The sequence below is a fragment of the Amblyomma maculatum genome, chromosome 4 (genome assembly GCF_055883805.1).
Source record: "Amblyomma maculatum isolate TAMU_Amacu chromosome 4, ASM5588380v1, whole genome shotgun sequence".
Taxonomy (NCBI): Eukaryota; Metazoa; Arthropoda; class Arachnida; order Ixodida; family Ixodidae; genus Amblyomma; species Amblyomma maculatum.
In genome coordinates this window covers 204,599,466-205,717,338 of record NC_139347.1, presented here as the reverse complement: position 1 = coordinate 205,717,338, position 1,117,873 = coordinate 204,599,466, and the positions used below count along the sequence as shown (strand labels likewise).

Below are 1,117,873 nucleotides of genomic sequence, written 5' to 3'. Positions count from 1 at the left end.
TAAATTTGATGATGGCGGCGAACAGTGAGAAGCGGGAGCCATAGGCGGGAGCGGCTAAGGGTGCGTTCCAATACCCCCTCGTAGACGTCTACTTAGACGGCTACGCGAGCAGCCGCCATCTTGGGACGCGTTCCAATTCTCGCGAAGCAGTCTCGCGAAGACGGCTTCGCCGAAGTCAACATCGATGCAGACTACTTTGCTGTCTAAACATGGCGGACAGAGCGCGTTTCGCGCTGAGTGAGTCGCGCGTGCGGTGGTTGCAGTAGCTGTACGGTGGTCGTGCTCTTTGCGAACGTCGGAGTATGCATAATGAACGATCTTTCAAACGTGAGTTGTTACGTCAATGTATGCGCTAGCTAGAGGCTAATTTAGCTGTCTTTATGGTCGTGAGATATAGCACTGCAGATTCTTTTACCGCGCTAAGAGGAAAGCGTGCGTTGGATGCTGTTGGTCTTCTTTTTTTAACTTGTCGACGACTTTCTTCAGTCTGCTTCAGTCTTGATGTTATCGACGAACTCGTCGCACCTCGCCGGGAGTCAGGACGGCTGCTGCACAGCGCACGTGTGTGCTTCTATCTTGCTGTAGTAGCCGTGGCAAACTCTTCCGCGGATTTTCAGTTAATCTCGGAAGAACGAACTCGCCTGACGATGCCGACTTGTTGCGCATTGATTTTTTTGTGCCTGTACATTATTAAAACAAGTTGTCTTTGGTTTCCTCGTCTAGTGACTACAGACAACAGGTGTAACGGCACAGTTTTTCGTTTGCTGTAGCCGGTTATCACCTTTCGTCCGTAATCGCCTCAAGTTTACAGTATTTTGCATGTTTTCATTTTTACAGCTGTGTGAATGAGACATCTGAGAAGCATGTACACTTCAGCATCAGTAATAAAAAAGGAAAAACGGACTAACGTTATCTTCCGTCAATTCGTGAGCATGCTCATTGCGTGAGAAGTCTGTCTGCTACAAGTTAACCTACTAATAGTCCATCTACATTGTGGCGATTACACATGTAATATTGTTGCTGCAAAAAATCGGCGAACCGTTAAAAACGTGATTTTTACCTGTATTGTCGTAAATCTTTAAAGAAAACAGCGTTATAATAGTTGTACAAACTTTTTAGTTCAACCTTTATGCCGCGAGGTGACGCTAGGCGTAAACAGGTAGACGCGTTCCAATACGCGAACCTGTAGACGTCTACGTAGACGTCTACGAAGCAGTCTTGCTAGACGTCTAAGAATTGGAACGCACCCTAAAACTCGCCATGAATAATGCCAGTGTTGCCTGGATTTTTGCTGGACAGCCGCCCTGAATCCCTAGCAATCCCTAGGTCGGATTGTCCCTAGTTGAGGGCACGGCGTGCCGGCGGGCCACCGCTCATCGCCCGCCACCCACCCTGCTTGGGGATGCCGCCGGTGCCGCGGCGGCGGTTTGGTGCCGTGGCTTTTGTTGTAGTAAACGAGACTGTGCCTGTTGCACGGACGGGTGCGATCGAACTGACTGGTGTGCGCGCCATGAGCAACCCTGGCACATCTGCTGCGGCTTCGGTACAGAAAGGTTAGTGCCCGGTCTGTGAAAATATTTTAGTTGTGGACAAAGCATGCCAATGAAGGTGCCGCCATGTTCAAATTTTAGCTGCCAGTTTTGCGTGCAATGTTCGTGGTTATATGCTGTCCGCTTACCGTTCTTATTTGTCACATACTGCAGGGATTTGTGCCAAGGTATGCACTTGCAGCACGCGCCAATTTAGCACTGTTGAAGGCGAGCACTGCACTGTCTTATGATGCTGCTAACTGGCGCTTGATGCTTTGTCTTCTATCAACCAGATACTCACGGCACTCGTCAGTGATTAGCTGCTTAGGTCGACGAAGCTCATTTTATGCTTTTTACGTTCTTGGCCCCGATTCTCCATACGCTGTTCGTTTTGATCACATCCGGGTGAAGTACTTGCCTATGATATCGCTCGAGCATCACTAGCTTGAAACTAGTGATACATATTGAGCACCAAAAGCTCGAAACTAGCACTGAACCTTTCACAGCTAAAAGCGGCAGCTATATGAATGATATTCTGCGTACCCTTAATGAAATTTTGCCTAGTTTGCGTCGGGTACGACAAAAGGATAAGCTCTGTTGAGACAACAGAAATGATAACGTAAATACCGTTTAGACAACTCCATTGTAGCACGGAGACCACGTAGAGGTGCTTCGAAGTAATGAACTCGCTACTGAACTCCCCTTATGTGTGTGTGATTTTTTTTTTTCCTGTACCTTTAGTTTCTTACACTCCTTACTAGAGCCCTGCACGGGTTGGATTTTCCAGCCCCTTCCCTGGCCCACGTTTGAAGACCATCCCGGATCCATGGTTCCAAGCCCATCGGCAATGATTAATGGCCCGGACCCGGCCTGCGCTTCCACGACAGGGCCTGTGCCAAACCTGCAAAGTAAGTCTGAACAGGCGCCTTAAAAATGTATTGCTTAACTAGCACATAACAATAAATCAAGATGAGAGACAAACCTTGCAAAATATTCTTGGTTGAGAAGGGCACAGTTAAAGCACCGACAGAAGCAAAGGCATGGTGAAGAATATTTTGACAAGACATTTTATGTAAAGCTATCTAGCACAATGTACATTTAAAAGGTGTGGATTATGGGCATTTTAACTATGACTCCTTATAAGCAATTGGCTCTTGGTGCAAGTTCTTTGCTTAATCACCTACAAAAAGACTGCCCCTGGCAACTTTGCCCCAGGAACATTAGTGGGCAAGGGCAGAAAAAAACAAAATTTACATATTCATTGAAGAAATCACAGCCACATTGTCACATCTCTGTGGAGACGAAAAGCGGTAGCGTCTGTTCATTTTGCATTTATATGTTATTGGATATGTAAAGATTCCTAAAGCAATAAGCTCTTATCCTACAGCATTTATTGTAGCGTAGAGACATTCCTTGGGGGGGGGGGGGGGGGGGGGGTCAGAATTTTTATGAACAGATGGCTGCCTGCCGAGCAGTCAATTGAAGGTCCTTGTCCAGGGGCTGTTATAAGGCTTCAAATGTCCAGCCGTTAGCGGTAACACAAAGGTTAGAAGCTACCCTCTTGCTCACTGATTTCTGAGAAATCCTAAGCTGATGGTGTTGAGTACTTCAGTAGGCACGTGCTTATGCAAACGGGCTGTGTCATGCATGACAGGTTACAGCACTTCATAACACCTCCATTGTAGTACAGTTCGCTATCGAGTTTTGAGCCTTTCCTTTTTAACTTTTTTCACTTGTGTCATTGAATGCAGCCCGGCATGTTCATACTAAATTACTTGGACAAAACACCGAGTGGCACTGATTAAACTCTGTTTACAAATGAGCTTTCTCTCATTCTCTGTCAACATATGTACTAGTAGTGGTTTATTCATAAACCACCGGAATGATTTTAGTGCTGGAATTCCATCTCCAAAAGAAGCCATACACAGCTTTACCCAGCCTGGCCTCGTTCCGCCACTGCAAGCTGCAAGCCCAGGCCTGCATGTCAAGCCCGAGCCAGGTCCAGACCCATAAAAACGGCAATTTTCCAGCCCGGTCCAGGTTTTCGGGCTGCCCGAATTCATGCTCTGCTCCATACACTGTTGAAATTATTTGCCGAGAATAAGTTCTCAGCAGGCAGTACTTTGGTAATCTTTGTTAGGAAGAAATTACATGCCATAATTTTTTTGCCCTGGAAACTTGCTTACACGACTACCTCAAAAATATCACCCAGACGTGTCCCTTGCCTGCAGTCGCTTGCTGTACAAACAGCATTGCAATTTATTTGCTGACACTATGGCGCATGTAGTACGAAACAAAAGGAGGTCATTATTTGCTAGATGATTGTGAAAGTATGAAAAATTTCAGTCACTGCTATTTTCATGGGAAAATGTCGCATGGCCTTGTATAGCCAATTAGGGCCAATTGATGAGAAATTTTTGCTCAAGATTTCTGCCAGCAGAGTAGGCACTGCTGTCATTTCTAATAGCTATTTCGTTGTTCATTCATTTGCAGCGGCACCAACATGTTCTGTTGTCTGTGTTTTGTGTGCCCATATTCTGTTCGTTGCTTTAAAACATTTCTGGGTAAGTGCAGTCGAGACCGCGAGCATAGTGTTGGGTGAATTCACCAGGCGGCATGACAAAAGGAGGCAGTGTGGTGTAGAGGAATCCACTTGCGCCAAAGACAGAGACTGCAACCATGCCAGACAGGTTGCCAAGACATCGAACGAGAAGCCAGACTAGCCTATTGCCGAGAAGCTTACCAAATGCGGAATCAAGCCAAGACTGAAGCGGCAGCTACAAATGCGGCACCGGCCGATGGCTAATGCTTTTGACTTGGTTCAAAGAGAGCTGAACCTCTGCAATATTTAATATTTCATAACAAAGGCTTCAAAGATTTGCCTCAAGTGATTCCAGGTAGCCCTGCATGCACCTTTGTCACGGATACACCTGCAAGAAACAAATAGTGGTGCGTAATTGCTCCAAGCGATGTTCTCTTTGTTTTCCTTTTTAACTTGATACCATAAAAAGCACCCTGTGTGGCAGCACCTGCTGACTTGGTCATGTCATGTAGCCTTGTGTTGTCACACAATCTGACGGACAGTCATTGCAGTGCTGCGTCACCTTCCTGCCACTTGCCAGATACATGCCCATAATTTTTCATGGATGCCAGATTTTCTGCAGTATGGGACCCATCACAATATTTTTTGTTGCCAGATTCCAGTTGTGCAGTGTTTCGTGACTTTTTTGTCACTTGTCCGGCAGCAAGACACATTTATTGCCGAGATATTTCGATTTGAAGTTGAAGAGGTCTGTTTTCCTTCCAAGGGATTTAGACTTGGGAAAATGATGCAAACGATGGTGTAGACATAGACTCCGTGATTCTTGATGAATAGCGAGCAGTGCAATCTAGCAGCAGCTGAAATTAAAGCTACAGTTCGCCAAAGCCGTCTATTTGTTTGCACCAGGCATAGATCTTGAGCTTGACTGCAAAGTTCTCGCAGTGAATCTTGACCTTTGCACCCACAGAGCATGCGGTGCTTTTTAGAGTTGAGGTCACTTGACTAACAGGATAGAATGTACGAGTGCCGGCGTGGCGGCAAAGTTTGTAGCTAGCGAAGCTATGGATGCGGCCACAGACATTGCCGAGCTACCATCACGAGTGACGAGTAAAGACTGCTACAGATCCGTCTTTTTTGAATAGCAGCAAGGGGTGAACAATGCATTGTGGCAGAAAGTTAAAAGAAAAAAGGGGTACACAGGGCCTGTTTTGCTCAATTTATTTAGTTTCCTTCACTATTGTATTTCTTAATATGAACCAACTGAGCTCCCTTTCGCTCAATGCTTCCTTGGGTGTCTACACCTTATGTGGTGCACTCTAGAGTCGCTGCCCTGCAGATGGCAAACTGATGTGCCAGTAAGGTCTGTGCATGCACACTGGGAGAGTAGAAAATAGAGAAATAGAAATATTACGAGATAGTTTGGCAAACTCCTATGCTTATCATAGATATGAGACATCGGTGACACTATTAACAGCCAGCAAAAGCATTCAGCACACTTGGGATGCAATTGTTTAGCGGTGAGTGAAAAATATGTGTAAAAAAATGCAATTGCACTACACAAGTAATGTAATGCGAGAGGTCTCAGCTGTTCGTGTGGTGCAATGGCTAAGACATTCAGTTAAAACTCCAAAGGACTTAGAATTAAATCCTGTTCGAGGCCGTTTTTTTTTTTTCTTTTTTTTTTTTTGTCGCTTTTTTTTTTTTTTTTCTTAAGCACCCATGCAATTTAAATCTTACTTTTTCCAGCCTTTCTTTTCTTTCCCAGCTCCACTCGGGTCTGTGCAGGTTTATTCTGCCCAGTAAGTTGTAACTTAATCCTGTGTGCATTTCATACCAGATTTTTCAATAGAGAAGCGCTTACTGGGGCATGAACTTCATCAGAGGAAAACTCTGCTGCTCCGCACTTGTAAACCAAAGCATGTATATCAAAAATGAAACCATGTGGTGATGCCAAATGCATAGCTGTGACTTCGAAGAACCAAAACATACCACAACGAAACTGACTGCCTGTGGCACTGCCAAGCGCAAATTTATTTTTGGCTTCCAATATTTAGCCTGTCTTTTTGCCATTTTTGAAACAAAAGTTAACAATTCAAACATGCAACCATAATACATGTTAGGCAGCCTCCGGGATCCCTTGCATGTCATTGTGCATGCATCTGCGATTTCTGTATTTCTGCAATGCCTGCATTTCTGTTCTCTTTTTTCTACCTTATAAGAGTTTTGTTTTCAGTGAAAGTGGTGTTTTTGTGATTAGGAGCCAGTATACCATCGCTGCAAGCCTACTTTTTCTTTCAGTGTTCCTTTAGCACTACTTGCAGGTCTACTGCAGGTCTTTCGTATTGCACTCTGAACAATTTTTTACCCATGCTTTTCATTAAGATGTTCGAAGCATGATGGGTTGTAGCGAATGGATTTGATTGCACCTGAAAACTTCAAACACAAATTGAGAGCGTGTAATTTCTCTCTTTTTTTTTTTGCTTACTGCGTGTTCTTTGCGAATGATGAATTTGACCACTTGCTTCACGAGGGAAGGCTCGAGGACGTTGAAGCTACTTTGATTGCCCGTCACTAGGCACAGTTATAGCAGTCTCGTAGCTCACTGGGTGCATGAGGTATTTGAGGTTACTACTCCTTATCGCCATAGACACCAGCAGGCTCAGCATATGTATCTAGGCATGCGGCTTCTTGTTGGTTGACCCCTTATCATTTATACTGCGCAGTTTGTTGCATAATGGAAGCACAAGTTGACACAGGAAATGAAACGCCATGCAGTCCTCATCGCACTGGCCGTGCGCCACAGCGACTTGGAAATTGCCAACTTTCTGAATGTTGCGAAGCCTTTCGTTAACAAAGTGCGGACAGAACTGATGTGCTGTGACGGTGACGTGGCATCTGTGGCGAAAAGGAAAAAGCACAGTCAGCGGTCAGACGTCGTCAGAACACCTGATTTTCTTCAGAGGCTGCAAGTCATCGTGAGTGACAACCCAGAGAAGTCAATGTGGGACATTGCAAAGGAGCTCGATGTCGTAGTCAGCTGCCAGGCTTGCTGTGCACGAGGACGTGAGGTACCATTTCTGTGTCATGAGGGGGCCGCAATTCTTTTCTGGTAAAGGTCGGGAGAATCGTCTGCTCTGGTCCAAGCGCTTGCTAGGCAAGCTGAAGAGCCTGGAATGCTTTTTTTTTCTTTCAGATGAAAAGAACTTCGATCAAGACCAAAAAGCTAATTGCCATAATGAAAGATGGCTTTACGGAAGCGCTAATGAGGTGCCGACAGCATTGCAGACAAAATTTCTGTTTGTGATGGTGTCAGCAGCTGTCGGCAACAGGGGTGATGTCATGCTGCCACACTGTTTTGCAGAAGGACTCCGCGTTAATGCTGCCGAGTACGCAGAGGTGCTTGCCACCGTTGTGAAGCCCTGGACTGATACTGTTTCGAAAGGAAAATCTTGTGTCTTTCAGCAACATTCGGCTCTCGCCCACACCGCCTGCGTCACCCACGAGTGGCTGGCCAACAACTTCCAATAACCACATCACTCCCAACTTGTGGCCTCCTAGTTGTCCAGATTTGAAATCACTGGCGTCGTTGAGAGAGAAGCCGACAAAAGGCCACATAATACAAAAAACTCCTAAGGTCGCCACTGCGAACTCAATGGGCAGTACCTCTAAGAACCACCTGATCCGTGCATGCAGCCATTTCCGAAGCCGAATTGAATTGGTTATTGCTGCAAGTGGCGCATTCATTGAGTAATGTGAAAATAAACAGTAAGAGAAATATCTCCTAAAGTTTGGTGAAAATATATATATATTTGCTGGAGATATTCTCTGCCTGAAGCCAACATTGCATCCTCAAATGCCTCGTGCACCCGGTATATTGCAAGATATGTGGCTCGAAAGTTCAGGCACAAATCAAAATGTAGTACTTATTCTGTATCTAATTTTGAGCAAATTATGTGTGCAAAAAAAACAAAACAAAAAAAAAGAATTCATCTCAAATTTTGACCACCGAGGTCTTCTTTATACGTCTGCAGAGCTTGCAAAGCTCGTAAACACGCTGGAAAATTCGATTTCTTTAAATTATTTATTTCATTTCAATAATTGAGATTAAGACAAGCAACATTCATAATTTTGCGATGTTTTTGAAAAGCCCAGATGTCCCCGAGCCTGGATATTCTGCCCATGACAGAAAAATTACTCTTCGCATAGAGAAGTTCTACGTCCAGATGAGGTTCTGTTTTTATATGAAGTCACTAAACTAAGAGCAGAGCTCTAAACCAGAGCAGATAATGCACCTGAAGGTGAGGAGATGGAAAAAATTATATTCTAGGGCTCTGTTTAATGACCCTGCCCGCGTCTTGTGTATTATTTTCAAATTTAGCAGCTTAATCATTCACGTGCTCGTAGTTCAGTGACATTTTCATATAATTCTGTAGTGTTTCTTATGTTGGTACCATATGCTTGAACTATTTATATTCACTTAAAGGGGTCATGACAGCTAAAATCTGAGCATAAACTGATTATTGCATTTCACTCCATTCACATAAATTATAAATCCTCGAAATTTGAGATTTCAGTGCAGTAGATAGTTTATAATGATTTTTTATTATTAATAGCGAAAGCAGCTTTATGGTTTGGCAACCTTGGGCGCTGACGTTACACGATATCATCCCCATGCTTTCTGCTATTCATGGTGACTGCGGCACTCTTGCATGCATGCCGTGGATTGTGGTCACTAAGAGCCTTTTTCTTTCTTCAGCAAAAATATTTCATTCGCATATTATTTTTACTTTGGCAAGCCTTCACTATAGTGTGCAACCTTAGCGATCCTTGGACTTGTTTTGGGCTTCGTCTAGAGATTGTCGAGAAGGCCAAAATAGATGTGCTCATGCTGTATTATTTAAGCATACAATCTGAAGCACATTATCCTTACGTTTTGAGAGTTAGCTTGTTTAGCAACAAGCACTCCCATATATAAAAAGGCACATGTCCAACGTTTCCTTCCTGGTCTTAAATCGGTAACCAATCAGCAACACAGTTGATATGAATCGAAGTTCGGTTTACATTCGGCTTCTGTTTTGGTGAGCAGTCAAGGTCGACAAGTCTCGTTCTGAATGAGGCCAATTTGGGAAAGCGACCCACCGTTTGCCTTTGCAAGTGTGAACATCGGTCAGTCTGAGCGGTTCCTTAATCGCACACCCTTTGCAATCCTCAATCGTGAATGGGCCTTTAAACTGCACGCTGGTCACATGTTGGTTACAGTCAGTGTGCAGTAAAACATCTTCAGAACACAGCGGGCCTGTTTGTAAGCAGCACAATTTCTGCTGCCAAGAAGGGTAGAAAGGCCTTTATGACTTATTGGAGATTTAATTGACCACATGCTCTGAAGTTTCTTCAAAAAGCCGATATTTCTGCTATAAAACATTAACATTTCCGCTCCATAGCTGTTTCAGCACGTCTGTCCTGCTTTCTGCTCCATTTAGCTGCTCCAAAAAGCATATTTGCTTGCTCCAAGAGCTGCTCTAAACACCTATTTTGGCCACGCACACATGGTACTGCTTTTCACGAGCCCCTGTCCAAAAGTGCTGGAAGAAGACAATAACGATGCTATTTTGGGGCCTACTTCACGCAAATTCAGCACTCAGACTTCGACTACCTTGAAGGAAAGTCATCCTTGCCACTTAAGAGTGTTCAAACGTGGACTAGCCTCCCTTGCGCTTTATAATGGCGTTCGCCTACTTACTTGTCCCTGTGGGCCTTCTCGATGAAATCCTACAGGCCCCTCATGATGAGCCCACAGCTGGGCGTCTAAACTTTATTTTACTCTGAGTCGCATTCAGGTTAAATAATATTGGCCCATATTGGCCTCGTCTATCTGCTAATGTCACGCACTATGTCAGGAGTTGCTGTGACTGCTAACGCCACCGAATACTGCTAACAAGACTGCAGGATATACAACCAAACCAATCACTTGCGAGGCCATTCCAACAGATCGGCATGGACTTACTAGGTCATTTCCCGACATTGACATCTAGCAACAAGTGGATAATAGTAGCAACTGACTACCTGACTCGCAACGCCGAAGCAAAGGGCCAAAGGCTTCTTCAGACTAATTATCGTTGTAGAAAGCGAGAAGCACATCATATCTGTCGTGTAAAAAACCCACTTCTCGTTGTCCGTGGCATTGTCCTCCTTGCATGCATTAACAGTCAGTCGGCCTGAAAGTTAAGCCGATGTAACTAGTTTCTCGCTTTAATGTCAGCACAGTAGCCTGCCGCGCTGTTGCTGCCGGCTAGGAGCGGAGAAGCAGGTCAACTCCATTCCACCTTGTGTATGGCAGGGAGCCCGAAAATTCCAAAAGCACTGTGGAATCTACACTGCAGAAGTGCGAAAGGCTGAGCGTTGCTGGTGCACACGGTGCATCCGTTTGCTCTCATTATCATTATTAACTAAATGCACCGTTATCATTGCTAATGCCGTCATTGTCATTATCACTAATTGCAGCGTCATTGTCATTATCACTAATTGCAGCGTCATTGTCAGCGCTACTATCGTCGCATGTGAGACAACCGCAAGCTTGCCTTGCAGCGCCAGCTGAGCACTTCGCCATAGATGGTCCAGCGAGGTATACAAGTACATCATACTCAAGTGCTCCAACACCAGATGGATGCTTTGAACGCGAAGGTTGGCATAGGAGTACGGAATTCCACAAGCCGGCCTGTTGGAGATATTCCAGCTTGCGGGGAGAGAGCAGATCCATAACCAGGTTTGAGAAGCAGAAATGAAGAGATGGCACAGCGAAGCACGGGCAAAGTCATCCCTGGCGGTGGACTCCAGCACAAAACACACGATCGCTAATGAGAACATCTATGACAACACACGAGACAGCGGACGGCAGCGGGTTACTCTGCGAGGCACGGAGTGGTTTTCTGCGCACAAGTGCTCCGAGTGCGACGCAGCCGATAAAACCATACGGCATGTTGTGATCGAGTGCCCGAAACTGTGGCCCTCCCCCCCTACAACTGCGACATCAGCACTGATGGAGACTCTTTCGACAGCACTTGGTCTGCAGTCGATGTCACCACCCAAAGAGCACACCCTGGGTAGGGCAGTAGAGGTGACAAAGCACCGCCTTGACTGGTGGCGTAAACGAAAAGATTGTTGAAGGACTCCCCCTTTTCCTTCCTCATTTCTTTTTTCTGGACTTTTGACCAATGCACAGCAGTTGGTATAGTTTTTGTTCTTTTTCTACTCCTTTATTTATTGGCCTAATGAAGAACTCTGTGATCCCTCGCTACAAAGGGGAGTGGCCGCATTAGCATCACGCAGACAAGGAGAATTATGATGTGTGTTTTAACTCATCCTCATGATAGACAAGGGCCCGCCGGGGTGGCGCAGTGGTTACGGCGCTCGACTACTGTTCCCAAGAATGCGGGATCGTAACCGGGCTTCGGCGGCCGCTTTTCAATGGAGACGAAAGCAAGGCCGCCTGTGTTCTATGTGATGTCAGTGCACGTTAAAGAACCCCAGGTGGTCGAAATTTCCGGAGTCCTGCACTACGGCATCTATCATAGCCTGAGTCGGTTGGGGATGTTAAACCCCGCAAACCAAACCAAACCAAATCACTGTAGACAAGATATATGTGCAGTTCACGATCCCGGGTGTGGCACAGTTGGTTAAAGCTTAGGCTGGCGATGCGAGGGATGCAGGTTCGATTCCCGGTGGATGCAGGATTTTTACCTTTCCGATGACATTAGTTTCGGTTTCAGGTGATGTAATTTGATCGAAAGCTATATTGTGACCGAACGAACGCCGACAGTATGAGCCATTAAAGCGCAGCTGCATCACTTTTCGAGAATTCTGCGACATTCAAGAATTTGACTCTCCATAAGCTGTCGGTAATGCTTGCAAAGTGTTTGTGTGCTATCTTTAAAACTGATGAAGTAATCAACGATTACAATTCGAGCTTCTCCTCACAGCACTGAAGGACTGCGTAGAAGCTCGATGATGACATCACGGACGGTAATATTTTTTCTTTACGTTACCTTCGCCCACATCATGCGGTGCCTTTTTTGATGCCATCAAACAATATTCCTGGGCCTTCAATTTTGGTAGCCTTGTTTTTACTTCTTCCAACCAAGCCATTCTATGCGGGAAACATACTGGTGCCGTCAATGATGTCATTATGTGCCCCCCAAGCGTCGCTGTGTGGTGAGGAGAAGCTCGATAGCTGAAGCGGTTTAAATCGCTATTTGCGCCATTGTTTGAAATGCTAGCGCGAAGATATCTTGCATGCTTAACCTGAAAGCTGTAATCATTTGATTCCTTGAAACTCATCAAAATCTACAACTGGTGCAGTTTCCCTTTAAAGGCTTTCGCCTTAATACAGACTCGATGTCATGCTGATGCCACATGTAACGGAAAAGGACAGCCTCAGTGTCACTGCCTACCTTCAGCGTGCAGAAGCAGCCCGACTCGCCCAGTTGCGCATAAAAAGCCAGCAAGGCACCAATGCCTAACGTAACCTACAATGACAATGAAAATTACAATCCAGCAGACCGACTCTAGATTTGGATGCTGAATCACCATCGTGGATTTAATGAAAACTATAAATTTTACGCTGCTGTTTCCGCAAATCAAGTTCACTCATCTAGATGAAATGGGCTATGGAATTGTCCCCAGATGTTACTGACAGTACCCCAGGGGTGATACATGTCCAGAAATTGTATGTTGTGTGCCTAAAGCCCTATTATAACTGATGGACACTATTTATATTTTGCTTAATGTTTATTTTTGCCTACCTTTCTATTCAATGTAGAGCATTGGGCCGATGCTTCTTTGAGGGGGAAGTCATACCGCAAAGCTTTTTTTTTTTTTTTGCCACCTGGACGCAGCTTTTACTCATTTTGTTGTACAATGATGATGCACAGAGATTTACCTCGAATGATTGCCACAACACAACACTGCTTCTACATTGTTCTTGATCATTGTACTTGGCAGGTTAACATGTTTCCTTGTTGCCTTTAAACTGAGCACTGGGCATTCTGTTGTTCGATGACCAGTGCCTTTGTCGTGATTGGCACCTTGTTGCAACGAAATAAACTCTGAAAGTGAATCCAATGTGCAGATAATGCTGTCAAACAGAGTACTGAGTTCTTTTTGGCTGATAGTAAATGATGGAATAAGAACACATGGTTGCAAAGAGCATATGTAGGCTCTTGAAGACGTTACCTGTGCTCCTTCTGCCATTAGCTTGTTAATCGGTGTGATGAACCACTAGTTTAAGAAACACTATCACCAACCAAATTATTTATTAGAACCCAACATTTCGCGACCAACTCGGTCCCTTCCTCAGGGGCGACAAGTTCGAGGCCCGCAGTAGCAGGCAGCGGCCTATGCTTAGCCGATCTGAAGAAGAATGGCTATACACGCGCCTTTATTCCAATGTGCTTTCCGCCGTCGAGCTTGCAGGACAAGAGGGTCGGTCAACACGGAAACGACGAAGCGCCCTCGCATTGTGCTCCCATACGTGGCGGGCACCAGTGAGGCGCTTGCATGCATCCTGCGCAAACACGTCTGTGTGTCGCACAAACCTACTTCAACAGTCTGCCGTTTTCTGCCGCTACCAAAAGACCGTATTCCTAGAGAAAAATAACCAGGCGTTATTTATAAAATCTCGTGCTCAGAGTGCTCTGCCTCTTATATCGGCGAAACAAAAAATCTGTCTGCGCATATTGCAGCACAAAAATGACGCCCGGCAATTGAACTCGAAAAGCAACCCCCCTCGCCGAGCACTGCGAATGCGCCGACCACAAAATCGCCTTTGGCGAGGTGAACATACTTGATGTGGTGGAGACCAACCCTTTCAAAAGACGTCACGTCTTTTTTCGGTTCATCCGGCTGACAGCTGCAGCAGTGAACAGGAATCTGGGGACGCTACCCTGGCTCTGCTACACAATTGGACTTCGCCACGTGTGCCTGCTACTGCGGGCCTCAAACTTTAGTCGCCCCTGAGGAAGGGATCGAGTTGGACCCTAAACGTCGGGTTCTAATAAAAAATTTGGTTGGTGATGGTGTTTCTTAAACTTTTGTTTCAAGTACCCAACCAGGCGGAGTTACACCGAAGATGTTCTCGTTCAAGTCAATGAACCAATAGAAAAAGCTTTAGGCCTTTCCAGTGACAGGCATCGTAAAGAACCAATGAGTGCGGAGGACAAGTCTATTTGCCATGTTTGAGCCTAGTCAGAGCCTCTATGAAGGCACACAAAGGACAACTTGATAACTCATTTTGGATATGTTGACATTCATCCAGTTTATGGCTGACTGCATGGCAGTGTAGCCTAGCCTCTGAAATCTGCTTCCAAAAATTGATGTCAACATACGCAGTTTACTTGTGCAATCCGTTGGTGTTGGCAATACCTGTACTTTTTTTTTTATTTTGTATTTTCCAGTCTACAAGAGTTCTGTTTCTTGCTGTCTTTTTTTGAGACTCACTTTTGACAACTTGGAAAATCTTTCTTTTTGCAGAGTTCAAAGACTGGAAGGACCATATGGAAATCTGTGAAGTGGCTCATTTTGTTAGTGGCAGGAATGGCTCATCTGCATACCATGCAGGTTTTTGCAAATGCACATCTGTTTGTTAGCCGACTTTGAAAAATAAGAGGGCTAAGGAACCTGTTCCACATCATGTTCAAAATAGGCTGTGCTTATATGCCTAAGCTGCTTCTGACATTGCCATGGTGCTTTTGATTTTGTATACAAATGCTATCTGAATAAAAGGTGCCTACGTATCTTGTATGTTTAATGAACTCAAGCATGTGATGGCTCACATGCATCACATTGTTAATGATGGTCCCCAAGATACACAGCATTTAATTGATGCTAATTATATGGAGTTAGCTGCACGTTAACCCGGTAACCGCCAAATTAACTCCCGAAAAACATACTAACATCGGCAGGTTTAGTTGTAATGTTTTTCATACCATTCTAATTCTAAAAAGTTTCCTTCATTAGTAAAGCATGCTGTCACTTCGCCATCTTTGTTTTGTTTTTTTTACCAGTGTACGCACATCGCAAACGGGGTCAGAGTAACTGTCAGGTACAAATTCTAGATTGTCAGCGAAGCTGCTGTCTGAACTACTTTACGAAAGAGCTCTTTTTTGTTGAGGCATCACCGCCACCGGCACTCTTTGTGTGTGGCACTATCATAAAATGACTTTTGTCATGCCAAAAATGTGTGCTAAAGACTGAAATGCGCATTTTTTTTCCATGGATAACTATTGCTCTGTAGAGTTGAAAATGCAATCAATGTATTTACCAAATCTATTCCTTTTTCATTGGCAGTGCAAGCAATGTAAGAGCAGGTTGGACAAGTGCCACTTGTCACTGGCAATACTGGCACAATTGCCAATGACAAATGAAGCTCTGAGATAAAGGACTAAGCCAGCATATGGTTTTGTGGATGCGGAAAGTTATGTGTAGTTAGTCAAGTTTGTACACAGTCGTCTGAAAGATTCTCAACATTTTTACAATGATTATTGCAGACCTGCAATGAGACACTAGAATGTTCACTTTTACATAGAAAAGTGATGCTGCTTCAATAGAGGCAATATGCGAAAATGCCCGTATGATATGCAGCAGTATTAGTAGTGCACAATAAAGGTTCCCAAGAGGCTAAAATTGTGGCCCTCCTACAGCCTGGAAATAAAACCCCATATACTTTGCTGATATGCACAGAAATACTGCCTTTTGATAACTAGACATACGCTGCACCTACCTCCACCATCTGTGCTTGCCTTGGATTGCAATGCCTTATGTAACGTGCACAAAGGGATTGTACATTATTTTGCAATTAATTTCGCATATACATTTTGGTGAACTGTCTACAGCCACAGGGCCTGCTTTTGAGCTGCATAGATTTTCTCCTTATGGAAGTTTACAGTTGACAAGTGTTCTGTTCGGTTTATGGGGTTTAATGTCTATAGGCTATGAGGGATGCTGTAGCGGACAGCTCCAGAAAATTCTGACCACCTGGGTGTTTTATGTGCACTGACATCGCAAAGTACAAAGCCGCCTTGCATTTCGCCTCCATCAGCTGCCACCGCAGCTGAGAGTAAACCTGTATCCTTGGGATCGGCAATCAAGCTCTCTTATCACTGAGCCACCACAGCAGGGTACAAGTGAACATGGCTGAAAACAGATCTACGGCATGAAAAGTTTTCCCAGCTGGTGTACCTGTATGCAGGTGCAGAAACATTTTTCAGGTGCAGAAACATTTTCTAGAAGATTTTGCCTGGCAAACAAGCAACATTTGTGCACAACCTGCGCTGTGTGCAAGGAGGCTGCAGTGACAAAGCCTCAAGCTTACTCAAGCTGTTGCTTCAAGCTTACTCAAGCTGTTGGGCTGTTCCTAATTCGTTAGCATTGTGCAAATTATTGCAGTGCAAGCTTGCCAGCAGGCTAATGTGCATCATTTTAACCCGCAACCCAGCTTGAACAAAACTAGCCAGGGTTCTTCAATAAATTTGCATTTCGGAAACACCCTGGAGCCTGAAAGTTGCAAGGAATGGCGATTGCTAAATGGCTTTTTTCAGCTGCACAGTGCCTTCAATAAGCTCAAGCTTGTGACACTATTTGGCAGTAAAGTCTTCTACTGGCCTGATTGGTGCACTACCCACAAAAAAGCATTGGCACTCGTGCTGAGCAGGTCTAGAACAGCAGATGTTAAATGGTTCACAGGGCAGAGCACAAGCTGCTTTATTCTAGGTGTAGGAAATTACCAACATTACAAAATAGAGAGAGGGTACGTACACAGGAGAGGAAAGGAAATGGCTGACTAAATATTCTCAGCCTGTGGAGTCATCTGTCTGTTGGGTCAAACGCTATGCAACCACTAGATAATTCCATTCTTAAAAGCTTGGGCTCGCCTCATGACAATGGCATTAATATTTTTCTATTTTGCTGCATTAAATAGCCGTATTGCTGACACAAGCTGCAAGTCTGCGAAGTGTTCACTAGACAAACTGCTTTCAAGCAATGTAAACCGTGAACGCCACTACTTCTACCGTTCCACTAGCACAAGCAGCAAGCATCGGTGCCGGAGAGCTTCTAGCAAAGAACACTCAGAAGCATAAAAGTCGCACAAAAAAGTGCCTCGGTAGTAGTTAAACCGCTTGCGTTTTTCATTCCATAAGGTAAATGAACATGCGGTGCCGTTTCGAATGTCATCAACAGAGCGAGGGGTGCAGACAAGAGTAGTAGCCAAAGGAGAAATCTTGCCTACCGTGGTGGCATTCTATGCCATCAAGAGCAGTTCCCTCGAATACCGCGCGATGGGCCCTACGTAGCCACAGTGCTCATCAATGTGCTGGGCGAGGAAAAAAGGTTAATAAATTATATTAAAAGCGATTGAATTCGGGCAAAAACAGCGGTAAGAGTTTGGACAGCCAGAGAAAAGCCTACATTCTTTGTCCTGATTCAACCTCCTTAGTCCCGGCGTCACCCATTCCTTGGCACTTAGGTGCACACTTCTGAACCTAAGCACAAAGATGTAACTTTCATAAAGCACAAAACAACCGGCGCAACAAAACGCAACACATCGTATAGCGGGAACAATCGCGCCGTCGCGAGGACGTGCGGCGGCCCTTTGACGTCTTATGTCCTTACCTGCAAGAAAAAGCAGCACCTTGGATGCGGGACGTGTTATTTATTAGCGAGGACCGTGAAACTTTGCTATGGGTAAACATTCAGGACGAGAAATCTTCAAAAAAAGACGGTCACTTATGCATCTCAGCGCAAAACATGGAGGCAGCCATCTTGAATGTTTTATTTTTTTTTTCTCTTTTTGGTGTACATACACAACAGATGGCGCGAGACGCTACAAAAACGATAATGATGATAATGGCCGCGAATTTTGAAAATTTAATTTGCGCAGAAGGGTGGCGTTTTTCGTTTAAATCAGGCGCAAAGTCGACGAGTTTATAGGCAGACGCCAGGCATGAAAGGGAGATTCAGTTTGGCTACGAAAAAAAATTTACGCCATACATAGCATAAAAACAAATCCCACTAATAGTCATTTTCGACTTCAATTACACTCGGAGACAACTTATGGCAGTGTGGCCAAGGCTAGGCAGAAAAGGTAAGATAGGCCACTGTTCCCTAGCCTTGGAACATGAGCCAACTCACCCCTAGTGACCTTACACATTCTCTTAAATTTATCCCTTAGTGGCCTGTCCTCTTTCCTTTCCTGTCTGGCCTTAGCCACAGTGAGAAAAAAAAATGGGGGGGGGGGGGGGGGGTATCCCTCAGTATATACATAAAATATGCTGACAATGAAACTGATCGGGCAGCGCCTAGCTTGTCCGTGCGACCCTCCATAGCAGTTGCAGATCCTGTATGGCCCGAGAACTTGTATTCCATCCAAAAAGCAAGGAAAGGCACAAGCTTTCTAAACTGGTTTATTTTATTTCATACATACTGCTAGCCTCTTTTTGGAGGCTGTTGCAGGTTTGGGGCATAATATAGAAACAGCAAATGACAGGAATACTGGCAATCCACACTTGTCTAATTTATATATAATTCTATATGGCAGTGTGGAACAAGAAATGGAAAAGAAGGATATGATACAGTACAATCACGCTGAAAACATGTTTCACTATATTTGTACAGAGGTCAGGCTACACATATATAGGGTACTCAAGGAACAATTGCCAGCCGTGAACTGAACCCATCTAGTGATGAGCAATTAACCACTTCATCGGCTAAGCCATTCCATTCACGGACCGCCAGGGGAAAGAAGGAGAACATGAACATATCACCAGTGTGCTCGATACTCGACTAAATGCTTGAAATGACGCATTCTTTCGTTTCTATGTGCTGACAGTTTAATAAATTTGGGAGCTGTATGCAATCAAGAACATCCACACTGTGCGTGCTGCATAGCAAAAAGCCTTCGGATACTTGCCGTTGAATCAAACTATAATTGGAGTCTCTATAAAAGTCTTGAACATGAACTGCAGTACTTTATGTTGCTTTTCACCTCATCTTGGTTTGCAACTTCAGGTTTAGGTTCATTGCACAGGCAAGTTCTGAGTGTAACTATAGGCAGGGGTGTTGGAAGAGGAGGAAAGGCAGGGAGGTTAACCGAAGAAGAAACCGGTTTGCTACTCTGCACTGGGGGAAGGGGGTAAGTGGATATAAAAGTGATGTGTAAAAGAAAGTTACAGAAATATGAAGTCAGCACTGTCACATCACAGCCATATCACGTCGCATCACAGCAAAATCACAGTCTACCGATCAGGCCCGTGGTTTTCATGAAGCAGAGCAGTGCCTGGGAGGTCTTCACCGCAGACGATCGCCGTAGCCAATGGCATATATTCTTGATTTCTGTCAGCGGGTGTCCATATAGACACTCTAGTGCAGGGCAGAGAAACTGTCTTTCCGCATTGTATGTGGTCCACTCGCAAAGAATGTGGCCTATAGTCTCGTCAGACCCACAGGTTGCACATGCAGGGCTATTAGCCATACCTATCACAAACGAGAGCAAAGTAGAGTTCTGGGCTAGTTGGTAATACATGATAAGTGGGAGGCTTAGCGCGGAACAGACAAGGACAGGAGAGGCACACAGGACGAGCGCTAACTTACAACTGAAAATTGGAAGGGAAAAAGTACGAACTCGAGGAAACAATATGTGCGCATGCTCTATAAAGCCCTGAATTTGCATGACTGGGAAGATAATTCAAGATAATCTAGGGCCACCCAAAGGCAGATAAAACAGAATAGAGACGAAATACCGGAAGCATACAAAAACTTACACAGCATTTAAAAACGATGCTTCATTTTTCAACAGAACAACCGACGTTTCACTTACGCACTTATCGGTTCCTAGTCTATGGATGAATGAATTGTTTCCTCGAGTTCGTACTTTTTCCCTTCCAATTTTCAGTTGTAAGTTAGCGCTCGTCCTGTGTGCCTCTCCTGTCCTTGTCTGTTGCACGCTAAGCCTCCCACTTATCATTATCACTATCACAAACGAATGAGAATTTGTGAATGCTACACAAACCCACAGGCAGCACAGCAAAGTTGCTTCACGTCGGGGTAGGCCGTGTAGAATCCGGAGCTTCAGGTCAGGAGCAGGGGTGCCGAGAGGCCTGTTCTGCTTATGATATAATGACAGCACCACATTTAAGCTGCAGTGAATATGGTTTGTTAAGAATGTTGCAATAAGCGGGTACCGCACGGTTGCTGATTTATCTATACATGGGAGAGCGTCCCCCTTATATGATACAGGGAAAGAAATAACCACATAGCGATCAAAAGGATGGAGGAAGGAAAGATTGATGACAGCATGCTTTCTTGCCACTGAAAAACTGGAATAAAAGAAATCAGGCTAGTGCCAAGAGACGGTTGGTTGGTAACTGGTTTATGGGGTTTAATGCCCCAAGCATCTCGAGTCGTATGACATCAAGAGAAGTGGTTATGGAAAAACCAAGCACATATAACAGTAGGACAAAAAAAAAAAAAAAAAGACATAACAGAACTTGCCTAGACATAACAGATAAACAAATAAACAGACAAGTGTAGCAGTATAACACCAAAGCATTGTGCCTTACAACATATTTACAAATTTGCTTCCATGTGCATGCAGAACTTGTTATAGCCTTTTCAAGATCATGGAATCAAGCATGTTGCATGCAAGGGCAAAAGTGGCTGTAAGCGTGGGAAGAAGGTGACACAAGCCGCTGACAAGGAGAAAGCTTTGAAACAGTTCACAGGAATAGGGAACGTAAGGCACAATGAGCAGGTACAGGTCTGGACAGTATCAAGGAAGTGACAGTGGTTGCGCACGATTGCGTCGCATGAATGTGAAATGTGTAGCCTCTCAAATGACGTCAATGTATCCATATGCATTTGCATTTTAGCGTGCAGTTGCTGTTTGTTTGCTTTTCTTTTTTTAGCGAAGTGGGGGCTTGACTATGGCAGGCCTGAATTGTTTGAGATCAAGTTAAATATTTATTTAAAGCTTTCCTGAGGCCTAAAACTCCATTTGTGTTGTATCTGTGGAAATACGATTTCCCATCATCATTCTGTTGTTCTGTATACTGATGTCCATTTAAAGCAAGAATAACATCAGGAGAATGTGGCTGCTAATATTTAATTTCGCAACAGATGCTTAAGCTAGGGCAGCGCAAAATGCTGAAGCCAGTCTAGTGCTCAATAATACTGGGTGAGGTTAGAGCACTGAAGGATACTGGTTTATATGTACGGCACTCACACGCCATGCACGACTATCCTACGAGGGTGTGAAGGAGCAAGCAGTCGGAGGTTGCAAGCCCAAGCCATGGATGACAACAAGGACCAGCGAGCGGATGTCTATACCATGAGGTAATGCTAATTTAAGCATCTAGATCATCATCATCATCCTCAGCCTGACTATACCCACTGCAGGGCGAAGGCCTCTCCCATATTCCTCCAATTAACCCGGTCCTGTGCGAGCTGCATCCACTTGACCCCTGCAAACTTCTTAGTCTCATCCACCCACCTAATTTTCTGCCGCCCCCTGCTACGCTTTCCTCCCCTTGGAATCCAGTTTGTTGCCCTAAGCGACCATCACTTATCCTTTCCTCGCGCTACATGTCTTGCCCATGCCCATTTCTTCTTCTTGATTTCCATTAGAATGTCAGTGACTTGAGTTACTTCTCTGACCCACTCTGCACGCTTCCTATCTCTTAACGTTATCTCTACCATTTTTCTTTCCATAGCCCTCTGCGTTGTCCTCAACTTTAGTAGAACCCTCTTTGTTAGCTTCCACGTTTCAGTCCCATAGGTAAGTACAGGTAAGATGCAACTGTTGTATGCTTTCCTCTTGAGCGATACCGATAAACTGCTAGTCATAATCTGGGAGTACTTGCCAAATGTGCTCCATCCCAGTCTTATTCTCCTTGTTATTTCCCTTTCATGGTCCGGATCTGCTGTTACTACCTGTCCTAAATAGATATATATTCGCTTACTACTTCCAGTGCTTCGCTACTTAACGTAAACTGTTTTTCCTTCCCTAGGCTATTAAACATTACCTTAGTCTTTTGCATATTGATTTTCAAGCCTACTTTTTTACTTTTCCTGTCTAGGTCATCATTATTTGCAATTCATCCCCTGAGTTACTTAGCAAGGCAATGTCATCAGCAAATCGCAGATTACTGAGGTATTCTCCATCTACTCTTATCCCTAACTGCTCTCATTCTAGATGTCTTCTTTCTTAGATTCTAGCATCTAGATGTCGCTACATAAATTGTTCATGGTTTTTTGTGCACCTATTTCTTCTTACAGCTTTTTCTTTGCTTGTAATGTAAATTATTTGTGTTTATTTGATGAATCCCCCCCCCCCTATGTAATGCCCGCAAAGGCCCTTAGGGTATTTGAAATAAATAAATAAATAAAAAACAATATATGGGTGTGTAGTGCTAACAGTAAGTGCTGGAGTAGCTCGGTGCAGTAAGCAGCCAACAAGTGTGGCAGTTACGAGACGTAGTGTTGGGTTGAGTGCTGGGGTATTGTAGCGTATAAGTGTGTATTGCAACCCAGATTCAATTTCAGTTTGGTGGAATGACTATACAGGTAATTCATTGGGTATAGGGTGTGGCATGTCCAGACAATACCAACGACAATGGCAACAATGTGGCCTCACAGATTGACACTCATATGTTTTAATTGTAGCTATAAATGTTTTTCAGTCACTTAACAAATTGCTATCCATAGCAGAAACAATACTCATGCACTGAAAAATAAAATGAAAATACTGAATATAATGCACATATATATACCTTGGTACATGTACTGTGCATGTAGGGAGCCAAGGATGCGAAAGTTGTCCAGAATAAACGAGCGGCTGCGTCTCCAAGACTGCTCACAGTAAAAACAAAAAATGGCATATACACATGTAAACACTGAAATGAAGTGAGTGCTTTACCAAGCAGCATTGCATATGAGATATCAGCCAAAGTTTATAGTTTACTAACACGTATACAGTAACAAGGCAGCTGCAAGTGACCTGAAGGAAGTTAAGCAAGCTACCTTCCTGGCCGCATTTTGGCAGCTCGCTGCATTCGTTACCCTGGGCCTCAAGCGAACTACTGTATATTGTGTCATAGTGTATACATATATATTTTTTATTTTTACCTACCCTGTCCTTTCTCCCTCTCGTTCACCTCTTTGATTTCCTCTACCCCTTCCTCACTCACGGCCGGTCTCGAGGGAGAGCGCGTTTCTCTCTTCTCTTACGGCCTCTCCAATGGGGTCTGGTTCCACCGCCCGCCGCTCCTCGGTGGGGTCGCCCCCGCCCCACTGCTGCTCCTCCGCTACAGCCGTTCACGCGCAAGGGAAACGCGCGCTCGCTCTTCGCTCCGCCCGCATCGGTTGCAACCGGCAGGTCCTGATATTTAACCCCTTATGGCTTATAGGAAGAAGCCGTAATCAGCGTCTGATTTATCGTGTATGAGCAATAAAATAGTCAATAATGCGCGTGCGCGCGAGAGCGCGCGCGCCTTCGTCAGTGCTGTCGCGCACGGTCGAATGAAGTTTCGGGTGCACTTACATCAACACTTTTTGCCCCTAAATTTTTCACAGAACTATATGTACCATTTTATGCAATGTGCCTTTGAAAGCTGTAAGCAGGTATAACGCGACCTGACGCTAGTCTGCATGGCAAACTGTTCGGTGGATATTCAAAGTATTCTGCCAACCACTGCCGTTTTCGTTTAGAGCAAAACAGGCACTGACGAAAATTCATAGCACGTCTCAGACTCAGAGTAAGGAACAAAAATTTACGCATACAGTTAAAATTTCAGTTGTCTAGTGGAGTGAGCTGTTCTAGCTTCGCTTAAAATAAATCAGTAGGTTGAAAGACAGCAGATGTATACGTAGTCTCGCGACTGACGCACACGTAGACAGTCGTAGTCAGTTTAATACCAGTAGTAAAAAAAAACATTTAATCAAGGAAATATGGGCATAAACAAATATGCATAATTGAAAAGAGCAGCAAGCAATAAAAAAACTATCCTTCAAAGTTAACGCATTGCACTCATTCATCAAAACGGTGCATGCGGCTAGAAAATTAAAGACTCAAAATCTTTTTGGACGGTTTGTGCACACAAAGAGCTGGCCTTTCGTTCCTGTCTGTCACATTCTTAGCATAATTGACAAGAAGGAGTCTGAGAAATTTCTCACATATTAAAGAAGCGGACCTTGGCTATTGTCAATGCCTTCCGGGCAACTCAGCAAAGGTGAGTTCTCAAGTGCTGGCTGGATTAAGATTTGAAGGACTTCAAGGTGGTAGGTGCACGACAGCTTTTTCAAAAAAAGACACAACCTTGTCCAAGAGGGCTACAAACCCTGGTTTTGGATAATGCAGTCCGCTAGAATCTTGTCCTCGCAGAATAGTGTACATGGGGCTGCTTCTTTCGCTGGTTTCAAGAAGGATAGCACGTCACACCCGAAGTCACTGATTAACTTCACAATGTATCCAGCGACGTAAGCTAAACCAGAATACGTGACAGTGGGTAATGGGATGACAGGAGATACCATCACTTCTTTCAGTTCCTCGGTTACTGATTGCGGTAGAGCTGAAATGATTTCGTCGGTGTCGACACTAGGTGCCTAGGCGCACAATACAGCGCGACATACAACTCCTATAGTCACCTCTGAATAAATACTTTTATATCCATTATTGAGGAGTGTCCCTTGAGTAACAGTGGCGAATGTGTAATAAGCAACGCATTCTACCAAAATAATGGGGCAGCGATTGCTCTCTAAGGCAGGCATTACTGCACAGATAGTTACAAGGAACTATTAGTTCAAAAACATACTAGAAAAAGAAAGAAAATATTGCTAGGAATTAGTGCTTGAAATAGATTTCCTGTTTTTTTTTCATGAAATAATCATGATATCATGTAAACATTTCATTAAACCAACGTTTATTTGCAAAATTAAAATAATGTTTATAATACAACATAAAACATTTGCTGGTCTATAAATTAAAGCAAAATTGAAAACAAAACTTAAAATCGTTTACTCTGACGTTATAATACTAACACTTTATGCCATGTAAGCATTGTGCAACTTACATTACATTTTTATAAAATTATTTTCATCTTCGGTGTTACATCGATGGTTTCTCATCTAGCGCTGAAAGACGGTTTTGCCATTGTTGCTGTTATGTTTGCCTTGAAGCATCGATGTGATCACTGCTCATTCACTTTTTTTTATTCATCTTCTTGTACAGGCTTGGGCAAAAATTCAGATTAAAATGAACAAAAGTAGATACAATGCCGCAATACATGTCATATGCTTGTCGAGCGTGCTGAGCGACAGCGTTTTTTTAATATAAAGACTCCATTCACGTGTGTAGCACGCTGACAGGATGCCGCTGCAGCATCTACCTTCTGTAATCTTTCATTTAGGGGCTGCACTCACCACGAAACCCGCGGGCGACAGCGCAAAACTAGGCAAAAGCCACCCGCCGCCACTGAAGCAGATGCGGAGCGAACAGTGAGCAGGTCGCGCCCCTTGCGGCGGCGGAGAGCGTGACTCAAGGAGAAAAGTTCCCATTGTTCACGCGGCGATTGAGAAGGCCGTAAGAAAGAGCGCGCGCTCTCTCCCTCGAGACCGGCCGTGCCTCACTATCCCTTCAATTCCACCGCCCCTGTTCAGGTGCTTCAGATATCAGATACCGGGGCTGGCAAACATCTTTTCTTTCCTTTTGTATATGTAATAAAATAACCACTAAAACAACAAATGCTGGTAATGCTAATCATCTTAAATTAGAATCAGATAAGCAGATAAGCAGCAAGCTGACACAGTATAGTGCCTACGATGTCGTGTTGCGCTGTCGCAAGCTCCTGATAGAAAAAAAAAAATGTATTTGCGCAAAGCTTTGTTGGAAAAAAGTTCTAAATTGTCTAAAAGTTCTGTTGAAACCTTTTTTTTAGCCTTCTCATGCTGCCCAATAGGCAGTACCGAAAAGATACAACTGTCACATATACTATTTACTTCTTGAGGTATACTACTGGGCAGCTGTCATTCATGATCTGAGAGCTAGTACCTGCCAAATGTACTCCAAGTCAATTTTATTTTTCTAATTATTTGACTGCCATCGAAGAGAGAGGCGATTGTTATACCTGTACTTATAAGACATATTTCCTAACCACTTCCAGGTCCTTGTTACCTATTGTAAACTCCTATTTGCTATCCTAGCCTATTAAGTGTTACTTTCATTTTCTCCATATAAAATTTTAGCCCTATTGCTCTACCTTGCCTGTCTAAATTCGTCCCCTGAGTTACTTTGCAAGGCACCAGTATCAATGAATCACAGGTTACTGAGGCGTCATCCTATACCCTTCAGTTAAAAAAAAAAAAAAAAAAAAAAAAAAAACGGCTGAATTATTTGGTGAAATGAGAGATAGGGCAAAACTGTGCCTTTCTAAGTCAATGATTGTAATGGGGTCATTTCCCATTGGACCACAAATGACCGTCGGACATCCGATTTAGATCCGAACGTCCGCGACCGCATTGGGCCGTCCACTGGGCGTACACTGAACGTCTTTTTCCGGACATTAACAAAGCCCACCGGTAGTAAGCCATCGGAGGTCCTGCGGATATTTGTTTTTGGATGTCCATCAACTTCAAACCAACGGAAGTCCAGCGGATTCACTATTTTGGATGCATGAACAGTCCGTCGTGTTATAATACTCTGGACGTCCGTTGTACGTTTCTGCACGATTGACATTTTTGAAATGCACTCATATGTGTTTTCGTTATAAAATAGAATGTTGCATGCGTCAAAAATAAGTATTTTTTGCATTTGAAGGCACCATATGTTTTCTGCTCTGTATATCTGTCTAGAGTTAATACACGTCCATCTCCGTACGGCGGCCCTCTGCTACAGCCAACAACAGCCACTGCTAGCCGATCCGATGCTCGAGCGCGCGCGCGGCGCTCGTATCGCTGTCTCGCTTCTTCGAAAGTCGTTGCTGTCGAACGTCACTTGCGTGACTCCTGAGAGCGGTAAGACCGATTTTTTCGTTCTGTAGCGTAGCCCTAGTGCGTACTTTTGGGTACTTCTTTTCTTTGCAGGTTTCGTACGTTAAGCTAGCTGGAGCCAACTTGTTGCAACCAGCCGGCGTCAGCAGTACAAAACGTGAGTTCGTTTGTGGTAAGAATTGCCCGCCATTGTTTCAATATTCAGCCGATTTAGGTTCGTTGTAAGTATGAAAACGGGACGTACTGTTATGGCGGAATCGTGTAGTTGCTTTTTTATACACGTGGCGTTAATTGGTTGTTCAGCTAGTTTTATTTATCCGGTTGCATACTCATTATGGCTATGCAGCAACGAAGTGATGCTCGCGTATGTGAAAAGGCCACCCGGGAGGCGAAGAAGTCATTGATGCTGCTTGACTGCGCAAGTAAATGCACACCGAGAGGACGAACCTCTCGCGAGTTGGGGACTGGGCCTACTGTGGTGGTTGCTGGACGTTCTATAGAAGGTTATAGTAGTGATGGAAGTTGTGATGGCAGCTTAGTTACCTCAGCTGCTTTGAGCGCAAGTTTGCATCGCTCACGGTGCAATGAGCCCATGCAGGATTTAGAGTTTTGTCCTTGTGCCGAAGACGGTGACAGTGGAGCAGCGACGCCGCAATGTGATGGTCGAGATGAACAAGATTTCCGAAATTATCTGCGGGAATGGGCAGTTAAGCACGGAATCAAAAGGCGTGCGCTGACAGCTCTATTGAAGATATTGAGAGGTCATCCTGCTATGTCGGACCTCCCAAAAGATGGTCGCACGCTTCTGCGTACTCCTCGCAAACCACGGGAACAGTGCGCGGTTACCCCATTAGCACCAGGCCACTACTGCCACTTTGGTTTAGCAGATGGACTGCTTCGTTTGCTGCGCCAAGTAGAAAATCCGCCTGCCATGATTACTTTAACATTCAATGTTGATGGTCTTCCACTGTCAAAAAGTTCAAGGATGCAGCTCTGGCCTATTCAGTGCCTTGCTCAAGGCTTTGGTGATGAAACACCATTTCTTGTTGGTGCATTTGCAGGGCATTCAAAGCCAGACTCTTCCAGTGATTTTCTGAAGCCATTTGTTTCTGAGCTGCAGACCTTGCTCTCTGAAGGCCTCATTGTCAATGGCAAAATTTTACATGTGACCGTGAAGGCTATTGTGTGTGATGCTCCTGCACGAGCCTTTATAATGGCTACAAAAGGGCATGGTGGCTACAGTGGCTGCCCCAAATGCACTGTGGAAGGGCAGTATTTGCATGGAAGAGTTGTATTTCTGGAAATGGACTGCTCGCTGCGTACAGATGCAAGTTTCAGAAACCAGCATGACAGTGAGCATCATAAGGGAAAGTCAATTCTTTTGGACCTCCCAATCAACTGTGTCGATGACATACCCTTGGACTATATGCACCTTGTGCTTCTTGGTGTCATGAAAAAGCTTCTTTCTTTGTGGGTTTCTGGACCGTTAGGAGTACGTTTTGGACCACTTAATCGTCAAAATTTCAGTGAGCAGAGCAGTCAGTTGCATAGCTTCATACCTCGAGAATTTCCTCGCAAATCACGAGGGCTTGAAGATCTAGAGCGTTGGAAGGCTTCTGAATTCAGGCTTTTTCTCTTCTACACTGGCCCAGTCATCCTGAAGTTTTGTTTGTCAGACAACTTGTACCAGCATTTTCTCTTTCTTCATGCTTCCCTTTCCATCCTTGCTAACAAGGTTCTCTGTCGTCAGCATGCTGCATATGCTGGTAAGCTTCTGAGGTGCTTTGTTTCAGATTTTGGTGATCTGTATGGAGAAGAACATATTTCCTTCAATGTACATTGCTTAATACATCTGTCTTCTGATGTTGAAAGACATGGTGAGCTGGACTCCTTCAGTGCATTTCCATTTGAGAACAACATGCAGGCCATTAAGAAATGCCTTCGCAAACATGGGAAGCCACTAGAGCAGTTGCAGAATAGGATGGCTTAGGCCGTCCTATTCTGCAAGCCATGCAACTGGGAGCCATTGAGTGAAACACCTCTTCTGCTCCATCAGCACACGCAAGGTCTGCTGTTGCCAGAGTGCTCCCCTCCTGAGTACAGAACGGTGAAATTTGAAAACTTCACGATCTCTCTAAATGACAGACAGCTGCTTTCTGCAAGATGGCCATGTCATTGTAGCCAAAAACATAGCGCACCTGAAAGACTCAAATGAGCTGTGCATTATTGGCTATGAATTCTAGGTAAAGAGGACTTGTACACCATGCCCTTCAATTCCTCCAGGATTGGCATCTGTCTTGTATCGTCCCCCTCATTACCAAAGATATGGCACCTGTATAGGTTGCAAAAGATGGTTAAACTGCCAATGGGTGACAAGTTTTTAGTGGTGCCGGAGCTACACACGGCCAACTGACATGTCACTCAACCATATTTCACCTCTGTTATTGCCTGTTTCTTTGACACAAATATTGGTTAGTGCATGTTTTAACAATTTCAAAAGCAGTCTCAGTTGTCCTTCTGTTTATGTGGGTGTGAGATTTATCTTTTCTTTTTTTCTCATTTTTCAGATGGCATATGCCATTGTTGAATTTTTGCACCACGACCAAGTGGAGGTTGTTCCGTCTTCATGGATCAGTGACAGGCAGTGTGCTTGGCCACTTCATGTAAAAGGGGACAGGATTGTGTCGTTAGTTCGAAAAGCAGCACCACCAGACTCATCTTGGCAACTGTTCGACGTATCTGTGAAGGGGCTGTTTGGTAAATGCAGTTGACATAGCACTTTTGCTTGTGATAGTCTGCAGCACTGTATATCTGAAAATTTATTCCAGGTACTTATGATTTGGCTAGAAAGAAGCTCGACAGAAGTCAATATACCTCTGAGCTTAGTAGTGACACTGAAGTGCCACAAAAGAGGATTAGAAGGCCACCCCAGGCATGGTCTGATGATGAAGAATCAGACTACCCCAGGGTGAAAGTGCGGCATGTGACGAACGCTCCATCAGTGCCCCTTGACTTTCCTCAAGGTTATTGATCATTCACTTGAAAAATGCTAAGCGGCTGCATTGTTATAGTTATCATAGGCAACCTTCGTTTTGTTTTCTTTTCAGGTCTGTCCTCTACTGTGCCTAGCACCGTGACTGAAAGTGCTGTGCAAAGCGCCACACAGAGTGCTGTACAAAACACCACACAAAGTGAGGGTAAGCAAGTGGGGAATCTGCTTTCATTGTCATGTTTATTTCCTTTCTGATTTGTCCTACTCAACTCGCATAAGGGCAGAAACGAGTAAATTATAGTTAGCCACCTAAAAGAACACACTCTTTCTGTACTAATCCAGGTGATGAAACAATGTACTTTCCTGGGCTTCTGTTTTTTAATGAATGAAGGGTTAAGCCCATGAAGAATTTGCCACTTGAAACATAGCATCCTGATGTGATGGCTTGAAGGTTAGGGCACCTAACTCCTGGATTCTAATACATAACAGTGATACATAACAGTGGTCCAGGCTGCAGTGGATGCATGTCGATGGAGGCGAAATGCAAGGTGCCCATGCATTGTGCAATGTTAGCAGACATTGAAGAACCCCAGGTGGCTCATATTAATCCCGAGCACTCCACTATAGCATGCTGCATGTTTCATATTGCTTGGGGTGTTAAACCTCGTATTACATACAAATCAGTAAGTTTCGTCAACAGAAATAGACGTATCTATGTGTGAAACTTTTACACCAGCATCATGATATGATAGGCTAATTTGCTTAAGTAACTTTTTGTCTTTGGCAAGGCCCTATTGTTTTTGCATAATTGTAGAACTTAATGTGAAAGACATAGATGAAAGTTTTACACAGATTTATTAGCTAAGATAACTTCAAAAATTGGTCCTTTCACTCTTCATCTGAGGCAGATGGAAAAGGTCGATGTGGCAAAGCAAAGTGAATGTGGCAAAAGAGTGTGGCTAAGGTTCGGACAGATTAGATTACTTTGCTTTGCTTAGTTTTGTATGATTCGTGGCCATGCTTGCATTTCATTTGCACCTGGGCAATAAGCATTAAGAAGTTTGAATTTTTTCAGCTTTTGAAATGCATGTAGCAATTTCATTGTTATGGGTAACAATTATGAATCCGACATAAAGAGTGTGCAAATTGTTTTGGTCAAGACTTCACCATTGTGCCGAATAGGGGTAAAATTTGGAGAATTTCTGGTGTTGTGTAGCCAAACAGTGGTGTAATGTCTGGTTGTTTTTTCACTGTCCAGATGATTGCCTGGAGCTGGTATCTCTTGGCGACCGTTATCTTTTAGATAAAGGTGAGTTAATACCGCTGTTTCAGGATTTTTCAGAAGTGTTTATTGGAGTACTTTTTCAGATGCTGTGGTGTCATCATACTGCTCTAGTTGGACACTGTTTCAGTGAACTACAGTTAAACCTGGATTTAATGAACCTCCATTTAGCAAATTCTTTGATATTATGATGTTTCTAAATCTCCCATAACCGCTTCTATTCAAGCATGTTTATTTGAGAGCTCCAAATAGTGAAGGTGTTGCAGTGTTTGACTGATATAAAAAATTTGGTGTGCCAACTATCTGTTAGCTAGTACTGAGTTGCTGGAAATTTAGCCGAACCACGTGGAAGTTTCATCACTGTACGACGTGAATTGAAATGAGAGGAACATCTGCAATATCAAGGAGGGACTGCAATCGTTCCAATGCACCGCATTCCAGCACGGTTTCCATATCTGTATGGCAGATGCAGTGGTCTCCACTGCTTTCCCCTTTACACTAGCAATAATTATTACTGTTCATGCTCAAAAGCAGCAAAAATATGACAAAAAGATGTGAGCCTGTGCACCCATCTTCACTGCACATTTGATCCTGAGAATCCAGTGCAGAAACCTAACGCAAGGGCAGCGGGGATGGCCGACAGCATTGATGATGCAAAGAAAGAAGTCCGTTCCTAAAGGCACTGGTGACGGGAAGCCTGACAACGGAAACATGTATGAAAAAGCAGGTGTTTTCGTAGCCAGTCTAGTGTTATACCCATGTTTAACTGCATACTTTGGCATAAAAGGCACTGCAATGTCGCATTTCTGCCCATTTATTGAAAGCTTAGATGAGCATATCAGCACAGTTACGACAATTCAGTCAAAAAAAGAGTTGAAAATGAAACAAAAAACATGCACTCATAATGCTGACAGTTTGCATAGTTACACTGTGAAATGTTAGAAGTGATGGATTTTGCTTCAGTTTATTTTATCAAGAAATTTATACATTCAATGCTAAGGTTCGGCTGCTCGTTCTTCCATTTGCAGATAAGGCTTCTAGCAGCTTTTCTGTTGATGAAGGTAAGTTCAGATTTTAGTCTTTGCACTTCTGGTAAAAATTTACTGTTTCCACTTAGTAGTATATGTGGTTAAGCGCTTAGTATGGAGAAGCCTTTGTTCCATTCGTCAGCACATCCAAATAAGCCTCACGGTGAGATTTCTGTACTTTGTGAGCTGTCCAAAGAGATACATTTTAAATGCTATGGTAACCAACAAACTGTTCTGGTTTGGTATTTATCTTATTCGGGAAATCGACTTTATTGAACTGGCACTAAAAAAATCGTGCCTGAAAAGCGCGGAAAAAATGGACACGGCTATGTTCTATGGAGCTGAAAGCAATTGCTTCTTGCTTTTGTCATTTTGGCCTTAAGAATCTTCGCTGACCAAATTATTAGCATTTATTTATCGAAGAAAGGGCCCGTGACTGTGAAATAATGGCTATCATCCTTGTTACGAGCGTATTCAACTTTGCATGCACTTCCAACGGGGACAGGGCACTTCAACGCTGCCTCTGCCAGCATACTCCTTTTTCTGAGGGTTGGGTGTGACTCTTACTTTGTGCTCCCTGCTATGCAAAAAGGCAATAAAAGTGCTATTTTGGATTTTTCAAAACACTCCAAGCTCAACTTCCTTATGTCGCTGTACCCTATTCGGTCAAGAACTAGAAAGTAGGCGGTGAAGGTATTTTTTTCACTTTCTATCTTGCGCTGTGCAACAGCTGGATAGAGTACCTATGAGACGGAAGTGCTGAGGAGCTTGCACAGAAAATTATTTTGGGCATGGCGGCCTTCCAAACCGACGTCGCAAACAGCCTAATTGCGTGCAGTAGGACACCTCAGAAATAGCGCGGTCGACCATGTAGTGAATGCCCAGTGCCTGTCGCAATGGAGCCTAAACCGCATTTAATACTGACGCTACCATTAGGTACAATGGCTACAACCACTTGCCGGACCATGTCAACACACTGAACTCACAGCGCTGCCATCGTGAAGGATGCACAGTGAAGTGTCGGATTCAAAGTACCATCTTTTTGTGCATGCCTGCTCATAGTAATTGCTTTGACCTTTTAATAAGCGTACTCTGAAGTGACTGATTTAATTAAAAATTTGAGCAATAATCCGTTAACCATCTTTTCAGCTCGATACTTGCTAAGGGCGCTCGCGCACTTTCTGCTGGTCGTATGCATTACTTTTTCTGTATTGAGGTGACCTGTCCTCGAATGGGGACATCGCAAATGACTGTAAAAGATAAAATGATTTCTTTCAGTTTATTCAGGGCACATCATTTGAAGCTTGGAGAACCAAAAATGGCTCTTAGATATTTTGTTCGTGCCTGAAGAGGTTAAGTTTAGCTCAAAGTGCACAGTGGCCCCTGTATGGCTACCTGGCATGGTAGCATTTGTATGTAGCACTTAGCTGGGTTGTTGCCTTTCTTCTGTACCTTTGCCGTTTTTGTACTGGTGACCTAAAGTCTGGGTTGCTGGCAGTTGACACATTCCTTTTCTTTTTTCTCATTGATTCTTTTTTGTGCTCTTTGCCTGAATTTGCTGTTCTCTTTTCCACCTTTATCTCCAGTGTGTGGTAATGTGAGCACAGTGGCTTTCCTTCATGTGATGTTTTCTTTGTCATTGATGGGACATTCCTTGCTTGGTCAGTAATTTTTGCGGTTGAAAAGCAATCTAACTATGAATACATTTGGCTCTTAAAAAACTTACTTCTGCTTTTCGTAGACAATAATTTAACCAAGGGTTATTTACAACTGTTTGTGCAGGTATAAAGTGAGACTTTTTTTAAAACTTGCCTTATAGACTCCTATATGGGCATTAAGTAACATAGGTTAGATACAACATTATGATTGAAGAGTAAAAATAATAGTGTTACTAGGTATTAGGATGGTAAATTACTGTCAACTTTCCATTAAATTTTGCCACTTGCATCATTTTTTGCTGCAGGGTATATGGTGCTAGGCATTCCAGCATTTTTAAGACTATATTAAGGAGAAGGGCAGCATCAACAAAATAAAAGGTTGTGACCAAGGAACCCGTGGGCGTTCCGAAACGTCTTCTTTTTTCATGTTGACTTGGTCAGTGACTGAAACTCTTTTTACTCAACTACCATGCCTGACCAGACGAACCTTCGTCGAACCCTTGACTACTCGTCAACAAAATATTTTTTGCGTTTCTCAATTATATATTTTTTCTTGCGTCTCTTTCACTACTTCCAGACTTCAAGCAGCACTTTATCCGGCTACTCAATATCTTGCGCTTTACACAGCAGCAGCATGGAGATATGTTAAACAAACTATGTGAAGTTCTTCCAAGCCAAGCAGTTATCACCAAGTCCCTTCTTATCACTGAGCCATTCATTTCGGTGGATGATCTGCTCAAGTTCAACGAGCAGTTGGATAAAGAAAAATTTGCACTTCTGGTAAGTGTTCATATAATGAACCAGGAGAGCTCTAAAGGAGGCATATTGAAATGTATTTATTTTTATTTTAAAGGTCCTCTAGGGATATTACATGAGAGGTGGGCTAACAAGAAGCCATTAAGGATACAGATGGTTGGTCTTCAGTTCTAATGGCACAGACCAAAAAGAAAAAGTTGAGAGAGAGCCATGAGAGGAGGAGACCGCGCATCCATCGGCGCGCACCACCACCATTTTACGTGACCCCCAACTCGGCGCACGCCGAATAGCTGGAGGGAAAAGCGCTTTTATGCCTTTCTCATTAAGAGTTGCCACATAATACTTTTTGAAGCAATTTCAAGCTTTAATGCTCATTTTCTATAAATTGAAGCAGCTGCAGTATGAACCATATTTGAGGTTTTTTTACAAAGCTACAAGTACAAATATGTACTGCACCTTTTTTTTTTTTATATCAAGGGGTGAAAAAACTTGAAAGCTATGTCATTCACTTTGTAGAGTTGTTGTTAGTACAGTTTTGCTATTTATATTCATGTGAAGCATAGAAAATTTTGTATCTGAGTAATAAAATTTGTCTTGAAGTTGTGTGACCCAATCATCGCTGACTGTCTCCAGTGGTAAACTCTAAATTCTAAACTAAAATAAATATATACATGGTTAATATTGCAAAATATTTTCAACTGCAGAACTCTATACTTGTACTTGTAGTGCAAATGGGCTATTTTTGTGCTATTTCTTGTGTGAGCTATGTAGTACGCTTTTAATTATGCTATTTGAGCATCGGCTTTATTTTAACATAGTACCTTTAAAAGTCCCGTTACTCAGAAAATGTGGTATTGGTGTTGTGAGTGAAAAATCAAGGGCATGGCACTGGCAGATGGTAGCTGGCATGGCCGGGCTTTAATTGTTTGATGGTTTGTACGACTTAACGAGACCAAATGATTTAGAAGGTTGGGAGGAGCTACCAGCTTGGGTTGCCGATTTGAGGCAGGACAGTGAATTGAGTGTCAACCTTGCAGTGCTCTTAGATGCAGAGTCAGGCATGCTATACCTAGACGATGCAGCCACATTCATATAGCTTAGTTAAGTCGGGGCTTTACGTGTTGGGTCATCGCCTATGCTATTGCATCATACCGTTAAAAGGCAGGGCTTAAGTGTCTATCATAATTTTTTAAATGTGGTGCACTCTTGACATTTGTGCAAATCAGCTTAGCAAGGAAGAAAGTATTTTGTAAAATGATATGTGTCTTGTGCACCTAGAGGTGCATATCTTAAAACAGTACATGATTTTTTTGCAGGTACGCGAGCTTGTGCAGCTTGGTGGCAAGAATGCGAACGTGGCCGCTAAACGCATGCTGGCCTATGTTGTAAGCGACCAGGTGGCAGCAAAGTTCTCCTGGGTTGGAAGGAAAAACAAGCTGAATTTTTCAAGCTTGAAAACATCAAATGCAATTATAGGTAAGACAGATACATGTGGAAGATTGTGCATGGTTTCTTTGCAAGAAAGCCTCCTGTTGAGGCAGGATAATTTTTCCTATTTTTCCAAAACAGGCCTGACAAGACCTAGTAAGTCCCCATTTAAACCTGGTATAAAATAAAAATTACTGTTAAATTCCACCTCTGCACAAAATTCGCCCAAATAAGCAAACAATGCTTCAGTGTACGTTGATGTGTCTGCATTCAGTTTGAACACAACACTCTAATATCTTATCTTTAGCTGCTGCAGGAGAATTTCCGCAAGGGAACATGGCCAATGTTGAGGACGTCATCAAATCATGGTTGAGGCATGCACCTGAAAGGCTTTCTGGAATTCAAAGACAGAAGAAACCAGTACTGTCTGCTGATCCATGTGCAGGTCTGTTTCTTATGCTAGTTGTAATCACTAGCTGCAATAATTTGATTAGGCAAAACCAGTGCCATTTGCCATTGCAGCATGCTTGTACTTCACGATATCAACTTCTAGTCTTGTAGGCAAAAACAAAGCAAGCTATCCTTAGCCATTGTATCGTTATGACTCTACAGTGGAGGTTTTTGTCAAAAAGTTTTGAAACATTAAAGCTGTTAAAAAAATGTGAGTTTACAGTTAAGGTTGATTAAGTGCACTTTATGAGCAGCTTTTTGTTGACCAAACTTTATGGAAATTAGCCTGATTGTCTTTGCATGATACATGAGATTTAACATCCAAGAGAAACGTAGCTATGAGAGACACTGTAATGGAGGGCTGCTGTTTAATTTTGATTACCTAGGGCTTTTCAATGTGTAGTGTCATGGCACAGGGCATGGATACTTTGCATTTTTCGGCCACACAGTACAAAGCGTTTGGCTGTCAGTAAATTACCCCCTGTTAAACGATCTCGATACTGCAGTTATTTGTCTGATTCTGCGGGCTTCTTATATTTCCAGTGATTTTCCTCATGCTAGTTTACTGTTCTTTTTATTGCTGGATGTGCAACTTGTTTACTCAATTGCTACTTTGTGTTGCAAAACACTTTAGCAGGTACCATATTTTTCTTTTACTTTCAGACTGGTAATTTAGATATGCAATAATCAATATGCTAAGCATTAGAGGTCTTGTTTACAAGAAAAGCCAGCGGCATCATGAAATAATCGTTGCTTGACAGGGTTGTGATATCATCCAGCCATCATTGCAAAGTGTTGCCAAAGAAAGCAAACACTTGCTAAAAAGATAAAACGGTAGTTGCGTTTCAATTGAGGCAAAATGGAATGATGTGCCTGTTTAGTGTGCAACATGAATGCATGCTAGAAAATCAAAGGGTGTCGAAATATCTAGAGCCTCCTAAAATGCCATCCTCCATAGCCAATTTTGCCTTGGTAGTTTAAATCTACAAACATAAACCAGACCACTTTTGTTGGGAAAAGGTAACTGAGCGAGAATAGTCGTCAGGCACGCTACCGGTGAGGAGCATTCTTGGCGTGTTTGCCCTGAAGGGATCTTCATTGCTGTAATGTACTCTCAATGATAGCTTAAGCATCGATTAAATTTTTCTGCTTTGTTGCTGCTGAGATCATTCGATAAATTTCCACTTGAAGTATGAGTTGGCAAAGGCAAAATAAAACAAGGCTGACACCTGAATGCTGGCTGGCGAGTGTGGTTAAGGCCGTTTGATAGTTAAAGAAAAATGAAGGTAAAGGGCTTACGTGCTGAAACAGCTCTTCGTAGAGCTTAATGTTACTTTGTCATAGCATGCATTGTTTTTGTGATGATTTTTTTTTCTAGAAAATATGCTATTTATGTTCCCTTGCAAAAATAAAGCATAATAAACTTGTTTTGTTTTTCTTGTTTTTCAGGTGCTGAATGAGACGTGACCCGTGTTTATCTTGTTTTCACATATGCCACAGCAACTTTTGACCAAGAGTTAAAAAGTTCCATTGCCATCAGATGCCAAGGTCGTCACGATATATAGGTCTCCCAGTTACTGACTTGGTTTCTCAGCGGGTTGTGCAGACAGTACTTTGACGGTGGTGAAAGTAGGCAAGAGAGCACATATGCTTGATCATAGTCATCCATCTCGAACCAGGTGTTATCTCAAGATGTGCGCTTAGCCCGGTGCAGACCAGAGAACAAAGTTTGGCCATTCTAGAGAACCATTCCCCCTCTGTACATTTAATTTCAGTTTTATGTTTGCATTTGTTTTCTATGTGATCTATTTTACGTTTAGTTTGGCAGGTTTTGTTTGCAATGGCCTAATTTTTTAGCTGCATCATGATGGTCTCATGACATTGTGTGTTACTTTGAGGTTGTATTCCTGAAGTGCATTAATTTCTTGTAGTGGGGGGGGGGGGCTCATGCACGACCAGTCACTGCTTATGCCTTCAAGGGGAAACTTATAGCAATGCTGTCCTTTTAAAGGTTTGCTCACCGCCTAGTCATCCATCTCGAACCAGGTGTTATCTCAAGATGTGCGCTTAGCCCGGTGCAGACCAGAGAACAAAGTTTGGCCATTCTAGAGAACCATTCCCCCTCTGTGCATTTCATTTCAGTTTTATGTCTGCATTTGTTTTCCATATGCGATCTATTTTACGTTTAGTTTGGCAGGTTTTGTTTGCAATGGCCTAATTTTTTAGCTGCATCATGATAGTCTCATGACATTGTGTGTTACTTTGAGGTTGTATTTCTGAAGTGCATTAATTTTTTGTAGTGCTTACGCACGATCAGTCACTGCTTACATACTATACTCAACCAGCTCTGATTAAGCCTGCAAGGTGAAACTTATAGCAATGCTGTCCTTTTAAAGGTTTGCTCACCGCCTAGTCATCCATCTCGAACCAGGTGTTATCTCAAGATGTGTGCGTAGCCCAGTGGGTGTGGACCAGAGAACAAAGTTTGGCCATTCTAGAGAACCATTCCCCCTTTGTACATTTAATTTCAGTTTTATGTTTGTATTTGTTTTCCATATGTGATCTATTTTACGTTCAGTTTGGCAGGTTTTGTTTGCAATGGCCTAATTTTTTAGCTGCATCATGATAGTCTCATGACATTGTGTGTTACTTTGAGATTGTATGTCTGAAGTGCATTAATTTTTTGTAGTGCTTATGCACGATCAGTCACTGCTTACATACTATACTCAACCAGCTCTGATTAAGCCTGCAAGGTGAAACTTATAGCAATGCTGTCCTTTTAAAGGTTTGCTCACTGCCTAGTCATCCATCTTGAACCAGGTGTTATCTCAAGATGTGTGCGTAGCCCGGTGGGTGTGGACCAGAGAACAAAGTTTGGCCATTCTAGAGAACCATTCCCTCTCTGTACATTTCATTTCAGTTTTATGTTTGCATTTGTTTTCCATATGTGATCTACTTTACGTTTAGTTTGGCAGGTTTTGTTTGCAATGGCCTAATTTTTTAGCTGCATCATGATGGTCTCATGACATTGTGTGTTACTTTGAGGTTGTATTTCTGAAGTGCATTAATTTTTTTGTAGTGCTTGTGCGCGACCAGTCACTGCTTACATACTATATTCAACCAGCTCTGATGGGCTTGTGATTAACAAAATACTAGTCATGGTTTTTAGTCTAGTTTTAGTTTTTAATATTTATTTAATACAGTCTGTTTTAATGTTTTTGCTGCTACCTGATTTCTTCCAAGTGCATCTAGTTAAGTGCTTTTATTTGAGTGTTCTTTCAATATCAAGGCCTGTATTCAACACTGGTAATATTAGTCATTTAATCTACGCGGACCTCTTGTTCTTTCTTGTTCTTTCATTTTGTGCTTCATAGATAAGGAACACTGTCAGGATGAGATCGAGAGCTAGTGGGTGTACTTGATGTTCCATAGCCCGACAAGATGACGAGGGACAAGACGCAACCACTTTCTTTCATTAACTTTTTATTTGGCACTCACAGAATTTAAATGCAGAAGTCAAGAAGGGGAAAGATTGAAACGGTGACATGAAGTCTTTAGTTGAATTTCACATATCACAGTTATAATGTTTCACCTTGTTCATTCCTGTGTAAATTCTGTGAGCGCCAAATAAAGAGCAATTGTGGCAGTAAGTGCTTGTCTTGTCCCTCGTATTCTTGTTGCGTTACAGAACACTGCCAACTGGTGGACGCTGTCTCCTTGTCACGTGTGGGTTCACTTGCGTCTAATTTAATGATAGACCTCTGTTCTTGCTTTCAGTAATGAAGTCTGGAAGCAAAGATCTTATATTTTGTTCCTTTTTGTACCAGTTTGTATTCCTAATGTTATGTATGTCAGTTCACTTGGATCTAATTCAATGTTTAGACTGCTATTGCTTTCAGCAAGGAAGTCTAGAAGCTAAGTTCTTCTAGTTTTTTTTTTGTGCAAATTAGTATTCTGAGAACAGATGTTACGTGCAGTGCATTGCAGGCATTTGCTTGGCAAATGTTTTTTGATTGCTATGTGAATTATTTTGAGCCTTTTTCTAAATGTTACTTTTTTGGGTAACCGTTGCAATAATATAGTAGCTGAGCTCAAAGTGCAGCTCCAATTTTAGCTTTGGTACTTTGAAATAAAGCACAGTTTGAGTACTTGCTTGACCAAAATATGTAGCAATTCTGCATATGCTTCTGCACCCAGCTTTTGGCGTGATTCAATAAATTCCTTGTTTTACTTTAAAACATTTCCTGCGTCAGGTACTATCATTTCTAAAGTGAAATGAAGTGTCAATTTGGCTCTATGTTCCTTGGGGCCCAGGAACTGAAAGCTGCTGAATCAGCAGGAAGCAATTTCAAAATAGGATCCCTCATTGCAGTTACATCTTGTGCTCCTATCTAGGAAGTCAGTTTTCATGTCCTGATGCAGCCTGTAGTGCAGAAGTGTATACAGTTGGCTTCCTGATCAAGAAAGCCGATTTGTGAGTGTCAACACTATTTACATTCTGCTGGCTCGGTTTGTGCTTTCAATGTCACGAGCGCTGTTTGCAAAAGGCATAAGTGGAAACAAGCCATACCTGCTGCACGTATTTGCAAGGTGGTAGGAATTGCATGTTACTGCTCTTTTAAGAGCACCCCTGTCATCTAGCAAATCAGAGAAACAGAACCAGGAAGTCGCAAAACATTGTCTACGTGTAGAAACAAGCTGTCGCAAGCTTAAAAGCCAATCATGTCACTGATACATGCCACGCCACTCCAAAATATTGTCTGGATCTAGACATGACCTGCATACATACCATTGGCCTTTTGGTTTGAGAGAGCTTGCTTCAGTGTATAGACAGTTTTGCATCCTGTCTGGTTCTCAATGTTTTGTTGGATGCCAAGGGCGCTTTTAGTAAAGCAGTAACTGCAATGCCTATGTTTGCAGTGCATGCAGCAGGCATGACATGCTTCTGCTTTCACTGTTTGCAGAGAGTGTCTGTGGCATTGAGCAAAGCATGAGCTGAACCAGTAGGATGTGAATCAGGTTTACACTCCAAAATGAGCTTTCTTGATTAGGAGGTCAAAGATATGCTGCACTACAGGCTGCATCAGTACTTGGGTCAAGTGTCCTGCGGACGTCCACCGATCATAAAGGTTGGTCCGCGGGACAGTGCTTGGACGTCCAGCATGCGACGATCAACTTCTCACATCCACTGGACGTCCCTCGATGGAACAGAATTTTCCGGTGGACGTCCTGTGGCTGTTTTAAAAATGCACGTCCGTTTCTGGACAATTCACGGACGTCCGAGCGTCCGGGTTTTGATGTCCACTGGATTTTCCACGGACCGCCATTTTCTTTGCACCGGACGTCCTTCGGACGACCGCCGCATGTCTACCGGACTTTCGGCGGACCTTTGGAGACGTCCGACGGACGTTGAGTATCCGTTGTCGGACATCCGCTGGATGCTCAACGGATTTCTTTGGTCCAATGGGTTGTCGTGCAGTTGCCTTCGTTTAGGGAGAGGCTTCAGAGATGAACATTCCTTTACTGGTGAACTTTGTACATGCAAGCCAGAACTCTCTGGCACAGAACTGGCCAGCCTTCTGAAAGCACAGTAAAAAAATAATTCGTTTCGGAGAGAACTTCCTCGTTATGACAATGATAAAAAATTGAAGTGCACTTTTCCCAACCTTCCACAATTTTTCTATGCATTTCTGAAGGCCCTGGTGGAACTGCTGGCTCAGACACTGCAGCCCTAGAGGTTTCTGTTGAGTCTTAATGGTCATGGAATGTTGACGCGGTCGATGCCTTCGCATCAAGCTCTGTTCGTTGAAACTTTTCAGGACGCGTCATGGAATCGAAGACCAATGTAGCTGGTGTCAAACAGATAAAAGTTGGACCCACATATATGCTGTGACATATAAGCGGCACTTTACAGAAAAAAAAAAAAAACATTTTCTCATGTCCTGCAAATTTTTGCCGCTGATGAATATATGCATAATACTGCTTTTACAACATATATATTGTAACAGCAAATTCAATTAACATCATTAAGCTGCCGTCAACACCATTTTTAATATTTTCTTCCCGCGCGCTTCAACAAAGAAATACTGAGTACTTCCGAAATACCGCGAAATACCGAGTGCATATGCATACGCGCACACGCACACGCATACACACACACACACACACACACACACACACACACACACACACACACACACACACACACACACACACACACACACACACACACACACACACACACACACACACACACATAGGGCTCCTGATATCATTCTTGAATCTATATGCATGTGCATGCAGATTTGTATATGTAGTTACAGGCGGTTACAGAAAGGCTAAATTACTAACGCTAGTTGAATGAAAAAAAAAAAAAAAAGAAAATCAGCTAGGTATAACCATCATCAATTTCAAATCTTGCACATACCGAGTTGTCATTCTTCCAGTATTCTTCGCCGAGGATGCAGATTTTTACAACTTCTTTCTCTACCCGGAAAGGCACGCGTCCATAAGAATTTTTCCGTCATATGATGAATCATGGAGAACATGTAAAGAGGTACGCATTTATCTGGTTCGTATAAATGACTCACATACACACACATGCACACACTCTCTCTCTCTTTCGCGCGCACGCAAATAAATTTTGCGCAATCCTTGCTACAATCGAAAAGCGAAATTATTGCTCTTATGTACAGTATAAAGTTCACATTACAGCATTGCACAGTTCGCCTTAATGCTGTCGTGCTGCAGCTAAACGGCGCAAGAAAAATCGAGTAATGCTTGCATGCGTATACACATACATATATTACTGGCTAGAAGCGCCGTCACTGTGAAAAGAACTTACCTTTGGGTGACGAATCGAACTCTCGTGAAGTCCGCACAGCTATACTTTACGTTGTCAGCCGAGATCTCTCCGACTTTTTACAATCTTCTTCGCATTTCAGGTATCAATGTCAGTAGCCTCCCTCCTCATGTATGTCGCTGAGGTAGCGTCACAAAATGAGTTCCTGACGTTCAGGAGCGTCACTCGTGGTCGCGAGGAAACAGTGGAATGGATAGAGAAGATCGAGAAGCGCGCACGCGGATCGACGGCCGGAAGGAAGGCGCAGGAGCGCGCTTTTTTATGGTATGTATTTCTTGCCGACGCCATGACGTCACTGATCACGTGAAAAGCGGAGGCCCCGCCCCTAGACCGATTTGGTGTGAATGTAGCATCACCCCTATGCAAGCCAGCCAGAAGCGTTTAGGGGTAGATCGGCTGGAAACGCTGATTGGTGGACACGCCGCGGCCTGGCGTGACGTTTTTTGCGTCGGGCTCAATGCTTAACCGGACGTGACGTAGTCAAAAACTGGGTTTGCTTGTTTTTTTTCGTCCCTAGACGCTCTAGGGAATCGCTAGGAGCCCCCGCTCTGGCAACGCGCGCGATTCCGGCATTCGGTTCGTGGATCTCGCTGCTGCATGACACCGGCGCGTTCGGTCACCGAAGTGCTCGACGATGGCGGGCCTGCGCGTTTACCTCAATGCGCTTTCGGCACGCCGATCCGTGCTGTACGTTGGGCGGAATGACGTTGATAATGGCGACGACCTGCGGGAGATCGCAAGCACCGTCAAGGTAAGTATAAATTGCGCAAAATTGTCTCTCATTTTGCTTATTTATAAGTGCTGTGTCACTTGTCTCTCTCCACGTGCTTCCAGGACCTCGTGCAGCAGCAGCTCGTGGCATGGACGCTCCTCGTGTTCAAAAAAAAAAAAAAAAAATCGGCCACGGCTATGGAGACCTCCACGAAAACATCCGCCGTCGGCAACTAAGCGCTGCCTGACTGCTATGCTGAGGCGCACGTCTGCCGTGCGCATTCTCAACCCTGATTGAGGTACAAGAACGCAGATTTCTTTGTCGAAGGTTTTGTAATATGTTGCGCATTCATCAAATCGCTATGTTCATAATGCAACTTTTTCTACTCTTTTACAACACCGCTTCCTGTATGCTGCGAAGAGGCCGAGGATTTTCTTTGTACGCAGCAGCCCATGTCAGGGATCGCGGCATCGATCAGCTCTCCAAGATCATCGCCGCAACCCTCGTAAATGTCTACAGTAGAAGCATCGCGACAGCATCCAGGGCAGCATATAACCATGGCACTGTGTACGACGTAGTGCACCGCTGTTGACGGTGCACGGCAAAGGGCCACGGACGAGTGCAGGGCGTTGTGTTCGCCACGCCGTCACGTCGCTGCGCATCCAAACGGCCCTTTTCAGGGCCGCCCCAATGTTTCCTGGCAGACCGCAGACCTGCACCTCCCGTACTCCTCTTCCCTCTCTACGTTGCACGTGGCTTCGTATCAATTCGTCGCGGCCACCAAAATAACTTGCGCGCTAGGCCTCTTTACCAGGCTATACGTAAATACACGCATTCTTAATCGTGTCAAATTTGATTTAATAAAGTGCTACAGTGCTTATTACCTGCTTCCCTCACGCATTCTTCCGAGTCTTCGTGCAGCAGCTGCAGAACACGTGGCAAGCGTCACTCTACTGCCGCGACGAACGCTAAGCCCACACAACAGGCTTAACAGCTAGAGTATTCTGCGGCTTTGTTCAGCGATGTTAATGGAAGTATCGACATTTTATATAACAACTGCATAATCGTCTTGAATATTGCTTCATAAAGTACTGTACTGCTTAATTCTCACTTACCTCGTGCATTCCACAGCTGCTGCAGCTAGCACTTGGCCAGCGTCGTTCTCTCCAGTGCTGCAGAGACGACAAACTAGGCCTCGCGATAGGCTACAATATACACCGCGGCTTTGTGCCGCTGTGTATTTTTTTTTTTTATAAATGCATCACATTTCGAAGGTTATAGTCGCCATCCAAGGATCACTTAACTCGAGAGCACGGGAAAAGGCAGAAGTGTACGCACCTGGATTCGATGCCATGTACAACGCCGTTTTTTTTTTTTTTTTTCACGAAAGCATCCTACGCGCTAGGCGTCCTAGACAAGGTTCAAGTGCAGTGTGCCTTTGTATAGTAACCATGTATGGGGTGAGCAGTTGCCATGTTTTCAGTTCACTTTTGTTGGCTGTTTCTTAAATAAAAATGGTCTCTGTGTCTGTCACTGTGTCTAAAGAGCTGCTCTAGCCGAACCACGTACGTAGCGATGGATTGCACCGCGGCAGTATGGCTTTGTTCCAAGTTTAACTAAACAGTTGATCCCAAATCAAAATCGGAAATGACCATTTCCAACTGGATATTGGCCCCCAGTCAACAATTTGGAGTCCAATTCAATGGCAACAGTTCAGCTCTGTGCCAACATTTCGTACAATTAAGGGAGTCGAAATTATGGAAATGGCATGCATTTGTGAACATCAAACATGCTTCACATCCAATTAACATGTCATGCAATGCTAATATAAAAGCTCAATATTCTATCGGGGAACTCTATGAAATCTGCTAGAGCATGGAGCACACGTTCGTAGAGATATTTTTTTTAATTACCAGCACTCGCAAAGGTATTGGAAATAATTGAATCAAGTCCCATTCAAGGAATCAGATGAACAGTAACAAATCATCCTTTATATATTTTGTTTAGTACCTCAATGAAGAGTATTAGGCACACTTTTGCTGAATTTGTACATAAATGACATAATTCATATTGACAACAGTGCTCAGCTCATCATGTATGCTGATAATAGTGTGTTTATTACTGGCTTTGATCTCAATGAGACTGTTTTACATTGAAATTATTTACTTGAAAAATCGTTTGCCTGGTCCAATTTCATGAAGAAATAAACACAGAAAAACTATTTTATTTTGAGTATGAAATAAGAAAATGATGTAAGAGATGGCTACCGATCTATAATAAAAATATTGACCTTGTAGAAACTCGCATAAGTCTTGTGTGATTTTTTTTCATTTGAGATAGGAAATTCATATAAAGAACACTGCAAAAAAAAAAAAAAAAAGATTTCTTCAATGAGTGAGCTTTACCTTGATGTGGTACTGTCCTTGCCTTTAATTATGCAAGTCCCCACAGATAAGGTATTGCAGTTTTATGTGGGCAAGCACCACAAGAGCATATATCAATAAAATGATAATTCTCAGTAAATTAAATGTGTGTTTCTTACATAACAGATATTGACTGCCGGTTTACGACATGACACCTCCGTGCAGAATACAGTATAACTATGAATGCCACTTGTTGCATGTTTCCTATTTTTCTTGGCGGGACAATAAAAGCTTTCTTTGCTCGATGGCACTGCTGCAATTTAGAGCCACTCCGTTTTTAACTCAAAACTCCAACCTCTGGTTTCTCCCGCACTTTCACACTTGGTGCAACCTGCAATCAATAAAACACAATCTAATGGTCTCACTGAATGAACTTAAACAGGTATTCCTGAATTTGTGAAAACAGCTATAAATACACTTTTTAGGGTTGTAAAATCAGAAATGTTGCAAAGTTAAAGAGCACTGCAGAATCTGCATTGGAGAAATGCAAAAGAACGGATGCTACTGCAACATTACATCACCCTCCGTCGATTGACACCACTCATTAACCTCCACCACTTCTCAATTACTCACAACTGCTGCGGACATGATTTTGCAGACACATTCTGCGGACGTGGTCTGCGGACAGAAATCTGTGAAATCTGTGCGTTTGCCAGCGCTGTGTTAATGTATTTTATGTTATCACTTATACTACTTGAGAATTCATTTAGTGTTCTATCAGTGTGTTGTGTTACCTTGCTAACAAGTTTCCTTATATCTTCTTTGCATGTGTTATTGTATGTAGTTGTATCCCCCCTACAATAATGCCTCATGGGCGCTGTAGGTACTTACAATAAATAAACATAGCGAAGTAATACTTTAGCATTAATAGATCTTCTAGACATAGGGTCTCTAATTCTTGCACTTTTTTTTAAATAATGTGTAAATTTTTTTATGCTACTCTGCAGCTGCTCCTTTGTAAATGGGTCCAGGACCTAAGTGCATGAGTTGCTCTCTGAAACATTTAATTTAGCTCTCGAGACTATCTAATATGCTCGAATTGAAATCATTGACTCCAGATTGGACATTGAAATTAGTTGCAAAATTTTTAACTGCAAAGCCTATTGAAATCTAATATGTTTGGGTGTATCTTTACTAGGGAGCAAAATGCACCAGCTTCCTTTAACATCTTAGCCAGCGCACACACAATGCATCATTGAAATGTAGTTTGAATTCCAGTTTCACCATGCATAACAATTGTCCATTCAGTTTAGATGTTCATTAGGAATATCAATTCTAATCCGTAAGATGACCATAACTTAGCAGCCCATAATAAAAATAAATTGCTTCTTTATAGAGAGTTAAAACTATGCAGTTGGGACTAAGTACTTATTCCAGCTGGGAGGTCATCTGGAAACTGGAAGACATTTGATTATGGAAATTCAATTAGGACTAAAAATTCTAATTGGAAAGAATGAAAAGATGCCTAAATGAAATGAGGGCTTCTAGAGAAAGTGTAAATTCTGGAAACTCAATTGGATAATACAAGACTCTTTAGCAGGATCTAGAACACATCTTTTACAAATGAACACTTGAAACTTAGAGCACTGGCTGATGCTCACCGCCGCAGCTCTCAGAATAACTAACAGCATGGGCAAAACTACAGTAGGTGTTAGTGCAGTATACACCAGTGTTGTCACTGCGAAGTGAAGAGCCACAAAGCAGAGGACTGCCATCCTTACTACTGCCAATATAAAAGTCCTTCTCAGAGCCACCCCATTGTTTCCTGGCAGATCATGGGCCTTCAACTTCATTGTCATGTTTCCTCGTTTTTAGTCTTTTGTAGGATGTATTGGGCCTTCAGTGGTCTGTCATGTAACACTGCATGACTAATCCACTGAGTGCAAAGCCGTTAACTAACAGAGATATCTTTTCACTTCATGTGCGGCACACAAACATCATGCATAAAACAGGCCACATGTCACTATTCCATCTTTCTTTACACTTTCTTTCTTTAGCACACTCTAAAACCATTCCTGTAAAAAGCTAGAGCTTCTTTTACGCAAAGTGACATGGCAAGTATTGTAGCTTGAAACATTTTCAAAACGGAAAAATAAATGCATGAGGTGGCTCACAACCATTGTTTTTTTGTAAAATTGTGTTGCTTCATAGGCAGTAACTTGAAAAACACTGACAACATTTCTACATTACTTTGAAACAACCCAGGCAAAAATCCTAACTGATGTAAATGGTTTAAGGAACAAACTTCCAGTTCATACCAGTTGGATAACAATGGATCCCTAACTGGAATTCAACTGGGATCAACATTCATGCATATAAGGTACCCGTTGCATGCGAGCCTTGCTACCTGTTGATGGTTTACAACTCCGAAAGAACACAAAAACGAGGGCACAAGTGCAGATAAGGCGCATGTTTGCAGTCTCCATGACCGGTTGTATTCGTTCCTCTGTATCCCATGAAAGCACCCCATTTCTAACCCCCAATGGCGTAGGTCTGCGACATCCGGTGCAATAATGCGGGGCAACCGCCCCCCCCCCCCCTTCTTCATGAACACACCTGAGCGCAATACCATCAACTACTTTGTCGTCAAGGCTTTCTTCGATTGGGGAAGTTCGTTTTTTGTATCGCACAACATTGTGCAAGCCGAGGCATTTTTTTTCCTTCATTTCTTAAGACTTCAACGTAACAAGCATACCCCACAACTGATAATAGCTATATTACGAGGGGCATATGTCATATTTTTTCTTTTCTTAAGACAGGTGCATTTGTGAAGAATTAAGTAGAGGTTTTTGACAGATGAATTTCTAGATTGGGACCACTCAAATAAAAGGGCATATAAAAACCACAAGAATTGCAAACTTTGAGCATGTAGAAATACTTGGTAACACGTACAGTAACTAAAAAGTGGCAAACTGGCAGATGTGACCAGGATTATAACACGGTGCCATTGTGAACAATTTCGTTTACATCAGGCATAGCGCAGTGCCAGCAAAAGCCTTGAGAACTGGCCAATGTGCTGTATTGTAGTTCATATTTTTTATGCTTCCACAAACTCTCCATAAGGACTGTTGAAAGCTTTGAACGTGCACAAGACAACTGCAATTACATCGGCCACAGTGACAAAGAATAAAGTAAATACGAACCAGCTAGAATGTTAGACTGAGCGTTCACATGCAAATATGGGCATAGAAATGTCATTTGAGAAGTAAGCATGCTAATAGTGAAAGGACAACTCGAACACACAGAAGAGAACTGAAGTTACAAAAACAAACAAGCAGTCATAATTGAGGCCTTCAACAACTGCGCTGTAAAAGACAAATTTTGCAGAGGGACAAGTGCATAATTAATCCTGCCGCACAAATGAAATAAGCATACCCCTCGATCAATTATAGAAATCGCTTGTGTACAAAAAGTGGGAAACACTGAAGTCATCTTGCTTTGAGCAACTAATTTCAGATATTATAAATCTTGTTTTGAAAGCTGGTATTGATCTAAAGAGCATAAAGCAAAAAAAAAAAAACCGACATGCCAACATTTTCATTTTCCGGTCTTTAAGGCTTCAAAGCTGCTACTCTATTTGTCAAAATCAATGTTTTTTGCCAGCTCACCTACGAGAGATGATAATGCCAGATCTGAAAGCGTCCACTGACCCATCATAGGTCCTCTTCCTCACAGGACACAACCTCCTCCTCTCACAGGATACAACAGACACTCATATATTAGGAATAGTTGCAGGCTGGGAGAGGCTCTAGAAAATCTCAATCTGGGGAACTCCAATGCTGCCCAACCGTTGGCCTCTTCGAGTCCAATGCTTGCCACTTTAATTTGAGGTGTCTCCTCAGCCAAGGCATTTTGATGAAATGTGTTCTATCAGACAGCTTGTTGTAGAAGGATGTAAGCTTCGGAATACATACTTTAAGGCTTGAGAGGTCCCTCAGTAGAATAAAGAAATCTCTTCACTTCGGGACCAGATATGTTCTGCGGCTTCTAAAATCGCTTTTGATTTAATGCAGAGCTCGGCATAAAATCTACCAGTGCAGTCAAGCATCGCCCCTTTTATTTTCTTCCTGCAATGAAAACCCTGAACCTCAGACACATTCTCCTACCATACTCTTTTTGAACTTCTGGTGCCTGTCTACTGATATTCTGAGCTCATTTGATTTTATGAATTTCTGCTCAATAGCCTTGCACACTGTGGCCACACATCATCTTTGAGAAAGAGCTTTAAATCATCCATCTTTGCCACTACTTTGTCAAGGTATAGGTGCTTTGTCTGCAAATGAAATTGTGCAGCATTTACTACTTCAGGTACTGCATGCTATAGGTGCAAGCAACATAAAAAAGCAATGGCACAGACTACCGTAGCCTCCTTGCAAATAAAAAAGGTACCAATGAGCAGTGATGCCTTGCTAACAGAATACATTTAGTCTCAAAGTGGTCTTCAGCAGCGGAGTGATAGTGGGGGTCGTCAGGTTTGATTTCATGATGGACTGACGTGTATCTCTCATTTTAACAATAACCTTCTCTTACAGCAACAAAAGAGAGAAAGCATTCTCTTGAGGAAAAGAACTTAAGGCCCCCAGTATTGCAGCATGTGAATTGCCTTGCATATATTTCTCTAACTGCACTCTTTGCATTACCACCCTCTCCCCCCCCCCCCCCCCCCCATTCCCAGCCACACTTTCCTGAGCACTGCACCCAGTGCAGTCCTCACACCCCTATAGGGCCCGCAAGGTTTCTAACCCCTCCTTTATGCTAAAAAAATGCCTTTTTATATCCTGAAAAGCAATCCCACAATGTCTGGACAGCCCGAAATTCAGCAAATAATCGTTTTACTCATCTTTGCACCTTAGTAATGTATAAGAAAGGTTTTTTTTTTTTTTTTTTTTTTTTTGCTGTTGACATATTAGATGCATAGAAGGTGGCATATGCCCAGAAAATTTTGTTAAAAATTGGCTATAGTGCATGCTACCTTTCTCTTTCATAAGTTTTTTGCAAACTGAAGTGGTGGACCACATTAACTTATTCTTCATTGCATTATGCCATCATTGTGCAATTAAAAAAGTGTCCACTTAGATATATTCACAAGTGCTGTTTGATAAATAATTGTCTTTAAACTCTGAGGTTGTGTGAAAGAGATACTAAATGGAAGGAAAAATAGTGTAGCACATATATAACTTTAAATGTGTTTATAAGTGTAAGGTATAGCCAAATAAGAATGTAAAGAATTTCTGGACTGCAAGCAATCAATGTAACGAATGACAAACATTTACTCAAGGCAATGAAAGTTATTAAAGCATTTCAATGTTTTTATGAACAAAAATAAATGCAGTGTTTGAATATATAACAAACAAATTTGTGATGGCAGTCAGCAGTCTGTTTCAGGCTACAGGTCCAGTTAAAAATCACAATTGACACATATGACGGATGCAAAACTTGTTGCTGTGAAAGAAATGCAGAAGACGTAAGATGCTGCTTATTACATATTAGACATGCGAAGGCATGACAAGCTGAAATGGTCCATGCGTTGCATTAGAACAAGCACTAAGTCATTAAAAGATGCATGCATCACATGGATCTCAATTTGACAGCAAACATATGCTGACACTTAGAAAACATACAATGCCATTACTCTTCATGTGATATATACGCTGCAATATTTTCATGTTTTCTAAAGGCTACGCACAGTTCTGTACTACTTAAAAAAACACATCTTATAATGCTCCTATAGTTACCCATATATAACATGACCTCCTTAGTAACAATGTAGTACAACATTTCTTCTTGTTGGCCTGAAATCCTGACGCTGAATGATCTGAAATCCGGTTGTAATAATTGCGACTTTATGATGTGCTCCATCAACTTTATTTGAGGTATGAAGGCATTATGCTCCAAGTGCAAGATGGGGATTTGCTTTATTAAACTTAATCTAAAACAAGCCCTGATCAATGTGAAATGACTTACATAGTTTTATAATAATCATAGCCCAAATGAGAATAGGGTATTCATTAGGCGCCTAATTGTTTTTAACAACAGGGTAACCAAAACAGTGAGAGGTCATCCTTTAATACTACAGCTTATTTAGTTTTTTTTTTTTTTTCCTAATCAACATATCACTCCCAGCACCACAATTCTGACCTAAAAAATTTGTAGAGTCGAATGACCTAGTACGCATCTCTATTCCCTTTGTCCTCAAAGCTTTTTCTTTTTTTTGCCCCCTACAGTCATCGACTAGCCAGTTATTGCAGCTAGGATGTGCTTATAATAGCGCCGGCGCCGCGGTGTTGCCGGCCCGCATCATTTGCATTCGCCGGCGCATTAGTTTGGAGTGAGGAAATTAGGCCCTTTTTAGCCAATAAGAGCGGTCACCGAGCGCATTTCTGGTTAAAACAATTCATAATGAACTATTTCGCTTAGAAAAAGACCGAATTATATCGGGACGCGTGGCAACGGGACGGACGACCGTTGCCGACAGCCTGCGCGCCTGAAAGACATCGCACCGAGAAAGCTATTTTGCAAGGAAACGTGTTGCAAATATACGAAATGTGCAGAAGAGCGGAATCACCGCAAACATGTGTCACTGGAAAATTCGCCCGGCCAGCCTACGAACAGGTCACACTGCGTTGGCGAACCTCGATTGTTTTTGTCGCCGAAAGGTCTCACTCACACAGATCTAGATAAAGGAAAACCAATTAAACTGTGATTTCCCCGGCAATTCGTGTGGTGCGACAAGCTGGTTCGGAAACCTCTTCGCGGCTCGAAGCGTGCATATGTTATTTGACGTCGCTGCCGTTTCCACAGTGTCCGCACTGCATGCAAGCTAGGCCTCGTGCCTCTCCGCCGACGGCCATCGACTAGGCAGCTGCCGTTTGCTTGCGGCGCGCCGCCGACACCGTGTCACCGTCGACCTGCCGCGCCCGGGCGCTCTGAAAAGCATGGGGAATCCAGGGACAGTCTAGGGAAAACACGTGCGCCCTACATCCGGACATGACATCATAAAATATCACGTGACCCATGACGTTGATTGTGACGTCATATATGACGTCATACATTTTGGCCAATCAGCGTTTCCAGCCGATCTACCCCTAAACGCTTGTAGCCAGCCTCCCTTTCGCAGAAGTGTCTCGGTCGCGCACGTGCTCCGGTTCGGCGCTAACTGCTCTCTCTCTCGGTTTGAGGGGAAAGGGCGCGGAAGCCATAAATTTCCGAAACGCGGCGAAACACGGGCTGTGGAGAATGCGCGGCAGAGGGAGCTGCTTTCGGTGCCTTCTCGGGAAGATGCTTGGAATGGACATACGTCCCTTTGAAACCGCCGCCCGGGTGCAACCGACCAAGGGCAGCGATAGGAATTTGTTTGGGCCTTAGGTTTGTGTGTTGTGTGTTTTGGAAGCGCAACCACCGGCGCTGTTTGTCTTTGTGACTGCTGGCCACCTCTTGCGTGAGCTGAGGGAAGATTTTGGAGAGTGTAAATCGCTGAAATGTATGCATGAAAGGTATAGCGGGGATGAGCGGTGCTACGCACCTACTTCGTATTTGATTAACTATTCAAATCGGCCATTTTTTTTTTCTTTGCGCACTCAGTATATACCTTTCCACGAGCCTCGGCTAAACCGGTTTCACTGGACTGTGGACCGGTATTGAAGGAGATAAAACTCCGCTTTCCCTGCACTATATGAGCACAGTCCAGTACCTGATATGACAGCTCCCAAGACCACTTTTGTGAACAGGTCAAGTGATGTGGCCTCGTTAACATAGTTGCCAGATTTTCGCTATTACAGCTAAAATATGTAAGACAGATGGGAGCAGAGCGGAGGTTAGGGTGAATATTTGAGCACTTTGACAATATATCTTGCTGCACAACTGGGTCACTGCATAAGTTAAAGCTTTAAGTTAATGGAGCATGTTATCTACACACACATCGCAAATTTTCTTATATCTGTAAATTTTTTTCACCCTAACCAACACGGTTTTCGTAAAGGAATGTCATGCGACACACAGTTAGCTCTATTTATTAATGACATTAGTTCTAACCTAGATGACAACATACCAGTTGACGCATTGTTCTTGGATTTTGAGAAAGCTTTTGACAAAGTTCCCCACAGACGGCTTCTACTTAAACTTTCACGTTTGAACCTTGACCCACTCATTCTAACTTGGATAGAACACTTCCTCACTAGCCGTAAGCAGTTCGTACATGCTAATGAATTTTTCTCACCTTTAAGCTCCGTCGCCTCTGGAGTGCCACAAGGTACTGTACTCGGTCCATTACTCTTCCTAATCTATATTAATGACTTGGCTACTGATATAACTAACATACGACTATTTGCGGATGACTGCGTAATATATCGACCTATCGCTAACAGCAACGATACTAAACTGTTACAGAACGACTTGAATTACATCGAATCCTGGTGTAGCAAATGGCTCATGTCCCTAAACACAAATAAGACGTCATTAATTACATTCCACCGTAGACAGTCCTTTCCTTCACCTTCGTATTATATATTTGGCTCTAAAATTTCCGCAGTTGACTCTTATAAATATCTTGGTGTAACCATTAACCGTATCCCTCACTTGGTCTACTCACGTCTCTAACATTGCTAAAGACGCCAATCGCACGCTTGGTTTTTTACGCCGTAACTTGCGACTTTCACCTCCTTCTGTCAAACTGCTGACCTATTTAACACTCGTCCGTCCCAAACTGGAATACGCATGCGCAGTTTGGGACCCTCACCAGTCTAACCTTTCCCTCACCCTCGAATCCATCCAAAATCGTGCAGCAAGGTTCATTCATTCAGACTACTCATATCACTCAAGTGTTACTGATTTGAAGACAAAATCTAATCTCCTTTCCCTCCAATCACGCCGCAAAATAGCCCGGCTGTGCCTTTTTCATAAATTTTACCATTCATCACTAGGAAACTGTGCCATCCACCGCGTATCCCATCGACTTAACCACAATAAAGTACTATACCCACCATCCGCAAATACCACTGCACATCTAAATGCTTTTTTCGTCCAGACAGCAAAGGACTGGAATCGCCTTCCTGCCGACGCAGTTCATCATGCTCATCCAGCACACTTCAAAGCATTCATTGAAAGACTCGCCAATGAACTGTAACAGCCCACCCCTCATGTAATACCCCACCAGGGGCATTTGAGGTATAAATAAATAAATAAATAAATAAATAAATAAATAAATAAATAAATAAATAAATATGGGGACATAAAGTAGCGATGGTGCCCCGAAGGTGCAGGGCACATTGAGAGGAGGAGTAAAAGCTTTATTATGGGAAGAATTCGAGGCACGCAGGCCTCCTGGGTCTCCGCACGACCCCACTTGATTGCGATCTAAACGTTCGTGATGTTCATCCATGACGTATGCGGTCCGGCTGACGACGATCTTCTCTCTGGCTGGGTCCGCTGACCGCAGTGAGGCCTCCCATGCAGTCCTCCCAGGTTCGGAGGCACCGGCCCGGCGGCGTATATCCGATCCCAACAAACGGATGCGGCGCGAGGGGGAAAACGAAGATGGAGAGGGAGAAGAGGCCTTCGGCTGGCTGTTACGAGCTGCGGCCGGCACCCCCATTCCACGCTAGCGACTCAAGGCATGGGCCTCGGCGCTCGTGTTATTGTAGCAGCGTGCGTTGCGCGTTGTCGCGTGGATGTGTGTGTGCGCTCTTGTGCTATACTTGTGCCGCGAGTCTTCTCCAAAGACCGCATGAGGCTAGTCGTCTTGTCTTGCCCCGGATGAACTAAATGCTATTTGTGCATTGATTCAATCGCTGGCGCTCGGTCGCTCCACGAAGCCCTTCGTGGCTCAGACGCAGGTTTGTTACATACCGCTTACATGCAAATCGGCCCCGAAATGCGATCTATTTTATGAGGGAACGCAAGCCTTGTATTTCCGCAAGATTTTTTTTAGAGTTTGTTCTAGTAACGTTGCTGCTAGCCGTTGGATGTGCGTGCGTGATGTGCCGCGAGACTACCCCAAAGACTGCATGAGGCTAGTGCTCTAGTGGCTAGTCTTGCCACGAATCAATTACATGCGGTTTATTTGTGCACGTTTTCGATCGCTGGTGCACGGCCGCGTCATGAAACCCGTCGTGGCTCTCAGTGCAGGTTTGTGTTACATATCGTTAACATGCAAATCGGCTCCGAAATGCTATCGCACGCTTTGTATTTCGGTGAGAACCCCACCTAAACCGTCCGGTGAAGCAAAGGCCTGCTTAAAAAGAAAAAAAAAAAAAAAAAAAAAAGTAAAAAAAAAAAAGCGACCGCTTCAACCCCAAAAGCTGATACATTACTTTTACGAGTGCCTCTACTGCGTGCAAACACCTTCCGCCGTGCATGTAGTGAAAATGATTTGTGTATTTTGCAAGTGGCTTTAAACAGCTCGTGCAGCTGTCGCTTAGGTATTGCAGCAATGTGGCACTGTTCAAAGCTATCTTGTTTGCTTCTTAGTTTCGCAGGGTAGTAGATAAGAGTGAAAGGGTGCTCACAGTGTCATAAATGGCAATATAGCATCAACAAAACCTGCAGATGTCGCCCTTCAACAATTTTCCTTCTAAAGATTTACTTTCAGATTAAAACAAGCATTCATTGAATATCCATGCTCAGGTGGAAATTGCCACCACCAGCTGCTGCCTCTGAATACACTTTCTTTCCTTCAACATCAGGGTTAAAAGCCAGGGCAATCGCAAGTTTCGTTTCTTTTTCACTTATTTGGTCAGTAAAGAAAGTGTTGTTCCTCCTTCGGTGTGGGATATGGTGTTTAACTTCCATAAGTGATATAGAAAAACTGCCTATAAGAGACGTCATAGTGGACAGCTCTGCATTAATGCCATTGATTTGAGGTTCTTCGTGTGCACTGACATTGCAAGTGTGTCTTGCATTTCACCTTCATTGATATGTAACGACCACTATGGCTGGAACTGAACCCAGGTCCTCGGCCTAGCATGTCTTAATATGAGTACTATTTTCTTTTGCAAATGCAATCCTTAGAAATGCAGTTTGTTGATTGCAGACAGCAGCAGAAACAAAGCCTAGCACAAACACAGACTAGAAATCACTTTTTTCACTGGTACACACTATGTTACTTTATCTGTGTCAATGTGATGTGGGCATAACAAAATCAGCCTTGCATGTTACACACATTTGCAAAAATGTTTTTTTTTTTCTTGCGAACAAAGTGGTAAATGTTTAATAATAATTTATTGGTACAATATATTAATCCATTTATTTCTGCTACCAGCCCGAAGTGCAATGTCTGGTGAAGGTATGTGTCTAATACTGATCAGTTAAGCGAGGCAAAATGCATGAAACAAAGTCTATTACTGTTTTCACATAGAGGAGAAGTAATTCATTTGTAGTCAGTGTGCACGAAGCAAGAAAAGTATTAACTTTGGCATGTTTTAACCTTGACAGTGTATTCCCTTGCAGCATACTTGCGCTCTTGCTGCCCATGCAGTCATGAGGGAGCTGCACTAGTTGCTACTGTTATCATATGGGCAAACTGTCCCGATGAACTAAAATGCTGGCAGGGGTATGTCGCTGTATGTGAGCAATTCTTCCATTTCAAGTTCCTCGGCATCAGGTCTCACCGCTCGGCCGACAAAACCTCGAGCGTGTTGATGAGCAGCCTCATTGCCTCGGTACCCTGAGTGGGCAGGCGTCCATACGAGTTCTATCTCTCTGTCGAGTCTGATATCCACGAGGTTGTTTCTGGCAGTATTTGATATTCTGCTACGCGAGAAGTTACATATGGCAGTTTTTGAATCAGTGACAATTATGTCCGCATCTGCTGTAGCGATGGCTAAAGCGATTGCGGCTTCTTCCTCCTGGTCCGAGTAGCGGACTTTGACCGAAGCAGCTGATACGCATTTACTTACTGTACTGCTTAATTACAAAGATAGCAACGGCACCGTCAGCCATATAGTAATACAAGGCGTTGGTATACACCACCCCATCGTGATTTCGGTATTTTCTGTTTAGGGCCCTAGCTCTAGCTTTCCTCCTGCCTTCATGGAAGGAGGGATGCATGTTTTTGGGCACAGGTTTGGAGATAATTTTGTCGCCAGCTCCTCTTGGTAGTGGTCCTAGTGGTTGGCTAGTGGTTCGGCATTAATTCTCATGCGGTTGAGAATTTGTCTGCCTGCTTTAGAGTTTGTTAGTCTTTGTAGCTGCAATCAGCTCCTCTACATTGTTGTGTATCCCAAGTGAGAGAAGTTTTTCGGTTGCAGTGTTTCTGGGTAGACCTAGCCCAGCCTTGTAGGTGCTTCTAATGAGTGTCTAATTTCTCCTTGTCAGATTGAATGAGGCGGAGATAAGGGACAGAGTATGTGAATCGACTTAGTACAAAGGCATGGATAAGACGACAAATGTCAGCCTCTTTCTTTCCATTACTCTGTGTATCAGTCTAGTGATTTATCGCACAGTCATTTCCAGCCTGTTGATAGTAACATTGCTCTTCCTATTGCTCTGGATGTAGAGCCCGAGCACTCCAATAGTATCGACTGTGGGTATGGGTAGTCCGTGCAGGCAGACTTTTATCTCTACTTTGTCTTGCGTTTTCCTTCTCACTGCTAGTAGTTCAGACTTATGTTGTGAGCATTTCAGCCCAATCTGGTTAGTGTATGACTGGACTACATTCACTGCTTCTTGAAGCGTTTCCTCTATGTGAGCGTCCGAACCTTTTGCTACCCACAAGGTGACATCGTCAGTATATAGGGAGTGTTGAATATCTTGGATTTCTTCAAGTTTGGGAGGCAGACCTATCATTGCTAGGTTGAACAAGAAGGGAGAGAGGACTGATCCTTGCGGGGTTCCTCTGTCTCCTATTGCTATTTTGTCCGATGCAAGTCCTGCGATACTTAGCTTTGCCCGCAGTCCTTCCCGAGAGAAAGGAAGGAATGTAATTAAAGGTTTTGTTCCCTGCGTTTATGTTGGCGAGGGTTTGGAGAATGGCTTCATGAGAGACATTGTCGAAGGCTTTTTCCAGATCCAAGGCAAAAATCGCTTTGGTTCCGGTTTTGTTGGGGGATCTATCACTTCTGCATGCAACTGAAGCATTACGTCCTGAGTAGAGAGTTGAGTTTTGAAGCCAATCATTGAGCTGGGCAGAAGGTCATTCTCTTCTGCGTAGTTCTAAAGCCTATTTAGAATAACATGTTCCATAAGTTTACCTAAGCACGACGTAAGAGAGATGGGCCTTAAGTTCTCTATGCTTAGTTTCTTTTTGTGTTTAGGAATAAAGACAACCTTCACGTGTTTCCACATCTGCGAAAGTTCACCTTTGTTCCAATATTCATTCATTAAGTCGTTAATAGCTGAGAGGTAGTATGTAAATGGCGAATTGCGGCCCAAATTTCCGCTTCCGCGATCTCTCTGTCGAAGTCTTCATTAGGAACCCCTTTGTACTCATAGGTAGCATTGGGGTTGCTACCGGTATTGAGATATCTGCTTCGGAGTTCGCTTAGCAGATCTGCATCTGTACTTGGGTATTCTTATATGATTTGATTCATAATAGCATAATAATAACATATTAGCAGCGAAATGGCTGAACACAATCACTATAATATTTGACTTTTGCTGTGGCTTGGTTGTATAGTCCTTCCCCCTAGCAATAGCAACACACTTTCACCACTAGTGCAGTCGTCGGCACGTCCACAATGCTGAAGAGGTGTGCTGCGGAGCGAACAAAGTGAAATTTTGTCTGGGCTGCTCTATTAGTGGTAAAGTGTAGCTGTCAGTGCAAGTAGTATGCCTATGCACCTTCAGTATAGCGCCATCATTGTTCCTAGAATTGGGCCCCTGCTCAAAAATTTCACTTTCTTTGTGCGACAGGTTGGTGTTCGAGCACTCCGGGCAGACTTGCTGACGTCTGTACATCAGTCTGTACATCAAAAGTTGCTGGTTTACCTCGTGCCCCCCACAGTACCAACCTTGTGCCATTGAATTTCTAGCTGCTTCCTAGAATAAAAAAATCATCAACTGCTGTTCACTGATAGTTTAGTCAACAGATGCACCAGTCACAGTTAGCGTGCTGCCACTAGTGAAAACTGAATCAAAATGTGTGAAGTAGGACTGAGCTCATTTCTAAGCGTTATTGTAAATGTAAATTCTTTCAGTTCCATCATGTAATGAGTTACAGGACAAAAAGCAAAACGTCTTTTAATGCACACTGTATTAGGAACAAAAGTGTTCCTGTGACACAAACAGCCAGTGGTTAATAAAGCCATTCGGAGCTGCCTAGCTGTGTCATCGTGTGGAAGAGCTAGACTTTTTTCTATGGCTACAGTGGAGAATATGATGGGCTTTCGAGTTTTTCCTCCTCAGCTAATTATATCTCTCATTTTTTTTGTTTACACCTTAGTGAATTTACGTCCTACGAGAACTGCAGATTGCAAACTTTTTATGGCTGCAACATGCAACAACAATGGCTTTGCAAAATGAGTACATTTCTCACACCTTACAAAAGTTTAAACACCTAATCTTTTCGGCACAATGAAAAACATACTTCTAAGGTAATCATTCCATGAAATTTTTGTTAGAAATGCTGTAGAAAAGTTTTTACCAAGAATATTTTCATCAGTTGATGTTACTGATGTCTTTTGTTTGTATGAAGAAGCTGGAAACCATGATAAATGAGCAAAATGTCAATCACAGGCGGGCAAAAAGGATGTATTGAAAGCTAATATAAAAAGAAAGCTCTGCTGCCAGACATTCATTTTTTTTTACAGAAGAGAATAATATATATATGAGTTCCCGCACCCAGCCGTTATGGCACTTTGACAAACGCCTAAGTCTATGCAAGCATTAAATGACCGTGGTTGCCATTGCAGCCAAGAAATGCAAAACATTGTGGTTCCACAGAGTGACAGAAGCTAGACGCACTTCACTGGCGAAGTGAAGGGAGCATTTATAATCAGCAGAGTGATGGCCAGAGAGTGCATAAACTAAAATAGAACATGAACACTCGTGAAAGAAATAGAAAAAATCATGTGCACTCTAATACTTCACCGAGATGTGGCCATATGGTGGGATGCACCGGTAACGGCAAGGTTTCACAGCAATGTAACACTCTAGCTCATTTGATAAGATTTTCAGTGATAAATAAATCCTTTTGCTTCCTGTACTGCTGTCCTCAATTGCAAGGCAAGAGCTTGCCATTTCCATCATAATTTATGACACATTTTGGTCTGTTAGTCTCTTGAATGTGAATGTGAAGAAATCACCTACACATATTTCCGCCACTTTGTTATTCTGCCAAAAACAAATTCCGATAAATGAAGATAACTATCAGTTTGCCACTGCGTTTAAGATAGTTAGTGCATAGTGAGAACTCGGTATTTTTCTGTATTCCTACCCAAGCATGCTTCGTGAATGTGCGGACAAACCCAATCATTATCCGAAAATTATCTGCATCAACTCAGCTGCGTTTTCAACTGTTGAGGACAGTATAAAAAAAAAATTCGGAGTGAGAAAAGCATAACAGAGAGATTGCTGGCAACACTCCCAGGCTTTCCACATTAGGTGTACTGTAGATGCAAGATGTGTAGTGCTGAATGACCCTATAATTCGTCTCTTGTGCTTGATTGTACAAGTGCAAAACTAAAGGAAGTGCGAATTGCTTTAAGGTCACTCATAAGGCAAAGCCACTTGCCTATGTCGCAAGGAACCCATCACAGAAAGAGCACAATACAGGAGCCTCGAGGCACAACATACACTGACACGTGACCAAGAGAAGATGGTTTGTACTTATCGTGTTAATACAGTTCTTTACAGCTTTTGCTTAACAAAACTTTTCAGAGTTGTATATAATTCCTCATTAAAAACTACCTAGCACTAGTTCTAAGGAAAGTTCACACTTTTACAGCCATCTTCTACAAAATATAACTTGCCAGTACAATAATCTCAAAGCAGTGCACAAAACAGCTTTTGATAACTGCATCTCCTGAATGCAATTTCAGCGATTTCAGAGAAAGTTGCAAATTCCCTGCAGTATACCTTTAACAGTGGCTCTGGCTAGAACCCTTTGGTGCTCCTAGAGGAGGACTAAAGGGTTTTGGTACAGCTGCTACTCTCACCACTCAATCGCATTCCAAGTGGCACTTGTGGTATTAGACCTATTGCCGCATTGGTTGGGGGTGACCCTTGTGAGCAATCTCAATATTCGGCTATGCACAACCGAACTAGTATACTCGGACGAACAAGGTTTAACAGCCACTGCTGTAGCTTTGGATCTCTCTATTTACATATAGTTGCCGTCTCTCCTACTTCCACCGTAATCTTTCAGGTAAAGAACGATTAAAGTAATAATTTTCCATTGAATATCCTGTGAAACAACAATAATAAAAATTTCCATATGCTTTACTTGATTTCAACCACTTTTGGCTTTTTTCATATGCATGTCGTCACGAGCCATTCATTTTCCTACACTTGTCTGTGCACGAAAGGAATAAAGTTGTTATAAGACTGCTGCATGGAAACCACAACAAAGAAGGAACAAATAGATGAAAGCAAAGCTGCATACATTTTTGTGATAATGAACGAACTAGTTCAGCTCAATTAAAGGAACAATGAAAAGGTATTTGCTGTGGCTAGAAAAGGTGCACTAACGATTAGTATTTCATCACTCATTTCCACGACACAAATTTTTAAGCTGGTTTTACTAACACAGATGGAGGTAAAAAATAATGCCCCTCCTTTCCCTTCAACTCGACACATGCCGATGAGAAAAGTAAAGAAAATGTCACAACCATTCCCCACTGTGGCCCATTTTGCCTGCATCATTTGGTCCCAGATGGCCAAGTTTATGTCAGTAGGGGGCAGCTAAGAGTAGGCTGCGAGATGATGTCCAAATAGACTGCGAAAAGCAATTTTGAGAAATTTGTAAATTAAAGGGGGTATGCAGAGACATTTAAAATTTGACTTGAATACCAACAAAAAAAATCCTAGAAGTGTACTGCATTACAATGACAATAATTACCTTTATAGGTTCCTTTTAGCATATTTCCTCAAAAATAAAAAAAAAATCAACCCTTAAAAAAAACGCAAGAAAAGAGAAAAAAACTGGAAGACATCAGCCCTAATGCGATAGTTTTAATGGCTTCCCCTGCAGATCCTCATTACTTTACAACTCGCTGAATCACCAATTCCTGAATTTGTGACACTATCATCCCACACCTACTCATTAGCTTATACTCGTGAGCCAGCACATTACGTGAAACACCAACAGCCATAGCTAAAAAGACCTGCTTCAACCAAGAACGTGCCTGCATGGCATAGGAGTAATGTGCTTGACTCGTTATCTGTTTCATGCCTGTTTAGTACGGATGAATTACTCAAGCAGTTTCTAAATGGGCATAACAGGTTCAACTAGTCTAGGCTACACAGGTGTGGGCCTGCTGTGTTGCAGCTAGAGAAGAGATGCCATGTAACGTCAGTTGTCTGCTCTGTGTGAGGAGGGAGACAATGGCTGCCAACCACTCTACTCGGCGCACGGCACTCGGTTGGGGCTCCCAGCTGGCTGCTCCGATCAATGAGGATACGATGCATCGGTGTTGTAGCTTGCGCTATCAATGGGAGATTCTTGTTACAGTATAGAAGGCTTCTGGTGAGTCCGATTCTCATTTCCCCCACCATCTCAAAGAAGCTGCTTGAGTCAGGAGTTCCAAGTCGGCCATGTCTTGTGGCTTCGTGGCGACAGACAACCTGCTGACCAGTCAGTGCACGGCTTCTCACCTGCCAACTGCTACCTGCCAGAGGCATGCCCATGATTTTTCGCTCACATCAATATTGCTGCTGTTGGTGGATTTTCTGGAAAACGAAGTCTTTAAGCTATCATATCAAAACAATGCCGCAGAAGCTAAATGCTACTTGGGCTCGAGGCAAGGCTGGCATTATGCAAAAAGGAACAGGGGCCGAATACATTGTAGGCTGAAGACCTCAGGAGCGAAGGACGAGACAGCTGATAAGGATCTAGACTAGAACAGACCAGCCAACTGTGGTTTCAAGTGCCACTGCCAGCCGGCGTCCTTTTTCATTTTTCCAGCGGCCATGCTTTGGCCGCAGTCTTTGCGCAGCCAAGGGAAGGCGCTACACCATGAAACTGATTTGGAACTGGCTCGCTTTGCCGCAATGTCATTTTGACATTGGCATAGTTGAGCAAACATTTTGGTAGGACAAAAAGGCAACAGCAGCCAATCGGCCATCGAGCGAGCTTTATTCTGCACTCACGAGAAGGTACCACTCAACTGAATTCGCGTGGGAAGCCTGTAAAACTTTTAAAATTTAAAATTTAATTTTAAAAACAAAATTTTTGCAGTGTTTTGCAGAAAATTTGCTGTCAGCGTTATGGAATGTGTCAGCATCATGAGCGAAAAATCACATGCCATTGCCAGAAAAAAATATGCATCTCAGTGCAAAAAACACAGGAAGAAGAAAGGAGACAGACGCAGGGCAAATGCTTCAAAGGATGCAGGACGAAGCGTTCATCCTGCGCCTGTCTCCTTCCTTCATCCTGTGTTTTTGTACCAGCAGTCATCATACCAATACCAACTAGCCCGTCTTTCCACTTTAACTTTGTCAGAAAGTAGTTGGCAGCTGTCATGGCCGGGCGCTTACTGGGTATCAGGTTGTCTTTATGGCAGAAGATTATACGGCATGGCCACTTTGGCAAGTGCTGCAAACTCAGACTTTGCCTTTGAGATAAGAGGGTGAGATCGGAATCCAGCCCTCCAAGACCCTTGGATCTTGAGTAGGACACACTGCTTCTAGGCCCAGGTAGGACAAAGGTCTCTCCCATATTTCTCGAATTAACCAGGTCCTGCACTAGTTGAATCCACTTGACCCCTGCAAATGTCTTGGCTTCATCAGTCCACTTAAGGGCAACGCTTGGCATCCGTTGGAAAAAGAAATTGTTACCTTTGCAAGCGGAAAGGACTATTCCAGTTAATGCAAAAAGGAAATGACCCCGAACTAAACATTGTCTCCGTTATGTCAGGCCCGCTGTAATGTTAATACTGTGTGGAAGTGGTGCTGTTGAACACAAGTGTGATGTGAGTGGTGCCCTAGGAGACCTAGCATATCATTGAAAAATGGGGGTAAATGTGCGTCAGTGCTTGAGAAAGTAGGTTTTGACATGTGGCAAACGCAACGACAATCAGGAAAATTTGTGAAGCATTTAACACAGCCCAGAAAGGCATTTTCATAGGTCCTTTATGACTATCATTCAGCAGGGAAGAATTCATGTTCATTGCGGGCACAGGCAAGCAAAAGAATGAAGCAGATGGACATGCTCAGAGGTATCGTCACACCCCTCACAAAGCTTCAAGAATTGCTTGATTAAGCTAGTACAGTCACAGTCTATAAAGTTGTCCTACCTGCTTGAAGCTGATAAACATGCTGAGCTGATGAGTGCTTCAATGGTAATATTCTAATGCAAGAAGTTCACGGAGGTGGTCTTTCTGAGCACTCAAGTCAGATTTCAAAGCTTTGCAGATAATGTTTAAAAAGTGCTCCTGGCAACTGCTCGCAATCAAATAAGGTGACGCCTCTCGTGCGCTCACTCTTCAATGATGTTATTGGGGTCTGCTGGGTGCACAAAATAACTGGACACTCCCAGGTGATGCAGGCAGGCAGGCGGGATAGGGCATGGTGGCATGCGCTGAGTTGATGGGGACAAGAGTAATTTTTTGCACCGATACGATCAGTGCTAATGCAGGTAGCTTGAAAATGTTTGCATTGCAGAGGTACTGATTGCTTGCACGCGTTTTCTAGTTTTAATAAATGGCCCTTTCAGTAACAATTCTACAGCAATTATGTGCGAGACGAGACACTTATTTAACAAACACAGTTCCACTGTAAAGATATGAATGTAGCCTATACCATGTTTTGTCATAACTCACTAGGCACGTCAAGGTGTTAAATCATTTGCATGAAATGTCAACCACGATATTGCACATGAAAGAACTGAACAATTGACTGCTACAAACTTGGCTTGACACTGCATTTAATCTTTGTTTCATCAAGATTTCTGATAACAGGAAACTTTTTATGAGGCAGTTTGAGTCTAGAATCAATGTGTACCTGTTAGCAAGGTATGACTAATTGTACTGGTGTTATAAAATGCTTTGGAAGCAATAACGGGCACACAATGCATGCTCATAACTGGGAGGTGAAAGAAGTTTGCTCGTGAGAACTTTATGCAAAACTGTGCAAAATATGAGCGCTCGTTACATTTGTGCAGTTGTGGAAGATGGTGGCTTAATTATTTCTTCCTTGTCCCTACATTCCCTACATTCCTTGTCCCTACATGAAAGCTTCCAATCCAACAGACCGGATCGAATTGGCCGAGATATCAAAGCTAATCAATAAGCGCAAGGTGGCCGATATAAGGAAGTATAACATGGAGAAAATTGAGCATGCTGTAAAGAACGGGGGAAGCCTTAAAGCGGTAAAGAAGAAATTGGGCATAGGCAAAAACCAGATGTATGCGATAAGGGACAAGGCGGGCAACGTCATCACGAATATGGATAAGATAGTCAAAGTTGCCGAGGAGTTCTATACAAATCTCTACAGTAGCCAAAGTAGTCAGGACCGTAATGAGATTGGCGGTACGGAAAAAGAGTCAGACGTTCCACCAGTGACGAAGGACGAGGTCAAGAAAGCATTAGAAACTATGAAAAGGGGGAAATCAGCTGGAGAGGATCAGATAACTACGGATTTGCTGAAGGACGGGGGGGATATCGTGTTAGAAAAACTGGCCACCTTGTATACGCAGTGCCTGGTGTCATCGACGGTACCGGAACCATGGAAGAATGCAAACATTATCCTCATTCATAAGAAAGGGGACTCTAAGGACCTTAAAAATTACAGACCAATCAGCTTACTGTCTGTTACGTATAAGGTATTTACTAAAGTACTCGCTAATAGAATCAGGACAACCTTAGACTTCAATCAAGCAAAGGATCAAGCAGGGTTTCGGAAACGATACTCTACTATCGATCATATCCATACCATCAATCAGGTGATAGAAAAATGCTCGGAATATAACCAGCCCTTATACATAGCATTCATTGATTACGAAAAAGCATTTGACTCAGTTGAAACCTCGGCGGTGATGCAGGCATTGCGAAATCAGGGGGTAGACGAGCCGTACGTGAAAGTGCTGGAAGATATATACAGTGGCTGCACAGCAACCATTGTTCTGCATAAGGAAAGTAACAAAATTCCCATAAAGAAAGGTGTTAGGCAAGGAGACACAATCTCCCCAGTACTATTCACAGCTTGCTTAGAGGAAGTATTCAGAGACTTGGAATGGGAGCAGTTAGGGATAAGGGTAGATGGAGAATACCTCAGTAATCTGCGATTTGCTGATGACATTGCCTTGCTAAGCAACTCGGGAGATGAACTACAAATAATGATTGATGACCTAGACAGGAAAAGTAGAAAGGTAGGCTTGAAAATCAATATGCAGAAGACTAAGGTAATGTTCAACAGCCTCGGGAAGGAACAGCAGTTTACATTAGGTAGCGAAGTACTGGAAGTAGTAGGCGAATATGTCTACTTAGGACAGGTAGTAAACGCAGATCCGGACCATGAAAAAGAAATAACAAGAAGAATAAGATTGGGATGGAGCGCATTTGGCAAGCACTCGCAGATTATGTCTAGCAGCTTACCGGTATCGCTAAAGAGGAAAGTATATAACAGTTGCATCTTACCTGTACTCACCTATGGGGCTGAAACGTGGAGGCTAACCAAGAGAGTTCTACTTAAGTTGAGAACAACCCAGAGGGCTATGGAACGAAAAATGGTAGGGGTAACATTAAGAGACAGGAAGCGTGCAGAGTGGGTCAGAGAAATAACTCAAGTTACCGACATTCTAGTGGAAATTAAAAAGAAGAAATGGACATGGGCAGGACATGTAGTGCGAAGAGAGGATAACCGATGGTCGCTTAGGGTAACAAACTGGATTCCAAGGGAAGGTAAGCGCAGCAGGGGGCGGCAGAAAGTTAGGTGGGCGGATGAGATTAAGAAGTTCGCAGGGGTCAAGTGGATGCAGCTAGCACAGGACCGGGTTAAGTGGAGAAATATGGGAGAGGCCTTCGCCCTGCAGTGGGTATAGTCAGGCTGATGATGATGATGATGATGTCCCTACATTTCACGCAATTACCTTTGAATCAAGATTGCTGAATAATTGAGCTATAATTCAGTTTGCAGCATGAAGTTCATACTTACCTAGAGAGCATGTACTATGGTTGCATTATCTAGCTCTCTTATTTTGCGCATTTTGAAATGCAGCTTTTGAAAGTTTTCACAAAGCCATGGCAGCACTCGCGCATCGTCAGAGTATCACCAACGAAACAGCCGCAGGCATCTGCAAAAAAGCTGCAGTACGCTAGTCGTTTTAGGACAGCAGGCCCCGTCTCAAATATTAGGTTGTTTACAGCCTTGCCAGAGACGTGTGCTTCGGAATAAGCCCTGAGCTGCGTTCTAGCTACAACACCCGTATGGAGTCCTAAACGAAGGGTCATCTTTTAGTTATCACTGCATGGAACACACCGCGCCTACGCTGCTCGTCGTCCTCGGGTCTCCGTCCGCTGGTCCGAACCATGATCCACTGCCGAAGTTTACAACGTTCCCGATGATGAAAGCTCTATGGCTCCACTTTGATGATGTCCGAATTCAAAACCACCGTGTACAAGTTTCTTCCCGTGCTGCACCACAATGCGCCATGCTGCTAATGTCGCTGTGGTTGCGTTGTGTTGCTACGCTGCTACCTATTGACTGCCTGACTACTGCTACTGTTCACATACAATTATGTGCCTTTAGACACATTACAAATTATTTTGTTTACTCGTCATAACACAAAATACAATATAATTCACTACTTTGCGTGCATGTTTTGGAACAGTTAAATGTGGCTATATTTGACACATTTTGTTTTTTCTCTTAGTGTCATTGATGTTATTTTGCAAGATGGCTGCGCCCAGTATAGCGAGCTCGCTAACTCTATGGTCTAAGTAGACGTCTACGAGGGGGTATTGGAACGCACCCTATATCTCAGATATAGTGCTCTAGAATTGGGAAGTGTGCCGTCTTCGGCGCGCGGCAATGGGAGCGACGTGGTCGCCGGAGCGATGAAAAGCGTAGGTGGCGCTGTCAGCCGTAGGAGCGCATCACAAGCGCGCGCGCCGCAGAGGAAACGCTTGGGGCGTCTGCTTCTGCGGCTCGTTTCCTGCGTGAATTTTGTTGCATCGCGTTGCTTCGCTGGCTGTTGTACTATGGCGCGTTGTTGAGCGAAGAGCGATGATTGGTCAAGCAGGAAAACATGTTTGCAGAGAGCACAGTAACAGTTCCGTCCGTCTCGTATGACTTTCGCCCCCCCCCCCCCCCCTCCTTCTTTTACTGAATGCTCTTTTCCTTCCTTTCGTTCTTTCTTGTTGCTCATTGCGCGCTCTTTCTGCTGCCTTCCCTATTCGAACCCTTCCCTTCTCGAAATACACTCAAAGCATGGTTTCCTAAGCAACAGCACCGCGGAAGGCCTTCGGGTAACTTTGCAGTCCACAGTCGACCTCGTTGACTACTTATCTGCAAAATGCGGTTTTACATACATTATCACATCGAGACTAAGCCAAGACAAACTAGAAAACCTCTTCGGCATCGTGAGGCAATTTAATGGCTGCAACGATCATCCCACGCCGGCTCAATTTTTAGTGACAGTTAATGCCCTGGCATTTTACAACTTAGCGAAGCCCCCAAAGACAGGAAATTGTAATGCTGAAATTGTAAATGCCTTACTTGGAATTAGCCGTACAAGCGAGAGACCTACTCAGCTTCTTTCAAATCCTATTGATGAGCTTGACCGTTTGGTTGACGAGAGAAGGCTCGAGGACGTCGAAGCTCCTTTGAATTTCCCTTCCTTCAGATGACCACAGATACGCCACATAGGCACAGTTCTAGCCGTCGCATAGCTTATATTGCAGGATATGTCGCTAGAAAGTTTATGAAGAAGTCCAAATGCAGTACTTGCTCCGCTTATCTTAATTCAAGTAAATCGTGCGCGGCACAAAAAGAAGAAAATCAATTTATCTCAAACTTCGACCACGGAGGTCTTCTTTATCCGTCCTCGGAGCTTGCAAAGCTCGTGCACACGCTGGAAGAGCCTTTCACGGTTGTTTTTTTAGTTCAAGAAAGATTAACGCAAATAGCATGCGTGAATTTGCTTTGTTTTTGCAAAGCGCAGAGGTTTCCAAGTTTGGTTGCCCTACTCATAACAAAGAAATATACACTTAACATAGTGAAGTTCTACGTCCTCATGCGATTGCGTTTTTATGCCAAGTCGATAAACCAAGAGCAGACCTCTAAAGCAGATCTGTAAAGCACCTAAAGCTGAGGAGGTGCAAGTAATCGTGTTTGAGGATTTTAATCATTCTGCCTTTCTCTTGTGTGTTTTCAAATTTAGCAGCCTAATTTATTCACGGCCTAGTACAGTTCATTAATATTCTCATATAGTTCTGTACAGTTTTATACGTTTGTACCATATTCTTGCACTAAGTCGCGATTTTTTTTTCACGTCGTCCATTATGTGGTTTCGTTCATTGCTATGTGCTCTCATTCATTCATTTCGTTTTGAGTAGGACTGCCAGTTCATATGTATTCGCCCACATTTAAATAAAGTCATCAGTAAGCGCTGACATAATTTCTGTCTTCAAGCAATCTTCGCATACGTCTATTTACATGTGGCGCAAAAAGTACGCTAGCCTAGCCTATGGCGTCTATCATGGCGTCTTGCCCTATCAAGTATCAATGGACAAGAAGTGGAAGCTGTGACAGATTTTCTGTTCTTGGGCTCCAATATTACCTCGGAAGGAGACTGCAGCCATGAAATTAGGAGACGCCTGCTTCTGAGAAAGAGAGCAATGGTTAGCCTTGACCGCCTAGTAAAGAGCAGAAACAGTCTGCCAACCAAGATCCGTATAACTCGTGTTATGGTCTTTCCAGTTGTGATGTATGGATATGAGAGTTGGAATGTGAAAAAGGCTGACCGCCGAAGAATTGACGCGTTTGAATTGTGGTGCTGGCGAAGACTCTTGAGAGTTCCTTGGACTGCCAGAAGATCAAATCAGTCGTCGACCATAAACCCTGACTGCTCATTGGAGGGTCAAATTCTAAAGTTAAAGCTCAGCCACTTTGGTCATCTGGTGAGAAGAGAGGAGTCGCTGGAGAAAGATTTGATGTTGGGAAAGGTTGAGGGTCGCCGGAGAAGGGGTAGGCAGCGAACGCGATGGTTAGATGGCATCCTCGAGGCACTGCAGATGAAGTTATGTGATGTTAGGAAGATAGTGAGAGACCGGAAAGCGTGGCGTGACATGGTCCATTGGGTCACGAAGAGTATGACACGACTGACCGACTGAATTGAACTGAACTGAACTAGCCTATAAAACACCATTCACTGCGTTTTCAGTACGTGCGATCGTCGATGGATGACTTCAGTCTAGCCCGCATAAACCGGTGCATCCAATATTAAAAATTTACATGATCATAGAAATACGTTAGACATTCGTCATTGAACCTCCCGCTAATGTTCGAGAAATAAAGCACCCAATACGTTCAGGAAATATATCTTGCCGTTGCTTGTCAGTTCGTCGGCAATCTGTATCTTACATTGCCTGTATTTGTATTGACGTTCCCTGACGACGGCCGCTTATTTTATAGGGAACTAGTTGTTTTGTTCACGAACATAACCGTTTTAATACATTTAGACAAGCGTGTGGGAGCTAAAGCGACACAATTTATTGCTACGCGCCTTCGGAGTCCGATTGAACTAGCGGTGACGAAGGCGGTTCACCCAGCTGTCTGCTCCGCGCTCACTGCGCTCCTCCTGCACACAGCGCCCTCTCTCCTGTCATCGCTGAAACGACCAGCTCGCCGGCGGCAGACGGCACACTTCTCAATTCTAGAACACTATATCTCAGAGGTTTGTTTTGCTCCTCCCGGTTTGCAAAGCATTTCTTTTGAAATTAACCTTAAACGAGTGTGGAAACAGTTGCGCTGCAAGTTCACATTTTTTCCCAGCAATAGTGCTGAAGATGTTGGTTTTCTGATGACCACTTCAGGCACCGTCTGCTTCCACATTAAGCCGGATTTTAAACTATTGGCTTTCGTGAATTGTCTTGTGCTTACGGAAATGCACTACAGATATTTATGTTCTGAATGTATGCGGTTTTCACGGACGCGGTCCGCTGTTACCATAGGGTGTCTACGGCTGTTGCCGCATGTGTTGCCCGCAAGTACTTGGCTCTGGCTAGTAGCATAATGTTGATCCGAGTTTTAAAGCGTCTGCCTGTCTGGTTTGACTGCACTGGCGCTAGATCCATATAGTTCTTTAGTGGTGCTACGAAATGTGCGTCATTAATTGAAGTTTCTACTGTTATACTTGTACTACTGCTTCGATATTTGAGCGCTCATGCTTCAAACTGTTCGATTGAGACTTGTTGTGTTGGGCAAGTTGGTTCGACTTCAAGGCCAAAATGGACAACACACACGACTCAATTTCGTCGTTGCCTTGGCGCTGGTTGCCTAAATCATCATTTTTTATCCTTTACTCTGTAAGCGGTCACACATCGATGATAAGTATTTTTGTGGGGGTTTGGTATGTCGTTGCTATATTTATTTGTAGCTGTGGGGCCGACCAGTTGTAACTTACTGCCTCCCCCATTAGATATCCACTGCAAGGCAGTACAAACTACAATCGAAACATGCAAATTCTAGCTTTGTAAAACATATGTACACTTGGTTAGCAAGCCTGGCTTTTTGCTTGATGGTGATAGAGTATTTTTGTAAATAGATGAAGAGCTGCAAAGTGGTTCGCTCTCCCTAAGCCAGGGAAGCCACATTTTGGTCAAAGTGTTTTTTTTTTCTTTAGATATAGCAATACAGCATACCCTACATACATACACCAGAGCAGATGTTTGCTTTTTTTTTTACCAAATTATAACAGCTCGTGCGTGCTGTTCAGATGTCATTGCCGTGCAGTAAACAAATTGAAGGAAATTGCCTGTCTTTGTTGAAATTGTGTGTTCTTGTGTTTTTCACCGGTACATTAGAAAATCAATAGTGCTTCAATCAGTTTGACTTCTGCTGTGTAATTTAAGACGTCATAAAGTCCTTGTTAAATTTAATACTGGAGTGCTCTGCCAGTAGTCATCTTAAATATTGTGGTTATCCAATCCTTTCATGCCACAACAAAAAGGAAACATACTAAATGTATATGCAGCATGAATGAAGACGAGAGTTCGGTTGCTAAGAAAGGGGACAGCTGGACAACTGCCATAATGTGGGTACAGAACTCTTCAGACTTGAGTTGCAGGTAGGATATGGCCTACAAAGCACAGTTCAAGGAAGGATGCTGACAATTGTTTGTTGCTGCTAGGTTAAATGTACCTTTTTGGCCCAGAAACCATAGTCCCCAGAGTTCATAACATTTTCACAACCATTTCAAGCTTATTGGTTCCATCAAAACCTATGGTACCTACCAGGCTGTTTGATAACACACATCCACAAGCTTTTGTCTGTAGAGGGTGCTAGGAAGCTGCTAACAGATATGGCCTACAAAGCACAGTTAAAGGAAGGATACTGACAAATGTTCATTGCTGCTAGGTTAAATGTACCTTTTTGGTCCAGAAACTGTAGTCACCCGAGTTCAAAGTGCATGAATGCATATTCATGTGACAGCCCCACGACGCCTTCCTTGTTCACTTCTGTAAGGGATGCCATAGAGAGTAGCGGCACAGTTGATTTCAGAACTCCTCAGGTGTGTCAATTAGTAATTTTATGAAGCTGGTATAATTTCATCTCAGTGTGACGTTTGTATCTTTTGATAACAGCTTTTACCGACAAAGACGAAGGATTTGCATGAGATCCTGCGTAGCCCCTGTGCTAACATTTTTTTAGCCTTTAGCACCCTAGAACTCAGTTTGACTGAGAAGGAGGTACTAAACGTTTTCAGGTATGTTGATGATTTTCTAATAGTTATTAAAGAACAGAAAGATTTGACCTACACAGATGCTGTAAGCCCAGTTTTAGCCAACTTTCAAGAAGAGGGGCAGGGATTGTGTTTTACCCGTGAACTCCCTTTGCGAGGATATTTTCAGTTTAAGTATAGATTTAAGTATTACCTTGGGCGAGCATCATGTGTGTTGGCAATACTCGCCTCGAGCACGGAAGCAGCTGCTGCCTTATTCCTCGGCTCATTCAAAGACTGAAACGCGCTATTGCTAACCTCTGCCTTGGGTCTGCTCTTGTGAAGTCGTGTGAACATACTATGCAGGCGAGCTTTGAAAAGCAAGTGGATTGATTTGCTATGGCGGGGTTCCCAAGCTCGGTAATCACTGGTGATGCTGAAGCCTTCCTAAGGAAAACCAAAACGTGCAATGTTCAAAAAGTCGTGCGAGACAAGAAAGTCAAGCGTGAAATCAGAAGTGGTACCCTATGTTCACAGGGTTCCGCACAATGTGAAAAAGGTTCCACGAAAGCTTGCACAATTATGCGCGCGCATTGCGAGCAATGAAAAGGAGGGCGCTTGCAGCAAAAAACATGGCAAGCAGTACGTGAAGTGCTGCATAGGAGTAGTATATGAGATACCACTGGCCTGCGGAAAAGCCTATGTGGGCCAATCGAGGCGCCGTGTGAATGACCGTGCAGCTGAGCATGCACTATCACAAAAAGAACCAGGAGGTGCACATCTTTCACAGCATTGTGCAAATTGCTTCATGTGCAACCGAGCGGCAAAACATGCACCGGGGGAAAAAATATGCGTGCACTGAAAGATATGTGAACCACAGCTTCATGAGATAAAGATTCTGGGCAGAAGTAGAGATTTGAAGGCACGCGAGGTCTTGGAGGCGTTTCACATAAGAAAGAGAGGGAAAGCGTGTGAGTGGTTCACCTTTTCAAGACCGAGATGACATATCTTGAACGGTTTGTTTAATGTGTCGTGTTGTTGTTCATGCGCATGCCTTAAAATTTCTATATATTTGCTGCCTTGGCAGTGAATAAAGGCCAGATGAATTTAGCGCTCGTCCTGCGTCATTCTCTCTTGTGTCACTTCTTAGCACTATTATTTTCAGTCTCGAACAGTATGCACTATTTAGCCCAAACTGACATTCTTCTAAACCATTTAATCATGTTGGCTATAGGGGCCATATGTGACAGAAAATATATTTAGAAAGCTGTGTATTCATAAGTCACTGAGAACAAAATATATCAAAAAGGCTGCGTTAATCATATCTGGTTCACTTTTCATACCCTTCTACTTTAAGATGACAGACATGGAGTACGACTGAAATCGACAATATGCAGGGATTGTCTGCCAACTTGAGCATCACAAGAATTTTGTACCTTTTTTCCAGCTTTACAGGACACAATAACAGATTTTTTTGCAGATAGTGACAGTGTAGGGCAGTATTGTTTATGCATCCAGAAATTACGACACCAGAGCTTAATGGTTTTTGCTTGGTGCATGTGAAGAAATGAAGCAGGAATAAGTTCTTAACAGAGGTCCATATTTTAAAGCAATGAAATTGCTCATGGATGTTTTTCTCAATGTGAAAAATACAAGTTTATGTTAATGAAGCAATGAAACTGAATTGAAAATGAAAAATAAGTTATGTATAAACAAAGACGGAGGGTAAAAAAAGTAGGAAAGGAGAAGCTCGGAAGCACTTCACATTTTCCACTGTGGCCATGGAAAAAGTCTGGCTCTTCTGGACGATGACACCGGCTAGGCAGTTTCCATCAACCTTAGCCTCAGACCATTTGTGCCAAGTGAACACCTTACTGCAACATTTCTAACTATACCACTATTGATGATACGTCTATGGAAAAGTTTCGCTTCTCGTCTTGCAACTCATTACATGATGGAGCTGAAATATGTTCCGCTTATAATAAAGTTGGCTATGAGCTTCTCACACTTTTTGACAGTTTTCACTGGTGCAGTATGCTACTGTGAATGGTACAGGCGCCCAAATCTTTAACTGGCGTGTGCGAGCGGCGACTTTTCTGTGCGTCAGCGCCATATGACGGAGCGAAGTTGGAAACAGGATGAGGCTAAGCGCATGCTCGCAAAGCACGCTCAGCTGGACGGAACAAACGACGCATCCAGCTGAGCGTGCTTTGTGAGCATGCGCTTAGCCTCATCCTGTTTCCAACTTCGCTCTGTCATAGGGCGCTGACGCACAGAAAAGTCGCCGCTCGCGCACGCCAGTTAAAGATTTGGGCGCCTGTACATCTGGGCACTCTATTGATGTGCACTCCACTGGTGTCTTATTCATCACATGCAGTGTTTATTCCCTTCAAATTTAATTTATCCTAAGAGTGGCACAAGGTTGCTGCTGCAAGGTGCATGATGCAAACCAGCAACTTTCACTTGATGTACTAGTGGTGAAAGTGTGTTGCTATTGCTAGGGGGAAGGACTATACAACCAAGGCACAGCAGAAGCCAAATATTATAGCGATTGTGGATAATCCTGCCAGAATTCTAGTTCATCGGGACAGTTTGTCCATATCGTAACAGTAGCAACTAGTGGCTGCATGGGCAGCAAGAGTGCAGATATGCTGCAAAGGTTAAAACATGCCAATGATAGTACCTTTTTTGCTTCATGCACATTGGCTACAAATGAATTACTTCTTCTCTATTCCTCTATGTGAAAACAGTCACTGACTTTGTTTCATGCATTCTGTCTCGCTTAACTGATCAGTATAGACATATACCTTCACCGGACATGGCACTTTGGGCTGGTGGCAGAGAGAAATGGATTAATATATTGTAGCAACAAATTGTCATCACTTACTTTGCAAAAAAAAAGAAACTTGCTTGTAGAAGTTGAACCCCTTATACCACACCAAAAGAGCAACAAAAAGCTGTTTAGTAACCATGCAAATTAACGAAACAAAACTCGCGAGTGCAGTCAGAGGCAGCAGATGGCGACGGGGCATAACGCAAACAAGATTGTTCTGAAATGTGCCACATGGCTGTCATTTATCGAAAAAGTAGCATACAAAAACAATGTTTCATACTGTAAAGGTCACTTCCTCTGATGATAATGCGGGCGATCTCCAAATTTTGGAATTGGTTTCCAAGATCAAATAAAAAAGGGCGTGCATGTCATTCATGAAAGCGGACGAGTAACGAACTTCGTGCTTTACACATAACCAAACTTCAATCACAGCTGTTTCATTTAGAGCTTGCAGAAGCCGCACATTACTGTCAGTAGAACAAAACACGTCATCCCGAAAGCAGCCAAATGCATTTGGTCTCCGCACTTTCATTTCATTGTAGCCTTGCGAAATGCACAAATCACTCTCACTGCATGCACGGCGGAACGTGTCTGCACGCAGTAGAGGCGGTCAGAAAGCACAGCTGCGGACGGTTTGCTTTTTTTTTAAATGCAGGTCTTTTCTTCACCGGAGGGCGTAAGTAATACAGTCGTACCTTAGTGGGGATCTTGCCGAAATACAAGGCTTAGGTTACCTCATAAAATAGATCGCATTTCGGGGCCGATTTGCATGTAAGCGGTATGTAACAAACCTGCGTCTGAGCCACGAAGGGCTTCGTGGAGCGGCCTTGCGCCAGCGATTGAATCAATGCACAAATCGCATTTAGTTCATCCGGGGCGGTGCAAGACAAGATGACTAGCCTCATGCGGTCTTTGGAGAAAACTCGCGGCACAAGTATAGCACAAGAGCGCGCACACACATCCACGCAACAACGCGCATCGCGCACTGCCGCTGCTGCCACCACAACACGGGCGCCGAGAACAAGACCGGCCGAGAAGGTGTTGGCCGAGGCCACCGTGACCGATGCCCACGGGTCGCTAGCGTGGAATGGGGGTGTCGGCCGCAGCTCGTAACAGCCAGCCGACGGCCTCTTCTCCCTCTCCATCTTCGTTTTCCCCCTCGCGCCGCATCCGTTTGTTGGGATCGGATATACGCCTCCCTTCCCTTACGGCGCGGTTCGGGTGTCCACAGAGCAAGTGTGACAGTTACTGCGCCTTTCCCTTCCTGTGAACCAATTTATTATTATTATTATACGCGGCCCGGCGGGGGGAGGAGACGCGCCGCGGGCAGGATAAAAGAATGTGGATGAGGGTGGCCTTGGGGTGGGAGCGCAAAGTGCATATGAGGGGTACCGGCTGAAATTTTTTAGAAAGTAAAGCTGGTGTCGGCAGCGTTCGTCTGCAGATTGACTGCTCTAGTTGTGAGGGATGGGTGGGGTAACGGATAGATGAGGCGCTCAGCGCGGGAGTTCGCAGTGAACTCAGCAAACGAGTGCATACGCTCCTTCGAGAAATCCCCCGCGAGGTCCGCCTGCGACCGGTTTCTAGACCCTCGGGCTAAGGAGTCGGCGGCCTCGTTGCCGCGGGATTTCGCGCAGGCTCAACCCTTCGGTGTGTGTGTGTGTGTGTGTGTGTGTGTGTGCGTGCGTGCGTGCGTGTGTGTGCGTGCGTGCGTGCGTGTGTGTGTGTGTGTGTGTGCAGGGGGGGGGGGGGGGGGGGGGCATGTGCAGCAGGCAGTGCGCCGGAAGATGAACCCGGCTTTTAGCTGGCATAATTTAGAATGGCAGTTTTTGAATCACTATGTACATAACTGGCATATGTGTATGCCAGAGCAGTAGTTATAGCGGTCTCCTCGGCTTCCTCAGGGGTGGTGCCTGAAGGAAGCTCGAAAGTTATGGGGGAAATGTGGGGGTTGTGTACAACCGCGGTGGCTTCGTTCTCATCGCAGGCGGCATCCACCCAAACTGCATCGGACTCATTCCCGTACCATTTGTGGAGCGCTGCCGCGCGTGCCTTCCCGAGACCTTGGTCATGGTGGGGGTGCATGTTCCGTGGTAATGGTAATAGACTGAGGTGTAAATGTGGGTAGGGAGTGTTCTAAGGGATGCATTGTTTGCGGGGATAGTGATGCCTAGCTTACTGAGTATGTGTCGTCCGGTAGTTAATTGTAGCGGCCAATCTGAGGTATTGTACGTGCTTGTAAGTGGGCCTCTCGTAGTTGTGTTATGGGCTCCGAGTTCGAGTAGTCTCTCGTTGCTAGTGCTTTTCGGTAATTTAAGTCCTGCCTTTGTTGCTTGCCGAATTAAGGAGTCCATTTGCTGGACCTCACTGCATGATAGCTTGAGGTATGGTGTAGTATAAAGAATTCGGCTGAGGGTGTAGGCGGCACTATGCGAAGCGTGTCCGCCTCTTGGAGCCCATGTGCGCATCCTGTCACCCTTTTTATCAGTTGCGTGGTATTTGCAATGGCCTTTTTGAGCCGCTTAATTGTGTCTACATTTTTCTCATTCTTTTGCAGGTATAGTCCTAGAATGCGGATGGTATGGACCTGTGGTACCTGTCTTCCCTGAATGCACTGTCGTCACACAGCACTTATCCATTTCGCCTCCTCCAAAGCACAAGCATCTACTGAACCAGCAGCCTTATGGTCAACCTCACATTATTGAGAACTCCACTGCCACAGGTTTTCTAAATGCTTCAAGCTTTAGCACTTCTGGTGGTTTGGAAAGGTTCTTGGGCCAACTGCCCTTCACGGAAAGTCTATCTATGAGAAAGCGGAAAACTGTAGGGGACTTGTTCATTTTTTAAATTTCTGCTCAAGGTGGTGTGAAAGACCAGTTTCCCACTCATTCTGCCCCAGAGAAGACACGCACCAAGACAGGAAAAAACTTGAGTCATTGTAACGGTGGTGGATACCTCGCGACACAGAAGATTGCAAGTGAGGTTCAATTCCAGGTCTTAGTGGCTTTGTGGTTAAAGCGCTCAGCTACTAAGCTAGAAGAGTTGGATCTTGGCTACGGCAGCCATTTTTCAATGAAAGTGAAATGCTAAAGGCATTGATGTGCTGCGCGATGTCTGGGCATGTTAGAAGACCCCTAAGTGGTCAAAAAACTCTCCACTACAGCACCTCTCATATCTGACTTCAAAATGTTAAGCAACATAATTTACAATTTGTTTACAATCCCATAGCTTTAGGCTCAGTTGATTAATGTATAGTAATGATTTGAACATCACAGCAGAGGAAAGAATCGACACAGAGGTACATATTTTTTTTTTTTGTCCAAAGAATGCTGATACTCTGTTGGGTGAACTCAGTCTGGCATGTCACTTATGCAGGTGATCAAGAGTTTTTCCCTTCCATGTATTCACTCCTCAGTACCATATCCCTTTAAGCGCGAGTTAATAACAGTGGGAGGAAAACTTACAAAATTTCAAATATTTGCAAGGAGCATGCCAGCATTCTGTACAAGATCATCCAACCTTAATTGCTGATAAAATATGCTAATTCTTTTGGCACTCAATTACATTATACGTCTATTTACTCTGGCTGCAACTCATTACTTAAACAAAGCGATGCATTTAGACTTTTCAAAGCATTTATGCTTGCAAAAAAAAAGCAAATGAAAATTGTCACTCATTGGAGCCATGCCAGAAATACCATGGAACACTGACCCATTGCTTTTATTTGCAAGATTTTTCAATTACGAGTGCATATATTATGCACCCACATTTATGGCAAGTGTGCCTTGGGATCCAGGGTAGGACGAGAAAGATGGTTAGACTGTATGGGAGAGCCACACTATAGGTGGCTATGACAAGTCCTCTTGTCGAAACGGCTCGGCTTGCAAACTGAGGCTCCCCCTCAAACCAGTGCTCTTTGGTGGACACAGGGTTTGATACTATCCAGGTTGCAGACTGGACTCTGAACCTAAAGGAAAGATAAATAGGCAATTTCGTGCTATTCGTGCTTTAGGGACGAGGCATTTGTGTTCCAATAAACCATCAACCTTTAATAAATATGTAGAGGATATTTTTTCTTGACCTTTCAGACATACTTGGATATATACACAGTTGTCTGTGCAACATTGAATGTACATACTGTGCAGTACGAAATGCTGACCCTTGAAACATCATGTAACATACTCCAAATGTCTCGGTGAACATGCAGCGTCTTGTCAATATATCTATAGCTTATCAATTGTATGTGCTATTCACTATGCAATGAAAACAATTTTAATTAAGATAAACGAAGTCTCAAATATGTGTTGTTATAGTGGATAGTGCAAAATGATCATCTGGAAGATTATAGCATTTTGATACCCCATAAATAGGGGTGTGTGAATATTCGAAATTTCGAATACGAATGGAGCATGCTTGTTATTTGATTCATATTTGAAAAACTGATATTCTGAATTTTTTGAATATTAAAAAATTATTGAATCCACCGAAAATTTTTGAATTCACGGCAATTTCATTGCACTGAGTGCCTCACCGCACTCCTTGACCAGGTTGACTGTGCAGTGAAGCATTTTTACATAATTCCCTTTTGAGCTGAAGGCCTTCCTGAACAATGTGTGCTATTTTTTTATCTCCCTTTTTTTCCTACTGATCAGGTATTCGACAATTGAAGGCATTTTTATCCCAAATTTTGATTTGTATTCAAATATTTCGCCCTGCCGCCGCAGTGGTGCAGTAGTAAGACGCCCAACTACTGTGCCGGAGTTCCCCGGTTCTATCCCGACCGCGGCGGCTGCGTTTCGATGGAGGCGAAACAAAGTGGCGTCTGTGTGCTGTGCGATGTCAGCGCACGTTAAAGATCCCCAGGTGGTCTACATTACTCCGTAGCCCTCCACTACGACTATACTTTCTCTCTTTTTACTTTCACTCCCATCTTCCTACCATCCCTTACGGCGCGGTTCAGGTGTCCACAGCGTGTGAGAGATACTGTGCCTCTCCATTTCTGTGGACCAATTATTATTTATTCAAAAATTTCGGTATTCACACAACCCTACACAAGTACTATTCGTTTCTTTTAATTAGCTTTATTTTTTTACTTATGCTTATATCTATAACTGATATATTAACCCCAAGCAGATCACGAAATAGTTCAATCTATCGATAATTCGATATATGGAATGCGCCAACAAATGAGCTAATTCTTTGTAACCCATGCGCGCACTTTTCCTGCTGCGATAAGCGCAGTCCACCTGCATATCATGGCAGCCCCCCACTCGCTGCAGGTGCATCCTCACGAGGTGCACGCGCGCATTGGTGCGCCAATCGTCACTATGCGCCAGGCGTCGGAAAGAAGGGCGCATGTCTGCGTGCCGCACCGCAGGAATGATGCGCGGTCTCAATTTTTTCATAGGAACATATCGGGATATCAGGGCGCCCGTCTTGCACTTGTTGGGGTTGCCATCAAGATGCAGCGAAAGATTTTTAGGAAAAAGCCACTGCTGATCATAAGAGATCTAATTTTGCTACTTGTACTCTATAAACATAACAGTAACTTGGCTCAAATAAGGTTCAAGTGATTTCTTCTTCAGCATCGATCGATCCACGTGAGAGCTCTAGTCAGCAAGGCTGGCTTCGCTGCATGGCAGTGCATCAAGCTTCGGCTTCTCCGCATAGCAGCAGTGTCAAGTTGAAAGCAATCGCACTAGACTGAAGGCCACTTTCAATCAGACTCGCGGCCTTACAGCGTTAAGGCTGCTAGCAGGCGGCCTGGGTTGCGCATCCAGCCCGGCTCTGCTCGCGAAAAGTGATTGTGGGGACATTATAAGAGAAGCTTGTTTAGAGGAAGTATTCAGAGACTTGGAATGGGAGCAGTTAGGGATAAGGGTAGATGGAGAATACCTCAGTAATCTGCGATTTGCTGATGACATTGCCTTGCTAAGCAACTCGGGAGATGAACTGCAAATAATGATTGATGACCTAGACAGGAAAAGTAGAAAGGTAGGCTTGAAAATCAATATGCAGAAGACTAAGGTAATGTTCAACAGCCTCGGGAAGGAACAGGAGTTTACATTAGGTAGCGAAATACTGAAAGTAGTAGGCGAATATATCTACTTAGGACAGGTAGTAACCGCAGATCCGGATCATGAAAAGGAAATAACAAGAAGAATAAGATTGGGATGGAGCGCATTTGGCAAGCACTCGCAGATTATGACTAGCAGCTTACCGGTATCGCTCAAGAGGAAAGTATACAACAGTTGCATCTTGCCTGTACTCACCTATGGGGCTGAAACGTGGAGGCTAACCAAGAGAGTTCTACTTAAGTTGAGGACAACCCAGAGGGCTATGGAACGAAAAATGGTAGGGGTAACATTAAGAGATAGAAAGCGTGCAGAGTGGGTCAGAGAAATAACTCAAGTTAACGACATTCTAGTGGAAATTAAGAAGAAGAAATGGACATGGGCAGGACATGTAGTGCGAAGAGAGGATAACCGATGGTCGCTGAGGGTAACAAACTGGATTCCAAGGGAAGGAAAGCGTAGCAGGGGGCGGCAGAAAGTTAGGTGGGCGGATGAGATTAAGAAGTTCGCAGGGGTCAAGTGGATGCAGCTAGCACAGAACCGGATTAAGTGGAGAGATATGGGAGAGGCCTTCGCCCTGCAGTGGGTATAATCAGGCTGATGATGATGATGATGATAAGAGAAGTGCCCCTTGCAGGGCACAGCACTGCAGTTCGATATATCTGTTTCGATGAACAGGATAAAGGCGAGCACCACTCCTATACTTTTGCATGAGATTTTCAAAGGGATATTCTGAGAGTTCAATATAAGCAATAATTCGATATATCCAGAATCGACTGTATTCCCCAACAGAGGATGTCTTTATGTATAGTAGCAGACAGTTGCTTAGCAAAGGCATCTAAATGAATGCCTAAACCTTTTCTTAATTTTGTGTGCTGTGCAGTCTAATAACAACCTACAGTGCTCTGTTAGTCTAAATGAGCAGCAAGTGCTAGAACGCTAAAATAACCTCCTGTAGCAGTTGTCAATTTGTGTGTTGCCTTCCCATTCAATCGCCTGTCTGTTTTATACATCCATGAGACGTACAGACCTTATCAAAGACATACAGTCCATGTGCTTCTCAGTCTTGCAGCTTTCCTCTCGTTTTGCATGCTCGATGGTCATAATCTTTTGAAAGTAAAGTGGAAGGGCCTTAATTTTGTCCTCAATCCTCTAAACAGCTAAAACAATTCACTCAGCAGCCCAGAAGCAAATCCCTCGTGCGAAATCTGGGCCCAAATGAGGAAATTTCAGCTTTCTTCAACAACTTGCATGCCTATATTTTATCCCGTTTCATTGCAAAATGATTTATCTTGCATGCAATTTTGCATTCCTAACATACAGGATATGTGTTATTACCATTAATTTTCGTCACAATGTTCTTCTGTGACGTGTGTTCTCGTCATATTTTTTTTTGTATAACTGACATTTGTATGCCCATCCTGCTGGGGCCAAAACATTGGTCTGCAGTGTATTGAAATAAATAAATGAGCTGGAATTGATATTTTTGTTGCAAATTGCTACTCCCAAATTAAGAGTGTTAGGCAAGCGTGCGAATAAAAGAGAAGGCATAAGTCAGCGGGGTGTAACCAATTCAGTTTAGAAGTTATTCCCCAAGATTAGCATAAATGTCCACTGCAGGAAATATATGGTTGAATCAAAGCAAGTGTGTGCGGTCTCATCTTAAATAGTAGTCGGTATTATGCACACGTGAGATTAATGTGATGAGAATGATAACTGTAGTGTCATTAGTGGGTGCAGTGCAGCTATGATGTGGGCAATGTTTGAGAACAGTTTCTGAGCATTCTATCACATAGTTTATACACTGCATGTGCATTTTGAAGTGATAAATTTTGAAGACTACACATATCTTTGTAAAAAATTGTAGTATATTCCCAAAGTTTAATTGAAGTGAATGAGTCACGAGATAAATATATTGGCATTATTACACACTGTACAACTGAACTACAACTTGTGAGTGTACAATTGACAACAAAGCCTGAAGAATATCACCAAAATTAATGTTTTGATATCCTTGTACAGACCAATATGTGTAGTATATCCTTTGTACTAGACATATATAGATATATATTGTGAAGAGGAAGAAGTGCACGAGGAACATTCCAGCCAGTGGCATCGTGATCGCTGCGCGTGACTGTGTTCGCTGTCGCTGTGTTCGCCGCTGATCTGCCCAGTCCTGCTGATCGAGTTCTGCTGATCTGCTGAATAAACCCCCCATCTTACATTTGGTGGAGGTGCCGGTTAAGATCTATCCTCTCGCCCTGGAACTCCGCAGCCGCACATTACCACCTCCTGCGATGCCTGAGGACGTTAACCACCAAGCCGTACAAGTTGGCTCGGCCATCATCTGTCCCGGCTTCCTCCGCCAGCGAGACCCCGCCATCTTCAGCGGCACTGACGACCACGACGTCGAGGACTGGCTCACATCCTATGAGCGAGTGAGTGCCTACAACCAATTGGAGGCGGAAACGAAGTTAAGCAACGTGATTTTCTATCTCACTGGCATAGCAAATCTATGGTTTCGAAACCACGAAGCGGACATTCCATCATGGCCCGCGTTTAAAGCCAGCTTCTCTGAAGTTTTCGGCCGTCCGGCTGTGAGGAAACTCCGCGCTGAACAGCGCTTGCGTGCGCGGTCTCAGCAGGTTGGCAAGAATTTCACGAGTTATATTGAGGACGTCGTCGACTTATGCAAGTGCATAACCGCACAGATGTCAGAAGCTGACAAGATCAAGCACATTCTGCAGGGAATCGACGACGCCTTTCAGATGCTGTCGGCTCGAGATATCTGCACCGTCGTGGAAGTGGTCACACTGTGTCAAAGTTATGATGAACTGCGGAAACAAATGGCCATAACTCGTGCAAACACCATGCACTCCGAGTCTCTTGCTGGCCTGACAGATGCAGGTGAACATTCTGCGCTCCTGCCACAAATTAAGAGCTTCATTCAGGAAAAAGTTGCTCGACAGCTCTCCCTTATGTCCTGCCATCAAGAACCTTCCTCACACCTAGCTCCCAGTTTGCGCCAAATTATTTAAGAACAGGTAGCTGAATCTCTTCCTCTAGCCCCTCAATCCATGCCTGTCGCAGCACCGTTAACATATGTGGCTGTTGCTGCCCGACCACCACCTACATATGCTCCGCCGCCACCTGCCTACGTTCAGCCGCCTCCTGCGCCTGCGCGAGAACCTGCGCAGTTTATTCGACCAGCTCCAAGACCATGTAATCCCTGGCGCACGACGGATAACCGGTCAATTTGTTACACTTGCAGGCTTGCTGGACACATTTCTCGTTATTGCCGCAACCGCCTCCCAGTGTCGGCCCACATGGTTCTGGGTACTGGTCCCCGACGCCTCAGTATTCCGCGCCTACTGAGCCTCCAGCCCGCCATCATTTCTCCCCAGACCGCCCAGCCATGTCCGACTGCCGTTCACCGTCGTCGCGACGCCGCTCTATCTCTCCGATGTGACGCCGATAGAACGCTTCACATGAGGAAAACTAGAGGCCGCAGTTCCTGAGGCGAGAACTGCGACCCCGTCGAACTTCCCAAGTCCTCATCTGTCGCCGGCAAACCTAATTGAAGTTTTTGTCGAGGGTGTTGCTGTCATGGCTCTAATTGACACTGGTGCTGCGATTTCGGTAATGGACGCAAAACTATGTAGCACTTTAAAAAAAGTGAAGACGCCAATTGCGGGACTTTCGTTGCAAACGGCCAGCGCTCAGCATATCAAGCCTTTAGCAGCGTGCACCGCTCGAGTAGTTATCCAGAATTGCCTTTATACAATTGAGTTCGTCGTGCTGCCAAGTTGCTCACACGCTGTAATTTTAGGCTGGGATTTCCTGTTGCGTCACGCTGCTATTATCGTTTGTGCTCGAGCTGATGTGGGGTTCTCGACTGTGCCCGATGCCTTACCAGACGCTGATCAATCAAATTCCTGTGCTAAAGCCCTCGCCGCCGAAGATATCGACCTTCCTCCCTGCTCTTCAGTGCTTGTTCGTGTCGCTTGTGCCTCTGTTAGCGATGACACCGTTCTCTTCACACCAGCCCATACTTTCCTGCGCAGCAAGTGCCTTTCATTGCCCTACGCAGTGCTCGCTATTTCCGCTGGCCTTTCCATGTTATGGGTCTCTAACCCATTTAACTCCCCTACTGCTTTGCGCCATGGTGAATGCCTCGGAAGTATCCAGCCAATCGTATCTCTTCTGATCTCTGAGGAACCTGACGACGCGCCGCACTCTGCCGTGACTGCGCTCAGCCCCCCTTCACCCTATATATATATATATATACACACACACGCAAAAGATATGAAGACGTTTGTGGCTTTAACACAAACGTCTTCATATTTTTGTCATATATTTCATAGAGCCCAAGCAAGTTTTCTCGACGTATATATATATAAAATAGCAGACAAAACCCACAGTGAAAACATATGGTGCATATATATATAATGTGACATATATGCCCTTCGTCGCTGGACGTTGAAGAAGACAACAATCAGCAACAGTGACACAGAAGACTAAGTGGTAGCAACGGTTGGTGTTAGAAGAAGGCTGACGCTGCTGTGCTTCTGTGTGCTGTGTCATCTTGGACTAACCTTCGTGGACTAACGTTGCCATGTATCATCTTGGTGGAGGTGTTGGGTAGGTGGTAGGGTGTCTTGGGTCGTGGGGTCTTTGGTCAGCACATCTGGTCAGTGGAGTCACATATGGTCATTCGGGTCTCTTCTTGTGTCTTGTGGTCATGTGTGGCCGTCTCGGGTCAGTCTGTCCTTCATCGTGTCTTGTGGTCGGGGCGGGGGGACGGGGCTGAGGAACGGCAAGGCCCTGCTGGATCCGGCAGGCTGGGGAACAGCCATGCGATGCCTCCTAACCTTCAGCCGACGGCGCCAGAAGTCGCAGGGCACCGAAGCTGCGGACCAGGATGAGGGGGTGATGATGAAGTACCCCGCACCTTCACCAAACTTTATGTGGCGGCATGCCAATGAAAACAGGAGAACAGGGAACAGAGAGAAGATGTTCGATGACAATGAGATGACGTTTTAATGAAATGTTAGCGGGCCTAGCGCGAGCGCTCCTGCCTGCGCCACTCCCCGCTTCTTCTTCCCCTTGCTTGTCCGTAACAATATAGATCTATATAATATATATATATAAGGTCTAGGAATAGGCAAACGATGGGACCACCTGCACCATATGTTTTCACTGTGGGTTTTATCACCTCGTCTTTGCGATATACTGCGTCAGCCCTGGATTCGTGGATTTTCCCTCTTTTTTGATGGTAGTGTAAGATCTTGTTCATTCGTACTACAAGAAGTGCAAAAGAATGTCCAGCTAAAGAATGACACAATAAACGCCGTGCACGTGAAATTAAAATTTATATGTTGTAACATGGAAAACAATAACCTCCTTCTTAAATGAAAACTCCAGGACAATGGCACTTTTCCGAGTTTTGTGAGATTGTTTAACTCGTACACACTTTTGAGGGTACTAGGAGCAGGACTGCTCCATAATGGCAAAGACCTCCGCGGTTTCTTTGATGTGTGACCGGCACAGCTGGAGCTTCTTTGCGTGTGGCATTGAATGTAAGGAGGCTTCACTGCATAAACAGTGAGGTCCATGTCAGGAGGAGTGCGGGGTTTCGGTACACTGGACGACAATGTCAGACGAACGGAAGTGAAGGAAGCATGAATTGGCGGCAAGGTGGGTTTGATAGAAAAAGAAAGGAGCAAAGCAGTTATCATGCCGCTTTAAACGGCATGCCGTTGCCCTGGGCTAGCAGCGAAACTTTAAAAGCGAAAATACATTGCCAGCCTATCAACGCAGGCCTACCAATCGTCAACACACCTGTCATTACATGCACGTCAGAGGAGTGCAGGAAAGAATATGCACTTCAAGCTCGAGGGTGAATCATTTGGCAAGGAGGATCCATGTATAGTGTTTGTGGATGCCAACAACACCGATAGAACTTTGATGAAACATCCAAATTCTCCTGAAATGCACAATCAGGAAAGAAGCAGTTTTCAGCTGATGCCTTGACATGCTTGCCTCACCCCTTCTGCAGCTAGCTGGTGCATCAAGGGCTGTAGACCTGGCAGCTGCACACTTGTATGAATAGCGATGATAATGGCATCTGCTGAAGAAAGATTTATTATTGTCATTCTTTTCTGAAACCAAGAATACAACACAAATCGTTTCTCTGTTCTTCAAGGTACCCACACCACAGCTAGCTAGCTAGTTCACTCACCAGGCTGCTTGACGACTTTGGGTCAATAGCACGCATCGGAGAGAAGGAATAGATGAGAGTCAGAAAAATAAGCGGTGCGGCCAGTAAGGAAAAAGGGAAAAAAGTAAACGGGCACAAAACTGTTCAGCATGAAACACAAAGCAGCGAAGCATGAAACAGCAGTGCACAGACTGCTTCTACACTAAAAGGCACATCAGTTCAACGGAATATTGCAGATCCTTTGTTGTTCATTCACAAATTGAATAATTTTCTACCCTGCAAAAAATCGGAGGCCTTAATAATGTTGCTTCAGCTTTGACAGCAAAATCTTTTGGAGCTATGTGCATAAAAGTCTGCAAGGGAAAAAATAATTGGTCTATAATTCACAAAGTGCAAAGAACATGGCTGTACAGCAGCTAGATCTTCTGTCAGAGTAAATGAAATGAGTACCTCATGAAGTAATGCTTTCAACTTTATTGGTTTGGTTTATAGGATGTAATGTCCCAAAGTGACTCAGTCTATGAGAGATGCCGTAGTGGAGGGCTGTGGAAATTTTGACCCACCTGAGGTTCTTTGAAGTCATTGACACCGTACGGCACACAAGCGCCTGGCTTTGAACTTTATTATAAAGTTGCCCCCGAAATGACAGAACCATAGTGTACATGCAAGCAAAGGGTGAACAAAGACATTGTCCAGCTATACAATCGGTACACCTACGACGAAATGGGAACTAACTGTTGTGGCAAGCCACACTTTCTACAACATTGCAGTAATAGTATGGTTATGGCTGGGAAATGCCTTGCAGTCAACAGTTCTATGACTTGCACAGCTTGCCATGCATTGCTCACATATTCACAATCAGTTGTGCAATAAAGAAGCTACTCAGTCAAACAAAGCAAGCATTTTTGCACAATGCTGCAGGACAATTATAAACCACTCCTCTAAAAAAAGAATGCTGTGAAGTTTGTCATACAGCCACGAAGTGCACAATTATGAAGGAATTGCATACACATAACCACCTAGTGGTTCGGTCAGTTCAACAGCACACACGTGCATGGACAAGGACTGGGAAACATTCACCACTTGAAAAAAAAAAAAAAGCAAGACAGACTACTGTCATTGAGTTCTCTTTTCTTTTGCATATGGCTTCTAAAAGCATGACAAACAAGTGTACATTATATATAAAGACATAAAAAAACACTGCTATACAGCAAGCAATCTGCTATATTTCCCTTAGTCAAAGTTCACTCTATGCATGGATGTGATCGGTTGCTGTAAATCAAACATTATTAAGAACTCCTAATAAAATATATGAGACTTGGACCATCCCTTTGATGTGGCTGTTGCATTAAAGATCATATTCAAATATTTTGTTCTCTGCATATTTGTCTATAATATAGCTGAACACGCACACATCTTTTTGCTATACAGTAAAAATGTTATTAGGAGCTTTGATGAATTTATTGTTTCAATAAAAGGCTGGCGTCTTGGGAGTCGCCTAGAGGAAAAAAAGACAAGAAAACAGCTTATGTTTCATGCCTCTGAGATCTTGCTACACATCTAAGTTACACGATGAGACGTCTACACCCAAATTTTAATCACAGCTACCTTCCCACGCAGACAGCTGCATTATTGACTGCCACAAGGTACTAATGCAGATGCCACCTTCTAATTTAACGAGCACCTAATTTTGTATTATGATGCCTGTCTTTTTGTGTTTGCTTTTCACTGTACATTTTTGTTTGTTTGCTTTTTTTTTTTTTTTTCTCTGCTAATGTCTGCATATGCTCGTCATTTCATGTCTTGAGCGCCTCCTGCTAGGACCATACATAGTTCGCAGTATTTGAAATAAACAAGTAAATAAAATTTTCTGAGCTCAACCACTTTAGAATGTTTTGTTGGGCTAGTTGGTGACAGTTCATTGTAAGATTAAGGCGCGAAAACATACACGGACACAAAATCCGTCCCGTTACCTTTCTTGTGTCCGTGTGTGTTTTCGTGCCTTGATCTTACGATGATCAACCACTTTAGATTAATGACTTCATTCTACCCAGCATGATCATTTTTCACAGAGTTCCTTAACAGGTGAACATGTGTTTGCAATGTCAGGGGCTGCCAAATGAATGCATGGGCTCAAAGTGGAGTGAGTGTCAAACTCAGTAAGAGGGCGACAAACCTTTTTAGAAGCGAGGTCCTTGAATGACCCTCGCACTTTCTTGTATTCATGGCACCGTGTGACGCCAGGGATCTGTGGGAACCTCCGGGCAGCGCGATCCACCCTAAGAAGACAAAAGATTACTTCCGCTACAAAGGCAAAATCTCACAAGCAGATATGAAAAAGAAGAATGAAGTCCCTTCAAATGCCTCAGGAACCCAGATTCCTACGAAAAGCAGTTTTCTTGAGCAACTTGTAGCATGCTCAAGGGTGCTGAAAAGTGCTTGAAACAACATAAAAAAAAGCATAAAAACTTTGTTTCCATTGAACCTTCTTTGGACACAAATTTTAAAAGCTAGTTGTCATTGTAAAGGATTAGAAGTTAAATTTACACCAGCCTCTGATCATTCGTCGAAACAATCAGAAGCACTTCACTTATTTACTAATTGGGCACTGCAGACGCAGCGTGACTATTTCACTAACCAGAAATCTGCTCTGCATTCTGCAGCTCGTCGCATTTACGGCAACGAGCGGCTACATGTGTCCGCAATTTGAAGGCATCATCGTCACCAAGCGCCTTCGTCCTGATTTTTCCACGGACCGGATTTCAACATGGTCATTTCCAGACATCATGCCTCAGCTAGCGATGCCACCTGGCAGTCGTGGTGTGACGTCATCAAATCATGCCGCTATAAAGGACGCACCTCACGAGTACATCTTCAGTGGGCACGGCGATCACAGCCTGACTATGTCACTAACCAGAAATCTGCTCTGCATTCTGCAGGTTATTCCTCACGGCAGTTCATTGCGCAGCGATTGTCGCAGCATTATTGTCCCACCGTGCCCACGGAAGTGTCTCGACCTAGCATATGAGTGTTTTCATGTTTGCAAGTAGCTTCTTTGTGGGGACATCGAGGCCAACCCTGGTCCAACACAGAAAGAGCTGTTTGAGCAGTTGCTTGAAGGTCGAACTGCTATTTGCAATAACATTTCAGAAATGAAAGCTCAACTAACTAACGCCAAAAAAATGATAAGTAACCTTCAACAGATGTTCACTAAAATTGAAGAAAAGCTATCAGAAGCTTCTCCTTCTCATGATGATCAGGTTGAAACTACCCTTATATCATTGGAGCACGTCACTGGCTTCCAGACAAAAAAGTTAACAGGTCTGGAGGACCGAAACAGGCGGTCAAATATAGTTATTTGTGGCATAACTGACATCCCTGATGAAACAGAAGAGCTGCTCAAGGAAAAGGTTATAGCGGAGGTAATGAAGGATAAGTTGAATGTGGAGTGCAATTCTATCGGCCGCATTCACAGGCTTGGCCGAGAAGGCAGTGATCATCTATCTCCAGCATTTCAATGAAAAGAAACTGATATTTGAAAACTGCAAAAAACTTAGTCTCGAACCTAAGTATTAGGAACGACTACTCTCAAGCTACACTAAAAAAAAGGAACCTTCTGCGGGACGGCGCACAAGCTGATAAACTTGAGGGTAAAAAAATATACCTAGTTCATGACAAACTCAAGATTGATGAACTTTTTTTCTGGGATGAGGCCAAGAACATGCGTGTAAAGATAATCAGCAAACCCTTCCCGCAGCAAGAAACTTGACACTTTTTCCAAAAGTGCGACAAGCAATTGCGTATTATTAACCTAAACGCTCGCAGCGTGTTAAACAAAACAGAAAATCTTGAAGTTACTTTATTAGAGCACTATCCACATATCGCTGTGATAGCGGAGACATGGCTGCGGTCTGAAATAAGTGACGAGCAGTGCTATCAAGTTTTCCCGTAAGGATCGGAATTCTAGGGGAGGTGGCATTGCAGCCCTTATCAAAAACCATATAGAAGCTGTTGTCCTGGAAAACGCTCCACGTCTCGAAAGCTTAGGCATAAAAATCACGTGTTGGGGCCACAAATTTATTGTGTTCGCCATTTACAGACCTCCCGATGCACCGCCTGGGTATTTAGTCAAGCTGCAAGGAAACGTGTCAATTCCAACCGAATAAATTGTTACTAGTAGGAGACCTAAATTTACCTGACATCAATTGGGAATGTTTGTAATCACTTTCGCGGAACAGTAAACATTTAAACACCATGCTTGACATAATGAAATTTAATTCAAATAGTTCAGGAGCCAACACGTGTGCAAGGACCTTGCGAATCTGTGCTTGATCTGGTATTTTTGCCCAGAATGTTAACTGAGTATAATGTTGCAGTTGTAAAAGGTATATCTGACCACCGACTCATCAGTATCGGTGTACCCATAGTGACTTTCACCTCATATGAAAGACCTGTAAAGCAATCCTTCAAGGACTGCTCACGCGCAAATGATGCAGCCATAATAGGCCATATGAAAACCCGCCTCACAGACTTTAACCACAGTGACGTGACAACACTTTGGCGCAGTTTTAAAGACTTTTGTCAGTTCTGTATTCATAACTTTGTGCCTGATAAATGCAAAGTAATTCGCAAACAAAATCCGTGGATGACACGTGACATTATTCACATGACCCGCAAGATAAAAAGGTCAAAGAAAAAATCCCTACAACTCGATCACGTTAAAGAAATGAAAGAAAAACTTGCGCGCGCATTACGGACCTCGAAGGAACACTACTTCAATACAGTATTACCAAACTTTATTCTTGAACAGCCCGAAAAGTTCTGGAATCATATGAGCGAAAAAAAAGAAACCAGTATCCTAGATTTGCATTGATGGCTCAATCATTCCTGATCGCTGGGATATTGCGAGTCATTTCAATTGTTATTTCCATAGCGTATTTTCTAATTCTGGCATTTGTTCATCCAATGAAAAAATGTTTCACCCACCTGAAACAAATTTTATTTTGTACATTGCAATTAAATGCTATTAAACTTAAAAACTAAATCTTCATGTGGTCCTGACAACCTTAGAAACATTTTTTTTAAAACAATATGCTGAATCCATTGCAAAGTTCCTTATTATATTTCGTGCTTCATTAATTGCTGGAAAATTACCGGATGACTGGAGGGAACACTAATAACAACACCTTATCATTACTCACTAATTCAGGGGACTCAGTGCTGTTTCACCTCTGTTCAAACGTACTTAACAACACATTCATTCAGTCATTTTCATCCCCTGTACCCACCACTCAGATTCCATTTGTGAATGCTATCAATTATCAGCTCATGGACCCCATAATATTTGAATCAACAGGTATCAAAGGTTTAATAAATAAATTAAAACCCAAATTATGCTGTGGAACTGACGGGATAAATATTAAATTTTTCCAAAACACGGTAGAATACTGTTCAATAATACTAGAGTGCATTTTTTCGCAATCATATAATCTTGGCATTTTACCTTATGACTGGAAATGTGCTAAAGTAATCCCCATCAACAAGTCAGGTCTAGCACACAATCCCCTCAATTACAGGCCTATTTCCCTAACATCCATACCTTGTAAAATTATGGAGCACATTATATACACACATCTTGTTAACTTTCTCGAAGATAACTTTTTTTCAAGTGCACAGCATGGATTCTGCAAATTATTCTCTTGTGAAACTCAGTTTGTCTCCTTCACTAATGATTTGTATGCCTATTTAGATTCTGGCTTTTCAAATGACTGTATATTTCTTGATTTCTCTAAAGCTTTTGACAAGGTAAGCCACGCACTACTACTTCATAAACTAAGCTTTCTAAACATCGACCCTGCTGTAATTAACTGGATCCGCGCTTTCCTCATGTCCCATGTACAATTTGTAAATGCTAATGAAATCAACTCACCTTCTGTCCCAGTCCGGTCCGGCGTTCTGCAAGGGTCGGTTCTGGGACATAATTACATAAATGACTTGCCTTCCTGTGCTTCTTCGAAAATTTGCCTTCTTGCTGATGACTGTGTCTTATACCGTAAACTTGCTGATAATTCTGATGTCCTATTAATCTAGAATGACCTTAACAATATTACCGAATGGTGCAGTAAATGGTGCATGCAATTATACATTAACAAATGCAAATCAATGAGGGTATCTCGAACTAATGTAACAAGCCCTATGTATATGCTTAATAACGTCCTATTAGAATCTGTAAAGTCATACCATTACCTTGGTGTAATCGTTACTAGTGATCTAACCTGGAAATCGCATGTCAACTCCATCATCGCTAAAGCCAATCGTACTCTCGGATACATTCGCCGTAATTTCTCCCTTGCATCGTCATCATTAAAATTAATAATGTATACAACATATATTCGTCCACAACTCGAATACGCCTCATCTGCTTGGGACCCCGGTCAAGCAACACTCATACACTCCGTTGAGCCAGTACAAAATCGCTCAGCCCGGTTCATCTTAAATAACTATCAAAGAAAAGCCAGCATTACTAATATAAAAACATACTTACATCTCCCGCTGTTATCGACTCGACGAAAACTATCCCGCCTCTCACTTTTTCATAAAATATACTATCATAACTCAAAACTGCACTCCTTATGGGTTCAACCACCATCCTACATTTCATTTAGCCGTAACCACAGTCAAAAGGTTAACATTCCACACTCAAACACAGTTGCCTATTCTAACTTGTTTCTTCCCCGCACCTGTAATGATTGGAATAACCTGTCTGCATTCCTAACAAGTATAACTGAAGAAAAATTTAAATCCGCGCAACAAACTTTCTTTCTTGTACAGCATTAAAACTTATTGTATGGTTATTTGCTTATCTTCATTGTATACTGCTTTGCTTATTGTATTTTTATATTATTTTTTTTTTACACATATGCTGTCGTCCTAAATTACCCATGTACCTCGTTGTTCTTTTTTTTATGTGCTTTGTATTTCAGATATTTTTTAGGCTTATTGTATTAACCTTCTGTTTTATATATATATTCTGTATGCGCCCCTCCCCTCTGTAACATACATCTGTACCCTGAGGGTATTTTAAATTAATAAATAAATAAATAGATAGCCAGAGTTGTGCCCGTGTTCAAGAAGGGCGACCATTTGTTGTTAGGAAATCATCGTCCAATATCACTGACATCCTCATGCTGTAAACTAATTGAGCATATTGTTGCTAATTTCTGAATAAACACTCAATACTGTCTCATTTTCAGCACGGATTCAAAAAAGGCTATTCAGCAGTTACACAACTAGTCACCGTAATACATTCACTCACCTCAAGCCTTGATAAAAATGGTCAGATTGATGCTCTGTTTCTTAATTTCAGCAAAGCCTTCGATACTATTCCACATGACAAACTGATACTAAAACTGCGACATCTTGAGCTTCCAGAAATTTTGATTGTATGGATAACGAACTATTTAACAAATTGCCGGCAGTTCGTAGCAATTAATGAGCAACAATCGGGCTGCCTTCCGGTCACATCAGGAGTCCCTCAAGGAAGTGTCCTAGGGCCATTGCTGTTCTTAATTTACATAAATGACATCACCACTGCAATTAATTCCACTGTGAAAATCGGTTTGTTTGCTGACGATTGTGCGCTCTTTCGCGAAATCACGTCATCAAATGATCAAATTGATTTAAATGCTTCTCTTGCTGGTTTTTGTGATTGGTTCAAAATCTGGGGAATGCGGCTTAACACTGAAAAAACTGTCTTTCTTCGCTTCTCTTGTTGAAAAGCTCCATTATCCTTTACTTACACGTTAGGTTCGTCGCCTTTGCAGGAACAAACCAATTATAAGTACTTGGGTGTCACAATTGCTAACAATTTATCATGGAATTTACACATTGATAATATCTGTTCTTCAGCCGTGCGTAAATTATATTTTCTGCGGCACAAGCTTAAAAGTGCTTCACCTAACGTAAAACTGCTTGCCTATTTATTCCTTAATTAGACCTAAACTTGAATATGCGTGCAAAGTTTGGGACCCGTTTACTAAACAAAATATTAAATGTCTCGAAAGGGTACAGAGAAAAGCAGTACAATTTATCTATTCCAAATTCCCTCGATACGACTCTCCCTCCGAAATAATGAGTGATAATGACACTGAACTTCTTGAACATAGAAGGAAAAACTTACAACTGCAATTACTTTCTATGCTTTGTAAATAAAATTTAGCCCTTGACTCTTCATCTTATGTCTCTTTCAACATCTAGGCTTACTCAAAACCATCATCCGAATTCACTAACACCTTATTTGGCACGGACGAATGTATTCAGGTTTTTGTTTTTCTCCCGAACTATTTCAGATTGGAATGACTCGCTGTTGCCAGTTTCCATTGATTGATGTATTGTTCATTTGTAATATTGTTGTATTTTACCACCCTGTTTAAACCTGAGCAAGGTCTGCAGTATTTAATAAATAAACAAATAATGCACAGTCTCAAAAAAAGACCAACACAGGTAAAGATAATGTGCTCTTTCATTAGGATTGCTGTTTTGGAGGGTTTATTTCCACAACGTCTAAGCTGAACACGCATTTCACAACTGTGCATAAATATTTCAACAACCCTCGAGTCTTCTCGGCAGGTTGTGGGTTATTTTGCCAGCCCAGTTTCATTGGCAGCTCTATTAGCACCTGGCAATTTTCTCCAGCTCACACTCCTGCATTGTAGTGTGGGCCAGCACAGACATAAGGTAATTTTGAAAAGTTTTATGTCTTGCAAAGGAAATGTATTTAGTATATTGGTAACAAATCACAATATAAGCATAGATGGCCAATGCTCCTAAATTATAAAATTTTACCTATTAGAGCACATTTGGCAGAGTTGGTAATTTACCTGTATGTTAGCATAAAATACAATGACAACTTTCCTAACTGCGTTCAGAGATGAAAAATGTGGTACAAGTGGCTAAAACAACTTAAGCAGAGCGTTTACTTGATTACCAGCCACCAGTATTACTAAGCTACCCTCTCCAGAAATAGTTGATATTGCATTAGAATATAAAACACATTATATGTTTAACCAAACATTAAGAAGCAATACCACTAAAAGCTGCATATACTAGGTTCATAGATGCGTTCCAAATTAAGACAACAGCTTCATTACTGGTGTTGAGATTTGAATAGAACCAAGAAATCGGGATAAAAAAGCAAATAGAAGATGTTGGCCTCTCTTCACAGGTTTCACCTGGGGCTATGTTCGTAAATGGTGAAGACAGTGCTTGAAAACGCAATGCAATTCCACTGGATGCTCTCTAAATGCATTCTCTGTAATCATTTCTTGTTGCAGCTTTCATTATGCAGCTTCATACATTGCATCTTTGTTTTTTTATGATCACATTTAAGCAATTTTAGAAAGTGTAATGTGTGGTGGTTAACAGTTTCATGTATGTGTTCTGAGATATGTATGACTTCCGAGCACCTTCATTTCTTGTTCAAGGAATGTGCCCAGTTTGCTGTGGGTATTCTACTTTACCTATGTTTTGATGTACTAAAGTGTTGTCATGCCTTGTTTGCATCAAGATGCGGCTATTGTTTCCAACTATGGTTAAAATTACATCTTAGTGTTTTTCTAAATGTAGTTTTCAAGAAGAAAAAAAAAAGTACCTAACAAATAATATCGCTTGTCTTTGCCATGCTGCGCGCATGAAGGTCATGACTGCTTGTTGCATCATGTATAATGACAGATATAACGATAAATAAATGCTCCTTAGAGTCAAGTGCAAGGAAAAGAAAAACAGTATGAAGATAAGTATTGCACACTATAAAATGATAGTGATGAGCTGAGGAATTGAAAACTGGTTCTGGTTTGTATGTATGTAATAGAGGAAGGAAAATATAGGAGAGGCCCAAGCAGTGTTGCAGAAAAAGTGATGGAAGCCCTGCACTTTTTTTTGCAAACGAGTAGCGCAACATTTTGGTGTAATAACAACACGATCATGGCAATGGTGCCTGCAGCAAGGTTGGCCACTTGGCTGATTAAGGTGGAGGAGGTTGTTCATGGCTTGAATGCTTAGGCCTTGCTGTAGCAATGGAGACACTAGTTGCTCTACTCCCCCTTATTATAGATGAAGCCTTCGCTTCCAGCTTCAAAACGTGATGAAAGGGCCTCTCCTAAACTGTTTCTTCTCTCCAAAGTGGACGCAGAAGATATGAACCACAAACCAAAACTTCCAAGTGTAGCCATGGCCGCCCTTGCAGCCATAGAGGCACCAGACAGCAGCGTGGCACAGCTCATGGAGGAGGGTGTCCCTGGTCTTCTCCGCACAGTCCAACAGCTTTGGTGAGAGCTCCACGCGGTACTCCTTCTCTTTCAGGTAGAAACATCGCCCTGCTGTTGAAGTCAGTCGGCCATTCCAAACTATTTCTTCTTGGACAAGCTGTTTTCAGGATGAGAATATGAGCTTGAAGCTTTTTTCTCAAGTAGGAGCATAGAACCGTCACAGTACTCTAGAAACGCGCGGGTCATTTAAGTTCACCCTGAGATGACACGATAGCATTAAGACAGTTCCTGTGGTCGTTTGGCGGTCCCTAAGGCATCCTTTCTATCACACAGGCAGGCTTGTCGCCATCATGCACTGTTTTTTAACACAGTACTAGTATGCCAAAGCCGGTTTTTCTTCCAAGCCAGACCTTTAGTGCGAAAGTGTTAATATGAGCTTGTACAAACTGGTTTGGTTTATAATTTGGTATTTAACGTTTAGCGTCTCGAAGTGGCTAAGGCTATTAAGATCCCATAGTTGGGGACTCCAGAAATTTAGAACACCTGCGTGCTTTTTTTAAATGTATACAGATATTGCACAGCACACAGGTGCCTTGCTTTTCACCATTAAAAAGCAGCCTATGGAACCTGCGTCCTCGGGATCAGAGTCGAGTGCTCTAACCACTGAGGAACTGGCACTTGACACAAATCGATGCAGTACCTGTGCAGGTATGTATAAAGCAGCTTGATCTGGTTGGTGTATCATCTTATGGCAACAGCGCACAATGCAGACTGAGATACGAGAAGAGGATATGACACAATGAGCGCTACTTTCAGCATTTATTTCGACACATACACAGCTTCCCTTGCAAACAGACACCATACATGCCACAATCACGTGACCTTTGCACTATGTGGCATACAATCTTCTATACACTCGTGAAGATCAATGCCTGTTTAAGGGCTCAAGTGCTTATTTTGTTAATAGCAAGAGCAGTGAGCTGACACATTGTTCCCATAATCTAGCTGTCTCAAGTGCCTCGATTATTTTCCAAACCAGATGTTTACCGAGTCTTTCCAACACTTCACACCATTTATATTCTGCGGGGCACGTTATTTCTAACATTACCCAAAGTTTTCAATTATTGTCTTTTAAAGAGCATAAAAATAATGTTGACCAAGCCCGCAGACATCTTGGAATTCATGTTGGAGGTTGCCCTCCCAATACTTGCCCCCGCACAATATAAATGGTGTAAAGTGTTGCAAAGACTTAGTGAAGATCTGGTTTGTGAAATAATTGAGGCAGCTGAGATAGCCAGATTATGGGAACAGTGTGCCAGCCCATTGCCCATACTGCTAACAAAATAAGCACTTATGTAGTGTGTAGAAGCCCGTATGCCGCATAATGCAAAAGTCACGTGTCTGTGGCATGTGTGGTTTCCAAGGGGAGCTGTGCATGTGTCCAAATAAATGTCGAAAGTCAACACCCATTATGTCATATTCTCTTTTCGTGTTCCTGTCTATATTGTGTGCTGTTAACATAAGATAGGCATAAAAGCTGTTCACTTTCACTCACGCTGAAATTCTGGGAAGGCCAATAAATGCCCTGGTATTGGAATTACCTGTTTAAGCCAGAAATAACACGCTGTACTGTAATCAGAGTGCCTCAGAGAGCCCTAAAGAACTCTGCCATATTTAGGGGTTGGACTTATTGGTTATAATTAGAAAGAAATGCCAAAAGCAAGCCAAAATCTATTTTCAAAATTAATTTTTAACTGAGAAAGCTTAGCATCCTTGGCATGCACTCCACAAGCAGGTGACTACCGCATAAAAAACAGAGCTGCAAAAGGTGAGAATTAACAAAGCGTGGAAGAAGACAGAAGGTGAGGAGGCCATTTGTCTGAGAGGTCATGCATCTTGATCTATCACTCTGATGCCTCTGTCCACAGTGTGGTCGAACAGTGCTAGAACAGCACTGTTGCCTGCCATCACCAGCCAAAGGCAGGTATGTGTTTAAGCATGTGCGGTTAAGCAGAAATAATCTTTATAAGCACTGAGAAGGTTTTGGATACTGCATGAGATAAAATATAACTGAATTCAGCTAATAATAATTCAAATTTCTGATGCCTACTCCTTAAGGGGCAGGCCTAAGCAATTCTATAGAACAAAACCATGTGCTCAGTTGTATATATTTATTTTTATATTCTTAATCTACATAATGCAATACTTTTTAGAGTGATATTTACGAGGAACTCAGTACTGTTTTTAGATGGTTTAAATTAAAATTGAATATGGTGATGTTTTTTAAATTTGAATAAGAAATGTCCATTTTTTTGTTTTTTGAATTTTGGCCAATTTCTAAGCAATATGGAGATTAAAGAGGCAACTCCACAGCTACAACATTTTGCAGCAATAAAGAACAAGATCTGCATAATACCCAAAAAAAGTTCCAATGCCAACAACCCACCGGATGGTGCCAGAAATGTAAGGCTAAATATTGATAATTTTCAGTAGGAGCTCCAAGTTCTATATAAATTTTTATAATTTTAAGCAATATAATGCAACACCCTTTTAGTCCCTAATGATTCTGAGGTATGGGGGGTTTTTCAGGGCAACTTTAAGACAAATCGAAGATATTTTTTCTTAAATTGGAATCAAAGTTGTTCCTTTTTTGCTGTTTTAGAAATTTGGCAGAATGCGATGCGTTTTGGAGAAAACATCGAACGGTCTAGAGCCTCAAATGTTGTCTGAAAGTAAGATCTTTGCATCAATTATGAAGATAAAAAGTTTAAGCGACAACAACATAATCCTTCATGCTGTAATATAGGATTGAAAATCGACTTTTTTGCTATTTTTTAGTAAAACAACTGCGACAAGAAAAAAGAAATTTTAACAATACTACGTAAAGTTGTTTAGATTTACTTAGTAAAAAGTAATGAACGACAAATGTTTAGGGTGCAAGCAGCAGGGCTCCAAACTTGCAACTTTTTGAAACAGCAGGAACGGCATTTCCCACCTCCAGTGATATACTGTGAAGTAGTGCTTTTGCAGTAAAAGGGCACCACACTCATGTAGTAGTCATCATGAAGAGCTGGTGTCACTCAGTTAGTAACCTCACCCACACTACAGATAAAGACATGCAGGATGAAAATATAATGCAATAAAAATGCAATGCAAGAGGCAGTCTCAACCTGTGTCCTTGTACTAAAATGCAAAACATTTGACGTACAGCTGCTAGTACTTTGTAATGAAAGTGTATTCTTCCATGCACCACCTAAAGCCAGTACATGGCATTTGTGCCAACTACATAAGGATTGTGCATGCAAGGTGCAGAAAACCAAAAGCAGTAAGTAGTGTAACTCCAACTCCAAAATGCCTTCAAAGATACACAACACTCTAAAGATACACAACAGGAGCATAACACAGCATTTAGATAGTGTAACACTACATATAAAACACTAATAAACAGGGGAATAGCAAATAACTTATTTTCATTTCAACGTGCAAGTTGCAAGAGGAATTACTTTCACATCATGTGTACAAATGCACATGCACTACAGGAAGTGATCACGATTAAGCCTGATCTTAATGTAGCTGCTTTATGAGGGGCAGTGCACTGCCTCTGTGCACGCCACAAGATTTTTGCTGCTGCACTAGAGTGCAAATATTATCAGCAAAGGTCAGTACATGCCTTGAAATTCCAATTTACTGCTCCCACACAGCATAACGTGACTTGCACATGTAAGTACATGCACATGTAAAAGAAAAATCATCCACAAAAAGTTATGCTGCTGCTACTGTGAATGATGGCATGTGTTCTCAGGCACTGTCTCACGCCTTTGGTTGTCTCCCCTAATGCAGTGTGTTCATTGAAATGAACAAATATTTGCAACCTTTCAATTCGATGAGAAGCCATAGGCTGACGAATTCTGTAGTACTTGCCTCATAATGTATTCCCAGTAAGTATATTTAGGTAAAATCCAACAAGCAAACTCGTGGTAAAAGTTCACAAGCCTTAAGGAATGCTTGCATGACAAAGGAGAAGCCAAAAAGGAAGTTGCAGTGCCAATCAAGCCTCACCATGGCACCTGTGCAAGGCGCCTGCGCAAGGCACCTGCGCAAGGCACCTGCGCAAGGCACCTGCGCAAGGCACCTGTGCAAGGCACCTCGGCAAGGCACCTCGGCAAGGCACCTCAGCAAGGCACTTCTGTAGGCATTTTTGTAAGGCCATGCCTCAAGGTCCTCAGCCTTAACTTTTTAAATGAGAAGTGGGCGATGCTCCTTCCATCCGCATAAACTGCCAGCACTAACCAGCTATCTCTAAGGTCACTCTCAAGAACAGCACAATGGCTTATAACCCCTCTGTAATCATTAACTAGTTTCTATCTTGTTCCCAATAAGTATTTCATGATACACTTTTGAGCAGACTAATTGGGGGCACTTTATGCTTTCCCCTTTTGTACGCAAAAGCAAAGCACATAAATGCAGTCTATAAATGCCAATTTCTGTTTGGAAAGAAGCCTTGAGGAGAAGCTGACCTTAAGAATTGTGCATTCCGGAGATATCCTTACAGAAGCCCACACTCAAGTTCAGTGCAAACAAATGACACTTTTGCATTCTTTGAGAGCGTTAGGGACCACAAAAAGAGAAGTGAAGGTCACGGAGACTATTCTGTGGTGCAGTGGCTATATGCTTAGAATTGCTGCCTTAGTGTGCATTTCCAGAATTATTCACGGGTGTAAAAACAGCCACATTTAATCAGCTCTAGATACCTATGTACACAACAAAGCAAATGAGAGCATATTTAAATTGAAATTCACTGATATTGCATAGTTAAAAAAGCTTGAAATTTTATCAAACATGATGAGCACAACATTTCGAAATTTTCCTTAAAGGCCAACTGTCCACCCTCCCGTGGAAAATATTTTCTTCCCCGGTGACTGTGAGACTTCGCCCCTAGAACGCAAGGTCGCAAAATGTTATTGAAAAGAGTAACTAATAACGCAGTTACAGCCACCGCAATCATCCGATTCTGTCATGCTTCTCTCCTTCCGTTCCCTCGCAAAGGTTTTTCACTCTCCTGCCCGAGGTCGTCTAGCCTCCGCAAGACAAATTCCCCTTCCTCCTCCGCGTTTGGCGGGAGGTGGGGCGCGGCACTCCGCGAGCGCGAAAAAAAACGGCCGAGGGAGCGCGCGCCGCTGGATTCAGTCTGGCCATGGCGAGGGAAAAGCGCGCAGCGAGCGGTAGACACCCATCCTTCTCCCGTCAGTCAGCGAGACGGACCAATGGACGTCGTTCGCGGTACGTACGTCATTACTGTGGCTCGACGGGCCAGCGCAGGAAACGGGGAGGCTGGCTACCCAAAGGAGAGCATGATAGAGCTTTGAATTGTATTTTCGATGCTTTGCGGAGCGCGTGTCACTGTAGCATTTTGCACAGACTATCTCCGGTACCTGATCGAAACACTGGGCTTCTACGCTTAAAAGGTCCTTCCCTGGACAGTGGCCCTTTAAACTCCCCTTTAGGGCCACTGTCCAGGGAAGGACCTTTTAAGCGAAGAAGCCCAGTGTTTCGATCAGGTACCGGAGATAGTCTGTGCAAAATGCTACAGTGACACGCGCTCCGCAAAGCATCGAAAATACAATTCAAAGCTCTCTCGTGCTCTCCTCCGGGAAGCCAGCTTCCCCGTTTCCGGCGCTGGCCCGACGAACCACAGTAATGACGTACGTACCGCGAACGACGTCCATTGGTCCGTCTCGCTGCCTGACGGGAGAAGGATGGGTGTCTACCGCTCGCTGCGCTCTTTTCCCTCTCCACGGCTGGACTGGATCCAGCGGTGCGCACTCTCTCGCTCGTTCTTTTTTTTTTTTTTTTTTTTTTTTAAACGCTCGCGGAGTGCCACGCCCCACCTCCCGCCAAACGCGGAGGAGGAAGGGGAATTTGTCTTGCGGAGGCTAGACGACCTCGGGCAGGAGAGTGAAAGACCTTTGCGAGGGAACGGAAGGAGAGAAGCATGACAGAATCGGGTGATTGCGGTGGCTGTAACTGCGTTATTAGTTACTCTTTTCAAAAGCATTTTGCGGCCTTGCGTTCTTGGGGTGAAGTCTCACAGTCAACGGGGAAGAAAATATTTTCGACCGGAGGGTGGACAGTGGGCCTTTAAGGAGTTGCATGAATCATCGCCAACTAGGTGTATAACTATTCGCCTGCTTCGTGCATACCTAATTATTTCAAAGTATTTCATATAAAAGCACTGCACGAGCTGTTTGAACGTACCTTTCTAGCAAACACTTCCTTGTTAAATATAGAGAACAGGGCCCTGGTCAGGTCCTCCCGGGACTTGTGGAAGTTGCATCGAAAGCGGACGGTGTCGGGACGACACTTCTCCAAAGGCACATTCTCCGACAACGACTCAAGGAACCAAGCGTCTTCATCTGCTGGGAACAGTGCTCGGGCAACGTAGAGTGAAGGTGAGCTCCGCTTCACTGGTGATCTTGCTTCATCTTCGCTCCCAGAACTATCGTCCAGGAAAGACGGGCGCCGCCTGCGCGAGATTAGTGAACAGGATTGCTGTAAGTACTGTCGCATAGTTCCAGAGGCGAATTTAGGGGTTGCTCCTGGGGGGGTCAGACCTAAATGAACAATGTTTTTTTTTTTGCTTTTTTGTTTTTTTTTAAACTTTTCTTCCGTAAAAAAAAAAAAAAATGGAGTTCAGCGTGATTACACTATGTCGCATTCACATTTATCGCTTGTAGAGAAGGAGAGGAGGGATGGGGGGCGCCCATACCGCCACCCCCTTAAATGTGCTACACACCATTCAACAAGCACAAACAATGACTATACTCGGATAACAGCGGTGTCGTTTTAGTCATATTTATGCTACACCTTAACACAAACAGAACAGAGTAAAGCAAAGAACGTTTCGGCTAACATGATACTTGAAAGGTAGGACAGGGCACATGCAAGCAACGTATGGCAACGCAAGAAGTAACAATTCCATTACCTTCCCGACGACCAACATCGACGGTATGGTGGAGTTCGGCGACCTTTGGGCACTTGCGGTGTTGTAAATGCGCAAAAAACACCCTTCTTTTTAGGTGTCAAAGGTGGCTGCTCCATTTGTCTGCTCGATCCAATTTGAACCCTTTGAGTCAACTGTCAACCACTTTGAACCATCCGCTACCTTCCGCAAAAAAAAAATATAACTTGGCTTGATTAGACTCCAGTAGGCTTGAGTTGACTTGTATTACAAAAACTCAAGTAGCTATATATTCTAAAATCAACACCTTCATTTTACGTAAAAATTATTCACTAATTTTGTTTGTGTTATTTTCTTTTTCACGATGTGATGTTGGGTTCTCGTGTCTCGTGCGCCTTCCTTTAGTTTTCCGCGTGGTTTGTTTTGTTTTGATGTGCCGTAGTACTACAGTACTACGAAGCTACAGTGGCACTGGCTACCGCTGGCTACTCTAGCTTGTTTTTTGTTGTCGTTTAGCTTAATGTTTAATGGGGCCTCAATAAAACAAACTTTTTTTTACTTGCCGGAGCAGTGGAGCGCGATTAGGGCTGGATCAACCTTCGAAGAAAATAAATTTGAGGAACGCCAGAGATACCGGCCACTCCTTCGCTTACTTTCCACGCGTTTGACACCGCTCAGGGCTAAAATTGCTAAAATCACTAAAATCATTTACTTCGGCGGCGCGCTGTCAAGTCCTGACAATCTGTGGTTACGTGCGTGCTATGCATGCCGTGCGAGTAAACAAATAAAAATATGAAACCGGTGCGCCGACGGAAGCAAGAGCACAGCGGGGCAGGAGAGTGCCCCGAGGCCTCCCATAATGCGCCGGACGAGAGTTGAGGAGGGTGGGCCGGTTTTGTACGCGAAATACAATAAAATGGTACGGAAGAAGTCGGCGAATGGGTCCAATCGAGATTTTTTGATAGGATGAGTGCTACTCCCGATGTTTTCCCGCAGTGGATACAACTGGACGTGCACCGCTTGTTGGAACTGGTGTTTGTGACGGCTCGCCAAGAACAATATAGTGACGGAAAAGGAGGCAGTACTCGACTGTGTTCCTATATCGGGTGTCTCAAGGGTAGATGACCCACACAAACGCGAGCACAACGCGGTCTCTGCTCCAGGCGGCTGGCAGCGCGTGAGGAACTCCTGAAGGTGAGTGCGCTTTGGAAGTACTTACACGCTGCTGTAAGAATCGAATTCATTTCAACATCATTGTTAGCCCAATTTGGGTCTCTGTTCAAAATGACGACAGCTCTTGAGAAGCGGGGCATGCTAGCATTCCAGTTTATTTATACTTACAACAGTTTTCACGCATGCATTCGCTGTTTAAAATTACACAAGTTCCGGGATATCGCGTGCTTTCTGTTTGTTACTACGAGGTGGGGAAAGCGACGGTTGCGAGGAAGTGCGTGTTGCGTGTTCCCGAGTTCGACAAACCGGCATGATAACTTCCGTGTTTCCGCTGAGTAGCATCTGCTTTTACTGTCACTGGTAGGTTTTTTTGCTGATAACGATAATACGAAACTATAATGCAGCTGCAAGAAGACAACTCCTGCGTCTTGAGGCATTAGCAGAAGGGCTTAGCAGAAACCTCGGCGAGATCTCTGATATGCATTGAACGAACGACAGGAAGAATCATGCGTTCACTTCCGTGTTCTATCATTGTAACAAACCGGATTGTCTGCTTCACACGCGCTCGAAGTGGCGCTATTAACACCGCCAATTAACCTACATTCGAAGTCAAACTTGGCATCCTCCACAACGATTCCGAGACGAAAGGAGATGTGTGGTTTGCTCGGCACATGCCGATGGGGCAAAGTTTTAATTTATTTTTTTTTTGTTCTTCCACGGCGCTTTCAAAGAACTTTTACGATAATTTTTGCGCCACTAGTGCATGAAGTCATCCTAGCAAGAATGAAGGTTCAGTTAGGCCAGACCATAGCCTTCTCTATTTTTTCTAGAGGAGGCTATGGCCAGACATGCAATGTAGGCAGCGTCAGAAAGGTGTCATAGCAGGGTAGTGCAGTGAGTGTTAGGGACTTTTCTCTGCTTTTCTGACTAGGCAGTTCAGTGGAAATCCAGATTTTACATTGAAGTGGAAACATTGGAACAAGGATAAAAAAAAAAAAAATGTTCTTACTTTTTAGTGACTGGTATAATCGTGTTGGTCATGCTCTCGATCACGGTGTACTCTTGATACTATCTGTGTCTATGTATAATCCTCCCTCACACAATGCTTCAGTGCTTGGGACCTGTGAGGCGCAACCAGTTGCATTGCTGTGGTAAAGGCACAGTAGCGAAAAATCTTCCTGCCTACGTATACTCTTGTATATTTGTGGAAACAGCCTGTGGTAGCAATAAAATCGGCTTCAGGATGAGATACACATAAACCGTAGACTTGTGACCAAAACTTAAAAAAAGAAAGTGCTAAGGGGACACAAATCACAGGGAAAATAAGTTCATTTGACATATTCTGATCGACTTACAATTGAAAGAACTTTTATTTACCTGAAAATAAATAAGAAAGGAACAAACAGTGATGAACTTGCATAGAAAAAAATCGCAGCCTCAACCAAGGCAGCTAAGATTATTTTTTGTTTTAGGACTTTGTGAGCTTCTAAAGATCAATGTGAGAGTGTGGACTATTAAGCTGATGGTGGTGATGGTGATGGTGGCTGTACCCTTTGTAACGGGTCGCCAGCGCCTCGCGTGATAATAGGTAACCCCACAGGTTTCATTGGTTTTAGTTTACAGTTGCTCCTTTCACTTATATATTTTCAAACTTGAATAAGCCAGTCATGCCCCGAGAGCTTCTTTTGTTTGTATTCTGTGCCTCGTTAGCACTATTTTTTTTTTCCTTTAATCCACATTTCTTGTGATAGACAACATATCTTCTTTGCGGAGAAGTGGAAAGCTATTGTGTTACGGATGCAAAAGAAACAATTAAAAAAGGAAATTTGCTTGCATTACCAACTCGGATGATTTGGTTAATTTTACTTAGAAATACAAGAGAAGCTCCAGTGCGCGGCTAGAATGATCACAGAGTATGCGGAAAATATAGGCCTCAAGTGTTCACTGCAAAAATCAGAACTACTAATCTACACGAACAAAAAGGAGAAGCCAAGCTTCGAAATCACAGTGGATTGTCAAAAAGTGCCCCAGGTTAATCAGATTAGGATTCTTGGGCTCATCATCCAGGAAGACACCAGAAAACGGGTTCCTAATAGCCAAACTACAGAACTATGCTGCGCAAGTAGCTGGTCTCATCAGAAGGGTATCTCTCAAAAACCGGGGACTCAAAGAAAAGAGCTTGCTAAGATTAGTACAAGCTTATATCATCAGTAGGGTAGGATATGCAACACCCTATCTAAACCTGACAGCAAGGGAAAGGGAACAAATAGATGTCGTAATAAGGAAAAGCATCAAAAGCGTACTCCCAGTGGCACCTCCATGACCAGACTGCTGGGAATGGGTGTACACAACACATGGGAGGAAATAATGGAATCATGGATAGCGCAAATGGAGAGATTCAGTCAACCGAGACGGGAAGGCAAATTCTAGAATGGGTCGGGCTCAAGAACGGCAGAGGGATGGACCCCAAGATCAGCCTGAGCCAAAACTGTAGAACCAACCTGTACATCCCACCCATGCCAAGAAGCGTAAGCCCCATTCACAACAAAGAGAGAAGAGAAGACAGAGCCAAAGCCATCGAAAAGGAGATGCGCAAGCTTGACCCGAAGTCCATGGTGCACACTGACACAGCCACCGGGAAATTGGGAGCTGCAGTCGCGGCAGTGGTGGACGGAACCGGAGACCCTCTAATCACGGGATTGATAAAAACAAGAAATACGGTAATAGCTGAAGAAGTAGCAATTGCGCTGCGTCGGCACAAAAGCTAAAGTGATTATAAGTGACAGCAAAACAACCATTTGGAACTTGACAAAAAGAAGTGTATCAGCCGCGGCTAAGAAAATTCCCGAATCGAGGGAGATCCAACGGAGGATCACAATAAAATGGACCCTAGGCCACGAATCAGTGTCTGGAAATGTAGCCGCTCACGCGTTCGCCCGAGATATCTACCACCGGACGAATGTCGAGCAGGTCAACAACCCAGAACCCGAGGAGAGGTTCAACACCTACCACGAGATCACTGAATACTACAAACTCAAGAGAAAAACATTCTCCACTCCACATAAAGAGCTAAACAACGATGAGGCCAAAAGTCTTCGTAGTCTACAGGCCGGAAATTACCCCAACCCAGTATGGCTGCACCACTTAAAAATAGGGGACAGACAACACGGAAACTGTAAACACTGTGGACAGAGAGGTACACTAGACCACATAATCCAGCAATGCCCCTTTTCGCTTGGGATAATGGCCGAGATTCAAGATTCGGAAGCTTGGGAGTTGCTTCTACAAAGTGAAAACCTTGAGACCCAAAAGAAGTTGTCTGCCTGGCGGCTGAGGCCGCAAAGAATCAGTGTATTCTTGCGCGCTTCTAGTCATGGGAGTCCCAGCCCGTATTCGGGCCTGCGTACTTGAGTAGGGGAGTAGGGGAACCTCCTATATCAGTGGCAGTAAATTTTTCAATCAATCAATCAATATCCTAAAAAATTTTAAGGGCAAGTGAAATAAGGCTTGCCACTAATATTCAGCCGTACATGTTTTTCATGTGACATACTATGTGCTTGAAGGGGAGCCTCAGTTCGCAAGCCGAGCGAACGTTTTGACAAGACGACTAGGGACGAAGACGAGTCCCCTTGTCAAAATGTTCACTCGGCTTGCGAACTGAGCCTTCCTTTGAACCGTTGTTCAGTGCTCTTTCATACTGTGTGTGTCCGTGTGCTGTGCGATGTCAGTGCACATTAAAGAACCCCAGGTGGTCGAAATTTCCGGAGTCCTCCACTACGGCTTCTCTCATAGTTTGAGTCACTTTGGGACGTTAAGTCCCACAAACCAAACCAAACTTTCTCTCGTTCCATTATGGATACTGTATGCTTGTATTAGCACCTGAATGCCTGCTATGCCCTGTTACTTTTGGGTCTTTACTGATTAAATTTTTTGTTTGCTAGTTTTTGCTGCTACTGGCCCATTTTTCAGCACTGATAGGCTGGGAGTCTAAAACGGTTTCGCCATGTGAGCTTGAGCATGCATTCCTGACGTTCTGATTCTCAAACTGTGCCTGCATCGCTTTCAGTGCATTACTTCCAAGAAGCAAGAGTGGCACTTGACACACTTCAACGAATGACGTCTGCACCCCAGGCACATTGACGTTGTGCGTGCCAGGGCTGGCACTGGTTTTTGACGCCGTGGGCATGGGTGTCAGCTGCTATGGCAGGTGGCTACCGTTACTCGGCTGCACTGGACAAAACCTACATGGAGCAGCAGCAGCAGCGTTGGGCACCACCCAGCATCCAGGCAGCGCCCGTGCGGACTGTGCCCATCATTCGGGCTACGCTTGCACCCAGCAGTGCATCTGACCCGCTTCGCTTCATAAAGACGGGACAAGCACCCCTGGGGCTGAAGGCTCGCGAGCAACTCCAGGCCCACGAAAGCAAGCTTCGCCAACAGCACCACCCCAAGGTCGACGAGCAGGAGGAACAGTGGCAAACTGCAAGTGGCATTTAGTCCTAAGCATGTGGCCCTCCAATATGTCACTGCATGTTAACCCTTTAATTCCTAGACATTGAGAGAACATCCAGTAAGTGGTCCTTTGATAACCGAAATGTGAACAACTGGAAGATTCATTAAAAAATATGTGCTAATTGATTTCAGCTAAGTCTTATAATTTTTGAACATCCAAGGACTGCAAAACCACATGCAAATATGCAGGCACACACCAAAAATCAAAAGGCAAAATTCAAAGCAGCTCCATCACCTGTGAATACAACATTAAGACTAGATATATTTTAGGCTGTTTTGCCATTAGTGCTACCTTTTGAACGAGTTTATCTTTTCACAGGCCTTCTACATCTCTTGCAGCTTGCACTTTGGTTGATAGACATATTGGAGAAGGTTGATACCTCACATGTTCTAGGAATTTATGTAGGTGTAGAACCGAAAATGAAAATTTTCACATATCTGCTCTTTATATGCCAGGCATTGCATGGTTAAGAAACCTCAAATGGTCAAAATTAATCCAGAGCCTTCCACTATGTTGTCTCTTGCGGGCTCTCTGTGCTGCTTTGGGATGTTGAAGCTTTCATGCCATATGATATGATGCAGTTTAGCCAGGGTCAATCATCTTTGGGAGGGACCAGTAGTGCAATGTGGAGTGTTTGTTGAGAGGAACAACAATCCTCATCACCACTTTCCTTTTTTTGTGTGTGTGGCTTAATTTGCTTAAGTGTACCCTGAGCAGTGGTTGATTGTTTATCCTGTTCAGGTGCTGAGCACAGGACCGCAGGAGCCCTCTGCTACGATTTCACGCTTCTTTTATTGCTTTCTTGGTACTTTTGCTCACTGCATGGTTTAGGCGTCTGCTGTGCCTTCCCTTCCTCATGACCACTTCTTGTCACATTAGCATGTATGTTGTTGTGCCGGTGCAGATTATATGCCTCCATTGATGTGGTCTTTGGGCAGAGATGCTCACAAGTGCATCAGAGCAACTAACAATGTCTGGCCAGAGGTCTGCAAGTGTGCAGAGAAAAGTGTAATGCACTCATGTAACCTCTGCTTAGTAGGCTATTAGAAAGCTCAGTATTGAGATCGCATGTGTGTTGGATACTTGTCAAGTGCTGTTACACTATGTGCTGGCATAGCATTATTTATTTCGTTGCATGCTCTTCTGCTGCAATGCGTACATGATCCCAGGTAGCACCGAAACATTTCTGTAATGTAAAATTTTTGTTTTGGTGAAGCATTATTTTGTTGTTCTTAATGCCCTTTTTTTTCTAATCACTTAGTAATTTTAGAAATATATGTTAAAATAACCTTTCTACTATAAACGTTGAAGCAACACAAATATACCATGTAGAGAACATAAATTTAACGTGCTTAAATATGGTAAAGCAGCCCTGCATGAGCATGTATAGGCTCACCACTGGTTTGGAAGGCTTTCCAAAGACCAGCAGTCATGGTGACATTTGAGCTTCCCACTGCAGCACAACATAAAACTTCTACAGTCACACCTGAACAATTAAATAGCGTGAAGCTTATCACTGAGGGGTGTCCCATGAATGACAGTGGCAAATGAGTTTATAAGCATTGGCTATTTTCTTTAAATTGTGTGCTGCATCATGGGTGTACGGAACAACAACTGGTCTCACCCTTCTGTTCTCCTCTAAATTATCTAAAGTCAGCGCTCTTTCCTGTCCCTTCTTTTCGCCTTTGGGCTACTTCATCTGCGATGAATTTTTTCATATCATAATGCACCAACTAGCCTAACAAAAAGTTTTACTCTGTGAGGATGTCTGGTCCCACGAAAGATTAAACTGCCCAGTTGTTTGGTATCTTTGTTTTCCTTGGTTTTTATGTACGCTATGCGTGGTATTCAATAGATCAGTAGTGAAATTATTCTTGTTCAAAAAATAATGTTTCCAGAGAAAAAAATATGATGGTAATGGTGCAGGCCGCATTTTCGTGCATAGCTCTTTGTCTGGATTTTGCAATGACGTCTGAGTGTATTTATGCAAATCACTGGGAATATACATTGTGTGTAAATGTACAGGTGCTAAGGAGTAAATTAGGCTTGTTTCTGCAATTCTGAGTAAATTAGATTTTTTGCAAAAATTTGAAAAACGGCTAAAATATGAACTTGGGCTATACAGTCGAACCCGGATATATCGAACTCGAAGGGGATCGCGAAATAGTTCGATATATCGATAATTCGATATACAAAAATCGGCTTGTGACGGCACTTACGATGCCAAAAAACGATACCGCATGTGTCGCGTAATCAACCCACTGGCATAATGAACCCACCCTCCACTTTTGCACCCGAGTATTTGAAAAAAAAAAAAAAATGCGTTAAGACCAGCTCGCTCACATGCAAGCGATTGAGCGATCTCAGCGACGAGCGGCAGCGACAGAGCGAAAAATTTCAAACTTGTTGGAACTGCGTCCCTCTTGCCGCTCGAGCCACCATTACAAGGTTTCTGTGTCGCTGCGGTAGAAATCGCGAGCGTTTTTTTCGCTTGCATGTGGATGGCGCGCGTCACTCCGTTTCGGTGGTCTCATCCACAGCTGATTTCTTGGCAGCGTGCCAAGATGCTGCGCAGCGATAACGTCAGGGCGCGTTTATCTTTTTATAGCTCCTCCGGTGGCGGGGAGCGAACTTGGCAGAGTGCCCGTGATGGCTTGATTGCACAAGCCTGGTTCGATTTATCACGCCTCGCTTGGAGCGGGCGTCATGATCGCAGCAGCAGACCGCGTGCTTTCGTTGATTCATACATGCGAAGATAAACGGCTCCCGCCAAAAAAAGAAAAAAAAAAAAGCCTGCCGCTTCTTAACGTCCGCAGCCGCCATATCTTACGCTACGTCGCGCGTACAGCACGACGCATGCGTAGCGCCTGCTGAAGGAGAGAGAGATAGCTCGGCAAAAGAATGGGCAGACCCACGCACATGGCTTGCAAACGTCATGTGTTGGCGCGTGGGAAACGATAACTGCAGATGCGCGCGCCTTTGGGGAATGGGCGCGGCGCATAGCGGCGCTGTCAAGAACTGTCCCCTCTCATTCCTTCCGAGCGTGGCTTGAAAACGTCACGCGGCAAACGGCCAAGGGTGATGCGATCGTCTTTGGGGAAGGCACACTTTCCAGTGCGTGGTGCGGAGTTCGATATATCGAATGACCGGTGAAATTGAGTTCGATATATGACGTGACTTTCCTATACTTTTACATGGGATTTTCAAGGGGATATTCCGTGAGTTCGATATATCCGGGTTCGATATAACCGGGTTCGACTGAAATTTTTTTCTTCTCGACATTTGCTCGGAACGTCTTTAAATCTGCACAAATGCTAGGTACCTATGTAATAAATAACAGTACTGATTTTCATTGCTAGCGAGCGAAGGAAAGCATAACAAATAATATCCCAAATATTGCATTTTTAACTAGAGGAGTTCTTTTCTAAAATAAAGTATTAAAAAACCCCATCGCTGATTTTTCTTATATTTTTACAGCAAGTGCGCAGAGGGTATGCCGGAAAGAATATTGAAAAACACGTTGCATTATATTGTTTCTAATGAAGTTATGATAGCTCAAACTTCTCACTTTTCAAGAGTTGGCAAAAGAACCTGATTAACGTTTGAAAAGGAGCTACATCGGTTGGGATTTTTAAGTTTTTTTGAAATACCACGTCTGAGATACTTTCAAGTCCTTCAGGGAATAATCAAAATTTTAAAATTTTCAGCAATGGTTATCCAGAATTTCAGCGTCCAAAATGAAATGGCATGAAAGCAAAGAATGAACACAAAGCCCAAGAGAATGAAGAAGATCTCATGGTTTATTTTTCCTTTAAATCAACTTGTATCGTAATCGTACATAGTTTGCTTTGGGGAATCCTTTCTACATGTAGTGTATTATTTCTTGACAGTGGAGAGTAACACTACTACTTGTGAAGAATAAATGTGAGGTAGCTTATATAAAGATGGTTGGGACAGCATAAACCGCGATGCTAGCACAAATTCATTTCAAAATATTTTATTTCTTTCATGCGGGTCACAGCTGTTCGGGCCATAGATAAAACCTTCTTGGCACTTGTGTTGCCTTGTGCAGAGAACCACATGTGCCATGAGTGCATTCCTATGGCAAGTTTTTCCAGTCATCTTATTTGTGCTCACAAAAGTGTTGAAGTTTGTACGCACATGCAAGGACCAGTCGCACGGTCTTCAGCCTTCCAGTTAGACTGTTTCAGATGCATATTTTATCACAGTGGTGTGTTTGCTCTAAGGTTTTTGAGAAACGCCCGGTGTTTCACAAATCCGCCAATGCCGTTGCAGGCGTTTTTCCCATGCCCTGTGGCAGAGAACAGGCACTTTATGGAGACATAGTCCTTTTTCCACAGTTGTTACAGTTGATATTTGTTTTTGAAATGGCTTGAAGCCTCGTCGCTCACATATGCGAGATGATTTTGAAGAAGGTCGTGGTTGAGCCAGTCATGAATTTTGCCTAGTGCGAAGCAGGCAGGGTGTCAAACCGGAATTTTTTCAGGTTCAGTTCCATGCCTTTCGGGTTCGGGTTCGGCTCCGGAGACACATTCCGTTCCGGTTCGAACCGGTTCGACCCTACCTGAACCGGTTCAAATGTGCTCAGAAAAAACAAACAAAAAAAAACAACAAAAAAGCTTTCAAGTGTATTTTTTGCTCAACGTTTTTAATACTAGGTTGTTTTTCCTGTTTCAGTATATATGCAAGGACCAGTCGCACGGTCTTCAGCCTTCCAGTTAGACTGTTTCAGATGCATATTTTATCACAGTGGTGTGTTTGCTCTAAGGTTTTTGAGAAACGCCCGGTGTTTCACAAATCCGCCAATGCCGTTGCAGGCGTTTTTCCCATGCCCTGTGGCAGAGAACAGGCACTTTATGGAGACATAGTCCTTTTTCCACAATTGTTACAGTTGATATTTGTTTTTGAAATGGCTTGAAGCCTCGTCGCTCACATATGCGAGATGATTTTGAAGAAGGTCGTGGTTGAGCCAGTCATGAATTTTGCCTAGTGCGAAGCAGGCAGGGTGTCAAACCGGAATTTTTTCAGGTTCAGTTCCATGCCTTTCGGGTTCGGGTTCGGCTCCGGAGACACATTCCGTTCCGGTTCGAACCGGTTCGACCCTACCTGAACCGGTTCAAATGTGCTCAGAAAAAACAAACAAAAAAAAAAAACAAAAAAGCTTTCAAGTGTATTTTTTGCTCAACGTTTTTAATACTAGGTTGTTTTTCCTGTTTCAGTATATAAAAACTTCTAGACGGCACTTTGGACCACTTAAGTGCGATAAGGCGAAAGCCATAGCGCGCTAGATCGTAGCCCTCCACTACGGCACCTCCATTCCGCTCTCTTCTTTCACACCCACCTTCCTCCTTTCCTTTATGACGTGGCACATGTGTCCGCGGAGAATTGTGACAGATACTGCGCCTTTTTTATCCTGTAAATCAATTTGAAATACCGCTGATGCCTGCTGTACTAATGCCTCCTAGACATCTGGATCTGCTCCTGTTTTCTGTGTAGTGCGGCGTTCGAGGAAGCGCCAAATGAAAGGCGCCGCACGGACGCCTAGATCAGACGCTCGGCGAGGTCAGCTTCGTCTATGCACGAAATGCATGGTGACGTCATGACCAGTCATGACGGTACATGGCGCGCCCCTTGTCGAACACAACCAGCATTCCATTGAACACATCAAAGTTCACTGGCATTCTGTAATTCGTTTAAAGGAAATTAAAGCGCAGTATTTGCCACTCGCGGAATCCCGCTATCATCCTCACGGTAGACAAGGTGAATTATGATGAACGTTTCATAATCCGGGGCGTGATGCACTTGGTAAAGTGCTCGGTTGAGGATCCAAGGAATGGAGGTTCGATTCTCGGTGGAGACAAGGTTTATTTATTTATTTTTAACTATCTCCCTCGAAAATTTGACAGCCTCTGCCGACAGCGATGAGGCGTTAAAGGCTTTCGCCTTAATAAACGCTAAAAATTCATATAGTACTACGTCTCTTATTTTTGTCATCAGAAGTAACAGGCTCTAATCGGTTGTACAGACGTCAACAAAATGTTTATAATGAGTGACCGAGAATTAGAGCAGGATGGGACGAAAATGATTATTTTCATTGGCACATTACCAACTAAAACTGCACATGCTGAAGGTAAAACAAAATAATGTTTCTTGCTGCGCTTTTCAGGTACAAAATATTTCAGATCAGTTTTAGTTTAGAGCGAAACCTCTCTACTACAAATACAAAAATGTTTCATCCAGCTGCCAGAAAAGGTCTTTAAAATCAGATTAAGGTCAAACCAAGCACACACCCCAAGATTTACTATGTATATACCATGTGTGACTATATATATATCGCCCAGCATGCGGGCCCCTTTGCATTTCACATTTCCATATAAGTAGTTGAAAGGGAAAGGCATCCATGTGTTGTGGCCCGAAAGATGCTGACAAGAGTCCCCTCCACGACGTACTGGAGTTGGAGTCATTATCGTATCTGCCGGAGAAACGGATTAATTCTCTCACTCCTGTGGCTGCGACGCGATGGGATCGCCACCATGGTTGCCTGCATAGGCGGGCTATATAACGTCTTCTGGTACATTGAGGCTCTTAGACTGGTATGTTTATTTGCATAATTTACAGACACCATGACACCATGACATCATGGCTGCTCGCAAATATTATGTTATGTGCTCATTGAATGCTGCCAGCTTTTTTATTTGCCTGCATAAAAGACCGAAAGAAGAGCTCATTGTTGATGGTTGTTGACGTCATCCGGGCTCGATGACAAGAAAGGATGTACTTTAGTTCAAAAATGCTTTCTCGGCTCTGGCTTGTGTATATGGCACAGCACGCGCCATATACTGTAGCTAGTGAATATAGTTCTGGGCGCTGCAACTTCTCCTCCCAAAATTTCAAAACACTCGAGTCTTTGCTTATTCTGGGCACCTCTTCAATTTCGTAGAGCAGGCTCTGTACTTCTTCAATTTTGAGAGAACTGCAGCTGTCTCCGATACCTTGCATGCAGTCTTCTCTTTTCATAAGAAACGCTTCAAGCTGAGCTTGTAATTTCTTAGGGGAAGATTCTGCTGCCGTTTGTAGATGTACTTAATCGCCGCTGGCGAACCTACAAAGCCGCTTCTGTGTGGTGACCAAATGTTGTTTTTCTCGGCACGTTTCCTCGCTGGTCAATGTAATGTGATATCGATGGCCTCACGCTGTAGTTCAGCGGTTGCAAAATTACTGGCATTCCCTCTTTTTTTTTAATCTTTAGGGTCTAGTCGAAGGCTCCTTTGGCTCACTTGACCTTGTCCCTCTCCATGCTTTTCAACGTTTTTGTCCCGAACTCCCTCGTCACCGCGCAACCTGCAGACCATGCAGTTTAGTCATCATCTATGTTTTCTCTCAGTAGTGCTCTTCCAGCTTTCAGTGCCATTTTCTAGCCAGTCTTAGGTATTCGCATCAGTGATGGTGGATAATGCGATGAAACGCATTCTTTTTTACCGACACCATAGTTTTACAGGCCGAAATGACAGCACGCCAAATAGAGCTTGTGAATTAATACTCCTACTGGTAATTTTCCTTGCTCCACCCAGTCTTCACATTTGAGCATCGGAGCTTCATTCCTGGCATATTCTAACATGCCAAGGGAAACAAAACAAACAGTCATCGCTAGACACAAAAGGAAGATAAGACAAAACGGGAAATCAACTTATGAATTCATCTTTGTGCTAAATTCAGATACAACTCAAGAACAGAACGCTAATTTGCTGCCCAAGGCGGCCTTCCCACCTGCAGCGTTGGCTTATCATTCTGAAGTCTCGGTCAACCAGATTGCGTTCGCTGGTGTTGTATCGCATATGGCTGCTGTGCACGTGCCATGTGACTCATTGCGACATCGTCGAGCGATAGGAAAAGAAAATGATTTGCGTGATATATTTAACATATTTATCATTTCATTTTGAGTTGTACATTATTATATATTTGTTTATCTAAATATATGAAAGAAAGAAGCCAACAGTCGGCGAGGCCAAGGAAAGCATTGGGGATTGTACTTTGTCTTTTTTTCTTAATTTTTACTTCGGTAATCACATACATTAGTAACGTAATCTGTTTAGGGGAAAGATGAACACAAAGTAGAAGGAAAAACAACATGCCGATGGTGGGGACCGAACCCACGACCGCCGAATATCGCGTCCGGTGCTCTTCCAACTGAGCTACATCAGCCGCTGTCCCACCTGCTACTTTCTTGGGTATTAATGTTGTCTGTATACAAACCTTGAGAGTGTTCACCAGCGCCGCCCTCAACCATAGCGGTGGACGTGGAACGTCCTGTGTTACCGCCAGCGTCACATAGAACATGATCAAGAGCGAGGACGAAAAGCTGTGCTAGAACCCTGTTACGCTACCTATGGCTTCAAGACTGCTAGACCCGGGACCCCTGTAGGCTACAAGCAGATAAATGAAGGGGAAATGAGGGTACTCGTTTTAATGTTACTCAACTTACGAATTATCTGCAATTATTTCACTGCCTAGGAAGGCTCTCGAATGGCGCAACATTCCCCATGAGCGGCGCCATTGAGCAGTGCAGCGGCCACCCGTGTTCGGGATGAAACAATACCCCGGCACCAGAGACTAATGCTATACATGTGGCAATATATTTTCCTTTGTTCTTGTCATGTTTTAGCAAGGGACAATTTTTCAATATAGTTGTGTGTTTGCGATGTGCAGTGGCGCATTGGAAATAAGCAAAGAGAGCGCTTTGCAAGCAGCGATAAAATAAAAAGTAATGACGGTAAGTTGCCAGCAAAAGTGGGTCGGAACAGTATTGCGAACCGGTTCAGAACGGTTCCTCCCATTTGTGCTGGTCCGGGTTCAGTTCCAAGATGGTGGAAAAAATTTGGGTTGGGTTCGGTTCGGTTCCAGGCTAAAATTCGGGTTCGGTTCCGGTTTTCGGTTCGACACCCTGGAAGCAGGCATGGGCTGCATCATGCATCATATCATCACTGACTACAGCAAAGCTTCGCATTGATTCTTCTGTGGTGACAACGCAGGTAAAAACAGAGACCTGCGTTTTGTGCTAGTGGTACAATTGTACCTTGTTGGATACTACTGCAGTCCAGTTTTCCGCCAAGTGCAGCACCACATATCCCTGCTTTTTGACATTGCTTTGCATCATATATGGCTCGAGTCTTCTTCATGTATTCATATGGAATCGAATAGCTAATCCACGTAGAAAGCACAAGTACACTCGACTAAGCTATCGTTTGCAGGAGTTCTCCCCTACGGCGTACGTGACATTGATTTCTTCAGGTACTGCAAATACTGTTACAGTTAAGCCGGACATGTGTCGCAATCATCCAACCAGCATTTCTTTGACGTTGAGCTGCATAAGTCTTTCAATTCATCAAGTGTGTAGGCATCGCCTGTCAAAGAGAAGCATTGACACAGTAAACGCACAAGCGCACTTCTTTGCTGAGGCTAAAGCAAAACCCACCACGGCCGAAGGGAATAAAACTTGGAAAGACCCATGGTGTTGTCGGGGTTAGCTTCTTTGAATACACGGTATGCTTCTCGGACTGAACATGTCATAAACCTTTCGGGCATGCATTCTTTGCTTCCGCCAACAATGGCATATATAACTTTTTTGTTCGGGCTCTATCAAGAGCAGCCATACTCATCTTTTGTATAGCAGTCCTCAGCAGCCCGTACTTCGCCTGGGTTCAATTAATCCTTGCACTCAGGACCTATGATACGACTAAAAAAAATATGCAGCACAACACTAAAAAAATAACTATTACAGGTTTATGCAATAAACAAAATATTTTGTTTCCTGTAATTAAAAGTGAATTGTTGCAATTGTCATAAAATTTACAATGACGCACCGATATTGATTCAAGTGCTTTCATATCGAAATATAAGACAGGAATGACAAGCGGTTTGTTAACGCGAAGTGAACTCGAGCATTGCGCTTTGGTCATATTGCTTGCTGAGCGTGAACGAGTAAATGCAATGTCCAGCACATTTTTTATAGCTTTCAAACATTTACCCAAAAAAAACCTATTGCTGGAGATGCCCCACAGTTTGTGTCACAGTGCATTGGCAGCAGATGCTTTTTATGCAACGATGCAAACGCCGTGGAAAAACAAAGTCATGACACGACGACTGCATAGAAACAGACATCTAGCAGCTGGAGCGGTTGACTCCGCTCCCATATTTACTTATCAACTCCACCACCAGCGGTGCGACTGTTGCTTTGCATGGGGCATATAGTGAACCAAGTTCTAAGGGACATGGTTGGAATCAAATTTCATCTGTGATGGCAGGATTGTTGCCTTCTTTAGGACATTCTGATGATTTATGATGGCCCATGATACTGCTGCAAAGGCATGTTTACTGCATCATGTTGTGCATAATTCTGTACACAGAAGCAGTTTCTTCAGCTCTTCCTGTTACTGCTGTCTGTTAAAATATGCGGCGATCGCTATAAATGCTGCCAGCTGGAGGCCTAAGCAGTTCAGTCTTGCTAAGTGTGCTGCTGGTATGCTGTGGTAGAGTATGCTATAGCAAATCGTTTTGAAGAGTTACTTGCATAATGGACACATACACTAGTTACTTATTAGATTATAAGTTTTTCCTAATGCATTAACCCATAAGTTTTTGAGAAAAATAAGTGCTTTCATGGTACTGGTAGATATGGTGCTTTGCCACAGAGGTACGTATGCAGTGATATGCCAGGTGACAGAAAAATGTAATTCTTTGATTACGACAAAGCAAGTAACTTAGTCGGAACCTCGGCAGTCATGCAGGCATTGCAAAAGTAGGGTGTAGATGAGCCATATATGAAAGTACTGAAAGATGTCTATAGTGGCTGCACAGCAACCATAGTTCTCTGCAAAAAAAGTAATAAAATTCCAATAAAGAAAGCTGTTAGGCAAGGAGACATGATCTCCCCAGTACTATTCACAACCTGTTTAGAGGAAGTATTCAGAGACTTGGAATGGGAGCGGTCTGGAATAAAGGTTGATAGGGAATACCTCAGTAATCTGCAATTTGCTGATGGCAGTGCCTTGCCAAGTAACTCTGGACGAATTGCAAAGAATGATTGATGACCTAGACAGGAAAAGCAGAAAGATAGGCCTAAAAATAATATGTAGAAGAGTAAGGTAATGTATGCCTCGGAAAGAAACAGCAATTCATAAATAGGTAGCGAAGTGCTGGTAGTGGTAGAATGTGTCCACATGGGACAGGTAGTGACCACAGATCTGGAACATGAAAGGGAAATAACTAGGAGAATAAGATTGGGATGGAGAGCATTTGGCAAGTACACACGAGATCATGACTAGCTAAGCAGCTAGTCACATACTTTCCAATACTGGTAGGCACCAGTATTGGGAAGTATACAATAGTTGCGTCTCATCAGTACTCACCTATGGGGCTGAAAAGTGGAGGCTAATGAAAAGGGTTCTACATAAGCTGAAAGCAATGTGGAGACGTATGGAACAAAAAATAATTAAGAGATAGAAAGCATGCATAGTGGGTCAGAAGTTAATGACATTCTTGTAAAAATCAGGAAGAAGAAATGGGCAGGACATGTATTCCAAAGAAAGGAAACCGTAGTAGGGGGGGACAAAAGTTAGGCGGGCGGATGAGGTAAACAAACGGTATAAGATTTATTAAAATTGCACCACAAAAACCCAATGAAAAGTTCCGTAAGGCTAGTCATGTCACCAAAAAACATGAAGCTGAGAAAAACTCATTTGAAGTTTTGACACTGAGTGCAGAAAATATTGGGAAGAATCTTCGACAACGGATGTTACTCAGATGTTCCCTATCAGTTTCCCTAAAAACAAAACAAAAAGTGTCTTATTCCATCCAAGGAAACATTTAAAAAAAAAAAAATGTCGAATGTGTAAGTGTGATGAAATTATAGAGGTTACTTTCGAGAAATTAGGGGTTGACTTTTTTTTTTTTTTTTTTTTTTTTTGAGGTGAAAGTGAGGACCGGGGCCAAGGAGACGAGAGCTCCACCAGGCAAACAGTTGGGGAAGAGAACTGCTTCGCTTATTCTTGGGGAAGAGAACTGCTTCTGTTCGAAATCGCAGTTTTCGCAGACAAGCAGAAGCTTTACAGCAAGGCCGTACTCCTTATCTGTTGCCTTGCTCAAACGCAGACTTCCTGCCTCGCAGGTTCCGCACTTCGCTTGCGCGAAAAAATTGTTCAAAACCTTCAAGTCCACAATCACGAACTGGGTACCGGCATTAGCTGTCTGGTAATCCGCACTGACGCGCCAAGAAGGTCAAACTTGCGCTGGGTTGCCGACTTTTCCGACAGAACGGACTTTGCTCGCGCCGATCGCTCAACACGCTGCGCCTGCTCGGTCGACGAATAGTACACAGCATCAACACGAAGTGTACCACGATCCGAGATACGATTCGTGCTGCAACTTGGTCCCGCGGTGTCGTCATCGGGCAGCGTGCTTGATGTACCCGGCGGATCCAACGAGTCCGGCACTGCAGGCCCCGGCGACGCATTGGTGGCCGCTGCCTGCTGTTTTTTGTTCCACGGACGTTTCTTCCGGCTTCCAAAAGCTCGTTGCGTGCTCGGTTTCAATCGACTGTCTCCCGGCATCTCGATCGCAAAGAGAAACTCCCGGCACAAGGCGGAAACACGGCGTGTAGAGAAACACGAGCGCAAAAACAGACGCGCACGAAGCGACAGCCACAGCGGCGAACGCAAGAGAAAGAAAAAAAGAATGACGTAGACGGTCACACCAGCCAATGGAGGCCCAGAACGGCGCGCGCGGGAAGCGCGCCGCGTGCGAGCCAATCAGCGACCCGAAAACGGCCTTCGGGAAACCGGCCCGAACCGCCGCTCGGCTTGAGCGACGCCATTTTGAGATAGCTCAAATTGCGCACAAAGAAACCAGCTTCAAAACAAGCCCAAGATGGCGGCGATCGGCCGGCTGCAACGCCGGCGGCGCGCGCGGGAAGTTCGAACAAAGTCTCTCTTTTCGGGGCCATTTCGTCGCTGCCGTAGTGTTTTGAAAGCCGATTTTATCGCATTTCCCGACCGAATTCAGCGTTAATAATTTTACAGTAGATGCTCGAAAGGACAAACCTTCCGAAAATGAGTTTTTCCCAAAATCGACTTTTTGACCATTTTCGACCGTTTTAAGACCCGCGTCTCCCCTTAAGTGGCTGTAGCTAGCACAGGACAGGATTAATTGAAGGAGTATGGGATTGGCCTCCACACTGTGGTGGATATATCCAGCTGATGCTGATATGCCAGAGGACGGACACTTTGATGTTTCAGTTTTGGATTTGTTACACGTTTAGGGTGCTTTTGGAGTTTTTGGAACCTCTAATAAGTAGCTCGTGTCATTCTTAGCTGAGAGCTAGTTACTGCAGTACAGTTTGCACAGTGTTGTGGTGTGATCGTAAGTTTTAAGTATAGAGGTGACACCATGGTTTGAAGCAACAAAATGGGTGCATGTGTAGACACTGTATGGTGCCATTATGCGTTATGTTTCACTGCATTTCTGTTCACGGGTACAAAAATTTTGCCGTTGGCCCCTTTTTTGTCCGCCCAAAATGGCCAAATAACCAGATAGCTGATCATGTCATTTGTGTGTATGGCGTTTATACTTTGCAGAACCTTGATGAGTGGAAGAGCCGGCGGAGGAAGGCATCCGAACGAGCATTCCAGAGAGTGCACGATGCTAAGCAGCTTTTCCCAGATGAAGAGCACCATAACAGACAACAGGAACGAGAACCGACACTGACAACCAGCACCGAGCTGCTGTCAGAGTACAGCACGCGAGAAGAGTTCGTGCCTCCTCAGAGCAGCAAGGCAGTCCACACGACAGCTGCCATTCGTCCTGCTTTGAAAGGCCCCAAACCGCCCGTGCCACCTAAACCAATGACGGAGCCCAGGAGAAGAGAGTTTTCGCCCAGTGGTAACTCGGAAGGGCAAGACTCTGGCAGACAGGCTGGCGCTGCCACTGATGCCACTTTGTCCGTCAGTGGTCGCAAGCTTTGCTCACACTGCAGTCAGCCCCTGGGTGAGTCTAGAGCAGTGGGTTATGAGACATCTACATAGAGGACCACTACACTTCAGCTTGCAAAGTCAGGGCAAAGAGTGTGCAACACTCTGCAGGAAACATAATGCACGTAAAAACAAACTCTTGGTCACATAATTACCATTACTCATCGACAATGCGACAGCATTAGATATTGTTAACCAATTGGGTACTCATCAATGATATTTTCAAGTTCTTGATCCAACTTGCCCACCATTTTGTGCGATTTGCTGCACACTTGCGAAATCATTCCGTGGGAAGTGCTCACATACTCTTGCTATTGAACTGACTTGCGCATGGATGGAATTTGATACTTACTACACCCCAAGAGTATAGCAGTTTAAGTACTTGAGATATTAAGCTGGGGTGATGATGATGTAGTGGTCTAATGCAGTGGCCAGCGAAGCTAATATGTTGCTAATATGTTTGCGCTGCCACATTTTAATTCCACTCGAGGCCACAAAGTGTTTTACAATCAAACCAGGATATATCGAATTCAAAAGAGATTGTTCCTTTACCCAGATGTTTACCCAGGGATTGTTACCCAGAAGCATGAACGTAAATATGATGCACCCATGATAGTGGCATGCTTCCTGCAGTAACGTGCTGACCACAAGCAGACTGGTAGCACACCACTCGCCGCAAGTGCACTGGCCCGCAAAGCGCACGCGGGCACACCTGTACATTGAGCAGCACCTTACACCAGGTGTCCGTTGGCCAGATCAGAGTATCGGAGGCTACGTCTCGCCTTAGCACGCCACAAGTGCCATTGGAGTTGCTGCAGGGGACGATGCTTTGGAAAAAGCCACCGCTGATCAGAAGGTTGTTTGGCGTGATATGTGGGGTTTGACGTCCCAAAACGACTCAAGCTGTGAGAGACAAGGCGGATCAGAAGAGGTCTAACTCTGTTACTGGTACACTCTAAATGCAATAATAACTGAATTAAAATTGGGTACAATTGAATCTTACATTGCCTTCAGTAGCGAAGAACGCCAAGCAAGAGCTGCAGGAAGACTTTGATTAGCTAGGCTGGCCTCACTGCACGACAACCAGTGTACAGAATGCTGGCTTCTTTGCATGACCGCAGCGTCTTATTGAAAATAGCATACCAGACTGAAAGCTACTTTCAAGCAGACTCCATGCTCCAAGGTCACCTCATCACGAAGTTTTGCAGTGTCACTGCTCAACCGCACTGCCAGCAGGTGCTGAAGGGCTCCCGACCAACCTGGTATCCCGTATGTGGGATCGAATCCTGGCCATGACGGCCGCATTTCGAAGGAGGCAAAAAGCAAGGCACTTGTGTGCTGTGCAATATCAGTGCATGTTAAAGTGTTAGAAATTTCCAGAGCCCTCCACTATGTCGGCTCTTATAGCCCGAGTCACATTGGGACGTTAAGCCCCATGAGCCAAATGAAATGAACCTGGCTCCATATGCAGAAAGTTATCATGGAATTGCAATTAGAAATGCCCCATTGCAGGTTACGACACGCAGTTTGATTTCTCGTGTTCTTTGTTAACGGGGGTTCGATAAATGCAAGTAACACTGCTATACGTTAAGCGTAAGATTTTAGAGGGTATATTCAGGCAGTTCGGTGTGAGCAATAATTCAATATATCTGGATCAACTGTGGTATGTGCCAGCCACTTGCTTTTGAAACATGCACTGAATGTATCTTCATGGAAGTCCAAGGGCCTATTGCAATTTAATCAGCTAGCATTCAGTATTGTATCACTTGAACGGTGCTTTCTCGACGCAGTGCTCCCCAAAAGTAAATATTTTCAGTGATGCGTCTGTGTGCAGTCCTGCACATGTTGTATTGACCATGCCCACGACCCTATAAAAGTCTGACATGCACTTCCTGCTTGCTTTCGTTCCGGGATAGCCTTACCATTAGAGCAAGTGAAACTTTTTGCTTGGCTAGTTAGTGCTTTGTTTGCCTCCAGGTAGCAACCTCCTACAACATAAGAACATTGCGAGACATGTCAGTGAGTGTGTGTGTCTCGTTTTATGTTGCACTAAGTTGTTGCTCATGAGAGCAAGCCTCGAAAATGAATGCTGGGTGTTACTTGAAAAAAAAAAAAAAAAGCTATACAGTAGAGTTCTACAGTAAAGTTATTAAGGCAAAAAAATCTCTTATATAAACAGTACACTCCTGTTAACTCTTTCTGCACCATGCTAATTGAGCATGTCATATTGCCTGCATAGATGTTGCATAATTGCCTGCAATTTGAATGCTACAAATAAACTTTTAGGCTTGTTATGCTACGATCGATGTAGCCCAAGGAGTCAACTTTCAGTTTCAGCATAATCTGCAACTCTGCTACAGAAGCAGTGGATTTTCTTCACTCTCATATTAAACGCACAGTTTTCCTAATACCCTCTTTACACGGGCAGAGTTAACCATGGTTAGCGTAACTGTGGTTACGCGAAACCGTGGTACCTAGCCCATTTACACGGCAGACCAAACCATGGTTACACCCCTAACCGCGGTTATCGCAAACCAAGTTTGGCGACCTCGGTTTGTGTTGTTAACCGAGGTTATGGTGGCACCTGTTGACGGAGGCTGCTCGTCGGCAGCCGAGTACGCAAAGCGTACGAGCGTGTCTGCTTCAACAGTGTGTACTCCTTTGCCCGTATTGAATAGGCGGTGTCTACTGTGCCACCCGGCGTCTGCGGTTACGGCCTACAACCAAGCGTCTGCATACTGAAGCCCCGTCCTGTGTCTGCAGTATCGTTTGCGCGGCTTGGTGCTGAGCGCGGAACGTAAAAAATGCATGGTGTTAGCTTTATTATGAAAGTGCACAAGCTTGCAGCGCGGGATGCTGCAAGAAGGCGGAGGTACGTTACACTTACCGTGGCGGTGAAGCGTGCGAGCGCGGCGAACGACGGCGGGGTGTGTAACCCCCTCGTCGTCGATAGGCCTAAATTATTCTCTTCGAAGCCGCGCCGGTCGGCGCTTTGGAACTGATCAACGCTGTCGAAATGGTGTACTCGTGAAACTTCCTTATTGTGAATCCTATTCTGCCACCGTAAAATAACGATATGATTAACTTTGGCGACGCATTAATCTCAGAGCTAGTATAAACAGAGCGGTGAGCCGCAATGCTCCGGCGGCAACTGGTTTGAGCAGAAACTTGATAGTGTCGCAGTTATCGGTTTTGCCAGCAATTTGCCGCTCGTCAGTGATCCTCAAGAGTGATTAAATCCTGATATTCGGTTCAGTATTCCAGATGCCAATAAATTTAGCACGCTTTATATCTGACGCCGGCGCTAGCGAGCCGCCGTGTCGTTCGCGTACGGTCTGCGGGAGGAGGGGCCAACGCGGCGGTGTTTACGGTGGTTGATGAGGTGCTGCCATCGTGCGGGGCTTGACTGCGCTGTTGACGCCTTGTTAGACGGCACTCCTGAAACTACGTTATAAATAAAATATTTGTAAATGCTGCTTCGTTCCGCAGATCACCTATGGGCAATGGCGGCCGTAACCGAAAACGGCAGCGAGCTGTGTAAGCATAGCTAACTGCGATTGGCGGTTAACCGTGGTTAAGTTCGGTAACCTCGGTTAAGCGTAACCGTGGCTAAGCCGGCCGTGTAAAGAGGGTATAAGTGACCATGCAAAACCTCCGGACACCTGGACCATCTTGCAAATCACCTAGGTTTCATCATATTTCTTGTCCAAGAATGCTATACATTCTCAGTGACTACACCTCGACTGGAGTCGCATTATTTTCTGATGTCATTCTCGTAATGTTAATGACCACAGGGCATTTTAGTGCTGCTCTTCTTTGCTTGTTATATGTCTGTAGACATTGTTTTATGTTGGACTGTTTCCAGCCATGTCATTTTAGCCTTGGTTAGTGAAGGTTTATTTTTTTAGCTGAAAACCTTACTGGAGTGCAACTGTTTTTATGCACAACCTATGATGACTTTATTTTAAAGTATTTCCGTAAAGAAAATGCGTAGTAACCAATATTCTATACTAGCATTTCTTTCTAAGTTTCGCTGTTCTCTTCACTAGATTTTTTATTTTTATAATTTTTATTCTGGATTGCAAGTCCACATTTGTTCTTGAATCAGCAAACAACTTTTGTAGCTTGAGGTAGTTGTTTGTTGATACTTTCAGGTGCCTCTGCCAATAGAACAAGCAAGATTTCATATACAGTCGTGCCCCGTTAATATGACCCCCGTTAATATGGACAGTTTTTCTTGTGATGAAACTTTTTCAATGTATTTATGCCTTGTTAATATGGAAACTCGCTGTCTGGACAATGGACAGGGGAAGAATGCATACAGCCCACTTGGGACCTTGTATTTTTATCTCTTTAATGTAAACAGCATTTGAAAAAAGCAGAGGAGTCCGAACGCAAGTTAAAGAAGGGCGCGCAAGCCGTGAACCTACGCGACAGTTGATACGGCCGGATGCCTGAACGAGTCCTGTGGGGTTGGCCGTATTGTAGGGGGAGCGCAAGAGCGGCAAGGAACGTACACAGCAAACCGAGGGTCAGCTAAGTAAGAAAGATCCCGAAAGAAGGGAACCGGGAGATTTCTGGGTGCAGCGGAAGCGCCAAAACGAGAGGCCGCAGTCGGGAAAACAGCAACATATGGTGGCAATAAATTCTGCTGAACGTGAACATAGAGGCCGGTAAAAGCGTAAGAAAAAAATGACAGGACGAGAGACAAATGCCTAAAGTGGCGGCGGAAACTGAAGTTTTTTTTCCCAGGTCACGTGTGTTCTATGAAGCCGTTAATGCTTTTCGGTAAAGCCGCGTTCAGACTATGTGCGCAACGCACGTATCGTTCGTAAGGATCGTAAGCGTAAGCGCAAAAAACGTAACGTGTCTGTTCAGACTGCTGTCGCATTGAGCGTAAGATGCGTAACGTTCGCACCGAGCGTGGGCGTAAATGTCGGAGGACCCGCGACTTTTACGACTAGGACAGATACGTCTGTTACGCGCGACCAATGCGCACAGCCGTTTCGGTTTTCCCTTTCCGGTCACGGGGCTTCCGGTCCTCCCAGATTTCGCGCGCAAACCACTAGTAGGCGACATCGTCCAGTGTCTCTGCTGCAGTGTCTCGGCTCGCCGGTGTTATTGGTGTTGTGTCGGTGATTGTGTCTGTCCGCAGCTTGATCATGTGCAGTGCGGAATCTTCGCTGTGGAATTATCAGCCTCTCATAAAAAAGGCTCTCTACTACGAGTAGCTGAAATCGCACATAGCGAAGTGCAAAACCATGCCTGGCTGCAAATTGCCAGTGCGCTGAGTCAAAGCAGTAAGTGGTTTATCAATCCGTTTTTTCGTGTGCGAACAAGCTCTCAACAAGCAAATGTTTCCTCTAGTTTAGAAAAGTGAGGTTATGGAGGCGGGGGATGCCCGCTTCATCCCCGTGCATTCTCGCATCCCATCGGCTCCGTTGCTGACAAGTGAGGAAACAGTTGGCCTGCAGCGAAAGGCCGATGCGGGGCGGCGTTGCGGTCGAGAACGGAGCTGGCGCGGACTCGTCGAAGTTTGAAAGAGGCTCACCGTAAAAAAGAAAAAGAAAACATCATTTTCTGAGGGGAGACGAGGTTCCGCGGACGTTTCCGTGCCTGCCGCGCGCCCCGGCTCATTGTTTGGAGTCAGTAGTACGGCCTTTGAGTCACCGCCCCGGCCCGTCTCCAAGATCGCTCCGGGGCACTGGGATGCAGGCGGACCGTACGCCTGTTTTGGTGCGAGAGAGTGCGATCACGGGAAACCGAGCAGGAGTGCGCGGTACGTCGACAATGAGAGCGGGCGCGTGAAGAAATGTGCCACGGAGTGAGCGGTGCGTCAGCATGGTGCGCGGACATTTGAAAACTGTGTGCGAACGTGCGTGTGCGAAACGAAGTAGTGTATTTGTAATCGAGTGGTTAATTGTTAATATACCCATTGTTCTTTTTCGTATTTTATTTGTGTGTCCAGTTTTTCCTTTCACATTTCATTTTGAGCTTGAAGAGCCCAGACCTCCGCTATCAGCCGCTCGTTAACCGATGCCATGTTGAGAGCGGCGATTGGCCGGTCGTAAAGAACGCATCTCGCCGAACGGCCTAGTGTGAACATGCGCGGTCGCAAGCTACGTAAACGGGAGTTCCAGCCGCTATGCGCACTGCGACAGATACGATACTTACGACGAATGCGCACGTAGTCTGAACGCGGCTTAAGAGTTAAGACACACGAAGTAGAGCGACGAAAGAAAGGCGATGAGCACACAACCGGGACCGGCCGTCCCGTCCTGGACATCCTTCCTTCTCATGCTCCTGGTTTTCGTCACTATTGCGCTTCCGAACTGCCACATTTTGCACACCAGGAGGTCCGCATGTCTGCTTCGCTTTGAGTCAACGATGCGGCCTTGACAATGTCTGAGCTCTTCGTAGTCTGCTAGCTGTCGTTCTAAACTGTACTTCAGCTTGCAGTGTTTGTTTCTTAAGAACACATACAAACGGCGTCAGGAAGGGGCTGTTTGATAGCCCTCTGAATTGCAGCCTGCCAATGTGACCCCCTCGCTTCCTTACGGAAACTGTACAAGGAAAAAAACGAGAGAATCAGAAGAATGGAAAGGCTGAAAGGTTAACTAGGCAAAAGAAAAAAAGAAGTAAAGAATCAGGAGCCTGAAACCCTCAACTTTAGTCTCACTTTTGGCATGGCGGGATTTAAACGCAAAAGACCGGAGCTGAACGTAGTCGTGAAGCGGGAAATCTGTGAATACAAGTAAAACAGGGTGATGTTTACTGAGAAAAATTATTCTACGCTCTGTCTAGGCATTACTGAGTTCAGCTACTGAAGAGGATGGCTGACAAGGTTTAAGAACAAACATGGCATTCGAGTCAACGGATTCATGGAGAAGGGGGTAGCATTAACAGCTCGGCTGTTTTTAATTACAAATTTAGTTGCAAAAGCAGTCAATAATTAAACATTTTTTCTCAATAAAATACTTTTCGTTTTTGTTCATGACTCGATATTATGGATGGTTCGCTTTTGTGGACAGTTTTGGTGGGAAACCAAAGTGTCCATATTAACGAGGCATGACTGTATATATATATATATATATATATATATATATATATATACACAGTCGAACCCGGTTATATCGAACCCGTATATATCGAATTTTGGTAATATCGAACTCACGGAATATCCCCTTGAAAATCCCATGTAAAAGTATAGGAAAGCCGCGTCATATATCGAACTTAATTTCACCGGTCATTCGATTTATCGAACTCCGCACCACGAACTGAAAAGTGTGTCTTCCCCAGAGACGATCGCATCACCCTTGGCCGTTTGCCGCTTGACGTTTTCAAGCCATGCGCGGAAGGAATGAGAAGGAACAGTTCGGCGACGGCTGGTCTGGGCAGCGCCGCGCCCATTCCCCAAAGGCGTGCATCTGCAGTTATCGTTTCCCGTGTGCCAACACATGATGTTTGCAAGCCATGTGCGTGGGTGTGCCCATTCTTTTGCCGAGCTATCTCTCTCCTTCAGCACACGCTACACATGCGCCAAGCCAGCTAAGCCCGTTTTCAGACAGACGTCGGACGCTTTCTCCAGCATGTGTTGCGAACCCTCTGCGCGCGGCAGCTGATGTGGCTATGGCGCCTGCGGACGCTAAGAAGCGGCAGCTCTCTCTGTTTTTTTTCTTGAGAGTCATCCTTTCTTATCGTTGTGCTGTTCGGACGTTAAGTGGCGGCAGTATATATATATATATTTTTTTTGCGGGAGTCGTTTATCCTGCATGTATGAATCAACGAAAGCACGCGGTCAGCTGCTGCGATCATGACGCCCGCCCCATGCGCGGCGTGGCTTGTGCAATCAAGCCATATCACGGGCACTCTGCAAGTTCGCTCCCCGCCACCGCAGGAGCTATCAAAAGATAAACGCGCTTGGACGTTATCGCTGCGCAGCATCTTGGCACGCTGCCAAGAAATGAGCTGAGAAATGAGACCACCGAAACGGAGTGACGCGCGCCATCGACATGCAAGCGAAAACGCTCGCGATTTCTGCCGCGCCGACACAGAAGCCTTGTTTTGAGCTGCCGCAATGGCTCGAGTGGTGAGAGGGACGCAGTTCCAACAAGTTCGAAATTTTTCGCTGTGTCGCTGCCGCTCGTCGCTGAGATCGCTTAATCGCTTGCATGTGAGCGAGCTGGCCTTTACGCATTTTTTTTCTTCTTCAAATTCTCGGGTGCAAAAGTGGAGGGTGGGTTCATTATGCGAATGGGTTGATTACGCGACAAATACGGTATCATTTTTTCGCATCGTAAGTGCCATCACAAGCAGATTTCTGTATATCGAAATATCGATATATCGAACTATTTCGCGATCCCCTTCGAGTTCGATATATCCAGGTTCGACTGTATATATATGCGAGAACATTTAACATACTTGGCCGCTTAAAAAAATTATAGAGCGAAGTGTACGCTTCGTTTGAAGAAACATTTTATTGGACTCGACGTTTCGACCAGAAGCTCCTGATGAAGGGAGGCTTCTGGCCTTCATCGGGAAGGGGGTTCTACAGGGAATATAGCCCTCGGTAAGCTGCACGGCGAGCAGCACAAGAACACAGTCCATCAGGGCACGAAACCAGCGAGCTCGAGCAGCGCAGCGGCACTTCGTCGTCCTCTTCCTCGTCTGCGTGAATCCGCTCTTCGTTCACTACAATTCCGGGAGCGAAGAGGAGCCACTCTGGCGACCTATGGCGAGGACAAGACGAGCGGGTTGTAGTACGTTTTGAGGCGGCTCATATGCACAGTTTCGCGGCCGCGATGACGCATGTCCGAAGAGGCAGTGAGTGGCTCCACGATGTAATTTACAGGAGAGGTTTGGTGAACGACGCGGTAGGGGTCATGGTACTCAGTTCGAAATTTCGATGACAATCCCGGTGGGGTGCCAGGAACTCAGAGCCAAACGAGGGATCCTCTAGGGAAAACATGTGGAGTCTGATCTTTGTCGTGACGATGCTTTTGGCACCTTTGAGATTCCGATGTTAAACTGTGGGCCAGCTGGCGACATTCCTCCGCATGTTTGCAGCATCGGAAAGGGGAGTCCACTTGGAGGAGTCGGGATGATATGGTAATATAGTGTCCATCATGGAAGATGCCTCACGGCCATAAAGGAGGAAGAAGGGCTAAATCCAGTAGTTGACTGCGTGGCGGTGTTGTAAGCGTATGTCATGGAAGGAAGAACAGCGTCCCAGTTAGTCTGATCAGCGGCAACGTACATCGTGAGCATATTTCCGAGAGTACGATTGAAGCGTTCAGTCAGCCCGTTAGTTTGAGGGTTAGGCTGTGGTGGTCCGATGTCAGATTTGATATTCGGCCAGTAGAGCTTCAACGACGTTGGAAAGGAAGACTTGGCCTCGGCCACTCAGCAGCTCACGCGGCGCGCTGTGGCGAAGAATAAAATGATGAAGCAAAAACAGGGCAACTTAACGGGCAGTAGCGGCAGGTAGGGCGGCGGTCTCCGCATATCGGGTGAGGTGGTCGATGCCGACTATAATCCAGCGGTTCCCAGAGACTGTGCAGGGAAGTGGCCCGTAAAAATCAACGCCAACACGATCAAAAGGACGGGTCGGGCATAGAAGGGGTTGTAAGGGGCCAGAAGCACGAGGTGTGGATGACTTGCGGCGCTGACAGGCGATGCAGGAGTGGACGTATTTGCGAATATAACCGTACATGCCGTACCAATAGTAGCGTTGAGAAATTCTTTGAAACGTCTTGACTACACCAGGATGGGCACACTGAGGGTTGGCATGGAAAGAGGCGCAAATTTCATGTCGTAAATGGCGGGGAATGACGAGAAGCCACTGTCGACCATCAGGCATATAATTTCGGCGGTAGAGAAGACCGTCTCGTAGGGCAAAGTGTGGTGCTTGACGGCGTATAGTCTGAGAAGGCGCTGCAGCGTTATTAGTGGACACGATGTCGATAAGAGATGCGAGCCACGGGTCTTTGCGCTGCTCCGCAGTCATATCAGCAATGGTTAGAGACGAGAGGACGGGATCAGCCGCCGTAGAGCAAGCAGGTGCGTTGGCATCTATGTGTTTACGGCCAGAGCGATATATAACGCGGATGTCAAATTCCTGAAGGCGGAGAGCCCACCGTGCGAGGCGGCCGGACGGGTCTTTAAGAGAAGACAGCCAACATAGCGCGTGGTGGTCCGTGATGACGTCAAACTGGCGACCGTACAGGTAGGGTCGGAATTTCGTTAGTGCCCACACAATTGCCAAACACTCCTTTTCCGTAACTGAGTATTCAGCTTTAGAGAGAACACAACTCGCGTACGCGACGATGTATTCGTGAAAGCCGTTTTTCCTTTGTGCCAAGACAGTTCCGAGGCCAACGCCACTCGCATTGGTATGGACCTCGGTGGGTGCTGTCAGGTCGTAGTGGCGAAGGATTGTTGGCGATGTCAAAAGATGGCGCAATGTGGTAAACGCTTCGTTGCACTCGGCCGACCAGGCAGTTAAGTCACTGTTTCCCCTGAGTAGCTTCGTCAGGGGTGCAATAATAGAAGCGAAATTCCGTACGAAGCGCCGAAAATACAAGCACAGACCTATGAAGCTTCGAAGTTGCTTGAGTGAGACCGGTTTAGGAAACTCCGCCACTGCCCACAGCTTGGCCGGATCAGGGTGAACACCTTCCTTAGGGACGATGTGACCCAAAATTGTCAACTGCCGGGCACCGAAGTGACACTTCTTAAGATTCAGTTGTAGGCCAGCGTCAGTAAGACAAACCAAAACTTGCCGCAAGCGCTCTAGGTGCGTAGCAAAGTCGGTGGAAAAGACAACAATGTCGTCCAAGTAGCAGAGACAGATGTGCCACTTGAACTTCCGCAAGATGTTATCCATCATCCTCTTGAATGTGGCGGGCGCATTTCACAGACCAAAGGGCATCACATTAAATTCAAAGAGGCCATCCGGCGTCACAAATGCGGTCTGCTCTCTGTCACAGGCGGCCATTGGCACTTGCATACCTGCCAACCTGAAGATTTTAAAATTCGTAAAACCTCCGCAACCGGGGGGAGGGGGGGCCTGTTTTTTTGTTTTTTTTCCTTTCCAAGAATTTATCTTTAGCGATACCTTGCTCACTCACCCACAAGCGTAATCCGTGTCCCGTAGAGTAATGAGCGAAAACTGCATTGTGTCACGATTTATTTTTGCAACGATTTTGCAATTGCTGACTTCGCCTGCTTCAAAAACTTCTCTCTGTAGGCTTGCTCAAAGCAGGTGCCACTCTGGTGTCCTTTCACTATCAGCAGACTTTCTAGAGTTTTCTCTGAAACAGATGAGCGAAACTCCGAGTTTTGTTGACAGCTGAATATTCTCTCACATTCAGCGTTACTGTGGGGAATGGAGAGTATGCCCAGCATAACCATTGAGATTCTGCGGAATCTGGGCGATCCATCGACATCTCGAATGCTTCCCAATTGCGACCACTACATGTCGCACCTTGGCTCATTCAGTATGTCTGCTGGAATCTGGTAAGCTTGTATGTTGGCAAACTCCGCTTCGAGTGCATCAATTGTTTCTTCTCTTGTTTCCCCAGTCTGCTGGGGCAGAATAGCAGGAAACGCCATAATGAAATGATGTACACTGCTGAATGAAGCAGTTTCTAGAGCCTGCACTTGGACAACTTCAGCCATCTTCAGGCTGACGTCTTCCAGCGGGAACTTGTGGCGAATATAACCACATGCTGCACTGAAGTAGAGACATACAGCCGAGAAGAATTGCTCTTTCTCATTTGAGGTCAGCGTCTCAACTATAGAGGAGGTTGTCATGCCAATGACGATGTCTTTATCATCTTTTTGATTCTCTACAGCTCCATAGGCAACTTCAGGCAATGAATGGCGTCCCTTGAGAACACCTGGCCGCACAAATCGAGTCAAGAGATCCTCGAGAAGGCGGTTCAAGAGGCCCCTGAACACATGAATCTGAGGAGCCTGTGACTGAAGTAGGCAGTTTGTCTTCTCAAAAAGAGGTATAACATTTTGGAGAAAAAGACAGCATGCCCTGCTTAGCTCCGATGGCAAAAAAAGAAATAGGCGCTCTTCACGGGTCACGTGGCTAGCTTCTGCAGATGCCTCGCATTGAAGTTTCAGTTTCTTTGCTTGTGGTGCAGAATGAACTCCTTTTCTTTTTAGTGAAGGTCCATCACAGTCGGTGCTTTTTTTTCCAACACCTGCAGCAGCCTTGGGAAGGTGTGCAGCAGTATTTGAGGCCGGCACAGGGTTCTTGGCGATTTGTGGAGAAGTCTTGGGAATCTGGTAAGACTCCAAAAACAAGCTCTGCTTATTGCACTGTTTTGTTTCATTCAAGAAAAAGCTAAGTAGTGGTTTCCACTGGTCCAGCAGCCTCTTCAAACACTTCCCCAAAGACAGCCAAAGTGTCGGCGAACGCTTCAGCATCTTCCTGACGTCGACGTCGTGCAATCTTTGAAAGTCTTTCAGTCGATCTTTCCACTTTGAGCTTTTCTCTAAGTAAAAAAAAAATGTCAACCAAGGCCTCATCAACCTTTACAGGAAGACATGCAGCTCCTTTTTGGGCGGCCAAGTTGATGAGGTGGCATGGGCAACCAACCCCGATCAAAGCTGGTTGGGCCTCCCTCAATACAGTCGAAACGCTGTTTTTTTTTGCCAATCGTGACATGGGTTGTCCGAAGACAATGCCAACAGGTGAGGCGAACTTCGGGACTTCATTTCGTCCAGAATCAGATTTCCAATTTTCTGACCCGTCGCTTCCCCTTGGATTGTACCGAGGCAAAGGAGGCGGCTTTAAACTCTACTGGTCTCTTTAACGAAGTATGTCGCAACAATAGGGTAAAGCTGCATATCCCTATTGTTATTTCCGTCCACAGCAATCGAAACTACCTGCTTTTTTAGGGCTTCCAGCAAAGGAGTCTCTGCGTTCGCGGCCATTTCACGAACAATTGCCGTCGTCTTCGTCCATCCACAGGCGTAGCGTTTGGCTTCCTCGCACTTGGGGAACATTTTCTGGAAAAGTGGTCCAGCGTGATCATTGACACTGAGTGGTATGTTGTGTTCAACTAGAAACGCCGTGAAATGGCATTCTGCACGAATCACACCGAGGTTGCTGTCATTGCGAACAAAACTTGTCAGGCTCGGCTGGCTGTCCGCGGCTCGCACATATCCTTGGTGCTTTTTCGAAGCGATGTGGATCTTTGTCGGACTTGCCACCATGTGCAATGTTAACATCACCCTTTCTTAGACGGCACGAAGCACGGAAATTCTGCCGCGTAAGACTTCAAAAATACTTGGAAGTACTGTCGCGGCTTTGAGCCCGCCATTGCACTGCGAAACCGCAACTACTAAAACTTCAGTCACACTGAGTCGGACGCGACCGCAGATCATGCAAAAACAGGTCAACACCAAAGTTGTTCAAACACATGAACAAAGGAACAGCCACTAGCCTGGCGGAGGCGGCATCGAGTTTTGGATATGGATTCGTGTTCCCCCGAGTAGACGATAGAAGTCACTACAACGTTTGCAGCTGCTGATGATGATATCACAAATATATGTTGCGCTCTCGTGGCCGCCAAAGGTACCATAATAGTGTTAACATGGCCTCCGAGATTACCTTTCCGCGCGTGTGGTGTTATCTCGGAGGCCATGATGTTAATAGATGTCCGCACTTTTTTTTTTTCCGAAAATAAAACATTTTCCGTAAAATTTCCCGCAAGATTCGTAAAATCGTAAGACTGGTCAAAATTCGTACATTTTACGGAAAATTCGGAAGAGTTGGCAGGTATGCACTTGCCAGTAACCGGAACGTTAATCAAGAGAAGAAAAGTACTCGGCACCTTGGAGGCAATCAAGAGCGTCTTCTATACGCGGAAGGGGATAATTGTCCTTGTGGGCAATTTTGTTGAGGCGCCGGTAATCGATACAAAAGCGAAACGAACCATCTTCTTTACTAGCACTGCTGGTGAAGACCAGGGGCTTTGAGATGGACGGATTACACCACATTGTATCATGTCCTCAACTTGCTCATTGATCACGCGACGCTCTGCCGCTGACACACGATAGGGGCGCTGTCGAAAAAGCAAGTTAGAGCTGGTCTGAATGTGGTGCGCGACTGTGGAAGTGCGACTGAGAGGAGTGTGGGCAGCGTCGAAGGCGAAGCGAAACGTCTGTAAAGGGCCACAAGCTGCGTCCGGTAGGTGGAAGGAAGAGCGTTATCGATGGCGGTTCGGAAGAAGTCGTCTGGCAACGAATCAGGCGTCGGATCGGACTGCAGAGCATCAATGTAGTTACACGGGAGGTCTCGGAGGCGTCCAGTTCAGAGAGAAGGTGGGCTGGTTGAATAGAACCGGGAGATTCCCCACGTAGCAGAGTAATCGGGCGCGGAGACGGATTGTAGATGAGTAGCTTCGTGAACCCACCGTGAACATTGAGAACAGCAGATGGTAGAGGCAGGTGCTTGCGGTGGGTGAAGGATGCAGACGGCGTAAATAAAACACTAACGGCTGACACAGCAGGACACGAAAGAGGCACAAGGGCACAAGCCTCTAGTGCTATGTCGACATCTTCAGCAATGGTGAGCTTTTGAGGACACTAAACAGTTGTCGTCGGGCAGTGTGTCGCACAGTGCAGAAAATTCCACTTCAGCTCGGGCGCAATCGATATTGGCGTTATTTTTAGACAAGAAGTCCTATCCAAGGATCACGTCGTGGGAACAAGACGACATAACTACGAACTCTGCACTGTACAAAAGACCTTCAATGACGACACGCGCTGTACATGCTGCTAAAGGCGCAATCCTCTCTTCACTGGCAGTGCGGAGCGACAAACCATTAAATGACGTAACTTTTCGTAATCGTCAGCAAAGTCGCTCATGAATCACAGACACTGCAGCCCCCGTATCGACCAGCGCATATACAGACAGACCATCGATAGAGATCCCTATAACGTTCATGGGCGAAATATGAGGCCTTGAGCTTTTCGCAGAGCACGCAGTTCTCGCCTCAGGAACCGCGGAACTTAGTTTCCCTTGTCAGCAGGGGGTGGTCGCCGGCGCATTGGTGACAGTGGCCTGCGACGTGGAGAAGGAGAACGATGGGTCGTATATGAACGCTGTTCGGCGGCGTATGCAGGCGAAGAGGGAGCAGAACGAAGCAGCAGTGGGGAGTACTCCGAAGACGCAAGTTCTGGATGCGCAGCCATGCGACGACGGCATCGACGGGCCACATGTTCAGGGCAACCACAGTAGTAGCAAATTGGGCGATTATCCGAAGTGCGCCACAGGTTGTAACTGCGCGGAGTCGCAGGATGAAGCAGAGCCGAGGAAGCGGTGTGTAGCGTAGGACAAGCTGCATGGGTGGTAACAGCTCAGGCGGAGGCCGCGCAGCCGCTGCCACGTAGGTCAAAGGGGCTGGAACATGAGGTTGGCTATACTGTACTGGCGCTCCGACGTATGGCAAGGGAGCGACAGCAGGAGCTTTAGGAAGCCTGGGAAGTGCTTCTGCGACTTGTTCGCGGATAACTTGCTGCAACTTTGGCACCAAAGGAGGGAGTGTCAGGACGATTGGGAACGAGGGACAGTTGTCGGACAACTTCTCTAACAAACTGCTTTATTTGTGGCAGCAAGGAGGACTGTTCTGCGTCAGGTGTTAGAGCTGCAAGAGGCTCCTGGTGTGAGAGCGAGGAACGAGTGATTTTACGGCGCTTGCGTAATGCCTCAAAGTTTTGGCATGCATTGATTACGTCGACGACGGTTGCTAGATTCCTGGCCAGAAGCATCTGGAACGCGTCGTCGTCAATTCCTTGTAAAATGTGACCAATCTTGGCATGTTCTGTCATTGAAGTGTCCACACGTTTGCAGAGGTCTACAACGTCTTCAATATAGCTTGTAAAATTCTCGCCAGGTATTTGTGCACGGCCGCGCAAGCGTTGCTCGGCGCGCAGCTTGCGCACTGCAGGCCGGCCGAAAATATCGGCAAAACTAGTCTTGAAAGCAGACCATGATGAGATATTGGCCTCGTGGTTGCGGGACCACAGGTTGGCAACATCCGTTAAGTAGAAGATGACGTTATTTAATTTGAGGCCGTCGTCCCATTTGTTGAGTACTGACCCGCTCATATGAGGAAAGCCAATCTTCGACATCGTGGTCGCCGGTTCTGCTGAAGATTGGAGGGTCCCGTTGGCGCAAAGCTCCAGCGCAGAAGACGGGGGACGAGGAGCTGGTTGTACTAGGGGTGGTAGCATCGGTCACGTGCGGCTGCGAAGCTCCAGGGCGGACGAAAATCCTCACCTCCACCAAGTGAAAGGGGTTTTACTGGGGGTTCAATAGGGAATATAGCCCTCTGTAAGTTGCACGGCGAACAGCACAAGAACACAGTCCGTTAAGGCACAAAACCAGCGAGCTCGAGCAGCGCAGCGGCACTTCGTCGTCCTCTTCCTCGTCTTCGTGAATCCGAATATATATATATATTTATTTAAATGTTTTAATACACTTTTTCTTTTCATGTTATAAACCTATGTTGTCAATATTCATCATATTTTTCACCAAAGTGTAAATTCAAGAAAAACATTTTCCCTTCATTGCCTGTTGCATGTCTCTAGGCATCTCTTAATATTGAACTTATTTCTATTTTGTATGTGATTATCAAATAGTATATTTATTTCACTTCATTTTGATGTGCTCTGTGCTAATAAAACCAAGTTTTTCCACTTAAATATAATAGAGGAACATACACAAAATAGTTAAAACAAGCTCAGATGAATTACCTGAGAACGTTGGTCGGTTTCCCATGACTCAAGATGAAGCAGAAAAAAGAGCTGTTCAAAACTGTTTTGATGTTCTTCAGTTAAAATTAACTTGAATAGTGACCACGAACCACAGCAACCATGTTCAAAGACATTCGCAGGGTGTCTGCACAGCACTATCAAGGGGAGAAAAAAAAGAAAAAAAAAAGAGGGTGGTTTAGCTTCACTAGACACGGATATACATACAGAAGCAATGTTTATCGCTTGTATAGCTGAGTACTGTCATCAGTACAACGCTTTGATGTGAAATAGGCTAGGCCTAGTGGCACCCGACAGTACACCGGCAGCAGCAGAGCACTTGTCCTCAGTGATGGTGTACCATACCCTTACTTCTAGGTTGCAGGTTCACTGGCACATTTCACATAATGATTTGTCCTGAGTCATTTTGCTATCACCTTAAAATTCAATATATATATATACGGGAGCGACTGTATTCCCTACATGATAATATGCATTAACTGTTGACTTCATATCCCCTTGGTGAAAACTTCCATTGCGTAGTCATAACATTCAGGCAAGTTCAGTGCTCTTACTGCCAAAATTTACGCATGCTTACATGAATTGAAACCTCACAAAATTAGCGCAAATCAAATACTTGACTTTGCTCATGCTGGTATTAATGTGGTATGAATTTTTCAAAATAGCCAGACAGAATTTACCAAATCAGCAAACATGTGGAGGAAGATAGAATGCAGTCAAGCATCGGCAGTAGCAAGTAGTGCACGGGACACAGTTGTTTGCAGTCGCTCTTAAAGTGGGCTGTGCTTTTCCTCCACATGTGCAGGTCATGGTGCTGCCATGGTCATCGAGAGCCTTCAGCTGCTGTACCACCTGGCTTGTTTCCGGTGCTGCGTGTGCCAAGCACCTTTGGGCAACGGACTGTGTGGCACAGATGTCCGTGTCCGTAACACAAAGCTTCACTGCACTGACTGCTACAGCAATGACGAGGGTAAAAACATGCCACTTTATTAAGCCCTCTACACACTATGAATGATGCACAATCTTTTTTTTTTTCGTGCAGCGGGAGTGAAGCTGAGTCGGGTCTGATGGAATCACGCCTGGTACAATACTTGCATCAGCCGATGCCTTGCCTTGGCTGCTGATCCCGACGTGCAGGTGCTGTACTGCTGAGGCCTGCATGTGCAAGAAAAAGCTGTCAATGCATTTTTATATATATTTTGTATGTAGAAGATAGTCTACCGTGGCAGCTGTTTATATCACGCGCAATAAAGCTTGTAGCCAAAGAGAACTGCTGTGGACTATTATACTTGATCACGAGCCTCTTCCACAGACAAAGCTAATTCACTTGAAACCCAAAAAAAATGTTTGAAATATTGAATGACCTGAAAAATAAAACAACAACAAATAAAGCTGACAAGAATCTCTTCCATTATGGTAAATTTATTTGGTGATGAGAACAATGTGACTAAATATTTTTCACATTTCTATTGGTGCTTTATTAATTGAATGCACACTGTCTAGGGCATTCAAGTAGAACAGGTAAAATTTGTCCAAGATCCTTCGTGGCATGGTGCCACGCCACCATGTGTGTGCGGAAGGCTTCGCTGCACAAGGAACATGACAAGGGCACAGTTTGGCATGACAGGAGAGTTGTGCGAAAAAACGGTTGGCTGGCTTTTATCCATGGACTGCCACAAACAACATTCAAACTTCAATGTAAGAAACACAGATATTGTGAATTATTGGCTATAATGAACTCTTCTTATATAGTTTGTGATGCATTTGTCAAAAAATATTCATTTTATACGAGGTGGTTAAGGAAACACTTTGAAAATTTCTATATACAAACAGCTCAAAACAGAAAAAAATATCGAACAAACTCTCAGTCTCAGTGCAGACACAATTTATAGTTAAAATGTTATAAATATGCAACTAATCAACAAAAACTGTCTAATCTGCTAATGCTATTCAGCAGTCAGTGCCAATAGGGAATTCAAAGCCGTGAAGAATATGCCACATCAGTTTTTGAAACAAAGAACCATAGAACTGCACCATAATAAAATCCAGTGGTTTCCAGCAAGAAACGAACTGAGCGCACTGGACGCGGCAGAAGCTCAGTGTAGACGAGAAGTCTGCCAACGATGTGTTGCGGTCACTGAAATTCAAACTGCCTACTCTAGTGTCCTCACATCTGCTCCGCCCTCTTCACTGTGCCCTTGGAGGCATCGCTTTGCCAGAGGTGGTGGTGCAGCAAGTGAACTTCATGCCAAGGTTCACGCTGCTTTTATCTTGCACCGTAGTGTTCTTATCTCGAACTCCTCAACAGCACCACTGAAGATGCGTGGAGGACTGGAAGCCAGGGCGGCCAGTGCACGTTGCACCACCGCACCTGTGAAATGTGCTCTGGAAGTGGTGGTATGAACAAGCCTTGTGGCAACTAAGCCATGCTCATGCTGGCTGTAATGGTAGGTCATTCTTGTTTTTACTTTTTTTTTTTAGGCTGCCCGATCTAGCCTGCCAGGGAGGTGGTGAAAATATATAACGTTTGCTCAGATGTACCATTTCCCACATGACATGCATTTGGTGCGAGGATACCACCCTTACTGGCATTTGCAGCCTCCGGAATTGCTACAAACACCTTAAAATGGAGCTAAAGCTTCAAAAAATGTTTCCCTTTGTGTTCAGTTAGCATTTCCTAAGTTGCCATCTCTTCACCACTGCACTGCTTTTGCACGTGTTCATGACAAAACTTTTTTTAGTAACGAATTTCAGCGATATCAAACTACTTCCTACTTGACAATTTTCTGTAAGCGCTCGGACTATTCTTGGATGCACGGTTATAGGATGGGATGTTTGTCACTGCATGCAAGCCAGCAATGTGCAGCAGGCATGTAACTCAGGATTGCTTGCTACACTGGTCGTACTTGGCCTTAACTAGATTTGAACTGGGTTCAATTAGCAGGCTTTCAACAGATGATTCAACACAAAAATGAGAAAGCACCAATAGAGAAGCACATGCACTGACCTGTATGCACAAGGAGTAATATGAGCAAGCTTTGCTGACCCCTGAGACATGGGAACTTGAGCTACAGGTACAGCTCTAATATGGGTTTCCATTGAGTGAACAGGAGCACTTTTAGCTGCACTAAAAGTGCTCTCGCGAGTTTCGGCGCCTGCCAGTGGTCGAACAGGAGCAGCAGCGTTGTGTTCTATTGGCAGAGGAGGCGCGCTTTTGGGGTCCCGAGAGCAGCCGAGAGCAGTCCTCGGTGCTACGTCGCCACCAGCGGAGTACAGGGAGAACAGAGGAAGTCTCGTGACCTTTTCAATGTCACTTCTGGTTATCCGCCCGGAGCCCGGGCCCCAGGCAGGAAGGTCACGCCTGATGTCACTGCCCTGAAATTGCATATCTCTTCTTTCCACCTTCCTAGTCCTACACCACCATAGTCATCTGGTGCATGGCTATTGTGACCAGGGGCATTTTCCAGTTTAGGCATATGGAAATGATAGTTTTCCAAACAGCCCCTCCACTGCTTTCAGCTGTGTACAATAAACACACAGCCCACTGGGACATAAGCTCCGCCTTTGAGAATATGATGCAATAGCCCTCATGTGCGGGTCCTCTGGCGGATCTTCGTTCACATACGTGAATTTTACTACTCAATTACCAGCCCCTTATCATCTCGCATATATTCATCAGAGTGCCCATTAATGTGAAAGCCATATACACATGCCTGCATGGCTTACAAGTGTGTGTCTTACTCCTCGCCCAGGAGTTCTAGATGGTTCGATTGCCATCCCTCCAATTGTGTTATCTGTTTCTCATTCCTTTATGTTATAATCATCCTATACCCCCTCGTAGAGAAACACCTCCATAAATATATTACCTGGTGTCTGGAGAATCCGCATTCTCATCTTTTGTTTTTCTGTGACATCAGCGCATAGCTTTCCATGTTATTCTGCCCTCAAAGCAGATTGCGTGCCATGTCACATGGTCTTCACACAACCTGTCAACCAATCAATTCTGCCACTTGCCAGAGCCAGTGATTTTTTTGCCCACAGTGCCGACAATACTGGATTTTCTGTGGAACAGGGCATTTGCCTCTATCATGTTAATACTGAGCAACGGTGGCATGCCACACACTCACTCACTTGGATAGGAAGGCTTGCAGGGCCTCCCTGGTACAGGTGAGGAAGTACTCCTTGGGAACCAGGTCTGCCAGGATGACCATGGCGCCTTCCCTGGTTGCTTGTGACCAGCTCACCTTGTGTTCCTTCTCAGCCTGCAACAGACGCAGCCAATCATACAAAGCGCTTGTTCAATAATGTATGCACAGTAAAACTAAACAAGTCGCATTGAAGCTTGTTTTTGCTGCTGACAAACCCCACACTCAACCTGATATGAGTACCATATTTACACGAATATAGTGAAAGTTTTTTTTTCTTCCCAATTTGTTGGTTTCAGAACGCACCTCATGTTACATTTTCCTCACTGTTCACGACATCTACAGTGAACTACACCACTATAGGAAACCCATGCTGGAGCTCTCCTCAACGCCAGCACTCGGTTTCTGAAGGAGCGGAGAGAAGCAGCATTACCTACGCGTAGCCATGGCCATGCAGAGCACGACTGGCTTTGGAGTTTGCACAGCCCACCCACGCGGGAGCACGTGCATGCAGAGCAGGAGGAGGAGGAACAGTCACGTGGACACGGCTAAGGGCATTTTTTTTTAAAATTCAGATACCAAGTTATTCAACCCAAGGTTCCATAATTCAGGGTACCTTTTGGTCACTGCTTGCAGTAGCAATAACAAAATCTTAACAAATTTAGTTACGTTGGACGAATGCTCTACTTTCTGCTCACTATTTTTATAAACAATCTAGAAATGGAGTTGTGATCACCAAACTTCTCGCCAAGTGAGACAATTCTTTTTCTTTCTCATTTATTGCAATTATTTATCACGTACATCCAACATCTGTTACGGAGCACTACCGCACCTGATTTAGAGATGTCTACCTTTGTTCGTAGATTGCCCAGCCATTCAATATCTCAGTATGAAATGCCAAGAGGCTTTGCCGACGAAATGTCCCACAAGTGCTCTGTCCTTTTGTTCTTCTGGAACATACTTTCTCAGACAATTAAGAAATTAACTTGCACACAGCGAATGACGATAGTCAAGAGGTTGATGACTGCAGACTGAAGCTGCCAAACGTGCATTCAGTGTTGCAGCAGGTCAGCTGATGCACATCGAGAAGCATGTGGTAGCAGGAAGCTGGGGTTCATGGTACTGCTGAGTGGCAGTGGCCACATGTGCCAGTGACATAATGAAAACAGTGCACTACAAATGGGACAAAGCACAGAAGACACGGAAATACTGCGCTGACTAGCAACTGATGGTTCTATGGTTCTTCCTCCGCAATCAGAAAAGTAATGATAAAACCAGAAGACCCCCAAAGAATACCAGAAAAGAAAACAAAAACTAGTAAGAAGAAAGAAAATCCAACTGGCCTGGTATCTTTCCATAGTGCCAGTGATAAAAAAAACCCACTGGCACAATCGCACAACATGGCACAGGGGTGCAAACATGCCTTACATGAAAAAGGCCCCTTTCAATGATCAGAAACATGCATTTTACTTGTGTGCGCACACGTCTGTGCAATTGTGCACATAGCTTATTAACCAGTTTTTACCTCTTGCAGCTGCACACCTTTTCTCCCCGTCTATTCTATCTGCGTAATTTTTACGAGTTGCAAAATTGGATGTGCCTGATAAATGTGCAACACTATTTGCAACTGGCAGCCATCATTTCCCCTTTGTTCTTTCTTTCTCACAGAACCTTGACCTACAGGGCAGCCCTGTCATGGCAGCTCACCTTCAACAAGCCCAGGTGCACCATGAGTTCATTGGTGAGCCATGGCAGGCTGTTCTCTTTCTTGGCCAAGTTGAAGGCAGCCGAGAGAAGCGAGTCAGAGCAGTCCAGTGACTGCTGCTTGCTGGCATCGCCTCCCTCCCCACTGCCCACCACGGATGCCACCTGCACAAGCAGACACAGAGCAGGCAGGTTCTTTTTGTTTTTTTTTTTCTTTTTTCAAGCGCTCTTCCAGTTAGCAACAGTAAGTCCAGCGAAAACCAAGCACATATGTGTTGACACTGTAATGGTGCTGTGATGACAGGCACTGCCAATGTCGAGGTCAATAGAAGGGTAGACTAGTGCCGTACTGAAGCAAGCCATTCACCAAGCAAAACTTGAGCACGCAAAGAATAGACAATCTGGGTGGCGGCAGTAGGAGTAAGTGCATGCAGCGGTAATCCAAGAAAAGAATGGCCACTGCTATTGGTCATACTCAGTTTAATGGCGGCAGCGAAAAGACACTCAAAACAATCATAACCACTGGGTGCCGCACATTAGCAGGTGCAATGTCACGTGCCATACATTGTAGGAGTGTCCCAACTGTATGCGTGATGGAGCGTGCAGCACTGAGGAGTCCAAATAATAGCCATTGTGCTGCCTAGTGCGGCGTCGCTTGCCGATTATAAGCGATGTGACAAAGTAATATCATGAATTCACCGTGGATGTTCCTGCACAGCGACCCAGGTTTTCAAATGAACCAACTGGCTTGAATTACCCCGTAAAATTTACATCAGAAGTTATAGCAGCAGCAAATCTGCGCGAATGATCCAGAATATCAATTTAACCGAAATCAAGTCATGTATGTTTTCGGCGTTACAAGAACAATGCATTTCAGACACCAAACGAGCTTAAAAGGTTCATGCATGCCTCCCTGCCCTCTTGTGGGTAAGCTTTTGTCAGGCTGAATCTAAAAGAGCTCTTTTCACATACATAACCTGCCTATCACTGCAAAGAAAATGTACCATATTTGCCAAAAGTAGCCTAACAGCTGCATTCGCTACTGGAGAAAGCTTAAAGCCAAGTGACAGCAGGTGTTCTTCTGTTCTTGCTCCCTGGCTACGCAAGTAATGCTGACGTAAGCCTCTATTCTCGCTTGCCTCCCTGTATAAGTACGCAAGTAGCAAATGCATTGTATGGTTTCGCGCTTTGAAGTAGTGCGAGGGCACAGGTCTACATCAGCCAGCTTACGCAGCGCTCTCCAGTGATGGCCCATCACTGGAGAGCACTGCGCCACTGCTTGGCCTCCAGCTTGCTCCGACAGCCAATGTGGCTGTCCGGTGACTTTTGGCAAAGACAGTATGTGCCACAATAAGTCACTAGTTTGGTCTTCTAATGCTGAGCTTAATTCTCCCGTTAAGCACTAAACTTGCCTTCATGAATGTGGTCACGTAGCTTCGAATTAGCTCTGTGCCGCTTGAACACGATTCCACTTCTTGAAGAAGACGCTGCGAGCGCTGGCTACCAAGCTGTGCCAGCCGGGCCGCTGTCGGATTGGACAGGAACTCCTGCAAAGCATCCAGCACCCCCGACATTGCCACCTCCACAACTATAAGATCTATGTGCCACTGTTAAAAAAGAAAAATGCAGCTGCACTAGTGACCAAGAGACCAGCCGTGCGTGCAAAATGCTTCCTATAGTGCACCCCTGTCACACAGGCTGTTTGAACGCTCACTGGGTGCCACCTGGTGGCTTTCAGTGATCACTCAATGAGATTTGGCCCAATGGAAGCACGGGAACATCAGAATCTAAATGGCCCTTGAAGCCTCGTGGGCAGCCTCACATGCTCCAAACACTCAATTTAAAGGTTAAATGGTCAAGATAAACCTTTTCAACTCCATTTCAAACTAAGCACAACAGGTAAATAAACTAATATTTATGTACTCAGGAGTCAAAATGACAGCTGCGCACATTGTCTGCTGGTCAGGCAGAAATAAACCAACACTGCTATCGTTATACGGCGTGCCACTGTGTTCCGTCCACTTCCACCTCTTAGCGAACTTTGTAGCAACTGAGACCAAGTGATCCACAAGTGCTGCAACAGCACGATCAACGATTTGTGGCAGCTTGAGGAACAGTTCGTGACAAAATAGAGCGTAGCAACGGGACAAGATACAAGTGCCGACTAGCAACTGTCTTTATTTCGAAGAAACACAACTTCTTATAACATCTGCACCACACCTCAAATCACGTGCGTCGCAACCATATCATTGAGGCGGTCTCAAATGACAAGCAAAGTCTTGTAATCAAAGAAGCGAATCACATTCTTGAGAAGTTCAATTTTTTGCCTGTTAATGCAACAGCTAGACGGCGTATTGGTACAGCTGTCAATAATATGCGTTACGGGGCTATTTGGTTCATGCTCGTTAACTTATACAGGTGCAACAAAGATGACCCAACAGGCAAGAAGGACAGGACAGGAGGCTACTTGCAACTGATTTATTCGGAAACAACGAGGATGACATCAATACTAAAAGATGAATGTATGATCAAATCAATACCACGTGCAAAGGCAAGAATTCATATGAGGAAGGCACAGGAAACTCATCTAGTCTTCTTACATGTCACAAAATGCAATCTTTATTATAAACTGCCGCAGATGGCATACTTACACAATCACTCCCACAATTCTTGATTTGATAAGCTTCAACCAGCTCCTGCGCAAGCGTGTCAGAGCTTTTACACAAAACGCTAGTTTCTTGGAGACAAGCATCGCACTTAAGCAATTTTTCTTTCCCACATTCGTTAATGTGAGCCGGTAGGCAAGACCTAGTATCGGTCTGAAAGGACAAATTATGCTCCCATAGCTTCTTGCTAGTACATCGGCCTGATTGTCCAATGTAAACTTTCCCACATTTCAAAGGAATACTATACACTACCCCCTTTTTTCGCACTTCACAAACTGATTCCGATGCTTAATAGAGCAGTCACCATTATTGTCATTGCCACTTGAAGCCAACCAACACAGGGAAGAAAGTTTTTGAGGGGCTGAAAAAACCACAGGCACATTGTACTTTTTAGCCACGCGCTTGAGATTATGCATCACTTTATGCTGACATAGGATAATCATTGGTTTTACTTTCTTAGTAGGTTCAGCCACCTTACCTGTGCTTCCTGATATGAATTCTTTCCCATGCACACGCCATTGATTTGATTATGTCTTCATCTTTTAGTATTTAAGCCGTCCTTGTTGTTTCCAAATAAATCAGTTGAAAGTAGAGTCCTGTCCTGTCTTTCCTGCCTCTTGTGTCGTTTTTGTTGCACCTATATAAGTTAACGAGCATGAACCAACTAGCACCGCAATGCATATTATTGACAGCTGTATCAACACACCATCTTTTGCATTAACAGGCAAGGAATTGAACCTGTTAAGAATGTGATTCTCTTCTTTGATTACCAGACTTTTCTTGTCATTTGAGATTGCCTCAATGATATGGTTCTGACGTATGTGATTTGAGGTGTGGTGTAGATGTCATAAGAAGTGTTTCTTAGAAATAAAGACAGTTGTGAGTCAGCGCTTGTGCCTTGTCTCATTGCTACGTGCTGTTTAGTCACAAATGGATAACCAACTGGCCCAGCTGGCTTCAGAAACAAAATGGACATCGTTCCCCATCACCACCCTGTGTGGATTGTGCCGAAATGTGATGTATTTGAGTAGCTTTTCCCAGACTTTCAATTAAAAGTAGCACTTCACTATTTGGACGGTCTCATTACTGCTTTACTGTGTATTTACTTGGGATTCCTACTCATGAAACTACCTCCTAAACCGTGTGTTCAAGAATGAAACTTGTACACTGAGAATAACACATGTGGTAGGGGCATAAGAGTACTATAAAGTTTGTAGTAGGCAGCATTTAAAAACTGGCTGCCATCTACCAGTATGCCAGGAACTTCCTGCCGAGACAGTTGGCACATGTTAAATTTCTAAAACACAAGGTGCCACATAAAAGAGAGAAGGTACAAAAAATTTACCATGTAGAACTAACCAGCCTGGCAACATACAACGTTGGTTGGTACACCACTCCCCTGGCTGTGCCAAGAGCGCAGCTAGTGAGCGGCTGCTTGAAGATGAAAACAAATACCGCAACTGGCTGCAGAGCATGGAGCCACATTTACAGATCGACTTTGACTTCCAGTCTAGGTGGGTGTCCTGTAGTGCCTTCCCCTGGCTGTGGAAAGAGCACGGCCGTTCGAAGAGGAAAGTAAAGACCATGCCTAGCTGTGGCGTGAGAAGCCACAGCTGGCTGTTCAGTTTCAGCCTAGATACTGGTTGCCAGTAAGCACACCGAGAGAGATGTGGGACCACGTCCAGCGAATTTAATCAAAACTGATGTGAGTGAAATTCTAAAAACCGCCAATAATGTTGAGAATAAGGAATTCATCGTAAATTGTAAACATCAAAAGCAGGTTTCTCGAGGGCAATGAAAGCGGCTCTGAAGCCTTGCGTGCGGGTAAACAACACTATGCATTTACCTCCTACTTTGTTTTTGCTTTCAGCATATTTAAAAACTATGGCTATCTGGAACATTTCACACGATCCTTTGTGTTCAGGATTAAGGAGATTCTACTGCACTTTTGTGCTAAATCTCCAGTCTAGCTTTCAGTATACTGTGGCCTCATTTGGTGCATTAAATTTGTGTACTTACTTTTTTCCCTGTTTTGCACTCGCTCACAAAATCTTGCATTGCAATCATAGTCATGTTACATTGAATTAAACGCAGTAGACAACTCAGCAGTTATTAATAACAATCCATTATGCTTTGAACTCTATGAAGAATGTAGTTGAGCATAACATTACACAAGCATGGTGACACAGCCAACAACTAGATGAGCTGAAAAGCTTTCATCAGCATTCCATCAGCAATGCCATACGAGTTCTTAGGCGTCTGCATTGACTATATTTGCCGCTGGTAGCTGCACAGCCCACACTCAAATTATGATTTTTTTTCAGCTTCAGCGAATCTTTTTCAAGTCCAAAAGATGTCAACAGAAACAATTAGCAAAACCACACTGCCATCAAAATTCCATCCAAGGGCCCTCACCTCGGCACTGCAGCTCGCTTCCACAGAGGCATTATCCAGCCTGTCCTTCTCGTCGCCATCGCCACCATCATCCTCATGGTCCTCTTCATCATCCTCATCATCATCACCACTGCCTTCATCATCACTAATAGTAATGAACAAGAAAGGTGTAGAATATTGTGAACATTCAATTCATGCAAAAGCACAAGCTACGTTATGGGCATGGAGGAAGGAAAACTAAGGAGGGAGCGCGCGGCTATACCCGTGAAGCCTAGTCATAAAAAATATAAGGGAGCGAGTCGGTCCCCACATGATTAGACCACATGATAGCATGCGGTGATATCTACCACCGCTGCGCGTGCATGCACGAATTGGCACCGTGCGGGGTCCGCCGCGAGCGTGGCACCGGGGAATAGGCACGGTCCCATGCTTGCCACAGCAGACAGACAGCCATGCTATGCCGCGCGCCCACACCAGGGCAGACGGGCGCACTACCGACTTCAAAACATAGGGACTGACTCGGAGAGTGAAAAAATGGGGGAGGGAGCGGCTTCATCGGCACTTGGCTTGCGAAGGTTGGCCGCGTGAAGTCATGCTCCCTCCTAGTTTTTCCTTCCTCCATGGTTATGGGCCCCTCTTTGAAATATGCACTTGCAGTCTGCACAGGGACAGACTAGCTTCAAATGCAGCCCATGAAGCGCAGGAGTAAAAAGACACGGATGAGCAAGAAGCAAAGGAAACAAATCACAAATGCTATGTAGAGCTCCATTAGCTGGAAGACTCACAATCCAGGCTCTGGACTCCGTTTAACACTTTCGCTGTCGGGCTTTTCAGGCCGTGACGCACCCCTAGTATCGGATTGGTTTCAGGGAACGAGCGTATCAGGGAATGAGCATAGCAATTTATTGTTGATTATGACTACTATACAAATAAAATAGTCAATGGAATATGCAGATTTCAGTGTTCTGCAGGTGGTGTTAATTAGCATCATCCTCATTATCAGCCTGATTATAAATTCGATAAATAGGGATAATATAATTAAAAAAATTGCTCGATGCTTCTAGACAGACCATATCCGAGCTCGGCTGGTATTTATAACCAAAAGAGCCATCGCTCCAGTCCACAGTCGAAGGTCCCGCGCGGTCAGCCAATCGAAAGTAACTACTCTCACGGAAGGCGCACTTTCGGTGGCCCGCACAGCGGAGATAAATAGCACGTTGTGAAATAAAAATGACAGAGGGAGATGGAAAGAGGCTAAAACAACCTCATTTGCTACTGCTAGCCGCAAGCAAGCGCGCGGCAAGAGAGAGCGGAAGCTGCGATCGAGTCATGTGTCGACCTATTGGAGAGGCAACGGCGTGAGCCCCGGATCTTGACGTGTCGTAGGAGACACGGCAAGAAAATCAAAATAAAAACCTGCAAACCTGCGGCAGATGGCAAAACGACCCTTGAACCCGCAACTGCATGCACGCAAAGCGAAACGCGTGCGCCGCATGATCGCTCACGCATAGCGACCGTGCCCCCCAACAAAGAAAGTGGCGGGGGTCGACGCGGTCGCTCCATACTTTTCACAACACGGGGTTAAAATATGAACTTGTAGAAAGATTTGACAGATGACGCAGCCTGTCCAAGCGCGCCAGCTTCACGTTCAGGTGCGAAGTTTTGAATGCACGATAGAGAACGTACCGGTATGTCGGTGACACTGTTGGGGGGGGGGGGGGGGGGGGGGGGAAGGGGGGGAGAAGCGCAAAAACGTACCGGTACGTTCGTGGCAGCGAAAGGGTTAAGGGGGGACAGGGTCCTGAAACATGTTTCTTTACTTTTAGACTAAATGCAATAAAACTGCAGTCTTAATTATTTTTTTATGCTGATTTCAAATATATAACCCCTTTTCTGATATGTCAATTTGCTTTCAAAACATTCGACATTTTTATTCCTTTGTTCACAGAAACAATGGAGAAAAAAACTACTAATCGGGAAACTATTGATAACATGTGCTTAGACAGTACACAGTATAAGGAATACAATGTAGCGACTACTCTTTTGATTAAGGCAATATTAGTCACTTTCAGGGGTGGAAGCAGGCTTGAGCATTTTGGAGCAATAAAATGTGAATTTTGGAGCACTCAAATTATGTTCTGGAGCATATATTCCAGCTCAAATGTTCTTATTAGTGGCAATTTTTCCTTCTTGACGAAAAAATCCAATTTGACTACTTTTTATTCAACATTCAATGCTTTGCTGACTACGCAAGCATTTCAGACACAAAAAACATGTACAAATCCTAACACAACACAGCTGACCTGAGCAACATTTTGGAACAGACTGGCAGCAAATGGAATGTCTGCTTATACAGTGCTAAAATCTTTTCACTATTTTGACTTTATAAAATCAGAGGTGGATTCTACTGTTTTGATATGTTTAAGCATCACCACAAGTTCGGAGTTCACATTGATGAGCAGCAAATTTCTACTCTCTAGCTTGTGCATATCCTTTCTGACCCTGTAGAAAGATCGCATATTTTGCGGGCATGCCATTAACGGTCCACTGTGTTCTGCTAGATTTGATGGCAAAACAGTGAAGCAGCTGATTGGGAGCCGTTTTAGAGCAATATTGCGTGTTGGAGCAGCATGGAGCAGAATGGACTTTACAACTTGTTGAATTGTGATCTAGGGATTTATGAGGCATTTAAATTAGACTGCACACAAAGTAAGGAAGAACAAAATGAAAAATCTGTTCCCAAAATTGTGCCATTTAATCATTCAGGAGCATGCTGAAACATTCTTGTAAACTGGCAAACTATCAAAAATTTGTGTTTTGAGAAAACAAGAAAAAATGGTCCGAGATGGGGTTTATTTAGCTTGTCTGCACCTTATAAAGTTGAATTCATAACCCAGAGTGTGAATAAATTCGTAAGGAGAAGATGGGCTGTACATTTCCAAAAGTCCCCTTTGCGATTTTCAGCCCATCAACAGTCCTGCCCCTCCTTATGATGAGCTTGAAGGGACAAAAAAATGTACTTGCCTTATCAGAGGTTTTTCTTAACAGAAATGCTCCTTAAGAAAGATGTATGAGCATGGTAAATGCGTCTAAATATATGCTGCATGAAAACAATCGATAAAATGGCCTTCCAGAGAGAGGATAGTTGCTGACATAGCATTCGCTGCACTATGCATGAAGTCAGCTGAAGAAAGAGAGCACGAAACCAGATCACAGTGTCCTACTTGAAAATGGTGTTCGCCTAGTTTTTTTCTTCATCGTGTCATCTTACTGTATCCCGTAGTGGCTGCTACTTTTCTTTTTGTTTCTTTATTTCTGCTCTGCTTCTCACTCCGAATGCTTGGAATGTGTCCAGCCGGGTAGCCGTTGTCTCCCTTATCTCGCTGCTCCAGCAGCAGAGCTGTTAACCCACTTCAGGAGCAGCAAGGTCACAAGACTTCACGCGCTGCAGGAAATACACGTGGTGCCAATATCTAGCGATCTCTTCACCACAATAATGCACTGAAAATGTGGCCTCGGAATGTTTAAGCCTCAAGTCAAGGAGTGGGAATACTTTGCACATACGCGCCTCTTAGTGTGTGGTAGGGGTGTGTGAACATTGAAATTTTCTAATAGAAATCAAACATGAACATAGGAAAAAATGCCTTCAAGCATCTCATCGAATATCTGATCAGTAAAGCAACATAAAAAAAAATGCAAATTTATAAATAGCAAACATTGCTCGTCTTGTTTATTTCAGAATTCACATGTACCTGCAAATAAAATTAATCTACAATTGCACAGAACTGCATAATCTACAACTGCAAAGAACTGTATACTGAATAAATCCAATATGGATTTTTATAGAATTCTGTAAACTGGTTTTCTGTACAGGAAGGACCTGCATGAAGCTGGATGGAGTGCCGTAAACTCTAATTCAGCCTTCAAGGGACCAGCCATCATATGGGCCTGCAAGAACGGCTGAAAAATATTTGCATCAATTTTATCTGAAGTGAGAATGATGTTTTTCTCCGGATTGGTCAAGTGCTTTGCGCACACTGTCGGGAAGGCCCTCCTCACAAAAGGGTGTTGACGCTGAGACAGGGCCGTTTTGTGAAGAAGAACCTTCCCGGAACTGTAACCCATCCTTCTCTCACAACTTTTATATCCACTCACCCCTTTCAAACCCCAGTTCAGTTCAGTCATGTCCGACCCTTCGTGACCCTATGGAGCATATCACGCCACACTTTCCAGTCTCTCACTATCTTCCTAACATCACATAACTTCATCTGCAGCGCCTCGAGGATGCCATCTAACCATCGCGTTCGCTGCCTACCCCTTCTCCAGTGACCCTCAATTTTTCCCAACATCAAATCTTTCTCCAGCGAGTCCTCTCTTCTCATCAGATGACCAAAGTAGCTGAGCTTTAACTTTAGAATTTGCCCCTCCAATGAGCAGTCAGGGTTTGATCTTCTGGCTGTCCAAGGAGCTCTCAAGAGTCTCCGCCAGCACCACAATTCAAACGCGTCAATTCTTCGGCGGTCAGCCTTCTTCACAGTCCAACTCTCGCATCCATACATCACAACTGGAAAGACCATAGCACCCCCTAGTGCAGGGTAGCAAACCAATTTCTTTTAAGAGTTAACATCCCTGCCTTTCCTCCTCATCTTCCTCCTCCTCCTCCTCCCGGAACTGTAAGTCCATGCCACGGCCGCTCAATGGAGGCACACTTGGGTGCGGCCTGTCGCGTTGCCCGGAAGAGCCGTATTGCGCCTAGTTCTCATCGCCACCGCTGCGGCGCCACCGCTCCGTGACGAGTCCGAGCGGAGAGCTGCGCGCAGCGGCCGTGGTTGTGCTTTTGTTTGGGTGTCCGCGCGGTCGGCGCTTGCTCAATTTAGGATTTATGAGCGGCATTTCACACATTGTGATCCTACGTGCAAGTTTGCTATTGATAATGTGATAGCGGCATGTCATCATCACTGGGCTTTTCCAAGTCATTCGTGGTCTTCCGTTTACAACGAGAATCGAGGCAGTCGTGTGCTTCGCTGAGTGGGCACCCATTTAATTGCGTTTCAACCACTGTATTAGATATTACAATCTTGAAATCGGGACAAGTTTTGGGGCCATTTCTTCAGCGTGCACTTTTCTGGAAACTTACAATTCAGGACGTAGCGTTCAACACTATTGTTCAGCCTGTTCCTCTGTTTTCACTAGAAATAATATTCAAGTAGGTACCACCACCGAAACATACTAGCTAACACAAACTGTTGCAAAAGAAACAACACAAGGCAGCCAGTTCAACGACACGCCCGCAGGCTCAGGCAATTTTTTTCTCTCTTGATTATGAAGTTGCGTGATGCACAGAAGACACGCAAGCTTATTCTACAAGCGAAGAACTTTCCTCGAAAAAGATTTATGTGCAAACGTGAGTTTTTCCACTGTCAGATTGATGTTGCCTGTCCAGTTGGTCGGCAGTGGTTGCATTAGTTTAATTAGGTCCTTAGTGTGACTGCGGTCTTCTCTCTCGCAAATTAACTCCGGAAATTGCACAAAATAGGGAAGAAGGGATAAAACCAACATGTTGCATAGCTTGCTGCTTCTTCTGACCTCCAGGCACTTCATCACCTTGCTAACAAAGGTGCATGGTGATTTTCGGATACCTTAGGCGTGCATCATCAACAATTTTGATAAGTCCGGGTTTTTGCAGGAATCACAAGGCACAAAGTTAATAAAAGGATAGGGACTAATAAAATAAAATTATTGACACTCTATACGCACTAGAAGATATTTAAACTTTGGTAATATATAAATAATGAAAACACGGGCAGGCACTGAAAACAGAATAAATAAAAATGTTTCATAACAATCTGTAAAAATATTCATACTTTCTCTTCAAATGGACGTGAAAGTAACCAACCAAGAATGCAATCGGTGCTAACTCTATGTCAGCTGCTGGTTCACACCACACATGAATGAATCCAAGCTGACTCGAACACTCTCTCGCAGCAGACGTGATGGCAGTTGGCAAGGTACGACTTTCATAATCACGAATGCCAAGTTTTATAGCTGCCTAATTGTTGATAGGAGCATTTGCAGACTTTGATGCTTGCAAGATGCCAACCTGCACAAAGCATGGCAAAATGTGTATAATCTCAGTTGATATTTTTTTTCGCTAGTGGTACCTTCAGTATTTTCTCCGAGGTGAAAACTGCAGCCCTTGCGCCAACTCTGTCGTTCCCGCCTTTGAATTGCCTTAGGCTGCTAAAAAGCGATACTACAGGCCCGCTGTTGAGGGCCTGCTTTAGGGCGTATCGGAAGCTGAAAATAAGATTCCGTTAAATGCGATGCACTAGTAAGGCACACAGGAGACATTGTTGTAAGATACTTGATGCGATCAAGAAGGTACTTAATTTGCGCCACTGTGGGTCTGGTTGTCATGATTGTTGCTTCGTACATTTTTTTGGTTAGCCTTTGCTTCGACGTGCCTCCTTGGACCTGAATGTCTTCGATATGGCAAAGTCCAACTCTAACCAAGAGAATCGCTCATCTGACAAATAGAGCGGTTCCTCTTGGTATCTCCATGGCTTCACATGCGATGTTGTGCAAGGCATACCATTTTGATATCATTGTCGTAAAAGTGATCATGGCAGAGCTATCTTGAAACACACATGCTTCAGGATGACACGGGGGGTTGTCCAGAAGGAATAGAAGTGTAGCTATAACAAGTGGGGAAAATATATCTATTTGTCTGCGCACATTAATTTTTTTTCAAGGTTGTTTGGCTCAACATGAGCCCGCGTGAGTAACTTAACTTGTAATGTGGGCAGTTCGGGAACATGGAGGGGACGGCTGAAGGAAGCAGGATCTTCAGTTTTATGTTCTTCCTGTAATCATCATCTGTGAAGTGCAGTGAGTATACCAGTGACTTTTCACTCGGCTCCCACCGGCTTCCTTTTCCGTTCTAGCCTATGTTTTTCAGCCATGCTGCTCGACGTTGTGAATCGCACAGGAACTCATGGTAACCGATCTTTTCTTGCTTTCGTGGTGCACAGCGGCACACAGCAGTTGCCTGGCATGGTGCTGCATACGCTTAGGACGCTGTTGACACAGGCACTGATGACACGCATGCAGAACTATCAGAAACACGTGGTTATGCTGAGCAGTCAAAACGAAAACACGCGCCAACACAGCCAGCGCACGTCGTCTGCTCCTCCGTGCCGGCTGCGCCTCGTCATGGAGTGGTGGCGCCCCCGCAGAGAATGACGGCAGAAACTGTAACTTCTCCCAGTACGTGCTTTCCCAGCCATTGAGGCGCGATGCGACAGGCCGCACTAAGTGCGCCTCCATTGAGCGGCCGTGTCCATGCAGTCGAGCATTGCAGTGGAAGTGCGGAGTGTGGTGAAACTGCAGTTTTCGGTGTAGTCGGTAATTTTCAGTGTATTCAAAAATTACCTAATAACAATTTTTAAATACGAATTGAATAACAAACATATTCGTTTGTATTTGAAATTTAAAATATTCACACACCCCTAATCTGTGGGAATTAGCACGGTATGTGATACATTTGCAATGCCAAGGTCTGGTTTGGTTTGGTTTGGTTTGTGGGGTTTACGTCCCAAAGCGACTCAGGCTATGAGAGGTGCCGTAGTGGATGACTCCAGAAATTTTGACCACCTGGGGTTCTTTAGCGCGCATTGACATCGCAAAGCACACAAGCGCCTCGCTTTTGCCCTCCGTCGAAAAGCAGCCGTCGAGACTGGGATTCGATCCCGCATCCTTGGGCACAGTAGTCGAGCGCCCTAACCACTGCACCACCCCGGCAGGGCCCAATGCCAAGGTCGGGAGATATTCTATGCCAACAAAGGTGCAATGATGCCCCACTATTTTCTCCCCCTCTCAAAAAAAGCAGGCATGCTCTGGCAACACAGCCTCCCCACAGTAGTCCTCTGCGATGGTGCCCATCTTGTGGGGATGCACTTTCTTGCGCAGAATCATGTTATATATTTTAGTTCTTCCACCCCGTCAGCCAGCTGACAGTCCCCCTGTGCTGCATCTCTACCATGCCTGCAGAGGTGCTGGCATGCAGCGGCCACCAAAAGCCCCACAGTATGCCTCATAGATGATTCAATGTGCTAGTGCAAATACAGCCAAATAAGCTAAATTGGCTGTACGTTTTCTTCTTGGACAGTGTCCTGTAGAAGTGCCATAAGTGCCGTCATGTGCAGTCACTGTGGTTCGTGCACGGTCGCCTCGAAAGTTCACTTCAGCCAAAGGACACACGATAGTCTTAAGTGGATTTTTTTCCTTCCACTGATTCATATGAGAAACCGACCAATGGTCTCACAATGTTCATTTTAACAGCAGCCTACTGTGTACAACACAGCATCATTAATGATGCCTAGATCTTGGTTTTGAAGCAAACACCTGATTGAAACGGTGTCCCTTAGAGCAAATACAGTCAAACGCAGATATATTGAATTTGAAGGGATCACGAAATAGTCTGATATATCAATATGTCAATCTATAACACACGAGCTCTTCTCTAGAGGTGTGAATATCGTGTACCAATGCTGGGAACGCGCTTCCAGCACCAACGTGCTGCCCGCTGGCATCCCAGCAGCACATCACTCGCCAAGAATGCACCAGAGGCACATGAGTGTGCGCAGCATCTCAAACCAGGCATCAACAAGGGGGCATTCTAGGCACACCCTCATATGCTGCTCCACAGGCTAGGCTGGAGCGTCAGAGTTGAGGCTCATATTAAATCTGCAGTAACTGACAGTGCTTTGGGAAAAACCGCCACCAGTCATAAAAGGCCCAATTTTGTCACTGGTACATGATAAATGCAATAACTCAAAGTTCAGTACAGTTGATTTCTGCATCGCCTTCAGCAGCGAAGCAAACCATGCGACAGCCACCGCAAGCTTTTGGCCAGGAAGACTGGCTTCACTGCATGACAATTGGTGCACCGAGCGATTGCTTCTCCGCATAACAGTAATTCCGCGTTAAAAACAAGCATGCCGAACCGAAGACCACTTTCAAGCAGACTCAACATTATTCTCATCATGCAGTTCTACAGCATTAGCGCTACCAGCAAGTGTCCAAGGACGCTCAACCGATCTTGCTCCATGCACACAATGCTATCACAGGAGCATCATTGCAGGGCCATGTCACAGAGTTCGATATAACAAATGTGCTGTTAGCGGCAATTTAATAAACGTGAATAACACTGAATACAGAAACATGGCATTTCCAAGGGGGATATTCAGGCAGTTTGATATAACCAATAAATCAATATATCATATTTTCCAGTGTTTGAGATGCATTAAAAAAATTTGCTAGTGCGTACTACACAATACTTTTTTTTCGTTTTGCTGAACGTTCTTAGGTGAACATTATCTTGAAATGGTGGTGGTAATAACTTTTGCAATTACAAAACCTATGGTCGTCTCACAGGCATTATTAATAAGTATTGCCACAAGATGGCGACATCCGCGCTCCTTGTCTAAAGTCCCTTGATAATATGAAAGTAGCGACTTTCTGTGAACTTTGCCGCTGCCCCACGCACCCTCGCAGATCCTCCTCTCTCAACTCTCCCATCAGCGCTCTTCTCAACGGTGATTGGCTCCGCGGGCCGTCGCCGGGAAAAGTGCGCAAAAAGTTTACTCTTTTTGTGTTTTCATTTTTAGCCGGTGCCATTTTTTAGGCAGCTGCCGTTGCTAGAAGCGAGCTCCTAGCATTCCGCGCTTGCACTTCACGCTGTTTTAGTGCAGCGCTATGCCGAGTTGCTGCGTGTTTCATTGCACAAGCTGTCGTGAAAAATGCTTCATTCTTTTCTCAATTCCGAGCGGAAAGAAGGACACCATTCGAATAAAAAAGTGGTTCAACAACATCGGCCGCAAAAACTTCACCCCGACGAAGACTAGTCACCTCTGCTGCCTCTGCGACGTACTGTGCATTTGTTCCAAGCGACATGAAACTGCTTGCAAGCGTATCACAAAGCTGACAACCTCACTTAATTCACTGATCATTTTGCACCATTATGCGCGTCATTGTTTTGACTTCATGGTTCCGCTCAACGTGCTATATAATAGCGACTGCTGATGTATACAATGCGCATACAATAGCCACTTTAATTTCTGAACTAAAGGTCTTGCTTTTCAACGATAACGCGTGCAATGAAGGAGATTGTTAATTCATTAATAGGCTTATGTCGCAGGAGCGTGTAGAGGACTCTTCCACAGAGTGTATGTATATCCGCACATCAAAATTTCGTCTCTTTAGACCCTCGAAATTAGACCTCGTCCTAACCTGGCGAAAATTGCTGTCCAACCTAATTTGAATATGGCGAATTTACTGGTTACATCTAAATCTCGATGGGCGTCCCTCAGAATGTAGCCCCAGGAACCCCCTAAATTTGACCTCATCCGAAGGTGGCAAAATTGATGACCAACCTCATTTGCATATGGCAAATTCATTGGTTACCTCCAAACCTAGGTGGGCCATTGCCAAAATTTAGCTCGCTGGACCCCCGAAATTTGACCTCGTCCGAATTTGACCAAAATTGGTGTCCTACCTATTTGAGTATGGGGAATTCAGTGGTAATCTCCAAATTTAGGAGGGCCACCCCCAAAATTTGGCCCTCTGAATCCCCAAAATTTGACCTGGTCCGAGTCTGACCGGAAATTGGTGTCTATAACCTAATTTGGGTATGGCCAAATTTAGGTGGGCTTCCTTAATTATTTGCCTAGTTAACGGGCGTCATGTACATTTTCGTAGCATAGAGCAGCCGTCGGCCGTGGTCCCAAGAGGTCTAGTGTGTACAAAGAAAACAATGCTGTTTGGTCTTGAGTTGATATAGGAGTGTTTTGTTCATGTGCATCCTGTCGCAGTTATCGACATAAGGCCTGTACGTCTTCCACATTTTGCCACTAAAAGAGTTGGAAGCGTTCTGGATCACGTTTCTTTAGTCTAGTCAAAGCAAAAAAAAAATATATATATATATTGGTCATACTAAAGTTAGGGTTGACACCAATGTGGAGGAGACAAGGTCAAGTATCGGGGGTCGATAGGGCCACATTTTGGGGTACGGACGACACTTCCCTCGGACGACGGGGAAATTGGTGCCCTGATCTTGGTTCTCGGTTTCAGCTAGACGTCACTTCAAGGCCGCCGATAGCAGGAGCTAGGTACGCTCACAATCACTCACACATGAAGTTCCAAACACTGATGCACCCCCCGCCAGGCTCGCTTTTGATGCCCGCTCCGCTATTCCCATCTTAGCATCCTCTTTAAGGAAAAGTACATGTGCTTTCATTCCCCTGTGTACATTCCCCCTCCCTCATAACTTAACGAGATTGGAGGAGGTTTCCCTTAGAAGGATAAGAACTGGGGCGGCCCTTACCCCGTCGGTAACATGCCAATGGGAATCTCAAGCAGACATCGGACCAACCACATGCCCGAAGTGTTCCACACCATTTGAAGAAGTGGATGTTCGCCACCTGCTGTGGACTTGACAAGGGCATCAAGGACACAGATTCTGTGGGAAGTGAGACTAACCACAACAAGGGAAAAAAGCTGTTGGTAACTGTGAATGATATTTCGTTTGAAAAAATGTCATATTTACTCGCATAACAAACTTTCGTTTGTTTAAAGAAAAGCTCATGTCAGCTTGGGTGCAGACCTATTGTGCGAGGGAAAGAAGTTTCCGACAAGCCTTTTTGCAAGTTGAAGTTTTATAATGTCCATCCATCCGCCCATCATCAACAAAAGCACATGGTCAGCCACAATCGTGTTGCTAGCTTCTAGCATTGTTTGCTTCAAAAGGTGTTTGTCATTATCATGGTGCTAGCCAATTGCGGTGAGATAAAGGAAACAAGACGCTGAACACTAGGTTTTCAAGCATGTGAAACCGGGTGCGCAGATCTCCCCCACACGCGCAAGTGCGCGTGAAAAGATAAAACATGCAGTGATATCATCAGTGCATAGCATCTTGGCACACTTGCCAAGATCTGTGCTGCAGACGGCTCCAATGACGGCACAAAATTGAGCGATGTGCTATTACAGGAAGAGTAAATTCTCAACAACAGAAGTGTGTGCATGGAAGGGTCAGTTCATTATGCATGTGGGCTCGTTTGCGAGTAAATATGGTACTTTTGCGGAGTTTTGATTTGTTGGCAACCAGTAAGGGCAGATGACCAAGACAAATTTTTCAAATAAAGTTTTGTTTCTGCGGCATCAGGTTTGTACCATACATACTCGTGCAAGGGCTGCACCCTCAACTTGGTGCCCAGTAACTGGACAAAAAACATATATCTAAGCCAATAAAACTGTTTTATTGGCTCACACTTTTTTCCCCCATACTGGCGGGTGCCAATTCGGGGTGCAGCCTTTACAAGGGGGCATTTTATCTGTCGATAATTTTTGGTGCATAAAAATTATTACGACCATGAATGACTTGCTCCACGCAACCATACTCAGCTTGCAACCACATGGTGCTGCTAAACTTGTGTGCTAGAAGTTCGCACCAGGAAGAACAGAACATTATGCTGCACAAAAGCCAGAATGAGGTGCATGCCCGCTGGGTGCACCATAATGTGCAAAAAAAAAAAAAACACGAGCGGCGCATTTGTTTTTTGCCGACACGCCACCAGAACCGGCAAGATATGTGCTGTATTAACATGCCATTCGCCCGGTGGCACTAGACTTAAAGGGACAGAACACTGGAATTTAGGTCTCGTTTTTCTTTCACCGCAGTGGAAAGATTGATGTCCAAAATGTTCGATTCTATAACAGCTTTGCTAGAAACACTGTAGAAAATTTTTACCGGGAATTCTTCGATCAATGCGTGCGCCCGTTTTTATGTAGTCTGATGCTGGAAACCATGAGCAGCGACTGCGATGACGACTGGTGATCGACAAAAAAGACGTACCGAAAACAAATATAACTTTCACTCGCCAGACAGTAATCACATTTTTTGCGTAGAGTAACGTCCTTTTCAGTTTCGCACTCAATGCTATTACGGCACAATAATGCACGCCCTCGTCGACGAAAGTTTTAGTGGGCACAGTCATTGCTTCATTCACAAAATTGCAAACACTGTGACGCCATCTAGTGGCAAAACCTGAAAGCATACCTCTCGCGGTGCGAAAGCAGGGGTGGTTTTTATTTAAGGACACGCTGGAGAGAGCGCAAAATATAATAAATTGTGACACGCACTCCTAGAAGAAATAAGAACAATGTGCAGTTACGAAAATCAGCGATATTGTGCTGAAATGCAGTCACGTGGGGGGCTACACTGAAAGTACTAGGGTCTCTCCGCTAGATAGCGCCTCAATCATTTTTATGCAATTTTTAATGGCAAATTAAAATTGCAAAGCCTTTTTTCTTTGATATTGCCGTGCTCAATCTGTACTATATGAGGCAAGATCTTTTCATTTCCACCATAACCTCATGACATATTTTGGCCAGTGTTCTGTCTCTTTAACATGTATTAGTTTACCATGAGAGAATAACCCAGGGTGTCGAAATTTCTTCAGGTTCGATTTGGGTTCGGGTTCATGCCTTTCTGGTTCAGGTTTGGTTTCTGCTCCGGAGACACATTACGTTCCGGTTCCACCCTGCCTGAACCGATTCAAACGGGTTCAGGTTCGAAAAAAATTTGGGGTTTTCTACTTCACTTTTTATTACCGAGCTTTCGTTCTTATTTCAGTTGAAAGGGGTTCAACAGGGAATATAGCCTTCTGTAAGCTGCACGGCGAACAGCACGAGAACACAGTCCGTCAAGGCACAAAACCAGCGAGCTCGAGCAGCGCAGCGGCACTTTGTCGTCTTCTTCCTCGTCTTTGGGAATCTGCTCTTCGTTCACTACAATTTCCCCCGGAGCGAAGAGGAGCCCGAGGACAAGACAAGCGGGTCGTAGTACGTTTTGAGGCGGCTCACATGCACAGTTTCGCGGCCGCGATGACGCATATCCGAAGATGGAGTGAGTGGCACCACGATATAATTTACAGGGGAGATTTGGTGAACGATGCGGTAGAGGCCGTGGTACTCAGTTCGAAATTTCGATGATAATCCAGGGGGGGTGCCAGGAACCCAGAGCCAAACGAGGGATCCTGTAGGGAAAACATGTGGTGTCTGATCTTTGTCGTGACGATGCTTTTGGCGCTCTTGAGATTCCGATGTTAAACTGCGGGCCAGCTGGCGACATTCCTCCGCATGCTTTGCAGCGTCTGAAAGGGGAGTCCACTCGGAGGAGTTGGGACGATATGGCAATATAGTGTCCATCGTGGAAGATGCCTCACAGCCATAAAGGAGGAAGAAGGGCTAAATCCGGTAGTTGACTGCGTGGCGGTGTTGTAAGCGTATGTCATGAAAGGAAAAACAGCGTTCCAGTTAGTCTGATCAGCGGCAACATACATCGTGAGCATATTTCCGAGAGTACGATTGAAGCGCTCAGTCAGCCCGTTAGTTTGAGGGTGATAGGCTGTGGTGGTCCGATGTATGATTCGACATTCGGCCAGTAGAGCTTCAACGACGTTGGAAAGGAAGACTTGGCCTCGGTCACTCAGCAGCTCACAAAGCGCCGTGGCGAAGAATAAAATGAAGCAAAAACAGGGCAACTTAACGGGCAGTAGCGGCAGGTAGGGCGGCGGTCTCCGTATATCGGGTGAGGTAGTCGATGCCGACTATAATCCAGTGGTTCCCAGAGACCGTGCAGGGAAGTGGCCCGTAAAGGTCAACGCCAACGCGATCAAAAGGACGGGTCGGGCATAGAAGGGGTTGTAAGGGGCCAGAAGCACGAGGTGTGGATGACTTGCGGCGCTGACAGGCGATGCAGGAGCGGACGTATTTGCGAATATAACCGTACATGCCGCGCCAATAGTAGCGTTGAGAAATTCTTTGAAATGTTTTGACTACACCAGGATGGGCACACTGAGGGTCGGCATGGAAAGAGGCGCAAATTTCGTGTCGTAAATGGCAGGGAATGACGAGAAGCCACCGTCGACCATCAGCGGCGGTAGAGAAGACCGTCTCGTAGGGCAAAGTGTGGTGCTTGACGGCGTAAAGTCCGAGAAGGCGCAGCAGCGTTAGAAGTGGACACAGTGTCGATAAGAGATGCGAGCCACAGGTCTTTGCACTGCTCCACAGGCATTTCGGCGATGGTTAGAGACGAGAGGACGGGATCAGACGCCGTGGAGCAAGCAGGTTTGTTGGAGAGGGGAGAACGAGACAGAGCGTCGGCGTCCATGTGTTTACGGCCAGAGCGATATATAACGCGGATGTCAAATTCCTGAAGGCGTAGAGCCCATCATGCAAGGCGGCCGGACATCTCTTTAGGAGAAGACAGCCAGCATAACGCGTGGTGGTCCGTGACGACGTCAAATTGGCGACCGTACAGGTAGGGTCGGAATTTCGTTTGTGCCCACACAATTGCCAAACACTCCTTTTCAGTAACTGAGTAGTTGCATTCAGCTTTAGAGAGGACACAACTCGCGTAAGCGATGACGTATTCGTGAAAGAGTTTTTTCCATTGTGCCAAGGCAGCTCCGAGGCCAACGCCACTCGCATCAGTATGGACCTCGGTGGGTGCTGTCAGGTCGTAGTGGCGAAGAATTGGCGGCGATGTCAAAAGATGGCGCAGTGCGGTAAACGCTTCATCGCACTTGGTCGACCAGGCAGTTAAGTCACGAGTAGCTTCGTCAGGGGTGCAATAATAGAAGCAAAATTCCGTACGAAGCGCCGAAAATACGAGCACGGACCTATGAAGCTTCGAAGTTGCTTGAGTGAGACCGGTTTAGGAAACTCCGCCACTGCTCGCACCTTGGCCGGATCAGGGCGAACATCTTCCTTAGAGACGATGTGACCCAAAATTGTCAACTGCCGGGCACCGAAGTGACACTTCTCAAGATTCAGTTGTAGGCCAGCGTCAGTAAGACAAACCAAAACTTGCCGCAAGCGCTCTAGGTGCGTAGCGAAGTCGGTGGAAAAGACAACAATGTCGTCCAAGTAGCAGAGGCAGATGTGCCACTTGAACTTCCGCAAGATGTTATCCATCATCCTCTCGAATGTGGCGGGCGCATTGCACAGACCGAAGGGCATCACATTAAAATCATAGAGGCCATCCGGCATCACAAATGCGGTCTTCTCTCTGTCACAGGCGGCCATTGGCACTTGACAGTACCCGGAACGTAAATCAAGAGACAAAAGGTACCCGGCACCTTGGAGGCAATCAAGAGCGTCGTCTATACGTGGAAGGGGGTAATTGTCCTTGTGGGTAATTTTGTTGAGGCGCCGGTAATCGATACAAAAGCGAAACGAACCATCTTTCTTCTTTACTAGCACCACTGGTGAAGACCAGGGGCTTTGAGATGGACGGATTACACCACGTTGTAGCATGTCCTCAACTTGCTCATTGATCACGCGACGCTCTGCCGCTGACACACGATAGGGGCGCTGTCGAAAAGGCGAGTTAGAGCCGATCTGAATGTGATGCGCGATTGTGGAAGTGCGGCCGAGAGGTGTGTGGCCGGCGTCAAAGGCGAAGCGAAACATCTGTAAAAGGGCCACAAGCTGCGTCCAGTAGGTGGAAAGTAGAGCGTCATCTATGGCGGTTCGGAAGAAGTCGTTTGGCAACGAATCAGGCGTCGGATAGGACTGCAGAGCATCGATATAGTTACTATGGTAGGTCTCGGAGGCGTCCAGGTCGGATAGAAGGGAACCTGCTGTTCGTTCACTACACAGTATATAATAAAACTAAAAATGTATTAGTAGTCAGCCTATTATTTTTTTCGTCAGATATGTTATGGACTCCACTGGCTGTACAGACCTCAACAGAATGTTTATAATGAGTGAGCAACTATTAGAGCAGGATGGGAGAAAAATAATGATATTTTCATTCACATATAATCAACTAAAGCTGTCACCCGCTGAAAGTTAAATGAAAATAACATTTCTTGGTGCACTTTTCAGGTACACAGAATTTAACATGAATTTTATTTCGGAGTGAAACCTCTACTACTACACGCACAACAATGTTTCACCAGGCTCCAGCTAAATGACTTTGAAATCAGATCAAGGTCAAACCAAGCACGCACCCCCAAGACTAACGATGTATATACAATATGTGTGGCTACATATCGCAAAGCAGGAGGATGCCTTTGCATTTGGCGTTTCTTAAATTCGTCCCTCCCCCTGCTTTTCAAGGTTTTCGTCACGACCACCCTAGTCACCGCTCAACCCGTATACCAGGTTTCTCATTAGTTACATTTTGTCTCAATAGTTCGCTTCTAGCTTTCAGTACTATCTCTCTGGACTGTCTTAGGTATTCGCATAAGTGATGGTGGATAGAGCAATGAAAGGCATTCTTTTAAGGCGAAAGCCTTTCTATGTTCATTGAACGAAATCCGGTGCGTGAGAGTTGCGTGCAAGGTTTGTACGCGAGATCTGTCATAATACACAAGATTCGGCAATATGTATTTTGTCTAGCATTGCTGCCATCTGCAATGCCACAGTTAACGTGCGCTAAGGCACGCCACGCAACGGAAGCGATGGTATATCATCCGTGCACTTGCTGGAGAAAGCGTGACAGATACTGCACATTGCCTTTCCTTTAAACCGATTAAAGTTTTATGTAGCACTACAACGGACATTGATAAGAGGCAAAAAATGAGAGGCAAATGATAGCAAAAGAAGGGTAGGCTTTCGCCATTCTTTTCTTAACAGACATCTAAGAGACCCTCTCATTTTTTTCAGCCGATCGAAAGCCTTTCTTGGCTATGTCGGTGGGATCCTGTGTACAGAAAGTGTCCGCAGCCGTTCCGTCGTCTTCAGAAGGGGTAGGATCAAACGTAACGTTATGATCGATAGAGAATGATGCGAGGATGCTGCAGAAATAAAATTATGTCTGTAGGGTGATTAGTTTAACTAAATTAGAGCCAAATTGTAAAAGAACAATTAATCAGAAGTCGAAATATCAATACGACCAATGTCAATGTCCAATGCATATGACGTCACGCCAACCGGAAATGGACGTGTTTCTGACTTATTGAGGCAAATAGATGCTTGATTGTGATCAGAAGTGTACAATGAGTGTCAAAGTCTCGAGTCGGCGAGATCTGTCGGTGAGATTTGTCCGCAAGATGTGTCAGAAAGATTCTGCGAGTAAGAAATACTGCGCCTTTCCTTTCCTGTAAACCAATTATAGAACACCGGTGAACTTTGATGCGTTCAATGCAGCGCTGGTTGTGTTCGACAAGGGGTGCGCGATGTACCGTGTGCACCAGCAACGCTCAGGCTTTAGCATTTCTCCATGCAGATTCTGCAATCTTCTCGTAACTTTTTTTTTTTCAATGCCGTAGTTGCATGAGCGGAAACGATAGCACACCGAACAGAGCTTGGGAATTAATCCGCATAACAGTAATTCCACTCAGTTTCTTGCTCCACCGAGTCTTCATATTTGAACACCGAAGCTTCACTCTTGGCACAGTTTAACTTGCCAAAGGAAATAAAACAAGCAAACATCGCTTAGGGACAAAAAGGAAGAGCAGATCGACAGAAGGAGAAATCGACTCCTTCATATAAAACTCGAGAATAGACCAGTAAATTGCTGCCCAAGGCGGCCTTCCCACCATCAGCATCAGCTTATTATTTTGAAGTCTCGGTCAACCATATCGCATCTGCTGGCATTTCTTCGCGCTGCCATGCACACACCATATGACTCATTGCGACATTGTGGAAGGATATTAAAATAAAATGATTTCTGAAATTTATAACAGTTTCGCAATTTAGTTTTTTGAGTTGCACGTGGAACATATTTATTTGTCTAAATATTTAAATCAACTTATGAATTATATGCTATTGTTTCGCTGCCTGGGAAGGCTCTCAAATGGGGACTTTTTCCATCAGTCATTGCGCAGTGCAGCGGCCATCTGTGTTCTAAATGAAACGATAGCCCGACACCAGAGATTCGTGATATGCATGCGGCAATGTATTTTTCTTTGTTCTTGTCATTTGTTTGCAAGGGACAATTTTTCAATATGGTTGCGGTGTTGGCGGTGTGCAGTGGTGCTTTGGACATAAGTGAGAAGGCGTTTTACAAGCAGGGATAAAAGAAGAAAATAATAAGGGTAAGTTGCCAGCAAAAGTGGGTTAGAACAATACCGTGAACCAGTTCGGAATCGTTAATGCTTTTTGTTCCGGTTTGGGTTCAGTTCCAAGATGGCGGAAAAATTCAGGATCGATTCGGTTCCGGTTCCGGGTGACAATTCGGGTTTGGTTCCAGTGTAAGGGGTTATTCTCGCAAGAACGTGCCACGGAGGGGGGCTAGACGCTACAGTCGCCTTCTAGCCCCGACACACAGCCCTAACAGACAGAGCTGTGACCCCAACCCGCGGTGCAGGAAGTCGCTATTGCGGCGTGTTCGAGCCAGAGGGGACAGACACCGAATTACGTACTCCAACAGTTTATTATGCTCGAGTAACGGCAAGAAAAATGCACTCAAGGACAACCGTTGTGTAGCAAGCGAACGCCGCGTACGGAGGTGAAATAAAACCACCTAAGGGGGAAGCACGCACAAGGAGGTGAGAGGTAGGCTGCTCACCTGGTGCGGCTTCGTGCTCACGGCCCGCGGCGGTAAGTGCGCGCTGAACCGGGAGCAGAGGGTGAAGGCGGCGTTCTCCCCGACGGAAAACGCTAACCGTGCGCGTGCACGCTCAACCGTCGAAAGATGCCCAGGGAGTTGCGACAGACACGCTCATCGGCTCGGGTTGGGGAAAGGAGGTTTCCCGGGTAGGCCGGGAGGAGAGAAGGAAACCCATGCGTTGTCGCCGCGGGAGCCTGGGAGGTTGGGAGAGTGGCCAGTGTGCCCTCTTCTCGCGGTCCTCTCCAAGAGCGCGCATAATGACGTGTGTTAATTACGCGCAGCCCTTTATAATGGGGCAGGGGATTAAGAATCCCCACATCCCCCCCTCCTTGAAACTGCCGTACAGCTAAAGGTAACCGCGTTCACCCAGGGGTATACCAAGTGGAGCCGGCTAGATGCGGTTTAACTTTTAAACCCAAAGTGCCAATAAATAAAAGTTGCAGGCAGCTCACAGCCACGGGTGCCGGAGGGGGAGGCAATGCAGACGACCACAGGAGACGACCTCAGCGCCAGGGGCACACGAGCAGCGGCCGCAGCAACCACAGATCCCGCTCCTTCACCGTCAGTCGACCGAGGCAGGTTGCCAGGGCGCGAGGGCGGTGGGCAGCACTGCATCGTCCCGTTGCGTAGTTTGCAGCAGGCCTCCCGTCAGCGGGCCGACCACTCGCTCTTGGCTCGCCTCTTTTCCCTGATCTGGTGAAGCTGCGACGGCGGGTCTTGAGTAGCAAAGAAGCCAAGGCGGCCTCTTTGCTGCAGGTTTCACTGTTGGTAGACACAGTGGCCCGTTCCACGAACTCCGGCCTGCTCCCTTCGTGACCGACTGGAAATCGTTTTTCTTGTTGGCTTGGTTGACGGTGACAGCAGGCTCTGGGTGCAGGAACGCAGCCACTCCCTGGATGGCTTGCCCTTCCATGCCGCAACGGTCATCGTGGCCTCTGCCGGCTCTCCTCCTCGCAGGCTGCAATGCTGTCTGTTCGCTAGTTACTTCATTTTTTTTAAATCTACCCGCACTCGGTCTTTTCCAAAGAGAAAGCGCGTGCTTGCTCTGTAAGCAAAATGCGCTGAATAATGACAGAGCGTCCCATCCACACTCAGCACAAGAAATTACTCCCTGCGCGTTTGTCAGAGTTACGTCTGCCGTGAGCGCAGAGCAGTTACGAGGCGCGATGCTCGAAATCCCAAGCCTTGGCTCTAGCTGCAGCTGCCTGCTGGTGGGGGAGTGCGTCCTCCTGGGGCCACGCAGCGGGGCTCGAATTGCGGTGCGCTTTGTGTAAATTCTAGCTCCGCCATCTTCGCTTGCAGCTCTGTCGCGCGTCAGCGTGTGCCCTACGCAGCAACCGTGGCGTTGTTGTGAACTTATAGAGCTTCTACCCGTTCCACCACGTCACCATGCACATCACTAGGCAGCGAAATGACACAACTTGAAGAAAAGTCTTAGGGCCGCTTGCATGCTCAGCGATGCACATGTCCGATATAGCTCGTCTCAGTGTGGCGTGACTAACCTTGAAGGACTCACGTGTATCCCTCGTGTGGGGAAAATGATTGTGCAAGGTGCTATAGGAGTACAGCAGGTAGGAATCCACCGCGCTCACAGCAATACAAGCTGTGTAGCGCCCACACAGGCAGCAATACCAGCGTGCCCTTAAGTGCGCCGCGGTCGTGCCGCTCGGCTTCCAGAGCTTGTCGAACACTGGTCGACAAAAATAAAGAAAAAGGATCCTACCGATTTCTTCCTAAAGCTCCCTTCAGCTGACTAGGCTCCCCATAGCCCTGATGAATTAAAACGGTCGCCACTTCAACTCAGAGAAGCCGGGTAGGCCGCCCCTTCTCAGAGGCTGTGAGCTATCACGACGAACTGGCTAATGGGCGCGGCAGAAAGGATAGTAATAACACTTCTCATGCCATCAACGTGCGCGTGCAAAAGTGCATACGCTACGTTTCCCGTTCTCCCATACAGCATGGTAAGTCAAAACACTACGAGAGAATGCCCGTCACACCAGCATCCGCGCGTCACCCTGCTCAGAGCGGTGGAGTCGCGTGACCTCCTGTTCTCGCAGAAAATGACCAAGATCACAGTGGCTAGTGCCAGCTCCTGAGCTCTCGCGGTAACACAGTCGAACCCATATATTTCGAATTTTGGTTATATTGAACTCGCAGAATATACCCTTGAAAATCCCATGTAAAAGTATAGGAAAGCTGTGTTCTATATCGAACTCAACTTCACCGGTCCGATATTCTGAACTCCGCACCACGCATTGGACCCTTCCCCAATGACTTCCCATCATTGGCCGTTTGCCGCGTGACGTTTTCAAGCCACGCGCAGAAGGAATGAGAGGGCACACTTAGGCGACGGCTGGTCTAGGGCAGCGCCGCGCCCTTTCCCCAAAGGTGCCAGCATCTGCAGTGATCGCTGCCGCATGCCAGCATGTGACATTTGCAAGCCATGTGCGTGAAGGAAAGAGAGAGAGCCAATGCAGCAGTGGTGTTCGGGAGAGGGGAAAAACACAATACAGCGAAGTGCAAGGATGTGCCCACTCTTCTTTATCTCTCCCCTTCCTCTCTCTATCCCGGTCTCCGTTCCCAGCAGCATGCACTACGCACGCGCGGACAAGCCAGCTCAGCCCGTGGCAGACGCTTTCTCCAGCATGTTCTCTAGTGTGTGTTGTGAACGCTCAGCGCGCAGTGGCAGACGTGCGATGGGCATCCATGAAGGCGTCTCGTGTTGTGCTGCACATACGCGGCTGCGGAGGCAGAAGCGGCAGTTTATTTTTCTTTCTTTTTTTGTTTGTTTGTGGGAGTCGTTCATCCTTGCTGTCATGATGAACGTGCGGCGTAGCATATGCTATGACAGCTGCGGACGTTAAGAAGCCGTAGTGTTTTTTTTTTTTTTTTTTTTTTTGCGAGAGTCGTCCTTACTTGTTGTCAGCAGAACCAAAAACTGGGCGAGTTAGTGAACGCTCAACATTTATTTATTTATTATTTATTTGCAATACTGCCAGCCCAAAGGTAGGAGCCATGGCAGGGTGAGAATGAGAACAGTGAACATCAAAATAGCAAAAACAATAATAAAATAATGTCCAAAAGGATCAAATACATGAAACGGTAGACACATGAATGAAATTACAAAACAAAAAAGTGACTGTAAATGACGACTAAATTTCGCAAACTACGTTCAATGAACGCCTGAAATTGCTGGATGTCTTCCACATCAAACCACACACCATCGAGGCCGTTGCACAGCGCGAAAAACGAAGACAGGGAAAGAAACACGCAAACAAACAAGCGCTTGTTTGCTTGCGTGTTTCTTCCAGTCTTCGCTTTTTGCGCTGTACATAATGTTACTTTTCGTGCTGAACATGCGGCGCAGCGTAAGCCATGGCGGCTGTGGACGTTTTTTTTTTCTTTTTGCGATAGTCATCCATTCTTACATCTATGCATTAACAAAAGCACGCGGTCAGCTGCATCATGACACCGATTTTTAGCATTGTTTTCTTCAAACGGCATTTGCAGCTATCACGCTTCCAATGATTTTGTGGCAGTGGACTATGCCCGCCCCAAGCGCGGCGCGTGATAAATCGACCAGGCTTGAGCAATCAAGCCATCATGGGCACTCTGCCAAGTTTGCTCCCTGTCACCGCTGGATCTATCAAACACACGTGACGTTATCGCTGCGTAGCATCTTGGCGCGCTGCCAATAAATGAGCTATGGATGCGACAAGGACGTGCCTCCGCACTTTTTATTTTTTTTTAAATTCTCGGGGCAAAAGTGGGGGTGGGTTCACTATGCGACTGGGTTGATTACGCGACAAATACCGTATCATTTTTCACGGTCACAAGTGGTGCCTCAAGCCGATTTCTGTATATCGAATTATCGATATATCGAACTATTTCGCTATCCCCTTCGAGTTCGATATATCCGGGTTTGACTGTAAAAGGTTCTTGAAGTTGTGCAATCACCACTGCAGTATTAGAAGAGACTGAAAAGTCAGCCCTGCTCAATGCCATGGCTAGTCTATGTGTCGGTAGTCATACACACACAGACACTCAATTTGTCACACCTCTGGCCCCACGTTCGGGTGCCAAGAATATGGGGGTTAATTCTCTGAAGAATGTGCCACGGGGGAGGCTAGATGCTAGTCGCCTTCTAGCCCCGACACACAGCCCTAACAGATAGAGCTGTGACCCCCAACCCACGGTGCAAGAAGTCGCTACTGCTGCGGGTTCGAGCCAGAGGGGACAGACATCGAGTTACGCACTCGAACAGTTTATTATGCTCGAGTAACGGCAAGAAAAATGCACTCAAGAACAACTGGCGTGTAGAGAGCGAACGCCGCATACGGAGGTGAAATAAAACCACCTAAGGGGGGAAGCACGCACAAGGAGGTGAGAGGTAGTCTGCTCACCTGGTGCGGCTTCGTGCTCACAGCCCGCGGCGGTAAGTGCGCGCTGAACCGGGAGCAGAGGGTGAAGGCGGCGGTCTCCTCGACGGAAAATGCTAACCGTGCGCGTGCACGCTCAACCGCCGAAAGACGCCCAGGGAGTTGCGACACACACGTTCATCGCCTCGGATCGGGAAGAGGAGGTTTCCCTGGTAGGCCAGGAGGAGAGATGGAAACCCGTGCTGTGTCATCGCGGGAGCCTGGGAGGTTGGGAAAGTGGCCAGCGTGCCCTCTTCTCGCGGTCCTCCCCAAGAGCGCGCGTAATCACGCGTGGCCCTTTATAATGGTTGGTTGGTTGGTTGGTTGGTTTGTAAGGTTTAACGTCCCAAAGCAACTCAGGCTATGAGAGACGCCGTAGTGGAGGACTCCAGAAATGGGGCAGGGGATTATGAATCCCCACAGGTTCGACACCCTGGAATAACCTTCCGATAAAATCAACACACAATTGACATACATGGAACTCTGAGAGCAATGTGCATGAAAATGCAACCTAGGAGAAGGCCAACCCACAGTAACAGCCATGGGTCATACTGGAGTGCTACTCCAAATCGTCGGCAAAGCCATCACAAGCACCTGGGCCATAGGAGCATCTTAACTTAGGACCACGTGACATTGCTAATAAAGTAATGCAGTGATTAAGCAGCCACCATACTCACAGACAACAGTTTGTGCCTCTACAGTGAAGACTGGGCATGAAAGCGAAGGGATTCTGACCCAACCACGGAGAGTGGGCTAGCTCCCCCCTTCTCCCACCACACCCCTACTCCTAACAAAATACATCACAGCATGGTGATAAAGACAAGCCTCCTTCCCTTTCCTGCCTAGCTTCCACTGCAGAGCCACGAGTCAGTGAGTGCACAAACCTGTTTTACCTGCCATCCATACTTTCAATGCAACATGTATTCAAAGGATTTCATTGTAAGAATTCATTCATTGTGTAAGAATGCTTGCGGCCTTATAATAAATGGACATGAAATCGGCGCTGCACTGTAGTCAGATAATTTCAACGGAAAAATACTAGTTCCATGTAGGGGACACACCGTGTCAGAACCACGAAAGAAAAATGCGACCCTTACTGTTACAAGATGCTCTTGTAGATGGCGCCAGCTGTGCCAGCAACGCACCCTCCGCTACCTCTGCTGTCTGAGCAGCAGCCAGCCGCGATCGAGCCCCGCCGCAAGCGATGCGCCAGGGGCCGACGGCCGCCATCCTCCTCACCCTCTTATGAACAAGGAGCAGACGACGTGGATTCCGCGGCGCCCCCACTTGAACTGCTACACAGCCGACCCAGCCATGTATTCCACCTAATCAGACCTATGTAGCCCATACTGTAATAAATGTTCAATAATCCCCATCTAAAAGAAGTCCTCAGTTAATTGAGTCATCCTAGATTAGACAGGCACGAAACATGGTAAACTGTAAAATTACTGTCAACGCCTCAGCATGGAGCAACGCAGCGGAACAATTTAGAGTCTTCAAGCACAGCTTCACGCTGTACCTCAAAGCAACCAACACAGCGAAAGCATCGTGCGACTGGCAAGTAGCACTTCTTTTGACCGTCGAAGGCTCCACGCTTCTTGACATTTATAACACTTTGGACTTCGGGGAACCAACAGAAGCAAGACCACTCCCAGAATTTGACTACACGCATGTGATAAGCCTTCTCGATGCGCATTTCTTACCGAAGCATAAAGAACTGTACTCGCGATACGTCTTCCGCTCACGAATGCAGCGACAGGAGGAGCAGTTCGATGACGTTCTGACCAATCTGAAATTGAAAGCGCGCGACTGCGGGTTCGGGAACGAACGAGAGAAATTGATCCGCGACCAGATCGTCTATGGAATTTACGACGAGAGAGCGTGAGCGGACATTCTAAAGCTCGATGACCCAACCCTCGAAAGAGTTGTCAAAGTGTGTCTTGCTCATGAGGCTACAAAAAATCAAATGAAAGCATTTAAAGAGGGACCAGCTGCAAGCAACAAGTTCATGCTGTGAAAAAGCAGAACCGTCACAACTATGCCAGTAAAAGTCTAAAAGAAGTGAAACCTCCGTTGATGGCAAATCTTCTGAAATGCAAGTACTGCGGGAGGAGCCACGAACACTAAAGAACAGCCTGCCCAGCTTGGAAACAAGTGTGCATTAAGTGCAAAAAGCCAAACCACTTCGCAGCAGCGTGTAAAGGCAGCAGCGTAGTGGCCAGTCTGCAGGTCGATAGCGACGAAGAGGACATTTTGGCAGTTAACAGCGAAAAGCCCAGCTCAGTCTACACGCTCTTGGAAGTGAACAGAAACAAAGTGAAGTTTCAAGTAGACAGTGGAGCGGCAGTTGATGTGATTACAGCCAAACACGTCCAGCCACAGCAGCACAACGACACTGCAGACATGGAATGGAAGCAAAGTTTGCTCCAAAGGCAAAGCCCAACTTGAGGTCACTGCCAAAAATGGAAAGAAGCATGTCCTGGAATTTGTAGTAGTTGGCAATGAGCTCACACCTCTCATAGGAAGGAAGACAGCAGAAACCATGGGTCTCATAACAATCGACTATGATCTGGTAGCTACAGTTGACGCTCCAGAGGAAGACTTCACAAAGCGCATAGTGGAAAAATTCCCAGACATCTTTAGAGAAGCACTTGGAACGCTACCGGGAAGAGTACATCTGGTAACAAAACAGGATGCAATTCTAAAAGCGATAACAAGCTGCAGAGTGCCTGTCAGCATAAAGCCACAACTTGAAAAAACTTTGCAAAGCATGGAGAGAAGAGGAGTAATCAAAAGTGTCACCAAGCCAACGGAGTGGGTGAGCTGAATGGTAGTGGCGATGAAGAAAAATGGCGACATGAGAGTGTGCATTGACCCTCAAGCGCTAAATGAAGCATTAGAACGAAAGCGCCACACATTGCCCATTCTCGACGACGTCTTGCCAGAGCTTGCAAAAGCCAAGGTTTTTTCAAAACTAGACCTACGAGACGGGTACTGGCAACGCTGCCTCAATGAAGAGTCAAGTCTAAAGACCACGCTTCAAACGCCCAAAGGCCGATATCGATGGCTGCGCCTACCGTTTGGGTTAGCAGTCAGCAGTGAAATATTTCAGAAGAGACTTCAAATGGCACTTGAAGGACTAAACGGAGTTCTGTGCATAGCAGACGACATCCTCGTCTACGGAGTTGGTGAGACTGAAAAGGATGCTCTTGAAGATCACGACAGAAAGCTTGAAAACCTTATGCAGAGATGCAGACAGACTAGAATATGTCTTAACAAGAACAAGACGCAACTTCGCACAAGCACAACAGTTTTCCTGGGACATGTTCTGAAAAAAGAAGGACTGAAAGTGGATCCAGAGAAAACAAAGGCAATTCAAGAAATGCCTCGACAAACTGATGTCCAAGGCGTGCAGCGGTTTTGCGGAATGATCAATTACCTCTCCAGATTCCTGCCTGGAATTTCACGAGTGTTGGAACCACTGACGAAGCTCACAGTGAAAGACACACCGTGGCACTGGAGAGAAAGACAAGAACAAGCATTCCAGAAGGCAAAGGATGCAGTGACAAAAGCTCCTATTCTAGCATACTTCGACACGCGAAAGCCAGTTGAAATACAATGTGATGCCAGCGATCTCAGACTTGGAGCGGCTCTCATCCAAGAAGGAAAACCTGTATCTTTCGCCCGCTGAGCACTAACACCGACAGAAAGTTGCTACGCCCAGATCGAGATGAAAATGCTAGCGATCGTCTTTTCATTGCAGAAATTCCATCAGTGCACCTTCGGAACAGCTACAACGATTATCAGTGACCACAAACCTCTTCAACCCATTATGAAAAAAAGACTGATCAAGTACCAAGACGGCTACAAGGTATGATACTGCAAACGCAGAGGTATAACATCAACATCGAGCACAGACCAGGAAAAGAGCTACTTCTAGCCGACACAATGTCGAGGGCATTCCTTCCCAACCAAGGCAGTGAAAGTGAACTAGAAAGCATCAACGTTGTGAACTACCTGCCAGTGCACAAGGAAACCTTGGAAAAAATTCGCGAAGCGACTAAGAAAAATGACTTCCTGCAAAAGCTGAAGTCACTCATATTGTCAGGATGGACACAAGAAAAGCACCAAGTGCTGCCGCGAGACATGCGAGTCTATTACCCAGTCAGGGATGAACTCACAATGGAGGAGGACCTCATCTACAAGGGATTACGACTGCTCATCCCATTGTCTCTGCGCTGTGAGATTAAAGAGAAACTTCATGCATCGCACATGGGAATTGAGAGCTGTCTTCGGCGAGCTCGCAAGTGTGTATTCTGGCCGAGGATGAACACAGAACTGAAGGATTACATCGCAAGGTGTGAAGTGTGTCAGAAGCATGCACGTTCCCAACAACGAGAGACACTCATCCCTCATCCGGAACCGAATTATCTGTGGGAATGAGTCGTATGCGACATCTTCGAGCATAAAGGGAAAAACTTTCTCGTTACAGTCAACTATCTCAAACTTTTGGGAAGTAGATCAGCTGAAGATGACAACTTCAAACCAAGTGATCCTCAAGCTGAAAGCTCACTTTGCTAGCTACGGGATTCCAAGAATTCTGATGAGCGACAACGCAACGGAGCCCAGTTTGCGAGCGAGGAGTTTGAGAAGTTTGCTAAAAGCTGGAACTTCGAACACAAAACATCAAGTCCAGGTTATTCACGTTTGAATGGAATGGCCGAATCAGAGGTAAAAACGGCGAAAATGCCATTGAAAAAAGCGGGAGAAAGCAAGTCAGAACTGCAATTGGCATTCCTAGATTTTCGAAATACACCCCTGCAAGAGTTAAACGCCAGCCCGGCACAACTGCTCATGGGTCGCCGCATCAGAACGACACTGCCAACCACAGCAAAGCTGCTTGAACCCGAAACGATAAATGTGACCGGCAAAAGCAGGCAAGACAAAAAACAATCTTTTATCACGACAAACATGCCAAGGACTTGCCAACACTGAAAGAAGAACAAGATGTGACTGTCCGACCGATTAGAAGCAGACCATGGTCTAAAGGAACCGTAACAAAAAATGTTGATGACAGATCGTATGAAGTCAACGTGGGAGACAATGTTCTGAGAAGGAACTGCGTGTTTAAGAAGCCCACTGAAAAGTGCAACCAGCAACCAAAAGGAACAAGAGAAGAGAGAGCTTGAGCCCAAAGAAGGAAATGCTGAAACAGGAGACAACCAAGCCAATGAAACTGAAGAACAGGAAACCCAGCAGCGCCCTGATGTAACTCACACGCCAGACGACCTCAAAGAGCAAGAATGCTCCCGAAGCGACTTCACGATTACCTAGTTGGATGACGGCAAGCTACAAAAAAAGGGAGGATTTTACAAGATGCTCTTGTAGATGGCGCCAGCTGTGGCAGCAACGCACCCTCCGCTGTCTGAGCAGCAGCCAGCCGCGATCGAGCCCCGCCGCAAGCGATGCGCCAGGGGCCGACGGCCACGATCCTCCGCACCCTCTTATAAACAAGGAGCAGACGACTCTGATTCTGCGGCGCCCCCACTTGAACTGCTACGCAGCAGACCCAGCCATGTATTCCACCTAATCAGACCTATGTAGCCCATACTGTAATAAATGTTCAATAATCCCCATCTAAAAGAAGTCCTCAGTTAATTGAGTCATCCTAGATTAGACAGGTACGAAACACATTAGTATATGTGATAACTATTTGCCTGTACAGTCCTGTCTTCGCAATAAAGAAATTCTAGCGATTTCGATAATACGGGGTAAACTAAACAAAATTTACGACAGCTTAAGAAAAAATTCTCTACGGTAGAATTTGTTGTCATGGGTTCAGCCAGGAACCGTGTAAGATGAACAAGATTCAGTTCAGAATAAACGTTTTATTCTACAACCCAAGCGGCTTTGGCAGTTTAGGCGCAATTCTCGCAGTTCACTGTTGTATCGCAACTTCATCTCGCAGATGTTATCGACCGCCCTAGTGGCATTTTTCATATCGTTCAAGCTTCCAAAAAAGAAAAATCTTGATACATTAGAGCCCCAAATAGCATAAATTTCTATCCTCATTCAAAGAAATCTGAGGAATCACATTTCATCCTTAAAGTGGAGAACACTTGAAGTAGGGGCTCACGTGAAAAAAATATTGATGCAACAAATTTTTTTTTGACACAACCGTCAGGTGAAAGCGCCTGCCACAATGCCCATATGCTTCCATGCAAGAGTTACCTGAAAGCACACAGTATGTCAATCTTCCCCGCTGCTTCCATTACTCCTTCAAGCTTTCCCACGCCGTCTGTGCCAAACTTATTTCCTGCAAAGAGAAAGAACGAGAGATCAGCCAGTTCAGTCCCCGTCTCGCATAAAAGCACAACTTCTCACACCTAGCATCAGCAAGCAACTATTACACGGGCAAATCAGCATGCAAGTAACTAAATACCAAATAGGCAATCAGTAAGGCAGCCCAGAATCCCACAGATCGTGGCAACTTTTCCATTAAAGCCAAATCCCATTTTCCTTTTTTTTTTTTCTGAACAGTGAATCTAAATCTTCAATAGCTTAACAGGGTTCCTCTACTGTGACTTGAGTGAGGCACTGAAACCCTTCCAAAGCAAGGGCTACAAGACTAGTTGCTTCCAGTGGTGACAATGGTCCACCCCCTTTGGGTGTTCGTGCAGCATGTCCAACCCAGCCATGGTCAGGGCAGTCTATAGCAGAAACACTGGCACCTCCCACGCATAGCAGCGGCAGTGAACGTTCCATTTCGCAGCCATTTTGTACCCGTGATGGGTTGACTGTGCACATCAGTCTGCACTGTTTATTTTAATAGCATGCCATGCCTAAATGGCTGCATTTGTTGGCATCTTTAGTATTTTAATTACTCTAGTGTAACGACTTCAGAAAAGCACCCATTTGAAATTTGGCCAACTAATGCAAGGCACCTCTGGACAAGCAGTGGATGATTCGAATTCCAAAAGCATGCTGTCTGTCTGCCTCGCCTGCGCTGATGCCTTTGGACAAGTGCAAGACAAACTTCCAATAATAATCTCAGGGATGTGCGAGGGCCGCGGAATCCATAACTACATGTCGTGCAGACTTGCCACGAGGCATCTGAACAGCACTCAAGTGTGGAAGGCAGGAAGGAATAGCATTTTGCTTTTGGTCTTCTTCATTGCTTTAAGTTACACATGTGCTGTGATGCCATCTCGCAACAAAGAATGCTGCGGTAGAACGAAGTACAGGGTATTCAACGCAAGTTTGCACAACGAAATGTGTTGCGTGGGCTCAATTTTCTTTGCTGCTAAGTTAGTTCAAAAACCCCATCAATTCAAACAGCTTTCACGGTCCCGATGACACCATATTATTTAGGTTTTATCATGCGTTGAATGGTGGTGCCAGTGGCAGTGCAGACTAATGCGTTCCACTGCCCCGGTCTCCCTCTCAATACAGACTGCAGCATCGTATACTGGTAATGCAATACAGGAAGTGTTAAGAAAAAAAAAGGGGGGGGGGGGGGGGGGGACCTTATTTTCATCTACCCTTTGTAAGCGCTATGCACTGTGACCAATGAGAGGGCCTTCAAGGTCCTTCTCGGCTAGTGATCCCATTTTCTTTCAGAAAAACTTACATTGCACTAGTGCATTACATTGCTGGTTTCTCGAGCTTGCTGCCCTACTGACACTGCAACAAGAAAGAAAGAAAAGGCGCAGAGAAAACAAAACAGGGCACCAGCAGGTCACTTCAAATTCCTATGTAGCCTCCACCCTGTCTCTTAATCTTTCGTGCTGAACATTTAACTAATCGCAAAAGTACACACTGGTGTGTACAGTTAAAACTTTATGTAATGAACCCCCATGTGTAATGAATTCCTCAATATTACGAAGTTTTTCAATTTCCCAGTGCCGCCCCCATTAATATGCGCATATTTTAAAATCAACATGTTGCGGCAGTTGACCCTGATATAAGGAACTCGATGTACTGGTTGTCTCTTAGCTAGTGCTGAATTACTGGAGATTTGGCAGGAGCCCACAAGTCTCAGGACGATAAAACAGGGACTGATGAGAGAAACATCCACGATAGCAACAAGCAACCGCAGTTAATACAAGGCACTGGGTTTCAGCGCTGACAGCGCATCTGTACGTGGTAAACGGAGCAGTCTTTGCTGCTTTCGCTTTCAGAATGTGGCACTACAATAGTCCACGCTTAAAAGCAATAAAAATAACAGGACAAAGAAAAACGACATGGGGCGAGCAGTGTGCACCCATCACTGCCGTGCGGTTGCTCAAGTGCATCGATAACGGGAACAGTGGAGCGCGCCTGTGCGTTTTCCTGGGTCAATGGTGATGGGTGAGCGGGAACATGTATGAGAACGCAGGTACCTTTTCGCTTGGCGGCTTGCGAGCGCACACGCTTTCATCCCCTACACTGTATCCTTCTCCAACCCCGCATCCCCACTCCCTCGCAGATGCGTTGCACGGGCCGTGGAGGCTGCCACCGCAGTCGCACCTCTCTAGTCGTGTCATGCTCTCAGCACGATCGCAAAACATTTCACCGCTTCTGTAACTTCAAATAATTCCCATTTACCGTAAGCACTTTTAAGGTGGTTTCCCTTGCAATCAATTCTTAATCCAGTTTTTGTTCTGCATTGCCTTTGCGGGTCACGATGCGAAAACTGCATACAGTTAAACCTCTATGTAACGAATCTCCATGTAGCGAATTCCTCGATATTATGCAGTTCTTCAATTTCACAACATCGTCCCCATTGAAGTGAACGTATTTGAAAACTCCATGTAACGAACATGTCGCAGCGGTTGACCTTGACATAACGAACTCGCGGCACCGACGGTCTCTTACCTAGTGCCTAGTTAGCGGAAATTTGGCAGAACCCCACATGTTTCATGGCGATAAAACACAAACTGAAGTGAGAAGAACGCTTGCTATAGTAACGAGTGACCGCAGTTAATACAACGCGCCGTGTTTCAGCGCCGACGACGCATCTCCGTGACAGACGCAGCAGCCTCCGCTGCTTTCGCTGTCGGGACATGGCATTACAATAGTTCATGCTTAAAAACTGCAAAAAAATAACAAAAAAAAAAAAAAGACACGGGGCGAGCAGCACGCGTCCATCACTTCCATGCGGGTTCCCGTGCACCCGTGCGTCTGTTGGGGGTAGTAGCGGGAACAGCGGAGCGCGCTGGCGACGCGAGGGCAGAGTCGGTTTCCATGGGCAACGGTGGTGGGCGAGCACGCGCGGCATGGGGTGCCGGGCTTAGCAGGCCGGAGGTGACGTAGCCAACGCGCGCTTTCCCCCAGACTGATTTCTCCTCCACCCTTTTTCCCCACTCCCTCATGGAAGCGTCGCGCGAGCCGCAAAGGAGGTGGAACCCGCCACAGCAGTTGCGCGATTGCAAAACATCCGCTTCTATGACTTTAAAAAATAATTCTGATTTACTGTAAACACCTTCAAGGTGGTTTCTTTTACACCAATTCTTAACCTGGTTTTCGTTCTACATTGTCCCTCTGGGTTTTCACGTGCAAACTGCATGTACCAAAAACCTGGATGTAACAAAAAATCATGGACACTTTACAATTTCGTTATAACCAGGTTTAACTGTGTAACGAAAACCTGGATGTGACAATATCGAGGACATTTTCCAATTTCATTACAACCATGTTTACCTGTATGCCTTTCTGAGCCAGCATGCCCCAATTTTCCTCCTGCTCCTCTTTAAACTGTCAGGATAAAACTTCATTTGCAACCCCAGTTGATATAAATTAGCTTGGCTGAAAGTGCAACGACTATATTTTGTGCCAAGACACAAGCAGGACAACATGCCAGGTCATTCTAGATTCCCGTGATGCCCATGAACAACATTACCAAGATACTTTGTTGGGCGAGTTGGTAAACATCCATTATTGATTTAAACAGCGCGAACAAGAAGACACAGGACAAGATAAAAGGAAGCCACAGTACAAGTACTGTACTGTACTCACAGTACAGTGAGTCAGCGCTTGTACTGTGGCTTCCTTTTATCTTGTCCTTTGTCTTCTTGTTCGCACTGGTTAACCATGAACAACATACCATCAAGTTCGAGTGTCTCCAAAAGTGGCTTGTCCTTAACAGCTTCCACGATGGCAAGACCCCCATCAAGCGTCAGTTCATTGTAGCCTAGGTTCACATCCTGAAACAAATGCAAAATCATCCACAATACTATTTACTCACTCTCCATGGCAAATGGGGGCCAATCATTTTAAGGTGGACATCTTCCATGAGTAGCGTGAGGGCAACTAATTTAGCTACAGGGATACAGCAAATGACCTTCATGCAAGACACCCTCCCTGCATTACACAAATGAACACTGCCAGGGTCCTTTATCCTTATTCCCTCGGTACATCATGGAACAAGATCGTGGCCGGCATATCGTCTACAGGTGGGCACCACCGCGTCACCTCAGTGATAGGAGTGTCACAGTTCTGGCTGCGACGACTTGCCTGCATGGGACTTCCACTGTCAGCTGCCTTTAAAACGGACACTGCATCGATCTGCTTTTCAGTTTGGCAGCAGTGCGCATGTCGCATGCATCATATCTACTTTTCCTGCTTTTGAAGGTAAGCGAGTTATTCATTTATAGTGCCTTTTCACGCTACTTTTTGCGCACTGCTGCCGAACTTGGACCTCGATTGAGCCTTGTACAGCGATGTGTAATCTTCAAACATGTCTAAAGAGTTCATGAAAGCACTTGAGGATTTTAAACAAGAAATGAGGCATGAACTGCGTGGTGTCAAGGATAGTGTAAAGTTCTGTAGCAATACATTCGACGAGACAAAAGTAATTAGCACCGACGTTAAAGCACTCAGAAAAGAAATCGCTGAGCTTTTGAAATGCAATGAAGACCTCAGAAAAGAAAACAAGCGCCTGTCGGAAAAAGTAAATGAGCTTGAACAATATAGCCGCCTGAACAACTTAGAGATAAAAGGTGTGGACTCAGATGGGAAAGAGAGCAATGGTTAGCCTTGACCGCCTAGTAAAGAGCAGAGACATTAGTCTGCCAACCAAGATCCGTATAACCCGTGCTATGGTCTTTCCAGTTGTGATGTATGGATGCGAGAGTTGGAATGTGAAAAAGGCTGACCGCCGAAGAATTGACGCGTTTGAATTGTGGTGCTGGCGAAGACGCTTAGCCCTTTCACTGTCAGCTGTTTCTGACCGGGACGCACCCCCAGTGTCGGCTTGGTTTCAAAGAACGAGCATATCAGGGAACGAGCATAAAGATTTATTTTGCATTATGATGGGTATACAAATAAATTAGTCAATGCAATTTGCACATTTCAGTGTTCTGCAGGTGTTTAAATAAACATCATCATCATCAGTCTGACTATAAATGATATATGATAAAATAAAAAAAAACACGCTCAATACTTCTTCAGAGTGTGGTGTGTCAGAGTCCGAATCCGAGCTTGGCTGGTAATCAAAACCCGAAGAGCCATCGCTCCAGTCAGCCGTCGAAGGTCCCGCGCGGTCCGCCATCCGAAAGTAAGCGCGCGCGGAGGGCGCACATTCAGTGGCCAGCACAAGGGAGAGAAACGGTGCATAGTGAAGTCGAAAGAGAAAAAGATGGAAAGAGGCTAAAACACTCGTGTGCTGCTGCTGCTAACGGCAAGCTGTCCTCAAGCGAGGGCGCGTGGAGAGAGCGAATGCAGCAATCGAGTCATATGTCAGTCGGAGAGAGGCAACCGCGTACGGCCCTGAACTTGCCACGTCGTAGCGGAAGCGCGACAAAGAATAAAAATAAAAACCTCCAAACCTGCCGCAGATGGCAGAACAAACTTTGAACCCATAACCGCGCGCGCGCGCCGAAGGATCGCTCGCTCGAGAGAGTAGTGTCACGGAGCGACCACGCCCCCTCCCACGAGCAAAGAACGGGCGGGCGCGGTCGCACCATACTCTTCCATATATGTGTCATATCGGCGCGGAGCAAGCATATCAGCTTGTAGAAAGATTCAACAGATGGCGGAGCAAGTCCAAGCGCGGTAGCTTTACGGTGAGGCGCGAAGATTTGAACGCAAGATAGAATACGTACGGGTACGTTATTGACACTGCGGGGAGGAAACGCGAATACGTACCGGTACGTTCGTGACAGTGAAAGGGTTAAGAGTTCCTTGGACTGCCAGAAGATCAATCAGTCGATATTGTCGACCATAAACCCTGACTGCTCATTGGAGGGTCAAATTCTAAAGTTAAAGCTCAGCTACTTTGGTCATCTGATGAGAAGAGAGGAGTCGCTGGAGAAAGATTTGATGTTGGGAAAGGTTGAGGGTCGCCGGAGAAGGGGTAGGCAGCGAACGTGATGGTTAGATGGCATTCTCGAGGCATTGCAGATGAAGCTATGTGATGTTAAGAAGATAGTGAGAGACCGGAAAGCGTGGCGTGACATGGTCCATAGGGTCACGAAGAGTCGGACACGACTGAACGCCTGAACTGAACAGATGGACATTGTGATGAAAATTGAAGAACTAATTGACGAGCCTGTCTCTGAAGCGGACATCGACGAAAGTCACACGTTTCTGACACAAAACTCTGAGACCAATATTCTGGTTCGATATGTGAAAAGGGACGAGCGACATGCCTTTCTTTACAAAACTAAAAAACAAAGGATTTCAGGATTTCAAGGACCTCACACAAGCCAACAAAAAGTTGCTTGGGGCTGCTATTGCACACAAAAGGCAAGTGGGATGGAAATTTGTTTGGACCTCTGGATGTAAGGTATTTGCGCGCCAGAATGAGACAGGTGATGTGCTGAGGATCCGTGATCTTTCTGATTTGGAGAAGATGACTGAATAATGTGTGCACCTGTAGAGATATACTGTTGCTGATATTTTTTCATGGATTTTGAACTCTCATGTCAGTATTATAATAATGATGCTTTCACTAATGTTTGGCCCAGACAAAACTAGATTTTCTGCAATTCATATCAATGCCCGTAGCATGAAGAATAAGAGTGATCGCCTCAATTTGTTTATGGAATCTTTGAAAGTAAACTTTGATGCACTTTTGTTTACTGAGACCTGGCTGACTTGTGATGACGATCACGTTTCTTTTCCTGGTTATAATTACAATGGTTTACATAGGTCAAGTGGCAGAAGCGGTGGTGTTGCAATTTATGTAAAAAACTGTTATGCTCACAGAAGATTTTTCAATCATGATGGCAAATGTTGAATGTTTGGTAATAGCATTGCCCCACATCACGGTTGCTACAATATACAGACCACCTGCTGGTAGTAGGTCCCACTTTTTCCGGTTCTTGCAAAATCTAATGGAATTCCTGGGTTCCACCAAGCTTCCTTTTGCTCTTACGGGTGATGTTAAGATAAATACAAATTCTGATAACATTTCACGGGAACTAAACACTATCATTCATACATATGCGTTTTCTAACAACATAACCTTACCGACAAGAATAACTCTTACTTCTACCTTGCTAGATATCTGCATTACAAATTCGTTAGTTTCTGAAAGCATGTCTGGTGTGTTGACTAGTGACATCAGTGACCATCTATCTGTTTTTTGTTTTGTTCCTCTTGAAATGAATAAGCAAGAAATTTCCGCGTTTCCTTATAAGGTAAGAGATATTAATGAAAAATCCCTCGATAAATTCAAATCACTGATCGAGAGTGCTTCTTGGGATAGTATATATGAGATGAGCGATGTAAATGAGGCATACAAAGGCTTCATTCACAAATTTCTTGCATATTATGATGAAGCATTTCTGTTGAAAGCAAAATAGGTGAAAAGTAAGAAGCTTAGAAAACCATGGATCACTAAAGCGCTATATGAGAAAATTAAGATAAAAAATAAGATGTACCATAGGTTTATTGAGACTAAAAATGCTTTTGACTATATTTATGATAAGTGAGCTCCTGCGGTAGCAGAGAGCGAACTTGGCAGAGTGCCCTAATGGCTTGACTGCACAAACCTGGTTCGATTTATTACACCGCGTTCGGGGTGGGCGAAATCCACTGCCAAAAATCATTGGAAAGTGTGTTAGCTGCAAATTTCGTTTGAAGCAAACAATGCTAAAAGCCGGTGTCATGACCGCAGCTCGCAGGCTTTTGTTGATTCACAGATGCAATGATGAATGACTTTTGCAAAACAAAATCTGCAGTTTCTTAATGTCTGCAGCCGCCATAGCTTACGCTACACCACATGTTTAGCACGACCAACATCAATGAACGACTCTCGCAAAAAAAATAAATAAAAAATCTGCCTCTCCTTAACGTCCGTTGAGCATGACACAACAGACACTGGAGAAAGTGCATCTACCTTGGAAAGCATCTGAGCTGGCTTGTCTGTGCATGCTTAGTGCGTGCAAATGAAGACTGGGAAAGAGCACACGGTTGTGCTTCTATTGCCTTGTTTCCCCTCTCTAGAACACCACGGCTGCATTGGCTGCGTCTACTCCATAGCAGCCGTTGCCAAACTGGTCCTCTCTCGTTCCTTCACACACATGGCTCGCAAACGTCACGTGCTGGCGCGCGGCGAATGATCACCGCAGACGCGCACACCTTTGGGAAAAGGGCGCGGCGCCGAACTGTTGAAGCCACTGTTGTAGCTTGGAAACGTGAAAACGTCTTGTGGCAAACAGCCGAAGGCAACGCAGCTTTTCTATACTATTACGTGGGATTTTCAAGGGGATATTCTGTGAGTTCAATATAACCAAAGACGGTGGCAGTTATGTTTTCGCTCAAGCGAGGCATTCAGAACAGCCCTGTCCTCCTCTTAAATAAAAAAGAATTACCGGTGAAAACTGAACACAAATTTCTAGGCATTATGTTCGACAAAAAACTTACATTTCTACCACACATAAATATACTGAAAAAGAAAGCTTCCAAATCTCTCAACATACTGAAAGTTCTTTCGCGGAAACGTTGGGGATCCAACAGGGCATGTCTTCTACATATATACCGCTCTGTTATACGCTCACGCTTAGACTATGGGAGCATAGTATATGGTTCAGCTAGACCTTCATACCTTAAAAAATTAGACCCAGTACATAACTTAGGCCTTCGCCTTGCGTGCGGAGCGTACAGAACATCCCCAATAAATAGTCTTTATGTGGAAACGAACGAGCCTTCACTGAAAGACAAGACGAAATGCACTCACATGCGCTTATGTTCTCAAAATAAGGACACGGAAAAAACACATCTGTTACCCGATTGTCACAACTTGCCCCTCCCGAACAATATTCACAAATAAGCCTCAGACAACAAGACCATTGATAATGCGATTTGAAGACATTTGCCGTGAGCTCCATATACTGGACACCTTGCCTGATGTCGCTCAAGAAAATAGGCCCCTGGCCCCATGGTACAACTTTCCAACAGTCTGTGACCTCACTCTTACACAGTTCAAAAAGAGCGGAACTCCTACAGAACATATATTACAAGAATATCGCGCACTAAAAGAGAAATACAGCAAATGCACAGAGTTTTACACGGACGGATCAAAAACTGCCTCCTATGTGGGCTGCGCTGTAGTGGATCAGAACTCCGAAAAAATTATTCGACTTCCTCAATGTGCATCAGTATTTGCAGCCGAGTGTTATGCTGTCCTGGTAGCTGTAGCAAAAATTGTGTATGAGGGCACCGAGAACAGTGTTATCTATACAGATTCACTGAGTGTACTCACAGCTCTAAACTCCAGAAATGCAGTCATGCCATGACTCGGTAACATAATACACGATGTAATAAAGATCTCAACCCAAGGACGTAACATAATATTCTGTTGGGTTCCAAGCCACATGGGCATTGAAGGAAATGAGAGAGCGGACGTGTGTGCTGCTCAAGCAGGCAGGAAAGAAATAGAGAAAGTAAACATACCTTATAAGGATTGCATAAAGTTAAACGAAAACAAAAGGATATATGGCAGTCTATATGGAATAACCAAGAAAGCAATAAATTGCACCTCGTAAAGCCCGTAATAGAAGAATGGGAAACAAGCACTCATCAGGAACGCTTCATGGAGGTTACAGTATGCCGTCTGCGTATCGGGCACACACATCTCACACATAACTTTTTACTAATGAAACAAGATAAGTCTACGTGTGGAGAATGCGGAGAAGTGCTCACCGTCAACCACATCCTGATTACATGCCCAAAACTAGAGACACTACGGAGAAAGCATTTCACTATTTTTTATGATCGTGCCATCCCTTTTCATCCCAAATTACTTTTAGGAGAAAGAGCAATAATAAACTTAACATGTGTTCTTAGTTTTTTAAAAGAAGCAGACGTTCTGAATAAACTGTAAACTTTAACGAACCTTTTTCCCCTTTTTAAATAAGAACAAATTTTAACCTTGCTCTTGGCGCATGATAGCCTCAGTTGCTTATGCACCAAAAAACCCCAATACAATACAAAAAAATTTGAATTATTCAGGTTCGACATATTGGGGTTCAACTGTACAGCAGTAGTGTCTGGCACTATGAGAATGGCAATGCAAGCATGTAAACAGACCTGCAAGACTACAACACGCTGCCAGCACAGTACTGCAAGCACAAAGCGGACTAAGTACAAAGGAGAAGTCCTTTTCATGTTTTCTTCACCTAAAAAACATTTTGTTCAAAGGTTAATCTGTTTACACTGCCCGACTACCCTGCTATCAAAAGTGTTTTGGAAAGTCGATCACCATAGCCCCTGCAGGCCAATATAGTGTAGCTGCTCTGCTCTGATCCAATGAGTGGATTCCAACCCAACAACTTACACACGATTCATGTATGCATGATGCAGCAACCCACCCACAGAAGACAAAAAGTATTGAGGGGCACAACCACTTGCCTTCAGTGTGCTGTGACCATCCTTCAGAGCAATTGCTATTGCTTTAGCTCCAGCAGTCCGTATCAAGCAGTCGCCAAAGTTGATAATCTCGAGCTTGTTGAGATGACACAGTGCCTGAAAAAAAATGAGCGATGACCATCATGGATCAAGCTTGCAAACCACTGAAGAAATGCTTGTGCCGACAATGAAATGAGCTCGATGGCATACTAGGTAACCGAGAGGTTAGTTTCACGCTTTGCTCTAACAGTCGTTACATAAAAGAACTGAATAATTTATTGGCGCTCAAAATAGACACAGGGCATTTTTCAAATAAAGCTTTCATATAAGATGTGCCAACTTGCTGAAGATTCTGTTTTGCAACTCATGACATTGTTCACACTAATCACCTAGGCAACCTACTATCATTGCACAGCGGCCCACCAAAGTTTCCGGAAACACAGAAGCCACAAAAATGCATTACTTAGCAATTTACGCGTGCAATCAGGACCTAAGAGGTGTACCCTTCATTTCTCTGCACAACCCACATGCCAACCACCAGGAAAAGGCCACATCTTCAATCAGATCCCTTTTCCTTGTGATTTAGGCATGCTGGAAACTCTTTTCAGCAGCTATACATACTTTACCTGTATTTAACTGCATTCAGCCTGCTCCTGTTTTAGACACATGCAAACAATGTGACTACAAAAATAATGTCGGTTGGGAGTTTGAGACTTCACGAAAACAGAAAAAAAAAACAAAAAAAAAAAACAATGTGATTTTACAACGTGAACTCTGCGCACCTGCCAAATCTGGCGAGATAACAAATTGGGAGATATTTTACTCATGCCAATGCAGGTAGGGCTGGAGGCAGTACCCAACGCAGGGGTGGAAGCAGGCTCTAGCTTTTTGGACCAGGCATGAAAGCAACAAAAGTCAGATTTCGGAGCATGCTTGGAGCAATTTATGGGCTATTTTGGAGCACTTTGAACCAGGCTGATGGCATTAAATGCTACTTAAGCGCATTCTTCTGCTCACAGCTATAGTAAGTTCTGTTTAATTTGGCGTCCAATGAAGCAGAAAAAATTTTCAAATTGACCTAAAGCTCTAGTTATCGAATGGAATTGTAAAAATCATCTAAAGTAGTCTACATAACAGTAATTCTGCCTGATGAACACCTGCATGAGCTGCATTTGAGCCCTTGTAAAAATAGATTTTCCCAGCTTCGTAAAGTGCTTTGCTTTGTGCACAAGGTTGAAAGATTGCTCCTTAATCGTAAAAGCCTCCCTACCTGTTCGCAGGGCTACTCAGTAGTAATGATTGATGCCGCTGTCCTAAGCGGCCCCCTCGCATTTTGATGATGCTTCACCGCAGAGCACAGTGAGGCAGTGCAGTGAACCGCGTTACTATATAGCTGGAAGCAGAAGGTGGATGCATGCACAGGACATATGCGTATGCGTTAAAACACCACGTCAAAACAGAAATAAAAAAGTAGTGAAGCCCCAAGCAGCGTCCAATGCGCACCTAATCGCAGCCGCTGGAAGTAAAAGCAGATCCAAAAGTATCCGATTTCAGAAATGGCAAACTTCCGACTGTCTTCATACCTGCCACAGCGTGCACAATGTGCGCGGGAACTACAGTCTCATGCGATTCAGGTTCGGGAAGGCTGTTTCGAGGATCGCTGGAGGAGCGTGTTGTACCTCAACATGTCGTTGGCTACCAGTCCACATGGCGAATGCGGCCCATCGTTGACATATACCAAGTTGGACGCAAACAAAGAGCAGCGATAGGCCGTTGCGGCGCCATTTGCAATGGTAAGTCACTTTTCGCACATATCCCCCTTTAAATGGCCATTGGTCGGGTCCGTGCTCCTAGTTCAAATTATATAAACCGAACAAACAGGGGTCGAAACAAGCAGAACTTACTTTAGTCCAAAAACTGCACAAAAATTGATTCTGAATCTTATTGGCCAGAATTATTTGGGAGTTCAATGGTGGTAAAGATTTTTCTCAAGTTCGTGAAAGAAAAACAGACAAATGACAGAGGCTGCAAACAGCAGTGGAATCAATCAGCTGCTATTAATTTCAGTTAAGAAAGACTCGTTGCACGTTCTTTTGTGAAAGCGTCGTTAACAGCTTTATTACAAACACCACTGCGTGCTGCGTGCTTTTGTAGCAAGCATCCAGTACCGATGATAAAACTGGGTAAATTTGGTGTTGTACACTTGAGATGGTCAATTACCACGTAAGTTGCCATTTAGACACAGAACAGGTCGGTGCAGCACTTTCACCCCTACCGATGAGTCATTTTGCAGTAATCCATACGACGTCCAGATAGTCTTTCACCAGCAGCAGATTTTGGAGGGTTAGGAGAAACCGATGAGCGGAAATCAATTCTAGCTTCAGCCTCAAATCACGTTTTGCTATCCTGAGACAAGCATCGACACATTGTGCGAAATGCAAATCTTCACCTTCCCTCGATGTCACGCAGCACAAATATTCACGAGTGCAAGAGAACAAAAACTATATCTCTTCCCTTACTTTACACTGTACAACGCACACAGGTGGCCTGGCTAACCCTAAACATGCACACAAAATCAGCTGCAACAGCAAATGCAACCAGCTACAGCTCATTTGGTTGATTTGACTTTGGCTGATGGTGACAACGACGGTGCTAGTGCGGCCATTGATGTTGGCTATTATGATACATTTGCAGATCCCGCAGTGCTGGCTTACCAAAAACTGCTCTCGTATATGCAGAAGCAACTTTTTTGGAGATAGAGGGCACAATCGGAAACTTCAGTCAAAAACAAGGAGCCCCCAGGGTGAAGCTGGAAGGTTGGCAGACGCAACTCTGCCTCTTCAAGCCAGCTGACGGCTCGGGAAAAAAGAATGTGGAGAGGGCACGCAAAAATACAGGACCAACAAATATGTGGATGTTACTTCAGAGACAGCACTTCACTGACATCGTCCAGTGCAGGAAAGTCTGCAATAAGTTAACCCACATGCTCTGCCCCTGCGCCACCACTGCTACGAGTTTCGTACTGTCCGCTCGTGCGTCCTTTTGTGTTTCTTTCTTTTCCCTACACCGCTTCACCTTTTTCTTGCCTTCTCTTTCTCAACGGTCCATACAAGCTTCTTTCCATGTTCATAGCCACACTCTAAATTCATCATGTGCGTTGCGTGACCCCAAGGTCATCCGAAAGCTGGCTCCCTCTAGCAGCTAGCGAGTATGGTGGTGAAGTTGCTGTAGCAATCTTGAACAGCGCAGGAAAGAAACTGTTTTTGCCCAAACATACCCAGAAGGGTCGAAAACTGGGCAAATTGGGATGAATCCATTTATTTGTGGCACCACAAGAACAAGGACCGAGACGAAGGGGGACAGAACAAGTGCTCACTATCAACTGACAAAAATTTATTGGGACATGCAAATTATATAGAATGCAGAAAAACAAACACAAAGAACAAAAACATGTGACATGCGCAGTCCAGTTCATGTCAAAATGGTCGAGTCAAAAAGGCATGTGAAACAACTCAAACCATATCAGGGAAAGTGCATCTTCAAGATATCTATACTCTAAGTCTAGTTATACAGTCGAAACCAGATAATTCGAATTTTGGTTATATAAAACTCACAGAATGCCCCCTTGAAAATCCCACGTAAAAGCATAGGAAAGCTGCGTTGTATATCGAACTCTAATTTCACCGGTCGTTCAACATATCGAACTCCGCACCACGCACTGGAAGGTGCGCCTTTCTCGAAGACGATCGCATCACCCTCGGCAGCTTGCCGTGTGACATTTTCAAACCACGCACGGAAGGATTGAGAAAGAACAGTTCGGCGACGGCTGGTCTCGTTCTTGTGGTGCCACAACTAAATGAATTCCTAGCTAGATTAAAATGTAACGCGAGAAGTGTTCTGAAACCAAAAAATCAATAAAAAAATCTCACTCTGTACATATTCGTGCAAATACAGTACCATATTTGTTTTGTGTGGACTGAGGAACAGCAGTGAGACTTCCTGTTTGCGGAAATTTGTTTTCTATAAACAGGAACCCCATTTGGCCTCACATCTCAGAACCACAACTCTTCACGGAGCTTCGTTCCAAAAGAACCTGTTTGCAAAAATATATTTCTCCGTGACTGCCAGCACTCGATGAATGATATCTGCCTGTGACGATAATGCCCACGAGGAGCTAATTTCAGACACTAAGGAAAACTCGTCCCAACGTGTATGCCAAGCAAAATTAGTTTTCTTGGCATTTTTATGGCTTTACTGACCTTCATTCAGGGGCAAATTGTGCATTTATTGCACAGAAATTTAGTGTTGTACTGCCTCAGAGGCAGAAGCAAAAGAAGTACTTGACTTCATCAGAGTGTGAAAACAACCTCAGGTGGATCTAGTATAGCCTGCATTTCCTGCTCTGTTTTCGCGAAGGCAGACACTCTGTCATCAAAGCGCTGCAACCAACCAATGCACGCCAACTTCAATCTGCCATCAAACAGCAGACATCTGTCTATTTTCCAGAACTGATTATGATGAGGGCTCAGGGGTGGTGACCATGAGAATGTCGTCACAATACCTGTGACATGTGTCGGGCACCTTCTGGGGTGAATGTATTGTCATTGAGGTTCAGCACACGAAGGTCCCTGTTGCATACCAGACCTTTGGCCAGCGCAGCAATGCCTTCGTGGTAGATGCCGTTCTGAGGCAGAGCAACTTCCTGCAGAGAATTCAGTTTCTGCACCAAGGCAAAAAAAAAAAGAAAAGAAAGCAAGGCTTAGGCAGACAACAGGACTGGCCGACACAACTAGAAGAGTGCACACGAGATGAAAACAGTGCTAAAACCAGTGACAAACCTTTGTCTCCAGGCAACCGTTTGTATACAACTGGCCATGCGACAGTGACAGTTGGTTCTGGACTAATGTTTACAATCAGAGTAAAAGATAAAAACAAAATGTAACATGGCCGGCCTTATTATGTAGTCACCTAACTTTGTGCACATACTGAAACTGTGACAGGAGGTAATGTTTACAATCAGAGTAAAAGATAAAAACAAAATGTAACATGGCCGGCCTTATTATGTAGTCACCTAACTTTGTGCACATACTGAAACTGTGACAGGAGGTAATGTTTACAATCAGAGTAAAAGATAAAAACAAAATGTAACATGGCCGGCCTTATTATGTAGTCACCTAACTTTGTGCACATACTGAAACTGTGACAGGAGGTAATGTTTACAATCAGAGTAAAAGATAAAAACAAAATGTAACATGGCCGGCCTTATTATGTAGTCACCTAACTTTGTGCACATACTGAAACTGTGACAGGAGGTAATGTTTACAATCAGAGTAAAAGATAAAAACAAAATGTAACATGGCCGGCCTTATTATGTAGTCACCTAACTTTGTGCACATACAGAAACTGTGACAGGAGGTAATGTTTACAATCAGAGTAAAAGATAAAAACAAAATGTAACATGGCCGGCCTTATTATGTAGTCACCTAACTTTGTGCACATACTGAAACTGTGACAGGAGGTGTGAATTAGAAGTAATCTTTAGCTCTATCCTGTTTAAATGCAGCCACAACCACCATGGTGCCTACCTATTAAGAGACTAAACTTACACATTCAGTCCTGACTGATGTGTGCACACACACACTTTTCATGTTTTGGTTTCTATCGCTTTTACATAAGATACTCGTTTCTTCTAAACGTCAGGAAGATGATTCTCCAGCGTAAGTCTGATGATGAACATTACCCACATAATGATTGGCCCACTTCTCATGCTAGCATTCCCTGTAAAATCACAGAGTCCATAATTTACTCTCACCTGGCATTCTTTCTACTGTCCCCTTCTTCCTGTACTGATAACGTGGAGTAGAAAAATTATTTTCTTGCAACACTTAACTTCTAGCCCTCACACGTTTCTTGATTTTTAAAAGGCATTTGAAAATTCTTCTAATCATCTATTCTGTGTTCAACTAAATATTCTTGAAGCTAACATTCTTTAGTGCTTTTATGGCTTATCATTGTGGATTGAATTTCTTCTGCGGGTGAGTGTTATAACTGAAATCATTATGTAGCTATCCTTCAGTAGAACTAGGATCTTGACTGGGCTAATCTGTGGTAAATTGAATATAACTAAGCCCTAGCAAATATAAACACATGCACGTTCCTCGTCATAATATGACACCGCGAAAATACAACCATGAACTTTTTAAGGTTGAATTGTTCAGCACAAAAGAAGAAACATTCCCACAGAGCCTATTATTTTATTGCTGCTTTTGAACATACATTATGCGTACACTGAGACGAAAAATTAGGGAAATTTTTTTTAGTGACAGGATCACTGGAAACTGTAAAGACATTCAATACCTCTTAACAGTGTGCTAGCCCTTGAAGTATGGTGCTATGCACAGTGTCTTGCTGCATTCTGTACATGCACGACGGGTGTCCGCTCACTGCTTATATAGCGCCAGAGTAGCAGCATCTGAAGTCCAGAAGTGCTCCCTCTGGAAAATGGCGTGCCATGAGTCAGGCCAATTCAGACTGAGCAGTTAGGATGTAAAAAGAGTCGGAAGAGCTACTGCAGCCAGTGCAGGGAGAAGAGGACACCATGGAACCACATTACCAGCCTCGCCTCGGCAGAAGTAAATAGACCATGAAAGCAATAGCACCCCGTGAATGTTGGTAATAAACAAACCAAGGAAAGTACCAATAAAGATGAAAAATCAACCTCATATGAGCTGCGACCACAAGGAGAAACTGGAACCACGAAAATGTGTCACCATAAACCATGTGAAATACTCAAGGTCAAAATCCCTGCTTTTCTGGCAAGAACGCAACAAGGAGGTGGCACCTCTGAGTAAGCCTACGACCTCAGTATGAAGCAAAAGTTAAAATGCAAGTTCAGTGCCTTAATGCACGATAAAATGGGGCAAGGCGGAAATCCGTTGCAGCTCCTGCAGGGAAAGAATCCTCAAAGAGTAATAACATAGTAATCTTGAATCTGTCTCCTGATACAAACAGTTAGACTATATATTTCTATTCTTTCTTAGAAGACACATGTAAGTCATGCACCAAAGAATGCTAATGGCATGTTAAGCTATAATTGCTACAATTTTACCCCCCCCCCCCCCAAGTGTAAAATTACTTCATTACAAATGTTTAGTTCTTACTAAACTACAACATGCAGCATCCGCCCGAAGCTTAAGTCAAGAGATGCCTGTCAATCAATTAGAATCTATATGAAACCCTGCGTCTTGATTCATTCTTTTCAGTGATTATCAGAATTCTGGCATCACCATTAAGAAAGTAAATTAACTCTCACCGCTACTTCCACCCAGTGCAGAATAATATATACCCTTTGGTTTGGTTCTGTTAAACTTATAACCCAAAGCGACTCAGGCTACGGGAGATACCACGGTGGATGACTTCAGAGAAATTTTAACGCGATAGCATTAAGGGCCCCGTGTCGCAGAAAAGTCGGCGGCGGTAGCCGCCGTCCCGCGTCGTCCGGCGTTGGTCGTGAGCGAAAAATCCCAGAAGCATTAATAAATAAAAACGAGTAGGAAAAATCGCTGACCTGAGGAATCAAACGTGGGCCTCCGGGGTGCGAGACGAGCACGCTAACCACTCCGCCACGCTAGCTAAATGGTTTGAAATGGACAAAGGCGTGTCTATTGATTACGGTGTTGTCTCAGAAATGTCCCTTAGAGAAGTGTATTGTGACATATAATAATAATTATGAGCATGCAAATTACAGAACACACAGTTAAGCGAGTGGCAAATTACTTTTCCGCTGTACTTCCTCTTCGCTTGGCGTGCACGTAGCGCCGTTATGCGTGTGGCGCACGGAATAAGATAGACGGGGCATGGCCTCCGAGATTCTCATCACGCCGGCTCGGATCGGCAACAATGTTGCCGACGATCTACGATTGCAACTTGAGGCCCGTGCGTTTCGGCAAGGTGGCTGGCAGCGCTTCTACGTCCCGGAAGGGTTAATAATAAAAATGAGTATAGCAAGTTGCTTTATGTAAGAATTCGAAACAGAGCCTCCCTTCTCAGTGCACGCCTCAGTCGCATTGTAAGCGAAGGAACGCTTGTACGCGCGAACTGGAACAGAAAGGTTCTCTCGCAGAGGCGGTTAGGGGAAGCGATGACGTCACTGCTAGGGCATAAAGCGTCGGAACATGAGCTCGCTCTTGAGAGACGTGTAATCAAAGCGGTTGCGTCTACCAGTGCCGGGCGCACTACGGTGTCTCTTGTGCTATAATGTCAGAATCACGTTTCAGAACAAGTAATTACCAAACAGTCATGCTTTGGACAAGTTAACGAGTGTTGTATCATGTGAACTAAGTCTTTGTGTCACTCAAAAGCGCGACAAGCAAATGAGTATACGGTGCGAACGGGGCGCGATAACACTATCGCGTTCCATTCTTAAAGGCGAAGCTTAAGTGTCCTCCAAATTTTTGACCACACGGATGGAGGTCTTTATTTGCACCAACTTCATACACAGAAGGCATGGGCGCCTTTCTTTTTGCCTCTACTGAATTTGCATGCCCCACCAGAATAAAAGTGTTCCATAAATGGGGCGAAACTCACGCCAAACACAGCACTCAAGGCAATAGCCCCGGGGTTCTCCAGCCTGTTGCGACCACAGATGAAGGTCCTTAGAGCCAAGGGCTTGCCAGCTGCTGTACTCTCGGTGATGCAGGCTGTCAGGGCCTTGGCCAATAAGGCAGCACCCCCAGTGCCCAGGCCATTATTGTTCAGCCGAAGAACCTGCAACACATAGTGGTCAGCATTTGCAATGCCAGGACACAATTAGAGATCAGCGCAATAGACAGACAGCCACTGCTGTCACAACATACAATTCTCCAAAGTAGGTCATCATCAGCAGACTATACCCCAGAAAGGCAAATGCCTTCCCTTACATTCTTCCAATTAAAACAATCCCGCGTTAGCTGCATCCACTTGACCCTGCAAACTTCCTAACTTTCTGCCGTCCACTGCAACACTTGCCTTTTTTGGAATCCAATTTGCTACCCTAAGCGATCATCGGTTACCCTCTATTCGCACTACTACATGCCCTGCCTATGCCCAGTTCTTGATTTTCGCTAGAATGTGGTTAACTCAAGTTTGTTCCCTGATCCTCTCTGCATGCTTCCTATTGTGTGCGCGAACCAACGCACAGCCACACCCTCTCCTAGCAAAAGGACGCACGACCGCTCTAGTTGCAATGCCTCCTTGCACGCGTGAGCCAGCCACTTCGGAGAGACCAGCAGGGGTCCCCCCTGCCCACGACATGCAGGCCAACGAAACCCAAGCTGTACTTTCCTTGGAACTCGACCAGACCATGTGCGAGACCAAGGCACAAAAAACAATGCCTTCTTTACAAGAGCTTGTGTTTTTTTATTTCCCTCTCTTCTCCTCTCTCCCAAAGCACAATAAACGCAGTCTCTACCCAGCAACCGAATTGAGAGGTTCCTCGCTCACGGGGCTCCCACACCCCGAACGTAACACTGGCAACGAGAAGCAGGATTTAGAGCAGACACAGTTGAAAGCCAGGTCATGGCTACTGGAGCGATGAACGATGCCATCGAGCCATTTAATGGCAAAAATTGGTCTTCGTGGATGCAGTGCCTCACTTTCTACTTCATTGCAATTAACGTCACCAACAAAGTAAAGAAGTGCGCACTCCTTCTGACGCTTTGCGGGACTGAGACTTTCGAGACTGCCTGCACGTTGGTTGCACCGAAGACTCCTGGAGAAGTCAAGACTTAGTCGCACTTCTCCAGAAGCACTTCGACCCTAGGCCATCTGAGCTGTAGAGCCAGTACGTCTTCCAGCGACGCGACCAAATGCCTGAAGAATCGATCAGCAACTACGTCGCAACCCTCAGAGGTTTGACAGCTGACTGCAACTTCGAAGTGCTGACGACAAAGTCTGCAACATCGACTTCATCGGCAGAAGGAGACACAACTGTTCTAACGAATTCCACCATGGTGACCCAAGACGTCATGCTTTGCGACAGATTCGTCTGCGGCATCCGCGATGAGCACCTCCAACAGAGACTGTTCTCGGAGAAAGACTTGACGTTTCAGCGCGCTTTTGACCTGGCCATGTCAGCAGAAAGTGCGTCGAGGCATTAGCGAGGACTCATGGGAGCGACAAGCTCAGCAGAAGTGCACGAAACTTCGTAACTCAAAAAAGAGCACAAGAATTCACCACAGCAACGACACTGTTATCGATGCGACGGCTGGCACGAGGATCATACATGCAAATTCAGGACTGCACAATGCCGTTTTTGCTCAAAAAAAAAAAAGGCCACATCAAGAAAGCTTGCATCACCCGCAAGAAGGGAGCCAAGGAAGGCAAGCCTAACACCAGGCCAGGAACGCATAGTGTGAACGCTCAGGCCACGAGCAACGACACTCCACACAGCGATTCGTGCTACGAGCTTCACGCAGTGAGTGAGCGAAAACCCTGCCCCAAATTCCTAGTTATGTGAAAGTCAAGGGAAGGCTGTTAAAATTCGAAGTTGATACGGGCGCAGCATGTTCTTTAATCAGCAAGGCTACTTACCACCAAACATGGCCAACGAACGTCCCAAAGCTAACAAGAGAACTCCTTGACTTGCACACTTGGTCGCGAGAGGAACTTCCCACTCTTGGATCAGCACAAGTTCGTGTGCGATTTAAATCAAAAGACTATGTGCCACCTTTGCTGGTAATGAAAGGAACTGGCTGCAATTTGCTTGGACGTGACTGCTTTTCTGCACTGCACATGAGATTGCACGGAATTAATCAAGTGGCTGAGCCAACACCAGAGCTGCAAGAGGTTCTCGCAGGCCATCCTGATAATAATAATAAGAAAATTTACTTATTTCTTTTTTTCAGTACAAATGCAGCCTGCCAAAGCCTCCGGAGGCTTGAATGGCAGTGCCCGGCAGTAGAAAGCATATAAACCATGCACCGAGCGGACATTTATTAAAAAAAAATATATAAAACAAAATTAAAAAAAAAAAACGGAAAAAAAAAAAAGAAAAAAGGAGAGAAGAAAATGGATTCAAAAGAGTGAACCCAAAAATGTACACACGCCAGGTGAGAAAACATGTAAAAACTTAAGTAACAAAGCTGTGAGCTGGAACTAACTGACGTGTTCAAGCAAGACATCGAAAGCTACATGGAACCCTTGGTTCATTTGGATTTGGAGCAAGGCACAACGCCCAAGTTCTGTAAGGCACGTATCAAGAGCCAATGAAGGAAGAGCTCGACCGTCTTAAACAACAAGGCATCCTGGAACCAACGCAACATTCCGAAATGGCTGCACCTTTAGTGTGGGTGCAAAAAAGAGACTGAACATTTCGTGTTTGTGGCGACTACAGGAGCACAGTTAACACAGTGGTCAAGAAGATGGCGTACCCGCTACCAACAATCGCGGAGTTATTCGCAAAGTTGCATGGTGAAACCATCTTCTCAACGCTGGATCTCTACCAGGCTTATCAGCAGCTCAAGGTCGACGACGAGACGGCCGCAGTGCTCACCATCAACACTACCAAAGGACTGTTCCGAGTGAAACTGCTTCCTTTCGGAATATTCGCTGCGCCAGCCATCTTCCAGCGTATGACGGAGACAACATTGGCAGGAATTCCTGGGGTGAGTGTTTACCTTGACGACATTATTGATAGTGGGAAGGACGCTACAGAGCATGCGCAACGTCTAGACAAAGTCCTGTCGAGATTGAGCGAGAAAAGCCTACGCCTCAAGTAAGAAAAATGCCGCTTCGGCATCAAGTCAGTCGAATTTCTCGGACATGAGATTGATGCGCAAGGCATTCATACAATTGAGGAAAAGATCCAGGCTATCCTTCAGGCTCCAAAACCGACTGACAAGACTTCTCTGCAGGCTTTCCTAGGGCTTTTGGCATTTTATGACCGGTTTCTAGAAAACAGAGCTACAGTTGCAGCAGAGTTGTACAAGCTTCTGAAGAAAAACACACCCTGGACGTGGGAGAAAAAGCACCAGATAGTTTTTGACACGCTCAAACGAGACACAGTCTCTACTTTTGTCTGTGGATGCGTCACCATATGGCGTCAGCGCTATTGCATTCGGCAGAGAGGCCCCAATTGTGTTTGCATCGCGAATTTTGGGAGCCGCAGAGAAGAAATACTTCCAACTAGACAAGAACGGTCTCGCAGTAGTTTTCGGTGTGAGCCATTTTCACCAGTACATCGCTGGCCGGCGTGTGACCGTATTAATGAATCATCAGCCGCTCCTCGGCATCACGAGAGAAAAGAGACAGTTACTGCAGATACTCTTGCCCGATGGTGTCTGAAGTTGGCCACGTACGATTATGAATTGGTGTACAGGCCTGGACACCTGAACCAAAATGCTCACGCACTTAGCAGGCTGCCACTGCCCGCCCAAGTAGATGAGCCACACCCCCCTGCAGATGTGCTCATGCTGGCTTCCATGCCGAGCATCAATCTGTCTCCACATCAACTCGCAGAACTGAGCCGGGAGAATTCGTCGCTGTCCCGCGTAATAAAAACTGTGTCAAGTGGAGATCTGCACAGACTGTCCGGGCAGAAATTTTCTGCTACCTGAGCTCTCGCTACAGCAAGGTTGCCTTATTCGCGGTAGAAGATGGGTTGTTCCGGGGGAAGCGAGAAAAGATGTACTGGACTTGGCACATGCAGGTCACAGGGGCGCAGTAGCCATGAAAGCGTGCGCTCGAGGATACTTTTGGTGGCCCGGTGTCGAGAACGACATAGAGCGGCTAGTGAAAAATTGTGCAACTTGCTGCCAGCATCAAAGGACGCCACCTAGGGCTCCACCTCCTGATTGGAAGCGCGTGACTGCTCCATGGTACACGGTCCACGCCGACTTTGCTGGCCCCATAGAGGGAAGGATGCTGCTAATTGTTGTAGACGCGTACATTAAGTGACTCGAAATGCGCTACATGCGTAACATACAGTCATCAACTCTAATCTAGGAACTGCGCAACCTGTTCGCGACTTTCGGCATTCCCGAAAGGCTGGTAACAGATAAAGGCCCATCCTTCATTTCCAAGGAAATATAAGATTTCCTAAAGAAGAATGGTGTAACGCACATTACAAGCGCTCCCTATCATCCGGCCACGAATTGACAAGCAGAGAGAATGGTGTACGAGACAAAGCAAGCATTGGCCAAGGATCAATCTGGAACATTCGCGTGCAGGCTGGCTCGGTTTCTGCTCAAGCAGCACACAACTGTTTCGGCAACAGCAGGCAGAACACCGGCCTCTCTCATGTTAGGAGGCGAACTCTCGACAGCACTCACACGTATTCAGCCAAGACTTTCTGAAAAGGCGACCTCGGACAAGAGCGTTACGAGACGAGTGGCCATGGGAAAATCGGCCTTCTTTTGCAACTTCACAGGAAGCCCTGCTTGGAATGAAGGAATCATACTGAAGAGACTAGGACATCGATCTTGGCTAATAATCAAGCCAAAAACCGGAGCGGTTCATCGGCACCTTGACTTCATAAAGCCAGGTGCTGAAGCATACCGTCGTCAGAAGATCCGCCACTGAGCGATCGGACCAACGGACCAGCAAGCAGCAAGCGAACAACAGTCCACACTGCCGGCTCCTTACGTGACCACGACACCAGCGGAAACTTCGCTTCCAACATGGAGAAGCTGATGCCCGGCAAGAGGATTGCGCAACGCAACTCTGTGACGACAAACAAAGGGAGTCCAGGCAAGATCAAGCTCCGCCAAGGCCTCAACATGAAAGTCGTCTACCCAACCAATATGGTAACCCAATCTAAGGAGGAAGGGATGTTATGTACGTGAACCGACCCACAGCCACACCGCCTCCTAGCAAATGGACGCATGGCCGCTCCAGTTGCAATGCCTCCTTGCACGTGCGAGCCAGCCGCTTCGGAGAGACCAGCAGGGGTCCCCCCTGCCCACGACGACGATGACACGCAGGCCAACAAAACCCAAGTCGTACGTTCCTTGGAACTTGACCATGTGCACGACCAAGACACAAGAAGCAATGCCTTCTTTGCAAGCGCTCGCGTTTCTTTCTTTCCCTCTCTTCTCCTCTCTCCCAAAGCACAATAAATGTAATCTCTACCCAGCAACCAAATTTAGAGGTTCCTATCTCACGAGGCTCCCATGCCCCGAATATAACACTTCCTATCTCTGCACTAGACCTAGAAATTTTAGTTTCATAACGCTCTGGGTTGTCCTTAACTTAAGTAGAACCCTTTTCGTTAGCCTACACGTTCGTTTCAACCCAATAGGTGAGTATATACTGTTAAGGTGCAACTGTTATATACTTCCTGCCAGAGTGATACCGGTAAGCTGCTATGTATAACCCGCGAGTATTTGCCACATGCGCTCCATCCTAATTTTATTGTCCTAGTTATTTCCCTTTCATGATCTGGATCTGTGGTTACTAACTGTCTTAACATATTTGTCTACTACTTCCAGTGCTGCGCTTCTTACTGTAAACTGCAGTTATTTTCCGAGACTGGTGAAAAATTACTTTAGTCTCCTGCCCAATCTTTTAGGCCTACTTTTCTGCTTCGCTTGTCTAGGTCATAAGTCATTCTTTGCAGTTCGTCCACTGAGTTACTCAGCAGGGCAATGTCATCAGCAAATCGCAGATTATTACTGAACTGTTCCTGAATGTACAGATGATTTTTTCGTGTTTCTCAGGATACACTATTAAGCAATAGCATGAGGACCCCATGCTACAAAAAACCCATCGTTGTCTCCTGAATCCGTTGTCCGGAGGCAGGAAATAATTAGTGGAACTTCAAAATGGTGACAATAGGGGAGCTTTCAGGTGGAGCAAAAATCGGTGAAGAGATTTCTGTAAGAGGGATAATCCATAGTATCCACATATTCTGATATAATTAGTGCCAATTAGACGGGTTCTGCGGATCGAACGTAGGCCTTCTACATGCGAGATGGACACACTGAGCGCTGGCTACGAAAGTTCATTGGTTTAGGCATGTTAGAGGGGAACCTAGTGAAAGCGTTGTGGTATTTCCCGTAAAGAGGGAACTGTGAGCATGTGCTAGTGAGTCTAATTAGAAAAGTTCTAATTAAGCAGTAGCAAAATGCATTGTTCATTTTTTCTTTGCTTGACCAGGCCCATTGGTGATGGCATGTAGAGCTCCTTAAGAGGATGGCAGAAGGTGCACGAGTAGAACGTTCCAAATGCTTCTTTGTGCTAAGTGTTATCACATTGAAAGCATCTTTCGCAGTGTAAGCTGTGTGTCAATTTCTCAATGTGGAAGCACCCTAAAGGACAACAGGCCACTATTGTATTGAGGATTTATGCGCTACTTGCTAGACAGAAGACAGGTGAAGGACAACACACGACACTTATATCGTGCGTTGTCCTTCACCTGTACCCTGCCTAGCAAGTAGCGCATAAATCCCCATTATGATAAACCAACTGGCCTCGGCAATGCGAAAAGTAAAGACGCAGTATACTGTATTATAGGCGACTTCAATGCCAAGGTAGGGACCACGGCCGGTCTCGAGGGAGAGAGCGCGCGCTCTTTCTTACGGCCTTCTCAATCGCCGCGTGAACAATGGGAACTTTTCTCCTTGAGTCACGCTCTCCGCCGCCGCAAGGGGCGCGACCTGCTCACTGTTCGCTCCGCATCTGCTTCAGTGGCGGCGGGTGGCTTTTGCCTGGTTTCGCGCTGTCGCCCGCGGGTTTCGTGGTGAGTGTAGCCCCTAAATGAAAAATTACAGAAGGTAGATGCTGCAGCGGCATCTTGTCAGCGTGCTACGCACGTGCACGTGAATGGAGTCTTTATATTAAAAAACATTGTCGCTCAGCAAACGCTCGATAAACATATGACATGTATTGCGGCATGGTATCTACTTTTGTTTATTTTAATCTTATTTTTTTCCCAAGCTTGTACAAGAAGATGAAAAAAAAAAGTGAATGAGCAGTGATCACATCGAAGTTTCTTCAAGGCAAACATAACAGCAACCATGGCAAAACCGTCTTTCAGCGCTAGATGAGAAACCATCGAGGTAACACCGAAGATGAAAATAATTTTATAAAAATGTAATGTAAGTTGCACAATGCTTACATGATATAAAGTATTGGTATAACGTCAGAGTAAACGCTTTTAAGTTTTGTTTTCAATTTTGCTATAATTTATAGACCAGCAAATGTTTTATGTTGTATTATAAACATTATTTTAATTTTGCAAATAAATGTTGGTTTAATGAAATGTTTACATGATATCATGATTATTTCATGAAAACAACAGGAAATCTATTTCAAGCACTAATTCCTAGCAATATTTTCATTCTTTTTCTAGTATGTTTTTGAACGAATAGTTCCTTGTAACTTTCTGCGCAGTAATGCCTGCCTTAGAGAGCAATCGCTGCCCCATTATTTTGGTAGAATGCCTTGCTTATTACACATGCGCCACTGTTACTCAAGGGACACTCCTCAATAATGGATATAAAAGCTTTTCTCTGTGCTATTTATTCAGATGTGACTATAGGAGTTGTATGTCGCGCTGTATTGCGCGCCTAGGCACCTAGTGTCGACACCGACGAAATCATTTCAGCTCTGCCGCAATCAGTAACCGAGGAACTGAAAGAAGTGATGGTATCTCCTGTCATCCCATTACCCACTGTCACGTATTCTGGTTTAGCTTACGTCGCTGGATACATTGTGAAGTTAATCAGTGACTTCGGGTGTGACGCTTGTGCTATCCTTCTTGAAACCAGCGAAAGAAGCAGCCCCATGTACACTATTCTGCGAGGACAAGATTCTAGCGGACCGCATTATGCAAAACCAGAGTTTGTAGCCCTCTTGGACAAGGTTGCGTCTCTTTTTGAAAAAGCTGTCGTGCACCTACCATACACAAATGTCCTTGAAGTCCTACAAATCTTAATCCAGCCAGCACTCACCTTGGCTGAGTTGTCCGGAAGGCATTGACAATAGCCATGCTATAAGGTCCGCTTCTTTAATATGTGAGAAATTTCTCAGAATACTTCTTGTCAATTATGCTAAGAAGGTGACAGACAGGAACGAAAGGCCAGCTCCTTATGTGCGCAAACCGTCCAGAAAGATTTTGAGACTTTAATTTTCTAGCCGCATGTACCGTTTTAATGAATGAGTGCAATGTGTTAACTTTGAAGGACATTTTTTTTATTGCTTGCTACAATTTTCAATTATGCACATCTGCTTACGCCCATTTCCTTGATTAAATGTCGTTTTTTTTTTATCACTGTATTAAACTATGACTGTCTACGTGTGCGTCATTCGCGAGACTACGTATACATCTGCTGTCTTTCAACCTACTAATTTGTTTTAAACGTAGCTAGAACAGCCCACTTCACTAGACAACTGAAATTTTAACTGTATGCGTAAATGTTTGATCCTTACTCTGAATCTGAGAGGTGCTATGAATTTTCGTCAGTGCCTGTTTTGCTCTAAACGAAAACGGCAGCGGTTGACAGAATATCCACCGAACAGTTTGCCATGCACTAGCGTCAGGTCGCGTTATACCAGCTTACAGCTTTCAAAGGCACACTGCATAAAATGGTACATATAGTTTTGTGAAAAATTTAGGGGCAAAAAGTGTTGATGTAAGTGCACCCGAAACTTCATTCGACCGTGCGCGACAGCACTGACGAAGGCGCGCGCGCTCTCGCGCGCACGCGCATTATTGACTATTTTATTGCTCATACACGATAAATCAGACGCTGATTACGGCTTCTTCCTATAAGCCATAAGGGGTGAAATATCAGAACCTGCCGGTTGCAACCGATGCGGGCGGAGCGAAGAGCGAGCGCGCGTTTCCCTTGCGCGTGAACGGCTGTAGCGGAGGAGCAGCAGTGGGGCGGTGGCGACCCCACCGAGGCGCGGCGGGCGGTGGAAACAGACCCCATTGGAGAGGCCGTAAGAGAAGAGAGAAACGCGCTCTCCCTCGAGACCGGCCATGGTAGGGACAAAGCAGGCAGGAGACCAGGCAGGAGACCAGGCAGTAGGTGACTATGGCATCGGTTCTAGGAATAGCAGGGGGGAGTTACTAGTTGAGTTTGCAGAGCGCAATAACTTAGGAATCATCAATACCTTCTTCAGCAAACGGAAGAACCGGAAATGGACATGGAAAAGTCCTAACGGGGAGACTAAAAATGAAATTGACTTCATAATGTGTTCAACCCCCACCATTATGCAAGATGTAGAGGTAATCGGGAAAGTGCAATGCAGTGACTACAGGATGGTGAGGTCCCGAATTAGCCTAAATCTGAAGAAGGAACGCAAAAGATTAGTATGAAAGAAACCCATCAACGAATTAGCGGTAAGGGGGAGGGTAGAAGAGTTCAGGATCTCACTACAGAATAGATATTCAGCTCTAACCGAGGATGGCGACATTACCCTAGAAGCAATGAACAATAATTACAGAGATATCATTACTGAGTGCGCGGTAGAAGTAGGCGGTAGGATAGTTAGAGAGGATACCGGTAAGCTGTCTAAGGAGACGAAAGATTTGATTAAGAAACGCCAGAGTATGAAAGCTTCCAATCCAACAGACCAGATCGAATTGGCCGAGATATCAAAGCTAATCAATAAGCGCAAGGTGGCCGATATAAGGAAGTATAACATGGAGAAAATTGAGCATGCTGTAAAGAACGGGGGAAGCCTTAAAGCGGTAAAGAAGAAATTGGGCATAGGCAAAAACCAGATGTATGCGATAAGGGACAAGGCGGGCAACGTCATCACAAATATGGACAAGATAGTCAAAGTAGCCGAGGAGTTCTATACAGACCTCTACAGTAGCCAAAGTAGTCAGGACCGTAATGAGATTGGCGGTAGGGAAAAACAGTCATACGTTCCACCAGTGATGAAAGACGAGGTCAAGAAAGCATTAAAAACTGTGAAAAGGGGGAAATCAGCTGCAGAGGATCAGATAACTACAGATTTGCTGAAGGACGGGGGGGGATATCGTGCTAGAAAAACGGGCCACCTTGTATACGCAGTGCCTGGTGTCATTGACGCTACCGGAACCATGGAAGAATGCAAACATTATCCTCATTCATAAGAAAGGGGCCCCTAAAGACCTTAAAAATTACAGACCAATCAGCTTACTGTCTGTTACTTATAAGGTATTTACTAAGGTAATCGCTAATAAAATCAGGACAACCTTAGACTGCAATCAAGCAAAGGATCAAGCAGGTTTTCGGAAACGGTACTCTACTATTGATCATATCCATACCATCAATCAGGTGATAAAAAAATGCTCGAAATATAACCAGCCCTTATACATAGCATTCATTGATTACGAAAAAGCATTTGACTCAGTTGAAACCTCGGCGGTGATGCAGGCATTGCGAAATCAGGGGGTAGACGAGCCGTACGTGAAAGTGCTGGAAAATATATATAGTGGCAGCACAGCAACCATAGTTCTGCACAAAGAAAGTAACAAAATTCCCATAAAGAAAGGTGTTAGGCAAGGAGAGACAATCTCCCCAGTACTATTCACAGCTTGCTTAGAGGAAGTATTCAGAGACTTGGAATGAGAGCAGTTAGGGATAAGGGTAGATGGAGAATATACCTCAGTAATCTGCGATTTGCTGATGACATTGCCTTGCTAAGCAACTCGGGGGATGAACTGCAAATAATGATTGATGACCTAGACAAGAAAAGTAGAAAGGTAGGCTTGAAAATCAATTTGCGGAAGACTAAGGTAATGTTCAACAGCCTCGGGAAGGTACAGCAGTTTACATTAGGTAGCGAAGTACTGAAAGTAGTAGGCGAATATGTCTACTTAGGACAGGTAGTAACCGCAGATCCGGACCATGAAAAGGAAATAACAAGAAGAATAAGATTGGGATGGAGCGCATTTGGCAAGCACTCGCAGATTATGACTAGCAGCTTACCGGTATCGCTCAAGAGGAAAGTATACAACAGTTGCATCTTACCTGTACTAACCTATGGGGCTGAAACGTGGAGGCTAACCAAGAGAGTTCTACTTAAGTTGAGGACAACCCAGAGGGCTATGGAACGAAAAATGGTAGGGGTAACATTAAGAGATAGGAAGCGTGCAGAGTGGGTCAGAGAAATAACTCAAGTAACCGACATTCTAGTGGAAATTAAGAAGAAATGGGCATGGGCAGGACATGTAGTGCGAAGAGAGGATAACCGATGGTCGCTTAGGGTAACAAACTGGATTCCAAGGGAAGGAAAGCGTAGCAGGGGGCGGCAGAAAGTTAGGTGGGCGGATGAGGTTAAGAAATTCGCAGTTGTCAAGTGGATGCAGCTAGCACAGAACCGGGTTAAGTGGAGAAATATGGGAGAGGCCTTCGCCCTGCAGTGGGTATAGTCAGGCTGATGATGATGATGATGAACTGGCCTCTGTGTTAGGATTGTTAGTCACTATTGTGTCATGCCATTAAGATGGATCGTAAGTGTCTCCTCAATTTTTCTTTCACACGGTTGCTACTTAATTAAGTACATTTCGTGGGAGCCCCCAGAAGAGGACTTGGCCCCTCAGGCAGGAACAATAACAATGGTCATTCCCCCCATAGTAGTCATGCAGCTGCAAATGGGCGCTGAATGATTTCTTTCAAACCAACTTTCCTTCCTTCTGCAGCTGCACTCGTGAATATCTCGGCTACTGTCACACTTACTTCACCCAGGATGTTTCCACCTTTCACTGTGAACTGTAAGTGAATTTAATCCTTGTCCTTGCATGCTACCCTAGTCGTCACTAAGTATAGAAACTGTCCTAGTCCGGCAGTAATCCCAAGTCCGAGTCTCTGTGCAGTGCTCTACTTTGATGATAACGTGCACAGATAAGCCACGTAATTATTACTCTGCTGAGCCAGGCCCACAAAGCTCGAAGTGGGGATCATCCGGGAACTTTTTATACAAAAAGCAAACGTCATGGAAACTGGCTCTGCTCTTCCACCACTGCAGCACATCTTCAATGCTTTCATGAGTCAAGATATTTTTCTATAGTTCATCCTCAATTGCTTGCAGTTCAGTGGCACTACGCCAGTCCCTGAATTCGTCAAAAAGCCTACTGTGCAAGTGTAGTTTCACTAAGTTCATAGCTCCTTTTTCCTCCTCAATTTAGGGGTGGTGTCGTAAGTGGTTTGTTACTCATTTTCAATGAGCATGCACAGCTGGCGGCCACAGAAACATTGCACACTTTAACGACATGAAATTCTTTTGCTTTCAGTAAAGATTGCTGAGCTGTATATAGGAATAGTCAAATGTTTTTCTATTTTCATAAAGCACCAGCAGCAAAGTACCTACTTTCTCCATTTTGTCGCTGGCCTCCTTAACGGCTCCAGAAACTCAATGACATCTTTCAGCACTGCACTGCTGACCAGCAGTTGGCCACCTCTCTCATTCAAAAGTATGTCAATGGCATAATGTAGCTTCGAAAGTGACTTCATCATCGTAACTTTCGAGTTCCATTTGGAGCTTATTCGCTGGCCCACTCCGTGGGGCCACGCTAGCAAGCGCGCTTAGGTACTGCGGAGGGGAAATTAGCAGTTAACAGCACTAGGTTTTTCAATTCTGACTTAGTCGAAATTGAAAGACCTATGTTACTGCAAGTGTTCATTTCATCCCTCCGCGCTGATCAGCTCACATATCAACAGTCACAGAGCAACGACAGTCTTTAACTGCTGATTGAACATCAGGTGTTATTTCTTCTTGAACTATAGCTGCAGAAACTTTGCATGGCATAGTATTGGGTGCACAGGAGCACATTCCTTGCATGCACTATTTCATCCGCACTACTTCTGTAGCATACTTCAGCGTACAATAATGAGTCAAAAGCCAGACATTAGCCCTCTAAGTATGGGTCCAGGCCTGACCTGGGCCTGCAAATTTAAGCCCAGCCCAGGCCCAGGAAGGCAGCTCATGTTCCAGCCCAGCTCGCAGGCTTCAGAGTGGGCCTGGGCCCAGGTAGTGCTCTAGATCAAAAACAGACCTCAAGCTGGAAGCAGCATGGTGAACTCAGCAGGACAACCAAAGCTTCAGCGCCAACTGGTCCAAATGCATTGTCACTCAGATCCAGTTCTGTCAACATTGCCTTTGACAGCAAGACACCAGCACTAAGGTACCTCTGAAACAAAGAGTAATCACGCATCCCGGTTAAGTGCGGTAATGCAAAAAGAGAAAAAAGAGCATTAACAGCTTTGTCGCCAGCACTATGCATGGTTTCCCCAAAAGCAAGCTCTGACTCACGTACAACAGCATCGGGAACTTCAGTCCTGAGTCGACCGGTGAACATGTCTTTCCACAAGGCTCTCTGAAAGTAGATGACCAGTAGCAGAGTCATCAAATAGTCGGAATGGCCATTCTAATAAAAAAGCGTTAGATGAATGGCCCATACTTTGGTGTTAGAATTTTTACAACGAAACTATAGTTCAAATCTGAACATAAAACTTGTATCGGATTTGGAAATAATAGCAAACAAAGGCAGACGAGACGAGCGAGTGGACACGGACAACTGCCTATTCTCTTGTTAATTGTATCGGATGCCCATATGTAGAGTCATACTGAAGAAGGTGCCAAGGTTTAAACAGAGGCCTCTTATGACAGGTAACACAAAGTTTCACTACAAGCTAGACAACGTAGGTGTTCAATGTCAAAGGTTGAGGACAGCTCGGCACAGATGTGATGTAAGCCCCTGACATTGTCCGCTCTATAGTTCTGAAGTGAATGCTTACTTGGACAAGGAAAAAAAAACAATGGTGCTGAATCGAAACGAATGGAAAAAAGGGGACTGAAATACACACTCCTCAGATTCCATGACACACTTTATGTCAAGTAAGATAATGTATGGCATCAGTTTTGTCAAAGTCAGGCAAGGCTGGAAAGCTTATTAAATGCATCATGGAAAGTAGCCGGGCCAGTTGGTAAGTTTCTTAGCAAAACAGTGTGCAGTGTAATGTGACACAGTCAAGAAGACACAGTAGATGACACAGCGCTGATTAGCGATTGAAGTAATTTTATTGCTTGCAGGCAATAAATACTCAAATTATGGACTAATGACCAACAAAAGCAAGAAAGCCATGAAAACGTCATTTTGTCGCTCCAGTCATCATTACTTATCCAGAGAGTCAATTTAATTTTTCATTAATGTCAGTGATGGCATGCTAACGCCAGTTTATCGGCTCTTTTGTATGATATAAGCTTCATATATGTTGCACATGCTATCTTGCAGCAGTTTGTTTTTGAGGTGCCTCGGTTAACCATTTCGCACAGCCTAGATAATTGCCTGGAAGAGTTGCCTGGAACGGATAGAGCATCATGGCAAGGAAGGGTAAAGGCTCCGCTGGCAGCGCTACAGAGGGAGGTCCTAACATAAACTGCGATGCCTGTGGAAGGTGGGTCTACTTGGATGAAACATCGTTCGACGACCTGGAGTCTGCAGCTGAGGGAGAGGCCTTCATGTGCAGGCTCTGCAAGCGATTGGACGCCCTTGAGGCTCGCCTGACGGATCATTCATGCCCGCTATGCACGGACCTGGAGACCAGGGTGGTGTTGCTGGAGAAATTGGTGCAGGTGTTGCAGAGAGAGTATGACCCCTCGACCAAAGATACGGAAGATGCGGACAGTCGAGGGATGAACCATATCTCCCAATCGTCGGAGGGAGCTCCATCACAGTGCCTTCAGGCGTTAGAGTCGGTGACAGACGTGATGCAAGCTGTCGATGAGGTACCACCGGAGGTTACAACCGAGGCTTCGCAAGTGCAGCCCCTTCAAACGTCGGTGTCGGTGCCCACACACAGGCCTGAGGAGGCCCAGGCAGAATCGAGCCTGTGCCAGAAAGGAAATGCAGCCAACGCAGTCGGTATGTCCCAAAGCTCCTTTGGTGGCCCGGGAAATGCAGAAGAAAACGACCCCAGCGCCAGGCCCCCAGGACAGTTGGCCATCGGAACGCAACAAAGCTCCCGCAAGAAGCGGCCCAAGAGGGATAAGCGGGCACTCAGTGGAGGGGCTCCTCAAGTACGGGCTTCCGAGTGCGGCGCCCAAATGCAGAATGCCAAGGAGACAGAAGGCGGCGGTGGGCGACGTGAGACCAGCAGCCCTCATGCGTATCGAAACGCACAGATCGGCCCCCCCATGGGAACACAGCGGGAAGTAGTGGTAGTCGGCGACAGGAATGTGGTCCTTGTGGTGGATTCTGTGGTGGCTGAGCTGGCAGCTCCGGAATCGCTTGAATTCATACACGGAGCCCGAGCGACGATGGCCGACACCATCACCTACGTAATCAAGTACGAGCAGGGTGCTCGACCGGTCCCGCGAAAGTACATCCTGCATGCAGGGATTCACGACATACTGAATGGCAACCCGGAGGCAGCAGTCGATGCACTTGAGCAGCGGTGGATGGGGCAGCCAGGGAGCCTAATCGTCTGCTCCATTCCGAAGATACACAGCAGAGGCGGAGAAACGCGGGCTGCAGTTGTCCTCACGAATGCTAAGATCAAGAAGTGGTGCCGTAAGACAGGCAACCGTCTTCTGGACTTGAACAAAGTGGATCTCCGACTGGAGATGGCTACTGGATACAGCAAAGATGGCCTACATTATAATGCAGCGGCGGCGCAGAAAGTCAGCCGCAGCATTGGCACGGCAGCGGCGGTTTTTTTAGGCTTGGGCAAACCGCGTCGTCAAGACATGTGGAAGCAAGCTTGGACGAAGCGCCCCGACGAGCACCCACCCAGCAGGCGACACGGAAGCTCAGCACGAGACCAGCCCCATTTGGGCTCCACCACACGTGAACCCAGGGCACATCTGACTGGCCAACAAGTCCACCGGCGGGGAACCCAGCCTACTCACAGCCAGAGGGATCTGGTTCAGCTCATTCAGGAGGCTCTGGAGAGCGTCCTGACCAAGAAGTGGCCAGCTTTGTGAAGAACAGATGCAGCCCCTGCGGAGAATTGAGCCGGCACCCGGAACATCAAGATGCGGGAGGCACGCGCCGCAAACGACGCAGAGGCCCTCGTCGCAAACGGCAAAGCAGCAAGTTCAGGATCGGTTTCTTGAATATGCAAGGCGCCAGAAGGCAGCAGAAGTGGGCAGAGTTGGCGAAGGAAATGCGGGACAACGAGTTCGCGTTTTTCGCGGTGGCAGAAACCCACCTTAGGGATGCGGAAACACCTCCCACGGAGCCAGGTTTGCGGTGGGAAGGCTGCAACCGGGAAGCAAACGAAAGGCGAGGGGGAGGACTAGGGTGCCTGTGGATGGATTCCCAACAGTGGACTCGGGAAAGACCGTCGTGCCGAGAGCATATGTGGCTCACGGGTAGTGTGGCAAATAGGCCTGTGGCGTTGGCGATAGTGTACTGGTGGTCGGGGGCGCCGGCAGGCCAGAATGGGGTTTTCAGTGCCTGCTTGTGTGCGGATGTGCGTGATCTCCGGAGTCAGTATGACATTTTGATAGTAGGCGATTTTAATGCGCACTTGGAGGAGCACGGACGCCAATGGCAAACTTCTTCTGGATGTGGCGAAGAATCAAAGTTTGATTATCGTCAACCTCACGGAGAAATGCCGGGGGACGGTTACATGGGCGGCCCGGGACAGATCCTCCTGCGTTGACTACTGCCTCATGTCAGATGGACTGTACGAGGCGCTGGATAGGATGACCATCGACGAAGACGGGAGTGGGAACCTGGCCAGTGACCACAACCGGATACGCTTGGTGTTTGGCCAGGTAAAGTCGCACAGCAGACGGCTGGAAGGACAGGGAGCCCGGCACCCTACGGAAGACGAACTGCAAGGGATGGCAATGCTTCTGGAGCTACGGGTGGACGAGTTTGACTCCTATGAGTGAATGGTGGCAATTATGCAGGAGATCCTCAATAAGCGTCCTACATGGAAAGCCGGCCGACACGGAGCGAAAGGCTGGTGGACGGCGGAGGTAGCAGCAGCCATCCAACAGAGACGGGCGGCCAGCTGGAGGCATCGCCATATCTGCCAGAGCGGTGATCAAGGAGCAGCGAAGGTAGCCTGGGAGCAGTACTTGGCCTGCAAAAGAGAGGCGGCTGCCATGGTCCAGACAAAGATCAGGAACCTCGATCAGCGTTTTATGGAGGGCCTACAGAGAGCGGGCAGGCAGGCCCCTCGACGTTTCTGGCGCTACATACAGAAGGGAAGAAGAACGGCCCCTCAGAGACAGCTCCGCACATCTCAAGATACAGGCCCAGTGGAGGGTCCAGCCTGCCTGCAGCTGCTGGAGGCGTGGTGGAAGGCGCTCTTAGAGGTTGATGACGGGAGCTGTGGGAGTGCTCTTGATGGGCAGGTTGTGTGGTAAACGGCGGACACCTCTGCCACGGACGACACCGACGCTGGAGCCAATCTGCGTCAAGCGCCGTCAGACGAAGAGCTGAAATGAGCGGCTGGCAGAATGGACGCTGGGACAGCGGCGGGCTGCGATGGCATTCCCATGAGTCTAATCAAGGTGCTCGGGCCGAGAGCACGCGAACGTGTGGGGGATATGCTATCCGAGGTGATGACGGAAGCCCGGTTCCCTGCAGATTGGAAGTTGAGCAGAGTCCGCCCACTCTACAAAGGGAGTGGGGACAAACGAGATCTGACCAACTACAGGCCCATTGCCGTCACGCCCGTCCTTTACCGGATGGCGATGCAAATTGTCAGGACTCGACTCCAGAGCTGGGCAGAAAAGAAGAAGATTCTCGGGGAGCTGCAGACGGGTTTCCGAGTCGGCCGACGCATTGAGGACAATTTATTTGTCCTCACTCAATGCATCGAGATAGCCCTGCAGACGCGGAGCCCGTTATATGTGGCTTTTCTGGACATCTCGAAAGCATATGACCGCGCAAATCGCGAGCTGCTATAGGAACTACTGCAGGAGTATGGGCTGACCGATCAAGACGTGGACCTGTTACGACAGCTGTACACAGGAGTAGTGGCATGTGTCGAATGGGACAGGGGGAGTACGGCACCGATAGGAGTTCCACGAGGTCTCCGACAGGGTTGCCCCCTTTCACCGCTCTTGTTTATGATTTACGTGGCAAATGTGACGCGCCTGTTGGAAGTGTCGGGACTGGGTTTCAGCACGGAACATCGGGAGGCTAGCCTGCGAGTTGTCCGGCGTATACCTGCGCTTGTGTATGCGGATGATTTTGCGGTCATGGCGGACTCACCCGCTGAACTGCAGAGCTTGCTGGACATCTGCGGCAGGGGGATGTCTAGGCTTCAGCTGAGGTTTAGTCCTGCGAAATGCTCTGTGATGGTGTGGGGTGCGGTGAGCATCGCTTCAGCCGCTAAATAGTTGGGAGTGCGCCTAAGCTGTGACCCTGACTACATGACAGCGCAGGAAAAGGCCCTCGAAGCCGAAGCGGCGAGAGATAGAGGGATCCTGGGCCGACAGGCACTGTGGGCGTACAACAAGTATGAGGTGGTATGTGCACTGTGGAAGATGGTGGCTGTGCCGGGGCTCACGTACGCCAACGCAACACTGTGTTTGTCTGCCGGCACAAGGGAGTTCTTGGAAAGACGGCAGAGGGACGCAGGGCGAATGGTGCTGGGGGTCCACAGGTGGAGGGTGTACAGGGAGATCTTGGCTGGTCCTCATTTGCAGCTCGTGAAGCTGTAGCGAAGCTGAGCTATGAGGCCAGGCTCCTTCGGTTGCCGGACACGAATCTGGCGCACCAAACGTTAGTGCACATCATATACGCAAGGCTATCGACGCGATCGTTTCAAGGTGGCACCCTCCTCCATGGCGTCGGCGTCTGCTAAGCCCAGCAACGCAACGAACGCGAAAATCCGGGAGCAGTTGCAGAAGACGGAGGCGCGAGAGTGGATGAGTGGAATGATGGCGAAACACACCTTGGCTCTCTACCGGGCGGCGAAGACAGCTATCGGCCGTGAGCACTGTTTTGACAATTCGTGCGGTAGCGGCTTGTTGGCGGAGGCCCGCTGCGGAGTGCTCTGCACGTGCGTATGGCGTGCAAAATTCGTAAGCGGTCTGGGCACCGCTTGCGGCACCTGTGGAGTGGCGGAGGAAACGATCCTAGAGTGCCCCGGTATAACACCGATCTCGGAGGCCTCAGCCCTCCCTGCTGCCCTGGGTTTCGGCCAGACGGAGCGAAGTGTAGTGGAGACCACTAAACGACGCCTGGAATACTGGTGGCGGAATGGGGCGGTGCAACAGAAGAGCATTCCGGATGTGAACGCGCCAGAGTGAACTAAGTGGTCGAGTGGAACAGATATTGTGTGTGTGTGTGTGTTTTTGCATTATCTTTTTTTTTTTTATTTGGCTCCGCCACGCCAACAGGTGGAGGCGACCCGTTAAAAAGGGGGCAGCCGTCATCACCATCACCATCACCAATTTGTTGGGCGCGTTACATACTAGGTTTACGCCAGCCCGCCTGACCATTTTCTTTAACATGTGGCTGACACCGTACATGCATGGCATGATAGCCAACTTCCACTCTTCCATCTGGGTTCTCTTTGGGTTTAATTGGCGAAACTCCTTCAATATTTTACCCTTCCTTGACTGTGTCCCATTACCCTGCACGCTGTTTTGCTAAAAAGCTTACTACACTCTGCTTTCCACAGGTAGCACTAGGCACATATTCTTCTCTACCAAACTATACGTTATGGCATGCGGGGTTTAATTCCCCAATGTTCAACGACAGCCATGATAAACACCCTATTGGACAGCTCTGGATTAATTCCAATCATCTAGTAGTGTCCTTTAAAACGTGTATTGGTGTCCATAGCACACAGTCATTCTTGCATTTCTCCTCAATCAAAATGCAGCCACCATGGCCAAGATTCAATCCTGTGTACTTGGGCAGGTGCACGCAAACACACTTCTTTCACTGGAATGTTACCTGTATAGGAGGTATTATTTATTCACATGATGTCATCCACATCACTAACTGAATTCCTGCAGCATTTAGACAAGATTGCCTATGGCACTAAGAGAGATAGGGGAATTTCGTGGTTATCGTTGTCTTGGTGTCTCTTGTCATGGATTTTGATATGAGAATTTAGTTTGGTTTACGTGTGCGTTTAGAGGCTATGTGTGTCTGTTCTTGCAATTCCAATCTTACGGATATTATTATACTGCTTTCTTTTCCCTCCAGTTGGGGCTGACAGTACTAAAAAATGAAATCAAATGAATGACTGGTGCAACATTCATCCTGTCCGTGGTCGCGTACACAGGCACCACACAACCTATCGCGGTATTCAACCAGTCTTTCGCGTCTTATCATTGATAATTTGTACGTGTACTCACTGAAAAGTGTGAGAGAGTGGATATTCCCATGAACTGTATGGAACAAGAAAAGAGCGGGCCCAATAAAAAGGGTCAACTTAGTCAAAACATCGGCTCTGACTGCACGGTGTAGAAGACCACCGATTCGCATTGAATTCATCGAAATCGTGGTCTGCCTTGTACGGTGCCGCTGAAGTTTTGTGACAGGAGAATAAATTAACATGTGTAAACCTATGAAAGCATTCAATTTTTTGGACAACCACTCAGCCCAAAAGCAATGTGTGAGGGTATCCACCGACCAGTGCAGTTTTTGTAGCGAAAGCTACATTGGGCTGCGATGAAGCGATTTCGCCGTGACACCAATTTCCACCGTGGTTGCAGAGCTCTTAGGGCCGCTGCCTAGCAACCGCCGCAGCTGGCGGATGGATGGATGGATGGATGGAATATAGGAGCGTCCCCTTTGAAACGGGGTGGTAGCAAAAGCTATCATGCTCATTTCTCTCCATGTATCTTAATTATTGATTTAGAATGGTTAACTAAACCATCATTCTATTTATTACATTTTTGTTCCTACATTACTAACATTATGTCACTTCTCTGCTTTTAAGCCACCAATCATCCAGTCGGTTTTTGCTAGTTTCCACCGCCGGTTTATTCACGCGGCCACTGGTATCTCTAAACCCCAGAGCTTCAGGAACAGTGATTGCGCCTGCATCAACTTCCGGATGGATACCATTACATTCGAGAATAATATGATCAATTGTTTCACTGGAGTTACCACATACAGCACATGCGTCATCTTCATTGTTAAATTTCTTTTTGTAGCTGCGTGTTCTAAGGCACTCTGATCTAGCTTCAATAAGTAGGGCACTGCCTCTTGAGTTATCAAAGAAATCTTCCTTCCTGATCTGCATTTTCCACTTAAGGTATAATTCCACACTCTGTTTCTTTTCCATCGAATTTATCCAATTTTTACCTTCTGTGTTTTTCACCTGTTGCTTAATGCTCTTTATTTCTCCGTCCTTGTGACTAGCATACTTACTAGTTAGTTTCCTAGTTCTTTTCCTCCATTGTGAGTCCACGCTTTTTAAGTACAGGTATTTAAATACTTCAGCTGCCCATCTGTTACTGTCCAATTTCCTCAGGCGTTCCTCATATAATATTTTACTCTGAGCTTCCCGTACTTCGAAAGATGCCCAGCCCACATCTCCCTGTACCGCCTCATTTGTAGTTTTGCCGTGGGCACCTAGTGCTAATCGTCCAACGGATCTCTGATTTATTTCTAATGTCGACTGTACCTCTGATTTTAGGCACAAAACCGCGTTTCCGAAAGTAAGTCCGGGCACCATAATTCCTTTCCAAATACCCCTCAAAACCCCATATTTATTGTATCCCCAAAATGCCTTATGCTTCATTATCCCGACATTCCTTCGCCCTTTGGCCTTAAGTGATTGCTCATGCTTTCCAATGTATGCCAATCCTTCATTTACCCATCAGTTCAGTTCAGGCGTTCAGTCGTGTCCGACTCTTCGTGACCCTATGGACCATGTCACGCCACGCTTTCCGGTCTCTCACTATCTTCTTAACATCACATAGCTTCATCTGCAATGCCTCGAGAATGCCATCTAACCATCGCTTTCGCTGCCTACCCCTTCTCCGGCGACCCTCAACCTTTCCCAACATCAAATCTTTCTCCAGCGACTCCTCTCTTCTCATCAGATGACCAAAGTAGCTGAGCTTTAACTTTAGAATTTGACCCTCCAATGAGCAGTCAGGGTTTATGGTTGACAATATCGACTGATTTGATCTTCTGGCAGTCCAAGGAACTCTTAAGAGTCTTCGCCAGCACCACAATTCAAACGCGTCAATTCTTCGGCGGTCAGCCTTTTTCACAGTCCAACTCTCGCATCCATACATCACAACTGGAAAGGCCATAGCACGGGTTATACGGATCTTGGTTGGCAGACTAATGTCTCTGCTCTTTACTAGGCGGTCAAGGCTAACCATTGCTCTCTTTCCCAGAAGCAGGCGTCTCCTAATTTCATGGCTGCAGTCTCCTTCCGAGGTAATCTTGGCGCCCAAGAACAGAAAATCTGTCACAGCTTCCACTTCTTGTCCATTGATGCTCCAGGACTTGATAGGGCAAGACGACATGATCTTCGTCTTTTTAATGTTCAGTTTAAGCCCAAACTTCTCACTCTCTTCTTGTACGCGCATCAGAAGTCTCTTGAGTTCCACTTCACTTTCTGCCATTAAAGTGGTATCATCCGCATATCTAAGGTTGTTGATACGTTTTCCAGCAATCCTCACTCCAGCTGAAGACTCGTCCAGACCGGCCTTCCTCATGATGCACTCTGCATATAGGTTAAATAGGCAGGGCGACAGTATGCAGCCTTGCCTCACCCCTTTCTCAATCGGAAACCAATCAGTAAGACCATGCCCAGTTCTGACTGTGGCCTCTTGCCCTTCATAAAGGTTCCTGAGGAGACAGATGAGGTGAATTGGAACTCCCATCTCTTGGAGAGCTTGCCACAATCTGCTGTGATCTACGCAGTCAAACGCTTTCGCATAATCAATAAAGCAGAAGTAAATGGGTTTCTGGAACTCTCTTGCTTTTTCCATGATCCAGCGAAGGTTGGCAATTTGGTCTCTAGTTCCTCTGCCCTTGCGAAACCCAGCTTGCACGTCCGGAAGCTCCCGATCCACATACTGCTGCAGCCTACCTTGCAGGATTTTCAACATCACCTTGCTAGCATGCGAAATAAGCGCGATCGTGCGGTAGTTGGAACAATCTTTGGCACTGCCTTTCTTTGGAATGGGGATGTATACTGACCTCCTCCAATCCTGTGGCCACTGCAGGGTTGTCCAAATCTTTTGACATAATGTATGCAGTGTGTTAACAGCGTCGTGGTTGAGGTTTTGAAGCAACTCAGCTGGAATACCATCAATTCCGCTAGCTTTGTTCTTAGCAAGGCTGGCTAAGGCCCATTCAACTTCACTCTTCAGGATGCCCGGCTCGAGATCAGCAATCACAACCGTCCTATGTTGGGTTTGCTCATCTTCTGGCGCCATATCGATAATGGTATTGTGACTGGCCATAGGGTTTTCTTGGCAGGAAATACTGGAGTGGGTTGCCATTACCTTCTCCAGTGAATCACATTTTGTCAGAACTCTCTGCCGTGACCTGTCTATCTTGGGTGGCCCTACACAGCAGAGCTCACGACTTCATCGAGTTTCGCAAGCCCCTCCGCCACGACAAGGCAGTGATCCATGAAGGGGTCATTTACCCATACCCCCAGATATTTATATTCAGCTACTCTGGGTATTTCATGGCCTTGTATTTTAAGACCCTGATCAGTTGAGCCGTTGAAAATCATCAGACCCGACTTAACTGCGCTGAAACGGAAGCCTAGAGCGTCCCCTTCGTCTTTGCAATTCTTCCAGACTCTCAGCTAGCAGCACAATATTGTCTGCATACATCAAACCGGGGAGGCGCTGCTCTACCGCCTTTCCACCTAATCTATATGACAGGTTAAAACCTAGGTTACTGTCTTGTATCCTCCGTTCCAGGTTTATCATATAAAGCATGAACAGCACCGGTGATAGAGAACAGCCTTGTCTTAATCCTTTGCATATTTTGACATCCTCCGTACTTCTTATCCCTTCCCACGTAATTTCTACTTTGTTATCCCGGTATATTTGCTGTAGGAACTCTATTATCTCATAACCGATACCTTCTTCTTTTAATATGTTCCACAGGAGTTCCCTGCTTACATTGTCGTACGCCCCGTTTATGTCCAGGAAGGCCAAATACAAAGGTCTATTTTCCACTCTAGATATTTCAATGCACTGGGTAAGCACGAACAGGCTATCATTTAAGCGCCTACCATTTCTAAAGCCGTTCTGAAGTTCTCCGAGTATCTTGTTACTTTCTACCCATGCTTGCACCTTTAATTTCACCGCCTGCATGGCTAACCTGTACATAACAGATGTTATGGTAATCGGCCTGTAGGATTTTATGTGCATCCTGTCTCCTTTCCCTTTATAAATCAAATTCATTTTACTCTGCCGCCAGCTGTCCGGAATTTGCTTATTCGTTATGACTGTTTCCAGAGCTTTTAACAACATTTCCTTACTTTTTGGACCGAGTTCATTAATCAGCTTGATCGGAATTCCATCTATTCCTGTAGATGTGTTTTTAGGAATATTTTTTTCTGCCTTTTTCCAGTTTAGATTGGTCAGTTCTAAGCTGCTTTGTATTCTGCTACCTTGTGTTGCTTCCTGACTTGCGGAGATTGCCCTATCGTCGCTCTTAAGTGACTCGGCTATAACTGATGTAATGTAGTTCACTGCGTTGTCTCCCTTTAAACAATTTCCCTCGTTATCTTGAATCTGATCCTGCTTTCTCTGATTCTTTTTCCCTAGCCAGCATATATGGTTCCAGAATTTTCTTGCTCCGCCTCTAGAGGCATCGTGTATGTCAGCCATCCAGCAATCGGTGGACTGCTTTATTTTACTTTGGACGAGGGCCTGTACCTCAAGTTTCTTTTGTCGATATGATTCCCATTTTTGGTCGATTTTCTCCTGAGATACCTGTGCTTTCTTTGCCACTCGGTGTTCCCTTGAAGCAGCCCGTCGTTGTTCAATAGCTTCCCTGATTTCCTTATTCCACCAGCTCCGTGGCTTCCTCTTTCCATTCCAGCAGTTTGCTACTTTAACCACCTGAATTTTCCTCCTTACGAGTAGTTCTACCTGTTCATAATCCCAGTCTTCCATGGGGCTTTTCTCTATTGCTTCCTCTATGTCTGCTGCTATCTGCGCTATTTGATCGTCGTTTAATTTTGCGTTTACGTTTTGTCTAAGTTTCATTTTTCTTTTCATCAAGGGCCCCACCTGCAGACTAATACGTTTATGATCACTTCCCAGACTACACTCCCCTTCTTCGTCTATTTCCATTTTTGTGACCTTGCTATAAATTTCCTGCGACATTAGACAATAGTCAATGGTCGTCTGCCTGTTGCGGAATTCCCACGTGATTTGGCCTTCACATTTTGTTTCTGTATTTACTATAACTAGACGTGTCGCTCACAGAAATCTAGCATTAGCTTCCCGTTACAATCCGTGTATCCATCCAGATCGTCGATGTGGCCGTTCATGTCCCCCAGTAGAATAATATTGGCCCCGTTTCCAAACTGGCTTATATCATTACTGAGACATTCAACAAGATCCTTATTTTCTTGCCTGCATTGATGTCCTGTTCCTAAATAAACTACCCCTAGCCATGTCCTTATGCCGGCAATTGTTCCTGAAACCCAGATATGTTCTTTACAAGATGATTTAATTATTTGCCAATTTGTTCCCTGGTGTATCAACATACCTACCCCTCCACCCTTTTTTTCCGTTTTCGTTCTGTTGCACCCTTCCCAGACGTAGCCTTCTATAAACGGCGGATCTTCTAGATCCCTGAGATGAGTCTCGCAAAGAGCGTACACACCTATTTTGTCATCCTTCAACTGCTGTTCTATCTCTAGCCATTTCGATCTTTTTCTACCTCCTTGCATGTTTATGTAGCTGATCCTAGTGCTAAATTTCTTTTTTGTACTTTTCTTTCTCGAGCTACTCTTTGCCATTTTGGGGGGCTCGGCCTCCATTATTACACTTTCTTCTGCTTCACTTCTAACTACCTCTGTGCACGGAGTCCTCGCGGACCCTCTAAAAAAGCTACAGCCCTGCCTGCCAGGCACCAGCCGACCTCTGCTCCCACCCTTCTGTTAAAATGAATGCCATCTCGCTGAAAAGCCCTACCAAAACCTGCTTTATGTACCTCCCTGTTTACCTCAACCACTTCGAAACGCTTCTCCAGGCTTAACTTTCTTATGTCCTGATTAACTGTCATCACGTCCTTTTCCAGCTTTCCATTCAATCCTAGCACCTCTGGTACTGTGCATACAACTATCTGCGTTTGCTGTGCTATCTCCCTGATCTCGTCCACTCCCTTAGCTAAACTTTCCACCACTCCTGCAGCGTCACCATTTAGGACATCGTTTAGCCCCGCGGCTACTATTACCATACTGCGCTCTGCGGAATTCTTCAAAAGCCTATTTTTACTCTCTTTCAGTACTGCCCTCATTGTTCTCCCTGGGAAAGCTCCAACCAACACTCTCTTATCACCCTTTACATGTTCCAAGATATCTCGCTTGCACCTTTTCATGTTAGAATCTCCGGCGATAAGCACCTGGGCCTTCTCTCTCCCTCTCCCAACTGTTGGCTCCTGCTTTCGGTTATCTGTGTCCTTATCTCTGGGATTTTCATTCTTGCCGCGCACTTGCGCGGCAAGACTGTGATGTCATACTAGATGCCGTGCACTTGCAGCGCCATCTAGTATGACATCACATCGCTGGGCCGGTCTCCTCATGAAAAAAAAAAAGCATCTCCACTGGGAATCGAACCTTCATCCCTCGTAAATTAGTTAATTAGTAATTAGTGACAGTGGCAGTGATGATCATAATGACAGAGATGACTGACTAAGACGTCACCAGGGGATTCACGCATATATGAAGCTGATCCCTACGGGCGCCCGATTCAGGCGTCCGTGCGGTGCCTTTCGTTTGGCGCTTCCTCGAACGCCACACAACACAGCATAAAGGAGCAGACGCAGTACAGCAGGCATCAGCAGCGTTTCCAATTCGTTTACAGGAAAGAAAAGGCGCAGTATCTGTCACAATTTTCTGTGGGCAAGCCCTAAGAAAAAAGAGGAAGGTGGGAGTGAAAAAAGAGATAAAGAGGTGCCCTAGTAGAAGGCTGCGGACCACCGCGCAAGAAGCTTTCACCTCATTGCATTTTAGTGGTCCAAGGTGCTCCCTAGAATTTTTTATATACGAGTTGACTGCAAATTTTTATTTGCTTAGTTAGCTTAAATTATCCCCTCTGTTGACCTCTAATCAGCATGTTACAACTGAATCCAAAGCAATCGTGGCAGCACATGCTGGACCATTCTGTTACCCAAACTAAGCAGCTGAGATGCTTCGCTTTAATGCTAAAATAGCACCTGTTATAGCTTCACAGTTTGCAGACTAAAACAACTGGAAATGAGCGTTTCGGTGGTGGCAGTTTTGGAACTGAGGCCATTAATAATATGCTGCCTCTTCAGCATGTGTTCTGCATCAGTAACAGCTCACTGTTAACGGATTTGGAAAGCTGTCGAACATGTTGCGTGAAATATGTGGCCAGCTGCTTCTGCAATTGAGCTACCACACAGGTGAACGCGTAACTGCAACACTGAACAGACAGTGTAATTATGTCTTGGTGAAGTAATTTACTGCTGCTGACTTCATGTGCACAGAGGGCTCCCCAAGAAAAAGTTGATGTCAAAATATTTAACACCATGAAAAACTTTGCAGCTAATTTTTCCAACATAGAGTGGACCCATAACAGCGAACTTGATACTGAGCGAGCCGATTCCACCTACGACCACAGACATGGTGCACTAGCCCTGAGAATGCTTGCTCTGTCTGGTCTGTTTTTGGTTAATGGTATTTAACGTCCCATAGCAACCCAGGGTATGAGAGATGCCGTAGGAGAGGGTTCCAGAAGTTTCGACCACCTGGGGTTCTTTAACATGCATCAACATCGCACAGAACATGGGCGTCTTGCTTTTCCCCTCCATTGAAAAGTAGTCGCCGCTGCCAGAATTCAATCTCGCATCTTTGAGTTCAACAGTTGAGTGCCCTAACCACTGCGCCATTGCGGAGGGGTGTTTGCTCTGTCTGGCAGCACAACCTCAGTGAATACCTCCTACAGACCATTTCACAAGCATCATCGAAACCAGTTTGACAGGGCTGTAGGGAGGGTTAGGGGAAGATTTTCATTTTCAGCTGTCTCTATGCTATGAGCACAGCCAAGTGTCCAATATGCCAGCCCCAATTATCACTTTTTGAAAACGTCTATAGAAGCCAACTGTTGCCACTACAGTTTTGTTTAAGAACTGAAGTTTGGCACCGTAGTTCTCTTTTCACTTATACGATTGGGGTAGCACTATGACTAAATGAATCCTCACCAAGGCACAATTTGTTATTCTGTTCCCATCCCATGGCATGAAAGGGTGCAAAGCAATGGGTATACAGATATTAGAAAGCAAAACAAATTCTCGAGGCAGCAGCACAAAATAGAAAAAAATAGAAAAATAATTAATACATTAAGACAATCACTGCTTTTTCATCGATTCTATACCTTTAATGTTGGACGTGCTTCCAGAGCTTTTCCAATAGCTTTCGCTGCGTCAGGGCCCAATGTGTTGCCCTCCAGGCAAAGCGTTTCCAACTTCGGGCAGCGAGCAATCGCTTCAACGATGATATCCGCTAGAGGAAAAAAAAAAAAAAGAAAAATGACCAGGCATAAATTAATTGGGCACGGTGGCACGATAGACACAATGCGCCTAAACATGTAGGTGTTACTTGTTGAAACAGCTGCTAATCTGTGTTCTGACTCAAGAAGATACGAGGGACAAGTGCCTTGCGAACCCGGCTTCCAGCGTGGCTGATATCAAAACATCATTATGGATCATCGACACTCTCAAGCACGGGCATCACATGAGATCAAGCACAACTCCGGCTGGGCTTATAAAGTACGGACCACCAGCAGCCAGCTTCAGTGGACACGGTGGCACGATAGACACAATGCGTCTAAACATGCGGCTGTTATTTCTCAAACAGTTTGGTTATTACTGCTATTGTTGTCATGGCTACAAAAGTGACAATTGTTTTGTTGTAGTGCTGCTGTGCCCCAAAGTGATTTTTGCTGCTTTTGCATCAATGTGTGTCTTACTGTCAGGAGATGTTGAGCTCATCCTGGGCCTGATATCAAGGCACTCTTGAAGGAGCTGTGTGATGGCCAAAAGGCAATACAGGCTGAACTAAATGGTTTAAGCAAAAGGCTTTATAAGGTCGAAAACAGCCTAAAAGCCTTTAAGAGCCATGGCTGCAGTACTGAACAGCTGACAAAGACAGTTAATGACCTTGATGGCACTCTTGGAAAACAAAACGAGAAAATAACTGCTTTAGCAGATAGAAGCAGAAAGAATATTTTGTTTTCGGAATTGTAGAAGGCGAAGAAAAAATACTGAAGATCTCAAAAACCAAAGTTCTTAAGGTGTCACTGTGGAAACCGAGGAAAGAATTCACAGAATTGGTGAGGAAAAAGCTAAGAAGCCTCGACCGGTTATTCTTAAGCTCTATGACTACAGGGAAAAGCTCTGTCAGCAAGAAAAGCAAGAACTGTTCAGGAACTGCAAAAAAACTAAAAGGAACCGTTATTTCCATAGGAGATAATTTTTGCAAAGAAACATACAGCCAAGGTCAACAGCTGTGGAACTCTGCCATGAAAGAACGAGACGAGGAGCAAATGGTTCGACTTGAATATGATAAGCTAGTTACAGACTAACATTTTCTTCTGGGATAAGTCTAAGGGCTGCCGTGTTAAAATTCATGGTGCAAGAAAGTATCTGCTTACTCGAAATCAGGAATGAATAGAGGCACACATGCACCTTCCCTTCAAAATATCGACGCTAAGAGTCTGGTCAATAACACCGCAGAATTAGAGTAAGCACTAGCTAATTACGACCCGCATGTAGTTACAGTCAGCGAAACTTGGTTACGCCCGGAAATAAAGGATAGCAATTTGGTGCCTCCAGGATACAGGATAGTTTATAGTGACTGGGGAACACAAGGAGGGGGCATTGCAGTAATCATAAAAGAAGGCACCGAATTCTCACTGATCAGTGGTATCTTAGACCGCCAAGTGCACCTTTTTCATATCAAGAAAACTTGCAGATCTACCTTGAAAATACGAAATCGAGGAATCACAGGCTGATTATTGCCGGAGATTTTAATATGTTAGGCATTGACTGGGATACTTTGACAACTGGAGACACAGAAAGCAGTGAATTGCTCCTGGATATTGCTTTTAATAATGACGACGCAGGCGGTGACTGAAAGTAGACATGTAGCAGGCACAGCTAAATCAACGCTGCACTTGGTGTCTCTTGATGGAAGAATCGACAGCACGAAGTGAAAACTGAAGAGGGTGTGTTCGATCACAAACTTTTTTTTTTTTTCTCCAGATAACGGCACAGCCTGGATTGTAAAGGTTACGAGAGAGCGCCATCCATGCACCTGATTTTGATCAAGTGGACCACACAAATATTATCGACTACTGATGATTTTCCTTAGAGAGATTTGAAAGGGAGGATGATATTGTCACCAACACACGTAGCAAGCAGCACAACAACCGAGCTGGCCCTTTTTAATCAAGCGAAAAACTCGAGAGCGACGAGGATGAAGCTTAGCCACGTGCCAAGCCATTCGGCCACTTGGTGGCGCCAGAAGATGGTCAGCGGTGTGGCATTGCCCCCCTTCCAAGGGGCATCGACCCGATGCCGCAAGCGTAGGGGAATAGTCGAAAAGCGGGGCAAGTAATACGGGAAAGTCTCTGGCTCTGGTTTGGATCCTGAATTGGTTTACCGATTGTAATAGGGCTTCATTCTGGCAACGTGAACTATTTCAGATTTCGGCTGCCGAGAGGAGCGTACAGTGCCTTGTGGTAGCACCTCGTAGTTCACCGCGCTGAGGCGGCGGAGCACCTCGTAAGGTCCAAAGTATCGCCGCAGAAGCTTTTCAGAGCGCCCTCGCAACCGTATTGGGCTCCATACCCAGACTTGGTCGCCGGGCGTGTAAGTCACCTCTCGGTGTCGCAGGTTGTAGCGCTGGGCGTCGTGTACTTGTTGGTGCCGAATTCGCTGTCGGGCAAGCTGGCGTGCAGCTTCTGCGTCACGAATAAATTTGTCAGCCCCCACGACAGTGGAGGGCGCAGAATCTGGAAGAAGCATGGCATCCAGCATAGTCAAGGGTTCGCGTCCATGGACCAAATGAAATGGAGTGAAGCGTGTTGTTTCCTGGAGTGCAGTGTTGTATGCGAACGTGATGTACGGCAGAATCCGGTCCCAGTTCCCATGATCATCGTCTACATACATAGAAATCATATCGGCAATTGTCTTGTTAAGCCGGTCAGTCAGTCCATTAGTTTGAGGATGATAGGCTGTTGTCTTGCGGTGGGTGGTGCCACTGAGTCGAAGTATCTCACTCGTGAGTGCCGACGTAAACGAGGTTCCTCTGTCAGTTAAGACGACTGTTGGCGCACCATGACGGAGTACAATGCTGTGAATGAAGAAATGCGCAACTTCATCTGCGGTACCATGTGGAATGGCCTTGGTCTCACAGTAGCGGCTAAGGTAGTCAGTGGCAACCGCTATATACCTGTTACCCATGGAGGACTTCGGAAATGGGCCCAGTAAGTCCATGCCGACCTGTTGAAATGGGAATTTCGGGGGATCGATAGGCTGTAAGAGCCCAGCTGGTTTAATGGGTGGTGTTTTCCGCCGCTGGCACTCACGGCAGGTACGGACGTAGCGGTGCACAATGGCAGCTAGCCTGGGCCAGTAGTACTTTCGGCGTATCCGTGCCAATGTGCGAGAAAACCCGAGATGGCCGGAAGAAAGGTCATCGTGGCACGCACGAAGAACTTCGTCATGTAGCGTTGCGGGTACTACAAGCAGATAAGCAGTTTCTGTTGGACCGTAGTTCTTCTTGTAGAGCACACCATCACGCAGGCAAAATGACGACAGTCCGCGCCTGAAGAGCTGAGGAGGAGATGACACGGTTCCTTCGAGGTATTCAATGAGGGGTAAAAGTTCAGAGTCAGCCCGCTGCTTTCGGGATAAGGTGGACGTCGCGATAACACCAAGGAAAACGGAATCGTCGTCAGAGCCGTCCGCGTGGCAGGGAGTAGGGGCGCGGGACAGACAGTCAGCATCACTGTGTTTTTTGCCGGACTTGTGCACGATTGTAACGTCAAATTCTTGCAACCGAAGGCTCCATCGAGCAAGCCGACCCGATGGATCTTTCAGGTTTGCCAGCCAACACAGAGAGTGATGGTCGCTCACGACACGAAACGGACGACCGTACAAATACGGACGAAATTTCATGACTGCCCACACAACAGCGAGGCACTCCTTTTCGGTAGTTGAATAATTAACTTCGGAACGGGACAAAGTGCGACTGGCGTAAGCGATGACACGTTCTGCACCGTCCTGCCACTGAACAAGGACCGCACCGAGGCCAACGTTACTGGCATCCGTGTGCAGTTCCGTGTCGGCCTCTTCGTCGAAGTGGCCAAGTATTGGCGTACATTGGAGACGGGACTTGAGTTCCGTGAAGGCGTTTTCCTGATCGGGGCCCCAAAAGAACGGCTCGGCGTCTTTTGTCAGGCGGGTCAGAGGCTCAGCGATCTTGGAGAAATTGTTAACAAAGCGACGATAGTACGCGCAGAGGCCGAGAAATCGACGCAAGCTTCGTTTATCCGCTGGTCTGGGGAATGAAGAGACAGCGGCCGTCTTCTCTGGGTCTGGGCTAACACCTCGAGCACTGACAATGTGGCCGAGAAATTTCAGCTCGTTAAAAGCAAAGTGGCATTTTTCGGGTTTTAGAGAGAGACCGGCAGATCGGATGGCCTCGAAGACAGCGCGCAAACGTTTCAGGTGCTCGTCGAACGTGTTCGAGAAAATCACAACGTCGTCGAGATATACGAGGCATGACTGCCACTTCAGACCAGAGAGTACAGTGTCCATCATTCGCTGAAATGTGGCAGGGGCCGAACACAGGCCAAACGGGAGCACTTTAAATTCATACAAACCGTCTGGCGTAATAAAAGCGGTCTTCTCACGGTCTCGCTCGTCAACCTCTATTTGCCAATATCCACTGCGGAGGTCAAGGGACGAAAAGTAAGTGGCATGGCGAAGGCGATCGAGGGAATCGTCTATGCGTGGTAGGGGGTACACATCCTTTTTCGTGACGTTGTTGAGGCGTCTGTAATCCACGCAAAACCTCAAGGTTCCATCCTTCTTTGCCACGAGGACAACAGGCGAAGACCAGGGGCTCGTCGACGGTTGGATAACGTCATCCTGGAGCATTTCTGTTACTTGGCGGCGGATGGCATCACGTTCTTTTGAAGACACCCGGTAAGGACGCTGACATAGCGGACGTTGGTCATCGGCAACTATAATTCGGTGCTTCGTTAGTGGCGTCTGTCGGACCTTGGAGGTTGATGCAAAACAATCTCGGAACGAATTGACAAGATTATCTATGCAGCGTTTCTCACTGGGCGAGAGGTGCGGGTTCACATCAGTCTGAATGGCTGTAGGCGTCGCATTGTCGGGGTCTGACGTGTTGGTTAAAGCGTACTGGCCTGTACATTCTCCAAGTTCTTCAAAATAAGCGACCGCCGTGTTCGCCGTCAAATGTTGGGGTTCACATGTGAAGTTTGTCACTAGCACGTTTGCTTGGCCACGGACAAGTTCGACAAGGCCCCGAGCTACACAAACTTGTCGAGTTAGAAGCAGTGACATGTTAGCTTCAGCAATGCCACTCGTGCCGGCGCTATGATCACATTCGACTGTGACGAACTTGCTCGCACGCGGAGGGATCGTTATGTGGTCGTCACAGACACGCAACATCGTTTTCCGGAAGTATGTGTTGCTATCAACGGCTCGCTTCGTTGAAAACGATACCATGAGCTGCTCCCGAAGGTCTATAACCGCACCATACTCTTGAAGAAAATCCATGCCGAGAATCAGATCTTTGCAGCACTCTTGTAATACGGCAAATGTGCCAGTGAAAGTAAAACCGCAGATCTCTATGCGGCAAGTGCACATGCCAATCGGCGTCATTACATGACCACCGGCGGTACGCATCATTGGCCCAGACCAAGGCGTCAGAACCTTACGGAGTGCCGTGGCTAGCTGGCTGCTCATGACGGAGAAATCGGCGCCGGTATCCACAAGTGCGGTCACATCACAACTGTCGGCGGTTACAAAAATTTCCCCGGAAACAATGCGTTCGCAGCACGTCGGTAAGTTCATCGGATCGGGTCGTCGCCGCTCGGGCCGTCGCGTCAAATCGTCGGGTGGAGGCTGTTTAATCTGAAACGTAGCGGCGGCCCCACCCCCGGAGGTCGCCGTGTTTAGTTTTCCCGGTGAGGGGACGTGCCTCTGAATTGCCCAGAGGAAGAGTACCGACTGGGCGAAGCAAAACGCTTCGGAGATGTCGATCGCGACCGCCGTTGTGGTGACGTTGGCTGCATCTCGTTAGCAGCCAGGTACTCCTCAATCTCCTGTGGTCTTTCGCCATAGCGGGGTCGAGGCGCGTTTGGTGGAAATCCTCTCAAGCCTATTCTCCGGTATGGGCAATTGCGAAGAATATGACCAGGTTCGCCGCAGTGATAACAGAGTGGTCGTCTGTTGGGCGTGCGCCACAAGTGCGCCTTGCTGATAGCGGGACGCTGGTATTGCTGTGGCTCGACGGGGCGCAGATCTTGTTGCTGCTCGACGGGGCGCATGTAGCGAGGTGGTGGTCCGACAACGGGACGGAATGGATTTGGCTCGGGAGCAGGTCGACGTAAGACATCACTATAAGTCATGATGCATGGCTCCGGTTGTGGTGCTGGTGGTGGTGGTGGCTGCACCGCTCGCCGAATTTCATCACGGATGACGTCCACGGTAGGATAATTATTTGCAGAGGGAGCATTCAAGTGGAGGTTTTTTAACTCTTCGCGGACAATGCTCCTCACAAGCTCCCGCAATGCCTCGTCGCTGGCTGCTGGCACGGACGCACAGCAGGGTGTGGCCGCTACGCTTGCCTGGCGGCCGTATTGGGTACTCCGTTCCTGCAGGGAACGTTCCATGCTGGTAGCTTCTCTCGCGAAATCTGCGACAGTTCTTGGGGGGTCGCGAATGAGGCCAGCGAACAACTGCTCCTTCACCCCGCGCATGAGGTGCCGTACCTTCGTTGCCTCAGGCATGGTAGGGTCGGCCCGATTGAAAAGCCTCATCATGTCCTCGACAAACATGGCCACACTCTCATTTGACTGTTGAGACCTTGAACGAATTGCAATCTCTGCATTTTCTTTGCGTGCACTCGAGCTGAATGTTGTAAGTAACTCACGGCGAAAGGCTGCCCAGTTGACAAAGGATGCCTCGTGGTTCTCGAACCACGTCTTGGCCGAGTCTTGCAGCGCGAAGTACACATTCATTAGCTTCCGCTCGTCGTCCCATTGGTTAAATGCAGCCACACGGTCAAAACTGGCCAACCAGTCTTCCACATCCTCTAACCGGTCTCCATGAAATGATGGCGGTGATCGCGGTGCGAGAAGGACGAACGGTGGGGCGTTGCTGGAAGGCTGGCTTGTCTGGCTGCTCGTCGTGGATGTCATGGTTCGTAGCGGGGTGGACAGCGGTTCAAACTCAGGTTGTAGGCCTCGCAGGCGACGGCTGGCTTTATGGACAGGAGTCGCGTCCACGCGTTGATGAGCAGCGTCAGTGACGTCTTCGGGGGCAACGTACATGGGATCTTACCCCGCACCTCCACCAAATGTCACCAACACACGTAGCAAGCAGCACAACAACCGAGCTGGCCCTTTTTAATCAAGCGAAAAACTCGAGAGCGACGAGGATGAAGCTTAGCCACGTGCCAAGCCATTCGGCCACTTGGTGGCGCCAGAAGATGGTCAGCGGTGTGGCATTATCATTATCATGAGGTTAAATTTTAAAGATAAAGTCTTCCACTGTGTCAACACATATATCCAACGAGACGAAAGAGAAGGAACAAACATAATCCTGAATTACTCAGGATATTATCCACTTAAAATGAAGAATTAGTTGGCATAGACAGAAAGTGCCAAGCAACTGTGGTTAAATATTTCATTTATTTACAAGAAATGCTCAGAAAAGCAAGAACTAAATATTAGGACGAGACATTAACTAATTATATAAAATATTCTCCCCATCGATTTTGGCATCACCTGTCATAAAGATATGATAGCTCTTATAACATTGTCATCAACGATCAGGTGACTACAGATTCTTCTGTGATAGCGAACGATTACAGTAGATTTTTTCAATCTGTGTTTACCGCCCCATCAACAACCTCTTTGCAATCGGATTTGTGGTCTTAGACACAAGCAACAGCAATGCCCGATACTGAAATAACCTAGGAAGGAGTGTTACCACTTGTTTTAAATATCAATGAAAAAAATGTGTCTGGTCGGACAACATACCAAACACCATTTTGCACAGGTATGCAGAATGGGTCAGTCATTATCTGATCATTATATTTAAAACCTCACTTGAGCAGAAATTGGTTCCTAATCACTGGTTTATAGCTAAAGTAATCCCTGCGCACAAAACTAAGCCCGGAGAGCAGTTTAAGATTATTGGCCAATCTTTTTAGCTTGTATGTGTTGCAAACTTTTCGAGTATATAATATCAAAGGTAATCTATACACATCTTGAAACAACAAACGCTTTTTTTTTTTCTTCGAACCAGCATGGGTTTGAACAAGAGCTTTCCACTGTAACGCAGCTAGATGAGACAATTAATGATTTAGCCAAGGCACTGGACAATAAGAAGAAAATCGATGCAATATGCCTGGACCTTTCCAAGGCTTTTGACAGAGTCCATCACAATGATTTAATTAACAAGCTAGCACTAATGGGAATTAACGAGCTAGTACAATGGATAGCAGCACATCTTACTGGTAGATCACAGTTTGCTGAAATCATCATCATCAGCAGCAGCCCGACTATACCCACTGCAGGGCGAAGGCCTCTCTCATGTTTCCGGCGAAACGTTCAAACCATGCGGCATTGATCTTGCCGTGCACCATCCGTCCCGAAACATCGTCACTGCTGCTATTTTCGCTTGCATCGTATGGTGCCACGGACAAGTTAACAATTTCATTCTTTAAATTTACAGCTTTCTTTCAATAAATGGCAGCAAATCAGAATTATTAAATGTAACTTCTGGAGTACCTCAGGGCTTCGTCTTAGGTCCCATTTTGTTCTTAATATATATCAATGACACTGTTTTAGATATTATTAAAGATGTTACAATAAGACTTTTCGCTGACGACTGCCTTCTCTGTACGATAATGAACAATACAATATAGATAACCAGAAAATGCTTAACAATGTTGTCGCAGCAGTTGAAAAGTGATGTGAAAGATGAAAAATTAAAGTAAATGAGGAAAAAGCAGTTCTGCAAGTAACGAACAAGACCGGACATGTCCATGACCACAGTTATGAACTTGGCTCTACTGCACTTAACACAGTCGATACACTTAAATATCCAGGAGTCCTCCATTCTCAAGATTTAGACTGGAAAGATAATTTTCTGAAAATTGGTTCAGCTGCTGAAAATAAACTCTGGTTTTTGTGTCGAAGATTAAAGCTGGCATCGCAAGCTGTCAAACTTATGTCTACTTATGTGCGGCCAACATTAGAATATGCAAGCATTATATGAAATCCCGTGGAAAGTGGATTAATACGAAAACTTGAAGGTGTACAACGAAGAGCAGCTCGATTTATAATGTCCATTTGGACATTAAAAGTTGGTACGTGCATATTTATGCACGTACCGACTTTGTCACGGAGATGCTGCACCTTTTTAATATGCCACCTCGAAACAAGTGTCGGCGGTTGGCTAGATTGGAATTTCTGTTTCAGCTTTCAAGGAACTCCCTAAACATCAATAGTTCCCGTTACTCAGTCCCCAAACAAGTTAAGCACCTAAGAGCAAGCCATGAATATCACTACCAAGCCCCGATTCCGATGCATTAATGTATATGCCAATTCTTACTTTCCCAGGACGATAGCAGAATGGAATAATTTACCAGCATCTCTGTTACAGGCCGCTATTTTAACAACATTTGAAAAAACTATTTCTACTTTACACTGAAAATGCATTGTCAAGTATTGTGTTGGTGATTGTATGCCCTTGAAAATGTATGCCGGAAATGTACTCTCACTTTTTGTTCTCCTGTTTGTGTGATTTATCTGCACTTGCACTGAAATTCTTAAAGTCAAAGGACAACTACAAACATTGTTTATAATGCATACAATGTGACTGAAATTTATAGTGAAGTTTGTATTCTTGATAAATGCTTCGAATTAAACTTGTGTTTTAAACTGTCCCCACCGCCAACAGTATTTGGAAATAAAATAAATAATTGTGCACATGTTCGCACAACACATTGCCAACCACAAAACTTTCATTGACGGATTGATAATTACTAATGGACCTTGCCTAAAACAGTGCCACAATGAAAACAAGAAAACGCCACAAGTTTCGTGAATTCAACTTTATACATCGATAGCGTGGCATCGATTAACGTCAAATTCACGAATGTAGCATGCAGCAGCCCTGGAAACTAAACAACTATCAGTCACTGATTACATACAACTCCATGAAGTAAACGGGTTACCATCTTTTTCGCTGTCAAGCTTCAGAGCTTTGCCTTTGAAGCTGACTTCTTCAGCTATGGTCGTTGATAAAAGCTGGTCTGCCAGTTCCTTCATGCTGTCGGGCGCTGCCATTCCACTCGTCTTACAGTGCAATGAGTGGAGAAAGCACTTCACTCGGTACCGAGCACCTTGCCAAGCTTTCTACGACACCGCGACCGTGCAGAACAGCATGGGCGCATGGGCAAGCAGCGGCGGCAGTATTTGCACGTCTGTCGCGTCCGGTCATGTGATTCAGCATCATCAGCATCATCAGCATCATCACCAAATTCGCCAGCAGTGCTTTCGTATTCCTGTACTCCATGACGATTTCTGCAAACACCTTTCAGAAGCGCTAGCACAGATAAAGAAACATGCCAAAGAAATTGAGCGACCACGGTGTAAGTGAGCGACTCAGGTTACACCGCAGCACTCCAAGGGATTGATTGATTGAATGAATGATTGAAAACATTTTTATTTACAGTCTTGTAGAACATGTGGGTGGGCCGCCTAGTCCGGTAGTCCACTGCATACTGCGGAGGGCCATGGAGGGACTTTAGATGCAGTCGATTCAGGGCCATTTTTTTTTACACCAACTACACCGGTGTAGCGAATCCGATGTAGCACGGCAGCTTATTGGTGCGAGTTGCAAGCCAACGTTTCTGCAAGCACACGTCCACGGGCTCATTGAGAGAGCACGGCTGCGATTACACAAGGCTCACATCAGCTCACAGCATACAGCATTTCTTTTGATTTTCCAGGTTCTTTTTGGCATCGCACCAATCGCACTGTACACAGTTTACGCTTCTAATATGCACGCCATAAAATGCTTCGCCCACCTGAACCACTGAATCCTTGAAGCTCAAATTTTTCGCAGAAATTGCATTTGGTCGTCAATATTTTTTCGTACCAAATTTGCTTGGAGTACTTGCCTGCTTCGATCAGAAGTCGAATGTTTCTATCGTATGCGGCGACAGTGAAGCAAGAAAACCCGCTGCTCCAGCGCTTTCAGGTGTAGCGCCATCTTGTGCTCTTCGTAGCAACTTACCAACCTTTATACTACTACAATTTTGCCGTGCTAGAGTTGCTGCAATCAGCTCGAGATGGAGCCAGTCCTGGGGCCATGGAGGAATCTCCATCCCTGGGACAGCGGTTTGTTTTGCTTCGCAGCAGCCGCATATGATGAAAACATCCGTTTTCTTGGGATCGAAGCAGGCAACTACTCCAAGCAAATTTGGTATAAAAACACTACCGACAAAATGGCACTTCTATGCGAAATCTCAGCTGCGAAGATTCAGCGGTGTAGCTCAGTGAAATAGCGAGCATGTTGCGCGTGTGATGGCGATGGTAACAAAAAGGACGCACATTTTATCACAAATATAAACCATGTATAAACCTTAGCAAATACAGCGCAATCTATTGGTTTTATTCAATACTAAAATCTGTAAATTTAGATGTTTAAAAACAAAAAGTTAGCTTTAATTATGTATGTTACGCAGCGATCTACAGTTGGATTTTAAGGATGTTTTGTGGACTTGCGCATAAAGTTAGCGCTAAATATCTTTGTTTTGCGTTGTTTCGCTTTTTAGAAGATCAAAAACCTTGAACACCTTGTCATCGTGGGTATTTTCAACGCGGATCACGGTGCAGGTAGAACAGGCGACTGCGTTTCTTGCACGAACTGCACTTTCTGTACATCTTTCCTCTCCTCCAGTGTGCAACCGGTGAAACTTGCCGCCGTGTTACCGTGCTTTTCCACTCCTTCTTCCGTCAACACTGACGTCATGAGAGTTTTTTTTTTTTTTTTTCATCTGTTTTCATATTTTGATCTATGGTTATTTAGGCCTGGCGCAGCGCATTGACTGCCATCACTGCTGTCCATCGCTAGTTTTCTGTGCGGGTGCTGTTTGCTAAACTAGACGGTAAGCATCGCCGTTGTTTCTCGCTCTACCTTTGATGTAGCTGGCTAAATGCATGGCAACTCGGCGTGCTCGTGCTTGGTCGATCATCGATGCTTGTCGCGAGTGCAAATCGCCGCCGTATGGTGCGCAGCGAGTGCCTACTTTGCCTTGGCGAAATAAAGTTAGGCTTACTGGTCTCTAACAAGGAACTGCATTCAAGTAAAAACTTGCTGCTTGCAACTGAGACCTTTGCAGAGCGCTCTAGTAATCCAGAATTCTCGGAGGTGGTGATTTGTATACACGAGAGATCGAGATTGATGGGTATGTAGGTAGATACGCTCCGCTTCCTGTATGCCATGAATAATGAGAGGTCGTTCAGCTGCCGCAGCTGCTGTAGATGTGTTGTTATGCTAGTCGGGGAGATTTTTCTGCGTCGCGTGCTGTTCGCTGTTATGACGGGAGCAAACGAGTGAGTCGGATGTGGTCACACGTCCATGTTGTTGCTTGATGCTACGCGGAAGGCCGCCAGGGAATTTGGTCCGTGACGTTGCATGTAGAGGCCTTGCTTTTGTTGCTTGTGCACTGAATAACCTGGCGTTCACATCGGGTTCTTGCGCCGGTAGGACTGAAGTGGCACGAGGTGACCGGATCCGGTGAGATGGCGACCACGGCTGCGGCTTTCCAGAGTAAGCGCGATTCTTTTGTGTCCATTCGTAAGACCAAGGTATGCGTCATCTTTCCCGAATTAGCGAGGGCTTGTTGCACTCTTCTTCACGGAAAGAACAAAAATAAAATCTGTCGCGCGCGACAGCTTCGCGACGCAGAATTTCTGTAGCATTGGCTGCGTCATCAGGCTCATTCTACTTTCTCATGACGCATTGCGCCACGTCGGCCTTGCGCCATTCAGCCTCCTCAAAGCAGTTGCTAAGCCGAATGTTGTTCTGCGCTGTGTGTGCTTTAACTACGCCATGTTTATCCCTTCAGTCATTCGTTCTTCACTTCGGGAGTTTCTCTCGGCGGCGCATTACGATCGCCGCTACTTCGGAGCCGATCACGTTATGAGCTCTTCGGGTCACATTTGTATTTTTGTTTTCTTATAAATTATTTTATACACGTGTACGGGAGTTGAATTTGACTTTCGTTATTAACACCCTGTCCAGCTCCTAAGTCATGCACTTGTCTGCTTCATAAGTTCTTTTCACTTCCGTTTGGCAAGTTAAAGGCTTATTTTTTTTGCGGATGTGTTGTTGTGCTAGTCGGGGACATTTTTCTGCGTCGCAGGGCATTTTCTACAGTGCATAGTGCCACTTTAGAGGGGTGCACAGCCAATGGATCACTGTGCAGTATGCACCATCAAGTACATTTTTTTTTTTTTCTGCTATGACCTACCCGCCGTGGTGGTGCACTGGTTAGGGCGCTCGACTGCTGTGTTCAAAGGATGCGGGATCGAATCCAGGGGCCTTGCGCTGGAGATGATGATGATGATGATGTCTGAGGTCATTCCCTTCGTATCGGGAGATCAACGGGGTCCCCCGGATCAGACCAAAAAAATTGTGAAAAAATAAAAAGAAGTAAAAAAAAAATAATAAAAAAAACCATTCCCAACACGCATACACATTGTCGCACAAGACACACACTGGCACACACACACTGTGGCAGTCACTGAGTGGGCGGTCATCGCCGAGTTATTTGCCACCACTGTTGTAGCCTAGCCTTCGTGGTAGAAACACTTCGACTTGCGACGGCGTTCGTTTCGTCGCTTTGATCGCCCGCCTTGAAGCCCAATGCGCGCAAAAGGGTGGCGCCATCTGCGTGTTGAGGAGACAGCCCGTCGCAGTGGAGCACCAGGTGTTCTAAGAGCTCCTCATGTCTCCCGCAGGCTCTGCAGGTTGTTCCTCGGCAGAATCATCGAAGCGCCGGCGGTACACGAGTGTGCGCAGAGCTCCGGCGCGCGCCTCGAAAAGAAGGGCACTACCCCCGCTGTTGTCGTACATGAGTTCTGGTGCAATTGCCTGCTTGTGCGTGCGGTACATCTGGAGCATTGATTTGGTCTCCATAGCGGATTGCCAGCGGTCGGTCTCTGCTGCTTGCACCCGGGTCTGCACCGCGCGTCCGCTCTTGCGTTCAGTTAGCTCGTTCTCTTGGGTGGAATTTTCAAAGAGACTGTACTTGCAGCGCAATCGCTGTACCCGGGAGCACCATCGCATTCTGATCCCCTTAAAGTAGAGGTACCGGAACACTCGTTGTGCCCATCGTGAGTCGGGTAATATGCGGAGCCGTTCCTCGAATGCAATTTTGCTGCTTGCCTCTCTAGCTTCGAACGATGACCAGCCGAGGTCACCCTGGATTGCCTCAATGGCAACTCGCCCGTGACACCCCAGGGCTACTCGGCCAACTTCGTGTTGTCCGCGCTCCAGCCAAGCACGCGTAGAGGCCGATATGCACACCACAGCTTTCGCGAATGTCAGGGCCGGAACGTGCACAGCCTTCCACAATTCGCGAACTATTACGTATCGGCTGCATCCCCACAGGCACCGTTTGCACAAAATACAGCACGCTCGCTGGGAGGAACGTCGCACGTGTTCTTCGTGTGCTGCATATACGTCTCCTTGGGCACTGATGTTAATGCCGAGGTACTTGTAGGTGGTGGTCTGAGGTATAGGCTCTCCGCTTGGCAGACGCAGCATTTTTATTTATTTATTTTTATTTACATGATACTGCAGACCTCTTTGGTCCAAGCAGGATGGGCAAAAACAGTGTTAAGAAGAAATAACAAAGAAAAGGAGAAATTTTTGCGTGTCATGCACAGATACACTTCTACAAATAACCTGGAAGCATGAATTGGTACAGATGGCCATTCTGATTATGTCGCTAGCAAAAGAAAAAACGAAAAAAAAAAACGACAATAACTCTCTCAGAGGTCAAAAACATTGCAAACATCCGGACAAAAACTCTCTCAGTGGTCAAAAACATTGCCAATGGCTTCCCTGAATTTTTCACATGCGAAAACCTCCCCAGGCAGCACATTCCAGTCCTCGATAGTTCGTGGAAAAAAGGAGAATTTGTGAACGTTGGTTCTGGCGAAATGGGGAGTTAAGCTATAATTGTGTGTGTGTCTTGTTTTTCGAGTGAGGGAGGGTGTGACATAAAGTGTTGCCGACATTCCGAGCTTCCCATGAATTAAGGAGTGTAAAAATTCTAATCTTGCTATCTTTCGTCGGGTACAGAGCTGTTTTATTTTGTTCGTTTCCATAAGGAAAGATGGAGAATCAGAATTTCGATATTTGTTATAGATGAAGCGTACGGCCCGCCTTTGAACTTTTTCTACCCGCGCGATGTCTTTTTTCGTGTGAGGGTCCCACACCACGGCAGCATACTCGAGTTTTGGCCGAATAATAGATTCATAAGCTAATTTTTTTAAGCTACTTGCGGCACCTTTCAACTTGTGTCTTAAAAAACCCAGATTTTTCATTGCAGATGAAGTTATATGGGAAATGGGATCACTCCATGTTAGCTGGTCGTTAATTATTACTCCTAAATACTTATATTTATTTACTTTAGTCACATGTATATTTTTAAGGGTGTAGACAAAGTCCAGAGGCATCTTCTTTCTCGTAATACGCATAAATACAGTTTTCTCAAGGTTTAGTGACATTCCCCATTGGTTACACCAACACGCAACATCATTTAAAGCTGTATTAAGCAGGGTTTGATCTGAACCAGAGCGAATTTCTTTAAATAGCATACAATCATCAGCAAAAAGATTAATTTTAACATTTTCATCAATAAAAGAGACCAAATCATTTATATAAATCAAAAACAATAAAGGACCCAACACACTCCCTTGCGGAACACCAGAGGTAACATCAAGTGGGGGGGAACAGAATCCGTCCATCTCCACATACTGTGATCTCTGTTTTAGGTAAGCAGAAATCCAGTTGATGAGTTGTGCAGGCACTCCAATTGTATTAAGCTTCAGAAGTAGTTTATTATGCGGAACCTTATCGAAAGCCTTGCTGAATTTGAGGTATATGACGTCAACTTGTCCAGATTTATCCAGTATTTCGCTAAAGGTGTGAATGGCTGTAATTAATTGCGTGACAGTTGAAAATTTCTTTCTGAAGCCATGCTGGCATGAACTAAGAGCTGAATTTGAATTGGAATCTCCGTTATATGATTCGCTATTACATGCTCGATGAGTTTGCAGGAATTGGAAGTTAACGAGATTGGACGGTAGTTCTCCACCAATGAGCGGTCTCCGTTTTTGTGAATAGGCACAACTCTGGCCGTGAGCCAGCCAGGGGGTAATGAAACAGACAAAAATGATTCATGAAATATTTTCACAAGGAAATGAGCTAGAGTTTCTGCACAACGCCTTAAAAATTGATTGGGTATACCATCAGGGCCAGAAGAACTCTTAGGATAGAGTCTAAGGAGCATCTCCACAACCCCCCATAAAAGAACAACACAACATTTTCGCTTGAAGAATTGCATATATTGTTCACATTAACATTTTCATGACAGTTAGTGGAAAACACAGAATGGAAATAAGAATTAACATGTACCGCCATTTCTTCTGGAAATGTGATGGCATTGCCATGCACAATTATTTGCTGGATAGGCTCCCTGTGGTCTCGGATGTGGTTCCAAAATTTGCTTGGATTTTTTTTTTATGAACTGTGGGAGGCTCTCAGTAAAGTAACGCTGCCTGGCAGACCGGATGCTAGCAGATAATTCTTGCTTCAGTGTTTCTAAGGTACCAGATTTTGGAGACTTATTTCTTTTTAGGCGCTTGAGTTTTCTTTTTAAATGGATAATATGTCGGCTGATCCAAGGATTTATCTTCTTCAAGCGTATCTTTTTATCTGGGATGAAATTGACAATGCAGTGCTGACAGTGTTCCTTAAATTTTGCCCACATTTCTGAAACATGCTTTGCTGAGAACTTTTCGAACGCTAGTTCTAAGAAATCGAGTGTTGACTCATCCCTTGCATTTGAATAGTCTTTTATGATTTTGTGTTTGATTGCTTTCTTTTGACGGCTTTTCGACAGAGGGAAAGATACAACAACTATCTTATGATCAGATATTCCTTCGTGCACTGTGGTGGAGGAATTAGAAAAAGAATTATTTATGAACACGAGGTCTAGAATAGAGCTGCAAGACCCGCATACCCTAGTTCTTTCCATGACGACCTGTTTCAGATTATGGGCAAACATTATATCATAAAGAACGTCCGAGTCATGTGTGGATCCAAAATTTTCATTGCACCAATCAATGCCAGGGATATTGAAGTCACCTGTAAGGATTATGTTTTTCTTTCCAAACAAATGCAGATGGTCGTGCAGCTTGCGCAGATAACCAGTATCAGAATTTGGAGGCCTATATAATGCGCCTAGAATAAAAGTGTGGTCATGGTAGGTTATCTTCAGAAACAGGCTTTCATGGTTTTCAATCTGGTCTAGAAGTGTAGCCACAATGTTCCGTTTAAGTACTACTGCGACACCTCCTCCACGTGACCCTCGATCACGTCTGAAAACCGAGTATGAAGGAGGAAAGATGCAGCCATCACTAATATCATGGTGTAACCAGGTCTCAGTTATGACGGCCACCTGCGGACTGTGCGCAAGTAAAGTTATTTCAAGTGCCTCAGTTTTATTAAATATGCTCTGGGCATTTGTATTTAGAATGATGAACTGAGAAGGACGGTGACATTCCGAGGTAATGCGTCAATCTGAGGCCTCAGAGCCCGGTGGAGGACGTGAATAAAGCTGAATCCGTTCGCTTGTAGCATCATTCCATATGTAAGTCTTATTATCAACTGTCAGTTTGTCATTTACGAGCTTTACTTTGAGACCATTTTTTCGCTCTGTTTTGGTAGATTCCCATAGTAGCTTACGCTTTCTTAAGGTTTCTTTAGAATAGTCATTCGTGATGAAATATTATGACCCCTTTAATTTGCTCACGTTTGCAAATACATTTTGCTTCTCTACGTAGTCCTGGAAATAAAGAATTATCGGGCGATCTTTATCGCTCTTTTTTCCAAGCCTGTGAATACGAGCCACAGAGGATGTTTGCACGCCCAACTTTTCCTGAAATATATCGATGAAAACTTTATCTTTGAGGCTTTTTTCATTTTCATTTTCGTCTTCAGGAATTCTATGTACAATCAGATTGGAGCGACGGCTACGATCTTCGATATCAGTAACCTTCCTCTGTTGCATGTCAAATGACTGGTGGATGGATTTCACGTGCTGTTCGATAGGCGTTATCCGGTCTATACTGATTGCGAAATTGGTGACACTCTGTTCAACTCGCTCGAGTCTGGCAGACAGAGAGTTAAGGGATATGTCCAGTTTATTTTGGAAATTTTTTAGATCACACAGATCCTTTTGGATTTGAATTTGCGTTTCTATGATTTTATCGAACATGTCTTGAACGTTGGGCCCCGGATTGGTTTCTATGTCTCCACTCAGAAGAAGTTTGCATACGAAAAAGCACTCATACGCCATGGAAACACAACGCTTTGGGCACGGTAGGACCAATAACATCAGATCGTCACTACGGCAAGAATAGCAACCAACCTGTACAAACAAGAGAGGTGGCATGTTCAGAGCCAGGTCCTTGCGCGGTCCGCCGTGCCCAGTGAAGGCGAAGCGGTGAAGCTCTTCCTTTATAGTTGCAGCAGATGGTGACATCACACCCCAACCAACGTGGCCGGCAGGGGGATAGCTGAGTCTAGGTGCGTCATGTTCACAGGCGGAGAAGATAGTTGATAGCGGCGGCAATGGTTCTCTGTTGCATGCATCGAAGTTTATGCCGGTGAAACCGAAGAACAAGGCCTGTACAAACAAGAGAGGTGGCATGTTCAGAGCCAGGTGCTTGCACGGTCCGCCGTGCCCAGTCGCCGTGCCCAGCATGTAGAGTGAGGTGCTAGGGCCCGCAAAGTACAGCACAGCTGATTTCCTTGCATTGAAGGCTAGCCCCAGTTTTCCGAGATGTTCGGCGGAGATGGAGACAAGCTTCTGCAGCTGTGCTTCCTCCGCGGCTAGAAGCACAATGTCATCGGCAAATACCAGGCCCGGTAGTGTCCAGGACTCTGGAATGCCATTGTGCAAGTACGGAAGGGCAAATCCGACGCCAGAGCGGATCAAGTGGTGTTCGAGCTCTGCTGTGTAGAGCATGTACAAGATCGGCGACATTGGGCATCCTTGCTTCAGTCCTACCCGTACGGGGACAGGGTCGGAGCAGGCATCGGCGAAGTATCCCACCACGGTGTTGTCGCTATATAGGCGCTGTAGCAGTTCAATCCATCTTGCTGGCAACCCGGTAGTAGCCATTCGATGGAGTAGATGCTCGTGGGAAACACTATCATACGCCCTACTTACGTCCAGGAAGCATGCCACAAGCCCTCGATTTTCTTTGCGCGCTATTTCAATACATTGCGTCAGTACAAAGATGTTGTTTTCCAGGCGACGACCCTGTCGGAACCCATTTTGCAGCTCCGAAAGCAGGCCCTTAGCCTCGGCCCATGATACTATCCAGATCTTCAGTACCTGGGCGAACACCCTGTAGAATACACTAGAGATGTTCAGCGGCCTGTAGTCCCTGATGGAACCTCGATCCCTGCCTTTTTTTGGGAGAAGGCATACCTTGCCACGGAGCCAGTCCTCGGGGATAGGGTCGCCGGCGATGATTCCAGTGTATAATTCAGCAAGCTGTTCGCGGGCCTCCTTGCCAAGACATTTAATCAACCCAGCGGGAATGCCGTCCAGTCCTCGAGCTGTGTTAACCCCCATGTGGGCGATGGCGCGTTCAAGTGCATTAGTTGTCACCGACCGGGAGTTGAGATCTGAAGTATCGCCGTCGCACGATGTTGGTGCACGTGTCTCAGCCCCAGTGTCGGATTCTTCCCGGTGATCAGCCTGTCCGTATACTGAGTGAAGGTGGTCTGTGAGATGTTGTGTTAGCTCAGTGACCACTGAGTTTTGAGTAGGGTGGCGCCGCCTCGTGGTGGCCAACGGCGGCTCTGCCTATGTTGCAGCGTATATCTCGCAGGCTTTCTACGTCGATTCGTGCTTCTTTTTGCCCCTTCGTAGCGTGAAAAGAGTCGTCATGTATCATGGACATCATTGTGAACCAGCAGCAGCCTATTTGATAAAAAAAAAAAAAGCGCTGCAGCTGCCTTCCGGCGAAATGTTCAAAGCATGCGGCATTGATCTTGCCGTGTACCATCTGTCCCGAAACATCGTCACCGCTGCTATTTTCGCTTGCGTCGTATGGTGCCACGGACAAGTTAACAATTTCATTCTTCAAATTTACAGCTTTCTTTCAAGCCGCACGAAATGGGACTACAATGTGATTGGTACGGGCGGTCATGTGCATGCATGCACTGGTTATAGAAACACCGTTTGCTCTAAGCTGGCCTTTCCGTCAGCTCAGAGCTGAGATATATAGAGTACAGCTATATACGCGTGCTTATTTGTGATCGAGAGCGAAACCGCCCGTTATGCTGCTGTTTTCGTCAGCTGTGTAAGTAAGAACTGCACGTGCGTACGTCAAGCAACGAAGGTGAGGACGATAAACTAGAGTTTACTTAAAACGTTTGCTATCTCGTTGAAAGCAGCCATTCACTTTCAAGAGAAAACTGTAATAGACGTCATTTGGGGCATGTTTATAATTACTACGCAGCCGACAATAGCATTTTGGTCATGCACCGCGTGTCCTTGATCTGATGGAGTGCTTAATTTTAATATGCCACTGCCCTCAACAGGCAAGACCTCTGGCTCTAGTGCTGCAAGCACATAAATCAAAGGTTATTAGCAGTTGAGCAGTGAAACGAGATCAGCGTGCCTTCTGATATCTGCACCTAACGATGAACACAAGTGCCTGCCGCGGTATAATTCAAACGTTTCTGCAGTCCCAGCTTCAGCTTTCTGTGGGACTTTCCAGTATGTGGACTGTATTTCCAAACATAACGAGTGTGATTTATCAGCTAAACGATGCATAAAAAGCAAAAAGCAGCTTAGGATCAAGTTACAAACTCGCATGCATGCATTGAACACAAACCCCAACGGCCCATACACGGCTGGCTCAAGGTGCCCATCAGAAGGATTGTTTGTGCCTCAGAGGGGATGTTTACGCTGCCTATCCATGTTGCGGTTTCGGGTATTTATTTGATTCAGCTCAGCTGTGTGTAAAGCTTTCGTAGAGCTCCACGAATTCGCGCGACACGCACCTGGCGCATTGACTGGCAGCGCGCCGAGACTTCACCTCCATATAATGCCTGACGTTGGATTATTTATTCTTTTTTTACATTGTGACAGCCCGAAAAGAATTTTCATCGCCTTAAATTCGTTGTAATTCATAACAGAAATTAAAGCGGTGGATCCATGCTGACTCTATGCATTCGAATGCAGCGCCGGGGATTTGTACTACCCAGCAGACGCCTGGGGGGTGCTTTTTAGCATAGTTTTCGCAGCGCCCCCTGGGCAGCGCAAGGCTGTCGAAATTTCCGGAAAACTGAACCATGATTTTTTTTATCTAGGCTCATGGAATGAAATCTCGTGAGATCTGTCATATTCCGCAAGATTCTACGAGATATGTTCTTGTCCAGTGTACCTGCCATCTGCAATCCCACAATTAAATGCACGCCAAGGAACGCCACGCAACTGGATCGATGGTGTACCATGCAAACTCGCGCTTGCCGGAGAAAGTGTGACAGATACTGCACCTTTCTTTTCCTGTAAACTAGTTATAGGTAGCACCACAACGAACGTCGATAAGGCAAACGATGAGAAGCAAGTGATAAAAGAGCAAGGCTAGGCTTTCGCCATTCTCCTCGTAGGAGACATCTAAGAGACCCTCCAATTTTTTTTTTTTTTTTGCAATGAATGTGTAGCCAGTAATTGCATACACGTCAATTTCTTATAAGCACAATAGTTCTCATGCTACGTTGCAGTTAGTAAATATGAAATAAATGAACACAAATGTGTGGGATGCATCAGCAGGTAGTAAATCAAACATCAGTTATATTTATGTACCTCTGTTTTTTCTGCCATATGGTGCAGCTATGTAATGCTGACAAATGCACTGTTGTAAAGCACAGCAATGACATGGACAGTTTTGTAACTTAATATATGTCATTGCAGCTCCTGGAACTGAAGCTCTGTCATGGTAGAGCCTACTGTCCAGACTGTAGATTGTGCTTCACAACCTTAAGAATTAATGCTTCATTGTTGTTTCCATGTTTACACATCATGTTCAAGCTTGCTGTGACATATTCCACTTGTAAGAAAATACTTAAACTGCTCTTCAGAAAAATTCTGTTGTCAGAAGTATGTTCACGTATTCAGAAGTATGTGTAAGTTATTCTACTGTTTGGAGTAAGGGAGATAAAGCGTGAAATTTTAATGGAAAGCCAGGCACAGTGCGGAGTAAACGGGGTCTCAAGGTTGAAAATTGGAGTCCTCGAGCGTGGTCACAAAGGTCTTGTGTACTACATGTGACACATTTGTGTTTGAGTGGCCGCAGTCTAGATCTGAAGTCTGTACTCCATCTCCACTCAACCCCGTACAGGCCTGGCCGAGCTGGCTCACCGGGAGTACCAAGCTGGGGACTATGAGAACGCTGAACGCCACTGCATGCAACTTTGGCGGCAGGACCCTTCAAATACCGGCGTACTCCTGCTTCTGAGTTCCATACACTTCCAGTGTCGCCGGCTGGACAAGTAAGCCTCCTGTCGTGCTGTGTCGTGATGCAGTCATCCGGTAACCTGTTCTGTGTAACTGTCGCGCAATGTCAACACAGTGGTCCATTTTAATCTCTCCTGCCTGCGGTAAGAGTAGTAATTTTTGTGTGGTACAGTAAATGTACTTCTCTCTTTAACAGGGCATGCTCGATACTTACGTGTATTGCATCATTTTTTTCAGGTGGAATTTTTTTTTGATTGGTCTTGACCTCAGTGAACATGTTTTTTTGAAAAAAGGCTTAAGAAAAATAAATTTACCTACAAAATTTGGAGAAAGTGCAGGTAAAGTTATATAACAATGTCAGTTTTTCTTTATGGTGCAATTATTACAATACCTTCACAAAGGATCTGTACAATGTGTCACTAAATTTCACGATTATGTCAAACAAGGTCTTTCAGTATTGACTGCTATTCTTTTTGATGTTTAATCTTGATTGTTTAATTCAGTAATAACCAAGATTTGTATTTTGTGCATGCTACATTAGAACAGCGCACTTTTCCAAGCTGTTTTTGGCTTCAGTGCTTCTCTCTAGTTTTTTTTTGGGTGTTTGCATGTTTCTACACACTAGTTCTGTAAGAGAGTTAAAAGGAAGAGAAAAATGAAGTTGGTTTGCATCGATAGAATGCCAGCTCCTAATAGCAGAAACATTACTCTTACTGAAAACTAATATCTTGCAGGGGAGACAAACACGAACAAAAATATGGTTATTGCTGCCACTGCCCATTCTAGCAAATACAAAAACGTGCATGCAAGGGATCCCCGAGGCTTTCTAATGTGCGTTACATTTACACATCTGAATTGTTAAGCAAGTTTTGTTTTGAAACTGCATGCGCACATATATATCGCCACGAAGAGAGCAAAATGAAATGTTGGAAAGCAAAGAAAATCTGCTCTTGGCAGCGCCACAGGCGGTCAGTTTTGTTTTGGTGCTTGGCAATCACAGCTATGCTCTTTGCATGACCACGTGGTTTCACTTTGGTGTGCCTCATTTTACAAGTGAAGAGCTGCAGGGGAAGTAAATGCCTCTGCAAGCGTTTTCTGTTCAAAAATCTGCTACGGAATTCATACAGATTGGGTGTATTAGTTGATTGTGCAGGATAAACCTGTACCAAACCAGGTAGAGCTGTCGTACAGGCGGATGCTGGAAAACGAGTATAAAATTAAAATGGCATGAGTATTTAATAAAAAATAATAACAAAAAGTGAGCACATAAATATAACCGTATCAAACAAAGTATCCAAACAAGGACCTTGATCTTTTAGAGCTGTGCCCGAGTGCCTTAACTGTTGCGCTATGCCAGTCCATGAGATCCTGTGCATTATTATTACTTGTGTAGTGCGACTGCGTTTTGAAGCATGAAATGCGTTCAGCACCTATTGTCAGTGGCCTTGAGGTGATGTAGAGCCATAACAGAGAGCTGTCATTCAAGCACCAAATGAGACTTAATGCGATGGGTTTTCTGCCCACGTAAGGACCAGCATACGACTCTAGGTACTGCCCAAACAAGTTACAAAAATCATTGTCTCCAATTTCTTCTGAATGTTCATTGAGATATAACTCACACTGTGCATTTAAAATACTCTGAATTTCAAATTGTAATTTCTGATTACACACTGCAAAAGGCAGATACATGGCACCATACACTTTGTTGGGTGTCAGGGGCCTTTCAGAGAGGGCTGCTCAAGGGTAAGAGGGGAGCTGCATGGTGAGAGAAGCGCTGCGAGATTTCCATGCAATTTGCAAGTACGGCGCACTGTCTCATGCTCAAAACTATTTCATGCTTATATCTGCTGTCTAATATGGGAGAGGCAGTAATTTTTAAAAATATCTTTTTCAAGCGCAGAAATTTGCATCGAGTTACGATAGCCCCCTAATCTTGCTGAATCTTTCATCTGGCTGTTGGGCGTTGTCACCGTTGTTCCGCATCTATATTAAGGATTGAAGGTTGCCGATGTATTACAAAATATTTCATTTTCTCAATGTTTGTGGTTCGGTTGGGGTCTCTGTACACATACACAGAGCTCTCTGGTGCATCAGTTTGTGCACACTCATACTTCAGCTTCATGCGCGCCCTGCGAAGCAGCAACGCTGACAACTTTCGAGTAATCCACTTAAGGTGTAAACACCCAAGTCAGCGTTGAACACATAGAGTTTCCTACTCTTACCTAGAGGGAAAGCTATGCTGCCATCTATGGGAGTTTACATGGAGTTTCCTGACGACCAGTTCAGCCACCATGGGCGCCCAAAGCATTGTGGGCCGAAGACCTACCAAGTGCAGAACTACTACTTTTGGCCAAAAATAATGCAAAGATAAACATTGTTCTACAGTTAAAAATGTCCTAACAGTCAATATTGTGACTATGTGACTATAGATTGCGAAAAGAGCGAAACAGCATGCCAGTGTGAAATTTGTCTAATATAAGCGATAACGCTTTCTCCTATTGGCTAAGTATTGAGCAGCACGGATAACAATATTTCGCACTACTTAATTGGCACACTTCGAAAGGAAAAAAAACGTTCTGGAAATATTTATGCTTGCTCAATCACTTAGTTTTTTTATTGGCATTTCGGAAAAGAGAAACCTTTTTTTTGTCGTCGTCTGCTTTTGTGACTTCGCTACTATGGAATTTGCGGTCTATGTTCGTACCTCGAGATGATGATGAAAAGGAAACATGGAAGTAACACCACTCTGTATTCTCAAAAGAGTGCAACTGTCCTGCACCAAGTAGGAAACTGGCCCATGACTGTTAGTGTGCCCATAGTAGCTGAAGTGCAGCGCCCTCAGCATTCTCTCTAGGTAAGAGTAAGAAACTCTATGGTTGAACAGAGGCAGCGTGGTTGGTTCTTGCAGTAGAACGTCACTATAGTAAACTAGGGTATAGCAAGAACTTCTGTATAGTAAAGTGAAACTGAAGCCTCACTTTGTTATCTATAGACAGCTGCACATTTTTTTCCTCTTTATAGTAAAGACATTTTCGATAAAAATTGGTCATAGTAAAGTGTGCCTGGCTGCAGGTACAGTGAAACCTCGTTATAACAAACAGTTAAAAAATTGGAATATAGTTCGCTCTGTTCATAGTTCGTAATATAAAATTTCATAGAAAATACATGCAAGAGCAGCAAAATTCAATCAGAGAAGGCACAGCAACTCGAAGGGTGCCTACTCGGGTCACGTCCATTTATTTACGCGCAAAGAATTGCGTTATCGTGGCCTGCTTTTTTGTGTTGATCGCATTCCGTATCACGCCCTGTTCCACAGTTTGCAAACACTCAACAAGAGCAAACCCACTGCTCTCAATATGTACTGCAGTGGTGGCGCAGTAAATCCAATGCAGCAAGCGCTTCTTGTGAAGTCGGAATATATTCATTGTCTCCAGGGTCAGCGCGAGCTTCATCTGCGGGATGTTCAGAAACTTCCACAGCGATTTCGGCGTCCGTCAGTACAGCCGTGGTCCGTGCGATGTCGTCGTCACCTACAAAGTCCTCTACAGTCATTGTTGCGGGCCTGTCAACAACAAAACACGAAAAATCGTTCCTCATCGAGCTCGCAGAGCTCTGCTTTGTTGGAATCGTCCCCATCGTCACTTGATGCACGGGCCTCTGCTGGAGCAAAACCTGCATGCCGAAAGCAGTTGGCAATCGTTTCGCCTTTCACGCTGTCCCACGCCGCTTTACTGCTCCCAGCAAGTCGATCTTCAAGTCCTGCTTCATAAGAAGCTTCACGAGAACAGTCTCAGTTTCCTCTTGTAAACTGCGTTGAAGGCCCTGATTTTATATTGAGCTTGGTCTTTAACGTCAGTGCTGCTCTTTTTTTCACGTTCACCGCCATCACAGCACAACCTTGACAGCACTACGCACACCCGCGCACCACACTCGACACGACCACTGACGGCAGCCTCCGCCCAACGGCGATGCCGCTGCTAATACTAAAACGAAAAAACGCGAAAGACTCAAAAACCAAAAAGGCAAAAGCAACATTCGATCGCGCCGCTGCTGAAGCGGCGCTGTCAGCAATTGTGAGATGCGAACGATTTTTTATGGCCTCCGAGGTTACCCCCACCCGCCTGTTCCTGCTGGCAGGGGTAATCTCGGAGGCCATAAATTTCTTTGGCTGTCAACTCCCAATGCCGTCGTGGCATTTGTGGCGCTGTCAGCGTTTGCGAGGTAGTCCTGAACGTTTGCTGCGCCGCACAACACACGTGTAGTGCAAAGAAGCCTACCTCCTGCTATTAAAGTGAGGTTAGTGCTTGCCGTCGCGAAGTTTGTAATATCCGTTTTATGCCGAACCGCGTTCGCTATGGGAAGTTAAAAATACATGTGTTTGACAAAAATATTTCGGAAGAGTTCGATATATTCAATAATTCGTTATATGCCTGTTCGTTATATCGAGGTTTGACTGTATATACTTCATATAAAACGGACATCACCGCACACGTGCTACCTACGGTCGCGAGGCAATTTTTTTTTTTAGAAAAATGCCACTGAAATGGCTTTACCACCATGCTCGTCAACCCTGAAGATAAGCCTACAACATAAACTTTGGAGCCGTGAGGGAAAGCATACTGCATGTAAAAAAAAAAAAAAAAGCAGAGCTTTTGGATCATACCAGTTGGGAAACTCCGGTTTAAAAAGTGACCGGTTTTAGTACGCACTTTTCAGGTGCCTTTGAATTGTCATGTCATCTAGAGCCGGTAATAGAAGCTTCCTGTTATAGCCGTCATTATCTTCTAGAAATCACTCTTTTTCTGTCTTCTTTTTGACATTAATTATCTCTACGTCTGTTGTGTCTTACAATGCTTCCTACTGCAACTATTGAGCATATTTTATTTTCCCAGCAGTTGTGCATTCATCAGCAATCTGAAAGTTTGCAATTTAAATACTATTGATGGCCGCGGGCGCTGCCACTGCTCTAGACACCCGAATTTTGACCTGTCAAAACTGTCATTTTTCTTATACACGGGCCCTATGGGAAGTTTTACGACTGTTAATATTAAAGAACTCTGATAAGAGGCATCCTTCTGTAAGATGCACCTCAATTTACCTTATTAGGGCAAGGGAACTTGACTAAATGCTTGTGCAACCATTGTAAGGCACACTGTGCTCGTGAGCGTGCTCCTTGTGCGATATGGTAGGAAAAAAATGTGGCATCAGTCATGCCCAAAAATACTCTCGCATAGGCAGAGCAGCAAAATTTATTTTACTCTGAGCTTGCAAAGGCTTCACCTTTGGACTCTGTGGCAAAAGTTTTGGCAATTTATGGCAGCACTTATAATTGCTCTTCTGATCGCCATGTGTGGGTGCAGTACACATAAATGGAAAACAGACATGCACCAAACATAGTGGCAGCTGGAAAAAAGTGATTCCCAGCTTGTTTAGATGGGCAAGGAGTGCAGATATCTTTTGACATTTCACATTCTGTTTTTTTGCGCAAAAAACACGACACAAAAGAAATGAGGTAGACAGGACAAGCGCTTACTAGTAAGCGCTTGTCCTGTTAGTTGTTAGTAAGCGCTTTTCCTGTCTACCTCGTTTCTTTTGTGTCGTGTTTTTTGCGCAAAAAAAACAATGCTTAGGCACCAACTAGCCTGCAAAAGCGTACTCGCAAGTTACATTTCACATTACTAATTCTTGGGGCCTGCGAAATGTCCATAGGTTCGGTAATCACCGGAGTTGCTATCGCTGCCCTTGCATGACGCAAACATTGCGCAATTGCACAATATGACGAGCATACGAGGCACACTGTTGTTTGGGACGCACTAGCAAAATGTCTGTAAAAAAAAAAAAAGGGAGCTGGCCCTATTTTTCGAAAATGCAAAGCATTTACTTACTATGCGCCCATTACTTGCCCGACGTCACGTGTAACAATGGAAGAGATTTGTCCATCTATCACTGAATAAAGCGATAGGTTGACTAATCTATCAAGTGCCTCCGCCCTTTGAAGCAGGTGGCGGCACATGCTACCAGGCCGCTGCTGCTAATATTTTGCACTCATTCCTGCCTTGATTTTAGCAACCATATAAGCTGTATTTGGTTATCTGTACCTGTCAACAGTCTATTTTTTCTTCGCAGTCCTTAAACTAAAACTTGATTTTTGTAGGTGCAACGTCATCTGGCGGAGTCGTGGAACCTCGAGCTCGTCCGCGAAAGGGCCTCGAGTGTCCCCTCTTTACAGTTATGTTACACAGTGGTGAAGGGACTGTCATGCGAAGTTAACAAACTGCTGAGAAAAAAAATTCAGGCTTGTTGCTCTTGCTAACAGTAGACAGATGACTTCTACTAATCTAGTGCCTTTCCTTAACTCATTGACATGAATAGTATTTAACATTAATGTTAGTTTGGAAAATACTTTACGGATATAGAATATCTTGCTTTGTGTTGTCAATAGCCCCGTAAAACTTTCTCGCCCCCTTCTTCCTGCCAAGGCATTAAGGCCTGGCAATGTCTGGAAACCATAGCAAGGCGTCAGTGTAAAAGCTTTTATGGGTGGGTTTAGCCAGCCCGGACATAAGGTGCGAGTTTTGGGACGGTCTACACATAACTCGCCAAACTTTCAGGTCGGCCAACTTTTCCACGTTGGCCATCAAGCAGAATCCTTTGCTGGCCGAGGCCTATTCAAACCTGGGCAACGTCTACAAGGAGCGAGGCCAGCTATCAGACGCACTGGAGAACTACCGGCACGCAGTGCGGCTCAAACCCGACTTCATAGACGGCTACATCAACTTGGCAGCAGCCCTAGTTGCTGCTGGGGACATGGAGCAGGCTGTGCAGGCTTATGTGTCGGCACTCCAGTATAACCCAGTGAGTTGCTTGACAGAGTTGCTTGGGAAGCATGCCCCTTGAGCATGGGTATCTTACCAGCCTGCGCATTCTGTCTTGTTGTTTCAGGATTTGTACTGCGTTCGCAGTGATCTGGGGAACTTGCTGAAAGCCTTAGGTAGACTAGATGAAGCCAAGGTAAGTTCGCCGCATTCAGTTGGCTGCTTGCAACACTATTGTATGGCTGCTTGATGTTTGTTTTATAGATTCTCAACAGCTTGCTAACTGGATAGCATTGGGTAGCTTCCTCAGCAGGAGGACCACTGAAGGGTTGCCACAGAAAGTTAGGCTCTCTCCCGCAGGCGTGTGGCGCAGCATTTAGGTTTCTTTTTTTCACCTCTTGGTTGCCAGTAAAGCGGCAGTTTGTCCTTTCTTCGACGGCATCACTTCTGGCCTTCACTGGCATGGTTGCGGTGACTCAAAGAAAGGACCCAGCGTGCTTTGCCAGTGCATCAATTGGCTGCAGTAGTTTTTCCAGTTCTCTCCTTGATGTCTCTCTCTCTGTCACCTGGCAAAGCGCGGAAACCGCGCTAGCTCTGCACCAGTGGGGGCCTCCAAGATGTCCCCGTGGGAGCGGCAGCAACAAGCAGCAGCAGCAGCAGTGCGATGCGGCAGCGATGCAGCGGCGCGTGCATGTGCGCATGTCTTCAGGAGCGTCCGACGGCCCCGCGCACAGGAGCAGCTGCTCTGCTGACCCGGAGCACGGTGTTTTGGCGCGACGGGCAGCAGCCTAAGCGGTGGCACCTGTGGCGACGCGCAATGGAGCGGCAGCGCGCAGTGCACCAGCAAATGGCTGGGAGGGAGCCTCACTTTGGGCACTTTGATTGAAATTCCTTCTGCGGAGGTAGTGCACCCGGCAGGCAGTCTGCTAGACTAATCTTCCTCTCTCTCTTTTCTCTCTTGCATTCCTTCGGGAAAAAAAAAAAACCAACAGCTTTTTCTTGCTTTGTAAAGCTTGGTTAAACTTCATTGCGGCATTCAAGCAAAAGCATTGAGAGGCAGGAAGTTAGGGTAGCGCTAGCATGTGCTCCCACCTCTGGCGAGAGTATGTGGCCCCTGCCCTTGAAAGAACAAGTGGTGCAAAGGAAGACGAAGGTGGAAGGGGAAGAGGCAGGATGGCACAGCATCCTCTTGAGCCTCCTCCCGTTTTGCCCACATTTTCATTTGCACTGTTTGTTCTTTCTTTTGCAGGTGGGTCAGCTAGCCTGTCTTGTGCATCCGCAATTGTCAGAGCAGTGTCTTCTTTGTGTGCGAAGCTGAACTTGCACCCAGCTTGGCTAGTGGTGGACGAGGTGAGCCCAGCTCCCATCGTCCCCTGGTCCCTGGCAGCCAAGCACTGGGAGAGGGTGCCTGCCAGGCGCCCCCTCTTTCCCCCCAACCCCTCTTCCCCTTGTGGGAGCTCCACTAATGTGACCTTTTTTCTCTTTTCTTTCTAAGCAACTCGTTTGGGGTGTAGCGTTGGTAGCGCAGCGAGCGGCCACGTGACGGTCACGGTAAAACCGTGGGTGGAAGACTGCGGCAGCCCCCCCAGCATCCCTGCAGTGGTAACCCGGCAGCGTGCCCGGTCAGTCTGCCCCTGACGCCGGGTTTGCCCCCCTTTCTTTGGCTTCTCTGTGGTCCCCGCTGAAGGTGGCCGAGGCCCGCATGGCCTCCTTGCGCTCTTCCCGGGTTGTGTTTTGTTCTTCCTGGGGAGAGGGGAGGAGGTGCTGTGGCGGGCCCTGCCCCTTCTCCATGCGCGCTGCGGCAGCTATTGGCGGCGTCCCCAAGCGGCGCGGCAGCAAGCTTGTGCGTCCCACCCTACCCCTTCCCTCTACTCCTCCACCTGCGCGAGCGCACTGCTGCGGTTGTGTGCAGCACAAATATGTAGGCACCTGCTACGCCCACACTCTGCAGTTCTTGCCCGTTGATGTGTGTGTCTTTGGGGGCTGTCGGGGCTGCAACAGGCCTGCTACCTAAAGGCCATCGAGACATGCCCAACGTTTGCCGTGGCCTGGAGCAATCTAGGCTGCGTATTCAATGCCCAAGGGGAGATATGGCTGGCTATTCATCATTTTGAAAAGGTGAGCCGCTTCTCTCTGCCACTGTGTCAAGAAAGGGGCAGTTGTACAGTAGAACCCTGCATAGTAAACTCGGATATAGTAAAAACTCTGATATAGTAAAGTGAAACTGAAGTCCCAGTTTATCTCCCATAGACAACTGTACATTTTTCCCTCTTTATAGTAAAGATGTTTTCAGTAAAAATCGATTATAGTAAAGTTCGCATGGCCACTCCTACGATATGACATCGCCGTGCATGCTACCAAGAATCGCGAGGCAAAGATTTTCTGCAATTGAAAATGGAAAAATAACACCGAGTGTTCCTTTAAATTGCTTTACCACCATGCTTAGCAGCATCCAGGAAAAGCATACTTTACGGAGGCCTTAGAGCCGTGAGGGAAAGCACGCAGCGCATAGGAAAAAAAAAAGTAAAACCGTCTACAAACATGGAAAGGAGGCGGCATGGTCCGTTCAGAAAGGAAAGGAGAGTAGAGATCTGGAGAGATCTGTGCCGCCTGCAGCGATGGTGGTCATTGGCCGCATATCAACCAACCGACCGATCGCGGTTTCGTGGCGTTTTGGACAGCGGTAGGGGTTTTGTCTGTGCCTCCATACGTGTGGTCCTTCCGCTGCTCCCAAAATGTTTGTTCAAGTGCCGTTCAAATTTGTCTTGCGCAGCAGTCTCGCATGTGATGCAAGCTACTTGTAAAGGAATACTGCTGCTAGCACGTCGAACCATAAAGGATGCCGGGGAGGCGCCGACTATTTTTGAGCACTTAGCTTTGACGTTGCTAACAGTGTGCACACTACAAAGCATTGATTGCAGTGTAAAAAATCATTGACGCACTGCTCTCGCCTAAAAAGTAGGCAGCCATTGCCCAATTTTCTGCCAAATAAATTTAAATTAAAGGCGTAACCACACAGCAGCGTTTTTTCAGTGTCTCATCCTGTCTGTGTCTATGGGCAATGTCGCCTGGTGCACGCAGGAGAAGGTTGCCAAACGCATGACTGCATTCAAACTTGTGTTTGCAAGCTGAGGCTTGGAGGACGGATGCTGGAAGTCTGAAAAATTCTCCCCCGTCCATAGCTGAAGTCGTCCTGTTCAGCAGCAACTGGAACCCGCTGTGGAGGGAAAGGGTAGGCAAGGGGAACAAAGGCAATGTCAAGTGCTGGGATAAAAGATGAGCTCTTGCCTTCATGTAAACAAGTTGTCAACACTGCTTAAACCGGAAAATGATGCCAGTGCGTGGCTTGGTAGTGGTGTCGCTGGTAGCCAATGCTGACGCAGCACCGAAGAAACACTGCCATATGATTCATTGTATACTGTGGGGCCAGTTGGTCGGACATAGTGCAGTGAAAAACGTAGCGTTAAGACAGGAGAGGACAGGACAGAGCTGACACATTCAAACTTGCGTTTGAAAAACTAGAGAAGCCCTTACCATCAAAAAAATGTTATGGTAAGGTTTTCTCTAGTTTTTCCTTCCTCGAAGGCGGTACACAGTGTAAAGTTTTAATGATTTCTTGTGTGCATGGCGCTATCAGAGCCTAAGAACCAATATTTGCAGGGGTTTTTGTGACCTTATCTGAACTTCAGTGACATCGAGAAAAGGCAAACATTTTGCACAATTGGAAGTGATGTCAGCGTGTGTGGCAAACGTGACCTAGCACTGAAACTAACTGAATATCAACCCTCCAATATCTGCTGGTGATCAGTGTGGACTGTGCTTTGAGCAAAACTACCAATTTTGGAAGCTAGTAAGTGTGCTGCTGCAATGTTTGTGTAAAAGGGCCCTTTGGACACTTTCTAAATGTTCTGTCACAAAAAAATCCGATTTTTGATTTTGCTTTGTTATATAAGTGCATAGCGAGCAAAGGGCACAGGGGCAAGATGAACTGCTTTCACTAGCTATGCTGCTGAGCCTTGATGTGTGCTATTGCAGGCAGTGGCCCTGGACCCAAATTTTCTGGATGCCTATATCAACCTGGGCAATGTGTTGAAAGAGGCCCGCATCTTTGACCGGGCAGTGGCTGCCTATCTGCGCGCACTCAACCTGAGTCCCAACAATGCTGTGGTGCACGGGAATCTGGCCTGCGTCTACTATGAACAAGGCCTCATTGACCTGGCAGTGGACACGTACAGGTACCTACATTGTGTTCTGCTATGCACCTGTGTGATGGATTCTAACATTTCTTTTAGCATAAAATGTAGGCAATCAAATGAAATCTTTTGTTAAGCCCTATAAACCAAACAAGTGAAATCACCCTCCATCTTTATACGTCCACTAAATGTTGCTGACAGTGTACCTATTTTTATGATGCATATTCATCCATGATGTCACAAATATCAAAGAAAGCAAATAGAAAGAAGCTGCTTAACATGAGGATTATACAGTCGAATCCACTTATAACAATATTCAAGTGCCACGAAATTCCCATTCTTATAACCGATAATTGTTATAAACGGTTTGCACGAAAAAAAGCATAACTGCAGAGAGGGGTCACGGGCGGCAAGTTACATGCGAGCTCCGCAGAGACATCGTTTTGGTGGCCCCAAAACGGGTCTTGTAAAAAATGGAAGAAGGTTGTCGCTGCTGCCCCTAAACTTGAGAAATCCCGAAGTAATGCTGGGGTGAAGAGAGAGAGAGACGAAACTTTTATTTAAAAGCAGAGGAAATTTGGGCACGCAGAGCATCTCGCCACGTACATCTCACTGGCTTGCACGAGAAAACCCCATGTTCGTTAACCTTGCTTGCCTCACGCGAAGCGTGTCGACATCCTTCTCCATGGCGTCTAGGTACACCACGTAGTGCAGCAGAAGGTCCCTCGCGAAAACAAAGCCCCAGAGGGACTGAATCAACTCCAGGACCTCTTGCGAGAACAACGTTAAGGCAGCCTCCCCTACTGAGTCATCATCGCTGTCGTCGCCGTCACTGTCGTCGTCAGGCGCCTTGTCGAACGCGTTTGTGCCCACTGTCAAGCGAGGACTTTTCTTTGTCAAACTTCTCAGCTGAGCGGATGATTGTCGACACCGTCGGTTGCGATAGAGCATACTCCTTCACAATACTGCACTTCGTCTCCAAATCGATAACTGTGCGCTTTCTTTTCACCGGCAACGTCGTCCAATAATCAGAAAATCGATCAGCCATCTTCCGTTTCGGCGGTGATTCAAACGAGACAAAGAAACTGTGTGGCCAGGAACGACTTCGACGCAATCAACTTGCACAAACAACCAAATCCGTCTGCAGAACTGCGCAAATGAGGGGCGAGCGGGTGAGGGAGCAGATCAGTGGATTCCGTTGGCGAAGTCCATTTGTGTTCGTTGTGTTGTGTTGGTCATTGAAGTCCATTTGTGTTTCAGGGGGGGGGGGGGGGGGGGGGGCTGGAGATTTGTTTGGCTTTACAGTGCAGAGAAGGCCAGAAAACAGGTTCTATTGTATGAGCATGCGGCAGGGAGGGTGCAGCAGCTGGAATTCCTTTTTTTTTTTTTTTCTTTTCAAGGATTTGACATTCCACTACCTTTTGGCAGGAGAACTCAGGAGCCAGACTTCATTGTTGTAACCGATAATGTGGCAAGGGGGCATTGTAGTAAGCAGGTTATTTTACCATAGAAAACATACAAAAGTGGACAGTACAGCAGGTTTTCATTGTTGTAACCAATACAGTCGAACCCGGTTATATTGAACCCGGATATATAGAATTTTGGTTATATCAAACTCGCGGAATATCTCCTTGAAAATCCCATGTAAAAGTATAGGAAAGCCGCGTCATATATCGAACTCGATTTCGCCGGTCGTTAGATATATCGAACTCCGCATCACGCACTGGAAAGTGTGCCTTCCCCAAAGACTATCGCATCACCCTTGGCCGTTTTCCGCGTGACGTTTTCAAGCCACGCGCGGAAGGAATGAGAGGGGACAGTTCTGGACAGCGCCGCGCCCATTCCCCAAAGGAGCGCGCATCTGCAGTTATCGTTTCCCGCTCGCCAACACATGACGTTTGCAAGCCATGTGTGTGGGTGTGCCCATTCTTTTGCCAAGCTCTCTCCTTCAGCACGCGCTACGCATGCGTCAAGCCAGCTCAGCCCGTTTTCAGACAGACGTGGAATGCTTCCTCCAGCGTGTGTTGCGAACCCTCTGCGTGCGGCGGCTGACGTGGCTATGGCGCCTGCGGACGTTAAGAAGCGGTAGCTCTCTCTGCTTTTTTTTTTTTTTTTTGCGAGAGTCATTCTTATCGTTGTGCTGTACGCGCGACGTAGCGTAAGATATGGCTTCTGTGGACGTTAAGAAGCGGCAGGCTTTATTTATTTTTTTATTTTTTTTTTTGGCAGGAGCCGTTTATCTTTGCATGTATGAATCAACGGAAGCACGCCGTCAGCTACTGCGATCATGACGCCCGCCCCAAGTGCAGCATGATAAATCGAACCAGGCTTGTGCAATCGAGCCATCACGGGCACTCTGCCAAGTTCGCTTCCCGCCACCGGAGGAGCTATAAAAAGATAAACCCCGCCCTGACGTTATCGCTGCGCAACATCTTGGCACGCTGCCAAGAAATGAGCTGTGGATGCGACAACCGAAACGGAGTGACGCGCGCCATCGACATGCAAGCGAAAACGCTCGCGATTTTCTGCCGCATCGACACAGAAACCTTGTTTTGAGCTGCCGCGGTGGCTCGAGCAGCCAGCGGGACGCAGTTCCAACAAGTTGGAAATTTTTCGCTCTGTCTCTGCCGCTCGTCGCTGAGATCGCTCAATCGCTTGCATGTGAGCGAGCTGGCCTTAACGCATTTTATTTTTTTCAAATTCTCGGGTGCAAAATTGGAGAGTGGGTTCATTATGCGAGTGGGTTGATTATGTGGCAAATACGGTATCGTTTTTTCACATCATAAGTGCCGTCACAAGCCAATTTCTGTATATCGAATTATCGATATATCGAACTTTTTCGCGATCCCCTTCGAGTTCGATATATCCGGGTTCGACTGTATATTGTTGAAACCAGTATCGTTATAAGTGGACTAGACTGTACCCAGGCGCCAAGTCTTCTGCGCATGTCCAGCATCCTGTTCACTGACGCATAGGGGCGACATATGACAGGCACTTAGATAAACATGAGCAAGGTGTTGGAGGGGCTCTTACAGCAGTAGTGGAGGCGTTGCTTTGCGTGCTTATGTGGCACTGTCTTGCATCAGTATGTATGCTTTCTTGCCTCACCTACTGGCCTCATGCTGTTGAACCAGCTAATTTTCTCGCTGCCTCATATGGTATTGTGGAGCCTACTGCAACATTAGCGGTACATTTTTTTTTCCTCGCCAACAGCCATATCATCATGTCTGATGTTCCATCTTGCGATGTTCCATCTTGGAAAGCCCGACTCTTCAGCTCTTTGTCCCACCCCTCCCTTCCTTCTCTGCCAGCTAGCAAGCGCACAAAAAAGGAATATCCGCAGGACGGCAGCACGAAGCAGCCAATGAATACCGCGCCCCGATTGGCTCTGCGCCGCGACGTGTTGCTAGGCGCCTCCTCATTGGCTGATGCCGCGGCAATAATGGCAGCCAGCGCAAGGAGCGTCTGCTTTGTCCGCCGCTGGAAAGCAAATCTTTTTCTTGCGTTTCGATTCTTCGACCACGTGCAATGGATCAGCGAACGTTCGAAAAGAAGTTCCGGACAAAGTATGCTTACGGGAAGCGAAAACGCAAGCCTGTTACAGCAAGGAAGAAGCGGCAATCATCAACAGGTGGTTCTACCGAGCCGAGCGTCCGTTCGGAGTCGGCGGAGTACGCGCCCAACGTGCTACGCGATCTCTCTCCCAATGTGCTGTGCGATCTCATGCCGAGTTGGGCACCAGCCAGCGATTGTGAGAACAACCAACAACGTGCTGCGCTGTCGAGGCACGGGTGCAATGTTACTTCACCAGCGACGATCGACATGCCAGTGAGCGTCGCCGCACACGTGCGTCTCGCTGTGCACGGACGTGCCACTGCAAGTTCGTCGGGTGAGGCACCAGCCAGCGAAGGTGAGACGGGCCACGATTTCTCGCCGTTGAGCCGTGGGCGCAATTCGCCAGTGAGGATCGACGCGCCAGTGAATGTCACCGTATGCGAGCGTCCCGGCACAAGCTCGTCGAGCAAAGTTGTCTTGCAACAGTCATCACCGCCTGACTGCAGAGCAGTGGAGACACGTTTCCACGATGTGTTTTTCAACTCCAAAATGTGTCCACAGCCGACAACCGCGAGTGAAGGCAATCCTATGCCATCGACGAGTTACGGTGTTCGCAGGCGCACGCTCGCTTTCGCGGACGCTCCGGCGGCCGAGCCATCGACGAGTTACGGCGATCGCGGGTGCAAGCTCGCTTCCACGGACTCGCCGGTGGCCGATCATCGCAGTGACGAATATTCATCCAGTGAACGTCGCACTATTCAAGCTCACCTCAGAACACGATTTGTGTCCGCGGAAACAGCAAAGGTGCAAGCATCGAGTGTTTGCGAATCGCTTCGTGCGGTTTCAGCTACGGAGCGCAAGTTTGCGCTGACTGACTCAAGAGAAGATGCCATTTCCGCACCTCCAGAAGAGGAATTTATGCTTGTGCAAGTAGCAGCCTTGAACTTGCTGATTAGTTCCATGCTTTGCCCAATTTGTCACCAGCCTGGCCTAACAGTGCATCGGGAAACTAAATTAGGGCTAGCTGTGAAGATGGTACTTTCGTGTATTTCCTGTGGTGCCCTCCAATCTGAATGGTCTTCACAAAGGCAGAGTGGTTCTAGAGCCTTTGATATCAACATCAGATCAATTCAAGCGATAAAGAGCATTGGTAAAGGACCAACTGCTCTCAATGACTTCTGGGCCACCATGAATGTTTCACATAGAGGATTACACCACAAAACATATGAGGAGCATCTAAAAAAAAGCTTTCAAGCCTGCTGCAGAAGCAGCTGCAAACAACATCTTTGCAGATGCTGTAGAGGCAGCAAGAAAAGTGTACACAGAAATGGAAACTACCTTTTCAAAGAATATTACAGTCGTGTACGATGGCACGTGGCTGACAGTGGCCACAGTTCTCACACTGGCGTAGGCTGTGTAATTGAGTTTCATACAGGGCTTGTGTTAGACTGTGTGGTTCTCTCGAACTTCTGCCTTGGGTGCAGCAGACAGCCAGCTGAAAGTGACCCCACTTATGCTGAGTGGAAGCAACAGCACCAGTGCCAGAAAAACACTGATGTGAATTCTGGACGAATGGAGGTGGAGGCTGGACTGCAGCTGTTCAGGCGCTCTTTGAGCAAGAATGATCTCCGGTACACAAACATAGTCTGTGATGGGGACAGCCGCATGTTCCGCACTCTGTGTGACGAAGAAGTTTATGGTTTTGTGCAGCTCTCCAAAGAGGACTGCATAAATCACGTGAAAAAACGGATGGGTGCTGCACTTCGCTCCCTGGTCAGCAAGGCTAAAAAAGGAGAGCCACTAGGTGGAAAGGGGGGCCTGACACAGCAGCTGATGAAAAAACTGACTGACTACTATGGCCTCGCTCTGCGGAACCACTCAGAAGTTGAAGAAATGCAAAGGGCAGTAATGTCGACCTATTATCATGTGACGTCGACGGATGGTGAGCCCCATCATGAGCTGTGTCCCCCTGGCCCCCTTAGCTGGTGCAAACATTGATCAGCAGAGGCAGAAGGACAACCACCACCCCCTCACAAGTACAAGTTATCACCGAAGGTCGCTGAAGCACTTCTGCCAGTGTACCAGCGCCTCTCAGACCCTCAGTTGCTGGCCCGGTGCAGGGGAGGCAAAACTCAAAATGCGGCTGAGAGCCTCCATTCAGTGATTTGGTCACTATTATCAAAAGACCAGCATGCCTCACTGTTCGCTGTGGAAACAGCAGTGCACGAGGCGATTTTGAAGTACAACTCGGGCAATCTGAGAGCATATTCAAATCTGTGCACAACATTGGGCCTGCGCCCTGGAGCCCTTTCTCTTCAGCGGGCCGCCGAGAAAGACTCTCAGCGCATTAAGAAGGCACACAAAGCCCATCTTTTGAAAGGACAAAGGTCTAAGAAATTGCCTGCTGCCAGAGACATGAAATTTTACAGTGCAGGAGCATTTTAGACAGTGTGTGCCAGTTTGGAACTTTCGAGCTTGTTTTCTGAAAACTTCGTTTTGAACTTACCACCTTGCTTGTGGAAAGCGCAGCATCGCAATGGGTGCATGGATTTTTACCCCGTTTGTCTTGTTGTAATTGCTGAAATGTGCTTTACATCAAGACAGTCTCAGATTTGCTATTTAGGCTCACCGTTTTTTTATTACACAGTAATTAGAGCATGATACCTTCTAAACATAAAGAGAAGATGTATAATAAGTCATTTAGGAAAAGAGCAGAAAAGTTTAAAAAAATTTAAGGAGAATCTTGACCTAGACCACACTTCTTAGTAACTATTTAGAACATTTACAGACCCATAGCCCATTTTGCTGTCATGCTAGGCTTTCCACGAGCAAGCAACATGTTACCAACATATAAACAATGGTAAAATAAAAACTACTGAAGCTATCATTTTGAAACTTTATACCTTTCTGTTTGATGCTATTTCAAGCCAGCCTGCCAAATTTCATCCCTCTAAGTCAAAAAATAGTTTGCTCCGATCCCCTCATCCCCCCTTAAAGCGGTTTTTGTTCTCACCTACGGCTGGTCGTCAGTCGCACAGGTTGGAGCTCATGAGCCCCCCTGAGCGAAGTATTTACTGCGCTCAGTGTAGCTAGAAAATACAACTGCATGATGGGTCATCTAACTTCTCAGAGCTCTGAGATAGATTTATGGAATCGGCCTGTATGCAAAACTGGTAACATTGGTTTCTCGCTTAATGAGTTTTCTCGCATGGGTCTTGTTTCAGGCGTGCCATTGACCTTCAGCCAAACTTTCCCGATGCATACTGCAACCTTGCCAATGCCCTCAAGGAGAAAAGCCAGGTCACCGAGGCTGAAGACTGCTACCAGACTGCACTTCGTCTCTGCCCTACCCATGCTGACTCTCTCAACAACTTGGCAAACATAAAGCGAGAACAGGGATTTGTTGAGGAAGCCACACGTCTCTATCTCAAGGCACTCGAGGTAAGGCCTGCAAGTGGAATTGGGGCTGCTTCTACGAGCTTTCTAACTGCTTGCTAACGTCAGCTGGTACTGCTCTGTGCAGGTGTTTCCGGAATTTGCGGCCGCCCACTCCAACCTTGCAAGTGTGCTGCAGCAGCAGGGAAAGCTGTCGGAAGCCCTGCTCCATTACCGGGAGGCCATCCGAATTTCACCGACATTTGCTGATGCTTACTCCAACATGGGGAACACCTTGAAAGAGATGGGCGATGTCCAAGGGGCTCTCCAGTGCTATTCGCGTGCCATTCAGATAAACCCAGCCTTTGCTGACGCCCACTCTAACCTTGCCTCCATTCACAAGGATTCTGGTAACATACCAGAGGCAATTGCCTCATATCGGACTGCGCTGAAGTTGAAGCCCGAGTTTCCAGATGCCTATTGCAATCTGGCACATTGCCTGCAAATAGTGTGTGACTGGACAGACTACGAAGGACGCATGAAGAAGCTGGTCGCCATTGTGGCAGAGCAGCTCGAGAAGAACCGCCTGCCGTCCGTGCATCCTCATCACTCCATGCTGTATCCTCTCTCCCATGAGTTCCGCAAGGCCATTGCAGCGCGCCACGCTAATCTGTGCCTCGAAAAGATCCAGGTGCTGCACCGGGCACCTTACCAGCACCCCCGCCAGCGGCAGGGACGGCTTCGCATTGGCTACGTCAGCTCTGACTTTGGAAACCACCCCACATCACACCTCATGCAGAGTGTACCGGGCATGCATGACAAGTCCCGCGTGGAGGTCTTCTGCTATGCTCTCAGTCCAGATGATGGCACTAGCTTCCGGTCCAAGATAGCAACAGAGTCGGAGCACTTTGTAGACCTCTCTCAGATCCCATGCAATGGAAAGGCAGCTGACCGCATCCACGCCGATGGCGTCCACATTCTGGTCAACATGAACGGCTACACGAAGGGCGCTCGCAACGAGATCTTTGCCCTGCGGCCGGCCCCCGTGCAAGCAATGTGGCTAGGCTACCCTGGCACCAGTGGGGCTCCCTTCATGGACTACCTCATCACTGACCGTGTCACATCTCCGCCGCAGCTGGCTAGCCAGTACTCGGAAAAGCTGGCCTACATGCCACACACCTTCTTTGTTGGGGACCACCGTCACATGTTTCCCCACCTCATGGAACGAGCGATCATTGACTCCCGGGAATCCCGACTCAAGGGCAATGGCGAGGTGCCGGACAATGTATCCATTGTGAATGCGACAGACTTGTCTCCCATCATGGACAAGACAGAGGTGAAGAAGATCCGCGAAGTGGCCGCCGCTGAGCAGGGAGAGCGCGTCGAGGTGGTTAAAACGGTCATCGAGCTGCCTACTACGGTTCAAGCCATGATCAGCTCTGGCCAGGTGCAGGCCCAGGTGAGCGTTGTTTTCCACTTGTATACTTACCATAGCGAAAGGCTGAAGTGTAAGTTCTGCTGAAAGTACTCGAGCAGTTCAAAATTTGCATGACTAGGGATAATCTCATGCTTCTGTAAAGTCCCAAGGAGAAGATGAAGGGAGCGATGGATTTTTGAAAGGCACGCAACCACAGGAAAATAATTGATGATCGGTAAAAGCAGTTCCAACTAGTGTGGAAACCCAAATACTGTATAATACGGACCTGCTTATGAGATGTGATCTCAGGGTAACAAGAACTGGAGAAAAAGGTTTTCATCCGTATATCATGCGAGTGGAGGGAGCTCACCACAAGCGCTATTTTGTGGTCACTCCATGAGGTGAACATACTGTGTAGTGTGCCGACGCGTCCAACGGCACATTGCACAAGGAGTCAGATAGGGCTAAGCACCTTCATGTGCCAGTGCTGGTCCGCATTTTGGGGTTACCCAAATTACTTGATTCGATGCCTAAACTGCACCACAGCTTTTATGCCGATGACATTACACTATGGACATGCCGAGGTAGTGACGCAGAGATGGAGCACCGTTTACAAACAGTGCTAAATATAATTTCCACCTATATAAATGAGAGAGGGCTATCATGCTCCCTAACGAAATAGGCACTTTTCATATACAAACCTCACCGAACGTCTGGCACATCTCCCAATATTAAGCTTAATTTGGGTACAGGATCAGTTCCCACAGTCCCAAACATCCGCATACTAGGCATGTTTTTCACGACGCACGGATCTCATACTGATATAATTCAAATAATTCAAAAGCACACTCAGCAGACAATCAGGCTGACCAAACATGTGGCACACAGGAAAAAAGGCTTACGGGAATCAAACGCTTAGACTTACACAGTGTTACATTACCAGCAGAATCACATATGCACTACTATACCTCCCCTTCCTGGCGAAAGATAGGGAACACTTAGATGGCCTGATTAGGAGCAGCATGCGTGCCGCTTTACGCCTTCCTCCGAGCGCTTCTACAGAGCGCCTCTTGAGAAACTCTGTGAAGCAACAGAAACGGCACACTTAGCCAGACTTACACGAACCCCTACGGGACGAGCTCTTCTGCAGTCGCTTCACCTATCACTCGTCGGTGGAATATCCGGCACTGACCCAATCCCCACTGCCACACGATCTGCACTCCAGATACCCCCCCTCCCAAAACACATGCATCCAGAACGCGATGAAAAACGCAGGAAGGTCCGGGCCTTGGCACTGCACAGACTATGGAGAGGATCCTAATGTTGTGTACACCGGTGCCTCGCTCAGGTGCACAGGCAGTGATAGTGGCTGTTCGCAGCGACGGCTGCCCTGTCACAGCAGGAACCATTTACACCTCATCTATAACCACGGCTGAGGAGGCGGCTATCGCTCTAGCCATGTCTTCCTTGGTCGTCACCAAAATTATATGCAACTTTCAAACAGCCATCCTAAATTTTAGCTCTGGATGCATATCTCGGCCAGCCAGCGCCATACTCAGGCGCTGGACTCCAACCAGAAAGGTAACACTCATCTGCATCTGGGCTCCAGGGACTACCCGGAAACGAAGAGGCACACGCCCTCGCCCGAGATCTTACCCTCCGGGTGGGAGAGCAACACATCGCCTCCGTCGATGGGGAGTGTCTGCAAAATTTCAGTGACATTCTTGAATATTACCGCTGCAATAAACAGATATATACGCACCTCCTTACCATTGCTATCCAACATGCAATTAACTTTCTGGCAGCGGCTACAAACTCTTACACTCCCATACCCGACAGTCATGCATGGACGTTTCCCCAACCTTTTCTCTGCCTCCTGCCGACTATGCAGCAAGCCAGCTAATTTCGTTTATGTACTACTCACATGTTTTACATACCGACATCCTCCCTTTCCAGGCTGGCCCTGCAGAGTCTGGCACACCATTTGTAAGGGAGGACTTGGTTCCGTGGGCCCCTCCCATAGGCCATGAGGGGGCTTTGCATTTTAATGGCCAATAAAGTTTACACCACCACTACCTCACCTTCTCTTGCCGCCACACTTGATCAGAGAATTTCACATACTGTGCTTGAGAAGGGCAGCTTAAATTTGCCCCGGCAGTCGTGGAAGCCACATGGTTGTCCTGTTGTAAATCGCTGTGCCACATGCAGCTCGGACGCTTACGCCAGCTCGCATCTCGCACTGCGTGCAGCTTATGCTCCCAGGATGTGCTCAGACTATGGGCTCAAGCAGTCATTCAGTGTACTATATGCCGAGACTCCCTTGCGAGAGAGATCCTTCCATAGAAACTTCTTTGGCACCTACACCTTTGGTGTCCTGCATTTCTTGGAATTTCAACTGCCGAACTCCTTGTTAGTGCTGGTCATTAGTGCTGGTCGAGCACTTGCGAACCTGGCGGTAGGACATGTCCAGCATGGCTGGAGAGGCCCGTGAGAGATGAATGCAAAATGCTGAGTGCTGCTTTCGCAATCCCGACATCATGTGAGGTGTGCTCAGCCTTTTTTCAGTCGCGTGTGCATCGCGAGCACCGTGGCTGCGACAGTCACAAAACGAAACCATCGAAACAGTCAACTGACGTCACTGCTACATAGGGCCTCCTATTGCTGGAAGCCTGATGATGATAGCGCTGAATAATGAGACCAGAACTGCATATTTAAGCAGAAAACTGTTTGGATCAGCATATAATATGATGCGGAAAAATCTGAAATGACAAAATCTGTAACAATACCTATTTTAATGCGTTTTAATGCGATAGCATTAATGGCCTCATTCAGCAGCAGCATTGCAAGTGAAAGATCACGAATGTGAAGCTGGAAAGTGGTAGCTGGCAACCGACATGGCCGAGTGCTCTTGGACACCGAGTCAGACATACTGCTTGGTAGGTTGGGTTGTGCGCTACTCTATCGCGTCATACCCTTAACAGTGGAGCCTAAGTATCTCCAATAATTTTTTTACGGTAGGTTTTAGTAGAGCCAGATGGAATCGGGAAGTTTTCGGGGCTGAGATGTCCGCAGCTGGCACAGGAGGGAGTTGAGGGTCTGTGGGAAAAAGGTCTCTGTCCTACAGTGGGCATAGTTTGGCCGGTGTTCATGAAAGGATCTCAGCTTGTTCTGGATAACCTTGAGTCCTCTCCAGTTCCTCGTGGAAGTCTTTTTACAAAGGAAGAAGAGAGCAGAGGTTTGAAATAAATGGCTGCAAGTGAACGCTTGTGTGCCGCATTGTTCCTTCCCTTGTGTCGTCATCCATTGTGCACTGTTCATTCAAGTCATGCTACACCAACATGCCCAGACTGCCAGGTTAGCAAGAAGAAAGGCATTCGGCCATGAAAAGCAGTATCGGTTAAGTCATGTTTTTAAAAATAGAGAACACAGTGTTAGCATTGCACTTTCATGACCTCTTGCCATCTCATTAACCCACTGGCTTCCATAGCGGTTAGAGTGACTGTTTTTGAGAAGGAATTTAAACTGTATACTTCGTTATTTGATATGTTTACCACTAAGTAGGGATAGTTCTCCATGTACGAGGTTGCTACTTTTTGAAATGGTAAAAAAATTGCATTCCCATCTCTTGCAAATGCAGAGGTCATGGAAAAACTGGTTCAATGACAGAGTAAGTTTTTTAACTTTGTTCAACACCGAGATCAAAAGTGATGTCTGTGGTGATAAGGATGTGCCATTCGATGCTGGTAACAAAATGTGGATGGTGACGAGGAAAGCTAGGAACTGGTATTAGCCAAATATAGGTTGCTCTCCCAACACTTCACATTCGCATATGTTTAAAGGCACTTGATGTTTTCATATATATGGAGTATGTCACAAAAGTATGGTTTGTTTGTCTATAGCATTTTAAAATGAATTTTTGGCAGTTATTATATAGTGTAGCATATGCTCAGTAGTGGAGTGGAAGCCTCGTAGTTAAGGAGTTCTTTGTGTTGTGGTAGTCTTGCTATGCATTGTGCAGTCCACTCCCATAACTGGGACAAATTGTTCTTGTGACTTGGCACTGCGTTACGAAAAAAGGAGACGTTTGACAAGCAAGGGGGAAGTTAGTAATATAACAGGTGCAGATGCACAGTGCGGAGGTGGCTGTGTGTGTTACATTGCCAACGAGCAACACTGGTCAGAGCTGTTTAGTATTACAGTTGCGAAACTTCCCATAGGACCCCTGTAACCAAAAACGGCGGTTTTAGTTGGTCAAAGTTCAGATATGTACGGATAGTGGTGGTCCCTGCGGTCATTAAAGTAAACTGTGTCCAAGTTGTAAATTTTCACATTGTTGGTGAATGCACACTCATTTTACAAATCAGCTGAAGAGGTGCATTAGTGGAAATTGCTAGGTGTAGAGTAATGGAGATAACTAAGAGAGAAAACGAAGCGATTTTCTGAAGACAATGACCACGGCAGTAGCAGACAGCTTTTATTGGCCGCTTCTGGATGGCGCTACTAAGCACCCAAGTGGAGTTTCCCTACTGTTCTGATCTGACCATTCTCGCAGGTGAATGGAGTGCTGGTGCACAATGGGCTGGCGAGTACACAGGTGAACACGCGGGCGGCCACTGGTGAAGAAGCGCCTCGGGCTATCTTGGTGACCTGCCGGCAACAGTATGGCCTGCCCGAAGATGCCGTCGTGTACTGCAACTTCAACCAGCTGTACAAGCTGGACCCGGCCACCCTGCGCATGTGGGTGCACATTCTTCAGAGGGTCCCCAACAGCGTCCTGTGGCTGCTGCGCTTTCCAGCAGTGGGTGAGGCCCACGTACAGGCCTGGGCCCAGGCCGAGGGCCTCTCGCAGCCAGGCCGCATCATCTTCTCCAATGTGGCCGCCAAGGAGGAGCATGTGCGCCGGGGACAGCTGGCCGACGTGTGCCTCGACACGCCGCTCTGCAATGGCCACACAACGGGCATGGACGTCCTGTGGGCGGGCACACCCGTCGTCACGTGGCCGGGGGAGACGCTGGCGTCGCGTGTAGCTGCCTCCCAGCTCCACTGCCTGGGCGTGCCTGAGCTAGTGGCGCGGTCTCGCCGGGAGTACCAGGACATTGCTATACGGCTAGGAACCGACAGAGACTAGTGAGTGCACAAGCATCTGTATGCATGAGCCATATTAGGAATTCAGCCACATATTGGCAGTTTGCCGAGTGGCCACTTGGTGCTGATCAGTGCATACTTTAAAAGGAAGATACAAAATGTGGAGGCCATAGGCATGCATCATATAGACCTGATGATGCAGAGCAGTCATGGCAACTTGTGCAAGTATTTTGCCTGCCCGAGTTGGAACAGCCCTGACTTGCAGTGAGTGCCACTTGCTGTGCGTTAAGGGCAGTGTGCACATAGCCAAAATGTGGGGAGGGTAACTAGCGCAAATTTAGAAGTGCAGATGTACTGTGAAATATCCTTGATATTATTCTGCTTAAAAAGCTTTTCGGCATAATACCATTGTTTTGTTTTTTTGTGCCCCAGCATGTGCCTTGTACAGAATGCACTTTCATACAGAAGATATGTCTACCTTTTTACCTGGGTTTGCATAATACAGTTGAATCCGCTACAATGAAATCGGTGGGGCGGACAAAAAATTTAGTCAACGCGGAACTTAGACAACTTGAGCAAGAAAAAAAAAATTATTTCCAGAAGTTCGTAAGCTTTGTCTGCTTGCGTTTCACTGCCAGCAGTGGCATCACGCGACTCTCACACACTGTTAAGAGAGCCATCGCAATGTCTTCATTGTGAGAGCCCAGGAACTTCCTAATAACATCAAAGGCATCCATTACCTGCGATGAGGTTGCCAAGGTGGGTGAATCCTGGGCAGAGTTGTCTTCAGCATCGGACGGCGGCTCTTTCGGCTCGCTAGCACTTTAAATGATGTCCTCATCACTTAGCTCTTCATAGAAAAGCACATCTGCTTCAGCATTGAGGAAAACGTCCAGCTCGATATCACCAGCAACGTTTCTTGCATCCTGGAGGGATTTCCAGGCCGTACTGGTCCCCGCAGTCGACGATGATGGAGCGCCATCTTCCACGGCTGTAGCTGTGCTGGTCGCCTCCTGGTCAAACCCGGCGTGCTGGAAGCAGTTGTAGATCAAAGTGGTTCGGTTCACGTTCCACGCTGCAGCCATTATCTGAAGAGCCATAAATAGGTCCACCTTTGTCTCCCTGCCAGGCCGTACTGGTCCCCGGAGTCAACGATGATGGAGCGTCATCTTCCACGGCTGTAGCTGTGCTGGTCGCCTCCTGGTCAAACCCGGCGTGCTGGAAGCAGTTGTAGATCAAAGTGGTTCGGTTCACGTTCCACGCTGCAGCCATTATCTGAAGAGCCATAAATAGGCCCACCTTTGTCTCCCTGCCAGCTTCAAGGTTCAAGAGAATCCACTGAATCAGCCTCTCCCAATAAGCGTACTTCACGTTCCTGATGATGCCTTGACCCAGCGGCTGAATGATCGAAGTGCAGTTCGGTGGGAAAAATCGCACTTCAACGCTTGACAGTTTAACGTCGTCAATGCGATGGGCAGAACAATTGTCCGAGAGAAAACAAACCTTTCAGTTCTGCCTGCTCATGTCGCGGTCAAATGCCGTAAGCCAGTCCGCAAGTGTGGCACAGGTCATCTAAGACCGCCCGTTAGCAACGTATTTGACGGGCAGGCTTCCGTTTCTCTTGAAGCAGCGCGGTTTGGCACTTTTGCGAATAACTAATGGGGGTGCTTGACCGCTCCATTCATGTTTGTGCATAGCAGCACTGTCACCCTTTTCTTGCTGTGCTTGTCACCCTGGCAACGCTGCCCTTTAAAATCTAATGTCCTCGCTGGCAGCATCTCATAAAAAAGGCCCGTCTCGTCTGCATTGTAAATATCGGACTGCACGTAGACGCTCATAGACTGTGGTAGACGTAAGCCACGTCTACCACCCATTCCGATGCGCCGCCAGTGTCTGCGGAACTTGCTTCACCACATATAACTTCTCCCTTGATGTTGTGCCTCGCTTTGAAGAGATTGAGCCAACCTGTGCTGGCCTTAGTCATTCAGGCCTAGCAAACAGGCATAATTGAGGGCGTTCTGCTGAACAGTGCTTCCACTACGCGGGATCTTCTTGGCTCGCGTTACAACGAACCAGGCGTAGACAGCTTTATCAAGCTCCTCGTATGTTGGCTGCGTCACCTTGTGTTGAGCTGAAGTGCCTGACGCAAGTGCCTTGCCGATGCTTTCTTTACTCTTCAGTATCGTTGACAACGAACTCAGCGTGATGCCAAAATGTGCGGCAATATTCGCCCTCTTCGCACTTTCTGCTTTGGCATAATATGCGCTTTTTCTTGTAAAATCTTCGCTGGCGGTGACATTCTAGAAAGTTAGACGAGAAGAGACCATGCTGAACGATGCACATGAACGGCAGGGACACACAAAGAAGAAAAATTGTGATGAGGAGTGGGCTTCTTCCTGCAGCGCTCTCAGCCCGCCTCACATTTTTTATTTTTTTTTCTCCGACAGGGCACGAAGCTCCGCCCACCAGTCCTCAGCCTGCCTAAAACGCGCTCGGTTCCTAGCAGATGACGCCGCCATATATGCTAGCAGATGACGTCATATTCACGCGCTGGCGCATTTTACACGCGCTTTTGAGCAGCCTCCCTTCGCTTGGGAGCCGTGAACGCTTGCCGGCCAACACCGCTCGCATGTGATCATGACGTGCTTTTCTGCTTGGCAGGAAACTGCGAGCATGGTGGCCACGAGCACCATGACCGTGAGCTGCACCAATCGAAGAAGCCCAGCAAAGGGAAGCGCAGACTCGTTTTTTTACATGGAGAACGGAGTTAGCCAATTAGCAGGGCATGACGTCACTTCAAGATTTACGTGGGCATCTGAAAGAAAAAAAAAAAAATAGTGGTGCGCGCAAGGAGGATGTGCGGTATGGGTGTGCCCCCCTCCCCCAGCGGTCCGAGATGCAAAAGAAATAAACGGCTGGAACGAGAAAGTCTCTCTCCAGCACTCACCTTCTGAAGAAAGACGACTCACCCGCGAAAATTTGCAAAAAAAAATTTGAGAAGGGAATATGTGTTCGCAAAGTACTTGGTTTTTGAGGAAATTTAATTCATTAAGTCCTATGGGGGTTTCACAGGGAATGCAAAATACTTCATTGCGGCGAAAAGTTTGTTGAAGAGGCGTTCATTGTACCGGGATTCAACTGTGTGATCGCTTAAATGTATGAAGAGCTTGCACTGTCTTGAATTTCCCTTTAGGATAGTTTATTACGATACTCTGATGCTGCAGAAACAACACATAAACCTAGGGAAAATACAAGCGCTGACACAACCAACTGAGAAACGGCTGCTGTTTTTGTTCTCCCTAAGCCAATAATTACAGGCTTTTTCTTCTTCTAAAGTCAGTAAATACCGTCAGAAGAACTATGAAAACTAAGGTGAATTGTTTCCTTCTTCAGGAGTGCAACTGAAGCTGAGTTAACACAGGTCTGTCCCCTCATATGAATGGCTGTTCTCTCTTGAATCTCCGCAACATGCGGAGCTCATCAGTTATGTTTTGTGTGTTCACTGTGGCAGTCCACAGCCTTGACTTTGGCAGCCTGTCAAGATGCTCTGAGTCCACAACATCTCCCTGTGTTTTATCCTTTGGTGAATCTGGGTGATGCTTTGGGTGAAGTTGGCAGAGCGCCAATTCTTATACACCCTAGCAGCTTTGTTGCAGGTGCGGAGCTAAGCAGTCTGAGATGTATGCGCACAGGGATCCGTGGCGAAATTTGTTGTAAGGATGGCTTGTGATTGTTCACTGCTCAGCCTGTTCTGTTGGCCAACACATTCCCTAATTTGTCAGCAGTGTGCAAACAGCTTTGTGAACTCTTACCTGGGCAGTACTGTAAAACTCTATGTCCGAACCTTCTTATAAGTCAATAACAGCATGCTGGTTCAGTCTCACACATTCCAGGTAATTTCAGACAAGAATGTACAGTCGAACCCGGATAGTTCGAATTTTGGTTATGTCGAACGCACGGAATGTCCCCTTGAAAATTGCATGTAAAAGTATAGGAAAGCTGCTTTGTATATCGAACTCTCGAACTCCGCACCATGGCACTGGCAGGTGCACCTTCCGCAAAAACGATTGCATCATCCTCAGCCATTTGCCGCGTGATGTTTTCAAGCCACGCACGGAAGGAATGAGAGAACAGTTGGGCGATGGCTGGTTTAGGGCAGCGCCTCGCCCTTTCTCTAAAGGCGCGCATATCTGCGGTGATCGTTTGCAAGCTGTGTCTGTGCATGACCGTCAGTGTGGAGCAGATGCAGCCAATGCTGCCGTGGTGTTGTGGTGTTTGGGAGAGAGGAAAAACGCAATAGAGCAAAGCACAAGGGTGTGCCCATTCTTCTCTTACAGGAGTGGGCAAACTAATGAGACCATTATACAAAATGCAAAACATCGGAACACACTAAAAAATGAAAAACATTGCAACACTATGACAGACATTGAATTTGTCCATATGAAGCACTGAAAAGAACCGCGAAGCAACACAATAAAACAACATGTTAGTCACTAGATACTAATAAGACAAAATCCTAAACTGAACACTCGCAGTGAATAAATAAAGACATTTTAGGAACTATTTTTTGTTATACCATTTGCTTCTCGAAAAATGACTCGACGTTTTAAGAAAAATATCAAGGCAGACATTGTCCATGAATTCATGTGGTAGCGTATTCCATTCTTCAATAGCTGAAGGAAAAAATGAAAATTTATATGCGTCACACCGAGCTCAGCTGGGTCTGATGCACTTCCCATGATTTAATCTCTTTGAAAAAAGGGTAGGAATACAGTAAAAGCTCGTTAATTCGACTCCCGTTAATTTGGAAAATCGGATAATTCGACCTTCGCGCCTGGTCCACAGAATTATGTATAGGAGTCTATGGGACGAAACTCTCGTTAATTCGGACAGATTTGACTTGCGCAACGGATAATTCGGACAACTTCGGGCAGCTACCGAGGCTCGAAAACGAAAATAAGACGAACGATGCGCAATATTGATACCCAAAAGCAGCATCGCCAAGTGGCTGGATGGGCGCTTTTTCTTGTTTTTTCACGAGTCGACGTTACTGGCGGTGCCATTTTGTCGTTTTGCTGCTGTTGGTGCGCTACGCTGTTGTATTGAAGGCTGCTCGCTTTAGTGCGGCTTGTTGCTTCTCTGTTGTGCGCTGGTATCACCGCACTCGCCCCCGATGGCAACACCGGCGAAACGGCCAAAGAGCTACGAGGCCAAGGACTTGGCTACCAAAGTGGAAATTTTGCGGGCACGGGCTCTCCCGACAAGAAGCAATGAAAAAATATGACGTTAAAAGGAGTACTTTAAGCACATATGTAAAAAATGAAGAACAGATTCTTCAGGCATCCGAAAGTGAGAAGTTCCAAGCGTCAAGAAAGCGTCTGCGAACAGCAGCTCATCCGGAGTTGGAAGAAGCCTTGCTTCGGTGGGTGGTCAACTCGCGTGATGCAAACCTCCCATTGAGTGGACCCCTCATCATGACGCAGGCCGAGAGGTCTGCACTGATGATGCATATCGATGGATTCAAAGCGTCAGAAGGGTGGTGTGCGTGCTTTAGAGACAGACATGGTCTCGTTTTCAAGACTGTGTGCGGCGAAAGAGGTGCCGTCAACGAAAATGTTGCCAACAACTGGAAGAACGCTCAGCTGCTGGAACATATTGCAGCATATGATCCAAATGACATTTTTAATGCTGATGAAACAGCACTTTTCTTTAAGGCATTGCCTGACAAGACTGTGGCAATGAAAGGAGATGCCTGCATCGGAGGAAAAAAGGAGTAAAGAACGAGTCGCCGTTCTTTTAGCCGCAAACACGACAGGGACAGAGCGCTTGCCGCTTGTCGTCATTGGAAAGGCACAAAAGCTGCGGTGCTTTAAGAACGTGCCTGCTCTTCCGGTGGAGTACCGGGCTAATAAAAAGGCCTGGATGACATTGGAAATTTTTCGCGGCTGGATACAAAAGTTAGACCGGCAGTTTTCCGCGAAGAACCGCAAGGTGTTAATTGTCCTTGACAACTGTAGTGCACATAACAGTGCCACCGGACTGAACAACATTGAAGTTGTATTTTTGCCGCCCAACACTACATCGGCCCTCCAACCGATGGACCAAGGTATAATTCAGTATGTGAAGACTAAATACCACAGGCGGGTGCTGGAACGCATGCTACTGTGCAATGAAGTCGGTAAGCAGTACGATGTGGATCTTCTGAGCGCGGTCAACATTCTTGTCTACGTTTGGAAGAACATGCCTGCGCACGTCATCGCTAACTGTTTTCGACACAGTCCACAGGGCATTTCTTGGCAGTGCATCAAGGCAACAATAACATCACGGTGTGCTCACCTTTTGACCTTAGCTCTAGTAAGAAGGGGAAAGCGAACTTGGCAGAGTGTCAGCGCTTGTCGGATTGTGCAAGCCTCGTTTTCAGGCGTTCGCCTTATCACAGCCTCACTCCACGCTCACGTTTTAGGAGAAGCGCACGCGCGGGGGTGATCTCGGTGGCCATGTCGTGGCTGACCGCGCTCTTCCACTGACCACTGATATGTGCAAAAATGGACAACTAGCAAAAAAAAAAAAAAATCTGCATAATTTGTAGTGCCTGTCTGAAGTCATAGCCATTCATGGGCGTTGGCTGGGACCACGCCGACAGTACTTATCCGTATTTCTTAATTAACAGGGCTGGAATTATTATTTAGTTGCATTCCTTTCGGAGGTTGCGCGGAAGATAGCCGCCACCGCGGCCACCTCCGGCGCGGCAGTCATGGTGCCATTTAGGCTTTACCCACTCATCTATTGTTTTACCTGGTTCCATATGATCTGTCCCAGTTTTGAACGTGCGCAGCCTCTATGCCGAACATTCGCCGAGGTGCTTTTTTTTTTTGGCCACGTGCTATGTGCCAAGCTGCCCACACGCGGCGGCATGTAGTTCGAATTGTCCGTAGCGGAACCGAGTCGCGTTTGAATTAACGGGTTTTTTTATACACAGGGTGTTTGGCCGGACCAAAAATTTGAATGATCGAGGTTCGAATTGACGAGCTTTCACTGTATTTGTACTTTGCAGCCTTGTGCCAGGATTATTATGACTTGCGAAACATTGGTGCAGCACCAGCGATATTGAGAGTTGTTCCTGGCTTTGTGGCTAATTTTGTCCTGTGTTAACCTTGCTGCAGCCTCAAGGCCATCAGGGCCAAGGTGTGGCAAGCCCGCATGGAGAGCCCTCTGTTCAACGTGCGCACCTACACGTCCAACTTGGAGAACCTTTTCTTCAAGATGTGGGCCAACTATGAAGAGAACAAGCCCCTAGATCACATCACAGATTGAGGAGGGGGTCGATCGTCATCCACATCACCATGGGGCAGCTCCTGTTTGCACCACAGCTCTTTTAGCGCCTTGTGACCATTTCTAAGCACTGTAAATATAACATTACGAAAGAAAACATCCCTAGTAAACTGGACTTTTTCTTGTCATGCTAGGCTTTGAGTTGGGAATAAAAAAAGAAAAGAATTTCATTTTTATGTGCCTGTTGTTTATTTCTCTTTCCTCCGCTTGGCAGGTGCCTTTTTGGCAGTACCACTTGATGAGGAGGATGTGCCATTGCTACTACTACTACTGCTGCTGCTGCTGCTACTGCTTCCGCTGCTTTTACTGCTGTCACTGCTACTGCTGCTGCTGCTGCTGCTTGATGAGCTGTTGCTACTTGACGAGCTGCTGCTGGAATCTGATTCATCTCCACTGTGGGACTCTCCGTCCGAGCCACTCGAAGACTTTTCACTGCTTTGCCTTGCAGGCTGGACAGACCTCTTCCTGAAATCGAGGCAGCGACAGCAAAACTGGAGTCAGAGGCACAAGTATTTTCCCTTCAGGTGCTAGTCATCATCAAAACTTGAGAAAAACATTTGATGGTGTGGATGCCTTAATGAAGCTTGGAACCAACAAAGACTCGTCAAACTAAACTAAAAGTAAACATTAGATTAGGCATTGACAGGTTTTGTGGGACATACTTTTCCACATAACTGTAAACAGGAGCAGTGTGGATCCTTTTCCATAACGTGATGAAAAAGTTGGGAAGAATTTCTCTCTTTACTAAGTAGGAACTATGGAGACTACAAATCTGGTATCACTGCAACGGTTTTGTCATCGGTCTCTATTGATTCCTTCAAGCGTGGCTGAGCCTGCAGATAATTAGGTACACAGCACAGCACACTTATTGAAAGCAGCAGTCTGTGGCCTCTGAATGCAATGTACAGTCGGATTGTGTGTTCCTCCCGCTGGCTGTTTCACGGTTCAAGTCCCGAAACATTGTGGCAGGTTTACATATTGTGTGTTAATAATACTCGTCCTCCGGGCAATTACAGTGTGGTAACAAGCATTGGGCTCCAAGATTACCTCGGAAGGAGACTGCAGCCATGAAATTAGACGCCTGCTTCTGGGAAAAAGAGCAATGGTTAGCCTTGACCGCCTAGTAAAGAGCAGAGACATTAGTCTGCCAACCAAGATCCGTATAACTCGTGCTATGGTCTTTCCAGTTGTGATGTATGGATGCGAGAGTTGGACTGTGAAAAAGGCTGACCGCCGAAGAATTGACGCATTTGAATTGTGGTGCTGGCGAAGACTCTTGAGAGTTCCTTGGACTGCCAGAAGATCAAATCAGTCGATATTGTTGACCATAAACCCTGACTGCTCATTGGAGGGTCAAATTCTAAAGTTAAAGCTCAGCTACTTTGGTCATCTGATGAGAAGAGAGGAGTCGCTGGAGAAAGATTTGATGTTGGGAAAGGTTGAGGGTCGCCGGAGAAGGGGTAGGCAGCGAACGCGATGGTTAGATGGCATCCTCGAGGCACTGCAGATGAAGTTATGTGATGTTAGGAAGATTGTGAAAGACCGGAAAGCGTGGCGTGACATGGTCCATAGGGTCACGAAGAGTCGGACACGACTGAACTGAACTGAACAAGCATTGAGAGTACAAAGGAAAGGTTCCCAAATCACACCATCCAGAATCGTACACAATAACAAAACTTGACATCACTGCAAAAACTGCGCTAAGAAAATGCGAAAGCATTGGCATTGGTGCGACGTTGATGGCTCCTAGTCGAAGCCTTTCTAGAAACTGAACTTTCTTGCTTCATGACCCATGACTTGAATTACTCCACACTTTTCATGAATCGTGGCTTGATGATACAGCACTTTTTCATACTAACTGATGACGTCGCCGCAAGGGGACCAAATTCCAACAACACATTTTGCGAACACTTGCGGCACCAACATAGCCCATTAATGCATAGAAGCCACCATTGCAGTAACAGCTTCATGCTGCAGGAAGAAGGGTCCACATACCAGCAGACAATATGTACGGTTGCATCGAGCTCGCCATGTTATACTGGTATAAGTGCACAAAAGTATTTCACTACACTGTATTTTTTTTTTTTCCCTGTTGTTACATAATAATTTGAGACTGCCATGTAGTTGCTTTCTGGGTCCTGTCAAGCTGTGATCTGCAGCTTTAAGCCCCGAAAACCCTCCAGACTGTCTGGTAAAAATAAAGAATTGCATCGAGAAGGGGCCATGGCTATTGAAATTACGAAAGAAGCAAGGAGAAAACGGACTCTGAAAATTATTGTATTCGCTTGTTTTCAAACCTCTACTGAAGTTCAGTTGCTAAGATCCACTGGGAGGCACTCTAAAAAAAAGATTGCTTCATGGACCACAGGTGGCTTTGCATTGTGTGTACACAGGAACAAATGGCTTTTTTTTTTTTTTTTTTTTTCTGACTAAATGCTTGCCTTACAGAGCAAATTTATTGTTTTTCATTTCTGTGTGCCCCACCCCTTACGTAATACCCTCTAATGAGGGTCTTTAAGGTATTAAAGTGAAGTGACTGTTTTAACTATTTTGAACCCATTTGTTTTAATGCATTCAGGACCACACTGCAGTTCCCCCCTTTTTTTTTAAATATTTTTTTACAAGAAACTTTTACAAGAAACTGTCTTCAAAGTTATCGGAAATTGCATTGCAAAAATCAAAACTGAAAATTTGTGTTGATTAAAACATTATACACCTTGACCTGTAGCAACCCAGTAGGGGTGGAAGAAGTGTTCAACCAGCCATCTGCTTCATTTTCTTTAGTCATAAGGCTTTTCACAAAATTAAAGACAAAAACGGCATCGAAAAATAAATTTTCGCTTAAAGCCACACTCCCTATAAAGACAACCTTTTGTGTTTAGGTCATAACAGCATGCGGGTGATTTCGATGATTTGCCTCTCTTCCAAGAGGCTGCAGACCAAAGCTAGTATCCTAGAATAATTTAATGTTATACTGTACGTAAAGAAAGTTTCGTTGGCCTATCTTTCTCCTTATGGTTAGTTCTGGAAGTTGTGTTCGAGTAAGCAGGGGCGTTATTGATTTGGGCCACTGATGGGCAGAAAAAATAGATCGAGTACTTGCAAGTCACTAAACACATTCAATCTATACCTGTATATTCAAATTGACCCTATACTGCTTCCTTTCTAAAAAAATTAAGCGTGCATTATACCAACACATACAGTTGGTATGCTCACTCCAATACAGGCTATTAGTAACTGTGACATCGATACTACATTATAATGCATCTGATTTTGGAGTAATTGTTTATGTGTTAGACTTTCTTACTTGGAATAGTCATGCAAAATGCTTTTTTTTTCTCGATGATTACAGCAAAACAATTCCACACTTTATATCATTTCCTTGTGGTATCTTATCAACAGAGAGTTCCAAATGGTCTTGAATATACATGCCATCGGCCTGATTTAAATTGCAAGCTTATGCATTCCAGTTCTCGGTGAAATCTTTCTAGTTGGCCTTGGGAGCGACTAAAACTGTCCAGTGATAAAAAATTTCTTCTATTCCAACTTTATAATCAAAGAAGTCATCAGACAAGACTGATAACTTGAATAAGACAATGCTTAGTCAATATTCCTTCTTACAAATCCTCTATATGAATAATAGGCCAATGCACAAGGATCGATTCCGTACACAAAGTGCACAGAGAAGTATGCACACAAGCCACCGTTGCAGTAACAGCTACATACATTAGGCAGAAAGGTACTGGCAAACAATACGTACAGCTGTATTGCGCTCGCCAACATTTGTTTCTTCACGTTGTTTTTGAGGATTGTTGTTCTTGAATCCCTGTGCACGTATTTGCGTTTCCCTGTGCACTGATAGGTCCAATGGCCAAGTTCCAGACATTTCTGACAGCGCACGCCGGACAGGTCTTCTCTGTAACAGACGTAATCAATCAGTCGGCGGATCAGTGTCAAATAAACGAAGAAAAACAAGGCGCACTTACACTTTTCTCCTCAGCGGCATCTTAGATCGCAAATTACCTTTGTTTACTGCCAGTAATCTAAGTGAGCAGACCATGTGTTCAAAGGTCAGCAGATCTAAAGTGCTGTTTAAACACCACTTGGCATAGCGAACGTCAAACATACGAAACAAGCATGCCGCAACGCGAAGTACCAACAGGCCGCTTCCATATTTGTTTACATTTCAGTGCCTAGACCTATTTGTCATTGAAATTGCTTGAAGCATGAAGTTATGCGCGCCACATGTGACGCAAAATGGAAGCTTCGCACACGGTCGGTCTCGAGGGAGAGCGAAGAAGCGCTCTCTCTCCCTCGAGACCGGCCGTGCTTCGCGATACAAGCGTGGCCACCGCGCCGTTCTTACAAATCATGGAGGACGAGCCACCCTAGCCCATATGATGTGGAATTGCACCGAATCCTCCTAGTGGACAGTAAGGGGCCATGGGAGGTATTGCTGCGCAGCCAGGACCTCGAAGAGCAGAGAACCACCATTTGACAAGCTTTCGAAATCGCTAGCTAGGTCCCAAGGGATATCTCGACCGTTTGACAAGGACGAGAGGGTAAGGTCACCCTCCTGCAAACTTTTCCGGTGGCTTGAGTGGCTGTACTTCAAGATGGCTTGAGTGAGCTCCACAGTAAATGCTGTTTCCCCTGTCCGTGATGAGCACTTCGGGGACGCCGTGTCGCAAGATAATGCGCTCGACGAAGAACTTGGCTAGTTCTCCTGCGGTACCATTAAGCAGAGCTTTTGCTTCAGCGTAGCGGGTGGTAACGATGACCCACTTGTTACCCACAGGTGAATTTGGAAAGGGACCGAGCATATCCATCCCAATTTTTTGAAATGGTTTGGTCGGTGCGTAGTAAAATCTCAGGTTCGTTGATATCTTCAAATCTTCCGCACCTCTCCAAGGGGCCCGACGACTGGGCAGGCGACGTGCAGATCACACACACACTCAGTGAGATGTAGGACGACGCACTTGAAGTAACATGACGAACATTAACTTTATATAGCACAAACACAAGATACAGAAAACTTATTTACACGAGGAAGAGAGGCGACAACACTTTACTAAAGAGACTAAGCGAAAGACTAACTGCAGAATGAGCGCGTAGCTCTTTTTCGACTTCTCAGTAGGGGCCTGCCTGCTACGCTATCTTTGTCGACGACCAGCATCAGAACCAGAACCGCTGATGGCTGCGCTGCGCGCTCTTTAATAACCGCCGCCGAATCCTCCAGAAGAGGAGGAGGAGCGGAAACGTTGAAGTAGGATGGACAGTTGGGCGAGTTGGTACAATTGCATAGTGGGTGGAACAGCGCGAAAAGATGAAACACACAAGAAGAGACGCACAACAGACGAGCGCTGTTGTGCGTCTCTTCTTGTGTGTTTCGTCTTTTCGCGCTGTTCCACCCACTATATGGAATGGAAACGGCCTAGCGCTGTCAAAGCTATGCCCCCCCCCCCCCCCCCCCCCCCCGCCCCTTTGGCTTTCTAGAAAGAACTGGAAGCTAATAGAAAGCCATCATCAGCGTGCGCGGCTTTCTCAGTGAGGAGGAGGGCTAGGTCCGTGCAGGGGGGATGCAGGCGTGAGTCAGTCCTTGTCGACGAGGGCAAGGAGGCGCAGCGCGGTGGTCGAGATTGCGCAATCGGTCGCGTCGCAGTCTAGAGGCTAGTAGAACCATAGAGAAAGAGATTGGTAAAGAGCGGACACTCCCATAGGGACCAGCGACCCATTTGACTGTAGCACACCAAGCGGCCGACGGCAACTACTTTGGGTCTTGCTGAAAGGCACGCGATATGAATGCTAGCATGCGCTGCGCCCTTCTCTCTGCCCTTTTGGCGCATTATTTTGGTTTTACATGGTCTGCTAGTGTTTCTATTTATTTTCAGCATGCATAACAACATGAAAAATAGATTCCCAGTTCTCTAAACTGGCCATCAACGCAGCTGCGCCACAGCCTTTGCAAAACAGTATTGCAGAAAATACAGAAACACATCAGGAACACATACTGTGTTAGCCGCACGTCGTATGGGGAACAGAGGCACTTTTCTATCATACAGGAATCAGATACTCTTCCGGACAGATTTTACTACAACGGCCGCACGGTGCGACCCAAAACGTACAAACCTAGACCGGTGCACTGTTACAGGTGGTACAGAGAAGGCCATATGCAGAAATGTTGTTCATATAGAGTTAACCCCGAATACATAACTGAATCGGGAGTGGTAAAATTCAAATGCGGCCTATGCAAATCTGATGATCACGATATCACTTCTTTTCAGTGTCCGACAAAAAAGCAATAGCTCGAGTTAGAACGGGCTGGACGACGGAAACAAAGTGCACCGTTATTGGTTAAAACAGATTTGCAGCTCTGGCCGAATAGCTGTTTGATGATCCTCCTGAAGAAGAAGAGCCTGTTGCGGTGGTTGCACAGAACAGTGCACCTTTTCCTTCTACGCTGAACAATGGAAGACGCACAAAACAGAGCACAGTGGCATTCACTGCTGATGAATTTCCGGAACTTGAAGACTGCACAAGCCAGCAGGATGCAATAGAAAAAGAAATTGAGATGCTTTCAGCACAAATTGCACAGTTGCGACAAAAGAAAGCGTGTATAGCCCAACTCCGATCGGAGAGCTCAGAAAAACAGAAAGAAACGCTTGCAGGCAGTACGACAGCAAGGTTAGTGGGTGCTCCGAATTGTAAACCTGCCGCTAACACACCTATTTGGGAGGCGGTACTGGACACGCTTACGCAACTGACACACCTCATTCAGAGCAACTTACATCATGGATAGAAGTAGCCGAAACAAATGGCAACAGATTACACAATGGAACTGCAGAGGGTTCTCTAATAAAGTTGGGAAATCAAGACAAAATTATTTTACGCAAGCTGCAGTCATGGGCGTTCTTGGAACACAATATGTTATATTCAATAACAGGATATATAGGGTAGCAGTGTCGTTCTATTCCTGTTAAACAAGCAAGAGCAGAGGCCGAAACGCCAGGAAAAGCAGCCATCTATATTAGGGCAAACATTCCCCAAACGCCACTTGACTTGAGCAAGTGGTGCAACGCACAGCAGGAAGTAGTTGCTGTACTCACGCTCCAAACAAAACGCCCCTTATATTAGTGTCCGTGTAAGCTCGGCCAAGAAACTCTGTACTTAATCTTGGATAGGTTAAGCGTATTCGCCATTTATACCCTGGAATTGCGATACTAATGCTCCGCACACTGTATGGGGATATGATTATGATTCTAAAATGGCTGATCAAGTTCATACTGCCTTCACAGAAATGGAATTTACACTGCTAAATCATCCAGGCGTCACAACACTACCTGCAACACAAACACGCTCACCAGACTTGACGTGGTGGAAGGGCCCTGATGCACCACAATGGAATTAGATGCGTGGGGTAGTGACCATGTCCCCATTAGTATTGGTCTTAATTTGGGACATATGAAGAAAATTCGAAAGAAAGCTTCTGTAACAGATTGCGATGGTGTACGAGAGGACACTCGAACTCATTAAGTTAGCCCGAATACATTTGTTACCACCCTTCAAACGGCTCTCAAACTTGATCACACCATTACAATTAAAGTGAACGAAGATAAGCCAACTCCCGACCTGCAACTACTAAAACTTTGGGCACGCCGAAAACGGGCCGAGATACAGGCTGGTCGGCATCCTGAAGTCGTGCAAATAAAAGTTGAGGTAAACAGAGTGACGGCACAGGCACGCCGATATGAAAAACAGCTGGCTCATAGGAGATGGGATGAATGGTGCAGCCGTTTGGGCTCAGGAACGACTAATAAGGTCATCTGGAGGACTTTCCATGGCATGGAAAAGAGGCGGAAGGTTAAAGATCATGCGGAAAGTATTAGACTCGCATTACAGCTTACACCAGATGAGTTTGCAGATCAGGCTGCCGCCTTTTTCCTCCTGAACCATGCAGATTATCCGGCGCCTTCACCGACAGTGGATGTGGTTGATAAAACAGGAATAACATCACCATTTACCAAATTGGAGTTATTGGCTGCTACAGAAGAAGCGAATGGTAAAACTGCGCCTGGACATGACGATATTCCTCATGAAGTCTTCAAGAATTTAGAAGGAGCCGCAGTTGACAGCTTGTTAGATGTGGTAAATGAGATATGGCAAGGAGGAGACATTCTACTCGGATGGAAGCACTCGGTGGTTGTCCCAATACCAAAGGCTGGGAAACCTCCAACAAGCCTAGAATATTTGCGGCCTATCTCGCTAACACCCACAATTTGCAAGATCTATGAAAAGATGATAGCCACTCGCCTGTCATGGTGGTTGGAAAGTAATAAAAAATACCATGCTCGACAAATTGGGTTCCGAACAAACCTTGGCACAGAAAATGGACTGGCTATGCTCGCTGAAGAGGTCATACACGTGTCGCCTTATAGCCACCTAGTGCGCACTGTAGTGGCTACCGACGTGGCGAAGGCATACGACAACGTGTTACATGCCAAGATTCTTAGCAACGTGGAATGTATGGGCATTCCCTTGCAGGTCATAAAATCAGTAATCTGCTTAAGGACAGGACGTTTTCTATCCGGATAAACGGAAAACAAATTGGCAATTACACCTATCAGAGGCGTGCCACAAGGGTCAGTGTTAGCACCTTTGCTATTTAATATCGCACTGATTCCATTGGCGTGGAAATTAGCTGAAATATCAAAACTGCGATTCATGATATACGCAGATGATGTCACGATTTAGTCTGTTCATAAACAACTTGAGAGACAGAATCGGTATACAAGAGGCTTTAAATACCATACATCAGCACGTCCAATATGCAGGTCTGGAATTGTCACCTCAAAAGTCCAGATACATTCATGTTGCAAACAACAATCGAAGATAACCGAATTGGTAACGCAAAGAGTGACCCTAAAGACTAGAATTCAGGCATTGGAAGATGTGGACGAGTTGAGAGTTCTTGGCCTAGAAATTCACAAATCCGGCAAAGGAACACAATGGCTTCATAAGGTGAAAAAGTAGCTGCGACTTCCTTAAACTTGAAAAAACGCATTTCGTCTAGGGGAGGAGGAGCTCGAGCGGACATGGTAAGACGTCTTGTACAATCGGTGTCGCAGCCGAGGACACTATACCAGGCCCATTTCCAAAGACTCACGAGGCGGCAGTGGGCGAAATTGGAAACAATAAAAAAGGTGTAAGTATTGGAAAAAACCAATACTTACACCTATCCCTATTCTCCAAGAGTTTGCACAGACAAATACGTTGACAGAATTAATTGAACGAGAGGCAACAAGGGCTATGAAGCGAAAGTACGTTATGCCCATAGCATCCTTGTACAACGAAGTGGCAGGTCAAAGACCACCAATGACTGACCCCCCTCTGTGGGAATTCACGACTATTACGACAAACAAGACCACTCGGCTTCGTCGCAAAGAAAAGCTGGCATATCGACCTTTGGTTGATGCACTTCCAGGCAGAGGTGGGCAACCTCATGAGGTTTCGACCTCATAAGGTCGACCTCAACCTCAAAATGACCTCAACCTCTGTCACCCGTTAATAATTAGGGGGATTATTAACGATGCGCCCTTAACAGTGCGCACACTCCCAGACACCCTTAGAGTGAGTAGGGGTAGCTGTTCCGGTCGCAAAGGAGATGCCCTCGACCTGCGTGGCAAGCTCAGCCGGAATTCAACTACCTTGTAGTGACAGAAGGGGAGGTGGTCGTTTGGTGCCCAGCTGTCGCCGGTTCAAACCATAGTAAGGATCGGAGTCAGAAGTAACAAACAAAACACAATTTATGCAGAGCAGGAAACGATACAAAAAAATACACAAGATCACTTGAAATGCACAGACGAGAGGTTCACAGAATACAAACGTTAAGCATGCAACTACAGAATGATTCAATAAAACAGAGGCTTTCCAACAGATCAAACACGAGAGAGTTACATAAACAAACACCAAATTGTTCACCGGGCACTGTTGCAGTCCGACGCCTCAAGAGTCACGATGTGGCCGCCATACGAGAGAGCGCCGCTCCCTTACAGGTCCGTGGGCTTGCCAGCAGCGGGTGATCCCCGGGAGTCCAGCCGAAGCACTGGCGAACACGCCGCAATCACTGACTAACTGACCGACCGACTGTTGTTGTTGTGGCTGTAGGAAGAAGGAAAAGAAAATGCACGGGCCTGCTACTGGCTCTGTAGCTGAGCCACCTCCGCTGCCTCGTGCAGATAGAAGAGATAATAGAGAAGAAAGAAAAGGAAGAGGGAAAGAAAGACGCGCGCCGCAACAACAGCCGTCGTCCACCACCAGCGGTGCTGTGTGCAATGACGGCCTAGAACAGATAAAAATTCGGCGCCAGGCTAGCCCCCGCCGCAAGCGGCGGTGACCAGCCTGTACCAACCGACTACACAAGCGGCGCGGTCTCTAAATAGGGCGCGCCGCGTCTGTCTGTTAACCCGCGCCAAAGCTAGCGCGCACATACACTTAGCTTCGCTGGTTATAGCGCTCTCTCCTCCTCCCGTCGAGCCGCGCGTCGTCATTGGCCAGGTCCCATAGAAGATTCCCGACTTTTCTGGCGTATTCCAGACTGATGAGTCCGCGTCATCGCCGGGTGATTAGAAAGAGGGCGACGGCGACAAGTACAAGGCTACGCGCTCTCTCGCGCGGGGAAGGAGGTTCTTCCACGCGACGCCGCGCGGGCCTCGCGCCGTGCCGGCTTGATGAAAATGTGCGCCGATTTCGTGACAACCTCAGAGAGTGAGGTGAGGTTGAGGTGAAGTCGGCGACAGCTCGAAATATTTTGAGTGAGATCACGAAATGGAACCTCAACCTCACGCGTGAGTTTGAGGTTGAGTGAGGTCATCATTGTGTGAGGTCGAAATTGTGAGGTCCAGGCTTTTTGCTGTTGTCGCGGCTTACTCCGAAGAGCGGCCCTTCTGACGCAGAGTTCGAGCGTACTGCCACTGCGCCACGCGGAGACTCTTGGTGTTCGGTTACACCCGTTCGGACGACCGGATGCCGCAGCCCTTTCCCAATTTTCGGTATACCCCCGTAATGTCTGCAGCCCGAGGACGCTTCCCTCTGGTTTTCTTGGAAGGAGCGTTTTTTTTTTCTTTTTACGGCACAAACTCTTCGTGGCCCCCGCCCCACCCCCGCTCCCTCTGACTTATTTGTGCACATGCTTGCCGCCAGCTCGAACACCCAGGAGCGCGCAAAGCACATAACTCACAGTGACCCGCGATGCTTTTGTCGGATGTCATAAACAAACAAGCAAACTAAAAAGCGAAGAAAATTCTCTGCGCAGACGGCGCGGAGCAGTACTGTTTGTCATGTGTATGCCGGTTTCCAGGCACTGACATCACGGCTGCTGCAGTACATTCGAGGGGTGTTCCACGCCGACCAAGCTGGAGAGCGGACGTGCAATCGATGGGCTTCATCGACCACGAACGCTTGGGCTCTATTTCGGCCACTAGATTTCGGAAATTTTCTGGGATTCGACTCTATTCAGGAAGCGCTCACCGCGGATTATCAAGACTCCAAGGTGGGCCGATTCTTTCGCACATTTTTGAGGCTTTGTAGAACTTCTCAAGCCACGGGGGACACTAGGCCTAGTTAGGCCTAGGCAAAAAAAGGCACCCCCGGCCGTTTAGAATTTCGACGAAAATGATGGAAACCGTGGAGGGAACGAGCATAGACCCTGCGGAGCTGAAAGAACCTGGCCAGTGGTTTATTGCTAAGAAAAGAGGAAAGGCGGTGCCACTTGAGAACGAGGGAACGCAGCGTCACCGATGATCAAGGGAGAGAGCGAGCCGCGTCCAAGCTCGCCGGAAAGAGATTGGCAGCAAAGTCGGTTGAACGGCAATCAATCAAGATACCCGACGGAACTGACAAAATTATTCTCCGCCCACGGGGAGGAGTCAGCCGCCTACTTAAGTATGGCAACATTGAACTTGCGGAGTTGGTCGCTCGCACCGCGAATATAAACATCAGAGAGGCCGCGGAAGACACCTTCTCGGTCAACACAAAACAGCAGTCTATACTCATCGCAACAGACAGCGAAGAACGGAAAAGAAAATACGTCGCACTACGCGTCCTCGAATTCGAGGGCCAGAAAATTGAAATCAGGAGTACGTCGCTATGCCCGAAGACTGCGGTAAGGGGGTGGTACACGACATTCCCCTTCGCATCACCGAGGAAGAAATAGTGCAACGGCTACGCACGATCAAAGGCAACCCCCCCGTGCTGGGAGCCAGGCGCCTGGGCAGGAGCTCAACCACCGTGCTCATACTGTTTGAAAAACCAGAGGTTCCGAGGTGGGTGAAACTCTCACTTACATGGCAAAGATGTGTATTATATAGAAAGAAATACGAGGTTCGCAACGCATGCGGGCGCCTAGGGCACCGCGAAGATGTCTGCCCAGATCCGAATAACGCTAAGTGCAGAGGATGCGGAGAAGAGCGCCCAGATCAGGGACACACCTGCGAAATAAAATGTCAGCTGTGCGGTAAAGACCAGAAGTGCAGAGAACTCTACAGGACTCCCTACCAGACCAAAAAACGTCAATGGGAGCAGCAGCAGCAGCAGCAGCAGCAGCAGCAGCAGCAGCAGCAGCAGCAGCAGCAGCAGCAGCAGCAGCAGCAGCAGCAGCAGCAGCAGCAGCAGCAGCAGCAGCAGCAGCAGCAGCAGCAGCAGCAGCAGCAGCAGCAGCAGCAGCAGCAGCAGCAGCAGCAGCAGCAGCAGCAGCAGCAGCAGCAGCAGCAGCAGCAGCAGCAGCAGCAGCAGCAGCAGCAGCAGCAGCAGCAGCAGCAGCAGCAGCAGCAGCAGCAGCAGCAGCAGCAGCAGCAGCAGCAGCAGCAGCAGCAGCAGCAGCAGCAGCAGCAGCAGCAGCAGCAGCAGCAGCAGCAGCAGCAGCAGCAGCAGCAGCAGCAGCAGCAGCAGCAGCAGCAGCAGCAGCAGCAGCAGCAGCAGCAGCAGCAGCAGCAGCAGCAGCAGCAGCAGCAGCAGCAGCAGCAGCAGCAGCAGCAGCAGCAGCAGCAGCAGCAGCAGCAGCAGCAGCAGCAGCAGCAGCAGCAGCAGCAGCAGCAGCAGCAGCAGCAGCAGCAGCAGCAGCAGCAGCAGCAGCAGCAGCAGCAGCAGCAGCAGCAGCAGCAGCAGCAGCAGCAGCAGCAGCAGCAGCAGCAGCAGCAGCAGCAGCAGCAGCAGCAGCAGCAGCAGCAGCAGCAGCAGCAGCAGCAGCAGCAGCAGCAGCAGCAGCAGCAGCAGCAGCAGCAGCAGCAGCAGCAGCAGCAGCAGCAGCAGCAGCAGCAGCAGCAGCAGCAGCAGCAGCAGCAGCAGCAGCAGCAGCAGCAGCAGCAGCAGCAGCAGCAGCAGCAGCAGCAGCAGCAGCAGCAGCAGCAGCAGCAGCAGCAGCAGCAGCAGCAGCAGCAGCAGCAGCAGCAGCAGCAGCAGCAGCAGCAGCAGCAGCAGCAGCAGCAGCAGCAGCAGCAGCAGCAGCAGCAGCAGCAGCAGCAGCAGCAGCAGCAGCAGCAGCAGCAGCAGCAGCAGCAGCAGCAGCAGCAGCAGCAGCAGCAGCAGCAGCAGCAGCAGCAGCAGCAGCAGCAGCAGCAGCAGCAGCAGCAGCAGCAGCAGCAGCAGCAGCAGCAGCAGCAGCAGCAGCAGCAGCAGCAGCAGCAGCAGCAGCAGCAGCAGCAGCAGCAGCAGCAGCAGCAGCAGCAGCAGCAGCAGCAGCAGCAGCAGCAGCAGCAGCAGCAGCAGCAGCAGCAGCAGCAGCAGCAGCAGCAGCAGCAGCAGCAGCAGCAGCAGCAGCAGCAGCAGCAGCAGCAGCAGCAGCAGCAGCAGCAGCAGCAGCAGCAGCAGCAGCAGCAGCAGCAGCAGCAGCAGCAGCAGCAGCAGCAGCAGCAGCAGCAGCAGCAGCAGCAGCAGCAGCAGCAGCAGCAGCAGCAGCAGCAGCAGCAGCAGCAGCAGCAGCAGCAGCAGCAGCAGCAGCAGCAGCAGCAGCAGCAGCAGCAGCAGCAGCAGCAGCAGCAGCAGCAGCAGCAGCAGCAGCAGCAGCAGCAGCAGCAGCAGCAGCAGCAGCAGCAGCAGCAGCAGCAGCAGCAGCAGCAGCAGCAGCAGCAGCAGCAGCAGCAGCAGCAGCAGCAGCAGCAGCAGCAGCAGCAGCAGCAGCAGCAGCAGCAGCAGCAGCAGCAGCAGCAGCAGCAGCAGCAGCAGCAGCAGCAGCAGCAGCAGCAGCAGCAGCAGCAGCAGCAGCAGCAGCAGCAGCAGCAGCAGCAGCAGCAGCAGCAGCAGCAGCAGCAGCAGCAGCAGCAGCAGCAGCAGCAGCAGCAGCAGCAGCAGCAGCAGCAGCAGCAGCAGCAGCAGCAGCAGCAGCAGCAGCAGCAGCAGCAGCAGCAGCAGCAGCAGCAGCAGCAGCAGCAGCAGCAGCAGCAGCAGCAGCAGCAGCAGCAGCAGCAGCAGCAGCAGCAGCAGCAGCAGCAGCAGCAGCAGCAGCAGCAGCAGCAGCAGCAGCAGCAGCAGCAGCAGCAGCAGCAGCAGCAGCAGCAGCAGCAGCAGCAGCAGCAGCAGCAGCAGCAGCAGCAGCAGCAGCAGCAGCAGCAGCAGCAGCAGCAGCAGCAGCAGCAGCAGCAGCAGCAGCAGCAGCAGCAGCAGCAGCAGCAGCACAACGAGCAGCACCAATATCCCAACACCACACCTGAGAGCGGCCGCAGAGGACACTCGAAATTCAGAAGAGACCACCGTGACCAACGCGGATATTCTCAAGACAGGGACGGAGGCTTCCGGGCGCAGAGCGGGGACTTCCCGCAGTTGGAGGACGCCAACCGACGTCACCGTTGAAGCTCCCGCAGCAGCAGGGAGCGGTCCGGATCCAAGTCCAGGTCGGGGTCCAAATCCAGAGTCACGGCTAACTCCATGGGACCCAAGGAAACCGTCGGCCACCCAAAAGCGAAGCCCGAGCGGGGACAGTAAAACCGTGAGTTTCAGCAGTGGGGTTCCCCAGGCTAAAGATGAGGAAAACAAAGAAAAAGATAAAGAAATAGAAAAGTTAAGAAAGGAAGTTGAGGAACTGAGGGAGATAATTAAGAAACTCACCCAGGACCAATACCAATCCAAATCACAGCCAAATTCCGGGGCTCCCCCGCCTCCACAGGCTCCCCCCGCAAAACAAGTAGCCAAACCGACACCTCCACATGCGACGCCAAATGTGCTAACACCACCCGCGGCGTCAGACACGGAGGAGGATGCAATGATGAACAGTGCAGGCCACCTCCCCCGCAGAAACGAAGAGGCGGGGAAACGGATCCGCTGGCGGCAATAGAGCGTAGACTAGACGCCAAATACGGGGCGAGACTCGAGCGGCTCGAGACAGGCATGACCAACATCATAGGCGCCCTGAACCGAATTCAGGAACAATCTAAACAAACAAACGCGGCTCTTGCTGCTATGGCAGAAAGGCAAACAGTGAGAGAAGGGATACTTGACCAATTCCAACATGGGCAAAACGCAACCAAAGATTAATTCGACGGTATGGCAGTGGAACTGCCGAGGATTCCCGCGCAAGCGAGCGTTAGTGCAACATCTTGAGCAAATAGTTGAAAAACCTCTAGCCGTAGCCCTACAGGAAACTGGCAAAGGAGTAATTCAATTATCAGGATATCAAGCATTTGCTAGTGGCCGGGGAGAAGAATCCCGGGTTTCTACATTCGTCAAAAGGAACGTAGCGGTGATCGAACATGAAATTATTTCTCGCGAAATTGAGGCGGTTTTCGTTGAAATCATCACGGGCAGGAAGAAGGAACCCAGTATTTTCGTCCTAAACATATATAGCTCTCCTCAGCAGCGCAAAGTTAGGTTCAAGACATTATTTCGCAAAGCAATGAAGGCAGCCGGAGCTAACCCCCTGCTAATTGTAGGAGACTTCAACGCCTGCCACCAAGAGTGGGGATATAATAGGCAAGATCCGAAGGGCAGGCAGTTATGGGAAGATTTTCACGAATTAAACCTCACCCTGCAGACAGACTCTGGCTGCCCGACGAGGGTGGGAAACAGTGTGAGCAAAGACACAACCCCAGACTTAACATTTACCAAAAACATAGAGGAGCTTAGGTGGAAGAACACAGAGCTCAACTTTGGAAGCGATCATTACGTCCTCGAAATAACGCTTAAACGGGGAGTCAAAGTAAGACGAGAAAAGATAATCAGCGCAATCGAATGGGAGAAATTCGGACAAATTAGGGAATCTGCAAACATGGACGAAAATATTGAAAATATCGACGATTGGGCAGAAACCCTCATGCACCACGTTAAATCCGCTACCATTACCCTAGAGGGGGACGATGCACCGAAAACAGTCGACAGGAAACTCCTACACATGTGGGAAGCAAAAAAAGGTATGGAAAGACGCCTCCGGTGTCAGAAATGGAACCGAAACCTAAGGCGAAAAATAGCAAGGCATAATAAGGAAATTGAGGATTATGCAAGTAAACTCTGCGAGCAAAACTGGTGTAACAGGTGCGATGAAATGGAGGGCAACATGAGCCTTTCAAAGACGTGGAGCCTGTTACGATATCTTCTTAATCCCGACAGTTCGAAAACACAGTCAAACACAACAATAGCAAAGGCAAGACACGCGTTCGAGGGGACTGACGCGGAACTAATAACTAAACTCGTAGACACATATGTCGGCGATACAACATCCCTCCCTCTTAGGCAATACGCGGGCCCACCGAACGAGGCCCTCGACACGCCCATCTCAGAAGCGGAAGTTAAAGCCGAAATCCTTAGCATAAAGACGCGATCAGCTCCCGGCCCCGATGGAATAACAAATAAAATGCTACGAAACCTAGACGACGCTTCCATAACGGCACTCACCAACTACATGCAAGAAGTATGGAGTAGCGGTCGTCTTCCCCAGCAGTGGAAAACTGCAAATGTTGTGCTAATTCCAAAATCTGGCAAGCCCCCAAAATTGGAAAACCTCAGACCTATTTCTCTAACCTCATGCATTGGAAAGCTTATGGAACGCGTAATCCAAACAAGGCTAATTTCATGGAGAAAAACGACGCACGAGATGGTCGGGTTCCGACCGGGCCTGTGCACACAGGATGTAATGCTCCGATTACAACATGACATAATTGACTCGAAATCCAGAGACGCGAAGGTAATTCTAGCACTAGATCTAACAAAAGCATTTGACAATGTAAAACACCAGGCAATTCTCGCGGGACTACAGGAATTAGGAGTCGGCGAGAGGACATATAATTACGTAATGGCTTTCCTGACAAACAGGACGTTGAAACTAAAGTTTCAGGACCTAGAATCCCCCACTGTCCACCTGGGAAGTAAAGGAACTCCGCAAGGCTCGGTGCTCTCCCCCTTCCTTTTTAACGTGGTGATGAGAGGCCTTCCTGCCGCTCTTAAAGTCATAAAAGACCTGAAGTTCAGCATTTACGCGGACGACGTTAATCTCTGGATGAACAATGGCAGCGATGGTAGCATAGAGGAACGCCTACAGGCGGCGGCGGACACCATTGTGTCCTACGCGGCCGAAAGGGGTCTTTCGTGCTCTCCGCAAAAATCCGAACTTTTCATATATAATCCAAAATCAATGAGGTGCAAGGGCGACTTTAACGTAGAAATTAAGGTCGACGGCAAAACCGTACCAAGAGTCCAGCAAATCAGAATCCTCGGACTATTTATTCAAGAGGACGGGTATAACGACGGAACGATAAAAAAACTCACTACCTACGCGACGCAAGTAACAGGAATATTTAAGAGGATTGCATTCAAAGGCAGAGGCCTCAAAGAGAGAAGCCTCTTGAGACTGATGCAGGCGTACATAATAAGTCGAATATGCTATGCCACACCGTTCCTCAACATCAGGACCAATGAAAAAGATAAGATAGATGCACTCATCAGGCGTTGCGTCAAGAGGGCGCTGGGTTTACCCATCTCCTCTTCTACGGAACGCCTGATAGAAATGGGAGTGCATAATAGCTGGACGGAACTTGCTGAAGCGGTGAGAATCACCCAACATGAAAGATTAAGTAGGTCAAGCACGGGTCGAACCATCTTAGAATGGGTGGGTCGAAAAATAGATAGGGGCACAGCCGACAAGGTTGCCCTACCACCACAATGTCGCGAGAACATCATTGTCCGTCCTCTCCGCCGCAACATGCACCCAGAATACCACAAGGAGAGACGGGAGAAGAGAGCAGAAGCACTGGTTAAAAGTGCAAACGAATTCAGAGTAAAAGAAGTTGCCTACGTAGACGCTGCAAGCGGCCTATCAGGGGCGGCAGTCGCCGCGGTAGTCGATGGTAGCGGCGCACCAGTCGTCTCCGCCACCATCCGAAGTAGAAACATAGACACGGCTGAAGAGGTCGCAATAGCGCTCGCTTGCGTCGGAACGAAGGCTAGATTGATCTTTAGCGACAGTAAAATTGCTCTCTGGAATATCGGAAAAGGCAGGGTCTCACAAGAAGCCGCCCGAATTCTAAAAGCTGCAACTAAAATCGGTCGCAAAATCACCCTAATTTGGGTCCCAGCACACACGTCCGTCCCCGGCAACGAGGCGGCCCATGATTTAGCCCGAGATTCTACTTCCGGGCAAACGCGGAGCCGCCCGACTGCCAGGCGATGGACGAACGTTTGCAAACCTATAAAGAAATAATCGAAAATTATAGGTTAGGAAGACGTCTGATGCCGCCACCAGATCCTAGCTTAAATAATAAAGAGGCCATAGCCTGGCGGCGATTACAAGCCGGAAATTTCCCGAACCCTGTCTGGTTGTTTCACACCCAGATAGAGGAGAGAAAAAACGATAAATGTAAAGCCTGCGAAGCGAGGGGGACCCTCGACCATATAATTTGGGAATGCCCTAAGTCTCCGGGCGCTAGGGACAACATTAAAAGTAGAGAAGCCTGGGAAACCCTGCTGCGAAGCGACGTCCCCGCTGACCAGCAGAAAGCCGTCCGCCTGGCGGCTGAGGCCGCGAATAACCAATGTATATTCGCCAGTCCTTAGTCGCGGAGGTTCCAGCCCCCGTTCCTCAAGCCTGCGTGCCAGGAGCGGGGAGTAGGGGGCCTCCTAAATCGGTGGAAATTAAAGTTTTAATCAATCAATCAGTACATTCGATGAAGGATCCCGTCGTACATTACACGGAAACTTAACAGAAACTGGTGCAGCGAAATTGTTAGAGAACGTTAAACTGACAAATAAAAAAAAGGAAACACAAACAAACCAGGAAAGCCGGCACAAGATCGTCTGAGCATTTTATCGATGTTCCCCCTTTCCAATCGAACGCTATCTCTCTACATTCCGGTCCTGTAAATTTATATTCTTATTTTGTACAGAATAATCTCTCTTTGGTCTTGTGCTCCTTGCTCCTTCTCATAGATTCACGGGTGGCCCCGAACAACTGCAGCGCCGAATCATTGCAGCATGGGATGAAGGTGCTAGCGTTCCTTACATAACAAATATAGCGGTAAAAGATGCAAGATGGAAGAGACAGAAAAATTATATGGGGCTTGTATACAGTAAAGCCCACTGAAAAAAAAAGAGTTTTGCTCCGCTAAGGCCCTTTGTTTCTCTCTCAAATTCTAGTGAAACCAAGCAATGCAGGAGGACGGAGGAGGGCAAGAGATTCTTAACTTCATAATATCAGGTCTCTCTTGAAATCTCTTATTTAGGCACAGGAAAAAAAAAAAGAAAAGAGAAAAGCGTTCTCGTACATGTTTTTATGAGCTAAAAAGTATTGAGATGGTTTCTAGCTCGACATTTCAGTGTCTAGAATTGGTATGGCGAACTGATCGTGTCTCTTTTGTGCTGCCGTCTGCTCGATATGGACAAATTAATCGGATCAAAATTTTTGTGGTCAGATGTCGGAGAATTATATTCAGACCTTCATTCTTTTTAGAGCGCAGCTCTTTGGCGGCCGTTCCTGGGTTTCGCGGCGGCGTCGGCGTCGGCCTCGTAACCATTTCCGCCCCCCTTTCAGCCCCCCCCCCCCCCCCAGTTCGAGCCGGCGCTTTGGCCACCGGAGCCTCGCAGGAGGAGGGGGGGGGGTACACTCAGCGGCAAATGATGGGGGCAGGAGCGCGCGCAGCTACCAGAGCACACGAGGAAAAAAAAAGGGGGTCGCCGGAGGCAGCGCTAGCAGCGACTGACTGACGTCGCTAGCTAGTCAACACAACGTGCTGCGTAGAACACCGTCGTCGCCATGCAGAAAGAGGAGACCCCCCCCCCCCTCTTCTTGAGTGGAGGCGAGGGTGCTCTCCGGTTGCGGAAACGCCGACCCGCTCCGCAAGTATGCGGGCGCACCGAGACGACCGGTCCGGAGGGGGATACAATAGCGCTCGCATACTTCATCCGCAGAAAGCAACCTTACAGTGGCGGATCACGGTGCGTGCATCCCGTTCTCACTCGCTTCCAGGCTCGCTTCACTTGCTAGCGGCGTCAGCGAGTCGCTGCTATCTATTCGTTGCGCAACGTTCCTATGAACCCACGCGCTGCCTCCCGCAACCTCCCGATAACTCAATTGCTCTCTTCATTTCTCGGACCACAAAGCTTCTTTCATGACAGCCAATAACTGTTAGTGGAGTGTTTCTTGAAGGAATACGTGTGAAAAATTAAAAAAAAAAGAAGTATGTAATTGTGCTTATGTGCCTTGCTCGAAATCCTTGCCTCTTTTTTTTCTCTATTGGTTCACGGGAAAGGAAAGGCGCAGTATTTGTCACATTTGCTCTGTGGACACCTGAACCGCGCCGTAAGGGAAGGGAGGAAGGTGGGAGTGAAAGTGGAAAGACAGAAAGGGGAGCCGTAGTGGAGGGCTACGGAGTAATTTCGACCCCCTGGGGATCTTTAACGTGCCCTGACATCGCACAGCACACGGACGCCTCTTCGTTTTGCCTCAATTTATCGAAAAGATGAAACAGCTGATGAGCTGCGCTCAAATTTCGCATTAGGAAGTAACATAATCGTGGGCATTTTTTTAATCAATTTAGATATACGTGAATGAAATTGATTACATGCCAGCACTGAGGTACTAAGCCGATGTCTCAAGCTTTCTATACGCTCTGGGAAGCGCAGTTCTCTTCTGTTTTTAGTGTGCGACATTTGTTAATACTTTCGTCGACATGGTATTGCTTTTTATATATTTTCTTGTATGTCATTTACGTTCGCGCATTGCCCAACAGAGAACAGGCTTCTTCCCTCACAGTTGGCTCTTTCGCATCTTTCCAGAGGCCCATACCACAACTCTCCTTTCCACTTACCGGCACGGTCATTTAGTTTTTCTCTCTTTTTTTTTATTGCAAGTATTGTAAAGCGGAATGTGGTCTCTGAAAGCGGAGCTGACACACATACGCCACTGCCTTTGGTGTGTATTGGTGACAGTTCAGCATTCACCGCATGAGCATGACCAGATGCCTAGCGAGATGGATGGCGAAGGGAGGAGCGTGTGCACAGCGGGGAGCGCGGTCCCTTCGGGCTGCGTGCTCGCCTCCTTGTTGTTGTTCTTGACTTTATTTTACATTTATGTGCTGTAACTATACGACCCTAAAAGGGAAACGGCTTCTCTAGATGCACGTGCGGTGCATGCGGTGAAGCAGCTTCGAAGACACCACCATTCAATTTATTAGTTCAGTCTTTAAAGAATACCACAAAGAAGCTCATCTCATACTGGTTGGCGAAATGGTATCCATATTCTGTTAGAACGTACAAGTATTTATATCGTGTTTTTTTTTTTCGGACACCGGTGACAGTTGGGCACTTTGCTCCGGCGAAATTTGAAGGGCGAGCCGATGTTCGCTACAACAAAGAGGTTCACGTTTAACCCTCTTTCCTAACAGCTAGGAACACTGTAATGTTTTAATGCAAGCGTGTTCGAAGAAGCAATTTCTTCTCTCGCAATACGCCACGGGATCACAGAGTTATCAACAAACACCTAGGGATTGGCCTGTTGGGACCTTGTAACATCAACAGCATTCCTCTTCGAAATTTTCTTAAGGTATTCCTATTTTTTTTCTAATTTAATGTATTCGGTCGCAAGATAATGTACAGTTTAATAAAAAAGAAAGCTTTGCAACCATGATTTTTGTTTTCGAATTAAGAAAAAGAGCATATCTTCATTGTTGTCGGCGTCACTAGGGTCAACAGCATTTGTCTTTTCAGCATATAGTAAGATTCCTAATACGAATCTTATTCACGTGGAATGGATGGAATAAACTCTTTGTATTGCATTGTGGGCCTATGCGTAGTAATGTGGCACTCATGTAGGCCTTAGAATGAAACCGACCAATAAAGGGTAGGCAAGGAGAGGGAGAAAATTGCCACTTTAGTGCAGAGTTGGGCATGTAGACTCCGGAGTTTTTCTGCTTCTATTCGCTGATATTAATTGCATAAAATTAGGAGCAAAATACAGCCTTCACACAATAAAATTCTGGCTTGCCTAATACATCCGAGGATTATCGAGAAAGGTATATTTGCTTTAAGGTACGGTTAATTTGAATGATTCATTTTTATTTTTGTTTTGAGCCTCACATTTTGAGTTTGAGGTGAGGTTGAGTGAGGTCTCCAATGGTCATCTGAAAAGTGAGGTGAGGTCGCCTGGGGCACCTCAACCTCAATTGCTGAGGTTGAGGTTGAGTGAGGTCGCCAAATTTTTTTTTGAGTTTGAGGTGAGGTCGAGGTCTTTGAGGTGAGATGCCCACCTCTGCTTCCAGGTACCTGCATTGCATATACGGACGCATCAAGTATAGAAATTTGCGGTAGAACAGCAGCTACTACTCCAATACACAGCGAATTAAAGGTACATAAAGAATTCGTTTCAGAATACCCGGACCCGCTTGTGATGGAACTCTATGCAATCCGCGATGCTATGGAGGCCATAAATAAAATAGATTCCATAACAGAAGCTCACATCTATACTGACTCCTTTGCCGCCATGAAACAACTGAAGTGACGAAGACGCTATGTGTTACCCAGGAAATCCAGGCACTCAATAAAAAAACAAAGATACGCATCCAGATACATTGGACACAAAACGATGCTGAGAACGCTGAGCAGAGAAAAGTTGACCACCTCACACACGAAGTTCCAAGCACTACTGCGCCCCCCACCAGGATCCCTTTTGATGCCCGCTCCGCTGTTCCCATCTTAGCATCCTCTTTAAGGAAAAGTACACGTGCCCTCATTCCCTCGTGTACATTCCCCTCCCTCATAACTTAACGAGATTGGAGGAGGTTTCCCTTAGAAGATAGGAGCTGGGGCGGCCCTTACCCCGTCGGTAACATGCCGATGGGAATCTCAAGCAGACATCGGACCAACCACATGCCCGAAGTGTTCCACACCAGCTGCAGAAGTGGATGTTCGCCACCTGCTGTGGACTGTGCAGGGACAAGGGCAGCAAGGACACAGATTCTGCGCGAAGTGGGACTAACCTCAACAAGGGAAGAGGACTTCTCTAAATGGCTCACCGACAACGACAGGACTGGGAGCCTGCTCCGGTTCCTTACCGAAATTAATTTACATGAAATTTTATAATATGCCTCCATGGCAAGCTTGCGTGAAAAAAAAGAAAAGACGCCAAGTACTTTGTGAAATGAACATTTATTTTGCTGCATATAAAACACATAACAGATGCAATAGATGTAGACGGATGCATTGACAAAACTTGGCACGCATTAGGCGATGTGCACAGTAAATAAAAATAAAAATACACAAGGCGAGAAACAGCACTTAGGTAGAGAGAATGAATAGCATAACGTTGATTTCCGAATTATGGCAAATGATATGTAACAAAACAGGCATTATGCATAAATTACACAGTTCCAGTCGCGGCTACCTTAGCAAGGGTAACTTGTATTGTTCAGGGCAGAGAGGAGTACTGACGCTTGGGGGAAGGCCACACCGTTCACTCGTCACATCTGCGTGCTTCAGCTAGTCCGTGGGTCCATGAAGTGCTGTTGGAAAAGGAATGAACATGGTGCAGAAGGTTGCAATGAAATGTAAGGCCACTGCACCGCGCACACATCTGTGCATGTGGGTGCATACTGAAGACTTGGTGAGCAGCAGTTATGGTCCAGAACAGAAAAGCTGGAAAAACTGCTTCAAATGCAGCGTAGTTCAGCAAAAAACGTTGCTCACCTTCACGTCGTTTCAAACCGCAGTCGTTCCGCGTAGCAGCCCACGAGAGATAAAAATATGTGGTCTGTGCCGCACAGGCACGGCGAGGCCCGAGCAGACAACCACTCGCTCCCTTCGACAACTTTCTGTGGTGGTGAAAACTTTATTTCCGTAAAGAGAGAGAGAGAGAGAGAAAAAAGAAAGACATTTGTCAAATGCCGTCTGCTCCGGCGGGTTACCGCTGCAGCGAGTGCCGTCGCGCGCGCGTCCGCGCATGTTCTCGCTGGTGCCGCCATCCATTAATCGGCGGCAGCGCAACAAGTCGCGCGTCATTTCCTGGGGCCAGTTTTCGCCGAGTGTCCGCTCTTTGCCAATATCTTTCTCTATAGTAGACCCTTTCATCGCCGCTTACTGTGGCGCGCGCGCCGAAACATTAGAGAATAGGCCACCGCGGCCTTACAGGCGGTATGATCGGGGCGGCTTGCGTCGCTAGCACTTTAGCCGCGCTAGCCCATACGCCTGTATGGGCAGTGCAATAAAATGTGGCCTGCCTCAACGCAATGGAACCACAGCGGGCAGTTGTTGGACGTACTCTAGGTTTCGAATTTCCTTGGGCTGGAACGTCACTCGTAGACTTGGAGGGCGGGGCCCAAGTAGTTGCGTTCAGGAGAAGGTTCGCGTCGAGGGGGGTTTGGTGGGTCGAGTCGGGGTGCAGGAAGGCGTGCGGCAGCGGCTTAATTTATAGCTGTTGGTTCTTGCGTCGGAGCTGTCGGAGCCGTCGTTTGAGGAACGCCTAATGCCTGCTGGGCTTCTTCACGGACGACGTCTGCGAGCGACGCCACTTGAGGTTGCATAGGCGATGGTAGGAACGGGCGCAGTTCTTCACAGATGACACCGCGGATGAGTTAACGCAGGCTATCTGCGCTTGTAGCTGCAGTGTCGCATTGGCTTTTCAGTGGCCGGTTGTACTAGAGCATCCTGGTGTCCAAAGTCTTTTCAATTGTCGTTGCTTCTTGGCAGAACTCCGCCACAGTTTTTGGCGGCTGGTGTAGAAGACCTATAGAAGTAGACCTATAGACCTGTAGAAGTATACAACAGTTGCATCTTACCTGTCCTCACCTATGGGGCTGAAACGTGGAGGCTAACCAAGAGAGTTCTACTTAAGTTGAGGACAACCCAGAGGGCTATGGAACGAAACATGGTAGGGGTAATATTAAGAGATAAGAAGCGTGCAGAGTGGGTCAGAGAAATAACTCAAGTTACCGACATTCTAGTGGAAATTAAGAAGAAATGGGCATGGGCAGGACATGTAGTGCGAAGAGAGGATAACCGATGGTTGCTTAGGGTAATAAACTGGATTCCAAGGGAAGGAAAGCGTAGCAGGTGGATGCAGCTAGCACAGAACCGGGTTAAGTGGAGAAATATGGGAGAGGCCTTCGCCCTGCAGTAGGTATAGTCAAGCTGATGATGATGATGATGATGATAGAAGACCTGCAAATAACTGATCTCTCACACCGCGCATGGGCAAGTTCACTTTGGTGTCCTCGTTCATGTTAGGATCGGGCGGTGGAAGAGACGTTTCATCTCTTTAGCGTAAGCCAAGACCGACTCATTAGGCATCTGAATTTTTGCTAAGACTGGGTTCTTTTGTTTCTCCTTACCCTTACAAAAATGGCTTTGGACAGTCCATCGACAGTCTATAGACATTTGACAATAAGGTCTGTAGACAGTCTATACACCAGCCCTTTAAGCTAAGCTATAGACAATCTATAGATTTATGGTTATACATTTCCTTTAAATTTTTGTTTATAGAGTGTCTATAGAGAATACTGATAGACTGTGTATAGATAGTCTATAGGCATTTTTTCTTGGAATGCCAGTAGACATTTGTGTATATATTATCTACAGACTGAAGTATATTTATAGACTCTATAGATCGTCTTTAGACAGTCTATAGAATAGTGTTTATTATGATTATGCTAATAGATATTAGCCTATAGACAGTCTATAGACTATCTACAGATTTATGGCCTTTTACTTTTAGTAGACTCATGTCTATAGATTGTGTACAGACTGAGTATCGAGTCTATGCATCTAAAACTTGACTATAGACGAATTTCCCGTTTAGATATCTATTCTCTCATGCGCTATGTCTGACTACTTTTCTATGTCTATTTCAATTCTATGGCACCTGTAAACATTACTTGTAAGTTATCAATTTCCGAGGGTCACAGAACATTTTCAATGCTAAATTGTTATGGCGTAGGCCTATGCGATAACGAATTAGCATTGAAAATGTTCTATGTGACCCTTGGAAATCGATAACTTGCAGGTGATGTTCATTTGCTACATAGCAATGTAATGGACCTAGAAAAGTAGTGACAGATTGAACATCAGAGAATAGATCTCTAAACGTGACATGTCTATAGACAAGCTTGAGATGCGCAGACTGTCTATGGACACATATGTACAAATGTTGAAGCTACATTTTTAATCCTATTAAATATATAGAAAATATTTAATGCTGTCTACACCAGTGCATATCTAAGGCAATGGTCAGCGTCCAAGGGAGAGAAAACAATTCTGAAGGACAACACTAAAATATAAAAACTGCGAATGTTTCCAGACTTTATTGTTCTTGGCAATGTATACCACATCCACGATGCCTTGTACTCTCAATGCAACGTTACAAGGCAGCTGTTGCTCAATAATGGCATGCATGCGCCTCGGCACAACTCATAGGTGTGGTTTTGAATCATGCAATATACACATGTACAAACAAAATAGGTTTTACTCTTTATTCCATGCGTAGCTTTTATACGCAGATATGATAGCCAAATGGTGCTGTAAATAAAAAAAGAGAAACAAATTTTTTTTTAAATTAGAAATAAAAAAGACAGAAAATTTCCCGTTCGCCAGCATCATGGCTGGCCTTCACCTTTGAGTCGTTGACATTGACTGTTCGGCAAAAGTAAACTAGAAGGAAACGTAATGTTAAGAATTGGTCACAATATTACTGGCAACATAGTATTAGAACGTTCCTTGAAAAAAAAGCAGTGCATAATTAAGCACTGTTTATAACACTCCTTGCCTCAGTGAGGCTGCCTTAAGTACAGCTTGCCTTACATGGGATAAATATAAGGCCTCCCTTGAAACACCTTTCTCATATGCTTTCTTTGCTCCTTGGCCTCAGTGCATGTAGTACTTCAAAACTTCCTTTGCCTCATCGGGGGCCAAGAGGAAATTTGAACACTAACTTCTGAACTCACAGCCCAAACTTGCTTTGACGTCAAGACTTTGCCCTCTCCATTAAATATCAGAAGCCAGCGAGAAGCATAGAAGCCCTGAGCGGTTATGGCACGTTTACTATTTCTGTACTCACTTCATAAGCAACATGAGTTTATGGTCCTCACTGAGGATCAAATAACGGCAAGTTACTCATTAATTCATACATCGACAGCTTTTTCAAACAGCCATCAGTGTGCCCTCTATGCCGTTTTATACACCGCTGCATTCGCCCTACCATTTATACCACAATGAGTCACACAAGATAGAACAATGGGCCCAATCTCAGCCTTTACTCGGTCCAAACGCTCGCCCAAGGACGCAAGAAACAGGTGACCATTAGGCATTTCCCCATATGACTCACGCAATTTACGAAGAGATATTCTGAAGGAGTGTCTCGAGCCAAATTTGCAAAGAATTGAATAACAAATTATAACGAGCGGAAAATGGTTGCACAGGATGATATAACTGAACAAGAATTGTTCTCAGTTCGAAAAAAAAAGCCAACGTTTTGACAAAAGGACTTCTCTTTGTGTGTGGGCGCAGACGAAGAAGTCCCCTTGTCGAAACGCTGACTTGCCTGTGAAATGAGGCTTCCCCTTAAACTTTCTTCAGTTCTCTCTTATAGCATAATATTAGTGCTTTACAGTAACTTTATTCATTATAAGTACCGAAAATATTTCAAATTAATATAAGCTGCCTGTTTGACTATATTCAAATTTGGCATGCCAATATTAATGCTTTTTTTTTTCAAATAAACTAAGAGACCTCGGCTTTCAATATTTTTAATTAATATTATGAAACCTTCATTGCAGGCACAAAGCATCGACACTTGAAAAATACGAATGCAGGAAATATGTACCACATATGCAAAAGCTAAGGACATAAACAAACTAGAAATACAGAAGTAGCAAAAATGCAGGCAGTCAATTGCAGGGATTAAAACTGCTTACAGATTTGTAACTGGGGGTGTCTGGGTTTCTGAATAAATTCTTGAAAGATTCGCCCTCGCCTGTTATAATTTTACCTGGCAAATTTAAACCAGCTGCCCAACATTGTACACACAGTCCACTAATACAATGCTTCAAATAATTATTTTTTACCTCATATTCATCGATTTCCATGCGGCTTGAATAAGGAGCTTCATATGCATTTCAGCATCCACCAATTGCTGTGTACAAGAAATCGGGAGATGCAATAATAAATGCATGTGCAAGTGTATGAAAGACCGCAATGAATCAGGTTGCATTTATGCATCAATGGGCCCAATAAATTTATTGGTCACGAATCAGCACTTAAACATGCTTAAACAGGAGAGCCTCGTACGAGAGATGGCACATTAAATCCTGTGGTTAAAGCTAAAAGACAGCTGGAAGCAACACGCTCATTCCAATTGCTTACATTTTTCAGCAGTTTTGCATCGTAGTTATGAGTTTAGATGCACACAAATCTGGGAGCTCAGACGCGCCTGATACTGATCATAAAGCTCAACATCTTAGCTGTATAAAATCAGGTGGTATCATCGATTTCGGGCCATGGCTTGGCTACGTAGTTTTGTGTTCATGGCATATAAGGTAACATAAAACTTTAATAATCGCAGAGCGCCTCCACGAACACAAAAATGCCCAAAAATGCAAGCAACATTTATGTTCTGGATTCCATGACTGATTTCAACATCCGAGTAACCTAATGTGCTGCTCTATGCAGGAAACAGCATAATAACCTTGTGTTATATAGCTAAACATATCATTCTTCTGACGCAAGTATTTTTCTCAAACGCGTTCATATATGGTACATTATATCTTGCTTAAGCGCGAACCGCCTCTCATATTAATGCTTCTGCGTGAATATGTGCTACATGACCTGCCCCGTCTTTGCAGAATGCAGAGCAAAACAGCGCAAACTTCACAATGGACAGAGAAGGGCAGACGAGACACAGCGCCTGTGTCTTGTCTGCCCTTCTCTGTCCATTGTGAAGTTTGCGCTGTTTTGCTCTGTGATGAACCAACTAGCTCGAGATGTTTTTTTCATGTTTAAAGAATGCGTAAATAAATATATCTTAAACAGGATATCTGTAAAACTGAAGATATAAATATCATACGCTGGAAATACCATTAGCGAACAAAAAATAAGTATATGTCTGAATAAACAAGGAAAAAGTGTCCGGAATTCGCAAAACAAAAACAAAAGCCAGGAACTCTTGCTCTTATTTATTACGACACTTTTAGACAGACACTTTAGATAGACATTTTTGTAGTTTGAATAAATATCCAAGAGCACTTGCAGATGATGTTCACAAAACATTGAAAGAAAAAAACTAATACAAGCAACTCCCTCTTTCCACTCAAGATACCTACTCCCAAAACTGATTTCTCTATTTATTAGTACTGTAAGTATGAAGTGCCATGTTCCGTGCCGGCTTTTATTTACCACGGATCCACTCCTGATGAGCGCAAATTCAAAGCTCCGAGTTTTTGGCGGCTGGCGTAGAAGACCTGCAAATAACTGATCTTTCACACCGCGCATGAGCAAGTTCACTTTGGTGTCCTCGTTCACGATGGGATCTGTGCGGTGGAAGAGACGCCTAATCTCTTCAACGTAAGCCAAGACCGACTCATTAGGCATCAGAATTTTTGATTGAAGGAGGGACTGGGCTCTTTCTTTTCTGCTTATACTCACGAAAGCCTTCACAATTCCCGTCTTGAATATGTCTCAATCCTTCAAATGAGGCTCATGAGTTCCAAACCATATTCGGGCCCACCCCTGGAGTGCAAAAAGTAGACTTGCTTTAGCTTGGCTTCGTCGTTTCAGGCGTTGAACGTTGCCACGCGTTCGAACAGGTTGAGCCAGTCTTCCGCATCTTCAGTGGTCAGTCCTTGGAAGATGGGGGCTCCCGGGGATGCACGCAGACAGCCGCTACCATGGCCCATGAGGAGACTTGACCTTCACTGGAGTCAACTCTTTATTGGGCTGACTTGCGCCAGCAAAAGAACTGAACGGCTTGGCGGCGGCGATAGCAATGATCGTGCTCAGGGGTCGTCGATCAACGAATGAAGTTTCACTCTTCAGCGCTCAATTTAAAGGCGTCGAAGAAAGATCTAGATAAAACCCCGAAGAGTGACTACCATACCCTGGAACATTTACAAGCACACGTGCGTGGCTGGAATCTTTCTAGAGACATCTGAATCATATGTCGCCACAAAGGAACTGATAAAGTCACATCTTGTGACAACGAACATGAGGAAAGAATACAGAATTGATATGCGTGCCAGAATCAGAGTGATAAGGCCGCATGCCGGCGGCTACTAAAAACAACATGGTTTTGAATGTTTCGCGGCAATGCATGCATGCATACATACATACATACATACATACATACATACATACATACATACATACATACATACATACATACATACATACATACATACATACATACATACATACATACATACATACATACATACATATATGCATACATACATACATACATACATACATACATACATACATACATACATACATACATACATACATACATACATACATACATACATACATGCATGCATACATACATGCATACATACATGCATACATACATGCATACATACATGCATGCATACATGCATACATACATGCATACATACATGCATGCATACATGCATGCATACATGCATACATACATGCATACATACATGCATACATACATGCATACATACATGCATACATACATGCATACATACATGCATACATGCATACATACATACATACATACATACATACATACATACATACATACATACATACATACATACATACATACATACATACATACATACATACATACATACATACATACATACATACATACATACTGAAGGCCTCCGCCTTATCTCAGGGGGCTCGGGAGCCGCACACCGAGCGACGAATGACCACAAATGAAGGCTGGCCCAGGAACAAAAACACTTTAATTATGTTAGAAAAGAATAAACAGAAGAAATCAACTGGGTTAGGGTGTATCAAGGTACAGATGCAGAAGACGAGCCTACGGGTACTGCGAACGTTGCACCGGCGAGTCAACCAAATATCCGTGTTCTCGAAAATAAAAACAAACACCGCTGGCGGATACACACGCGCGAGGGAAAATAAACGCCCCTCAAGCGAGTTCACTCACGTAGGTTGTTCCTCCGGCGGGGAGTGGCCGCACCCTTGACGCCGACCGACAGACACTGCCGCGACGCTCGCGACCCAGTCCAAAAAGGGCTCGGCGCCGATCGCTCCCCGCTTATCTAGTCCTGATTAAGGGTCATGTGCACACACACCTGTGCACATGACCGGCTGGCGTGACATGCGCAGAAGGTCGCCGCCGGTTCTGTCCCGCCAAGCGCTCGTTCGAGGTTACGTGGCCCACAATACATACATACATACATACATACATACATACATACATACATACATACATACATACATACATACATACATACATACATACATACATACATACATACATACATGCATACATACATACATACATACATACATACATACATACATACATACATACATACATACTGTGAAGAAGAAGGTGGACCCCTTCGCTGGACTCTGACGAAGAAGAAGCAGTTGTGGAATTGCCATTGCGCAGATCGTGTTGTTCTTGATCGCCCCGCTTCCTCGCCGACCTCGACGCCGTCCTCGACGTCTCTTTTCTACATTTGGTGGAGGTGTGGTCTTATATCCTTCCCTCACGCTGTAGCTTCGCACCCGCACGCTCCCGGTAACTCGTATGGCTGAAGACGAACACCCACCGGCCGCCCCGATCACCCCGCCGGTCGTCTGCTCTGGCTCCTCACGCCAGCCAGACCCTGCGCTCTTCAGCGGTACCGACGACACAGACTGTGATGACTGGCTTGAGTCGTACGAGCGAGTGTGTTGCTACAATAAGTGGGACGACGCCACGAAGTTAACAAACGTCATATTTTATTTGACCGGCGTTGCCAACTTATGGTACGGTAACCACGAAGCCGCGATAAGTGACATGGGACTCTTTCAAATCTAATCTTACAACCGTGTTTGGTCTTCCTGCTGTACGCAAGCTCCGTGCCGAACAATGCCTGCACGATCGATTACAGCGGCCTGACGAAACATTTACAAGTTAAATTGAAGACGAGGTCCATCTGTGCAGTCGCGTCGATGCACAGATGTCCGAGAAAGCCAAGATAAAGCATATCCTGAAGGGCATCGAACATGACGCCTTTCAAATGCTAACGTCCCGGGATTTGACTACTCTTGCCCAAGTTGTGAACCTTTGCCAGAGTTACAATGAGTTGCGCAAGCAGTGCCTCATCACTCGACCGCCTCCCGAGCCTGTGGAACCATTTTCTGGTCTCTCCTCTACATCTGGGAGCTCCTCGCTGCTGCAGCAGCTCAAAGATTTCATCCGGGAGGAAGTTGCTGGCCAGATATCATTACTTCCCAAGAACTGCGAGCTGTCTCAAAATTTGGCGCCCCTTCGACAGGGCATCGCCGACCGCGTGGCGGACGCTCTTTCCTCTGTCGCTCCGCCAGCCGGCACCAGCCGTTGAGACCCTCGCATATGCAGACGTTCCTGTCGCTTCACCAATGACGCCCACTCCTGTCGCACCGCTGCCGTAAGCTGCCGTCGCTGCCCGACCACGGCCACCTAGCTACCCTGTGGTGTACTCTACGCCTCAAGAGCCTGTACAGCAATTTCTTCAGCTGCCGCAGCCTTTTATTTCACCTCGTCCGCAGCGCCGCAACCCATGGCGAACAAGTGACAATCGTCCCATCTGCTATTCCTGTGGGTTTGCTGGCCATTATGACCGGTACTGCCGAAATCACACTCCCGACGATTTTGTACGGCGCCGAATGTCAGCTTCCTGGCAGCCGCCCCGAAACCAGCACGCAGCCACCGATCCATCTGCAAGTTCTGTCGCGAATGACCATTGCACCTTTTCTCCTCGCTGCTCAACCTCGTCACGTAGTCGCTCCCTATCTTCTCTGCGACGGCGTCCTAATCTTGCGCAAGAGAAAAATTGAATGCCGCAGTTCCTGAGGCGAGAACTGCGCAACGAGCGAACTTTCAAAGGCCTCACCTATCTCCTTCAAATATGCTTGAAGTTTCTGTTGAGGGCGTTGTAGTACTTGCTCTGGTTTCTGCCATGGCTGCAAGTCTGCCGCTCATTGCGCAAAGTAACGACACCTATTTCAGGATTCTCGCTATGCACGGCCTGTAGAGCCTATAGCGGTGTGCACAGCACGAGTCGTCATTCAAGAAGTTGTGTATGTAATAGAGCTCGTCGTTTTGCCTTCCTGCTCTGATGATCTTATCTTGGGCTGGGATTTTCTGTCGCGTCATAAGGCGGTGATCAACTGTGCTCGTGCCGAACTGGAGTTTTTTGCGCTTGACGAAACGTCGCCGGACATTCTTTCTCCCAAACTCATCGTTGCTGAAGATATTGACCTCCCAGCGTGCTCTTTCGTTCAAGTGCCCATCGCTTGTGCGTTTTCCCGCAGTACCGATGTCCTTTTCACACCATCGCCAATCTTTCTCAACCGCAAAAGTCTTCCCCTGCCTTATGCCGTACTCTCTATATCAACTAGCCTCATCGCGCTCTGAATTTCTAATCTGTTCTCATTTCACGTGTTGCGCCGTGGTGAATGCCTCGGCACCGTACAGCTCATTGATTCCATTCTCACCGGTGACGCAACAACCGCTTCACAGCCTGATGACTTGGCGGCACTCACACCACCTGTTATTGCGTTGGACCAGTCGTCTCCAGACGTTTTCCTTCCCTCAATTGATGCCAATCTTTCTGGACCTCAACGCTTAGAACTTCTCGCACTGCTTCACCAGTTCCGTTCTTCATTCGACTCTCATCAACCTGCTTTGAGCTGCACATCAACTGTCGCCCACAACATTGACACCGGTTCTCATCCTCCTCTGCGTCAGCGCCCCTATCGTGTTTCTGCCACCGAGCGCCGAGCGCCGAGTTATTGAAGCCCAAGTTCACGCCATGCTTCAGAATGGCGTTATCGAGCCTTCTAACAGTCCGTGGTCTTCCCCTGTAGTCATGGTGAGCTAGGAAAAAGGACAGTTCTATTCGCCTCTGGTGAGCTAGGAAAAAGGACGGTTCTATTCGCCTCTGCGTTGACTACCGTCGCCTAAATAAAATCACGCGGAAAGACGTCTACCCTCTGGACTGTTTACAAAGCGCTGAACTCTTTCCTTCGCTCGATTTACGATCCGGTTACTGGCAGGTACCCATGGCTGCGGAAGATCGCCCTAAAACCGCATTTGTAACCCTCGATGACCTCTTTGAAATTACCGTTATGCCTTTCGGTCTCTGTAATGCTCCTGCTACATTCGAGCGTATGATGGACACTATTTTGCGTGGCTTGAAGTGGAAGATGTGCCTCTGTTGCCTTGACGACATCGTGGTGTTCTCGCCGGACATTGCGACCCACATCTCTAGCCTGAAGCAGGTCTTGACATGTCTTGCGAACGCCGGTCTGCAGCTCAGCTTGAAGAAATGTCGTTTCGCTGCTCGTGAGCTGACTATTCCAGGCCACGTTGTGTCCGAGGAGGGTATCCGTCCTAATCCCGCCAAACTTCGAGCTGTGACTGCCTTCCCGAACCCTACTACCATTAAGCAACTTAGAAGCTTCTTGGGCCTGTGCTCATACTTTCAGCGTTTTATACGGAACTTTGCTTCCATTGTCTCCCCGCTGACTCAGCTAAATAACTCAGATGTTTCGCTGTGGTCACCAGCGTGCGACGCCGCCTACAATACCTTACGCCGCCTCCTCACAGCCCCGCCCATCCTGCGCCATTTTGACCCCAGGCGCCCACCGAAGTGCACGCAGACGCCAGTGGTGTCGGCCTCGGCGCTGTGCTTGCTCAGCGCCTCTCTGACTTCGGCGAATACGTAGTCGCTTACGCCAGCCGTACTCTCACGAAAGCTGAAACGAACTACTCAGTAGCGGAAAAGGAGTGCTTGGCCATTGTCTAGGCACTCAGAAAGTTTTACCCTTACCTTTACGGCCGTCCTTTTGATGTAGTCACTGACCATCATGCCCTCTGCTGACTTTCATCGCTCAAAGACCCCTCCGGCCGGCTGGCACGATGGGCTCTTCGTCTCCAAGAATATGATATCCGAAGCTGTTACCGAAGCGGCACAGCACGCCGAAGAATGCCGCCAGATTGCCCGGTCGTTTACGACCGACTCTCAATGGCGCCAAAAACATCAGCATGACACCAATCAGAAGAATGCATTACACTTCGAGCCCTGCTGACTCGTGTGGCTATGGGTTCCATCTGGCAGCCCCGGCCTCTCAACAAAACTGGTCTCCAGGTACCATGGGCCCTACCGCGTCGTCGAGCGCACTTCGTCAGTCAATTATATTGTTGAGCCTCTTATGCCATCTTCTGATCTTCGGCGCTGTGGCCGTGAAACTGTACATGTGCAGAGCCGTTCTACGACCCCATTGTATCTTCGTCCCCTTAAGTCGCCAGGATGGATCCATTTTCTCTGGGGGGCATTGTGAAGACGATGGACCCCTTCGTTGGACTCTGACGGAGAAGAAGCAATTGCCATCGCGCAGATCGTGTTCTTGATCACACCGCTTCCTCGCCGACCTCGACGCCGTCCTGAACGTCTCTTTTCTACAATACATACATACATACATACATACATACATACATACATACATACATACATACATACATACATACATACATACATACATACATACATACATACATACATACATACATACATACATACATACATACATACATACATACATACATACATACATACATACATACATACATATTCCGGTGTAATGGAGCGCTATATAGCAGAAGTGGGTGATTAAGACACATGCATGAAACATATTGTGAAGTCATTAATGCTGTAATACAGTATTAAAATAAATACAAGTTATATTGAGCAGGGAACAACAAAAATATGAACAAGGGCGGAGATCAATGGAGGTTTAAAGGCATGTATACAAATGTTTATGCGTCCCAAATGGCTCTCAACAACTGTCGAGATCCAAGAAGCGCATTCAATGGTGCGTGAAAAAAACGACTTAATTTGAATGTGCTAGTATGTGCGCAAAAAAGCGTCAAGTTAAGTTCGTGATGGCTTCTGGTTTATGTTTCTGGATCAAAAGTACAGTGATTGAACGAGAGCGTGGAAGAAGAATTGATTAAGCAATGCAAAACGTTTTGTGATTCGAGAGAGAGAGAGAGAGAAACAACTTTATTTGCTCGAGCTAAATACGACGTCTGCTTAGACGCCGTCGACGCGGCGACGCGCAGAAAACGTTGCTAGGTTCAGGAAGGGAGTGCTGAAGAGGGAGACAAATAGTGGTCATAACAGCGAAAAACAAATCGAACTGCTTTCGTTTAGACAGCTTATTAATCTGCGATTTGTATATGGATTCCAAACTATATAAGCATAGCCTAAAACGGAATAATTAGGGATTTATACATTAGTAGTTTTTGTGTGCAGGGGAATACTGAATGTATGCGGCAGGAAGCCGAACTTTTTAACTGCTTTGTTACAGATGTAATCATAGTGATTAGTCCAGATATGTTATGTGTGAAAATGACACCAAGGTATTGATACTCGCGCACACTATTTAAGGTTTGTGATTAGTCCAAATATGTTATGTGGGAAAATGACACCAATGTAATTATACTCGGGCACACCATTTAAGGTACGGCCCTGAAATGATTAAGTTAATGTCGATGGCGATAACTTGTTAGAAAAGGACATCAGGACAGCTTTATCAAAGTTCATCCCAATCTGCCATATATTGCACCAAGTTCAAAGCCTACTAAACAATTTTTATAAGTGAAAACGGTCATTATAACAAGTAATCACTTCGTATAAACCGCAGTCATCTGCGTAACGACGAATTTTAGAAGAAATGTTACCAGGCACAGTATTTATGCATATAATAAAAAAGTAATGACCCGAGGATGGAGCCTTGAGGGAACCCTAATGTGACATTAATTCAATTAAATAGTTGAGGGTTATTTACTATAACACTGAGTTTAGCTAGAAGTTTAGAATGCAATACGGTCAAATATCTTTGAAAAATCAACAAAGATGCCATCAACCTGTTCTAGATCAAGGTTAAGTGAAATGTCATGCGTGAAATTAGCCAACTGTGTTACTGTAACAAAACCACGTCTAAACCCGTGCTGCATTTTAGAGAGTAAATGATTACATTCTAAAGATAACGTGATGTGCTTATAAATGATATGTTCGAACATTTTGCACGATTGTGATATCAGTGATATCGGCCTAAAGTTAGACAAAAGCTCTTTATCACAGATTTATAAAAAGGTAGCCCTTTGGTTAACGTCCAAGAAACGGGAACTGTAGTGGATATTAAGGACATTTTTAATATTACTTAGATATTGCGATGATCACAATCAGCAGCGAGGCAGGAACACGCTAGGAACACTGTACGGACCTGTGCATTTCTTTGTATCCAAGATTAGGATAAGATTTAAAATGCCAGAACTACTTATTTCGTTAAAGCTTCAAGTTGGGCTAGTTGGTAATTTCTTATTGGAATAATTTTTCTAGAGGTAAAATCACGGACACAAAGAGCACGATACACAAGGGACACCCGCAAGAGCATAATACACAAGAGACACCGCTAGCGGTGTCCCTTGTGTATCGTGTTCTTTGTGTCCGTGTTATTACCGCTAACAAAATTATTCCAACAACTTATTTCGTTGCCAATAATCGCTTCAGTAAAACCTCTATCAGCAAGTGGTGGAATGAGGTTGTTATCGGAAACAATACGGACTGAAATACATATTGAAAGCATTCGAGACACTGCCGGGTCGCTGACGACATGATTTACTATTTTAAACGCGGTATATGAAGCATTACAGGGTAGAATGGAAGACCAAACTTTTAGGGAATTACTTTTTAATATATCATGCAGATGAACACACACAAAAAAACAAATATTTGGCTGAACGTATTTTAAAACGTATTTTGGCATTGAGATATTTAAGGTTATCATATCTTTAACGGATCGTTGGTGCTTGTCCGGCAGCGCAAGTGCCTATGAGCTAGCTGCCAATCAGGGGGGAGGGGGGGGGGGGCATGTTATCGGCACGGAGACGAGAGTAGATAAGGACGTCTGAGGGAGTTGTGTGGTCCTCTAGCGTCACGGGCCAGCGGGATGTCCACGGATGACAGAACGGAGACCTGTCTGGACGAAGACAGAAGCGGGGCCTGCAGGAATTGCTTAGGCATAATAAGGCGAAAGCCATTAATGGCCCATACTGTCGGCGTTCATTTGTCCGGTCTTACTATAGCTGTCGATCAAATGACGTCATTACACGAAATCGTAACTAACGTCATCAGAAAAATAGAAATTCGGTCCCTACCGGGAATCGAACCTCCATACCACGGATCCCCAGCTAAACACTTTAACCAACAATGCCACCGCCCGGGATCGTGAAACTCGCATCATACTTCTCCTTCTCTATCGTGAGGTTGATAGTTAAAAATAAGTAAATCCTGTCTCCACCGGGAATTAAATCTCCATTCCTCGGATCCCCAGCCGAGAGCTTTAACCAACTGCGCCACGCCCCGAGATCGTAAAACAAACATCATAATTCTCCTTGTTTACAGTAAAGATGATACTAGCGATGACAGTAACGCTGCAGTTAGTGATAATGACAATGATGACGTTAGCAATGCTAATGACTGCATTTAGTTGTTAATGGTAATCAGAGCAGACGTGGTGTACCGTGTGCACCACCAATGCTCAGGCTTTCACATTTCTGCAGTGTAGATTCCACAGTGCTCTCCGAATGTTTTGCGTGAGTTGCTGCTACGCGAGGAACAATGTTTCTTGTACCTCTGTTGTGCCTCGGCCGTATCGCTCGTACTATTCGCGCCGCAGTGTGTTTTGCCTTGCGGCGTTAAAGCTTGACACTCGTTCTCTTTTTTTCTTCGTGTTCCATTATTGCTATTCTCGACCGCATGTTTGCAGCGCAGTGGCGCCCTGTGCTGTTTATTTTTGAATGCATTTTTGTTTACCCGAAATGAATTATTGCTTTTAGGAAGGATTGAATTTGTCACTCGTCGAGCGAGATCATGGCTCGCGGACCCGTTTTTTAGAAGGCGGGGCCTTCAATCTAATCTCAACCTGAGCCAAATATTGCTGACCTTTAGCCTGTGCCAATGTTGGCCAGGCTGTCTGACGATGTTGGACTAACTAAAGGCCAAGGTCGTTGTCTGAGTTGATTAACGTGCACAAACATTTTGGTTGCAGCTTCGACATATCGCTCAATCAGTAGCTCCTCTTGGTGCAGGTTCTGGTACAGCCAGAGGGAATCACCCTGCTTGCCCTGTAGCTGATGTCTGAAAGCTTGATACCACGTTGCAGTGGCTGACCGGATTCGCGTGACACCACTGACACCTGCTGACCGCAGTGGTTCGACTTAACTGCTTGTCAGCTCTGCTCTTCACTTTGGCAGCAGTGGTTGCAGCTTCGACATATCGCTTAATCTGTAGCTCTTTTTAGTGCAGGTTCTGGTAGAGCCAGAGGGAATCACCCTGCTTGCCCTGTAGCTGATGTCTGAAAGCTTGATAACGTTGCAGTGGCTGACCGGATTCGCGTGACACCACTGACACCTGCTGACCGCAGTGGTTCGACTTAACTGCTTGTCAGCTCTGCTCTTCACTTTGGCAGCAGTGGTTGCAGCTTCGACATATCGCTTAATCTGTAGCTCTTTTTAGTGCAGGTTCTGGTAGAGCCAGAGGGAATCACCCTGCTTGCCCTGTAGCTGATGTCTGAAAGCTTGACACCATGTTGGAGTGGCTGATCGAATTCGCGTGACACCATTGACGCCTTCTGAGCGCAGTGGTTAGACTTAACCGCTTGTCAGCTCTGCTCTTCACTTTGGTAGCAGTGGTTGCAGCTTCGACATATCGCTTAATCTGTAGCTCCTCTTAGTGCAGGTTCTGGTATAACCGAAGGGAATAAAACTGCTTGCTCTGCAGCTGATGTCTGAAAGCTTGACACCATGTTGGAGTGGCTGATCGAATTCGCGTGACACCATTGACGCCTTCTGAGCGCAGTGGTTAGACTTAACCGCTTGTCAGCTCTGCTCTTCACTTTGGTAGCAGTGGTTGCAGCTTCGACATATCGCTTAACCTGTACCTCCTCTCACTGCAGGTTCTAGTATAGCCGGAGGGAATTAACCTGCTTGCCCTGCAGCTGATGTCTGAAAGCTTGACACCATGTTGCAGTGACTGATCGGATTCGTGTGACACCATTGACGCCTGCTGACCGCAGTGGTTTGACTTAACCGCGTGTCAGCTCTGCTCTTCCCTTTCGCAGCAGTGGTTGCAGCTTCGACATATTGCTTAATCTGTAGCTCCTCTTAGTGCAGGTTCTGGTATAGCCAGAGGGAATTATCCTGCTTGCCCCGCAACCGATGTCTGAAAGCTTGCCACCAGTGGCTGATTGGATTCGTGTGACACCATTGACACATTCTGGTCGCAATGGCTCGACTTACCCGCGTGTCAGCTCTGCACTTCACTTTGGCAACAATGGTGGCAGCTTGACATAGCACCTAATCTGTAGCTCCTCTTAGTGCAGGTTCTGGTATAGCCAGAGAGTATTAACCTGCTTGCCCCGCAGCCGATGTCTGAAAGCTTGCCACCAGTGGCTGATTGGATTCGTGTGACACCATTTACACCTTCTGGTCGCAATGGCTCGACTTAACCGCGTGTCAGCTCTGCACTTCACTTTGGCAACAATGGTGGCAGCTTCAACATAGCACCTAACATGTGGCTCCTGTTGCTGGCGGTTCTGGTATAGCCAGAGGGAATTAACCTGCTTGCCCTGCAGCTGATGTCTGAAAGCTTGACACCTCGTTGCAATGGCTGATTGGATTCGCGTCGCACCATTAATACCTGCTGGCCGCAATGGCTTGACTTAACCGCCTGTCAGCTCTGCTCTTCACTTTGGCAGCAATGGTTCCAGCTTCGGCACATCGCCTAATCTGTGGTTATTCTTACCGCAGGTTATTGCTAATTTCTTTTGTGTGGGGATATTCTTGCTATTATCTACCGCCACGGCTGCAACTGTTTTTGGCTCAATGGAATTGTGTCGACCAACGCTGAACTGCCCAAGGAAGTAGACGCACGTAAGAATTAAATAGCTTCAATGGAAGAAAGCGTTAGAATGTTAACTGAGTTAAAATGGCGAGAATTGGGCCTAGTTGGGTACTCATAGCGCTCTGTGTTGTTTTGTTTCTTGTCCTTCTAGGTGTTAGTGTGGGTGAACCACTTTAAATGAGTTGTGTGAGTCTGTAAATCAAGGACAGGTTGTGCTGGAGAATGAAAATCGGGCACTGGATAGCGAAAACAAACAATTAAGTGAGCCGGTTGCTTCAGTGCAATATTCAGTTCAGTTCAGTTTAGTCGTTCAGTCGTGTCCGACTCTTCGTGACCCTATGGACCACGTCACGCCACGCTTTCCGGTCTCTCACTATCTTCCTAACATCACATAACTTCATCTGCAGTGCCTCGAGGATGCCATCTAACCATCGCGTTCGCTGCCTACCCCTTCTCCGGCGACCCTCAACCTTTCCCAACATCAAATCTTTCTCCAGCGACTCCTCTCTTCTCATCAGATGACCAAAGTAGCTGAGCTTTAACTTTAGAATTTGACCCTCCAATGAGCAGTCAGGGTTTATGGTCAACAATATCGACTGATTTGATCTTCTGGCAGTCCAAGGAACTCTCAAGAGTCTTCGCCAGCACCACAATTCAAATGCGTCAATTCTTCGGCGGTCAGCCTTTTTCACAGTCCAACTCTCGCATCCATACATCACAACTGGAAAGACCATCATGCACAGCCCACGTCGCTTCAGGACTGTTCAGGACGTTAAAGCAGGCAATTTACATTTGCTTATCGGTTGTATAAAGCGAGACGATCGCACGTGCTCAATATCTCCATTTGGAGGCACTGTTCTTAGGTTTAGGTAAACCTAAACTGAAGCCACGCCACCTTTCTGAAACGATCGTGGCACGCGCTGTGTGTTTCATTTTAGTGCTTTAGCACTAGAAGCTCAATCGGGAGGAAAAGCCAGTGCTGGCTTGCATCACGTTGAACTTTTCATGGTTGGCGCACGAAAGAGCCACCTGCAGGTGGCGACATAGAGAAAGAAACTCGCGTTAACAATGTAGAGATTAACAATGTAGATGTTAACAATGTATTACTCGCGCGTTAACAATGTAGAGATAAGTGAGTTTCCTGAACTGAAAATGAACTCTTGAAATTGTGCAGGCTATTCGTGAGAAAGTTGCATTCTGGCTGCCAATATTGGTACTGTTCATCGATTCGTGCTGAGAATCAAGTCGATATTAAATCACGTTTTTGTTCGAAAACGAAGACGTAATTTGCACGAAAGGCAAGGCTGACAATTATTGACATTTGATTTTCCAAGCGCACTACAACAACGACATTGGCGTTTCAGCAGAAAACGACATTGGCGTTTCAGCAGAAAACGACAAGCCTCTGTGTGTCAATGACCATCTGACACCTGAGAAAAAGCGCTTGTTTGGCAAATCTCTAGAGGTGAAAATAAAGCTAATGGATGGACATTTGTTTGGGCTGATAACTGCATCATCAAGACCAGTAAGACCGACAAGTTATGGTCTTCGGATAGGAAGCGAGAGTGACCTCGAGGTCACCACGTAGACCACTCCGTCTTTTTCTTTCTTCATGTTCTTCTAGTTGCATAGTCATGACTTCTTCGTTTGCTCATGTTTTCAAACGCAAGCGTTGGTAAAAGGAAGGCAGCCATTATTATCAGTTATACATTGCAATATCCGCAGTCATCGTAAGCATCATGATGATCTTAGCATTTTTCTTTCTACTCTTTACCCCGCCGAGGTGGCGCAGTGGTTACGGCGCTCGACTACTGTTCCCAAGGACGCGGGATCGAATCCCGGCCTCGGCGGCAGCTTTTCGTTAGGCGAAAAGCAAGGCGCCCGTGTGCTGTGCGATGTCAGTGCACGTTAAAGAACCCCAGGTGGTCGAAATTTCCGGAGTCCTCCACTACGGCGTCTCTCATAGCCTGAGTCGCTTTGGGACGTTAAACCCCACAAACCAACCAACCTTTCTACTCTTAATTCGACATTCTCGATAGCTCGTGCGGTTGTCAGAAACATGGCTATCACCTGATAATGAAAGTATGTACAGTTTACAAGGTAAGTTAAGAGAACGTCTTGTTGGGCTAGTTGGGAGCTGATCATTTTAAATGTAAAAGCGCCAAAGCCACACGTATACAAGCGAAGAAAAACGGGACAGAGCACCTACGGAAGAAAAACTGCCCCGTTTTTCTTCGCTTGTGTATGCGTGTATGCGTGTGGTTTTGCCGCCTTCAAATAAAAAAAAAATTCAAGGTAATATTTCTGAATTTTTCAGTTGTAATATTTGCCATGACGGAGTACCTGTCATATTTGTGAAATCATTGGTGCCATGTTGTTATCTTGCTTATCTTGTTTTTTTTTAAACCTTCCCAATGCGAGTCTGTTTGGCTAGAGTTATATCGTAAATTTATGGGGATCAATAATCGTCATAGTATAATCACATCCATTTATCGTGCACCACCCTCTTCGTACTTAGTCTTCTGTTCCCACTCCAGCATCATCCTAAACGTTAATCAACGAAAATGAGAACATTTTAAACACTTCATGTCGATATAAATATTAACGTTATGAATTCTAACCGTCCACCTTGCGCTGTTTTCTCGATTGTGGTCCAGCATCCTGTACTGATTCCTCTACCAGGTGCGAGCCCCCTTCTGGTCCTAGCATTTTAATTGACCGCATCCTCTCTAATATTGCCTTAGGTCATACTGCCGGCGTAATTGAGTACCCTATCACCATTTGTTACCATATTTGTATGTGTGTTGATTCTGCAAAGCATTGCAATCGTAAACAAGTGACTAAATTGGTATCTGGTTAAGATAAATCTCTACAGATTATTCGCGCTGTTGACTGGTTCTTCAGCTCAATTTCAGCGAAAGTTGCTTACCGGATTAACTATCGCACATGTCACATCACCATTCACGTTTCTTTAAGTTGTCCTCGCAATCCTTGGATTACCAAAATTTTGTTACTAGCCACAACTGAGAAAAATTATATCCACAAAAATGTCAAGTCACAGCCTTTTAACACTGCCTTTTGATTTAACTCCTGCAGACGTTCTAACACACTTTCAGAAATTAAAAAAATGCACTAAATGCACTATCAAAGAAATATATTGAAAAATGCTAATGATACCCGTCGACATTGCTAGCCCATTAAGAATTTATTAGTAACTGTTCTGACTCTAATCCAAAATAAAATTAAAAACAACATTTTCGCGTATACTGACCTTAATGACATTTCGAAAGCCTTCACTGACCATTTTCCTTCACCTGTAGACCTCCATGTGAAGTCATCGTTGCCTAACCCACCCCGTTATTAATTTTGCTTCTCACGTGTCCAGATTAAGTGAAGGATTAATTTTTTCGTTGAAATGAACGAGGGGTAGGAGGAAGGGTTATACTTTCCTCAAAATTTTCAAATCATACTTGTGGCAGAAGAACTTCAACCTGGATTAGAAGCTATAGTTAACAAAAATATTTGTTTTCTGGTGCGTTTCCTAGCGTTCTAAAGGTTCGCAAAATTATCTCCCTCAAAAAAGTTGCCACAAACTGCCATCCAATTTTCACTCTCCTCCTTTTAGCAAAATTATCACAAAACTAATCTCTACGTGACTCATGCTGTACCTGTCAACATTCAACTTACTTTCACCTCACCAATTTGGTTTTCATCAAAGATTTTCAATTGAACTTGCTCTCTTGTCTTGTACTGACGAAATTCAGGATGCCATTCATAATTGTCCTATTGTTGAACCAGTATTTAGAGATCTAACCGAAGCCTTTGATACAATTACCCATGCATCCTTATGCACTAACATGTTTAGAAATCAGTGGTCCACATTTACAACTTCTTATCCAAGTAACCAATCCCAAATTGTTTAAGTGAACATTGCTGACCTATGACTGTGCCAGGGTCGGCGAGGCTGTCTTTCGACGTTGGATTAACATATAGGGCCATGGTCATTTTTTCAATTTGCTAATTAACGCAAACATTTCCATGGCAACCAGGTCCAACGTGTCGATCGTACAAAACTTTTAGGCGCCTAATGCACCGACGACCTGCATGCACGACGAGAAGATGCTGTTCTTCCTCGCACTCAGCCCCAAGACAGATCAGCCAGGTCCCGGTAGTATAGGAGGGGATGGGGCGTTGCGAAAGAAACTCGATTGCAGTTCAACCGAGCAGGAAAATAGGCGGTGTGAAATGTTGGCATAATGGGCAGGTGTCACGAAATCGGCGCACATTTTTACTAAGCCGGCGCGGCGCGAGGCCTGCGCGTCGCCGCATGGAAACTTCCGCAGAATTCGAGAAAAACCTCCTTCCCCGCGCGAGAGCGCGCGTAGCTTTGTACGCGTCACCATCGCCCTCTTTCTCATCACCCGGCGACGACGGTGACTCCTCAGCCTGGAATATGCCAGAGGTCTCGAGAAATTTCTACGGGACCTAGCCAATGACGACTCGCGGCTCGACGGGAGGAAAAGGGAGCTCTTTAACCAGCGAAGCCAAGTGTGTGTGCGCGCTAGCTTTAGCGCGCCTTAACAGACAGACGCAGCGCGTCCTATTCATGGAGGCCACGCCGCTTGTGTAGTCAGTCAGTCAGTCAGTCAGTCAGTCAGTCAGTCAGTCAGTCAGTCAGTCAGTCAGTCAGTCAGTCAGTCAGTCAGTCAGTCAGTCAGTCAGTCAGTCAGTCAGTCAGTCAGTCAGTCAGTCAGTCAGTCAGTCAGTCGGTCGGTCGGTCGGTCGGTCGGTCGGTCGGTCGGTCGGTCGGTCGGTCGGTCAGTCAGTCAGTCAGTCAGTCAGTCAGTCAGTCAGTCAGTCAGTCAGTCAGTCAGTCAGTCAGTCAGTCAGTCAGTCAGTCAGTCAGGCAGGCAGGCAGTCATGCAGGCAGTCAGGCAGGCAGTCAGGCAGGCAGTCAGTGGTTGCGGCGTGTTCGCAAGTGCGACAACTGGACTCCCGGGGATCACCCGCTGCTGGCAAGCCCACGGACCTGCGAGGGAGCTGCGGTCGTCTTTCATGGCGGCCACATCGTGACTCTCGAGGCGTGAGACTGCAACAGTGCCCGGTGAACAATTTGGCGTTTGTTTATATGACTCTCTCGTGTATTCTGTATAGTAAGCCTCTGTGTTATTGAATACCTCTGTAGTTGCATGCTTAGCGTTGTTTTTGTGAACCTCTCGTCTGTGCATTTGAAGTGTTCTTGTGTATTCCTCTTTATTGTCTGTTGCTGTGTATAAAGTGTGTTTTGTTTGTTATTTCTAACTCCGACCCTTACTCTGGATTGAACCGGCGACAGCTGGGCAGCAAACGCGGCCACCCCCTTTGGTCACTACAAGGTAGTCGAATTCCGGCTGAGCTTGCCACGAAAGTCGAGGGCATCTCTTTTGCGACCGGAACAGCTACCCCCACTCACTGTAAGGGTGTCTGGGAGTGTGCGCACCGTTAAGGGCCTATAGTTAATAATCCTCATAATTATTAACGGGTGGTAATTATTCTGGCGTCCGCGACAGGACGTTTAGTGCACTCAAGCTCAGAGGACGGAGAACGAGTTGGAAGAGTTTACGAAGAGGTCGTAAACTGTGTAGCAGCAGAGCGATAGCGAGAGGTAGTGCCGCGCGGAAACGTTTAGGCGAGTTTCGCTAAGCAGTATTTAGGCTACACCCAAACGGTTCGCGCTTCAGATATGAATCTGAAAGAACTGATTGAGGCTGGCACCCAGCTGGGGTTGTGCGGCGCTGAACTGCGCAAATGTGTTAGCCAGAGAGAGAAAGAGGAAAGAGAGAGAGAAAAGGAAGAAAGAGAGAGAGCAGAAAAAGAACGAGATAGGGCTCGAAAGGAAGCCGAGGAAGAAAGAGAGAGAGCAGAAAAATAACGTGAGAGGGCTCGAAAGGAAGCCGAGGAAGAAAGAGAGAGAGCAGAAAAGGAACGAGAGAGTGCTCGAAAGGAGCGAGAAGAGGCATTTCAGCGGGAAAAGGAAATACCTACTATGAAACTTCAGCTCCAAAACTCAGGGAACAACGGTTTAGCTGAAGAACAGCAGCTTGCGGATAGACGCAAGTAAATTGATCCCAAAGTACGTCGAGAGAAGAGACGACCTCGACGCGTTCCTCTTGCGCTTCGAAAGGATCGCCATAAATGTCAATTAGACAGACAGTGAATGTGCTACCATCTTGAGCACTTGCCTTAGCGGCGAAGCATCAAGAGTTTTAGGAAGACTTCCTTCTGAGGATGCAGGCAGCTATAACAAGGTGAAGGCTGCATTACTTAAGAGATTTAGATTTATGACGGATGGGTTTTGTGAGAAGTTCAGGACTGGAAAACCTATGGACGGTGAAACGGCAACACAGTATGTTGCGCAGTTGAGTCATTATTTTGACCGCTGGACTGAACTCTCACAAATTAAACTAGAGTATGGCGCACTTCGCGAACTCCTAATTAAGGAACAATTCCTGGTCAGCTGTTACCCTGGTCTGTCGCTTTATTTAAAAGAAAGAAAAGAGCATACATTGGACGAAATGATGGATTTCGCAGGACAATATTTGGAAGCCCAGGGAGGCGAAAATTTGAGCTAGAATGCAAATTCTGAAATCCCTCGAAAGGCAGAATTCCGGCAGACACAACCTAGCGTAAAGTCAACCCCGAGGGGCTATCTCTGCGGTCAACTAGGCCATTATGCACTTAACTGCCACAAACGCGCAACCAACAATCCATCTGCGTGCTGGAAATGCGGACAGAAGGGCCACAAAGCGATGTCGTGTCCCGACGCTGACAAGGCAGCTCCGCAGGCGGCATGCGCGAGGACTCAAGCAGAGTCGAAATGTCGCCTGGAGGAAGAAGATGCCGATGGCTTTGTTGAACTGAACAACGGCAAGAAAGTCCGCGTGGTGCACGGCCTAGAGGAGGAAGAAGCAGAGAAGGTTGTTAATCGGAAGCACAAGAAATTCTGGGTGGTGAACGCCGTAGTACACGCGCAACCTGGATCTGCGGTGAATCGGATGCCGGTTTCGAGGGGAAGGATAGGAGGAAAATCAGTTTCGGTGTTACGAGATACAGACAGCAGTGCCGTAATCGTTAAACGAAGTTTGCTTCAGGAGAATGACCTGACTGGTGAGAAATGCCCTGTGAGTCTAATTGACGGCTCAATTCAGTTGCTACCTGAGGCAAAATTTGAAGTGCAGACGCAATATTATTCTGGAAAATTGCATGGAACGCCCTATCTACGATTTCGTGTTGGGCAATATCAAGGGCGTAACATTTCCCGAGGATCCTGATCGAAGTTCGCGCATGTGCGCTGCAGCGAACCTAAAAAGAAAAGGGGAAGGCGAGGAAAGCAAGGCCCCGAGAAAAGAATAAAGAAAAAGAAACACGTCCGGAGGAAACTGAAAAGAAAAGACGACACCGGAAATAAAGTCAGCAATGCCTAGGTCGTTGGTGATGCAGGTAGCCCACATGTTTTTCCTACTTATGGGGGCATTACTTGGAATATTTAGCCTTCAGCGGAAGGAATGCGCGTGCCTAGGAAAAAGCACTACTACAGTTATTCTTTTTGTTGGTCTGTTCGCGCTGGCGCAGGTTCCCCTGTATCCGTCGGCACTACTGGTTGTAGGGGCATTTATTGGCACACATTGGTTGTGTGATTTGCAAGGTGACTATCAGTCATGCCTTAAGGATATTGTAGTAGTCCGATCTGGGAACCTGGAAGAACCTCAAATGCGAGAGCCTAGAGTGAAGGCAGAATCCCTGCCGGACAGAAGCGTTTCACGCACTGATCGCAAGTTGGAATTACGCTCGGAAATTTAGGTTTGTGCGCTTCGCATTTGAAAGCCGGTTGTTTCTGTGTTGTTGATTCCTATGTGTATCCGACAACAGTGTGTTGCTATGTTTGGGAACATCATGTAGTGATGTGTGAAAAAATTTGTCATCAGAGTCTGAGAAACTTGTAAGACTTCTGCTGTGTGCATTGTAATTTGTGGTTGCAATTTGTGAAATCTGTGCAATGTCTGTGTGTCATGTGAACATTTGCACGTGAAGTTTGTGAGCGCATGCATGTGCGCATAATGCTCGTGTGTTGTGAATATTGTAGGACAATATTCTTTAAGGGAGGGGCAGTGTCACGAAATTGGCGCACATGTTTACTAAGCCGGAGCGGCGCGAGGCCTGCGCGTAGCCACGTGGAAATTTCCACAAGATTTGAGAAAAGCCTCCTTCCCCGCGCGAGAGAGCGCGTAGCTTTGTACGCGTCACCGTCGCCCTCTTTCTCATCACCCGGCGATGACGGTGACTCATCAGTCTGTAATACGCCAGAGGTCTCGAGAAATTTCTACGGGAACTAGCCAATGACGACGCGCGGCTCGACGGGAGGAAAAGGGAGCTAGCGCTTTAACAAGCGAAGCCAAGTGTGTGTGCGCGCTAGCTTTAGCGCGCCTAACAGACAGACGCGGCGCGCCCTATTTATGGAGGCCACGCCGCTTGTGTAGTCAGTCAGTCAGTCAGTGGTTGCGGCGTGTTCGCAAGTGCGACAGCTGGATTCCCGGGGATCCGCCGCTGCTGGCAAGCCCATGGACCTGCGAGGGAGCGGCGCTCGTCTTGCATGGCGGCCACATCGTGACTCTCGAGGCGTCGGACTGCAACAGTGCCCGGGGAAAAATTTGGCGTTTGTTTATATGACTCTCTCGTGTATTCTGTATTGTAAGCCTCTGTGGTATTAAATACCTCTGTAGTTGCATGCTTAGCGTTGTTTTTGTTGACCGCTCGTCTGTGCATTTGAAGTGTTCTTGTGTATTCCTCTGTTTCGTTTCTTGCTGTGTATAAAGTGTGTTTTGTTTGTTACTTCTGACTCCGACCCTTACTCTGACTTGAACCAGCGACAGCTGGGCACCAAGTGGCCACCCCCTTCTGTCACTACAAGGTAGTTGAATTCCGGCTGAGCTTGCCACGCAGGTCGAGGGCATCTCCTTTGCGTCCGGAACAGCTACCCCCACTCACTGTAAGGATGTCTGGGAGTGTGCGCACCGTTAAGGGCACATCGTTAATAATCCTCATAATTATTAACGGGTGACAGCAGGTAAGTTGGGACACAAAAGATTGCGGCGAAATTGGCAAAGATATAGAAATATATAGCGGTGCAGGTGTGGTGAGGTTATTTAGCTGAGTCTGTCAATGGACATGAACCTGCTCCACAGGAAGGCCAATATGAGGCCGGTAACATTGTAGTATTCCATGTTGGTGGCGCAAATGGACAGTCTCGACCTTTTTCACAAGGGCATGGGCCAGGGATTGAACAGTGCTTGGTTAAGTTTCACAGGCGAGCTGGTTAGTCAATTCATTGCCGTCGAAGGAAGACGAGGCAAGGCTGTGGCAAGTGCGGCCTCGAGCTTTGTCGGCAGATGAGGAGGGAATTTTTATATTGAATGGAGCTTATATATCACCCCTCCATTTTAGTCAGTGACCCTTGCAAGTCGAGAGAAGTTGCTTCCGTCATTTTTAAGCTTACATGAACGAGGGCAGCATGATCATGTTGCTAATATTTTTATTCAATATATCCTCTTTGATGCCTTCGTGCATACAACATGCGAACTCGTTCGATACATTCTAGAAAGCGCCTCTCCTGGGCCTATGTACGTTTTTTTAATAGTAAAAGCTTGTTATTTGAACTTCACGCGACCGAGAAAGGTTCGAATTATGCGATGTTCGAATTTAGAATGACCTCGAAAAAAACTGACAAGAACCATTTGCATTACGGTAAATTTGTCGTATTTACTTGCGTGACGACCTCTTCGCATAATGAACTCACCCCCTTCTTTGGCAGTGAGAATTTGAAAAAAAAAAAAAGTGTAAGTTAGTGCGTCCCTCCGTTTCGCACCGTCACCATCACATTAGGCGTAGAAAGCTGAGACATTGTTCCAGCGCACGAAAAACACGAAGGTAAAAGAGACAATACGAACGTTCTTGTTGTCTCTTCTACCTTTTTCCGTGTGTTTTTAGTGCGCTGGAACATGTCTCACAATTGTACCGTCACATTCCACCGCGCATTTCTTGGCAGTGCTTAAAGCGACTGCATAGCGATAACATCACGGCACGTGTTTACGTTTTCAGGTTAGCTCTAGGGAAAAAAAAAGGGGGGGGGGGGAGATAAATTCGCAGAGGGCCAGTGCTCGTCCGGCTGTTCAGACCTCGTTTTCACTTTATCATGTCGCGTTTAGGGCGGGCGCCGTCCACTGTCACACAGTCATTGAAACGCGTACTGGTAAAAACGCCTTTTGAAATGAACGAGCCAACATCATGACAGCGACTGACCACGAGCTTTCGTTGATGACATATGGGTGGAAGTGTGAACGACTGTCACAAAAAAAAAAAAAAAAATGTCTCGAGTATTAACTTTGTTTTTATTTGGAAACCGATAGTGCCCTTTCGATGTCATAGCCTGTCGTGGGCGTTTGCTGGGGCCACACCGACGGAAATTCTTATCCAGATTTTCGATTTAAAGGGGGTCGAATTAACGAGTGTTTGGTTGCAATCTTCGGAGGTTGTGCGGGAGAAAAGAGCAGGCAGCCGCCGCCGCTTCCAACCCCTGCACTCCGGCGCCAGGCCATCCTCCTCCTGTGTGGTCGTGGAGTCGGCCTGTTCAACTTTGACAGACAAGTACATTAACCCCTCGAGCGAAATCCCCATCACTGCGGCATACACGGGGCTTCCAAACAGCGACACGGACAGGGACATCACAACAGCCGAAGTTCATGCAGCCCTCAATCGCATCAAGACCATCGCCGCTGCAGGTAACGATCATACCATTCGTGATAACATTTCACGAGAACGTATCATTCATACATATGCGTGTTACCTTGCTAGATATCTGCGTTACAAATGTGTTAGTTTCTGAAACCATGTCTGGTGTGTTGACTAATGACATCAGCGACCATCTGCCTGTTTTTTGTTTTGTTCCTCTTAGAATGAATAAGCAAAACATTTCCGCGTTTCCTTATAAGGTAAGAGATATAAATGAAAAATCCCTCGATAAATTCAAATCACTTAGCGAGAGTGCTTCTTGGGATAATATATATGAGATGAGCGATGTAAATGATGCATACGAAGGCTTCATTCACAAATTTCTTGCATATTATGACGAAGCATTTTCGCTGAAAGAAAAAAAGGTGAAAAGTAAGAAGTTTAGAAAACTATGGATCACTAAAGCGCTATACTAGAAAATTAAGATAAAAAATAAGATGTATCATAGATTTATTGAGACTAAAAATGCTGATATTTTTACTGAATACAAGAAGTACAGGAACAGATTAAATAAGGAGCTAAAAAGTGCCTAATCCAATTACTATGTTGATCGCTTTTCACAGCTGCGTAATGATGCAAGGAAATTGTGACATCAAGTAAATAATTTACTCAATAGGAAAACGCGCTCCAATTATTTAGAAGTAACTACCAGTAATGGGATAATGACTGGTACCGACTTAGCCGCAGCTATGAATGAGTTATTTGTTAACGTTGGCAACGCAGCTTTCAATAATCCAGTCTCATGTACAACGTACTCAAATTTGATTAATCCATTACCAAATTCTGTTAACTTTTATTCTGCAAGTATTAAAGAAGTCAATGGTTTAATTAAAAACTTGAAAGATAACGCATCAGCAGGGCATGATGATATCAAAGCATCGCCGCTAAAACACGTATCAATGCTTATATGTGATGTCCTGACGTATATCATTAACCCAATGCTTCAAATTTGAACGTTCCCTAATCAGTTAAAGATAGCTAGAGTAAGCGCGGTACATAAAGGTGGAAATAAGAATGAAATTTCTAATTATCGTCCAATTTTCATATTGCCTGTATTATCCAATGTGTTCGAGGGAGTAATCAATACTAGGCTCGAAAAGTTCTTTCACAAATACAGCATTATAACCAGCTTTCAGTATGAGTTTGTGAAGCGAAGGTGCGCTGAACAAGCATTGTTAACCATAAAAGAAAAAAATAATTGATAACATTGAATGTTGGAAATATACCCTTGGTTTATTCCTGGATTTTTGAAAAGCATTTGATTGTGTACAGCATGATATTTTATTAAGTAAATTGGCTGATTATGGAGTCCGTGGTGTGCCACTAGATTTATTAAGAAGTTATCTGTGGAACAGGCTACAGTTATTACGAGTTAATAACTGCTGCTCTACTAACATGGTTATACGGCAAGGTGTTCCCCAGGGATCAACTTTGGGACCATGGTTATTTATAGTGTATATTAAGGATATCACAAATATTCCTAACTCACCTGATTTGATCATGTACGCGGATGATACGAATATTTTTTTTACCGACTGTGCCTTGTCTAGATTAGAAATTACGGTCAATGAATATTTAAACAATTTAGAGATTTGGTTGACGGCAAATAAACTCAGTTTGAATCTTAATAAGACTACCTACATCATACTTAGGCCAATCAACACCACTCCTAAATGTAGTATAGTAATTAAATATAACAGCAACGTTATAAAGCAAGTTACGAATCACAAGTTCCTAGGCGTTTGGTTCAATGAAAACCTTTCATGGAATACGCACATTTTAAATTTAGTAAAATACTTGAGTAGAATTGTAGGATGTCTTTACAGAATTTCTAATTCGGTACCCGTTTGGTTAAAAATTTCAATTTATTATGCTCTTTTTTATTCCAAACTAACATACTGTATTCTCATATGGGGAACCACAACTTCTACAAATATTAATAAGTTGCTTGTTCTCCAAAAAAAAAGCTCTTCGAGCTATTGAAGGTTATTACGGTATACCGCGCGACTTGCCCACAGAACCCTTATTTAAAAAATATGCCATATTAGTCTCTAATCAGATTTACTACTTTTGTCTTTTACAGTACATTCACCATAATAGGCTGTATACTACTCTACCTGATAGATCTGCAGTAACGTATGACCTGCGAACACGAAAAAAACTTGTACCTGTTACTCGAACCAACTATGGAAAACAGAAGTTAACTTTTCAGTTGCCATCCCTAATCAACAACACACCAAATGTGGAATTTTTATTGGCACCTAGGGTATTTAAAAGAACGTAAAACAATATTTAAATGAATATCCCCTATAATTTCAATGGTGGTATACTGTACTTGTCTCATATGCAATCTTTTTTGCGTAAATATTTTTTTGCTATGAAATTTCTGTTATTGACAGCATGGTCTGTTGATTTGTATATCCAATGAATACTGCATGTATTGATATCTTTTACATATCGTATGTAAGTGTTGCATAATGTTTTTTTTTTATATTTTATATACACTAGAGGTGTGTGCTGTTGTCTGTTGTTATCTGTTTTGGGAGCCAAGGCCCAGTCAGGCTTGTCGCCTTTTGCCTTGGCTTCCCCTTTCTTGTAAAAGAAATAAACTTTAACTCCAACTCCATATAACTAACAAAATGCTTCGTAACCTTGTGGCAATTCAATATTCTCCTCGCCCACACGACGCGGCGAACGCCCTCTCCGTCTCTTTCACGAGGAGCCCTCATCTTTCTCCTCCTGGCATCCTTCCCCCGGAGAGAATTGGCGTAGCGAGCCGGGCGGCCCCTCCTTCCCACTCCCCTCTCATCTCGGCGGACAGCATCTGCATCCAGAGAGACGACGACGCATCGCCGGAGCGCGCGGATGCTGCTACGACAGCGAGGAAGAACATTGGGCGTTCCTAATAAACAGCTTGGCCTGCAGGCTGTGCCTCGGTGTGTTGTTCTTCACTGCCACGGTTGTGGTCAGAGCTAGCGGTGTGGCTTCGGCTCTCAGAACGGAGCCGGAGGCTCGTGAGAACACCCACAAAATGGCGCACCAACGTGGGGCCCCACTGTATATACCCACTGGTAGTCCAGTTGGGGAGGCTGGCTCACGAAAAATGGTGGAATTCCACACAGTAAGTCGTCTGAAGTCGGCTGGCACATCCTGGCCAGTATGCGAAGCCTAGCCCGATGGCAAAGGCTTCCCACCGCCATAGGAGCCTTGCGCTGCCCAGGGGGTGCCGGGGAAACAGTGCTCAAAAGCGCCCCCTAGGCGTCTGCTGGGTAGTAAAAATCGCTAGCGTCTGCATTTGAATGCATGGAGTCAGTATGGATCCACCGCTGTAATTTGTATTATGTATGAATTACAACGAAATTAAGGCGATGAACATTCATCTAGGGCTGTCATGCCGTAAAAAAAAGGTAATAAATAATCCAACATCAGGCATGCAGCAATTGGAGGCCAAGCCTCGGCGCGCTGCCTGTTGATATAGCCAGGCGAGAGTCGCGCGAATTCGTGGAGCTCTACGAAAGCTTTACACGCAGCTGAACTGAAGCAAGTGAATACGTGAAACTGCAACACGGATATAGGCAGCGTAAGCAAACCCCCTGAGGCAGAAAAAGTCCTTTCGATGGGCACCTTTAGCCGGCCGTGCATAGGCCGTTGGGGTTTGTGTTCAATGCATGCATGTGATTTTGTAAGTTGATCCTAAGCTCGTTTTTGCTTTTTACGCACCGTTTAGCTGACAAGTCTCACATGTAATGTTTGCAAATACAATCCACGTACTGGAAAGTCCCACAGAAAGCTGAAGCTGGGACTGCAGAAACGTTCGAATTACACCGCGGTAGGCGCTTATGTTCGTCATTAGGTGCAGATATCAGAAGACACGCTGACCTCGTTTCACTGCTCAACTGCTAAAAGCCTTTGATTTCTGTGCTTGCAGCTCTCGAGCCAGAGCTTTTGCTTGTTGGGGACAGTGAGGACTTTGCATTTTAGAATTAAGTGCTCTATCAGATCAAGAACGCGCAGTGCGTTACCGAAATGCTATTGTCGGCTTTTTAGTAATTATAAATATGCCCCAAATGATGTCTATCACTGTTTTCACTTGAATGTGAATGGCTGCTTTCATCTAGGTAGTAAAAGTTTTTAGTAAACTCTAGTTTATCGTCCTCACCTTTCGTTGCTTGACGTACGCACGGGCAGTTCTTACTTACACAGCTGCCGAAAACAGTAGCATAACGGACGGTTTTGCTCTCGATCACAGATAAACATACAGCTGTACTCTATATAATTTCAGCTCTGAGCCGCCGGAGCGGGCAACTTGGAGTGAATGGCGTTTCTCTAACCAGTGCATGCATGCACATGACCGCCCATATCAATCGCATTGTAGCCCCGTTCCGTGCGGCTTGAAAGAAAGCAGTAGAGTTGAACAAGGAAATTGTTAACTTGTCCGCGGCACCCTACGATGCAAGCGAAAATAGCAGCGGTGACGATGTTTCGGTACGGATCGTACGCGGCAAGATCAATGCCGCATGTTTTGAACATTTCGCCGGAAGGCAGCCGCAGCGCTTCTTTTTTTTTTAATTTTTAGGCAACCGCTGGTTTACAACGATGTCCATGATACGTGGCTACTCTTTTCACGCTTACGAAGGGGCAAAAAGAAGCACGAATCGACGTAGAAAGCCTGCGAGATACGCATTGCAGCATAGGCAGAGCCGCCGTTGTACTGCCCAGTCAGGCTTTTATTGGCCGCCACGAGGCGGCGCCAATCTACTCAAAACTTCAGCGCAAGGTCCCTATTGCGATACGCCTCGAGTGAAATCGCAGGTGTGGTCCGCCGACCGAGTCATTCTCAAGGAGATCCTGAGCTACTCGTCAAGCTACGGCCAGTTGCCGACGCTATTCGCTCCAGCGCGCTCCGGCGACGCGGCATCGTGTCCCCTCTTGATGAAGATGCTGTGCGCCGAGATGAGAGAGGAGGGGGAAGGAGGGGCCGCTCGGCGCGCTGCGCCAGTTCTCTCATCCCCCGCCGCTTTCGCCACAGCTCCGAGGGAAGGATGCAAGGAGGGGAGAGATAAGGGGTCCTCGTGAAAGAGAAGGAGAGGGATTTCGCCGCGTCGTGCGGGCGAGGGGAATGTTGAATTCCCACAACCTCACGGATGGGGCAACTGACGGCTGTATACAAGGACTTCATCAGAGATGCCCCAGGGTATTCCATCCTCCCTCCTCCACCAACACGTCCTCCTTTACAGGTCACCCTTGACCTGGAGGGGTCAGCAAGCGCCGCTCCCCAGTTGCTGCCCTGGGCCAGGCTGCCGCAGCCCTGATTGAAGAGTGCAAAGGGAGCACCCTCCTCTTCACTGACGGCTCGGTCCTGCCTTCCACAGGCCAGGCTGCAGCGGCTATGACGGCCCCACAGGTGAGGGTGTCCAGCTCTTGCAGGCTCTCCTTTCCAGGTAGCTCTACTGCTGCCGAGCTGGCGGGCCTCCACCTGGCAGCGGACTTCCTGGAGACTGGTCAGCCCCCAGGCTTCTACACCATCCTGTGCGACTCGAGGCCGGCCCTGCAGCTCCTGCGCAAGCCGTCCTGCTTCCAGCTATCGGCTTGCCACCTACGAGCGCGCCTCCAGGCCTTGGAGGATGCCGGCTTCGTCATCTCACTGCACTGGATCCCGGGCCATGCGGGCATCCAGGGCATGCGATGAGGCCGACGCACTTGCCAAAGCGGCCCACTCCGACCAGGTAAGTATGACTAATCATGACATGACTAATTTGACTTTTCCAGGCTCCCCCTCAAGAAGGCCGTGAGGGCCCTGCACCCCGATCGGCGGATCGCCGAGGGAAGGACATTCCACCGCCTGTCCGACAAGCTCGCCCGCAGGGAGCGAGCTCTCCTCCTACGCCTCCGCACCGGAGGTTCCTGGACGCTCACGGAGCTGTATGTCCGTGGCCGGGCCCCCTCCCCAGCATGCCCCTCCTGCGGTGATGCAGGAACGCTGGGGCACCTCCTCTGTGTGTGCCCGGCACACGCCCACCACTGTCGCAAGATGGAGGCAGGCTACCGGGCCCTCAGACTTCCTGCTGCCACCGAGGACCACCTGCTCTTCCCGGCAAGGAGCCCCCTGGCAGCCCACCGGCTCCTGCTGGCCTTCCTGGAGGAGTCCGGCCTGGCTGCAAGACTGTAGCCCACCACCGGGCCTGCTGACCTGCTGGCCACAGCGCTGGCGACGGAGCCGATGACAAGGACGACGAGAGCGACTCCACGACGACGATGGTGACCCCCCTCCCCTCCCAACATCCCTTCCCCCGGACACCAAGAGTGCCGCCGCAAATTAAGGCCGGCATAACCCGTGTCCGGTATCCCCCCCAAGAATAACCCAAAGACCCCAACCAACCAACCAACCAACCAACCCACAACCTCGATGACCGGTCCCTCGAAGCACTTACGGAACTTTTCAGCACCCACTCATGATGGCATCCTTCCGGATACCTGGAAGCATGCCAAAGTGATCTTTATACTATTGTGATCGGGCGAGTGGCGGAGACCACCGTGTCGGATGTTAAGACCGGCGACAAAATCGAGACGGGAAGTAGGTGCCACTGACCCTTCCCAAGCCAGAGCGGGGGGGGGGAGGGGGTGATCGTCTGGTATGAGCTCCCAACATCGGCGCCAGTGAGACACCACTGCACCTGGCACCGGCCGGCCGAAGGGTATTGTTCGTCACGCGGTGGCAATTATCAGGGTCCAGCCAACACGTCGACTACCGGAACAAAAGAAGGGAAACGACCAAACTCCGGTCCCTTCAAATGTCGAGCCTCGCTACGGAGAGCGGGCGTGCATTCTTTCCTTTCTTCCCGTGGTGAGCCACGGGGACAGCTTTCGGCGAAGTGACCTCGCTGAATACAGCCCAGCGACGCGGGAACCGATGAGTGAGCCCAGCTGCAACCACGCAAGGAGACAAGCGGCTGAGGCCATCTATACCGTCTAGACGCCCAACTCCTCACCCTCATGCCAGAATCAGACAGCGGGGCGTGTAAACGAGCGCTAACACTGTTGCTGCGTGTGCGTGAGAGTGCAGGAGAGTGAGGTGACAGAGACACCCCCTCAGAAACTGCTCTGCCTTACCATCTGGGGACATAGGGAATCATCCCTATAAAAACGGACGACAAGTGCGTGTAGTGGGTCGGTAAAACGGAGACTGCTGCTCTAGTCAGTCTCCTATGAAAAACGCTTCCATGTAAATTTTGTGCATAAAAGATTTCCCATCTCACTTAAAGTCCGTATCCAGCCGCCTTGTCCTTATTCCTGCTGCGACTACCAACCGGGCCTAGAACACGCTACCTGGGTGACGACAATACCTAAACCGGGCAAAACACTTGAGCTGGACAATCTTCGACCTATTTCCCTTACATCTTGCCTTGGTAAGGTAATGGAACCCGTCATCCTTAACAGACTTAAAAACCACACAGACAAAGAAGATCTCCTTCCGCTAACTATGATGGGGTTCAGAGCCGAACTTTCCACTCAAGATGTCATGTGGCAAATACAACATGACATATTCGATCCAGGTCCCATACGGGCCACGCGGAAAATTATCGGCCTCGATATTAGCAAGGCGTTTGACAACGTATCACACGCCTCCACTTTGACAAATCTTGCTCAGATGAATGTCGACACACGTAGCTACAATTACATCGCAAACTTCCTGCACAACCGCACCGTAGAACTCCACATTGGCGAACTCATCAGTAACAAGATTACCCGGGGTACCAAAGGAACTATGCACAAGGGGCAGTCTTCTCCCTTTTGTCTTTAATGTCACTATGAGGTGACTTCCCCCACTTTTAAACGCCATAACTCACGTAAAACATTCCCTATACGCCGACGATATCACCCTCTGGACCAACTCTGGTTCAGATAGGGACATCCAGAGCTCCTCCAGACAGCCATTGATACCATCCACACCTACGTACAGACGAACTGCGTCACATGCTCCTCAACAAAAGCGGAGCTGCTTGTCATTCGCGACAGTAGAGTGCGCCGACCCGCTCCTGCAACGCGAGAACGCATCACGCTCCACATCGACACGCTCCCTATACCTTCCGTCTAGACCATTCGTGTCCTGGGTACGCTAGCAGGTACGCTAGCTACAACAGCAGAATCAATTCTTTCAGGCCTAAGGTCGAAGAAAAGAAACGAGGATGAGGCTCCACCTGCGACCGTTCAGAAAAAAGAAAAAGTTACAGTGGTTCCACATATTCACGGGCTTTCACACAAGTTGAAGAAAATAGCCGATTTAATATCAGAGTCGCCCTTTCGGCACCCAACAAGCTGAGGATGATTTGCAAGAAGGTTAACAACGCCGCGTTCGTTGCACAACGTTGCTCAGTCAGACACAAAAAACAATTTGTGCCCTGTCAGGAAAGTGTTGTTTATACTATTCCGCTTTCTTGCGGTAAACAATATATCGGGTAGAACGCCTCAATGAACGCCTCAAATAACATTATTACAATGTGCACGAAGCAGTGAAAGGGCACCTTGGCATTCACTGCAGGGATTGTGATAATTGCACGCCACAATTTGAACAAACGAGAGTGATAAAGAAACACCGCAATCAGCTAACCCGTGGAATTCTGGAAGCCGTTGAAATCGCGAAGATAGATGATGATTGTGTTAGTAGTGCTTCGGTGGCTCTAACAGCGAAGGAAATGAGGTTTCTGAATGCAAGGCAATGACGCCGCTGTTGTCATCCGCAGCTGGAGATATTATGTATCTTAGGTTATCAGTGTCTTCACGTTTTCTTTTGTTGTTTGTTCCATGTAAATATTTTCGCGGGACAGGCAATAAAGCGAGTTGAAAGTCAGCGCTCGTTTGTGTACTTCGTTCGTCCTCGTCTTTTTTGCGCTGTTTACCCTCAATGCATTACCAACTTGCCCAAGCGTCTGTTTTAGCTAGTACACAACAATATACAGACCTCGGAACAATATAACATCTCCGCACCACAGCTCACCAAAAAATCGGCCTTATCCGCCTCATCTCCACACGTCGTACAGGCATGATGGAGGATGACCTCGCCGACTAACACAGGCATTCCTCGTTAGCAGGATAGTATACTCTTATCCCTATGACGAGGCAGTTCACAGCATCGTCCACTCGGTGTACAAGGCTGCCCTAGGGTTGCCACAATACGCTAGCACACAACACCTCTAACTGGGCATTTACAACACACTTTCCGAACTTATAGAGGCACACAAGACAGCCCAAATGCATCGCCTCCCCAGGAAAAATCACGGCCGTCTCATCCTTGACGGGTTAAACGTCAACCCAATAGGCGATCCCCCTACCACAGCCCCCCTCCCGACAGGTGTACACAGCTGCCTAGTCGTCAAACTGCTACCAAAAAACACGCTCCCTAGCCGACACGACGCGCGCCGTCAGCACAAAGCCCGAGCACTCTATGACATCTACACCGATGAACACGCAACATACGTGGACGCGGCAAGGCAGGATGCAACAACCTATGTGGCCTTTGCTACCCCGCCGCAATCTACCCCTATCTCCGCCGCCACGGTGCGCGCCTCCTCCCTCATCGCAGCGGAAGAAACAGCGATAGCGCTGGCCATCGCTGACCCGCGTACGCGTACAGTCCTCAGTGGGCCAAAAAGAGCTATTCTAAATTTCGCGGCAGGCTACATCTGCCTTCCTGCCGCACGCGTCCTGCACGGCTGCACTCCCGACCACAAAATTGACCTAATCTGGGTACGCGCCCACGCGGGCAACTTTGGAAACGATGGGGTCGGCCAAATTGCCCGAGGATTAACAATCCGGGCGGTCGGTCTCACGCATTCAGACGCACTCGCTGAAACCCCCAGACTTCCACCGAAATTAACAATTTTCACAGAGACGCGACGCCTCTTCCGGCCTACCCGCACCCCGACTTAAACCGAGCACAATCCACCCTGCTCCACAGATTACAGACATACTCAATTCTTAGTCACTCCCGGCTATCACTAATTACTAACGGGGAATACGACCCCGCATGTCCAAATTGCTACAACAGAGAGCCCGCCACTCAGGCGCACATCCTCGGAAGATGCGAAAATAACCCGCTTCCAAGGGCCCTCCTGCCAGCTCTCTCTGCGGAAACCTGGATCAACTCCTCACCAAGCCAGACAAGAACACACAACTTGCACTTATTTTGTGGGCCCAGGATGTCGCCCCCACCTGGGGGCCACACAGGACCCACCTGCACTAATTCGCGACATCTGGGGCAAAAAAGTTGTTTCTCTCTCTCTCTCCCCCTGCATTCCGGCGCCGCCGGTCGCCGCGCCCGTCATAGCGCCACTCTTCCATGGCTTCACCTTTTTCATCTTCAGTCTCCGTTTTGGACGTGCGCAGCCTCTAACTATGCCTTCCTATCGCGGGGGCGTTTCTCTCGCCATGTGCTGGGCGCCAAGCAGCCCAGACGCGGCGGCGCGTAGTTCGAATTATCCTTTGCTTAACTGACTCGCGTTCGAAATAACAGGCTTTTTTAAATACAGACCTTTCTGAAGCTCGACCGGACTGAGTAGCGTAGTTCAAATTATCCGAAAATTCTAATGATCGAAGTTTGAATTCACAAGCTTTCACTGCGTCGGATGGTCATTTGGGCTAGCTGGTAGTGATTCATATTGGATAAAACACAACGCAAAAGGGCGACCGACAAAGGACCATGCCGACAGAAATACTCATCCGTATTTCCGAATTAACGGGGGTCGAATTAAAGAGTATTTAGTTGTGTGATAATGTCAGCAGCTAGTCATGCCAGGGTAACTGCTTTATCTAGGGCTGGCGTCCATATGCACACATTATATATATATATATATATATATATATAATGCGGCCGATGGAGGTGAGCTCGCAAAGGATTCTAGCTTACCTATGCCTCTGCCCGTTTCGATGTTAAAGAACCGAACTAAAGTGTTTGTGGATGGTGTACGTGCTATGGCGTTGTTGGACACAGATGCAACCATTTCTATTATAAGTCTCGTTTTTAAAAACTGCCTTGGTCGTAAAATTATGTTCGGTTGGGATAATGTGGCGACATTGTGTGGTGCTGGTGGCGAACCGCTTAACCCACTTGGAGTCTGTTCCGTGAATCTTGTTATCGCTGGCCACACATTCTGAACTGGCAGTACTTGCTCGATCAACGCATGACGTAATTCTTGGACTCGATTTTCTGAAACAATGTAGGGCCACTCTCGACTTTCGCAATGGAGACATTTTTGTGAGCACTGGAATTGAACCGGATTTGTGTGAAAATTCGCGGACCAATCCTAGCACGCTTTCGGTTTCGTACGACATAATCATTCCTGCAATGTCAGCAGAGTTTATAAAAGTTGTTAGTTCAAGCTGTGTCTGTGATGCGTTCGACGCTGTAGTTGAACCACTCACCCTCAACTGCGCGAAGAAAAGTATTCTGATTCCCTGCTGCATCATCTCAGTCATGAATGGCCATGCTTCTTTGTAGACGACTAACTGCTCTAACGAACTTGTTGTGTTACCACGTGGTCTACAACTTGCCAATTTTGACGAAGACGCTTTTAAATCAGTGGCAGAGCTCAGCACAGACAATTCCAAGCCTACGGCATGCTCAGAAGTAGATAAGACAAAATTTCTTGCCATGGTTAAAAAATCCCTGCCAACACGTTACCATCACAGTTTAGTGGAAGTTCTGTCGAAACATGCTGCGGCTTTCGATTTATCTCGGGACTCGCCACCACGGATACCCATTTCCCGTACTCAGCACCGAATCAATACTGGGACTGCTGATCCAATCCGTCAGAAGCCTTATCGTGTATCCCCATCAGAGCGCCGAGCAATCGAAAAACAAGTTCGTGATATGCTGCATAAGGGCATCATTCAGAAATCGTTTAGAATAAGATTGATTTATGTGATGTAAAGAACACACCGTTCTAAAGCACAGTGAGCCATGGACAAGTAAATGTAGATTAATGAAACTGTTTTTATTTGCTAGTCCTCTTGCAGCAATTAGGTTCTGTAAGCCGAAAAGTGGTTTTTCTCTTTCTCTGTGGCCTGACGATCATGGTTTTCAGTTAAATGCGTTTTTTAACCATACATTACGTAGGAGCTGATCAACGCATGTTTCTTTAGCACATAGGCATCTGCCCGACTTCACGACGCAAGTAATCGGCAGTGGTCGTTGTGCCGTGAACGTCTGGGGAGCTGTAAGTGCAGAAGGCCTCGGCCCTCTGATAAGACTGCCATCAAAGTTTAACGCAGCCAGCTACTGCGACATCCTCGACCACTATCTCATCCCGTACGCGCTGGACGGGCCATTTAATGATGGAGTGTTCCTATTGCATAAAAACTATAGCCCCGTCCACACTGCGCGAGTTGTGAAAGCCTTGCTTGAAGAGCGGGCTGTGCAGCTATTGGAGTGGACTCCATAAGACGCCGATATGAACATCATTGAGAACGTTTGGGGAACTTTGGAGAGTAATATGTGTCGTATCAATCACAGCACGGGTCCAGATGAACTCTGGGAGGCTGTCAAGGCGGAGTGGGACAACTTCCGAGTACAACCCGGATAAGTCGACACTTTATATGAGTCCCTTCCTCTGCGTATGACCGATGTCATTAACGTGAACTGGGAGCTTCACCCGGTATTAAGCTGAGTTTGCATAGAAGTGCCTTTGGGAGATTTTTTCTTAGTCATCTCCACCCTGTTATCCTTTTTTCTTGGCACGTTTGAAAAATATAACCGATCGCAGAAGAATAAAGGAGAACCTCGTTTTCTGTTTGTTTTTTTTTCCTTCAATGCAAGAAAGCAAATTTGTGCCGAGGGAAGCGATCCTTAATTAGCTCACTTCCTACACTGTTGAGCCTTTATCTTTATAATGAAGACAACGAAGGCAACACATGCACGCTATTCTTTTTCCCTCGCTTCCTTGAGCCAAGAAAACGTTGACCACACTTGCCAAAGCGATGGACAAGCGTTCGTATTCTACAGCTTGCGCTCAAAATCGCAGAACACATCATGAGCTAGTTGGTTGTTGATCACAATAAAAACAGCACAATCTTCACGACGGACGCAGAAACCGAAGGCGACCAGGGGACGACGATCAGTTGTTGGATCGGCGCCTGTGTCTCGTCTTCCCTTTCGGCGTCCTTCGTAAAGTTTTCTCCGTTTTCATTGTCACAAACTCGCCGCGAAGCCAATAGCGAACAAAGGTGATCAACCAGACTGAAAATGATGGCATTCCTGATAAAACAAAAAGCGCAAGCTACCGAAAGCCAACTTTCTACACGGCGGGGACAAACACTCTTGCATGACGTATTAAAAGTACCCCTGGCGAGCACTGATGGTAACAGCGCAGCTTCGCTCGTGTCAGCGATAACGCGAGCATCAAGTTATCGAGATGGGTCAGCCGGATGTGCCGGCGTACCCTCGCTCTTTGCCGCGCATCAATAGATAGAGTGCGCTGGCACGCAGTTTTTTCCAGTTCGGCCGCAGCTCGCGTGCTCCGTATTGCTTTTGGGGCACCTGTACGTCTCTAACCCATTGCCCTGTCCGTCAACGCTTCTTCGTGGAGAACGTCTTGGTCATGTCGAGCCCTTTGATGACGCTATGACATATCCCGTCTCAGAAGACTCAGCCCCACTTCAGCTCGATAATATTGACTTGCCCGCTTCTGTACACAACGACAACTCCACTGCAGTTTGTCTGGCTATCTTGATGCCAGCCTTTCAGCAGATCAACGCGACCAGCTCGTCAGCTTATTTCGGCGCTTCCGTTCCTCATTCGACTTTCCTCAGAAATCTTTGGGGCGTACATCCATTGTCACTCACTGCATCGACACCGGTACGCACGCCCCGGTACGTCAGCGCCCTTATCGCGTATCGGCTGCAGAACGTCAAGTTATCACCGAGCACGTTTATGACATGCTTCAACGTGGCGTCATCCAGCCTACGCACAGCGCTTGGGCTTCTACAGTTGTTCTCGTGAGGAAAAGAGATGGCTCTATCCGTTTCTGCGTTGATTACATGCGATTGAACAAGATAACGCGAAAAGACGTGTACCCCCTTCCACGCATTGATGACGCTCTCGATTGCCTTCAAGGTGCCGAATTCTTTTCATCTCTGGACCTCCGCTCGGGCTACTGGCAGGTACCCATGGCAGCTGACGATAGACCAAAAATCGCTTTTGTGACACCTGACGGCCTCTATCAATTTAACGTCATGCCGTTTGGATTGTGCAACGCACCGGCCACCTTCGAGCGCATGATGGACACAATTCTGTGCGGACTGAAGTGGCATGACTGTCTTTGTTACCTGGACGATGTTGTCGAGCTTTCAAAAGATTTTACGTCACATTTGAATCGTCTCGAGCGTGTGCTAAAGCGTTTGACTGATGCCGGTCTGCAAATAAATTTGAAAAAGTGCTGCTTCGGGGCTCGACAGCTTCCTATATTGAGACACGTTGTTTCGAAAGACGGTGTTCGTCCAGATTCTGCAAAACTCCGTGCAGTAGCTGAGTTTCCACCCCGAACTTCCCTAAAGGAGCTGCGTAGTTTTATCGGGCTGTGCTGGTATTTTCGTCGCATCGTCCGCAATTTCGTTTCGATCATCTCGCCGCTGACTGAGCTCCTTGCCGGTGACGCCATTCTTTCGTCTTGGACGTCCGACTGTGGAGGCCTTTTCGACGCTTCGGAGCCTTCTAATGTCGCCTTCGATTCTCCGCCATTTTGGCCCTGCGGCGCCCACCGAAGTTCACACTGATGCCAGCGGTGTAGGTCTCGGCGCTGTCCTTGCACAACGAAAGCCAGGCTACCCAGAGTACGTTGTTGCTTATGCCAGCCGCACCTTAAGAAAGGCCGAAAAAAATTATTCTGTAACCGAAAAGGAGTGCTTGGCCATCATTTGGGCAATTGAAAAGTTCCGCCCATATCTCTACGGTCGTCCCTTTTCTGTTGTTACCGACCATCACGCACTTTGCTGGTTGTCCACCCTTAAAGACCCATCCGGCCGTCTTGCTCGTTGGGCCCTCCGCTTACAAGAGAACGACATTCAGGTCACCTACCGGTCTGGCCGTAAGCATTCTGATGCCGACGCCCTGCCTAGGTCACCTCTTCAATGCGGCTCTGACGCGACAGCTATCACCGTAGGTGACTCATCTTCACTAGAAATTACCGACATTCCCAATGAACAAAGGCAAGACCCTTGGATCGCTTCTCTTCTCACGCTTCTATCTACACCTTCTCTGCGCCCAGCTTCTCGAACGCTTCGCCGCCAAGCTCGTCATTTTGCCATCCGCGACGGCATGCTTTACCGCCGAAATTACCTTTCCGACGGACGCAGTGGCTCCTTGTCATTCCTCGGCACCTTCGTTCGGAAATATGCGCCGCTTTTCACGCCGAACCTCAATGCGCCCACGCCGGAGTGTTGAAAACTTACACTCGTCTTCGCCTCCGCTATTACTGGCAGGGTGTGTACCGCTTCGTGGGTCATTACGTCCGCGCATGCCAGAAATGCCAACGCCGCAAAAACCCTCCACACCACTCCACCGTTCCGATGCAGCCCTTACCCTGCCCCAGCCGGCCATTCGACCATGTGGGTATTGATCTTTACGGGCCACTACCAGTCACTCCAGCTGGTAACCGTTGGGTTATCGTGGCTGTTGACCACCTTACTCGCTACGCAGAAACATCATCTTTACCTTCTGCGTCGGCGCCGGACGTTGCGTTATTCGTCCTGCACCATCTCGGTGTGCGCCACGCTTCACTTAAAAATTCCTCAGTGACCGTGGCCGTGTTTTTCTTTCTGAGACCGTTGAAGCCCTTCTTCAGCAGTGTCGCATTGTCCACCGATCTACCACGGCCTACCATCCGCAGACAAATGGCATGACGGAACGTTTTAACAGCACCTTGAGTGACATGCTGGCCATGTATATCGCGTCCGACAGCTCAAACTGGGACCGGATTCTCCCTTTCGTCACGTACGCTTATAATACTGCCATACCAAGCACGACCGGCTTCTCCCCCTTTTTCCTTCTATACGGCCGTGAACACACCTCAACTATGGATACCGTACTCCCTTATTGCCCTGACACCTCCGAATCGACCACCGTCTCTCAAGCGGCAACATATGCAGAAGAATGTCGCCAGTTCGCCCGATCATTTACAACCCAGAACCAAGGTCACCAGCAGTTCCTTCGAGCACAGTCTTATGCAGCTCCTTCATACAGCACAGGCTCCCTCGTGTGGCTTTGGGTTCCTGCCACCCCCTCCGGCCTCTCTACCAAACTTGCTTCCAAATATTACGGCCCATATCGGGTTATTTGCCAGACCTCTCCGGTGAACTACGTTATAGAACCACTTGCACCGACACCGGATATGCGTCGCCGCGGGCGTGCAACAGTACACGTTGACCGCCTCAAGCACTGTTATGACCCGCCTGTTGTGTCGATGCCATGAGTCGGCAGGATGACTCCTTTTTCTCCCGGGGATAATTGTAGTGTTACACCAACGCTCGGTGACTGTCGATGGTGACAAAGACGACAAGCGTAGCGCGTGCTACGAAGAAGACGGCTGACAAAGAAGACGCAAGAGACTGACGGGCTAGTTAAACGTTCGACCAGAACACCGTCCTCAGACTGAACGTACCCTTACAATATATATATATATATTGTATATATTGTAAGGGTACTATATATATATATATATATATATATATATATATATATATATATATATAGTAATATATATATAGAAGACGATGATGAAGATAGAAAATAAAGTTGGGCGTTCGAAAGAACGGCCGCGTCTCTGCTTGTTCTCCATATATATATATATATATATATATATATATATATATATATATATATATATATATATATATATATATATATATATATATATTGTGAGCCTTCTGTGGATGTTCTTTAATTTGTACATGCCATGATCTTCCTCTTTCATTTGTACATACCATCATCATCGTCCCGCGGCGCCGGCTCCGGCACGCGCCTGGGTTTTGTCATCGGATTAAAATGCTAGACAAGGCATCGCTGGCCTTGCCGTCACGACCTTGCCGTCTCAACCTAGCCTTCTTTCACAAGTGGTGGAGGTGCTTCCACACCACTGGGACGGACTAGTGTTGCGCACCATCGCATCATTACTGAAGGTAACTCTATCGTTCGACGACGGCCTTATCGGGTTTCCCTCTCTGAACGAAAAGTAATTGAAGAAAATGTAAATGACATGCTTCATCGCAATATAATTCGTCCTTCAACAAGCCCATGGTCCTCCCCAGTAGTGCTAGTTAAAAAAAAGGACGGCTCGGTACGCTTTTGGGTTGATTACCGCGCACTCAACAAAATTACCCGCAAAGATGTATATCCGATGCCGCGAATTGATGACGCCCTTGACTCCCTCCAAGGCTCCGAATATTTCTCGACCTTGGACCTTCGCTCAGGGTATTGGAAAATATCTATGCACGAGGACGACAAAGAAAAAACCGCTTTCGCAACACCCGATGGCCTTTACGAATTTAATGTTATGCCTTTCGGACTTTGTAACGCACCAGCGACATTTGAAAGAATGATCGACACTGTACTTCGTGGCCTCAAATGGAGAACCTGTTTGTGTTACTTGGACGACATTGTTATCTTTTCGGCAACCTTTAATGACCATCTCACGCGCCTGAATGAAGTCCTCACCTGTCTTGCTTCGGCCGGCCTTCAGCTCAACACCAAGAAGTGCCACTTTGCACAGAAGGAAATTAGAATATTGGGACATCTGGTCAGCCATGACGGCATTCGCCCAGATCCTGAAAAAATAATCGCGGTCTTGAACTTTGCTCGTCCACAACGGATTACAGATTTGCGCAGTTTCCTCGGCCTCGCGTCCTACTTCCGGCGTTTTATAAGGCATTTTGCAACTATTGCTGCACCACTTCATGAGCTACTTAAAGCACGCAGCCCTTTCGTGTGGACTGAGCAGTGCGAAACTGCTTTTAATGACCTCAAGCACGCCCACACATCAGATCCTGTTCTTGGCCACTTCAGTGACAGCGCTCCAACTATCCTGCACACCGATGCCAGTGGTCACGGTCTTGGCGCTGTAGATCTGCAGCGTGATGCAACATCGCGTGAGAAAGTGATTGCCTTTGCCAGTCGGACTCTCACTCCAGCTGAGAAAAACTACACCATTACCGAGCAGGAGTGTCTTGCTGTCGTCTGGGCTGTCCAAAAATTTCGCCCTTACCTATACGGTCGGCACTTCACAGTTGTGACCGACCACCATGCTCTTTGCTGGTTGTCTTCACTCAAAAATTTGACAGGCCGACTTGGCCGCTGGATTCTACGCCTGCAAGAATACCATTTCGACGTCACTTATAAATCTGGTCGCCAACACCAAGACGCCGACGCTCTCTCTCGCTGTCCCCTTTCGGAATCCGCTTGCTGCTTTTCTTCACAATTCATTTCCACCTCTGACCAAAGCCGACCATCTCTTTGCCCGACGTATATCACAACCGTTTGTTTTGACGACTCTGAGAACAAGCACGCTCTCCGCTCACAGCAATTAGCCGATGCCTACTGCCGTCCTATTATCGACCGCCTTATCGGCGCTTCGGACCCGCCCAATGCTAGGCTTCGCCGACAGCTTCGAAATTTCAAGCTCGAAGATGGCATCCTACTCCGCTACGTGTATTGCCCTGATGGAACTCGCTGGATCCCAGTCGCGCCGCGTGTGCTTCGTCCACGTATACTGGCGGCTCTCCACGATGACGCTACTGCAGGTCACCTTGGTTTTGACAAAACCTACGACCGCGTGAGAAAACGATTCTTTTGGCCTGACTTATCTTCCACCGTTGCCAAATAGGTCGCATCCTGCCCTCTGTGCCAACGTCGCAAACGGCTGACTTCTTCGCCCGCTGGCCTTCTACAACCTCTTCCTTGTCCCACCACGCTATTCGACGTAGTCGGCATCGACTTATATGGTCCCCTACCTCTCTCCTATGGGGGTAACCATTGGATTATAACAGCTGTCGACCACCTCACACGTTACGCTGAGACAGCACCTGTACCGACTGGTTCCGCTGAAGAAGTAGCAAATTTCTTTTTGCGATCAATTGTATTACGACATGGCGCTCCTCGGGTGCTCCTAAGTGACCGCGGTACAGCCTTCTTATCGAAAGTCGTTGCCGAAGTTCTTCACGCCTCATCCACCCTTCATAAGACAACCTCAAGCTACCATCCCCAGACTAACGGTCTGACTGACCGATTTCATCGCACCTTGTCGGACATGATATCAATGTACATCACACCAGATCATCGAAATTGGGACACTATTCTACCATTCGTCACATTCGCCTATAACACAGCAGTACAGCGAACTACCGGTTACTCTCCATTTTTCCTTGTTTATGGCCGTCCTTCCACTACAATTTTCGACGCTTCCTTCTTCTCTACGCCCGACTACTCCACATCAGTACCTACCCATTTTTTATCTCGTGTGGCCAGATGCCGTCATCTTGCCCGACTCAACACGGCAGCGTGCCAGGAAGACCGCAAGAGCCGCTACGATTCTACGCATCGCGTGGTCTCTTATCGCCCCGGTGACGAAGTACTGCTTTACACACCATTGCGCACCTCTGGCCTTAGTGACAAATTAAACCACCGCTACGTAGGTCCCTATGAGATCATAAGCCAAACTTCCCCAGTGAACTACAAAGTGACGCCTGTTGATCCTCCAGCTGATCGACGCCACCGTGGAACTGAAATTGTTCATGTGTCTCGCCTGAAACCATTTGTGCGCCGCGATGCATCACTTAGTTAGGAGCGGCCAGGCTGGCCGCTTCCGACCCCCCGGGCAGATTGTGTGAGCCTTCCGTGGATGTTCTTTAATTTGTACATGCCATGATCTTCCTCTTTCATTTGTACATACCATCATCATCGTCCCGCGGCGCCGGCTCCGGCACGCGCCTGGGTTTTGTCATCGGATTAAAACGCTAGACAAGGCATCGCTGGCCTTGCCATCACGACCTTGCCGTCTCAACCTAGCCTTCTTTCACAATATATATATATATATATATATATATATATATATATATATATATATATATATATATATATATATTGTGAAGGAGAACAAGCAGAGACGCGGCCGTTCTTTCGAACGCCCAACTTTATTTTCTATCTTCATCATCGTCTTCTCCCGTTTCGCTCCTGCACACTTCACTTCGTCGCCGGTTAAGCACACCACTCTCGGCCACGACTGCGGTCCTTAAATGCGTCACCCCACATCGCTGCTGTTGCATCTGTTGCACATGACGGTTTTGTTTTTGCGGGCTGTCCTTTTGCGGAGCCATGAAAATGTTCGCATCGATAATATTTGCACATGTCTGGTCCAGTTAGTGCCATGTTGCTCTCTGGTAGAGATTCTTTGGGTCGTTGCCACTTGGGCGTTCCTCCAAGGCCTTGTTGAGAGTCAAGTACCTCAAAGTTTCTCCTGTGCCAGCTACGTGGTGCTGGCTTGCTCTGCTTTTGCGGTATTCGATGATTTTTCCTGATCTGTAACTGCACTCGTGATGCATCCGCAGTGGTGACAATAATTGAAGAAACTTCACCACAATACTTGTTGTTGCTACCATCGTTTCCACCGGAAGCACCGTGCCGTGCACAGCTTCCCTGAGTACGCCGGTAGGTGTGGGCTCCTACCTTCTCAACGAACTCGCGACATTTCTGCGCGGACTTTACATCTAGCACACTGACAGTGGCCGCAGTGAGGCCTTTTTTTCCTGGAATTTCACATTCAACTTGCTGCCCTTTCCGGATGCGGCGAAGTTTACGGGAGTGTTGTAACGCGGTGCGGTGGACAAAAATGTTCTCCCCAGTGTCAGTTCGGTTGATGAAGCCGTATCCGCCTACCATGTTAAACCATTTCACAGTTCCACTCACCCGCTCTCGGGAAACAGAGGCTTTCTTTGGGTGCTCCACCGCTTCTTGTTGGTGTTGAATGCGGTTAACCTCGCTTTTAGGATGCTCGTCAACGGGCAGGCTAGAGGCGGTACGGCACGAGCGGAGCTACACATTACCGTTTTCGATTGACAGAGCCACGTCCCCGGACATGAGGTAGTCTGCGCCCAAGATGAGGTCAGCAGGCAAGTCCGCAAACACCGGGATGCCCACCAGGACCTTGCTGCCAGCCTCAGTCCGGATGCAAATATCGACTGCACCGACGGGAACAGCGCTTCCCCTCAAGCCTTGCAGAGGAGGCAAGGTCCATTGACTCATCGGGCCCGGTGCATGACGTTGAAGCAATGCCGTGCGCTGAGCGCCGGTGTCAACCAGTGCGGGTCAACTCGCCGATGCCGTCAACATGAACCGGCAGGAGGTGGTTCTGGAATTGTATGCGTGGGCGGGCAGCATGAGGACAATCCTTGCACATGTGGCCATGTTGTCCGCACGAAAAGCAACCACGGCGTTGCTGTGGTGCTGCGGCAGATGTCCCGGCGGCAGCAAGGATCCCGCGACGACTGGCGGTGTCGTGCAAGGAGGCCGCTCGGTAGACAAAGACGGAAAGTCTGTCAGTGTCCAGTGTAGACATAATCGATGCGTGGGTGGCATCGTGAAGCCCGTAGACAATGCACTGTTTGGCTGAAGATGCGGGCCACTCGATGTTGCAGGCCTGAAGAAGGCGGACCTTATCATAAATGTAAAGTGCGACATCTTCACCTGGAGCCTGGCCCCGCGCTCTCATCGTCGTGAGTTTGGCGTCGTGCGCACTGGCCAGGTGTGTAAACGCGGCAAGAAGGGCGGAGGTACAGGCCGTCCAAGTGGTGTAGCGGCGGCCTTCGTACTGGTGCCAGGCGCGGGCGGCACCACGGAGATGGTCCTCCGCGACGGCGAGCGTGGTGGCTGGAGACCAGGCGGAACGCCGGGCAGCAGCGTCGACAAGTTCAACCCATGCTTCGGCGTCATCAGAGAAGCCACGAAACTCCGGAAGCGGTACCGGTGGTACTGGGCACCCGGAGGACATCGAGACGCGGCCAAGTGCTGCGGCGAAAGTGGCGGATACCTCCCGGAGGGTGGAGAGCACTTCGGGAAGGAGGGCCGCCAGAGCCGAATCCGCCGAGGAGGCATGGACGCCGTTCTCGTGTGGAATTGGGGTCCCAGACGCCAAGTGAGCCCGAAGGAGGAGCGGCGGGTCGTGGAGGTCCGGGTCGGGCCCGAAGTTGGTCGACTGCGGCATTGTGAAGGAGAACAAGCAGAGACGCGGCCGTTCCTTCGAACGCCCAACTTTATTCTATCTTCATTGTCGTCTTCTCCTGTTTAGCTCCTGCACACTTCACTTCGTCGTCGGCTAAGCACATCACAATATATATATATATATATATATATATATATATATATATACTCAATTGTGACGTCACCTGAGTCGGACGCAGTGATCGTCGAGATATCGATACATGTGGGCGTTTTAGTCGACGTGCTGCGTTATCAGACTCCTTCCCGCTCAATTAGGCAACACGCCGTCATTGAAAGTTCTCGTGTCGAAACCAGTCTGGCTGCCTGCGCACGCGAGCACTTCTACGTAGCGCTGGCTGTTCCTCCTGTCTGGGCGGCGTTGGCGCGTTGGACAAGGGAGCCTCCAAATCCTGCGGTGCAGGCTCCGGCTGGGTTACAATTTCAGGCGCTAGGGCTGCGCCGCTGATTGGCTCCGATTGAGACAGTGACGATGGGTTCAAGTAACGTCGGGCACTCACAACGTGGGACACAACACCTTCCCAGGCGACACACTCACACCGCACAGTTTTCACAAAAGCACGGTCGCCCACCACAAACGTGCGCTCCTGCCCACGAACCAAATCGCGCTTCGCCTTCGATTGCTCCTGTTTCTGCTGCACGGTTTTTGCGACATTTGGCTTCAATAGAGAAAGTTTTATGCGCGACTGGCACTTTAAAAAACGCTCTGCAGGTGACTAAGCCGTCACACTACTTGGCGTGTTACGATAGACAATCAGGAAGCTGTCAATTTTTTATTTCACCATCTGATTCTTATCGGACGCCTCACTTTTAAGCCCCTGCTTCAGCAAGTGCTTCACGGTTTCACGGTTTGTACAGTTCGTTCAGCAGCCCTGTTGGACGCTGCGTGATAGGGAGGGATACGAACATGCCTTAAGCCGTTGGTGCTCAGAAATTCAGCGAACGCAGTTGAGGGCCCGTCGTCGCTCACTAATACTTCAGGGAAGCCGTAAGCGGCAAAAGCACCCCTAAGTTTCTCAATGGTTTTTCCTGACGAGTCGAGTACGAGGAAGACGGCCTTTTCTTTCAGTGCAAAGTCCACATGGACGGGTGACAAACAGTGCTCAGGGTATGGCCATGGGTGAAGAACCGGCCGGGAGGTGGGCTGAACTGCTTGGCAGATTTTGCATCTATGCACGTACTGTTTAATTTCCGCGTTTAACCTGGGCCACCAGACAAAACTTCTCGCGAGCATTTTCATGCGGCTGGCATCCGGGTGCTCCTCGTGTAGCATAATTAACATACGTTCCCTTAGCTGTTCTGGGATTACAACTCTCATACCCCACATCACGCAGCCCTTTTCCAGCGATAACTCGTCACAGCGAACATAGTATGCTTTCCAATCGTCTGAATACACTCTAGGCCACCCGTTCAATGTGAAGTCTGCCACCCGGCCCAGTGTTACGCTTCGCTATGAGGCCGTTGAAATCTTGTCAGCTGTGAGCGGAAGGCATTGAAATACTGATAGGCATTTGGATGCCTCGTCTTTCGCAGGTAACGGCTGGGCACACCTTGAAAACGCATCTGCCACTTCTGCATTCTTTCCCTTTTTAAGCTTCAGTTTGTACCTGTAAGCTGAAAGTATTACAGCCCAGCGCTGCATACGTGCAGCCGCCAGAGTCAGAATGCGTCTATCGTGCTCTAAGATGCCAAGCAGTGGCTTGTGATCTGTGTATATGGTGAATCTCGGCCATACAGGTATCTATGAAATTTCTTTAGTCCAAAACTTAAGGCCAAAGCCTCGCGCTGACACTGGGCATACGTTTTTTCTGCGTCTGTTAGTGCTATTCGATTTGGGGCTCGCGTGGCTCATCCCACCACCACGGCCGCTCGATGGAAGCGCACTGGGTGCGGCCTGCTGCGTCGCGCCGCCGTCAATGGGCAAGCGCGTCCTTGGGGAGTTTACAATTGCGCCCGCTATTTCTGCCGAGGGCGCCACTGTTCGGGGACACGTCGCCGCCGGGGTCGCCGACTCTGAGCGCGCGGTTTGCTTCCTTTCTGGGCGCGTTCGCCTCGCGTCTGCGTGGTAAACGCAAACTTTTTTGTGTGCGCGTGTGCAAGCACGTTAACGTTGATACCGGATGCGTTTGTTTTTTAAGGCGAAAGCCGTTCTAGGCTCATGGAGCGAAATTCTATGCTCAGAAGCTGTGCCTGTTTTCTGTGCGTCGCATCTGTGCACTGGTGTGCCAGTCGCGAAAGCGGACGTGCAAGGAGGGAGATTAAGAATTAAAATGATTGAGGGTGATAGGTAATCAATAAAAGTTATAAATAGACATTGATAGAGGTAATGACTAATGCTAATGACTCATAATGGTTAATAATGACGAAATGACCAATATGTGAAACGACGACATGTAATGACCACTGCTGATTCTAAATGAGTAACCTGCTTAGTTATGAGTGATAAGGGCTACAATGACTACGCAGGCAGACTTACCATAACTGAGAAACGACCAATATATCAAACGACGACTTGTAATGAACTGTGGCAAACAATGAGGGGCAAATGATAGGAGAAGGGTAGGCTTTCGCTGTCCTACGCTTAAGAGACATCTAAGAGACTCTCTAATTTTATCTGCTGAGCTCGCTTTAGGCAAAGACAGCAGCGATGAGTGGAAATGCACTCGCTTCCTCTGAAATGAAAGCGGCGCTGAGGTTAAAAAGTCCAGATGCTGAAGCATAATGCCCTATCAGCTGCCATTGAATTTGCTACAGTGGACAGCAGATTGGACTTGTTAGTGATTAATTATAGGTTAACCGTGCAAACAACGTGACGGGAACACAGGAGAAGAAGACGCAGCCGCGCTAGTTGTGTCGTCCTCTTTTCCTGTGTTCCCGTCACGTTGTTGAACCTATTTAGTTCCCAGGGAGCTGGCCAGTGAACTAGGATTTTTACGATGTGTTGTGAAGCAGATGACCACGATGAGGTAGCACCAGAAGCTTTTCTCGCAGGATATGTTGCGAGGACATATCAGAAAAACTACGAAGGTTTTTTTTTATAGAACATGCAATTTGTTATAAATTTTGCTGCGCAAATCTGAGTGGCCTTGCAAGTAAAGGGGCCTGTGCATACAGCATTTGTTTATACTGTTGAGACTGTTTGAGCCGATGCGATAAAATGAACAGCCACGTTCCACAGAAAATCCGGCGCCCGCTCTGTCGGCGTAAAGTCTGAAAAAAAAAAAAAACCTCTCTGGTAAGAGACACTTAAGTTGGTGATATGGCCAGACACCTTTGGCGCAATGAGAACACATGACATGTTCAATGTGGCAGGAGCTGCCAAACCAGAGAGAGACAATAAGATGTAAGGGTGAAATGGGAATTATTGAAAGCGGGACCCTTAGATCCCAAGTCAGGCACACTATACTCCTATAGGGCACGTTAGTACGGCTTTGGTAAAGAGGGGCTTTATATAGCTATGTGTAGGGTGCTATTTCACATAATGCTGTGGCTTAAGGCTGCATTCTAATGATATGCGACAGAGGCAGCAATTACGGGATACGTGAATAAGCAGATAGCAAAGTGCGGACACTCTAACGAGGCTCCTCAAGGAGACTTAAGAACCCCAAGTTTCATCACTACCAGGTTGTTGCTTAATTTATGCGATATTTGGTAATGGTTCTGAGGCGACATGTCAGTCGAGCAAGTGCCTGTTGCAGGAAATATAGTCAACTGGACCAGTTACAGGTTAATGAAAGCCAAGGACAATGGAGGCTTGATGTACCCCGCAAAGGAAGTAATCAAGCTTTGTCAGCTTACGAGCACCTTCATTAACAGGATGATGAAGCCTGAAGAGGTCCGGCGAAGTAGCAAGCTGTGTAAACTTTTGGTTTCATCATTGTTTTCTCACTGTACACAGTACCTGCAGCTAATATATAAAAACAATGATCGTGCCCATGCTAAGGCGCTATGCAAGATATCGTTAAGTTGCTGCCCCCACTGATAGCGAGCTGGGCTGGAAATGTCAACTCAACAGTGGAGCGATGTTTATGGCTATGGCATAAACCTCTCTCAAGAAAGGTTTTCCGTCTGCGATTGGTAATTTTCTTCCTTTTTTTGTGTGGCCATTTAATAAGCGTACTCGGCTGCTCGCTGAATCTCGGCTGCAGTTGCGCACCGACGCGTGAACATTCTTGTGATCACAGCTAAGAGTTTCACAACAGCAACACTCGATGCGCGTTCTTCCATTGAAAATTACAAACCAGCAAAATTGTATGGGTTTGCGAGCAGCCAATAAAAATAGTAATAAAAACTTTCGGCGCATATACGTAGCACCTTGAGGCAGACCGGCTCTATCAAGCGCGCTTACTTTGTCCGGTCATGCAAAATGCGGGAAGCCATGACGGATAGCGTTCTGGCGTACAAAGTTTAAGGTCTCCAACTGAGTAGAAGATCCCAGGTTATCATCTAGATTTAACCTAATAAACATCTTCATATTTCCACCGTAAAATTTGTCATAATGAGATAGAAAGGTTGGTTACATGTCGCATTTTCACAGAGGTTGCTCATAGTAGGACATTTTTTATTGGATAGCGCTGGCAGCTTAGAACAGGTTGACATCAATTTGTGTATAAAAGCTGTATACAGGTATGAGTAAATGGTATGAAAATGACACACGGAATTCGCGACATAGTTAATTAAATGGTTATGCATTAGGCTACCATGCCAGCTGAACAGCTTCGAATTGTTAACAGCCGGGTCACATTTTAAAGTGACGAACAACTGGATCAGAATGCAACATCACGGTAATGCGAGCTCTCCAATCGAGTGGCCTTGAACCAGCGTCACTATAAGTTTTTTGGGGTACACCCCAGTATACATCCTTGCCGAGCAAGCGCTAAGTGCTGACACGGTCACACTAGACATGAAAGTATATACTAATTCTTGTTAACAAATTGTGTGAAGCGGAGCTCTTATATCCTTAAAATAAAAGGCTTCTACTACGCCGACGCCTCCCTCAAAGCGCAGCTCTCCGCGCGCGGCTGTCCCCGAACGGTGGCGCCGCGGCGGTGGCGACTGGAAGTAGGCGCCTCCCGCCGGCTTCGGGAGACGTAGCAGGCCGCACCTAGTGCGCTTCCATCGAGCGGCCGTGCCACCACTGACACCAGTTGTTAGACTGGCTGGCGCCTGAGTATCGTACCGCTTCCACCAGTTGTTACATTTGGGTCGCGGCTCCATCGGTAGCGTTGGCCTGGTGGCTCCGCGGCTGGGCGGACGGCATCAACGGTCCCAGCAAAGACAAGGCGTTTTCTAATAAAACAAACGTTTAATACAACATCATGAAGGAATGGCCAGAGAAGCTGACCCGAAGAGAAAACTTACACGCTCACACACAGCTGGTGTCTGGCATAGTCTCTACGACGCCTCCCAAGTAGTCTCTCTCTCAGCGGAGTCTGCCGCTGCTTTTTATACGCTTGTCAGTTCAGAGGGAAAGGGAGAAACTTCGTATCGGAACAAGACGAGATGACTCAATCGTTGGTAGCGCGACAGAAATCTCCTCCAGCTCCTGCTGACGGGCGAGGGCGACGCTCTCTCCCTCGAGCGCCGGGCTTGGTCAGCGTTTGCACACACAAGCACGCACACACATTTCGGCGCGTGCAACTTCGGCGTGCTCAGACACGCGCGCGGAAGGAAGCGTTGGGAGGCCAACGCTTCCTTCATCTGAAATCATCTGAAATGGCCAAAGCGCTGGCTGCTTTGCCTGATGCTACGTTGCGGCCGCGTCGGTTGTCGCCCATGGCGGTGGCGAATCGTAACAGCGTACGCGACGCAAATGCGATTGGCTTGTCGTCACCCTCAGCTGTCTCTTGAAAGATAACCGCTTCTAAGTCATATGATGATGTATCGCAAAGTGCTGTGAGCGGTTTCTTGACGACATAAAATGCCAGCACCTTGCTGCTGGCCAGCCATGCTTTCGTATCCGTAAACGCATCGCTGCATTCTTTCGTCCACGACCATCTCGTATCTTTCTTCAAACGCCGATAAAGCGGCTCTGAGACAGTTGATGCGTGGTCGGCTCCGCTGCTTCCAAGATTGCCTTTTTGTTGCGTTCGTAGGGCAAATGCCTTATTCAGTTACCCTGTGACCGAAGTACGCGACTGCCTTCTGAAAGAAGCGGCACTTAGCCAAATTTAGTTTGATAATATATTCACTCAAACTTGTAAGACATGCTCCAGTGTATTTTGGCAGTCTGCTATATCCTGCACAGACACGATCACGTCATCGATATAACATCCTACATTCGGGATAGCGTGAAGCACTTCGTTCATCATGGACTGGAATATTGCCGGCGCACTGACCGCACCGTAAGGTAGGCACTGAAATCCAAACCCCAGACTAGTGTTTACTGTCAAAAATGGTCGGGACTCTAGAGTAAGCGGCAATTACTGGTTCGCCGAAGAAAGGTCTAGCACACAAAATACCTTTCCTCCTGCCAAAGCAGTGTACAAATCCTCGGGTCTGGGTAATGGGTAATGATGTTTTTAATAAGGGGTTTACGGTTATCTTACAGTCCTCACATAACCTGATACTGCCATCTTTTATGACTGTGACTAACGGTGCAGCCCAGTCGCTGCGCATTATTGTCTGCAGCATGCTTGTTTCGACTTGCTCTAACAGTTTTTGCTCAACCTTTTTCTGCAGTGCAAAAGGTACCGGACTAGCGCGTCAAAATACAGGAACTCTACAAGGTTTCAGAAAAATGTTTGCTTGAAACTTCTGCATTGTTCCTAATTTCTCAGAGAACACCGAAGGGTTCTTCTGTTTTAGATCCCACACTCTGTCTTCGAGTGCCACCTGTCCAATTTCCAGCCAATCAATCTTGAGGCGTTCCAGCCAATTTCGATCATGTAGCACTGGTAACCTCTTTCTGTTGTCCTTTACAACAATGACAGGTAGCGTCATGCTCTGACCATTGTACTGAACTGCCACGCCAAAGTCCCCTTTAAGTTGCATCTGTTGCCCAGAGTAAGTACGAAGCGGCATTTTGCATGGCTCGCATCTTACGTGCGAAAACTAGGATTGGTACACCTGCTCTGGAACGATTGTGACGACTTCTCCCGCGTCAATTTGCATATTGAGGGTGTGCCCCTCAAGGTTAACGCCCACTTCATAACATGATTGGTTTGAGTTAACCAAATGATACATTTCTTGCTCAGAGTTTTCGACGGAACATTTGCGAGCTTTTAGTTTTTGCCCTAAAACTCTGGCGCTTATTTCTCAAGTGGCCTACTTTTGAACACTTATGACAAACCGAGTTTTTGTATCAGCAAACTTCCGAAAAGTGTCCCCTGCCGCATCTTTCACACTTCTCGCTCTTGCGGCCTCGCCTTCTCTTGGGCTTAACTTGCCTCGGCTTGGGACGCTGTCGACCTTTCACTACGTGCACTGATGTGTCTTGTTCTCTTGACTGCATTTGCGCACTGTCTCGCAATGCTAAGTTTTTATCAAGGGCGATTTTGCATGCGCTTTGAAATGTAAAGTCTCGTACCGCGAACAGAGCAAGCTGAGTCTCTTCATCCCGTATGCCGGCAACCAGCCTGTCTCGGAGGGCATCCTGTAAGAAGTCGCCGTAGTCGCACTTCCTGGCTAAGTGTTTAAGTTCTACAATGAACTCTTCGACGCTTTCACCCTCCTGTTGCACGCGTGGATTAAACTTGCACCGCTCCCCTATGACGGAACTTTTGGGCCTGTAGTGCGTTTTGAGGACAACCTTCACTTCGTATGATTTTTCTCCCGGCGATGCCGATACTGTGATACTTCTTAGTACTTCATAATCCTCTGCACCTATTACTGTCAGGAAGACTGAGAGACGATTTTCGTTGGCTACCTCATTTCCCGTTAAAAAGTGCTCAAAGCGCTCTAAGTACGACTCGAAGTTTTGCGTATTGTTCTCGAATTCCGATGTTCCCCACTGACGGCATGTTTAAAGAACCATAGAAGTTCGATACTCATTCGTTGTCTTCGGAGACTGCTGTTGGCGTTCCTTGTGACTTCTTTTGGGTGATGCTGTCTTGCTGGAATGCTGAACGAAGGTCAAGGCGATGATTGTATCCTTGAGTGTCTGCAGGCGACAGCCGTACACCGAGAGCACGTACTACGTCGTTCCTTTTACCTGGAATGCTTGCTTCCGTCCTTGCCGTCCTCACTCGGTTACTCGCTTGTTCGCTCTATCCGCCGTCGGCCGTTGCCTACGCAGGTGCGTAGATCGCGTCGTCGCCAGGTGTTATAACGTCAGCAGCGAGTCATGCGAAGGAGTGAACTGCTTTATTCAGGGCTGGCGCCCGTATATTGCCAGGGGGCGCTCGGAGCGAAAGACGTTGAAGTGGCGCTCGGAGAAAAAGGACGAAGTGAATCGGCTCCGGACTCGCAGGACGTACCAGACGTATTCCACCTGCACCGGCTCTGATAAACTAGCCCTAGTCGCCAACACCGTGACAAATCTGGTGGAGGTCAGGTCTGATGTCCCGTACCCCTCCGCTAAGCAGGAGTGCTGGTCATATATTCGAGGAAACGCCTGTTCACCGCACCAGCCGCAGGCAACGAGGCCTACCACCTGAGTTTTCCCCATCGGCTATGACTACCGGCAGCCACGACGTCGTCGCAATGCCTGGAGCGACCCCTACTTACGTAACCTTTCAAAACCCCCGCGTCCCAAAGACCTTTCACGGGGACACCTATGAAGACGTCGACGACTGGTTGCAGCACTACGAAAGGGTAGCTGCCTTCAACCTCTGGGATGACGCCGCCCGGCTTCGCAACGTCTACTTCAGCCTTGAAGATGGCGCTCGGACATGGTTCGAGAACCATGAAGACCAGCTGTCTTCCTGGAGTGAGTTCAAGCGTCATCTTGCGGTTACTTACGGTAGCTCAGATCGCCGCGAACGGGCCGAACGCGCCCTCCAATCTCGAGTTCAAATGCCTAACGAAACTGTCGCGGCATATATCGAGGACATGACACGCCTCTTCAAGCGGGCAGACCCTACAATGTCCGAGGACAAAAAGCTGCGCTACCTCATGCTTGGCGTTAAAGAGCAGCTTTTTGCTGGCCTGGTGCGCAGCCCACCTAAAACTGTCGCAGAATTCCTTGCGGAAACATCCACGATAGAAAAAGTGCTTCAGCAGCGAGCTTCGGCACAGAATCGTACCGTCCACGCCACCTCCGTCTCTGCCGAGTTACCATCGCATGGCATGGACGCATCGGCGCTACGGGAGCTCGTACGTTCGATTGTGCGCGACGAACTCAGACTGCTGTATGGCGCACCTCAACTAGCTTCTACCTCCATTGCAAGCGTTGTCCGCGACGAAGTGCAGCAAGCGCTCCGGCCTCCGGTTTCAAGCGGTGAACCTCATGTTGCTCCTCCTCTTACGCCACCTGAGTCTCAGCGTCCCACATACGCCGAGGTGCTACAATACTCTCCACCCCAGCCGCCGACCCTCATGCCTGCTAACGCAGCTGCACCAACAACACCGGCCCCCGTGATTCAGTACGTAACGGATTCCCGACTATCTAGACGGAAAGCAGACGAGTGGCGTACCCCCGACCGACGCCCTTTATGCTTTCACTGCGGCGAACCGGGTCATGTCTATCGGCGCTGTCCCTACCGTCGACTGGGCCTCGAAGGTTTTTCCGCCGATTCTCCGCGGCCTCGCTACGGCGAACGGCCCCGAGCCGTTGAAGACTTCGTCAATGACCAGCGCCGTGGTGTTCCGTCTCGTCTGCGGCAATCTCGATCACCGTCGCCCAGGGCTCGCCCTTCGCCATCTGCTGCGAGGTCCTCATGGGCACCGCAGGGCCGACTGCCCAGCCCCCAGCGGGAAAACTGAAACCAGCGACCTTCGGGGGTAGGCTCGCTGGACATCGCTGCGCGGGAGACCCCCCAACGACGCGGACACGGAAAGACTACGAATCGACATTGGAAAAGTCCGCGGTTGCCGATTATAACGCTACCTCGACGCCACCACGACGCACCCGCAACGACGACGAATTGCCGGTGGAACCGACGACGCACCAACGCACCCGCAACAACGACGATTTGCCGGTGAAACAGACGACGCAACAACGCACCCGCAACAACGACGAATTGCCGGTGAAACAGACGACGCAACTATGCACCCGCAACAACGACGAATTGCCGGTGGAACAGATGACGCGACAACGCACCCGCAACAATGAAGAATTGCCAGTGGAACGGACACCGCAACAACGCGCCTGCAACAACGACGAATTGCAGGTGAAGCATACCGCGTACACCGACGCAGAGCACTCAAACACTCAGAAGCCTGATATTCGCGAGCAGCTGTCGTTGGATATACCAGTAATACTGGATGGCCGCCATGTTCGAGCTTTGTTGGATACTGGCGCTGATTATTCTATTTTGAGCAGCCAGTTTGCCGCGATTCTCAAGAAAGTTTTGACTCCGTGGGCTGGCACACACGTTCGCACTGCGGGTGGTCATCTGGTTACTCCTCTAGGCATGTGCACGGCCAGGGTTCAAATTCAAGAGTCGACATTTGTGGTAAGCTGCCTCGTTCTGAAAAGCTGCTCACGTGACCTAATTCTGGGCGTAGATTTTCTTCGTGAATATGGCGCAGTTATTGACCTCCGGGATTTTAAGGTCTCGTTTTCTACTGAGAAAGCAGTGGCCCTCAGCAGTACACAGCGACCACTCAATGTGCTTCGAGTTCATGCGGACAGTGTCACCCTGCCACCCCGAACCAGCACCTTCGTTAATGTCAAATGCAATGCACTTCACGATGGTGATGCAATAGCCGAAACTAACCTCTCGTTACTGTTGACGCAGGGAGTCTGCGTGGCTCGCAGTTTGATCCATCTTAACTGTGGTCAGTCCAGGGTACTTGTTACCAATTTTTCTCACGAGTATCGACACCTTTTTCGGAATACTTCCGTAGCTTTCGCGGAACGCATATCTGAAGTCTCCGAGTGCTTGTCCACAGAAACCGTGCCACCGCCCACATCCCTCGACAACCTCGACATTAGCTCAGAGCTATCGGTGAGCCAGCGTGAACAGCTGTTTTCATTGTTACTCGAATTCAGAGAGTGTTTTGCATCATCGTCAAAAGTGCATCAGACTCCCATTGCCAAGCACGAGATCGTGACGTTCGATGATGTGCGCCCAATTCACCAGCACCCCTACCGCGTCTCTTCGACCGAGCGCGAAATTATTAAGTCACAAGTTAAACAAATGCTCGAAGATGATGTTATCCAGCCATCGAATAGCCCATGGTCTTCCCCAGTCGTTCTAGTTAAAAAGAAAGACGGCACGTTACGTTTTTGCGTCGATTACCGCAAGCTGAACGCCGTAACCAAGAAGGATGTTTACCCCTTGCCGCGGATTGACGACTCTCTCGACCGCCTTCGGCGTGCGAAGTACTTTTCGTCAATCGATCTGAAAAGTGGCTACTGGCAGATTGAGGTAGATGAGCGAGATCGTGAAAAGACGGCCTTTGTCACACCTGACGGACTCTACGAATTTAAAGTTCTACCTTTCGGACTTTGTTCTGCGCCGGCCACATTTCAGCGGATGATGGACACTGTCCTCGCCGGGCTTAAATGGCAGTGTTGCCTAGTCTACCTAGATGACGTGGTGGTCTTCGCAGAATCGTTTGCACAACATCTTGAGCGCCTGCGGTCAGTACTTGAAGCCCTTCGATCCGCTAACTTGACACTTAAGCCACAGAAATGTCACTTTGGTTACCGAGAGCTTAAATTCCTCGGTCATGTCGTAAGCGCTGCCGGCGTGAAGCCTGACCCTGACAAGCTTACTGCTGTTGCGGAATTTCCGATTCCACATGACAAGAAAGCTGTTCGCAGATTTCTCGGCTTGTGCAGTTATTACCGCCGTTTTATCGATAACTTCGCTGATCTTGCTGAACCGCTGACTCGGCTCACCCGGGGAGACGCCCCTTTTGTTTGGAGTCACGAGCAAGAAGCTGCTTTTACCGAGTTGCGTCTCCGTCTCCAATCGCCGCCTATTCTAGCCCATTTCGATGAGCACGGTGAGACAGAAATCCACACTGACGCCAGTAACATTGGCCTTGGGGCGGTTCTCGTGCAACGTCAAGAGGGTGTGGAACGAGTCGTCGCCTATGCCAGCCGTACTTTATCCCGCGCGGAGATGAACTATTCAACTACTGAGAAGGAATGCCTCGCCATTATTTGGGCTGCTGCAAAATTTCGCCCCTACCTTTATGGTCGCCCATTTAAAGTGGTCACTGACCACCATTCCTTGTGTTCGCTGGCCAACCTGCGTGACCCATGCGGCCGCCTGGCGCGATGGAGCCTTCGCCTACAGGAGTTTGACCTCACTATAGTCTATAAGTCCGGACATAAGCATGAAGATGCTGACGCGCTCTCTCGTGCGCCCGTCGAGCTCGCTTCACCACACAAGGGTGACTCTGGCAGTTTTCTCGGAGCTGTTGATGATTCAGATATGTCTCATCAGCAGCGTGCTGATCCAGAGTTACGAGCCCTGATCGATTATTTAGAAGGTAAGCCAGCCACAATACCTAAGTGCTTTTCTCGGAGCCTATCAACTTTCTGCCTGAGAAGTGGTGTACTCTATAAGCACAGCTCTAGATCCGAATCGAGAACCTACCTCCTCGTGGTACCCGCAGCTCTGCGAGAGGAAATCCTTTCCGCGTGCCACGATGAACCAACTTCTGGCCACTTGGGCTATACTCGCACACTTGCTAGAATACGAAAGACATTCTACTGGCCCAACCTTGCCACTGTTGTCAAGCGCTATGTTAAGACCTGTCGGCAATGTCAGCGTCGGAAGGTTCCGCAATCAAAGCCCGCAGGCCTCCTCGTGCCCATAATGCCACCACGCGCACCGTTTGATCAAGTCGGCATGGACCTTCTCGGTCCTTTCCCTCGATCTTCCGGGGGCAACCGCTGGATAATCATCGCCACAGATTACCTGACTCGATATGCCGAGACCAAAGCGTTACCTAGTGGTACAGCATCTGAAGTTGCCCATTTCTTTGTACACCAGATCATGCTGCGGCACGGTGCTCCGACCTGTATTATTACTGACAGAGGGACTGCCTTTACTTCACAAATGATGACCGAAGTTTTTCATCTCAGCGGTACGGCGCATCGAAAAGCTACTGCTTACCATCCGCAGACGAACGGGCTGACGGAAAGGCTTAATAAGACCATTGCGGACATGCTGGCGATGTATGTCGACGCCCAGCACAAGACTTGGGATGCTATCCTACCATATGTGACATTCGCGTACAATACGGCAGTCCAAGAGACGACACACTTCACGCCGTTTCGCCTAGTTTACGGCAGGGAGGTTCGGACAATGCTGGACGCAATGCTCCCTTGCGAAACAGATACCGAACTTTCTACCGACGCCGAACACTTTGCCCAAGATGCGGAGCAAGCACGCCAACTAGCACGCGTCCACATCGCCCAGCAACAGGACAGGGATTCACGCCGGTACAACCTCCGCCACAAACAAGCTTCCTACAGCCCCGGGGACCAGGTGTGGGTGTGGACTCCTGTTCGACGCCGTGGCCTATCAGAAAAGCTGATTTGCCGTTACTTCGGACCATATAAAATCTTGCGGCGCCTCAGCGACGTTAACTATGAGGTGCTCCCAGATGGCCCAGAGCAGAGAGGCCGTCGGCTACCTCGTCCAGAGACAGTTCATGTCCTGCGCATGAAGCCGTATTTTACGCGGTAACTGAAAGACGGCATCTGCAAACTTCTTTTTTTTTTCTTTCCATTTGCTTTGGTCCACCTGTGTGCACGTGTGCCGTGTGCGTCACGCTTAAGGAGGGAGGAATGCCAGGGGGCGCTCGGAGCGAAAGACGTTGAAGTGGCGCTCGGAGAAAAAGGACGAAGTGAATCGGCTCCGGACTCGCAGGACGTACCAGACGTATTCCACCTGCACCGGCTCTGATAAACTAGCCCTAGTCGCCAACACCGTGACAATATATATACCCATGTGTGGCATCACATGAGTCGGACGCAGCGATCGTCGCGGCATCTAAACATGCCGTCGTTTTAGCCGACGTGCTGCGTTATCACAAGTTGCGAGCTTCGGAGTCTTGTTAGCACTTGTCTGTGTGCATCTTGGTCCTCTGTCTCTATTCCTTTTGCGCTGTGATTGACCAAAATATTGTAACGCGCTCATGAAACTCAGCAGGATTCAGTAGGGTATGTACATTACCATTGTAATATGTTACGATTGTCAGCTTTATGTTAACAATTTCAATCCGCCAATTGCGCGTGACGCGCGGCTGGGTGAAAGTATTTGGCCATGCAATTACGTGGACACCCAACCACGGCACTACTTTGGGTCCCGTTTGGTTGCCGAACATTGGTTGCCAACTAATTTCCTACCATTTACCGACTGTCGGCTAAAAGTCTTTGACCAATTCTTAACCAGGCAGCCAAGCAGGTCTCACCTTCGGACCTGTGTTAGCTGGCTGAGAATATCGGCTGCTGAATTCTGACCAGTCGTTTACCGACGGCCTACCGTCGAGAAATTTCAGTCGGGATCTGCTCTGCATAACGCCGCATCGCAGGGCGGGCCACTTCATTCCAGGGGATGGTGTTCAATAAAGCAGGCGCCAAACATGGCGGGCGTGTCAGCATTACCCTTTACGTTAGGGGTGATCGCAATCGTCGAAGACAATATCAGTTACTGCATCTTCTAAACAAATGGAATGTGACAGTGGCACATCCAGGAAACAAAGCTGTCCCCTGACGATGATACAAAAGCTGCTCTAATGCCATTTTACCAGAATTCGGTCATTGTTAGCCACTCGAGATGCTTATCCAGAGGGCGCATGCTATTTCTGATCAACACACAGAACATTAGTCATGCATTATTAAATAGATGATAAAGGGCGACTTATATTTTGTGATCTCATAATTGCGGCAGTATAATGGCTAATATTTGTGCCTATGACCCTGCAGAGCAGCAAGATAGGATTCTAGATGTTATTTCTCTCATTAGGTGATCATTTGTGCATAGATCGTAAAATTATACCTTTTGTACATTTGAACTCTGTAGGAATGACGACCGAGCCGTGTGAAGCGATTTGACACTGTGCTGATTTATTTACGATTTGGTATATGAATACAGGCTTGTGTATGTCAGCCAAGATAAGGGTGACAAAATTCATTCCTTTTCATTGTTCTCCCATTGCTCAAGTTGACGGGATTTACGTTTCGGAGGAGTTTGCCAAAAATTACAGCGAAGTTCTAGAACATTATTGAATAGGTAGGCAGGCGGCTGCTGCGCCAGCCCCTACCCTAAATTGCTGACAGGCCATCACCTGGCTACGGCTTACACTAGGACATTCTCACATCCGCTCCAGGTGAACTATATGCTTCCAGAGAAAGATCAGAATTATCCATACTCTGCGACTCGAGATGGACCTTCGAGAACATCATCTGGGACTGCCCCTTTCTCCCGGGAGAGACCTAAACCTGACGCCGCCCATGCTGCGCTGCTCGGACCAAGGAGGATATATAAACCTTGCTGGAGTGGAAGCCGCCTATACGCGCCTATGCGGAAGAGTGAAGCCTTGGCGGCCGTCTTGCCAGTGGCAAAAAGCAGCAGTGCGCAACCGCGCTCGTGCTTCTTCGCGCTGCCTATGAAGTTGCTCGCGTTTACAAAACAATGAAAGCAAGCGGTTGTGGTCGTAAACGCTTATTTTCCATCCATCAGCAGCCAACTGGCATGTAGAAAGCAGTTAACCTGCACAAATATTAACGAAAAAAAGCTTAATAATCAGGCGCACAGTAAAAATAATGGTGAGAGGCACCCTACTGGTGATTGAAGATAATCACCCTTGACAGAACTGGTCTGACTTTATTCTTGATCAGTTCCCGGTTTCGTTCCTTCGTCCTGCGGTGTATCCTCACTTTCACGTATTCTTCAGCGACTTTTTTTCACAAATTGTAGATATTGTGAAAGAAGGCTAGTTTGAGACGGCAAGGTCGTGACGGCAAGGCCAGCGATGCCTTGTCTAGCTTTCTAATCTGATGACAAAACCCAGGCGCGTGCCGGAGCCGGCGCCACGGGACGATGATGATGGTATGTACAAATGAAAGAGGAAGATCATGGCATGTACAAATTAAGCAACATCCACGGAACGCTTACACAATCTGCCCGGGAGGTCGGAAGCGGCGCACAAACGGTTACAAGCGAGACGCATGAACAATTTCAGTTCCACGGTGGCGTCGATCAGCTGAGGGATCAACAGGCGTCACTTTGTAGTTCACTGGGGAAGTTTGGCTTATGACCTCATAGGGACCTAACGGTGAAGGAATTTATCACTGAGGCCAGGGGTGCGCAACGGTGTATAAAGCAGTACTTCGTCGCCAGGACGAAAAGAGACCACTCGATGTGTAGAATCATAGCGAGCCTTGCGGTCTTCCTGGCACGCTGCCGTGTTGAGGCGGGCAAGATGACGGCATCTGGCCACACGAGATAAAAAATGAGTAGGTACTGATGTGGAATAGTCGGGCGTAGAGAAGAAGGAAGCGTCGAGAATTGTAGTGGGAGGACGGCCATAAACGAGGAAAAATGGAAAATAACCGGTAGTCCGTTGTACTGCTGTGTTATAGGCGAATGTGACGAATGGTAGAATAGTGTCCCAATTTCGATGATCTGGTGTGATGTACATGGATATCATGTCTGACAAGGTGCGATGAAATCGCTCAGTCAGACCGTTAGTATGGGGATGGTAGCTTGAGGTTGTCTTATGAAGGGTGGATGACGCGTGAAGAACTTCGGCAACGACTTTCGATAAGAAGGCTGTACCGCGGTCAATTAGGAGCACCCGAGGAGCGCCATGACACAATACAATTGATCGCAAAAAGAAATTTGCTACTTCTTCAGCGGAACCAGTCGGTACAGGTGCTGTCTCAGCGTAGCGTGTGAGGTGGTCGACAGCTGTTATAATCCAATGGTTACCCCCCTCGGAGAGAGGTAAGGGACCATATAAGTCGATGCCGACTACGTCGAATAGCGTGGTGGGACAAGGAAGAGGTTGTAGAAGGCCAGCGGGCGAAGAAGTCAGCCGTTTGCGACGTTGGCACAGAGGGCAGGATGCGACGTATTTGGCAGCGGTGGAAGATAAGCCAGGCCAAAAGAGTCGTTTTCTCACGCGGTCGTAGGTTTTGTCAAAACCAAGGTGACCTGCAGCAGCGTCATCGTGGAGAGCCGCCAGTATACGTGGGCGAAGCATACGCGGCACGACTGGGATCCAGCGAGTTCCATCAGGGCAATAGACGTAGCGGAGTAGGATGCCATCTTCGAGCTTGAAATTGCGAAGCTGTCGGCGAAGCCTAGCATTTATTTTTTTTTATTACAAGTTCCTGCAGCGCCCGAAGGCATTATTGCAGGGGGAGAGATGACAAGTAATCTTGCTGGGAACGCCAGTGATAAAATACATAAAAATGAAGAAAATAACAGGACACAAGTGATAATGCGGAATGAAAAACATGCATCTAAAGGGGGCAACTGCGCGACGAACGAAGTGATGAAAACACTCAAAAAACAAAGTAATGAAGGTAACACACGCAAGAGAACTGGGCGCCACGTCACACATCCGATAAAAAAGCCTGAAATAAATTTTCAGTGCAACACTCAGTGATGCCAGCTGGCAGCCGGTTCCACTCATTGATCGTCAGTGGAGAAAACGAGGTTTTATACACATCTGTCCGGCATTTTATTTCGCGGATCTTCCACTGATGATCAAGTCGTCTAGACAAAAAGTGAGGTTGAAGCAGGTGCCGGTCTTTGTCAATGCTGAACTTTCCAAAATAAATGCGATACATGATCTGCAGTCTGAAATGTTTTCTGCGGTGAGCTAAAGATTCCCAACCAAGATGATGTTTAATAGACGTGACACTAGATGAAAAATTATAATTATTAGACACAAATCTGGCAGCATTATTTTGGACGCGTTCGAGCATTTCTGATAAGTAAATAAACTGGGGATCCCATACAGGGCATGCATATTCAAGAATTGGCCTTATGTAAGTGAAATACAGGAGCTGCTTGACATTTGACTGCGCTTTGCTGAAATTACGCTTTAAAAAATTAAACATTCTGCAGGCTTTCGATGTAATATGCTCAATTGGGCTTGTCCGAAGCGCCGATAAGGCGGTCGATGATAGGATGGCAGTAGGCATCGGCTAATTGCTGTGAGCGGAGAGCGTGCTTGTTCTCAGAGTCGTCAAAACAAAGGGTTGTGATATACGTCGGGCTAAGAGATGGTCGGCTCTGGTCAGAGGTGGAAATGCATTAGGAAGAAAAACAGCTAGTTGATTCCGAAAGGGGACAGCGAGAGCGAGCGTCGGCGTCTTGATGTTGACGACCAGATTTATAAGTGACGTCGAAATGGTATTCTTGCAGGCGTAGAATCCAGCGGCCAAGTCGGCCTGTCAAATTTTTGAGTGAAGACAACCAGCAAAGAGCATGGTGGTCGGTCGCAACTGTGAAGTGCCGACCGTATATTTAAGGGCGAAATTTTTGGACAGCCCATACGACGGCAAGACGCTCCTGTTCGGTAATGGCGTAGTTTTTCTCAGCTGGAGTCAGAGTCCGACTGGCAAAGGCAATCATGTTCTCACACGATGTTGCATCACGCTGCAGAAGTACAGCGGCAAGACTATGACCACTGGCATTGGTATGCAGGATAGATCGAGCGCTGTCACTGAAGTGGCCAAGAACAGGATCTGATGTGAGGGCGTGCTTTAGGTCATTAGAAGCAGTTTTGCACTGTTCAGTCCATAAGAAAGGGCTGCGTGCTTTAAGTAGCTGATGAAGTGGTGCAGCAATAGTTGCAAAATGCCTTACAAAACGCCGGAAATAAGACGCGAGGCCGAGGAAACTGCGCAAATCTGTAGACCGTTGTGGACGAACAAAGTCAAAAACCGCGATGATTTTTTCAGGATCTGGGCGAATGCCGTCATGGCTGACCAGATGTCCCAATATTCTAATTTCCTTCTGTGCAAAGTGGCACTTCTTGGTGTTAAGCTGAAGGCCTGCCGAAGCGAGACAGGTGAGGATTTTATTCAGGACAGTGAGATGGTCATTAAAGGTTGTCGAAAAGATAACAATGTCGTTCAAGTAACACAAACAGGTTCTCCATTTTAGGCCACGAAGCACAGTATCGATCATTCTTTCAAATGTCGCTGGTGCGTTACAAAGTTCGAAAGGCATAACAATAAATTCGTAAAGGCCATCGGGTGTTGCGAAAGCGGTTTTTTCTTTGTTGTCCTCATGCATAGGTATTTGGCAATAATCTGAGCGAAGGTCCAAGGTAGAGAAATATTCGGAGCCTTAGAGAGAGTCAAAGGCGTCATCAATTCGCGGCATCGGATATACATCTTTGCGGGTAATTTTGTTGAGTGCGCGTTAATCAACACAAAAGCGTACTGAGCCGTACATTTTTTAACTAGCACTACTGGGGAGGACCATGGGCTTGTTGAGGGACGAATTAAATTGCGATGGAGCATGCCATTTACATTTTCTTCAATTACGTTTCGTTCAGAGAGGGAAACCCGATGAGGCCGTCGGCGAACGATAGAGTTACCTTCGGTAATGATGCCATGGTGCGCAACGCTAGTCCGCCCCAGTGGTGTGGAAGTGGCATCAAAAATGGCTTGGTGGTGTCGAAGCAATGTCAGCAGTTCTTGGCGTTGGTTCGGCGTGAGTTTAGGATTAATAGTCTTTGCGAGAACAGAAAGAGAGACGTCTGACGAAACACGTTGCTGAGGCGGAGGGGCGGTGAGCACCATCAGGGAAAAAGGTTGAACATCCACCATGCGATGCAGAGAAGTTCCTTTTGGGAGCACGAGATATTCACGTAAAGTGTTAGTGGCCACTACTGTTGCTGAGCCGTTGTGGAACCGGACAAGACTTGACGGGAAGGCGATGCCGCGTGCAAGATGACTATATGATGGTGCTATGAGTACGTCCCCGTCAGTGATGTGGTCAGAAACATCAGTAAGCAGCTTTTCGCACTGAGGAGGCAAAACAGTATCAGCGGCGGCAACGAGGGGATGATATCGTTCAGAGGAGTCAGATGCAAAATCGCTGTCTGTCATATGAATAACACGGCCACCACAAGAAATTAACGCTGAAGCGGTTGACAAAAAATCCCATCCAAAAATCATCAGGTGCACACAAGGTGAGAGCACAGCAAACTGCACATGATGGCGGATGCCGTCGATAACAACTCGTACGATGCACTTCGCTGAAGGGCGCAAAGGGACGTCATTGGCTCCACGGAGTTCAGGCTCATCATATGGTGTTGTCACTTTTCGCAAACGGTAGCACAAAGCGTGAATGACAGAAATTGCAGCCCCTGTATCAATCAAAGCTTCGACCGGTAAACCTTCAGCGATAACAGCAATCACATTATACGGGTGATTAGGAGGACTTTTATTAAGTTCGCAGAGTGCAGTTTGACCTCCGGAAACTGCAAGACTTAGTTTTCCGGATGGCGGACAGGGAGAGCGGTCGCGGGACGTAGCGGGGAAACTGAGCGGCGGCATGGGGACGTGGACCGGCGTCAGGATACATGGTTACCACGAGGCTCAGAGGAAGATACTGGAGGTGGGGAGGACCGTCGAGGTGGGCTTGGAGTAGGCCGGCGTTGATAATATGAGGTTGAAGGCATGTCAGTTTCGAAGGTATCGTAATCACGGCGCTCGTTCTGAAGGCGGCGACGACAGAAGCGGGATATATGTCCTCTAATACCACAGTAATAGCAGACTGGTCGGGAGGGACGCCAAGGTGCGTAGTAGGGTGGTTTAGGTTGAGCCATCGCCATTGCATTGACGTGATTGTAAGTTGGTACCGGTCGGGGCGGGGGAACCAAAGAAGGGGGGGATGCAGCGACGTGCGCGTAGGTCGGCGCAGGGTGGTTTGCAGAAGGGTCGGATGTCACAGGGTGGCTGATAGTTGATAACTCTTCTTTAATCATGTTGCGGAGAACGGCTTCATTAGAAGGTGCGGAAGAATGATCGCACCCATGTCGACAGAAAGGATTGAGGGCTTGGAGCTCCTCGAGGATGATTGCTCGAATCATTGCCCGCAGATCAAGGTCAGCCGAGGTCGGACCAGTTGCGAAGCTGGGCTGTAATCGAGAGGACTGCAGCTGGTCGAGGCGTTGACAGGTCGTTATAATTGAATCAACACTTGAATGATTCTGGGCAACTAAGGTATGATAAGCCATAGAATTGATCCCTTTTAAGACGTGGTGCACACGTTCAGGTTCTGTCATGGTGGGACTAATGCGCCGACAAAGTGCAAGAACAGCCTCTATGTAAGACGCATATGATTCATCGGGACCTTGAAGGCGGGAAGCGAGCTTGTTTCTCGCGATCTCAGTCCGAACTGCCGGGTCGGCGAAGTATTGTCGGAAATGCTGTTTGAAAGTGGTCAGTTAGTAGTGTGGGGTTCGCGATTGATGAACCAGTTTCTGGCGACCTCAATGAGATAGAACGAAACGTTGAGGAATTTTAAAGCATCGTTCCACCGGTTATAGGCACTGCAGCGTTCATACGTGTCGAGCCAGTCATCGACGTCTTCGTCGCGACGACCAGCGAACAGCGGCGGGTCACGTTGACGTGTGGGGAGAGTCGGAGACGTCGGTGCAGCCGAGGTAGAGGGTCCGGACGGGTCGGGATTGCTCTCGGTGGACATCATTATGGTGGCAGTTGCCAAACGGCGACCGGAACGTAGCTCCAGCGAGAGGCAGGGCCCAAGGCAGCAAGGGGATCAAATTTGACCTCCACCACTTGTGAAAGAAGTCTAGTTTGAGACGGCAAGGTCGTGACGGCAAGGCCAGCGATGCCTTGTCTAGCGTTTTAATCTGATGAAAAAACCCAGACGCGTGCCGGAGCTGGCGCTACGGGACGATGATGATGGTATGTACAAAAGAAAGAGGAAGGTCATGGCATGTACAAATTAAACAACATCCACGGAAGGCTCACAACATGGTTGTCAAGTGGATCGAAGTCAAGGATGAGCTCCTCCAGTTTCTGGAAGCACTTTTTCTCTGAGGACACACCCAGGACTTCCAAAATAAGGTGCTTTGCCCTTGCCTGCACCGTTGTAATGGCATCACATTCAGCCTGCAGCCGTCGCAGCCCCTTCTCACTGTTTCACACAGGCCAATGATGTCTTGCGACGGCGAAATAAGTCCACCTCGGCTCTTCTGCTTAATTAAAGGTGCAAGCTCGTCGGAGTGCAGGGCTGTGATGCACTGATCACATGCTGTCATTGTACCAACGTTTCGCACAATGAAGCCTGCTATATATGGCACCACGGCACCGACAAAAGCAGAAAGACTTTCAGGCCAGTCAATGCGATGTGTGTAGTCGTGGTCATCGGGCTGCAGGACTGATGACCTGCGCATGTCAGTGGCCGTGCGTTTTGCATCTACCATGGCTACCATAGTGGTCGAATTCAAGATGGAGACGATGTCTTGGGAGCAGTTTCCAGAATTGGAAGATGTCACTTCCGTCTGAACCAACAGACGCTCTTATGCAGCCATAAACTGCGCAGCTGTTGGATTGTTGTTATGTCCCCCTCGTCCACGTATGGACCCGAAGAAGTTCTCGGCGTGATCTTGACTGAGTTTGTGAGTCAGCAAGTATTTCAGTTGATCCTGGCCGACAAGCTCGTCGAACATTCGTTCGGTGCTTGCCATGCATATCAAAAAGCCAACAAACCCAGTTTTTTTAGTCCTTCTGTAAGTGGACGTCCTGCTGGGTCTCTCAGGTCGTTTATGTACGTCCGGACCTCCGAAAAGAATGGCTTCCAGCAGGCTTCATTCTGCTTACGAAGAGGGTCCTTATAAGACCTTGCTAATGGGTTCCTGGAGTTCATGATGTCGAACAAGTGATCGAAAATTCTAATAAACTTTGATGTTGTGCTGGCACTCTTGAATTGTAGCAGCTTGAGCACTTGTTCGCAGAAGTCCAAGGCATCGGCAACTGAGGCACTCAGTGCTTGTACAGCATATTGTACTTTCATTTTTTGCTTTTCCCACTGAACGTGGACCTTTGTGAGCTTGTTGCCAAGCCGCAAAGCCTCGAATGCTACTACATAAGCCCACTTCACATGCTTTCCTTCAGCGTCGATGAGGTGGCTTACGGTTGCCAATGAGTTGCGGACGAGCTTAATCATATAGCAGGCATCTAAAATGATGTGAACATTTTTAGTGCAATCAGCTGGGTTGTCAAAGCTTGCAATGCAACCATCAGAGTCCGGTCGAAGCTGAGCACCTAAACCGTAAAATGTAAGAGAGACAACTTCAGCCTGACCTGATGCAAGCTTCTCAATACATTGTTTGGTCAGCTCCGCCCTCTCCGCTCAAGTGAGTGTGTCAATTAAGAAGTATGCGACTGGCATCTTGAGTCTGATGTTCATACCAACAATCATGAAGACACAAACGTTTCTGGCTTCGGGGAGACTATCATCATCTAGTCCCGTTCCAAAGTCTACATACCCGACTACTTCGTCTCCAACAAGTTCTACGTGTTTTCTTATGGCCATGTCATTTACGACCAGAGCGCCGTAGAACTGTTCACTCCGTGCTTGTGCAAACTTTTCGAGGCAACAAAATGCCTCACTCGTGAAGGCAGGTGCTCCGGGGATTGATCGATACCAATCCCGAAGTGTTCGCTGTGACGGAAGGGCATAATTGAATTTGGATTGGACGTACTCGTATGCGGCTGGAGAATAAAAATGTAATGTCAGCGCGAACGCACGGAGCTCAGGTGGGTACTTGCCCTTCTGTTCGTTGCTCGCCCTGCACAGAAGTTGTTGAATGTCACTTGAAAAGGCAGATGCAACACGTGCGCGCCTTCCTCGGACAGGAGTTTTCGTTCTCTGATTACTTTTATGATTTCTTGTGCTGTCTCATTTCTCTTCGCAAGCCTTCGCTTCGTTTGCTGCAACATCTTAATTTTCTTCTTCAACTGTGTTATCTCTTCTTCAGAGGCACTGACTTTGTCCTTGTACCATTGGTTGCTCGGCGAAGACGCAGTTGATGGCTCTCCAACTTCAGGCATTTCGCAGTCTTGATGCTTGCGCTCTGGACGCTTCCCTTTTACCTGAAATGGAAACCACATATTTCTGTTCAGTTTCAAGTAAGTGAAAAGCGTAGCTGCGAAAGCAAATGGTTTCATTTCCTACCATGCACTTAGTGCTTCATAACTATATCTTGAAATCCAGTTTGACTGTTACCACGCAATCACAATAACTTGTTTTCAACAAAACGATGCAGAAAAATAGCACCCATGGCACACCTTTTTTTCCACGAACACAATTCTGCAGCACGATACTAAAAAAAAAAAGCACTAGCGACAAGATGCTCAGACGTTTGCTTCCATCCGCTATCCGACAAGAGCCTTCGTCGACTCTCGATTTCGGCAGCCGTACTAATGCCACGAACACTTTTCACGTGAGAAAGGCGAATAATTTTGCCTAGCGTGTCATGATTTAACATTCTCCAGTAATACTCACGGGCTTCTGTAGGTGCTGCGCAAAAGCAGGAAACACAGAAGGCACACTTCCCGCGCGCAGCCGCGTCGTCTGTCCGGTGCGGTCAAAGCACTCGGGCGCGAATTGTACGGAGCACAGGCGATCTCCATCTTTTGCATGCCATCTTTCACGGCGAACGGCCCGCTCCCACAGGCTCCGCAGCTCGGGATCTTTTGGAAACCTGTCAGTAATTTCGGGACTATTATTTGTTGCACACATATCTACCACATAGTTTGCGCCTCTCGGCAACGCCTGCGTAGGGCTCAATTGAACACGTTTTCGTGTACTTACAGGTGAAATGTGAGGCCACAACCCTTCTTCAGCCTGTTTGCACATCCGTAGGCAACGCAAGAGGCAACCATTATCAAACCGTTGGTGTTTGCATGCCCGTCGCGTCAGCTTGCACTCTAACAGCGCGCGAAAGCAGCAGCGCGAGCCGGCGTCGAGCTCGCTTTCTGCCACTGGCAAAATGGCGGCGGCCGGCTTCACTTGACGAGCGCCCCCTCCACTTCAGCAAGTTTTATATATCCTCCTTGGCTCGGAAACTGGACTCCAGCTAGCCGCCATCCATCTGGCCTGGGACGCCGCAGGCCTGCTCCTGAGGTGGGGCTCCCCGCCATCTGTACCAAGCGACGGAGGGCCGCATATCATTCATCCGCTGGTTTAAATAAACAGTTGCCCTTTCTCTCTCTAAGTCGATGCGTTCCATACCATTCTTGGTTACTTGGTGTGGTTTATTTACTTCTATGATTACAGCATGGTGCCTGTTCAGATAGGAAGGCACAGTCGGCGCGTACTCCAGCCTCAATGAGAGCAGTGGAAAATGAATAACTGCCTCTTCGCAGTTAGAATATAAGAATAAGAATAAGAATAATGTTTAACATCTTGAGGATGTTGGGTGCGCTGGCAAAAAGCCAGTAGAAAGGCTTGACGAGGCCGACGCACCCTACAGAGGCATTGCAGTGGTACATAGCATAATATCATTTTTAGAAACAAGAACAAACATAAAACAATCGATTTTTCATTATTTATACATTCGTTCATACTGTTTATTTAATTCATGCGGGAGAGTGTAGCTCAGCATTTGGTAACCATAATTTGTTCGGATCTTAGGTACAAGCCATTTGGGTGTCGTTCGTGCAGTGTATATGGACTCTTTGCGTTGCAATCCTGACAGTTTTATTACCAGGCAGTTGTTATTGTGAACACCGATTTCATACCGCCGCAAGAGTAATGTTTCGTATAATTGTGGCAAGCGGATAATTTGAAGTTCATTGAAAATTGGTTCAGTGTGTCCAAGTCGGGGAACATTCATAACATTTCGAACGGCTTTCTTTTGAAGGAGGTATAAGCGGTTAATATTAGTAAACGTCGTGGTACCCCACACCAAAAAGCAATACTTAACAACAGAAGAAAACAAAGCATTATACAATATTTCCTTAATACGCTTTGGCATAAAATATTTCAATCGACACAAGATACCGACAACTTTTGACAGTTTGTTCATCACCATATCAACATGATCATTCCAACTCAAATTCTCGTTGAAAATAACGCCCAAGCTTTTTACCGCCGAGACCGTTTGGATGCATGACGCACCGATCTTTAAACAGAGTGGTGGCATATTTGTCAACTTGTTTCGAGGCCTGAACAGCACAGCTTTGGTTCTTTCAGTGTTTATGTTTAAAAGATTATTTTGAGACCATTCTAGAAGCGACTGTAGGCATTTTGAGGCTTGTTTCTCAAGGTCTACCAATTGGGCAGCTTTGAAAAATAAACTGGTGTCGTCAGCATAAATCACAAAAGCTGGTAGATTACTGATACGGACAACGTCATTGACGTAAAGAAGAAACAGCAACGGTCCCAAGATACTACCTTGCGGAACACCAGAAACCACGTGCTTGACATCTGATAAGTGATTGTTTATTTTTACTTGTTATGATCTAGAACTTAAATAGGACTGTAATATATGAAAAAACTGTCCGCGGAAACCGTAGTGTTCGAGTTTAGCCAACATTATTTTGTGATTGATGCGATCGAATGCTTTTGAAAAATCAACGAATATGCCAAGAGTTAGAAGTTTGTGCTCAAAAGACTCAAAAATTAGCTCTTTTTGTGTTAGCAATGCAGTTTCTGTTGAAAAATTCTTTCTGAAACCATGCTGACTCGGCGTTATTATGTTGTATTTGTCACAAAAACGTAATATTTGTGTGAACAAGATCTTTTCAAAGCACTTTGAGAAAACAGGTAAGATAGATATGGGACGATAATTTGAAAGATTATTCCGGTCTCCACCTTTGTGAATGACTGTGACTCTGGCAAACTGCATTCTCTTAGGGAATACTGCATGTTCAATACAGCAGTTAAAAATATATTCCAACACTGGACTGATTACATCAGCTACATGTTTGACAGGGCAAGTTTTGAGGTCGTCGATATCAGGAGACTTGCTGTTTCGTAAAGCCAGGATACAATTTTCGATTTCGTTAGCACTGGTTGGAGACAAGAATGCACTGGAAACAACCCGCGAGTCAATGCACTTCACGTTACTAGAACTGTTATTCCCGGAAACTGCCTGAGACACAAAGTAATTATTGAACTCATCGGCTAGTTATTTCCCACTCACTCTTTCATTGTTCACCAACATTTCAAGTGCACTAGTAGCAGTTGTAACTCGATTTAAAACTCGATTTATATTTTGCCACACGAGATCGCTCCTTTTTAATAAATCTTGGTTGAATAGTTTTTCCATGTATTCTTTTTTCGCCTGACGAAGAAAAGACGTAACTTTGTTCCGGTATGCTTTGAATTGTACAAGATCATCCGATGATCTTGTACGTAGTGGTGGCAATGCCGTTGGCAATAAATGAGGAGGCTTGAACTTCCCTTTGATAAACACTTTATTGGGCTAGCTTGCACCCACAAAGAACTAAGCAATCGGCGGCGGTGATAGCAGCAATTGTGCTTGGCGTTTGTCGAACAAAGGAATGCCGTCATATCGACAACCGTTTAATTTAAAGGCGACAAGAAAACATCTAGATAAGCCGCAAACGGTGACTAGCACAACCTAGAAGATTGTAGAAACATACGTTGGTAGCAGGAATCTTCGAGACACATCTCGGCTGATCCTGCGCAACAAACTGATAAAGCTGCGGCTCGCGACAACGAACATGAACAAACAAAGAATAAAAAATTCATCCGCGGGCCAGAATCGGAGTGATAAGGCCGCATGCCGTCGGCTGCCGAAAAAGAATAAATAAAGAATTGAATGGTTTGCGGCATTACTCCGCGCTTAAAAAGGCATCGACCCAATGCTTAAAAAGTAAACACAGAAATGTAAGCTAGATATTAAAATACCTTTTCAGCGCGTAAAAAGTTTTGAGGCGCACAACATCGACGACTTCTGGGCGCCCCGGTGCCGTTGGGATGGGATCGTGCCGCCGAGGATGACCTCGTAGTCAATCTGCCCGATGTGTCGAAGGACTCTGTATGGTCCGAAGTACCGCTGCAGAAGCTTTTCACTCAGTCCGCGGCGGCATATCGGCGTCCACACCCACACTCGGCCTCCCGGCCTGTACTCTGCGTCGTGTCGTCGCAAGTTATATCGTCAGGCGTCACAGTGCTGCTGGTATTTTATATGCAGCCGGGCAAGCTGTCGGGCTTCCTCTGAACGCTGAAGGTAGGCGGTGATGTCCAGGTTTTCCTTCTCGGTTACGTGCGGCAGTATTGTGTCGAGCTTCGTCGTGGGCTTCCTGCCGTACAGAAGCTTGAACGGCATCGCTCTTGTTGTCTCCTGGACGGCTGTCTTATATGCGAAGATCATTTACAGCAGGATGGCGTCCCACGTCTTGTGTTCGGCGTCGACGTACATGGCTATCATGTCTGCGCTCGTTTTGTTGAGGTGATCCGTAAGTCCGTTGGTCTGGGGATGGTAGGCTGTTGCCCTACGGTGACTCGTTTGTATGTAGTACAGGATGGCCCGGGTGAGCATCGGTTTAAAAGCGGTTCCTTTGTCCGTGATGAGCACTTCAGGAACGCCGTGTCACAGAATTCTTTTGGCGAAAAACTTCGCAATCCTGTTGCGGTACCATTAGGCTGGGCTTTCGCTTCGGCGTAGCGGGTCATGTAATCGGTTGCCACGATGATCCATTTGTTCCCCGCTTATGAAGTTGGGAAGGGACCAAGGATGTCCATGTCAATTTGTTGAAAGGGTTTAATCGACGGCGGTATTGGGTTCAGTAGACCAGCTGAACTAATTAGGGGCGTCTTCAGTCGCTGACATTCAAAGTACGTTTTCACATAATGAGCAGCATCGGCAGGTTATATACCATGGCCAGTCATATTGCTGCATTCGCGACCCGGACTGAAAAACCTCTGTTGGCCTTTGCTCCCCAATCTAACTTCATCGAAGTCCTTGTTGATGGTGTTCCTGTCTCTGCCCTTATTGACACTGGTGCCCAATTCTCTGTCCTCAGTTCCGTCGTTACGTCCAGAACTTCGCAGCACTTGCTCGCCCTCTCACCGCCCTACTGAAAAAAAGATGCACCTTTCTCTTGGGGCCGTGACCAAGCTGCAGCTTCCTCCGAACTTATCGCTGCTCTCACCAATCCATCCGTCTTGGCCCATTTCAACCCTTCGGCCCCTACCGAACTTCGCACTGACGCCAGTAGTCACGGCATTGGAGCTATCCTCGCTCAGCGACACCACGGTTGCACCAGAGTGATTGCGTATGCCAGCCGCCTACTATCTAGGCCAGAACAAAATTATCACAGAAAGGGAGTGCCTAGCTCTTGTTTGGGCTATTGCAAAATTCCGCCGTTATTTGTTTGGACGACCCTTTTATTGTTATCACAGATCACCATGCCTTGTGCTGGCTATGTTCACTCAAAGACCCTACTGGACGTTTTGGGACGCTGGGGGTTAAGATTGCAAGAATACACCTTTTCCGTGGTCTATAAGTCTGGTCGGCTTCACCAAGATGCAGACTGCTTGTCCCGGCACCCTGTCGACCCTCCCAGCTCTACGGCCTGTGACATTGACGCATGCGTCCTGTCTTTATCGGCCGTTCCCCAGATAGCCGATGAACAGCGCTTGGAGTCCGCGCTTCGGTCTACCATCGATCGTCTGACTACCGGCCAGTCTCATCCCGCCCTCGCCATGTTCATACTCCAAGGGGACGCATTATAACGCCGCAATATGCGACCTGATTGCGCTGGGCTCTTGCCCGTCGTTCTGAAGCATCCGCGCTCCACCATCCTGGAACAATTTCATGATGCTCCCACCGCTGGACACCTTGGCGTGTCCCGCACGTATGACAGTGTGCGTCGACGTTTTTACTGGCTGGGCCTCTATCGCTCAGTTCAACATTATGTGGCCGTATATGAGCTGTGCCAGCGTCGGAACAAACCATCCGCATTGTCATCAGGACACTTACAGCCAATTATCATCCCGACTGATTCGTTTTTCCGTGTTGGTGTTGATTTGCTTGGACTCTTCCCGGTCTTGTTGGAACGACACAGGCCTCAGCGACCGAAGGCTCCGTGGAGGTGCGCCCCCCATCTCCCGCTTCGCGCCGCGAGAGATCCATGACGGCACACCATTACGCTCGCCCATTGGGCCTCTTGGCTCTTTGGCCATCGTCTGCGTCCGGATAGGACAGTGTTAATGGTACCGGCTTTCGGGCCAATAAAGGGCGCTCGGCCGGTGGTCAAGAGAGACCGTCTGGAGAGTGCTCCGTGTCTTGTGCTCCTCGGCCGGATGGGACGTGGCGGCTTCCCCCTGTCCAGCGCTGTGCTCGTGCAGTCGCGATGATCAGTTTTGTTTCGGCCCCCGTGCCGATGTTGCGTTATTGCGAAAGCAGTACTACTCTAGGTTTCGAGACTTCAGCGTAGCGCGGCGATAGCCATGTCTTACCCACGTGACGCTGTGACGTCACACCCCACGGGACACTAGTGTGAGAGCTGGGCTACCAACTCAAGCTGTCAGCGTAGCGCAGCTGTGGCCACGTGTTACCAACGTGATGCTGTGACGTCATACCCCACGTGACACAAAAACGAGAGATGGGCTTCCAAGTCAAGCGGTCGGCGTATCGCGGTCGGAGCCGCGGCTCAGTTGGCAGGAGTTGCCAACTTGGGTCTCTCGTTTCACGTGGGACGGTTATGTCAGAATCAGCCTGCTAGGGCCCTGGTATTCACGTCACGCCTATAGGCCACTAAGGCACGTGCATAAGTCTTGGTTAAAACGCGGCTTTATATGCGGGCTAAGGAAAGAAAAAGAGAAGAAGAACGCTCGGTCACCCGCCGCTATAGCTTTCGCTCAATATTTGGTTCAGTAGCGTTGAACCCTCGTAATTTGTTTTATTGAACCACATCTGTAATTTAATGTATGAAGACATTTTTCTTTGGTTCACGTTGTCTCGTAACAAGATGTTCTAAGCGGCACCGGCTCCTGACATCTAACAAATGGTTGGGAGCACTTGGGATGGACTGGGTCACGTTACCTGTGGGTTAATAGTTTAAACTGCTGGGAATCTGAGGTCTGTAGCACAGTGATAGTTCGCACACAACCGTTAGTGAGTGGACAAAGGCATCTTGTGGAGAGCGAGTATGGACCTTAGGAATATCGTCAAGGAGCAGTTACTGCTGTTGTGCGAGGAGTTAGGTGTGGAAGCGAATAAAAAATGAGGAATTAGGTAATTATCACAGCAATCGAAAGTAGCGATGCGGATGGACAGGGAATCAATTACCTGGGAATTCGTCCAAAGAGAGCAAGCGCAAGAACGCAAAAGAATAGAGGACGAGAAAAAAGATGCAGAAAAACGGAGAGAGTTGAGAATGATAGAGCTCCAAGTTGAAAGCCAGCGTCTGACAGCCCAAAACGGGGGAACAGGCACCGCGGACGGTTTCAACAAGGTAGTGTCTCACCGGACAGACAATTTGATGTATCCCTACAAAACGGGCGAAGACATCAGTCTGTACCTAATTAACTTTTCAGGACCTTCAAAAGAAGCAATATTGCCGAGAACGTGTGGTCACAGTGGTTGCTAAGTTATTTACCCTGCTAGGCTGCCAACGTAATCGCCCGGCTTAGCGCACAGGATGCAGGAGACTATGAAAGGTGAAATCACTTATAAAAAATACCGCGTTTCGGAGGAGGCTTTTCGGCAGCGCTTTAGAGAGGCAATGAAATAGAGCACTGAGGATTATGAGGAGTTTGCGTACATATTGAAAAGCAACTAAATTGAGTGGCTTAAAGGGGCAAACGTGTAAGAAAGCAGAGACAAGATGGTTGAGTACATCTGCTTGAAGCAATTTTTCTGCAGCAACCCGGCGGCGGTAAAACTGTGGGTACCGGATAAGCAAAAGGTAGAGTCTGTCGAGTGAGCGGCTCAACTGGCAGACGAGTTCGCGATGCGAAGAAAGGTGCCGCATCTTTTTTCAAAAAGGCCGCAATTTAATACAAACGTGGTGCAGGGAGTTACGCAGAAACACAAAGTCCCTGAAAAGGCCCCAGAGAGAGACGGCGGTCATTCGAAGGACGAGGGGGTGGAAAATGCGCGGAAAACGGAGTTCGAGACCAGGCAGCCTTTGAGGTGTTACAACTGCAAATAACTACGGCATATCGCTGCAAGGTGTACAAAACCGCGGGCTGTTTACTCGTACATGAATAGCAGCAATGAAAACCTGGAACTTCTTCGCCCCTATACCTTCGTGAGCTAAAGGTTAACGGTAAACTTTGTAGGGTGCTCAGGGACAGTGCTGCTACGGTGGATGTAGTGCACCCATCCAATGTTGGTGCAGAGGACTTCACGGGAGAAGGAACCTGAATTAAACAGGTGCTGGAGGAGCACACTGTTTGCCCATGGCAAGGGTCACGATTTCAGGCTCGTTCGGTGAACTGCTGACGGAAGCACCAGTCTCAAAAATGGTTCGATTGGAACATCCTATCTGTTTTCAAATCGGTCTGACAGACTGTTGTGTGAGCGAGGACAGAAATGTGGAGAAGGAAGAGTGCAGGCACTAACGCGCGCGAAAATCCGCCAGATCGACGCTCAGTTAACACAGGATCTGGGGCAGGGCGAAGCGGGAAGTGAGCGATCACTTTCAGAAGTAGCTGAGGAGGAAACCCGTGATGTAGGTGTTTTGGCTGAGTCATTGGTCAATGTTGCCCCAAGATCTGACGACATAAATGTGTCTGCGGCGCAAGAGAAGTTCGCAGATGGGGGCGTATTGTTTCCTACTTCGCGAGGCTTGGAGCTGCTTTTGCAGGTAGACAGGGAGACGCTAAGGACTCAGCAAAACGAGGACACAAGTTTAAAGCATCTGGAAACCACCACGGAAGAGGGCAATTATCGCAAAGGGTGGTCTGTTGTACAAGTACTACCAAGATCGAAGAGGCAAAACTTTCGATTAGCTCGTGATTCCGGAAAAGTAGCAGGCGGATCTTGTGAGCTTGTGTCATGGAAATGGTTGGTCTCGACATTTAGGTGTTAACAAAACCAAAGAGCGCCTTTTGATGGAATACTATTGGCCAAGATGCTTCAAGGACGTTGAAAAGTACGTTAAATGCCAACGAGTCTGGAAGCCAGGGGCCATATGAAAAGCTCCCCTGAAATTGGTTCCACTAATCACCGAACCTTTCCGCCGGCTAGTGATAGACACGGTAGGGCCTCTACTGCAGACAAAATCCAGATATAAGTATCTGCTCACTGGGCTGTGTCCAGCAACAAAGTTCCCGGAGGCCACTACTCTAAAAGAACGAAGTTCATCTGAGATAGTGGACGCTTTGCTCACCACTTTTGCACGAATTGGGTTTCCAGCAGAAATTAAGGCCGACCAAGGAAACGTTTTCACCAGTGCCTTATCAACCACGTTTCTGAAAAGATGCGGTGTTAGGCTTGTGCACAGTTCAGTATACCACCCACAGCCTAACAGTGTTGAAGAAATGCACTCTGTGTTGAAAATAGTTCTACGCGCATTGTGCTATGAACGTAAAAGTGACTGGGAAAGTTTTTTGCCGGCGACATCTTTCGCGCTCAGAACAGTTCCTCATGAAGCGACCGGTTTCACACCGGCCAAACATGTGTACGGTAGAGCCCTACACTCTCCTCTCCGAATCCTAACAGAATTTTGGGAGGGGGCAGATGGTTGTGAGTTACGTTCTAGAGTTGCTAGACCGGCGAAGTTCTACGCGTGCTCTGGTGGAGCAGCATTTGAAAACGGCACAATAAAGTGCGAAAGTCTGTTATGACAGAAACGCACGCAAGCGAACATTCCAGGTGGCCGATAAGGTCATGATTTTGCGGCCATCTAGGAAGAACAAAATGGTAGTGCAATTTGACGGCCCAGTGGAAATTCAAGACAGACTGTCTGAAACCATCTATGCCATATAAAAGAGCCAGGTAAGAGGAAAGAGATCGTTATATAACATTGCAAACTGATGAAGCCTTATGTAGGCAGAGAGGAGGTTGTCAATATGTTGGTAAATGTGCCGGAAGAAGTACCTGCGGATCTACCAGCATTACACCAAGACAGCCGTAGAGAACTAAGCATTGAGGAGATGCTGTCGCACTCCGCTAGAAGCGAAGTACTGACAGAGAGGCAGCTAGATGACCCTAGGGAACTTCTGAGTGAATTTAAGTCCTTTGCAGGCCGAAGGGTTTGTTCGAAACTTAGAGCCCCTTGAAGAGGCGCAGCAGGTTTAGCAAAGCCTCTTGCAAGCGCACACCCATGAGAGAGCCGGGCGCAGGGCAGGGGGACACTTGTACCCATTTTTTACTGGTGTATGTCCGGCGGCGGGTTTCGAACTGAACACCTGCCGCAGCAGACATGGGTGCCCAAACCACTCGGCCATGCATGGGCTATAGAAAGCTCAGTGCGGTGACCAGAGACCAGCTCTATCCTATACCGAACATTGAAAAGAGATTAGAGCGAGTGAGTGGGATGCCGTTTATCTCAACGTTAGACCTCGTGAGGGGATATTGGCAGGTCCCTCTCTCAGACATAGCGAGCCGCTACGCCGCGTTCATTTCACTAATGGGGACCTTCAGGTCTCTCGGCTTGAGCTGCGGTCTCAAAAACGCCTTCTCCAAATTGATGAATACTGTTCTGAAGGACCTGCAAGGCTATGCCGCACCCTACTTGGACGATGTTCCAATTTTCTCGAATAGCTGGGAGGAGCACCTAGTGCACTGAGGAGCGTGTTGTTCCGGTTGAGAGACGCCAGACTTACACCCAAAGTTGAAAAATGCAACTTCGGTTGTTCTCAAGTGACCTGCCTCGGACGCGTTGTAGGTCGGGGAGTAAGGCAGCCATCAGAAATTGATGTTAATCCGATCGCGGAATTTCCTACCCCTCGAACAAAGAAGGATATTCGCTCTTTTCTGGGGCTATTTGGGTATTATTATCGGTACATTCCCTGTTATTCTCAACGAGCAAGCGCCTTGACAGATGCTCTCCGTAAGGGAGAGCCCGAACATGTTGTCTGGGATCAAGCGAAGGAGAACGCATTTCAAGAACTGAAAAATGTGCTCGTTTGACGGGCTGTTCTGCGAACGCCCGATTACAACAAGCTAGTGGCAGAGAAATGGGCGTGGTATTGAGTCAGGTAGGAAATGACAACGAAGAACATCCCACCCTGTACGCTAGCCGGAAAATAACATTGAGGGAGGAAGCACCTGAGAGAAGGAATGCGCATGTTTAGTCTGGGCAGCACAAAACCTCTCAAGCTACTTGCACGGAGCAAAATTCGTATTCGAATTCTTTGTTTTATCGTTTTCAAACTACATGGCATCTGATGCAAACGACCTCTTCTGCTTGGGCATTTAATATGCCTGCAGTATTTCAAAAAAAAAAAAAGAAAACTGAATAGCAACGCCGATGGGAGGAACAGGCTTTTCTGAAGTGCTACAGTAAAGGGAGAATTTCAAATGCTATGCGTGTGTGTTCAGTCAAAACGTATCTGTGCATTCTTTAGTGTATATGTCTAACCTTCTGCGTTGTGCGCGGATGTAAGAGTTGAGTGTGCGAAAAAGGTAATGATGAGCTGTCTTGTCCGCCCGAACACCTCAGAATCGAAATTTATAACGGTTTTCATTGGGCGAACAGGAGCAAGAGCAACGAGCAGCCAGAACAGCGCACGAGAGCACTGCGGACGCGCGTTCTCGTCTACACAACGGAACATTCACACTGCGTGGAGAGCAGCGTAGCGAGGGGGAGCGCGTGACGTCAAGCATCATGTGATCAAACTTTTCCCGCGCTCGCGTTGCCCGTATGCAACGGTGCTACAGTGTACTAGACTAGTTCACTATAACGGTGCTCCGGGTGAATAACCAGAAGTGACGTCAAAAAGATCACGTTACTTCTTCCGTCTTTCCTGTACTCCGCCGCTGGCGACGGAGCACCGAGGACTGCTCTCGGCTGCTCTCTGGACCCCAAAAGCGCGCCTCCTCTGCCAATAGAACACAACGCTACTGCTCCTGGTCGACCACTGGTAGGCGCTGAAACTTGCGGTGTAAGAATGGGGGGTTTATTCAGCAGATCAACAGGACTTGATCAGCAGGACTAAGCAGATCAGCGGAGAACACAGCGGCAGCGAACACAGTCAGCTCCAGCACGCGCAGCGATCACGATGCCACTGACTGGCATGTTCCTTTTGCACTTCTTCCTCTTCACAATTACCCGCGGACGAAGAGGAGACATCCTGGCGACTTACGGCGTGAGCAAGACGGCAGGGTCGTAATAGGGTTTGAGGCGTTGGACGTGAACAATCTCGCGTCCGCGCCGGCGTAGATCATGGGAAGGCGTAACAGGTTCCACCACATAATTAACCGGAGAGGTGCGCTCCAGAACACGGTATGGGCCATGGTATTTAGCAAGAAATTTTGAAGACAGTCCAGGGGCATTGGAAGGTATTCATAGCCACACAAGAGCGCCAGACGAGAATTGCGGTGTCGAGTGTTGTCTGTCATGGCTGGATTTATGGCGGTACTGGGTGTTAGCCGTGAATGCGCGGGCGATTTGTCGACAGTCTTCCGCATGCTGGGCTGCTTGAGACGCAGGTGTATACTCTGATATGTCTGGCTGATACGGGAGTATGGTGTCGATTGTAGCAGAGGGGTGACGGCCGTAGAGGAGAAAAAAAGGAGAGAAGCCAGTAGTAGACTGCGTTGCGGTATTGTATGCGTACGTGACATACGGAAGGACGAGGTCCCAGTTTGAGTGGTTGGAGGAGACGTACATAGAGAGCATGTCGCCAAGGGTACGATTGAAACGCTCAGTTAGGCCATTAGTCTGGGGATGATAGGCGGAGGTGGTTCTATGAATAATGTTGCACTTGGTGAGCAAGGCTTTCACAACGTCACTCACGAAAACGCGTCCTCTGTCGCTGAGCAGCTCTCGAGGTGCGCCATGGCGAAGAACAAATCGCTGCAAAATGAAGGAAGCTACTTCTGACGCTGTGGCAGATGGAAGTGCGGCGGTTTCTGCATACCTCGTCAGATGATCAATGGCTACGATAGCCCAGCGGTTGCCGGCCGCAGTGTAGGGAAGCGGCCCGTACAAATCAATGCCGACGCGGTTGAAAGGACGTGGTGGGCTGGGTAACGGCAGCAACTCTCCTGCAGAACGTTGAGGAGATGGCTTGCGACGTTGGCAGGTGAGGCATGAGCGAACGTACTTGAGTACAAATGTGTACATACCCCGCCAGTAGTAACGCAGCCGGAGACGAGTGTATGTCTTGAAGACGCCCGCGTGACCGGATTGTGGGTCAGCGTGGAAATAGTCACAAATTTGCGAACGTAGCTGCCGAGGAATAACTAGCAACCACTTGCGGCCATCTGCGCAGTAGTTTCGGCGGTAGATGAGGTTATCACGAATGGCGAAGTGGGAAGCATGTCGGCGCAGAGCACGCGATGGAGAAGCAGCTGTAGGATTGGAGATAAAATCGAGGATAGAGTTTATCCAAGGATCTTGCCGCTGCGCTGACGGCATGTCATTGATGTGAAGCGATGGCGGGGAATCGTCGGAAGGGGAAAGGGTCGCGACCTCAGCTGTAAGGGGGCAGCGGGAAAGTGCATCGGCGTCGTGATGTTTGCGGCCAGAGCGGTAAACAACGCGGACATCATATTCCTGAAGGCGAAGAGCCTATCTTGCCAGTCTGCCGGACGGGTCTTTCAGTGAGGAAAGCCAGCAAAGCGCATGGTGGTCCGTCAATACGTCAAAAGGGCGACCATAGAGGTAAGGGCGGAATTTAGTAAGAGCCCAAATAATCGCTAAGCATTCTTTTTCAGTGACGGAGTAATTGGATTCAGCCTTCGTGAGTGTACGGCTAGCATAGGCGACCACGTATTCAGTATAATCTGCTTTGCGCTGAGCGAGCACAGCGCCGAGACCAATACCACTGGCGTCTGTGTGGACCTCAGTAGGCGCTGTGGGGTCGAAGTGACGTAGGACAGGCGGTGCCGTGAGGATGTGTCGTAAAGCATTGAAGGCATCGTCGCACGCTGGTGACCACGACGAAAGGTCGGAACTGCCGGACAGAAGTTCTGTCAAGGGAGCAGCAATGGACGCAAAATTCTTAATAAAGCGGCGAAAGTAAGAGCACAGCCCGAGGAAGCTACGTAGATCTTTGATGGAAGTCGGTTTGGGAAAGGCTGTTACGGCACGAAGTTTGGCAGGGTCTGGAGATATACCTTCTTTGGAAACAACGTGGCCGAGAATGGTGAGCTGGCGGGCGGCAAAAAGACATTTTTTCAAATTCAGCTGCAGTCCGGCATCAGATAGGCAGGTCAAAACGTGCTTCAGACGGTAGAGGTGTGTGTCAAAGTCACGAGAAAAGACGACAATGTCATCGAGGTAGCAGAGGCATGTCTTCCACTTTAGGCCACGCAAAATGGTGTCCATCATCCGCTCAAATGTTGCCGGAGCATTACAAAGGCCAAACGGCATAACTGTGAATTCGTACAAGCCGTCGGGAGTTACAAAGGCAGTTTTGGGGCGATCAGCCGCTTCCAAGGGGACTTGCCAGTACCCGGAACGTAAATCTAGGGAAGAAAAGAGTTCAGCGCCTTGCAAACAATCGAGAGCGTCGTCGATGCGTGGGAGAGGATAGACGTCCTTTCGCGTAATCTTATTAAGGCGGCGATAATCGACACAGAAGCGGATAGAACCATCTTTCTTTTTTACAAGGACAACAGGTGAGGCCCAAGGGCTGCTTGAGGGCTGAATCACGCCATTCTGGATCATTAGGTCGACTTGTTCTTCAATAGCCTGGCGTTCGGTTGCAGACACACGATAGGGGCGCTGTCGCAGTGGTGCGTGGGTGCCGGTGTCGATGCGATGAGTGACTGTAGAAGTTTGACCTAAAGAACTTTGATGAGAGTCGAAGGAGCAGCGAAAGTGATGTAGTAGGTTCAAAAGCTGAGTGCGCTGCTCTGGAGGAAGATCGGCATCGATGGAACGGAGGAACAAGTCTGTAGAGGGGGGAGCGGGCGCAGGTGAAGGGGGGCTGGGCGCAGTCACGGCACAGTGCCGCGCGTCGTCAGGTTCCTCAGAGATCAGAAGAGATGCGATTGGCTGGATACTTCCGAGGCATTCGCCATGGCGCAAAGCTGTAGGGGAGTTAAATGGTTTAGAGACCCATAACATGGAAAGGCCAGCGGAAATAGCGAGCACTGCGTAGGGCAATGGAAGGCACTTGCGGCGCAGGAAAGTATGGGCTGGTGTGAAGAGAACGGTGTCATCGCTAATAGATGCACAAGCGACACGAACAAGCACTGAAGAGCAGGGAGGAAGGTCGATATCTTCGGCGACGAGGGCTTTAGCACCGTAATTTGATTGATCAGCGTCTGGTAAGGCATCGGGCACAGTCGAGAACCCCACTTCAGCTCGAGCACAATCGATAATAGCAGCATGACGCGACAAGAAATCCCAGCCTAAAATTACAGCGTGCGAGCAACTTGGCAGCACGACGAACTCAATGGTATAAAGGGAATTCTGGATAACTACTCGAGCGGTGCACGCTGCTAAAGGCTTGATATGCTGAGCGCTGGCCGTTCGCAACGAAAGTCCCGCAATTGGCGTCTTCACTTTCTTTAAAGTGCGACATAGTTTTGCGTCCATTACCGAAATCGCAGCACCAGTGTCAATTAGAGCCATGACAGCAACACCCTCGACGAAAACTTCAATTAGGTTTGTCGGCGACAGATGAGGACTTGGGAAGTTCGACTGGGTCGCAGTTCTCGCCTCAGGAACTGCGGCCTCTAGTTTTCCTCATTTGAAGCGTTCTGTCGACGTCTCATCGGAGAGATAGAGCGGCGTCGCGGCGACGTTGAACGGCGGTCGGACATGGCTGAGCGGTCTGGGGAGAAATGAGGGCGGGCTGGAGGCTCAGTAGGCGCGGTATACTGAGGCGTCGGAGACCAGTATGCAGAACTATGAGCAGGTGGTGCCGACACTGGGAGACGGTTGCGGCAATAACGAGAAATGTGTCCAGCAAGCCCGCAAGTGTAACAAATTGGCCGGTTATCCGTCGTGCGCCAGGGATTACGTGGTCTTGAAGCCGGTCGCATAAACTGCGCAGGTTCTCGCGCAGGCGCAGGAGGCGGCTGCGCGATGAAGATGCAAAAGAGTGTTTGTCATGTCATGGCCCGTTGCCTGAAGATGGCATGTATATTACGTGCACTGGTTGCAAATACTCATACCATCTAGGCAAATGCTGTGGGGTGAAGACCACTAACTTCCGTACCAAGGGTGCTTCACTGACGTCTAGTTGGATCTGTCCAACCTGTGAACTTGGACAGAAAAGATGTAGCACCGTCCTCACGCCAACTGAAGACTCAAATATTTTGAAGAGGTTAAAAGAGTTAGATGAAAAGGTTACCCTTATCCTCCCCCTCGTGTCCAAAGTTGACAATTTGACACAACTATTGAAAACAGTCAGTGACATTGAAACCTCGACAGAATTGCTTTCTGACAAATACGACACGATTTTGAACAAGTTGGACAAGCAGGACTCTGACATTGCAGCCTTAGAAAGTAGAGTCGAGAGCATAGAGTCAGGAACGTCACCGAGCACGAACGAAGTCAAACTAAAGCTAAATGAACTTGAACAGTACAGTCGCAGGCAAAACATGGAGGTACATGGACTCGCAGAGGAAGCAAATGAAAACCTGCTAAGAAAATGAATGACCTGGCTTGCAAACTTCAGCTACCCCTGCTTGAAAACAGTAACCTGGACGCACTTCATAGGCTACCAGCACGAAAGGGGAAAAAGTCGATCGTTCTTGCTCGGTTTGCATCTGTCCGTCTAAAAGAAGAGTGGATGCGGAACCGCTCACGCCTTGAGGATGAAGCACTTGACCTGAAATTTTTGGACAACCTCACCCCTTTCAATAAGCGCCTTCTTTGGTTGGCGAATGGAAAAGGCAAAGAAAAGAACTATCGCTTTGTATGGCAAAAAAATGGTCACATTTTTGTGCGGAAAACCGAGGGCGTCAGTGCAATCCGCATCCGTGATGAAAGTGACTTTGATAAGATGACATGATTTGCTGCATCGGTAGTGAATTTCTACTGTGAATGACAGTCGCAATGGAGAGCAGCCGTTATCACGATGCCAACTCCTTTAGATGTATCAAGATTGCAAAAACTAAATCTGGATGCTTTTCTTTTTATCATCTGAATGCATGTAGCTTAAAGAACAAAGATGAAGAAGTAGGTACTTTTTTGTCGACATTGGATCATGATTTCGACGTGCTTTCTTTCACTGAAACGTGGTACACTGATTTGAAAGATGTTGTCTGCTTTCCGTGTTACAGATGTGAAGCACTGTTCAGGAAAAACAAAAAAGGGGGTGGTGTAGCTTTGTACATGAAAAACAGTATTCCTTATGAACTGCTCCCGCAATGCACAGTTTTGAGCCCCGCATACGAGTCACTTTTTATTCAGACAGGTGCATTCATCTTTGGCGTAATTTATCGGCCACCTTCTTCGTCCCTTCAAGAGTTTTTTCATTTTTTCGACGCTGTATTAGAGGATTTTGCCTTGCAAAGTAAACCTGTGGTAATAATGGGTGATTTCAATATTAACATGCTAGAACAGTCACATACTGTGAATGAATTCGTTGATATAGTATCGGCCAATGGGTTTTATAACATAATCACAAAACCTACCCGCATCACACACTCCAGCGAAACACTTATTGATCTTTGTATAACAAACGGCGATATTCACGGTACAATAGCAGGAGTACTCCTGAGTGACGTCAGTGATCACCTATCAACTTTCTGCTTCATTCAAAGGTCATATAAACAGATCGTCGAACGTACCGATCAACCACAGAATTTCCGGATTATAAGCAAGATCAAAATTGACCATTTTCGTCAACTCGTTTCCTCTATAGACTGGAGCGAATTACTATGCGAGGAGGATCCTAATCTTTTGTACGACAGATTCTTGGATAAAATAATAAAGTTATATGAATGTGCTTTCCCAGTTGTAGCAACAGCCAAATGCAGAAAAGGAAGGAAGCCTTGGATTACGCGAGACTTGCTTAGACGAATCAATGCACGAAATAGACTTTTCAGCCAGTTTATAAAATCGAAAGATTTGTCAGTCCTGAAAGAGTATAGAAAAATTAGAAATAAGTTAGGTGCTGATATAAAAAAGTCTAGAATTAACTATTACGCTCAGAAGTTCTCGGATGTTTATTTTGACCCTCAAAAAACCTGGCGTACAGTAAAAGATCTTCTACAGAAACCGGAGAAGAACGCACCAACTCAAATGACAATTGGAGGAACTGATCTTAGTGGTAAAGATCTTGCTAATGAGTTTAACAGGCGCTTTTTGGCACTTGGAGCCTTTCGTGCAACAACGTCCAGAAATACTGGACAATACGTAGAATCTAATGTACAACATAGCCTTTTCCTATATCCCACAACTCCTTCAGAGGTTAATGACATATTACTTGGCCTCAAAAACAGCTGTTCCTGTGGTTTTGATGGCATTAAGGTAGCACCAATTAAAGCAATTGCTGACTTAATAGTTAATCTACTCTGTCATCTGACAAATCTAATCTTGACAACAGGTGTTTTCCCCGACAAAATGAAGATAGCAAGAGTGGCTGTTTTGTTTAAAGGCGGTGCTGCAAATATCATCAGTAATTACCGACCTATATCAGTTCTCCCGTTGTTTTCTAAATTAGTAGAGAAAGTGATTAATATTAGAATCACTAACTACCTTAATAAACATGAGTTAATCTCTTCTAGCCAATACGGATATCAAAAAAATAAATCGACTGAATCTGCTTTGCTTAGTATCGAGGAAAAGCTTATCAAAAACATAGAAAATCATCTGTACACATTAGGTGTTTTTCTAGATTTTAGTAAAGCATTCGATTCAATTAAACATGATATACTTCTTAACAAACTGCCATTTTATGGAATACGAGGGGTTCCAATTAAACTATTGCAGAATTACCTTTCATGCCGCTCTCAGTATGTTGTCAATGGTTTCACCTCCGAGTCTGAGTTGATTAAATTTGGGGTTCCCCAAGGGTCAATTTTAGGACCTACCTTGTTTCTTCTGTACATTAACGACATTGTATCTCTACCAGAAACTCCTCCTATCATCCTTTACGCCGACGATACAAGTGTATTTTTTTCAGCAGAAAACTTAGACTCCTTAATTCCACATGTAAATTTATGGCTTGAGAATTTATCTGATTGGCTTATTGCAAATGAGCTAGCATTAAATGTTGACAAAACAAAGTACATTGTGTTTACTCCAGTTAACAAGGCTGTTCATATTAGTAATGAAGTGATATTTCAGTCGCGACCACTAGAACGGGTTTCAGAAATCAAATTTTTAGGCGTTCAGTTTCAGGAAAACCTGAGTTGGTCTTTTCATGTTCGCTTCATTAAACGCAGTGTTGCACAATGCATTGGTATGCTCAATCGGTTCCGTTTACTGTTGCCTCGTTATCTCCGGCATCAGCTCTATTTCAGCACTGTTCACTCGCGGCTACATTACTGCCTGCTTGTATGGGGCAGCACTTCGAGGACAAATATGGAAAGCCTCTATTTATTACAAAAGAAAGGTGTCCGCTTTATTGAAAATCTATCACGACGTGACTCGACATCATTACATTTTAGGCCAAATCGAATTCTGGACATTGAATCATTATTTAAGCTGCGATTGTCAGAGGTTGCCTTTTCAGATTTTAAAAGCAATCCAGCACTATTCATATTCAAATATACAAAACATGAGCCACATTACGAATTTAGGAAAATCATTTTTATCAAGAACAACTGCCGGACGAATTATGGTAGACAATTATTCAGTTGGCAAATTCCTAACCTCCTGAACCTCTATCCTGTCCTGATTGATATCATGAAAACCTGTTCCTCTCTGCCTGCCTTCCTGAAACAGGCAAAGATTTTCTTCTTTAGTCATTTTCTTCAGTGAATGCCACGTGAATAAGTTTAAACCAGCTGGTGTGTGTAAGCAATGCAATGTTCGCATATTATACACTGTTTGGAAGATCAAGTTCTTCTGGAATGTCTTTCTTTTCGCTCTGTCAAATTAACGTATCTGTTTGTATTATTTTTTTGGAACAAAGGTGTTTTTTTCTCAAGCAAACCTATCTGTGGGTATTGTTTGTTTTGTAACAAAGGTGTATTTTTTTTCCTATGTATATATTGCAACATGAAATCGTTTGCTGTGTTCTTGCTATGCTCCAAACTTGCTGTGCTCTTGCTGTGTTCCAAACTCTGTCTGCATGAATGTAGGGTGTCTAGGGCCCAGTCAGGTGACCACGCGTGTCACCTTTAGCCCTCTTCACCCAGACAGTTTTGTCTAAATCAAAAATAAACTCAAACTCAAACGTAGGCAGGTGACGGTGAAGCATATGTAGGTGGCGGTCGCACCGCAACAGCCGCATATGTTAACGGCGCTGTAACAGGCATGGGTTGAGGGGCCGGAGGAAGAGATCCAGCTACCTGTTCTTGAATAATGTGGCGCAAACTGGGAGCTAGGTGTGAGGAAGGTTCTTGATGGCAGGATATAAGGGAGAGCTGTCGAGCAACTTCTTCCCTAATGAAGCTCTTAATTTGTGGCAGGAGCGCAGAATGTTCGCCCGCATCTGTCAGGCCAGCAAGGGACTCAGAGTGCATGGTGTTCGCGCGAGTTATGGCCCTTTGTTTCTGCAGTTCATCATAACTTTGGCACAGTGTGACCACTTCCGCGACGGTGCGGACATCTCGGGCCGACAGCATCTGAAAGGCATCGTCATCGATGCCTTGCAGAATGTGCTTGATTTTCTCGGCCTCTGACATGTGTGGGTTAACGCGCTTGCACAAGTCGACGACGTCCTCGATATAGCTCGTGAAATTTTCGCCAACTTGCTGAGACCGCGTACGCAAGCGCTGTTCAGCGCGGAGTTTCCTCACAGCTGGTCGGCCGAAAACTTCAGAGAAGCTGGCTTTAAACGCGGACCATGATGGAATTTCCGCTTCATGGTTTCGAAACCATAGGTTTGCTACGCCGGTGAGATAGAAAATGACGTTGCTTAACTTTGTGTCCGCGTCCCATTTGTTGTAAACGCTCACTCGTTCATAGGATGTGAGCCAGTCCTCGACATCGTGGTCGTCAGTGCCGCTGAAAATTGCGGGGTCTCGCTGGCGGAGGGAGCCGGGACAGATGATGGCCGAGCCAACTTGTACGACTTGGTGGTTGACGTCCTCAGGCATCGCAGGAGGTGGTAATGTACGGCTGCGGAGTTCCAGGGCGAGAGGATAGATCTTGACCGGCAGCTCCACCAAATGTAAGAATGGGGGGTTTATTCAGCAGATCAACAGGACTTGATCAGCAGGACTGAGCAGATCAGCGGAGAACACAGCGGCAGCGAACACGGTCAGCTCCAGCACGCGCAGCGATCACGATGCCACTGACTGGCATGTTCCTTTTGCACTTCTTCCTCTTCACAGCGGGAGCACTTTTTGTGCAGTTAAAAGGGCTCCTGTTCGCCCAATGGAAAACTGTATGAGAATGGATGGATAGCATGTGTCGCGGGGTGAAGTCGGGATGCTTGCGCGTCTAGTGGTTTGGTGTTACTTTGGCCGACCTGGGCTGTGGACTATGGTGAGATTATTGGAAGTTGTCTTGGTGCTTGCCGAGAAGAGCAAGGCGTCCCCTGAGTCAAGCACATCTCGCCGCCACAAGTGAGTGAAGCCACTGCACTGTCGTAACTTTTCCGCACATCCAGAACGCCTCCTCTGCTTTAGGCAAGATATTACCTAAGGCATGGCCTCGGACGCACGCGTGTTTGAAAGTGCTCGGTTTGATTTGCTACCCCTCGGCTGGTCCGCCTTCTTCTGGACAAAACTTGGGACCGGAGACTACCCCAGCTAACATGGCCTCTTCAGGGGACACCAAGGAGGTGTGACTCCTTTCAAGACCTCTTCGGGCGGCGGACGAGCTATTGGGATCGAGCTCTTTGCCGCGATTCGAGCGGCTCCTGCAGCTGCCGACGACGAGAATCGAGCAGGCGAGCGGCGGATGCCTTTTTAAAATTTCCCGTGCTGCTTCTCATGGCACCGGCGCTTTGAGAAGAAGCTTGGGCTGCTTGGGCACCTCGGCGCCGGTCTTGTCTGGACAAGACAGCCAGCCAACCTGGCGCCTCAGCGACCAAAGCCGCCGTGATGTGGCCGAAATGATGGCAAGGCATTATTTCTCCGTCATCGAATAGTTGGCTTAAGCTTTCGATAGGGATCGGCTAGCATGCGCAGTAACTTGTTTTTTTTTGTTTTTTTTTAAGTCGATATTTATTGCCTCAGGGCATCAGTAGGTTATGAGATGAAGGATGAATAAATGATTAAATGAATGGAAAAAGGTTGGCTGATTTTATGAAGTCCAGAAGTGAGCGATGATGAGGTCCCTGCGTCCAAGTGACGTATGAGGCAGGATTTGGTGCTGAAAGGCCAGCTATTCTCAGGTGCCGGATTCGTGTTGGCTTGAGTGCTGGGCAGTCCCACAGCAAGTGGTGGATGTCGGCCTCGACATCTTCGTTGTTACAGATCGGGCATCCTGGGCGAGGATATAAGTGTTGGAAGTATGACCACGTCCTGGTTACTGCTGGTGTAAGGGCAACACCGACCCGGATCCTCCTAAGCGCAACCTCCTCTGCACGGGTGAGACCGCGGGGAAGGGATATCGCACACGGAGGGATAAGTGCACGTGTGCGGCGCCGGAGGTGCTCCTTTCTTGACAAAAGGAGGGTAGCGTCGTCGACTTCGAGAAGCCGTGGGATTGATGCGTCTTGGTTCACGAGGCGGGTTGCAAAATCAGCTTGACTTTGGGAAGGCAGCAGATCCCGTGGGACCCACTCAATGCGTATTGACTGTGGGATGCGCGCCGCAAGCTGGTGGATGTCCTGGCAAATTTTAGGGCAGCGGCTGACACGTCGGAGCAGACGTACTGCTTGAAGTGCGTCAGTGCGGATGACAATGTGGGCTGTAGGGAGCATGGTTATAGAAGTCACGGAGCAGAGTGCCTCTTGAACTGCCACAAGCTCTACGCAGAAAGATGTAAGTGGTTCTGAAAGCTGAAACGTAGTTGTCTGATTCAGGCTAGGTCTCCGTGGACAGTGGATTGCCGTTTTGGCTTCACAGCCTTGCAGGCTTCCATCTACGTACGCTACTATGGAATCTTGAGGCAGGTTAGTATCTTGCTCTTGAAATCTCTGGCGTAGCAACGATGCAGAGTTGGCAGACGTCGGTCTGCGGATGTCAGTTGGCTTGTTGTCTCCTAACTGTATAAATTTCCAGGGAGGGAGAACTGGCGCAGGTGGCTGAAGAATAATGTGTGACGTTGCATACGCCCTCAGTGCTTGCGTTGAATGTGACAAAGTGGCCTTGAGTCTGCGAGCATCTCGGCGCTGCTGCACCAGTTCATCGATGGTGTTGAGCTGCGCATTCTCCGGTAAAGCTACGACCGGTGTGATTCGTGGAAGGCATGTTATCGTCCTCATAGCTTCTCGATTTACGGCTTCAAGGCGATCCCATTGTGCCCTTGTAAGATGCTGGAACTGGGCCTGATAAACAATACGGGGCTGCAGAACCGCCCTCACTAACTGGCGTGCAACAGACGAGCCAGCGCCACCCGTTTTAGGTGCAATTCTTCTTATTAAACTTATAGTTTGAAGTGCTTGCTTTTTTGCCTGAGAGAGCCAAGCAGTCGCTGATCCTGATTGGTGAATTGTTAAGCCCAGAATTTTCAGGCTCGAACTTTCTTGTATTGGGGTGCCTGATAGAGAGAGACGAATTGGATTTGAGGCAAGTTTACGGCGTCCCCAGCGGTTGGCGACTGACGTGTATGAAGTTTTACACACAGAAAGTTGAAGGCCAATGGAGGATGCGTAATCAGAGGTTACGTCTAATGCTGACTGAAGGGCGGCCTCTTGAGTGAGAAGATCATGGTGAGTGCTCCATACCGTGATATCATCTGCGTACTGCAAAAACTTGATTTCAGGGATATCATGTAAGCTTGTTCCTCTTGTTCCTCTGCGTCAATTTTCTAAACGAGAACGGCGTATATGCCAGCGCTGCTTGCGTCGGTGTAAATTTCGGTCTCGGCGTTTTCATCAAAGTGACCCAGGCCAAGAGGGGATTGTAGGCGGTGCTTAAGTTCATCGAAGGCTTCTGCTTGCGGCGCTTCTCATTTAAAAAGAACGTCAGTCTTTGCAAGCTGCATCAACGCTTCGGCGATGCGCGAATAGTTCCTGACAAATCGTCGATAATAAGTGCAGAACCAAAGTAACCTGCGCACAGCTTTCTGTTTGGCGAGCGGTGGAAACTGCACGATAGAAGCTGTTTATTCTGGGTCTGGGCGAGCACAATCTTCACTAACGATGTGATATAGAAATCACAATTTCTCGTAGGCTAAGTGGCCTTTATTTGGTTTCAACGTTAGCCCTGATGACTTGATCGCTTTGAGCACTGTCCGAAGCCTTTTCAGGTGGTCATCAAAGCTTAACGGGAAAACAACGACATCGCATCGTCCACGTATACCAGACAAATCTGCCACTTCAAGCCCGCCAGCACAGTGTCTACTACCCTTTGAAACGTCGCTGGGGCGGAGCAGAGGCGGAGTGCCTCACCTTAAATTCAAATAGTCCGTCCAGTATGATGAATGCGGTCTTCTCGTGATCTCTTTCGTCTACCGTCGACTTTAATTTGCAAATTGCCTCTCTTCAGGTCCATCGATGTGGGCTATTTAGCGTTGTATAACCGGTACAGTGTGTAGTCGATGCGAGGAGGGGGTAGACGTCTTCGTTATGCCATTCAAGCAGCGGTAATCGACGCAGAAGCGAAGGATACCGTCTTTCTTCTTTATCAAGACTACTTGCGCCGCCAAGGAGCACTTAGATGGCTGGATAGCGTCGTCCCGAAGCATTTAGTTTACTTGATCGCGGATGGCTTGACGTTCTCTCACGGTGATACATGGTAGGGACTTTGTCGCGTGAGGTCTGGCGTGTTCATCCGTGACTATGCGGCGCTTGGCCGAAGGAGTGCATCTGAGGTTACACGGTAGGGGCTTTGGCGCAGACGTCTGGCATGTTCATCCATGACGATGCAGTCCTTGCCGAAGGAGTGTGTCGCACTTTCGAAGCTGACGAAAAACATTCGCTGTAAATTCAGAGAATGGACCGTATCTGGTCTTGCCTGCTTTGGAGTAGTGCTGGACTGACGCCGAACGTGGGCAGATTTTTTCGAGTAGGTCTTCGAGCTGGTCCGTTAGGGCGAAGTCATGTCGGGTGTCTGCAAGCGCGTTGAGGAAACAGATTGTCGTCCCCTTATTAAGGTGCCGGTATTCGTCGGTGAAGTACATCACTAGCATCTGAGCTCGACCTCCCCGGAAATTGGCGATGCTTCTTGCGAAGCCAACACCTCGTTCCAAGAACAACTGTGTGTTTTCTTCAATGACGCCTTCGGCGGTTTTGATGTCTGCTCTATCTACGCCGACTACGAAGCTTGATCGGGGCGGCACAGTCAATTCTTCTTCGAGGACGTTTAGTGCTACAGGTTGCGTCGAAGTCGTCGTAGTAGGTATGGCGTTGTCCGTCGAAAGCTTGATGAGCTTAGGTCAAAGGGCAATGATCGCCCGATGCTCACTGAGAAAATCCATACCCAGGATAATGTCGCGTGAGCATTGTTGTATATGATGACAAAGCTGGTAGGGTAAGTACGTTCATTTACCGTAACCCTTGCGGTGCATGGTCCACTGACAACTGAATAGTCGGCTCTGGTGTCAACTAAGACCGTAATCGTGCGACCGTCTATATACACTTCAAGGTCACTTGTTCATGTTCTTGCATTACGCGTGGGCTTTGGTGTCTGATCTCGGCATTTTCGTGTACTGAGGCCGCGGCCAGAGCACACCATCGTCACTTCGCTGGGTGGCGGTGTCAGCCTGGAGTGTGGTCGTGTTGTCGTGGATTCTGTCGTCGTGCACAAAGGCAGTGTAAATATTGCACCGTTGTCATTCTTCGTCAGCTGCGGAGGATTTTGCCGTGTAGCAATCTCATCTCAAAAGGTTGGTGCCTTTAGTTTCTCCTACGGGCGTTCGAGGATCTTCTTTGGAGATAACTGCGACCCGGCGATACAAATCGGGCGCTGTACGGCGATAGAGAGCGGTACCGACGGCTTTGTGGCTCTGCCCTCCGCACGTATTCTCGATTTCTTCCCGTCGTTCGCCTGGTAGTGGGGCGTCGATGACGAAGTCGCGCAGCCCGATGCGTCTGTAAGGGCTGAAGGGTATGGTTAGCCTCACCGCAACGAAAGCCTAGTGGGTGGTTGTTCGTAGCCCTCCAGGCGTCGCATTTCCTGGGACTTTGGCGTTGCTTGTAGACTTGGCGGGCGGTGGCCAGGGGACGGCTTTAAGGAACAGGACGGTAGCGGCGAGGGCTTAGAAGGTGACGTCGGGGGGCAGGACGACGCAATGCAGCAGCATAGTTCATCGCTGTTGCTTCCTGCTCTGGAGCTATCTACTGAGGAATCCCCAGGGCCCGCCGGACTTTTTCACGGACGACGTCCGCGGGCGTCGCCACCTGGGGTTGCTGGGATGATGGCAGCACCCGGCGCAGTTCTTCTCGAAAGACTTCGCGTATAATCTCATGGAGGTTATCTCCGCCTGTAGCTGTGGCGTCCTAGTTGCTTGCAGAGAACTTTTGAAGAAGCCGGTGGTACTGCCGAGTACAGGTGTCTAGGGTCCGTTCTATTGAGGACGCTTCCTTTTCGAATTCGGGTACAGTTTTGGGCGGGTTTCTCACGGTGGCACGCAAAAAAAGTATTTTACGCCTGGCATCAAAAATTCAACTTCCTCACCTTCAGTCATGTTTGAGTTGGCCCGGCGGAATAGATGTTTCATTTCCTCAACGTAGACGACGATGGGCTCCTTGGGGAGCTGGGCTTTAGACTAAAGAAGGAGCTGCGCTCTTTCTTTCCTTACCACGCTAGCGAACTGTTTCAACAGCGCCTTCGGGAAATCCTCCCATGTCGCTAGCGACGACTCGTGGTTTTCATACCCCGTCCGCGCTGTTCCACCAATAGCAAAGAACACGTTTCGGAGTTTTCAGACGTCGCCCCAATTGTTGAAAGCAGCAACTCGTTCGTACTGGTCTAGCCAGTCCTCTGAATCTTGTTTCGGGTAGCTGTTGAAATTGGGGGCTGTCGGGGTTGCTGAATGACAACTGATACTGTAGCATGGGGCACTGTCGACTTCGGGACCTTCTACCGCGGTCGAACGAGGTCCGGCAGCAGAACGTGTTTGGATGGAAGCCCTTGAAGTCGGTGGCTGATTCGGTGACTTGTAGGCTGGTCTCCCAGGGCGACAGGAACGACACTGAGGTCTTCGATTGAAGAGGTAGACCTGAGGGCAGCACCTCCACGGGCTCTACCAGATATCACATAGTGGTGACAATGCCGTTAGCAACAAATGAGGAGGCTTGAATTTCGTTTGAATAAACTATTTATTGGGCTGATTTGCGCCCGGAAAAGAACTAAGCAATTGGAGGCGGCGATAGCAAAAATCTTGCTCGGCGGTCGTCGAACAAAGGAGTGCCGTCACACCGACAAGCCCTCATTTAAAGGTGGCAAGGAAACGCTTAGATAAAGCCGCAAACGGTGACTAGCAGAACCTGGAACATTGCAGAAACATACGTGAGTGGCCGGAATCTTCGAGACATATCTCGGTGCCTCTTGCGCGACTAATATATACACTTCGGCTGGCGGCAATGAACATGAACAAAGAACAGAGAATTTATCCGCGTACCAGAATCAGAGCGATAAGGCCGTATGCCGGTGGCTGCCGGAAAAAGAACAAATAAAGATTAGAATGGTTTGTGGCAATATTTCAACGTGCTGCATCTACGTGTTTGAAAGAGATACGGTCCCACATTTATCTCTCTATATAAGTGGGACGTATTTAATTGAGTCATGGAATTTGGCTATTGATGCTTCAGCAATGATCGCATTCCCGAAGAGGCATAAGCATCGTCAGCTCCGGCGTCCTTTAAACGAATTACATGAGCTGGAAAAAATTAGCGCTGGTGCCCGTGAAGAAATCTATATTTATTTATTTAAAAATGTTGCAGAATCGCTTGACTCCAAGCAGGGGTGGACACAAATAAAAACTACATTACAAGAATACATCAACGAAGGCAACCACAATCAATTACAGAAAGTAAAAGCATGAAACATATCAAACAACCACAACAACAAAAAAACTATGCAGGAATACAAGTGCAACTTCACCCAAGCATTTTCAAATTTGCGGCGAACTGTTCCGCACTGGTACTGTCCACAATATTCCTAGGTAATTTATTGCAAGCGTGTATGGTTCTAGGAAAAATTATTACTTGAAGGTATTGTTCAGTGGGGTATATTTCTCAATCATTTTCCCGTTATCAAAACGCGAGTTTGTGCGCAGACTGTGAGGGGTAATAAAATTGTGATTGTTGATTTGTATTATGTTGTTATATATTAAATACATGTATTTTAACCTGCATTCAGAACGCCTCGCTTGAAGTGTATCGAGACCAAGATAATCAATCATTTCTGTCACGCTATCAGTGTGTTTGTATTTGTTGCAAATAAATCTGGCCGCTGTTCTTTGAACTCTTTCTACTTTGTAAATATTTTTCGCCGTATAAGGGTTCCATAGACACGAAGCATACTCCAGACATGGCCGGACTAACGCTTTACTATGCTGCTAACTTCACATGTATGGGTGCTTTTAAAAGCCTGCGTCGAATAAACCACAGAGATTTAAAGGCTTTGGTACAAATTGTATTAATATGAAGATCCCAACTCAGATTGTGTGTAATAGTAACTCCGAGGTATTTAACAGCAGGCGATTCCTTAAGTGCGATGCCATCCACAGAATAAGAATGTTTTAAAACGGTTTTGTTCCTAGATGTACGGGGGACTAAGCATTTGTCAGCATTTAAAAGCATGTTCCAATTTGTGCACCAGCCTGAAACATCAGCGAGTGGTTTGTTAAGTTTAATTTGGTCAGCTACACATTTAACTGAGGTATAAAGAACGCAGTCGTCTGCGAAAAGCTATATCTTAACATCACCGTGTATGACTTTTACGATATCATTAACATAAACGAGGAATAAAATTGGTCCCAGAACCGATCCCAGAACCGATCCTTGCGGTACCCCTGATGTTACCTGCAGTGTCTCCAAACAGTACTTGTCAACTTGGACGTACTGGTACCAGTTTTATAGATAAGCCCTAATCAATTCGATACGTCTGCTATTTATTCCGATCTCGTAAAGTTTCTGTATTAGTTTATTAGGAGGCACTTTATCAAAAAGCTTTTGCATAGTCCAAAAATACAGTGTCGATCTGTTCCTTGTTATTAATTGCGAGCACAAAATCATGGCATGCACTAAGGAGCTGCGTCACAGTCGACAAGCCACGCCGAAAGCCGTGCTGTGAGTCTGATAACAGTTTGTTTTCTTCAAGAAATACGGTCAAGTGTCGACAGATTATATGTTCTAATATTTTGCAACTTGTTGAGGTCAAGGAGATTGGGCGATAATTGGATACACAAAGGCGATAAGTTGACTTGAATATGGGTATGATACGGGCACCTTTCCAGTCTGCCGGAAGAGAACACTGCGCAAGTGACGTGTTAAAAATGAGAAGCAAGTAGTACGAAATTCATTCCGCGTAACGGCGCAAGAAAACTGTAGGAATGCTATCGGGTCCGTCAGCTTTTTTAGCGTCAAGATTAAGCAGTAAGTTTAAAATACCTTCCTAGGACACAATAACATCAGGCATAGGAGAAATGTACCCTTCAGGCTTTGTAACAAGATTAGTATCTTTCTTGGCGTATACGGATTGAAAGTTGGTGTTAAATTTTTCGGCAACTACTTTTGCCTCTGAGACTGGGGAACCATTAACGAAATACTATTGAATTTGTTGCCACCCATATACCTCCAAACTTTCCCTGGCGCTTCTTTGAGGAAATTGCCTAAAGTGATTGTGAAAAAGGTTTCCTTAGCTTTCAGTTTTCAGCGCTGCGCTTAGATTGTTGATAGCAGGTTCTCGAGGTCTACCTGAGCGCCTCATTCTCTTAAGCTTTCCTTTCATGTTGATTATCTGTCTCGTAATCCATGGGTTCTGTTTCTTTTTCTTAACCCTAATCAGCAACAAACATGGCAATACAATGAATACAAATTTGTTTGAATTTACACCACAAAACATTCACATTTTCGTCAACATTAAAACCGTCCAAATTCATTTCTAAGTAGTCTAGGATGCTCTCATCATCTGCCCTATTGAAATCCTTCACAACAATCACAGACTTGTTTTTGCCAGAACGCCTCTTAAAGGAAAATGTGCCAAATACTAAGTTGTGACCAGAGAGCCCATTCATGGCATCAACCGTGTCACATTTGATAGCGGAACTTATAAACAACAAATGTCTTGCAGTTGCAGTGACTCTGGTAGGGCCAGTAACAATCTGAGCTAGATCACATGAAAATGCAATGTTCAAAAGAATCTCTGAGTGTCTAGCGTTCATGCTCATCGTATTCATGGTTGACCAATCGATGTTCGGTAAATTGAAGTCCCCGGGTAAGACGAACTTCACGTGCTCACCCCGGAAACGCTGTACATAATCGTAGAGTTCTCAAGAAATGCGCGATCTGCTGTAGGAGGGCGGTATACAACTCCAAGGGCAATGGAATTACAGCAAAAATCAATTTTAGAAAAGACGCTTTCGTGATTAGTAATAGTTGGCAAAATTGTCACAGTAATGTTTTCCTTAACTACAATAGCAACTCCACCCCCTCGGGATTGTCTATCACATCGTAATATTTCGTACGACGAGGGGATTACTTCGTTATCCAGCACTCCGGCGTACAACCAGGTCTCCGTCAGCAGCGTGACGTGTGGGTCAAGGTCATAAAGCAGCGCTTCAAATTCGGCAGTTTCATTCACGATACTTAGCACCTTTAAAGAAAGTAACCGTAGAAGACAAGCGTTATTTTCCTGTAAATTGGATGCCCCGCTTGCTGCCAACCGCCGGGTTCTCATTCTATTATTATGAGGTGCAGCCTGGATTTCATTATCTTGTGCTATGTCTGAATCTGTGCCGAGCCCGCTAAGTATTTGTCTTTCGTTTTTGTGCTCATCCCACACGTGCGTCACCTTGTTTAAAACCAGCTTATCGTACTTCAGATACGCTTTATCATCAGGCGTGAACCTGTCTTTAACCGTCGACCATAGCTGCTTCCTTATTATTTGAATACTGGGCGAATAGTCCTCCGACATTGAATAATCAGTATCCTTCAGTTTCCTTAAATTTGAACAATCAAGTTACTGCGTCAACTTCTATTCTCAAGGACATCTACTTTTTTTAATGAAAATTCAGTCTCTTCAATGAACTTTGAAATAAGACGCTCACACTCTTTTACCCTTTGTACGGTCTCTGAAAATGCCAGCAATTTCTACTCAATTGAAGCCAGCCCGTCAGCACCGATGCGGTATCGGAATTAATGGCAGAAAATGGTATTGTCACTCTCCAAGCAAGAATGAAACTCCTCCGTCCTAAATTTTTATTTCTTTTACTTAATAACAAACTTGCACTCGATCCTAGCCCTTACGTTTTCCCTCTTACCACTAGGCAGACACGCCACTCGCATGCCCTCTCTTTAGCACCTTACTTTGCAAGGACTTGTACAAATTCCCCTTTTTCCTTAATACAATTGTAGATTGGAATAATTTGCCTGCTTCTTCCCTCCAGACTTAGATATGCTTGAAATATGTAATGACTTATGAAATATTGCCTCCTGACAGTTCTTGGGTGTCGGTTTTGATTGTGTCAGTCTTTTTTTTTACTGTTGTGCTTATATTTGATGTGCAGTAATAACCGTTTCAACTGGCCTACTCGATGTGTTTGTGCGTTGTGCACCTTGTGCTTTCATGCTTTTTTGAATTTTATGTAAATGTATGCCACTCCTGCTTGGGCGCTCAGCCTGCAGCATGTTAAAAATAAATAAATAAATAAATAAAATGAATAAATAACATGACATTCCAAGCTTTCCCGTATAGACGTAAGCTCATTTGCTGTCTCCTTTTGGATATCAAGTATAGCTGCCAGTTGTTCAGAAACTGTAGGGCCAGGGTTCATTTCTATATCACCACTTATCAAAAGAACAATAAAGCACACAGTCAAAAGAACTCGCTACGCATTCACACACCACCCCTGGGCAAGGGACTATAACCAGACACAAGGAATCGCTGTTACATTCGGGACTACTAGATTTTCTACTAACCTGCGCAAAAAAGACGACCCAGGTTAGCCGCATCTGCATAGTTTGGTTGGCCCCTTGCCCATTGACGAAAAAAGCTTCAGGGACGGTGCCGGTCGGCTCGGGTGATGACGATGTTGCTCCGATGTGCCTTTGCAGAACAGAAAAATGTGCGAAGTTTGAGGCATTTCTTCCAGTCCGCCAGCTATCACTGCCATCAAGCGATGAAACTTTTACTTGTGGATGAAGCTGTAGATGGGCGATGGATTGAAATGTATCCGGCTCATTGAATGCAGCAAAAACCTGCGCAAAAAGACGACCCAGGTTAGCCGCATCTGCATTCTTTGGTTGGTCCCTTGCCCAGGCTCGTTTGCAACCGGTAGATATAAAATGTCTTAACAATCCAATACGTTTCTGAATGAAGAACCATCTGGGCGGGTTCAGAGGGCTCAAAGGCAAGCTGCTTTTGCGACAGAAATATTGTAAATTCACAATGGAGGTTACATGCACAGGGATGCACCTGGAATTCTTGATTCTTTCTTTTACTATTATCGGAAGCTCCTCAGGAGCTTGGGGGCCATAATAAAATTACAGGGCTACATTTCGGTTTGCTTAAGAGTGGCAATGGCAAAAGACGCTTTTCAGGACTGTTTTCAGTAACAGAATCGTCATTGTGATCCCTACTATCATCATCACTATCACTGCTATTATCTTTATAATATCGGTATTCTATTAAGATTCTTCACCATCAGTTCCCATTTAGCATTTTTCCTCCCGGCATGATCAAAAACAGCGTTACACGTTTCGCTCTACGTAATAATTTTATACTACCTAAGGTCAATACTAACTACGGGAAACAAGGCCTTCAATTCTCATCCATATCATTTTGGAATTTTTTGAATTTCGACATTAAGCAAACTAATACACTTTTTCTGTTCAAGTTGAAATTAAAAATTTTCTTCTCAATATGCTATTTCTTTATCTATTGTGCCGCGGAATTCATGAGTGCTTTTGTATGTTTTCATGAATTCTGTTTTTGTATCTAAATCTGTCTTCAATGCACAAGGGGAGTCCTAACCCAGATAGGGGGACCTCCAGGTATGTCCTTCTCTGAAGTGTTAACTGCCGGCATGTGAGAGAAAAAAATGTTCTATGGATTCTACTTCCCCGCATGATGTACATATGTTTGTTAGTGTCCACCTACATCTGCATAGATCATGTTACGTGACGGCAAGCTATGACAACAAGAGAACAGCGGACAGACAGAAGATGCTCAATGGTCATGAGATGACGTTTAATGAATCTGTGTGTGGGCCTAGCGCGCGAGCTCCTACCTGCGTCCCTGGCCTCTTACTCCTTCGTCCGTAACATGACACGGGGCCACTGAGCGATCGTCCCGATCGTAGACGAGGAAGTTTACCGATGATGATTCCATGGCATGATGATGGGCGTGTGTGGAGGCTTGAAGAAGAGGAAGAAGAATAGAACGGCTTGCCGGTACGATGTCTGATGCGTGGGTGATTCGCCTCCCCTGGAGCTGTCAACCATCCGTCACCAGAGTCCATGGGACCGATGGCTCGAGATCACGTCGGGCAGCTTGGGCGGGGGTTGCGTGTTTGTGTCCATCGGTTCCTTCGGGTCATTGTTCTGTGAAACATGGAAAAATAGGATAAACCGTATTCTCAAGAATATGGCTAAGAGTGTAATCTATTCAACACCCCATAAACTGCAAAGTGTATTCCTTTCTTCAGGTCTGCCATCCTTTGACACTGTTTTCAAACAAATCACTGTACTTAGATATTTCTGGAACACCGAATTTAGGTTGCCTAATGTTAAACCTATTCCACTACGGAACATTCCTAGATATTTCGTGCCTACACTGCGAACTCATTTTGGTATGTCTGTGAGGTCATTTTATATCCCATGTATATTCAATGAGCTGCCTGATGACGTTTTCAACTTGAACACTCGCAGGCAGTTACGGGGTGCTGTTGCCGAGCTTGAGCAGCTCTAGTTCATGCTGTTTTCGTCCACAAAAAAAAATAATAATAAATCTGTGATTTGGTAACAGAGGTTGTTGCTGCTGCCGGACGGCGCCCTACAAGCCCAATTGCGGCTTTGGCGCGTCCGCGCCCTGTATTGTTTCATTAAAGTGAATAAAGTATTATTATTATTATTATTATTATTATTATTATTATTATTATTATTATTATTATTATTATTATTATTATTATTATTATTATTATTCGGGTCCTTCGTCTCGGTTCTGATTGGTCTGTCTGTTTTCCTTGTCTTCAGGTCCGGGTCGGGGGCTGGGCGGTGGTAATTGGTCAGTCTGGGCTTGAAGGGCTGGGGCGAAGCTGCTCGGCAATGTCCCTGGACCCTCGGTCAATGGTCCCGGCTTACAGATGGCGTCGATGCTCCAAGGCGAGGATGGGAATGACGTACGCCGCACCTCCAACCAAATGTTACGAGGCGGCAAGCGATGACGAGAGAAGATGCTCGATGGTCGTGAGATGACGTTTAATGAACCTGTGTGCCGGCCTAGCGCGCGCTCCTGCTCTCGCCACTGCCCTCTTCTTCCTCCTTCGTCCGTAACAATATAAATTCAAGCCCGGAATTCTGCACCGCAATACCATCACTGCTACATCGCACTGTCTTGTTTTACCCAAATGGACATTTCAATTATGTGATAAATGTTGATAATCCATGGTATTAATTTAGAGATTCAGCAGCCTGATGGATATATGTTGGAAATGCTTGAATCTGGAAATAGCCAATATACTAAAAAAAGGGACGGGCGCATTAAGGGCCGATCTCACTAAGTAATCCGCCACCTCATTTGAATGGACACCTGTATGACCAGGGACCCAGACAAAACAGACTAATTTTTAAATGGCACATAACAAAAAAATGCAGGAACGCAAAAAAATTGAGGATTCAAGAGAGATTAACACAGATAAACAATCCGCAAGATTGATTATACTTCTGATACACTGCATAGACGTTGGTGCAGAGCCTATCCAAGAGATAAAAATTCCGCAAAGAATATAGAAATATAATCTGGGATACGGGCAGAATAACTATGTCAAATCCTGTGAAAATATGCCAAGTGCAGCTTTTTATATTGCCTGAGTGAGGCAACCAATATAAAAAGCAAGCGACAACAGTGTGATGGGGATATATTTCTGGGTGATTGGAAAGAAGACCGTTTAAAATGTTTTCAGGCACATATTTCGTATGTCCACTGAAGCCGGCCAATCAAACCATTGCAAAGAACTCACGTCAACACTAATTGGTAGTAAAATTTTCTGTATGACCATAACTTGTGGCTTTTTATAGCGTGGCCAATGATAAGATAATAATAAGGTCGGTTGGGAAGCGAAAAAGGCTGGAATGACTTGAGAGGCCGGGTCTAGCGACCTGATGAAAGTTTGTACAGTGAGTAGTTGGAAGCGGGAGGTTAGAGGATACAGGCTTCCAGATAAAAACTTCGTTAAAACTTAAAGTTAGGCTAGTTGGTAATTTATTAATTTCTAGCGGGTGTCCCTTGTGTTTCGTGTTCTTTGTATCCGTGTCTTTACCACTACAAAATGATTCCAGATAAAGTAAAGTGCTAGAAATAAATTTTGCAACTCCAAGACAGAGCTCTAGAGCATGCCTTTATAATAACAGCAAATAATGACCTTTGTAGTTAGCGCTGCTAGAGAACAGAATACAACCAAATTCAAGTATTGGTCTTACATAGGCTTTGTAGAGAAACAATAAAGTGACGCGACGCATTCCAAAATATTTTATTGCTAATTTGTATCAGCCGCCCAAGAGCACGTTTTTCTTTAATCACATTATTTTTATACAGAGTCTCCAATCCAATGCTGAATCATGCTTAACATCTAAATATTTTAACCAATATAGCTTTGGAATCTGGTTGAGGCGACGAGCTAAAGAAATCTGTAAAGGTGTATCCGGGGGAAATACAAGCACACCACTTTTATTGGCGCTATAAGGGACAAATTTATACGGCCCAGCCAGACTTCAATTTCACCCAAACATCCTTGCAAAGTGCAGTATAGGGTGTGAATATCCAGAGCCGAGGCGAAAAAGGCTATACGTCGGCATAAACATATACTGTTATGTTTGGATGGATGGGGATGTGTGATTTACCAAAATGTTAAAAAGCTGCGGTGAAAGAACTCATGCTTGTGGAACGCCCTTTGATTGCTGATACGTGTTAGAGCAGTGGGTTTTGTCTGTGTAACAAATTGGCTATCCTTCAGAAATTCGCATATCCTTTAATGACTATATCATGGAGGATGTATCTGGGCAATATTGTTAAGCAGGATCGCATGTTCCACGTTGTCTTAAGCCTTAGCAACATCAAGTGTCACCAGGGCTGAGAGTTCCCTCCTGCGTAGCGAGAGATGGATTCGGCTTTCTAAATTTGCATGCGCGGAACATATGGAGCAATCTTGTCGAACGCCAAACTGTACTGGGATAATACCGTTAACTTCATGAACATGCTTTGTTGGACGACTGTGCCCTATTCGTGCTATTAATTTGACTAAATTTTAAGGTAATGTAATTGGCCGAACATTATCTAAGACATATTCGTTTCCTGCATCTTTCAAAAACAAAATAATTTTCTCCACCTTCTAAACGTGCGGAATCCAAGCATTTGCCAATGAAAGTTCTGGGCTAAAATTTTAATCATTGCAACAGTGACAACATCGTGTCCTGGAGCTGCAGATTGCATCGTTGTCAAAATTGATAACAGCTGTGACGAGGAAACTTCGGTAAAGGAGCGAGTACACACAATAGGTCCCATTGAGTACACTCGCTCCTTGCTCAGACGTTACCGAAATCGCTGTTTCTGGCATCGTAACGCCAATCCCTGAGCAAGGCACTCCAGCGTTTGCTTAGCTTTCTGCGGCGCAAGCACTATTAAATTAGTGAGGTTGGAGACTAGTGAACACTTGTTATGCTCCATGAACCTATATAGAGCCGTCCGATTACCTGGACTTGAGAGGTGTTTAAAATCATGTTATATTAATCCTTTGCTTTTGCAATTGTCCTTTTGAAAGATACAGAGAGGAATGTATAACTTAACCAATTAGCTGGACTCTGGTTTTGTAATAAGCTCTTCCAGGCAGCTTTTTTACGACGATAGGCTTTCTCTCATTCTTGCGTCCTCCAGGGAGACGGCTGTTTGGTAGAGGTTGCCTCGCGTACAGTAGATACCGATTGCTGTACTGCATTTTGCAGAAAGGAAACTGTCTGCTTAGCTCAGTCTGACTGGCTTGTACTAACTACCGAAGTAAGAGAAGCGGATATCAAATTTTTGTAGGTAGCGTGGTTAACAAATTCGTGGGTTGTACCAATATTTCTGAGTGAAGATAAACGCATATTCAAGGCTATCGGAACAGGATCGCTACATGTGCCTGATAAGGTTAAATCACTGACTGAGCGAGAAACTCCTCGCATGAATGTAACAGCTCCGGAATCGCAGAAGCGCACAGCGTTTGTAGACATTCACGACCATAGAAGCTTGCCGCAGAAACCTGGCGTACTGCTCTAGTCACTCGAACGCGAATTCAAATCCCCTGCAATTACAGACCTGCTTATGCCGGCCAATAACCCATCCAAACAGTCTTTCCAGACACGCCTAAAGAGAAGTAGACATTATCTATTTTTCATCTAATATTTAGAGGAATCCCCTAAGGTGAAGAAGAGTTGTAATAAGGGAGTAATTCAATTCAATGTTTTATTTTTATGGGAAGGGAAAACTGAGGCAAAAGGCTGGCTTGCCTGACAAAGGCCTCAGCGCACATATACAATTGGCAGGACAGTGGCAAAAGAAAAGATTTACATTTGCATGTGCCACTTCAGAAGGATAAAAAAAAAAGAACGCATATCTGGCTTATAACACAAGAATGAAGCAAAGCAACAAAAAAAATTTACAACAATCGCTTGTTGTCATAGTTCCCGGAACACACATCAAAGTCAGAAAGTAACAAAAGCAATGGTAAGACAAAGAAGCTAACTTCGCAGAACACACTCAGAAACTAAGAAAATCACTCGTGGAATTTTATGCAAATTGACGCATACTACTTATCAAGTATTTTTTGGTGTTCTCATTCAACCGTTTTATTGAAGAACTGAAGAGGTAAATGTATATTAGGAGCTATAGCAAAAATTTGATATCGTAGTGTCTGTTTACCATAATTAGACCGGATTTTAGAAACTAGTTTCCTTTGAGTTATGAGATGGTACGTTGTGGAATAATTGTCAGCTATGGAAGCGTACAGTCGGTTTTTATGAATGTGTTGCAGCAGTCGAAACAAATATGTCTGATCTGCCTTGATGATGCTACACTCAATGAGAAGGGGCTGTGTTGGTAAATCCTGTGGTCAGCCGTGATATTCCTCAATTGCCCTCAGTGCTTTCTTTTGTAGTTTAATTACCTTTTTATAATTACCGGATGTTTTAGTTCCCCACACCAGAATACAGTAATAGATTCTATCATAAAGTGCATAATTTATTGATATTGCCGCGAAACCTTCAAAACTGTATTGTTTTTTTTAGCAGCCGCAGGCGTGCGGCCTTATCAGTCTGATTCCGGCACGCATATCAATTTTGTATTCTTTATTTGTTAATGCTCGATGTCTCGAGACGCACCTTTATCACTTACTTTGTCGCACAAGATGCGCCGAGACCTGTCTCGAAGATTCAGACCACTCGCGTATGTTTCTACAATGTTCCATGTTGTGCTAGTAACAGTTCGCGACGTTATTTAGAGGATTGGGTTCTGAGTAGCCTTTAAATTGAGCGTTGACGAGTGCGACGGGAATTCTTAGTTCGACGATCGACGCGCATGTTTGTTGCTATCGCCGACGCGGAGCTTAGTTATTTTGCGGGCACAAGACAGCCCAATAAAGAGTTAATTTCAGTACCATCACGCCTGCGCGTCCTTTTTTGTTGTCTACGGCCTTGTCACCCCTACGTTACACCTGGTAGAAGTGCTGCCCTCCGAGTTCTGGTTTAGCGCTTCAAGCCAAGGCACCAGCTCTTCCTGTCATCTTGGGGGATCAGCCAACAGGCCACCTAACAGCCGCCGACTTCAAGGGCTTCAACCCGAACGCGGTCTGCTGCAGGTCTGCGTCCGATCTCTGAAGGCATCAACGCTGACAATGGCTCAGCCTACAGCACCGGCTGTTTTTGTCTAACCCTGTGAGCCACTCTGCTTCCATGGATGACTGGATGAAGATGCGGGAGACTGGATAGACCTCTTCGACCATGTAGCAGAATGCAACGGCTGGAACGACGCCGCGAAACTCAGGCAAGTCTACTCTTCTCTTGAAGGATTGGCCGAATGTGGTTCAAAAATCCCCAGACAGCTTTGAAAGATTGGGAGGTTTTAAAGACTGAATTTTTGACGGCCTTTGCAAGTGTCAAGAAACGAGCCTACGCCCTACTTCATTCAAGATTTCAACTTTCAAATCAGCCTGTCCTGGTTTACGTTGAGGAGATGAACCGCTTCTTTCGCCGCACCGGCCTTAACATGACGAAGGTGAGAGAGTGAAATTTTTAATGCGAGGCGTTCAGAAGTCTCTTTTTGCAGGGCGTGCCAGAAATCCGCCAAAAACCGCGGCGGAATTTTAAATCGAAGCGTCTACCATCGAGAGGACGATGGACATCATAATGCGCCACTACGATCGACCGATCCAGCCGGTCTACGCAAGCCCCTACAGCAACGCATCGGCGAACGGAGAGACCCTTCGGGATCTCATCCTGGAGGTCGTGCGAGAAGAACTCCGCCGGTTAGTGCCACCACCCCAACAGCCTCAGGAGGCGACGCTCGATGACCCCGTGAAGAAGTCAAGCAAGCACTGGGTGTTCCTCAAGTGACGGCTCCGACTGATCCAGTGCAAGAAGCAGCAGCCATGAAGTATGCATGCTGTTGTCGTCCCGCACCCCGACGCGACCGCCCTGGCCCTCGTCGCTACCCTCCTGTTCCCGAAAGCCGCCCCTTGGCCCCCACCCGTCAAGCCTACCAAAGACCTACAAGCCCCAGGAAATGCGACGCCTTGAGGACGTCTAATAACCGACCACTATGCTCCCACTGCGGCGCGGTTGGCCATAACTTACGCCACTGCCTTTACAGACGCATCGGCCTGCGTGGCTTCGCCATCTACGCCTCACGACCCCGTAGTGGTGAGCGACCACAAGAAATGGGCGACCGAGAGCACGTGTAACCAAGTCGTCTGCCACGCTCACCCTCGCCACTGACGGCCCGCTTTGCGTCGACAGGCTAGAGCTACATGCGAGGAAGGTCCCCTAGCCCGCGCAAGGGAAACTAAATAGAGCAACCTTTGGGCCAGGTTGTTCAACGGCCAAAAGACGAAGATCTTCCGCCGCCGACGACGACTAACGACGGCGCAGCCATTTTACCGCCGCTCGACACGACATCGACGAAAACATAACCAGGGTGCAAACCGACACCACCGGCCAGCGAAGTAACAACGGAATGTTCCGGCTGTGACCTGAAGAAACGACGGAGCCGAGATCGGACTCCAAGGCCCACGTGAAATGCGAGGACGCGAACAAGCGACCTTGAATTTGCTGTCGACGATCGCAGAGTCGCTTCCCTAGTAGACACCGGAGCAGACAATTCAGTCATCACTGGACCGTTTGCCTCCCAGCTCAGGAAAGTTACGACCGCTCGGGATGGCCCGCTGTTTCGCACCGCAGGTGGTAACCTCATTACTCCATCCGGAATATGCACTGTAAGAGTAATCGTAAATGGACGTTCAGTTCAGTTCAGTCGTTCGTTGTGTCCGACTCTTTGTGACCCTATGGAGCATATCACGCCACGCTTTCCGGTCTCTATCTTCCTAACAACACATAACTTCATCTGCAGCGCCTCGAGGATGCCATCTAACCATCCGTTCGCTGCCTACCCCTTCTCCGATGACCCTCAACCTTTCCCAACATCAAATCTTTCTCCAGCGACTCCTCTCTTCTCATCAGATGACCAAAGTAGCTGAGCTTTAACTATAGAATTTGACCCTCCAATGAGCAGTCAGGGTTTATGGTCGACAATATCGACTGATTTGATCATCTGGGCGTCAAGGAACGTTCAGGAATCTCCGCCAGCACCACAAATCAAACGCGTCAATTCTTCGGCGGTCGGCCTTCTTCACAGTCCAACTCTCGCCTCCATACATCACAACTGGAAAGACAATAGCAAGATTTATAAGGATCTTGGTTGGCAGTGTAATGTCTCTGCTCTTTACTGGGCGGTCAAGGCTAGCCATGGCTGTCGTTCCCAGAAGCAGGCGTCTCCTAATTTCATGGCTGCAGTCTCCTTCCGGGGTAATCTTGGAGCCCAAGAAGAGAAAATCTGTCACCGCTTCCACTTCTTGTCCCTTGATGCTCCAAGACTTGATAGGGCAAGATGCCATGATCTTTGTCTTTTCAATGTTTAGTTATAGCCCAAACTTCTCACTCTCTTCTTGTACGCGCATCAGAAGTCTCTTGAGTTCCACTTCACTTTCTGCCATTAAAGTGATATCATCCGCATATCTAAGGTTGTTGATACGTTTTCCAGCAATCTTCACTCCAGCTGAGACTCGTCCAGACCGGCCTTCCTCATGATGCACTCAGCATATAGGTTAAATAGGCAGGGCGATAGTATGCAGCCTTGTCTCACTCCTTTCTCAATCGGAAACCAATCAGTAAGATAATGCCCAGTTATGACTGTGGCCTCTTGCCCTTCATACAGGTTCCTGAAGAGACAGATGAGGTGAATTGGAACTCCCATTTCTTGGAGAGCTTGCCACAATCTGCTGTGATCTACGCAGTCAAACGCTTTCCCATACTCAATAAAACAGAAGTAGATGGGTTTCTATAACTATCTTGCTTTTTCCATGATCCAGCGAAGGTTGGCAATCTGGTCTCTAGTTCCTCTGCCCTTGCGAAACCCAGCTTGCACGTCCGGAAGCTCCCGATCCACATACTGCTGCAGCCTACCTTGGAGGATTTTCAACATCGCCTTGCTAGCATGCGAAATAAGCGCGATCGTGCGGTAGTTGGAGCAATCTTTGGCACTACCTTTCTTTGGAATGGGGATGTAACCTGACCTCCTCCAATCCTGTGGCCACTGCAGGGTTGTCCAAATTTGCTGACATAATATATACAGAATGTTAAAAGCGTCGTCATGGTTGAGGTTTTGAAGCAACTCAGCTGGGATTCCATCAATTCCGCTAGCTTTGTTATTAGCAAGGCTGGCTAAGGGCCCATTCAACTTCATTCTTAAGGATGCCCGGCTCGAGATCAGTAATCACAACCGTCTTATGTTGGGTTTGCACATGCGGGTCATTCTTGTACAGTTATGTGTCTTTGAGTAAGAAGTGTTTCAGTCACTGACCAAGTCAACATAAAAAAAAAAGAAAAAAAAGAAGACGTTTCGGAACCGCTACGGGTTCCTTGATCACAACCCGTAGGGGTTCCGAAACGTCTTCTTTTTTTTCAAGTCGCCTTGGTCAGTGACTGAAACTCTTTTTACTCAACTACCATGCCTGACCAGACGAACCTTCGTCGAACCCTTGACTACTAGTTATGTGTTTTCTTGCCACTTCTTCTTTATCTCTGAGGCTTCAGTGAGGTCCCTGCCTCGTTTGTCCTCTATCACACCCAGCTTAGCACAGAAGCTTCCTTTGATATCTTTGATTGTCTTATACAGAGCTCTTGTGTTCCTCAACTGGCTGCTGTCCTCAACTGCTTGGCACTGTATGCTCAGGAAGGCATTCTTATCTCTTCTTGCTATTTTCTCAAAATGCGCACTGAGAACCTTATATCTTTCTCTTTCCCCCCTAACGTTTGCCATCATCCTTTCCTCCTCTATTTGCAAGGCTTCTTCAGATAACCAGTTCGCTTTCTTGCATTTCTTTTGCTTTGGAATTACCTCAGTAGCAAAATGGACGTACTTACCCCACCAGCTTTGTGGTCCGGCAGCAGTGTTCCCGCGACGTGATTTTAGGCATGGACTTCCTAAATGAGCGTCGCGCTGTCATCGACCTGCGATTCAAACTCATCAAGCTCCCTGCAGACAAAGTCATACCTGCTACGACGACTTCGACGCAACACGTCGCTCCAAACGTCCTGGGCGGAGAATTGACCGTGCCGCCTGAATCAAGCTTCGTAGTCTCCGTGGGTAGCGCAGACGTCAACACCGGCGAAGGCATCGTCGAAGGAAATATCTAATTGCTCTAGAAACGAGGTGTCGACATCGCAAGAGGCATCGCGAAATTCCGGAGAGGACAAGCTAAGATTCTGGTAACAAACGTCATCGAAGTATACCGGCATCTCAACAAGGGCACGAAGATCGCTTCTCGCGACGAATTAGCAGACCTCCGTAAATTATTCGCCCTCCACGACCAAACCATGGAAGACGCACCTGACCAATTTCGTCAGCCCACATTTGACATCAACCCAGCGTTAACCCGCAGCATAAAAGACCAGATTCGCAGTCTTCTTCGAAGCTACAGTGAATGCTTCTTGTCATCATCGAAAGTACAACAAACACCACTAGCCAAGCGCCGCATTATACCGGACGAACCTGCTCCAACTCTGGGCCAAAGCCCCTACCGCGTATCACCGCGAGAACGCCAAGTCATCCGCTAGCTAGTCGATGAAATGCTTCCTGGCGACATTATCCAGCAATTAAAGAGCCCCTGGGCGGCACCAGTTGTTCCGGTGAAGACGAAAGACGGGACACTTCGCTTCAGCTTCGATTACCGCCGCCTAAACAGCATAACGAAGAAAGATGTTTACCCTCTTCCTCGCATCGACTACATACTTCACCGGCTCTGCAATGCAAGGTACTTCTCATCGATGGAGCTGAAAAGCTGCTATTGGCAAATTGAGGTCTGCGAAAGAGATTGCGAGAAGACTGCAATCTCTTTCGCAAGATGATCCCATTTGGCCTCTGCTCTACACCAGCAAAGTTTCAACAAGTAATGGACACTGTGCTGGCGGGTGTGAAGTGGCAGATTTGACTGGTATACTTGGATGATGTCTTTGTCTTCTCCTCTAGCTTTGAAGACCGCCTAAAAAGGCTTCGGACAGTGCTAGAAGCTATCAAGGCGTCAGAGCTACCTTTTAAAGCAGAGAAATGCCATTTTGCCTCGAGGAACTGCGATTCCTGGGTCTTATCATTAGCAAAGATGGTTTTCGCCTTTACTGAGAAAACGGCTGCGATTGCGCACTTTCCACCGCCCGCCGACAAAGCAGTGCTCAGGTTCCTTTCGCTGTGCGCGTATTATTGGCAATTTGTAAGGGACTTTTCGCACATTGCGGAGCCGTTGACGCAGCTTACAAAGAGTGACGTAGATTTTCAACGGGAAGCGCTACAAGAAGCCTTCGCCGAATTTAATCGCCGCCTACAGTCCCCTCCTGTTCTGGACCACTTTGATGAAAACGCCGAGACTCAAATCCACACGGACGCAAGCAGTTTAGGCCTAGGCGCTGTTCTCTTTCAGAAGACTACCGGACAGGAGAAAGTTATCGCCTAATGTAGCCGTTCCCTGTCGAAAGCGGAATACAATTATTCGACGACGGAGAAAGAATGTATTGGCATCTTTTGGGCCACATCAAAATTTCACCCATATTTGTGCGGACGGCCACTCAGGGTTGTGAACGATCACCATGCTGTCTGCTGGCTCGCAAACTTAAAAGATCCCTTCGGCCGCCTAGCGCGGTTAAGTCTGCGTCTTCAAGAATTCGACATCACAGTCGTCTACAAGTCCGACCACAAGCCCTACGATGTCGACTGCTTGTCACGAGCCCTCGTTGATGCGCCGCCGAAAGAAGACGACAAAGACGCCTTTTTGGGAAAGGTAAGCACCAGCAGTTTCGCAGAACAGCGATCAGACTCTTAGCTGAAAGCGCCAGCCAATTACTTAGAAGAAAATACCCCCCCCCCCCCGCTTGCATCAAGCGCCAGCTGTCGTCCATGTTAGAAAATGACGTCCTTGTGAAGAATTTTGCATCCAATAGGACTGCACACCTTCTTTGTGTGCCTATAAACCTCAGAGACGAAATTATACTTGCATGTCACTATGAGCCAACAGCAGGACATCTCGGCCTTGAACGCACATTGCACCGATTCCAGGAGAAGTATTATCGGCCACGATTAGCTACCAATGTCGCCCATTACGTCAAAACTTACCGTGAGTGCCAGCAACGCAAGACACCTCCGACGAGACCTGCTGGTCTACTGAACCCGATAATACCCCCTCCCCCCCCCCCCCCCCCAAAAAAAAAAAAAGCCTTTTAAACAAATAGGAATGGACCTTTTCTCGGAATGGACCTTTGGACCATTTCCAACTTCATCGACGGGAACAAGTAGATAATCGTGGCTACTGACTACATGACCCGTTACGCAAAAGTCCTGCCTAACGGTTCCGCAGTGGAAGTTGCCAAGTTTTTCGTCGGCCAAATTCTTCTCCGACACGGCGCCACAGAAGTGCTCATGGCGGCCAGGGGAACAGCATTTACGGCAGAGCTCATTCAAGCGATCCAGTAGTACAGCCAGACAAGTCACCGGAGGACGACTGCCCACCTCCCGCCGAAAAACGGCCTTACAGAACGTCTCAATAAAACTACTGCGGACATGCTTGTTATGTACGTCGACGCCGAACAGAAGACCTGGGACGCCATCTTACCGTAAGTGATCTTCGCATAAAACACGGCTATAAAGGAGACGACCAGGACGACCCAGTTCCAGCTTGTACATGGCAGGAATCCAACGACCATGCTCGATGCAATGCTGCCGCACGTAACAGACGAGGAGAACCCGGACGTCGCCGCCTACCTTCAGCGTGCAGAGGAAGCCCGACGACTCGCACGACTGCGTATTAAAGACCAACAGCGCACTGACAGCCGACGATACAACTTACGACGACGCCACGCATAGTACAATCCAGGAGACCAAGTGTGGGTCTGGACACCAATTCGCTGTAGCGGACTAAGTGAAAAGTTGTTGCGTCGATACTTTGGACCGTAAAAAATGATTCGCCGCATCTGACAACTGGACTATGAAGTCATTCCCGACGATGAGGGCGGCGCGCACGCCCAGAAATCGTACATATTGTACGACTGAAGCCATATTACGCGCGTTAAAGAATGCGTGGTGTTTAAACTTTGTAGTGTTTATGTTTAAGCTTGTGTTTGAGGGGAGAGTAATTCCGCGAAACTTCAAAACTGTGTTGCTTTTTAACAACCGCCAGCGTGCGACCTTATCACTCTGGTTCCGGCAGGCATATCAATTCTGTATTCTTTGTTAATGCTCGATGTCGGGAGACGCACCTTTATCAGTTTCTTTGCCACGCAAGATGCGCCGAGTTCTGTCTCGAAAAGTCCCAGGTGGTGCTAGTAAAAGCTCGCGACGTTATCTAGATTGTTCTCAGCAGCCTTTAAATTGAGCGTTGACGAGTGCGAGGGGCATTCTTAGCTCGACGCTCGGCGAGCACGTTTGTTGCTATCGCCGCCGCCGAGTTCTTAATTTCTTTTGCGGGTGCAAGTCAGCCCAATAAAGAGTTAATTTCAGTACCATCACGCCTGTGTCCTCTTTTGTTGTCTATGGTCTTGTCACCACTACGTGACAATATCTTTAGCCATGCAGGACTGATGTTACTCAATCGGTAGAGGCAACCAACTACTCTGCTCAAACTGGACGTAAGTTTCGAAATATGAGTAGTCCAAGACAGCATCTCGTTGAACCAGACACCCAAAAATTTATGGCTAGCGACTCTTTCAATACTCTTGATATTTACACAAGCGAAGCCATATGGTTATAAAGGAAAGCCGTACAGCTTTCTCGGAAACTTTCTAGAAGAAAAAGTCGTCCTTGTCCGGGGATCAAACACGGGACCACAGCCTTTCCGGTGCAGTCCATTAGCTATTAATTAGCTATTTTATTGTGACACACTACGGAAGCGAAATAGTGGTCGCTAAAAGCTCTCAGTCAGGAAGTGTAATTTTATTAGTTATAGATGCCTGATGACATAAAATCTCTTGATATCATTGTTACCAATTAGCCTCCTCTGCCGATATTGCGATCGGCTCCGAAGATTCTGAAATTTCTAATGGAAAATGATTTATTGGGAGATAGCCACGTTTCTGATAGAAGTACAATATCAGGGTTGTTCTTGTTAAGAAGTAATTATAAATCATAATAAATATTAATACCTGCATGATTACTGGTGATTTAAAGAGGCTCTAATAGCCTCTTTGAGGCTGCTGTCTGAGGGAGGAATTGTAGCGATCTTTTCTTTTTTGCTTTTTCCTGAGGTAGACTAGATTTTGACGGTGACGAAGCACGGCGCTTCTGGGACGGACAAGCCGTCTCAACATCTGTGGCGCAGACGTCAGTGCGATATGTACTACTGGAAACATTGATGTAAGCTTGTCTGAGAATCATATAGTAGGGCTCGTTGACGGGTAGCACTCCTTGTACAATTTGGCAGAGATGCAGACGTTGACGCCTTATCCAATGTTGATGATGTCCCTAATTTTGCTGCTATAATCTAAGCCAACGCATAAGAAAAGGTGGTCATCATACCCTCAACTGCAGTATTTAGGGCTTTTTCACATTTAGATACAATTGATGTTGCCAATGTGGACTCGATGTCTCTAAGAGAGCAGCGCACACGACTGGCGTACGACTCTTTTTCCCGTCCAAAAGCGCGTATGCATCTGCTCTTGAGTAGCGCTTCTCTCTGATTATCTGTACTAAGTTCTGTTCTTTACTACGTTTTGGGCAGTCTGCATCATCAGCTATATGGTTGATATTGCATAAGCGACAGTGAGGCTGATCTAAGGCGGAGTTGTCAAGTGAATAGTTTTGTGCACACACACGGCACCTAGTAGCAGGCTTACACGCTTTGCCACTATGTCCAAACCGCCAATAGTCCGTGCATTGCTGAGGACTGGGATGCAGAGGGTCCACACGATATACAATAGGCCAAATTTTTAATTTGTCAGGACAAAAAAAAAAAAACACCCGCAAAGGTTGTTATTACCGACTGAGTTGGAAATCGCGAGCCGTTCACCTCTTGACTGCATCAATAAACAGAAAGCACTCCAACTTCCGCCTCCTGAAATTCTTATACTTCCTTTGGGGAACGTGCTGGGTCGACACCCCACACAATACTTTTGACACATGCTATAGTTCTGGAATGAATGCCTTAACCGGCACTAAACTGAAATTTTGGCATTCAAGCGAGTCAGCGACACAAGCAATGTCAGCTGACTTTGCCTCTGCGACCGAAAGACAGCACTTCAGAGATCCGCAAATAATGGGCCCTGAGAGATTTTAGTTCCTGCTGAATTATTTTCTGCGTTTTCATTTTGATCATACCGTTCCTTATCTAGACAAGAGCCATGGGATTTACATCAATTCCATTTTTTGGAAGGATTTAAGTTCAACTGCCAGGTTTTTGTCCGGCAAGCTGGCAAACCAAGCTGGCAAACCAAGCTGTCGAACCTCCTCCAGGGGAGGTCAAAGACATGACTTCACAAACGCAGGCTCAGATTCTCATTAACGGCGCCTTAGCCTTAATATAAACCTTGGACAAAACCCCACGTAGAACGGCCTCGCAGGTGTTGAATACGCAGGCACGCCACAAAACACAGAGAACAGCAGGTCGAGGAGCAGGGAACAAGATGGCGGAATCTTCCCAAGAAGCCGTTTTTGTCGTCTTCTTTCGGCGGCGCGTCAACGGGGGCTCATGACAAGCAGTCTGCATCGCAATGCTTGCGGCCAAACTTATATACGATTGTGATACCGAATTCTTGGAGGCGCAGGCTCCATCGCGCAAGGTGGCCGGGGAGAGCTTTGAAGTTGGCGCACCTTACAGAGCGTGGTGGTCGACACAACCCTGAATGGTCGTCCGTACAAATAAGGGCGAACGTTTGATGCGGCCCAAATGATGGCAAGACATTCTTTCTTCGTCGTCGAATAGTTGGTTTCAGCTTTCGACAGGGAACGGCTAGCTACATGATACCTTTTCTCTGGCGGCCAATATTCTCAACGAGAACAGCCCTAAACCAACGCTGCTGCGTCGGTATACATTTCTGTCTCGGCATTTTCGTCGAAGTGTCCGAGGATAGAAGGGGACAGTAAGCGGCGCTTAAGTTCCTTGAACGCTTCCGCTTGAGCTCCTTCCAATTTAAAAATCACATCAAACTTCGTACGTTGCGTCAGCGGTTCAGCGATGCGCGAAAGGCCCTGACCAAACTTCCCACAGCTTTCTTGTCAACAGGCAGGGGAAACTGTGCGATCGTAGCTGTTATCTCATGATCTGGGCGAACAATGATTCGACCTAGGAACCGCAGTGCCTCTTAGGAGAAGTGGCGTTTTTCTGGTTTCAATGCTAGAGCTGATGACTTGATTGCTTCGACCACTGTCCGCAGCCTTTTTAGGAGGCCTTCTTAGCTTGAAGAGGAGACAACGACATCATCCAAGTATGCCAGGCAAATCTGCCACTTTCAGGCCACCTGCACACTGTTCATTACACGTTGAAACGTCGCTTGGTACAGAGCATAGACCAAACGGCATCACCCTAAACTAGAATAGGCCATCCGGTGTGATGAATGAGGTCTTCTTGCGATCTCTCTCGTCGGCCACAATTTGCCAATTGCCGCTATTCAGGTCTTTTGACGAGAAGTACCTTGTATTGCAGAGCCGGTCTAGTGTGTTGTCGATGCGAGGGAGAGGGTAAACTTCCTTCTTCGTTATGTTGTTTAGGCGGCGGGAATCGACGCAGAAACGAAGTGTCCCGTATTTCTTGTTTACCAGAACGTCACAAATAAAAAAGACTAGCGCAAATAACACAGACACACACTTCTTGTATATCTGTGTCTGTGTTATTTGCGCTAGTCTTTTTATTTATGATGACACACCAACTAGCCCAGCTTTCTGCTTTGATTACCAGAACGACTAGTGCCGCCCAGGGGCTCTTTGACGGCTGGATGACGTCGTCACGAAGTATGTCCTCAACTTGCTCGCGGATGGCTTGGCGTCCTCGCGACGATACGGAGTAGGGGCGTTGGCGCAGAGGTCAGGTGTGTTCGTTCGCTATAATGCGGTGCTTGGCGTGTGGTGTTTGTCGCACCTTCGATGCTGAAAAGAAGCACTCGCTGTAGCTTCGAAGAAGACTGATAATCTGGTCTTTTCTGTTGGGAGGTAATGCCGGGTTGATGTCAAACGTAGGCTGACAAACTTGGTTAGGTGCATCTTTCAGGCGTTGGTCGGGGAGGGCGAATACAACTCATATGACCGCCAATTTGTCGAGAAAATTCTGTTTCAAGCTCGGGAGGTTTTCCAACCGGTCATGACGTGTATCGCAGCAACCGACACTTGCATGGTGGAAGGGTATTTCTACTTGTTGATGAATGCTTTCGCTCTTAATAACAGCGCCCCTAGTTAGTTGCGAATCAGTATGGTGCAACCTTCGCCTAAGCAATGAAAAGAACCTGACTATTGGTTCCGTCTACCATCCCCCTTCCGCTGTCAACCCTGAAGTTTTCAAATCCCTGTCTGAATTCTTGTATAACTTAAAAAAATGACTTTCCGTTTTGCTTCGAAACCTCTTTGTATGAACCAATCTTTGTTGTTTTTGGTCTTTTATGAATTAATTACTGCTAATAATTTATATCAGTATGTCACTGAGCCCCCACGGGAAACTCAGCACTAATCTTTAGTGCTAGATTTACTCTTCTGCAACCGGCCGTTGGTAGGGCGCGATACTGTGATCATACCAGGAATAAGCGATCACAGTTGGGTTTTTGCCAATATCCGCCACTTCCCTCGTTTAATTCCAAACGGTCGTCCTAGAGACGTTTTGTTTTTACCAAGGGCGACTATATGCTATACCATCGGTGTGCCTCAGCGGTGGTGATTCATGAGCTAGCGTTCGATATCAATTGTTCAGAAAAATAAGCGCGAAAAAGACCTGGCCAAAGAGACGACAATGACGTCGTCTGTCCGAAATATTCGTGCAGGAAAATCCTGATTGGTTGACACTGCTATGACGTCACCACCGTATGACCTCATTCGGGAGTTTTTGCGGGGAACAACCCACATTCAAAATGAAGGTATATAACGAATCAGGGAAATGTCCAAATGAAGAAAATATTGCGAGCAGGTTCCACTACCTGAGATATTGCAGAAATTAGAAGTAATTCGCTGAAATAAGTTTGTCGCCGTGCCGGTTCTAGCCTGAATGCCAGACAGGCAGACAACGCATATACCACGAAGATTTTTTAAGGCGATGGCCTTTAATGGCTCATGCTCGCGGATCGTGGCCGTCCGTAACGCTTTCGCTGCGTGCGAGTCGGTAGCTATTAGCCGACATGGCCGAGCACTAACCGGACGTAGGTATTCCTGAAATTACTTTTGGCAGGAGCTGCCAACTCAGGTCTCTTCTTTCACGCGGGAGGGTGATATCAGAACCAGCCTGCCAGAACCGTCTGTATTATCGTTACCCCAACGACACGCAGGCACGTCCATGCGGCTTGGTTGAAGCGTGACTTTATATGTGGGCTGGTAGCTTACCCAATCGTGTCATTACGAAGATGGGAGTGAAAAAGAGGTGCTGTAGCGGAGGGCTCCGGACCGCCGTGCGACAGAGGCTTTCTTCGCATCGCATGATGCAAAGTGGCCCCTAAAGGTTTTTCTCTATTGCCTAATTTATCACTAATACAGTACAGCCAACAAAGAACACGGACACATGCCAAACATCCGTTTACCTGTAACACTCAAACTTCTTAATTGCAGCTAATTAGTTAAAACGACTTAGCCATTCGTTCCGCTCGCGCTCAGCTCTTAGAACGTGCCGCAGTGTCATAGGCCGAGTTAAACTTGAGGAGCGAATATGGCTTCCCTTTAAGGCCGGGATACATGGAGCGTTTTTTCGGCCTGACGTCGATGTCTTTCGTACGACGGCGCCCATTCGATGCCCGGCGCCTGAAAAAATGCCCGCCGCTGTCTATCTGGACCTCCCAGGTATTTGACGCGCATCGTCGGACGCTGCCAGAAGCGGCCAGCAGGAGCAGCCACTCATCGCTCGCTGACCGACAGATACTTCCGTCGGTGGCTCACGGTGGTCGCGCGCGCGGGATTCTTTGTTGTTCACCGGCTTTGTACGTTTTTCAGCTTGCGACATGGCTACGTGCACAAAGTCAGCTCGAGTGGAGTTTAACGATCGACTCATGTGTGCTGTACAGAAGCGTCCAAATTTATGGGACAGTTAACGGTCCGACTACAAAGAACACCAAAAAAAGGCGGATGCGTGGACCGAAGTAATCAAGGAACTTGGATGCGACCCACAAGGCATGTTTACATTACTGCGAGTGCAATTTTCGACGCAATGTAGCTTTTAACGAGTGTACATACCTTCCTGCGCCATCTGCGCCAGCTTGAAAGTTCGCGGTGATTGCTCTATAGGTGCCGGCCGTGGTCGGAGCTTTAACCGCGCTGCTGATATCAGCACGGCAAACAACGGGGCCGCTTTCCCGAGCTCCTTGTTTCGTACCCTGACCGAAACACATTGCTGTGGCCTCTATAATGCTTCCATAGTTTAGAAACGAACAGCAACATGCCCTCTCCCGACACGGTCACTTGTTCGGGAAACTGCTCTCATAAAAATGCAGCTTTTATATATTACAGATGAACACGCTTTTCTCCACAGCGCTCGAGCGGGCCTTTGAAGAGAAGGGAACCTAAGTATTGCCCTAGATAGATACTATGTCATACATACAAGCGATTGATACCCGAGCATCGCGCTTCAAAGCGAGCAGCTGCGCAAGTATTTCCAGCACATTGGTCCCGCGCTCTTGACCAGCTGGTGATTTCTTTAGAGCTGGGTTGGCCGCTCGGCGCGACGTTCACGGAAATCCAGTTGTCTTTCTAAGTAATCGATTAGTAGCAACCAGTATCTGTTCGAATAAAATGCTGTACCATCTTTATAATTTTGAGAACCTTAACTTTGACGAATCTGAACGCGCTGCCGGAACGCCGGGCGTGCGAGGGTGCCGAACATGCTAGCGAGAGCCCCCTTGCGTTTTTTAAAACTAGCCCCGTGTTCTGCGGTCCGCATTTATTTACAACCGCGAACGGAGCGCGACTCATTTTTAAACTCAGGCAGATCCAAAAACCACACAGAGAATAACATATTAGTAACCAATTGTTTTTTTAATTGTTCAGTTACATTTTGGGGGCCTGAACCGACCAGAAAAATCTGTTCATTTTAGCTGAACTACAATCAGTTACTTTTTGCAACATGTACAAGAATACTGTTCCAGAAGCTTTGAAGTTAAATTCCTAATATTTTAAACCCTGCAACATACCATATAATGTGAGTCAACAGTGAAATTAAGAGTCATGCTAATGTGAAAACTACTGCTGAAAATGATACCAAAAATGTTATGCTGATCGTTATATAGTTCTCTGCACAACCATCTCGTGCAGTAAAGTAGTGTGCAAAGGCTCACAGGAAGACAAATCTAGACTTGGGTCTTGTTATAAGAGGTAGTATGCAATTGCCAGGGCAAATATAGTCTCTCTGCTTTGGCTGCAGTGCGACTATCACTTGTAGAGCCGAGTACTTGCCTAAATATTTCACTGCCTTTTTGCGACAGGGCAGACTTCAAGCACTTTGGACAGATGTGCTGACAGCCATGCATGATGGATATGATGGTGAACAGAGTTTAATGCTGTTAAAATCTACTTGCAGGCTCCCACGTCCAGGTACGCTGGAAGAGCCTACAAGACACGTTTAAGATGGCGCACCGAGCGGATCAGGCGCAAATGATGCCGTTCGGGTGCGGTGGCCTTACTTCCACATAATGATGTTTTTAAAAGATCAGGTCGACGTTGGCATGTAAGTTCTCATTGCTCAACGCTCGTCTTTCAAAATCATTTATTTGACATAAGGGGTTTTAACATAGTTGGTACAGGAGTCGAAACACATCGTAAGCGAGACCAGATAACGTAACAGGAGGCAAAATCAGTTTTAGGTAGCACACTGATGCTACTTGGTTGCCTTGATTTTGGTATGGTGAGAAAATGCAGGAAACCTTGTTACTGAACAAGTGTTTATGCAGAACCATTGAGATGACAAGGCCAAATAAAAACTGGTAAAGAGCACCTTATGTAACTTCACATGCCCACAAGAGTCCTTCCTGTACTCTCAAACATGCAAGAGAAGTGTTTGTAAAGCCGAGATGTGAAACGCAAAGCAGTGTGTGCTATACAGGGTGACGTTTTTTCTCAGCACAATCTCAAACAGCCACAGTCAGACTGAAGAGACAGCTGAAGCTCTGCTGCATTCCATCTATAGTGACACAGAAGGTAAGAATGTTTATTCCGGCTAAAATGCTTTCCAGATGCAAACAAGTGTATATTCGTTGAGAACTAGCCATCAGTGAAGTGTCACACATATGCAAAATGTGGTGCTTTTCATAGGTACCATGCAGAAATATTACAAAACTGCATAGCACTGCAATATTGACTGCTGAAATCCAGGTTAGCCAAATCAATGTAGGCTCAGCTCTGAAATACATGCTTCAGCATTATGAAAAATCATTGCACATGAAGTTTTTGGAGTCATGTTGCTCTCCTGAACTGCATTTGTACCGTAATTGAAAGAATACAGTGCCTCAGCTTTGCCATTTTTCTTCCTCCAGACACAGTGTTAGAGCAATACGAGCCTACCAGTGCTCCACATCAAGTGAGCAGCAGCCCAGAGCCAAGCGCCTGCACCGAGAATCAGCGTTCTACCACCACGGCAACCCCTCACACAGCTCCAAAGAAAAGACGTAAGAACGCTCGGAAATTACGGTGGAAAGATGACATAGACAGCGTGGATTGCCTGATCACAAAAGATAGGGATGAAGCTTCTGTTTACGGGCAGCTGGTAGCCCATAAACTACATGCATGCCCAAAGCACCTCAAGCAGGCAATGTAGATTGATCTGCTGGAGTTTCTAAAGAACTACACATTTCACGACGCTGAATAAAAGCAATTTTCAGCAGTAGCCTTTCAAATTCAATGCACTGTGGTGGGGCAGACATGAACCCTTGCCAAAAAGGGTCATGAAACACGCAAATAAGGCACTGATGGACATAGACCTTCTCTGTGTGGGCACATGACCCACAGACAGCGAGCATATCCCAAACATGCTATGGAACTTGATTTTCTTGAATTCACAGAATATGCATTTCATGAAGCACAATAACATCAAATACAGAGCAATGTCTTGTAGCTAAATACAATGCATTGCAGGTAGACAGAATGGGAGGCAGTAAAACACGACCGCAGTTCACAACCTTGTTATTTCGTGTACACTACATAACATGGCTTACCCTTTTCTATGCTTAACTGGCAATCCGACAACATGTTCTTCAATGCAGACTGCATAGAAAACGACGAGAAAAAGAAGTGGATACTTTTGTCAACCAACACTTCATGGTGCTTTGCATACTTATGTGTGGTGCTCGTCCTGGTATATGGAGCGACCGGCTGAGCAGCTTAACTGGCAATCCGACATCATATTCTTCAATGCAGACTGCATAGAGACGACAAGAAAAAGAAGTGGATACTTTTGTCAACCAACACTTCATGGTGCTTTGCATACTTATGTGTGGTGCTCGTCCTGGTATATGGAGCGACCGGCTGAGCAGCTTAACTGGCAATCCGACATCATATTCTTCAATGCAGACTGCATAGAGACGACAAGAAAAAGAAGTGGATACTTTTGTCAACCAACACTTCATGGTGCCATGCATACTTATGTGTGGTGCTCGTCCCGGTATATGGAGCGACCGGCTGAGCAGCAATGCTCATGTGTAGCTTCATTGTGAAGAGATGCAGAGGTTATCCTGAACTGTGGTATTTGCGACCAGATGCCGGTAGGTGTAGCAAATGTAATCTGGATTTTAAAACAATTGCTGTAATAAAGAAACACTGAGGAGAGCATGTTGCCGGGCTAGTTGGTGATCTATTAAGTAAAAAAGTTAGCGCGAAAGTAAAGCACAGTATACAGAGAACACATAAGACGTTTGACGAGCGCTTCACATCAACTGTGACTGTGCACAACACAGTCGAAGCATTGCGGTAGTCAATGCAATGACAGAACATGTCATGAGAATGATTAACAATCAGCTACAGAAAGATCACGATGAAAGAAAAAAAAAACGCGCTAAGGCTTGTGGGTAGCCTAGCGGTCAGCACGGTACAATACAGCCTGCTGTACAAAGAGTTCAAGAGCGAGGCAACGCTGTAGAGACCATAATAGCAAGGTGAACAAAAAGGACTCAATCTACCACAAAACCCCTAAAATGATAAATTAATGACACTGGAATTGCACAACATCTTTAAGTAGCTAAGGCATTATATGCAGTGCAGATGCAATGCCTGATGCAAACAACAGCAGAAAGTGCTCTCTAGCCAAATGTGGAAGGGACTGGAGAAGGTGAAGATCCCATGAGGAACCTGAAAGGCAAACGTTGGATACTGCTCCGGCTCATGGCAATATCCAAGCATATGAACCCAAGCAACATAAGGACTGAAGAGCAAGAGAAGATGCGCTAAAGAAGCGAAGGCTGCCCTTACACCTATGTAGTAATACACCCAAAAGGGGCGTACACAGTTGCAGCAGTAGAGAACCACTAAATGCGAGACATGGCAAGTGGAACTGTCAAGGAGGCTGGTATCACGGAAGCAGAGGAAATTACCACACCAATGACCATAGCTGAGGGGACAAGAAGAACACCCCTGATAGGACTAACGCATTCTGAGCATATATGCGCAAACTACCTCAATGACAGGGTGGTACGCAGCTTAACGGCAGAAATTATGGACTTGAGATTCAGAGAATCGAAATTTCAAATCTATCATTTATAGGTATGGATCAACAAAGCATAGGTTGGTGTGGATGCCAGGACATGCAGGAGCCAGAGGCAACCAAAGGGCTGTTGAGGTTGCGTGAGGATATGTAGCAAGCTGCAATCTTCGACATCTCCAACACAGATCCGAAGGTCAATGTGAACCTATCGCCAACAACATACGCTATCAATATTATGGATTATTACAAAGGGACGAGAAATAGTACCCCAAATCTTCAAACAACGCTGAGCAAGGAAGAATTGATATCATGGAGAAGACTCTAAGCTGATACATACCGGTGCCTAAACAAAAGTAAAACGTACAAAAAACAATAAAAAGATGAATGACTATGGTGCGAGGACAAACCCGCAATCTATACCACATCACATGGAAGTGCAGCAAAAATCCCGTCACTCATCGACAGAACTGAGTGCAGCACAGTGGGAGCAGACGTTAGGCAGTGAAGACGAGAAGGACCAGCAAAGTATGGTTCTCTGAGCCAAGCAGGCAGCTGAAGCAAGCGAAGCGCTTGGTACGCACACGAATCGCATGGCACATACAAGGGGCCCCGAGAAGGACTGCTGGCTGTATGACTAAAAAGATCCATAGTGTTTATCCTATCTCCCTCTCCCGTGTTGTCAAAAATCACATGAATCGTACAGGCAGACAAATGAAGGCAAAATGAGGGTGCTTGTTATAATACATGAAGGAAAGAAGCTAACAGTCAACGAGGCCAAGGAAAGCATTGGGGATTGTACTTTTATTCCCCTTGGTGTTCACCTGAACTAGTAATGTAGTCTGTTTAAGGGGAAATATAATGAAATACAATGTAGAAGGAAGAACAAAGCGGCGATGATGAGAACCGAACCCACGACCGCCGAATATCGCGTCCGGTGCTCTTACCGACTGAGCTATATTGGCGGCTGTCCAACCTGTAACTTATTTGGGTATTAATGTTGCCTGTTCCAACACAGCTTTCGCCCTCCCTTTTCATCACGTTTTGAGTGACGCTGGCGGTAGCACAGGACGTTCCACTTCCGCCACTATAGTTGAGAGTGGAGCTGGTGAACACTGTCAAGGTTCGTTTACAGGCAACAATAATACCCAAGAAAGTAGCAGGTTGGACAGCCGCCGACGTAGCTCAGTCGGTAAGAGCACCGGACGCGATATTCAGGGTTCGGTTCCCACCATCGGCAAAATGTTTTCATTCTACTTTGTATTTAATTATCTTTCCTCCTAAACAGACTGCATTACTAATTTAGGGAAATACCAAAGTAAAAAAATAAAGTACTCTAAAGTTTTCTTAATAAATTACAAAGAGCAGACATGGGTAAGGAAATAAGTGCCCTGCTATGACATATAATTAAAGGGAGCCATGTGTTATCGACGCCAAGGAAAGCATTGTAGAATTTGTTTTAACCTGAGGCATTGAGTTACAAACAACTAGTAGCATATTAATTACCTTAGAGAAAGATTATTCTTTTTTAAGTCGCAGAAAAGATAGCCACATGCTGTAAATTGGTTTAGATCACACTGCCATCATATGGTCACCCTTTCTTCTGCTTTGTAATCAATTGCTTTTTAGTAAAAAAAAAATGTTTAAACAAGTAAATCTCCACTAATTAACACCGCATATTAAAGAACATTTCCCTATGATTTTAGTCGGGTCGGTGACTGCTGGCTTCCTTTAATTGACTCACACAGGGCAGTTTCCATTCTATACGCACTGGGGCGCTGGAACTCCAGTGTGCGCCCACTGCCACGGAACAGCACCCTCATTTACAAAGTACTGTGCAAACAGGTTTCTTGCCTGTGCAGCACCTGCTCTGTAGTTTCGAGACTGCGTGCTCTCCAAGCTGAGCAGTCCTCCGCTGGCCTAGAGAGATGTTGCCACAGGAGTCCTCCTCATCTGCATACCCTGGCCGACAGTAAGTTGTGTCCCTGGCAGCACAAAGAAAGTTATGTAACGCACAACATGCCATAACGGCATATGCTGCATTCTGTGGCTGCAGGTTTACAGGGCCTAGCAGAATCCTCCAGCATGCTGCCAAAATGCCGAAGGCATTTTCCACAAGCCTCGCCTGGGTGATGCAGTGGTAAGACGCCCGACTACTGTCTGGGGTTCCCGGGTTCGAACCTGACCACGGCGGCTGCCTTTCGACGGAGGCGAAATAAAGTGGCGTCCGTGTGCTGTGCGATGTCAGCGCACGTTAAATATCCCCAGGTGGCCAAAATTACTCCGTAGCCCTCCACTACGGCTCCCTTTTCTCTCTTTACACTTTCACTCTTCCCTTCATCCCTTCCCTTACGGCGCGTTTAAGGTGTCCACATAGCAAGTGTGACAGATAATGCGCCTTTCCCTTCCTGTGAGCCAATTATTATTTCCACAATGCGCCTTTAACATTAAAACGATAAAGAATGTGCCCTAAAAAGTAAAACAACATATTCATTAGCAACCCTTGTACACGTACAAATCCTGTATAAGTTATTCTAATGCAAAACTGCGCTCAATGTTCCACATATTATAGTTGTAAAAGCTGCTCCCAGAATTGGATGGTGCTGTTATCTCTATGTGCTTCCTATCAACTGCACCAACGCAATTGGGAAAGTTCCAACGTGCACCAAAGTCAAGTGCCATGTTTTTCCAATGCTCAGGTCCTCGTTCCTAGACAGCGCAAATGATAATAGCTTTGCATGTGAGAAATTCCAAATCTTATTTTTTTTTTCAGATTACTTCACTTCAGCCTCTACAACTCTTATGTCGCTGCACTTGTGGCCCTTTAATATGTAGAAAACATACTTGCTACCAAACATATGAGCCGTACTTCGCTTCCGCCGCTACAACTCTTATGTTGCTGCACTTGTGGCTTTTTAATATGTAGCAAACATACATGCTACCAAACATGTGAGCCATACTTACAGGCAAGTAGAGCGGCTCCAAATGATTCCAGATGACTGCATGTGTCATGAATGATCAATCTGCACGTTGGCGGTGCTACCCTGAATACCATGGCCACCTGTTTAATGGTCATCCCTTAGTAGAGGTACCTGAGAACAAAAAAGAACAAGTTGATATCTTGCACAAAAGCACAGTGCCGTCACAAGTATTGCAGTACCTGAGGGTGATTGCCAGCCTTTCTTTGGAGGAAATTGGTTCATGGTGCAGGTGATGGCGCTCCAAGTCCTTACAGACAATACTGTGCACCGCATCAAACTGTGTTGGATGCATTCTGTAATACTGGAAAAACAGCTGGATCTTTCCTCATTACTTTGTACCGCAATGACAGCAAAGCCAACATAAATCTGTTGAGCACATAACCAGGTCACAATTTCGGTCCTATCCTGTCATGCACCCACTTCAAGGGACAATACTTGCATCGTTTAAGACAACACACCCAGTTACAACTCAAAGTACAACTTTTGTGACTATTATATTCCTGTCGCAAATCATACGGAGTTGGGAGCGGTATGGCGCAGCACATGCTGGCTGTCTTTAACGGAACATCCCTGCGAGGGAGCAGACCGAGCGTTAGAGTGCATGTCTCGTCCCATGCAAAGCGTACGCGAAGCATAGTGATTCATGAGGTTGGTCAGCACAAAGCAACTCACGTTATGCGGGGTACTACGGCGGAGGCCAGCGGATAGTTTCTACAACTCGATGTTCTTTAATATGCAATGACATCACACAGTACACGGGCCTCTCACATTTTGCCTCTGTCGAAATATGACCCCTGCAACCGGAATCGAACATCCGTCTTTCGGGTCAGCAGTCGAGTACCATACCACTGAACAATAGAACCAGGCGGACGACACAGCAACAATGATTGTCTGATGTAGTATGCCGGAAAAAAGCCCTACCAGAATGCAAGCTTACGGGATGAAGACAGGACGATCGCTCGAAATCATGGTTTCATTCGCGCAGCGCGTCCGTGTTCGTCTTCAAACTGTGTGAAATAGCAACTCGATAAGCAACTGGTTTTAAGCCCAAAAACAACCAAAAGATACTTTCCGCGGTGTTCAATTAGCCCTCCTGCTTTATCGCTTCCCATACTTGATGAATCCAGAATCTCCTCTTCCTTTCCTCCTTTTCCTCAAGCACCTTTATGAGCAGCAATTTGTTTTTCAACAGAAGAAGACGACGATGTACCCCCATTGCGGCAGGGAGGAGGAGGAAAAACTTTATTTAGCCTTATATTACTTGGCGGTTTTTGGACGTCTTCAGAGATGTCTGCTTGTTGAATCCACAAGTCTTCTCCGTCGACTTCGCCCACTTTTGCACAGTGGTCGGTTGCCCTCAGTCTAGGGCTCCGCTGGCTACTGCCGCCCGTTGGGCTCGCTGTACCAGATCTTGTTGGTCTTCGCAGCGGTCGCTGGACAGCAGAGTCTCCCATTGCTCCGCACTCGTTTTTCGAATTTTGGGGAACACATCTACGTTTTGACAGGCCCATGTGATGTGACATAGTGTTGGTTTTTCATCGCACCACGGACATCTGTGAGCGTATATGGTAGGTTGCATTTTGTTTAGTATGTGTAGGTTTGGGTATGAACCCGTCTGTAATTGTCCAGCAGGCAGCGGCGTGCCTCGCGGTGTGTGTGTAGTCAATACACAGCAAATAAACCACACAAGAGAAGGCTACTGGAGACACGGAGATTATGATGGCGAGAAATACGTGGAACATGCGTTGCTCGCGACCGTGCCTAGACTTCAAACCAAATGTTGCTGATGTCATCCGAATCACGGCTTGCTTCCTACTACAGTGTGGCCATGCCCATCATTTACAACGTGCTCTTTGCTAAAAGCTCGCAAAAGACACTGAGACATTCTTAAAAGTGTTTCAGAAAACTGGAGACAATGTTTTTGCTATTAACATTTGTATTTTGGTATTTTAAAGAAACAAAAGAGCTCTCTAAATATTGTTTGTGGATTTCATGTTTACGTAAAAAATTTTGACTCGTCTGGCCACGCTGAGGCGGCAAACTCTGCTTTTTCGCTCCATGTATCCCCATCGAGCGCAAGTTGGGCGTCGTGCGTTTTCTGCCGGACGATTTTCATCGAAAACAAAAAAAAAAAACGCTCCGTGCATTCCAGCCTTTACGGCAGGTATTTCTTCCTCTTCTTCTGCCTTCGCTTGTACAGAGTGTGCTGGTGACCACCGCTGTGTCCGTAGCTCCGCGACACATTGCTGCGCGGAGCGACCGTTCCTTGTGGGCCTTACACATTTATTGACATCCTATTTACAATGTCGTCAGGTGCGACATAATGACATAAAGGGATAAACTGTAATGGGTGGATGAGACAGCGCAAGTTATTTTAGAAGCGAACGGCGCGGCTGATGCTGGCCAAGTAAAGTGGGTGGATGCTCGGAGGTCAGAGGCTAGTAGAATCAGGCCTGGGCCTTTTGCTACACTTTAGGCCGGAGTCCCTTGAGACCTCCGTCAGCCTAGCCTTCCTCCTCGGACAACCAGTCTGGACTCGTTCCCTGTCCGAACCCAACTCTTCTCCGAGTCCAGCTGTCCAAGCACTCGCTTCTCTTTACCAAAATTTCGAGTCTAGTTTGTTCACCAATCACTAGTCACTCTGTGTTCAATAGCAAGCAAAGGTTTTAAAATGGGCTGGCCAATAACTGTGCACGATATGCCCCTCTTCTAGGCTTAAGTGAAACAAACAAAAAGCACGCAATAAGCAGCGAGTGCTTGGGCACGCAAACACACAAATCTGCGAGTTACGCACACTCTCCAAAATTCTCCCACGCAAGAGGTGCCCAGCAGTCGCAAAGATAAAAACAGCGCCGACTGTAGCGCTTCCAAAACATACAATACACGAACCTAGGCCTGAACATTCCTATCGCTGCCCTTGGTCGGTTGCGTGCGGGCGGCGGTTTCAAAGGGACGTATGTCCGGGCGTGTTCCCGAGACGACACCGACAACAGCTCTCTCTGCCGCGCATTCTCCGCAGTCCTTGTTTCGGGGATTTATGGCCTCCGCGCCCTCTCCACTCAAACCGAGAGACAGACAAAGCAGTTAGCTCCGATGCCACAACTGCGCTTACACAGAGCTCTCTAACTTCTGTTTTGCCTCCTTCGCGGCACGGTCGACGCGCGACTTTTCCGAGAATCGGAACGGACCAAACCGGCGGCGTCGCCTGCTCCCATGTGTTCGGATACCACTTCCGAAGAGCGACCGCCTGCGCGACCATCATAAATAAGCTCGCGTCAAGATTCCCCTCGACCTTGGCCGCCCCTCCGGAATCTCCCCCGCGACAGTGGACCTGCGGTGAACACTACCTCTATGTTTCTGGAGAAGCCCGTAAACTTGAATGGCTGCGGGTGCTCAGAACCATTGTCATGACGTATGTTACCTCAGCTTCATTTTTATCAGTTAAGTAGCGAATGTCACGAGACGTGATTGGTAAATCTTTCAGACTTTTGGAAAAGATGTCTTCATGGAAAATAGCGTCCAAAAAGGAGCTTGTTCTATTGCCCCAAGTTTCTTGCAAAGACGGCAATTGGTTGAACACGAGACGACTATCTCGTGGTCTCATGCTTTTACTGTGTGAAGAAAAACATTTATGTAAGGTTTTACCGGCATTTTCTTTCTACGAAGAGTTGTTGGCATAAAGCTTTATTTTGGGGCGCCTGGTGAAGGTTTTGTGGTGTGCATGACTTAGTAATGTGTTTGGGCTTTGTATCGACGTTGCAGTAATAATTTAGGAAATAACACAATCGCGCAATTAAAAGGTGGCGTTAAAGGTTCTTCGCGTTTACTATTAGGGCGAAGCTTAAGCGTCTCCCTAATTTTGTCTGCTTTGATTGGCCATACCCTAGACGATATTTTATGACTCTTCAAGTAGTACGCATTGATCTTTATGCTGGCCTTTTATGTTTCTATTTGCGTGTACGCTTCTGTACCGATGTTCCCCTATTGCATACCAGCGACAGATGACCCTTAAGTTGTATTGAATAAGTAATAAATGTCGACCTGCGGAAGTATAGTTTATAGGCTCATTTATTGACGAAGGTTGCACTGTTCACCGCTGAGTGGTAGCTATAAGTCGAGCCTCAACAGCGCTGCGGGCTCCAAGCGGCGCTGTCCGGCCGTTGTGGCGCTTGGAGGGGCACCGGGGCAGAGGAAGTGCGGCCGCACCCTCTGCAGCCAGCTTCGGGAACTGCAGTAGTGATCAGGGAGTACCAGTGAGAGCTTCAATACAAAGCTTCGCCGTGGTTTTCAGCATGACCGAGGCGATGGAGCCAGAAGGCCCTCACCACATCGACAAAGATGCAATTTTCGAGTCGCTTAGTCACATGGATGGACGCAAAAACGGGTGGCACGAGTTCCATTAGACTCTTCTAGCGAAGGTGATGATTGTTACCGTTATCATTTGCTAGCACAATCACTAATTATCATCATCGCTATCACGTCTGGCCTTCCTCAATGAAAGCATCATAGGCAGATTCAACAGCAGATCGGAACGCAAAATTTTTACACTGAGCAGATTGATGAAACTGGCCGGACAATTGCATCCTGTTATTGCGTACAACAAACAGTCAATGATAGAGGTTATCTTAGAGCGCAAGCTGTGCTACGTGCGGTGCAACTTAAAATAAAGCGCGTGAAGGGTGACATTTGGGCTAGTTGGTTCATAACGACACATAAATGCAGGGCTTGTGCTTCTTCATGTGTATTCGTGTCGTTTGCGCTACATTTGTGCTTATGACCTATATAATTAATCGTAGGTGTCCTTTGAAAAGTGAGCTAAATACCTTCGGAGGGTAGATAGGTAGGCCTATTGGTGAAGCCTTGTGTCTCCTGCGGTTTTTAATTCCAAGGAGACAAATACTGCGTCTTCCTTTCCGTAAAACCCAACTTCCACCGCAGTGACTCAGTGGTTCAGACGCCCGACTGCTGAACAGTAGTCCGGGTTCAAACCCGACCACCTGCGTTTCGATGGAGGCGAAACGCAGGTGGTCGATGGAAGTCGTGCTGTGCGATGTCAGTGCACGCTTACGATGCGCAGGTAGTCGAAATTACTCCCTAGTCCTTCACTAAGCGCCTCTTTCCACTTTCACTTCCACTTTCATCCCTCCTCTCCCAGCGCGGGTCGGGTGTTCACGGAGAAATTTCGACAGATACGGCGCCTTTCCTTTCCTGTGAACCAACTTACAATTTTGCTAACAAAAAATGAAAAACAAAATCGTCGAATGAAAGCCCGGCGTCGATGTTGCTATCACGTGCACATTTAAGTCGATGTATGAGCGATTCTCAACGTCAAACCGCACAACCGTGTAAAACCTTACTAAACCATGTAAAACTGTGGTTACAGAGCTTTCGCGTATGAGTAGGTTCAAGCCTTTCCTTTTTTTCATTAGGTCTCGCATCCCATTCCTCATTGAATGGGTGCGTTGACCATGAAGAATGAATGAAGGAAGCTTCAGCACCGTTTATCGTTTAGGCCATTTCAGAAGCTGCATTGTCATTAGCGCTGCCGCCATGCTTTTAAATCTTCAGTTTTTAATCTGCTTATTTTTACTTAATGTTATTCTAAATTTATATTTCTTTTTTACTTTATTCGTTTTATATACCACTAATATGATATAGTAATTGATTATTGTGGTTAGTAGGTCACTACAATTAGTAGAAATTACCATCATCATCATCATCGTCATCAGCCGGACTATGCCCACTGCAGGGCAAAGGACTCTTCCATTTTCCTCCAACTAATCTGTTCCTGAGCTAGCTGCATCCCCTTGACCCCTGCGAACTCCTTGACCTCATCCGCCCACCTAATTTTCTTCTGCCCCTTGCTACGCTTACCTTCCCTTAGAATCCAATTGGTTACTCTTAGAGACCATCGCTTATTCTCCCTTCGAACTACATGTCCTGCCCATGCCCATTTATTCTTAATTTCGACTAGAATGTCAGTAACGAGTTATTTCTTTGACCCACTCTGCGCGTTTCCTATTTTTTAACGTCACACCTACTATTTTCGTATGCCTTCTCGTAGTCCATGAATGCTATATATAGGGGGCTGATTATATTCCGAGCCCTTTTCTATCCGCTGGTTTATAGTGTGGATATGATCGATGGTAGAGTACCATACTAACTAATCAATAATTTGTACATAGAATAATTGGTTTACAGGAAAAGACAGGCGCTGTATGTGTCCCACTTCCTCTGTGACGCCTGAACCCCACCGTAAGGAAAAGTTCAGGTTAGCATTCATGCGCTTCTAAGAAGGAGGCTTTCTGATGAACGTCACGCTCTGGAGTACGTCATCCTGTACCCCCTCCAAACCTACCTGGACGACCATGATCACTGCTCATCTGAGCATTCCTTGAGCTGGACCTTACTAAAGCATTCGCCATTGTACTCACCGCCATTCTGGACGCTCTTTCATATCTCGATGTCGGGTCGCGTGTCCATGCTTACATCACCGCTTTCCTCGCCCACCGCACAGCCGAAATCTAATACAGCCCATTTGTTTCAGATTCCTTCTCTCTTAGCAACAAGGGTGCCCCTCAAGGTTCTGTCTCGTCTCTGCTTCTTTTGAACATCACCCTTTCTCCTCTGGCATATGCTCTACGCACTATCCCATCTCTGTCCCATGCGTTCTCCACCGATGATATTGACTACCGGTTATATTGGTGACAGGAGGCCACTCTCCAGGCGGGTGTGGATGCGATGGAGACCCACGCATGGGTATAGGATTGGGTTTCTTGCGGACAAAATAAGAGCTTTTGCTTTTATTGCGTCGCGGCGTAGCCCCCTTTCGCCATCGCCCATCACCATCTAGATTAACGGCACCTCTCTACATCTCGTCTCTATCGCCAGCATCCTTGGATTCTTCTTTTAGTCAAATGGCAAGCACACAGTCCTCATCACTTGACTCACAAGCACTCTAAACCAAACCACGCGTCTCATACGTCACATTGCAAACCACCATCACAGGATACGCGAACACGACTTCTGACGCTTCGTCCAAGCCTTTGTTCCTAGTCGCTTCATATATTCTCTTCCGTATATTTTTCTCGTACCGAGGAGGACATAGTCAACATCCTCATTCGCCAGGAGTATAAGTGTGTCCTGTCAATTCCCACATCAATATCGACAGCTCGGGTACTATCTTTGAACATCAGCAACTCCTTTACAGAGCTGACGGAAGCCCTCGCACGGTGCAGCTCCTCCGTCTTCCCCGCACCCGCCCGTGTCACGCACCTGTAAATACGCCATCAAACTCCCCCTTTTTATCTCTCTTCCCACCTCACTGTATATATTCTCCCACATCTCCCTACTAATAGCCTATTCCCTACCTAAAATATGCACCCCAAACACCACCCCTCCCACTAGAAGCGCGAGCCTCAGCTCACTGGCATCAGTACGAACGGCAATCAGCCGGGGCCAAGTGGATGCAGCCCCGTACTTTTTGTACCCAGCCTGCGTCCTTACAGTCACAATTCTGTCCGACTAGTCTACACTTCGACTTTTGTTGAGGCTGAAGAGGCAGCTATTGCCCTTGCTATCAAGTAAATCTCTGTGGAATACCTTTTCAGTGCCTCGAAGCCTGCTGTCTACAACTACGCGCTTGTGCGTGTTGCACCCACTGCCATCGGTACGCTGCTAGCGGTAGCGTCCTTTCTCGCCCCATCCAAATCATTTGCGTGCCCGCTCACGCGGCCCATCCTGGTAACGAGGCGGCGAATTTTATCATTCACGATTCAACTGATCAAGCAAGCCCGCCACCGCAGGGAATGGATACACGCCACGCGCTCCTTACATATACTGTCTCTATCGTACCACCTTCCCCATCTTTATCCCGGGAAGTACTCGCCGGCTTGCCACATAAGTGGCAGCTTGCGTGCCGATTACGCTCATATCCTGTACTCCTCCGTGGCACACGTGCCTTCTGCCTTTTGGCACCTAATCAGTCCTCAGCACCGAGTCGGATCTCCAACATCGGCTGGTGATCTGGGCAGAGGAAGCGGCGACTAGGCACGGCCTGTGCGCTACAACCAGCAGCCGGAAGGCAAACTTTCGAAGCGATATCTTCACTACGTTAGATAAAGCCGAGTTTCTCCGTGTGTTTTGTGTGTTTCCCAGGTCACCGTGGGATGCCAGGTCCTGAACCGTAGTTAAGTTTAAGGTCAAATGTCAAAGTGAGAGTGTGGGAAGGGTAAGGTACATTGCGGGGGCGCTGTGTGTCAGACGTGTCGTGGTGATGAGACTATTTACATATAGTCTCGAGTATACAAGGGGGCGCGGAGTAGTCAGAAGTTTTTATAGCAAATGGAAAAATACTGAAGTCGTTTCTGGATTTGGTAACACTCTCGTTTGCGACATGTGTTTTCAGTAAAAAACTTTACCAAGTTTAACCGTAAGGAGAACTCAGAGCTTTACCTGGCGTTGCCGCGTGAAGCCATCGCGACATACTTGGTTTAACCAAAGCTAAGCCTTCAGTCAATTTTTGGCCTTCTCACCAATGAAGGATTTTCACCACCACCACAATCACTACTAAGGTTCGCATACACAGTCATGGCTTCACTTTTTCGTCCACGGTTTGGCGACACCAACGCAGCCTAATAATTATTTCGCAGTAGCAAAAAAGCGAGGCCTTAAACTGTTGGTTGGATAGATGTGGTAATGCGTATGGTATGGCGAGACTCAAATGTTTGGAGGCATAATGCGTAGTGTTCAACGGAAAACTCGGTGTCTAGCTATTCTAGGCGGCTTATCCGCAAAACGTCTCGAGGAGGCTAAATGTTACGTTGGCCAAGCTACCGATACTCCACCTTCATCTTCTGCGATTGCATATGTATCCCATGTGAAACTCTTCCTGACCCTACAGTGCTCTTCACACCATCCAATCTTTTTGTCTTGCGATTTCTTCCTCCACCCTGCACCTCCACCATGTGTAAGGCGGGATTTAAGCCACTGGTAGCCATCAGGAACGGAGTGCAGTGTTGACCTAGTTCGTCGGCAGGTAGTAAACTGCCGGACCGCGAAGCGTCTGCTATTTCTATGCGTCCATTGTCGCGTTGCTGAACTTCATTACAGCTCAGAGTGCCTGGAAAATCCGGATTGTTCCACACATTTGTGATGTCAGAGGGAATTGGTTATGCCTAACGCGTTAGAAAAGACGTCGTAATATGACTGAGGCGTCGTATAATGGCATGCAAAAATACTAAGGAAAGCAATTGCGATGTGAAGAAGTTTGGCTACATCAACGGCAATCGAACCTGTGAGCCTTGCGTCGTAAGTCAGACACTATACGCTATGGAGGCATGCTTAATCGATAAGGTTAAGGGGGATTTTCTGGATCGAGTGGCAAATAAAATTGATTAAACTAAACTAAAAACAAAAACATCGTGTCTGCCTGAAAAAGTCGCATGCAAACAGGATTCCGCTAATGGTCGGCTCCGAAGTCCTAATATCGGCTGCCTAGCACATTCGGAAATATGCCATGGGCAACGCTATTTTTGTGTGACGTTCGCATGGAATGATCATAGCAGTCCTCGCCTTTTTCGCTGAGCGCCGGAACTCAGCCGAGGTCCGCATAGCTGCTAGAGGCAGCCGATGAGGCCATCCACTCCAGGCTGGCGGCGTCTGGTAGCAGGCACGTCTCCGACGCCGACTCCTCGAACGAAAAGAACGAGGAGCGCTCGTCCTCTTCACTGAAGGCGTCTGCACACCCGTCGGCAAAGATGATGAAAGCCGGCGTAACGTTTCAAGTCCTGACACTGCCAAAGCCACATCCGATAGCAGCTTTAACTAAAATTTGGCCTTTGAGTTTTACAAGGTGCTTGCACCGACCATATCGACATTCTATAACTATATTTGTAATGCGTGTGACGGTGCAGATTGCGCATAAGTACTGCATGCACATTTCCAGATTACATCACATTTGCCGCGTGTTCACCTCGAATGCCTCGAAAAGAACGAAGAAAATCCCAGTGCTAAGCTCAGCTGTTTAACGTATTATTCTGCGAAAGCTATTAAAGTGCTGTGTTGTTGATGCTGGACAAATAAACTCTAGAAGACCCGGATAAGGCCTCGGCCGCTACTTAGCACCCGGGCCACGCCAGTGCGGATAAATCAATCAATGCATAGCGTACTACTGAGCAGTAACAACTTGTTCGTAGATGCATTGTGGAGGCCAGTTACTGGCATAAGTAAACCCAGCAGACCACAAGCATTTGGATCCCGCTATAAAATAAACTAAAAGAACCACTCGCCATTCAGGATATCGCCGGTATTGGGCTTGCCTTGCAGCAGGGACCCAGAGCTCGGCTGGCGGTTGCTGCTGCTTCCGAGCACTTTGATTGGAGGCGCCTCGCCGCTCAGAGGAGGCGTGCGCCTATTCGATTCTTCGCGCACATAGCAGTGGGCCACAGCGGTGGCCTCGGTGGCGCGACGGTCGAGAACTTCGCGATATCCGCCTCTACTACGCTGCGCAGCTGTGAACTCAGGCCTCACCATCGTCGTCCCTTCTGTCTCCGTCCAGCTGTCCCTAGTGTCCTTAATCTGAGATTGGACGGCTGTAATGCCCGATGTCGGACCGCTTGTCCTTCCGCGGATCCTAAAAAGGCCCGGAAATTCTTGCGAACCGAGCATTGGGATGCTCAGTAAAAGCCCCGTCGAGGAACTGGGCTGCAGGATGGAATTGTATATGGATTCGAAGCAGGCACCCTCCAGTATCGAGGGCCGCCTGCTCCGCACGCTCTTGGGGCTTCCGGTCCGGGTGTGTGACAGCTCGCTCGCGCTTGGCTCCAGCACAACGCTGCAGCCGAGTGCGCTTGGCGACCCGGCGTCTACACGGCTCGCCTGTGTCGGGGTCTCTGACAATAGCAGGTTATCTGGAGAAGGCAGCTCAGTGGTCCTCGAGAACGACTCCGGCGTTCCAAAAGCCGCCGAAAGCATCTTAATGGACGCCAAGAGGTCGCGCTCGCGAGCATCCCACTGAGGACAGGTGGGTGTCAATGGCCTCTCGGCTCCAGGCTTGGAAGTCAGGATGGGCGCAAAGCCGTCCGTGCTGTCTTCGGCCACGGTTATCTGGATCGGGCTCTTCGCAAGGTCTAGCATGTTACCGCTAAACATGTCGCCAGTCACCAACTCGCAGACCTTGGGCTCCATAGCCTTCGCAACGGCCTGAGGGTTCCGCAGTTCGATTTCGCAGACGACCTCGGTGATCGTTTCCATCTTATGCTGCTCACCGCTGGGACCCCAGGTGGCATGGTGCCTGGCGACTAGTGGATCTGGTGACGCCCCTGTAGAACGAGGCATCACGGAAGCTGTCGATGAGAGTTGCTTCTTATGATGATCGCTCAAGCCAGGTGACGATTGTTTGGCGGCGTTGGCAGACGAGTCACGCGGTGTCCTCGCGGTGTCCTCAGGATCTGCTACTCTCTGGGCGACGCCAGAGGCTGGATGCACCTGTGGAGAAGGATCGCGGCTCATGGGGGCGGCGTTGTTGGTGAAAGAATGACTTCGATCGATTTGTTGCGCGATGTACTGCGTCTCATCCAGCGGCGGAACCGCAGCAATCGAGGCCGGAAGTGGACGCGGCGACGTGGTCGATCGCTCGTGAAGGTAGTGCTTGTTGCCCATCATGATGACGCGAATGATATCGTCACCCCACCGGCGTTCCTTGGCTTCGAAGCGACCAACACGCTGGCGTTCGCCCGTGTTGGGTCGCTTGGGCACCCACGAACTTCGATCTTCTTTGCTGTCCTGTCGCTTTGCTTGCTGGAGCATGCGCAAGCGCCGACGAGGTCTGGCAGACCTGTCCTCTAGAGAGGACGCTCGGGGTGACGAAGGTGAATCATTCCGTGGTTGCATTTGCTGCTCGCTCTCCTGGTGGTGCAGCTGAAGCTGTGGCTCCCACTGGCTGGGGTGGAGCTCCTGGAGTGCTTGCGATTCGGGCTTCGTATTGTCAGGAAGATTCGTTCGTGATTTTCTGTCTCCCGTCTCTTGAAAGGGAGCGGCCAGATTGGCGAGCTCTTGCAAGCACGTCAAGTCTGTCACACGGTGCTCGATGCTGACATTCGAATCTGACGACAGGAAAGGCAGCGTGGTCGACGCTGACGGAAGCAATGGTCCTTCGTCCGACCGGCAGAATGGATGGCTCACAATGCTGTTCCTTGAACTCGCTGCCTGTGAAGGCGGCAGCGGTGCGGTGCATTTTGTCAGTTTCTTGGGGCCGCACCGCTCGACCAGGTTTTGGTTTTGTCCTATTTCTGGGACTTCTGTTCTTACCTGTGTTCTGGTTTTCCCGCCGGCTTTCTGACCTGGTGCATCTGGAGCAATAGCAGCTGGCTGCTTCGCTTTATTTTCTGCGTTTCCGTTCTTGTCATCCAGCTTTCTTTTTTCGGTATTGCCAATGGAACCACCGCGGGACACTTTGAAAGCGTGAATACTTTTTTGTTCGTCTTCATTTTTGCTGCTTTCCAAAATGTCTTCTGACGTGCTGTCGCTGTTGGCGCTGTTTTTCTTGTCGACTGGGAAGAAAATAATTCCCCCCCCCCCCAAAAAAAAAAAAAAAATAAGCAGGGTTACACTTGCGTTATCCGCACTCGTAAATGATCGTCTATAAAAAGAATCACTTCGAAATGCTTGTATTGACACACTACAAACGTTCTACGGGACTGTGAGCATTATGCCCAAGAAAAGTATCTGTAATAAAAATTGTTCTTCTAATCCGTCTCAATTTGTAGTGAAACACTATAGTGATAAGGATGTTATAACGTTCGCTATTACCAAGAGGCTATATTATTTAAGCTAAGTTTGTTTTTAATCTCAACAGAAAGCGTCAGTAATTGTACGGCAAGGGTATACGTATCCGTAATCTTATATGATGAGTAGTTGAAAAAAAAAGGGGGGGTGGACGAGGGTTACCTTGGCTTTTGCCTTGCTATACGAGCGAAGGCTCTGCTAAGCATGGTTTTGCATGATTTAAGTACGCGATTTCGCTGTTTGAATTTGAGGGACGCTGCAGCTTCGCCTTTAGCGCAGACGTGATAGCGCCTTTACTATCGTGTTGTCATTCCGTGATTTTCTTTAATCATGAAATCTTTTAGCTTTCGTTCTGGGTGAGCTTGAAGCGACGTAGAAATAGAACCGAGAGCGAACATCCAGGAACCGAGTTTCACTCATTCAGGCATAGAGTTTAAGTAATCCGAGCCCCGAAACGGAAACATTCAGCGAAAAGTTTGTTTGGTTTGTGGCGTTTAACGTCCCGAAGCAACTCAGGCTATGAGAAGTGTGAAGATGCCACATATTTACTTATGCACCAATTTACAATTCACGCAGAGACTCGAAGACTTCCGTATGCTGTGCGATGTCAACGCATGTGGAGAATCCCTGGTGGTCATCAAATCAAAATTTCCGGAACACTCCACTTTGGCGTCTTTCATAGCCCGAATCGCATTGGAACGTTTTCGGGGAAAGAAAAGTGCAGTATCAGCCTCAGTATTCAGTGGGTACCTCTGGTTTAGCGTTTGTGCTCTAAAAAAATGACCGAATTCCCATTATTTCGACCTCTTCGACCAGTGCATTCGTTCAATGCCGCCTTAAGTATAGCACATGCCGCGTCGCGCGCGTTCTCATAGTACCGATACTGTGCGCCTGTTTCATTCAGGGACTTGGGACGGCGTTCTTCTCTACCCAACTTATTACGGTTTGAAGCGAAGGCTTCACTACGCCGTGTATCAGCCAAAGTCAACCTGGGAGCCGCCTCGACCTTCAATGAGCCAAAGGTAAGAGTGTGCCTTTATAGCTTACATTCTAGGGTGTAAAGTCACTTGACCTTCGACCTTAGGCCTTTGATAGCAGATATAGCGTCACCTGTTCCCTATTGTAGTGGACGGCATCCTGGACTCCATACAGTCTCGCCAATTTAATTGCCGCAGAACCGTGTCAACACATATCTAAATATAGGCCGAACCAAAAGAAACCAAGCAAAACTACGCTTTCGCTTCGCCTAAGTTTAGCAGGATTAAACACGAGGCAATTTTTTTTAAATTTATTTGTTATCAATATCAATAGTGCACATAGTACTTTGTAATTGTTTAAGCCCTCCATTTTATAAGAAATACGCATATGCCTGTTAGAGGGCAGCTTGGCGTCTTGGACTCGAGAGAACAGGAGAGCAGTGGGTGGCCACTCGAACCCCTCATGCTGGAGGTCTTGTCTAAAGGAGAGTGATTCGTTCATCCCTAATCGGCGCTTTGAGATCATGATTGCTTAGCACCTATTTGGGTGGCCTATTTGGGTGGCCGCAACGTACAGCAAGCACCAATTTGCTGCTAACGGATTTGATAAGCGTAGATGCTGAAGCTCATTTGGGTACAAGCCTTGAAAAACCTCTTGCTATGGATTTATGTAATGTGCTTGACAGTAAAGGATTGAGAAAAATCTTACCTCAGTGGCTGTTAGGATGCATCTTTCAACCGCATGAAATGAGTATGAACAGGGAAGACGGCACCATGACGGAGCGCGGAACTTCCAAGTGGCTATTGCACAGACGCGTCACATTCATACAGTACTCGCTATAACACAAGAATCTAACAGGTAACCATCACAGAGCACTGGCACACTGGCGTGTGTGGGAAAGCACTTTATTCAGATAGAGAAACTCTTTATCGGATAAGGAGACATGGTTTCCTGACACATGAGCCAGATTCCCTTTTAATGCAGTAGGCTTCGTATATGCACGTTTCTGCATAATCGGGACGCGAATGTTTTCAAGATTGTCGTTTAGCAAAACCTTGGCGTGCAACCACAGTACTGCCGACAACGCCTCCGCCGCGTAATCTAACCCGAAGTTCCCGTGTTCGATTACGACCGCCGGCGGTTGCGTTTCGATGGAGGCGAAACAGAGTGGCGTCCGTATGCGGTCAGTGCACGTTGAAGAACTCCAAGGGGTCGAAATTTCCGGAGTCCTCCACTACGGCGTCTCTTTTAGCCTGAGTCGCTTTTAGAACATTAAACCCCACAAACCAAACCAAACTGCCTACAATGGTCGGCCACACGCCCCGCCCTCTCCCCCAATTAGCCTACTCCTGCTTGGTGCTCCAGAAGCCTGACGATTATGCAACGTCCAGTTTGTCCTATGTAGCGTTTGCCCAGGACGGGTATTCGGTAGATAACCCCACTTTTGCACGAGGCGAATCTGTTTACATGTTTGATGCTACATTCCTCCTTGTTCTTTCCTAGCACCATACGCACAAGCCAGCAAGTTTTTCGGGACCAGTAAAGACTACGGGGATATTCCCTCTCTGAGCCACTTTTTTAGGATATTGCGGGTCTTAGCTTCGACGGTGCTTCGGTTCCTTCCAGATCAAATGTACACGCCGCGTCTTTGGATGTAGTTTTTTTTTCCCTTCAAAATTACAATAGCCGAGTTAAGAAAAAGCTGAAGCATACTTAATTTTCATGCAATACTAAAAGCCACTGGGGCAAGCAATCGATAATAATTTTAGGAGCCTAAAAGAGTTCGTCCTGAGGTATAAATAAAATTTGTCGGTGACATCCATAGAAAAGGTAAACAATAATTCATTGCAGATTTCATTGTCCCGGATAAATACCATAAGCTTTTCTGATTTCCAAATCATGAAATTCTTGATTTGGAGCACGATCAAATGTTTTTGAAAAGTATTTTGAGACAGCCACTTGCGACATTTTGCGCTCTTAGGAAAGGGCTCGAAAGGGAACACCTTGCTTGTGTGTTATCGCAAAAAAGATAGGCTATGTGCCCCGCTTCTTTTTCGAGACTAGTTTCCTAAAATTTATTAAGTTTCACCTATCCCACAAGGCCAACGCTAGCTTTTTTGAGCCTCGGAGCCCAGAATTTTGTGAAGAATGGTTTTTTACGTAACTTCCTCCGATTTTCTGGGATAACGCGAGATAGGTGTAACAAAATTGAAATCATTCGAAACATTCGAAATCATTAAAGGTCTACACTAATGGGTCACCAAGAAGTGTAAACAACTCCATAACACTGATAGATATTGAACCACCCATCATTCTCTCGCAAAAATGTTTGATCTAGCTTCTGCAAAGCCAGAGATATCGGCCATTAAAAATGACCCTTCCAAGTTTCCCTCCCAACTCGTACGCCGAAGGGAGTCATAAAAAATAAAGAATACGAGAAACTTCAAAGCTCCGCCCAGAAATACGTCACTTCGACGAACTTCCGGTTGCCGCGCGCTCGCTCTCTGGCGTACTCGGGTCAACCCATCCTCGCTCGCACACTAAGGAGTTTGCCAGTTCGCGCAGCACAACCGCGGTCACGCGAAACCGTGGTTAGCCCATGTTACACGGCGGACCAAACCATGGTTACACCACGAACCGCGGTTATCGCAAAACGAGCTTGGCGACCTCGGTTTGCGTCGTTAGCCGAGGTTATGGCGGCGTATGTTGACGGAGGCTACTCGTCGGCGCCCGAGTGCGCGAAGCGTACGAGCGGGTCTGCTTCACAAAGTTATTTATTTGCCCACTGTATCACGTTCAAAGATCAATGTATAGAATATGCGGTGTCTACTGTGCCACCCGACGTCTTCGATTACGGCCGACAGCGCAGCGACTGCGTACTAAAGCCTTGTCCTGCCTGCAGTATCGTTTGAACGGCTTGTTGCTGAGCAGAACGTCAACAAATGCGCGGCCTTAGCTGTAGTGAAAGTACACGAGTTTGCAACGCCTGCAGCACGGGATGCCGCGAGCAGGCTGAGGTACGTTACACTTTACCGCGGCGGTGAGGCGCGCGAGCACGGCGAATGACGGCGCCGTGCGTGACCGTCCCTAGTCGTCGCTAGGCCTAAATTGTTTCGCTTCGAAGCCGCGGCGGTCGGCCCTTTGGAATTGATCAACGCTGTCGTAAATCGTCTACTTATGAAACTGCCTTATTGTGAATCCTATCCTGCCATAGTAAAATAATCATACAATGAACTCTGATGACGCATTAATCGCAGAGCTAGTACGAGCCGATCGGATGAGCCGAAATCTACCAGCGGCAGTTGGCTTGAGCAGAAAACTTGCTTGTATCACGGCTATTGCTCTTACCAGCAATTTGCGGCTGGTCAGCGATCCTCACGAGGGCTTCATGCTTGATATTCGGCTCAGTATTCCAGACGCCAACAAATTTTAGCACGCTTTATTTCGGACATCAGCGCTAACGATCCGCCGTGTCGTTCGCGTACAGTATGCGGGAGGAGGGGCCACAGCGGCGGTGTTTACGGCAGTCGAGGAGGTGCTGCCATCGTGGGGTGCTTGACCGCCTGAGGAGGCGCCTGATTGCTTTTATAGGAAGGGAAAGGCGCGGCAACTGTTACTTGTTTTTCTGCGAACACCTTAACCGCGCCGTAAGGGAAGGGAGGAAGGTGGGAGTGAAAGTGGAAAGAGAGAAAGAGGAGCCGTAGTGAAGGGCTACGGAGTAATTTCGACCACCTGAAGATCTTTAACGTGCGCTGACATCGCACAGCACACGGGCGCCTCTTTGTTTTGCCTCCATCGAAACGCAGCCGCCGAGGTCGGGTTCGAACCCGGGTGCTCCGGCACAGTAGTCGGGCGTCTTACCACTGCACCGCCCCGGCGGGGCGAGGAGGCGCCTGAGGAGATAGCGCAGCGCACGAGCAGACGACTTTCGCGGCTACCGGAAGTGTGTCCGTGACGTCATGGCTACAGTGGCCGCAGCGAATGGCAGCTTCTAGCAAGCCTTGCCAGTCAACTCATCCGGGACGTCATGGTTTAAGACAATACTTCCGTGCGACATCGCCAAGCGACATCCTCTCTGCCCGCGAATTTCAAAAAACGCTGTTTTTAAAAATTAATACATCGCTGGCTTTGTGCAAGGCGTTATACTTTGGGTTAATGCTCAAAATGATTCGTTCTATACATTGAACACGTTTATCAGTGGCTTCTTGGTGACCATTTCTGTGGAACTTTAAGGCGATGTCATGCTTAAGGTGATCGATTGTTTCTTTTACTTGTAGTTTTTCTTACTGCTTGACCCGCTTCGACGCAAGGCAATTAACACCTTCCGAAATCTTGGATCTTCGATTAGACCTATCATTGTGCCTTTGTTGGGCACCAGCTATTATTTTATCATATGTGTGACATGCGTATTTCTCAACGCCTTTACACAGCCTACTTGGCCAAGGTTTTTAGGTTTTTAGACGACTACGTTTCCCTGAAAGCGATCACACATGAGTGAGGGTCATGACAGCGTTGAAACGGACTCGAGAAATCTTTACAGAGTACGCTTTCGGGTTAAGCTTCACCTATGAGGTACCAGCGCAAGGATACTTGTAATTATTAGACATATGCATTATTGTTTGTGAAAAGTGCGTGCTGAAGGTATTTAGCCTAGCTTAAAAAGTTATTTTAAACCATCAGTCCGCTCTTTCTAAGATTGTTAAAATGAGTATTTCAAAAAACTATCTCCATGTAGTTCTGAGCAAGTCCTGCAAAAATGAAATTCTACATAGCCTATAGTTTGCAGCTGGAAAGACTGCGAGATGATCAGCTCTGTGTTTCAGATCCCGGACAAGGAAACTAGGCAACGCGCAACGTACGAGGCCCGATGTCATTCCTTATTATCATCAAATATCCTTAAAAAAATTGGCTCAAAAGGGGTACATCCCGGAAGTCTTTACTGCTCCCAAAAAACTGGCTGGTTTAGGCAGTGTGGTGCTGGGAAAGCAGACAAAATGCTGTATCAAGCACGGAGACAGTTTCATCGCGGCAAAAGTGGGATATTTTACCGAATACCCCCATCCTGTGGCCAAAACAGCATTGGACAAACTGGAAGTTTCATAAACGTCAGAATCCTGGAGCACCAAGAGGGGGGCACGTGACCGCCATTGCCGCCAGTGCTGTGGTTGCACAGCTAAGTTTTGCGAAACGAGAATCTTGGAAATAATCGCGTCTCAACTAATTAGCGAAACTTATGAAGCTTACTCCATTAAGAAGGCATCTGTCTCTTGTATCAGCAACCCGTATATTTCCTTATCCGATAGAGTTTTTATAACTGAACAAAATGCTATCCCCCACATGCCAGCTTGCCAGTGCTCTGTGATGATTACCTGTTAAGTTTCTGTTTGATTGCTATTAGTGTATACATGTGACGCATCTGTGTAATAAAATCACTTCAAGTTCCGCGCCCCGTCCTGTTGCCCACTTTCTTGTCCACTTTCATTTCACGCGATTGTAAGATACATTACAATACCAATTACCAACTAGCCCGCGTTTCTCTATTATATTTGCTACTCAGTGGCTTCTGCCTATGATGACTGGCTTACCTCCGGCAAAATAAGCCTCACCAGGCATCTGGTAATCTTCTTCAATTTCGGCGAGAACATCAGCAAATGGCCTCTCTTGAAAGTTAACCCGTTTCTTTAAATCGCATTTCTTGGCTTTCCCATCCTGCACTTTAGCAGCCACAAGAGTTCGCTCGTCAGTGGGTATCATCATAGGAGAAGTCACATCGACAGAGTCGTTTAAGGTGGCCCGGAGACCTCCCTGAGACGTTTCGCTTGATTCAACATCTATACTTCCTAGAACGGCTTCAGGAGATGTCAGGTTCCAGTTGTTTTCCACCCTGGGATACCTGAACGTTTGCTCCAAGCCTATGTCGGTTGCGGCGGCCTCTAGCTCCTGCCTCAGCGAGATGGCCTGTCCTGTCCCGCTGTTCCTCGGGTCACTGGGTGATATGTAGCCTTCTAATCTGCTTTCCTCCGAAGGCGTTTCGCCGGATACGCTGAAGCTATCTCCCCATGCACACATTTTGGGAGTATTTCTCCCCACGCTTAGGCGATCGGAACTACGTCTAAGTACGACTTGCTGTGTTGAAGTCGCCGGCCTTTCGTCTCCAATTCCGTTGTCTCTAACTGTGTGCGGATGAAGAAAATTCCTCCCAAGTCGAGGTTCAGATCCTCTGACTGCTGGCACGTTGAGCGAAGAAACATCTAGTATTACATGGCCTACGCCATTCAGAGTATCATTTTTAACTTGTCCGATCGCCTTACTATCCGCCGCTGACATGTCGAACTTCTCTAATGTCTTGGTGTAAAATGGTGGAGAACACGCCGGCGGTAGTCTATTGGTCGTATACTGTGGTGTAATCTGTAGACGGCTGTCTTTCACGGAGCCTTTAGAGTGAGTAATGGTTGCCGTAGGAGAACCACCAGTGGAAACTACAGGCGTCGAACTGGGCTCGCAAGGTAGTGGCGTTGTCTTTTCTGGAATTATCTTGCAAGGTGCGTCTTCCTGCGGTGCTGCTCGAGCTTGCCTTTGTGCATGCTGTTGGATGAGTTCTTGAAGGACGTCACTAAAGGCAGGGCTCTTTGTTGTCGAGGTACCGGAAATTACTGTAGTGCCAGATCTCGGCGACAATGGCACATTTGCTTTGATGATACCCACGTTCTTCGCTCCCTTCTCAACATCCCAGTGGCTATCCTTCACTACGTCCACGAGGTCTGCTTTTGCGGGTGGCTCAGAATCATCCTTTGCAACTTCAACAACAGGTGGTGGTGCTTCTTTCGTGACGACCTGGCCGGGTTTGCTTGGCAGCGAATCAGAAAAGATGCGCTTAAGGAAACTGAGTCGCCTCCCGCTCTGTTCTCGCTTCTCTGGTACGGAAGAAGTTTTCTCCGCCATCGTCTTTGTTTCTTTGAGTGGAAGAACTTGAGGCTTCGCAATCTTTTTTTCGATCTGTTTTGCAGGCGCTTCAACAACGTTCGCAGCTCTTTGCTTTTCCTCTATTTCCTGGACTAACTTGTGGACGGGGACGGTAGTCTTCTTCTCTATGATCTGAACTGACTTGCGGGCTTGACAGGTGGTGTCTAGCTCTATACCTGCAAAAAACAAGAGAAATGTCAATTTCGCACGATACCGGAAGCTGGAATGGGACCAGTGCAGCGAGAAACTTTTCACACATCAATATCGAACACTTTTGAGGTACTGGACATTCAGTTGCAGGTTAAAATGCATGATAATAACGAAAAAATATAAAGAGACTTCATGCGAAAATACTTGACACCTCGCTAAATCCTTGAAAGTCGAAGTGGTGGAAATGCTCTTTCCTTGCATTTGACAGGCTTAATAATCATTATTGTTGTAGTTGCTGATGGGTCTGTAAATAATTATAAAGAAAAATGTTAAAATGTAACCTAATTAAACCTAGTAGGATGTGAGAAAGTGTTTGCACACGAACGGAAATCGATAAAGACGATATAGGCAGAGACGACATGCTGTGAAGAGCGCGAGAGGGCGTTGGAGTCTGCACGCGGATAAAACCCCTTGATACTTTGAAAGTTACGCCAACGATTGAACTTTGGCGCCACCCCGCCGGTGTGGCGCAGTGGTTACGGCGCTCGACTACTGTTCCCAAGGACGCGGGATCGAATCCCGGCCTCGGCGGCAGCTTTTCGATGGAGGCGAAAAGCAAGGCGCCCGTGTGCTGTGCGATGTCAGTGCACGTTAAAGAACCCCAGGTGGTCGAAATTTCCGGAGTCCTCCACTACGGCGTCTCTCATAGCCTGAGTTGCTTTGGGACGTTAAACCCTACAAACCAACCAACTTTGCCGCCGCCGCGCTACCTCCTCGCCTCCTCCTCGCCCCTTGCGCGCCCCTTCGCTGAAGGCCGGCTCTCCGCCCGATTTCCTGAGCGACGATTGGTCTCCCTGCCGTTGCCCTTGGAAACCGACGCGCGTCCGGCGTTTTCCTTGTGTTTTCTTTTTCCTTCGCGCCATTTTTCTCCTAGTCTCGGCGAGCGAATATTGCGCGCTCTGCTTTTATTGCAGCGTGCAAGCTCTATGCCGTGCTGTTGCGCGTACAACTGCCGCAAGCGGCCTGAAGATGGTTATGTGGTATTCATGATATCTCAAGGCAAGCATGACGGCTTGCGCACGAGTCAATGGATTCACTAGATTAGTCGAAAGACGTTTATTCCTAGAAAGAACAGAGTTGTTTACGACGTCAGGTGCCTTTCTCACTCCCCGTAATAACGCGTCACCTGACGCTGAGTTTTTTATTCCTGCTTGCTCCTCAATATTTTTGCGGCGGCAGCATATTCATTGTATAAAATAAGGTTCTCTGCAGCATGCTGAATATTCTGCGAGGCTCCAAGGCTCCATCATTTAACACGCTTCGACTTCTGTACAGTCAGAAACAGGGCGCTATAATCTGCTTTTTGCTGTCAGAGATAACTGGAAAATTACAGTCTCTCGATTGCATTTGTCGCGATTTTTCTAGGATCCCTGGCCTCCTTCACTAAAAATCAAAATTCGGGCTTGTAGAGGAGCTAGCCTTTCCAGCTTGTACTTGTAGTGTGCGTCGGTTACTCGGGAGCAATTAATGCTGGCCCTGAAAAACTCTTTGGCAAGTAAACCCGAGGTATATTGCGGGTAATCTGCACTAGTTAGGTCGTACGGCATTTTTTTTTTCAATTCTTGAATGTGTTGCCATGCTTCGATGCACGCGTGGGTTAAAAAATATGCGTTCGTTTTATCAGAGATACGGCCAATGTGCAGGAGGTGTTCATATGATCACACACGCTTCACTTTAACCATGACTACTAGGCTTTGGCAGGTTACCTTCGCTTTGAAAGCTGGAGCTCTAAAACCGCGATTCCACGTATTCATTTATTGCGAGAAAAGTTATCCTATCGATGTCAAATCAGCCGGAATCATTGCATCAATTTTCTGTATTTACGAAACTTAAACAATCAATAATAATTATAGTTATGATGTAAAAATAGGGGAACATTTTGCGAGCAACAATTCTTAACACTGTAACATATTACTCACTTCAATTGTATGCAAGAAGATTTTTTTTTTCACCTAGCCTGAGTGATTAATTCATCGCTCTATGTTCTAGCTACATTTCACTGAAGACCAGTTTGAGCCGCCAATATTACACGAACTCGAAAAAAACAGGCCAAACGCAGTTCGATCAATTTTTTCTCACCGACCTGTCCTGAAGTAAGGGAAGCCTCCTCGACAGGGGCATGAACCTCGCTCTGATAGTAGTCAGTTATTTCTGTGGCTTGCTCTTTTCCCACCTCCATTTATGAGAAATCAAGAAAGTATAAGAATTAAAAGTCAATGTATAGTTGTCTCGTCAGATATTATGAGTAAATAGAGATATGACTGACAACGTAAGTCAATGAAAATTGAAGTATATCAATGGGTCATGGGGCGGCATCAGATTAAATAGTGATGGTTATGAATAGTGATAGGTAATGATGGTGACTGTTATGGATAATAATAGTAAATGATAGTAATAGGCCAGGATAGTGAGGTGATAGTGTTCGTTGCGGATAGTGACAGTTACGATAGGTCTCTGGCATTAGCAGATATAGTGATAGATAGGATAGCGATAGTTAATGAATTGGCAGTTATATGCTTTCTCATTTCCGCATGTTGAAGACCTATGTGCACCTTGTAATTTTTTTATTTGATTGTTGCTTTCAATGAAATCAAGCTCTTTTACATAGCGCATGAGACCACAGCATGCTTGCCTCAGAACTTCAGTGTGTCGGCAGTAGGGCCCACCACTTCTCCCAGTGTACCCTGCTGTCTTTTAACCACACGCGAAGTCAGTGAGGGGCCGCGTACTCATAAAATTATTTAATTCCTCCATCAGCATCATATCAAGAGTGCCGCGGCAAACCTGTTCCTTGCCTCGAAGCAGCAAGGAACAGCTCAAAATTTCAATTTATACAAAATTAACTAATTAACGCAGATTATCGCGGATCGCTAACTAGCACAGTGCCATTACACTTGGCCTAAGCTTTCCAACGGTATACGGTTCGATGTTGCAGCTAAAATTTAGATTTTAATTGCAATTTACTAAATATCAATGAATTTGGCTCAGTAATTGATCGAAATACATGTACAATTAACCAATAATCCAATCTCATGGTTGATCACGTGACATATACTATGGTTAGAGAGATAGCTTGACAGTAGCGAAATAGACTAAGTCCTGCTTTGACCTTCTCTGATCTTGAAGTTCAAAGCACCAGCCTGGATCGTTTTCCGAAGTTTTACCGCGGTGACAGATTTCACGCTCTAAAAAAAAACAAACACAAAGTCAGAGGCAGTACTAGATTAGGTGCACAAAGTAAAATTTTATCATGAGACTTAAAAAGTGTCTGTAGCACAGAACTCGCCTGAAAGATTTGTTTATCAGTATTCCCCCTTCAAACAGTTCTAAGAAGAAACCAATCAATTCATGAACTTTACTTTCGGCATTCTCAATGCTTTTCTCGCAATTTTTCAAAAATTTTGTGCACTCCTGAAGCTCAGACCTGGCCAAAAAGCTCGCGCTTCACTCGCTGCTGCGGCCGGCAGGCGGGCGTCAAGGAGAAAAAGCGTGTCGTGCGCAGCGCTCGCCGCCGCCGCGCGAGGAGAATCGAGGAGGAAAGCGCGGCGCGGAGGAGAGTGTCGCTACTTTCAAATTATCAAGGGACTGTACACGCGGATGATCGGCTGCTAGCTGTGAAGTATTCTTCTGGCTGCAAAAATTCCTAGTTCCGAGTCCGCTTCTCAGAGCTTTTTTTTTTTTCTTTTTTTTTTTGTGCGAGAGCATCAAAAACGAACACGTAAATCTGATACGGTTTCGCTATGTTTTGAACCTCTGGATTTTTGCTTTCGAACTAAAAACGTTAACGTCAACTGGCGTAAGCAAAATATGAATATGCGAGCGGTTTCAGAAAACATTTTTGAATATTACTAAAAATGAGACTTAGAAATAAAAACAACATTCACTAACGGCCCAACATGTTCATCAAAACTTAATTAAAAAGTTTTGTTTAATGTATATAATTAGAAAAGCGTGGCGCGCGAACGCGCCAGTCACGTATTATTTTTGCCTTTCGCGGGCTTTCTTGAGAGCTTGGAAAAAAGATACATGCGAGGCTTTCTTTATCGGAAGTAAATAGAATGGAGGTTTCCGTAGGTCTCTTCAACTTTGCAAATCCCATTTATTGTCTAAAGGCAACAGCTAGCAAATCAGGAAAATATTGTAATTACACCATATCGTAACATTAATTTAGTTTTATGAAATAAAAATTGCCTGTGATGCGTCAGCTGACTGTCAGCTGCATACAGTGGTTTCTCTGGCCTATCTCAAATGTTTCATTTTTACCCTTGGCTAAATTTAGCTTGGGCACCCTCTATAAGCGCCATTTGGCCTCTTGAAGCAATGATTAGTGCAATGAGTTTGCAGTTCGTCGTTCTGTTGATACCATGCTTGTGTTTTTCAAAGTGTAGGAAATTGCCTTTTAATTATCGCCTTTGCCTTCAGGGCAATCTCAAAGCATGTCTTTTGATCTACTGCAGCGCTCAAGGTTTTAAGTTATCATATTTTCCACATTCTACCTCCTCTTCAACAGTAAGTCGTCTCACCAAGGCAAGGATGATCGGACATCTGCTGCGACCTGTCGACCATGTCCGGAACAACTTTCTCCGGCTGAACTGCGGAGTCCATAGTGAGCACGATATCGGTAGACACGGCTCGGTCCTGTACTGAGGGCTTTGGCGTGTCGGCGCTTATCTGGTACCGTAGCTCTCTCATGAAGGAGTCCTCTGTGGTAGATTCCGTCTTGACCTGCTCCCTCAGCTTGGAAGTCGGCGATCGCAGCGGCTGAGAACTGGACTTGTCCCCGAAGAACCTGCAAGCGAATGTTTGCTTTCTGGAGTTTGTCGAGTGTGTAAACAACGCAAACCGTTGCATGACTCGATAAGAATATAACGGCAAGCGAATAACGTGATTCCTGCAACGCCTACAGCTGCGTTAGCCACAGGGTTATGACAGTCCTGTACTAGAAAAGTGCCAGTAAATAATAGGCACCCCAACACAAATAAACCCCAGTAGCTTTAGATAGTAAACTTAAGGTAACTTACAGTTGGAAGTTGTCCCCCTAAACTTGCAGCTCACCAACACGCTTTCAGTCGGCCCATTAATATTGCTGCGCGTTCTCAGTTCCCAGGCACTACAATATACTCTCTATGTGGTGCAGATCTGATCTAAGTTCGCTAAGGGACTTGCGATTTTACTTTTATTCCGTACATAATTTCTAAAGAGCACATTTTCATGGGCAATGAACATTTAAAGTCATCTTTGTGACCTAATTCTGTACCTAAAAGCAAACCATATCTGTCATCTCTGTTTAGGATATTTGATACTAGAGATTAATATGTATAGCACGAACAGTTTTCATGCACACAGTTAGATCAATTGAGAAGAGAACGTTGCTGGGAGTCACTATCGGCTCCTATATACCTCGACAAGTTTTTGCGCTGTTCGTTTATTCATGGCATTACCTGGGGGGCGGCGGAGTGGAAGGAGTTGCAACAAGATAAGGAATACTGCATAGCGGCAGAGGTTGATTTGCGGGGTTTAACGTCCCGAAGCGACTCGGGCTATGAGAGACGCCGTATTGGAGGGCTCGGGAAATTTCGACCACGGCTTCTTTAACGTGCACTGACATCGCACAGCACACGGGCGCCACTCCGCTTCGACTCCAGCGAAACGCAGCCGCCGGAAACCTAAATATAACGCTGCATAACTTGACAGAAGCTAACACTAGTGGACATATTTCAGCAGTGCGGCAAAAGCTTATTTAGATTTTGTTGAAACAAATTCATGGGCAACTTAGTAAATTCATTTATTGTTTTCAGAAGAAATATATATTTAGTAAGTTTATTCGAATTTCCTTTCAGTTACTTTGTAAGTGTAGTCCCTTCTTGCTGATATATAGTCTTGTGCCAATAAATAATTATTAAAGTCAATGCGTTTTTAAAATGAAATATTGCCGCAATGTTATCTTACTGGCGCCGCCATGTGGCGAGCTCGGGAGACTGGCACGCGCTCGTCTTCGTCGTTCTCGGTGCTCGCCCGCCAGTCGGTTCCGTTCGTGATCTTGCCGGTTCTTTTACTTAGCTGTAAGTAAACCTGCTGAACCAGTTTCACTGGCTTCTGTGACATTTTTGGTGGAGGTGCTGGGTAGATCCCATGTACGAAGAGCCTCTGGCTGCCCCCTACGCCCATATACACACCGTGGACACGACATCTGTGCACAAGGCGAGCCGTTGCTTGAGGGGCTTAGCACCCGAGTGTGGTCCTATTGTTTCCCCACCACGAACCACGATAACTACAGCGGCAATTCAGACCACTCAGCTTCCCGTGAGTGCCCAGCAGCTGATCTGCCACACTCCACGTATGCCCACGCCGTTTCATGGCGACAAGTTCGAAGACGTTGAGGACTGGCTGACCAGCTACGACCGGGTCGCTGTGTTTAATGCATGGGACGAGGAGCGAAAATTGCAGAATGTTTATTTCGCACTAGAAGACGCCGGCAAGATTTGGTTCGAAAACCATGAGGCTACCATTTCCACCTGGCAGGTTTTCCGGCATCAGCTGCTCGGAACATTCGGCAATGTTGCAAGAAAAGGGATGGCCGAACGCGCTCTACAGTCCCGAGCACAGCGGCCTAATGAAAGCGTCGCCATGTTTGTAGAAGAAATGACTCGCCTTTTCAACCGGACGGATCCGTCCATGTCGGAGGCAAAGAAGGTGCGCTATCTTATGCAAGGCGTTAAGGAGCAGCTGTTCGTTGGCCTTGTACGTGACCCTCCACGTACTGTTGCCGATTTTACGAAAGAACCAACAAACATCGAGCGTGCCTTCAATCAGCGATTTGTACATTTTGATCGCTCTGCGAACATCGCTGCCGTAGACTTCCGATTGCCAATGGCCGGAAACGACATGGAAGCCCTTCGCGAACTTATCCGAAGCATCGTGCGCGAAGAGCTGCAAAAGCTGCCCTCTCTCGAACAACATCCACGTGTTGGGGGCATCTCGGATATTGTGCGCGAAGAGCTCCGCCAAGCAGTACCATCAGTACCGTCACCCCAGCCGCCTGCGCCACAGATCATGACGTACAGCGACGTGTTGCATACCCCTGCGCCTGAACCACTGGCACCCTGCAACCCTGCTCCTCCCGCACGTCCTCCACCCCAATATCCAGTTTCGACTGGTGTGCCTGAAGCTCGACCACCCGTTCGCAAAGCACACGCGTGGCGCACGCCGAACAATCTGCCTTTGTGCTTTCACTGCGGCGAAGCCGGTCACGTTCTGCGCCACTGCCCGTACCGTCGGATGGGTTTACACGGATTTTCCCCGGATGCCCCTCGGCCGCGCTATGGCGAACGACCTCGGGACATCGACCAATACCTCAGCGACCACGTCCCACCTGCGTCCCACCTGCGTCCCTCCAGCGACGCCAGTCCAGGTCACCACAGCCGAGACAGGTTTCCACCAGCCGCCGTTCTTTCCTCAGGCAGTCCCCAAGTCCGCACCGGGAAAACTGAAGACGGCGACCCTCGGGGTAGGGCCGCCGTCGATGGACACTACGACCAACATCCTCCGCTCACCGATTCGGTCACACAGACCGACCTCCGACCCTTCGCTCCGACCAACAGTCCGACCACTTTTCGACGATCGCCGAAGCTTTCCTCTGACGCCCCCAATCGACGCACCGCACGACCAACGAGTCCGACGACCTCCCGACTATCACAGAAGCTTACCTGACGCCGTAATTCGACGCAACGAACGACCCGTCAGCCCGAAGATCCCTGACACGCTGCACTTTGTCGACAGTGAGCTACATTCCGCCGAGATACCGATCGTCGTTGATAACAACACGACTGCCCTTGTAGATACTGGCGCTGATTTTTGCGTTATGAGTCATGGCCTTGCTACCATTCTGCGAAAAGTCCTGACTCCTTGGCACGAAACCGACTTATGGAAGGACCGATGTTATGGAAGAATGTCATCCTAACTACCTATCTGCGTTTCGGTAGTGAAACTCATCCTAACGATTCCTGCGCTCTTGCCCCATTGAAACTGCGGCCGTAGTTACTTAAAATAAAACCAACAGCGAGTGTTTGGACATCGCTTAATTTATTATTACAATTTTAGTTTTCTATACTGTATGGTCCCCCAAACTAGCGCACGCATAGTTAGTTGTGTAAAACAATTATTTAGTTTTTGAAGGACAACACGACATTCCTGCGTAGGAGGTGCGAAAATTACCTGCTTTCCACTTATGTGATTAATGTGTCTTTGCCAACATATTTTATTAGTTAAATAAACCCTAAAATATTTGTAGTCAATGAACGACTACGAATGCACTGAGTTAATGCATAAAACATTACAAGGAGAGGTTTTTTACTACAACACACATGCACCTTTTCCCGAAGATTAATCACGATGCCCCATTTATGACGGCGCCCCGCCGCGGTAGCAGAGTAGTTACGGCACTCGACTGCTGAACACAAGGACGCAGGATCTAATCCCGTCACCAGCGGCCGTTGTGAAAAAAGAAAGACACCAGTCTGCTGTCCACACGTTAACCCCACGTGTTCGAAATTTCTGGACCCTTCCACTATGCGTCTCTCATTAGCCCGAGCCACGGTCAAAAAATCTGTCAAGGTCACATTGTAGAGCATCGCGGTCAGCAGAAGTAGCGACAGATCGTCATCAAACACGATCATCAGCGAATATTCTGAATGCAGAGAATAGACCAGCGAAAATGCCGTTCATAAAATGCACAAACAAAAGTGGTCCTAAAGCTGACCCTTGCAATAATAGCAACCTGTGGTAATTAGCAACTTCTTCCGTGATTTTGTAAAGAAGACGCGCTACTTAAAGGGACACTGGAGCACGTTTTGCAGAAATCGAGATTTTAATGGCTTATAACAGTTTCTCACGCCGCGAACGCGACTATCTAATTTAGGCAGAAAAAACAGCAATTGTCTTTTTTGTAAGTCAAAATATGCGACCGGCACTGCCGGCACCTCGAGACACGCCGCGGAGCGCGCCGTCGCCTGCGATGGGTCGAGCTGTCGTGACGTCGTCGGGAGGACCCGAGAGGCTGCCGATATGCATCCTGCGCTGCGCGGCATGTAGATCGCAGCTGTTGCTCTCTGCGACGTTATAAAAGCTGTTGCTAAAGGAACTATCTGGGTATATATACGCACCAGATACGGCCGCAAACGACGCAGCATCGACGAAGCGAAGGCCAGCCATCAGCGTCTACTGGCATCGAAATGTGGCTCTGCATGGCATGTAGAACGGCATGTTGCAAAGCTGCATATGTTTTCATTGGCCGAAATTAGATGTGTGTGCGGGAGCGTTCAACGACAAAGCGCTTCTAACATTACTTTCCGACTCGGAGGCAGATTCAGGCGTCCCTAACGCCCTGCCTAGTAGAGAAGTGAGAAAACCCGTTGACGTGTTTGCTTGTTGCCTGGCTACGAGTACTCGGTGTATTCTTGATTGTGGTGTAGAGTGTTTTCAATTCTCTCGAGACATGGTGAGACCGATGCTTCGGAACTGCATGTGCCAGCCACATATTTTGAACATCGCATCGCTTCGCGAAAGGCTTACATACAAATAAGATTCAGTTACCAGCAAAACAGTGACGTCGCTGCTGCGCTTGCCGGTATTGAAGTTCGCACCTTTTTCCTTGAAGGTTCGTGCTGCAGCTCCGTGTTCAGGGAAAATTACGCCCAAGGTAGAAGAGTACCACCGAAGAGCCGGCGCTAGTAAATTTGCCAGCGATGCCAAACTCGACATGTTACAATGATTCCAGAGCACAAAATAGTGCGCATAGACATTAAGAACATTATTTGCAAGTCGTGAGAGCAGGCAGCAAGCTCCAATGGTCAAGAATTTGTAATTGTTAGAACGGCAGCAATGGCCTGTTGATGATGGACTGATTTTTTATGGCGTAAGGGCATCTTTGGCCAAAGAGCGCCAAAACACAAGGTGAAGTGACAACTGAATTTAATGAAATGTCCGAGGTGAGGTGTTTAATGAAGTACTTAAATACGATGGTGTATAGGGCCTAAAAGTTTTTCCGGAGTGTGTAGTCCAAAAGCAGTGGTGTATAGGGCCTAAAAACATTGAGTTAAGGTGTTTAGTGGTCTGAGTAAAACTGAAAGGGTGAGATGTACGTGTTATGAGAATAAGTTGCCTCAGCAACAATTTCTTTAAAAGAAAGCCATTTAATTAAAAGAAATGGGCTGACGCCCATGTTGATAAATGACTCCGTATAAAAAGCCTTCTTTTAATAAATATTTAAAAAGTCTTTCTAAAGGAAACATTGGATGATCGCCAAGAAAGATGGATGGATGTGGCGGTATTTGTTTCGTGTATAATTCAGGGAAGTGACGTCTCCTATGCTGTTCAAGTCTTTCACATTCAATTAAAATATGGAGCACTGTGAGCCGGCAACCACATCTCGAACAACGTGGTGCAGGAGAGTTCGTTAAAAGGTATGAATGTGTTGTGTATGTGTGACCTATTCTCATCCTGCACAGAGCTACTTCTTTGAATCTGTTTTGTTTTTCTGTAGTGTATCTGCCTATCCTTGGTTTTATTGTGTGTAGTTTATTCTCCGTTGCCATGTCCCACTCCTCTTGCCATTGTTGTCTGATGGTGTTTTTGATGTGTGGCTTGAGATCCTGATATGATATGTTGTCAGTGTCTGTAGTGTTTCGAAGGGCAGCTGATGCAGCAAGCCTATCTGCTGCCTCGTTTCTTGGTATACAGCGGTGGCCTGGCACCCAACACAGTGTAATATTAAGTTCTAGTTTATGGGCAGACATAAGGGAGTTATAAAGGGAATTCAGCACTGGGTTCTTATTGTGCCACTTTCGAAAGGATAGGGACATTAAAACACTGAGGGAGTCTGTGTAGATGATCGATGTCTGTATTTTCTTTTCTATAATGTGTCTCACAGCTAGCAGGATTCCATGGCATTCGGCGGTAAATATACTTGTATGTTTGTTCAGTGTTTTTGAAAGTGAAAAGTGTGGTCCATGTGCTGCACAGGACACTTGAGCAGACTTCGAAGCATCGGTGTAATATTCATCACAAGTGTACTTCGCCTGAAGTAACATAAAGTGCCGCTGTATGGCAATAGAGGATGCGTGCTTCCCCACTGCAAGAAACGACAGGTCACAATTAACAGCATGCATTTCCCAAGGGGCAATTAAGTCTTTTGGTGAAGTTGTATGAAGGCTGTTAATCGGAACGTCCAGTTGTTCAATATGCATGGCAACTCTGACTGGATATGGCGGTGTTAGAGATGGTTTTCTTGAGAAGAGTGCTGTGCTAGTTTTGTCAAGCAGGAGGTGGCGACATGGATGGTTCAGTTGGCATAGTACCTTCATAGCATAAGTTACACAAGTAAATTCTCTCCTTCGTTGCAGTGACCATCGGTTCGCCTCGACATAAAGGCTAGCAATTGGGCTAGTTCGAAAAGCGCCCGTTGCGAGGCGATGGCCGAGGTGGTGCACGGGATCGAGTAATTTTAGTGCAGAGGATGATGCGGACCCATAGACCATCGAGCCATAGTCTATGCGTGATAGAACTACACTATTCAGAAGGCTCAGAAGGCAGTCGCGATCTGTACCCCATGACCGGTGAGAAAGAATTTTTAGCAGATTCATTGCTTTGAGACACTTCAGTCGCAACTGTTTTATGTGGGCAATGAAGGAGAGTTTTTCGTCAACAACTACGCCAAGAAATTTATGTTCCTTTTTAAAGGCAAGGCTCTGACCATTCAGTGTAATGTTGGGGTCAGGCTTGACGTCACGCTGCTTAGAGAAAAGTACACAAACACTTTTTTCAGAGTTAAATTTAAACCCATTGTCATCAGCCCACCTGGACAGTTTGTTAACACCTAGCTGAATCTGTCTTTCACAGATGGCCAAGTTGCAAGATTTGAAGCATATCTAGATGTCATCAACATATACAGAGCAAGAAATGGTTTTTGGCAACACACTTTTTAAAGAGTTCATTTTGACTATGAAAAGTGCGCAACTGAGAACACAACCTTGAGGGACACGATTTTCCTGTATGTACTGCTTTGAGTATGCATTGCCAACACGAACTTTGAAGGCCCGCTCAGACAAGTAACTTCGAATTGTATTCAACATGTTCCCTGTGATGCCAAGAGAGAAGAGGTCGCGGATGATACCATAGCGCCAAGTGGTATCATATGCTTTTTGGAGATCGAAAAAGACAGATAAACAATGCTGTTTATGTACAAAAGCATCCCTTGCATAAGACTCGAATGCAATGGGCTGATCAGCAGTTGACCGCCCAGCTCTAAAACGAGCTTGGTTTGGATGAAGAAGACCATTGTATTCAAGGAAATGTAGGAGGCGGCGATTTACCATTTTTTCAAAAAGCTTGCATAAGCAGCTGGTTAGAGCAATAGGACGATAACTGGAAGCAAGAGTGGGTTCTTTTCCAGGTTTTAATATCGGGATAATGATCGCTTCCTTCCATGCTTTAGGAAAGCGTCCTGTGGCCCATATTTTATTATACAGGCAAAGTAGGGTTTCAAGCGTGCCCGTAAGCAGGTGTTTGAGCATTCCATATGTAACCCTGTCAGGACCTGGTGCTGTGTTCCCACATGTGCCAAGTGCAATCTTCAGCTCCTGCATGGTGAAAGGGCTATTGTACCCTCCTGTGCACGGTCTTTTATCACATATAGGCTTCCTCTCCTCAGTTACCTTGTGCCGCAAAAAAGAATCTGTATAGTGCGCTGAGCTGAATACATATTCGAAGTGTTGCCCTAGTGTGTCTGCTTGGTGTTCAAGAGAGTCACCACTAGTGCTGACAAGGGGTGTTGGGAGAGTGTTATTTCCTTTGAGTGCTCTTATTCTGTTGTATACTTTGTGAGAATCAGAATAAGAGTTCACAGAAGAAAGGAATGATGACCAGCTTTCTCGCTTGGAGATGCGTCGAACACGTTTGCCATTTGCCTTTGCGCGCCTAAATTCTATCAGGTTTTCAGCCGTGGGGTATCGGCATAACTTCAACCATGCCTTGTTTTGTGTTTCACGGGCAGTTTTACATTCTGCATTCCACCACGGCCTTCGTTTGTTTCGTGGCTTACTTGATGTTTGTGGAATGTGTTTTTCTACAGCATCTATAATGTACAGCGTGATCAACACTTGAGATTCGTCAACGCCTAAGCCAGTAACTGATGAACAGGGGAGAGCTGAGTGTTCCCTGAACATCTCCCAGTTGGCCACATATTCTTTAAATTTCCTGGGACTAGATGCATTTACATTTTTATTGCCTGTGTACTTCACAGAGATGGGAAAATGGTCGCTTCCATATAGATTGTCAATAACAACCCACTCTGTAGCTGCCAAGAGCATCGGAGAGCCAATGGCTAAGTCAATGGCTGTGTACGTATTATGAGCTGAGCTGTAGTATGTTGGCTGTTTTGAGTTGAGTAAACATGATCCTGAGGACAACAAGAACTTTTCAATTAGTGCACCTCGGAAGTCCGTTCTTGTACATCCACATAATGGGTGGTGGGCATTAAAGTCTCCGACTAGCAGCCATGGTTCTGGGAGTTGGTCAGTCAGCTTTTCAAAATTTTTGCTGCATAGCCTATGATCTGGCGGAATATACAGCGAACATACCGTTGTTGTTTTACCGAATATTAAGGCTTGTATTGCCACTGCCTCTAAGTCTGTGTTAATCGGGATGTTTTGACAAGCGATTGACTTTTGTGTTATAATGGCAACGCCACCGGAGGGGTGAGTACTGCCTTGCCTATCTTTCCTGAATATACGATACTGCTTGAGAAAAAGCAATGGCCTGTACACTTCAAAATATAACATTCCAACTTTATGAATGCGATCATGACATAACAGGCAAGAATGTTTAAACGCCTCACTGCTTTTGGCATAGCCGAGCGGTTAGCGTAGAAAGCTTTGGAGCAAGAGATACAGAGTTCGAAGCGCACTAGTTGAATTTTTTTTTCGCTACTTTTTTTTTCCTTTTTTTTAACTTTTTTTTTAATGTAGTTGAGGTGCGTCGTTACTTTTCAGTTTTACTTTTCATCCAAGGCGTTTTTTTTCTCTCCGGGCGACCAGTGCCACCAGTGCGGCACGTGCCATTATGCCGCGCTCCAGTACGCACAGACTCTCGCGTCATACAGGGCCCATAATCAGGTATGACAATGGGGCGCTGGGACCCAACAGCACCGGTTTTTGCAATAGTGATGCGGCAGTGGAATATGTTTTTAGCTTTCATATGTGCGTTGATCCACAGCAGGATATTCGCAATATTGCTTTGTATGGTTATGCTCGAATGGTAACTAAGGTTCCGTGAACGGTGAAGTGACAGGCAGACATCAGGAAGGCGATTGACCAGCCTTTATTCCGTGCTCTGTTATATGTATAGGCCCCAGCCAGCCCGATTGGCGAGGGCAATGATAAGAGGCGCGCCTTGTACCAAGTGGCACGAGTGACGCAGCTTAGGCTGGCCCACGTCTTATCGTAACGCGATACATCTTTTTTTCTCTCAAAAAACAAACAAACAAACAAACAAACAAAAAACTCATTACTTCAGGTGACTTGATTAAAGTTACTGTCGTACTGCAGGCGTTGGGAGGTCGTCTCTGCCTACTGGATCGTCTCGGGGGAGGAGTGTGCGCTTGTGTTGTAGCCAGAACAGTGTTGATCGAAGTTTCAGGAACTGTTGCAGGCGGTGTGGTTCGGTGATCAGCTTCTTCCACGAGATCGTAGTCCAGCGCCTCCGGATTAAAAGGCTCCCTTGTGGGAAGCAGATGTTTCCGGTTCCGACTAAGGACTTTCTTTCGGTTAAGATCTTGTACGGCCCTTGGGTGCGTTGTGGCGATAACTTTCGCTTTGTGCGACCATATTTTCTTTTTGAATCTGACAGTTCGGACCTTTTCAAGGGGTGGAAGGGGGGCTCGTGAATGATCAGTCTGAACATGCTTCTGTACTACCGTCTTGGTTTCGTCTTTGAAGTCTGGCAAAGTTGGCCTCAGCCGTCTTGTTTGTTAGTGCTTTCCCGGAGACCGTCCATCTTCTAGAGGAGTCGACCTGTAACTAAGGAGGCCAAGAGAAAAATCATCACCCGCTTCCTTTGTTTTCTTCAAACTCAGTTTGATTATCTTTACTCCCTTCTCCGCTAAGCCGTTGGAACGGGGAAAGTGCAGACTAGATGTCACATGACGGAAGTTGTACTTGCTTGCGAAAAGGCAAGTCTCGTCGGGTGAACTGGGGCCCATTGTCGGAGCATACTTCCACCGGGATTCCATACCTTGCAAATATGGCTCCCAGTTTTATTATGACTGACGCAGACGACGTGTCGTTGAGTTCCTCGACTTCTGGAAAATTTGAGAGAGCATCGTACACACATAAAATTTTCCCCGTACTGGAATATGTCGACGCCAACCCTATGCCACGGATAGTCTGATACCGGCCTCATAAGCAGCGCTTCCGCAGGTTGGCTGTACGCGTGACGTCTGCACACCGCGCATTTTTGAGTCATAGCAGTGATTTGTGCTCTCAAGCCAGGCTAGAACACAAATATTGGTGCCCTCGCTTTACATTTATTGATGCCCAGGTGGCCTTCATGAATGCGTTCTAGCATCTCTCTCCGCATGATCACTGGCACTATCACTTTGCTGCCTTTTAGCACTATACCTTTCACTACAGAAAGTTCGCTGGCGAAGGGTTTCAGCTCTCCTTGTATGCGTGTTCCAGCATAAATACTTTCTTTTACTGCACAAAAGGTACAGGTCATTATTAGTGGCGTCCACAAGCCGCTTTAGCGTGGCGTCGCTCACGAAAACATTCACCGTACTCACAGCATGGATTTCGATGTCATCTTCACCTGCTGCGTCATCTTCTGTAGTGGCTGCTGCGGCTCATGACAGCATGTCGGGCAGAAGGTGCCGTTTTCCTGGAACATATTGCATAGTGAAATCGTACTTCAGCAATCGCAGAAAGAACCTTTGAAGCCTTACTGGCATGTCCCCAATTGATTTTTTCAGCGATTGCAAGCAGGGGTCGGTGGTCGGTCTCTAAAATAATATGTCGGCCATAGATGAAGTATATTTCCGACAGTCGAACGCCACTGCCAAGGCTTCTTTTTCGATTTGCGAGTAACGTTGCTCAACTGAAGTGAGCGTTCGTGACGCGTACGCCACGGGCCGCCAGTTATCGCCATGAAGCTGCTGTAGGGCCGAGCCCAAACAATTCCGTGACGCGTCTGACGCCACTTTTGTTTCTTTGCTAGGGTCGAAGATTGCAAGCAGTGGCTCAGGCATTTGCAGATTTCTTGCGCGTGGTTGGGAGTCAATTCAAAAACTGCGTCATGCTTAATCAAACTGCGGCGTCTTTAGTGCCAGATAAGGAATATATTTCGAAAAATAATTTGCCACGTCGACGTTGCACTCCCTTCTTATCTGATGGAACAGGTATTTCAGTTATGGATTTGTCGAGTGCTTGGTTAGGCGTTATACCTTTTTTCGAAATTATGTCGCCTAAAAATTCGATTTCCTCGACTCCAACCTTGCACTTCTCTGCATTTAGTGCGAGGCCGGCCCGCCTCGATGATTCAAATACAGATTTTAAGCGTTGATCGTGCTCCTCCCCTGATGTTCCCCATACCAAAATGTCATCCACGTAAACGTGCACACCCGGCAGAGACTCGAAGATTTCGCTCAATATCTTCTGAAAGACTTCAGACGCGGAAGAGATGCCAAATGGTGGCCTTAAGAAACGGTACCTCCCAAATGGTGTTGCGAAAGTACAAATGAGCTAAGTCTTACGGTCGAGAGGGATTTGATGGAAGCCAGCTTTTGCGTCTAGACGGCTGAAAACTTTCGCGCCGGCCCACTCCGCTTCTATGTCTTCCCTCCGCGAGATGTCGTAATGCTCTCTCTTTATGCACGCATTAATCTTTCTCGGATCCATGCATAGCCTTAGTTTTCCGTCTTTCTTTCTAACAATGACTAAAGGGCTCACCCAGTCCGTTGGATCATTGACCTTTGTTATGATGCCAGCCTCTTCCATTCGTTGCAGCTCGTGGCGCAGGGGCTCCCGCAGTGCCAAGGGTACACGCCGAGCGGCTTGAACGGTTGGGAAGGAACCTTCACTGAGCACCATCTTGTATTGGCGTTGGACGGACCCGGTGCTTTGAAAAATGTCGCTGTACTCTTCAAGTAGTTTTTCGGACCTGTTCTTTATCACCGAATCCACTTTTCAGGAAATCAACCCGAGCCGTTCCGCTGCCTGAAGACCAAGAAGCGCCCGACATCCTTTCTTGACCACAAAAAATTTCAAGCTGCAATTTTGTTCGCCGATAGCCACGCGCTGGTTGATAACGCCCAAGTGCTTGATTGTGCATCCACTGTAGGATAGCAGGGTGGAACTGCTTTGCTTGAGCGGTGGCATAGGCTTGATGTTCTTGTAGACAGAGTAAGGCAATAGGTTCGCTTGCGATCCCGTGTCAACTTTCAACAAAACGGCTGCATTACCAACGTTTGCCTTAACCATCCAGTCCCGTCGACTTGCCACGCTGTCCAAGCAGACGTCTAAGATGTCGAAGTCTTCATTATTGTCATATCTCAATTCACTTGCGCTGTTTTTCGGCAGCGTACGGCGAAGTGATTCTTTCCCTGGCATTTTCTACATGTCTTCCCATAAGTAGGACAGTTGAGTGGCTTATGTTCTCTGCCACACTTCGAGCACCTTACTCTGTTTTGCAGCCTTGTTCCTCTTTGAGTCTCCTTCACAGGATCGACCTGTTTTTCTTTCTGTCCCCATGATTCGTTCTGAAGAGCTGCTGCTTCGAATGCTTTGCAGATTTGTTCCACTTTGGGCAACGTCAGCTGATTGTCCTGAAGAAGTTTTGCCCTGAGGGTCTCATTACTGATTCCAATTACTATCTGGTCGCGGATCATGGAATCAGTTAACCCTTCAAAATTGCAGTGTCGTGCCTGTTTTCTCACCTCCCGTGAAAACTGCTGAAAGGTTTCTGCTGCACCCTCAATCTTGTCCGGCACAAGTATCATTCGTACACCTCATTCGTCTGTGCGCCCCAGTAGCTGTCAAACTTCTTTACGACGGTCTTATAGTCCTCTTTGCTTTCGCCATCGTTGAATCCAAAATTATTAAAGACCTCGATAGCGTCGTCACCGGCTAAGTCAACAGCATCGCAGTCTTTGCTGAATCGCTCAACGGACTGTCATGTGGCTTCACTACGGTATAGTCCCAGCTTCTGTCTAAAGAGCCGCCAATTCTTGGAAACGTCGCCTGTGATGCGAAGCGGGTCTGGGGTTTCAGAAGCTCCATTCTTGCAGCCTGGCGTCGAAGTCTTCTGTCTGTTCAGGGAGCTGTCGAGGAAGGGGGACCACTTCTGACACCATGCAAGGTTCCGTGAACGGTGAAGTGACAGGCAGACATCAGGAAGGCGAATGACCAGCCTTTAGTCCGTGCTCTGTTATATAGGCCCCGGCCAGCCCGATTGCCGAGGGCAGTGATAAGAGGTGCGCCTTGTGCCGAGTGGCACGAGTGACGCAGCTTAGACTGGCCCACATCCCATCGTAACGCGATACAGTAACTATACGAGAAGCTGGACGCAAAAGATAGTCGAGGCTCGCAGCCGCTGGTGCAAACCCTCCTTCCGAAAGGGAACTGCCCGAATTCGCTCGTGGTCGTATAAAAAAAGAAAAGTCGGACATGCCCGCTGCTCGTCTGCGATTTTTTTCGCGCGAATAATCGTATTTTCACGTAGGATATTATATTGTTTCACAATAGGTGTTTATATATTGCTAGAAAATAGCTCTGCCAGGTGAATTGCAGCTGTTCTCAGAATACAACATACTGAATTTAGCAATTATTGCAGTTTCCATTGCCCAGTAATATGGTCGGCGTAAACTTGTCGCTTTTCACAGAAGCAGCGACCCACTGCGCTTGGAGCTTTTTGTCTTGCGGGAACTTGTGGAAACTGACATCGTCGCGGCCGAAGGTGCTCGTACACCAGAAGGCACAGCAGTACCGCATGTTGGGACGGGTGTTCAACTCAAGCGACTCGTTGAACTTCCGCACCCCGAAACACGAGCAACAACACAGGCTAAAAACGCACTCGGGCTGCTGGGAGCGCCTGGCCTATCCTCACGGTGACGTCACGCACGCCGGCGCGGGGGAGGTTTCTCGCTGCACTCTCCTCCTCTTCTTGCGCCATCACGGGCCGCGGCAAGTTTGAACGATGCGCTTTCAATCGGCGATTGCTCCGGTGTTTTCGCAATAATCGTAAAAATTACTTCACAGGCCTGACCAACAATGAGTCTACTTTACAGTGCAGGGTGAGCAAGTTTGCAAACCACTACAGTTTCCTTAAGGCGGCAGAAAGTCGAGTGCTAAAAAAGAAAACTCACCTGGACGGTATACGCTTGCCGTCATCGCTGGTAGAGCCATGCCCCTCAATGCTGACCTTGACCTCAGCTTGGTGAAGCACCCTGCATAGCGCATCGTCCCGAGGCAGCAGCCTCGTCGGAGACTCTAGTCTTCCGGTCTCCTTCGGGGCCTGTCGGAGCCATGGAACCTCGGCAGCGCGCATTTCATTCTCTAAGCCAGAATGAATAAAAAACGCTACAGCAAGAACCATAACACTATCCCAACTATTTCTCGTATAAAAGCAATATTTTAAGGACTACCCAGTCTAAGACATTTCAGAATAAGTCCTGTATGAGACAGATGGGACAGCAAGTGGAGATGTGCTCTGAAGAGCCTCATTCCAGATAGACTCGAACTATGCACCTGAACCGCCATGTCAGTGCTATGCACAATGACCTATTTTCGTGGCACGCGTGGCTGAGAATCAGCCACGCCCTTTCTTCGAAACTCGGAGTCGCAGTTATTGATCTACATCTTGTTCTTGCAAAAATATAGCGTATGACAGCGACAATCCTGAAGGTGCAATGATAGCGACAGCCTTCTGTACGAAATGCTATCAAAGAGGTATTATGGGTGCGTTCATATACGTAGGCGTACTCTAAAGAATAAGAAGGCTGTGACACCACAAAAGGCGCAAGGGTGCAGCAACCAATAAGCATTCAACAATTGTAGCCGCCCATCTCCGGTCCACTATGAACTTCGAAATGCGCGCTCAAAGTTTCATCCGAGATAACAGCGCCGAACACTTCCAAAAAACTATCTACGTACAAAAAATGACATTCTTCTGGGCTAGTTGGTATAATCCTGTTGTAGGTGTCAGGTTGAACTTAACACGAGGCAGACACAATCTTCAAGCGGCACCTACAAGAGATACTTAAGTAGTATGCTATATAAGTGAGCGACAATCGCATGTCACCGCGCATTGAGATCGATGCTATAGTAGACGTCACTCAACTGGACAGCTCTAGCGAGCCCGGACTCGAGGTCGAACTCTTGCGGATGATGTGCACGGCCACCTCCTCGTGAACGGGCAGGATAACGTTGGCCGTCACCTTGTTGGGGCCTAAGTGACGCGGCACGACACTCTCCGACTCGGATGACTGCGTTGACTCCTCCTTGAGCATATTGGTGCGGGCGCCTTGCAAGAAAGACTTCTGCAGTCAACAGGGGAAAGGGCAATGAACAACTGGTTGCAGAATCCCGAGCGAGAAAACCCTATGCAGTGACCGGTATTCGGGGGCTACAATAGTCTTTTCTGTGATCTTATTTTGTGCGTATTGCTCGCTGCGCGAGGTTCAAGAGACAGTGGCAGCAAGGCTTTCTTTTGACAACTTAAGCGCGGCTAAATCATTGTCATTCCTTCCGAAACACATCATATTGACTCCGTGCTTTCATTCAACATGTTAAGCCTGCATCAATAGCAGCTTGGAGGTTTCAGGGACGGAGATAGCACTCGGGATTTCAGTGCGGTTGCAATGCGAGATATGGCTTGCAACTGAGGCAGCGTAAATTAATCGCTAACTAATTGATGATGATTGGCGTACTAAAGAGGGAAAAAAAGCATCAATGTTGATGGCTGCGTCGCCCTCTTTCTCACGTATGCATAAATGCACTAGCGTTTTCAGATTTGTTAAACGTCGTGGCATGCCAGCATATATTAGGTAACCATGCAGCTGTTTCTTCCTCTGCACTCTTCGTACAAGCCATGTATTATTATCATCTGAAAATAAAAAGGGTGCCCTTTGTACCCTGATAATGTACATACATCGAAGGATTTTAAGGAGTGGGGTTTTCTCTGTCACTAATGATGGAGAGCTACATCCACTGGGCTGTTGTAACCTGCGATGCACAACGTAGACGCTTTCTGTCTAATAACTCGCGCCATGCAATCCTCCAATGATTAAACGCACGCAGGGAGTCAGCTTAGCGTTGTCTTGATGCGAAGGCGGATGTGGTAATGCCCGCGAGCAACCAGTGACAACCACAGGGCATCTGTCGGCATTCGGGACCGGACGGAGCTGGCAGGCGCAAAACTAGCCTGGACCCAGAATATCACGAGCGCCTTTGCGAGCGGGGTTGGAGACGTAGGCGAGGCTGTAGTAAAATCCATAGGCATCAGCGCCCTATGAGCGAACATGAACTCCTGCGACAAAGATGTCAGACAGGAAGCACTATAAAGCTTTCCCCTACGTCAGTTCTGGCTGATCGCCCAATCAAACCATGTATTGTTCGCTTTCCCCAACTAGTGGTTTCACGGGTGCAAAGGCTGAAACGCTTCCATGAGTCAGGCCAAGGACGGCGCACCTGGAAGCTTTGTTCCCGCGGTCTGCTCCGGATGTAGCGCGGCGGGTGTCGGGGTACCTTGGCGCCACGCATCAGAGCGGCTCCGTGTTCGTCGAGCGAGCGGCGCATCCTGCGGCTCGCCTCTGCCTTGCGCCCCGTCCGGTTGGACACTCGCCTTACCGAGTCCGAAGGCCGATCGATGGAGGTGCGCAGTCCAGTGACGCTGCTTGCAGAAGACCAGCCGCCACCCCCTCTTGCCACCACCCTGCGACAATGGCATAGGGAAGGAAAAGGGCATATACTGCCTCACTCGGGAACCGAGTCGTGCCGTGAAAGAAGCGACGTGAATGGCGAGAATCACCGTAGTGGAGGTCTCCTCCGTACTACTTATGACTGTCCGCGCTTCTGCGTGTGCTGACATTGCAGATCACTCGGGCGTTTTGAATTTCGATAGACTCTTCTTAGCATTTGACCTTGAGACTTTTCAGCTGCGGATTACCCTAGTCACTATGTGCCGTAATTGTACGATTTATTCCCTCGTACTGTTTCCAATTTGGCTGTAAAATGAAAGCCGAAGCAATAAGTGCGTAATGCGTCACGACTGAAATCTGTGGCGATGATAGTAGGGGTGTGAAAAAATGGCGCTTCCCTAGCTGTAAATTTATTGAATGAAACATGCTCATTCAAAAGAAAAAAAGGGTTATGTTTTTTACGGGGAGCGCAGGATACTTCTATAGTGCAGCCATCAATCAGCGCGACACACACTCGTCCTGCATAGAAAGGGAAGCAGCGAAAACAGACGCAAGACAAGAGCAAAGAAGGCACACACTACAACGCTGGACTTACAACTGATTTACTCCGATGAAGAATTGCTCATTTTCAAATGCCTTCCTGCCTGCGCACACACCCTACAGACAATACACTTCGCGCACCACATGGTGAAATGACTCCTATAATGATAAATGCTTGCACACCTTTTCGGTGATAATCACGGATGGATCACTGACGCTTTTCTGCTTATTCTTTTTGATCAGGAATTCTTCTGATAGCTCACGCTCACGTTTAGATTTCCCCCGACCTATAATGCGTTAAGGTGTGTGCCTTCTTTGTTCTTGTCTTGCGTCTGTTTTCGCTGGTCCCCTTTCTATGCAATATGAACCAACTAGCCCAGCAGTTTGCGCTCCTGACACTCGTCCTATTTGCGTGAGGCACTGCACGCCATCATGGAATGAAGGCCTCCAGCCAACTGTGCATATTTCAGTTCAGTCGTTGAGTTCTTTCCGACTGTTCGTGACCCTATGGACCATATCACGACAAGCTTTCCGGTCTCGCACTGTCTTCCGGATATCACATAGGTTCGTCTGCAGCGCCTCAAGAATGCCATTTAGTGATGCGTATTTAGTAATGAGTTATGCGCATATATGCACATCTAGAGCAGGTTAATTCTAACTATAACAATGTGATTGTATTCTTGCGCACTGCCTTTTAAAACTTTTCTCTGGCAGAACTCACCTTTTGTACGTGTAAGCACCACCAATCATGAGCACCACGGCTATCAGCATTGCAGCGGGCGCGATGGCAAAGATCATGTTATTGTGAGGGTCAGGCGCTGCGGAAAGAAAATACAGCTTGCGCTGAAAGCCTCTCCGAAAAGCGAAATACACAACGAACGAAGCATACAGCGTCAGCCGCTGGTTTTCAATGTGAATCAAAGGCGACTATTCTAGTTATCCGCTTTAAACACGACTCCAATAACTGCCGGTAGTCAAAACTAGTGGGGGAATATCGTTCGCAAGTCCTGTGTCACAAATGCGCATGTACCCCGATGGCGTATAGTAATTATGCAGTTAGTTATTAGGTATTATTAGCTATTAGTTTAGCTTACTAGCTATCCTATATGATGGGATAGAGTGTGAAGCACCCACTCACGTGAGATGCATCGATGCGCCTCAGTCAAGACGTAGGGTAACGGGCAGTAGCACAGGAAGTCCACGCACTGCAAGTTCGGATTCTGGTAGCTGCACTCGAGGTGGCTCACGCAAGACTCGTACATTGATTTGGCTGCGAAGAGCACCGCCCCCTCAGTAGTTGAGGTGTCGCAACATTCTTCACAGCAGAAAATGAACAACGCCACTGTGGTTCCACCAGCTGTGCTTCTCGATTTCGAGCTTTCACTGTGAAGAAACAAAAAATGCTGCCTACATCTGCGTAAGCAATCAGTGTATTTAACTGCACGATTACGAATCGTTGTCAGATATTCGCACACTTATGTGGCCTAGGGGGAAAAATGTATTACGGAGAATGTGGCTTCTGTCAGCAAATGAGAATCCAATAAGAAAAGATTACGATTTCATCAGAAGCTTGTGTGGTTCATTCAAGACACATTGAACAATCAGGCGCCATGTATATGGTCTTTCAATAGGATATCAAGCTTTAGTAAGAGGCACTGACGAAAAACATTCATGCAGTTCGTTGCACGCACCTGTTATATGTAACGTGTTGTGAAGGTGAAATGCTTCAAAAAGACAAATATTGATTTTTTGGCTATATTACACGAGGGAAAAATCGATGCTTGCCTAGTGCAGCGTGTTGAATACGTTGAACGCAAAACTCAAGCATGCCCGAGAAATATATATCATACTCAACTTAACGAATTTCAAGACACGCAGAAAGCACACAAAATTTTTCAGGCCATGTTCTATACCCATAACTATTTGTGGCGAAAAGCCCAGGTATATTTAAATGAACTGCAGCCGCCTGATAAAGCCAAGTGCGCTTGCTGCTGTTTGAGGGTTAGCATACGCTTAGGATATTTAGAAAGTCCCTGCCAATTGCCAAAGTCCAAGCCTTCTCATTGCTTCTTAATACAAGAAATACATGCCACAGTAGAAGATGGCAAAGTCTCATGCTAAGGGTTTCTGAAGCTAAGGCACCATTTTTCGACGATACTCTCAACCTCGCAAATGGAGCAAGCGTGCGAGCCGGTTACCTCGGACGCACTTGCTGACCCCGCCTTCGTTGATGAACACCGGAGTCTCAAAAGCGCAGCCACAGCGATAGTCCTGGCGCTCAGTCCTTGAGAAGAAAGAACGACACAGCACACGCCGAAAGTTAGGCCCCAGAGGTTGTTTCGTAAGCAGTCTTTTCGAGTGAAATCTTTTTGCTTTCAAGAAGCTTGACTTTCGCTCATGCGCACTGCAACTTGAGTGGCTCTTCAAATCGTACGTTCATATTCAGTTGCGACACGGTGTGAGGCTTTCACAACCGCATTCCTAAATGTAATATTCTGTATGTATGCATGAAATGTTTACATTGCGCAATAGGAACAAGAACGCCTTCATTTCAGTATCTTCCCGGCAATATGGAATAATTCGATTGATTTCTTAAGTGCAACGCGATATCGTAAAAAAAAAAGCATCAGCACTATGTTCATAAGTTTTGTAATTAAACGAATCCTTCCCAGTGACCACAGACTTCAAAGGTTACTCCATGCTACCGCGGTTTGGCGAGTAACTCGAAGATGTAGACTCGGGCTCTACACAGTTAATGGCAGTTATCCTGCTTTATGCAGAGCGTTTCGAATTCACGCGTTGAAGTTGCACTCGTCGATTTTTAGTGTAGCTCTCATTCAGACACTGCCTGCATAGTCGGGCGAAACACTTGTCAGGTGTAGTTGTGCCCAACTCCTGATTGGCCTGCCAGATCGTGACATCAAAGTCCAAGTGCCCTGGTGCGGATAATACAAACAGTGTTTTCGCGTGGTGCCATCAGTCTGTTTCACAGGGAAACTAAGCACAACCTTCTTTTTCAGTGCTGCATTTAAAAGTGGAACTGAGGACAAATTTATGTAATTACAGTTCTCAGTAGAAATTTATTCATGGGTATGTTGAAGTTCGTCTGAGCAGAACGTCCGTAATTATCACCGAGAAAATTGAATTGAGTTTAAAAATCACCCCAAGTCGATTCGAACTCGCTACGCGTCCTTACCGAAAAGGACGGCACGCCACTGCTTTTGAAGTGAACGGCGGTATTGGCTAGCCTCTGAGATCCACCACAAAGTCGACAATTGCATTTCACTTACAATATCAGTCGATGATTTATTTATTTATTTCATAAGTACTGCCGACTGTCGTTTGGCGGTCTAGGCAGGAGTGAGCAAAGTTGAAAGGAATTACAAAGTAGTAACAACAAAATAACAACAACAAAGGGGATTACAGTATTATGACAAATATTCATTAAAACCAATGGGAAGCTCATAGTACACGTGCAAATAATCCGACTTCAACAGACTGGGTGAACAGAATCAAACAAAGTAACCGATGTACACTATGTACTAGACGTGCTACTGCGATACATGAGATGAGACAGCAGACAAGTTTAATACCAGGTTGGTAACATCTCTTAGCAGTCGGTTCCATTCGAAATAGTGCTTGGAAAGGAGGAGCAAGAATATGCTTTTGTTCGGCATCGCGGGTTCAAGATAGTCCATTCGTGCTTGCGGCAGGTGTAGCGTGTTGTGTTTAATTGCTTATAACTCATATAACTCTCAAAATTCCGTTTTGGTTTATTATGTATTATATTGAACAACATTTTTAGTCGGTGCTGCTTGCGACGTGATTCAAGCGTGGTAAGCCCAGATCTGCTGAGCAAATCAGATATCGAGACCTGCCGACCGTAAGCGTGCTACATAAACCTGAGTGCTTTCCTCTGGATGCCTGCAAGGGTTTTTACTTCTGTTTTTGTGTGGGGGTCTTATACAGCGTCGGCGTATTCGAGCATTGGACGGACAAGTGATGTGTATGCATTCAGTTTAGTTTTGCTCGTGCAATGCTTTAGGTGGTACTTCAATAACCAAGATTTTTTAGACGCTGCTGAGACAATGGACTTGATATGTACGCCCAAGTTCAGGTTGGATGTCAGTTACCCCAATATATTTTACCTTATTAACTGAGTTGATCGGAAGGTTATTGATTTTGTAGGTGAATTGGAACGATTGTTTATTTCGTGTTACAGTCATTGTTCCACATTTGGAACTGTTTATACCCATCTGCCAATTACAGCCCCAGCTGGAAACCGCTGTTTAGTAGTCACTTAGAAGTGAGTGGTCTTCGACGGATGTAATACTGTGGTATGTGTTACAAGTGTTATTGCACTTTTATTATCCCTAACTACATGCGGTCAGCACGGCGGTTGTCTAACCAGCCCTAACCCTAACCCAAGCACACGGACACAGGCCACCAGACACCGTATGAGACACAGCGTCCAGTCCAGTCAGCGCCCCCGTCCCGTCTGCCTTCCGCACGCCACGTGGATGTCCACTCCATGCCGCTGGTTACCGACACAAAACCTCGGCGGCGCTAGCTATCACCACAACAGTGTGTAACGCAGTCGTCAGCGAAAAACCGACAGCGTATGCGTGAGTTGAAGGACAGGTCGTTCAAATAAATAAGGAAAAGAAGCGGCCCAAAGGCTGATCCCTGGGGGACTCTTGAAAATACCGGCGCTTTTGTGGAGTGAGATCCAGATATCTGAACAAACTGCTGCCGCTGTGTAAGGTAGGAATTTAACCATTGTGCTATTTGTTGGTTATACAACAACTGCGTTATTTTTAACAAAATATTGCAGTGCAATACCCGGTCGAACGCTTTTTCAAAGTCAGTGAAAATTAGGCATACATATTGCTACGAAGATGACGAAGCGGGCAGCGGCGCGGGGCGGAGCGCTCGCGCCAGGCCTGCTGGCCATTAAAGCGTATTTCATCGTCATGTCATCACGTCGTTCTGTTTCTGTTGTGTTGCCGTGTTCCATCGCTTGTCATGCCACCACGTAACATTTGGTTGGAGGTGCGGTTAATTCCCATCCTCGCCTTGCACCGTCGAAGCCAACTGTACGCCCGGTCCATCTGCCGAAAGCCCGTGGAGGTCGCCGCCCAGCTCTACCCCAGCCCTTTTTGCTCAGACCCGATCAGCCGCTGTGCCCAGCCTTGTCCCCAGCCCTGACCACAACACACGACGACCAGGAAGAGCCCAAAGCCGACCCTACCGACCCGACCGACCCCACGACGACGCGACCTCACGACCACTCGAGCGAAGACAGCACCCCCGCCCAAGCCGTTCTGCGTGTCCACGAGCCGTGGCCTTCCACAAACGGTGAAGATTGGACTTGATGATCCGGTGCAAGCATTCTTCCCATCTTTGCATTCATTGTGGTGTCCAGCGTTTCATGTCCCAATCCTGTGTCTGTGTTCATCGTCACGTCATGCATTGGATTTCTAGCAATCGATCGGGACGATCGCTCGGTGGCCCCGGGTAATGCCACGAAGATGACGAAGCGGGCAGTGGCGCGGGGCGGAGCGCTCGCGCCAGGCCCGCTGGCCATTAAAGCGTATTTCATCGTCACGTGATCACGTAGTTCTGCTTCTGTTGTGTTGCCGTGTTCCATCGCTTGTCATGCCACCACGTAACAAAATTCATTGTTTTCCAGTGACATCATGATTTCATTTCTGATATGAATAAGCGGCGTCACTGTGAACGATCCTTGCCGATACCCGTGCTGACGTTCGAGAAAAAAACCGCTTCCTTCTAGAAATGAGCTTATGTGCTTGAAAATGTCCTAATACCTTACTGGACTTACCTAACAAAGAAATTGGCCTGTAATTCTTCACGCAAAGCTTGTCTCCTGATTTGTGGATGAGAATCATCTTTGCCCTTTTCCAATCGTATGGAATTTCTCCTGCCCTGAGAATTTCAGTTAAAAAGGTATTTAGCGCACCACTCAGCGTATCTGTCGAGAAACGCTTGGGGATTTCGTTCGGTCCAGAGGATTTTGTTTGTGTTAACTGCAGTAGAGCCAAAAAATACCCTCCTCGTTAATATATAAGTCTGGTAGACTTAAGTGGCTAGTTTGGAGTTCCTACACTGAGTTGCTGTTACTCAGAAATACAGAAGGAAGTGCTCATTGAAGGCAGACGCTAAGTTGAGGGTGTCGGCAGCAACTGTATTGTTAAGAAGTTGGTTTACTGGGCCTTTTTTCTTTTTGTGACAGATGCATCCAGATCTTTCGGGGGTCGGTTTTTAGAAAGATTTGCATTTTGACATCACAAAATTGGTACCGTGAAGATTTAATTTCCGCAGAGCACTGCTTGGCAATGATAAGAGCTTCATCATCATCATCAGCCTGACTATACCCACTGCAGCTGCAGGGCGAAGGCCTCTCCCATTTTTCTCCACTTAACCCGGTTCTGTGCAAGCTGCATCCACTTGGCCCCTGCGAACTTCTTAACCTCATCCGCCCGCCTAACTTTCTGCCGCCCCCTGCTACGCTTTCCTTCCCTTGGAGTCCAATTTGTTACCCTAAGCGACCATCGGTTATCCTCTCTTCGCACTACATGTCCTGCCCACGCCCATTTCTTTTTAATTTCCACTAGAATGTCGGTAACTTGAGTTATTTCTCTGACCCACTCTGCACGATTCTTTTTTTTTAATGTACAATTCCTTCTCTTGAGCGATGGGAGGCCGTTCTGGTCAGCTCGGACCCGGGCATTCAAGCCTTGGCCACCGAGTGGGCCACTAAGGTCGCCGCCAGCCATGGCCTCGGACCGTCTGCATCTGCATTTTGACGAATAAATTTTTTTCAATCCAATTGACTCGCACACGTGCTGCTTCCGCTGCTCTACTGTACTGTGCAATTGCCCTGTTGACCCGAGGTCTATGCTGCCGTCGTGTCCCTGTGCTTAAGAACGTGACACTGGTGGAGGCGCTGGGTAAGGGTTCTCATGCAGTGCACCCCAACACGAAATTCAAGCCTGGCCGCTGGAATTTCTTGGAGTCCGCAGCTGCACCGGAAATTCGCGCTAGTCGACGTCAAATCAAATCAAATCAAATTTATTTTTTAACAAGTGGATGGTCACCTGGGCTAAAAGTTGTACAAAACGCTTGACGAAACAATCAGCAAAGCCAAGCGCTGGAGTTTGATTATGATTATCTTAGTCTTTATTATGCTGATTTTGATGATTATTTTGAAGCTAACGAGTCCAGTATTTTAGGTGTTTTTAACCTGAAAGGTCGTGGCCTAGTTTTTACGCATGAGCTCCCAATTGAGAGAATATTACAGTTTTTAGACCTCAAATTGGCATTCCGGGAGGACCATTTATATTGGGGTTTCTTTCCCCGAACTAGCAAGAGGTTGCTGCCTTTCAATACAGCACACTCTAAAACTGTTAATTTAAAGTCCTCTCCGTACGAAATGCATTGTAGTCTTGAAAATGACATTGATCGCCTTTTGGCTGCTGGCTTTCCCTCGGGGGTGTTTAGTGCCGTCGCCGAAACCCCCCTCGAAAAAATAAAACGCTGCACCAGACCGACGAGCCCTGAAGGGCGTGGACCCGCGGTAGTACATGAAGTTATGCCCTATGTACACGAAGTGTCACACAATCTGAAGAGTGTGGCTAACAGGCATGGGGCATCACTGGTTTTATCAGCCCCGAACAAGTTGAGTAAACTACTACCGCGGATGTCTGGTACTGAGCGCCCAGGGTGCACAATAAAACATCAGCGTACCTTCATCTCCTGTGTGGAAGAAGTGGTTTACGAGATACCCCTGACCTATGGAAGGTCCTACATAGGGCAGGCAGATGTTTAATAAAATGCCTAAGAGAACATGTCAAAAAGGTAGGTAGTAATAAAGATAAATATGCCAATTTGGTCAGGCATGCCAACGCGTGCAAGTGTGAGCCTCGACTAGAAGAGACGAGGATTCTAGGCAGGAGCAAGATCCGAGCCCAAGCTATTATTGGAAGCCTTTAATATAAATAAAAAGGCAGACCTGTGCGTCAGTGATACGTCAGTAAATTTGTATGCGGCTGAGTACAATTTTCTTTGCAAAGGTAGCTCGCGGTGATAAGCCGCGACTTTGATAATCCAAGTTTTGTTAAGTGGGCGTAGCTTGACGCTATAAATGCATGTGCATGTCGTCTGAAATGAACAGTTGGAAGTTGGCGCCTGACCGTTGTCCCCTTGTCTCTCTCTTTTGTCTGTGATATTTTTTTTTTGTGCCAGGGTCTTTTTTCAGTTTTTTACCAGCTTGTGCCCTAGACACATAACCGACGGTGAGCTATGCCAATACTGCCCGTCCGCCGCCTCCCGCCCCTCGCCAGTACACCAGGGCTGATGATCTCGGCCCTCGGCGCCGCAAACATGTGCCCCAGTATGAAGGATCCACGGAGCCGCGCGGACGAAGTAAGTCCAACATCTGGAGGACCGCTTACATGCGGCCGTTGTGTTTTAACCGCGGTGAGCTGGACCACATGTATCGTCATTGCCCATATCGAGAACTCGACCTTCGAGGATTCAACCTACGTGACCGCGTCCCCGTTACGTTGAACAGCCTCAGGCGATATAGGAGCTTCTTCGATGTCCGCCGTCGTCGCCGGTGCAAGTTTCACGCCCATCACGCTCCCTGTCACCACTTCGCCAAGTTTCCCCTCTCCGCGGCTCTTGCTGTCACAGTCTGTCCCCTGTTCCTCGTCGGGAAAATTGAGTACGGCGATGCCTGGAGGTGCGTTGCCGAAGTCGGCCGAAACAAAGAGCCATGTACGTTACAACGTACCGCAACGAACGATTGCACCCTAGGGGACACAAACGGATTTGCAGTTTCCAGTAACATTAAGATAATAATCGACGCTCACGAAGTTGCAGCGCTCCTTGACACCGGTGTTGATTATTCGGTATTTGCTGGAGAATTTGGCCACTGATTGCGAAACGTGACTACCCCGTGGGATGGCCCTCCAATGCGAATCGGGGGAGGTCGCCTGGTATAAGGGAAAATACCATCTGCATCGTAATTCATGGTGATACAGCTGCCCCGCGAAATTTGTAATCTTAGAGCATTACTCTAAAGCTGTTATTTTGGGAATGGACTTTCTTCGCGAGTATGGCGCAGTGATCGACGTGGGGCAGAACAAATTGACGCTCCGGACACGTTCTGCGGGAGGCGGGGGGGGGGGGGGGGGGTAGATTTATAGGAAACGTTAACGAAGGGCAGGCCTACGTCATCGAGACCAGCTTCAGGAATGAGCCGACGTACCCGACGAAAGGGACAGTGATATGGAAGAAATTAGTGACGTTCACGAGGCTGTTGCGTTTCCTGAGCAAGGCTTGTCATCCGGTCCACAAAAGAAACAGGCATTGGAATTGAACCTAGGTAAAAGACTAGAGTTGTCCCTGGCGCGCGATCTTCTCGAACTTTTACATCGATACAACGATTGTTTTGCCACGACATCCAGAGTTCGTCAGACGCTTGTCGCAAAACACAGAAGTAGTGTCGATGGCGCAACACATTCGATTCGCCAACCGCCATACCAGGTTTTCTTGAAAGAGAGACGATACAGGAAAAAGTGCGTGAAAGGCTAAACGAATAGCACGTGGGCTGCACCTGCGGCGCTGGTTAAAAAGAAAGACGGGCCGCTGCGGTTCTGCGTAGATTACCGACGACTCAATAAAGTGACAAAAAAGAGTGTAAACCCACTGCCCCGAATCGACGATAACCTCAATCGGCTCCGTCACGTCCGCTATTTTTCGTCGATTGATTTGAAGAGTGGATACTGGAAGATTGAAGTAGATGAGCGCGATAGGGAGAAAACTGCGTTTATAACACCGGATGGCCTCCATGAGTTTAAGGTAATGCCGTTTGGTTTATGTACTGCCCCTGCAACATTCCAACGAGTCATGGACACTGTTCTCGCCGTACTTAAGTGGCAGACCTGCATTGCGTATTTAGATGATGTTATATTTTCAAGCACCTTTGCTGACCATCGTTTGCGCCTCGAAGCGGTTCTCCAGACTATACGGAAGGCCGCCCTCACACTCAAGCCTTCAAAATGCCGGTTCGCGTACAGCGAGTTAAAGCTTCTTGGGCATATTGTCAGCCACGCGGGCGTGAAACCAGATCCTGAAAAAAAAAAGCAGCCGTAGCGTTGTTCTCACGGCCGTCGGACAAAAAGAGTCTGAGAAGGTTTCTTGGTTTGAGCGCCTACTTCAGACTTTTGTTCACAACTTCGCCCAGATCGCCGCGGCCCTGATCCAACTTATAAAAGAGAGTATCGCCTTTGAATGGTATGAGGAGCAAGAGTCAGCATTCAGCCAGCTAAAACAAGCCCTTAAATCACCACCTATTGGCCTCGAGATCGAGCAGAGTCGCCACCTTGCGGCCCAGCGGCGAAACCTACTCAGTGTGGATGCGTTTTCGCGTCGCGTGTCAGCCCGCAGTGATTTACGCACGCGCATGCGGCATGTACAGGAGTGTTTTTGTTTGTTTCGCGGTTCTTGTGAGCTTTTGCTTACCTATATGCCTCTTTCAAAATACACATAAGCAGTCTATAACCCCACGCTTCATTAAAAAATATATACTTGTCCGTATCGAGCATGTCATGCTTGGATAAGGACATCATCCATCGCGGTCTTCGGCGCTTGAGATCCTTTGACATGCAATGTCTCAAACGAAGTGGTACTGCCGTTACCGCCGTGTCAAAGCAAAACAGGTCGCTGCCGTCAATACAAGTTAATGCAAACGGCAGAAATCGCATATTCCCGTTTCTGTGTAGAATACCGCAGCTACTAAAACATATGCCACCGCAGACTGCTTCATATAGCAGAATGCAGTTTGAACAGACCACTCTATGCCTACTATGCCTTCTGTACTCACGATAGAATTATGTGAGTACTCTTTTTATGCCTTTAAACCTCTGTCGCGGTGTCTCAATGGTAAGGGCGCTCGACTGCTGATTTCGAGAACGGGGGATTCAATCACAACCGTTTCGAAAGGCGCTCCTCTGCTGAGGGATTTGACTGCACATTAAACAATCCCACGTGGTAAATGTGGCGTTAATAATGAAAGAAAAACGACCCCAAAACCAGCCTCTGCAATCATCCGTCATAGCCGATGCCGCTTTCATGCGTTAAACCCGGGCCAATATGCATTTCTTTTCTTTTCTTTTTTTTGTTGTTGAAGGCTCCTGTTCACCCGTAAAAGTTTTAGTGAGCGCATTTTGCTTTAGAGAAATGCTCGAATGTTCGGAAAACATATTCCCTGCTCCTAATTGCAACCTTAAATATTACATAATACACCTAGATTAATGTACTTTACTGGTAGCCTATTATAATCAATATAACCCCTTTTTGTCCAAGTGCTGTCTTCCGAGCAAACTCGTCGTTTCTGACAAGGGGAGTAAAACAGCTTCATGCGGGCTTAAATATCAGTGTTTATTTCGGGAATAAATACATCTTTATAGTCGCATGATAAGATAACCTCCATTTCATTCGGAATAGTTTTATATCCGGTATCTGCTTTGGAAGCAACCCTAATATTTTACTTCGCATACGATTTAGTCACTGCTAAATAATTAGTGATAAAGAAATTTTCAGCCTGTAAAATTGCTTTCCGGAACATGACAGTGCCCATGTGCAGTTTATAACGATGTCTTCGTAGTGAGTAATTCGTAGCTTGCACTTTAACGTTACTGAAAATCAATCGCTAATTATTGTAAATTCTATCAAGTGTGCAAAAGTTCTATCACACGGTGAAATTTATTGGCATTGCAAAACAAAATAATTACACTACTAATTTACCGTTATATATTAACATCACACACATCAGAAATCCCTGATAATTTCTTCGGTTTCAGGAAATCATTTAGAGTTAGTGGCGTAATGCTGTAACACACTATCACATACTGGGTCTGTGGCCGCAAAAAGCATCTCGGGAAATTCAATCCACTCAGCGCTGTACACGTGAACAATCAGCTTTCCTGTGCGGCGAGGTTTCCTGTATAGTGTCGGCGTGATCTCATGTTTGGGGAATACTTGTGCGTGGTTGTCTGGGCCAGAGTTGATGTGCACTAAGTCTAAAGCAGCTCGCCATGCAGAGTGCTGCCATTGCTACATTTAACCTGCTTAATCCTCGAGTCAAGTACGATATAATGAACCAGGCTTTCTCGATTCAATCTAAAATACTGCAGGTATCTGCTTGGGCTTGACACTAAATTCACCGGTCTCACTCGCATGAGACACGCGCAAACTGTTTAAAAGTCGATAAGAAAGAAAGCTGTCATTAGGCAGGCCCAAGCATTAGGCGCGTGAGCGCGGTACAGCGCAAGAAACGTGAAAAGTACTTTACTTTTCGTTACTATTATTATTGCTGGATTTCGTCTCTTCTTCTCACTTAAATTCTTGCGATGTTTTTCTCTATGTTCGTTTTCTTGATGTATTATTGATATGCCCACTCCTGCCTAAGGCCTCAAACTGAGGCCGGCAGTATCCTGTAAATAAATAAATAGAAGTCTGGTGGTTACGTGCTTTGTTTTCCTAAAATCCGCTCTTCTGCTGCATTGGCAAAATCCTTGGATTTTTTTCTACAATATTGCAGAAATACTGCAGAAGACACGTTTTCATCGCCAACGAACCCGCCGTAAACTCGGAAGCAGACCTACGCGCAGCGTGCGTTTCTGCGAGCGCCGCCGGCTGCCGATCCACACACCCGGAGTGGTAGGCAAAACAACGCTTCAGTCGCCTTGCCTACCGTGATTGTGTGATGACTTGCTGCTGCCGGGAAATGCAGAGCCCGATGTCGACTAATCGCCTCGCTATGGCATGTGCTGAAAGGCACACAAGAGGAAGTTTAGTAAGCTTGCACAGGTTTCTTGCCGACAATGGTCGCCGTAAACAGTTGTGGGCCGCCGCAATGAAGCGCCAAGGCTTGATACCGACGCCTGCTCATCGAATATGCAGCAAACACTTCGTCACGGCTAAGCTGGAGCTTATTGACCTTTACGCTAGAGCGGCCTACAGAATCAAAGGTTGCGAATAACTTGAGTCTGGCCTTTTTACGACGCGTGATGGGATCTTGGTGTACGGGCGTGGGTGCGCAGGTAACATATGTAGACGAGGCAGTCATATATATGTTGTAATGCGTACGCATGCTTCTTTGTTGGAGCATGCATAGATGTTTACCTATGTAAACTGTTCCTCAAGCCCATTTTTTCACTTTGGTATTTGTATGTATGCTCAGTGAGGTGCTACTCGAGAGATCTGTGTTGCACTCCTCGATCCGTGATATGTTGCATGGCTAACATTCACCGCGTTCACGTCAAATTATTTTAATCTACTTCCTGATGAAGATTCCCACTTCACGTTGACAGCTACTGATTTGGATTGGAGCTGTATTTTTTTAATTTATGCCGAGCGCTTTTGTTTGTATTCACAGCGGCTGATTGTGAATGCGAGTTGTGGGGTTATCCTACATTACGCGGTCACAGTGGCCGAGACCGAACTGGGCCGCCCTAACTACGGAACCACGGGTGAAGATAGAAACGGCCCCAAAAAGAGGTCCCCAGAAAATACATCCCCGCAAAAAAGGTCTCTAGAATTTACGGCCCCGGAAAAAACGTCCAGAAAGGTCCCCTCAGGAAGCGGCCCCTAGGAAAAAATGTCACCGAAGAAATTGACTGAAATCTGCCCGGAACTCACTTCGCGAAACATCTTATTGAATGCCTTTTTTTTTTTTTAAGAATAGATGTAACCATTGTTTGTACGCGTTGGCTGGAACTAGAGAAGGCTTGGCGAGAATGGATTCTGAAAAAAAAGAGCCTCAGCATTACATAACTTCCAGCGAGTACTATGCAGTGCATAGTTCCCAGTTTCCAAGCTGGGAAATGCCGCTCTTTAATATAAATCTAATCACCCGGCTAATATTACACATTCGAGAGACGTGCTTGTCCTCGACCGCACACATTTCGGCGTCATAATGTTCTTTTTTTTTTTGCGAACGCTCGGCGTCAGTACCATGCTTTGCAAATTTCAAGCAGACTGGGAGAAAGAAGCACTGTAGCATACATTACTGCCGCTAGACACGAGAAAACTCAGTCTAGGCATTTAGTAAAAAATCTACAGAACGTGAAAAAAATAAAACGGCGGGGATTCAAAATATATATAATGTTCAAGCAAAATCCATAAACACAGATGTTAGATAAAAACAGTAAAAGTTGGTTAAAATGAGCGCAATTTATCGCTGATAAGTCAAGCACCAGGCAAGGCGAAAGCTCAACCTTGTAGTAAGTTTGATTTCATCTGTTTGGGGACGTTCTATCCGGGGCCATTTTTTCGTTGACCATTTTCTCCTGGGATGTCTTTACCAGAACCCACGGAACCACATTGGCCGCTGCAGCTCGTAATTGTAATGCAAGCTATAATCGTGACTACCCGTGATAAATTTCTACCATTAACGACGACAGCCGATCGCGAACAGAGCAGATATAACAGATCGTGATTTCAACGAATAACAAAATGATACGCAAATCCGTGCTATGCCAAGGCTACTGTTGCCATGCTGACCTAAATCATCTTAACCATACAGCCGCTCGACGCTAGCGAGGTGCTTCGTGCTTACCAAGAACGCTCATTTGCCGCCCGGTGTAACAATCATCCGATAACACAATGATGCTTCGAGAGGACTCCTTCGTACGCGGTTTGCGCGCGCTATTTATGAGCGAAAAAAATCATCGTCAGCTTACTCGACTCAGAGTAGTTGTAAGCATCCGAAGCTTTGTAATTCTCGATGCGTTCCGCGCTTAATTTGCTCGGAGAAAGCAGCAAATAGATGTCAACGTCTCTCATTTTTCCTGTCTGGCAGCAACGCTTCTCTTGCGCGCCTTGAACTCAATCACCATTAGTACGGCGTGCGGGTCCGCCCGCTGCACGCCGTGTACGTAGTTTTTCAATAGAGACTTTTAGTATAGCGTATGGACGCTTTCGTACGATAAACGCTAGAAAATTATGGGACGCTACTCCGTGTGTTGCATCGGCGCTTTTAGTTGGCCGTACGAAAGCGCGAACGCAAACTACAGTGGCGACATCTAGGTTTAGAATAAGAAAACACATTCGGGCTTTTTTTTTACTCGCAAGCCAAACCTAGCCAAGTCGCACCGGAGCCAGTTTCTTTACTGTGGCTACCTGTGACAGTTTTGTTGTACTCCCTAATGCTGGTATTCCTGCGCTGACGACTTTTACATTGTATTGCCGTCATGGTGCATAACGGCCTCCTTTCAGCCCCGTACTGCCAAGCATATTTTTACGGATACACGCGTGTAAGCAGTCAAGCCAAGACGATTCACTTCATGGCGTTGCCATACCAACAAAGCAACGCTACTCGTCAGGCTTAGGGACTGCGCTGCCGCGGTGCAAAATAAAAAATAGAGGTAAATATTCGCTAATTATTTGTGCTCAATGCTACACGAGGCAAAGCGAAAACCCCGTGTGCCATTTATAGGCGGCAGCGCGCACAAAAACGCGGTAACGAAGACAAATTCACTCTGAAGCGGGCGACCTGGACGCCGCCATCTTGTCAACGCTGATCTCCCATCGTACGTGAGGGTTGGGTACGATAAACTCAAGTTTCAGCGTACGCTGGCCTATCGTACGAAAGAGTTCGGTCTCGGCTATCGTATAGCGCATGCGCAGTGCCTGTCACGATATTTTTGGCGTGCGCTATTCCTTTGCGTGTGTCTGTGTACGCTATACTAAAAGTCTCTAATGTATCGCTTCTGTCCTCACCGCTGAGGCACATGAAATAATAGCACATGGTCATTTCGCCTGCCAAGAAGGCGCCTACAAATCACAATAACACGGCCTTGACAAGCTTGATGACAGTGCTGCGGCCACGGTCGTGCTTTTTGCCTACCGTGGGATCGCTGACGATAGCAGTGCCACGTCGATCATCTTGTTTGCAAACATGAAGGAGGTCTATACTAGGCCACTTGGATCAAGCTGCCGACACTGAACTCCACACCGACACCAGCAAAAAAGGACTGGAGACAGTCCTTTGTTGCTTGTGCAATCACAGGACTTGTGCAATCCCACTGTTGCTTGTGGAATCACAGGACGGCGCTGAGCGTATGCTAGCCGAGCCCTTTCCAATGCAGAGTGTAATTACTACACTGCAGAAAAGGAGTGCCTCACTGTCATCTGGGCAACAGCCAAGTTCCGACCACGGCCGCCATTTTCGTGTGGTAGCCGACCACCACTCATTATGTTGTTCAGCCAGCCTGAAGGATCCCGCGGGGCGGCTTGCTCGATGGAGCGTTCGACTGCAGGAGTACGACATCACTATTGTATATCTATCCCGCCGAGCGCATCATGACGCTAACTGCTTGTGTCGAGCTCTCCTGGAGCCAGCGCCAGGAGACGATGATGACGCTGACAGCTTTATTGCGGTCTTAAACACAGTAGATATGGCGGTTCTACAAAGACATAATCCACAGCTTAGTCAGCTAATGGCGCACTTTGAAAGAGACGACGATGTGGTACCTTTTGTTTTGTTGTGTGTCCTACCCACATTTAGATTTCGGAACGGTGTCCTGTATAAAAAACTTCGACAGCAGCCAGACATCGTGGCTTCTTGTTGTGCCGGAAGATCTGTGTAGCGCAATCACCAAAGCTTGCCATGATGATCCTACAGCTGGTCACCTTGGTTACAGCGGAACGCTTTCTCGGATTCGAGAAAAGTATTACTGGCCCAAACTCGCTAAGTATGTGCGTCAGTACACAAGAACTTGTCGCGAGTGTCAACGGCGGAAGGCACCACCCACACGTCCGGCGAGCCTCCTTCAGCCAATGGAGCCGCCGAGTGCCGCATTCCACACAATCGGAATGGATTTTCCTGGCCCATTTCCTACCTCCCATTCCGGCAACAAACACATCATCATAGCGACAGACTACCTGACGCGCTATGCGGAGTCTCGAGGAGTTCGGTCTGGGAAGGCTGCGGAGGCAGCCAAAATTTTCATTGAGTGTATTGTCTTGCGGCATGGCACACCGGCAGTTCTGATCACTGACCGGGGTACCGCATTTTGGTACAACTTCTACAAGAGATCCTGCGTCTACGCTGTGCCAGCCACCGTCGAACTACTGCGTATCTTCCGCAAACCAATGGGCTGACGGAGAGGCTGAACAAGACGATGGTTGATATGATCGCCATGTACGTGGACGCCGACCATCGAAATTGGCACGAGGTGTTACCTTATGTTACGTTTGCTTATATTACTGCAGTCCAGGAGACAACACATATGTCACCTTTCCAACTGGTGCATGGCAAAAAGGTCACTACAATGCTCGATGCTATGCTGCCGCACGAACCGCCTGACGGCGTCGCCGATGATGCTCGACTAGTATGCGAGCGCGCAGAGGAGGCTAGACAGTTCACGACTCAACATACAGCACCAACGACGTACCGACGCTCGTCGCTACAACCTCCAGAGACGTGACGTTGATTTTCGACCTGGTGATAAGGTCTGGGTTTGGACACCGATCCGCCGTCGACGCATTTCGAAAAAACTTATGAAACGCTACTTTGGACCGTACACGGTTATTCGTCGCATCGGTGCCCTCAACAACGAAGTGCTTCCCAGCGGAAGCCGACCATCCTCACGGCTTTCCTCACGTCCTGAAGTTGTTCATGTTGTTCGCCTCAGCCGTATTACGTGTGACGCTGGAGGAGCCCTTCCGTTTTCTCCGCTGTATCATTATCGCAGAACAATACGTAAAGACATATCAGTGTTTTTGCGAGTGCTTTTCTTTGTTTTTTTCGCTTCGCATCGGAACGATGCTTCTTTAGGGGAGGCAGTGTAACGCCCGAAGAAGCACGATCGCTTCGACAAAGACGACGCTGCTGCTTCTTTGACTTGTACGCATGTTGGTTCCGCTGCTGTTGTGCTGCACTGTGCCGTTGGCCTGTTGACTCGAGGTCTCTGCTGCCGTCGTGTCTCTGTGCGTCAAAATGTGACAATATTTTGCTGTAAGGACCGTAACTACGACCATGGGCACGGCAGAAGCAGTAGGCACACATTTTCACTACGGTAAGAATAAACAGGCCGTTTGTCTCACACCTGGACCAGGAACGGATTCATTAGACGCATGGTTCCGACACCTCCGCTGTGCCTAGAGGTCGCGAGCCGCGAAGCAGCTGCTCTTTTATATGCTGTGACTGGTGACGTAGTCGATGGTGGCGTGCGATGCGCACTTAGTAGTGGTGTCCGGATGTGCAGGACTATCCGTTGGGCCATCGCGATGCATTCTTGTGAAAAAATCGCGCACGAAACATGATGGTCGGTCTAATTTCTAGTGAGGTCGCAGTACGCGCCCTCTGATGCGGGTACCACGTTCCAGAAAAACACAATCTGGACAAGAAACATGAACAGATTTGTTAGACGCATGGTGCTAAGGCCTCCACCTTGTCGTGGCGATAGTTGTATTCAAATTTTGGATTATTTTTTTACTGAAATGCTTTCTTTCATTATAGAGTGATCTGTGTCATGAGAGCGAAGTGCCCCATCAACGCAGGCTAACTTCTCTTTGTCCTGAGTGTCCGTTTAACGAGGTATAAGGCCACTGTAATAGCTTTGAGACATTGCCTTAGCATAGCTTAGCATAGAATAGATTCATGCGTTTAATAGACTTTAGGTGTCTTCGTCGCAGTGACCACAAAGCTCTGGACTTTTGTTATCACAAGCTTGGGTAGCTAAAGCTACCTCATGGACAGTCCTTTAGCTATTTCGCATACCGCGCCCATTGTGCATCGTTAGCCCGCTAACGATTACTTCGCGCGCTGATTTTGAACTCTTTCGCTTCGGTCACAGACACGCTATACTATCTAGTGTATAAACCTTTTCAACACGGGGAGCGCCATCTTCCCGTCAAAAGCCTCAAACCAGGCGGCAAGAGGCCAAGAGTAACTTGCTGGCGGCGAGAGTAACGCGCCGCTCAATGTTGCCCATTCCGTCTCGACTGCATGCGAAGCACATGTCGCTACTGGCCACGGCTACGGTTGCATTCATTGGCATGCGCGTGATTGTTTTCCGCTGTGATTGCTCCTAGTTCCGATGTCGGACAGCTACCAAGCTTTCTCTGGACAACACTGCACTGTTTACGGCTGCACAAATAGACAGAAAAAAAGAAATGCGGCGAGGAAAGCGCTTTGCGCAGCTCATGGCGTTGTTCAAGAAGACTGTGGGTGCAACATGTTTCAGCTACACAGTCTCTAATCCCATCACGATGCTCGTATTCTTGATATTTATAATTAAAAAGTACACGTTTTGTATACAGTGGCTGCAAAAAAAAAAAAGAAGTTGAGAGAGGGGAAATGAGTACTCTGAGGAATTGATTGAAACCCATGCACTTTGCTGCGAAACGGCAGCTGATTGCAAGGCGCTAGCGATGATAAGACGCTTATGGAGGGCAGATTGCGGACAGTGGTCCCTAGTTCTGCGCAATTAATACCGCTGTTTACTGGCCTTTTTTTTCTTCTTTATGGGTGTACATACGTGTGTCAAGCATGCTCTGAACGAATATTTTCTGGTCAACGTTTTAAATTTGCCCACATAAAAAATAAAGGGTTAAGAGCGGTATTTGTCGCAGAACTACAGACAGCACGGGCCGCGATCTGCGCTCCATAATCGCCTTATCACAGCTAGCGGCCGGTACCTTGCAATCAGCTGCCGCTTTGCGGCAACGCTAGCAAGGCGAAAGTTCCAACAGTTAGCGGAACCGCGGCGCCCTTTCTACTTTGTTTCCGGCAGTGGCAACAGCGTAACGCCCCAAGTGGGTTTCGAGGGCCATGCGCTCGCGTGTTCCTGCTCATATTGCTCATGATAGTACGTGCGTGTACTCTGAAAGCACCTGCATTAACCCGATACCCATTGGAAACCCCTGCGCTGGAGCGCGTTAGACGACACCCATCGGCAGCCGCGCTGCCGCATCGCCTCTTTTTGTTTGTGTGTAGTTCACTCTCCTTTCCCAAGGGAGGACCGCTGGCAGCATCTCTCTCCGGCAGTCTGTTGTCTTCTTCATTTATCTCCCGTCTTTCTCGCTCATCGACCCAATGACACATCCACCTCACTTTCAATGCGCGCCGCGGGTGACCCTTAGCGACGCCACTGAACCTAACGAAACATTTGTGTCCCACCACACCATTAACCTTCCCACGGCTTCCCACGGTAGCAAGAAAAATTGCCCAAAAGCGAGCCTTTCCTCGCTAGACGAATTGCGATGCATCCCACGTTATGCATGCCATAGCTTTATTAACTTTCAACGTAGTGATCCGGAACACCCTTCTAATTACATTTGTTAGTTTGGGCTGTGTAAAATAAATTGCCCTGCCCGCACCGTCTGAGACACAACGGGCTCCTACTAATTACAGCTGGAAGTGAAGGCATAAATTGAGTACCGCTAGCTGATGCTCTCTGCTGGGCTTCAGAATGGCAAGAGCGTTATTTGCTTATTGCAGCGACATGCATGTCGAATATTATACGCTGCAGGGAGCTCATCCACTCAAGTGCACTCGCTTACATTTTTCTGAACGATAACGCGTAGGCAACAATCATCTGAGGTACTCAGTGTCACGGGCTTAAGATCACAAATTCTCTTGCTCGGCTTCCGTAAAAGTAGGTGTTAAACACGCCGTATTGGAGACGCCACCGAAATGTGACCGCCGCAGCCGGGATCAAACCCGCGTCTTTAGGGTCAGCAGCTGAGTATCCGCGACATCTGTATCGGTCAAACGAGATGCAGAAAATGGTATAGAGTGAATATATATCGAAACGAAATAGTATAAGCAGTAATCTTACCTCTGATATTAATAAGCCGGGTTGGCTGGGTCCCCGTCGAGCACGACGTACGAGTGTCAACTGAATGCACAGATGCCATGAAACAAAACAGCCCGTTTTTCATATATTCACAACAGCCAGTCTCCTTCAAAGCCTTGGGGAGCTAAAAATGCTCGTACAAGCATTCACGCGGAGATTGTTTCTCCCAAAACACGGCGAGAAGCGACAAACCCCACGTAAGCAAGCGCAGAGAACAGCCACGCGACGAACTTCTTGCAGTCCAATATGGCGTCGCCGCTAGGCGTCGCCCTCGTCCTTGCTTTTCCTACCAGAGATTTAAAAATGGCAGCGCCCCTGGAGGCTTGTTGAAAAGGTCTATAGTCTGATAACTGAATTTTTGATTTTGATGCTGTTTATACTTCTCTCGCGAAGCGACTATTTTTGAGCGCGCTCCAAACTCGCGATAGCATCGCAGTCGCATACGAGAATGGCGCCATCCGCACTGACGACGCGCGCTTCGCAAAGTCGCAATTCTGGCGATTCCGCACTGTCTACGACCGATTTTGTCGATCATCCACGCAGCAGTGACTCTGAAGATGCTGCCTTAACGTCGGAATTCAGTTCCGACCCCAATGACGATGGAAACCAGCCCGGAACATCGGTGGCCACGCTTTGTTGGTCTCTTTTGCATGCGTCTGGGATCACTCTTGATGTTTTTCCTTGTGTTGTTCGTGTCATTAATCTCATTCTCAGGACGTCAACGTCACCTGGGCACCATATCTTGCCTCCCGCAAAGCAGGGAGTTGCGTTCTGCCCATGAAGGGACCGAGTAGCTGTCTGCAGCGGCCTTTGTTGATTGCTCAATATGCATCGAGAGCATTATTCAATACTGTCCTTTTACTTTTTGGGCCAATATAATTCTCTGCATTTTGTATATCTCGAAAATTTTTTAAATTTTTTTGTTTCACTTACAAGTTCATTTCTTCAAAATTTGTTCAATTTTTTTCTAAAGTCTGGTTTTTGGGAAATTATATTTTGTTACAACCCACAGCTTCATATTCAAAGTTATATGCCTAAAACTCGAATCTATTTAGATTTCTTTTCGTGTATTGCATAAAATTTTAGACATGATAGTTTTTACAGAAAAAAAAATTACTGAAACCTACAGAAAACGGTCATTTTGCCTACGGTAGGGAAATAGTTAAGTGCTTCCTCGCCGATGCATGCTGCGCCTGTTGTACTCAGAGGGGCATTCGTTTTATGCCGTAGAGGCCCTCTGGGGCTTCCCTTATAGCGGAGCTCCTTTGGAGGCTCACATATGCTTTACGCCATCGTTTACGCTCGTAAAGAGACATGGATACTCCGCTGTTCTACTGTCAAAATTAAGTGTACGGTGTAGTGACGTTAGTTCCCTAAGACGAAAACGTGCCGGAGTGCTAGCCGTAGCAGAGATGGTGGTCCATTAAACGAAGCTCGTCGTGCGGACAAGTTCACAAGGTCACCGCAGGTGCCGAAAAATCTTTGGAAGCTTTTCGCAAGCGCGCCTACCTGTCTGCAGACGAGGTTGCAAAAATGAGCGGACGCCGGAGACCGGATGCAGCCAACGAAAACGCAACCTTGCTACCGATTAATAATAAAGAGCAATAAATCATTTCCACTTCGAATAATCCTGTAGAAGCCAATAGTAACTATCGTAACTCACAGGAGAACAGCATGGCTTACTTGAGGCAGACGAGCCCCAGAGAGCTGCTGCAGCTTTCGCGGGGTCCGCAGGATGCACCGAAGCCGGCGCCCGCAGTGCTCAGGTCCTTGCGCGACGGATCGTCTTGCCCTGGAGCTGGGCTGTCGGGCAGTGATGTCGAGACTCTCAGTAAGGGCTGTTCGCGGTTCGCGGTCGTCGGGGCGAATGGGCCTGTCCACGGGACCGCCTGGTGCCCGCTGGCGTGTACTGCGGGATGAGGTGTAGCCACGCAATGGCGACCACTATGTTATTGCAGTAACGGCACGTTTTAGAATATGGCCACCCTACCTCTTAATAGTATAAGATAATAAGGTCTCCCTATTCTAAACCTCGTTAATGTTACAGTCGTAACCGCGCGCATGTAGCCAGGAACCCCAATTGACGGGCTCTGATTGACGAAAATGTAGCCTATGTAACTTTTGTTGTATACAATGATTATGGCAGCAGAGTATAGTAAGGCTAGCCTTTACTCGACTCGCACATAATTTGCAATGATGTGTTATGTTTCAATTCCGTTCAATTTGAAAACGTCTCTCCTCGTCGTTGGCTTAGGCAAACGCATACCCCGCTGCTTTTCACGAGCACTTGGCGAAATGGACAAAGAGCCAGATTCCGAATATGAGGGAAATATTTTTACGCTCGTAACGTGACAAAGAAGACCTTCTGGCAGGTTAGCCAGGCCAGGTTCACAAAGCCAGCGGGACAGTAGTACAGGCACCACCAGATAAGGTCCAACGGAACGCGCACCCCCAAACTCCTCTTCTTTCTTTCTTTTCCTGAACACTTCTCCGCAACACTTCCCCCGTTGCAGCAGGAAGCCTTCCGGGCGAGTCACTCGTCAGGACGACGATGGTAAGATTTTAGTCTCGCGACGTGAGTGACCTCAGCGCGTGCCGAACGTCGGCTACTTTTAGTCAGGCGCGCAATCTGATAGGTAATGCCACTAATTATATCCAAGATTGCGTAGCGGCCGGTATAGTGCGCGAGCATTTTCTTGCTTAAACCATGCTTCCGTGTTGGGCGCCAAACCCAGACCAACTCGCCAGGAAGATAGGCGACGCGGCGATGATGGGCGCTGTAGTGGGTTTCGAGCGTTGTTGCAACGGGAGCGTTCTCAGGCGGGCTATCCGACGGGCTTCCTCAACCCGGAAGAGGATCTCGGCAAACCCAGGATCGGTGTCTGTGAAGAATGGAAGGATGCTGTCGAGGGTGTGCCGAGGAGAGCGGGTATACAGGAGAAAAAACTGACTGTAACGTGCTATTTCTGGTTGAGCGGTATTGTATGTGCATTTTATAAAAGGTAGCACAGAGGCCCAATTCTTGTGGTCAGCAGCGATGTACATTGAAAGCATGTTGGTAATTGTCCGGTTGGTTCGCTCGGTCAATCCATTTGTTTGGGGATGATAAGGTGTAGAGTGTCGAAAATCCATTGCACACAAGCGAATGAGTTCTTCCACAACATCCGCGGGGAACTAGGCACCTCGGTCGCTGATCAACACTCGTGGTGGCCCATGACGAAGTACAACAAAGTGTTGTGTGTTGTGTTGGGTTTTATGGCGCATAAGCAACTAAGGCTATCATGCGCCAAGAGCGAGGTTAATGTATGTTCTGGTTGCAAAATAGGAAATGGATATGTTTAATCTATAGTTTATTTAAAAAGCTTCCTTCTTCTAGGAAACTGAGAACAGATGCTAGGTTTACAAGTGCTCTTTCTCCTAAAAGCAAGGTGGGATGGAATGGGATGGTATGATTGTAAAATATAGTAAAATGTTTTCTCCGTAGTGCCTCAAGTTTTGAGCATGTAATTAGAATGTGGTTTACAGTGAGTATCTCGTCGCATTCTTCACAGGTCGGTTTGTTATGTTTCATTAGCAGAAAGTTATGTGTTAGATGTGTATGTCCAATACGAAGACGGCATACTATCACTTCCATAAAACGTTGTTGATGTGTGCTCGATTGCCATTCTCCTAGTACAGGCTTTATGAGACGCAACTTATTATTTTCTTGGTTGTTCCATCTGGACTGCCATTTATTCATCTGTTTATGTTTTATTAATTTCAAGCAATCACTATGTGGTATGTTTACTTTCTGAATCAATTTGTTGTGGGCAAGTGCAGCACATTTGTCTGCTCTTTCATTGCCGTCAATGCCTACGTGACTAGGGACCCAACAGAACACTATGTTATGTCCTTGTGTCGTGATCATTTTTACATTATGTATTATGTCACCGATTAGAGGCATGGCAGCATTTCTGTGATTTAAAGCCATCAGTACACTCAACGAATCGGTGTAGATGACACTGTTCCCAATGCCTTCATTCACTATTTTTTCTACAGCTGTCAGGATAGCATAGGATTCAGCTGTAAAGATTGATGCGCACTGAGGAAGCCTAATTATTTGTTCCCAGTTCTCTTCAACTACGGCACAGCCAACATAAGTAGAAGTTTTTGATCCATCTGTATAAAACTCTGTATAATTACTGTACTTTTCTTTTATTGTGCGAAATTCTTGTATTATATGCTCTTTAGGAGTTTGGCTTTTGTTGAAGTGTGTTAGAGTGAGATCGCAGACATTTGGAAGTTTGTACCATGGGGGTAGGGGGCTGTTTTTTGGTGCAGTGTCGGGCAAGGTGTCCAGAATTTCTAACTCACTGCAAATGTTTTCGAAACGCATTATCAGTGGCCTCGTCGCTTGTGGTTTATTTGTGAAAATTACTCGTGAGCGGCATGTTGAGACTATTGGATAGCAGAGGTGTTTTTTCTGTGACCTTATTCTAAGGACATAAGCACATGTAAGTGAAGCCCTTCTATCTTTCAGCGGAGGCTCGTTCGTCTCTGCATATAGACTATCAACAGGGGATGTTCTGTAAGCGCCACAAGAAAGGCGTAAACCTAAGTTATGTACCGGGTCCAATTTCCTTAGGTATGATGGTCTAGCTGACCCGTAGACTATGGACCCGTAGTCCAAGCTAGACCGCACTACAGATCGATATATATGTAGAAGACACGCCCTATCAGACCCCCAGTGTTTCCGAGAGAGAACCTTCAATATGTTTAGAGATTTTATGGCTTTCCTCTTTAGGATGTTTATGTGAGGCAGGAATGTTAGTTTTCTGTCGAACGTTACACCCAAAAATTTATGTTCGCTCTTTACTGGCAACTCAATCCCATTTAAGTGTAACTTGGGATTGATCTGTATACCTCGTTTCAGCGAGAACATTACTGCCACGGTTTTCTGTGGGGAAAATTTGAACCCATTTTTAAAAGCCCATGAGTCTAGTTTATTTAGTGTTAATTGTACTTGTCTTTCACAAATTGATATGTTTGAGGATGTGCAGGCTATTTGAAGGTCGTCGACATACAGCGAGAACATAATGGATTTTGGGATTACCTTGCTGATAGAATTCATTTTTACAATAAACAAAGTTGTACTTAAAATGCATCCCTGAGGTACCCCATTCTCTTGAATAAAGTTCCTCGAGAAGGTGGTACCGAGACGTACTTGAAATGAACGACCTGATAGAAAGTCCTTCAGAACATTTAGCATCCGGCCTCGGATGCCCAAATCTGCTATATCGCGTAGGATCCCGAACCTCCAAGTCGTATCGTATGCCTTTTCCATGTCAAAGAAAACGGCGAGGCAATTTTGTTTATGTATGAACGCTTCCCTGACAGTATTTTCAAGACGCACTAAGTGGTCTGTCGTTGCACACCCTTTTTTAAAACCACACTGATGAACATTAAGAAGTTTATGAGATTCTAAGATGAAAGTTAGTCGGATGTTTAAAACACTTTCAAAACATTTTGCTAAACAGCTGGTCAGAGCTATGGGTCTGTAACTGCCTGCTGAGGTCGGCGGCTTTCCTGGTTTCAGAAACGGAACAATAACGGCTTGTTTCCAAGCCTCTGGGAGTTTACCCAGAGTCCAAATTTTGTTAAAGAATTTCACAAGTGCCTCTACAGAGGATTCGGATAAATGAGCCAGCATTTCGTAATGAATTTCGTCAGGACCAGGCGCAGTCTGTTTTCCAGCAGCAAGGACGTTCTTTACTTCTTGGAGTGTAATAAAACTATTATATGATTCATTTCTGCCACCACTTGTTGGGAGTTTTTGTTTCTCAGCTATGTTTTTGTATTTTAGGAATGTTTCTGTGTAGTGTGACGAACTTGAAACGTGTGCGAAATGTTCGCCTAGTATATTGGCCTGTTCTTCTATGCTAGTCTGAACACCTGGGGCTGTGAGGATGGGAATTGTAAACGGGGAAAAGTTTCCACAGAGTTTACGAACTTGTTCCCACATTTTCTTAGACGTCATTGAGCTATTTATTGACGTTACATACCTCTGCCACGATTCTTTTTCAGCCTTTCGACGAATAAATCGTGCTTCTGCTCTTGCCTTTTTAAATGCTATAAGGTTTCCTTGGGTTGGGTACCTGCGGAAAGTTCCCCAGGCCTTATTTTGTTTCTTTTTTGCATCCCGGCATTCTTGCGTGTACCAGGCTTTGTTACTGCTATGCACAACTCCCGAAGACTGTGGAATAGCTAGTTTTGCTGCACGTATTATGCAATTAGTAAACCTTTCATTCAATTCATCTACAGTGAGCTCCTCTGAGAAAACTTCTTCCAGATTGGCTTTGGACTCGAAAAGTGGCCAGTCGGCTAAATGGAGCTTCCATCGTCGCGGTTTGCTTGGGGTGACTTTTGGTGATGATGACATGCGGATTAGTACTGGTAGGTGATCACTCCCGTATGGATTCTCTAAAACTTCCCATTTAAAATCATTAAAGAGAGAAGGTGAACAAAATGACAGGTCTAAAACACTCATCTTTCCCGTGCTCGGAGAGCAGTAGGTCGGTTTACCCGCGTTTAGTAAGCAAATGTTGTTAGATAGAATAAAATCTTCAATAATTAGGCCTCGCGCATCAATTTTTTCGCTTCCCCAGAAAGGAGAATGTGCATTAAAATCACCAACTACCACATAAGGTTCCGGTAGTTGATTTATAAGGTTTTCTAAGTCATTGAGAGCTATTTTTCGATGTGGCTCAACATACACGCAGCACACCGTGATTCTTTTAAATGTAAGCAAGGTGGCTGCCACTGCTTCAAACTGAGTGTCAAGTTTGTATTCACTAGCTGCAATATCATTCCTTACAATGATAGCAACACCACCTGAGAGCCTGCTAACGTGCTCTCGGTCGCGGCGAAAAACTTTATATTTTTTTAGTATGTTTTTATGCTGCGCACCGAGATTGGTTTCCTGAACGCACAGCGCTGCGGGTAAGAATGAAGCAAGAATGTCTTTTATATCGCTGTAGTTTCTTAAAAGTCCTCTACAGTTCCAATGAACTAAGAACGCCATTTTATATGAGGAAGGTAGAGAGACTAAGTTTTTTCTGGCCCGGTGATTCGGGCCTTTTCTTTTCTAGTTCGCTCCAAGGAGCTCCGTCGCCTGTCAGATGTTGACGGCCCCGGACGGTCGTCGTTTGTTGTGTCCATTGCGTCCTCGGACGTGCTGGACGATTGTGCAGACTGCACAGACACATTTGTGGTAGATCTCGCCGTTACTGGAGAGACCTTGGGGCCAGCTGACCTAGAGGCCCGCGCAGCCTGCTTTGGGGGTGGTGGAGCAGCCCCAGCTACTTCCACCGGGGACGTAGAGGTCCCTGCCTTAGGTGCACCGTGTGTCACCTGGGCAGGTTCCAAAGACTGTTGTGACGCCGCCCCCTTTTGCGTCACAACAGAATAAGTTGGGGTGTGAGTGGACGTGAGTTTCTTACGTGCTTCCCTGTAAGTGAGGTTTTCTTTGACTTTTAGTGTGATGATATCTTTCTCTTGTTTCCATGTTGGACAGGTTCGTGAGTAAGCAGCGTGGCTGCCCTCACAGTTGATGCAAAGATGCGTTTCGGATTCACAGTTCTCAGTGGGATGCTCGTGGGAGGCACACTTCGCACATGTAAGTTGGCCTCGGCAAGTCTGTGAGCCGTGGCCATACCTTTGGCATTTGAAACAGCGACGCGGGTTAGGTATGTACGGTTTCAGTTTTATCTTCGTGTACCCTACCTCCACAGCCTCGGGCAGTGTGCTCGATTCGAAGGTAAGGACTAAGTGCCTGGTCGGTATCTCTTTGTTATCCCGTCTGATTTTAATTCTGAACACATTGATGACATTTTGTTCTCTTAGTCCTTCAAGGAGTTCTTCTTCACTTAGGTACTTTAGGTCGTCATCTGAAATGACTCCCCTCACCATGTTTAGAGAGCGGTGTTTGGTGACATTAACTGGGCATTCCCCAAAGCTGGTTACTGTAGGAAGTTTTTCATTTTGATGATGGTACATAATTTCCAAGAGTAGGTCGCCATTTGGAAGTTTTTTGACATTGTATCCTTGGCCTATTGCTTCAGTCAATGTCTTGGTCACGACAAAAGGAGATATTTGCCTAGCTGTTTTTTGAGGGTCTTCACTGTGCACCACGTGGAAGCGTGGGAATCTGTTTGCATTCTTTAGAAAGAAGTTTGCAGTTTCATCGGTCCGTCCCCTTTTTCGGGAACGATCATTGGAGAGCAAAGAAGAAGCCATGCAGTAAGTTTTTGTTCAGCCGGGGTGGCGGCCACCCACCATGGAGCCCAACGAGGGGACGAGACAGGAACTCGCAAAGCAGACCTGCCCGCGCCAGCCGTACACCCCGACTATAACCAAATATGGCATAACACAGGGTGGTTAGCCACACAAGGTTAACCCTCGCCGCCTGGAAGTAGGAAGAAACGAAGAAGGTAAGAGAAGACAGGACAGTTGTAAGAGAGAGGATAGGAAAGTGAAAGATGGAGGGGAGGACAGGAAAAGGCGACTGCCGATTTCCCCCGGGTGGGTCAGCCCGGAGGTGCCGTCTGTGGGAAGCGTGGGCCAAAGTGGTGTGTTGCCTCCGCCGAGGGGCCTTAAAGGTCCAAACACTCGGCATCGGCTCAACCACCAGGATCCCCTTTTCCCCAGACACGGCGATGCCACGCACGGCTAAGCGTGGGTGCTCGGGGTCCGTGGTGTCGCACAGTACACGCAAACATCTGCTTTAACAGATGCCCCCTGCGGGGGAAGTACAACAAAGTGTTAAAGGAAGAGGGAGCTCTGGTGTGCTGTAGCCGACGGAAAAGCTGCCGTTTCGCAATAACGCGTGTGATAATCAGTGCAGACAAAGATCCAGCGATTACGGTCATGAGATTTGGGAAAGGACCCCCGTAGGTTTAGGTCGACCTGCTCAAAAGGAGATCTTGTCGGCATCACAGGGTGTAGGAGAATAGTGACAGCACCAGTGGGGCGTTTGTGGCTGGCACACTGAGCACAGCTCGCCACATAATTCTCAGTGGTTTCCCGCATCCGTGGCCAATAGGAACGTTCTTACGTTCTTGGATGCGATATAGTGTCCTCGCAGATCCCAGGTGTCCAGAAGGGGGACCATCCTGCACGGCGTACAAAACAGGGGACCGTAGGCTGTGAGGCACCACCAGAAGGTAGCGGAGGCCAGCGGCGAGATAGTCCTTGCATAAAAGGCCGGCATGTACACAAGAAGGGCGGGAAGCTACGGATTCCTGTGCAGCGGTAAAGAATGGCTTCAATTTCTCGTCCTGCCTCTGCTCAGTTTGGAACGTGCGGGCGTCGGGGAACGTAGGTAATACCGCGGAAATATAATCGTCAAAACTGTCGGCGTCACATTATGTCTTCGCAACCGGCAAATGTCAGAGACAGTCCGCGCCAGCGTGCCGGCGTCCGCTTTTGTATGACACCATGTAATCAAATTCTTGCCTCAAATTCTTGCAACCGGACTGCGCCCCGCTATGGTGGTGCAGTGGTAAGATGCCCGACTACTGTGCTGGAGTACTCGGGTTCAATCCTGACCGCGGCAGCTGCGTTTCGATGTAGGCGAAACGAAGAGGCGTCCGTGTGCTGTGCGATGTCAGCGCATGTTATAGATGCCCAGGTGGTCGAAATTACGCCGTCGCCCTCCACTACGGCTCCTCTTTCTCGATGTTCACTTTCACTCGCACCCTCCTCTCATCCCTTACGGCCGCGGTTCAGGTGTGCACAGAAACAAGTGTGGCAGATACTGATTTTTTCCCTTCCTGTGAACCAACCAACAATCAACAACGCCCGGGTTGCCCACCACGCAAGGCAGCCAAGTGGGCCGCGGAGGTTGATCAACCAACACAGGGAATGATGGTCAGATAACCACTGGGAATGGGCGTCAGTACAGATAGCACCGAAACCACTCAACTGCGAAAAATACGGCCAGACACTCTTGTTCAGTAATTATGTAATTACGCTCAGATTTACTAAAGGAGCGACTGGCGTAGGCTATAAGATGTTCCTTGTCGGAATAACGCTGAATAAACGCAGCACTAATGCCAAAACCACTGCCGTCAGTATGCACTTCCGTGTGTGCAGAAGGGTTGAAATGCCGAAGAACTGGATGCGATGTGAGCAGAAACTTTAGTTGGCGAAAAGAAGAGTAACAATCGGGTGTCCACTCGTGAGCGGGTGAGCAATGTTAGCAAAACGGGGAATGAAGTGGCTAAAATACGAGTAAAGTCCGAGAAAACTTCGAAGTTCCTTTACGTTCTGAGGTGTTGGAAATGACGCAACTGCCGCGGTCTTCTGTGGGTCAGGTCTGACGTCCTCGCGATCAACAAGGTGGCCAACAACCAAAGTCTGCCGTTCACCGAAGCGTCACTTCTTCGCATTCAATAGGCGTTTTAAGGCAGTTCGTCGTGCCCATGAAATGTCCGGACAAAAATGATGACATCGTTCCGGTAGCACATTTTAAGCCACATAGGATGGCATCCATAAATCTCTTAAAGGTGGCAGGGGCATTGCACAGCCCGAACGACATTACATTAATTAAATTTAAACAGACCGTCGGGCGTGACAAAAGTGGCATTCTCCTTGTCCTGAGAGCGAACAGGTATCTGCCAGTATCCTGTCCGCAGGTCGACAGATGAAAAGTATGAGCACAGGCAATCTATGGCGTCATCGATCCAGGCAACAGCATAAACGTATTTCTTGGTCACTGCATTAAGCCGGCGATAGTCCACACAAAAGCGCTATGTAACATCTTTGCCTTGAACAGAATGACAGGAACAGCTCAACAATTGCATGACTTTTGAATAATACCTTTGTCCAGCATATCCCGAAACTGTTCACTGATCACCTCGATATGGCTTCTGTCGAACTTGGTGTGAGTAGCCTGTATCCATACGATGTCGGGTACGTGTCAGAGGAATGCCCCGTAAGCCACTTGTCTCCGAAAAGTCAGATAGACGAGTGCTTGAAGAGTAAAGTTTCCAATGTCTCACGCTGTTCGCTGGTTGGATATTTGCAGATAATTCGGCGCAGTTGTGATTCAGGCGTGGAGCAGAAGTACCTCTGTTAGGCTCAGCATCATCTTGGGTACACGTGGCAATCTTCATATTCACGGGTAAAACCACCGGTTGCGAAGAGCCATTGACAGCCCACAGACGGAAGCCACCCTTGATCACCGACAGCACGCAGTGAGAAACGACAATAAAGTTCTTGGCTCAGTTGCAATGAAGCGGCGCCACCGTAGTATCAAAGGTGTCAGGAGCACGACTGGGGCACAAAACTGGGACGCACACCATAGAATTGGCTGGCACATTTGTATCCTCTGACACACAAAACCCATCCTGCTCTGAGGACTTTTATAAGAGACCAGATGGAAAGGAACTGTCGATGTAGAGCTATCCAGAGCGACAGTCCACCGTAGCACCACACATTCGCAAAAATTCAATACCGAGAATCACGTCAAGCGTACAACGCGAAAGCACTGGAAACTCCACTGTGAATATTGTTCCGCCAAGGTACACTGAGCACTGCACGTTCCCAAAGAGTGCAACTAACAACCTGCACCATGAAAATTCACATTTCTGTCCCATATTAACACCACTTTGCGGAAAAAGCATTTCTTAAACGATAAACTCATAATTGAAATGGATGCCCCTGTATCCCCTAAATCCACTAAACTCGTGGTCGCCACACCATCGATAAGCACAGAAACAGTATTCTTTAACATTATAACAGATGAAATCTCTACAGGCAGCGCACAATCTCCAGCGGCCTCAGTTCCAGCGGCCGCACTGACAAGTTTTCCGGCACAGGTGATACAGACCGCCGCCATGGCCGTGGTGACGAAAAGCGGCGCGCAGAAGACGCAAGCGGTGGTGAGAAGCTGTGGTCTGAAACGGAAGACTGACTTCGTGGTCCATCAGTCTGCGAAAAATCGTATGACGATGGCAGCCATTGCCAAGAAGAACCGTAGAAACAGTTATGTGGCTGAGCTTGGTTGACGGGGCGATCGTGGTGGTTTAGTGGACGACTGCGCAGTAACGAGCGACGTGGCCGTCAATATCACAACGATGGCAGACGGAGGCTGTGCGGCGAAAACCTTGTTCCCTGGAAGGCTCCAAGGAGGCAGGGACCATTGGATAATTGCACTTATCTGCAGGTCCTCGGGCTGGACGCCGGGAAGGGCGGGCAGGTGGTGGTGACGGACGGAACTCATAACGCGGCTCGTAGTGCTGTGAGTAGTGAGCCGGACGAGAGTCGTAGCGAGACGAGTGATTATATGTATCGACACTTGCCGTTATGCTACAGGCGTCACTGTGTGCCGCATTGACGAAGTTCATTCCAGGCAACAAGGGAGCCTCTCGAGGAGTTCAGGGGGTGCGCGTTGTATTGGACCTTGTCTGGTGGTGTCTGTGTTATTGTCCCGCTGGCTCTATGAACCTGGCCTGTCAAACCAGCCAGAAGGTCCTCTTTGTCACGTTACTGGCGTGACAATATATATCTGCATAATACCATACATATGGTCAGTAAGATTCAGTTGCAATTTCCAGGTGGGACCTTTCCCAAGCTGGCCCCCTTTGCCAAAGTCAATAACCTGGCCGGACGGAGGAGTGATCTCATCGAAATAAATCATTGCATAGGACGCTCTAGCTGTGCTTTGGACGTCGTCAGAACAGATAAATGCAGTCCTTTAAGATAGACTTGTGTCGCATTGGCAGCTGCGGTCTAAAGGCGCCAAGAACATGGTCAGTGGTTAGCACTGCGTTTAGTGAAGAGCACTAAATGTAAACGATTATATATACTTATCATGGGAACAGCAAACATCTCAGCCAATATTGCGAATAAATCGCAAACGTTGTGCCAGAACCAACCGTTTTCGTCATCCCACTCGGATCTGGTAGCATCCCCTGGAAGTCGAATCGCACTTCTGCTGTCTTCGTCGTCCATCGGAAAAGGCCTGCGAAACATCGGCGATAATTTATAAAAATCATGGCCGAACCATTTTATTGTGCGATTGACACAACCCTATTATACAATATATTAATGCACAATAGCTTTGTTGCAGAAAAAAAGCCAAATCATCTTGGTCATCAAAGAACTGAAATACCGAGCTGAAGAAGTCAGTACCTGTAACTAAAATAATTACAATAATGCACCACAGAGAAATTAAGCCATACGGAAGCTCTATCAACGGAAGCCAAGCTTAAAGTGTGATTGATGAAGGAGAACTTACTGCTAGCAGCTTATGTTTTCATGCCCTACCTGGACCTGAGGCATTTTACTGCACCAGAATATTTTAGGCATTTCGCTACAGCAGCTCTTTACATAAAAGCGAAAGAGAATGACGGAAGTCTCACTTAATCTGGAACAATAGAACTGCACACGTGAAAAAATAGATAAAAACACGGCTTCATGATCGCTGCCGGACAATCTCTAGCGGTGATCTTTCGGAGCCGTGCGGTGATGAGCCCAAAATTGGTCGTTCGAACTCTCGTATGGCGAACCGGTGCAGCTCGACCATTGTTTGTTTCTTGTGCCACTACGCCGACTAGCAAGAGCAAATCTAAGATTACAAACATCAGGGGAAATAGCTAAAAAAACTTAAATGCAGTGCGTTGTATATAGCTACGCTGTGCACAACACATATTTAACCACGGAGCTAATGAGCCTTCGCGTTTATTTTACATGCCTTTTAAAAAGGCGGTTGTTGAAATCGCGACTTTTTTTTTATCTAAAGGAATTTTTCATTTGTTTCTCTAGTGAAAGTACTCACGAGTACATATACAGAAATTGAACAGGTGCCTCTGGCGAAGTGCTTCTACCCGAGACAAGCACGTTTATTGAGCCGAGAAATTTCATATGACCATGAACATGTCTTGTGCACTGATTACCCACAAAGGAACTTGTCATAGCTCGTCGTTCAGCGCAGCGTGGGCTGAAATGATAGGGCCATCGTTCTGACCTACACCATTAACACTTCTTTTTGGGCGAGTTGTTTCATTTCTGGAAAACTTTGAAAGAATGCAAACACACACGACCACTAAGGACAAGAGACGAGACGGCGCTTGTGTCTCGTCTCTTGTCCTTAGTGGTCGTGTGTGTTTGTGCTCTTTCAAAGTTGACCTACACCAGATGTACTAGTGTAGCACAACACCATTGGAAGTATCGAAGTTTTGCTAAACTCGTGCAGCTGGTGTAGGTTAAAAGATTGCACTGATGAGTCTTGCCTTTCGTGCAACAACAATACGATTACGCGCCTAAAGAGACTGGAGTAGCGCTATCTTCAATGGCAGGAACTTACTGAAGCGCAGCGTACTGCATCGCGGCCGTCTGACCCGACAGGATCACGAAGCAGCAAACAGCAAGAACAGCGACAGGTGTAAGCTGCAAAAATATGATTCATAAGCCCTACTTGATTTCGGGAGAGTAGTCAGGCAAATCACTTAGAATTGCTCTGGATCAGTTTCTCGTGTGTTGCCTGCTCCATTTTTTTCAAGCACGTATTTTCAAGTTAACGCAATTTTTCCGCAATTCGTTGCTGTGGTGTTTGGCCGTCTCGAGTATTTGTTTTTGGTTTGGTTTGGGTTTTGGGGGTTTAACTTCCCAAAGCGACTCAGGCTATGAGAGACGCCGTAGTGGACGACTCCGGAAATTTCGACCACCTGGGGTTCTTTAATGTTTCGAGTATTGACGTAGTAGTGTCACTAATTACACATCTTATACCCCTGTCACACGGACAGCTTCGATCCTCATTTTTTTCGATCTGCATTCAACTCAATGCAGATCGAGGTTCTCACATGGCAACTTTCAAGTGCAATCGAGCTCGAGCCTGCTTGACTTCAAGCTGCTTCCTCAATCGCTCTTGAGATTTCAAGCACGCTCGAAAGCGGTTATCGACACAATCGTCATCAGTGAGCTCTAAAGCGCACATGAGAAATATTTCTCAATGCTCATAGAAAACGCCCGTGTAGCACTGGACGCTTCAATCGTTCTTGAAAACCTCAATGCAGGTAGAGTTCAATGAAGATTGAAACTGACCGTGTGACAGAGGTATTAGAAAATAGTGAAGCAAATGTAATAATAATTGTTTCACGCCGCTGATGCCTGCTGTACTAACGCCACCTAGACATCTGGATCTGCCTCTGTTGTATTGTGCGGCTTTCGAGGAAGCGGCAAACGAAAAGCGCCGCACGGATGCCTGGATCGGACGCCCGGCGGGGTCCGCTTCGTATAGGAATAAATCGCTTTGTGACGCCATGACCTGTCGTGACGGTACATCGCGCGCCCTGTGTTGAACACAACCAGCATTTAATTGAAGGCAACAAAGTTCACCTGAGTTCTATAGGGGCTATGCACATGACGTCAGACACAAGGGGCGCTAGTGTCGGTGGCAACTGCGGCCATTTTTGCGGTCGTGACGTGGTGGCGCAGTGCTGCTTGCAGTGAGACGCGCGCAGACGCGACGCTTGTGCCTTCGTCCCGCGCTTGTTACCCTCCGTGAGTAGAATTGTGGATTTTGCACAAAATGTGTGATGCGAGCTGTGTGATGCAGAAAAAACTCGCTACTTGCAAAAGGTGCGTCTTTGTGACGGCGTCGATCCGCTGGACCTTCGAGGCGAAGAACTTTGTCGCGATGTCGCTCTCTACCCGCGCGTCGATTTCACCGATATCAAAGACTACCTTGTTCACACCACAAGCTTTGTGACGCGAGAGGAATTCAAAGCTTACAAGGCAATGGAGGGTCATAACTTCCTGACCAGCGGTTGGGTCCAGCAGCCGTGCCTGAAGGTGCTGTCCGACGGCCGCGTCGTCATCGTTTGTCAGGTAAGCGGATTGCCTTTCTTAGTCCCGACGCCTGCAAAATGCTTGTACGATGCGCGTTTTCCGCTGTGAAGCTTACACGTGGCGAGAACGGGGTGAACAGCAAAGCTTAAATCTAAGAGGCATTGTGACTGATTTCACACAGTTTGCTAATGCAGCGCGCGTAGAGCACAACCTGTTATCACACGCCTGGCCGTCACACGGCTCGGCTTTTTGCGATTTTTGCTATTTACCCCGTTTTACCTCATCGTTTTCGTCATGCATACTTTGCTTTTGGCTTTTCTTGCTTTCTCGTTAGGATCACGGCATCGTTACTGCAGTACACGTTTCAGTGATAGAAAAGCCAAAAGTGTGTAAAAGAGTTCATGTATCGTTCCTAGTTCGCTTTGCTTGTCTGTCTAAACGTTCAGGTGCACAATGGATAAAAAATTTTCAAGGGTGTATGTAGTCTCGCGCGCGGAGACTGCGTAAGCTTGCGAAATTTATGACTGGCCCACCTGAATTTTGAAGGCACAACTAAGATGATCATAGTGAAATTAGGTTGAACACCAGTAAGGTAATATGTCAAATTTTGAACGTCGGTTGGGTCAAATTTTGGGATTGGCTCCCTTCACTTGTGAAGGACACCATTGAGTTTGCCATACTTGAATTAGTTTGCACGCCAAATTTCATCAAATCAAATTGCGGGGTTCGGAGAGCCAATTCTGGGGGTGCGAGCATTTAGCACCATGAGCCTGTTAATCAAAAGCCCTCTGCAAATTACAGTTGGTTAAAACAGCAAAGGAAACATTGAATAAGGAGGTTTCACTAACGCTGCGATTTTAGAGAAAAGGTTAAAAATATGCAATAACGTTTCGGACATTTTTTTTTAATTTCAGTCTCTATTGTAACTGGTGTTTCTAGGAGTAGTTTGTTCTGTGGCATTCAGCACATTTCCATCCTTTATGCAGGTCCGGCATTCCCTGTCAGTCAGTGACAAGCCATTGACACCTTGGCTTATCATCAAGGAAGACGGTGAAGTGCAAGCTGCGCATTGTACATGCAAGGCAGGCCTCGGAGAAGCCTGCTCTCATGTTGCAGCAGTACTTCTTTACATTGATGCTGTTGTCAAGAGACGGGACGGGCAAGTATGTACGGATAAGGAAAACTCATGGCTGCCACCAACAGTGCGATCCGTAGAGCCAAAAAAGGTTTCGAATGTAAATTTTTCGTCATTAACAATGAGGAAAAGGCTAATGGATGGGGAAGAGCCTCTTCGCAAGAAGAAGCAAAGAAGAGCTGTCAAGGAGACCACAGATGCAGAATGGGCAGAGTTTCTTCAAGCCTGTCATAGCAACGGAAGACGGCCGGCAATTCTCTCATTGGACGCACATCATTATATTCCTGTAGCAGTGAGGTTTCCCCAAGTCATCCTTACAAATTTACAGGAAGAGGACGTTCCGGGCACGTGGAGTGAGACAAGAGAGAAATGCTTTTCCCTGGCTGCAGGCCTGTCAATTGAGCATGAGGTACAGTAGCTCCAGTCAGCATGTTTCTTACTCTTAGTGTAGCTGTTTTCCTGCAGCTGTACTAGCCTGCAATATCAAAAATTACTGGGGACGCTTAATTCTCCTTATGTACTGTGAATGCGTAGTATTGTCATTGAAAAACATTGCTGCTTATCTTCACTGTCTTTCAGGTTGCTGAGTTGATTGAAAAAGAAACCAGAGAGCAGGCAAGGAGCTCCAAGTGGTTTGCCTTTAGAGCTGGCCGTATCACAGCTTCAAATGCCAAGGCTGTGTGCAGGACTTCAACGACAAACCCCTCATTGTCTCTACTAAAGAGGCTGTGCTATCCCGAAGATGCTCAATTTTCAAGCCCACAAACAGCATGGGGAAAGGGACACGAACAAAAGGCCACACAAGCTTATGTTGGTGCATCAAATAATATTCATGTCAACTTTAAGTTCAGCCAATCAGGTCTGCATATCTGCAAAGAAAGACCATTTCTTGCTGCAACGCCCGATGGCATGGTCAGCTGTGACTGTTGTGGCCAGGGAGTGCTTGAGGTGAAATGCCCATATAACAGTAGAGAAGAGTCAGTCAGGAGTTATGCAATGTCTGACTCATCATGTCTTTCCATTGAAAATGACAAAGTGATGCTGAAAACAGACCACAGTTACTTCTACCAGGTTCAAATGCAGATTTTTGTGTGCAAGGTGAGATACTGCGATTTTGTTGTTTGGACACTGAAGGATTATATTGTTCTTCGAATCTATGAAGACACACAGTTTTGCAGTAGAATGCTGCAACGTTGTGCGCTTTACTTTAAGCTGGTCATTTTGCCAGAAATATGCTACCGCTATTGGACTGAAAAACTTTGTATACAGCCACAAGAGGTTAGTGATGAAGACTCGGCACCACAGGATGAGGTGTACTGTGTATGTAGCGGTCCCGAATCAGGCAGAATGGTCATGTGTGACAGCAAGACGTGCAAACGTGTTTGGTTCCACTATCAATGTGTTGGTCTGAACAGGGCACCTAAGGGTAAAAAATGGTACTGCCCCGAGTGCACAGAGCAAAGTAAGAAGGCCTAATTTGTTTGTAGCAACTGACAAACTTTCATCTTTGTGTAAAAGTGAGATGCACGTGGAGAACATGTGAAGGAAATAAACAGTGTGGTATCTGCAGTGTGCATCAGTTTCACTGCTGAGTGCGATTCCCTCTGCCTTTTCGCAGGGAAAGTAACAAAAAAAATTGAGAACACCTTTATTTACAGCCATTTTCTAAGTGTACTTGCATCACTTAAGAAATAAATGTCCCACCATTGCTTGGTGGGACATTGTGATACATAATACAAACAATGGCACATAGCAAGGCCGTAAATTCTTCGAACTTGTAATCTGTGTCGCACAGATTAAATCAATCAGAATCCATGCAGAGAGAATGATGGGACACATTTTATCCTAGCTCACTCTTAGGAGAAATGCACTGTTTCGTGTGCTTTTTGTCCTTCAAATGACTGCTTATGTGAAACAATGGTGTGTGATTTCACCCAAATGGCACAGTTGAGTTGTTCATATTGCACAGTGCTGCACAAACAAAAACAATCTTGTCGAGTACTGTTGGCCCATTTTCTTCCGCAGCGAGTACTTCTACAGGGAGTGTGTGCTTTAAGATTTTATACTTGTTACGCACAAGTCCAATCACTCTTTCCACATGGATCCTCACGTTTGCTATTTTTCGAGTCTTTTCTACATCAATAGCAGATAGTTGCTGCTTACCTCTAGTGAAAGCAGGCATGGCCAGCTTTGAACAATGTAAACCTACACTGTCGGCAATTGTGAATCCCCGATCAGCTAGAACTATATCCCCTGGTAAAAGGTTGTTGAGAACACCACATGCCTCTGCAATAACTTTATCGCTAGTCCGGCCGCACCATCCTCTAGATATAAATGTGACAACACCTTGTGGTGCGATACCAATGAGATATTTTACAGTATTGTGGCTTTTGTAGTGTGAATAAGTATGCGATCGGGGTAACATAGATGAAGGCCGCTCAATGAATATCTCAAAGCAGTCGAGGACAACAGCCACTTCCACACCAAATGACTTGCGAAATGTCATGGGCATGGTTGTCCGAAGTGTCTCGCGTTCAGGCCAGTGCACAGTACGGGAAAGCCGCACGTAGGCCATGTCCAGCCACTTGTTGAAAATCCTTGATACTGTGGATTGTGACACATGGAACCTGAAAATATAAAGGCTGTCAGCAACTTGCATCACAAGAAAGCAAATAACAAGGTTATACCTGTAGGCCAAATCTTGAAGAGGAGTGTTGAGCCGAAGGCGGATTAGAAAAATGAAAAATTCTTGGAATGCCGTTAAACTGTTCCGGCTTGAGTGCATCACACCTTCCTTTAGTACGTTGAAGAAGGCAAGCAGTATTGTAAAGTCGGGCAGTCCAGTGTAAAACTGGACCATGTCCTCTCTTGTTTCTAGGATGTCTTCTGATAAAATGTGCATGCCAAGCTTCTCTTTTGTGGATGCAAGCTCTGAGAGGAGATGCCTGTTTTCTTCCTCGAGCTGTCCTAGGTTAGCCATCGTTAACTCGGTCACTTGACTGAAGTCAGCCTTCCCTGAAAAAATGCAGATAAGCATGATCATAGTACCAGGAATTTCTTCCAAACAGAATACATTTCATGCCATTACTTGAACATATGTAACTATCGATTCAGAGTTTGCCAAAATACAGTGCTACTATAAACATGTTTGTATTTGTTGCTGCAATAGGATCTTGTTGAAACCTTTATTCCTGTTGACGTAATTCTATATTATTTGAATTTGTACACATTGTTCACTATTGCCTGTTTTTTTTTTCATTGCTCACATATCAGGATGCATTCATCAACTGACTTATTTTTATGGTACTTATCTTTATGCTTGTAAAAGGCTACACAATTTTTCGTTATTGACACATGGGTACGCAATTCTGTGCATTTATTGCATGGTCCCAAACTAGCAGCTTGCTAAGGTCGCAGGGGCTTTTGTCACCCGTTCTTGTACCACTATTTCCAAACGGAATAGAGTGAATTGAATTGATATACAGAATAAAACTTGTATTACTTATTACCTGTACTTTCACAGACTTCCATAGAAACCGGCGGCTGAGCCGATTCTTCATCCTCGGCAGATGAAACTGTGTCCTCGGAAAGAACATTATCCGTCATTGTGTTCGGGCTCACTTGACATTCTCTGAGGGAACTGGATCTTCTTTCTGAGCGTCTTTGCTTTCTCTTGTACCTGGAAATATTAACGCATAAGCATGAACAGACTCATGGTGACTGAAAACAGTGCTGCTACACAAGCCCTTCCTCTCAATGAACCAACTAGCCCAACATTTTTTTTTTGAAAGTGAAAGTTAATGACCTTGAACATATTTACACAGTGCATAAAAATAGGCAAGGGTCCCATAGCCAGAAGACTGCACTGGAGCCCTCGGCAAAGAAGAGTGCAGGAAATGTCTGGCCGCAACCGCAAAACTGGCCTTCAGGACACACAAAATTTGATTTGATCAAATTAGGTGTCCAACCTAATTTTAGTATTAGTGATAATCTCAAAATTTGGGTGGTCTGACCCCACCCGCAGAATTTGCCCCCTGGACAGCCAAAATTTCTCCTCGTCATATGACTAGGTATCGAAGTGTTGGTCATAATATGACCAACACTGATGTCTAACCTAAATCAAGTAAGTCCACTGACTTCCATATTTAGGTGGGCCACCCCCAGAACTTGGCCTGCTTACACATTCTTTGTGCAAAGGAGGCTACATACAACCCTAGAATTCTTATCGTCAGTGAAACATGCATGAGCCACCAAAATTAGTGAAGTCCTCAATAATTTTGTGCTGAAGGCATAAACCACTTGAACATAGGAATATTTTTGTAGGGTAACTGGCACCTGGAGAAATAAGAACACCTACCTGGAAGCCAAACTTCCAGAGTCCACATGTTTGCCATGCCCTAAGTGAAGAGATGGTGCCCAGTCTGGGTCTGCCTCGGCCATTGCATATGCTGGTCGGCCTGCAAAAAATAAACTGTCAACCTTTAAACAACTGCCTTAACCATGTGTGTTCCATGTATGCTGGAATTTTACATACGAAAACTACAATAAAGTAGAGAGGTCTAGCTTATTCTACTGCTCTAGGTCTCTTTATCGAGTTCTGCGCTTTTTCGAGTTGTGCTCATACGTGTTCGCGGAAGTGCAGTCGCGGAAAACGCGAGACGCACGGGTCATCAGTAGAACCGACAAATCTACAGCGCTGGTTCAGAAGGACGCAGTCCGATCTCTTGCCAAAATTAATCGGAACGCGTTTCTCCTTCTACCGTGCATATGTGTACACGTCCGCACAGCGCTACTCAATTGAGGCATAATAATAACGTTTGCTACATTCGGCACAGAGCTTATTCCTTTTTGAAACAATGTACAAAACACAGCAATCATTCAAGCGCTAACATCAATAAATTGGACGAAAGTGCCGGGTCAAGGTCGTCGCGCGGATGCTAGGTTTTAGTAGCGACTGTCGCTGACCCTTGTCACCTACGAGACGGTACTGCTGAGCTGCGCTGGTCATCGTTAAATGTACATTGAACTGGCAATAACTCATCTAGGCATCTTAATTCGCTCACCTGAGATGAAGTGCTTGCCGCAGACTCGGTAGTGATTTGCTGAGTGGTTCAAGTCCTTGCGGTTGATCCGGCGAAACCACTCTGCCCTCCTACGAGCAGTCGTCTCTTCGGTCTTCCGGCACTGGTTTTTTACAACCTTATGTATGGAAAAGAAGCCCACCTGTGCGACATTTTGGTCGCCGGGCTTCTTTTTTGTGTGGTTGCTGCAGCCAAACACAACGCAGTTCACCATTCTCGCGTGTGCAACACGCCGGCACCGCAGGTACTCGTGAACATGCAACGATAGTTTTGACACTCGTAACAACCAAAGACGGCAGCACTGCGAACACGTTGCTCACATTGACGGATGCGTGCACGCTAAGACAGGTTGAATGATGAATCCGCGGGCTCCAAAAACACAGCTAACTTATCCGGACGGCCATCTTGCCGGATAACTGGAACGGAATGACCGTAAGCATGGCGCGCAAGCCGGAATGACGGTGGCGCCATCTCGGGGATCAGGCCCCAGTGCATACCCCCTATAGTTCGTTTACAGGGGGGGGGGAAGGCGCATCTATCACTTGTGGAATCCCGCTATCATTATCACGGTAGACAGGAGGTATTAAAGGCTTTCACCTTATTGTGTAAGTGCAGTGATTACCACTTTTGCATGGGAAATTGCTATCCGGACGAGAAGGAGGAATGAAAGACAGTGCAATAGAAATTGAAAATTCAGGTTTAGACGTAAAAGCTGAGCCTTTATCATAGCTGCTCATCCAAATGACACACTTCTTGTCAACTATCTCGCATGCTGTCTGCGATAACATGTGTATGCATCAACATGCGTATCATCAACGCATCAACAATCAACAGGCGTAGGCATTATCACCAGGAACTAGGTCTCCGTCTCCACACTGCTTCCTTATTATGCAGGTCGAAAGGTTTTCAGATGTGATAATTTCTCATCAATTAGGGCTAAAAGGAGACATCCGGAGGGGGGGAAGGGGACGATCAGTGCGAAGTGCAAGATTGGTTACTTTGGTAAAACCCATTTCTTGTCAACTTGACTGCGACTTTTTCAGCGTACTCGGAGAGGCAATTTAATCTGATCTTCGGCAACAAAGGGAAGGGTGCAGTGCCGTCGTTACACAGCGAGTTTGAAGGACGCCGTTGGGAAGGTCGTACGATCAGTTTTGACGCTGATTTTCTGTTACATAGCGAAGCAATGCAATGCGATAAGACAAGGACTAACAAGAAAGATAAATCTAAAGCGTTTCAACTCTGTAGCCGTTTGCGAACGTGACATAAATCTGAGTGCGTGACTTGGACGCTGGTTCTGAAGCTACGTTAGAGCATATGCAAAGCATCGCTATCACCGGCGGCCACGAACACACCGTATAGCAAGGTCTCGGATCCAGGAACCAATACCAGGCCAAAGCCACACGTCCTAACGTTTTAAGCATACGGATGGTGGTGCTGATAACCCGAAACACACTCAGTGCCGTAATAGGTGAGGCTTCAAAGCGGCGGATTGAGAAGGCCTAAAAAGATACATATTTCAGAGACCCCTTATGCTATTGTTCCGCCTAAGGGACCGTGAACGCAGTGTTAACAGCCGCTAAAACGAGCCACACGGTGTGCTGCAGAAGTGCCCAGTGTTCACGCTCTTGATGTGAGAGTAGTGGCAGTGAAATAACGAAACGGCGGGGCTGGAATAAATAGAAGCAGATAGCAGCTCACCATCGCAACGCAGAGACCGGCGAACAACCAGCACGTGACCGTGTTTTCACCTGAGATCTTTGTCTTCGTGCGCTTCGTTGCGGCCGGCTGCACGTGCACGAATCAATGGCGTCATCTTATTCTCCAGAATGCAAGCTACACAAAGAAAAAATGTTGGGGGCTTAAGCATGACTTGAGCCTTGTTATAGGAGCGAAAGCTCTGTTAAGCATGGTCTTGCAAGGTATTTAGAAAAAAGTTTAATTAGACATTAGTCTATTGGCATGTGGGATTACAAATGACCAAAAGTCGTACACGGCTAAGAACCAGGGACACTGCATATAACATACCTCTTGATGAGGAAATACCTCAAAAATCACTATTTACACTCAGGAAAACTAATTGGCTGCTCGTGATGACATATACAAAATGAATGACAATGTACCAGTACCACCCTACTGAAAAACGAAAAGTTCTACGGGCCAATCCCCTCACACAATCTCATAAAATTACATAGACTCTCATACGGTGCTCATAATTTAAAAATATCTTCCATAATTTATGTTAATGTTCAAGAAACTATGAGATATCTTACGCAATTATATGCGACTTGTATTTGATTTCTTACGTGAATTGAGGGATACTGTTTGAGAAAATGTGAGGTTATTGCCTTGTACAATTTTTCAGTAGGGCAGGCCCGTGAAATTTTTTTTCCTTCTTCCTACAGCCACAACATAGAAAAAGCACTAACCGCCATATCTTAAGTGAGCTTGTACACGGTTTCAATTAGACGGACGCTCAAGCTTCGGCTTAACAGTACAGTGATATCGCCTTTAACAACGCCTTTTCATTCCGTGGTTTCCTTAGTGCGAATGCAGTATTTAACGAGGTTACCTAACGAGGTCTAACCGGGCCTTCAGGATATTCGTGACAGATACTGCGCCTTTCCTTTCCTGTAAACCAATTACTAAACGTTCCCGGGCTTGATCCTGACCGCCGGCGGCTGCGTTTCGACAGAGGAGAAACGAAGAGGCGTTCGTGTACTGAGCGATATCAGTCGCTGTATCAGTGCACGTTAAAGATCCGCAGGTGGTCGAAATTACTCCCTAGCCCTCCACTGCGGCAGTTTTTTTTTTAAATCTCTTTCCACTTTCTCTCCCACATTCCCTCTCTCTCTCTCTCTCTCTCTCTCTCTCTCTCTCTCTCTCTCTCTCTCTCTATATATATATATATATATATATATATATATATATATATATATATATATATATATATATATATATGGTGCGGTTTAGGTGTCCACAGGACGTCTGACACACACTGCGCCTTTCTTTTCCTGTGAACCAATTATATTATTAATGAAAGCATTAGTACGGTATGTAGAAATGATAGTGATGATGATAATTGATAACAAATACTAATAAAATAATAATTCACGATATTTAGCGGGACAAAAGAGCAACTAAATATAACAAGAGCAAAAAATCAAATAAAAATAAATTTAGGAATAGAGAAACAAAAGGGAGAATAAAAACGGAAACTCTAAAGATAAAGAGTAAAAAATGACAAAAATGTCGGGGTAGCGCTTATGCTTTGGAATTCTTTCTGCAGTGGCGTCTAAACTTCAGAGCGAATGCACTATTTCACAACGTCTAACTGCGACTTTATGATGTGTATCGCTTGACCTTGACTGTGACGCTGCCAAACCAAGCTGTAACTGCTCACCCGTAGTAAAGCGTCAATTGAACATTTGACTAAATTCAAGGACATGCTGAAAACTTTTTTCACACCTTAATTTCTGGTATCTGCTGAGACATTGTTCTGTTGTACTTTGTTTTTAGTTTCCAGTTTTTCTTTGTTTTCCAATGCGTGACCCAGATTTCCATCCATGTTCGTCGCCTGTTTATCTCTTTTCGGTTATCGCTTTTGTAACCGTTGTAGCTGTGTACCTATACCATATTTTAAATTTAGTCCCTCTGATTCGCGCTTGTAAAGCAAGCTGCTGTGTCTGTATATATATTTCATATGCCTTCTCCCACATCGTCACCCATCATGACCTTCTTTCTTCTCTCCTACCCCTTCCCCAGTGCAGAGTAGCAGGCCAGATTTGAATTATTCGGGCCAACCTCTCTGCCTTTTCCTTTCAATAAATCCATCTATCTATCTAGTCCCTCTGTACAGGCATTGTGCAGAAAATAGGCCACGTTTTGCTGCTGTTTTAGTTGTGAATGCCCACCTCTTTTGTAATGCCCCTTCTGGGGTCATTGAGGTTCCATAAATAAATAAATAAATAAATAAACTGAGGGGTGTATCCCGGGCTCAAAAGAGGCTGCACAAAGGGATAACACGAACTGCCGGGCTAGTTGGTTGTGATCCATTTGTATCAGCAGCGCACAGAATCAGCATCTTTTCTCTTTCTTTCTTTTCCTTTATCTTTCTCTTCGTTTCCTGATTGTGTGCGCTGCTTATAAAAATGCACAAAGGGAGATCGGGAGAACTATTAAACACGCGCACCCGGCGTGTTTAATAGGTGCGTTGATGGACGCTGACAAAAGTCGCCGCCGGCATGCCTCGGGACAGTGGTCATTATCGGATTAAATGCGCAACAGTATTGCCCCGCTCGTGTGGCGTGGACAGTGACGTGATGTGACTGGCGTCTTGCTGCGCGTGGTGGTGGCTTGCATGGGCGCACCATGCAATTGCTACGGCACGTCAGACCACGCTAGGATGGCGAGTGAGCCGGGTTCTTCTATCGAAGAAGCGCGCCGTGTCCGATGTAAACACGTTGCCTAATGTGTGCATATCTTAGAGTGTAACCAAATCGAAACTTGGAGCAAAAAAAAAGAACAAATGTCGACCATGAGCTAAACCGAATTAAACTACGTCTACTGGGATGAAGCTTAGTTTAAAGCCTTTTAGTTTTTAGTAATTTTGCTTAAATTAGCCTTTGCGCAAAAACGTGCACATTATATATGTTGCTTTCAGTGGACACCTGCACTTCATTAGGCCAAGGTCGCATCGCCTTTCCGACCGGCGAGTTTGTATATTTTTTTTAGTTGATTTTTATGTAAAGAAAAGGCGCGGTATCTGTCTTCATTCGGACGGAGGGATACGAAATCGAAAGTTGCCTCTCGAGTACTAAAGCTTACGCTTGGCATCACGAAGTGTAGGCGATGTAGGTTAGTGTACCTGTTGGTCTGGAAGCGGCGGCAGTTTCTAGCCTCCTCGGCGTTAAGTAGGCGGTGTGGTGGAGGAAATTTTCTGCGCTGCAATCGCAGTGTAGCGAGCCTTTCGTCATACGTGGGTGTTGGGGGAGAATGAGAGAGACATGGTCGCTTGGTTGGTGTGTTCTCGAGCTAACCTGCCTGCTAGTTCATTTCGCCCAAGTCCCGCGTGCACCGGAGCCCAGGTGATTCAGTGTTTAGGGAGATTACTTGTTGGTATTGATGTGGTAGAGTATTTAGACTCGTGTCCGTGGTGTGATGACACCCCTACTACTTACCATGTCACCGCAGGATTTGAGGGACAAAAACCCCCGCATCACAACATACATCTCTGAAGACGAGTGGGAGAACTCTCTGCTCAGCTCCGACCTGGCGGTTCAGTGAGGACTCATTCTTCAGTTCGGCGCCACGGCAACTTTCCTTGGCATCTTGTACAAAGGAAGCCACTCAGGATCAACTCCTCATCGCCTTTTCTGCACCTCAATAAACGTTTTTCAATCAATATGGCATCACGAAATAAATTTCGTACAAGCCATATCGCGTTGAATTTCTTCTTCGGCATGTTTTTCGTCTGGACAGTAAAGGAAAAAAGAAACTGTCTCTCCTCTGGCGGCACCCGCACAAGTGCGGTAGCTTTTCGCCTTTTCATATTTAGACCATGAAACCAGCTCGCTGTGTAGTCAAGAAGTTGTCAAATGTGCTGCTCTACTGGCAGTGCAGCATGAAGGAAGAACGCTTGGGCGTGTTGGATCATCGTCACACAAAGCAAAGCGAAAAAAAAATAACGACAAGAGACGAGCGCTTGTCCTGTCGCCACCTCGTCCCTTGTCATTTTTTTTTCGCTTTGCTTTGTGTGAGCACGGAGGCACCACGTGTTTTCCTTTCGATTCTCCCTTAGTTCGCCTCCGTTTTCTGCCCGGCGGAGCGCCAGCAATGGGCGCTAAAACATTTCACGCTTAAGAACTGTATTCTCATGGCGGTGTAGAGAGGTGAGCATTTGATTTCAAGGATTCCGACCTCCCCTCAACTCCAACTAAACTTTTGTGTCCTCACTGACTCTCAAACCAACCAGTTCCGGTTGAAGTATCCCGAGAAGACCGCACCTCGATTTTCCAGTCAGAACTAGTCACTTCGCTCAACCTCACCTGGAACTCGTATTGGGAGATTGAAGTCTGACGCAGTACCCCAAAAGAGAGAAACAATCAATAGTCCAGCTATGAAACAAAATTCATATTTAAAATCTCTGTCGAAAATTGTCACCTAGCCAAGTTGATTCATCATCATCATCATCCTGAGCACCCACTGCAGCTGGGGAAAAGGCTTCTCCCATATCCTGTCAAATAATTTGGTCCTGTGCCAGCTGCATCCATTTGATGCCCGCAAGCGTCCTAATCTCATCCACCTTCACTTCACTTCAATTTATTACCTTAAAGACCCTAATTAGAGGGTATTACATAAGGGGTGGGGCGCACAGAAATGAAAAACAGAATAGGTAACATATATGTGTAAGTTATACAAATACAAGATTTTCACTGCGCAAGTACACGTGTGATTTGTTCAAGAAATAAAGATGGACATGTGATAGCAGCAAGTTCTCGGGGATGGCCGTTCCAGTCGTTGGCAGTCCGGGGGAAGAATGATGAAGAAAATGTAGCGGTGCGGGCGCGAGGTCGGGACACTTGCTGCTGATGACCGGTGCGAAGGATACGTGGTGGGGGTGCGCAGATGTAAGGTTCCTGTCGTAGCTCGGAGTAAAAAAAAGCTTGTGAAACAAACATAAACTAGCAATGTAGCGACGATGAGCAAGGGTAGATAGGTTGGACTGTGATTTTAAGGATGATATGCTGATATCAAAAGAATACGATGAATGAATGAATCTAGTTGCTCGGTTTTGAACTGCTTCGATTGAATTACGCAGATATGCTTGTTTCGGAGACCAGATGGGAGATGCATATTCTAATTTTGATCTAACTAGTGATTTGTATGCGAGGAGCTTGACATGCTGAGGTGCAGAGCGTAGGTGACGCTTTAAAATGCTATTGTTCTGTTAGCGGATGATATGATGTTTGAGATATGCGTATTCCACGTAAGATCCTGACAAAGATGAACACCAAGGTATTTGTATGATTGGACAATGTCGAGAGGCTCTATTTGACCCACCTGACTTTCTGGCGTCCCCTTTTCTTCCCTTGGAATCCACTCAGTCACCTTCTCTGTCGATGCACATATGCTCCTAATTTCTATTAGAGTGTCAGTAACTTGTGTTTGTTAACTTACCCATTAGGCGCGCTTCCTGCCTTATTGTTACACCTACTACTTTAATGTGAAAGCCTCTATAGGCTTATGAGTCTGCGCAGGTGTCTGTCCGCAGAGACGTTCACACCATTCCCATCAAAGAATGACTTGATTTATGAGTAAAAATAATGTTTGTATGAGTTAAAAGGCGAAAAAACATCTGTCTGTAAAAAATTCGTTCACGTTGAGTAATTATTAATTAGAGCCAATAAAGTCAATTCGACGTCGAAATAGCCATGGACGTCGAAATTATGCAAAATGGCTCAAAACTGTCAAAAAATTAGCAAAAACGTTGCAAATGTCTTAGATGATAGCGTTACAACATGGAAATCAGTGAGGCAAGAGCAAAAGATGTAAAATAAGTATTAAAAGGAAAAATAAATAAGTAAAGAACGAAGATGAAATCCAAAACAGAAAAATTAGAAGAGCAAAACAAGAGAAAAGGCGCGAAAAAGTAAAGTGAAGCAAATCAGTGAGAAAAGCAAATTAGTGCAAAAAGTTGCAGGGAAGTCTTTCGCTTTACAGCCCTTAACAGAGATCTAAGTGTCTAACAAATGCTTCGTTCCTTATCTGTCGGAGTGGCCCTCAATTTAAGCACCCACATTTCTGCCCCATGTATGGGTACCGGTAACATACCGCTTTTATAATTACACTTTCTTCTTCAGGGGTAGTGACAGCCTGCCACTCATGATGCGATAATGCTTGGAGAATGCGTTTACCCAATCTTATTCTCCTAGTTATTTCCTTTTCGCGATTAGGATCTGCGGCGATTAACTGTCCTTAATAGATGTAATTCCTTAACGCTTCCAGCGCCTCGCTACCTATCGTAAACTGCTCCTCATTTCCGAGAGTGAGAGAAAGAGAGAGAAGGCAGAGAGGTTAACCAGGAAAGTTCCGGTTTGCTACCCTGCACTGGGGAAGGGGAATGAGGAGTTTAAAGGAGAAAAATAGAAGAGAATGATAGGAAAGGTAAGGCGGCGAGGAGCACAGTCACAGTTTCTCAATCAAGTTTGTGTCTCTCATAAAACACATAAGTTCTTTGAAGGCTTTACCGTTAGACGCCTTCTGTGGCCATGGGCCGAGGATTTTCTCCTCTGTGAAAGGACGGCTGTCAAGATGGTCCAGAGCCGAACGCAGCGCATATCTTTCGCTTGAAAAAGCAGGGCACTCGCAAAGGAGATGCTGTGTGGTCTCTTCGCAGCCGCATCTTTCGCAGTTAGGGCTATCCGCCATTCTCATCACATAAGCGTATTTTTTGGTGAATGCAACACCGATCCACATACGGCACATCAGTGTTGTTTCGCGCCGCCCTTTGTTAGGGGGAACACGAAGGCGCAGCCCAGGGTCTAGTTCCCTGAGGCGTCGATTGGAAAATTCTCCTTTGTTCCAGGCTGAAAGCGTTAGCTCCGCCGCTAAGGAACGAAGTCGACAAGCTGCGTCAACTCTAGATATAGGAATGTTCACTGTAGTTCCGTCGTTGTGTGCAGAACGGGCAACTTGGTCTGCCTGGTGGTTTCCCTCAATACCGCAATGTCCAGGTAGCCACTGGAAAATTATATCATGACCTTTTGATGTAGCGTCGTGGTATAGCACGCGGATCTCTGCAGTTAGTTGTTCATGTGATCCACGACGTAGCGCAGCTTGAACGCCTTGAAGCGCTGCTTTCGAGTCCGTAAAAATGGACCAGACACCTGGAAGTTCCTGGCCGATGTATTCAATAGCTGCACGTAAGGCAGCCAGTTCCGCACCAGTTGAAGAGGTGGGGTACGTCGTCTTAATCCTCAGCACGATGGACCTCGACGGTATCACCACGGACCCCGCGGAGCTTGTTGAAGCAACTCAGCCATCGGTGTAGACGTGTTCACGATTATTGTGCATAGAATACAGGTGACCCAACGTCATTTGCTTCAAGGCAGGCAATGGTACGCCCGTTTTCTTTTTTACTCCCGGAATAGATAGGTAAACGTTCGGTTCATGTAGGCTCCATATGGGTAAACTCGGTCTTGAAGCTGGAGTGAACTGTGAAGGAAGGTAGGTGCGATGAGCTGCTATGGTTTTGGCAAATGCAGTATGTGGTCTAATTGTTGGGATAGTTGCCAGGTGGTGACGGGAAACCCGGGTGAGGTGTCGTATATGTGTCCTCATGGTTTCAACAGCAATATATGTAGCCGAGGGGTGCTCGCGGAAGAGAAGAACCGTTGCTGCCGTTGAGGTGCATTTTGGCAGTCCAAGGCAGATGCGGAGAGCTTGAGCTTGCACGCTTTGGAGGATCTCGATGTTCGTCTTCCTAATATTATTGAATATTGGAAAGCTGTACCGCATGTAACCCAGGAAAAGTGAACGGTATAGTTGCAGCATAGAGTGCACTGACGCGCCTCAGGACTTGCCTCCTAGAAAGGAGAGAACATGGGCAATCGCCGTCAGTCTTTTCTTCATACCACTGATATTTGGACTCCACGAGAGGTTCCTATCAATGACGATTCCAAGGAAGCGATGACTCTTTTCGTAAGGAATAGCTTTGCCATTTATGTATACTGCGTATTGCGACATTGATTTTCGTGTGAAGGCCACCACAGAACACTTCTCTGTTGAGATAGTAAGACCCTGTACACGAAGATATGACGTCACAATCGATGCCGCTTTTTGTAGTCTTGCACGAACTTGGGGTCGAGTCACGCTTGAGGCCCAAATGCAAATATCATCCGCATATATGGAGATCTGAGCTGACTGAGGCAGCAGGTCGACTAGGCCGATGAGTACAAGATTGAATAGAGTGGGGCTCAGTACCCCACCCTGCGGAACTCCGCGAGAGGTTCTATGTGAGGATGTTCGTCCGTCCTCTGTCTGGATGAACAGTGACCTGTCTGACAAATAACTCCGTGTCCAGCTATAAGTTCGTCCTCCGATATCAGAAGTTTCCAGTGCATCTAGGATGGCTTCATGCGTTACATTGTCGTAGGCATTTAAAAACAATGCCGCAGTCAATCTTTTCAGATTCTTTTGGACATTGACTGACGTAACCAGGTCTACGACATTATCATTTTCGAGGCTGCCATTTTGCTTTCTAGGTCATTCATAATATTTTTTAATTCATCAGTCGAGCTATTCAGCAAGGCAGCATTATGAGCGAATCTCAGATTACTGAGCTCTTCTTCATTAATCTTATTCCTTACGGTTCCTAGGCCAGTGTGCTAGATATTGCCACATGGTGGTGACAAGGTCGGTGACACAAATGAGTCTGTGTTTGCGCTGAAGAAACTGTTTATTGGGCTGACTTGCGCCCGCAAAAAAACTACGCGATTCGGCGGCGGCGATAGCAACAAGCGCGCTCGTCGATCGTCGAACAATGAATGCCCGTCGCACTCGTCAACACGCAAAGTGGGCAAGCCCCATTTGGGCTTGCTCCTGTCTTTTCTGAATAGCGGCGTTGCTTGGGCTGATGCAGAGCACATTCCTGCATCCAAACCACAAAATTCCCTTTTCGGATGTTTGAGGGCAATCCGACCTAAATGTGGGCTTTTTATGGGAAAACCCTCATAGATCCGAAATGAGGCCGCCCCCATTAAATCTTTGTGGGGCCTACATCGGCCGTAGCGGGCAAGAAAACGGACATGCCCACATGCTTCCCCAATCGGCCCCTTGTAGGTTACTTGAGGGCAAGTGGAATGTGAAGAGCTCAATCTGGGCAAGCCCTCGTGAAGCCCAAATGAGGCAGCCTTAGCTAAACCGCTTTAGGTCCCACATCGGCCGTAATGGGGCGGGAAGTTGGGCGCGCCCGCATGGTACCAAAATCGGTATCTTCTGGGGAATCGGAAGGCACGTGCAAGAGCGGGTGGGCTATAGGTTCAGAAACAACAGCCAGCCCAATTGGGGCTGCTCACACAAAACTTCTTCATGCCCCACATCGGCCGTAATGGGGCTGGAGGCGGGCGGGCGCGCAATAATACCAAAATCGGTCCCTTGTGGGGAATTTGAAGGCACGTGCATCAGCAAGTGGGCTTTAAGCCGCGTTCAGACTACGTGCGCAACGCACGTATCGTTCGTAAGGATCGTAAGCATAAGCGCAAAAAACGTAATGTGTCTGTTCAGACTGCTGTCGCATTGAGCGTAAGATGCGTAACGTCCGCACCCAGCGTGGGCGTAAATGTTGGGGGACCCGCGACTTTTACGACTAGCAGAGATACGTCTGTTACGCGCGACAAATGCGCACAGCCGTTTCTTGTTTCTCTTTCCGGTCACGGGGCTTCCGGTCCTCCCAGATTTCGCGCGCAAACCCTTGTAAGCGACATCATCCAACGCTCCTACTCTGCTGCAGTGTCTCGACTCGCCGGTATCATTGGTGTTGTGTCGGTGATTGTGTCTGTGTCGGTGATTGTGTCTGTCCGCAGCTTGATCATGTGCAGTGCGGAATCTTCGCTGTGGAATTATCAGCCTCTTATAAAAGAAGTTTTGCAGAGGCCAGGTCTCTACTACGAGTAGCTGAAATCGCACAGAGAGAAGTGCAAAACGATGCCTGGCTGCAAATTGCCAGTGCGCTGAGTCAAAGTATTAAGTGGTTTATCCATCCGTTTTTTCATGTGCGGAAAAAGCTCTCAACAAGCAAATGTTTCCTCTAGTTTAGAAAAGTGAGGTTATGGAGGCGGGGGATGCTAGCTTCATTCCCGTGCATTCTCTCAGCCCATCGACTCCGTTGACAAGTGAGGAAACAGTTGGACTGCAGCGAAAGGCCGATGCGGGGCGACGTTGCGGTCGGGCGGCAGAACGAAGCTGGTGCGGACTCGTCGAAGTTTGAAAGAAGCTCACCGTAAAATAGAAAAAGAAAAGAGCATTTTCTAAGAGGGACGAGGTTCCGTGGACGTTTCGGTGTCTGCCGCGCGCCCCGGCTCATTGTTTGGTGTCAGTAGTACGGCCTTTCAGACACCGCCCCGTCTCCAAGATCGCTCCGGGGCACTGGTAAAATCGCAAGCAGAGATGCAGGCGGACCGTACGCCTGTTTTGGTACGAGAGAGTGCGATCACGGGACACCGAGCAAGAGTGCGCGGTACGTCGACAATGGGAGCGGACGCGTGAAGAAATGTGCTGAGTGAGTGGTGCGTCATCACGGTGAGCGGGCGTTTGATTGATTGATTGAATGTTCTTTATTGAATGGGAAGGCTCATGGCCATGGATGGGGATAAAGGGGAGTAGACATAATCTTCATTGTTTTGGTCGTCACTCGAATCACATTGCTCTAACCAGGCCACTAAGCGAGCCATACTTGGCAAATATCAACTGTGTGGTAGCATCAGTTTCTAGAAGGGAACGGTATCTCATTTACTTTGGGAATGCCCTGCTTTTTCTACTGGACGCCCCGAGATCGAACCCTACCGGGCGTTTGAAAACTGTGTGCGAACGTGCGTGTGCGAAACGAAGTGTATTTGTAATCGAGTGGGTAATTGTTAATATACCCATTGTTCTTTTTCGTATTTTATTTGTGTGTCCAGTCTTTTCTTTCCCATCTCATTTTGAGTCTGAAGAGCCCAGACCTCCGCTATCAGCCGAACGCTAACCGGCGCAATGTTGAGAGCGATTATTGGCCGGTCGTAAAGAACGCATTTTACCGAACGGCCCAGTGTGAACATGCGCGGCCGCAAGTTACGCAAACGGGAGTTCCAGCCGCTATGCGCACTGCGATAAATACGATACTTACGACGGATGCGCACGTAGTCTGAACGCGGCTTTAGGTTGAAAAGCAACACCCAGCCCAATAGAGGCTTTACAAAAGTTAGCGCCATCTAGTGAAAGAAACAGAAACTGTGCGCGGCGGCCATGTTTTGCTCAGTCCGCCCGCGCCTCCCATCGAGTACGCTGTCAACGTGCGCCTTCGTAGAACCCGTGCATGCACCAAAGGTGCATTGGAATGCTCACAAGCGATTGTTTCATCTTTTAACATCACAGCAGTCCCTGTTAGCTCCAAGCTCTATTCGGAATGATGCCAGCATATTGTTGCGTGCCCTTCTGCAGCCAGCGCACCGTCATAGACGCGCACGAAATCAAGGTATACGCGTGTATGCGACCGTTTGTTTGCAGTCCTAATCGGCTTTACAAGGGTCTCTTGCATCATGTAAAGCATTACTGCACGTCCCTCTGACTGGGAGCTAGCTCACAGAATGTGCTATCACCTAAAACAGCAAGGTTATTTGTTTTGCGCGCTATGGAGCCTTGTGAACTTGAAGGATAAACTTATGCTGCGATGGAGGACACGGGAGAAGGAGCAATGCATGTGTAACGAATGCTATTGTGCAAATACGTTCTTTGAAATATTTTGTACGTAGATTACATTTACCATTGTGTATTTGATTTAAGACACGGGCATGATTACCGAAACTACTTTTTACAGTCGTACGAAATGGTAGTGCTTGGTGCAGAGAGCAAACACGGTTGTCTAGTGCGCCCGAGGTGCGTGTTTCACGCTGCAAAAGCAAGCGGCTGCCAAACCCGCGGCGTCTAGAAAAGCAGGAAAAGATGATATCCCACTAGTGTGTTGTAACATGCTCACGTACAGCCCGTTTCGACCGGTCCACGTCCAGAGTGCGCAGCTCAGGTTTTATACCTGCCAGCGCGGCCGATAAAATAACGAAGCGTGCGCTTCACTTTTGTGTTTTTTCGAGTCACCCGATGGTTCGCTAATTCACAGCTACCTGAAATTCCCTGGAATTTTTAAATAGGTCGATTTCTTGTTTATTTCCTCAGTCAGAAAATAAACGTTTGAAGCCGTAATCTCATATGAAAGCGCTGATATTGGAAGCTTCGAGGAACTCGGGGGAGGAAGAACTCGGCTGAAACGAAAAGAAATTTGAAAAGTCAACTCACATTACTGCGAAGTGTTTGTGCTTTGTGCAACTGGCTGTGTTCATAAAATCAGATTTATATTATATCATATCGTTATAGAAAAATTAGGGGGTCACTTAAGCTCCGCCGTTAAAGGTATAACGCGATAATGTCTCTCTCTCATACACACACACACACACGATGTTTTTTTCTTCGCGTGTTATATTTTATCTCTTTTATTTATTTATTTTATTTACCAAATACTGCAGGCCCTAACTGGGCCCTAGCAGGAGGGGCGAAAAGAATACAATGCAGTGAAATATGAATTCATCAAAAGTCACATACTTCACACAAGTGTAGTATGTTATATGTTGCTATGTATGTTATATTTCTATGTTATGTATGTTATATTTCTATGTTATGTATGTTATGTTATATTTCTATCATTTCTTTATTTATTTTTATTTTATTTGACGTTTTATATTTTTATACACCAATACGCATGCGTCAGCAACAATTGGCTTTCAATTCTGAGCAATTTGACACTTTTGAACACATTCTTCAATTATTTCAATTAATCAATTACCCATTCCAAATTTTCTTCCTTAGCATCACCAAGCACTGGTTTTTTATTCTGATACCTTTATACCCTTACTTTCCAATTTTTCCTTTTTTTCGTTTCTTTATTTCATCAATTGATCAATTAATTACAAATATTTTATTACCTCATCGCCTATCGCGCACCAATCAATATTCAATCACTGGAAGCACAAATTACCATGGCACTTTTTTTACGCAGCCCGCGATTATTTCCGAGACTAATGCCAACTACTGCGTCGACGGCATGGGAAGGAAAGTGCTAAGCGCCTGTCCAACTTACGTCCAATTATGCACGATCGTTTTATCATAAAATAAAATGCATCCTCGCTCATTTCACCAACCAAGTATCTTCCAGTGGGATGAGCGACGGTGATTGCGCCAACCAGCAAACTCGCGATGATCTCTCATAAGCATTTAAGTAAACAGCAAAGGCGCACAGACAAAAAAAAATCCACATTACAGAACTCTGGATACTGTACCTGGATAGGGATGACGCTGCGGATTGCCGAGGGGGGGGGGGGGGGGGGGGGCATGCACGACTCGGAGAGCAATTTGTAACTGTGCTCGGTAGCGCAGCCGGTGGGCCCCCGCCACGTCTCGGCTGTCAAAATACGCTTCTAGGCGTCTCTAACAGAAACCGCCAGGGACCGAACAGAGGTCCAAGCACAGCACACTAGGTTAAAACGTGAAAAGCGCGAACAGAACGGCGAGCGCTGACGGACGGACACGAAGCGAACGGATGGAGCGAACAAAATATGGCGGCCAGCGCGGGATCAGGGTGCCACTCACGGTTGCCAGACGTACTTTTGTAAACCCTCTATTGGGGCAACGCAAAACCGCTGTAGGTTCCACATCGGCCGTAATGGGGCTAGAAGGCTTGCAATTGTGCAATCATTCACTCCAACTTTTATTTGTATCAGACGTTGCCCTAAATTACTATTATAGATGATTTGTATAACAGTTGTTACCTCTTTAAGTCGGTTAGGAATATTACATAGCTTTAGTTCTCGCGCTCATGGATATTGCGCTAAATATACTTAAAAATACTGATTGCTAACTGTTGCTCCTTATGTGGTTGCCGTTGTTAGTCTGCAACTCTCAGCAGACGATTTTATTAAAACTCTCTCCCCTGATGGGGCTGGTACAGGTGGGTCACCGCCGCTTGCGGCGGAGGCTAGCCTGGCACCGAGTTACAGTGAACTAGAAATTCTAGTTCACTGTAACCGAATTTTTATTGTTGTAGGCCGTCATTGCACACGCCATCGCTGGTGGTGGACGACGGCTGTTGTTGCGGCGCGCGTCTCTTTCCCTTTTCCTCTTCTTTCCTTATATTCTCTTCTGTCCTCACGAGGCAGCGGAGGTGTCTCAGCTACAGAGCCAGTAGCAGGCCCGTGCATTTTATTTTCCTTCTTCCTACAACCACAACAACAACAACGGCTGTTGTTGCGGCGCGCGTATTTCTCTCCCTCTTCCTTTTCTTCTCTATTTTCTCTTCTGCCTGCGCCCTGCCGGGGTTGTGCAGCAGTGAGACGCCCGACTACTGAACCGGAGTACCCGGGTTCGAACCCGACCTCGGCGGCTGCGTTTCGATGGAGGCGAAACGAAGAGGCGTCGTGTGCTGTGCGATGTCAGCGCACGTTAAAGATCCGCAAGTGGTCGAAATTACTCCGTAGCCCTTCACTACGGCTCCTCTTTCTCTCTTTCCACTTTCACTTCCCACCCCGCCGGGGTGGCGCAGTGGTTACGGCGCTCGACTACTGTTCCCAAGGACGCGGGATCAAATCCCGGCCTCGGCGGCAGCTTTTCGATGGAGGCGAAAGCAAGGGGCCCGTGTGCTGTGCGATGCCAGTGCACGTTAAGGAACCCCAGGTGGTCGAAATTTCCAGGTGGTCGAAGTCCTCCACTACGGCGTCTCTCATAGCCCGAGTTGCTTTGGGACGTTAAACCCCACAAACCAAACCAAACCAAACCACTTTCACTCCTATTTTCCTCCCTTCCCTTACGGTGTGGTTGCGGTGTCCACAGAAATCAAGCGAGACAGTTACCGCGTCTTTCCCTTCCTATAAATCAATCTTCTGCGTGCACGAGGCAGCTGAGGTGGCTCAGCCGCAGAGACAGTAGCAGGCCCAAGTATTTTCTTTTCCTTCTTTCTACTACAGCCACAACAACAACAATGGTCTGACTCCCCTGATGAGGCTGCGACAGGTAGGTCATCGCCGCTTGCGGCTTGCCTGCCACCGACTTTTTATTTGTTGATGAGACAGTTACCGCGCCTTTCCCTTCCTATAAATAAATCAGTTTTATTTGTTGAAGGCCGTCACTGAACCCGCCACCGCTTTAGTGGTGGACGACGGCTGTTGTTACGGCGCGCGTCTTCCTCTCCCTCTTCCTTTTCTTTCTTCTCTATTTTCTCTTCTGTCTGCACGAGGCAGCGGAGGTGGTTCAGCTACAGAGCCAGTAGCAGGCCCGTGCATGTTTATTGTGAAAGCAATACTACTTGAACTTTCAAGCCTTTGCCGTACCGTGGCGGTGCCACCATTGACCTTTCGCATTGTTGTTGTTGTTGTTAAGAACTTTATTTTTCCACCGATGTAGGAGGCCCCCTACTCCCCGCCCTCGGCACGCAGGCCTATGGGACGGAGGCTGGGGCCTCCGCGACTATAAAGACAGGCGAAGCGACAGTGTTTCTTCGCGGCTTCAGCCGCCAGGCGGATAGCTTGCTGCTGGTTGGCGGGGGACTCGCTCCGCAGTAGCAGTTCCCAGGCTTCTCTACTATTTATGTTTTCCTTGATGCCAGGGGAATCAAGGTATTGCCAGATTATGTGATCCAGAGTACCCCTTTCTCCGCAGGTATCGCATTTATCGTGACCTGTGTGACGTCACGCCGAAGAGCCGAACGTTTGCAAACCTATAAAGAAATAATCTAAAATTACAGATTAGGAAGATGTCTGATGCCGCCACCGGATCCTAGCTTAAATAACAAAGAGGCCATAGCCTGTCGGCGATTACAAGCCGGAAATTTCCCGAACCATGTCTGGTTGTTTCACACCCAGATGCGAGAAATAAGGATAAATGTGAAGCCTGCCTGGATAAATGTGAAGCCCTCGGCCATATACTTTGGGAATGCCCTACGTCTCCGGGCGCTAGGGACAACATTTAAAGTAGAGAAGCCTGGGTAACCCTGCTGCGAAGCGACGTCCCCGCTGACCAGCAGAAAGCCGTCCGCCTGGCGGCTGAGGCCGCGAATAACCAATGTATATTCGCCAGTCCTTAGTCGCGGAGGTTCCAGCCCCCGTTCCTCAGGCTTGCGTGCCAGGAGCGGGGAGTAGGGGGCCTCCTAAATCGGTGGAAATTAAAGCTTTAATCAATCAATCCCAGGCCCTGCTGCAGAACGAGGTCCCTGCTCAACAGCTACAAGCCATCCGCCTGGCGGAAGAAGCCGCGAAGAGCCATGACCTCTTTGGTTGCTTCTGATCGCGGAGGTCTCGGCTCCCGTCCCTTAGGCCTGCGTGCCGGGGGCGGGAATTGGGGGCCTCCTTATCTGGTGGAAAGTAAAGTTGTTATCATCATCATCTGGGCGACCATCTCGCGCCGTCTGCGAGTAGTGGCGGTGCCTCAGCCGGCGGTTTAACATCTGCTTCGACGATGCCACCTACCGCTACGGAAGCTCGTCGCAATGAGCGTAAGCGACAGCAGCGAGCTACAGAAACGGAGAAACAGCGCGAGAGAAGACTTTCTAAGAGGCGTGCTCAGTATGCAGCTTTGCGTGGACGTGCAACCTCTTCAGTGGAAACAGTGGAAGATGTGACGGATGTTACTGATTCGCTCAATGCCATGGATGCAGAAGCCAGGTGTAGTCTCAGCAGTGATGAACGTTGGAACTTGACGAAACGACTGCGACGTGCCCAGGAAAGCCAGGAACAACGACTGGAGCGGCTTGAGAACGAACGTCCATTGCGGATTAAGGAAAATGAACGCCAAAGGAAGAGACGCGCTGAAGAAGTGACGCCATATCGTATCCAGAGTGAATCATTGTATAACCACCACAGTCTAATCATAACAAGCATATTCATAAGCACCTCCACCAGCCGAACATCAGCTGAACCTGGGCATAGCCATGGGTATTGCTTTCGCAATCTACCGGGCTTAACCAAGCTAACCCTCAGCCAATTTTTTTTCCTTCTTCCTACAGCCACAACAACAACAACAATATTATTGTTCAGAACACGCATCTCCATAGTCTGCACAAGACGTACATGAAGTCATAGGCTGCATTATGTTATGAATTAGTGTAAAATTTATTATTGTGGCTGTTTAAAAAGGGCATACATGTGTGAAATAATTACTTAAATATGTGCATAAGTATTCATTGGATAAACTTGGATTGTGGCTTCCCATCAATTATCTGCATCGGACCCCTAAGAGAATAATGGGGCTAGCCCAAGTGTGGCTTTCGCTATAAAACCCGCATCGGTCCTATGTCATTATTTGAAGGGCTGACGGACTAGGGCTTCCCATCAACTATCTGTGTCGGACCACTATGAGAATCATGTGGGCAAGCCCAATTGCGGCTTGCGCTATAGAACCCGCATTGGTCTTATGTTATTATCTAAGGGGCTGAGCGAAATAAATAAATGTTCGCCCAGAACGGCTGCCCGAATCTGTCCATAGTAGGAGCATCGGAGAGAGTTGGCAGGATGGGAACGTTTGGCACTGCGGGAAAAATGTGGGCAGCCCCGCAAGGGCTGCCTGCATTGGTCGCAAGTGGGGACCGTCGGGGCTTTGTCGACAGCCTCCTTCAGGCCTACGTCTGCACCGCTTGCAGCACCCACATTAAGCTCACCGGGGTTTGGGTTGCCTACACCAGACCCACCGCGGCTCCCCTTTTATAGTCCACTTTGTGCTACCTGGGTAGTGCAAGATGGCCTGCGTGAAATCAGCCGTAAATGCAGTTACTCTGTCTGTGATGAGCACCTCAAGAGCGCCGTGTCGCAGGAGATTTCGTTCGACGAAAAACTCAGCAACCTCTGCTACGGTACCATGCATGGGGCAGGGCTTTGGTTTCTGCGTAGTGGGTCATGTATCGGTTGCCACGATGATCCATTTGTTCCACGATGATGAAGTTGGGAAGGTGCCGAGGAGGTCCTTTCCAATGTTTTGAAAATGCTTAATCGGCGTCAGTATCTCAGCAGGCTCACCGGACCAGCAGATCTTGTCGCAGGTGTCTTGCGTCGCTGGCATTCACGACATGTTCTCACATAATGAGCAACGTCGGAAGGCAACCGTGGCCACTAATATTTGTCTTGTATCTTGTGCAGCGTGCGTGCAAACCCAAGATGCCCTGCTGTTTTCTAATTGTGCAGCGCCTGCAAAATCTCGTGTCTGAAGGTTTCGGGCGCAACAAGAAACTTCGTGTTTTTGTTGGCTGCGAAGTTCTTCACGACGACGTCATTGTGCAGGGCGAACGATGATAAATGACGCCGGAACACAGCAGGAGGGGAAGCGATCTTTCCTTCGAGGTAATCAGCCAGGTCGTTTAGCTTAGGGTTCGAGCGCTGCTGTTGTGCGAAGCTGCTGGCACTTGATGCTGATAATGATGACATCGGACAAAATGGCACATACCCATGGCGGGGGACTGCCCAGGGTGCATTGTAGATGGTAAATAAGTACTGGAATATTCAGATAAATATGGGTGTCAAACTTAAATTTGGAAAATATAAAAAGGAAAAGAAAAAGTAACGAAGTCTTACCTAGCATAGGAATCTGCCTCTTGAAATTATGTAATCATGAATCGCATCGCACACTTGTTTTAAGTCATAACACTTGGCGCTGGCGCTTACCGATCAGAAGAAGTTGTCTTCGTCATCTTTCGGTGGCACATCAACGGGAGGAGCTCGTGACAAGCAGTCTGCATCCGAGCGCTTGCGGTCGGACTTGTAGATGGCTATGACGTCGAATTATCGGAGACGCAACTCCATCGCGCAAAGACGTCCGGAGGGATCTTTTAAGTTGGAGAGCGAGCACCATGGCGACAACTCACAATCCTGAATGGTCGTCCGTACGAATAGGGGTGGACTTTTTATGTGGTCCAAATGATGGCAACACATTATTTCTCCGTCGTCAAATAATTGGCTTCAGCTTTCTACAAGGAACGGCTAGAGTAGGCGACAACTTTCTCCTGTCCCGCACTCTTCTGAAAAAAAAAAAACACAGCGCCTAGGCCCAAATTGCTTGCGTCGGAGTGAATTTCGGTCTCGGTGTTATCATCAAATTGGCCCAGGACAGCAGGGGACTGTAGGCGGCGCTTAAGTTCGGCGAAGGCTTCTTCTTGCTGGCTTCCTATTGAAAAGCTACATCACTCTTTTTAAGCTGCGTCAACGGCTCGGCAATGTGCGAACCGTCCCTGACAAATCATCGATAATAAGCGCACAGCCCAAGGAACCTGCGCACGGCTTTCTTGTCGGCGGGCGGCGGAAAGTGCGCGATCGCAGCGTTTTCTCGGGATCAGGGCGAATTTCATGCTGTCTTACGATATGAACCAGGAACCGCAGTTCCTGACAGGCAAAGTGACATTTCTCTGCTTTCAAAGTTAGCCCTGAGGACTTGTTAGCTTCTAGCACTGTCCGAAGCCTTTTTAGGTGGTCTTCAAAGGCACAGAAGACAACCACATCATCCAAGTATACCAGACAAATCTGCCACTTCAAGCCCGTCAGCACAGTGTCCATTATTCGCTGAAACGTCGCTGGTGCGGAGAAGAGGTCAAATGGCATCACCTTGAACTCGAAAAGGATATCCGGTACGAGGAATGCGGTCAGCTCGCGATCTTTTTCATCGACCTCAATTTACCAATAGCCGCTCTTCAGGTCCATCGACCTTGCATTATAGAGACGATCGAGGGTGGCGTCGACGCGAGGAAGAGGGTAAACATCCTTCTTCGTTATGCTGTTTAAGCGGCGGTAATTAACGCAGAAGCGAAATGTCCCTTTTTTCTTCATTAGGACGACTGGTGCCGCTTAGGGGCTATATACGGCTGGATACGGTCGTCACGAAGCATTTCATCGACTTGTTCGCGTATGGCTTGGCGCTCTCGAGGCGATACGCGGTAGGGGTTTTGGAGCAGATGGCGGGCGTGTTCGTCCGTTATAATGCCGGACTTGGCCAGTGGTGTTTGTCGCACCTTCGATGACGACGAGAAGCCCTCACTGTAGCTTCGAAGAAGACTGCGAATCTGGTCTTTTCTGCTGTGGGTTAATGCCGGGTTTTTGTCAAATGTAGGCTGATGACCACCTAGGGGTTGGTCGTGGAGGGCAAATACATCTCGGATGTCCGCTAATTCGTCGAGAAAAGTGATCGTCGTGTGCTTGTTGAGATTCCAGTGGTCTTCTGTGAAGTTTGTTACCAGCACCTGAGTTTGTCCGCTACGAAAGTGTGCGATGTCTCTTGCGATGCCGAGACCTCATTCTAAAAGCAGCTAAGTGCTTCTTGCGATGACGCCTTCAGCAGTGTCGATGTCTGCGCTACCTACGCAAACTACGGAGCTTGATCGGAGTGTGACGGTCAATTCTCCGTCGAAGACGTTCAGAGGGACGTGTTGCGTCACATTAGTCGCAGCAGGTATTGCATTGTCAGCCTAGAGCTTTATGAGCTTGGATCAGAGGTCTCCTTTGCTCTATGTTCATTTAGGAAGTCGAAGCCCAAAATCACGTCACGCAAACACTGCTGTAGAACCAGGAAGCTTGGGGGGTAAGTACGCTAATTTACGGTTACTCTTTCAGTGCATCGTCCCGATGCAGTAATGAGGTTACCACCTGCGGTGCGTATCAGCGGGCCATCCCTATTGCAAAAACCAGTGCCACTGGGTCTTAGCGCCCCAGCGCCATACCTGATTATGGGCCCAGTATGAAGCTGGACACTGGGCGCCCTGGGACGCTGCATACTGGCACGCTCCGCACTGGCGACACTGGTCGCCCGGAGAAAAAAAGGCCTAGGATAAAACTTAAAAGCTAAAACGTAACGAAGCACCTCACGTAGATTTAAAAAAGCTAAAAAAGTAAAAACAAAGAAAGAAAAGATAGCGGCGCCTAGCGCGGTTCGAATTCGCTACCTCTTACTCTGAACCTCTTAAGGTAACCACTCGGCCACGCCGACTTTTCTTTTTCTTTATTGCCTGACTTCGCCACAATACACAAAATCACTTACAGGGCACAATAAGCATTCATTATTACAACAATCATCCAGGTGGGTTGTGGCGTCGGCATGCTAAAATGCTCTTAGGGTCACTAATGGCTCCAATCTTCCGAGCCACTCGGCAGCTTCAGGAGCCAGTTTCTGAATTTCAATATATCTATTCATGCCTTCCCGAAAATAGATCCGTGCTAGTCGTGCGTCAGGATCGCAATGGTATCCTGCCATTCTCGAGCGCCAAATACAGTGGAGGGCCATTAGCATAATAAGGTCAAAAGGCACCTCATCCTCATTCTCTACTGGCAAGTACCTAATACCATGCGAGTCTAATGGAAATTCCTTTTTTAAAGTCCTTTGTAAAATATCCCAAAAGTATACCCCTTCCTAACAATGTAGGAAAACGTGGTCAATAGTTTCTGGCTGCTTACAAATTAAGCAATGCGAACCCCAAGGTAAAAATAAATTCTTCCCTTCCAAGAACTTCTTTACTGGTAGTGTTTCCGTGTGTAACTTAAAGAAAAACGTTTTTGCATTTGACGACAACAGAAAGCCGTCGAAGCATTTTTGTATTTTATGTCAGACCGCATTTATAAGATTGGGACGTCGTGTTTCGCAGTCTACAGATCTTTGCTGCCGCTCTAACAATTACAACTTCTTGATCATTGGTGCTTGCTGCCTGCTCTCACGACTTGAAACTAATGTTCCGGATGGCTATGCGAACTATTTTGTGCACTGACATCCTTTTAACATGTCGAGTTTGACATCGCTGCCAAATTTACCAACGCCGGCTGTTCGGTGGTGCTCTGCTACCGTGAGCGTATTTCGCTGAACACGGAGCTTTAGTACAAACCTTCAAGGAAAAACGTGCGACCATGCAAGCTTCAATACCGGCAAGCGAAGCCCCTATCACACTATATTTTGCGTGTAACTAAACCTTATTTCTTTGCAAACATCGCGGAAAGCGCTGCGATGTCCGAGGGCACGGCTGCTTTATACGCAGAGCAAGAAGGAGCGCAAAAGGTTGAGAAACACGCAAAATGTTATGAATTACAAGCGCTGTATGTTGTCTTTCTTTTTCTCTCATGGGCCCATCGCTCTGTATACTATTCTTCCGCAATGTCATCCCGTTACTGATCCAGACCTCTAGCGTGCCCAGCAGACCCAGTTCTAAACCAGCGCGAAAATCTTGCTGGTTTCGCACTGGAAAACGCTGAGTTTTGCAATAGGGATCCCAGGTGGTCGTAACGTTCCTGAGCTGGAAGGCTAACGGTCCACTGATGACTGAATAGTCATTTCCGGTGTCTACTAGGGAAGTGACTCTGCGACCGGTGGCAGCAACTTCAAGGTCGCTTGTTCACGTCATCGCATTGCACGTGGGCTTTGGTGTGCGATCTCGGCTCCGTCGTTTATTGAGGTCACGGCCCGGGCATACTGTTGTTACTTCGCTGGGGGGCGGTGTCGGCTTGCGCTTTGGCCGTGTTGTCGTCGATGTCGTCGTGTGAAGCAGCGGTGAAATGGCTGAGTCGTCGTTAGTCTTCGTCGGCGGCGGAGGATGTTCGTGTTTTTTCCATTGAGCAACCTCACCTCCGAAGGTTGCTGCTTTTAGTTTCCACTACGGGGGCTAGGGGACCTTACTCGTACACTGTCATCATAGTTGCGTCCTGGCGACGCAAACCGGGCGCCGTATGGTAATGGAGAGCGGTACTGACGGCTTGGTGACTCTGCCCTTCGCAAGTAGCTCTGGATGTCTTCCGGTAGTTCGCCAGGACGGGGTCGTGGGGCGTCGATGGCGAAGCCGCGCAGGCCGATGCGTCTGTAAGAGCAGTGGCGTAGGATTTAGCCGGCCTCATCACTGTGGAAGCATAGTGGTCGGTTATTAGACGTCCTCCAGGCATTGCATATCCTGGGGCTTGCAGGTCGTTGGCAGACTTGGCGGGCGGGGGTCAAGGGGCGGCTTTCGGGAACAGGACGGTAGCGACCAGGGCCTGGAAGGTCACGCCGGGGTGTAGGATGACGTAATGCAGCAGCATAGTTCATGGTTGCTGTTTCTTGCACTGGAGCAGTCGGAGCCGTCGCTTGAGGGACACCTAGTGCCTGCTTGGCTTCTTCATGGACGACGTACGTCCATGATCGTCGCCGCCTGGGGGTGTTGGGATGGTAGCATCAACCGGCGGAGTTCTTCTCGGACAATCTCTGGGATAATGTCCCTAACGCTGTCTTTTCTCGCAGATGCGTTGCTGTAGTGACTTGCGCAGGCCGGTTTGAGTGGTCGCTCGTACTGGCGCATCCAGTGTGTCTAACATCTTCTAGACTGTAGACCCTTCGATTTCAAATTCCACCACGGTTTTTGGCGGATTCCCGACAACCCCAGCAAAAAGAGACTCTTTAACGTTTCGCATTAAAACTTTCACTCTGTCGCCTTCGGTCATGTTAGGGTCGGCGCGGCGAAATAGGTACTTCATTTCTTCTATACGTAAACGAGGACTCGCTCATTCGGGAGCAGAATTCTTCATTTTAGGGTGGCCTGAGCTCTCTCGTTTCGGACTGAACTTGCAGGAACCATCGAAAACTCCGCTTTAAACGTCTTCCAATTGTTCAAAGACGTCTCTTGATTTTCGAAGCAAACTAGGCATATCCTTGAAGAGCACAGTAGACTTGCCTGAGTTTCGCAGCGTCGTTTCAGCCGTTCAATTCCGCCACGCGGTCGAAAAGGTCCCTCCAGACTTTCGTATCTTCAGTGAGTAGTCCTTGGAAGATGGGGGGCTCCAGGGCCTGCACGAAGACAACTGGTGCTGTTGACTGGGCCATTTTTAAAGTTGATGTCTTTCGGGGTCGAACGGGGTCAGGCAGCAGACTGTGTTCGAGTTGGAGCCCTTGAAGTCGGCGGCTGGCTCGGTAACCTGTAGACTGGTTCCCCAGGGTGACGGGAACAAGGCTGAGTGAGGTCTTTGCTTGAAATATCAAGGGCAGCATCTCCACCAGATGTAACGTGGTGGTGACAGGTCGACGACACAAATGACGAGTCAGTGGTTGCACTGAAGAAACTGTTTATTGGAGTGACTTGCACCCGCAAAAAGAACTAATAATCGTGCTCGGTGGTCGTCGACCAAAGAATGGCAGTCGCATTCGTTAACGCTCAATTTAAAGGCTGCTCATGACCATCTAGATAACGTCACACGCTGTTACTAGCAGAACTTGGAACATTGTAGAAACATACCCGAGGGGTCGGAATCTTCGAGATAGATCTTGGCGTAGCTGCGCGACTAAGAAACTGATAAAAGTGCGCCTCGCGACATCGAGCATTAACACAGAATATAGAATTGATATGCGTGCCAGAATCAGCCGGAGGCTGCTAAGAAGCAACATATACAGTTTAGAAGGTTTCGCGGCAATATATATATATATATATATATTTAATTCAGCCGTGAATATACCTACACCGTAGAAAATATTTGTGAAATCACAGGTATTTTTAAAGAAAATTTCTGTACTAGTACAGAGAAAATCTGTTCTACTTCATTGACCGAAATACGGTCATGAAAAAGACAGTAATTTTCTGCTTTCTAACCGAAACCTTGAATCGAAGGCAAACAATTCGATATATTTTTGCCTTCTGTTCTATTTTCTACCGAAAACTGATTTTTACTTTAATAGTAGGTGAATTCTGAGTAGGAAGCGAAATGGTATGACAACAGCGAAGATGCTGTCCAATGATCGGATGCGTAAAAATTTCAATTCGAAAGACGATAACTAGTGGTGACACATTGAGGTCAGTTATTGGTTGGCTCCCTGCTACTCGCCTCTTTTTGGTGGCTAGACAACGGCTGCTGGCCTGCGTTATACTGTGCATCGAGTATTGCCAGCGCCGAGAGATATTCGTGAGATGTAGTTGGCCAGTCGTTCACCTTAAAATAGTGTTCATAGAAGAAATTGGTGCTTAACGCAATTTTATTGTTGTTACAGGCACAAACCTTAAATGAAAGACGAGTAAAAAAAGATATGTTTGCATCATTATTTTCATGGCCACAGAAATAAAAACAGAAATAATAAACAAAAAACGCCGTATAACAGAAACTTTTTGTCAATTTACAAAAATGTTCAACAGTTGTAAAAAAGCAACTGTAAAATCACAGAAAAATAAAAAAACAAAACAAAGCAGAACAGATAATTTTTGGCAGGACAGCTGCTAGAAAATTTCTGCATTGTTCAATAAAATGTTGTTACAGTGTAGCAAAAAAACCGCATGAATACAATAACCTCATACAGATTTCTCAATCTAAACGCATATTTAACTCATAATAATCTCACACAATCTCATATATTTTTCATGTAAAGAAGTTCCGATTAAGCGGACAGATAGCCGAGAAGGAGGAAGAGGAAGTGCTTTTGCGGACCAGCTGAATACCGCAATTGTGAAAATGGTTGAAAAAGCCCTTTCTGTCGTGGTTGACCGCATGCTTACCAGCTTTACTGAAGCTTTGTCTACTGTTGCTGGTAGCCAGTCATCTTGCCCACCTCAACCTGTGCTGATTCCAGCATCTATTTCATCTCAAACCTGTGCTGAAAGTTTAAATGCAGATTCTCCACTAGTGCTGGCTCAAGTGCACCCTATCGACAGTGTCCCTGTAGGCATTTCTCGCAAAGGTTTTTGCTCTAATAATGTTGAAATGGCATGCCCTACTCAAAAGCGCCGTGCTTCTAGCTCACCCTCTAAGTCCTCCATTTCCCAGACCAAAACTAAAAAAGGGCCTTCCAAAGTTTTACAGCAAATCGATGTGTTAAAAGAGGCTTTTGCGGCCTCAATTTTAGGTAAGTAATCATGGCAGGTGTACAAGTTCTGCAGTGGAATTGTCGCTCTATTATATCTTCACTTCCAGATTTATATCTTCTCCTTTCAACACATAAGCCAGACATAGTGCTTCTGCAAGAAACTTGGCTCTCCCCCGCAAAGTCATTTACCTTAAAGAAATGTCATGTTTTTTGCGCCGATCGTGTAAACGGTAGGAGAGGTGGCTTATTAACTTTGATATCATCAAAATTATGTCACTGGGCAAAAATAACCAACACAATAATGAATCCAGAGTGTGAGATTTTGGCTATAGATATCACATTGCCGCATTGTGGCCCTGTCACAGTCGCTAACGTCTACTGCCCCACAGGTGTACGTAGCACAGACTATTTTGACAGTTTACTTACAAATTCTAATCGGGTAGTTATTGCAGGTGATTTTAACTCGCACCATACTCTTTGGGATAACTACTCCGACGCATGTGGACAGCTGTTATGGACGTGGATGTCGGCAAATGCTGTGCGCTGCTGCAATTCAAGGGCTGTAACCTTCATGCGCAGGAATTCGCACTCTGTCATCGATTTACCCCTGGCAGCAGGTGGGATAGGTATAGGAGAATGGTCCACAGTAGACAGTGGTACATCTAGTGACCACTTTCCAATGACATTTACTATCATGATGAGCACAACACGAGATAGAACTTTGGACCATAAACTAGTAAACAACGCCAAATATGCAGCTTCGTTGCGCTCCTCCCTCAAATCAAACCTTTGTTTATGTAGAACCGACAAAGCACAAAAGGTATTTTCCTCGATTGCGAATGCTACTGTAGATTCCCAGTTCACTGTGCGGTCTACAGAAAACAATACGTCGCCATCCCCATGGTGAAATTACGCGTTTGAGAAAGCCTTCCGCCGTAGAAAAGCAGCATGGAAAAGCCTTTCTTATAACCAGAGCCCAGTAAACTGGATAAACTACAAATTTTGTTCCGCGTCATTCAAAAGAGCCATAGCGCAGGCAAAGGACGAGTGCAACGAAACTTTAAATACTTATTTGTCAAACCCTAAACACAGGAAGGCTTTGTATTGTTTCATGGAACGAAATAGAAACTCGCACATTTCTCAGTCAGTACGTTCAGTAGTGTTGTCTCCACAGGAGGCAAACGATGAGTTGAAACAAATTTCGCAAGGACTAGCATTACGTTTCCAGGAGCAGTGCAGAGTTCCCTTGCACGCTCCCATTTCCTGCTCAGATTATGTTGAGGTTGATAGATCAGAACTCCTATCTGTGATTTCTTCCATGAAAAACTCGGCTCCAGGTGTGCTCAAAATTTTAGCAAGTGATTTCACTCAGGATCTTCTGGATCTGGTTATTGAATCATTAGAATCTGCATGGCTGCCGCACGTCTGGAAAGTGGCGAAAATTATATTGCTCTTGAAAGACCCTGGTAAAGGATTTCATGTTGCAAACATTCGGCCGATAGCTTTCACTTCGAATCTAGTAAAATTAATAGAAAGAATTGTGCATGGCCGCCTCTCAAAGCATATCTCAGAGGTTAATGCTTTGAGTTCTTCCCAGATTGGTTTCCGCAATGGATGCTGAATATGGTCTGCACATGTAGATTTAGAAAGCAGGATTCGCCTTGCAATGTACATCAAGGAGGTATCAGCGTTAGTGACGCTCGATACTGCTAAGGCCTATGACACCATTGAACATTCCATTCTACTTAACAAGTTGTCATTATTGAGTCCTCAGTTCTACATTTATGAGTGGATCAGGGAATGTTTGAAAGGACGAGAATTCTTTTGCACTGATGGCTCATTAATCTCAGACACCTATCCACAGACTAGAGGGGTGCCTCAGGGCTCTGTGCTCTCCCCACTCTTTTTTAATATATTAATGTGCGATATTCCAGTTTATCCTGATGTCACTGTATATGTATATCCAGATGGCATAGCATTCTTCGCCTCTGCAAAAGATATTCATGACCTATATCGTTCACAAATGGCTTATCTAAATGCACTTGAGGTCTGGTTGGACAAAATTAAATTGGTTTTAAATGTGTAAAAAAGTAGTGTGCCAGGTTTTAAAACCATAACCCCCTTATATGTCTTGTTAAATTACCGCTCAGATGTCATACTTCAAGTGGAATCTGTGCGGTATTTAGGCATTACGTATGATGCTAGTATGGATTGGAGGCCTCACATGAAGTCTAATGCTCGGAAAGGTGAACGTGCCCTTGGTAGACTGATACGAATAAGTAAGAGGAAATTTGGTATGCGTCGAGATACTCTTCTACTTTTGTACAAAGCCTATGTGAGACCGATTCTGGAATTTGACTCCATTCTTTTTTCTGGGTGTCCAAAATATAAGCTGCATCTTTTGCTGCTTTTAGAAAGACGGGCGCTGTTCTCTGCCTAGGGCTTCCACAGTCAGTCTTTACCACTGTTCTGTACTTGGAGGCCCGCATTCCGAACCTTAACTCCCGTTTCCGCCTTCTAACTGTCAGATCATTCTTGCGATCATTTGAGACTACTCCCGGTGTGGCTATACCTATTTTTGTGTCAAACCCCGCCCTCTTTCTCACTCACCAGTGGCCAGGTGTCTGCAAGCCCCAGGTTGTTTTTACGCAGAGCATTTTAACAAAGATTGGTGTGGACCTTGCTTCTATATGTCCTATTGGTTGCTCAACGTCCTTTGTGGATATAAATTATGATTCTATATTTCCATCTAGTGTGAAGCACTTACCCTCAAGTCTAATATCCAGTCTCCCATGTGAACACCTTGAAACGTTCCCTGATCACGCTGTAATTGCCACTGATGCGTCTGTGATTGCGTACAAAGCTGCGATTGGAATTTTTTCGGAGTCTCTTTCCTGGTGTTTTTCGGTGCGTGTCCGGGATTACACACCCATATTTCTAGCAGAGTTTATGGCAATTGGGCTAGCGCTACTAAAAGTTCCCTGCAGTCAATCAAAAATAATTTTTCTATCAGGCTGTCTTTTTGCTTTGTTGTCACTGGAGTCAGTACGGGATGCTCTGTTGAGCCGCTCACTAAAGTATTTCATACCGGGGTGGGTGAAAGAAATACGCTTCATCTCGGTCCCCGGACACAGCGGTATTTTCCAGAACGAAGCGGCAGATTTCCTGGCTAAATCAGCTCTTGATGCATCTGTTTCATGTACCATCCCTAATATCATCATTTTTAGAATGTCCCGTTTCCAGCGATATCAATACCTAGCCGCTACATGCAATGATTCTTTGCTATCTACAGCGGAATACCAGCCTCTCATATACTGATGGAAAGTTCGTTCATGTAAATCACGGCAGTGTGAGGTAACGATGACTCTCCTGAGATGCAGGATTCCTCGCCTAAATCTTTATTTATGTAGAAGCGGGATCAGCCCCACAAACCTTTGTGGGGCTTGCGGTGAAATTGAAAATATTGATCACTTCCTTCTCGCTTGCCGAAGGTCTTCACATCAGAGGAGAGTGCATTTAGAAACTCCAATTGCACGCTTGGGACTTACGTTGTCGGTCCCGCTTCTACTCTCCTTCGGTGCGAGTGCGAAAGGATTTGCGTTGCCTCAAATTTGTCAGTACTTACATAACTACATCACAGCTACAGACAGATTCTCTTGCTAATTGCATTCCAAATTTACAACACTCCAAATTTTTGCCTCATATTTTTTCATTCAATAACTTTTGTGATCGTAAATATTACGTTTTTGTTTAGTTGTCAATTACTTTGTTACACTAATTCAGTTTGTGTAGGACATTTGGCAGTCCACACTGAACCCTGGCCAATCCCCCTTCGTGGGTATGTGCCGAATATCAAGGAAGAAGAAGAAGACGCTGACTCAAAGTTAAGCCACGACCACGAATAATGCTAAAAAACTAATCATCCGTTATTCTAAACGGATTATTATAAGATCATTTAAGAAGCCTTTCTGCTAGTTTAGTAGTAGCTACTGACGCATCTCAAAATAATGAAAAGGCGAGTGTGGGTATATATTGTCCACATTTAGAATGGTCTTTTTCTGTCCGGCTTCCGGACTTCACCCCAATTTTTGAAGCGGAGTTTCTGGCGGTGGTACTCGCTTTACGGAAATTAGACTCCTCTTTTTCTAAAGTGGCTGTAATTTCCGACTCTCTATCCTTGTGTTCATCTCTCTCTTCGTCGGTGGATTCTGCAATAGTAAAAACCTTTATCTCCCTGATCCCTAGACATTTGAAAATTGTACATATGGTATGGGTACCAGGCCACAGCAATGTCACTTTAAATGAATATGCTGACAATTTGTCAAAAGAATCCCTTAATGGCCCCGTATTATCTATCCTTCCGGTGACCGCGTACATCACCGCAGCGAGGTTTCGAAGAAACGTTCTATTAAATATGAAAAATGGACATCTTATAAGATCTGATGACTACCTGCATCTAAATTATTCTTGGAATAGAAAATTATGTCATTCACGGCAACTTGAGATTTCTCTAACAAGGCTGCGATGTCGTATCCCACCTTTAAATTTCTATCTTTACAGGTCTGGTTTGGCACTGTCTCCCGTCTACGAATTTTGCGGTGAACAAGAAACATTAGATCACTTTTTATTATTTTGCCGCCGCTTTACAACGTTGAGAAAACAGTTGATGGAAAAGCCATTGAAACAGCTTGGCCTTGGTTTAAGCAGCTCGACATTGTTATCATTTGGCGCCACCTACCATCCTTGGGCACAGTCACCGGTCTGTTTTTACCGCCATGCAAATTTTTTTACTGGACTCAAATCGTTTGCCTTGCTAAATATTTAAACATCACTTGTTCTACAATTGCAGTTTCAATCTCCCGTGAGTGTTACCAGTTTTCATTTTATATTTCACTTATTTCCCGTTTTGTTTCTTTTCCTCTACCACTCAAATCATTTTTTATGCAAGTATACTTTAAAAAAAAAGAAATTCTTTGCTACCCAATTCTTGGCCGATCCCCCTCTGTGGGTATGTGCCATAAGTTATTTGGACAACAACAACAACAACACGACCGCTCCGGTTCTTCTAGCTACCAGTGCCCGCTACCAGTGCCTGGATTCCCCGCTTAACACTTGGTGGAGGTCGCGGGATTTATCTTCCATTTCCTCGCCCTGGAGCTCCGCAGCCGTCGAATTCCGTCCTCAATGACTGAGTCCAGCACAAACACCACCGGCCCCGTTCGGCTGTGACCGTCCCGCCGCTTCTCTCCACCTGCGCCTACGCAAGCTCCGACAGCGTCAGCGCCCTTAGCCCACCTCGTTCCTCGTCTCCTTCGTCGCCTCTGGCTGCCTTTCACACAGCCATCAACAGTGCTCTCGCTCCAGATCAACGCGCCAAGCTCCTCTACTTGCTAAACCGATTCCGAGCCTTCTTTGAGATCCAGCAGCTATCCTTGGGTCGTACATCAACTGTTGCCCACGGCATCTACACCGGTACGCACGCCCCATTACGCCAACGTCCTTATCGTGTATCAGCCTCAGAGCGGCGCATTATTCATGAGCAAGTCGACGTGGTGCTCAGTAAGGGTGTCATTCAGCCTTCCAGTAGCCCTTGGGCGTCCCCGGTCGTTTTAGTCAAGAAGAAAGACGGGTCTATTCGATTCTGTGTGGACTACCGCCGCCTTAATGCGATCACACGAAAAGGCGTCTATCCGCTACCACGCATAGAGGACGCGCTGGATACTTTGCATGGAGCAGAATTTTTCTCTTCAATCGATTTACGTTCTAGCTACTGGCAAATTCCAATGGCTGAGGACGGTCGCCCGAAGACAGCTTTTGTCACCCCCGACGGGCTCTATGAGTTCAACGTCATGCCGCTTGGCCTGTGTAACGCGCCCGCCACCTTTGAACGCATGATGGACAATATTCTCCGCGGTTTGAAGTGGCACACATGTCTCTGCTACTTGGATGATATCGTCGCATTTTCATCAGACATCGCGACTCACCTAACACGCCTTAAAACTGTCTTGCAATGTCTTAGCCATGCCGGTCTGCAGCTCAATCTGAAAAAAGTGCCATTTCGCCGCTCGCCATCTCAATATTTTAGGGCATTTAGTGTCCAAGGATGGCATCCTTCCGGATCCGTCTAAACTCCGCGCTGTCGCTGAGTTCCCGAAGCCGACATCTATCAAGCAATTACGCAGCTTTATAGGCTTATGCTCTTATTTTAAGCGTTTCGTTCGGAACTTTGCGACCATCATTGCCCCTCTGAAGCGACTTCTGAGCGGTCACAAATATCGCTCTGCCTGGTCGCCGGCTTGCGATACTGCTTTCACGAAATTGCGCACGATACTTACCTCAACCCCGTATTGCGCCATTTTGACCCGGCTGCTTCTACCGAAGTGCACACGGATGCCAGCAACGCCGGCCTCGGCGCTGTTCTTGCCCAACGAAAATCCGGTGTTGATGAATACGTTTTGGCGTACGCAAGTCGAACGTTGACCAAGGCCGAGACCAACCACTCGGTGACAGAAAAGGAATGCTTGGCTATTGTTTGGGCGCTTCAGAAATTTTGGTCATACTTGTATGAGCGCCCTTTCGGCATTGTTACAGACAACCACGCTTTGTGCTGGTTGTCTTCATTAAAAGACCCCACCGGCCGTCTTGCCCGCTGGTCGCTTAGAGTGCAAGAGTATGATATACAAGTTATCCATCGTACAGGGCGCAAGCACTCCAACGCAGACGCTTTATCTCGCGTCGGTGCCTCCTGATGCTCCGTTGTCCTCTGCCTCCAGCTCCGCCTTGTCTTCCCTGTCCATCGACGACATGCCATCAGAACAGCCCAAGGATCCGTGGCCAACATCACTAATCGATCTTCTAACGAACTCGTCACTTTCACCGGCTCCTCGCGCCCTTCGTCGTCAAGCGCAGCATTTCGCCCTTCGTGACCGTCTCCTCTATCGACGCAATTATATGCCAGATGGCCGTAAGTGGCTGCTAGTCGTACCTCGCCACCTCCGTAGTGATATCTGCGCATCTTATCATAACGATCCGCAGTGTGGCCTTGTAGGTGTATTTAAAACTTATGAACGGTTGCGACAACGCTTCTACTGGCGCGGCATGTATACCTTCGTCAAAGTATGTGCGTTCGTGCATCGATTGCCAGCGTCGCAAGCTGCCTCCTCTCCATCAGCCGGCTTCACTACAGCATTTTCCGTGCCCATACCGACCATTCGATCGTGTTGGCATCGATTTGTATGACCCTCTGCCATATACACCTGCAGGGAATCGTTGGGTCATCGTGGCCGTCGATCACCTTACTCGGTATGAGGAGACAGCAGCACTTCAGGATGCCCCCGGACCCAATATTGCGTCCTTTATTCTTCATCATTTCATTCTGCGGCACGGGGCTCCTGGTGAACTTCTAAGTGATCGAGGCAAATATTTCCTATCCGAGGTTATCGAAGCGCTCCTACGTGAATGTCAGACCATCCACCGGACAGCCAGCGCATACCACCCTCAAATTAACGGCCTCACAGAGCGCTTCAACCGCACACTCGGTGACGTGATGTCCAAGTACAGATTTGAACCCGAAGCGTTCAAATCTGCGCTTCTTCATCACCTATGTTAAAAAATTCTTAGTTCTAATGTTTGTATAAGTAGTTAAACCACTCCTATCTGTAACGCCTCAACGGCCCTGATAGTAACCAAATAAATAAATAAATAAATAAATAAATAAATAAATAAATAAATAAATAAATAAATAAATAAATAAATAAATAAATAAATAAATAAATAAATAAATAAATAAATATATATATAAATAAATAAATAAATAAATAAATAAATAAATAAATAAATAAATAAATAAATAAATAAATAAATAAATAAATAAATAAATAAATAAATAAATAACCTATGCGTACAACACCGCCGTTCTAGCAACTACCGGATTCTCGCCATTTTTTCTGCTGTACGGGCGTGAACCTTCGTCTCCACTCGACACCATCCTCCCCTACTGTCCTGATATCTCAGAATATACATCACTTTCAGCAGCTGCTAGGCACGCTGAAGAATGCCGCAAGCTGGCCCGCTCGCTTACTTCGGACGAGCGAGCCCAGAAGAAAGTGCACAGCGACAGCAGCCACTCTGTCCTGCAGTTCTCTCCCGGGTCTCAAGTATGGCTCTGGGTCCCATCGACAACACCTGGTCTGACCAGCAAGTTTACTTCCAAGTACCACGGACCCTCTCTAATGCTCCTACAGACTTCTCCCGTCAATTACCTAGTTGAACCGCTAGCCGCCTCTACCGGCCTTCGCCGCCGTGGGCGTGAGATTGTTCACGTCGACCGCTTAAAACCGTATTACGATCCTGCTATCATTTCGTCTCCTTGAGTCGCCAGAATGGCTCCTCTTTTCTGCTTTCTCAAGCGAAAGACATGCGCTGCGTTCGGCTCTGGACCATCTTGACAGCCGTCCTTTCACAGAGGAGAAAATCCTCGGCCCATGGCCACAGAAGGCGTCTAACGGCAAAGCCTTCAAAGTACTTATGTGTTTTATGAGAGACACAAACTTGATTGAGAAACTGTGACTGTGCTCCTCGCCGCCTTACCTTTCCTATCATTCTCTTCTATCATTCTCCTTTAAACTCCTCGTTCCCCTTCCCCAGTGCAGGGTAGCAAACCGGAAGCTTTCCTGGTTAACCTCTCTGCCTTCTCTCTCTTTCTCTCTCTCTCTCCTCTTTTCTGCGGGGGCCAGATTGTAAAGAAGAAGTTCCAATTAAGCGGAATGATAGCCGAGAAGGAGGAAGAGGAAGTGCTTTTGCGGACCAGGTGATCCAAAGTTAAGCCACGACCGCTCCGGTTCTACTCGCTACCAGTGCCCGCTACCAGTGCCTGGATCCCCGCTTAACACTTATACTTTGCATGTTATTTGGAAGAGATGATGAGATTTGTATGAGTTTAGTATGAGTATAAGTGAGTGAGTGAAAAGCTTTATGAAGTTCTAGATTGGCTTGTCTTCTATGGTTTTCGGATGGCTTCGCCCATCTTCTAAGACAAAGGTCGGTTGCCCTTAGTCGAGGTCTCCGCTGGATGCTGCTGCCAATTTGTTCGCCGAATCAGACCTTCCTGGTCGACTCGGCGATCGCTGGAAAGCACTCCCTCCCATTGCTCCGCACTCGGGTTTGTTATAACGGGTACCACGCTTATCCTCTGGCATGCCCACGTTATGTGATACAGCGTGGGTGGTTCTTGGCAACAAGGACATTTATCAGTGTACTGTGTGGGATAAATTTTGTTGAGTACGTGTAGGTTCGGGTACAAGTCCGTTTGCAGCTGCCGCCACGCGACTGAGTCCTCTCTGCTAAGGGAGTTGTGTGGTGGTGGGTACCGCTTTCTGCAGCCCTTGTAATGGTTTAGTATTGCCGAATAATCTTGGGGTACAGGTTCGTTCCCCTCGAGGTCGCCTACGTTGGATGCTCGGTAATAAGTGTGCCCTCGAGCTTTCCTGTCCGCCTCTTGGTTCCCTGTTACTCCCGCGTGTGCCGGCGTCCATACTATCGTATGCTTGATTGGTTCTTCGTTTGGTTGTCGTTGTGTTATGTGGCCCCCACAGCGGAGTATGCGGAGTGCTCTGTGCCCGATTCTGCTGCGAAGAGGGTTGCGGCATGCTGGTTGTGAGTCTGTAAGGATTGTTAGAGACCGTTTAGGTCGATAGCCCTCCGCTGTTGTCAGAGCGACGGCCGCTTCCTCAGCCTCGACTATCGTACAGTCTTGTAGTGATGCGCTGGTGATCTCGCGTAGCGTCGAGTCAATCACCGTTGTTACCACATTGCTGTTGTGCTGCCCCGCTGTTCTGGTGTATGTGGCTGCTTTCCACGTATACCGTCGTTTCTCGGGGTGTTAATGTTTTTTACAGGTATTCAGCCCTTGCCTTTCTGCGTACTTTGTGTAGGTTGGGATCCATGTTCCTGGGTATGGGAGTTACTTTTAGTGAGTGGCGATATTCGTCCGGGATTGTTTGTGTCCTCTGTATCTCTTGAATTTGATCAGCGCGGCCCAGTTTCTTAAGCAGCTCCCTGCCAGGTGGGGTCTGCTGTAGTCTGCGCACTTGGGAGACTAGCTGTGCCTCTCTCAATTCATCGAAAGTGTTGTGTAGTCCTAGGGCTAGGATCTTTTCGGTTGAAGTGCTGTGAGGAAGGTGGAGTGTGGTTTTGTAGGCTTTGCGTAGAATCACGTCCGCCTGTTGTACCTCACTCTTGATGGGGTTTTAGTAGGGGAGGCTGTATGTCACTCGGCTGACTACCAGGCTTCTAACCAGCTTGAGTGTGTCCTTCTCTCGCATGCCATGACGTCTGCGTGAGATGCGCGTGATCATGCGGGTCACTTGTAGAGTGGATGCCTTGAGTAGGGCGAGGGTGTAGGTACAGCGTTAGTTTGACTGCATCCACATCCCCAAAATTCTGATGAGTGTTTTTTCTGGTATCGACTTCCCCTCGAGGTAGACGTTTTGCTTTAAGTCGTCGCTAGTGGGGACTGTGCGGTTGTGTCTTCCTCTCGACTCTTAAGAGCTCGGATTTCTCGGTGGAGCATGCTAGCCCTCTTGCTCTGACGTAGTTCTCTACGCAGGTGGCTGCCTTTTGTAATTTCTCTTCTTTCTCTCCGAGCGAGCTTGTGTTGACCCAGATGGTGATGTCGTCGGCATACATGGCATGGTGTATGCAGTCGATTTCTTTCAACTGTTTTGCCAAGCCAAGCATGGCTATGTTGAAGAGCGTAGGAGAAATGACCGATCATTGAGGTGTTCCTTTGTTTGGCGTAAGGAATTTGTCTGATCTTAGGTCTCCCAGGCCAATTGTTGCCGTTCTGTTTGACAGGAAGGCTTTGACGTAGCCGTAGACTCTCTTCCCGCAGTTCAGGTATTCATGCCCGTAAGGATAGCCTCGTGACTGACATTGTCAAAAGCCCCCTTGATGTCCAATGCCATTATGTTCTCTCCGCTTTTGGGGACATTCCCGAGTACTTCATTGATTTGAAGTAGTACATCCTATGTCGATAGTTTTGCTCTGAAACCGAACATGCTGTGGGGATACAGTTCGTTGTCCTCCATGTACTGTTGTTCGTACAGTTTCCCAAGGCACGATGTGAGCGAGATCGACCTGAGGTTCTCAATTTGTAGTTTCTTGTCCGGTTTAAGAATCATGACTACTTTCGCATGCTTCCACTCCTCGAGGAGTGGAAGCATGCTTCCCAGTGTTTGTTGAGAAAGTCGGTTAATTCAGCGACTAGGTCATCACTGAGGTTGCGGATGAGTGCTTTATTGACCTTGTCCGCACCCACGCCCGCGTTTCTGGTTGTGTTTCGAATCGCTGCGTAGACCTCTTCTCGCGTGATGGGCCTGTCCAGGGTATCGCTATCTCTTCCCCGGTAGTACTCTGCGTAAGCCGCTGGTTTTGTGTCCCCGAAGCACTTAACGCGTACTTTCTCCAGGAGTTCTGAATCTGGTCCCTCGAACTGGTGGATTAGCTGGTAGATGGCCTTGTTGTTTTCTGCCTTGGTCTTGGTTGGATCTATGAGAGACTTAAGGATATGCCACGTCCTCGCTGTGCTCAAAGTTCCGTTGAGGGAGTTGCTGAACTGTTGCCAATTTTGCCTTGCCAATTGCGCCGCGTACTCCTCTGCCTTCGCTGTGACTTTGCGATCTTAAGTTTAATTTTCTGTTGTACGTTTGTTTCTTCCATCTCTTAGTGAGCCCGCGTCTAGCTTCCCACAGCTTGAGGAAGCCTGGCGTCTACCTCGGGTGTCTGCGTCGTTCGCGCGATTTCTTTGGTGTACTTGCGCTGTTTTTCCTTGAGCATGTTTCCCCACTCTTCTATCGATTGGATCCCGTTCTCAGCGAGATTCCCGTCGCTTGCCTCTCGAAAAGCGCTCCAATCCGTGATTTTTGCCGATCCCAGCTGGCGCTTTAGTCTGTCTGAGGTTACTTGGGTTTTGAGTATGTACTGGTCACTGCCCAGATTCTCTAACAGATTCTCCCACACTGCCTGTTCCGCTCCCCGTATGAATGTGAGGACGGGGCAGGTGTCGGTACTGACGCTGTTTCCGATTCTGGTTGGAGGGTCTCAGTCTGTGAGGAGGTTGCAGTTAGTGTTTTCTGTTGCATCTGCTAGTGCTTTGCCTTTTGGGTTAGCTGTTTGGTATCCCCAGCTTTTGTCCATGGCATTCAAGTCTCCTAGTATGATTAGCGTGTTGTTTTTTGCGAGTTTGCGTGCGCCGTGGAAAAGTTCGTGGAAATAGGCTTTCCTCTGTTTTGGAGGGCTGTATGCATTCACAATGAAGATGCTGCCCCTCTTTCTTTTCTTCTTTGGTATAATTTCTACTATCACGTGTTCTACGTATAGGCTTTCCTCTGTTTTGGAGGGCTGTATGCATTCACAATGAAGATGCTGCCCCTCTTTCTTTTCTTCTTTGGTATAATTTCTACTATCACGTGTTCTACGTCGGTGTCGGTTATCCTTGCGTGGTTTATGGCGATGAGCGCCTTGCTAACTAGGGTTGCCGTTCTTCCTTTCTCTTGAGTCTCGTAACACGTAAATCTTATAAGTGCTGGCGTAGTACCCGTCTCTTGAAGCGCTATGATGTCGGGTGGTGTTTGTTGTGTATGGATGTGTTGTTGCAGTGGGCCCTGCTGCTTGCGGTAGCCTCTGCAGTTCCATTGCCATATGTGTAAGGTTTCTTGCTTGCCTAAGGTTTTGGTGGCCATATTTAAGCTTCAGTGTTGTCTGTGGGCGGGTTGCCCAGGGCTGCCAGCGCAGGGCGGTAGTAGGCCTTTTCTCTAATGTTCTCCGTGAATTTCTGCTTGCGGATGGTACTCCGGAGTTCTGTGACTTGTAGTTGCAGTTGCTGCATCATCTGCTGCATCATTTGCTCCATCATTTACTGCAGCATTTGCTGCATTTCTGCCTTAAATTTAGTGAGATCTTCGTTGCCCGTTTGCCACGGGGCTTCGGTTTGTAATGTTTGTGGCTGCGGAGGGCTGTTCGACTTAAGGTCTCGTACTGCCTTCGTGAGCTCTGCTATTTGGCGCTCTAGCTCGCTCTGCCTAGCGCGCGATAGTTCTAATTCGCGTATCAGCGCTGTTTTCTCCGCGTCCTCCTGTCTAGGATGTTCGCGGTTGCTATTTGTGTTTGTGGACTGTTTGTTAGTTATCCCTCCCTAGTGCGGAGCAAACCAGGGGTTTTCGGCTCCCCAGCTCACCTTGACGCCGCCGCTCTTTCGGGTTTGCTTCTGCTTCTTCTTGTTCTGCTGCTGCTGCTGCTGCTGGCTTCCTCCCTTGATGGCCGGGGGTGGCAGGGGCGGGAAGGACCGTGACCGGCTCCGTGATCTGCTCCGTGACGCCTGGGATGTCGAGCGGCTCTGCGAGGTCCCCCCCTCCGAGCTGAACCACCTTGGTTTCTTGCCGCGGTTGTTCCGGCTGCGGCGTCTGCTCTCACGTCCACCGCCGTTGTTGCCGCTATTGGCCTTGCCTCGCGGCTCCCTGGCTTTCTTTAGTCGGTCTCGACACTCCCTCGATCTGGTACCGTGGTCGCCTCCACAGATCAGGCATCTCGGGGTACACTGGTGGTCTTTTGGCGGGTTTTACAGCCCCACTGTTTGCAAGCCTTGGCATCCGGTGTGGGGCACACGTCGGAGCGGTGACCTGGTTGGCAGCAAATGTAGCAGATTTGTCTTGTGGACCGGTACGGGTAGCACTTGTACACGACTTCGCAGTAGGTGACGTGTTTCGGTGTGATGGGTCCGTCAAAAGTGATGACGGCTGTCTTGGTCTTGCCTAGTCTTCGGGCGCTGTGGATGGTAACACCCTGTGTGCGCGTCCACAAGTCGGCTTTCAGTTCCTCCGGTGTTGCTCCTGGGTCCACTCCGTGTATCACGCCCCGTCGGGTGTCTTCCGGAGCGGCCACGTAGGCGTTCACGTCGGTTGAGCGTCCCTCGATCTTAAGGCTAGTGATGTGTCTCGCGAGCTGGGCGGCCTCTTCTTTCGGCGTGCTCACGATTATAATATTGGATACTGTACGGAGCCTGGTAATCAGGTCTCTTCCCTCGAACTTGTTGCTGCATGCCGCGGCTACGGCCCCGGCCACTTGGAATTGCTGCAGCGACTTGACTACAAGTCCCTTCGGTCGCAAAATAATCTTGAAAGCATTCCTGGGGAGCGTGGGCAGCCTTCGCCTGGGCTGCCGTTGCGTTCCTTTCCCGCCTTTTTTCAGCGTGCCGGCAGCTGGCGCGCCAGCTGTCGACATAGACGCCGGGGATTTCCCTCCGAGGTCACCTTGAGCGGCCGAGGAAATTCTGGCGTTCGCGGCGGCGTTCCGTCCGTTTCTTCTTTGTCGCTTCTTTTGGCGTTTGGTCAGGGCCAATTCCCAATTCGCGTCTTCGTCTTTTTGGAAGTGTTGCTGCTCCTGCATGGCGGAGTTCTCGATTCCCCCACCTGCCGATATCTCGGAGTCGGAGATGTCGAAGTAGGCGTCGTCTGTCTCTTATGCGTCTAGCAGATTCTGGGCTATTCTGCTCGTTGATGGCTCAACATTCGGGTATTCCGCGCTGCGGGAGGCGGTTGCAGGCTGCATTGCGGTCGCTGAGCGGGCCTGGCTGCCCGCGAACGCCCGTAGTCGTGCTAAGCCTAAGTAGGCTTAGCGACGAGCGTTTCCGCCACAAAGTCGGCCGAACCACGTGGGGCTTCAAAGTCCGGTAAAATTGCCAAAAATAGCCCTACCGTCTTGAAACCGGTTGTCCGTGTGATCCAGCTTGTGAGGTCTTTCAGATCCAACCAAAAGCTGGTGGCCCAGTGGGTCGAGGTAGTCCGTGAGCGTTGAAATCTGCGGAGCCCATGCGACGCACGTCCGCACTCTCCAACGCTCGCTCGAAACTCCCCCGTGTCTGACAAATCTGTATGAGGTTATTGTGCCTCATACGGTTTTTTCGCTAGTACTGGAGACACTCCCTGCTTAGCCTCCTTCCTTTTATATCCTTTATGCTGAATTATGGTTGCTGTCCATAGTTCTGCAGTGTCTAAGAGCAGCGGTGGCGGTAGAGCCCCGGTCGCACACGCAAGAGGACCGTGGCTCGAACCCCGGTGCCGCGCCATTCTCCAACGGATATTTTAAAGAAAATACCACGTGTGGATGGAATTGCATAAAATAAGATTTGGGGTGCGAGTTGATGTGGGTGAACACCTCTTATAACACACCCTCTCATCAGAGCAGGAGTTGGCCACCCTGCTGCAGTAACTGGCCACAAACTCCCATAATTATTCCTACAAAACTCCGGCCTGCAGTCACCAGCGGCTGCAGAGCAGCTGACCACGACAGCGGTCAGACCTGTGGCGGAGGCTAAGATTTTCTGGCTAAGAGGACAGGCCGCCATTGGAAAACTGACCCTGCCAACGTTTAATGTTACAGCGCTCTAGTGAGGCTAATTAAGCAGTGCTGTGAGAGGAACTAGAGGGTATAAAATGGGATATCATAGCACGCAGAGAGTTTGGGAGGCGAAATGAGACATACACTGTACTCAAGGATGAGCATGTACTGTGTTATCGAGGTTATCGAGAGACGAGAACTAGAAGTAGGTTTTCGTGTCAGTAAGGATATAGCTGGTAATTTAGATGAATTCTATAGCACAAAATGAGAGGGTAGCCAGCGTCGTATTTAAGCTAAAGAAGGGGTATAAGTTGAAGGTTGTACATGCATACGCACTTACATGTAGGTATGACGACGAGACAGTAGAAATCTTCTATGACGATGTAGAATCGGCAATGGGAAAGTAAAAACACATATACTGTTCTGATGGGTGACGTCAATGCCAAGATGGGTAGCAAATAAGGTGGAGACCGCGCAGTGGGCAACAGTGGCATGCGATTAAGAAATAGCGGAAAACTAGTTGAGCCTGCTGAACGCAATAACTTACGAATTATGAATACCTTCTTAACAAACGTAAAACCGGAAGTGGACATGGAAAAGCTTTAACGGGGAACTAAAAATGAAAGTGATTTCATACTGTGTTCTAACCCCGCATAAGGCAGGATGTATACGTAATCGGAAAAGGGCTACGCTGTGACCACAAGATAGTAAGGTCTCGAATTAATCTTTATTTGAAAAGGGAGCGGAACAGATTAGTGTGGAATAAGTCCATCAGTGGATTAGAGGTAAGGGAAAAATAGAAGAATTCAGGCTTTCGCTGCAGAATAATACTCAGTGCTAACCGAGGAAGTCGATCTTAGCCCAGAATCAATGAACCATGATTTCAGAGATATTACCGAGTGCGCGGGAGAAGTAGCCGGTAAAGTTGTTATAGCGTATACCGGTAAACTGTCTAAGGAGACGAAATATTTTATTAAGAAGCGCCAAAGTATGAAAGCTTATGACCCAGGAGATCGGAGAGAACTGGGAGAGATATCTAGGCAAATAAATAGGCACAAGATGGTGAACGTAAGGAAGTATAACATGGGGAAAATTCAGCATGCTCTAAATATAGGTCGTAGCCTGAAAGAGGAAATTAGGAATAGGCAAAAATCAGATATATGCACTGAGGGATAAGACGGGCAATGCCATTACTAACATGGACAAGATAATCAAGGTAGCCGAGGAGTTCTATACGGACCTCTACGTAGTCATAGTAGTCAGGAAAAGAATGAAGGATAGAAAAATGGCTGTAAAGAAGAGCAATCAGACGTTCCGCCAGTAGCGAAGGATTTTGTTAAGAAAGGTTTAAAAGCTATGAAAGTGGGGAAAGCAGCTGGGGAGGATCAGGTAACTACAGATTTGTTGGAACGCGAATGGGATATTGTGCTAGAAAAACTAGCCAGCCTGTACACGCAAAGCCTGCTGACGTCGAAAGTATCGGAAACATGGACGAACGCTCATATTATCTTAATTCAAAAGAAAGGGGATGCTAAGAACTTGAAAAAATACACACCAATCAGCTTACTCTCAGTTACGTACAAGGTATTTACCAAGGTAATCGCAAATAGGATCAGGACAACCTAAGGCTTTAATTAACCCAAGAATCAAGCAGGATTTCGGAAAGGCTACTCTACCACCGATTATATCCACAGTATAAACCAGGTGATATTAAAGTACTCGGAATATAACCAGCCCTATACAGAGCATTCATTCACTATATGAAAGCATTTGATTCTGTCGAAACCTCAGCGATCATGCTGGCATTGCGAGATCAGGGTGTAGATGAGCCATGTGTGCAAATACTGGAAGATATGTATAGTGGCGGCACTGCAACCATAGTTCTGCATAAGGAAAGGGATAAAATTGCAATTCAGAAAGATGTTAGGCAAGGAAACACGATCTCCCCAGATCTGCATAGCTTGCTTATAAACTGTATTCAAAGGCATGGAATGGGAGCAGTTAGGCATTAGGGTCGATGACGAATATCTCTGGAATATCTCTGGCATTTTAAAAGCTGAAAACGTGCTTTCCTGCATCTTGTGCGCAGTATCTATTCCTAAAACGGCATCACGGCGCCCGATGCGGACGCATGTGAGCGCTGCTCCCAGCCCATTCGTGGTAGGCAGCAATTTTTGCCTTGCGCGTCTTGCAAACAGCGTTTTCACTGCAAATGCATCAACATACAGTCCGAGGAATACGACATCCTCATTGAATCCGGGGCCAGCAAGTACAAATGTGTTCATTGCGTGAAGTGGCGTGATCCTTCGACGGAGGGGCTTATCTGCGTTACTAGCGACACGGAAACGCCCCCCGAAGCGCAACGCTCTTTCCTGGAGTTTCAAAACTCAGATCCCGTCAGTGCTTCCTCGAGTGTTATTTCAATGCTACGCGAAATGGCTAGTCGAATGGATGCTTGAACGGATGAGGTGCGACGGCTTCGTGCGGAAAACGCGCTCCTGCGTGAATCTTTGAGTGGCCTGGGTGCATCTGTTCGTACCGCCAGCCAGTGTGAGTGTTCGAATTCTGACTGCTTGGAATCTCGCAACTACGCTTCAGTTGTGGCGGTAAATCTGCCCACTGGAATGTCAGCCCCTCCACCGAAGTCTCCTTCTCAGGACCGCAGTACTCATCTGCCACACCCGTCGAAAGCGGTGAGCCAACCATATCGGCCTCGAGCAACGTTTGGCACAGGTAAGCAATCCATGCTTAAAGTAGCGGCCAAACTACCGGCGAAGAAAAGCTTATTTGTTTCTCGCCTGGACCCGACAACAATGGCGTCGGATATACAGGAACCTTTGGTGGATACAATAGGTGACAATGCTACTTGCACGAAACTGAAAACAAAGTACGATACATATTGCTCATTCCACATTTCTCTGGATGAGCATTTATTTGAGCTTGTGAACAATCCGGAAGTGTGGCCTGATAGATGCGTATTTCGCCCGTTTTATGGAAAGCTGTGGTCCTCACGGCACTTCGATGACCCTACCTGTGCTCTAGCTACATCCGAAAATGGCACAGGAAATTAGGCTGTATTACCAAAACACGAGAGGGCTGCGAACTAAAAGGGAAGCTCTCTTCGCGAATGCATACGAATGTGAGTATGACATTATGTGCCTGACAGAAACGTGGCTAAACTCTTCATGTTCAACTGCGTCTTATTTTGCGTCTGTCTGCGTCTTATGCTGTCTTCAGGGCCGACAGGGTCTATTTTGACAAGAATAAATAAGGGGGCGGAGTTCTGATAGCCTGCCGTTCTGTGCTAAATGCGATAAGAAGACGAGACCTGGAGACATACGAAGAATGTGTGGGGTTGGAAATTCCAACGTGTGATAAATCGCACTATCTAGTCGGCTGTTACTACTTTCCACCAAATTCTGCTCCTAACGTTTTTACCGATCATTTCTTGGATATTGGGGAAAAAATAGATTTTTCGAAATACAGGGTTCACATCTACGGGGACTCTAATCCTAGGTCGATTGGTCCACTGGTTTGGTCACTAGTGACTGCACAGCAACTCGAAAAAAAGCCGAACGTTTAATTGATTTTAGTAATTTGCATGGTTACATCAATGCAATGCAATGAAGAACTGTGCTGGAAACATTTTAGACCTAATTGTATCTAATGTGCCTCTTTTTGGAGTGCAAGCGGTGCGCGATCCTCTTGTTATGATATACAAATATCGCTGCCCGTTTACCTTGTCGTTCTTTTTGTCCTTTCGTCCAGTGCGGGAGATGGTGCCAAAAAATTTAGATACGCGTATGGCAATTACCTTAGGCTGTACAATGATCTTCAGGCCTATGACTAGTTAGAATTGCTTGAGTTTGAGGATGTAAACACCGACGTTGAGCTGCTTACATCAGTTGTACAGGGTATAATGAAAAAATGTCTACCACGCCGTAAATCGAAAAAGTGTAGATTTCCTTGGTGATTCTCGCGCGATTTGAGACATTACTTGAAGAAAAAACAGAAGTATCATAAACTCTACGTGACCCCGCCGGTGTGGCGCAGTGGTTACGACGCTCGACTACTGTTCCCAAGGACGCGGGATCGAATCCCGGCCTCGGCGGCAGCTTTTCGGTGGAGGCGAAAAGCAAGGCGTCCGTGTGCTGTGCGATGTCAGTGCACGTTAAAGAACCCCATGCGGTCGAAATTTCCGGAGTCCTCCACTACGGCGTCTCTCATAGCCTGAGTTGCTTTGGGACGTTAAACCCCAAAAACCAACCAAACCAACCATAAACTCTACGTGAAATCAGAAAGTGAATATTGGTACCAAAGATATTCATGATGCAGAAAAATTGTGAAAAAAAACTGATTGCACGTGATGAAGCCGAGTACCACAAACTTCTTGAACAGAACTTTAAAAAGGAACCAAACAGTTTTTGGGATTTTGTGCGCAAGCAACGAAATGATAAAGTTAGTGCTGCTGTGATAAAGACGCGCGATAGAATCTGTTTTAAACTTCAAGATGTGTGCCAAGCTTTTGCTGATCACTTCAGCTCTTGTTTTGTGCGCCATGATAACACAACTGCTATTATCACTTCTGAAGAGAGCGCTGACTGTTTGACTTATGATAATGCTACCGAGCATGAGGTTCTTTTGGAAAATCAGAAACTTAAGACAAAACTTTCAACAGGAGTTGATGAAATTCCCAGCTTCGTAATCAAAGTATTCGCTGACATTTTTGGGGATGTTTTAGCACATTTGTTCAACTTGGCGTTGCGAACTGGTGTTTTTTCTTGTCATTGGAAATTGGCAGTAGTTGTTCCTGTATTCAGGTATGGCGATGCTTATGATGTGAACAACTTTGGACCTGTTTCTCTGATTTGTTATTTTGCGAAAGTTTTTGAAATGGTTATGTACGAAAGCATGGGCTCATACTTCAATCAGAAGATCTCAATTCTGCAGCATGGCTTTTTAAAAGGTCGATCTGTGGAAACGTATTTATGCATCTTTCTTGATTATACTGGCCCACATGTATTTAATCGCGGTCAGGTAGATGCAGCCTATTTGGACATGACTAAAGCTTTCGATACGGTTTCCCATGAGGTACTTCTGATGAAGATGGAAAAATACGGGCTTTGCCCAATGTACTGTAGGTGGCTTAAACGCTACCTTAGCAGCCGCCGTAACATGGTCCGATTTTCCCGCTGTGTATCCAACGAATTTCTATCATCTTCGGGAGTGTCTCAAGGCTTCAACTTAGGACCGCTGTTGTTTTTAATGTTTGTTATTGATTTCCGGTTACATGTCAAGAACTCGAGAGTTTTGCTCTTAGCAGATGATTTCAAATTATTCCGTAATATTGGAGATATTGAGGACTGCCGCCAATTGCAAGCTGACATTAACAACGTCGAGAAATAGTGCTTGTTGAATCGCTTAAAGTTGAATATTAACAAGACTTCCGTCTTGTCTCTAACTAGGAATCGCGACGCAGTTGTGTTTGATTATACACGTTTGGCGGGTCAAATGTCTCGTTTGGCGCATGGAACCTTGGTGCTGTTGTTGATTCAAGGTTTGATTTTATATTGCATGTAAATTCATTTGTGCTACGTGCATTGAGAAATATTGGTCTTCAGTTCTGTTCAGTCGTTCAGTCGTGTCCGACTCTTCGTGACCCTATGGACCATGTCACGCCACGATTTCCGGTCTCTCACTATCTTCCTAACATCACATAACTTCATCTGCAGTGCGTCGAGGATGCCATCTAACCATCGCGTTCGCTGCCTACCCCTTCTCCGGAGACCCTCAACCTTTCCCAACATCAAATCTTTCTCCAGCGACTCCTCTCTTCTCAACAGATGACCAAAGTAGCTGAGCTTTAACTTAAGAATTTGACCCTCCAATGAGCAGTCACGGTTTATGGTCGACAATATCGACTGATTTGATCTTCTGGCAGTCCCAGGAACTCTCAAGAGTCTTCGCCAGCACCACAATTCAAACGCGTCAATTCTTCGGCGGTCAGCCTTTTTCACAGTCCAACTCTCGCATCCATACATCACAACTGGAAAAACCATAGCACGAGTTATACGGATCTTGGTTGGCAGACTAATGTCTCTGCTCTTTACTAGACGGTCAAGGCTAACCATTGCTCTCTTTCACAGAAGCAGGCGTCTCCTAATTTCATGGCTGCAGTCTCCTTCCAAGGTAATCTTGCAGCCCAAGAAGAGAAAATCTGTCACAGCTTCCACTTCTTGTCCATTGATGCTCCAGGACTTGATAGGGCAAGACGTAATAATCTTTGTCGTTTTAATGTTCAGTTTAAGCCCAAACTTCTCACTCTCTTCTTGTACGCGCATCAGAAGTCTCTTGAGTTCCACTTCACTTTCTGCCATTAAAGTGGTATCATCCGCATATCTAAGGTTGTTGATACGTTTTCCAGCGATCTTCACTCCAGCTGAAGACTCGTCCAGACCGGCCTTCCTCATGATGCACTCTGCATATAGGTTAAATAGGTAGGGCGACAGTATGCAGCTTTGCCTCACTCCTTTCTCAATCGGAAACCAATCAGTAAGACCATGCCCAGTTCTGACTGTGGCCTCTTGTCCTTCATACAGGTTCCTGAGAGACAGATGATGTAAATTGGAACTCCCACCTCTTGGAGAGCTTGCCACAATGTGCTGTGATCTACGCAGTCAAACGCTTTCGTATAATCAATAAAGCAGAAGTAGATGGGTTTCTGGAACTCTCTTGCTTTTTCCATGATCCAGCGAAGGTTGGCAATTTGGTCTCTAGTTCCTCTGCCCTTGCGAAACCCAGCTTGCACGTCCGCAAGCTCCCGATCCACATACTGCTGCAGCCTACCTTGGAGGATTTTTAACATCACCTTTCTAGCATGCGAAATAGGCGCGACCGTGCGGTAGTTGAAACAATCTTTGGCACTGCCTTTCTTTGGAATGAGGATGTAAACTGACCTCCTCCAATCCTGTGGCCACTGCAGGGTTGTCCAAATATTCTGACATAATGTATGCAGAATGTTAACAGCATCATGGTTGAGGTTTTGAAGCAACTCAGCTGGAATGCCATCTATTCCGTTAGCTTTGTTCTTGGCAAGGCTGGCTAAGGCCCATTCAACTTCACTCGTCAGGATGCCCGGCTCGAGATCAGTAATCACAACCGTCTTATGTTGGGTTTGCACATTCGGGTCCTTCTTGTACAGTTCTGTGTATTCCTGCCACCTCTTCTTTATATCTGAAACTTCGGTGAGGTCCTTGCCTTGTTTGTCCTTTATCACGCCCAGCTTAGCACAGAAGCTTCCTTTGATATCTTTGATTGTCTTATACAGAGCTCTTGTGTTCCTTAATTGGCTGTTGTCCTCAACTGCTTGGCACTGTATGTTCAGGAAGGCATTCTTATCTCTCCTTGCTATTTTCTGAAAATCCGCATTGAGAACCTTGTATCTTTCTCTTTCCCCCATAACTTTTGCCATCCTCCTTTCCTCAGCTATTTGCAAAGCCTCTTCAGATAACCAGTTTGCTTTCTTGCATTTCTTTTGCTTTGGAACTACCTTAGTAGCAACTTCTTGCATTATATCATGAATATCAGTCCACATCTCTTCTAACAGCATATTCTAATGGAATTTGATCCAGATCATACCTGAAAGGCCTTCTAGTTTTCTGCGTTTTCCTCATTCGAAGCCTAATTTTGGCAACAAGAAGCTGATGATCGGTGCCACAATCAGCCTCAGGTCTTGTTTTTACTGCTTGTATAGCACTTCTCCATCTCTGCCGGCAAAGAATATAATCGATCTGATTTCTGTACAGACCGTCCGGTGAAGTCCATGTGTACAGGCGCCTCTTGTGCTGTTGAAAATGAGTATTCGTTATGGTCAGGTTGTTTCCTTGACAAAACTCCACTAGCCTCTGCCCAGCTTCATTTGGCTCGCCAAGACCGAACTTGCCTATAATTCCGGATATTTCTTCACTCCCGACCTTAGCATTCCAGTCTCCTATGAGAAAAACGACGTCTGATAATGGGGTGCGGTCTAAAAGGCATTGTAGGTCCGCATAAAATCTCTCAACGTAAGCTTCTTCAGCAGTAGTGGTCGGTGCATAGACTTGGATAACTGTTATGTTGAAAGAGTGACCTTGGATCGGAAGTGAAATCATTCGGTCGTTTTTGGGGTTGTAGCCTAGCACTGCTTTTCCCATTCTTCTGTTTACTATGAGAGCGACCCCATTCCTTCTTCTGGATTCGTGCCCACAGTAAAAGACATAACCCTACTGAAAAATCCTGTATAAAATTCGTACAGGAAATCGTATACAGGTTTACTGTACAGGATCTGGGACACAGGATTGGGGGCTATTTCAGCAAATTCCTGTACTTCCGTGGAAAGTCCGGAATGAGCTCTGATACGGGAATGGCCTGTATGGTTGATGGCCCTCGTTTCCGGAAAGAAACGCGTCGCCAGGGTGGAAAAAGCATGCAACAATATAAAATAAAACGACTACATTTAAAATAATATATAAAAAAAAAAAAAAAAAAACGTTTTAGTACCGTATGTGGAATCGAACCTCCGTCCTTATGGTCTTCAGACGAGCACCTTAACCACTACTCTTCGACAGTTTATGGTTACAGTGGTTATTATTCAGTATATGTAACTACTTTTGCTCTTTCGTACTTGTATATTTTGCTTGGCAATAGAATTTGTGGCCGTAATTCACCGATCGCCCTTTAAACACGCTGATTATCTTTGCAGGCTATCACGAGGGTTCACAAATGTGGCGTATCTTTATAATGCGTCGCTTTATTGAAGGCAAACCTCGAGATATCATAATTAACTAGTGCTGATGTGTTTTTCATCGTCTACGAACGCTTGTAAGTTTTCCTACATGGAGATATCCGCTGGACTAATACTTGTAATACTGGGCGTTTTAGCTTCACGTGCTACCAGCGGAGCATCGATGCCAGTGAATACACTTCCGACTGAGCGGTTTCAATATGTAAACATTCGAGAACGCGTCGCGCGGTGTGCGGCTATCTGCGCATCTTTCGATGGTCAGCGATGTTTGTTTATTTTTTCTCGAACAGTTTTTTGTCATCGCTAGCGAAACGATACGTTCGTGCTTCTACTTTCGTGTTGTAGGCGGCAGATCTTCTGTCGCAGATATGAAGACGCACCGCAAGATCGTACGAGCTGCAGCGACTATTGTACGCGCAAAAGCGACGCGACGCGCGTATATGCTTGCTAGCGCACACTTCGACGGCTTCGCATTTTCGAGGTATTTGGGAAACGAAGCGCGCCCTTTATATACAGAACAGTTGTATATCATGTTTGGTATCATGCTTATTTAGTGCGCTGGCGTGTCCGGCATGGTCATTCTGGTTGAGCTTCGTCGATCGGCCCGGCTTCTGCTTAGAAGCGGAATACTCTGCCCGGTATCAGTTCCAGAAATGACGCGTTCCGGTTTCTGGTTAATTGATACAGGCTGAATAATACATAACACTGCTACATTTGAAAAAGAAAAAAAAAGAAAAGAAAAAAAGAAAAAGAAACAAAGAGAAAATAGAAAAGTAAAACAAATTACATGTGATTAGAACTTCGGTGATTTAGGCCGGCAAGCACGCACTTTAACCACTACACCACGGCAGGCCACGTGATGGTGGTTATATATCTACTTATGTAGTCGAGATTGCTCTTTTGTAGTTTGTGTATTTTCGTAGGGTGTAGAATTTGTGGTCGTAATTGAACGATCGCCCTTTAAACACACTGCATCTTTTTCCTGGCTATCACGACGGGTTATCCTTGTCCCGCATCTTTACAATGTATCGCTTTCTTGCAGACAAACCTCCGAATGTTACAATTTACTAGTGCTTATGTGTTTTGTCATCGTCTTCGAACGCATGCATTTTTTGCTACATATAGATATATGCGGTGCACCAACACTTGTAATACTGCTTGTTTTAGCTTCACCTGCTGCCAGCGGAGCCGCGACGTCAATGAATTTACTCTGACCAAGTGTTTTGCATGCGTAAACACTCGAGGAAGCGACTCCCGATATTCGGCTGACCTGTGCATATTTCGATGGTCAGCGATGTTTCATTTATTCTCGATCGTATTTTATCCGCGCTGACGAAACGCTACGTTCTTGCTTGCACTTTCGCGTTGAAGGTGGCAGATCTTCAGTCGCAGATTATGAAGATGCACCGCAAGATCGTACAAGCTGCAGCGACTGTTGCACACGCAAAAACAAAACGGGATGCATGTATGTAAGCACTTGCTAGCGCACACATCCACGGCTTCATATCTTCTAGGTATGTACGAAACAACGATGTATGTACGGTATGTAAGGTATGTACGAAAATTAATGTGCGCAGGTCAATAGCTTTATTTTCCCCACTTGTTATAGCTACACTTTATTTCCTCCTGGACAACCCCCCTTGTCATCCTGAAGCATGTGTGTTTCAAGATAGCTGCGCCACGATCACTTTTATGACGATGATATCAAAATGGTATGCCTTGCCCAACATCGCATAAGTGAAGCCATAGAAACACCAAGAGGAGCCGCTCTATTTGTCAGATGACGAGTGACTCTCTTGGTTAGAGTTGGACTTTGCCATATCAAAAACATTGAGGTCCTAGGAGGCACGTCGAAGCAAAGGCTAACCAAGCAAACGTACGAAGCAACAATCATGACAACCAGATCCACAGTGGCGCAAAATAAGTACCTTCTTGATCACATCAAGTATCTTGCAATGTCTTCTGTGTGCCTTACAAGTGCATTGCGTTTAACCGAATCTTATTTTCAGCTTCCGATACGCCCTAAAGCAGGCCCTCAACAGCAGGCCTGTAGTATCGCTTTTTAGCAGCCTAAGGCAATTCAAAGGCGGGAACGACAGAGTTGACGCAAGGGCTGCAGTTTTCACCTCGGAGAAAATACTGAAGGTACAGCTAGCGAAAAAAATAATATATCGACTGAGATTATACACATTTTGCCATGGTTTGTGCAGGTTGGCATCTTGCAAGCATCAGTCTGCAAATGCACCTATCAACAATAGACAGCTATAAAACTTGGCATTCGTGATTATGAAAGTCGTACCTTGCCAACTGCCATATCACGTCTGCTGCGAGAGAGTTTTCGAGTCAGCTTGGATTCATTCATGTGTGGTGTGAACCAGCAGCTGACATAGAGTTAGCACCGATTGAATTTTTGGCTGGTTACCTTGCACGTCCATTTGAAGAGAAAGTATGAATAGTTTTACAGAATCTCATGAAACATTTTTATTTATTCTGTTTTCAGTGCCTGCCCGTGTTTTCATTATTTATATATTACCAAAGTTTAAATAACTTCCAGTGCTTACTTTAGAGTGTCAATAATTTTATTTTATTAGTCCCCATCCATTTATTAACTTTGTGCCTTGAGATTCCTGCAAAACCCTGGACTTATCAAAATTCTTGATGATGGACGCCTATGGTATCTGAAAATCACCATGCACCTTTGTTAGCAAGGTGATGAAGTTCCTGCAGGTCATAAGAAACAGCAAGCTATGCAACATGTTAATTTCATCCCTTCTTCCCTATTTTGGGCAATTTCCAGAGTTGATTTGTGAGAGAAAAAACCGCAGTCACACTAAGGACCTAAGTAAACTAATGCGACCACTGCTGACCAACTGGATAGGCAACATCAATCAGACAGTGGAAAAAATCACGCTTGCACATAAACCTTTTTCGAGAAAAGTTCTTCGCTTGTAAAATAAGCTTGCGTGTCTTCTGTGCATCACGCGGCTTTATAATCAAACGAGAAAAAAATTGCCAGAGCCTGCGGGCGTGTCGTTGAACTGGCTGTCTTGTGTTGTTTCTTTTGCAACAGTTTGTGTTAGCTAGTATGTTTTGGTGGTGGTACCCACTTGAATATTATTTCCAGTGAAAACGGAGGAACAGGCTGAACAATAATGTTGAACGCTACGTCCAGAAAAGTGCACGCTGAATAAATGGCCCCAAACCATGTCCCGATTTCAAGATTGCAATATCTAATACATTATTACAGTGGTTGAAACGCAACTAAATGGGTGCGCACTCAGCGAAGCACACGACTGCCCCGTTCTCGTTGTAAACGGAAGACCACGAATGACTAGGAAAAGCCTAGTGATGATGACTTGCCGCTATCACCTTATCAATAGCAAACTGGCACATAGCATCACATACTGAGTGAAACGCCGCTCATAATCCTAAATTGAGCAAGCGCCGACCACGCGGACGCCGAAACGAAAGCACAGCCACGGCCGCTGCGAGCAGCTCTCCGCCGAACTCGTCCCGGAGCGGAGGCGCCGCAGCGGTGGCGATGAGAACTAGGCGCAATACGGCTCTTCTGGGCGACGCGACGGGCCGCACCCAAGTCCGCCTCCATTGAGCGGCCGTGGTTTGTCTTGCAAAGGTACTTCCTTTGAGCCTCACCTGAAGTGCTCCCTCGGAGCCTCAGCTGCACTAGTCTTATCTCTAGACTAATAAAAAAATTCAGCGGCACGAATGTCTACGCACTCTATTCGCCGCGAGATCGACCTAGAGGTGGCGCCACCGTCGCTCCGGTAGTGTGGAACGGCAGCCGTCGGCGCTCGCAGAAACGCACGCTGCGTAGGTCTGCTTCCGAGTTTACGGAGGGTTTGTTGGCAACGAAAACGTGTCTTCTGCAGTATTTTTGTAATATTGCAGAAAAAAAATCCAAGGATTTCGCCAATGCAGTAGAAGAAGAGCGGATTTGAGGAAAACAAAGCACGCAACCACCAGTCTTCTAGATTTACTTTGCATGTTTCTTGCGCTGTACCGCGCTCACGCGCCTAATACTTAAGCCTGCCTAGTGACAGCTTTGTTTTTCTTATCGACTTTTCAACAGTTTGCGCATGTCACATGCGAGTGAGACAGGCGAATTTAGTGTCAAGCTCACGCAGATACAAAGTTCGTGCTCTGACCTGCAGTACTTTAAATTGAATCGAGAAAGCCTGGTTCAATATCGTACTTGACTCGATGATTAAGCAGGTTAAATGTATAGCACTGGCAGCTTACTGCATGGCGAGTTGCTTTAGACTGGGTGCACATACTCTGGCCCACACAACCACGCACAAGTATTCCCCAAAAATGAGACCACGCCGACACTATACAGGAAACCTCGGCGCACAGGAGAGCTGACTGTTCACGTATGCAGCGCTGAGTTAATTGAATTTGCCGAGATGCTTTTTGCGGCCTCTGTCATATAATGTGATAGTGTATTACTGCATGCGCCACTAACTGTAAACGATTTCCTGAAACCGAGGAAAGTATAAGGGATTTCTGATGTGTGTAATGTTATTATATAATGGTAAACTAGTAGTCTAATTATTCTGTTTTGCAATGCCAATAAAGTTCACAGTGTGAGAGGACTTTTACACACTTGACAGAATTTACAATAGTCACTGATTAATTTTCAGTAACGTTAAAGTGCAAGCTACGAATTACTCGCTGTGAAGACATCGTTATAAATTGCGCATGGGCACTGTAATGTTCTGGGAAGCAATTTTACAGGCTGAAAATTTCTTTATCACTAATTATTTAGCAGTGACTCGATCTTATGCGAAGCAACATGTTAGGGTTACTCCAAAATAGGTGCCGGATAAAAAACTATTCCGAAAGAAATGGAGGTCATCTTAATATGCGGCTATAAAGATGTATTTATTCCTGAACTAAACAATGATATTTAAGCCCGCATGAAGCTGTTTTACTCCGCTTGTCAGAAACGACGAGTTTGCTCGGAAGGCAGCACTTGGACGAAAAGAGGTTATAATGATTATAATAGGCTACCAGTAAAGTACATTATTCTAGGTGTATTATGTAATATTTAGGGTAACAATTAGGTGCAGGGAATATGTTTCTCAAACATTCGAGCATTTCTCTAAAGCAATATGTGCTCACTAAAACATTTACCGATGCACAGAAGCCTTCAACTATAAAAAAAAAGAAAAGGAAAGAAATGCACATTGGCCCGGGTTTAACGCATGATAGCGGCATCGGCTATGACGAATGATTGCGGGGGCTGGTTTTGGTGTCGTTTTATTTTTTCATTATTAACACCCCATTTTCCGCGTGGAATTGTTTTTTGTGCAGTCAAATCCCACAGCAGAGGAGCGCCTTTTGAAACGGTAGTGATTAAATCCCCCGTTCACGAAATCAGCAGTCAAGCGCCCTCACCATTGAGACACCGCGGCAGAGGTTTAATAGAAAAAAACGTATTCACACAAATCTATCGCGCATACAGAAAGCATAGCAGGCATAGAGTGGTCTGTTCAAACTACATTCTGCTATATGAAGCAGTCTGCGGTGGCATAAGTTTTAGTAGCAGCGGTATTCGAAACAGAAACGGGAATATGCGATTTCTGAGCGTTTGCATTAACGGCAGCGACCTGTTTTGCTTTGACACGGCGCTAACGACAGTACCACTTCGTATGAGACATTGCGTGTTAAAGGATCTCAAGCACCGAAGACCGCGATGGATGATGTGCTTATCCAAGCATGCCATACTCGATACGGACAAGTATATATATACTTTTAATGAAGCGTGGGGTTATAGACTGTTCGTATTTATTTTGCAAGAGGCATATAGGTAAGCAAAAATTCACAGCAACCGCGGAACAAACAAAAACACTCCTGTACACGCCGCACGCGCGCGCGTAAATCACTGCGGGCTGGCACTCGACGCGAACACGCATCCACACTGAGTAGGTTTCGCCTCTGAGCCGCAAGGTGGCGACTGTGCTCGATCTCGAGGCCGATACTGTGTCCTTGTGAGACCGCGTCTTGAGTTCGCGTCAGTAGCCTGGAATAACGTATCTGCCACCTATTGCACAAAATTGAAAATATTCAGCGTAAATTCATACGCACTTTTTATCATAGATGTATTAGACGCTGTCGTTTCTACGACTACAATTCTCCCTTGGCAGACCTCAATATGTGTACTCTTGGTGACAGGCGACTCATACGTGACATACAGTTTCTGCAAAAAATTGTGTGCGGTTTCATTAGCTGTGGGACCTTACTTGTCCCACAGCTAATGTCACTGAATTTTCGTCTGCCGCATGCAAATGCAAAGGCCAAAAAATGTTTTGACACATTTTACCCAGATGTACACGCCAACTTTCGAATGACTCGTATACAAATCTTTCATACCAAAACGTTTATTGACACGAACATATTTGCCTCAATTGTTGTTTTCATGCCTGGTTTTAAATGTTGTTAAGTGGTCATTCTGATGCATCTGACCTAGTGTGCGCTCCTTTAGGCCACTTGGCTTTTGAGGCACACTCAAATAAACATTACCTATCTATCTTATCTATATTCGATTTTCTGATGACATTGCCTTGTTGGGTAACTCAGAGGACCAACTGCAACTAATGATATATGATGTAGACAGCAGAAGCAGAAAAGTAGGCCTACATATTTTCACAGAAGCCAGTGAAACTGGTTCAGCAGGTTTACTCACAATTAAGTAAAAGCACCGGCAAGATAACGCACGGAACCGACTGGCGGGCGAGCACCGAGAGCGAAGAAGACGACCGCGTGCCAGTCTCCCGCGCTCGCCACATGGCGTCGCCAGTAAGATAGCATTGCCCCTCCCGGTGGAAAAGGCATCGTCCCAATGCCGAGTGGCGAGGTCGAGGGTAACGGTAGTCGGCGAGGATGCCGCGTTCACATAAAGCAGTTAAAGGAAGCAAAAAAAAAACACATGTAGCTTGACCTAGCGGGAGTAGAAGGGCTTCATCCTGGCGACATGTACGACTTCCGATTCTGCTTGCCGTCGGGATCAGCGAACAGTTCCTTGCGGGGTCACTTCGTAGGTGACGTCGCTGAGTTTGCGTTGTACTTCGTACGGGCCGAAGTAGCGGCGCCGAAGCTTCTCGGAGCGACCCCGCTGGCGAACAGGTGTCCACACCCAAACCTTATCGCCAGGGTTGTAAATTACCTCCCTGCGACGAAGGTTATAACGTCGAGCATCTTTAACTTGCTCTGTCCGGACTCTCAGTCTAGCCAGCTGGCGAGCGGCCTCGGCATGCTGCACGAATTGGTCGGCACCGGCAATCGATGGGTGGGCAACATCTGGCAATGGCATTGCGTACAGCTTGGTGACAGCCTCGCGACCGTACACCAAGCGAAACGATGTGAAGCGGGTGGTTTCCTGGACTGCGGTGTTATACGCAAATGTTGCATACGGTAGTATCTGGTCCCAGTTCTTATGGTCTTCGTCGACGTACGTAGAAAGCATATCGGCGATGATCTTATTGAGTCGCTCAATAAGGCCATTCGTCTGAGTGTGGTAAGCTGTTGTTCTGCAATGACAAGCGCCACTTAGTCACATCACTTCCTGGGTTAGAGCAGAAGTAAATACCGTGCCTCTGTCAGTTAAAACGATCGTAGGGGCGCCATCACGAAGGACTAGATTAAAGATGAAAAAGTTAGCAATATCAGTAGACGTGCCGCTGGGAAGAGTTCTCGTCTCACAATAGCGGGTTAGATAAATTATGCCGACTTTATTGTACCGGTTGCCCAATGATGACGTAGGAAATGGGCCGAGCAAGTCCATACCGGCTTGGTGAAAAGGTACTCGCGGAGGAGCAATAGGCTGCAGCAGGCCGGCCGGCTTGACAGGTGTTATCTTCCGACGTTGGCAATCACGGCACGTCCTAACATTACGCTGAACCACAGCGGCAAGCTTTGGCCAGTAGTACTTTTGTCGTACTCGTGCCAAGGTGCGAGAAAAACCGAGATGTCCGGCAGAAAACTCGTCGTGGCATGCCTGCAAAACGTCGGTACGGAGCGGCGTTGGGACAACCAGCAGATACTTAATGTCTGTGGAAGCGTAGATTTTCTTGTAGAGGACGCCGTCACGCAAGCAGAACGACGACAGGCCACGCGTAAAGGCGAGGCGGAGATGAGGCGGTTACTTCGAGGTAATCGATGAGGGGCCGCACTTCGGCGTCGTCTCGCTGCTGTTGAGCGAGACCTGGCGTCGTGAGAGCGCCGAGAAAAACGGAGTCAAAGTCAAAGTTTATTTCCCATCTAAAACTACAGATGGAGGAATCGTAGAAAAAAGCTGCCCTTGGGCAGCTTGACGAGTCTACAATCCTAATTATTGGCAGGGAGACAACACAAGAGTTTATACAATTTTAAAAACAAGCTCATCAAGAAACACCAGAAGATACACGAAACAGCAATATGTATACATAATGAAACTTAAACCATGTTATTCAAAAACAAATTATGTAGTTCACGACGTGGAAAAGAAAACAAATCGAGGTTAATGTGGATATACCTATTTAGAAGAGATGGAAGAGTGTACTGAAGGCATTCCCTACCAAGATTTAATCGAGGTGTTGGCACTGTCCATTCTTCGCCACGTCTTGTTGGATAGACTGATTCTTTTTTCCTTAGTTAAGCTAATTCTTAAGGTTTGTTACATTATTCCTGATTTCTGTTTTAAAAGTAACACTGAGGCGATATTTATAAAGATTATGTGCTTTAATAACTCTGGAATGACAAAAGAGAGCTGCACTTGGATGTTGGAACGGTAAATTGTATGTATTTCGGAGATATCTTTTTTGCATTAAATGAATACGTTCAAGGTCGGTGAATGTTGTAGTGCCCCACACTAACTGGCAATAGTTTAAATGCGAGTTGAATATTGAATTGTATACCAGCATCTTAGTTTTTGTGGGAAGTATGTATTTTAGACGGCCTATAATACCAGTGATTTGAGCTATTTTTTTCAAGATATAATTGACATGATAATGCCATGACATACTGGCAGAAAATATAACCCCGAGGCATTTAAATTGCTCAACTATTTCTACAGCCCGCGAGTTTAATATAATATTATCGTGCGGTGGGATAACTTTGTTTTTCGGCCTAAATATGAGAGCTTTGGTCTTACTCTCGTTTATTTGCATCAAGTTAACTGCAGACCAGACCTCAAGTGCTTTCATTGTGGCATTACATTGTTTGATAAGTTCATGAAGATTTTCACCTGAAAAAAATACGCTCGTATCGTCGGCATAGATGAAAAACTTTGTATTATCGCTGATGTTGACAATATCGTTTAGGTAAATATTGAAGAGTAGAGGCCCTAGCGTACTGCCTTGGGGGACACCAGCAGAAGAGCGGCTTCGGCTCAGACCGTATACCATTTATGAACACCACTTGCTTTCTAAACGACAAATAGGAACTTAAGAGTGAGAGCGCTTTTCCTCGGATACCATAGCAGTGTAATTTATTTAGTAAGAGTTCATGATTTACCAGGTCAAAAGCCTTTGAGAAGTCATCTGCTTCAATTGAAGAACACGGGATAGGGTCTCTGAATAGGCAGTCAGCGTCACTGTGCTTCTTGCCGGACTTGAGCACAACAGTGACGTTGAACTCCTGTAAGCGGAGACTCCAGCGGGCTAACCGGCCTGAAAGATCTTTAAGGTTCGCTAACCAACAGAGTGAGTGCTGGTCGCTGACCACTCTAAACGGCCGACCATACAAATACGGCCGAAATTTTATTACCGCCCACACAACTGCAAGGCACTCCTTTTCGGCAATATAATAATTCGCTTCGGAACGAGACAGGGTGCGGCTGGCGTAAGCAATTACCCGCTCAAATCCTTCTTGCCACTGAACGAGAATTGCACCGAGGCCAACGTTACTGGCGTCGGTATACAATTCTGTGTCGGCCTCCTCGTCGAAGTGGCCAAGTACGGGCGTTGTTTGAAGGCGCTTGCGAAGCTTTTCGAAGGCCCTTTGCTGCTCGTCGGCCCAGATGAAAGGCTGGTCGTCTTTGTTAGACGAGTCAATGGTTCCGCTATTCGGGAGAACTCGTGCACAAATCTCCTGTAAAATGCACAGAGGCCCGAAAAACCGACGCACGGAACGTTTATCAGTGCGGGTCGGGAAAGCAGCTACGGCAGCCGTCTCCTCTGGATCAGGGCTAATTCCCTCGGCACTCACGACGTGACCCAGAAACTTGAGCTGTTGGAATGCAAAGTGGCATTTTTCTGATTTTAGTGAGAGTCCGGCCCCGCGGATGGCATTTAGCACGGACGTGAATCGTTTGAGGTGCTCCTCGTAGTTCGCGAAGAGAATGACAACGTCGTCAAGATAGACGAGGCACGTCTGCCATTTCAGGCCGGCTAGGACAGTGTTCATCATCCTTTGAAAGGTTGTGGGAGCGGAACACAAACCGAAGGGAAGCACCTTAAATTCGTACAGTCCGTCAGGAGTAATGAATACGGACTTCTCTCGATCACGTTCGTCGACTTCGATCTGCCAGTACCCACTGCGTAGATCGAGCGATGAAAAGTATCGGGCGTGGCGGAGTCGGTCGAACGAGCCATCGATTCGAGGCAACGGGTAGACGTCCTTTTTGGTAATTTTGTTAAGCCTCCTATAGTCGACGCAGAATCTGAGCGTTCCGTCCCTTTTAGCGACCAGCACGACTGGTGAGGCCCATGGGCTTGTAGATGGCTGGATCACATTGCGGAGCATTTCATCAACCTGCGCCCGAATAGCCTCTCGTTCTTTCGCCGGTACTCGGTAGGGGTGTTGGCAGATAGGGCTCTCAGTGGGATCAACTATAATTCGATGTTTGGCTACTGACATCTGTTTCACTTCGGAAGTGACGGCAAAGCCATCACGGTAAGTGTCCAGAATTGCTTGAAGGCGGCGTTTCTAGGTAAGAGACAAAGCAGGATTCACGTCAGTTTGAACGGTATGTCCAGTGCTCTCGGGAGGGTTCTCGTTGGCCAGCAAAAGGACGCAATGGGCGGATGGCGCACTGACTTCGCCAAAATAAGCGATAGCTGTACCTAGCGGTAAATGGCGGTATTCGGCACTGAAGGTCGTTAAAAGCAGTTCAGTTCGTTTATATCTCAAGGCAAAGACCTCTCCCCCTCGAGCGACGCAGACTTCTAGGCTTAACAATAAATTCACGTTCGTTACCGCGAGGCCTTGAAAGGCGGGGGGGGGGGGTCGCACTTCACTGTAACAAACAAGCTGGTGCGTGGAGGTAGAGTGACATGGTCGTCGCACACTATAGGAAAACTAGCCTGACTGTGTAGTCGTTGCTCTGCAGTGTGTACTCGGCGAAAATTGCGCGGTGATTGGAAAAAGTCTCCATGAAGTCACGGAGGTCGATGATTGCGTCGTTTTCTCTAGGAAAATCAAGGCCGAGAATGAGGTCCTTGGAGCACTCTGCTAGAACAACGAAGCAGCACGAGAAAGTTACGCGCTGAATCTCGACGCGAGCGCCGCACACTTCGAGCGGCGTTACCACATGCCCTCCGGCGGTCCTTATCGGGGCTCCGTGCCAAGGAGTCAGAACTTTTCGCAGTATGGTAGCAAGGCCATGACTCATAACGCAAAACTCAGTGCCGGTATCTACACGGGCAGTCGACGATCAACGACGATCGTTATCTCGGCGGAATGTAGCTCACCGTCGACAAAGTGCGGCGTGTCAGGGATCGTCGGGCTGACGGGTCGTTCGTTACGTCGAATTGCGGCGTCGAAGGTAAGCTTCTGTGATCGTCGGGAGGTCGTCGGACTCGTTGGTCGTGCGGTGCGTCGATTGGGGGCGTCGGACGAAAGCTTCGGCGATCGCCGAAAAGTGGTCGGACTGTTGGTCGGAGCGAAGGGTCGGAGGTTGGTCTGTGTTATCGAATCGGTGAGCGGAGGATGTTGATCGTAGTGTCCATCGATGGCGGCCCTACCCCCGAGGGTCGCCGTCTTCAGTTTCCGCGGTGCGGACTTGAGGACTGCCTGAAGGAATAACGGCGGCTGGCGGCAAACTGTCTCGGCGGTGGTTACCTGGACTGGCCTCGCTGGAGGGATGCAGGTGGAAAGTGGTCGCTGAGATATTGTTCGATGTCCCGAGGTCGTTCGCCATAGCGCATCCGGGGAAAATCCGCGCAAGCCCATCCGACGGTACGGGCAGTGGCGCAGAACGTGACCGGCTTCGCCGCAGTGAAAGCACGAAGGCAGATTGTTCGGCGTGCGCCACACGTGTGCTTTGCGAAAGGGTGGTCGAGCTTCAGGTACACCAGTTGAAACTGGATATTGGGGTGGAGGACGAGCGGGAGGAGCAGGGTTGCAGGGTGCCGAAGGTTCAGGTGCAGGGGTACGCAAACGTTGCTGTACGTCATGATTTGTGGCGCAGGCGGCTGGGTTGACGGCACTGATGGCACTGCTTGGCGGAGCTCTTCGCGGACAATATCCGAGATGCCCCCTACATGTGGAGGTTGTTTGAGAGAGGACAGCTTTTGAAGCTCTTCGCGCACGATGCTTCGAATAAGTTCGCGAAGGGCTTCCCTGTCGTTTCCGGCCATTGGCAAGCGGAAGTTTACGGCAGGGATGTTCTCAGAGCGATCAAAATATACAAATCGCTGACTCAAGGCACGCTCGATGCTTGTTGCTTCTTTCGTAAAATCAGCCACAGTACGTGGAGGGTCACGTACAAGGCCAACGAACAGCTGCTCCTTGACGCCTTGCATAAGGTGGCGCACCTTCTTTACCTCAGACATGGACGGATCCACACAGTTGAAAAGGCGAGTGATTTCTTCTACAAACATGGCGACGCTTTCATTAGGCCGCTGTGCTCGGGACTGTAGAGCGAGTTCGGCCATCTCTTTTCTTGCATCGTTGCCGAATGTTCCGAGAAGCTGCCGCCGGAAAACCTGCCAGGCGGAAATGGTAGCCTCATGGTTTTCGAACAACATCTTGGTGGCATCCTCTAGTGCGAAATAAACATTCTGCAATTTCCGCTCCTCGTCCCACGCATTAAACACAGCGACCCGGTCGTAGCCGGTCAGCCAGTACTCAACGTCTTCGAACTTGTCGCCATGGAACGGCGTGGGCATACGTGGAGCATGGCAGATCAGCTGCTGGGCACTCATGGGAAGCTGAATGGTCTGGATTGCCGCTGTAGTCATTGTGGTTCGCGGTGGGGAAGCAAGAGGACCACACTCGGGAGCTAAGCCTCTCAAGCGATGGCTCGCCTTGTGCTCAGGTGTGGTGTCCATGGTGTGTCGATGGGCGTAGGAGGCAGCCAGAGGCTCTTCGTACATGGGATCTACCCAGAAGCTCCACCAAAAATATCACAGAAGCGAGTGAAACTGGTTCAGCAAGTTTACTCACAATTAAGTAAAAGCACTGGCAAGATAAGGCACGGAACCGACTGGTGGGCGAGCACCGAGAGCGAAGAAGACAAGCGCGTGCCAGTCTCCCGAGCTCGCCACATGGCGGCGCCAGTAAGACAACATTGCGGCAATATAATTATGCAGGCGACTAAGCTAATGCTGATAGCTCCGCGATACAATGCACTCGACCACCAAGATTTTTCAAACGGACGAGGACATCATAGCTATGGACAGTCGTCTCGTCCATCTAATCGAGGCCAAACGTTCGATACAGGCGCGCTGGAAGCGGCAACAGCTGAATCTCAAATTGAGAAAGAAGGTGGCCGACTTAAACAGGGCCATTCAACATAACTGCAAGGTCCTGTGCCGTCAGCAGTGAAACGAAGTCTGCAACCGAGTTGACGGGCAACAACATCGTGGTTGCACATGGAATCTATTTCAGCACCTCCTAAACGAAACTAAGACAAGTCACACCAGCGCGATCGCCTGGCCTGCCTCATACACACCACCACACAACAATAAGGAAAAGACGTCGTTATCAAGAACCTGGAAGCGAAGTATCTGCCACACACGTCAACGGAAACTCACCCGCCATACGGGGGGCTGCCCAACGCTTGGCTCGACCGAGACATTACCATGTCAGAGGTACGGGTAGCGCTGCACGAGCTCAACGCCCCCTCAGCAACCGGCCTCGATCTTATTACCAACAAGATGCTACGCAACCTCGAATATGCATCGATCGAGGCCCTAACCCGCTACTACAACGAATGCTGGCGTTCGGGCAAGCTCCCCGACAGGGAAAAACGGCAAGAACAATCCCAATCCCGAAACCGGGCAAGCCATCGGACATCGGCAACTTGCGTCCCATCTCGCTCACGTCCTGCGTGGGCATGGTACTAGAGCATGTGCTTGCCAACCGGTGGCAGGAGTACCTGGAAAAGGAAGAACTATATCCGGATACGAGGATCGGATTCAGGCGCAGACGCAGTTACAAGATGGCATGCACCAACTCAAACAAGAAATGAACAAACAAACAAACAAGAAACAAAGTCAAACACTCAGCTATATTAGCACAAGTATCGAGACTCAACATGGGGCTAGCGAGCTACAATTACATCCAAGACTTCTTGACCAACCGCACAGTGGAACTGCACGCCTGAGACCTTAAGTTCCCCGAACATAAGCTCGGCAGCACGTTTACCCCGCAAGGTTCAGTCATCTCGCCGTTGCTCTTCAACCTTGTCATGATCGGGGTAGCGAGGGAAGTAGAAGGGACCGGCGTCCGGCATACAATCTACGCCAGCATTGAGCAGCAGCTCCAAGAGGCTGTTACTGCCATCGAGCTACACTTTGACGGCACAGGCCTAGTGTGCTCGCCCGCCAAATCCGAGCTGTTCGTCCTCACACCATTACAACGGGGACGAAAACGCGCTCCCCCTCTTGAGTGCGATCACATAAAGATCGTGACTGCATCGGGGCAGCGCATCCCCGAAGTTCCCAAGATCAGGGTCCTGGGCCTGCTACTAAACAAGTACGGTCGCAACGACGAGACCATCAACAAGATTACCACCAAGGCAATGGATGCTATCTGATTCATACACAGAGTCTCGACACGACGGGCAGGCTTGCGTGAAGACAGCCTTCTGCGCCTTGTCCAGTCATTCGTGATCAGTCACATCGCCTACATTGTGGCCAACCACAACTGGCAGGTTACTGACAGGACAAAGATAAACACGCTGATCAGACGGGTTTACAAGACGGTGCTGGGATTAATAGGGACTACGAGTACGACTCGGCTCCTGCACCTCGGCGTCCATAACACCTTAGAAGAAATAGCCGAGGTGCAGCTCACTGCGCAAATGGAGCGCCTCTCTACCACCAAGACAGGCCGCAGGATACTGACGTCCCTGGGTTACAATCCCCGAGCTTCCAGTCAGCAATCGCGCGAGATCAGCGATGAGGCGTGGGCCCACATCCACGTGGACCCCATCCCGAAAAACATGCACCCCGAGTAAACCAAGAACGGCGGCAGGCGCGGGCCGAAGCCCTCGTTGAGCAACACGCCCAAGACCCGCACGCCCGGTTCGTGGACGCTGCGGAATGCAAGTGAGAAGGATTCGTGGCAGTGGCCGTTGCGGCGGCCACCGGCATCAAGACAACGGAAGCGAGCGTGTGGTGCACGGATGCCACAGACGCCGAGGAGGTTGTCATCGCTCTGGCGATCTTGGAGGCCGAGTGTGCACCGTGCTCAGCGACTCGAGGAACGCTGTGCGCAACTTTGCCAAGGGGCGAGTGTGCGCGCCGGCGGCCACCATCATCAGTAAGCTCCAGCTCCAAGACCGCGGCAACATTATCAGCATCAAGTGGTTCCCGGCGCACGCGGGAGATTGTGCATCCTCACCGCATTACAACGAGACGGCCCATTCGGCGGCGCGAGCGCTTACCTTCTGCGCCCACGAGAGGGACCGTTCCGAGTGGTGGTTCGAAACAAAAGACCGAATGACATGTTACGAGGAAGTGACAAAATTTACCGGCTAGCTCGACGGACAATGCCGCCGCCTCACCCGGCATTTAATCGGGAGGAGGCGGTCATCTTAATGCAAATGCGAACCGGGTCACTCCTAGCCCCGGCAGTCTACATGTGCTCCTCCCACACGTCTACACGAGTGATATGTGCAGTGTATGTCAAGTGGGTCCGGCGGACCAATGGTACATTATGTGGGACTGTGCCAGGTTCCCGACCGAAGCTGCATCCAGGACATACCCGCAGGAACTTCAAACTGCTGTGCAAAATACAGACAAGGACATTCAACTATAGGCCGCCCAGCAGGCCCGGGATTCGCTCGAAAAGCACAAGCCACACAACCCACCACAAACGGGCCAAATGAGTAAGGCATAACCCCAGGTCGACGCTTGGCCGGCGTCACGACGCTTTAAGCCATCGTTTGCCGGCTCCATAATAAAGTTCATACATACATACATACATACATACATACATTCATTCATTCATTCATTCATTCATTCATTCATTCATTCATTCATTCATTCATTCATACTTACTTACTTACTTACTTACTTACTTACTTACTTACTTACTTACATACATACATACATACATACATACATACATACATACATACATACATGCATGCATGCATGCATGCATGCATGCATGCATGCATACATACATACATACATACATACATACATACATACATACATACATACATACATACATACATACATACATACATACATACATACATACATACATACATACATACATACATACATACATACTTACTTACTTACTTACTTACTTACTTACTTACTTACTTACTTACTTACTTACTTACTTACTTACTTACTTACTTACTTACTTACTTACTTACTTACTTACTTACTTACTTACTTACTTACTTACTTACTTACTTACTTACTTACTTACTTACTTACTTACTTACTTACTTACTTACTTACTTACTTACTTACTTACTTACTTACTTACTTACTTACTTACTTACTTACTTACTTACTTACTTACTTACTTACTTACTTACTTACTTACTTACTTACTTACTTACTTACTTACTTACTTACTTACTTACTTACTTACTTACTTACTTACTTACTTACTTACTTACTTACTTACTTACTTACTTACTTACTTACTTACTTACTTACTTACTTACTTACTTACTTACTTACTTACTTACTTACTTACTTACATACATACTTACATACTTACATACTTACATACTTACATACTTACATACTTACATACTTACATACTTACATACTTACTTACATACATACTTACATACATACTTACATACATACTTACATACATACTTACATACATACTTACATACATACTTACATACATACTTACATACATACTTACATACTTACATACTTACATACATACAGCCTGGAAAGAAACAGCAGTTTAAAATAAGTAGCGAAGCGTGGAAAGTGGTAGGCGAAATGTCTACTTAGGACGGGTAGCGACTTCAAATTCGGACTACGAACCAGACATAACGAGGCGAATAAGATTGGGATAGAGCGCATTCGGAAGGTACTCAAACATTATGACTAGCAGCTTACCGGTATCATTCAGGACGAAAATGTATAACAATTTCATTCTACCAGTACTTACCTAAGGAGCTGAAACATGAAGGTTAACGAAAAGTTCAGTTCAGTCGTTCAGTCGTGTCGGACTCTTCGTGACCCTATGGACCATGTCACGTCACGCTTTCCGGTCTCTTACTATCTTCCTAACATCACATAACTTCATCTACAGTGCCTCGAGGATGCCATCTAACCATCGCGTTCGCTGCCTACCCCTTCTCCGGCGACCCTCAACTTTTCCCAACATCCAATCTTTCTCCAGCGACTCCTCTCTTCTGATCAGATGACCAAAGTAGCTGAGGTTTAACTTTAGAATTTGACCCTCCAATGACCACTCAGGGTTTATGGTCGACAATATCGACTGATTTGATCTTCTGGCAGTCCAAGGAACTCTCAAGAGTCTTCGCCAACACCACAATTCAAACGCGTCAATTCTTCGGCGGTCAGCCTTTTTCACAGTCCAACTCTCGCATCCATACATCACAACTGGAAAGACCATAGCACGAGTTATACGGATCTTGGTTGGCAGACTAATGTCTCTACTCTTTACTAGGCGGTCAAGGCTAACCATTTCTCTCTTTCCCAGAAGCAGGCGTCTCCTAATTTCCTGGCTGCAGTCTCCTTCCGAGGTAATCTTGGAGCCCAAGAGGTCCTACTTAAGTTGAGTACAACGCAGAGGGCCATGGAGCGGAAAATGGTAGGTGTAACGTTAAGAGATAGGAAGCGTGGAGAGTGGGTCAGATAAATAACCGATGCTGTAGCTGAAATTAGGAAGAAGAAATTGGCATGGGCAGGACATGTAGTTCGAGGAGAGGCTAACCGACGGTCTCTAAGAGCAACCAATTGGATTCCAAGCGAAGGTAAGCGTAGCAGGGGGCGGCAGAAAATCAGATTGTGGACTAGATGAAGAAATTCGCAGTGGTCAAGTGGATGCAGCTAGCGCAGGATCGGGTAGATTGAAAGAAAATGGGAGAGGCCTTCGTCCTGCGGGGGGCATAGACCGGCTGATGATGATGATGGTTGCTGTACAGGCACTCTCAATATATAATACTCTCAAATGAGGGCCTTTACAGGTACTCTTGATAAATATCTTCCAGTACTTTCTTATATGACTCATCTACACCTTGATTTCGAAATGCCTCTATGACTGATGAGTTTTCGATCGAGCCAAATGCTCACTTATAACCAATTAATGCTATGTATACAAGCTAGTTATTATACGAACATTTTTTCTGTCACCTGGTTGATAGTATGTGTATGATCTCTAGTAGAGAGAAAAATCAGATGTATGCAATAAAGGACAAGGCGGGCAACGTCATCACAAATATGGTTAAGATAGTCAAAGTAGCCAAGGAATTGTAAAGAGATATCTACTGTAGCCAAACTAGTGAGGACAATAATGAGGTTGGCGGTAGGGAAAAGCAGCCAGACGTTCCGCCGGTGTCGAAGGACGAGGTTAACAAAGCATTAGAAACAATGAAAAAGGGGAAACAGTTGGAGAGGACCAGGTCTCTGCAGATTTGTTGAAGGACGGGGGGGATATTGTGCTAGGAAAACTCGCCACCCTGTATACGCAGTGGTTGGTTTCGTTGACTGTACCAGAGCCATGGAAGAACGCAAACATTATCTTAATTCATAAGAAAGGGGACGCTAAGGACCTGAAATATTACAGACCAATCTGTTACGTATAAAGTATGTACTAACGTAATTGCTAATAGAATCAAGACAACCTTAGACTGGAATGAAGCAAAAGATCAAGCTGGTTTTCGGAATTGGCACTCTACTATCGATCATATCCACACCATCAACCAGGTGATAGAAAAATGCTCAGAATATAACCAGCCCTTATACATAGCATTAATTGATTATGAAAACGCATTTAACTCAGTACAAACCACGGCGATTATGCAGGCATTACGAAAGCACGGTGTATATCAGCCATATGTGAAAGTACTGGAAGATATCTATAGTGGCAGCACAGTAACCATAGTTCTGCATAAGGAAAGTGATAAAATTCCAATTAAGAAAGGTGTTGGCAAGAGACACGATCTCCTCAGTAATATACACAGCTTGCTTAGAGGAAGGATTCAGACACCTGGAATGGGAGTGGTTAGGGATAAGGGTAGACGGATAATACCTCAGTAATCAGCGATTTGCTGATGACATGGCCTTGAGAAGTAACTCTGGGGATGAACTGTAAAGAATGATTGATGACCTAGAGAGGAAAAGTAGAAAGGTAGGCTTGAAAATGAACAAGCAGAAATCTAAGGTAATGTTCAACAGCATCGGAAAGGAACAGCAGATTACGTTAGGTAGGTAAGCACTGGAATTAGTAGGTGAATATGTCTACTAGGACAGGTAGTAACCGCAGATCCGGACCATGAAAAGGAAATAACAAGAGGAATAAGGTTGGGATGGAGCGCATTTGGCAAGCACTCGCAGATTATGACTAGCAGCTTACCGGTATCGCTCAAGAGGAAATTATACAACAGTTGCATCTTACCTGTACTCGCCTATGGGGCTGAAAAGTGGAGTTCTACAAAAGCTGTTGTTGGGCGTGTTGGTGTTTTCGATGATCCATAACTGCGCAAAAGACATTACAGAGATGAAGAAGGGACAGCGCTGTGTGGTGTCCCTCCTCTATCTCTGTCCTTTCTTTTGCGCTGTAGTTAGGGATCATTGAAAAGTGTGGGCTGACGGAAAGGGTTCTACTTAAACTGAAGACGACACAGTGAGCTGTCGAACGAAAAATGGTAGGGGTAACATTAGGCGATAGGAAGCTTGTAGAGGGGGTCAGAGAAAGAACTCAAGCTGGAGACTTTACAGTGGAAAACAAGAAGAAGAAATGGGCATGGGCAGGACATGTAGTGCGAAGAGAGGATAACCGATGGTCGCTTAGGTTAACGAACTGGATTCCAAGGGAAGTAAAACACAGCAGGGGCCGGCAGAAAGTCAGGTGGGCGGATGCTGTTAAGAATTTCGCAGGAGTCAAGTGAACGCAGCTAGCACAGGAGCGAGTTAATTGGAGTAATATAGGAGAGGCGTTTGCACCGTAGTGGGTATAGTTAGGCTGATGATGGTGATGATGATGAGAGTATCTTTTTCGAAAGTCTGCCTGATTCACTGGTTGATGTCTAAGGTTGCCCTGATTTTATTAGCGATTACATTTGTATACACCTGGTACATAACGAGTAGTGGCCGGAATGATATATGATATTTCAAGTCATAATTACGGCCTGGTTATTATAGACGGTGCCATTATAACTGCTTACTGCTCGCTAATGCAACCTATATTGTCCCGTCCACGGTGGCTTAGTGGTTATAGGCGCTGGACGGCTAAATGGATGCGGGGTCAAATCCCAAACACGGCCTAGGCGCTGTTTCTGATGGAGGCGAAAAGCAAAGCGCCTGTGTGCAGTGCTACGTGAGTGCAGGTAAAAAAAAACCCATATGGCTGAAATGTCGGAAGCTTTTCACTACGGCACCTCTCATAGCCTGCGCCATTTGGCAATTGTTAAACTGTACAAATGAAACCATACAAATAATGGCAGCTCTGTACAGGGTGTTTCGCATACCTTGGACCAATGATTTAAAGGAAAGGGGGCAAAACTGCTGGGTGAAAAAAAAGCACGTTGTTTACCTTCATGTGGCGCTCCTCAGAGTGTTTTTTAGTGTGTTGAATACGACAATTCAAGTAATGAGTCAACGTTTAAAATACTCACTCCAGGGTGCAAAGCATTTTGTTAGGCTGTGATATAAGGGTAAAGAAATAGCCGATGCAAGTTCTTCAGACAGTGTACCTCTCGTGTGACTAGTCTGGAATTTAAAAACAGCCCTCAAGATAAAAAAAAATACAATGCGACTGCGCACATTTTGTTGACTGTAAAAGTTTTTGACAGCGCTGCGATACCGTAGAGCAAGAGCACGAACACGAGCATGGACTGGAAACACGTATTGGATGCGCTAGCATAAAAACATTCGGTAAGCTATTTCGTAACTTCTACTACTTAGGGGAACAAATGCCCGCCTTGTGGTAGTAAGAAAAATGCATAACTGATCCTACGCAATTATCTGCGCAGAATTACGAATGTATTGAAGAGCGCTGCATGGCAGAAAGTGAAAATTAACCGGGGTTTAAAGCCTCTTATACCAATTTAGAGTTGCAAAAGCGGTGTTTGGCTTGGTCTTCCTTGAAGGTTTAGTAATGAGACACTGTCACGGATTGACGAAACGTTCGAAGTATTCATAGCGCGGCAAACCATCACAGGTGCACCCGCCATCGCTTCGAAGCCATATCTAAGCTAGCCTGAAAATTGATTACTAGAAGGTGGATTCTAAATGTAAAGCAAAATGGTATGACACCAACCTAAGGCGGTGAAGAGGAAATTGAGCACAAGGAAAATCAAATGTATGCGGTAAGAGACAAGCGGGCAATGTCATCACGAATATAAGCAAAATAATCAAATAGCTGAGAAGGTATCCGAACTAGCCAGGGCAATAATGGAATTGACATTCGTAATGAGCTTGAAGTAACTAAGGACTAGATTAAAAAAGCTTTAGAAGCTATGAAAAAGAGGAAATTACCTGGGGGCAGGATCAGATGATCCGGAAAATAAGGACTTATTGAAGGACGGCGGGAATACCGTGATAGAACAACTGGCCACGCTCTATACGCAATGCCTGGTGATATTTACGGTACCGTATTCTTGAAGGTACGCTAACATTCGGTTAACTCATAGGGCTCCCAACGACAAGTTTCGAGGCGCTGCAGCAGCGCCAAAGCGGCGGGAGGCGAAATTGCCAGGAATCGGCCGGCAGCGGAATCGCCGAGTGCAGCAGGCGTGGCACCACGTTCAGCAGTGCCGAAAGGTCCGTCGCTCCTAATATTCACATGTTCGGAAGGACATTTCTCCCTTCGTCCTCGCAAAGAGCAGGAAACTAAACCTTTTGTTTTGTGCAGTGCAACAACAGTCTGCGCAACACAAAGAACCGGGATCCGCCGGTGAGATATTGTCACGTAGTGGTGACAAGGCCGTAGACACCAAAACAGGAGACATGCGTGATAGTGCTGAAGTTAACTCTTTATTGGACTGACTTGCGCCCGCAAAAGAACTAAGCAACTCGGCGGCGGATAGCAACAAACGTGATCTTCTGTCGTCGAACTACGAGTGCCGGTTTCATGCATCAGTGATCAATTTAAAGGCTGGAAAGAAAGATCAAGAAAAAAAAACGCGAGCGATGACTAGCACAACCTAGAACTTTGCAGAAATGTATCCGCTAGTGCCCAGAATCTTCGAGAAACATCTCGGAGCATCTTACGCGACAATGAAACTGATAAAGCTGCGTCTCGCGACAACGAGCATGGTCAAACAAAGAACACAGAATTTATACGCATGCCAGATTCAGAGTGATAAAGTCCCATGCCTGCGTCTGTCGAAAAAAAGAACAAATACAGATTTGAATGGTTTGCGGCAATGTTAACCGTTTTGTGGGGAAATGGTATGGCAAGGAGTGACTCTAAGTCTGGATAGCTGCGGTCGGCAAAATTAAATAAGTGTCTAATTTGCTGCAATGTCAGTTGCAATGCAATGCAACCCCAGTCGTGCTTCAGACTGATTGAAAAGCTGGCGTTTTAAACGAAAGCTTGCATATGCCTATATCAAAAAACGACTCGCTCGCTGCTTGCCACACGTTAGACGAAAGCGTGCTTTGGCGACAATCTGAAATGAATTTAATCTCAAAGGAATTTTTTAGTGCCTCAATATCATCTGCTGCCTTCCTTCTGACTGGAAAGCAGCACGCGTTGTGCCGGTGTTTAAGAAGGGAGACGCACAAATGGTATCTAATTATCGCCCAATTTCCATTACTTCAAGTTGCTGTAAATTAGTTGAACATATTATCGCCAATGAAATTACTAAATTTCTAACTGAAAATAATGTCTTGTCTTCTTATCAGCATGGCTTTAGGAAGGGTATTTCTACTGTAACACGGCTTACTTCTGTTATCCATAACTTTGCAAGTGTTTTGAATAAATCAGGCCAGGTTGATGTTATATTTTTGGATTTCTGTAAAGCATTTGATCTAGTTTCACACCGCAAGCTAATTCACAAACTTCATCTGATCGGTCTTCCAAACTTCATAATTAGCTGGGTGTCTTCATATCTGACTAACCGAACTCAAGTTGTTTGCATAGGTGATCATTTCTCTAAACCAGTTCCAGTAACATCAGGAGTGCCACAAGGTAGCGTACTCGGGCCGCTGTTGTTTCTCATTTATATTGTTACGATGAAATAAGAAGGGGTGTTTATTTACAGTGCTGATGTAGCGGAACAAGATGAAGCCTACTAGCGCCCAGAAACCAACGCTTCTTCCTCCTCTTCTGTCACACCATCGCCATCCTTCATCGTCGTCATTAGCGTGACATTTCCCCCCTACTCAGACGAAGCCCTCTGGGCGTGTTCGTCAGTCGTGCGAGGCTGACACGGCTTCAAGCGGGCAACATGACACAGTTCGGTTTTGGCAGACCGGCGACCCGATGCTGTCAGGCCGGCTATTCCATAAGTTAAATCACTAATGCGTTTGATAACCACATATGGGCCGTCATAATGGGCCAAGAGTTTTTGATGTAGGCCATGGCGCCGAATTGGACGCCATAGCCAGAATAAATCACCTACAGAGTACGTGAACCGCCGGTGACTGGCATCGTATCGCACTTTAGAACGTTCTTGTGAAGCACCAGACCGTAATCGGGCGATTCTCCGAGCTTGTTCGGCGAGACAGAGGGTCTCAGCCAGGCAGGGGTCTTCACGGCTTGTGAAAGGCAGGATAGTATCCAGAGAGTAGCGTGGTGGTCTGGCATAGAGCAGAAAAAATGGACTGTACCCAGTCGTCTCATGCGTGGCGGTATTAAACGCATACGTGATGAAGGGCAGTATGGTGTCCCAGTTCTTATGCCCTGCGTCCACATACATGGCTAGCATGTTGATAAGAGTTCTGTTGACGCGCTCAGTCAAGCCATTTGTCTGGGGATGGTATGTCGTCGAGTGTCGGAAAGTTACGGCGCATAAACGCATGAGCTCTTCAACAACATCAGCAGTGAATTGTCGGCCCCGGTCAGTGATGACAATTCGTGGCGGCCCGTGTCGTAAGATGACGGAGTGCAGCAAGAAAAGCGACACCTGATGCGCCGTAGCAGATGGGAGAGCGGCGGTTTCACAGTAACGTGTGAGATAGTCCACGCAGATTACAATCCAGCGATTTCCATCCACGGACTTCGGAAACGGACCTACGAGGTCAATGCCTACTTGATCAAACGGTGCTGTCGGGGTCTTCACAGGGTACAGCAAGCCAGACGGAGTTGCAGTTGGACGTTTGTGGCGTTGACATTGCTTGCAACTGGCAACGTATTGTTCAACAGTCGAGCGCATTCTGGGCCAGTAAAATCTTTCTTGAGCACGGTGGAGTGTTCGAACCGATCCCAAATGCCCAGAAGTTGGATCATCATGCATAACACGCAATACGTCCGTGCACAATGTCTTGGGAACTACGAGTAGGTATCGCTGGCCGACAGGCGAATAACTCTTTTTCCATAGGAGGCCATCATGCACACGAAAACGGCTTGTAGGTACGTTGGCTTGGGCAAAGAGAGGCTGCAGACTGGTATCATTTTGCTGTTCCGTTTTGAAAACATTCGTGTCGGGGAACGCTGGCTCGAGGGTCGATATATAATTGTCGAAATCGTCGCTTTCAGGTCCAGTCGTGTCCATTGGCATCCTAGAAAGACAATCTGCGTCTGCATGACGCCTCCCACTTTTGTACACCACGGCAAAGTCATATTCCTGTAACCGGAGGGCCCAGCGTGCGAGGCGACCACATGGGTCCCGAAGGTTCCGCAACCAACAGAGTGAATGATGGTCAGTTACGATAGTAAACGAACGTCCGTACAAATATGAACGGAAACGCTGCACAGCGAAAACTACAGCTAGGCATTCCTGTTCGGTGACTGTGTAGTTTCGCTCCGGTTTGCTCAGGGTACGACTTGCGTACGCGATAACATGCTCTCGTTCATCGTGCCGTTGGACAAGGACTGCACCAAGACCGATTCCACTAGCGTCCGTGTGTACTTCTGTCATTGCAGTAGGATCGAAGTGACGTAGGATGGGTTTCGATATTAAAAGAAACTTCAGTTGACGGAATGACGCGTCGCAGTCTGCTGTCCAGTTAAAAGTAGAGTTTTTGTGGAGAAGGCACGTCAATGGGTAAGCAACGTCAGCAAAGCGATGTATAAAGCGTCTAAAATACGTACAGAACGCTAGAAAACTGTGCAACTCCTTCACCGTCTACGGGGGTTTAAAAGACTCAACAGCGGCCGTTTTCTGGCGATCCGGCATTACACCATCACCATTGACAAGGTGTTCTAGCACCAGCGCTTGGCGCTCTCCAAAGCGGCACTTTTTCGAGTTTAGAATTAGGGCGGCGTTGTGCAGACAATTCAATACGCGTTCTAGACGGTCATTGTGTTCTTGGAAGGACATCCCAAATATGATGACATCGTCCAGATAGCAAAGCCAAATGTCCCATTTTAAGCCGCGCAAAACTGTGTCCATAAAGCGTTGTGGTTTCTACGTGGACATAGGCCACCAACCACCGCGGGTTCGAGCGTCGCGCGAGCCGAAGCCCCGATCAGCCGTTACCGCGCGCGCACTGAAACACTGCAGCGCGCACTCATTCTCCACCGGGAGGAGAGCACTGCGCTGCAAGGACACAAACCTCCAAGTTCACAAAGAAGACGTTTATTTAAACGCCATCCTCCAGCGGCACACACACACACACACACACACACGCGCACGCACACACATACACATATATACAAACGCACATACACCTATATACAAACGCACATACTCAGTCACCGTGTCAAGGGGGCGCGCGAGGAGCAAGGCTCCCCTGCGCGCACGAAGTGACACGGAGTGCGTGCCGCAAGCACGCAAGGGCGTGCTGTGATCTCTCTCTCGCAGTGACCAAAGGGTTCCATTGAGAGAGAGTGGGCAACCACCGCAAGGTACGCCTGTCGCGGATCGTTGGATCACGATCGACAGGCTCGAGCTTCGCTCTCAGGTACGACCCGGAGCAGACGAACTCGAGTACACACTGATCTGCGCGGACAAAGGCCGGCAGACAAGAACAGTAGCGTACGCACCTTGCGATGTCTCGGAGGGGTCTCTCTCTGGGCTCCGCTCGGAGAGACGCGCGAGCGCGGCCGTTGGAGCGGTGCCGTGTTCCCGCCAAAAGGCGCCAATGGGAACAGCCACTGGGACGCCAGGGCGGAGCTGTGGCCCGAACGACAGTGACAAGTCGTCCGAGCCTCTCTCCGCCGCCTCAGGCGGGAGAAAGGGAACGAGGAGAACAACTGGGAAGCGAGCGGCGGCCGCGCAAAGGGCAGCCGCAGCAAGCCCGAATCCCACATCCTCCTCTCCTTAAATGCCCTCCTACCCATCAGCGAAAGCACGCGGCAGGTCCCCAGCATGAAGAAAAGAATGCTATCCTCACGCAACAAGTCAACTACGCTTCAGCTCCAGCCAAAAAGATCTCGAAAAGACACACTCAAGAAAGACAAACATTAGCAAGGCGCACAATAAAATGAACAAGATGACATGATGAATAATGTACAAAGTTCCGGAGGCTAAGTAACAACGACTATGTACAGAACACAATCATGTACAGAACACAACTATGTACAGAACAACTATGTACAAACAGAACTATGTACAGAAGTTCCAAAGTTCGTCGGTGCAGCTCATGGAGCCTGCGGTGACTCACCGGTCGTTGACTTCTGGGTGGCGAACGTTCATGCTTGGCTGCGAACGATCTCGGTCGGTGGTGGTACAGATTAGGTGCAGGGACAGCTAACACGCCGAAGAGGCCCCGGGTGTGGAAAGTCCGTGACTCCGTGGCGATCCAAGGCGCACATGGGAAGACCGCGCGGGGCTTCCTTTCCACCGCGCTCCGCACACGCCGGCAAACACACATGGCGCGACGTCGTCGCCTCCACGCCCAGGCACGCACACGCACAGCCACTCACACACCAAACAAAGGGTGATGCCGACCTTCAGCGGCGAACCTGTCCCGAGCACCTTCGCAACCGCGGCGGCCTTGGGTGCAAGGGGCATCGTCCATGCTCCCCGTCCCCAAACGGCCCCAACTTCATTTCCACACACACCGAAAAAGCCGCGCGTCGGGGCTGCCTAATGAGCACCCCTTGCAATTTTAAGAAGAACGAGCAGAGAAGACGCGCTGTACAAAAGAAGGCACTCACTGTACAATATTTACAAGATAAGCAGCAAGAACGAAGACAGAGGAAAGCGAAAAATGGGAAGAGACACAAAAACAAAATAAAATACAAAGGCTGGAACTGAGCGAGCTAGAAAAGGGAGAGACCAACCTTGCTTCCGGGTAGGGTTCGACGAGCAAGCTCGCTCGGTCGGTGAGGCAGTATGCCTTCGGTTGCGGAAATGCCCGTCGTCCGGCATCAATAACCCAGGTGAACGTCGCCTCACCTTGTACCGGTGCGGGGCACGGCTGCATTCCACCGCATCGGTTGTGCCTTGGCACTTGCCTGTGGTGACAATGGGCACCAGCGCAAGCTCGTCAGACCGTTACGCATGGGCCTTCAGGTCTGCGATGTAGGCACGGCTGGCTTTTCTCATAGGGGGATTCTCCAGCAATGAGCCCCTGCTTGTTACTGGGGAAATGCCCCATGAAATCGCAGGTGGCCATCTTCCACGAACGCACACTCAGTTGGTGTCGTCATGCCCGGTGGCTTGCCACCCCTTGACTTCTCCATTTGACAGACATGGCAGGAACGGCAACAGCGGAAAATGTCGCGCTTCATGCCGGGCTGCAGTCACCGATTGACTCAGTTTCTTGAAACCTTGGAGCCACTCAGATGACCAGCCAATGGTTTGTCATGAGAGAAACGCAACAGAGCGCCGCTCAGACATTGGGGAATAGCCACTTCAAATGGTTCATGGACTCATCATCCGTGGCTATGTATTCCAGCGCGAGCCCGTCATGGCCCAGCAAATATGAATCACCGGGGCACGCCGTGACACACGCTGGCTCGTGCCCCCCTGCGCCCGCTCAATACAAGTAGCGTAACGGCGCTGCGCCCGCTGCAATACAAGCAGCGTAACGGCGCTTCGTCTCCCAGAGACCGTCGCTGACATCGCGACAAAACGGATCATTTTGCTTGACCGTCGTAGCTCTTCATGGCTTAAAACGATCCCAGTCATCCCAAAAAAGAGCCTGGTTTCGTCCCCCCGCAGGTTCGCAGCAAAACGTCCGCCGGCATCGGCGTCTCAGATGTGCTCACAAAGAGCTTTCACCCTCATCAGCTTTGCGAAGCGCTGCTTACCCGGATAGCGGAATGGGGAACCCGTCTGCGGGCGTCCCCTCCGTACCGATCTGCGGCTCGTCCGCTGTTTCGCCCCCTTCGCCTGCCGACGTAAAGACGCCGCCGCGGGCGAGTGGGGTACGGGATAGCGCGTCAGCTACCACGTTCGTTCTCCCCTGTAGATACTGCACCGAAAAGTCGAAATGCTGTACCAGGAGAGCGCCCTGTCGGCGCGGTTTCCAGAGGAAGCCCGGCCGACGCCTCGCCGTTCCCCGAACAGAAATAACTGCAAGCGGGGTACGGGTGCTATTGTGCGGAGATGCCGGCAGCGGCGGCGTCGCGCACATTGCTTCTATAACGGCGTAAAGCTGAAACAGCGGAGGCATATTGTCACCGGTCGCACCGCAGGGTGGTCCGAAGAACCATTTGGAGTGTTTCAGTGCCTTTGCCGAGTGCCGCGCAGGGGCGGCAGGCATGGAGCATGAGCTTGATCGTCAAGGCGACCGGCTCGGCCGATGTACTGTCCAACGACTCATGGAGCCAGGGACAATTCACGTTGGGCGCCAGTTGTGGTTTATACCTGGACATAGGCCACCAACCACCGCGGGTTCGAGCGTCGCGCGAGCCGAAGCCCCGATCAGCCGTCACCGCGCGCGTACTGAAACACTGCAGCGCGCACTCAATCTCCACCGGGAGGAGAGCACTGCGCTGCAAGGACACAAACCTCCAAGTTCACATAGAAGACGTTTATTTAAACGCCATCCTCCAGCGGCACACACACACACACACACACGCACGCACACACATACACATATATACAAACGCACATACACCTATATACAAACGCACATACTCAGTCACCGTGTCAAGGGGGCGCGCGAGGAGCAAGGCTCCCCTGCGCGCACGAAGTGACACGGAGTGCGTGCCGCAAGCACGCAAGGGCGTGCTGTGATCTCTCTCTCGCAGTGACCAAAGGGTTCCATTGAGAGAGAGTGGGCAACCACCGCAAGGTACGCCTGTCGCGGATCGTTGGATCACGATCGACAGGCTCGAGCTTCGCTCTCAGGTACGACCCGGAGCAGACGAACTCGAGTACAAACTGGTCTGCGCGGACAAAGGCCGGCAGACAAGAACAGTAGCGTACGCACCTTGCGATGTCTCGGAGGTGTCTCTCTCTGGGCTTCGCTCGGAGGGTCGCGCGAGCGCGGCCGTTGAAGCGGTGCCGTGTTCCCGCCAAAAGGCGCCAATGGGAACAGCCACTGGGACGCCAGAGCGGAGCTGTGGCCCGAACGACAGTGACAAGTCGTCCGAGCCTCTCTCCGCCGCCTCAGGCGGGAGAAAGGGAACGAGGAAAACAACTGGGAAGCGAGCGGCGGCCGCGCAAAGGGCAGCCGCAGCAAGCCCGAATCCCACAGCGTTCAAATGTGGCTGGCGCATTACACAGCCCGAATGACATAACATTAAACTCATAAAGGATATCTGGCGTTACGAAGGCTGTTTTTTGCTTATCCGCAGGGTCTAATGGAATTTGCCAGTAGCCAGATCTGAGATCGAGACAAGAAAAATAGAACGCACCAGAGAGGCAGTGGAGGGCATCGTCTATGCGAGGTAGAGGATAGACGTCCTTTTTCGTAACAAAATTTAGACGCTGATAATCAACGCAGAATCGCCACGAACCAACCGTCTTGCGTACAAGAATAATAGGGGCAGCCCAGGGGCTAGATGCCTCCTGTATCACCTTCTTCCGTAGCATGTCCTCCACTTGCTCATGAATAACTTTGCGCTCAAATGGGGACACGCGATATGGTTTTTGACGAATGGTACGAGCCTAACCAGTGTCGATTGTATGATGGGTCCGATGTGCAGGACGAGAGGTTGGTCCATCTGTTTGAGAAAAGTCAAACATAGGCGAATAGAGTAGAAGAATATTCACAAGAGTACGGCGTTGAGGGGAGCTGAGATCGGCGCTGATTATGCCGCAGATCGAAGTTTCATCAGCAGGTAGAAGTACGGTGGCCCTCTTAGCATCTGTGACCAAAACAACAACGTGGGGCGCATCAGGTCCACAGGAGGCAGGCTCCAAAATCGTTGGTAAAGCTGCGGGCTCGGACGATCGATTGATTGTCCATAACGAGGCACTACCGTGATGTACGGAGATCATACAGTGATGGATAATAACATTTTTCTTCAGGCATGCTGAGTGAACTGGGTGCACCACGGCCTGAAATGAAACCTGGTCAAGAAGTGGAATGGACACGGGGACGAACATGGCAGACAAAGGTGGAACTACTGTTTCTTCGGTAATACCAAAAACTGTTTCTTCATTACGTCCACTTTCAAAAAAAGTCGGCAGATGCGAGCCGGCAAAATGAACCTCTTGACTTCGGCAGTCCATGGTAGCGCCACAAAACTTCAATAAGTCCATTCCTAAAATGATGAGTGGGGTACGACTACGAATTCGGCTTGAAAAAGTGCACCACCAACAGACACTTGCGCACTACACACACCCAGTGGGCGCAACGCCTCTCCACTCACACCACAAAACGTTGAAGCACGGTCATATTCAAACATCACTTTGCGTCCCAACAAGCGCCTAAACTGATTACTCATCACAGACACAGTCGCACCTGTATCCACCAAAGCTAATGTGCACACACCATCAATGAACACACGAATTTTGTTTTTGAGCATTATAGTTGGAGGGATGTTGGCACACCGCACATGTTCAGCGGCCTCACCCCATAGGTCGCACTGGTTAGATTTCCTGCCGAGGCGACATGGAGCGCCACCATGGAGTGCAGGTGGAGTGCAGGTGGAGAACGACGCGCACAAAAGGCGGGTGGAGGAGTAACACGTCTATCAGATGCAGGGGAGTGGTCGCGAAGATTCTCGTTATGGATGTTGCGGTAATACCCATGTTGAGTATTTGATTGCTGAAAAACGCGACTGTATTGACGATTGTTGGGTACGGTTGGAGGCGCCGGGCGGTTATAGTGAGGCGGGAACCTACTGCGGCAGTACCTGGCGATGTGACCTTCGACGCCGCAGCGGTAGCATGTCGGCGGGGAAGGTAGAAAATGCTGTTGTGGATAAGAGCAAGGAACAGCTGGGCGCGTGGTAGGTCTGGCTAAATGCTCATACTGCTCAGGAATCCTGGTAGATCGAATGGAAGATTTATGTGCACTTGAGGCGACGTCATACCTTGGGGCGTCAGGCATCGACGCATTCAGGTTGGCGAAACGCATAGGAGGATAGTCAATAGAAGCTGCAACTTCAGGAGCTTGTGCGAAAGGCTGCACTGTAATCGCTTGTGGTGGTGAAGCCGGCCGTCTAGATACCCTCTGGACAGAGACCGCAGCAGATTCGTGCAGGGGAAGTGGGGTGAGCAGCAGAAGTTTTTCCCGCGCGATTTGCCGGATCGTCGACGGAACATCTAATTGGGCATGACCATCAAGGCTGGCCACGGTAGGCACGTTGGCCAGCCGCTCAAATTTTGGCGCAGTACGACGCGTTTTGAGAACTTGAAAAGCGCGGATGCGTTTAATAACACCGGAGACGGTTTCAAGGATGTCTTTGGCGATTAAAAAGTTGCACACGTCAGCCGGGATGCCCTTCAAAATGTGGCCGACTCTGTCTTCTTCGGGCATGTTGGAATTCACTCATTTGTCCAATCCGAGGATCTCTTGTGTATAAGTGGTACAAGACTCATCCGGCAATTGAGCTCTTTGAGCAAAGGTACAGTCACCAAAACGCTGTTTTATCTCGGTGGCAAACCGTTCCCAAGTTGTCAAATTGTCCTCGTTATTCTCGAACCAGGTCATAGCCATGTGAGTTGGAAAGAAAACGACATTTGTGAGCATGGTGATAGGGTCCCACTGGTTTTACCGACTAACTCGTTCATAATGAAGCAGCCACCCAAGCAGCATTGGCCGACTGCCGACCTATGGCCGGTCATCGGCAGCTAGTCGGCAGCCGACCTGCCGGCATTCGGGGCTCGGTCGAATGACGGCCCATGGTTGGCCATGTGCCAGGTAGGGCGGAAGTCGGCCATCAAGCAAGGCCCAAGCTCGAGCACCCGACTTAACGCCGATCAATTTGGCCATGGTAGCTCGGCCATTGGGCGGCCAATGGTCGGCCATGTACTAGGTTGGGCAGAAGTCTGCCAGCAACCATGGTCCGAGCTTGTAACCCCAACTGAATGCCGACCAGTTTGGCAATGGTTGCTCGGGCATTTGGCAGCCCACGGTCGGCCGCGTGCCATGTGGGCCAGGAAGCCGGCTAGCACTCCCGACCTTGTAGTGGACGCCGATTACATCCCTGGATCTACTTAACCTCTAGTACAAATCCAGTTGTTAGTGAGAACGCGCATACAAAACGAAACCATGTTGTCATAGCACGATTATGTGACATTAAATTATGATTAGAAGGTAGCTTTTTCATTGCCGAGAAAGAAAACGTTGCCGCAAGTTGATCGAATAAATGACCGTTTTCTCAGCCGTTTTTTGTCCTAGTGCTTTTGCATTATCCATAACGAACTACGCGCAGCATCGTCTGTTTATCTGGGGAAAGGAACGAATACGATGTGTGTACTTTCTAGACGCAGTCCCTGGAAAATGAAAAGCCGGAAGACTCGAGTTTGCCATTTTAGTTTTGGGCATTCACACGGTGGTAAACAAAAAAGAAAAAAATGGCAGTTTTTCGCGCAGAGTGCGAGCATGACAAGCCCCGGTACATTTATATGGCGCGCAACATATATATCGGCAATAAATAACAAATTAGTTTGTTCCGCCTATTAGTTTAGAGTCCGATCATTCTAAGCGCTCTAGGCGGTGGAAAAGGAAGAAAAAAATAGTAGAATGTTTCCACGTAAAAAAAAAAAAACGATTGTCGGTCGACCTTTCATATTAATTTCCAAACTTTTTGTAACATTGTCAGATAAATGGAAAGAAGAGATCTGCAATTGGTTTTGCTGCCAAAACATTTTTCCGACTACTCGAAATTAATAATGAAGAGGCGGAGTTTCGCGCTTATCTTCTCTGCTCTTTTGGACAAATTTGGTTTTGAATTACGCAAAATACGTCACAGTTAATTGAAAATTATCGGACTAAATATATGCATGTTTTTATTTGTATTCAGTTGTTTTTCGCTTTTCAAGGTGGTGTAGATGTTTTTATAAATTTTCACAAAATCGGCCGAGGAAAAGAAATTTTTCTACTTTCCAGACCTAATTATTTCAAAAAAGGTTTATGGCAGAGCAGCAAAAAATCCACACTATGTTCTCAGCATAGTTATGTATTAAACAGCTAAAGCTTATATTTCACTACTTTTCAATACACAGATACGATCGCGCTAATTTAAAGAAAACAGCGAAAATTGAACATTTCTTAGGAAAGCAAAAATAGTTTAAACATTGTTTAAACTTTTACTACGTATTCTCCACTATACCCCAGCTTTCGAAATCATTAAAACACCTTACATAATTTTGTTGCGCAAGTAATTACGGCCACTTCCAGGCCACTTCAATAAGGCCTTGGTGCAAGGCGTAGCGCACCACGCAGATCTGAAGATTCTACGGCATTTGTGAATCGCCCACGACCTCATCGAGACGATGCTTCCTGAGGAGGGGGGCAAATGACACATAGAAGGCGAAGCAAAAGATGACATATGAGACGACAAGCGCGAGCCTGGAAGAAAAAGAAGCTTGAACGCAAGACTCGCTCTGGTCGACCATCCAAACCATCTATCGCTAGGCCCTCTTTGGCGTTCTACCGAGACGTGACAATATTATTGTAACAGGGAGAAATATATTTACAAAAGAGGAATAAAGATAAATACAATGAGAGACAGCCAAGGAGCTAGGCAATGAGGGCCCCCCGTTCGACGCACTTTTTTCTTAATCTTACGCAAACGAGCGCGCCACTTCGTCTTCATCATTCTCATCATCATCCAGTAACGTTTTGTCTCGACATTGCAAACTAGCTGTGACAGACACAGCAAAGAATGGTTCGAAGTCGGGGCAGCTGCACAGTACAGCACAACAGCAGCGGAACAGCGCACGCGTGCGAGTCACGGCAGCAGCGTCGCCGTCTTTGTCAAAGCGATCGCGCTTCTTGTTCGGGCGCTACAATATGCATTTATTTGCTGTCACGAAGAAACGCAACGTAAAAACACGCGTAATGGAATCCATAAAAGTAATATGACAACAGTTCAAACCCTGAAACGCGAAAAGGAGGAAAAATGCAAACTCGACTAAATAAGCGAATAAGCATCAATATCTATATATTACAGGCAGTAATAGCGAGATTATATATCTAGACAAAAAAAAACGAAAAAAAAACGCACTCGGAGAGAGAACATAAAGGGACTACGGCGAAAGCGAAAGGTTCGGCGATTGTCGACATCGTGCGAGCTCGAAACGGCGCGCCCAGTACGATGAAACGCGCTCCTCGGCGCCTGTAATTTGGCCTCAACGCGCCCTCAGAGTAAACATCCACCCTCTTCCTCCGCCTGTTTCCCACCGACCGTGCTGGCGCGTCTCACATGCGCTGTTGGCTTGCGCACGCTCTGCGCAGACTACCGGTGAAGGAGGCGAGAGAGGCTGATAGAGGTAAGAACCTCCTTCGGTTTCACGTTCCAGCTTTAGTTCCCGGCATTGAACCAACACGTACAGCTTCGAGCAAACCGCTACGACTGCTTTTTTTTATTTTATACAAAACAATGCGCCAGACAAAATTGTTTGGGCAAGATGGCAAGTACATTTAGGAGAGTACCTTAAACAGAAATAACCGCTTCACCGTCAGAAAAGGCGGACGTGCAGGCTTTTCAAAGCGCGTGGCCTCTCCACTTTTTCTCGCAGATGTGCTTACCTCGCTAACACACGTCTCAAAAGGAAGGTCGTTTTTGTCGGCCTGTGGCCACAAAAGTCTCGTAAATTGCCTCTGCTCAACTGTTTTTAATGCCTATGCTCAGTCGGTCCGTCGCTTCCAGAGTGAGGCCTATTGAGCCTTAGGAAGAACGGCGAGAAATTCCGCCTATGCATGCGCGCTATCGCTTTCGGGACCCATGATAAGTAGAACATTCGCCCACAATCCACAAGGATTCCGCAAAATGTCTACAAAATTGATATCCGAATCTGAAGCGTATAAGGCGTGATGGCTCAGTGGTTACGCTCGAGTTCTGAATACAAGTGCGAAGGTACTTGTATTCAGCCAAGGAGCCAGGCAATGAGTTCGACGCACTTCTTTTTTTTTATTCTTCCACAAACAAGCGCGCCACTTCGTCCTCATCATCCTCTGTCATTTTTTGTCTCGACGTTGCAAACTAGCTGTGACAGACACAGCAACGAATGAATCGGAGTCAGCTTTGTATGCGCAGAGTTCCTGATGCGCTGTGGCATAGGGCAGCCCACAGACGTTTTTCGCAATCACCTTCACCATCATTACAATGAAAATTTCTGAGGAGAATAAAAAAACCGTTTATGATATCTTTTTAAACTTTGTTCACGTATTCTTCTCTACATCAATTTGCAATGTCAATAAAAACGCATTGCACAATATTGGTGCACTAGCAGTTACGACCAGTCCAATAAGACCCTTAAACAGGAATTTGCAATTGCTGTAGGTCTGACTTCTTGGCCACTAAGCGAATAAAATGCAAGCAGGATTGGATTTCAGGTTCTAAAAATATGTCCAACAGTAGGGAAAAGATGTCGACGGAAATGAGGACAGTAATGTTGAGATGTTGAGATGACCGGCGCGGCTATGAGCGCGGGGGTGTGCTCACCCTAGACGTTCGTTTTAAGAGGCGGTGCAGTGAGAGCTCGTTTTTGTGTCTTCAGACCGACAGACTTCGATACATATATTATGGTGAAGCTACCCAAAACTAATAAAAAAATACTTCCTTGTAGCAGTTCAACGCATCGGCACTAGAGCTTCACTATTCTATCCGCCTGTTTTTCGCACCGCAACCGGACGCCAATAACACGGGGTGAAGTTAATGAGATGCGACCACTGTCGGGAAGCCCGCTTAACCAGCGCGGGCGAGAGCCTCTGCCGCATGAGAGAGAGAGAGAGAGAGAGAAAACTTTTAATGAGCATATAATCAGTAAAAATTCGCAGGAGCTGGGTGGTCGGCGCCCCTAGTCCAGGGCTCCGCTGGCAGCAGCTGACTTGCGGACTAGCTGGATAATCCAGGCTTGCTGGTCCAGGTTGTCGCTGATCAGGGCCGCCTCCCACTGCTCGTGTGTCGGGCATGGCACTATTAGCGTTGGGTCAGGTTTGTCCTGGCATTCCCAAGAGATGTGATAGAGTGTGGGGCGTGCACCGCACCAAGGACAGTAACCCGTGTATTTTGTTGGGCTTATCTTATTTAAAATTTGAAGATTAGGGAATGTGTTTGTTTGTATTTTTCTCCAGTCTATAGCGTCCGAGGAAGGAAGGTGTTTGTGTGGTGGTGAGAAAATTCTTCTTTCTAACCGTAGGTGCTCCAGCCTGTCGCCGTAGGATCCTACTAGGAGAGGGGTGACGTAGGGATGGGGATCCGCCCGGTTTGTGAGAGCTCGGGCTAGATCATTCGCTACCTCATTTCCTTCTAGGCCTTCGTGTCCAGGTGTCCATGTAATTGTGTGCGTCTGGGAGATGGAACGTAATATTGCACACGCTCTTTTGTTAGGTTTTCCGGCCAGGTAGTCCCTGCAGGCTGGTTGGGAGTCCGTCACTACGTGTGATGACTTCTTTTGGTTGTCTTGTGTTTTTATGGTGATGGCTATTGCCAGTGATTCCGCTTCCGCAGGATCCTTGGCATAGATCGTAGCCTGAATAATTGGCCTCTTCTTGTGGTCAGCTGCAGCTATTGTGAACTTGCCAGGTTCGCCGTAAGCCCCTATGTCCACGTAGACAACTTCCGCGTCTTTAGACAATTGTTTTTCCAATGATTTGACTCTGGCTTTCCTTCGACCCTTTTGTAACTCATGGTGCATGTGCTTGGGTATCGAGTTCACATAGATGTTGTTTCTTGTGGATGTCGGAATTTGTGATTTGATCTCAGAAGTTCTTAGTGCCTGCCATAGCCCTAGTTTTGACAGGATTTCCCTACCCGCCTGCGTTGTTGTTAGGCGTTGTTTCTGACTCTCTAGAACTGCCTCCTTGAGCTCCTCGAAGTTGTTGTGCACTCCGAGTGCCCAAAGAAGTTCCGTTGATGTTGTTGGCGGGAGGTTTAAGGCCGTTTCATAGGCTCCTCTTATGATAGTGTCAATGGCCCTTTTATCAGTGAATCTAATTTCGTGATATGGGAGCCCGTAGGTAATCCTGCTAACGACTAGGGCTTGTACAAGGCGGAGGGTGTCCTCCTCCCTCATCCCTTTCCGGTGCCAGGTCGCCCTTCTAATCATTCTGAAAATTTGGTTGACTGTGGTTTTGAGTGTTTTGATTGTATAATCCACTCTCAAATTGCTTTGCAACCACAGCCCCAAAACTCTGATCTTGTCCTTCTCTTGAATTGTCTGGTCTCCTAGAGAGAGCTGAATTTCTCCTGGGGACTTGTAATTTCTTCTGTGTAGCCTGATAAGTTCGGATTTTTCTGGGGAGCATTGAAGACCGCTCTCCCCGGCAAATTCCTCGACTAGGTCTGTAGCGGCTTGCAGAGCTTCTTCTTTTTGCGCCAAGGATCCCTGAGTAACCCAGATGGTGATGTCGTCCGCGTATAAAGTGAAGCCAATATCAGTGCGGGTCAACAGTGTTTTTGCTAAATTTATCATTGCTATGTTAAATAGCATTGGAGAGATTATAGAACCCTGCGGTGTACCTTTGTTCGGCATGGGTACTTTTGGTGATCGGATCTCTCCAATTCCTATGGTGGCTGTGCGATCTGAGAGGAAAGCCTTCACGTATTTGAAAATTTTCTCCCCGCAGTTGATATTGTTTAATTCGTGCAATATGGTTTGGTGGCCAATGTTGTCGAATGCTCCTTTGAGATCTAGTGCCAGAATGAAATTTTCACCTTTTCGGGGTATGGTGTTGATGACTTCTTCCCTAATCCGGAGGAAAGCATCTTGCGTGCAGAGTCCCTTGCGGAAGCCCAGCATGCAGGAAGGAAAGATGTTGTTTTCGTCGATGTAATTTTGGAGCCTTAGGTGGACTACTTTTTCATAGAGTTTTCCTAGGCAAGAAGTGAGGGAGATAGGACGGAGACTCTCCACAGCCGGTGGCGTTCCAGCCTTTGGTATGGTGATGATATCCGCGTGTCTCCAAGCTGATGGGACCTGTCCCTTCTCCCACAGTTCTTCGTTGATGTACTTCGTTAGGTCTTGCAGATGTTCGGTGCTTAAGTTCCTAATCATAGCGTAGGTGACTTTGTCTCCTCCAGGGGCAGTGTTTCTTGTAAATGTACGGGCGGCTGAGTAGACCTCCGCCAGTGTTATGGGGGAGTCAAGGGAGGGGTTTGGTTGACCCGCATATGAAGTTTGGCAAGCCGGAGTAGGGTCTCCTATGTATTTCTTGTGCATGGCGGTGATCAACTCTGCATCTGTGCCCGGGTATTTATGGGCTATGGTGTGGAGGGTTCTTCTTGTGACCGTTTTGGTTTTTGAGGTGTCTATCATGCTTCTTAATATTGACCATGCTTTAGCCGTGCTTAGGGTACCTTTCAGCGAATTGCAGAAATCTGCCCAGTTTTGCTTGGCGAGCTTTATAGCATACTCTTGTGCTTTAGCCGTAACCTGTGCTATCTTCATTTTAAGTTTTCTATTTAATTTTTGCATTTTCCACCGTTTCAATAGACTTTTTCGGGCTTCCCATAAATGTAGGAGATGTCTCTCTACTTCTGGGGTTTTTGTCGTTGTGTTGATGGTCTTGGTCGTTTTTGCATGAGCATCCTTCAGGCTTTGAACCCAATCTTCAATTGTTGTGATGCCGTCGTGTGGCGGTCTAATTTGTCTGAACTTATCCCAGTCTGTTATTTTAGTAGAGCCAATGTTCCTTTTCATACGGGTTGTCATTAGGGATAAGCTAAGGAATTTGTGATCGCTGCCAAGTGTTTCTTCTAGATTGGTCCAGGTGCAATGTCCTATGTTTTTGGTGAAAGCTAGGTCTGGGCAGGTGTCTCTGCTTACACTGTTTCCAATTGTGGGGGACATGGTGTCCGTCATAAGACAGAGATCCAGCTGCTCAGCCGCTTCCAACAACTTGGTTCCCTTCGGGGTGTCCTTGTGGTAGCCCCATGCCGTATGTACAGCGTTTAGGTCCCCCATAATAATAAGGGGGTTCGTTCCCGCTATGCGTGAGCATTCCAGTAAAAGTGGCTTGAAATCTTCCTGCGTGTTGCTTGGAGGACTGTAAAGGTTTAGGACAAACACACTCTGCTTTCTTCTTTTTTGAGAGATGATCTCGATGAGAACTTGATTAATTTCACTGAAGGGAAGGTCGTGCGGTATGACTGTTAGTGTGGGGGCCACTAGTTTAGCTATTTTAGGTGCCGTGTCATGGGTGTATGTGAGGTATCCTTTGAGGTATGTTGTGCATCCTGTTTCTTGGAGACAGATGACGTCCGGAGGTATCGGTTGATTTTGAATAAACATCTGCAAGGAGCTGCGTTTCCTCTTGAAGGAGCGACAGTTCCACTGCCAGAGCTCTAGGTGGTTTGGTTGCCGGTTAGGGGAGGCAGCCATCAGCGTTACTCGCCACTGACTCGCAGTCGCTGAGATCTCTCATGCCAGCGGACCTTCGGTGGGTTTTTAGTCGAGGGTCATCGGGGATTCCCGTGCGTTTTCGCACCCCCTGAGTTATTATTTGGATTTTCGAATTGAATTCTTCTTGAACTGCCGCAAATTGAGTTTGCGTGGCAATTTGTTGGTCTTGGAGTTGCTTGGTTAGTTGTGTCATGGTCTGCTGCATTTGAATAATCATTTGTTGCATTTGAGTAAGAATGCTTGGTGCGTTTTCTTGAGTGTGAAGTCCGAGAGTTTGCGTAAGCGGTTTCTGCCGTTGCGTTTGGAGTACACTCGCCTGTTGAGGTTGAGATGCGGAGGTGTTTACAGCATTTTGTACCGGTTGTGGCTGTATCGATATTATTGATGAGGGTTGGGGGCAGTTTGCTTCTGACCCATTTGTAGGAGTTGTTGTAGTTGTTGTTCCACCTTATTAAGGCGTTTCTGTTGTTCTGATAGTTTTATTTTCAATTGTCTATTTTGCTCTTCGAGCCTAGTGCAATCCTGGCATGGACCATACCCGCATGAGAAACTGCTGCGCCAGATGCGATCGGTGGAAAGCATAACTGGTGCTGCAGTGGCAAAGCAAGGTATCGAATGCTAAAAAAAAGGAAAAAAAAACAATTGGTAACCGGATGCTCGTGCTTCTCTCAGATGACGGCATCCAGACGGCCTGAAGTGGGCCTTTTGCCGCGCGTTCGATCTGCTGATCACACTTCATGCGTGCAGGCACGCTAGCCAGGACTGCATGGAAGAAACTGTAGAGGAATGAAAATAATGAGCGCTGACGAGTCATTCGAAAAAAAAAAAACGGATGCAGCCCAGAAACACTGTGTTTTACTGAGGCAGTTTTTCATGCCCTTCACAATTTTTCCATTCTACTAAAATGATTTGGAATACGTTGCTTGCTCATTTAACGTCATCGTCTCCTTCTGTAATTCGCGTTAAGGTGAAGGTGATTGCGAAAAACGTCTGTGTGGTGCCTGATGCCACAGCGCATCAGGAATTCGACGCGTACAAAACTGATTCTGAATCATTCATTGCTGTGTCTATCACCATCAATTTGCGAAGTCGAGACAAACAATAACCGAAGAAAAACTTTTATAGCTGGAGAATGATGAGGACGAAGTGGCGCGCCCGTTTGTGGAAGATTAAGAAAAAGAAGTGCGTCGAGCTGGGGGCCCTCATTGCCTGGCTCCTTGATCTGTTTCTCAATGTATATATCTTTAATCCTCTTTTATAAATGTATTTCTCCCTGTTACAATAATATGCCAAAATTTAAAAACCTTGAACGATTCACAAATTTCGGAGAACTTCAGATCTGCGCGGTGCGCTATAATTGGACAAAGGCCTTATCAAAGTGGCCATAATTACTAGCGCAACAAAATTATGCGCGGTGTTTTTAATGATTTTGAAAGCTGAGGTAGTGTAGAATAGGCGGAAGAAGTTTAAACAGTGTTAAAACAGTTTTTTTTTATTTTCCTAAGAAATTTTCAATGTTCGCTGTTTTCTGTAAATTATAGCGTGATCGTATCTGTATTCAAATGTCACAAAAAAATAAGCTTTACCTGTTTGCGGATAACTATGCTGAGAACATAGTGTGGAATTATTGCTGCTCTACCATGAACCTTTTCTGAAACAAAGGCCTGCAATTTAGGAAAATTTCGTTTCTTGGGCCGATCTTGAGAATTTTTATAAAAACATCTACTCTTACCCGAATAGCGAAAATTAACTGAATACAAATAAAAACATGTATATATTCAGTCAGATAATTTTCAGCTAGCTAACTTGAACATAGTTTGTGTAATCTATAACTAAATTTGGCCAGAACAGCGGAGAAGCTCGGAACTCCGCCTCTTCGATATTATTAATCAGTCATCATGCAACAATATATAATATTTTGAAGTAAATATAAAAGGTCGAACGACCGTCTTCTGTTCGATCATAGGTGGAAGCGGGAGGGGAAAGATGACGTGCGCATTTGTCGATGCACCAACTGTATAGATTTACGCAACGTTGTGGATGGTAGATGGGGAGGCTTTCTATTTTTTTTTAGAAAATGTTATGTCCGCGGTTGGCTTGAAGAAACAATGCTTTTGCGAACAGAAAAAAACTATTTATTAGACCTCGACTCGAGCGGTGCGCGCTGGCGGCCGCTCATCGGCGCGGTCCAATCTCTGGGCACGGCTGGCCGATGCAGACAGGAGAGGCTGGGGTAAAGGAGGAGTGGAATGTCGAGAGGGTCGTTGGTCCTTCGTTCCCACGCGCAGTCCTTGCGAACACAACACCGCGGCGGGAATCGACGCGCACTGGTTGAGCAGTTCATTGTTCCACCTCGTCTACGAATCCCCCGCTGCGCGGCTGTGCGGCCTCCTCCCGAAGCGTTCATTTCAGAGCTTGATGAAGACGCTACAAGACTTGTGACTGCTTCTTATACCTTTCTTTAATTGCTTCTCTCGTTAATTTTCTTATTCATTGTGCTGTGTATAATTTTTGTTCTTGCGCCTATATACGTTACATGTGCTCCGGTTTGTGCTTGCTACATATCTGTGAATAGTAGAGCTGTGAAATGTCGCCGGAGTACGGATTACAGCAACGGCGGGAAACCATCGGCATTCTCGGACTCAGTGAAAGCCGTCATCTTAGACCGTGAGTATATATCTTTGCAGCATGCCATTGCTTCATAATTGGTTCTATATAATCTCCTAGCAGTCCCAAATGTTCTCTTTCCGTATTCTCCTCGAAATAACTGCGCGAGGCATGACTTCAAGAACTAAGCGAATTTTCGTCCGGATTACATGCAAGCAAGTGCGTGGACTTATATTTACTGGCTGCGATATGAACAACATTTGCGCCGAAAATAGAGAAGCCGTGCATAACAGGTGTGTGTGCCACCAACGCACGACAGAACACTACCGGCAGCCATTTGCGCAGTTTTTTGACTGCGCAGCGCGCCGCAATCAATTAGTAACCGAATACTACGCGCTCAGCTTTGTACATATATTTTGGACAGCGTCTTTTCTGCGCGCAGGAATTGCCATGTTCGCTCAGTTTCTGGATTTTGTTAAGAGTTAGGCAGTTTTTTGTTTTCAAATGTACAGACGATGCTTTGAAAACTGTCCGTGCGGTCTGTGCAAGCGAATTTTACAGTGGGGCAGACGTTATGTGCGTGATGCCGCTTGATGATTAGGCTATACTTTAGTAATAATGAACCCCCACTTTTATAATGGTTAATATCATATTGAGGATTTGAAAGCCGTGAACAGCGCAAGTGAGCCCCTTTTCAAAATTTTCTTAATCGACGCCCCCCTTCTGAGAACGCACCTTCAGGTGAGGGCGCGCTGTCAGGAAGCGGCGACAATAGGAGAGCGGTTTCGCAGACGCGCTTCGAAGGCTGAGGAAAATAACAAAACAAGCAAAAAGGCGCATCAGCCGTGTGTGCACTGCGCCCCTGTCACTGGAAAGTAAACAACGTGCATGTGGGACACATTGTACAAAATATTGACGGCCGGTATGAGGCGCCCATATCGTCCGAGATATATAGCTCGCGCAGCGCTCGATCACGGCGCGCAATTTAAATGGGACAGGACGTCAGGTCCGCCTGTTCGGCAATTATAGTTCTTTGTGCCTCACGTACTGTATGCATGAAGTGCACGTCATAGCCATCGCACAAAAATTTTAAACCGAAGCAGCAACCCACGTATTCTAATTGTATAGGAAATCATTTGGGAGTAGAAAAGAGTAACTTAATAAGATTTGCATGGTTCATTAATGAACAATAGGTATAAATGAACGGTTGAATAGTTACAGTAATGGAGTATTGTGCTAATTCTTTACGGCCGTGACCGCTATAAATATTACTCATATTGTTCTTAGCTTTAAGCTCTGGCATTGACAACCCTATCCAAAGAACCGACTAGTAGCGACAGGTTGTTTACAGCTGTTGATGAAAAGGTAGGTCATCATGCTATTATTGCAAGCATATTTGCTCCTTTTTGTACCTTTGTTTACTACAAGCAAAACTTAATTTTGTTCCCTATTTCTAGGGACGCTGCACCTCTTACAACACCCACTGTTCAGTCGCTTTCATTCAAGGTACAAAAAGGAGGAAATGAACATGCACTCATAGGATAGCCTGTCTTACCGTTAACAGCTGCAAATAACACGCCGCAGCAACCTTGGATGAGGTTTTCAATGGGGTTACCTGAGATGCCTAGCAATTTCTGCAATATTTATACCAACCGCTGCAGTGAAACAAAAAAGGTAACACTGCATCACTGTAACTGCTGCATGCACCTTTAAATGTGCCATAATTTTATTGCCTATTCTTATAGACGCAGGACCTCTTGCTATTGACTTTGTTCAGTAAGCAACCGTCTTTCATTGCTTCAATTTCTATCTCTCCATCACTTTATTGTTGCTTCGGGTGTGATCATTTGATTTTATTGTTCAAATAATATTGTTTTATCATGTGTGAATGGTTTAGCCTACACATACATGCTTTCATTTTTTTAGATGTGCATCGGAATGTTTTCTACGTAGAAATGGATCGATTGAGTTGTATCACTGGTGCGAAAACCGACAGTTTGGCACCCCCAGAAGATCTGTGTCCTGTGGTTGGAAGGGGAATACAGAAGAGGATAATCAGCGGAAAAGCCTGCCTAACAAAAGGTAGCACTGCATCACTGTAACTGCTGCATGCACCTTTAAATGTGCCTTATTTTTATTGCCTATTCTTATAGACGGTGGACCTCTTGCTATTGGCTTTTTGCAGTAAGCAACCGCCTTTCATTGCTTCGATTCCTATCTCTCCACCACTTTCTTGTTGCTTCGAGTGTGACCGTTTTATTCGCAACAACCCGCAAGACCAGCGACAGCTGTTCTGGCGGGCCTGCAGGATTGAGGCGGCACATGGAGCCCTGGACTGAGGGCTCCACTCAGGAAGAAAAGGAAGTTTACATAATAAATGTTTTTCCTCCTCCTCCTCGAGTGTGATCATTTGATTTTATTGTTCAAATCATATTATTTTATCACGGGTGAATGATTTCGCCTAAACATACATGCTTTCACTTTTTTTAGGTGCGCATCGAGAGTGTTTTCTACGTAGAAATGGTTCGATTAAGTTGTATCTCTGGTGCGAAAACCAGCGGTTCGGTACCCCCAGAAGATCTGTGTCCTGTGGGTGGCAAGGGTATATAGAAGAGGATAATCAGTGGAAAAGTCTGCCTAAAAACTTACAAAGATAACGCAAAAGCGAAATGCTGATCAGGGTGAGTGTCTGATTTGTTCTGTTATCCCACTTCACTTGCTAGGTGATGTGACTATATATGAAGCACCTTAGTATATTTTGTGGTATACTCGCTGAAAATTGTATAGACATTAAATTTTTCCTCCTTCAATTGTTTTCAGTAACGCACGAATTGGAATAAAGCGAAGTCATCCACGCATCTAATGCCCACAGACATTAGATGCGTGAATGAGTTCATTAATTGTGTTCCTATGTGAACATGCATAGTTTGTAGAATATATTAACATGGTAAAAGTCGACTTTTTTACTGTTAACCGGAGTAATACATATGCTCCGTATCATAGCCTTATTTGCCTATAGTTTGTGACTGCTCTTTCTTAAATTGTATTCTGCAGAGTACACGTGTGTCATCCCGTACGCCTATTTAACTCGCGAACAATTTGCAATCGAATTCCTTTTGTGATGTTGTTTCAGCTACAAATAACGAATGACAGTTGTGACAATATAGGTAGCTTTAGGTACAACGTGTAGCGCGGAAATCTTTAATATATATGATGATATTTTTATTCACCGCATTGCCTAAACCAGCCTGTTTGAAGAGACGAAATGAAAACAAATATGGATGTCTTTGGACAGGAACAGTAATCGTGGAGTCATGACCATTTTGTTTTAATTAAATTTCCCTATGTCGTGGGCTAATCTCTCGACACAAAGGAAGGACCCTTAGGTTTGCAAGATGCGGCGTAGTTTTCTCAGAAAAAAAAAAAAAAAACGCCTATCACTTAAGCTGGAAAACCCCGTTTTTGTCATTTCAAAATGTTGCACGTTTGGAGGCCTGCTGCTTGCGCACTAAAATTTTTTCATCCATTGTTTTTTACTCACCACATCAACATAACTTTTATTCGTATAAGAAGTATTGAAAGCTTGTTTCATTGATGCAGTTGATTTAGTAAAATATTGCAAACTTTGCTTCAAGCGCAACGCGCTACAAAAATGTTTATTTTCAACCTTACATACTGGCGTGATGCGTTACGTTGTTTGCACTAAAATATTCTGTCTTTATTACACAGGTTATATTGTTAATTTAAGGCAGAATCTGGAGATCTAAGCTGCTATGTGTGTTCTCTGTAACGCTGGAAAGCAATTTGCTTATGATTGCATTATAAAAAATTACACATTTAAAAACCATCTTCAAAAATATAGTATTGTTAGTTATGGTCAAAGCTGAGAAATGGAATAATATATTAATAGACTAGATTGAATACTACTGCACCTAGAAATAAAAAAGAATGAAAGACAGAGAAAAAGTGCAGCCTTCACTTGCGTTCTGCCATGAAATTGACAGAAATAGCGAATTAATACCATTTTAAGCTAGATTATGTCCTTGCTGACAAGCAGAAATAGGCTTTATTAGCGCTGACAAGGCTTTAAATTTTACTTACAGTAAAATGTAACTAAGTTCAGCAAATACTAAATTGAAGTTTTGATGCCTACTCTATAAGGGGGAGTCATATAAGCAAATCTATAGATTAAAAACAGGCATTTTTATCTTTCTACTTTTACATTTTGCAGAATTCAATATATTTACTGACTCATATTAACAAAGTACTTTGCATTGTTTCCAGAGATTTCGATAAAAATCGATGTTGCGGTATTTTCTTCAGTCCTAATCAGTTTTCCTTATTTTACCATTTTTTTTTAAATTTTGGCCAATTTAAATATTATATGCAGAAAAAACAAACCTAGAGCTTCAAGTTTTTCCAGAAATAAAGAATGGAACCTAGATAATACAGAGACATAGTTTCAGTGCCAGGATAATATTGGATCTTGCAAGAATGCAGGCTGAATTTGGCCATTATCAGGACAAGCACTTGGTTTAATATTTAATGTTATATTTTTAAACAATATAACGCAACACTTTTTAGTCCGCGATATTGTTGAGGTACTGAAGATTCTTGAGAGGTATTTGACGATCGAAGATCTTTTATTTAATCGCAGCAAATTTACCCTTTACTGCTGTTTTCGAATTTTGGGCAATTTTGATACGTTGTGTAGAACACACCTAGCGGTCTGGAGCTCCAAATATTGCCTGGAATTAAGAACATGCGTTAGGAAGTGGAAACATATTTAGTGCAACCGTCCTAATGCATCACATTCCAGTATACAAGGTTAAAAATGCATATTTTTACAGCGCAGCGCTCCTGAACCAAAGTTTGCGATTTTTTAATAACTCAACTGCAAAAACAAAACGGGTTCCTAATACTGTTTGTAAATGTAAAACCTGCATATATTTAGTGAGTAAAAATAGTAGATGACAAAATCATGGTATCCAAATTTGCAACATCTTGAAATGGCAAAAGCTCGTTTTCTACCTCTAAAGATATACCGTAATATATTTTTTTTGTTTTCTAAGAAACTACGCCGTATCTTGCAAAACTAAGGTTAATTCCTTTGTGTCTAGATATTTGCTCACCACATATAAAAATTTCATTTGAAACGAAAGATGGTCATGGGACCTCTATTATGTTTCTTATTAGGCACCCATATACGCTGTGAGAAAGCCACTATCAAGGGCTTATTTTTAAAATTACATATTTCGAACGGTTGGGCCGTCTAAGAAAATTTGAAAGCTTGGCACACCTTCGGTGTCGCCAGCCCTCACTTTCTGTTACAGCTGCACTTGCGAAGCTGAATTAATACGTTGAGTACTTTATTTTAGCCACGAATATTGGTGTCAATTTTAAAGAAAGACCGCAGTGACGCGATTCTCGTAATATTTGTAAGTGAAATCTGTAAAGCTTACAAATATACCTATATTTATGATCTCATGCAGGTTTTATTCAAGTTACATTACACCTGCTGTGTTTGATAGCTTGAGCCAAGGGTTAGAAATAAACGATTAGAAACAGGCGATGGAAACCGATGACGCATTGCCGGCAGCCTCTTAGGACAGCACAGTAAATTTTTATTTTGTACGTAGGGAAGTGAGGTTATTCGCTCCAAGTACTAAATATTCACTTTATACAATAAATACGACATACAGAGTCGGTGAGCACGTTCGGAAACTTCTGTTTCGATATTTGCGGTTAGAAACCTCATGTGTACCTTTTTTTTCTATCTGCAGTGTTATGTAGATACCGGTTATGTAGATACCGAGACCGTTACCAGCCCATTCGCACACCTCAATTGTGCTGCTCTCAACATGATTTTGAGCGGACGAAACAACCTGCCGCTGCATGAACAACATGCATGAGTAAGGGTGATATGCTGGCGATGGTTGCCTCGCGTCAGCCCTTTGGCGCACATGAAGGCGCGAGTTACACTGAGTGCGCTGAACTTTGCAATGCGGATAATGACTACAAAGTGGTAAGGATACAAATGAGTGGAACATTATTTTTCAGCTGTAAAGTACAAATACGGTCTTGTTGAACGGTTGGGCTGGCGCGGGCAAAGAAACCATAGGCAACTTATAGGTATAACGCTACACAGGGCTGTCGAGCCAAGCAAGGCCTCAATTGTATTATCCGGCAATCTGATTTTTGTATTTTCGGGGTTTCCTATTGTATCTGGGGACCGAAATGCAGACGTAATGGTTCTTTATCGCTAATAATGAAACGTGGTTTGTGCCGGTACTCTTCAAAGTAGCAACACCATTTATTGTGTAAGTCAATTATCAGTAATTTAGGTAAATATTGTCAATTAAGGATTCCAAACAAAACCTTTTCTGTGGCGCTCAAGGTAGCTTCCAGCAATATGTTTCTGGTTTCCTTCCCCTGCATCGGAAATGTCTTTTTTATCCCTTGGATCAAATTTGCTTGGACAAGCAGTATATGTGTAAAAATGGTGCACCTCATATTTCAAATGACTTCAGATATCATCGGATGACTACATCACTACTGATACCGCTGAAGGTCCTTATAATTGCTTGAGTGACAGCCTTTTATCATTTTAACAGGCTAGGAAACTCATATGAATACGGAATGAAGGCTGATATTTTCTTTCGTATATTTTCTGGGATGCCTGAGGAGAGGCAGCGTGTACCTGAGTGACGTCCTCTCCAGGAAGACCGCGTCAGCAATCAAGCGATGGCTCGTGACAGTGAAGTAATAGGACGGCGGGCACAACGAGCAGGGAAACGTGACATCTTCAACTCAGTCTAGAAGCTGAAAGCCAGAATAAATTGATGTGAAGCCTCACAAACTTAGTAAGCTGTAAGTGCCATTTTTTATTAGCAGGGCTTTGAGCATGTTTCGAATATTTAAGAAAAACCAATAAAAAGTGCTGTTTAAACCTACATTTGCCAATGCTCAGGCTTTTTTGAGCTACATACGTATGGGTTGCTTTTCACCTGCCCGAAGAACGCCATTACTGATGCCACAAAGTTAGAGCCCGCATGGAGGAGAAGATGCGCATCTAAAAATACTGCCGCAGCGCTAATTTTCCATGCCCAATTGAACTGCAGACGTTTTAATGGGTACACCATAGGCCATGGATGAGTAGACCACCAATTATACATGGATAAACCACCGGGCAGCGTGTACCGCCGAAGTGGTTGGGCCATGTGTGGGTAAGCCATGGCCCATATGCATGACCCTAGCGCGGCAGTAGGCTGGCCAAGTCGGCCATACTCGTTGGCCCGAGGTGCACTGCCGACGGTGGATAAACCACCGGCCAGCGAGTACCGCCGAAGTGGTTGGGCCATGTGTGGGTAAGTCATGGCCCATTCATGACCCTAGTGCGGCAGTAGGCTGGTCAAGTCGGCAAGCCATGGCCCATGCATGACCCTAGCGCTGCAATAGGCTGGCCAAGTCGGCCGTACTCGTCGGCCCGAGGTCGATTGCCGATGATCGGCCGATCTTAGGCCATTGTCAATCCCCGACCTCGGGCTGAGGTAGGTGGCCTAGGTCGGCCCGGTGAGTTTCAGTCGGCCATATTGGCAAGGGCCGAGTGCGGGCCGACCATAGGCTTGCCGCTTGGGTATACTGTACTGAAGGATGGGCATGTACTGTGTTATCGAGGCTTACCAGAGAGGCGACAACTAGGAGTAGGTTTCCTTGTCAATAAGTATATAGCGGGTAACATAGATGAATTCTATAGTATTAATGAGAGAGTGGCAGGCATCCTAATTACGCCTAATAAGCGGTATAAACTGAAGGTTGTACAGGCTATGCACCTACATGTAGTTATGATGACCAGGCAGTTGAAAGCTTCTATGAAGATGTAGAATCGGCAATGCGAAAAGTAAAGATGCAGTATACTGTACTAATGGGCGACTTCAATGCCAAAGTAGGGAAAAAACAGGCAGGAGACAAGGCAGTAGGTGACTATGGCATTGGTTCTAGGAATAGCAGGGGGGAGTTACTAGATGAGTTTGCAGAGCGCAATAACTTACGAATCATGAATACATTCTTCAGCAAACGGAAGAACCGGAAATGGACATGGAAAAGTCCTAACGGAGAGACTAAAAATGAAATCGACTTCATAATGTGTTCAACCCCCGCCATTATGCAAGATGTAGGGGTAATCGGGAAAGTGCGATGCAGTGACCACAGGATGGTGAGGTCCCGAATTAGCCTAAATCTGAAGAAGGAACGCAACAGATTAGTAAGAAAGAAACCCATCAACGAATTAGCGATGAGGGGGAGGGCAGAAGAGCTCAGGATCTCGCTACAGAATAGGTTTTGAGCTCTAACTGAGGATGGCGACAAGGAACAATAATTTTAGAGATATCATTACTGAGTGTGCGGTAGAAGTAGGTGGTAGGACAGTTAGAGAGGATACCGGCAAGCTGTCTAAGGAGACGAAAGATTTGATTAAGAAACGCCAGAGTATGAAAGCTTCCAATCCAACAGACCAGATCGAATTGGTCGAGATATTAAAGCTAATCAATAAGTGCAATGTGGCCGATATAAGGAAGTGTAACATGGAGAAAATTGAGCATGCTGTAAAGAACTGGGAAAGCTTTAAAGCGGTAAAGAAGAAATTGGGCGTAGGCAAAAACCAGATGTATGCGATAAGGGACAACGCGGGCAACGTCATCACTAATATGGAAAAGATAGTCAAAGTAGCCGAGGAGTTCTATACAGATCTCTACAGTAGCCAAAGTAGTCAGGACCGTCATGAGATTGACGCTAGTGAAAAACAGTCAGACGTTCCACCAGTGACGAAGGACGAGGACAAGAAAGCACTAGAAACTATGAAAAGGGGGAAATCAGCTGGAGAGGATCAGATAACTACAGATTTGCTTAAGGACGGGGGGGATATCGTGCTAGAAAAACTGGCCACCCTGTATACGCAGTGCCTGGTGTCATCGACGATACCGGAACCATGGAAGAATGCAAACATTTTCCTCATTCAGAAGAAAGGGGACTCTAAGGACCTTAAAAATTACAGACCGATCAGCTTACTGTCTGTTACGTATAAAGTATTTACTAAGAAAATCGCTAATAGAATCAGGACAAACTTAGACTGCAATCAAGCAAAGGATCAAGCAGGGTTTCGGAAACGGTCCTCTACTATCGATCATATCCATACCATCAATCAGGTGATAGAAAAATGCTCGGAATAAAACCAGCCCTTATACACAGCATTCATCGATTACGAAAAAGCATTTGACTCAGTTGAAACCTCGGCGGTGATGCAGGCATTGCGAAATCAGGTGGTAGACGAGCCGTGCGTGAAAGTGCTGGAAGATATATATAGTGGCTGCACAGCAACCATAGTTCTGTATAAAGAAAGTAACAAAATTCCCATAAAGAAAGGTGTTGGGCAAGGAGACACAATCTCCCCAGTACTATTCACAGCTTGTTTAGAGGAAGTATTCAGAGACTTGGAATGGGAGCAGTTAGGGATAAGGGTAGATGGAGAATACCTCAGTAATCTGCGATTTGCTGATGCCATTGCCTTGCTAAGCAACTCGGGGGATGAACTGCAAATAATGATTGATGACCTAGACAGGAAAAGTAGAAAGGTAGGCTTGAAAATCAATATGCAGAAGACTAAGGTAATGTTCAACAGCCTCGGGAAGGAACAGCAGTTTACATTAGGTAGCGAAATACTGGAAGTAGTAGGTGAATATGTCTACTTAGGACAGGTAGTAACCGCAGATCCGGACCATGAGAAGGAAATAACAAAAAGAATAAGATTGGGATGGAGCGCATTTGGCAAGCACTCGCAGATTATGACTAGCAACTTACCGGTATCGCTCAAGAGGAAAGTATACAACAGTTGCATCTTGCCTGTACTCACCTATGGGGCTGAAATGTGGAGGCTAACCAAGAGAGTTGAGGACAAGTTGAGGACAAGCCAGAGGGCTATGGAACGAAAAATGGTAGGGTTAACATTAAGAGATAGGAAGCGTGCAGAGTGGGTAAGAGAAATAACTCAAGTTACCGACATTCTAGTAGAAATTAAGAAGAAATGGACATGGGCAGGACATGTAGTGCGAAGAGAGGATAACCGATGGTCGCTGAGGGTAACAAACTGGATTCCAAGGGAAGGAAAGCGTAGCAGGGGGAGGCAGAAAGTTAGGTGGGCGGATGAGATTAAGAAGTTCGCAGGGGTCAAGTGGATGCAGCTAGCACAGAACCGGGTTGAGTGGAGAAATATGGGAGAGGCCTTCGCCCTGCAGTGGGTATAATCAGGCTGATGATGATGATGATGATGATGAAGTCTAGCAAGAAAAGTGCATAGGAAAGGATTGGCGCGCAATTTGGAAGTACCAATGACTAAAGTAGTTATTAAAGCAGTCAATTAGGGTGACGTCAAGGCGTGATGTCACGCAATCGGAAGTAGAGCTCAAAAAGGGCATAGGAGGGGATTGGCTCACAGTTTGAAAGTACCGAAGACTAAAATGGGTAAACAAGAAGTGAATTAATGTAAACCAAGGATGTGACGTCATGCAACCGGAAGCAGAGCCGAAAAAGAGCATAGGAAGGGATTGGCGTGCCAAAGACTAACTAAAATGAATAATCAAGAAGTGAATTAAGAAACTAGAAGCAACCAGAAGCAACCAAGAGCAGCATCCGTGCTTTTACATTGCTTCAATGCAGATTCTGCAATGCTCTTTAATTTTTATCGCTGGCATAGCTGAAAACTTTATTTATTGCAGAAAGAAATATAGCAACATTTCCACACGGAGTGCGATATAGCACAGCGAATATGTAGAATTCACAATTTGCCCAAATAATCTCAAAGAACTCATGTAGTTCAGCTAATTCCGAAATTACAGAAGAGTCAAGACATTCATCGACCAGCATGGAAACCACTCCTTCTCTCTTTACGTCTCGCCGGATAGAAAATGCTGGTAACACGGTACAACAAAAGCATCTTAATCATGAGCGTACCATGTCCCAGTAAACATCGCAACTTTAAACCAGAACGTTATGCTATCCAAGAGTGTTTCAGTATAATCTTTTTTCAGTTGCATCGAACGGACATTCCAATGAAAGAAAGATAATTCAAACGCTTTTATGTCACTTATGATGAATCTGAATTCATCAGGGCTTAAGTATGTGTTGGGCAAAATTCAAACAGCAGAGGCCTAAAGTGGAGAACTACATTCTCAGCTACGCTGGCAGCTTGCCTGAGGGCACATGAAAATGACGTGGTGTCAGAATACTGTTGATGTGACAGATATTCTGAACGCTACTGGTGAGTTGAGTCATGAGTTCCCAACGGAAGGGGAAACGAAGTCTTCGCTGCCAAATGGTCGTTGGGACAGCCTGCAACCATTGGCAACCTAGGCTCAGCGTCTCCGAGCCAAAACCACCGGACTAAGGCCCGGCTGAGAGTACCCTTGCAGTCCTGTGCTTGCTGCATAAGAATGCTCCGAAAACAATTACCCACGATTACGTTACTTCCCAATGCGAAATTTGAGTGCAGGCAATTTGAGATTGAGGTAAAATTTCGAGCAAGACACGTATGTACAATTACAGACAACACCTTCTTTTAATTTTTCACACGTATTCCTTCGAAAAACACTCCACTAACAGTTCTTGGCTATCATGAAATAAGCTTTGCGGTCGGATAAATGAAGAGAGCAGTTGAGTTATCGGGAGGTTGCGGGAAGCAGCGCGTGGGCCCATAGGAACGTTGCACGACGAACAGATAGCAGCGACTGACTGATGGCGCTGACGCCGCTAGCGAGTGAAGCGAATGAGAACGGGATGTACGCACCGTGATCCGCTGATAGCGAGCCGGCGTTTCGGCAACTGGAGAGCACCCTCGCCGCCACGAAGGAAGAGGGGGGACCCGCTTCTCTTTCTGCATGGCGGCGACGGTGTTCTACGCAGTCACGTTGTCTTGATTCGCTAGCGGGCGGTGGCAGCGGAATCAGTCTCTGCTAGCGCTGCCTCCGGCGAACCCCCCTCCTCTCCTCGTGTTCTCCGGTTGCTGCGCACGCTCGTGCCCCCATCGTTCGCCGCTGAGTGTACCCCCCCCCCCTCTTCCTGCGAGGCTCCGGTTGCCAGAGCGCCGACTCAAACCGGAGGGATGAAAGGGGCGTGAAGCTGGTTACAAGGCCGACGCGGCCGACGCCGACAAGGACGCCGACGTCGACGCGAAACCCAGGAACGAGCGCCAAAGAGTTGCGCTCAAAAAACGAAAAAAGCAGCTGGACGCCCCTCCCATAAATCCAGCAGATATGACAGGCGAATACGCGTCTGGCTGTCCAGTTCGTGATGACCCTTCATCACTGGAGTGCAGCAGTGTGCCTAGTGAAGTGTCACCCCCTGGCATGTCATGCTTTGTTGCCTACCGAAGTGGCTGCCAGCGACGCGGTTCGATCGGCGTCATGAGTCGAACTGGCTGCATCGAAAGAGGCAGGGGCCATAGACAGCAGTGAAATTTTGTAGGGTCCTGCAGTATAGAGATGGTGGGCGTCGATGGTGATTAGCAGAGGGCAGCCGTTGCAGTGGTAACGGGAAGAGTAAATTCGAAAAGGAAGGCGACCTCCCAACTAAAAAGAAACGACCTCGACCGTATATCTTAAGCCAGCGTCGGCAGATACCCTGATACCCCAAGCACGGTGCAAGATATACAGGTGGGGACACAGCGGGCCGCGCCGGTTCCAGATAAAGTCCCCTAGTTCGTCTAAGCCATACGCGATAGCAGCTCGCTCAGCGGCCTGTGACGTAATAGGAGGCAATTCTTTGATATGGAGGATACACGCTTTTTGAGGGCCATTATGTCGTAAACTGTAGCCGATGATGAGAGAAAAATATTTTTGCCGCACTGCTTTTGTCTAGGTCCATTATTAAGCGCAGTTTTGTGAATCTGCGGCTTCGTGGATGCTTAAACAAAAGCGCGGAAAGTGAAGAATTTTTCGCGCGGAATTTGAGCCTGCTGCACCAATAAGTGGCGGCACTTCTACAACAAAGCATTAACCATTGGTTGTTTCGTTTGTTCGTTGATGCAATGTGCACGGCTTAAGGATAAAGTGCTATGCTGATGCTCCTGGCGACGATGGAGAAGCAGTTCGGGCCACGCGAACGGCTCGCGCAGGAGAAACGCGCATTGAAATATCAGCTGGTTGCTATCGCAACGGCGCCGTTGATGTATGTGTTTCTTTCTTCTGGCGAAGATTTCCTGCTACATCGGCGCTGACGCCGTGATCAGCGGGCCGATTCGGAGGAGCGCGGCTGGTACTTTATCTGGAAACTTGCGTTCAGTACCTCGCCCGTGCTGTGTCCCCACGTAAGATCAACAAGGTTGGGCCGAGGTTGGGATTGAGTATTGGCCGCAGACAGGCCGGCCAGCCTTAGGCTGTCGACATAGGGCCAAGAACGCTGGCTAACCTTGCAGACGCTGTCCACCTAATCAAATCAAAACGTTGCTTGGGCAGTTTATAAGGGTCACCAAATTTTGTTTTCATGCAGAAAGTGCGTGCGTTTTTCCAAATGTTGACACAAATTAGGCAGCATCGTTATTTTCTTGAGTACTTGTCAATTCAACATCGGCGCAATCTTCTACGTTATTCCAACGTCGTACCTACTTTACTGTGTACTTGCTTAGTGAGCAACAAAGTGAAAAACCTGTCAACGTTACGGAGTGAAATTTGAAATTATTTAGGCCAGGTTTTGCTTTTCTTCGGTGGACAGCGTCTGCAAAGTTGTCCTCCAGCCTTGGCTCTATGTCCGCAAGTGAAGGTCGGCTGGTGGGACTCCGCGTCCCTTTTTAACGTTCAAAACCGTGCGCGCCATTTCGATTCGTGTTCATTTATACATACATACATACATACATACATACATACATACATACATACATACATACATACATACATACATACATACATACATACATACATACATACATACATACATACATACATACATACATACATACATACATACATACATACATACATACATACATACATACATACATACATACATACATACATACATACATACATACATACATACATACATACATACTGCCACCTGAAGGTTCGAGGTAGCGCTTGAACGACGAAGTTGGAGACTCGCGCGCTTCGGCTAGCTAGGACTGTGGACTCTTGAGCTTGTGTCTCGGGAACCTCTGTCTTGGCTGTGTGTATCTGCCCCTGTTGCCGATACCCATAAATCCCTGTCTTCGTGACAGTTTGGTGGAGGTGATGGGTAATTGTCCTCTCAATGTCGCACACCCCTCCGCGAACCAACGACACCGAGCTTTTGCCTGTCGACACGCCAGTTCATCGCGTCAGCCGGAGGAACCTGGGCCTTCCTCCCGAACACGGGCCCTTGGAGTCCACTTCAACAACGAGCCTCCGGCCAGCCACGCAAAGCACTACGTCGGTCATGCAAGGTACTCCTGTTTACGTTGAAAACCCCCGAGTGCCGAAATCGTTCCATGGCACTGCGCATGAAGACGTTGAGGATTGGCTAACTCAGTTCGAACGAGTCGCATCCTTTAATCAGTGGGACGACAACTTAAAGCTACGGAATGCCATTTTCTGCCTGGAAGACCATGCTTTGACATGGTATGAGAACCGAGAAGGCACAATAACACCATGGCCTCAGTTCCACCGTCTTATCGTAGAGGCGCATGTCAGCCTGGATAGGCGCGAAAGAGCAGAACGTGGTCTACAATCTCGAAAACAGATGCCAAACGAGTCCGTCATGATGTATGTTGAGGACATGACGAAACTATTTCGACGTGCGGATCCCCACATGCCTGAAGAGAGAAAGCTGCGCCACCTCATGCATGGGGTTAAAGAACAGCTTTTTGCTGGTCTTGTACGTAGCACACCAACTACAGTTACCTCATTTTTAACAGAGGCGGTCACCATGGAAAAGATCCTACACCAGCGCCGCTCGGCGGTCTACGACAGCCCAATCCTTCCTACGACTGCTGCCGAGCCTCTTACAGCTGCTGTAAGCAATACTGAACAGCTCCGAGATCTTATTCGTGCGATTGTACGCGAGGAACTGCAGAAGGTTTGTGGCACGTTCCAACCCATGGGTGATTCTCTCGCACATATGATCCGCGAAGAGATTCAGCAAGTCACGCAGCCATCTCTGCATGTTGCTGAAGCTCAAAGTACCCCTGTTCCTGATTATTCTCGTCCGACTTACGCTGACATTCTCCGACACCCAGTTTCCGTCCAAGCTCCGTTGTCTACGTTACCACCAACCCAGTGCATGCCCGTCCAGCAGCCAACGCAATACATTCCTGTACAGCAGCCAACGCGGTACGTGCGGCCACCGCGATCAAACATTCGACGAACGGATGTCTGGCAGGCCCCTCGGAGCCGCCGCCTTTGCTACCACTGTGGGGAACCTGGTCACATTGTCCGGTGGTGCCCTTATCGGGAACTCGGACCAGAGGGTTTTTACACCAACGCACCTAGACACACGTTCGGACAACTACCTCGTGACATTGGAGACAACCTCGCACAAGAGAGCCTCCGGATGGCGCGCCGACAATCCAGGTCTCCATCCCCACGTCGGCAAACCGCTTCAACAACTGGTAACTTCCCGCGAGCACCGCCTGGTCGCTCGCCAAGCCCCCACCGGGAAAACTGAGTAGAGCGACCTCTGGGGGCGGGGCCGCTAAATGTCAGCACAAAGAAGTCCCCCCCAAGAAGAACAGATATGTATTTTGGAGCAGAAACGACAGCATTTGGTTCACGAGACCGGCTATCGCTGGACATCCCTGTGTGCATCGATGGTCATAATGTCAGCGCTTTAGTGCATACCGGAGCAGACTTTTCGATTTTGAGTGGGAAACTGGCAGCGACCCTTAGGAAGGTTATGACACCATGGTGTAGCACGCAAATACGCACGGCTGGGGGGCATGTAATTACTCCTATTGGACAGTGCACGGCTAGAATCCAGATTCGTACGTCAACGTATAATGTCAGCGCTTTAGTGGATACCGGAGCAGACTTTTCGATTTTGAGTGGGAAACTGGCAGCGACCCTTAGGAAGGTTATGACACCATGGTGTAGCACGCAAATACGCACGGCTGGGAAGCATGTAATTACTCCTATTGGACAGTGCACGGCTAGAATCCAGATTCGTACGTCAACGTTCGTTGTCAGCTGCGTCGTTCTCCTGGAATGTTCTCGTGATTTGATTCTAGGTGTGGATTTCCTGCGGGAATATGGCGCCATCATGGATCTCTGACAGCGAACGGTCTCGTTCTCAACGGAGAAAGCGGCTGCCAGCCCCAACGATGGCCAACGTACGTGCGCCCTACGGGTTTCAGCCGAGTGTGTTTCAGTGCCTCCCCGCTCCAGCGTGTTTGTGAGTGTTGTGTGCGACGGGCTTCGTGATGGGCCGATAATAGCTGAAAGCTACCGTTCGCTTTTATTTTCTCATGGCATCTGTGCAGCTCGAAGCTTAATTATTCTCAGCAATGGTCACTCTGAGCTTCTCGTCACGAACTTCACGAATGAATCTCGCCACCTCTATCGCTCTACTGCCATCGCTTTCGGCGAACTGTTAAAGGTTTTGCGTCTGACATTATTGATACTCCCAGTGTTCCAGACCACATCGATGTTAGCAGTGACCTTCCTTTCTGTCAACAACGCGCCCTGCGTGCCTTACTGCTGGAGTACGCCGCGTGCTTTGCCTCATCATCGAAAGTCCGGCAAACTTCTAACGCCAAGCATCGCATCTTAACGTCTGACGATGCCCGACCTATTCGACAGCAGCCGTACCGTATTTCGGCCAAAGAACGTGAGGCAATTCGGACACAATTCCAGGAAATGCTTAATGATGATGTTATTCAGCCGTCTAAAAGTCCGTGGTTGTCGCCAGTCGTGTTGGTTAAGAAAAAGGATGGCACGCTGCGTTTTTGCGTTGATTACAGGAAACTGAATGACATCACAAAAAAGATGTATATCCGTTGCCCCGTATCGACGATTCACCTGATCGACTCCGCAACGCCAAGTTCTTTTCCTCCATTGATTTAAAAAGTGGTTATTGGCAGATAGAAGTGGATGAGCGCGATCGGGAAAAGACTGCCTTTGTGACACCCGATGGCTTATATGAATTTAAAGTATTGCCTTTCGGTCTGTGTTCAGCGCCAGCGACGTTCCAGAAAATGATGAACACCGTACTTGCTGGTCTTAAATGGCAAACCTGTTTGGTTTATTTGGACGACGTCATCGTGTTTTCAGAAACGCTTGACCAACATCTTAAGCGGCTGAGAACGGTATTGGACGCTCTTCGCTTGGCCGATTTGACACTCAAACCGGAAAAATGTCACTTTGGATATCAGCAGCTAAAATTTCTCGGTCATGTGGTTAGCGCTGACGGTGTCCGGCCTGACCCTGATAAAACAGCCGCTGCAGCCAATTTTCCCATCCCTACCACGAAGAAAGCAGTCCGACGTTTCTTGGGCCTGTGCGCGTACTATCGCCGTTTCATTACCGATTTTGCCAAGATTGCAGAACCTTTGACGCGCCTGACACGTGATGACGTCCTGTATGTCTGGTCTTCCGAGCAGCAGGAGGCATTCACCGAGCTGCGCCAACGGCTGCACAACCCTCCTGTTCTTTCGCACTTCGATGAGGAGGCTGCCACCAAAATTCACACCGACGCCAGCAACGTCGGTCTGGGTGCTGTTCTGGTCCAGCACCAGCAAGGCGAGGAAAAAGTGATCGCTTATGCCAGCCGCACCATTTCTCGGGCAGAATCAAACTATTCAACTTCTGAAAAGGAGTGTCTCGCCGTCGTTTGGGCAACAATGAAATTCCGACCTTACCTGTACGGCCGTAAATTTAAAGTTGTGACAGACCATCATGCTTTGTGTTGGCTAGCTAGTCTTCGAGATCCATCAGGACGTCTTGCACGGTGGAGCCTTCGTATGCAAGAGTTTGATTACTCTATCATTTATAAATCAGGACGTAAACATGAAGATGCTGACACACTGTCTCGATCACCCGTGGAGTTGGCCCATGACAGTACGGATGAAGACGCCCATTTTCTTGGCATTATCAGTTCCTCTGATTTAAAGGCCCGGCAGGAACAGGAGTTTACATTAGGTAGCGAAATACTGGAAGTAGTAGGCGAATATATCTACTTAGGACAGGTAGTAACCGCAGATCCGGACCATGAAAAGGAAATAACAAGAAGAATAAGATTGGGATGGAGCGCATTTGGCAAGCACTCGCAGATTATGACTAGCAGCTTACCGGTATCGCTCAAGAGGAAAGTATACAACAGTTGCATCTTGCCTGTACTCACCTATGGGGCTGAAACGTGGAGGCTAACCAAGAGAGTTCTACTTAAGTTGAGGACAACCCAGAGGGCTATGGAACGAAAAATGGTAGGGGTAACATTAAGAGATAGAAAGCGTGCAGAGTGGGTCAGAGAAATAACTCAAGTTAACGACATTCTAGTGGAAATTAAGAAGAAGAAATGGACATGGGCAGGACATATAGTGCGAAGAGAAGATAACCGATGGTCGCTGAGGGTAACAAACTGGATTCCAAGGGAAGGAAAGCGTAGCAGGGGGCGGCAGAAAGTTAGGTGGGCGGATGAGATTAAGAAGTTCGCAGGGGTCAGGTGGATGCAGCTAGCACAGAACCGGGTTAAGTGGAGAGATATGGGAGAGGCCTTCGCCCTGCAGTGGGTATAATCAGGCTGATGATGATGATGATGATGAAAGGCCCGGCAACGGGCTGACCCAGACCTCAAAACTGTGATCGATCATCTGGAGGGTTTCGATTCTACAGTATCTCGACTGTTTGCTAAGAACTTGTCATCCTTCTGTACGCGCGACGGAATCCTCTACAAGAAAAGCGCCGGCAACAGTGACCGAGCCTATCTTCTAGTCATCCCTGCAGATCTCCGCAATGAAATCCTTCATGCTTGCCATGATGAACCCACCGCTGGACACTTGGGCTTTGCACGCACTCTTACCAGAGTGCGCCAGGCCTACTACTGGCCCGAACTTACCGCCACCGTTCATCGATATGCTAGAAGTTGCCGCGAGTGCCAGCGACGCAAGACACCGCCACTGAAGCCAGCGGGTTTCCTGCAGCCTATTCCCCCACCGCTAGTACCATTCGACCAAATTGGTATGGACTTTCTTGTCCCTTTTCCTCTATCGTCAGCTGGCAATACGTGGATTATCGTGGCTACAGATTATCTGACACGTTACGCGGAGTCTATGGCGGTGCCACGTGCAACATCCTCCGAAGTGGCACAATTTTTCATGACGCAGATTGTCCTTCGCCATGGAGCCCCTTCATACGTCATCACTGATCGTGGCAAGGCATTTACAGCGCGTCTTCTTGAAGAAGTTTTCCAACTAAGCCAGACACATCACCGAAAGACTACTGTTTACCATCCTCAGTCTAATGGCTTTACTTAGCGACTAAACAAAACAATAGCGGACATGCTCGCCATGTATGTCGATGTCCGGCATAAAACATGGGACGAGATATTGCCTTATGTAACATTTGCATATAACACGGCCGTCCAAGAAACAACTCGATTCACTCCGTTTCGCCTAGATACGGACGCGATGTACAGACCATGCTCGACGCTATGCTGCCATGTGCGGCTGACGACCAGCTTCTCACCGCTGACGCAGAAGAATTCACCAACTACGCTGAGGAAGCTCGCCAACTCGCCCGTAATCACATTACAAAACAGTAAGCAACAGATGGACGCCGATATAACGACCGCCATCGCTACGTCGTGTTCCAGCCTGGTGACAAAGTCTGGGTGTGGACACCTGTCCGGCGCCCAGGCCTGTCAGAAAAACTTCTCAACTGTTACTTCGGACCCTACAGAGTGTTGCGTCGCCTCTCAGAAGTTACGTACGAGGTTATTCCAGACGGAACTGTACCGAGTTCTAGTCGTCAGTGCTCGTCTGACCTGATGCATGTGCTTCGCATGAAGCCGTATTTCCCCCGCTGAAAGTCGTATTTGCCATCCGGAGCAGTTTTTTTTTCTGTGAGCTTGCGGTTTCTTTTTCGAGGGGGGAGGGGGGAATAATGCCACCTAACGGTTCGAGGTAGCGCTTCAACGACGAAGTTGGAGACTCTCGCGCGTTTCGGCTAGCTAGGACTGTGGCTCTTGAGCTTGTGTCTTCGTGTTACCGTTTCTCGGGAACCTCTGTCTTGACTGTGTGTATCTGCCCCAGTTGCCGATACCCATAAATCCCTGTCTTCGTAACAATACATACATACATACATGCATACGTAAGTACATACATACATACATACATACATACATACATACATACATACATACATACATACATACATACATACATACATACATACATACATACATACATACATACATACATACATACATACATACATACATACATACATACATACATAAACTGGGAATTCACAATCCTCCGCCTCCATCATAACGGCCGCGCGTAGTTAACACGCGTGATTACGCGCTGGTAGAAAGGTTGGCGGAGGAGCGGGCACACTGACCACCCCCCGCCGCCTCCCGGTCTCCAGCGGCGACGCGGCCGCGGGCTTCCCTCTTTTCTGTCGGTGTAACCGGGAGACCTGGTCTCCCGTTCCGAGTCGCAGAGCGCGTCTGTCGCATCTAGCTTGGGGGTTCTTCGGCGGTTGAGCGCGCACGCGCGCGGTTCATGATTTCCGCCGAGGAGACCACCGCCGTCACCGAGAATCGCCCACCCACCATACGCACTTACCGCAACGAGATGTGAGCGCGAAGCCGCTCAGGGGAGCAGACTCTTCCTCTCACCTCCTGCGCGTGCTTCCCCCTTAGGCGGTTTCATTTCACCGCGGTACGCGGCGTTCGCTCGCTACATGGCGGTTGTATTTGTGTGCTGTTGATTTGCTGTGTACAACTGCTCGGGCAAATTAAAGTGTGCGTGTGTAGTTTTTTTTTTGCGCTAAGAATGCCGTCTGATACTGTCACGTAGTGGTGACAATGCAGTCGGCAACAAATGAAGGGACTTGACCTTCCCAGGAATCAATGGCCTTTGAACCTGGACAAATGCCAACTCTTGTCGTTCTCTCGCAAACGAACAGTAATTCAGCATTCATACACCATCAACGCTACCATGGTTGCCGAAACATCATCCTACAAGTACCTTGGATTGCATCTTTCATCTTCGTTATCTTGGATCAATCACGTCCAAACAATATGCTCTGATGCCTCACGTGTTCTAGGTTATTTACGGCGAAACCTCAAATCAGCATCCCCGGAAGTGAAAAAACTGGCTTATCAAACTTTCGTCCGTCCCAAACTAGAATTTGCATCATCAATCTGGCACCCATCTCAAGCCTACCTCACCGCCGAACTCGAAGCCATCCAAAATCGTGCAACCCGCTTCATCACTTCTGAATACTCCAAAGAAATCAGCATTACTGCACTTAAACGCTCTATCTCCCTGCCCACTCTAAAGTCGCGCCGCATCATCTCCCGTCTTTGCCTACTGCACAGCTTCTTTTACCACCCTGCTTCCAGACACCCTTTGCTGCAACCACCGCTCAGAACATGCAATCGCCTAAGCCACAGCCTCCCTATAGCAGGTATCAGGAGCGGCACTTCAGCTATGAACAGTTCTTTTTTCCCCAACGCGATTACTCTCTGGAATGCCCTACCTAACGACATAGTTACATGCAACGATCGCAAATCATTTCGCACAAAACTCGCTAGTCATTTCCAAGATGTGTAAGCATTTCATCTGTGTTACCATCAATCATTCATTGGCTTTCAACTTTACTTGCCGCCGCACGTGCATTTGTTGCTTTTCTGCATGATCCCACGGATACCTTGATGCACTATATTTATTTTACGTTTCCTGCCTTTTACAATTTGTAGTGTTTTTGTTAACTGTGCCTGCATTCATCAAGATTGTATTTACCCCAACTGTAGCCCCTCCTTATGTAATGCCCTCGGGCCCTTAAGGATGAAATAAATGAAATAAATGAAATCTTTATTGGGCTGACTTGCATCCGCAATAGAACTCAACAACTCGGCGGCGGCCATAGCAACAATCGGGCTCAGTGTTCGTCGAACAAAGATTGCAGTTTGACTCGTCAGCGCTCAATTTAAAGGCGGCGAAGAAAGATGTACATAAAACCGCGAACAGTGACTAGCATACCCTGGAACATTGTAGAACCACACGTGCATGGCTGGAAACTTTCGAGATACATCTCGAATCATATGTCGCAACAAAGGAACTGATAAAGCCTCATCTTGCGACAACGAGCATGGACAAACAAATAATACAGAATTGATACACGCGCCAGAATCAGATAAGGCCGCGTACCGGCGGCAGCCAAGAAAAACAACAAATATAGTTTTGAATGTTTCGCGGCATTACTCCACCATTAAAAATACATCGCCTAGAGGCTCCAAAATAAATAAAGCAATGTAAACATAAACATAACAACGTTTAAACACCACGGATTCTTTAAAGCGCGTAATATGGCTTTAGACGAACAACATGCACGATTTCTGGGCGTGCACGTCGCTGGTGTGATGCTGTTGAACCATTGGGAATGACTTCACAGTCGAGTTGTCCGACGCGGCGAAGGATTTTGTATGGCCCAAAATACCGATGCAATAGCTTTTTACTTAGTCCGTGACGGCGAACTGGCGTTTATACCCAGACTTGGTCTCCGGACTTGTACTCTGCGTGGCGGCGTCGCAGGTTGTATCGTCGGGCGTCGGTGCGTTGTTGGTCGTTAATGTGCAGTCTTGCAAGTCGTTGAGCTTCTTTTGCACGCTAAAGGTAGGCGGCGATGTCCAGGTTCTCCTCGTCTGTAATGTGCGGCTGCATCGCATCGAGCGTGGTCGTTGGATTCCTGTCACAAACAAGCAGGAACGGGGTCTTCCTGGTCGTTTCCTGGATGGCCGTGTTATACGCGAAGATCACGTACGGCAAGATGGCATCCCAGGTCTTGTGCTTGGCGTCGACGTACATTGCGAGCGTGTACGCTATCGTTTTATTCAGACGTTCCGTGAGCCCGTTCGTCTGCGGGTGGTAGGCGGTCGTCTTCCGGTGGCTTGGGTGGCTGTACTTCAAGATGGCTTGAGTGAGCTCCACAGTAAATGCTGTTTCCCCTGTCCGTGATGAGCACTTCGGGGACGCCGTGTCGCAAGAGAATGCGCTCGACGAAGAACTTGGCTAGTTCTCCTGCGGTACCATTAAGCAGAGCTTTTGCTTAAGCGTATACCGGGTAAGGTAATTGGTGGTAACGATGACCTACTTGTTACCCACAGATGAATTTGGAAAGGGACCGAGCATATCCATCCCAATTTTTTGAAATGGTTTGGTCGGTGCGTAGTAAAATCTCAGGTTCGTTGATATTGTGAAAGAAGGCCAGGTCGAGACGCCAAAGTCGTGACGGCAAGGCAAGGTACGCCGTGTCAGCGTTTTAATCTGATGGAGAACCCAGGCGCGTGCTGGAGCCGGCGCCGCGGGACGATGACGATGGTATGTACAAAAGAAAGAAGAAGATTATGGTATGTACAAATGAAAGAAGATCCGTGGAAGGCTCACACAATTATCCCGGGGGGTCGGAAGCGGCCAGCCTGGCCGCTAATAACCAACCGATGCAATGCGGCGCACAAACGGCTTCAAGCGGGAGACATGAACAATTTCAGTTCCACGGTGGCGTCGATCGGCTGGGGGATCAACAGGTGTAACTTGGTAGTTCACGGGGGAAGTTTGGTTTATGATCTTGTAGGGACCAAGATAGCGACGCTGAAATTTATCACTAAGGCCCGGGGCGCGCAGTGGTGTGTAAAGCAGGACTTCGTCACCGGGCCGAAAAGAGACCGCACGATGCGTAGAATCGTAGCGACTCTTGCGGTCTTCCTGGCGCGCTTCTGTGTTGAGGCGGGCAAGATGACGGCATCTGGCCACACGGGATAAGAACTGGGCTGGTACTGATGAGGAGTAGTCGGGCGTAGAGAAGAAGAAAGTGTCGAGCATTGTAGTGGGAGGACGGCCAAAAACTAGGAAAAACGGAGAGTAACCGGTAGTCCGCTGCACTGCTGTATTGTAGGCGAATGTGACGAATGGTAGAATAGTGTCCCAATTTCGGTGATCCGGTGTGATGTACATGGATATCATATCGGATAGAGTGCGATGAAATCGCTCAGTAAGACCGTTAGTCTGGGGATGGTAGCTTGAGGTTGTCTTATGAAGAGTGGATGACGCTTGAAGAACTTCGGCAACGACTGTCGATAAGAAGGCCGTCCCGCGGTCACTTAGAAGGACCCGAGGAGCGCCATGACGCAGGACAATTGATCGCAAAAAAAAAAATTAGCTACCTCTTCGGCAGAACCAGTCGGTACAGGGGCTGTTTCAGCGTAGCGTGTAAGGTGGTCAACGGCTGTTATAATCCAATGGTTACCCCCATCGGAGAGAGGTAGGGGACCATATAAGTCGATGCCGACTACGGCGAATGGCGTGGCGGGACATGGAAGAGGCTGTAGGAGGCCAGCGGGCGAAGAAGTCGGCCGCTTGCGGCGTTGGCACAGATGGCAGGAAGCGACGTATTTAGCTACGGTAGAAGATAGGCCAGGCCAAAAGAATCGTCTTTTCACGCGGTCATATGTTTTGTCAAAACCAAGGTGACCTGCCGTAGCGTCATCGTGGAAAGCCGCCAGTATACGTGGGCGAAGCGCACGCGGCACGATAGGGAGCCAACGAGTTCCATCAGGGCAGTACACGTAGCGGCGTAGTATGCCATCTTCGAGTTTGAAATTGCGAAGCTGTCGGCGAAGCCTAGCATTGGGCGGGTTGGAAGCGCCGTTAAGGCGGTCGATGATGGGCCGACAGCAAGCATCAGCTAATTGCTGCGAGCGGAGTGCGTGTTTATGCTCAGAATCGTCAAAAGAAACTGTTGTGATATGCGTCGGGGAAAGAGATGGTCGGCTGTGGTCAGAGGTTGAAATTCGTTGCGAAGAAAAACAGCAGGCTGATTCCGTAAGTGGGCAGCGAGAAAGAGCGTCGGCGTCTTGGTGTTGGCGACCCGATTTGTAAACGACGTTGAAATTGTATTCTTGCAGGCGTAGAATCCAGCGGCCAAGTCGGCCTGTTAAATTTTTCAGTGAAGACAACCAGCAAAGAGCATGGTGATCGGTCACAACTGTGAAGTGCCGACCATAGAGGTACGGGCGAAACTTTTGAACAGCCCAGACGACGGCAAGACATTCCTGCTCGGTAATGGTGTAGTTTTTCTCAGCTGGAGTCAAGGTCCGACTGGCGAAGGCAATGACTTTCTCACGCGAAGTTGCATCGCGCTGCTGAAGGACAGCGCCAAGACCGTGACCACTGGCATCAGTGTGCAGGATTGTAGGAGCACTGTCGCTGAAGTGGCCAAGAACGGGATCTGATGTGAGGGCGTGCTTTAGGTCGGTAAAAGCAGTGTTGCACTGTTCAGTCCACACGAAAGAGTTGCGCGCTTTAAGTAGTTCATGAAGTGGCGCAGCAATAGTTGCAAAATGCCTTATGAAACGCCAGAAATATGACGCCAGGCCGAGAAAACTGCGCAAATCTGCAGTCCGTTGCGGACGAGGAAAGTTCAAGACCACGCTGATTTTATCTGGATCTGGACGAATGCCCTCACTGCTAACCAGATGTCCCAATATTTTAATTTCCTTTTGTGCAAAGTGGCACTTCTTGGTGTTGAGCTGAAGGCCCGCTGAAGAAAGACACGTCAGGACTTCATTCAGGCGCGTGAGATGGTCGTTAAATGTTGCCGAAAAGATAACAATGTCGTCCAAGTAACATAAACAGGTTCTCCATTTTAGGCCCCATATTACCGTATCAATCATTCTTTGAAATGTCGCTGGTGCGTTACACAGGACAAAGGGCAGAACATTAAACTCGTAAAGTCCATCGGGAGTTGCGAAAGCGGTTTTCTCTTTGTCGCCCTCATGCACTGGTTTTTGCCAATAACCTGAGCGGAGATCCAAGGTCGAGAAATATTCGGCGCCTTGGAGAGAGTCAAGAGCGTTATCTATTCGCGGCATCGGGTAGACATCTTTACGGGTAATTTTGTTTAGTGCGCGATAATCAACACAAAATCGTACCGATCCGTCCTTTTTTTAACTAATACTACTGGGGAAGACCATGGGCTTGTTGATGGACGAATAATATCGCGACGGAGCATGTCATTCACATTTTCTTCGATTACTTTTCGTTCCAAGAGAGAAACCCGATAAGGTCGTCGGCGTACGATCGAGTTACCTTCAGTAATGATGCGGTGGTGTGCAACACTAGTCCGTCCCAGCGGAGGGGAAGTGGCATCAAAAATGGCTTGATGAGCTTGAAGCAATTTCAGCAATTCTTTGCGTTGGTGCGGCGTGAGGTCCGGACTGATTGTCTTCGACAGCATCGGAAGAGAGACGTGCGATGAATCACGTTGCTGAGGTAGCGGGGCGGTGAGCATCATAATGGACTTAGGGTGAGCATCCACTATGCATTGCAGGGAAGTTCCTTCAGTCAGGACGATGGATTCACGGGATGTGTTCGTGGCAGCTACTATCGCTGAGCCGCTGCGGAATCGTACAAGACTTGATGGGAAGGCGATTCCACGTGCAAGATGACGATGAGACGGTGCGATAAGTACATCCCCGTCAGTGATGTATTCCGAAACAACGGTAACAAGTTTTTCGCACTATGGAGGCAATACAGTGTCAACTGCGGCAATGAGGGAATGACGTCCTTCGGACATGTCAGATGAAAAATCACTGTCTGTCATATGAATGACACGGTCGCCACAAGAAATTAGCGCTGACGCGGTCGACAAAAAATCCCAACCAAAAATCATCTGATGCGCACACGGTGAAAGCACAGCAAACTGCACATGTTGGCGGACGCCGTCTATAACAATTCGAACTGTACACTTTGCTGAAGGATGTAGAGGGACATCATTTGCTCCACGAAGTTCAGGTCCATCATATGGTGTCGTTACTTTCCGCAAACGGTGGCATAAATCAGAAATTGCAGCCCCTGTGTCAATCAAAGCTTCGACCGGTAATCCTTCAGCTAAAACGGAAATCATATTGTACGGGAGATGAGGAGGACTTTTGGTAAGTTCGCAGAGTGCAGTTTCACCTCCGGAAACTGCATCGCTTAGTTTTCCGAATGACGGACAGGAACAGTTGTTGCTGGTCGAAGTGGAGAAACAGAGCGGCGGTATGGGGAAAGGGACCGGCGTCGGGAAACATGGGCGCCACTTGGTTCAGACGAGGATACCGGTGGTGGAGAGGATCGACGAGGTGGGCTGTGAATAGATCGTCGCTGATAATATGCGGGTACGTCACTTTCGAAGGCGTCGTAACCACGCCGCTCGTTCTGAATGCGTCGACGACAGAAGCGGGAAATATGTCCTCTGATTCCACAGTAGTAGCACACTGGGCTAGAGGGGCGCCAAGGTGCGTAATAGGGCGGCGTAGGCTGAGCCGTCGTCACGGCGTTGATGTTGTTGTAGGGCGGTGCTTGTCGTGGGAGGGGGGGGGGGGCAAAAGGAAGAGGGGATGCAGCAACGTGAGCATAAGTCGGCGCTGTACGAGGTGCAGGAGGGTCAGGTGCGACAGGGGGGGGGGTGATAGTTGCCAATTCTTCTTTAATGATGGTGCGGAGGCTGGCGTCATTAGGAGAAGAGTGATCACACCCGTGCCGGCAGAAAGGGCTCAAGGCTTGGAGCTCTTCGCTAATTATCGCTCGAATTAGGGTTCGTAGATCGAAGTCAGTAGATGGGGGGCCAGTAGAGAAGTCGGGCTGCAATCGGGAGGACTGCAGCTGTTCGAGTCGTTGTCAGGTCGTAATAATGGAATCAACACTTGATGGGTTCTGGGCAAGTAGGGTGTTATAAGCCACAGAATTGATTCCTTTTATGACATGGTGCACGCGTTCAGGTTCAGGCATGGTGGGGCTAATACGCCGGCAAAGTGCAAGTATGGCCTCTATGTAAGAGGCATACGACTCATCGGGACCTTGACGACGGGAAGCGAGCTTGTTCCTCGCGATCTCAGTCCGAACTACGGGGTCGGCGAAGTATTGGCGGAACTGCTGTTTGAAGGTGGGCCAGTTAGTGGTGTGGGGCTCGCGGTTGATAAACCAATTCCTGGCGACCTCAATCAGGTAGAAGGAAACGTTGAGGAATTTTAAAGCGTCATCCCACCGGTTGTAGGCACTGCAGCGTTCATAAGTGTCAAGCCAGTCATCCACGTCCTCGTCGCGACGACCGGCGAACAGCGGCGGGTCGCGTTGTCGTGTGGGCACAGTGGGAGGCGGCGGTGTAGCCGAGGTAGAGGGTCCGGCCGGGTCGGGACTGCTCTCGGTTGACATAACGATGGTGGTTGTTGCCAAACGGCGACCGGAACGTAGCTCTAGAGAAAGGCAGGGCACAAGGCAGTAAGGGGATCAAATTTCACCTCCACCACGTGTGAAAGAAGGCCACGTCGAGATGCCAAAGTCGTGACGGCAAGGCAAGGTACGCCGTGTCAGCGTTTTAATCTGATGGAGAACCCAGGCGCGTGCTGGAGCCGGCGCCGCGGGACGATGACGATGGTATGTACAAATGAAAGAAGATCCGTGGAAGGCTCACAATATCTTCAAATCTTCCGCACCTCTCCAAGGGGCTTGACGACTGGGCAGGCGACGTGCAGATCACACACACACTCAGTGAGATGTAGGACGACGCACTTGAAGTAACATGAGGAAAATTAACTTTATATAGCACAAACACAAGATACAGAAAACTTATTTACACGAGGAAGAGAGGCGATATCACTTTACAAAAGAGACTGAGCAAAACACTAACTACAGAATGAGCGCGTAGCTCTTTTTCGACTTCTAAGTAGGGGCCTGCCTGCTACGCTATCTTTGTCGACGACCAGCATTAGAACCAGAACCGCTGATGGCTGCGCGGCGCGCGCTTCAATAACCGCCGCCGAATCCTCCAGAAGAGGAGGAGGAGCGGAAACGTTGAAGTAGGATGGACAGTTGGGCGAGTTAGTACAATTGCATTGTGGGTGGAACAGCGCGAAAAGACGAAACACAGAAGAGACGCACAACAGAAGAGCGCTGTTGTGCGTCTGTTCTTGTGTGTTTTGTCTTTTCGCGCTGTTCCACCCACTATGGAATGGAAGCGGCCTAGCGCTGTCAAAGCTATGCCCCCTCCCCCCCCCCACACACACTTTTGGCTTTCTAGAAAGCACTGGAAGCTAGTAGAAAGCCATCATCAGCGTGCGCGGCTTTCTTAGTGAGGAGGAGGGCTAGGTCCGTGCAGGGGGGATGCAGGCGTGAGTCAGTCCTTGTCGACGAGGGCAAGAAGGCGCAGCGCGGTGGTCGAGATTGCGCAATCGGTCACGTCGCAGTCTAGAGGCTAGCAGAACCATAGAGAAAGAGGTTGGTAAAGAGCGGACACTCCCATAGGGACCAGCGGCCGATTTGACTGTAGCGCACCAAGCGGCCGGTGGCAACTACTTCCGGTCTTGCTGAAAGGCACGCGATATGAATGCTAGCATGCGCTGCGCCCTTCTCTGCCCTTCTGGTGCATTATTTTGGTTTTACATGGTCTGCTAGTGTTTCTATTTATTTTTAGCATGCATAACAACATGAAAAATAGATTCCCAGTTCTCTAAACTGGCCATCAACGCAGCTGCGCCACAGCCTTTGCAAAACAGTATTGCAGAAAAGACAGGAACACATCAGGAACATATCATGAACACATACTGTGTTAGCCGCGCGTCGTATGGGGAACCGAGGCACTTTTCTATCACATTACAGGGATCAGATACTCTTCCGGACAGATTTTACTACAACGGCCGCACAGTGCGACCAAAACCGTACGAACCTAGACCGGTGCACTGTTACAGGTGCTACAGAGAAGGCCATATGCAGAAATTTTGTTCATATAGAGTTAACCCCGAATACATAACTGAAACGGGAGAGGTAAAATTTAAATGCGGCCTATGCAAATCTGATGATCACGATATCACTTTTTTTCAGTGTCCGACAAAAAAGCGAAAACTCGAGTTAGAAAGGGCTGGACGACGGATACAAAGTGCACCGTTATTGGTTAAAAACAGATTTGCAGCTCTGGCCGAAGAGCTGTATGATGATCCTCCTGAAGAAGAAGAGCCTGTTGCGGTGGTTGCACAGAACAGTGCCCCTTTTCCTTCTAAGTTCAACAATGGACGACGCACAAAACAGAGCCCAGTGGCATTCACTGCTGATGAATTTCCGGAACTTGAAGACTGCACAAGCCAGCAGGATGCAATAGAAAAAGAAATTGCGATGCTTTCAGCACAAAGTGCACAGTTGCGACAAAAGAAAGCGCGTATAGCCCAACGCCGAAAGGAGAGTTCAGAAAAACAGAAAGAAACGCTTGCAGGCAGTACGACAGCAAGTATAGTGGATGCTCCGAATTGTAAACCTGCCGCTAACACACCAATATGGGAGGCGGTATTAGACACACTTACGGAACTGACACACCTCATTCAGAGCAACTTACATCATGGATAGAAGTAGCCGAAACAAATGGCAACAGATTATACAATGGAACTGCAGAGGGTTCTCTAATAAAGTTGGGGAAATCAAGACAAAATTATTTTACGCAAGCTGCAGTCATGGGCGTTCTTGATACAGGAACACAAGAGGTTATTTTCAATAACAGGATATATAGAGTACCAGCGTCCTTCTATTCCTGTTCAACGAGCAAGAGCTGAGGCCGAAACGACAGGCAAAGCTGCCGTCTATATTAGGGCCAGCATTCCCCAAACGTCACTTGACTTGAGCAAGTGATGCAACACACAGCAGGAAGTAGTTGCTGTGCTCACGCGCCCAAACAAAAGGCCTCTTATATTAGTGTCCGTGTACGCTCGGCCAAGAAACTCGGTACTTAATCTTGGTTGGGTTAAGCATATTCGCCATTCATACCCTGGAATTGCGATACTAATCGGTGGAGATTTTAACGCTCTGCACACCGTATGGGGATATGATTATGATTCTAGAAGAGGTGATCAAGTTCATACTGCCTTTACAGAAATGGAATTTACACTGCTAAATCATCCAGGAGTCACAACACTACCTGCAACACAAACACGCTCACCAGACTTGACGTGGTGGAAGGGCCCTGGTGCACCATAATGGCAGGCGCAGGCGGAATTAGATGCGTGGGGTAGTGACCATGTCCCCATTAGTATTGGTCTTAATTTGGGACATATGAAGAAAATTCGAAAGAAAGCTTCTGTAACAGACTGCGATGGTGTACGAGAAGACACTCGAACTCATTCAGTTAGCCCGAATACATTTGTTACCACCCTTCAAACGGTACTCAAGGATCACACCATTACAAATAAAGTGAACGAAGATAAGCCAACTCCCGACCTGCACCTACTAAAACTTTGGGCACGCCGAAAACGGGTTGAGATACAGGCTGGTCGGCATCCTGAAGTCGTGCAAATAAAAATTGAGGTAAACAGAGTGACGGCACAGGCACGCCGATATGAAAAACAGCTGGCTCATAAGAGATGGGATGGATGCTGCAGTTGTTTGGGCTCAGAAACGACCAATAAGGTCCTCTGGAGGACTTTCCATGGCATGGAAAAGAGGCGGCAGGTTAAAGATCATGCGGAAAGTATTGGACTCGCAGTACAGCTTACACCAGAGGAGTTTGCAGATCAGGCTGCCGCCCTTTCCTTCCCGAACCATGCAGATTATCCGGCGCCTTCACCGACAGTGGATTCGGTTGATAAAACAGGAATAACATCACCATTTACCAAATTGGAGTTATTGGCTGCTACAGAAGAAGCGAATGGTAAAACTGCGCCTGGACATGACGATATTCCCCATGAAGTCTTCAAGAATTTAGAAGGAGCCGCAGTTGACAGCTTGTTGGATGTGGTAAATGAGATATGGCAAGGAGGAGACATTCCACTCGGCTGCAAACACTCGGTGGTTGTCCCAATACCAAAGGCTGGGAAACCTCCAACAAGCCTAGAATATTTGCGGCCTATCTCGCTAACACCCACAATTTGCAAGATCTATGAAAAGATGATAGCCACTCGCCTGTCATGGTGGTTGGAAAGTAATGAAAATACCATGCTCGACAAAGTGGGTTCCGAACAAACTTTTGCACAGAAAATGGGCTGGCTATGCTCGCTGAAGAGGGTCATACACGTGTCGCCTTATAGCCACCTAGTGCGCACTGTAGTGGCTACCGACGTGGCAAAGGCATACGACAACGTGTTACATGCCAAGATTCTTAGCAACGTGGAATGTATGGGCATTCCCTTGCTGGTCATAAAAGCAGTACATAATCTGCTTAAGCATAGGACGTTTTCGATCCGGATAAACGGAAAACAAATTGGCAATTACACTTCGAACAAAGGCGTGCCACAAGGGTCAGTGTTAGCACCTTTGCTATTTTATATCGCACTGATCCCATTGGCGTGGAAATTAGCTGAAATACCAGAAGTGCGGTTCATGATATACGCAGATGATGTCACGATTTGGTCTGTTCATAAACAACTTGAGAGACAGAATCGGTATCCACAAGAGGCTTTAAATACCATACATCAGTACGTCCAATATGCAGGTCTGGAATTGTCACCTCAAAAGTCCGGTTACATTCATGTTGCAAACAAGAATGGAAGAAAACAATTGACAACGCAAAGTGTCACCCTAAAGATTGGAAATCACGCATTGGAAGAGGTGGACGAGTTGAGAGTTCTTGGCCTAGAAATTCACATATCCGGCAAAGGAACACAATGGCTTCATAAGGTGAAAAAAGTAGCTGCGACTTCCTTAAACTTGATAAAACGCATTTCGTCTAGGAGAGGAGGAGCTCGAGCGGGCTTGGCAAGACGTCTTGTACAATCGGTGTCACAGCCGAGGACACTATACCAGGCCCATTTCCAAAGACTCACGAGGCGGCAGTGGGCGAAATTGGAAACAATAAAAAAGATCTAAGTATTGAAAAAACCAATACTTACACCTATTCCTATTCTCCAAGTGTTTGCACAGATAAATATGTTGACAGAAATAATTGAACAACGAGAGGCAACAAGGGCTATGAAGCGAAAGTACGTTATGCCCATAGCATCCTTGTACAACGAAGTGGCAGGTAAAACACCACCAACGGCTGACCCCCCTCCGTGGGAATTCACGACTATTACTACAAACAAGACCACTCGGCTTCGTCACAAAGAAAAGCTGGCATATTGACATCTGGTTGATGCACTTCCAGGCAGAGGTGGGCAACCTCATGAGGTTTCGACCTCATAATGTCGACCTCAACCTCAAAATGACCTTGTTGTGTATAGAGGGCGCTATTTCATCACGAGCACAACCTACTGTCATCTGTATATAAACATCGTCATCAGAATAAACGGGGGTCATTTGGTGGCACACGCCGCCCTGGAATCTTATCTCTCCTGGGCACCGACGCGCGGCGTCACCACATACTGGCGCAGTCGACAGACCTGCGGCTTGACATTTGGCCATCTCGACTACAGGATTGCGGCTAGTCACGCGCGGGAGGCGTGTCAGGCTATGGATTCGTTTGCGTTACCGCCAGTGGGCCTTTTCCTGGAAGTACCTGGACAACCGCCTGTACCATGGCACCAATGGAAGGAGGACGTCGAAAATTTTCTACAAGCAACCGGACTCGACGAGAAATCGCAGGTACGGAAGAGGGCCATTCTATTGCAATGCCTAGGCGTTGAAGGCCGTCGGGTTTTCCGCACGCTTACTCCGGGACCGGTCACGAGCAAAGCTTCTGCGGATGTTTACCAAGAAGCGCTCGCCTTGCTGGAACGCCATTTCACAAGCGCTGTGAATGTTCCTGTTGAGCGTCGCCGATTCACGCTGCGGCGACAACTTCCGGACGAACCGATACGGGTCTACGTCACTGCTCTCCGGCAACTGGCGAAGAATTGCGACTTTGGTGATTTTCTTGAGACAGCTTTGCGTGATGAGGTTGTGGATGGCATTCGAGGTGTAGAACGGCGACAAAAGCTGTTAATGAAATGGTCGACGCTTACGTTGGATCAGGCCGTTGACATCCTGCGGGCGTATGAAGAGGCGGTAAACGGTGCTCGACTGTATGAAGACGGTTACGACGCTTACCCGGTCCAGCGAGTGACGGAGGCAAGAGGTCAGCCGCTGAGGGGGGGTTCTTCGTCGGCCTCGGTGCGCAAGTGCTACCGATGCGGCTCAGCAGGACACTTAGCCAACTCGCGGGAATGCAAGGCGCGAGGGAAGCGTTGTGCAAGGTGCCACAAGATTGGGCATTTCCAAGTAATGTGTGAAAGTCGCGGAGAAGCAGAAGTGCGCGCTATTCGAGATGAAGACTGCACGGAGGTGTTGGGCGTGCTGACAGTGACGCAGGTGAAACGGGGGATTTTGGCCGCTGATGTGTGCATCGAGGACGAATTAGTCCAGCTGCTGGTAGACACGGGCTCAGCTGTGTCCATTTTAACTCACCATCTATACCAAGAAAAGTTCGCCTGCCGGTTTGACTTGGGTCCTGCCGTGGTGACGCTGCGGGACTTCTCTGGCCAAACACTTCCGGTCATGGGGTGTTTTGTGGCCAAGACGGTGTACGGGAGTGTCTGCCAACGTTCGTCTTCACGTGGTTCCGCAGGGCATGACATTGTTGGGTTTAGATGCAGTCAAGCAGCTGCGGTTGCGCATTGATGGAGCATCTTTGGCATGTTTGCAGACGACTGTGAGCACCGAGTCGCTGCCCCCAGAATAATGTGAGTTTTCTTCCCTTTTCTCTGATAAGTTGGGTTTGGCAAAATACTTTGTGCATGAAGTGAAGCTGCGCGCCGATGTGAAGCCCGTGGCAGCGAAGGTTGGCGTCTGCCCTTGGCACTCAGAGAACAAGTTTCTAATGAGCTGGCAAGACTGGAACAGGAAGGCATCATAGAGCGTGTAAACGCATCACAGTGGGTGTCGCCGATAGTTGTAGTGAAGAAAAAGGATGGAAGGATCCGCCTCTGCGTAGATTTGCGGGAAGCAAACAAAGCAGTGTTGGCTGATGGATTTCCACTGCCTCATACTGAGGAACTTTTGAACGAGCTGAGTGGGGCAGCATGGTTTTCAAAATTAGACTTGGCATCCGCATACTACGAAGTGGAGCTGGCTAAAGGCAGTCGAGAAATAACAACGTTCGTGACGCATGAAGGGCTGTTCCATTACCGCAGAGTATGTTTTGGCCTCGCTTCAGCCCCTGCTGCATTTCAGCGGATGATGCAGGAGATATTGAAGGGTTGTAATGACGTTCTGTTCTATATTGATGACATCATTGTCTTCGGCAGGACAAAAGGGGAACACACCAACCACTTGCGTGAGGTATTGCGACGTATTGCTAAAGCCGGCTTGCAACTAAACAAGAAATATGTGTTTGACGTGCAAGAACTGTCATTTCTGGGCCACCATGTCAGTGCTGAAGGGCTTAGGCCCCTCAAGTCGAAAGTTGAGGCGATTCTTCATGCGCAGCCACCGACTGATGTGGTTGGTCTGCGTTCTTTTTTGGGACTTCTTGGCTATTATTCTCGCTTCATTCCACATTATGCAGAGGAAGTGGAGCCATTGCGGCAGCTTCTTCGCAAGGGCCAGGAGTTCTGCTGGGAACAGAGCACGGAAGACAGTTTCTGCAAGGCCAAGTCGCTGCTGGCATCGTGCGGCGCTGTGGCCATGTTCGACAGCGCGCTACCGGTACAGGTGACTGCTGATGCTTCAGCCTACGGGTTAGGGGCTGTGTTGCAACAAGTTGTTGATGGGGAGTCACGCACGGTGGCATTCGCGTCCAGGACCTTGTCACCACAAGAACGCAAGTATTCTACCGGAGAACGGGAATCATTAGCGTGCCTATGGGCTTGCGAGCATTGGCATGTGTATTTGTGGGGCCGAAAATTTATTTTAAGGACTGACCATCAGGCGCTAGTGACCTTGCTATCCAGCAATGGTACAGGTCGGCGTCCCCTTCGAATTGAAAGGTGGTGTGCAAGACTCATGCAGTATAACTTCTCCGTACAGTACACAAAGGGAGAAAGCAACGTGGTGGCTGATGCACTATCCCGGTTGCCCGTGCCATCAATGGAAGGTGAGCCTTTGGAGGAGGTAGTTGCTGCAATATCAAGTGTCATTATGAAAAATCAGCTACAGGAAGCAACACAGAATGACCCGCTGCTGCAACAAGCGATGCAGCATGTCGTATCTGGGTGGCCAGAAAAAAAGGAGCTCGCAGGAAAACTGTTGTTGTTCGCACGCATTCGGGATGAACTGTCTCTTGTGGAGGGGTTGTTGTTTCGTGCAGAGCGTATAGTGCCTCCAGTAGATCTCACATCCAAGTTTGTTGCACTTGCTCATGAATATCATCCGGGCATTGTCAGAACACAGCAACGGCTACGAGAGTTGTACTGGTGGCCCAGGATGGATGACGATGTGGAAAATGCCATCAGGAACTGGGCAGTTTGTAAAGCCGCAGATAAGTCTGCAAAAACTATGACAGCACCATTGCAGCCAGTAGAATGGCCTGAGAAGCCATGGCATAAGTTAGGAATAGATATTGTGGGGCCAATGGAACGTGCACCGCCTGACTGCAGATTTGCAGTAACAATCGTGGATTATCACAACAAGTGGCCTGAAGTGGTTTTTGTTTCATCTATAACCGCACAGTCAGTAGTCAAGGTCTTGCTAGAGCTTTTTGCACGGGAAGGGTACCCAGGAAGTGTGGTCACAGACAATGGCCGTCAATTCATGTCCACATACTTTCAGGAATTTTTAAAGGCCAAGGGTATTGACCATTGTGTGACATCATTGTATTACCCTCAGTGCAATGGCCAGGTCGAAAGGTTTAATCGCGTTCTGAAGGAGTACCTGCAGACTGCGTCACTGGAGCGCAGGCGATTGAATGAAGCCATGTTGGAGTACCTGCGTGTCTACAGGGCTACACCACACGCCACAACAGGGGTGTCTCCAGCATTCTTGCTACACGGAAGGAGACCTCGTACTCGCTTAGATGTGGTTGGCCTTCCAGGAGAAGGATTCTTCGATGAGCCAGTGGCACACATGGCAGACTTACGACAGCGGGTCAAGAACCGGCAACAGCAAGTGAAAAGCTACACGGATGAGAAACGGGGTGCCAGAGATTCCACCATCAACGTGGGGGATTTTGTGAAGGTACGACGAGGTTTCGGCGTAAAATGCGAGCAGAAGTTTTCCTTGCCCCTGGAGGTGAAGAAGCGTATAGGCAGGAATTCATTTTTGCTGGTAGATGGGAAGAAATCGAATGCGTCGAAGTTGTCAGTAGTGCCCGGGGAGGTCAACAAGATGCATCGCTGTTGCTTGAGAAAGTGAAGGGGCATCGTGCTGTAGCAGTCGGGTTGGAGATGGATGTGCCTTACTTCGAGTGCCCTGCAGGCCTTGATACTCGGGACACGGCTTTGGCAACAGCAGACACTGCAACATCGGGTGATGATCGTCAGGAGTCTGTGCAGGATGCGGCAGAGGCAGACACACTGCATGAAGAACTTTCTCAGACTTCTGGTGCAGAGTGTGTTGTGCTTGACGGGCAGCAAATGGAACATTCTCAACAGCAAGGAACCACTGGGCGGACGGAAAATGTGGCTGCAGGGGTGCCGCGTAGATCTCAGCGACAACGGACAGCGCCCACGTGGTACCGGGATTACGTAACCTAAATATACTAGTTAGTGTTCTGGTTTGTTTCGTTTTTGCCTGCCTGCAGCAATCTTGAGTTTTAGCATGCATTTTTGTTCTTTATCTAAGGGAGGAAAGATGTGTATAGAGGGCGCTATTTCATCACGAGCACCACCTACTATCATCTGTATATAAACATCGTCATCAGAATAAACGCGGGTCATTCGGTGGCACGCGCCGCCCCGGAATCTTATCTCTCCTGGGCACCGACGAGCGGCGTCACCCCAGACCTCAACCTCACAGAGTGAGGTGAGGTTGAGGTGAAGTCGGCGACAGCTCAAAATATTTTAAGTGAGATCACGAAATGGAACCTCTACCTCACGCGTGAGTTTGAGGTTGAGTGAGGTCATCATTGTGTGAGGTCGAAATTGTGAGGTCCAGGCTTTTTGCTGTTGCCGCGGCTTACTTCTGACGCAGATTTCGAGCGTACTGCCACTGTGCCGCGCGGAGACTCTTGGTGTTCGGTAACCCCCATTCGGACGACCGGATGCCGCAGCACTTTCCCAACTTTCGGTATACCCCCGTAATGTCTGCAGCCTGAGGACGCTTCCCTCTGGTTTTCTTGGAAGGAGTGTTTTTTTTTCTTTTTACGGCACAAACTCTTCGTGCCCCCCGCCCCACCCCCGCTCCCTCTGACTTATTTGTGCACATGCCTGCCGCCAGCTCGAACACCCAGGAGCGCGCAAAGCACATAACTCACAGTGACCCGCGATCCTTTTGTCGGATGTCGTAAACAAACAAGCAAACTAAAAAGCGAAGAAAATTCTCTTTGCGCAGACGGCGCGGAGCAGAACTGTTTGTCATGTGTATGCCGGTTTCCAGGCACTGACGTCCCGGCTGCTGCCTTACATTCGATGAAGGATCCCGCTGTACATTACACGGAAACTTAACAGAAACTGGTGCAGCGAAATTGTTAGAGAACGTGATACTGACAAATAAAAAAAAAGGAAACACGAACAAACCAGGAAAGCCGGCTCAAGACCGTCTGAGCATTTTATCGATCTTCCCCCTTTCTCTATCTCTCTACATTCCGGTTCTGTAAATTTATATTCTTATATTCTCTAGAATAACCTCTCTTTGGTCTTGTGCTCCTTGCTCCTTCTCATAGATTCACAGGTGGCCCCGAACAACTGCAGCGCCGAATCATTGCAGCATGGGATGAAGGTGCTAGCGTTCCTTACATAACCAATAGAGCTGTAAAAGAGGCAAGATGGAAGAGACAGAAAAATTATATGGGGCTTGTATACTGTAAAGCCCACTGAAAAAAAAAAAAAAGTTTTGCTCCGCGAAGGCCCTTTGTTTCTCTCTCAAATTCTAGTGAAACCAAGCAATGCAGGAGGACGGAGGAGGGCAAGAGATTCGTAACTTCATAATATCAGGTCTCTCTTGAAATCTTTTATTTAGGCACAGGAAAAAAAAGAAAAGACAAAAGCGTTGTCGTTCATGTCTTTATGAGCTAAAAGTATTGAGATGGTTTCTAGCTCGACATTTCAGTGTCTAGATATGGCGAACTGATCGTGTCTCTTTTGTGCTGCCATCTGCTCGATACGGACAAATTATTCGGATCAAAATTTTTGTGGGCAGATGTTGGAGAATTATATTCAGACATTCATTCTTTTTTAAATCAATTTAGATATACGTAAATGACACCGATTACTTGCTAGCACTGAGGAATGCAGTACTAAGCCGATGTCTCAAGCCTTCTATACGCTCTGAGAAGCGCAGTTCTCTTCTGTTTTTAGTGTGCGACATTTAATACTTTCGTCGAAATGGTATTGCTTTTTATATATTTTCTTGTATGTCATTTACGTTCGGGCATTGCCCAACAGAGAACAGGCTTCTTCCCTCACAGTTGGCTCTTTCTTTCGCATCTTTCCAGAGGCCCATACCACAACTCTCCTTTCGACTTATCGGCACGGTCATTTAGTTTTTCTCTTTTTTTTATTGCAAGTATTGTAAAGCGCAATGTGGTCTCTGAAAGCGGACATACGCCACTGCATTTGGTGTGTATTGGTGACAGTTCAGCATTCACCGCATGAGCAAAAGCAGATGCCTAGCGAGATGGATGGCGAAGGGAGGAGCGTGTGCAAAGCGGAGAGCGCGGTCCCTTCGGGCTGCGTGCTCGCCTCCTTTTTGTTGTTCTTGACTTTATTTTACATTTATGTGCTGTAACTATACGACCCTAATAGGGAAACGGCTTCTCTAGATGCACGTGCGGTGCATGCGGTGAAGCAGCTTCGAAGACACCACCATTCAATTTATTAGTTCAGTCATTAAAGGAAAACAAGTGAATACCCCAAAGAAGCTCATCTCATATTGGTTGGCGAAATGGTATCCATATTCTGTTAGAACGTACAAGTATTTATATCGTGTTTTTTTTTCAGACACCGGTGACAGTTGGGCACTTTGCTTCGGCGGAATTTGAAGGGCGAGCCGATGTTCCCGACAAGGAGGTTCACGTCTAACCCTCTTTCCTAACAGTTAGGACCACTGTAATGTTTTAATGTAAGCGTGTACGAAGAAGCAATTTCTCCTCTTGCAATACGTCACGGGATCACAGAGTTATCGGCAAACACCTAGGGATTGGCCTGTTGGGACCTTATAACATCAACAGCATTCCTCTTCGAAATTTTCTTAAGGTATTCCTATTTTTTTTTAATTTAATGTATTCGGTCGCAAGATAATGTACAGTTTACTAAAAAAAAGCTTTGCAACCATGATTTTTGTTTTCGAATTAAGAAAAAGAGCATATCTTCATTGTTGTCGGCGTCACTAGGGTCAACAGCATTTGTCTTTTCAGCATATAGTAAGAACTGGGTTGTCTTATTCCTAATACGAATCTTATTATGGATGGGATAAACTCTTTGTATTGCATTGTGGGCCTATGCGTAGTAATGTGGCACCCATGTAGGCCTTAGAATGAAACCGACCAATAAAGGGTAGGCAAGGAGAGGGAGAGAACTGCCACTTCAGTGCAGAGTTGGACATGTAGTCTCCGGAGTTTTCTGCTTCTATTCGCTGATATTAATTGTAGAAAATTAAGAGCAAAATACAGCCTTCATACCACAAAATTCTGGCTTGCCTATATATCCGAGGATTACCGAGAATGGTATATTTGCTTTAAGTTACGGTTAATTTGAATGATTCATTTTTATTTTTGTTTTGAGCCTCATATTTTGAGTTTGAGGTGAGGTTGAGTGAGGTCACCAATGGTCATCTGAAAAGTGAGGTGAGGTCGCCTGGGGCACCTCAACCTCAATTGCTGAGGTTGAGGTTGAGTGAGGTCGCCAAATTTTTTTTGAGTTTGAGGTGAGGTCGAGGTCATTGAGGTGAGATGCCCACCTCTGCTTCCGGGTACCTGCATTGCATATACGGACGCATCAAGTATAGAAATTTGCGGTAGAACAGCAGCTACTAGTCCAACACACAGCGAACTAAAGGTACATAAAGAATTTGTTTCAGAATAACCGGACCCGCTTGTGATGGAACTCTGTGCAATCCGCGATGCTATGGAGGCCATAAATAAAATAGATTCCATAACAGAAGCTCAAATCTATACTGACTCTTTTGCCGCCATAAAACAACTGAAGTGACGAAGACGCTATGTGTTACCCAGGAAATCCAGGCACTTAATAAAAAAACAAAGATACGCATCCAGATGCATGGGACACAAGATGATGCTGAGAACGCTGAGCAGAGAAAAGTTGACCACCTCACGCATGAAGTTCCAAACACTACTGCGCCCCCCACCAGGCTCCCTTTTGATGCCCGCTCCGCTGATCCCATTTTAGCATCCTCTTTAAGGAAAAGTACACGTGCCCTCATTCCCTCGTGTACATTCCCCTCCCTCATAACTTAACGAGATTGGAGGAGGTTTCCCATAGAAGATAGGAGCTGGGGCGGTCCTTACCCCGTCGGTAACATGCTGATGGGAATCTCAAGCAGACATCGGACCAACCACATGCCCGAAGTGTTCCACACCAGCTGCAGAAGTGGATGTTCACCACCTGCTGTGGACTGGTGCAGGGAAAAGGGCAGCAAGGACACAGATTCTGCGCGAAGTGCGACTAACCATAACAAGGGAGAGGACTTCTCTAAATGACTCACCGACAACGACAAGACTGGGAGCCCGCTCCGGCTCCTTACAGAAAATAATTTACATGAAATTTTATAATATGCCTCATGGCAAGCTTGCGTTAAAAAAAAGAAAAGACGCCAAGTGCTTTGTGAAATGAACATTTATTTTGCTGCATATAAAAGACAGGAGATGCAACAGATGTAGGCGGATGCATTGACAAAACTTGGCACGCATTAGGCGATGTGCACAGTAAAGAAAAAATAAAAATACACAAGCCGAGAAACAGCACTTAGGTAGAGAGAAAAAATAGCATAACGTTGATTTCCGAATTATGGCAAATGATATGTAACAAAACAGGCATTATACATAAATTACACAGTTCCAGTTGCGGCTACCTTAGCAAGGGTAACTTGTATTGTTCAGGGCAGAGAGGAGTACTGACGCTTGGGGGAAGGCCACACCGTTCACTCGTCGCATCTGCCGTGCTTCGGCTGCAGTCCGTGGGTCCATGAAGGGCTGTTGGAAAAGGTGGGCCCGGTGGCTGTGAAACCGCACAGTCTAACCCGTTCGCCTTCGTCATGCAGATTTTTCCGTTCATCGTTCGCGTGGCTATTCCCTTCCTGCTGTCTGCGCATCCCGGAACCCCAGTGCTCTCCACGAACGCCGATACAAGGGACAACACCAGCTCGTACTGCAATCCTACCGTCATCGTCCCAACATCTCCTGGAGCGCCTTTCGCGCAGCACTAGAACCTACTTCATCACTGGCAAGTGGGACTGCGAGCGACATCAACAGCACAAGTTATAAGGGAGCAACGTTCGTCCGCGTCGCTCTGTGGGCCCGGTGGCTGTGAAACCGCACAGTCTAACCCGTTCGCCTTCGTCATGCAGGTTGGTAATTCCTACAGCCTATACGCAAAGAAAACTAGCAATTATTTTTTGCTACAGCTACCGAGCCCACAGAGCTGTATTTGTATTGGTGTAGAATATGTTCTGGTTGTACGATCTTTGTTGCTTTTGGCCGGGGATATCGAAACTAACCCGGGACCTGAACCTGATGCCGTGATTGCTGAGCTAAAGAAACTATCTACCGGGCAATCTACACTTCTGTCTGAGATCCAAGACATGAAAAAGCAACTTGCGGCTACTGACGCTGCAATAGCAGACTTAACTACACGCATGGTTATCCTTGAATCACAAAACCAAATAATCACTGAAATGCGGTCGCGACTCGACTCGATGGAGACAGCGACAGCGCTGATGTCGGCTCATATAAAAAACCTTGAAGCTCGTGTTGACGACGCTGAAAAGATGTCACGTCGGAACAATGTACTGTTTTATGGAATCCCTGACAATGACCCTAGTGAAACTTACACACAGTCTGAAGAAGCTGTAACCCGGCTTTGTTCCGAAGTTTTAGAGCTTTGCCGCGATAAACTTGAAATAAATCTCGAGCCAACACAAATTCAACGAGCACGCCGTCTAGGGCAGTTCCACGCTGGCAAATGCCGCCCAATCATCGTTAAATTTACCTTCTTTAAGGATAAGAATCTCATTCTGGAAAATGGGAAGAAGTTTAAGGACACCGATTATGCTGTACGTGAGGATTTTTCGTTTCATACACGGCTAGCCAGGAAAAAACTGCTAGAATTTGCGAAGTCCAAAAAAACCGCCTACAAGTTAAGTGTTGATAAACTTCGCATGGGCGATTTAGTCTATATTTATGACACTGATGTTAACCAAGTAACCGAAGTTTCAAGATAGCCACGACGTAAAACCAATCGAGTTATCAATACCCCAGTCCAGCCAACTAGCGATATCATTCAATGTCCGCCGCTCCATTTGTCATTCACTAACATACGTAGCCTTTTCCCTAAACGCACTGAACTATGTTCATATCTCGATAATAGCCACTGTGACGTACTGCTTTTAACAGAGACTTGGTAGCGCCCTGACGTTAGTAGCGAAGAAGTTCTGCCAGATAGCAATAAATTTCAAATTTACCGTAAAGATAGGACGAACAAAAAAGGTGGTGGAGTATTAATCGCAGTTAAAGATAACATTCAGTCTTTTTTTATCGATATCCCTAGTGCAGTAGAAATCGTATGGGTAGCAATAGAATCCCGTTTGGGTAACTCTATTTTGGGCGTCTGCTACAGACCTCCGGACAGTCCCCCTAAGTTTGTGCCCGACCTTCATGACAATATCATTGCCATTAGAAATAAGTTTCCTAAGTCTGACATCTTTTTGTTTGGAGATTTTAATTACCCTGACATTGATTGGTGTAACTTATCTTGTAATTCCTCTGCTTCCAATGAATTCGTACAACTTACACTAGACTTTTCTTTTGTCCAGTTGGTAGACCATCCTACACGAGAAGCTAATATTTTAGACCTTATCTTAACTACTTCTCCGCACAGGGTCAGGCACATTACTTTTGATGAAGGATTCAGCGATCATAAACTTCTACAGTTATCACTTAATGCTCCTTTTTTTTCACGTCGCGCTCAACCTAAACAAATCCTAAATTATAACAAGGCTGACTTCAACGCTATAAATCGTGGTCTGGAATGTTTCTCTGAACAGTTTTTTCGCGATTTTTCCTCCCGATCTGTTAACAAAAACTGGTCTTTGTACAAGGAAAAAATGACAGAACTCGTGCGCAATTACATTCCTCTAATAACGTTTCGTGTTAACGTATCTAAACCTTGGTTTAACAAATCACTTCGTACATTAAAAAACAAGAAGAAACGCCTTTTTAAATCAGCGAAGCGACTTTGCACGCAGTATTCGAAAACACAATATAAGTTATGTGAAGCATCATACTGCCATGCCGTCCGTAAGGCGAAGCGCAAATTTCTGTCACATGATCTTCAGTCGCTCATGAAAAATAATCCAGCCAAATTTTGGAAAACCATCTCCCCCCCATCACGCACGTTCGACAATATTTCTTTACTGGATGCAACCGGATGTCCCATTCCTCAGGACAGCTGTGCAACAGTTTTTAATGATTTTTTCACATCTGTTTTCACTAACGAAGACCATTCCAACCTACCTAGCCCACAAGAAACCGATTTCCCTTTCATGAGTGCAATAGACATCACTATAGAAGGCATTGCATCTCTAGTCAAAAGTCTCAAAATATCTACTTCTTCAGGATTAGACGGAATAAATACCAAAATTCTAAAACACACTGTAGATGCCTCTAGCCTCATCCTCTGTCATATTTTCAAACAGTCATTAGAAACTGGCGAAATTCCGCATGACTGGAAGATTGGTCAAATAATCCCCGTGTATAAACTGGTAACAAACACTCTGTCAGTAACTACCGCCCCATATTGCTAACAAGTGTTCCATGCAAATTACTAGAACACATCATTGCATCTAACGTTGCCTTCCACCTGGAGCGAAACGGTTTCTTCTTCGCACACCAACACGGTTTCAGAAAAGGGTTTTCCTGTGATACACAATTATTAGAATTTACTACTGACCTCTTTAAGAACATGGACGAAAATTGCCAGACTGACTGCATATTCATTGATTTCTCTCGTGCATTCGACCGCGTCGCCCACTGTCGCCTCATAGCTAAATTGTCACTGCTTAATTTAGACAACCTAACACTCTCTTGGATTAGAAACTTTATGTCATTTCGCAAGCAGTTCACTCTTTTCAATAACTTTTCATCTCCCCTTAGCGACGTCACATCTGGCGTTCCTCAAGGTAGCGTCCTTGGTCCTTTATTATTTTTAATATACATTAATGACCTCCCATTTCACATAAGATCATCAGTTCGGCTGTTCGGTGATGACAGCATAATTTATCGTAAAATCCGTTCTCTCACTGACCATGTCATCCTTCAGCAGGACTTGGAGTACGTAACTAACTGGTGCAGATCATGGCAAATGACACTTAACACGGAAAAATGCAAAATAATGACAGTCAGTAGGAAGCATTCCCTCTCAACCCACAATTATTCACTCAACAGGATTTCACTAACCCGCACATCTTCTTATAAATATCTCGGCGTTCATCTTACCGAAAATCTTTCATGGGCGACGCATATTGAAAATATAACCGCCAAAGCATCGCGCACGCTCGGCTATCTAAAGCGAAATCTACATAGCGCACCTATTTCTACTCGTAAGCTCGCATTTCTAACTTTAGTTCGTCCTCAACTAGAATATGCATCAGCCATCTGGTCACCACATCAAGAGTATCTAATCAAATCCCTAGAAGCTATTCAAAACCGTGCAGCACGTTTTATTTCCCATGATTACAGCCGCCATACCAGCGTGACTAACACCAAGTTGTCCTTATCGCTCACAAGTTTACAATCACGTCGGGATATCGCGCTTATCTGCTTGCTACACAAACTAATCTACAGCCACCATGCATCAACAGTGCCACTTACTAGACCGACTCGCACCTCCCACCGCCTGAATAATAAAATAAGTTTTCAACGTCTATTCGGCCGAACACATGCATTTAACTTCTCTGCCTTGCCACGGGCTATAAAGGGTTGGAATGGTCTTCCCGAACGCATCGCTAACATATCTGACCCACTAAAATTCAAAAACGAATTGAGTACCTTTTTGCAGTCAGAATAACTTTTTTATATTGCGTTCACTGTGTCAGGTTGATTTCGTCCAATGCCGCTAACTATTGTATAATGTCATAATCCTCTATTTATTACTTCCCATGCATGCTCTAATACTTATTTGCAGTTCCAGTCCTGTATAACTGTTACCTTTTGTATTTTAAACTATGTACCATTGTTCCTTTTGATACACTGTAACCCCTCCCCCTCACACAATGTTGCATGTTTGGAACCTGTGAGGTATTTGTATAAATAAAAATAAATATAAATAAATAAATATAAATATAACGGTCGATCCCAAAAATATTGAGCGCGCGCATCGTCTCGGACGTCACGCACCTGGAAAAACCAGACCGATAATTGTAAAATTCTTCTCCCACAAAACGAAGCTGGACATCCTGTCCAAAGGAAAAAAATTCAAAGATACTGAATACAGCTCCGGTGAAGATTTCTCGCATGCGGTTAGGAAGGCGCGGAAGCAACTTATCGCATTTGCAAAAAGCAAATCGACAGCTTATAAGCTGAGTTATAAAACCTTGCTTATCGGCCGCACACGGTACGTTTATGACGAATCCTCGGACACTGTTAGGGAAATCATATAGCAGCTGCCTAGAAATAGCATCCCACAACATCACTCCAGGCCCGCGCCTGGACGTACACCTCAGCCTACTCTTTGTTTTTCATTACTTTCCACTAACATCCGCAGTTTTATTTCCAAGCGCGAAGAAATCTCTAGTCTTGTTCGCTCAACCAATAGCAACATCCTTGTTTTAACCGAAAAATGGCTAACTAGCGAAATTAACGACAGTGAGGTTGTGTCAGACTTACCGAACTTTTTCATAAAGACCGTCTAGGGTCCCGTGGCGGAGGAGTGCTCATTGCCTTTTCTGATTATTTACCATTTTCAATAATTTCCGTTCATACTGATCTTGAAATAATGTGGCTTTTCTGCCGTTGTGGTCCTCAGTCGGCTCTTTTTGGTGTTTGTTACAGGCCCTTGCACAACAACCCGAACTTCTCTGAGAAGCTTAATAACTTGCTGTGTGAACTCACTGCTAAATATAGAAAGTCACATATACTTCTCTTTGGCGATTTTAATTTTCCGGACATTGACTACTGGACTACTAACACTGTTACAACATCAGGCACATTGGCAGCAAAAAATTTCATAGAAGTTTGTCTGAACTTTGGCCTTACACAAGTTGTTTCGACCCCAACCAGAATAACACAACGAGCACAAACATCTTAGACCTGTTACTTGTCAGTCACCCCGAAAGTGTTAAATCAGTTACGATCCTTCCCGGAATAAGTGATCACGAAGTACTTCATGCCGCCCTAACTTCGCTTGGAACGCAAAGCTTAAAAAGAAAATCCATCCGTTTGTACGACAAGGGCAACTATACAGAGATTAATCGTGACGCTTTCTTTCCACCTTTCCAAACTAATTTTCATAGGCGGTTTATTGAAGGAAATTGGACAATGTTTAAGAATAAAATTACTGAACTAACTAATCAGTTTATTCCTAAGTTCACCTTTCGAGAGAATTCGCAGAAACCATGGTCACTAAAATACTAAAAGGTTTGGAAAATCGAAAGAAACGTCTTTGTCGCGCCGCCAAAGCACAAACTAACCAAAAAGCCTGGGATAAATACTACGCTGCCGAAAAGGCATATAAGTCAACCGCTTGGAAGGCTAAACATTCTTTTTTTTAACAAGGACTTGCCCAAAATACTTAATACCAATCCTCGAAAATTCTGGAACATCATCAAACCTAAAACACAAAAACGATGTCACTATCACAAATGAAGCGGGAGAAGTGCTTAGTCATGCATATTGTGCTCAGATGTTTAATATTGCATGTCAATCAGTGTTCACTAACGAATCTGATGTGCCATTTCCTGTGCTAGACAACTTTTTTTTATAATATTATGTCACCTGTTGAATTTAACACCTCTGGGATTCTATCGCTGATTGATAAAATGAAACTTTCATCCTCAGCCGGCTTTGATAATATCAACGCTAAATTCCTTGAGAGTACTAAACCCATCAGTGCCGCATATTTATGCTTGCTATTCCAGCAATCACTTACTACAGGCCAACTTCCACTTGACTGGAAAGTTGGGAAGGTCATTCCAGTCTTCAAATCCGGTAACACCAATTCTCCATTCGCCCCGCCGGGGTGGTGCAGTGGTAAGACGCCCGACTACTGTGCCGGAGTTCCCGGGTTCGAACCCGACCTCAGCGGCTGCGTTTCGATGGAGGCGAAACGAAGAGGCGTCCGTGTGCTGTGCGATGTCAGCGCACGTTAAAGATCCCCAGGTCGTCGAAATTACTGCGTAGGCCTCCACTACGGCTCCTCTTTCTCTCTTTCCACTTTCATTCCTACCCTCCTCCCTTCCCTTACGGCGCGGTTCGGGTGTCCACAGAGCAAGTGTGACAGTTACTGCGCCTTTCCCTTCCTGTGGACCAAATTACATTACATTCTCCATTAAATTATCGGCCCATTTCTTTAACAAGTGTGCCTTGTAAGATCATGGAACACGTCATATTCTCCCATATAATTGCCTTCCTGGATTCAAACAATTTTTTTCATTCTGCGCAGCACGGGTTCCGGAAAGGCTCTTTTGATACTCAATTAGCGCTTTTTATACATGACCTGCATGCCAACCTAGATCTTAACCTACAAACTGACGCTATCTTTCTTGATTTTAAAAAAGCTTTCGATACAGCTCCTCACAAACGCCTGTTACACAAGTTATCTCACATTAACCTCGATCCAAATGCGGTTATATGGATTACCGATTTTCTAACTAACCGCACTCAATCCGTCTTCGTAAGTGAATATAATTCCAGCTCGATCCCTTCCTGTAACAGCTGGCGTCCCTCAAGGTTCCGTACTAGGTCCCCTTCTGTTTTTAATATACATAAATGATTTACCCTTAAAAGTGTCCTGTAAAATCCGCATGTTTGCTGATGATTGTGTTCTTTATCAAACAGTTAATAACACCTCTGATCAATTATACCTCCAAAACGACCTTAACAAGATTCAGGAGTGGTGTGAAATTTGGCAAATGGAACTAAACCCTCACAAATGCAGTGTACTGTCTTTTCATCGCCACCGCAACCCACGCATATCCCTTTATCAAATTGCCTCCGTTCCCGTGCTACCAGTGCTATCATACAAATATTTAGGCGTAACTCTGTACGCTGATTTGTCCTGGAAAACTCGTATAACTAACATCATTTCTTCAGCTAACAAATCCCTTGGTTTTCTAAGACGTCATCTTCGCGATGCTCCTGTGCACGTCGAGTTACTAGCTTACGAATCACTTGAGAAATCAAAGCTAGAATATGCATCACCCATTTGGCACCCACATCAAGATTACCTCACCAAGCACTAGAAGTTTTGCAGAACCACGCCGCCAGATTTATTCATTCGTCATACCATTACAGCACCAGTGTATATCTGAAATCCCTTTCTGGTTTACAGCCACTCGAGATACGCCGCCGCATAGCCAGTCTTTCACTGTTTGAAAAGTTTTTTAACAGCCATCTACAATCTGCACCCTATATGGTCCCACCAGCACGCATATCTCACCGCACTCTCCACCATCTCCAGATCAGCCGTCCACGTGCACGAACCGTCACCTTCGCAAACTCATTTTTTTTCACGCACCGCTGCGGACTGGAATGGCCTTCCCGAAGAGATTGCAACAACAACCTGTCCAATAATCTTTGCACAAAAAGCCTACAGCTATTTATCATCATAGCACATGACTTTGTACCATCTTATCCAAAATTTGTATCCACCCCTTATGTAATGCCCCTCAAAAGGGGTCTTTAAGGAAATAAAACTGAAATGAAATGAATGAACATGATGCAGAAGGTTGCAATGAAATGTAAGGCCACTGCACCGCGCACACATCTGTGCATGTGGGTGCATACTGAAGACTTGGTGAGCAGCAGTTATGGTCCAGAACAGAAAAGCTGGAAAAACTGCTTCAAATGCAGCGTAGTTCAGCAAAAAACGTTGCTCACCTTCACGTCGTTTCAAACCGCAGTCGTTCCGCGTAGCAGCCCACGAGAGATAAAAATATGTGGTCTGTGCCGCACAGGCACGGCGAGGCCCGAGCAGACAACCACTCGCTCCCTTCGACAACTTTCTGTGGTGGTGAAAACTTTATTTCCGTAAAGAGAGAGAGAGAGAGAGAAAAAAGAAAGACATTTGTCAAATGCCGTCTGCTCCGGCGGGTTACCGCTGCAGCGAGTGCCGTCGCGCGCGCGTCCGCGCATGTTCTCGCTGGTGCCGCCATCCATTAATCGGCGGCAGCGCAACAAGTCGCGCGTCATTTCCTGGGGCCAGTTTTCGCCGAGTGTCCGCTCTTTGCCAATATCTTTCTCTATAGTAGACCCTTTCATCGCCGCTTACTGTGGCGCGCGCGCCGAAACATTAGAGAATAGGCCACCGCGGCCTTACAGGCGGTATGATCGGGGCGGCTTGCGTCGCTGGCACTCGCGGCACGTTTTCACGCAATGGGCAACGTCGGCAGGTAACCGCAGCCAGTAATACCTCTCTTGAATTCGATGCAAAGTGTGCGCCATCCCGAGGTACCCTGCTGTCGGCTCCGCTCATCGTGGAAAGCCTGCAAAACTTCCATTGGTAGTTCATTTGGCACGACAAGGAGATATGTGGTCTTGCTGGGCACGAAGCTCTTCACTAGGACGTCGTTGTGCAACGCGAAGGACGACAACTGACGCCTGAACACAGTCGGAGGAGATGCGATCTTGCCTTCTAGGTAATCCGCTAGGTCTCTCATCTCAGGGTCCGAGTGCTGCTGCTGCTGTGCAAAAGTCAGGCGCTTACCGCTCCTAAGAAGGTATCATAGTCATCGTCCTTCGGGGGCGCGCAAACGGGACCCGTTACAAGCAGTCTGCGTCGAAATGCTTGACACCTGATTTGCAGACCACCGTGATGTCAAATTCTTGCAGGCGTAAGCTCCATCTGGCAAGAGGACTGCAGGGGTCTTTCAAGTTGGTGAGCCAACGAGCGCGTGGTGGTCGTTACCACCTTGAATGGTCGACGTTATGTGCGGGCGAAACTGAAGTGGCCCAGATGATCGCGAGGCACTCCTTCTAGGTTGTCGAGTAATTGGCTTCGGCTTTTGAGAGGGACATGCTAGCGTACGCGATAACTTTCTCATGTCTGGCACTATTCTGAACAAGAACGACGCCTAGGCGTGTGTGAATTTCGGTCTCTGCATTTTCATCAAAGTGTTCCAGGACAGGAGGGGACTGGAGGCGACGCTTAAGTTCCTCGAAGGCTTCTGCTTCCGGCGCATCCCATTTAAAAGATGCGTTGGTCTTTGCATGCTGCGTTAATTGTTCGGCGATTTGCGAAACGTTCCTGACAAATCTTCGATAATAAGCGCATAGCCCAAGGAATCTGTGCGCAGCTTTTCTGTCGGCGGGCGATGGAAACTATGCGATAGCAGCTGTTTTCTCTGGGTCTGGACGAACACCATGCTTGCTAACTATGCGACCTAGAAACCGCAGTTCCTCGTAGGCGAGGTGACATTTGTCTGGTTTGAATGGTGATTGCGTGATTGCTTCGAGAACTGAAAACGTGATTGCTTCGAGAACTGTCCAAACCCTTTTCAGGTGGTCTTCAAAGCTTGAGGAGAAGGCGATGCCGTCTAAGTACACCAGACAAATTTGTCACTTCAAGCCAGCCGACACGGTATACAATACTCGCTGGCACGTAGCTAGTGCAAAGCAGAGAGAGAACCTTGAACTCGCAGAGGCCGTCTGGTGTTATGAACGCCATCTTCTCGCGGTCTCTTTCGTCGACCTAAATTTGCCATTACCCGCTCTTTATTTCTATCGATGAAAAGTACTTAGCGTTGGAAAGCCGATCTAGTGTGTCGTCGATACGGGGGAGAGGGTAGACATCCTTCTTTTTTACGCTATTAAAGTGGCGGTAATCAACGCAGAAACGAAGTTTTCCGTCTTTTTTCTTCACTAGAACCACTGGCGCCGCCCATGGACTCTTCGACGGCTGGATGATGTCATCGCGAAACATTTTCTTAACTTGATCGCGGATGGCCTGGCGTTCCCGCGCTGACACACGATAGGGAGTTTGGCGCAGAGGTCGGGTGTGCTCGTCGGTGACAATCGGTCAGTCGAGTTTGACGCACCTTTGATCCTGACGAAAAGCATTCGCTGTAGCTTTGAAGAAGGATGCGTATATGGTCTTGCTTGGATCTGGGTAGCGCATCATGGATGTATACCACATCCACGATGCCTTGTACTTTCATGACAACGTTACAAGGCAACGTTGCTCAATAATGGCATGCATGCGCCTCGGCACAACTCACAGGTGTGGTTTTGAATCATGCAATATACACATGTACACACAAAATAGGTTTTACTCTTTATTTTATTCCATGCATAGCTTTTATACGCAAATATGATAGCCAAATGATGCTGTAAATAAAAAAAGAAACAAAATCGTTTTTTTATAAATTAGAAATAAAAAAAGACAGAAAAGTTCCCGTTCGCTAGCATCATGGCTGGCCTTCACCTTTGAGTCGTTGACATTGACTGTTCGGCAAAAGTAACCTAGAAGGAAACGTAATGTTAAGAATTGGTCGCAATATTACTGGCAACATAGTTTTAGAACGTTCCTTGAAAAAAAAAAAAAGCAGTGCATAATTAACCACTGTTTATAACACTCCTTGCCTCAGTGAGGCTGCCTTAAGTACAGCTTGCCTTACATGGGATAAAACTTTATGTTTACTTAGAGCCCTTATGAGGCCTCCCTTGAAACACCTTTCTCATATGCTTTCTTTGCTTCTTGGCCTCAGTGCATGTAGTACTTCAAAACTTCCCTTGCGTCATCAGGGGCCAAGAGGAAATTTGAACACTAACTTTTGACCTCACAGCCCAAACTTGTTTTGACGTTAAGACTTTGCCCTCTCCATTAAATATCAGAAGCCAGCGAGAAGCATATGAGCCCTGAGCGGTTGTGGCAAGTTTACTATTTCTGTACTCACTTCATAAGCAACATGAGTTTATGGTCCTCACTGAGGATCAAATAACGGCAAGTTGCACATTAACTCATACATCGACAGCTTTTTCAAACAGCCATCAGTGTGCCCTCTATGCCGTTTTATAAACCGCTGCATTCGCCCTACCATTTATACTACAATGAGTCACACAAGATAGAACAATGGGCCCAATCTCAGCCTTTACTCGGTCCAAACGCTCGCCCAAGGACGCAAGAAACTGGTGACAATTAGGCGTTTCCCCATATGTCTCACGCAATTTACGACGAGATATTCTGAAGTGTCTCGAGCCAAAATTTCAAAGAATTGAATAACACATTAGAACGAGCGAAAAATGTTTACACAGGATGATATAACTGGACAAGCATTGTTCTCAGTTCGAAAAAAAGCGAACGTTTTGACAAAAGGACTTCACTTTGTGTGTGGGCGCAGACGAAGAAGTCCCCTTGTCGAAACGCTGGCTTGTCTGTGAAATGAGGCTCCCCCTTAAATTTCTTAAGTTCTCTCTTATAGCAAAATATTAGTGCGTTACAGTAACCTTATTCATTATAAGTACAAAAATATTTCAAATTAATATAAGCTGCCTGTTTGACTCTATTCAAATTTGGCATGCCAATATTAATGCTTTTTTTTTTCAAATAAACTAAGAGACCTCGGCTTTTAATATTTTTAAATAATATTATGAAACCTTCATTGCAGGCACAAAGCCTCGACACTTGAAAAATACGAATTACGAAATACGAAAAATACGAAAAGAGTCGGCGTTGGCACGTTGTGCAGACAACTAACTGCTTCCCATGCTATTTATTTGTGCTTCATAGGGCTTCTACAACCGTACCAGGAAATTGCGCTAGAAGACACGTGCGGAAGAGCAACATATCTACAACGCCTACGAGAGCCGCCAGCCACGAGCGCCGTATACTGACGTCACGTGCTGCCCAGGCTACATAAGCATCCCCTCTTCGGATCTGCCTTCCAGTCGGCGGTGGCACGTTGTGCAGGCAACTAACTGCTTCCCATTATTTGTGCTTCATAGGTGAGTGCACCTGCATTGTGTTTACCTATACTCGACCAAAGTTTCCACTGCCTGCCACTGCCGACTGGTTGCCGTGTGATTTTTGTTGACGATGTCGACTGCCACTGCTGAAGTCATGAAAGCCATTGAAGATTTCAAACGCGAAATGCGTGTCGAAATACGCTCAATGAATCAGAGCATAACATTTTGTTCTGACACTGCTGATGATTTCAAAAATGCTCTATCTGAACTGAAAACTCTGACTGCAGAGGTCAAGAGGACAAAGGTGGAATGTGCTGCCTTAAGGCAGGAAAATAAGGACCTAACTGAGAGGCTAACTAAAGCTGGAGGGAGAATTGTTGAACTGGAGCAATACAGCTGGTTGAACAATGTGGAGATAAAGGGCTTGCCACTCACCGCTAAAGACAGAGCGACTGAAATAGCCTTGCAAATCGCACAAACCACCAGCATTCCTCTCGACCTTGCAGACATTGACATCGCGCACAGCGTTAAAACCAGAAACAACAAAGACATTCATCTCGTTGTAAGATTCACGACCCGTACGGAAAGGAACCAGTTTCTTGAGGCAGACTCCTGGTATCGTTCGGATTAACAGTCATGACGATTTGCTAAAAATGGCGTAAGGCGACGTCATTACTCATCACACTGATGTTGTTCTTGCTTTCTTGCCTCTGGAAAATGTATCGAGCACTGCACCTCTTTTCACACCTTCACAATTTAATAAACATGTTAGCCTAGACGAAAACAACCAACTCATGTTAATACATTTCAATATGCAATCTGCCATGAACAAAGCTGGCCAATTGACACAATTTTTGGCAGGCTTAAGGATATCGTTTGATATCTGTTTAACCGAAACATGGTATCGTCATGACACCGATGTTCTGCGAATACCGGGGTATAACTCTTTTTATGTTAACCGTGCTACAAAACGTGGGGGAGGCATCGCGCTGCTAGCGAAAAACACGTACGCCTGTGAACTGTTATCTGATCACTGCATCTGTAATGGTGATATCGAAATGCTCACTGTGAAGTCCGCCCGCCAAACGTTTTCTGTTCTTTGCCGCCCCCCCCCCCCCCCCCAGGTAAACTTGGGCACGTTTTTTGACCGCTTTGAGCCAATTATTCTTTTTTAACACAGAAACCTTTATTTCCTGTATAGCGGGAGACTTCAACATAGATATTGTGGAAGAAGGCCAGGTCGAGACGGCAAGGTCGAGACGGCAAAGCAAGGGATGCCGTGTCTGGCGTTTTACTCCGATGACAAAGCCCAGGCGCGCGCCTCAGCCGGCGCCGCGGGACGATGATGATGGTATGTACAAATGAAAGAGGAAGATCATGGAATGAATAAATTAAAGAACATCCACGGAAGGCTCACAATATTAACAGAGGAAGTCCTGCACAGCAAAAGCTTTCTGCGCTTCTCGGGGCGACTGGATTCCACAACGCTATCAGTAGTCTCACACGCATCACTGCTACCTGTTCTTCGGCGCTAGACCTTATAGTAACAAACAGTCCCAGTACACTCTTTTCGGGCCCGATCGCAATCGATATCAGTGATCATTTACCTGTTTTATTGCGCCTAGACAAACAAATCCGTACGAAGGCAAACGCACAGGCTCGACGGCAACTTATTTCTCAAGAAAGGCTTGAGCAATTTAGGAGACGCATTGCTTTAGTGAACTGGGATCCCGTATACCGAGAAAATACAGCTGAGGGCGCTTACCGCAAATTTCTGCAAATTTTTCTCTTATTGTACAATGACTGCTTCCCTGTGGTTGACATAACGCCATGCAAAAATGCTCGTAAGCCGTGGATGAACCGTCGCCTCACGCGACTCGTGAAAAAGAAACACAAGATGTTTGCACAGTTCATTAAAACGAGAGATGCGGACGTACTAGCGAGATTTAAATCATTGCGCAGTCAGCTGAATAAAGAAATTAGGATAGCTAGGGCCGCTTACTATAACAACTTGTTTGATATCCTGCTTTCTAGAAATCCCAAAGAAAAACGGAGGCGCTTAAACTTAGTTTTAAATAGAAACACACACAGCAGGAACATAACGAGCTTAATAATCGATGGTAAAGAGACCTCAGGTTCATGCCTTGCAAATGCATTTAATAAATTCTTTTCCGAAGTGGGTTATAGTCAATTCAATGCCGGAATCGCGAATTTCTCGAGTGACAAGATAGAGGCATCTCTCTTCTTAAGACCAACGGACGAAAGTGAAGTTTTTACAATATGCCGAAAATTAAAAGACACCTGCAGTCTTGATGCACATAATATACAGAGCCGACCTGTTAAGTACATTCTTGACATAATTACGCCATGCCTAACCTATATATATAACACCGCACTTATTACAGCTCATTTCCCTACTGACATGCAGCTAGCCAGGGTAGCCGTGATATATAAAAAAGGCGATGCGAACAAGTTGGGAAACTATAGGCCAGTGTCTGTACTTCCGTACTTTTCGAAGGGTTTAGAACAACTGATTCGCATCCGTTTGCAACATTTTCTGCAGAAACATTCCGTAATAACCGACTGTCAGTATGGCTTTACACAAAATAGGTCCACGGAGCATGCGCTACTCGTCCAAAAGGAATACATTTGAAAAAATTTTGAGTCACAGCTTCTAACTCTCGGTGTTTTCGTTGATTTCAGTGAAGCCTTCGATTGCCTAAATCACGATATTCTTTTTGCAAAACTAGAGAACTATGGCATACGCGGACATGCTCTCAGCCTAATCAAATCTTATCTGAATTCACGGTCTCAGTATGTGATGATTAATCATTCCTCTTCACAGATTCTAGGAATTTCGAATGGCGTCCCTCAGGGCAGCATTTTAGGGCCACTCCTGTTCAATATATATATAATGACATCCCTAATATCAGTAACTACGCATAATACATTATATATGCAGATGACACCAGTCTATTTTTTTCTTCCAATGACGTACAAAGGTTAGCAGACACCGCGAACCGCACGCTCTTATCGCTTGCCACATGGTCATCAGCCAACTCATTAAAGATAAACAAAGAAAAAACTAAAGCAGTACTCTTCCTTCCTAAAGGAAAACAAGTACTTTACCGCCCCTCGTTATACCTCAATGGCAGTGTAAATCGAGTACGTGGACACATTCGAATCATTAGGTGTAACGTTTAGCAGTACGATGACATGGGATGCCCATGTTAATAATATTGTGTTAACGCTTTCTAGAATTGTCGGGATTACTTCACGTAACAGGCATATTCTACCTTTCAAAACTAAAATTACTTTATATTATGCATTTTTTTATTCGCACCTTAGCTATTGCCTCCTTGTCTGAGGCCATACAACGGTATCTAATGCCATTAAACTGCAAATATTACAAAAGAAAATGCTTCGCGCAATTGTCAACGGGACGTATGATTCGCCTACTAGACACATTTACCTACATTATAATATTGTACCTTTCAACAAATTATTTTACTGCAGATTTGCATGTCTCTATAAGTCAACGATAAAAAAGAGTGATTCATTTTTTTTCTGAAATTGTTCCTATTACATGTCGCCACTCATCCTACGACATCAGACTGCAGAGTAGGTTTGCATTACCAATGTGCAGAACTAACTATGGGTTTTGTATGTTGAGATTTATTGTGCCAAAGTTCCTAAATACCCCTTTGAGTGACCAAGTGAATATTATGTCTTTTTCTTCCATTCGTAAAAGCTTTATTCAGCAATCTATGCTACAGTGATGTCAATTGTGTTTGAACGTACTGTGCCACTCTGTGTTATAGCCTCACGGTCTTCTGCGTCTATTGTTGCTGCCAGTTATGAGACATGATCTGTCAACCTTGTTCTGTAGATGCACTTGTATTCATTTTTTTTTACCAGTGGTTATTTTTGCCTTGTGCCTACTGCTGACTTGTAGGGGTGGTGAGGCCCGTCAAGCGGTGCATAATTCACTGCTTTTTTCTCACCATCCCCAGTTTGCATGTACAAACTGAAATAAAGATTGATTGATTGATTGATTGATTGATTGATTGATTGACACATATCTGAAGACGAGTGGGAGAACTGTCTGCTCAGCTCCGACCTGGCGGTTCAGCTAGGACTGATTCTTCAGGTCAGCGCCACGGCAACTTTCCTTGGCATCTTGTACAAAGGAAGCCACTAAGGATCAACTCCTCATCGCCTTTTCTGCACCTCAATAAACGTTTTTCAATCAATATGGCATCACGAAATAAATTTCGTACAAGCCATATCGCGTCGAATTTCTCCTTCGGCATGTTTCTCGTCTGGACAGTAAAGGAAAAAAAAAAACCGTCTCTCCTCTGGCGGCACCCGGACAAATGCGGTAGCTTTGCGCCTTTTCACTTTTAGACCATAAAAGCAGCTCGCTGTGTAGTCAAGTTTTCGAATGTGCTGCTTCACTGGCAGTGCAGCATGGAGGAAGAATGCTTGGGCGTGTTGGTTCATCGTCACACAAAGCAAAGCGAAAAAAAAAATAACTACAAGAGACGAGCGCTTGTCCTGTCGTCACCTCGTCCCTTGTCGTTTTTTTTTTCGTTTTGCTTTGTGTGAGAACGGAGGCACCGCGTGTTCTTTCGATTCTCCCTTAGTTCGCCTCCGTTTTCTGCCTGGCGGAGCGCAGCAATGGGCGCTAAAACATTTCACGCTTAAGAACTGTATTCTCATGGCGGTGTAGAGAGGTGAGCATTTGATTTCAAGGATTCCGACCTTCCCTCAACTCCAACAAAACTTTTGTGCCCTCACTCACTCTCAAACCAACCAGTTCAAGTTGAAGTATCCTGAGAAGACCGCACCTCGATTTTCCAGTCAGAACTAGTCACTTCGCTCAACCTCACCTGAACTCGTAATGTGAGATTGAAGTCTGACGCAATACCCCAAAACAGAGAAACGATCAATAAATAGTCCAGCTATGAACCGAAATTCATAGGTAAAATCTGTGTCGAAAATTGTCGCCTGGCCAAGTTGATGAAGGCCCCATTCATCATCATCATCATCCTGAGCACCCACTGCAGCTGGGGAAAAGGCTTCTCCCATATCCTGTCAAATAATTTGGTCCTGTGCCAACTGCACCCATTTGATGCCCGCAAGCGTCCTAATCTCATTCACCTTCACTTCACTTCACTTTAATACCTTAAAGACCCTCATTAGAGGGTATTACATAAGGGGTGGGGCGCACAGAAATGAAAAACAGAATAGGTAACATATATGTGTAAGTAAGTTATACAAATACAAGATTTTCACTACGCAAGTATACGTGTGATTCGTTCAAGAAATAAAGGTGGACATGTGATAGCAGCAAGTTCTCGGGGATGGCCGTTCCAGTCGTTGGCAGTCCGGGGGAAGAATGATGAAGAAAATGTAGCGGTGCGGGCGTTAGGTCGGGACACTTGCTGCTGATGACCGGTGCGAAGGGAGATACGTGGTGGGGGTGCGCAGATGTAAGGTTCCTGTCGTAGCTCGGAGTAAAAAAACTTGTGAAACAAACATAAACTAGCAATGTAGCGACGATGAGCAAGGGTAGATAGGTTGGACTGTGATTTTAAGGATGATATGCTGATATCAAAAGAATACGATGAATGAATGAATCTAGTTGCTCGGTTTTCAACTGCTTCGATTGAATTACGCAGATATGCTTGTTTCGGAGACCAGATGGGAGATGCATATTCTAATTTTGATCTAACTAGTGATTTGTATGCGAGGAGCTTGACATGCTGAGGTGCAGAGCGTAGGTGACGCTTTAAAAATGCCATTCTTCTGTTAGCGGATGATATGATGTTTGAGATATGCGTATTCCACGTAAGATCCTGACAAAGATGAACACCAAGGTATTTGTATGATTGGACAATGTCGAGAGGCTCTATTTGACCCACCTGACTTTCTGGCGTCCCCTTTTCTTCCCTTGGAATCCACTCAGTCACCTTCTCTGTCGATGCACATATGCTCTTAATTTCTATTCGAGTGTCAGTAACTTGCGTTTGTTAACTTACCCATTAGGCACGCTTCCTGCCTTATTGTTACACCTACTACTTTAATGTGAAAGCCTCTATAGGCTTATGAGTCTGCGCAGGTGTCTGTCCGCAGAGACGTTCACACCATTCCCATCAAAGAATGACTTGATTTATGAGTAAAAATAATGTTTGTATGAGTTAAAGGGCGAAAAAACATCTGTCTGTAAAAAATTCGTTCACGTTGAGTAATTATTAATTAGAGCCAATAAAGTCAATTCGACGTCGAAATAGCTATGGACGTCGAATTTATGCAAAATGGCTCAAAACTGTAAAAAAATTTGCAAAAACGTTGCAAAGTGTTAGATGATAGCGTTACAACATGGAAATCAGTGAGGCAAGAGCAAAAGATGTAAAATAAGTATTAAAAGGAAAAATAAATAAGTAAAGAAAAAAGATGAAATCCAAAACAGAAAAATTAGTAGAGCAAGAAAAGAGAAAAGGCGCGAAAAAGTAAAGTGAAGCAAATCAGTGAAAAAAGCAAATTAGTGCAAAAAGTCACAGGGAAGGCTTTCGCTTTACAGCACTTAACAGAGATTTAAGTGTCTAACAAATGCTTCGTTCCTTATCTGTCGGAGTGGCCCTCAATTTAATCACCCACATTTCTGCCCCATGTATGGGTACCGGTAACATACCGCTTTTATAATTACACTTTCCTCTTGAGGGGTAGTGACAGCCTGCCACTCATGATGCGATAATACTTGAAGAATGCGTTTACCCAGTCTTATTCTCCTAGTTATTTCCTTTTCGGGATTAGGATCTGCGGCGATTAACTGTCCTTAATAGATGTATTTCCTTAACGCTTCCACCGCCTCACCACCTATCGTAAACTGCTGCTCATTTCCGAGGCTGCCACTTTGCTTTCTAGGTCATTCATAATATTTTTAAATTCATCAGTCGAGTTCCTATATAGTGTTGTGTATAGGCTTCCACTCTCTTGTGGAGCTAGTTATATAGGACAAACAGGACGGTGTATTAATAAGAGACTACAGGAACACTGGAACAACTTGGAAAGTGGAAAGGACAAAACGTTTCTGGTATCGCATTGCCAGTCATTTGAAATTATGAAGAAGGAGAAGAAGTAGTGCACTCCTAAGTTTGACAGTGTTAAGATTTTATATCGCCACAAAGAGAAGATAACGAGAGAGATAGTGGAATCGTATTTTATTTCAACGGACAATAAGTGTGTCAGCAAGACTTCTCTTGCTCTTTCAAGCAAATAGGTTTCTTTTTTAAGAGATTTTTTAAAGTAATTTTTTATACAGCAGGTGAACCCAGGGGTAGTTTCACGTGACTGTTTCGTTTTCTTCATGTTTGTTTTTCTGAGCCTTGGAGTAAAGGGCTTAGGCTTAGTTGTGAGTCAGCGCTTGTACTGTGGTTTTCTTGTATCTTGTCCCTTGTCTTCGTGTTCGCGCTGTTTATATTAATAATGAATAAGTGCCAACTCGCCCAGCAAAGTACCTTGGTAAGCCTTAGCTAAACCGTTTTGGGTTCCACATCGGCCGTAATGGGACGGGAAGTTGGGCGCGCCCGCATGGTACCAAAATCGGTATCTTCTAGGGAATCGGAAGGCACGTGCAAGAGTGGGAGAGCTCTAGGTTCAGAAACAACAGCCAGCCCAATTGGGGCTGCTCACACAAAACATCTTCATGCCCCGCATCGGCCGTAATGGGGCTGAAGGCGGGCGGGCCCGCAATTATACCAAAATTGGTCCCTTGTGGGGAATTTGAAGGCACGTGCAACAGCAAGTGGGCTTTAAGCCGCGATCAGACTACGTGCGCAACGCACGTATCGTTCGTAAGGATCGTAAGCGTAAGCGCAAAAAAGCGTAATGTGTCTGTTCAGACTGTTGTCGCATTGAGCGTAAGATGCGTAACGTCCGCACCTAGCGTGGCCGTAAATGTCGGGGGACCCACGACTTTTACGACTAGCACAGATACGTATGTTACGCGCGACCAATGCGCACAGCCGTTTCTGTTTTCCCTTTCCGGTCACGGGGCTTCCGGTCCTCCCATATTTCGCGCGCAAACCCTTGTAGGCGACATCATCCAACGCTCCTACTCTGCTGCCGTGTCTCGACCCGCCGGTGTTATTGGTGTTGTGTCGATGATTGTGTCTGTGTCGGTGATTGTGTCTGTCCGCAGCTTGATCATGTGCAGTGTGGAATCTTCGCTGTGGAATTATCAGCCTCTCATAAAAGATGTTCGGCAGAGGCCGGCTCTCTACTACGAGTAGCTGAAATCGCACAGAGAGGTGCAAAACGATGCCTGGCTGCAAATTGCCAGTGCGCTGAGTCAAAGTAGTAAGTGGTTTATCAATCCGTTTTTTCATGTGCGAAAAAAGCTCTCAACAAGCAAATGTTTCCTCTAGTTTAGAAAAGTGAGGTTATGGATGCGGGGCTTGCCCGCTTCATCCCAGTGCATTCTCTCAGCCCATCGGCTCCGTTGACAAGTGAGGAAACAGTAGGCCTGCAGCGAAAGGCCGATGCGGGGCGACGTTGCGGTCGGGCGGCAGAACGAAGCTGGTGCGGGCTCGTCGAAGTTTGAAAGAAGCTCACCGTAAAATAGAAAAAGAAAACAGCATTTTCTGAGAGGGACGAGGTTCCGCGGACGTTTCGATGTCTGCCGCGCGCCCTGTCTCATTGTTTGATGTCAGTAGTACGGCCTTTGAGACACCGCCCCGTCTCCAAGATCGCTTCGGGGCACTGGTAAAATCGCAAGCAGGGATGCAGGCGGACCGTACGCCTGTTTTGGTACGAGAGAGTGCGATCACGGGACACCGAGCAAGAGTGCGCGGTACGTCGACAATGAGAACGGGCGCGTGAAGAAATGTGCGGAGTGAGTGGTGCGTCAGCACGGTGAGCGGGCGTTTGAAAACTGTGTGCGAATGTGCGTGGGCGAAACGAAGTGTATTTGTAATCGAGTGGTTAATTGTTAATATACCCATCGTTCTTTTTAGCATTTTATTTGTGTGTCCAGTCTTTTCTTTCACATCTCATTTTGAGTTTGAAGAGCCCAGACCTCCGCTCTCAGCCGCTCGCTAACCGGCGCCATGTTGAGAGCGATAATTGGCCGGTCGTAAAGAACGCATCTTACCGAACGGCCCAGTGTGAACATTCGCGGTCGCAAGCTACGTAAACGGGAGTTCCAGCCGTTATGCGCACTGCGATAAATACGATACTTACGACGGATGCGCACGTAGTCTGAACGCGGCTTTAGGTTGAAAAGCAACACCCAGCCCAATTGGGGCTGCCCACGCAAAACCGCTGTAAGTCCCACATCGGCCGTAATAAGGCTAGAAGGCGTGCAATTGTGCAATCATTCTCTCCAACTTTTATGTGTATCAGACGTTGCCCTAAATTACTATTATAGATGATTTGTATAACAGTTGTTGCCTCTTTAAGTCGGCCAGGAATATTAAATGGATTTAGTTCTCGCGCTCGTGGATATTGCGCTAAATATACTTTAAAATACTGATCGCTAACTGTTGCTCCTTATGTGGTTGCCGTTGTAGCCTGCAACTCTCAGCAGACGATTTTATTCCTGTGTGTGTTCAAGATTACTTTGTTTTTAACGTGCACATTACACGAGTGTCTTCCGTTTCGCCTGAATCGGAAAGTGGCTGCCGCGGCCGGCACCAAACTACCGCCAGAATCGGAAAGTGGCCGCCGCTGCCGGCACCAAACTATCTGCAACTCTCAGCTCCTAATGGGGCTGGTACAGGTGGGTCACCGCCGCTTGCGGCGGGGGCTAGCCTGGCACCGAATGTTTATCTGTTGTAGGCCGTCATTGCACACGCCACCGCTGGTTTTGGACGACGGCTGTTGCGGCGCGCGTCCTCTTCTTTCTTCTCTATATTCTCTTCTATCAGCACGAAGAAAGAAGAGGAAAAGAGCACGAGCCCCGCCGGGGTGGCGCAGTGGTAAGACGACGACTACTGTGCCGGAGTTCCCGGGTTCGAACCCAACCATGGCGGCTGCGTTTCGATGAAGGTGAAACGAAGTGGCGTCCGTGTGCTGTGCGATGTCAGCGCACGTTAAAGATCCCCAGGTGGTCGAAATTACTCCGTAGTCCTCCGCTACGGCTCCCCTTTCTCTCTTTCCACTTTCACTCCCATTTTCCTCCCTTCCCTTACGGCGTGGTTGCGGTGTCCACAGAAAACAAGTGAGACAGTTACCACGACTTTCCCTTCGTATAAATCAATCTTCTGCTACTATCTCTCCAGCTGAGAGATAGTAGCAGGCCCATGCATTTTCTTTTCCTTCTTTCTACTACAGCCACAACAACAACAACAATGGTCTGACTCCCCTGATGGGGCTGCGACAGGTAGGTCACCGCCGCTTGCGGCGGGGGCTTGCCTGCTACCGACTTTTTATCTGTTGAAGGCCGTCACTGCACCCGCCACCGCTTTGGTGGTGGACGACTGCTGTTGTTTCGGCGCGCGGCTTTCTCTCCCTCTTCATTTTCTTTCTTCTCTATTTTCTCTTCTGTCTGCACGACGCAGCGGAGGTGCCCCGCCGGTGTGGCGCAGTGGTAAAACGCCCGACTACTATGCCGGAGTTCCCCGGTTCGAACCCGACCTCGGCGGCTGCGTTTCGGTGGATGCGAAACGAAGTGGCATCCGTGTGCTGTGCGGTGTCAGCGCACGTTAAAGATCCCTAGGTGGTCGAAATTACTCCGTAGCCCTCCACTACGGCTCCCCTTTTTCTCTTTCCACTTTCACTCCCACCTTTCTCCCTTCCCTTAAGATGTCCACAGAGAAAGTGTGACAGATACTGCGCCTTTCCATTCCTGTGAACCAGGCAGCGGAGGTGGTTCAGCTACACAGCCAGTAGCAGGCCCGTGCATTTTTATTGTGAAAGCAATACTACTTGCACTTTCAAGCCTTTGCCGTACCGTGGCGGTGCCACCATTGACCTTTCGCGTGACCTCCGTGTGACGTCACGCCGAAGAGCCGACCGTTTGCGAACCTATAAAGAAATAATCGAAAATTATAGATTAGGAAGACGTCTGATGCCGCCACTGGATCCTAGCTTAATAATAAAGAGGTGATAGCCTGGCGGCGATTACAAGCCGAAAATTTCCCGAACCATGTCTGGTTGTTTCACACCCAGGTAGATGAGAGAAATAGCGATAAATGTAAAGCCTGCGAAGCGAGGGGGACCCTCGACCATATACCTTGGAAATGCCCTAAGTCTCCGGGCGCTAGGGACAATTAAAGTAGAGAAGCCTGGGTAACCCTGCTGCGAAGCCACGTCCCCGCTGACCAACAGAAAGCCGTCCGCCTGGCGGCTGAGGCCACGAATAACCAATGTATATTTGCCAGTCCTTAGTCGCGGAGGTTCCAGCCCCCGTTCCTCAGGCTTGCGTGCCAGGAGCGGGGAGTAGGGGGCCTCCTAAATCGGTGGAAATTAAAGTTTTCATCAATCAATCCCGGGCCCTGCTGCAGAGCGAGGTCCCTGCTCCACAGCTACAAGCCATCCGCCTGGCGGAAGAAGCCGCGAAGAGCCAAGACCTCTTTGGTTGCTTCTGATCACGGAGGTCTCTGCTCCCGTCCCTTAGGCCTGCGTGCCGGGGGCGGGAATTGGGGGCCTCCTTATCTGGTGGAAAATAAAGTTATCATCATCTGGGCGACCATCTCGCGCCGTCTGCGAGTAGTGGCGGTGCCTCCACTGGCGGTTTAACATCTGCTTCGACGATGCCACCTACCGCTACGGAAGCTCGTCGCAGTGAGCGTAAGCGACAGCAGCGAGCTACAGAAACGGAGGAACAGCGCGAGAGAAGACTTTCTAAGTGGCCTGCTCAGTATGCAGCTTTGCGTGGACGTGCAACCTCTTCAGTGGAAACAGTGGAAGATGTGACGGATTTTACTGATTCGCTCAATGCCATGGATGCAGAAGCCAGGTGTAGTCTCAGCAGTGATGAACGTTGGAACTTGACGAAACGACTGCGACGTGCCCAGGAAACCCAGGAACAACGACCGGAGCGGCTTGAGAATGAACATCCTTCGCGGATTAAGGAAAATGAACGCCAAGGGAAAAGACGCGCTGAAGAGTGAATCATTGTATAACCACCACGGTCTAATCATAACAAGCATATTCACAAGCACCTCCACCAGCCGAACATTAGCTGAACTTGGGCGTAGCCATGGGTATTGCTTTCGCAATCTACCGGGATTAACCAAGCTAACCCTCTGCCAATCTTTTTTCCTTCTTCCTACAGCCACAACAACAACAATATTATTGTTCAGAACACGCATCTCCATAGTCTGAACAAGTTGTACATGAAGTCATAGGCTACATTATGTTATGAATTATTGTAAAATTTAATATTGTGGCTGTTTAGAAAGGGCATACATGTGTGAAATAATTACTTAAATATGTGCATAAATATTCATTGGATAAACTTGGATTGGGGATTTCCATCAATTATCTGCATTGGATCCCTAAGAGAATAATGGTGCAAGCCCAAGTGTGGCTTTCGCTATAAAACCCGCATCGGTCCTATGTCATTATTTGGAGGGCTGACTGACTAGGGCTTCCCATCAACTATCTGTGCCGGACCCCTATGAGAATCATGTGGGCAAGTCCAATTGACAACTTTCAAAATAAGTGGCGCCACCTACCGGAGAAAAACAGGACCCCGCCTACTGGTTGGAAAACACAGCCGCTCCGGCCATATCTGCACGCCGGATACTCGCATACGCATTCGCGAAAACAGGTGCAGTTTTTCAACCGAGCGTTCTTTGACGTCTAGTGAAATAATGATTGAAGAAGATGGCATTCCATTCCCTTATTTGGAAGAGGGATGGATTGCTGAAGTCTCTAAGTGCAGTATAAGAAGCGATAATGCTTGGCGTTATCTGCACGCTAACTCTTCGACCGTACGTCAAGCGCATCGCGGATGGGCCTTCAAAGAGGAAGGCTACATCAAGAAGATGATGCTGAACACGAGTACCGGTGATCCAGAGCTTGGACTTTTGAGGGCAGCCTGCCTACCCTCGATGAAAGCCGGCGCTTACGTCGTATCAGCGTGGTACGTCAAAGCTACGGGCGACATCGCTGGAGCAAGATGTGAATGTATTGCTGGGTGAGTTGTCTTTGATTTTGAACGCGAAGGGGCGTTTATTGTTGTTGCGAGTGAAGGATGAAAGAGCACGGGCCTGTCGACTGGCTCCGGCTGAACCACCACCAGCGGCGAGGACGACGACCGCTGTAGTAACAATGTCCCGTGCCACCGGCACATTGCAAACGGCGAAAGCCCCTAGATCCCAGCCCCGAACTGTATTGAATATGAAGTAGGCTGTGATAGCTTCGATAAAGGTAAAGTACTAGTACTCTACTGCCTTTTGGCGAGAGCGGAGCGCGCGCAGTGTATACGTTCGCGATGCGCACACAGTGCACGCGTGAGCTGCTGATGCACGCGGACGCCAGTAAGCCAAGTGTCCGCGCAAAAGCTCACATTAATGTCATACGCGTTTAGCACAGACGTTTCGCTGCTCTTCGAGTAGCGCACCATTGTTGATACTGTCTGCTGTCGTTAAATGACCAGTCTGTATTAAGCGTATCTTATACAGCTCGTCCAGTCGAAAATCCGCCGGCATGCACCGGGTGTCGGAAACGATCGGGGGCTGCGTTAAAAAAAAAAAAAAGTGTCACGTTTATTTGTGGTTTTAGTGTGATTGATGAATGATAGGCAATGACGATCCAGTCAATGAAATCATTGTAAATGATGAATTAAAGAAGTGAGAAAAAATCGAAAAATGGAGTTCAAAGATATTTCATAACGCTCATAATGAAAGACGCTTGATTATGCTATTAAAGGAAATTTAAAGCAGTGCTTAAGTGTCCCCCCAACTTTTCTTTTTTTCTGTCCATTGCTATGCAGATTAAGTGAAACGTGTCAGCATGTTGCTGCACTGCTGCTCACTGTCGCTGAAGCGACAGACAGCGGAGACACCGACAAGCCATCTTGCACGGACCTGCCATGTAAATGGATTGTCCCTCCTGAAGGTATGTATGAATTTGCAAGCATTTAGATTTCTATCGTTACCACAGTACTGTATGCATAGCTCAGTTTCAACCCTGGTCAGGTTAAAAAGTGTGCTGTGTATGAGCTTTTTTCACATAGCAGCGCTGCGCAATATCAAACGCTATCCTGTGTCATTCATACAGCGGTTTCTTGGAAGGGGCCTTGATTTGTAACCATTTGAATTGATCACATTGTTCAAAACCTCTTGCAATGTGTGTAAATCTGGCTGTAACAACCATGAGTACACACTCATCGCTAAGTGCAGTAGCAAAGACCAATGTTATGCGATAGACACAGCTAACATCCTCTCTTTTTATTGAATTTCAGCAAAGAAGCCAGCAAAAAGGGTGCCTCTACATGAAATTTCATTTAGAAAACACACAGTCAACAAGCCGGCTCACATAAAAAAAGAAGAGAGACTTCAACCCATGTGAAAGGGTTGCACCCTGTAAGGAAGAGGATATTATTGAACTGCGGAAAAGGCTTTCAGCTAGCAGCCCTACACTAAGAGTGCTGCGGTACCTGTGCCCACACAGCCAAGAGCAGTCAGAGACAAATGACAAACCCCAAATATTGATCAAAGATGATGCTGATCTCTGGAGCAAAGAAGTACGAAGTATTGTGCAAAGCTACATACAGTCGTTGAAGCCTCTCGAAGAAAGAGAGCGAGCACAAATATGCTCAAATACTCTGGGCCAAGCAGAGAACAAAACCTGGTACTCCGCAAGAACTGGTCGCCTGACAGCATCCCTTTTTAAAAGGATCTGCCGTTGTGTTAAGCCGGAAGGCCTGCTAAAGACACTTCTGTATCCCAACAATAGAGCAGTGTGCGAAGCAATAGCCTATGGCAGGGCTCACGAGAGGGATGCTGTTGAGGCATATCAAGCTGTTATGATTTGCAAAGATTTGGCAGTTGTAGTGCAAGAAACTGGTTTGCACGTCCACAAAGACTATCCATTCTTAGCTGCCTCGCCAGACCGGATTGTGTTCATCGACGGTGAGGAAGGACTGCTTGAGGTGAAGTGCCCTATATCAAAAAAAGGGGTCACTGTCGAGGAAGCATGCCAAGACCCCAAGTTCTGTTGCACACTTCAAAATGGTGAAGCTGTCTTGAAGACTGAACATGCTTATTATTATCAGGTACAAGGCCAGATGGCTGTAACTGGACACAGTTGGTGTGACTTTGCAATATGGACTGAGGGAGGTGAGCCTATGGAGTCACATCATATACACGTGCAGCGTATTTATTTCAAGAGGAAGTTCTGGGAGGAAGAAATGCTTCCGGCCCTGCTACATTTCATGACACATGCATTTGCACCAGAGGTGCTGACAAAACGTGTTAAGCGCCTGCAGACACTTTACACTTGTGGGCAATATGTGTCGTACAAGATGCTGCAGAAAGGATTTTACGTCTGCCAATCTGGGGACAATGACCTTAAGCTGAAGATCACAAAGCTGAAGTGAGAATCTAGCTTGCCTCTGTTCACCCAAGGTTATGAGCATTGCAAATAAAGGATCCTTAAAAATTGCAAAGGTTTACCTAGCCTATCATGTGCAGAGAATGCGTAAGCATGCCAGATTATGCGTGTTGGTCACCTAAAATTTGGAAATCACCACTGAGTTGGCCATGTTCAAATTAGGTTGGACAACAACTTTGGGCATATTTGGACGAAGTCGAAATTTTTTTTTCTTTATAAAAGGGGGAGGGGGGTCAGAGGGCCAAATCTTTTGCAGCTGGACAGATACTTTCTGCAAGCGTGCTCTGTACATGCTTTTATATGGCATGAGCTATTGTCTACATATTAAAGTGAACTGCAAGTTTCGAAAATGTAAAGGCCATTTGTTTAGCTATTAGGTGTTTCATTTGCCCTATGAGAGGTGTTGAAGCAATAGCTCATCTATCTACTTGTGAATGCAGCAGTCTGCAATTTAATTCGGTCATAGTATCTCTGACTGAAATTGGAAACTTGTGTACTCAACCATTTGCATCTAGAGCTTTGTGTAGAGTTTGTGTGTTATGCAAGTGCTCCCTGATATGTACGAGTGGTGCTTAGGGCCCAGTCAGGCGGATTCATTTCCGCCTTTTTGCCCTCTGCACCAAGACATTCTGTTGTCTAAATGTCCCTGAATAAAAAAAAAGTATTAGAATACTCTCTGTGATTTAGTTCAAGTTACATGATCTCACAGCAAAACTTTGACAATTTGTCAAAGAGGAACCTCCAAAGCAGCAACAAAGACCTTCAGTAATGCAATAGCACTGGTTCATACTTCTAATAATGTACTGGCAAATGTGCAGCCAGGGTGGTGCTTGGGCAGGACAGGAAGGCACTGAACAAGGCTTTGAATATATGCACAATGAACAATAACAGTAACATTACCGCACATAGAGCAGTGTCAAATAGAAGAAATATGAACACAAAAGCAGTCGCTTACAAATAAGCATTGATTACTGAAAGCCAAATAATTCCAAATGCAATGGAAATGTCATCCAAATCAACACTTGTGACTTCCTCACGGATACTGCAAACATAAAAAGTATGCAAAAAGTACCGAGACAGTTCAGGCAAGAAGGAAAGAAATTTGATCTCCCCAGGTAATGCAAAACGTTGCCATAATGTTGCCTGAATAGCTGCCTGAAATGCATAGATTGAGGCCTGAACCTATGCATTTAGTCTGCATCCTTTATTAGTGGTTCCCTGAAGTTACTCATAAAACAGCAGACCTTAAAGACCTGCTCTGCTATGTCTATCATAGTGATTGGGAATGGCCTGTCAAGTATGTGAAAGCTTTTTACGCATGCGATTGCTCGTTCTACATGAACTCTAGCACGAGCAATGCGACGAGTTTGCTCCACAGCCTGAGCAGACATTTGTGGCTCATGTCGTTCACGGAATGGTGGCCTGTACACAGTAAGACCAGGAGGTAGATATGGGAATGTGAATCCTTTATCCACCATAATGGCATCTCCTGGATTTAGGCTGTCAAGAAGACCACTGCTCTCGAGCATAACCTTATCAGACACCGAGCCCCCCCAGAGACGTGAAACATAGGCAATGTAACCATCCGGAGTGCATCCAAGAAGAACCTTGTATGTATTGTAATGTTTATATGGTGAAAATGTCTGGCGCTGGGCGCTAAGTGACGATGGTCGTTGAATCCTCACTTCTGTTGCATCCAGTACCAAGCGTGTGTTTTCAAAACCAAGAAATGATTTTGGCAGATGCTGCTGAATAACTTCAAGTGAAGGAACGTTGGTTATACAAGCCAGTTCTTTCTGGACAAAGTTAACCTACGTGGCAAAGATGCGGCTCACATGGCTTTCTGATACACCAAAGTTTCGTGCTACTTCTTCTCCAAACATGCCAGTTCTCAGGCGTACAAGGAACATGAAAAATTCAGATGCAATATCTTTCTCTCTGGGCCGGCCACGGTTTTCTTGTTCTTTCCTATCCCAGCCCCAGTATGACATTTGACTGGCCCGATGTTTAAAATATTCAAACAAGCTTTCAAAAACACCAAAGTTAGGAAGGCCAGTGTAGAACATACACTTCTTGGGGCAATTCTTAATGGAATGTAATGTAAGCAGCTGTGACTCTGCTTTCCTAAGCTGTTTCTGAAGCTGGGCATTCCTCTTCTGCAGTCTCAGAAGTGCTTGCTGAAGGAGAACTTCTTTTGCTCTGGCGGTGTGCTGGGTTGCATCCATGCATTTGCAACTGTTCTGGCTGGGATCCTGCTCAGTAGCTGCAAAATGATCTGTGTAAGAAGCAAAAGTCATACAATTGCTCGAGCACAAAAACTGGACATATTAGAGAACCCTAAGTAAATATCCCAGAACATGAATACAAACAAGTGTGGGTCACATCAATACAAGTTGACACAAGAAAATTACAACTTTCATGAGGCAAGCATCACAGAAATTTAACAACCATCCCAAGGCTCTAAAGAGATAATAAAAGATAATATGAAAAAGGGAAAGATCTCGGCTCCAGAAGGAGCATATAAGATGAAAGATAAATGTGCTACAAGGTTCAACCAGTTTCCGTGAAATAATCGTTTAGCTCTATAGACCTTTTCCTTTTGCCTTTTCACAGTTGTAGCAATAGAAGTAGCAGCCATAGTTGCTACAAAATTCCAAATTACATGTATGGCATTTATATTACTGAACATACAAAACATGGTCTTCTAGTTGGCTGAGTGTGAGCTTAGCTTACTGGAAGCTTAGGGCCAGTAAGCCTAAGGTCTGGGTTATCTCATGCTTATCACTTGCTGAAAATTTCAATGCAGGGATATCATGGGTGGAGATACATATTGATGAGCTTTGTGCCTCTGCAAACTTAAGAAAAGGCCAGATGACGTCCCTAGACTCTCAATGAAGTCTCACTGATGTGTGTTCTTGCAAAGTAGAAAATTTAGGCACCTAAGTGTTTGCTGGAAATTATGTCGAGCTCAAATAATGTGCCACAAACTTAGTGCAATTTAAATTCTGGTAGGATGTATTGCATGCTTACCATTCAATGATGCTTTTAATGCTTGTCCATCCTGTGCAGATGCAGTGCTAGGGGATGAATTGGGTGCTGATGCTTCATGTCCATCTGCAGAGATAGCAGAAGCACAGTAAACAATCAGTAGAAATCTGTTTTGCTTTTATGAATCAAGACTATAACAGCAGCTAAACTCTCAATAGAGCAGTGCCAACAATGATTGATGTTTGGTTCTGCAAGTTTACATTACATACTTGCTGAACTGCTCCTCTCTTACCAGAGCCAAAATAATTATTCTGAAGGAAATTACAACCCATGTGAAATCTTAGTCTAAGCTGTGTTTGTGGCTACATTTCGTGCCATAACATACCATTTTTAGAATTTTCCATTCCTGGTGAGTCTTGGCCATGTGGTGCGGCACTGACATCTTCTGCTGATGCATCATGTTGTCCTGCAAACATTACATCCGCTACGATGAATCTAATATGTCGTTCCGGTATCGAACAGGCTGTACTCAAACCTAAATACGCAAAAGTAGCCATGATTGGAAAAGCTTCAGCAAAGTTCTAGAACTTTGGACATGACACAAATGTCAACCAAGCATATATGTTTTTTTTTTTTTCGGAAATGGCTTGCATGTAGGAGCGTGATACCTAAAGAGTAAGTTTCCAGATTTAGCATCTAGTCATATGCCTGTACTGTTGGTGTGGCTTATGCAGTGTCATAAGGCTGCGTGCTGGCGTCGTATGAAACCCAGATACAGTCTACACAAAACTTGGCAGAGACTTGTCGCACCTACTGTGCGAGAGCACGCGCAGCTGAAAGGCTGGCGAACGCTCGCGAGCTGAATGCATGCATTCCCATCGTGAATACGCGCGATCTCCCCTGCGCACGAACGCGCTCCCATTGTGCGTTCGAATGCGCGCGATATCCACTGCGCGCGAACGCGCTCCCATTGTGCGTGCTTGAAGCGATTATACAGCATTAGGAACAATACGGCGGACACAGTGCGCTGAAAAATCGGCTGATAGCATGCTCGGTCACTTACGCTGATTGACGTTCCTCTTCGTCCAACGGCTATGCCTCCTTACCGCAGCCTCGCCCGGAGATTTCGCGTAGGCGAACACCGAGGGCACAAAATCAGGGTGGTTGATGAAGTTGGACGGCCGGCCTGTAGTATATAGAGATAAATTAATGCTGCGCAGAACCATCTACAAACAACGAGACTCGGCGTACCTGTAATAAAATGCTCGCTGCAGATTCTCGAGTGTTCGGTTGGCTGCCACAATGAGCCATCTTCGTTCTTGCGCTTGACCGCTGCTGCCCACGCAGCTCTTCTCGCCGGATCCCTTTTTTCCGATGGGAACCGGAAAAAACTTACACCACCTTTACCATAATAATAGTTTGAACATCCAAACGCGACGCAGTTAGCAGGCATGACTGCAAAGTGCGAGCGCCTGCGCCGGCCAACACAGCCTGAAGGGAGACTTGTTTTCCAACCACATAGGTGGCGCCAGCGGCACGCTCCTTTCTCGCGCATGCGCAGCCGTTTTTTGAAAGTGGTGGATTGCGGCTTGCGCTATAGAACCCGCATTGGTCTTAAGTCATTATCTAAGGGGCTGAGCGAAATAAATAAATGTTCGCGCAGAACGGCTGCCCGAATCTGTCCATAGTAGGAGCATCGGGGGGAGTTGGCAGGATGGGAACTTTTGGCACTGCGGGAAAAATGTGAGCAGCCTCGCAAGTGCTGCCTGCATTGGTCGGAAGTGGGGACCGTCGGGGCTTTGTCGACAGCCTCCTTCAGGCCTACGTCGGCACCGCTTGCAGCACCCACAGCACCCAGCTCACCGGGGTTCTCTTGCGTTGCCTACACCAGACACCAGACCCACCGGGGCTCCCCTTTTATAGTCCACTTTGTGCTACCTGGGTAGTGCAAGATGGCCTGCGTGAGCTCAGCCGTAAAAGCAGTTACTCTGTCTGTGATGAGCACCTCAAGAGCGCCGCGTCCCAGGAGATTTCGTTCGACGAAAAACTCAGCAACCTCTGCTGCGGTACCATGCATGGGGCAGGGCTTTGGCTTCTGCGTAGCGGGTCATGTATCGGTTGCCACGATGATCCATTTGTTCCACGCTGATGAAGTTGGGAAGGGGCCGAGGAGGTTCATCCCAATGTTTTGAAAGGGCTTAATCGGGGGCAGTATCTCAGCAGGCTCACCAGACCAGCAGATCTTGTAGGAGGTGTCTTGCGTCGCTGGGATTCACGACATGTTCTCACATAATGAGCAATATCGGACGGCAACCGTGGCCACTAATATTTTTCTTGTATCCTGTGCAGCGTGCGCGCAAACCCAAGATGCCCTGCTGTCTTCTAATTGTGCACTGCCTGCAAAATCTCGTGTCTGAAGTTTTCGGGCGCAACAAGAAACTTCGTGTTTTTGTTAGCTGCGAGGTTCTTTACGACGACGTCATTGTGCAGGGCGAACGATCATAAATGACGCCGGAACACAGCAGGAGGGGAAGCGATCTTTCTTTCGAGGTAATCAGCCAGGTCGTTTAGCTCAGGGTCCGAGCGCTGCTGTTGTGCGAAGCTGCTGGCACTTGATGCTGATAATGATGACCTCAGACAAAATGGCACAATACATGGCGGGGGACTGCCCGGGGTGCATTGTAGATGGTAAATAAGTACTGGAATATTCAGATAAATTTGGGTGTTTAACTAAAATTTGGAAAAATAAGCAATAAAAGAAAAAGTAATGAAGTCTTACCTAGCATAGAAATCTGCCTGTTGAAATTATGTAATAATGAATAGCATCGCACACTTGTTTTAAGTCATAACACTTGGCGCTGGCGCTTACCGATCACAAGAAGTCGTCTTCGTCATCTTTCAGTGGCATATCAACGGGAGGAGCTCGTGACAAGCAGTCTGCATCCGAGCGCTTGCGGCCGGACTTGTACACTGCTATAACGTCGAATTCTCGGAGACGCAACTCCATCGCGCAAAGACGTCCGGAGGGATCTTTTAGGTTGGAGAGCCAGCACCATGGCGACCGCTCAAAATCCTGAATGGTCGTCCGTACAAATAGGGGTGAACTTTTTATGTGGCCCAAATGATGGCAAGACATTCTTTCTTCGTCGTCGAATAATTGGCTTCAGCTTTCTACAAGGAACGGCTAGAGTAGGCGACAACTTTCTCCTGTCCCGCACTCTTCTGAAAAAAAAAACACAGCGCCTAGGCCCAAATTGCTTGCGTCGGAGTGAATTTCGGTCTCGGTGTTATCATCAAATTGGCCCACGACAGCAGGGGACTGTAGGCGGCGCTTAAGTTCGGCGAAGGCTTCTTCTTGCTGGCTTCCCATTGAAAAGCTACATCACTCTTTGTAAGCTGCGTCAACGGCGCGGCAATGTGCGAACCGTCCCTGACAAATCATCGATAATAAGCGCACAGCCCAAGGAACCTGCGCACGGCTTTCTTGTCGGCGTGCGGCGGAAAGTGCGCGATCGCAGCGTTTTCTCGGGGTCAGGGCGAATACCATGCTGTCTTATGATATGGACCGGGAACCGCAGTTCCTCGCAGGCAAAGCGACATTTCTCTGCTTTCAAAGTTAGCCTGGAGGACTTGTTAGCTTCTAGCACTGTCTGAAGCCTTTTTAGGTGGTCTTCAAAGGCACAGAAGACAACCACATCATCCAAGTATACCAGACAAATTTGCTACTTCGAGCTCGTCAGCACAGTTTCCATTATTCGCTGAAACGTCGCTGGTGCGGAGAAGGGGTCAAAATGCATCCCCTTTAACTCGAAAAGGATATCCGGTACGAGGAATGTGGTCTGCTCGCGATCGTTTTCATCGACCTCCATTTACCAATAGCCGCTCTTCAGGTCCATCGATGAGAAGTAGCTTGCATTATAGAGCCGATCGAAGGTGTCGTCGATGCGAGGAAGAGGGTAAACATCCTTCTTCGTTATGCTGTTTAAGCGGCGGTAATTAACGCAGAAGCGAAGTCCTTCTTTATCAGGACGACTGGGGCCGCTTAGGGACTATATATGGCTGGATACGGCCGTCACGAAGCATTTCATCGACTTGTTCGCGGATGGCTTGGCGCTCTCGAGGCGATACGCGGTAGGGGTTTTGGAGCAGATGGCGGGCGTGTTCGTCCGTTATAATGCCGGACTTGGCCAGTGGTGTTTTTCGCACCTTCGATGACGACGAGAAGCACCCACTGTAGCTTCGAAGAAGACTGCGAATCTGGTCTTTTCTGCTGTGGGTTAATGCCGGGTTGTTCTCAAATGTAGGCTGATGACCACCTAGGGGTTGGTCGTGGAGGGCAAATACATCTCGTAAGGTCCGCTAATTCGTCGAGAAAAGTGATCGTCGTGTGCTTGTTGAGACTTCGGAGGTCTTCTGTGAAGTTTGTTACCAGCCCCTGAGTTTGTCCGCTACGAAAGTGTTCGATGTCTCTTGCGATGCCGAGACCTCGTTCTAAAAGCAGCTAAGTGCTTCCTTCGGTGACGCCTTCAGCAATGTCGATGTCTGCGCTACCCACGCAAACTATGGCGCTTGATCGGAGTGTGACGGTCAATTCTGCGTCGAAGACGTTCAGAGGGACGTGTTGCATCACATTAGTCGCAGCAGGTATGGCATTGTCAGCCTAGAGCTTTATGAGCTTGGATCAGAGATCTCCTTTGCTCTATGTTCATTTAGGAAATCCAAGCCCAAAATCACGTCACGCAAGCACTGCTGTAGAACCAGGAAGCTTGGGGGGTAAGTACGCTCACTTACGGTTACTCTTTCAGTGCATCGTTCCAATGAAGTGAAGAGGTTACCACCTGCGGTGTGTATCAGCGGGCCATCCCTATTGCAAAAACCAGTGCCACTGGGTCCCAGCACCCCAGCGCCATACCTGATTATGGGCCCAGTATGACGCTCGGAACGACCTATCGAAACATGGAAACTCTAGAAAAAAGATACTGCCTTTGTTGTCTTACAAATGCGCAATGACTTCGCAGCAAAAAACGCTTGCTTGAACCATATTTTTCATATGCGCCCCAATGGTCGATTGCGAGTAAGCTGTTGCCCTGTTGGTCCCTGAGAGATGCTACTCCGGCTGACGCCGCAGGCCGTACTGGGACCAGTGCGGCCCCAGCGCACATACAGCGCTTCTCCCGGTGCATCGCGGATGCCAGCGACACACCCAGCGTCAAATGGCTATTCCCAGCGTTTTTCTCCCATCGCACCAGGGCAGCCAGTGTCTTCCCGTTACTGCTCCAGTGAATATCGCAGACCTCCAGCGTGCCCAGCAGATCCAGTGCAAAACCAGCGCGAAAATCTTACTGGTTTCATACTGGAGACGCTGGTTTTTGCAATAGAGATTTGGTGAATGCCACCGGCGTGCAACCCGATCCTGACAAAGTCGCGCTGTCACTGCTTTTCCATCTCGCCGTTCACCCCGTGATGTCCGCAGCTTTATAAGACTGTGCTGTTATTTTCGCCGGTTCGTCCCAAACATTGCCGCTGTTGCTCGTCCTCTCACCAATCTGCTGAAGAAAGGCGTTCTTTTCTCATGGGGACCAGAGCAGGCTAACGAATTCTCCACCCTCATCGCTGTTCTCATTAATCCTCGTGTGTTGGCCCATTTCAACCCGTCTGCCCCGACGGAACTGCGCACCGACGCCAGTGGCCACGGTATTGGTGCCATTCTTGCACAGCGACAACGCGGCCAACACTGCGTGATTGCGTACGCCAGTCGTCTCCTGTCATCAGCGGAACAGAACTACTCTATTCTATTAAGGAACGGGAGTGCCTGGCTCTCGTTTGGGCCGTTGGAAAATTCAGACCCTATTTGTCTGGCCGACCCGACCGACCCCACGACGAAGCGACCTCACGACCACTAAAATGAAGACAGCACCACAGCCCAAGGTGTTCGGCGTGTCCATGAGCCTTGGCCTTCGGCAAACGGTGACGATTGGACCTGATGCTCGGGGCAAGCATTCATACAATCTTTGCATTCATTGTGTTGTCCAGCGTTTCATGTCTTAATCCTGTGTCTGTTCATCGTCTCTTCATGCAATGGATATCTAGCAATCGATCGAGACGACCGTTCGATGGCCCCGGGTAGTGCTACGAAGATGACGAAGCGGGCAGTGGCGCAGGGCGGAGCGCTCGCGCCAGGCCCGCTGGTCATTAAAGCATATTTCATCGTCATGTCATCTCGTCTTTCTGTTTCTGTGGTGTCGCCGTGTTCCATCGCTTGTCTTGCCACCACGTAACAATATTTCCGAGAATAAGACTGAAGCGCTCAGTCGGCCCGTTAGTTTGAGGGTGATAGGCTGTGGTGGTCCGATGTATGATGTGACATTCGGCCAGTAGAGCTTCAACGACATTGGAAAGGAAGGTTCGGCCTCTGTCACTGAGCAGCTCACGCGGCGCGCCGTGGCGAAGAACAAAATGATGAAGTAAGAACAGGGCAACCTCACGGGCAGTAGCGGCAGGTAGGGTAGCGGTCTCCGCCTATCTGGTGAGGTGGTCGGCCGACGATAATCCAGCGACCGTGCAGGGAAGTGGCCCGTAAAGATGAACGCCAATGCAATCAAAAGGACGGCTATGGCATGGAAGGGGTTGTGAGGGGCCAGAAGCACGAGGTGTAGATGGCTTGCGGCGCTGACAGGCGATGCAGGAGCGGACGTATCTGCGAATATAACCGTACATGCCGCACCAATAGTAGCGTTGAGAAATCATTTGAAACATCTCGATTGCCAGGATGGTCACACTGAGGGTCGGCATGGAAAGAGGCGAAAATTTCGTGTCGTAAATGGCGGGGAATGACGAGAAGCCGCCGTCGACCATCAGTCATATAATTGCGGCGGTAGAGAAGACCGTGTCATAGGGCAAAGTGCGGTGCCTGGCGGCGTAAAGTCCGAGAAGTCGCAGCGTTGGGGGAAGTGGACATGATGTCGATAAGAGATGCGAGCCACGGGTCTTTGCGCTGCTCCGCAGGCATATCAGCGATGGTTAGAGACGAGAGGACGGGATCAGCCGCCGTGGAGCAAGCAGGTTCGCTGGATAGGGGAGAACGAGACAGAGCGTTGGCGTCCATTTGTTTACGGCCAGAGCGATATACAACGCGGATTTCAAATTCCTGAAGGCGAGGCCCATCGTGAGAGGCGGCCGGACGGTGTCTTTAGGAGAGGACAGCCAAAATAATGCGTGGGGGTCCGTGACGACGTTAAACCGGCGACCGTACAAGTAGGGTCGGAATTTCGTTTGTGCCCACACAATTGCCAAACACTCTTCTTCCGTAACTGAGTAGTTGCATTCAGCTTTAGAGAGGACACGACGACGTATTCGCGAAAGCCGTTTTTCCGTTGAGCCAAGGCATCTCCGAGCCCAACGCCACTCGCATCAGTATTGACCTCGGTGGGTGCTGTCGGGTCGTAGTGGCGAAGGATTGGTGGCGATGTCAAAAGATGGCACAATGCGCTGAACGCTTCGTAACACTCGGCCGACCAGGTAATTAACTCACTGTTTCCCCCGAGTAGCTTCGTCAGAGGTGCAATAATAGAAGCAAAGTTCAGTACGAAGCATCGAAAATACGAGCACAGACCTATGAAGCTTCGAAGTTGCTTGAGTGAGGCCGGTTTAGGAAACTCTGCGACTGCGCGCAGCTTGGCCGGATCAGGGCGAACACCTTCCTTAGACATGATTTGACCCAAAATTGTCAACTGCTGGGCACCGAAGTGACACTTATTAAGATTCAGTTGTAGGCCAGCGTCAGTAATACAAACCAAAACTTGCCGCAAGCGCTCTAGGTGCGTAGCGAAGTCGGTGGAAAAGACAACAATGTCGTCCAAGTAGCAGAGGCTGCTGTGCCACTTGAACTTCCGCAAGATGTTATCCATCATCCTCTCGAATCTGGCTTGCGCACTGCCCAGACCGAAGGTCATCACATTAAATTCATAAAGACCATCCGGCGTCACAAATGCGGTCTTCTCTCTGTCACAGGCGGCCATTGGTACTTGCCAGTAACCAGAATGTAAATCAAGAGACGAAAAGTACTCAGCCCCTTGGAGGCAATCAAGAGCATAGTCTATACACGGAAGGGGGTAATTGTTCATTTGGGTAATTTTGTTGAGGCACCGGTAATCGATACAAAAGCGAAACGAACCATCTTTCTTTTTTACTAGCACCACTGGTGAAGACCAAAGGCTTTTAGATTACCAGATTACACCACGTTGAAGCATATCCTCAACTTGCTCATTGATCACGCGACGCTCTGCCGCTGACACACGATAGGGGCGCTGTCGAAAAGGCGAGTCCCGACTTGTCATGACTGAAGGCACAAGGAGCCGTGAAGGTACACGGTACCGTGAAGGTAAGACCCGAAAGTCAGGTTTACCTCTAGCTCCGATCAGAATGTCCAGCACCAGTGCGCCTCTCGAGCCAACAACCGCTTCGTCGTCGTAGGCATCAAGCACTGCGGCCGCGCGGCGCTAGGCACGTGGCATTATTATCCCCCGCGAAAAGGAAACATCGTCCCGATGTCAAGGTGAGAAGAGAAAAAATTTAGGGGTGAGGTGAACTGTACAATAAGTCAAAGTCTCACTTGCAGCGTCAAAGTTACAAAACGCGACGTTGACACCGCGCTCAATCACGTGAAAAGTACAGCTTTAAGCGCACCACGTGCACAATTTCAGGTCGCTGACACCGAACACTGATGGTCACACTTCCATCTGGAACAACTTCGTAGTTAACACTGTTTAGGCGGCGTTGGACTTTTAGGGTCCGAAATACCGGTGTAGCAGTTTTTCACAAAAGCCTTTGTGACGTACTGGGTCCGCACCCACACTTGGCCCCCTGGCTCGAAGTGGACTTCCCTCTGCCGAGGGTTATAGTATTGAGCGTCGGTGGCATGCTGCTCCTTTATGTGCAAGTGGACCAGCTGGCAGGCTTGCTCGGCCTGTTCCGCGAAATGGGCGGCATCGGGTTCGCCAGCTTCATCCCCGCATGGGAGCATCGCGTCCAACATCGTGCGGGCCTCCCTGCCATATACGAGAGGGAATGGTGTAAACTGCGGGGTTTCCGGCAGCGCCATATTGTAGGCGAAGATGGCATACGACAGGATATAGTCGCATATTTTATGTTCAACCTCAACGTACATTGAAATCATATCCGCCAACGTTTTGTGGAGTCGTTTCGTTAGGCCATTTGTTTTGGGGGGATAGGTTGTTGTCGTGCGATGATCGGTATGGCTGAGAATTAAGGTGTCGCGCAGTAGCCGAGCAATGAATGCCTTGACTCGGTATGTAATAATGGTTGACGGTGCACCGTGTCTAAGCCCAATTTCATTCCTAAAGAAGTGAGCAACTTCCCCGGCAGTACCTCGGCCAAGGGCCTTTGTTTCAGCGTAGCGTGTCAGGTAGTCTGTGGCGACTACGATCCACCTATTTCCGTTCGAGGATGAAGGAAATAGGCCTAAAAGGTCCATGCCCACTTGCTTGAATGGTGTGAGGGGTGGTTCAATCGATTGCAACATGCCGGATGGGTTGAGCGCGGGGTTTTCGCCACTGGCATTGTCGAGAGGTCTGGATGTAACGTTTAATGCTCGGAGTAAGATGTGGCCAGTAATAGTTCTGCCGGACTCGGTTTAGGGTACGTCTAAAGCCAAGGTGACCGGAAGTTGGTTCGTCGTGGCATGCCAGGAGGATTTCGTTCCTTAGATGAGCCGGTATGACTAGCAAGTATGTTTTTTCACTCGATGTAGAATTCTTATGAAGCAACCCGTTGCGGAGGCAGAACGATGACAGCCCCCGAGCAAGGTACCGAGGCATTGTAGGGCGCCCACCTTCGAGATGGTCGATAATCAATCGCAGCTCGGCGTAGGTACGCTGTCTGGAAACGAGGTCGGACGTACTGACTGCTCCGAAGAAGCTATCATCGGCGGTTGCGTCTGACGGAGGAGGGTCGACGGGAGCGCGGGACAGCCTATCAGCATTGGTGTGCTTTCGGCCGGATTCAAAAAATAACGTCAAAAGCGAACTCCTGCCCTACGGGCTGAGTGGCCGCAAGGGTCTTTTAAGGTTTTCAGCCAACACAACGAGTAATGGTCAGTGATCACTCGAAACGGTCGGCCATAAAAGTGCGGGTGGAACTTGGCAGCGGCCGATACTACGATACTACCGTCATTCTTTTTCGATGGCAGAATAGTTGGACTCAGCACGTGAAAGTGCACGGCTGGCGTAGGCAATTACGTTGTCGACCCCGTCTTGGTGCTGAACTCGAACGACATCAAGGCAGACGTTGCTTGCATCCGTGTGTAGCTCCGTGTCAGCGTCGTCGTAGAAATGTGCCAGGATCGGGGATGACTGGAGCCGGCATCATAACTCTTCGAAAGCCATCTGCTGCTCGGCGCCCCAGGAAAACGATGCGTCATCTCGAGTCAGTAGTGTCAGAGGACTGGCCATCTGTGCAAAGGTTTTAATGAAGCGGCGATTATAGCAGTACTGCTTTTTTGTGGGTGGGAACGGGAACGGCAGCAACGGCAGCAAGTTTCTCAGGGTCAGCTCGGATGCCGTCAGCACTGACGATGTGCCCAAGGAACTTAAATTCGGTGAACCCGAAGTGACACTTTTGAGGCTTGAGAGAAAGGTTGGCAGACCGAACAGCTTCGAGAGGAGTTCTCAGGCGGCATAGGTGTTCCGTGAACGACGGCGAAAATATTACCACGTCGTCGAGATAAATAAGGCATGTCTGCCACTTCAGACCTGTGAGCACAGTGTAGATCATCCGCTGGAATGTGGCAGGAGAGCAGCAGAGCCAGATTGTGAGGACGCGGAATTCATAGAGCCCATCTGGTGTCCCGAAGGTAGTTTTTTAACGGTCCCTCTCATCAACTTCGATTTGCCAATAACCACTCCTGAGATCAATCGAGGAGAAGTACTTGGCACGGCGAAGTCGGTCGAGAGAGTCGTCGATCCGTGGCAGCAGATAGACATCCTTCCTTGTCATGCTGTTAAGCTTCCGGTAGTCAAAGCAGAAACGCAGTGTTCCGTCTTTCTTCTTGACGAGGACGACTGGGGACGACCATGGGCTGATGGTTGAATGACACCTTCGGCAAGCATATCTTTGACTTGCTGTTGGGTAGCTTCTCTTCCCCGAGGAGGCATACGATAGAGCTGTTGATGAATAGGTCGAGTGCCTACACGCGTGATATCCGGTGTTTAATGACCGACGTTTGCTACACTTTAGACGAAAACGTGAAGCACGCACGAAACTCCAGCAATGGATCCTAGAATTGCCTCTTTTCAGGGCAAGAAAGACTAGAATTGATGTCGACAGCGTGTACGGCATCGTCCGGTTCGGTGCTGGGCGTAGCTTCATCGGAAGCAGAACAGCCGGCGACTCCTTGCAGATGGTCAACGTAAGCGATCCCAGTGCCACGGAACAGATGTGAATGTTCATTGGAGAAATTGGTGACGAGCCCCTCCGTCTCTCTGCCGCAAAAGAAACAAAGACCTCTTACCACAGGAACTTCCACGGCGAGTGAGAGGGACACATTAGGCTGAACAATCCGGAGGCCGTGATGTGGCTCGTCGCAGGTAACTCTGGCGAGGATACTGGCGCGTGGTGGCATTGTGAGGCTATCATCGACGACTAGCAACGTGGAGTAGGCCCCATGGTGCTCATGCTTTTCGGTGGCTAGTTTAAAGGAAAACGTCACCAAGCGATTCGGGAGATCTAAAGTGGCACCGTGCTTACAAAGGAACTCGATGCCAAGAATAACATCGCGAGAGCATTCGCGTAGAACAAGAAACGTTGCGACAAATGTTAGCTTCGCACCGTAACCCGAGCCGTACACATACCCTGTGGTGCAATCACATGCCCGCCTGCCGTACGTATGTGCGATCCGTTCCATGGCGACATCACTTTCCTCAGCGTCCTTGTAAGCCGCCCGCTAAGGATAGAATAATCAGCTCCCGTATCGGCTAAAGCACTGACCTCCTTCGTGTCGACGATAACAGGGATGTCCAGGAAGCGCGGCCCCGACCAGGGCCTGTCGACGTCGGTTCGGAGTGAAGCGAGCGGTGCGGCGGCGGAAGCTGGGCGGTAGTTGGGATGTCGGCGTAGTGGCGGTTCGATGTTGACGGTGGGTTGGAGGGAAGCGCGCGGTGCGGTGGCGGAAGCTGGGTGGCAGTTGTGTGGTCTGCGTCGGGGCGATTCAGTCGACACGGCGGTGACAACTGGCCAGCGGTGCGGATGACGTCGGGGCGATCTGGTCTGTGCGGCGAAAACTGGACGGAAATTCGGCGTTCGATGTCGGGGCGAATCGAGCGGTGTGGCTGTGTGTCACCGTTAATAATTATGGAGGGATTATTAACGATGCGCCTTTAACGGTGCGCACACTCCCAGACACCCTTAGAGTGAGTAGCAGTAGCTGTTCCGGTCGCAAAGGAGATGCCCTCGACCTGCGTGACAAGCTCAGCCGGAATTCAATTACTTTGTAGTGACAGAAGCGGGTGGCCGTTTGGTGCCCAGCTGTCGCCGGTTCAAACCAGAGTAAGGATCGGAGTCAGAAGTAACAAACAAAACAAATTTATGAACAGCAAGAGACGCTACAAAGGAATACACAAGATCACTTGAAATGCACAGATGAGAGGTTCATAACAATAACAATAACAAACGCTAAGCATGCAATTACAGAGGTATTCAATAACATAGATCCTTTACAACACATATGAAACACGAGGGAGTTACATAAACAAACACCAAATCGTTACCGGGCACTGTTGCAGTCCGACGCCTCAAGAGTCACGATGTGGCCGCCATGCAAGACGAGCGCCGCTCCTTTGCTGGTCCATGGGCTTGTCAGCAGCGGGTGATCCCCGGGAGTCCAGTCGAAGCACTGGCGAGCACGCCGCAACCACTAACTGACTGACTGACTGTGACTGACTACACAAGCGGCGTGGTCTCTTTAAATAGGGCGCGCCGCGTCTGTCTCCTAACACGCGCCAAAGCTAGCGCGCACACACGCTTAGCTTCGCTGGTAGAGCGCTCCCTTCTCCTCCCATCGAGCCGCGCGTCGTCATTGGTTAGGTCCCATAGAAAGTTCTCGAAAGGTCTGGCACATTCCAGGCCGATGAAAAGCCATCCTCCCCGGGCAATGGAAAAGAGGGTGACGGCAACGCGTACAAAGCTACGCGCTCTCCCGCGCGGGGAAGAAGGCTTTTCTCTCCATGCTTTCCACGCGACGCCGCGAGGGCCTCGCGCCGTACCGGCTTGATGAAAATGTGCGCCGATTTCGTGACACGGTGGAAGCTTCGCGCCGAATTGGTGTGCGGCGGCCTCACCCCTAAAGGTCGCCGGAGCTTGTTTTCCCGACGAGGGCTCGAGGAACCACGGTGTGCAGCGGTATAACGTGGCCCAGAGGGCGAAGAGCGGCGTGGCGAAGGCGATCGCAACTCACGACAAGGAGAATGTGGCGGACCACGCCGGCGGGTGACGTACTCGGCGATGTCCTGAGGCCGTTGACCAGGTCGTGGACGAGGGCTGTCGGGAGCAAATTCTTTCAGGCCCATCTGGCTATAAGGGCACTGCCTGTAGAGGTGACCAGCCTCGCCACAATGGTAGCATAGAGGGCGGTTATCTGGAGCGCGCCAGATGTCAGTCTTTCGGGGGCGCCTGGCGCCGATCTGCCCATAGCGGCAGCGGTTCCGCAGCGTGTACCGCGACCTCGGGTGGATTGTAAGGCGAAGGAGTAGGAAGCAGGGTTGGGTGGCGTGTGACATCAGCATATGTCATCGGCTGGGTGCGGCCCAAGTGCGACGGTTGAACGACTGCACTTATCGATGGCGTACGTGCGTTCTGGACCTTCTCATGGATGACTCTGGCCACAGAAGCCTGACCTGGGGCAAATGTCCCGTGAAGTTGCTGCAGCTTCTGGCTAACTACGGTGCGAATGAGGTCTGCGAATAGCGCTCAGGTCTGCCCCGGGTGTCACGAAATCGGCGCACATTTTTATCAAGCCGAACGGGCGCCGCATGGAAGCTTCCACAACATTCGAGAAAAGCCCCCTTCTTCACGCGAGAGAGCGCGTAACTTTGTACGCGTCGCCGTCACCGTCTTTCTCATTACCCGGCGATGACGGTGGTTCATCAGTCTGGAATATGCTAGAGCTATCCAGACTTTTCTACGGCTCGTAGCCAATGACGACGCGTGGGTCGACGGGAGAAAAAGGGAGCGCTCTAACCAGCGAAGCTAAGTGTGTGTGCGCGCTAGCCTTAGCGCGCCTTAACAGACAGACGTGGCGCGCCCTATTTATTGAGGCCGCGCTGCTTGTGTAGTCAGTCAGTCAGTGTCAGTCAGTCGGTCGGTCGGTCGGTCGGTCGGTCGGTCAGGTCAGTCCAGTCAGTCCGGTCAATCAGGCTGTCCAGTCAGTCAGGCAGTGCAGTCAGTCAGGCAGTCCAGTCAGTCAGTCAGTCAGTCAGTCAGTCCAGTCAATCCGGTCAGTCAGGCAGTCCAGTCCGTCAGGCAGTCCAGTTAGTCAGGCAGTCCAGTCAGTCAGGCGGTTCAGTCAGGCAGGCAGTCCAGTCAGTCCAGTCAGGCAGTCCAGTCAGCCAGTCAGTCAGGCAATGCAGTCAGTCAGTCAGTCAGTCAGTCAGTCTGGTCAGTCCAGTCAGTCAGGCAGTCCAGTTAGTCAGGCAGTCCAGTCAGTCAGGCAGTCCAGTCAGGCAGTCAGTCAGTCAGTGATTGCGGCATGTTCGCAAGTGCTTCGACTGGACTCCCGGGGGCGTAATTCCGTTCTCTCAACAGTAGGCTCTAAGGCTCCTCTATTTTTTAAAGGTAGCGACAGGTCTTGATCCAGCCGCCCCTCCCTCCGATAGGCCGGTTGCCTGCACGTGACCTCTTCGCCGCCAAGCTCCGCCCAAAGGGTCCAGCGGTACTCGCTGCGCCGCTGAAATGCACGGCGGTCTGCGCTTGCCAGCGTGATATTGGCCGATTAGTTAAGCAAAAAGTACTTCACATGCCTCTATTGCTTCTTTAGGAGTGTATATGCAGTACTTAACGTTTAAGCTGACGCAAGAATTACATCTCTGAACTCAAATCATGAAGCGTGTGCGTGACATGCGGCTGAGTCGGGCTGCCGTGCTTTCGGCTGCCGGAACAGCGCGGAAGACGCAAAAAAGTCATTTTCCATTCATCGCGGCGACGATAATAGCAACAGAAGGAGGCTATGACCTCATGATATTGGGCGTAAGATTTTTATGGCCAGAAAGCACCCGACTATGCGAAAGGATTTCTGTCTGCTTAAAAAGCCGTTCGCTTGCCCGGGATTGCCTTTGTTTGGGCATATGCTATTTCATGAGCAAAATATCAAGAACGTTATGATTATGTAGTCATTACTTGTACTGTGGATGTCTAGTGAAAAGTCACTGCCGTTTCGAGCCCCTTTACTTTCCCGAACAGATCAGGACTGCAATATTACGCGTGGAATCAATGCTGCCAAAATGCTCAGAATGAAAAGCCAATGCTTGATTATGCTTATTAGAAAAATTTAGTTCATACAATTGATCAGTTAATTGATATACATTCAAAATGAAACATTGGATGAAGAGGAGGGTACCAATGTGTCATAGCGATCGAAATGGAAAGTCAAAATTTGCTTGTGCTAAATATCGGTGTATAAAATTAAAAAATAAAAACTAAACTTTGTACCATAGAAAGTGAAAAAACAACCGTGTGTGTGAAACGCTATTGAGCCATTGTTTTAACGGAGGAGTCTTGCAGCGTTGCATCGAATGCAAACAAGTTCCGCTGAACGCGCACAGGGACTCGTCAAGTTTCAAGAGGCGGCATCCAAGTTTGCTGGTGATATTATTGCCCGGCAGGCTATAAGAAAGCCAATATAAAACAAATAAAGAATAGAAAAGTCAGAAAACATTATCCGTGAGCTTTGTATCACATCCGATTTTTTTTTTGTATTTGTTGGACGATATACATGCGTTGGCAATGCACAGCTGCAATGAAACTGACTTCTTCTTCAAAATAAAGCTATTGGAATACTGTAAACGAAATAAATTCGAGCCAAACAAAAAGTGTGTACAACGGAGTATACCCGAACAGTTACAAACGCAATGACGCCCTTATTTCATCAGAGGTCTGTGCGCAACGACGTTCCCAAAAGTTGCAGAAAACTCGCAGTCTACTTATTTTTTAATAAGGAAACGAGCCCAATAAGTTTACTGAAATATCGTTTCTACTTCAAGTTCGCTACTAATTTCAAAGCATAATTAATGAAAAGTTTCCTAGCCGCTGTACTGAGTCGAGAATGGTTCAGAAGAATGAGCTGGCTCGTTTAATGCACGCGTTTTTGTTTTTTGACGTTTATGCTGCGCACGCATATTTAAGTTATTATTCCTGTCTTTTGAAGTTTCCTGAGCAGCAGAGGACACAAATTTGTTGAATTCACCGGTTTATGTGTGCACCGAGCGCCGCTTCATGAGTACGCGGTATACCCAAGGTCAATGTACAACTGGTCGCGCAACTTGGAAGAAAACGCGTGCAGCTGCCTACTGCCAGCGGCATCAACTCGATGATGAGGGCTCCTGCGAACTGTGAAGCAAATTACTAGCACACAGAAAATAAGATCTGCCAGAACTCCAAAGAACTAGAAAGTAAACAGAATATTCGCGCTCAGGAATGAATTCAGTTTTTGTTTCTTGCGTAAGAAAAAACGTGTCACATTTTTAATAATATTTTAACTTGTTTCTAGCGGCCTCTCTCGGCCACTTATTATCCGCTGCGTAGTTGCCCAAAGCTCAGACTACTACTGTACTCAGACCAAAGCTTTTTTCATCCGCGGAATGAGTGCGTCGTCGGCCCCGGTTCAACGTTCATCGTTGCGTGCTGCGTACAGAGTGGGTTTTCTGTAACAAACAGTCAGTATTTCATTCTGCTGGTTGTGGTAGAGCTTTACAGCAAGGCGAAGACTGTGTGTGCTCGATGAGAAACTGATTGCCGCTGCATGTGCGCATTTCCGGACGATGGGACAATGCTGCGTCACAGCTCGGCGGCTCGGCTCGGCCTCCCAGGCACGTCGCGAAAGTGGTGGCTTTTTTTTGCGGATACACGTCTGCATGAGCGGCGTATCGCTGCATGTTTTAGTTGAGTGATGAAGGTGAGATTTTATTGCCCCCAAGACGCGTGTCGCATTGCTCAGAACCTTCCGTTCCGCTCCCTTTGCTGCGTGTTTTGCTTACTGCGTCGTATTACCGCACCAACGTTCGCTGAACGTGCTTTAGCTGTTATTACAGTGACGTTCCTATTGTCAATGGGATCTTTCTCATGAACATGTTAAATGCTTAAGTTGTAAATTTGTAACTTCATATTGACTCCTTTCAATAGCAAATAAAGCGCGAGTAAAATATGGGAATCGTGAACAGGGCGAGATTTATTGGAGCGAAGCTATATCGTAGATATTTTCACTTCTCAGACGCATTAACTTCTAAATACTAGCAATCCCAATTTGAATTGCTTACCTAAGCTCTTACAGGTTGGCGTTCTAGCGCTAGCGTTAGTTATTCCGTTCGTTTGTTTTTGTTGTTCTTTGACGCTGATATGTAAGTACTTTGTTTGTTAGCAAGATCTTTCACCCTTTTATAATCTCACCGCGTCTCGTTTGGAGACCTACGCTCAGGAAATTTTGTTATCACGAGGATTTCATGAAGACCATGACGAATGAGCGGTGGTCGCTCTCCTACACTTAAAAATTTCATTGTCGTGAAGCGTCTATGTAAGTAATCGTGAATTAATAAAGCCTGGCTTTCTATGCAGCACAGCTTCACTCATTTATGCCCTCAGTGAAATGCCTCAAGCCATGTGGTTCTATCCATGTGCTTGCCGAATTCACTTGAAGGCCCTTGTTCACAAACGTGCCCGAAGAAATAAGCCCCAGAATGCGTTAACATGACGCGCGACGGAAGACTAGGCTAACGACGACGGAGGCAGAACGATGCTATGATAAGGTGGTTAAAGATGCCGTAACATTTCAGTTAACGTAAAACTTGACAGTAGAAATCCATGTCAAGTAAAGTTGGCTGAACAGTTACGGTGTCCATTTTTCTGCCTTATCCGAGCATCGTTCTGCCTCCGTCGTTGTTGGCCTTGTTTTTCGTTCATAAGTAAAAAGACAATCAAATTCCCCGCCAAAAGTACGTTACTGTGACGTCACAAGCAACGTCACGTGTTTGTTGTGCCTCACAGTTCGCAGGGGGCACTGGGAAACTAAAGCTTCGCTCAGAGTCGACACGCAGGCTTCTATGGGAGTTACGCTACCATTTGTTCTTCTACCATGGTATACCCTCGAAAGAGTGCCACGCGTCGTCTGCTAGCGCTGCCCCTGGACCCCTCGAGAGGGCGCTCGTGTAGTTGTCGCTACCTTTAAAAAAATAGAGGAGCCTTAGTATGGATGGATGGATGGAATATAGGAGCGTCCCCTTTGAAACGGGGTGGTAGCAGTAGCTATCATGCTCATTTTTCTCCATGTATCTTAATTACTGATTTAGAATGGTTAACTAAACCATCATTCTATTTATTAATTTTTTGTTCCTACATTACTAACAATATGTAACTTCTCTGCTCTTAAGCTACCAATCTTCCAGTCGTTTTTTGCTAGTTTCCACCACCAGTTTATTCACCCGGCCACTGGTATCTCTAAACCCCAGAGCTTCAGGAGCAGTTACTGCGCCTGCATCAATTTCTGGATGGATACCATTACATCATCATCATCATCATCATCAGCCTGATTATACCCACTGCAGGGCGAAGGCCTCTCCCATATCTCTCCACTTAACCCGGTTCTGTGCTAGCTGCATCCACTTGACCCCTGCGAACTTCTTAATCTCATCCGCCCACCTAACTTTCTGCCGCCCCCTGCTACGCTTTCCTTCCCTTGGAATCCAGTTTGTTACCCTCAGCGACCATCGGTTATCCTCTCTTCGCACTACATGTCCTGCCCATGTCCATTTCTTCTTCTTAATTTCCACTAGAATGTCGTTAACTTGAGTTATTTCTCTGACCCACTCTGCACGCTTTCTATCTCTTAATGTTACCCCTACCATTTTTCGTTCCATAGCCCTCTGGGTTGTCCTCAACTTAAGTAGAACTCTCTTGGTTAGCCTCCACGTTTCAGCCCCATAGGTGAGTACAGGCAAGATGCAACTGTTGTATACTTTCCTCTTGAGCGATACCGGTAAGCTGCTAGTCATAATCTGCGAGTGCTTGCCAAATGCACTCCATCCCAATCTTATTCTTCTTGTTATTTCCTTTTCATGGTCCGGATCTGCGGTTACTACCTGTCCTAAGTAGATATATTCGCCTACTACTTCCAGTATTTCGCTACCTAATGTAAACTCCTGTTCCTTCCCGAGGCTGTTGAACATTACCTTAGTCTTCTGCATATTGATTTTCAAGCCTACCTTTCTACTTTTCCTGTCTAGGTCATCAATCATTATTTGCAGTTCATCTCCCGAGTTGCTTAGCAAGGCAATGTCATCAGCAAATCGCAGATTACTGAGGTATTCTCCATCTAGCCTTATCCCTAACTGCTCCCATTCCAAGTCTCTGAATACTTCCTCTAAACAAGCTGTGAATAGTACTGGGGAGATTGTGTCTCCTTGCCTAACACCTTTCTTTATGGGAATTTTGTTACTTTCTTTATGCAGAACTATGGTTGCTGTGCAGCCACTATATATATCTTCCAGCACTTTCACGTACGGCTCGTCTACCCCCTGATTTCGCAATGCCTGCATCACCGCCGAGGTTTCAACTGAGTCGAATGCTTTTTCGTAATCAATGAATGCTATGTATAAGGGCTGGTTATATTCCGCGCATTTTTCTATCACCTGATTGATGGTATGGATATGATCGATAGTAGAGTACCGTTTCCGAAACCCTGCTTGATCCTTTGCTTGATTGCAGTCTAAGGTTGTCCTGATTCTATTAGCGATTACCTTAGTAAATACCTTATACGTAACAGACAGTAAGCTGATTGGTCTGTAATTTTTAAGGTCCTTAGAGTCCCCTTTCTTGTGAATGAGGATAATGTTTGCATTCTTCCATGCTTCCGGTACCGTCGATGACACCAGGCACTGCGTATACAGGGTGGCCAGTTTTTCTAGCACGATATCCCCCCCGTCCTTCAGCAAATCTGTAGTTATCTGATCCTCTCCAGCTGATTTCCCCCTTTTCATAGTTTCTAGTGCTTTCTTGACCTCGTCCTTCGTCACTGGTGGAACGTCTGACTGTTTTTCCCTGACGCCAATCTCATTACGGTCCTGACTACTTTGGCTACTGTAGAGATCTGTATAGAACTCCTCGGCTACTTTGACTATCTTGTCCATATTAGTGATGACGTTGCCCGCCTTGTCCCTTATCGCATACATCTGGTTTTTGCCTATGCCCAATTTCTTCTTTACCGCTTTAAGGCTTCCCCCGTTCTTTACAGCATGCTCAATTTTCTCCATGTTATACTTCCTTATATCGGCCACCTTGCGCTTATTGATTAGCTTTGATATCTCGGCCAATTCGATCTGGTCTGTTGGATTGGAAGCTTTCATACTCTGCCGTTTCTTAATCAAATCTTTCGTCTCCTTAGACAGCTTACCGGTATCCTCTCTAACTATCCTACCGCCTACTTCTACCGCGCACTCAGTAATGATATCTCTGAAATTATTGTTCCTTGCCTCTAGGGTAATGCCGCCATCCTCAGTTAGAGCTGAATACCTATTCTGAATACCTATTCTGGATACCATTACATTCGAGTATAATATGGTCAATTGTTTCCCTTGAGTTTCCACATACAGCACATGTGTCATCTCCATTGTTAAATTTCTTTTTGTAGCTGCGTGTTTTAAGGTACCCTGATCTAGCTTCGAAAAGTAGGGCACTGCCTCTTGAGTTATCAAAGAAATCTTCCTTCCTGATCTGCATTTTCCACTTACGATATAATTCCACACTCTGTTTCTTTTCCATCGAATTTATCCAATTTTTACCTTCTGTGTTTTTCACCGGTTGCTTAATGCTCTTTATTTCTCCGTCCTTGTGACTAGCATACTTACTAGTTAGTTTCCTAGTTCTTTTCCTCCATTGTGAGTCCACGCTAAGTACAGGTATTTAAATAGTTTAGCTGCCCATCTGTTACTGTCCAATTTCCTCAGGCGTTCCTGATATAATATTTTGCTCTGAGCTTCCCGTACTTCGAAAGATGCCCAGCCCATATCTCCCTGTACCGCCTCATTTGTAGTTTTGCCGTGGGCACCTAGTGCTAATTGTCCAACGGATCTCTGATTTATTTCTAATGTCGACTGTACCTCTGATTTTAGGCACAAAACCGCGTTTCCGAAAGTAAGTCCGGGCACCATAATTCCTTTCCAAATACCCCTCAAAACCTTATACCTATTGTATATATATAGTAGGGTCCTCTAAGCAGCGTCACCTGGCGACAGATAGCAGAAATAATGTAAAAATGAAGAAGGGCGCATTTAAAGCATACCACACACGTTCCTTCAGTGGCGCAATGGATATGCGCTCCTTACCTGCCCACTGAGCGAATAAAACATCGGTTCGAATCCAGTAAGCGTAACTTTCTTCCATTCTCAAGTCGTGAAATTTTTTTCTGATTTATTTTTAAATCGTAACGTTAAATTAAGCTATTAATATCTCGCCTGGGGTTTGTTCTCCTTTAGGTCGCATTATGTTATCTTTTTATTTCTTAAAAGCCGCAAAACCAGCCGTGAACAGAGCCATGAAGTGAGAGCATGACAACGCTGACACTATTCAATTACCTTCACCGCAACCATTTTTTGCCTTCAGTGAGTGTGTTTCCTTTAGGTTACGTTCAGAGACACCTTTCAGTAACTATCGCCGTTTAACCCGCTGAGAAGCAACCAGTGAGGAGAAAGAAGTTGCGGGACCCTACCGTTGAGGAGACGGAATTACGCCTTCCGGGGATCACCCGCTGCTGGCAAGCCCACAGACCTGCGAGAGAGCGGCGCTCGTCTTGTATGGCGGCCACATCGTGACTCTCGAGGCGTCGGACTTCAACAGTGCCCGGTGAACAATTTGGTGTTTGTTTATGTGACTATCTCGTGTTTGAACTGTGCTGAAAGCCTCTGTGTTATTGCATACCTCTGTAGTTGCATGCTTAGTGTTTGTATTCTGTGAACCTCTCGTCTGTGCATTTCAAGTGTTCTTGTGAATTCCTTTGTATCGTCTCTTGCTGTGTATAAAGTTTGTGTTGTTTGTTACTTCTGACTCCGACCCTTACTCTGGCTTGAACCGGCGACAGCTGGGCACCAAACGGCAGCCCCCTTCTGTCACTACAAGGTAGTTGAATTCCGGCTGAGCTTACCCCGCAGGTCGAGGGCATCTCCTTAGCGAGCGGAACAGCTGCCCCCACTCACTCTAAGGGTGTCTGGGAGTGTGCGCACCGTTCAGGGCGCATCGTTAATAATTGCCCTAATTATTAACGGGTGACACCGGGATTGTAGTCGGTGCGATTAGTCGGCGGGGGTACGGAGAGGGAATTCAGTGGCCGAGCATACCGACTGCATCGCTGCTGTAGCAGTTTCTCCATGATCACAGCTTCAGACAGAAACGTCGCGACGGTGGTGGGCGGGTTCCGCACGAGGCCGGAAAAAAGCTGATATTTGACGCCGTGCATCAGGTGCCGCACCTTCTTCTCTTCCCTCATGGACGGGTCTGCGCGATGGCAAAGGCGCATGACGTCTTCAACGTACATTGCGACCCCTTCGTTCGGAAGCTGAACTCGAGAGGTCAGGGCACGTTCCGCATTCTCTTGGCGATCACTGTTGGCGTACGCACCGAGGAGCTGGCTTCGGAAGGCTGGTTACGTAGAAAATGTGGCCTCGCGGTTCTCGAACCACGTCCAAGCAGCGTATTCAAGGCTGAAGTAGACGTTTCGAATTTTTGCAGCGTCGTCCCAGCCGTTAAATGTCGCGACCCTTTCGTAGTGAGCTAGCCAGTCCTCGGCGTCTTCGAACTGCTCACCGTGAAATGGCTTAGGTGTAAGTGGGGTCTGAAGGATGAGACAAGACGAAGGGGTGGAAAAGACAGTCGTGGTAGGGGTGGTCGGTGTCGTTGCCATAGCTAGGGTGGAAGCTAGGGGCTCTTTGTCAAGAGGGAAGGTCTCGGGGCACCAAGCACGGCGGCCGCGCGGCGCTAGGCACGTGGCAATGTATATATATATATATATATATATATATATATATATATATATATATATATATATATATATATATATATATATATATATATATATATATATATATATATATATATATATATATATATGCCCAAGAAAGTAGCAGGTGGCTAGGAAGCTAGCAGAGTGGGCCAGAGAAATAACTTGTTACTGACATTCTAGTCGAAATCAAGAATAAGAAACGGGCATATGGCCAGGACTTGTAGTTCGGAGAGAGGATAACCAATGATTTCTAAGAGTAATAAATTGGATTCCAAGGCAAGGTAAGCGTAGCGGGGGGCGGCAGAAAATCAGCTGGGTGGATGAGATTAAGAAATTCGCAGGGGTCAAGTAGATGCAGCTAGCCCAGGACCGGGTTGATTGGAGGGGAGGCCTTAGCCCTGCAGTGGGTATAGTCCGGCTGATGATTATGATGATGATGATGGTTGCTGTGCAGCCGCTATGTGTAAAGAAATAAATACAATTTACAAAAATTAAGGTGGCGTCTCTCATAGCCTGAGTCGCTTTGGGACGTTAAACCCCACAAACCAACCAACCAACCAACCAAAAATTAAGGTGCGAGGTAAGGAGACGCGATCTCTGCATTACTATTCACAGCTTGCTTAAAGGATGTATTCAGAGATTTGGAATGAGAGCAGATAGGAATAAGGATTGTTGGAGAATGCCTCAGTAATCTGCGATTCGCTCATTACATTGCCTTGCTAAGTAACTCAGGGGACAAACTGCAAGAGATGATTGGTGACCTAGGCAGAAAAAGCAGAAAGATTTCTCCTAAAATTAATAACCACATATTGAAAAATCTGAGGTAATGTTCATTAGTATCGGAAAGAAACAGCTGTTTACAATAGGTAGCGAAGCACTGGAAGTGGTGGGCGAAAATGTCTACTTAGGACAGTATCAACTGCAAATCCAGACCACGAAAGTGAAATCACATGGAGAATGAGATTGGGATGGAGCGAATTTGGTAAGTACTCACAGATTTTAATTGGCAACCAACCCGGATCACTCAAGAAAAAAGTGTATAACAGCAGCTGCATCTTTCTGGTACTCACCTCATCTATGGGGCTGAAACATAGAGGCCAACGAAAAGAGTTATGGTTAAGCTGAGCACTAAGAAGAGGGCTAGATAGCGAAAAAATGGCGGTTGTAATGCTGGGATAGGAAGTATGCAAAGTGGATCAGAGAACTATCTCGAGTTGCATTCATTCTAGTCGAAATCAAGGAGAAAATGGCAAGGGCAGAACATGTAGTGCGAAGAGAGGATAAAATATGGTCGCTAGGAGTAACGAATTGGATTCCAAGGGAAGGAAAGTGCAGCAGGGGGCAGCAGAAAGCAAGGTGAGCGGATGAGGTTAAGAGGTTCGCAAGGGTAATGTAGATGTGGCTAGCACGGAAGCGGGTTATATGTTAAATGCCTCCGTCATGCAGTGGGTATTGTCCGGCTGATGATGAGCGTCTGGAACGCTGCACAAAGAAAGGTTGCGTCGAAGTTTTGATCCGATCATCTGACGACACGTGATGTTTTGCTATTGATGCCGTACAAGCAAATGGAAAGCCAGAGGCGAAAAGAGGGTGATTACTGCCACCGCAGTATCTCTTGGGTACGTTATTGCCCCACTCGCCGATTCGGTGGATAGAAAACAGTAGGCGTCTCAGCTCCTATGCATAGCAACGAGTGACGAATAAGCAAGACGTTTGCTCGGCTCTGTCGGTCGTATATGAGTGCTTTCGCATCAACATATCGTTTATTCTACCCAGCTAGCTGCAGTGACCATTTTTCACTTGGTTAAAGTTGCATGTTATCCTATATATTTCACAATATGTAGAGAAAATAAGCCGTTAAGTGTGCCTGCGATAGAGTTTAGCAGGCTTGACATGACGTGAACGTGGAAGAGCCTGCAACTTCCGCGATTTCTGGAAGGCCCCACGTATACTTTGTTCAGTCATGCACCGCTACGACGCCATGCGCAGTTGATATTGTGAATCAGGTGATGAGACAGTGAAGAATTTTGGGCTTGAAAAACCCCCGAGAAATGCGGTGTATAGCGCTCAATATACACGTTGCTGAAAAAGTATACCAATTTTTTTTTTCAGTATATTACTTTCAATGCATCTTGTCAAGAATATTGCTACGAATATTGTAACATGCGACCAGATGGCACAGACCTTTTGCTCGTCGTTCCCCAACACCTGCGTTCCCCCATCCTTGAGCAGTTCCATGATGCTCCCACAGCTAGCCACCTGGGTGTCTCTCGCGCATACGGCAGCCTGCGCCGACGTTTCTACTGGCCGGGGCTCTAGCACTCCGTTCAGCAGTACATTGCCGCATGTGAACTGTGTCAGCGTCGGAAGAAGCCCACAATTTTGCCTTCAGGTCATATGCAGCCGATACCCATACCGATTGACCCGTTTTCCCGTATAGGCGTTGTTCTCCTTAGCCCCTTTCCAGTTTCCGCCTCGGGGAACAAATGGATCGCCGTCGCCACCGATTACGCTACTCGGTACGCTATTACCCGAGCCATCCCGACCAGCTGCGCCACAGACGTCGCTGACTTCCTTCTAGAAAATGTGATTCTTCATCATAGTGCTCCTACTAACTGACCGTGGCCGCTGTTTCTTGTCGCGAGTGGTTGACGAAATTCTCCATTCGTGCTTCGTCCGCCACAAATTGAATTGAACATTGAATTGAAAAAAATTTTATTTCCAGTAATATACAGGAAATGGGCCTCGGGCCAAAAGCTACAGCGATAGCTTGAGAGATGCCCGAGGCCCAGTAATGGCAGAGCAACAGGACGTGTGACGTTAAGGCGAATATCTACATATATAACATGAAAATTTTGAAGCACGGAAAGAGCACATATATACAAATGAAACAGCAAGTTAAAAAACAGCACAGTAAATTAACGACCCTCAATAGTGTAACAGCATGCACGAAATATGGCAGAACGTAATGAAAATGAAGTGACTATTATTGTAATAATGTTTAAGGCAAGGAACGGAAAGTACAGAGAGACAGTGCGGAATTGATAAAATATAGCCTAAAGTCCTTAATTGACACGGTAAAGATGTTTGGGTTGTGTATGCTATAATGATTTAATATGCATGGTAAAGTAAAACGAAGGCTCTGGTTACCGTATAACGTCCTCGTATTACGGTAACCGGTAAATTCACGGTAATACGGTAAATTCACCACCGCCTGTCACCCCCAGACCAACGGCCGCACGGAACGTCTAAACCATATCCTCACAGACATGCTGGCCATGTATGTGTCTGACGACCATTGAGATTGGGGCGTTCATCTCCCTTTTGTAACATTTGCCTACAATTCATCTGGTCATTCTACCGCTGGATACTCCCCATTTTATTTATTATTTGGCCGACACCCGTTACTACCCTTCGACACCTCCCAGCCGCGGCAGACGCCACCAGTACTTACGCCAGTAATGCCGTCGCCTGCGCTCATGATGCCCGCCGGATAGCTCGTGCCAGGCTCTCTGCATCCCAAGACTCCCAAAAGTTCCGGTACGACAGCCGCCACCGTGATGTCCACTACACTCCTGGATCTCTCGTTTTGCTGTGGCTCCCGTGACGTCGAGTGGGCTCGTGTGAAAAACTTTAGCCTCGTTACACTGGCCCTTACCGTGTTTTGCGCCCCGTGACCGGCGTCACACCTACGAAGTTGAATCTGTGTTTCCGAAGTCCCCGTCCACAGCTCCAACCTCCGAAATAGTCCATGTGCCCCGTCTGAAGCCCTATTATCAACGTTCTATTTCGCTAACATAGACCGCACCGGGACTGTGCTTTCCCCGCGGGGGGGGGGGGGGGGGTAGTGTTACTTAGCTGTATTCGCTGTTCGTGATGAGGATGAAGAAGTGCAACAGACTCCGAGAAGACGACGACGCTGAGTGTTGTGAAATCGGTGCCCTCATCAACGTTAGTTGTGCGGTCAGCTTTCAGACTGTAAGTCTTCCCCGTAACAATATTGTGGCGTACGGCTTAGAGGTCTGAACACTACACTTATCACCTTGCACTGTTAAACACCAAAAAGCCCCCTGCTACCTGCCGCAGTTCACAGACTGGAAAGTGGAGAGAGAGAACGTCCTACTCCTCACTTGTAGAAGAAGAGGTTAACGAAAAGAAAATTTAGCTAAAGGATACGGTAGATCATCTGCAAGGCAGTTCAGTAGTCTCATTCCAGCCATTGAGGTTAATTATATAACTAACAGCATATTCACTAACAAGAGTAATGCAATGAATGGTAAAAGGACTGTTCTCAAGAACACCCGTCTTTTAAAGGGAGGCTGAAGGGAACTAGGCCCACCAGTTGCTTAGAGTCGGCCGCATCATGCGGTACTTCTAAAGGGGGCGCCGAATCCCGAAAATCGGCTATGGGAATCATGACGGTGCACTTAAACTCCGGTTCGGAACAAGTGCTCATCAGAGTAAAGGCGCTAACTGGAAAAAGCCTCAGTCTCAAAAGACGATTTACCGACAGAGGACTTCGCTTGACGTAAAGTTACGCATGAGGTTGAAGCCAGATTTTCGGGCATCACTAAAACGTCATGAGGATCGCCACCTGTGACGGCGAAATGTTTTCTTTAATTTAAAACGAACCACTGAAGAACCGGCCTTGGTGGTCGAAGTCCTCGATCTCGAATGTCGATAACTTCTCTATCCCGGGGTCCTCGCGATCAGCTTTTGCTGATCGCCAACTCTAGAGCTATAAGGCAAAATATGTCGGATATTTAACCTTACTGGAACCTGATTACAGTGAGCGAAAGCACTCACCGCGGTCATTAGGACGCGCGGCTACTGACGACGAGAACTCCGGTTTGAACACAACCGATTCACATCCACTCCGATGGTGTTTTAGAGTGAACACACTACACGCGGACTACCCAAATCACCACCAGAGCGAATAAGTCCTAGTTTTACCTTGCGGTGGCTTGAACGTCATTCGCCGACTTTCGGCGAATGGGGAAGTAAGGGGAAGACGAGATGGGACCTCGTGAAGAGCTCACGGTCATTCGCCCGCACCCCTGTGAACTCGAGAGTTCCAGCCTGAAGAGAAGGGCTTTTGTTCTCAGCAAGGATATCACCGGCATTTCTCCCTACAGTCAGTGTCATATTCGTCGACACTAAATCAAAGTGACGCCGCCGAATTCAGAAGTTACGTTCAAAGTATGTAAGCTAGCTAGCTCTAAAATCTACTATTTTTGCCTAGCGATCGAAAACCCTGCAGTGTATTGGCGCATTGCCAGCAGCGAGGGAATAACAAATTACAATTGCGCGGCAAAGCTGAGTACAGCTTTTCCTTATAACGTACTTCACCTTCACTTCAATGATTGCTTTGTCGGATCTTGACGGAGCAATTCAAACAACAATGTCGCAGTTAGAGCTGTATTCTACAAATGCCCACTTAGACATCTGCAGACTTACATCCAAAGGGAAATTCCGTGTGCATATTCACGTGGCACGAGAACTCATTATATTCGTGTTTCTACTGAGTAGTGTTATATGCGGAACCCAATATTAAGGATGTGTCGGCCCTTCACGCAAGCAAATGGTGATGAGTTTATTAATTATATAGATGCTTCTTAGATAACGGAATACTTCGCAACAGCAACTAGTTCTAAACAAAGCTACAGTACTAACGGTACGGTTCTAACAATATATGGCAGGTCAGTTTACATCTCACGTAAGTATTAAGATCCGACTGATGATAGCTGAGCCGGCCAAACAGATTCCTTGCCCATTGTGTGTCAGGGATCAAAGATGGTACTGAAACCAAAACACATATGGGCCACGTTGAAGACGCCATCAGTCCAAAAATTCCTTCCTAAGGTACTCGCGCACGTATTCGTACACAACCATCGTGATAGCTCCACCAGTACCAAGTCTAAGAACCTTAGGTGCGAGGCCTTTGTAAAAAGCGAAGAAACCTTCCTCGATGAACACAGTGTGCATGCACTGCAGACACGTCCTGTACTTAATCGTTCCTGGTGGACCAGGCTGCAGGCCTTGGATTCGACTCTTGGCTACGTCGAACGGTGTGTTGATCAAGGACGCTCCTGTAGCCGCGACGAACGCCGTCCCAAGCTGCATGGCGAAAATGGATACTTCGTTCTCCACCTTCGGCAGCTTATCCTTGACTGCAAAGTAGAAGCCCAGATAGAACATGTTGAAAAGACCGTTGCGAATCATGGTCGAAGTCAGTCCCAAATTCAAGCCACGAAGTCCGAACCCGCCTTTCCGATAGATGGCTCTGGTTACGGCGAACGTGCTTGGCTGACTCGTGACTGTGTGCTTGTCCGTCTGTAGACGCACCTTGACAACTTCGAAGGGGTTAACGAATGCCCCTTCGATGAGACCAGCCAGTAATCCCGCCAAGGAAAGACTGGCGACCGTCTGAGGGCCGCCGAAGGTAAACACTGTTCTGCTTTTCTCGAAGGTGAAGAATTTGGCTGCTCGCGTAGGTGTTTCAGCCAGCATTGGTGGCCAGATGCCCTTGTAGATGGAGAGGAAGCCCTCGTTACGAATCATGCGCCGAAAGCAGTCGGCTATTGAAGTGTATGGCAGTTCACCAGGGCGAAACTTGTCCGTTTGCACCTGAAAGCGTGTCTTGACCACATCGAGGGGGTGCATGAGGCAAACTTCGATGAAGGCCGCTAAGCCACCCGATGATGTCTCAATGGCGGCTTCTCGCGACAGCTTGTAAATATCCAGGTGCTCCGACATGACTCTGGTGCCGTTGATCTAATGACCGCTTCTCTGCATGGTATACAAGAAAATAACACTTGTTTGGACTAGTTAATTCGTGAGCCACAAAAGAACACGGCGCGAAGGCCGAGGACAAAGGAGATACGCCTATGACCGGACAGTGGCGCTGGTCCTGTCGCCTATGTATCTCTTTTGTCCTTGTCCTTCGCGCCGTATGCTTTTGTGGACACAGAAAAATTGTACTACCGATGCGATAAGCATTTCGACTCATGCCAGATAATTATTTACTGGCCCGGTGAGGTTACGTACAGTGTTTTACGTTCTTGCACTCTTTAGTCAGTCGTCGAAAGCAGAACCAGGCTGCGTATTCCCCCATGTGAAATAGAGGAACTGCTGACACACAGCACTACACTGCCGTCTGTGAATTTAAAGTGGGAATGGGGTAGTTTGTACGCTAATAAAAGTGTTGGACTCCTAAGCAACGATCAGTTTGGGTAACGAAACCTCATTGGCCATGCTTAGCTGCATACACCTAGTTTCCGCGAAGAGTCCGGCCTTGCCTCAAACGCACGTTCGGACTCTTTGAAGAACAGCCGCACACTGACGCGACCGCGCCCGGAGTACCTCATCGATGCGGCGTAACCTCACAAGACACGCCCGCCAAATTCGTCAGGTAACATCAAATCCTGTTCGGTCACATGACTATAGGACATAGATATGACGTCACTTGCTGGTCACGTGAAACAGTAAGATTACACTTTTCCCCTTGCATTGATTACCCGTAATAACCATTGACTTTAAATCCACAGACAGTGTACAGCGTGTCTTAACCAAGCTAGTTATCAGGTATGTCGATCTTCAACCGTCAACATTTCTTTAGCCACATTTTACCGATCTCTGCGAGGCGTGCGGCACACAACAGCTTGATGTGCCGACGAGGTTCTTATGCTTTGACATGAGACTGAAACACAGGCAGCGTTAATGCATTTTTTGCAATGCGCTAGACTAGAAGCATACATTTCCTTCATTCACATTTCTTCAATTGCTGTGAAAATGAACAAGTTATAGCGGAAAAGGGATGCATGAATGAAGAAATAACTTCTTTAAGGCAGGCGTTTTGCGGTGGTAATCGCAAAAAATTCCTTCAATTTCGGGTCCCGTGCAATAAGCAATGCTTGACTATCACCACTGAAGAGGAAATAGACGTTTCCTCGCTGCAAACAGGCTTCAGTTCTATCCTTTAAAAAATCACTGGTTCTCTGAATGGGTATCATGGCACACCAATGTCTCAGTGGGTAACACAATGAAAGTGCAACAGTGCATCAGATCTTGTTGAGGGCGTCTTTTTCACCTGTGTGCTTGTCTACAAGGCGCAAGCAGAAGAAACTGAAACCTAGCGCTTGCTACACCTCGTACCAGCTGCAATACCAGCTGGCCCTCGAGCGAAAAGCCTGCTACCAACAAATAAAAAGTAACAAGTAGTGTTCTCTCCCTCGGTTCCGTTAGTCAGGACGAATTGCATTACAATCCCCACTGAAGCTAGCAACGTTTGCCATATTTATGTGACAGAACAATAAAAACTCTTCTAAATACGACTTGGAGTATTTAAACTAAGCCCTTGTATGTGAAAGAAAGAATGCCGTTTCCATAAATTTATGCTAAATCCGACCTGTGAGTGCATGCGGTAGCAGAGTTCTTTGTTTACTTGTCCATGCTTCATAGATTCCCCAACAGCGATTATCACGAGAAGTATTACAAAATTAAAGGCATGCAACTTAAAAAATAGAGCAAAGCGGTTTGAAGTGCCACCAGCCAGGTCATAAACGGATGCTTGAAATGCAACTCTGGGGGTTTTTAGATGCTAACGTGTGTTAGTGCAATAAATATCATAAGTTCTGTTCTAAAACAAGGTTGTCGGCGCTCACATCAGCTTAGTATTTCCGGCAAAAGTATCTTGGATATAGCTTTCCCTCCCTTTGTGATTCTCGCTCTCCTTAAGCTGTCAGGTTTTACGAACAGCGCTGAGCATGGCGATGCTATACAAGACGCAAGTTTGTCCAGAAGCACGCAGATGGCGTCCCGGCAGACAACAGCCCGCAGTTTTTTGTTAGCTGTGACTATACTGAAGCGTTTAGGGTGGCTGATATTGCGTTTTACTTTTGCTAGGGTGCGCATGAAACGACGGCTAAGGACTGCACGAAAATGCGGAATTAAAGACTTATAGCAAAAGAAGATGGCGACAGACAATTCACTCATTAAGAAGCGGCTGAGTCTATTCGTGGCCGCAAGTGCCGTTCCCGTCGCCGACTCAAGGAATCAGAAATGAAGTCTACTCTGAGTAAGTCAACCTTAGTTGACGTCAGCTCAGGTGACACAGCAACTTTAGCCTAATCCCAATAAGAAGAATCTGGTTGCAATGTCGCAGGCAATGAAAAGGCTTACTCATAAGGTGTTGTCTATATGCCTTTTCTGGTATTGAGTGGCCTGCTCTACCACCAAAGTTCATCGTTATGCCTTACCCCAGTTTGGTTACCGCACAGGTTGAAAATACCAAAAACCTCGACAACCAGCAGGTGAAAGAAATGCTAGACAACTTATGCGTTTAATGCGGCTGCTCTCTACGATCAACATGCAAACAGTAAAGTTTTCTGCTCAGGTTTTAGACGCATTTGAGCCGCTCTTGGCGGTATTGCAATAATTCAAAATGGCGCAACGAACTAACGCCACCTCATGCGCCGCAGTGCAGTGAAGCAGTGCAATGCCCGAGCCCTGCGTGGCCGTCTTAGTGACCTACGAAAGCGGAGACATAACTACCGCTTTCCTGTGATTGGGATCTCTGAACCCAATATGCCGTATGCCTTCCGCCATTCTGAATATGTTCTGCTGTGGTCTCGAGAAGCCGACGAAATATGCAAAGTGTTGGTGTGTATACGTCAAGACAGTGTTCGCTACAGCTCCACAGCATACGTCACTACATTTGTTTGACATTAACCCTAAAAAGATGTCTTTTCTTGAACTGGAGCTTATATTCTATCCAGAGATGGCTTGAAGCAGTCATATCTATTGTGAACGATCCAGAACTATACAGCTTCTCATACTATTGTGGATGACTTTAATGCTCACCACCCTCAGTGGGGCAGTGCCATAATGAGCAAGCGAGGAAGAGACCTGCAGATGTTATGTATACGCAAGATCTCGTCAATATAAACGACAACTCACCAACGTTTCTACGTGGAACAACCTACAGCAGCTGCTTGGATGTGGCGTTCGCTTCCAGAAGCCTCTACCCCTTTGTTCATTGGTGCAGTGATGTGGAAACGCATGGGAGTGCTCACATACCTACTTACCTATGCATCAAGTGGTTCGCAGCTACCACTTCGTCTCGCGTGCAATGCACAAACTTGCCCGCATTTAGGACATCTGTGGAGACTTACTGCGTTCCCCTCCAGTCACCATCGCAAATAGAGGGCCTGATTACGTCCTCTCTCAGCGAGAACACTCGTTGTGCTGTATGCCTGCGTCAGTGTCTAGAATCTACGTGTAATTAGAGAGGCTTCGCGCGATCCATCGGTGGGCTGAAAGGAAGTACAGAAGAACGAAATCCGCGTACGATCTCGCCCATTCTCGCCGAGCTCAACGGCATGTTTTACGCCACACTGAGAAGGTTAAGATGACAACGCTGGGGACAGTTCTACTCATCACTGGATCCCCATAAGCCACTGTCACGTATCTGACATGTTACGAGAAGCTTGCGCTCACCTCCGCAAGGAAGGCAGCCTTTCAGTGCCCTGGACCTTTATCAACACCGCAATGAAGTTGACGTAGCAGATTTCTCTAAAATGAATGCGGACACAACACCACAGGCACAGTCACCAGTTTCAGAGGTGTTTGCGCTAACGTCACCGAAAGAACAATACGACTTGCCCTTTTCAATATCTGAATTAGACGCCGCACTTGCCTCTTGTCGGCATTAGTCTGCGCCTAGTCATGACGGGATTTATTATTCAACTTTATTAAAGCTAGGCAAGGATGGTCGAACTGCGCTACTTGTTTACTTCAATGACATATGGGCTTCTAATACTGTTCCTGAACACTGGAAGATTAGCCGCCTGGTTTTTTTTTAAGTCTGGATAGCCCCCTTTCAAGCTTACTTCATACCGGCCAGTTTTCCCAGCAAGCTGTGTTGGAAACATTATGAAACGAATGGTGCTGGCTGGACGTGAGTGGTTTCTAGAAACTTATGATCTTTATCTGAATATGATGACTGGATTTCGTCGGGGACGCTCTTCCATTGACAGTGTCATCGACCTTGTGGCGACATTAGGACACGAAAAGCGTCACCATCGACTAGTAGCTGCTGTCTTTTTAGATATAAAGGGGTCTTACGACAACGTCTTCCATGATTTTGTTTTCGATGGACATGACGGTTTGGGAGGTGGTGGCTGGCTCTACCTGTGAATTGTGAGCTATCTCAAAGGCCACTCTATTTACATGACTACACCTGGTGGAGATTCCCTATTAGGTCAGTCGGGGAGTTCCGCAGGGAGGAGTCCCTAGCCCAACGAACCACCATGGGGGGTGATTAACCTTCGGAGCACCTACGTGTTCCCGGGATACTGAATAAAGCAATGGGGCCACTTAGTGGGCTCGAACAACTTACTCTGACGCACATCTGGTCAGAATATCATAATTATATTCACGTATACACTGACGGATCTGTGTAAGCACAGGCATCCGCTGCAGCTGTGGCCATACTGGCTTAGAAAATGACTCTCCGTTTCCTTTTGGGCCATACTTCTATGTCAACCTCTGCTGAACTTGTAGTCCTTTGGAAATCTATTCGTTACATATGTGGGGAACCACCTCAGAAATGGAGTATATTCACGGCCTCAAATGCATTGCCAATTTTTGAAATTTTCTTACGCCACATCGCTTACCGATCACTGGCACTCAACGTCTAGAGCCCTTACATTTTCCCGACTGCAGGTCCACAGGATAATGTTTCAATGGATCCCTGCCCACTGCAGGCTCCATGAAAATGAACAGGCCGATGCTGAAGCAAAAAGTGCCCTCAGTGCCCTCATCTAATCTTTACTTACCGTCTCTCGCACAACGTAGAAACTTTTTGCGCCTATGCTTTTTATCACAAAATTTATCATCGCAAGTTATTGCACTCTCGTTTTATCGCTACACCCCCTATCGCTATTCTCGTGTTGACCATTAACATGAGACTGGATCTATTTTTTTGCCGTACTAACACTTTTTTGTATTCTTTCATTCCTCGCACATCGAAAGAGTGGAACCACCTTCCCGCTGCCGTGGCTTGTATACGGGATTATGCTGCCTATCGTCAGGCTCTGATGACGACGTTTTTATCTGATGCGAATCATTAGTTTCTTTATGCTGTATAATTTTCTTCGTTTTTTTATTATTTTTTTGGTATGTTTGTTCAGCTTCTTGTGTTTTATTTGTTACAGTTGTTGTTTCTGGAATTTTTTTTCCGTATTTCCTTGACTGCTTCGAATACTGTATGTTGCGACATTTTAACTACGTTGTTGTGCCGCCTGTAACAAAAAAACAAAATCTTGCGATGTTTGCTTGCCCACTCCCATCTGTAATGCCTCGGTGCTTGAAGGTGTCGAAAATAAATAAATAAAGTAACGGTCTTTTGCAAGAGTGAATACCACGTGTGTTCTTACGAACTGTATGAAAAATACATACAGCAGCTTGTTGGGCTCAGTCAGAAGCCCGACACATCCGTCTAAGAAGACTCGATCGAACACTGACATTTTATGTTCCGCTTGAAATTCTTCGCCATCATGCATGCTTGCTACATAAACTTCGCTTAAAGGTGGCTTCCACACGCAGGTACTTGTACTTAATTGGACTGGCGGAATGCTAAAACACCCCGAGACCACATAATTATTGGTTTTCTCTGTGCATGCGCGTGAACAGAAAGTGCAGTTTCATTGAAGCGTTTGGACCTCTGTCAGAGGAGTGGCTGCTGGGCGCTTGGCAGGACAAGGGGATGTGAGTCCAGGCAGTGTGCGCTCTTCGCCGTGTTTTGTGTAATTAAGGTACTTAAGGTACTTTGTTGTTGTTAATTAAACCGGAATGTGTAAATTTCTTAAAGTAGCGAAGTAAATTAGCGTAAACAATACTCAAGTACCATTTTGAGCTTGTGCTCCGTATTTTTTGACGTAATCATCATTCAAATAACACCATATATTTTTTCAGGGCCGAGCGAGCGAAAGAACATGTCTTCACAGTATGAAAGAGCAATGAACAAGCGTAGAGGGGGAGCCTCAGTTCGCAAGCCGAGACAACGTTTCGGCAAGGGGACTTGTCTTCGTCTGGGCAACGCGATCAACACTGGCGGGGTTATAAACACGGTTTTACTTTCGAAGAAGAAAAGCCAAGGAGAAGGGTGGCGGAGAAACAAGTAGGGAAAGGCGCTAGGCTCCGTTGTAGTGCTATGACGTGTAGTGCTCGATCTTTGTAAAGGGCCCTACCCTCTTAATCACTATCCCCTTTATCCGTGCTTCTATTAGAAACACGCAGTTGTAATTTGCCACATCATGTGAATGACTACCCGGCACAGATATAAGGCCCGGCATAACATATTCGTCTGAGGGTATATCCGTGTCCTGAGGTTAAGGGCCCTACCCTCTTAATCACTATCCCCTTTATCCGTGCTTCTATTAGAAACACGCAGTTGTAATTTGCCACATCGTGTGAATGACCACCCGGCACAGATATAAGGCCCGGCATAACACATTCGTCTGAGGGTATATCCGTGTCCTGGGGTTGCATAGCAGTCCAGATCTCTGGATCCCCGGCTTCTGTTCGGATCTCAACTTCCTATGTGAAAGCTGCCAACTCGGGTAGCACTCTATACGACCACGAAGCCTGCAATCTATGTGGTCTACCAACTCCCACATGCCGGAGACACGCTCGTGGATGAGTTTGTGCTCACAGGGGCGATTATATACCAACGCTGTGTTTCCCGCTGAATGAGAAGCAGTCGCAGATACCTTCTCTTATTCGCCAAGAGCCACCTTCATCTTGCGCATCCTTAACCCAGCGGTCACCATAGCCCCCTCCTCGCGCTGTAGCCACACTTTGGCATCGTCTCATCCCTGCCCCATTCCGATTGCGCATGCTTTCGCTCTCAGCACGCAGCCCCCAAGAAGCTCCCCATTGCTTCTCTCTTGTTTCCCTAACTGCGGGCAGGGGATTTGAGCAAGTGACCACGGAGACGGTGAGACCTGCAACGCAGCAAAGTGTGGTAAGAATCTCTGGCTTCGAACAGGCCGCCATTAGAAACTGACCCTGGCAATTTTCAACGCTAGAACTCTAGCTAGTGAGCGTAGTTAAGCAGTGCTGTTAGAGGAACTAGAGGGCATGAAATAGGATGTGATAGGGCTTAGTGAGGCTAGGAGGTCATATACTATACTGAAGGGCGACATATATTGTGTTATTGAGGTTTACCGGAGAGGCGAGAACTAGGAGTAGGTTTCCTTGTCGATAAGGATATAGCTGGGAATATAGAGAAATTCTTAGCATTAAGGAGAGGGTGGCAGGCATGGTAATTAAGCTAATAAGCTGTATAAACTGTATGTTATGCAGGCATAAGAACCTACATGTAGTCATGATGACAGGGCAGTTGAAAGCTTCTACAAATATATAGAATCGGCAGTGTAGAACTGGGGAGTGTAAAGACGCAGTATACTTGACTAATGAGTGACTTCAATGGCAAGGCAGGGAAAAGGCAGTCAATGACTATTGCATTGGTTCTAGGAATACCAGGGGGAGTTACTAGTTGAGTTTGCAGAACGCAATAACTTCCGAATAATGAATACCTTCTTCAGCAAACGGAAGAACCGAAAGCGGACATGGAAAAGGCCTAACGGGGAGACTAAAATAAAACTGACTTCATACTGTGTTCTAACCACAGCATTATGCAGGATATATAGGAAATCGGGAAAGTGCGATGCAGTGACTACAGGATGGTAAGATCTCGAATTTGTCTAATTCTGAAAAGAGAACGAAACAGATTAGTAAAAATAAAGTCCATCAACGAATTAGCGGTGAGGGGGAGAGTAGAAGTGTTCAGGACCTCAATATAGAATTGATATTCAGCTTTAACCGACGATGAGTAGATTCGCATAGAAGCAATGACAATTGTTGCAGAGATATCACTACTGCGTGTGGGGTAGAAGTCGGCAGTAAGACAGAAAGGATACCGGTGAACTATCTAAGGAGACAAAAGATTTTATTAAGAAACGCCAAAGTCTGAAAGCGTTCAACCCAACAGGCAGCCGATAGAACTGGCAGAACTATCAAAGCTAATCAATAAGCGTAAAGTGGTCGACATAAGGAAGTATAAGATGGGAAAAATTAAGCATTGAGTAGAAAAGTATCCAATAGCTGCATCATACCGGTATTCACCCATGGTACGGAAATGTGGAGGCTAACCAAACGGGTTCTTTCTACTTAGATTAAGGACAACGCAGAGGCCTATGGAACGAAAAAAGTGGAAATCAAGATAAATAAATGGACATGGGCAGATCATGTAGTGCGTATAGAGGACAACCGATGTCCGCCTAGGGTAACAAATTGAATTTAAAGGGAAGGAAAGCATAGCATGGGGTGGCAGAAATTTAAATGGGTGGTGAGGTTAAGATGTTCGCAGGGATAAAGAGGGTGCATCTAGCACAGGACTGGATTAAGGAGAAGAATATGGGAGAGGCCTTCGCCCGGCAGTGGGTAATGTGGGCTATAAAGATGATGATTCTCGTACAAACATATGTGCACAACTTTGTGCACCGCCCCTAAATGAAGAACAACTATTAAGAATGCCGTGTTATGAATTGAGTTTTAAAAAATGCACAAATATGGACTTAGAATCTTAAATTTTAAGTGTTTTCAATACCTGGGGTTGGCAGACAACTCAACTATTGAAAACAGGTATTTGTAAATAGCAAAGTATAATCAAACAAGACACATAATACCACAAACCCCCTCCCCCCCCCCCCCCCCTACACACACATCTATCTGTACCGGCAGTATCAAACTGCTCAGTACGTTCTTACGCCTCATCGAGAATGCGCGGGAAACAAAGGAATAACAAACAAAGAACTTGCAATAATTGTTATTTAAAGTACGCGGCGGGGAAAGGCTACATGTTAGTACATGTTGCAGACAATCTACACTCCAGCGTCACCTCACGCTACGTTGGAGCGCGCAGCGAGAAGCGACCTCGCCGTGCGCTGGCGTGGGTTACGTCACAGCAGCGAATGACCGCTACGCAAATAAGAGACATACGTGCGTAATTAGGGTGGTCAGCTTTCCTAGCACGATATCCTCCCTCATCCCCCCCCCCCCTTGTCTTTAAACGAATTTGCAGTTATCTGATCCTCTCCAGCTGCTTTCCCCCTTTTCATAGTTTCTAACGCTTTCTTAACCTCGTCCTTCGTCACTGGCGTATAACGTCTGAGAAGCTCTCGGCGCCTGCGTGAACGCTGACGCCGACATCTAGCACGAAAAGATCTCCGCGCTTCTTTCGAGTTTCCTGGTATCTTGTACGGCGCGCATGCGCACACCGTCAATTCCAGTTCGTCGTCTACAGCTCGTGATTCTACGAAAGTGCTTAAGGATTTCCCCTCTATTCTTTTGACAAGCGATATACTTCACGGAAGCCACGAGTGACGCATCTGAGGCAGACGAGCAAATGCGCATCGGTATTTGTGTCTCGACGTGTACTGCGACTTTGGCGGAGCTGTGGATGAATGCGCTTTAGCAAATGACGAGAAAGTCCGCAGAAAATGAAGCGGCAAAAACCACACGCAGCTCGAATGCAGAGGGCATGCCTTGACGACGGCAGTATACCTATATTGCCTTCAAAACTGTATTTGTTGTTTTTTAACAGCCACCAGCATGCGGCCTTATCACTCTGATTCTGGATCTCGTAACAGTCCTGTATTCTTTGTTTGTTAATGCTCGATGTCGCGCGACACACCTTTATCAGTTTCGCGGCAATATATCACTAGAGGTCGATGAATCATCTGAGGAAGCACTGTGAGTGTTAACTTCCTTCTGTGACTCGTAAGGCAGTCCGAAAGTGCATATAGAACAACGGTGGCCATATTGTTATTCTTCGTGAGCTGTGGCGTTTTAAACGATTCAAGCGGGAAACAGATATCATTATAATGCAAGACAGGCAGAAAGGTTTCGCTTAGTGATCCCTCTCTAGTATGCCAATCGGGGTAAAGAAGAGAGACGCTTCTAATCACTTACACAGTGCATGTCCGGTCGATCTTCTTTTTCTCTTCTTCCATCATTTGCCCATATCGTGCATAAACCTCTATCTATTCCAATTCTCCTCTCCTTCGGGGCAAGCACCAAGGGGTACGCATTGAAACCAGTGAGCGCATCTGTTTACGAATCTATAATTACACCCAGTATAGTCCTCTTCTAGAATAAGAATTTGGTGCCTTTTATTTTTATTTTGTATTTTTAAATCAAATCCTAATTTAAGACCAAAATTCGGTGGTGTAATCAGTGGTTATGCCTATATTATTGCATTGCAGGAATGGACATGCGTCCCGGCCCATATTATGTTGGCCTAAATAACGTACAGATTGCGAGGAAACTTTGTTTAAATCGTGTGTCTTGCTGCGCTGTCGCGCAGGACGCTGGGTAGCAGCATGTGGTAACTGATGTAACACATATAGTTATGCTGGTTACATCGACTTGCCGTGCAAAGATATAATCAATACAAGTTACATTTTGGTAGTGGCTTGAGGTGGGTTATTGCAGCTGGGATCCAAAGTAGTTCGCGCATAAAAACTGGCAATCACTGCGATTTCTTAGCGTCCACATTAAAGTCGCGCAGATGATGAGGGGAACGCCCATTCAACCGTGCTTAGTGTTCTCGCCTGTAGCTTCCAAAGGTGGTCCCGTCCCCGTCGCAAGCTATCTCGGCAATGGGCAGCGGCAAGCGTAGAAGGTTCTGACGATGCCATTATATGAGCTCATAGCGTGTTATCAAAACAGGTGGCAGTTTACGAGTGGGATCATCATCATCATCATCTTCATCATCATCATCAGCCGGACTATATCCACTGCGGGGCAAAGGCCTCTCCCAACCCGATCCTGTACTAGCTGCATCCGCTAGACACCTGAGAATTTCTTAAAGGGTCACGACAGCTAACATTTGAGCATGAACTGTTGTTTGCTTTTCACTCCACATACGTTAAATTATATATCCTCGAAATTTGAACTCATTCGGTGCCGTAGATAGTTTTAAAATGAATTTGTATTACTAATATTGAAATCACTTTTCTGGTCTGGTAACCATTAGCAACTGACGTCACAGTGAGATCTCATCCCCATGTCATCTGCTACTCGAGGTGTCGGCTGCACTCTTGCATGCACGCCTTGGACGGGTGTCACTGAGAGCTTTTTTTGTATTCAGCTACACTATTTTATTCGCATATTCTTTTTTCCTTTACAAGCCTTTGCAATAATCTGCGACCTTAGTGACCCTCGGACTTGTTTTGGACTTCGTCTAGAGATTGTCGAGGAGGCCGTAATCGATGGCTTCATGCTGTATTTATTTCAGCATATAATTAGAAGCACATTATTCTTCCGTTATGAGAGTAGTTTGTTTAGCAACAAAACGCTCCCGCACATAAAAAGGCGCATATCCAACGTTTCCTGAAAGTGAAACGTTGAAAGTGAAAGCGGAGAGTGGTTAGCGTTGTGCTGCTGATTGCAGAGCTATTTCCCGACTCTCGTTCGGTTCAAAACAAAAAGGAAATTTCAAACAAGCATACTTTGACGCGAGAGAATACCTTGCGGCATTAGAGAAGCAGAAAAAGCTTTCAAACGACGAGCTACCCCTTGACTTGCTGTTGCATGCGCGTGTTAGTAAAACGTAATTATTCCCAGATGGTAAAGCTTTTTTTTTTTGCAAAAATATGTTCAGTCTGGCCGCTGCCAGCGCGCGAAAGCATGCGCCGCCACCGCTGCTTCAGCCCCGCCATCGCACAATCCATTGAGATTCGAATGCGCTTCACTGCGACCGACTCCCGGGCCAAATGGCGTCTCGTGAGTGCTTTAACATAAACACAGTAAACAGACACCGTTTATTATGTAGTGTGTGAAACCTAAACTCCTACAGGAATGCGCCGATTCGCGGATTACGACAGCTCCCCCAGTGTGTTTGCTCAATGCCTTCTCAAGAAAGATGCCTGCAGCATGCGCCGAAAACCCGCTGCTCTTACCTTTCCCTATTTCCTCCTTTCCACCTGTGGTGGTAGCTCGCGATCCTTACGGCGCCTGCCTGCAACAAGCATTTGCGCATGCACGTTCAGGACAGCCGCTGCCGCCTCGACACCACACCAACCCAACCCCATTTGCAGAGATAGGGGGCCATCTGGCGCCATCTCTCAACGACCGCATGCAGCTGAAGGCACAACGACTTCAATGGATAAGCGTGCTATGACACAGACATCTTTCTATACAAGGTATTCACTGACGCTCTGTGCGCGGTGCATTGTGGGTAACTGAGGCGCAGTCGGCCATTTTTGTGTCCACGGAACGAACAGAGCGAACGTACGTATCAAGTGCTGTCGTGTGGTTCTACAAGCAGTGGCATCCGCAGCTATATGTTGTTTATTGAGCTATCGTAGACTGTAATAGACGCGTGCACAGTGTAAACAACGAAAGCTGAAGAGCTGCACGAACCGCCTCAAAATTTAAAGTTTCGGAAGACACACGAACAACTCCACACGAACGAGACACGCCACCGAGATGCGACGTCACGTATGGCTGGCACGGCTCAATCGCACAAGTATCATGGAATATGAGAAATGTATGTCAAAATGGGATGGAGTGGAATCTTCTGTGCCCTAGCAGCCAGCTCTAGTCACTATCCGTGCACGACTGTTCTTCACACACTCGGCAGACACATTCCCGATAAAAGAGCAGCGCGGCAATGTATCGCTTCTATTCATGCGCATGCATGCAGCGCGTCGCCAACACCTCCTCGTCGTGTTTTGCTGCAATAAAATCCTTCAAAGAGGGCTCGCTAAACTTTGTATTTGCCGTATTTGTCTCATTCGATCTGAAGAAGTCGGATGTTCGCATCGTCTGTGTCGGTTGCTAATCAAAGCAGACCGCATGCAGATTCGGCGAAGGAACGTAGGTGGGCAGAGTTGTTTTGCAGAGCGTTTGAAGAACTTTATAAACTTATTTATCTCTAATAACAAATCAAGTTTAGCTTGGCCAAAACTGCGCTGTATTTCAAGAGTTTTGTTGCAAAAAGTTATTTCGAACCCGCAAGGCAACGAGGTGGCGCCACCGGTGTCATCGCTGTGGCCTGTGGCAGCGGTTTCTTTTGATTCCTTTCCGCCACAGACGATGCAAACATCCCACTTCATCTGGTCGATTGAGGCAAGTACACCAAACAAGTTTTGTATAAAAGATACTGACTGCCAAGCGACATTTCTATGCAGAATATCAGCTACAAAAACTCAGCGGTTTAGTTGGTATAAACGTTGGACAGCACGCACGTAATTGTACAAAGAGTGAGTTCGTCTGCTTCAACCGCGGCTCTTAACCCAGCCGCTTGTAATGTAGTTGCGTTCTTCGAGTGGTCCGTAGGCTTGCGATTGGTTTCTTGTGACGAAGCTCGTCCGTAGGACAAGGAAATCATTAATGTCTCACATATTTATGCGTGGACACAGGCCGACGCTTACCGTGCAGTTGCGCATATCGACTGCACACGGGTCGGTAGCAAAGTTTTGTTTCGTACAGGTCTATGTCCGCATCGCGCACACTTTGCCGATAAATCGAAATGACACTCATGATACCGATTGAGTTTTCATAACAACGGTGCTGTCATGAGGCAGAGTGACAGAGCAAACGGACGCGCACGAACAGCTAAGCTAACCGCCGCGCCATGCTAGTACTAGTCAGAACAGGACGCAAAGATGGCGTCGGCTGCATACAGACGTCACCTGTGACATCCCGTGAATACCCCCTATAGGAGGCGATGGTTTGCTTACCCACAAGCAGCGCCACAGCTGCCGGCTGCGCTCGCCAGAAAGGGTCACATCGACGCTTCCCGCCAAATGTGCACGCGCTTTTTGATGTAGGCAGTCGTCAATTTGGGGTCACTACTGACAGAACTACACTCGGCGGCCACATTCAACCGTTAAATCTCGTGAATGTGCGTTCCGTAATGGCCGAAACTCTATAGACCAACACCGATCTGTGACGTAAGCACGATGCGGTGGAGCTTCTATCGCCAGAGTGGTTCGACTGGGGGTGAAAAATAGGCTTAGCGCCCATATGAATACATGGAAGCGAAATATTCCAAAGCAGTTTTCTAGTTTCGCGGGTCATCTGTTATGTCGTTATTCGGTACACAGCAACAATGTACGCCGTGGAAAAGATCGTGGAAGTGTGAAATCTCATTACCGAGGCGAAGTATTTTTAAAACACCGCAAAACGCACCGTGGTGCGAGTTGAGAGGGCGGCCCATAGAAATACATGTAAACACAACTTACCACAACATTTTGCTCGGTTCAGCAGCGTTGAACCCTTGTCATTTTTTGGTGAACGTCTTGTACGATGCCCCGGCGTCATTGTGCATGACACACTACATTCTCTTGCAAGTAATGTCAGTCTGACGACTTGCGGGACCGCTCACAGCACGATAAACTGACCATGCACTGGCAGACGACCATGTACCACCCGCTGTCGCTAGCAGACGCTCCGGAGCTAGAGGTTGCCGCGGTGGAAATCGCCAGCTACGCTGTCGTCTGCTGCAATGCGCGAATCTCGTTCGGTTCATACTGTCGTATGGCGCTTGATAACGGCTTTTTAAATGTAATTCTGTCTAGCACGTATCACTGGAGCGACAGTATTATCAAGCGTATTTACCCTATGCGGCAGCATATCAAACTGTAAGCAAAACTGCGCAATTCGCTACACCCAGCTTGCCTTTTGGCGGTGTCATGATTCATAACACAGGTTATTCGAGGAGTTTTAAAAGTAGACTGCCTCCGTAATGACGCACCATACTTTATCACACACTTCTTTAAAACGCTGGTCAACGTTTAACGACCGGTCACCACTTCTGATGCTCTGCAAAATGAGAAAAATGTTCCGGTAAGTTGTGTTTACATGTATTTCTACGGGTCGCCCTCCCAACTCATACCCGAACATGTTTCGCGGCGTTTTAAAAGTACTTCGCCTCGGTAATGACATTTCATATTTTGAAGATGTTCATAGTTGCTTTCTACTGAATAACGACATCACAGTGGCCCCGCGAGATGAGCACACTGCTTAGAAATATTTCGGTTCCATGTATTCCTATGGGCGCTAAACCTATTATTTATCCACAGTCGGCTGCGACGCCGCGAGCGCCCCCTTTGTTTGTAAACACGGTGTTGGTCTATACCTGATCCCCCATGTACTCGCGCTAGGCCTACTCGTCACGGAACGGGCCGGTAGTTCGGCGCCGACAAATATCTCTGGTCAAGGTCATTGATGAAGAGAAGGGGAACATATAAAATGTTGCCGCTTGTTTTCTTTTTTATAACACAGTTAAGATACAGAAGAGCACAGCCGTTCAAGTTGTTCGCTCATTGAGTGTCAAGTTCTCGCTATGTCTCCGAACGCGATCCGACCAAAACAGATCGGGCGACCGTCCGCTGAGTAGTTCTGTCGGCGTCGCGGGGCTCAAAACTCCACAGTATATTGATAGGCGACCATTCGTCGTGGTGGCGCCGTTGAAGGTGTAATACGTCGGTAAGTAGGTAAGGAACCTAATCGCGCCCAGGCCACTGACTGTGACCGTGTCGTATGCTCAAAAAATAAAAATAAATAAAACGCTTTCGTGCGGTAACATCTTCATCAAGCACTCCCGCATGAGGGACGACTACTATTTCAATTGTTAAAAAAATAGGAAACGTATCCTTTGATATTGCAGCCTTTATTGCAGACGATGCTCCATCGCGTATCATCTGTGACGACACATGAGGACCTCAAAATGGCGGTCGCTCTTGGTAGGAAGAACGTCCTGATTCCGATTTCTATCGCATTCTTTTTTGTAATATGTGCCGCTTGCTAGGCACTAAAACTGTGCGTGTAGAATCGCACACATGTATATTATTCACAGAAGTAAAAAACAGCAATGCATCGACCGACCCTGTCATCGCCCCTTTAACCTCATCCGCCCACCTAACTTTCTGCCGCCCCCTGCTACGCTTTCCTTCCCTTGGAATCCAGTTTGTTACCCTAAGCAACCATCGGTTATCCTCTCTTCGCACTACATGTCCTGCCCATGCCCATTTCTTCTTCTTGATGTCCATTAGATTGTCAGTAACTTGAGTTATTTCTCTGACCCACTCCACACTCTTATTATATCTTAACGTTACCCCTACCCTTTTTCGTTCCATAGCCCTCTGTGTTGTTTTTAACTTAAGTAGAACCCTTTGCGTTATCATTCAAGTCTCAGCCCCATAGGCGAGTATAGGTATTATGCAGCTACTGTATACTTTCCTCTTGAGAGATGCCGGTGAGCTGATAGTTATAATCTGCGAGTACTTGACAAATGCACTCACTCTCTATCTTATTCTCCTAGTAATTTTCTTTCATGGGCCAGGTAAGCAGCCACTACCTGTTCTAAGTAGACATATTCGCCTACCACATCCAGTGCTTCGTTACCTATTTTAAGCTGTTGTTCCTTCCTCACGCTGTTAAATATTACTTTAGTCTTCTGCTTTAAAGACTTAAAGGCAGCGACCACTTCATCCTAAAACACATGATCACCCAAGACAGGAAATTGGGACAAAAAAGAGGAAACCCACAAAGACTCACGGACTGGGATAAATTTAGAGGAGAAACCAGAACACATCGTCTGGGAGAATGGAGGACAGAAAAATGGACTGAACAGATTCGCAAGCACGTAAGAAACAATAAAAACATTGTAGAAGAAGATGGCGCTCCTGCAATCATGGATCCGCACTTCCTGCACATGTGGGAGGCCAAAAGCAGCATAAAAAAAAATTTAGGGACAGAGGCGGATTAGAAACCTAAGAAGAAGAATCCACAGACTCAACAAAGGGATTGACAAATACGCCCTAAAAATATGCGAGAAAAATTGGCTTAAAAGTTTTGACAACATGAAGAAACAAATGAGTCTCCCCAAAACGTGGAACATCTTCCGCTACCTGTAATGCCCGAGCAGTCCAGTACCAACTCGAGCATAAATCAGCGGAAGACACGTCTTTGAGGGCATAAATAAGCACCGCGTGAATCAGCTCAAAGACATCTGCGTTGAAGGTGGCGTCAACCAAAATCTGCCGACATACCGGGGACTAGAGAACCTGGAACTAGACCGATTCATAACAGTATACCAGGTCAGAGCAGGGGTAGCCAGCCTCAAAAGGAAGTCCGTTTTTGGACCGGACGGTATAACCAACAATTTAATCAGCGAGTCTATTGTCAGCCTCACTAAATACACGCAGGAAATACGAGAGAAGGGGGAGCTCCCCATGTAATGGAAATCACAAACGTCATGTTTATACCCAAGCCAGAGAAATCACACAAGTTAAAAAATCTAAGACCCATTTCCCTCACATCGTGTTTGGGGAAGCTGATAGAGAAAGTGGTCTAAATAAGACTTGTCAACTATATGGATGCAGAAGGATTGCGGCCTTATGAAATGGTTGGCTTCCGGATGCTCTTCGACATGCAAGACGTCACGGTGGAGACTCAAACATGACATCATGGACAAGAGAAAAACCAGACAAAAAAGTCCTCCTCGGCCTAGACTAACTATGGCCTTGGATAATGTAAGGCACTACGATCTCATAGAGCTAAACATTGGTGCATGAACTTTCGCTTACGTAAGCAACTTTCTCTCAGAGAGAAGGCGCGAGTTGAAATTCCTAGAGACAGAATCCCCAATCATCAGGACAACAGGCAGGGGCACGCCACAAGGTTCGGTGCTCTCCCCATTGTTCTTCAACATGGCAATGATGAACCTCCGGTCCCTCCTCAAAACATTACCAGGTATCAAGTTTAGGCTCTACGCAGATGGTATCAACCCCTAGCTAAACACAGGCTCGGACAGAGAACTGCAAGACAAACTCCAGCGCGCGGCTAGAACGGACACACAGTACGCGGATAACATAGGCCTGAAGTGTTCACCAAAAAAATTGGAGCCGCTGATCTACGCGAACAAAAAGAAGAAGCCAAGCTTCAAAATCACAATGGCTTGTCAAAAAGGGCTCCAGGTTAATCAGACTAAGGTCTTTGGACTCATCATCTAGGCAAACTACAGAACTACGCTGTGCATGTAACGGGTCTCATCAGAAGGGTATCTCTCAAAAACGGGGGACTCAAAAAAAAAAAGAGCCTGCAAAGATTAGTGAAGACTTCTATCATCGGTAGGGTAGGATATGCGACACGCTATCTAAACCTAACATCGAGGGAAAGGGAACAAATCGACGTCGGAATAAGGAAGAGCATCAAAGGCACACTCAGCCTTCCCATCGGCACCTCCATGATATGACTGCTGGGAGGGGGGGTACACAACACATGGGAGGAATTATGGAAGCCACAAGAATAGCGCAAATGGAAAGGCTCAGTAAATCCGAGACGGGAAGGCAAATTCTAGAATTGGTAGGGCTCCATCACGACAGAGGGACGGACCCCAATATTAACCTTAGCCAAAACTGTAGAACCAACCTGTACATCCCATCCATACCAAGAAACACAAGGCCCATTCACAACAAAGAAAGAAGAGAAGATAAAACCAAAGCCATCAAAAAGGAGATGAGTATTGTGTTCTCAGAACACTTGAGATGAGCGAGCTAAATCTTAACTGCACGCTGCACACTTCCGCCCCCACAGGAAAATTGGGAGCTGCAGTAGCAGCACTGGTGGACTAAACCGGAGACCCTCTAATCACGGCATCGATAAAAAACAACGGCAGTCATCGCTGAAGAAGTAGCAATTGCGCCAGCCTGCGTCGGCACAACAGCTAAACTGATAATAAGTGACAGCTAAACAGCCATTTGAAACTTGACAAAAGGAAGAGTATTCCATTTCATTTCTTTTCCATACCTTACAAGGGAAGTGGCGAGGAAAAAGCTGCGCAGGGCAGCTTGAGGTACCCACCACCCTGGGTTACATATGGCAGCATTGGCAAACAGACGTACATTAAGTAGACAGAATCTCACCAGCAATAGAACGCATTTACAGAAAATATTCGTAAAAGGTTTTCTACTTCATACAGAAACAAACAAAAAGAACGTGAAAAGTTCACTGAACTACACAGAGGGTATTATACAATGAAATCAAGTAACAGTCACCTACAAGATGTTATACAATGGAATCAATGAAACAGCAGTTTGAAAACATCTCGGTGCACTACGTGCAGACGGAAGGTATTTCCTAGGAAATTATTTTTTTCTTGTGTTTCAATGGTAACCGGGATATTGCTATGCGTTGCGCCATTACCCGCGTGATCCCGACTAGCTGCGCTACAGACGTCGCTGATTTCCTCATTCACGACGTGATACTACAACACGGTGCCCCTTGTGAACTACTCACGGATCGTGGTCGCTGCTTCCTCTTCGGAGTGGTTGACGAGCTACTTCGTGTGTGCACCGTCCGCTACAAATTTACCACCGCCTATCATCATCAGACCAACGGCCTGACAGAACGCCTCAACCGTACGTTCACAGATATGTTATCAATGTATGTCTCCGGCTACCAACCGGATTGGGACATTAATCTACCCTTTATAACATTTGCCTATAACTCTACTTGTCATGATACCGCGGGCTACTCCCTTATATCTGCTCTTTGGCCGACACCCATTACTCCCCTTTGATACATCGCTACCCACTACTGACGCCACTACTAGTACGTACGCTCGTGATGCGATATCTCTTGCTTGGACCACATGAGGTCTGCAGTATAGTCCAAAAATAAAAAAATAAATATGCTCGCCACATTGCTCGCGACAGGCTCTTTGCTTCCCAAGGCTCCCAGAAATCCCGTTATAACAGTCGCTATCGCGATGTGCACTACATCCCAGGCTCTCTCGTTCTGCTCTGGCTTCCATCACACCGGGTGGACTTGTGCGAAAAACTTCTACCACGCTACACAGGCCCCTACCGTATCTTGCGCAGAGTCACCGACGTCACAGAAGGAATCGAACCTTTGAACCCGAAGTCTTCTGTACCACGAGCTTCCGAATTGTGCATGTGACACGACCCAAGCCGTATTATTCGCGCCCTGCTTTGTTTACCTAGAACGCACCGGGACTGTGCTTCTGCGGCGTGATTTCCACTGGTAACAATATGGCAACATCTTGTGCTTTATGGCTGTTCAAAAGGTGTGGTAATGTGATTGATATGATTTGCACACCAAAATTGGTTCTACTAGTCGAGACGTACCAGAGTTCAGGTTTGCGAAATCGGTAGACCTGCACGTTGCGCGTGAGATAGCAAGATTACTAAGGTTATCAAGACGTTTTAAGGTTTCTTTTACGTATCGCTCCATTAGTTTCACCTCACATTGTCGCGTAAACAAGGCCCCTCACAGTTGCGCTGGGGCAGGCTTGGAGTTCAGAAACAGCGTTATAGCTGTCTTGGAGCTAGCACACTTCTTCGTTCCCTCACCTTTCTGCGCGTCTTCGTCGTGAGCGCATGCTACATTAGCCCCCCCTCTCCCCCCGTTAGGCCGGACAGGCCGAACAGAGTCATGTTGGTCGTTTCTTGAACGGCAGTATTCGTGACAATATGCAAATGTTACGTAAGGTAATACTTCGTCCCATGTCTTGTGATGGACGTCCACATACATCGACAACATGTCGGCAATGGTCTTGTTCAGACGTTCCATCAGGCCGTTTGTTTGGGGATGGTATGCAGTTGTCCGACGATGGTTGGTGCCACTAAGAATAAGGATATGCTGGTTGAGCTCTGCAGAAACTGCTGCTCCTCTGCCTGTAATCAGGACCTCTGGTGCTCCATGTCTGAGGAGAATTTGAAGAACGGAGAATTTCGCAACTTCAAAGGCTGTAGCACGAGGAATAGCAGAGGTTTCCGCGTAGCGGGTTAGGTAGTCAGTTGCTACTATAGTGCACCTGTTCCCACACGTGGAAGTAGGGAACGGTCCAAGCAAGTCCATCCCTATTAGCTGGAATGGTCTAAACGGTGGGATAATGGGCTTTAAAAGACCGGCTGGCTTTAGAGGAGGAACCTTTCGGCACTGGCAGTCACGGCAAGTTCGAGCATAATGTGTGCCATCACTTGACAAACGAGGTCAATCGGCGTCCTCATGGGGCAGGCCGTGGAAACGTGGTGGATCTCGCTGCTGGTGGAGCAAGACCGGAGTCGTAGATACCGGCGGATTCATAGCGCTTACACCAATGTTCCTTGTTAGTTTGTGGTCAGAGAGAGGACCGCACTCGGGGGTAGACCTTGCAGTCGGCGACTGCTCTCATGTACTGGGGTCTCTACCTGAGGCGTGCGTCCTGGCCTTGGGTGCCGGCTTGTAGGGGGTGTCCGGTGCATGAAAGTCGTACCCAGAAGCTCCACCAAATGTCGCGTAAACGAGGACCCTCACAATTGTGCCAGGCAGGCTTAGAGTTCAGAAACAGCGTTAGAGCTGTCTTGGAGCTAGCACACTTCTTCGTTCTCTCACACCTCTGCGCGTCTACAATATAACTGAAATATTTGGACCATGTAAGATTTTTTGAACATGTAACCTGTGTGAGCCCTAAACTACAGGTTGTAAATTGACCGCAATGCCCATTTCTGCCGAGAAAAAATACTTTAATATTTGCCGGAGGTTGTTCCCCATACCAAAAAAGGCACAGTTTAAGTATGACATAAACAAAGATGTGTACAACAATGGTTTTATTTTAGTAGGGACTAGCTGAGGGACTAGCTCTGCCTGGACGACACTGTACAACTGAACAACAGCTGAACAACAGCGGTATTAGGGCACCGCTACGAGCAGAAGGCGTGAATCGGCTAAGTATTGGGCGGCTAGTCCTCTTTTTTCTGTTTTCCCCTGCGCATTCGCGCTTTTCTCCGTGTTGATAACTCTCGCAGACAGATTGTAAGTGTAAAGTGATGTCTACGCAGTCTCCCGGCCAGGGGCGCTCCCCCTGGTCGGCTTTCATTACTCCTCACGATCTACCTCTGGAAACGTTCCAACGATGTGGCGTTCCAAACATTCCTGTGGCGCTGGTGCCCAAGGATGGCGGATTTATTAAAATGAATAACCCTGGGACTGTTCGAGCTGCTCTCCAGGCAGCCTCTACCCTGTATGACTCGATCACAGAAGTGAGGCAGTTTGGGCGTGGCGGGATACTGTGCCGATCTCCAGACCTCAATTGCGTGAAGGATCTGCTTAAATGCAATTCATTTGGATCACTTCAGGTGAGCAGCTTTATCCCTACTCATCTTGCATGCACAAAGGGATTAGTCCGAGGAGTAGACTCTTCTTTAACTCCAGGTGAGACCCTCGACCTTCTTTCGGCGGCTGGTGTGGTAGCGGTGTACCGTTGCAGCCGGGAGGTTAATAATACGCGGGTACCAACAGAGTCGGTGATTGCCACATCTGCGGAAACTTCATGCCCGTCAGAGATAAAAGCATGGCCATTGATCTTCCGTGTGGATCCTCTTGATTCTAAGCCACTGCAGTGCACTAATTGCTGGCGATATGGTCACAGTGCTCGTGGTTGTAAGTCCTCCGTGCGGTGTTCCAAATGTGGCGATGGTCATCATTCGTCATCATGTTCACAACAACACGACAAATGCTGCCTTTGCGGTGGAGCCCACGCTGCAAACTCCTTGGAGTGTCCATCTCGAAAACAGGAGCTGCAAATTCTAGAGGTAATAGATAGAAAACGCTGTTCGCGTCGTGACGCTGTAATAGAAGTTAGGGACCGATTACACGGTTATGCAGGTGTGTCAGCCCGATCAGGTGTGCCTCTGGATGCATCAATCTCAAAGGCGATAATGACCGCAGTGGAAGCATCAATGAATAAAATGGTCGACCGAATAGTTGCTACTGTCACAGAGGGTTTTTCTAACGTTCTGGCAGTTCAGCTAACGCAAGCCCTGCAATCAGGAACAGCCCCTTTCATAGCAAATATGCCCTCTGAAAGCTCTCAACTGCTTGAAAGTACTACTGTTGCTTCGCCTAACAGGGCTGCTCTCCCAGATGACGATGAAAACATTGATGACGCAGAGATGGTAGAATCAGATGTGAGAATTCTAAAACGGTGTGGGTCTCCCATGTCCAATCATTCTTCTCCGCGGTCCCAACCAAAATCAAAGAAACATCAGCATACATTAAAGCCAAAGGATAATATTTTGGGGCAGGCAGTTGCGGCTGCCAAGATTTCACAATCATAGGGGCACTAAGAGTTATCCAGTGGAACTGTCTTTCAATTCTAACAGCTTCAACAGATTTAGTTTACATTTCTTCTCAATATAATCCACACATAATTATTTTGCAAGAAACTTGGCTAACAGCCGAAAAGCATTTCTATTTACAAAATTATCATTCATTCCGACAAGATCGCCAATCAAAAGGAGGAGGTTTAATTATATTTGTCTGTACAAAATTCTGTCACAGAGCTAAGATTTCTTTCCAGTTATCTTCTATAGATTGTGAGTTATTGGCCCTAGACTTTGAAATTCCAGGGCACTGTCCGTTTTCCTTAGTGAATGCTTATTTCCCTAGCGGTGTACAAGATACAAAACCTCTAGATCTGCTATTAGTTAATTGTCGAAACTCAGTTCTTCTGGCTGGTGATTTTAATTCGCATCATGTGTCATGGGGCTACAAGACAGATAGTTGTGGCAAGCGTCTTTGGGATTGGATAACAAATAATAACTTTTCCTGTAGAAATTCGGGTTCGGCCACATTTATAAGAAAACACAGTCAATCTGTGTTAGATTTAACTTTTACCTCTCCCAGTCTCTTCGTTAATAATTGGTCGACACTTGATTGTGGCACCTCTAGTGACCACATACCGATTGCGTTTGAGGTTAATCACCCTGTAGCTCCAGCGAATTCTCAGTTGAAGTCATTTATCAACTATAATAACTTTCAGTCAACGTTACGCTCTAATCTTGAGTCATTGACTAACACGGATGAAGAAGAAAAATCAAAACGCTTATGCTCGGTGATTGAGGATTGCCGTAAGAAGTCTGAGATCTTGGTACGGAGCTCAAAGGGGAATACTTCAGCTGTTTGGTGGAATTCTGATTGTTCCCGAGATTACAGACGTAGAAAGGCGGCATGGAAAAAACTTCTCCACAACCAGTGCCCGAAAAACTGGCAGGATTACAAGTTCATTGCAGCTACTTTTAAACGTACAGTTGCAAAAGCGAAGGACGAGTATGATGCTAAGCATTTTGATTTCCTCTCTAAATCTGGCAATCGAACTGCTCTTTTTGGTTTTTTACGCTCGCGGAAAAAGATTCCGCAAGCACAAAATCTACATTCCTTTATTTTGACTCCACATGAAGCAATAGACACAATTGAAACAATTGCCAAAGGACTGGAGAAGCGTTTCTCGTCTGCACTTCCTTCGGGCTCAATACCTGTAATGCCAATGGAACCAGTTAATTATGATCCCCAAATTTCCGTTTCTGAGCTTTCTCCTATAGTTATGAGATTACCAGCCGCTGCACCCGGTCCTGATAAAGTAACTTCAAAAATGTTAAAAATTCTTTTTGACGAGTCACCTCAGACGTTATTAGAGCTAGTAAATTATTCCATTAAACATGCTTGGATACACCCAGAATGGAAACTTGCCAAAATAATTCCTTTACTTAAGAATAAAGGCGGTGCCTTATCCATTGATAATATTAGACCAATTGCATTAACATCAAACATTGTAAAATTAATTGAAAGAGTCATACTTATACGTGTTTCGGAATTCATGAATAAAGAAAATATCCCCAGCCCTTGCCAAATTGGTTTCCGTCAAAAGTGTTCCATCTGGAATGCGCATGCTGATCTCGAGAGTCGAGTTCTTTTAGCGCGACGCCAAAAAATGTACGCTGCCTTGATAACGCTAGATATAGCCAAGGCCTATGATAGCGTTGAGCATAGCATTCTATTGCAAAAATTAAAATCTCTTCAGTTTCCACATTATTTAGTAGCCTGCATATCTGAATTTCTCCAAAACCGAGAGTTTTACTGTGCACTAAATGGCGTCCATTCTGGCAGATATAAGCAAGCCAGGGGAGTGCCGCAAGGAGCAGTCCTTTCACCAGTCCTTTTCAACATACTACTCAGCTCAATACCAGTTAATTATGACGTTCGCACTTACGTATATGCGGATGATATTGCGTTTTTTGCACCTGCATCGGATATTCAGTCCCTTTATCTTCACTTGCAAACGTACCTAAACTCTATTGAGAATTGGTTGTGTGGCTTGCGTCTCACATTAAATGTCAACAAAAGCGCAGTCCTCGTATTTAACATAAAAGATTCTGTAAGTCTGTCTGTAATGTATCAGCAGCAAATAATACCACAGGTTAAATCATTAAAGTATTTAGGGGTCACTTATGATGATAATCTTTCATGGCGGCCCCACACTAACCATATTGCTACGAAAGGGGCTCGGGCCGTGGGCATGTTGCGCCGAATTAGTCGTCCCAGGTCTGGAATGCGGAGAGATGTCCTTTTAATGATTTATATTATGTATGTGCGTCCAATTTTAGAGTTTGGTTCGGTCTTGTTTTCTGGATCAGCAACGTATAAAATTCGACCGCTTGTTCTGTTGGAGCGAGAAGCACTTAGGTTGTGTCTGGGACTTCCAAAATTTGTTGCCAACAATGTGCTCTACCTTGAAGCCCGGATTCCACCCTTGATATATAGATTACAAATTCTAACCGTTCAGACGTACTTAAGGATATATGAATCAGAGTTTCACCGATCTATGTCTATTTTTTGCTGTCAACCGACCTCCTTTTTCGGTGTCCATTGGTCTAAATTTCACACCCCGCAGGTTGTTATGGTCAAAAATTTACTGGACCCTTTAAATGTTTCCCTTCCTAGTATTCTACCCATACAAACCATCGGTTCATCTATTAAAATTGTCTTTGACGACATATTCCCGAATAATGCTAAAAACTTATCATCCGTTATTCTAAACGGATTATTAGAAGACCATTTAAGAAGTCTTTCTGCTAGTTTAGTTGTAGCTACTGACGCATCTCAAAGTAATGAAAAGGCGGGTGTGGGTATATATTGTCCACATTTAGACTGGTCTTTTTCTGTCCGGCTTCCGGACTTCACCCCAATTTTTGAGGCAGAGTTTCTGGCGGTGGTACTCGCTTTACGAAAATTAGACTCCTCTTTTTCTAAAGTGGCAGTAATTTCCGACTCTCTATCCTTGTGTTCATCTCTCTCTTCGTCGGTGGATTCTGCAATAGTAAAAACCTTTGTCTCCCTGATTCCTAGACATTTGAAAATTGTACATATGGTATGGGTTCCAGGCCACAGCAATGTGACTTTAAATGAATATGCTGACAATTTGGCAAAAGAGTCCCTTAATGGCCCCGTATTATCTATCCTTCCGGCGACCGCGTACATCACCGCAAGGAGGTTTCGACGAAACGTCCTATTAAATATGAAAAATGTACATCTTTTAAGATCTGATGACTACCTGCATCTAAATTATTCTTGGAATAGAAAATTATGTCATTCACGGCAACTTGAGATTTCACTAACAAGGCTGCGATGCCGTATCCCGCCTTTAAATTTCTATCTTTACAGGTCTGGTTTGGCACTGTCTCCCGTCTGCGCATTTTGCGGTGAACAAGAAACATTAGATCACTTTTTATTGTTTTGCCGCCGCTTTACTACGCTGAGAAAGCAGTTGATGGAAAGGCCATTGCAACAGCTTGGCCTTAGTTTAAGCAGCCCAACTTCACTAACAAGGCTGCGATGCCGTATCCCGCCTTTAAATTTCTATCTTTACAGGTCTGGTTTGGCACTGTCACCCGTCTGCGCATTTTGCGGTGAACAAGAAACATTAGATCACTTTTTATTGTTTTGCCGCCGCTTTACTACGCTGAGAAAGCAGTTGATGGAAAGGCCATTGCAACAGCTTGGCCTTAGTTTAAGCAGCCCGACATTGTTATCATTGGGCGCCACAATCCTTGGGCACAGTCACAGGTCTGTGATTACCGCCATGCAAAATTTTTTACTGGACTCAAATCGTTTGCCTTGCTAAATATTTAAACATCACTTGTTCTAAAATTGTAGTGTCAATCTCCCGTGAGTGTTACCACTTTTCATTTTATATTTCACTTATTTCCCGTTTTGTTTCCTTTGCTCTACCCCTCAAATCATTTTTTTTTATGCAAGTATATTAAAAAAAAAAGAATTCTTTGCTACCCAATTCTTGGCCGATCCCCCTCTGTGGGTATGTGCCATAAGTTATTTGGACAACAACAACAACAACAACTAGCTGAGTAACAATGTCGATTTATGATCCCTACGGCTCTACATAAACTGTTGATTATTTACATGGCTGTCCCAACTGAGGTAATACTAGAAGTGTACCCCTAATACCTTCATAGGTTGGACGATTTCTAATTTCTCGCTGCCGAGCTGAATGTGCGGTGCAAACCTACGTCTTTATTCCGTGCTCTAAATAAAACGGCTTTTGACTGCATTGTACTTATTTTTAAATGACAGACCATGACAGCAGAGCATTCAATGCAGCATCTGCTTGCTGTGCTAACTTTTCTGTAGAGTGACATGTGGCCAGTAGTGTTACATAATCAGCATATAGTATAAACTGGGCATAGTTGAATGAATCCAGAATGTCATTAACATACAAGGCTCAGAAAATTCTCGAATCCACGGAGATCTCACGAAGGATCACAATAAAAAGGACTTCAGGCCACGAATCGGTGTCTGGAAACGAAGCCGCTCACGCGCTTGCCCCACATATCTACCACCGGACGAACGTTGAGCGGGTTGACAACCCAGAACCCGAGGAGAGGTTAAACACCTACCATCAAATCTGTGATTATTACAAATTCAACTGAAAAACATACTCCACTACACATAAAGAGCTAGATAACGAATAGACCAAAAGTCTACGCAGACTACAGGCCGGATATTACCTCAACCCAGTGTGGCTGAACCACTTAAAATAGAGGACAGACAAGACAAAAACTGTAAACAATGCGGACAGAGAGGTACACTGGACCACATAATCTGGCAGTGTCCCTTTTCGCCTGGGGCAATGGCCAACATTCAAGACACGCAAGCTTTCTACAAGGCGAAAACCTTGAGACGCAAAAAAAGTCGTCCGTCTGGTGGCTTTGGCCGCGTAGAATCCGCGTAGATCAGTGTATTTTTACGTGCTTCTAGTCACGGGGTCCCAGAACCCTATTCGGGTCTGCGTACCTGAGTGGGGGAGTAAGGGAGCCTCCGATATTGGTAGCAATAAAGTTTCAATAAATAATCAATCAATCAATCAATCAATCTGTGTAAAAATCTTATACCTGCGCAATGCACTCTTGGATGTAGTAAATTAAAAAGAGTATTTACAGTTAGTACTTATTGACCTGAAATTTGGCACACACAAGCGTTTCTATAAAGTCTCTGATAGTAACCGGTCGGAATAGCGAAGTCGATCTGCATTAGTGGATGGAACCATGACGGAAAATGGGAACTTAAAATGTAGCCGTTGAAAGTATTCCTGCATTAAAATATCCAAATGCTCCACTTCTTGCCATTAATTGCTTTGAATTAGCAAAAGACAAGCCAAATCCCCTCTGTGGGTACTTGCCATTACGACTGTGAACATCATCCTCATCATCATGCAGCGGCAGATTGAACTATCTCGTAATTGTTGTTCTTATGCCCTTGGAAGTGAATGACAACTTTATTGTAGAAAGGAAAGGGGGGTAGGGAGGGTGGTCAGCACGTACCTCCAAGACTGTCAAGATTCCCGGGCGACAAATGTGTGGCATTATCGCTGTTGTGTGATAGTAGCTATCTTATACCGGTTTCCATTGGGCGAACAGGAGCACATTTAGCTACACTAATACCGGTTTCCATTGGGCGAACAGGAGCAAGAGCAACGAGCAGCCAGAGCAGCGTACGAAAGTACTGGGGACGCGCGTTCTCGTCTCCCCAATGGAACATTCACGCTGCTCTCCGAGCAGCGTACCGAGGCGGAGCGCGTGACGTCAGGCGTCATGTGATCAAACTTTTCCCGCGCTTGCGTTGCCCGTATCTGCCGGCTATAATATGGTGGTTAGAAGGGGGCAGTGTGACGGGCGACGTATCCGCGCCTTGCGAGAGGGAGGCGCGAACCGCGATGAAATTTCCCGGCGCCGCAAGGGGCGCTGCAGCGCTCTGGTGTGCATGGGGAACCAGCCGCTGCCGCGCGATTGAGCGCAGCAGCGCGGGAGCGGGCGAGGTCTGGGACGCGTGGACTGCGCTTGTTTGCACGTGGACCGCGAACGATCCGAAGCTGGTAGTTGCACATATGTACCACAGTGATCCTTTTGAGGTGCGAAGTGGGTGATTTTGTGCTGATCCTGTGTTATGCAGTAGATAACGCTGTGCGCACTCGTGGCGCAAAAGCGAGAACATGTTTTGCACCCGGGCGCAGTAGCGGGTACAAAGCGCGCAAAGCCGAAACCCCCTTTTCAGACCGCCTAAATATGTAGCTTAACGCGAACTGAGGTTGCGAAATATCAAACGTGCTGACAAGGAGCTGACGACTAATTGTGTCTCGTTTGCGAACGCATGGCATACTAAGTCGAGACAACTTTTTCGGTATAGAATACTCGAGACAAATCTTCACCTAAGACCTGCGAAGTTGCTCGTAACTGTCATCTGCCCTAGTTTCTATAACCTTGCCCGTCCACAGAAACAAAAGAATATTCAAGCCAAACTTAATTGTTACGCTATGCCTTTGCTGATCAACAGCTGAAAATAATATTTTAATACGCTGGACATGTTTATATTTCAGGACAAATGCGGGGGACAAATGCTTTTATTCAGCTGTGACTCATTTCAGGCCACAATAATGAGGGTGAAACAAGGGATAGCCAGCTTATCTTTTATATGGCAGGATGTGTGACACAGAAGTTTAGCAGCACAATTTCTTGCCAGAATTGTGATTCTGGCCTCAAAGGCAGCAGCTGAATGCAATTAAGATCGCTGTGCACGCAACAATTTGATAGAGGAGGCTTATTTTACAGCCAGGGACAAAAGTTTGAGGGATGCTGGCTCGTGGAATATTGTGTGTGTGCGTGCGTGCGTGCGTGGTCGGGCAATTATGAAGAAAGAAATTTGTGGAATCACAAGGGGACATGCACGCTCCATTCAGAGGAAAAAAATATCAGAAGACAAACTAGCGAGGCAACGAAGAAATCAAGTTTTCCCACAAATCCCTCCCCCAAACGTTTGTTCCTGGCTGTAGCATATAGAACTATGCTGGCCGGCGTTAGTAGGGGACGCATTCACATTTTTTGTTAAAAAAAAGAAAACGTTCTATGTTTTAGTGTGCATGATTTCGCGCAGTTTCTCAGCAGTCTAACAAACTCCACCAAGTGGGATGCGCGATGTTCATTGTAAAGAGGTTACTGCAAAATGTTTCCAGTTTATGGTGCTAACTATGGATTCATTTTTTTTACTCTTTGAATAATGGACAAGGCTCTTCAAAATGAGCGCCAGAAACATTTGAAGTTATAAACAGGGTGAATTTGAAGCAGAGCCATTATTTCATTGCTCGGTCGCTCTGACGTCGGCATTTGTATATTGCATTAATAAAATAAACATCATTTATGCTATTGTGGGCATTTTGTGCAAGTGGTTTCTTTGCCCTGATTGTAATGAAGTGTTTCCTTTGGTCTTGTGGATTTGTCCAGCAAAAGCAGTGATGGAAAGTATTTAGTGCATGATATGAGATGCGCCAGAACATCCACAAGTGCACCTATTATTTATGAGCTACAGTTTCCAAGTAACGTAGCCATAAACGTCATGTTGCTGGAGCATGCAGCCCGACGGAGTCGTCCTGCCTGTTTTACGTTTGTCTACTTGTTAGCGTGTCATAGCGCGCTGAGAACCAATTTGCTAGAACGTCCTTTTTTTTTCTGTGGCCCCTCATTTATTTGCCGTGGCTGCAGCCGAACTCAAAGCTCTCAGTCAGAGTTCTAAATTGTCCGTGTTCGTTGTCCATGTTCACTTGTGCTATCAAGCTTTTAGTGAAAACTAAACGCGTACAGAGTTAATATTCTGATATGCGTTCTATTAAAGCTTGCTTTTCCTAAATTTAGTCGCTAAACTCCATTTGCGCATACTGATGGAGAACACACTGCATCTTTTCATCTCTGATGTGCAAACATTTCGTTATGTTGGAATCGTAACAGAATAAAAATTCAAACGCGACGCAAAATTCACGCGACACGCGTGCCTGGTGCCCTGTGCCGCCCCCTTCAGCCGCCGCGACGGCTGCACACCAGCAGCAAGTAGCGCCATCTCTAGCTTTCATCGCTGCCCTGTGCGCCTCGCCGGCTCCCGCCCGTCACGCTGCCCCCTTCTAGTCTATAGGGCCGGACGCCACCGCTGCCGTCTTCCGCCATTTTTCTCGACCGTCCTGCCCGGGCTCCGGGCGGCGAATAACCAGAACGGCCGGTCCCGAGGGAGAGAGCGCGCGCTCTCCCTCGAGACCGACCGTGCCAGAAGTGACATCAAAAAGGTCACGTGACTTCCCCCGTTCTCCCTGTACTCCGCCGCTGACGACAGAGCACCGAGGACTGCTCTCGGCTGCTCCCGGGATCCCAAAAGCGCGCCTCCTCTGCCAATGGAACACGGTGCTACTGCTCCTGTTCGACCACTGGTAGGCGCTGAAACTCGTGAGAGCACTTTTAGTGCAGCTAAAGTGCTCCTGTTCGCCCAATAGAAACCGTTATAAAAGTGCTCTCGCGAATTTCAGCACCTACCAGTGGTCGAACAGGAGCAGTAGCGTTGTGTTTTGTTAGCAGAGGAGGCGCGCTTTTGGAATCCCGAGAGCAGCCGAGAACAGTCCTCTGTGCTCCGTCGTCAGCGGCGGATTACAGAGAGTACGGAGGATGTCACGTGACCTTTTCGATGTCACTTCTGGTTATTCGCCCGGAGACCGGGCAGGAAGGTGGCGCCTGACGTCACGCGCTCCCCTTCGCTACGCTGCTTCTCCGAGCAGCGTGAACGCGAACGCGGGAAAAGTTTGATCACATGATGCCTGACGTCACGTGTTCCCTCTCGCTACGCCGCTCTCCGAGCAGCGTGAATGTTCCGTCGGGGGAGACGAGAACGCGCGTCCCCAGTGCTTTCGTGCGCTGCTCTGGCTGCTCGTTGCTCTTGCTTTTGTTCGCCCAATGGAAACCGGTATTAGCAAGTGCATGTGTACGCTTCTAATGCTCAGTGCATGCGTGACATACTAAGCGGCTGTATATACTCGTGTCATGTTGCAATAAACGGGGATTGTTGTTCCCTGTGGCATGGTCCCGGGCGGCCTCGCTCAAACCCTCTTTGAAGTGTCATCCATCGAACACTACATGGTGTCAGAAGTGAATGTCCGGGTTGCACTGGACCCTCGGTAGATGTAAGGCTACCGCTTGTGGCAGGCCGCCAGCATCACCGTTACCAGCCGAATAACAGCTACGAAAAATGTCGCGGAAAAAGTTTCTCCCGACCTTTTCTGGGCCGCTGCCAGCGAGTTTCAACTTTGAAGAGACGCCCGAATGGCCTGAGTGGATACAGGAACTCAATGACTACCAATTCGCTTCGGGACTTAATGAGCGAACTCAAGATTCTCAGGTGCCTACGTCGCTGTACGCGACAGGCACGCAATATTTTCAAGACTTTAAGCTTGTCTGAGGAAGACTCGAAAAAATAAGACGTTGTGAGCGAACGGTTCGATACCCAGTTTGTTGCCACACGGAACCTAGTGTACGAAAGCGCGTGCTTCTATCGCTTCCATCGCCGCCACCAAGGACCAGGCGAGTCCGTAGATCAGTACGTTACGGAGGTGCATACGCTGGCCGTTAGATTCGACTACAGGGAGATGAAAGAGCGTATGATTCTCGACCGCTTTGTTGTTGGAATACGAGACGTGAAGTTGTCGGAAGCTCTTCAAATGGATGCGGCGCTGACTCTAGAAAGGGCTCTCACTAAGGCACGCTTGGAAGAAGCTGTGCGACGGCAACAGCAGGATCTTCGCAGCAGCGTGGACCGTGAAGAGCATGGTTCCCTGACGAGCGCTGAAGTCGACAATGTTCATAGGCGGACACCGAGCCAGAGACGACCGGAGCACCCGAAGTGTGCCGCTTGCGGTAGTGGTCCTCATTGCAGGTCGCCGTGCCCTGACAGAGGAGCACTGTACTACGGGTTTCAGCGCCGAGGACACTTCGCAGCTGTCTGCTCACGGACACACTAGATCACGGAACTCGAAGTATGGCATACGGAGGTAGGCATCCACAGTCCTCGGGGGAGCATCCAAACAGGAACTGTGGGGCGTTTTCCGTGGGATATTTGTCTGCGAGGTCAGCAAAGGCAAGCTTTGTTCAGATTGTTATAATGGAACAGTTGTTTCAGCCAAAGTTGGCACGGGAGCAGAGGTAAATGTGGTGCCAGGGTGTCACGAAATCGGCACACATTTTCATCAAGCCGGTACGGCGCGAGGCCCGCGCGGTGTCGCGTGCAAAAGCATGGAGAGAAAAGCCTCCTTCCCCGCGCGGAAGAGCGCGTAGCTTTGTACGCGTTGCCGTCACCCTCTTTCCCATTGCCCGGGGAGGACGGTGGTTCATCGGACTGGAATACGCCAGAAAATTCCAGAATCTTCTATGGGACCTAGCCAATGACGACGCGCGGCTCGACGGGAGGAGAAGAGAGAGCTATAACCAGCGAAGCTAAGTGTGTGTGCGCGCTAGCTTTGGCGCGTGCTAACAGACAGACGTGGCGCGCCCTATTTAAAGAGACCGCGCCGCTTGTGAGTCAGTCAGTCAGTCAGTCAGTTCGTCAGTGTTTTGCGACGTGCTCGCCTGTGCTTCGGCTGGACTCCCGGGGATCACCCGCTGCTGGCAAGCCCACGGACCTGCAAGGGAGCGGCGCTCGTCTAGTATGGAGGCCACATCGTGACTCTTGAGGCGTCGGACTGCAACAGTGCCCGGTGAACAATTTGGTGTTTGTTTATGTAACTCTCTCGTGTTTGATCTGTTGGAAAGCCTCTGTTTTATTGAATCATTCTGTAGTTGCATGCTTAGCGTTTGTATTCTGTGAACCTCTCGTCTGTGTATTTCAAGTGATCTTGTGTATTCCTTTGTATCGTCTCTTGCTGTGCATAAATTGTGTTTTGTTTGTTACTTCTGACTCCGATCCTTACTCTGGTTTGAACCGGCGACCGCTGGGCACCAAACGACCAACCCCTTCTGTCACTACAAGGTAGTTGAATTCCGGCTGAGCTTGCCACGCAAGTCGAGAGCATCTCCTTTCGACCGGAACAGCTACCCCCCCCTCACTCTAAGGGTGTCTGGGAGTGTGCGCACCGTAAAGGGCGCATCGTTAATAATACCCCCTAATTATTAACGGGTGACAATTATTCTGGCATCCGCGACAGGACGTTTGGTGCACTCAAGCTCAGAGGACGGAGAAAGAGTTGGAAGAGTTTGCGAAGAGGTCGTAAACAGTGTAGCAGCAGAGCGGTAGCGAGAGGTAGTGCCGTGCGGAAGCGTTTAGGCGAAGTTCGCTAAGCAGTGTTTAGGCTACACCCAGACGGCTCGCGCTTCAGAGATGAATCTGAAAGAGTTGATTGAGGCTGGCACCCAGCTGGGGTTGTCCGGTGCCGAACTCCGCACATGGGTGCGCCAGAGAGAAAAAGAAGAGAGAGAGAGAGAAGAAAAGGAACGAGAGAGGGCTCGAAAGGAAGCCGAGGAAGAAAGAGAGAGAGCAGAAAAAGAACGAGAGAGGGCTCGAAAGGAAGCCGAGGAGGAACGAGAGAGGGCTCGAAAGGAAGCCGAGAAAGAACGAGAGAGGGCTCAAAAGGAAGCCGAGGAAGAAAGAGAGAAGGCTCGAAAGGAGCGGGAAGAGGAATTTCAGCGAGAAAAGGAATTACTGACTATAAAACTTCAGCTCCAAAACTCAGGAAACAACAACGTTTTAGCTGAAGTGCATAGCTCCAGTGAAGGACATAGCAGCTTGCGGATAGACGCAAGTAAATTGATCCCGAAGTACGACGAGAGAAGAGACGATCTCGACGCGTTCCTGATGCGCTTCGAAAGGATCGCCATAAATGCCAAATGGACAGACAGTGAATAAGCTACCGTCTTGAGCACTTGCCTTAGTGGCGAAGCATTAAGCGTATTTGGAAGACTTCCTCCTGAGGATGCCGGCAGCTATAACAAGGTGAAAGCTGCATTACTTAAAAGGTTTAGATTTACGACGGATGGGTCTCGTGAGAAGTTCAGGACTGGAAAACCTATGGACGGTGAAACGGCAACACAGTATGTTGCGCGACTGAGTCATTATTTCGACCGCTGGACTGAACTCTCAAAAATTAAACTAGAGTATGGCACACTTCGCGAACTCCGAATTAAGGAGCAATTCCTGGGCAGCTGTCACCCTGGTCTGTCGCTTTATTTAAAAGAAAGAAAAGCGAATAACCTGAAAGAAATGATGAAACTTGCAGACCAGTATTTGGAAGCCCAGGGAGGCGAAAATTTGAACAAAATTGTAAATTCTGAAACCCCTCAAAAGCCCGAATTTCGGCACACAAAACCTAGCGTAAAGTCACCCCCAAGGTGCTATCTCTGCGGACAACTAGGCCATTATGCACCTAACTGCCGCAAACTGGCAACCAACAATCCATCCTCGTGTTGGAAATGCGGACAGAAGGGCCACAAAGCAATGTCGTGTCCCGACGCTGACAAGGCAGCACCGCAGGCGGCATGCGCGAGGACTCCGTCAGAGTCGGAATATCGCCTGGAGGAAGAAGATGCCGATGGCTTTGTTGAGCTTAAGAACGGCAGGAAAGTCCGCGTGGTGCACGACCTAGAGGAGGAAGAAGCAGAGAGAGTGGTTAATCGGAAGGACAAGAAAATCCGGGTGGTGAACGCCGTGGTACATGCACAACCTGGATCTGCGGTGAATCGGATGCCGGTTTCGAGGGGAAAGATACAATGAAAATCAGTTTCTGTGCTACGAGATACAGGTAGCAGTGCCGTAATTATTAAACGCAGTTTGATTCATGAGAATGATCTGACTGGCGAGAGATGCCCTGTGAGGCTGATTGACGGCTCAATTCAGCTGCTAGCTGAGGCAAAATTGGAAGTGCAGACGCCATATTATTCTGGAAAACTGACAGCCCTTTGCATGGAACGCCCTATCTATGATTTGGTATTGGGCAATATCAAGGGCGCAACATTTCCCGAGGATCCTCATCGAAGTTCCGCGCCTGAGCATTGCAGTGAACCTAAAAAGAAAAAAGCTAGGCGAGGAAAGCAAGGCCATGAGAAGCCGGAGGAAAAGCCCCGAGACAAGAATAAACAAAAGGAAGCACCTCAGGAGGAAGCCGAAAAGAAAGAGACAACACAGGAAATAAAGTCAGGAATGCCTAGGCCGTCCTTGATGCAGGTAGCCCCAGTGTTTCTCCTACTTATTGGGGCATTACTTGGAATATTTCACTTTCAGCGGAAGGAATACCGGTGTATAGGAAAGAGCACTACTACAGTGATTCTTTTTGTTGATCTGTGCTCATTGGCACAGAATCCCGTGTATCCATCGGCGCTACTGGTTGTAGGGGCAATTATCGGCACACATTGGTTGTGTGATTTGCAAGGGGACTATAAGTCATGCCTCAGGGAATTTTCAGTAGCCCGATCGGGGTACATAGAAGCGTCTCAAATGCGAGAGCCTAGAGCGAAGGCAGAATCCCTGGCGGACAGAAGCGTGTCACGCACCGATTGCGGGTTGTAATTACGCTCGGAAATTTAGGTTTGTGCGCTTCGCATTTGAAAAACGGTGTGTTGTTGATTCTTATGTGTATCTGACGACAGTGTGGTGCTATGTTTGTGAGCATCATGGCATTGATGTGTGAATTTTGTAATGTGTTATGGCAGTTGTGAAATTTGTGCAATGTGTGGACATTTGCCCCATATATTTGTGAGCGCATGCATGCGCGCGATGTTCGTGGTTGTTGTGAATATTGTGGGACAATATTCTTTAAGGGAGGGGCAGTGTCACGAAATCGGCGCACATTTTCATCAAGCCGGTACGGCGCGAGGCCCGCGCGGCGTCGCGTGCAAAAGCATGGAGAGAAAAGCCTCCTTCCCCGCGCGGGAGAGCGCGTAGCTTTGTACGCGTTGCCGTCACCCTCTTTCCCATTGCCCGGGGAGGACGGTGGTTCATCGGACTGGAATACGCCAGAAAATTCCAGAATCTTCTATGGGACCTAGCCAATGACGACGCGCGGCTCGACGGGAGGAGAAGAGAGAGCTATAACCTGCGAAGCTAAGTGTGTGTGCGCGCTAGCTTTGGCGCGTGTTAGGAGACAGACGTGGCGCGCCCTATTTAAAGAGACCGCGCCGCTTGTGAGTCAGTCAGTCAGTCAGTTCGTCAGTGTTTTGCGACGTGCTCGCCTGTGCTTCGGCTGGACTCCCGGGGATCACCCGCTGCTGGCAAGCCCACGGACCTGCAAGGGAGCGGCGCTCGTCTAGTATGGCGGCCACATCGTGACTCTTGAGGCGTCGGACTGCAACAGTGCCCGGCGAACAATTTGGTATTTGTTTATGTAACTCTCTCGTGTTTGATCTGTTGGAAAGCCTCTGTTTTAGTGAATCATTCTGTAGTTGCATGCTTAGCGTTTGTATTCTGTGAACCTCTCGTCTGTGTATTTCAAGTGATCTTGTGTATTCCTTTGTATCGTCTCTTGCTGTGCATAAATTGTGTTTTGTTTGTTACTTCTGACTCCGATCCTTACTCTGGTTTGAACCGGCGACCGCTGGGCACCAAACGACCAACCCCTTCTGTCACTACAAGGTAGTTGAATTCCGGCTGAGCTTGCCTCGCAAGTCGAGGGCATCTCCTTTGCGACCGGAACAGCTACCCCCCCTCACTCTAAGGGTGTCTGGGAGTGTGCGCACCGTTAAGGGCGCATCGTTAATAATACCCCCAATTATTAACGGGTGACACAGGGTTATTTCCAGCACCAGCGAACGTACTAAAGTCTACTGATGTTATTTTGACGGGACCAGGCGGTGACCGGTTGGATTTGAAGGGAATGTTTACTGTCGACATTCTGTGGAAACATGCTTCGGTTAGGCAGAATGTTTTCATTGTCAAATCGCTGAGCAACGTGATTCTTGGCTTACCAGAAATAGAAGCGCTCGGAATAGTGAAGTTTGTGGACGAGGTATCAGTTCATCAGGTAGTGCAGACAAGAATTAGTTACTTGTTCCGTGGTCTGGGGACCGTGAAAGGCAAATAAAGTATTCGTATTAAGTCACACGCTTTGCCTTGTGTCATTCACACTGCTCTTCGCATACCCATCCCACAGCGAGAAGAGATAAAACAGGAGCTGGAAGAGATGGAAAAGAATAGGGTCATTCGCAAAGTTAAGGGCCTACTGAGGGGTGCGCTGGCATGGTGCCCGTATTGAAGCCGCCAGGATAAGTGCGTATATGCGCTGATCTGACTCAATTGAACAAATCGGTGCGACGTAAATGGTTTGTGCTCCCCACTTTGGATGAGAAACTCGCTTTGCTCAGTGATGCAGTTAGGTTTTCCAAAGTCGACTCAAACTCTGGTTTTCACCAAGTGAGGTTAGCAAAGGAATGTCAGCTGGTCACAAATTTCAATACTCCATTTGGCCGTTATTACTTTCAGCGGCTACCATTTCGAATAACTTCGGCACCGGAGTATTTTCAAAAACAAATGAGTGAGATTCTTGATGGAATTCCGGGGCTCGTAAATGTAATGGATGATCTTGTCTTTGTGTTTACTCAGAAGGAACACTACGAACACTTGTTTGAACCTTATAACGCTTGGCCGAAAACGGCGTGACCTTAAACAAAGAAAAGTGCCAGTTAAGTGCACAAAAGCTTTGTTTTCTGGGGTGCCGCGTGAGCCAAGATGGCAAACGCCTGAATCCAGCGAAGGCTCGCGCAATTTAGGTGTTGCTAATCATTGTTCACGATTCATTCCAAAATTGGCTGAACAAATGACGCCTTTACGTCAACTGCTGCAAAAGAAGACAGAGTGGATCTGGGCAGAGCCTCAGCAGATATCTTTTGATAGCGTGAAGAGTGCTATCTGCTCAGATAGGTGTATGGCTAAGTGTGATGTCAAACGTCCAACGATTATTTCTGCAGATGCTTCAACGTACGCCTTCATCATCATCATCAGCCTGACTATACCCACTCAGAGCGAAGGCCTCTCCCATATTTCTCCAATTTACCCGGTTCTCTGCTAGCTGCATCCACTTAATTCCTGCGAACTTCTTAACCTCATCCACCCACCTATCTTTCTGCAGCCCCCTGCTAAGCTTTCCTTCCCTTGGAGTCCAGTTTTTTACCCTAAGCGACCATCGGGTATCCTCTCTTCACACTACATGTCCTGCCCATGCCCATTTCTTCTTCTTAATTTCCACTAGAATGTCGGTAATTTCAGTTATTTCTCTGACCCACTCTGCACGCTTCCTATCTTAATGTTACCCCTACAATTTTTCGTTCCATAGCCCTTTGAGTTGTCCTCAACTTAAGTAGAACCCTCTTGGTTAGACGCCACGTTTCAGCCCCATAGGTAAATACGGTTTAGGAGCAGTTTTACTGCAAGTGCAACCAAATAAAGAAAGGCGGCCGATTGTTTTTGTCTCAAGATCATTGGCACAAACTGAGATGCGCTATGCGAAAATCGAAAAGGAGACTTTGGCTATAACATGGGCCGCAGATCACCTCGAAAGATTTGTGCGTGGACTGAACATTACTGTAGAAACAGAAAACAAATCGTTGGTTGATTTATAAGGAGAGACGCCACTTGATTTGGCTCCCCCTCGCATTCAAAGGTTTTAAGTGCAGCTAATGCGGTGCAGTTTTGAGGTGCAATATGTCCCGCGAACAAAACCTGAAAATACCTAATGCACTCTCTAGAGCGCCAAGACCAGGCCAAAAGACAAACTTACTTTCGGTCGATGAAATCAACTGTTACGTTGCTGGCATGTTATTGGAGTTGAGAGAGTCGGAGCACTCCGGCTTAGTAGCTGAAGAACAGGCTAAGGATGAGACTTGTATATTGTGTCGCTATGTCCGGGAGGGCTGGCCTAGTCTACCTTCCTTATCAGCTGTCGTCCCGCCCTATTGGAACGATCGTGCCGTTTTGAGGATATGCAAAGGTGTCCTACTGCACGGCACTCACCTGGTGGTGCCACACTGCCTTAGAAGCAGAATGTTAAAGCTGTTTTGTGAGTACCATCAGGATATGGTAAGGTGTAGAGCAAGGGCAAGAGAGTCCGGTTGGTGGTCAAGTTTAAGCGCTTAGCTTGCGGCATGCATTGGAAACTGCTGTACGTGCTCCCAATTTTACGTCCAGCCGTGCGAGCTAATTATTGCGACGGAGACGCCTTTAAGGCCTTGGCGAAGGGTATCTGTCATGTGAAAGGCTGTAACTACTTGCTCATTAGTTGACTACTTGTCTCGATTTCCGGAGTTATGTCTGCTGACCTCTCTTAGCAGCGCTGAAGTTATTAATCATATCTAGAAGGTGTTTTCGACGCACGGCATCCTTGAAAAGCTGGTAACCAATAACGGTGCTCAATTTGCCTGCGAGGCGCTCAACCAGTTTGCGAAAGATTATGGGTTCAAATGTGCGATGTGTAGCCATAGGTACCCGCAGTCAAACGGGGAGGTAGAAAGAATGGTAAAACCTCTGAGAGCTGTTTGCTGAAATCTGATGACATACATCTGGCTTTGCTAGCGTACAGGAACACGCCGGGAGCGCTAGACCGAACGCCAGCAGAGCTATACTCATGGAGCGGCGACTTCGAACTACCTTGCCTCTCCGTGCACTCAAAGAAGTTGGCACCAAGACACCCAGTCTCAAAGAAGCACAGACCAGGATGCAGCTTTCATAGAGGGTCAGCGGTAAAATTCTGATCACCGGCATGCTGCCCGTCACCTTTTCCGTTGCTGCCAGGTGATTCGGCTTTAGTCAAGGACTGAAGGCGGGGAGGTGTGGTTCTTCAACGTGCAAAGTGACCACGCTCGTATATGGTGGATTTGGATAGCGCGGATGCAACAGGTGAGCGCTAATCAAGGAAGCGCCCAAAAGAGGTTCGGACTTTGACTGGGCGTATACGAATTTCCGTCTAGCCTAGATGGTTTCGGGGAGAACGAAAATTCTGTTCCTAATGCACAAACTGTCCCAGATGGTCAGGGGAACGAAAGGGGTGTTTTAAATGCACAAGCGGTCCCAAGTGACCTGATGCAGACGCCGCCGAATACCTATTCGGCTGCGGTTGGGGATGAATACGTCACACGATTTGGTCAAAAAGTAAGAAAGCCGGAACGATACGGTATTTTTAAATGCCACTCGAGCCGTTTGCTTTAACGTTGTTGTATTTGTAGCGTATTTTAAGTTGTGTACTTTGTTTCGTAAATTGCTGCTTTCCCAAAAGGGAAAGGAATGATGTGGCATTATCGCTACCTGTGTGATAGTATCTGTAAAAAATGTCTGTCAAAATGACGGAAACTTCTTGGAAGCTCTATATCCAAGCATTATCCGTCAATTCAATTGATGGTGCTTTCAGTCATTTTGAAGTTTACCTGTCAACCTGAAATACATTTTAGCCGTCAATATGACAGTTGCATCATTTACAAATGATGATGCATTTGATCATTTTGATATAAAGTACTTAAGTTGTAAATATGACAGTTGATTATCTTTCTTATATGAGGGTTCATTTTATTATTTAGTATATTACACTTAGGCCATCAGTATGATGGCTGGCTGTCATTTTCACGTAATGGTGTTGTTAATCATTTTGACGTACGGTTTGTGAAGCAGGAATACAACGGTATCATTTATATGCCATTGTACAATGTGCCGTCATATTAATGGTTGTTGTGTCAGTTTGAAAAACATTTATAGCATCAATGTGAGAACTTGACGTGTTTTCACTTCGCGGTCCAATGGCATTACGCACTTTTTTGTACAGTACAGCATCAGTTAAACATTTTCATCATTCAACATAAAGCATATTTAGGCCATCAACATCACTTAAGCTATGCGAATGTGAAATACATTTATTTAGAATATGCTACAGCCTCGGTTGTAAGACACTGAGAGAAGCTGAATATAAGTTAAACTTTGTGCTGCTCTGAAATCGAGCCTCAAGAGTATGTTCATCTGCTTCTCTTTGTCATTTGGATCTGCTCTTTTTAATTTTAATCAAGGACTTCCACTGCAGCTGTAGCCACGCTGCAGTCTGACTCGCAGAATATCTTTAAAGAAGCCACAAAAAATACCACATTTAAAAAGGCATTTATTGTTATAAATGCTCTAAACTGTAATGAAAAAATACACTTTGAACTTTTATGAACTTTGAGTCCCTGTCTCTGCGAGAGGTAGGAATTTTGTGAAGCTAGCCTGACGTTAGTTTCCAAGTCCACTTTTCCCAGCTGTTGTCTCCCAAAGCCCTAAAAAATGAACAATTTGAACAGATATGAACCACAAAAGTTGAAATGACAGTCAAATTCTTTAGAGTATCGTAATTCAGCTAAAACCTTCACACTTTTGGAAGGAATGGCATCATTTCCTCACTTAATTACCATTTCATTTGGGAACGATTCAGATTGTGTCCATGCAGTTACCTTTATGTTTCCCATGTGAAGGTCAGTTATCATCTTTTGGTCAGTTTTCTTCTTTTGCCTTGTTCTTTTAATTAAAGAACACAAATGTTTAAATTCTTCTTTATATCGTAATATTAAGAATTCCTCAAGGTCATGTAATTTAGGCACAGTATTACCTGAGCGCGTAAGAACCATCTCACTCAACTGGACAGCTCCGAGAAATAAATTGTTCCTCCCGCAAGGCACATTGGCAACCACCGCTAGACGGACAACCTACTTTTCAGATTCACTCGGGCTGCAAGAAGGTTAGAAAACTGAAATTTTGTAGGAAAACGCTATTTTACATAGACTTCCAATTGCCATCATGGTGGAGGAAGAGATTTGAAGTTTTGTTTAAATTCTGATGCTTGACTGTCTAGGCACACTGTTTACATAGACGACAAGCAGTAATCGATGGTAATTGCTGTAGTGGTTCTGCATTCCTAAGGCAAACACGGGCTTAGACGAAGTTTAGACTCAAATTGAACCTGACACTGTGAATTCACTGAAGAGTAGAAGCTCGGGCTTGTTGGTTCAAGGTATAAAAGAAAAGACACGTAGCACAAAAAGGCATGGACACAGTGTTGAGACACGCAGTGCTAACTACTAAAAAATTTTATTTTATTAAAGAAAGGGTTTTATACCTTCATACAACAGTGCACCATCAGGCAGCAAAGCGTATCTGACAGACACGGCTTGAAAACAGTGCGACCAAAGGGCTGCTCGCATAAGTTTCTTTGAAAAGGGACAATCCACTGTGCTTCAAATATTTTACGTGTTAACCTGTTTTTATGCATATTTAAAACCCCACGTTTTCTGAGATGGGGAATGCATTCCCACACATGACAGTGGGTCGACAAACGTTTCCCGCACATGCTCTTAACGTCAAGCTTATGGTCCTGAAGCTTGTCATTCAAGCATCTGCCCATTTGTCCTACAGATTAATTGCCACAGGGGAGAGGAATTAGATAGGGAACATTGTCAGTCCAATACAAAAAGTTTCCCCAAGATTCTTTCTGCCGCTAACCACCTTATCTAGTACTGACAAAGTGTTTGGGCACAGACGATTCAACTTATTAGGAGCCAAAAAACCCGCTCTGCTGCTAGATCCCTGCGCTATTTTCTTTTGAGCTTATTAATTCAGCGGCAGAGCGCTTTTTATTGGCTCCTAATAAGTTGAGTCATCTGCGCACAAAAACTGTTTCAAAATTCAATGAAGCTTGGAGAAACATTCGCTTATTGCACTTAAAATGACGTCTATCAAATGTCTCTCTCCTGTGGCTAACAATATGTAGGACAAGTGGGCAGATGCTTGAGTGATAAGCTTTGGGACCATGGGCTGGGCGTTAAGAGTGTGTGTGGGAAAGGTTTGTCGACCCACTTCCATGTGTGTGAATGCGTTCCCCATCTCAGAAAGCATGTGGTTTTAAAAGTGCATAAAAGCTGGTTAACACGTGAATTGAAGCCCAGTGGATTGTCCCTTTTGAAAGAAAATTATGCAAGCAGCCCTTCGGTGGCACTGTTTTCAAGCGAACTTGTTTATCTGTCAAACACGCTTCGCTAGTGCATGCCTGATGGTGCACTGTGATATGAAGGTATAAACATCTTTCATTACTAAAATAAATATTTTTTCCACTGTGTGTCTCTCTCCTTCCTGTGTCGATGTCTGTTTGCACTACATATTTTTTCTTTCAGCTCACTGAACGGCCACATTTTTTTGTGACGCCTCCCTGCAGTCTTGCAGTTCATGTGGCAAATCACTTTCAAATTGAGGCAGTTATAGCTGAGAAAAGACACCACCGCTACTGCATTGTGCTGCGGAAGGGTGTCCGGAGGCACTCACAACTCTGGATCATTTCTTGAACATTTCCAAGTACATGTGCAAAAGCAGAACACTAGATGAAACGAAAAAAAAAATGGTCATTGGCGCATGTTTTTCAAGAATGTTCCGAGCGTTCATTACACAAAAGTACTGTGATGCTGTGTGTCCTTGGCAGCCTCTTAGGGTCATTCAAAAGTTCTAAACATTTACACGGTCTCTTTAATGACGAATTGATCAGTATTGTTGTGTTCGTGAAGAAAGCAAGCACATGTGAGCTCTGCGAACTTTGAGCAGTGCAAGCTTTTACAGTGGACGATATCACAGAACAGTAAGAGCTTGCAGCCCCTCGTACATTTACAAATACAAATAATTTTATTTAGCATCAACACTGATTATACAGTACTCGTGATGCTGCAGGGTGCTAGCAAAAAGCCTGCGATGGCTTGACAAAGGCTAGCACCCCGCTTACAGTGCAATACACGGAATACAGTGCACGGAATAAACCCATTGATGATATTAGATCTGCTTTTATTAGGCTCCTTTCTGAATTAAATGTTCCTTCTGATCACATTTTTGTCGACCTTGAATTCTGAATCAATGACTTTTTAACTGCGCATATTATATAGTGGTTTAACTTTTTGCAGTAGCACTGCGGCGAATATGAAAGGTTTGAAAAGCTGAGAACGTTAGTTCTATGAATACTGCTGTGGTTCCATGAAAATGTCCAGATAATTGAGAGTCGAAAAACTCACAGGTCAAAATGTTTACCTTTGACTGCTACAATGTTGGTGCTTTTGTATATTGCCTGCTTCAAGTCTCTACAGCTACAGATATTAAAATTTTTGGAGCTGCAAGAAATAATCATAGTAAAAGGTTTTTTGCTGTTTACTTTAACTGCCACAGCAAGTGCCAGCTGCTGATAAATATTTCCTTGCCTTATTTTGAGACAAATTAATAATACAAATGAATTCTTTCTTCATGCACTACGTAATTTGAAACAGCCTTTCATGCCTAATAATGCATCAATCAAGGCACACTGAACAACACTTTTTTTAAACAGCCTTTCATGTAGCAGTAAGGTTTCTTGAATTAATAGGAGTGAAGGAAGTCGTAATGCATTTTGTAGATGTACAATAACTCTAGCCACTGATATAAGCTATCATAGTAGCATAAGCCACATAACAGTCACTGTGATCAATGCAAATGTGAACTCACCAGTGTAAAAACACCTGAAGCAGGCTCAACAGCCTCGGTGAAATGCCGCTAGCTGGCCCTTTTTCTCGGCCCTGAAATGATTTATTTGTCCAATGTACCTCTAAATTATGAATAGTAAAATAAATTCGATCGATTTGGTGTGCGAAGCTGCTAACAATGGTGAATTAGAAAGCAGGGGGGTGGGGGAAGCAAGCAAGTAAAAATATGCATGACTTAGTTACACCATATACTCAATAATATGTCTAAAAATGGCAAGGCCAGTGATGAAAATGTTTGAGGCGACAGGCTATCCCAATCAAAACTGATGCATGGTGTAAATAAGTGAAAATATTTTTGTTGAGCAGCACGGTGTTAAAATTTGAAAACGTTGTAGATACAGGCTACTAAAACGACATTGGAAAGGTGAAAAACGATTATGGGAATTTGACTCAGTTTATAACAATATATGGAAGATGTGCCCCATGAGATAACTGCAAAATAATGGCAAGCTAGCTTTAACGCTTATTTCATTTTTTTAAACTAACGAAGCAAATGTGATTAGGGAGGAGGAGGCAAGGAAAATAATTTTCGACATACTCAAAATTTGTTTCCTTGTCATATACAGTGGCTCATATATTTTGGCATAGTTGTCTGAAATACCTCGAATGTTTATATTGCATAACCTTCTGTGAGGCTGAGTATGATCAAGTGGTGAAGAGAAACATGCTTACGATATCCTCAGGGCAGATATGTTCACACTGTTCTCGTGCTCACTATACACAATCGTTTCCTACTTTATATGCTTCAAGAGGAAAAGATGGGAATCTTCAATAGTAGCAGGTTACACTTAGTGCAAAAGACTAAACTTACATACAGATGCAGCTAAAGAAATCGAAGCAGCCTCTACATATGGCACTGGGTGACAACAATGAGACAACCTTTTCCCATTGCAAGCCATAAATATCAGCCCAAAACGCAGGATGCAAACTCAAAACCTCCAGGTAGTTACGTGGATTTGACCTGGATGGAATTCAGAAAAGGAGGCTATTGGATTTCATTAGCAAATTGGGTGCTTTCTATTCAAAAAAGTAAATAGAATGTACTCTCGCGCTCAGCATGAGTTGCAACGCATCCCTAGTGTATCAATTCAGGCATCCACGCAATAATAAATTAATGAGCATTTACAGCGAGCAAGCAACTTGTAAAAATAATAAGTGAACTCTGTTATCCGTTTCTTCAACTGAATGAATAAATTGTGAGCAAGGTTATCGTCAATGTGTGCCAACAACTTAGCTCCTACCACATCTTGTGCGTTGTAGGGTATATTGAGTGCGACAGTACAATTTCAGGAATGTTTATGCAAGTCAGAAATTTTTAAGCACATGATATAAACTACATTTCTCATGCGCATAATATTTATTTATTTATTTATTTATAATACCCTCAGGGTACAGTTGTACGTTACAGAGGGGAGGGGCGCATACGAGATATATATATATAAAACAGAAGGTTAACAAAAGCGTACAAATCTGAAAAAAAAACAAAGCAAATAAAAAAGAACAAGGTACATGTGCAATTTAGGAAATTTAGGAAAACGGCATAGGTGTTAAAAACAACAATATAAAAATATAATAAGCAACAGTATACAATGATGTTATGCAAATAACCATACAGTAAGTTTTAAAACTAGGCAAAAAAGATTGCAGCGCGGATTTAAATTTTTGTTCTTCAGTTATACTTGTTAGTGATGCAGAGAGGTTATTCCAATCATTACAGGTGCGGGGAAGAAAGGAGTTAAAATAGGCAACTGTGTTTGTGTGCGGAATGTTTACCTTTTGACTATGGTTACGGCGAAACGAAATGTAGGACGGTGGCTGAACCCATGAGGAGCGCAAGGTGGAGTTATGGTAGTATATTTTGTGAAAAAGTGAGAGGCGGGATAGTTTTCTTCGAGTAGATAACAGCGGGAGATGTAAGTATGCTTTCATATTAGTAACGCTGGCTGTCCTTTGATAGTTATTTAAGATGAACCGGGCTGAGCGATTTTGTACTGCCTCAACGGAGTGTATGAGTGTTGCTTGACCGAGGTCCCAAACAGATGAGGCGTATTCCAGTTGTGGACGAATGTATGTTGTATACATTAATAGCTTTAATGATGATGGTGCAAGGGAGAAATTATGACGAATGTATCCGAGAGTACGATTGGCTTTAGCGATGATGGAGTTGACATGCAATTTCCAGGTTAGATCACTAGTAACGATTACACCAAGGTAGCGGTATGACTTTACAGATTCTAATGGGACGTTATTAAGCATATACATAGGACTTGTTACATTAGTTCGAGATACCCTCATTGATTTGCATTTGTTAATGTTTAATTGCATGCACCATTTACTGCACCATTCGCTAATATTATTAAGGTCATTCTGGATTAGTAGGATATCGGAATTATCAGCAAGTTTACGGTATAAAACACAGTCATCAGCAAATAGGCAAATTTTCGAAGAAACACAGGAAGGCAAGTCATTTATGTAAATCAAGAATAAGCGCGGTCCCAGAACCGACCCTTGCGGAACGCCGGACCGGACTGGGACAGAAGGTGAGTACATTTCATTAGCATTTACAAATTGTACGCGGGATGTGAGGAAAGCGCGGATCCAATTAATTACAGCAGGGTCAATGTTTAGAAAGCTGAGTTTATGAAGGAGTAGTGCGTGGCTTACTTTGTCAAAAGCTTTAGAGAAATCAAGAAATATACAGTCAGTCGAAAAGCCAGAATCTAAATAGGCATGCAAATCATTAGTGAAGGAGACAAGCTGAGTTTCACAAGAGAATAGTTTACGGAATCCATGCTGTGCACTTGAAAAAAAGTTGTTATTTTCGAGAAAGTTAACAAGATGTGTGTAGATAATGTGCTCCATAATTTTACAAGGTACGGATGTTAGGGAAATAGGCCTGTAATTGAGGGGATCGTGTGCTGGACCTGATTTGTGGATGGGGATTACTTTAGCAGATTTCCAGTCATGGGGCAAAATGCCAAGATCATAAGATTGCGAAAAAATGCACTCCAGTATTATTGAACAGTATTCTACAGTGTTTTGCAAAAATTTAATATTTATCTCGTCAGTTCCACAAGATAATTTGGGTTTCAGTTTGTTTATTAAAGCTTTGATACCTGTTGATTCAAATATTATTGGGTCCATGAGCTGATAATTGGTAGCATTCACAACTGGAATATGACTGGTGGGTACAGGGGATGAAAATGACTGAATGAATGTGTCGTTAAGTACTTTTGAACAGAGGTGAGACGGCACTGAGTCCCCTGAATTAGTGAGCAATGATAAGGTGTTGTTATTAGTGTTATTAGTGTTCCCTCGTATGACATTCCAAAATCGCTTTGGATTAGCCTTTAGTAACTGTGGAAGAGTAGTGTTTAAAAAAGACAACTTAGCTGACCTTAAAGACGTGATGTAACATTTAGTCGCTTTTTTGTACGATAGCCAATGAGTTAGTTTTAAAGATTGTCTGGCTGCACGGAACAAACGCTTTTTCTTGTTTGATAATCTGTTCAGATGTGTATTATACCAAGGCGCTTTGCTGTTAGTGTAGGCGGTTCTAAGGGGGACGTATCGGATGGTTAATTCGGAAATTTTATTTTTGAACATGGACCAGTTAGTTTCTATGGACCGGTCGTGAAGTGATGGCAAAAGCAGATCTAGAAATGAGCAGAGTTCGCTGTTGATGGCGGTGTAGATAGCTTTGTTAAAATCACGAAATTTTCTTTTTTGTCTGCTTGTTTTTGTTTGAGTCACCGTTAGCGTAAAATATAGGATATCATGATCGTTCAGCCCGGGCAGGTGCGAAATGATCGATAAGTTGTCTGCTGATGTTGAAAGAATAAGGTCGAGAACTGACGATGTACTATGTGTTACACGTGTAGAACGATTAACAATCTGGGATAAGTTGAAGTCTGAGCAAATGGAGAGAAAGAGATTAGCTTCGGTGGACGGGGGATTTGAAAATGAGTTATCAAAGGACCAGACGATATTTGGAAAATTGAAATCGCCTAGAAGTAAAAGATCAGCACCAGGGAAACGAGTTACAATATGATTTAGAGAATCGTGTAGGTTATCGCAAAATGATGAGTCAGCCAAGGGTGGTCGATAACATACGCCTAATATTACTTTTTTAAAGTTCAGATTCAGGCAGCACCAGATTAGCTCTAAATTAGTTATAATAGGTACAACAAAACAATCGATGCATTCACTGATAGCAATTAGGACCCCACCACCAACTCTGCCCGTTCGGTCACTCCGGAAGACAACATATTTCTTTTCACAATGAAACAGTTCACTATTTCTTATTTTGCTATTTAGCCACGTTTCTGTTAACACAATAATATCAGCATTACAGTCTTCTATTATCGCGCATAATTCATCTTTTTTTTGGGTAAAGGCTACGGATGTTTGTGTATAACACTGAACATTCGAGACTATTCGAAGCGCCTCCCCTCATATGATCCTAGCTAGTAGACATCATGCAACCAGACCGGAGAGTTCTGCCATGAGTTTCACTCGCGATTTCTGCTGCATTTTCATAGGAATTGCTGATTTCATAAATGGCATCTTCACTTTCGTTGTAGCCGTAGCACTTTCGTCCTATAAAAATTTTCTTGTAACCAAGTTTGAAGGATACGCCACCTTTGGATTTGCCAAATTCGATTAATTTTTTTCTGACATTGCGCGTTGCTGGGCAGAAGTCTCCAGTAACTCCTTTACCGCTACTTTTCAAACACTCCCGTTTTTGAGAAGACCAGTTCCTTTGTTTTGTAGTTTTCGAATCTAGCTATTAGTGGTCTTGTTTTTCTACTGACAAAACGCCCAAGTCTGTGTGCACGGGAGATATCTGAACTACATATATCAATTTTCATAGTAGTCTTTATTATTTCGAGAATTTTTTGCTCCGATTCGGACGATGTCTCATCTGCATAGTCAGTTATGCCATAAAAAACCAAATTGTTCCGTCTAGACCGATCCTCCGCGTCATCAAGACGGGATCGAAGCGCAACATTGTCTTTTTCGAGGCGCTCTACTGTAGCATGCAGCTCTTTCATGTCCTGCTGCCAGTGCTCGAATACTGAAGTTTGGTTTTCTACTTTTTGCAATCTCTCATTTATTTCTATCATTGCCTGTGATACCGACTGTTGCTGTTGTTTCAGTTCTGACATGCTTTGCAGCATAGTGTTTTGCGCTAATTCCATTCTTTTGGAACGTTCGTTCATATCTTTCATGGTTTGCAGTATCTGTGCAAGATCTTCTGGGCCTGGATTGCTTTCGACGTCACCGCATGTGAGCAGCAACAATGAACAGAAAGGCGCAATCACTGCTTCTAGGCACGGAAGCACGATGATGAAGCGATCATCCGATTTCAAGCAGGTAAACGGTAATTTGGAGAAGTAACTAACCTGCAGAACGAAGAAACGGATGCGTAAGTCTTTCATGCTTTCCTTCATCGTGCCTCCGTGCCCACTGACAAGTGAACACTCGATGCCTGGCTTAATCCATTCCGAGTGTGATGACGTTGATGTTGCGGCTGCGCAGAGGTGAATCTCCAGGGGGCGTATGGCCACGAAGCCAGTCGACAGGAATGGCGGTTCCGGGGCAGACGCAGCCTCGCAGAATTCGGCCGCAGCTGAAGCATCCCCCTGCCGGTGGCCATCTGTCGTCATCCCAGCCGCAAGAACAGAGACGAACTGCAGAACGAAGAAACGGGTGCGTAAGTCTTTCATGCTTTCCTTCATCGTGCCTCCGTGCCCACTGACAAGTGAACACTCGATGCCTGGCTTTATCCATTCCGAGTGTGATGAGTGTGATTTACTAGTGTACATTATTTAAGACTGCCATCTTTCAATGCTAATTACTTGCAAAGTTATTTTCTTACGCACGATAGTCAGGTACAACTAAAGAATGAACCAGCAGTTGCTCTTCAAGTCCCTTCAGCAAATGTCATCAAACAGTTTCATGATGCCATGGTTAATTCAAGTACAGAATGTTTAGTCACCTTTCCTAATCCTCAACATAAAAGATTTCAGTTGTGCAAATCGTTCTACGGAACCCAATATAAGCAAAGCCACAGCTTAAAAATTAGAGATGAAATTCCATTTTTTTTCTAGCAGCCACTGTGCTTTATCTTTAGTAACGCTTGTGTCTTAAATAGGTAACCTGTACAGAAATTACGATCCCTAACGACGAGATTTTTTTCCGTCATTTGAAACTTATTTACCTCTGTGAAAACACCATAGTAAGAGGGCGCCAGGGGGACAGGAGATATTGAACACGAAGAACACTCGTAAGTAGTTGTGGCATTGCTTTCTTCATGCTTGCAGTGCTCATGCACTCTCCTCTATATACTGCCAGCACAACTCGATGGATGTCATCCATGTGTGAGCCTGCTTGCGAAATCCAAATTACTTAACATAAAACATCATTACGGACACGCAAAACAATTATGAGTTGCAACATACTCTGCATAAGTACACTGACAAATATGAAACGAATCTCGTGGAACATTATGCTACTTACTTTTATAGCTGTGCATTAATAACAAGCACGACTATTGTTTCTGTATTTATATAAACAGTCCAGTTCCCGAATGCTACCATACCATCATGGATTATACAGTGTAAGCTGTAAGGTGAGCAAAAGTTTCAGCATGGTGCAACCTGATTTTTTATTTCGAACAAGTTTTCTACAAGAGCACTGCTTCTCCTAAATCAGGCTATCTATTCACAGAAAATAATAATATATGCACAAAGCAAATAGTCTCGAGCTGGAAAATGATTACTGACAGAACATAAGGATTATAGCTACAACTTTACCAATCTTCATAAAGAAAGATAGAAATGTTCACAATATCTTAACATTCTATAAACAAAATTATTAAAAGCAACGGCCCTGCAAACTCATATACCATATTTAACTTCGCTTTGGCTCAAGAGGAGGGGCCCTCACGCCGAAGAAAGACGAAATCCTGTTATCGAACACCTTTCTCTGCACAGTGAAAGCGACCCTGGTGGTGGGGCGGCCACGCAGGTGGTACTCTCGTGTTCAAAAGGGCAAAATCCAGCAGCGGGCAGCTCTACTGTGGTGTTGACTGGAGTCGTGTAACGCTTCACACGCGGCTTTTTTCGCGCGTACATTCGTCTACTAATACACAGAGCAAAGCTGGCTGAGGCTTTTAGCGATAATATTCCCAGCAAAAGGCGCGGCACCTACGTTCAGCTTTATATTACCGCTTGGGGCATGCAGACACTCGAAGCCTCATAGAAGTCACTAAGAAAAAATGCCTGCGATTGCGCTACTTCCTAATGCAACATTTGAGCGCAGCTGATCAGCTATTTCACCTTTTCGATAGATTGGTCAAATATTTCGAGCAAGACACTTATGTACAATTACAGACAATGTTTTTAATTTTCACACGTAGTCCAAGAAACACTCCACTGACCGTTGTTGGCTGCCATGAAAGAAGCTTTGTGATCGGAGAAATGAAGATAGCAATTGAGTGATGGGGAGGTTGTGGAAGGCAGCACGTGGGCCCATTAGAACGTTGCGCGATGAACAGATAGCAGCGACTGATTGATGCCGCTGACGCCGCTAGCGAGTGAGAACGGGATGCACGCACCGTGATCCGCTGGTGGTCGTGACTATGATGAGGAGGGATGGGATACTGGTCGCGACGTACGCCAGCCTGTACGAGCGGCGGCACTCTTGGACGGGGGGGGGGGAGGACGCGTGAGCAAAGTCCGCTCGAGTCTGAGGGGCCGAAGCAAGAGGGCACTGTGACGAGGTCCACGAACACAGAGGACTATCTTAGGTGCCCGCGGATTACACACCACAAACGCAATCACCAATAGCCGCCTCACAGATAGTCTACTGAAGACAAAATCCAGCCAGATGACATTTTTTAATGAGCGACATCAAGGCGAGCAGTGCCATGGTAGCAAGGCCACTGATATTAGCCACTGCAGCACATATTGTTTTAAATAAACATTCAGCAGGACGACCTTCATTCACCTGCAGTCAGGTGCCTCTCGACTTCAAGAATCTTTTTGACATTTCACTTGTGTGGTGGTGCTCATCTGCTTCATTAGTGCACCAGCATAATTAGCAAAATGTGTTGTTTCATCAGGGACAGGTGGCTTTTGTATTGCATTGGCCAGGGTCTCGAGAGTCGTCTGCCTTTTACTAAAAATTGCATTTGATGCAGTATTTCCTCTACCCTTCCTCGGTCGTTTTGCTGGTGGAGTGGGTGCGCTATGTCCACTGTGCTGTGGTATAGCTGCATCTGTGCTGCTTGAACTTTGTTCTAACTGCAGAGGCTCCATGTCATTTTCTGCATCACGCTCGTCTGGCATGCGGCGGGGCTTGATGTTCCCAGAAGATACTCTTCAGGCTATAATAGAAGCACATAGCATCAAGGTTACTTGTCAAATAGCCGTGAATACAAAAAACAGATTATCTCTATGTAGGAAAACTTTGCGGCTTTCGGTTACTGGGTTACTGGGTTACTTGCAAAATGAAAAAGAAGCATTGCTCACTTATAAAAAAGTGCATTCATGCATGAGCAGAAGCTGTAAATCCTGAATACAAACCCAGTGAAAAAGGGTTGAGGGTAAGCCTCAGGGCTCAAGTTAAGAACAAAAAGCAGTTATTCTATAATAAAAAATGTAAAATTCTGAGCCTTTCAATGAATGAATAGCTGGTAGACTGCACAGAAACGTTTGAGAACTTTTCACGCGATTATAAAAGAAAATGTGCAGTAAATGTTGTTTGAACATGTGCAGAACATGTAAATTTCAGCAAGCGTTCTCGGCACAGTACTGTAGTCTCGGTGCTATAATATTAGGAAATGTACTTGCCATTTGTGCCTCTTCTGAAAATGCTTCAGTGGCATACCGGTGCCTCGGGCGTGGCACAGCATCAAGAAGTTTTAAACAGAGAAAGAATTTCCATTTCACTTTTCTTCTCATGAAGTTTATTCTTCTATTTACGGTATGTCCGCCCTCCTAGAGCACAAGAGAACCTGCGCAAGCAGTGTTCTCTTGTGCTCTAGGAGGGCAGTTGGAAAGATAAGCGGCTCAGAGCCCGTTCTTTGGACGTGCTGGTCTGTCACCGATCCGGGTTTTGGCCGCTGGCCATGAGAGACATCGGCATGGCATCAGCAAAGCCGCCATCCGGCCTGCGTTTGGTACTTTGGACTAAAACATTCTTGCTTACTTAAATCATGAAGTATTTCAAGAGGAGAAGCTGCGTACTCAGACCAGAAAGTAGACAGCAGCGTATACGTCGAGTCAATTTATAACAGCCGCTGTATAAAGAATGCTCGCTTATTACGAAGAAAGATCGGAGTACAATATCTATTAAGGCTGCGACACTGCGCCTCAGATAGAACTAAATACTCTACCGTCGCAACAATCGGTTATAACAAACACGAAGGCCTCGTAAGCTACCCTCCTCGTTCTAAGCTAGCCTTTCTAAGCCGAGAAACGTGCTTACAGCTGGCGCGGGGATTCAAGATCGTCTCCCAGCGAAAGTTATGCATTAAAGCAATTAGAACAAAAAAAAAATACAATTCTTCCTTGATTCAGCAGTTGATCATTGGTAAAGCATGAACCGAAAGGCTAGAAGGGAAACCGATGCGCGCGTGAATACCAGCTGAGAATAGTGTCTAGAGTACAAGAACTGTAGCAAGTGCAAAATAGGGTCAGCTATGAAAACGTAATTGCTACACGTCGCAGGTGATAGACCAATTATTGCTATCTGATAAGTTTTATTACCGATCACGAGGTACGCCTTGAATGCCTACACGGTAAGTGGCACCTTAAGTACAATCGGGTCCTTGCCTGCTGCGCTCCTGCGACAGTGCGCAGTGATGTTTAGGGGTCAGGTACGCAAAAATAATAAAGGTTGAAATCAGTCATTAGCTGACTGTTTCCGGGTAATTAGCTAGTTACCGCCTGTTGTTTAGCTCGACGCGGCTCGAAGCTCGCGTAAATGCTGCGTTATGATGGTAGCTTTAAGGTAGTAGTTGTTGCGCCAACGTGCTGCTGGAGTAGTTAACACGAAGTTGACTCCGACACAGTGGTCTGCGCGGACATGTACTCTAGTAGCTTCACCCCTGGATCTTCATACCTTAGTCGAGATTATAAGACGAGTTTCAGATTTTCCGCATGTGGCTATAAATGTTTCATATACATCTCCCGTGAACTGGCACGTCCGCAGGAAGACTCTCTGCCAGAAGAATGTGGTGGAGCTTGAGAGCTTAGTAACGGCTGCGCAACGTATCATGTGAACGAAAAATCTTGCACAATTTACTTTTCAAGTAGACGCCACCTTTGTGCGCCATTGCCGTTTTTACCGTACTGGGGTAAGTCCAGGTAGAACGAAATGAAGATGGTTTGCACGGTATAAAAAAGAACTGAACAGGGTAAATAGGGTACGCCTCAGGTCGCAGATGAGCCAACGTTTCGACAAGTGGACTTGTCTTCGTCTGGATGGAGACAAGTCCACTTGTCGAAACGTTGGCTCATCTGCGACCTGAGGCGTACCCTATTTACCCTGTTCAGTTCTTCTTTTTTATGGGGTAAGTCCACTTATACGAACTTCGGAAATAACGAATGCAGCCAGCGTGACCGTCAGGTCCATTTCAGAGGGCTCGACTGTAAATCACCAATCTTCCCAGTGCAATGAGAAAGACGTCGAAGTTGCCCGTTCATTGACTTCGGTAAACTGCCAATTAAATAGACCACCTCAAGCTATTAGGTATCAGTCTCCAATAAACGCTGTAGAGGCGCTGCTTGACACGAAGTTTCCTGGTATTGTTACCACCATCATCAATGAGGTGCAGTGATTTTAACTGAACAGATCCCTTATCACATCGTCTTTCGATATGCCTGGTTTCACTAATGGGTATAGGGTGCTTTTTTATTTTCAAGAAACATACAATACGCCCACTTACCTATATCAGTTCAGTTCAGTCGTTCAGTCGTGTCCGACTCTTCGTGACCCTATGGACCATGTCACGCCACGTTTTCCGGTCTCTCACTATCTTTCTAACATCACATAACTTCATCTGCAGTGCCTCGAGGATGCCATCTAACCATCGCGTTCGCTGCCTACCCCTTCTCCGGCGACCCTCAACCTTTCCCAACATCAAATCTTTCTCCAGCGACTCCTCTCTTCTCATCAGATGACCAAAGTAGCTGAGCTTTAACTTTAGAATTTGACCCTCCAATGAGCAGTCAGGATTTATGGTCGATAATATCGACTGATTTTCTCTTCTGCCAGTCCAAGGAACTCTCAAGAGTCTTCGCCGGCACCACAATTCAAACGCGGCAATTCTTCGGCGGTCAGCCTTTTTCACAGTCCAACTCTCGCATCCATACATCACAACTGGAAAGACCATAGCACGAGTTATACGGATATTGGTTGGCAGATTAATGTCTCTGCTCTTTATTAGGCGGTCAAGGCTAACCATTGCTCTCTTTCCCAGAAGCAGGCGTCCCCTAATTTCATGGCTGCAGTCTCCTTCCGAGGTAATTTTGGAGCCCAAGAAGAGAAAATCTGTCACAGCTTCCACTTCTTGTCCATTGATGCTCCAGGACTTGATAGGGCAAGACGCCAAGATCTTTGTCTTCTTAATGTTCAGTTTGAGCCCAAACTTCTCACTCTCTTCTTGTGCGCACATTAGAAGTCTCTTGAGTTGCACTTCACTTTCTGCCATTAAAGTGGTATCATCCGCATATCTAAGGTTGTTGATACGTTTTCCAGCAATCTTCACTCCAGCTGAAGACTCGTCCAGACCGGCCTTTCTCATGATGCACTCTGCATATAGGTTAAATAGGCAGTGCGACAGTATGCAGCCTTGCCTCACTCCTTTCTGAATCGGAAACCAATCAGTAAGACCATGCCCAGCTCTGACTGTGGCCTCTTGTTCTTCATACGGGTTCCTCAGGAGACAGATGAGGTGAATTGGAACTCCCATCACTTGGAGAGCTTGCCACAATCTGCTGTGATCTACGCAGTCAAACGCTTTCACATAATCAATAAAGCAGAAGTAGATGGGTTTCTGGAACTATCTTGCTTTTTCCATGATCCAGCGAAGGTTGGCAATTTGGTCTCTAGTTCCTCTGCCCTTGCGAAACCCAGCTTGCACGTCCGGAAGCTCCCGATCCACATACTGCTGCAGCCTTCCTTGGAGGATTTCAAACATCACCTTGCTAGCATGCGAAATAAGCGCGATCGTGCGGTAGTTGGGACAATCTTTGGCACTGCCTTTCTTTGAAATGGGGATGTAAACTGACCTCCTCCAATCCTGTGGCCACTGCAGGGTTGTCCAAATCTTCTGACATAATGTATGCAGAATGTTAACAGCGTCATGGTTGAGGTTTTGAAGCAACTCAGCTGGAATGCCATCAATTCCGCTAGCTTTGTTCTTAGCAAGGCTGGCTAAGGCCCATTCAACTTCTCTTCAGGATGCCCGGCTCGAGATCAGTAATCACAATCGTCTTAAGTTGGGTTTGCACATTCGGGTCCTTCTTGTACAGTTCTTCTGTGTATTACTGCCACCTCTTCTTTATCTCTGAGGCTTCAGTGAGGTCCTTGCCTCGTTTGTCCTTTATCACGCCCAGCTTAGCACAGACGCTTCCTTTGATATCTTTGATTGTCTTATGCAGAGTTCTTGTGTTCCTTAATTGGCTGTTGTCCTGAACTGCTTTGCACTGTATGTTCAGGAAGGCATTCTTATCTCTCCTTACCTATATGCACTCCACCAAATGCAGCGGCTCTTCCAATTTAGTGGCGTGTATAACGATCAGTAGTACTTGCGAGCGGGCTAGTTGGCTATACGACTCCGAAGACCTCCGGCGCCGCATGGTTATACACAAATGCATCAATGAAAAGATAAGGGAGCATAGAAATTTGTGTGTCGCATTGTCTACTCTAGGAAACCTAGCGACCCATTGCTCCCGGTGTAAAACGGATGACAATCAACAGGACTTGAGGAGCACGGATTGTGTACCAAAGTTCACCGAAACAAAGGTGCTGGCAAGCGCAAATTACAGTTTTAAAAGAGATTATTGAAGCCTTCAAGATGATTTCGGGAGAAGGGGAATGCGTGAGTGTTCTGTCGGTGGCGCTCAACAGCAAGGAGGTATACTTCTCCGTTTGGACAATTTGACAAGACGTTTGGACAATGTGACAAAAAGTAAGACCTAATTTGTCATTATTTTTATTTTATTTTCGTTTATTTTTTCTGAATCTTTTGTTTACTTTTTCTTCATATAGCAACCCCACGTTTTGTGTGAAGCTTTCTTCTTCGTACCCCCCGAAAACTGGCATTTGGTAGCGAGCGCATCATCGGTGTTAACGTCCTGGTTCAATTCTCTTGTGTGTATATTGTTTTTTTTTGTGTATAACCATGCAGCGCCGGAGGTCTTCAGAGTGTAAGACGAAGACATTCTCGATGTGGTACAACCTAGTGAGGTTGAGGTGCTCGTGTCTGAGGTTTGCACAAACCAAACCATGGATAATAGTTACTGTGTGTCTTTCTTTTGGTGCAATAACGACACCAGGGCGCCGTTAGAGACTCCAAAACAGGTCGCAGAAGACGTGGATGTCGAGAGGTCTGCCGCTGTCAGCTCCGCCAAGGGCAGAAAACAGGCCTACTACATGATCACCGTGACGGCGTGAACACTAGAAAGAGAGTTAAGTCGGTTGAAGCGCCAAAACTCCTTGATTTGGAAAACGACACTATAGGGCAGCATGAAACACAATGCTTTAAGTCCGCTTCGCAAGCTGTTGTTTCCAGATATAGAGAAAGAGAGGCGGAGAATAAACTTTAATTGGTTCAGTGAATTGCGTGAGTATGATTTTCTTTCGTCCGGGATTCCAGTGGCTTGGGATGCCTCTCAGGACCGTATGAACTGCTTGCGTTTCTAAGAGACTAACGTAGGTCAGCTCAGCCTCCCCCTCCATTGGGCGGCTGATTGCTAAAGTTTTATATTTTTCTAATTGGTACTCGGAGTTTCATATTGCTGCAATGTTTATTTACTGGCGCCGCCATGTGAATGAGCTCGGGATATTTACACCTGTTCGTCTTCTCGCTGGAAGCTTGCTGAAGTGTCGCTGAACCCAGGCATGTCTTCTTTAGCCAGTGCTTGTGTTGGTGCCCAACAAATCAATTTACTAAGCTCTCCTTGCTTCTGCACACTTTTGGCTGAGCTTCCGAGGTACAACCACAAAACGAGGCGTTTCTGGATGCCACCAACGCCCAGCCACACAGTAGACACGACACTGTGCACAGGGCTAACCACCGCTTGAGAGGCTTAGCTCCCGTGTGTGGTCCCCTTGCCTCACCACCTCGAACCATAGGGGAAAACCAGACTGCTCAGTTTCCTGTTTGTGTCTAGCCACCCCTCTTCCATACGCCTCGTATGCCAACGCCATCTCACGGTCACAAATTTGAGGACGTTGAGGACTGTCTGACCAGCTAAGACCGGATCACTGCGTTTAATGGGTGGGAAGAAGAGCGCAAGCGGCGAAATGTTCATTTTCCTCTTATATGTCGCCGCCAAAACGTGGTTAAAAACCCCCAGGCTGCCATCATCACCATGCAAGATTTTCCGGGGGCAGCTGCTCGGAACCTTCGGTAACAATGAATCACAAAAGATGGCTGGACTGGCTACCGAGCGCAGCGTCCTAATGAGAGTGTGGTGAAGTTCGTGGATGACTCCGCTTTTCAATTGTGCAGCTCCGTTCGCGTCGAAGGCAAAAAGGGGCGCCACCTTATGCGGGGCATGACAGCTGTTCGTCAGCCGTGTACGTTACCCTCCGTGTACTATGGCTGATTTTACGAGGTAGGTGATAAGCACGGAGCATGCCCTCCAGCAACTATTTGTGCATTTTGATCATCCAGCTAACATAACTACTGTGGGCTTTCAATTGTCGATGTCTGGGGACAAAAGTTAAGCCCTTCGTGAACATCTCCGAAGAATCATGCGCGAAGCGCTAGAAACGCGGCTCTCTCTGTCTCTCTCTCTCTCTCTCTCGAACAATACCCGAATGTTGGAGGTATTTGCGATGTTTTGCATGAGGATATCCACCAAGCAGTGCCGACAGTTTCATCCCCTTCAGCCGCTGGTGGCCTAGGTGGTGATCTATCACGACGTGTTGGGCACCCCTGCGCCCTCATAACTGGTCTTCTGCAGCCCCTCTTTCGCGCACCCCCGAAAAATCTTATTTTTATTGGTGTGCCTGACACTCGCTCCCCAGTATCGTATGCGTGAGGGACAGCATGCGCAATGCGGCCTCAAATGTATAACTGATACGCAACAGTCGATACGCTGCTGTCTGTATAAGCCACCTGTATAAATACGTGTTGTTCAAATAAAGCTGCGATACTGCGCCTTTCCTTTCCTGTGAACCAATTATTATTATATTCTTCCCCCTTGCATTCGGTTTCTATGACTTCGATACATGTTGTCAGAAGGGGCTAACACCGACTTGTAAACCGAAAAAAATAAGCCACGAAATGGAATTCTTAAGGCCACCGGATGCAAGTTTCAGCTTTTTCTGACGGCGACAGAGTCAGCAAAGCCAGAGCCCACGAAAACCGCGCTACTGCTGACTACTGCAGGTGAAGAAGCAATAGGGGTATTTAACACCTTCACTCTTTCGGAAGACGAACGCAACGGTAACCAAAAATTCTGACGAGTATTGTGCAGTACAGAGCAATGAGGTATATGAGCGCTACTTGTTCAGGAGATCTGTGCAGGAACCTGGCGAGCCATTCGAGCACTTTTTGAGGAATTTTGACCCCTTGATTGAGTGGCCAGAGACCATATTGTTTTTGGTATAATTGGCGACAAGTTACGCGAGAAGTTATTGAAAGATAACAAGCTCACATTTGAGAAAGAAGAAAAGATATGCAAGGCAGCCGAAGCACCTGCGGCGTATCAATAAATATCGGAACGAGACCATCAATAGGTGTACCCGGTTAAGCAAACGTGCCCAACCCATCGTAAAAGGCAGCAGGCTTATATCTGCCAAAGCTGCGCAGAAATGCATGCACCGAAGAGCTATCCTGCTTTGGTCGTACCTGTTACAAATTCCAGCGAAAAGCCCACTTTGTGGTCTACTGTATAGCAAAGTATCAAATCAGTGAGCTTACTGGTGCCGAGGAAGAGTTCGGTGTACTCAACGTGGCTGTCAGAAGCACTTTCCGTGAACGTATTGGCTTGCTCAAGCACAAGTCGGCAACTTGTCGGTGTGCATGAAAGTCGACATTCACAAGCCAACATTCTTTCCCTCAGTTTCTTAAACAAGAGGCTGCCAAAGCCACACGGCTGAAGCCCAGTAGCGCGACATTGCAGTCCTTCTGTGGAAGCGAATTCAACACTTTGGCGCCATTACCACAGAAGTGAAGATTAATGGCAACAAGGCCGTTCTACAATTTTGCATCATGTGGAACGGGCAAGAAAAACTAAGCCTTCAAGCCTGCAAACGCCTTAGTCGCGGCAAGTGCACGCCGTTTCGCAAGATTCAACAGAAAGAGTGGTAGACGAATTCCTTCATTTGTTCAGCGGCAAAGGTTTCGTTGAGCGTCGCTACCATGTGGTGCTCTGCGATACTGCTGGCGATACTCCGCGGTGGTACAGCCAGCACAACGCGTGCCACTAGCCTTGCGGGAGCCACTACAGGAGGAGCTGCAGCGCACGCATGGAACAGGGCGGAATCACCTCCAAGGTATCGGAGCCCACTGAAAAGGTAAGCTTTCTTTTGATAGTACGCAAAAAGGATAGAAAACTTTGGGTATACATGGACCCTAGGAAGATTAATGAATGTATTAAAAGGGAACATTAACAGACGACAACGTGAGAAGACATAGATGCGAAACTGACCGGGGCAACAACTCCCGGTCCACTGCTTTTTCGTGCCTTGATGCAAACGCCGGGTCCCATCAGATATCCTTGGACGAGGAAACATCAAAATTGTGCACATTTTCAACACATTTCGGGCGGTACCGTTTTCTCAAGTTACATTTTGAAAATTTCCTCTGCTTCAGGAGTTTTCCAAAAGATTCTGGATAAAATATTCGATGGGCTTTATGGCGTGAAAGTATATGTCGACGACGTATTAATCTGGAGCAAATCGATGAAAGACCACATTGACCGGCTGAGACTAGCGCTAGAAGCTACAGAATGCGCTGGCTTGACTTTCAACGCAACCAAATGCACAATTGGCGTCAACAAAAATAGCGCAGGGACAGAACAAGGAACAAGCAAGGACACACACGAGCGCTACCTTCCAACAGTTTATTACAAAACCCAGGGCGGTAAATATACACGGCGTGGCAAGGCATTGCGCAGACGCAGTATGCAGACAGGAGGACCAACAATTTTCAATAGTTTCTCAAATAATTTAGTTCTTTTTGCGATAAACCTACAGACGGCTTTATAATGCACATGTCACCTAAGTTATCTATGGCTTCAGCTTCGATGATTTCACGGGTAAGTTTGCTAGGGCTTGTGGTTTCTACGTGGGCATAGGCCACCAACCACCACTAGTTCGAGCGTCACGCATGCCGAAGCCCCGATCAGCCGTCACCACGCGCACACTGAAACACCGCAGCGCGCACTCAACCTCCACCGGGAGGAGAGCACTTCGCTGCAAGGACACAAGCCTCCAAGTTCACAAAGGAGACGTTTATTGAAACGCCATCCTCCAGCGGCAAACACACACACACACACACACACACACACGCACATACACATATATACAAACGCATATATACACACATACTCAGTCACCGTGTTCCGGGAGCGCGCGAGGAGCAAGGCTCCCCTGCGCGCACTAAGTGACACGGAGTGCGCGCCGCAAGCACGCAAGGGCGTGCTGTGATCTCTCTCTCGCAGTGACCAGAAGATTCCTTTAAGAGAGAGTGTGCACCCACCGCAAGGTACGCCTGTCGCGGATCGTTGGATCACGATCGATAGGCTCGAGTTGCGCTCTCAGGTACGACCCGGAGCAGACTAACTCGAGTACACACTGGTCTGCGCGGACAAAGGCCGGCAGACAAGAACAGCTGCGTACGCACCTTGCGATGTCTCGGAGGGGTCACTCTCGGGCCCCGCTCGGAGGGTCGCGCGAGCGCGGCCGTTGAAGCGGTGCCATGTTCCCGCCAAAAGGCGCCAATGGGAACAGCCACTGGGACGCCAGGGCGGAGCCGTGGCCCGAAAGACAGTGACAAGTCACCCGGGCCTCTCTCCGCCGCCTCAGGCGGGAGAAAGGGAACGAGGAGAACAACCGGGAAGCGGGCGGCGGCCGCGCAAAGGGCAGACACGGCAAGCCCGAATATCACATCCTCCTCTCCTTAATTGCCCTCCCACCCATCAGCGAAAGCACGCGGCAGGTCCCCAGCAAGAAGAAAAGAATGCTATCCTCACGCAAGAAGTCAACTACGCTTCAGCTCCAGCCGAAAAGGTCTCGACAAGACAGACACTCAAGAAAGACAAACATTAGCAAGGCGCACAAAAAAAACAAGATGGCATGAAGAATAATGTACAAAGTTCCACAAGTTCCGAAGGCGAAGTAACAACAACTATGTACAGAACACAACTATGTACAGAAGTCCCAAAGTTCATCGGTGCAGCTCAGGGAGCCTGCGGTGACTCACCGCTCGTTGACTTCTGGGTGGCCAACGTTCATCCTCGGCTGCAAACGATCTCGGTCGGTGGTGGTACAGGTTAGGTGCAGGGACAGCGAACACGCCGAAGGGGCCCCGGGTGTGGAGAGTCCGTGACTACGTGGCGATCCAAGGCGCACATGGGAAGACCGCGCGGGGCTTCCTTTCCACCGCGCTCCGCACACGCCGGCAAACACACATGGCGCGACGTCGTTGCCTCCACGCCCAGGCACGCACACGCACAGCCACTCACACACCAAGCAAAGGGTGATGCCGACCTTCAGCGGCGAACCTGGCCCGAACAGCTTCGCAACCGCGGCGGCCTTGAGTGAAAGGGGCATCGTCCATGCTCCCCATCCCCAAATGGCCCCAACTTCCTTTCCACACACACCGGAAAAGCCATGCGTCGGGGCTGCCTAATGAGCAACCCTCGCAATTTCAAGAAAAAAGGAGAGAAGACGCGTTGTACAAACGAAGGCACTCACTGTACAATATTTACAAGATAAGAAGCAAGAACGGAAACAGAAGAAAACGTAACATGGAAAAAGAGACACAAAAACAAAATAAAACACAAAGGCTGGAACTGAGCGAGCTAGAAAAGGGGGAGACCAACCTTGCTTCCGGGTAGGGCTCTACGAGCAAGCTCGCTCGGTGAGGCGCTATGCCTTCGGTTGCGGAAAAGGCCCGCCGTCCGGCATCAATCACACAGGTGAACGTCGCCTCACCTAGTACCGGTGCGGGGCACGGCTGCGTTCCACTACATCGGGTGTGCCTCGGCGCTTGCCTGTGGTGACAATGGGCACCAGCGCAAGCTTGTCAGACCGTTACGCATTGCAGACCTGAAGGTCTGCAATGTAGGCACGGCTGGCATTTCCCGTAGGGGAATTCTCCAGCAATGAGCCCCTGCTTGTTACTAAGGAAATGCCTGATGAAATCGCAGGTGGCCATCTGCCACGGACGCACACTGTAAGTTGGTTTCGTCATGCCCGGTGGATTGCCACCCCTTGGCTTCTCCATTTGACAGACATGGCAGGAACGGCAAAAGCGGAAAATGTCGCGCTTCATGCCGGCTGCAGTCACCGATTGACTCAGTTTCTGGAAACCTTGGAGCCACTCAGATGACCAGCCAATGGTTTGTCGTGAGAGAAACGCAACAGAGCGCCGCTCAGACATGGGGGAATAGCCACTTCAAATGTTTCATGGACTCATCATCCGTGGCTATGCATTTCAGCGCGAGCCCGTTGTGGCCCAGCAAATATGGATCCCCGGGGCACGGCGCGACACACGCTGGCTCGTGCCCCCCCCCCCCCACCTGCGCCCGCTCAATACAAGTAGCGTAACTGCGCTGCGCCCGCTGCAATACAAGCAGCGTAACGGCGCTTCGTCTCCTAGAGACCGTCGCTGACATCGCGACAAAGCGGGTCATTTTGCTGGACCGTCGTAGCTCTTCATGACTGAAAACAATCCCAGTCATCCCAAAGGAGAGCCTGGGTTCGTCCCCCCGGAGGTTCGCAGCAAAACTTCCGCAGGCATCGGCGTCTCAGATGTGCTCACAAAGAGCTTTCACCCTCGCTTGCTTTGCGAAGCGCTGCTTACCCGGATAGCGGAATGGGGAACCCGTCTGCAGGCGTCCCCTCCGTGCCGATCTGCGGCTCATCCGCTGTTTCGTCCCCTTTGCCTGCCGGCGTAAAGACGCCACTGCGGGCGAGTGGGGCACGGCATAGCGCGTCAGCTACCACGTTCGTTCTCCCCTGTAGATACCGCACCGCAACGTCGAAATGCTGTACCAGGAGAGAATGGCGCGCCAGCCGGCTCGCAAGTTCACGGAGCCGCATCAGCCAACTGATCGCTCTGTCGGCGCGGTTTCCAGAGGGAGCCCCGGCCGACGCCTCCCCGTTCCCCGAACAGAAGTGACTGCTATCGGGGTACGGGTGCTGTTGTGCGGAGATGCCGTCAGCGGCGGCGTCGCGCACATTGCTTCCGCAACGGCGTAAAGTTGAAACAGCGGAGGCATATGGTCAACGTTCGTACCGCAGGGTGGTCCGAAGAGCCATGTAGCGTGTTCCAGTGCCTTTGCCGAGTGCCGCGCAGGGGGCGGCAGGCATGGCGCATAAGCTTGATCGTCAAGGCGACCGGCTCGGCCGATGTGCTGTCCAACGACTCATGGAGCCAAGGACAATTCTCGTTGGGCGCCAGGTGTGGTTTTCTACGTGGGCATAGGCCACCAACCACCGCGGGTTCGAGCGTCGCGCGAGCCGAAGCCCCGATCAGCCGTCACCACGCGCACAATGAAACACCGCAGCGCGCACTCAACTCCACCGAGAGGAGAGCACTGCGCTGCAAGGACACAAACCTCCAAGTTCACAAAGGAGACGTTTATTGAAACGCCATCCTCCAGCGGCACACGCAAACACATACACATATATACAAGACGCACATACACACACATGCTCAGTCACCGTGTCAAGGGAGCGCGCGAGAAGCAAGGCTCCCCTGCGCACAAGTGACACGGAGTGCACGCCGCAAGCACGCAAGGGCGTGCTGTGATCTCTCTCTCGCAGTGACCAAAGGGTTCCTTCGAGACAGAGTGGGCAACCACCGCAAGGTACGCCTGTCGCGGATCGTTGGATCACGATCGACAGGCTCGAGTTGCGCTCTCCGGTACGACCCGGAGCAGACGAATTCGAGTACACACTGGTCTGCGCGGACAAAGGCCGGCAGACAAGAAGAATTGCGTACGCACCTTGCATGTCTCGGAGGGTCTCTCCTGGGCCCCACTCGGAGGGTCGCGCGAGCGCGGCCGTCGAAGCGGTGCCATGTTCCCGCCAAAAGGCGCCAATGGGAACAGCCACTGGGACGCCAGGGCGGAGCCGTGGCCCGAACGACAGTGACAAGTCGTCCGGGCCTCTCTCCGCCGCCTCCGGCGGGAGAAAGGGAACGAGGAGAACAACTGGGAAGCGGGCGGCGGCTGCGCAAAGGGCAGACACGGCAAGCCCGAATCCCACAGTCTTTTGGTGATGACATTGCATGCCTCAAAGACAGGTACACAATCTTCACAGTGTCTGCAGTGCATATCAAGAAAACCACCTCTGTTTTCTTTAATATTGTAGCGATGTTCGCGCGTTCATTCAGGCACCCTCCAGTCTGACCAATGTATTTCTTTTCGCATGTCAATTGATACCTGACATTCAAGGAACTTTGTCACATGCTTTGTAGTACAACCATCTTTTTTCGTAAAGCCAGGTCCTGTCACCTTGGAGAGTTTCTGCAGTATCAGGAGCTGGAAAAACAACTTTTACATTGGCCATTTGTCCAATCTTTTTCAGGCGATGGGACCAGCCGTGATTGCATGGAATAACAGCAACGTTTTGCTTATTTGCGGAACGAGGAGCTGGAACATCTAGAGGTGAACAGACCTGCCTTAAAAGTATTTCGGAAATACTTTTAAGAACATGCATGGGAAACCCGGAATCGGTTAGTCTCTATACTTGTTAAGCAAATTTTGCTGCCATTGGAGAGACACTGGCATTGGAGAGACATAACTTTGCATTTCCCTGGCGTCCGTGTGCTGTGCGATGTCAGCGCACGTTAAAGATCCCCAGGTGGTCGATATTACTCCGTAGCCCTCCACTACGGCTCCCCTTTCTCTCTTTCCACTTTCACTCCCACCTTCCTCCCTTCCCTTACGGCGCGGTTCAGGTGTCCACAGAGCAAGTGTGACAGATACTGCGCCTTTCCCTTCCTGTGAACTAGCCAACCTTAACCTCTTGACAAGTTTGGAGGGCGCAGAATCATACGGGAGCAGTGGCTTATTGGCGCGTGGCTGATATTTCCAGTAAAGCTGGTCATCCTGAAATAAAAGGTTGATGTCAAGAAACCGGATACTGCCCTCTGATGGCAACTCATGCGTAATAATTAAAGGCGAGAAGCCTGAGCGTACGAAATTTACTGTGTTAGTGGCCAGTGATTCGAAGGAACGAGAGTCACAGTCAATGAAGATTAAATAGTCGTCAACGTATCTAAAAACGTTTGCTACTGTTAAATCGGTAAGGTGGCTGCAAAGCGCTCGGTGAATTTCGGCCATGTATAGAGCGCCAAGCGCGGGAGCAATGCAAGACCCTATGTATACCCAATTTTTCTGGTGACCCATCAAAATGAATAAAAGTGGGTCTGAGATAAAGACTAAAAAGTTCCGAAAAGCCACTGCCAGACGTACCAGAAGCATTCTGGCAAGGAATGACTCTAAACTTGTCAACGTAGGTTTGAACACAAGAAAGCAAATTAGCCTGCGACAATGAATAAAACAAATTCCTAATATCTATAAAGAAAGCTCTTAAGCACAGCAGACACTTTGAAGATTGTGTACTTGTCTTTGAGGCATGCAAGGTCATCACCAAAAACCCTAGCAAACTTACCCGTGAAATCATCGAAGCTGAAGCCATAGATAGCTTAGGTGACATGTGCATTTCAAAACCGTCTGTAGGTTTATCGCAAAACGAACCTAATTATCTGAGAAAGTATTGAAAATTGTTGGTCCTCCTATCTGCGTACTGCGTCTGCGCAATGCATTGCCACGCCGTGTATATTCACTGCCCTCGGTTTCGTAATAAACTTTTGGAAGTTAGCGCTCGTGTGTCTCTTTGCTTGCTCCTTGTTCGGTTCCTGCGCTATTCTTGCTGACATGTGTTAGCAACAAGCCCAAACTACCACCTTAATACAATTGGCGTTAAACAAATAAAAATTCCTAGGCGACCTAATAAACATTAAGGGAGTAAGACCTAGCCCCTCATTGATACAATGCATGCTGCAAATGTCTGAGCCGAAGGACAAATAAGCAGTGCAAAGATGCTCGGCGTTAATAACTACCTTAGCAAATTTCTGTCATCGTTGGAGCGTAGGACTGCACTACTACGAGGTTTGCTAAAGCAGGGAGCTGTGTTTGAATGGAGCGTGAGCAAACAACCACTGCTATCGCTTTTCGACCCTGCAAAATAAACTAAAATTTCATGCGATGCATCGCTTAATGTCTTAGGTGCTGCATTGTTACAGCGTCACGATAACGAGTGGAAGCCATTCGCACACGCGCATAAAGCTTGACGGAAATCCAGCAGCAATACTCGCACACAGAAAAAGAACCCATGGCGATTGTGTATGGCTGTGGAAGATGCAATCATTTCACCTATGGTCGTAATATTATCGCGGAAACCGACCATCGAACTTTGATTATGATATTTCAAGGAGCGATTGGTGACATGCCGCCAACGCGGCAACGCTTCTTTCTGCGACTACTTAGTTATGATATCAAGATTGTTTTTGTTCCAGGAAAGTACCTCTTCATGGCCGATGTGATGTCCTGGGCTTCAATCAACAGTGTCAAGGCCGACATCGACAGTCAAGATGTAGAAGTACACGACGTGAGTGTACTTTCGTCTCGAGTGAGCCATAGGACTTTTATGCGACTAGTCGCCGAAACAAGCTAAGATGAATATCTATGCAGTGTGCTCAAAATCCGGGATAAGGTGCACCGGTTGAAGGCCAGCTGAAACCATTTACTGACGAGCTCTCGCAAGTTCAGGGTGTTTTGTTAAAGGGTTGCAAAGTGGTGATTCCTACCATCATGAAGCACGAAGGTGTGGAAACAATTCACCAGGAGCACTTGGGTATAACCAAATGCAAATCCACAGCTCGGGAAGCGATATTGTGGTCGGGAATGAATAGTGACATTGAAGACTTTATTCAGAAATGTGAAGTCTTCCGAAAACATGGATACAGTCAACCTCGTGATCCGCTACAGATGCACTCTGTGCCCACGCAAGCGTGGTACCGAGTTGGAATCGACATTTTATACTATGACGGTAAACTTTATTATTGCGTTTACGATGCGCTCTCAAGCTTTCCGGAGGTGAAATTACTTCAGGATACATCGGTCAGGACTGTCATTCAAGCAACAAGCGCTATCTTCGCTAGATACGGCATACCAATGAAGGCATGTTGAGACAACGTACCCCATTTTTCAAGCTACCAGTTCGCTGCATTTGCAAGAGAGTATGATTTTAAGCACATTACTTCTAGCCCTAGATATCCACAGTCGAATTGCCGGGCAGAAAAAGGGGTATAGGTGGGGAAGCGAATATTATTGCAAACTGCTGACGCCAACCAAGATTTCTGGCTTAGTTTGTCGCTTACAGGACAACTCCACTGAAAGGTGCTGCGGCACCGGCAGAGATTTTGCAGGCCAGGAAGCTACGCACGACGCTGCCAAACACTCAAGAAGGTCACAGCTTGCATATTGTCAAGCATCGCCAGACTAAGAGCGACCGGCAACCACTACCTAACCCCCTGAGACAAGGTGACGTTGTGCGCGTGAAGGAGATTGTCTGGAACAAAAAGGGAAGGTCGTGCAGCGCTGTGCTGAACCAATGTCCTACAAAGTTCTAACAGAAGACGGCAGACTTCTGCATCGCAATCGAGGACTCCATTGAGAACAGCACGCCGCAGCAGCCGCAGCAGCAGCCGCGACCAGTGACAGCTGATGGTACTGCAGTGTCAAGCGCTCCTGAGTTAAGAAGATCGCAGATACAACGTGCACCCCCGCGACGCGTGGGATAAGAGAGAGACTTTGAGCAAATGTCTTAAGGTATTCTTTTGTGCATTGAGCCTATGTTGGGCTTACAACTTCGCTTTGTTGTTGTTTTTAGTCTTTTTTTTTTTTCAAAAGAAGGAAGATGTATCGTATGCGTGAGGGACGGCATGCGCAATGCGGCCTCAAATGGATAACTGATACTCAACAGCCGATGCGCTGCTGTCTGTATAAGCCACCTGTATAAATACGCGTTTCTCAAATAAAGCAGCGTTCTTTTCCCCCTGGCATTCAGTGTACTATGACTTCGATACACACCCGTTATGAAAGCACACGCGTGGCGGACGTCGAACAACCTACCCTCATACTCCCACTGTGGTGAAGTCAGTCACAAACAGTGGCACTGCTTGTACCGTCAGACGGGCTTGAGCGGAGTTTCACCCTTGACTGTACTTTGGTGAAAGACCCGCCACGTCGACCAAACCTTCAGGTACAACGTTCCACCTGCGTACACTACAGAAGCACCAGTCCAGATCACCGTTCCCATGACAGTTCTCTTCCTCCAGCCGCCAATCTTCCGTCAGGTAGTCCTTGAGTCGACGCCGGGGAAACGTAGGACGGCGACCCTCGAGGGTAAGGCCGCTATCGATCAGCATTACGACCGAAAACCTCCACTCACCGATTAGATCAGAGTCCGACCTTCGGCCGTCCGCTCCGACTAGCTGTCTGAAAAACGTCCGACGATCACAGAACCTTTCTTTCGACTGCCCCAATTGGCGTACCAAACCCACCAGTCTGATGACCTTCCGGCAATCACAGAAGCTTTCTTTCGACGCCGCGATTCGACGCACCCGCCAGAGTGACGACCCATGGTACCTCGCACTTAGGAGACAATGAGCTCCTTTCCACTGAGGCACTAATTGTCGTTACAACCACCAGGCAACTACACTTGTTGGTACCGGCGCTGATTTTTGTGTTATGAGCCGTGGCCTAGCTGCCATTTTACGCAAAGTTCCGACTCCTTAGAATAGAGCGCTGATAGAGATAACCATGTGGTGACGCCACGCGGACTGTGCGCCGCTCAAGTAGACATCAGCCGCGTAAATTTTACTGGTTGCTTCGCTGTACTGCAGACTGCTTCAATGACCCGATCCTCGGCTTTGATTTTTTCCGGTAAAATAATGGCACAATCATCGACTTCCGGACCGCATGATGACTTTTTCCACCCAACGCGCAATTCCTGACGACTACGCACCATGCAGGCCGCTTTTCTCTGTGACCGATGATGGCATCACTCTACCTCCACGCACTAGCATTTGCTACAGTGCAATGCGACAACCCTCCCGCTCTTCAAGGAATCGCAAAAACGAACGTAGATATTGTCGAGACTACACGTCTACTTCGCTCGAAGGGTCTGAATTCGTCATGAATTTTAGCGCCGACTACCACCACTTACCAAGGTATCAAGGTCGCTTATTTCCATGAGCGAGACTTCCCCCCACTGTACGATTTGCTGGTCACCAAGAACCCTCCTGAAACAGCTGGTCCTACACTTAAAGCTGATTTGAATCCTGACTTGCCTATTGACTTGCCTATCAAGCTATTCTTGACTTTTACCAAGGGTGTTTTGATCTCATTGCTAAGATTAAAAAGAGCTCAGTAGCAAAGCGTCGCATTATAGTTGATACCAACGGATGCTTTATCCGCCAAGACCCCTACTGAGTGTCGACGAAGAAAAGTGAGGCTATTCGGATGCAAGTTGATTAAATGCTTTGAGATTACCTAATACAGCCATCCACAAGCCATGGGCCTCATAAGTTGTGCTGATCGCCAGAAAGGACGGAACACTCAGATTCTTCGTCGACTAAAGGATGTTCAACCAAAATTATGAAAAAAGATATATACACGCTGCCTCGAATCAATGACTCGTTGTACCGACTCCCCCACGCCCGATACTTTTCATCGTTTCATCTACCCACTGGGTACTAGCAGGTTGAAGTAGATGAAAATGATAGCGAAAAGACCTCGTTCATTTAGGGTACTTCCCTTCGGCTTGTTGTCCGCTCCCATAATCGTTCAAGGAATATCCTAGCGTGCCTCGTATGGCAGTCGTGTCTCGTCTGCGTTGACGACGTTTGTCATTTACTTTGCGACCTACGAGAAGCATCTGAAGCGCTTGACGGCTGTGCTAGATGCCATCCGTGTGGCCGGCCTCTAGCTGAAACCAGAAAAGTGCAGCTTTTCACATCCCTACAGATCAAGTTTCTGGGCCAAGTCGTGAGCGTTGAGGGTGTTGGCCCTGATCCAGAGAAATCTGCTGCCACAGCTGCTTTCACTGCCACCTCTGTAAGAGTTCTGTGTGCCGGGTTTTGGACATCTGCACAAATATTATACGTTCTTGCACGACTTCTCTCAGAGTAAGGGTAGTAACTGGAAAAAGCCTCAACCTTAAGAGCCGACTTATCGAGAGAGCACTTCACTCGACGTAAAATAAACGCATAAGGTTCAGGCCCGATTTTCTGGCCTCACTCAAACAACTTCACCTGTAGTCGACCTCAACTTAATTTCAAGTTCACTTCTTGGGATTGAAGTCGACCTCGTGGGGTCGGAACGTCAAGAGGATGCCAACTTGTGACGGGGAAATGTTTTACTTAATTTAACCGATGTACTGGGCTTGGGGAGCGAATCCTAAGTCCAGAACATCGATAGGCTCTCTACCCCGCGGGTCATCACAATCAGTCTTCGCTGATCCCGAATCTTGGAGAAAGTTATACAAGCAATGGCAGAGATTTCACCTCACTTAAACCTAATTGCAGTGAGAAAAAGCACCCACCGCGGTCGTTAAGACGTGCAGCTCGTTAAGACCCCGATGATTTCACACCCGCTCCGTATTCTTGCGGAGCCTTGACCGTCATTCGACGAGTGTCGGCTAATAGGGGGCTAAGGGAAGACGAGGTGGAGCCTGGTGAAAAGCTTAACGGCAGATCAAAGCTGAGTTAACTTAAAAGTTAGTTTAGGCATTCAGGTGTTCCAGCTCGGAGAGCAGAAATTTTGTTCTAAAAAGGAAATCACTGGCATTTCTCTTTACAGCCAGTGTCACATTCATTAACAGTTTTTCAAGCGAAGGAACAATAAATTATAATTGAGCGGTAACGTTCAGTACAGAGTTTCCTTCTAATGTCCTTCACTTCCACTTGATTAATTGCTTTCTCAGGTATGACCTTGACTTAGCGATTCTAAAACCAGTGTCACAGTTAGGTTTGTATTCTGCAAATATATACTCAGGCATTGCAGACTTCCATCTAAAGTGCCGTTCAGTATGCCTACTCACGGGGACGATTACACATTATATATCCTCTTTCTTTTGAGTAGTGGTAAATGCGTACCGCAACATTAAGAATGTGTTTATCCTGCACGCAAGGAACTGCTCACGAGTTTATTCATTATATAGATGCTGCTTAGATAACGGAATAACCTGAGAACTGTAACTAATTACAAACAAGTTATGGTACTATAACAATGTATGACACGGTAGTATAAATTTCACGTATGTAATCTCCGAATTATGAGGGCTGAGAAGGCCAAACATATTCCTTCCCAATGTGCGTCAGGGTACAGACGCTATAGGCTGCGATAAAGACATCATCAATCCGAAAATTCCTTCCTAAGGCACTCGCGCACGTATTCGTACACAACCATCGTGATAGCTCCGCCAGGACCAAGTCTAAGAACCTTAGGTGCGAGGCCTTTGTAAAAAGCAAACAAACCTTCCTCGATGAACACAGTGTACATGCACTGCAGACACGTCCTGTACTTAATCGTTCCTGGTGGACCAGGCTGCAGGCCTTGGATTCGACTCTTGGCCACGTCGAACGGTGTGTTGATCAAGGACGCTCCTGTACCCGCGACGAACGCCGTCCCAAGCTGCATGGCGAAACTGGATACTTCGTTCTCCACCTTCGGTAGCTTATCCTTGACTGCAAAGTAGAAGCCCAGATAGAACATGTTGAAAAGACCGTTGCGAATCATGGTCGAAGTCAGTCCCAAATTCAAGCCACGAAGTCCGAACCCGCCTTCCCGATAGATGGCTCTGGTTACGGCGAACGTGCTTGGCTGACTCGTGACTGTGTGCTTGTCCGTCTGTAGACGGACCTTGACAACTTCGAAGGGGTTAACGAATGCCCCTTCGATGAGACCAGCCAACAATCCCGCCAAGGAAAGACTGGTGACCGTTGGAGGGCCGCCGAAGGTAAACAGCGTTCTGCTTTTCTCGAAGGTGAAGAACAAGGCTGCTCGCGTTGGTGTTTCAGCCAGCATGGGTGGCCAGATGCCTTTGTAGATGGATAGGAAGCCTTCGTTACGAATCATGCGTCGCAAGCAGTCCACGATTGAGGTGTATGGCGGCTCACCAGTGCCAGCGAGTAACTTGTCGGGTTGCACCTGGAAGCGGGTCTTGACCACGTCGAGTGGGTGCATGATGCAAATCTCGACGAAGCCAGCTGTGCCACCCGATGCTGTCTCGATGGCGGCTTCTCGCGACAGCTGGCGAATATCCAGGCGCTCTGACATGGTTGTAGTGCCGTTCGTCTAATGACCGCTATTCTGCATGGTTTACAAGAAGTCTTCATTGAGCTGTTTAGTTCATGGTTCACAAAAGAATACCGCGCTAAGGACGACGACAAAATAGACAAATCAACGACAGGACAATGGCGCTGATCCTATCGCGCGCCGATCTCTTTTGTCTTCGTCCTTCACGCAGTAATATTTTCTTGAAAGAAAAAAAAATGGTACGACAGATTCGAGAAGCGTTTCTTCTGCCAGCGAAATATTTACTAGCTCGGCCAAGATACGTTCTTACGCTCATGTGGCAGTCGTCATAGCGGAACTAAGGTTCTGTATTCCCCCCGTGAAGTAATGAGGAACTGCTGACGACCAACTCTAGACTGCCGTCTATGAATTAAATGTGCGAAGGTGGCAGTTTGTGCAGTAATAAAAAAAGGGTGGACACCTAAGCAATGATCAGCCTGTGCAACGCAACTTTGTCGGCCATGCCTCGCTTCATGCGCCTATATTTCCCGCACCCCGCTTTGCTTCAAACGACCGTTCGAACGCTCTGAAAGACATCCACACACTGACGCGACCATGCGCCGCGGTCTCTCTTCCAAGCGACGAGACGTCACAAGACACTTCCGCCAACCGGAGCGTTCGGCTGACCTCTGCGTGGAGCGCTACGTGCCTTGTAACGTGATCAAGAGACAATACATCCGGTTCCGTCACGTGACTATTGGATATAGATATGACGTCACTTGCTGGTCACATGAAGCACTAAAATTACAGTTTTGGCGCATTATTGATTACCCGTAATAACGATACTTTAAAGGCACATACACAACGCACAGCGTATCTTTACCTAGCTGGATACCCTGCATGTGTATTTCGAACCATCGATATTTGTTCAGACATATTTTCTCTGTTTTTGCGAGGCGTGCGGCACGCGACAGCTTGACGTGCTGATAAGGTGCTTATGCTTTGCCATGGAACAGAAAGCACTGCCTGTGTTTTAAATTTTTTTAAATGTGCTAGACAAGAGCAGTCTCCTCTTTCATTCACAGTGCTCCAAATGCAGTGGGTTCTCTCTCTCGCTTGCGGTAGTCGGGACGAACTACATTTTATCGCCACTGACACAGGTAATGTTTGCTATATTCATGAGATAAAATAATGAAATCTCTTCTGAATACTACTTAGGGTATTTAAGCTAAGGCCTTTTAAGTGAAAGAAGAATGCCGTTTCCTAAAATTGATGCTAAATTCAACCTGTCAGCGGATGTTGCGGCAGATTTCTTTGTTTATGTATCCATGTCTCATAAATTTCCCAACAGTGATGCTCAGGAGAAGCATTAGAACATTTATTTAAAGCCTAAATAGAGCAAGAGGGTTTTAAATGCCATCAGCCTATTTGCACATGCTTAAAATGGAACTCCGGTAGTTTTTAGATTTTTTTTTTAAACAGGGATGCAAAGGCTCACATCAACTTAGTTTTTCCGGCAAAATTATCTTGAAGGTAGCTTTCCCTCCTGATTCCCGCTTTCAAGCTGTCACTTTTTACGAACAGCGCTGAGCATGATGATGTTATACCTGGCACAGTGTGTCAAGAAGCACGCAGATGGCGTTACGGCCGAGAACCGACAGCAGTTGTTTGTTAGCTGTGGCCCTTGAAGCGTATGGGATGGCTGATGTCGTGTTTTCTGGTCGGATGAACCTGGCATTGGGACGAGACTATGGGAGTGTCTCTGTAAGCATTTAATCTACTACGAGCTTTGCTAAAGACGATTTCGTGCTGTCCTGTGACACAGCTTATTCCGAGATGCAAGCAATGCACTGAGAGTACTGTTACAGATGTTCGGTGAAACTGAATGCCAGGAGGGTGCTGAGGTCAGACGTTGTGCCAGCGCTATTCCGGCACATGACACCTACTATAAGCTCTCCAATATTCGTAAGGCAGGTAAAAAGAGTAATTAAGGTATTTTATTGTTGGTAATTTACCCAGAATCTGTAAACTACCTCCCGTAGCGATATAAAGTACGTAGCTAAGTAAATTAGCGTAAATTACTTCAAGCAGCCGTTTGAGTTTGTGCTTCGTATTGTTTCCCATAATCACCGTTCAAATAGCACTATATACATCTATAGGGTTTAACGAGAGAAAGAACATGGCTACAATGTATGAAAGAACACTAAACAAGGGTTAAGGTGGAACCTTAGTTCGCGAGCCGAATCAGTGCTTTGACAAGGTACTCGTTTTCGTCTGGGCAGGGCGATCATCGCTGGAGGAGGTTTAATTGGGCTTTTATATTATATGCACAACTTCGTGCTCTACCGCTTAATGATTAAGAACTATTCAGAATGCCTTGTTACGAATTGCGTTTTGAAACAAGCAGCAATATCATTGAAACAAGAGGTCTTTTGGAATTTGAAATACAGGTTATTTTAATATGGGGCATGCCGACAAGAAAACTAAACACGTATTTACAAACAAATCCAATGGAAATGGCAAAATAATCTAACACGTAAGACCGCACACGCCTCTCTACCGGCAGTATCAAACTGTTCGAGACGTCTTTACGTCCTGTCAGAAATGTGCAAAAAAAAAATAACAATAAAGGGACTTTAAACCACCATTATTTGCAGTGCACTGGCTAGTTAGCAATATTTGGAGAAAATATCAACTCCAGCGAGAAGCGACCTCGCCGGCTCTTAATGCCTGCGTGACTCTGACACCGACATCTAACTTAAAAAGATCTCAGCACTTTTCTTGAGTTTCCTGGCAACTTGTACGGCGTGCATACGCAAACCGTCAATTCCAGCTCGTCGTTTACAGCTCGTGATTCTACAGAAAGGTTTGAGGATTTTTATTTCGTCTTTTATCAGCGGTTATACGTCACGAAAACCAACCTGTGACGCATCAGGCAAATAAATGTGCAGCGGCCTCACTAATCTCTCGACGTGTACTGCAATTTTCGCATGTTGTGGCTAAACGCGCGTTAGTCAATGGCGAGAAAGTCCGCACAAAATAAATCGGCCTCTATCATAGCAAACATGCATTGACGACGGCAATATATGATCCTACAGGTCGAGGAAGCGTCCTACAAATCACGGATAATGTTAACTGCCTTCTGCGAGTCGTAAAGCAGTTCGAAAGTGCATATAGAACAACGATGGTTATGTTATTCTTCGCTAGCTGTGAGAGTTTAGACGAGCCAAGCGGAAGGCATAATACAAGGGAGTCAGAATGGTTTCGCTTAGTTATCCCTCTCTAGTCTGCCAACGCAAAAAATAAGGCGAGATACGCTTCTAATCACTTACGCAGTGCACGTCCGTCCAATCTTCTTGTCTTCTTCTATCGTTTGTACATATGGCGCATACCCGTCTACCTATTCCAGTTCTCCTCTACTTCGGTAAAGTGCCAAAGGATGCGCACTGAAATTAGTGTGTGCTTCTGTTCAGGACTCTAATTACACCAGGCAGCATCCTGTCCTAGAATAAGAATTCGTGTTCATTATTTTGTTGTTTTTTTATTCTAGTTTATGAAAAAATATTCAATTACTCCATTCATTGTTCAAGAGTGTTTTGTACCACCAATGCATTGACCAATTTTTTGCAGTGGGTATTGTCTCCTCGATCGCTGCTGGAAAGAGATCAGAACAAGGTTGCGCTACAGATGTTATCAGACCGAAAATCTGTTGTTTAGGAATTCATTCATGTAATCATACACTACCATCGTGACAGCAGCACCTGGACAAAGTCTAACAATCCCGGAAGCGAGGCCTTTGAGAATGCGAAGAAAACCTTCCTCGACGAAACCGGTGTGCACTCTTTGTGAACACGTCCTGTCATTGGTGTGTACGTGTTGTCTAGGTTGCGGAATTTCGATTCGACTCTTGGCCTTGCCAAATGGCGTGTTTAGCACGGACGCTTTTGCGCCCACCACGAACACCGTTGGCAGCTGCCTGGTGAAACTGGATGCTTTGGTCTCAGCTCCAGCAGCTCCTCCTTGGCAGAAAAAGGGAAGCCCATGTAGAAGAAGTGTTAATGAAATTCAGGAAGTTGCTGAGGTCGATCGCTGTGGCAGCATTTGTTGCAACGCCTGTTAGGCTCTCTAAAACAACTATGGAGCGGTACCGAGCAGAGGCAAGTTTAGGTGTTGAGAAACCTGTCTTATTTCAATTAATAAACCTTGACTGCGCAAATTATTTCCAGTGGGGAACAGCAGCAAAAATACTCACTTCTACATTTCAGGATGTTTACTCACGCTGAAGCGGTTGCGTACCGGGGACCCCGCGCGTTGTGAGGAGAACCGATTTGACGTATTTAAAAATTATTTATGTATTGAATTTGTGTTCACATGAAATTCGATCGCCATTGTAATCGCTACAATGTTGTCAAAAATGTTGACCTTATGCGTGATGACCTTGCAACCAGCAGCGACCACGATTGCACGCACTTACATTGTGCCCTTCACACAGCTTGGACAACTAGCCTTAGCCTCGTCTTGGTTCACTGTGAACCCTCATCTCATCGCTTGGTGATCATTGTTTTCAACGATGCCCATTTATATTCCCCCATAACTACAGCAACGGAAGTGCCGGGTGCATTACTAAAAATTGGCAGTGGCTTACCTCGGGTATGCTAGAATATACGTATCATTAGCTAATGTTCCATTAGCTCCGGCGCGCCAGCTGCGTGCCGTGTGACGTTACTGCTCATCGCGCTTGCGCAGCATGGATCTCCAGGAGCCACGCGAAACTTCTCAACCTCGGCCAGTGTAGCTACAAAAATAAATAACAACAAAAACCAAGTCAATAAATCCATGTTGTTTTTTTTAGTATACAACGCAGTACATAAACTTAAATGCATAAGCAATGAAATAGTTGAAATGAAGGGAGCGGAAGTGCTTCGGCAATTACTCCTGAATAACATGACGTGGTCGGAACCAGGTGTGCGCTGGATTGCGGAACGTTTGCAATTAGTGATAATTGCAATGCACCTTCTTCCTGTCCGAAGTCTTCAATTTTTTGAATAGGTGTGGAGCTGACAGTAGCATCAGACATAGCCTTGATCGTGGCTTCAGGTCGTCGAGGACGATGCGTTGGAAACGAAGGTCGTCGTAGCTTTAGCACATCGTGACGACATCACTTACAGTGCGGGGCTCTTTGGCCATAAGAATGTTGAATAGGCCTTCGTGGATGCCCATCATGATGAGGAGAATCTTCTCGGCTTCAGTCATCGACGCATTTACACGATGGCACAAATTAAAAACGTCTTCGATGTAGCTATAGTGAAGGTTTCTCCTATCTGCTTTTATCTGCCTCACCACAGAATATGTCTGCTGCATCCGCTCGTGAAAACGGTGTTCGGCGCGAAGCTCGCGGACCGCAAGGCGACCGAAGACATCCGTGAAGCGAGATTTGAATGAGGGCCAAGTTGAAATGTCAGCCTCTTGATTTGCGAACACCTTTGCTACTTGTGTAAGGCAGAAGATCACGTTGTTAAGCTTCAGGGTGTCATCAACTTATTGTGGGTGCTTACGCTTTCATATGACGGAAGCCATTCCTTCACGTCCTGATCGTCGGTACCGCTGACGATCAGGACGTGGAGGAATGGCTTTACAACTCAATTTTTCTTTACAGCTCAATTCTACAACTCTTCTTTACAACTCAATAAAATTCCTTGCAGAAATTCGCTGATCCTACCAGTAGTGTCCGCCGCGTCATGTTTAGTATATTATCAAAATGAATACGAGCGCATTTAAAAGCCCGCAATTATCGTCGCGTCTGTGGCATTCGGAATTAGATTTGTACCAATTGAACATGCTGATAGGCTACCGCTGGGGCGTATTGCCATTCCCCGAAAACTGCCGCAACGGAAGTGCCGGGAGGCGTCACTAAAAAATAAAACAGAACAAAAAATAAGTCAATAAAGCTATAACGCCTGGGGCGTATTGCCATTCCCCGAAAACGGCAGCAACGGAAGTGCCGGGAGGCGTCACTAAAAAAAAATTGGCTGTGGCTTAGCTTGGTTAAGCCTGGTAATTGCGAAGCAATACGTGGTACTACTATTGTACCGCTTGTGGTGATGCTTGGCTTTGCTATATTCACCATGGTGATGCTCCGGTTATGTTTGCTGTTATGGCTATGGTGACGCTTGCCTGTACTATGCTTAGCTATGGTTGTACATAGTTAAACACACACAGACAGAATGACAATGCACACTTGTTTCTCGTTTCATCTTTTATTGCGAAAGCAATACTACTTGCACTTTCAAGCCTTTGCCGTACCGTGGCGGTGCCACCATTGACCTTTCACGTGACCTCTGTGTGACGTCTCACCGAAGAGCTGGACGACCATCTCACGCCGTCTGCGAGTAGTGGCAGTGCCACCACCGGCACGGCCGGTCTCGAGGGAGAGCGCGTTTCTCTCTTCTCTTACGGCCTTTCCAATGGGGTCTGTTTCCACCGCCCGCCGCGCCTCGGTGGGGTCGCCACCGCCCCACTGCTGCTCCTCCGCTACAGCCGTTCACGAGCAAGGGAAACGCGCGTTCGCTCTTCGCTCCGCCCGCATCGGTTGCAACCGGCAGGTCCTGATATTTCACCCCGTACGGCTTATAGGAAGAAGCCGTAATCAGCGTCTGATTTATCGTGTATGAGCAATAAAATAGTCAATAATGCGCGTGCGCGCGAGGGCGCGCGCGCCTTCGTCAGTGCTGTCGCGCACGGTCGAATGAAGTTTCGGGTGCACTTACATCAATACTTTTTGCCCCTAAATTTTTCACAAAACTATATGTTCTCTTTTATGCAGTGTGCCTTTGAAAGCTGTAAGCAGGTATAGCGCGACCTGACACTAGCATGGCAAGCTGTTCGGTGGATATTCTGTCAACCGCTGCCGTTTTCGTTTAGAGCAAAAGAGGCACTGACGAAAATTCATAGCACGTCTCAGATTCAGAGTAAGGAACAAAAATTTACGCATACAGTTAAAATTTCAGTTGTCTAGTGAAGTGGGCTAGCTGTTCTAGCTTCGTTTAAAACAAAACAAAAGCAGATGTATACGTAGTCTCGCGACTGACGCACACGTAGACAGTCGTAGTCAGTTTAATACAGTGATACAAAAACATTTAATCAAGGAAATGGGCATAAACAGATACGCATAATTGAAAACAGCGGCAAGCAATATAAAAAAAATGTCCTTCAAAGTTAACACATTGCACTCAAAACGGTACATGCGGCTAGAAAATTAGTCTCAAAATCTTTCTGGACGGTTTGTGCACATAAGGAGCTGGCCTTTCTTCCTGTCTGTCCCTTTGTTAGCATAACTGACAAAATTATTTTCATCTTCGGTGTTACCTCGATGGTTTCTCATCTAGCGCTGAAAGACGGTTTTGCGATTGTTGCTGTTATATTTGCCTGCTCATTCACTGCTCATTCAATTTTTTTATTCATCTTCTTGTACAGGCTTGGGAAAAAATTCAGAATAAAATGAACAAAAGTAGATACCATGCCGCAATACATGTCATATGCTTGTCAAACGTTTGCTGAGCGACAGTGTTTTTTAATATAAAGACTCCATTCACGTGTGTAGCACGTTGACAGGTTGCCGCTGCAGCATCTACCTTCTGTAATCTTTCATTTAGGGGCTGCACTCACCACGGAACCCGCGGGCGACAGCGCGAAACCAGGCAAAAGCCACCCGCCGCCACTGAAGCAGATGCGAAGCGAACAGTGAGCAGGTCGCGCCCCTTGCGGCGGCGGAGAGCGTGACTCAAGGAGAAAAATTCCTATTGTTCACGCGGCGATTGAGAAGGCCGTAAGAAAGAGCGCGCGCTCTCTCCCTCGAGACCGGCCGTGCCACCGGCGGCCTAACTCCCGCGCGGTCCGCCAGGAGGGCAACAGGTGTTGTGACGTCACGCCGAATAGCAGGGCGACCGTCTCGCGCCGTCTGCGAGTAGTGGCGATGCCACCACCGGCGGCCTAACTCCCGTGCTGTCCGCCAGGAGCGCAACGGGTGTGACGTCACGCCGAAGAGCTGGGCGACCATCTCGGACAATGGTTCATCAGAAAGAGAAACCGAAACGTAGCCGTCAACAACGCCCAAGCCGACCACGTTGGAACGCTGAGCCTACCCACGCCCAAGCCCCCTCAAGGGAGGAAACTGGCAGAAAAATCGATTCAGCGACAGCAGGAGCGAATTCCCAGCACCGCTAACAAGATCATCATTCGCCCCAGAGGCGGAATTAACAGTATTATCAACATTGTAGGAAGATTGAACTTGTCTCGAGTTATCATCCAAGCCGCCGGCCTGGATCTGACGACTACGAAGGGTGACATTATCTCCCCAAACTCTACTCAGCAATTAGAAGGCTGGGAGCGGGATCCAAAACCATTCTGATACTTTTCGAAGACTGGTTTGTGCCGAAATGGCTCAATTTCCAGGGAATCAACATGAGGTGCTACTTGTATAAGAAGTACGAAGCCTGCACAACATGCGGCAGGCTGGGACACAGAGCCGATGTATGCCCAAACTCGACCAACGTGAAGTGTCGCGGCTGTGGCTTGGAACATCCAGGCGCTGGACACACATGTGAACCTAAGAGTCAACTCTGCGGTAAAGACCATGTCCTAGGAGACAACAAATGCCGCGAAATATACAGGATGCCCTACCTCTCAAAGAAGAAAATGTGGGAGAAAAGGCTAGAAAAACAACAACTGCAATCAACTACAGGAAGCCAGGGACCCATCCTCTACTCTTCGGAACAAGAGCACCGGGGACGAGAACCCTGAGGAAGGAACCGGGCAAACACGGCCCACGGTCGGGGACCCGATCGAGATCAAGATCAAGCTCGAGAATCAGAGAGACCTCGAAATCCCGGGACACGAGCCAGGGACGAGGACCTGGCCTGCCTCCCAGAGATCCGAAGAATCCATGGGGCCAACTCAAGTCAGCAGACAACAAGACGGTAAGCTTCGTTAGCAAAACCTCCCAGGCTGAAAATAGAGAGATGGAAAAACTCAGAAAGGAAAACGAAGAACTTAGAGAGATGATCAAACAAATGAGTCGCGAAATTCAGGAACCTAAATCTAAATTCACCGAAAAGCCCACGGCTAAGAGCCCGCCGGCAAATCAATCAAATTAGGTACCAAAGACCACAAATTCAATTACTACTAATTCTACTTCAGAGGAATCAAACGGTATGAACTTGGAATTCGCCCGGCCACCCCAGAAGCGTAAAGGGGGAGAGACCGATCCGTTTATAACCCTTAATAGAAAATTTGAACATTATAATGACAAATTTGATAAGTAACTCGACAATATTAACACGCTAATCCAGCAACTTCTAGGGGCTCAGGGATAGATGAAAGTGCAGATTCAAAATCTCACTAAACAAATGCAGGAAGCATCACTGGCCTTCTCTGAATCCATTAACAGAATCGCAAAACTAGAAGAAACAATTTGTAACAATCATGGACAAAAGCCGTAATCAGAAAGACAACTCCACGATCTGGCATTGGAACTGCCGAGGGTACCAGAGAAAGCGAGCGCTATTGCAACAATACATAGAACAAACTGCCGACAAACCCATAGCTATCATAATACAGGAGACTGGGAAAAACCCAACCAAATTGTTTGGATATCGAAGCCACAGCAGCGATAGGGGGGAAAAATCCAAAGTCACGACTTTTATCCAGAGAAACATAGCCGCTACTAATCACGAGATCACATTTCGGGATATAGAAGCAGTTTTAACCGAAATCATCACTAGAAGAAAAGACCGAAAGAGTATCTTTCTCTTGAATATATACAGCACTCCGAAGCAAAGGAAAGTTAGGTCTCAAGTCCTATTCCGAAAAACCCTAAAGATCGAACCCGCTTATCATAGCCGGTGACTTTAATGCAGCCCATCAGGAATGGGGGTACGATCGGCAGGATCCTAAGGGCAGACAATTATGGGAAGGCATGCAAACACTAGGACTCACCCTGCACACTGATCCAAACGCACCCACACGCACGTGTAATAGCGTCAGCAGGAACACCACCCCGACCTGACATTAAGCAAGAATGTAAGTACAGCCGACTGGGAAAACACCGAGCAAATCCTAGGTAGTGACCACTTCATTATTGCACTCACATTGGGAAAAGGAATCAAAAATAGAAAACCCAAACAACCCAAAATCACGGAATGGGAAAGATTTAGGCAAATACGAGAGACCGAGGGAATTGAGAAAATCGACGATGTCGACAAGTGGGCACAAACGCTAAAGAAACACGTGGAGGAAGCAACAGTCACTCTAGAAGACGACGATGCACCGCCGAGTATCGATAGCAAACTCCTAAACATGTGGAACAAGAAACAGGACCTAGAGAAAAGCTTAAAAACACAAAGATGAAACCGTAATATTAGAAGAGCACTAGCTCGACATAATAAAGAGATGGAGACATACGCCATCACACTAAATGAACAAAACTGGTGTAGCAGATGTGATGAAATGGAACAAAACATGAGCCTCTCCAAAACATGGAACATTCTACGGCACATACTCGATCCAGAAAAATCTAAAGCACAAGCCAACGTAAATCAAACTAAGGCTCGGAAGATCAATTGAGTAAATTAATCGAAATCTACATTGGACAAACGGAAACCGAAACGTTACCAGCAGATGAGGGGAAACCTAACCTAGACTTAGACGCCCCCATTACTAGGGCTGAAGTCCGAGCTGAGATTATTGGATTAACAACAAGATCAGCCACAGGACCTGACGGTATCACGAACACTATTATCAGAAATCTAGACGACGAGTCAATCACAGCCCTGACAATACATGAATAAGTTATGGGAGACTGGACAACTACCGCAGGCATGGAAAAATGTCAGTATAGTCCTCATACCCAAACCGGGGAAGCCGCCAAAACTAGAAAACCTAAGACCCATATCACTGACCTCGTGCGTGGGAAAGCTAATGGAACGCGTTATTCAGAGGAGACTTACCAAATACATGGAGCAAGAGAATCTCTGGCCACACGAAATGGTGGGCTTCAGGCCGGGGCTAAGCACACAGGACGTGATGCTCAGACTTAGATACGATATCATAACACATGAATATTCAGACACAAAGACTATTCTCGGACTTGACCTAACCAAAGCCTTCGACAATGTCAAGCATAAGGCAGTGCTCGAAGGTCTCCAAGAAGTTGGGTTGGAATCAGAACCTATAACTATATCAAAGATTTTCTCACTAACAGAGAAGTCACCATGAGCTTTCAAAGCGCCAAATCACACACAATCACCTTTGGTAGCAAGGAAACGCCACAAGGCTCTGTCTTGTCTTCCTTTCTATTTAACATTGCTATGAGGGGGCTACCAGCACAGCTAAAGCAAATACCGGACTTAAAATTTAGCATGTACGCAGATGACATAAATCTCTGGATAAATAAAGGTAGCGGCGCAGAGTTAGAGAAAAAACTCCAGGCAGCCGCAAATAAGGTGGTTGAGTACGCTGCGGAACGCGGTCTATCCTGCTCACCGCAAAAGTATCGACAGCCCCAAATATAAGAAAAATAAAGCAGGCATAAAAATAGATATTGAAAACTACCCGGTTCCACAAGTAGAGGAAATTAGAATCTAAAGGAATGATCCTCCAAGCAAGAGGGCAGAACACAAACACCATCAAGAAATTAGAGAACTACGCAGCCCAAGTTACGGGCATATTCAGAAAAGTAGCGCTTAGAGGACACGGTCTCAAGGAACGTAGTCTACTCAAAATGACACAGGCCCACATCATCAGTCGCATATGTTATGCCACACCTTTTCTCAATCTCAAAAAGACAGAACGTGAAAACATCGACGTCGTAATTCGAAAATGCGTCAAACGCGCACTAGGCCTCCCTGTCTCCACATCAACAGAGAAGCTGGAGAAAATGGGGATTCATAACACATGGCAGAGCTCACTGAAGCTGTCGGAATCTCTCAACTGGAAAGACTAAGTCAGACGGAGACAGGCAGAGCCATCCTAGACTGGGTCGGACTCCAATCAGACAGAGGCCCACAGACGAAAACATCTACACCACCCAACATAAGGGAATACATACTGGTACCACCCTTACCTCGAAACATGCACCCAGACTACAACAAAGAACGCAGAGAACACAGAGCCAAAGCCATCACTAAAATAATGAAACGCAAAGCACTCGATGAAGTTGCTTATGTAGACGCGTCATGCGGACGACACGGAGCAGCTGTCTCTGCAGTAGCAAGTGGAGAAGGTGCACCTAAATTGCGACCTCAACACTCACCCGTCACGTTAGTACAGCTGAAGAGGTGGCAATAGCGCTCGCATGCACTGGTACACAGGCTAAAACTATAATCAGCGACAGCAGAACGGCTGTCTGGAATTTTGCAAAAGGACGGATCTAAGAGGAGGCCAAAAAGATTCTTCTCACAAATCCCATTACAAGAACCATATCCATCATATTGTCACCAACACACGTAGCAAACAGAACAACCGAGCTGCCCTTTTTTAATCAAGCGAAGCTCGAGACAGACGAGGACGACGCTAAGCCACGCGCCAAGACGTTCGGCCACTTGGTGGCGCTAGAAGATGGGCAGCGGTGTGGCATTGCCCCCCTTCCAGGAGGCATCGACCCGATGCCGCAAACGTAAGGGAACAATAGAAAAGCGGGGCAAGTTATACGGGAGTCTCTGGCTCTGATTTGGACCCTAAAATTGTTTAACGACTGTAATAAGGCTTCATTCTGGCGACGTGAACTATTTCAGACTTCGGATGCCGAGAGGAGCGGACAGTGCCTTGTGGTAACACCTCGTAGTTCACCGCGCTGAGGCGACGGAGCACCTCGTAGGGTCCAAAGTAACGGCGCAGAAGCTTTTCAGAGCGCCCTCGCAACCGTATTGGGCTCCAAACCAAGACTTGATCGCCGGGTGTGTAAGTCACCTCTCGGTGTCGCAGGTTGTATCGCTGGGCGTCGTGTACTTGTTGGTGCCGAATTCGCTGTCGGGCAAGTTGGCGTGCGGCTTCTGAGTCACGAATAAATTGGTCAGCCCCCACGACAGTGGAGGGAACAGAATCCGGAAGAAGCATGGCATCCAGCATAGTGAAAGGTTCGCGTCCATGGACCAAATGAAATGGAGTGAAGCGTGTGGTTTCCTGAAGCGCAGTGTTGTATGCGAACGTGATGTATGGCAGAATTCGGTCCCAGTTTCCATGATCCTCGTCTACATACATAGAAATCATGTCGGCAATTGTCTTGTTAAGCCGCTCAGTTAGTCCATTAGTTTGAGGATGATAGGCAGTTGTTTTTCGGTGGGTGGTGCCACTGAGTCGAAGGACCTCGCTCGTGAGTGCCGACGTAAACGAGGTTCCCCTGTCAGTTAAGACGATTGTTGGGGCGCCGTGACGGAGTACAATGTTATGAATGAAGAAATGCGCAACTTCCTCTGCGGTACCACGGGGAATGGCCTTGGTCTCACAGTAGCGGCTGAGATAGTCAGTGGCAACCGCTATATACCTGTTACCCATTGAGGACTTTGGGAATGGGCCCAGTAAGTCCATGCCTACCTGTTGAAATGGGAATTTTGGGGGATCGATAGGCTGCAGGAGGCCAGCTGGTTTAATGGGCGGTGTCTTCCGCCGCTGGCACTCACGGCAGGTACGGACGTAGCGGTGCACAATGGCAGCTAGCTTGGGCCAGTAGTACTTTCGGCGTATCCGTGCCAATGTGCGAGAAAAACCGAGATGGCCGGAAGAAAGGTCGTCGTGGCACGCACGAAGAACTTCGTCATGAAGCGTGGTGGGTACTACTAGCAGATAAACAGTTTCTGTTGGACCGTAGTTCTTCTTGTAGAGCACACCATCGCGCAAGCAAAATGACGACAGTCCGCGCCTGAAGAGCTGAGGAGGAGATGACCCGGTTCCTTCGAGGTATTCGATGAGGGGCAAAAGTTCAGAATCGGCCCGCTGCTTTCGGGCTAACGAGGACGACGTGATAACACCGAGGAAAGCGGTATCGTCGTCGCAGCCGTCCGTGTGGCAGGGAGTAGGGGCGCGGGACAGACAGTCAGCATCACTGTGTTTCTTGCCGGACTTGTGCACGATAGTAATGTCAAATTCTTGCAACCGAAGGCTCCATCGAGCAAGCCGACCCGATGGATCTTTCAAGTTTGCCAGCCAACACAGTGAGTGATGGTCGCTCACGACACGAAACGGACGACCGTACAAGTACGGACGAAATTTCATGACTGCCCACACGACAGCGAGGCACTCCTTTTCCGTAGTTGAATAGTTAACTTCAGAACGGGACAAAGTGCGACTGGCGTAAGCAATGACGCGTTCTGCACCGTCCTGCCACTGAACAAGGACCGCACCGAGGCCAATGTTACAGGCATCCATGTGCAGTTCCGTGTCAGCCTCTTCGTCGAAGTGGCCAAGTATAGGTGTACATTGGAGACGGGACTTGAGTTCCGCGAAGGCTTGTTCCTGGTCGGGGCCCCAAACGAACGGTTCAGCGTCTTTTGTCAGGCGGGTCAGAGGCTCAGCGATCTTGGAGAAATTGTGAACAAAGCGACGATAGTACGCGCAGAGGCCGAGAAATCGACGCAAGCTTCGTTTATCTTCTGGTTTGGGGAATGAAGCGACAGCGGCCGTTTTTTCTGGGTCTGGGCTAACACCTCGAGCGCTGACAATGTGGCCGAGAAATTTCAGCTCATTAAAAGCGAAGTGGCATTTTTCGGGCTTCAGAGAGAGACCAGCAGATCGGATGGCCTCGAAAACAGCGCGCAAACGTTTCAGGTGCTCTTCGAACGTGTCCTAGAAAATTACAACGTCGTCGAGATATACGAGGCATGACTGCCACTTCAGGCCAGAGAGTACGGTGTCCATCATTCGTTGAAATGTGGCAGGGGCCGAGCACAGGCCAAACGGAAGCACTTTAAACTCATACAAACCGTCCGGCGTAATAAAAGCGGTCTTCTCGCGGTCTCGCTCGTCAACCTCTATTTGCCAATATCCGCTGCGGAGGTCAAGTGACGAAAAGTAAGTGGCATGGCGAAGGCGATCGAGGGAGTCGTCTATGCGCGGCAGGGGGTACACATCCTTTTTCGTGACGTTGTTGAGGCGTCTATAATCAACACAAAACCTCAAGGTTCCATCCTTCTTCGCGACAAGGACAACAGGCGAAGCCCACGGGCTCGTCGACGGCTGGATAACGTCGTCCTGGAGCATTTCTGTTACTTGGCGGCGGATGGCGTCACGTTCTTTTGAAGACACCCGGTAAGGACGCTGGCATAGTGGACGTTGGTCGTCGGCAACTATAATTCGGTGCTTCGTTAGGGGCGTCTGTCGGACCTTGGAGGTTGATGCAAAACAATCGCGGAACGAATTGATAAGATTCTCTATGCAGCTTTTCTGACTGGGCAAGAGGCGTGGGTTCAAATCGGTCTGAATGGCTGTAGACGTTGCATTGTCGAGGTCTGACGTGTTGGATAAAGCGTACTGGCCTGTCCATTCTCCAAGTTCTTCAAAATAAGCGACCGTCGTGTTCGCCGTCAAATGTTGGGGTTCACACGTGAAGTTTGTCACTAACACTTCGGCTTGCCCACGGACAAGTTCGACAAGGCCCCGAGCTACACGAACTTGTCGAGTGAGAAGCAGTGACATGTTAGCTTCGGCAATGCCACGCGTGTCGGTGCTGTGATCACATTTGACTGTGACGAACTTGCTCGTCCTCGGAGGGATTGTTATGTGGTCGTCAGAGACGCGCAACATTGTTTTCCGGAAGTCCGTGTTGCTGTCAACGGCTCGCTTGGTTGAAAACGATACTGTGAGCTGCTCCCGAAGGTCTATAACAGCACCATACTCTTGCAGAAAATCCATGCCTAGAATCAGATCTTTACAGCAGTCTTTTAATACGGCAAAGGTGCCAGTGAAAGTAAGACCGCAGATCTCTATGCGGCAAGTGCACATGCCAATCGGCGTCATGACATGGCCACCGGCAGTGCGCATCATTGGCCCAGACCAAGGCGTCAGAACCTTACGGAGTGTCGTTGCTAGCTGGCTGCTCATGACGGAAAAATCGGCGCCGGTATCCACAAGTGCGGTCACATCCCAACTGTCGGCGGTTACGAAAATTTCCCCGGAAACAATGCGTTCGCAGCACGTCGGTAAGTTCGTCGGATCGGGTTGTCGCCGCTCGGGCCGTCGCGTCAAATCGTCGGGTGGAGGCTGTTTATTCTGAGCCGTAGCGGCGGCCTCACCCCCGGAGGTCGCCGTGTTTAGTTTTCCCGGTGAGGGGACGTACCTCTGAATTGCCCAGAGGAGGAGTTTCGACTTGGTGACCCAAAACGCCTCGGGGATGATGATCGCGGCTGCCGTTGCGGTGACGTCGGGTGCATCTCGTTAGCAGCGAGGTATTCCTCAATCTCCTGTGGTCTTTCTCCATAGCGAGGTCGAGGCGCGTTCGGTGGAAATCCTCTTAAGCCCATTCTCCGGTATGGGCAATTGCGTAGAATGTGGCCAGGCTCGCCGCAGTGATAACAGAGCGGCCGTCTGTTGGGTGTGCGCCACAAGTGCGCCTTGCTGATGGCGGGACGCTGGTCTTGCTGCGGCTCGACGGGGCGCAGATCTTGTTGCTGCTCGACGGGACGCAGGTAGCGAGGCGGTGGTCCGGCAACGGGGCGGAATGAATGTGGCTCGGGGGCAGGTCGACGTAGGACATCACTATACGTCATAATGCATGGCTCTGGTTGTGGTGCTGGTGGTGGCTGCACCGCTCGCCGGATTTCATCACGAATGACGTCTCCGGTAGAATAATTCACTGCAGGTGGTGCATTCAAGTGGAGGTTCTGCAGTTCTTCGCGAACGATGCTCCTCACAAGCTCCCGCAATGCCTCGTCCCTAGCTGCTGGCACAGACGCGCAGTAGGGTGTGGCCGCTACGCTTGCCTGACGGCCGTATTGGGTGCAGCGTTCCTGCAGTGCACGTTCCATGCTCGTAGCTTCTCTCGCGAAATCTGCGACAGTTCTTGGAGGGTCACGAATGAGGCCAGCGAACAACTGTTCCTTCACCCCGCGCATGAGGTGCCGTACTTTCATTGCCTTGGGCATGGTAGTGTCGGCCCGATTGAAAAGTCGCGTCATGTCCTCTACAAACATGGCCACGCTCTCATTTGACTGCTGAGACCTCGAACGGATTGCTATCTCTGCGTTTTCTTTGCGCGTACTCGAGCTGAACGTTGTGAGCAACTCACGGCGAAAGACGGCCCAGTTGACGAAGGACGTCTCGTGGTTCTCAAACCACGTCTTGGCCGAGTCTTGCAGCGCAAAGTACACATTCATTAACTTCCGCTCGTCGTCCCATTGGTTGAATGCGGCCACACGGTCAAAAGTGGCCAACCAGTCTTCGACATCCTCGAACCGGTCACCGTGGAATGATGGCGGTGATCGAGGTGCGAGAAGGACGTACGGTGGGGTGTTGCTGGAATGCTGACTTGTCTGGCTGCCCGTCGTAGATGTCATGGTTCGCAGCGGTGTGGTCAGTGGTTCGAATTCGGGTTGTAGGCCTCGGAGGCGACGGCTCGCTTTATGGACGGGAGTGGCGTCGGAGCGAAGATGGGCAGCGTCACTGACGTCTTCGGGGGCAACGTACATGGGATCTTACCCCGCACCTCCACCAAATGTCACCAACACACGTAGCAAACAGAACAACCGAGCTGCCCTTTTTTAATCAAGCGAAGCTCGAGACAGACGAGGACGACGCTAAGCCACGCGCCAAGACGTTCGGCCACTTGGTGGCGCTAGAAGATGGGCAGCGGTGTGGCAATATGGATACCAGCACACGAGTCTGTCCCTGGCAACGAAGCTGCGCACCTGCTGGCCAGAGATCTGTACCACCGGGCAGCGGTAGAACAGCCCGAATGCAAGGGAATTAAAGATTGCGCTATCACATACAATGAGATCACAGAATCTTACAAATTAGATCTAAAAGTATACCCTCCCCCAGATCGGTCTCTCACTAACAATGAAGCACGCATCTGGAGGCGATTACAAGCCGATAACTACATCTGCGCTGTCTGGGTTTTCTTAACACGGACCGGGGAAGAAGATTATAAATGTAGAAATTGCGGCCAAAAAAGCACGCTAGATCATATAATATGGCAATGCGCCGATTCCCCAGGCACCAGCATTAACATTGATAGTAGAGAAGCCTGGGAGGTTTGGCTGCGGAGCGGAGATCCCACCGTTCAGCGACACGTGACCCGCCTTGCGGCTGAGGCCGTGAATAGTGTTTGTAACCTCACCTGTCTCAGCCTGCGGGGCCCTCCTGACCCGCTCCCCGGCATGCGTGCCGGGGGCGGGAGATGAAGGGCTCCTTTTCGGTGGAAATAAAGATTTCATTCACTCATTCATTCATTCATTCATTCGCGCCGTCTGCGAGTAGTGGCGGTGCCTCCGCCGGCGGTTTACCATCTGCTTCGACGATGCCACCTACCGCTAGGGAAGCTCTATGCAATGAGCGTAAGAGACAGCAGCGAGCTACAGAGACGGAGGTCAGAAAATAAAGAGCCGGAGCTACAGAGACGGTCATGTACAGAAACGCGGATCGCTATGCAATAAGAGAAGTGCAAACAAAGAGCCACTTCTTTACAGACCACCAAAGCGTCTTTATTGGCTTAAATAAAATTGAAACTTAAACTGACACCATACCGTATCCAGAGTGAATCATTGTATAACCACCACAGTCTAACCATAACAAGTATATCGATAAGCACCACCACCAGCCGAACATTAGCTGAACCTGGGCGTAGCCATGGGTATTGCTTTCGCAATCTACCGGGCTTAACCAAGTTAGGCCACTGCTGATTTTATTCAAACCTATAAATACACTCTGGTGGTCCGTAAAGAAATGGCGTTTTGTCTGTACATCACTAATTACGTATTTATCCGAAGGTCTACACATGATTAAGTCCAAACTACTTCCCCACTGGGTTGTCGATGCTAGTTGCAGTTACGTCGTTGTCGTCTGCTAGCGTTCCATAGCTCCGAACTGGTAGTGCTGCTAGTAGATGCACGTTCCACACTATTGGACAAATTCGTACCTTCCTCTCCTGCTTCTGTCGTCGATTCTGCTACCGAAGACATTGACCGCCTTTTCCGCCTAGCTGCTTCTTGCGCTCGTCGCTTGGAAAGCCGTTCTTCTCGCTCTTCTTCTGCCTCTGTGGCTGGCTTTTGCTTCCTCTTTGCAGCCTGCCTAAGCGCTTTGACTGTAGGCGGCATCTCATGGCTGGACGAGAGAAGCAGTCAAGCCGTAACTGCCACCGCGCAAGGCGACGGTGAGCCCTCGCTCTTACACAGATGGTATGACGTCACGCAGCGTGCAGCGCCACTGGTGAGAGGAGCAGAAGTCAGGCGGTAACTGCCACCGCGCAAGGCGACGGCGCGAGTTGAGCCCCGCTCTTACACAGATGGTATGACGGATGGATGGATGGATGGATGGAATATAGGAGCGTCCCCTTTGGAACGGGGTGGTAGCAGTAGCTATCATGCTCATTTTTCTCACTATATCTTAATTATTGATTTAGAATGGTTAACTAAACCATCATTCTATTTATTAAATTTTGTTCCTACATTACGAACATTATGTCACTTCTCTGCTTTTAAGCCACCAATCTTCCAGTCGTTTTTTGCTAGTTTCCACCGACGGTTTATTCACCCGGCCACTGTTATATCTAAACCCCAGAGCTTCAGGACAGTGATTGCGCCTGCACCAACTTCCGGATGGATACCATTACATTCGAGTATAATATGGTCAATTGTTTCACTGGAGTTTCCACATAAAGCACATGCGTCATCTCCATTGTTAAATTTCTTTTTGTAGCTACGTGTTCTAAGGCACCCTGATCTAGCTTCAAAAAGTAGGGCACTGCCTCTTGAGTTATCAAAGAAATCTTCCTTCCTGATCTGCATTTTCCACTTTCTGTATAATTCCACACTCTGTTTCTTTTCCATCGAATTTATCCAATTTCTACCTTCTGTGTTTTTCACCTGTTGCTTAATGCTCTTTATTTCTCCGTCCTTGTTACTAGCATACTTACTAGTTAGTTTCCTAGTTCTTTTCCTCCATTGTGAGTCAACGCTTTTTAGGTACAGGTATTTAAATACTTTAGCTGCCCAACTGTTACTGTCCAATTTCCTCAGGCGTTCCTCATATAATATTTTACTCTGAGCTTCCCGTACTTCGAAAGATGCCCAACCCATATCTCCCTGTACCGTTTCATTTGTAGTTTTGCCGTGGGCACCTAGTGCTAATCGTCCAACGGATCTCTGATTTGTTTCTAATGCCGACTCTACCTCTGATCTTAGGCACAAAACCGCATTTCCGAAAGTAAGTCCGGGCACCATAATTCCTTTCCAAATACCCCTCAAAACCTCATACCTATTGTATCCCCACAATGCTTTATGCTTCATTATCTCGGCATTCCTTCGCCCTTTGGCCTTAAGTGATTGCTCATGCTTTCCAATGTATGCCAATCCTTCGTTTACCCATACCCCCAGATATTTATATTCTGATACTCTAGGTATTTCAAGGCCTTGTATTTTAAGACCCTGATCAATTGAGCCGTTGAAAATCATCAGACCCGACTTAACTGCGCTGAAACTAAAGCCTAGAGCGTCCCCTTCGTCTCCGCAATACTTTACTAGAGTTTGCAATTCTTCCAGACTCTCAGCTAGCAGCACAATATCGTCTGCATACATCAAACCGGGGAGGCGCTGCTCTACCGCCTTTCCACCTAATCTATATGACAGGTTAAAACCTAGGTTACTGTCTTGTATCCTCCGTTCCAGGTTTATCATATAAAGCATGAACAGCACCGGTGATAGAGGACAGCCTTGTCTTAATCCTTTGCATACTTTGACATCCTCCGTACTTCTTATCACTTCCCACGTAATTTCTACTTTGTTATCCCGGTAGATTTCCTGTAGGAACTCTATTATCTCATAACCGATACCTTCTTCCTTTAATATGTTCCACAGGCGTTCGCTGCTTACCTTGTCGTACGCCCCGTTTATGTCTAGGAAGGCCAAATACAAAGGTCTATTTTCCACTCTAGATATTTCGATGCATTGGGTAAGCACGAACAGGCTATCATCTAAGCGCCTACCATTTCTAAAGCCGTTCTGAAGTTCTCCGAGTATCTTGTTACTTTCAACCCATGCTTGCACCTTTAATTTCGCCGCCTGCATGGCTGACCTGTACATAACAGATCAAGTCAAGTCAAGTCATCTTTATTTCAACATCACAAGGATGCTAGGGGCGCAGCCAAAAAGCCTATTAACGGCTTGACGAGGGGCTGCGCCCCTTACAAAAACTTGGTAACTTCGGCGTATGAGTTGACTATACAATGAAATATAATTTTAACAGAAACAACAGGGCGAAATGGCACTTTCATATAATTTTTAACTAAATACTGTAGAAAAGGTGACATACGATTGCGGCAAGGAAGAAAAAACATACACGCAGTGTGGAAAACATATTTACAGAAATGCACACTTTCAGTGAGGTAATAAAAATAATAGCGTTATCTGCACACTGTAACTATTGAATTGTGTTTAGAAGAAGAGGCAAGGTGTAACTAATGCTCTGCCGTCCGTAATTTGTTCGGGTTTCTGGAATGACGAAATGATTTTTTGTACGAGTGCTGTAATTGTGAGACTTGCGTTCAAGTCTGTAGAGTTCCTTGAAGAAGATAGCTGTGTTTATGGCTGTAGTCCTGTAGCGCCTTAATAAAGTTTGTTCATATTGCTGCGGGATAGGAATTATATTCAATTTACAAAAAATCGCTTCTGTTGGTGCATCTCGAGAAACGTTGACGATGATTCTAAGGGCTCATTTTTGTAATCTATGAAGCTTGCTAACATTCGAATAGGTGGTGGTCCCCCAAACCAAAAAGCAGTATCCTATAACAGAAGAAAATAGGGACTGAAAGATAATTTTTTTTACAGATTGCGGTAAGCAATACCGAAGCCTGGAAAGAATACCCACTACCTTAGCTATTTTGATAATCGTTGTATCTACATGTTTATTCCATGATAAATGTTCATTAAAATACACTCCAAGGCTTTTAAATTCCGGGACGAGCTCAATTTTTACGGAACCTAGCCACAGCGATAGAAATCAATGACCCTATTTTTGGGATGGAAAATCATTGCTTTGGTTTTTTTGGTATTAATTTCCAAGGAGTTAATGGCTGTCCATGGAGGGAAAGCAAACACTGATTCGCCTGCCCAAAGAGATCATATACATTAGTTGATTTAAAAAATAGGCTGGTGTCATCAGCATACATTAAAAATGTGCATTTGTTATCTAGACTAGTAACATCATTTATGTAAAGATTAAATAGCAGTGGACCCAATATGCTGCCTTGAGGAACACCAGCTCGTAGAGCCTGTATATCGGAAAGCTGATTGTCAATCTTGACCTGCTGACAACGGAAGGTTAGGTAAGATCGGATTAACTGAAGAAAGACGCCCCGAAAACCGTATATGTCTAGCTTGGCTATTAAAGTCTCATAGTTGATCCGGTCGAACGCTTTTGAAAAATCAACGAATATGCCCAGAACAAGCTCCCTCTTTTCAAATGATCCCAGTATTAATTCTTTCTGCACAAGAAGGGCGCTCTCTGTTGACCTGCCTTCTCTGAAACCATGCTGACATGTAGTTATTACGTTGTGTTTTTTTACTAAAGCTAGCAATACGTTTAAACATCACCTTTTCTAGACATTTTGAGAAGACGGGAAGTATCGATATTGGACGATAGTTAGAGAGGTCGTTTCTGTCACCGCTTTTATAGATAACAGAAACCCTAGCCATTTGCATCCGCTTTGGGAATACTCCGTTTTCTAGGCAGATATTGAATATGTACTCTAAAACTTGGCTGAAAATATCAATGACATATTTAAAGGGTTGCACCTGGAAGCCATCTATATCACGAGACCTGCTATTACGGAGGGTTGCGAAGTGACTTTGAATCTCATGCTTATCTGTCGGTGACAGAAACGCAGTTTCAGTGGTACGAAATTTTAGATATTCTGCAGAGCGTTGATCATGAGCACTCCTCACAACTGAAATAAAGTGATCGTTGAAGCGATTGGCCAGCTGCCTTCCGGATAACGCGCAGTCGCCTATTTTGATCGATGTACAAGTTTGGGGGTCTCTTTGCGGGTTTAAGATATTGTTAATTTCCATCCAAGCAAGATCGCTTCGTCTTACTGTATTGGAGTTGAATAGCTTATTCATGTAATCTTTCTTTGCTTGGCGAAGAAATGATGTTACCTGGTTTCTGAAATTTTTAAAAGCTTTAAGGTCATCGGGAGCTCTTGAAGAAAGGAAACGGCTGTAGAGTTTGTTTTTCTTTGTTATCATTTCGAGGCAGTCTCTGTTGATCCACGGTTTACGAGCTTTCCTTGACTTTTTGCAAGTTCTTTCAGGAAAGCACTCTAAATATATGCTTGTAATTATCTTTATGAAAGTATCATACGCTAGATCTGGATCATTAATTTCGTGCACGCACTTCCAGGACACTTCCCTAAGTTTGGCTCTGAATAGTTCTAAGGTGTCTGGGTTTATCGTTTGGTATGTTTGAACCATTTGCTTCTTTCGTTGACGCTTGTTTGCACGATCAGCAAAGAGAAAAATTGGTAAGTGATCACTCAGTTGAGCACAGATTACACCAGATTGTGTGAATATACACTGAACATTGGTGATAATAACATCGATAGATGAGCCTGTATGCATTCTTGTTGGCTCCAAGATGACGTTTCGAAAACCGTTACAATCCAAAACCACATTTAATTCACGCTGTTCATGAGATGAAGTTAAAGAATCTATATTGATGTGCCACCTAATATCAGGTTCAGCCCATTGTCAGTTATCCACGACAAAAAATCGTCAAGAAACAAAAGAAAAGAAGACACATTTCCACCGGGAGGACGATAAACCACTGAAAACACATCTGAGCCACAGCGATACGAAAGTATTTCATAGTCGTGGACTACCATGGAGAAACGAGGAATAACACAGCCATTAAAAGATTTAACATTACCATCACACCACCTCCTTTCTTATTAACTCGATGCTGGGAAAGTGTATTGTGATCTTCGAGGGTTAGAACTTCTTCATCGTCTCGATACCAAGTTTCTGTTATCATAATTACATCAAATGAGAATTTTAGCGATTTGAGAAAAGTAAAGACCTCATCTTCTTCGTTGCGTAATGACTGAGAATTCAAATAAAAGAAAGAAGTGACATTTTTGTTTTTCGAATGTAAATTAGAAACATCAGCGGGCAAGAAGAGCTGCTTGGCCATGGTGAAGTGGAACAAAATCAACGGGAAACGAGCTCTCCTTAAACTATTTTATCTAGGTCACCTACACAGGCAATGCGGATCGCATCGGACGATTCATCCTTTCTCGCGAAAATGCGTCCATTTCTCGTCCAGACGAATTTCCATTTTTTCTCCTTTTTTCGAGTGATAGTCATTCCCAGCAGTTTTTTCAATGTGGGGCAAAGGTGCTCGTTAACATAAATAGCTGCACGAGTCCGGGACGGGCTGCCGTTTGAATCAACCTTCGGAGTTAGAATTGCCATCGGCAGCGCTTGCCTGTGCAACTGTTTCAAGGTGAAGACTGTCAGTGGTAATCTTTGATTGTCGGGCTTTATCAAGTACAGCATCACGCTTTGACCGATTTCGGAATTGTACGATAATGTTTGGGCATGGGTTATTCTTTGTCGGGACTCGATGACAAATTTCTATATCCTGCATTGTTATCGGCTCCTTGATAGCTTCGCCAACTTTCAGAAGTATCTCTGGCAGATGTTCGTTCTGATCAAAAGGAAGACCCTTGATTTCCACATTTTTTCGCCTTGAATATTGTTCAAGCTCAGTTAGGCGCTGCTCATAGCTAGTTAGCAGTTTTTTCAAAGAAACCTGCTCAGTGGACAGTGCTGCATTCTCAGCTTTCAACGCCTTGTTTTCCTCTTTTAGAGCAGAGTATTCAGCCTTCAGATCATCAAACTGGGAGCTACAATATTCGACGCTTGTAGTCAGTTCTCGATGGTCTTTGCGGAAATCTCTTCCGATTGCGCTTCGCAATGCAGCAATGCCCTTCTGAAATTCATCTCTCAGTTCATCCCGCAGCTTTTCAAGTTCCCGCGGCATATTATCAAACACACTTGACTCAAATGCACTTGGCAGCGGCAACAGCAACAAGCAAGATTATTGGGGCTAATAAAAAGCAATAAATCAGACCTGTGAATAGCAGAAGATGCGTATGAGCCAACAGCCTCTGTCGCCGCCGCCGCCACCAAGTGCTGGCTGGGGCTTGTTGCGGGGCTTTTATATCTTTTCTGGGGCCTGGCGGTGCAGCTTGGAAGCGTCAGTCTTGCGCATGGCAGTTTCTTCAGCGATGCCAAAGCAGTCGGTCGGTCGGTGGGACAGGTGATAAGGCGCACAGCATGCAGTGATCGACGATTCCTGTGAATAGCAGAAGATGCGTATGAGCCAACAGCCTCTGTCGGCGCCGCCGCCACCAAGATGTTATGGTAATCGGCCTGTAGGATTTTATGTGCATCCTGTCTCCTTTCCCTTTATAAATCAAATTCATTTTACTCTGCCGCCAGCTGTCCGGACTTTGCTAATTCGTTATGACTGTTTCCAGAGCTTTTAACAACGTTTCCTTACTTTTTGGACCGAGTTCATTAATCAGCTTGATCGGAATTCCATCTATTCGTGTAGATGTGTTTTTAGAAATTTTTTTTTTCTGCCTTTTTCCAAAGCAGCGCGCAGCGCCACTAGTGAGAGGAACGGAGTCAGGCCGTAACTGCCACCGCGCAAGGCGATGGCGCGAGTTGAGCCCCCACTTTTACACAGACGGTATGACGTCACACAGCCAGGTCACGCTAAAGGTCAAGCGTGGCTGCCACCGCCGCGCCTTTTGACGGGCTGAGGTTGTTGCTAAAGTAGTATTGCTTCGCAATAAAAGGTCTTTGGGCTAGAAGTATATAAGTCGTGCAAATGAACTCAATGGCTCCATAATATAAAAAAGGCAGCAGCGACTACACTACATTTTATCAAATGAATAGAGGAGGAGAGGTACTTCAACCTAGGATAGTGTAGCAAGCTTAGTTCCATAGACTGACGAAACGACAGGAGGCGGAGCTAGAGACAATAAATAAAGATTCAATGCACACCATCACGGGTTTGTCAAAATTTACAATATCATTATACTTCACGAATACGCACAGCTGAAATATTTGATGGAAATTATTCAACAGAGAGAAGAAACAAGAAATTTAAAAGAGAAAGTACATTGAGCCTGTAGCAGCTGTATACATGGAGGTGACAGCACAGACAACAAAAGATAGACCCCCTTCCTTGGCCCTACACAACAATGACGACTAACAAGACTACTAAGCTTCATCGTAAAGCACAGCCGACAACACGTCCAGTCGCTGACATAGGTCCCGGAATATGTATAGCTTACACAAGCGCATCAGTAATTCAAAGTGGTGGAAGAATAGCAACCTATAGCCCCCCACATGCAGAGATTTGCGCATAGGGAGTACGTAACGAACCCCACGGACTCACTTCTAATGGAGCTGTATGCTATCCGCGATGCGAAGGAGAAGAGCTCGGATTTACACCGATTCTAAAGCAGCTATTAAATAACTCAAGAGAGTTAGAAAAACATTAAGCGTTACCCAGGAGATACAGGACTCTAAATAAGAAAATAACAAACGCGTTCAGGTACATTAAATAAAAGAAGACGCTAATAACATTGATCATAAAAAAAAACAGATACTCTTATACACCAAGTTCCTAACACGAGTGCCTCAACCACAAGCCTCCCTTTTAATAATAATGATAATAATAATATTAATTTGTTCACATGAAGGAAAAGGCGCAGTATCTGTCACACTTGCTCTATAAACACCTGAATCACGCTGTAAGGGAAGGGAGGAAGGTGGGAGTGAAAGTGGAAAGAGAAAAGGGAGCCGTAGTGGAGGGCTACGGAGTAATTTCGACCACTAGCCTTCCTTCGATCCTCGCTTCGCTTTCCCACCCTTGGCATTTCTTATAAGGAAAAGTGTACGTGCCTTTATTCTCCCGTGCACGTACCCTCTCCCTCATATTCTAACGAGAATGGAGGAGGCGTCCTTTACAAGAAGTGGGACTGGGGCGCCCCTTACCCCGCCGGTGACGTGCCTATGGGGCTCTGAGGAAGATGCAGTGCAGAGCACATGCCCTAAGTGTCCATGGCCAGCCGCCGAGGTAGATCTTCGCCACCTTCTATGGACATGCCCAGGAATGTAGCCCTCAAGAATAAGACCACTACAAGAAGTTAGACTGTTGGTTACAAAGGAGGAAGAACTACACTTGGGGCTAATGGACAATATTACGAGCCGCAGCTAGCTCCGGTTTCTTGAAGGAAATAGACTGCAGGACCTACTTTAAATTAAAAACAGCCTCGTTCTATGCCACATGGCAAGTCTTCAAATTAAAAAAAAAAAAAAAAACACCAGCAACAGAAGTGCCGGGTACGTAACTAAAAAATAAAACGCAACAAAAAGCAAGTCAACAAAGCTAACGCTTTGTTCGAGCATACAGCGGAGTACTGACACGTACTATTAATGAAACAGTTACTAACAGTAGAGAGCTTAATACATCGGTTGCGTCCGCCGCGCTATCTTTGCTACGTTGAATAAGTTAACTTGAATGTCTGCGCGGCCTAATTCTGATTTCTCAACGGTAGGGTCCCGCAACTTATTAATACGAAGACTTAGCAACACAACGACTGGAAGGGCGCTCCTGACAAGGTTAGGTCGAGAAATAGAAAAGCCACAAAACAGCAGGGTCGCAATACCAGACTCGCTAAGAAAGACAATATGCATGCAACCTATCCCCCGAAACATGGATCGAAACCTCCATGCTGACAGGAGACAGGCTAGGGCAGAACATTATGAGAGGACCATGGGACATCGGGACAATACAGTCTACACTGATGCCTCCCTATACCCCCAAACACACAAAAATAGCGCACTAGCTGTAGTCGTAAACCATCACAGAGAACACATCACAAGCCTCACAGCCGAAGTATCTAACATAACGGAGGCAGAGGAGATTGCTGTCGCTCTTGCAGCGAAAGAAGGATACAGGACAGGGAGATCCGTTAACATCCTGACGGATTCACAAGAGGCGTGCCGGAACTATATTAGAGGCAGAATTAACAGTACGGCACTCAAGATCCTCAATGGAGGTCCGCTCCCTGAGGAGCGACTAATACACAACATAATCTGGATGCCGAGTCACGCAGGGATCGGGGACAACGAAGGGGCAGACAACCTAGCTCGAGGAATGACTAGCCGAGCAGGAACGTCACTAACCCTGGAGGAACCCCAGATTAACTGCGGGGACAGCTATTCGGAATTACTAAACCTATTTAAGGGGCTAAGATTCCAGTACCCCCCACCACATAAACATTTATCTAAGGAAGAAGCCACAGGATGGCGAACACTGCAAACAGGCTCCTCAAATTTATACATATTAAATAAGATGTTCCCAACACAGTACAGCGCCAACTGTCTATGGTGCGGAGCAAAACCAACACTATATCATGTCACATGGGAGTGCGGAAGGAAACAAACATTTCACAAACACAAAATACAAGTGCGGAGCAATGGGAGAGCCGGCTCACCAGCTGCGAGCTAGAGGCCCAAAGGGCACTCAGCACATGCAAGCGAGGTGGTCCGACTCAGTGGAGCCCTGGACAAAGGGCCCACCCACGGCCAAGGAGGACAAAGACTTCAAGCCAAAGACTCCGTCCTCTACCGCTACTACTTCTTAAAGAACCAAAAAAGTTTTCATTCATTCATTCTCCTCACTGATTGTCTCTCAGCGAGGTAAACGGCGATTGTTGCTGAGAGGTCTTTCTGAACGCAGCCTAAAGGTAACATACACGCATTGAAAGCATGCATTTAATACGATGAAGCAAACTGCATAGTGTAACCGTTCTCATACAGTCACTTCCTGGCTGGGTTCACGGTTGGCTTTGAGCTATCTAGAATCAAAAACAACCCATTATGCAACCTAAAGGGAAGGCACCCCTGGAAAGATGTTAGTAAATGATTTGAATGTTTTGAATTAAAAAAAAATTGAAAAATTGCACTCACAGGCTTCGAACACATGTTATAGTACTGAGTTAAGTGGCGTTAAACACGGCGCCATAGACGCTTTTTCTTCTTTATTGTCAACCTCAAAGCCTGATCATATACACACAGAATATCACGCGACAAATACAGAACACAGGTAAAAACTATACCGGCTCCGAATGTCTCATCCGTTAAAATTCGCGCATGTGTACCAGCACTTTCATTTTCGGAAGACACTCTGCAGGCACTTGGTCTTGTGATTCGCAAATATTAATAACGCTAGCAACAGATTCTCGAAAGTACTGCGGTATCTTCCTCGGCCCGATACCATGATCAGGCTCAGCGGTGCGTATTGCCGTTCCCTGAAAATTGGAGCAACGGAAGTGTCTTGTGCGTCACTTAAAAATAAAACGCAACCTTACGTGTTTTTCAAGCATGAAGCGCAGTACGGAAATTGAAATGTCATATTAATAGAATAGTTTTATGGATTGAAAGCACTTACTGTAAATAGTGTAATACGTCGGTGGCGTCCGTCGCGCCATCTTTGCTACGTTTTATAAGTTAACGTGGATGTCGGCCATGGCGTAAATCCGTAAAAAAAATGGTTGGCTAGTTTGTGGGGTTTAACATCCCAAAGCAACTCAGGCTATGAGAGACGCCGTAGTGGAGGACTCCGGAAATTTAGACCACCAGGGGTTCTTTAACGTGCACTGACATCAGACAGTACACGGGCGCCTTGCTTTTCGCCTCCATCGAAAAGCAAAAAATATATAGTTTAAAGCATGTTAAAAGGCGATTGTTGCTGAGAGCTGTCGCTGAACGCAACCTAAAGGTAAAATACACTCACTGAAGACCGGTATTCATTATGGTGAAGGTGATTGTATAGTGTAACCATTGTCATACAGTCACATCCTGGCTGCGTTTGCGGCTGCTTTTGCTGCTATTAGAACAAAAAGCATCGTATTATGCTATCTAAAGGGGAACATACGCCTCGAAATATGGTCGTAATATATTTGAGTGTTGTGAATTTAAAAAGGAAATAAAAATTGGTACGTACCTACAACATTCGAACACATGTCTTATAATCAGGCAGGTACGTGGCGTTTATCCATAGCGCCACAGAAGCGACGGGCTGTGGGGTCTTTTATGCAATGTATGCTCAAAAAAACATATAGCTTTAATTTATTGATTTACTTTTTGTTGTTTTATTTTTTAGTGACGCCTCCCGGCACTTCGTTGCTGCAGTTTTCGGGGAATGGCAATACGCCCCAGGCGTTATAGCTTTATTGACTTACTTTTTGTTGTGTTTTATTATTGCGAAGCAATTCTACTTTAGCTGCCACCTCAGCCCGTCAAAAGGCGCGGCGGTGGCAGCCACGCTTGACCTTTAGCGTGACCTGGCTGTGTGACGTCATACCGTCTGTGTAAGAGTGGGGGCTCAACTCGCGCCGTCGCCTTGCGCGGTGGCAGTTACGGCCTGACTCAGTTCCTCTCACTAGTGGCGCTGCGCGCTGCGTGACGTCATACCATCTGTGTAAGATCGGGGCTCAACTCGCGCCGTCGCCTTGCGCGGTGGCAGTTACGGCCTGACTCAGTTCCTCTCACTAGTGGCGCTGCGCGCTGCGTGACGTCATACTATCTGTGTAAGAGAGGGGCTCAACTCGCGCCGTCGCCTTGCGCAGTGGCAGTTACGGCCTGACTCAGTTCCTCTCACTAGTGGCGCTGCGCGCTGCGTGACGTCATACCATCTGTGTAAGAGCGGGGCTCAACTCGCGCCGTCGCCTTGCGCGGTGGCAGTTACCGCCTGACTTCTGCTCCTCTCACCAGTGGCGCTGCGTAACGTCATGCCATCTGTGTAACAGCGGGGGCTCACCGTTGCCTTGCTCGGTGGCAGTTACGGCCGGACTCCGCTCCTCTCGTCAAGCCATGAGATGCCGCCTACAGTCAAAGTGCTTAGGCAGGCTGCAAAGAGGAAGCAAAAGCCAGCCACAGAGGCAGAAGAAGAGCAAGAAGAACGGTTTTCCAAGCGACGAGCGCAAGAAGCAGCTAGGCGGAAAAGGCGGTCAATGTCTTCGGTAGCAGAATCGACGACAGAAGCAGGAGAGGAAGGTACGAATTTGTCCGATAGTTTGGAACGTGCATCTACTAGCAGTACTACCAGTTCGGAGCAATGGAACGCTAGCTGACGACAACGACGTAACTGCAACCAGCATCAACAACCCAAAGAGGAAGTAGGTTGGGCTTAATTATGTGTAGACCTTCGGATGAATACGTAATTAGTGATGTACAGACAAAAATCCATTTCTTTACGGACCACCGGAGTGTATTTATAGGTTTGAATAAAAGATGAAACGACAAACATGTCTGCATTGACATTCTGTCTATGTGTGTTTAGCTATGTAAAACCATAGCTAAGCATAGTACAGGCAAGCGTCACCATAGCCATAACAGCAAACATAACCGGAGCATCACCATGGTGAATATAGCACAGCCAAGCATCACCACAAGCGGTACAATAGTAGTACCACGTATTGCTTCGCAATCAGCAGGCTTAGCCAAGCTAAGCAACAGCCAAATTTTATATAGTCCAGTTCCTGTAATGTGTGGTTACCAGTCTTCAAAAGAAAGCTATTCTCTTGCACTTTCTTTTTTAAGTTCATTTTCCCACACGAATGTAATTATATTTTCGAGGTTACATTTCCAGTCTTGTTTCTCGTACGTACCCATTCAAGCGTTTAAAGCTTCTTGTAACTTAAGGTTCTGCGTCTGTAGATGTTTGTTAGTAGTCCATATTGTGACGTCATTATCATAAATCAGGAACTCTATATTTGGTATTCCACCCAGTTTCCAAGCCAATGGTATGAAAGATATATTAAACAGTAAACAGGCTAGGGCTGAATCTTGTGGCACTCCAGTGTTTGATGTGTAATTAGCAACTTGTTCTCCACTGAGCCTAATAGAGAATGTCTGGTCGTAAATCAGGTTATATACAACTTTTTTAGCCTGTAAGGAATTCCCATATCTTCCATGTTCTTAATTATCTTAGAGTGCGACACGTTGTCATCGACACGTTTTTCACCTCTGTAGCCACCACCGAGCGCAGAAGATGGCTGTAAGGTGACACCTCTAGAATCTCTTCATCCAGTCTTGCCAGTTCTGTTCCTGTACCAAGGCTTGATCTAAATCCAATTTGACGTGGGTGAAACTTCTTTTCTTTTGAAGCCACTACGATACGCGCATGACAACCATCTTTTCATATATTTTACAAATTATTTGCGGTAAGGATATAGACGGACGCAATGACGGTATGCTGGTTGGATGTTTTCCGGCGTTTGGAATCAGGGCGCCGACTGAATGTTTTCTTTCTTTTGGAATTTTTCCGATTCCCCATACATCGTTGATCACAGCCAAAACTGGAACAAGAGCTTCTCCTTCTAAGTTATCAAACCCTCGTATGGGATGCCGTCCAGTCTCGTCTGTTTTTTTTTTTTTTTTTCTCGAATTTTCTGTAGCAGACATCGGCTGTAATGTAGTAAACGGAGATGTTAATCCTGAATTACCTCTCGCGTCCTTTGTCGGCGTAGAGCGGCAGGCTGCGCACGATTTGGAAACAGGAGGGTTACCGCTCGATCGGCAAACACCTTCTTAGTTATCTGTAGGGCAGGTCGGATACTTTCGCCATGATATTTATTCTGCCTTCCTTTTTTCATTGTTCTGAAAGTCCTCCAGAGCGCTTTGTTGTCCTTTTTTGTGGCCAAATTATTGCACCACTCAGTCCATCTTTGGTGGGCGAGTTGCTTTTATGGCGTCGCGCCTGAGCTCTCAATTTATTGAAAGCTATTTTCTTTGAATATCCTTACTGTGCCGACTAGCATCGATCTCCGCTCGTTTTCTACGTGCCCATAATTGGAGAAGATGAAGATCAGGAGTTCGCAGATTCTATTTTACAGTTGCAGTGATGGTGTATTCCTTGAAAATAGCTTGTAATACCGATACCAACGTACCTGGGGTGAAAGTGTTGATTCGATCATACTGTTGATCACCATCCCGGTGCGTTAAGGATACATTTCTTCGGATTTTTGTATTGTTGCCGGGTTAAAAGATGTGTTTTATCGGCATGCGCCAACTGCCCCATGCATCTAATTCGGCCTCCCATTCCGGTGTACTCTGGAGAGTGTTGCTGGCAGCATTGCGGGTGAACTACATTTCTATCAACACAGTGGGAATTTTATCCCCTCGTTTTGAATCATGGTCGTATTCAAACTCCGTGTGTAGAGCGTTGAAATCCCCACCCATTAGTACGGGTGTCCATGGGTACGTTAAACGAATATGTTTTAGCCATTCGAAATTGATTAGTTTCCTGGTCGTGCGTATGCTGAAACTTGTATTATTCTTGTTTTATTTGGGCGCGGGAGTAGAGCTACCACTTCCTGCTGACTATTGCACCACTTGGATAGGTCAATCGGCGTTTGGCGAACATTGGTCTTTACATATATAGCAGCTTTTGCTGGGGCTGCGTCTCTTCTTACTCGTTTATCAGGTAGTAAAGACATTGGCAGCCAATATATCTGGTGATGGTACACAACCGGTTATGTTCTTGTAGCAGGAACACCCATAAATGCAAGTTGCCCATAAAACTTTGTTCTTATATTTCCCCTTCTTTATTCGCGCGCCCTCGACAGTTCCGTTGTGTTCTATCCTGTTGTTGTTTCCAGCCGTATTTAGCCATTGTGAATGCTGCTTTGAATAGGTTGGGTTAGTTTAGCAAGTGTTTCTAGTACCGCCTACCAGAGTGTAGTATTAGCAGCAGGTTTTTCATTTGCTATATTCTCCAACCTTACTGGTGGGCTGCATGTAGATATTTTTATCTGGCTAACTGCGCTCTGCGTCCGCGTTTTTCTTTGGCGCAGTTTTTCAATTTGTGCTGCCAGCATTGCAATGTTTTTGTCTGTGTCATCTTGTATGCATGTGCTGTCCTTGAGCTGGGGGAATTCATCAGTTGAGAAAACCAAGATGCATCTTTTATTTCTTCCAGTTTTTAGCTTTGTAGCATAAGCCGAACTGAGTTGCACGTACTTGGATGATGGCATACTTCTTCATTCGTCTCATCAGATAGTTTGGGTTACAGCACAGCGAATCTGTTCCGAACTACCAACAGCGTCGATCGATTCCGTCTCCCATCCCGTACTGACCCTTTCGTTGCTTTGTCGAACACTCTGAAGTGATGTCGTGATATTCTGGTTTGTATAGTCCGAATCTGTATTTCGGCTCCCCACATTTCATAATGCACTCCGGCATTGGTCCATTGGGACAGAATGATTGGAGATATTCCTCCCTATAGTATCTGCAGCAAAAACGTGGTCTGTGCTTATATTGCTTTGATTTACTATGCACCCATTGCTGTTAAATCTCTCTGGCAGCGTATCTATTCTCTGCAAAGTGATGGTAAAAGTACCATTGTTTCCTATGTGACGTGTGTCCAACACATTATGTGTTGCTGATATCAGGTCTGTAACCACCACCTCCGGGGAATCTTTCAGGTCCAAGTCGTATACGACACACTGCTGGGTGATGGGACCTGACGTAAAGCATGTTTGCACTGGTGCATGGTCCTCATGCGAAATAAGAATCTGCGTTAAAGAACAATTTTCTAGCGTCCTCAAGAGCGGCTAAGTCTACAGTGACGCTGTTTGATATTATTTATTTATTTTACAAGTACTGCCAGCCTTGTTATCAGGCCTTTGGCAGGAGTGGGCAGTTCAGGTGAACAAAATCAAGAACAGCAAACAAGATCATGATCATCAGCCTGACTATACACACTGCATGGCGAAGGCCTCTCCCATATTTCTCCACTTAACCCGGTTCTGTGGTAGTTGCATCCACTTGACCCCTGCGAACTTCTTAATCTCATCCGCCCACCTAACTTTCTGCCGCCCCCTGCTACGCTTTCCTTCCCTTGGAATCCAGTTTGTCACCCTAAGCGACCATCGGATATCCTCTCTTTGCACTACATGTATTGCCCATGTCCATTTCTTCTTCTTAATTTCCACTAGAATGTCGGTAACTTGAGTTATTTCTCTAGCCCACTGTGCACGCTTCCTATCTCTTAATGTTAACCCTACCATTTTTCGTTCCATAGCCCTCTGGCTTGTCCTCAACTTGTCCTCAACTCTCTTGGTTAGCCTCCACATTTCAGCCCCATAGGTGAGTACAGGCAAGATGCAACTGTTGTATACTTTCCTCTTGAGCGATACCGGTAAGTTGCTAGTCATAATCTGCGAGTGCTTGCCAAATGCGCTCCATCCCAATCTTATTCTTTTTGTTATTTCCTTCTCATGGTCCGGATCTGCGGTTACTACCTGTCCTAAGTAGACATATTCACCTACTACTTCCAGTCCTTCGCTACATAATGTAAACTGCTGTTCCTTCCCGAGGCTGTAGAGCATTATCTTAGTCTTCTGCATATTGATTTTCAAGCCTACCTTTCTACTTTTCCTGTCTAGCTCATCAATCATTATTTGCAGTTCATCCCCCGAACTGCTTAGCAAGGCAATGTCATCAGCAAATCGCACATTACTGAAGTATTCTCCATCTATCCTTATCCCTAACTCTCCCATTCCAAGTGTCTAAGTATACTTCCTCTAAGCAAGCTGTGAATAGTACTGGGGGGATCGTGTCTCCTTGCCTAACACCTTTCCTTATGGGAATTTTGCAACTTTCTTTATGCAGAACTATGGTTGCTGTGCAGCCACTATATATATCTTTCAGCACTTTCACGTACTGCTCGTCTACCCCCTGATTTGGCAATGCCTGCATCACCGCCGAGGTTTCAGCTGAGTCAAATGCTTTTTCCGAATCAATGAATGCTATGCGTAATGGCTGGTTATATTCCGAGCATTTTTCTGTCACCTGATTGATGGTATGGATATGATCGATAGAAGAGTACCGTTTCTGAAACCCTTCTTGATCCTTTGCTTGATTACAGTCTAAGGTTGTCCTGAATCTATTAGCGATTACCTTAGTAAATACCTTATACGTAACAGACAGTAAGCTTATTGGTCTGTATTTTTAAGGTCCTTAGAGTCCCCTTTCTTATGAATGAGGATAATGTTTGCAATCTTCCATGGTTCCGGTACAGTCGCTGACCCTAGGTACTGCGTATACAGGGTGGCTAGTTTTTCTAGCACGATATATCCCCCGTCCTCCAGCATATCTGTAGTTATCTCATCCTCTCCAGCTGATTTTCCCCTTTTCATAGCTTCTAGTGCTTTCTTGACCTCGTCCTTCATCACTGATGGAACGTCTAACTGTTTTTCCCTACCGCCAATCTCATTACCGTCCTGACTACTTTGGCTACTGTAGAGATCTGTATAGAACTCCTCGGCTACTTTGACTATCTTGTCCATATTCGTGATGACGTTGCCCGCCTTGTCCCTTATCGTATACATCTGGTTTTTGCCTATGCCCAATTTCTTCTTTACCGCTTTGAGGCTTCCCCCGATCTTTACAGCATGCTCAATTTTCTCCATGTTATACTTCCTTATATCGGCCACCTAGCGCTTATTGATTAGCCTTTATATCTCGGCCAATTTTACCTGGTCTGTAGGAGTGCAATCTTTCATACTCTGGCGTTTCTTAATCAAATCTTTCGTCTCCTTAGACAGATTACCGGTATCCTCTTTAACTAACCTACCGCCTACTTCTACCGCGCACTCAGTAATGATATCTCTGACATTATTGTTCCTTGCTTCTAGGGTGATGTCGCCATCCTGGGTTAGAGCTGAATACCAATTCTGTAACGAGATCCTCAACTCTTCTGCCCTCTCCCTCACCGCTAATTCGTTGATGGGTTTCTTTCTTACCAATCTGTTGCGTTCCTTCTTCAGATTTAGGCTAATTCGGGACCTCACCATCCTGTGATCACTGCATCGCACTTTCCCGATTACCTCTACATCTTGCATATTTATTTATTTACTTATTTATTAGAGATACTATCAGTCCGGTCAGGACCAAGATAGGAGCGATACAGGGTACAGATTACAAAGGCGGAACACGACAAACAAAACACCAGCACCATCCAGTCGGTACCAAGTTTTAACATATCAAAAATAGAACTGACCTCTAAGCTTCAAATAAAAATGCGCAATAATATCGCTGCAACGAAACAGAAAACAATGTGAAAACACCATGCCCAACACAAATGCAAGGCGCATTATATCAGGCACTACCAACAATCACGAACTCCGGCAGAGAACACATCCACACCCGATGCGAGCCCCACATTCTCTGGCAGTCTGTTGCATTCTCTCGCTGTGGACAGGAAGAAGGAATGCTTGTAGCAGTGCTTAGAAAACTTTTGTTCTTTTACGTGTCTGCAATGTTTACCCCGAGTGATACGTGAAGTAGTTTCGCTTATGTATTGCTGCTTATCGATATGTACCATGTTGTTCATAATCTTATAGAAAAGAATGAGTCTTTTTTTTTCCGGCGACTTTGAAGAGGGCGCAAGTTCGCTAAAGTGTAAAGTGGGGTTACCTGATCTTGTCTTCGGAAGCGAGAATAGATAAAGCGAAGTGCACGTCGCTGCACTCGCTCCAGTTCAGCTGCAAGTTTTTGAGTGTAGGGATCCCACACCTCACACGCCTATTCCATTATCGGGCGTACGAGCATCTTATAAGCCGTAAGTTTAGCATCCTGTGTAGCATGCTTAATTGACCGCCTAATGAATCCTAATTTTTTATTTGCTTTAGCAACAATGTTATGTACGTGTTCCAACGCAGGTCTAAAGTAATTGTCACTTCCAGATATGTATATTCTGTCACTCGATTAAGTTTGTTTTCTTGTAATGAGTAGTCAAATTCGAGTGGCTGATGTTTGTGTGTGATTGTCATACATACTGTTTTACTGGGTTTAAAGACATTTGCCACTTTCTACACCATTCGCTAATGTTGAGCAGGTAACCATTAAGCTTAACTTGATCTTCAACTGAATTAACATTAGTATAAATAATGCAATCGTCTGCAAATAATCTGGCCTTGATTTCTGAATCTTCAATGAGGTCGTTTATGTAAACAAGAAACAATAACGGTCCGAGTACCGAGCCCTGTGGCACTCCCGATGTCACGTCACACGCTTGGGATGCGCTGCCGTCAATACTTACAAATTGCCTGCGGCCCACAAGAAAACTTTCCAGCCAACGAACTATATTTGAGTTTTTGAGTACTGATTGAAATTTGCTTAAAAGTTTTCTATGTGCTGCAGATAACAATGCTGCAGACTCTACTCCGTCCGAACTTCTTCTGGGATACCGTTTGCGTACAAAATTAGATATGTGTTTTCCTCCCAGGAACTACGAAATGCCCAAGCATTCAGAGACTGATTCCGCCAGTTGGTACTTCACCCCGGGAGACGCAGTCTACGTGCGCAACTACGGCGTAGGAGAAAAGTGGACACCAGGCAAAGTGAAATCGACGAGTGGTGCCCGTCTAGTCACTGTGGCTACTGAGGACGGAGTCGTTCGACGTCATGTCGACCAGATCCGAAAACGCTCATCAGACACCGACGGAAGCAGAGAATTATCAAGTCCTGCAGAATCGCCTCCTGCGACCTTAGGGGCCCCAACAGGCGAGGCTCACGACCTTCCCGAAGGGCCTGTTCCTGAGCTACGCCGGTCCACAAGAACTAGAAAGCCAGTGGAGCGCTATGGCTATTAGGGGAAGGAAATGCTGCCGATAACAATGCTGCAGATAACCAGCGCATGCGTAGATAGTCCCTCTTTCCTTCTTCCCCTCCTTTCTTTTCTTCTCTATATATTTCCGAGCCCGAAATAAAGCATCGTCTTTTCGCTCTGCGAATCTGCCTGGTTTTCATCGCGTAGCTGCCGGCCTTTGGCCGGTAGATCGCAACACTATGATTTACGTGATCGAAGGCATTCCTAAAGTCTAGGAATATTATGTCAATTTGCCCTTTCTGGTCAATGATTTCGCTAATATCATGCAAAGTTTCTATTATTGTGTAACCGTTGACATGCCCTGTCGAAAACCATGCTGACACCTATTCAAGAATTCAATATCTGTTAAGTATTGTCTAATGTGCTTTGAGACAATGTGCTCTAGAAGCTTACAACAGGTTGACGTTAGTGCGATGGGACGATAATTATTGACCGTTTTTGAATCTCCAGTCTTGAGAATAGGAACTATTTTGCTAGTTTTCCAATAATCGGGAACCGTGCTTGTTGATAGTGACTTCCTAAACACTAGTACGAGGTATCTAGCAGACCATTCTGCGTATCGCTTCAAAAACAGATTAGGAATATCATCAGGGCCCATTGATTTTGATGTTTTTAGGCTCAACAATGAATTCAGTACGCCTTCTATCGATAAGCTTATGTCGTCAATTGCGCGTGTTTCAGTAGCGAACCTAGTATCCGCTGGCTTGTTATCGTCTTCACTGAAAACACTTGCGAAGTATCTATTGAAAAGATCGCACATTTCAGTCTTCACTTATAGGTCCGCTCTCTGAGCTTATCTCCGCGACTTTTTTCTTTGGTACTGCAAAGTGTCTCCAAAACTTTTGAGGTGATTCTCGTAGAAATTTTTCTAATGTAACGTTACAAAGCTTAAATTTAGATTCCTTTATGTGTGACCTCATATTACTACTTAGAGCTAGCATGTCACTCAACGCAGCCGGATCGAGTGTGCGTCGGTACTTTTTCCTACGCGTGCCGATTTTTCTTTTTAGTTGAATAATGTTCCTTGTTATCCACGGACTGCACGCACGTTTTTTTTTTTTTTTTTGTGACGAGTGGCACATAACGAGTTATGCACCTATGGACTAAAGATTTGAATTCTAACCATAGTTCATTAACAGTCACTGATTCGTTACAGCTTAGTTCTTCAAACGGGCCAAAGCAGTAATCTAGCTCGTCAAGTACGGCGGTGTCGTCTGCCCTGTTAAAATCTCTGTAAGATGACACTTCAATCGTTTTCTTTCGAAAAGAGGCAAAGGACAATTTCATACTAACTAAACAATGATCGGAAAGACCAGGCAACACTTCCACCTCCACCGGCTGTGACAAAAGACCTTGAGTTAGAAAAAGAAGGTCTAAAACTGATTTGCTGTTACCCTGTACTCTCGTGTACTCTCATACTACCTGCTGAAGCCCATGAGAAAAGCACAAATCTAGAAGACCGAGCGCTGCCTCTCGTTCACGTTGCCCCGGCGTCATTTCATCCCATTTCACATCCGCAACGTTAAAATCCCCCGCGATTATCGCGTTTTTGTTTTGAATTCGCAAATGGTGTAGAAAGTCGTTCAATGCATCAATGACGTCTGAAGTTGCGCCCGGAGGACGATACACAGCGCCAATTAAAATTTCATGTGTTCCGCGATAGACTCGGCAAAAAGCGGATTCGATGTTATGAGGGCCTGAAATAACCGTGTGCTGTATCGTATTGTCAATGAAAATAGCTACGCCTCCCCCTCGGCTGCTGCGGTCAAATCTGATAACGCCATACCCAGGGGGGCATATCTCCGTATCCAAAATATCAGGGTGAAGCAGAAGTTTCCGTGACAACTGCGACATCAGGTTGGTGTTCTACTAAAACGTGCTCCAGCTCCTCTACCTTATTAACAAGACTGCGTGCATTTATGTTTAGTATATGAAATTCATTTCCGCTTGTCTCTCAGTCTTGAACAGATGGGGAAGCACTCCCCCGGGTAGGCGTAGAGGCACTCTCTCGGGCAGACGTGGAAGCATTTGATAGCGGCTGACGAACCTGATAACGTTCGCTTGTAACGTCATTCCAAGCATACATGACACCATCTATTTTCAGCTTGTCAAAAATTAAAGCCACTTTTTGTCCGTTCTTTCGGTTATCTGCAGCTCTCTTCCAAAGGTTTTGCCTTCTGTTCCTGACGATACTTGAGAAATCTTCGTGAACGGAAAAATTAGTATCCTTCAACTTCTTGGTATTTTTTAGTACTTCTACCTTTTCATTGTAGTTGCCAAAACGCACAATTACAGGCCTGGGACGCTCTGTGCTTGGTCGTCCTATCCTATGAATATGTTCGGTGCTCGCCCCGGAAACGCCCAGTTTTTCATGAAAAACACCGCTTACTACACTGGTTTTTAGCTGTTCGTACGTTTCATCTGGAACCTCACGAATACCGTGAGTGACAACATTGTTTCGACGAGAACGATTCTCGATGTCGTCGATCTTTCCTAACATGTTATCCATGCTTGCACGCAAACTAGATAGTTCTTTCTCAGACTCCTCAAACCTTTTAGCCAATTCGGTCACATGAGATACCACCGTTCCCATGTTAGACAGCTTATGCTTCATTTCTGATATATCCGCCTGGATTTCGTTTTGAACATCAAGAATAGTTTGTAACAAAGCCGCCGTGTCGGGCCCCGGGTTCGTTTTAATAGCGCCACAACACAGCAGAATGCAAGAAATGACATCGCAACACTCAACAGCAATAGACAAGAGGGCATGTGGGCTCGGCAGCACTAGCAAACCAGGACAGTCGTCCCTAATACTGCTGTAATAACGTTTTTCACTAACCTGGAGAAGGGTGAGAAGCGAATTGTTCATTCTGTTCGCGCCGGTGCGGCCAAGCCCACTGCCGAAATCAGGGACAGGCAGGTTCAAGGAAAACGCCTCCGCCGATAATGTCGATGCTCCTGATGCTGTGCCGACGCAGCGGTTGCCGGTCCATTGCCATTCGTCAAAGCTTGTTGCAGCCGCTCCTGTTTCTTGTGCTGCGCAAAGGAAAGCCGTGGTCCACGATACGTTGACGAGGCCATGTTCCGGTAGAACTTGTGCAGAATAGGCCACCACCTGGAGAAGGGTGAGAAGTGAATTGTTCATTCTGTTCGCGCCGGTGCCGCCAAGCCCATAATGGCGGGTGTAAGGCCGCAGTGAAAAGCGACTCGCACGTGGAGTCGAGCTGGCGGTCGAACCCCTCACACGCCGAGGCCAAGGAGCGAGCGCTGTTGTTTTTTTTTTCTCCTTTTCTCCCCTTTTCTTGGGCGCGGGCGCGCGGGAGGCCTGGTTTGTTTCGTCCTTTCGCCCCGAGGCGTCGCCAAGAAGCGAACGACAGACGCATCCAATTATCAACCGGGGACAACAGTGGCACGCTTCTGCGAACCACTTTAGGGCCAGCTCGTCCAGCAATCTCAGCGATCTCCCGCCGTAGCGCCAAGCATGGGTGCAAGGAGACGCTGTTAATGAAGCTTTTTGCACTGCCACAAGCGCTCACTAAATGTCCTGCAGAAGGCGACAATGGGCGCGACCCTCGGCCCTCCCAAGTAGGCAATCAGCCCAGCGGCCTCCCACTGTGTCTCGAGACATTGGGTCCGAGCGACGGCGACGGTACACTGCTCTGGGACAGTGCCCCCCCCCCCTTTTCCCCGAACGGGACGGCTGGATGTCCTGGTCTCCGGATCCCCCGCGGCGTTTCTTTCACAAAGGCGGCAGCTGCAAGGTCGCGTCGCAAACACGCCGGAGAGAGGAAGGAAAGACAGGCGCCGTGTGAGAGGGTTTGGGGACCAGCGAGTAGAAAGAGTGCGTGTTTTGAATGTTGTATTTTTATTTGACGTAATTAAGGACCTGGGTCCGAGATTATTCCCAACACACGGGGGTTGTGGCATGTTTTTAAATAATTTGATTGGCTGCTTCATTTTCGGGGCGGATCACCTAAGGTGACCGCCCTTGGGTCTGGATTGATGTCTGGTATCAAAAAGCGGTCCTCGGACCATGATGATCATCAGATCTTCGTCTCCTACTTTCTCAACTACTGCTCCTTATACCTACCACGAAGACAGCTATTCATTACTGGCGCAGTACGACAGGATTCGGCACCCTACCACAAAGAAGCAAGCAACAAGGCCTCGGGCAGCAGCAGCGGCAGCCAAAGGACGACTGCTAGCTACCTGCCGACGACGACCAGCCAAGGTCAAGGCGTGACTCCCGGGCTTGGTGCTACTACCCGCAGCGACGCTCGCGTTCTGGTCGAGGTTGGCTTGGCTTGTGCTAGGGAAAGTGAGGTACTAGGCAGTGAGGACGCCAGATATGATTGAAAGCAAAGCTTACGCATACCCCCTGACGGAGGAGGAGCGTCTGGTAATTCGGCAACTTGAATTGGATTTTGAGCGAAAAAAACGGGAAATTCTGAGAGAAGAAGAGAAATTGATCAGAGCGCTGATGCGTGAGCATGCCGGCGGCGGAAAGGCGAAAACTGCGTCCGAAGCAACGGAGCAGCGTCAGTTAGACCTTGGCCCCGTGGAAGAAAGCACTAGTGCATTTGAGGGCTGCCCCTCCCGGTACTCGACGAATACAGATAGCCTGGACGAGCGAAGTGTTGCTAGCTCAGGGCAGGGAGCGGCGGAAGCTGCTAGTGCAGCCCCACAGGCACAGCTAGAGGAGCTAGCGTTAGGGGGCGAGACGAACTGCCCGAGCAGTGTCGTGGCGCGATTGGAAATGCGCGAAAAAACGGACGAGCCGTTAGCAGGATTGGAGCCCGACAGCAGCGGCGCGGATCCCGCGCACAGAAATTTCGCTTCCGAAATGCGAGCTGATCAGCCGACGGAGACGGAGTGCGCCCCGTGTGGGGATCTACGCGCAACAGGTGTCGAGGCTGAGCTTACAGCGAGGGCGCCTGCTCCATTTGATACAGAGGGCGCAGTAACGGATTCTGGCCAGTTTGATATCTCTGGTCAAGAGAGCGAACACGCTAAACTACAGCACAGTAGTAGCAAGGAGTACGCAGGTGGGCCTCTCAAAATTCGTGTAGGCACGACAGCAGTACGCGGCCTCAGAAAGTCGAGGCCGCCGAAGGTAAGGCGCGACGATGTTTCTGTTTTGGGAAGCAGTCTCCCATCGACGGTCAGTGCAAGGATCCCTAGTGCTGGCGCCGCGAGAGGCGGCAACGATGTGCCGCAGGCGCTAAAGGCCACTGCTACACGACAACGCGATCGCCGAGGTGCGCACGAGATCTATAGTGTTCCGGCGTATAGCAGCAGGCGCGTGCCAAACTCACTTCGCCAGCGCAGGAAACTGCATGGGCTAGCCTCGTCATTGGAGCCCCCGTACAATCTGGCGCAAAGTACAGGGACGAAGAAAGCCTCACTGTCCAATTTTGTATCTGGTTGTTTGGCATAGCCATGCTGGCCTCACCAGGCGTGAGGGTTCCTGCTTACCCAACGGGTGGCGTGCACGGAACTGCTTGGCGGCACCAAAAAGTGGTGTAAAGACAGTTGCATGACGGAGCGGGGACTGTGCAGTGGCATGAGTGTTCCCGCCATCCGCCCTGTTTTGTGATGTGAACGGTGACGCGTGCTACAACTGTGCGCCGCGGGTGGGTGATTTGTGCTGAAACTCGGACTATGGCGAACTCTGCGTAGCCAACACGCCCTCTTGTAGTGCAATTTTTTTTTCGTGTGTCTTTACATGTGCCTCATGTATAGCAAATATAGGGCGCACTGCTGTGCGCAATGCAGGATGTGACGGGCTGTCATGAAGAACTTTCGTGTCTTCAGTGCCGTTGTTTGTATTGGTTTTATTTCCCGACTTCGAGTGTATGGTTTCCTCAGTGGGGACGGATTTAGGTGCGCTGTAGCCTGGCGAAATGGTCGCCTGAGGGGGAATGTTGCGGCCTGTGTTTTTGTTTTGTGTAAATGAGCGGACTCCACGCTCATTTACCCTCTTAGGAGGGACGTGTAAGGCCGCAGTGAAAAGCGACTCGCACGTGGAGTCGAACCCCCCACACGCCGAGGCCAAGGAGCGAGCGCTGTGGGTTTTTTTCTCCTTTTCTACCCTTTTCCTGGGCGCGGGCGCGCGGGAGGCCTGGTTTGTTTCGTCCTTTCGCCCCGAGATGTCGCCAAGAAGCGAACGACAGACGCATCCAATTATCAGCCGGGGACAACACTGGCACGCTTCTGCGAACCACTTTACGGCCAGCTCGTCCAGCAATCTCAGCGATCTCCCGCCGTGGCGCCAAGCATGGGTGCAAGGAGACGCCGTTAATGAAGCTTTTTGCACTGCCACAAGCGCTCACTAAATGTCCTGCAGAAGGCGACAATGGGCGCGACCCTCGGCCCTCCCAAGTAGGCAATCAGCCCAGCGGCCTCCCGCTGTGTCGCGAGACATTGGGTCCGAGCGACAGCGACTGTACACTGCTCTGGGACAGTGCCCTCCCCCCCTTTTTCCCCGAACGGGACGGCTGGATGTCCTGGTCTCCGGATCTCCCGCGGCGTTTCTTTCACAAAGGTGGCAGCTGCAAGGTCGCGTCGCAAACACGCCGGAGAGAGGAAGGAAAGACAGGCGCCGTGTGAGAGGGTTTGGGGACCAGCGAGTGGAAAGAGTGTGTGTTTTGAATGTTGTATTTTTATTTGATGTAATTAAGGACCTGGGTCCGAGATTATACCCAACCCACGGGGATTGTGGCATGTTTTTAAATAATTTGATTGGCTGCTTCATTTTCGGGGCTGATCACCTAAGGGGACCGCCCTTGGGTCTTTATTGATGTCTGGTATCAAAAAGCGGTCCTCGGACCATGTTCGACAGTCAAGATTGAGGCTCCGTGCTTAGCACGTATTTACAGTCCCTAGGCTTTAACCGAAATGCTCGGTAGAAAAGTAAGGGCTTGTAGAGTGACTTCTCTGTGTGAGAGTCTATTTTGTTTTAAGTTGCAGTTGTCTGTGTGACTCTTGTTACTGTAACTTACAGTTTGCCAATGTAAACTATTTTGCTTCTGTAAATATATATCTCCTCCTAACCATCATCAGATTATCTGTTTCCTCACTGCCTGCCGAAGACAGCTATTCATTACTGCGGGGTTTGGTTTGTGGGGTTAACGTCCCAAAGCAACTCTGGCTATGAGAGACGCCGTAGGGGAGGACTCCGGTAATTTCGACCACCTGGGGTTCTTTAACGTGCACTGATATCGCACAGCACACGGGCGCGATGTCAGTGCACGTTAAAGAACCCCAGGTGGTGGTTGGACACATTATGAAGTCGATTTCATTTTTAGTCTCCCCGTTAGGACTTTTTCATGTTCATTTCCGGTTCTTCCGTTTGCTGAAGAAGGTATTCATGATTCGTAAGTTATTGCGCTCTGCAAACTCAACTAGGAACTCCCCCCTGCTATTCCTAGACCCAATGCCATAGTCACCTACTGCCTTGTATCCTGCCTGCTTTTTCCCTATCTTGGCATTGATGTCGCCCATTAGTACAGTATACTGCGTCTTTACTTTTCGCATTGTCGATTCTACATCTTCGTAGAAGATTTCAATTATCTGGTCATCATAACTACTTGTAGGTGCATAGGCCTGTACAACCTTCAGTTTATACCGCCTATTAAGCCTAATTACAATACTAGACATACTAGACACTGAAGAATAAATCATAACAAAAACACAGGAGAATATTTACATGATGAGGCCATTTGACGAGGAGATACACGTGGATTGGGCGCAACTATGGATTGGGCACAAGTGCGCAGAGGAATGAAGAAATGGCTGGGGAATCAACAGTGTCGGCGGGTACGCATTCCAATCACAAATAGTACGCGGAAAAAGGGAATTTTGAAATGCGTTTGTTCTGGACGAATAATCTATAACTTTTTTGGTATGATATGAACGTGTGTAGCGGTGATTAGCTGGTAGAATATATAAACCTTTATATATTCCCAGCTGATTATTATAGAGTAAATAGAAAAATTTCACATTATCCCGGTAACGTCGGAATGCAAGACTTTCAAGTCCTGCAGCTTCTAGAAGGAGTGATGGGGATGTGCGCCAGCTGTATGAGTTAAAAATGAACCTAGCTGATTTTCTTTGCACTTTCTCAGGTTTGGTGATACTAGTTTGTGTATGTGGATCCCAGACAATCGCGGCGTACTCTAGAATGGGTGGGATAAATATTTTGTAGGCCAGAATTTTAGTTTCAGGTGAAGTGTTTCCTAACGTACGCCTTAAATAGCAAAGTGTCTTTATTGCATTATTGCAAATGTGTGTTATATGTTCATTCCACCTAAGGTCTAATGTAATTACTACTCCCAAGTACTTATAGCTGGAAACGACAGATAAACATTGGTTGCTTATGTTATAATCAAATGTTAAGGGGTTCTTTTTGCGTGTTATCGTCATTGCAACGGTCTTTTTAAGGTTAATGGTCATCTGCCATTACGAGCACCAAGTTTGTATTTTAGATAGAGAGGTGTTTAAAATTGCCTGGTCGTTTGAATTGCGTATTTCATGATACAGGATGCAATCGTCTGCGAAAAGCTTGATTTTGACGCGTATGTCACTGACGATATCATTGATCAATATCAGAAAGAGCGGACCTAATACTGAGCCTTGTGGGATGCCTGAATTTACGTCTGCAGAGGTAGAAGCTGCATCACTGACTTGAACACACTGTTTCCGCAAAGACAGGCATGCATGAATCCAGTTAATTAAAGTGTTGTTCTTTAGAATAGACCTTAGTTTCAGCAATAATTTGGAGTAACAGGCACGGTCGAATGCTTTTTCGAAATCGAGGAATATTACATCAACTTGGCTTTGCCTATCCAAAACAGCTGCTAAATCATGAATTGTTTCTATGAGCTGAGTTACGGTGGAAAAATCTTTTCTTAACCCATGTTGTCTTGCATCAATCAATGCGTTGTCATTCAGAAAGACAGATATGTATTTGAGTATTATGTGTTCGAGCAATTTAGCGCATGTGCAGAGTATAGAAATGGGCCTGTATGACGTTAGGAGGGACAGATTTTCTGTTTTTGGTATGGGAACGACCTTTGCGTACTTCCATTTGGCAGGGAGATCCGTGCTTGACAGTACTTTCTTGAATATTATAGTTAAATATCTTGAACACCACCCAGCGTACCGGAAAAAAATGCGTTCGGTGTTCCATCAGCTCCAGGTGATGTTTTGGTGTCTAGATTAAGCAAACGTGCTAACACACCTTCTTGAGTAATCGTGACATTATCAATTGGCAGAATGTGTTCATAGCCTGAAAAGTGTGGGCTGATACCGGCATCATGTGTAAAAACCGAGCAGAAGTACTGGTTGAGCGCATCTGCGATATCTGCATTCTCAGTGATAAAACTATCATCAATACAGAGTTAAGGTGCAACTTTCGTGTTCGGTGACCAGTGCTGCCAGAACTTCCCCGGGGAAGAGATAAAGTTTTTTAGCGTTATTTTCAGAAAGTAATCTTTTGCTTTTTTATTTTTTCAGCTAGTAATACACGTAAGGCAATTAACCTGTTACTCGTGGAAAAAGTTGGGCGTTGCTGGTGTTGTTTTCTTGCCTTTTTTACCTTCCGTTCTAATCACACTATTTCTTTTGTTACCCGAGGATTGCGTTTCAACAGCACTTTTCGCTTCACAGGTACAAACTTTTGCACACATTCTAAAACAAGACGTTTGAAAAAGCGCCACAGGTCATCGACAGTCATCGACATTTGATTCACACATGACATGAAATGTAGAAACCGAACTATCTAGTGCATCCAATATATCAGTATCACTGGCACGTAAGAAATTCGGGACAGTCCTTTCCAGTTTTTCAGTTTGTAAATACATGTCCACTTCCAAAGTTAGGGAGACAATTTTGTGGTCTGATATGCCTTCGAAAACCTGAACTTGCGGGTTTTTGCGGGAATAGCGGTATTTCCAAGAAAAAGGTCCAGAATTGATAGCGTATTGTTTTGAACACAGAAGGTTATTTGACAAGTTGTGTAAGGTTGTGTAAAACTACTATATCAACGAAAGGCTCAGAAGCACTTGAAAGGGGCTCAGGAAAATCATTCCAATTCACGGAGGGAACATTAAATTCTCCCGCACGAGCATACTACAGCGCCTGTTCCTACAAGCGCACAAGAACTCATTGAGGCTTTAGAAGAAGATGTTGTCGCTGCCTGGTGGCCGATAAAATCCTCCTGTGATTAAATTACATTCATTAAGAAAAAGTTTCACAACTACACATTCAATTCCTGCAATATCAGGCAGCCTAGCAGTCTTCAACGCCTCTTCGAAAAGTATGTGGACGCCACCGCCACGGGAGTCTCTCTCATGGCTGTAAATTTTGTAACCGTAGGGTGGTATTTCAGAGTCCGCGACAGCTATGTAGCCAGGTTTCAGTTATTACTATAACGTGAGGTTTGTGTGCGGTTACAATACTTTCTAATTCGGCGGTTTTATTTAGTATACTGCGGGCGTTAATGTTTAGACACCGAAGTTGCGTTTTTTTCTTTAACACCGGGGGGACGCTTGTACCCGTTTTTACCGGTGGCTGTCCGGCGGTGGGTTTCGAACTCTCTTTAGGGCTCTTAGGATGCGGAGTTACTGGTACTCTTGCCATCCGAGTGCTGTCCCACTGATATATTTGCTTGTCAACCTTAATTTTGTCATACTGAAGCTTTACTTTTATGCCCGCTTTCCTTTATTCGGCCGTGCAGTCCCAAAAGTTCTTCCTAATCTGCCGAGTCGCTGGTGAAAGATCTTCTGAAACTGAAATACTTTGCCCCTTGAGCTTGTGACAGATACGCAGCACGTTAGTTTTTTCTCGGTGATCTATCAACTTCAGAATGATAGGCGGGTGATTTTTTGCCTGCTTACGTCTCATTCTATGCAGTCTTTCAAAGGAAGATACTCGGACACCAAGGTATTTAAAAATATTTCGTCGCTTAGAACAGTCAATAGCGAGTCAGGTGTTTCGTCCGCATGTTCTTCAACGCCAAAAACTAAGGTTGTTTCGTCTACTTCTGTCCTCGAAATCTACTAGCTTTTTTCAAGACTTTGTATCGTTCATTCCATGTTCTCGCAGTGCGCTGCTAGATCTGAATATTTGGCTGCTATGGCTTCCACGGTCTCAAGCTTAGACTCTATGGCATTTAATCGCTTCTCTATGTTTTTTTTTTTTTTGCAGTCAAGAAGTTCCCTCAGCAACTGTTCAGTATTGGGGCCGGTATTGGTTTCAACATCTCCGCTAAGCAGTAGTAAAGAAAGCACGAACTTTTTTACGCACACGCAGAAAGCACAAACGCTGCGAGGGCACGCCAGCTGGACAAAACAGCGGTCAGAGGCTTTGACAGAGGAATATTTGTTACTAGCCTGCGTGAACAGCATGAACGGGTTGGTCATAGCTCTGACGTACGATCAGCTGACGTGCCCACTGAAAGCATTCCGGGTCAGGAGGCTGCTTAAGTAGTCGGGCGGCACGGAAGTTGAATGCGGTGGTTTCCGGTGCAGTTTTGTCCAAAGGTTGAAGCGCAGATGAGGCCAGCTTGCGGAGTCTCCGCACGGATGGAAAGGGGGAATGCCAGGGCGACGATGTCGGTCGTATCTTGATAGGCGCTGGCCATCGTTGTCGTAGCTGACAGAAGAATCATGCGTGAACAATATGAACGGGTTGGTTATATCTCTGACGGACGACCAGCTGACGTGCCCACTGAAAGCATTCCGGGTCAGGAGGCTGCTTAAGTAGTCGGGCGGCACGGAAGTTGAATGCGGTGGTTTCCGGTGCAGTTTTGTCCAAAGGTTGAAGCGCAGATGAGGCCAGCTTGCGGAGTCTCCGCACGGATGGAAAGGGGGAATGCCAGGGCGACGATGTCGGTCGTATCTTGATAGGCGCTGGCCATCGTTGTCGTAGCTGACAGAAGAATCATGCGTGAACAATATGAACGGGTTGGTTATATCTCTGACGGACGACCAGCTGACGTGCCCACTGAAAGCATTCCGGGTCAGGAGGCTGCTTAAGTAGTCGGGCGGCACGGAAGTTGAATGCGGTGGTTTCCGGTGCAGTTTTGTCCAAAGGTTGAAGCGCAGATGAGGCCAGCTTGCGGAGTCTCCGCACGGATGGAAAGGGGGAATGCCAGGGCGACGATGTCGGTCGTATCTTGATAGGCGCTGGCCATCGTTGTCGTAGCTGACAGAAGAATCATGCGTGAACAATATGAACGGGTTGGTTATATCTCTGACGGACGACCAGCTGACGTGCCCACTGAAAGCATTCCGGGTCAGGAGGCTGCTTAAGTAGTCGGGCGGCACGGAAGTTGAATGCGGTGGTTTCCGGTGCAGGTTTGTCCAAAGGTGGAAGTGCGGATGAGGCCAGCTTGCGCCGTCTCTGCACGAGTAGAAAGAGGGGAGTACCAGGGCGACGATGTCGGTCGTATCTTGATAAGAGCTGGGCACCGTTGTCGTAGCTGACACAAGAATCTGCGTGAACAATATGAACTGGTTGGTCATAGCTCTGACGGACGACCAACTGACGTGCCCACTGTGACCTGTGACTTGTGAATCCGTGGTATTCCTCAGTGCCAAATATGGCGTCAATGACTTTTCTAATGGTTTTTTTAAGGAGGTTGTTAGTATCAAATCGCATAGTTGGTCTGATGTGCACTCGGAAGGATTGCTTAAGAGTAGTTGGATAAAGAGTAACTGACATATCTGAGAAGGCCCTTACGTTATTTGCTAGCATGGCGTCGACTGGTGGTTCTGGTACTTTGACGGGCCTTGGTAGCCTTTGGGAGGAACCTGCCGAAACGTGCTTCACATCCATCGCCTGTGGCGCATCAGTTTTCACGTAGACCGGCCGTGCACTGGTGCTGGAGCTCATGTCGCTCTGTGATCATGTTGTGGGTCCAGGGGCTCGTTCGTGACCACCTACAGCACTTATCATCGGTGAGCATGCTCTGGCACTCTCCGTCGGAGTTGCCAAAAATGTAGCCATGGCTCAGAGGTCCATTATCTTCTATAAGCTTAATGTTTCACCAAAAACAACTCTCAGAGCGGCAGGGTTGACATTCGTGCACGTCGATTTCATGTCACTCGTACTCGGTGGGTTAAGTTCTTAGTTGTCTTCTTGCTGGAGGTTTCTGGTAAAGGTAATTCGCCTCGAGATCCATCTAGAGTTGGCGCCTCTGCCGCTCCAATAGTGTGGATCTGCAGTCGGCGGCGCTCGCAGAAACGCACGTAGCGTAGGTCTGCTTCCAAGTTTACGACGCATTTGTTGTTGAGGAAAACAGGCCGAAGAAAACAGGCCAGTGATTTACTGTTTAGTGTTCAAATATTGCAGAAAAATCCGTGGATTTTGCCAGTGCGACGGAAAAAAGCGCGGATTTCAGAAAACAAGGCACATAATCACCATTATTTGCGATTCGTGGCCTCGCTTTGCACGCTTTTTGCGTTGTGCTGCGCTCATGGCTTGATATTTTTGTTGTCTACCACTTGCACAATGACAGCTTTGGTTTGCTTGCCGCCTTTTCAACGGTGCACGCGTGTCTCATACAAGGGTCAGACCGGCAAATTTAGTGTCAAGCCTACGCAGACGCGAGGTTCGTGCTCTGAGTTGCTGTACTTTAGAATGGATCGAGACACAACCTGGTTCATAATATCATACTTGACTTGAGGATTAAACAGATTAAATGTCGCACTGAAAGCGTAATGCTGGCGGGTTGCCGTAGACTGAGTGCGCATCAGCTCTGCCTAGACCCAAGTACCACAGTTAACTGGCCCGATATTGGAAATGTGCTGGCAAAACACGGCCCAAATGCGGCACATTGTTGCCAGTATGTTTCTGATATTGGTCCTGCCATTCTAAAAGCTAGTTACAACGGGCCAGGTATGCCATTGCTTGCTGACGTTGGTACTGTCTGGAAACAAGTGATAAACAGTATCCTGCTATACGTGTGGCTCGCCAATATTTTACATATGCTGGTGTGAGCTTGGCAACATCGTCAAAGATCGATCAGTCTTCGAACATTTCATATACGTTCGTGTGCGTTGGAAAATATTGGTCGCTCGTTTAGATTGGAATGCGAACATTTGACATACGTTCGTGTACGTTTGCAAATATTGTTCGCTCATGTAGGTATTACAGCCAACATCTGATATACGTTTATGTATGCTGGCAAATATTGTTCGCTCATTAAGATCACGTGGCCAACATGAGGTACGTCTTGCCAAATATTGATCAACGTTACCTGGTTATTTAGCCAGACTGCTAGCGTGCGTTGGTCAATATTTTTCCCTTAGGCTGTCAACATCTCACGTATTTGGGCATGCACTTATTGACAACGCTGTTCTGTTGGGTTAAGATATGACTTTTAAGAATGAGACCTTCCTCTACGATCCTGGTTGTCTCAAATTAGTCTTTACAGCTTTTAGGTAATCAATAAGCAGCACATTGAATTTTTTCGTGTGTAAAGGTTATGAAACGAGGTGTACACAGATTGCAGAAATAATTATTGTCTGCCTTATCTGATAGCGGTTCATGAACATTCAGGCATGATTATATTACCCAGCATTGTTATAATATAAAACTAGAGGCAGTCACATCCCTAGGCTGCTCCATTTGATTGCATTCTCTGTGTATATCGGTTTTCGAGGCATATACGCCGCGAACTTTACCATTATATTCATGTGAATACGCACGCTAGACAGAGACAGTCCATGAAAAACATCCTCATGGCCACTTTGTCACATTTCACGCAAGCACTGAGGGCGTATGCAACGTCACACATTATTCTTCACCCACCTGCGCCAGTTCTCCCTCCCTGGAAATTTATACAGTTAGGAGACAACAAGCCAACTGACATCCGCAGACCGACGTCTGCCAACTCTGCATCGTTGCTACGCCAGAGATTTGAAGAGCAAGATACTAACCTGCCTCAAGATTCCATAGTAGTGTACGTAGATGGAAGCCTGCAAGGCTGTGAAGCCAAAACGGCAATCTACTGTCCACGGAGACCTAGCCTGAATCAGACAACTACGTTTCAGCTTTCGGAACCACTTACATCTTTCTGCGCTGAGCTTGTGGCAGTTCAGGAGGCACTCTGCTCCGTGACTTCTATAACCATGCTCCCTACAGCCCACGTTGTCATCCGCACTGACGCACTTCAAGCAGTACGTCTGCTCCGACGTGTCAGCCGCTGCCCTAAAATTTGCCAGGACATCCACCAGCTTGCGGCGCGCATCCCACAATCAATACGCATTGAGTGGGTCCCACGGGATCTGCTGCCTTCCCAAAGTCAAGCTGATTTTGCAACCCGCCTCGTGAACCAAGGCGCATCAATCCCACGGCTTCTCAAAGTCGACGACGCTACCCTTCTTTTGTCAAGAAAGGAGCACCTCCGGCGCCGCACACGTGCACTTATCCCTCCGTGTGCGATATCCCTTCCCCGTGGTCTCACCCGGGCAGAGGAGGTTGCGCTTAGGAGGATCCGGGTCGGTGTTGCCCTTACACCTGCTGTAACTAGGACGTGGTCATACTTCCAACACTTATATCCTCGCCCAGGATGCCCGATCTGTAACAACGAAGATGTCGAGGCCGACACCCACCACTTGCTGTGGGACTTGCTGTGGGCATGCCCAGCACTCAAGCCAACACGAATCCGGCACCTGAGCATAGCTGGCCTTTCAGCAACCAATCCTGCCTCATACGTCACTTGGACGCAGGGACCTCATCATCGCTCACTTCTGGACTTCATAAAATCAGCCAACCTTTTTCCATTCATTTAATCATTTATTCATCTTTCATCTCATAACCTACTGATACCCTGAGGCAATAAATATCGACTAAAAAAAAAAAACATCCTTGACGTGGGTAGCTTTTGATCCGAACGTCTTTTCCAGTTTGGCCTCCAAAAGCGAAAGGTAGAGACCTGCCTAGTATGCCAATGGCACATGGACTGTCGTAAAACACCTCGCCGCAGCTAAAGCCGTTCACTCGGCCATCGTGACGTTTACGCATGAATACGAGAACTGAAATTGAATATATATATATATATATATATATATATATATATATATATATATATATATATATATATATATTTATTTATTTATTTATTTATTATTTATTTATAAAGCTGAATCTCTGGTAACACACGCGCTCTAGAAATGTTCTACAAATTGGAGCTATCTAGAAATGTGACCGTCTCCAAGTTGACAAACTAAAAATATAAGAGGCTAAATATTGTATTGCTGCATCGTATTCAAATAGAGGTCTTAACCAGCAATTTATTTTCTGTCCTCCTGTTCGCATAGCGTACTTGCGAAACAGCTTTGATGTACCTACTTACGATTATTTATTGTTAAAAATCTGCAAATTGTGTAGATGATCCACGCTAACTGTTTTACTGATTGATTTATATATTTTTCATGCCGACAAACCACAGCAGCCCACAGTTGACGACGCACTTTACAAGAATGGACTACACTCAGAAAAATAACACACTGGACATAGTTTAAAACAGAAGGAAGGACGACAATGGGAAATCAGCAGTAATAAAAACTGAGACAAGCATCAGTGCACACAAAATAAAATTTGTGACAACAAATCAGGTAGAAAATATCCTCATCTGCGTGCTTTATGTAGAAAGAGATGGCGTGATTAGCGCGGCCAGTTCACATCGAACAAGCTCACACGTGACGTCACTCCGATGACATTTACCAGTGTGGCATTCGTGCTGCATCTGGCTGTGAGCTATCCCGTTTTTCTTTTTTTTCCTTAACTTGCAAGAAATGCAGATTACAAATATTGCTAGCTATATCCATATACCTGGGCTGGACACCTTATCAAAATACAGCAAATGTGTTTCTATTCATGGGCATCTTTTTTCTTTCTTTTTTTTTTACTGCTTCAGCCAAAAGCGCAGATAACGATAAGCCTATTCACGAACATTATGTCTGGGAATTTTATTCTCGTTACTCGCTAGCAGATAGATGTGATAGATGTATGTATAATGAAAAGACAGAGTACATTAAGCAGTTCCCTAGCCCGAATTCTTTTATATTTGTGTCTCATACGTTCGTTGAAGTTATATCTGAGCGGAAATGTTTTTTCCCCATTACTTTATATTTAAGCCTCACTAGTTCGTGGAAGTTATTTGTGAGCGCAATTTTTTCTAATACCGCTGTCACACGGGCATTTCGAAGGCCCTCGAAGTGACTGCCTATCGACTCGAAGGCTTTCGAAAGCTGCCACACGGGCGTTTTAAATGACCATTGAGTCGATAGTCTATCGAGTCAGTGGAGCAGCCCAGAACTCTATCGAGATCTCGAAGGCCTTCGAACGTCCGCAAGGTTGCTAGCGCTGACCCGAGGAGCGTCACGCACACACGTGCACAGCGCGTTTACGATACAAAAACGTGAACAAGCGTTACTTTATATCTTTAATTTACGCCGTAAAATATTATTATTCGTAATAATTTCAAAAAGTATCGCTCTTTTTAAAGCAAATAATTTATGCACTCTCTACCCCTGTAACATGCGCCACCGAGAAATGCAAACACACTGAAAAGCACAGGCGTATAAACGCTAGCGAGTTAAAAAAAAAAGCAAAAAAAATCAAAGTTGTCTGCATAACAACTAAACACCTGCAGTTACTAAAAAAAAGGTAACAGTTACATTTTATTTTGCATTTATAGAGAGTTTTGAGTTCTTTAAGCAAAACCGAAAGCAACGATAGTGGCGCCACAAACGTTTGTCGCCAACACCATAACTATTTCAATAGACTTCGAGTTTTGCCGTGTAGCAGCGGCACAACTCCTTCGAGTTCGATCGCGATTGAAAATCCCGAAGGCTATCAACTCAATCGCCTTTGAAAATGACCGTGTGACTAGGGTATAAGTTATCTGAATGCGCTCTACAGCTCTAACATAACAATTGTTTTTAAATTGCAAGTACAATTGAACCAGAAAGCTTGCCCGGCTCTGTGCCGGTCATCTCCAGCAGAAGCTATCCGCCAAGACGCATGCACTTGAAAGCGACAGGAATATCTTGTCGGAATTCTTAAAAAGGACTGGGTGCAAACAATGCACTCGTCTTGAACGCGCGATGGATACCTCTTTCATTTCTCCCCCGCCCCCCTCCCTCCCTCATCTATACTTTGTCTCACAAGCTTTCTGCAGCGCTGTGAAAGGCAGAGGAGCCCTTGCACGCACCTCTCGCTCCCCAAATCAGCGGGGGTGACAGTAGGAGCACAATTCTCTATTATAGTGCCGAGGGGCGAGAGGCACTTAGGGGCACAATTGCCTATTGTAGTGTGCGATTGGACTGGTGCCTCTTCCTTTCTCAGTGCTGCAAGCATCTTGTGGGACAAAGTATGACCTCAAGCTGTTGTATTTTGAGGCAATGAAGACACCTGACAGCAGTACTGGTTCCCCGAAACCCCCCTGCTTTGTCCATGTTACAGCTCACGGAACGCGCTTGCCTAGTACGACGGTTTATTGACCGTTGCTGCATTCTTTGCTCCTTTCACCCCTCTCATCTTCTGCAAACGATCCTCACGCTGCCCGCTCCCTCTGTGCCCCGCGCCAGCACTCGTGCACGCCGCGGCGGACTGAAAAAAGTGACGGTGGAACATGGATGTGCCTTTTCGGCTCAAGACTGTGATCTCTGAGCGCAACCAACTTTTTACATTCTATCAATACTCTTATCAGCACTAGCTGCCAAATTAGTGAGTATATTTTTTGGTTCTATTTTAAAAGTTATATTGACACATACCATTCATAGACGACGTTACAATATTTTGTACGCACATTCATGGCCTGAAGTTTTGCGACCTGCAGAAAGCAAAACAAAAACAATAATTTATCGCTGCTTAGCCTCCAAGGGTACCCAAAAGTTCGCGCATTATTTCAAAAGATGAAGGTCTCATTTCTAGTTATTTAGTTCTGCTTTTCATCAAGCTCTTGACGTGATTGGAACAGGCTTTTTTTTTTTTGAGATCCTGAGCTTATCTCGTTTTTCTTTTTTTTTTTATATCTCTACGCGTCGATATGCTCTTAAGCTGAAACAGCTGAAATTTTCCCAGGAAAGACGGTCATATATATTTGCTTCTACTAAATTTTCATGCTCCACGCTCTTGTATACCTTGCCTGAGGGGTCGCATACATAAGTTAACGATACATAAGTTAACATGGAGCATTTTGTTTTTTACACCAGTGCCGTACAGGTCAACGCTAACGATGGTCGACAGAGTTGCTTCGCGCTTAGCCTCCACCTACTTAAGTTCGGAGCATTTCTCAAACTTAGGGCTCAATTCGCTGTACACAATAGTATTGTTTGTTGTATTATTTATTTGTTTTAAAAATGCGCAGATGTTATTGAGCGAACATTATGGTTTCCTGGAATGAAATGCCGTAGTGTGGCGGGAATTTCCCATCCTCCAGGCTATTCTGTACGACCTTTTTTTCACGTCTGCTTTGCAAAAGAATGTTACTCTTACTATTCTAATGAGACGCGGAGGGTACAAATACGCCGTGATGTGTTACTACTTAGCACTCTTGATCACTCAAAATTTGTTGTGCGCATGAAATGCTATTAGCTCCCAAATATTTTATGACCAGAAATATTTAGACTGATCCGTTTCCGCATGAAGGTTTCATTTTTTTTTTTTTTTTTTTGCTGGCAATGCCCATCTGACCTAAACTTCTGCTTTCAGGGTCAGTCCCATTTTGAGTTATGCTGTTCATCCCTCCGGCGACTGCAATTGTTTGTTGATGTCACAATAAAGCATGGAGAAGAAAAAAAACAAGCATTTAGGCACTTGGAAGCTGTGTGGAGCGGTTGCAGGTGATTCTTTATATAAGCTAGTCATACTTCATTTCAGCTTATAACAGTCCTGCCTTTTTAATTGGCCAGCGCTTAGTACTTTCCATTATTCCTTTTTCTCTTCTTTAACGGATAACAGGTGTCCAATGCCTCTTAGCACTCGAGCTGTCTCAATGTATGCCTTTTCCATGAAACTACGCAATAATTATTCCTCCTTGGACCTCTTCACCTGTTCTCTGGCCGTAAATTTCATTGCTGTACACGAACTTTGCCATGCGCCTAAAAGAAATTGCGTCAAAGTGCCCTGAATTTTGTTCCCGCTAAGGGCTGGTCTCGAGCCGGAAAGGGCTCCGTTTTTTGCATTAGCGGAAATAAAGCAAGAATGTAACCTGCCACATGTTCACTAAATGTGCTTGCGCGTGACTTTAATATGCAGTACAAGAGGCCATTTTGTTTATAGGGAAACAGCTTTCCATGATGCTTACTGTACTACGAGCTTCCCATGTCTCGATCATTGTTTCTATGCAGTGCTGGCTTATAACGCCACCCACCACAAAAAAAAAGAAAAATAAATCCCCTGGTAGTATGACTGTAAACGTAGAAAAACATGATTAAGCATATATTGCCCGTCCTTCAAGGTTGTGACAGGTTGCTGCTGAGATCTTCCTGACGGACCTACTACACACGATAACTGCGCGTGGGGTACCGCGCTAACATTATTTATTTTGATTTTCTCTGTTTCCGCAGATGCCATATCTATTACAAGGACGACATAGACATTGCTGAAATACGGGTGTTCATCATGAGATGGATTCCCAGAGCAATCGACCGTGGGAGAGGCTGAAGGAGACACCTGGTTGAGTTTTCTTAGACGGCTCTGGAACTGTCCACCATTTATCCCTGACCCTGCACTTGGTCAATGCCAGCGCCGCCTTTCGGAGACTCCCCACTCTCCAGCCAACTAAATACAGATGCTGCCACTGGGCCTTGGCACCGGTCAGAACTTCCGCACACGATCTTACTCAAAAAACCTCTGGGAAACATGCGCGCTCTTTTATTACTAAATAAAGAAATCTCATTCACAATACATATTTCTGCTTTTGCTTGAATGCATTTTTCCAATGAGTTGCACACACATCTCTATGCATGTGAATGTCTGCAAGCAACGGATTGGCAAAAAAAAACATGAAACGAATGTGTAAATCCCGATACTAACATTATGCATGCCAGTATGTAGGCTTGGCTTACAAATATTACAGTGCCAATGCATTTGAGAGGATGAAAATACTTAGAAGCCGGTGAAGAACATCCGATGGCAAATATTACGATAGCAGACCATTACGGTTGGGTTGCCAATATAGAGCAGCCATTCAATAAGAATATTGTGAGGCAGAAGAACGCACCAGCAAATTCACCTTTTTACTTCAGGTAGGCCGAAGCAGCAGCTACCGACTAGCCACAGCTTAGCAACACTTCGTCTTCTTCGCACGACCCGATGACCGATGATGATTACGCTGAGATGAAGATGAAGGTCACTCACAGTGCTTACAACATTCCCCCTCCCGAACGAAAGCGACCATCCTGGTCGCAAATTAAATCTTAAGGTCGGCGGTTAAAGGGTTTCAAGCGCGACACGTGCACAATCTTGGTGCCGCGACACCGACGATCGCGAACAGGCGATGCAGGTGTGATGAGATAGTTTACAGGGGAAGTTTGTTCCAGAACCGTGTACGGGCCAATAAAACGGCTCAGAAACTTTTCACACAGGCCGGGGATGCGAGTAGGTGTCCAGAGTAGCACTTCGTCTCCAGGGCGGAAAGACACTGAGCGATGAGTCGCATCATACGTGCTTTTCCTGGAAGCTTGAGTGGCTTCAGTTTGAAGGCGGGCACGATCACGGCAGTGGGCGATACGAGACACGAACTGTTCGTGGGAAGGCGCGGCAGAAGGAGTAGAAGCTGTGAAGAAAGATGCTTCGAGGGAGAAGGTAGGATGGCGGGCATAAACAAGAAAAAACGGAGAGTAGGTGGTGGTTCGTTGAACGGCAGTGTTGTAGGCGAAGGTTACAAAGGGGAGTAAAGAGTCCCAGTTGTTGTGCTGAGGGTGAATGTAGGTGGATAGCATATCAGAAAGGGTGCGATGAAAGCGTTCTGTGAGGCCATTGGTCTGAGGGTGGTAAGGAGATGTAGTTTTATGCACCGTGCCTGAAGCATTAAGCACTGCGGCGAGGACGGTGGAGAGGAACGACTTGCCACGATCGCTAAGGAGGAGGCGAGGGGCGCCGTGGCGAAGAAGTATGGTGTGGAGGAAGAAGTTGGCGATTTCGGAAGCGGAGCCGGAAGGAAGTGCTGCGGTTTCAGCGTATCGGGTGAGGTGGTCAACGGCAGTAACGACCCAGCGGTTGCCAGCTGGAGTCAAGGGCAGGGGTCCATACAAGTCGATTCCGACGACTTCGAAAGGTGTGGAAGGACATGGGAGAGGTTGCAAGAGACCGGCAGGAGGCGACGTAGACCGCTTGCGTCGTTGACAAGGGATGCAAGACGCTACGTATTTTAATACTGAGGTTGAAAGGCCAGGCCAGAAGAAACGACGTTTGATGCGGTCGTAGGTTTTGTGGTACCCAAGGTGACCTGCGGTGGGGTCGTCGTGAAAGGCTTGTAGAACTTGAGGACGCAGGGAAGAAGGAATTACGGGAACCCATGTGTGGCCCAGTGGGCTGTAGTTGTGCCAAAATAATGTGCCATCCTGTAACTTGAAATTTTTGAGCCGACGACGGAGACGGGCATTTGGAGGTCTAATAACACCGCTGAGACTATCAATCAGCTTTTGACAGTAAGGGTCAGCACTCTGGTGGTGAGCAAGATTGCAGTGTATATCTGGCATGGGAGCAATAGAGGCGGCGCTCAAAGACTGCATAACTGTAGGGTTTAAATGGCTTGACTCCGTTGGGACAGGAGAGGAATGCGAGGACATGGGTTGCGACGGCAAAGCAATAGGGCAACGAGAGAGAGCGTCGGCGTCCTTGTGCTTCTTGCCCGATTTGTAAGTGACAGTAAAGTCGTACTCTTGAAGGCGGAGGATCCACCGCCCGAGACGACCGGACAGATTTTTCAAAGTGGATAACCAGCATAGGGCGTGGTGGTCAGTGACGACTGTGAAGTGACGGCCGTACAGGTAAGGACGAAACTTCTGAACAGCCCAGACGACGGCGAGACATTCTTGTTCGGTAATAGTGTAGTTTTGTTCCGCAGAAGTCAGAGTTCGGCTCGCATAGGCAACAACATTTTCTGTAGAGGTGTTTTGGCGTTGCAGAAGGACAGCGCCAATGCCATGGCTACTGGCGTCGGTGTGCAAAATTGTCGGTGCTTTATCATCAAAATGGCAGAGGACGGGACCCGAAGTCAGAGCACGCTTGAGAGTTTCAAATGCTTCTTCGCAAGCAGGAGACCAGATGAAAGGCGTGTCGTTGTGAAGAAGCGCATGTAAAGGTGAGGCAATAGAGGCGAAATTGCGGATGAATCTGCGGAAGTATGATGCCAAGCCGAGGAAACTGCGGAGATCTTTGACCCGAGTTGGACGGGGAAAGTGCAGCGCAGCAGCGATTTTTTCAGGGTCAGGCTTAATTCCTTCGCTGCTTACGAGATGGCCAAGAACTTTAATGGATTTTGATGCAAAACGGCATTTCTTCGTGTTTAGCTGTAGGCCAGCGCTGGAAAGTGCTGTCAAAACTTCATCGAGACGAGTAAGGTGATCAGGAAATGACGAAGAAAAAATGACGATGTCATCTAAGTAACAGAGACATGTTTTCCATTTGAGGCCGCGGAGAACTGTGTCAATCATACGCTCGAATGTAGCAGGAGCGTTGCAGAGTCCAAAAGGCATTACATTGAATTCGTATAAACCGTCCGGTGTTGCAAAGGCGGTCTTCTCTTTATCATCTTCATTCATGGGGATCTGCCAGTAGCCTGATCTTAAGTCAAGGCTGGAGAAAAATTGGGCACCTTGCAAACAATCGAGGGCGTCGTCAATTCGAGGGAGGGGATACACATCCTTACGAGTTATTCTGTTTAGAGCACGGTAATCTACACAAAAACGAACCGAACCGTCTTTTTTTTGCACTAGCACAACAGGCGATGACCAGGAACTAGACGATGGGCGTATGATGTTGCGTGCAAGCATGTCAGCAACATTTTCCTGAATAACTTTGCGCTCGGTTGGAGAAACACGATAAGGCCGGCGTCTAACTATGCTTGATCCGTCGGTGAGTATGCGATGCGTTGCTGCAGCGGTTTGACCCAGTGTGCCGGAATTGACGTCGAACGAGTCTGCGTGCTTGTTCAATACAGCGAGCAATGCGTCTGTCTGGTCTGTTGTCAGGTCGGTGCTGATCGTGTGGCGAAGTGCTGCACTGAGCGAGGCAGGGGATGAATCAGAGCGATCGGCGGTGGAAATGGGAAGAAGTGTGACAGGCTGGGCGGAAGCAATTGATGCAACAGTAGAGTCGCGTCGCAGAAGAATGGGCTCTGATGTGGTGTTGAATGCGGCGAGAAGAGAAGAACCGCTGGAGAAGCGAAGAAGGGACACGATGATGATAATACCTCTTGACAGGAGACGAGGGCTGGGTGTAATCAGGACGTCGCCATCGGTGACGGCGTCAGAAGTCACAGATAGAATATCTTCGTTGCCCGGATAGAGGACGTGATCGGCAAGCATAACTATACGGGAAGAAAGTGGTTCTCTATCGGCAAGAATGTTGCATTCAGTGACTTCAATAGTGGGAGGGGAACACGTAATGACTGCTGAGGCGTTTTGGAGGAAATCCCAGCCGAAGATGAGTTGATGGACGCAGGAGGATAGGACAGCAAACTCAATGAAGTGCAAGATGCCATCAATGGTGACTCGGGCTGTACACGCTCCACAAGGGTTAATATTCTGTCCATTTGCAGCACGTAAAGGAGGACCGGTATAAGGTGTGCGCACTTTTCGCAGTTTTAAACACAAGTCAAGTTTCATAATAGAAATAGCGGCGCCGGTATCAATTAAAGCTTCCAGTTCATGTCCCTCAAGGAATACAGTCAACATGTTTGATGGGAGCAGAGGAGGAATTGGAGCGACGACAGGCGGTGCAGTTTTACCTCCGGAAACTGCACAGGTTAGTTTTCCGTTTGGCGGGCAGAAGCTGAAGATGGAGGGCGAAGGGGCGACGAAGTCCGGCGAAAGGGTGACGGGGAGCGACGACGCGATGGCCGTGCTGTCCTAGACCGGTCAGGAGAAGTCGACGGGGAGGAAGAGGGACGGAGGTCATTATCGGTGTAGTACTGGCGAGGAGGAAGCTGGTAGGCGTCGTCACGTCGAACGTACCCATAGCTCGCACGCTCATCTCGCAGTCGTCGGCGACAAACGCGTGTTACATGGCCGCGGATTCCGCAGTAGAAACATACTGGACGAGGTGGGAGAGGCCGCCAATTACCATACACCGGTGGTCGCGGGGACAGGGCGGCGAGGCTGGGTGGGACAGGCGCGTGATGGACAGGAGGACAAGGAGGAGGAGCCGCAGTGACTTCAGCATACGTCGGAACGTAGGGAGGGGCTGGTGGTTCTGTAGCCATGGGACGATTGAGTGAAGTAAGCTCCTCCTTGATAATGCCACGCAACCCAGTAGGTTGAGCAGGTGGGCGTGAGAAGGCAGGAACCGACGAAATATCATTGTGGAGCTCTTCCCGTATTATAGATCGTATGATGGTGCGCAGATCAGTTTCGGGAATTTGGCTCGGATCCCAGGTGTTGTTGAGGCGGCGCGACTGTAGATAGTCAAGTCGCTGGCAAGTGGCACGAATGTCTGCCACCGTGACGGGATTTTGGGCAGCTAGAGCTGCGTAGGCAAAAGAGCCAATTCCTTTTAAAATATGTCCGACACGTTCAGCCTCGACCATGCCATTGTTAACTCGCCGGCAAAGGGCGAGTACGTCCTCAATGTAGGATGTGTATGTCTCTCCTGGAAGCTGCACACGGGTCTCTAGCTTCTTTTGAAAAGAGGCCGGACCAGCACCAACAGTTCCAAATATCTGGCGGATCTGTGTCGTGAATTGAGGCCAGTCAGGAATGGCGTCCTCATGGTTGAGGAACCACGTCTTAGCCACGTCACTCAGGTAGAATGAGACGTTGAGTAGCTTCATAGAAGCGTCCCAACCGTTAAAAGCGCTCACTCGATCGTACTGTTGTAGCCAGTCTTCGACGTCGTCACCGCGGAGACCGGCGAAAACCGGAGGGTCGCGCTGACGTGAGGTAACTGACCAAGTTGGGTGGGTCAAATGGTGCTGAGCAAGTGCACCTTGGGACGTCAGTGGTGCAGAGGTGGCATGGGCAGCCGTGGGATGCCCATCGGTAGCTACAGGCGCCGGAACGGTGAGAGCAGTGGGATGTGACTGCGCCATGGCGGTTGATGTGCCGCCAAGAACACGACCGGAACGGAGCTCCAGGGGGTGCCGCGTTGAGGACGCTGGGATCAGGAGGCACCTCCACCACTTGTGAGGCAGAAGAACGCACCAGCAAATTCACCTTTTTACTTCAGGTAGGCCGAAGCAGCAGCTACCGACTAGCCACAGCTTAGCAACACTTCGTCTTCTTCGCACGACCCGATGACCGATGATGATTACGCTGAGATGAAGATGAAGGTCACTCACAGTGCTTACAATATATATAAATATTGGTTTGAAATTGGAAAACCAGCATCGTAAGTATGCCGGCTTTTTGGGTGGGTAAATATAGGTCCTACATCTGTTTTTAGCCCGGTTATATATTGGCTTGGGTTGCATTTGGGTCGAATGCCAATAAAGGCACGACATTTGTGCCATTATTTTCCAATGCTGGGTCGGTGTTGGTCCGATGCTGCTGTGCTACTTGAGGATAGCCAGGTGCAAGTATTCGTCGAAACGAGATTACACCGACACTGCAGGAAATCGCGCCGTACAGGGAAGTTGATTGTTCACGTAAGAGCGCTGTGAGTATTGAGTTTACCGAGCTCAGAATGATTCGAATGCTTGTTGCAGCCAATGTCAGAGAATGTGATAGTGTAGACCTGCGCCAATATGACTCTGCAAGATTTTCTGAAACCGAGAAAAGTATAACAATTAACTTTCTGATGTGTGTGATGTTGATACATAATAAATGAGTAGTGCAATAATTTTTACAACTTCAATGAATTTTACAGTGTGAGAGAAGTTTGACACACTTGCAAAACTTTAGGACTATCAGCGAATAATTATCAATAACGTTAAAGTGCAAAAGCTATGAGTAAGTCGCAGCGAAGACAGTGTAAAAACTGCACATGGGCGCTGTGATGTTCTGACAAGGAATATCGAGATGCTGAAGATTTCTTTATCACTGTAATCGACCATTTGCGGAAAAGCGAGCGCCACCTGCCGGGAAAGCCGGAAAGCTTCGCCGGCAGTTTTGGTTGGAAAGCGCGTCTCAAACCAACACCTGCAAGACTGTGTTCAGCAGTTCGCATGCGCGTGTTTCATTGTTTTAGTGTTGTTTCTTGGCCGGAAACGTGGGCGTGCTGACGTAAGACGATGATCGAGGAGGACAACATTCAATTTCCTTTCTTGGAAACAGGGTGGAGCGAGGATTTTTCGCGTTGTAGTATAAACAACGACTGTTCGTGGCGATACTTGCACTCCACTACACCTACTGTTCGCCAAGCTCATCGCGGCTGGTCTTTCAAGGAGGAAGGCCATGTAAAGAACTTGAAGATAAATCTTGAAACTGCCGACAAAGAACTGGGTTTGGTGAGAGCGGCGTGCGCACCGTCTATGAAGTCAGGTGTCTATGTGACAACGGCATGGTTTATCGTTGCCACGGGCCGCATCGTTGGAGCACACTGTGAATGTGTTGCTGGGTGAGACTTTTTAAGATATTTGTGTGTGTGTGTGTGTGTGTGTGTGTGTGTGTGTGTGTGTGTGTGTGTGTGTGTGTGTGTGTGTGTGTGTGTGTGTGTGTGTGTGTGTGTGTGTGTGTGTGTGTGTGTGTGTGTGTGTGTGTGTGTGTGTGTGTGTGTGTGTGTGTGTGTGTGTGTGTGTGTGTGTGTGTGTGTGTGTGTGTGTGTGTGTGTGTGTGTGTGTGTGTGTGTGTGTGTGTGTGTGTGTGTGTGTGTGTGTGTGTGTGTGTGTGTGTGTGTGTGTGTGTGTGTGTGTGTGTGTGTGTGTGTGTGTGTGTGTGTGTGTGTGTGTGTGTGTGTGTGTGTGTGTGTGTGTGTGTGTGTGTGTGTGTGTGTGTGTGTGTGTGTGTGTGTGTGTGTGTGTGTGTGTGTGTGTGTGTGTGTGTGTGTGTGTGTGTGTGTGTGTGTGTGTGTGTGTGTGTGTGTGTGTGTGTGTGTGTGTGTGTGTGTGTGTGTGTGTGTGTGTGTGTGTGTGTGTGTGTGTGTGTGTGTGTGTGTGTGTGTGTGTGTGTGTGTGTGTGTGTGTGTGTGTGTGTGTGTGTGTGTGTGTGTGTGTGTGTGTGTGTGTGTGTGTGTGTGTGTGTGTGTGTGTGTGTGTGTGTGTGTGTGTGTGTGTGTGTGTGTGTGTGTGTGTGTGTGTGTGTGTGTGTGTGTGTGTGTGTGTGTGTGTGTGTGTGTGTGTGTGTGTGTGTGTGTGTGTGTGTGTGTGTGTGTGTGTGTGTGTGTGTGTGTGTGTGTGTGTGTGTGTGTGTGTGTGTGTGTGTGTGTGTGTGTGTGTGTGTGTGTGTGTGTGTGTGTGTGTGTGTGTGTGTGTGTGTGTGTGTGTGTGTGTGTGTGTGTGTGTGTGTGTGTGTGTGTGTGTGTGTGTGTGTGTGTGTGTGTGTGTGTGTGTGTGTGTGTGTGTGTGTGTGTGTGTGTGTGTGTGTGTGTGTGTGTGTGTGTGTGTGTGTGTGTGTGTGTGTGTGTGTGTGTGTGTGTGTGTGTGTGTGTGTGTGTGTGTGTGTGTGTGTGTGTGTGTGTGTGTGTGTGTGTGTGTGTGTGTGTGTGTGTGTGTGTGTGTGTGTGTGTGTGTGTGTGTGTGTGTGTGTGTGTGTGTGTGTGTGTGTGTGTGTGTGGTGAAAAACACCAAATGAATGAATGAAATGAATGTTTTAGTGGATGTGGGCCTATGCGCGGGCAATGGAACAGTAATAAATCAGACGTTCATATTTATACTTCGATAGGACTGTACTTTCCTCTGTCTACGCTCAACGCCTTGGGGCACAGTGCATACTTTACTGATAAGTAAATGACGCGCTGTACTATTTCAGCCACGGTTCGCCTAGGTACGGGAGAGCGTATCACGTACTAACGGGCCGTTTTCCTTGTGGCTTATTAGAATGCGCGGATACATGGGAAGCTGCACTCTACCGTGCTCCCGCTGCTGAGATAGCGCATGGCTGTGTGCGCACGTACGTGCGGTTTTCACTGAATATGTACGTGCTTAGTCGGCAGAACATTTTAGGACCCAACGGCGCCGTTCTGATGGCTGGACGCGTATTACTGGCTTCATCAACGGGATCACATATTTCGCGTTATGCCATCGCGGCCCGTAGTTCGTAAAAATCTCGCAGTTGCTAGACGCGTGCTTAGCTTGGCTAGAAAACACAAATATTTCAAACATAGTAGTGCAGTAATGGAAACTTTTTTTTTTGCTCTTTCTTTCAGACTCAGCGAAACCTGCCAGCATGTAGCTGGCCTGCTTTTCAGTGCTGCTGCGAAGGCAGAGGATGCACCATCTTGCACGGATATACTCTGCAAGTGGATAGTCCCTCCTGAAGGTATATCACCCACTTTAACTCACCTTGCTGCACACTAAAAGCCAGGTGTTTCAACAAGGTGCATACTTATAAAATACATAATGCATTCATGTTATGGTGTAGGTATATTTTACTGGCAGATGGGCAGCCAGACCAAAGAGTAGCTCAGCAGAATGTGTGCTTGTTGGCATAATGTGGGGTTGAAGACCGGTGTACGTTTCTTACCCTAGACAGAAAGGGGGGGGGGGGCTCATGCCCATTCAAAAATCAATGGGTGACAGTATTGGATATCGAATCCCGGGCCATGTGTAAAAATGTGAATGCTCAAATCAATAGACCATTGCTACGGTACACACTGTTTCGCATGTTCATATGTTGTTCTGTGTCCTTCACAAAATGTACAGCCAAAAAGAGCCCTACACAGTTGGTCACATATCGCTTACCCAGTCATGCCATTCATTTATTTATTCCACATTTACACACTACAGCTGATAATAGTACACACAAAATACACTCAGTTTCTCATATGTTGAACAGCCATGCTTGTGCGAGTTAATTCGATTCCACAACTGATGTAGCCTATTCTTCGTTTACTTGCAGCAAAAAAGCAAGTCCAAAGGAAGCCTTTGGATGAAGTGAAATTCCAGAAATACTGCTACAATAAGCCTACCCGTGAGAAGCGGAGACGCGATTACAATCCCTGCTCCAGTACACCACTTCCTGGTGCCGAGGAGATTGAGTCACTCACAGAAAAACTTGGTCCAGACCTGCAAGCACTTCGATATGTGTGCCGCACAAATCAAGGCAACAAAAAGGCACCATGCAAGAAAAAGCCTGTAGAAGACAGCGACGACCTCTGGAGTGAGCCTGCAACAACTGAGGTGCAGCAGTACATGCAGAAACTTAATCCGCTAAGCCAAAAAGAGAGGGATCAGATTTGCAGTGAAACAGTCGGCCAAGCAGCCAACAAGAAGTGGCATGTAGCACGGGTTGGTCGGTTAACGGCATCACTCTTTAAAAGGATTTGCCGTTGTACCAAGCCCGACAGCTTGCTAAAAACAATACTGTATACCCTTGTAACAGGGCCATGTCTGAAGCAATAGTATATGGTAGACAGCACGAAGCAGATGCCGTAGAGGCTTATGTAAAGCTGCTGCGTGCTGCAGATTTGAGTGTAGCAGTCCAAGAAACTGGCCTTTATGTTCACAGCCAGTACCCTTTCCTAGCTGCTTCACCTGACAGGATAGTCGTATTGGAGAAGGCCTACTCGAGGTTAAGTGCCCCTTCTCCAAAAGAGGGATGACGTGTGAGGACGCCTGCCAAGACAGAACCTTTTGCTGCAGGCTGACTGAAGAAGGTGCGGTGTTGAAGCAGAACCATGCTTATTTTTACCAAATTCAAGGCCAGATGGCAATCACAGGCCATAAATGGTGTGACTTGGTCATTTGGACTGAGGGAAATGCACCAGCAGATCTTCCACACCTCCATGTAGAGAGGATAAATTTCAACAAAGAATTCTGGACAGAGGAAATGCTGCCGGGACTCCTGCACTTCTTCAAGCACGCACTTATACCAGAGATCCTGACAAGGAGAGTTAGAAGGCTTGGGAAGCTTTACACGACCAGCACATATGTCTCGCACAGCAAGTTCAAAGAGGGGTTTTATGTGTGCACGTCCCTTGAAGGACTGCGTATGAAAATAAAAAAGCTGGTGTAAGATGCCGTATCATCACCTGCAGTCAATTTCATCCAGGGCAGAAGAATCTACCAGAAACTTATCAGTTTTGTCAGTCCTCCACTCTGAAAAATTGTAGCGATGCCTGTATTCTTTGCTATTTTATGTTTTTTATTTTCACTACTGAATTGATGCTTTCATTTTTCGTGGTGTCCGCAATCGTGAAAGATATCTCATACTGGCGTGATTGCTGGTATGAATGATGCTCATGTGTTGTTTCCCAACTGCCAGTTCATGTTATCTATTGCTAATCTGTGAACATATAGTTGCACAGTATTTATTTTGTTTCACTTTATATCAATCTGCTTGTGATGGATCATACTTTCCACATATTATGGTATCAAAGGAGATTTTCTCTATTGTAAATGAACCGGTCATTTGTATTCTGCTGAAAAGAGTGAAATAGCTTGTAAGTTTTTAAGGCCTTCTTGGCTCATGAGGGCCACGACCAGGATATGCCACTGTACAGTGTGCACCGAACTGATTATAGAATTAAAAAAAATGGCAATCTAACTCGAGCCACTGGCTTGCAAGACAGACACACTTCCATTGCAATACAACACTTTGACATTTACAGCTGTGTAAAGGTTGCACAGTTGTACTGAAAACACATGATAGAATTGATTCAAAGTTGGGGCGAAGGCCCATTCACAAATGCAAGCAGCCATAGGGCACTAAACAACGAAACCTAGGCATAAATGCTTTAATATAATCGCATGTAAGGATGCAAAATTTGCTTCAAAACACAAGAATTGTAGAAAGAAAATAAAAAAGATTCTAAACTGCTCTCTTTTTAGCAAACAGACTACAAATCCCGCACATGTCACTCGACATCTTTAATCAGAGGCAACCGAAAGTTGCTCAAGAGGCAGCAAACGTCAAAAACTTGCTCAGCAATATCTATCACTGAGATTGGAAATGGCCTGTCCAATATATGAAAGCTTTTGACTCTTGAGATGGCTCTTTCCACATGCACCCTTGCAGAAGCAATGCGCCTCGTTTCGTCAACTGCTTTTGCTGTCATCTGATTTTGGTGCGGCTCACGAAATGGAGGCCGATAAACTGTAATGCCTGGTGGCAAGTAAGGGAAAGTGAAGCCTTTATCCACCATTATGGCATCACCTGTCTCCAGCTGGTCGAGAAGACCACTGTTTTCTAGTACGAATTTGTCCGAGCTTGAACCACCCCAGAGGCGAGACACATGTGTGATGTATCCATCCGGTGTGCAGTCAATCAGCACCTTGTAGGTGTTATAGTGCTTGTATGGAGAGAAAGTTTGGCGTTGCGCATTCATTGCTAAAGGCCACTGAATTCTGACCTCTGTGGCATCAAGAATGACACGAGTGTCAGGAAAATCATAGAAGGACTTAGGTAGGTGTGGCCTTATGTCATCTAGAGTTGGGAAAGTTGTTAAGTGCCGCAGCTCTTGCTTCAAAAAGTTTATCCATGTAGCAAAAGTGCGGCTGATCACACTTTCAGACATGAAGAAATTGCGGGCCAATTCGCGGCCTTGCATGCCTGTTCTCAGCCGAACCAGCACCACAAAAAACTCATTAGCAAGATCGCTTTGCTTTTGATTCCCACGGGGATCATAATTCTGTTTCTTATCTGAGCCCTAGTAGCACGCGGTGCACGCGGTGCAAAATACTCCAAGTTGTTGAACACGCCAGCATTGGGCAACCCAGTGTAGTACATACATTCTTTTGGCGTGTCAAGGGCACTCAAAGTTTGGAGCCTTGACATAGCTGCGTCAAGTCGAATCTCAAGCTTTGCATTTTGTTTCTCCAGCCGAAGAATGATCTTCTGGGAATTTCCTAGAGCTTGTTCGAACTCTGTGACCCTTCTCAGGGCGCAGGCTTGACAACAGCAGTCTGGCCAGGTGTGCTGCTTAATACCTGCAAGTAACACAGAAAAAAAAAGTGGATGTTGACCACTTTAGGACTACCTCTGCAAGTATACTTTGACAACTAATGATTAGAAACAGAGCATTTATAATAAATACCTAGCTAAGGATAGGTTTTTCACTTCAGGAACAGACCAACTGCAACCAGTAGGCATAGCGTTCACATTATAGTATGGGAAAGAGCTAGAACAGCATTGCATTCTGCAAAGCGCTAAGCTGAGGATGAGTTTCTCACTTCAGAAGCACCCTGGTTGCAGCAAGCAGCTGAAACGTTCACATTATATCATGGGAAAAAGCTAGAAGTGCATTACGCTCTGCAAAGCGGGCACGAACTTACCATTTTCAGGCTGGTGCAGCTCCAAGTCCTCTTGATGTGTTGTGTCATTCTTCGCAGCACTTGTGCCCATGTCAGGATTCTCTGCAAGCAACATGATAGCTGTCTGAGGTAGAAAAACTGCTTATGCTACGCTCTCAGTGAGGGAACAGTATGACATCTGATTGCCCTGTCCGAGTTTGATGCTGCAGGAGCCAGATGCAACAAGCTATCAAAGCATTCACATCATGGTTTCGGCAAAGAGCATTAAGTCTGGAAATCAAATGCATACTCACCATTTTCAGGCTGCTGCAGCCCCACTGAGTCCTCCTGATGTGATGTGTCCTCTTGTGCAGTACCAGTGTCCATGTCATAATTCTCTGCAAGCGACATAACAGCTGACACACAGGATTTCAAAAGAATTAGTGAGGGCACTGCATGACATCTAACTGCCCTATGTGACTATGCTGCTGTAGAAGAAGCCAGGTGCAACATGGAATCACAAACTTCACGTCATGGTATAGGTGAAAGATTATAAGAGCATTACAATCTGAAAAGTGCGTCTCACCATTGACAGGGTGCTGCAACTCCGGCATGTCATTAGGAGCAGCTGAACACCTTTGTGCTGCATGTGCTGTCGTTTTAGGTTCCCCTGTAACCATGCCAAAGTGGTTATGCCATGAACCTACTGCTCAATGCAAGCAAGCAGGATGGGATATGTACAGCAGCCATATATTTCATGTCTCAAAAATACAGTGAAATCTAATATTTTCATTGAGGGCATTGCATTCAGCATTCGCAAATCTGAGTGACGGCTTTGCAAAGCATTTTGTAAACGCGGGAAGCATAGCTATTATCGACTGGGCAATAAATCTACACGGAGAAGTTACTCGTGCCCATACACTCAAGGCGCGGCTTTCTCCGCGCAGGCTCCTCAAACCATGCAACCATTGCCAGCCGCCCTACGATAGCCACTGCAAATCACGACATGCGTTTGTTTCTCGGCTGATCTCACTAACGATAAAAGCGAACACTGAATATCAAACGTGATAAAAAAAAAATCCCAGAGGTGCGATGCAGTGGACTCAGACGACGCACCGACGAGCACACTTGCGTCATTTGCGAAGGGCACGGTACTTGAAAAAAAAATGACGTTATTGCACACACACATTCCCATTCATCATGTTTGAGTCCACCTGTCTTTAAAAGCTACATTGCGCCCGTCGAGCAGAAGCGACTGCTATAAATGCTCAAGGAAACGTGCGTTCGAGCGCCCTAGGAAGGTGCGACCGACTGTATACATACGTGCGCTCAATTTTGCATCAGCACTTTTCATACCTTAAAGAAATCAATAAAAAAGAAACTCTTACCTTTCTGTCGTTTCAACCATCTGCTATGTCGACGCACAGCAGCATTGCCGGGACTCCTCAAGTACCCGAACACACTAGGCACAAAGTCTGGATGGCTCTCGAATTTCGAAGGCCGTCCTGCATTAAACGTGCTTTCTGATCGTACAAATCGCGACATAAGCGTTTAAAAGTGACGTGCCTGTTATAAAGTGGGCGCTGCAGATCCTAGAATGTTCGTTCGGTACCCACGATGAGCCGTCTTCATTCTTTCTTCGTACAGCCGCTATCCACGCAGCTCTCTTTTCGGCACGCAACCTCGCGGACGGGAACCTGAAGAAGTTCGTGTTTCCTCTGCCAGTAAAATAATTTGTGCAGCCGTAAGCTACGCAGTGGGCTGGCATTATAGTGCACACGGAAAAGCACACCAAAGAACTCGCCTCACCATCCACTCAATAGCTCGCGACGCGCGGACGGCTCGTGTTTTCCAACCGAAACCAAACCGCCTATAGAGGGCGCTGGCTGTACCTTTGCTGCGCACGCGCAGAAGTTTTTCCGCAAATGGTCCATTACTGAGCAGTGACTCAGTCTCATGCAAAGCAAAATATTAGAATTACTTGCGAATCTGGTGCCGGGTATAAAACTGTCCCGGAAGAAATGGAGTTCATCTCATCAAGAAGCGGCAACGTACTTCAGTCGTGCCCACTGGCGAACGCAACGCGTATGTTCGAAGAGGCGGCACGGATGGTCGCCCAGTTGTAAAACAGCTGCAAACTCCATAAAGTCACAACAAATCAAAACACCATTGACTCAAATGACAGACTCATCAGGCGACCAAGGCGATCTACCCGAGCGAGTCGGCCCTACGTACTCCGACATTCTTAACTACTATAAGGGGGTACGGATCCGCTATCCGCCGCCTCATCGGGATCTAAAACAACAAGAGGCCGTGTACTGGCGAAGACTGCAGACAGGAACATTCCCTAACCTGCATACCCTGAGCAAAATTTACCCGTCACAATATCGAGACACCTGCCCATGGTGTGGTAGCAAACCTTCGCTATACCACATCACGTGGCAATGTAAAAATAACGACAGCTTTCGTAAAGACCCGAGTGCGGAACAGTGGGAGAGCCGGCTCTCCAGCGGCGATTTGGATTGCCAACTAGGTTTAATCCAGCACGCCCAGCGAGCAGCGAAGCTCAGCGGAGCCCTGGAATAGGGACACCGACCCTGTGAGAAGACGGAAGATGGAACTCTTCCGCTACTAGCACAAGACCCTCGTAGAGAAACTAACGTATTTCCTATCCTATCCTATCGGCGTATGCGCAAATGCTGAGCATCATAAGGCAAGATCGACGCAACGACACACAGCTTCTAGAAAAGAGCCTGCAGGACGACTTTCAAACGATAACGAACGCGATACAGACTAAATGTGAAGCAAGTTTTACAGAGTTGCACAAAAGTATCCAACAGCAAAACGGTGAGACCAGAAGACGTATGCCCGCAGAAGCGCAATAAGAATGAGATCAATATGCCTACAATGGAACTGCAGAAGTTTTCCGCAGATTGGACCTACTCTAAGGGAACAATTCGGATAACTGAAACCTCTGATCGGCCTCTTGCAAAAAACAGGAGGACCTTTCACTACTCGTGTTTACCATACATTTTAGCAGCCTACCATACTGCATCAGAAAAGAGGAAACCAACATTCAAAGGGTCAAGCTGCTCTCCTTGTCGGAATCGAATGTACAGCAACCGAATTACAAATTACTGACCTATATAGGTCAGGAATTTGTAATTCGGTTATATAACTAATGAGTTTAGAGAAGTAGTAGCAGTTAAGCTATGTCCTCCTCTGCAGCGGCCCATGGTGGCAGTCTCCATGTGTCAGAAACCTCACACTGGTAGTAATAATATCAACTCACACCAGTGGCTCGCCAAGGCCCTGGCCCTGGCAGGAAGCCCCCCCCCCCCCCCCCCCCCATCCTGGTGATAGGATAGTTCAATGCTAAGCACTCGAACTGGGGCTACGTCTCTACCGCACACATGGATAGGAACCTTGCCAACTTGTGGCGAAAGGTAAACATCCTCACTCAGCAATACAGATACAAAGGAAAGCGCCACCGGAATTTCATGAGCCTTAAGCGCCAGTATCGACTCATCAAGGAGTCCCAACAACAGTTCGAAACAAGTACATGGCACAGCACTTGTGCGACGCTCGGCCGCGAAACCGGCCTTGAAAAGCTGTGGGAAATTCTACGAAGCCTGCCGGGGAAAACGAAAAGCGCACCACAGCTACAGAGCTGTTCCTGCGTAAGAACCCTGCGGCACCCGAGGAAAATGTGATCCACACGCTCTTTCCGCATGCTTCCGAATAACCATTGCCGATGATCACGATTGACAACTCGAAAAACCACTTCCATTTGGCAAGCTACTGGCAGCCCACGGAAAACCGACACGACGGAGTAACATGGCAGGAGCTCGAAAAACCTTAGTGACGAAAGCCAACATCAGTTCTTAACTAATATACAATTCATTGGTACCCGGAATGGTGCCACATGCACTCAAACTATCGTTGATCTTCCCTATACCAAAATCAGGCAAACACCACACGCAACCAGAAAACCTATGGCCAATAGCTATCACGTCAACAATCTGCAAACTGACTGAGCGAATGATGGACATAAAAATGCAGCATTACATACAATACGTATAGCCTGGGTTGCATCAGGCTCAGGCACGATTCCGGCCGAATATGGGCACGCGTGACTGTTTTGGCTGATCAGCAGGGTAATCAACCGCAGGTTCGCAGACAGCAGATTATATCCTAGCGCTTGATATGCGCAAAGCATTCTACAGTGTAAAAACCAGGTAACCCTGCAAGAATAAGCAGCGAGATACCCAGCCAAAAAGCATACAATTGGATATGCAGCTTTCCTTAAAAACAGACCTGTTAGGCTTCGTGAAAAAGCTTCGGAATAAACTCTCAGAACCTCTTACTTGGGTAGGAGGGCGCCGCAAGGCTCTATCTTCGGTCCTTTGCTATTTAGCTTGGCCGTGACCCTTGTAGTAAAAGCGCCCTAGAGAGACACTTCGGCCCGCTTCACCATCTACGCAGACGATGTCGCCACATGGACGGACGCAGTGGATTACCCAAATGAAGAGAGCATGCAGACCGAGCTGCAAGCAGCAATATTCAGCCTTACTCACAGCTTAGAAGCATTGGAAATACAGCTATCGCCTAAAAAGACACAATTCCTAAGCATAGATGCCAACAATGCCACGAACGCCCCCCCCCCGTCCCCCCCCCCCCAAAAAAAAAAAACACACAGATTACGCGACGTACTGAAGAACCCAACATCACGTCTGCAAACGAGCAGACATGGGGGCACAGATTTCTACTTGCAACAGTCCTCGTAAACGGATTCATACATTGCAGCATAACTGGACTCCAATGTTGGATATGATTCGCCGGATTTCAAACAAGTATGATGGAGCCGGGTAAAAGTCGTGCCAAACACTGCCTAGAGTGATTGCTGTCGGCAGGAGTCTGTACGGGGCAGCCATGTACTAGTTTTTTTATCGTGACCTCAAAGACATCGAAAAGCTGCACAGGATCACTCTTCGCACCGTTATTGGGGTCCCTAAGCACACGAGGAGCGAAGAGCTGCTTAAGCGGGTCAGCATACCACGGATACGATACATTATCAAAGGAGAAAAAATACAAATGCAACCCCGACTAGAAAATCCGACGCAACGGAAGCAGACCATGGTATGGGACAACGGAATCAACCCTGCTCCGAGGCCCATGGGGACAGACATTCGCCCCGCCCCTCCCCGTGTGGGAGGCCCCGTTGCGACATCATTACGACAGCTGCAACCATAAGAGATAATTTCGCGCGATATTGCATTTTAACCGACTCAAACGCAGCGATTGCAGGGCTGACGGCACCATCTACAGAAGACTTGACTCAGTGGCCAACATCAGGCAGAGGCTGAAAGGAATGCGGGAAGTTGAAAAATAAATTCAAATTATATGGACACCGGGACATACTGTCACGGAGGGTGGAAACGCAGCCGCGCAAGCGGGTAAGCTTGCTGGCAGGTAAAAAGCCCCCACACTCCAACTCCATGCCTAGCCCGACAGACTCAAATCCCTACCAAATAATGCTCACCAAAGACAGAGCGATGATGCACTATATACGCACCAAAACAAACCATGACAGTAGGTTTAGGCTATATGAAACACCCCCAGAGCTGGTGTTTGACAGTACGAAAGGATTCACTCGACAACAAGAAATATTACTCAACAGACTAATAATAAACGCAACCCACACATCCCACATACTTGGCAAGTAGCTTCCCGGCACACACGAAACGCTCAGACGCAACACGTGCACCCACTGCTGGAACAGCGTGCAGCAGACCTAAAACATCTTACGTGGCAATGCGCATCTTTTTTACGAGAGAGAAAACAAAATTGCGCATATTCCACACGACAGCATGCCAACCCTAGGACGTCAGGTACTGTCAAGCACCGCTATACAACATGTCATTGTTACCTATGGCAGTGAGAGCGGCCTGCTTCGAGATTTGTGAGAGAGGTCAAAATACAACGTACGGAATGGCAACATGGCAAGCAACGAGACATAGCTCGAAGAACTATGAAAAAGCGAGAAGCTACACTCCCATCCCTCCAAATTTCCTAATTGGCCAAATAGCGGCCGAGAGCCATAACTTCAATAAAATAAAGGCTTGATTAATTCATTCTTATCAAGCGACTATAAAGATGTATTTATTTCCGAACTAAACACAGATAGTTAGGCCCGTACGAAGCTATTTTACTTCCTTTTTAAAGAAACAACAAGTTTGTTCTGGAGATAGGAGCAGCACTTAGACGAAAGGCGATTTTAATGGGCTACCAGTGAAGTACAATGAACTAGGCGTACTATTGAGTATATGGTGTAACAATTAAAATATCTTTCTCAAACGTTCGAGCATTTCTCTAAAGCACATTTTGCTCACTGTTCCTGTTACGAATGCACAGAAGCCTTCAACATAGCAGAAAAAACGAATTTAACGCGCAAAAGTGAAATGGGCTATGACGGATGATGTAGTGCTGGGCTTCGGTCTCATTAATCAACTCGAGTTGCTTAATGTGCAGTGTTATATGCGAAGGTGACATAGAGAAGTATTGCGTCCCAGTTGCGATGGTCCTCGTCGACATACATTGAAATCATACCGGCGATTGTCGGACTAAGCCGTTCGATAAGTTCATTTGCTTGCGGGTGATAAGCGGTTGTTCTCTGGTGACTTGTGCCACTGAGTCGCATAACCTCCTCTGTAAGCGCCGAGGTGAAAGCCGTTCCCCTGTCAGTTATAACGACTGCGGGTGCACCGTGGCGAAGTACAATTCTCTGCATAAAAAAGGTCGCAATTTCACCGGCGGTTCCACGGGGAAGAGCTTTCGTTTCACAGTATGAGCTGAGATAGTCAGTGGCGACTACAATGTACCGATTGCCGAGCGAGGACTCCGGAAACGGGCCGAGTAAATCCATGCCGACTTGTTGGAACGGGACTTTTGGCGGATCAATAGGTTGTAGTAGTCCGGACGGCTTAGTCGGCAGAGTCTTTCGACGTTGGTGCTCCCGGCAAGTTTTGACGTAGGGCTTGACCTCTGCAGTGAGCTTAGGCGAATAATACTTTTGGCGTACGCGTGCCAGAGTTAGAGAAAAACCCAGGTGACCAGAAGAAGGGTCGTCGCGGGATGCCTGCAGGACTTCGTCGCTAAAAGCCTTAGGTACGACGAGAAGATAAACGGCTTCCGTCGGCCCGTAGTTCTTGTACAGGATGCCGTCTCGTAAACAGAATGATAACAATCCGCGCGAGAAGATTCGGGGCGGAGTCGAATTATTTCCTTCTAGATACTCAATGAGAGGCTGTAGTTCAAGGTCGTCTCTGTTGTTCAAACAAATTATCCGTGGAGATAGTGCCAAGAAAAAGAACATCGTCTTAGAACTCAGTGCTGTTATGCTCAAGAGGCGCGCGGGACAAACTGTCTGCATCGCTGTGCTTCTTGCCCGATTTATAGACGATGGCCACATCAAATTAGTGAAGTCGAAGACTCCAGCGTGCTAGCCGCCCTGACGGATCTTTGAGGCTCGCCAACCAACAGAGTGAGTGGTGGTCGCTCACTACTCGGAAATGCCGACCATACAAGTAGGGGCGAAACTTTGTCACTGCCCACACAATAGCTAGAAACTCCTTTTCAGTAGTGGAGTAGTTCACTTCCGACCGGGATAAGGTGCGGTTTGCATATGCGATTACACATTCAACACCATCCTGCCATTGTACAAGGACCGCTCCAAGGCCGGCGTTACTTGCGTCCGTGTGCAGTTCTGTCGGCTTGCTCGTCGGAATGACCAAGTATAGGTGCACTTTGTAGAAGAGTTCCTAACTTCTCAAAGGACCGTTGTTGCTCTTGGCGCCAGCAGAACGGTTCGTTCTCTTTTGTGAAGCGAGTTAGAGGCTCAGCTATCCGCGAGAAGGTCTTCACAAAACGCTGATAGCAGGCACAAAGACCCAGAAAACAACTTACGCTTCGCTTGTCGGTTGGAATGGGGAAAGCAGCTATGGCGGCTGTCTTGTCGGGGTTTGGGCTAACGCCCTTGTCACTCACAATGTGGCCTAGAAAGATCAGCTCTTGAAAAGCGAAATGGCACTTTTCTGGCTTAAGGGACAAACTGGCTGAACGAATGGCTTCGAAAACGGCACGCAGGCGCCTCAGGTGTTCGTCAAAAGTATCGGATAAAATCACAACGTCATCGAGGCACACCAGGCAAGACAGCCATTTCAGGTCAGAAAGCACATTATTCATCATACGCTGGAAGGTCGCAGGAGTCGAGCATAGGCCGAAAGAGAGCACCCTGAATTCGTACAAACGGTCCGGGGTAATAAAGGCGGTCTTCTCCCGGTCGCGTTTGTCCACCTTTATCTGCCAATAACCACTGCGTAAATCGAGCGATGAGAAGTATTTGGCGTAACGCAGACGGTCTATGGAGTCATCAATGCGTGGCAGAGGATAAACGCCTTATTGGTAACTTTCTCTAAACGCCAATAATCAACACAGAAGCGTGGGGCCCCCTCTTTCCTCACCACTAGGAGAACAGGCGACGTCCATGGGCTCGTCGACGGTTGGATCACGTCGTCCTGGAGCATTTCCTGAACTTGCCGGCGAATTGCATCCCGCTCCTTTGGAGAGACCCGATAAGGCGACTGGCACAATGGTCTCTGGTTTTCGTCGACTATAATTCGGTGCTTTGGTGTCTGTCTAACCCTGGATGTCCTTGCGAAACAGTCCCGGAAAGAGTCGAGAATGGTCTCTAAGCAGCGTTTTTGATTAGGCAGAAAGTCCGGCTTGAAGTAGGGTTTTAAGTGGAGTAGTCGACTTTTCAAATGAATTCGCGATTTCGGACAACGAATACTGTCCTGCGCATTCCTGGAGCTCTTTAAAATATGCAATCCTTGTTTTTCTCGCCAAACATTGCGGTTCACGACCGAAGTTCGTCACCAAAAGTTCGGTGCGCCTGCCCTTCAGTTCAATAAGTCCTCGGGCTACACAGGCTTGTCGACCCAGGAGCAGCGATATGTTGGCTTCGGCGATGCCACGAGCTTCGTGGTTGCTATCGCTCTCTACAGTAACAAACATGCTGGATCTTTGAGGTATAACAACGTAGTCGTCACAGACTAGCGACTTCGGCATGTGTTGCTGGGGTTCGGCATCAAGATTGCGGTGGGCGGCAAATGACACGATTAGGTCCTTAAAATCGATCACAGCGCTATACTCCCGGAGGAAATCCAAACCGAGTATCAGGTCCTTGGAGCACTCGGGAAGCACTGCGAAGCAGCACATCGCTGTCATTATGTAGGGCTCTAGTTGTGGCGTTACCGGAGCTGGCTGCACCACTCGCCGGATTTCATCCCGGACCACTCTCACGAAATCGGCGCACATTTTTATTAAGCCGGCACGGCGCGAGGCACGCACGGCGTCGCTTGGAAAGCTCGAGAAAAGCCTCCTTCCCCGCGCGAGAGAGCGCATAGCTTTGTACGCGTCGCCGCCGTCCTCTTTCCCATCACCCGGCGATCACGCGGACTCAAGCTGGAATCGAGAACCTTCTATGGGACCTAGCCAATGACGACGCGCGGCTCGACGGGACGAGAAGGGAGGGCTCTAACCAGCGAAGCTAAGTGTGTGTGCACGCTAACGTTGGCACGTGTTAACAGACAGACACGGCGCGCTTTATTTAAAGAGACCGCGCCGCTTGTGAAGTCAGTCAGTCAGTCAGTAGTTGCGGCGTGTTCGCCAATGCTGCGACTGGACTCCCGGGGATCACCCGCTGCTTGCAAGCCCACGGACCTGCAAAGGAGCGGCGCTCGTCTTGTATGGCGGCCACATAGTGATTCTTGAGGCGTCGGACTGCAACAGTGCCCGGTGAACAATTTGGTGTTTGTTTATGCAACTCTCGTGTTTCATCTGTGTTGTAAAGACTCTATGTTATTAAATACCTCTGTAATTGCATGCTTAGCGTTCGTTATTCTGTGAACCTCTCGTCTGTGCATTTCAAGTGTTCTTGTGTATTCCTTTGTATCGTCTATTGCTGTGCATACATTGTGTTTTGTTTGTTACTTCTGACTCCGAACCTTGCTCTGGCTTGAACCGGCGACCGCTGGGCACTAAACGGCCACCCCTTCTGTCACTACAAGGTAGTTGAATTCCGGCTGAGCTTGTCACGCAGGTCGAGGGCATCTTCTTTGCGACCGGGACAGCTACCCCCCTCAAACTAAGGGTGTCTGGGAGTGTGCGCACCGCTAAGGGTGCATTGTTAATAATACTTCTCTAGTTATTAACGGGTGACAACTACATCCGCTACTGCAGCGATGCTTGCCTGTAGAGCTTCAAAGCGTAGTTTCTGTAGCTCTTCGCGCACAAGGTTTCTCACAAACTCTCGAAGTTCCTCAGCGGGCAGAGACGTAGGCGGGCAGGGATGGGCGGTTGCTACAGAAGCAAGTCGGCCGTACTGTGCGCTCCGCTCTTGCAAGGAGCGCTCCATACTTGTTGCCTCTTTTGTAAATTCCGCCACAGTTGTCGGAGGGCTGCGTACAAGACAGGCAAACAACTGCTCCTTTATGCCCCGCATTAGATGGCGCACCTTCTTGGCCTCGGGCATAGCTGGATCAGCCCGATTGAAGAGTCGCGTCATGTCTTCAATGAACATGGCAACACTTTCATTTTGAGGCTGCGATCTTGAGTTCAGGGCGAGCCGGTTTTCTCTTTCCTCTCGTCGGTACAAATGTCGCCAACAACTCTCGGCGAAAAGCTTCCCAGGTGGTAAAAGAAGCTTCGTGATTCTCGTACGACGTTTCAGCCGAATCCAGCAATGCGAAGTAGACGTTTTGTAGCTTGCGCTCACCGTCCCACTGGTTGAAGCCCGCTACACGATCGAAACTGGCCAACCAATCTTCAACGTCCTCGAACCTATCACCATGGAACGAAGGTGGTGACCGAGGTGTGTGCAGGACAAACGGCGGCACCGCTCCAGTCTGCTGAGGTGAATGGCTGCCCGAGGTAGATGTCATGGTACTTGGAGGTGTTCTCACGCCGCTGAACCCAGGCTGTAGGCCTCGTAGACGACGACTCGCCTTGTGGACAGGTGTACCCACGCACTCGGAACTGGCTTTAAAAGTGCCTTCGAAGTCGGCGTACATGGGACGATACTCCGCACGGCTCCACCAAATGTCACCGTGAAACAGCCAGAGCAACCAACGTAGGTTAGAAAAGTAGGTTTAATAACAGTGACGCGGCACTGGGACGCGGCAAGGCTGGCAAGAGCTCGAGCGAGGAAGACGAAGAACACCGGGCTCCCTAGCATGGCTAAGGCTAGCTAAAACGTCGGTAATCCAGTCCGGCCGCATGACGGCGCCACAAGAGTGATTAAGAATGCGACAATATACACCCATATGGATGTCTTTCTGACAGTTCGTTCTGCCCGCTGTCAGGGCGACGCAACCCTGCGCTTAAAGGCCCACTGTCCACCCTCTGGTGGAAAATATTTTCTTCCCCGGTGGCTGTGAGACTTCGCCCTTAGAACGCAAGGCAACAAAATGTTTTTGAAAAGAGTAACTAATAACGCAGTTACAGCCACCGCAATCACTCGATTCTGTCACGCTTCTCTCCTTCCGTTCCCACGCAAAAGTTTTTAACTCTCCTGCCCGAGGTCGTCTAGCCTCCGCAAAACAAATTCCGCTTCCTCCTCCGCGTTTGGCGGAAGGTGGGGCGTGGCACTCCGCGAGCGCGAAAAGAAAACAAAACGGCCGAGGGATCGCGCGCCGCTGGAATCAGTCTGGCCGTGGCGAGGGAAAAGCGCGCAGCGAGCGGTAGACACCCATCCTTCTCCCGTCAGTCAGCGAGACGGACCAATGGACGTCGTTCGCGGGACGTACGTCATTAATGTGGCCCGTCGGGCCAGCGCAGGAAACGGGGAAGCTGTCTTCCCAAAGGCGAGCATGAGAGAGCTTTGAATTGTATTTTCGATGCTTTGCGGCGCCCGTGTCACTGTAGCATTTTGCACAGAGTATCTCCGGTACCTGATCGAAACACTGGGCTCCTTTGCTTAACACTGTCCTGAAGCCATAGGTAGCGTAAGAGGGTTCCAGCACAGTTTCGCCCTCGCTCTTGATCACGTTCTACGTGACGCCGGCGGTAACAAACGACGTTCCACGTCCGCCGCTACGGCTGAGGGTGGCGCTGGTGAACACTCTCAAGGTTCGTATACAGACAACATAAATACCCAAGAAAGTAGCAGGGGGGACAGCGGCCGATTTAGCTCAGTTGGAAGAGCACCGGACGCGTTATTCGAAGGTCGTGGGTTCGGCTCCCACCATCGGCACATTGTTTTTTCTTCTACTTTGTGTTTAATTATCTTTCCCCTGAACAGATTAGATTACTAATTTTTTTGATTCTCCGTGATTATCCAAGTAAACATTAAAAAAAGACATAAAGTACCATCCCCAACGCTTTCCTTGGCCTCGCCGACTGTTGGCTTCTTTCCTTCGTGTATTATAACGAGCACCCACATTTTCCCCTTAATTGATCTGCTTGTAGCTTACGGGGGTCTCGGCTTTGGCAGTCTTGAAGCCATAGGCAGCGTTAGAGGGTTCTAGCACAGTTTCGCCCTCGCTCTTGATCATGTTCTACGTGACGCTGGCGGTAACAAAGGACGTTCCACGTCCGCCGTTATGGCTGAGGGTGGCGCTGGTGAACACTCTCAAGGTTCGTATACAGACAACATAAATACCCAAGAAAGTAGCAAGGGGGACAGCGGCCGATGTAGCTCAGTTGGAAGAGCACCGGACGCGTTATTCGGAGGTCGTGGGTTCGGTTCCCACCATCAGCACGTTGTTTTTTCTTCTACTTTCTGTTTAATTATCTTTCCCCTAAACAGATTACATTACTAATTTCTGAGATTATCCGTGATTATCCAAGTAAACATTAAAAAAAAGACAAAGTACCATCCCCAACGCTTTCCTTGGCCTCGCCGGCTGTTGGCTTCTTTCCTTCATGTATTATAACGAGCACCCTCATTTTCCCCTTAATTGATCTGCTTGTAGCTTACGGGGGTCTCGGCTCTGGCAGTCTTGAAGCCATAGGTAGCGTAAGAAGGTTCTAGCACAGTTTCGCCCTCGCTCTTGATCACGTTCTACGTGACTCTGGCGGTAACAAAGGACGTTCCACGTCCGCCGCTATGGCTGAGGGTGGCGCTGGTGAACACTCTCAAGGTTCGTATACAGACAACATAAATACCCAAGAAAGTAGCAGGGAGGACTGCAGCCGATGTAGCTCAGTTGGAAGAGCACCGGACGCGTTATTCAGAGGTCGTGGGGTCGGTTCCCACCATCGGCACGTTGTTATTTCTTCTACTTTGTGTTTAATTATCTTTCCTCTAAACAGATTAGATTACTAATTTCTGTGATTATCGGTGATTATCCAAGTAAACATTAAAAAAAGACAAAGTACCATCTCCAACGCTTTCCTTCGCCTCGCCGACTGTTGGCTTCTTTCCTTCATGTATTATAACCAGCACCCTCATTTTCTCCTTAATTGATCTGCTTGTAGCTTACGGGGGTCTCGGCTCTGGCAGTCTTGAAGCCATAGGAAGCGTAAGAGGGTTCTAGCACAGTTTCGCCCTCGCTCTTGATCACGTTCTACGTGGCGCTGGCAGTAACAAAGGACGTTCCACGTCCGCCGCTATGGCTGAGGATGGCGCTGGAGAACACTCTCAAGGTTCGTATACAGACAACATAAATACCCAAGAAAGTAGCAGGGGGGACAGCGGCCAATGTAGCTCAGTCGGAAGAGCACCGGACGCGTTATTCGGAGGTCGTGGGTTCGGTTCCCACCATCGGCACGTTGATTTTTCTTCTACTTTGCGTTTAATTATCTTTCCCCTAAACAGATTAGATTACTCATTTCTGTGATTATCCGTGATTATCCAAGTAAACATTAAAAAAAAAGACATAAAGTACCATCCCCAACGCTTTCCTTGGCCTCGCCGACTCTTGGCTTCTTTCCTTCATAAACAGTCCCATGTATGTTTTGAAGGCAGTCGAGTGCCGTGGCCACAGACTAGGAATTTTATCCGCCGTTAAAGGGCGAAAATCGAGGTGTTCTACCGCACAACGCCACTCATGTATTTTACTCCCAAATGTAGGGCCTTTCCATAGGAGATGTTCGATTGTATCTTCACATCCGCAATTATTACACGCAGGGCTTTCGGCCGTTACAATTTCGAAAGCGTTCTTGTAGTGAACGCAACGTCGAGCCATAAACGGCACAGCCACGTCACTTCTCGGCGTGGTACCTTACGGGGAAGTTGGAGGCGTAGTTCCGAATCTGGTGCCCTGAGGCGGCGGTCGCAAAACTCCTTCGTGTTCAACGCTGAACCTGTGATCTCTAGGGCCAAACAGCGAGCGCACATGCTGGATCAACAATTGATATTGGGATTTTCACTGGAACACCATCGCTCTGGGCAGAATGGGTATCTTCGCCCGCCTGGTGGTTGATGCTGAAGTGTCCTGGCAGCCACTGAAAAATAATATTGTGACCTTTCAACACTGCGTCGTGGTAAAGCTGGCGGATCTCTCCAACGAGTTGTGCATGTGACAAGCGGTGTAGTGCTGCTTGCAGGCCTTAAAGGGCTTCTTTAAAATCTGTGAACACCCGTTATACTTAGTGCCACGGGCAAAGGCTTATTATTATTTTATTATTTTTGGGCTGCTTCACCATAATACATGTCCTGTAAGTGCACGTTCTTTGCAGATGAGTTCAACTGCCGCTCGTAGGACAGCTAGTTCAGCACCAGTTGAAGAAGTCAGACTTGACTATTAGGATTGACTTGGCCAGTATCACCACAAACCCTGCGGAACTCCTTAGATTAACTGAGCCATCTATGAAGACATGTATGCAGTTTTGATGTTTTAAAGGCAGATAATCAAATGTCTATTGTTTGAAAGCAGCTGAGGACATTCCGGATTTTTTCGTAATTCTTTGAATATACATTTGTACCATTGGATCATGTAGAGTCCCCATTAGGGGGCATGGTCTTACAGCAGTAGAGAGCTGCGAAGGAATTAAAACTTACGCTGCTTAATCAAATATTGAGCGAAACCATGAGCTGCGGGTGACCGAGCGTTCTTCTTTTCTTTCTCTTCCTCTTCAGCTCACATATAAATCCCCACTTTAACCAAGCCGTATGGATGTACTTTAGCGGTCTATAGGGGTAACGTGAATGCCAGGGTCCTAGCAGGCTGATTCTGACATAACCGTCCCATGTGAAACGAGAGACCCAAGTTGGCAGCTCCTGCCAACTGAGCCGCGTTTCCGACCGCGCCACGCCGATCGCTTGAGTTGGGAGCCCATCTCTCGCTTTTGTGTCACGTGGGGTATAACGTCACAGCGCCACGTGGGTAAGACGTAGCTACTGCCGCGCTATGCTGAAGGCTCGAAACCTAGAGCAGTATTGCTTTCGAAATAACATTTCTGTCAATTACTACTCCAAGAAATTGCTCGCTTCTCTCGTAGGGAATGGATTTGCGTTTGGTGCATATTGGGTAACGTGCCATTGTTTTACGCGTGAATGCCACAAAAGAATACGTCTCTTTCGAAATATCTAGGCCTTGCAGACGAAGGTATGACGTGAGTATCGTTGGCGCCTTTTGCAACCTCGCACGAGCTTGGGGAAGAGTCACTATGGATGCCCAAATACATATATCTGCATAGATGGGGATTTCAGTAGATTGAGGTAGTACGAGGCTGGCAAGAGCAAATTTGAAAAGAGTTGGGCTTAGCACTCCAACCTGCGGATCCCCGCGCGAACTTCTATGTGGAGACTGGTCCGCCTTCAGTCTTAACGTAAAGAGACCTCTCTGACAGGTAGCTGCGTATCCACATGAACATGCGGCCTATGATCTCAGCAGCTACTAGAGAGTCCAAAAGGGCCTGATGTGTTAGGTTGTCGTAGGTGCCCGCGATGTCTAAAAAACAATGCTGCTGTCAATCTTTTCAAAGCCATTTGGAGCCGCACAAACGTTAGGTCAACGACGTTATCGATAAAGGAGCGGCCATGGCGAAACCCGGCCATAAAAATTGGATACATTTGGTATCGCTCCAGGTACCATTAGGTCCGTGCTAGGAAGATTCTTTCCATGACTTTGCCGACGCAGGTAGCCAGTGCAATTGGACCGTATGACGCAAGGTCAAGTGACGATTTTCCCGGCTTCAGAAGTCTGATCTTCCATTCTTTAGGAACTGTGCTATCACGCTATAACTTATTGTAATTACTCAAAAGATACCGTCGAGCCTCCTGACCAAGGCTGGATAGTGCGGAGTATGTCACATGCGAAGGCCACCAGATGCCCCTCGGCTGCGCTATGGGGAATAACCCCGGCACATCGATCAGTACATCAGCGACAACGTCCCACCTGCTTCCCTACCACGACGCCAGTCCAGACCACCATCCCCACTATGGCTCTGTTCTTCAAGCCACCAATCTTTCTTCAGCTTGACCCTAAATCCGCACCTGGAAAACTGAAGATGGCGACCCTCGTGGATAGGGCCGCTGTCGATCAGCATTACGACAGAAAACTTCCGCATGCCGATTCAATCACAAAGTCCTACCTTCGACCCTCCACTCCGAGCAGCAGACTTACCACCTTCTAGCGATCACAGAAGCTTTCCTTCGACTCCGCAATTCGACGCAACTAACGGCCCACCACTAATGGCGAACTTTGTAGACGCTGTGCTCCTTTTTGATGAGATACAGGTCTTCGTTGGGAACCACCACACGACTGCTCGTGTAGATACCAGCGCTAGTTTCTGTGTTATGATGCGTGGCTTTGTTACCATTCTACGCAAAGGTCTGACTACTTGGTACGGAAGGCCGCTACGCGTAGCCAGATGGCATGTGGTGACGAAGCTCGGAGTGAGCGCCGCTCGAGTGGAGATTCTCCGCATAACTTTCACTGATCGGTTCGCTGTGCTGGTAGAGTGCTTTGAGAGCCTGATCCTCGGCCTTGAATTTCACCGGGAAAATGGCGCACTCATCGACCTCAAGGTAACTTATTTCACCAAGCACGCAATTGCCAGCGTCTGTGCATCAAACAGGCCAGTTTTCTGAGTGTGCCATGACCACGCCACACTAACTCCATGCACTACCTTGTTACAGTGCAGTGCGACAAACCTCCCGCTCTTCAAAGCATCGCAAAAACGAACGTAAAATTATTGTTAAGCATGCAAATCTGCGCCGCTTTGGGGGTCTGAACTCTCAATGAACTTTAGCGCCAAGTACCTCCATTAACTATATAGCTCTGTCCCTTATTTCGATGAACAAGAAGCCTCCCGAGGGCACTCGTCATACAGTTAAAACTAACGTGAACGCTGACTTACCTCTTGATCAGACATACAGTTAAAACTAACGTGAACGCTGACTTACCTCTTGATCAGAAACGCTGCCTTCAAGTTATTCTTGACTCTTACCATGAGTGTTTTGCCATCTTTTTAAAGTTAAACAGATTTCAGTAGCAAATCATCGCATTATAGTTGATTCCACCAAATTCCCTATCCACCACAACCCTATCGAGTGTCGCCAGAAACGTGAGGCTATTCGGGTGCAGTTTCATGAAATGCTCCAAGATGACGTAATACAGCCATCAACAAGCCCATGGGTGCCGCCAGTTGTGCTGATCATCCAAAAGGACGCAACGCTCAGATTTTGCGTCGTCTAAAACAGGCTGAACAAAATTAAGGAAAAAAGAAAAATACCCGTTGCCTCGAAACAATGACTCGTTCGATCGACTTCGCCACGCCCGCCGCTTGATCTACGCACTGGGTATTGGCAGATTTATGTCGATGAAAATGATCGCTAGAAGGTCAATTTCATTACTCCGCTCTCACCACTTTTCAAGGAATATCCTAGCGGGCCTTATTTGGCAGTCGTGCCTCGTCTACCTTGACGACGTTTGTCCTTTACTCTGCGGCCTACGAGAAGCATCTGAAGCGCTTGACTGCCGTCCTTTTATCTGGCCTCTCGCTAAAACCAGAAAAATGCAACTTTTAGCATTCCTATAACTCGAGATTCGGGGTCAAATCGAGAGCGTTAAGGCGTTGGCCCTGATCTAGAGAGGGCTGTTGCCGCAGCTTCTTTCACTCTCACCACTGAAAGGAGACTTCTGAGTCGGTTTGTGGGGCACTACGCATATGGCCGATGTTTTGTGCACGACTCCTCTCGGACAACCGAACCACTAACCCGTTTACCTATGGACGAACCACTTTTTGTCTGGGCCAACAAGCAGAAAAGGGCTTTCGAGAAGCTTCCGAAACCCCTCCAAACAAAGCCCATGGTTAACCACTTTGACGAGGAAGCGAACGCGGAATTGCATACCGACGCCAGTAATGCCGGCTTCGGTGCAGATCTCGTTCAGTGACAAGATGCTGATGAATGGTTTGGTTTGGTTTGTGGGGTTTAACGTCCCAAAGCGACTCAGGCTATGAGAGACGCCGTAGTGGAGGACTCCGGGAATTTCGACCACCTGGGGTTCTTTAACGTGCACTGACATCGCACAGCACACGGGCGCCTTGCATTTCGCCTCCATCGAAAAGCTGCTGCCGACGCCGGGATTCGATCCCGCGTCCTTGGGAACAATAGTCGAGCGCCGTAACCACTGCGCCACCCTTTACTCACGCCTGCGGCACCCTGTCTTGTTCCGAAAAGAATTAATTTACTACAAAAAAGAGCACTTTGAAATTTTCTGGGCGGTAACAAATTTCGGCCGTATTTGTATGGCCGGCCATTTAATGTTGTAAGTGACCACCATTCACTCTGCTGGCCAGCAGACCTTAAAGGAAAGCTGAAAAGCTTTTCGCAAAAAAAAAAAAGAAAGAGTTATGTGCGGAATTTTATAGTTTTTTTTTTGTCTCCTGAACAAGGCTATCATACTTAAAAAAGCAGAAAGGAGCGCAAGCGGCAGTTTTTACAAGAAAACGAGCACCAGCGGGACCGCCCTCGAAGCAAACGCCGTTGTTGTCCGGGCCCGTCATAGCGTGAAGTTCGGATATGCCAGGCCGTCGCTGGCGGTGTTGCCGCGTGCGCGTCGCTTCAGGAAACTTGAGAGCTCGATTTAAAATGTTATTGATTATTCGTACAATGTAAAACACCTCGTACACTTACCGTAAACGTTGGAGCAACCAGTAGTTCAGAAAAAAAAACACAGTGCTACGAAAGACGCTGTCGAGCACATCGACAGCGAAAGCAAAGTCAGCACATTTGCGTGAGTCGAATTTACCAACTGCCCCTTACACACTAAAGCTCGCTTCAGCAGCAACAAAAGGAATAGGCATGGCATATGATGCAATCCTAGTCGACAACGCGTTTTTATAACCTTCGAGTATCGCCCAACGGCGCAATGATAAACGCACACGTACCGCAGCTGCTGCCCGTCCTAGCTTTACAGCTAGTTTGCGAGATGCGCTGTTCAACGCAACGCCGAAAATGGTCCGGCGTCAGCTTCATCATGAAATCAGACATGTGCGCAGCGCCTGAAGCGTCGGATGAAGCGAGCTTACCAGAACGATGCCGGCTGCGAGCACGGCGAACGAGCTCTGGACCAAGACCGACTGAAATACAGACCTGCACAGACAGCACTGCTCCAGCGCGCACCTTATAGTTCATAGCCTTCGCCGCTAGGGAACGAACACTACGGGTAACCTGGCGATACTGTAAACCTGTTAATAAGAAGGGTCTATTAGTTCTGTCATTTTTCTTCGTCGTTATAGTTTATTTATCTGTCCACGCTGTAATGCACAAGCACCTGTTCTGCGCATGTGCAGCGAGTAACTGCAGTGCCGTCGCACAAAGCGGAATCGCGGTATGTCTTCTGGCGACAGAAAAACATTATAAAAATAAACACTGTCCGCTAAAATACAAAAAGGCAAAATTTTAGAAGTATAACTTGGGCAAAGATCTTTTTTTTTTTTTAATTTGGGTACAGTTTGTTTATATTAATTTGTGATTTGATGATGATGAAAATGACAGACGAACAGGTCAACCGAGCGCCCTCAACGACGAGAAAGGTAACGAAAGTTGGCGCACGAGGTCCCATAGGACCCTGTTTTTTGTGCAGGTCTGTATTTCAGTCGGTCTTGCTCTGGACGAGCGCACTCCCTGGTCGTCGTAGGCCTATATTTTGTTTCGCATCGGCGCCACAGCAGACGACGCTTGGAAATTGAGCTGTAGTAAACAGGCTACTCGTAGAACTGCCTATACTGTAAATCACTTTGTCTCACAAAGAAATAAAGATATCATTTATCACGGCGCCGCCTTAGAAGATGAGCTAATGTATACATACAAGCAGATCGGATGAGCCCTGGACGAGCGCACTCCCTGGTCGTCATAGGCCTATATTTTGTTTCGCATCGGCGCCACAGCAGACGACGCTTGGAAATTGAGCAGCGCTGTAGTAAACAGGCTACTCATAGAACTGCCTATAATGTAAATCACTTTGTCTCACAATGAAATGAAGATATCATTTATCACGGCCCCGAATTAGAACATGAGCTGATGTATACATACAAGAAGATCGGATGAGCCGCGAGAGCACCGGCGTCTGCCGCTACACAGCTGTGAAGAGAAACTTGATTGTATCGCAGTTATCTTACAAGCATCTCGGTACGGGTCATCGAGCCTCAGTAAGGGTTCATTTTTGACAATCCGTTACCCCTATGCTTATTACTTAAACAGCAATAAATTTGAGCACCAGCGCAAGGGATCCACGGACAGCTTGCGGAAGACGCGGCCGGCGCGGCATGTGTAGGCAGTGCTGCGTTCGGACGATGCTTGAGCGCGCTGTAGCCGCGCGAGCAGCACGGCACTCCGGACACTGCGTTATAAATGACTATTGCAAATGCAGCTTCATTTTATCGATCATATGCATTTCTTGTTTGCTGTACCTAATTAGTAATTGTTGACGTAGCCGAGAACGGCGGTGAGCTGTGTATCAACAGTGAGCCGCGAATCGCGTTTTAAGTTCGGTATTCTCGGTTAAGCGTAACGATTGTGACACCAGCCGTGAAGCAGCGGTATTAGCCTAATGAGGTGCGGAAACAATGACAGAACGGCCGAGGAATTAAGTTGTGCTGATTTATTTGATATCCCAAATGGCTGCAATCGCTGCCAAAATTCGATTATCGTTCATCGGCATGCGAATCATCTGTGCAAAAAAATACAGCTGACTCCAAAGGCAAGATCTTTTTTTTCTTTTCATGACTTCATCCTCTGGGAGACTATAAAGCACCATGTCACCTGGACCACCGATGCTCGTACAATGGAAAGCCGGGCTGATAGCCACCAGTTGCTTCACGCACTATCAAGAAGGCTTGTTTTCTAATGACAAAAGAAAACATCTTTCGAACATTGAACGACGTTTATTTTACAACTGAGCAAAAGAGGCTCACTAGTTGGAGGACGTCGAACAGCGCGCAGCGTCACTGCGCAACAGCTGCGTATCTGCTGGTTGACCTCATGAGATCTTTGAACATGCGGAACCTTCAGCACAGAATGATAGAACTGTAGAAAACAAACGCTAGCAGCAGAAGATTGCGCTGATCCGTAGATCCCCAAAGCGCGGGACGGAGCGAAAAACGCGCGGCCGGCCCAGCCGGCCGACCGGCATTCCGAAATTGACGTCACAGACGCCTCTTCCCCATTTTCGATTCCCCGCCTCCGCCGCACCCAGCAGCGACGAGGGTGTGACCGCGACATGTGTTTAAAAAGCGATTTGTGTTTTTCATATCAACAAAATTGAAAACAAATTGACACACATATTAAAAAACCACTTCTTTCCAACCACCGAATTTCATGCAATTTGAAAACCGTTTCTACTTCCCTTTAGAGACCCTTCGGGGTGGTTAGCTCTCTGGAGTCTCCGCTTATAGGGGTTAGACGTCCCTATTGTGTACAGTTCGGCTCGGCAGGAATCGCAGTAACGCTGACTGCCTGACTCCATCCCGTGCTCTTCTCTTGGCATAGATGAGTTCGTTTGAATGCGAAAGCATTGCTAGGCTATGTAGAAAGGTAATGTGTACAAAACGTGTATGCAGTCTTGTGTCGTCTCGTAAGAGGTAGGATCGAACGAGTGATTGTAATCTAAAGAGGAGGGTGTGAATATGCTAAGAAAAAATTGTCAATCAGATGATTAGTTAATTACAGCCAAAATGTAAAAGTAAAATCAATCTGTCGCAGAAATAGCTACACGACTGACATCGACGCCCAAGGGATATGCTGTCGCGCCAACCGGAAGTTTTTGTGATTTAATGAGCCAGATAAATGCATGATAGTGAGTTATTCAAATAAAATATGATTAGGACGTAAAAGAGCAAAAAAGACCAAACAAATGCGCAAAATGGATACGCATATGTAGTGACGTCCCAACGATGTGGTTTCCACGGAGACCGCCGCCGGTTACTTATTGGCGCAGCTTAGCACGCGTGACGGCATCAATGCCCGGCGACACCCTTCTCTATGCCAAGAAGGAGGTCGTTAACTGCCCCCATGACGTCACGTCGCATCCTCGTAACGCGTGACGTTATCACGTCCGGTGGCTCCCCTCTCGCCAGTCACTCTCTCTCGCAGCCGGCTCTGGATGACGTGGTGCTTAATTGTGTGCTTCGTGGACGTCTCCGAAAACCTCTGACGCTGCATGGTTATACACAAACACAAAACACACACAAAAGAATAAAGCAAGACGTTTACACCGATGATGCGCTCTTTAACGTCTTGCTTTAATCTCTTGTGTGTGTGCGTTGTGTTTGTGTATAACTATGCAGCGCCAGAGGTCTCCGGAGTCGTCTAACCAAATAGCCCACCCGCAAGTTCTTCTGTGCGTGGACGTGTTGGGTTGTAACGGTTCGGAGAACGTAACGCAGAACGCCGGACAAAGGGTGAGATATAGCATCAAGGAAGAGAAGGAGAACGAAAAATAGATTCGAAGGGAGGCATAGAAGGATGAAGAGACGCAAAATAAAAAGACACGGAGCACAACAATTCGTGAGCACAAAAACAATTTAGAGCGGAAAAAGGGACGGAAATCTTGTTGACCGTTGCCAGGACTGCAAGCTTAAAATTTGCTTCCAAAAAATGAAAGTAATAGGCCGAAACCGAAGACAAACAGCAAGAGAAATTATTGAGGCAGTGAACATAGCAGATTGTAAAGAAACATGCGTAAGCTGAACTTCCCTAATACTTTATGCGAAGGAAAGGGCTTTTCTGGAAGAGAGAATGGGACTTTTTATGTCACGCGACGGAACTGATTATCCACTTTCTATCAGTCTCTGTGTATAAAAAAACTTGCTTCGTGAATAAAGTTTCCATTGCCAGTTAAGCGCAATGTGTGTTTTTCTTTCTATCTTTCCGTGTTTCTAGCGCTGTTTTAACATAATGTCCAATTAACTCGCCCAACAAGCCACTTTGTTTTTTCCCCACAGAGCGGTTCTGCTTGTCCTCACCTCTACAGACGCCATCGAGACGATGCCGTTTCCACTGGAAAGGGCAATGCTGCAATGTTAAGTTCTTATTGGCCATCCATGTTGTTGTTGCTTACAAAATAAGCATATCGCATATATTCATACAGGGTGATCGGCCAAGAATTGGGCAGCAGAGAAAGAGAGAGAAAGCAGATAAGAAGAGCTGGAAGGAGGGTTGAAATCTGTGTCAGTTGGTACATAGTCTTAGAGAACAATAACATAGTCTCTAAGACTATGTACCAAGAGACTATGTTATTGTTCTCTAAGACTATGTACGAACTGACCCAGATTTCAACCCTCCTTCCAGCTCTTCTTATCTGCTTTCTCTCTCTTTCTCTGCTGCCCAATTCTTGGCCGATCACCCTGTATGAATATATGCGATATGCTTATTTTGTAAGCAACAACAACATGGATGGCCAATGGCCAATAGCCAACTGACCCAGACCCGGTTGGTTATTCTCTAAGAATAGCTCGACCAGTATCGAGAGGCTGGCACATGTTCGCCTTCTTCTTTCTACAGCTCGCTCGCAAGTATAGGCCAGGCAAGACATGTCTTCTTTCGCCAGTGTTTGTGTCTGTGTGTGCGTGCCCAGTAAATCTGCTACTTAACTGCACCGCCTTCTGCGACAAGATGATGTCACAAATTTCTCCGCAAGCGGCAGATCTGTTTTTGAATTTTTCAGGCCAGACTATTTGATAGGTTGTTAGATTTGGGAAGTTCCAAGCCTGTATGTTCCTCCAGGCTACTGCCTCCTCTGTCTGTCGAGGTCTTTGTGCGGTTGTGCGTATCGTTTCCTTCCTGATTTCAAGTATAGCATTAGTTCTCCGCATGTGTAAGGTGATGAGGCTCTGAGAAACCTGGTGCACGTTCGCGGAAAGTATGCCTTCGGGCCAGGACCAAGCAAGAGGGACAAAGGGTTGTTTGCAAGGAAGCCTCCTCCCCTCAATTTTTCAGTAAAGTTTCTTTTTTTTTTTTTTCAGGCAGGAAGTTTATGCTGAGTGATGACTCTCTTGTCTGCTGTATTTCAAAACGGTAGGTGGGGATGAGAAATAAGGAAGAGATGTGCTTTTAATGCCTTTCACAAAATAGTTTCTATGATTTTAGAAGGTGGTGTCAGAAGACGGATCTGGGTTGTTTTATGGTTAGTAGGCGTTCATACTTCGTAATGTTCTTTTGAAGCGGGAAGCGCTTCGGGTGTGTTTTGGGCTCCCCAAACATGTGGCTAGTAACATGCTGTCCCTTGAAGTATAGTATGCATTCCTCCTGCTTCTATCTAGCAGTGAAGGCGAGTCCCTGGATTTATCATGCGCGCTTGCGCACCTCACAGTCCACTTTGTTCTTAACCGTGTTCCCTTTTTGATCTGCGCCATCCCCGTTTTTGTAGCCCGTTGAGTGTTTGCACAAACCCTATTTGATCATTTGAAGTGAAAATTTATGCAATCATTCCAACGCTAAACAGTGTATCCTCGGTTAAAATTCATTTGACGTTGCATGTCCTTAGATTACAAGACACCACGCGTATTCTAAATTTATTATGGTATTGTCGAATTAGCTTTCTCAGGTCTTCCTGAGGGAGCGGAGGGGCCTCTACGTCGACGGTAATGCAGTTATCCTGAACTTAGCTTTCTCGCTAACAACGCGCCACCTCGGTGGCTCAGTGTTTAGGGCGCTCTAATGCCGAACTGAATAAAACGCGTTGGACCTTGGCCGCGTTTCGATGGCGGAGAAGCTCAAGTCGCCCATGTACTGCGGCGGGATATCAGAGCACATTCAAGAACCCGATGTGTTCGAAATCATCCGGCCTCCACAAAGCTGGTCTTAATAGTCCCCGTCTCTTTGCTCCCTTAAACACCAGAAACCAAACTAAATAAAACCTTTCCTACTGATTTTATGAAAGCACCAGACGCCTCATATTGTGACGAGCATTCTGTCCGTCGCTAGTGATCTTTCTTTTCTCGTCTTTTTAATAGCGTTCTAATTTTCAAATCTATTTTCCAAGCTGAATTTCTGGCTAAATTTTGCTGCAGTGATAGTCATTGTTTCTTTCAGTATTGCATGGTAAAGTACATTATATTCATTGTTTCCGTCCCTCTGTGCTTGGTCTGTGGAACGGGATTGAAAGCATTGGTGTCGTTCCCACTTGTCTAGCGCCATGAGGGACGTGTGCAGAAGATCTCGCTACCGGAATCATCCTGTGTGAGGTTAAGAGGTTAATGGGAGTATGGGGGCTTTTGTTAATCATGATTTCGGAAAATATTTAGCGTCCATATAACTGGTATTTCATAATCAGGTCCCCAAAAGCCCGATAGACTAGACGCACTTGCACCATAGCTTACTACGAATTGAGTAAATGATAGCTGACTTTCGTGACAGGTGCTCGGAAAAAAGGCTTTAAGCGAAAAGTCGCCAATATTCTTATTGTGACCCAAATTTACGTCCGGTGCGATTGTGGTCTGTTTTATAAGTCTCGTAAAAAAAGGGTTTACGGGGAATAAAGCAGCGGAAAAGACGCGTTCACAAGTAGAAGTTGTACAAGGGACTAAAATTCTGATTGAGAATCCTAGAAAATTCTGGCAGATCACTCTTACTAAAGAATCTGGAGAAGAAGCCAATGACAGTGAGTGTGCTGAAATTTTTAATCACTAATGAGACCTACCCGCTGACTGCTACTGCGTCTGTCACTAGCACACAGGCTATTATGCCTTCCGTCACGTTCTCGGAAGGCGGCATTTCGTCGCTCATAGAAAAATTGAAAATTTCATCATCAGCTAGCATAGACGAAATTACCTCTAAAATATTGCGCAATACTAACGACATTTGCGCAGTGTACTTGTGTTTATTGTTCTAGCAGTCGCTTTCTACAGGATGCATACCGGACGACTGGAAGGTGGGAAAAGTCGTTCTGGCATATAAATCAGGTAAACAAGATCATCAAATTATCGTCCTATCTAATTAACCACCTTGCCATGCAAAATCATGGAACATGTAATCTACTCTCAAATCATGAAGTTTCTTGACAAACAGCTTTCTTCATCCTTCACAGCACGGGTTCCGCAAAGGTTTGTCAAGCAAAACGCAATTAGCTATCTTCCTTCATGACTTGCATACTAATCTCGACCTAAATTCACAGACTGACGCTACCTTTCTAGACTTTGCAAAAGCATTTGACAAGGTACCCCACAAGCGTTTACTGCTGAAACTATCATCTTTAATCTGCATCCTGTCTCATCATGGACCGAAGAATTCCTGACTAATCGCTGCCAATTCGTCCTCGTTAATGACCATAGTTCTCCTCCTCTCCCGGTTATTTCAGGTGTCCTCCAGGGCTGTGTACTAGCTCCCCTTTTGTTATTAATCTATATAAACGACTTACCATCGACAGTGGCTTGTTATATTGGACTGTTTGCTGACGACTACATCACCTATCGCACAATTACTAACACTTCTGACAAAGCGCTGCTCCAAAATGTCTTAACAGCATGCATGCAAGGTGTGATGACTGGTTAATGTCCCTTAATCCCGGTAAATGCAAACTCTTGTCTTTGCCTCGCCGTCGTAATCCCCACCAGTTCACGTACTCAGTTGCTAACTGTCCCCTAGAATCTGTACATTCATACAAGTACTTCGGCGTCACACTGTTCCAGGATCTCTCCTGGCGCACACACATAACAAACATCGTCACATCCGCAAACCGATCATTGGGATTTTTGAAGCGTTATCTACGACATGCACCTCAGAACGTTAAGCTTCTCGCGTATAAATCCCTTATCAGACCAAAGCTAGAATATTCATCTGCTATCTGGAGTCCGCATCAAGCACATCTCATCACCACACTTGAATCAGTTCAAAATCGCGCCACGAGGTTCATCCATTCCGCTTATTCATACGACATCAGTGTAAAAGCACTTAAAGGACAATCAGGTCTAACAACTCTTGATCATCGTCGTCATATTGCCTCTGTCTGTTTCGCGTTCGCTTTGTCATTGCCCCTCCCCCCCTCCCCCCCTCCCCCACCGGCGGCATATCTTATCGCACCGGCCATTCGCTCCAAGTATTTCGTGAGCGGGTCCGCACCGTCACCTTTCTCGCATCCTATTTTCTGCGCACTGCAACGTACTGGATCGGCCTTTCCCACAAAGTAGCTGCCTCACCTGCCCATCAAGTTTTCTAAACAATTTATGTAACCATTTTAATAATATCACGTGATCACTAAACCAAATTTGTTTTCCCACCCCTTATGTATTACCCCCACCTTTAAGGTAATGAAGTGAAGTGATGCTGGACCCAGCTTCGTCCTGCGTACTTCTACTTGCGAATGCGTTTTTTTCTGCTGGTTTATTCCCCGTAACGTGCACCAACTGGCCCAAAGGGCTACGCTTCTTCAAAAAGGCTTTACAACGAAAGTGACGGCTCTTTCTACTTACCTTATACCTTAAAGCACTGCCTATATTGCAGAGAATGACATGACATAAATGGGGCACTCATTCTTGTTCTTCGCCCGAGGCATGTGATGATCAAAAATATTTGTTGTTGATTACGAGACCCAGACAAGCAGTAGTGATTTCACTTTCTCACAAGTTTCCCATGCATGCATATTTAGGCACGGCGCCACTTATGACACGAACTACGGCAAGACGGGAAATTTAGCCCCCGTTGATTGAAACTTTCGTACCACACCAGCCAACCATCAATTTCTATCTATCAATTTCCCCTCTTGTTCGCGCAGTGTTATTCAGCCTAGAAGGCCAATTTGACTGTTAAATTTATCAATTTTTTTTTTAATCTGTGGTCATAAGATGCCGCTGCGAATAAAAAAAAAACGTTTGAACAATAGGTATTACTTGTCTTCAATTTAAGGTTCTGAAAAACTTGCAGACAATAGGGTTCTAAAGTGGGAAGAGTGCAGATTACAGCTGTGAAATTTTCTTCACTGAGCAAGAGTTTGCAGCACATGTCAAACATAAACGGGAAGTACGAATTTGATCCAGCCAACTCACACATACATCCCTCCATTGAAAACATGCGTAAAACGAGAGACATCTTTCTGCCGCACTAAAATGTTTTCTGGCTTTCTGGTCTAATTTTTGCAGCTTTTTCTTTCTGCCAGCAGCAGCAAGCAGCCGTTAGCCATGCCCCTGACTTCAATTGGTTTTCTTCGCGTTGTATGAAGCACGTGCATCAGGACAAGTTAAGCAAAATGCAGGCCAAAGTTGCCGCATTGCTGTGATTATTCCTTTCTTACTGTACACACAGGACAACATGAGACGGGCCAGTGAGGGACCGTATGCTTGGCCGGATAATCGGCGACATGAAGGGTCACTCATTGTGAACTCGTAGCGCAATGACTGTCTTCAGTTGCAGTCCCCACGCTTGCAGTCGTACAGAAGAAGCGTGCTGCGCACGTCTTCAGCAACACGTCTCCTGCACTGCACGTGCAAACTTATTTGCAAGCGTGTGTAGCCACACACCCCGAGACAGAAGAGCCGCACCACAGCCGGCCGTGTGTCCCTCCCAGAGTACGCAAAGTCGTTTAAAAACTGCCGAGTCAGCCCCGATGACACCGACGGGGAGGGACAGAACGAAGAGAGACGTCGTCACTTGTGCCGCTTGTCTGTGTGCTCGGATGAAATGATCTCGCACCGCCTCCACTTCTCTGTCTGGAAGCGCACCTCGCGACTGTCCCTCCGAGGTATGGACCGCGATGGAGCCACGGGTGCCGCCTGCGAGTCGGCCGAGTCGCGTCTTGAGTCCGACGATCCGCTGAAGAAACTCAGTATAGAAGACGCCGACTTGCTCTTATTGATCTTAAAGGCCTTCTCCTCCTTCTCCTTACTGGTTAGGAACCGCCGAGAGGAGCCCTTGGACTTGCGACCCGGCGCCTCGATGGTGATTGTTACTTCCTCCTGTTGTGCTGCTGCAGCTGCCGACGACTGTGCGGCGGAAGACGGAGGCGGAGATGCGTCTCTCGTCATCTTTCTCAGAGGCCTGGCCGAGGACCTGTCCGCTTCGGCGGAGTCTGCTACGTCACCCAAGTACCCCGGTACGTCGGGAGCTGAGGGCATCTTGAGAGTGAAGGACACTTCGACGTCGTTGTCACCGCCTTCCGTGCTCCTGGGTGATGCGGAGGGCCGCCGCTCTGAGCGCCCATCGGGTGTGATGAGTATGAAAGGCACCGACTCGTCTTGCTGCTGAGTGGTAACGCGCCGCTCCCGGCCCCGGTGTGTCGTCGTCATCGGACGCATCACCACCGTCCGGAGCTCTTCTTCGGGTTCGTCCTCGTCCTCCGCGTTCGCGGCATCGAAGACTTGGTCACTGCCGTCGTCTTCTTGAGATCTGCGAGGACGCCGAACACAACTGAGATTCGAAAGCGACACGAGCAATCAATAACTTGTTCCATGAGCAAACCAACTTGAATGCTAGAAAAGGTTAGATTTCGCTCCCTATAAACGCCGATGTGTGCCTTTACAACCGCAGTGATTGTTATCTTCCAGCAAATGAAGCCTCTGCACCCAGACTTCATAAACGTCTTGGAAACTCGTTGTGCCAGCATAGCAGTTTTATCTTTGCGGATCAAAGCAATATAGGGGGCAGCTGTCCCAGTCGTGGCTGAGGCGTTGCGAGATGGTCTCATAAATACCTGAGCTTACCCTTTCGTTTGTTACTCATAACTATGCATAATCGGGTACATTCTCAAAGAAGCACCGGGTGCACCTTTAGATGCGATGCTCTGATTCTCTGGATGCATGCGTACAGTCATTGACATGGATTTTCGGGATACAGATCGGAGCGAAAAAACTTTTTTATATTCCTTCGTTAGTCGGTCAGCTTACATTTTTCCTTTGAACGAAGAAGGTATTCACCTTCGTACTACAGTTTTCATTGACTTCTTTCGATTAACCACATAAATATGAAATATTTTCGGCTAACATGTATCCCGAAAACATTGCACATTACTCTACATAGCACCTACATGCCTGCCCGTACTAAAAGATGCCCGCGAAACAAGGTGCTTCAAATCTGCATTCTACGGTCTGACAATGTAAACGACCCTTCTTTGCTTTCAGGTTCAAGACAGCGCACTCTACTGCGAAATGAATTCAGGACAACACCTATGGACACAGAAAAAGAGAATGAAGAAAGTTACCCGGGTGCGCTGTAGTACCGCCTCCTGAGGAGAATTTCGAGGTCCTCAGGGCTCTCAATGAGCAGCCTTTTGTAAAGACTGTCCAAGTCCTCGGCCGAGACCTACGCCAGACAACATGCAGATAAATAGAACAGGGATAGTACAGCTTTCACGGAGGCTCGCGCTTACAAAGACAAACTCTTTCTATGCCTTCTCAAATTCAAATTCGGGGCTCACCTTGAAAAGTTCTTCGTAGTTTTCTATCAGTTGCCGCACGACCAAGATAACGTCGCAGCGCTCCTCCACCCTCTCCAGGTTTTCCACAATAAACTTGTCCTTCTCGGAAGTCTTGCTGAAGCGTAATATGTTCGGTCCCAGCATGGTAGCCAGGTTGTGAGCATCCATCTTGTTTCCCGGGAGCTGCGACGGCATGCGGATCGCGAGTTAATAAGAATCCCAACTAAGAATGTTACTAAGAATTGCGTGTTACTAAGATCGCGTGTTACTAAGATAGCCCTACGGTTCAACCACTGGTTGTGTTGACCAAATAATGCGAAGCACACGTCTCTCGAATCCTCACAAAGGGTCAAAATGAAAGAGGATGTTCCCAAAAATTGACAGCTTGAAGCAAGCAGAAAATTTGACGGAAAAAAAACACCATTAAGTGTTATTCCGAACCATGTGCGAGAGACGCCATGCTTTAATACCATGCGCTTAAACTTGTTTCTTTGTTGTCGACGCTGATAAATCAGTACCTCATCTTGTTCAAAGCCTAATAAAAGTCATGGATGAAATCGTGTTTTTAAAGGTCGCAGAAGCCATAAAGAGCGAAGAACTAGCTCCGTGAAATCTCGTGCAGTGCCCAGATGTTCACGTTTCGAAGCCCGGATAACGGAAAATTGAAGCTTGGATGTTCGTTCTCGGTGCCGGCTCGACGTCACATGAAGGTCGCCGAACGAGAGCGAGGAACATTGCGTGCTTGATATTTTCCGTGTAATAGCGGTGTTGCTACAGTGCCGATGGCCAATTCGGTGTGCTCTCAGAGGCGAAGACAGACCAGGGATTCACGGGGGAGGTAGATATTGTGCTGTGCCAGCGTACTCTATCTTAGTGAGCCTCCTCGTGAACTGTTCTTTGATCTTGTTATGAGAGTGGAAGCTAGGCATGTGAGCATATGCGCTGTTCATGAGTGATATATTTATACATTTGTTAAGTTTGGGCTGATGTAAAATGAAGTGCCCTGCCCGCACCGTCTTGCGACACAACGATAGTGAGAATCGAGAACACCCCTCGGTGTATAACCCTATGGAGCGCCTATACCGTCTCGACTCGCATATGGCTGCCGTGCGGTAACTCGTACCCCGCTCCAAATGTCGAGTCCTCGCTAACGACAAGGACAGTGTTTCCCTTCACTTCTATTTTACAACTACCTCGCAGCTAATTCAAATCTCCGAGGCAAGGGTGCAGCAGCAACGGCGATGGCCAAAACGGTACGCTTTTTGAGGCGACAGAACTAGGCAAATTAGCTATCCTTATGCCTAGATGCAGATGCTATGCACATTTCTTTTATGTTTATTCTCAAGACTACTGTATTGCTGCCAGAACAAGGGCTTTGACCGTGTCAAGCTGTCAAACAGAAGCTTTTACTTCGAGCTAAAGCCAGCATTGTACCATCAAGGCAAAATAAAATTAATTGAATTGAATGGGACAAACCGGAAACATCCAGCGAGAATCTCATAGGTTAAGGGCGCGTGCACTTCTGGCGAGGAGCCAGATCTTTACTTCAGCAGATCCGAGCAACGAGACAACAGGCACATGCATTTATCTTTGCGCGACGCTTGCCACCATCGCGTACATGTTCACGGGAGTTTTCGCATACGTGGAGGTCAGCTTTGACTGTTCGGAGGCGAGAACTGCATGGGTCCCTCACTGACCAGTTCTGTATTGCGAATGAAGCATCACTTCCGTAGTTTTTGAAATAAAACCGCTTGCCCGGCCGCACATTTCGTATTGGTATAAATTGGGAAGCGAAGTAAGCAAAGCTTCTAACCAAAATGATTACTCCCATTAGCAAGTTTAATGAGTATTCATTCCAGCTAATACGCGTAAAGTGCAAACCTCTTCAGCGTAGGACAACACTCGTGAGGAACCAAAGCGCATACTGGACGTTTCCGAGCGGCATATAAATGAATGTATCTGTACTGATATGTAAAACACTTAACACATCCTCAGACACCATAATAGATGCTCATATGCCTTGCAAGCAAACATTATGAGGCAACTAAAGATTTCTTAAGAATTATACGGTCTGCATTTCCTTTTAGCGTTTGCGTGAGTTCCGTCAAGGAACTCATCAGCACACCACCCGACCCTCGTCTGTGGTTTGACTTATGAAGGTGGTACTTGCTTCTTATTGGAGACGTGACCTCTATGACGTCAACGTGGTCATAAATGCGTCAGTGTTTCGTCTCTGCCTGCGACGGGGTTTATGTGTGACGGGAACTCATTAATATTAGTAGGCAGCGAATGTCACGCTTTATTGTATTCAATTCCAGGGGCGCCCACATAAAACGGGGGTTGGAAGTTAGAGAATTCCTTCGGATTCGCCTGTCTGCCTTCCCACAGTTTCAATTGTATGGTGCTGGCATTCATTGAATTGGTAGTAATTACATCGACTGCCTTTATTTCCGGGTTGAATGCACTTGGATGAGGCATTAAGAGGTGCCAATATACTTTGTGCCTGCAGCGTCTACGAGTCGAGGGTACTACATTGTACCGTTCCGTAGCGCTCCTCTTCAGCGCGAAGCGGCAGCGCACTCACGGGCTGCCCGGTGGACGACTTCTTGTCCACCGCGTGGTCAGCCACGGTGTTGAGGAACTTGAGGAGCGCCCACAGGGTGTCCCTGCTGTGCGTGGGAAGAAGCCGCACCAGCTGTCGCAGAATGTCCAGCTGCTTGCTACGCTCTGCCACGCCTGCGGGAAAGAGGCGCCGGTCGAGCGATAACCATCAGCCGCATCAGCCCGGCTACGTCTATTACTACACACAGCGTGAAGTAGTGCCATCTTTTCATCTATCTTCTACCTTTACCTTCTGAATGTTGATGTTGGCGCATTGATCGCACGCGTCCCACTTACCGCAGCTGAATGAAACCGTAGAACTCTCCACTTTCTGCTTATTCTACGGTTCAGCTGCGTGGCCTCCTTTTATGTCGAAGTGATGTTCGCCCTTGATCCGCGTTCATAGGATTTCGTTCAGCGGTTCTGGTTTGATTTATGAGTTTTAACGTTCCAAAGGACTCGGGCTATGAGAGATGTCGTAAAGGAGGGATCAGAAAATTTCTACCAGCTGGGGTTCTTTAACGTGCACCGAAATCGTACAGCCCACGGTAGCCTAGATTTTCGCCTCCATTGAAAAACTGCCGCCGTGGCCGGGATTATGCCGCCTCCTTGGGCATAGCAGTCGAGTGCCCTAACCACTGCACCACGTGTTCTGCTGTTGTAACTCTACAGTAGGGACACGCTATAGAGGCAACACCGCTTCCTCCGCACTGTGAGAACTCAGTGCGCAACTGATATTTTGCTCATCAAGCCCCAAGTGAGGTTTTCACTTCACTGCGAAAATAAGGCAATATTATTCGATCGAAAGGTAATATTGTCTTGTGTTTAGCTCAGGTAATTCTTATTAGATATGAGTCTGCTGAAGAACCAAATGCTTGCAAATTACAGTGCGTCTGCAGCGACCCCTTAAACCGGCCATATTTTCATGGCCAAAATCGCGAAAAACGCAAAAAAAGACTGCAGACTTGTCATCGGTTGAAAAACATGTTATGTATGTATGTATGTATGTATGTATGTATGTATGTATGTATGTATGTATGTATGTATGTATGTATGTATGTATGTATGTATGTATGTATGTATGTATGTATGTATGTATGTATGTATGTATGTATGTATGTATGTATGTATGTATGTATGTATGTATGTATGTATGTATGTATGTATGTATGTACGTACGTACGTACGTACGTACGTACGTACGTACGTATGTATGTATGTATGTATGTATGTATGTATGTATGTATGTATGTATGTATGTATGTATGTATGTATGTATGTATGTATGTATGTATGTATGTATGTATGTATGTATGTATGTATGTATGTATGTATGTATGTATACTCTCAGGGCTTATAGGAAGCATTACACAGGTGAAGCGCTTTTGTACAAGATTATATATAAAGAAATACAAACAAGGCGAAGAACATAAATAATTTGGGAAAAGACAAATCAGCAAAAAAGTGCAGGCACATCAGCAGTAACAAAGCAAAATAGATAAAATTTCAGCATATGAAAGAAAGAGAAATAAATGAGGAAAAAAACCAACGGCACTAAATGGGAACGCGGCAGTCAGAAAACTTTTATATCGGAATAAATGCGCTTTGTAATGTGTTTGTAGCTTGCAATAACTTCTATCTTTGAAGATTTCTCCGATATAATTCGAAAACGAAAACTGAATCTCTGGAACAGCATTTTATAGGAAAGAAAACATGCGGTCAAAACGAGGTCTTGATTTTCGACAAACTCAGAATAGGTGGCGTCTTGTACGCTTGGAACGGTACCACTAACAAACGATATCCTATGCTAAAAGATGCCCGTGAGAGAACAGCCTCTGCTACCATGACTAAACAGGACTGACATCCAAGTAATAAAAAGTTTCACTTGCTTAATATTAACGCACGTAGCCGAGTGAATAAGATTTCGGACTTCGAACACATCTTGATTGAGCACCACCTCGACATAGTGGTAGTTACAGAAACTTGGCTAAACCCGGACATTTTAGAAAATAAAATTTATCCGCCTGGCTACAATGTTCTAAGAACAGATCATGCTAGCAGGGGTGGTGGCATCGTTATTTATATTAATGTTCGTATAAACTACTGTGCCATTACTAATCCACCTAGAATAGAATCAGTGTGGTGCAAAGTATTTTAAGGCTGTAAAGAACTATTTATTGGAGCCGTCTTCTTTCCGTCTGGTACCAAAGATACAGTTTTAGAAAAAGGGAATGACTTTCTGCAAGCATTACGTGCACAAGACCAGCATGTTGTTATAGCAGGTGACTTTAAATGATTACGAGTCTGCTAAACTATTATGCTTTCACTACGGGCTGCGCCAAATAGTGATCATACGCGTATTCAAGACAGTTGCAGTGAAATTCTAAATCTTCTCTTCCTTACTAATGGTGTGCGTTTGGAAGAGGCTCTGCTAACCCTGCTGTGCTCCTTCGGGGGCTTAAAGTTTCGAACAATAATGGCCTGCAAAGGCCAGCTCACAATGAACTGTATCCACACAAAAAAAAGGGGGGCCACAGAATGGGCTTTTGCCGCGCGAGGCGGACTTATTGTTGTCCGATGGCGGAACGGATCACTGCCACATCGGAGCAACTAATTGGGACCTATGACCCCTTTCCCAAACATTTCACCCCAAAGAGCCGAGCACCAGGCCGGGAGAAAGCTTGTACCGATTGAAAAACCGGCGGGTACCCGGCGGCACCAGGGATCGAACCTGTTACCTCCCGAACACGAGGCGGATGCTGTACCACAAGGCCCAATTCGGTGATGCCCACGACTGAAATCAGCTACCTGCCGACGTGGTATCCGCAGTATCTCGCGATATATTTTCATATCTGTTTTGTATAGTTTGTGTAGCATCTAGCAATCATATTTTGGTTATGGGATTGTTGTAGCTGCTACTCTTGATATTTCCTCACTAGGCATGTACTGTCATCACTCCTACCTTGGTCCTGGAAAGCACTTGTAGTATGTAATAAATAAAATAAATAAATCCGCGACCAGTGTATTTAATAGCAACGAATGACGCAGGTAGATGTTTCCACTCGTGACAGGTTCTTGGTAAGAATAATGTAAGCAGATGACTGTGCGCTGTAAAAGTACATCAGCTTAGAAACAATGATCAACATGCAGAGTGATTCTTAATATTTAAAAGCGCGAAAAACACGGAAAAACCAGTGACGATAGTATGACGTTGTTTGTCCGGTGTTTGTACCGTGTGTTTCGGGCTTTTAAATATTAGGAATGCACTGTAACCAACTCGCCAAGAAAGTTCTTTAAAATTCGGGGAGCCAAAGTGCTGGTGTAATATACCGAGCCTTCAGTATGTGGTTATTATAGTTGGTTTTGTGAAATAGGGAAAGACATGTGAGCTTTCTTCGGAAAGAAATAAGGGAAGGTCAAGTGCAGTTTTCATATTAGTGACGTAGCAGTACGATTATAATTGTTAAGAATGAAACAGACAGAACAATTTTGTACGCTTCAAGGATTTCTATTAGTGACATGACTTGGGTGCTATATTGAGCATGCATATCCGAGGATAGGACTGGCATTAGTGACTAGAGTTTTTCTTTTCTTCTTTTTTCTAGAGGTGCTAGAGCGAAGCAAATGTTGTCATTGAGATACTCAAGAATGAGTTTAGTGTTCGATGCAATGTATTCAATGCATTGATTCTACGAGAGATATGTACCTCTAAATATTTGTATGAAACAACGTGGTCAAGTGGAGTATTATAAGTAAGTAGGGCAAGCTGAGTGATTACCACAGATTCTCATTGTTTTTGATTTGGAAGTGTTTAGTTCCATCAGCAAAACCGTGCACAAGGCTGCAATGTTATTGAGATCATCATGGGGTATTGATACATCGTTACTATTTTCGATCTTGCTGTATGTGGCACAATGGTCAGCAAATATACAGATGTAACCTGATTTAGGAAGGTCATTTATGTAAATTAGGAAAATCAACGGAGCATCGAGGTACTCCCGAACCGACTAATACTTCAGAAGAGTCACTATCTTTAGTGGTAAAATATTGCATACGGTTAGAAAAAAACTCTCGAATCCAGTTTAAAACCAAAAGACCAATGTTAGCCTGCCGAGTTTAACTAGGAGTAGGTAAAATATAAAAACAACAATGGTCTTTAGTAAAGCTAGTATTCAGAAATGCGCGATCATAAGCGAATGTAAACAGTTGCGTTTCGAAATAAAATGACTTTCGGAACCCGTGTTGACTGCCATGAAAAAAAAGAACTAAAAAGAAATTGATTTTGAGAAGTCAGCGAGATGTAAGAAATTATGTGTTCAAGTATTTTACGCACTACAATTATCTATGCAGCTGGAATGGACCATTTGCGGAAAAGCTCCTGCGCATGCGCGACAAAGGCGCAACTAGCGCCCTCTGTGGGCGATTTGGTTTTGGTTGGAAAACATGACGCGCCAGCGCTGCCTAGCTGTGCATTCTCGCGCTGTACAGCGGTGGATGATTTGAGTTGCTTGTCTCGCTTTCGCCGTATGTGTGTGCCCGCGGCTCGGGAAAACTTATCACGCATTTAAAAAAAAGTCGGACACGTGAAAAAAGGCTGTCTCGATATTTCATGACTGGTCCCTGAGCGAGCGTCGTCTGCTAACGAAGCAGTGTGCTCGGTGTCCTCTTCCGCTGCTTCCTTGCGGAGCCGCTTTTGTTCTCCCCCGTTTTTTTTTTTTTTATGTCGGTGCCATAATCTATTGTTATGAGTTTTGTTTCCTGCTACAGCCACACCATTTACGGAAAAGGGGCCATCTCTGCCTTGAGAAAAGGTAGTGTAGAGCTTTGCTGGAGTGAGTTCTATACCTTACCAAGAACTATCGACTTGCAGAGTACGCCCGTGCAAGAAGAAGCATCCTAGTGCCCTCACAGAAACACTCAACAGCAGCCCTTCTACATGCTGACAGGTTTCGCTGAGCCTTGAATAAGGAGTAAAGATACGCAGCATTGTTCACTATTGCATGCAGTCTAAATAGTCATTTGACTGGAATGCCTTCTATCTAAGCTAAGCATGTGCCATGCAACAGCGACACTGGTACGTATATATAACGAGGACCACGACGACATACAAGGCGCGAAAGACGAAGCCGTGGGGTCGGTTGGGCACAACCGACCCGTTCAGTAGTAGCTGGGCGTTCTTGCTGTATTTGGTGCTTGCTGCCAAATGAACACATATTGGTTTTATAAGAGTTCTTGCATCGACAGATTCGGTGGGAAATGAATTTTATATACTTGTATAAACATCCACCGTAAATCCAAAAATACAATAGCAAGGTGCGCTATATCTGAACAGCGGGAGCACGGCAGAGTGCAGCCTACGCAGGAAGCGGTCCGTCAGTAAGCGAAGCTCTCGCGTATGAGCGCGAGCGTAGTTGAAAAAATATGAGTCGTTTACAAATCAGTAAAGCCTGGCCTACATCAGAAGCTGCAGGGACGAAGTCAGCAGGAACTCTTGCCCTACGTCAGAAAACCTAGACAAACTTTTGCGCGTGTTACAAAACAGTGCATCCCAAGTCACTGTAACACTCGTCGGCCCATTAGTGCCCATGCAATACACGTTAATTTTGTGTATCAGCATTCTGCACAAGAGAGATACACATCTTTATAAGCAAAATATCTCACCCCACAAGCAATCGCAGTGAGTTCAAACGATGTGACCCGAATCAACAGCGAACCATGGCATTGTCGCATAAACACTGCGGTCTTCATGGATTGTGCTCACTCTCATCAAAACTGATTAGTGGTATGAAGATTCAAGTTCCTGACATGGCCTTCCTCCTTTAAGCATCGGCCACAATGCGCCTGGCGAACAGTTTAGGACGCAAACTGCACTGGTCATTATTCTGGCTAAAACCCAGAACGTCGGCGCTCTACATCGTTCTCCTTCTGTGTCATCCTCTTTATTCAGCATATGCACGTTTTCAGCAAAAGAGCAACGCTAAAACAACGATTTAAGCGCACGCGAAACGCCGAACGCTGCCTTGCGCATGCCAGTTCGAGAAGCTCTTTCCAACCAAAAGTTCCGGCGAAGCTTCCCATTTTGGACGAAAGGTGGCGCTCGCTTTTCCGCAAATGGTCGATTGAGAATAGCAATGAAGCGACGAGGTGAGCCCTTACGCTGGGTGTAGAGGAAGGGAAGGTAGAGGTCCCTGGTGAGCAGCGGCTGCGGCAGGTCGCGCAGGTACTCTTTGAGCAGCTGCGCCACGTCGTGCGGCTGGGGGCGCTCCTGGTCCAGATGCACCTCGCGGCCACTGTCGAACTCTTCTCGGAGCTGCACGTGTCGCGCATGTGCTCGTTAAGTCATCTATCCATGCAGACTCGTTAACCATGGTCATTCACTTTTTACGGAGTTAAATGGTGACTATGTTCGGGCAAGCCTGAAAAAGAACTCTGAGCACAGCGTAGAGTACTATGAATTACGCACATTACAGTTATAAAAACATTTAGCGGCAACTTGTAAATGGGTGATTCGTTATTTATTTTACTCGCTCACCTGCTTTTGCAGCAAAGGAAGATAAAGCCTTTTGAGACCGTAACAAGCGACGATTCACAACTAAGACTGAAATGGAAACAGATCAATCAAGGTTACACATCAGCGCTTTGTGACTGTATAATTTAAAAAAACATAACCATTGTCCCCACCTTGACGAGCTTCAGGACCTAACTCAACGGTTATAGCGTCAACGTCACAAACGTCGCGTTGTTTAAAAATGAAATTCGAACCCCCAAGTTCGTAAATACTGCATGAAATTTTGTGTAATGGGTTTGCGAGAACACTGCTTATGCGTGCTCTTCGGCAGCATTGAGAACCGATTCACTGCAGTTTAGTGTACACACACTTGCATAAAATGTTTCAGTCCACACTTGCCGCGCTGGGCAGAATATACGGCAAGAGCGCCCTTAACGTCGTAATCGACCCTACTATTTTGGCGTTGGCCCACTACGCTAATGTAACGAACACGTCAATTCAACTATATTCAATTCATTTGGATTCAGTGATCTGAATGCAACACTAAGCATTGATTATAGTAAATTCATGTTCAGTTCATACGCAAAAAAATATGGTGCGAGATCTAGTGGACATAATAAATAAAGGAAGCGTCAGTGAATCTGTCTTTTACCTGTCGCCGTGATGAGATCGTTAAGAAACACGAGTATTGATTAGTTAAACAAGGCAGAGAGCAGCGAAGCGCTGTACTGCCTATCTACCCTTCCATTTCCCCCTCTTCCTCTGATGTGCGAAAACTATTTCGCCCATAGTGTTGAGAATACGTGTCACGTGGTCTTACCTGGCGAACTCTCCGCTTGGAGCCGCTGACCCTGAATATGCCCACGGTGTTGAGACCTGCGAGGCCAGCACAAATCAGTTGACATGTACTCTCTTCAGTCGGTTAAAAGACAGGTTTGGACCAACCGTAGTTCTCGAGGTAACGGAGGCAGCAGTTTACGACGCGAGGTATCTGTGGGCCGTGTACGGCGAGTACGTCGTCGTCCCCGGGGTCCGTGGTCGAACTGCGGTGGCGCAGCGACTCCACAGAGTCCTGCACGTAAGTACGCTAAGTCACCTCAAGTCCTTCAGGTGACGCCCGTTCTTCACTCGCAAGCGTTCTTAGTCATGCACTTTGCTGAATGAAAGGCCACTCGTGCAGCGCGACTCAAGTACCCACAAATCATAACAAATAGGAGTAAAGTATAAGCGGTTAAAGGCTTCAGACTTCAGGTCATTAATGATAGGTAGCCTTTCACTTTGTTTCAGCCTGTTCACTGCAGAAAAAGGGAAAAACATTATTGCAGTGATGCACGTGTCCAAGCTGCTAATGCTGTGACGAGGATAGGCCTATATACAAGGAACACTTGTGGACCTTTGTGACAAGAATATTGAAACGACGGCAGACACTCAACTCAAAGACAGAGTAGCGCCGTTGCGTGCCACAGATGTAGATGCAGGCATTTTCTAAGTCTGTGCACATACATTAAGGTCAATAAAATTTCGTTTGAGGTTACTTGGTTCAGTATGACCTTCCTAAGGTAACTGATGAGTACAAACACTAGGCGATCCACTGCTGTCACTGTCTCTTTTCTGCGGATCATCTAGTGTTTGATGTCATCAGCTACCTTAGGAAAGTAATGCATTATGAATTCATATATACGGTAATAACACGTGCTAAGTATCTTTATCTTCCCGTACAGATAGCTCCGCACAGTAACACCTGCGATAAATCTGAACCGTGGATCATAACATACGTTCTCGCATTGTCGGCACAGACATGCGATAAGCGAGTCAAAAGGTGATTATCCTGCGGTAGGAACGCGCTCAGAATTTTTATGCAGCCGTAATCGGGCCTGTGACGAAAGAATACCGAAGTGTGTGCATGTCGGCACTCGCTGATCTAAATAAGGAAGTAATTGGCTGCTGTCATCAAGAGCCTTACTGCGTCCTCGTCTTTCGCCGGAGTGCCGTTGCCGCACTGACTCCGGCGGGCTACATCCCGAGAATATCGAAGCGCACTTCTCATCTACTTTGTTCTTTTCTGACATTACTTTCTGTTGGGACAAGAGATCTTACAAGATATGTGTCAAACATAGCAACATAGTTCAACATACTTCCGCAACGAATGGTGCAAAAGTTACCGAAGAAGGCGCAAAAGAAAACGCTCCTGTGCCGCTGCAAAACTATTTTCGTAAGAAAACAAACAACCAGGAACGCTAAGAGAAAGTGAAAACCTAGACATTATCAGGCGAGGTCATCTCACGGCCTTAATTTGTCCCTTGAGGCTTTAGGGAACCACAAAGTCGCAAAAGCTGAAAATATAACTCATGAGATTTATTCACACCAACGGAGCTGGCTTCGCGAGGCGGTAGAAAAAAAGAGAGAAAACTCTCTCAAACACGCCGTGTTTTTAGGCATGGTTCCAACACAGCATCGAACGGGCGCTACGAGAGGAGCAGAAGAATAAAAAATAACGAAAGGACTGAAAGGAAAGTTGGTCACCACTGTGGAGTAAAATAAAACAAAAATATGCAGATGAGCCACTTCAATGGCTCCGGCACAGGACATGTTATATCATGTCGTGGGCCGTCGGGGTCTTCTGTCACGTGTTGTGCGCACGACAACGGGAAGGAAAAAGGGCGGCGTGTGCGGGAATAAATACGTCTTGTCTGGACGGTCGGAACCTCCGTCGCTTTTCGCGACGGACCCTCAACACTGTCGTTGAGTAGAGAAACAGACTCCTAAGGTCTTCGGTGAAAGGATCCCACTGCGCATGCGTCAGCACTCCTTCCCAAGCTGGTGCGATACGCGACACCGTGTGCATCGTACGCATACTTTGTGATGAAGTTGTAAGCTGGCCAATTTCCGCGAGCACGGCTAAGGCCGCGTTGCAATGGGGCCGATTGTCTCGCTCGTACGGGTACGCTTTGCAATCCGCATGAGGGCGTGCGCCAGCATATTGAATTAAAATATGGGCCGTACCACTTAGGCAACGAACAGCTGTCCTTCGCGAGACAGTTTGCATCGTACGTTCACGTACTCAGAACGGGCTGAAAAATGCGCGCCAGGAGCGCTGTCAATCTCGTAACTTTCTTTCTTCACGCTGAGCTTACATTCAGCGCCAGGAACCTTATAAGTATAACAATCTAACACATTGCACAGTGCCTTAGTTTTGGTCATAAGCTAATAATGGTTGATAAATTAGTTGAACTCTTAACAGCTCGTTACCGCAAATACCTGCTCCCGAATGTTGACAACAGTGAGGAGGGAAAACTCCCAGCACCAAAGAATAACAGAAATTAGAAGAGTTCAACGCTGCTCAACCGAATATTAGGCGAAAGCCTCGCTTTAACCGAGCCGTATGAATGCGCCTTAGTGGCCTGGAGGGCTAACAAAATGCCAAGGTCCTGGCAGGCTGATTCTAACAGAACCGTTCCATGTGAAACAAGAGACCCAAGTTGACAGCTCCTGCCAGCCCACATATAAAGCCCCTCTTTAACCAAGCCGTATATGAACGTGCCTTATTGGGCTCTAGGAGTAACGTGAATACCAGGGTCCTGGCAGGCTGATTCTGACATAACCGTCCCAAGTGAAACGACAGACCCAAGTTGGCAGCTCCTGCCAGCTTGGGGTCGTCTACAGGGGTCGTCTAAAGGTCAAAGGTCAATGGTGGTCACCTCCGAGCCACGCTGACGGCTCACTGTAAGCAGTATTGCTTTCTCAATAAAAAATGGCAAGGTTTGGTTTCGCGCCCCATGTGCGCAAGCTTAGTAGGCCGAACCATGGAACGAAGAATAGTAAGCGCACCGACCTTTCGGGAGTCCTCGGTGGAGAGGTCGGCGAGCGAAGAGAGCGAGCTCTCGCTGGCGTTGTCCGAGCGTCGCGAGAGCGAGTCCGCCGCGCCCACATCCGGACACAGATCTCCCGAGGACCATGGGCCCGGTTCGGCCAGCGTCGAGTCCGGGAAGCGATGCCGGTCGCTCTGCACCACCTGCTGCAGTCCCACGCCGAACACCTGGCCACAAGGAATGTCTGCTGCGATAGAATACCAGCAGAGAGAAAAGGTACGCGTGGCTCGCTGAGTAAGCGTTTTGCGGCGACCGATGGGCGCTGGAGATTCAAATACAAAAACGGAGTGAGCATTAAATCGTTGTTGTACGTCAATGTTGTTTTTACCATGTTCAATGAAACACTGCTGCCGGAAACTCATGTCCAATGATGACGGAGGTCGTATTTTTACAAATAGCAGCTATGTCTTCAACTCTCTGCTCGGCGTAATGTTTTGTAAGCTCTACACAAAGAAATTACGTTAACGAAGTGCCAAGCTTATTTAGGATAGAATTAGGAAACACCATATTTGGCACGTTCGCCAGGACATTATGTCGCCCTGACGACATCAGTCCCACGTCCAAAGCTGTCGCATATGTACCAGTACACCAAAGCTATTCTTCGCTTCACAGCTGCGGCTACGCCAAAGCTGGTGGACCGCTGGCAATAGCGCGGGACTGACGTTACTTCAGAGCAGTAAAAATCGATGAAAAGATAATACTACGTAATTATAAGAGCAGTAAGTAAGAAGAAGTTGGCGTGCGCCGTGACTCTCTGGCCGCTTCCATCTACAAGAGAACGGCGCTATGCCCACACTGCTTCGATCCGTATGAATCTTGATTCGGCCGCTTTTGTCCACATCCAGCGACTGTAAGCGATTCAATAATAACAGAGCCCATCAGCATCCACCCAAGTTCAGCCATGCGGCTGCAGAAGAAAGCTATCCAGATTTCTCGAAAACGTTGCAGTTCCCGTGGAGCTGAATTTCTCTAGATGCTTTATGTTGCAGAGTCTGAATGGCAGCATCTGACTTCGTCATATGCGTGATCCGTTCGCCGCGATGCGCCAAGAAATCACGGCAAAACTTTCGTAATACGCGCACAATCCCGGGAATCAGCACGTAAACGTATTGTAGGTCAGCATCGGAAATTCGCGACGGTTTCTGGGGGCCTGAGAGGACTCCATTATTACTTATCATCACGTAAAAGGAGGAGCTACTTGTAAGCGATGTGAAACTATTCTGCAATAGCGCAAGCGTCGCACTGCGCCGTGAAGCGAGCGCTTGGTGCCACACACAAGGCTCCTGCCACATCGAATGTTGCAGGAGCCTTTTTGCCAACCTGTCAAGGTTTGTAAACGCGGAAAAGCCACCAGCGACCTGACACGGTTATAGCATGAATTGCCGGACACTCTTCTCTCTCATTGTAGGGGAAACAAGGAAGATACCAAAAGTGGGTGCCAAGTGGTTTCTACTCAATTTAAAAAGCATGTAATGATGCATAGTACGTGCAGTCGTGCATTGTGCGTCACTTAAGGAATAGTTTGTGTGGTATGTCTATAGCAGCTCACAACTGTGTTCTATTACATAAAATGGTCAGAAGTAGTGGTAAGGTGTCCTTGAAGCTTTCCTGCCTTCACGGTAGCCCCGACCACAAGGTTGTAGCCTGGAGTACCCGAAGTATTTTCAGTGGACTGAAAGTTCGAAAGAAAGACGACATCTTATCACTGAGATATATTTGTCGCTTAATGTCCATTACTCGCTGACATATTCCTAGAGCGGAGTCCAAATGGCGTTACCTTGAGCTCAGATCGTTTTGATGTGAAGAACGTTTGACAGCATCGAAAATTCTCGATAGGGAAGATCGCGTCACCTAGAACGCATTGGGAACAGCAATGCGGGCTCTTCGAGACAGCTCTTGGCGCTTCTAACCACTCAAAAAAAGTGCTAAATCCATGTTCCGTAGGCGTTAAACAAAGAGGAGAAGAAAAGGTTCGAGACGAAGCCAACGTTCTGCGGTAACAGTGTAAAAGCTAAGATGTTGCGCCGCTCAGTGACCATATGTAGCCCGGTTGTAAAATCAGCATTCAGTAGCGTTATAAATTTCTTGCACCTTACTACGAGCTAGTTTGTTAGTTTGTAATGAAACAATAATGATAAAAATAGCCATCGGGCTGGCTTGAAACGTAGATGAATCATAGAATTTGTCTTAACTAGGGGAGAGAGGGGAAAAGGGGAGTTACAAGCTTCAAAACAACATGGGTTACTGGCTAGGGAGGGCACTGTTTAGATGACGGCTCACGGTCAGACCTGTAACGCAGCAGGGGGTGCTAACAAAGCCTGGCTCCGCTGGACAGGCCGCCATTGGAAACTAACCCTGGCAACGTTTAACGCTAGAACCTTAGCTAATGAAGCTAGTTTAGCAGTGCTGTTAGAGGAACTAGAGGGTATGAAATGGGATGTCATAGGGCTTAGTGAGGTTAGGAGGCCGAATGAGGCATATACTGTACTGAAGGATGGGCATGTACTGTGTTATCGAGGCTTACCAGAGAGGCGAGAACTAGGAATAGGTTTCCTTGTCAATAAGTATATAGCGGGTAATATGGATGAATTCTATAGTATTATTGAGAGGGTTGCAGGCATCGTAATTAGGCTTAATAAGCGGTATAAACTGAAGGTTGTACAGGCCTATGCACCTACATGTAGTTATGATGACCAGGCAGTTGAAAGCTTCTATGAAGATGTAGAATCGGCACTGCGAAAAGTAAAGACGCAGTACACTCCACTAATGGGCGACTTCAAGCCAAGGTAGGGAAAAAACAGGCAGGAGACAAGGCAGTAGGTGACTATGGCATTGGTTCTAGGGATAGCAGGGGGGAGTTACTAGTTGAGTTTGCAGAGCGCATTAACTTACGAATCATAAATACCTTCTTCAGCAAACAGAAGAACCGGAAATTGACATGGAAAGGTCCTAACGGAGAGACTAAAAATGAAATCGACTTCATAATGTGTTCAACCCCTGCCATTGTGCAGGATGTAGAGGTAATCGGGAAAGTGCGATGCAGTGACCGCAGGATGGGGAGGTCCCGAATTGGCCTAAATCTGAAGAAGGAACGCAACAGATTAGTAAGAAAAAAACCCATCAACGAATTAGCGGTGAGGGGGAGGGCAGAAGAGTTCAGGATCTCGCTACAGAAAAGGTATTCAGTTCTAACTCAGGATGGCGACATTACCCTAGAGGCAAGGAACAATAATTTCAGAGATATCATTACTGAGTGCGCGGTAGAAGTAGGCGGTAGGATAGTTAGAGAGGATACCGGGAAGCTGTCTAAGGAGACGAAAGATTTGATTAAGAAACGGCAGAGTATGAAAGCTTCCAATCCAACAGACCAGATCGAATTGGCCGAGATATCAAAGCTAATCAATAAGCGCAAGGTGGCCGATATAAGGAAGTATAACATGGAGAAAATTGAGCATGCTGAAAACAACGGGGGAAGCCTAAAAGTTGTAAAGAAGAAATTGGGCATAGGCAAAAACCAGATGTATGCGATAAGGGACAAGGCGGGCAACGTCATCACTAATGTGGACAAGATAGTCAAAGTAGCCGAGGAGTTCTATACAGATCTCTACAGTAGCCAAAGTAGTCAGGACCGTAATAAGATTGGCGGTAGGGAAAAACAGTCAGACGTTCCACCAGTGACGAAGGACGAGGTCAAGAAAGCACTAGAAACTATGAAAAGGGGAAAATCAGCTGGAGAGGATCAGATAAGTAAAGATTTTCTGAAGGACGGGGGGGGGGGGGGGGATATCGTGCTAGAGAAACTGACCGCCCTGTATACGCAGTGCCTGGAGTCATCGACGATACCCGAACCATGGAAGAATGCAAACATTATCCTCATTCACAAGAAAGGGGACTCTAAGGACCTTAAAAATTACAGACCAATAAGCTTACTGTCTGTTACGTATAAGGTATTTACTAAGGTAATCGCTAATAGAATCACGACAACCTTAGACTGCAATCAAGCAAAGGATCAAGCAGGGTTTCGGAAACGGTACTCTACTATCGATCATATCCATACCATCAATCAGGTGATAGAAAAATGCTCGGAATATAACCAGCCCTTATACATAGCATTCATTGATTACGAAAAAGCATTCGACTCAGTTGAAACCTCGGCGGTGATGCAGGCATAGCGAAATCAGGGGGTAGACGAGCCGTACGTGAAAGTGCTGGAAGATATATATATAGTGGCTGCACAGCAACAATAGTTCTGCATAAAGAAAGTAACAAAATTCTCATAAAGAAAGAAGTTAGGCAAGGAGACACAATGTCCCCAGTACTAATCACAGCTTGCTTAGAGGAAGTATTCAGAGACTTGGAATGGGAGCAGTTAGGCATAAGGGTAGATGGAGAATACCTCAGTAATCTGCGATTTGCTGATGACGTTGCCTTGCTAAGCAACTCGGGGGATGAACTGCAAATAATGATTGATGACCTAGACAGAAAAAGTAGAAAGGTAGGCTTGAAAATCAATATGCAGAAGACTAAGGTAATGTTCAACAGCCTCGGGAAGGAACAGCAGTTTACATTAGGTAGCGAAATACTGGAAGTAGTAGGCGAATATGTCTACTTAGGACAGGTAGTAACCGCAGACCCGGATTATGAAAAAGAAATAACAAGAAGAATAAGATTGGGATGCAGCGCAATTGGCAAGCACTCCAGATTATGACTAGCAGCTTACCGGTATCGCTCAAGAGGAAAGTATACAACAGCTGCATCTTGCCTATACTCACCTATGGGGCTGAAACGTGGAGGCTAACCAAGAGGAGTTCTACTTAAGTTGAGGACAACCCAGAGGGCTATGGAACGAAAAACGGTAGGGGTAACATTAAGAGATAGAAAGCGTGCAGAGTGGGTCAGAGAAAAAACTCAAGTTACCGACATTCTAGTAGAAATTAAGAAGAAGAAATGGACATGGCCAGGACATGTAGTGCGAAGAGAGGATAACCGATGGTCGCTGAGGGTAACAAACTGGATGCCAAGGGAAGGAAAGCGTAGCAGGGTGCGGCAGAAAGTTAGGTGGGCGGATGAGATTAAGAAGTTCGCAGGGGTCAAGTGGATGAAGCTAGCACAGAACCGGGTCAAGTGGAGAAATATGGGAGAGGCCTTCGCCCTGCAGTGGGTATAATCAGGCTGATGATGATGATGGTGATGATGGGTTCTTTACGTACCCCGACGGTTTCCTCGCTTTCTCGAGTTCAGCAGGCTTATGCACCTAAACGCTAGCCCTTGCAGAGGCATCAGGTCGTAACGAATATGTTTTACAATGCGCTGTAGATCTCAAGCGCTCTGCATGGTGTCATAATTGTGTTCAGACTAGATGCCAACAAAGGAAAAGTTTAGTCCGGCCACCATACAGCGGGTGTACCCCAGTACACAGAGCCCCAAAAATTACGGAACGAATTTCTTGCATTCTCTTATTTCTATTCCCATTTAATGACAGAGACGTGGGCGCTAAATAAGATCTGAGTCGCAGACGTAATTCGGCGGTGGTAAAGAAGCGAGGCCGCGCTCTTATGGTTCCGGGCATTATTGCTCTGCGCAAAAACCTTAGCAACGCTGACTTTACCTAACCGGTAGTGACAAGAGACAAAAACTAGAGTGTATTTTAGTGTCGCTACCATCAGCGTCATCGTGGTTACAATCAGCCACAAAAATGACCGCCTTCTCAGCAATCGCGCTTGAATAAAAATATGGCCTCGTCCGCTGCTCCATGCAAGGACGAACATTTCGTCCGTGTAAAGACTGTGGGAAGCGAAGCAGAAAGTTTAAAAGTTGGCAGAAGGAATTTATACAACTAGAAGATGGGATGATGACAGCGCGATAGAGCTACTCAAAACTGTAAATACTCTACCAGCCTCGTAAAAAAAGACCAAAACAAAGAAAAGGTTGCCCATGGACTCTAGAATCATAAACTTCTGTCGCTATACCCGTAAGTGGCGTAGATATGATTTGCACTCAATGTGCGTTCGCTAAAATTGCAAAATGTGGAAAGCTTCATACGTGCTTATATTCGCAAAATAATGACCGAACATGACACAGTCGCTGCGTATTTCCTTTATCGCGATGCCCTCCCTGATTGCACAAAATAAATAAACAGGTGTACTTCAAGAATGCTATTCCAGAAGGGGAAGCAGCGAGCCCAAGGGTCGCCAAACTTTCGCCTTATAGTGGCCTGTCCGTCAACCTCTCCGAGAATGACGTCACTGGTTGACGAAGTCACGCACCCGTCGTGCAGGAAATCACACGCAGAGCAAAGCATTCAGAGTGGTTTTCGTTGGCACGTATATAGTGACGCCTTCTCACTACGACGCTGCCGGGAAAAGACTCAACGTGAAGTGTTTATAAATACGGAAAGGTCCTCTGACTCGAGAAGCCCTATACAGGCTCCATCTCTTTGGAGCAGTGAAGATGGTTCTGCGCGAACTGAATGACTTGCTCAGATGTAATGGGTTGCATAAAGTACCGAGCCTCACCATCAAAAAAGATCAAAGTGAGAAGACCAGGTCTTACCACTTTCTTTGCGACTCTCGAAGAAGCTCGTGGTAATGGCCTTTTTGCGCAGCAGGGCAGGTCTTCTGCGAAGTTTCGCCGATGCCTCCGAAGCGTCATCTGTTGCACATACCCCACAGAAAAAATTCCGTGAGAGAGTACATGGAGCGCTTTGTAAGTAGAAAGTTTCAAGGCTCCAAGTGAATATGGCTCTATATCATTGCCAGTGGAATTTAGGTGCATGACATCATATGTGCATGGCTACCTACTGACGAATGCACAGTGAACTGATGATGGTTAGATATTATATGTTCGAATTTATGCAGTGACACCATCATTTCAGTAGCCCGTCACATAAAATTGCACCATAATTGCATGGCAACCTTCACTGACGATACCACTAAGAATATACTGGTCAAACAGAACAGGTTTAAATTTGCACGCTAGGAGCACGACGCGGCAACTGCGTTAAAATATTAAAGCTGAGTAAACTAAGATTAGCTTGAATTGTTTTGAATAACATGGAACATTGGCGAAAATGGCATTATTAGATACAAAAAGAATAAATCCACATGCTCAAACTACATGAAGGTATACTTAAAAATCACCCTATACTCGTGCAACTGCGTCTTGCCACACTAAATAAATCGCTCTGCAACATGCGACTTCTAAAAAAACTGAAGTTACGCTTAAACTGTGTAGTTAACAAAATTTTCAAGAGCAGTCATGTTCAAAAACAGTTTGGCTACATGGCTTGCTTTTGTGGCAAACACCAAAATCCTTCCAGGCAATTTCTGTCCCTCCACCTTAAGAACCTGATGACCAAGGCTGAAAATGGCCATAGGAACAGAATATTGCGTTTGAGCTGTTAGGTCTCATAGAACACCACTATGTCTGCATGCCCGCCTCGTGCATTTATTCTTCGCAAGAACCGCAGCTATACGTAGCTTGCTAACCTCTAGGGATGTCCACCTTGCAGCCCAAGCCGATGCTCTGCAGCCTATTTACAGCGAGCGGGCGGAAGCCCGATGCCTCCATCTCGGTGAGCGCCACAAGCGTCGTGGGCCGTAGCGTCAGACGGCCTCCTGTCCGGGAACGCCACCGGCAGCAGCCCTGAAACCACAGGACGACGCATATGGACATTGCATCACACTTCATCAGCAGCTGAACCACGAACAAATACTGTTACGGGGTAGGATCACAGGAGACAGGCGCAGTCACTCGCACACCCACCGGCTCCATCGTTCTTCTTCTTCTCTCCCTTCCGCGCGCTTGCCCCGCGCTTCCTCTTCTTCGCGCCGTAACATTGGTAACATCTAACAGACCGCGTCAACCATGTTCCTTATTAAAGCCTCTGCACTTGGTGTCGGCAGGTGAGCGGAAGCACTTCCTGGGGGTATTAAAATTAATTGCTTCAAATCATGCACAGGACGCAGAGGACCATTTACCGCTCTTGCCTGCCGAAAGCAATGCGATCTTACTATCACGTTGTGGCCATTGTGCACGCGCGACTGGATGAACCAAATGAATCCTGCTGAGCCACGGCCGCTCGATGGAAGCGCAGGTGCGGCCTGCTGCATCGCGCCGCCGTCAATGGGCGAGCGTGTCCTTGGGGAGTTTACAGTTGCGCCCGCTGTTTCTGCTGAGGGCGCCACTGTTCAGGGACACGTCACCGTCGGGATGCGGGCTCGGGGCGCGCGGTTTTGTTGGTCTCTGGACGCGTTCGCCTCAGATCGGCGTAATCAGCTCAAGTTTTATTGTGTGCGCGTGTGTGAGCTCGTTTACGTCTAGACGGGACGCGTTTGCGCTGTGTGCTGGGCTCGCTTCGTGCTTTTTGCTGTGCGCACGTGCGGTGGTCCGTCTCACGCGTGCGGCGCAATGCCGCGAAACTGCTGTGTGCCGCTCTGCGACACAAACGCGAGAAAAGACCCTACCATGAGGTATCATGAGTTCCCATGCGACCTCCAGCGTAGGGAAGCGTGGCTCAAGAATATCTCCCGCCAAAGACAAGCGGGAAAAAGTAGCAAGTGGGCGCCTAGCTACAGGTCTCTGGTATGTTCCTTACATCTCACAGAGAATGACAGAGAGCTCTTCGAAATTCAGTCAGAACTACTGGTTAAGCCAGTCAGGTTCCTTACTCGTGCACACGTTGAACCAAACAACCTGGAGAAAATGAAAGTTTGCAGGGCCACTCAAATCTTTTCTCCGGCAGTAATAGCAACGCTACAATTTCTTCAAGAGAACCCGGAATGTCATCCTAAAGCATGCCACTTCAAAGACAGCTCGGCTACAATATATTTCATGCGAATGGTTGCGAAATGGTGTGCCCTACATGATATCGGTGCAGTGAAGGCAAGCGGGACGCATGAGAAAGCATTCTTTTTAACAGATGATGAACGACTCTCCTGGCTGGAGCTAGATTTCATCTGTTACTTGGAAGACCTCCAAATGAATGCTGGGCGGTCGAGGCGAATCACAAAAGAGACCTACGAAGCCACACTCCTGACAACATGGTCAACAGTGGCACTGATTGAATATCTCCTTGACCACCTAAAGTAGGTTCTTTTTTTCTCGGCTCAGTTTTACGTTGTTTGCAACAGGTTACTCAAATGAATTTCATAATTGCAGCTTCCACTATGTCTTAACACGCGGGCTAAACAGTGACCCTGTGGAATCGCTATTTAGCTGTCTTCGGCAGTTCAACGGCGGCAACGACCGGGTGGATGCCAGGGCTGCACTTTTGACAGCGGAGAAACTGCTAAAGGTACTGCTTAAAAATATTCCAAAGTGTGCTCATCAAGGTCACGTTAACATGGTGATCACTTGGGCCAGTTCTTCTGTCCCCGTGTCTTTCGCTGGTACAATATGCAAGGTCACATTCCTCTCTTTTTTTTTTTTTTCAGGTTGGCATCCTTCAAGCAGCGAGAAGTGGCAATGCACCCACTTCTTCTGAAATGAAAGCAGCGCTGAGGGTAACAAGTCCAGATGCTGAAACATATGCCCTGCCAACTGCCATTGAATTTGCTACCAGGGAGCTGACCAGTGAACTCGGATCTTTAACGCTGTGTTATGAAGCAGAGGAACACTTTGAGGTAACACCAGTAGCGTTTCTCGCTGGTTATGTTGCGAGAACATGTCAGGAAAAGGTACGAACTGTTTTTTTTTACATAAACATACACATTGTTTTAAATTTTCCTCTTGTCTGAACGGCCTTGGAAGCAAATAAACCTGTGCATACAATATTTGTTTATACTCTTGAGATTGTCTGAGTAGGAGCCAATACGATAGCGTTAAAAGCCCCGTTCCGCAGAAACAATGGTGACCGCCTTGTCGGCAAAACGCCGTGGGAATGTCCGTGGCAGGAGGTTTTTTACAGGTGATATGGCCGGACCCTGATTGTTCGGCGGGATGTGTGGTGCAACGAGACCACATGACATGATAAAGTTGGCAGGAGCTGCGAACTCTGCAGCTTCGTTAAGATGAGAGGGTGAGATGGGAATGAAAACCGGGATCCTTGGATCATGAGTCAGGCACGCTACACCGAGACTACACAGGGACGTTCGTATGACTTGGTTAAAGCGGGGCTTTATATCTGTGTCGGGTGGTATATTTAACATAATGTGGTTGCCTCCGACTGTATGCTAAAGAGTATGCATGAGAGGGATAGAGGCGGTAATTAAGGGATGTGTTTAATAAGCGGGTAGCAAGTGCATGTATGCTAATGAGGATCCGTAAGGGGAGAAAGCTCCAAATTTGTCTACCACTATACCAAGTTGTTGGTTTATGTGATATTTTCTGATGGTTTTCAGGTGACGTGCGAGTCGTGCAAGACCCTGTTGCAGGAACCAGAGCCAACCGACCCTGTTTACGGGCTAATGAAAAACATGGACAACGGAGGCATGGTATACCCCAAAATGGAAGCAATCAAGCTTTGTCAGCTTACGTGCGTCTTCATTAACCGGATGATGAAATCTCAAGAGGTCCGGCGAAGCAGCAAGCTGTGTGAACTGTTCATTTCAGTTTTGCTTCCGCACTTTACACAGCACCCGCAGCTAATCTGCGAAAAAAATAACCGTGCCCACACTGAGGAGCTTTGCAAGATATTCCTAAGTAAGCTGCTGCGCCCACTGATAGCGAACTCGGCCGGGAATCTCAACGAAACAGTGGAGCGACTTTTAAGGCTATGCCGTAAACCTCTCTCCAGGAAGGTTCTCCGTTTGTGAACGTCTTCTTCCTCTTTTTGTGTAACTGTGCAATAAATGTATCTAGTCTTGCTGAAGTAGTTTGTGGTTTCCTCGGCTCCAGTTGCGTTTAGAAAAATTCACAACTTCACTATACTAAATGCATTTGTTTTTCTAAATTAAAACAGTTTACAACCTTGATGTTCCACGGAAATGTGCTGAATATTAGCGAAGCATTAAGCAATTTTTCTGATCGCGGGTAAGCTAGTTTCAAACTGGAAGACTTGATGCGCAATCTTGAGACTAGAAATTGTTGAATGCTAGCTGTAAGTTGCAAAGTAGAGTACAGTCGCCCAGTCACAGTAGGATCACATTTTGTTATTGGATTGCGCTGGCAGCATAGAAGAGGTTAACATCAATCTTTTGTATACGCGTTTTATGCAAGAATGAGTAAACGGTATGAAAATGACACGCAATGAATGCGCGGCATTGTGATGTAAAGGATAATACATTGTGCTACCTTGGCCGCTGTACGGCTTCCAATTGCTGACAGACGAGTGAAATTTTCATCTGACAACCAATTTGACCCGAATGCACATCACGGTAAAGCGCGAACTATCGAGCGGCTTTGAACTACCGTCACAATAAGTTTTTGGTGTACACGCCAGTATATACATCCTTGCGAAGAAAACGCGGTAGTGCTGACATGTTCACACTAGACATGACAGTATATAGGAATTCATGTTTCAAAATTGTGTGAAACGGAGCTCTTAAATCCTTAAAACAGTAAGCTCCGACCGTACTGACGCCTCGCTCAAAGCGCAGCCAGGCGCAGCTCTCCGCGCGCGGCTGTCCCCGAACGGTGGCGCCGCGGCGATGGCGACTAAAGTCGCTTTAGTGGCGACGGGAAGTAGGCGCCTCCCGCGGGTTTCGGGCGATGTAGCAGGCCGCACCTAGTGCGCGCTTCCATCGAGCGGCCGTGGCTGAGCTAATGCAGCGGGTGAAGAAAGCGGCACCAGAGCGGAGAAATAGCTTTGAAGGGATTCTCTAGAATTATACCTGCGTTGGCATCATCCCTACAAAGTGAAGGAAATATTAGCCTCGAGATCGAACAAGGTCGCCATCTTGCGACGCGGCGGCGAACCCTGCTCAGTGTCGATGCGCACTCGCGTCGTCTGCTAGCCGACAGTGTTTACGCGCGGCGTGCCTATGCCTTAGTGTCTGATGTTTGTTGCGCGATTGCAGTCCGCTCTTATTCACCTATCTGCTTCTAACGAAATGATGATGAGCAGGTTTCGCAAACTAGCCGGCAATATTTGTCTTTATCCAGTATTTCATGCCGCATAAAAACATCGTCTGTTGGTCTTCAGCGCTTGAGGTTCTTTTCCGCGTGGAATCTCGAACACAGCAGGGATGTCGCTATGCACCGAGTAAAATCAAAGGAACTGGTTGCCGTCGTCCGTAAACCCTGATGTAACCACCCAGAAAGTATATACTTTCAATTGTGTTTGGAATCCTACAGCTACTGATGCAGGAGCCGACCGGAATACTGCTGCCGCGAAGAATGCAGATTGAAAGGTCATTCTGTGCCCTCTTTACGTATGACGGTTGTTCGACTGCTTTCTTCTCGTCATGTTAACCATTCTGAAAAAATTTAAGCGGAGCTGCTATCTTCCGTTAAAAGCCATTGTTTCTTATAAAAGAAATAGAACAGCATCATATTTCATACGGGGGCTTACGTATCTGGCTTCCCTTCTATCTTGACCGCGTTTGCATCTATGCCCCAATAATTATATTTGCTAGGCGCAATAATACGAATAGAGGCAGTTTTCTTCGAAACTTTCACTTCGACCCTTTTCTTGATATTCCCAAAATTTGCTTTGCATTAGTTATTCGGAGCTATTCCGGGGCCTACCACTACGACATTATTACTTTCTCATTCCCACCTTCCCTTACGGCTCTATGCGAGAGAACACCTTTTCTTTCATATAAACTTATATAATATATATATATATATATATATATATATATATATATATATATATATATATATATATATATATATATATATATACTACATTGGTGCTGCAGCACTACTACCCGCATTCTCGCAAAACCCCGATGATTGATTTCGTCCGATTTGAACTGTGACTTTTCTGAGACGTCAGGTGTCTACAGAGACAAGTGTGATAGATACTGCTCCTTTGCTTTCCTGTAAAACAATCATAGAACGCCGGTGAACTTTGATAATGCCACATCCCTCCGAAGAGAGCTGGGACCAACTTCTTACCCGCTCAGACAAGACGATGGTGGTGGTGGTGAAAACATTTAGTGTTATATGTACGGATAGATATAGACACTAGGTGGGATGCCTAGACAGGCACTCCATTGGCGTTTGCCGCAGCCGGGGAGCGCTTCGTTAAAACCTTTTGGACCTCGAGGCTGCAGCAGCCGGGCAGGGTCGCCACCCAGTTCTCTCGAGTGAGGTTGGGGGTAAGGAGCAAAGAGGGGTTTTTCTGGCAGGCCCACACCATGTGGTGGGTGTCCGACACCTCCCCACAGTGCAAGTACAGTCCGTCAAAATCTGGTTCAAAATGTTTTCGAGTAGCCGGGCACAACATTGTATTGGTGAGCAGGCGCAGGAACACCCACTCGTTAGCCTTCTCCAGCCCTTTGAACGGGAAGGGAAGACGTAGGTGCGTGGATCTGTAATATTCACATATTTCTTTAAATTTGTACGCTGGGCTGAAATCACAATCCATGTCCGCGACGGGTCCCGTGGTAAATGCCCGGAGAGAGAGCGCGAGAGCGGCGACGTCGGATGCCTCATTCCCTTGAAGACCTGGTGACAAGGAGTCAACTAGAGATTCGTATGCGGGATCCGAATCGCGACTACAATTTTGGTAGATGCGGTAAGCTAGGGGTGCAGTCCACCCTTGCTGTACGTTCCGACAAGCCCCTCGCCAGTCGGTTATTGTGTATTTGGAGGAGCTGCGAGGGCGATGGCAACCTTTTTTGCGTGGGTTGGTGACTGGGCCTTGAACGTAAGACCGTCTACTGTTTTGCCCTTGTGGATGACCGCGGCTGTGTACCAACCTCTAGGATTCGGGCCAAGCACGTCCACGTAGAAAACTGGTTTGCCTATATCACGACCTACTGCAGTAGGTCGTGGCCTCCATTATGGCTGTCCAACGCTTCCGCCCGCGCCATTATGGTCCTCATTGGAGATGTTGGCGGGGAGAAGCCGCACATGGAGGCTGCGTCGTCATTTTTCGGGAATGCGATATCTCTTTGTGAGTTGGGTGTGTTGGATGCCAAGTCGGGAAAAAAGACGGCGACCCGACTCTGTATTTGTCAGACGCATGTATTGATGGGTCAGGTGGGCCTCCCAAAGCTCCTTGAAAGTATTCACCACACACAGCGCAGCTGGCGCTTGTCTCGTGGGCCCAGAGCGTCGCCCCCAACCTGGAGACCACGCCAGGCCGACATGCCTTAATGATTACACTCTTTTGGCAATAAAGGTTATTTCTCTCTCCCTCTTTTGATTTTAGAGCGCAGCTCTTTGGCATCAGTTCCTGGGTTTCGCGTCAGCGTCGGCGTCGGCCTCGTAACCAGCTCCGCCCCCCTTTCATCCCCCCAGCGCTAGCAGCGACCGACTGACACTGCTGGATGCCGCTGACGCCGCTAGAGAGTCAAGATAACGTGACTGCATAGAACACCGTCGCCGCCATGCGGAAAGAGGAGGGGAGGGTCCCCCCCCCCTGTTCCTGTGTGGCAGATAGGGGGCTCTTCAGTTGCCGACGCGCCGGTTATTTCACGTAGGCCCCGGCACGTCGACGAATACGTGACCACCTTCCCACTGCTAGTCCTGGTTCTTGGCGCTGCCGAAGCGAGGGTATCATATTTTTTGCGTCGGCATCGGCGGCGTTGTCCCTGAAACCAACTCCGCAGCTGAGGTTGACTCACTATCGGCGTCAGCAGCATCAGTCAGTCGCTACTATCCCTTCCCTCCTCCCTTTATCGCGTTGTCCGCTTGCTGCGCGCACTTCTGCCCCCATCGTTTGCCGCTGGGTGTACACGCCGCCCCCCTCCCCCCTCTTCCTGCGAGTCTCCGGTTGTCAAAGCGCCGGCTCGAACTTAATTCCTTTCTTCGCTCCTCCTCCAATGCAACCCCTGTGCGGTGGCAATCAGGGAGCCAGATCGGTGGCGGCGGATCTGTGTATGTGCACCGCCCGAGCCGAAATTGCCGCTGCCGTTCGCCACTGCGAAATTATCTGCTAGTTCTTTCTGAGCCATGAGCGAGACGAATGTTGACATAAAGACAAACAGGAATTTCTTCACACTTATGCGGGAGAACATCCCGTTCCTCTCGCTCGTAACGCGTCCCACGGCTGTGACAACCTCGCGAGGCACTTGTATAGATCTCGTCTTTGAGAATCAAGCATTGGTGTACCAAGTCGAACATATATCAGTCTATTTCTCCGACCACAAAGCTTCCTTCATGACTGTCAAGAACTGTTAGTGGAGTCTTTGTTAAAGGAATACGTGTGCAAAATTAAAAAAATTCTGTGATAGCGCATACATGTGTTGCTCGATTTCTTTGCCTCAATCTATCGAAAAGGTGAAACAGCTTATTTGCTGCGCTCAAATTTAGCATTAGGAAGTAACGTAATCGTAAGTAATTTTTTTTTATGTGTTCAACGAAATGCTCGGTCTGTTCAACAAGGGGCGCGCGATGCACAGCAGCGTTGTCTTTCGTATGATTAAGTGTGATTCGTATTCAACGCCATCTGTGATAAAAGCATTACTTTAAGAAGATCGTATCTGTGAAGCACATGCAATGTGTGATCGGAAACGTGGCCGCCTGATTAGCACAGCTATATAACATTTAATAATTGAGACACAGCTAACGCAATCCTGTCAAACCGCCCTGCAGCTGTACGATATTCCGCGATTAGCTGAATTATACCATCTATTGGTTTTTAGCAAGCGAGCAAAATGTAATTAGACATTAAAGGAGAGGGCCCTGCCGTGGTGATGCAGCGGTAAGGCGCCCGACTACTATGACAGAGTTCTGGGGTTCGATCCCGACCACGGCAGCTGCGTTTCGCTGGAGGCGAAACGAAGCTGCGTTCGTATGCTGTACAATGTCAGCGCAAGTTAAAGATCCCCAGGTGGTCGAAATTACTCCGCAGCCCTCCACTACAGCTCCTCTTTCTCTCTTTCCACTTTCACTCCCACCTTCCTCTCTTCCTTTATGGCGCGGTTAAGGTGTCCACAGAAAATAAGTGAGGCAGTTACCGCGCCTTTTCCTTCCTATAGATCAATCAATCAATCAGGTGGCTCAACTACTGAGCCAGTAGCAGGCCCGTGCATTTTCTTTTCCTTCTTCCTACCGCCACAACAACGATCCTGCAGGTGTTCCTCTCTGCTGCCATTCTTCATCCAGGTATTACCATCGGCCCCGCAGGGGTGGTGCAGTGGTAAGTCGTCCAACGACTGTGCCGGAGTACCCGGGTTCGAACCCGACCTCGGGGTCTGCGTTTCGATGGAGGAGAAACGAGTAGGCGTCCGTGTGCTGTGCGATATCAGCGCACATTAAAGATCCCCAGATGGTCGAAATTACTCCGTAGCCCTTCACTACGACTCCTCTTTCTCTCTTTCCACTTACACTCCCACCTTCCCCCTTCCCTTACGGCGCGGTTGAGGCGTCCACAGAAAACAATTAAGGAAGGTACCGTGCCTTTCCCTTCCTATAAATCAATCAGTCAGGTATTAACATAGTGTGCTTACCACGCTGAATTTTAGATCTTTTATGGCCCTAAGAGCGGCGGAGTGATTGATTTATAGGAAGAAAAAGGCCCGGTAACTGTCTCACATGTTTTCTGTGGACACCTCAACCACGCCGTAAGAGAAAGGAGGAAGGTAGGAGTGAAAGCAGAAAGAGAAAAAAAGGAGCCGTAGTGGAGGGCTACGGAGTAATTTGCCAGGGATCTTTAACGTGCGCTGACATCGCACAGCACACGGACGTCTCTTCGTTTCGCCTCCATCGAAACGCTGCCGCCGAGGTCGGATGCGAACCTGAGAACTCCGGCACAGTAGTCGGGTGTCACTAATAGCGGCGGGAAAGCCTCTAGTCACCACGTTAGAGAGGAAGGGAGAGAGCACTGAGCCTTGCGTCATGAAGGTCTTCCTTGATGGGGCTGGGGCAGGTAGGTCACCGTCGCTTGCGGCAGGGGCTAGCCTGCCACTTAATTTTTATCTGTTGTTGGCCGTCATCGCACCCGCCACCGCTTTGGCGGTGGACGACGGCTGTTGTTGCGGCGCGCGTCTTTTTCTCCGTCTTCCTTTTCTTTCTTCTCTATTTTCTCTTCTGTCTGCACGAGGCAGTGGAGGTGACTCAGCTACAGAGCAGTAGCAGGCCCGTGCATTTTCTTTTCCTTCTTCCTACAGCCACAACAACAACAACGCCCTTACTTCCCAAGAAGGCACTAGAGGATTCTGGATTCTGAAATTTTAGTTTCAGCATCCGTTTTGTCAGGAAATCAAGTAATTATATGTCGTCTCGCCGACTCCGAATTCCGGGAGTTCAGCGAGAATTGCATCGTGCTGTACGTTGTCAAAGGCTTTTGATAAGTCTAGAGCTTCGCGTGTCTGGATTTTGGGTATGATCAACCGTTCCCTTCTCTCTGCCAGCGGAAAATACCGCCCCACCTCCTCACCACGTCGTTTACATTCCCTAGTTTGCCCGCAGCAGTGTGTTCCAAAACGGCAGCAGGGCCGCAACCAAGTGAATTATTTCCCAAGCATAGACATTCCTCTCCCTTCTGCGCCACTGTGGTATAATAGCGTGAATCCAAAAATAAAGCACTCATAATGCTAGGCAATGCATCTCAGAACGAACCGCATACGGACTGCTTGTCAAAGCAGCACGTTTCTAAGACGCAGTTTCGAGGCATCGGATTGCTGCTTCCAGACATTCGAATAACCGAGTTCGACATCCTATTGGGATTTTACCGATGGCGGTTGAAGTAGGCGGACACGCGTCACTTCGACTCGGCAAATTTTGACCGATTTCACTGTACCAACGCTTTTTCGCCACTAGATTTCATTCGGAACTGAAAGTCATCAAGTGCTGGATCCCCTGGATGTCATATTTAATGCAGTAGGACCGTTTGTTTGGATGTTTACCGGACTTGAAAGTTCCAAAGCGGGCGCCAGACCGCTAACCCTGACGGGACGCCCAGCATGACATCGGGAGAGCATGGGACGCTAGACTTATTGACGACAGCGGCGCCGAGCACCGACGCTTCTTCAAAGAGAGACCATATGGCAGGGCCAAGTCAAGCCCCAAGTGCGTCGCCACAACCACCAAATGCCCTCCTTGACGAATTCCAAGGGATGGATGAAGACTACTTTGGAGACGCCGAGTCAGGAAGCGTAGACGGTATCCCGTCAGATTCTTTATCGGAGCGCGTCGGGTACAACAACGATGCCAATTGGGAGCTTGTTCAATCCAAGCGCCAGGAAAAAAAAAAAACTTCAGAGTCAAGGACAACGGAAAGGCACGGGAATCGGCCCGGACGCCCCAGCTCACGATGGAAAATCACTGGGTAATGCGACCGGCTTCAACAAGGCTGGACAGGGGGAGCAGAGGAGGCCTAGGCGAAGACTGCCGCCACTCCCCAAAAATGACATCAAAATAATTTTTCCTCAAAGCGAGCGACAGAATTAAAAACCACAAAAAAAAGACCAGACACAAAATTATGTGGGTATCGGGACACATGGGGGTGGCAGGGAGATACGAGGCTGACAGGATAGCTCGAGCATACACTACTTTCCGAGCATCCGACGGGTCCGCGGAACTTTTGCCAGCACCCAAGGCATACTCGGCCATACTAGAAAACTATACAGGAACAAGAATGCGATATCCCCCACCGCACAGTTCTCTCACCAGAGAGAAAGCTGTCAAATGGAGACAATTAGACGGCTTCATACCCAAACCTACACATACTAAACAAAATGCACCCTACCATATACGCTGACAGATGTCCGTGGTGCGATGAAAAACCAACACTATATCACATCACATGGGTATGTCAAAACATAGATGTGGTCCCCAAAATTCGAAACCCGAGTGCGGAACAATGGGAGACTCTGCTGTCCAGTGACCGCTGCGAAGACCAGCAAGGTCTAGTAGAGCGAGCCCAACGGGCGGCAGCAGCCAGCGGAGCCCTGGACTGAGGGCTACCGACCATTGTGAAAAAGTGGACGAAGTCGACGGAGAAGACTCTTGTGGATACAACAAGCAGACATCTCTGAAGACGTCCAAAAACCGCCAAATAATATAGGGCTAAATAAAGTTTTTCCTCCTCCTCCTCGACCCAAGAAAGGTATCATGGTGAAATCACTCACCACACACCAAGTAGCGCGCGCCGTTATCATGGCGTGCGGCCAACAATGCAAGGACGAGGACATACTTGTAAGGCTTCTTACAGGATCCAACATCATTATCGTTAGCACCCCACATGAAGAAACGGCTCACCTGGTGCGGCGCATTACCCACTTTAAATTCGCTGGAAAGTCGTACGAGGTAAACGCTTACGTGGAAGCTCCAGAGGACGTCTTTTGCGGCGTAATACACGGTGCTGACCCAGGTACGTCTCCTGAAGAGCTCAAAGCACACCTACGAGTCTGAACTCAAGGAGTAACCATTCTCCAGGCAAGGATGCTTGGAAAATCCAAGACCGCAGTGACCACGTTCGACGGCCCGATCTTGCCGAAATTCGTAATATACTACGGGAGTGAACTACCGTGCTACCAGTACCGCCCCACGAGGCAAGTGTGCTACGTCTGTTTCCAGCAAGGACACCGCTCCGATGTGTGCCCCACACCGGACATTATTGTGTGCGTACTGTGCGGAGATCAAAATCCGACGAAAGACCATGTGTGCGAGCTCAAGTGCCTATTATGCGGTGAGGCACATCGCACCGGATCCAAAGAGTGCCCAAAGAGACAGAAAAACGCAAGACCAAAGCTCAGCGGGGAAAGAGGACGCAGTAACCAACGTGGGCGACCACGCAAGCGATGGTTCAGCTCAGAAGGAGAGACCTCGAGGAGCCGATCAAGGTCCAATCCCTTCTCACCTCTGTCGCCGGCCGGCTCACAGGAGGGGTACAAACAAGAAAAGCAGAAAAAGAAGCTTTCCCAGAAAGGCGGCAGCAAGGTAAGCTGAGCATCTACTATTGATCCGCACTCGGTACAAAAACGTAGTAACACCAACAATACAAACAACAAAAATATTCCTGTCAAAGAAGCTACAGACGCGAGCAGTGATGCACTCAGACGCGAGCTTGAGCTCGCTCGACTCAAACAAATGAGCTCGAACGCAAGGTCGAGGAACTACCAAAAACACTAAAGGCACAACAGCGGGAGCTTGAAATCACTAGAGCCCTTCCAAAACAGCCACAAGCATCCAACAATGGAGAACTTGAAACACGAATGCAACAGATGATGCAGCAGATGATGCAGGATATGATGCGGCATATCTAATCTCAAATGCAACAGATGCAAGCACAATTTCAGGGGCAGATCTCAGAAATCAAAAGTGCTTTTCGAAAACAGACATAACGAAAACATTAGGGAAAGAGCGTACAACCGTCCAGCGTTAACGGCGTTCGCTGTCGAACTAGGCAACAGCACGAACACGTAAACATGACCAAGACGCGTCAGCAAGACCAAGAAAACTTAGAACTTTGGCAATGGAACTGCAGAGGCTACTGTAAAACGCAGGCCCTACTAAAACAATACACAAACACACAGCTTACACCCCCCGATGTGATTGCGCTCCAAGAGACTGGAGGAACCAGGCCCTCTTTACTGGGGTACGATGTTTACGAGAGCCAAAACGGAGGTAAAGCAGCCGTTCTAGTCATCAAAGCCATCACCGCGATCAGGCACGATACCATCGCCGACACGGACATGGAGCACGCGCTTGTCTAAATCATTCCGAAAAAGCGAAAGGGAAGGAGCACATTTGTACTGAACGTGTACAGCGCGCGAAGACAAAGAAAAGTCAAATTCTTCGAACTCTTCCACGGAGCGCACAAGCTGGCCAAAGAAAATGCACTCATTATCGTAGAAGATTTCAACGCCATGGACACGAGTTGGGGATACCGGAAACAAGATATCAAGGGAAGAACATTAGCGGACGTAGCCGCATATTTTGACTGCAGGCTAATCACAGATCCCGCGACCCCCACGAAAATCGGTAATAGTGTGAGCACGGACACTTGCCCGGACCTCACGTTCGTAAGGAAGAGCAAGGAGTCACAGTGGGAAAACATGATGGAAAACCTAGGCAGCGATCACTTTATCCTCCGGACGCAAATAGCATCGGAAAGGGTAAGATGCCGGATCGGACAAGCAAAACTCACGGACTGGAACGCGTTCCGCGGGGCTTGCAAAACATCTGAAGGCGGCATCCAAACACTAGAAGAATGGAGTGGCATCTTGACAGAAACGCGAGACAAATGCACAAAAAGTGTAAGACGAACAACAACAACGCCCGAAGTAGACGGGCACCTTCTGCGACTATGGGAAGCCAGACGCAGTCTCACCAAAAGATGGCGGAAGCAAAACCACAACAGGAAACTAAAACTGAAGATAGCAGAAGTTACGGCAAAAGCTGAAGGATACGCAGCGCAACTCGCGAGACAAAATTGGGAACAATTCAGCGACTCGCTTAAGGGAACCTTAGGTACGGCCAGAACCTGTAATCTCCTAAGAGCACTAATCGATCCGACCAAACAAAATCAGAAAACACTAAAAGCATCCACAGATTCATCCACTCCTTCGAGGGTTCTGACACCAACCTTTTAGAGAAGGCACGAAAAAAATGTTTCGGTGATCACAACCCCTCACGATACCAAGGAATCTATCGCGGAGCCGAAAACGAGAGACTTGACCGCCCAATAACTGTGGAAGAAGTTTATGCGGCCATAAGGAACCAGAAACACGGCAGCAGGAGCCGACAGAATCGACAACGTCCTGATCCGAAACCTGAGTGACGACCTCATACAAGAGCTTGTAAGCTTTCTAAACAAACACTGGGAGGCGGAGACGGTTCCCGAAGACTGGAAACACGCCGAAGTAATTACGATTCCTAAACCTGGCTAACAGCTCCAAATTGAAAATCTCAATCCCATCTCGCTCACGTCGTGCCTCAGCAAGCTTTATGAGTGGGTGGTAATGCTCAGACTGCAAAATTTCATGGAAGATAATGACCATGTACCCCATACCATGTTGGGCTTCAGAGCAAAACTCTCGACGCAGGACGTGCTGCTTCAAATACAAGAAGATGTGCTCTGCAACGTACCCAGAACGGGTGAAAATGTCATAATGGCCCTTGACATCAAGGGAGCATTTGATAACGTCAGTCACGAAGCGATCCTTAGAGGCCTAGACGACCAGGACTGCGGAAGCAGAATCCACGGGTACGTCAAAGCCTTTCTGTCAGATAGAACTGCCACCATCGGCATGGGAGACCTTCGATCGAACAAAATTCACGCGCCAAACAAAGGAACACCCCAAGGATCAGTCATCTCACCTATCCTCTTCCTATAGACAGGTCTAGCACGAAAACTAGAGAAGATCGAAGGCATCAGGCACGCCATGTATGCAGACGACATAACAGCCTGGACGAACACAGGTTCCCTCGGGGAGAAGGAAGAAAAACTACAGGGAGCGGCTTCCTGTGTACAGAAATATCTCGGAGGAGGACTCGCATGCTCGACCGAGACATCGGAACTGCTTCGAGTGTGGAGAGGCAAACAAAACCGGACCGTCCCAACCAGTGAGAACCTGAAACTCAACATCTGCCTGGAAGGAATGTCCATCCCGGAAAAGACAACAATAAGAATATTAGGTATGTGGGTTCAATCGAACCAACGCAGTAGTCACACTTTTACCATGCTCAAAACAACAACGATACAAGTGACACGCATGATCACCCGCATCACCAACAGGCGGCATGGCATGCGCGAAGAGGACACACTAAAACTAGTTAGAAACCTGGTAGTGAGCCGAACTATGTACAGCCTGCCCTACCAGTGCCTCATCAAGACTGAAATACAAGTGGATGCCCTGCTACGCAAAGCGTATAGGACGGCGCACCGATTACCACGCAACACGTCTACAGAAAAGCTCATGGCGCTTGGATTGCAAAACACATTCGAAGAACTGCGCGAGGCGCAGCTTGAGTCGCAAAAGCTCAGGCTGCTGCAGACAACGACTGGAAGAGCGCTCTTACAGAGACTCGGATACCGTGAGTAGATGCGAGAAATAGCGAGGACGGTAACGATCCCCGACGAACTTCCCAAGTCCCTCAAGATAGCTCCAATCCCGAGAAACATGCACCCTAACCTCCACCAAGGTAGAAGAGAAGCAAGGGCCGATTTTATTCAAAAAACATACGCTCCTCAAGACACGACCGTGTATGCAGACGCGTCCTCGAGAGGAGGACACAACAAAATTGCAGTGGCCACGGTGGTCGATTCGTCTCTACGCGAAGTGGACAGCGCCTCTATCCGACACTGCACAGTAGCAGAAGTCGAAGAAGTAGTCGTTGCTCTAGCGGTGGCGGAGGGCTATAGAGCTGGGCCGTCGCTAGCGATACTCACGGACTCTCAAACAGCCTGTCGAAATTTCATGAATGGTAGGATTGGTCGTCACGCGCTCCGTATACTCCTCGAAGCGAGCGACAGAATTAAAAACCACGAAGAAAACACGACCAGACACAAAATTATGTGGGTACCGGGGCACATGGGGGTGGCAGGGAACCAAGAGGCTCACAGGATAGCTCGAGCATACACTACTTTCCGAGCATCCGACGAGTCCGCGGAACTTTTGCCTTGGGTGGAACTTTTGCCAGCGCCCAAGGCATACTCGGCCATACTAGAAAACTATACAGGAACAAGAATGCGATATCCTCCACCGCACAGTTCTCTCACCAGAGAGAAAGCTGTCATATGGAGACAATTACAGACGGGTTCATACTCAAATCTACATCTACTAAACAAAATGCACCCTACCATATACGCTGACAGATGTCCGTGGTGCGATGAAAAACCAACACTATATCACATCACATGGGCCTATCAAAACATAGATGTGGTCCCCAAAATTCGAAACCCGAGTGCGGAGCAATGGGAGTCTCTGCTGTCCAGCGACAGCTGCGAAGACCAACAAGGTCTGGTACAGCGAGCCCAACGGGCGGCAATAGCCAGCGGAGCCCTAGACTGAGGGCAACCGACCACTGTGCAAAAGTGGGCGAAGTCGACGGAGAAGACTTGTGGATTCAACAAGCAGACATCTCTGAAGACGTCCCAAAAACCGCCAAGAAATATAGAGCTAAATAAGGTTTTTCCTCCTTCTCCTCGACATCCTATTATAACCAGCACAATGTTCTCACTGTTAGCAGCTATGTTCAGGAAAAGGCCGCTACTCACCTCGGGGGACCAGCTGCAGACGCTGAGCGTGGACACCCTGGACTGGGACTTGGCTCGCGACCTCCACAGCTTGCGTGGCACGTTGGACAGCCGACCGGAAGGCCGACCGGCGTGCTGCTGCGGCTGTTGCTGCTGCTGATGCATTCCTGCACAAAGAGAGGCCGAAATAACAACGCCGCCAATCCCACGGCTGTCATAACGCGTGGCTCTAGGACGGGTAAAGAGAAGATTGTAGTTAAATGTGCAGAAAAATTTTCAGCCTGTAAACTTGCTTCCCAGAACATGACAGTGCCCATGCGCAGTTTATAACGGTGTTTTCGCAGCGAGTAATTCGTAGCTTGCACTTCAACGTTACTGAAAATTAATCGCTGATTATTGTAAATTCTGTCAAGTGTGTAAAAGTTCTCTCACAGGGTGAAATTTATTCGCATTGCAAAACAAAATAATTACACTACTAATTTACCGTTATATATTAACATCACACACATCAGAAATCCCTTATACTTTTCTCAGTTTCAGGAAATCATTTACAGTTAGTGGCGCATGCAGTAATACACTATCACATTCTATGACAGTGGCCGCAAAAAGCATCTCGGCAAATTCAATCCACTCAGCGCTGTACACGTGAACAATCAGCTTTCCTGTGCGGCGAGGTTTCCTGTATAGTGTCGGCGTGATCTCATTTTTGGGGAATACTTGTGCGTGATTGTCTGGGCCAGAGTTGATGTGCACTCAGTCTAAAGCAACTCGTCATGCAGTGCGCTGCCAGTGCTACATTTACCTTGCTTAATCCTTGAGTCAAGTACGATATAATGAACCAGGCTTTCTCGATTCAATCTAAAGTACTGCAGGTATCTGCGTTGGATTGACACTAAATTCGCCGGTCTCACTCGCATGAGACACGCGCAAACTGTTTAAAAGTCGATAAGAAAAACAAAGCTGTCATTAGGCAGGCCCAAACATTAGGCGCGTGAGCGCGGTACAGCGCAAGAAACGTGCAAAGTAAATCTAGAAGTCTGGTGGTTGCGTGCTTTGTTTTCCTAAAATCCGCTCTTCTTCTGCTGCATTGGCGAAATCCATTGATTTTTCTCTGCAATATTGCAGAAATACTGCAGAAGACACCTTTTCATCGCCAACAAACCGACCGTAAACTCGGAAGCAGTCCTACGCAGCGTGCGTTTCTGCAAGCGCCGCCAGCCGCCGATCCACACTACCGGAGTGACGGTGGCGCCAGCTCTAGGTCGATCTCGCGGCGACCGAGATGATAGATCGGCTGGGTGGGTCTTGCGTGGCCAAGCCATCTATCGCTCTTACTCGTAAGGAGCTGATATATGTCCGGCAAGATATGAATGTTTCGCCTACTGTGCATGTGTGATGTTGGCTTTTTTTTCGTATAAATACGGCTCCGAGGCTCGGCATAAACTGTTGCAACTAAGCGCTGGTGTGTCCCACGAGTCTTCATTTTGTCCTTGTCATTTGCGCTATACTTTTTCATCAGATATGCCCACGGCGGGGGATTGGCCGGTTAACATAGCAGATACTAAATATATACGGTCATAGAGTGGAGTATTTAGATAGATATGGGTGATTCACTAGAATTTTGAAACATAAAAAGGGAAAGGAAAAGCAATGTAATCTCGCCTAGCAATGGAATCGATGGAATCTGCCTGAGGAAGTATTGTAATCATGAACAGAATTGCACACTGGTTTCAAGGCACATCCCGCGGCGCTTGCCCCAAAGGAGATAACTGGAACAGTTAGACGCCCTAATCTAGAAAGCGGAATCGCTAAGTAAATTTTGCGTAGTGATGCGAACCGCCGACAGAAGAGGAAAAAATGGTCTATGGATTCAATTTCTTCACAGGACTCACACAGGTTAGTAACGAATAGCTCCGAACAACATAATTACCAATTTAGTTGCGCCATTCTCCGGCGCAAAAGAATCATACGCCCGTCACATTGCCTTGAACCACACATGCGCCCACACCAAGGCCATTTCAGGTGTTGGTAACCCGTTGCTAAAAGGAGGGGCTCGTGACTCAGGTAATGGAGACGTTGGAAATTTTGAAATCATGCTAACGTTAAGTAGACGGTTTTAGGTATGTATAGAACAAGAGGTCCACTAAGGCCAGACTTCGCTGAACAATCTGCCCTCTCATTATATGTAGTGCCACAGAGGCCAGGGACCCCGTGAAAACGCAAATCTGCAATGTGAGGAGAATAAAAAAATAAAGGGAACGTCAAAGCAGAGTATCCCTCGAATTGTCGAAGGCTACCAACACGAATAGACTGTCACAAAGCACAATCACCTTAGATATATTGCTAGGCCCTTTTATTAAGGCCAACGCAGTGGTCACAAACTAAACAGAAAAAAAAATAGGTCTATAGTCAGGAATACGGAATGAATAGCTCCAGTCAAGAGTCCGGCAGTATATGCCAACAGCTGCGTTTTCGTTCTGCTGGGAGGAATCTGTAAAAATGGCAGTATTGCTCGGAAAATTGTCTTGATAGTCCTCTATAAGGTCATTTAAATTGGCCGGCAACTACTTAGTATTCGCAGGGAGGGTGTCATCAAATGAGATTAAAGTATTAGGCCACCGGTGATTAACTAGTACTAAAAAATATATTGATACGGAAAGTTTCGACAGCAAGGAATTAGTAAACACAGCCTGAGCGAGGTTATACCAAGGCCAAATATTATGGAAGTATGATGGGTTCGAAATAAATATAGCATTAAGCAATCTAGAGATAGACCTCAAAGACCTTAAGAGCGTTCGCACAGTGAGAAGTTGAAACCGCGAATTTAGATTAGTTATCCGAGCTTCCAAGTAGAGCACATCATTGTAGCCACTGATATGGACAAACCTAAGCAAAAGGACAGAGCTTATCGTTTCAAAACAAACAGGGATTCAAGCTTGTACCTTGGGCACCCAGAAAAGCGAACAGCCGAGTTCAAGTATTGGCCGTATGTAGGTCCTATAAAGCAAGAGTAGAATGTCCCGACGCATACCATATTTTTTGTTGCTGATTCTCCCCAACTGGTCAAGGGCACGTTCACATTTAAGCACAAGACTTCTAATTTGGGACCTCCAGTCTAATACCCAATAATAACACCTAAACATTTACCAGAACCAACCCGCTGAATTAGGATAGAATGATATGATAAATAAATGTTAATAGGTGTTGCTAGTAGGAATAGCAGGAAAACACATTTATTCATATTTAAAGCTAACCTTAGGTTGTGCAGCCAGGATTCCAGACCATTTAGATACACCTGCAACAAACTATACAGGTTGTGAGTATTTGTGGCAGAAGCGGAAAAAGCAATATCGTCTGTATACTCAAACTTTGACGACCGGGTGAAGAGGAATATCACGCATTAGTAAATTGAACAATAACGGCGAGAGAACTGAGCCTAGTGGTACACCTCTTGACTGGGGGTAAGAGCTGGCATCAAACGTGCCCTTAGTGCAGAGCAATGATCTATCACTTAAGAATTTCCTTATTCATGCAAAGATGTACAGATGAGGTTGTAGCCCAGCTAGTTTATGAAGCAAAATGTTGTATTCTACGCTGTCGTACGCCTTGGTAATATCCAAAGTAACTAGAGCTGAAACCTCTTTTTGACTCAAGTCAACCCTAATACGGATCTACAAGTCTACTTGTGCGCTCCAAAATTGAGCGTTCCCGTTGGAATCCAATTTGAGCCTTGCTAAACCCATGAAAGGATAGAACATAATCCGTGAGACAGCAATACATTAACTGTTATATTAGCTTAACTAAATTTCAAGTGGTAGCGATCGGCCGAATATTGTACAGATCAAAACCCTTCCCCCGAACTTTCAGTAATAAAATCATTTTCACTCTTTTCCAAAGACTAATTACCAATATGCAATAGGCCCAAAGCGAAGTCTTTCAATACTATTTTAAGCATGGCAGCCGACTGCAGGCAATTAAATACAGACACTAATTTAGACACAGATACCTTAATGAAGTTTGTACAAAACTGAAATAGTGTTGACAAAACGTATTACGAGCTTGAAAACGTGCCGCAAGGTCTTTGGCTATGAATTCCAATTGATCTAATTCTTCTCGTGGGGACAAAACCGAGGACTGGGTGGTATAAAAGCAGGGTAACAGTTTTGTACATTCCGTGTATATATAAAGAGATTTCCGGTTACTGAGTTCGACAAATGTGGGTTCAGATTTGCATTATATTTAATCTTAGCCTTAGACACTGTTCTTTTAAACGAAGCTGCAAAGCATTTGTTATTACCTCAGTTTTTTGGGCACTGGTTATGGGCTTGACGCTTCCATGATGCTTTCCTCTGCCGATAGGCTTTTTCGCAATCTTCATTCCACCAGCTATAAGGCGTCATGTTTTTAACGATAAATCCAATAATAAACTCAGATCGACGAGTTCCGTCTAACACTGAAGACAATATATACTCCAGGGCCGCCATTCAATTTATCAGAGGGGGCAGGGGACCTGAAGGCATCTCCTAAAATTTTTTTGAACAGTGTAGTGTTGGCAAATTTTCTTGATGGACCAGTTGGCCTAAGCGTACTGTATGTAATGATGAAAGTGATTGGGTAGTGGTCACTTAACGTACCGCAGTCTATTGTAGACCGCGATGATACTCCCATACCGTTTGCTAAAGTTAAATCTATAACTGAATGAACATCTGCTCGGATATATGTAATGGCGTGACTATTTTAACAATGCACATCATTTCTTGACACCCAGCAACAAAGTAACTACCCATCATAGTCTGTTCTAAAACACCGTTTGACATGAATCTGAAGTCCCCAGGCAAAACTACATTTGAATTATTACGCAGTAAAGCGTCTAAAATGTCTGTCCTATGAACACCTGTGGGAAAGCAGATATTTTCAATTCTGACATGGAAACACTGAGGGAAAATCCATTGTACGGCAAGTACCTCACAATCAGGGCCAAAACATTCATGAAAAACGTTTTCGCTATGAACCAAATTCATTAAAACCAATGTTACCAAGCCTCCACCCCTGCCGTGTAAGTGATCAGCTCTAAAACATGGTAATTTTTTAGCGTAAAGCTACACTACGCGGGTCAGAGCAGAGTTTCGCTTGAGCGGGCGCCACCCGTTATGCGCATGCGCGAGTCGACAAATTTGAAGCGACCAATCAGAAGTCTCATGCCCAATCACCATTGAATCAATACTTCGAAAATAAATTAAGAAACTTTGTCTTCCAGCGGGGAATCGAACCTCCAGCCCTTCCAGCCCAGCGCTTTACCACTGCTCCACGCCCTGGATTTTGTTTTCTTTATTGCCGGTCAACAAAGTGCATACATGCATAAAATTCACTAGCCTACCTTTGGCTTCAGCGATAAACGTTCTAATTTTGACCAATCCGTCAATCACATCCATGCAGTGAGATTGCTCAGGCTGACTGCGGAGAATATCTTCGAGAAGTGTGACACTTTCGATGAAGTTGTACCTGACCGATCGTACATTTTCTTCGGCGTGCCATCCGCGTTTTCCAAATGCCGTGGAAGCCCTGCACCATAATCATTTTGTCCGCATAGAAACCGCATGCCATAAGGATTACTGGGTAGTTCATTTTTTTTTTAATTTTTTGTAATATATCCCAGTGAAAAACGGGATCCCAGCAGCTTATAAAAACGCGATTGATGGTCCCTGTTTTTTTACAGATTGTGCAATTGAGGGTCCAAAGTACAAATATACATTTATCATTAAGCCACGTTTTCTGGAAAGGATACGAGAGTGAAGCTTGAAGAAAAACGACTTGACGATCGGTTTAACCGTCATCTTCCTAACTCTATTTAGGATATCTCGTCCTGGGCCTCCAAAATATATGGATCGGTATAGGGGTGCGGGTACAAACAAGTCGATCAAGTCCTTATAAAATGTTTTACTGGATACAGTACTAAAATACTCAACACAAAAATTGGCACGAAAACTTCGCAAGGCACGGAACGTGAAATGCCCTTCATAATTCCCCTTGTCAACAGTGAGAATGAAAGCGGGATTACGCGAGTGACAGATACTGCGCCTTTCCCTTCCTGTAGGTGAATTATAGAATGCCTGTGAACTTTAATGCGTTCAGTGAAATGCTGACTGTGTTCGACAAGGGGTACGCGATGTACCGTCACGACAAGAAGCTTTCCCAGCGCGGCCGCGAGAGAGGTCCGGAACAATGAATCTTCCGAGAACGAGAAGAACGTCTAGCGAAAACTCGTCGCCAGGAAGCTCAACGACGTGCTATGGCCGCCGCTAAGCAACGGCAACAGTAGCCGGAGGATAGTGAGGAAGAGGATGAGGAGGATGAGGAAAGCGATTCCAAGACTCGTTGGTGCACTGAACGCACGATAAAATTCAGTGAAAGTGCAAACTCAGCACCAAGCATTACCTTAACTTTGCGCTACGTATATCCAGGCAAAGCAGAGCTAAGCCACTGCCAATTTTGTTCATTATAAAAGGACGATTAGGAGAGAGCAGTTTCTTGTAGTAAGATAATATCAGGGGTAAGTTTAAGAATACGCTGCTGTATGTTGTTGAAAGTTAGGACAAAACGACACTTGCAGGTTAGTACAGAGATTCCCACTATGATTATTGCTTTAAAAATGAGGCAGCAACAGCGTCTTTAACACATCTGATTTTTTTGTGGTTCCAAGTGAAGCTTTCTTAGGTTTGACATGCGGATGATCCGATTTCTTGTGCGACGAGGAAGCACGACGCTTCTTAGATGGGCAGGCCATCTCAACGTATGACTGACATACGTTAGAAGACGAGATTGGCTCAGTAGTGTTTAAATCCACACGCGTGTGCGAAGAAGAGGTGTCAGGTTGAATATCAACTATTGTTGTATGGGAAGTAGTGCAGATAGACGGGACTAGAGTACTTATAGTCGATAAAGCAGCCTGTGTGGAATGATTCGTTGCAAAGCATCGCTGGGTATATTAATCAAGTGATCAGGTAACCCAGCAACTGCCGTCTCTACTGAAACAACAACCGACTTTGTTATACTTCCCTCAGCATAGGGAGTTGAGGTGCGGACAATATTTGTGTATGCACTGTCTTTTCGGTTCTAGGGCATAAGCGTCTGCTCGCGAGCACCTGTCGCGTTTAATGATGTCTAAGACAGTCTGCTCATCGGCCCCGTTTGGACAAGTGGGATCATCAGCTGTGTGACTACATTGGCAAAGGCATCAGTTAATATTCTTAGACGTGCAGGGATCCGATGCATGATCACCGCTTCAAACGCAAAAGCGCGTTGCCGACTTGCAAGCTTTGCCGCTGTGGCCAAGACGCTAACAATTTTTACGTTGTAATGGACGAGGATGCAGAGTGTCAACACGGTAATTATTGCCTAAATTTTAATTTCACACGGGCAAGACGACCTTTCAAACGTTGCAATGACTGACTGTGCTGGAATGCGTGAGCCCTCCTCCTCTCTGCTGCAGCGGTAAAGTGAAAGGATTCAAACACCAGCCTCATGAAGATCCTCAAGACTTTCTGCTGGTGTAGCGGAAAATCAACCCCGCGGACTATTCCTTTTACGCATGCAAGCTGCTCTAGAATAAATTCCTTCACAGCAAATGAGGCAAATGAAGTGCAATTCAATAACTCAGCAACGCAACCGAAGCCACCAGATTTGCATAATACTCCTCTTATGCCAAATGCTCGCACCTCCGAAATATGCAGGTATCGACTGGTTGAAGCTTTTAGTTGATCGTTGATTAGACGAGGACTTTTTGTTTTAATTGTGCCATCTTCTACAGGAATCAGTGCCACAGGGATATGCTTGACACCATTATCAGAAAACCATTTTAGCCGTATCTTTTCAGCCGGCAAACTGGCGAACCAGTTTACCGGGCCTGTGCTCGGGGAAGACATTGCCATGGTCGTAACCCTAGCTAGACAAGAATCCCAAAGCAAAAGGGGGAAATCTGGCCAAATCCCATACGGCCTCACCAGTTGTCAAACCAGAACGGGCAGTGGACCAAGCCGCAGTGGGTCAGCAGAGAGAACCACCAGACGACCAACGAGGAGAATTATCTTTCTTCTTCTTCGTTATAATGACACATACCCACAGTGGGGGATTGGCCAGAATTCGTTGTAGGTGACATAATATAATAGATAATGTCGATTTGACTCTATGGTATTGCTGAAATAATTTGAAATTTTGAGGCGATAGCTATAGAAAACAATGCAAAAAGGATTAAAATTGTAAAATAATAAAAATAATGATAAAAGAAAAAAGAGTACAATTGAGACAGATCAGCGCTAGCACACAAATCTTCCAGTAGCTATAATATAATTATGAAGTAACTCACACGCCGGTTTTAGGGCATACCCTTTGACGGTTGCACCAAAGAAGAGGAGGACAGGAACTGTAAATGGCAATCCTAGGCGAGCAAGAAGTATTTCTAAATAATTTCTTCTCTGAGTAGCATACCTGCGGCAGGAGAGGATGTAATGTTCAATTGTTTCCACGTCATCACATGACGCACAAAGATTTGACGGCGTGAATCCAGAGCGACATAAACAAAGATTAAGGGAAGGAATTCTGCAACGCATGAGCGTCATGGAGACCTCACATTGCCTCGAGGTACAACATCGGACATTCCAAGGAAAATTTAAATGGTTAAAATCCGTAGTCGCAAGGAGTGGCTCATGGCTCAAGGAGTTTAACGTTTTAAACTGTTCAAAACGGGATATATTTAGCAAAATAATATTGGGTACAACATCGGCAACAGACCCCCTGAGAGCTGAATTTGCTAAATAATCCGTCATTGTATTAGAAGCGATGCCACAGTGTCCGCGAACCCACTGAAAATGTACTTCCTGTGAATGTAACGGAAGGAAAAACATCCGGGTTTGTTTCAAAAGACGCATTTTGGGGCTTTCTAATGCTGCTAAGACTGACAGGCAGTCAGAGAGTATGATTACGTGAGAAACGTTACCGGGAACTTTTTGAAGAGCCAAACCAATTGCAAGCAATTCAGCAGTAAATATTGGTGTGTAATCAGAGATCCGTACCGAAAACCTCCAATCAAGTGGTTGGGAATTGCTGCTTTTTAATTCCGTTGTGAGGCATCTGTGAAAATAGCTACGTGTCGTGGATACTGTAATAGAAAATCTTCAAGGTGCCCATTTATTAAAGTGGTAGTCAAGTGTTTTGCATTAGATGGCAAAGACTGGTCAAAGAACAATGCGGAAGTAGCTTGAACATTGCCAACACGTCTTACTGACATAAGCGAAGCTGCAATTTTGGACAGCAAAGACTGAGTAAATACAAATTTTGGTTGCTTATATTGCGGCCAATGATAATCTAGAAACTGAGCTTGGTGTGCAATAAAAGTGGTAGAAGCCACTCCAGACAGAAAATCCAGTGCTCGTAAAAAGTTTCGCACAGTGAGGAGCTCAAATCGAGAAAATCCAGTGCTCGTAAAAGGGTTCGCACAGTGAGGAGCTCAAATCGAGAGTTCAAGTCACGTACCCGGGCCTCTAAATAGAGAACTGTATTTGAAACTGATTTTGGCAACCCGAAACATAGTCGTAATGCGCGCCTCCCCAGTAGCAAAAAAGGTCGTAGTTTATATTTAGGAGTGCCCGAGAAAAGAGCAAAGCCAAACTTCATAATTAGTCTCAAATAAGTTTTATAGAGAAACAAAAGAGTATCTCTAAGCATACCAAATTTCTTATGGCTGATTCGAATCAGGCGACCAAGGGCTCGCTCACCTTTCAGGCAATAATTTTGATACGAGGCCGCCAGTCTAATTAGGGTTGGTATAATACACCCACGTACTTTAAGTATTCAACCTGTCGGATATGTGAACCGCAATACGCAAGGGAGATATAAAGAGGGTGTGCCAGTGGGAAAACGAGTACTGAGGATTTCTTCACGTTAAGAATTAATTTTGCTTTACCCAGCCAAACTTGGGGCATTCAAGTAGGCTTGCAATAACTGATATAAAGAATGAACATCTCGTGCAGAAGAGAAAAAGGAAATATCATCCGCATACACATACACTTTTATATTTGGATGAACAGGAATATCCCTCATTAATATAACAAATGGCAATGGAGATAGCACCGATCCCTGAGGCACGCCTCTAGTTTGGTAATAAGTTTCAGACGTTATAGAACCTCTAGTGCAGAAATATTTCCTGTCGCTTAAGAATTCTTTTAGCCATGCAAAAAATGTAAAAAGGTGGCCAAATTTCGTTTAACTTATTCAACAGTATAGAGTGTTCTACACTGTCATATGCTTTGGCGATATCCAAAGTGACCAATGCCAACAATCCTCACAAGGAAGCACCACAGTGTTCTTCTTCTTCTTCTTCTTCGGTTCTGTGCCTTTTTCCAGGTCCAGCCCGAGCGTTCTCCACCCGCAAGCAATCACTTCATCGTATAAACTGAAGCGGTATAAACTGAAGGTCCTACAGGCCTATACGCATACTCGTAGTCATGACTACGCCGTCGAAAGTTTCTATGAAAATGTACAATAAAACAACGGGGAATGTAAAAATGCTGTACACTCAAAATATGCTGAAGACCAGGCTGTGGGCGAGCACGGCGTTGTCTTTCGGAAAAGCAGGGCAGTTATTGTGTTCTCGGAAGCTTTTGAATCATGAATACCTTCTTTATGAAACGGAAGAACCGATAGTGGACACGAAAAAGCCTTAGGGCAGACTAAAATGAAATTGTGGTCATACTGTCATCCCGGAATCGTGCAAAATATAGAGGTGATCGGAAAGCTGCGATGTAACTACAACAGGATGGTAAGGTCTCAAATTTGTCTAATATTTTAGAGGGAACGGAACAGACCAGTAAGAAAGAAGTCTATCAATGAATTAGCTGTGAGAGGGAATACATAATTCACGGTCTCGCTACAAAGAACAGATGCTCGCTGAGAAAGACGACCTTAGTTAAGAAGCAATTTGAATGGTAATCTCAGAAATATTATCAATAAGTGTACGACAGTCGCAGGTGGTAGAATAGCTGGAAAAGATATAAGTAAATTGTCTAAGCACACAAAAGGTTTCGTTAAGAAATGCCAAAGCATTGAAGCCTACAACGCAACAGACAAGATAAACGTGGCCAAGATATCAAATCTAATCAATAAGCTAAAATTGTCCATCATGAGGAAGCCTCCCTGTTTGAAAAATAAGATATAGGATATCCTTCTTCACAGCATACCATATGTATTTGTATATATATAATGATGTGAGCCACCGCTCGAACTCCTTTATTCCAGCCACAATCTGGAGAACGCTGCGCGTGATCTTGCGAACACCGGTGAATGATTACGATGATGCGTATGTACAGGTGAAAAAGGTAAAAGTTCTGGCACCACATGTTCTGCACGTCCATGAACTTTAGCACGATTTCAAAATTTCCAACGTCTCCATCTCCTCAGTAACGAGCCTCTCCTTTCTGCACCAGATTACCAACATCGCAGGTGGCCTTGGCGTGGCCGCATGTGTGTTTCAAGGATATGTGAAGTGTCTATGACTCTCTTGCGCTGCAGATTACCGAAACTAAATCTGTATTTATGTCGCTCGGGCCTATCCGCTACTAACCTCTGTGAGTCTTGCAAAGAAATTGAATCCATCGATCATTTTTTTCTCTTCTGCCGGAGGTTCGCATCTCTCCGCAAAATTTACTTAGCAACTCCCCTTTCGAGATTAGGTCTTCCATTAACCATTCCAGTTCTCCTCTCCTTCGGAGCAAGCGTCAAGAAATATGCCTTGAAACCAGTTCCCGATTGCATTCATGATTACATAATTTTAACAGGTAGATTCCTATGCTAGGTACGATTTCAATTTTCTTTTCCTTTTTATTTTTTCCAAATTCTAGTTAAAGATCCATATTTATCTGAATACTACAGTCCTTGAACATAATTATTTACAAACTACAATGCACCCTGGCCAATCCCCCGCCGTGGGTATGTGCCATTTTGTCTCAGGTCATCATCATCATCATCATCAAATCCCCCCGGCAAAGAAGCGGCAACCCTGGTCGCTGTTCAGATGGAAGCGGATCGGCGGGTGTACGGCTTCTTGCGCTAAACATGAACAACTTCTACTGAGCGCCGACACCGATCGACGACGGTATGCGATGGGACAATGCGGTAGTTCACGGGAAATGTTTGCTGGAGAACTGTGTAAGGACCGATGTAGCGATAGAGGAACTTCTCGCGCAATCCAGGCGTGCGGAGCGGCGTCCAGAGTAGCACTTCATTCACCGGTTGTGAAGAAGTAGTCATGAGCAGTATCGAAGATACATGTATCTTCGATACTATCTTTAGATACATTTTGTGTATCGGTATTAAGTATCGTGTGCTGAAAATGAAAGTATTGGAGTATCGGTATCGACAATACGTTTTTAAAGTATTGCGTATTTAGAAGATACTCGATACTAAAGAAAACTTCAAATATTGAAACTGCTGTGAGATTGGGCTGACGGCGCTCGCTCAGACACTAGTGCAGGCTCTGAGACAGCTCGGCTTGTAGTACCGTCTGAGTTGCCTACAAATGCCCCGGCCCCTCAGCGTCAACCACATTTCCAGATTCAATTTCTTTAAAACTGGAGGAGGAAATGGTAAGTAGGTGCTCACTAGATGCTTTACTTTTGAGCACCGAGTGCGCAGCATGAAGCTGCTAAGCCTTTAATAAGCCTTTAATGACCACACAGAGAGATATGACAAAAGCGGGAACGCAAGGCAAACACGCATTAAGGATCACGCATACTGCTGTATCCCTAGCCGCTCTTCCCACCCTTTTCCATCCGCCAATCACTGTCTATACGGCGTTTGCTTCTCGTCAAGCAGTGCCCTCAGTGTGCTGTAGGACACAGTAACTTGTGCACAACCCTTCCCAAAATCCCTGGGCTCCGCGTGCTGGCTCTGCTAGGCAGCACGGATACAAGCTTCTAAGGCCTCAGACCACCGTGATGCAGTCGGCTAACCACGTTCTTGTAGCTACGGCGTTTGACGGAAAACAAATACATTCTTTGTAACGGCACAGGGAACAGGCTTATACTGGCCTTTTTCCTGGAAAAAATATTACGTCTTTAGATTTCATGAAATGCACGACATGAAAGCTATGAATGCAATTTTCCAGCACAGTTCAAACAACAAATTATGCGTTGTCAAGCGATTGTATTGCGAAAAACATTTAAGCGAACCTTTACTAAAACTTGTAAAGATATCTCTATCCTAAAAAAATTTATTTTTCAAATATGCGAATTGATTGATACCCTATTAGCCACTGTCTGTTAAGAAAGATATTTCTTTTGTCTACAACCAGCCATACTTCTTCAGCGACGCTCCAGCGAGCGCTCTGTCCTATCGCCTTCTCTTTTTTTCCTTATGTGTATGCTGCCGATACAAATGGGCGCAGGTTGCACCTTTGTATCAGTATGTACAGCCAAGTGCTCACTGGTCGGTTCGCATAGAGAGCATTAGTTTAAAGAATTCGCCAGGCTGCTTGTGGAAGCAATCGCTTAACTTTAATCATGGCTTCAAATCAATGTGAAGTTATGACAAAGACAGCTGCCCAAACAATAACTCCATGTTGGCGTATTCGTGGAAGCCATTTCAGAAAAACTAGGCTTTATGAATGCTCTAAAGATTCTGGAAAGCATGGTAAAATTTTCGAATGCCGTTAATGTTATTAACACCTTTATTATGTCAGGATTTCAGTGAAGTATCGAAGTATCGGCGATACAGTGCCGAGTGTCTGTATCAAAAATCGATTTCAATCCTGTATCTTGTATCGGCATCTGAAATAATTTTTCAGGGTATCGAGTATCGGTATCGAAGATACTTTTTCGAAGTATCTTGCCCAGCCCTGTGAAGGAGGTAGCGCGGTGGTGATGGTCATAGCGGTGCTTCCGTTCTAGCTGAGCGGCTTCAGTGTTGCGGCGAGCAATTTGCCGTTAATGGGCCGTACATGTACAAAACTGGTCGCCCAATGATGCAGACGGGGAGGCAGGAGCAGAGAAGCTGGTGTCGAATAGGGTTTTTGGTTGACGGCCATAAACTAAGAAAAATGGGCTGTAGCTAGTGGTGCGTTGAACGGCGTAGTTATAGGCATAGGTAACGAAAGGCAAATGGTGTCCCAGTTCTTATGGTCAGGACTGACATACATGGATATCATGTCAGATAAGGTGCGGTGAAAGCGTTCGATGATGCCATTGGTCTGAGGATGATAACTAGAAAATGTCTTGTGGATGACGTTGGCAGCGTGGAGTACTTCCGCCAGGACTTGGGAAAGAAATGTTTTCCCACGGTCGCTAATAAAGATACGGGGAGCACCATGACGCAAGACCATCGCTCGCAAGAAAATCTCGGCAACTTCAGAAGCGGCACCGGAGCAAAGAGGGGCTGTTTCACCGTAGCGCGTCAGGTGGTCAATGGCGGTTACAACCCATCGATGACCGGCGGCCGGGAGAGGTAGAAGGCCGATTAAGTCAATGGCGACCGAATCTAAAGGCACGGATGGGCAAGGAAGAGGTTGCAGGGGGCCGGCAGGAAGAGATGTTGACCACTTGCGATGTTGGCAAGGCGCACACGATATCTATTTGGCGACGCTGATAGGAAGCCCGGGCCAAAGGTAGCGGCTTTTTATACGGTCGTACGTCTTGTGTTGTCCTAAATGACCAGCAGTGGCATCTTCATGGTAAGCCTCCAACACTCGATGATGGAGAGAGCGAGGAACTACGGGAACCTACCGGTGACCAGTCGTGTGGTGTACAGAGCTGTAAAGTGTTCCGTTTTGAATCCGGAAAAGGCAAAGCTGACGACGGAGGCGACTGTTTGGTGCCGGTGATTGACCGCGGAGGCGAGCGATAATTGTGCTGCAGTAAGGATCAGCCTGCTGCAATGCCGGAAAGTTACTGCTTAGGTCCAGCGGAGAGGCCTCGATGGGTGCAACATCTAGACGATTACCGGAAGGCTGACGTGAGGGGCAGAGTGTACTTTCCGCATGGGAGTTGGTTGGAGTAGAAGACAGTGGGTAATAAGAGAGGGCGTCAGCATCGAGAATTCGTACATAATGGTGAAGGTATACCCTTGTAAACGTAGCACCCAGCGGCCGAGCCGACCTGATATGTTCTTTAGCGACGACAACCAACAGAGCGCATGATGGTCGGGGATGATTGTGAAGTGGCGGCCATACAAATAGGGTCGAAACTTTTGTACAGACCGAAAAACGGCAAGGCATTCTGTTCCGCAATGCTATAGTTACGCTCAGCTGCTGCGAGAGAACGGCTAGCGTATGCCACAACCTGCTCTTCGGAAGCAACGTTGCGTTGCAAAAGAATGGCACCGATGCCTTGTCTATTGACGTCACTATGAAGAATGGTGGGAGCTGTCTCATCAAAATATCAAGTGGAGGGGTTATGAACCAGCAAAGCGTTGAAAGCGACGATTCCGATGCCCTTAACAATATGGCGAACGCGTTCAGCTTCCGTCATAGCAGCATCAACTCGGCGGCAAAGGGCTAAAACGTCCTCGATATATGATGTGTACGACTCACCAGGCTGCTGAAGACGGGCTTCTAGCTTCCTCTTATCCAGCTCAGAACAGCTGCTGGGTGAATGTTGACCAACCAGGAATGTGGTCCTCGTGATTGTGAAACCACCTTCTTGCGACGTCAGTCCAGTAGAAGACAACATTCAGTAGCTTGTGGGAGTCATCCCAGTGGTTGAAGGAACTCACTCTGGTGTATTTATCAAGCCAGTCTTCGACATCGTCGCCACGAAGGCCGGCAAAGAACTGGGGATTGCGCTGGCGGCTGGTGATGGTACGAGGAGCCACAACAGCAGGGGCAGATGCCGGGCGCGGGCGGGTTCCGCTGCCCCCGTTCATACTGAAGGGGTATGAGGGCAAGCGAAGGCCGGAACGGAGCTCCAGGGGGAACAGTAGACAGGTCGAAAGCAAGAGGCTTGGGATACTAAGCGCACCTGCACTACTTGTGAACCACCGCTCGAACAAGCGCCTTTATTCCAGCCACAATCTGGAACGTTGCGCGTGATCTTGCGAACACCGGTGAATGATGACGATGTTGCGTATGTACAGGTGAAAGGTAAAAGTTCTGGCACAGCGCTCATAATATGGATGAAATAATATGGACCGAAGGATGGATGAAATATAGCAGCATCCCCTTTGAAACCGGGTAGTAGCAGTAGCTATTATGCTGATTTTTCTCCCTATATCCTATTTATTGTTTTAAATTGGTTAACTATACCATCATTCTATTTATTAAACTTTTGTTTCAACATTACTAACATTATGTCACTTCTCTGCTTTTAAGCCACCAACCTTCCAGTCGTTTTTTGCTAGTTTCCACCACCGGTTTATTCACCCGGCCACTGGTATCTCTAAACCCCCAAAGCTTCAGGAACAGTGATTGCGCCTGCATCAACTTCCGGATAGATACCATTACATTCGAGTATATTTTGGTTGTTTGTTTCACTGGAGTTACCACATACAGCACGTGTGTCATCTCCATTATTAAATTGCTTTTTGTAGCTGCGTGTTCTAAGGCACCCTGAGCTAGCTTCAAAAAGTAGGGCACTGCCTCTTGAGTTATCAAAGAAATCTTCCTTCCTGACGCATTTTCCACTTTCGGTATTATTCCGCACTCTGTTTTTTTTTCCATCGAATTTATCCAATTTTTACCTTCTGTGTTTTTCACCTGATGCTTAATGCTCTTTATTTCTCCGTCCTTGTGACTAGCATACTTAGTGGTTAGTTTCCTGGTTCTTTTCCTCCATTGTGAGTCAACGCTGTTTAGGTACAGCTATTTAAATACTTTAGCTGCCCATCTGTTCCTGTCCGATTTCCTCAGGCGTTCCTCATATAATATTTTACGCTGAGCTTCCCGTACTTCGAAAGATGTCCAGCTCATATATCCCTGTACCGCCTCATCTGTGGTTTTGCCGTGGCCACCTAGTGCTAATCGCCCAACGGCTCTCTAATTTATTTTTAATCCCGAATGTACCTGTGATTTAGGCACAAAACCGCATTTCCGAAAGTAAGTCCGGACACCATAATTCCTTTCCAAATACCCCTCAAAACCTCATACCTGTTGTATCCCTACAATGCCCTATGCTTCATTATCCCGGAATTTCTTCGCCCTTTGGCCTTAAGCGATTGCTCATGCTTTCCAATGTATGCCAATTCTTCGTTTACCCATACCCCGAGGTATTTATATTCTGCCACTGTAGGCATTTCATGGCCTTGTATTTAAGTCCCTGACCAGTTGAGCCGTTGAAAATCATCAGACCCGATTTAACTGGGCTAAAACTGAAGCCTAGAGCGTCCTCTTCGTCTCCGCAATATTTAACTAGAGTTTGCAATTCTTCCAGACTCTCAGCTAACAGCACGATATCGTCTGCATACATCAAACCGGGGAGGCGCTGCTCTACCGCCTTTCTACCTAAACTATACGACAGGTTAAAACCTAAGTTACTCTCTTGTATCCTCCCTTCAAGGTTTATCATATAAAGCATGAACAGCACCGGTGATAGAGGACAGCCTTGTCTTAATCCTTTGCATACCTTGACAGCTTCCGTACTTCCTATCCCTTCCCATGTAATTTCTACTTTGTTATCCCGGTATATTTCCTGTAGGAACTCTATTATCTCATAACCGATACCTTCTTTTAATATCTTCCACAGGAGTTCCCTGCTTACGTTGTCGTACGCCCCGTTTATGTCCAGGAAGGCCAAATACAAAGGTCTATTTTCTACTATAGATATTTCGATGCATTGGGTAAGCACGAACAGGCTATATCTAAGCGCCTACCATTTCTAAAGCCGTTCTGAAGTTCTCAGAGTATCTTGTTACTTTCTACCCATGCTTGCACCTGCCTGGCCAACCTATACATAACACATATTATGGTAATCGGCCTGAAAGATTTTATGTGCATCCTTTCTTCTTTCCCTTCATAAATCATATTCATTTTACTCTGCCGCCAGTTGTCCGGAATTTGCTTATTCGTTATGACTGTTTCCAGAGCTTTTAACAACGTTTCCTTACTTTTTGGACCGAGTTCATTAATCAGCTTGATCGGAATTCCATCTATTCCTGTAGATGTGATTTTAGGAATATTTTGTTCCGCATTTTTTTTGTTTAGATTGGTCAGTTCTAATCTGCTTTATATTCTGCTATCTTGTGCTGCTTCCAGATTTGCAGAGATTACCCTATTGTAGCTCTTAAATCACTCGGCTATAATTGATGTCATGCAGTTCACTGCGTTGCTCCCTCTAAACGATTTCCCTCGCCGTCTTGAATCCGGTTTGGCTTTCTTTGGTTCTCTTTACCTAGCCACCTTATATGGTTCCCGAATTTTCTTGTTCCGCCTCTAGAGGCATCGTGTATGTCAGCCATCCAGCGATCGGTGGACTGCTCTATTTTACTTTGGACGAGGGCCTGTACATAAAGTTTCTGTTGTCGATATGATTCCCATTTTTGGCGATTTCCTCCTGAGATACCTGTGCTTTCTTTGCGACTCAGTGTTCCCTTGAAGCAGTCCGTCGTTGACTCAATGGCTTCCCTGATTCTACCAGCTTCGTGGCTTCCTCTTTCCATTCCAGCGGTTTGCTACTTTAACCTCCTTAATTTTCCACCTTACGAATAGTTCTATATCTGTTCATAATCCCAGTCTTCCATGGGGCTTTTCTCTATTTCCTCTTCTATGTCTGCTGCTATCTGGGCTATCTGATCGTCATTTAATTTTGCGTTTCCGTTTTGTCGAAGTTTCATTTCTCTTTTCATCACGGGCCCCATCTGAAGACTAATATGTTTATGGTCACTTCCCAGGCTACGCTCCCCTTCTTCGTCTATTTCCATTTTTTTGACCTTGCTATAAAATCCTTGCGACATTAGACAGTAGTCAATGGTCGTCTGCCTGTTTCGGAATTCCCACGTGATTAGTCCTTCGCATTTTGTTTTCTTATTTACTATAACTAGGTCATGTCGCTCGCAGAAATCTAGCATTAGCTTCCCGTTAGAATCCGTGTAACCATCCGGGTCGTCGACGTGGCCGTTCATGTTCCCCAGCAGAATTATATCGGCCCCGTCTCCAAACTGACTTACATCGTCACTGAGACATTCAACAAGATCATTGTTTTCTTGCCTGCACTGATGTTCTGTTCCTAAATAAACTACCCCTAGCCATGTCCTTATGCCAGCAATCCTTTCTTCTGATGTCAAACTGCTGACGTACAGGTACGATGACGCCGAAAATCGCTTGCGCCGCTCGAACTTATTATTATTTGGAATTACAGACGAACTCGGTCAAACCTGGGCGCAATCTGAGGAACGCGTCATTTCTTTTTGCTCGGACATGCTTGACGTTGGAATTGAAAATAAAGAAATCGAACGTGCACATCGCTTGGGTCGATTCGAAGTAGGCAAAAACCGCCCAATCATTGTGAAGCTAGCGCATTTCAAAGACAAATCAGGGATATTGCTTGCTGGTTCGAAGCTGAAGGAGACATCGTTTTCTATCCGCGAAGATTATTCAGCCAAGGTTCGCGAAGCTAGAAAGAAAATTTTCACTTATGGTCAACAGAACAATGCCTCTTTCAAGATTCGTTTTCACAAGCTGCTCATAGGAAAAAAGGTTTTCACTTATAATGCAGATACGGATTCTGTTGTCGAACTAAAGCCATAGCGATTACTGAAATCACCGAGGTCCCCACAATCGCCTCATTCCAATCTTTCACAGCGCTCTCGCTCAATCGACGCCTGCAATAATATTTCTTTTTTGCTGACAAATATCCGAAGTTACCTGCCGAAAAAAGAATCTGTTGAGGCGCTTCTTGACGACCACGGCACTGACATGGCAGTATTCACCGAATCCTGGTTAACATCCGATATAGATGATATCGAACTTTTGCATGACATTCAGTCATTTCACTCCTACCGGCGAGACAGAATAGGTCGTCGGGGAGGCGGCATTCTTGTTCTGATGAAAACTAGCCTTTCTTCCACTCGAGTTGATATTAATTGCAACAGCGAAATATTGTGTATTAAATTTTGTTTCCCCTCTTGCACCAACTTTCTAATTACATGCTATCGAGCCCCCGACACGGATGCTTCTTTCTTTAATGACCTTCACTCTGTTCTAGAGGACTTGCAGTCTCGTTTCTCTCATGCCAACTTCATACTCTGCGGCGACTTCAATTTTCCCGACATTGATTGGGATAACTTGACTGCACCATCTCGTCCATCAAAATACTTCTTAGAACTGGTCCTTACCTTTAATCTTACTCAAACAGTGTGTGGCCCAACTCGAGGCTCAAACACGCTAGACCTCGTCCTTGTCTCCAATCCAGAATTAGTCCAATCGCTTTCGTGTACTAGTGGTCTAAGTGATCACTGTATCATAACTTTCAACGTGTCAATTGAAATTCCTATAGGCCAACCGTCTGTTATATACATCCGTAATTATTCCAAGGTTGATTTCACAAGCATTAACTCCCACCTTGAAGAATATTTTCATAATTTTCGAAATTCTATACATGCCAGATCCGTGAATGACAACTGGTGTCTGTTTAAAGAGACAATTCTATCGCTAATAGAAGGTCACGTCCCGCTTATCTGCGTTCGAGGGGATGCCAATAAACCTTGGTACTCAAATGCACTGAGGAAGCTGTCGCGAAAGAAAAAACGCCTATTTCGTAATGCCAAGAAGTCAGGATGCGCTGCGAAGTGGGACAAATACATTGCAAGCCTGCACGAATGCACGCAGTAATTACGCTCTTCAAAACGAAAATTTTACTGTCACGATCTCATAGAGACAATGGGGGTAAACCCTAAGAAATTTTGGAACTTACTCACGCCCAATAAAAACAGTTCAAAAATATTTCCCTGAAAACACAAGACGGCTCCGACGTTCCAATATCCGAGCGCTCCGATGTAATGAACTCCTATTTCACCTCCGTGTTTACCCACGAAGCAACAGTAAGCACTTTTTCAGTGCCAAGTCTAAATTATGCACCTATACCACCTATCACAATCTCAACAGAGGGAATTTCAAACCTCATTGACAATCTAAAGACATCCACTTCCCCTGGACCAGACAACATCCCTGCTAAGATTTTCAAAGCCACTAAATATTTCACGAGCCAAATCTTGCAACTCATCTTCACCCAGTCTCTTAATACTAGTCAGATGCCAGACGACTGGAAATTAAGCAAGATTACACCAGTTTTCAAAGCTGCAGATCGCTCCGACCTCTGAAATTATCGACCAATTTCACTGACCTGTATCTCTTGTAAACTTTTCGAACATATAATATACTCGCATATCGCATCTCACCTTGACTACAATTGTTTTTTCTTTCCCAATCAGCATGGTTTCAGGACAGGTTTTTCTTGCGAAACTCAACTATTCGAACTCACAACTGATCTTCACTTAAATCTAGACGCTTCTTTCCAAACCGATATCATTTACTTAGACTTCGCCAAGGCATTCGATCGCGTTCCTCACCAGCGTCTCTTCTCCAAACTCTCAGGCCTGTCACTTAACCCTCTTGTCTTATCCTGGATCCACTGTTTCTTAACTAACCGTTTGCAATTCACCGTCATCTCCGATCACGCATCCGAAACTACTAGAGTAATCTCCGGGGTCCCTCAAGGATCGGTCCTTGTTCCGTTACTCTTCCTAATTTTCATTAACGATTTGCCATCTGGTATTTTATCATCCGTCCGTCTCTTTGCGGACGACTGCGTCATTTATCTTCGCATCATCAATAGCAGAGATCAGGAAATATTACAGGATGATCTAACCCGAATTCAGAAGTGGTGTTCCGACTGGCTAATGCAGCTCAATGTCTCGAAATGTAAATTCATGCACATTTCACGCAAACGTTCCATTCTTCATTTCTCGTACTCCCTGAGCCCCATAGCGCTCTCTCAAACAAATTCATACAGGTACCTCGGCATCGATATAACAACCAATTTAACTTGGGCTGACCCCATCACCAAACTATGTGCTAGTGCTTCCAAATCACTCGGATTCATCACAAGATCACTTTCCATGTCCACCGCAGCCACCAGACAACTAGCATATGAAACGTACATTCGGACTAAACTAGAATACGCCTTAACAATATGGAATCCTCACCAGACCTACTTGATAGATTCATTCGAAGCCATTCAGAATCGGGCAGCACGCTTCATCACCTCACAGTACAAATCGCAGGTCAGCATCACAGTCTTGCAATCACCTCTCGGTCGCAAATCATTAGCTTTCCGCAGGAAAATTTCTATTCTTTGTCTTTTTCACAAACTGTATTTTAACTTTCCAGCACTTCGAGAAAATCTTCTACGAGCTCCGGTACGATCATCTCGCCGTTTATTTAACTCTTTAAGCTTACAGCGTTTGCACGGCTCCACCAATTCCTTCAATAAATCCTTCCTCCGCAGTGCGATAGAAAGCTGGAATAACCTCCCCGAATACATTGTCATTGAGGCTAATCCTTCTAGATTCAGACAGCTCCTAATCGACTATCTCAATGAAAAAAAATAATCTTCCTGTACCTTATGTCAGCTACCAAGCCCTGCAAACTGACCAGCCGGTTTTACTTCTATAGCTGTTATTTGAATTTGTTTTATATTTTTGCCACTCTGCCATGACTTATCTGAATTTGTTACTCTTGTCTTTTTTCACCTTTTTTTACCTGCTGTTTCTATTTTGTGTCTTTATGTTATCTTGTTATTTGTTTTATATATATATATATATATATATATATATATATATATATATATATATATATATATATATAGAAATCTCTCTCTATATATATATATATAGAGAGAGAGAGAGATTTCTATACTTCTATATTACTTTTATATTTATGATCATGTATGACTGTTGAACAACCCTGTACTACCCCGCCCCCCCTTATGTAATGTCCGACCTTTAAGGGTTAATAAATGATGAATAAATGATGAATTGTTCCCGATACCCAGATATACTCTTTAGAAGTTGATTTTATTCTTTACCAATTTGTTCCCTGGTCTATCAACATACCTTCCCCTCCACTCTCTTTATTGCGAAAGCAATACTACTTGCACTTTCAGCATTTGCCGTGGCGCGGCGGGGCTACCATTGACATTAGTTGACCTCTGTGTGACGTCATGTGTGGCATCACGCTGAAGAGAAGGGCGACCGACTCGCGCCGTCGCAAACCGCGGCGGTGCCACCACCGACGCCTAACACCTGCGCTCTCCGCTAGAAGCGCGATTATGGTGTTACGCTGAAGAGATGAGGCTCGACTCACGTCGCTAGAAGCAGGCTGCGGCTGCACTAAATGGTGTAATCGTACATTCAACATTCAAGATCGTAATGACGCCGTCACGAGAAGATAAGGGACTCTCTGCATCTGACCTGAACACGTTCCCTACACTGTTCAGGGGAGTGCGCTGCATAATAATAGATGAGGTCAGCATGTTATCTTCGGACTTACTACGTCAAGTAGACCGCCGACTTAGGGAGATAAGGCCGGATAAGATGATGGAGCCCTATGGGGGATTCCATGTCATTCTCTGTGGTGACATGCGGCAACTGCCTCCTGTTAGGGCAGCCGAGGTGTGCAAGAGGGAAAAGACGGCGGGGGGAGTGTATAATACGGGCGTTATACCTTGGCACCATCTCGAATACTTCCCTTTGTGTCTCTTGTGGGACTAGTGTGTACCTTGGATTTACCAGGACACTTACCATGAGTGCCAAGCATGCCGTTGTAGCCAGTGCAGGAACAAAGTATATCCTCACAGCCGCAGCGATTATAGTTTCACTACTAGTTGTACATAGAATAGCCAAGTGATCACCATAGCAGCACAGGGTATACAACAAGTTTCACACAAGCACCACAACAGCACGACTATCACGTGAGCGAGGGCGTAGCCGTGGGTATTGCTTTCGCAATTTCCCGGCTTAACCAAGTTGAGCCACAGCCATTTTTTCCGCTCTCGTTCTGTTGCACCCTTCCCAGACGTAGCCTTCTGTAAACGGCGAATATTCTCGATCCCTGAGATGAGTCTTGCACCTATTGTGTCATCCTTCAACTGCTGTTCTATCTCTAGCCATTTCGCTCTTTTTTTACCTCCTTGCATGTTTATGTAGCTGATCCTAGTGTTAAATCTCTTTTTTGTACTTTTCTTTCTCTACCTCCTCCTTGCCATTTTTGGGAGCTCAGCCTAGGTTATTACGCTGTATTCTGCTTCGCTTCTAACTACGTGTCTTCTAACGCTGTCCATCTTCTGGCGCCACTAAATGGCCGAATGTCTTGGTGCGAGGCTGAGCGTCGTCCTCGTCTGTCTCGAGCTTCGCTTGATTAAAAAGGCCAGCTCGGTTGTTTTGCTGCTTGCTACGTGTGTTGGTGACATTTTGGTGGATTGTGCAGGATAAGAGCCCATGTACGTCGCCCCTGAAGACGTCAGTGACTCTGCTCATCGACGCGCGGACGCCACTCCCATCCATAAAGCGAGCCGTCGCCTCCGAGGACTGCAACCTGAGTTCGAACCACTGACCACACCGCTGTGAGCCATGGCATCTACAACGGGCAGCCAGACAACTAAGCATTCTAGCAACGCCCCACCGTGCGTACTTCTCGCACCTCGATCAGCGCCATCATTCCACAGTGACCGGTTCGAGGATGTCGAAGACTGCTTTGCCAGTTTTGACCATGTGCCGCATTCAATCAAAGGCACGACGAGCGGAAACTAATGAATGTGTACTTCGCGCTGCAAGACTCGCCAAGACACGGTTTGAGAACCACGAGGCATCCTTTGTCAACGGGACAGTCTTTCACCGTGAGTTGCTTACAATATTTAGCTCGAGTGTGCAAAAAGAAAACGCAGAGATCGAATTTGTTGGGGGTCTCAGCAGTCAAATGAGAGCGTGGCCATGTTTGCCGAGGAAAGGGCGCGACTTTTCAATCCGGCCGACCCTACTGTGCCCGAGGCAACGAAAGTACGGCACCTCATGCGCGGGATGAAGGAACAGTTGTTCGCTGACCTCATTCACGACCCTCCAAGAACTGTCGCAGATTTCGCGAGAGAAGCTAGTTCACAGCATGAACGTTGTACCTAATACGGCCGCCAGGCAAGCGTAGCGGCCCCACCCTACTGCGCGTCCGTCCAAGCAGCCAGGGATGAGGCATTGCGGGAACTTGTGAGGAGCATTGTCCGCGAAGAGCTGCAGAATCTCCACTTAGATGCACCACCTGCAGTGAATTATTCTACCGGGGACGTCATTCGTGATGAAATCCGGCGAGCGGTGCAGCCACTACCAGCACCACAACCAGAGCCATGCATTTTGACTTATAGTGATTCGTACATCGACCTGCCCCCGAGCCACATTCATTCCGCCTCGCTGCCGAACCACCGCCTCGCTGCATGCGCCCCGTCGAGCAGCAACAAGATCAGCGCCCCGTCGAGCCGCAGCAAGACCAGAGTCCCGCTATCAGCAAGGCGAACTTGTGGCACACGCCCAAATGACGGCCGCTCTGTTATCACTGCGGCGAGCCTGGCCACATTTTTCGCATTTGCCCATACCGGAGAATAGGTTTAAGAGGATTTCCACCAAATGCGCCTCGATGCCGCTTAGGCGAGAGACCACAAGAGACTGAGGAATACCTGGCTGCTAACGAGATGAACCTGACGTCACAGCAACAACAGTCGCGATCGTCATCTCCGAGGCGTTTTGCGCCACCCAGTCGATACTCCTCCTCTGGGCAGTTCAGAGGCACGTCCCCTCGTCGGGAAAACTTAACACGGCAACCTCCGGGGGAGGGAGGAGGGGGTGGCCACCGCTAGGTCTCAGATTAAGCAGCATCCACCCGACGATTTGAAGCGACGTCCCGAGCAGCGATGACCCGATCCGACGAACTTACCAATGTGCTGCGAACGCATTGTTTACGAGGAAATCTTTGAAACCGCCGACAGTTGGGATGTGACCGCACTTGTGGATACTGGCGCCAATGTTTCCGTCTTGAGCAGCCAGCCAGCCACGGCACTCCGTAAGGTTCTGCTGCCTTGGTCTGGGCCAATAATGCGCACTGCCGGTGGCCATGTGATGACGCCGATGGACATGTGCACGTGCCGCATAGAGATTTGCGGTTTTACTTTCACTGGTACCTTTGCCGTATTACAAGAGTGCTGCAAAGATCTAATTCTAGGCATGGATTTTCTTCAAGAGTATGAGGCTGTTATAGACCTTCGGGAGCTGCTCATGGTATCGTTTTCAACCAGGCGAGCCGTTGATAGCAACACGGATTTCCGGAAACGATGTTCCGCGTCTGTGACGACCACATAACGATCCCTCCGCGGACGAGCAAGTTCGTCACAGTCGAATGTGATCACAGCACTGGCACGCGTGGCATTGCTGAAGCTAACAAGTCACTGCTTCTAACTCGACAAGTTTGTGTAGCTCGGGGCCTCGTTGAACTTTTCCGTGGGTAAGCCGAAGTGCTAGTGACAACCTTCACGTGTGATCTCCAACATTTGACGGCGAACACGACGGTCGCTTATTTTGAATAACTTAGAGAGTGTACAGAACAGTGCGCTTTATCCAATACGTCAGACCTCGACAATGCGACATCTACAGCCATTCGGATCAATGTGAAACCGCTCCTCTTGCCTTGTCAGAAATGCTGCATAGAGAATCTTGCCAATTCATTCTGCGATTGCTTTGCATCAACCTCCAAGGTCCGACAGACGCCACTAACGAAGCACCGAATTAGAATTGCCGACGAGCAACGTCCACTATGTCAGCGTCCTTACCAGGACTCTTCAAAACAACGTGACGCCATCCGCTGCCAAGTAACGCAAATGCTCCAGGACGACGTTATCCAACCGTCGACGAGCCCCTGGGCTTCGCCTATTGTTCTCGTCGCGAAGAAGGGTGGAACCTTGAGGTTCTGAGTTGATTATAGGTGCCTCAACAAGGTCACAAAAAGGATGTGTGCCCTCTGCCACGAATAGACGACTCCCTCGATCGCCTTCGCCATGCCACTTACTTTTCGTCACTTGACCTCCGCAGTGGATACTGGCAATTAGAGGTTGACGAGCGAGACCACGAGCAGACCGCTTTTATTACACCGAACGGTTTGTATGAGTTTAAAGTGTTACCGTTTGGCCTGTGCTCGCCCCCTGCCACTTTTCAACGAATGATGAACACCGTACTCTCTCGCCTGAAGTGGCAGTCATGCCTCGTATATCTCGACGTGATTTTCTCGGACACGTTCGACGAGCACCTGAAACGTTTGCGCGCTGTTTCGAGGCCATCCGATCTGCCGGTCTCTCTCTAAAACCCGAAAAATTCCACTTTGCTTTTAATCAGCTCAAATATCTCGGCCACATTGTCAGCGCTCGAGGTGTTAGCCCAGACCCAGAAAAGACGACCACGGTGGCTTCATTCCTCAAACCTGCAGATAAACGTAGCTTGCGTCGATTTCTCGGCCTCTGCGCGTACTATCGTCGCTTTGTTCACAATTTCTCCAAGACCACTGAGCCTCTGACCCACCTGACAAAAGACGCCGAACCGTTCGTTTGGCGCCCCGACCAGGAAAAAGCCTTCATGGAACTCGATTCGCGTCTCCAATGTACGCCTATACTTGGCCACTTCGACGAAGAGGCCGACACGGAACTGCACACGGATGCCAGTAGCGTTGGCCTCTGTGTGGTCCTTGTTCAATGGCAGGACGGTGCAGAGCGCGTCATTGCTTACGCCAGTGGCACTTTGTCCCGTTCCGAAGTTAATTATTCAACTACGGAAAAGGAGTGTCTTGCTGTTTGGGCAGTCATGAAATTTCGTCCGTACTTCTACGTTCTTCCGTTTTGTGTCGTGAGCGACCATCATTCGCTGTGTTGGCTGGCAAACCTGACAGATCCATCGGGTCGGCTTGCTCGATGGAGCCTTCGGTTGCAAGAATTTGTCGTTACTATCGTGCACAAGTCCGGCAAGAATGCGCAGCGTGCCCTGACCACTCGAGTTCAGCGTCCGAACGAAGGGGTCGCATTGTACGTTGAAGACGTCAAGCGCCTTTGCCATCGCGCCGACCCGTCCATGAGTGAAGAGGAGAAGGTGCGGCACCTGATCCACGGCTTCAAAGATCAGCTTTTTTCCTGCCTCGAGCGGAACCCGCCCACCACCGTCGCGGCGTTTCTGGCTGAAGCTGTGATTATGAAGAAACTGCTACCGCAGCGATGCTAGTACGCTCGGCCACTGAATTCCACCTCCGCACTACCGCGACTGACCGCGCCGACTAAAATCCCGGGACAGGTCTGAGCTCCCTTCGCGAACTCATTCGCACCGTGGTTCGCGAGGAGCTCCAGCAACTTCATGGGACATTTCCTCCTGGCACGGCTTCTCTAGTCAGCGTCATCCGTGAAGAGGTCCAGAACGCACTCACGCAACCGATAAGTGCAGTCGTCCCACCGCCACCCCCGGGCCTCACCCAGCCGATGAATTATGCTGATGTCACACACCGCACTGCTCTGCTTCCTACCCCTTCGCCTTACACGCCACGTCAGGTCGCTGTGCACGCTGCGGAACCGCTGCCCCTCTGGGCAGCTCGAGACTGATCTCTGGCGCGCTCCAGATAACCGCCCTCTCTGCTACCACTGTGGCGAGGCAGGTCGCCTCTACCGGCGGTGCCCTTATCGCCAGATGGGCATTAGAGGATTTTCTCCCGACAGCCCTCGTCCACGGCCCGGTCAGTGGCCTCAGGACATCGCCGAGTACGTCATCCGCCAGCGTAGTCTGCCGCATTCTCCTCGTCGTGAGTCACGTTCGCCTTCGCCCTCTGGGCAACGTTATACCGCTGCACACCGTGGTTCCTCGAGCCCTCGTTGGGAAAACTAGCTCCGGCGAACTTTGGGGGCAAGGCCGCCGCACAACGATTCGCTGCAAAGCTTCCACCGCCACACCGCTCGATTCACCCCGACGTCGAACGCCGAATTCCTGTCCAGTTGTCGCCGCACATACCAGATTGCCCCAACGTCGTCCGCATCGCCGACCAGTTATCACCGCCGTGTCGCTTAAATCGCCCCGATGCAGATCACACAACTGCCGCTCAGCTTCCACCGCCGCACCGCTCACTTCACTCCGACCTGGCGTCGACATTGAATCGCCCCGACGCCGACTATTCAACTGCCGTCGAGTTTCCGCCACCACACCGCTCGCCTCACTCCGAGATGACGTCGACAGGCCCTGGTCTTGGCCGGATTTCCCTGGACATCCCTGTTATTGTCGACACGAAGGAGCTCAGCGCTTTAGTTGATACAGGAGCCGATTATTCTATCCTTAGCGGGCGGCTTACAAGGACGCTGAAAAAAGTGATGACGCCATGGAATGGACCAGACATGGTATGGCAGGCGGACATGTGGCTGCACCACTGGGTATGTGTACGGCCCGGGTTACGGTGCGAGGCTGCACATTTGTCGCAACGTTTCTTGTTCTACGCGAATGCTGTCGCGATGTTATTCTTAGCATCGACTTCCTTCGTGAGTACGGTGCCACTGTAGATCTCCCGAACCGCTTGGTGACGTTTTCCGCCAAACTGCCCAACCAAACGCATGAGTACCGTGGGCCCCACTCCATACTGCGAGTCGCCGATGATAGCCTCACTGTGCCACCACGCGCCAACAACCTCACCAAAGTTACCTTTGGTCTTTGTTTCTTTCGTGGCAGATAAACGGATGTGCTTGTCACCAATTTCTCCAATGACCATCGACATCTGTTCCGTGGCACTGTCATTGCTTACGTCGACCATTTGCAGGAAGTCGCCGAATGTTTTGCTTCCGAGGAAGCTACGCCTAGCACCGAACCGGATGATGCCGTACACGCTGTCGACGTCAATTCTAGCCTTTTCTCCGCCGAAAAGAGGCCGCTCCAGGATATATTGCTGGAGTTTCCTGCGTGCTTCACGTCTTTGTCTAAAGTGTAGCAAACGTCGGTCATTAAACACTGGATTATCACGCATGAAGGCAATTGACCCATACATCAGAAGCCGTATCGAGTGCCCTTGGGAGAGAGACGCTATCCAACAACAAGTCGAGCAGATGCTTGCCGATGTCCTCATTCAACATTCAAGCAGCCCATGGTCGTCTCCTGTAGTCCTCGTTAAAAAGAAAGACGGAACACTTCGTTTCTGCATTGACTACCGTAAGCTTAACAGTATGACAAAGTAGGATGTGTATCCGCTGCCACGGATCGGCCACTGTCTCGACCGACTTCGCCGAGCCAAGTACTTCTCCTCCATTGACCTCAGGAGTGGTTATTGGCAAATCGAAGTTGATGAGAGGGACCGTGCGAAAACTGCCTTCATGACACCAGATGGGCTCTAGGAATTCCGCGTCCTCTCATTCGAGCTCTTCTGTGCTCCTGCCACCTTCCAGCGGATGATGGATACAGGTCTGAAGTGGCAGACATGCCTTATTTGTCTAGACGATGTGATAATCTTTTTGCCGACGTTCACGGAACACCTGCGCTACCTGAGAACTGTTCTCGAAGCCGACCGGTCTGCCAACCTTTCTCTCAAGCCTCAAAAGTGCCACTTCGAGTTCACCGAATTGAAGTTTCTTGGGCACATCTTGAGTGCTGATGGCATCCGAGCTGACCCTGAGAAACTTGCTCCCGTTGCTGCCTTTCCCGCCCCCGCCCGCAAAAAATGCAGTCCGACGGTTTTTCCTATGATGGTTTCTATTATCGCCGCTTTATCAAAACCTTTGCACAGATGGCCAGCCCTCTGACACTCCTAACTCGAGATGACGCATCATTTTCCTGGGGCGCCGAGCAGCAGATGGCTTTCGACGAGTTACGACGCCGGCTCCAGTCACCCCCGATCCTGACACATTTCGATGATGATGCCGACACAGCTACACACGGATGCGAGCAACCTGGGCCTTGGTGCCGTTCTTGTTCAGCACCAAGACGGGGTCGAGAAAGTAATTGCTTACGCCAGCCACGCACTTTACCCATGCTGAGTGCAACTATTCCACCACTGAAAAAGAATGTTTGGCGGTGGTATGGGCCGCTGCCAAGTTCCGCCCGTAGCTATATGGGCGACCGTTTCGTGCCATCACTGACTATCACTCGTTGTGTTGGCTGAAAAACTTAAAGGATTCTTGTGGGCACTTAGCACGTTGAGCATTGCGCCTGCAGGAGTTCGATTTCGACGTTATTTATAAGTCCGGCCGAAAGCACACCGATGCTGATAGCCTGTCCCGCACCCCTGTCGACCCTCCTTCGTCAGATGCCACCGACGACGATAGCTTCCTTTGAGCAGTCACTACCTTACGTAGTGACTGCTCGAAGGAAAGTGAATTGCACTAACCTAATTTATTTATTAGCGCAACAAGAAATATTTATCAAGAATATATTATTGTCAACAACACTAATGTCGAATGCTAATGAATGCAGCAACCAGAACTTGACTTCATCATCATCATCATTAGTCTGGCTATACCCACTGCAGGGCGAAGGCCTCTTCCATATTTCTCTAATTAACCCGGTTTTGTGCTAGGTGCACCCACTTGACCAATGCGAACTTCTTAACCTCATCCGCCCACCTAACTTTCCGCCGCCCCCTTCTGCACTTTCCTTCCCTTGTAATCCAGTTTGTTACCCTAAGCGACCATCGGTTATCCTCTCTTCGCACTACATGTCCTGCCCATGTCCATTTCTTCTTCTTAATTTCTACTAGAATGTCGGTAACTTGAGTTATTTCTCTGACCCACTCTGCACGCTTTCTATCTCTTAATGTTACCCCTACCATTTTTCGTTCCATAGCCCTCTGGGTTGTCCTCAACTTAAGTAGAACTCTCTTGGTTAGCCTCCACGTTTCAGCCCCATAGGTGAGAACAGGTAAGATGCAACTGTTGTATACTTTCCTCTTGAGCGATACCGGTAAGCTGTTAGTCATATGATGCGAGTGCTTGCCAAATGCGCTCCGTTCCAGTCTTATTCTTTTGGTTATTTCATTTACATGGTCCGGATCTGCCGTTACTACCTGTCTTAAGTAGACACATTCGCCTACTATTTCCAGTACTTCGCTACCTAATGTAAACTGCTGTTCTTTCCCGAGGCTGTTGAACATTACCTTAGTCTTCTGCATATTGATTTTAAAGCCTACCTTTCTACTTTTCCTGTCTAGGTCGTCAATCACTATTTGCAGTTCATTCCCCGAGTGCTTTGCAAGGCAATGTCTCCAGCAAATCGCAGATTACTGAGGTATTCTCCATCTACCCTTATCCCTAACTGCTCCCATTCCAAGTCTCTGAATACTTCCTCTAAGCAAGCTGTGATTAGTACTGGGGACATTGTGTCTCCTTGCCTAACTTCTTTCTTTATGAGAATTTTGTTACTTTCTTTATGCAGAACTATTGTTGCTGTGCAGCCACTATATATATATCTTCCAGCACTTTCACGTACGGCTCGTCTACTCCCTGATTTCGCAATGCCTGCATTACCGCTGAGGTTTCTACTGAGTCGAATGCATTTACTAAATCAATGAATGCAATGTATAAGGGCTGGTTATATTCCGAGCATTTTTCTATCACCTGGTTTATGGCATGGATATCATTGATAGTAGAGTACCGTTTCCGAAGACCTGCTTGATCCTTTGCTTGATTGCAGTCTAAGGTTGTCCTGATTCTATTAGCTATTACCTTAGTAAATACCTTATACGTAACAGACAGCAAGCTGATTAGTCTGTAATTTTTAAGGTCCTTAGAGTCCCCTTTCTTATGAATGAGGATAATGTTTGGATTCTTCCATGGTTCCGGTATCGTCGATGACACCAGGCACTGCATATATAGGGTGGCCAGTTTTTCTAGCACGATATCCCCCCCGTCCTTCAACAAATCTGTAGTTATCTGATCCTCTCTAGCTGATTTCCCCATTTTCATAGTTTCTAATGATTTCTTGACCTCGTCCTTCGTCACTGGTGGAACGTCTGACTGTTTTTCCCTACCGCCAATCTCATTACGGTCCTGACTACTTTGGCTACACTCCTAATCTGGTTCCACATAAGTTCCACTTAGTATGTGGAACCAGATTAAGAGTGTACTGTAGAGGTCTGTATAGAACTCCTCGGATACTTTGACCATCTTGTCCATATTCGTGATGACGTTGCCCGCCTTGTCCCTTAGCGCATACATCTGCTTTTTTCCTATGCCCAATTTCTTCTTCACCGCCTTAAGGCTTCCCCCGTTCTTTGCAGCATGCTCAATTTTCTCCATGTTATACTTCCTTAGGCCACCTAGCGCTTACTAATTAGCTTTGATATCTCAGCCAATTTTAGCTGGTCTGTTAGAGTGCAAGCTTTCATACTCGTGCGTTTCTTAAACTAATATTTCGTCTCCTTAGACAGCTTGCCGGTATCCTCTCTAACTATCCTACCGCCTACTTCTAAGACGCACTCAGTAATGATATTGCTGGTATAGCGACAAACTCAAAATGATCCAAATCAAAATCCGTTTGTGCAGCTCAGCTTTCCTATTCGCGATATATACACTGACTTCAACATAGACAAACATTGCAAGGTTACAAGCAATTGAGTGGAGAACATTATACGTCTTCTTGGAAATATTTGAGTAGGCAGCATAATCCTTTTTTGTGTGTGTCTATAAATGAGCGTTAGCGTTCTAACTTCCTCTGACCATCTTTCTTTTTTTTCGCATCTGATTTTGTATGGCTTCAACAGCAAAAAGCACATTTTCAGCGAATTCACTTCAATGCATGCTTAAGGAGCTGATATGCTTGGTAGGTAGCATATCTTGAGTTTATTCAGAACTTAATATTTTTCGCTTGCCCGCCTCACAAGAATCCAGTTATGAAGCCGTTCGACATATCATACATCAGTGCGGGCTTGATGTACCATTGCAAGTCTGGAAGGCCTAGCTTGTAGATGCCGATCTAGATCCTGTTCTGAGCTTTTTAGATGCTTATCGTTTAATAACGAGAAACAGCTTGAAAACCCATGACGAAGCGATAAGCTAGACTCCCATCCCTCCTAACCAAACAGCGGAAGAGAGTCATCCCTTTATTCAAATAAAGGCTTTATTCATTCATTATCTTTTTTTTTTTCTTTTTCTTGTCAGCTGCCACAGCTCGCTGCGTTGTCTACGCTGCATGCTCAGTTATTTTAAAGATATTGAAATGTGTATTTAATAGTTGATTGGAACGTCTAGCGCTGGCAGTAATTCGGGCATAGCAGTATCGAAATACCAGCCGCAGGGCACAGCTTCAGCGCGAGAGAGAAGAGCGCCGGAGACCAGCGATGATGATGACGATGCCGCAGCGTTGTTTCTTCTTTGTCTTCTTTACATTTTCCCTGCGTGAAGAAGTCGCCAGGAGCAGAGACAACCAGAGGGTTGTAATACTGCTTGAGGCGGCTAACATGGACAACCTCACGGCCGCGGCGGCGGCGGTCGGAAGAAGGGGTGACTGGCTCGATGATGTAGTTAACAGGGGATGTGCGTTCCAAGACGCGATAAGGTCCGTGGTATTTCGTTTCTAGTTTGCTGGTGGCAGGAACGCATAGCCAAACGAAGCTGTCGGCCGAGAACGTCGGAACAGGGGTATTGCTATCATGCTGATCTTTGCGATAGCCTTGAGTGTTGGAGGTAAACGCGCGAGCTAACTGACGGCATTCCTCAGCCTTCTGTACAATATCGAACAAAGCACTGTACTCAGAGGCATCTGGATGGTATGGCAAAATTGTGTCCAGAGTATAAGATGGTTCACGGCCGTATAAAAGAAAAAAGGGCGAAAAACCAGTTGTTGCCTTGGTGGCAGTGTTGCACGCGAATGTTATGAATGTCAGTACCCGGTCCCTGTTGGAGCTCCCAGATTCAGATGTAACATACATTGCAAGCATGTCCCCAAGCGTACGGTTGAAACGCTCCGTGAGGCCGTTGGTTTGCGGGTGGTACGCGGTTGTAGCCCGATGTATCGATTTGCAAGACGACAGCAGCTCTTGGACTACTTCGGAAAGACAGACACGACCTCTATCACTGAGTAGCTCGCGAGGGGCGCCGTGTCGAAGAATGAAGTGGTGCAGAAGAAAATGGGCTACCTCTCGGGTTGTCGCCGCGGGAAGTGCAGCAGTCTCCGCATAACGGGTCAGGTGGTCGACGGCGGCGATGACCTATCGATTACCGGCGGCACTGCATGGTAGCGGACCATAAAGGTCGATTCCCACGCGATCAGACGGGCGAGCTGGACACGGTAAAGGCTGGAGAGGGCCAGCGGGGTGGCGAGAAATCTTGCGTTGTTGACAGGCGGTACAAGAGCGAATGTAACGACGTACGAAATTGTACATTCCCCGCCAGTAATACCTCTGACGAATTCGATCATAGGTTTTCAGGACGCCGGTATGAGCGCTTTGCGGGTCAGTGTGATGGTGGGCACAAATCTCGGAGCGGAGGTGGCGCGGAATGACAAGAAGCCATTTTCTGCCGTTTGAATTGTAGTTCTTTCGGTAGAGGCGGCCGTCCCGAATGGTAAAATGGGAGGCCTGTCGGCGGAGTGCCCGAGGATGCATAGCCGCGAGAGTAATGCCAAGGACTTCTAGCAGGTTAGAAACCCAAGGATCTTGTCGTTGCTGGAAAGGCATATCCTCAAAGGTGAGTGCTGACAAGGAGGCTTGAGGAGGGATGATGAGTTAGGTGAACGCACCGGTGACCGAGAAAGAGCATCGGCGTCAGAGTGCTTGCGGCCAGAGCGGTACACTACACGGATGTCGTATTCCTGAAGCCTGAGAGCCCAGCGCCCGAGACGGCCAGACGGATCCTTGAGAGACGCGAGCCAGCAGAGAGCGTGATGATCTGTAACTTCCTCGAAGGAGTGGCCATGTAAGTAAGGGCGGAACTTCGTTATAGCCCACACGATTGCTAAGCATTCCTTTTCGGTAACGCAGTAGTTGGACTCGGCTTTGGGAAGAGCACAGCTTGCGTAGGCGACAACGTATTCGGAGAAGCGAGGCTTGCACTGGGCGAAGACGGCGTCGAGGCCGACACCACTGGCATCGGTGTGGAGTTCTGTAGGTGCAGTAGGGTCGTAATGGCGAAGAATTGGCGGTGACGTCAGAACATTGCGCAGCGTCGCGAATGCATCATCGCAGGCTGGCGACCAAGAGGGGAGGTTAGGGGCGCCTTTTGAAGAGCTGTTTAAGGGGGGTTATGATGGTTGCGATATTGCGAACAAAATGACGAAAGTACGCAGTTGTTTCAAAGTGGTCGGTTTCGGAAAGTCAGCAACGGCGCGGAGCTTCTCAGAATCAGGGAGAACTCCATCTTTGCACACAATGTCCGAGTATTGTGAGCTGGCGGCACCGAAACGGCACTTTTTGAGGTTCAGTTGAAGACCGGCGCGGGATTAGGCAGGTGAAGACCTGGCGAAGTCGAGTCAGGTGGGTCGGGAAGTCGGTTGAAAAGACGACAATATCATCGAGGTAGCATAAACAGATGTTCCATTTCAGGCCACGCAGTACAGTGTCCATCACTCTTTCAAATGTGGCTGGGGCGGTACAGAGTCCGAACGGCATAACATTAAATTCGTATAGTCCATCTGGAGTAATAAAGGCGGTCTTAGCGCGATGTTCCTCTGCCATGGGCACCTGCCGATATCCAGAGCGCAAATCGAGTGAGGAAAAGAATTCTGCGCCTTGCAAGCAGTCTAGGGCATCGTCGATTCGTGGGAGGGGATACACATCACGACGAGTAATTTTGTTGAGGCGGCGATAATCAACATAAAATCGTATGGAGCCATCCTTCTTCTCAACTAGGACCACAGGAGAGGACCATGGACTACAGGATTCTCTAATTACTCCGCGTTGCAGCATGTCATCGACTTGTTGGGCAATAACACGGCGCTCAGTCGGGGACACCAGATACGGCCGCTGATGGAGAGGTGGGTGAGCGCCAGTGTCAATGAGGTGAGAAACGGTCGTCGTGCGGCCCAAGAAAGATTGCGGGATGTCGAAGGAGGAGCGGAATTGGTGTAGAAGGTCAAGAAGTTGCTCGCGGTGGCGCGGCTCTAGAGTGCTGTCCACAGAATGGTCAAAAAGGTCCCGCTGTAGCGGATCTGAAACCACACAAGTTGGAGTCAAGGCGTCAACTTGGCAAACAGGGAATGACACATCATCAAAGGCGACCAGAAGGTGCACAGGCTCGATGCGGCCAAGGCACTCTCCTTCGATCAACACAGCGGGAGACGCAAGAGGATTGGCTACCAGAAGTGTGCTAGCGCCGTTGTTCATGTCAAGGACGGCAAACGGCAGCGGTAAGTGGCGGCGGCGGCAGACAACGTTAGAGGGCACAAAGAGGACTGTCGCGACGGTGGTAAAAGGGGCTGTGAGGAGAACCAGAACAGCGCCAGCGGGTGGGATAGTTGTGTCGTGAGCTACGAGGAGTTTGGCCGCAAAACGAGGACACGACTCGTGGAGCAGGGCATCAGACGGTGCATCACTTGGTTCAATGAGCTGTACTTGAGGATTGGCGCAGTCAATGATAGCATGATGCTGGGACAGGAAATCCCAGCCGAGAATGACGCCATGAGAACATGTGGGGAGAACGACGAATTCGATGATGTACAAGGCTGCAGCAATGACGACGCGAGCAGTGCAGACAGCTGTCGGCTGTATACTGTGAGCGGATGCTGTAGGAAGCGATCGTCCCTCGAGAGGCATAGTCACCTTTCGGAGGGAGCGTCAGAGTTTTTGGCTGATACTCGCGGGATTAAGACGAGGACTTTTAAATTCTGTCGAATACGCAGTTTGTGCCTCGCGAACTGCGGCGGTTAGTTTTCCGGCTGAGTAGCGGGTCGCCGGCGCATTGGCGAAATGGAGCGGCGACGTGGTGATGGCGAACGACGAGGCAGGAAGTCCGGAGGATCGGGAGGTGCTGTTGGAGGACCCGATGGGACGGTGAACTGGGGGTCCAAATAAAGTGGCGCAGGCTATGCAGCAAAGGCCATATTTATTCGACGCCGGCAGTAGCGTGTAGTGTGTCCAGGGATGCCGCAGTGGTAGCAAATAGGCCTGTTGTCTGAAGTGCGCCATGGAGATGGTGTCTGGCGCAAAGAGGGAGCAAAAGTTGTTGGTGCCGAACGCATAGGGAGCAAAGCACAAGCATATGCTGGCTCAGGAGGTAGACTTGAAGTAACTTCGGCATACGTGCGACGCAATGCCTGAGGTGGAGCCGGCACAAATCCTGGAGCGTTGCTCAGTGGCGCAACGCCGGGCGATGAAATTGTGGGCGTGGGGAACGGCATTGAGGGTGCGAGTGGAGCTGATTGAGGAGCAGGATTAGGGACGACTTCAGATACATGTTGCTGGATTGCACGACGAATCTCCGGAACAAGGCCAGTTGGTGTCGACTCCTTAATATTGTCACCAACACACGTAGCAAGCAGCACAACAACCGAGCTGGCCCTTTTTAATCAAGCGAAAAACTCGAGAGAGACGAGGATGACGCTTAGCCACGTGCCAAGCCATTCGGCCACTTGGTGGCGCCAGAAGATGGTCAGCAGTGTGGCATTGCCCCCCTTCCAAGGGGCATCGACCCGATGCCGCAAACGTAGGGGAATAGTCTAAAAGCGGGGCAAGTAATACGGGAAAGTCTCTGGCTCTGGTTTGGATCCTGAATTGGTTTACCGATTGTAATAGGGCTTCATTCTGGCAATGTGAACTATTTCAGATTTCGGCTGCCGAGAGGAGCGTACAGTGCCTTGTGGTAGCACCTCGTAGTTCACCGCGCTGAGGCGGCGGAGCACCTCGTAAGGTCCAAAGTATCGCCGCAGAAGCTTTTCAGAGCGCCCTCGCAACCGTATTGGGCTCCATACCCAGACTTGGTCGCCGGGCGTGTAAGTCACCTCTCGGTGTCGCAGGTTGTAGCGCTGGGCGTCGTGTACTTGTTGGTGCCGAATTCGCTGTCGGGCAAGCTGGCGTGCAGCTTCTGCGTCACGAATAAATTGGTCAGCCCCCACGACAGTGGAGGGGGCAGAATCTGGAAGAAGCATGGCATCCAGCATAGTCGAGGGTTCGCGTCCATGAACCAAATGAAATGGAGTGAAGCGTGTTGTTTCCTGGAGTGCAGTGTTGTATGCGAACGTGATGTACGGCAGAATCCGGTCCCAGTTCCCATGATCATCGTCTACATACATAGAAATCATATCGGCAATTGTCTTGTTAAGCCGCTCAGTCAGTCCATTAGTTTGAGGATGATAGGCTGTTGTCTTGCGGTGGGTGGTGCCACTGAGTCGAAGTACCTCACTCGTGAGTGCCGACGTAAACGAGGTTCCTCTGTCAGTTAAGACGACTGTTGGCGCACCATGACGGAGTACAATGCTGTGAATGAAGAAATGCGCAACCTCATCTGCGGTACCACGTGGAATGGCCTTGGTCTCACAGTAGCGGCTAAGGTAGTCAGTGGCAACCGCTATATACCTGTTACCCATGGAGGACTTCGGAAATGGGCCCAGTAAGTCCATGCCGACCTGTTGAAATGGGAATTTCGGGGGATCGATAGGCTGTAAGAGCCCAGCTGGTTTAATGGGTGGTGTTTTCCGCCGCTGGCACTCACGGCAGGTACGGACGTAGCGGTGCACAATGGCAGCTAGCCTGGGCCAGTAGTACTTTCGGCGTATCCGTGCCAATGTGCGAGAAAACCCGAGATGGCCGGAAGTAAGGTCATCGTGGCACGCACGAAGAACTTCGTCATGTAGCGTTGTGGGTACTACAAGCAGATAAGCAGTTTCTGTTGGATCGTAGTTCTTCTTGTAGAGCACACCATCACGCAGGCAAAATGACGACAGTCCGCGCCTGAAGAGCTGAGGAGGAGATGACACGGTTCCTTCGAGGTATTCAATGAGGGGTAAAAGTTCAGAGTCAGCCCGCTGCTTTCGGGATAAGGTGGACGTCGCGATAACACCAAGGAAAACGGAATCGTCGTCGGAGCCGTCCGCGTGGCAGGGAGTAGGGGCGCGGGACAGACAGTCAGCATCACTGTGTTTCTTGCCGGACTTGTGCACGATTGTAACGTCAAATTCTTGCAACCGAAGGCTCCATCGAGCAAGCCGACCCGATGGATCTTTCAGGTTTGCCAGCCAACACAGAGAGTGATGGTCGCTCACGACACGAAACGGACGACCGTACAAATACGGACGAAATTTCATGACTGCCCACACAACAGCGAGGCACTCCTTTTCGGTAGTTGAATAATTAACTTCGGAACGGGACAAAGTGCGACTGGCGTAAGCAATGACACGTTCTGCACCGTCCTGCCACTGAACAAGGACCGCACCGAGGCCAACGTTACTGGCATCCGTGTGCAGTTTCGTGTCGGCCTCTTCGTCGAAGTGGCCAAGTATTGGCGTACATTGGAGACGGGACTTGAGTTCCGTGAAAGCGTTTTCCTGGTCGGGGCCCCAAAAGAACGGCTCGGCGTCTTTTGTCAGGCGGGTCAGAGGCTCAGCGATCTTGGAGAAATTGTTAACAAAGCGACGATAGTACGCGCAGAGGCCGAGAAATCGACGCAAGCTTCGTTTATCCGCTGGTTTGGGGAATGAAGAGACAGCGGCCGTCTTCTCTGGGTCTGGGCTAACACCTCGAGTGCTGACAATGTGGCCGAGAAATTTCAGCTCGTTAAAAGCAAAGTGGCATTTTTCGGGTTTTAGAGAGAGACCGGCAGATCGGATGGCCTCGAAGACAGCGCGCAAACGTTTCAGGTGCTCGTCGAACGTGTCCGAGAAAATCACAACGTCGTCGAGATATACGAGGCATGACTTCCACTTCAGACCGGAGAGTACAGTGTCCATCATTCGCTGAAATGTGGCAGGGGCCGAACACAGGCAAAACGGGAGCACTTTAAATTCATAAAAACCGTCTGGCGTAATAAAAGCGGTCTTCTCACGGTCTCGCTCGTCAACCTCTATTTGCCAATATCCACTGCGGAGGTCAAGGGACGAAAAGTAAGTGGCATGGCGAAGGCGATCGAGGGAATCGTCTATGCGTGGCAGGGGGTACACATCCTTTTTCGTGACGTTGTTGAGGCGTCTGTAATCCACGCAAAACCTCAAGGTTCCATCCTTCTTTGCGACGAGGACAACAGGCGAAGACCAGGGGCTCGTCGACGGTTGGATAACGTCGTCCTGGAGCATTTCTGTTACTTGGCGGCGGATGGCATCACGCTCTTTTGAAGACACCCGGTAAGGACGCTGACATAGTGGACGTTGGTCATCGGCAACTATAATTCGGTGCTTCGTTAGTGGCGTCTGTCGGACCTTGGAGGTTGATGCAAAACAATCTCGGAACGAATTGACAAGATTCTCTATGCAGCGTTTCTCACTGGGCGAGAGGTGCGGGTTCACATCAGTCTGAATGGCTGTAGGCGTCGCATTGTCGGGGTCTGACGTGTTGGTTAAAGCGTACTGGCCTGTACATTCTCCAAGTTCTTCAAAATAAGCGACCGCCGTGTTCGCCGTCAAATGTTGGGGTTCACATGTGAAGTTTGTCACTAGCACGTTGGCTTGGCCACGGACAAGTTCGACAAGGCCCCGAGCTACACAAACTTGTCGAGTTAGAAGCAGTGACATGTTAGCTTCAGCAATGCCACTCGTGCCGGTGCTATGATCACATTCGACTGTGACGAACTTGCTCGCACGCGGAGGGATCGTTATGTGGTCGTCACAGACACGCAACATCGTTTTCCGGAAGTCCGTGTTGCTATCAACGGCTCGCTTCGTTGAAAACGATACCATGAGCTGCTCCCGAAGGTCTATAACCGCACCATACTCTTGAAGAAAATCCATGCCGAGAATCAGATCTTTGCAGCACTCTTGTAATACGGCAAATGTGCCAGTGAAAGTAAAACCGCAGATCTCTATGCGGCAAGTGCACATGCCAATCGGCGTCATTACATGACCACCGGCGGTACGCATCATTGGCCCAGACCAAGGCCTCTCGTTAGCAGCCAGGTACTCCTCAATCTCCTGTGGTCTTTCGCCATAGCGGGGTCGAGGCGCGTTTGGTGGTGGTGGTGGCTGCACCGCTCGCCGAATTTCATCACGGATGACGTCCACGGTAGAATAATTATTTGCAGAGGGAGCATTCAAGTGGAGGTTTTTTAGCTCTTCGCGGACAATGCTCCTCACAAGCTCCCGCAATGCCTCGTCGCTGGCTGCTGGCACGGACGCGCAGCAGGGTGTGGCCGCTACGCTTGCCTGGCGGCCGTATTGGGTACTCCGTTCCTGCAGGGAACGTTCCATGCTGGTAGCTTCTCTCGCGAAATCTGCGACAGTTCTTGGGGGGTCGCGAATGAGGCCAGCGAACAACTGCTCCTTCACCCCGCGCATGAGGTGCCGTACCTTCGTTGCCTCAGGCATGGTAGGGTCGGCCCGATTGAAAAGTCGCATCATGTCCTCGACAAACATGGCCACACTCTCATTTGACTGTTGAGACCTTGAACGAATTGCAATCTCTGCATTTTCTTTGCGTGCACTCGAGCTGAATGTTGTAAGTAACTCACGGCGAAAGGCTGCCCAGTTGACGAAGGATGCCTCGTGGTTCTCGAACCACGTCTTGGCCGAGTCTTGCAGCGCGAAGTACACATTCATTAGCTTCCGCTCGTCGTCCCATTGGTTAAATGCAGCCACACGGTCAAAACTGGCCAACCAGTCTTCCACATCCTCTAACCGGTCACCATGAAATGATGGCGGTGATCGCGGGGCGAGAAGGACGAACGGTGGGGCGTTGCTGGAAGGCTGGCTTGTCTGGCTGCTCGTCGTGGATGTCATGGTTCGTAGCGGGGTGGACAGCGGTTCAAACTCAGGTTGTAGGCCTCGCAGGCGACGGCTGGCTTTATGGACAGGAGTCGCGTCCACGCGTTGCTGAGCAGCGTCACTGACGTCTTCGGGGGCAACGTACATGGGATCTTACCCCGCACCTCCACCAAATGTCACCAACACACGTAGCAAGCAGCACAACAACCGAGCTGGCCCTTTTTAATCAAGCGAAAAACTCGATAGAGACGAGGATGACGCTTAGCCACGTGCCAAGCCATTCGGCCACTTGGTGGCGCCAGAAGATGGTCAGCAGTGTGGCAATATATGGCTGCAGGGACAGTTGTCGCTAGATGACTCCCTCTCCGCGGCTAGTCCAGCGAGTGATGCATGAGGCTGACGAATCAAAACACGCTCCTTGCGGAGCTTGTCGTAGCTTTGACCGAGGTCGTAGATTTGCTTGATCGTAGTGGGGCCTTTGACGATGACCATGTTGAAAGCGCCGTCATCAATTCCTGTGAGGACATGATGTATCTTAACGGCCTCGGTCGTGGTCGGGTCAACGCGGCGACACAAATCAAGCGGGCAGCTGTAGTCGCGATCGAAGACGCTGTTCCGCGCGGAGTTTTCGGACGGCGGGGTGGCCGAAGACATCAGAAAATTTGGTCTTGAAATTCGCCCAGGTGGTAAAGTCCGACTCGTGGTTTCGAAACCACAGATTAGCGACGGCACTCAAGTAAAAGATGACATTATTGAGCTTATGATTGTCGTCCCAGTTATTGTGACGGCTGACCGGTTTGTAAGCAGACAGCCAATCGTCGACGTCGTCATCGCTGCTTCCACTGAAGGTAGCGGGGTCCTGTTGACAAAGGGCACCTGTGCAGGTGACTGGCGGAGGTAAGTGCAATGAAGTAGGCAATGAAGTAGTACCCAGTACCTCCACCAAGTGAAATGTGAATTTAATAGTTGATTGGAAAGTCTAGCGCTAGCAGCATTCGGGCACAGCAGGATCGGAATACCAGGCGCAGGGCACAGCTTCAGCGCGAGAGAGATTGGCGCCGGAGACCAGCGATGGTGATGGCGATGCTCCAGCGTTGTTTCTTCTTCGTCTTCTTTACAATATATTAATTATTTGTGATCATCCTGCATGTCGAATTTCTTATGATGTCTCTTCTCTTCACATTAGCTCTGAGTTGGAAGCCCCGTGCACAATTTCCCTTCAATGAAATGCTTCAGAAGAGCTATAATTAACGCTCAATTGAAATATGATAACTTCATGCGCAACTTATCATTGCCATGGCAATTAACCGCTCAATGACGAAATTCTTTTCAGGAAGCAAAATTTATCGTCCTCATGGCTCGTCTATTTCCTCGTCGTAAAAATACACAAATTTCCTTCAAATGGAACTCAAAATGATCCAAATCAAAATCTGTTCGCGCAGCTCAGCTTTCCGAGTTGCGCTATATACACTGATAGGCTCTTGGAATCTTGCGCAAGTTCTTTATTTGCATTGCTTTCGAAACACAGGTGGGGGCAGCGCGATTATTAGGGTGCTATCTTTTCGGTATATAATGCCTTTCGCGTTCGAAATATGTGCCAGCAAGAAAATAAAGAGCCTTGCTACATGAACTACATCTCGAGAGTACTTGAATATAGTTCCTTTTCTAAATGCAGATCAGAAATTATAATTTTTTTTCTAAATGGAGATGAGAGCTTGTGCCCACCTTTTAATTTCGAGGAAGTCTATCAGTGACACGAACAAAGGGCGGACTTCCAAGTAATCTTTTCAATAGGCTTCGTGGCGCCCGGTGCAAAGCATGCAGGCCAGCATGAAGAGGCCTAATGTTAACAAAATATATAGCAGAAAGCTTCGTCTTAAGAGAGGACGCGACAGCGCCTTTAACGCCGTCTCTTCATTCCGCCAATTTTTAACATCGAGAGGCTGGCACGTAGTTGGCAAAGCGTACGTGTATTTGTTTTTAAGTTTAGCGTAAACACGCAGCATCTTCTTGGCGAAAACGACAAAGTGTTGAGGTCCTGACTGATGAATGTTGGGGCGTTCAACTGTATGTAATTTGTTCATTGTTGCAAAAGCCTGGTATGTATTGCAAGTGTTATTCACGTCAACGGTTAGCGTGCAAAAATGTTACAGATTGATAGCGGTTTTCGTCTATGCTTCAGTTTGGGAAAGAAAAAGTGAAAATTTGCTTCGCCCGGTGAAAAATGAAAGGACTTGGTTTGGCCCATTGATGTTTACGACAAATATTGTCCAGGTTTATGTTCTTACGTAACAAATCGGACCCTTGACTGCGTACGGTTTTCCAAGTTAGACTGTGCCAAGACTTCCCCGAATTTTCGGTGCCTTCTAGCAACATCAAACGCAGAAGACTGAGTGTTTTTCACACGAGGTTGTGACAGGGATGGAACTGGTAGGTCCCCGCCGTTCTAGGTGGGGCCTAGCCTGCCACCGGTGGTTGTGCCTGTTGTCGGATGTCTTTGCACCCTCCACAGCTTCGGTGGTGGACGACGGTAGTTCTGACGTGCGTCTTTCTCTCTCTCCCTCTTTTTTTCTCTTTTTCTTTCTTTTCTCTTTTCTGAGGTCTGCACGAGGCAGCGCAGGTGTCTCAGCTACAGAGCCAGTAGCAGGCCCGTGCAGTTTCTTTTCCTTCTTCCTACAGTCGAAACAACATTTTAAAAGTGAGATAATCATTGGAATAATTAAGTGTTGTAAGGCAAAAGCATCTGTATAAGGCCTTGCTTGATGTGATGATGCCAGTGCCCTTGTATCGATCATTACACTTTGGAGGGGAAGGTAAGGATGTCTTAAAAATAGTTAAAAAGATGCCAGTACGGTCGTCAGCAAAACGTTTTTCCTTCATTTTACAAAATGGTTCATTACCTGTTAAACCGTGGTTGAGAGAAAAAGGCTTCTTTGTAATGTTGTCGGGGGATTGCTTGATTGGCCATAAACCGGGAACCATAGACCTTTTTTTTTTCTTTTTTACTGCTGCGGTGCAGTCTTTCAGTGGAATATCGTGTACAGGATTTAGAAAAGAACTTGCCAATTACACCATATGGTATACGGCTCCTGTCTGTCCATAATCAAGGCGGTTTCATACGACTTATTCATGTTGATTTGCCTCCACAGTGTATGGAAAACGAGAATGAATGTGAGACTGTGGATGCTCGCTGTGCGAGGGAGTACATCATTGAAAGCGTAAGCTACCTGAACACCATCATATGTCCAAAGTGAGAAACCTGAATAGATGCCAGTTTTGACCAAGCTAGCTAACCTAAAGCGTTCTTAAAACTCTGCGAGGTCTTAATTTATGCTAGCGCTCTTCGTGGTATTGTAATTAGAGACTTTTACCCCGCTGTACTTTTCATGTTAACAAGAAATAAAGAAAAAGAAAAGAAATCCTGAGCGTGGCCCAGTTGGTTAAAGCGCTCGGCTAGGGATCCGAACAATGGAGGTTCGATTCCCGGTGGAGACAGGACTGACCAGTGGAATTCCACAGCATTCCGCGGAATCTCGCGAAGAAGGGCATTTGTCGTGGAAGCATGGGCGGACACGCTGGCGAGTCATGAGCCATAAAGGCTTTCATCTTAAAATCAAGGTACGCATGATCCATTTATGAAAACGACCGGATGCCTTTCTGCCACGCACTCATTTCTGGTGCGAACTCTGGCGTTTCTTTGCAGAGAAAAAAAAAGGCGTCCTGCAACGCACGCGCAATATGCGAAGGGATTGCCTCACTATGTTTTGTTTCCTTTTTTTCTCTTTCCTAGGGTACGTTGCACCAGACGAAGCTCCACACCTTTCGTAGTGCATTGCGTGCAACAGCTGACGCACTCATCTCTTTAACGGGCGGGGCAGCGGGAAAAGTGCTCCAGTTTCACTTATTGCGGCGGCTCAACTCAAGCGCATTGAGAGCAGCCTATTGCCGTCGGGTGCGATGACGTCGCGGCACACCCCGCGGTTCGGACCGCATGGTTGCGACTCCCGGCAGTCGGTCATAGCCGCTGAACGCACAGCCGCCCTCGTGGCAACCCCGTCGGGCAGCCCCTGGGGTCTACGCTATGACGTCAGCGAGCGCGCCAACAAAATAAACGACGGCACGTCGCCGCGGCTCGCGCTCGCCTTGTTCTCGCTGCCCGTGCCTCCGCGATGCTGCTTTTGAGGAGGCAATATTTTGCTTGCTCGCTTTCGGAAACAGTCTGTTTAATGAAAAAGCTTGAAAAGCGCAGGTTGCACTGACGTATTTCGAGGGCCGAAACAAAAAGAGTAGGGAGAGACAGACAAAGCAAGAGAGAGAGGCTAGGGTGTTCCCCAAAACGCGGCTGCCCAACGCGGGTCCCGAGACATAGACCTCGTCGGCTGATGAACGTCAATGCGGTTGCCGCGGCGGCGGACGCCGGCGATGAGCAGCCTTTAGAGAAGGCAGGACGGGGTGAGAAGAGAAACACGGCGCTGTGCTGTTCTCAGCACGTGGGCAAGCTCGCGTCGCCCGAAGAGTCCGGAGCGCGATTTTTTTACTAAAAGGAGTTACGGGAGGCTTCCGTGTACTGTATAGTTGGCACGCATCCACTGTGACTCTTTGCTGCGCAAGAGACTTTAGCTACATCCTACATTTTACTCCTACGCTCACGGTGACTTATAAAAAACTAAGGTAAGGCATCGCAAAACGAAGCTCTTCTCGTTTAATAATAACAGTTCTCTTGCTATGCATACCCAAATATTAGTCAAAAGAAGGAAAGAGAAATGGTTAAGCATCTTGCTTATGTATGTATGTATGTATGTATGTATGTATGTATGTATGTATGTATGTATGTATGTATGTATGTATGTATGTATGTATGTATGTATGTATGTATGTATGTATGTATGTATGTATGTATGTATGTATGTATGTATGTATGTATGTATGTATGTATGTATGCATAACTTTATTAGGGAGCCGGCAAAGAACGGGTTAAAGCGCCGTGACGCTGACCAAGCGTCGACCCGGGGTTATGCCCTACTCTGCACTACTTCACTTGGCAAGTTTTGTGGTGGGTTGTGAGGCTTGTGCTTTTAGAGCGCACCCCTGGCCTGCTGATGAATGGCCCATAGTTGAATGTCCTTGTCTGTATTTTGAACACCACTTTGAAGTTCCGGCGGGTATGTCTTGGATGCAGCTTCGGTCGGGAACCTGGCGCAGTCCCACATGATGTGCCATTGGTCCGCCGGACCCAGTTGACATACACTGCACATATCACTCGTGTAGATGTCTGGGTGGAGGATGTGTAGCACTGCCGGGGCTAGGAGTGACTCGGTTTGCATTTGCCCTGGAATGACCGCCTCCTCCCTAATAAGTGTCTGGTGAGGCGGCAGCATTGCCCGTCGAGCTAGGCGGTAAAATTTAGTCACTTCCTCGTAACTGGTCATTCGGTCTTTTGTTTCGAACCAGCACTCAGAACGGTCGCTCTCGGGGGCGCGGAAGGTAAGCGCTCGCGCCGCCGAATGGGCCGTCTCGTTGCGATTCGGTGGGGATGCACAATCTCCCGCGTGCGCCGGTAACCACTTGATGCGGATAGTGTCGCCGCGGTCTTGGAGCTGGAGCTTACTGATGATGGTGGCCGCCGGCGCTCACACTCGCCCCTTGGCAAAGTAGCGCACAGCGTTCCTCGAGTCGCTGGGCATGGTGCGACACTCAGCCTCCCAGATCGCCAGAGTGATGGCAACCTCCTAGGCGTCTGTAGCGTCCGTGCACCACACGCTCGCTGCCGTTATCTTGATGCCGGTAGCCGCCGCAACGGCCACTGCCACGAATCCTTCTCGCTTGTATTCCGCTGCGTTCGCTAACCGGGCGTGTGGTTCCTGGGCATGTTGCTCGACGACGTCTTTGGCCCGCGCCTGCCGCCATTCTTGGTTATACTCGGGGTCCATGTTTTTCGGGATGGGGTCCACGTGGATGTGGGCCCACGCCTCATCGCTTATCTCGCACGATTGCCGACTGGGAGCTCGGGGATTGTAACCCAGGGACTTTGTATACTGCGGCCTATCTTGGTGGTAGAGAGTTGCTCAATTTGCGCAGTGAGCTGCGCCTGGGCTATTTCTTCTAAGGTGTTATAGACGCCGATCTGCAGGCGCCGAGCCATACTCGTGGTCCCCATTAATTCCAGCGCCGTCTTCTAAGCCCGTCTGGTCAGCGTGTTTATCTTTATCCTTTCAGTGACCTACCAGTTGAGGTAGGCCGCCACGTAGGCGATGTGACTGATCACGAACGACTAGACGAGGCACAGAAGGCTGTCTTTACGCATGCCTGCCCGTCTATCGAGACTCGGTGTATGAGCCGGATAGCGTCCACTACCTTGGTGGTAATCTTGTTGATGGTCTCGTCGTTGCGGCCGCTCTTGTTTAGTAGCAAGCCCAGGACTCTCGGCGATGCGCTGCCCCGGTGCAGTCATGATCTTTATGTGATCGCCCTCCCGAGGGGGAGCGCGTATCCTTCCTGGTTATAATGGTGTGAGGACGAACAACTCGGATTTGGCGGGCGAGCACACTAGGCCTATGCCGTCATAGTGTAGCTCGATGGCAGTAACAGCCTCTTGGAGCTGCTGCTCAATGCTGGCGTCGGTGCCGCCTGCCGCCCACAGGGTAATGTCGTCGACGTAGATCGTATGCCGCATGCCGGTTCCTTCTACTGCCCTCGCTACCCCGACCATCACAAGGTTGAAGAGCAACGGCGAGATGACTGAACCATGCGGGGTACCCGTGCTGCCGAGCTTGTGTTCGAGGGATGTCCCGGCGTGCAGTTCCCCCGTGTGGTTAGTCAAGAAGTGTCTGATCTAATTGTAGCTCCCTACCCCCATGGCGGAGACTCTTGAGAGTTCCTTGGACAGCCAGAAGATCAAATCAGTCGATATTGACGACCATAAATCCTGATTGCTTATTGGAGGGTCAAATTCTAAAGCTAAAGCTAAGCTACTTTCGTCCTCTGATAAGAAGAGAGGAGTCGCTGGAGAAAGATTTGATGCTGGGGAAAGGTTGAGGGTCACCGGAGAAGGGGTAGGCAGTGAACGCGATGGTTAGATGGCATCCTCGAGGCGCTGCAGATGAAGTTATGTGATGTTAGGAAGATAGTGAGAGACCGGAAAGCGTGGCGTGATATGGTCCATAGGGTCACGAAAAGTCGGACACGACTGAACGACTGAACTGAACTGAACTGAATCCCCATGTTGAGTCTCGATACTTGTGCTAATATGGCTGAGTGTTTGACTTTGTGGAATGCGCTTTGTAAATAAAGTCCCAGAATTACTTTGCTGACTTGTGTCTTGTTGTCGATTATTTCTTGTTTGAGTTGTAGCATGGCGTCTTGTGTGGTGAGTCTGCGCCTGAAGACGATCATCGTATCCGGATATAGGTCGTCCTTTTCCAGGTACTCCTGCCACCGGTTGGTAACCACATGCTTTAGCACCTTGCCCACGCAAGACGTGAGCAAGATGGGACGCAAGTTGCCGATGTCCGATAGCTTGCCCGGTTTCGGGATTAGGATTGTTGTTGCCGTTTTCCACTGTCGGGGGAGCTTGCCCGAACGCCAGCATTGGTTGTCGTAGCGGGTTAGGACCTCGATCGTGCATAGTCGAGGTAGCGTAGCATCTTGTTGGTAATAAGATCGGGGCTGGCTGCTGAGCGGGTGTTGAGCTCGTGCAGCGCTACCCGTACCTCTGACATGGTAATGACTCGGTCGAGCCACACGTTGGGTAGCCCCCCGTATGGCGGGTGGGTTTCCGTTGGCGTGTGTGGCAGATACTTGGCTTCCAGGGCCTTGATAACGACGTCTTTTCCTTGTTGTTGTGTGGCGGTGTGTATGAGGCAGGCCAGGCGATCGCGCTGGTGTAACTTGGTCTTAGTTTCGTTTAGGAGGTGCCGAAATAGATTCCATGAGCAACCACGATGTAGTTGCCCGTCAGCTCGGTTGCAGACTTCGTTCCACTGCTGAAGGCGCAGGGCGTTGCAGTGATGTTGAATAGCCCTGTTTAGGTCGGCCACCTTCTTTCTCAATTTGCGATTCAGCCGTTGTCGCTTCCAGCGCGCCTTATCGAACGTTTGGCCTCGATCAGATGGGCCAGACGACTGTCCATAGCTATGATGTCCTCATCCGTTTCAATGGTCTTGGTGGCCGAGTGCCCTGCATCGTAGAGCTCTGCCGACCAGGTTTCGATGTCTGTGATGTCTTGCACTGTGGTTGGTCGTCCGTTACGGAAACTGTCCCAGTCCGTCCACTTGTGTACAATTGTGCTGCCCCGGAATTGATTGGGAATCGTATTTTCGAGAATGTAGTGGTCACTGCCCAGGTCAACGCCTGTGTTGCGCCATGTTACTTTGCCGGTGTGGTCGTTCTTGATGAATGTAAGATCTGGTGTGGTGTCTCGTGCTACGGAATTGCCGATTCGGGTAGGATGATTGGGAGCCGTGATCAGGGTATAGTCGTGTTCCAGGGTATCCTGTAGTAGGCCCCGTCGCTTTGCCGTGTCTTTCACGTAACCCCAGGCTCGATTGGAGGCGTTGAACTCTACTCCAATCAGCAAAGTGTTGCCTTTGGCTTGGGGGCTGGCTGTGTGCAGTACGATCTTGAATTTCTTTGTGTGGTGCTTGGGGTCACTGTAGATGTTAGCGATGAATAGGCTATCTTTCCGTTGTTTGCTTGGGATGATTTCGGTGAAGGTGTATTCCACCCTGATGCAGCCGTGTCTGAGCTGATGTTCAATGAACGTGAACCCTTTGCTGACGAATGTGCAGACGCCTCGTCCCTCCGCTGGGCTAACGTGAGCGCGATACCCAGCGAGGGTTGGGTTCGCCGTCACGGTTTTTGCAGTAGAATGATGTCAGGATTCTTGGTTACCGTGGCGATGTGTTGTTGCAGCACTGCTTTCTTGTTATAACAGTGGCAGTTCCACTACCAGACCGTAAGGCCCGGTAGCGATCCTATTGTGGCTTGGGGCTGGGGCATGGTTGTGATGGAGTTGGGGCTGGCGTTTTTTTTTTTTTTTGAGATGTGGGTGGTTTGCGAATTGCGCAGAAAAGATGACTATGGGCTTGAGGGTTTGTTCAATGAAGTCGAAGCGCTCCTGTATGGTTCTGTAGAACGTGGTGATTAGTTCCTCCAGCCGCGCCAGGCATTGGTCAGTGACGGCAGCCGTGTTGGCATATGTGTTGGTGAGCGCTTCAGTTTTGGTTTCGAGCTGAGTTCTCACATGAGTTAGGTCCTTATGATGTCGTGATGAGGTGCGTGCTCGTTTCTCGAGGGTTGGGTCAGCTGTTTTCTCCTCTTCGATCTCGTCTTGTGATATGTCCATTGATTGTGTGTCTTGATGTAATGGCGTGTCGGTGTTCTCGGGAATAACGGCGGGTGTAAGTGTCTCGGGTGACTGAGTTGGGCCGGTGGTTGGCTGAGATCGCTGTGCTTGTAGTTCTTTCTTGATGTCGGCTAGTTCTTGGGTAAGCCGGCGCGTGGTTTCCAACAGCGTCGCGTTGGTGGCACGGAGTTCTAGTTCCTCGTAGTAGGGGCTAGTAGTCCATTCCTGCCAGCTGCTCTGTGTGCTTCGGCCACTAGTGGCGCTGTTAGAGCGTGCGTTGCTGCTTTTAACTTCGCCCTTTGCTGCGTCCGCCCAACTGATTCTGTCACGGGAGCGTGAACGCTTAGCGTCGCGTCTGTTCCTGTAAGATGAGTCACGGCCACGAGAAGCGCTGCGCGACGCTCTGCGTGATCCGGTACGGGAAGCACTGCGAGAGTGAGAGCGTCCAAGGCGTGGAAACGAGCTTGAGTCGAGTGCTTGCTCGTGATATTCTTCGGTTTTACGGCGTTGGACGGCGTTCCCATCGCCGTCGCCGCACGACGTATGGAACTTTATATTTGGCTTTGCAGACGCGGTCCCCGTTGGGGTGTTCCTCACCGCAGAGCTTGCATTTGGGTACACATCTGTGGCCCTCTCTTGGATTAGAAGCACCGCATGCAAGGCACACACGTGCATTTGGTGTAGGACACACGTCGCGCCTGCGGCCAACCTTGCCGTATACTTTGCAAACTTCTATTTGCTTGTTGTAGAGACTGCACGGGTAGAACGTGGATCCGTATCGCACATACTTAGAAACCTTGATACCGTTGAACACTACGATGACTGTCGTCGTATTCCCGATACGCTTCGCACCCGCGGCGAGGGGGTTCTACTTGGTTACGACCTGCTGCATTATTTCAGCTTCGCTGTCTGAGCGATATGCCCCTGATCACGCCCTTGACTGTGCCGTGGGCGGCTGTTCCGTAAGCACTCACTTGGTACGTGTTGCCTTGGACATTATTAGCTTGAATTCGCGCATACTTTTCCGCTCGCTCCTCGCTCCGAGTGCTAAACGGACACGGTAAATACATGTCCGGATGTATATTGAATATTTCGCACCAATCAGCCGTAAGTATCAGTTACGGTATCATCAGTAGTAGCTGCAATCATCTAATGACAATGTTTGTAAAATAGGTGCTCCTTCTTATTGTATACAAGCATATGTTCTGATTCATTGCCCCAAAAGCGTACGGAATAAGCTCACGGTTGCGCTTCAAATCCTTTCGAATATTTGCATTTCCTCGAAGTGAAGCTCCATTCTTTCCATTATTTCTCAGCTCACAAACATTATTTGCTATTTACTTGAATAAGTGAACCTGTTGCTTTCCCACCGCATTCCGCTAGGTTGTTGCTCAGCATTAGGACGTAATCGACTGTCTTGGTCGAAAGCCTAGGGTGGAGACGTGTCGTATTTCGTTGTAGGTTGGCAACGACGACAAAACATATAGGTATCATTTTTGTTTCACAACCGTTCTTCTCGTTTACTAATCTCTGGCTACGGTTTCAACTCCCTCAGGATTTGTAAGACTACACTGTTTTATCAAACACTGATGTTAATCTCAGTTCTTTGCAAAGGTTAGCTGAGGCAAAGGCTGATGTGAATTTGGTTTTTATTATATTTTGTCATCTAATCTCAGGAAGAAGGAAAAGAAAATGCACGGGCCTGCTACTGGCTCTCTAGCTGAGCCACCTCCGCTGCCTCGTTCGGACAGAAGGGAAACAGAGAAGAAAGGAAAAAGAAGAAGGATAGAAAGATGCGCGCCGCAACAACAGCCGTCATCCAACATCGAAGCAGTGGCGGGTGCAATGACGGCCTACAACAGATAAAAAACGGTGGCTGGCTAGCCCCCGCCGCAAGCGGCGTTGACCTACCGTCCCAGCCCCAACAGGGCCATGAACAGCCACCATTCACCACCTCGCCTCTCTTCTGTCTGCACGAGGCAGCGGATGCGGCTCAGCTACAGAGCCAGTAGCAGGCCTATGCATTTTTTTTCGTTCTCCCTACAGCCACAACAGCAACACTGATATCGCACAGCACAAGGATTCATTTCCTTTTCACCTCCAGCGATACGCAGCCGCCGGCAGTATGGTTAAAGCTAAAGTGCGCTGTGGTCGAAACTATTTAGTGGCCCTCCGCTACAGCACTTTGCTTACACTCCAACCGTACTATCTTCTCTAATGGTGCGGTTCAGGTGCACACTCAGAAACCAGTCAGATACTGCTTACCAAGATACTTTTTGGGCGAGTTGGTAAACATCCATTATTATAATTAAACAGCGCAAACCAAAAGACAGAGTGCGAGATAAAAGGAAACCACAGGACAAGCACAGTACAAGCGCTGATTCAGAACTACGTATAAGCCTTTACTCCAAGGCCCAGATAAAAACAAATATGACGAAAACGAAACAATCACGTTACACAACCCCTGGGTTCACCTGCTGCACAAAACGTCACTCAAAAAAGACATCTCTTGCTTGAAAGAGCAAGAGAAGTCTTGCTGACATACTTATTGTCCGTTGAAATAAAATATGATTCAAATATCTCTCTCGTCATCTTTTCTTTGTGGTGATACAAAATCCGAGCCTGGTCAAACATAGGAGTACACTTGTTCCCCTTCATTGTTTCACATGAATGGTAATGTGAGACCAGAAATATTTTCTCCTTGCCACTTGCCACTTTCCAAGTTGTTCCGGTGTTTCTGTAGTCTCTTGTTAATATAACAGGCTCCACAAGAGAGTGGAAGCCTGTAAACAACACCAGTCTTCCATCCAACAAATTGGTCTCTATGTTTCACCCCACATTCTTGCTTCTTCGATTCTCTTTCCCTTTGAATAGCCGAGCAAATCCTCTTCATCTTGAGCGGGGCGGTCAATGCCACGTCAACAACATACCCCTTGCCTACATTTTTGAGGCCATGTGAAATTATGCGCACATACGGTACCACCGCAACCTTCCTTTTCTCACCCTTGCTGGGCAGGGATTTCTGTCTGAGCGTTCCTTTAGGGCTCTTCAGTACCCGGCAACTGGCCTCAAAAATAGCCGACTCCCGATAACCGGCCTTTTCAATTCTTGTCATTTGTCTTTCAAAACTCTTGCCCATGCCGTGGAAGCGAGATTTCTTCACCGCATATAACAAACATGCTTTGGTCATCCCATTCTTCATTAGTTTGGAATGCCCCAAAATGGAGCTTAGCAAGGACTTCACCAATCTCGGGTTGTATTCCCAACAAACATGATCTTCACCGAACTGAATAAATAAATCTAAAAACTGTAACCGATTGTCAACTGGTTCTTCAAAAGTAAATTCCAGCTCAGACCCACACTCTGTAAAAACATCAATAATGTCCCTCATTCGTTGATTGAATCCTTCACGGTCTGTGAATACTACAAAGTCGTCCACATGACTGAAGGCGGAATGATGTAGGCCCTTCTTCAAGTTATCCTTCAGCTGTCTGTCCACGTACATTAAGAAGATGCAACTCAAGACCGGTACAACAGTCGACCCAATGCATACTCCGGCCTTCTGCGTATACAGCTTGTCCTTCCAGCCTATGAAGGTGGACTCCAGGTAGAACCTCAAAAGTTCGATAAACCTTGCAACACTTACACTCTGAAGCCCTTGTTGAATTCCTCAAAAAACACGACCCAAAAAAATGTGTTGACTTCAGAATGGATGTCAAAAATTTATATTATAGCCTCTCCCATGACTGCCTCCTTAAGCGTTTTGAAATGTGCATTACTGAAGACAATAATGAGTGTGACTTCATTGACGCCTAGGTGACGCCTAAGGTTTTTCTCTTTCCGCTTTCACTCCCACTTTACATCCCTTCCTACGGCGCGGTTCAATGCCCATGGAGAAAGTGTGACTGATCCACCATTAATTAAGGTATCGGGCCGGCGACGGCTACCATCCCCGCCCTGCAACTGCACATACAGCTGCACCTGTCATTCCTGGGTTTTTCCACCACGGCGGAGCTGCTGGGCCTACGCCTAGGCCTGGATCTACTGCTTGAACGGACTCCGCCGCCACCCAGGTGTGCCGTGCTATGCGACTCCTGCGCTGCCCTCAGCCGCCTTCGAACCACCGGCCGGGGAACTCAGAGGCTGCGCCAGATTCGCGCGCGCCTCGAGCGCTTGGCGAAGTGCGGCTGCGCTATAGACCAACACCGATCTGGAACCATGGCCTCCGAGATCACTTCCGCACGCGTTTCTCGGATCCCTAGCCGAGAAACGTGCGCGCGGAGGTGATCTCGGAAGCCATGCTGGAACGTAAGCACGATGCGGTGGCGCTTTTGTCGCCAGGCTGGGCCAACTGGGGGTGAAAAGCAGGGTTAGCGCCCATAGGAACACATTCAACAGAAAGATTTCAAAGCTGTTTTCTCATTTCACAGGGCACTTATGATATCGTTATACGACATAGAGCAACCCAGAACATCCCAGAGCAGATCGTGAAAATATGAAATCTAATTACTGAGGCGAAATATTTTTCAAACGCCGCGAAACGTATGGGGGGGTGCGAGTTGAGAGAGCGACCAATAGAAACACATGTAAACACAACTTACCGCAACATTTTTCTCGTTTCGGAGAGCATCAGAAGTGATGGCCGATAATTAAACGTTGGCCAATGCTTTAAAGAAGTGTGTGACGAAGTATGCTGCGTCATTTCGCATGCAATCTACTTTTGAAACTCCTCGTTGTGTAAAATCTGAGTTAGAAATGCATTGCGTTAACGCGGCCCAAACTACATAGATGTAAAGGACGGTTCGCAAAAAAGCTGACTTTGCGCCTATAAAGCAGTCGTTTATTAAGAGCTGGTGCATTACTTTAAGACCATGAATATATCTATGCAACAATATTTAGCGCCTGACATCTATATAAAGCATATTTATCAACAAATGTGTGCGGCGCGTTTTCAGACGATCCTACACGTCTAGGAGGCGAGTCACCCAAGCGTTTTTTTTTTTATTTTTGGTGAACGTCTTATGCCACGCTCCAACATCATGTTGCATGGCGGAAGTAAAAAGAAACAAAACAAACAACATGCCAAGTGCTGGTGACGGGCTGAGCCGCATAAGACAGTGTAATGATGTCGTCGGGACAGGGCTCATTTTGTAAATTGAGGAGAATAAAACGCAAAATAACGAGCACGACGTCATTCCTTCCTGAAAACATCCATCATGGTTATAATTACACACGTATTCGTTTTAATACTTACCGCCTCGGTAAGTATTAAAACGAATACGTGTGTAGTTGCGTCGCGATACATGCATGTGATGGGTAAGTCGTAAGCAAACACTTTGAGAGGCTTTATATTCTGGCGTCCGTGCACACGCTGCATGGTCTGTGCCGTACGAAAGAAAAAAAAAGACTAGGAAACCGCACAGAAAGCGCAGGATGATATATGAGAACCATAACGATACAACGGGGAAAAAAGAAAATAAAAAAGAAAAATAGGTAACTAGCATATATGCCGTTGACGACCTTGCACGCACCAACCTGATTCAAAATAATCGTATGCCTCCAGGGATTTGTATCACTGGACGGTCTGTGCAGTGAGCGACGCGGAGAAACAATTAAATACGCTAAATTTTTTTTGCCTTTCCCCCTGGTGGCATAGCGTTCGCGTCAGTACGGAGGACTTCACAATGTGTTTCAGGCATAGCAAATGGGTCCTGGTGCACAACGCCGTCAATGTACAGCTTTTCATTGTAGCGCTGTTTATCCGATTCCGAGTAGCTTTTCACGTAGTCCGGCATTGCTGCAGTGTACACTACATTCCCTTGCATATACTGCAAGTCCGACGACTTACGCGACTGTTCACAACACGATAAACTGGCCAGGCACAGTTGCAGACGACTATGCATCACCGGCGCCGTCGCTATTAGACGCCCCGGAGCTGGAGGCTGCCGGTGTGGGCATCGCCAACTGCGCTGTCGTCTGCTGCAATGCGCAACTCGCGTTCGGTCCATATTGCTGTATGGCGTTAGACAACTGCTTTTAAATATGATTCTGTCTAGGATTTATCACTTGAGAGACAGTATTATGAAGCTAATTTAGCTCATAAGGCAGCAATCCGCCCTCGCCAGATAGTGCGCGCTGTGATCGAACGCTCCACGTGTGCTCTTCCTGGCGATAATGGCCGATCGCCCAACGTCGGCTGTCAAATGTTTTGTGAAGTGTGCCGCGTGCGTGCATCGTAGTGACATGGACACAGCACCCGGGCGGATCGTACCTCAGGGCTTGAACCTTTGTGCTTTTGCATTGGGAGCTATTGCGGAGGCCTGCCCGATGTGCCGAGTGCTCAGTGACATATGACATTTGTGAACGGGCCTCAAGCAAAGTGCATTATATTGTGCCATAGTGCATATATTTCTTTTATTTTTACCTACCCTGTCCTTTCTCCCTATCAATCACCTCTTTCTCTGCTGCTTCCTTGCTGTCCCTTTATTTCCGCCGCCCAAGTTCGAGCGCCGTGTTCGAGAAAGGACCAGGGCCAGATAACATTCCTAACATATTTTCTATCAGGAAATTAACTCCATTGATGATCATTTAACTTTCAACAACGCCATAACAGCAGTATATCAGTGATGCCAGGACTGGCAAATGAATATCAATTTAAAAAAGTCTGTTCTTTTATCTATAACAAGAAAAAAGCATTCATCAGCATTTCAGTACACCCTTAACAACATTCCCCTTGGATCTGTTCATGAGCACAAGTATCTTGGTGTGACACTAACTTCTGACTTCCAGTGGAACGCTCACGTTAACAACATCGCGTCGACCGCCCTAAAACAGCTATTCTTTATTAACAAGCGTCTTAAACTAGCACCACCTGAAACAAAGTTACTTGCATATAAAACACTTGTCAGACCGGCACTAGAGTACGCTAATACCGTTTGGTTCCCGTTTACTAAACAGCTCATTAAAAAACTGTAGGCAGTACAAAGAAAGGCGCTAAAATTTATATACAATAAACACTCCATTACAGACTCACCAACAGAATTACTTATACGTGCAGAACTACTAACCTTAGAAAACAGAGCCTATCTTGCAAGACCTAAAATCATATACCAGGTTATAAACAATCAACTAAAACTGCCTATTACAGAGTACATGCCGACTTCCTCGAACAGATTAACCCGTTATAACCTTACGCATTCATTAGGCGAATTCTCATTTCATACTGATATTTTCAAATACTCATTTTTTCCAAGGGCAACACGAGAATGGAACAATCTACACACGCGCATTACTAACACCACGTCCTTAGCTGAGTTCTGTTCCCTTGTTGCAGATGAATTATACCCACTGCAGTAACAATTGTATTCCTTATTTTTATGCTTCCTTGTTCTCATGGTAGTTTTACTTGCCTGTTGTGCCTGATTCAAGTTGTGAGTTCATTGTAGTCTATTTTCTCCTGTTTTAGTATTTTGAACCTTGATTGTGCCTTGACTGTCAATTACAACTTATACTGATCCCCTCGCTGTATCATCAGTAATCACGTAATTAATATAAGTGATATTATCTGTGTTATTCGATTGTTGTAAGCTGCAGGTAGCACTATACACCATGTATTATTGTGTATGCTTTTATGCTTTAGTATAATATGCTCACAGCCCTTCCTGTTACAATCCCTGATGGGATTCACAGTATCAAGTAAAAAAAATATATAAAACGCAGTGGTTGCTGTAGCAAAACGGACCTTCCGTGAGACTGCATTTTTCCACTCTTGAAACCTTATTCGTCCTTTAGTACCGAAAACAGCAGAAACAGCTCTTCTTTAGACGACTAGTCTGTCATGCATGGCAGAACAAAGTACTTTCATCTCACTGTCGAAGCATCGAAGCAACGGCGACAGCTCCATACACCCCACAAACTCCGTTCATGTTTCAGTTAAGGAACACCAATACAGACCGAATCGGAAGTCCGTGCCGAACAAAACATAGTTGAATAGTGCGTTCACTGCGAGCAGGCGACGAAGACGTCCGCCGGTTTTCTGCGACCCATCTCTCGGCAAGTAGCGGACCCGCGAAACTTGTCTGACAAAAATGCTTGTAACGTTCGGAGCGCAAGACACAAGCGGCGCTGTTGGTTCACCTTTCTCTTTTTACACTGGGCTCCACATGAACTAAATTTTGCCCACATGCACATTTTCTCACCCCATTACCTCATACAACCGTTCTTTTACTCATCAACCAAATCATTTTCCCCTAATTACGGTGACACCCTCAGCAGACGCACAAATCCTGTCCACAGGCATTCGCCTTAACAAACCTTTCTCTCCAGACAACCAGCGCAGGAAGCCGTTTGTCTTGAGCGATGCATGATGCCAAGCTAGCAGGTCATTTAGGTCTCACGGCATGCGCTTTTTGGAGCCAACTCACCCATCACGATTGCGCGAGGTCTCAGTGAACACTCGATCTACTGCACTCTTCGCGAGTTCCATGAAGAGACGAAAAAAAACGCCCTAGCTACTGGAGCTATGCACGCCGATTCAAAGCGAAACCAGAACCTACTTGCGGCCGCGTGGGTGCAAACGGTCAGTCACGTGAGCCAACTAAAGATAAAAGGGAGGATGGTTGTAAAAGATTGGGAAGGTGAAGAAAACGAAGGGGGAGAGATCGACGGCTTGCGCCAGCAGAGCTCGGCGTCGCCGGTGGTGACACATTCGCTCGGGCTCGTTCGCTCTTCGCCATTTGTCTGTCTCTCCACACACCCGACGGGGGACGGATTCGTTCAGTCAGCGGTGGCACGAGTCGCATACCTCTGTGGTAGCCAGGAGAAGAAGGAACCGTACCAGCGTCGCAATGGTTCACCCCCGCGGCATCGGAAGGAGAGCCTCTGCCGCGGTCGCCTTTCAAGCCACAAAACTTCAGCGTGACACTTTGAAACGAGTCGAATATTTATTTTTTTCTTACTATAGGCTGTTTTACTTGTGGCCTTCTTTGTATCTTCCCTTCCCCACCGATGACTTACGCTCGCAACCATGCGAGGTCAAAAGTGGAATGATCTCACCCAAGGCTGCAACTGTGCAGCACCTCGCACCCCCAACTCCTGGCTGTGCGAGGTGCAACAGCGTCACATGTTGATATACGACTTGGCTGGTTAGACAGGCCCCGGCAGCAGCAATCACACCACGGCGTCGACGCCACCATCGGTCCGTCCCTGAAAGTCTGCGTTTCACAACGATCCCTAAGAGAGCGGCAACGCGGTTCTCGGGATTACCCACTACAGAAGCAAGTGCCTGAGTCTGCATTCGAAACTGAGGCTCGCCTCGGTGATGGGAGCTTGTCGACATTGCGCTGAACGCCGTTATTTACGACTATTTTCGCGCGGACTGCGAGCAGTAAATTCCGAAAACTTGAAAACTCTGTACCATGTCGTTTGAACGCCTCAATATTGGACATGTTCCACTTTCACGAAGGAAAAAAGGAAAATGTGTTTTTGTAGAGAACTTTCTCGCAGAGGCGCTAATCACATTTGATTAAAGAGCGACATACATTCTCAAACATTCCCGGCCGAGGAGCACCAGAGCATGTTAGCCATCCAAACCGGTCCGGTACTCTACGTGGTCAGAGAAAGGGATTACAGAGGGGTTCCATACTCGCGGGAAAGTTTTTGTGGCTATGAAGCCAAGGCTACGGGGGCGAATCTTTCGTCATGGTGTTACTACACCATGTAGTTCTGGCACATCTGGCCTCAAGTTTAATTTCGGTTTCAGTTCCGTCTTTACTTGAAATAATGGCTTCGAAGAGTCCAGTGACGTAGAAATGTATTTCTTTACACTACTTAAAGCCTACGTGAACGTATATTCGCGGTTAATGAGTATAACACGTACATTGCCGAAACAAGCGCAATGCAAATGCGCACAGAAACCGACGGATAGACGCAGCAGCAACAGCTGCCGATGTACGTTTTCGGAGATTCCCGACAGATGGTGCAGCTATTCCGTTTGCACGGTGTCGTGTACCGATTTTAAAATGCACTACACTAACGTTGTACTGGCCTATATTACAGTACAATATTGATGTGATAACAAAATAGTCACTTTTGTAATGATATAGTAATTCAGGGCCCGATTCACGTAATTTATCAAAGGCGTATATTCTGCTGCGCAGTCAGCTGATGCGTTTTAATTATGTCCCTTTGGCTGCATAGCCGCAAAAGCACAGCAAAGCATCTAATGCACTTCGGTTCCATCGAAACAACGGCGCCGCATGAAAGTAAAAGTAGAGAAATGAAAGAAAAAAATAGCTGTAGTTTAGCTTGTGGTTAAACCTGGAGTTACGCGAGAGCAATGTTCATGGCTACGCTGAGATTCGGTTTGAAAGTAAAGACAAAAAGCTTGACGATCCTAACAGAAAAGTTTAGACTGTGTAATTGACCAATAAATAATTGAAATTATTTAAAACGTTATTCAATTATTTATGGATCAATTACACAGTCTAAACAATTGAAATTATTGAAAATGTAAGGAGGGAAGGTGGATGCTCCTGGCCCTGTGGAGCTGGGTGGCGGCAAGCTCCCGCTGCAAATAACGAGGGCTCACCTGTCACTAGCGGTTGTACCTGTTGTAAGCCGTCATTGCTACCGCCACCGCTGCGGTGGCGGGCAAATACTGTTGTGACGCGCTCTTTCTCTTTGCTTATTCTTTTCTTTCTTCTCTATTTTTTCCTCGGTGCGCAGGCAGCAGAAGTGGCTCGACAACATAGCAAACCCGTGCATTTACTCCGAAGAAACGAAGTGGAGAGAGTTGACGCCGTCATTAAAATGGCTTATAAAATAACCATGGACCTGGTTCGCACGACTCCCAACGAAGAGCTACTATAACTTGGGGTCTGAAATTCCTACACGGAACTCAAAGAAGCCCAAATAAGAAGCCAAATAAACTGCCCAAATAAGTCGCCTGTCTAGCACGCCCGTCGGTAGGAGAATACTTGAGCGACCAGGTATTGAGGACGAACCCCTACAAGACTTCCCTCAAACTATTCCACGGGATATCCGAAATAGGATCGCCATCAAACCTATTCTTCAGAATATGAACCCCCACTCAAATCAAGGCCGAAGAGAAGCACGAGCTAAGAGCCTGCACAAGAGCCTGAGCCGGCTACATGATGTCATCTACATTGACGCCGCAGAAGACGCGAAAGACCGTAATAAATATTCTATATGTGGACTCACGCCCCCCTAAGTCTAGTTAGTGCTCGGCCAGCTGCCTGTTACCGCCTCCCACGATTTCTTCTTTCTTCGCTCTTCGGACAGGCACGGACAGGCACCAGACAGTCACTGCGAAATGGCTAGACTGAGGCCGATGTAGCTCTCACTACAAAAATAATAATTTGCAGAGTAAAACTTGAAAATAGTAAAAATAAAAGTGATAAAAACAATACAAAAGTGAAAAACATCGTCTTCGTGTGTGAAACGCTATCGCGTCAAAAGCAATGTGAGATAACTGATGCCCGATGGAAATATTGAAAATTCCGCCCGTTACCTCTATCCATGGCCATGAGCCTCCCTATTCAATAAAGGACTTTCAACTTAACTGAAGAGAGGAGGTTTTCTGTCCCCCAAATTTTTCTTTCTTTTACTCCTTCCCCTCCCCCCCCTGCTCCTTACCCATTTGGCAGGAGTCAGTTGTCTACCGAGAAGTGACACTACATGTGCCATACATCTCCATCCACCGCCGTGGTTAAGACGCGTTCCAGACGCGCAGGTGAACAGATGACTCGTTTCCCCAGATCTCTCCATCCTTGCTTCACGAAACGTGACCAACGCATCGGTGAAGATCCGTTGTCTGCTTGGAAGCCCATTGCCGTTCGTTTTCGCCTTCTTGGACTACTTTTGGTGCCCTGCCACGCACCCAGTGTGCTAAGCCTAGCGCTGGGCTCTCGATTCCGAGCGCCTGTGCAGCGGCCAGCTGTGTTCTGCTCCCCACCTGCCTCAGCCCCTGCGTCTCCGCTGCCTTTGAAATCCTGCACGGCGCCGATATGGAATACCAGGTAGAAGGCGTCTCTATCACCCCAGCCGAACTTGAAGCCAGCCCACACTGGTGCGTGCCGTGAAGGCACACCGTGCAGCTGTGGCCCACCAGCTCAGCGTCTCACAGCCGCCTGCCTCACCCCCATCCAAGACCCATACTAAAGCGTCAACCACTGCCACCCCTACTGCCACTCTGCTATCCCGCTCCCCTCTCTCGCCTCCCTGTGGAAGTCTTCAAAATCGTCTTCAGACCGGAAGGTGGGCTTGACTTCCGGAAAAGAACTAACGAAGTGTTTGATTCTCTGCACCCTTGCCAACATCGCTTATGACATCGCCCATGCCGCCGACCGAGTACGGATAAATCCGTACAACTCCCGTACTACTTCCTAGTCGCGCGCTGGTCTCTATATCCGGATCTTGGAACTCCGAACTGGGCACTGCTATTACATCCTGCGTTCCTAAATCGCCGCACCCGACAACACCTTCCGCGGCATTGTCTTCAACACTATAGACTCCCAAATGCAGGCCGAGATCCTCCACGGCCTGCAGCCCATGAATATCAACACCCCCTACGTCGTCACCGACACGCGTCAGATGGGGCGCACTAAATCAATTCTTATCGCCTTCCTCGGCACCACTACCCTCCCCAGCACCATCTTCAACTGTGGTATCACCACTGCCACCCGTTCTCACCCAATGCCTGCACCAACTGTTGGACTCCTGGCCACCGAGCGGACGTCTGCACGAGACCTAAGTCTGGCCTCTGCAACCGCTGCGGCCAGGCCCACAAGGCAATCGAGTCCCCAGCTTGCGTCCTCTGCTGCATCCTTTGCAAGGAGGCCCACATCATTCGTTCCCACCCATGCAGGCTGCGGTTCTGCTGTAACGTCCCATGTCAACCTCGGCTTCCTCCTAGAAGCAGCCTCGTCACGAGCAGCTTAACCTGAGCCATCCTCAAGACCTCTCGAATTTCCCGCCTCCGAAGCCGCTCTGCTTCCTGCAGTGAACGGTCTGCCAGCCGTCATCGCTCTATCTCCTTCCCGTCTCTGCCCAGGTATGAGACTTCCCCTGCCCCCGCCACCATCCCCAGCATCACCAAGAACACACCGGCAAGCTAGAAATCGCAGCCACACACGCCAGACTCCAAACTCAAGGCCCTCGAGACCACTGTCACTACCCAGAAGCTCCAAATTAGGATCTATCGCATCGGCTGCAGGCCGCGCTAGCGCTGCTGTCTTCCACGTTCCTCCTCCTCCTTCCCCAGCTCTCAAGCCTCCACAGCCACCACCGGCGCCAGCTGAGGAACCGATGAACACAGCACCCTCAGCCGCGTCATCGCGGGCCTCCTGTCCGACCTGTTGCCCTTTGCACAAACGCTGATCCCCTTCAACCGACGCTGCCGTTGTTGGCTAGGCTCCTTAGAGGCGTTTGAGCAACGCATTATGACGTGCTTCGCGCAACTTAAAGAGCGCGTTACCAGTATCGACACTCGCGTGGCCGCTATCAAATCCCCCTTACCGTTCTAGATACCAGGGTCGTGGCACTAGAGGCCCACCGGAGAGCTGCTGAAGCCACCCTCGGTGATCTCACACTTCCTGCCCCACCCATCCCGGGACCTCTCCCAAACCCTTCCGAGGACGTTGACATCCATCATGGCCAGACAACTCCCGCAACTTAATCTCTGGCAATAGAACTGTCGGTGGTGCCGTGCGAACGCAGCACTCTGCAGCTCCACCTCCATAACGTCTCTCCCGAGACTCTCTTCTCCGTCCAAGCACTCCAGAATTCCCTAACTCCTGTGAAGATGCGTGACTACGCCTCCATTCATCCTTGTTCCGAAACGCACACAAACGTTGCCACCCTTGTGTACTGCAACCTTCCTGCCGTGCTGCACCAACTAGACGTTTCGGATTATTCCCTCCTCCTCCTCGAAATCATTCTCCGTCGTCGCAGTCAGGCAAGCTTATTTGTTCTCATTGTGGACTGCCCTCCAAAAGCCTCCTGAGCCCCTCTCCTCATCGTGCTTCGTAAAGCGCTCTCTTCCGCTGGCCGCAACGCCTTAGTCCTTTTAGGCAACTTCAGTGCCCCCCACACTAGCTTGTGTTACTCCCAAAACATTCGCAAGGGCACCTGACTCTTGACTTTACTTCCAGAACGAGTGTATTTCCGTAGTTAATGATTTTGCTCGCCCCACCAGAATCGGATTTAGTGTCCAAAGAAACACCAATTCAGGCCCTTTTCTCGCCAAAAACATTTCCAATCCCACCTGGACAAGAATCACCCCTGATGGCGATTACTATATTATATGTACCATGTTCCCACTCCCATCCCTTGCCCGCAACTTTATTCGTCCGACACAGGTAGTTGATTGGGACCGCTTTCGCTTCACTCGCCTTCTTGACTACTTTCGCCTTCTGCTACATCCACACTCCCTGCATCGCCACACTCCACTACTGCAGATAGCCATCTGCTGCACCTTTTGCAGGCCTATCAAGCTGTCCGCCGCCTCTGGCAGGCCCAGAAACACAGTCGCCGCCGGCATCTCCGTTTGGCCCAGATGGCATCGAATATGGAGGAGCACGGCTCTTTCCTTCTTCGTCAATAGTGGGGCCAGACCTGCGGCTGCATGGCAGGCAACCTGGGCCTTCGCGACACGTGGTCACTTCTCAGGGTGCTGCTAGACCGTACACACACCAAAACGTCCCAGCGCAAGGATATCTCCCATCTCCTGCGCTCTGGCGTGAGTATGAACAACGAGCCGTTGCTTATGTGCATGCCGCCACGTACCGGAGCTACCCAGCCGACGCCCTTGAAGTGGCTGATACCTATTCAAACTGCATCAGCAGTTACTGCCCACACTATTACTCAAACTTCTGCCGAATACATTTCCTCTGCTCCTATCACCGACCTCTCTGCCTGGAGCGAGACCATTCTAGCGGACGTCCGTACTGCTACATCCACACTCCCTGCATCGCCACACTCCACTACTGCAGATAGCCATCTGCTGCACCTTTTGCAGGCCTATCACGCTGTCCGCCGCCTCTGGCAGGCCCAGAAACACAGTCGCCGCCGGCATCTCCGTTTGGCCCAGATGGCATCGAATATGGAGGAGCACGGCTCTTTCTTCTTCGTCAATAGTGGGGCCAGACCTGCGGCTGCATGGCAGGCAACCTGGGCCTTCGCGACACGTGGTCACTTCTCAGGGTGCTGCTAGACCGTACACACACCAAAACGTCCCAGCGCAAGGATATCTCCCATCTCCTGCGCTCGTCCCTACTCACCGACATATAAATTCTGGAGGCCCTCCGGGACCGCTATCTCTGAGACTACCCCTCTACACCTTATTCAAGATTCCCCAATCCCAACCTTGATGCGAACATCTCCCTGGGTGAGGTACGCGTGGCGCTATTGCCTTTGTTCTAAGCCGCGTCATATATTCTCTTCCTCATCTTTTTCTCGTACCAAGGAGGACAAAGTCAATATCTTCATTCGTCAGGCTTATAAGCCTCCCCTGTCCCTTCCCATATCAACATTGACTAGTCGGCTGCTCTCTATGGGCGTCCATAACTTGCTTTCAGAGCTTACAGAAGCCCATCGCACGGCTCAGCTCCTCCGTCTCTCCCGCATCTGTCCGGGTCACACACTTCTCCCCGCCCTTAAGCTTCTCTCCATCCTTCCCATCTCACTGCCCATCCCTTTCCACGTCTCCTGCCCCCTAAAAGTGAACCCCCTGCCTAATATGCATTCCGAACACCACTCCTCCCGCAAAGAAGCGTGAGCCTCCGCGCTCTGGCGTGAGTATGAACAACGAGCCGTTGCTTATGTGCATGCCGCCACGTACCGGAGCTACCCAGCCGACGCCCTTGAAGTGGCTGATACCTATTCAAACTGCATCAGCAGTTACTGCCCACACTATTACTCAAACTTCTGCCGAATACATTTTCAGTGACCCCAAGCCTGCGTTTTACAACTACATGGTTGAACCGGCGGCACCCACGGCCATCGGCATCTGTTCCAGCATCATGCTCTCTCGCCCTATCCAAATCATATTGATGCCTGCTCACGCGGCTCATCTTGGCAACGAGGCGACTAATTCCATCGCTTGCAATTAGACTGACCGAGCAAGCTCGCCCAGCCGGGAATGGATACGTGCCACTCGCTCCTCACGTACCACGATATAACTTTGCACTACCGCCTTTCTCGTTTTACCCTATCTCTTTCCCAGCACCACCAACACTTGTGGCGCCACCTTCAGGCCTACACCTTTTTAACTCCGGTTCGTCTTGCTTCCTCCCCACCGGGTCGTACTTACCGGCCTGTCATTTATACGACAGCTGCCGCACCAATTAGCTCATATCATCTACTCTTGTCCGACACACTTTCCTCCTGCCTTTTGGCACCTTACGAGTACGCACCAGTGGGAGGATGCTTTGTCCAGCACCGAGCCGGTCATACAACTTCGTCTGGTGATATGGGCGGAGGAGGTCGCAGTCACGACTAGGCCCGCCTTGGACGTCACAACCGGCAGCCCGAAGGCCGCACGCAACGCTGCGTTATAATTTCGTTTTTTTTTTTGGCCTTCGTAATAAAAGTTTTATTGCGAAAGCAATACTACTCACACTTTCAAGGCTTCGCGTGTCCCGGCCGCAGTTACGTCTTACCCGCGTGACGCTGTGACGTCACACCCCACGTGACACACGCGCTGGCAGAAGCTGCCAACTTCGGTCTCTCGTTTCACATGAGGCGGGTTATGTTAGAATCAGCCTGCTAGGACCCTGGCATTCACGTTACCCCTATAGGCCACTAAGGCACGTTCATAGCGGTTGATTAAAGCGGGGCTTTATATGTGGGCTGAGGAAGAAGAAAAAGAGAAGAAGAACGCTCGATCACCCGGAGCTAATGCTTTCGGTCAATATTTGGTTCAGCAGCGTTGAACCCTCGTAATTTCTTAACAACCACCTCGGCTCTTCGTTCGGAGTACGCTGTCAGCTTGAGCTTGTCACAAGGCGTCGAGCAGGACAGCGCAGCCTCCCAGTGCTCCAGTGTTGGTGTGGTGTTTATTATAAACACAGATTATTATTACACATATTTACTATAAAACATCAGTGCACTTCTGCGTCTAGAAAGAAAATTCATATGTTGCATAAACAATGTACCATTTTTGCATCCTTCAGCCGAACTATTTCGTCAGCATCATATAATCAATATTCCTTCTCTTTATAGTTACCATCTTCTCCACCACCTACATATTGCTAATGAAAAGTATAAAGAATTTCTAATTACGCTCTCGGGTACAACATTACGCTTCAATCTTTCTAAAACACGTGCCCCTGAAAAAAAATGGACCATTCCGCAATACCTAACAAATTACCTTCTGCAGTAATTAAGCTATACAGTGCAAACATTACTAAATAAGTTCATTTTATCCACTTATAGTAACGCTGTATTAACATGCAAAGTTTTACGTTAAATGTTTATAGAGTGACCTGAGTTTGCTGTTTCCAGTGTAAAATGGTACCGCGTGTAATAAACAGTAATTTGAGTTTTGTGCCCGTCATGTTGCAATTATCGGTTTTGTTATAATATTGTGTGCATTTAAACGCGTCTTTGTATAACACCTTGATATCACTTATATTTTCACTTCATTCGTTTCTTTTGTAAGTTTGTGATAAAATATCACTGTTCTTTTTCCTCAAATAGTAACAGATATTTTGTATTGACATTTTTGTACTGCTGTCACCGTTGCCTGCCGCCGGCTTCCAGGCCCCGTCAAGCTGTCCCTACAGCATTTTGCATGGGCGACCGTCAACATTGTAAAATGTTGAAATTAAAGTGAATTGAATTGAGATTGGTTTAGAGGAAATGAAAAGCGCAGTATCTGGCACTCGTTTCTCTGGACAACTGAACCGCACCGTAAGGAACGGTTGAAAGGCTGGAGCGAAAGTGGTAAGAGAGAAAGAGGTGTTGGGGGGGGGGGGGGCAGGGGAAGTGGAGGGCTGCGTAGTATTTTGACCCAGTGGGGATCTTTAATGTACATTGACACCGCACAGCACACGGATGCCTCTCCATTCCGCCTCCATCGAAACGCTGCCGCCGGGGATCGGGTTCGAAACCAGGCACTCCGGCACAGTAGTCGGGCACTTTAACCACTGCGCTATTGCGACGGGGCGTGTTTATTGGCGCTACATGTGCCCGTGTAACATGGCAAAGCGTAGGATGCCCCCTGCGTAGCGGGCATTTGCTGATCTGACTGAAATTGCGGTCTGTCTTAGTATGCAATATACCTAGGCAACCTACTGCTCTCTGTTAAGATATTCGTGGGGAGGGGAATAGGTCCTTCTCGGAGCTCTATTTTGTTCAAGGATGGCTCCATAGTGCCTAGTGACTGCGGCCAGTTCCCCGTGGGCACGCGCCGCTCGGTTGGCGTGTGCTCTGGCGTCGGCAAATTGGTTCCCTTTGACAGTATAATGACCTGGTATTATCAATCTTGCCGTAGCATTTACCCTCGCCCGAGTAAAGGTCTAAGACGGAGGAGCGGCTTCGATTCCGTCTCTATACCAACAATCTGCTGTGCCCGGCAGCACTCAAACATTTTAATTCTTCCTTCACGGGCAGTTGTCCACACTCTGCGGAGAAGTCCTCGGACATCTATCACATGGTGTGGGCTTGCCCATCGAACCCCGCTATTCCTTTTCGCCCCAACCCCACTCGGGAGGACTGGGAGGCGACCCTGCTCAGTTGCTATGACCTGATGGCCCAAAAGGCCTTGGTCTAGCGCGCCCCAGCAGTGGCCTACGCCACTGGGGTTCCGAATTAGGAACCCCATCTATTATTTGTAAGGACCGGATCTTCAAACATCCAGCTCATGCATACTTCCACCCATTTTGAATCATTAAACGTTTTTCACCACCTCCACCACCTGGTGTCGGTGTTATGAAACAGCTTGAGAAGGTTGTTTTTCTCGCCTGGGAGTGCGGTTGGCCACAGTAAATATAGAATTTCTTTAGCCAAAATAATTTTACTCTTCGTAGTGCCTGGGCTTGAACCTCATCACAGCGGCTATGCTTCAATGGAGGTGAAACGCAAATGCATCTGTGTGCAGTGCGATGTAAGCACACGTTAAAGATCCCCAGATGGCCGAACTCTTTTCCGTAGCCCTCCACAATGGCACGTATCTGTCTTTTTGAAGCGAAAGCCTTAATAGGCTAATTTTGTGAGGCCAAAAACGAGAATGCTAAAAGTGAACGTAAAAAGTGAAGCCACGAGGCTTAGCGGGTGTAGTAGCATGACTTGCCCTTACGGCGCAGTTCAGATGTCCACAGCGGAAGTGTTACAGATACTGCACATCCCCTTCCTGTAAATCAAGCAAGCTGTGTAAAAAAATAATTATAGTTATGATGGAAATTAACAAAAATAACGATAACTAATAGTAGTGGTAAAAGTAAAATAATATAAAATACAACAAACACAATTCAACGTAAAAATTAACATTGAAAAATTTCACTACAGCGCTAATAGTTTCGCACTCTCTCAGTGCAGTTTCTATGGTGACCTCATGCTCACCTTCCGCCCTTCCGTTACAAAGCGGTTAAGTGTCCACGAACATGTGTGACAGATACTGAGGCTTTCCTCTCCTAAGAACCATTTTTTAATTTTACCTTGGATTTCCAGAATGATAGGTAGTAAAACTTTAATATCCAACGGATATGGCGGCCTGGAGTTCTTGAACCTGGGCGGTGTGTTCGGTCAGTTGGAATAAACATGCCTGAACTCAGGGTGTGAGCATAACAGTAGAGTCTCCTAAAGTTCTTCTGTTTTGTCTGTTGAGCTATATTTTCGATTTCTGGGCGTATTCATGCCACCTGTACCAGATACATTCTATCCCGGCATAGTTTACATCTATCTCTGAACTGTTCAGTGTAACACTGGCTAAGGTTAGCCGGATTCAGATAAGTTCTTGTTTGTAAACGTCTCCAGACGCTTTCTTGGCTCTTAGTGTCTTATCTAACGGCGTGTATTATACCCTGTTTAGCCGATAGTGTTCAGCAATTTCTTTATAGCTCACTAGCCTGTCCCTGCTCAGAGTGTACTAATGGGGGTCCGAGCCTACCCGGAAGGTGAGACCACGGCGAGCTTATGAGCCCTCTAATTTCCCTGAAGCTGGGAGTAGGCTATTGTCGATATTATACGAATTATTCTGTAGCCCTGACATGGGGGGGGGGGGGGGGTTCAACTATCCTTATGTCCTGTGGGGAGACCCTTCCCCTGAGAAAATTAGCTATTGCTTCTCTAACGTGATACCGTTAAGGCCTCGTGTCACAGAAAAGCCGGTGGTTTTGACATTGTGAATGTAATACGATAATCAGAAGAAAGTAAAGAAACGTTTTGCGGAAACCCGCGGAGTCGAACACGGAAAATGAACTTTCAACTTCAACTTCTACTTCAATTTCAACTTTAGTAGTGCGAGGAGAGCACGCAAACGTCGCCACAAAACCGCATTGCTTCTCTGCGAATAATTGTGGACCTTATGTATCCATTGCCTTATAACTGACCGCTATAGTTTAGGTGCCTCATTAGAAAGAAACCAAATACGGAAGTAATAGTTAATCGAGTAGCAAAGAACATTTCCGCTTTGCTTACCTGCGTTGCAGCGCTCAGTGGAAAAATCGTTCGATCCTACGGCGCTGCCGCAAGAGGTGACGCGAGCCGCCGCCAGATTCAAGGCCTTCTACATCAATCCATTGTCTTCAAAGCGTTATGGTTTAGAGACAGCGGGAAGAAGCGGGAAGAAAAAACCAAGCTGGGATTATCTGATTGGTGGCTAAAATCAAGGCCGGAATGAAATTTCACCCTGCATTAAATACAAATAATGGAGCGGTGTGTCATGACTTGTGTATTTCTCATCACATGATATCATGTATTTCTACATGATATCTACTTTTCTGTTTGTTATGCTTGGATCTCTACAATGATCTGCAGTGTGAAATAAATAATAAATAATGATAAGTATGTTGTTGTGAGGCTGAAGGGCACGAGAAGGCGATGCGAACAAGGCCCAATAACACTATCACGATGAACTCTTAAAGGCGAGCCTTAAGCGTTCTCCATTTTTTTTTTAATCATGATTGTAGTAGCCATTGTCCCTGCTATCGTAGCGGCAATTAGAATTTTTTGTCCTTTACCTTTCAGACAAATCGGGGTCCCTGGTGGATAACTGAGAGAGTGCCATTTTTCCCCTTGGCAAAGAAGAGGAAGATGAGAAGAAGAGGAAGTTGAGACGTGCCTGAGTGTAGAAGAGGAAGTGTTTTCCGGTTCTTCTTATAGTTGGTAGTGTGCGCGTGTGTTGTGTATCTTCTCCTGTGTTTGTGTTTGTTTGCGCCACATATCTGAACACGATGATGCACCAACTCGCCCCTCAAGCCGTTATTTTGGGGAAAACGTTTGCTGAAAAACAATAGCACATGTTGACACACTGGCGCCATGGCTGCACCATGGCCCTGAAGGGGTGGCCGTCTGGATTGCTACTATGCACGGAGGGAGATGATAAGTAAAGAGAGAAGAAACGACGAAACGACTTAGATGGCGGGGTATACACGGTGATCAAAGTTTAGCTCCAAAGATTTCATATATTAAGCACTATGTGGAATACACTTTTGCGCATAAATTAAGCTGCCCGAGAGGCACATAATCAGGTGATAATAAACTGAAATGGATTAAGGGACTTTTCATAACTGAAGTTAGCGGCGCCCGCTTATACTGGACACGTAGAGGCATTCTTATTCCAGCCCAATTTTGTTACAAAAACATACTATACAAATGGCTTAGAGAATAAAAGACGCACACACATACAGCGTCGACTAACAACTGAAGGTTCTCGAAGATAGTCCACTGGCAAACCTTTTCTGATTATCAAAATTAAATTCCATCACACCAAATTATAGGCTCAATAATGTTGATGCGTTTTTGCTGGTTTGTTATGGTCAAATTTGAAAATGTGATTTATATTTTGCTTTTCAACACAGTAATTCACGCACCCCATACCACTGCATATATTAGCAACTGCTGTAGTTTGAGTTATACCTTACTGTAGCTAAGCATCTAACTCGGCCAGCCGTCTTTATGACGCTTAGTATATAGTACGTTCCGACAGGGGAGAGATTGCGGCTGTACAGTAATCAAGTGCTATTCTTTAATTAGTGCAATCAGTAGACAGGGAGAGAACAGAAAAAATAGCACTCGATGTTCTTCCCAGGTAGAAATCAGGCCTCTGTAGTTGTATAAATGGTAATGGGCGTATATGTCACGCCAAGCCTTAACCAGACAGCTGTGTTTTCCAAGTACACCGAGGCTGGCAACCGACGTCGGATGTGTAAAATGATGAGTAGCTTAGATAATGCAAGAGTAAAATAATTTCGGCTTATATATTTTCTTCATTATTTCCCCGGACTGCCAACGACTGGAAAGGCCTACCCCTACAACTTGCGCCTATCAAATGTCCATCTTCTTTTCTGGAAAGAATCACGTGCGTACTTGCTCAGTGAAGATCCTATATTTGTATAACTTACTTCAACTTATCTGTTACTTATTCTGTTTTTCACTTCTCTGTGCCCCACTCCTTATGTAACACAGGGTATGTAAGTGAAGTTAAGATATCCGGATTGTAGCATTAGTATTAATGGTATTGCTTGAAAAAAACCTGTTTTCAGACGTGTGGTAACACGGCTGCTTCGGTTGTGCTTCGATGGAGGCAAAAACGTAAAAAAGTCGTGCCAGTCCCTTTGTGCGCGTTATACACAATTCATCCTCACATACGGTCACCCATTATCCATACTTGAATGTGGTCAGAAGTAAATTACAAATACCGTCCTTCCCTTCCTAGGCCATGTACAACGAGGAGTTCGTGGAGAGGAAAGAAGCACTAATTTTTTTTTTCAATTCAAGCAATAACAACTTTTGTTGAAAGCTTTTTAAGCGCAATGCAGACACGGATTTCAGGGGTATAAGGGAATAGCAAACGTGCAACTGAATTTTACTATACATGAAGGCAGAGAGGAGGTACTTTGCACCGCTTCTTGCACTTTGAAGGAAAGGCGCCACGTGAACTCGTGGCTCATCCCGTGCACACGCAAAACCTCTTCTTGGAGAGCGCTCCACACGAAGGTGGATTGCGCATGTTGGGAAGCTGAAGCACCACCGCTGTTTCGCGCATATCTCCGCAAGAAACCTAACCCAAGAGCAGTGGAGACCGATCAGTCAAGCCCAAGCCTGGATGATCAGCGTATCTCGCCGACCCGACTCGGGCGATTGCTCGGGTCCACGGCTTCCTGGACGGCGGAGTTTGCCCATATGAGGCGAATATTTCACGCCTGCTCTACATAAACGTTTATCTCTCTCGTCGCGCTCGAAAATGAAACGTTTACATAAACAGTATCACGGTCAAAACATTTCAGTTCGCTTTTACTATAAAATGATCTACAATTGCCTCAATCACTGACACTTTCCTACAGAAAGGAAGAACAAAAAATTCCGCTATTTTTCTTTAGTAATTAATTACCTTTCACAACAAACAATATACTTTAGAATAGGCAACGGCACTGTCATTCCTCTTCAGGCAGCTTCACTGGGCTAGGCAACTGCTACTTCTTTTAAAGGTTGCATTGAGCCGGCATGTTCTTCTGGATTTCAGCTGCAAGTTAGTTACGCGTCCAGTCCCCCTCAGGTTCAAATTACTTCTTTTTCTCCCTCAAAATGCCTTTTTTTATATGAGCATTCAGTTAGCTTAAGCAACAATCTCGTTAAAGAACAACTTGCATTCTTTACAGTTTAACTGCGTTCCAGCAAACGTCCCTCATTTATAGCCAGACAGATCAGAGTTTAGGGCAGCTGATGTGATGTGATAATTTTAATTTTCCACCAGATGAGGAGGCCCCCCATACCCGCCCCGGCACTCAGGCCTAAGGGACGGGAACCGAGACCTCCACGATCAGAAGCAGGCAAAGAGGTCTTGGCTCTTCGCGGACTCCGCCAAGCGGATGGCTTGTTGCTTTGGGGCAGGGACCTCGCTCCGCAGCAGGACTGCCCAGGCTTCTCTACAATTTATATTTGTTTTAGCCCCTGGGGAGCTAGCACATTCCCAGATTATATGGTAGAGGGTCCCTTCCTCCCCGCAGTGCTTGCATTTATCGTTTTGTCTATCGTCCATCTGGACATAATATGCCCAGACCGGGTTAACAAAGTTCCCAGCATGTGGGCGCCGCCAATCGACTGCCTCCCTATTGTTTAGACTTTTATCCGGTGGTGGCACTAGTCTCCTGCTTAACCTGTAATTTTGAAGAACCTCCGTATAATTTTGCAGACGCTCGTCCATGTTCCGGCAATCGGGCGGCTCCACAGTTACCTGGAAGTAGAGATCTCGGGCTAACTCGTGAGCCGCTTCGTTGCCAGGAACGGACGCGTGTGCAGGGGTCCAAATTAGGCGAATTTTCCTGTTTAGTCGTCTACTGGTCAGAATCCTTGCCGCTTCCGGCGAGACCCTACCCTTTCCAAAATTCCAAATAGCCGTCTTACTATCGCTGATTATGCAATTGGCTTGCGTTCCGACGCAAGCGAGCGCTATTTCAACTTCTTCAGCCGTTCCGGCGTTACGGCTTCTAATGGTGGCGGCTGATACCGGGGCGCCTCAGCCGTCGACCACCGAGGCGACCGCCGCCCCCGTTTTGCCACTTGCCGCATCCACGTACGCAACCAACTTGCTGTCCATCGAATCGAAGCGTCTGATTAGTGCTTCTGCTCTCTTCTCCTTCCTCTGTGTGTTGAATATGGGATGCATGCTACGAGGGAGGGGGGAATGATTATATTTTCTCGGCAGTCCTGTGGAATAGTTGATTTTTCTCGTAGTCCCGTATCCGTCTGCAGGCCTCCCATTTCGAGTATAGTTCTGCCCGTGGTCGTTCGACTTAATCTTTCCAGCTGCGAAACTCTGACAGCCTCCGCTATTTTGTCCCATCTATTGTGCACTACCATAGAAAGGAGCTTCTCTGTGGATGTGGTAATTGGTAAGCCCAGGGCCCTCTTTATGCACCGTTGAATGAGCGAGTTTAATCTCTTCTTCTCCTCCGACCTGATATTTAGGAACGGCGTGGTATAGCTCACGCGACTTATTACGTAAGCTTGGGTTAGTTTAAGCAAGCTTCTTTCCTTCAGGCCTCGTCCTTTGAACGCGATCCTTCTAAATATTCCAATGGCTTGCGTGGCAAATCCCTCTAGCTTGTTGATAGTTCCATCATTATATCCATTCTCCTGAATGAACAGTCCTAAGATTCTGATTTCATCTACCTTTGGAACTGGTTTCCCTTCTACTTTAATGTCAAATTTCCAGCTGCTCTTGCATCGGAGTGACTTTAGGTTAGGTTAGGTTATAGATGAATAATTCCGATTTTTGCGGCGAGCATGAAAGACCCCTATGGCAACGTAGTCTACGACAGTGTCCGCCGCAGTCTGCAGGCGCTCCTGAATGTTCGAATCACTACTCTGGTTAATCCAGAGATTGATGGCATCGGCATAAATACTGAAATTTTGCCCCTTTATGCTCCTCAGAGCATCTGGAAGGCCCCTCATCGCCACGTTGAAAAGGAACGGGGAGAGAACCGAGCCCTGCGGCGTGCCCCTGCTCCATAACTTCACTGGAGGGGACTGAATGTCTTGAAACTTCATTCAGGCAGTTCTGTTTGACAAAAAAGTCCTTGATGTACTCGTAAGTTCGTGCACCTACTCCGATTTCTTGGAGACCATGGAGAATCGCTTCGTGTTCAACTTTATCAAAAGCCTTTGTCAAGTCCAGGCCGAGAATTACTTTGGCGTCTCTAGAACGCGAGTCGACTTTGTCGTATTTGAGTCGGAGCATCACGTCCTGCGTGCTCAAACCCGGTCGGAAGCCGACAGTCTCGTACGGCCACAGGTGCCATAAAGCGCGTCAGTCGTGTCTGGACTGCATGCTCCATCAATTTCCCCATGCATGAGGTTAGAGAAATAGGTCTTAGATTTTCTAGTTTTGGGGTTTTACCTGGCTTTGAGATTAGAATTACGTTTGCCCGACTTCCACTGCCGAGGCAGGTGGCCTTCAATCCAAATTTCTGGCATATACTCAGTTGAAGTTGAAGTTAAAAGTTTATTTTTGAATCAAAAAACAACTTACAACAATATACAGCGAGAGGTCCCATGGTACAAGACCGCAGGTGGAACCCTCCCATGGTAATAGATTTCGATAGGCAACATAAAGAATAATAATCTTGTAAGAACATTTATGAAGCAACACTAAAAATAAATAACAAAATACATAGTAAAGTGTGCATTGCCGACAGATTTAGAAACAAAAACAGAATACAGAAAAAAGTAAAAAAATACTTATGAATTCCGCGACACAAAAGAAAGAAATCACAAATTAAGAAGAAATATTTTTAATTAAGAAGAAATATTTAAGTGCAGCGGTGGCGTAGCGGTAGAACATCCGCCCCGCATGCAAGAGGACCGGGGTTCAAATCCCGGTGCCGTGCAATTCTCCACCGGATGACAAAAAAAAAATCCGCGTGCCGATGGAATTGCATATACAGGTTTGGGGTGCGACCTGATGCCGGTGAACCCCTCCGGCAACGCACTCCCTCACCAGAACAGGAGTTGGCCACCCTGGTGCAGTAATTGGCCACAACCTCCTATGATAAGCTCCATAAAACCCCGGCCTTCAGTCACCAGCGGCTGCGGAACAACTGACCACGGCGGCGGTCAGACCTGTGACGCAGCAGGGGGTGCTAAGAAAGCCTGGCTCCGCTGGACAGGCCGCAATTGGAAACTGACCCTGGCAACGTTTAATGCTAGAACTCTAGCTAGTGAAGCTAGTTTAGCAGTGCTGTTAAAGGAACTAGAGGGCATGAAATGGGATGTCATAGGGCTTAGTGAGGTTAGGAGGCCGAATGAGGCATATACTGTACTGAAGGATGGGCATGTACTGTGTTATCGAGGTTTACCAGAGAGGCGACAACTAGGAGTAGGTTTCCTTGTCAATAAGTATATAGCGGGTAATATAGATGAATTCTATAGTATTAATGAGAGGGTTGCAGGCATCGCAATTAGGCTTAATAAGCGGTATAAACTGAAGGTTGTACAGCCCTATGCACCTACATGTAGTTATGATGACCAGGCAGTTGAAAGCTTCTATGAAGATGTAGAATCGGCAATGCGAAAAGTAAAGACGCAGTATACTGTACTAATGGGCGACTTCAATGCCAAGGTAGGGAAAAAACAGGCAGGAGACAAGGCAGTAGGTGACTATGGCATTGGTTCTAGGAATAGCAGGGGGGAGTTACTAGTTGAGTTTGCAGAGCGCAATAACTTACGAATCATGAGTACCTTCTTCAGCAAACGGAAGAACCGGAAATGGACATGGAAAAGTCCTAACGGAGAGACTAAAAATGAAATCGACTTCATAATGTGTTCAACCCCCGCCATTGTGCAGGATGTAGAGGTAATCGGGAAAGTTCGATGTAGTGACCACAGGATGGTGAGGTCCCGAATTAGCCTAAATCTGAAGAAGGAACGCAATAGATTAGTAAGAAAGAAACCCATCAACGAATTAGCGGTGAGGGGGAGGGCAGAAGAGTTTAGGATCTCGCTACAGAATAGGTATTCAGCTCTAACTGAGGATAGCGACATTACCTTTGAGGCAAGGAACAATGATTTCAGAGATATCATTACTGAGTGCGCGGTAGAAGTAGGCGGTAGGATAGTTAGAGAGGATACCGGTAAGCTGTCTAAGGAGACGAAAGATTTGATTAAGAAACGGCAGAGTATGAAAGCTTCCAATCCAACAGACCAGATCGAATTGGCCGAGATATCAAAGCTAATCAATAAGCGCAAGGTGGCCGATATAAAGAAGTATAACATGGATAAAATTGAGCATGCTGTAAAGAACGGGGGAAGCCTTAAAGCGGTAAAGAAGAAATTGGGCATAGGCAAAAACCAGATGTATGCGATAAGGGACAAGGCGGGCAACGTCATCACTAATCTGGACAAGATAGTCAAAGTAGCCGAGGAGTTCTATACAGATCTCTACAGTAGCCAAATTAGTCAGGACCGTAATGAGATTGGCGGTAGGGAAAAACAGTCAGACGTTCCACCAGTGACGAAGGACGAGGTCAAGAAAGCACTAGAAACTACGAAAAAGGGGAAATCAGCTGGAGAGGATCAGATAACTACAGATTTGCTGAAGGACGGGGGGGGGGGGGGGGGGATATCGTGCTAGAAAAACTGACCGCCCTGTATACGCAGTGCCTGGAGTCATCGACGATACCCGAACCATGGAAGAATGCAAACATTATCCTCATTCACAAGAAAGGGGACTCTAAGGACCTTAAAAATTACAGACCAATCAGCTTACTGTCTGTTACGTATAAGGTATTTACTAAGGTAATCGCTAATAGAATTAGGACAACCTTAGACTGCAATCAAGCAAAGGATCAAGCAGGGTTTCGGAAACGGTACTCTACTATCGATCATATCCATACCATCAATCAGGTGATAGAAAAATGCTCGGAATATAACCAGCCCTTATACATAGCATTCATTGATTACGAAAAAGCATTTGACTCAGTTGAAACCTCGGCGGTGATGCAGGCATTGCGAAATCAGGGGGTGGACGAGCCGTACGTGAAAGTGCTGGAAGATATATATAGTGGCTGCACAGCAACCATAGTTCTACATAAAGAAAGCAACAAAATTCCCATAAAGAAAGGTGTTAGGCAAGGAGACACAATCTCCACAGTACTATTTCAGCTTGTTTAGAGGAAGTATTCAGAGACTTGGAATGGGAGCAGTTAGGGATAAGGGTAGATGGAGAATACATCAGTAATCTGCGAAAATCAATATGCAGAAGACTAAGGTAATGTTCAACAGCCTCGGGAAGGAACAGCAGTTTACATTAAGTAGCGAAATACTGGAAGTAGTAGGCGAATATGTCTACTTAGGACAAGTAGTAACCGCAGATCCGGACCATGAGAAGGAAATAACAAGAAGAATAAGATTGGGATGGAGCGCATTTGGCAAGCACTCGCAGATTATGACTAGCAGCTTACCGGTATCGCTCAAGAGGAAAGTGTACAACAGTTGCATCTTGCCTGTACTCACCTACGGGGCTGAAACGTGGAGGCTAACCAAGATAGTTCTACTTAAGTTGAGGACAACCCAGAGGGCTATGGAACGAAAATGGTAGGGGTAACATTAAGAGATAGACAGCGTGCAGAGTGGGTCAGAGAAATAACTCAAGTTAACGACATTCTAGTGGAAATTAAGAAGAAGAAATGGACATGGGCAGGACATGTAGTGCGAAGACAGGATAACCGATGGTCGCTTAGGGTAACAAACTGGATTCCAAGGGAAGGAAAGCGTAGCAGGGGGCGGCAGAAAGTTAGGTGGGCGGATGAGATTAAGAAGTTCGCAGGGGTCAAGTGGATGCAGCTAGCACAGAACCGGGTTAAGTGGAGAAATATGGGAGAAGCCTTCGCCCTGCAGTGGGTATAATCAGGCTGCTGCTGCTGATGATGATTTTTAATCTCAACCTGAACAAAGAAAGTGTATTAGTTTCCTTAATGTCGAAATTCAAAGAATTCCAGAATGATATGGACGAAAATTGAAGGCCTTGTTTCCCGTAGTTAGTACTGACCTTAGGTAGCAGAAAATTATTACGTAGAGCGAACCGTAGAGCGCTGATGAAGTTATCATGTAGGTTTCTTAAAATTTTATTAGTTATCCCGTCAGGGCCCGGGACCGCTGTGACGTAGGTAAAGGTGGTTCAGCTAGCACCCCCCTTCCCCCAGTGCTTAAGCAGTCATAAATGTTCATGCCTGAAAGTCATGCGTACACAACGTATGACTTTCAGGCCCAGAAATCTCGACGATGGCATTTTTCAAGGGAAGTTGCTCAGCGCAACTTTCTTAATATTCTACAATTCCTCTATAAATATCAATACATCTGCAGATCGTCTCCTCAGCATACCTGTAGATATTTGCTGTCGTCAAAAATGATCCTCGAAGGGAGCGAAGAACGCTCCTTGAAAAGAAGCTTTTGTTTTGCACCGCAACATTGGAACATTTATCGAGCGTTTCCGTAGCATTATTTTGCAAGATGCCACAGTTGCCTGAAAATTTAAATTAAAGTTAAAAATACCTAAGGTTAATTTTATTTCTTATTTATGGCGGAAACGGTAAAATATATGCTTCTGTATTCCTTCGTGCTTCTTTATAGTGGAGCCGAAACAACTCGCTCATCTTTCCTACTTTCTCGCTAAAACAAACATTCTGCTTGAAGCAGTTCACCACCCCAAACGCCACACAAAGCCACTAGGTGGGCTATATGGGACCCACCACGCTTGAATAGAAAGCACTTCGAAATAACTCGAAAAATGTAACGCTAATATCGTTTGCAGCTAAAATCTTCAGTAATGCCGGACGGATGTGCGCACACATTTCCTGGTTCACCGCGGACCAAAACGAAATAATATTTTTAATACTAGACCAGTGGTACTTAGCGTGCAGAATTGATCAGGGGCGCTGACAGTAAAACTTTCTATCACCGCCACCCAACAACAAGCGCATGCTCCGGAACTAACTTGAATGGGCTAAGAGTTTTTTTTTTTTTTTTTTTACCTTGTTATGTAATGCACAGCTTTGCACACTCTCAGTCTGCTTGTCAGACGTAGATGCGACGCAACGTGCGGCCTCGAGTTCGGCGACCTAATACCCTGCGTTACTGACTCGCCTCCAAGCGTTTGTGTTCGCGCTGACATTGTTTAGCAGCCGGCCCCCGCACGCGCGGTGCAATAAGAACAACGCATTCAAGCACCCGTTGTCGGTCCAAGAGGGAATAAGTAGGCAAGGAGTCAGGAGCGAGAGGAACCTAAAAAAACATGACCCATGCTATTTTGATCTCGAGACGTGCTAGCTGTAGCAATAAAAACCGAATACTGTTCCACGGGAACCAATACAATGGCAGAGTCAACCTTCCGTCATGGTTCTTAAGCAATGCCGAGCTAAATGTTAGGAAAATTTATTTTCGTGAAAAAAAAATCAACTTTATTCATTATCTCCTTAAATCTAGATAAAACGAGGAAAAGAAAGGAACCTGATAGTTGATTCGATTCCCGCAATATAAAATTGCACTGAAGGTTGCGGCAAGGAATCTCAAACCTAACTGAAAGGGCGCAAGAAGACTAAAAACGGTGCATAAACAAAGCGATAATCCTGTTATACTTTTTCGCCAATGCTATACGATTATTGTTCCGTTAATTCATCTGTGGTGGCACGAAATACCAGTGAGCGCATTCTTTGCCATTCTGTACTGGCAACACCGGAAGTGCGTGAGAATGCTTGCGCTGCAGCGTAACCTTTTATAACGTACGAGACCAATACTCCATTGTGCTTGCTCGTACGCTGCTTCCTGCGTCCTCTCAGGTTTTGCATAGCTTAGATGCTTCACAAGCCTGGAAATCGCATGCACGGGGAGACCTCGTATTTAGTGCGTAATTAATCGTACATCGCTAACATCATGACAGACTTCCGCGCTTCAGGCGGTCTGACACGCGCCTACTCTTTCACAGGTCACCACGACCACCGTAATTGATGCGGAAGCTCAGCCCCAATCTAAGAAAGAAAGCAGCTCGATAATTTAGGCGTATACCGCAAAGGAGTGGTACCGACAGGCCCGGTTTGCAAATCGAACTACGAAGTTCACTGCAGACGTATGTGCTAGAACGCCTGCACTCACCTTCGTCGAAAGCGTCTTCCTCGCTAGTCGCTCCCATGCATGCACTGGGACGTCGATTGTGGCAGCGGAGCAGCACTGCCGGCCAATCCTGGGCGCCGCAGTCGTCGGGTGTTCGGCATATCAGAAGCGCACGAGGAGCAGGAGGAGCTCGGACACCTCACTCACCACAGCACTCAAGCCACACCGAAGAAGAAACTGCAGCAAAAAGCATGGAGGCCCACCGGGCAGGTCAAGACAGTCGACGAGGTGATCTTGCCTCAAGCCACGGACCCATATCCGATATCGCCCCAGGTAGCCGCTTACAGAAGGCAACGTCGGCGACTCTGCAGCGTTCTGGTCTTCTTGCACGTCGCGATGTGGCCCGGAGCAGCGTGCACTTGCAGCAGAAGAATTGGACGCAGGCGCAGCGATCGCATGCAACAGCGCGGGCGTGGACGTTGCACGGTGGCGGCGCAGCTGTGGTCGCGGATAGTGTGGGGTGGGGTGCTCCACGAGCGTCGGGCGCACCAGCAGCGGCAGCAGCCCAGGAGGCAGCGGTGAGGCAGCGGCGTGCTCGCAATGCGACGAGATTCAAATTTGCACGGCCGGTCGCAAGCCCGGTGACATGGCGGAGAGACCGCGCGCTCGGCTAGATCCCGGAGGACCTCCGTTCCAGAATAGCCGGGCTCCGCCGACGTAACTGGTTAAAAATAAACGCCGGCGCGGCCCGCCGGTGTGTGCTTACTCCGCGCTCTTCCTTTCGGCACCGCCGGGAGCGATCGCTTTCTTCTTCTTGTCTTGTTGGTGGTGGTGCGCCGTCGGGTCCAAGCTCGGCGCCCCTTGCATGTACGAGGCACCCAACGACGGTGAGATCGCGGACGCACACCGGCTCGATCAGACGGTGGCCTGAGCGGCGACTGCCTCCACCGACCGTTTCGAAGGCGACGACACGCCCGTAATCAGCGAGATGGTTTATTTACGTTTATTGTAACACCTAAAGCGACGCGAGATGCCGGGAAACATACAGTGTGTCATGTGGTGGTGCACGTTCTTACGTTAGGTGTTGAAACGCCGATCGTGGTTGCGTGCGAGTTCTTTTTTAATTTGATTTAATATACGCTTAACTTCAAAGGCGGATTAAGTTTTCATGCTTGGGAACCTAATGGAACACGTGCTTTCTAACACACGCTCACGGAAGTAAGCACAGACCCTTGCATGTATGCTTTCATCTGCTCCTCTTTTCTAATAAATTTCGGGAAGCAGGAATATAAATATATCAGCACTTTCGCATTTTCTTTTGTTGCATCTCTAATGCGGCCGGCTATTGTCAGCGTTCAGTTTCCTTCGCAGTCTTGTTACACAATATAGTCCTGCACTCCAGAATGTGGCGTGCGCAGGGCTGTGTGCGGTGATCAGGATCTGTCGTCTCTCAGAAACTTTGAAAGGCAAATTTTATGATCATGACATTACAGACAGAAAAAAAGCCTGCAGGAGTCGAGTTTCATTCCTCCTGTCCAGGCTGACACCTCAAAGACATATTGCTGTCTAGTTAGTACAAGAGTGGAATTAGCTAGACCAGTTGATTCCTCTTGACATATGATTTAAACAGTACAAAACACAGGACACAGACAAAAACTATAGACACCGTGTCTGTGTCTCTTTCTTGGTCTTGCGTCTTGTGCTGTTAAAAATGTAAGGCTAGTTAGTGTCGGCATGGTCAGGTGATTTTGTACTGCTTCTCGCACAAAGCAACAGCTACATACATATTCATAAAGAGGTATTTGTTATAAACCTGAAAGGAACAGGTGAACCCTATGACGGCAGGCTTAAGGCGCATAGCTTGACACGTCACTTAGCATGACGTCAAGAGAGGTCTTCGGTGGGATCAGTGGCTGATGTGCCATGGATATATACGCAGTCATATAGATGTGTTACAAAGGCATCATCTACGTCTAATAGAAGCCTCACTGTAAACTTTGCAACACGCCGGGTGTTTGCACGGAAAATCTATATTAAAAAAACTGCACGACTCTATCTTGTGGTTCACTAACTCGTACATCACAGAGTCGACACAGGGCTGAAGCAAGGCGGCCGGCATTTGTATTTATTTATTTATTTATTTATTTATTTATTTATTTATTTATTTATTTATTTATTTATTTATTTATTTATTTATTTATTTATTTATTTGTTTATTTATTTATTTATTTATTTCCAAATACTATTGGCCATTGGCAGTTACAGTGCTAGGACGTAACATGAGTTTAATTCGAAACATCTATAAAGAATACAAATTTCACTCTAAATTTTAGGTAAATTGTATGCATTGTAATGATTTAAACAATGTTTGTAATTATTTTTTCTTTATGAATTTCAACGCAAGTGCAGATAAATCACACAAACAAGAGAACAAAAAGGGAGAGCACATTTCCGGCGTACATTTGCAAGGGCATACCGTCACCAGCGCAATGCTTAACAATACATTTTTGAGTGTAAAGTAGAAAAAGTTTTTTTTTTTTAAAAGTTGGTAAAGTAGTGGCCTGCAACAGAGATGCTGGCCAATTATTCCATTCTGCTATCGTCCTCGGGAAGTAAGATTCGGCATATACATTAATGCTCGGAATCAGGGCTTAGTGGCGATATTCATGACCTGCTCTTAGGTGCTTAACTTGCTTGCAGGTAAAGGGAACTGTTGATAACGAAGGAGTTTCTTGAAAGCTGAAACCGGAATTTCAATCTGGCCAACCACCGACGCTCGTTTAGAGGTGGCATTTTAAGAAGGCTCAGCATCTCTATGACAAGGTCGGTTCGTGCATATTTGGACATTAAAATTGAGCTGCTCTTCGTTGTAGATTTTCAAAAAAAAAATTTCTGATTCCACGGGATCCCATAAAAAGCTTGTATGTTGGCTGCACATAGCTTAAATAGACAGAGCTCACGATTCCAGCATTAATCTTCGACGCTAAAACCATTCAGCAGCTGAACTAATTTTCAGAGCTTAATTTTTCCCGTCGAAATCTTGAGAAATGAGGACTCCCAGATATTTAATTATGTCACCTGATTAAAGTATGATAACTATAGTCATCGACATATTGAGCCTGTTCGTTACTCACAGAACAACTATTTTTCCTCATTTACTTTAATTTTCCATATTTAACACCACTTTTCAACTGTTGTGGCAGCATCATTAAGCATTCTCTGGTTATCTTGAAGGTGCCGGCGTGTTTTGACCATAATACATACGCTGAATAAGCGCATGTTTGAGTGGCAATGCATGGCCTGGCTAATGATATGCAGAAATGAAAGTGTTGGAGCTCAGTAGCACCATTTCCAGGACACAATAAACCTACACGCGGTGTGCTGTCTGCGCTGTCCGTCGATGAAGAAAGGGACTGAGAGGTTCAATGTAAGTTATTTATCGCATGTTATAAATAGAAGTTCAAACTACTCCGAGCCCCCCCCCTCCCCCCCCCCCCCCCCCCCGCCTCCCATTCTTACCTCTGCCCGGGGCCGAAGATCGGTGTGGATACGGGGTTAGTGCGTGTGGTAGTGTAGTTTGGACTTCTTCCGGAGAGCCAATGGCGGTAAACAGGGTAAGGTCGTTCGAAGAGGAACTGAAGGTCGGGAATATCGGCTACGGTATGGGCGGGTCGGGTGTCACCCAGGTTAAAAAGGACTGGCAGAAAGAACAGTACCTTGTGCAGTGCCGCCGGTGAGTGGCAAGAGTAGAGACAGTTCGTTCGGAGCTATCAGATGGGAATAACATCACGGAATTGGGCAGGCCTTATGCATTGTGTCTCAGCTGGCATGGTGCGAATGTGACCATGTTGCATGCAGTCGAAAGCATGTAGTATGTTGACTGCTACCATGACTTTGACCTGTACAGAATCTGCCGCGAAGCTCGTTGGCGAAGAGTTCTCGCGAAAGCTGGGGAGAGTAGAGTGGAGGAAGCCGCAGATTTTGTTGAGACGGGAAAACATTTTGTGCTCCACGAACTTGCCCACACAGTAACTGAGGGAAATGGAACGGAATTTATTATTCCTGGGGCGGGGTGCGTAGGGTTTGGGTAAGAACGGTACTAGAGGCGATGTCCAATCTTCTGACAGCATGGCATATGGGCCCATGCATCGTCGATGACAAGGCAGGATATTATTTCAATGAATCCCCGCACACTGTGGGCTCGATGGAAATGTGCAGACAAGTGCTTAAATAAAACATACTCTCTGCAGTGGCCTCCAAACATTATCATCATCAGCCTGACTATACCGACTGCAGGGCGAAGCGCTCTCCCATTTCCCTCCAATTAGCCCAGTCCTGTGCTAGCTGCATTCGCTTGCCCACTGCGAATTTTTTAATGTCATCCATCCACCAAATTTTCTGTCGCCGCCTGCTACGCATACCTTCCATGGCATCTAATTGGTTACTCTTAGAGACCATCGGTTATTCTCTCTTCGCGCGAAATGTCCAGTCCATGCCCATTTCTTCTTCTTGATTTCCACTAGAATGTCGATAACTTGAATCATTTCTCTAACCCCCTGGGCACGTTTCTTATCCCTACAATTTTTCGCTCCATAACCCCCTGCGCTGTCCTAAGTGGAACCCTTTACGTTAGCTTCCATGTTTCAGCCCCATAGGTCAGTACCTCCAGGATTCAACTGGTATGCAGTTTCCTCTTGAGTGATACCGGTAACCTGCCAGTCATAATGCTTGAGTGGCTTCCAAATGCGCTGCATTTCAATCTCATTCTAATAATAATTTTCTTTTCGCAGTCTGGGTCTGTGGTCAATACCTGTCTTAAGTAGACATATTTGCCTACCACTTCCAAAGCTTCGCTACCTGTTTTAAATTGCTGTTCCTCTCCCAGGCTGTTCACCATTACCTTAGTCTTCTCCATATTTATCTCTAGGCCTACCGTTTTTCTTCTCCAGTATAGATCATTTATGATTAGTTATGATTTATGATTAGCGATTCTCAGATTACTCAGGTATTCTCCGTTGACCCTGATGCCAAACTGAACACTTGGTCGACTGCGTTTGCCAGCATGATATCAGCGTCGTGTTGGCGATCCTGTCACACCGCTCCAACATGCATTACTCGGAAATGTCGTTGGATCCCGTCAACAGCTATCGCCAGCTTGCTCTCCGGCATTTGGGCAACATTGTATCACATCGTGGAAACGGGTCGCTCGTTGCGGCGTGGTAGTCGAGTGTAGCTCGCTTTGCTATAATTTCACCCAAATTCTTAAGCTATTTAAGAGGATGAGAAGAATGCGATAGTGAAGAGGCTTTCGTTTAGTCTAAAATTGCTTTAACTACGGAGGAGGGCGCCTAAATGATCGCGAGTTGTTTGCATAGCTTTCGTGCACCGATTTAAGCGCCACTTGCGTGTATGCTAATCGGGTGATTGTAAAAAAAAAAAAGAATCAGAAACTTTAGCGAATGAAAATGGTGATTGAATATAATTTTAGTTTCAGTGAATTGAAATGGACTATTGCTTACATCGCAGGACGTGCTCACAATCCCCAAGAAGCGCCGGAGTCCGCCGAGAAATGCTTCAAGTGGCCGGCAACAGTCGTCGACAATGCTTGTGCAAATTAGGCCAATTAAGGACGGTCGCAGGCCTTATAGAGCTTGTGAGATGAAATCCATAGTAAAGCGGTGACGAACCTTCCAGCGTTGAACCGTTCCGAAACCGACTAAAGCTAGTGAAGGGCTCGACTAGCGCATTTCGTCGCCTGGCGCACCCACGGGAGGAGCCATTGTCTGCAGTTGTGCAAGCATGCTGCTGATGTACGAGCTCGTATAGCAGGCAGTCTTATGATAGCATTTGTATTTTCTGGTACGAACGTGAAGTACCAAGCCAGCAGCTAGCGCTATACTGCTCCGCCGTACGACCACTCCGGTCTCGGCTGCGGAGACCGACAACAATGCCGTCTGCCGAGCCGGCCGACCATCGGCGGCAGTCTTTACAAGTTTCTCAATGAAAACGTCCATCAAGCACAGTTTGGATACAGTGCCGTTCGCGTGTTAGAACGCTGTAACTCTGATATGCACGAGCGCAATGGAAGAGCCGTATTGAACAGACAAGCTGCTGCAGGCTGCTTTGCTCAGGGTGATGGAAACTTATCTCAAAACACCGTCTCTCGCGTCAGGAAACTATGCAATAACGTCACAAATACCTTGTTAAGTTTTTTCACTAAATTTACATCACAGTCAATGCGCTAGCGATGGATCCAGAATGCAAAATCGACCATTTCCACATATTTTAAAATGGGAATAAAATATTTTCTACTCCTTTCCTGAGTTTAATACTTCAATGTGATGGTCTCCGCATGCAAAGGAAGCGCATGACAAGTTTTATTTATTTTTTAGCTTTACACATCCTGGTATTTTGTGTTTCTACCCCTTTAATTCAAAAGCTGTATTTAGTGTGCTATATATTCAGCCCGAATATTTTTTAACATATTCCATTATGCCCTGAGGCAATAAACAACGTTATAAAGAAAAGAGAAACTATGTTGTACAGTTCACCTTGTCTATAGAAACGCGAAATGCAAAGGCGTCCGCGTGCTGCGCGATATATAGTCACACATATGGTATATACATCGCTGGTCTTGTGGTGTGTGCATAGTTTGACCTTGATCTGATTTCAACGTCCTTTAGTGGGATCAGGACGACAGATTGTTTTACATGTTTACAACACCAGCTTTGGCTGACTGAACGGGCCAGTAGGGCAGCAAAGGCCGCGGGAGTCCTGGACTGAGGACCCAACCACGGGAGCTCTAGATTATTTTTCTTTACTTTCATTATATAACGTTTTCTCTCTCTCTCTTTACATGTTGTAGTAGAGGCCTCGCTCTAAAATGAAATGAATGTAATATTTTGTCTACCTGAAAAGCGCAGCAGGAAACGTTTATTTTTTAGCATTCCTTTTAGTTCGTTATCTACCAATGAAAATCATCATTATTTTCCCCATACTGCTCTAATCGTTGGTCACTAATTGAAACATTTTGCTGAGGTCTGCACAAACAAGTGGAGCCCGTCACACCTGAAGATAAAAACACTAGAGAGACTAGTGTATGAATTTTCAGCTCTTTTTACAAACTTGAACAGGAAAGGAAGCAGTATGTTTTTATTATTGTGCCCTAAAGGCCCTTTACGGAAATTGCATAGGGTTCTAAAAAAACGATAAATTCACTGTAGTACATAATAGTGAAATATAAAAGCTGAAAACCATAAACAAACATACGCTACGAGAAACAAAGAACATGACTGTACAAAAACATACTTGACGCACATACACACGCGGACCACAATGCTGGGTGCAAAGTATAAAAGAATACAATTCTGACAACAATCTATTACGAATGAGCATGCAGTAAGTACTTCAATTCGGTAACAAAGGTGCCATAATTTTTTCGGGAACAATTTCTGCTGGTCGTTTATTCCGATGGTAAATGGCCATCAACATAGGGGAATGACATATAAGTTTGGTGTGAGCAATCCTGGGTTGCACTTTAAAGCAGCATTCTAAACGGGGAAAATGAAAATGAGATGTGCAGGCTTGATATGAGATTCTGTGAACGATGATAGATTGTGATGAAGCCTGTGAAAGGGACATAGCAGGTTGACAAGTCTTCGCTTTTCAACTGAGCTTACAATTAGTTATGATCAAATATCTGTGATGCTTAAGTATGGAGCTTAGTCTGTTGTAGTAAACGCAGCTGCCTTACTTTGAAATGATTTTAGTTTATTTGCAAGATAGGCTTGATGGGGATAGCAGATGAAACCGGCATATATCCAACTGTGATCTTACTAATGTGTTGTATGCAAACTGTTTGGTGCCTGATTGCAAAGTACAAGTGACGCCTAATGAAACCCACCGTTTTGGATACTTTCGTGGTTATGTAATCAATATGCTTATGCTATGTCAAATCTGAAGAAATGTGGACACCTAGGTATTTGATCGCAGGAACTCGTTGAATGGCCATGTTACCCATAGAATAAGAGATGGGCTCAGTAGTTCTAGTGGTCGTAAATGTTGCAGCTTTCGTGTTTGAAAAATTGATTTCCAGATGAGATCGTTTGCACCACTCCCCGATTTTGTCAAGATACGATTGCAAAGCATTAGTACCATTAGGGTCAGTAATCATTCTGTAAATTACATAATGGCGAAAAACACCTAACTTGAGAAGTGAGGTTGCTGCTTACCTTGAGCCATACCAGACTTTACATGGCTTAGTGCGGAGCAAAATCTATTGGTAGACTCAAAGTGCTGTCGAATAGGTTTGCAAATTTAAATATAAGACGACTGTGAGCAACTTTGTCGAACGATTTCGCAAAGTCGATGAAAATGAAATCAATTCTCTTTAATTGGTGTACCAAGTCGTGCAGATCGGCTACGTGCAGATCGGCAGAACACAGGAATGGCCACGCAAGAATTCGTGTTGGTTTTGGAAAAACGTGCTGGTTAAGGTACTTCATTATAGCTTGTTACGTTTCTCCATCGAGAAGTGAGACAGCTGACGCGGCCACCGCATAGCAACAGGCAGAACCGCGAGCGGATCGGCCATTTCGACGCCGTTCATCGGCCGCGCAACGCTTCCTCCCGCGGGCAAGACTCGACGTGTTCCTGCCACGCGCCAAATGTGTGTGCGTGCGTGTGTGTGGGCAAACGCCGGCCAAGCCTGGAGCTCGTGAGAGAGGGAGCCGTCCTCGCCCGTCTGCAGGAGGTGGAGGAGATGAGGTCGGACCATCTGCGATTGAGTCATTCGTCGTGAACCAACATGTTTGGCTCTCCCTTTCTTGTGAGGGTTTACCCTTTCCCTGTGAACGGGAAAACCTATAAAAAGCAGCGGCCGACTCCGCTGGGAGAGAGACTACTTTGACGCGCCGTTGGCACGACGCTAGACACCAGCTGTGTGAGAGTGTCTGTAATCTCTCCGGGTCAGCTTCACTGCCCGTTTCTTCCTGATGTTACAGTAAAGGTTGTTTCGTTAAAAGACGCCTCGTCTTTGCTGGTACCTTTGATGCCGTCCGCTGTCCACGGAGCCGCCAGGCCAACGCTACCGAGGGGCCGCGCGCCGCAGCGGTACGCTACCCCGGCGCTCGCGCGCCAAACGTAACAAGCTCTTGATATCATGTGTTCTAAAATTTTGCACGGTACACTCGTTAATAAGATGGGCCTGTAATTTGAAAGGCAAGAAGGATCTCCCAATTTAAATATAGGTATAATGCCAACGATTTGGCAAGCGCCCGGCACAATTCCTGTGTATTAATAGACTGCTGAAAGATTGAAGTGAACATGATAGCTATCTAAGGCTAAAAACAGAGCTAACAGAGACGAAGCAGAGAGAGGGACGCGACGCTAAGAACCTTGTTTTATAGCACGGTCGTCTGTTAAATACCTCTCGTTCGTGCAAAAAAGAAGGAAAGAAAAAGAGGGAAGGCGGGATAGACAAGATAACCACGTGGCATGAGATTATGCATTCATGCACAGATAATTCATTTCGCTGTCGCGAAGTGCTGTGGAAGGGATGCTGACGCACTCTTCACCCTTTTGCCGAATGTTGATGGCTTCTTAAATTTCTCTCGTCATTGGTCTGAGTAGGTAGTATGAGTGTGATGTCGCCAAGTTGGGGGGCACATTCATGCTCTCGGCAATGCCTTGCCAGTTCACTGCTTATGGCGCCTTTCAAAGATCTTTTATGCTCTTGAAGCCGTTCATTTAACAGCGCCGTGTTTGGTCGATGTAGGTGCGCCCGCATGACAATGGTATTTGATAGACTACGTTTTTAGTACATTTCACGTGCTTGTTCTTATGCTTCTTTTGGCACTGCTTTCTTCCCGTTCGCTCAATGTTGACCTTGGCACACACGCTCTTTATCTTGTTAGGAGCTGACATCATCACTCGTACGCCCACGTTTTCGCCTATCTTCTTGAGGTTATGCGAAAAACCATGAATGTACGGAATTACTGCCTCTAAGTTCTTGCAGTACTCCCTCCGCGACACTGGCCAGTAGCTGCGTTGGGTAACATGCTCCTTTCAGCCGACAATTCTGGGCGTCGAAACTAGCTTGTACATCATGGTAACAGGATCTTGTCGATGCGGCTTTCATTGCTGCTTTCACTATTCCCCGCTTGATGATCTTGGAATGGGCTGAGGTGTAAGGAAGCAGTTTCTTTTTTGCCCCAAAGCCGCAATTGACAAGATCCTGTTACCATGATGTACAAGCTAGTATCCGCCTCGCATTCGGGAGGTACGGGGTTCGATCCCCAGTCCCGCCGGATACCCACCGGTTTCCAATGGGTACAAGATTTCCCCCGGCCTGGTGCTCGGCTCTTCTGGGGTGAAATGCTTGGGAGAAAGGGCCATGAAACAAAATGCAGGTTCAAGAAAAAAAATCTTTTTCCTGCCGAGAGGCAGGAAAAAGATCAAGGCCACTTCACAAGAAAGGAAGCCGTATGCAGTAATTCCGTACATTCATGGTTTTTCACACTACCTCAAGAAGATAGGCGAAAACGTGGGCGTAAGAGCGCTGATGTCAGCACCTAACAAGTTAAAGAGCATGTGTGCCAACGTCAACAGTAAGCGAACGGGAAGGAAGCAGTGCCAAACGAAGCACAAGATCATGCACTTGAAATGTACTAAACACGTAGTCTATCAAATACCCTTGCCATGCGGGCGCACCTACATCGGTCAAATAGGGCGCTGTTTAAATGAACGACTCCAAGAGCATAAAAGATCTTTGAAAGGCGCCATAAGCAGTGAGCTGGCAAGGCATTGCCGAGAGCATGAATGTGCCCCCCCAACTTGGCGACATCACACTCATATCTACCTACTTAGACCAATGACGAGAGAAATTTAAGAAGCCATCAACATTCGGCAAAAGGGTGAAGAGTGCGTCAGCATCCCTTCCACAGCACTTCGCGACAGCGAAATGAATTATCTGTGCATGAATGCATAATTTCATGCCACGTGGTTATCTTGTCTATCCTGCCTTCCCTCTTTTTCTTTCCTCCTTTTTTTTTTTTGCACGAACGAGAGATATTTAACCGACGAACGTGAAATAAAACATGGTTGTTAGTCAGCGTCGTGTCCCTCTCTTTGCTTTGCCTCTGTTAGCGTTATTTTTATCCTCAGATCATGCGCCAACCAGCCCAAATTTCCATCCTTTTGAAGTACGTTTTTATGATAGCTATCGCTGGTTTAGTTAACTTGAGCAGTTTAGGACATAAGTTATCGGGCCCGGGGGCTGTATTACTTGACCGACGATCAATAGTTTGCTCAATTCCTTCTTGTGTAATTAAGACGTCATTTATTCCGCGTTTATAATAGCAGCATTAAAACCTATCAGAATTGGTGCTTCGAGCTAAAAAATAGGTTCATTTCGGTGGCAACCTCGCATGGCTGAATCAAATAACCGTCTTTTCCTAATGTTATCAGACTAGATGAAGAGGGCATAGGATTGACTACTTTCTTAAACTTTTGAGTATAGGTATTAAGTACAGTGGATATGTCACGCTTAGAGAAGTTATATTTGGCTCTCTCAACCTCTGCTTGGCATATTCTTGATTATGCACGGTAGTTTTTCCAATCGACCTCAGATGTCGAACGTTCTGCTCAGTATAAACGCGCTTTTTCTTCCCGGACACATCGCTTAACGTTGGAAGTAAACCCATTACTCTGTGATGACGTCGTGACCGTGATGTTTGGAATGTGTCTTACTTCCAGTTCTTTCAGCTTAGCGCTTACTAGTTCCCAGCTATCATTTGATCAGCGGCTTGATAATGGTTCCACGAACTGCTCACTGAACAATGACATTTCACTAACCAGTTTTTTTTGTGGCGCTTATTATTGGCTCAGGGCATAAAAGAATATTTAATAAGAAAATAAATTGAGGCATTAAATGAAAGAAAAAAGGCTGGTAGTTCTAATAAATCCCAAAAGTGAACAATGATGAGGCCCCTGCGTCCAAGGTAAGGTAACGTGACGGGTTGTTTGGTGAAAGAGGCACACCCACAGTAAATGGTGAATACCTGCCTCGCTCATTTTTTCGAGTCTAATTCCTTCATCACACCCGCACAACACGGTTTCCGAAAATTATATTCATGCGATACCCAACTTGTCTGCTTTATTAACAAACGTCATGTTATTTTAGGCAAAGAATCAGAGGCTTATTGCATTTTGCTCATTTCTCTAAAGCTTTCGACAAGGTATGTATCCGCTTATTACTGTTTAAACTAAATCAGTAGAACATTGATCATAACAGTCTTAAATGGATCGAATACTTCCTTAATTGATCAGAATTTTTTTTTTTTGCGCTAACAATTATAACTCAGCTTTCAGTGATGTTTATTCGGGCGTGCCTCAAGGGTCAGCCTTGGACCGCTTTTGTTATTCATTTACATCAACGATATTTTTTCCAAAGTAACATCTAACATCCACGTGTTTGCTGACGATTATGTTGTTTTTCTTGAAACAAAAATTCCTGACGATGCTAACCTTCTTCAGACCAATCTTTCTTACATTTATTCTTGGTGCAACTATTGGCACATGGACCTAAACATTGGCAAATATAAAGTTATGAGAGTATCCCGACACGGTAACACCAACATTTCTGCAGACCTCACCTGATCACACCATATCGAGTACATTATTAACAACGCTTACCGTATGTTGGGCTACGTACATTGAAAATTCATAAAAACTCAGTCATCTCAAAAATTATTGTTTTAGAAAACACTAGTCCATTCTAAACTAGAATACGCAGCAACTATATAGAATCCCCATCAAGATAAATTAATTGCATCGCTTGAGTTGGTCAAAAATAACGCCTCTCGTTTTATTTTGTCTAACTTTAATCGTGGTCCAAGCGTAAAACCAGCCCGAACACTTTCTTCTATTTACAACCCTTAGCGTGCCGCCGAAAAATGATTCGTCTCAGTCTTTTTCACAAAGTGTACCATCACTCCACTCTACGGAACGCGCTCATCTCTCCTCCCCACTACGTGTCGCACTGCACCGATCATCGTCACAAGGTTGCAATTGAAACATTTAACACTGTGTCAGCATCTCAGTCTTTCATGCCTCGTACTTAACGCAAGTGGAACAATAAAATCGTCAATACCACTGATAACCAACATTTCCGCAACGCATTAGCTAACATTGTATGAATAGCAGAATTATTTTAGTGACACTTACTGTTCTTGTTTCTGTATTTTTCTATATTATCATTTGTAACCACTCCCCTCTTTATAGCCTCCGGCACTGAGGGTTCAATAAATAAATAAATATTCTATGAGTTACAGACAGGAAACCTTGGACGTGAATATAAATGTCGATATTGAGGCCGTATCGGAGTCGCAGCAGGTGTGAAGGCAACCTCGACCTGGATACTCCGTAGCCCAACCTCCTCTGCGCGCGTAAGACCGCTAGGAAAGTTGCCTCACACGGAGGGACAAGAGTGCGTGTGCGGCGCCAGACGTGCTCTCTTGTGAAAATGAGGGTGGCAATATTCACATTGAGGAAGCGTGGCACTGATGAGGCTAGATCGCCTGGCAGTTTTCAGAAATGCAAAGCTTTGTGAACTGAATAGATTGCGTGGGACCTACTCAATTCGAATGGCTTGCGGGATGCGAGCCTCCAGACGATGTATATTCTGGCAGATTTGCGACTAACGCGTCGAAGCAGACCTGTTGCTTGAAGGGCATCGATGCGGATGACAATTTTGGTTGTAGGCAGCACGATAATGTCGGATGCAGAGCGAAGTGCGTCTTGGGCGGCAACGAGCTCAGCACAGAAATAAGAAGGAGGTTATTCGAATTGATATCTGGATGTCTTACGTGTTGGCTTTCACGTACAATGAATTGCAGTTTTCGCTTCACATCTGTCAATGCTGGCATCTATAGGTATATAATTATTGAGCCGTGGGGCAGTTGCGTATTGTGTTCCGTGATCCTGTCACGAAGGAAGGATGCCGCATAAGATGAGACTGGTATAAAGATCAGTAGGTTTATTGTTGCCGCTCCGCAAAGCAAAATTTCATGCGTGAAGAACTGGCGATGGCGGCGAAAATATGATGTGCGATGTAGTATAGGTCCACAGTGCTCACGATGAGTGCAAAAGGGTCGCCTTAGGCTACGAGCATCACGGCGTTGCTGTACCAGCTCATCTAATGTGCTGAGCTGAGTGTTCTCATGCATTGCCACGACCGGTGTGATACGGGAGAGACAAGTGATGGTTCACATAGCCTCTCTATTTAGGCTTCTAGACGATCGTATTAAGCTGTCGTCAAGTGCTGAAACTGTGATTGATAAATAAGGCGTGGTTGCAGAACCGCTGTCACGAAATGTCGTGCGACGTGGGAGTGAGCGCCATCGAATTTAGGAGCAATGCGTCTGATTAGATCCAAGCTCTTCACCGCCTGCATTTTAGTCTGATAAAGCCAGGCGGTCCCCATTCCAGACTGATGGATTGACAATCTTAGAATTTTCAGTGCCGGACTTTCGTGAAGTGGGGTTCCAGATAGTTGGAGACGGATCGGCATCGCAGCGAGTTTAGGGTGGCCCCAGCGGTTGGTGACCGACGTGAACATACTTTCGCTCCTGAAAAGGTCTAGGCCGACAAAATCAACACAATTGGCAGTGATATCCAAGGATGACTGTAAGGATGCCGATTGAGTCAACAGGCCATGGTGTGTACTCCACACCATGATATCATCAGCATAGGGCAGACATTTGACTTCAGTTACATTATTTAAGCGCCATGTAAAGAGAATAAAGGCAATATCAAATAACGTTGGCGACAGTTCCAAGCTCTGGAGTACACCGCGAATCGATTCGAACCGCGAAATAATTTGATGGAGTCGCTATTAAGCCGTATTTCAAATCTTCTGTCTTCAAGGAAAGATCTTACGAAACTGCTTACCCTAAGAGGGAAAGGCAGCGTGTCAATACAGTTCAAAATGACGGCATTGCTAATGTTATCATACGCTTTTTCGACATCCATTCGCAAGAATGGTGCGTACATGGCGGCTGTGGATTGACGACCGAACTTGCAAGGCCAACACAGCCAGCCCATCTTCGGTGCCCATGGATGAACTGAAGTTAATTTGAGCGGGATGGTAATAACCGTGGCGCTCCCATGCGGGGTGGTAGCAGTCGTGTGACTAATATTTTTTTCTGTCAGCTTGCACAGTGTTTACGTCAGAGAAATAAGCAGGAAGTTGACGAGCTTTAAAATTGGGATCACAACGGCTGATTTTCAGATCTCGGGTACACAGCCGTCTAGCCATACTGGTAATGGTGCGCAGAAGTTGAGAGAGTACAGCATTACTCAGGTTATTGTACTTCGTAAGGAATGGCATCCTGACGGCGTGATGTCTTCCGTTTAGCCTCATCTATTATTGCAAGCGACTGAGACATGAACTGGCAAACACATCGGTGTCGGCTGCTGAGGGCAGTCAGTCTGTTATCGGTGCAGCGCTTATACGACGAGGACGAGAGAAGACACAGCCACAGCGCTGAACTTACAACTGACCTATGTCTATCTGTGTGTGCTGCAATCTCTGAAGTGTTAGAAATGGTAGCTCACGAAGGCAACACGCCATAATTCGGAAAAAGCATCCGTGCCACTTCTCTGGAAAAATCGTCCGAAGAGAACCTAGTTCAAGACATAACACATGCGGAAGAAGTTGCCATCGCGTTAGCCGCCGCAGACAAGGACTCACGAGTCATCATCACCGACTCGAGAGGGGCCTGCAGAAATATTAAACAGGAGTACATTCCTCTCTTTGCGCACCGCATCCTTCAAAACAGTGACTACATCGGGGCCCCCGCGTCTCGAACGATTGTATGGGCTCCAGCTCACATGGGCCTCGAAGGCAATGAAACGGCCGACGCCGCCGCCCGCGTGCTCACTCTCCGGGCAACGCCTTCAGACCCTTAAGATACGGATCTCGAACCCAATCCGGCTCTCACTTTTATTTCAATTCGGTCATGCAATTTATCCTGAGCATTGTAAGGGCCTTACAAAGTGGAGGAACGCACACTCCTCCGCCTTTACACCAAAACGCTGCTGTGCCCGGCAGTTTTAAAACACTTTGATCCTGCCTGTACAGGAAAGTGCCCGCACTGTGCGGAGAAGTCTTCGGGCATCTTCCACATGGTGTGGGCCTGTCAGTTAACCCCAAACCTCACCCCCGAACCCAACCCAACCCCACCCGGGAGGACTGCGAGGCAGCCCTGCTCGGATGCTCCGATCTGGCAAGCCAGAAGGCCCTGGTCCACCGAGCCCGAGCCGCAGCGGTCGCCAATGGGCTTCTGTAATGAGGAGCCCACCTAGTGTTTGCGTGAGGTTGCTCCGGATACCTCAAGCACGGCCGCTCAATGGAGGCGCACTTGGGTGCGGCCCGTCGCGTCGCCCAGAAGAGCCGTATTGCGCCTAGTTCTCATCGCCACCGCTGCGGCGCCACCGCTCCGGGACGAGTCCGGGCGGAGAGCTGCGCGCAGCGGCCGTGGTTGTGCTTTCGTTTCGGCGTCCGCGTGGTCGGCGCTTGCTCAATTTAGGATTATGAGCTACGTTTCACACAGTATGTGATGCTATGTGCAAGTTTGCTATTGATAAGGTGATAGCAGCAAGTCATTATCACTAGGCTTTTCCAAGTCATTCGTGGTCTTCCGTTTACAACGAGAACGAGGCAGCCGTGTGCTTCGCTGAGTGCGTACCCATTTAATTGCGTTTCAACCACTGTAATAACGTATTAGATATTGCAATCTTAAAATCGGGACATGGTTTGGGGCCATTTATTCCAGCGTGCACCTTTCTGGAAATTTACAATTCAGGACGTATCGTTCAACATTATTGTTCAGCCTGTTCCTCCGTTTTCACTGGAAATAATATTCAAGTGGTTACCACCACCAAAACATACTAGCTAACTCAAACTGTTGCAAAAGAAACAACACAAGACAGCCAGTTCAACGACACGCCCGCAGGCTAGGCAATTTTTTTCTCGTTTGATTGTGCAAGCGTGATTTTTTCCACTGTCTGATTGATGTTGCCTGTCCAGTTGGTCAGCAGTGGTCGCATTAGTTTGGTTAGGTCCTTAGTGTGACTGCGGTCTTCTCTCTCGCAAATCAACTCCGGAAATTGCACAAAATAGGGAAGAAGGGATGAAATTAACATGTTGCATAGCTTGCCGCTTCTTATGACCTGCGGGCACTTCATCACCTTGCTAACAAAGGTGCATGGTGATTTTCAGATACCTTAGGCGTCCATCATCAAGAAATTTGATAAGTCCAGGGTTTTGCAGGAATTACAAGGCACAAAGTTAATAAATGGATGGGGAATAATAAAATAAAATTATTGACACTCTAAAGTCAGCACTAGAAGTTATTTAAACTTTGGTAATATGTAAATAATGAAAACACGGGCAGGCACTGAAAACAGAATAAATAAAAATGTTTCATGAGATTCTGTAAAGCTATTCATACTTTCTCATTAAATGGACGTGCAAGGTAACCAGCCAAGAATGCAATCGGTGCTAACTCTATCTCAGCTGCTGGTTCACACCACACATGAATGAATCCAAGCTGACTCGAAAACTCTCTCGCAGCAGACGTGATATGGCAGTTGGCAAGGTACGACTTTCATAATCACGAATGCCAAGTTTTATAGCTGCCTATTGTTGATAGGTGCATTTGCAGACTGATGCTTGCAAGATGCCAACCTAAAAAAAACATGGCAAAATGTGTATAACATCAATCGATATATATATTTTTTTCGCTAGTGGTACCTTCAGTATTTTCTCCGAGGTGAAAACTGCAGCCCTTGCGTCAACTTTGTCGTTCCCGCCTTTGAATTGCCTTAGGCTGCTAAAAATCGATACCATAGACCTGCTTTCAGAGCCTGCTTTAGGACGTATCGGAAGCTGAAAATAAGATTCGGTTAAATGCAATGCACTAGTAAGGCACACCGAATATATTGTTGTAAGATACTTGATGTGATCAAGAAGGTACTTAATTTGCGCCACTGTGGATCTGGTTGTCATGATTGTTGCTTCGTACGTTTGTTTGGTTAGCCTTTGCTTCGACGTGCCTCCTTGGACCTGAATGTCTTCGATATGGCAAAGTCCAACGCTAACCAAGAGAGTCGCTCGTCATCTGACAAATAGAGCGGCTCCTCTTGGTATCTCCATGGCTTCACTTATGCGATGTTGGGCAAGGCATACCATTTTGATATCATCGTCATAATAGTGATCGTGGCGCAGCTATCTTGAAACGCACATGCTTCAGGATGACACGGGGGATTGTCCAGGAGGAAATGAAGTGTAGCTATAACAAGTGGGGAAAATAAAGCTATTGACGTGCGCACATTAATTTTTTCAAGGTTGTTTGGCTCAACATGAGCCCGCGTGAGTAACTTAACTTGTAATGTGGGCAGTTCGGGAACACGGAGGGGACAGCTGAAGGAAGCAGGATCTTCAGTTTTATGTTCTTCCTGTAATCGTCATCTGTGAAGTGTAGTGAGTATACCAGTGACTTCTCACTCGGCTCCCACCGGCTTCCTTTTCCATCCCAGCCCTCCCGAGATATGTTTTTCAGCCATGCTGCTCGACATTGTGAATCGCACGGGAACTCATGGTAACCGATCTTTTCTTGCTTTCGTGATGCTCAGCGGCATCCAGCAGTTGCCTGGCATGGTGCTGCATACGCTTAGGACGCTGTTATGCTGAGTAGTCAAAACGATAACAAGCGCCAACCCAGCAAGCGCGCTCCTTCCGCGTCGTCTGTTCGTCCGTGCCGGCGGCGCCTTGTCCCGGAGTGGTGGCGCCCCCGCGGAGAATGACGGCGGAAACTGTAACTTCTCCCAATACGCGCTTCCCCAGCCATCGAGGCGCGACGCGACGGGCCGCACCAAGTGCGCTTCCATTGAGCGGCCGTGCCTCAAGCTTCCTCCAAATAAAGTTTTTACACACACACACACACACACACGCGCACACACACACACGCACGCACGCACACACACACACACACACACACACACACACACACACACACACACACACACACAGAACCTAGTTGCGAAGCACGCGGTAGTCGCTGCGTCGTGGCGATGGCAAACTTGTTCCATTGCCCTGAAAGTTTGTCAGAGAGATGTATTTGATGACTTTGTAATAAACTGCTCACACCACGTATGCCACAGCGTCGTTATAGATCCCACTCATACTTGCGAACCTTAACAGTTATGTGGTTCACCCCTAAGCTGATATAGGGCTCGTGAAGCAGCCAGTTCGGCTTGTAGGAGAGCAGCCCGCAAGTTGAGCAGAACGATGTTAAGAACCGGTAGACCGACATCTGTACGTGTAGTAATTGTTGTCCTGTCTAATGCGCATTGTATGCGGTCAACAAACAGCGGTGACGACTCCACAGGCAGATCTTCCAGAATAGTGCAGGAGCTATCCCAGTTGACCACAGTGGACTTGCGACGTAACCGGTGCACTCGTGATGGATGGACATTGATGATGATCGGGTGATGGTCACTCTCCCAGCAATCAGGTTAAATGCACCACGAGGGAGTTCCGGGGTCAGACCACCGCGCCAAATCAGGAGCATATGTGGCAGTGCAGCTGTTACAAACAGCCCGGGTTGCTGAGCACAGACTGTTTAGAAGAGTAAATAACGCATCCGCGAAGGCGTCCTGCCCCCCATCCCATCCCGATACCGCCAGTTTTGAAGTGAAGCATTGAAATCACCTCAGACTAGAATCGGGCAACCGGGGCATTTCCTACGGACAGTCAACAGCCAGCCCAGGTAGACAGATAATTATTAGCATCCCCTTTTTAACGGGGTGGTGAGAAGTGTCGCCTAGCTCGTGATAAGTTGACTGCTCAATGTTTTTTAACGTTAATTGATTGTTCCCTGCACAGTCCAACAATACGTGAGGGGGTGCCACTTGCTGGCCTAACGTAAAAAAACACTACCACAACAGTTTCCATTTGCAATTTAACAGCAACTGCAACTACCTCCTGGTAGGGGGTGCACCAGTTTTCCAGAGAGAGGCACACGTGAGGAAACGTGTCTCAACATGCACTGCTGCCTTTCCTGGAGGGGAAGCAGTGTGTACACGACGGTCGTTCATCGATGGGGACGCGTAACCACTAAAGCCTGAAATTGTTGGCAAGGCGTTGGTCTCCTGAAGTAACAGGGTCCACACTTGAAGCTTGGGTTGACGAAGGAGGGTTTTGAGCTCTCCACTTTAGTGGAGGGGCCTCTGCAGTTCCGTTGGAGCACCCCGGAAAAGCTTGCAAAAGCCATCTTTAGTTGGGAGTCCAAGCGTTGCAATAGAGCAGGCGTCAGGTTAGTTAGCTGTGCCGCCATGAAATGGACCAATGATGCAGCAGAATTATCTTTACATATGACGCAGACACTATCAAAGTAGCACAAAGTGAGGCAGGTCGGTTGTCGATGGTCGACAGTCGGTGGTTATTAAGCATTTCCATTTGCAACGTATCATCCAGCAAGCCTTCGGCGTGCAAGCAATTCATGATGCTGTCGGAGCTTTACAACCTCTGCAAAGAGGCGTGCAGTCTGGTTGTCCACTTCTGTCATTCAATAAAACATGGTGCTCGACTGGTGACCCCTGCTGTCTTCTTATCGAGCACTTGTGCCACATCGTCATTGGGATTCCCCGGCATGCAGCGCTGTTTTTAGCTTGCTGGCATCGGCGGTCCTTACACACTCTGTTGCATATGTCTGCTGCTCAGCGAACTTATGCGAGTGCGGTTCCCCAAGTTCCGGCTACTCGTCGTCATCCCATCGGCAATCGTCCAACCGGTTGTAGATGGGAGAATGTTTTTGCAGGTGACACATGGGTGACATAGCCTAACGTCACGTACGCGTATCTCACTTAGTCTTTCTTTTTTTTTTTTCCTTGTAAGAGAAAGCGCTCGCGGCAGTTAGTTTTGTGCACGCCATGGCTCCTCCTCCAACAGTCTTCTCCTCGCCCCCATCGCTCCAAGCAGTGCTGACATGACTATGGGCAGCAGAAAAACAGAATTTTCTTCCCCCGGTCGAATGAGTGAGCGCAGATTTTGTGCGTTCGCATTTGCTTTCGTTCTCTTTCTTCCGGTGGTCTGGCGGGGTTAGAGCTGGTATTCGAAGTGACGCAGAGACTTCGAGTCGCGAGTCTGCTTCTTCGCAGCGCGCTGCAGGGATTGTGAGTTTGCTTCCTGACTGCAGTGAACACGTGCAAGAGTACCGACCTTATGCGGGGCCTCAAATATATGGAGTAGCTGCGCATGAGTTATTTGCACACACGCGCGCCCACACACATGCAGTTTTTTAGTGGCAAAAAGCAAGTAACTTTAACTGCATGACAGCATCTTGCGCATACACGTTGATGTTTGGAATTAAGCTGTGAAATTATACACGATGTTACTTAGCTTACGGGTACGTCACTACATATTATATATATATAGTTGTTGTACGTACGTAATTGAGGCTAACGTTTAAGGTGCAAAAGAGGCTGATTGAGCCAAGTAAATGGCACAGCAAATCTTAAGCACTCCCTTCGCTGCCGCTCAAGCCATACCAGCCCATACCTCACAGCTAGGGAAAAAGAAGAAAGGAAGCAAGCGTGCATATACTGCTTTACCGATGGCAGCTCCAAGCCGTCACTCGTTTGAAACCACACTGTCTACGTTGGCTATCCTGCCCGCCCCTAAAGCCCCTTTATTGAGGGGCTTTACCCGCCCCTCCTTTCAACCTCCCCCCCTAATAGGGAAAAAAATACAGAAGAAAGCGTGCGTGCTGTTAAGTGCGGACGGCTAAATGCTCTCCCTCCGCCAGCTCGAAGCCGCGCTCCGACGGCCAAGCGCTTTTCTCACTGCCCCAGTAAAATAAAAAAAAAAAAAAATACACCGACAGGACACGCAGAAGTGACGCAGCTCTACATCACTTTTGTGTCACGTGATTGCGCGTTCACGATCTGCAAAAATACCCTCCCGTTGTAGATATCCACAGGGGCTGTATTTACATTCTGAGACCATGGCTTAGAATTTGCATGACGTATCTTGTGTTCCCTTCTGTTTTGTGGGGCAGGTAGGAGATGTTATACCGTGGTCATCAGCCTTGCAGACGCCACATTGGTAGGCTAGTGCGTCTCTGGATTCTGGTTCTTGTTGATATGGGAAAGGGCAGGATCTGCGCATGTGGCCAGGGAGGAGGTAACTGTAGCAGTAGACTGCACTAGGCTTACATGGGAGATGCCGCAAAATGTAACCGTATCAGGCAGTTGTAACAAGCAGGCTGGTGCTATTGGTGGGCCTCGCGGGGTGACTATGCAAGAGCACCCCTTTCCATGTAACGTCATTGAGCGACACGGTTTGTGGGACAGTACAGCACACGCCGAATGGCGGCCTGGTCTTCACTAATGTCGACATCGTAGACAACACAATGGTGTAGGTCTGATCCCTCAACCAAGTACATCTGTACTGGCACCAATATCTCGCTGATAACTTTAATACACAGTAGCATTTGCAGACGTTCTATGGCAGCCAAAGTCGGAAGCCACACAGCAATGCGTTGGTTTTCCTTCTGGCCGTAAAGCCGCCAAAGCGTTTCGTTCCGAGACATGCATCCAGATTCGCCTGCACAATCACGTGTCAGTATATCTGCGAGGAATTTGGTTGTCAGAGATTTGATTGTCGCTTTATAGCTCACTGAGTTTGCGGTAGATAGAAAAGCGTGGTCGATTGTCAAGCAGGAACGCTTGTCTTTAGAGCCACCGCTGGCAGAACATTATACCCGATGCGGCGTCTGTCGAAGGACGCTTTTGAGAACCGCGAACGCCCGACGACACAGATAGCGGAACCGATGAAAGCTCTATAGGAGTGCCCGGCTCATCGTGCAATGCGGCTAGATGTCGATCCAGGATTTATAGGCTGAGCACCCATAGCCGCGTTCCGCCCAAAGGGCAAATTATTCATGTGTGCATTTGAGGAAGGCGGGACAGGCTCTGTAGCTAGTGAAAGGGTAGCACAAATATGGATGTCTGGTCCATGCTCACCCGGCACTTGAACTGATTGTAGTGCGGTTGATGCCTACGGCGTAAACGAATCTACCTCCGCCAGCATGTCACCGAGGGCGCTAGGTCTAGCCTCGGTGCACAGTTCAGTTCCAGGAACGACTGTGTGGCATTTGATGTATGCCACGCAACCAAGCGGCGACTGGGTGTCGGAACCTCCTCGAATGGCGTGAGTGCAGTTTTTTGCTATAGCAAACGGATTTACGCGGCTCGCGAGATTTTCCACAAGAGTGATGAGAAGATAGTTTTTCTGGGAATTTGCGGTTTCTCATCTAGTGTGTGTTCGCAGCGAAGAGCCTTATGATTACTGACACATGCCATGATACGTACTGTCATTTTTCAGGTCACGTTCTCAATACAAGTTCTAGGATCGACTCGCCACGTGTCAGAGCAGAAACAATTTGCGACAAACTGAACTGAGAAATCAAAGAAAGGAATTCTTTACATTCATTTTTCCTTGTAGTGTCTTCGACCGTGTAAGTGCGGAAATTTATACCTGGGTAGTTTAAGTCACCAACAAGGATTGTTTCTGAGGATGGGTATTTGTGATGTATAATGCTTAGTGACTCATTCAGATCCTTAATAAATTCAGCAGGCGGATTTGGCGGATGGTAACACCGACGACACAATTAACAAGGTGTGCCCAGCGTATGCGAACGAAAGAAATGTGCTAGCTGCTTCCTTGAAGCGTTTGGACAAGAGGCCTCTGTCGGAGGAACTGCTGCTGGGCGCTTGGCAGGACAAGGGGAAGGGCGTCCAGGCAGTGCGTGCTCTTTGCCGTTATTTGAGCGCCAGCGGACTTGATTCGCGCTTGTAAAGCAAGCTGCTGTGTCTGTATATATATATTTCATATGCCTTCTCCCACATCGTCACCCATCATGACCTTCTTTCTTCTCTCCTTCCCCTTCCCTAGTGCAGAGTAGCAGGCCAGATTTGAATTATTCAGGCCAACCTCTCTGCCTTTTCCTTTCAATAAATCCATCTATCTAAGGCCGCGCAGTCACAATTCAAGCCAAAAACGTTTGATACATGAACAGCTGTCTAGCAAGGTGGCTTGGATATCAGTTTTCAAAGCAATTGAAATTCCCTCACCACATTACGTGCACCTGTCTTTCCTAAATGCCAAGAAGTTTAGAAACAAAGTTTCTTATTGTCGATATCTGGGTGCAACCAAGTTTATGTTCCCTGGACTATATCCGCCTCACAACATTCATTCTCATTCATTGTGCTTGCTAAGCGAACTCCGAAAGTTACACGCAAGTTTTTTTTTTTTGTTTTTGTTTTATCTGCAGCATGACTTTTGCGTCAATACGAACTAGTGGCTGCTTCGTGTCCTGCAAGAAGAACACCATCCTGACTTGCAGCATCGAAACATATATCCTTTCTTTAATGAAATAATTTTGTCAAACAGTGATTTCTACTTTTCGTCGTTGGACGGCAGCTCACTGCATACAAAGTCTCCGACTTTTTTCTAATCAGTTGAATTCGAGGTGAGGAATCTTATATTGCATTTTTCAAGGCATTGTTGTTATCCTTAAATTTCAAGACCTTCACACGAATATGGCGCACATAGTCTATTTTTTTTCTGGCCCACTCGGTGAGCGCGTTCGATTTCACTTGCTTGGACAACAAGGTTCTTTTCCACAAACTGGCTTATCGATTTCTCTATTTTTTCCTTTTCTCTGTGTCTCTCTCAGCGATGCCCTTAAGTATTAGATATGTGCACCGCATTCGGTTATTAAAATCATCAAAAACTATGCTAGCTTGTTCAATCGGTTTCTTTTCAATAGTTACAAGTTGAGCATGCGATTCCGGAATGTAGAATTTACAGTGGTGACGTCGTAATGCAAATCATCAACAGCTTCGTGCCTACGTTCCATTTTGAACAACCGTCTTTTAATGTTCATTCCGTTCGTCCGAATATCTTTAATCTTACGAGACATATCTTTTTGGAATGTTTGATTCGCCGGTGCCAGTTCTTGAACGAGAGTAAAGATTTGGTTAGACTTGTCCTGACCTTGGTTCGCCCTCGATGCCACCAGCGCAAATGAGCAGATTCACGACACAGAAAAGGACCACAAGTAGTCGCCCGACGCCAGTAAATGCCCTTGGTTGCATCCCCAAGGGTTCCAGTTTGGTTTACTATGCACAACAGAGCGACCGATTCCGACATGGTACGTGCACAAGCCAGTGTCCATACTGGAACTAAAACACTACTTGAATAAATGAATAAAAATGCCACTTGTGATTTACAGCCAATAGACAGTATCAGCGATAAAAACAAATGTCCGATCTTATATACACTCACCTAGAAAACAACACGTTCAGTTCTCGTTAATTACTGGGCAACAAATCCCACAAGGTGATAACTGTGGTGACTGTTTGTAGGTCTCTCAGAGGGCGCTGCCGTAGATGACGTGCCGCTTGTTCAGTAACCGCGCCAGTCACTGGAAAGGTGGCCGATCAAGGCACGAGGTCTCTGAACCCGCTGGTCAGTAACTTGCAATCGTCCTTGTCTGTGCCAGGCCGATCTGCGCGGTAGGTATAGTCGCTGGTCGGAGATGTTCCCTTGACGTCGGTGGCTCGAGATTGCCTACAGAACACAACACGCTCCATGATCATCAAGTACTCGGCTCCAAACTTTGAAAAGTGGAGTAAAAAGTATAGCCGGAGCTCATATTTTGAGCCCGTTTCAACCGAGTCGGGTAGGGTCGGACCGGTTCGAACTGGAACGGAATATGTCGCCGGAGCTGAAATCGAACCCAAACTAGAAAGGCGTCAATCCGAATATGAAAACATTTCGTTTGACACCATGCGTTGAGGCAGTAGGCCTCACGGACCATTTACTGTTGGGCACTTGGCCGGCAAGTGGAAAGCTCTGCAGGCAAGGTGGGCTTTTTATTTATTTATTTATTTATTTTTATTTTTTTATTTATTTAATAGAACCTCAATGGCCCTCAGATGGGACAATACACGGCAATGGACTCGCACTTTTGGGGCAAAATATGGTACCTGTATATTTGTGTCATACCCCTTCTCATCATATCGCCACCGATCACGACCCTATTTCTTGATTTTTTTGCGTTACCTGGTGCAGGTAGCAGGCCAGATGTATGCTCAGCATTCCGGACGACCTTTCTGCCTTTTGATTCTATAAGCACATACATCAGCGACAGTAACGATAAAGGCGTCGACAGTTGGACAGGCTCAACCCATCCTGTCCTTACCGCGGCATCAGCGTAGCTGGATATTTGAAAACCACTACGGCGCAAAGAAGACAATACAAGAAAAAAAAAGGACATCAAATGCGCATGTGGTGTCCTTTTTTTCTTTTGTTGGCTTTGAGCCGCAATAGTTTCAAGTCATGAACCAACTCGCCCTACAGGCCGTGATTCTAAAGCAGCTTTAGAATCAGAATTGTTTAGCCAGCGTTCGTACACAGGCTAAAAAAAATCCCACTGTGGAATGCATGTCAGGCCAGTTTCCATAGATAGGCTAAACATAGGCCCAATCGTAGCTTTAACAGGTTTAACAGAGTTCGAATCATGGCATGAACATAGGCTAGTGTTAGTATAGGCAGTACATCGGCTGAACAGAAGTCCAAGCGTGGAATGGCCAACGGACCAATGTTTGAAAAGTGTCAGTGCAGGGCCGATTTTCGTGACGAGTTTCGCCACCGTTATGTCAGTGTTGGTCCACTGCCAGCGTGCTGCTCAGAACGTGTCCAATCCATGTTCATTTCCTTTTGATTTCGAAAAAAAATGTCATTAATTTACGTTTCTTATCTCGTTCACTGCGCTGTTTCTGTGTCTTAAAGAACATTCTTGTGTATGTATCAAAACGGGGGTTTCGCCTACGACCGCTAAATAATATATAATTGGATTTCATTTTTATTGCCAGATTTCAGGTCCGCGCGTGGGATGAAAACAGAACGATATTATTTTAACTTTACTGAGACAGGCTGTTTTTCGCGTAACAGAAGAACAGCTATATCACTGTTCATCCCTCACGTGACCGGGACTTGACTTTGACGCCATAGCAATCACTCGGCTTTTGAAACTGACACAGGTGAGAAAAGAAATTCGATTTTAAATTGCTCAGCTCTCGTAGGCGAATATCATATGATCATCTGTGTACAGTAATCATTACAAATGATAAAGCATGAACCCAAAAATGTGGTACTCATTTATTGTTACACCACATTTTTCATTCCCATAGTTCATTCCATCGCAGTCGAGTGAAGTTTACGCCATTTACATTAGCCTCCATGTTTCCTCCCCTTAGTGACTGCCGGTTATATGCAGCTATTGACAAACTGTCATTGATAATCTTAGAGTACCTGCCGAACAGGCGCCACAAATCTTGTTTTATAGTTATTTAGTTCTTGTGGTGCGGATTGAGGTCACAGCATACCCTAACTAGATATCTTCATTTACCACTTAAAGTGTCTCGCGCTGCCTGTCGTAAACTGCTATTCTCTTCCGTGAGTGTTGAACATTGCCGTAGTTTTCTGCATATTAATATGGAATAAATCATTTGTGTTTTCAATGCCTTTAGGTTACTTGTTATGCTGTTATTACAAGCGTTTCAACAATCGTCATCTAATGAAAAGGCAATACTAAATATAAAACTAATATTTTGGCGTCATGAACCTAATAACACAAATGGCGCATCATGCAGAAGACTTGACTGAAATCTGCAATTACGCATTGTTTACCAGGATGACAGACTGGGCGTGGTATCTGAACTGGTCGAACTTGAACCTAATTCAAACTGGTCCTGTTTAAACCCTCATGGGGATTAAAAGGTTCGCGCCTCACATATTTAGATCTATATCCTGTACGACGGCTCCTCGAATAACATCTACGGAGCTATAAGCCAGCCCAGCGGCTCCCATAGGCACCTTCACAAAACTGCTTCCAGACACCTCCTAAGAAACTTTACAGATATATATTCCTCTGACTATGTCCTTATGAACAGGTGCACTTTTTTCTGCCCGTGTATGTTTTTTTAACACGGACTTTATTAGCTATGCAATGTCATTAACAAATCGCATACTATAGCCAGAATCCTTCGCTATAACTGAGGTTTTCTTCAAACACTCTATTCCAAATCTCTTCGACTGGTTGATTGAAAGACGCTCTTCATGCAGACGTTTATTTGCCGCAGTTTGAGGCATCGGTGCGGAAGTGTGCCTCTACTGGTCTCCCGGCGGCCGCTGGGGGTGCTCACTGGGTCGCCGCCGACTGTCTATATCGTGTTGCTCGGCCTTCCAAGCCGCCCAGGCTAACTCCTTACCTTATTGGGACATCATTACTTTATATATGGAGAACCATAACGGCTTGAGCGTCCAGTGTTCTTACATATGGCTCCTCCAAACCATTCTAGTTCCAAAACGTTTGCATGACTTCATTTCTTTATTATCTGTCAGCTTTAATGTCTTTCTGTTGTGGCTAGCCTTTATGAAAGCTTTTTCGGTGATTTGGTTGATTCACGTCTAAGGTTCCCCTCCCCCTTGGCAATTACCTTTGAAAATACCTTGCAGGTTACAGACAGTTTTCAAAGCGCAACTCCGTGACGCCTGTTCCTGTGTTTCGTGCCGTCGTTGCCGTCGCCGTCGGCGTTGTCCCTCGTAACCAGCTACGCAGCCAGGGCAGCACGCGCGCTTGCTGCCACCATTCGCCGCTGCGCGGACCCCCTACCCCTCATGTTCTTCTGTTGCTGCAACCACGCGTGTTAACCAATTGCAGCGCCCGCGCTCCTGTCGCCACCATTCGCCGCTGCGTGTACACCCCTCTTGCGTGGCAGCGACGGTGTTCTCCGGTTGCCGAAGCGCCGGCTCGACATCAGCGGATCACGGGACGTGTATCGAAAACCGAAACGTAGAGCCACGTTGTCTTGACTCACTAGCGGCGTCAGCGGCATCAGTCAGTCGCTTCTATCACTTCGCCGCGCAACGTTTCTATGGGCCCATGCGCTGCCTCCAGCAACCTCCCAATCCACAAAGCTTTCTTTATGACAGTCAAGAATCCTGCGTTTCGCGTCATCGTCGCCGTCGCCATTGTCCCTCGTAATCAGCTCCACAGCCAGGACAGCGCGCGCTCTTGCCGGCACTGCTCACCGCTGCGTGCCCCCCCCCCCTCGTGTTCTCCGATTGCTTCGCGCGCTCCTGCCGCCACCATTCGCCGCTGGGTGTACACCACCCCATTCTTGCGTGGCAGCGACGGTGTTCTCCGGTTGCCGAAGCGCCGGCTCGGCATCAGCGGATCACGGGACGTGTATCGAAAACCGAAACGTAGAGCCACGTTGTCTTGACTCACTAGCGGCGACAGCGGCATCAGTCAGTCGCTTCTATCACTTCGCCGCGCAACGTTCCTATGGGCCCATGCGCTGCCTCCAGCAACCTCCCAATCCACAAAGCTTCCTTTATGACAGTCAAGAATCCTGCGTTTCGCGTCATCGTCACCGTCGCCATTGTCCCTCGTAATCAGCTCCACAGCCAGGACAGCGCGCGCTCTTGCCGGCACGCTCACCGCTGCGTAACCCCCCCCCCCTCGTGTTCTCCGATTGCTTCGCGCGCTCCTGCCGCCACCATTCGCCGCTGCGTGTCATAATCATCATCATCACCAGCCTGATTATACCCACTGCAGGGCGAAGGCCTCTCCCATATTTCTCCACTTAACCCGGTTCTGTGCTAGCTGCATCCACTTGACCCCTGCGAACTTCTTAATCTCATCCGCCCACCTAACTTTCTGCCGCCCCCTGCTACGCTTTCCTTCCCTTGGAATCCAGTTTGTTACCCTAAGCGACCATCGGTTGTCCTGTCTTCGCACTACATGTCCTGCCCATGTCCATTTCTTCTTCTTAATTTCCACTAGAATGTCGGTAACTTGAGTTATTTCTCTGACCCACTCTGCACGCTTTCTATCTCTTATGTTACCCCTACCGTTTTTCGTTCCATAGCCCTCTGGGTGGTCCTCAACTTAAGTAGAACTCTCTTGGTTAGCCTCCACGTTTCAGCCCCATAGGTGAGTACAGGCAAGATGCAACTGTTGTATACTTTCCTCTTGAGCGATACCGGTAAGCTGCTAGTCATAATCTGCGAGTGCTTGCCAAATGCGCTCCATCCCAATCTTATTCTTCTTGTTATTTCCTTTTCATGGTCCTGATCTGCGGTTACTACCTGTCCTAAGTAGACATATTCGCCTACTACTTCCAGTATTTCGGTGCCTAATGTAAACTGCTGTTCCTTCCCGAGGCTGTTGAACATTACCTTAGTCTTCTGCATATTGATTTTCAAGCCTACCTTTCTACTTTTTCTGTATAGGTCATCAATCATTATTTGAAGTTCATCCCCCGAGTTGCTTAGCAAGACAATGTCATCAGCAGATTTCAGATTACTGAGGTATTCTCCATCTACCCTTATCCCTAACTGCTCCCATTCCAAGTCTCTGAATACTTCCTCTAAGCAAGCTGTGAATAGTACTGGGGAGATTGTGTTTCCTTGCCTAACACCTTTCTTTATGGGAATTTTGTTACTTTCTTTATGCAGAACTATGGTTGCTGTGCAGCCACTATATATATCTTCCAGCACTTTCACGTACGGCTCGTCTACCGCCTGATTTCGCAATGCCTGCATCACCGCCAAGGTTTCAACTGAGTCAAATGCTTTTTCGTAATCAATGAATGCTATGTATAAGGGCTGGTTATATTCCGAGCATTTTTCTACCACCTGATTGATGGTATGGATATGATCGATAGTAGAGTACCGTTTCCGAAACCCTGCTTGATGCTTTGCTTGATTGCAGTCTAAGGTTGTCCTGATTCTATTAGCGATTACCTTAGTAAATATCTTATACGTAACAGACAGTAAGCTGATTGGTCTGTAATTTTTAAGGTCCTTAGAGTCCCCTTTCTTGTGAATGAAGATAATGTTTGCATTCTTCCATGGTTCCGGTACCGTCGATGACACCAGGCACTGCGTATACAGGGTGGCCAGTTTTTCTAGCACGATACCCCCCCCCCCCCTTCGTCCTTCAGCAAATCTGTAGTTATCTCGTCCTCTCCAGCTGATTTCCCCCTTTTCATAGTTTCTAGTGCTTTCTTGACCTCGTCCTTCGTCACTGGTGGAACGTCTGACTGTTTTTCCCTACTGCCAATCTCATTACGGTCCTGACTACTTTGGCTACTGTAGAGATCTGTATAGAACTCCTCGGCTATTTTGACTATCTTGTCCATATTAGTGATGACGTTGCCCGCCTTGTCCCTTATCGCATACATCTGGTTTTTGCCTATGCCCAATTTCTTCTTTACCGCTTTAAGGCTTCCCCCGTTCATTACGGCATGCTCAATTTTCTCCATGTTATACTTCCTTATATCGGCCACCTTGCGCTTATTGATTAGCTTCGATATCTCGGCCAATTCGATCTGGTCTGTTGGATTGGAAGCTTTCATACTCTGACGTTTCTTAATCAAATCTTTCGTCTCCTTAGACAGCTTACCGGTATCTTCTCTAACTATCCTACCGCCTACTTCTACCGCGCACTCAGTAATGATATCTCTGAAATTATTGTTCCTTGCCTCTAGGGTAATGTCGCCATCCTCAGTTAGAGCTGAATATCTATTCTGTAGCGAGCTCCTGAACTCTTCTTCCCTCCCCCTCACCGCTAATTCGTCGATGGGTTTCTTTCTTACTAATCTATTGCGTTCCTTCTTCAGATTTAGGCTAATTCGGGACCTCACCATCCTGTGGTCACTGCATCGCACTTTCCCGATTACCTCTACATCCTGCACAATGGCGGGGGTTGAACACATTATGCCGCTGCGTGTACACCACCCTTTCTTGCGTGGCAGTGACGGTGTTCTGCGGTTGCCGAAGCGCCAGCTCGGCGTCAGCGGATCACGGGACGTGTGAAAGCCGAAACGTAGAGCCACGTTGTCTTGACTTAGTAGCGGCATCATTCAGTCGCTTCTATCACTTCGCCGCACAACGTTCCTATGGGCCCATGCGCTGCCTCCAGCAACCTCCCAATCCACAAAGCTTCCTTTATGACAGTCAAGAATCCTGCGTTTCGCGTCATCGTCGCCGTGGCCGTTGTCCCTCGTAATCAGCTCCACAGCCAGGACAGCGCGCGCTCTTGCCGGCACCGTTCACCGCTGCGTGAACCCCCCCCCCCCCTCGTGTTCTTCGATTGCTTCGCGCGCTCCTGCCGCCACTGTTCACCGCTGCATGTACCCCCCCCCCCTTCTTGAGTGAAGAATGAAAAATTTGTCTGTAATTGTGCATACATGTCTTGCTCGAATTCTTTGCCTCAATCTATCGAAAAGCTGAAACAGCTGATGAGCTGCGCTCAAATTTTGCATTAAGAAGTAGCGTTATTACCGGCAATATTTTAAAGCTCTTCCGATTTCTTGCATAATAAGATACCGTAAGCAATGTTAGCGCTCTTCCCAGGAACTCGCACGCTGGAGGAAATGGAGACATTATGTATACCGTGTGCTCAGGGGCCGCGTTTTATAAAGATTATTTATTTTATGTTTTATTTTAATTTTATAGTGGTGTTTATACAACGGCATTCGCACGACGCAAAATCTAACGAAAGCCCTAAACGTGCAGCATAGAAATTGCAAAATAGAGTGGGTCCCGCCAGCCAGTGCTGAGGAACGACCACCAATCAGCCAACGTTCCGATCGTTTCCCGGATACACTTGAAAGACACGGTTGCCCATCCAACAGCACGCACAATTTGCAGATGACTAAACGAATCCTAAATTCAGAATGAATTTTTATAGCATCATGGCCCTATTTTTTTTCAGCAATATATCTACTCCATCCTCTAATAGGTCTGATGTTAACTGATCCTCACCAGCTGCCTTTGTCCCTTCCTTCTTCTTATCCTTCTTTGTTACTCGGGGCAGTTTACAACTACTATGCGCTACTGCCTTTCATTGTTTTCCCACTTCCCTACTATAGAGATCTAAATTAAACGATCAACGCAACTTACTAGTTTTCAGTAAGAGACCTTCTTTGGGCGTGGCCACCTGTCATTGTTCCTGCAAAGAGCGCAACATGGAACAGTTGCATTACACTTGTGAGGAGGGACCGCGCCAACCAGAACTCTTGGACTAAATTATCATATCCATATTAGTAATAACATTATCATGCTTGTCTCTTAGCGGGTAAATCTAATTTTTCCATGCCTAGCTTTTTCTTTACCCATATAAGGTCATCCATTCTTTAGAGCATGTCCCATTTTCTCCATATTATATTTCATTGCACTAGTTGCGCTTATTGATTACCTTTACCAGCTCTGGCAGCTTTACTCTGTCTCCGACGGTACATGTTTTCATGCGTTTCTGCATCTCTAAACCATATCTCCCGTCTCATGAAAAAACGTATCAGTATTATCCTATAGTACACAATATCGACTATCCTGTCGATATTGTGTAGTTTTATGTCCGCGATTATTTTTTAATTTTGAGGTCGTCATCCTCGGTTAAAGACGGATGTCTATTCTGCGCAGCTAGATTGCATATATATATATATATATATATATATATATATATATATATATATATATATATATATATATATATATATATATATATATATATATATATATATATATATATAATGGCGGAGACGCTAGGTGGCGTCGACTAGAACAGACGGCGGAACATCGAGCTCCGGAATTTACCGTCTTTTTGCCAGACCATCAACCCTGGGACCTCCATCGCCCAACTCACGCCATTCGGCAAGTACCTGGGATCATTCTGACTCCTCATGTGCTGAATTTGATAGCTTTTTGGCTAAGAACCGACCATATATAGGTTCCGATGATGCCCGAGGCTCGCTAAGCCTTGCCACGGATCTCGATTGTGTTACCATGGCAACGGCACCGCCGCCGCCACGTGCCGTCGATGAATTTCCTGGAGAAACACGTGCACACGCTGCCGAAGCACGCGCCAGTGCCTCAGACGCCAGAGAAGAACGCGCTCATACCTCTGAAGATTTCGATGCGTCTGACTGGATTACCACAAAGAGGAAAGGCAAACAAAAGATTCCGGCGACGCATTTCTCAACGCTGAAAACTGTCGTAATCAGGGCACCAAGTACACTCAATATCTCCCAGGTTAAACCCTACGAAATTCTTCAAGAAATTTCCTCAGCAGCAGACTTGGCGCCACATGAGCGACAGGCTCTGACTCTACAAATCAAATACCACCAGAATGTCATCCTTCTGAAGACCACCAACGAATTGACCGCCCGAAGGGTAGCAGCACTTTCCTCGTTATCCATCCGAGCCAAAACTCATAACATCCAATCTTACATGACGGCCCCGGTGGCATCGTGCCGGGGCGTAATTCATGGAATCGAGAAAGGTCTCTCAGAAGCCGAACTTTTAGAAAGCCTTGAATCGTGGCATGCGACGATCCTGTCCGCTCGTATGATGGGACAGACCGAGTCTGTATTAATAACTTTTGAAGGCACCCATGTACCTCGACAAATTCTGTTCCGCCGCTTCTTGTACAGATGCAAGCCTGAAAGGCCAAATGCTTTGAAGTGCAGCAGGTGCCGTGAATATGGTCATCGGCTGCTGAACTGCCCTCACCCTCCGACATATCAACGCTGCCCCACCTGCTCAGCCCAGCTCAGCCAACAAGCCTATTGCTTCCACTGCGGTGGAACCCACCCAACTTTTGACCTCGCCTGCCCTGTACAGAAACAGCAAGACCAAAAGAGCCACAAGGCTCCATATGACCGAAGGAAGAGTCTTAGGGAACAGCTGGAACCTTCTGTCCAAGAACAGAAAAAGCCATCTAATTCCCAGCGTCCCACTACAAAGCGACTATTGACTACGCGACAAAAAATGTCTGGTCACTCTGGCAAGAAGAATACGCCACCCCATCATCCTCCGACTCGCGAGGACTTCCCCCCTCTGTCACATGCAAATCAAGAGATGGCACCACCCCCTCGGACCAATGTCTGGCATCAAGAAGTTCAAGAACTGCCAGCTGCCCCACGTTCGCTTCTCAAGCCAGCTACGCTCCCACCCCCGGGTAAGCCGAGCCCGCCACTTCCCATTTCCCCTCCCAAACCTTTCTCTTATACATCTTCCGATTCCACACCAGTTATCACATCTGAGAACTATATGCGCCACATAAAAGATCGAAATGACCCTATTATCTGGTACCTTGCAGAAGAAATTTCCGCCATTCGCCAAGCATTCGAACTCGTGCATACCCTCCTTAGCAATTTCCTGCAGGATGACGAACGCATGGATTTCCTAAATCATTCTCTTAAACGGCCCCGTCCATCTGCATCCCCTGAAGCAACTGCTGCATCCTCTTCTGTCCCTCCCGAGAAGCGCGCTAACGTAGCTTAAGAATGGCAGGGAACAATCACATACACATTGTACAGTGGAATAGCAGAAACCTGCGTACCAATCGAACACTCTTTCGCCAATGGCTCCTGACTTTACCCTCGCAGCCCCACGTCATTCTCGTTCAAGAATCGCGTGCTCTTAAAGGTATTCCGGGCTACCATGCCCTGCATGCAGCGCATGACAGCGACTGTGCCCCATTAGTGAGCACTTATATTCGTCGGGACATTTGATTTGAGGCCATTGAAGTCCCCAGTCGTCTTGAACGTCACCTTATTGCGTTTACACTGTATTCTGATCACTTATCTCGCCCTTTATCCATTCTAAATTTTTATAACCCTCCTACAGAGTACACGCTTTTCAAACCGCTAATGCACTTTACTTCAAGATGGTTTCGAGACTCCGACTTCTTGATAGGTGGGGATTTTAATGCCCCGGACGTTATCTGGGGTTACCCACACACCTTCCGACCTGGCCCTATACTCAACGACGCATTAAACGGAGCTCAATTAACTGTTTATAACACCCCAAACTCCATTACCCGGGAAAGTTACAGGAACCAACAATCCACCATGCCAGACCTCACAGTGGGCCGCGGACTGCGAGAGGTCACCTGGCAAGTTACAGATGAAAAATTGCTCAGCGACCATTACATTATTAACATCACTGTCCCTAGCCGTACCCGTCCGCGTAAACGTAAAATTTCGCACACAAACTGGAATACCTTTCGCACTATACGCGACACCTCTCATACTACTGGCAGTCTTCAGAGCTGGACAAAAGCACTCAAACATGCTCAGAAACAAGCTACGCAAGAGAGTTCCACTTCAGCCCCGTCAGATAATCCGAACCCTTACCTTGTACGCATCTGGAAGAGGCGGAAACGCCTCTTGCGCACTCTTCGCACTCAGCCCAACAATGCTCGCCTCTCCGACCGAGTCACCGAATTGACGCGACAGGTTAAAGAACACTGCGTTACACTTGACACCAATCAATGGAACAAAATTTGTAACACCATTAACGGCACACTAAATCAAAAAAGAACCTGGCATTTACTCAGAGAACTACTCGGGCCTCAACCGGCGCCTGTTCCCACTCTCGAGAAGCACTATTCTCAACTAGGCGCGGATGCCTTAACAGCCCCACTCCGCGATCTCTACATTCCTCCTCCCCTACCCAGCCTTTATACTCTGTACACTGGTGCTTCCAATGTAGAACTCGATCAGCCGTTTACCCTCTGGGATCTCGACTGGGCGCTAGAACAGCTAAAGCGGAAGTCAGTCCCAGGTGAAGACCAGATTACATACTCACTCATTCGAAATCTCTCTGACAAGGACAAAGAACATTTTCTGAGCATTATAAACTTACATTGGGAAGAAAGCACACTCCCAGCATCTTGGAAACAATCACTTATAACCCTACTTCCAAAGCAAGGCCAAAAACCTGCGCTTCAAAACCTCCGCCCAGTTTCTTTAACATCATGCCTGGGAAAAACCATGGAGCGGATGGTGCTCAATCGGCTCGAGACTCATGTTGAATCCATAAATTTCTTTCGCCCTCAACAAATTGGCTTCCGAAAAGGTTTGTCTACTCAGGACCTATTTTTTCTCCTCATGCACGAATTTGGCCCTCCGCCCACTTCCCAGATCCAAGCCATAGTGGCCCTTGATGTGCGAAAAGCCTTTGATAACCTTGCCTCTACTGGCTGTGGTCCAAAGATGTATGGCTACCTCACAGCATTTCTCCGCGACCGTACGGCCAAGTTCCGTCTCCCCGATTCGATATCTGATCCTTTCCCCCTCACACGTGGTACTCCTCAGGGCGCTATTCTGTCACCCACCCTTTTTAACCTTGCAATGGCTCCCCTATCTCGTACTTTAGCGTCTATCCCAAACCTAAAACACACATTCTATGCAGACGACCTTACTCTTTGGTGCACTTCTGGGTCTCCTGGAGCAGTAGAGGAGACCCTGCAGCAAGGTATCGATGCAGTCGTTAGTTACCTTGATAAAGTAGGGCTATCTCCCGCACCTGAAAAATCCGAATTGCTGATTGCAAAAACTCGCTATCAACGCCAACATAACCAGCTGATCAATCTCACAATGGCAGGTCACCCCATCCCTCGTGTATCATCCTGCCGGATCCTCGGACTTCATATCCATGAGTCAACCAGTCAAGCCAATGTATCTACAACTGTTAAAGTTTGCAATCAGCTTACGCATCTGGTTCGTCGCATAGTCAATAAGCACGCCGGGCTACGAGAGGGTCAAGTCAGGCAGCTTGTCCACGCATTAGCACTTAGCGAAATTTTATATACGATTCCTTACCTTACACTAACTTGTCGCCAAAGACATCAGATTGAGGTTGCGCTTCACATATTGTACAAGGCCGCCCTTAACGTCGCTGTACATACGTCCACGGAGCGCCTATACTCTACGGGGCTGTTCTTGCCCCTGGGAGACCTCATACAACAACATCGCGACCGGCAAATGGCACGTCTTTCTAGCACCAAACAAGGACATTGGATACTACAGCAGGTTGCACTCAAACCTATACACCTTCCTATAATTACCCTTCCTTCTTCGCTCCCGGATAACCTCAGAATAATCCCCATTCCAAAAACCGTCGCACCCGACACTAACACAGGCAGACGTTCCGCTCGCGTTTCCAACCATGTTCACCCGACAGATTCCACGATCATCTACACAGATGCATCACGAACTAACGTCGGAGCGGCTGCTTACTCAATTCAGAGCTGTAGCGATGTAGTGACGCATACCCTCGGTCCATACATAGATCCTCCTCCTACAGCGACTCTCGAGACCCTACCAATAGTTACCAGTATTCAAGACCTCGCACAAGCACCCCCTAACCCTTCAGGATATACCATATACACTGATTCAATACAAGCTATACGCGCCATTCACACGGGTCGCATTCCTGAAGAACTACACGATGATCTACACAGAGCTCTTACCAAACTACGTCCCCACACTGTAACACTGAGGTGGATTCCTGGTCACGCTGGAATCCCAGGCAATGAGGTAGTGCATCGCCTCGCCCGCGAACTTCAACACCGGGCGCCTGGGATTCCCTGGCCTTATCCACCAACGTGGGACACTACTCTTCACTACAAAAAAGAAATCAACGTTCACTACGACAACATTAGAGAAACACTCCGTACACTTCCTCTTCCTGATAAATCTCTCACTACCACGCAAATCCGCATTCTTAGACGCATACAACTAAATACACTGCTTACTCCTGCCCGATCTTTTCTATACAGAATCATACATTCCCCTGCATGCCCAAATTGCCCAGAACACTATGCAAACTTGGAGCATTGCATCTTTTCATGCCCTGTCGCCCTCCAATCTCCTCACTTTCCACACCCTCCTCCCCCAACGTGGCGGGCTTGGTTAGCCTCTGACCAGCTGCAAGATCAGTTGGCCTTGGTGACCCTGGCCCAGGACATTCTTAACGCTTAATGAAATGCGTTAAATAAAGTTGTTTCCTCCTCCTCCTCCTCCTATATATATATATATATATATATATATATATATATATATATATATATATATATATATATATATTGTGAAAGAAGGCCAGGTCGAGACGCCAAAGTCGTGACGGCAAGGCAAGGTACGCCGTGTAAGCGTTTTAGTCTGATGGTCAACCCAGGCGCGTGCTGGAGCCGGCACCGCGGGACGATGACGATGCTATGTACAAAAGAAAGAAGAAGATTATGGTATGTACAAATGAAAGAAGATCCGTGGAAGGCTCACACACTCTTCCCAGGGGGTCGGAAGCGGCCAGCCTGGCCGTTCCTAACCAACCGATGCACCGCGGCGCACAAACGGCTTTAAGCGGGAGACATGAAAAATTTCTGTTCCACGGTGACGTCGATCGGCTGGGGGATAAACAGGTGTGACTTGGTAGTTCACAGGGGAAGTTTGGTTGATCACCTTGTAGGGACCAAGATAGCGACGCTAAAATTTATTACTAAGTCCAGGGGCGCGCAGTGGTGTGTAAAGCAGGACTTCGTCACCGGGACGAAAAGAGACCGCACGATGCGTAGAATCGTAGCGACTCTTGCGGTCTTCCTGGCGCGCTTCTGTGTTGAGGCGGGCAAGATGACGGCATTTGGCCACACGGGATAAGAACTGGGCTAGTACTGATGAGGAGTAGTCGGGCGTAGAGAAGAAGGAAGTGTCGAGCATTGTAGTGGGAGGACGGCCAAAAACGAGGAAAAACGGAGAGTAACCGGTAGTCCGCTGTACTGCTGTTATAGGCGAATGTGACGAATGGTAGAATAGTGTCCCAATTTCGGTGATCCGGTGTGATGTACATGGATATCATATCGGATAGAGTGCGATGAAATCGCTCAGTCAGACCGTTAGTCTGGGGATGGTAGCTTGAGGATGTCTTATGAAGAGTGGATGACGCATGAAGAACTTCAGCAACGACTGTCGATAAGAAAGCTGTCCCGCGGTCACTTAGGAGCGCCCGAGGAGCACCATGACGGAGGACAGTTGATCGCAAAATAAAAATTAGCTACCTCTTCGGCGGACCCACTCGGTACAGGGGATGGTTACCCCCATCGGAGAGAAGTAGGGGACCATATACTTCGATGCCGACTACGTCGAATGGCGTGACGGGACATGGCAGAGGCTGTAGGAGGCCAGCGGGCGGAGAAGTCGGCCGCTTGCGACGTGGGCACAGATGGCAGGAAGCGACGTATTTAGCTACGGTAGAAGATAGGCCAGGCCAAAAGAATCGTCTTTTCACGCGGTCATATGTTTTGTTACAACCAAGGTGACCTGCAGTAGCGTCATCGTGGAAAGCCGCCATTATACGTGGGCCAAGCGCACGCGGCACGACTGGGATCCAGCGAGTTCCATCAGGGCAATACACGAAGTGGAGTAGGATGCCATCTTCGAGCTTGAAATTGCGAAGTTGTCTGCGAAGCCGAGCATTGGGTGGGTCTGAAGCGCCAATAAGGCGGTCGATGATGGGACGGCAGTAGGCATCGGCTAATTGCTGTGAGCGGAGAGCGTGTTTGTTCTCAGAGTCGTCAAATGAAACTGTTGTGATATACGTCGGGGAAAGAGATGGTCGGCTGTGGTCATAGGTGGAAATGCGTTGCGAAGAAAAACAGCAGGCTGATTCCGTAAGTGGGAAGCGAGAAAGAGCGTCGGCGTCTTGGTGTTGGCGACCCGATTTATAAACGACGTCGAAATTGTATTCTTGCAGGCGTAGAATCCAGCAGCCAAGTCGGCCTGTCAAATTTTTCAGTGAAGACAACTAGCAAAGGGCATGATGATCGGTCACAACTGTGAAATGCCGGCCATAGAGGTAGGGGCAAAACTTTTGAACAGCCCAGACGACGGCAAGACATTCCTGCTCGGTAATGGCGTAGTTTTTCTCAGCTAGAGTTAAGGTCCGACTGGCGAAGGCAATGACTTTCTCACGCGAAGCTGCATCGCGCAGCAGAAGGACAGCGCCAGGACCGTGACCACTGGCATCAGTGTGCAGGATGGTAGGAGCGCTGTCGCTGAAGTGGCCAAAAACGGGATCTGATGTGAGAGCGTGCTTTAGGTCGGTAAAAGCAGTGTTGCACTGTTCAGTCTACACGAAAGAGCTGCGCGCTTTAAGTAGTTCATGAAGTGGCGCAGCAATAGTGCAAAATGCCTTATGAAACGCCGGAAATATGACGCCAGGCCGAGGAAACTGCGCAAATCTGCAGTCCGTTGCGGACGAGGAAAGTTCAAGACCGCGCTGATTTTATCAGGGTGTGGACGAATGCCATCACGGCTAACCAGATGTCCCAAATATTTTGATTACCTTCTGTGCAAAGTGGCACTTCTTGGTGTTGAGCTGAAGGCCCGCTGAAGAAAGACACGTCAGGACTTCATTCAGGCGCGTGAGATGGTCGTTAAATGTTGCCGAAAAGATAACAATGTCGTCCAAGTAACATCAACAGGTTCTCCATTTTAGGCCACAAAGTACCGTATCAATCATTCTTTCAAATGTCGCTGGTGCGTTACACAGGCCGAAGGGCATAACATTAAACTCGTAAAGTCCATCGGGCGTTGCAAAATCGATTTTTTTTCTTTGTCGTCCTCATGCATTGGTATTTACCAGTAACCTGATCGAAGATCCAAGGTCGAGAAATATTAGGCGCCTTGGAGATAGTCAAGGGCGTCATCTATTCGCGGCATCGGGTAGACATCTTTAAGGGTAATTTTGTTGAGTACGCGATAATCAACACAAAATCGTACCGATCCGTCTTTTTTTTTTAACTAATACTACTGGGGAGGACCATGGGCTTGTTGATGGAGGAATAATATCGTGACGGAGCATGTCATTCACATTTTCTTCGATTACTTTTCGTTCCGAGAGAGAAACCCGATAAGGTCGTCGGCGTACGATGGAGTTACCTTCAGTAATGATGCGGTGGTGTGCAACACTAGTCCGTCCCAGTGGTGTGGAAGTGGCATCAAAAATGGCTTGATGGGCTTGAAGCAATTTCAGCAATTCTTTGCGTTGGTGTGGCGTGAGGTTCGGACTGATTGTCTTCGACAGCATCGGAAGAGAGACGTGCAATGAATCACGTTGCTGAGGTAGCGGGGCGGTGAGCACCATCATGGACTTAGGGTGAGCATCCACTATGCATGGCAGGGAAGTTCCTTTAGTCAGCACTAGGGATTCAAGGGTTGTGTCCGTGGCAGCAACTATCGCTGAGCCGCTGCGGAATCGTACAAGACTTGATGGGAAGGCGATTCCACTTGCAAGATGACGATGAGATGGTGCGATGAGTACGTCCCCGTCAGTTATGTGTTCCGAAACAACGGTAACAAATTTTTCGCAATGTGGAGGCAATAAAGTATCAACTGCGGCAATGAGGCAATGGCCTCCTTCAGACATGTCAGATAAAAAATCACTGCCTGTCATATGAATGACACGGTCGCCACAAGAAATTAACGCTGAAGCGGTCGACAAAAATCCCATCCAAAAATCATCTGATGCGCACACGGTGAAAGCACAGCAAACTGCACATGGTGGCGGTGCTGTCTATAACAATTCGAACTGCACACTTTGCTGAAGGATGTAGAGGGACGTCATTTGCTCCACGAAGTTCAGGTCCATCATATTGTGTCGTTACTTTCCGCAAACGGTGGCACAAATCAGCGCGAATAACAGAAATTGCAGCCCCTGTGTCAATCAAAGCTTCGACCGGTAATCCTTCAGCTAAAACGAAAATCATATTGTACGGGCTATGAGGAGGACTTTTGGTAAGTTCGCAAAGTGCAGTTTCACCTCCGGAAACTGCATCGCTTAGTTTTCCGAATGACGGACAGAAACAGCTGTTGCTGGTCGAAGTGGAGAAACAGAGCGGCGGTATGGGGAAAGGGACCGGCGTCGGGATACATGGGCGCCACTTGGTTCAGACGAGAATACCGGTGGTGGAGAGGATCGACGAGGTGGGCTGGGAATAGGTCGTCGCTGATAATATGAGGGTACGTCACTTTCGAAGGCGTCGTAACCACGCCGCTAGTTCTGAATGCGTCGACGACAGAAGCGGGATCATCATCATCATTATCAGCCTGATTATACCCACTGCAGGGCGAAGGCCTCTCCCATATTTCTCCACTTAACCCGGTTCTGTGCTAGCTGCATCCACTTGACCCCTGCGAACTTCTTAATCTCATCCGCCCACCTAACTTTCTGCCGCCCCCTGCTACGCTTTCCTTCCCTTGGAATCCAGTTTGTTACCCTAAGCGACCATCGGTTATCCTCTCTTCGCACTACATGTCCTGCCCATGTCCACTTCTTCTTCTTAATTTCCCCTAGAATGTCGGTAACTTGAGTTATTTCTCTGACCCACTCTGCACGCTTTCTATCTCTTAATGTTACCCCTACCATTTTTCGTTCCATAGCCCTCTGAGTTGTCCTCAACTTAAGTAGAACTCTCTTGGTTAGCCTCCACGTTTCAACCCCATAGATGAGTACAGGCAAGATGCAACTGTTGTATACTTTCCTCTTGAGCGATACCGTAAGCTGCCAGTCATAATCTGCGAGTGCCTGCCAAATGCGCTCCATCCCAATCTTATTCTTCTGGTCATTTCCTTTTCATGGTCCGGATCTGCGGTTACACCTGTCCTAAGTAGACATATTCGCCTACTACTTCCAGTATTTCGCTACCTAATGTAAACTGCTGTTCCTTCCCAAGGTGTTGAACATTACCTTAGTCTTCTGCATACTGATTTTCAAGCCTACCTTTCTACTTTTCCTGTCTAGGTCATCAATCATTATTTGCAGTTCATCCCCCGAGCTGCTTAGCAAGGTAATGTCATCAGCAAATCCCAGATTACTGAGGTATTCTCCATCTACCCTTATCCCTAACTGCTCCCATTCCAAGTCTCTGAATACTTCCTCTAAACAAGCTGTGAATAGTACTGGGGAGACTGTGTCTCCTTGCCTAACACCTTTCTTTATGGGAATTTTGTTACTTTATTTGTGCAGAACTATGGTTGCTGTGCAGCCATATATATATATATATATATATATATATATATATATATATATATATATATATATATATATATATATATATATATATATATATATATATATATATATATATAGACTTAAAGTAGGTGACACACGGTAGAAAAAACAACACTTTATTCCGACGTTTCGGCCGGGGCCCGGCCTTTGTCAAGGAATGTAGAAAGAAGGTGTCGGTTCCCATTTCTTATATACATGCACAATCGAAGAACACGTGACCGGCTAATATCAACAAATAAACATCAAAATATCAAAAACAAGATTTCACACGCGTGATGTAATGGCGGTGCAAGGTATATAGACAGAATGACACGTGTTGCGCTTAGGTCATGCATCTTAATATGTTGCACAAAGAAAGGAAGATATATTTTGTCACTATCAGCGCACAAAACAAAATATCACGAGGTTAGGATGGGTGGAATACATGCCACACTTAATTCTGCAATATTCAGGAGGGGGGGGGGGGGATTCATCTACTGAAATATCATTCTCATTGATAGGCGACAGTAGCAGATAACACGTCAGTAGAATTTAACAGGGAAGTATAACTGTGATTTAGCGCGGTACACACACACAAAAAAGTAAACAGTCACTGAAATCGCGGCATGGTGACAAAACTCGATTTTGTGCTCAATGCTATGGGGACAGAGAGAAGAAGTTAAAGAAGTTAATTGTTCGTAACAGTGTTGATTACACAAGGAATCGTGTGCAAGGTTATTGGCTAAGTTTTAATGATCAGTGCATGTTACGGCAGGAAGCAATATGATCGTGAGAAACTGGCAAACATGAAAAAGATCAGTGCATGTAAAGCATGACATCCTGTGAGGGGCTTTGGGCTGTGACCGTAACAGCGCAAGCGGAGAGGCAAACAGTGCAAAATGGAGGCAATGTCGATTAAACATAATATCTTTTGAGACGCTGCCAAAGTGCTACCATTTAGTTAAAATGCTACGACGAGAGACAAGTTAGCTTGCCAATGTTTTCATTCAGACCACAAGAAAGCGTGTTAAACTTGTGTATTAAAAATGATTCGCGAACTTCGCGTTCATGGTGGGTTCTGAAACCTGATTCCAATAAAGTTACTTGCATTTTTTCAAAGGGGTGCTTGGTAACGTTTACATGCTTAGAGATAGGAAGGTTAGGAAGTGTATTACAATGAGCTTTATGGTTATTAAATCGGTATCTGAAGGGTGTTTCGGTTTGGCCAATGTACTGAATTTTGCAGATAGAACATTCCAGCATATAAATCACGTTGTCCGTATCGCATGAGAAGTTGCCTCGAATCTTTACATTAAAGTTCGATGCAGTGCTGAAAGCTTTCAGTGATGTAGTCATTTGTGCACAAACCTTGCACCGTGACTTGTTGCAAGGATGGCAGCCGATTGGTGCAGTGGGGCTAGTTTTAGACGAAGTTAAAATATCACTGAGGCTCTTGTTACGGCGATAGACAACACGGGGGGCTTGCTCATAAATTTCTTTTAGACGATCACTTTGCATGAGAATACTATGATGTTTCTTTAAAATGCCTGCAACGTTGGGGACCGAGGCTGAATGCGTTAGCACGAGATTGATTCGTGATTGGCCGGATGGTTCCTTTTCCGCTTTGAGGAGAGCTTTGCGATCAAGAAGGCTTGCTCGTTCCACTGCATCATTTATTAGGCGCTCTGGATATTTGCGTTCCATTAGGGTGTTACGAAGGTTGGCACAGTGAAATTCAAAGTCGCGATCGTCTGAACATATCCGTTTAAAGCGGACGGCTTGTCCATATGGGATGCTAGTCTTCCAGTATTTAAGATGGCTGCTGTTGAAGTGCAGGTACTGAGGTCTGTCACTGGGTTTCCGGTATAGATCAGTGATTAGTTTGCCATTCTTTATTGACACTGTCACGTCTAGAAAAGCAATAGTGGTTGGAGAATAAGAATGAGAAAAGTTTATGGCCTCATGCACATTATTAAAACTAGAGATGAATGATAGAAGGTCTGCCTCACTATGTTGCCAAATAAAAAAAATGTCGTCTATAAATCTCTTGTAGTAAAAAGGCTTTAGCGGGTATTCTTCGAGAAACCGGTCTTCTAATAAGCCCATGAATATGTTGGCGTAGTTTGGACCGATACGTGTACCCATCGATGTTCCGTTAATCTGGACATAATGTCTGCCATCAAATTCAAAGTTGTTAAGTTCAAGTATTAATTTAAGAAGGATAGCCAATGTAGAACCGTCAATGTTACTGCATAAGTTTCGATCTTCAAAAGCCTTTACAACTGACCGGATACCATCGGAGTGGGGAATATTTGTATAAAGTGACGCAACATCCAGAGTTACGAGCAAGACGCCTTGAGGGATGGTGATATCAGCTATATCAGCTAGGAAATCTGTTGTATCCTTTATGTAGGACTGGAATGTGGCTGGAGTCTTATTGATTAGAGTGTCAACATAGCGTGACAGGTTTTCAGTTACGGTTCCTATACCGGAAATGATGGGTCGTCCAGGGTTGTTAGGTTTATGAATTTTGGGCAATAAATAAAATCGGCCTGGTACAGGGCTGAGGGGAAGTATTGACTTTGCAGTGCTTTTGTAAATTTTTTCACTCGAGCTAAGACTGGATAAGGTTTCTTCCAAAACAGTTTTAAAGTCCGCAGTCGGATCGCTTTCTAGCAGGCGGTAAAAGGAACCATCTGCCAGTTGCCTTTCGGCTTCCGCGATGTAGTCACTTCTGTTCATGACTACGATGGCACCACCCTTGTCAGCGGGCTTTATGACAATATCAGGTTGTGACGCGAGTCGTTTTATTGATGCGGTTTCTTTTCCAGAGAGGTTACGACGAAATTTCTTTTGAGTATTGTAAGCTTTCAGCACATCATTTTGGACTGCCTTAATATAAATGTCGAGGCAGTTTTCTAGCATGCTCCATTGCCCCGCGTGGTCTCCGCGTTAATGTAAAACCAGCAACGTCCAAACTGTCTAAGAGCAACAGTGCAAAATGGGACAGCATATCGGCAACGGCTGCTTTGGAATTTACGCGCATTATTTTGGATCACCACCAATCTGCCCTAAAGTCATTAGCTAATACAGAAAAACAATTGCTTAATCATCTTAACCTCTCTTGCGAAGAACTTGCTGCTCTTGACGTGTACAAAAAGAAAAAATGGGAAGAGATTAACTCCGTGAAATCCAAAAAACTTTCGCGCGACAAAATCTCCCGGCCCGCGCAGTCCCAGCCTCCGTTGCCACTGCCATCTCAGGTTCAAACCCCAATTGTAAATCTTTCAAACTTCACCCTGACTAATGATGACGAGAGTGCCCTGGCACACGGCCTAAATTTTTGCCCTGCATCAGGTGGGTTCAATGAGTTTCAATTGTTAAAAGACTTGGAAAATTTTGCCCGCAATATGAGACTTAAGGAGTACTTCTATGGCCGGCCACAAGATCCCGTACAAGATGGTAAATTGCCCTCTCAAAATCACTGGACTCCCCCGACCCAAAGAGAAAACTGCCTCGACATTTATATTAAGGCAGTCCAAAATGATGTGCTGAAAGCTTACAATACTCAAAAGAAATTTCGTCGTAACCTCTCTGGAAAAGAAACCGCATCAATAAAACGACTCGCGTCGCAACCTGATATTGTCATAAAGCCCGCTGACAAGGGTGGTGCCATCGTAGTCATGAACAGAAGTGACTACATCGCGGAAGCCGAAAGGCAACTGGCAGATGGTTCCTTTTACCGCCTGCTAGAAAGCGATCCGACTGCGGACTTTAAAACTGTTTTGGAAGAAACCTTATCCAGTCTTAGCTCGAGTGAAAAAATTGACAAAAGCACTGCAAAGTCAATACTTCCCCTCAGCCCTGTACCAGGCCGATTTTATTTATTGCCCAAAATTCATAAACCTAACAACCCTGGACGACCCATCATTTCCGGTATAGGAACCGTAACTGAAAACCTGTCACGCTATGTTGACACTCTAATCAATAAGATTCCAGCCACATTCCAGTCCTACATAAAGGATACAACTGATTTCCTAGCTGATATAGCTGATATCACCATCCCTCAAGGCGTCTTGCTCGTAACTCTGGATGTTGCGTCACTTTATACAAATATTCCCCACTCCGATGGTATCCGGTCAGTTGTAAAGGCTTTTGAAGATCGAAACTTATGCAGTAACATTGACGGTTCTACATTGGCTATCCTTCTTAAATTAATACTTGAACTTAACAACTTTGAATTTGATGGCAGACATTATGTCCAGATTAACGGAACATCGATGGGTACACGTATCGGTCCAAACTACGCCAACATATTCATGGGCTTATTAGAAGACCGGTTTCTCGAAAAATACCCGCTAAAGCCTTTTTACTACAAGAGATTTATAGACGACATTTTTTTTATTTGGCAACATAGTGAGGCAGAACTTCTATCATTCATCTCTAGTTTTAATAATGTGCATGAGGCCATAAACTTTTCTCATTCTTATTCTCCAACCACTATTGCTTTTCTAGACGTGACAGTGTCAATAAAGAATGGCAAACTAATCACTGATCTATACCGGAAACCCAGTGACAGACCTCGGTACCTGCACTTCAACAGCAGCCATCTTAAATACTGGAAGACTAGCATCCCATATGGACAAGCCGTCCGCTTTAAACGGATATGTTCAGACGATCGCGACTTTGAATTTCACTGTGCCAACCTTCGTAACACCCTAATGGAACGCAAATATCCAGAGCGCCTAATAAATGATGCAGTGGAACGAGCAAGCCTTCTTGATCGCAAAGCTCTCCTCAAAGCGGAAAAGGAACCATCCGGCCAATCACGAATCAATCTCGTGCTAACGCATTCAGCCTCGGTCCCCAACGTTGCAGGCATTTTAAAGAAACATCATAGTATTCTCATGCAAAGTGATCGTCTAAAAGAAATTTATGAGCAAGCCCCCCGTGTTGTCTATCGCCGTAACAAGAGCCTCAGTGATATTTTAACTTCGTCTAAAACTAGCCCCACTGCACCAATCGGCTGCCATCCTTGCAACAAGTCACGGTGCAAGGTTTGTGCACAAATGACTACATCACTGAAAGCTTTCAGCACTGCATCGAACTTTAATGTAAAGATTCGAGGCAACTTCTCATGCGATACGGACAACGTGATTTATATGCTGGAATGTTCTATCTGCAAAATTCAGTACATTGGCCAAACCGAAACACCCTTCAGATACCGATTTAATAACCATAAAGCTCATTGTAATACACTTCCTAACCTTCCTATCTCTAAGCATGTAAACGTTACCAAGCACCCCTTTGAAAAAATGCAAGTAACTTTATTGGAATCAGGTTTCAGAACCCACCATGAACGCGAAGTTCGCGAATCATTTTTAATACACAAGTTTAACACGCTTTCTTGTGGTCTGAATGAAAACATTGGCAAGCTAACTTGTCTCTCGTCGTAGCATTTTAACTAAATGGTAGCACTTTGGCAGCGTCTCAAAAGATATTATGTTTAATCGACATTGCCTCCATTTTGCACTGTTTGCCTCTCCGCTTGCGCTGTTACGGTCACAGCCCAAAGCCCCTCAGAGGATGTCATGCTTTACATGCACTGATCTTTTTCATGTTTGCCAGTTTCTCACGATCATATTGCTTCCTGCCGTAACATGCACTGATCATTATAACTTAGCCAATAACCTTGCACATGATTCCTTGTGTAATCAACACTGTTACGAACAATTAACTTCTTTAACTTCTTCTCTCTGTCCCCATAGCATTGAGCACAAAATCGAGTTTTGTCACCATGCCGCGATTTCAGTGACTGTTTACTTTTTTGTGTGTGTGTACCGCGCTAAATCACAGTTATATTTCCCTGTTAAATTCTACTGACGTGTTATCTGCTACTGTCGCCTATCAATGAGAATGATATTTCAGTAGATGAATCCCCCCCCCTCCTGAATATTGCAGAATTAAGTGTGGCATGTATTCCACCCATCCTAACCTCGTGATATTTTGTTTTGTGCGCTGATAGTGACAAAATATATCTTCCTTTCTTTGTGCAACATATTAAGATGCATGACCTAAGCGCAACACGTGTCATTCTGTCTATATACCTTGCACCGCCATTACATCACGCGTGTGAAATCTTGTTTTTGATATTTTGATGTTTATTTGTTGATATTAGCCGGTCACGTGTTCTTCGATTGTGCATGTATATAAGAAATGGGAACCGACACCTTCTTTCTACATTCCTTGACAAAGGCCGGGCCCCGGCCGAAACGTCGGAATAAAGTGTTGTTTTTTCTACCGTGTGTCACCTACTTTAAGTCTATGCCCTACCGGACCCATTCGAGCTTCAACCCCCTCCCTATATATATATATATATATATATATATATATTTCCAGCACTTTCACGTACGGCTTGTCTACCCCCTGATTTCGCAATGCCTGCATCACCGCCGAGGTTTCTACTGAGTCAAATGCTTTTTCGTAATCAATGAATGCTATGTATAAGGGCTGGTCATATTCCGAGCATTTTTCTATCACCTGATTGATGGTATGGATATGATCGGTAGTAGAGTACCGTTTCCGAAACCCTGCTTGATCCTTTGCTTGATTGCAGTGTAAGGTTGTCCTGATTCTATTGGCAATTACCTTAGTAAATACCTTATACGTAACAGAGAGTAAGCTGATATATGTCCTCAGATTCCACAGTAGTAGCACGCTGGGCGAGAAGGGCGCCAAGGTGCGTAATAGGGTGGCGTAGGCTGAGCCGTCGTCACGGCGTTGATGTGGTTGTAGGGCGGTGCTTGTCGTGGGGGTGGAACAAAAGGAGGAGGGGATGCAGCAACGTGAGCATAAGTCGGTGCTGTGCGAGGTGCAGGAGGGTCAGGTGCGACAGGGTGGGTGATAGTTGCCAATTCTTCTTTAATGATGGTGTGGAGGACGGCGTCATTAGAAGAAGAGTGATCACACCCGTGCCGGCAGAAAGAGCTCTAGGCTTGGAGCTCCTCGCGGATTATTGCTCGAATATGGAGGTCAGTAGAGGTCAGTGGAGGTCAATATTGAGGTCGTAGATGGAGGTCAGTAGAGGGCGGGCCAGTAGAGAAGCCGGGCTGCAATCGGGAGGACTGCAGCTGTTCGAGGCGTTGAAAGGTCGTAATAATGGAATCAACACTTGATGGATTCTGAGCAAGTAGTGTGTTATAAGCCACAGAATTGATTCCTTTCATGACACGGTGCACGCGTTCAGGTTCAGGCATGGTGGGACTAATACGCCGGCAAAGAGCAAGTATGGCCTTTGTGTAAGACGCATACGACTCATCGGGACCTTGAATACGGGAAGCGAGCTTGTTCCTCGCGATCTCAGTCCGAACTGCCGGGTCGGCAAAGTATTGGCGGAACTGCTGTTTGAAGGTGGGCCAGTTAGTGGTGTGGTGCTCGCGGTTGACAAACCAATTCCTGGCGACCTCAATCAGGTAGAAGGAAACGTTGAGGAATTTTAAAGCGTCATCCCACCGGTTGTAGGCACTGCAGCGTTCATAAGTGTCAAGCCAGTCATTCACGTCCTCGTCGCGACGACCGGCGAACAGCGGCGGGTCGCGTTGCCGTGTGGGCACAGTGGGCACAGTGGGAGGCGGCGGTGTAGCCGAGGTAGAGGGTCCGGCCGGGTCGGGACTGCTCTCGGGTGACATAAAGATGGTTGTTGTTGCCAAACGGCGACCGGAACGTAGCTCCAGCGAAAGGCAGGGCACAAGGCAGCAAGGGGATCAAATTTCACTTCCACCACTTGTGAAAGAAGGCCAGGTCGAGACGCCAAAGTCGTAACGGCAAGGCAAGGTGCGCCGTGTCAGCGTTTTAATCTGATGGTCAACCCAGGCGGGTGCTGGAGCCGGCGCCGCGGGATGATGACGATGGTATGTACAAAAGAAAGAAGAAGATTATGGTATGTACAAATGAAAGAAGATCCGCGAAAGGCTCACAATATATATTGTCCCGTGGTGGTGACATGCAGGGCCGGAGGTAACAAATGAGGAGTCCGGGAGTGAGCATTACAAAAACTCCTTATCAGCCTGACTTGCACCCGAAAAAGAACGAACCGAGTTGGTGGCGGCGATAACAGCAATCGGGCTCGCTGGTCGTCAAAAGAAGAATGCATGTCGCGCCAGTCAACGCTCAATTTATAGGCGACGAAGGAACCTCTAGATGGAGCCCCAAACGGTGACTAGCATAACCTCGAGCATTGTAGAAAAATACGAGACTGGCTGAAATCTTCGAGATACAGCTCGACGCATCTTGCGCGACAAAGAAAATAACACAGCTTCGTCTCAGGACAACAGGCACGAATAAACAAACAATAAATTTTCGATGCGCGCGCTAAATTCACAGTGAATAGGTCACGTGTCAGCGGTTGACGAAAAAGAACAAACATTGGAATGATTCGCGGCATTGCTACCCCATCAAAAAGGCATCGTCTCGATGTTTACAAAACAAGCACAAAAAGTAAACAAAATACGAGAAATTAAAATAGCTAGGGCCGATCGACGTAAGGAGCTTTTTATGTGGCCTGCTCTACGGACGTGACCTTTGTGTCCGTCGGCAGCTGTAGCTCCCATTCAGTGACAGTCGTTCGCCGTCTTTCGGAGCATATCATTGCTGTCGGGAGGCGTCCCGATCTCTAAGGCGCAGCCTAAGGGCAGACACGCGGCCAACTCTCACTTGCATGGTCGTCTCAATGATGAAATGGTCGCTGCCAAAATTCTTTTCTGCTTGGCCCGCATGGACGAGTGGCACGCTTGAACTAGCGTCGGATCTAGGCTAGTGTCCCGGTTAACGTGTTGCCCAGTCGATCAGGATGGTCGACTTTAATTGTAAGGGTCCGTCATACAACCAGTGCCAGCATACAACCCCTAGGATTTTCATTTACGTAGCCTTACGAAGTATGAGACGCGTTGAAGTCGCCCCCAATCAGGAGCGAGTGAAGACGCTCAACACTAAGATGCTTGTTTGGTTTTTTTCCCGAGGCTGGAGCTGAAGTAAGACATGCGAAATGTGCGAGTGTTGTGTCATTGAGAAGTCAATCACGGTCATATTTCTGTTGGCTAAAGTGGCTGCGCGTGACGTTTTACAACCATCCAATGCTTGTTGCGTGAATGTTGAATATCCCGTGAGCGACGGTGTCAAGTTTGTTTCTTGGAGGTCGATCAAATTGAATTTGCATCGCGGAGTATCAAAGAATTGTTGCAGGCTGCTTCTTTCCTGGCCTCTGCAAATCCACTACCTTGCAAGCAAGGTAGTAGCTGGCGGTGGGCATTTTGAAAGTCTTCTTGATTAAAGTACGCCGCCATAATTTGTTCGGGCTCAAACGCAGGCTACTTTCTCCTTTAAAGGAGGACATGTAGAACAGTCGGCAGGGGTATTTGAAATTCGCCCAGCTTGACAGTATGCAGCGCAAAAAACTGCTCCGTTTTGCGCGCGTGCGTTGCATGTTGCGACGCGATGGTTCAGCACAACGCGTGCAGACGGCTTTTGAGGGGTCTTCAGGATGCAGGCAGCGCCTCAATCCATATCCATGATCAGAACAAAGTGTACAGAGGGGAACGGGGAGATCCTCAAGGACTGCAACTGACGTAGAGCCCACAATGACACTCATGGCTGCCATTAGGCGGTGAAACGCTTCAGGGTCCAATTCTATAATGTGTGCATGAGTGTCACCTCTTTCGTTATGGGAGACACGTCGTTGACAGGTGGCAGGGTGTAACTTGAGCAAAGGAGTATCGGCGGTTTAGGTCACCAATCGGGTACTTAGCGGAAACGTCCGCATCCACTCCGGTAAGTTTTACATGAGGATTTCTCTGCTGAGAGACCCAAACAGGGATCGAAGCACGAGTCACCTCGATGTGGTTGATCACCTCCTTAATACAGTCAAGGCCTCAGAGGTTCTCAGAAGTGACTGAGACACCACACCGAGTGTGTAGAAAAGTGACCGCTCCGATGCCCTCAGCCTCAGGATCCATGTCAGCCTTGAGGACGGTATCCACGGCATGGCCTGCAGAGCCGGACAGTTGAACAGGCGTCAAAAAACATGGCATAGGCCGAACTGGGGATCGTACAGGACATGTTAATACAGTCAGCAGGAACAACAGATGGAGTCAGTGGGACGCAACAGGCGGCATACGAATCATTCTGATAATATACAATCCCTGCATAGAACATATCTATGTGTCAGGAACAATATCCGGTTAAAGGCTAGGGAAGTTTGTTTAGGTACAGGTCGAAAATGCAGGCAGGAGATCTCGTTAAGTGCCTCAGTGAAGATCTAAACCAGGCTGAAGACGATGTCGAAGTATACTATTGAAAAACTTCAACGGCCACATCGAGTATCTGGATGCATACACTGATTGCAACGGGAACTTATTGTTAGATTCTGTGAGCGACACAACCTGGTTATTGTAAACAGAGAAATCAAATGTGAGAGGCAAATCACGTGGTAATTTTAGAAAAGGCAGACGACCATTGACTACTGTCTAATGTCGCTGGGAATTTAAAGTAAGCCCATAAAGATACAAAAAGATGAGGAGAGGAAGTACAATCTGGGAAGTGATCCTAAACGTATTATAGTCTACAGTTGGGGGCCCTCTCCAAGAGGAAGAACTGGAGGTTTCAAGCTAGCGCTCTTCCACTTTTGTGGCCAGCCGACACCCCTGACAGCCAACAGGTGAACTGAATGCTGAAACAGCTTGTGCGTTCAATGCTGGTGCTGCTTTCTAGCATGAGCACGCAAACAGCAAGGATTGTTGCTCAGTTTTGAACGAATTTTAGCCGCTCTTGGCGGCGCTGCAATAATTCCCCAACAAACATCACCTCTGTTTCGGTGTGCATGCACCACAGTGTAGTGAAGCAGTGGAATACCCGAGGCCTGCGTGGTCGTCTAAGTGACTTCCTACAGCGAGTATAGAAGCACCGCTTTCTGGTTATTGTGATCTGTGAGCCCAACATGCCGGCTGATTTCCGCCTTTCCGCTTGTGTTCTGCTAATGTCTAGAGGAGCAGACGAAACAAGCAAAGGTTTGGTGTGCGTACGCCGAGACATTGCGCACGTGCGCCATGCTCTAAGCCCCACAGCACGAATCAGTACGCTTGTTTGACATTAACCTTAAAAGGACGAGTGTTTTGCGTAATTGGCGCTTATATACCACCGAGAGATGGCTTGGACCAGTCATATCTATTTTCAACGATACAGTGTTGTGCAGCTCCTCATATTATTGTGGGTGACTTTAATGCTCACCACCTTCAATGGGATAGTGCCATAATGAGCAACCGAGAAAGACACCTGGCAGACTTTATGCATACTCAAGATCTCGTCAATATAAACGACGGGTCACCGACGATTCTAAGTGGAACAAACTACAGAAGCTGCTTGGTAAGTGGCGTTTGTTTCCAAAAGCTTCTATCCCTCTGTTTGATGGTGCAGTGATGTGCAAACACATTGAAGTGATCACATGTAGTATAGTACAGTCTTGGTAAAAAGTCCTGAAGGCAAAGTAATTTTCTTTCGGTCGCAAACTAACCCCGTCACGCTATTATCAAATGCCAAATGACAGTTGAAATTGTCGGAAATGATTGTTATCACAGCGCAACATGCACCCCGAGTACAACCAAGAACGGCGGCAGGCGCGGCCCAAAGCCCTCGTCGAGCAACACGCCCAGGACCTGCACGCCCGGTTCGCGGATGCTGCGGAATACAAGCGAGAAGGATTCGTGGCAGTGGCCGTTGTGGCGGCTACCGGCATCAAAACAACGGCAGCGAGCGTGCGGTGCATGGACGCCACAGACGCCGAGGAGGTTGCCATCGCCCTGGCGATCTCGGAGGCCGAGTGTCGCACCGTGCTCAGCGACTCGAAGAACGCTGTGCGCAACTTTGGCAAGGGGCGAGTGTGCGCGCCGGCGGCCGCCATCGTCAGTAAGCTCCAGCTTCAAGACCGCGGCAACACTATCCGCATCAAGTGGTTCCCGACGCACACGGGAGATTGTGCATCCTCACCGAATCACAACGAGACGGCCCATTCGGCGGCGCGAGCACTCACCTTCCGCGCCCCCGAGAGGGACCGTTCCGAATGGTGGTTCGAAACAAAAGACCGAATGACCAGTTACGAGGAAGTGACAAACTTTTACCTCCTAGCTCGACGGACAATGCCACCGCCTCACCCGGCACTTAGTCGGGAGGAGGCGGTCATCCTAAGGCAAATGCAAACCGGGTCACTTCTAGCCCCGGCAGTGCTACATGTCCTCCACCCAGACATCTACACGAGTGATATGTGCAGTGTATGTGAAGTGGGTCCGGCGGACCAATGGCACATCATGTGGAACTGTGCCAGGTTCCCGACCAAAGCTGCATCCAGGACATACCCGCCGGAACTTCAAAGTGCTGTGCAGAATACAGACAAGGACATGCAACTATGGGTCGTCCAGCAGGCCCGGGGTGCGCTCGAAAAGCACAAGCCTCACAACCCACCACAAACGGGCCAAATGAGGTAGTGCAGAGTAGGGCTTAACCCCGGGTAGACGCTTGGCCAGCGTCACGACGCTTTAACCCGTCGTTTGCCGGTTCCCTAATAAAGTTATACATACATACAACAAACTGCATCAAGTTTTCGCAGCCATTTAGTCTGTATGGTACCATGACGGCTTCCTTTTGCGGCTCAGATGAAAATGGTTTGGCTTCAGGATTTTTAACCAAGACTCTACATATGCATCAAGGGGATCGCACCTACCAATTCGTCTCGGGTGCGATCTGAAATTTTTCCGCCTTTAGGGCATCTGTGGAAACTTCCTGCGCCGACCTCCAGTCACCATCTCAAATAGAGGGCCTGATACGTCCTCTCTAGCTATTTTCGTGCACCTGCGTCAGTGCCTAGCATCGACGCGGAATTCGAGAGGCGCAGTTCGTCGGCGGGCTGAAAGGGAGTACAGAATAAGGAAATCCGCGTACGACCTCGCCCTTTTTCGCCGAGTTCAACGACAGCTTTGCGCCACCTTCAGAGGTTAGGACGACCACGCTGGAGACAAATCTGCTCATCACTCGATCCCCGTAAGCAACTGTCCAGCATCTGCCAGGTTACGAAAAGCTTGCCCTCCCCTCCTCAAGAAAGCACCCTTTCCATGCCCCGGCCCTTTATCAACGCCGCAATGAAGTTGACGTAGCAGATTAAGATTTCTGTAAACTGGTTGTGGGTCCAAACCAGGCACAGTCAATACTTTCAGAGTTTTTTGCATCACCTTCGCCGAATGAGCAATATGGTTCGTCCTTTTCAATGCCTGAATAGACGCCATTCTTGCCTCTTGTCGGTGTTGATGTGTACCTGTACCTGACAGGATTTCTTATTCCACTTTATCAAACCTAGGCAAGGATGGCTGAACGGCGCTACTATATTACTACAATGACTTATAGTACTGTTCCTGGACCAAATGGAAGATCATTCTCGTCTTGATAATCTGTTTTTTTTTTTCGGAATAAACTATGATTCCTCAGAAACTCCCCAGCAGTCAGAAGAAAACAACTTTTAGTTCTTCTTTTTGACGATCTCAACTCCGCCTATAATCAGATGCTGTAGTGCATGCTCACAGAATTGGCCGTTTCAATCCCAAGAAAACAAGACCGCTTATCGCTAGGTTTGTGACCTTCAAGACCAAAGAATTGGCGCATTTCAAGAGGTCTGGCCTTCATGATAGCGATTTCGGCAATAGCGAGAACATTTGCCCAGCTACACGACAAGCTCGAAAGAGTCTTCTTGAGTTCGCCAAATCGCTCAAAGCGAAGGACTGGCTAGGACGCAATAAATTGCTTGCCGACGGCAAATGATACGTTTTTAACGCGCTTACTAACATTCACGACATACCATCCACTAGCCAAAGAGTTGCTTCCGAGGCCCGACCTACCAAAGCTACGCGTTCCGGCCGCATTTACCCATCAAAACGTTAGGAGTTCGCGAAGGGAAGCGGCTCAGCATCGAACGTTTCGGTTGAATAGACTAACATTCACAGCATTTACAATAAGAAGGACCGTTTTATCGCGTTGGTTGATACCTCGCTAGTAGATATAATTGTCGTAACGGAAACATGGCTTTCTGAGAAAATATCCCCAAAGGAACTGCTTGACCGCAGCAATCGCTTCGTTACATTTCGTTCTTATCGAGCTATCAGAACCGGTGGAGGAGTTCTAAGTGCGGTCAAAGAACGTTTTCTGTGTTTTCTCATAACTGTTGCTTGTGACTTGGAAATAATTTGGCGCTGTATGGGCATCGTTCATAAACTCAGGGGGCAGCACTCGCGGCGTAGAGGCAGCGCCACGAGTTGTCGCCGGAGGATTTTAGTAGTGGCCGGAGCGGCCGCCTGGGCAGGGTGCGCGCTTGAAAGAAGCGGCCGTGGGAAAGTAATCGCCGTCTGCGCAGCAAAATGGTGAACGTCTGGGCCAGCTGTAGCAATGCAGCGAAGCATAAACAATACGGGAGTCACACGCCACAAGACGGAGAGACACGGATGAGCCCTGGATGCCTGCTGGGCGTTTATTTTTACGCTTGAAACACGAGAAACGGAAGACGACAAAAGGAGAAGCGCACGCAGTTAGAAAGGGTCGAGCAAAAAACTGAGGAACGAATACGAAAACACAGTAGAAATGCATAGAAATACAAACAACACTTGTGGCGAACGCCCCTCCTCCCACGTGTGCCACAGCTTCGCACAAATCCATCCTCGAACGGTACCAGCGGGACTCGCTGACAAAAAAAAAAAAGCAAAGCTGTGGGGAATTGAGCGGTGGAGAAGGATGGAACGAGTTTGGGATGAGAATAAGAATGAATATAGCTGGAGCTGAAGAGGAGAAAAAAGCCTGAAAAAAAACGACGCGAAAGTAAAACTCAAGAACGAGTACCGGGGCTTGATGATGATGATGAAAGCATTTATTGAGATCGGCTTAGATTAAGGGAAGGCTGGTTGGGTCCCTAGTCCGGGACACCGTTGGTAAAAGCTCCTGCCCGTGCTCTTTTGACGTGGGCTCGTTGTTCCTCGAAGTCCGAGCTGGACAGGGCCGCCTTCCAGCCTTCCCACGTTAGCTGATTTACTATGTCAATACTGGTATTTTGTTGACAAACCCATACCACATGGTATAAGTTTGGCTTCTGGCCATAAAATTTGCACTGCGCCAAAAAGGATTCGGTCTCAATGGTGTGAAGTGTTGCTAGATTAATAAATGACATAGTTTGTAACCTTCGAAGGTGGCACTCTTCTGATTTACTAAAACCCTTAGCGGCCTTCGGGAATGTCTGCATTTCAAGGCGCAAATGCTGTAATATCTCTGAATATGTTGTTACCAGAGAGGGGGACCCTAAATTAGCAAGGGAGGACTTAGGATTCCAGGGAAGAAAAGCTTGGGCCAAAGCGTGTGCGTGCTCATTTCCTTCAACTTCTTGGTGACCTGGTACCCATATTAGCTCCTTCTGTGCAGCTGAAGTCTTACATTGACTCAGAAATTTGCAGGCTAGCGGCGTGATTTTGTCACGCATATAGTTTCTATAAGCTGCCTGGGAATCTGTAACTATGTAGTGCGGCAGCAAGGGCTATCGCCACTTCCTCCGTAGCCTACGTATGCCCGTTACGAAATGAAAGCCCGTCCCAGACCTGCATTTGGTGCACCACTGATATTGTTGATATCCCCGCAACAGGACTCGCAGCGTCCACGAAGAAGGCTTCTTGTCCTCTTGAATAAGATTCGTCCATCTCCTTGCTTCTCGCCCCTCGTCGAGCATGATAATGCTTCGGGTCAATGTTTCTGGGGAGCGGAAGCGTAAAGAATTTTCTCTTGCACTCTTGATGTATATCTTGTCTCCCAGCCACTTGTCGTGGAAAGCAAATGTTCAAATTTTCTAAGACCCTGCGACCAGTCTTGGTTATGGCCAGTCACATTACCTGGATTGTAAGATGGGCGCTAATCAGTTCATCAGCCGTATTGTGCACCCCCAGTTGTAGCAAACGCTGCGTAGATGCTTTCATAGGTAACCCGAGTGCCTTCTTATAAGCAGTTCGAATGATAACGTCCATGTGGTTTAGATCCGTTTTCCTCATACGAAGGTACTCGGCCACGTACACTATCCTACAGACGATAAAGACCTGTATTAGCCTAAGGGTATCTTTTTCTTGCATACCGTTCTTCTTGGTTGCGATACGAGATAACATACCGATGACCTGTTCACACACCGTCCGGAGCTTGGTGATCGCTGCTGCGTTCACACCCTTGTTGTTAATAAGCAGCCCCAAAACCCGCATTGACTCCACCTCGGGAATACGTGTATCATGGACCGATATTTTCAGTTATGCAGTATCCCGCTTCCCGCGCAGGACGAGGAGCTCCGACTTGTGCGCGGAACAGCGCAGTCCGCATCCTTCTGCATATTTTTGAGCCGCAGTGGCAGCCTCTTTGAGGGCCTCCTCCATCTGTCCAAGGTTGCCCTCCGTTGTTCATATGGTTATGTCATCCGTGTAGAGGGCGTGGCGAATTCCCTTTATGGCATTAAGTTGTTCTGGCAGGTGCATGAAGGCAACGTTGAAGAGCATTGAAGAAAGTACTGCTCCCTGAGGCGTCCCCCTGGTGCCCATGGGTATCGGCTCAGACCTTGTGTTGCCAATTTTGATGTGTGCTTAAGTACCTTACAAGAAAGCCTGGATGTAGTTAAAGGTACGCTTTCCGCAGTAAGTACCCTGCAGGGTTTTCAGAATCTTGCAGTGCTTCACGTTGTCGAAAGCTCCCTTAAGATCCAGCGCACGTATGGCCCTACTGCTGCGCTTGCAAGTGTCACTGTGATTAAAAATAACCGTTCGTTAGAATCCTTAGGTACACGCCGCGACAACACTCTCCTAACACTATTTCACAAGTATGTATACCCCTATAGATCAAGTTCGCTTCACCTCGATGTTCCATCCCGCACGTCCAAAAGATTGCAGCATAACCTCGGTTTTACAAGAATATATGGTGACACATTAGCCTTCAACTCATCAGCACTCCCACGAGCAATCAGGTTATGAAATAAATTGACAGGCATTATCGCTTCCCTTCCTAATCTAGAAGCGTTCCATCGCCAAATCATCGAAGCCTTCATTTAGCCTTATTTGTCCTATACATACATTTCTAATACATTTGTTGCAGCTGTTAAATGCCTTTGATGGGTTGTATTTACTTGTGTTTGCCTATGTACTCTTTCCGTGTAGTTTTTCCCCCTTACCATTTTTTGAAGCGCTATACCGGGCACTGTGTACCGCTGGCTTTTTATTGTGCTTAATCTGTGTGTGTGCCATTGTGCTTAAATCTGTGTCTTGTATTTCTTTTTTTTTAATTATATAATTATTTTCGTGTCGTTCCATGCGTTCTTCTGTACTATTTTTGATAATATATTAATAACCATGCTTTGTATTTTTGCCTGTTTCCTTACATTATATATATATATATATATTGTACCGGATGAAATGGTTTTAATACAGGTGAACTTCGTATGAAAGATGGACGCACACGGCTCAGAAAACCCAGATCAGTCTGCGCGCGCCTCACTTCCTCCGCTTCTCCTTCTGCTTCTGCTGCTTCTCAGTGCGCCGCTACACGGCGTAACAATTCCCCCCGGGTAAACGATTCTCGTCCTCGAGAAAATTAGGCAGATCGAAGATGGCAGCGCTTCAGGCGAGCCACGTGAACAACTTGTGTCTTGCGGGATCGGCGGTTATCCGTCGTGACGTTGGCGATGACGTAATTTACGTCATTCAGTTTGTCTAACACAACGAAGGGGCCATCGTACTTGCAGAGGAACTTCTCATATAATCTTCGTTTCCGAATAGGCGTCCAAAGCCAGACGTAGTCTCCAGGGGAGTAAGCAACTGCACGATGATGCAGATAGTAGTGTTCTTTCGAGCGGCTTTGAGAAGCCAGTGTGCGTAAGCGGGCTATACGACGGGCTTCTTCGGCACGGCATATAGTATCTGGGAACCAGACGCATCGTCGTTGGGGGAAAATGGGAAGATGGTGTCTAAGAAAACGTGGGGAGTTTTTGCATAGAGTAAATAGAAAAGAGAATAGCCGGTAACTTCATGATTTGCAGTGTTATAAGCGTACGTCACATACGGTACCACTGCATCCCAGTTTCGATGGTCAGACGAGATGTACATAGACAGCATGGTTGTCAAGGTGCGGTTGGTGCGCTCGGCAAGACCATTGGTCTGCGGATGATACGGTGTCGAGTGACGGTAGTGTGAACCACAAATTCGGAGCATTTCTTCCACATCAGCAGTGAGTTGCCGACCACGATCACTTATAATAACACGGGGTGCGCCATTGCGAAGAATAACGGAATGCAAAAGCAACGACGAAACATCAGCAGCCTTTGCGGTAGCGAGAGCAGAGGTCTCCGGGTATCTGGTAAGATAGTCAAGGTAGACGATAACCCAGCGGCAGCCCTCTATAGTCTTTGGAAAAGGATCGAGCAGGTCAATTCCAATCTTTTCAAAAGGTGAGGTAGGTGGCTTGACGGTTTGTAAAGGTCCGGCCAGCGTGGTAGTGCGTGCCTTAAGTCGTTGGCATTTTTCCCATGTCGCAACGTATCGCTTGGTGGTCTTATATATTTTGGTCAATAAAAACGCTGGCGAATGGGGTGCAGGGTACGACAGAAGCCTAGATGTCCAGAGGTAATATCATTGCGCATGGCATGCAAAACTTGTGCACGCAGACGTTTTGGGACGACCAAGGGGAGGGCAGCACCGTCAACTGAGTAGTTCTTGAACAAAACACCATCTTCGATAGCAAACTGCGTTGACTCTGCTCTTCCTTCTGCCTCTTGTATAAGAGGCTGTAGTGACCGGTCGTTGCTTTGTTCTTGCCTAAAGGTCGCCACACTAGGAAACGTCGACGCGATTGAGGCTAAACACCCGTCGAAGCCGTCTTCATCATTAACGGAAGTCGGCAATGGGTGCCGTGACGAGCAGTCTGCGTCACTGTGATGTCGTCCATTCTTGTACGCGACACCAAAGTTGTATTCTTGTAGACGTAATGCCCAGCGCGCCAAACGACCAGATGGATCGCGAAGTCCAATGAGCAGGCATAGTGAATGGTGGTCAGTAACTATGGCGAAGTAGCGTCCATATAGGTATGGTCGGAACTTGTGCACAGCGAACACAACTACGAGGCACTCCAATTCGGTAACTGTGTAGTTCCGTTCATATTTTGTCAACGTGCGGCTAGCATATGCAACAACGTGTTCAGCCCCACTATGCAGCTGCACAAGCATCGCCCCAAGAACGACGCCACTGGCGGCAGTGTGAACCTCCGTCACAGCAGAAGGGTTGAAGTGGCGCAGCAGTGGCGCTGAAGTTAAGGAAGTCTTGAGCAGATTGAAAGAGGATTCGCACTCTGGGGTCCAAATCCTTGTGCAGTAGAGAAGTAAGGGAGTGGGAAAGTTGAGCAAAACCAGCAATGAAGCGACGAAAATAAGAAGAGAGGCCAAGAAAGCTCCGAAGACTTTTCAGGGTGCATGGAGTTTCGAAGTCGCGTACTGCAGCAATCTTCTGCGGATCCGGCCTGATACCATCTTCGTTGACGAGGTACCCAAGAACTAAAGTTTGTCGCTCTCCAAAATAGCACTTCTTCGAATTCAAAATGAGGCCCGCGTTGAAAATGCAGTCAAAAACTTTATGGAGCCCCTCACTGTGCTCTTGGAAAATCTTTCCAAAAATGATCACATTAAGGTAACACATGCATATTTCCCATTTGAGACCACGAAGGATAGTGTCCATAAATCGCTCGAACGTCGCGGGAGCGTTGCATAATCCGAAGGGCATTACATTAAATTCGTATAAACTATCTGCTGTTACAAAAGCAGTCTTCTCACGGTCGGATGGATGTAGAGGAATTTGCCAATAGCCAGATTGCAAGTCAACAGAGGAGAAATATGACGTCGAATGCAGACAGTCGACAGCGTCATCAATGCGAGATAACGGGCATATGTCTTTCTTTGTTACCGCATTCAAACGACGGTAGTCTACACAAAATCACCAAGAATGTTTTTTTTTTCGCACCAGGATCACAGGTGCGGCCCACGAACTGCAAGATTCTCGGATGATTCCTTTGTGCAGCATTTCGTCCACCTGTTCTTTATATATCTTGCGCTCTGCCGGGGAGACTCTAAGGTTTTTGGCGAATAGGGGGTGCGTTTCCTGTGTTAATTTTGCGCTGTAGCCGAGAAGCTGGGAAATGGCTATCCGATCCGTATGAGGCAAAGTCGAACACTTGGGCATGAGTTGTCAAAATGTCTTGCAAAAAAATGACGTTCACTCCTCAAACTCAGTGCACTATTCAGACTTGTCTCTCGCGGCTCCTCTGCAATCGGAAATAATTCCAACGGTATGAGTCACATAATTCTCAAATCTCGCGAGTGTCAAGCCAGGAGGAAGACGAACAGGCTCTTCTGACACGTTCACAGCCCAGAGGCATGCACGACCATCCTCCGCCTCCACGATAGAGCGTGGCCCCAAAACATTTTTTTTTCTCTCCATTCGAGACATCTGGCTCGACCACTATTGAATGTTTACTCATGAAGGATTCAGATGACTGCACGGGGAGAAACGTCGCCGTCATCGCAGGCAGCAGCACATCTTCCTTCAGGACGAGAATGTTATGTATACGCACAACTGCAACTCGGCTTCTCATCCTGTAGCGCCATCTCTACGTGGCCGCCTCAATTCTAACAAGGCTCCAGACAGCGCCACCTACGTAACCGCGACCCAAGTTCAAATCCTGAATAAACCTTAGTTCCTTTTCTGTTCACAACTGGGCTGGTCCGTGTCGTCAGTCTCTCCGACAATAACCAACATAACATGGTGTCAGAATAACCTATAGAACCCCGTAAATATGGCCAATGTGTTTCTGCAACCACCTCCTTGTATCGTTCGTTGTGTCGTCCAAGTAACCGCCGAGACCAGTTCCGAGCAAACGAAAGCCGCCTCAGCGTTTATTAGCGCTCGTTTTATACAGGCTCCGGGAAAAGGCACACAAGTGGCGAGCATGCGCCGATGATGCTGCACGCAGGCTCGCATCGCTTATCTACACGACACACACACAAGTGGCGAGCATGCGCCGATGATGCTGCAGGCAGGCTCGCATCGGTTATCTACACGATACATCTTCCTTTGCTTGCACAGAAAAAGAACAATCTAAACCCCTTTGAAATTCTGACAGAAAACAATCACAGTCACAGTTCAGTTCACACTCACAACAAAAAAGTTCTGGAGGTTCGAAGTTTCCTCACGGAACCTGCATAAAGTTGTCACCATATCCCAACCGCTGTGGCTGCCTTCTCTCGCGCTGGGATCTTCTTGGTGCTGGTGTCGGTGGGGAGGGCGCAGTGATGGGCTCGTTGTCATCGTTTGGTTGGACCTGGCAGGAGGGTCCGTTCTCTTGGCTGTCATCTGGCATGTCGTCATCGCTGTGCAACATGCTGAAAGGCTCAGCCGTCGCCATGAGGTGTTGTCGGTTGCGTCGCAATACTCTACCGTCTTCGGTGGCAACCTGGTAGGACCTTGGTTGAGCCTGTGCATTAAGAACCTTGGCTTTCGGGGACCAACAGTCTCCGCGTACTCTGACAACCTGTCCTTTCTGTAGTGGTGGAAGACTACGTCTTGGGGGTCGGCATTGTTTATGTTTTCTTACAGATTTGCTTGGAGCTTCGCTGAAGTCGGGGAGAGGTGTCCGAAGTCGTCTACCCTGAAGTAACTCTCCAGGCGACTGACCGTCTTCTAGCGGACTGCTCCTGTAAGTGAGCAATCCAAGCCAAAAGTCATCATTCACCTCAGATGTCTTCTTCAAAATTCTCTTTACAATTTGGACGCCTTTTTCCGCGAGACCGTTTGAGCGGGGAAACCGCGGGCTGGAAGTTATGTGTTTGAAATCGTACTTCTTCGCAAACAATGCAAACTCGTGACTCGCAAACTGCGGACCATTGTCCGTGCAGACTTCAATAGGCAATCCATACCGCGCGAACACTGCGCTGAGTTTATTCACAACTGTGGCCGTCGTTGTGTTGCATAGCAGTTCTACCTCTGGAAAGTTGGATAGCGCATCAAAAACGCAAAGGTACGATTTTCCAGCCCACTGAAAAATATCGACACCCACTCGGTACCAGGCATGTTCAGGCACTGGGCGGTCCAAAATTGGTTCACTTTGTTGTCGGTAGGCGTACTTCTGACACACTGCGCATCTCTTGATGAGGGTTTCAATGTCCGCATTAATACCAGGCCAAAACATCAACTTACGCGCTCGTGATTTGCATTTATTTATCCCCAAGTGGCCTTCATGAATTCTTCGAAGTAGCTCAGGGCGCATGGTTGACGGTATAATAGCCTTGCATCCCTTAAGCAACACGCCACTCACGACGACTAGTTCGCTTTCAAAGGGCTTCAGTGTTCCCTGGACTGGACGATTGTTTGCCAAAAAATGAATGACTTGACTCAAGTAATCGTCCTTGCTAGTTTCTTCTGCCAAACGCTTCAACGTTGCCTCGCTGACGAGTGATGAAAGAACACTTACAGCATGAACTTCCACGTCGTCGTCGGTGCTTTCTTTCTCTGGGTCTTCAATGGATGCACGAGACAGCATGTCTGCGACCACCAAGCATTTCCCTGGAACAAATTGGAGCTTGTAGTGGTATCTAAGCAAACGAAGAAAAAATCGCTGCAGTCTGGGCGGCATTTCTCCAATCGGCTTTTCAGATATTGCTATTAAGGGACGGTGATCTGTCTCGAGGATAACGTTGCGTCCGTACACAAAATGATGAAACTTTTCGCACCCGAAGACGACAGCCATAGCCTCTTTTTCTATCTGAGAGTATCTCCGCTCCGATTCGGTTAGGACCCGTGATGCATAAGCAATGGGCTTCCACAAACCCTCGTAACGCTGCCAGAGAGCCGAGCCTATTCCATTTTGCGAAGCATCGGATGTTATCTTCGTGATCCTTTTAGGATCGAAGATCGCCAGCACAGGATCTTTGCTCAGACTATCACAGATCAGTTTCCATTCTTTAGCGTGGTTTTCCGTCCACTCAAAGACCCGATCCTTCTTTATCAAGTCGCGAAGCAACGTCGTTCGCTCTGTAATTGATGGCAGGAACTTCGACAAGTAGTTTACAACACCGAGCATGCGTTGCACTGCTTGCTTGTCAGCCGGTGGCGGCATATTTAGCAGAGATCTGACCAAGGCAGGATTTGGGCGTATGCCGTCTTCCGCAATAACGTCACCAAGAAAAAAAATCTTGCGCACGCCAATGCTGCATTTGTCTGCATTGAATGTCAAGCCAGCTTTCTGTGCCGCTTCTAGTACCGCTCGTAACCTCTCGTCGTGCTCTTTCCTTGTGACACCCCACACGATAACGTCATCAACGTACACTCGTACTCCTGGCAGTGTCTCGAAGATTTCACTAAGAGCCTTTTGAAACACTTCTGGGGCGGAGGCTATACCGAAGGGTAGCCTCAAGAAGCGGTAACGGCCAAAGGGAGTCGCGAACGTACATATCCTTGACGTTTCATCATGCAACGGTATTTGGTGAAATCCAGAGTTGGCGTCAAGGCGGGTAAAAATGCGTGCTCCAGCTAGTTCAGATTCAATATCTTCTCTACGCGGCATCTCGTAGTGCTCGCGCTTTAGACTGTCGTTAATTTTCCTCGGATCCATGCACAATCTTAGTTTGCCGTCCTTTTTTCTGACAATAACCAGAGGACTTACCCAGTCTGTCGGCTGGTCTTGGTTGGCTATAATGCCGGCCTTGACCATGCGGGCAAGTTCTGCGCGCAGAGGCTCCCGCAAAGAAAGGGGCACCCGGCGGGCTGTCTGGACGACTGGGACAGCGTCCTCTCGAAGAACCATGCGGTATGGTCGCTGAATACATCCAGTCCCCGAAAAAAGCTGCCGAAATTGCTGAACAACTTCCTCGCTGCTGCTTACTCCGACGTCGTTTACGGTGCGCGAGAACAGTTCAAGTAGTTCGCTGGATCGCAGTCCAAGTATGGCCTGTCGTTCCCTCTTCACGACGAAAAAATCAATCTCGGCCTTCTTTCTTCCGACAGTCACCGTGGTAGTTATGACGCCATGGTGCTTGATGACTCCTCCGTTGTAAGCTCGCAGGATACAGTTGCTTCTAGTCAAGGGTATTCGCGGCTGCAGCTTTTTGTAGATTGAGAATGGAAAGAGGTTGGCTTGCGATCCCGTGTCGACTTTCAAGGTTAGTGTCGTGTCCGCAACTTGAGCCTGGACCATCCAGTCACGGTCACGCGCTCTTCCAACGCTGTTGACAGATACGTCAAGGATGTCAAATTCAGCATCGCTGTCGTCGGCGCTCTTCACTTCCCGAACTTGTCGATAAACCTTGCAACGTACAGCAAAATGGTTCTGCCCTTGGCATTTCCTGCAAGTTTTGCCAAAAGCAGGACAGCTTCGCGGACCATGTGTACGCCCACACCTGCGGCACTTGAACGTTGCGGGCTGTTCGTCGCGCAGCTGCTGCTGCTGCTGCTGCTGCTGCTCCTGTCGTTTGACAGCGTGAATCTGTCTGTGTTCTCGAGACCAGATTTCGTTTTGCGCGGCAGTCATTTCCGCAGCCCTGCATACTTCTTCCGCTTTAGCCAAGGTCAACTTCTTATCCTGCAGCAGCTTTTGTCTTACTTTATCATCATTCGTTCCAAAAACTATCTGGTCACGTATGAACGACTCTGCCATAGTTCCAAAGTTGCAGGAGCGAGACATCTTCCTAAGCTCTCTGACAAACTGTTCTACGGGCTCACCTTGAGCTTGCACGCGTTGTCGAAACAGGTAGCGCTCATGCACTTCATTTAGCTGCTCTTCGCAGTAGGTGTCAAACTTGGCGATCACAGTCGCGTAACTTTCCCGGCTCTCTTCGTCACTGAAGGTGAAGTTGTTGTAAATTTCTAGTGCTTCGTCGCCTGCCACAGTTAGCAGTAAAGCAACCTTCGCGGCATCCTTTCGAGGTTGATTGCTGGGCTCGGAAGCAGCCAAGAAAAATTCAAACTTTTGTTTGAAAAGTTTCCATTGCTTACTGATCTCTCCGATGAAGTGCAGCGGCTCCGGTGGCTTGACAAGTTCCATGCTTCTTTACCGTGGATGAGCTTCGTGGCCGTGGCTTCCAACCACTTCTGACACCATGTATCGTTCGTTGTGTCGTCCAAGTAACCGCCGAGACCAGTTCCGAGCAAACGAAAGCCGCCTCAGCGTTTATTAGCGCTCGTTTTATACAGGCTCCGGGAAAAGGCACACAAGTGGCGAGCATGCGCCGATGATGCTGCACGCAGGCTCGCATCGCTTATCTACACGACACACACACAAGTGGCGAGCATGCGCCGATGATGCTGCAGGCAGGCTCGCATCGGTTATCTACACGATACACTCCTCACTTCGAGCCCGGTGAGAATCCGCACCAGGCATGGGAGGACTGGAAAGACGCCTATAACATCTACGAACTCGCATGTGAGTACGCCAGCAAGCCTCTCGCTACTCGCAAGGCCCTACTCCTCCTTGTTCTCAAGCCCCGCGGCCGCCGCGTCGCCCAGACATTCCCCCTTCAACCTCAGAGCGCCGACCGACGGCGCGCAGACGCCGGATCAAGTTGCGTACCTCCTCGAGCAGTTCGACGCTCTGTACAACCCATACAAAAACGTAATACAGGCGTCGGCTGTCTTCAACAGCATGCAACAAAAAGCAAACCAACCGTTCAACGGCTTTGTAACTGACCTCCGGAGGCAAGCAGAAAAATGCGACTTTGGAGAAAAAGCAGAGAGGCTCATAGGGGACCGCATCGTTGTCGGAATTAGAGAAGCAGCATTGATGAAGCGACTTTTCCGTGAACGGGACCTCACGCTTGACAAGATAATTACAACGTGCAAAGCAGCACAGATTTTTAAGAAGCACGTAAAAGACCTGCAAAAGCCCAACCTTGAAGTGCAAGCCATAAACAATCAGAAAAGATGGAACTCGTCAAAACAACCAGCTTCGAGGACCCCGCATTCCATCCCGCAGCAGAAGCAGCAACGCGAATGCTCGCGCTGTGGAACAACGCACAAGCCGCACGCCTGCCCCGCTTGCGGTCACAACTGTTACGCCTGCGGCAAATTCGGGCATTTTTCAAGCATGTGTAAACAACGCCAACGAGGCAGCAACTCCTCAAGTCAGCGAATCGGGCTCCTTGAAGGACCTCAGCAGCAGGATCAGCAACAAGAATTCTTCCTGGAGAGCCTCGATCTCCTCAACATAAACAGTGCCTCAGAATGGTTCGAAACAGTCTGCGTGAATGGTCACAGCGTCGGGTTCAAGTTGGACACCGGCTAGAACGTGAACATCATACCCATGCATCAAATCAGAAACTGGCGTATGCAACCAGACATGAAGCCGACGCATGCACGATTGACGACGTACAGCGGGCAGGAACTTCCTATATGTGCTGAATGCCAACTGCAATGTTCAGCGGGCGAAAACTCTTGCATCTTGAATTTCCTCGTCGTTAAACAGCCACTAAAGCCAATCTTAGGCGCCGACGCATGCAAGGCATTGCAGCTCATCAAACATGTACAGCCGCAGCGAACAACTGTAGCTGCATGCACAGCAACCAAGACCATAAAGGAACGTGCTCGACGACTTTTCTGATGTACTTGAAGGCACTGGGAAATTGCCTGGGGTGTGCTCTATACAATTGAAAGAAGGAGTGATTCCTACAGTGTCAGCTCCACGCCGAGTACCCTGCGCAATAGAGCATAAAGTGAAGGCCGAACTGCAACGGATGGAAGAGAACGGCATCATAATGAAGGTGACAGAGCCTTCCGAGTGGGTTCACCCAGTTGTCATTATTCACAAAAAAGATGGCAACGTAAGGCTGTGTTTGGACCCTCGCAACCTTAACGCAGCTGTGAAAAGACAGCATTATCAGGTTCTAGTCCCTGAAGAGTTGTTCGCAACGCTGAATGGTGCAAAGATTTTCTCTGTTCTCGATGCTAAAAGTGCATTCTACCAGCCGGTCCTAGACGAGCCAAGCTCGCGCTTGTGCACTTTCACGACGCCCTGGGGACGCTATCGCTTCCTTCGGGGGTTCTATTTGGCCTTGCAACAGCTCCTGAACTTTTCCAGCAAGCCATAGACAGGGTGTTTGAGCAGCAACTAATTGCCAAGCCCTATTTTGACGACATCCTTGTGGCATCAAGAAACCTTGAAGAACATGCGGGCGACCTGAGACAGGTGCTGACCATCGCCAGAGCCAACAACCTAAACCTTAAAAAGGAAAAGCTCCAGCTGGCTTTGACGTCCATTACATATACCTTGGACACCAACTATCATCCCATGGGATTGCTCCAGATCCAACAAAGGTGACAGCCATCGAGTCTATGCCACTGCCAACAAACAAGCAAGAACTGCAGAGATTTCTTGGAATGGTTACCTACTTGACGAAATTCATTGCCAACTTTCGGAACTCACACGTGAACTACTGAAGATGGATGTTCACTGGCACTGGACGCAACAACATACCGACATCGTCAAGCTCGTGAAGTCAAGGTTGATTACGGCACCCGTTCTTCGCTATTTTGATCCATCAAAGCCCGTGACAATTTCTACGGACGCCAGCTCCTACGCAATGGGATCAGTCTTACTGCAAGAAGGCAGACCCGTGGCCTACGCTTCAGCAGCTCTCACAGCCACCCAGAAGCAGTATGCGCAAATCGAGAAAGAACTGCTAGCCGTCGTGTTTGCGTGTGAAAGATTTCATTACCACACGTTCGCACGAGAAGTGACCATACAGTCGGATCACAAACCTCTGATTGGCCTACAGAATAAGGACCTGAACAAAACGTCACCCCGACTTCAAAGGCTACTACTGCGCCTCCAGCGGTACAATGTGACTCTGACTTACGTTCCGGGAAAACAACTAGCAGTTGCAGATGCCTTATCAAGAGCTCCCGATGGGTCAACAAGAATGGAAACAGTAGATCACGACCCCGGACTTGACGTTTCAAGTTTGGTTCAAGCAACCCCTAGCAGACTTCGCGAGATCGCTGAGGAGACATCACGAGATTCGACTCTTCAAACAGTAGCCAAATACATCAAAGAAGGATGGCCTCAAAAACTCGCACAGGTAGACAACAAAGTCAAACCATTCTACCATGTGAGAAGCGAGCTCTACAAAACGGAAGGCTTCTTGTGCTACGGCCAACGCTTGGTTATACCAGCCGCATGCCATGCAAATGTGCTTCGCACGCTCCACCAAGCACACCGCGGAATCGTTGCGTGCAAGGGTTTGGCAAGCCAGAGTGTGTATTGGCCAACTCTAAACCAGGACATCGAGACTTCGATCAAGAGCTGCTACATACGTCAATCACATCAAATTGGCATTCCGCACCAGCCTCTATTGGACCGATCCTTTCCTGGTCGACCTTGGCAACAACTCGCCATGGACTTCTTCCATCTGCAGGGAAAGACATACCTGCTGATTGTCGATTATTTTTCCAAGTATGCAGAGGTTCGGCAGATGAGAACAACCACAGCAAGTTCGCTGATACAAGTACTGAAGGAAACATTTGCCAGGTTTAGCATTCCCGCGACAATCGTATCTGATCAGGGACTACCCTTCGACAGCGAAGAGCTTAGAAAGTTCTTCCGTGAGTGGGACGTGATACACCAGCCGTCTTCTCCCTTGTACCCCCGTAGAATGGTCAAGCGGAAAGAACAATACAGACCATCAAGGCTATGATGACTAAAGCAGCCGAGGAAGACAACAACCTGGAAGTAGTGCTCCTCAACTACCGCTGCACACCAATACTAGGAGCAAAATCACCGGCTGAGCTCCTGATGGGTAGAAAGCTTCGCACATTGCTACCAACACTACCAAGTGCCTTGAAACCAAGCTTTCCAACTGAGGCTCACCATAATCTTCTGCAAGAAAGGCAGAAACAACAACACAAGCATGCTGACCTGCACACAAGAAACCTTCCTCCGCTTGTTCCTGGCCAACCCGTATGGCTCCGAAATAGCCGCAACTGCACAAAAGCCACCGTGGTAAATGTGGGCCCAGAGCCTAGAAGGTAAACCGTGAAAACAGACACCGGAGGCATTTTTGTAAGAAATCGAATCCACCTGCGACCTCGAACGGCGGAACGTCCTACTGGCCAAACTTCGCCGGAAGAATACGAGATAATCGACTCAAGCACTCCTCAACAGAACCCAGAATATCCGGTCCTTCCTCCCCAACCACTTCAAGTACCTCCTCGCCCACCTCATACTACTCGATCGTGACTCTGCGACATGTTCGGCTGCAAACAAATTTCACCGTCAATAAAGTCTAAAATCGCACCACACTCGCGCAAAAAGTTAGCACCCAAGATAACGTCATGCGTGACACGTCTCAATACAACGAATTCTGTCCTATAGCACTCGCCACCAATTACAACTGAAACTGAGCACAAGCCAACCGGAACTAAAGTTTCACCCCCAACTCCACAAAACGTAGTGCTTTTGTTACACAGAAACATAACTTTCTGTCGAAGGCGGTTCATAAATGAAAGGCTCATAACTGACACAGCGGCACCAGTGTCAACCAAAGCATCCGTTTTAACATTGTCTACACACACTGACAGATTGTTCTTTAGCATGACGATAGGTAGCGGTATGCGTGAAATGGACCGTCCGGCGACCTTACCACCACCGGTCACACCACCTAGTTTCCCAGCGGTGGAGAAACAAAGCGGCGACTTGGGGATGGCGAACGGGGTTGTCGCTGCGATTGGGGAGTGATGCTGCGATCGGACACAGGGGAGTCATTCCGTGCGTAGCGTTGAGGGGAAGAGGCCGATAGAAGGTAGCGGGTGGCTGCTGCTCCTACTGGGCACCATTCGTGAAGCGCAGTACTCGTTGGACAGGGGGTCGGGTAATTTGAAGACGCGGACAAAAGCGGAAGGTATGTTCGCTTCCCCCACAGCCTTCACATACGGGTGGCTGGCGGCTGTGGTAATTCACTTCAGGATCCCTTGGAGGCCGAGATGGGGCGACAAAAGCGCAAGGAGGAGCACCACGAGGCACTTCATCCGGATGGGCTGGACGCTGCTGGAAATAAGAGTGCGATATTGGCTGCAGAGTCCGCTCCACGCGGTTGGTGTAAGATAGTTCGCTGTTCTTTTGTGCAGCCCATTGCACGCGTTGTTGCCATGATGATACGCACCTCGATGTCGAGTGGTAAGGTGCATCGAAATTTATACGTTGCCGCTGAATATCCAGCTCCTCGCGTATAATCCTCCTGAACATAGAAGCGATGCCTCCAGCCTCCGGAATGTCGATACCGGCAACAGTTGTCACATAGAAAGACGGCCAAATTTGGGCGCTATCCGACGTGCCTTTAACGCCTGAAATGCCCGGCACTGCTTGATGTCATCTGCTACTATGGCAAGGGTGTCCCGCGAAATAAGGAAGTTGTACACATCCTCAGTAATGCCCTTGAGAAGGTGCCCTATCTTGACTTCTACTGACATCTGCCGGTTTACAATGCGACCAAGTTTCAATATTTCCTCGACGTAACGTGTGCGTGTCTCACCGGGCAGCTGGGCTCTATGGGAAAGCTGATGCTCAGCGCGTTCCTTCTTCGCAAGGGTATCCCCAAAGGACTTCGCAATTTCTTAAACGAATCGGTCCCAAGTCATCAGAGGAAGACAACAACATTTAGAGGCGTGTGATTTAGTTCCAGTGGTTGTACTTGCTGCATCTTTCGTAATGTTGGTGGTAGTAGAAACATATTATTGCCATTGAACAAACAGTGGGGGAGAAGCCCCCTGCATGGCACTTAGGTAATTTCTTAAACGAATCGGTCCCAGGTCATCAGAGGAAGACAACAACATTATAGAGGCGTGCGATTTAGTTCCAGCGGTTGTACTTGCTGCATCTTTCGTAATGTCGGTGGTAGCAGAAACATATTATTGCCATTGAACAAACAGTGGGGGAGAAGCCCCCTGCATGGCACTTAGGTGCTCCCTTACTATGTGGGAGACACCCTTATAAAGCAAAAGAAAGTCCTTGAAGAGAAATCCTCCTCATAGCACTGGAGATAATCTTCCGTTCTTGACTTGAAGCGCTCTTCATGAGAGACTCCCAGTAGGACTCTGCGACGTTTGGTGATGGGGGATGAGGAAAGGTGGGGCATGTAAGAAGGTTGTGTATGAAGTGTCCTGGTTTGCCGCCGAGTCTGCATGATGAGGAAACTTGGTCTGGATATCGGGCATTTAGAAGTGTAGGGTATGGAGCCGTCCGAGTCTGCAAACTTCGCCTGCGTTATGGTGAGAGAGGGGGCTGGGGGTGTATATTCCCTTCGTTTGTCCCGGTACTACAAGAGAATATCACGGAACAAGAGAAGGCGCTCCCTGGCCTGTAGAGAGGGCTCCGTTTCACTAGCCCGGAATGTAAGACCTCGGGCTAGGGAATTAACCTCTTCGTTGCCAGGGAGGCCAGCATGTGCGGGCGTCCAAATGAGGCTTATGGTGTGCCGGGGCTGCCAGAAGCGTAATATGCGGGCAGCGGTGCGGGATGTATAGCCGTTGGCATAATTTAGAATCGCAGATCTGGAGTCAGAGATAATTTTTGTGGCAGATGTAGAGATGAGAGCAAGCGCGATGGCTGCCTCCTCTGCCTCTGTGGTAGAATTGGTGATTATAGAGCTGGAAGTAAGCAGCTTTGCTTGATTGTCGGCTACAGCCAGGACCATACGGGAGCCTGACGTATATTCTGCTGCGTTCACGTAGACCACCTCTTGGTCCTCGCTATATTGTCTGTGAAGGGCATGAGCCCTGGCTATTCTGCGGTCCTGGTCTCGCTCAGGGTGCATGGTTTTAGGGATTGGAGGTATGATGAGATTAGAGCGGAGGTTAGAAGAAAGGGTACACCGTCAATGGGGTGTGTAACTGGACTTAGGTTTAAGTGGGATAATAAGGTGCGGCCAGCCGCCGAGTTGGATAGGCGGGCTATTTGTGCCGTTAATGTAGCTTCTCAAAGTTCCTCGAAAGTGCTGTGTACACCAAGTTTATGGAGTCGGGCATTAGATCTCCGGGCGGGAAGTCGTAGAGCCGTTTTCGCGCAACTTCGTAGGAGCGCGTTCACCCGGTCTCTCTCTTTTTGTTTGAGGGGGAAGTATGGGAGGGAATATGTGGCGCGGCTTATAATGTAAGCCTAAGTGCGACGAAGTGTGTTTCGCTCCCGTAAGCCAGCCCGACGGTTGGCTATATGGCGAATCAGTCGGGTGGCCTGTTGACTTTGTGTATGGAGAGCCTTTATGAATTTTCCGTGCGCACCATGGGAGTGAAGAACTAGACCCAGCACACGGATTATGGATACTAGTCAGATCAAATGGGTACCTAGCTTCATGGAAATAGGCGGGCTGCCTGAATCGTATTGTTTGGAGTGGTAGAGAAAGAGTTCTGATTTTGAAGGGGAGCAAGTTAGGCCATGTTCCCTTACATAGGTGTCGATGGTGTTTAGTGCCAATTGTAGATGTCCCTCTATTTTGGCATCACTGCCGCGGTTAGCCCAGACAATGATATCGTTGGCGTAGAGGCTGAAATGAATGTCGGGGATTTGGGCTAATTTTTTGGGTAGGTGGAGAAGGGCTATGTTGAATAGTATAGGGGAGAGGACGGCGCCCTGGGGCGTACCTCGTGCACCTAGCGTGATCTCTAGAAGGCAGTGGTCGCCAAAGGTAAGTGTGGCTGTGCGCTGGCTGAGGAAGTCTCGGACGTAATTATACAACTTGGCGCCGACTCCGAGGATTGTAAGATTCTGAAGGATTGCTGAATGTGTACCATTATCTCGCTTTGGTAAGATCCACACCTAGTATGGCTTTGGAGTAATAGGTTTGACAGTCGAAAATAGGATGCTTTAGCTGTAAGAAGACATCCTGTGTACAAAGACCAGGACGAAATCCAAACATGCAGGTGAGCATGAGATTTTTGCCTTCTAGATATTGAGAAATTCTGGTCTGGAGTACATGCTCCATTATTTTACCGATCGAAGAGGTGAGAGAGATGGGCCTAAGGTTTGAAATTAGCAGAGGTTTCCGAGGTTTTAATATAAACACAACTTTGGCCTCTTTCCATTGCGGTGGGAGGGTGCCCCGTTGCCAGCACTCGTTAAAGTATTCAGTAAGGCATGCAATAGATTGGGAATCAAGATTCCGGAGTGCCTTATGCACTCCATCTGGACCGGGGGCTGAAGATGTGTTAAGCCTCTGAAGCTCAGCCTGCACCTCTGATACTGTGATTGGTTGGTCGAGGAAGTCGTAAAGGGCCCTCAATAGTCGTGGTGTATTATAGAAGGGTACTTGGGAAGTAGTGATAGCGTAGTTCTGGGAGACGTTGCAGTGGAGGTGTATCGCAAGTATGTATTAGTCTAGTGAGGTTATCTCGTTGGGTTGTCTTAGTCTTACTAGAGTCTAATAAGTGCCTAAAAAGGTTCCAAGTCTGAGATATACTCATATTTCCATCTATCTTGTTGCATAGCGATTCCCAATTCTGTCGTGAAAGAGTCGCTGTATGTGTCTCTATCTCTCTGTTGAGACGGGCAAGGCGGCGTCTAAGTGTCGGGCTCCAACGCTGCCTTTTCCAGCGTCGTTCTAGACCGCCTTTAGCCTCCCATAACTGCAGGAGGCGGGCGTAAACCGTGTCGCTTGGGCAGTCATCTAGCAGGGGACAAGTTACTGATTGGACATCTCTTTGTAGTTGTTTGGACCATTCGGTTATATCATTAATGGGGGCGTAGGCTCGGGCTGCTCTACACGTTCGGAAAGAATCCCACTTTGTGAAAGTTGAATCCCTGGGAGGTCTACAGGGCAGGTGAATGTCTAGAAGAATTTCTATGATGAAATGATCGCTTCATAGATTATCTTGTGTATTGCACCAAGACGCGAGAGGGAGACGATGTGCGAAAGTAAGATCTGGTGCAGTGTCTCTACAGACACTGGTTCCCGTGCGGGTAGGAAAATTAGGGTCAGTGAGAAGATAGCGACGGTTTGTTGCGCGGCTAACCACACGCGATGTCCTTTAGGTGTGTCATGCGGGTTACCCCAGGTTTTATGTGGAGCGTTAAAGTCTCCAGCAACGAGTAAGAGACGCTTGTTAGCTACGCGCTTCGCAAGCATAAATAGCCGTTCATAGTTGTTTTTATAGCACTTAGGATCACTTTATACATTTAAGATAAAAACTCTTCGCTCGAGTGTGTTGTAGCACAAGTTCGATTACAAGATTATCAATGTCGCTAATCGCTAGGGGATGTGAGATGGTGGTGAGAGAGCGATTAACTAAAAAGGCTACTCGAGAGAGAGCAGGAGATGTAGGCAGAATGGATGCATAGCCGCGGAGGGTGAGTGGGTTGGAGGGTTCCTGTAAAGCAAGGATGTCAGGTCCCGTAGCGCAGGACAGCAGTTGGTGGACTACATGACGCTTCTGGCCAAAGCCCCGGCAGTTCCACTGCCAAACAGTAAGATTACGGTTTCGATATGCCATCATGAGAACATATCGGAGGAGTAGTCGAAACGGTGGGGTGGGATTCCTGAGCTATAGCAGGGAGAGGATTTTCCTGTCCTCCTGCTGTTTTGGGTTTCTTGCGCTTTGGAAGACGGGTTGCGTAATTATTGAGCCGAGACTCAACATCTATATAGCGATCAGATAATTCTTGGGTTAGGACATCTAATCTATGATTAAGAACAGCACTGCCTTGCGTTATGCGGATTACCGCATCTTTGAGTGTTGCACATTCCTGATTGATGTGAGTTATATCTTCCTGCAATTTTGCCTCAAATCCAGCAGCCAATGACTCAAGTATGGCTGGCAAGCCATCTAGGGAGCTGGAGGTGGAGGGAGGGGTCGTTATACACGGACTAGTGTTTGTAGGGGGTTCCGTGTCAGCTTCCATTGGTAGTGAATCAGGAGGGGAATTAGCGTTTGAGATTTTGGACAAGGTATCGACGGCAGATAAGTTAGGTGAGCAAGACTGAGATATAGTAGTGGGGGAAGGAGAAACTGGAGATGCAGTGGCGATGGCACTTATCTGGGCTCCAGTCTGGCGATGTGTTGACGAAGGGCGGCGGCTTCTACTCACGCGGCTGTAGCTTCCGCTTTCACTGCCGCTGCCTCTTCCTGAGATTTCGCAAGAGCGTGGTGTAGACTGGTAGTCGGTGTCGCGGATGTTTGATTGGGTGAAGAGGCAGAGGAGTTCCAGGCTTGTTTTAGCGGCGCTGCCCAGGCCTGCTTATGCTGGTTGGGCTGGTTGAGTTCGGACAACTGGGGAAACTGGTCCTTGGGTGCATTCGATTCTTGTAGCTGCGTTCATTGCTGGCTTGATTGCTTGCGTGGCTGATGAAGGCTGCGTCCTTTATACGATCCCGTGCCGGTAAGGTGAGGACCCTCGCACAGAATGCACTTGGGTGTACAAGGCTGGTCTTGCGGATGCTGCGTTCCACAGCGGGGACAGAGATTGTTCTTGGGGCTTATGCATACGTCATGACGGTGACCCGCCTGTCTACAGTTAGTGCAGGCGTCCGGGCTGCCGCGGTATGGGGTGCAGCGATGGATGACTCTCATGTACTTAATGGGCGTCGTCGTAGGCGTTTGTGATGACACCTCTGGTAGCACCAGGTGAGGGTGCCACGTAGGCCGCGCATGGTTAGGCTCACTCTCCAATTGTGAGAAAGGTCAATGTCTTGAGTGTATCGGCTCTTGGGATGTGTGTCGTTGCCACGGTGAACGTATTGTTGGTCGGGTGAATGCGCAGACAGAAGTCCTCTGGTAGTATAATTTTGAGCTCGGTCTGCACTGCTTTCCAGAGTCGAGGCGTTGGAATTTATCTAAGTATCAGTTCACCGCGCGGTCGAACGACTACTCGAACAGCGTTGGGCGTCTTGCTGCTGCCGGTTGGGGTCGCACCTCCATGAAACGCTTGCCGAGCGTTCAGGGTATGTGCCTCGCTGGTAGCTTTGTCGGAGTGGCGAGGTAGGCTCGTTGACGTGGCTGGTCTTGAGGCGTAGGCTTTGTATATAACTGGCGTCCAGTCTCCAGACTCGAGCTCTTCTGCGGTTACGGTGTGACCTTCAACCGTTACTGCCATGGTAACGGCCGGTGTCACCGTCACTGTCGGCGAGGTATCGAAGCTGGGTTAGGTTTAGCTCGGCGGCTCAGCGTTTCAGTCTAATAATCACTTAGATGGCCAAACGTCGCCCAGCATGGGCGGTCTCCTTGTTTTCCTTGGACGCTTATGTTCTTTCCGAGCAGTTAAGTATCGGAGCCATTCCTTAACGTCATTTTCGGGCTCACCGTGGAACGTACGCGGCTCTCGCTGGTGGGGAAAAGCAGTCGTCTCTTCAGGTCACTGCTCTGAGTCTGCGTCGTGCGGGTGGTGGCCATTGAAAGGTACTGTTGAGGAGATAAAGGTGAAAAACCTGCTACGCGATGGCTGCGACGAGGTACTGGTGGATCCAGAACGTTTTTACCCAGCGTCTAGCACCAAATGTAACGGATGAAATGGTTTTAATACAGGTGAACTTCGTATGAAGGACGGACGCACACGGCTCAAAAAACCCGGATCAGCTTGGTGCGCCTCGCTTCCTCCGCTTCTTCTTCTTCTTCTGCTCGCTACGCGGCGTAACAATATATATAGCACTGTACAGATTTTCTGTCCCCCTTACGCAATGCCTAATGGGCCTGTAGTATTTGAAAGAAAGAAATAAATAAAAATAAGGCCCACGACTACGGAGACAGAACGATGCTCGAATAAGGTGGAAAATTGGACACCGTAACTATTGTTCAGCCAATTTTACTTGACATGGATTTCTACTGTCAAGTTTTACGTTAACTGAAATGTTACAGCACCCTCAACCATCTCATCATAGCTCCGTTCTGGCTCCATCGTCGTTAGCAGTCTTTCGTCGCACGTCATGTAAACGCATTCTGGGGCTTATTTGCGCTGGCACGTTTCTGCAAAAAAAGGACTATCACGTTATTTTGGCAAGCACATGGACGAGAATTACATGGCTTGAGGTATTTCACTAAGGGCATAAAAAGTGAAGTTGTGCTGCATCGAAAGCCAGACTTTACTAACACACGATTAGATACATAGAGGCGTCACGACAATGCAAATCTTGAACCGCAGGAAGGCGACCACCCTTCATTCATCTGTCATGGTCTTCATGTAATCCTCGTGATAACAAAATGACCTGAGCGTAGGTCTGTACACGAGACGCGGTAAGATTATAGAATGGAGATAGAAGGGAGATATCAGTGTCAAAGAACAAAAAATACAACGGGATAACTGTACCGATATCGTTAGAACACTTAGCTGAAAGAGCTTAGGTAAGGAATTTAGGTGGGGATTGTTACTATTTAAATTAATGCCTCTGAGATGTGAAAAAAACTGAGATACAGCTTCACACCCTACAATTAATATCTCGCCATGTACGCGATTTCTTTGTTTTACTCACGCTTCATTTGTCGCTGAGAGGAACCAATGTGATGCTAAAAATTCACAACTTAAGCATTTAACATATCTATGACAAAGATCCCACTGACAGAAAGAATGACAGCCCTATGTTACCAGCTAAAGCACATTCAGCGAACGTTGGTGCGGCAATGCGACGCAATAAGCAAACAACGCCGCAAAATGAGCTTTGCGCACAGAGACCCGACTCTTGAGGACAATAAATCTCACCTCACCGTTCAATTAAAATAGATACAGCGAGACGCCGTTCGTGCAGAAGTGTATCCGTAAAATTCTCCACTTTAGCGACGTGCCTGGGAGACCGTGACACAGCATTGTCGCATCGCCCGAAAATGCGCCCACGCAGCGGCATTTAGTTTCTCAACGAGCACGCACGGTCTTCGTCTTGCTGTAGGGTGTAGGCTATTGGCTCCGAGATCGAACAGAGTCGCCACCTAGCTGCATAGAGGCGAACCCTACCCAGTGTGGATGCATGTTCGCGTCACATGCCAGCCCGCAATGATTTACGTACGCGCGTGCGACATGTACAAGTGCTTTTTGTTTATTTTCGCGGTTCCTGTACACTTTTGCTTACCTATCTGCCTCTTGCAAAAGAAATATGAACAGGCTATTTATTACCCCCCACTCCATTAAAAAAAAAAAAGAAAATCTTCTCCATATCGAGTATGTCACGCTTTTGGAAAGGACATTATCAGTCGCGGTCTTCGGCGCTTAAAGTTATTTGACAAGCGCTGCAAAGCAGAGCAGGTTGCTGCCATCAATACAACTTAATGGATAGAACACTGGCTAAAATATGTCATGAGATTATGGTGGAGATGAAAAGATCCTGCCTCATATACTACAATACTACAATACTACAGCACTACAATATCAAAAAAAGAGGCTTGCAAATTTAATTTGCCATTAAAAATTGCATAAAAACAACCCGAAGCGCTAACTAGCGGAGAAACCCTAGTACATTCAGTGTAGCCCCCCACGTGAATGCATGTCAGCAAAATACCGCTGATTTTCGTAACTACACATTGTTCATTTTCCTTCCAGGAGTGCTTGTCATACAAAAATTTATTATATTTTGCGCTCTCTCCAGCGCGTCCTAAAATAAAAACCACCCCTGCTTTCATTCATTGATTTATTCATAAACTTTTATTCATGAGAATGACTTGAGGCATAGAGAGGAAGGGGGTGGGTTAGGGGAGGTTGAGGGCGCCATACTCCCACATGAAGTCTAGCAGGGCACTAAGCTTGCGCTTGGCATTGGTATTGGGGGCTGTCCAGTCTTCGTAACTCTAAATGTGGTGAGCAGATGTGTAGCGTGCGTGGAGGCCAGGCATGCCAGGACCTGTCCAGATCAGGTGCTGCAGGTCAACGGAGTCAGCAGGGCAGTTGGGGCAGCTGATCTTGGTTCGGCGCCATTGACTCTTGTCGGGTGTGTACACTGCACCAGCTCGCGCCTTGTGAGTTAGAACTTGAGCAGGACGAGAGAGGCCGGAAGGAATCGGAGGAGTAATATCGGCGACAAGGTCCCGCAACAAAACCCTCCGCTCATGTTTAAGCCGCGTGATGACAGAGTCCGCTATGATGAAAGAGACGGGATAACTGTAAGGGTGATTCGAGTTGGGCGGGCCCATATCAAGGCTATGCCAGCGGGCTTCCTCGAGTTGCGCGCCAGCGGCCTCGTGGGCCGTTGTGTTCCCAGTTCCTTGTGCGGGATGTCCAGGTGTCCAATAAATTCGTACCGAGACTTGCGAGGTCTCTCGCAGGTAGCTTTCGCACCGCGAGAGGTATGCTTTCAGGTTTTGCCGCTAGATGGCGCCTCAGTGTTCCCACCAGGCGCCACCTCCCCTACCATCACATCACCAAAACCCAACTCAATAAACTTAACGTCCTACACCGCTCAGCCGTTAAAGCAGCCCTCCATTTACCTCGTCATACCAGTACAATTAGGCTCCTTCAATTAGGCATTCATACCAATGTTGAGGAGATCATAGAGGCGCACCTCTCCAGCCAGCAACGTCGACTCCGCACAACATCTACAGGCACTCATCTCTTGCGCTCAATGGGCTACAATACCCCTGATCCCTCACCTCATACTCATATACCCATCCCTCCGCATCTGCGGAGCCTCCTCGAGCTCAAACCCCTCCCACAAAATATGGATCCCGAACACCACAAAGGTCGTCGCGCAGCCCGTGCCTCATATTTTTCCAAACAGTACTCCACACGCCAAGACATCATCTACACGGATGCTTCACACAATCCGGACATTCCACACATCTGCACTGCTGTATTCACGGACATTCGCCGCTCAACATTCAATGCCGCCTCCATCCACTGCACTAGCATCGCCGAGGCCGAATGCTTGGCCATTACACTTGCAATTGCACACATCAGTCAGTTGCAGACTCAGCACACCACAATATGCACAGACTCCCAAACAGCATACAGATATCTACTGCGAGGAACCCTCCCACACTCATCTGCTAAAATATTATCTACTCTACCTACCCCTCCCGATACCATCACCATCACATGGGTTCCTGGGCATGAGGACATCCTCGGAAATGAGCGCGCTCATGCGTTTGCCCGAGAACTAAGCTTCCGGGCGCCGGTGGATGTCCTCCCCAAACCTTCATTATACACCACCATCGAACCTCTTGACTACACTACAATTGTTCAGTACTATCGTCGCTGCCGTGCCACGTTCCCGCCACCACATCCCACGCTTTCTCACATCGACAGCACGTACTGGCGACAACTCCAAACACATTCGTTTCCATCTCCTCAATTTGCCCACATATTTCACCCCACGGACTTCCCACCGTACTGCACCACATGCAACGCCACCCCACCCACTCTCTATCATTACTTATGGGAATGCCCACATCCAATCCGCGTTCCTCCCGTCAAAAACCCCACCCCCTCCTCCTGGGAGGCTGCCCTTCTAGCCACGCAACCTGCAGATCAGTTACGGCTGGTCGAGCGGGCTAAGCTAGAAGGAACAGCCAGAGGGCTCCTGGACTAAGAGGTCCTCCTGGGAGGGTTTACATTTTTTTTTTAATAAAGCTTTTTCCTCCTCCTCCTCCTCAGTGTTCCCAATTTGGTTTCGTTAACCAATCTAAATCAACAATTAAGATATAGGGAGAACAATGAGCATGATACCTACTGCTACCACCCCGTTTCAAAGGGGACGCTCCTATATTCTATCCATCCAGCCATCCATCCATCCATTTCGTGAATGAATCAGAATCAGAATTTATTCAATGCAAAGACGAATACAAAGATTTGGTAAATACAGGAGGAGGTCCCAAAGCCAATGGCTGTACAGGGGACCTCGTTTTACAGGTATGCAAAACAAAAATGATTCAGTACAAACAACACGGGTGGAAACTGCAACTGTTACGTAATATAAATGTAGAACACAAAGAAATACAACACGTCGTAAATATAAACAGAACATAAATTGGGAACATGTTATATAAATTTAAAACAGAGGAAAATATTTAATGTGGGATAAGTATTTCTTATCAATGAGAAAAAAAATATATTTAACGCAATAGCAAAAAAAGTACGAAAACTACGCTTAAAAGCATGAATGTTAGATGATTGTTTTATTGTGAACGGTAATGAATTGCACAGAAATGAGGCAGAGAAATTAACTGTGGATTTGCCGTAATTGGTTCTGAGTTTTTGAAGTAAAAAAATGTTTTGGCATGAGAACCGAGTAAAACTACGTCGCGGGAACTGGGTACTGTGAATTATTGAAATGGGAAGTGATCCATTTATGAATTTAAATATGAGGATGTCAATAGAATAATGAAACATGTATGACACTCCAAGGATGTTATGAGCTTACAGAGAACACTGCCGCCGTCTATTAGCCTAGGCACACAAGGTATTTGCAGCTGCGCATTTCACTGGTCCTGCACTATAGTATGGTTTGGCAATGGAAGCAGAGGCAAGAAAATATTGTGAAGCTCAACACGGTACAAGTCACTCAATTCGACGTCGCAGTACGCTGACAATCCATGGCCGGTATGCTCCTTTGTATCTTGAAGTATGTAAGCTTGTTGCTCCGCTAAGCAAAATGTACGCACTTTCAGATCAAAATGGTTCAAGTAGTCTTGCTTGAAATGAAATGCACCTACCGCAGAACTGAAACTGACAGACAGGCCCTTATTGAAGTACCTGTGTGGCAAAAGACGAAGATGCATTTACCAGTACTCCACAGTTACAAGTATTTTTTTCAGATCCAAGAAGTGCTGCTTCTATGTATATTTAAATCTGGGCTTTCTTACAAATATTGGGATAACATTCAGCAGTCAAAGTCGTGCTAGCTTTACTGCGTACATTTCTTGAAGGCAGTATTCTAGTGCAGAAAATTTAATTTGCAGAAAAGATCCCACAGCAAGATGCCCTTTCAGGGCTACGTCTAAACAAACTTTTACTGCCTGCAGAAACATTTTATTCACACTATTTACAGTGGCTTCACAAGTCATTCTGGACAGTTGCATGTGCATTTCAAACAGAAACCTATGTTTCATTTACTACCTTTACCTTGCATACAAATGTTTTCCAGTTAGTTACAGCTGCAATAAGCATTAAAATTTGAATATTTGAGTAATCAGTGCAATCATTCATTGCAAATATTCCAGGCTTGATATTGCCACGTGCCTAGCGCCGCGCGACAGCCGTGCTTGGCGCCGACGACGACGAAGCGGTTGTTGTTGGCACGAGCGGCGCGCTGGTGCTGGACTCTGTGATCGGAACGACAAGCGACCTTATTATCTGGTCCTCGGCTACGTGTACCTTCACGGCTCCCTGTGACTTCAGTCGTGACACTGGTGGAAGTGCCATCGATGATCCCTTCTCCTGCGGACGATCCTACGCGGCCGCCTCTCGTGACCACTCCTGTTCATTGTACCAGCCGACGGCTCCGAGGCTTGCCCCCCGAGGACTTCGCTCTTGACGAAGAGACCCTAGCTGTGGCAACGACACCGCCCGCCCCTACCATGACTGTCCCTTCTACCCCTTCGTCCTGTCTCATCCTTCAGACCCCACGTACCCCTAAACCATTTCACGGTGAGCATTTTGAAGACGCCGAGGACTGGCTAGCTCACTACGAAAGGGTCGCGACGTTTAACGGCTGGGACGACGCTGCGAAAATACGGAACGTCTACTTCAGCCTTGAAGACGCTGCTCGGACATGGTTTGAGAACCGCGAGGCCACATTCTCTACGTGGCCG

At 46.9% G+C, this 1,117,873-nt stretch overlaps 16 protein-coding genes, 4 long non-coding RNA genes and 11 pseudogenes across 42 annotated transcripts; 15 read left to right on the top strand and 16 right to left on the bottom strand.

Moving 5' to 3' along the window:
• Positions 1-1,298: 1,298 nt before the first annotated feature.
• On the top strand, positions 1,299-14,858 carry LOC146194066 (uncharacterized). 2 transcript variants are annotated; one of them, XR_014706910.1, is made up of 3 exons: positions 1,299-1,553; positions 2,271-2,437; positions 14,596-14,858. It is a non-coding gene; the product is annotated as an uncharacterized LOC146194066 (long non-coding RNA). The 2 variants fall into 2 exon arrangements; XR_014706911.1 differs by having other exon boundaries at positions 1,306-1,553; positions 2,317-2,437.
• Positions 14,859-26,986: 12,128 nt separating this feature from the next.
• On the top strand, positions 26,987-29,843 carry LOC146194064 (uncharacterized). Its single transcript, XR_014706908.1, has 3 exons — positions 26,987-27,123; positions 27,193-27,256; positions 29,667-29,843. It is a non-coding gene; the product is annotated as an uncharacterized LOC146194064 (long non-coding RNA).
• LOC146194065 (uncharacterized) lies at positions 27,340-29,512 on the top strand (annotated as a pseudogene).
• A 104-nt stretch (positions 29,844-29,947) lies between the features above and the next one.
• LOC146194063 (uncharacterized) lies at positions 29,948-31,405 on the top strand. Its single transcript, XR_014706909.1, has 3 exons — positions 29,948-30,122; positions 30,207-30,296; positions 31,350-31,405. It is a non-coding gene; the product is annotated as an uncharacterized LOC146194063 (long non-coding RNA).
• A 1,000-nt stretch (positions 31,406-32,405) lies between these two features.
• LOC146194062 (uncharacterized) lies at positions 32,406-38,606 on the top strand. Its single transcript, XM_084602960.1, has 5 exons — positions 32,406-32,434; positions 34,637-34,839; positions 36,132-36,291; positions 36,551-36,688; positions 38,143-38,606. Exons 2-5 carry the CDS (start codon positions 34,702-34,704, stop codon positions 38,151-38,153), a joined length of 447 nt encoding a protein of 148 aa, XP_084459086.1. The 5' UTR covers positions 32,406-32,434; positions 34,637-34,701; the 3' UTR covers positions 38,154-38,606.
• A 5,348-nt stretch (positions 38,607-43,954) lies between these two features.
• On the top strand, positions 43,955-44,633 carry LOC146194061 (uncharacterized). The gene is made up of 2 exons (XR_014706906.1): positions 43,955-44,306; positions 44,390-44,633. It is a non-coding gene; the product is annotated as an uncharacterized LOC146194061 (long non-coding RNA).
• A 36,611-nt stretch (positions 44,634-81,244) lies between these two features.
• LOC146194060 (germ cell nuclear acidic protein-like) lies at positions 81,245-107,258 on the bottom strand. 7 transcript variants are annotated; one of them, XR_014706907.1, is made up of 7 exons: positions 107,035-107,258; positions 106,308-106,575; positions 99,995-100,209; positions 91,964-92,066; positions 89,615-89,697; positions 88,163-88,476; positions 81,331-81,460 (listed from the first exon to the last, which is right to left on the bottom strand). XR_014706907.1 is itself a non-coding variant. In XM_084602955.1 (6 exons), the coding sequence occupies exons 1-5, from the start codon at positions 107,148-107,150 to the stop codon at positions 89,638-89,640; spliced, it is 762 nt and encodes a 253-aa protein (XP_084459081.1). In that variant the 5' UTR covers positions 107,151-107,258; the 3' UTR covers positions 87,989-88,476; positions 89,615-89,637. The 7 variants fall into 7 exon arrangements, 6 of the variants coding, with proteins under 6 accessions (XP_084459080.1, XP_084459081.1, XP_084459082.1 ...); XM_084602955.1 differs by lacking the exon at positions 81,331-81,460 and having other exon boundaries at positions 87,989-88,476; XM_084602956.1 differs by lacking the exon at positions 81,331-81,460 and having other exon boundaries at positions 87,989-88,476; positions 89,615-89,694.
• Positions 107,259-107,484: 226 nt separating this feature from the next.
• smash (smallish) lies at positions 107,485-144,716 on the top strand. Its single transcript, XM_084602953.1, has 5 exons — positions 107,485-108,204; positions 112,250-112,665; positions 126,346-126,754; positions 144,341-144,505; positions 144,578-144,716. Exons 2-5 carry the CDS (start codon positions 112,384-112,386, stop codon positions 144,601-144,603), a joined length of 882 nt encoding a protein of 293 aa, XP_084459079.1. The 5' UTR covers positions 107,485-108,204; positions 112,250-112,383; the 3' UTR covers positions 144,604-144,716.
• LOC146194057 (ran GTPase-activating protein 1-like) lies at positions 144,498-243,170 on the bottom strand. Its single transcript, XM_084602952.1, has 14 exons — positions 242,914-243,170; positions 232,778-232,905; positions 217,548-217,607; positions 217,287-217,421; positions 203,903-204,082; positions 199,878-200,036; positions 195,320-195,433; positions 188,568-188,667; positions 184,715-184,799; positions 154,466-154,589; positions 150,797-150,931; positions 149,388-149,549; positions 147,667-147,797; positions 144,498-144,690 (listed from the first exon to the last, which is right to left on the bottom strand). The coding sequence occupies exons 1-14, from the start codon at positions 243,023-243,025 to the stop codon at positions 144,609-144,611; spliced, it is 1,707 nt and encodes a 568-aa protein (XP_084459078.1). The 5' UTR covers positions 243,026-243,170; the 3' UTR covers positions 144,498-144,608.
• Positions 233,137-233,874, top strand: LOC146194058 (uncharacterized; annotated as a pseudogene).
• A 1,396-nt stretch (positions 243,171-244,566) lies between the features above and the next one.
• Positions 244,567-287,464, top strand: sxc (O-linked N-acetylglucosamine (GlcNAc) transferase sxc). Of its 5 annotated transcripts, none has more exons than XM_084602949.1 (11): positions 244,567-244,851; positions 245,454-245,516; positions 255,407-255,557; positions 262,134-262,377; positions 262,459-262,533; positions 264,339-264,455; positions 266,373-266,572; positions 273,310-273,526; positions 273,609-274,919; positions 279,430-280,004; positions 287,126-287,464. In XM_084602949.1, the coding sequence occupies exons 2-11, from the start codon at positions 245,489-245,491 to the stop codon at positions 287,274-287,276; spliced, it is 3,069 nt and encodes a 1,022-aa protein (XP_084459075.1). In that variant the 5' UTR covers positions 244,567-244,851; positions 245,454-245,488; the 3' UTR covers positions 287,277-287,464. The 5 variants fall into 5 exon arrangements, with proteins under 5 accessions (XP_084459075.1, XP_084459072.1, XP_084459073.1 ...); XM_084602946.1 differs by lacking the exon at positions 244,567-244,851 and adding an exon at positions 245,004-245,151; XM_084602947.1 differs by lacking the exon at positions 244,567-244,851 and adding an exon at positions 245,005-245,151 and having other exon boundaries at positions 262,465-262,533.
• Positions 287,460-291,503, bottom strand: LOC146194055 (uncharacterized). The gene is made up of 3 exons (XM_084602951.1): positions 291,281-291,503; positions 291,055-291,210; positions 287,460-287,759 (listed from the first exon to the last, which is right to left on the bottom strand). Exons 1-3 carry the CDS (start codon positions 291,418-291,420, stop codon positions 287,483-287,485), a joined length of 573 nt encoding a protein of 190 aa, XP_084459077.1. The 5' UTR covers positions 291,421-291,503; the 3' UTR covers positions 287,460-287,482.
• A 77,604-nt stretch (positions 291,504-369,107) lies between these two features.
• Positions 369,108-371,458, bottom strand: LOC146194054 (uncharacterized). The gene is made up of 2 exons (XM_084600678.1): positions 371,453-371,458; positions 369,108-369,930 (listed from the first exon to the last, which is right to left on the bottom strand). The coding sequence occupies exons 1-2, from the start codon at positions 371,456-371,458 to the stop codon at positions 369,283-369,285; spliced, it is 654 nt and encodes a 217-aa protein (XP_084456804.1). The 3' UTR covers positions 369,108-369,282.
• A 6,371-nt stretch (positions 371,459-377,829) lies between these two features.
• LOC146194053 (uncharacterized) lies at positions 377,830-384,581 on the bottom strand (annotated as a pseudogene).
• Positions 384,582-385,402: 821 nt separating this feature from the next.
• LOC146194052 (THAP domain-containing protein 2-like) lies at positions 385,403-386,937 on the bottom strand (annotated as a pseudogene).
• Positions 386,938-455,877: 68,940 nt separating this feature from the next.
• LOC146194051 (uncharacterized) lies at positions 455,878-471,982 on the bottom strand. Its single transcript, XM_084600677.1, has 4 exons — positions 471,743-471,982; positions 465,608-467,185; positions 456,602-458,485; positions 455,878-456,020 (listed from the first exon to the last, which is right to left on the bottom strand). Exons 1-4 carry the CDS (start codon positions 471,909-471,911, stop codon positions 455,878-455,880), a joined length of 3,774 nt encoding a protein of 1,257 aa, XP_084456803.1. The 5' UTR covers positions 471,912-471,982.
• A 50,511-nt stretch (positions 471,983-522,493) lies between these two features.
• LOC146194050 (uncharacterized) lies at positions 522,494-528,056 on the top strand. Its single transcript, XM_084599740.1, has 3 exons — positions 522,494-522,538; positions 526,203-526,487; positions 527,435-528,056. Exons 1-3 carry the CDS (start codon positions 522,494-522,496, stop codon positions 527,999-528,001), a joined length of 897 nt encoding a protein of 298 aa, XP_084455866.1. The 3' UTR covers positions 528,002-528,056.
• Positions 528,057-529,325: 1,269 nt separating this feature from the next.
• On the bottom strand, positions 529,326-531,213 carry LOC146194049 (uncharacterized). Its single transcript, XM_084602945.1, has 3 exons — positions 531,093-531,213; positions 530,271-530,598; positions 529,326-530,210 (listed from the first exon to the last, which is right to left on the bottom strand). Exons 1-3 carry the CDS (start codon positions 531,187-531,189, stop codon positions 529,514-529,516), a joined length of 1,122 nt encoding a protein of 373 aa, XP_084459071.1. The 5' UTR covers positions 531,190-531,213; the 3' UTR covers positions 529,326-529,513.
• LOC146194048 (uncharacterized) lies at positions 531,196-532,878 on the bottom strand (the record flags this gene model as incomplete). The annotated part of the gene is made up of 3 exons (XM_084599739.1): positions 532,647-532,878; positions 531,941-532,040; positions 531,196-531,262 (listed from the first exon to the last, which is right to left on the bottom strand). Coding segments are annotated over exons 1-3 (399 nt in total), but the record flags the coding sequence as incomplete, so codon positions are not given.
• A 38,529-nt stretch (positions 532,879-571,407) lies between these two features.
• On the bottom strand, positions 571,408-574,829 carry LOC146194047 (uncharacterized; annotated as a pseudogene).
• A 3,206-nt stretch (positions 574,830-578,035) lies between these two features.
• On the top strand, positions 578,036-845,599 carry LOC146194041 (uncharacterized). 8 transcript variants are annotated; one of them, XR_014706902.1, is made up of 5 exons: positions 578,036-578,168; positions 578,284-578,351; positions 681,980-682,194; positions 683,357-683,506; positions 686,244-686,402. XR_014706902.1 is itself a non-coding variant. In XM_084602944.1 (4 exons), the coding sequence occupies exons 1-4, from the start codon at positions 578,243-578,245 to the stop codon at positions 845,479-845,481; spliced, it is 696 nt and encodes a 231-aa protein (XP_084459070.1). In that variant the 5' UTR covers positions 578,062-578,242; the 3' UTR covers positions 845,482-845,599. The 8 variants fall into 8 exon arrangements, 1 of the variants encoding a protein (XP_084459070.1); XR_014706903.1 differs by having other exon boundaries at positions 578,063-578,168; positions 578,276-578,351; XR_014706900.1 differs by lacking the exon at positions 686,244-686,402 and adding an exon at positions 771,764-772,024 and having other exon boundaries at positions 578,062-578,351.
• Positions 694,980-697,930, top strand: LOC146194046 (uncharacterized; annotated as a pseudogene).
• On the bottom strand, positions 698,916-702,269 carry LOC146194045 (uncharacterized; annotated as a pseudogene).
• On the bottom strand, positions 729,335-730,735 carry LOC146194044 (mitochondrial 2-oxodicarboxylate carrier pseudogene; annotated as a pseudogene).
• LOC146194043 (uncharacterized) lies at positions 763,465-764,237 on the top strand (annotated as a pseudogene).
• Positions 805,063-806,754, bottom strand: LOC146194042 (mitochondrial 2-oxodicarboxylate carrier pseudogene; annotated as a pseudogene).
• Positions 845,600-872,910: 27,311 nt separating the features above from the next.
• LOC146194040 (uncharacterized) lies at positions 872,911-876,883 on the top strand (annotated as a pseudogene).
• A 748-nt stretch (positions 876,884-877,631) lies between these two features.
• Positions 877,632-878,339, bottom strand: LOC146194039 (uncharacterized). The gene has a single exon (XM_084600153.1). The coding sequence runs from the start codon at positions 878,322-878,324 to the stop codon at positions 877,632-877,634; it is 693 nt and encodes a 230-aa protein (XP_084456279.1). The 5' UTR covers positions 878,325-878,339.
• A 28,901-nt stretch (positions 878,340-907,240) lies between these two features.
• On the bottom strand, positions 907,241-1,031,645 carry LOC146194037 (rho GTPase-activating protein 6-like). 5 transcript variants are annotated; one of them, XM_084602943.1, is made up of 12 exons: positions 1,031,051-1,031,645; positions 947,062-947,207; positions 930,329-930,485; positions 929,394-929,492; positions 922,805-923,028; positions 919,918-920,044; positions 919,793-919,848; positions 918,621-918,774; positions 912,448-912,599; positions 909,864-910,046; positions 909,648-909,748; positions 907,241-908,836 (listed from the first exon to the last, which is right to left on the bottom strand). In XM_084602943.1, the coding sequence occupies exons 1-12, from the start codon at positions 1,031,085-1,031,087 to the stop codon at positions 908,098-908,100; spliced, it is 2,175 nt and encodes a 724-aa protein (XP_084459069.1). In that variant the 5' UTR covers positions 1,031,088-1,031,645; the 3' UTR covers positions 907,241-908,097. The 5 variants fall into 5 exon arrangements, with proteins under 5 accessions (XP_084459069.1, XP_084459066.1, XP_084459065.1 ...); XM_084602940.1 differs by lacking the exons at positions 947,062-947,207; positions 1,031,051-1,031,645 and adding an exon at positions 930,606-930,973 and having other exon boundaries at positions 912,403-912,599; positions 922,805-923,025; XM_084602939.1 differs by lacking the exons at positions 947,062-947,207; positions 1,031,051-1,031,645 and adding an exon at positions 930,606-930,973 and having other exon boundaries at positions 907,242-908,836; positions 912,403-912,599.
• LOC146194038 (uncharacterized) lies at positions 931,719-940,065 on the top strand. Its single transcript, XM_084599738.1, has 5 exons — positions 931,719-931,927; positions 932,001-932,136; positions 932,276-932,518; positions 933,182-933,482; positions 940,007-940,065. Exons 1-5 carry the CDS (start codon positions 931,821-931,823, stop codon positions 940,063-940,065), a joined length of 846 nt encoding a protein of 281 aa, XP_084455864.1. The 5' UTR covers positions 931,719-931,820.
• Positions 1,031,646-1,095,988: 64,343 nt separating the features above from the next.
• On the bottom strand, positions 1,095,989-1,100,505 carry LOC146194036 (uncharacterized). Its single transcript, XM_084602938.1, has 2 exons — positions 1,097,652-1,100,505; positions 1,095,989-1,096,875 (listed from the first exon to the last, which is right to left on the bottom strand). Exons 1-2 carry the CDS (start codon positions 1,097,654-1,097,656, stop codon positions 1,096,371-1,096,373), a joined length of 510 nt encoding a protein of 169 aa, XP_084459064.1. The 5' UTR covers positions 1,097,657-1,100,505; the 3' UTR covers positions 1,095,989-1,096,370.
• Positions 1,100,506-1,117,873: the final 17,368 nt, after the last annotated feature.

Excerpts from the sequence above, each read along its gene's own strand:
- LOC146194055 (XM_084602951.1), bottom strand. The coding sequence starts at position 291,420 with ATGTTTGACGTTCGCTATGCCAAGTGGTGTTTAAACAGCACTTTAGAT. Across the intron at positions 291,211-291,280 it reads ATGCCGCTGAGGAGAAAAGT|AGAAGACCTGTCCGGCGTGC; the intron begins GTAAGTGCGCCT and ends CGTCTGTTACAG. Across the intron at positions 287,760-291,054 it reads TTGGCGAGCGCAATACAGCT|GAAGAGGTCTGTCCAGCCTG; the intron begins GTACGTATTGTT and ends CCTCGATTTCAG.
- LOC146194041 (XM_084602944.1), top strand. The coding sequence starts at position 578,243 with ATGTCAGCCCCTCCACCGAAGTCTCCTTCTCAGGACCGCAGTACTCAT. Across the intron at positions 578,352-781,991 it reads TCGAGCAACGTTTGGCACAG|TATCTGTGCAAGATCTTCTG; the intron begins GTAAGCAATCCA and ends CATGGTTTGCAG. Across the intron at positions 782,041-782,292 it reads TGCTTTCGACGTCACCGCAT|AGGTGAATCTCCAGGGGGCG; the intron begins GTGAGCAGCAAC and ends GCGGCTGCGCAG.
- LOC146194050 (XM_084599740.1), top strand. The coding sequence starts at position 522,494 with ATGGCCGTGGTGACGAAAAGCGGCGCGCAGAAGACGCAAGCGGTG. Across the intron at positions 522,539-526,202 it reads CGCAGAAGACGCAAGCGGTG|CTGTGTGATGCAGAAAAAAC; the intron begins GTGAGAAGCTGT and ends GTGTGATGCGAG. Across the intron at positions 526,488-527,434 it reads GCGTCGTCATCGTTTGTCAG|GTCCGGCATTCCCTGTCAGT; the intron begins GTAAGCGGATTG and ends TCCTTTATGCAG.
- LOC146194051 (XM_084600677.1), bottom strand. The coding sequence starts at position 471,911 with ATGAGAGAGCTACGGTACCAGATAAGCGCCGACACGCCAAAGCCCTCA. Across the intron at positions 458,486-465,607 it reads GCCAGTCATCATAGGCAGAA|CGAGTTCAAGGAACAGCATT; the intron begins GCCACTGAGTAG and ends CTTCACAGGCAG. Across the intron at positions 456,021-456,601 it reads CTCTGGGTCCCTGCTGCAAG|ACGCCTTCAGTGAAGAGGAC; the intron begins GCAAGCCCAATA and ends ACGGGTGTGCAG.
- LOC146194049 (XM_084602945.1), bottom strand. The coding sequence starts at position 531,189 with ATGACGGATAATGTTCTTTCCGAGGACACAGTTTCATCTGCCGAGGAT. Across the intron at positions 530,599-531,092 it reads GGAAGTCTGTGAAAGTACAG|GGAAGGCTGACTTCAGTCAA; the intron begins GTAATAAGTAAT and ends GCATTTTTTCAG. Across the intron at positions 530,211-530,270 it reads CTTCAAGATTTGGCCTACAG|GTTCCATGTGTCACAATCCA; the intron begins GTATAACCTTGT and ends TTATATTTTCAG.
- LOC146194038 (XM_084599738.1), top strand. The coding sequence starts at position 931,821 with ATGAATGCTGGGCGGTCGAGGCGAATCACAAAAGAGACCTACGAAGCC. Across the intron at positions 931,928-932,000 it reads TATCTCCTTGACCACCTAAA|CTTCCACTATGTCTTAACAC; the intron begins GTAGGTTCTTTT and ends TCATAATTGCAG. Across the intron at positions 932,137-932,275 it reads CAGCGGAGAAACTGCTAAAG|GTTGGCATCCTTCAAGCAGC; the intron begins GTACTGCTTAAA and ends TTTTTTTTTCAG.
- LOC146194060 (XM_084602954.1), bottom strand. The coding sequence starts at position 107,150 with ATGGAGCAGCCACCTTTGACACCTAAAAAGAAGGGTGTTTTTTGCGCA. Across the intron at positions 106,576-107,034 it reads CGATGTTGGTCGTCGGGAAG|GCGGCGCCCGTCTTTCCTGG; the intron begins GTAATGGAATTG and ends AATCTCGCGCAG. Across the intron at positions 92,067-99,994 it reads GGCTACACTTGGAAGTTTTG|GGTGGATCGCGCTGCCCGGA; the intron begins GTTTGTGGTTCA and ends TTGTCTTCTTAG.
- LOC146194062 (XM_084602960.1), top strand. The coding sequence starts at position 34,702 with ATGTTAAACAAACTATGTGAAGTTCTTCCAAGCCAAGCAGTTATCACC. Across the intron at positions 34,840-36,131 it reads AAGAAAAATTTGCACTTCTG|GTACGCGAGCTTGTGCAGCT; the intron begins GTAAGTGTTCAT and ends ATTTTTTTGCAG. Across the intron at positions 36,292-36,550 it reads AACATCAAATGCAATTATAG|CTGCTGCAGGAGAATTTCCG; the intron begins GTAAGACAGATA and ends TCTTATCTTTAG.
- LOC146194039 (XM_084600153.1), bottom strand. The coding sequence starts at position 878,324 with ATGCAAGGCCGCGAATTGGCCCGCAATTTCTTCATGTCTGAAAGTGTG.
- sxc (XM_084602946.1), top strand. Across the intron at positions 264,456-266,372 it reads CTATTCATCATTTTGAAAAG|GCAGTGGCCCTGGACCCAAA; the intron begins GTGAGCCGCTTC and ends GTGCTATTGCAG. Across the intron at positions 266,573-273,309 it reads CTGGCAGTGGACACGTACAG|GCGTGCCATTGACCTTCAGC; the intron begins GTACCTACATTG and ends GTCTTGTTTCAG.
- smash (XM_084602953.1), top strand. The coding sequence starts at position 112,384 with ATGGCAGGTGGCTACCGTTACTCGGCTGCACTGGACAAAACCTACATG. Across the intron at positions 112,666-126,345 it reads AGGAGGAACAGTGGCAAACT|AACCTTGATGAGTGGAAGAG; the intron begins GCAAGTGGCATT and ends TATACTTTGCAG. Across the intron at positions 126,755-144,340 it reads ACACTGCAGTCAGCCCCTGG|GTCATGGTGCTGCCATGGTC; the intron begins GTGAGTCTAGAG and ends CCACATGTGCAG.
- LOC146194057 (XM_084602952.1), bottom strand. The coding sequence starts at position 243,025 with ATGGCAGCGCCCGACAGCATGAAGGAACTGGCAGACCAGCTTTTATCA. Across the intron at positions 195,434-199,877 it reads GTGCCCGACACATGTCACAG|GCACTGTGTCATCTCAACAA; the intron begins GTATTGTGACGA and ends ATTTTTTTTCAG. Across the intron at positions 149,550-150,796 it reads ACGTGACCACATTCATGAAG|GTGGCATCCGTGGTGGGCAG; the intron begins GCAAGTTTAGTG and ends CTGCTTGTGCAG.
- LOC146194037 (XM_084602943.1), bottom strand. The coding sequence starts at position 1,031,087 with ATGGGAGCGACTAGCGAGGAAGACGCTTTCGACGAAG. Across the intron at positions 929,493-930,328 it reads CAAGGTGGACATCCCTAGAG|ATGACGCTTCGGAGGCATCG; the intron begins GTTAGCAAGCTA and ends TATGTGCAACAG. Across the intron at positions 919,849-919,917 it reads CCGTTACCTCGAGAACTACG|GTCTCAACACCGTGGGCATA; the intron begins GTTGGTCCAAAC and ends CTGGCCTCGCAG.